The sequence below is a fragment of the Lithobates pipiens genome, unplaced genomic scaffold (genome assembly GCF_037356315.1).
Source record: "Lithobates pipiens isolate NorthernLeopardFrog02 unplaced genomic scaffold, aLitPip1_a1.2 Scaffold_8, whole genome shotgun sequence".
NCBI lineage: Eukaryota > Metazoa > Chordata > Amphibia > Anura > Ranidae > Lithobates > Lithobates pipiens.
The window spans coordinates 374040195-375083257 of record NW_027507903.1 but is presented as its reverse complement, the minus strand read 5'-3'; the positions used below and the strand labels follow the sequence as shown (position 1 = coordinate 375083257).

General features: G+C 44.6%; 1 protein-coding gene across 1 annotated transcript; it reads right to left on the bottom strand.

Moving 5' to 3' along the window:
* Positions 1-89753: 89753 nt before the first annotated feature.
* Positions 89754-607206, bottom strand: FGF18 (fibroblast growth factor 18). Its single transcript, XM_077472117.1, has 3 exons — positions 607026-607206; positions 210401-210507; positions 89754-90691 (listed from the first exon to the last, which is right to left on the bottom strand). Exons 1-3 carry the CDS (start codon positions 607204-607206, stop codon positions 90425-90427), a joined length of 555 nt encoding a protein of 184 aa, XP_077328243.1. The 3' UTR covers positions 89754-90424.
* Positions 607207-1043063: the final 435857 nt, after the last annotated feature.

Genomic DNA, 1043063 nt, shown 5'->3' with positions numbered 1-1043063 from the left:
CTTTCTCTACCTCTATACCCCTCTCGCTCTCCCCACCTCTCTCTCCCTACCTCTCATTCTCCTTTATTATTCAGAAATCTGTTTGATTTTTTTATGTATTTTTTGTTTGATTTGTTTATAAGTTTTTCAACTCTTTTGTGTCATTTTTAATGTGATCTGCCGTGCACAAATACACCGTGTTGACAAATGTAAAAGAATAGATTTTTTTGTAAAGTATATAATTTAACAAATGAGTGAAGCAAATTTATAGAACATTGTGTGCTTGATTTCTTCAATAAATTTAATATTTTTGATAAATTGAAGTATTTTGTTTTTTAATTTACATAAAAAATAATTTGTAATCTTTTGGGTAATATATAATGAATTTCTAAATACATACTGATCAAAATTTTTAATTATCACATTATTTAAAGTTAAAATCATCTTTAACACTATCTGGTTTAAAATTCTGATTATTTTGACAGTCAAAATCAGTTAAAATTATATTATTAATTCACAAATTTTTTTTTATGGGTGTTATCTTTTATTTTTATTTTTTAAAATTTTATTTTTTTATTTTCCTCTAAAAAAAAAAGCGTAACTATGTTTGAATTTGTTTTTCGTACTAATTATTATGTCTTCCGTAGACATGCCAAATTGTTTTGCTAAAATTTGCTGCAACAACAATGCTGATAAAAAAACAAAACAACGGGCAACATTCGATATTTCACTTTCCTAAATGAAGCAAACAAAATTAGAATCTGTCTGGGAAATGCAGGGTATGGAGCCAGACATGATTGAGGAATTTATCCCACTGATCCAAAATGACTTACGTGGAAACCAGTACAGGATGTGTTCTGAACATTTCAGCACAGAATCTTTCATCGGTGAAGGCAATCGAAGAAAACTAAAAAATGACGCTGTGCCGACTATTTTTATTTTGGATGACACAGCTTCATCTACACCAAACAGATGGCAAACCAAACTGAACAAAATAAAACAAAAATCGTTTAGAATACAAGAAACTTCTACGTCAACAACTGAGACGCCCACGATCTGCAAATGTCACCTTCCAAAGGTGCAAAAGAATGATGCAGGCACACAGACTGACACTGTTCACTTTGCTTTTTCTCAATCGGAAGAAAGTTATATAAAACTAGCTAGGGAAAGAGTGTCAAGTTTGGATCATTCTTATTGCATGTCGGAAGAAGCTTTGCCCATACCTTTAGACGGTTCAACACCGATACACGATGTACGTCAATTAGAACCTGAATCTTCTATTGTATTTTCTCCATCTACTAGTGTGACACCGTCATTAGACTCCACAAATAAGAGAGCTCGTTGATCTCTGATGATGAGAGTCCACAAAACAGACCAAAACGTAGATTAAACTATTACGAGGACCCTAGTTTCCACTTGTCCGATTGTGACACACCTCAAAAAGGTGACCTGAGTTTATGTGACAGTATAGAAGAAATATAGCCTGATAACACTCTTCCTTATCCGCTAAATTTAGTAAAAGAGAAAAAATGTATTATATTTGAAAGCAAACTTGATCAGTTATTGTATAAAATGCGTTGTCCGAATCATGAATGTTTTTCGCGCATTGTAAAAATTGAAAAAACTAAAATTGGAACCATGTTGTTGGTCTTTGCCACATGTTCTGCTAGCCATAGATTAAAGCTGTGGGAAAGCCAACCTAAAATAAAAAATTATCCTGCTGGTAATATTTTGCTGGCAGGATCTATATGTTTAAGCGGTGGGAGTTACACAAAAATCTGAGAATTATTTGATTTTTGTGGAATCGAAATTTTTGGCAAATCTTCATATAATTTGGCCCAAAGTAATTATATTTTCAAAACTATTGATTACTGTTGGCAAGAAAACCATGTAAATGTAATGAATGAATTGTCAAAAAAAACATTGTGTCTTGTGGGTGATGGCCAGTGCGATAGTCCAGGTTTTCCCGCAAAATACTCAACATACACTTTCATGGATCTCTTTAGCAAAAAAATTGTGGATTATGAGTTGGTGCAGGTATCTCAAACAACTTCATCAGTTGCAATGGAAAAATTTGGTTTTACAAAATGTTTAGATCGGTTAATAGACCAAAAATTAGATATTAAATTTGTAGGAACAGATTGACATACCGTTATAAGCAAATTATTAACGACGGAAAAGTACCAAAATATTAATCATCAATTCGGCATTATGTGAAAAATGTAAAATGTAAACTTATGCAAATTTCCCAAAAAAAAAATATGTATCGACCAATTCAGCAGTGGATTCAAGCCATATTGACACATTTCTATTGGTGTAGTAGAGATTGTAATGGAAGCGAGGAACGTTTTAAACTTCTGTGGGAATCTCTACTACATCATGTAGTAAATTTACATGTATGGAAAATTGGAGATACAGAGCACAAATTCCAACATGATGAGATCGATGTGCATTCTCCGACTGTTCCTTGGCTAAGCCAACAGACACCTGCATTTCATGCATTATCCTCAATTGTTTTGGACCCTCAGTTGGCAAAGGACATGAAACATCTCACTTTTTTTTGTCAGACTTGGGTCATCGAAACGTATCACAGCATGATTCTAAAGTATAGGCCCAAAAGAATCTATTTTAAAATGGATGCAAGAACTAAATTGGCGGCATTATGCCATTATGCCACAATCACAATGTGACAAAAAAAAAAAGGATGCAAGTGGTGAGGAGATTTTTGTGGAAAGGAAAAACCTGGAATTCCCACGTGGACGGAAAAAATTGATTGTTCGCAATGTATTTGAGAAGATGAACACTGACCATACTTTTGTAATGCTTGCAAACATGATTTCAATCATCGAGGGCACAATACATAGTTCTTGGACATCAAAAAAATCTTCTGATGCCCAAAAACATAGCACCTGTTGAGAGGCCGGAAACAAGTGCGGCGGTGCGTGAGCATATGAAGCGCTTTCCAACAGGTGCAAAAACGGAAAATTTATATCAAATACTTACCGTAATTTTCCTTTCCTGATGGACTCCATGGCAGCCTACGTATGGGTTAACCCCGCCTCTCCTACCTCATAGGACTCCACTCCCATAAATCTTTGCTTCTGGTCAGAGACCACGTTCCGTAACTTAGCCTACTCCAGCAAATGGGAGGGAACTCCTGCTGCCATGGAGTCCATCAGGAAAGGAAAATTACGGTAAGTATTTGATATAAATTTTCCGTTTTCCTGACAGACTCCATGGCAGCCTACGTATGGGAAATGACTAGCCATACACACCCGGGTGGGCAATTGCTGGATAAAGAAAAGAAGGTTTAATTGGCACCGTCAACAGATAAGACATTCACACCAAAATTAACTGAGGACAAGGAAGCCGGCTCTACACAATAGTGTGTCATAAAAGTATTAATTGACGACCATGAGGCCGCTTTACAGATCACTTCCGGGGAAACGTGACGGGAAGCTGCCCATGATGTAGAAACGCTCCTGGTAGAATGAGCAGTAACTGCTTCCGGGGGAGCCAGACCCTTAGCCTTATATGCCCTTTGGATAGCTTGGACAATCCAAGATGCTATAGTTCTTGAAGAAGCACGTAGACCTCTGTTCTTCCCATAAAAGTAGATGAATAAGTGGTCGGAATTCCGGAAAGGAGCTGTGGCTTCTAGGTATTGCTTTAAGACTTCTCCGACGTCCAGAGGATGAATATTGGAGTCTTCATCTGCCTGGAAAATTGGAAGGACAATTTCCTGATTTTCGTGAAAAACAGTTGTTACTTTCGGATTTGAACCTAACATAGGAATCAGGACTGCCCGATCTGGGAAAAAGGTGAGAAATGGCTCCTTGCAGCCTAGGGAACTAATCTCAGAGACCCTTTTGGCCGATGTTATGGCCACAAGGAAGGCAGTCTTAAGAGAGAGATCTTTAATAGATGCTTGACCCATATGCATTTCTGAGAAAAAATCCAAGACGAAAGGAAGATCCCATTTTGGAAACCTCGGCTTTCTCTGAGGTCTGAGTCTTCTTGCTCCTCTGAAAAACTGCCTAGTGAGAGGATGCTTGGCCCAGGAAAAACCTGAAAATGCAGAGATCGCAGAGACCTGGACCCGCAAGGAACTTACAGATAGTGACAAGTCTAGACCCTTCTGAAGAAAACCGATAATATCTCGTATCTTCGGATCTCTACATGAGCCGTTGAATGTAGACACATAGTCCGCAAATTTTGCCCAAATCCTCTGATAAACTTTGTTGGTACCTGGTCTTCTGGCATTTAGTAGAGTAGAAATGGCTGTATCAGGACAGCCTAATGCCTCCAGCCTTTCCCTTTCAAAAACCAAGCCATCAGATGAAGCTGAGATGGGCAAGGGTGATAGATTGTTCCCTGTGACAAGAGGTCCGGCCTGAGAGGGAGCGGAACTGGATCCCGGTAGCTGAGTTGTAATAAGAGAGGGAACCATGGTCTGTTGGGCCAGTATGGAACAACTGCTACTACTTCGACTTCTTCCCACCTGAGCCTGGACAGAAAACGGAGAATGACTGGAACCGGGGGAAAGGCATAAGCCTTGTGGAACCTCCACTGGTCCGTCAATGCATCCACTCCGAATGCCTGAGGACAACGACATCTCGTGTAATACTTCTCCAGCTTGAAGTTGCACGGGGAGGCAAACAGGTCCACCTCTGGTAGAACTCCCAGAGACAGAACCCAGTTGAACACCTCGATGTGGAGAGACCACTCGTTGTTGTCCAGAGAAAATCTTGATAGAAAGTCCGCCTGGACATTTTGAATTCCCGGAAGATAGACTGCCGTTAGATTCAACAGATTTGACTGGGCCCAAGTCATGATTGGCTTTACTTCCCTCAGTAAGGAAAGACTGCGGGTGCCTCCTTGTCTTTTGATGTAGGAAACGGCCGTCGTATTGTCCATCCTTAGAAGGACTGAGGATCCTGATGTCAGATGGAGAAAGGCCTGTAAGGCACGGAAGGCGGCCCGAAGTTCCAGCACATTTGAGACTACCTTCTGGGACGGGAAGTCCCACATGCCCTGGGCTACTTCCGACAAGCATAGAGCACCCCAACCTCTGTTGCTGGCATCCGTTGTCACCGTTATCCAGGAGACCGGGGCTATTGAATGGCAATTCAGAAGATTCTTCTGCTGTAACCACCAAGGAAGACTCTCCCTCATTGAAGGGGTTATCCGAACCAGATGATCTCCGGAGTTCGGATCCCACTGCTGGAGAAAGCCCCTCTGAAAGGGACGCATTCTCCATTGTGCCCACTTCACCATTGGAGCTGTGGCCACCATGGTACCTATTATCATCATACACTGTGAGGCCCTGAGAAGGGGAGATGACATTGCAAGATAGATTCTGTCGCGAATCACCGGAATCTTCTCTAGAGGTAAGGAGATTGTACTCTTTACTGTGTTGAATCGGGCTCCAAGAAACGTTAAGGACTGGGTCGGAATTAGATGACTTTTCTCCTTGTTCAGTAGCCACCCGAACTCCGCGAGGGTAGAAATGACCTGGTCCCGATGTGCCAAAAGATGGTCTCTGTTTTGAGAGAGTAAGAGCAGATCGTCCAAGTAATGATGTAAACGAATCCCTTTGACCCGGATTAGAGCTACAATGGCCAGTAAGAGCTTGGAAAATACTCGAGGCGATGTTGTAAGCCCGAATGGGAGACATGTAAACTGAAGGTGCGTTTGACCCACTGCAAAGCGGAGATACTTCTGAAACTCCCTTGCGATCGGAACATGAAAGTAAGCGTCTTTCAGGTCTATGGAAATAAGCCAATCGCCTGGTTGGATCGTCTGGCGTATTGTTAGCAATGTCTCCATCTTGAACCTTTCTTTCTTTATAAATGTGTTCAGGTGTGTTAGATCGATGACCGGCCTCCAGGAACCACTCTTCTTGAGGACCATGAAAAGGGGGGAGTAAATGCCTTTGAACCTTTCCTCGGTTGGAACCCGAACGGCGGCTCCTTGGGCCAACAGGGAATCTGTATAAGATAGGAGAATTTGTCTCTTTTCTTCTGAGAGTGGCAGAACCGTCGGAACAAATCGGTGTATGGGTGGGCTGCTGAACACCCAGGAATGGCCCGTTGACACTGTTTTGATTGTCCAATAGTCTTTGACTGAGGCTGCCCAGACGTGCTGGAAAAGGAGTAACCGAGCCCCAACCCGCTCCGCCTGGACAGGCTCTATATCAAAAAGACTTGGAAGGCTCCCGTCCCCCAGATGTGGCTGACTTTGAGGCCTTCTGGCCAGAGGGCTGATTTCTCCTCCAATTTTTTCTAAATTCACGACCAGGCCTGTAGCGACGGGCATCTCTAGCGCGTTCTGGATCTGATCTATATTGAGATCTCCTCTGACCCAGGAGACGGCGATCCTGGGGTAAGAACCCCGACTTACCACCTGTAGCGCGTGTAATGGCAGAATCCAATTTATTCCCAAAAAGGGAAGATCCCTCAAAGGGAATTCTGCACCATGCCTGTTTGGAGGCAGGATCAGCAACCCAGGGATGAAGCCATAGGGCACGTTTAGCCGTAACAGAGGAAAGCATAACACGTGCTACAAGGCGAATAATATCAAGGGACGCTTCCCCCAGAAAGACCGAAGCGAGTCTCAGCTCATGTAATGGTGATCTCCTGACCAATTCTTCGGACATACTGCCCAGGGTTGCACCAACTTCATCCGTCCAGGCCTCCATAGCTTTTGATAACGCTGCCAGAGCTAAGGCTGGTTTACAAGCCATACCTGCTGTTATATAAATACGTTTCAAGTCCGTATCAATCTTTCTTTCCAGGCCATCCCTGAAGGACACAGTATCTTCCAGAGGAAGTGTAACATGTCTCACTAGCCTCATCAAGGCTGCATCAATAAGAGGGGCTGATTCTAAATGTTTCACCTCATCGCTCTTAAATGGGTACATTTTTGAAATCAGGGAGTTTTTTCTCTGAACTTTACTCCACTCGTCCATGATAATTTCACCAAGTTCACCCAAGAAGGGGAAGTTTGGGCGCTCCTTTTTGAGATGCTTAAAATATTTCCTCTGTTTAGAGGGAGCTTCTACAGGATCTTCCCATCTCAACGTCTCCTTGACCGCCCTGACCAACTGCAGAACTAAGGAAAAGTCAAAACCGGCACCAGGTTCCAAACTTTCGGTTTCACTGTCAGAAGAACCGGAAAAAGAGGGATTATGACGAGACGGACCGGGAACCTCTGAATCCGAAACATCAGTGGCTAGAGCCATACCGGAAGGAGGGATAAACGGTTGATCAGAATCTGTTTTATTCAGTGATTTTTGAACTACTCTCCTGACCAGAGCTTCTACTTGCTGGTCCCCAGCTCCTCTCTCCTTTATGGCTCTAGCATAACATAGCTCACAGAGAGATTTACCCTCTGGGACCTGAGCATTACATCCCCAGCAGGCTCTTTTCTCTGAGCGGCTGGTATGGCGGTGAGAATGACGACCAGACTCAGACCTAGATCTTTCTTTATGGTGTCTGGATGGTGACCTAGTAAGTCTAGAACTTGACATGGAATGGTGATGTTGTGAATCCTTGTGTGCTGATAACTGAGGTTCAGACCTGGAAGGGCTGGAAAGAAAAAACATGCAAAACAAAGTCATCCTAATCCTAACCCAAGCAATACAGGCAGAATGAAAGGAAAATATTCATTCCTACCTGCGGCATAAGGGTTGGCCACTGGGGGGCGGCAATACGTCCATAGCAGCAGAATCAAACAGCTAGGAAGAAAAAATAAATACAGTGCTTACAGAGTATGATAAGCAGAGTAGCCCCAGCTGATCATGAGAATGAGGGAGACATACCTTGAGAAGACAGAGAGCAGACACCGGGATCACAGCAGAGCTCAAAAACATCCCAATCAGATAGCTGTCTCTGAAAGCTATTTGAATCTGCCGCCGAGTGATGACGTCATCACGCCCACCGCGCTGTCGTACAGCGCCCGCGCGCTTGCGCGGCCGCCGCCATCTTGCCCCGACCACACCTGTGCAAACCAAGCCTCGGTTTCAAACGAGACTCGGCAGCTGCGCAGAACGAAGCAGGAAGCGGCGAGATGGAACGCAGGAGCGTCCCAGCGCCATAACCAGGATGACCACAGACAAAACGGTACAAACAAACAAAAACTGCTGCCATAGATAAAATATGAATACATTACCAGTCCCGCACATCACCTGATCCGACCTGGTACTGGGAGCTTGAAGGGCTCATAGTGCATTCGGGGCATCATAAATGGGGGGGCCTCCTGCTAATAGCAAGGACGTTTGGCCAAATTGCCGCTTGCCAGCCAATGGCCGGTTAGTAAGCTCTTCATGGCATCGCATCAAAATTGCCCGTGCCCACCCTGCTAATAGCTGGGTAATTGGGCTCCAGAAAGAACCGCCATCCTGAAATTCGTGCACAAACCAGCCGACCTGGATCCAACTTCACAAAACCTTAGTCCTAGGAGGAGGACAAAAAAGGAACGTGGTCTCTGACCAGAAGCAAAGATTTATGGGAGTGGAGTCCTATGAGGTAGGAGAGGCGGGGTTAACCCATACGTAGGCTGCCATGGAGTCTGTCAGGAAATGAACGTTTAAAGTATGTCATATCTTAAAGATAGAATTGACATTAATATATACGGCACTTTCCAAAGCACTATAAACCTTATAAATTTGGAATTTGTTTTATTGTCTGATGTTGACTTGTTATGGTCTGTTGTCTATTCTTTTTTAGCTTAATTTTATTAAAAAAAATTTCATATAGAGATAAGTTTGTTGCATCTGTTGTTTTAGGTAGTGCATACTCTTATCGTACCCATTGAATTAATAACTTTAATCATGTTATAAATAATACAAATAACTCATTTTCAGAAATTTAAAATTTTTATTTCTATATTTTCTTATATACCGTACATTGCTAACTAAAATAAACTGATATCATTAAGAATATATTAAAAGAAAAAAAGAAAAAATGTCAACAGTGAAAACCAAAAAAAGTTATTTAGTGAAACGCCATTTCCGATGCATCGTAGTCTTCGGAGTAAAGAAATCCGACATAATTCCCATTTGGATCTGGAAAGGTCTGACGCACTACTTTTACTGCGCACGATGGGATGACCCTTCGATTCCCCTTCCCTAAAAAAAATGTAGATCCATGCAATAAAAGCCCGATACGCAGTTTTGTGTAATCTCCTGAAATCAAACATTTATTTTATTTAAATCAAACATATAACGTTAATAAAATTTTAAAAATAAAAAAAATTGATTTAAAACGACGGGTAATCTCATGTAATAATATTAACAAATACACTGACCTATTGTTGTCGGCATCGACAACAGGACGTTCCTCTAAATACAACATTGTAAACATGAGTCTGACGTGTTCCTCTGTTGCGATTTGAGACGAGAACATATCTGCCTCTGTTATGCATTTCCTTCCCTCTGGTATGCATCCGTCTACCTCGTCTGTTTCCCGGGAACAAACTGATTCCACCTGGGTAGCCATTGGTATACAGCACTGACACTGACACCAGTCAATGTTGCCTATTCTGTCATCGGCAGTGTCTTGATTTTCTGATGTTGATGACGCAACACTCGACGAAGTAACCATTGGATTCACTGGGAAGGCACGGTCACTGTCTCGTGCGGGGTACCTTGCTAACAATTGTTGGACTATTATCTTGCGCTAAAATAAAAACATTAAATAGATAATTTAAAATTTTTATTTAAATCTAAAAATATTTAGATTAATTATCAATAAATAAAATTTTAAATTGAGATCTCTTAAAAAAAAAAAGAAAAAACATTTTTGGATGAAAAATATAAATAAAAAAAAATGAGGTGAGCTGATAGTTCTAAAAGACATTTTTCTCGAATAGAATGTTTGTAAAACAAAGTTCGCTTGATGTATTCTTCAGTCAACATACACATATTATATATATATATATATATATATATATATATATATATATATATATATATATATATATATATTTTCTTTTATATATTTGAAAATAGTTACTTTGAGTTGCAATTAAAATATACACAAGATAAAAATCAATTTCAAAATATTAAAGACAATGAGACATACAAATGCTAGGGCATAAAGTGTAACATGCGCTGATTAGACTCCTCCCCCCTACAGTTGAACAATTGGCATCTTTCACGGGGGTAGGGGGGTGTACATACCTGTATTATACAGCTATGTGCACCCACTTCAGACATTGAGCACCACTTATTCTGCGGGTATTTACGACAGTTTGTAAGGGCCACCGCTGTCAGCTGGGAAAAACAAGTATGCCAGAGACACCGGGTAACATCCTTATTGCGCAGTGCATCGAGCATCAGCAGTAGGGAACTGTGAAGTTAAGCCGCTAGGCTTACATTCATGATTCCCATCCTGAAGATGTTGGCATCAGCACCCGAGAGTCAATCGAGAGATTGGCATAAGGTGCTGACCTTGATCGCACACCGGTCGGTTAACTGGGCTTTTTTGAAAATTCCTAAGCTGTAGTATCTGAAGCCGAAGAATTTAAAGCAGGAGTCTGCCGTTTTTTTTTTTTTTTTTTAAAGCCAGCAGCTACAAATACTGCAGCTGCTGAGTTTTAAAATAATGACACTTATGGTGGTTAAATAAGGGCATGTTTAGAATAGGACATTTCTTAGCAGCATCGGGCCCTCTCACGCTGAATGAATGTATTAACAAATTGGAAATGCCAAATTCTGAGAATTCTAGATTTAACCAAATTAAGACATTTTTAAACACTTTATGGACAGATAAATCCATTCCCCCAAAACCAACAGCTTATGAACAGTGGTGTGGTACACTCGCGGATCAGAGGGGAGGTACCTCGCTGATCTACGCCTTATTGGCGAGTAAACATAGCTTGCCTCTATATGCTCAGGCATGGGAGACTGATCTGAGTTTGTCTTGGGAGCTGAATAAATGGAACAATCTCTTCCATAAATCTTATAAGGGAATACTCAACATAAACCTAATAGAGGCAAATATTAAAGTTTTCACACGTTGGTATTATGTCCCCTCCAGGCTTGCTAAGATTTTTCCTGATACCTCACCTCTATGTTTTCGGGATTGTAAGCAGGTGGGTACTATGCACCATATTTGGTGGACTTGTCCACGTATAAGAGGCTTCTGGAACAGATTTTTCCACATGGCACGGAAAGTTACAGGCATTGGAATTCCACAAACTCCTACTATTGGACTACTGAACCTCGGAAGAGAAGGTGCTCCCAAACACACCAATAATCTTATTTTTTTTATGCTCCTAGGAGCAAAACTTACTATTGCAAGAGCGTGGAAAACAAACAAGGTTTCTTTGATAGTCACCAAGCGGAAAATCACTTGGATTATGACCCAAGAACAAATCACTGCAAAATTATTAGACAGGGTGCCCAAGTCTGAAGCTACTTGGGATCCTTGGGCTCGCTATGTCAAGGTTCCCCTATATCCGGGCCACTTACCTTAATTTCTCTCAACGATTGATTCAAATAATTGGTTTCCTCCTCCGCTCCTTTTTGATAATCACATCACAGATGCACTTATTCTCTCTCTTTTTTCTTTCCTTTCCTATTACTCTCTTCTCTTTTTACTTATCATAAAAACATTATTTTGCATGCCATTTGATCAATAGTCATCTATTATTAACTACATCACTTGGAGTAATGCACCTAGGCAGTTATTACATTTATTTAATTAATTGGGAGGGGGCGGAGGGCAGAACAGAAATTTCAGGGGGGATCGGGGGGACACGTACAGTTCACAGCTAGATCCCAGTTGGGGTGGCTTGCGTGTCTCCCTTGTTCCCTCTGGAACAAAATCAGATTTTGATACTCTGCCGACCCCTGCTCAATCTTATTATTCTATAGCAAATAAAGAATTTATTGTCACTAATTTGCTCTGATCAATGGTTTATCACAACCCTTCAGGGCATTAATTAGCATTGTTATGTTATAAATATGTTGTTACATTAACATCGCTGTTATCTTCCTAAATTTTGTTTTTGATAAACCCTACTGAAGGGCTATGTTGGCTCCCGGTTTGGGATATTAATTTCTCCATTGTTTTGTTATATTGATGAAAAATTTTCAATAAAAATATTGAACAAGAAAATAATGACACTTACCCGCCGAGCGCGCCCGCGATGTCGGCACCCGAAGCCGATCTCTTGATCGTCTCTCGGGTGCTGCCGCCGCCATCTTGGCTATGGGAATCAGGAAGTGGAGCCTTGCGGCTTCATTTGCCGGTTCCCTACTGCGCATGCGCGAGTCACGCTGCGCAATAAGGATGGTCCCGGCTGTCTCTGGGATCCGTGTGTTTCCCAGCAGACAGCGGGGGACCTTCGGAAAGGGGCGTAGATATCTACGGAAAGGGGCGTATATTCTGCAGATATCTATGCCGGAAGTGGGTGCAGATACCTGTACTGTACAGGTACCTGCACCCCCTCCCCCCTGAAAGGTGCCAATTGTGGCGCCGGAGGGGGGCAGTGTTCAAATGAGCAGAAGCTCCACTTTAGGGTGGACCTCCGCTTTAAAAAAAAAAAAAAGGAAGAACAAGTGCTTTAAAAAACATAGTTGGAAAACGTACTCTTTCCTCTTGACTGAACGAAGAATAGTATTCAACGATGTCTGCCACTGTTCCGGAATTATTAGCCTTCAAATCAAAAGGAAATTAAGAATGGTCATTATATCTTCAAAAAAATAAAAAATAAAATTGAGAAAAAAGAATATTTACTTACCATTTTGATATAGAGAATAAATTAAACACTATTTTTCCTTTTCTTTAATCTGCAAAAATTATGCATTGATAAATTACTTTATATCTGAATATAATGATGTACAGTTAAATGTAGGGCAAATAAAATAAAAATTTTAAGACCACAGTTTTTATCTTTACGGTGCTATGTATATGTATATATATATATTCTTATTAGTGTGTGTGTGTGTGTGTGTGTATGTGTGTATATGTGTGTATATATATATATATATATATATATATATATATATATATATATATATATATATATATATATATATATATATTGTAATGTTCGGGGGACCAGGTAGATTGCAGGACACAGGCTTTTCACACAGCAAAGGGTTTATTAAACTTAAATAGCTTTACAGCAGCCAAAAAAAACAAAAGCAAAAAAGGTCTGTAGTCTCACCGACTTGCAAAGTCCAGAGTAGCTGTCTTTATCAAAACAGAGCTTGATCTTGATGGCAGGTAGCTTCCCCTGCCAGGAGCCTTCCAAACAGGACACTGCTGTCCACTTCAGTTGCTGCAATCCAAAATAAACACCATCCACCATGTCTTCTCCACTCCTCCACACCCATCTACCAATCCCTGTCTTGTTTTTTAAAGACATTTCCTTAACAGGTGGGTTAATCAATTTTATTCCCTTAAAGAGACCACAACCCAAACAGAGGGGAAATATAGCATCCTTCCAGGACCCAGCCACGGCGTCCTATACAATATATATATATATCTAATAACATACACACTCTATCTACGGATATCTTTTTAGGACCATGCAAACAAATGGTCAGAAATTGTCACTTGGAAAGAATTTACAACTGGTTGAGTTAGATAAGAAAATAATTGATATAAGGGGTGGGGTAGAGGTGTATTTACAGATAAGGAGAAAAGCTAAGTAAGGTTTTTATTTTTATGTTTTTTAAACTAAGCACACATTATTTAGCTCATATATACACACATAATATATGAAAATTAAAACCAAAAAAAATATAATTAAAAAAATTAATAATAATAATAAATGAAGGTGTATACATTAAATATAATTATAGATTAAATATATATTTATAAAGATAGATAAATATATATATATATATATATCTCTATATATATTATATATATATATATATATATATATATATATATATATATATACACACACACACACACACACACACACACACACACACACACACACACACACACACACACACACACACACACACACAACAAATCTTTATATAAGTATATATAAATATATATACACACACACTCAAAATCAAAATGGTAATTACGTATTTCTTTAAAAATATCTTAAAAAAAATCTCTACTAAGCATTTGAAACATATATAGATATATATTAAAGGGGTTGTAAAGTAAAATTTTTTATTTTTTTAAAATAACAAACATGTCATACTTACCTCCACTGTGCAGCTCGTTTTGCACAGAGTGGCCCCGAACCTGCTCTTCTGGGGTCCCTCGGCGGCTGTCTCTGCTTCCTCCCGCAGGTGCTTCTCACGTTAATGCGAGCTCCCTCGCATTGGTGAGAAGCACTGCGGGCGCGCTCCCGTGATACAGCCGGCGGCTATAGCCGCTCGCTGTATCACAAGGCCCCGCCCCCCGGCGCGCTGCGTCATTGGATGTGATTGACAGCAGCGCGAGCCAATGGCTGCGCTGCTTTCAATCCATCCACTCCAGCCAATCAGCGGCCAGGCTGAGCGGCGAAGAGGACGGCGGGGGCAAGCGCGGGATTTTCGAGGGGTCAGGTAAGTAAAACGGGGGTACTGGGGGCGCCGGCAGTGTGAGATGTTTTTTTACCTTAATGCATAGAATGCATTAAGGTGAAAAAACATTTACCTTTACAACCCCTTTAACTGATAAATAATTCTAAAATTTAAAAATTACCATATATATTTTACTTTTAACTATACGTATATATATATATATATATATATATATATATATATATATATATATATATATATATATATATATATATATATATATATATATATATATATATATATATATATATATACACATACATTGATATGTACTGTGTTATTTTTAAGAACAATTCTAATAAAGATTAAGTATTTTTTTTCTAGAGCTGTTTTCCCCCTTCCCCAATTACAATCTAATCAGGATAACATGAGTAATATTTTAATATTTATTACCATGAGAAAATAGCAACATGGCACAGAGGTAAAAACATAAGCTCCACCTGAACAGTTAAAAGAGACTCCTATATACAGAGTACAATAATAACAATGGATGTGCACAAGCAGACACAACTATAAATGACACTGTACAATATAACAACAGTAGAGGTATAGTCCTAACGCGTTTCAACCCAATCAAGGGGTCTTCTTCAGAGAAATGGTCTGTTATAAAACAAAGATGCAATAAATAAATACATCAAATGTTAATTATACTGGGAATACCTTATATTTTTTGGTATAATTTACCCAATACTGCACGTCCAAGGAGATAAAATAAATAAAGTGCTTTTAGTGGAGTTCCCCCTCGGGGTGGTGCCTCGATTTCCCTTCACGTATCAAGAGTGTTACCAAATCCAAAAATATCACCAAATGCCAGGAGGGAAAGGTCAAAGGTCCAGAGGCGTGGCTCACGGGAGGTCACACAGATACCTCACCACCCATGGGTATAGGGAGTGGGTGCGGACGTTGGCAGCCGGACAATATGGTGAGTCACACCTGCGATAGAATCCCAATGTATAAATAAAATTAGGGACATACATTTTTAACGTATGAACACAAGGTGTATATACGGCATGAAACTATTGTCATACCTATAATCTATGTATATAGAGGATAACCACACCTAGATGTTTAGGTATATCTATATGATAATTTGAGAAGAAAGAAAAGGGAGAAGGAAAACAACGCTCACAGACTCGGTTTCTGATAAAATCCAAAAAAAAAATAAAAAATGTATCCAAAAAAGGGGAAAAAGTGAAAAAAACAATTAAAAAAATGATAAATGGGTAAATAAATGAATCAAAGAAAAAAGAAAAGAGAAAACGACAAAAACAAAAACAGCAAAAATAGGTGAGAAAAAGGATCGCTGAATAAGAAGAGTGCCAGTGAGGAAGTGACTAATGTGTGTATGAAGCAACAAAGCTGTATGTATACTAAGGTGAATGAAAGTGCAGAGTATGTAAGTAATGTGAAAGACAAAAAGTGACAAGGTGCCTAAAAGGAACCAGGTGTGTGTTGGTAAACGTGATACTAACTTATGCATAAAAATTACATAAGAGAAAGAAGGTTGTGGAGTGGTGAGAGAAAAAAAAAAAAAAAGACCAAAAACCAAAGGTGGACATGCTAACCTAATTAGGTGAACAAACTCCATAGTAAAAATCGAGGCTATTAAACATGAGCTTGGCCTAGTAAAGTCTTACTGAGGAACTGTGTTTTTCTTGTATACTTTTATGTAATATGTTCACAATGAATATGAATATGTTTCAGGGCAATGACGAGGATGCTTTGATGCTAGGTTATGAAATAGAGTTTGAGAAGAGTGATCGAATAGATATAGCCTTCTCTCCTACTTCTTAAGTAATTCCTCAGTGATATTTCCTAGCTATGTTTCTTTAAATTATCAGAAACACCTTAGCCATTGTTATCACATTTGGGTCCTAAATATTGTACCCTATATGGCTTATTCTTAGAGAGTGTACCTTATATGGTTAATTTTCTAGAAATACTATTTATTTTGTTGCTATAGATTCATTGTGGTTGCATATTCATTGTGGTCGTGCTCTAGCTAATACATGCATCCGCATGCCAATAAATGCATAATATATATGTGAATCAATTTGAAATTATACAATATGATTGATGAAACAAATGTGCGTTAATGTGATGTTATGCTTTGACTTACCGTTTATGTAACCCCCCCCCCATGCCCCCCGTCTGTGGGGCTTTTTTTAATTAATTAATTTATTTATTAAAAAAAAATTTCCCCTTTCCTCCCATCCCTCTCACTCCCACACTCCCGTCCTATTCAAGTTTTTTTTTTCCCTGAAGAAGTCACGTGACGGTGACGAATGCGCAAGGAAGGAAGTGAGAGAGACACTAGGAAGGACGCTGGAACGCACCGTTCGTTGCTCTACATACTGCTGTATATATTTACTCCTTAATGTGAGTACCCTGTTGTTTTACTTAATAAATTGGATTCGTTTAAACTACTACACTATGGGTTATCATCTCCTTATTTTGTGAGGCACACTTACCCTGGGAACTGGAGCAAGCTATTCATCATTATTTGATTAAGGCTGTAACCTCACAGCCGTGAGGTAAGGGCACATCCATTCATTTACTGGATAACAGGAAGGAAAAGTCACTGCACCTGTATGCCTGCACGTGTCACTGGAGTTTGAAGCAAAGTGTTTTTTCTTTAGAACACAGCACGTTTACAATTTTGAATAGTTCATATTGATTATTAGCACTTTTATTCGTTTGATTCATTTTTCATCATTTTTTCACTTGCAATTGTTACGTTTTGTATTGCTGCTAGCATCATTTGCACTTAAACGCACTGCATGGAATACTTATTTTGTTTATATGTTTATTGGACTCATTGGGATTTGCTTTTTTCACTCGGCATGTCACATGGGATTGTGCTTATGTGAATATCTGTAAATTGTATATTTTTGGCTATATATTTTTGGACTGTCACTTTATTTATTTTTTCACTTGGCACATTATATTGCAGTTTTGCACAGCTTCTTTGATCTTTAGTATTTACGAGCTTAGGCATCCATTTACGATTGATATTTTAATTTTTTATGACATTTATATATGATTGCTATTTTTATTGCTCATTTTAATTTATCACGCACTTTATTAATTTAAAAGGCACTATTGTACATTTAGTCACTATCCATACTTTTAATCTCTCACTATTATCTCCCTATCTACAACTGCCTTGTTCCCTTGCCTATTTCCCCCCTTTCCCTCCCTCCTCCCCCCCTCTACTTTCCTGTATATTGCGCAACACTAAAATCTCCAAATTCATAATTTTAAAGATTAATGCGGAAAAAAAAAAACCGTGGTGGAACCCCGCTTTAACTTCCAGAACTTCCAGATTAGTGGATTAGTGGGCAAGACCACCATATGTGTATCATCGAGCGTTCCTCGTGTTTGCATCTCCAACATCTGCCAGAGGCCTGGGGGGAGAATTTTTGCAGTAGGTTGGGCGGTCTGTACCATCTTGTGATGATTTTAAAACCATACTCTTGAGTGGCAACATTCAGAGATCCTTTATGTGCGTACATGTAGATAGTTTCCCAGTTCTCCTCAGACAGATATAGATTGAGGTCTTGTTCCCAGGCTTGACATGATGGAAGTAATTCCATTGTGAGATCAGGCTTGGGGCACTATCTTTGTTTATTTTATCTCTTGATAAAATTTTCCCATTTTTAAAGGAGTGTTTGACCAGAATTTCTTTATGTGGCCATGAGTCAGTGAGAATTTTTTTTTCAGTACCTGGGAGAAAATCTGGGTTGTTTCTTACTGGTGTGAGGGGGCTAATCCATGGAGATGGGTTGTTCTTTTTATAGGTTTTGAGAAATATTTCTAGTGTAGGACCTACGAGAGGGTGGGATTTAATCATTTTTGAGTGGTATGTTGTGTTTATCCATGGCAGATAGTTTATTTGGTGGGAAAATTGTGTTTGTTCCAGTGTCACCCAGTCCTTAACTGAATGATGAATGTTCCAATTTACTATTCCTGTCAAAAGAGCTGCTTGGTGATATTTCCGTAAATCCGGAAGCGCTATTCCTCCTTTATTCTTGGGTAAGTTTAGTCTGGTAAACTTGATTCTGGGAGGTTTGCGCCTCCAGATAAAGGTAGAGCATGCTTTGCGAAAGAAAGAAAAGAATGATGTTGGCAGTCTAATGGGTATTGTTTGCATAGCATACAGAAATTGAGATAAAATTGTCATCTTTATTAATGAAGCTCTACCAAACCATGATATGTTAAGAAAGTTCCATCTTTTTAGATCTTCCTGTGTTTCTTTTGAAATGGGTAAAAAATTAAGTTTAAAGCGGTCATTTAGATTTGTTGGGATTTCAATTCTGAGGTATGTTTTTTTTACATAAGTCCACTGAGCTTGGGGGTAGTGTAACATTAAGGGCAATAGATTTTGAGTTTTTAATTTTTAAATTTGATATTAGTTGGAAGAGTTCTTGGATAAGATTGGGTAGAGAAATATGGGGTTCTGGGAGGAAAAGAAGCATGTCGTTGGTGAAAGATGTGACTTTATACGTATGGTTTTGGATTTCTATCCCCTTAATTTCTGGGTTGGATCTAATTTTATTTAATAGTGGTTCTAATGTGAGGACGAACAATATTGTTGATAAAGGGCATTCCTGTCTTGTGCCGTTGCGCAGGTTGAAGGCGTCTGACAGGGGGCCCTTGACTCAAACACGTGCTGTTGGATTTGAATATAGTGCTTTGATATATGATCTCATTTGAGGCAAGATACCTATATATTTTAATACTGCATCAATGAAGTCCCAGGCCACTCTGTTTAACACCTTCTTGGCATCGAGGAACAGGAAGAATCCTCGTTTTTTTTTTTTGGATGTTAACCAGTGACTTATGTTTAGTGCTTTAATTGTATTGTCATGTCCTACTCTTTCAGGGAGAAAACCCACTTGATCCCAGGAAATGAGGGAGGATAGTTCGAGTAGAAGTCTATTAGCTAATATTTTGGCATAAATCTTGACGTCGACGTTGATTAAGGAGATTGGTCTATAGTTAGTGACTTGGGTCGTATCTTTTCCTTCTTTGAGTATAACAGTTATATGTGTTTCTAGTAATTGTTTTGGGGGTGTTGTTCAAAGTGAAGTGACTGGAAGGTTTTCAAAAATCTTGTTTTCAGTATGTTGGTAAATGTTTTGTAATATTGTAGGGGTAGACCATCTGGACCTGGGGCCTTGCCTATTTTCATGTCTTTTAAAGCTTTATCAAATTCCAGGCTAGAAATAGGGACCTCAAGTTCTTGGGCTTTATTTTCTGCTATTTGGGGAGGGCTATACTTCTCTAGGAATTCTTGAATTAGCTTTGTTCTTTTATCTGTATTATGAGGGCATTTGGGATTGGGTGCAATATTGTACAGAGATTGGTAGTAGAGTTCGAATTGTTTAGCAATCTCTTCATTTGAAGAATAGAATGTGCCTTTTTTGTTTCTTATTTGGTGAATAGTTGAGGCAACTTTCTTATTTTGGACTGCCTTTGCTAGAACTTTCCACTTTTGTTCCCCTGTTCATAGTATATCTTGTGTCTTAAGATATATTGTCTTTTGGTTTTCAAGCTCAACTCTTCTGAGAGTAGAGTTCTTGCTTTTGTTAATTCCTCAAATGTAGAGAGAGCAACAGTTCTTTTGTGTGTTATTTCTAGTTTATAAATTTGTCTATTAAACATCAAATTTTGGACTGTTTTTCTTTCTTTAGTTTGGTCAAATTATATATGAATTCTCCTCTGATGATGCATTTGTGTGCAGCCCACTGTGTAATTAGTAGTACTGAGGTCCCATCGTTTTCATTTTGAGAGAAATATTCTTTTGGTTTGTCATTGAAGTGTGTTACATCTATAGGATCTTTCAAGATGGAGGTGTTGAGTCTCCATGTTTTAGTTGTGCTAGTTTTCTCTGGGAAAGTCAGTGTTATGGTGATCGGGTGGTGATCAGATATAGTCATAGTTTTAATTGTTGAGTTTTTCAGTAGTTCTAAATCGGATTGTGAATTGAAAAAGTAGTAAATTCTAGAATATTTTTGGTGGACTGTAGAGAAATAGGTAAAGTCTTTAGTTTGAAGATTAAGAGTTCTCCAGGTGTCATTCAGCGTTAGTTCCTGTAGTTGAAGTTTAATTTGTTTCAAAGCTCTATAAGGAAGGCTCGATGTACCATTTGTGGTATCTATGAGAGGGTTTATAGAAGTATTGAAATCACCTCCTAAGATAAGTATGCCTGAGGCAAAATTTGTTAATAAATCTTTTATCTTACGAAAGAAAGCTACCTGTTTTGAGTTAGAAGTGTATATGTTAGCTATTGTAATGGGGTGAGGGCCTATTTTCCCCTTTAGAAATGTGTACTCCCCCCCCCCCCCCCCCCCCCCAGGTCAAGCATTGTATCATGAATCTGGAGCGAAGTCTTTTTAGAAATCAAAATTGATACACCTTTCGTTTTTCCGTCAGGGTTAGTGGCATAAAATACTGTTGGGAATCTTTTGTCTTGCATTTTTGGAATTTTGTTGGCTTTAAAGTGAGTTTCTTGTATGCATATGTTACCGGCCTCAAAATGTGAATTAAGAGAGCCGATGATTGTAGACACGAAGATATAAGGTGATCAGCTTGGTGTGGACATTTATAAAAAAGTAGAGGAAATTGGTGCAAATGTAGAAACTATGTTTGAGTCCCGGGCTGCAAAGAATCACACAAACAGCATGAGATATGACCACTGACTTTATGGCTGGAAGTAGTTTAATTTTTACATAACAATACATCTTTGAGGCCGCGTACACACGCGGGGACTGTTCGCTCAACTTTGTTCGTCAAACAGTTTCAGCGGACAGTCCGCTCAAAATTAGCATGGATGGACTTGGCCACACACGACGAACGAACAGTCCGCTGAAACCGTGCGCGATGACGTGAACGGCACGTACGACGGGACTAGAAAACGACGTCCTATACACTGCAATGCAAACTTCGGCGTGTAAATCCTTTCTGAGCATGCGCGGAACTTAGTTTGATGAACAAGCCTACACACGAGGGGACTGTTCGCTGAAACAAAGTTTCAGCGGACAGTTTTTCGGAAATTCCGAAAAACTTTGTTCAGCAGACTGTTCGCTGAAACTGTCCGCTGAAAGCCCACACACGAGCGGACTGTCCGCCGAAACACTGTTCAGCGGACAAAGTTGAGCGAACAGTCCCCGCGTGTGTACGCGGCCTTACATTTTTATAGTCACATGATGTGTGGCCTTATATAGACTTTGTTTGTGTACCTTCTCTGCCATCTACTGGTTATTAATAGAATAGAAGGGACATATTTAGAAATAAAATAAAATAAATTAATATGTACTTTGCTTTGGGGGTCTGTTTTGTGACCATATAAACACCAGTCCGTCACACTCTCCCCTCCTTCAGTTCATGGCTCCCGACATTAAACTCAATTGGTATCTGAACACTATTTAGTGATTTAAGTAACCCAAATAGGTACTTGTTGCCACCAAGGAGCTACGTTAACTACCTGGCATGTCGTGGGAGTAGCTAGCATTGTAGGAGTTTGTATGGTGTGAATCTGACTTGATATGTATCTTGGCTGACCTAGTGTGTCATATGTAAAGATCTCTTTAGGCTTAGCTTGTCTGGTAGATCTTCTGACAGGAGTTGAGTCTTCTCCATCAACATCATTCTCCATTTGCATATCTTGGTTCACAGGTAAGTCTAGACTTAATGAGGGTAATTCTGCAGTGTCTAGTCCCACCATGTCTGTAGCCCAGATTTGGTCGCCAACTACTGTTCTATCATTTTGTTCTTGTTCAAGATTGGGTGGGGTAGTTGTAGGATAGAACTCTTCAGCAGAAACTCTTAATGGGATTTTCTGTACGTTTTGAGAGTTTTGTTGAGACACAACACGATCATGACTTTCTGTAGTCTCTGGTATATAAGGATAATACCATCTTTCTTCATCTGAACATTCCTCCTCCTGGTCCAGATCCATTCTGGTATCCTTTCTGTTACTTGATTGTCTTTGCTTCATCGGTACTCTTGGAATGTGTCCTTCAATTAGTAGGTCATTTACTGGTAGTAAAAGATTTCTGTGCAGTACTCGAATAGTCTTTTTACCACTTTCAGGCTGAATTTTGTACACAGGCCCATCTTTGATTCTTTCTACCACTTTGTGTACTGATTCTTCCCAGTATGAACGAAGTTTACCAGGTCCTCCTCTTTCAGAGAGATTTCGTACTAAGACCCGATCACCCGGTTGAAGAGGTGCTCCTTTTATCTTTTTGTCATAATACTTCTTCCCTTTAGCAGATGATTTTTTGCTATTCTCGGATGCGATTTTGTAAGCTTCTTGCATTCTAGATGCCCATTTCTGAGTAAATGTTGGTTGACTTTCTGATTCCTTTTCCAAATTTAGGTTGAGCATTAGGTCAATTGGCAAATGAGGAGATCTTCCATACAATAGAAAGAATGGCGAGTATCCTGAGGCTTCATGCCTGGTGCAATTGTATGCATGAGCCATATGTGGAAGATGGTCTTCCCAATCTGACTTTTTCTCTTCCTCTAAGGTGCGAAGCATCTGTAACAAAGTACGGTTCAGTCTCTCCATTGGGTTACCCTGTGGATGGTATGGAGTAGTTCTTGAATGAGAAATCCCTGCCAATTGTTGCAATGTCTGAAATAAGTTGTTTTCAAATTCTCTTCCTTGGTCATGGTGGAGTTTCTCTGGATAGCCAAAACGTGGTATGAAATCTTGAAAGATCTTTTCCGCAGTTTTTCCAGATTTATTCTTAGTTGGTTACGCTTGTGCAAAGCGTGTGAAATGGTCAACTATTATAAGTATATACTCATATCCTCCTTTGCTTTTCTCCAAGTGAAGATAATCAATGGATACTAACTCCAAAGGTGAACTGGTAGTAATCGAACCCATAGGTGCTTTTTCAGTGATATTTGGACGCTTTTGTTTGATGCAGCTGCACTTCTTCAGCACATATTCATCAATGTCTCTTTGCATAAATGGCCAGTAAAATCGTTCACATGCTAGGTGGGTTACCTTGTCAGTACCAATGTGACCCATGTCATCATGAAGATTTCTTAAGACCAATGGTTTTAACTTTTCTGGTAGAACTAGCTGTTTTCGGGTTCCAGAGTGTCGGTAGAGGATTCCTTCATCGACTCTGAGTTTATTCCATTCATGTATCAAACGTCTTGTTTTGCTGGTCATACTCTCCTTTTCTTTGTGGTTTGGAATCCAGTCGTTCTCCTTAAGCCAGACCACTTCTCTAATGTTGGTATCTTCTTGTTGTAATGCTCTGATATTCTCCTGAGTCATTGGGAAGATTGTCTGTCCTTTCAGCAATTCTTCAGCCACATCACTTTCTGAGTGAAGAGTCAATGAAGCCACCCATAGTGCCTCTTCTTCGTCAACAGCTTTGCTCCCTTGCCACACCTTGCTGACACAACCTCAGATGGTACAAGCTCTGTGTACTCACTCAGATTCTTTGTGAGTTCCACTGGAAATCGTGACAGTGTATCTGCCTCTGCATTCTGTTTACCTGGCCTGTACTTGATATCAAAGTGGAAATTGGCCAACTCGCCAACCCAGCGATGACCTACAGCATTCAGTCTGGCAGTACTCAATACATATGTCAATGGGTTGTTGTCTGTGTAAACGGTGAATGTTGGAGCGTAGTACAAGTAATCTCTGAATTTGTCACAGACTGCCCACTTGAGAGCTAAAAACTCAAGTTTACCAGAGTGAAGATGGTAATTGCGCTCTGCTGGAGTCAATGTTCCGGAGCCAAACCCAATAACACAAAGTTTTTCTCCTTGTCGTTGGTACAGTACAGTGCCTAGGCCTTCATTGGAAGCATCAGTGTGTAAGATGAAGGGTAAGTCAAAATCAGGGTATGCTAGTATTGGTGGATTGGTTAGCATGTCCACCAGTCTGGAAACTACAGCTTGATGTTTGGGTGTCCATTGAATCGGTGTTTTAGATAGCACTTGTGCTTTGTTCCCGTTTTTCTTCGTAGATTCCCTCCGATTGTTTTTGGGGATGGATGTAGCAGATTCTTTCTCAGTGTTCTGCAAAAGTTCATACAGTGGTTTAGCAAGTCGAAAGAAATCTTGAATGAAGGACCTGTAGTAGCTCAGGAATCCTAACAAAGATCTGACTCCTCCCACTGTTTTTGGATCTTTCCTTTTCAAATGTAATACCGCTTCAAGATCTTTTGGGTCAATTTTTATGCCTTCTTCTGACACCATTCGTCCAAGGTATCGAATCTGTTGTTTAAAGAGTTCACACTTCTTCGGTCTAAGTTTGATACCATGCTCATGCATTCGACTAAGCACTTGACTAATATCATTGACATGCTCCTGAAAAGTTTTGGAGTAGCAAAGTACATCATCCAAGTATGGAGAACAACATTTGTCTCTGATGCCCTCTAATACATTCTCCATGCATCTCTGAAAAGCTGCTGGGGCATTCGTTAATCCAAATGGATTACGGTTCCACTCCAGGAGTCCCCAGGGGGTGCTGAAAGCCGTCAGATGTCTGGAGTCTTCATGCACAAAGCCTTGATGATACGCACTACCCTGGTCCAGGATTGAGAACCACGTAAATCCTCCTAAGCTATCCAGCAGATCTTGTATTCTGGGTAGTGGATGTCTATCTGGGATAGTCTTTCGGTTTAACTCCCTAAAGTCAACACATAGTCATAGGCTACTGTCCTTCTTTCGAACACAAACAACTGGTGATGAGTATGCGGAAGACGATTTTACCCAACCTCGGTCAAGAAGGTTTTGGATATATTCTTTCACTTCTTTGTATAGGGGTTTCGGTATTGAATTGTAGCGTTTCTGGACAGGAGTTTCATCTTTCAGATTTATCCTCAGTTTCAGGTTAGGAATGCATCCTATGTCTCCCTCATCTCGAGCAAAGACATCTGATTCATCATATAACATTTGTCTCGCTATTTCCTGTTCTTCTTCTGAGAGATCTTCCAAATTGACAGGTGGGTGCCACTTAACAGATTTGTTAGTGGGTAACTGATTTCCAGTGTCCACTTGATTCAACTGGTTTACATGAAACACCCTTTTTTTCTGGTCAATTCCCTTTTCATCATCTTTGTTTGGAGACAATGGTAGAATCTCAGCTGCTGGAGAAATGGTACCCAATACTGTTCTGGGTGGAAGGTAGATGTCATGTTGAGCACGGTTCAGTATAGGTATCTTCACCAGTTTAGAGAACCCATTTGGCACATCTACCACTGAAGGAAATAGTTCAAGTCCTTCCTCAATTGGATATTCGGGAAGTGGTTCAAATGGCATGATTCCTCCTTTCAGCCACGCTCTAATTCTGCATTTGACTTCACAGAGCTCACCTCCTTTAATCTGGAGTCCCTTCTTCCCCACTTTGACCATACAACTATCGAATATTTCTCCTGGGTCAGTTGCTTGACCGACAGCATTGACAATGTTATTCGCTACACTCTGTCTTACTTTCATAGCTTCACTCAGCAAGATAGTCAGGTTTTCTCTGATCAATTCTTCGATAACATTAAACCCAAGAATTGGATTGTCATTACAGCAGTCACTCACCAGCATTGGCCCATAAATGGCTGAGTTTCCATGTCCACTACTTTCGAATTCCAGGCAGACTTCAATCCATCCGATGAATGGAATGATAGAACCATTTGCAGCTGTAATGGATAAGTTGTCATCACATAGTAAATCTTGTAGGTGCCTAATGGAGATGCTGGGTAGAAAATTTTCTAACCATGCCTTCCCGACAATGCTGACCTGAGCTCCTGTATCCATCAACATGTCAACCGGAACACCATTCATCCGACATGACAGTAGGCATTTTCCTCCAATTAATTGTGCTACGTGTTGTTTGGAGAATCCATTCTCTTTTGGGAGTGTTCTAGTTGACCGGTGGGTGAATACCCTGTTTACCTTAGCATGGGACAGATCATTTGAGGTGGTCACTGGTTGTCCCTTTCCCAGTGACCGTCTGTCATTTCCCGACTGCCTTCTTTTCTTCAAGCAATCAACTGCTCTGTGTCCTGTCCAAGCACAGTAGAAACAATGGTAGCAGTTCTGACTCTCTTGTTTAATGCAATCATCACACCTGGGCTTGCAGTGAGTTGTATCTGGAACTTGAACATTGGTTAGTGGCTTAGTCATTTGGTTTCCAACAATACAAGAGTTTGCTTCATCATCTTTTCCAGGTTCTTTGTGAGAGCAGAGACCTGGGTTGTTAGTTCCATTAATGCAGTGTGATTTGCTCTAGCATCTCCCTCAACTCTCTTTTGCAAGGTGTCTTTTTCACTATTCCCTGGTGTCTGTGATGAATGAACAGTAAGAGGTTTATGTTTAGGTGCACTGTTTAAGCGTCTCTGCCTTTCTGTCTCCTCATCAACTGATCTGGTGACCTGCTCTAAGATAAAGTCATCCGTTACTGTCAAATCAGACACGTAAGGCTTGATATCTCATCTAGCATTTGAATTTTTCTCATTTAGTCCCTGATACAGTGTATGAAGGAATATGCCTTGCACCAGTTTTTTGTCATAGTTAAGCTCTCGCCTATCATGTTGTGATGTAGACAGAACTTTTTGTTTTAACCCCACTAGCCTGTAAACAAATTGTTGTGCTGTTTCTCTTTCTTGCTGGGTAGCATTGCTAAGGTCCTGAAATAACGCCTTACCACTTCGTTCTCTCATATGTGACTTAAGATCATCTTTGTCAGTCAACATATCTTTAAAATTACCAGGTTTGATTATTCTCAAAACTGTGCGTATAATTTCAGATTCAGGGAATTTTTCTGTTAGACCCTGGTCAATTTGTCTGCACGCGCTACTGTAACTCATATCTGAACCATGATCTGAAATGACACCACCGTGCATTTTGAATTCTGTACGTGGCAATAAAGCAACAACATCAGTTAATCTCACCACCTCCGATACCTGTTCAGTCCTTGCAGTTCCACTACTTATTTTTTTTGCACCGGTTGCAATGTCCACAGTTAGTGTACTTTCCTTGTTAAGTTTTACTTCATTGATCTTGTCTTGGATGATGAGTAGGTAAGACATACCTTGATCTTCCAACTTTTCCAGCTGATCACTTCTCAAGTAGTCTTCAATAAATTCAACAAGTTCCATTTCGTTTGTACCAGTCACTGATGGAACGTCCCCGTCTCTTTCATCTTCCAGCGTAATAGTGAGGCTATGCAGCTGTTCTTCATTAAGCAGATGAATTTGTTTCCGGATTTCCCACAGCGCACGACGAGGAGACGCCATCTCTGTTGCAATCTGAAGACTTGCACTCACAAGGCAGGCGACACTCACGACTCTCCTTGTAGCTCTGTAGCAGGCTCACGCTTGTCTCGTGCTTCCCTCTCACTGGTAACACAACGAATCCCGGACGAGCCCCCAAAATGTTACCGCCTCAAAATATGAATTAAGAGAGCCGATGATTGTAGACGCGATGAGATAAGGTGATCAGCTTGGCGTGGACATTTATAAAAAAGTAGAGGAAATTGGTGCAAATGTAGAAACTATGTTTGAGTCCCGGGTTGCAAAGAATCACACAAACAGCATGAGATATGACCACTGACTTTATGGCTGGAAGTAGTTTAATTTTTACATAACAATACATCTTTTACATTTTTATAGTCGCATGATGTGTGGCCTTATATAGACTCAGTTTGTGTACCTTCTCTGCCATCTACTGGTTATTAATAGAATAGAAGGGACATATTTAGAAATAAAATAAAAAAAATAACCATATAAACCCCAGTCCGTCACACTTATGATATTTGCTTTTAGTTTATGGAATTCATTGAGAAATGTGGTTCTTTTTTCGGGTGTGTTAAGTCCTTTAGCGTTTATTGAGACTAGTTTTATTGATAGTGAAATGGTCTGTTGTTTGTGGATAGACATCTTGGATATTTTTCCTTATATCAATGATATCAGGCACTTTGTATTGAGGCTCTGGAATATGAAGAGATAGTATATTTTATCAGTTTCTTCTTTTAGGTCCATATAAGTGTACACATACAAAAAAAAAAAAAAGAGGAGGGGGGAAGGGGTTTACCTTGAGAAGGTGGTGGGGAAGTGATCCGGAGGTAGGTTTAGACCAGCTAGTCTACCCCGTTTAAGAGGTCCGGCAGGTTCAAAGAGTGAAAAAGAAATTCACTCCTTGTGTGGGTTCAGGGTCTAAGTAGTGTAACCTGGGGGACAGGTAGCAGGTACAAAAGCTTCCTGGGATAAGCAGGCTTTCAGGCACAGATACCAGATCCAGTGAGGTCGTGACAAACAGTGCTGTGTTTATTTGTGTTATATACAAGTTTATATAAAGGTGCTGTACAGTGTTCCAGAAACAAATGAGCAAAGATAGCAAAACAAAACTCCTAGCCATGTCTCGGCTCTAACTACACAATATGCAGGCCCTAACTACCAGGCTGAGCAAGCCTACCACTTGTCAGTTTCTGCATAAATTGCTTAACAGCTTTTACCAACCTTTTGGCTCTCACAGATCAGCGTGGTCTGTGTTTCCCAGGCAGAGAGTAAAGGCTGTCTGCTCAGGTGAGCTTATATTAGCCTGGGGAAGAGGACCAAGACCCAAACTGGATCATGGCTCAGAAACTTCTGAATGTGTACGAGAGGAGCCTGGGAGATGTATAACCCCGGAACAGGACTTTTCCTGGCTCTCTCTGGGACGCTCTGCTTCAGTAGGATCAGATGGAATTCTATTTTAATAGTCTTTCACTCTTTTTGCTTTATTTAGACAATAAGAGGTATATTACCTCTTTTCTTACTTTTTGTTTTGTTTTTTGTTATTTCTAGCACTCTGGAGCATCTGATAATCAGATTTTACAGGGTTTAGATATAATACATTGAGTGTGGGAGATGGTAATACGTTGGTTTAAATATTTATATTCTCATCTGGGTTGTGGGTTTGGGGGAAATGAATATCTGCATGAAGATATTGTATAATATTGATTCCTGTCATATGAAAGATCTAACATTTTCATTAAATTGTGTTGAGTTTAACAGTTGTAACGTCGTAACCCATCTGGTTATAATATTCGGCCACTAGATGGTGCCCTTATATTAGGAAATAAAAGCTTCAAAAGTATTAGGAGATTATTATATGTATCTTATGGAAATTTTTTGTTTAAAATAAGCATTACCATATTATTTATGCAACTATTTAAAGTGGTTGTAAACCCTTACAACACACTTTGACCTACAGGTAAGCCTAGATTAGGGCTTACCTGTAGGTCCAAGAAATATCTCCTAAACCTACACGGTTTAGGAGATATTTGCCGAAAGACAGGCACCGCTGTCTACAGCGCATGCGCCGTAGACAGCGGCGCGCAAGTGCACTGAGCGCTGCACCGTCAACAGCGAATATGCCGCGTGTGGTGGCTCCCGTGCGCATGCGCGGGAGTGACGTCATTGCGGCTTCGCCGAATGACAGCGGCGGAGCAGCGAGACCCACCGAGAAGATGGATGTCCCAGACTACAGGGGACATCGGTGACATCCCTGGCTCCTGTGTCAGGTAAGTGACACATAATGTACTACTATGCGATGCATAGTAGTCCATTATGCTTTACCTTTGCAGGGAATGAAAGAGGAAGTAAACTCATCAGGGTTTACTTCCTCTTTAAACTTAAATGGAACAAATAAACTTGTGATAATCTCTTGCAGTTATATTTTCTTCAAAGATAACTGGTGTAGATGAAAGGCATAATGGTGATCAAGACAGATCGTAAGTTGATCTTTAATGTTGTCAGTGATCTGACAGATGTTGGAAATAATATTCAGCAGTGCTATTTACCTCCCATGTTCCAATAATTTTGTATTGCCTTGTATATGGAGCGTTAAAGTGGATGTAAACCCGAAAAAAAAAATCATCATTTGAGGCCAGTCTTGCCACACAAAATTAATCCAGCTCTGAGCAATCGTCTTTTATTATTCAGTGAGAGAAATCTTGACAAACAAAAACTTTGTCAAAACCTCCCCCTTGCTGTGAGTGACAGGTTATTTACATATTTGGTGCACTAGCCTGAGACAGGCACATCCTGTGTAAAAAGTTCACAATTCACTCCCCCTCCCCTCCCCTCGAGCTCTCCCAGGATTGGCTGCCTTTACTGTGTTTTGACTGGATGTTTCTCATCATGGGATGTGATCCTCTTGTATGCTGCAGTGAACAGCGAGAAGAAAATATACAGACAAGTGATTTAGGGGAGCTATATGTAGTCAGAGCTGGGAAGAGTAGAACATCCAGTGATCTGATGATTGTTATAGTGCAGTGTGTCTGAGGTCACCTGATTACAGTTGCAACATTCCTTTCCATCACCAGGATTTGTTATGTGGGGGAGGGGTGGATTTTTCACTTTTTATCATTATTTTTATAATAATGAGCTTAGGGCCAGTTCACACCAGTGAGCTGTGCTAGATCACATGTGATTCCCACTGCACTGCAGTGCAAATCACATGCGATGTCCGTGCAGTGCGATTTCAGCCATACAGATCGTATGGCTGATATGACACCGCATTCCAACCAAACTCATACAGGACCCTTTTTGGTCTGCACTAGAATCGCATGGGTGTTCACACTTAAGTGATCTGATTCATGTCCTAACTGTCAGTTCACAGTGCAATATGCAAGCTGAAATGGGGGTGTCGTTAACATTGTATGACACTCCCCAGCAGTTTGCAAATGGCAGTGTGAACTGCTGTGCGAGTCGGATGCGATGTGGGAAGTCGCAGTGGATTTGCAGGGTTCCCGCATTGCACCAGTGTGAACCGAGCCTCAAAGCATACAGCCTACAAATGTCACCTGACTGCTTTCACCAAGGCTCTTTTCACAATAATGCGATTCGGGAACCCTGCAAATCCACTGCGGGTTCCCACATCGCATCCGATTTGCATGTCAGTTCACACTGCCATATGCGAACTGCTGGGGAGTGTCATACAATGTTAATGACACCCCCATTTCAGCTTGCATATTGCACTGCAAACTGACAGTTTGGACATGAATCGGATTGCATAGGTGTGAACACCTATGCAATCCGATTCAGGTGCGGACCAAAGAAAGGGTCCTGTGCATGTTTGGTCCGAATGTGATGCGATTTCAGCCATACAGTTTGTATGGCTGAAATCGCATCACACAGACATTGCATGTGATCTGAACAGCAGATGCAGAGTGTACAGTGGTGGGTAGTACATGCAGGATGGTGTCAGGATAGTGGACAGTGTCAAATTATTTTTTTATTTTACAATTACATTTTTTTTTTCAAAAGGTTTTTTGGGACCAGTGGATTTTTAATTTTTTTTATAAATTTTTACAATTACATTTTTTTACAATTACATTTTAACAATGATGGGAGGGTGGGGTTTTATTTTTTAAATATATTTTTTCACAGTGCTTTTGGGAAAGAGGGTGGTTGGTGTCAGTGGGGCAGTGGTCGGTGTCAGTGGGTCAGTGGTTGGTGTCAGTGGACGGTGTCAGTGTCAGTGGGGCAGTGGACGGTGTCAGTGGGACAGTGTCAGTGGAGCAGTGAATGGTGTCAGTGGGGCAGTGGACGGTGTCAGTGTCAGTGGGGCAGTGGTCGGCGCCAGTGGGGCAGTGGTCAGTGTCAGTGGGTCAGTGGTCGTGTCAGTGACGAGGGGGGGGAGGAGGAAGAAACAGTGGGGGGATGTGGACACAGAGAGGGACAAGGGGGAGGAGGAGGACACGGCGCTGGAGGAAGACAAGGAGGACAGTTTGAGATGATTGGTGCGATGGGACAGCTGTGAGCACCAGTCCCCCCTGCATGGCGGGGATCGGTGCTCACTGCTGTCCCATCGCAGCGATTGTCCCCCACTGTCACTGGACATTGTGTAGTTGTGACAGGGGGCAGTGAGCATGCTCTGCTTTTACCCAGAACGCGTTCTGCCTCTCCTACACTCTCTGGCCAATGGGAGTGTAGGGGTGGGCGGGGAGTCTGCTGACATCATGACTCCGCCCACCAAGCACCGATAACAGACCCGCCTACTGAATCTGATGTTTTTGGGGGCTTCAAACTGCTAAACGGGACACATTTGACAGGTAAGGATACATGCAGGAGGCATGTATATCCTTATAGTTCAGCACTATGGCAGTACTTTATAATTGATGAGGGTGGGTTTACATCCACTTTAACCACTTAAGGAGCGAGCCTCTTTTTCAGATTCGGTGTTTACATGTTTAAAACTGTTTTTTTTTGCTAGAAAATTACTTAGAACCCCCAAACATTATATATTGTTTTTTTTTTAACACCCTAGAGAATAAAATGGCGGTCATTGCAATACATTTTTTCACACTGTATTTGCACAGCGGTCAAAAAAATCACTTTTTTGAATAAAAAAATAAGACACCAGTGAAATTAGCACAATTTGTTTTATATTGTGAAAGATAATGTTAGGCAGTGTAAATTGATACCCAACATGTCATGCTTCAAAATTGTGCCCGCTCATGGAATGGCATCAAACTTTTACTCTCAAAAATCTCCATAAGTGACATTTAAAAAATTCTACAGGTTGCATGTTTTGCGTTACAGAGGAGATCTAGAATTGTTGCTTTCGCTCTACCGATCGCGGCAATACCTCACATGTGTAGTTTTAACACCGTTTTCATATGCAGGCGCTACTCATATATGCGTTCGCTTCTGCGCGCGAGCTCGTCGGGACGGGGTGTTTTTAAAAATTATAAATACATTTCTTATTTATTTTACTTGATTTTATTTATTTTTACACTGTTTTAAAAATAAAAAAATTGATTACTTTTATTCCTATTAAAAGGAATGTAAACATCCCCTGTAATAGAAAAAAAAGTGTGGCAGGTCCTCTTAAATATGAGATCTGGAGTCAAAAAGTCCTCAGATCTCATATTTGGACTTGCAATAAAAAAAAAAATGGCATTTGAAAAAATGACATTGAAAAAATGTTCCTTTAAGAGCTATGGGTGGAAGTGACGTTTTGATGTTGCTTCTGCCCTGCTATGGTATAGAGACGGGTGGGGGCCATCTTAGCCTCACTCGTCTCCATACCCAGCAGTGTGAAGGACCCGATCGCCTCCGCCACTACCGAGGGCTCCGGTAAGCAGCGGAGGGCGTGGAAGAGAGGTGGGACAGGTGCCACCCCCCCTCTCGCCGCTCTCCCGTGCCTTCTGCCGCTTACTCGCGGCAAACTCGCCACAGAGACCACCATTATCGTACACACGACTGGCACACGAAGAGATGGTTATCTCAGTTGTGGCAGCAGCTGCTGCCGTTACCGAGATATCCCTCTTCAAAAAATGGACGTACATCGTCGTGCGCTGGTCGTAAAGTGGTTAAAGACTGCTGCTGATGCTGAGTGCTAGGCTCCACCTCCATGCTGACACAATCCTCTTCCTCCTCCTCGTTCTCATCCTGTGTGATCGGCAGCCCAGCAGGAACACTGTCTGGATAAAGTGGGCCTTGAGCGGTAAGGAAGTCCTCTTCCTGCCTCTGTTCTGCCTCAAGGGCCCTGTCCATTATTCCACGCAGCATGTGCTCCAACAGGTGGACAAGAGGGACAGTGTCACTGATGCATGCACTGTCACTGCTCACTATCCTCGTGGCCTCCTCAAATGGTGACAGGACAGTGCATGTGTCCCTGATCATGGCCCACTGGTGTGGGGGGAAAAAAACAAGCTCCCCTGACACTGTCCTGGTGCCATAGTCGCACAGGTACTCTTTGATGGCCCTCTGCTGCGTGTGCAGCCACTGCAGCATTACCAACATTGAGTTCCACCTGGTAGGCATGTCACAGATTAGGCGGTTCTTGGGCAGGTTAAATTACTTTTGAAGGTCAGCCAGCCGAGCACTGGCATTATATGACCGGCGGAAATGCACAGAGACTTTGCTGGCCTGCCTCAGGACATCCTGTAAGCCTGGGTACCTGCCCAAGAACCGCTGCACCACCAAGTTAAGGACGTGAGCCAAACAGGGCACATGGGTCAGTTGTGCCTGTAGGAGGGCGGAGAGGAGGTTGGTGCCATTGTCGCAGACCACCGTTCCTGGCTTTAGCTGGTGTGGCGTCAACCACCTCTCAGCATGCCCCTGCAGAGCTGACAGAATCTCTGCCCCAGTGTGGCTCCTGTCCCCCAAGCACACCAGCGCAAGCACCGCATGGCATCTTTTTGCCTGCGTACTTGCATAGTCCCTTGAACGCCTACGGAGCACCGCTGATTCTGAGGACAAAGCACAGGAAAAGGCCATGGAGGAAGAAGAAGAGGAGCGGGTGGAGGAGAGAGGTGTGTCAGAATCACCAGTAGTAGCATTTTGGAGGCATGGTAGTTGAACAACCTCCAACACTACTGCGCCTTGTCCTGCATCCTTCCCATCTACCAGCAGGGTCACCCAATGTGCCGTGAAAGATAGGTACCCTCCCTGTCCATGCTTGCTGGACCATGAGTCAGCAGTAATAAGCACCTTACCACTAACCTGTCCAGCGAGACCAAGACATTGCCTTCCACCTGCCGGTAGAGAGCCGGAATCGCCTTCCATGAGAAAAAGTGGCAATTGCAAACCTGCCACTGAGGAACTGCATATTCCCCTCATGGAAGGGGGCCGCGTCTACCAACTGTAAAGGCAGCAGTTGAAGTGCTAGCAATTTAGCCAAGTTAACATTCAGCCGCTGGGCATGTGCATGGCTGGGAGTGAACTTTTGGCGGTGCAGCAGCTGGGGCAGGGAAATTTGCCTATTACAATCGGACGTCGGTGTACCGATAGCAGATTGCCCGCAAGTACTTGGCTGTGACACACCTAATTCTACACCTTCATTCCTCTCAGTGCAGGTTTTAGAGAGGACTGAAGGTATAGTGGGATTGGAGATCCCAGCTGATGAGGAGCAAGGAGAGGTCTGCTATTTGTTGTTTGGTGTGGGTCTTTTAGGTAAGCTTGCCAACGAACTGCATGGCAGGTCGACATATGTCTGGTCAAGCATATGGTGCCCAAGCGACTGATGTTTTGGCCACGCGAGATATGCTTGAGACATATGTTGCAAATAGCAGCGGTATGATCTGATGCACTCGTCTCAAAAAAGGCCCACACCAAAGAACTTCTGGAATAACGTGCAGAGACAGCAGCGCAATGCACATGCGGAGCTCTGCGGTGTGATGCAGTCAGTGTGCTGCCCTTAAGCTGGCTCCTGGAGGGCATCCTGCCTAGTTGAAGATGTGCCTCCTCCTCCTCCTCTCTCCTATCAGGCACCCACATGCAGTCAGTGACCTCATCATCCCCTCTCTCCTCATCACTGATGCAAACCTGGCAGTATGCTGCAGCTGGAGGAACATGACTGCCAGATTGCTGTCCTTCTTGGGCACCCCCTCTCTCTGGGCTCACGTTACTGCCTTCCTCTAGCTGGGCACCATCATCAGAGCCTTCAAAACGCTGGGCATCCTCCTGGAGCATGTACCCAACACTGTGGTCAAACATTTCGGGGGACTCCTTTGGAGGACATGGTGGAGCTAGGGAAGGAGTGACTGATGCCATTGAGCTCAGGGAAGAGGCCGCGTTGGCATCTGCTTTGCCAGACAAAGTGCCCTGAGCCTGGGTAAGAGAGGATGTGGAGGATGAGGACGGCTTGGTCATCCATTCTACCAAGTCTTCGGCATGTTGTGGCTCAACTCGGCCAGTTGCCAAAAAAAAAGACAAGCATGTCCCATGGCCACAAGCTGATGACGATGCACCTTGTCCACGACCAGTACTGTTGCCTCTAGACACAGAGCCTGCTTGCCCTCTTTTATTGGATTGTGACTGTCTGCCTCTCCTTGTTGGCCTTCCAGACATACTAATGGCCTGCAGGGAGATGTAGCTGCACAAAGCTGGGATGTATATATATATATATATATATATATATATATATATATATATATATATATATATATATACTGATTATACTAGAGCTAGCAGAATCAACTGCCTGTCTGTAGTATTATTAGTATGAGAACACCAGCAATTGTATTCAGGTAAAGCTTTAGGTGCACACTGTGCAAAGGACACTAAAACAAAATACGGCAGCTCCCTGCCTGTATTTGTATGAGAATACCGGCAATTGTATTCAGGTAAAGTTTTAGGTGCACACTGTGCAAAGGACACTAAAACAACATACTGCAGCTCCCTGCCTGTATTTGTATGAGAACACCGGCAATTGTATTCAGGTAAAGCTTTAAGTGCACACTGTGCAAAGAACACAGTACACCAAGTGAAAATGCTGCAGCTCCCTGCCTGTCAGTATATTATGAAGAGAATAACAGGAACGGTTCTAGCTAAACTGAATACAGTGTATAAATATATATACAACACACCTGGGATGCATATATATCCTCTACACACTGTAAATGAAGCTAACTGACTCGCCTGCCTACTCTATCTAACTCAAATTAAATTACACTGTCTCTCTCTCTCTATGTCTTTAACCACCACCACAACACACTACACAAGGCCTCCATGAAGGCGGCGTTATGTAGTGTGGGGTGTGTACTAAACCCCCTGAGACATAATTGGCCAAAGACACCCTGGCTTTGGCCAATTATGTCTCTCTGTTTTTTCTGCGCTGTGATTGGCCAAGCATGCAGGTCATAGTGCATGCTTGGCCAATCAGCAGCCAGCAATGCACTGCAATGCTGCAGTGAATTATGGACCGTGACGCGCCACTCAAATTTGGCCCATAATGTTCAGAATTTGGTGAACGACCGAGCAGGCGATGTCCGAATCAAACATGGGTTTGACTCGAACTGGAAGCTCATCCCTACTTCTGTTTGAATTATTAATTTATTAAATGTATCTCTTAAATACATTACCATATAAGTAGATATGATCCAAAAGTGGTCCACACCATAAACTTGATCAGTGCACTAAAACAAGTAAACTGCAAACTCTGTTGCTTCTGCTGATGTCCTTTAAAATTTCAATCAAATGCATGCCATCCCTAAGATACACCTGGGTCCTCCAACCAGCAGCTGAAGAAAAAAATCTATATTGTCTCCAGCTCTAAAATGCATATTTCCTGGGAGTATCCTCAGGTTTTATGTACTTTTGGGAGATAATAATGGACAAAGGAATGATAAAGGGATTCTACAAACAGAGGGTAATAAATATTGTTCCTTTTTTTATATGGTATACTGTACCTCTGCCCTTCCCCAAATGAACTATCTCCTTAAACATCTTAACATAGATTTTAGTTGAAGGGGTAATTTTTTTACTTATATCCTCTCTTTCCCCAAATTTTCTGTTCCTTTAACCTGTTCCTACCCGGTGTATTGCAGAATGACGTTCAGCAGGAACCTCTCATCCCTCCAGACAGGCGACATATGATGTCCACCCGGTCTCGCTGCTCTTGGGCGTCCCGGGGCACACAGCGTGGCATTTGGGAATGAGGCATGTCGACAATCTGTGGTAACTCAGTGTTACTGGGTTCTCCTGCTCACACACCGATCTAGTGTGAGGAAGAGATTACAGAAACAAGTTACTCTTTACAGTTTAAAGTACTGTCCCCAGATTGCCCCAGTAATAAAGAGTACCTGTCTGTGAGACCATCGGAATATCTATCTGTAAGCCCATCTGATTACCTGTCTCCAGTCTATCAATGTACCTGAGTACCTGTCTCCAGCCCATCAGGGTATCCGAGTACCTGTATCCAGTCAATCAGAGTACCCAAGTAACTATCTGCAGCCCATCAGAGTACCTGAGTACCTATCTGTAGCCCTGAGTACCCGACTACCTATCTGCAGCCCATCAGAGTACCCGAGTACCTGTCTCCAGCCCATCAGGGTACCCGAGCCCTTATCTGCCCCCATGAGATTACACAAGTACCTGTCTCCAGCCCATCAGAGTCCCCGAGCACCTATCTGAAGCCCAGCAGAGTAACCGAGTACCTATCTGTAGCCCAGAGTACCTGAATACCTATCTGCAGCCCAGTGTACCCATCTGCAGCACATCAGAATACCCGAGTACCTGTCTTCAGCCCATCAGAGTACCTGAGTACCTATCTGTAGCCCATCAGAGTAACTATCTGCAGCCCATCAGAATACCCGAGTACCTGTCTCCAGCCCATCAGAGTACCTGAGAAACTATCTGCCCCCATCAGAGTGCGTGATTACCTGTCTCCAGCCCATCAGAGTACCCGAGTACCTATCTGTAGCCCAGAGTACCTGAATATCTATCTGCAGCACAGTGTACCCAAGTACCTATCTGCAGCACATCAGAACACCTGAGTACCTGTCTCCAGCCCATCAGAGTACCCGAGTACCTATCTGTAGCCCATCAAAGTATCAGAGTACAAGTCTGCAGCCCATCAGAATATCCAAGTACCTGTCTCCAGCCCATCAGAGTACCTGAGTATCTATCTGTAGCCCAGAGTACCTGAATACCTATCTGCAGCCCAGAGTACCCGAGTACCTATCTGAAGCCCATCAAAGTACCCCAGTACCTATCTCCAGCCCATCAGAGTACCCGAGTACCTATCTGCAGCCCATCAGAGTACCTGTCTCCAGCGCACCTTAGTACCTATCTCCAGCCCAACAGAGTACCTGAGTACCTATCTGCAGCCCATCAGAATACCTGAGTACCTGTATCCAGCCCATCAGAGTACCTAAGTACCTATTTGCAGCCCATCAGAGTACCTAATAAAATCCATAATGATCCTGCGCAGATAAAATGTGTAATATTAAAGTGCTACGTGCTAAAAATAAATAAATAGATAATAAATATTCAGAGAGCAGGCACAAAATTTAGTCCATATAATAAGTTTCTAAATGTTGTTCAACGGCACCAGAGGTATTCAGATAGATTCAACTCAGAGAAACAGCAGGTGAAAAGTATTCATATAGCACAGAAAGATATGGGCTCTCAGAACCTCACCTCCACGCCTTGATAAAATAGCACATCAAGTAAAGTAAATAGCCTCCGTTCTCTCCTTTACCACCAGGGGGTCTTCAACTGTAAATAACTCGAAAATCATGGACATCCACACTGGGCCACCAGGGGGCCATTCATCCCTGCATCAACTGTATTGTGAACCAGGTAGCGATTTCCACAAATATATGGCACTCAATGAAAATCTGCAGTCCCCTGAGAATCCAGATCCACTACCACCATAATGCAGCTCATGTGTGTACACCAGAAGAAGCCAGGAACAATCATCCTCCAAGCCGGCCACCTGGTGGCCCAGTGTGGATGTCCATGATTTTCGAGTTATTTACAGTTGAAGACCCCCTGGTGGTAAAGGAGAGACCGGAGGCTATTTACTTTACTTCATGTGCTATTTTATCAAGGAGTGGAGGTGAGAGTTCTGAGAGCCCATATCTTTCCGTGCTCTATGAATACTTTTCACCTGCTGTTTCTCTGAGTTGAATCTATCTGAATACCTCTGGTGCCATTGAACAACATTTAGAGACTTATTATATGGACTAAATTTTGTGCCTGCTCTCTGAATATTTATTTATTTATTTATTTATTTTTAGCACGTAGCAATTTATATATTTATTATTACACATTTTATCTGCGCAGGATCATTATGGATTTTATTTTTTATTGTTTGGTATTATGTGAATACTACTAGGTTCAGCTGCAGTTACTAGCACTTTATTTGTAATTTGCACGTGCACATTTATTTTGTGTTGTTAACACTTGTTTAGTGTATTTAATTATATTCATTTTATCACTTATTTACTCATATATATTTTTCTCTTGTATGAGGTCCATCACTATTTTTTCCTATTTGTAGTTTTTCACCTATAAGTAGTAGCGCGAAGGCCCTTTTTTATTTTATTCCATCGGAGTACCTGTCTCCTGTCCATCTAAGTACCTGAGTACCTATCTGCAGCCCTTCAGAGTACCCGAGTACCTATCTGCAGCCCATCCAAATACCTGAGTACCTGTATCCAGCCCATCAGAGTACCCAAATATGTATGTAGAGGGGCTCCTGTGCTCTATGGCAAAAATAATAGTTTTGGAAAAGAAGTAAGAAGTATGTTCTAATCGGAGCAGCAGACACTTTTTGAGTGAACTCTCAATTGAAAATAGAAAAAAAGGGGGAAAGGGGTGTGTTGCGCTTCCTTAGATATCAAGAAAGAAATATAAAACTCATAAGGTAAATAGAGACTAACAATTCTCCTCAGAGTGTGAATAAAAAGTAAGTGCAATAGTGCTCAATGCTTAAAACCTATAAAGTTGGGTCTGATCCCGCTGTATTTCCCGGTACTGTACTTTTCTGCACTGCCCACTTACAATGGGCCTCCTGTGTTTTGGAAGCCATGTTACTATTGCTGTATGCCTGCACTACTACTTTTGTTATGCGACCACGAAAACGAAATAAATTGTTATTTGAAAAAAACCTATAAAGTTGCATTCAAATAAACATCTGATATATAATGTGCTTGTGCATCATTCCAGTGTCCAAAAATAAGCGAAAATGTGTCTAAGACTATAAAGTGCATATAATTAATTAATATTGCAATATAGAAAAAAAGGTGAAATATCTGTGATTAAACTACAAACAAATATGTACCAATAAATCAATGTGATAAAATGATCTAAAAAAGATTCTATGGATACTTTAAAAAAGATGATCTAAAACGTGCAAAAACAGAGAGAAGTAATATTATATTCCTTGATACAAAAGAAAACGGAGTAGCAGCAAAATAGCAGCAAAAATGTGGATCTCGATAAAGTGTCCCATACACAGTCCAATCGTGCAACTTTAGAGTGTGATTTCACAATCAAACATAAAGTGCAATGTGCAAAAATAACTCTCCTCCAAACGGTGTCCCGTGTCAGTGCTGATGGTCCTAAATAATTACCTCACAGCTGCAAGGTATACAGCAAGACAATAAATTTGCAGGGGGAATTCCGGGGGGTCAGATAGACTGTGGCTGGGACTTCTTGACAGTGCCGCTCTTCCTTGCAGTTTTTGGCCGACAAGCAATGCTCAAAACAAAAAGTGAAAGATATCCTCCATGGTGTAGTAATTTAAAACAAGCGATTTATTTGTAAAGATAAAACTACTCACAAACAGGAGCGAATAGGCAGGCACACACAGCTAAACAGATCGGTGGACGGTACGAACGTCACTTACGGTTTCCTACGCGTTACGTCACAAGTGGACTTCAACTGGGATAGTTCTAAAGGGACCGGAAGTGCTTTATGAGAGTACTGGGCGGATCACGTCCGCCCACTATTTCAACAAGTTGCCATCACCATAACTGGCTCTTTAACATTCCTAAAGGCCAGTTTATGAGACTGAGGAGAAACTGTAGTAAAGAGGAAGTTTTTTTGATCAGGCTAATTCCATGGGACAGAGATTTTGCGAGAAAGGACGAAAATTCAAAAACTTTTTCGGGTTTGCCTGCTCTTGTGCATGCAAAGCACCTCTTACAAGGATAAAACCCCTTACCCGTAAAGAACGTGTAGTTGTTCACGGGGGGATCTGGTATATTTTTTACCAGCATATCTCTCAAAGTTGGGGCAAGTCTATATGTAAAATGTGGCCTTGATGGTAAAACCTCATGCAAATCCCTATCGTTCAATAAAATGTGCCAATGTTTTTTTATTATGTTTTCTATACTTTTATATTGGCTATTATAGTCACGATTATTGTTCCTTCTCTAGATCTCTTGTTTTTGTTTTTATCCAGTTCTAGGGTCTTTTCTTTCTCTTTGAGAAGATTTCGACGATCGATCTTCTTGGTTTCTGTTATTTTTTCCAAGATTGCATTCTTACCGTAGCCTTTCTCGCAAAATCTCTGTCCCATGGAATTAGCCTGATCCAAAAAAACTTCCTCTTTACTACAGTTTCTCCTCAGTCTCATAAACTGGCCTTTAGGAATGTTAAAGAGCCAGTTATGGTGATGGCAACTTGTTGAAATATTGGGCGGACGTGATCCGCCCAGTACTCTCATAAGGCACTTCCGGTCCCTTTAGAACTATCCCAGTTGAAGTCCACTTGTGACGTAACGCGTAGGAAACCGTAAGTGACGTTCGTACCGTCCACCGATCTGTTTAGCTGTGTGTGCCTGCCTATTCGCTCCTGTTTGTGAGTAGTTTTATCTTTACAAATAAATCGCTTGTTTTAAATTACTACACCATGGAGGATATCTTTCACTTGTTATTTTGAGCATTGCTTGTCGGCCAAAAACTGCAAGGAAGAGCGGCACTGTCAAGAAGTCCCAGCCACAGTCTATCTGACCCCCCGGAATTCCCCCTGCAAATTTATTGTCTTGCTGTATACCTTGCAGCTGTGAGGTAATTATTTAGGAGCATCAGCACTGACACGGGACACCGTTTGGAGGAGAGTTATTTTTGCACATTGCACTTTATGTTTGATTGTGAAATCACACTCTAAAGTTGCACGATTGGACTGTGTATGGGACACTTTATCGAGATCCACATTTTTGCTGCTATTTTGCTGCTACTCCGTTTTCTTTTGTATCAAGGAATATAATATTACTTCTCTCTGTTTTTGCACGTTTTAGATCATCTTTTTTAAAGTATCCATAGAATCTTTTTTAGATCATTTTATCACATTGATTTATTGGTACATATTTGTTTGTAGTTTAATCACAGATATTTCACCTTTTTTTCTATATTGCAATATTAATTAATTATATGCACTTTATAGTCTTAGACACATTTTCGCTTATTTTTGGACACTGGAATGATGCACAAGCACATTATATATCAGATGTTTATTTGAATGCAACTTTATAAGTTTTAAGTATTGAGCACTATTGCACTTACTTTTTATTCACACTCTGAGGAGAATTGTTAGTCTCTATTTACCTTATGAGTTTTATATTTCTTTCTTGGTATCTAAGGAAGCGCAACACACCCCAGAGTACCCAAATAGCTATTCACAGCCCATCAGTGTACCTGAGTACCTGACTCCAGCCCATTAGAGTTCCCGAGTACCTATCTGCAGCCCGTCAGAGTACCTGAGCATATATCGGCAGCCCATCAGAATACCCGAGTACCTGTCTCCAGCCCATCAGCGTACCCGTGTACCTATCTGTAGCCCATCAGAGCACCCAAGTACCTATCTGCAGCCCATCAGAATATCCGAGTACCTGTCTCCAGACCATCAGAGTACCTGAGTACCTATCTGTAGCCCATCAGAGTACTTATTTCATAGTTAGTAAGGTTGAATAAAGACACCAGTCCATCCAGTTCAACCTAAGTGAGTGTCTACAATTGTCCCTGTACATTGCACACTCACATCGGTCCCTACCCTCAAGGAGCCCACAATCCAAGGTCCCCATTCATATACTAGGGACAATTTTGGATAGAAGCCAATTAACCTACCTGCATGTCTTTGGATTGTGGGAGGAAACCGGAGTACCCAGAGGAAACTCACGCAGGCACAGGGAGAACATGCAAACTCCAGGCAGGTAGTGTCGTGCTTGAAATTCAAACCAGTGACCCTTCTTACTGCTAGGTGAGAGTACTAACCACTAAACCACTGTGCCACCCCAATTTGCAGCCCATCAGAGTACCCGAGTACTTGTCTCCAGCCCCTGTCTCATAGAATATAAGTTGGGGTGTTTGCTTTCCAAAAGGGGGTCATTGTGTGAGCGTTTCCATTGTCCTGGTGCTCCAGGGCATTCAAATTGTGATAGTTAGTCAGGATATTAGATGTGTCATTTATGTCCCTAGAATGCCTGAAGGTGGCTACTTGGATGTTAGGCCTCTGTATGCGGTGAGACTGTGTAAAAGTTGCACACATGTGGTATCGTCATACACAGGAGGAGTAGCAAATTGTATTTTGGGGTGTCATTTTTCGTATTTACATGCTATGTGTTAGAAATATCTTATAAATTGACTGTGTGTAAAAAAATATACTTTCATTTTCTTTTCACATTTTGCAAAAACTTGTGGAAAAAACTGACATGTTCAAAAGTCTTATTATGCCTCATAGAATATACATTGGGATTTTTACCTTCCAAAATTGGGTAATTTTGTGGGTAATTCCTCTGTCCTAATGCTCCAAGTCCTTCAAAAATTTAATATAATGTATGTACCTAGAATGTCTGAAGGTGCTACTTGGATGTTGCATCTCATTATGTGGCCAGACTGTGAAAAAGTGTGGTATTGCAATACCCAGGGTGATTAGTAGAATGTATTTTGGGGTGTAATTGCAAGTATGCATGGGTTGTGTGCGAGAAATAACTTGTTAATATGACAATTTTGTGTAAAAAATAATAATAATAATAATTTCTTACATTTTTCAAGAATTGTGGGAAAAAATGACAACTTCAAAAAACTCACCATGCCTCTTACTAAATACCTTGGACTGTCTACTTTCCAAAAAGGGTCATTTGAGCTGTATTTTTACTGTACTGACATTACCTCAAGAAATGGGTTAGGCCATCAGTACATCAGGTGTGATCAGGTGTGATCAATTTTCAGTGACTGGCACCATAGCTTGTAGACTCTATAACAAATTGTTTGGGTACAAAGTTGATGCACCCAAACAAAATTGACATCCTTTTTTACAACAAATAGAGCTTTCTTTTGGTGGTATTCGATCGCCTCTGTGTTTTTTATTTTTTGCGCTATAAAAAAAGTGCGATAATTTTGAAAAAAACACAATATTTTGTACTTTTGCTATAATAAATACTGTATCCCCATTATTTTTTTTAAAAAAGCTAATTTTTTCTCAGTTTAGGCCAATATGTTTTGGTAAAAAAAAAATGCAATAAGCGTATATTGATTGGTTTGCACAAAACTTATAGTGTCTACAAAATAGGGGATAGATTTATAGCATTTTGATTATTATTTTTATTTTACTAGTAATGGCGACGATCTGTGATTTTTATCGGGACTGCAACATTATGGTGGACACATCAGACACTTTTGACACATTTTTGGGACCATTGGCACTTATTCAGCGATCAGTGCTATAAAAATGCACTTATTACTGTAAAAATTTCACTGGCAGGGAAGGAGTTAACACTAAGGGGCGATCAAGAGGTTAACTGTATTCCCTGTATGTGTTTCTAACTATAGGGAGAGGGGACTGACCTAGAAGAAATGACAGATCGTGGTTCCTAGCTATTAGGAACTCATGATCTGTCACTCCTCACAGAACAGAAGAGAACAAGGCGGGACTTTGAATGAAACAAGCAGTCAACAGTAGGGAAATGGTATATTAAATGTAAATCATAATAAAGATTCATATAATTAAATACGCAGTGTCACAGTAATATTCAGCTATGTGCATATAGGAACATGATAACATATGACAGTGGATAGGGGTCAATGCTACACCAACTGAGAAACTTCCTATTGCTTAAAATTCTTAATAACCGTAACAAAATACAGATATCCATATGAATAAAATGAAATACATAGTCTGTTTGCAACACTGCATGTATGGAGGCTTGACGCGTTTCATGGAATATTTATATCCACTCATCAGGAGCAGCAATGTCTTCATCTGAAATTAGCCACTGCCTTTGGGGGGAGGAGACAACCATGGGGAGGGATACGGTTAAAAGATGTAGCTTTGTCTGAAAAATACTCACAACCGCCATGTGGAAATACAACCAGATCAAGGGGCACAGAGTGTGTGGACAACTTGTGAATGGTAGGTTGAATGGAACAGAAAAAAAACCCAATGGATGTCAGATCTCCCAGGGGGGGGTATGAAATGAACCACAGTAAAAAGAGAAAAACTGATTGAATTGACTGCCATTGTAGAACCAGCTGCAATTAAGATATACCGAAAACCACTCTCAGACCCCACTATATGAGGGCTGCGTGCCTCCACCCCTAATTTTATTAGCAAAGAAAGAAAGAAGGAAACTTTGGGGCTTTAAATGAGGCATAGACCTAATCTGGTCTCAAGCCTCCATCCCGGTTTCATGAAAAGAAGAGAATAGGGTGGGACTTTGCATGAAACATGCAGTCAACAATAGGGGGTCATGAAATGGTATATTAAATGTAAATCATAATAAAAATTTATATAATTAAATATACTGTTTCATTGTAAAATTCATCTAGGAACATGATAATACATGACAGTGGATACGGTTAAAAGATGTAGCTTTGTCTGACTTGACAATTGTATACAGACTGCAGATGGCTGTAGCCACCACCTGCAACTGTTTTTTAAGAGCCATTACTGTATGTTCCTGTATATTGCATGAATCTATCTAGCCCCGGCGCTTGATGGGCACAGTGGCTGTGCTTAGTGGCAGAGTTTGATGGGCACAGTGGCAGCTTTGATGGGCACAGTGGTGGCAATTTATGAGTACAGTGGCTGCATTTGATGGCACAGTGGCTGCATTTGATGGCACAGTGGAGTGGCTGCTGTATGCGGCTGCATGTGTTGGGACAGGGCCGGACTCACAGGGCCTGGGAGGCTTAACAGTAAACTTACATTCCTCATCCAGGGGCGGATCCAGAGTCTAGTCTTGGGAGGGGCACTGCCAGAAAATACGATTTTTTTGGGGACAATTTATTTAGGAAATGGCTGGTGTTAACGCTTCAATCATCACGGCACCATGGTTGTTATGTGGCAGGATGATTGAAGCGTATTATTTAATTCATTACATGGGTCACTATGGCGATAGTTCCGCCACTGCCACCATCATCAATTGTAGTGGTGAAAGGGTAATTCTCTGATTTTTACCTTGCCAAATAAAGTTCCTTAAGAGGGAGTTACATTTTGTGAAGAATGGGATAGGAATTGGGAGTGTTCTAAACAGGTAGGGTATCTTGGGGAGTACCTGCATTTTAAAGGCTACTGCTCTGCCCACCCAAGACATTTGAGACTTACTCACCCATTTCATATCTTCAGAGATGCTGGACAATAGAGGAGTAAAGTTAACTTTATAGAGCAGGCCAGTGGGATAAATAAGCTGAGTACCTAAATATGTGATTGTTTTAGTTCCCCATGTATATGGGAATTCACTTTTTATTTGATTTATTTGGCATTGAGACAAAAACATGGCCAGTATTTGGCACTTATTAGAATTGATCTTGTAGTAGGAGGCTTTCCCAAATGCATCAATTCATTGCTGGGTTCTATGTAGGGAATTGAGGGAATTTGCAAGAGACAAAATGATATCATCTTTGAACAGGCCTATTTTGTGTTCACTGCAGCCTACTACTGAATCAACCTACTGAATCAGAGGATCACACCTGATGGCTTCACCAAAGGGTTCAATAGCAAGGGAGAATATAATTGGAGAGCGGGGGCACCCCTGGCTCATTCCATTTGAAAGATTGAATGATCCAGACAGGGTACCATTGACACATACTCTCGCTGAAGGATTTTTGTATAATGTCATAATAGCGGAATGAAAATGGTGGGAGGGGCAAGAATTGTCCCCACCCACCATGTATGGGATGCTGGCAGACCAATTGTCGTTGAACAGTTGAAATGCTTGCCTATGATTGGTGGTATCAGGCAGCAACGGTCCTGGCACGAGTTGCTGCCTATAAGGGTAGAGAAACGTGCGTTACAAGTGGCAGTTACCGGGACAAGAAGAGAAGAAGACGTTGCTCTCCGGTGCTAGCGTTATGGAGTCGTTGCTGCGGCAAGTGCTTGAGCAGGCTGGCACTGAGGATGGCGAGCAATGGTTACGGTCTTGTTTGGCTGTACCTAGAAGCAATTCCCCGGTTTTCTGCCATCTTCCTAACCTGACCATCGTTTCTGACGGTCCTCCAGTGTTCACTGCAGCTCCTTCCGTAGTGCCTCCGGATGTTCCGCCGCCTGTGACTTCCTTTTCCTCCCGATGGGCTCCTCCTATTGACCCCGTGATGCAAGGTTCGTCATTCGGAGATTTCCGCGCTGAATCGGCGTATTCTCAGATCTCGGAAGATGGCGCATGCGCAGTGGATCCGGCTATTAGAAAAAAGAGAACAGGAAGACTGCCGCGAAGATTTGAATCTTCTGACATACAGATTCGTTCGGAAACAGGTACAGATGCTGTTTCTTTGAAAAAGAAGAAAAAAATGAAACATTTAAATAGCAATATGCTGGACAAAGGTGTTTCAGGGACTAGCAACTCTGTGATGGCACATAATCCTATTATGGCTACTGCAGTTGATGTTGTTAAGGATGTTGCTATGGTTACTATTCCACATCACTCTGCTACAGCTGCTGAACAGGCTGTCCCTTTGGATGTTGTCCGTGCTGCTGGCACTGCTATAGATCATACCCCTGCTACTGTATCGAGAGGTGAGTCTTTGGATGCCTCTGTTCTACGTGAATTTGTTTTTAATATGTCAGCTTTATTTAACAAATTTTTAAATGACCCGGCTTCTTCTGCGTCTGACGATCAGTCTCATTTGCCTTCAGTGTGGAAGGATAATGTGCATGCGGTTAAAGATGCTACTGTATTACATAATGTCAATTTGTCGTCTGTTGATTTGTCTGTGTCTCCTTCCAATGTTCCTGTATGTTCGGTTCCTGAACCGTATTTAAAAGAGGTGCTTTCTTGTGAGCTGTCACCGTTGGGTTTTCATTTACCTATGGCTCTTAAAGAAAAAATATGGAGATGTGAATATATTGATTTAATGACGCTTTTGCCATCCTTTAAAGATCATCGTTCTGATAAAAGAGAATTTGACAAATTGGATGTTGAGAGACATCGGTTGAGCCCTCGCAATTTTCAAAATTGGTTGCAACCTTTTTGTATATATGCAAGTGTAAGGGGTGAAAGACGTTTAGATTTGTGCTGCGGTATGTTCCAGCACGTTGACATTATTTTGGAGGCCTATAAAAATTTTCCGGGTTTGACTTGTTTTTTTTTTGACAAAGCATTTAGACAAAAACTTTCTATTCATACCTCTTTGAAATGGGGTATGAAGGATGTGGGTCTTTGGCTTAATCTTTTGTTACCCCAAAAACCTGCGGCTAAACCTTTGCTACCTGTAATTAAACCTTTTCGTAAAGGTTTATGTTTTAATTTTAATGAAGGTCATTGTAAATGGCTCCAAAATTGTAAATACAAGCATGAATGTGCTCATTGTGCTGGTTTACACCCTGCGGTCTGTTGTTTCAAGAAACAAGTTCATAATGCACCTTCCTATGTGAAGGATTCCTTTCTTAAAAGCGGTAATGCCGGTGATTTTGGAAAGAATGCTCCCGTGGCTGCTTCGGTATCCAGATCGCAAGAAGGCGGACATTTTGCTTGATGGTTTTAGTTTGGGCTTCCTTTTGCCTGTTTTTTTTTCTGGGAAAGGTTGTACTATTCATAGGAATTTAGCATCTGTTTCTACTTATGCGGAGATTGTTCGGAACTAGATTTATAAAGAAATTGCGGCCGGGGAGGGTTTCTGGTCCATTTTCAACGCCTCCGTTTATTAATTTTAGAATTTCTCCGTTGGGAATTATTCCTAAAAAAGAGAAAGGTACTTTTTGACTTATTCATCATTTTTCTTACCCTGAGGGTATGTCATTAAATGATGATATTGACCCTGAATTGTGTGCGGTATCTTATTCTTCTTTTTTTTTTTTTTCAAATTTTTTATTTAATACAAGGAAGACCAGGGTACATGAATCAGTACAACCAAAAGTATAGAAGACAATACAACTGCAAAATAAACAAACAGCAACATTTCTATACCCATGTAGGCATAACGCCCTTCGTTAAGGTCTCACCGCTAGGGAAGCCTAGAGGGAAGGGTCAGTTTGACCCATATAGCTCCCGCGGTCGACACCGTCTCCTCCAGGGAGGTGTACAGCTCGTCCACGTGCGGGTGAGCAGCAATGTATCTGACCTTGCACACGTGGTCCCTCCTTCTTTTTTATATTTTTGTTTTTTATTTGTAATCTCAAACTCTCCCTACAGCGGTCCTCCCCGGGATACTAAAAGACCGGGGGAGGCCCGCTGAGCAAGAGTGTAACCTAGCAAAAGGGACAGGCCAGTAAAAGAGAAAAAAAAAAAAAAAGGGGGGGGAAGGGAGAAGGGGGGGAAGAGGGTAGGTAAGAAGGATTCTGCAACAATATCCCGAAAAGGCCCTCACTCAGCGCTCCTGAGAGCACGACCTTCAGTGGAATACCTGAAAGCATTCCATGCCTGCCATGTCTTAGAGTACGCTTCCTGACGGTGTTGGCTGGTGAGGATCAGGTCCTCCAGCCTGCTAATATCATCTACTTTGTGTAGCCATTGAGCGACAGTCGGCGGGTTAGGGGATTTCCAGTTGAGAGGTATGCACGCCTTAGCAGCATCCAGTAAGTGTCGTATCACGGATCTGCCATATTTCCGGGCAGGAATATCCGTCATATGAAAAAGAAAATAGGCAGGTGAAAACGGCACCTCCCTGTCGGTGAATGTCTGGGTAATGCGCCACACCTCTCTCCAGAAATTATGTAATCGGGGGCAGGACCAGAATATATGCAGGAGGGTACCTTCTTCTAAGTGGCACCTCCAGCATCTGTCCGAGGTCGTCGGGAAGATCTTGTGCAGGAGAGCGGGAGTTCTATACCAGCGGGAGATAATTTTAAAATTTGTTTCCTGTTGTCCAGTGCATAGTGAGGATTTGTGGGTGTAATTGATTATTTGTCGCTTCTGACTGTCTGTGAAAGTGACCGCAAGGTCTTTTTCCCACTTGGCAAGATATGGGGGCTGGAAATCCCTTGGGGGTTCAATCAACATTTCATATGCCATAGACAATGTGTGGGCGAGGGTCCCGGTCTCTGTGCAGAGCTTCTCCAGGCAGGTAAAGGGTCTCTGTGAGTCAGTGGGTGGCGGCGGCATACTCTGGAGAAAATGGGATAGTTGGGAGGCCCGTAAAAAGTCAAGGCGGTATGGGCCCCCCGGGTCTGTCAAGTCCGCGAGCGTCTTCCATCTACCCAGTTGACTAAAATGGGACGCTTGGGAGAGACCCTGTCTACAAAGGTCTCGGAAACACTTGTCTCTGAGACCAGGAGTGAAATTCGGGTGACCGATCACAGGCCGCACCGGCGCGTCAGGTGTCGACAGGTCCGGGTCAGTTAAAAGGAGTGAGCAAATCTTTGCAGTATTGCCTATCAGTGGGTGACGTCTAAGCTCAATAGGTAAGTCTCCGTAGCACCACGGGCTGCCCGTCAATGGAATGTCAGATTGGTCCTGTTCTAACTGCGTCCAAAGTTTGGTGTCCTTATGGCGGCACCAGTCTAGAAGTCTACTGAGATGGGCAGCGTAATAGTATTTCCGAATCTCCGGCATCGCCAAACCCCCCCGATGCTTAGGGTTGGAAAGCATACTCCTGGGTAGACGTGGATGCTTGCCCGCCCACAAAAAGCGGGTGAAAAGTGAATGAACCTGCCCGAAAAAGGCCCTGGGTATGTGGATCGGAAGGGCCTGGAGTAGATAGAGAAATTTTGGCAGGATCGACATTTTAAGAATATTACATCTGCCCAGCCAGGAGTGCATTCCGCCCACCCAGTCATCCAAAAGCTTTTGTACGGTTTTCAGTAAGGGGGGAAAATTAAGTTTAAAAAGTTGCGAAATGGAAGGGGGAATAAAGGTGCCCAGATACTTCAGGGCAGTATCTGACCATTTCAGCGCAAAAGAAGTCTTTAGACGCTGCAAACGTGCGGGTGGTATCCCCACGCCCATAGCTTCGGATTTCGAAAAATTTATCCGCAGATTAGAAAGTTGGCCGTAAGCATGAAATTCCTGCAAAAGGGTCTTAAGGGATGTCTCAGGTTCTGCCAAGGAGAACATAAGGTCATCGGCATAAGCAGACACCTTATGCCTAGTCCCCCCGATCCCTATTCCCTTAATTGCCACGTTACTACGAACATGGCACAGAAAGGGCTCCAAGGTCAGTGCGAACAGTAAGGGGGACAGGGGGCAGCCCTGACGCGTACCGTTCGTAATAGGAAACACGTCAGAGAGCATCCCGTTTACCCGTACCCTCGCCGTTGGCCCCGAGTAGGCTGCTGAGATCCAGCGTATCATTTTGTCTCCGAGGCCTACATGTTTAAGGGTGGCAAACATAAAGGACCACTCAACCCGATCGAATGCCTTCTCGGCATCTGTGCCAAGAAACACACTCGGGGTCCGGGTCTTGGAAGCTATATGGACCAGGTTAAGGACCTTCGTAGTGTTGTCCCTTGCCTCTCTAGACGGGACAAAACCCACCTGATCCAGATGGATCAACTGAGGAAGATATTGTTGTAGCCTCGTGCCCAGAACTTTAGTAAAAAGCTTCAGGTCTGAGTTCAGGAGGGAGATCGGGCGGTAGCTCCCGCACTGAGATAGGTCCTTGCCTTCCTTGGGGATAACCGAGATATGCGCCCGCAGAGTAGTGTCGTGAAGTCTGGTCCCCGTCCCCAGCCCATTAAAGAGGTCTACTAAAGGGCCCCCCAAGGTCGGCAACAGGGTTTTGTAGTAAGCGAGAGTCAGCCCGTCAGGGCCCGGCGCTTTACCCGGTTTCGTACTCTTCAAGGCTGCTTGGATTTCCGACAACGTAATGGGCTCCTCCAGAGTGGCACTCGCCTCCGGAGACAGGGATGACATTTTGGACTCAGTCAGATATTGCGAGACGACGGAGGGCGACGGCGGCAAACCGGATAGGTTGTACAGAGAACTGTAATAGTCCCTGAACTCCTGTGAGATCTGCAGGGGAAGCGACCGTTTTTGTCCCGCCGGGGTCACAATCTCGGGAACGTAGGAAGCCAAACGCTGTGCTTTCAAAGTCTGAGCGAGGTGTCGCCCGCATTTATTACCCGACTCGTATACCGTCCGTCTACATCTCTGCAGCGCAGCCTTAGCTCTGTGTTGAAGTAAGTCGTTAATTTGTGAGCGGAGAACATCTAACTCCACGCCGAGGGCCGACGACGGAGATGTCTTATGCGTCTGTTCTGTGGCATGGAGCTTCGCTAGTAGGGAGTCCAATTGTTCAGTCCTCTGTCTCTTTAGTCTGGCCCCGTGTTTTATAAGGACCCCCCTGATTACCGCCTTATGGGCTTCCCACACTACGCCCATGTCACTGCCTGGGGTGCTGTTCGTGGCGAAATAGTGACCTATTTCCTTAGTCACGTCTGCCAGAACTACAGGGTCCTGTATCAAACTCTCGTTAAGGCGCCACTGCGCTTGAGGATGTGTAAGGTTGTCTGACAGTGTGTACTGCATGCTAATCGGGGCGTGGTCTGACCACGTGATCGACCCTATGGAAGTGTGTGACACTGCATGTAACTGCCCGTGTGGTATTAGAAAATAGTCCAGGCGTGAATAAGTCTGGTGCGGTCTGGAAAAGAATGTGTAGTCGCGCTCCCCCGGATGGAAAAGTCGCCAGACGTCGATAAGTTGTGCCGAGTGTAGAGATAAGCCTATACGTTTGCGCATGTCTCTCGATGTAGTAGATGTACCGGACGAGGTGTCTTCCAAAGGGTTGAGGGGGATGTTCAGGTCGCCCCCTACTATCAACTGACCTTCCGCATAGCGTTGAAGATGATCCAGCCGCTTGTGAAGGAATACATCCTGGCGGTCGTTTGGGGCATAAAGATTTGCTAGTGTGACCTTCCTACCCCCAATCAGTCCCTTTAAGTACAGGAAGCGGCCCTCCTCATCTGTTCGGGAGCCGATCAGCGTCCACGGTACCCTCGCCGAGATTAAAATCGTCACCCCTCTCGCTTTGGCTACCGCATATTTGGAGTGGTATGCAAAAGGATAATGTCGACTTTTAAGGAATGGTACACTACCGTCTCTGAAATGAGTTTCCTGGATAAAAACCACGTCCGCTTTGGCCCGACGCATGTCATGTATGAGAATCCTACGCTTTTCGGGTATATTGAGGCCCTTCGCGTTAACTGAGAGTATGTGAATGGTGTCCATCGCTACAAGTGAAAGAGTGACTAGCAAGTCAAGGGGTAGGGGTGGGGGAGGGGAGGAGGGGAAGGGGAAGTAAAAGAAAAGTAGCAGAACAGGGGGAAGGGAAAGGGAATGAAAGGGAGTTATAAAAATTGGGGAGTCTCGGGAAAGAAGGAGGGGCGTAAGAAAACTAAATAAGGGGGAAGGGGGCCGTCACTGTCCTGAACGGCCAAATAAGCAAAACTAAAGTAGCCTAAACGGCTGCAACGCTCACCAAAGCTATCTCTGGTAACTGAGCGAAAACCTAAGTGGGAGCTGGAGTGAACCGAGTTGTAAGGGTGAACTCCCGGTCCTGTATAGCATCTCACCCCCGGCAACCAACAAGCATATGTGAAAATAGATAAAGATAGACATGATAGTATGAAAACATATAAACCGGCATAACAGTAAAAAAAAAAAATTAAAAGCAAAGACAAAGACATTAGGTAAGCAAATGCATAGAACGTCCCATACGGCAGTAAGTACAGCCAGGGGGGGGGGAGACCATCAAGGCAGGAGGCCATATAGACCAAAAGGGTCTACCATGTGGGAGCGGGGGCCGCGGGGGGTCCTCAGCACCCACCACCGAACACTAAGTCCAGCCGAACGTGCTTCTCCCCCACAGCCTCCCCAAAAAACAACCCCCTCCCCCCCAGGTGCACGCCACAATGCCGAGGCATAGGTCAATAAGAGAGGAGGAGACCCCCTCTCCCCAGCACCTCCCGGTAGTGTGCCCTATCAGGCGGGGAAAACTCCCGCAGGCTCCACAGTATACCCGAGGGTCTCCCCCCTCCCCGCAGGCTCCACAGTATACCCAAGGGTCCCCCCCTCCCCCACATAGGAAATTAAACAGGTCAAAACATAGCCCAGTGCTCCCCCCCACTAGCAGCCGGCGCAGCATGAACAGGCCGCAAGTCCCCTATAACAGAAGTCCCGTTTGCCGCCCCCGACCTGGGAGCAAAAAGTTCCTGCTAATGGTGGACCCGCTATCCGTGATGGTGGGTTGCAGTCCGGTCCCCTGCACCAGCAAAACATGGATCAGAGCTGACAGTTTGGTCCTCCAGACAGCAGCGCGGTGCCCAACGCAGTGCAGCACAAAACAGGTGACAGTAGTGGCATCTGGGGGTGGGTCATTGCAGGCAGCACGGGGCGGGCTGCACTGGCCGGGGTGTGGGGTTGTAGGGAGCGGAGGGCAGCATCAAAAAGCAAAAAAAAAAAAAAATAAAAAAAATAAAAACAGAAAAGACCTGTTCGGGAGGTGTCCCAGCAGTCCGCGACAGTCGCCCACGCCAGAGAGGCCACCAGGAGCCCCCGGGGGGGGGGATCCCACGGGATCAGCGGGGGGACCGATTAGCAAGGGGGAAGGTGCGGGGGGATGCCCAGAAAAACAAAACAATAACAAGGTGGCATAGAGGACAAGGGGGTGTATACAACCATAGCAAAGTGTGCATATCACCTATGTCAGTCTGGCTTCCGCCATGTTGAAGTGGGACGAGTAGCTGGAGTGTGTGGCTCAGGGCCTACTCACGTGGGGCTCCTCCCGAAGCCGAGCGGTGTCTCCGACGTCCTCGTTGCTGGCGGGGGGGCTGGGGGCCCCGGTTGGCCGATGCACCCGATCTGCCCACTTGCCGAGGGAGTAGCTGTAGCCAGTCCGGGATCGGGATGGGTTCTGTCCCCAGAAACCGAAAAAGAGCCGGTAGGTCGGCGGCCGTCTGCAGGGTAAAGCTGCCCGCGTCTTTGCGGAACATGACGGACAGGGGGTACCCCCAGCGGTATGTGTAACCCAGCCGTTTGGCCAGGTCGAGGAGTGGTCGAAGAAGGGCCCTCCGTCGCAATGTAGAGCGGGACAGGTCCTGCAGCACACGGATGTTCGCCCCGTTCACCTCCACATCACCGAGCTCCCAGGCACGTCTCAAGATGGCTTCCTTCTGCGCATAACGGTGCAGTCTGCACACGATGTCCCGCGGTCTGTCCGGGTCTGTCGGTCTCGGGCCGAGAGCTCTATGCGCTCTGTCCAGGGGGACCACCACATCCGGATCTCCGAGCACCGTGTGGATAATAGTGCCAACTACCGCACTCACGTCCTCCGGACCTGCTGTCTCCGGGACCCCACGGAGCCGCAGGTTGTTGCGGCGGCTCCGGTCTTCCAGGTCCTCCACGTGTAGTTGGAGGGAGATGGCGGCGTCTCTGTGCTGGTCCCTCGAGTGTTCCAGCGCGGTGACCCTGGCCTCCAAGGCCGTCAGAGAGGACTCCCCCGCTGTCACTCTGTCCGCAATACCGGAGACCTCTCCGCGGACCTCCTGGATGTCCCGCCTGTGCGTTTCCTCCAGCCGCAGAATCAACGCCTCAACGGCAGATTGTGTTGGGAGGGCCTGGAGCATGTCCCTAATGTCCTGGTCTAGCATGGAGGGCCCGGGAGCCGCCGGGACAGACATCACCCCCGCTCCCTGCTCCGCCTCCGCCATACAAAACTCCGGAGGTGTCTCCTCGCCGGGCTGGAGCGAGCCTGAGGGTTCCGAATGTGAGTGCCTCGGTGAGGCCTGCAAGGCCTCTCGTGGAGCTGCGACGGCCGCTCCCGGTGGGGTTCCCTCTCCGCGCCCGAAGTAGCGGCGGAACGAACCGGCGGATTTACTGTGGGGGGTCCCTCGAGTTGCTCCCCGTGTCCGGTGCTTCTTGGATGAGCTCATGCCGGTAGAAAGGATTATCAGCGCCGGGGCATGAGGCCTTGGACCGGGAGCTCCAAGAAAAAGCTGCCTCACTCGGCCATTCCTAAGCCACGCCTCTTATTCTTCTTTTGATGATGCTTTGATCTTGATCAGGGGTGTTGGTCAATCAGCTTTGTTGGCGAAAGCTGATATAAAGTCAGCTTTTAGGCTTCTGCCTATTCGTCCTGCTGCCTTTAATTCTCTTAGTTTTGTGTTTGATGATTTGTTCTTTTTTGATAAATGTTTACCTATGGGCTGTTCAATTTCTTGTTTTTATTTTGAACTTTTTTCTTCTTTTTTAGACTGGGTACTTCGTTTCAGCTCTCATTCTAGTAATTGCTTGCATTACCTTGATGATTTTTTGTTTGTAGGGAGTGCGAATAGTTCTGATTGCCTGAATCTTTTTAATCAATTCCGATTTATTTGTGACCTTTTTGGAGTACCGTTGGCTGATGAAAAATCGGTGCTGCCTTGTACGTGTTTGGAATTTTTGGGTGTTCAAGTAGATACGGTACGTATGGAGTTCCGACTTCCTCTGGACAAAATTCTTAAAACTAGATTTTTGTTAGATTTTATTTTGTCTAAGCGGAAAGTACAGTTAAAGACTATTCAATCTTTATTAGGTTTGTTGGCCTTTTCTGCTAGGGTTATTCCTGTAAGGAGGGTTTTCTCTAGACGACTTTTTCGGGCTATTTCTGGTGTTTCCTCGCCAAAACACTATATTCGAATAACTCATGATATTTGGGAGGATTTGTTAGTTTGGCAAGAGTTCCTGGTTTCTTTTACTGGATATTCCCTTTGGCAATCGTCATTTTGTGAGGCTTCTGCACTCAATCTTTATACTGATGCATCGGGTGGTGTTGGATATGGTGCCTTTTGGTGTGGTAAGTGGTCGGCTGAAAACTGGCACCCTTCTTGGTCTGAGCAAGGTTTTCTTTAGAATATCGTTCCTTTTGAGCTTTTTCCTGTTGTCGTTGCTTTGGAATTGTGGGGCTCTCATTTTCGGGACAAACGCATACTTTTGCATTCTGATAATAAAGGGGTTGTTTTTGCTATTAATTGTTTAGTATCTAAATCTTTACCTGTTATTTCTCTTTTACGTTGTTTAGTTTTGCAATGTCTACGATTAAATATTTGGTTGAAAGCAAAATATGTGCGTGGTGTTCACAATGTTGTGGTTGATGCTTTATCTCGCCTAGAGATCGGCAAATTTCGAGAGTTGGTTCCGGATGCAGAGGCGATTGGGGAACCTTGTCCTCCTCCTTTGTGGACGTTGGTCTGATGCAAGTACAATCTGCTATTAAACAATCTTTGGCCCCTTCCACGTGGGCATGTTACGAAGCCGCGTGGGGGTTTTGGTGTTCTTTTTTGTCCCTTTATGGTCTTGATTGTGCTTATATTTCAGAGGGTTTAGTTTTAGCTTTTGTTAATTCTTTAATGTTAAAAAATTACTTGTATTCTTATATTGTTAAGACTCTAGCTGGTGTCTCCTTTTTTCTGTTCAATTGGCTCTTAAAGGGTATCGTAAACGATTTAAGGTTCCTGATAGAAGATTGCCTATATCTGTTGATGTTTTGGGTAAGCTTTGCGCTGCCACTGACATAGTGTGTTCTTCTTCTTTCAAAGCTTTATTGTTTAAAGTGTCTTTTTGTTTGTGTTTTTATGGAGCTTTGAGAATATCTGAGCTTCTTCCTCTGAATAAGTCTTCTAGTTTAGGCATGGCAATGTCTTTGGTTCACCTTGATGCTGGTGTTCTCCGTTTATTTTTGACCAAGATTAAATCTGATCAATTGGGTCGTGGTCATTGGATCACTATTCGCTGTCATGTGAATGTAGAGATTTGTGCAGTTTCTCTAACATTTTCTTATTTGACGTTGGGGCCCTCTTTTAACAAGCAGTTTTTGATCCATTCCGATTGTTCCCCATTGACTAATTTTCAATTTAATGCTGTTTTCAAACGATGTTTGGTTTATCTGAAATTGGATCATCTGGCCTTTTCTACCCATTCCTTTCGTATTGGCGCAGCTACTGCTGCGGCTACATTAGGTCTTTCTGCCGGTGATATTAAATGTATTGGTAGATGGCGATCTCAATGTTTTCGTAATTATGTTCGTCTTAATAATTCTGTTTAAATTTCAGATTCTCAATGCATCGTGTGGATCATCGGCCATTCCTTTGTCTATTGGGCCCATGAAAGAGCGGCTTCCAGATGCTATGGTGTTAATTTGGATTTCTCTTCGTCAAAATTTTTGTTACATTGGTATGGACAAAAGGGTATGAGATGGCATAATTTGAAAGGGGTATTTTCTTTCTTGCATTCCAGATGGCCTATTCCGCATATTGTGGTGTTCCATTTGGCTGGGAATGGCCTCGGTTGTATTAGAACTTTGGATTTACTAGCTAATATGAAGGCTGATTTACTTTGCTTTCATAATATTATGCCTGGTTGCGTTTTTGTTTTTTTCCGAGGTCATTCCTCGCTTACAATGTTTTTCGCCTCCTTGTAGGCATTTTGAGAAAATGAGAAAGAAAATTAATCGATCTCTTGCTAATTTAACCACTTCCCGACCAGCGCACGACGATGTACGTCGACAGCATGGCACGGGCAGGCATATTGGCGTACATGTACATCCAATATTCGTTGCCGCCGTGCCATCGGGAGCGCGCCGCCGGCAGTGCGCTCCCGCGCTGGTCGGGACCCCCGTGAGTCCGGTCGCGGGACCCGCGGACTCGATCGCCGCGGGCATCCCCGCGATCGTCTCACGGAGCGGCCGAATGGAGGAAATGCTGTATAAACAACATTTTCCCATTCTGCCTAGCAACTAGTGACGCTGATCTCTGCTCCATGTGATTGGAGCAGAGATCAGTGTACACTAAATGAAAGCCCAACCCCCCCACAGTTAGTAACACACCCCTAGGAACACTTAACCCCTACACTGCCACCCACTGGTTAACCCTTTCACTGCCAGTGTCATTTACACAGGAATCACTGCATTTATATAGCAGTGATTACTGTGTAAATGACAATGGTCCCAAAAATGTGTCAAAAATGTCCGATGGGTCCCCGACAATGTCGCAGTCACAATAAAAATCGCAGATCGCCGCCATTACTAGTAAAAAAAAATAATAATAAAAAATGATTAATAAAAATGCTATAAAACTATCCCTATTTTGTAAACGCTATAACTTTTGCGCAAACCAATCAATAATCGCTTATTGCGATTTTTTTTACCAAAAATATGTAGAAGAATACGCATCGGCCTAAATTGAGGGAAAAAAATGTTTTTTTATATATTTTTGGGGAATATTTATTATAACAAAAAGTAAAAAATAATGCGTTTTTTTCAAAATTGTCGCTCTATTTTTGTTTATAGCGCAAAAAATAAAAACCGCAGGGGTGATCAAATACCACCAAAAGAAAGCTCTATTTGTGGGAAAAAAAGGACGTCAATTTTGTTTGGGAGCCACGTCGCACGACCGCGCAATTGTCAGTTAAAGCGACGCAGTGCCGAATCGCAAAAAGTGGTCTGGTCTTTGACCAGCAAATTGGTCCGGTCTGAAAGTGGTTAAAGACTGTTATTAATGGTTTTGCTTACTGACACGTGGAGCTGGAGGGTGGTGTGCTGGGCTTTTACCGCTCTGACGGCATTCACCTGTCGGATATTGCTTTGGATATTCTTAATATGAATGTCCAATCTAGTGTGGAGTTGGCCGTGGGCCGGGTGGGGTGCCTTGCTTATGTTTCATAAGCTCGGCTTATGGGACTGTTTATTCTGTGTGCTTAAATGGCTTGAGCTTTAATAGCTAAGCTATGTTAATGTTGTTAAAATATTAATTTGTGTTTTTTGACAATTTTATGCTGAATAAAATAGATATATATTGATTTATATTTAAACCTATAATAAAAAGGCAGCGGCCGTTTAACTCCACACATATTGGTTTATTGTTTATTTATTACTAATGTTTGATATATTAAAATTGGCTAAATATAAGTTCTGCCTAGCATACCATGAAAATGGTGGGAGGGGCAAGAATTGTCCCCACCCACCATGTATGGGATGCTGGCAGACCAATTGTCGTTGAACAGTTGAAATGCTTGCCTATGATAGGTGGTATCAGGCAGCAATGGTCCTGGCACGAGTTGCTGCCTATAAGGGTAGAGAAAAGTGCGTTACAAGTGGCAGTTACCGGGACAAGAAGAGAAGAAGACGTTCCCGCCCCCCCTTCCCATGTCACGGCCTGTATTATGAGGTTATTTGTCCTTTTCTTTGAAAAGGGACTGTTTATTCTGTGTGCTTAAATGGCTTGAGCTTTAATAGCTAAGCTATGTTAATGTTGTTAAAATATTAATTTGTGTTTTTTGACAATTTTATGCTGAATAAAATAGATATATATTGATTAATATTTAAACCTATAATAAAAAGGCCGCGGCCGTTTAACTCCACACATATTGGTTTATTGTTTATTTATTACTAATGTTTGATATATTAAAATTGGCTAAATATAAGTTCTGCCTAGCATACCATATATGGATCCAGACAGCCGAATTTAGTTAGCACTTGCGACAGATATTCTCAGTAAACTCTGTCAAATGCCTTCTCCACATCCAAAGCAAGGAGAAGAGAAGGTATCCAACAAGTCCCAGCGTGATGTATTAGGTTGACCATTCTTCTTGTACCATCTGGAGCCTGCCACCCCCTCACAAACCCTACTTGCTCCAGCCCTAGTAGGAGTGGAGTTAAATCTAATGCCCCATACACACAGTCGGAAATTCCGACAGAAAAAGTCAGATTATGTTGTCGGAAAATCCGATCGTGGTTGGGCTCTATTGGACTTTTTCTGTCGGAATTTCCAATGGAAAAAGTTTGAGAGCTGGATTTAAAAGTTTTACATAGTGCCACGCATGCTCAGAAAAAAATTGGAGACGAAAGCTATTGGCTACTGGCCTCTACGTAATCCCGTAGTTTTTTTACGAACTTCATTCCGAACGATCAGATTTTCCGACAACTTTGTGCAACTGTGTGTATGCAAGACTAGTTTTGGCCAAAATCCGTCGGGAAAAAATCTGACGGATTTTGTGGTCGGAATGTCCGACCCTGTGTATGGGGCATTAGAGAAGCAGTTTGGAGTATATTTTTAAATCAGAATTTAGAAGCCATATGGGCCTGAAATTTTGTGAGTGGTCTGGCTCTTTTCCAGGTTTAGGGAGAGTCACAATAACAGCTTCTAACATTTCCTTTGGGAAGAAACCTGTGAGGACAACTTAGTTGTATAGTTCAACCAAATAAGGGTTTAAAATTCGATTAAGGGCTCTATAATATTCTGAGGAGAGTCCATCTATTCCCGGTGATTTGCCCAGCGGAAGGGATGTAATAACATTTATAATTTCTTGCCTTTCTATAGGGCGGTTAAGGTGATTCAGTGAGGCATCATCAAGTGCAGGTAAATTTATGTGTATTAGGAACTTGGATATTACCTCAGTGTTGGGTTAAGGGGTGTCATGATCTTCTTTTAGATTGTACAATGCTGCATAATAATCCCTGAATGTTTGGGCTATATCTGAAGGTTCAAGGGCGTATTTAAATTTTTTGTGGTGACACAGTCTGTTAATTCTTTGACTAGCTCTTTTTTGTTTTAATTGCATGGCCATTCTTTTCCCTGCTTTATTATTTTGTGAGTAGGCTGTGAGTTTAAGGCCCTTGATATATGTTCAGATGTCAAAACTGTTCTAAGTTCCTCTCTAAGGATTACAAGGCGGGGCAGTAATGTATGTTGGGGAGATTGTTTGTGCTGAGCTTCCACAGAGGCTATATCAGCCAGAACAGTGGAAATTTGTAATTTCCTCCTTTTCCTCTCCCTGGAGGCCATCTGAATTAGCACTCCCCTAATAAAAGTTTGATGCGTACACCAGAGATTGAAGATACTACTAGAGGATTCTGAGTTGAAGGAGAAGAATTCCTCCAATTGTGTCCCCAAATCCTTTACATATTCTGGTTGGGACAATATGTAAGTGTTATTTCTCCATAACCGCATATGTTTACCAGTGCACTCCTCTGAGATTTCTAGGGAAATAGGGGCATGGTCAGATCATGTGATGTTATAAATATGTGTCCCTGTTACCTTATGGAGAAGAGTTCTATCTGTAATAAAGCAATCAATTCTTGAATATGTGTTATGGGGATGGGAGAGAAAACCATAGTCTCTTTCTGTGGTATGGTGATAGCGCCATGGGTCATGTAGATCCTCCTGCATCAGGAATTGTCTAAGTCTGGGTTTTTCCTCGCCCAAATTTCTGGTGGTAGTGTCCATGTCGGGGTCAATGGGAATGTTGAAATCACTGCAAAGTAAAAGGTGGTCTTTTTGGATTAAGCAAGCTTTGGCCAAAATCCATGTGATGAACCGTATTTGGTGCTTGTTGGGAGCGTAGATATTGACGAGGGTGTATAGTACTCCATTGAATTCTGCAACCAGGATTATATATCTACCTTCTTCTTCTGTCACTGAAGTATGTAACTTGAAGCATAGTGAATCTTTTACTGCTATCATAACTCCTCTTTTCTTTTTCTTGAAATTAGCTTGGTAAACATGGAGGAAATGCTTGTGGGTACAGCTGGCAAGTTTTGCAGACAGGAAGTGAGATTCTTGTACACATAAAATATCGCAGTGATGACGTTCTGCTTCCTTCCAAAGTGCCCGTCTCTTGTAAGGGCTGTTAAGACCTTTCGTGTTCAACAATAGTAACTTAAGTACCACCTGTACACATATCCAACGGGAGTAAAATGTCCAAACGGGCAGGATCTTAGTATGCATTATGACGGCAGGTAATCAGGGGCTGCTGTTATGCGGAGATCAGATTAGCACTCATCAGAACATTCACGAATGCTTCGCTGGGTCCGAGATGTCATCTTCGTCTTGCAGAAGGAGACCCCAAGATTTCACCAACTCCAGACTTTCGTCTAGGGTGGTTACTAGCCAGGTTTTGTTGTTCTTTTCAATGGACAGCTTTGTTGGAAATTTCCATTTGTAGATAATATTGTTATTCCTCAAAATTTTGATAAAGGTGAGGAGATTTTTGCGGGCTTCAATAGTTGCCTGTGATAGATCTATATATAGCTATATTCCAGCATATGGTTTCAGTAAGGAGTCACGTTTGCAGGAGAAGTACATGAGCTGGTCCTTAATGTGGTAATAATGGATCCTAGCTATCTAATCTATTGGTACGCATTTGGGTAGGTAGGGCGGCTTTGACAGGCGGTGACCCCTATCTATTGCCAATTTTGGGATTTAATGGGCGCAGTTCTGCTATCATTTTCTGCAGATAGGGATGGAGTAACCCTGGGAGGACCGATTCTGGAATGCCTCTAAATTTCACATTGTTCCAGCGTGAACAATCTTCAATGTCCGCCATTTATATTTTTTCAGCTTCTCACTGAAGCCATAACTCTCAGCCTGATTTTCACTATCAATGGAGGCATCACTTACTGTGTCTTCCTCTGCTGTTAGCTTCCTTCTTTGTTTCACAGGGCTATTAAATGTAGATTGTGGAGATCGGCTTCCATTATCTGTAACTGAAGGGTCACACTGTTGTGAGGCATTCTGCGCTGCTGCAGTCTTCCCCATTCTCCTCTGTGAGGGAGCCATCACTGCAGAGCCATCTTAAGGGAATTGAGCGCCCATTAGACTGTAGAAATCTGTCAGTCTATGGGTTCCTTCATATTCCTTTATTTTCCCTCTCATGCTTCCCCTGCCTCTCTGGCTCTGCATCCTGTGTTGGGTGAGGTTTTCAGGGTCCTGCTGTTGATAATAGATGCCTATTAGATCCCGTGGAGCCGGAGCTTGGTCACAGTGCAACCATCTCCTTAGGCTGCTGCCCCCTCCAGTTAAAATTTTTAATACATCTTCCACTTTGGAAGTTCTAAATGTCCATTTTGAATTGTCAGTGGAGGTATATATCATGAAGCGCCAATGGTATGGCATTCAACAAAATCACTGTGGTGGTCTCAGAGTAAGATCAGACTGCTGTGACAGCAATCATGAGTCCTTTATGTGTTTAATTATCCCTGTGATTTCACTAAAAGAAGCATGTTTTGAGGGAAAATGATATGGAAAGCAAAAAGTCACCCAAACAGTAATGGAATGTTAGATCAATTTAGTCAAACTGCCTTTCAATTACTCTAGGAGTTGTAAAATATAGATTACATTTTTATCTTAAAAGCTGATATGAAATATTTAGCTATACAGCCCACTTTTTTACTGGATTTTGCACAGCATTGCATGCTCCATGGAGGACAACAGAGTTTTCCTTTGCATTTCTTTCAATCAACTTTGACAGAAGTAAAATAGACATATAGGAGTTAGAATGAGAAAAGTGAGAATGAGAAAAGAATTGAAGAAATTCAAGACCTTGGTAAATACAAAGAAAATAACTTTGTATAGAGAGCTTTATGTTTAATAGTTGGCAAACAGGTGTTGTTGAGGATGAGAAATGTTTCATAATATTAGAAATAAACAAGGTAAAACAGTCAACAGTCAAATCAGTATATGTGATGTATTAGGCATATGGATCTGGCCAAGCTTAATACTTCTGCATAAACACATTGAATTAACTTATGTTTTTGTCACCAAAATATATCAAACATGTATAAACCCTACTTTACCAGTGAGTGGAGATGGTTGATACTTACATTCAGAATACTTACCAGTCTAGGACTGTAGGTACGGAGGAAACCGTTTACTGAAAATGTTTTCCAACAGCTTACCTGGAGAAATTTGTGTTTTCAACTTCTGAATTTTTTCTGAACAGAATAAGACAAAACGACTGAGATGGCACTTCAAGTGGTGTGTAAATGTAAATAGATATTTATTGAATGTAAAAGGAACAGGTAAGTGTAGTTTTGGTTGCCATGTGTTGATATCTGTTATGTTGGTACTCTTTGTTTTTTTGGGGCATAATGTGTATCAGTAGGTCAGGATCAGTCAGTCACCTTGGTGCATGCTGGACAGTGGTATACACACCAAGAAGGAAAAAAACAATACACAAAACACAAGGTTTGATATGATTATTCACAGAACATTAAATTTGCCTGTCATTTTAAATATTTAAAGTTAGAACAACTGCCTTAGATGCCTTCTATTACCATGTTAATCTGAAAACCCTGTTCAGAGTGTCTCTCTGAAACTAGTCCTACTGAAGAAAAACTAGATTCAGAGAGGCACAAAGAGGAGAGTTTCTTTTATTGCTGTCGGTTTGAGTCGCTGGCAATAATCTCATGTAAATGTACAACATGCTGGTTGTACCCAAGTCAATCAATGGATCAACTTCAATACAATCAGCCTGCCCATAGATGGTTTGAATCTCGGCTGGTCCCTACTGGCCAGCTTTAGGACAAAAGAAATGGACACAGAGCTAGGATGTAATTTGTCTTTTTTGAACCCTTTGTACACCTACAGTATGTAGAATGACTGATTGTAGACTGCTTGTTTTAACTACCCATTGTATGCAATTCGTGCTGGTGAGAGATATTTAGCAGCTAGAGTGGGAACTCCTAACACTTTGTGACCAGAGCAAAATCTGCATTTTTGCAGTGTGCAGATTTAATTGCTAATATCTTTTTAACATTTATTTACACAGCAGTTATTTTCTCAGCTGTTAATAAAAGAGTGGAAAGTTAGGGAACACAGGGGTGAGATGATGGACAGCAAATATATGTCCTATTGCAAGAAGGCTACATAAATTAGTGTTAAAATAATAATGTAGCAATGTGGTAGTGGTACAATTCCTACTTCATTTACCTACTGTTTTGGATCTTTACATCAGTATTTATGACTGTATCTATCCAAGATCCAACCATACAACTTGTAATGCTCATGGAAATAGTACAATGTAGACAAATGCATGAAGCAGAGGACCAATAAGTGAAGCATGTTCATATTTATTGCAAAGAATGCAAAAACAGCATAACATTCATAAAAGCCCGGCTGGCAGTAAGAAATTTTCATACACTTTTGCTTAGCAATTTAAGTAGCATTTAATTGCCATATTAATTTTCCTAATTTATAATAGGGTTATCAAGAGGTGATAACATAGTGGTTTGTCTAAATAGTATATTTTAACATTTCCATTAAACACAAGATGTTTGATAAAAAAAATAACATTTGGAACTTTCAGAAACATAGACGGAACAGGCTAACGGCTAAATCCACAGATGCATGAGCTATTTTAAATGCCAAAGGTTTTCCAGTTCTGTCCCTCCAGTCCTGAGGTTCTACATATCTGACACATCTGAGTACAGCCAGGCTGTGAGCTGAATTTTCTCTGCTGTAGTTAAAACTGAACTCCAGGCAAAAAGTTAAGCACAAAGATGAAACATACAGTATAAAAAGGGTTTTTCCTGCCAAAGTATGTTATACAGCGGGGATATGCAATAAGCGGACTTCCAGCTGTTGCAGACTACAAGTCCCATCATGCCTCTGCCTCTGGGTGTTATGCTTGTGGCTGTGAAAGCCTTGCTATGCCTCATGGGACTTGTAGTTCTGCAACAGCTGGAGGTCCGCTAATTGCATATCCCTGTTATACAGTATCTCCCAAAAGTGAGTACACCTCTCACATTTTTGTAAATATTTTATTATATCTTTTCAGGTGAGAACACTGAAGAAATTACACTTTGCTACAATGTAAAATAGTCAGTGCTTTAAGTGTAAAGTCGTGAGTGTACAGCTTGTATAACAGTATAAATTTAGTGTCCCCTCAAAATAGCTCAACAAACAGCCATTAATGTTTAAACCTCTGGCAACAAAAGTGAGTACACCCCTATTTCCCAAAAGACAACCTCGGGATAGGACACTGAGCACGTGCACTCAACTTCTTTGATCGACCATGGCGAAGTCTGTTCTGAGTGGAACCTGTCCTATTAAACCGCTGTATGGTCTTGGCCACTGTGCTGCAGCTCAGTTTCTGGGTCTTGGCAATTTTGTTATAGCCTAGGCCAGTGATGGCGAACCTTGGCACTCCAGATGTTTTGGAACTACATTTCCCATGATGCTCATGCACTCTGCAGCGCAAGCTGAGCATCATGGGAAATGTAGTTCCAAAACATCTGGGGTGCCAAGGTTCGCCATCACTGGCCTAGGCCATCTTTATATAGAGCAGCAATTCTTTTTTTTTTCAGATCCTCAGAGAGTTCTTTTCCATGAGGTTCTTTTCCATGTTGAACTTCCAGTGACCAGTATGAGAGAGTGACAGCGAACGCCAAATTTAACACCCCTGCTCCCTATTCACACCTGAGACCTTAAAACACATGAAAATGAGCCCAATTTAGACATTTTCACTTAGGGGAGTACACACTTTTGTTGCCAGCAGTTTAGACATTAATGGCTGTGTGTTGAGTAAGGATGAGCCGAACACCCCCTAGTTCGGTTCACACCAGAACCTGCGAACAGACCTAAACTTTGTGTGAACTTTAGAACCCTAATAAAGTCTTTGGGACTCGAACGTTCAAAATCAAATGTGCTAATTTTAAAGGCTAATATGCAAGTTATTGTCATAAAAAGTGTTTGGGGACCTGGGTCCTGCCCCAGGGGACATGTATCAATGCAAAAAAAGTTTTAAAAATGGCAATTTTTTCGGGAGCAGTTATTTTAATAATGCTTAAAGTGAAACAATAAAAGTGTACTATTCCTTTAAATTTCGTAGCTAGGGGTGTGTACAGTATGTCTATAAAGGTGCGCATGTTTCCCGTGCTTAGAACTGTCCCTGCACAAAGTGTAATTTCTGCAGGAAAAAAAGTCATTTAAAATCACTCACGGCTATAATAAATTGTCGGCTTCCTGTAATACAGAGAACAGTCATTGAAAGTCATTGATAAAAAAAAAAAGGGTGGGGTTCCCCCAAATTCAATTACCAGGCCCTTCAGGTCTGGTATGGATATTAAGGGTAGGGATGAGCCGAACACCCCCCGGTTCGGTTCGCACCAGAACTTTCGAACGGACCCCAAATTCGTACGAACTTTAGAACCCCATTGAAGTCTATGGGACTCGAACGTTTGAAATTAAAAGTGCTAATTTTAACGGCTAATATGCAAGATACTGTCCTAAAAAGGGTTTGGGGACCTGGCTCCTGCCCCAGGGGACATGGATCAATGCCTAAAATGTTTTTAAAAATGGCCGTTTTGGCGGGAGCACTGATTTTAATGATGATTAAAGTGAAAAAAAAGTGAAATATTCCTTTAAATATGGTGCCTGGGGGGTGTCTGTAGTATGCCTGTGAAGTGCCACGTGTTTCACGTGTTTAGAACAGTCACTGCACAAAATGACATTAAACTGAAATAACATCATTGAAAACTGCTTGCGGTTTTAATGTTATATCTGGTTCCTGCAATATGGTTGAAAATCATTGAGAAAAATGGCATGGGTAGCCCTCCCTGCCCATTACCAGCCCCTTTGGGTCTTGTACGCATATTAAGGGGAACCCCGTAACCATATTAAAAAAAGGAAATGTGTGTGGCCCCCAGGCCCTATATACTTAAGAACAGCAGTATACAGGCGGGGCAAACAAGACAGGGACTGTGTAGGTTTGTTGTGTTAAGTTGAATCTGTTTGTAATTTTCAACTGGTACATTTTTAAAGTGTAGCTCCAGTCAAAAAAACTATTTTTTAGCTTTTTGGAAAACATAGGGAAGGGTTATCACCCCTGTATAATTTGTTTTGTCGTACATCTTTTTTCATCTCACTTGCTGTTGTCTCCTTCCGTTTGCAAGTAGGAGATGTTTGTAAGTTGGATGCTTGAAAGTAGGGGTCTGCCCTATATGCTCTGCAGAACTGGCGGAACAAGGTGTTGGTTTTGCCACAACATTGTAAGCCCTGAAAGTGATTCTTGGTGAGCGCTGGAGCGCCCTGCTGTGAACGATTATATCAAGAATTGTAATTACATGCCATTGTTGAACAGTGGTAGAAAAATTGACCTTTGGTGGTTGTGGTGCTGGTGCCACAACACTATAAGTCCTCACAGTTACTCTGGGTGGGCACAGGAACGGGCCCTCCTGTGAAATATTATATCAAGAATTGTAATTACATGTCCCTGTTAAACAGGGGCAGAAAAATTGGGCCTTAGGCACTGGTGCTGGTGCCACGACACTGCAACCTCTCCCATATACTCTAGTTTTATTGCAGGAATTAGCCCTGCTGCAAAGCATTGCATCAAAAATTGTAATTAAACGCTCCTGTTAAACAGGGACAGAAAAATTGGGCCTTAGGCACTGGTGCTGGTGCCACCACACTGCAACCTCTCCCATATACTCTAGTTTTATTGCAGGAATTAGCCCTGCTGCAAAGCACTGCATCAAAAATTGTACTTAAACGCCCCTGTTAAACAGGGGCAGAAAAATTGGGCCTTAGGCACTGGTGCTGGTGCCACCACACTGCAACCTCTCCCATATACTCTAGTTTTATTGCAGGAATTAGCCCTGCTGCAAAGCATTGCATCAAAAATTGTAATTAAACGCCCCTGTTAAACAGGGGCAGAAAAATTGGGATGATGGCATCACCCAGAACCAGAAATGTTCTTCCAACATATCAGCGGAGGAGGAAGAGGATAGACAATCAACATAACAGGACAGTCACTCAGCATCAGCATAGGCAGTCTTGAAGGGATGTGATATTTCAAAAAAAATTATTCGGTTACATCAGCTTCAGGTGCTTGGTAGCTGTGGGTGATCCAAGACTGATTCATCTTGATGAAGGTCAGTCGATCAACTGATTCGGTGGACAGGCGCACCCTGTGATCGGTAACAAAGCCACCAGCAGCACTGAAGGTGCGTTCCGAAAGAACGCTGGATGCAGGACAGGCCAGTAGCTCAATTGCATACTGTGCAAGCTCTGGCCAGTGATCCACCCTCAAGACCCAGTAAGCCAGAGGATTTTCGGTGGGAAAGGTGTCCAAGTCTGACCTTGCCCCTAGGTATTCCTGCACCATGTAAATCAGACGCTGGCGATGGTTGCTGGAACCAATCATACCTTGGGGCTGCGGACTAAAAAATTGTCTGAAAGCATCAGTCAGACGGCCACCTTCTCCACCGCTCTTTCTGACCGATGCCTCAGCAACACGTTGTCCAGGACCAGGAGTTTGTAACCTCCCAGTCTCTGGGAACGCGTTGCACAGACCTTTCTGCAAGGCCTCCCGGAGATGTCTCATCCTCTGCTCCCTCTGCAATAGCAAGATAAGGTCGGCAACCTTACCCTTGTACCGTGGATCAAGGAGGGCAACCTTACCCTTGTACCGTGGATCAAGGAGAGTGGCCAGCCAGTAATGGTCCCTCTCCTTGATCCGAAGAATACGAGGATCCTTCCGCAGGCTTTGCAGGATCAGGGAGGCCATGCAGCATAGGTTAGCTAAGGCATTCGGTCCGGAGTCCTCTGGGTCACTAAGGGCAACATGATCTGCAGCTACCTCCTCCCAGCCACGTACAAGTCCACGTGTTTCTTGGGACTGTAAATCATCCCTACAAGACTGCTGCTGCTGATGCTGAGTGCCAGCCTCCACCTCCATGCTGACACAATCATCCTCCTCCTCCTCTTCTTCCTCCTCATCCTCTTCCTGTGTGATGGGTGGCACAGCAGGAACACTGTCTGGATAAAGGGGGCCTTGAGAGGCAAGGAAGTCCTCCTCTTCCTGCCTCTGTTCTGCCTCAAGTGCCCTGTCCATTATTCCACGCAGCGTATGCTCCAAGAGGTGGACAAGAGGTACAGTGTCACTGATGCATGCACTGTCACTGCTCACCATCCTTGTGGCCTCCTCAAACGGTGACAGGACAGTGCATGCATCCCTGATCATGCCCCACTGGCGTGGTGAGAAAAAACCGAGCTCCCCTGACCCTGTTCTGGTGCCGTAGTCGCACAGGTACTCATTGATGGCCCTCTGCTGCGTGTGCAGCCGCTGCAGCATGGCCAACGTTGAGTTCCACCTGGTGGGCTCAGCCAGCCGAGCACAGGCATTAAACCGCTGGGCATGTGGATGGCTGGGAGTGAACTTCTTTCGCCGGTCCAGCAGCTGGGGCAGGGACATTTGCCTGCTATAATCGTACATGGGTGTACTGCTAGCAGAGTGCCCGGAAGCACTTGGCTGTGACACACCTAATTCTACACCTTCATTCCTCTCAGAGCAGGTTTCAGAGAGGACTGAAGGTCTAGTGGGGTTGGAGATGCCAGCTGATGAGGAGCAAGGAGAGGTCCGCTTTGTTCTTTGGTGTGGGTCTTTGAGGTACGCTTGCCAACGAGCTGCATGGCAGGTCAACATATGTCTGGTCAAGCATGTGGTGCCCAAGCGGCTGATGTTTTGGCCACGCGAGATACGCTTGAGACATATGTTGCAAATAGCAGTGGTGCGAACTGATGCACTCGTCTCAAAAAACACCAAAGAACTTTTAGAATAACGCGCAGAGGCAGCGCCCTGCACAGGCGGAGCTCTGCGGTGTGATTCAGTCGGTGTGCTGCCCCTAAGCTGGCCCCCGGAGGGCATCCTGCCTCGTTGGACATGTGCCTCCTCCTCCTCCTCTCTCCTACCAGGCACCCACGTGGAGTCAGTGCCCTCATCATCCCCTCCCTCTTCATCGCTGTAGCAAACCTGGCAATATGCTGCAGCTTGTGGAACATGACTGCCAGATTGCTGTGCTTCTTGAGCATCCCCTCTCTCTGTATTCACGCTACTGCCTTCCTCTAGCTGAGTGTTATCATCAGAGCCTACAAAACACTGGGCATCCTCCTGGAGCATGTACCCAACACTGTGCTCAAAGAGTTCAGGAGACTCCTCAGGAGAACGTGGTGGGTCTAGGGAAGGAGTCACTGATGATGACATTGAGAGGAGGGAAGACGATGCGTTGGCAGCTGCTTTGCTAGTACCCTGAGACTGGGTGAGAGAGGATGAGGAGGATGAAGAGGGCTTGGTCATCCACTCTACCAAGTTGTTGGCATGTTGCGGTTCAACATGTCCAGCTGCCGAAAAGAAGGACAAGCGTGTCCCATGGCCACGTGCTGATGACAATGCACCGCGTCCACGACCAGCACTGTTGTCTCTAGACACAGAGCCTGCTTGCCCTCTTTTATCGGCTCGTGCCTGTCTGCCTCTCCTTGCTGGCCTTCCAGACATGGTAATGGCCTGAAGGGAGTTGGGTAAAACAGCAGTTGGGTAGTGTATATTGTGCTGGAGGCACACAACACCCACTAACTCCTGCAGATGCCTTTATTATAGAACACCAGAGATAAAGGGGTATACTGTAATGGAGTCACACAATACCCACTAAGCCCTGCAGATGGCTCTATTAGAGAACAGCAATAAAGGGTAGATACAGGTGTATATTGTGCTGGAGGCACAAAACACCCACTAACTCCTGCAGATGCCTTTATTATAGAACACCAGAGATAAAGGGGTATATACAGATGTATACTGTGCTGTGCTGGAGGCACACACAACTTCCAATAACTCCTGCAGATGGCAAGTGGGCTCAAATAGAGAAGAGCTATGTAGGTGGATATAGCGGTGTGTACTGGGTACAGAGCACGCAGACAGCACGCACAAGCTCTATTATAAAAGATAGATCACTAGCTATATAGGTGAGGTGAATATAGAGGTGTATACTGCGGTCAGGGCACGCAGACAACAACCACTACAGAAGAGCAAGATCGAAAATCGGCCGATAACGATCGGTGTGTACTGTGTTGAAAGTACACAGCACACCCACTAACTGCTTCAGATGCCAACACACTACACAAGGCTGCCGCGCTGGCGGCCTTATATAGTGTGGGGCGTGTACTACACAGCCTGAGCTATAATTGGCCACAGGCATCCTGCCTGTGGCCAATCATGGCTCTCCTCGCTGCTGGCGCTGTGATTGGCCAAGCATGTGGGGTCACAGTGCATGCCTGGCCAATCATGAGCCAGCAATGCACTGCGATGACGCAGTGCATTGTGGGCCGTGAGCGCCACACAAATTTGGCGTGAACGGCCCATAACGTTCGGAATTCGCCAAACCGGCGAACAGCCGATGTTCGAGCCGAACGTATGTTCGACTCGAACACGAAGCTCATCCCTAATTAAGGGTAACCCCGCGTCAATTTTTTTTTTTTTTAAATGACGTGGGGTTCCCCCAAATATCCCCCCCCCAAAGTATGGATTTTAAGGGGAACTCCACGCCAAATTTAAAAAAAAAAATTTGTGGAGTTCCCCCTAAAAATCCATACCAGACCATTTATCCGAGCACACAACCTGGCAGGCCACAGGAAAAGAGGGGGGATGAGAGAGTTGCCCCCCTCCTGAACGGTACCAGGCCACATGCCCTCAACATTGGGAGGATGCTTTGGGGTCCCCCCCAAAGCACCTTGTCCCCATGTTGATGAGGACAAGGGCCTCATCCCCACAACCCTGGCTGGTGGTTGTGGGGGTCTCCGGGCGGGGGGCTTATCAGAATCTGGAAGCCCCCTTTAACAAGGGGACCCCCAGATCCCGCCCCCCTGTTTGAAATGGTAAAGGGGTACAAAAGTACCCCTACCATTTCACAAAGAAAGTTTAAAAAATTGTTAGAAAAGACACACACACCGTTGCAAAAGTCCTTTATTAAAAATAAAAAAATGAAAAAAAAGAGTCCATCGGTGGTAATCCACGCAGGCTTCCGTTACATCAGAGGGGGGCGGGGTCACCCGCACATCATTGGGGAAGCCGGGCTTTCCCCTTGCGTCAGAGGGGGTCGGGTCAGGTGATAGGTGACCCCGCCCTCCTCATATAAGATGTGTCAGGCTGCTGGGATCCCCGCAGTGTCTCGGCTGGTGGAGACAGAGGATGGATGCGCATCACTGGAGGGAGAGATCACCCATCGCTGGATCAGATCAGCCATCGCTGGACCCCAGAGAGAGGATCATCTGTCGCTGGATAGCAAGAGTGGATTACCATCGCTGGAATATTTTTTTTATTTTTTTTATTTTTTAATAAAGGACTTTTGCAATGGTGTATGTGTCTTTTTTAACTATTTTTTACAGTTTCTTTGTAAAAATGGTAGGGGTACTTTTGTACCCCTTACCATTTCAAATGGGGGGCAGGATCTGGGGATCCCCTTGTTAAAGGGGGCTTCCAGATTCTGATAAGCCCCCTGCCCGCAAACCCCCACAACCACCGGCCAGGGTTGTGGGGATAAGGCCCTTGTCCTCATCAACATGGGGACAAGGTGCTTTGGGGGGGACCCCAAAGCATCCTCCCAATGTTGAGGGCATGTGGCCTGGTACAGTTTAGGAGGGGGGGCGCTCTCTCTCTCTCAGGTTGTGTGCTCGGATAAAGGGTCTGGTATGAATTTTTAGGGGGAACTCCACAGCATTTTTAAAAAAAAATTGGTGTGGAGTTCCCCTTAAAATCCATACCAGACCTGAAGGGTCTGGTATGGATATTTGGGGGGAACCCCACGTCATCAATTTTAAAAACTGTGACACGGGGTTCCCCTTAATACCCATACCAGACCTGAAGGGCCTGGTAATTGAATTTGGCGGAACCCCACGCTTTTTTTTTATCAATGGCTTTCAATGACTGTTCTCTGTATTACGGGGAGCCGACAATTCATTATAGCCGTGAGTGATTTTAAATGACTTTTTTTCCTGCAGAAATTACACTTTGTGCAGGGACAGTTCTAAGCACCGGAAACATGCACCCCTTCACAGGCATACTATACACACCCCCAGGTACAAAATTTAAAGGAATATTACACTTTTATTGTTTCACTTTAAGCATTATTAAAATCACTGCTCCCGAAAAAATTGCAATTTTTAAAACTTTTTTTGCATTGATACATGTCCACTGGGGCAGGACCCAGGTCCCCAAACACTTTTTATGACAATAACTTGCATATAAGATTAGCACTTTAGATTTCTCCCATAAACTTGTACAGGGTGTTCCGCAGCTTTTCGAATTTGCTGTGAACACACCAAATTGTTCGCTGTTCAGTGAACAGACGAACAGGCAATGTTCGAGTCGAACATGAGTTTTGCCGCGTACACACATTCGAACTGTTTGACGTACTTAGTCCGTTGAAACACATTTCAGCGGACAATCCGCTCGTGTGTGGGCTTCAGCTGACTTTTTCAGCGTGCAGTCCGGAGTACTAAGATTTTCGGTTTTTCCAAAAATCTGTCCGTCGTACTTTGGTTTCAGCGGACAATACGGTCGTCAGTATGCTAGTTCGACGGACTAAGAATGGCGCATGCCCAGAAAGGATTTACACGGCGGAAGGGTGCTTTGCTGTGTCTTGGACTTCCTATTTCTAGTCCCGTCGTACGTGCTGTACACGTCATCGCGCAAGCTTTCGACGGACTGTTTGTGTATCCGTGTGTGGTCAAGTCCGTTCAGTGGAAAGTACGCCGGATTGTCCGTCGGATTGTATGACGGACTAAGTACGCCATACAATCCGCTCGTGTGTACGCGGCATTAGACTCTTACTCAAAGCTCATCCCTAGTGTTGAGTTATTTTGAGTGGACAGTAAATTTACAGTGTTATACAAGCTGTACACTCACTACTTTACATTGTAGCAAAGTGTAATTTCTTCCGTGTTGTCACATGAAAAGATATCATAAAATATTTACAAAAATGTGAGGGGGTACTCACTTTTGTGAGATACTGTATATTGTAAATCTCAGGACTGTCCATACAGTCCTGAGATTAACAGAGCTCTGCCAAAAGAAAGCCCAGGCTGGCAGGACAGAAGACACAATTTTTCTCTGCTGTAGGTAAAGTGTATTTCAGGGTAAATAAAAAAGATTCAGTATATCATTAAACTCCACTTTCGTATGTGGTATCCCTAGTAAAATGCAAGTATAGAAAAAACATGTTGCTTTAACACAAATCTAGTGTGCTCTGCCTTCTGGACTTCAGAATTCCACATATCACCTACACTTCTCTGTCCCACTCTAGGTACATACAGTACATTGATTTTTTCCAGCAAAACAATGCTGCTGCTTTAACTCCTCTAAGATCTTCACTGCACACTATTTATATGGACAGAGCTCAGGGAACATGTTCATCAGTAGCGGCTGGTGAAGTTTCAGGATGGGGGGCACCAGACCCTGCCCCTCCATTTTGACCCCTCCCACCCTACCATCCCTTATACCAGTAGAGTATACAGTCCCAGCACCACAGGACAGAGTATACAGCCCCAGCATCACAGGACAGAGTACACAGTCCCAGCATCACAGGACAGAGTATACAGCCCCAGCATCACAGGACAGAGTATACAGCCCCAGCATCACAGGACAGAGTATACAGCCCCAGCATCACAGGACAGAGTATACAGCTCCAGCCAGGGCCGCTGATAGGCCAGCAGGGGGGCCCGGGCAACCTGAACAGATAAGTAATTAAAAAAAAATCCTCCAGCAATGACCGATCAGAGTCCTAAATACCGCCAAACAACTAAACCCCACCCCCCCCGTTTACTTTTTTTTACATTTTTTTTCCTTTACTGATAGCTATGTGGAGAAAAGGTGGCGGCAGGGGAGGGACTATTTTTTTTATTTCGGGCGCTGAAGAATGCCTCTACCGCGCCCGCTCCTCATCTCCTCAAGCTGGCTCAGCTGGCTAGTGTCGTCCCCCTGGTGCTGCGGAGTGATTCCTCTTTCCGCGTGAGAGAAGTAGCAGTGAAGCGGTGACTTAGGCGAGCAGCGGCATCAGAGGACAAAAAAGAAGCAACTAGCATCGGCATCCCATCTGACTGTAATTGTTTGTGCACACTCCGGTCCAGGTAGCAGCAGGATCAGGGAAGAAGTGACTCCTTGGGCCCAGCTAACAATGACCCAGGTGTGTGCTTGCTTGAGGAAGGGGGGGCTTCAAGATCTACTACTACTACTGCAGAAACATCTATACATTATGGCATTGGTGGCATGGGTGGCACTGTCTGCAGGTAGCACATGCATTTTGGGCTGCCTGCAGAGACAGTGCCACCCATGACGCTGATGTCGTAATGTGCTGCAGACAGTGCCACCCGTGCCGCCAATGCCATAATGTGCTGCAGACAGTGCCACCCATGCTGCCAATGCCATAATGTGCTGCAGGCTGGTGGGACTAAAGGAGGGACCAGGGGCGGGGCCAGGGGTGGAACTGAAGGGGGCCCCGTCAGGTAGGCTGTATGGGGCCCCATGATTTCTATCAATGGCCCTGGCTCCAGCATCACAGGACAGAGTATACAGCCCCAGCATCACAGGACAGAGTATACGGCTCCAGCATCACAGGACAGAGTATACAGCCCCAGCATCACAGGACAGAGTATACAGCTCCAGCATCACAGGACAGAGTATACAGCTCCAGCATCACAGGAAAGAGTATACAGCCCCAGCACCACAGGACAGAGTAAACAGCTCACCATCATAGGACAGAGTTCATATCTCCCAACTTTAGAATTTGAGAATGAGGGACACTTGATGCTGATGTAAGCATGTGGCACGTCATACCAAAAAGTGGGTAAGGCTGACTGTTAACAGTGGAAGGGGCTTAAAGTGGGGTTCCACCCTAAAGTGGAACCTCTGCTGATCAGAACCCTCCCCCCCTCCGGTGTCACAATTGGCACCTTTCAAGGGGGAGGGGGTGGAGATACCTGTCAAAGACAGGTATTTACACCCACTTCCGGGCATAGACTCCCGTGGGAGTCTACGCCATTTCCTGTCCTGCCGCGCTGTCTGCTGGGACACACACGGGTTTTAGAGACAGCGCGGACAATTCCTATTGCGCTGCGCGACTCGCGCATGCACAGTAGGGAACCGGGAAGTGAAGCCGATTTGCTTCACTTCCTGATTCCCTCACCTAGAATGGTGGCGGCAGCAGCCGAGAGCCGAGCGTTCGATCGGCCTCGGCTGCCGGCATCGCTGGAACCCGGGACAGGTGAGTGTCCATTTATTAAAAGTCAGCAGCTGTACTATTTAGCTGCTGGCTTTTAATATTTTTTTTGTAGGTGGAATCCCTCTTTAAGGGGCATGGTTAAACAAAACCATTCCCCCTACCACCATCCCTCTCCCCATCGTTACACAGGACCGCTTCCTCAACACTACCCCCCCCCCCCCATTGTTACACAGGATCCCCTCCCTCATACTAACGCCATCATTAAAAACAGAGGTTATTTGTTCAAGGTGGAGAGGCAGGAAGGGGGGTTATTGTATAGGATGGAAAAGGGAGGGAGTGGTTATTGTTTAGGGTGGAAGGGCAGAGTAGGGTTATTGTTTAGGGTAGAGAGGCGTGGAGGGGTTATTGTTTAGGGTGGAGAGGTAGGGAGGGGGATTATTGTTTAGGGTGGAGAGGTTGGAAGGGGGGTTATTGTTTAGTGTGGAGATGCAGGGAGGGGGTTATTGTTTAGGGTGGAGAGGCAGGGATGATGTTTAGGGTGGAGAGGCCGGGAGGGGGTTTATTGTTTAGGGTGGAGAGGCAGGGAGGGGGTTTGTTGTTTAGGGTGGAGAGGCAGTGAGGGGGTTATTTTTTAGAGTGGAGAGGCAGGGAGGGGGTTATTGTTTAGGGAGGAGAGGCAGGGAGGGGGGTATTGTTTAGGTTGGTGAGGCAGGGAGGGGGATATTAATTAGGGTGGAGAGGCATGAAGGAGGATTATTGTTTAGGGTGGAGAGGTAGGGAGCAGGATTATTGTTTAAGGTGGAGAGGCAGGAAGGGAGTTATTGTTTAGGGTGGAGAGGCAGGGAGGGGGTTATTGTTTAGGGTGGAGAGCCAGGGAGGGGGTTATATTTTTAGGGTGGAGAGGCAGGGAGGGGGGTTATTGTTTAGGGTGGAAATGTGGGGAGGGGGGCTATTGCTTAGGGTGAAGAGGCGGGGAGGGGGGTTATTGCTTAGGGTGGAGAGGCGGGGAGCGGGTTATTGCTTGGGGTGGAGAGGCCAGGAGTGGGATTATTGCTTAGGGTGGAGAGGCAGGGAGAGGGTTATTGTTTAGGGTGGAGAGGCAGGAATGGGGTTATTAATTAGGGTGGAGAGGCAGGAAGGGGGGTTATTTTTTAGGGTGGAGAGGCAGGGAGGGGTTATTTTTTAGGGTGGAGAGGCAGGGAAGAGGATTATTGTTTAGGATGGAGAGGCAGGAAGGGGTGTTATTGTTTAGTGTGGAGAGGCGGGAAAGGGGTTATTGTTTAGTTTGAAGAGGCAGGGAGGGGGTTATTTTTTAGGGTGGAGAGGCAGGGAGAGGGTAATTTTTTAGGGTGAAGAAGCCGGGAGGAGGTTATTGTTTAGGGTGGAGAGGCAAGGAGGGGGGTTATTGTTTAGGGTTGAGAGGCCGGGACTGGGATTACTGTTTAAGGTGCAGAGGCAGGGAGGGGGTAATTGTTTAGGGTGGAGAGGTGGGGGATGGGGGTTATTGTTTAGGGTGGAGAGATGGGGATGGGGGTTATTGTTTAGGGTGGTGAGATGGGGAGGGGGGTTATTGTTTAGGGTGGAGAGGCGGGGAGGGGTGGTTATTGTTTAGGGTGGAGAGGCAGGGAGGGGGATATTGTTTAGGGTGAAGAGGCAGGGAGGAGGATTTTTTTTAGGGTGGAGAGGCAGGGAGGGGTTGTTATTTGTTTAGGGTGGAGAGGCAGGGAGAGTGTTAATGTTTAGGGTGGAGAGGCAGGGAGGGGGTATTGTTTAGGGTGAAGAGGCAGGGAGGAGGATTATTGTTTAGGGCGGAGATGCAGGGAGGGGGTTATTAATTAGGGTGGAGAAGAAGGAAGGGTGGTTATTTTTTAGGGTGGAGAGGCAGGGAGGGGTTATTGTTTAGGGTGGAGAGGCAGGGAGGGGGTTATTGCTTTGTGTGGAGAGGCAGGGAGGGGGATTATTGTTTAGGGTGGATAGGCAGGGAGGAGGTTATTGTTTAGGGTGGAGAGGCAGGGAGGGTGTTATTGTTTAGGGTGGAGAGGCCAGGAGTGGGATTATTGTTTAGGGTGGATAGGCAGGGAGAGTTTATTGTTTAAGGTTGAGAGGCAGGGAGGAGGATTTTTGTTTAGGGTGGAGAGGCAGGGAGGAGGATTTTTGTTTAGGGTGGAGAGGCAGGGATGGATGTTATTTGTTTAAGGTGGAGAGGCAGGGAGAGTGTTATTGTTTAGTGTGGAGAGGCAGGAAAGGGGTTATTGTTTAGTTTGAAGAGGCAGGGAGGGGGTTATTGTTTAGGGTGGAGAGGCAGGGAGAGGGTAATTTTTTAGGGTGAAGAAGCCGGGAGGAGGTTATTGTTTAGGGTGGAGAGGCAAGGAGGGGGGTTATTGTTTAGGGTTGAAAGGCCGGGACTAGGATTACTGTTTAAGGTGCAGAGGCAGGGAGGGGGTAATTGTTTAGGGTGGAGAGGTGGGGATGGGGGTTATTGTTTAGGGTGGAGAGATGGGGATGGGGGTTATTGTTTAGGGTGGTGAGATGGGGAGGGGGGTTATTGTTTAGGGTGGAGAGGCGGGGAGGGGTGGTTATTGTTTAGGGTGGAGAGGCAGGGAGGGGGATATTGTTTAGGGTGAAGAGGCAGGGAGGAGGATTTTTTTTAGGGTGGAGAGGCAGGGAGGGGTTGTTATTTGTTTAGGGTGGAGAGGCAGGGAGAGTGTTATTGTTTAGGGTGGAGAGGCAGGGAGGGGGTATTGTTTAGGGCGGAGAGGCAGGGAGGGGGTTATTAATTAGGGTGGAGAGGAAGGAAGGGTGGTTATTTTTTAGGGTGGAGAGGCAGGGAGGGGTTATTGTTTAGGGTGGAGAGGCAGGGAGGGGGTTATTGCTTTGTGTGGAGAGGCAGGGAGGGGGATTATTGTTTAGGGTGGACAGGCAGGGAGGAGGTTATTGTTTAGGGTGGAGAGGCAGGGAGGGTGTTATTGTTTAGGGTGGAGAGGCCAGGAGTGGGATTATTGTTTAGGGTGGATAGGCAGGGAGAGTTTATTGTTTAAGGTTGAGAGGCAGGGAGGAGGATTTTTGTTTAGGGTGGAGAGGCAGGGAGGAGGATTTTTGTTTAGGGTGGAGAGGCAGGGAGGGATGTTATTTGTTTAAGGTGGAGAGGCAGGGAGAGTGTTATTGTTTAGTGTGGAGAGGCAGGAAAGGGGTTATTGTTTAGTTTGAAGAGGCAGGGAGGGGGTTATTGTTTAGGGTGGAGAGGCAGGGAGAGGGTAATTGTTTAGGGTGAAGAAGCCGGGAGGAGGTTATTGTTTAGGGTGGAGAGGCAAGGAGGGGGGTTATTGTTTAGGGTTGAGAGGCCGGGACTGGGATTACTGTTTAAGGTGCAGAGGCAGGGAGGGGGTAATTGTTTAGGGTGGAGAGGTGGGGATGGGGGTTATTGTTTAGGGTGGAGAGATGGGGATGGGGGTTATTGTTTAGGGTGGTGAGATGGGTAGGGGGGTTATTGTTTAGGGTGGAGAGGCGGGGAGGGGTGGTTATTGTTTAGGGTGGAGAGGCAGGGAGGGGGATATTGTTTAGGGTGAAGAGGCAGGGAGGAGGATTTTTTTTAGGGTGGAGAGGCAGGGAGGGGTTGTTATTTGTTTAGGGTGGAGAGGCAGGGAGAGTGTTATTGTTTAGGGTGGAGAGGCAGGGAGGGGGTATTGTTTAGGGTGGAGAGGCAGGGAGAACTTTTATTGATTAGGGTGGATAGGCAAGAAGAGGGTTATTGTTTCGTGTGGAGAGGCAGGAAGGGGGATTATTGTTTAGCCTGGAAAGGCAGGGAGGAGGTTATTCTTTAGGGTGGATAGGTCAGGAGTGGGATTATTGTTTAGGGTGGAGAGGCAGGGAGGTTGCTATTGTTTAGGGTGGAGAAGCAGGGAGGGGGTTATTAATTAGGGTGGAAAGGCAGGGAGGGGTTTTTTGTTTAGGGTGGAGAGCCAGGGGGTTATTGTTTAGTGTGGTGAGGCAGGGAGGGGGTTATTGTTTTGAGTGGAGAGGCGGGGAGAGGTTATTGTTTAGGGTGGAGAGGTGGGGAAGGGGTTATTAATTAGGGTGGAGAGGCATAGAGGGAGGTAATTGCTTAGGGTGCAGAGGCAGGGAGGGGGTTATTGTTTAGGGTGGAGAGGCAGGGAGGGGATTATTGTTTAGGGTGGAGAGGCAGGAGGGGGTTATTGTTTAGGGGGGAGAGGCAGGGAGGGGATTATCATTTAGGGTGGAGAGGAGGGGAGTAGGTGTATTGTTTAGGGTGGAGAGGCAGAGAGGGGTTATTAATTAGGGTGGAGAGGCATAGAGGGAGGTAATTGCTTAGGGTGCAGAGGCAGGGAGGGGGTTATTGTTTAGGGTGGAGAGGCAGGCAGGGGGGTTATTGTTTAGGGTGGAGAGGCAGGGAAGGGATTATCGTTTAGGGTGGAGAGGAGGGGAGTAGGTGTATTGTTTAGGGTGGAGAGGCAGAGAGGGGTTATTGTTTAGGGTGAAGAGAAAAGGGAGGGGGTTATTGTTTAGAGTGGATTGGGGGTTATTGCTAGGACGGAGAGGCAGGAAGGGGGTTATTGTTTCGGGTGGAGAGGGGGGGTTATTGTTATTGGTTATTGTTTAGGGTGGAGAGGTAGGGAGGGGAGGTTATTTGTTTAGGGTGGAGAGCCAGGAAGAGGCGGTTATTTGTTTAGGGTGAAGAGGCAAGGAGGGGGTTATTGTTTAGGGTGGAGAGGCAGGTGGTTGTTTAGGGTGGAGAGGGGGGTTATTGTTTAGGGTGGAGAGGCAGGGAGGGGATTATTGTTTAGGTTGAGAGGCAGGGAGGGGGGTTATGGTTTAGGGTGGTGTAACAGGGAGGGGGGTTTGTGTAGGGTAGAGAGGAAGGGAGGGTTTTTTGTTTAGGGTGGAGAGGCAGAGAGGGGGTTATTGTTTCGGGTGGAGAGGCAGGGAGGGGGTTATTGTTTAGGGTGGAGAAGTGTGGAGGAGGGTTATTGTTTAGGGTGGAGAGGCAGGGAGGGGGATTATTGTTTAGGGTGGTGTGATAGGGAGGAGGGTTTGTTTAGGGTGGAGAGGCAGGGAGGAGTGTTCGTTTTAGGGTGGTGTGGTTACCGAAAAAGCACTGTCCAGTCGTCCTCTGATCCCGGCCTATTAAAAAAAAGGACAAGAGCCACAGACAAATTAGTGTAGAGTGGGAGTGTTTGCGGGCACATCGCTTGTGCGAACATTCCCTAAACACGGGCAAATCAACTTCTCAGCTGAATGCATGCTGGGAAGCTTCCCGTAGACCGCCGTGTATCCGGCGCCCAGACACTCTTAAAGTGAATTTTTTTATTTAAACACTTGGGGGCGGCATCCATACGACCCCTATGGATGTGCCACTACTGATCTTCATATGAACTGACCTCCCAGGAGCTTACCATGCAGAATTTTTGCAATTTGGGTGATGTCACAGTAAGTCAAAAAAAAGTTTTGTGCTGTAGGAATAAGGTAAAAAATAATTATATAAAATTATCTATATGGGAGAGGAAGTTTTTAGGGTAACTTTAGGTAATACATGGACATACACTTTAAGTGACATACACTTTAAACCTTGTGTCCCTCTCCCCACCATCTATCCCAGCCTGTGAGTGGACAGTGAGAGGAGAAACATCAGATGATGATAATCTATTCCTCACTCTGTTCCCTCATCCTGTCAACATGTTTCTTGTTAGTTCATGAGCACTGCAACGCAACTGATCGGTTTCTTGTGCTGCTTCTCCTCTTGCTCAGCCTGGGCTCTGCAGTGTACAGAAATGCAAAAGGCTGATACCAGGTAAGTTGGTAACTCTACTTGGATTTGAAAAAAATATATATATAACGATTCATTGACCACTTCAGCTCCGGAAGGTATTACCCTCTTCATAATCTGCCCATTTTTGCTATTTAGCAATGCGTTATTTTAACCTGTAATTGTGCGGTCATGTAATGCTGTGCCCAAATGACATTTATATAATTTCTTTCACACAATTACAGCTTTCTTTTGGTGGTACTTGATCACCACTGTTTTTTTTTTTTTTTTGCAAGCTTATTTTAGAGCCTTTTTTATATATATCTGTCTGGAGTTCAGCTTTAAGCATTTTGGGTAGATCCCATGCTCCCTGTTTGAAACTAAACAATGAAAGAGCAGTAGCTGCAGTCTGATAAGCTAATCACCCTACTCTCTCTAAGACATTTTGTAGCTTGAAGCCTGAAGCTACAAAACGCTAGAGGGGAAAAAATCTATTATTCTCAATGGAGATGGTTCACATCTCCACTCCATGTCGCATGAAGCCGAACGCCTGAAGCTCAAACAAGTTCCGGACCCTTATTTGTCGCTCTAATCGAGCAGATTTGGGCATTTTTCTTCTTTTAACATTGGTGACCTTTTGCCCTGCACAAAATCGCGGCAAATCGCAGTAAAAACGCAGCAAAATCACGGTAAATTTGCGCGATTTTCTGCTTGAAAACGCTACGCTCAGGTGTGAATGCAGCCTAAAGGGCCATACACATGGGCTGAAAATCAATAGAAACTGGCCGACATTCAGCCCATGTGTATGGCAGCCTGTGTGTACGGCAGACCTTTTTCGGTCAAGCCAGATCGACAGATGGCTTGACCAAAAAATTAGACACATCAATGCTCTCAGCCAATGACCAGTGTGTTCTGGTGGGGGGGCTGTTCCCTTGTCAAAATACAATAACTCAGCAGGGGAGATCGCTGTACTAACAACGCATAGGTAGCATTGCAGCTCCTCCAGAGCTCTTAAGTTTTTTTTCTTTCAATTCAGCAGATACTACTAGCATTTACAGTCTGCTTGTTTGTCAGTTTATTTTCATGCAATACAAATTACCAGTTCCTAATGCTACCCCTTCCTTTTCCAGTCTTAGTTATCCTATATAGTGGATTACTAGAGGCAGATTTCAGGACATATTCAGGTATTTACACTAATTGCATTTAAAAACACAGTTAAAGCTTTTATTTAATGCACTAGCTTGTGTTGTTTATACCTGCTTGGATTTAAGCTTTAAAGGTTGAACAAGTTAAAGGATATCTTGGACAAGAGCTGAATGAGTGGTAAAATGTTGATAATATCCAAATACTATATTCACTTCACTTGAAGGTCATTACAGAGGACAAGGGGGCACTCTTTATGTCTGGGGGAAGAGAGATTTCACCTCCACACACAGAAAGGCTTCTTCACAGTAAGAGCTGTGAAAATATGGAATAGACTTCCTCAAAAACTACTTCTAGCCAGCTCAGTAGATTGTTTTTAAAAAAAGCTGGATTCCAGACAAACTGTTTTGTGTATACCTGACAACATTTGGACTCTGATGGAGAAGCTGTGGGTTGAGAGGAACCTTCTTACACCTGTGGTGGGATTCCTCCATTATCTGACCTTTCTGGGTTTAAGTCTGTAACCTAATTACTAGGGTTACTCAACACCAGATAGTAGACGACCCACTGTCTATGCTACTTCATGACACACATATGTCCGCAGGGACTTATAAATGTTCACTGATGCCTCACCTCCTTAATGCTGGCAGTTGCCTCATTCCGATCAATTGGAAGTCGTCAGTATGCCTCTACAGTTAGAGAATTGGCTACTGAAGGTGCAGGATATAATGGAGGCTGAGAAGTGGAGACACAAATGTACTGATTTTATTGGTTGAACTGGATGGACTTTGTGCCTTTTTTCAACCAGACTAACTATGTAGCTGATAACTACACCAAGTTTTATAACATTTGGGCTTTGTGGATATAATTCACCTCCTCTGACACGTATAAACATTAATACCGTAATTATCTGCATTTACTTGGACAAGTGTTGATTCTACCGCTTCTTATTGTAGGATAAGTCAACAGGAGAATAGCTATGATGTACAATGGTTCTTGTTCGCGTCACTGTTTTTTCCTGGTACTTTGGATGATGTATACACCGCTCCTAAAGAGCCCGTGCTCACTGAAAACACTGGGGCAGCGCCAGCAAACTGCTGCTGCAGTGGCACTTTTAACCCTTTTTCGACTGCTAGCGGCGGTTAAAAACTGCCCCGCTATTGGTTGAATATCGCCACTAAAACGGTGGTAAAGTGGCGCTATTTTTATCGCTGCTTTATCACAGACGCCCGCCCACCCATGTGTTAAAGTAGTCTAAGGTCTAACTAAATTAAACAAACTGAAGCTCTAAAAGTTCTCTAAGACAGTTCAAGTATATGTAAATGGGGAGAAAAAGGAGGAGTGGAGCTTCTATCTTGGTGGTAAAGTGCATAGTTTCAATTGCAGATCTCTATACTCCACTAGGGGGCTAGGGAGGGGTTAAGTGTGTCCTGGGGAGTGATTCTAACTGTTAGGGGGCTTGGCTATGAATGACCCTCACTAATCATAGCTCCCGATCACAGAGAGCTATGATCAGTGATAGTGTCACTAGGCAGAATGGGGAGATGCTTGTTCACATTAGCATCTCCCCATTCTTCAGCTCCGTGAGATGATCGCGGGTATCCCCGCTTACATCGAGTCCAGGGGACCTTCAATCCTACCCACGGAGCTCCCAGAAGGGTCGCACACGTGACCACATGGCGGCAAATTCAACGGGACGTACCTGTACGACTATTTGCCCAGCCGTCCCATTCTGCCGACGTACATATACATGCGGCAGTTGGCAAGTGGTTAAGCAACACATGGCTGACATGTATTTGTGGGTGCTGTGTTTACTTTAGTTCAAATCAGCAGGTTATCTATGGGTGACTCCCTCTGGCCTACTCACATGTCTGGATCTGCTAATGCTAAACAGTAAAATGCACATCTGCTTTGGTCAAAAAGGACATCACGTAAGTGGGGAAATTGAGCATAGCTCCTGTCATTTATTGTTTATTCAGTGGGCAAAACATACCCCTGGTTAACTAACAGCTGCTAGTAAAAGCACTAGCATTGTACAAGTTGCCTAGAAGTCAGATTGAAGTATTACAGGAACCTTTTCTGAAGTCTGAGCAACTTCAGTAGTGTACATTAAGACGGCTCCATTCACTTATATTGTTTTTATCTTGTTGAGCGACTTGAGGCAACTTGGGACGACTTAAAGTCGGATCCAAAGTTGCCCCTGTGTGAATGGACTCTTACAGATCTGTTATCAATATACATATTTGTTTATCATTTTTATTAAGGAAGAGAACAACCACCCATTTTCAGTTCTAAAACATAAAATTATGTTATAAAAATATTTGTCAACCTTTGATATTTACTACTTCAGTTAGTACCCAAAGAGGTGTTCCAAAAAAAAAATGTGGCAGGAATGTATGCTGTACATATAATATTCAAAGGCAGGCAAGAAGTATTAATTCAAACAGCAGCACTACTGGTCAGTTCTTCAGGTAGGTGTGTTACAACTCCCCATTTCTGGAGCTGCTGTTTCATGCAGTAGGTTTACAGTTGTAAAAGTTGCTTTTTATTTCATCAACACTCCAATGCACTGTAGGAGTAGTAGACAGAAATATAATTTACATGCTCATTTACGAGTGACAAATTATAACAATGCAGAAAACCTCTCTTGGTTCTTTTTTTTTCTCCCCACTTTTAGGGTTACTGTGGTTCTCACTAGTCCAATATTGCCATTAATGGATGTAGTTTTGCACACAGACTGTAATCATTCTCCTGCATAAGTGATTTCTTCATTTTCATTTTGAATCATGTTATAATGAGCTGCTTCAAAAAAAAATAAGCATTTTTCTTATTCTTAAGAAAAATGTAAAAAAATAGAATTTGCTATGGGCAACATGTGCGCCTATGTCATTGTACACATTTATCTCATTAGCATTCAGTTAATGTAGCCAAGAACAATATTCCATGTGCTTTAGCTATTAGCAACCAATAAAGTCATCTTTCATTGTTCTGATTATACTGTCATGTAAAAAGCTGAAATCTGACCTGTCGGTTAAGGTTACTGCACAAATTTGCTCTCAGCACCATGTTACTAAATAATGTGTTCCTGATATACTGGCATTTCAGTTAGCTTATATTTATTTTTATAATATGTCTTATATGTTAACTTGATCTCATATAAAAAGTTACTTTTAAGCATGATTTAAAGCATTAGCAATTGTTGGGCATGTAAAGGATATTACCATTTTTTGGTATTTTTAAGTATGCCCAAAAATATAAATGCAGACTGATGCATTTTGATGAATAGGGGTGAGCATGTTAACAGCAGCCAGGTTTATTACATAAAAAAGAGAATTCTCATGCAGAAAACCTGTTGCAAACATCTCAGGGATGTCTAAGTTACTGCATGTATGTTTTTTCTTTTAGTAACAATTTTGTTATTTCACAACCCTATGTAACACTGGAAATGCACTCATCCTTCAAAATAGGACATTTACATTAAATTTCTCTTTGCCACTTCTTGAAGAGGCAGTAATATTTTGTTTTTTGAAAGTTTAAATACAAAAGTGCAATAAATAGCTATATACATACTGTAGATAGGGAAGATACACACATTTAAAATAGTGCACTGTTCCCTGATAACATTTACCTTCCATATGTAAAAAAACATAATTTGTATGACTTCCCAATAAATGAAAAAACAAGGAAAAGACTACATGTTTAAAATGTCAGCAAGTGACCGGAAATTATTTCTAAGATATTTGTATAAACATTGTCTTTTAATATATATATATATATATATATATATATATATATATATATATATATATATATATATATATATATATATATATATATATATATATATATATATATATATATATATATATACTCACACTCACATATAGTATATATGCATACATACATACACACACAAACTCATACATAACATCATCAAATTAATACATTGTTGGTATTAATTGATTGTATCAAATTAATGTCATTTACATATATTAGCAGCATTCATTAAAAGTGAGCCTTGTGCAGGATCACAATTGTGACACCCTATGTCATTAATAAGAAGACTGTATTGAGCATTCCAAAGAAACTCATCTACCCATGGTGCTCACCTACTTATTTTCCTATTGGTTGCAGCAGATAATAAATATGATTCTGTCGTTTGCAACTTATTTGCAAATCCTTAAAAAAAATCACCTTTGGTTTACAGCCTTGTGCTAGTTATCCACTCAGACGCTATCCACTAGAAAAGGCAACAGCACCCACATCAGTCAGTTTAAGTAGCATAAAGTCTTTTCAAGTCACAGTAAAATCTCCCAGCATTTTTGGTTATGTTTTTAAACAAAGTACAAAAATAAAGCTTTATTCCTCATTTTCAAATGTAAAAAATATTCTTTAGGTGCACTAAGTTGAAGCTATGACATTGATTTCATAGCTTATATAATAAAATGCCTTTAACACTAGCACAACACTATAATTACACTTGCCTCTTTTAATTGTGCAGTTTAATTTATTGCATTTGACATTATATTATTTTGGTATAAATAATTTGCCTGTTACCACATAATGCTCTCTTGTTTTTACTAGTGAAGACACTCTATTAAAGATGCCAGTTTATGGTTTCTTAACCTTGCTTTGTGGGACGTATTCTTTTAGTCCTCTTTGTTACTGTAGTATATTTGAAAGGCTTCTGTAGCTCCACCACACCTTTAGGATACCTCTTCATAAAATGAACATCTTGCTGATTTTCTTGAGTTTTCGGGCCTTTGCGTGGCCTTCCTTTTTTTGTAAATCCAACATACCAACCAGTGTATTTAGCAGACATCAAAGCTGTGTAGTTATTTTCTAACACTTTTTCAATGAAGACACACTCCTTGCTAGATCCATCGGGCTAAAAATGAACAAAAATAAATAAATAAACAACAATAAAACTGCAGTGCACAATTGCTGTAGATATTTAAAGAGAACTCCTTACAACAGAAATATGGAAAGTGTCCTAGATAGTTTTGAAGGTACAAAAGTGTTTGCCATGGTGGACCTGACTTCACAATCTTGTTCGTCACTGACCAGGTAAAATTATTCAAGAGAGGTGAGACTTTTATGACTTCAATGGCTGTTGATTTTTCTAGGTATATGGTTCACTAGGAAGTGAAGCCTGTACCTTTAAAAAAATATTTTCACCAAATTTCAATCCTTACAGGTTCATGTTAATGAGTTATAAAATTCTTTGCCAACAACTTAAAATGTTACGTAGAAGGTCACCCAATTGCACTTAGTTACCCAACTCACTATTTTTTGTGAAAACATTTCTGTCATCTGTAAGCTCCTCTCTTTTGAATAACCATGAATCAGAACTGTCCTTTCATATTATAGGTGCATTGCTATTGAATTATCTATTGTGAATGTTAGTGACTCACAATCTAAGTAGCAGGAGGAGCTCTAGGCACCTTCTTACCAAATCATTTTGTCTGCTTTGCTAAAGTGAAGCCTATTTACCAAGCTCAATATCTCAAGCTTAACACTCATATGAATAAATCAAAATAATGAAACATTTCTCCCCCTTGTTTATAAGGGACTGTATGGTGATTAGGTAGACACAGTCTGAAAGCAGCTAACTTCTGCAGCACTTTCTGGAAAACTCAAAGTTCTGTCACACAAGTTTCAGGGGTACACCCTGTTTTAAATGCTTGTTTGTAGAAACAAAGATTTTGTATAAATAGTAAAGATTAAAAGCACAATCCAAAAAAATAGAAAAATTCATCCCAAACCAGGGGTAGGCAACCTTTTCTGGTACAAATATTTTTGTTCAATTTTTTATTTTTGAAAAACAAGAACAAAGAACTGCTCACGCTAGGGCTTAGATGACAGCATAACTCAGAGTTAAGCCTCTTACACACGGTACAATTGTTGGCAGGGGATTGTCTGTTGACAGACTGTTGTCCTAAAATCTTACCAATCTTACTAAAATCATACGCTTATTTTGATAATTGTTGTCCAACTTTTGGCCAACAAATGTTGGATGGCAGGCTAGTAATTTTTTTGGCAGAGAACGGTCTGTTGTCTGATTTTCGTATGTCAATTACACAAATCCATCACACAAAATTCAAAAGTACAAACACGCATGCTCAGAATCAATGCTCACCAAACACGATATTATCAGAAGGGGCCCAAAGGGTGGCGCTCAAGAGCTGAAATTCCTCATAGTATGTCAGTATGTTCTTGTTTGTGGCACGACAATTGTGTAACATTAGTATGCAAGACAAGATCCTGGCACATGCCCTTTTGACAAAAAATCTGACGCTCGGTTGGCTAACAATAGTACCGTGTGTACGAGGCTTAAGGCTTCACATACTTTAGAAACTAAAATATGTACTAATTAAAGTGCAACAAGTGGCATCAATTGTGCAAAACCTAAAATTCAGCTAGAGATGAATTTCAAGCATAAATACCAGTGCAATATACAAAAAGGGTGCAGATCTCTGCAAAAAATCATATGGGACCAAAGTGTAAAGTCCATTGCTAAAACATGTTGAAATGATGATCGAACTCTCAGCTGTGTGACACCCATCACCAAAATAAAAATAGGTTGAAAGTTTAATCGAGATCTCTGGTCTCCAATCAGAGATATCGGAGAGGTGTGAGCTAGGGGACTATTATGGGGCACGTAGATATTGTTACATCGAAATGAGAAAAACCAATATTACATAAAAATATAATTTATTAAAATGAAAAACATTACAATTTCAAATATATATCACAATTTCATAGGGGAAGGTGAGGTATTTCGACTAGTTTCCCTTCTCAGCTTCTTCAGGAAATTACCTACATCTAAAAATACATCAATTATTCATGGGTATATAAATATACAAAAATCATCATAAAATAACAATTCATTTAGCTAATCAATAAAGGAGACAATATTACAATACATAGTGAGAGCAAAGTCTTACCTATCTGCCCTTGCCCCTGGACAGGCCAGAACCAGATTGGGGGAAAGAAAGGCCTTAAGGTGTTTTTCTGAATTTTTTTTTGATATGGTGATTGTCATGATATACTAATTACACTAACCTTGGGGCTATCCATTATTATAGTGGTTCTATCTCAGTATGGTCGTCAAGCAAGGAATGCACTTGACCATCACTACTTTATTCACTGATGGGAAGTTCTTCTTCCTCCTTTTCCCCCCTCTTCCCCCCCCCCCCCTTTTTCCATCCTTTAACAAACTGAACAAATACCTTTGTTTAGATATAGATCGGCCGTCGGGGCAAAATCCCACTCCCAGTCGCCGGGTAAGGCCTTTCTTTCCCCCAATCTGGTTCTGGCCTATCCAGGGGCAAGGGCAGATAGGTAAGACTTTGCTCTCACTATGTATTGTAATATTGTCTCCTTTATTGATTACCTAAATGAATTGTTATTTTATGATGATTTTTGTATATTTATATACCCATGAATAATTGATGTATTTTTAGATGTAGGTAATTTCCTGAAGAAGCTGAGAAGGGAAACTAGTCTAAACATCTCACCTTCCCCTATGAAATTGTGATATATATTTGAAATTGTAATGTTTTTCATTTTAATAAATTATATTTTTATGTAATATTGGTTTTTCTCATTTCGATGTAACAATATTTTCCTTCCCCCGTAATAGTCCCCTAGCTCACACCTCTCAGATATCTCTGATTGGAGACCAGAGATCTCGATTAAACTTTCAACCTAAGTAATTGGCATGAGGGTGCACATTGAAGTCTGATAATTCTTATTTACTCATGTGAGGCCACCCATTTGTTACCAAACTAAAAATGGAGGCTTAATAGAAAGTCTGCAACCCCCCTTACTCAGGGAGGTCATACAGTACTTAACTGGATCTCTGATCCACTGAAGAAAAGACCAGGTGGTCTCTCAGGTGTCCTTAATTGGTAAACTAGAAGGCTCTCAACAGACCAGGAAGTAATGGCAAAAACCAGCAGTAGATCAGCTAGCTGAAGTATATATGGAACAAAAAACTCCACATAGTGTGATACTGTATCAGCTTTGAATTAAAAAAAAAGTAATGCACCTACATCAGATTAGTATAATGCAGGCAGATACATAAATCCAAACAAACCCCTTGTAATTGGCCAGTGATCGTGCATGCACAGTAGCGTGTGTATGTATCAGTCCTGATGATCATTTCATTTCGCCGATATCATTTATGATGAAACGATAAAAAAAAGAGGAATAGATGAAAGTGAAAAGAAGGGGGGGGGGGAGAGAATGGGAGGCTAGCAGAAAGAAGAGAAGGAGGGAAAGGACAAAGGGGACATGGACTTGGGATCACCAGGAATTCAGTAAGACCAAAAATCTGTAAGATGAGGACAGACATGTGTAAGACGTTCCCACAATGGCCACAGCCCCGGAAACAGCGGTCATTAGAGCTAGGATTGGCATGGGTAATATGAGCTGGGACCTAATGCCATCATTGCAGTACTTTATATGCCGCCTCTAGAGTGGCATTGTTAAATTAACATTTTGCTACGGAGGACCAGGCCTTGCTCCAGTCTGCTAGGTCTGTCTCGGATGCCAAGCCCTGTTCCCAAAAATATTTGAGAGAAGTAGGGGATGCTCTACTATTCAGGGAAGCATGAAGCATAAAGGGTGGAGATGAGACCAGGTGACCCTGGAGAGTGCTGGCATATATGCTTGAAGGTCATTTTCCAAAAGGGGTAGGTAGAGATGTGACAGAGGGATGATATCCAATGTTGGCGTTAGAGGTAGTGAAAAAACTCCAATTGAGGGGTCTCATGCATTTCTTGGAGAGACACCCATGTTGGAAAAGACAGAGAAGTCAAAAAGTGCTGAACTTGCATAAAACCATGGGCAGTCCACCAGGAAAATGCCAGAGGTTGGTCCATGCCCAGGGAAAATAAAGGATTGTAAAGAATGGGCAGGAGGGGCAAGAAGGGAGACACAAGATTGCCCGAGTATCTGATGGAGTCCCACGTTTTCAGGCTATGCTGCATGAAAGGGCTAACGTTGGGCAGGTCCACCTATTAGTGTCCACCTATGTTATAGGAGGAGTCCTTTTAATTCTCCCATTTAGAGGAGTGTATGCTCCCATGGATAAGAGAAGCAGGATCTTCCATTCTATGGATAGCGTAGGACCCACTGATATTGGGGTACTTTGACGTAGTAGTGGGCTTAGCACTATATGGCCATATGGTGTAATTAAATCCCCATATTTTCTGAATATGCTCAGGTGTTTTAAATAGCCTTGCAGGAGTTAAATGTAATTTTTGTATGTTGGCGCTATAATCTTTTTTTTCTTTCTGTATGGTCTTATGGCTGCACCATCTTTTATGCATTTTTTTGGGTGTGTCCCCCAAATCTTTGTTTGTCTAGTTAGGGTGAGAAGCGCATCATCCACAAAGAGACTTAACTTGTAATTGTGGCCTGCATATGGGACACCAGTTATATTCTGGTCCTGACGAAGTGCGAGCGCAAAAGGTTCGAGAGCTAAGATGGAATGGGACGGGAGAGGGGGTAGTCCTGCCTAGTGCCCCTATGAATCAAAGTAACCGGCATATTTAACTAAGGCCGACGGGACTGAATACAGAGCCTTAAACCAAGTTAGAAAGGCTTCTCCAAAACACCAGCGACTCAACACAAAATGCAAGTATTCCCATGACAGGGAGTCAAACGCCTTTATGATATCTAGGAAGAGAAGAAAGTCAGGGTTTTTAAGATGGTTGAGGAGATGAATTAGATGGACTACTTTTGGAAGGTTGTCACAAGCCTGCCTACCCAAGACAAAACCCATTTGGTCCCTATGGACCAAGAGGTTTAGGTACTTATTGATGCAAGTGCCCAATATTTTCCCCAGGTTTTTTAGATCCTTATTGAGACGAGAAATGGACCAAAAAGCCTGTGGCTCGGAGGCATCGTCCATCGTTTTAGGGAAGCATTGCTATATGCGCTCTGAGGTCATCTGGGGAGGGATCCCTGTTTTAGTGTGTTGAAGTAATTGGTCAGGTAGGGTCTTAGGAGGGATGAAAATTTCTTAAATTACAAACCAGAAAATCTATAAGGGCCTGGAGCAGTGGAAGGCTTCAAAGACCTTTTCGCCTGCAGCACCTCTGTCTCAGAGATGCAAGCAGTAGGGGTCTCACAAGCAGCAGCGGATAGAGTGGGGAAATGTAGGTCATGAAAGAAAGCCTCAGCTAAGATTAAGGGGAATGGACCAGGTTTGATAAACAAGGTAAAGCATAACTCAGTGAAATCGGACATTCTTCCAGTTTTCCAGCAGAATTAAGCTTTTTGCCCAAAATAGCTCCAGGCTTGTTAGCACATGAATAGAATTTGTGTCTGGTGCACCAAAGGCTTCTCAGCCTGGGAAGTGGCCAGGAGGTCCAATTCCGTGACCAACAAGTGTCAGCCTCAGTCAAAAGGGAGGTTAATTCAGAGATACAATGCTCCCACTCACATTTCTTCGAGGAGGCCAACTGGTTGATGTGGCCTCAGAGGGTGATCTTATGGGCTTCCCACAAGGACACTGCTGAGGAGACAGAGCCCACATTGTCCAAGAAATAAGTCTGGATGTGGAAAAGGACCTGCTGACAAGATTTGTTGATCCTCCCATGGGGGATGGGCTTGCTCAGACCCAAAAGGGATACCAATAGTACCAGAGGATCGTTATCTGACCACGGAGAGGAGGGAATAGGGACCCTGCTGACAAGTGGCTTCAGTCAGGAGAGATTTGTTGATCCTCCAGTGGGGGGTGGCCTTGCTCAGACCCAAAAGGGATACCAACAGGACCAGAGGATCATGATCTGACCAGGGAGAGGAGGAAATAGCAACCCTATGAGCAAGAGGAAAATGTTGAATCAACATGAACATGTGGTCTATCCTACAGAAGTTGTAATGCGAGTTGAAATAAAAACTGTAATTACGGGCAGTAGGGTGAAGCTCTCTCCAAACCTCAATTCGTGTAAGTCTCTTGCATTGGATTGTGAGTGCGGTTAGCTCCCTGTGTGAACCCCCTATCCAAAGTGGAATTCAGGGCAATATTGGAGTCGTCCATCAGAAGGAGGATGCCCTTTCGGTATTGGGAGACATAGGTGTGAGAAAAAATCTGTGCTGGAATCTATTAGAGGCATAATATGAGACAATAGTAACCTCATGATCCCAGAGTGTTCCTTGTAGGAGTAGATATCTGCCCATAGGGTCAGCAATTTCAAGGGTGCACGTAAAGGGCAGGTTGCATCGGAATGCTATCAAGATCCCCCTATGTCTCTCAGCAGCCGAGGTGGTTCAAAAAAGCTGAAAGTGCATAGTTAAAAAAAACGAGCTGAGGACTGCGCAAACCTGGTCTCCTGCAAACAGTCAACATCTATCTTCTGGGATTTAAGATGGTTAAATACCTTAGTCCAGGGGTCCCCAACCTCTCTGCAGCCAGGCCATAAGTGCAGTAAACCAGCGGGCGAGAGGGTCGGTGGGCGGGCAGGCGAGAGAGCAGAGAGATTACATCATCTCTCACTGCCCGCCCTCATTCTGGGACCCAGCCAATGCGTATGTGCTGAAAAGCTGGGGAGAGAAGCCTCTTTCTCTTCTCTCACTGCTGCCTGCCACCAATTTGCTTTTACATCTAAAAAGTGACAAGCTGCATCTGGGATTTTTTGGTGGTAAGCAACAGTGGGAAGCTTCAGCTGGTAGCAGGATAGTGACAATCCACATCTGGTGGCAGGCGACATGGCACATGACAATCCACATCTGGTGGCAGGCGATGTGACAAGCTGAATCTGGTGGCAAGCAATGTGACAAGCTGCATCTGGTAGCAGGTGATGCGGCAAGTGAAATCCCAATCTGGTGGCAAGTGACAATCCGCATCTGGTGGCAGGCGACGTAGCAAGTGACAAGCTGCATCTGGTGGCAGTTGACATGGCAAGTGATAAGTTGCATCTGAAGGCAGTTAATGTGGCAAGTGACAGTCTGCATCTGGTGGCAGGCAACATGGCAAGTGACTAGCTGGATCTGGTGGCAGGCAATGTGGCAAGTGACAAGTTGCATCTGAAGGCAGGTGACATGACAAGTGACAAGCTGCATCTGGTGGCAGGCAACATGGCAAGTGACAAGCTGCATCTGGTGGCATTTGATGTGGCAAGTCACAAGCTGCATCTGGTAGTAGGTGACTTGGCAAGTGACAAGCTGCATCCTAAGGCAGGTGACGTGACAAGTGACAAGCTGTGTCTGGTGGCAAGCAACGTGTTAAGTGACAAGCTGCATCTGGTGTCAGGTGACAATGGAAAGTGACAAGCTGCACACTCAAGACTCCAACTGATTCTGCATTATGGTGAGTTGAACTATTTCATTTTATATTACAATTACAATATAATAATAGAAATAATGCGCTTCAATCATCCTGACACCATATCAACCATGGTGCCATGATAATTGAAGTGCCAACATTAGCCATTGCACCAAGAAATTGCCCTAAAAAAAACACAAATCGCAACCCCCTAAGGGTCTTGTCATAATTTTCCTTTACGCAACTGGTCCCCGGTGTCAAAAAGATTGGTTGCCTTTGACCACTTAAGAGGCGAGTTGAAAACATTGTTTTGAATGTACACTCTCAAGGGTGTCATGGCCATGACGGGGGAGAAATATTCAAGCTCAACTGAAAAAATCAGGAAGAAATATACAGAAAGATCAACTGATCTGCCATCTAACCCCAAGTCCATGTGGTCAGGAAGAGGAAAAGAGAAAAAAGAAGAAGGAGCAGAAAAAGTGTACTACAAAAACCACAACACTGGTGGACAACTTCCTATCTAGTCAGGATACCTAGAGTGATGGCTCTGCCACCAGACACATCGCTGCTAAATAATAAACACTGAGCACTCATGGAGACAGATAGGGAAGGGGATAGAAGTTGCTTCTCTGGGGCCTGGGGCCCAGAGAGAGACCAACAAGCGGTTTCCAGGTCTGAGGGGGGGTACACGTGGAAAGGAGAAATGGACAGGCAGTAACAGAAAAAAAGTAAAAGGAAAAAGGAAAAGAAAGGATGTAAGGAAGCGACAGAGAGGGAGAAAGGAAAGAAAAAAAGGAGGGGAGGAGATGAAGGAGACAAACACAGACTGGCGAGTGAATAGAAATCCATAACAGGAAGGTGCAAACCCTAATATAAGGGTGGAAGGAACAGGAAATGGCACCACTTTAAAATAAATCAAGAGTTATTGAATAAGAGTGCGGGGCAAGGCAAGGCCCAGTCCCCTCCCTCCCAAACAGAGAAACCGCATATTCAGGCATATGCCTGGGAGCTGTGCAGTGGGGCGAGCTTCCCCCTCAAGAGAAGACTGGCCAAGGGACAAAAGAGGCGGAACTGGAAAAGAACCTGCGGAGGGGGGAAAGGGAAGGGAAGAAAGGTGGAGGGAGAGGGAAGGGGAGGAGAGAGAGAGAGAAGGGGGGAGAGAAGGGAAGGGAAAGGAAAGAAAAGGGGGGAGGTGTAAGGGAAGGAGTGGGGGGAGGGATGGAAAAGAACCTGCAGAGAAAAACCTGCGGAGGGAGAGAAAGGAAAAGGGAAGGAAGACGGAGGGAGAGGGAAGGGGGAGAAGAGAGGGAAGGATTGGAGAGAAAGAAGGGGGAGGAGGGAGGGAAGAGAAAGAAAAGGGGAGGTGGAAGGGAAGGAGCTGGGGGAGGAATGAGAAAATGCATGAAATGGGGTTATGGAGACCGGCCCCGCCCCACTGCAGTAGCAGTGGTCTTCCTGTTAAAGAGTTGCAGCCCTTGTGCACTTTTGGTTAAAAAAAAATGAAACATCAGTGTGATTGGACATTTTGGAATAAGCATGATTTTTTTCTTTCTCTGTTAAAATACCTGCTACAACATCTCTATCCAACAATTAAGACAATTCCTTTTTAAAGGGCTGTGTAGGATTGCAACTAAGGGGTCTATAAGAATCTTCAGAGTCCATGATGACAACTGAACCCCCTTTGTGTGCATTCCTAATAACATCACTATCATCATTTTTAAGATTATTTAAATCAGTTCTTTCAGAAAAAGTGAGATTGTCATGTGTATGACTACTAAACGATTTTTTGGCGAGATGAGTCAAATGTCCCTCAACCAGTTTCCGAAAACAATCCATATCCTTGCCCTGTGAACATAGTTAGTCTGGTTGAAAAAAGACACAAGTCCATCCAGTTCAACCTTAAAAACAATAAATAAATAAAATAAAAAATATCGTACAATCCAATATACCCAATTGTATGCCACACAGTTGATCCAGAGGAATGCAAAAAAAAAAAACAGCAGAGCATGCTCGAATTTGCTACAGCAGGGGAAAAAAATTCCTTCCTGATCCCCCAAGAGGCAATCAGATTTTCCCTGGATCAACTTTACCTATAAATGTTAGTACCCAGTTATATTATGTACATTCAGGAAAGTATCCAGGCCTTTCTTAAAGCAATCTACTGAGCAGGCCATAACCACCTCTGGCGGGAGTCTATTCCCCATTTTCACAGCTCTTACTGTGAAGAAACCTTTCCATATTTGAAGATGAAATCTCTTTTCCTCTAGATGTAAAGAGTGCCCCCGTGAACCTACTGGATAAAAATCAGACTTTAATTTAAACGGGAAATCAACTGGCTCACTGCTGTGTTCAACAGGTCAAGGATCAGATTCAAAAGCTAAATCTATCAAATCTTGTAATGCACACATTTCAGAAAATAATTGAGGAGAATGAGGAGACTCACTAGTAGGGATGAGCCGAACACCCCCCGGTTCGGTTCGCACCAGAACTTTCGAACGCACCCCAAATTCGAACAAACTTTAGAACCCCATTGAAGTCTATGGGACTCGAACGTTCGAATTGAAAAGTGCTAATTTTAACGGCTAATATGCAAGATACTGTCCTAAAAAGGGTTTGGGGACCTGGCTCCTGCCCCAGGGGACATAGGTCAATGCCTAAAATGTTTTTAAAAATGGCCGTTAAGGCGGGAGCACTGATTTTAATGACGATTAAAGTGAAAAAAAAAGTGAAATATTCCTTTAAATATGGTGCCTGGGGGGTGTCTGTAGTATGCCTGTGAAGTGCCATGTGTTTCCCGTGTTTAGAACAGTCCCTGCACAAAATGACATTAAACGGAAATAACACCATTTAAAACTGCTTGCGGTTTTAATGTTATATCTGGTTCCTGCAATATGGTTGAAAATCATTGAGAAAAATGGCATGGGTAGCCCTCCCTGCCCATTACCAGCCTATTTGGGTCTTGTACGCATATTAAGGGGAACCCTGTACCCATATTAAAAAAAGGAAATGCATGTGGCCCCCAGGCCCTATATACTCAGAACAGCAGTATACAGGCGGTGCAAACAAGACAGGGACTGTGTAGGTTTGTTGTGTTAAGTTGAATCTGTTTGTAATTTTCAACTGGTACATTTTTAAAGTGTAGCTCCAGTCAAAAAAACTATTTTTAAGCTTTTTGGAAAACATAGGGAAGGGTTATCACCCCTGTATAATTTGTTTTGTCGTCCATCTTTTTTCATCTCACTTGCTGTTGTCTCCTTCCGTTTGCAAGTAGGAGATGTTTGTAAATTGGATGTTTGAAAGTAGGGGCCTGCCCTATATGCTCTGCAGAAATGGCGGAACAAGGTGTTGGTTTTGCCACAACATTGTAAGCCCTCAAAGTGACTCTTGGTGGGCGTTGGAGCGCCCTGCTGTGAACGATTATATCAAGAATTGTAATTACATGCCATTGTTGAACAGTGGTAGAAAAATTGACCTTTGGTGGTTGTGGTGCTGGTGCCACGACACTATAAGTCCTCACCGTTACTCTGGGTGGGCACAGGAACGGGCCCTCCTGTGAAATATTATATCAAGAATTGTAATTACATGTCCCTGTTAAACAGGGGCAGAAAAATTTGGCCTTAGGCACTGGTGCTGGTGCCACCACACTGCAACCTCTCCCATATACTCTAGTTTTATTGCAGGAATTAGCCCTGCTGCAAAGCATTGCATCAAAAATTGTACTTAAACGCCCCTGTTAAACAGGGGCAGAAAAATTGGGCCTTAGGCACTGGTGCTGGTGCCACCACACTGCAACCTCTGCCATATACTCTAGTTTTATTGCAGGAATTAGCCCTGCTGCAAAGCATTGCATCAAAAATTGTAATTAAACGCCCCTGTTAAACAGGGGCAGAAAAATTGGGCCTTAGGCACTGGTGCTGGTGCCACCACACTGCAACCTCTGCCATATACTCTAGTTTTATTGCAGGAATTAGCCCTGCTGCAAAGCATTGCATCAAAAATTGTTATTAAACGCCTCTGTTAAACAGGGGCAGAAAAATTGGGCCTTAGGCACTGGTGCTGGTGCCACCACACTGCAACCTCTTCCATATACTCTAGTTTTATTGCAGGAATTAGCCCTGCTGCAAAGCATTGCATCAAAAATTGTACTTAAACGCCCCTGTTAAACAGGGGCAGAAAAATTGGGCCTTAGGCACTGGTGCTGGTGCCACCACACTGCAACCTCTCCCATATACTCTTGTTTGATTGCAGGAATTAGCCCTGCTGCAAAGCATTGCATCAAAAATTGTACTTAAACGCCCCTGTTAAACAGAGGCAGAAAAATTGGGCTGATGGCATCAACCAGAACCAGAAATGTTCTTCCAACATATCAGCGGAGGAGGAAGAGGATAGACAATCAACATAACAGGACAGTCACTCAGCATCAGCATAGGCAGTCTTGAAGGGATGTGATATTTAAAAAAAAATTATTCTGTTACATCAGCTTCAGGTGCTTGGTAGCTGTGGGTGATCCAAGACTGATTCATCTTGATGAAGGTCAGTCGATCAACTGATTCGGTGGACAGGCGCACCCTGTGATCGGTAACAAAGCCACCAGCAGCACTGAAGGTGCGTTCCGAAAGAACGCTGGATGCAGGACAGGCCAGTAGCTCAATTGGATACTGTGCAAGCTCTGGCCAGTGATCCATCCTCAAGACCCAGTAAGCCAGAGGATTTTCGGTGGGAAAGGTGTCCAAGTCTGACCTTGCCCCTAGGTATTCCTGCACCATGTAAATCAGACGCTGGCGATGGGTGCTGGAACCGATCATACCTTGGGGCTGCGGACTAAAAAATTGTCTGAAAGCATCAGTCAGACGGCCACCTTCTCCACCGCTCCTTCTGACCGATGCCTCAGCAACACGTTGTCCAGGACCAGGAGTTTGTAACCTCCCAGTCTCTGGGAACGCGTTGCACAGACCTTTCTGCAAGGCCTCCCGGAGATGTCTCATCCTCTGCTCCCTCTGCGATGGCAAGATAAGGTCGGCAACCTTACCCTTGTACCGTGGATCAAGGAGAGTGGCCAGCCAGTAATGGTCCCTCTCCTTGATCCGAAGAATACGAGGATCCTTCCGCAGGCTTTGCAGGATCAGGGAGGCCATGCAGCGTAGGTTAGCTGAGGCATTCGGTCCGGAGTCCTCTGGGTCACTAAGGACAACATGATCCGCAGCTACCTCCTCCCAGCCACGTACAAGTCCACGTGTTTCTTGGGACTGTAAATCATCCCTACAAGACTGCTGCTGCTGCTGCTGCTGATGCTGATGCTGAGTGCCAGCCTCCACCTCCATGCTGACACAATCATCCTCCTCCTCCTCTTCCTCATCCTCATCCTCTTCCTGTGTGATGGGTGGCACAGCAGGAACACTGTCTGGATAAAGGGGGCCTTGAGAGGCAAGGAAGTCCGCCTCTTCCTGCCTCTGTTCTGCCTCAAGTGCCCTGTCCATTATTCCACGCAGCGTATGCTCCAAGAGGTGGACAAGAGGTACAGTGTCACTGATGCATGCACTGTCACTGCTCACCATCCTTGTGGCCTCCTCAAACGGCGACAGGACAGTGCATGCATCCCTGATCATGCCCCACTGGCGTGGTGAGAAAAAACCGAGCTCCCCTGACCCTGTCCTGGTGCCGTTGTCGCACAGGTACTCATTGATGGCCCTCTGCTGCGTGTGCAGCCGCTGCAGCATGGCCAATGTTGAGTTCCATCTGGTGGGCATGTCACATATAAGGCGGTTCTTGGGCAGGTTCAACTCCTTTTGGAGCTCAGCCAGCCGAGCACAGGCATTAAATGATCGGCGGAAATGCACACAGACTTTCCTGGCCTGCTTCAGGACATCCTGTAAGCCAGGGTACCTGCCCAAAAACCGCTGCACCACCAGGTTAAGGACGTGAGCTACACAGGGCACATGGGTCAGTTGTCCCTGTCGGAGGGCGGAGAGGAGGTTGCTGCCATTGTCGCAAACCACCATTCCTGGCTTAAGCTGGCGTGGCGTCAACCACCTCTCGGCCTGCCCCTGCAGAGCTGACAAAACATCCTCCCCAGTGTGGCTCCTGTCCCCCAAACAAACCAGCGCAAGCACGGCATGGCATCGTTTTGCCTGCCTACGAAGCACCGCTGGTTCTGAGGACAGAGCACTGGAAGAGGCCATGGAGGAAGAAGAAGAGGAGGGGGTGGAGGAGAGAGGTGTGTCACAACCAATAGTAGCATTTTGGAGGCGTGGTGGCGGAACAACCTCCAACACTACTGCACCTTGTCCTGCATCCTTCCCAGCTGCCAGAAGAGTGACCCAATGGGCCGTGAAAGACAGGTAACTTCCCTGTCCATGCCTGCTGGACCATGAGTCAGCAGTAATATGCACCTTACCGCTGACCGCCCTGTCCAGCGAGGCAAGGACATTGCCTTCCACATGCCGGTAGAGAGCCGGAATCGCCTTCCATGAGAAAAAGTGGCGTTTGGGGACCTGCCACTGAGGAACCGCACATTGTACAAACTCACGGAAGGGGGCCGAGTCTACCAACTGAAAAGGCAGCAGTTGAAGTGCTAGCAATTTAGCCAAGCTAGCATTCAACCGCTGGGCATGTGGATGGCTGGGAGTGAACTTCTTTCGCCGGTCCAGCAGCTGGGGCAGGGACATTTGCCTGCTATAATCGGACGTGGGTGTACCACTAGCAGAGTTCCCGGAAGCACTTGGCTGTGACACACCTAATTCTACACCTTCATTCCTCTCAGAGCAGGTTTCAGAGAGGACTGAAGGTCTAGTGGGGTTGGAGATGCCAGCTGATGAGGAGCAAGGAGAGGTCCGCTTTGTTCTTTGGTGTGGGTCTTTGAGGTACGCTTGCCAACGAGCTGCATGGCAGGTCAACATATGTCTGGTCAAGCATGTGGTGCCCAAGCGGCTGATGTTTTGGCCACGTGAGATACGCTTGAGACATATGTTGCAAATAGCAGCGGTGCGATCTGATGCACTCGTCTCAAAAAAGGCCCACACCAAAGAACTTTTAGAATAACGCGCAGAGGAAGCGCTCTGCGCAGGCGGAGCTCTGCGGTGTGATTCAGTCGGTGTGCTGCCCCTAAGCTGGCCCCCGGAGGGCATCCTGCCTCGTTGGACATGTGCCTCCTCCTCCTCCTCCTCCTCCTCCCTCCTTCCAGGCACCCACGTGGAGTCAGTGCCCCATCATCCCCTCCCTCTTCATCGCTGTAGCAAACCTGGCAGTATGCTGCAGCTTGTGGAACATGACTGCCAGATTGCTGTCCTTCTTGAGCATCCCCTCTCTCTGCGCTCACGCTACTGCCTTCCTCTAGCTGAGTGTCATCATCAGAGCCCACCAAACAATGGGCATCCTCCTGGAGCATGTACCCAACACTGTGCTCAAAGAGTTCAGGAGACTCCTCAGGAGGACGTGGTGGGTCAAGGGAAGGAGTCACTGATGATGACATTGAGAGGAGGGAAGACGATGCGTTGGCAGCTGCTTTGCTACTACCCTGAGACTGGGTGAGAGAGGATGAGGAGGATGAAGAGGGCTTGGTCATCCACTCTACCAAGTCGTTGGCATGTTGCGGTTCAACATGTCCAGCTGCAGAAAAGAAGGACAAGCATGTCCCATGGCCACGTGCTGATGACAATGCACCGCGTCCACGACCAGCACTGTTGTCTCTAGACACAGAGCCTGCTTGCCCTCTTTTATCGGCTCGCGCCTGTCTGCCTCTCCTTGCTGGCCTTCCAGACATGGTAATGGCCTGAAGGGAGTTGGGTAAAACAGTAGTTGGGTAGTTTATATTGTGCTGGAGGCACACAACACCCACTAACTCCTGCAGATGCCTTTTTTATAGAACAGCAGAGATAAAGGGGTATATACAGATGTATACTGTGCTGTGCTGGAGGCACACACAACTTCCAATATCTCCTGCAGATGGCAATTGGGCTCAAATAGAGAACAGCTATGTAGGTGGATTATAGCGGTATGTACTGGGTACAGAGCACGCAGACAGCACGCACTATCTCCTAACACTACTGACTGCAAGCTCTATTATTAAAGATGGACCACTAGCTATATAGGTGAGGTGAATATCACAGTGTATACTGCGGTCAGGGCATGCAGACAATAACCAGAAAACAGCAGAGATAAAGGGGTATATACAGATGTATACTGTGCTGTGCTGGAGGCACACACAACTTCCAATAACTCCTGCAGATGGCAATTGGGCTCAAATAGAGAACAGCTATGTAGGTGGATTATAGTGGTATGTACTGGGTACAGAGCACGCAGACAGCCCGCACTATCTCCTAACACTACTGACTGCAGGCTCTATTATTAAAGATGGACCACTAGCTATATAGGTGAGGTGAATATCACGGTGTATACTGCGGTCAGGGCACGCAGACAATAACCAGAAAACAGCAGAGATAAAGGGGTATATACAGATGTATACTGTGCTGTGCTGGAGGCACACACAACTTCCAATAACTCCTGCAGATTGCAATTGGGCTCAAATAGAGAACAGCTATGTAGGTGGATTATAGTGGTATGTACTGGGTACAGAGCACGCAGACAGCACGCACTATCTCCTAACACTACTGACTGCAAGCTCTATTATTAAAGATGGACCACTAGCTATATAGGTGAGGTGAATATAGTGGTGTATACTGCGGTCAGGGCACAGACAATAACCACTACACAAGAGCAAGATAGGAAATCAGCCAAAAACGATCGGTGTGTACTGTGTTGAAGGTACACAGAACACCCACTGCTTCAGATGCCAACACACTACACGAGGCCGCCTTTGAGGCGGCCTTATATAGTGTGGGGCGTGCACTACACAGCCTGAGCTATGATTGGCCACAGGCAGGATGCCTGTGGCCAATCATGGCTCTCCTCGCTGCTGGCGCTGCGATTGGCCAAGCATGCGGGGTCACAGTGCATGCTTGGCCAATCATGAGCCAGCAATGCACTGCGCCATCGCAGTGCATTGTGGGCCGTGCGTGCCACACGAATTTTGATGCGAACGGACCAAGAGTTCGGATTTCGCCGAACGGACGAACAGCCAATGTTCGAGTCGAACGTACGTTCGACTCGAACACGAAGCTCATCCCTAGTTGCCGTTCTGCACTTGACATAACCTGACTGGGCGGAGTGGATCAGGGAGGGGATGATGTCAGCCAGCCTATTGGCTATTATTTTGGAAAGAATTTTGACATCAAGATTTAGGAGCGAGATGGGTCTATATGACCCAGGCTCTTGTGGGTCTTTCCCCTTTTTTTCCAACAATTTAATAATTGCTTGATTGCCGGACAGGAGATAGGGGCCACCAGACCATATATGTTGGTAGACATCGGTGAGGGTCGGGGTCAGAAGTGAGTTTAAAGATTTATAGAACTCGCCTGATAGGCCATCCGCACCTGGGGCTTTGGAGGGAGCTAGCTTACGAATCGTATCGGATATCTCCGAGGAGGATATGGGGGCGTTTAGCGAATCGAGTTGAGAGGGAGATACTCGGGTCAATTGTACTTCGTCGAGGAAGTCGCGTGCTGTGGGTCGGTCAATGGGGTCCGCCGCAGAGAGGGTAGAATAAAAGCGGAGCATCGCCGCATTAATGCCCTTCAGAGTAGTGGTGACTGTGTCATCGGGGTCGCGTAGCGACGATATAACCGTGGGGCGGTAGGGTGCCTTGCATAATCTGGCAAGAAGCTTGCCAGCCTTATTGCCAAATTTGTGTAGGGTGGCATCAAAGTGAGCTTGTTTAGTGGTTTCCAAGGTTTCGGCCCAAGTGTCCAAGGACTGCTTGGCTGTGTGCCAGGCCTCACGATTTTTGGGGGAGTTTAAGGCATAGAGTGCTCGCTGGGCCTGATGTAATCTGGAACTGGAGGCTTTGTATTGAGACAGGGCGTGCTTCTTGAACGAGGATGCATAAAAGATAATGCGTCCCCTAAGGAACGCCTTACCTGCATCCCAGAACAAGTTTGGGTTATCGGCATGTATTGCATTCGTCTGCGTATAGGATGCCCATTCTTTCGTCATGTAGGCTTGAAAGTCTGCGTTGTGTTGCAAGTAGGAGGGGAAACGCCATATTTTGGAGTTAGGGTGTATGTCGGGGGTCTCTAGCGTCACTGAGATCGGAGCATGGTCTGATATAGCTATGTCATGGATTTCCGCTTTTGGAAGGAAGGGGATTAGGTCATTAGAGCTAAAAAAATAGTCAATCCTAGAAAAGACATTGTGGGGATAAGAGTAAAAGGAAAATTCTCGGTCGGTCGGGTGGTGGAGTCGCCAAATGTCATGCAGGCGAAGGGATTCCATAGTCATCGCCAGGCTCGTGGGAATAGTAACGGTCGAGGAAGATACGGGGCGCAATGATGAGGATTTGTCATCCACCGGGTGGGCAACAGAATTGAAGTCGCCCCCCACCAGGTGTGGGAGGTGAGGGAAGCGCAGAAGCCAACTAGTCAATGCGCTGAAAAAGGGTTTCGTGGGGCTATTGGGGGCATAGACGTTGGTAATTGCAATTTCCTTGGTCCCTATGAGGGCCCTAATCGTAAGGAGTCTGCCCTGTTGATCTGTGTCCGTAGATAAGATCTTACAGGGAAGATTCTTGTTGATGAGAATAAGAACCCCTGCTTTTCGGCCTACAGCCTCAGAACCTACCACCTCACCTACCCAGAGCTTCCTCATCCGAACAAAGTCCGATGAGGAGAGATGGGTTTCTTGTAACAGCGCTACGTCCGTTTTGAGTCTCTTAAGGTGTCGCAATATCTTCAGATGTTTGTTGGGGGAACGAAGCCCTTTAACGTTCCACGAGACTACTTGTAGCATGGTGGAGCGTTAAGTGAAGTAACAGTGGGGATTAATAGTACCATGTGGTAGGGAGGACCCGGGTCATGTAACAACAGGAGCTGTGCTCCAGACAGGGCCAGCGCGGCCCCTGGTAAGGTAGCAGCAAGGGAGGGTAAAGTGGAGATAAGTGCAGCTGGGGGAAGAGGCAGAAGGAAGGGGTGGGGAAGGGAACGGCAAATGTGCCAGGCATAGCAACAAAGAAAGTAAATACAACTCACTATCAACTTCACTTTTTTCCGCATGAGGGTCACTGTGTAGACCAGCTCCCAGAACCAGGCCTCCAGACTGACATAGAAATGGCCGCCCTAGAAAGAAGGAGCATGGCACGCCGTCAACCCAGGCAAGGATCAGAAAGAAGTGAGATGGTCTGCACAGAAGAATCCACAGGGGGAACAGGTGTGTGTAACCTGAAAAAACACAAACATTGAGGGAAAACAGTTACAATAGAACAACCAGAAGCCGAAAGCTTATGGGACAAGTAAGAAAACATAGGTTCAGTCAATGCAGCACACGGGGCCAGTCACGGCCCTTGGTCAAATATTACCTGAAGAGCGCATGCATAGCGCAAGTGGCCCGGGAGGAAATTGTTCAAACACAAGCCACTTCTACCATGAGAGAACGGGTGGTAGGCAAAGCTTCGTCCCTAAGAGGGAGAGAAGACAGGAAAGGTCACATGGTCCTGGAGTCCATCAGCGTGGGTTCAGAGCGTGTTGAGCTGGACTTGAGGCTCTGAAGCGCTTGGGGGAGTCCTTCCGTGGGCTCCTCTGGTCTAGAGCCCTATTAACTGGAGCTGCTTTGGGTGCCGGGCTGAGTGGAGGGCCCGAACGTAACGATTTCAGGAAACGAGTTGCATCGTCCGGGTCTTGGAAAGAGAGCTGTTCTCCGTTGGGTGCTTTAATCCGTAAGATTGCCGGAAATGCCAAAGTAAATTTCATCTGCCGTTGGAATAGCTCCGTGCAGATATGTTGAAAGGCCTTCCGTTGCTCCTCCTGGACCTATTCTCGAGGTCATCGAGCTTTTCCAAAATATATTTGTTGGTTCTGTCTTGGGCTTGTTCCAGGGACTGCGTTTAATATAATTCTTCCTCTAAAGTAGAGATGCGATTTTCAGCCTCATTGAGTCTGGAAGCATGTTCCCCGAGCTGGGCTTGAAATGTATGCATGCCTAGGGTGACAGCTTTTTCAACAGAGGCAGCTATCATAGGGGAGAGGAGAGCAGCAACAGCTTGTGCCAGAAGTTCTGTCTGTTGATCCTGCAGCGGTGGGGATGGCAGAGATTGCAGCATGGCAACAGGCGCCACAGGCCCAGGTACATGTGTGGAGGCTGGAGATTGTAGGGCAGAGGGTGCCTTGGATGCTGTCTGGCCTTGTGCGGGGTCTCCTACCTCCATGTCTGGCGCTGTCTCCTCCGGATAGGCCACGCAGGCCGGAGCGGTGGCCGGAGCGGTGTAGGCCGAAGCCGGGGCCTCAATTTGCGGTGCGGCCTGCCTCGCGGTGGCGGCCGCATACGAACGCGGCCCGGTTTTTTCCATGACCGGTCCATCCTGGAGCTGGTAGCGTGGGGAAGTCAGCTGGCCGGTGGAGCGGGCGAAATCGCCGGATTTGTAGCCGATTTAGAGGCCGGTTTGCGGGAGCTGTGAGAGAGGACAGCTACTCCATGCGGCGCCGGAACCGGAAGTGTAGCGTGTATTTTAAAACAGTATCCATCACTGGCTGGTTGGATGTAGGAAAAGCCAGAATGGAGTCATGCAGTTCCCTGGTATCATCTAATGATATGTCTAATGCACTCAACTCTGTCAGTGTGCCAGTGAGTTCAGAGAGCTTTTCTTTGGCTTTAGCTGAGCTGGAGGAGCTTTGAGATTTTGGGCTGCTGTACTGGGGACAAGAGGAATTTGGTCCCCTGGAGCCTTCAGTATCTAATCCAGAAATGTTGGCTAATTGAAAAGTATGTCCATGTACAGTATAGTATGCACTCAATACTTCTCCTTTTGCATGAATTAATGCATCAACGCAGTGTGGCATGCAGGTGATCAGCCTGTGGCACTGCTGAAGCCCAGGTTGTTTTGATAGCGGCCTTCAGCTCATCTGCATTGTTGGTCTGGTGTCTCTCATCTTCTTGATAATACCCCATAGATTATTGATGGGGTTTAGGTCAGGCAAGTTTGCTGGCCAATCAAGCAAAGTGATACCATGCTTATTAAACCAGGTATTGGTACTTTTGGCAGTGTGGGCAGGTGCCAAAAATCAGCATCTCCATAAAGCTGGTCAGCACAGGGAAGCATGAAGTGCTCTAGAATTTCCTGATAGAGGGCTGCACTGACTTTGCAACTTGGATTCTGTGCCTCTCCACTCTTCCGCCAGACTCTGGGAACTTGATTTCCAAATTGAATGCAAAATTTACTTTCATCCGAATAGAGAACTTTGGATCAATGAGCAGCAGTCCAGTCCTTTTTCTCCTTAGCCCAGGTAAGACGCTTCTGACTTTGTCTCTGGTTCAGGAGTGGCTTGACACAAGGAATGTGACAGTTGTAGCCCATGTCCTGGATATGTTTGGGTGGTGGCTCTTGAAGCACTGACACCAGCCATAGTCCACTCCTTGTGAATCTCCTCCAAATTCTTGAATAGACTTTGCTTCACAATCCTCTCAAGGCTGCTGTTATCACTGTTGCTTGTGCACCTTTTTTCCCAAACTTTTCCTTCCACTCAACTTTCCTGTAATATGCTTGGATATAGCACTCTGTGAACAGCCAGTTTCTTTAGCAATGACCTTTTGTGACTTACCCTCCTTGTGGATGGTGTCAATGACTGTCTTCTGGACAACTGTCAAGTCATCAGTCTTCCCCATGAATCTGTAACCTACTGAACCAGACTGAGAGACCATTTAAAGGCACAGGAAACCTTGTGAGTTAATTAATTGATTAGAGTGCCACACTATAGGGTTGATTTACTAATGGCAAATCCACTTTGCCTTGTCGCTGTAGAGCTGTGGGGAATATCTGAAATGAAGGGAAGCTCTGCTGATTTTCTCATCCAATTTTGTGCAAGCAAAAATGCTGTGTTTATTTTCCTTGCATGCCCCCCTCAGATCTACAGTGACTGTAGTGCAAAGTGGATTTGCCTTTAATAAATAAACCCCCATGAGTCCAATTCAAATTTTCGGAGATAATACATTTTGGGTTTTCACTAGCTGAAAGCCATAATTATCAAAATGAAAAGAAAGAAATGCTTGAAATATATCACTCTGTGTATACTGAATCTATATAATATATGAGTTTAACTTTTTTTAACCACCTCAATACAGTGCAGTTACACCCCCTTCCTGACCAGACCAATTTTCAGCTTTCAGCGCTCTCACACTTTGAATGACAATGACAAAAGTCATCCAACACTGTATCCATATGAAACTTGCGTCCTTTTTTTCACACAAATAGAGCTTTCTTTTAGTGGTATTTAATCACTAGTGGGTTTTTTATTTTTTGTGCTATAAATAAAATAAAACGTAAATTTTGTGAAAAAAATGCCTTTTTCTTCGTTTCTGTCATAAATTTTTGCTAATTAGTAATTTTTCTTCATAAATTTTGGCCAAAATTTATACTGCTACATATCTTTGGTAAAAATAACCCACATTAGTATATATTATTTGGTCTTTGTGAAAGTTATAGAGTCTACAATCTATGGTGCCAATCACTGAAAATTGATCACTTCTGATCAGGCCTTCAGTACATCAGGTGTACCTAATTTCTTGAGACTCTAACTAGTCAGGAAAGTACAAATACCCCCCAAATGACCCCTTTTTACAAAGTAGACATCCCAAGGTATTAAGTAAGTAGCATGGTGAGTTTTTTTAAGTTGTCATTTTTTCCCACAGTTCTTTGCAAAATGAAGATTTTTTATTTTTTTTTACTAAATTGTCATATTATCAGGTTATTTCTCATACACAGCATATGCATACAACAAATTACACCCCAAAATACATTCTGCTACTCTTCCCGAGTACGGTGATACCACATGTGTGAGACTTTTACACAGCCTGGCCACATACAGAGCACCAACATTGATGTAGTACCTTCAGACGTTCTACGAGCAAAAATGACGCATCTCATTTCTCAACCACCTATTACACTTTTGAAGTCCCTGGAGTACCAGGACAATGGAATTTCCCATAAAATGACCCCATTTTGGAAAGCAAACACCCCAACGTATAATCTGTGAGGCATAATGAGTCTTTTGAATGGTAAATTTTTTTCCAGAAGTTTTTGGAATATGTGGAAAAAAATTAAAACGCATTTTTTTTTACACAAAATTGTCAATTTATAAGATATTTCTAACACATAGCATGTATATAGCAAAAATTACACCCCAAAATACATTCTGCTACTCTTCCCGAGTACGGCGATACCACGTGTGTGAGACTTTTACACAGCCTGGCCACATACAGAGCACTAACATTGATGTAGTACCTTCAGACGTTCTATGAGCAAAAATTACGCATCTCATTTCTCAACCACCTATAACACTTTTGAAGTCCCTGGAGTACCAGGACAATGGAATTTCCCATAAAATGACCCCATTTTGGAAAGCAAACACCCCAACGTATAATCTGTGAGGCATAATGAGTCTTTTGAATGGTTCATTTTTTTCCAGAAGTTTTTGGAATATGTGGAAAAAAATTAAAACGCATTTTTTTTACACAAAATTGTCAATTTATAAGATATTTCTAACACATAACATGTATATAGCAAAAATTACACCCCAAAATACATTCTGCTACTCCTCCCGAGTATGGCGATACCACATGTGTAGGACTTTTACACAGCCTGGCCACATAGAGAGGCCGAACATTGAAGTAGTACGTTCAGGCGTTCTAGGAGCATAAATCACACATCTCATTTCATTCCTACCCATCACACTTTTGAAGGTCCTGGAGCACCAGGACAGTGAAATTACCCACAAAATAACCCCATTTTGGAAAGTAAACACCCCAACGTATATTCTATGAGACATGGGCTGCAAATAGGTACTCGGGTACTCTGATGGGCTGGAGATAGGTACTCGGGTACTCTGATGGCCTGGTGACAGGTACTCGGGTACTCTGATGGCCTGGTGACAGGTACTCGGGTACTCTGATGGCCTGGTGACAGGTACTCGGGTACTCTGATGGCCTGGTGACAGGTACTCGGGTACTCTGATGGCCTGGTGACAGGTACTCGGGTACTCTGATGGCCTGGTGACAGGTACTCGGGTACTCTGATGGCCTGGTGACAGGTACTCGGGTACTCTGATGGCCTGGTGACAGGTACTCGGGTACTCTGATGGCCTGGTGACAAGTACTCAGGTACTCTGATGGCCTGGTGACAAGTACTCAGGTACTCTGATGGCCTGGTGACAGGTACTCTGATGGTTTGGTGACTGGTATTTGGGTACTCTGAAGGGCGGTGACAGGTACTCATATGGACTGTGACAGGTACTCGGGTACTCAGATGAACTGTGACAGGTACTCAGGTACTCAGATGAACTGTGACAGGTACTCAGGTACTCAGATGGACTGTGACAGGTACTCGGGTACTCAAATGGCCTGGTGACAGGTACTCGGGTACTCTGATGGCCTGGTGACAGGTACTCGAGTACTCTGATGGCCTGGTGACAGGTACTCGGGTACTCTGATGGCCTGGTGACAGGTACTCGGGTACTCTGATGGCCTGGTGACAGGTACTCGGGTACTCTGATGGCCTGGTGACAGGTACTCGGGTACTCTGATGGCCTGGTGACAGGTACTCGGGTACTCTGATGGCCTGGTGACAGGTACTCGGGTACTCTGATGGCCTGGTGACAAGTACTCGGGTACTCTGATGGCCTGGTGACAGGTGCTCTGATGGTTTGGTGACTGGTATTTGGGTACTCTGAAGGGCGGTGACAGGTACTCATATGGACTGTGACAGGTACTCGGGTACTCAGATGAACTGTGACAGGTACTCAGGTACTCAGATGAACTGTGACAGGTACTCAGGTACTCAGATGGACTGTGACAGGTACTCGGGTACTCAAATGGCCTGGTGACAGGTACTCGGGTACTCTGATGGCCTGGTGACAGGTACTCGGGTACTCTGATGGCCTGGTGACAGGTACTCGGGTACTCTGATGGCCTGGTGACAGGTACTCGGGTACTCTGATGGCCTGGTGACAGGTACTCAGGTACTCTGATGGCCTGGTGACAAGTACTCGGGTACTCTGATGGCCTGGTGACAGGTGCTCTGATGGTTTGGTGACTGGTATTTGGGTACTCTGAAGGGCGGTGACAGGTACTCATATGGACTGTGACAGGTACTCGGGTACTCAGATGAACTGTGACAGGTACTCAGGTACTCAGATGAACTGTGACAGGTACTCAGGTACTCAGATGGACTGTGACAGGTACTCGGGTACTCTGATGGCCTGGTGACAGGTACTCGGGTACTCTGATGGCCTGGTGACAAGTACTCGGGTACTCTGATGGCCTGGTGACAGGTGCTCTGATGGTTTGGTGACTGGTATTTGGGTACTCTGAAGGGCGGTGACAGGTACTCATATGGACTGTGACAGGTACTCGGGTACTCAGATGAACTGTGACAGGTACTCGGGTACTCAGATGGACTGTGACAGGTACTCAGATGGGCTGTGACATGTACTCGGTACTCTAATGGACTGTGACAGGTACTCGGTACTCTAATGGACTGTGACAGGTACTCGGGTACCCTGATGGACTGTGACAGGTACTCGGGTACCCTGATGGGCCGTGACAGGTACTCGGGTACCCTGATGGGCCGTGACAGGTACTCGGGTACCCTGATGGGCCGTGACAGGTACTCGGGTACCCTGATGTGCCGTGACAGGTACTCGGGTACTTTGATGTGCCGTGACAGGTACTCTGATGTGCCGTGACAGGTACTCGGGTACTCTGATGTGCCGTGACAGGTACTCGGGTACTCTGATGGGCCGGGACAGGTACTCGGGTACTCTGATGGGCTGGGACAGGTACTCGGGTACTCAGATGAACTGTGACAGGTACTCGGGTACTCTGATGGGCTGGGACAGGTACTCGGGTACTCTGATGGGCTGGGACAGGTACTCGGGTACTCTGATGGGCTGGGACAGGTACTCGGGTACTCTGATGGGCTGTGACAGGTACTCAAATACTCTGATGGACTGTGACAGGTACTCTGATGGACTGTGATTGACAGGTACTATGAGGGGTGGTGACAGGTCCTCTTTATTGGGGGGGGGGCAATCAGTATGTTTGGTGTATACTGTATGCGGTAACGAGATGTTACCGCAATCTCCTCCTCACACACGATCGGTGTGTGAGGAGGAGAACGCGGTAACATCCCGTTACCGCGGTTTGTTTACATTTTAGTGATCGGCTGTGAAAGGATCACAGCCGATCACGTGGGTAAACAGCCGGCCAATGGCTGTTTACCAGCGTCGGTGGCGAGCAGTGTCGCCGTGCACGTTCGGGTGTGACTATCTGTGATCGGCCGTGACTTCATCACAGCCGATCACGTGGTAAACAGCCATAACGAATGGCTGTTCACCCCCTTCGGTGGCGAGCGGTGTCTCCGTGACACGCCGCCACCGAAGAAACAGGGATGCGCGCGCACGATCGCGCGCATCCCTGTTTAAACGGGAGGCTGTCATATGACGGCCTCCCGCCACAATAGGTGCGCCGCCTGGCCGTCATTTGACGGCCGGCGGTCAGCTACTAGTTAATTGAATTACTGAAATAAATGCACTTTTTGATCATATTCTAATTCTTTGAGATGCACCTGTATATAGTTATTGATATGGATACCTCCAGATGAATGTTGCAGCATAATCCAGTTGCATGGGGTTCTGAGGATTATGTGGCATGCTGCATGCTGGAGAACTGAAGACAATATCTGTGGTAATGCGAAAATCCTCCATCTGTTGTCAAACCAGCCTGAATTGCAGCTTCTCACTGCCAGTGACCTTGATGTGGCACTGAAACTCAGAGTAAGACTATCTACTCTGCATTCTAGTCTCTCCCTAATAGTTTTGAAGCCTAACCTGGCTCTAGCCTATGCTAGTTATTGAACACTAAGCTGAAACTAGCTATAGAATCCCAGACCAGAAGGAACAGGATTAATTAGAATAACAGGAGCTGCATATAAACTATATTGCAATAAACAGCTTCACCTATCAATATACTAAAGGTGTTAACTACACATATAGTAGCACATATCTAGCTATCTGACACTGTGCATGTGAAGTAGGGATGGGCAACGGTTCAGCCTGAGCATAAGTTCAGGCCAAACTTTCGTTGTTCGGTCGTTTGGCCGTTTGTTCAGCCCCCCAAATCGACCACAATGCATTGCGGCACTGAACAGTGCATTGCAAGCCCTGATTGGCTGAAGCAGTGAAAGCTTCATCCAATCATCGCATAGAGCACTGTCAGAGTCATGATTGGACACTGTCATCATGACTTTATCCAATCATGGCTCATTCCCACCCCACAGTATAAAAGTAATCTTTCAATGGCAGCCATTTTCAGCGTGATTTTGGCATAGAACAGGGCTATACTGTTCTATTTTACTTCAACTGTCAGTGTAGATGCCCTGTACAGACGACCGGACTTTCCAGCAGACTAGGGTCTGACGGACTTCCCGGCGGAATTTCCGACAGAGTTCCGGCAGACTTCCAAATGAACGGACTTGCCCACACACAAACTAAAGCCTGTTCATTTTGAACATGATGAGTTACGACGGGACTAGAAAAAGAAGTCAATATTGACGCTTTTATCAGCGAGATTGACACCTTGTTAGCCCCGTTGTCTGGTATGGATTTTAAGGGGAAGCCCCTATGCCGAAAAAATGGCGTGGGGATCCCCCCAAAATCGATATCAGACCCTTATCCAAGCATGCAGCCCGGCCAGTCAGGAAAGGGGGTGGGGCTGAGCCAGCGGCCCCGCTCCTCCTGAACCATACCATGCCGCATGCCCTCAACAATGGGGGGGTGGGTGCTTTGGGAAAGGGGGGCGCCCTGTCCCCCAACAACCAACGGCCATGGTTGTCGGGAAGAGGCCCTTGTCCTCATCAACATGGGGACAAGGTGCTTTGGGGTGGGGGGACCCCTTCCCCAAAGCACCCCCCCATGTTGAGGGCATGTTGCCTGGTACGGCTCAGGAGGGGGGCGCTCGCTCATCCCCACTCCCTTTGCTGACTGGCCAGGCTGCGTGCACAGATAAGGGTCTGGTATCAATTGTAGGGGGACCCCCACTCAATTTTTCCGGCGTAGCGGCTTCCCCTTAAAATCCATACTAGACCAAAGGGCCTTGGAGGGGCATTCCCTCTTGCACTCGCTGAAAAAAGTAAATGTGTTTCTTCTATTGAAGCCAGCGTGGGATGTACAGTACCCTGTCACCGAGAACCAGCGCAAAACATTCTCGCGGGCAGGTGCTGTAGCTGCCCTTGCTTCGTATTTGGCCAGACCAGCATACAGACAAACGGGTTTCCCGCTAGAAACTGAGTCCGGCGGAGTTCCGGCGGGACAATTTAAAACATGTTCTATTTTTAAGTCCATTGGATTTTTGGCATGCAAAGGTCCGATTGAGCCCACACACGATTGGAATGTCCGACTGATTAGTTTCGTCTGACCTTTGCTGTCAAAAAGTCCAGTCGTGTGTATGCAGCATAACAGTTTAGTGTCAGTCTAGGGATAGTGTGAGTGTAGTGAAGAGGACCATCATTCAGTTTTGCATAGTGTGCAGCAAGAGTAGGGACAGCTCAGATAGGTTCAATGCAGTGTAGTGAGTAAGGATGAGCCGAACACCCCCCTGTTCGGTTTGCACCAGAACGTGCGAACAGACCTAAACTTCGTGTAAACTTTAGAACCCTATTCAAGTCTATGGGACTCAACGTTCAAAATCTAAAGTGCTAATTTTAAAGGCTAATATGCAAGTTACTGTCCTAAAAAGTGTTTGGGGACCTGGGTCCTGGCCCAGGGGACATGGATCAATGCAAAAAAAAGTTTTAAAAACTGCAGTTTTTTCGAGAGCAGTGATTTTAATAATGATTAAAGTGAAACAATAAAAGTGTAATATTCCTTTAAATTTCGTATCTGGGGGGTGTCTATAGTATGCCTGTGAAGCGGCGCATGTTTTTCTGTGCTTAGAACTTTCCGTGCACAAAGTGTAATTTCTGCAGAAAAAAAAGTCCTTTAAAATCACTTGCGGCTATAATGAATTGTCGGCTCCCGTAATACAGAGAACACTCATTGAAAGTCATTGATAAAAAAAAGCGTGGGGTTCCCCCCAAATTCAATTACCAGGCCCTTCAGGTCTGGTATGGATCTTAAGGGGAACCCTGTGTCAAATTAAAAAATAAAATTGCCATGGGGTCCTCCTAAAAATCCATACCAGACCCTTTATCCGAGCACGCAACCTGGCAGGCCACAGGAAAAGAGGGGGGAACGAGAGAGCGCCCCCCTCCTGAACTGTACCAGGCCACATGCCCTCAACATTGGGAGGGTGCTTTGGGGGTCTGTGACCCCCTCAAAGCACCATGTCCCCATGTTGATGGGGACAAGGGCCTCATCCCCACAACCCTGGCCGGTGGTTGTGGGGGTCTGCGGGCAGGGGGCTTATCATAATCTGGAAGCCCTCTTTAACAAGGGGACCCCCAGATCCCGCCCCCCCTGTTTGAAATGGTAAGGGGGTACAAAAATACCCCTACCATTTCACAAAGAAAGTGTAAAAAATTGTTAAATAAGACAAACACACTTTTGAAAAATTCCTTTATTAAAAATTAAAAAAAGATTCCAGCGGTGGTAACCCACTCTTGCTATCCAGTGACGGATGATCATCTCTCGGGGATCCAGCGATGGCTGATCTGATCCAGCGACGGGTGATTTCTCAGTCCAGCACAGCAAATACATCCATCCATCTTCTGTCTCCACTGAGGAGACACTGCGGGGATCCCAGCGGCTGACGTTTCTTATATGAGGAGGGCGGGGCCACCCGTCACCTGACCCCACCCCTCTCTGGCACTAGAGGGGGAAGCTGGGCTTCCCCAATGACGTATGGGTGACCCCCCTCTGATGTAAGGGAAACCTGCGTTACATCAGAGATGGGCGGAGTCACCCATACGTCATTGGGGAAGCCTGAAGGGTCTGGTATGGATATTTAGGGGGAACCTCACGTCAATTTTTTTTTTCAATTTGACGCGGGGTTCCCCTTAATATCCATATCAGACCTGAGGGACCGGTAATTGAATTTGGTGGAACCCCACACTTTTTTTTATCAATGACTTTCAATGAGTGTTCTCTGTATTACGGGAGCCGACAATTCATTATAGCCGCGAGTGATTTTAAAATACTTTTTTTCCTTGCGAAATGACACTGTGCAGGGACAGTTCTAAGCACGGGAAACATGCGCCCCTTCACAGGCATACTATAGACAACCCCCAGGTATGAAATTTAAAGGAATATTACACTTTTATTGTTTCACTTTAATCATTATTAAAATCACTGCTCCCGAAAAAAACATGTCCCCTGAGGCAGGACCCAGGTCCCCAAACACTTTTTAGGACAATAACTTGCATATTAGCCTTTAAAATTAGCACTTTCGATTTCTCCCATAGACTTGTACAGGGTGTTCCCGGCTTTTAGAATTTGCAGCGAACACCCCAAATTGTTCACTGTTCGCCGAACAGGCGAACAGGCAATGTTCGAGTCGAACTGAACTCGAAGCTCATCCCTAGTAGTGAGACTGTGTCATTCATATATACAATAGTGAAGAGTAGGGACATCTCATATAGTTTCTGTGTAGTGTAGTGAGTCAGTAATTTTTACATTATTGTATAGCTAGAGTAGGGACAGTTCAGATAGCGTCAGTGTAGTGAGGGCTGAACACTGTCTCTTTGATTGTGTTACTGCCAGTTTAACATTTACTTCTGTGTGTGTTTCTGCCAGTTTAACACCATATAGTTCTGTATGCATAACTGTCAGTTTAATGCCATTTCGTTCCGTGTGCATTACAACCAGTTTAACACCATATAGTTTTGTGTGCATTACTGCCAGTTTAACGCCTTATCATTTTGTGTGCATTATTGCCAGTTTAACGCCATATAGTTCTGTGTGATTTACTGCCAGTTTAATGCCATATAGTTTGTGTGCATTACTGCCAGTTTAACACCATATAGTTCTGTGTGTCAGTGTACATTTGGTGCATTATATTGCAGTATATTATAGTGTATTCGTGGAGTGTCTGTGTAGTGTGAGTACTCAAATGAAAGTGCACCAAACATCTCTTTACATTGATTAAAGTGCATCTACGTACAGATTTCAACTTCTTCTTTACACTTTCTTATAAGCACCGCCCCCTCCCTCCCAATAATGTATGGGGGGACAACAAGGAGAGGCAGTCATTCCCTTGGCACTGTAAGGGGGCCAGCAACAAATGTGTCCACAGGCAAAGGTGGACGTGGTGGTCAGTCCTCAGGCAGGGTATTATTCCATCTGTTAAACGTAAGGAGGGAAAAAGTGCATAAATATAAATAAATGAATGAAAAACGAGCTAGCTGCACACCCCTAAGTATTCTAGAGAGAATAAAAAGAAGAGTTCCCCTTGGGGTTTTCAGGCAGCAACAAGAAGCAGAGATAAATCCGTAAAAAGTTATATTTATTTTATTGATTCAACTAAAAAGAGAAAGTTTTGACATCTTTTACGTTGAATCAATAAAATAAATATAACTTTTTACGGATTTAAATGGCAAATAAGCCGTTGAATCAATAAAATAAATATAACTTTTTACGGATTTATCTCTGCTTCTTGTTGCTGCCTGAAAACCCCAAGGGGAACTCTTCTTTTTATTCTCTCTTATTCCATCTGTTTAGTAAGTTTGCCTGTGCTATCCAGCCACATCAGAGGAGGTGGTGGACTGGCTTACTAAACCTTCCTCATCCTCCTCATCCTGCAAGCAGAGACACGTGTGTAGTCCCCTGCAGTAGGCATGGTGGATAAACCTGCCTCCTTGTCCACATCTAATCCTGCCAACATCAGCCATTGAGGAGTCAGTTGAGTTATTTGACACAATGTCAGCTACGTGCTCCTTGATGATGCCCAGCCATTACTGGTTTCAGATGTTGGTTTTGAGGTTGAGGATGACAGAAACATAAGCCTAGAGAGAGGGAGGAACACTGGTAGACAATTTGACATTCATGTTCCCCAAGCCACAGCATATTGCCAAGTTGTCTCCAGTTGATGAAGATGGAGGAGATGGAGACAATGATGATGATGAGGTCATTGATGTGACTTGGGTGCCAGATAGAGCAGAGGAGGAAACTGAAGGTGAGGTGGCACACCACCAAGGAGGCCGACATCAAGAAACAGTAGAAAGCAGCCACCCTATTCCATCACATTCTGCAGCTGTTATCTTGCGGTTTTGGTGTATGGATTGATGCACATTGTTATCTACATCCTAAGAAAACTTGTGTTTTCCTCACTTGAAGCCACTTCTATGGATTATCTTTATTCATAAATTTATCCTAATACTTAATGTATACAAGAGACTGTTTCTAAATGCCATATGAAATTTAAAGTGACATAAGCGCTGCTATGATGTTTTAAAGGTTGCATTTTTTTGCATTTTTTATTTTCACCAGCTGTAGACTGTAGCCAGCAACTTTCCACCCCATCTGCTGCACAAAAAAAAAAATACAGTCCCTGCCACCCACATGCCCAGCGTCTAAATGCAAGCTTGTCAAAGCTGTTGGCCCTCCAATTTCTGCCTTTCAGCCTGGTGGATTCTGCCCCCTTCCATGAATTCACACAATGTGCTGTACCACAATGACAGGTTCCCAGTCATTACTACTTTTCACGTAAGGCTGTTCCATTTCTCTACCATCACGTGGATGGGAATGTTCTGGGATCGTTGGGCAAGGCAGTCAGCTGTAAAATCGACCTTACTGCTGACACATGGTCCAGCAAGCATGGGCAGGGACGATATATTTTGTTCACAGCACACTGGGTAACGCTGCTTGCAACTTGAAAGGATGCAGGACAGGGCTCAGTGCTGCAGCTTGTTGTGCCTGCACGTCTCCATACAGCTGGTGGTGATGATGCCAGAACTGTGAGCTCTACTCACTCCTCCTCTGCCACCTCCATGCCCTCCTCTGCAGAATTGTCCCATGAACATCAGGTACCCCATAAGCATTTAAAGGGCTATTCCCAGAGTCAGGCAGGTGCCATGCAGTGCTTCGGCTGGTGTGTTTAGGGGACAGGAACCACACCGGAGCAAAGATTCTTGCAGCTCTGCAGGGACAGGCCCAGAGGTGGTTCACACCATGCCAGCTGGAGCAAGGAATGGTGGTATGCAATCATGGCTCAAACCTCCTGTTCGTCCTTTAGACAGGGAAAGTTGACGCATGTGCCATCCCTGGCACGTCCTCAATTTGGTGGTGCAGAATTTCCTAAATACATACCCAGGGTTGCAAGATGTGCTAATGCTGGCCAGAAGAGTCTGTAGCCATTTCAGGTGGTCATACACAGCCAGTGCTCGGTTGGCTGAAATTCAGCGGGAAATACACCTGCCCGTAAACCGCCTGATTTGTGACATGTCTACCGGGTGGAACTCGACTTTGTCAATGCTGCAGTGGCTATACATGCAGCAAAAGGCTCGTCAAAGAGTACCTGTGCGAATATGGCATGACGACAGGCTCAGGCCGTCTCAGATATTTTTCCCCATGCCAATGGCTGATCATTAAAGACCGTATTGTCAACATTTGAGGAGGCCACAAGGATGGTGAGCCATTATAGTGCATGCATCAGTGACACAATCCCTTCTGTGTTCTTTCTGGGGCAGACTCTGCATGGCATTATGGACAGGGCACTGGAGGCAGAGCAGCAGGAGGAAGAGGAGGACTTCCTTTCCTCTCAAGGCCATCTTTATCCACACATCATCTTTCCTATGTCACAGACACACAGGAGGAGGGAAGGAAGGAGGATGAGGAGGAGTAAGATTCTGGCACTTTCATAGGCTTGGAAGAAGTGTTAGCCCACGTACACACGGTCGGAGATTTTGCCAACCAAATCCGTCGGATTTTGACCATCGGATTTAGTCCGACGGATTGTGTCTGAAACTGTTGCATACACACGGTCGGGCCAAGTTGGCGAAAAATCCGATCTTTCAGAACGTGATGACGTAATTTCATTACGATGGGACTACATTCAGGCTAGTAGCCAATAGCTTTGATGTAGAAATTTGAATAGAGCATGCGTGGCACTTGGTCCGATGAAAATGCTCTACACATGATCGGATTAGGTCCGTCCGGCCCAGTTGGTCGGGAAATATTTCCAACATGTTGGAAAATTGGGTCGGACGGAATCAGTCCGATGCATACCACACACAGTCGGATTATCTGACGACACGGTCCAATGATTACTGGTTTGCAACCCTCCTTGACCACCGTTATAAGGGGAAGGTCTCGGGGCGTGGCTTGAACGCTGATGAAGATGGCCGCTTAACTCCTCCACTCCTGCTGACAGGGCTGCTTACCTTAAAAATACGGAGGTATTATTCATTCCTTTTACACCCAAATTGACATGGGTACATCGTCTAGGAGCTCCTCCACCTCGAGATCTCGGTCTCCCTGTAATTTAAGCAATAATCCCTCTCTTACGGTCAAATACCACTGCTATATAACCATCTTCAGCTGCGCAATCACATTCCGGTTTATCACCGGCTGATAACTCCCTCTCACAAGCACCTGATGATGGCATTGTACTGATGCAAAATCAACACCCCAGCATTACAGATTTACATTTAGTTGCGGCAGATATTAAAACTACGTTAACGGCAGCTATATCTGAACTCCACAATGATATCCAATCTATTGCTGGACGTGTTAATGCAGTGGAAAAAATACAAGATGAACATTCTGTTACAATTAACTCAGCTCATCAATCTATTGATACACACTCCCTTCAACTACGTGATCTCAATAGACACATTGAAGATCATCGTGGCAGACGACACAATTTGCGCCTGAGAGGCCTTCCTGAATCGATCGATATAGACAGACTTAAATCTACTGTTATGGATATATTTAATAATCTTTTGGGAAGGTCCCCTACAACTCTACTAAGGATAGACAGAATACATCGCGCTCTCAGACCTAAAGGTAAGGAATCAGATCCACCAAGGATATCATCTGTCACTTAATTGACTTTCAGCTTAAGGAAGACATTCTTAAAAAGGCTCGCAATAATTCTAAAATCCTCATTAATGCCACAGAATTACATATATTCCAAGATCTTTCCAGTATTACACTCCAGAGACGCAGGGAACTTAAACCCCTTCTTGATGTTCTCCGTAAGCGCGGAATTCCATACCGCTGGAAGTTTCCCTTTTGTTTATCTGCATCATCACTGGGCCGCACAGCCCTACTCAGAGTGCCTGAAGATCTGCGTCAATTTTTCTATGAGAGAGGCAGAGGTTGGCTGGGCGAGTAATGCTTTGTTTGTAACAATTTGTTTGGGGTACTGTGTGAGTACAGGCATTAGAGGACTGGAACTATGGACTAACTTCAAAGTCAACCTGTCTGGGGTTTCCTCCTGTGTTAAGTCTTCTGCCAAAAGGAGAGAGATGTGACGGGAGGGCCTGTGTAACCAAGAATCCCTTGTAAAGGTTGGGAAACTCTTGTTTCAGCTCCCCATACACCTCTTATGTCTAAGTCACTCTGTGCCAGGAATGACTGAGAAAATATATCTTGGATTACTTAAAATGGGACAGTAATATTTATCCACAATATCTCCCAGGATATGTAAAGACTAGTCTTGGTTTGTTTGATTCTGAACTCAACATGTTAGTTGAGAGAGCTGATCACATTGGCCTCTGCACAATGTAGGAGACAGGCCAACTCCTGTTGGAGCTCCTGCTATTGTTGAAGGTGTCCTGTTTATATACTTATGATAATGTATAATCTACTGCGTGAAGCCTGACCTGTAGTGAAATCCAGATCTATCATAACAATGCTCAGGAGGGCACAGAGCCAAATCGGCTGCTTTAAGCGATTGGCTAATTAGCTCATGTTTAGGCATGAGCCCGATGTTCGAGTCGAACATAAGTTCAAATTGAACATCGGGTGTTTGCCTGTTCACCGAATAGCGAACAATTTGGAGTGTTCGCAGCCAATTTGAAAGCTGGGGAACACCCTTTAAAAGTCTATGGGAGAAATCAAAAGTGCTAATTTTAAAGACGTATATGCTTGGTATTGTCATAAAAAGTGTTTGTGGACCTGGGTCCTGTCCCAGGGGACATGTATTAATGCAAAAAAAAAGTTTTAAAAACTGAAGTTTTTTTGGGAGCAGTGATTTTATTAATGCTTAAAGTGAAACAATAAAAGTGAAAAAATCCTTTAAATTTTGTACCTGGGGAGTGTCTATAGTATGCCTGTAAAGGGGCACATTTTTCCTGTGTTTAGAACAGTCCTTTAGAAAATGACATTTCTAAAGGAAAAAAAGTCATTTAAAACTACTCGTGGCTATAATGAATTGTCAGAATGGGGGTCCCCCAAAGATCCATACCAGGTCCTTTGGTTCTGGTATGAATATTAAGGGGAACCCCGAACCAAAATTTAAAAAAAATTGTGTGGGGTCCCCCCAAATTCCATACCAGGCCCTTCAGGTCTGGTATGGATATTAAGGGGAACCCTGTGCCAAAATTTAAAAAACAAATGGCTTGTGGGTCCCCCGAAACATCCATACCAGACCCTTACCTGCGCTTACAACCTGGCAGGCTGCAGGAAAAGAGGGGGTATGAGAGAACACCCCCCAAACCGTGCCAGGCCACATGCCCTCAACATATTGAGGGTGCTTTGGGGTAGACAAGGTCCTCATCCCCACAACCCTTGCCCGGTGGTTGTAGGAGTCTGCGGGCGGGGGGCTTATCAGAATCTGGAAGCCCCCTTTAACAAGCGGACCGACAGATCCCGCCCCCCCATTTGAAATGGTAATGGGTACATTGTACCCCTACCATTTCACAAAAAAAGTGTAAAGATTTAAAAAAATCACAAGACACATCTTGGGACAAGTCCTTTATTAAAAAATACAAAAATAAAAATGTCCCACGAGGTCCATTTATTTTCTCCTCTCGCCCCGCCAACGGACCGAAAAATAAATAAAAAAGATCCGCCTCCATGGGAGGCACCCGCCTTATGATGCTTTTAAAAAAAATGGTACAGGGTTCCCCTTAATATCCATACCAGACCTAAAGGGCCTGGTATGGATTGTTGGGGGGACCCCATGCTGTTTTTTTTTCAATGAGTTTTATCTGTATTGCTGAGACGCGACAATTCATTATAGCCATGAGTAGTTTTAGATTTTACATTTTTTTCCTTTAGAAATGTCATTTTGTGCCAGGACTGTTCTAAACACGGGAAAAATGTGCCACTTTACATGTATACTATAGACTCTCCCCAAGTATGAAATTTAAAGGAATATTTCACTTTTATCAACAAATATATGCTAAAAAACCCAAAAACAATAATTTCAGTATTAACAGTACTAAAAATGCGATGAGAAAAAAAAGTACTTTAAAAGTTCAATCCACTATGGCATACAGAAAGAAAGTCCACATGAAAAATAATGGAAGACGTGCTCCGTAACCCTTAGTAACCCCGGCTTAATTTATCTGAATACCATCACCAAACACCTCATGCATGAAAGAGTCCCCGTTGGTAATGCACTCACCAGACATCGGTATAAACAGGGCCTTATATCACCATACACTATGAGATCTGGTCTGATCTTCCCAACAACGATATCAGTGGACTAGACACTGAAGCCTGTCACCACCTTCACTTTGGACCTGGCTCCTCTCCCCAGATCAGTCAATTTCTCAAGCAATAGTTCATATAAGCAAAGACAGAAGAGGGAGCTGGCATAGTGTAATACTGTTAATTTAATTAAAATTCACACACACAATAATATCTGCATACATCGTAACATAAAAAAAACAGCATGTAGAAAAAGTCTGCAGAGCAGCAAAAGTCACTTCTCACCGCCAACCGAGTTGGTATACGGCTGCGATGGAACCCGGGCTTGACCAGCACTATCACTGACATCACTTTAAGCATTATTAAAATCACTGCTCCCGAAAAAACGAACATTTTTAAAACTTTTTTTTGCATTGATACATGTCCCCTGGGGCAGGACCTAGGTCCCCAAATACTTCTTATGACAATACCATGCATATAAGCCTTTCAAATTAAAACTTTTGATTTCTCCCATAGACAACTTATAGCCGCGAGTAATTTTAAATTACTTTTTTTCCTTTAGAAATTTCATTTTTTGCAGGGACTGTTCTAAACACGGGAAAATTGCGCCACTTTACAGGCATACTATAGACACCCCCCAGGTACAAAATTTAAAGGAATATTTCACTTTTTTTTGTTTCACTTTGAGCATTATTAACCACTTTCAAACCGGACCAATTTGCTGGTCAAAGACCAGACCACTTTTTGCGATTCGGCACTGCGTCGCTTTAACTGACAATTGCGCGGTCGTGCGACGTGGCTCCCAAACAAAATTGACGTCCTTTTTTTCCCACAAATAGAGCTTTCTTTTGGTGGTATTTTATCATCCCTGCGGTTTTTATTTTTTGCGCTATAAACAAAAATAGAGCGACAATTTTAAAAAAAACGCATTATTTTTTACTTTTTGTTATAATAAATATCCCCCAAAAATATATAAAAAAACATTTTTTTCCCTCAGTTTAGGCCGATACGTATTTTTCTACATATTTTTGGTAAAAAAAATCACAATAAGCGATTATTGATTGGTTTGCGCAAAAGTTATAGCGTTTACAAAATAGGGATAGTTTTATAGCATTTTTATTAATAATTTTTTATTATTTTTTTTTTTTACTAGTAATGGCGGCGATCAGCGATTTTTATTGTGACTGCGACATTGTGGGGGACCCATCGGACATTTTCGACACATTTTTGGGACCATTGTCATTTATACAGTATAAATGCAGTGATTCCTGTGTAAATGACACTGGCAGTGAAGGGGTTAACCAGTGGGTGGCAGTGTAGGGGTTAAGTGTTCCTAGGGGTGTGTTACTAACTGTGGGGGGGTTGGGCTTTCATTTAGTGAACACTGATCTCTGCTCCAATCACATGGAACAGAGATCAGCGTCACTAGTTGCTAGGCAGAATGGAGAAATGCTGTTTACAACGGCATTTCTTAATTTGGCCGCTCTGTGAGACGATCGCGGGTATGCCCGCGGCGATCGAGTCCGTGGGTCCCGCGACCGGACTCACGGGGGTCCCGACCAGCGCGGAAGCGCGCCGCCGGCGGCGCGCTCCCGATGGCAGGGCGGCAAATTTAAAGGGACATACATGTACGCCCATTTGCCTGCCCGTGCCATTCTGTCGACGTACGCTGGTCGGCAAGTGGTTAAAATCACTGCGCCCGAAAAAATTTCAGTTTTTAAAACTTTTTTTGCATTGATCCCCTGAGGCAGGACCCAGGTTCCCAAACACTTTTTATGAAAATAACTTGCATATTAACCCTTAAAATTAGCACTTTTGATTTTTCTTGTTCGTTTCCCATAGACTTTAACGGTATTCGCGTGTTCGTACAAAAATTTTTGCCTGTTCGCATGTTCTGCTGCCAACCAAACCGGGGTTAATTAGGTTTCTGGTTACAGATGTATTGTTAGAGTAATATGAGCAGGAGGGGGGACCTCCTCTTCTACCTTATATACGACTTGTATTTTGGATCTAATAAACAGTCCATGTTTAGCAAGTATCGTCTTGTTTTGTGCTTGTGAGTGGTTGGAATATCTGATATCTATATTCAGACTGGGAGGAAGCGGTATATGACGAAAGCACTCAAGCGGAGTGTGGGATGTTTCGTTACACATTGTATGCCCAAGTACTTGCATATAAGCCTTCTAATGTTTAGATATTTGGGTCCAAACTTTTGCGGTGTTTGAATGTTCTGGTGCGAACCAAACAGGGGTCCATTCAGCCCATCCCTAATGTGAACTAGAGCTGCGTGATTCCGACTAAAATGATAATCAAGATTTTTTTGCTTAGAATAAAGATCACGGTTCTCGCAGCGTAACATCATCTTTCTCATTATACAAAAAAATTGGGCTAACTTTACTGTTTAGTTTTATTCATTAAAGTGTTTTTTTTTCCCCAAAAAAAATTGTGTTTGAAAGACCGCTGTGCAAATATAGTGTGACATAAATTTAATGTTTGGGGTTTCTAAATAATTTTTTTGTGAAAAATACAGATTTTAACATGTACCGTATATACTCGAGTATAGGTCGATCCGAATATAAGCCGAGGCCCCTAATTTACCACAAAAAACTGGAAAAACGTATTGACTCGTGTATAAGCCGAAGATGAGACATGCAGCAGCTACTGTTACAGCTTAAAAGAGTGGAAAAGAGGGTCAACAATGCCCATCTGCAGCTGCATACCTCCCTGTGTACCTCCCTGTGTCCATTGCAGCCTACCTGTGTCCTGTGCATGCCTCCGTGTGCCAATCTGCAGCCTCTGTGTCCTTCTGCAGCCTCTGTGTCCTTCTGCAGCTCTGTGTCCTTCTGCAGCTCCGTGTGCCATTGTGTGCCATTTTGCACCGATCAGCATGTCATAAAAACATGCCAGGATTCAAAAGCCGCAATTCTCCTCCTCGTCTGTGACAGACAGCGGCCATTCCACTGTTCAAAGGCCGCGCCTCCCTGTCTGTGATAGGCGGAACACTCAATTTCCCAGCAGTCAGTGTTACGCCTATCACAGACATCCTCTCATCCTCGTCCGTAGTATGAGGATGAGCGGATGTCCGTGATAGGCGGAACACTGACTGCTGGGAAATTGAGTGTTCCGCCTATCACAGACAGGGAGGCGCGGCTTTTGAACAGTGGAATGGCCGCCGTCTGTCTGCACGACACGCTGATCAGGTAGGCAGACGGCGGTGACTCGAGTATAAGCCGAGGGGGGCACTTTCAGCCTAAAAAAAGGGGCTGAAAATCTCGGCTTATACTCGAGTATATACGGTAAGCAACAAGTATCAAAAAAGTTCTAGTCTTTAAGTGGTTAAACTGACCTCATTTACCGATAGAAGTTCATCCCTTTGACATAAAAGAACTATATGTTAAAATGTTTCTTGGCCTATTTTTTTTTGACAGTTGTCGGCTTGAGCTGAAAACTTTCTGCACTAAATCAAAGAAAGGCTTTGTTAAGATCGGGAGGGGGGTAGAATTGTTGAACAATCAAGGCGGTAGACTGCCCCCTGAACCTTATTTACCCCCTTGATGTATTTAAAGGTTTCAATCATGTCCCCCCTTTCCCTTTTTTCCTCCAGACTGTACATATTAAGTTCCTGAAGTCGCTCTCTATTTGTTTTATCCCCCAAACCGTTCACCATTTGTGTTACTCGTCTCTGGACTGGTTCTATTTTATCAATATCTTTCTGTAAGTGAGGTCTCCAGAATGAGACAAAGTATTCTAAATTTGGTCTCACTAAAGATATACAGATATACAGTGCCTTGAAAAAATATTCATACCCCTTGAAAATATCCACATTTTATGTTACAACCAAAAACGTAAATGCATTTTATTGGGATTTTATATGATAGACCAACACAAAGTGGCACATAATTGTGAAGTGGAAGGAAAATGATACATGGTTTTCAATTTTTTTAAACAAATAAATATCTGAAAAGTGTGGCGTGTATTTGTATACAGCCCCCTTTACTCTAAGGATCCATTCACACAGGGGCAAGACGACTTTGAGCGAGACTTTGGGAGGCAACTTGGACACGACTTGAGTATGAATCACAGCACGACTTGAGGCAACTTACAAGGCAGCTTGAAGTTGCCTCCAGGACAGGGGACTTTACCAGTGGCCAATCACATAATAATCAGCTCTGTGGGAGGGAGGGGTTTGCCTAGAAAACTATTTTTACTTCCTGGAAAGTTGCTTCAGTTAAGACAGGGGATCAGACTTGGAGGCAACTTCTATTGAAATCAATGGGTACAAGTTGCCTAGAAGTCGGATTGAAGTAGTACAGGAACCTTTTCTGAAGTCGGAGCAACTTCAGTAGTGTACATTAAGACGGCTCTCATTCACTTACATTGATTTTATCATGTTGCGCGACTTGAGGCAACTTGGGGCGACTTCAAGTCGGATCCAAAGTTGCTCCTGTGTGAATGGACTCTTATACCCCTAACTAAAATCTAGTGGAATCAATTGCCTTCAGAAGTCACCTAATTAGTAAATAGAGCCCATCTGTGCGTAATTTAATTTCAGTATAAATACAGCTGTTCTGTGAAGCCCTCAGAGGTTTGTTAGAGAACCTTAGTGAATAAACAGCATCATGAAGGTCAAGAAACACACTAGACAGGTCAGGGATAAAGGGTTGTGGAGAAGTTTAAAGCAGGGTTATGTCATAAAAAAATATCCCAAGCTTTGAACATATCATGGAGCACTGTTCAATCCATCATCCGAAAATGGAATACGTATGGCACAACTGCAAACCTACCAAGACATGGCCATCCACCTAAACTGACAGGCCAGGCAAGGAGAGCATTAATCAGAGAAGCAGCCAAGAGGCCCATGGTAACTGCGGAGGAGCTGCAGGGATCCACAGCTCAGGTGGGAAAATATGTCCACAGGACAACTTTAATTCAGATATTTGCCAGCACACCATGGATCAACAAAATAGTGTCCAAACTGATTTTTTATTACAAGATGACATCAAAGTGGTACAATGTTTCCGAAGCCACGCCGGGTCGCCTTTCGTCAGGCACGTCTGACCTTCAGACTTTAGAGGGCCAGACTGCGGCCATTGGGAGTAAAAATTGTCCTGGCATCAGTGGAAGCACACAACACATCTTTGGTATTAGGGAGAGGAATACCGCCCTGTCGTTGGGGTCATTGGAAGGAATAGTGCCCCATTGTTGGTGTCAGTGAAGATTCAGCAAGTCTTATCTTTAACTGACATTTGTTTATCCTCCTTCCCTATTATTTTTCCAGAGTCCTAGTGGAATAAAGATGGGAAAGGTTTCTGGAGAATGGATGGAAGGATCATAATTGTTGTGTTGGCGATCCATCTGAGCCTTGTAACATCTCAGATTTATTCAGACGAACATTCAGGGGATGATGTGGAAAGGGAAAATCCAGGGGAGAACTATGCATCCACTTCTTTTTTGTCATCAATGTTGGACTTGTTAGGCCAGTGTCAGAAACCATGAACCAGACCGAGACAGAAGTACAGTAAAATAACACTTGTTTATTAATAAAAATATAAAGTTAAATAGAGTAAGCATAGTTAAAGCATAGCCTGAGTCCAGTAACCGGAACTGTTAGTTAGCCAAGCCAGAGTTCAGTAGCCAGATCTGGTAATCAGCCAAGCCAGAGTTCAAGGACCAAAGTAGAGGAACAGCAAGCAGGATAAGGAGCCAGAAGGGATGTCAGCAAAGCCAGTCTTTAAACCGGAAAGCAGGAGATGGTTTCTTGTGATGCAACCAAGGCGAAGGCAGAGATGAAGTGAGCTGGACAGCTTTAAGTAGGCAGGTCAAATGAGCAGGATCAGGAACAGCTGGATAACTGTAGAGAGAGGTGAGAGCTAGCAATTAGCCGGCAGCTGAGCAGTCAGCCCAGAGAAGGAAGGGCTAAGCCAGCCCTGACAGTAACCTTCAGTGCTGCTGCTTCTCTAATCTGTCTCACAATCGCCTTTCCTTTGGTCTGCACTTCACTTACCCGCGCCTCTCCCTGTCAGCCTTCCACCTCCTGGTCCCTCTGGATTTCCTCCCACCTCCTCTATCTGCATCTGTGGGGTGATATTGCCTCCCCTAGTTACTCCCACTCCACCACCATGATGTACAGAACTGCCACCTATGTAGGTCCCCGGGTCAACTGTTGCTCCTTCCGGAAGTGAGGGGGTCTGGTCCACCGTGCTGCTCAGTGTGTGCTCTTTGAATAGTCTGGTATTAAAATTGCAACAAATTGAAAGAAATGTCTGGAATAAAATCTGAACACGCAGACAGAAATGTCAATCTGGAAAGCAGCCATATGAATCTGACACATGAAAGTAAAAAAAAAAAAAAATGATATTTCTTAATTCCCGTAAAATGGTAAATTCAAACAACATTTATATTTTATATTTCCACTGAGGAAGAAATGTTCTAAAGTCTCTGGTTACAAATAAATTGCAGATTGTGAATTCTTTATACAGTGTTGTATATAAAAGGAGAGTGTCACTTAAGGGTCTTTTTTTAATGTTTCCACACAAAATTCACTGAACTTTCACCCAAGATTCACACGTTTTTCCAATTCAAATTAGTAAAAAAAAAAAATGAATGAACTTCTGTAAATATTCTGTGAAAACATTTATAAATAGACCCCTTAACATACAGTACTGTGCAAAAGTTTTAGGAAGATGTGAAGAAATGCTGTAAAGTAAGAATGATTTAAAATATATATATTTAATTCTTTATTGTTATCAATTTACAAAATGCAAAGTGAGCGAACAGAAGAAAAATCAAATCAATTTTTGGTGTGACTACCATGTGTCTTCAAACCAGCATCAATTCTTACACGTGCACAAAGTCAAGGATTTTGTAGGATTAGTAAGCAGGCACTAATGATCATCAATTTCATATGTAGTTTGAAACACAGTCATTAACAGAAACAGCTGTGTAAGAGGCCTACAACTGGGTGAGGAATTTTCAGACTGCTACAAAGGTGACGTTGTGGAAGACAGTTTCATGTCTCAGGTTACACACCATGGCAAGACTGAGCACAGACTAGATTTTGCAAAAGCATTTGGCATACACAGCTAATGTGTAAGTTCAGGGCCAGATTTACATTTCAGGAGTCTAAAGGCAGAGAATTCTGAAGAACCCCCCCACCCGCTCACCCCAAAGCATAAATTCCTTCTGCAAGTTGAAATTCTCCCCAAATAAAAATGCAAAAATTCTCTATCCTTACAGTCCAAATCCCTTTCCCAGCACATATCTTTGCCCCCCAATCCCACCTTCCAGCTCAAACCCCCTCCAATTACCCACAAATCACCTCTCCTAACACACATCCTTATTCCTTACAAATCCCTCCTCCTAGCATAAATCCCACCCAATCCCCTCTCATAGAACAAATTCTCTCACACAAATCCCTACTCCTAGCACAAATCCTCGCCCCAAATCCCCCGCCCAGCGTAAATCCTCCCCCAAATCCCCAATCCTAGCGTATCTCCTCCCCCAAAACCCCCTCCTAGTGTGAGTTCTCCCCCAAAAGCCCTCCTCCTAATACAAAACATCTCCCCCAATTCCCCTTCCTAGTACAAATCCTCTCCTTCAAATCTCCCCTCCTAGAACAAATCCTCTCCCACAAATCCCCATTCCTAGCACAAATCCTCTCCCCCAAATACCCCCCCAGATTAAATCCTCCCCTCAAATCCCACACCTAGCATAAGACCTCCCCCCAAATCCCCACTTCTAGTGTAAGTTCTCCCACCAAATCCCCCCTCCTAGTACAGAAACTCTCCTCCAAATCAACCCTCCCTGCACAAATCATCCTACCCACTCCTATCGTGTATATCGTCCCCCCACTAGTAAAAATCCTCCCCCTAATTTCTTCCTCCTAGTACAAATCTTTCCTCCCAAATCCCGCCTCCTAACACATACCTTCTTCCCCAAATTCAGCACCATAGCCCAAATCCCCCCTCCCAGCAGGAATCATCTTCCCCTAAATCCCCCTTGCTAGTACAAATCCTCTCCCCCCAAATCCTCCCTCCTAATCTCTCTCCTAGTACAAATCCCCCCACCCCCCAGAACAAATCTCCTCCAATCCATCCTCTTAGTACAACCTCCTCAAATTCCCCTTTCCAGCACAAATCCCTGCCCCCCAATTCTCCCCTCATAGCACAAATCTTCCCCAATTCTGCCCCCAAATACATATGTCCCCCTCCCCCCTCCAATTCCTTCTCATATCACAAATTTCCCACTTCCCAGCACAAACAGCCCCCCCTCCAATCTTACAGGAGTAGTGAGTAGTTGCAGGCTCTCTGTGCCCCCCATGAACATTGTACCCAAGCTCACTGCAAGCCCAGACAGGAGACGTGTCAGCAAAGAGAGAGCTGGGAAAACAGCACTTCTCCGTACAGCACATAACAATGGATCCTCTTAGATTGGACGGTGCATGCTTGATTACCCATCCCCTACCTCCTCCAAGGACTGCTCATCTCGTAAAAATGTGGGTGGGGGCTGGTAATCAAGCCGTGTACTGTGTGATCTAAGAGGATCCTGTGTAATCTGCAGTATGGAGGAGCGCTCCACTGACAGGGAGAGAGAGAGCACAGAAAGCACAACCTTCACACCACACCTCCTCCCAGCTCTCTTCTTGCTGACAATTCTGCTCTCTGGACTTGTAGCAGGCATGGGTACAATGTATGGGGGGCACAACTGAAATCTTGCTGGGTGAAACCCACTCAGCACCCCTGTAGATTCGGCCATGCATATGCCTACAGTGCCTATTGGGAAATGCGGTCCTGTGTAAGGTAAAGTCTACAGGCTTAGAAAAAAAAGTGGAAAGAAACCTGGCTAAAAGGTTGTATTCAGAGAGTAGTGGTTCATGATTCATACTCTGAATGGTCTAAGATTATTAACTTTTGGTAGTCCTACAGTGGCCCGACCCATGGGTTTATGTTCTCTGCAGCGTTTCCTGGGCTTTGCCAACTACTATCGGAAGTTTATTCCTAACTTCTTGTCCCTGGTCAAGCCCATGACTGATATGACCAGAAAGGATGGTAACCCACAGAGTTAAGGCTTTTAAGAGTCTCAAGGCTGCCTTTGTTTCTGCTCCTGTGTTGGCACATCCTGATCCTACGTTACCTTTTATCCTTGAGGTTGATACTTCTGAGACTGGTGTTGGCATCCTTCTGTGTCAACGTCCTGCCTCTGAGAGCGCTATGCATCCTTGTGGCTACTTTTCCAAGAAATTGTCACCTGCGGAGTGCAATTACGAGATTGGTGACAGAGAGCTGTTGTCGATCATTTTAGCCCTGAAAGAATGGAGACATCTCCTCAAAAGGTACCACTGTGACAGTTCTCATTCTTCCTGACCATAAGAATCTCACATTCTTGTCCGGGGCTAAACGCTTCTCACCCAGAAGGGCACGATGGGCTCTATTCTTGTCAAGTTTAAATTACATTGTCTCATTCTTACCCGGTATTAAGAATGTAAGGGCTGACGGTTTTTCACAACAATTTTCCTCTACTTCCAAGATGGAGTCGGTTCTAGTTCCTGTGATTCCTCCTGATCGTATTCTGGTTATGGTTCACACCAGTCTCATTTTTCCTTTGGGTGACAAAATTCTTGCTGCTCAGGTCCATGCTCCTCTTGAGAAACCTTGTGACCGCTGCTTTGTCCCAGAGAGTTTCTATACTACAGTGCTCCAGACTTACCATTCTCCCAAGGCTGCTGGCCACCCTAGGAAGAATCAACTCTTTTTCTTTCCCAGCAATTCTGGTGGCCTAGTCTACGTGCTGATATAACCGCCGTCGTAGCTGCCTGTTCAACGTGTGCTCAGAGTAAGACTCCATGACATCTTCCAATGGGCCTCCTACAACCCATACCCAACGGAGATTCCTGGGAGTCCTGGACCCACCTGTCTATGGATTTCATCGTGGAGTTACCTGACTCCCAGGGCAACACAGTTATCCTTATGGTGGTTGACTGGTTCTCAAAAATGCCTCATTGTATTCCACTTAAGAAGTTGCCCACTTCTAAGGAACTGGCTTCCATTTCTGCTTGGGAGATCTTTTGCTTACATGGTCTATCAAAGGTGATGGTCTTGGACAGGGGTAGTCAGTTTGTGTCCCAGTTCTGGCAAGCCTTTTGTATGCAGTTGCACAGTGCACAGCTTGCCTTTTCCTCTGCGTATCATCCGCAGGTTAATGGGGCCACAGATCGAGCCAATCAGTCCTTGGAGCAATTCCTACATTGCTATATTTCTGATCATCATAACTGTTCAGACCTATTAACCTGGCCAGAGTTTGCTCACAATAGTGCATTTAATTCTGCTTCCCGATTGTCCCCGTTTATGGGGAACTATGGTTTCCAACCTTCCATGTTGACTGACTCATTTGTTCAACCGTTTATTCCTGCATTAAAGGAGCATCTCTGTGGTCTTTGTTCCACTTGGGCACAAATAGAGGAGGCTTTGCGACATGCTAATTATGCGCCATCCTACCAGGTTGGAGACAGGTTCTGGCTGTCATCTCGCAACCTCCGACTTCATGTTCCCTCACTGAAGTTCGCACCTCGGTTTATTGGGCCTTTCCGTATTCTTAACCTAGTGGCTTACGCATTAGACCTTCCTTCTAATATGCATATTTCTAATGTATTTCATGTCTCCTTATTAAAACCGTTGGTCTGCAACCGCTTTACTACCTCAGTGCCCCGTCTTCACCCTGTACAGGTTGAGAACCATGAGGGGTATGAAGTACAGTCCATTGTTGACTCCCGTAGGTTCCGTGGACGCATACAGTACCTGATGCATTGGAAGGGGTACAGTCCAGAGGAACGCTCTTGAGTCTCATCCTTGGACGTACCTGCCCCTGTCCTTTTCCTCCGTGATTTCCAGAGATGTTTTCCCCTCAAGCCTTGTGGTCCACTGAGGGGGAGAGGTTGCTGAGAAGGGGGTACTGTCAGGGCTGGGCTCAACCCTTCCTTCTCAGAGCTGGCCACTCAGCTGTCAGCTAATTGCCAGCTCTTATCTCTCCACAGTTACTCAGCTGTTGATTATGTCCTGCTTGTCAGTGATGCCTACTTAAGCCGTTCAGCCCAGTGGATCTCTGCTGATCTCTTGCTCAACATCACAGAGACTATCTCCTGCATTCCTTTTTAAAGACTTGCTTTGCTGACATCCCCTTCTGGCTCCAGATCCTGCTTGCTGTTCCACTACATTGATCCCTGACTTCTGGCTTGGCTGACTATCCGTTCTGGTTACTGAACTTTGGTTACATGTTTTGACTATGTTTGTTCTTTTTACTTTTATTATTAAACAAGTGTGATTTAACTGTATGTCTCGGTCTGATTTCATGGTTTCCGACAGTTGTCAATACAAAAACGTTAAGAAAAATCTGAGCAAGCAACAGGTCAAAAAAGGGAGGAGGGGGGTGAGCGAGCGCCCCCCACCCCTTAACCATACCAGGCCACATGGCCTCAACATGGGGGGATGGGTGCTTTGGGGCAGGGGGGATCCGCTCCCCTGTGTGAATGAGTATAGTGTACATAGTACCCCTACCCATTCACCAAAGTTAAAAAAACACAGAGAAAGTTTTTGACAATTTCTTTATTAAAAAATAAATAAAACAGTGTCCCCCGATGTAAATCTACATACGCATTAGTCTCTGAGGAAAAAACACTCTCTGCTGTGCTTTTTTCAACTCCCTTGTAATATGCACTCCTAAAAATGTTATAATGTCCACCCTTTGCACCTCCTTACCACTTATATATACTGGGCAATGATTGCTCTTTCTTGATCTCATATAATCCACTATTATTTCTTAAGTTTTTGCAGTATTGAGTATTAAATAATTTTCTGTACACTACTCAAATATTAGATTTGCTACCTATAAGCTGTCTCATCATTATCTCATATGAGTCCCACTTAAAGTGTTGTCACTTAAATGGGAGACATTGAAATGCGTGTTGTGGGGCATTTTCATACAGCATGGCTCTAGACTAAAGAAAGCTCGTACAGCTGATATCAGTCATCTGCTCTCACAGATAGCCTCTCTTGAAACCTTGCATAAATGCTCACTGGATCCTAGAACATTAGCAGAACTTTCTAACGCACGTAGGGACCTAATGCGGATATTTACCAAGCGATCGGTGACTGCCTGCGCCAAGGGACGACACATTTATTATGCACAAGCGAATAAGTGTGGTAAACATCTCGCTCGAACTATACATCCCCAACAGCGTAGACAAAACATCTCACACCTCATGTCCCCCTCCCATGTGAAGCGTTCCAAGAACTCAGAAATAGTCTCGGACTTCAGGGACTTCTATTCTGCACTGTACAATCTGCCCTCACCTAACAGTAAATATCCTTTCTCCCAGCCTGACCTTCTACAGTACATACAGGACACAGCATTGCCAAGAATTTCATTACTGGCAGCGGAAGACTTAGAACAGCCATTGACCACTTCTGACTTCTTCACCGCTATCAATGGTCTTAAAAATGGCAAGAGCCCAGGCCCGGATGGCTACACCCCCCAATTTTTTAAACAATTCGCACAACAGATAGCCCCGATAATGGTGAGAGCATTTGAGGAGGTTGATGACCACCACCCATTGTCTCTTTCACTCCTGCAAGCACAGATAGTGGTGATCCCTAAACCCGGGAAAGACCACGCGCACTGTGGCAATTACTGCCCTATATCTTTGCTGAACATTGACTTGAAGCTTTACTCTAAAATACTGGCCACACGCTTAGCCCCCCTTCTCCCCTCCATAGTTCATAGTGATCAAGTGGGGTTTGTCCCAGGCTGCAACGCCAGGGACGACACCACAAAAACGCTCCACCTCATCTCATATGCTAAGGACCATAACATCCCAGCTTGCCTTTTGGCCTATGATGCCGAAAAAGCATTTGATAGGGTGAGTTGGCCATTCCTAAGAGCGTCCCTACAACAAATAGGCTTGGGCCCAAAACTGCTGTCAAAAATGATGGCCTTATACTCCCAACCCACCGCGAGAGTCACAGCTAATGGGGAATCATCCGAGCCGTTTACTATTAGTAATGGCACGAGGCAAGGATGCCCTCTTTCACCGCTGTTGTTTGCAATTACAGTGGAACATCTGGCGCAAGCCATTCGCAAAAATACCTGTATTCATGGGATTCCTACTCTATCGGCTCCCCGTAAGCTGTCACTATATGCCGACGACTTGCTCTTATATGTCACCCAACCCTGTACTAGCATTCCGATCATTTTAGCGGAGCTTGACCATTTTGGGAGGTATAGTAACTTTAAACTGAACATCACTAAAACGGAGCCCTGAACATCTCATTACCCCAGCAGGAACTGACCGCTATTCAGAAAAGGTTCCTGTTTCGGTGGCAATCACGTTCAGTTAAACATCTAGAAACCAAAATCCCCAGAGACACACAAGATATTTACTCTCTAAACTTTAGTCCGCTGCTGACCAATATTAGACGTTCACTTGAGACCTGGCATAATCTGAAGCTTACATGGTGGGGGAGGATGAACGTCATAAAAATGGATATACTACCTAAAGCCTTGTATTTATTTCAGACATTACCCATCCTTCTCCCCAGGGCTTTCTTCCTCTCCCTCTGCAACCATGATAATTAAATTTATTTGGCAGCACCACCCCCCCCTAGGCTAAAACATAAGGCCCTATGTGCCACCAAGAACAAGGGTGGCACCGGTCTTCCGGACTTCCAAACATACCACACTGCATCATTATTCTCCAGACTACTAGAGTGGTTCCCGAGACCCTTGTTCAAACCCTCAATTACTATCGAACAGGACATGGCCCCAGTTGACCTGAGAGGATCCTCAGCATGCTTGGCCAATCACAGCGCCGGCAGCGAGGAGAGCCATGATTGGCCACAGGCAGGATGCCTGTGGCCAATCATAGCTCAGGCTGTGTAGTACACGCCCCACACTATATAAGGCCGCCAGTGCGGCGGCCTTGTGTAGTGTGTTGGCGTCTGTAGCAGTTAGTGGGTGTTCTGTGTACCTTCAACACAGTATACACCGATCGTTATCGGCCGATTTTTCGTTCTTGCTCTTCTGTAGTGGTTGTTGTCTGCGTGCCCTGACCGCAGTATACACCGCTATATTCACCTATATAGCTAGCGATATATCTATCTTTTATAATAGAGCTTGCAGTCAGTGTTAGGAGATTGTGCGTGCTGTCTGCATGCTCTGAACGCAGTATACACCACTATATCCACCTATATAGCTAACTATCTTGCTCGTTTTAAATAGAGCTTTCAGTCAGTGTTAGGAGATTGTGCGTGCTGTCTGCGTGCTCTGAAGCCAGTATACACCGCTATATCCACCTATATAGCAAACTATCTTGCTCGTTTTAAATAGAGCTTGCAGTCAGCGGTAGGAGCTTGTGCGTGCTGTCTGCGTGCTCTGAACCCAGTATACACCGCTATATCCACCTATATAGCAAACTATCTTGCTCGTTTTAAATAGAGCTTGCAGTCAGCGGTAGGAGCTTGTGTGTGCTGTCTGCGTGCTCTGAACCCAGTATACACCGCTATATCCACCTATATAGCTAACTATCTTGCTCGTTTTAAATAGAGCTTGCAGTCAGCGGTAGGAGCTTGTGCGTGCTGTCTGCGTGCTCTGAACCCAGTATACACCGCTATATCCACCTACATAGCTCTTCTCTATTTGAGCCATCTGCAGGAGTTAAGCAGGGCTAATTCCTGCACTAAAAATAGAGTATATAGGAGAGGTTGCAGTGTCGTGGCACCAGTGCCTAAGGCCCAATTTTTCTGCCCCTGTTTAACAGGGGCGTTTAATTACAATTTTTGATGCAATGCTTTGCAGCAGGGCTAATTCCTGCACTAAAACTAGAGTATATGGGAGAGGTTGCAGTGTCGTGGCACCAGCACCAGTGCCTAAGGCCCAATTTTTCTGCACCTGTTTAACAGGGACATGTAATTACAATTCTTGATATAATATTTCACAGGAGGGCCCATTCCTGTGCCCACCCAGAGTAACTGTGAGGACTTATAGTGTTGTGACACCAGCACCACAACCATCAAAGGTCAATTTTTCTACCACTGTTCAACAATGGCATGTAATTACAATTCTTGATATAATCGTTCACAGCAGGGCGCTCCAGCGCCCACCAAGAGTCACTTTGAGGGCTTACAATGTTGTGGCAAAACCAACACCTTGTTCCGCCATTTCTACAGAGCATATAGGGCAGGCCCCTACTTTCAAACATCCAACTTACAAACATCTCCTACTTGCAAACGGAAGGAGACAACAGCAAGTGAGATGAAAAAAGACGGACGTCAAAACAAATTATACAGGGGTGATAATTTTTTGACTGGAGCTACACTTTAAAAATGTACCAGTTGAAAATTACAAACAGATTCAACTTAACAGAACAAACCTACACAGTCCCTGTCTTGTTTGCACCGCCTGTATACTGCTGTTCTGAGTATATAGGGCCTGGGGGCCACACGTATTTCCTTTTTTTAATATGGGTACGAGGTTCCCCTTAATATGCGTACAAGACCCAAAGGGGCTGCTAATGGGCAGGGAGGGCTACCCATGCCATTTTTCTCAATGATTTTCAACCATATTGCAGGAACCAGATATAACATTAAAACCGCAAGCAGTTTTAAATTACGTTATTTCCGTTAAATGTCATTTTGTGCAGGGACTGTTCTAAACACGGGAAACACGTGGCACTTCACAGGCATACTACAGACGCCCCCCAGGCACGATATTTAAAGGAATATTTCACTTTTTTTTTCACTTTAATCGTCATTAAAATCAGTGCTCCCGCCAAAACGGCCATTTTTAAAACTTTTTTTTGCATTGACCCATGTCCCCTGGGGCAGGAGCCAGGTCCCCAAACCCTTTTTAGGACAGTATCTTGCATATTAGCCATATAATTAGCACTTTTAATTTTGAACGTTCGAGTCCCATAGACTTCAATGGGGTTCTTACGTTCATACGAATTTGGGGTCTGTTAGAAAGTTCTGGTGCGAACTGAACCGGGGGGTGTTCGGCTCATCCCTACCCATGTCAAACTGTTGTGGAAAAAATGGTCCTTGGGTTTTGGTGGTGCCATCACCTTGTAACTTTATAGAGATACTCTTGATGAAAGTAAGAATTGGCCTTGCTATAAAAAAAAAAAAAAATTTGATGCACCTGTCAAACACTTGCGGAAAAATTGGTCCTTGGGTGTTAATTATACCAAAAAATTACTTCAAGATCAAATCAACACCCACAAAGCTAGACAGCCTAGACAGTCTTGCAGAGATTTGAGATTCCAATAACACTTAATCACTGACATCGGCTTCAGGGACTTGATAGCTGGTGCTAATCCTGGGCTGAATAATTTTGACAAATGTTAGCCAGTCAACAGTCTGTGGACAGATGCTTTTATCTGTCACAAAACCTCTCATTCAGAAAGCACACTGAATGTAGGGCAGCCGAGCAGGTCAATTGCATACTGGGCAAGTTCTGATCAGTAGTCTATTCTCATGACCCAGAAATCCAGTGGATTGTCTAATGGAAAGCTCTCCATGATCTATAATCTTCCACCATATGATGCAGAGACGCTGCCAATGAGATCTTAAAGATGACAGCCCTGGGTGCCAAGGACTAAAAAAATTTTGAAATGCATCACTGATATAGCCCCCTTCTTCTCCGCTCCTCCTTTGACCAACAGAGGCCTAAAAACTAGCTTTTGCATGAGACTGTACCCTACCAGAGTCTGGAAAGGTGTTAACATAAACTCCTCTTTAACAGCTTGCCGACCAGCCGCCATCATTTTACTGTGGCAGGTCGGCACGATCCCACGAACCGTCATAGCTATACATATATATATATACGTATATATATATATATATATATACGTTGGCTCGCAGGATTGGGATAGCAGGCACGCCCCCGCTGCACAGCAGGGGGTGCCCATGCTAGTGGCTGATGGTCGCGATGACTGCCAGTCACGAGCAATCAGGAGCATGAGAGGCAGAACAGGGAAGTATGTTTTTAAACACACAAATCCTATTACCTAGGAACTACAATCTGTCACTTTCTCTAGTCAGTCCCCCCCTCCTTCAGTTAGAAACAGGGAACACAGTTAACCCCTTGATCGCCCCCTAGTGTTAACCTCTTCCCTGCAAAAATGTCCAATGTGTACGCCCTACTGTTGCAGTCCCAATAAAAATCGCAGCTCGCCGCCATTACTAGTAAAAAACAAATAATAACAAAAATGCTATAAATCTATACCCTATTTTGTAGACGCTATAACTTTTGCGCCAGCCAATCAATATACGCTTATTGCAATTTTTTTTACCAAAAATATGTAGAAGAATACATATCAAATACCACCAAAATAAATCTCTATTTGTGGGAAAAAAAGAACTTCAATTTTGTTTGGGTACAGCGTCGCACGACCGCATAATTGTCAGTTAAAGCAACGCAGTGTCGAATTGCAAAAAATGGCCCGGTCATTCGGCAGCCAAATGTTCCGGGGCTGAAGTGGTTAAGGTGTTCTTAAGATATTTCATTCTGCACTCTCTCTGCGAGGGCAGGATGAGTTTTGAGACTTTCCCCTTGTAACAGTGGTCAAGGAGGGATGCCAACCAATAATGATCCTTATCCTTGATGCCACAAATTCTCACATCCTTTTGCAGGCTTTGAAGAATAAGGGAGCCCATGCACCACAAGTTTGTGGAGGCATGAGAAGCAGAGTCCTTGGGTCCCTGAGGATTACAGTATCTTGAACTGCCTCTTCCCAGCCACTTACTACTCCCAAGGTTTCTGTGCACTGAAAACCATCTCTTAAGGTTTGACGCATGATTTCCTCTGCTGCTTCTATGCCTCCGATACTGCCAGAATCCTGCAAGAATGGTGTCTGCATAAAGCTGGCCTTGAGAGGAAAGGAAGTCCTCCTCCTTCTCCCGCTGCTCTAACTCGAGTGCCCTGTCCGTAATGCCACGCAGAAAAGGCTCCAGCAGGAACACAAGAGGATTTGTGTCACTGATGCATGCATTGTTACGGCTGACCATCCTTGTCGCCTCCTCAAATGGTGGCAGTACAATGCATGCATTCTTTATCCGCAGCCATTGGCATGTGGAAAAAAAGCTGAGCTGCCCTGAGCCTGTCCTTGTGCCATATTCACACAGGTACTCATTGATGGCCCTCTGCTGCATGTGCAGCTGCTGCAGCATTGCCAAAGTTGAGTTTGACCTGATGGGCATGTCACATATCAGGCTGTTTATGGGCAGCTGGAATTCCCACTGAATTTCAGCCAACCGAACACTGGCTATGTATGACTGCTTGGAATTGCTATAGATTCTTCTGGCCTGCTTTAGAAGATCTTGCAACCCTGGGTACCTGTTTAATAAATGCTGTGCCACCAAATTAGGGATGGTACATGTGTCAACTTCCTCTTTTGAAGGGCAGACAGAAGGTTTGTGCTATTATCGCACACCACCATTCCTGGCTCAAGCTTCTGAGGCGTGAACTACCTCTGGGCCTGCCCGTGCAGAGCTGAAAGAATCTCTGTTTCAGTGTGGCTCCTGTCCCCTAGGCAGACTAGGTGAAGCACTGCATGGCATCTTTTAGCCTGCCTCGTTGAATGGCCCCTTGAAAGTTTATGGGGTACTAGTGGTTCATAGGACAAACCAGCAGAGGAGGGGGTGGAGCTGAACAGATCTCTCATCATCCCCACCAAACCAATGCCAAACCAATCTATTAACCTTATATGAGGAGGTGAGTTGCCATCTAGATAAAGGAAGGCTCGTAGATGTGGTGTATCTGGATTTTACAAAAGCATTTGTCACTAGGGATGAGCCGAACACCCCCCGGTTCGGTTCGCACCAGAACTTTCGAACGGACCCCAAATTCGAACGAACTTTAGAACCCCATTGAAGTCTATGGGACCCGAACGTTCGAAATGAAAAGTGCTAATTTTAACGGCTAATATGCAAGATACTGTCCTAAAAAAGGTTTGGGGACCTGGCTCCTGCCCCAGGGGACATGGGTCAATGCCTAAAATGTTTTTAAAAATGGCCGTTTTGGCGGGAGCACTGATTTTAATGACGATTAAAGTGAAAAAAAAAGTGAAATATTCCTTTAAATATGGTGCCTGGGGGGTGTCTGTAGTATGCCTGTGAAGTGCCACGTGTTTCCCGTGTTTAGAACAGTCCCTGCACAAAATGACATTAAACGGAAAACGGAAATAACACCATTTAAAACTGCTTGCGATATGGTTGCAATATGGTTGAAAATCATTGAGAAAAATGGCATGGGTAGCCCTCCCTGCCCATTACCAGCCTATTTGGGTCTTGTACGCATATTAAGGGGAACCCTGTACCCATATTAAAAAAAGGAAATGCGTGTGGCCCCCAGGCCCTATATACTCAGAACAGCAGTATACAGGCGGTGCAAACAAGACAGGGACTGTGTAGGTTTGTTGTGTTAAGTTGAATCTGTTTGTAATTTTCAACTGGTACATTTTTAAAGTGTAGCTCCAGTCAAAAAAACTATTTTTAAGCTTTTTGGAAAACATAGGGAAGGGTTATCACCCCTGTATAATTTGTTTTGTCGTCCATCTTTTTTCATCTCACTTGCTGTTGTCTCCTTCCGTTTGCAAGTAGGAGATGTTTGTAAATTGGATGTTTGAAAGTAGGGGCCTGCCCTGTATGCTCTGCAGAAATGGCGGAACAAGGTGTTGGTTTTGCCACAACATTGTAAGCCCTCAAAGTGACTCTTGGTGGGCGCTGGAGCGCCCTGCTGTGAACGATTATATCAAGAATTGTAATTACATGCCATTGTTGAACAGTGGTAGAAAAATTGACCTTTGGTGGTTGTGGTGCTGGTGCCACAACACTATAAGTCCTCACCGTTACTCTGGGTGGGCACAGGAAGGGGCCCTCCTGTGAAATATTATATCAAGAATTGTAATTACATGTCCCTGTTAAACAAGGGCAGAAAAATTTGGCCTTAGGCACTGCTGCTGGTGCCACCACACTGCAACCTCTCCCATATACTCTAGTTTTATTGCAGGAATTAGCCCTGCTGCAAAGCATTGCATCAAAAATTGTACTTAAACGCCCCTGTTAAACAGTGGCAGAAAAATTGGGCCTTAGGCACTGGTGCTGGTGCCACCACACTGCAACCTCTGCCATATACTCTAGTTTTATTGCAGGAATTAGCCCTGCTGCAAAGCATTGCATCAAAAATTGTAATTAAACGCCCCTGTTAAACAGGGGCAGAAAAATTGGGCCTTAGGCACTGGTGCTGGTACCACCACACTGCAACCTCTGCCATATACTCTAGTTTTATTGCAGGAATTAGCCCTGCTGCAAAGCATTGCATCAAAAATTGTACTTAAACGCCCCTGTTAAACAGGGGCAGAAAAATTGGGCCTTAGGCCGCGTACACACGGGCGGACTGTTCGCCCAACTTAGTCCGCTGAACAGTGTTTCAGCGGACAATCCGTTCGTGTGTGGGCTTCAGCGGACTGTTTCAGCGGACAGTCTGACGAACAAAGTCTTACGGAATTTCCGTAAGACAGTCCGTCCAAACTTGGTTTCAGCGGACAGTCCGCTCGTGTGTAGGCTAGTTCGACAGACTAAGTTTGGCGCATGCTCAGAAAGGATTTACATGGCCGAAGGTTGCATTGCAGTGTATTGGACGTCGAATTTCTCGTCCCGTCGTACGTGCCGTTCACGTCATCGCGCACGCTTTCAGCGGACTGTCTGCTCATCGTGTGTGGTCAAGTCCGTTCATGCAAATTTTGAACGGACTGTCTGTCGGATTGTCTGACGAACTAAGTTGGGCGAACAGTCCGCCCGTGTGTACGCGGCCTTAGGCACTGGTGCTGGTGCCACCACACTGCAACCTCTGCCATATACTCTAGTTTTATTGCAGGAATTAGCCCTGCTGCAAAGCATTGCATCAAAAATTGTAATTAAACGCCCCTGTTAAACAGGGGCAGAAAAATTGGGCCTTAGGCACTGGTGCTGGTGCCACCACACTGCAACCTCTGCCATATACTCTAGTTTTATTGCAGGAATTAGCCCTGCTGCAAAGCATTGCATCAAAAATTGTAATTAAACGCCCCTGTTAAACAGGGGCAGAAAAATTGGGCCTTAGGCACTGGTGCTGGTGCCACCACACTGCAACCTCTCCCATATACCCTTGTTTGATTGCAGGAATTAGCCCTGCTGCAAAGCATTGCATCAAAAATTGTAATTAAACGCCCCTGTTAAACAGGGGCAGAAAAATTGGGCCTTAGGCACTGGTGCTGGTGCCACCACACTGCAACCTCTCCCATATACCCTTGTTTGATTGCAGGAATTAGCCCTGCTGCAAAGCATTGCATCAAAAATTGTACTTAAACGCCCCTGTTAAACAGGGGCAGAAAAATTGGGCTGATGGCATCAACCAGAACCAGAAATGTTCTTCCAACATATCAGCGGAGGAGGAAGAGGATAGACAATCAACATTACAGGACAGTCACTCAGCATCAGCATAGGCAGTCTTGAAGGGATGTGATATTTAAAAAAAAATTATTCTGTTACATCAGCTTCAGGTGCTTGGTAGCTGTGGGTGATCCAAGACTGATTCATCTTGATGAAGGTCAGTCGATCAACTGATTCGGTGGACAGGCGCACCCTGTGATCGGTAACAAAGCCACCAGCAGCACTGAAGGTGCGTTCCGAAAGAACGCTGGATGCAGGACAGGCCAGTAGCTCAATTGCATACTGTGCAAGCTATGGCCAGTGATCCATCCTCAAGACCCAGTAAGCCAGAGGATTTTCGGTGGGAAAGGTGTCCAAGACTGACCTTGCCCCTAGGTATTCCTGCGCCATGTAAATCAGACGCTGGCGATGGGTGCTGGAACCGATCATACCTTGGGGCTGCGGACTAAAGAATTGTCTGAAAGCATCAGTCAGACGGCCACCTTCTCCACCGCTCCTTCTGACTGATGCCTCAGCAACACGTTGTCCAGGACCAGGAGTTTGTAACCTCCCAGTCTCTGGGAACGCGTTGCACAGACCTTTCTGCAAGGCCTCCCGGAGATGTCTCATCCTCTGCTCCCTCTGCGATGGCAAGATAAGGTCAGCAACCTTACCCTTGTACCGTGGATCAAGGAGAGTGGCCAGCCAGTAATGGTCCCTCTCCTTGATCCGAAGAATACGAGGATCCTTCCGCAGGCTTTGCAGGATCAGGGAGGCCATGCAGCGTAGGTTAGCTGAGGCATTCGGTCCGGAGTCCTCTGGGTCACTAAGGACAACATGATCCACAGCTACCTCCTCCCAGCCACGTACAAGTCCACGTGTTTCTTGGGACTGTAAATCATCCCTACAAGACTGCTGCTGCTGATGCTGATGCTGAGTGCCAGCCTCCACCTCCATGCTGACACAATAATCCTCCTCCTCCTCTTCCTCCTCCTCATCCTCTTCCTGTGTGATGGGTGGCACAGCAGGAACACTGTCTGGATAAAGGGGGCCTTGAGAGGCAAGGAAGTCCTCCTCTTCCTGCCTCTGTTCTGCCTCAAGTGCCCTGTCCATTATTCCACGCAGCGTATGCTCCAAGAGGTGGACAAGAGGTACAGTGTCACTGATGCATGCACTGTCACTGCTCACCATCCTTGTGGCCTCCTCAAACGGTGACAGGACAGTGCATGCATCCCTGATCATGCCCCACTGGCGTGGTGAGAAAAAACCGAGCTCCCCTGACCCTGTCCTGGTGCCGTAGTCGCACAGGTACTCATTGATGGCCCTCTGCTGCGTGTGCAGCCGCTGCAGCATGGCCAATGTTGAGTTCCATCTGGTGGGCATGTCACATATAAGGCGGTTCTTGGGCAGGTTCAACTCCTTTTGGAGCTCAGCCAGCCGACCACAGGCATTAAATGATCGGCGGAAATGCACACAGACTTTCCTGGCCTGCTTCAGGACATCCTGTAAGCCGGGGTACCTGCCCAAGAACCGCTGCACCACCAGGTTAAGGACGTGAGCTACACAGGGCACATGGGTCAGTTGTCCCTGCCGGAGGGCGGAGAGGAGGTTGGTGCCATTGTCGCAAACCACCATTCCTGGCTTAAGCTGGCGTGGCGTCAACCACCTCTCGGCCTGCCCCTGCAGAGCTGACAAAACATCCGCCCCAGTGTGGCTCCTGTCCCCCAAACAAACCAGCGCAAGCACGGCATGGCATCGTTTTGCCTGCGTACTTGCGTAGCCCCTGGAACGCTTACGGAGCACCGCTGGTTCTGAGGACAGAGCACTGGAAGAGGCCATGGAGGAAGAAGAAGAGGAGGGGGTGGAGGAGAGAGGTGTGTCACAACCAATAGTAGCATTTTGGAGGCGTGGTGGCGGAACAACCTCCAACACTAGTGCACCTTGTCCTGCATCCTTCCCAGCTGCCAGAAGAGTGACCCAATGGGCCGTGAAAGACAGGTAACGTCCCTGTCCATGACTGCTGGACCATGAGTCAGCGGTAATATGCACCTTACCGCTGACCGCCCTGTCCAGCAATGCAAGGACATTGCCTTCCACATGCCGGTAGAGAGCCGGAATCGCCTTCCGTGAGAAAAAGTGGCGTTTGGGGACCTGCCACTGAGGAACCGCACATTGTACAAACTCACGGAAGGGGGCCGAGTCTACCAACTGAAAAGGCAGCAGTTGAAGTGCTAGCAATTTAGCCAAGCTAGCATTCAACTGCTGGGCATGTGGATGGCTGGGAGTGAACTTCTTTCGCCGGTCCAGCAGCTGGGGCAGGGACATTTGCCTGCTATAATCGGACGTGGGTGTACCGCTAGCAGAGTTCCCGGAAGCACTTGGCTGTGACACACCTAATTCTACACCTTCATTCCTCTCAGAGCAGGTTTCAGAGAGGACTGAAGGTCTAGTGGGGTTAGAGATGCCAGCTGATGAGGAGCAAGGAGAGGTCCGCTTTGTTCTTTGGTGTGGGTCTTTGAGGTACTCTTGCCAATGAGCTGCATGGCAGGTCAACATATGTCTGGTCAAGCATGTGGTGCCCAAGCAGCTGATGTTTTGGCCACGAGAGATACGCTTGAGACATATGTTGCAAATAGCAGCGGTGCGATCTGATGCACTCGTCTCAAAAAAGGCCCACACCAAAGAACTTTTAGAATAACGCGCAGAGGCAGCGCTCTGCACAGGCGGAGCTCTGCGGTGTGATTCAGTCGGTGTGCTGCCCCTAAGTTGGCGCCCGGAGGGAATCCTGCCTCGTTGGACATGTGCCTCCTCCTCCTCCTCCTCTCTCCTTCCAGGCACCCACGTGGAGTCAGTGCCCTCATCATCCCCTCCCTCTTCATCGCTGTAGCAAACCTGGCAGTATGCTGCAGCTTGTGGAACATGACTGCCAGATTGCTGTCCTTCTTGAGCATCCCCTCTCTCTGTGCTCACGCTACTGCCTTCCTCTAGCTGAGTGTCATCATCAGAGCCCACAAAACACTGGGCATCCTCCTGGAGCATGTACCCAACACTGTGCTCAAAGAGTTCAGGAGACTCCTCAGGAGGACGTGGTGGGTCTAGGGAAGGAGTCACTGATGATGACATTGAGAGGAGGGAAGACGATGCGTTGGCAGCTGCTTTGCTAGTACCCTGAGCCTGGGTGAGAGAGGATGAGGAGGATGAAGAGGGCTTGGTCATCCACTCTACCAAGTCATTGGCATGTTGTGGCTCAACATGCCCAGCTGCCGAAAAGAAGGACAAGCGTGTCCCATGGCCACGTGCTGATGACAATGCACCGCGTCCACGACCAGCACTGTTGTCTCTAGACACAGAGCCTGCTTGCCCTCTTTTATCGGCTCGCGCCTGTCTGCGTCTCCTTGCTGGCCTTCCAGACATGGTAATGGCCTGAAGGGAGTTGGGTAAAAAAGCAGTTGGGTAGTGTATATTGTGCTAGAGGCACACAACACCCACTAACTCCTGCAGATGCCTTTATTATAGAACACCAGAGATAAAGGGGTATATACAGATGTATACTGTGCTGTGCTGGAGGCACACACAACTTCCAATAACTCCTGCAGATGGCAAGTGGTCTCAAATAGAGAAGAGCTATGTAGGTGGATATAGCGGTATGTACTGGGTACAGAGCACGCAGACAGCACGCACTAGCTCCTAACACTACTGACTGCAAGCTCTATTATAAAAGATAGATCACTAGCTATATAGGTGAGGTGAATATAGCGGTGTATACTGCGGTCAGGGCACGCAGACAACAACCACTACACAACAGCAAGATCGAAAATTGTCCGAAAACTATCGGTGTGTACTGTGTTGAAGGTACACAGAACACGCACTAACTCCTGCAGATGCCTTTATTATAGAACACCAGAGATAAAGGGGTATATACAGATGTATACTGTGCTGTGCTGGAGGCACACACAACTTCCAATAACTCCTGCAGATGGCAAGTGGGCTCAAATAGAGAACAGCTATGTAGGTGGATATAGCGGTATGTACTGGGTACAGAGCACGCAGACAGCACGCACTATCTCCTAACACTACTGACTGCAAGCTCTATTATAAAAGATAGATCACTAGCTATATAGGTGAGGTGAATATAGCGGTGTATACTGCGGTCAGGGCACGCAGACAATAACCACTACACAACAGCAAGATCGAAAATCGGCCGAAAACGATCGGTGTGTACTGTGTTGAAGGTACACAGAACACCCACTGCTTCAGACGCCAACACACTACACAAGGCCGCCGCGCTGGCGGCCTTATATAGTGTGGGGCATGCACTACACAGCCTGAGCTATGATTGGCCACAGGCATCCTGCCTGTGGCCAATCATGGCTCTCCTCGCTGCTGGCGCTGCGATTGGCCAAGCATGCGGGGTCACAGTGCATGCTTGGCCAATCATGAGCCAGCAATGCACTGCGCCATCGCAGTGCATTGTGGGCCGTGAGCGCCACACGAATTTGGCGCGAACGGACCAAAATGTTCGGACTTCGCCGAACGGACGAACACCCAATGTTCGAGTCGAACGTATGTTCGACTCGAACACGAAGCTCATCCCTATTTGTCACAATACCCCATAAATGTTTACTGTACAAAACAAGGTCCGTTGGCATGGACCATTGGATGAGTACATGGACTGAAAACTGGCATCAAGGGCGAGTTCAGAGGGTGGTGATAAATGGGGAGTACTCAGAATGGCCATGGGTGGGTAGTGGGGTCCCACAGGGTTCTGTGCTGGGACCAATCCTATTTAATTTGTTCATAAACGACCTGGAGGATGGGGTAAACAGTTCAATCTCTGAATTTAAGCAGCTAAGCAGGGCAATAACTTATCTGCAGGAGGTGGAATCCTTGCAAGAAGACCTGAACAAATTAATGGGGAGGGAAACTACATGGCAAATTAGGTTTTATGTAGAAAAATTTAAAATAATGCATTTGGGTGGCAAAAATATGAATGAAATCTAAAAACTAGGGGGATAACCTCTGGGGGAATCTAGGAAAGAAAAGGATCTGGGGGGTCCTAGTAGATGATAGGCTTAGCAATGGCATGCAATGCCAAGCTGCTGCTAACAAAGCAAACAGAATATTGGCATGCATTAAAAAAAGGATTAACTCCAGGGATAAAGCGATAATTCATCCACTCTACAAAACTCTTGTCCTGCCACATCTGGAGTATGGTGTCCAGTTTTCGGCACCAGTCCGAAGGAAGGATGTACTGGAAATGGAGCGAGTACAAAGAAGGGCAACAAAGCTAATAAAGGGTCTGGAGGATATTAGTTATAAAGAAAGGTTGCGAGCACCGAACTTATTCTCTCTGGAGGAGAGACGCTTGAGAGGGGATATGATTTCAATTTACAAATACCGTACTGGTGACCCTACAATAGGGATAAAACTTTTTTGTGGAAGGGAGTTTAACAAGACATGTTAAAATTAGAAAAAAGGTTTAACCTTAAACTATGTAGAGGGTTCTTTACTGTAAGAGCGGCAAGGATGTGGAATTCCCTTCCACAGGTGGGGGTCTCAGCAGGGAGCATTGATAGTTTAAAGAACTATTAGATAAGCACCTGAACAACCTCAACATACAGGGATATACAATGTAATACTGCCATATAATCACACACATAGGTTGGACTTGATGGACCTGTGTCTTTTTTCAACCTTACCTACTATGTAACTATGTACTATGTAACCACCACTTGTATGGAGACATGGCTGCAAAGCAAGCACCAGCAATAAGCCCTGTCTTGCATCCTTTCTAGTTTCAAGCAGAGTTATCCAGTGTGCTGTGAACTAAATATAGCGTCCCTGACCATGCTTTCTGGACCACGTGTCAGCAGTAATGTGAACCTTGTGGCTGAATGCCTTTTCCAACGATACAAAAAAATTGCCTTCTGCGTGATGGTACAGAGCTGGAATGGCCTGATTTTCAAAGAAATAGCCACTGCGAACCTGCCATTGTGGTACAGCACATTCTGCAAATTCAGAGAAAGGGGCAGAATCCACCAGATGGAAAGGCAGGAGTTGTAAAGCCAGCAATTTGGACAAGTAGCAAAGACCTTTACAGGCACATCAGCAGTGCTGCCCATACATTTCAATGGGCAGGAGCAGTGGAGGAGTGATGTATACACCGCTCGCAAACCACCTCAAAGATGCTGCTTGCAGGACTTTTTCTAACGTCCTGCAGGTGCACCACCCTAGTGTGAAAGCACTCAGGCTTTCACATTGGGACTGCAGATGAGGCATTTTTCAGGAGCTTTACAGGCGTTATTATTAGCGCCAAAGTGCCTGAAAAAAAAAAAAAAATATATATATATATATATATATATATATATATATATATATATATATATATATATATATATATATATATATATATATATATATATATATATATATATATATATTTAAGGTGGCAGCAGTGAAAATTATTTATTAATTTATTTGTTGAGATACATGGATACATGTTGCAAATAATTGAAGTACTCTGGTCCAGAGTGTTAAATATATGCCGTGCCTGCACCTGGGTTTCTCCATTCCTGGAGGGGCTGTTTTCTTGGATTTGTGGACTTACCTGGAGCAGTGGTTCTCTCATATACATGGATACATATTGGGATACACTTATGAGGAGTAGAATAGACACATGTACACACACAGACATACAGACACATGCACACCCACACGCACACCCACACAAACACATACAGACACATGTAAACACACACACATACAGAAACATGTACACAGACAGGTACACACACACATATACAGACACATGCACACACACACACACACACAAATACAGACACATGTACACACATACAGACATGTTCATACACACACACAAACTTTTAAAAGGTTCTAGCACAGTATCTTCCTTTACACAGCTGGGTACTGCACTGTAGGGGGAAGCAGAGAGCATGACACACCCACCTCCCTTTACTTTAATTTTACCATGGCTGATGGAGCTCCCTCAAAGTGCCAATGTACAGTTCAGCTGGGGATCGGGAGCTCGTGCTCATCTGACAGTCCTTCGCTACCATGATCCTGCAGCACCCCTGATGACAAAGGCTGCACTATGCTCACACACTATACTGCACGAACACTCTACACTTAGAGTCACAATAAGTGAATACACAAACTCGCTAGTAGCCCTGCGTGTGTCTGTCAGATCTCCGCTCTCCCCTATGGGGGGATCAGATGAACACAGACCGTCTGTCCGTGCTCATCTGATCATCTCTGCAGATGGATAGAAAAATAGGATTTTCCTCTGTCTGACCATAGCAGGGACAGATGATGTTCATCCCCTGACACCCACTATCCCATAGGGATGCATGTATGTCTGTATTTCATCTAAAAACGGATGGATGAAATACGGACATACTGTCCGCACATGTGAAAGGGGCCTTAGAAAACTGATAATTATCCAGATTAACAAGAATGCTTGCCTTAGGATGTGATAATACAGGCCTCTCAAAACATTTCATGATGATAGCAGTTAGGGCAATAATTTTTTAAGCATGTTACTGCTCATTTTTTAGGTATTGGGGCAATAGTAGTAGATTTAAAACAAGAAGGCACTGCAGCCTGTTGCAGTGACAGATTAAATACATCAGCAAAAACACCTGCTAACTTGACTCCACATACCCTTAGTATACAGTCTGCTGCCTTTATGGTGCCAATCTTCCTCAAATTTGATCTGATCTCATGTGTTTCTAATACCAATAAATGGTCACCCTCCAATAGCTCTTTACTATGGGTTTCACATCTCAAAGCGAGCAAAAAATAGATTTAAGGTGTCAGTGAGCACTTTTCAAACTCGTGTTTTGCTAGATTTAAAATATACAATTGCTTTAATCCCCTTCCACATGCTACAAGAGTTTTGATTCTCAAAATTCAATTCAATGTGCTGTTGGGATCTACGCTTCATTCCAAGCTTTTCTGTAGGCCATAGGGTCACCTGATCTAAAGGCCACAACTGTTGCTCTAAATTGAGCCCTCACTTTACCATCAAGCCATGGATTTTGATTTGGGAATACCTTAATAGTTTTTGTAACCAGGAACATCTCCATATAAAAGTGAATATACACTAGAACAGATGAAGCATATTCCTGTCGGTATCCTGTGCAAATAAATTCCAATCGGTTGATTCAAAGCACTTGCAGGAGTAAATTTGCCTCCTCACTCTAAACCTGTATAGTTTTAATATCTGTTCTTGTTCTGCAAACAAGAGGCTTATAACATGGAATCATCATTAAAGAGGCACAATCTAATAGATCTGATATATAAAATTTAGGAAGAACCGGTTCTATCTCTGCATGGTTAAAATCGCCGGCCACAATCACAACTTCCTCTGGATGTACATTCAGAGTGTTAATAGCGTCATATAATTCCTCCAGAGCCAGCTTAGAAGTAGCTTAGAATTAGCCTGTGGAGGTATGTACACAGCCACAATTATAGCATTAGTAAATTGTCTTGGTATAAAAAAAAGAGATTTACATTTTAGCATAAAATATTCCAAATCAGGTGAAGAGTATGCGATAAAAATATTGATAGCTATGCTAAATTTATTAACATATATACACAGACTTTTAGTCTTTCCAGAATACACAGTCCTATACACTCAATAGGCAGAGCAGCCTACCAAATAAATGGCCGCATCAGGTATAGAACCATCCAGCCAGGTCTCTGTAAGGACAATCACACAATTATTAATTAATTAATTTGTGTGTAGTAAACCTCAGCCTTGCTGCAGCCTTCACACCTCAGTTCTATTCAGCCTGTTTTCCAGCCATGCCTAGTTTAGTATTGTGGGAAATACTCTGTTTGTACCTGTCACTCCTGGATCAGCTGAGACCGGTTACCTAATTAGCTGGGTATAAAACCCTATCTCACTCTGAGGGCTTTGTCAGTTCATTTTCTCATGTTTGTCAAGTGTGCCTGTGTTCCTGTCTTCTGTTCCAATATTCCCAGACTGACCCTGGCTTCAGACCCTGGCTTGTTTTTCATTATCCTGACTTCAGGAATCTCTGACTGCGGCTTTACTTTGATTATCCTTTGGCTATTCCTGTCAAGTCCCTGTGCATAGATTCACAGCCCAGGTAGCTTATCTCTTTGTTACAGTGGGCTGTGTATATTTGTAGGGTGAGCGTACATCTCTGCACCATGGACTCCAACCCGGGTAAGCCCTTACAGTTCCCTAAGTACTCTTGGGTGCAAGCCATCTGGTCCTGGTGATTTATTCATGTTAAGTTTCCCAAGTCTAATTTTAAGTCTGTCCTCTGTAATATTACAATTAGTATTGTAATCTGCTGTGAATGTCCTCTTTGTCCCCATGAATGCTGTGAGCTTTTAATGCTTCATGCATATTTCTTGATCATACATCACGGGACACAGGAGCTTCTTTACATAGTGGGTTATATAGGCATCTCTGGTGATTGGACACTGGTTGACCCCAATTAAGGAGAATTCCTCCCCTATATAACCCCTCCCATATGGGAGGCACCTCAGTTTTTTTGCCAGTGTCTATGGTGGTTGGTCACGTAAAACTTTAGCTCTCTGCAGGTCCCTGCGGGGGCCTAAGGGCTAAAACAAACCGGATCCATACCTCGGGCCGATATTTGACTCCCAAGATGGTATGGTACCCAGGCCTCGTCAGCTGAAGAAACGAGGTTTGGCCTGTAAGTCCTCTCCTATTGGAAGACTGGGCTCTGGGAAAACCAGACTTGGTGTACTGTTTACACTGAGCGCACGAAAGTTTCTGGCAGAGTCTTTTACATGGTCCAGGTAGGAGGCTCTTCCGAGAAAGAGCCCCAGATAAACCTGAAGGTTGGATAACACTGCCCGCCGTGATGGGTGAAGGCTGGAATTTGTCTGTTTCAGCAATTCCTGCGGCGAGGACAGATAAGGGAAGTTAATCCTATATATATAATTATATGATGGATTTCTTCATTTTGAGTAGTTGTATGTCTTACCTGGTTTCCACCACTAGAGGGAGTAAGAGCAGCCTGATGCATACTTACATGCCTTTCAGTACACACGCTCAGTGAAGCCTGGTTCTCCAGCTGTCTCACGTCTCCACTGCAGTCCCTGCCACAACAAGGTAATACAGGGGTCCCACGCAGCTCCGGTGGAGTTCTCCTTTCCCCCCTAGATCCCGCGTTCCTCGTGCACGCGCGCCGGGTGTGTTCCCGGTCTAATGGAGGAGGGGGGAGTGTGGTTGTGAGCCGTGCAGGTCAGTGTGCCCGGCGCTGTACTGCGCAGGCAGCAGATTTAAAAAGCCCAGAGCGTCAGGGGGCTGTAAGTGGAGACACAGGAGCTGTGGGCAGTAAGCATCCATGGGGATTGGATCCAGGCAAACCTTAGACACCTACTCAGCATTAGGTTGTGCAGTTTAAGCATATATATTTATTGTGAGACTTTAAGCACAACAGTGATTGCACTTGTACTAGCACCTCTGCTTTGTAGCTTAGGACTATGTCTCCTCGTAAGAGGGTCTCAGGGGGAGGTAACAAGGGCACTGGTAAATCACGCCTAGGTCCAGGGGTTCTAAAAGTGCCTGTAAGTTACCATCCCCCCTGCAAGACTGGAGCCAGGCTCTCAAGACGAGTCAGTGCCCCTGTCAGGTTTTGCAGCCTCTCCTAATGTCCCAGCCCCGATTTATGTCACTGAGGACTCCCTTAGGGCTACATTGGAGGGATTTGAAGGGAGAATAATGAATTTTATTTCTGCTTCCCTGAAAGATAGCAGGAAAAGGGGTAGATCCCCTCCCTCTGCTGAAATTCCTCTCTCAGATGATTCTTCTGACAATGAGGAGAGATCCCTGTCTTGGGACAGGGATCATGAGCAGTCGGATGAATCAGAGGAAGAGGAGAGAGTCCCCTCTTCCCAGGCGCTCAGAAAACAGGTGCAGTATTATACTGAATTGGTGCGTACCACATTCAGAATGCCTGCTGCTGAAGTCGCTACGTCCTCTGTTTCTTCCCTGGGAGTCAGGAAAGCCCCACAGACTGCCTATTCCTTTCCAATTCATCCCTTAATGGATGAATTGTTGTATGAAGATTGGGGACATCCCGATAAACTGTTTGCTCCTCCTAAAAGGTTTTCTATGCATTATCCTCTGGAGGAAAGTTTCACCAAGAAGTGGGGGGTCCCATCTGTTGATGCGGCTGTTTCTTGCGTGAATAAAAACCTGACTTGTCCCTTGGATAATGCGCAGGTATTTAAAGATCCAACTGATAAGAAGCTGGAAACCTTATTAAAAACCTCCTTTTCCATGACTAGCGCTGTAGTGCAACCTACAGTCGCAGCCGTGGGGTTGTGCCAGTTCCTCAAGGTTAAGCAGATGCTTGGGCTCCTTCCCAGCAAGGAAGTAGAGAAGTATGCAGAGATGCCTCATATTCTGTGTTTCATGATTGATGCGATTTTGGATTCTGTCCAACAAGCATCACGTTTGTCCCTCATGTTGGTACACATGCGAAGGGCCCTATGGCTAAAGAATTGGGCAGCTGAGCTATCATGCAAGAAGCATTTAAATTGGGTTCCCGTTTAAAGGGGAACGTTTGTTTGGAGAAGAATTAGACAAGTTCGTCCAAAAATTTCAGGAGGTAAATCTACTCTCCTTCCAGTCAAAAGGAGCAAGCTTCCTTCATTCAGCCGTGATCTCTCTCACGGAGCATCAAGCTCTAAGCAGTGGCGACGGCCTTCTCAACCCTCCTCTACAGGAAAGGCTCAGGGCCGAGCCCAGGGGCAGAAAAAGACTTGGGGATGAAAGCCTGCCAAGCAGAGCCCAAAAGCTTCCTTGTGAAGGGGCGCCCCCGCTCGGCCGAGGGGGGGGGGGGAAGGCTCCTGCAGTTTGCAGGAGCCTGGCGGGAAGAGATCCGGGACAAGTGGGTGATCTCTTCGGTATCTCTGGGCTACAGGCTAGAGTTTCAGGAGATTCCACCTTCTCGTTTTCTAAGGTCAAGGATCCCCAGGGATCCAGTAAAGCAAAAACCGCTATTTCTGGCCTTAGATCACTTACTATCCCAAGGGGTGATAGTAGAAGTGGACCCCCAACAGGGTTCAGGGTTTTACTCGAATCTCTTCACCATTCAGAAGCCAAATGGAAGTGTCAGACCTATCCTAGATCTGAAGGATCTGAACCGTTTTTTACGCATCCGGTCCTTCCGAATGCAGTCAATCCGCACTGTGGTCTCCTCCCTGCAAGGGAGAGAGTTTATGGCATCAATAAACATCAAAGATGCATATCTCCATGTGCCAATTTTTCCCGCACACCAAAAATTTCTAAGATTCGCGGTAGAATGGCGCCATTTTCAATTTGTGGCCTTGCCGTTCGGGCTTGCTACGGCCCCTCGAGTCTTCACAAAGATTCTGGACCCTCTCTTGGCAAACCTAAGAGCTCAGCGTATAGCGGTCATGGCTTATCTAGACGATTTGCTTCTCATGGAGAAAACAGTAGCGTTCCTGAACCACAGCGTTGCCAGAACGCTAGAACACCTGGAACGCCTAGGTTGGATTATAAACCTAGAAAGTCGTCCCTACAGCCTTCCACCAGGTTGGAATACCTGGGTATGATCATCGACACCGCTCAGGGCAAGGTGTTTCTTCCAAGGCCAAAAGCCTTGGCCATTGGGGATCTGGTGCGCCTAATTCTGGGCAAGAGATCATCCCCCATTCGTTTGTGCATGAGACTGTTAGGGAAAATGGTCGCCTCCTTCAAGGCCGTCCCATTCGCCCAGTTCCACTCAAGGCCTCTGCAAAGATGCATCCTTGCGGCTTGGAACAGGAAGCCTTGGATCTTCCTATGCGTCTATCCCCAGGGACACGCAAGAGTCTCGTCTGGTGGTTACAAACCAAGAATTTGCTGAAGGGCAAAACCTTTCTATCTCTTCCATGGAAGATTATCATGACAGATGCCAGCCTGACAGGCTGGGGAGCAGTGTTGGAGGAGACGTGCTCGCAGGGGAAATGGTCTGCGATCGAGAGGCTATTGCCCATAAATGTCTTGGAGATCCGGGCAGTTTATATGGCTCTCATAAGGTGGTCTTGCAGACTACGAGGTCTCCCTGTCCGGGTTCAGTCCGACAATCCCACAGCAGTGTCTTATATCAATCACCAGGGCGGTACCAGGAGTCTGGTTGCGCAAAAAGAGGTGAATCACATACTTGTCTGGGCAGAAAAGCATGTTCCGTGTCTTTCTGCAGTCTTCATTCCAGGAGTGGAAAATTGGCAGGCGGATTTTCTGAGCCGCCAGCAGTTGTGCCCAGGAGAATGGGCTCTGCACCCCGACGTGTTTCGGAACATATGTCACAGGTGGGGTACTCCAGACGTAGATCTGTTTGCATCCAGGTTCAACAGGAAACTGGACAATTTTGTGTCAAGGACAAGAGATACACTCGCTCAAGGGTCAGATGCTCTGACAGTTCCCTGGGATCAGTACAATCTGATCTATGCCTTCCCCCGAGCCTGCTTCTGTCGCAGTTCCTGGGAAGAGTCAAGAGGGAGGCAAAATTGGTCCTTTTGGTAGCCCCGGCTTGGCCCAGGCGACCGTGGTACGCAGAGATCATGAAGTTGGCAGTAGGCAGGCCATGGATCCTCCCTCTTCGGCCAGATCTGCTTTCACAGGGTCCAATTTACCATCCTGCTTTACACAGTCTAAATTTGACGGCTTGGCTGCTGAGACCCACATTCTGAGAGACCGTGGCCTTTCGGGGCCAGTCCTTTCTACTCTGGTCAATGCCAGAAAGCCGGTCTCCAGGCTTATTTATTACAAAATCTGGAGGGCATATGTTTCCTGGTGTGAACTCAGGAAATGGCATCCTAGAAAGTATGTCATTAGTAGGATCTTGGCCTTTCTTCAGTCAGGCCTAGAAATGAATTTGGCCATAAGCACTATCAAGGTGCAGATTTCGGCCCTGTCAGTGTTTTTTCAGAAGCCACTTGCATCGCATTCCCTGGTTTGGGCTTTCATCCAGGGGGCCATGCGGATAAGACCGCCAGTCAAACCTCCGGTATGCCCATGGGATCTGAATTTGGTTCTCTCGGCTTTGCAGGAGCAACCATTTCGAACCTTTGCATCTGGCTAGATTAGTTCTCCTGACTAAAAAATTGTTTTTCTTGGTAGCCATATCCACGGCTAGAAGAGTATCAGAGCTAGCAGCTCTTTCCAGCAAGGAGCCGTATCTAATTATTCATAAGGACCGGGTGGTCATGCGTCCCAACAGGTCCTTTCTACCTAAGGTGGTTTCAGGATTACATTTGAAGCGAGACGTAATCCTACCATCCTTTTTTCCGGACCCACAGTCTGCAGAAGAAGAATCTTTGCACACTTTGGATGTGGTTAGAGCAATCCGTATATATCTTCAAGCAACTGCTCAGATAAGGAAAACTGATTGTTTGTTTATTTTGCCGGAAGGCCCAGGCGGCGTCAAAATCCACTCTCTCAAGGTGGATTAGACAGGTTATTTCTCAAGCCTATAGTGTTAAAGGGAAGATCCCTCCTTTTCGAGTGAAAGCGCACTCTACTAGGGCTGTAAGTGCTTCTTGGGCAGTGCATCACCAGACTTCCCTGGCTCAGATCTGTAAGGCTGCAACTTGGTCATCAGTCCACACATTCACCAGATTCTATCAGGTGGATGTCAGAGGGCAAGAGGATATCACCTTCGGGCGCAGTGTACTGCAGGCTGCAGTTTAGGTCCTCAGGTCCCTGGCGGTCTATAATTATGATCTGTGTCTCCCTCCCCTCAATCTGAGCATTGCTTTGGGACATCCCACTATGTAATGAAGCTCCTGTGTCCCGTGATGTATGATCAAGAAAATGGGATTTTTATATACAGCTTACCTGTAAAATCCTTTTCTTGAGAGTACATCACGGGACACAGGGCTTCCGCCCCTCTTGGGTTTTACGTGGTTTCTTATTGCTTTGCTACAAAACTGAGGTGCCTCACATATGGGAGGGGTTATATAGGGGAGGAATTCTCCTTAATTGGGGTCAACCAGTGTCCAATCACCAGAGGTGCCTATATATCCCACTATGTAATGAAGCTCCTGTGTCACGTGATGTACTCTCAAGAAAAGGATTTTACAGGTAAGCTGTATATAAAAATCCAATTTTTCCTTCACTAACCTCCCCAGCATGCTATCTTGGGCCCATACACACCTAGCCTAGTAACTTAACAATGTATTATGTCAGCTTCATTTTTGTACTTACCCTAAACACCCCCTAAAATGTATACACATGTTATTGTCCTCAAATTCAGTCAGAGTGCAAGAGGCAATTTTTTTGGGGCGCAAACTCATTTGGAAACCTAACCCACCCCCCCCCCCCCCAATGCTAAGTCAACTGATACCAATACTCTATCTGCTGACTTTGCAAAACCCATACACACTATACTTCTTTTGTGGTCCTATTTCTGGATGAATTCACATGTAGCATGTAGTGCAAGAGCCTGCCTGAATACCTTCAAATGGTTCTGTTGAAAAATTTTGTCTCCTATTTTCTTGATAGGTAATTCATGAATGTAAAATTGTGCTTCAATTTGGACAGTCTGTATCCATATTTTTGGATTATGACACTTCTTACTTGTCCAGTGGGCTGTCAATAGTGTAAGTAAGGAGGGGCTGGCCAAAGTATCATACATTATTTATGCATTCAGCTCTCATGGAAGTTGAGAGGGTTACCTGTCCAAAACATCTACCCATTCCCCCCTCCCCCCACCATAACATTTTTAGAATGGACCACCACAGGGGTTGAGGAATCTGATAAGTTGACCTTATACTTTTGCCTTTAAATACTCATTTAAATAAACATTATACTCATGTTGGCCAAGAATGTTTGTGTCAAATCTGCTTGCAATGTTATGTGCAAAAGTAGTAATTATTTCTTATTGTTTGACTCCACAGTTTCCTTCCAACCCACAGCAAGGGCAGGTTGTTGCAGCCCAGTTCCACCATCAGTCAGATTTTCCCAACTGTGGTGGGGCAATAGATGAGAAGCATGTCTGTAATGTCTCCCCACCCAACTCTGGCTTATATTATAACTAATGTAATTGTAGCCGTATTAGTGCAATTGTGACAGAGAAAATTGAGTACTGTGTGTGATACTTTTTTTATTTGCAATAACATACAATTCAAGGTCCAAGCAGTACTGATTTACTAATTTTTAAGCAGAATGTAAAAAAAAAACACATCTCTGAGGGATTATCATAACTATAAGGGGCTTTTGCATCATAATCATGCTTTTGGTAGTGTCTGCAAACTATGAGTTTCTGTACCTGAATGTTGGGAAGAAGGGCTGCAACTCAGATGGAAGAGTAATTACAGAGACCAAATTCTACCATTGGCTACAGAATGGCACCTTACATTTGCCACCTCCTGAGGAGAATGTCAAGGGCCTCAATTTTGTCTTTATGGCAGCTGAGGCCTTTGTTCTGGGGGGACATCTTATGAAGCCCTTTCCAATGAGGAACGTCACTCCAGAGGAGAGAATATACAATTGCATGCTCTCTCATGCCAGAAGGGTTGTGGAAAATGCCTTTGGAATACTATCCAGTCGGTTCAGGCTGTTTCTAACATCAATTATCCTGGCCGAATACAAGATCAACCATGTGGTATTGTGCTGCTGCATATCGCACAATTACTTACGTAGGAGTGCAAGCAGCTACCTTACCTCACTGCAAAGTGAGGTTGACCTTGCAGGTTCAGGCTCAGCTGATCCTAGCGTGATGATGGCTATTGAAACTGTCAGTGCTGGGTTACCCCCCCCCCCCCCAAACTGCCCGATATGTCCGGCAACAGTATATAGACTACTTTGTGGGTAGAGGGGCAGTGGCTTGGCAGCAAACTGTTGCTGATCATTAATAAATCTTTGATTTGATACTAAACTCCTGTTTCATTTGAACTACTGTTTGTGTTTCCTAGCTGTCTTTTCTACAATAGTGCAAACGTACCTTATTTGCTCCATGAGGTGACAATATCTTCTTCAGCTAACTATTATGTCGTGCTGTGGGTCTGCCACACACACACAATGTTATTGTTGTTAATGTATCTAATGCATTAATATTAAAAATATTCAGCCTTTTCAACTCCTTTAATTTCTTTGATGCCCTAAAATTGCCTGAGTTTTCCACATTTTAGGGCACATTGTCACTGTAACTACACACCAGCTTAACAAATACACTGGTATTGAGCATTGAAATAAGAAGCCACACATTGTTTAGTATAAAACATTTTACTCCAAGCACATTCACGTGTGCATTTTAAAAGGTTTTTGAACAAACCAACATCTTGGTGTATAACACGTATGTTTGCCAATATGTTGCCTTTTTGGGGCTAAACAGGCATGTTTAAAAACATAAGATACACATCCCCAACTCAGAAATGTAAAAAGTTCTACTTTCCTAAAGTGAAGGCCATACGAGACATTTATATACCAAAACTGTGTTGATGTTGCCTTTCTCAGATGGGGTGATCTCACCCCTCTAAAAGCCAAAATTTGAAGCCACGTACACATAGAGGCATAACTGTTAAATGTCCCTTATGATCCCCTGCCTAAAATGTGTGTAGGTACAAACATTTTCGTTTCTAAAGCCCCAAAACACACATTGTGTCAACATGTGCCATCTCCCATCACGTGATATCAATGTACGCATTTTGGGGGTGCAACCCCTTCCTCAAAACAAAAGTAGGTGAGAGGAAGGGGTTGCACCCCCAAAACATGTCCGTTGATACCCCATTATGGGAGCTAGCACATGTTGACACAGTGGGGGTTATTTATGAAAGGATTGTCCTTTTGGAAATAACCCCCACTGTGTGTTTTGTGGCTTTAGCAAACTAGATGTAGGGAAAGACACACATTTTAGGCATGGGATCATGAGGGAAATCAGAATTTTGTTGGCCAATTTGTGTGCATCTTCAATTTTTGGCTTTGCAGTTCTTACAAAACACATAAAGATTACCATTAAAACATTACGCAGGGCAGTGTTTAACAACTCTCCTTCTCCAGATGCATTTCCAGGTCATGTTTTCTCTATTTTTTGCTTTAGGCACAGGTGATGATGTTATTTTCGAGATTAGTAATTCAAACAGTCATTTTATCCTGCAGAAAATAAAGAAAACAGGACCTGGTGGTGCACCTAGAGAAGAGGAGTGGCTAAACACTCACTTCAGACACTATAAAGCCTAGGTTCACATTGGAGCCATTTTTCATGGGATTTGATAGATAAAATCGCATGACAAGTTGCAGCCTATTTGAGGCAATAGCACTGTTCCAACCAGTGCAACACTGATTTAGCAGGGCCGCGGCAATTTGCAAAAGTACTTCCTGCACTACTTTTTCCAATTTCAGGTGCGACTTCAATAGACATCTGCACATGAAGCCACAAAAATGTCTATCAGGTAGCACCTGAAATTGCACTAACCTTGCTACTTAGAAATCTCACTACTTCAAGTGAAGTAGTGTGATTTGAAAGTAGCATCAATGTGAAGCAGTGCTTAAAGTGGTTGTAAACCCTAAGCCCTTGTACACACGCTTGGACATTCCAACTGAAAATGTCCGATCGAACCGTGTTGTCAGATAATCCGACTGTGTGTGGGCTCCATCGGACTGTTTCCGTTGGAATATCCAACGGACAAAGTTTTATAGCCGGGCTATAAAACTTTCCGACAACATGATCCGATCGGACTTTGTCCGATTGTGTGTAGAGAATTCCGATCGAGCAAAGTGCCACGCATGCTCAGATCAAATTCCTGGACCAAAGCTATTGGCTACTAGCCTGAACATAGTCCCGTCTTAACAAAATAACGTCATCACGCTACGTATGATCGGATTTTCCGACAACTTTGTCCGACCGTGTGTATACAACACCGGTTTCGGACAAAATCCGACGTATTTTGTTGTTGGAATGTCTGACCGTGTGTACAAGGGCTAAGTCTTTGTTTACCGCTCTGGCGGCCGGCATCTCTCCCGGGGGTTACTTCCAGGTATCGTGGCTCCGGCCCTGTGAATGGTACACGTATGTACCATTGCTTCAGTTTGCTTAACTGCGCATGTGCCAAAGACGTCAGCACATGCAAATACAGGGATATCTCCTAAACCGTGCAGGTTAATTATAGGCTTTTCTCTAGTAAAAAGTGGTTGTTAAGGGTTTACAACCACTTTAAAAGTAATAAAAACATGGGAAATCTTAAAACTGCAAACATGAGCCAACAAGTGGAAGAAAACTTCAGGCCAGATGAACTTTAAATTTGGCAAGCATGTCGACATAATCACATATTCTTCTCTGTAAAGCAGTGGCAGCCTCCATTATTTGCTCTAGATCAATCAAAGCCTGCACCATATCTGCACTCATATGGCCAATTGTACATCTTGGAAGTTCATGTCCTTGTAAGAAGAGAAAAAAGTATTAAGGGAATTTATGGTCAAGTGGCCGAGGCCATACATAGTAAATTATGGTCATGTTACTAGTCAAATAGGGAAAATACTTACCTATCCAGTCTATTGTTGCTTGCAACCTTCTTGCCCTTCAGACACCTACACAACTAGGAATGTACACACTGCAACTACTCTTTAATCTTGGCCCTGGTGCCTGGGTCTACAAAACTCGTGTACCTAGCAACACTGCCAGCTCTTTCCACTTCTTGCTTCTCCATGCTAATGTTAAGGCACTGCATACTTTGCTAATGTGTGGTGTGGGTTTTTGTTTTGGACATCTAAACATTTGACATCTATACACATTTAAAGCCAAATTCAAAGAATACTTACTTGCACAAACAAGAGGCTCACAAATAGTTTCTTCCACTTCTTGGTCTCCTTGCCCCTCTGTTTGACTTGCATCAGGGGATGTTACATCCACAATAGGAAGGTCTGTGCTGGGTCCAGGTGTCATATCCCATGCCTCCAAACCAACAGCCTGGTTGAGCTGAATGCACTCACTTTCCTCTAAAAAGAAATAATACACCATTCATTAATCCCCAAGTTGCATATGTTTCAAACATCCGATTTTCTGCATTAGTTGACCAACCTTGCAATGGGGACAATGTTTGCTCATGACTAGTGAAGTACACCATGCTGCACTGTCATTTATTTTCCCCCTTAAAAATGCATCGAAAAGGGAAGGTGATGTCATTTTACAGAGGGGAAACACTGGACATGCAGTTGCCCCCAATCCCTCTTGTCTCATAAGGGATATATAAGGCTCATTCTAGCAGGCGTGACTCTGTGACTGTGATCCCCGGGGCCTCTCCTCTACCCATGTCTACCTTGCCAAGGCTGCATTAATGGGTACTGATGAGCCAGGCAGCAACCAGAAAGTGTTCTTTACCCCTTAAGTTCCGCCCTAAGCCCAGGGCCTTTGGCCCACCTAGAATCAACTCCGTCAGTGGCTAAAAGTGTGTTTGAAGTTGTCACTTATGATTTTGGGGGGAAGATGGCCTTGTTGTCTCCCCTGTTGGGGCCTGGATGAGGGTAGCCTCCCTTTGTCCCCTCTGGAGGCTTGTCTGTAGCCTCCTTTTTTGTGCTTCCCTGTTGAAAGAATAGTAAAATAAATAGTTTTTAAATAAAAAATGGCAAATTTTTTTAAAAAAAAATTCATATCTGCTTTATATTTAACGTCATCTTAAAAAAAAAAAATCTGACAAAGATTAGAGAAAACATTATCTTGAATTTTAAAAACCTACTTTGAGAAAGCACATATAATGACAGCTAATTTACACATATACATATTGGTTAGATACAAATATTGCTTACTTTTTTTGATTATGTGATGGATGGACTCCATCTGCTCTTGCTTGCGGTGCTTTAGATCAGACCATTGCTTTTGGATTTGGTCCTTTGTTCGTTTCACCGAAAACTTGACCTCCAAAACGGCAAGGACTTTCTCCAAAATTAGGTTCTTTCAGCTGTTGGGCCTTTCGTAGTTGTGTAGCTTGCAGTCGTAGTCGTGCTTCTCAAGGATGCGCACCATCTCCACCATCTCACCCTTTCCCATGGGGGTGGCTTTGTGCCTCCTATAAGCTCCACCACCACGGGCCTGCCTAGAATTCTCTGGATCCGCCATGCTGTCACACTCCCGAATCTTCCACTGCATGTGTCGCATGCAGAAGGGAGATGGTCACGCCCCAGTGTCATGACACACTGAGAGCAGTGTTTCACACATGCGCAGTGTATGTACAGTCGATGTAACGGCCGTAGGAACAATCTGGGCGTGGATTATTAACATCACCAAAAGGAAACCTAAAACTAAGGTACAATTGTAAATTGGGGCATCTATGGTTAGTGGCCTATACTACTTAGATTGAGGCCTATATTGGGACCAGATTATTTATGTGTTAAGCCTAACATTAGGTTTTGAGAGCCAGACTTTTCGCCAGAATTTATAGAGCAGTAACGGGAGCTGCCGTGTCCATGGAAAGTGAAAAGTAGGGATTACTCAAATAAAATCAAGTTGAAGGCAGCGATGGAGAAACACTTGGAATTGGTGAAGCCTCTGTACCCCACGGCAGACATCAATTATTTGAAGGCCAAAATTGGTAGCCTGTGTAGTACATATAATAGGGAGCGCAAGAAGGTTATGAAATCCCAGAGATCGGGAGCATCAGCAGATGACATATATGTCCCCAGGCTATGGTACTACAACAACTTTGTCCGACCAAACAGAACCATGCCCATCACTCTCAACGTTTCCTTCCACATCGACTGAGGCCACAGCTCCTGAGGTCCACCCTGGTCCTTCTACACAGGAAGAAGATATGCAGGAGCCTAGCTTGACCCAGGTATAGCATTGTAGAACATATTTGTAGACAAAAATAGAATGATATTAACTAGACGTCATTAATCCCAAATTTCTGTCTTAACAAAGTGGTTTACATATCAATAGACAGTAGTGGGCAAAAATTATTGGGAAAAGAATGAAAAATGCTGGGGTCAGAATGATAGTCTTTTCTATTTGTAAACATTCAATTTGTAACAGTCATGAGCTCAAAATTGTGTGTGATTGACGACCAAAAAAACACAAATATGTCCCATTTTTATGATTCCTCCCCTACGCCCTCCTGATAAAAGGGCCAGAAAGACCAGGAACCTGGATGAAGCCCCAGATGACTTCCTCAGACATGCAACAACGGCAATCAGTACGGCCCTGGGTGCACAGGAGGCATTTGTCTGTATGACAGGCAATAAGCTGAGAAATATGGGGGACCACCAACGGAGTATGTGTGAAGAGATGATCCTGAAGCTCCTCAACAAGGAGAGGAGGGCCAAATTATACCTAAAACACACATCTGTGATTTAGATGACAATCCTCCACACCCTCCACAGACACCACAGCAACCCCACCCACCACAGCAGCATGGTGGACCGTGGCAAATACAGCCCCAACACCCCCAACAAGCCCACTGGCCTAGGGATTTTCACCCCTACAATTACTAATTTTCTTTTTGTTTATTTTTTTAATTAGGATCTGAGTTGTTATACTTTTTTTTGTGCAGAGAATGCAGTTTTTCTTTAAATTCGTGTATTTTGATTTGCAGGGCAGATTACATGTATAATTTAGTTTATTTGATTTGTTAAAGAATGCACAAGAAAAAAATGACCTCAGCTGATGTGGAAGGAAGCGTTGAGAGAGATGGCCTAGGTTTGGTCTGGCAAAAAAGACAGGATGACATATATGTCGTCTGCTGCTGCTCCCGATCTCTCAGAGTCCAGGACCATAGTGTGCTCCCTATTAAGTGGACTCCTCAGGTTCCCAATTTTGCGCTTCACATAATTGATTTGTTTGCCCTGGGGTACAAAGACTTCACCAATTCCAACTGTTTCTCCATCGCTGCCTTTCTCTCAATTTTTATATTACCTTCTTGTGCTCCCTATTAAATAAAAAAAAAATTATTTTGAAAAATTCTTGGCTATGTGTTTTACTTAAAAAAGGACAGTTCGTCTGTGAGTAGGTTAGGTACATTTCAAAAATGAAATATCAAATTAACAAGGGACAACAACATAGTTGTGTCTTTGAGCTTAAAAACTACGAGATAATAATGGTGTTGTGGTAACTTGACCCCCCAAAAAAAAAAAATTATTCTGGATATTACAAGAAAAAAAAGCCTTTTGAAATACATTTGGCAGAACTCTGTAAATATCACCAGCAAAGGAGCTTCAGTATTATCCCATTATAAAGAAGAAAAGAATGTGCTCTGCATTTCGAGATTTCATAATTTGCCATGTCGCGAATGTGATATCTCCATTATGAATGCTAGACTGATTGCTTCCGGCTCGTCCTTGCTTCCGAGCATGCGTGTTTGTACTTTGGACTTGTCCGACGGACTTGTGTATACACGATTGGAAAATCTGACAAAACACAGTTTTCCGCAGAAAATTTTAAAACCTGCTAGCCAACATTTGTCCGTGGAAAATCTGATCATAGACACATGGTCGGATTTACCGCCAACAGCCCGTCATCGAACATCAGGAAAGTCTGATCGTGTGTACGAGGCTTTACAGTAAAAAACCCTCTACACAGTTTAAGGTTAAACCGCTTTTCTTCTAATTTTAGTGAATGGCCACGTGTCTTTAGTTTAGGCCGAACGTTAGCTGTTCGGACGTTCAACGGACGGATGAACAAATGGGTCATTCGACTGTATCCCCCCCCCCCCCGAACCAACCACAATGCATTGCGGTGCTGAGCAGTGCATTGCAAGCCGTTTGGCTGAAGCAGTAAAAGCTTTAGCCAATCAGGGCACAGAGCACTGTCAGAGTCATGATTGGACACTGTCATTATGACTTTATCCAATCAGGGCTCATTCCCGCCCCACACTATCAAAGTATTCTTTTAATGGCAACCATTTTCAGTGTGATTTTGGCATGGAGAGAGATAGAACAGTGCTCTATTCAGTGCTATTGGTTAGTTAGTGTGCTATACTCTGCTATTTTGCTTCAATTGTCAGTGTAGAATATTAGTTTAGTGTCAGTCTAGGGATGGTGTGAGTGTAGTGAGGAGGACCATCATTCAGCTTTGCATAGTGTGCAGCTAGATTAGGGACAGCTTATATAGTTTCCATGAAGTGTAGTGAGACCATGTCAGTAATCTTGACATTAGTGTATATTGCTAGAGTAGGGACAGTTCAGATAGCGTCAGTGTAGTTGAACACCATCTGTTTGATTGCGTTACTGCCAGTTTAATGCCATATCATTTTGCATGCGTTACTGCCAGTTTAACGCCATATAGTTTTGCAAACGTTACTGCCGGTTTAACAACATATTGTTTTGCGTGTATTACTGCCAGTTTAACACCATATAGTTCTGTGTGCGTTACTGGCAGTTTAACGCCATATAGTTTTGCGTGCGTTACTGCCAGTTTAACGCCATATAGTTTTGCGTGCGTTACTGCCAGTTTAACGCCAGATAGTTCTGTGTGCGTTATTGTCAGTTTAAAGCCATATTGTTTTGTGCATAACTGCCAGTTTAATGCCATATAGTTTATTTTTTTTATGCTTTCACTTTAAAAATCCAAAAATCACTGCTCATTTAAAAATTAAGTTTTTTACAAACTTTTTTTTTTACATGTCCCCCAGGGCAGGACTCGGACCCCTATAACCATTGTATGCCCAATTACTTGCATATAAGCCTTCAAAATGGGTACTTTTGATTCTTGACGTTCGGATCCCATTGACTTTAATGGGGTTCGTTATTCGGGTCCGAACTTTTGCGTTGTTCGGAAGTGGTGGTACAAACCAAACAGGGGTCCATTGGGCCCATCCCTAGTCACCAGTACAGTATTTGTACATTGAAATCATATCCCCTCTCAAGCGTCTCTTCTCCAGAGAGAACAAGTTCAATGCTTGTAACCTTTCCTCATAACTAATGTCCTCCAGTCCCTTTAATAGTTTTGTTATCCTTTTCTGGACTCTCATCAGTTCCAGCACATCCTTCCTGAGGACTGGTGCCCAGAACTGGATGGCATACACCAGTTGCGGCCGGGCCAGAGTCTTGTAAAGTGGTAGAATTAGGCCGCGTACACACGCGGGGACTGTTCGCTCAACTTTGTCCGCTGAACAGTGTTTCGGCGGACAGTCCGCTCGTGTGTGGGCTTCAGCGGACAGTTTCAGCGGACAGTCTGACGAACAAAGTTTTTCGGAAATTCCGAAAAACTGTCCGCTGAAACTTGGTTTGAGCGGACAGTCCGCCCGTGTGTAGGCTTGTTCGTCAAACTAAGTCTCGCGCATGCTCAGAAAGAATTTACACGCCGAAGGTTGCATTGCAGTGTATAGGACGTCGTTTTCTAGTCCCGTCGTACGTGCCGTTCACGTCATCGCGCACGGTTTCAGCGGACTGTTCGTTCGTCGTGTGTGGGCAAGTCCGTCCATGCTAATTTTGAGCGGACTGTCCGCTGAAACTGTTTGACGAACAAAGTTGAGCGAACAGTCCCCGCGTGTGTACGCGGCCTTATTGTTTTATCTCTGGAGTTAATCCCCTTTTTAATGCATGCCAAAATTCTGTTTGCTCTTCATGCAGCAGCTCGGCATTGCATGCCATTGCTAAGCCTGTCATCTACTAGGACCCCCAGGTCCTTTTCCATTCTAGATTCCCCTAGAGGTTCTCCCCCTAGTGAGTAGATTGCATTCATATTTTTGCCACCCAAATGCATTAGTTTACATTTTTCTACATTAAACCTCATTTGCCATGTAGTTGCCAAGACCATTCATTTGTTCAGATTTTCCTTGCAAGGGTTCCACATCCTGCGGTGAAATTATTGCCCTGCTTAGCTTAGTATCGTCTCCAAATATTGAGATTGAGCTGTTTATCCCATCCTCCAGGTCATTTATGAACAAATGAAATAGGATTGGTCCCAGGTAGGGATGAGCTTTATGTTCAGGTCGAACATGAGTTCGACTCAAACATTGGCTGTTCGCCCGTTCGTCAAAAACTGAACATTAAGGGGTCTTCGCACGAAATTTGAGCGCCACTCAATGCCCCATAATGCGCTGCGGGAGCACCATTACCTGCATGCTTTGGCCAATCCCAGTGCCCTCAGCTAAGGGAGCCATAATCGGCCATAGTCAGGGTGCCTTTGGCCAATCATGGCTCAGGGGGACTAATTCCATGGCCCACACTATATAAGGCTGCCTGCATGGTGGCCCTGTGTAGTATGTTGTTAGCGTGGATGGATAGATAGTGTCATTTAGATTGAGCAGGCAGGCAGGTAGGTTATTCAGTTAGCTGCAGTGCATTTAACACACACACACACACACATATATATATATATATATATATATATATATATATATATATACAGTGGTGTGAAAAAGTGTTTGCCCCCTTCCTCATTTCCTGTACCTTTGCATGTTTGTCACACTTAAGTGTTTCGGAACATCAAACCAATTTAAACAACAGTCAAGGACAACACAAGTAAACACAAAATGCAATTTGTAAATGAAGGTGTTTATTATTAAAGGTGAAAAAAAATCCAAACCATCATGGCCCTGTGTGAAAAAGTGATTGCCCCCCTTGTTAAAACATACTATAACTGTGGTTGTCCACACCTGAGTTCAATTTCTCTAGCCACACCCAGGCCTGATTATTGCCACACCTGTTCACAATCAAGGCATCACTTAAATAGGAGCTGCTTGACACAGTAAGGTCCACCAGAAGATCCTTAAAAGCTACACATCATGCCGAGACCCAAAGAAATTCAGGAACAATTGAGAAAGAAAGTAATTGAGATCTATCAGTCTGGAAAGGGTTATAAAGCCATTTCCAAAGCTTTGGGAATCCAGCGAACCACAGTGAGAGCCATTATCCACAAATGGCGAAGACATGGAACAGTGGTGAACCTTCCCAGGAGTGGCCGGCCGCCCAAAATTACTCCAAGAGTGCAGCGACGACTCATCCAAGAGGTCACAAAAGACCCCACAACAACGTCCAAGGAACTGCAGGCCTCACTTGCCTCAGTTAAGGTCAGCGTTCATGCCTCCACCATCAGGAAAAGACTGGGCAAAAATGGCCTGCATGGCAGAGTTCCAAGGAGAAAACCACTGCTGAGCAAAAAGAACATCAAAACTCGTCTCAATTTCTCCACAACACATCTTGATGATCCCCAAGACTTTTGGGACAACATTCTGTGGACTGATGAGACAAAAGTGGAACTCTTTGGAAGGTGTGTGTCCAAGTATATCTGGCGTAGAAGGAACACTGCATTTCATAAAAAGAACATTATACCAACAGTAAAATATGGTGGTGGTAGTGTGATGGTCTGGGGCTGTTTTGCTGCTTCAGGACCTGGAAGACTTGCCGTGATAAAAGGAACTATGAATTCTGCTGTCTACCAAGAGATCCTGAAGGAGAATGTCCGACCATCTGTTCGTGTACTCAAGCTGAAACGAACCTGGGTTCTGCAGCAGGACAATGATCCTAAACACACCAGCAAGTCCACCACCGAATGGCTGAAGAAAAACAAAATGAAGACTTTGGAGTGGCCTAGCCAAAGTCCTGACCTGAATCCTATTGAGATGTTGTGGTATGACCTTAAAAAGGCCGTTCATGCTCGAAAACCCTCTAATGTAACTGAATTAGGACAATTCTGCAAAGATGAGTGGGCCAAAATTCCTCCAGGACGCTGTAAAAGCCTCATTGCACGTTATCGCAAACGCTTGGTTGCAGTTGTTGCTGCTAAGGGTGGCCCAACCAGTTATTAGGTTTAGGGGGCAATCACTTTTTCACACAGGGCCATGATGGTTTGGATTTTTTTTCACCTTTAATAATAAACACCTTCATTTACAAATTGCATTTTGTGTTTACTTGTGTTGTCCTTGACTATTGTTTAAATTGGTTTGATGTTCCGAAACATTTAAGTGTGACAAACATGCAAAGGAACAGGAAATGAGGAAGGGGGCAAACGCTTTTTCACACCACTGATATATATATATATATATATATATATATATATATATATAGCACTGACCCCCAAAGGAGCTGCTGGTTTTATTGGGCTTACCGTTACCTTCTTGACTGCTTCTCCATCTAGGGTTTCCCGTAGTAAATGGCCCAAAGAAATGTGGAAACTGACACTGAATCTTCTTTTAGTTTATTTATTTGAAGTATAGACAGAGTCTCTCAGTTTAAGGTAGAGGGTTAGTATAAAGTTCAGGTACTTTGGGCTGCAAAACTGGAAAGTCTCTTATAAGGAAAATCCAGAGAATAACTGTTTCACAGCTGGATTTTACAACCCCCGGATAGACCTCCTCTCACTAGGCCTAGCAGCCCGTGGGGTGTCAAGCAAAGTCTCTGCCACAGACTTGAATGTAGAATACTTGAGGAAAGTCTCTGCCAGAGACTTGAGTGTAGAATACTTGAGAAAAGTCTCTGCCACAGACTTGAGTGTAACTGAGGGACATAGACAAATTCAAAGAGCTATCATACGGTACCAGTATCTCTCAGCCGGTCTGGCGATTCCGTATGAGTGTAGATCCATGAAGTGTCCTTCAACTGAGCCTCCAGGCTCCTTCAGAGAAGCCAGCCTTGTGCAAGGCCTTCTCTTGAAGAGTCCTCCCCTGGGTGCTTCTCCAGTTGCTGGGCCTCTCCCTTAGATGAGATGGCACCGGACCACCATTGAATCAATAGGACCCGATATCCATTCAGGCCTGTCCCTGCAGTTGCATCGCCTCGGGCTAGCCAGCCCCAAGGCTTGGAAATGCATGGTTCCGCACCCCAGGTCAGGAGGACCAGAACCAAACCGACAGAAAAGATTCTCTGGACTGGAACGGACGGAACACATGAATGTCAGTACCTTAAATACCACCTCCCGGAATGCACAGCAGGAGACACTCCCACTGGGCTGGTTATGAAAGAAATGTGGCATTCAATACACCCAGCTAGACTGCGTTCTCACACTTGCCGGCGGTGACAGTGACACCTGCGGTCAAGGAGAACCCAGTGCAACCCAGCCAGACTGGTACTGAAACCATAAATTTAGTAAAATTAGCCCCAAAACCCAACTGTGGTTTCAGGAGAATTAACTTTGAAAAACATATAGAACATGCTTGTCAGGAGCCAGCGCTACATATATATATATATATATATATATATATACACACATACACACACATACATATATATATATATATATATCCACTGCATCCAGTTTAGCTAGATCTGACTGCAGGCCATTCCTGATGTACTTTTTCTAATAAATTAAAGGCAGGCAAGTTATTCAGTTAGCTGCAGTGTATTTTATATATATATATATATATATATGAGACTGTCTGTGTATATATATATATATATATATATATATATATATATATATATATATATATATATACACACACATTATATATATATATATATAAAATCTCCACTGCATCCATCCAGTTTAGCTATATCTGACTGCAGACCACCATACGTTGGAAGGTAGCTGGGCCATTTTTCATCCCGAATGGCAGGAGCTTAGACTGGTGCAGGCCAAACGGGGTAATAAATGACGACTTGGGGATAGCATCCTCGGCCAGAGGAATCTGCCAATAGCCCTTACACAGGTATATTGTAGTTAAATAATGTCCCCTGGCTATATGATCTAGCAGTTCGTCTACACTGGGCATCAGGTAGGTGTCAGTGGTGGTCTTCTCATTGAGTCGCCTGTAGTCCAAGCAGAACCGTGTAGTTCCATCGTTCTTAGGCACCAGGACTACAGACGAGGCGCAAGGGCTGTCAGAGTGCTCAATGACTCCTAACTGAATCATCTGTTGTATCTCCTCCCGCATTCATTTTCGGATTGCTTCAGGGATACGATAGGGGGGCTGTCGAAGGGGTGTTTGTCCAGGGGTCCTACCTTATGCACAGCCAGGGTCGTGTAGCCCAGTTTTTGGGAGAAAGTTGCCCGTTTCTCCTGCAGAAGCCGCTTAGCCTGTTCCTTCTTTGTGGGGCTTAACCAGTCCCCTAGCTGTATGAGGCTAATTAGGTTAGTGTTGAGTTCTCTCCCTAGTAAGTCAGGGAGGGGTAAACTTTCGTAGTCGTCCGCAGCAGGGGCACATACTGCAGCAATATCCTCCTGCCATTCCTGATCCTGAGCATGTTCACATGAAAGATTCGTTGGATTCTTTAATCTGCACAGCTGGCAATAACATAGTTAGTATCACATACCTGGGCTACTACTTTATATGGGCCCTGGCAACATGCCTGCATCTTCTCGGTCTTCACAGGCTTTGGAATTTGCTGCTTTTGGAGGGCGTTCTTGAATTGTCCAGTGAGCTGGAGACCAGAGAGGGGCCATTGTCCGCACTATATATATATATATATATACATATATATATATATATATATATATATTGGTTTTTGAAAATATAAAAAAATAATTTGGATGCTGGAACACCTACAATTTGTAAGGTCAGTGCATGTGCTCTCAGACTATAGTTAATGGAATTAGATAATGCATAATGACTATAAAGTGTTCTTGTTAGGACATTATATGTATGTAAGTTATTCTTGTTTGACGTATATTTGCAGACGTATATGTTTTGCATTAATCGCACACACCCCCGAGGAAGAGAAAGCAACATAAGCAAAGTCTTGAAACGTGTTGGGTATAGCTGCTGCATTATTTCATAGTGCAGTGGAATAAGTGTGATTTGCATTTGATGTACAATTTAACATGTATGATGTATTTTACAGCTTCCTATAAAGATTTGTGTATAGGATTGTCCTTTCATCTTATATGTGCTCATGTTTTTTAATACTATTATTAAAAATTATATTTTTTATTATACGCTTTATAATTCATTGGCGACTCATCCTACTGGAAAGTCCCCTCAACAGAGGAAAACTTTTTTACATTTTCTATTTCTTTGGGATGAGGCTGAGTCTAGCCCCTTTTTTCCGTGACTTGTAGCACTTTTTAAAAATTTTCGTCTTCACAGGCTTGAGCACTAAGACCTTCTGCCCAACCTGGAAGATACGCTGTCGGGCCCACCGATCGTACCAACTCTTCTGTCTCCCCTGGGCCGCCTGGAGATTCTCCTTTACCATCAGAGACAGTTGTGTGAAGCGGTCCCTGAGTTCCAGAACAGAGGGCACTATAAGGGTCCCCTTCCGCTCTGTCTCTCCCTCCCAGTGTCCTCTAATGAGATTGAGGGGTCCGCGGACCCTTCTCCCATAGAGTAACTTGAAGGGAGAGAACCCAATATATTCCTGGGGTACCTCTCTGTACACAAATAACAGGTGAGACAGGAATTTCTCTCAGTCTCTGCAAGCGTCCAAAAAGGTCCTCAGCATTTGCTTGAGGGTCCCGTTAAGGCGCTCGCAGAGACCATTAGTCTGGGGGTGGTAAGGTGAGCTCAGTAAGGGCTTAATATTGCACACCTTCCACAACTGCTGGGTGAGCACAGCGGTAAACTGGATTCCCTGGTCAGAGAGAGTCTCCTTAGGGAACCCCACTCTAGTAAATATCTTAACCAGGGCATCAGCTACTGTCTCTGCTTCAGTGTTGGACATAGCTCCTGCCTCTGGGTAACGGGTGGCATAGTCCACCACGGTGAGACTATACTTCTTCCTGGATGGACTAGGCCTGGCCAAGGGACCCACAATGTCAATAGCTATGCGGTAAAAGGGCTCCCCAATAATAGGCATGGACATAAGTCCGGTCTTAGGGTGGTCCCCCCGCTTACCTACCTGTTGACATGCATCAGACATTTTGAACTACTGTCGCACATCCTGTTTAAAATTGGGCCTTAAGAAATTCTGTGTAATTCTTTGGGCTGTGCGACGGGACCCTAGATGTCTTGCTAGTGGTACATCATGCCCAATTCACAGAACCACCAGCTGTCGTTTTTGTGAAGGAGCTTTATTTCCCGGGGATGGCTTAGGAATCATATACAGTCTACCCCTCCACACTTTCATAAATCTCCCCATCTATTCCCCTTTCCTGAGTATCTGCCTTAGCCCTATACTTGTGTAAGGTTGGGTCCTCCTGGGTTTCCCTCCCGAATGCCTCTGGGGTATCCCAGCCTAGGGGAGCCTGATCTGAGGTACATGTTGGGGAAGATAGTCTTACCTGGAACTCAGCAGCAAGCAGGCTGGTTCCAACAGCACAGGGTCGTCACTGGGTTGGCTTCAGCAGGGCCCATTGGGGCATAAGCATAAACAAGAGGGACCAAATCATTCCCCAGTAGTACATCCGCTGGCAAATCCTTCATCACCCCCACATTCACGTGTCCCGAACCAACCCCCCAATCCAGGTAAACGCGGGCAATGGGTAGCCAGAAAATGGTGCCTCCTGCTACCCTTACGGCTATAGTGTCTCTGGTGTGTTGGCTCTCTGGGATGAGGTTCTTCTGTAGTAGGGTCATGGTGGCACCAGTATCACGTAGGCCATTGGTTACCTTTCCATTAAGCCGGACAGTCTGCCTGTGTTGCTGCCTGTTGTCCTGGTTAGCTGCTTGTACTAGAGACCTTGCTTTCCTCCACCTTCCGTTTGAGGATGCCCCACAGATGCTCAATAGGTTTTAGGCCTGAAGACATGCTTGGCCAGTTCATCACCTCTGCCCTCAGCTTCTTTAGCAAGGCAGTAGTCATCTTGGATTTGTGTTTGGGGTCGTTATCATGTTTGAATACTGCCCTGCGGCCCAGTCTCCGAAGGAAGGGGATCATGCTCTGCTTCAGTATGTCACAGTACATGTTGGCATTCAGGGTTCCCTCAATGAACTGTAGCTCCCCAGTGCCGGCAGCACTCATGCAACCCCAAACCATGAAACTCCCACCACTATGCTATATATTTTTGTTTTGTTTTTGTTTTTTTAGCAGAGACCTTAGGGAATAAAATGCTGATTGTTGTAATTTTTTATGTCACGCTGCATTTACGCAGCAGTTTTGCAAACGCAATTTTTTTGCAAAAAATCTATTTGAATTAATTGAAAACAAAACACAAAATATGCACCTAATTTTTTTTCTATAATATGAAAGATGGTGTTATGCCAAGTAAATAGATACCTAATTTGTCACACTTTAAAATTGCACACACTGAGGAATGACGAAAAACTACGGTACTTAAAAATCTCCATAGATGATGTTTTAATTTCCTTTTACAGGTTACCTGTTTAGAGGAGGTCTAGCACTAGAATGATTCCTCTCGCTCTAACGTTCGCAGGAATACCTCACATGTGTAGTGCATACACCGTTTACATATGCGTGCGTGACTTACATATGTAACTTACATATGCATTTTTTTTCTTAATAATTGAATTTTTCATTTTTACACTACCCCTTTACATTTTATTTATTTTTTCAATATAATCTTTATTTTATTTTACATTTTAAGCCATATAAAGCTGTGTACAGACAAAAGGGTAAGGGGAAAGGGAAGGTAAAATGCACCTCAAGGGAAAATACTGATATCGGTAGTGCCATAATACATTATGTACATTCTGGAGGCACAGTGGTGTAGTGGTTAGCACTCTTGCCTAGCAGTAAAAAGGGTGACTGGTTTGAATCCCAAACATGACTCTACCTGCCTGGAGTTTGCATGTTCTCCCTGTGCCTGCATGGATTTCCTCCGGGTACTCTGGTTCCTCCCACACTCCAAAGACATGCTTGGCTTCTGTCCAAAATAGTATATAAATGGGGACCTTGGATTGTGGGCTCCTTGAGGGTAGGATGTGAGTGTGCAATGTACAGGGATAGGGACAATTGTAGACACTCACTGAGGTTGAACTGGATGGACTGGTGTCTTCATTCAACCTTACTATGTAATAACACTATGAGCATAATTATTGCTAGTATGAGCCCATCCCTGTCCTATATTTTTGATCCATGTGGACATTCCTCTCACACTTTGGGGAAAGGAGAGAGGGCTAGTTTAATAAATCAAAGCAGATACCTTACAGCATCTTAGACACACATAAAGTAAAGTAGGAACATAGAAAACATTAAAAAAATATATATATATATACAAAAGGAAAAGAAAATTATATACAAGTACCTCTAAGGCCTTTATAAATCGGCAAACACACCTGGTTCATCATCAAACATATAATATCAATCATATATGATCATAATGATATTATATGTTTGCCGATCCATTTCCCTGAGGAAGAGTTTGAAACACTCGAAACGCGTCGGAATAATAATATTCGGAATGGGAATATTCACCTGTATTGTGCTCTTTGTGTTTATTGTATTTTGCATCCTGTTTTTGCTTTGTGTATCCACACATTCATTCATATTCTTTCTACCATTTGGGATTCTGTTTTGCCCATATAACCACTACCCTTTTGATTTTACTTGTAGTAAAATAAAAATATTTGTTTTAAATTAAGATATTGCCTACTAAATATTTGTCCTGCCCCTTTAAAGTCCCACTGAGGCACCCTTTCCGCATCTACCATTAACTGGGATGTGGGTCAGGCCATTTCCAGACCATTTGCAGCACTTACCCCCCTCTTTTTTTTTATTGACTTTTTTTTATAAGAGCAATAAACACAAAACACATACACAACCCATGTACATTGTGATCCAATCACAGTGGTCAGTAAGGATAATCCCAACTTAAACAGCATGTAATTTGTCTGTATTACAGCAATGGTATAAGAAGCAGATAGTATGATGTTGTTTGAGATCTTTTAAGCACATAGGATTAAAACCATCAATCCATACATTTGAACATAAATATGAGATATTCTGGGCATGGGCTAAGACACTAAAAATTCACATCCCACTTGTACATTTTCTGGTGCAATAAAACTGTAGTCATGCCTAAGACTCAACTACCTCTGGCTGATATCTTAAGAGATAAGTAATTAAGAGTTCTACCACACATAAAAATAACATAATATCAGAGGATGGTACATCAGAACAAATCATGCTGTACTCCTCCAGGCTATTGTAATATTCTATTTAAAATAAGAGGGGGCAGCTACCATGTCCCATACCTTTTCAAATTTTGCTAGGCAGTTTCTATGTAAAAATACAAGTTTTTTTCTCTGGATAAGGTGACATTTATTTGTGTTCTCCACTTAACTAATGTTGGTGGATATGAAAACATAAATTTTTGAGCTATAAACTTACGGCATGAAAAAGGACCCCAACAATGAATGTAAAAGTGTTTTCAAGCAACAAGGATTCATTTAACATAATTAAAAGGCATATACCAGGGTCTTTTTTCAAATTTGCCTAAAAAACAGAATTTATACTGGTGATTAAGGATGGGCTGAACATCCCCCCGGTTTACACCATAACATGAGAACAAGCAAAAAGTTTGAGCAAACACGATTAAAGTCTATAGGACACGAGTTATAACAATGATTAAGGGCGCTCTGCAAAAAACATTATTCTAAACCACCAATTTGCAAAACATTTTCTAAACCACTAAATTACAATGGCTGTGACAAAAATACTTGAAACAGTGTGGTGATCACCAGAGTAAAAATATGCGCATATATAATGACAATAATTATACTGGAGAAATAGTGAACATCAGTGAACCACCTTACATAATAATAATTAGCAATGTAAAGTCCCAATAACGTGTCTCTACAAAGAATGAATTCTGCTGAATTCTACCGATCCAGAATGTGGAAAACAAATAGTAATCGTGATATAGCAACAAGTCGGGAAAAAGGCTTGCGACTCCCTCCACCATACACATGGAACTACACCAGTAGTGAGGACACAAGTCCAAACTGCTTACCAGATCCGTTTGACCACTTTAATTAAAAAGTAAGTCAAACAACGCTTGTACAGGATAATGCCTGCTCATATGGATACCGATGCAAATGATAGTAGATGGTGTGTCTCTCTTCACAGACTCAAGCGGCAAATGTAAAAAAATACAAAAAGATCCATAGCATAATACTGACTTTAATAAAAAATAAGTAAAAAACAGACAGCCAAAAGGCTCCTTACATGGTTATGTGCCTGACCTGGCACTGGGACTGCTAGCTCTGACCGAAAGAATCGCTCTCCAACTCAAGGAAAAAATCCTTCCGCATTCGATATTGTCGTGCGTTCCAGGCCTGCAGACCGATGAACCAGAGGGCCGGAAATGGCATCGAATAGCGTTACCAAGTACCGCTCTGATGTATGTTTTGTTGTTAACGTCTTCAGGAAGCGCACTAGGTCACTCGTAATGTACACGTAAAGGACACGAGTTATAGCCATAAAAAGTGTAGAGACATAGTTACTGCCCTAGGTGACATGTATCAATGCAAAACAAACGTTTTTAAAACTACAGTTTTAAGTAAACAATAAAAATGAAATATTTCTTTAAATATCATGTGGGGGGGGGGGGTCCCCTTAGTCGGCCCGTAAAGTTTTCGCATCTGTGTGATGTGTGGAACAGTGGCACAGCAAAATTACATTTCTAAAGGGAAAAATTTAATTTTAAGGGTATTGTAAAGGTTCATGTTTTTTCACCTTAATGTATCCTATGCATTAAGGTGAAAAAACATCTTACGATCACTGGCCCCCCAGCCCCACATTTTGAGCGCGCTCTTCCTTTGCTCATTCTTCTCAACTCTTCTCATTGGATAGATTGATAGGAGCACAGCTATTGGCTCACGCTGCTGTTAATCACCTCCAATGATGCAAGGGCCAGGAGACAGGGCCGAGTCCTGTAATCAGCGGCTATGGACTCCGAATACAGGACTCAGGAGTGTGCCCGCAAGGTAACCCCCTTGGGAGAGCGCTTCCCAAAGTGTGTTATCAGAAGTGAGGAGGAGCCGAGACAGGGAGGCGAGGTGAGGAGCCGAGGGACCCCAGAAGACGAGGATCAGGGCCACTCTGTGCAAAATGAGCTTCACAGTGGAGGTATCATATAAATGTGCTCACCGAGGCCAAGATGCCGAGAGCGGTCGCTGTTGCGACTCGGCGCAGACCACCCCTGAAGGTGGCACAGAGGGTGGTTGCACCAAGAGGCACAAGCTACCAGTAGGACAGTCACTTGCTAGAAGATCAGCAGGTAGCTTTAGCAGAGCTGAAGGTGATGTCCCGTGGGAAGGTCCAGAAGCAAAGGTAACAAGTCCGTAAAACAAAGAGAGAATCCAGGAGACAGGCCAGGGGTCAAACACAGTCCAGACAACGAGCACCAGGAATGCTGAGACAGAAGGATAATCCAAGACAAGCCAGGGGTCGGGTCAGGAGAAGATCAGCGAGGTCAATGAGGCAATCCGGGTCAAAAACGAGTAATAGAGATCACAGGAACAGACGTGGGAAACACAGGAAGCTGAAGACAAACCAGCAGTGTGTTTGGATGACCTCACTTCCTTTATAGGTCAGCGAGGGGTCACACCCTGTGTGTGTGTGCTTGTGTGCTTTCGTTTATTCCTATTGCACACAGCTGTGCGCCAGAGCACTTTACCTGTGCGCATCCTATGACAGTGCCCCCCCCCCCCCCCCGAGGGGCGGCCTCGGGACGCCCAAGCTAGCCATTAATTCTGGATGTTGCTGATGGAATGTCTTTATTAATTTGGGAGCATGAAGGTTCTTGGATGGTTCCCAGGAGTTATCTTCTGAAGGGTACCCCTTCCATTTTACCAGGTATTGTATTTGTCTACCGACTTTCCTGCATCCTAGTAAAGCTTCCACTTCAAATTCATCTTCTCCATCGATCTTGATGGGTGGAGGAGGAGGCACTTCTCTTCCAGGAAAAGGACTAGGAACCAATGGCTTCAAAAGGGAGGCATGAAAAACAGGGTGTATCCTGTATGATTCAGGGAGAGCTAGTTCAAAGGCTACAGGATTTATTACCCTTTTGATTTTGAATGGTCCTATGAATCTGGGACCCAGCTTGCGTGTGGGACAAGGAAGTTTGAGATTAGTGGCAGATAGCCAGACTTCCTCGCCAATTTTAAAGGTAGGGTTCTCCTTCCTTCCCCTATGATGGTATTTCTTGTAATCATCCTGGGTCTTCTGTATGGTCTCCTGGATCCTTTGGAAATTAGATTGGATGGCGGCTATCCGATCTTGGACCGCAGGAACAGTGGATTCTGGGATGGAGTTCGGGAGGAAAGAAGGGTGAAACCCACAGTTGATCCAAAAGGCAGTCTGATTGGTAGTTGTGTGAATTGAATTATTATAGGCGAATTCTGCATATGGCAATAGGGCCGACCAATCATTTTGAGATCCTGAACAAAAGCAGCGAAGATACTGCTCAAGGGTTTGATTTGTCCGTTCAGTTTGCCCGTTACTTTGGGGGTGATATGCCAATGACAAACAGATCTTGATTTCCAGTATCTTGCAGAGTTCTCTCCAAAATCTAGAGGTGAACTGTGGACCTCTATCTGACGTGATACTGCTGGGAACCCCATGGAGCCTGACAACCTCCTTAATAAAGAGATTGGCAGTTTCCAGAGCAGAGGGGGTACCGACTATAGGTAGGAAATGGGCCATCTTTGAAAGACGGTCAACTACTACCAGAATTGTGGTGAAACCTTCCGAGGGCGGTAGCTCCACAATAAAATCCATTGACACGTCTGCCCAAGGTCGGTCAGGAATGGGCAAAGGCCTTAACAGGCCCCAGGGCTTGATCTTGGGACCCTTACTACGCTGGCACGGTACACAAGAGGCAATGTAAGTCTGGCAGTCCTGTCTCCAACCTGGCCACCAGAAAGAACGAGAGATCAGTTCCACGGTTTTCTGTGTCCCAAAGTGGCCGGCCAATTTGTGATCATGACAAGTCCTTAGAACTTGAGTCCTAATCTCAAGGGGAACGAAGACCTTGTTTCGGGCCCAAAACAGATTGTCACATTTTTCCAAGGTAGATAGGACTGGGTCATTGCAATGGACTGAAGCGGTTTTGATGGCCGTAAGTAAGTCAGGCTGTGGGAGTAGAAGGAAGTTGTGAGGCGACAAGATCGTACTAGGCTCCGTTACCTGGGAAGACTCAGGGAACATGCGCGAGAGCGCATCCGCTTTGTTGTTCTTGGATCCGGGCCGGTACGAGATATGGAACTGGAATCTTGAAAAGAAAAGCGCCCAACGGGCTTGACGGGGTCTTAAGCATTTGGCAGTCCGCAGATATTCAAGATTCTTGTGATCTGTGAATATTGTGATGGGATGAGTGGCTCCTTCCAAGAGGTATCTCCACTCCTCCAGAGCGAACTTGATGGCCAATAGTTCTCGGTCGCCTACATCATAATTCCTCTCCGGTGGGGTCAGCTTCCGAGATGCGAAAGCCACCGGGTGTAACAAAGCTTTGGGCCCTTGTCGTTGTGAGAGGATGGCTCCTGTGGCTGTCTCGGAGGCATCTACTTCCAGTACGAATGGTAGTACTGGATCGGGATGCCGTAAAATAGGAGCGGAGGTGAACAAGGTCTTTAGTTTGGTAAAGGCTTCTTGGGCTTCTTGAGACCACTGAAATCGGGTGTGTTGGCGGGTCAGCTGAGTAATGGGGGCGACTATTGAAGAGAACCCAGGAATGAATCTGCGATAAAAGTTAGCGAAGCCTATAAACCTTTGCACGGCTTTCTTATCTCTTGGAGCAGGCCATTCCAAGATTGCCTTGATCTTTTGGGGGTCCATGGAGATGCCCTCGGTAGAAATGACGAATCCTAATGCCGCGTACACACGATCGAATTGTATGACGTACTTAGTCCGTTGAAACACATTTCAACGGACAATCCGCTCGTGTGTGGGCTTCAGCTGACTTTTTCAGCGTGAAGTCCGGAGTACTAAGAAGGTCGGTTTGCACACCAATCTTCCCGTCGTACTTTGGTTTCAGCGGACAATACGGTCATCAGTATGCTAGTCCGACGGACTAAGAATGGCGCATGCCCAGAAAGGATTTACAGGGCGGAAGCGTTCTGTCTTGTAAAACTAGTGTTTGTATTGAAGCTAGCATATTCGTCATGCTGTTAATTTTGTGATCTTTTAATATAGCACATTCTTTTCTTCTTCATAATGCGAGAAAAGTAAAGTTGCTTTGCTGCTTATATTCACACAGAGTTATCACAAATGTCTTTATTCATCCTCATCTTATGATTAATATTCCAATTCGAGAATAAATAAAAAAAAAAAACGGACGAATTAAGCTGAAGTCTGAAAAGCGCGAATCGTCTCTAACCAAACTTCCACTAACGCAAAGTCAGCAGAGGGAGCCCAAAGGGTGCTTTGCTGTGTCAGGGACTTCCTATTTCTAGTCCCGTCGTACGTGCTGTACGTCATCGCGCAAGCTTTCGTCGGACTGTTTGTGTATCCGTGTGTGGCCAAGTCCGTTCAGTAGAAAGTACGCCGGATTGTCCGTAGGATTGTATGACGGACTAAGTACGTCATACAATTCGATCGTGTGTATGCGGCTTAAGAATTGAACTGTAGTTATCTCAAAGTCACATTTCTCCGACTTAAGGTACAGCCGATGTTGTCGGAGGATGGTGAGGACTTTCCGCACGTGGACCCTGTGGAGTTCAAGAGAAGCAGAGAAAATAAGGATATCATCTAAATATACCACTATAAAATCATCAAGATAGTCTCTGAAGATATAATTTACTAGATGCTGAAATGTGGCCGGGGCATTGCACAGGCCAAAGGGCATAACAAGATATTCATAATGGCCAAATCTCGATCTGAAGGCTGTCTTCCATTCATCCCCAGCACGGATTCTAATGAGATTGTAGGCCCCCCGTAAGTCGAGTTTGGAAAATACTTTGGCAGATCCTAAGCGCTGGAATAACTCCGGGATGAGTGGAAGTGGATAGCGATTTTTGATCGTGACTTTATTAAGTTCCCTGTAGTCAACACATGGCCTAAGGGATCCGTCCTTTTTTCCCACAAAGAAAATACCTGCCCCTGCTGGCGAAGAAGATGGGCGAATGAACCCCTTTTCAAGATTTTCATCAATGTAGGCTTTGAGAGCCTTTAGTTCAGTCTCGGATAAGGGGAATATTCGTCCGAAAGGGATCTCAGAGCTGGGTAACAGTTCAATGGGGCAGTCATATGGTCTGTGTGGTGGTAGACGGTCAGCCTTCTTTTTATCAAAGACATCCTTAAACTCGAGTAGAGTAGAGTAGACCTGAGGAATGTGCTGAAGGTGATTAGTGGTGGGGGCCACGGTCATACAAGGAGCTGGAATGGAATCAAAACAATGCTGCATACAGTAGGCGGATGTAAAGGACACTTCCTTCTTGTTCCAACTGATCTGGGGATCGTGATCCTGCAACCAAGGAAGTCCCAGGATGATAGGGAACATGGGAGATGATATTAGATCAAAGCGTAGGAGTTCTCTATGGCCTGAGTCTGTAATAGTAAGCAAGGGTAGTGTCTCCTGTGTTACTGGACCTGAGAGTGGCAGAGATCCATCAGCTAAATGGACTAGAAGGTGTGTTGCTTTATTCTGGCTTGGAATGCGTAGTTGCTGTGCAAGGGAGATGTCCAAAAAGCAACTACATGCCCCTGAGTCAATCACGGCTGGGAGTGGGATCTTCTCTTCTGCCAGCTGTAGGGAAACAGAGAGAGTCACATAAGTTTGAGCAGGACCAACACTCTGGTAGTTCATTATACACCGTGGGGGCAACTTACGGGGTCTCACAGGACAGCTGTGAATGAAATGTCCAAGCCCCCCACAGTATAAGCATAGATTGGCTTGGCGTCTTCGTTGTCTCTCTTCTGGGGTGAGACGAGGACGGACCAAACCTAGCTGCATGGGCTCCCCTTCCGAAGCTGAGGGACCTGAAGGAACCGGGATGGGCGGATACGGGACAGTGGCCTTAGGAAGCATCCAACTAGGCCAAGGGGCCTGGAGGCGTTCGGAGCGCCGCTCGCGCATCCGTCTGTCCAGTTTTGTGGCCAACTGGATTAATTCCTCCAGGGAGGCAGGAGTCTCTACTCGGGCCAACTCGTCCTTTAGGTTCTCGGAGAGCCCTAACCTGTATTGATAACGCAGGGCCGCCTCGTTCCAGCCAGTGTCAGCTGACCACTTGCGAAACTCAACGGTGTAATCCTCCACCGGTCCTCTCCCCTGTGAGAGAGCATGCAGGGTAGCCTCAGCCGTGGCAGTACGCTGAGGGTCATCATATAATTGTCCCATGGCCTCAAAGAAGGTGTCCATCGAGTTTAACAAGGGGCTTCTCTGTTCCATAAGGCTATGGGCCCAGGCCTGGGGTTCCTCAGCCAAAAGAGAGATAATAAACCCGAACCTTGATGATCTCCGAAGAAAAGGTCCTGGGTTGCAAAGCCAAGTACAAGGAACATGCATTTTTAAAAGCTCTGAATTTCTTTCGGTCGCCTGAAAATCGCTATGGCGTGGGTACACGTGGTTTGGGTACTGTCATCATCATACCAGGTGGAGGCTGGACATGAGGTGTGGAGGCACCGCTGACTGAGGCCTGCGTAGGATTTGTGGGTGCCGGAGCTGTGGCTAGTCGCTGAAGCCTGCTGTCGATCTGTGCATAGCCATCCTGTAGTTTCTGTACTGCTTCTGTGAGTGCAGAGACTTGCTGGCACAGGACTTCTAATGGAGAACCCGCTCTGTTGGCCTCTGTCATGGCTGGTTTGTACTATCATATAAATGTACTCACCGAGGCCAAGATGCCGAGAGCGGTCGCTGTTGCGACTCGGCGCAGACCACCCCTGAAGGTGGCACAGAGGGTGGTTGCACCAAGAGGCACAAGTTACCAGTAGGACAGTCACTTGCTAGAAGATCAGCAGGTAGCTTGAGCAGAGCTGAAGGTGATGTCCCGTGGGAAGGTCCAGAAGCAAAGGTAACAAGTCCGTAAAACAAAGAGAGAATCCAGGAGACAGGCCAGGGGTCAAACACAGTCCAGACAACGAGTACCAGGAACGCTGAGACAGAAGGATAATCCAAGACAAGCCAGGGGTCGGGTCAGGAGAAGATCAGCGAGGTCGATGAGGCAAACCAGGTCAAAAACGAGTAATAGAGATCACAGGAACAGACATGGGAAACACAGGAAGCTGAAGACAAACCAGCAGTGTGTTTGGATGACCTCACTTCCTTTATAGGTCAGCGAGGGGTCACACCCTGTGTGTGTGTGCTTGTGTGCTTTCGTTTATTCCTATTGCACACAGCTGTGCGCCAGAGCACTTTACCTGTGCGCATCCTATGACAGGAGGTAAGTATGACATGTTTGTTATTTAAAGAAAAAAATATTGTAACCTTTAGTGCCACTTTAAACTTGCTCGCAGCTGTAATGTATTGCTGGCTCCCGGCAATATAGTGAAAAAATCAAGGAGAAAAACAGCGTGAGGTTCCCCTCCCCCCAGTACATACCAGGCCATTGGCGTGGGACCCCCAAAATCCATGTATAGATGGCTCCGCCCATATAACCGGCGAGGTTGTTTCGAATATGGGGGAATGAGAAGAGAGGTCTCCGATAACTCCTCAGCCAATACTGACACAGATTCCTCATCCAATTTTTTACAACGGGGCCAACGTGGAGGAAATCCCCATATGCAGACATGGTCCCGGCTGAACACAAGAGCCGAGAGGAAACAACAGGCTCGGAGCGGTCTTGCGGCACAAGAGGCAACAGGAGTCGGGCATGGGAAACTTGATCCATAATATCTCGAGTCCGATCCTATTAACGGAGGAAGTATGATTGTTTAACCGTGGTCTCTCTTTTTACCCTAAAAGGCATTTGAACACATTCCAATTAGACCAAGATTTACATAGACTGTCCCGTAATCAGATGGAAAGTACAACACTTTATTTATAAACCGTTTATATTTGGGGAGTCATTAGGTGACTCACTGGACTGCAAATCATTTGGTTTGAAAGTAAAATCTAAGTCGGCGCCACCCACCACATAAGCCCCTGTTGAAACCTTTGTTAAAGAAGTAACCCGAGATGTTGAAAAGTTGGTGTCTCAAATTGATTATCGAGATCATATATCTAATAATTTTATAATTTAAGGAAAGAATAGCTTTGGGAGAACTCGGTAAATGGGAGGATATAATAGTGAAGTCCGCTGACAAAGGGGGATTGGTGGTCATCATGGACCCACAATTGTATGAGGATGAGGTTACCTGTCAACTAAATGACCAAACGATATATAAAAATGACCCGACTTGGGGTATAAGGAAGCAGCTTGAAGGTATTTTGAAACCTGCACTTAAGGAAGGGGTTGTCACTTGTGACCTTTTTGAATTTCTGTTGCCTCCTCATACTGGTCTTATAGGCCTGGCGGGAGGGCTTGGCCTGTGAAACGTATCCTTCGATTGCGGTATCCCCAAACGCCCCCCTCTGGAACAATCCCAACCTACATTACCTTTTCAAAATTCCAGACCCTGTAGTGTTGACCGAGTACCATATCAAAGCTCTCTCAGATGTCACCTCAGACCTCTCGATCTTCCCCTTTGATCATTTAACATCTCACCACAATGTCCCGCCCTCACACAAATTCAGATATCTTCAGCTGTCCCATGCTTTTAGGGCTAAGTTTCCACCAGGCGAGGGGCAGCTGGTGCAATCTGACTTGGAACAGATTTTGTGCTTTGACTGCACCAACAACCCCACCTCCGTGCTCTATGCACATCTCCTCTAGGTCTCATCTCCTGAGTTGTCCAGGCTCCGTCAGCAATGGGGCCAAGAAGTTCCGGAGCTGGACTCCAAGGACTGGGAGGATGTATGGGACTTCCCATTTAAAATACTGGTTTCCTTGAGAGATCACCTCATTCAGCTCCCGCTCCGGTGCACAGGATGAGGTCTGCCCTCTCCCCGGAGTGCTGCCAGTGTGTCCATGCTCCAGGGGACTACATTCACATCTATTGGGCCTGCCCCGTAATTTCAGTTTTTTGGTCGCAGATTCTTATGGAGGTGAATGAACTACTATGTATCTCTATTGTCCCATCCCCAAGAATATGCCTGTTGGGACTGGTGGAGGACCTGGTGCCCAGGGTGGCTGAGAGAACCCTGTTGCTGTTCTATGCCAGGAAGTCCATCATCCTATGCTGGAAACACTCCTCCCTCTATAGGTCTATGGAAAACACTTGTAAATAATTTGATACCCCTATACAAAGATACCTATATTCATAGAGGCTGTCCGAAAAAATATGACAGGGTCTGGTCTAAGTGGATGGCGGAACCCTCCACTGCTGCAGCAGACTAGGAAGTTTCTCACTATCTGATGACCTCCCTTGAAGTCTTGATAAACTAACCCTTGCCAGCACAGTAACTTAGGTGAGCTAGTTAACTATCAACCTACCCCTGGAGCGTGAGCCAGGCCTGCACATGGATGATGTTATATTCTGGTAGTCGCAAATAATATAACATTTCTTGGTTCCGTTATGCCGACTTGCGACCCCTGCACGGGTTCCAACTCCTGATGTTAGCCAGATGTTGGCGTACCGTTGTATGTTTGTTTTGTCTATGTGTTTGCTAAAGCAAAATAAAAAGATAAAAAAAAAAAAGATTCCGGTCTTATACACCCTGCCTAAAATCCATAAGAACAGTCAATCTCCTCCCAGACGTCCCATTGTCTCAGGGAGAGATTCTATTTTTGTTCCCTCGGCACAGCTTCTGGATAAGATTATGCCCCCCTTGGTGAGGGGTACCAAGTCTTACATTGGAGGCACTAATGATTTTTTGCTAAAATTGAAGAATGTCTCATTATGTCAGGAAGAGGATCTGCTGGTGACTTGCGATATTGATAGTTTATATACATCCATCGCGATGGGATTAATAAGAGATAGCAACAACTATTCTGAAACACAGATGTAAATGTTTGAGAAACTCTTTCAGGTTCCAATAAATATTTCTTATTCAAAGATCAGTTTTTTTTCAAATGATTTATTCAAAACACATTGCGCCACCAGGTCTGCCAGTTTCCAGACATTTTCTTGAATAGGGACATAAAGACTCAGATGTTAGATTTATGATCTTAGAGGAAGTACTGAGGGATCGAAGAGGGGGGTGATAGGATCTTGAAATTAAAAAAAGAGGTATGGTGGATAAAAAAATTCCAGTCCCTGCACCCTAAGGGAACAAACAGGGAATACGATTTATATCTATTTTTATGAAGTTCATGTGAAACATACTTCATGGTCTTCTTTACAGGTTATAAGGAATTATACAGTATAGGAATTATTAAATCATTTTGGAGATGGATCGTGCCATATAGACAGTTTAAAGAGAAACAGATAATTGCTCTTGCTACTTTTTTGTGTTTGTTCTGTTCAGTTTTTCTTTTTTGTTTCTCTTATGATGATTGACTAAATCTTTAGTGTGTATATATATATATATATATATATATATATATACCGTATATATATATATATATATATATATATATATATATATATATATGTAGGAATTTTTCTTCCATATGTATTAGAAGAGAAAGTATTAGATGGTAATGGGAATAGTGCTGATTTCATTAAATGCACCATTAAGGGTTCGGCTTTAAATCATTTGCATACTTTTTTTTATAGAGAATCCACTAGATTCAGTCTGTGATGGGTTAACTGGAATTTGAGTGGTAAAGAGATAATGGGAGACACCTGTTAAGCAACACCCTGGGACGTTAGTATAAGTATTTGAGTGGGGAGTCAACTTTGCCCCCTGAGCGATGATTGGCCAAAGGCACCCTGCCTGTGGCCAATCATGGCTCTCCCAGCGGATCATGCTGTAAATGGCAAAGCATGGAGGTCAGGTGCATGCTTTGGCAAATCAGCAGCCATCAATGCACTGTAATCTCGATCTCGCAGTGTATTATCGGGCGCTCTGCAGCCCTCAAATTTGCCATGAAAGCCCCATATGTTTGGTTAGTTTTCGAACACAACGAACACCTGATGTTCAAGTCGAACTTATGTTCTATTTGAACATTGGGACCATCCTTAGTGGTGAAAACAAGTGGCCAATAACAGTGGAGTTTGGGGCATCGCTACAACATATGGATTAAATTAGTCGGGCCTCCGTTACATTTGGGGCAACAAGGGGTATCCCTGCAATGCCACTTAACCACTTCAGATCCGCGCTATTGCCAAATGACGGCATTAGCGCGGACCTACATTTTCAGGACTACGTCTATTGACGTCGTCCTGGTTACGAGCGGCCTGCGCGCCCCCTGAGGGGCGCGCGCGGCGCGCTCTGTGATCGGCGAGTCCGTGAGACTCGCCTGATCACCGATCCGTGTAAGGGGTCGATCCCGACCCCTTATCACGTGATCAGCTGTCAGCCAATGACAGCTGATCATGTGATAGAATGGAGCCGGTAATCGGCTATTATTCCTCCTCGCGCTGACAGCGCGAGGAGAGAAAAAAAAAGCCGATCACCGGCGGCCGTGATCGGGACATCAGTCCCGATCACGGCCATCAATACAAGGGACCACCTGCCACCTGCCTGTGCCCACCTGCCTCCCGCAGTGCCATCCTGAAGTAAAATAAAAGAAAAAGTAAGTGCCCCCCGTCAGTGCCCCCTGCCAGTGCCCATAGTGCCCACAGTGCCACCCACAGTGCCACCCACAGTGCCACCCCACAGTGCCACCCCACAGTGCCACCCACAGTGCCACCCAATCTGCCTCAAAGGTGCTGCACCCCAGTGCCGCCCATCAGTGCCCAGCAGTGCCGCCCATCAGTGCCCAGCAGTGCCGCCCATCAGTGCCCAGCAGTGCCACCTATCAGAGCCACCTATCAGTGCCACCTATCAGTGCCCATCAGTCCCATCTATCTGTGGTACCTATCAGTGCCCATCCGTGCCACCCATCCGTGCCACTTATCCGTGCCACCCATCCGTGCCATCTTATCTGTGCCCATCTTTGCCCATCAGTGCCGCCTTATCTGTGCCCATCGGTGCCGCCTTATCTGTGCCTATTAGTGCCGCCTTAACTATGCCTATCAGTGCCCACCAGTGCAGCCCATCAGTGCCCACCAATGCAGCCCATCAGTGCCCACCAATGCAGCCCATCAGTGCCCACCAATGCAGCCTATCAGTGCCGCCTAATCAGCGCACTTCAATGAAGGAGAAAAATGACCCGTTTGCAAAATTTTATAACAAACTATTAAAACATGATTTTTTTTTTTTTTTTTTGCATCTTTTTTTGTTTGTTTAGCAAAAAATAAAACTCCGAGCTGTAACTAAATACCACCAAAAGAAAGCTCTATTTGTGGGAAAAAAATGATAAAAATTTCATTTGGGTACAGTGTTGTATGCCCGCGCAATTGTCACTCAAAGTGCATCAGCGCTGAAAGCTGAAAATTGGTCTGGGACTGAGGGGGGTTTAAGTGCCCAGTAAGCAAGTGGTTAAACAATTTCTCAGGAATGTGATAAGTCCTGTGTATTAGGAGTAATTGAGTTTTGAGTTTTTGAGTGGGGGATAAGGAGATCATGGGCAGTGCAGACAGTGCCGCCTGCCACTGGTCATCAGATATGGGACCTAAAACCCTTGCCCATTGTGCCCTAGATAGTAAGTCAATAGAGTCTTGGAACATAGCATGGAGGAAATAGTATAACTGGGATATGAGTCCTTTCTTAGAGTCACTGGTGGAAAGAAGCGAGATTATTGTCCAAAACTCTCCTTTATCTTTAAAAGCATAAGATCAAAATACATATTTTTTAATCTTTAGCTTAAAAAAAAATGTGTTTACTTCCACCCTGGACCAGAACTGACGTCATGTCGCTCTGGTCCTCCAAGGCCATAGAGACAATAAGAGATCTCTCACTGCCTCTGTGACCAGCCAGTGGCACTGTCGGATCATTTCTTGGTTGAGCTGGCAGAAACAGTAAGCCCGAGAGACACTGGCGAACGACAGGAGGGATGCCCCCTTTTGCTGATTCGGAAAGCCATCCAGTGGCTAATGAGCCCCTCCGATTGCTTTCATGAGAAAGCCAGCCATCGGCTGAAAGAAGGATGCCACTTTCAAACTGCAACATATATACATTGTGATCCTATCCCACACTCCTCTGAGAGCTTCTGTCAGTATATCCCTTCCCTATCCACTTCCTCCAGTCTGACCATCAGAGAGATATATTATTATAGCTGCACTGTATACAAGTCTAGCCAAAAATAGTTTGTAGAATCTTGAATGATTTGACAGAATACAGCCTTTTTATACACTTTTAACACAAGGGGTTAGATTAGGAGGTAGGGCTGTCTCGTGGATACTCCCTCCTCCCCTCTAACAACAACTTTAAAGACAATTATATAATTAATATGTAAATTAACACAGGACTTAAGGCAGCCTAGGTGACCAGACAGTCAATCTCAGGAGGTCAGTGTGATCAACTCTTTTAATGATCATGTATTGTTCAGAATTAACAACCAAGAATAGTCTTTGGGCAAATCCAAGAAAACCTTCTCACAATAGCAGAGTTAATTAACACAAACAACAATGGGTGAAAGACTCTTAGAGCCCAATCTAGCCTGATTTACAACAAACACATTAAAGCAAACAACAGACAGATGGCTGGAGTTGATCACATCAGCATCTTCTATGAGCCCCAACAATATGAATCAGTCACTATTTATAATATGGCATATAAAGGGTTCCCAGAGTCTGCGTGTCTTTGGGGGGATATGGACCTGAATCCAAAGTAACACCACCTCAAGGGTCCCCAGGCATACAGCTCACAAAGAGCACAGTTCCCCCAAATGCCAGGGCCCATGATTGATAGGCTAGCATTCAGTCCCCTACAAAAGCCTCTGTCCTGGCTAGGTCTGTCACATACATATTGTGGTAGGCAAGTGGTTACGTTCAGTGTGCATGAGGCCTTATGGATAAAAGGGTGAACATACCCCCTGCTGAAATCTTCTTCCCAGCACAAATCCTTGCCTCCCCAACCTTCCCTCCTTGTATCCTCTCATTCTCCTTATGCCTCCAGGACAAATCCACCCCCCGAAAACCTCTCCCCTCCTAGTAAAAATCATCTACCCCTCAAATCTCCCCTCTGAGCATAAATACCCCCCCCCGTCTAAATCTTCCCTCCCAAAACAAATTATCTCCTCCTAGCACAAATACTCCCAATCATCCCTGCTGCACAACCTCTCCTCCCCAAAAATAAAACATTTCCCTCCTAGCACAAATCCCCCCCACCATATTACCTTTTCTAGCACAAAGCCCCAAAGTTACCCCCTCCTAGCACAAATCTTCTTCCCCATCCTCCCTTCCAACACAAATCCTCTCAAATCACCACTCCTAGCACACCTCCCTAAATTTCCACTCCTACAACAATTCTTATCCCCTGCCACTCCCCAAATTCTCCCTTCCAACACAAATCCCCTCCCCACAACCTCCATGTGGTGCCCCCATCTCACATAATACCACAGTGCCCAAGGCAGCCACCTCTCCTGTCCACCCTTTGTCCCAACCTGGTGTGGATCGTGTGTCTGGTGAGATGTGTTCCATTTGAGACTGAGATTATAATATCTATCCATCCCTGTCTTTTCCCAGAGTGCAGCCAGACCTCCATCTTTGAGGTCTTATTATTTGGTAAGCAGCCTGTGAGTGGCGGTGTGCAACTGGGTGAAAAGTGGCTTTTACTTTGGTTGAAATACCAGAACTTGGCAACATATGTATTTATTTTAATGGAATTTGCACTGAAGCACTTTTTAAAGGGGTTGTAAAGACATTTTTTTTAAATAACAAACAATGTTATATTTACATAGGATACACTAAGGTGAAAAAACACAAACCTTTACAACCCCTTTAAGTATTGTGACAGTACAGTTCCCTGTCCTAGTAATTGTCGCCCAGGGTTCTCAAATAGGCAGGTTGAGGGGCTCCAGGAGTATTTAATGTGGAGGAATCTGTTTTATCAGTTTCCTCCAAAGTTTGTAAAATCCACTTGGGGACCTGGAGCCCGGAGATTCCATAGCGTTATGGGTGGGATGGAATCTCCAATCCTGGGACCGGGTTTTTGGAACAGCCAGGAGTCTGGCTGGTTGATTGAGCAGGTGGGTCCTGGGCTTATAGCAGAGTCAGGCTTAGGGTTCTGGGCTCCACCCAGAGAGACAGGAGGTCTCCAGGAGTCCAGAGAGTGCAGGTGTGCAGGTGTGCAGGTGTGCAGGTGTGCAGGTGTGCAGGTGTGCAGGTGTGCAGGTGTGCAGGTGTGCAGGTGTGCAGGTGTGCACTAGAGACAGCCAGAGACAGCCAGAGACAGCCAGAGACAGCCAGAGACACAAGTCTGAGGATCAGAGCAGTGAGGGGCTGCTTTCTAGAGACACTGTGTGTGTTAAAGCTGTGAGCATCTGAGACAAATGAGAGCCTGAAGTGGAAGGCCTAAGCAGCAAGGAAGCTGAAAAGAGGTACAGTAGTTGTACGGGAACCCTGTTATAAGGCCAAGAGGGCTGAATTGTAAAGCTCAGGTGGCAGTGCTGATGAAGAGAGCCAGGTGGCTTGGCATTTTTCATGTATTGTTTTTTGGCAGAAGAACCCCTGTTTGGGCAACCAAGTGCATGTATGAACTTTATGTTGTTCTTTTTTAATAAAAGTGGGCTACCATGCCCTTAAACGAAAGTTCCTGTTCGCTGTGAACTTACTGAAAAGACATCTGCCACTGAGTTAAACATCCCCCAATGTTCCAGTATGAAGGATTTATTTGGATTGTCTTTGTGAGAACACACATTATATTCAATGATTTGTATGTTTGTGCACTTTATGCATTTATATCTTTATATTAGGATACCTTTTTTGATGAATTTTTTTATTTTTTTTTTTATTTACATTTTATGCATTTTCACTTTATTAGTTAGGATAGCTCAGCACATTTTGGTACCTTCTGTTTAGGTGTTAATGATGGTTTTTCTTTTTGGCTTTTCTGTATGTAAATCCCATTTCCTTTAGGCGATGTCAGTTACAGACATTGCTTCCAGTTTCTGACCATTTGTTCCTCATTTGTTTTGTTGTGCGATTTCTGTTTTTAACCACATTGCGTCCACACCACTATAGCCGAACGACTGCAGCAGCGTGGACTTCATTTGTCGGGAGAGTGTCCATGGACATCCTCCCGTGCTTGAGCGGCCTGCGCACCCCCTACAGGGCTCAGTGATCAGCGAGTCTATGAGACCCCGACCCAACCCCAGCCCCTTACCACGTGGTCAGCTGTCAGCCAATGACAGCTGATCATGTAATGTATACAGAGCCGGTAATCAGCTATTTTTCCTCCCCACAATAGTAGGAGACATATGCTTTTCAGACTCCATAATATATGATTATGGAGGCAGGCTTCCTTGCATTAACCAAGGTAGATACCACTCAAACTGACAGCCCACGTTTTCTCAGAATGTGGGTCTCAATAGCCAAAGCATTTAATTTAGCGCTTGAAAGGTAAGATGGAATACTGGCCCTTGCAAGAGAAGGTCTGGACATGGTGGTAGGGTCCATGGGACCCCTACCGCCAACCTAATCACCGACTTCCCTTCCTGTTTGATCCTGCGAAGAAGTCGTGGATGCAGGCAGAAAAGTAGGGAATGCATAAAACAGTAAAACTGATTCCACGAGAACACCAAGGCACGTGTTCCGCATGCTAGCAGATCCTTTGTTCTTAACACAAATTTGACAATCTCTTTGTTGAACCTGGACGCAAACAGATCTATAGGCCATGGCTGTTGCATTGTCGGATTGGATCCTGACAGGACAGCTCTGCAAATACAACGTTCAGGTAAGCGATCTGCCGAATCTGTAGAATGTTAATGGACAAGGTCATTTTTGATCTGGATCACTTCTCTTGGACAGTTATCTCTTTCAGGACTGCTCCCCAACCTAAAAAAAAAAAAAAAAAAAAAAAAAAAAAAAGTTTGGCGCATGTTGTTGCCACTTTCCAGGTAACTGTAAAGTAGGTGACCGCTATATTGTGTCAATCTCGACACTTTTATCGGCGAGATTGGCGCCCTGCGACTCCCCCACCCCAAAGCACCTTGTCCCCATATTGATGAGGACAAGGGCCTCTTCCCGACAACCCTGGCCGTTGGTTGTCAGGGTCTGCGGGCGGGGGGCTTATCGGAATCCGGGAGCCCCATTTAAGAAGGGGGCCTCCAGATACCGGCCCCCACCCTATGTGAATGAGTATTGGGGTACGATGTACCCCTACCCATTCACCTGGTGAAAGAAAAAGTAAATAAAACACAACACACAAGGGTTAAAAATAGTTTATTGCACAGCTCCGGTGGTCTTCCGTTTTGGGGGGTCTTCTCGCCGCTGCCCGGGGGTCTTCCTACTTCGGGGGTCTTGTCCCCCTCTTCGGTTCTTCTTGCCGGGCCTCGGCTTTCTTCCTTTAGCTTTTTTACTAGTGGAGGCCCGGTCTTCCATCGCCGCCACCGCCCGGGGGTCTTCCGACTTCGGGGGTCTTGTCCCCCTCTTCAGTTCTTCTTGCCAGGCCACCGCTTCTTCTTCCAGCTCTTTTACTAGCGGTGGCCCGGTCTTCTGCCGCCGCCACCTTCCGTTCTTCTGGAGGACGCTGGGACTGTGACATCACAAGGGGCTGGGTCACCATGTGACATCAACCGGTGACCCCGCCCCTTGTCCCTATATAAGTCGCTGCACACCGCGTCCCTGGCATTGCGGCCGGAGAGCGTTGAGTCAACATCTCAAGAAGGAAGAAGCAGAAGAAGAAGAAGAACAGAAGGCGGCGGCGGTGGCAGCAGCGGCAGAAGACCGGACCACCCCTAGTAAAAGAGCTGAAAGAAGAAGCAGTGGCCCGGCAAGAAGAACCGAAGAGGGGGACAAGACCCCCGAAGTCGGAAGACCCCCGGGCGGTGGCGATGACGGAGACCGGGCCTCCGCTAGTAAAAGAGCTAAAGGAAGAAAGCGGAGGCCCGGCAAGAAGAACTGAAGAGGGGGACAAGATTCCCGAAGTCGGAAGACCCCCGGGCGGCGGTGAGAAGACCCCCCCAAGACGGAAGACCACCGGAGCTGTGCAATAAACTATTTTTAACCCTTGTGTGCTGTGTTTTATTTACTTTTTTTTCACCAGGTGAATGGGTAGGGGTACATGGCACCCCAATACTCATTCACATAGGGTGGGGGGCCGGTATCTGGGGGCGCCCTTCTTAAAGGGGGCTCCCGGATTCTGATAAGCCCCCCGCCCGCAGACCCCGACAACCAATGGCCAGGGTTGTCGGGAAGAGGCCCTTGTCCTCATCAACATGGGAACAAGGTGATTTGGGGTTGGCGCCCCCCTTTCCCCCAAAGCACCCACCCCCCCATGTTGAGGGCACACAGCCTGGTCCGGCTCAGGAGGGGGGTGCTCGCTCGTCCCCATCCCCTTTCCTGACCGGCCAGGCTGCGTGCTCGGATAGGGGTCTGGTATGGATTTTGGGGGGACCCCCAGGATTGCGCTGGAAACACAATATCGGCGCCAGCTACTGTAGGAAGAATTTTTCCCTTTGCAGTTTCCCAGCCAGGAGGGGTTTTTTTTTTCCATCGGATAAAGTGTGAAAAACTTTTTAAGAGGGAAAAAATGCTCATCTGGTGATCCCACTTAGGCCGCGTACACACGGGCGGACTGTATGGCCTACTTAGTCCGTCGAAACACATTTCAGCGGACAGTCCGCTCATGTGTGGGCTTCAGCGGACTTTTTCAGCGTGCAGTCTGGTGTACTAAGTATTTCGGATTTTTCTAAATTCTGTCCGTCGTACTTTGGTTTCAGCGGACAATCCGCTCGTCAGTAGGCTAGTTTGACGGACTAAGAATGGCGCATGCTCAGAAAGGATTTACACGGCGGAAAGGTGCTTTGCTGTGTATTGGACTTCCTATTTCTAGTCCCGTCGTACGTGCTGTGCACGTCATCGCGCAAGCTTTCGACGGACTGTTTGGGTATCTGTGTGTGGTCAAGTCCGTTCAGTCGAAAGTATGACGGACTGTCCGTCGGATTGTATGACGGACTAAGTAGGCCATACAGTCCGCTCGTGTGTACGCGGCATTAGATAACATGAACTTTCACAACAATGAATGGACAAGGAAAGGCATGCACAGGTTGAGGAGGCTTTAGTGAACCCAAAACATGTAGTGGACACTCAGTTAAGGATAGCATAAAATGAGGAGCGGACCGATTCAGTAAGAAATTGCACCCACAATGTGAATGTGATCATCTGCATATGACCCCTCAGAAGAGAAGTCATCAGCCTTTTCAAGGTCCTCTGAGAGAAAACATCTTCTACCACCCCAAGATCCTCAGTTTGAGGGTAGTAGGGTAATGGAATGGAATCTGTCACATTTTATACCAATCTGGGATGCGAACCTTTTTCCCATCCTATCATGGATGAGGAAAAAACCTTTTTAGAAATATAGGCAGGGGCTGCAGTGTTGTAAACAGTTGGAAACATTCCATGACCCTTGAAGGCTCACTCTGACCAGCCATCACCTCTCAGGGGAAGATGCCATTGCAAAGATAAGTTTTAGGCTTTCAGAGCTTGAGGGAGATCCCTTTAGCCCTCTTTTGGGGTGTTTCTAGCCCCCCTTCTGACCATAGCCCAATGCACAAAAGCAGAGGTACTACTAGAAGGAGCACATCCCCTGCTTGAGCAATAGTCCAGCCACTGCTATTAATGCTCAGCCTGATGCAAATAGTAAATGTGTCAAAATAGGAATGCCTGTAAATAGGAATGCCTGTGTTACCCAACCTTTTTCATGCCCCTCTTTGCGCTTGTATCCCTGCGACAACTTGCAGCCAGCATAAATGGAGTTTTTTAAAACCTACTTCCACGCTGCACATTGGAGGACACCAATGCTGTGATAAGCCCCCTCTCTTTTTCAAAAGACAGCTTTCCCGCACGAGTGCGGGCCTTGGCAGGATTGGCTTGTGTATGAGGGAGGTATGCGAGGCGGAAACCTGAGAGACACTGCCGTGCATGGGCGGTGGAAGAAAACGGCATCACAAATCATTTTAGCTCTCCCCATCCCTTTGAAGAGAGGGAGAGCTTAGCCCAGGTGGAGGGTGTCTGGTGGAAGCAAACCCACCCCCCAAATTCACCGGAGGTCTGAGCTGCTCGCTGGAGGAAAAGAGCCTGCTGCTTCCTGATGCAGAGTGATCTCTGAGGAAAGCATGAGAAGGTATGTGCTCCATACAGCCCCCAGTGGTGACACTTAGGCATGACAACATTTACTTTGTTTTTTTTTTAAAGGAGACATTTCACAAAAAAAATAAGACATTTCTTAGAAAAACTCCACTTACCTTTCTAGCTGCAGGGTTTTCTGTGGTAAAACCAACAGACCCAATCTTCACGCTTCACGATGGGTTCCATTAACAAACCTTCAGGAACCAGGGACCCTCAGGGAACCCACACTCCTGGTCCTGTAATAGCACCCCACCAGTAAAACTTCATGGCTTAAAATACCAAAGTACTGGATCCTGGGGTCCAGCTCTCTAAAAAGAGAAGCGTTACAGGCAAAACCTTGTTTCCATCGCCACGAGGCCTGAGTACCATTCAATTCGGCCTAAAAGACAGTTTGAATGTATCTGGCTGCATAGCTAGCCCCAGCAAGGATTGCTCCAGTGGAGCTCAGCACAGCACATCTTTACTTGTGACCAACACCTTAGACCAGGGCTCGAGAAAACCCGGGCGCCAGGTCGCGACTAGAATTAGCGACCTGGCGCCTGGGGCAGCACAGCTGGGGGTATCCTGTCTCCATGGACCCCCCCCCCCAGCGTGATTGCGTCGGGCCGTTCCGCCGGCGGCCGGTAATTGAGGCCGCGGCTTTGAGGCCTTCTGCGGTCCTATGATTCCTTCTGGAATCTGGCGCCCTCTTGTGGTGGCTGTTGGTATGACAACCAGCAATGCTAATGGAGCTTCCCCTGCCTGGTTTTATTGCCTGCCTATCTCCTTCCCTTTATTTAGAACCCCTAAACATTATATATATTTTTTATTCTAACACCCTAGAGAATAAAATGGTGGTAGTTGCAAAACTGTCTGTCACACCGTATTTGCGCAGCGGACTTACAAGCACACTTTTTTGGGGAAAAATAATTTATTTAATAAAAAAAATAAGACAGCAGTTAGCCCAATTTTTTTTTAGATTGTGAAAGATAATGTTAAGCCGAGTAAATTGATACCCAACGTCACGCTTCAAAATTGTGCCCGCTCATGGAATGGCGACAAACTTTTACCCTTTAAAATCTCCATAGGCCACGTTTAAAAAATTCTACAGGTTGCACGTTTTGAGTTACAGAGGAGGTCTAGGGCTAGAATTATTGCTCTCGCTCTACCCATCACGGCGATACTGCACATGTGTGGTTTGAACACCGCTTTCATATGCGTTTAAAATTATTTTTATTTTCTTACTTTAACTTTTATTTTTTTCACTGTTCTTTTTAAAAAAAAAAATTGTCACTTTTATTCCTATTACAAGGAATGTAAAAATCCCTTGTAATAGAAAAAAGCATGACAGGTCCTCTTAAATATGAGATCTCATATTTACACTAAAATTCAATAAAAAAAAAAAATTGTCATTTGAAAAATAAAAATAAAAAATGTCCCTCTAAGAGCTATGGGCAATGACTTGGAGACAGGGGGGGGGGGGGGGGGGCTGCGCTATCTTCCACTCACTTGTCTCCATGTCAGGCCAGGGACAGGTCCGGATCGCCGTTACCGACCTGGCTCCTAACTTTTTTAGCTGGTTCCTAGATTCCAAGCAAATTTGTCAAGCCCTGCCTTAGACACTGGCAAAAAAAAAATGGAGGCACTCCCGGTATGGGAGGGGTTATATAGGGAGGCAACTTCCTGTTTAGGGTGTGCCAGTGTCAATCACCTGAAGGTTGCCTATAACCCACATAGTAACTACTATGGCTCTGTGTCCCTTTTAAGCATGATTAAAGAAATGTGTTACAGTGGTTAGTTTCTAACTTAGCTGAGTAATCAGTTGAACATACTAAAGATGTTGAGAAAAGTTTAACAATGAGATAGATCTCTGAAGGCGGATAACTGAATATGCATATATATGTTGTTAAGGTATAGTAATCAGATTGAATAAAATGGCAAGATTTATATTGTCATTAACGTTATGTAGGAAAAATTTAATCATTAACCACTTCAGCCTCGGACCATTTTGCTGGCCAAAGACCAGACCACTTTTTGCGATTTGGCACTGCGTCGCTTTAACTGACAATTGCGCGGTCATGCAACGTGGCTCCCTAACAAAATTGATGTCTTTTTTTTTTTTTCCCACAAATAGAGCTTTCTTTTGGTGGTATTTGATCACCCCTGTGGTTTTTATTTTTTGCGCTATAAACAAATAGAGAGACAATTTTGAAAAAAATGCATTATTTTTTACTTTTTGTTATAATAAATATCCCCCCCAAAAAAAAAAATATATATATATATATATATATATATATATATATATATATATAATATAACATTTCCCTCAGATTAGGCCGATACGTATTCTTCTACATATTTTTGGTAAAAAAAAAAAACGCAATAAGCGATTATTGATTGGTTTGCGCAAAAGTTATAACGTTTACAAAATACGGGATAGTTTTATGGCATTTTTATTAATAATTTTTTTACTAGTAATGGCGGCGATCAGCGATTTTTTTTTTTTTTTATTGTGACTGTGACATTATGGCGGACACATCGGACATTTTTGACACATTTTTGGGACCATTGTCATTTATACAGCAATCACTATATAAATGTAGTGATTCCTGTGTAAATGACACTGGCAGTGAAGGGGTTAACCAGTGGGTGGCAGTGTAGGGGTTAAGTGTTCCTAGGGGTGTGTTACTAACTGTTGGGGGCTAGGCTTTCATTTAGTGAACACTGATCTCTGCTCCGATCACATGGAGCAGAGATCAGTGTCACTAGTTGCTAGGCAGAATGGGGAGATGCTGTTTACAACGGCATCTCTCCGTTCAGACGCCCCGTGAGACGATCGCGGGTATGCCCACGGCGATCGAGTCCACGGGACCCAAGACCGGACTCACGGGGGTCCCGACCAGCACGCGAGCACGCCAGTGGCGGCACGCTCGCAATGGCAGGGTGGCATTAAAGATTGGACGTACCTGTACGCCAATATGCCTGCCCGTGCCATTCTGCCGATGTACATCGGCGTGCGCTGGTCGGGAACTGGTTAACGACTTCAGCCCCGGAAGGATTCACCCCCTTTCTGACCAGAGAATTTTTTGCAATTCAGCACTGCGCCATTTTAGCTGAAAATTGCACAGTCATGAGACATTGTACCCAAACAGAATTTACATTCTTTTTTTGCACAAATAGAGCTTTCTTTTGGTGGTATTTGATCACTCTGCGGTTTTTATTTTTTGCGCTATAAACAAAAAAAGACCGTCAATTTTGAAAAAAAAGCAATTTTTTTTACTTTTTGCTATAATAAATATCCCCCAAAAATATATATAAAAAACACATTTCTTCCACAGATTAGGCCGATATGTATTCTTCTACATATTTTTGGTTAAAAAAATTGCAATACGTATATTGGTTTGCGCAAAAGTTATAGCGTCTACAAAATAGGGGATACATTTATGTCTTTGGATAGAAGTAAAAGGTGCGGAAAAATTGGGCTTTGGGTGTTGGTGATGCCTTCACCCCATAACCCTCTAGAAGTACTCTTGATTAAAGCAAGAATTAGCCTTGCTGTAAAACATTAAAATTTGATGCAGCTGAAATGTCAGGTTGTCAGTAGAGTCTGAACAGACGCACTCTTTTTTTATCTGTCAGAAAACCTCAGGCAGGGCTGAATGCCCATTTCAAAAGCAAGCTGGATGTAGGGCAGCCCAACAGCTCAATTGCATACTGGGCAAGTTCTAGTCAGTGGTCTGTTCTCATGTCCCAGAAACCCAGTGGATTCTCTAGCGGAAAGCTCTCCATGTCTGTTTTTGCCCCTAGATAATCTTCCATATGTTCTATATGATGCAGAAGCTGCCAATGGGATCTTGACACTGAGAGCCCTGGACACCAAGGACAAAAAAAATGTTGACATGCATCACTGAGATGGCCCCTTTCCCCATCTCTCCTCTTTTGACCAAAAGAGGCCTCATTTTTCATGAGACTGTAACCTGCCAAAGTCTGGAAAGGCATTACATAAACTCCTCCTTAAGATCCTCAAGATATTTTATCCAGTGCTCCCTCTGCAAGGGCAGGATTAGTTCAGAGACTTTGCCCTTATAACGGTGGTCAAGGAGGGTTTCCAACCAATAATGATCCTTCTCCTTGATGGCACAAATTCTTGGGTCCTTTCGCAGGCTTTGAAGAATAATGGAGCCCATGCACCACAAGTTTGAGGAGGCATGAGAAGCAGAGTCCTCGTGGTCACAGAGGATTACAGTATCTGGAACTGCCTCCTGCCAGCCAAATACTACTCCCAAGGTTTCTGGGTACTGAAAAGCATCTCTTAAGGTTTGACCTACTTCTTCCTCTGCAGATATGCCTCCAAAACTACCAGAATCCTCCTCCTCCCTCATAGTAGTGTTCTAGTTTGGGTATAAAATAAGACTTCATTCACATCTAAGTGTGTGTAATTTGTCTATGCAATCACATTTATGGCTGTTATATTGTGTTAAGATCAATCCATTTACTTGAGAATAAGGGGGGAAAAAAAAATCTTTCCTCCAAGATGCTAAAATGTTTTGCAGTAAAACCCATCAGTCCTGGGTGGTACATGGCCCTAAGTGGCTAAAGTCATATGAGATATAGGTATATTATGTGGTTGATTTACTGAAGGATTGGAGGCTTGAAAAAGTGAATGGAAAAAAAAGAATATTAGCAGGCACATGACTGACTATTTGAACTGAAAGAGGCTTCATTTTTTTTACTAAGGTCAGAGAACATTTCTTTAAGTAAATCATACCAAATGAGTATACCAAACCCTTCAATTTATAAATTAACCAACTAAATGGAACATTTGAAAAACATTTACAAATAATGTTTACAATTTTGCGTACTTAATGAGAGACAGAATGTATAAGGTATACAAAATAATCACAACGTAGCAGCATACTGAAGTTTTGATTGGAGTCTGTCATTTATTGACGTATTATGGCACAGACGTTCTGAAGCCACATGGATAGATACGGCACCGGATCTTTGGTTCTGGTTCAACCAAATTTCTTTCCAATTCTTTTATGTATTTGTGGGGTCAATTAATAAATGTTTTACACAATATTCAAACTACAACCTGAATTTACAAATTTTACTAAGTGGATTCCATTGTGTTAATTCCGGGCGATTTTTTTTTTTTTTAAATAGGGCTCAAAGATAATTAGCCACTACTCTTTGGCTTAGAAATTGTTACCACAGATTAGGAGTTTTATGACTTATATTTAAAATTTCCTAAACAATGCAATAATCATTCTGAGCCATTATTTTATTTTCTAATAATGTAGTTGAACAAAGGACTTACCTTTCCAATAAGCTTGCCTTTTCTGTTCATACAAAGGTAAAAATCTGTCTCTCTTCCTTTAATCCGGACTTGGCTGCCAAATGTGTCAGTTTCCACTAGCAGCTGGGCTTGTAAAGAAAGAAAAACCTTATTTAACTGACCTGTAATTATACATGTTTAAGGAAATGACATATCAAATGCATTTTTTTTCTTCCAAAAATGTAATTACAAACTCTCTCTCAATATACTTCAATAACTGAGACCTGATTGGAGGAAGGAGCCTAAGAATGGTGCCGGCAGGGAGTCCATGGCAAGAGCTCTGGTTGCACCCATCCCTTGAATTCCTCTATTGCAGAGGTAGACTAACAGCTTTACCTAAGCCAAGCTCCAGTGGATCCAGTTCATGCTCCTGATCGTTGCTGATCGCTTCCCTCCTGTCAGTCAGTGTTATGGGGTGGAAGAGTTGGAGACAGGAGACCAAGGCTGGTAGGTGGTGTTATTGCTGCTGTGTCAGTGAGCGAGTGTGTGAGTGGAGGAGAGACATAGCACCACCCCATCACCCCCTTACCTCACCCCCAAAGAAAATGTTGTGTCTGCAGAAAACGCGGATATATGCGTGACAACCACTTTATTGCTCCTCCTGTCCTGACCAACCTGGTCTCTGCATTGGTGACTGTTTCTGTCGCTACCATACACTAGTTGAGTAGTAGCATAGGGTAAAGCATGGCACAGTCCTAGGGCACACTAACACAGGGTCTCGAAATATGTAAGATGGCCATCACATTTTGAGAGACTCTAACCTGGTACAATCAAAATTATAATAAAAATGTAAAAAAACATTTAAAAAAACATAAAAAAATTAAAATAATTAAAAAAAACGAAAATAGTTTTGTTTTATTGATCTTCTCTTGTTTTCTATTGTTTTCTCTCTATTGTTCTGCTCTGTTTTACATTCTTCACTGTAATGTTTTATTGTTACTGTGTTTTATCGGGTTTGCTTTGCAGATATGGTATGTCCTATTGTTATACTGTAATGTTACTTTGATGGTTAATCATTATTTGTTATGCAGGTACACCATTCAGCTGCAACACGGGTTTATTTATTTTGAGAGCAACAGGGCTTGCTCTCACGATACGTAAATCTGTGACTCCAATGCTGTAGTAGGTGATTTCATCACCTCAGTTTAAAAAAAGAGCACACATGCCGAAGCATGGGAGCAGGGGTGGAGTGGCAATGTGCCTCTAGCATTAGGAACAGATTGCCCCATGCTTCTGCATTTTTTGTAACTCTTTTTTGGAATAGATTGCAATAAAAAAAAGTGGTTTTACTGAGTTAATGTTTTATTGTTACCATTGTTTGCTTTTCTGGTACGCCATTCAGCTGCAGCACAGATTTATTTGTTTTGACAGCAACAGGGTTTGCTCTAATGATAACGTAAATCTGTGAATGAGCATATATGCTGTATGCCCTTCAGCTGCAGCACTGATTTATTTATTTTGACAGCAATATGTTTTGCTCTCACAATACCTAAATCTGTGACTCAAGTGCTGTAGGAGGTGATTTCACCACCACAGTTAAAAAAAGATCATATATGCCTAAGCATAGCAGCAGGGGTGGGCATAGGGGCGGATCGCCTCTATGCTTCGGCATATATTTTTATATTTATTGTATGCCCATCATTAGAAGTGGGTGGATGCAGGGCGGTATTCTGTTTTTTTTTTTGTCCAGCCCGCAGGCTGCATGAAAAATTAAAATATATGCCCAACAAGGAGCAGAGTCCTACTGGTATGTTGCTGGACTTTGAATGGTTATACCAGAATGATGCCTGCAGGTTTAGGTATCATTTTGGTACAGTTTCTTTTTCAGCAGGCGACAGCTTTCATGTAAAAGCAATCCTAGCAGCTAATTAGCCACTAGACTGCTTTTACAAGCAGTGGGACGGAACATCCCCCCTTCCACTGTCTTCCATGGTTTTCTTCGCCTCTCCTGTCCCACCAGGGAGCCCAAGAATGCAGCCGGTGGTTTTTCTAGCTGACCATAGAGCTGACTAGAGACTAGAATGGCTCCAATCATCACTATGGCCTAAGAAACCGGAAGCTACAAGCATTCCATGATTTAGGTTTTGGGTCTTAAATAGAGCCATTGGGAAAGCATCTTATCACATCGATCTTGGTGTAGTAAGATGCTTTAAGGGCTGAGGAGAGATCTAGAGTCTAATAGACCCAAAAATTTTCCAAAAAGAGTACCCGTCACTACATATTGCTATCATAGGGGATATTTACATTCCCTGTGATAACAATAAAAATGTTTAAAAAAAAAAAGAAGTGAAAGGGACAGTGTAAAAATAAAATAAAATGCAAAATGAATTAAAAAAAAATGAGAGCACCCGTCTCCTCATGCACACACGCAAAGGTGAATGCAAGTGTCGGTCTCGTGTCATATGTACACAGCAATTGCACCATGCAGTAGACTGCCTTTGTAAAGCTAAAGTGGTAACCTGTAAAGGCTTTTAAAAATGTATATAGTTTGTCGCTGCTGCTTGGATGTGAGTAATTTTAAAGCATGTTGTGTTTGGTATCTATGTATTCGGCATAAGATCATCTTTTATATTTCACCAAACATTTGGGCAATATAGTGTGTTTTTTGTGCATTAGAATTAAAAAAAAATTTGCAGCTCTCATTTGTTTTGGAAAATGAAGAAAGTAAAGGAATTTTTTTTCTTTTCTTTTTTCAATTTTCAAAACTTTGTGACAAAACAAGTTCTGCAAAATACTTAATATGCCTCTCATCAAATAGCTTGGGGTGTCTACTTTCCAAAATGGGGTCATTTCGGGGGGGTGCCATCTTGGCATTTCATGGCCTCCGACACTGTGTTAGGTAGTGAGGAGTAAAATCAAAAATGTACGCCCTTAGAAATCCTGAAGGTGGTGATTTGTTTTCGATGTCCTGTATGCGGCTAGGCTCCGAAAAAGTAACACATGTATCCCTGTACTCAAAAGAAGCAGCAGAATTTTGGGGTGTAATTCCCCATATACCCATGACATGTGTGAGCAATATATAATTTCAGTGACAACTTTATGTTAAAAAAATTTAATTGTGCTGTATTGATTTTAATTGTACTGTATTCAAAACAAAATGAATCATATGTTAACATTCATTCTCAACAGGTTTTCAAAATATTTTCCTAACCTCCTATATACTCATTACCCATTGCTGGGTCATTACAGTATTTATACATTCATTGGCACACTTCTCTTCCCAGATTTTCCATCTACTGTACTATGCAAAGGTTTTAGGGGGATGTGAAAAAATACTGTGAGTTAGAAATGCTTTCAGAAATAGAAGTGTTAATAGTTCACTTTTATTAATTAAAAATGGAAAGTAAACACACACTTTGCTGTCTGGAAGCTGAATAAGTTGGAAATTTGATTAGAAATGAGCCAGTGGTTCAAGTCAAATATAAGTTCCACTCAAACATCGGGTGCTCATTTGTTCTAAAATTAACCGAACATATGGGGCGTTCGCAGGAAACTTGAGCGCTGCAGAACGCCCCATAATGCACTGCAAGATCACAGTGTATTGCTATATGACAGGGGTAATGAATTAAAATTCAAGGAGTCCGGTCACCAAAATTTTCTTTGGGCCGAGGTCCGAATCTCAAGTCTGTGCTATATCTATCAAAAACATGAGAAATGTACAATTTCCTTAGCATTTCAATAATATTTATTGTCAAGTTACATCTGGTGTCCCCAGATCAAGTTAAAACTGGTGTCCCCATCACAGTGCCCCTTTACATCAGGTGTCCCCATCACAGTGCCCCTTTACATCAGGTGTCCCCATCACAGTGCCCCTTTACATCAGGTGTCCCCATCACAGTGCCCCTTTACATCAGGTGTCCCCATCACAGTGCCCCTTTACATCAGGTGTCCCCATCACATTGCCCCTTTACATCAGGTGTCCCCATCACAGTGCCCCTTTACATCAGGTGTCCCCATTACAGTGCCCCTTTACATCAGGTGTCCCCATCACAGTGCCCCTTAACATAAAATGTGCACATCAGAATTTCCCTAAACCTAAAATAAGTGTCATGCTGATGGGCACATTTTATATTAAGGGGCACAACAAAACGTGCCCCATAACTTAAAATTTGCCCATCAAAGTGCCCCTTTTAATAAAAAATGTACCCATCAGCGTTGCTCTTAAAATAAAATCTGCCCATCAGCGTGCCCCTTAACATGAAATAAGGGTCACAATGATGGGCACCTATTATGTTAGGAGGCACTCTGATGGACAAATTTTTATTTTAAGGGGCATGCTGATGGGTATATTTTTAATGTGCACATCGATGGGCATATTTTGTAGGGCACATTTTGCTGTACCCATCAGCGTGCCCCTTAACAAAATATGCCCATCGATGTGCACATTAAAAATATACCCATCAGCGTGCCCCGTAAAATAAAATGTGTCCATCGGATTACCCCTTCACATAAAAGGTGCCCATCAGCGTGACCCTTATTTTATGTTAAGGGGCACGCTGATGGGAAAATTTTATGTTAAAGGGCACTCTGATGGGCACATTTTATTTTAAGGGGCATGCTGATGGGTATATTTTTAATGTGCACACCGATGGGCATATTTTGTTAAGGGGCACCTTAACAAAACATGCCCATCAGTGTGCACATAAAAAATATACCCATCAGCGTGCCCCTTACAAAAAAAAGCCCAGCATTGTGCATATTAAAAATATACCAGTGTGCCCCTTAAAATATGCCCAACAGTATACCAGTGTGCCCCTTAAAATATGCCCAACAGTGTGCACCATAAAAACATTCTTATTTATAGATCACTAATGTGCCCACATACCTTAACTGCAGGAGGGTGGGCACAACTGAAGCTGCCTCGCAATGAGATCCAGGACCCGGGAATCGGGAACCGTGGGCAGCAGGGGGGCGGGCGCGCACGTGACGTCACACCCCTACTGCCCGTGAGTGTCTCTTCAGCTCCGAGAGACGCGGCCAGGAGCAGGGGGCGGTTGCATGCGCGCAGCGTCACTGGTTGCTGGGGAAACCCGCGATCCCAGCAAACCAGTGATTGCTGTCGTTTACTACACTGGCGGCATGGTGGTCCGGGCAGAAGTGCTGCTCGGTCCGGACTCGGACCGCGGGCCGCCATTTAATGACGGCTGCTATATGATGATTGGTCAGAGCATGCACCTGACCTGCATGCTTTGGCCAATCATGACTTAGGGGAACTAAGTCCGTGTGTAGTGTTGTTGGCGTGGTCAGAGAGATAGCTTGAGTTAGATTAAGTAAGAAGGTTATTCAGTTAGTGGTAGTGCATTTGATATATATATATATATATATATATATATATATATATATATATATATATATATATACACACACACACACACACACACACAGTCAGTCTAGTGTGTGTGTATAGTGCATGTATCCAGAATTCTCAACCAGATGGGTTGAGGGGCTCCAGGGAGCTTGTAACGTGAAGTGGAAGCTGACTTTTCAGTTTACTCGTTATTTACTAAAGTCCACTTTGGGACTTGGAGCCCGGGGATTTCTTAGAGATCCGAGTGGGATGAAATCCTCAGTCCTGGGTTCAGGATTTGAGACTCACCAGCACACTGATTGTTCAGGTGTGTTTTGGCCTGATAGTAGAGTCAGGACCATGGCTCTGGGCTCCACCCTCCTGAGGAGGCCAGGATTGCAAGGGAGAAGCCAGAAAGTGCAGCTGTGCACTGAAAGAGGCTGAGTAGTCTGAGTCCAGTAGTCAGGAGAGCTCCATGTGGGATCCTGAGCAGTGGTGCATCTGCTTCTGAAGAGAGCCAGGTGGCTCAGTATTTTGTGTTTGTAATGCTGCAGGTGTAAGCCAGGAGGCTGAATATTTTTATTGAAAGCTGATGGTGAAAACCCCCTGCGAGGGAAACCACTTTTGTTTTAATTTCTGGAACTTTGTTTTTCTTTAATAAAAGTGGGCTAAAAAGCCCTGAAAAGGAATCATCTGTGTGGACTGTACACTTGAGCTAAACAACCCCCAAATATTGCAAGTGGTGCATGGATGCAGGCAGACCTGGAGATCCCTGCAAAAAGTGAGTTCATCTTTTATATGAACTGTGTTTGTGTGCATGAGACAGCACAATCTGTGTGTACAGATGAGGAAAGGAGGGGGGTAGGTTGCGCTATGGAGCACTCAAGTAAAAATATATATAATAAAAGATTTGGTAAGAGCAGCCTCTATTAATTTCCACCCAATTGGGTGGAAAAATGAGATAAAGGAGAAAGGAGGAATAGATCTGGCGCTATACCGTTTTCTGCTAGAAACATAGAAGTGAGAAATCTGGTTTTCATATAATTCTCAGCATGCTGGCAATTAAATGCAGGTAGTGGAATAAAAACCATAAAGTGAGAAATGCTTATCAATAGACCATAAATAGCTTTTATGCTGGAAACATATAGGTGAGAAATCTGATTTGCATGTAATTCTCAGCGTGCTGGCAATTAAATACAGATAGTGGAATAAAAACCATAAAGTGAGAAATGCTTATTATTAGACCATAAATAGCTATAACAATGTGCTACTTCCCGGTCACGATTAATAAGGTGCAAATGCCAGTGAATCTACATGTGCCAATTTTTGCGTCATAAAGAAAAAATATCTGTATATTATAATAAATACTCCATAAATATAAATTAAAAAGGAAAAAATAAGAGAAAATAAGGCAGGGTGTTATATCTGTGAACTGCCGGTGAATATGGTGTCTGTGATTAGTCAATTAAATGTGACAAAGGATTTGTGCAGGATATAGACAAAATTGATATTGTAATCAATGACACAATATGAGTGAATAAAGATAAGAGCATGTACAATGAAAATTAAAAAATATACATTAAAAATTAAGGGTGAACCATATGCGTTCAAAATTGTGGATAGTCTATAATGAGTGACGGAATCTTCTGTGAGTGAGGGAGGGGGGGGGGGGGGGTGATGATTTCCGATGTTATTCCCCGTGCTCAGTGGCCACTTATATAGTATGCTCTCACCGGAAAAAAGACCCCCATCGGGTGGATCAGCCTTCACAATATCAGCTACTGTGTCGCTCTCTGGCTTGCTTCTGATGTGATGCTGGGGGTCCCTTGTTTTTCCGTGAGTGTAGTGTGCCACGTTATATGTGGTAAGAAAGAGGCACATCCATAGTGTGATAACGTTTAAAACTTGTGAAATTTATTCAAATAGATTAAAACTACTTACAAAGAAGAATTTTGCAATTGCATTTGTGTATACAGCTTTAAAAGTCCCGCTCGGCTTCCTCGCCGTCTGAGCTAGAGGTGTACGTTGCCTGGCCACGCCCTACGCGTTTCGTCATACAGACATCATCCGGAGCGGCCATCTTCATACACCTTTTGATTTCTATAGGGTGTAATGCACCTATCGCGCATGCGCGGTCAATCACCGCCATTTCTATTAAGGGAATGCCCTCATAACGTATGTTTAATGAGGTTATTCAGAGTTTTTTTCAGTACTGCGTGTCGGACATTACACCCTTATAGCTGAGACTACAACATAACCCACTTGAGGCATTTAACAAGAAACTTTATTAAAAATAACAGTAGATCTAAAAACGAGTGTGGGAACATATACAGTGGAGAGTCTAGCAAAGAGAATGTTCTTAGTTAGACAAGTGTGACTAAGTTTGAAAAGGGAAAACGGGTGAATACTTAAAGCTGGCTTTTGATATGTCAGTGTAGCTGAGAGTAATGAATTTAAAATTATGAATTTAAAATAATGAAATTGGATTGCCCAATTAATTTTAGTTTTTAATATTACAGGATCGTCCGTTTGTGGAAAAACTTATGTGTAAAATAAATTGAATTCTTTTTACCGCAGTTACAGACTGCCTTAGTTCATTAATTGTACAGGAAGGGACCTATTTTATACTTAAGGAAAAGGAAGAGTGTATTAAAAATAATACTCGGTCTTGATGTTGTGTAGGGTATATGACCTATAGGGATGAGTAAAAATATAAAAAATATAATATAAAAAAATACAGAAAATTATATATATATATATATATATATATATATATATATATATAAAATATACATATAAGGGTATATATGGGGATATGTATACAAAGGACAAAGTTGGGAGTGCCCTATTATCTATACTTACTACCGTGAATTTGACAGAAACTTTTATAACTACCGTGAATACAAAAATTATCATATTTTTGAACAGATAACATTCGACCCAGTTTGATGTGCTGCCCATTCAATTCTTGGTAGGGGTAGTGTCTACAATTATTACTACCTTGAGTTTACCAAGTAGTTTTACACCTTATTTAACTACCATAGATGTCATATTTATGGATAGACGATATTTGACCCGGTTAGTGTGTCAGACCTAAAGTTATTTGTGACGACAGGGGGTGCATATAAGAAGTATGAAAATTATAAAAAATCAAGTATATAAGTATATGTAAGGGGTATATCTAAAACCATACATATAGAAATACCTAAAACCATATACATAAGGATACATACCGAGGAGGGGGGGGGGGGGGAAGATGAGATAGGAAGGATTACAGAGATAATAGTCCCACCTCTATAGTAGGTGAAGTGGGTTTCGGATATCTATTACCCTTATTTCTCACTGCGCAGGTGTATAATTATTAGTTTGTTGAATGTATTACATTCGACCGGAATATGTTCTTGGGTAAAAAGCTTTAAATATGTTAATAGCAGATTAAAAATTGGTTAGGAAACAGTTAAGATCCAGGTCTATGATCATTCCTGCAGGATGTAAAGTTTCCAAGTTGAAAATCCATCTTGTTTCATTCTGTGAAATTTTGATGGTCATATCTTCTCCTCTCCAATGTCCTTTTAATTTTGTCAATGGCGTAAAAAAGGTCATTTGTTTAGGGTCTTGATTGTGAAAGTCTCTAAAATGCCGTGAGACGCTATGTTTGTCATATCCTTTTCTGATGTTTTTAATGTGTTCCCTGATTCTTACATGTAGTTCCCGTGTGGTTCTTCCCACATATTGTTTATGACAGGGACATTCTATGACGTATGTCACGTGGGTGCTTTTACAGGAAATCAACTCTTTTATGGAAAATTCCCTTCCGTTGGTAGTCGAAGAGAATTTAGTAGTTTTCCTGTGAGGTTTTTTGCTCCTGCGGCAAGGGAGACATTGGCCGCATTTAAAAAAGCCTTTTAGGTGTTTGTTAATCTTGATGTCTCGTGGAGGGTCGATTGAATTTTTAACTAATTTGTTTCTTAGATTGGGAGATTTTTTGTAGATAAAAGCGGGGTTATTGGGCAATATTTGTTTCAGCACATCATCTGTTTTTAGAATGGGCCAGTGTTTTTATGATCCTTTCAATTTCCTTGTGTTGTCTGTTAAAGCCGGTGAAGAAGGCAGTCTCTGTTTTTCTTATTCTTGGGGGTTGTTTTGTTTTCTAGTAGTTTTTTCCTCTCCATTTTTATTACAGCTTCTTTAAGGGCCCGTAAGTAGGATTCTTTGTACCCCTTATGTATAAACCTTCTAATGATGACTTCTGCTTGTGTGTCGAAGTCCTCTTTCTTGGTACAATTCCTATATACTCTCAAGAGTTGTCCTTTGGGTATGTTGCCAATCCATCTTGGGTGGTGGCAACTTGAGGTGGGTATATAGCCATTTCGATCGGTGGCTTTGAAAAAAGTTCTTGTGCCCAAGGATCCCTCGGTTTTAAAAATCTGTAAGTCCAGGTAGTCTATACTTTGATCATCCCATTTTCCTGTAAAGGTGATGCCGTAAATATTGTGGTTTATTTCATCTAGAAAGGACTGTAATTCTGCATGGGACCCTCCCCAGATGATTAAAATGTCATCTATATATCTTCTATACATTTTGAGATTACTTCTGGGTGTTCCATTAATCTGTTCTTCCTCCCAATGATCCAGGAAAAGGTTTGCCACGCTGGGTGCGTATTTTGCCCCCATAGCTACTCCTTTTGTTTGGACGTAATGTTTACCCTTATACCAGAAGTGATTGTGGCTCATTGCCAAATCCAATCCTTCCTGCATTTAATTGCCAGCACGCTGAGAATTATATGAAAACCAGATTTCCACTTATATGTTTCTAGCAGAAAACGGTATAGCGCCAGATCTATTCCTCCTTTCTCCTTTATCTCATTTTTCCACCCAATTGGGTGGAAATTAATAGAGGCTGCTCTTACCAAATCTTTTATTATATATATTTTTACTTGAGTGCTCCATAGCGCAACCTACCGCCCTCCTAATCTTGTCCATTTGGAGTCTTCTGACTCCCAATAGCAGGTTGCAGCAATGGACCTCTTTAAATATGTTGATAGCAGAGCCATCAATTTGATGGAAATCTTTAATCAAGAACATGTAGCCAATAAACAAGATCTAGATAGCCTGTTTAAACAACTGAAACACAACCTAGAGAAGCAATTAAGAGTATGGTGGGACATAGCCATCCTGGAGATGTATATCTCTGAAAAAATCACCCCAAGAAGATTAAGATGGGATGTCTCCCCCAATGACGCTCTAAATGACAAACACCTGATGGAAGACTGGTATAAATTCTTTAATGAAAGTGAAACCCTACTACTACAAAAAATAGTAAGGAGACAAGTCAAACTCAAAAATATTGAGACTGAGATTTCACAGATTAGAGACCAACTGTTACTACATAATGACACACATGAATACAAAGAGAAAGAAAAAAACCTGCAAGAAATGATTAAGAAATATGATAGAGATATTCAACAAAAAAAACAGAAAAAGTTTCGGAGGGATGTGCTAGATTACAAAAATCAACAAATTTATAAGTGGCAGATGGACACTACGTATACAGAGGAGGACAACAACATATCCATGGGAGATGACTCAGATGAAGACCAAACAAATGGAACAGAAGGAACATGGCAACAACCCACTCCAATACCCAATAGGTTGGAAAGAACAGTAGAACCTCACACACCAAATTATAGAAGGCCTGAAACAAGTAATAACAGGAATTATAGTAGAAGAGAATGGGACACTCCCAGAGGAATTCAACAACCAGGCCCGGACCCATATAATATTCCGAGACACCAGAACAGGTACTCCCCCCCCTTAGAAGATATCCCCAAACCACTCCATCCCACGTTAGGTACCAAAGGGATTTTTTTCACAGGGGACAAGGACACAGGCCACCGGGAAATCCCCCGTATGGACCGAGAGGAGGCTGGAGACCGTTTCGGTACCCAACGAGAAGTCAATACCAGGGACAACCCAGAAGAAATGGAGGATGGAACCCCAGGTGGACCGGTCCAGGGAATATGAGAGGAGAACACATAGTACATCCGGAATATCAAGGGAACCAGAGGAGGGAGTACAGGCCCCCAAGATGGGCAGAAGAAAACGAAAGAGGGGAAAGAGAGGAGGCCTCAAGAAAAAGAAGGCGAGAATATTAGGAGAAGGCATTTACAATTTAAGTGGGGCAACCTTCTGCGAAGAAGAATTAAAAATACTGGATCTAGGCCTAAAATTTGCTCCAGACAAAGATCTGGACAAATTTGAAACTTTTATTGACTTACAAAAATTTGTCAGGAAATTAAACATTAAAAAATTTTATGCCAACACAAAAAGTACAGAGAAGGAAAAGGAAGAGCCAAGTTTTAAACAATCCCAATTGAGAAATAATTCAATTTTTAATCCGAATCAGCAGCAAAATGAGGGAATCAAAGTTTTTAAGAAAATGGTCGAAAGAGACATTAGGGAACTGACAATCAAACCCTCTAAGAAGAAGGGTATCTGGAAGACAATTAAACAACTTGAAAAGAAAAAAGACCTAGTCATTAGACCAGCGGATAAGGGTGGCGGACAGGTCATACTTAACAAGACAGACTACGAACAGGAGATGGCCAATCTCCTCAACATCCCAGATACCTACAAACAATTAAAGAAAAATCCAAAAGAAGAATACAATAAAAAACTCAATAATTATGTCAAGAAGGGCCTAACGAAAGGGATACTCAACAAAAAGAAAGCGAGGTATTTAACACCCAACGCACCAAAAACCCCAGTGATTTACTATGTCCCAAAAATTCACAAAAGTCAAGCACACCCCCCAGGAAGACCCATAGTAAGTGGAATAGATTCTCTATTTTCAAGATTAGGTGCCTACGTCGACGGATTCTTACAACCATTAGTAACTGAAGTGAAAACCTATTTGAGAGACAGTAGGCAACTACTGAAAGAACTTGAAAATATCAATGTGGGGGAACAGGATCTACTAGTCACAATTGATGTCAACTCCTTAAACACAAACATTAGACAGAAGGATGGACTCAATGCGGTCGAATGGGCCCTCCATAAAAAATCTGAATTAAAACAAGAACAAATAGATTATATATTGGAAGGATTGGATTTGGCAATGAGCCACAATCACTTCTGGTATAAGGGTAAACATTACGTCCAAACAAAAGGAGTAGCTATGGGGGCAAAATACGCACCCAGCGTGGCAAACCTTTTCCTGGATCATTGGGAGGAAGAACAGATTTATGGAACACCCAGAAGTAATCTCAAAATGTATAGAAGATATATAGATGACATTTTAATCATCTGGGGAGGGTCCCATGCAGAATTACAGTCCTTTCTAGATGAAATAAACCACAATATTTACGGCATCACCTTTACAGGAAAATGGGATGATCAAAGTATAGACTACCTGGACTTACAGATTTTTAAAACCGAGGGATCCTTGGGCACAAGAACTTTTTTCAAAGCCACCGATCGAAATGGCTATATACCCACCTCAAGTTGCCACCACCCAAGATGGATTGGCAACATACCCAAAGGACAACTCTTGAGAGTATATAGGAATTGAACCAAGAAAGAGGACTTCGACACACAAGCAGAAGTCATCATTAGAAGGTTTATACATAAGGGGTACAAAGAATCCTACTTACGGGCCCTTAAAGAAGCTGTAATAAAAATGGCGAGGAAAAAACTACTAGAAAACAAAACAACCCCCAAGAATAAGAAAAACATAGAGACTGCCTTCTTCACCGGCTTTAACAGACAACACAAGGAAATTGAAAGGATCATAAAGAAACACTGGCCCATTCTAAAAACAGATGATGTGCTGAAACAAATATTGCCCAATAACCCTGCTTTTATCTACAAAAAATCTCCCAATCTAAGAAACAAATTAGTTAAAAATTCAATCGACCCTCCACGAGACATCAAGATTAACAAACACCTAAAAGGCTTTTTTAAATGCGGCCAATGTCTCCCTTGCCGCAGGAGCAAAAAAACTCACAGGAAAACTACTAAATTCTCTTCGACTACCAACGGAAGGGAATTTTCCATAAAAGAGTTGATTTCCTGTAAAAGCACCCACGTGACATACGTCATAGAATGTCCCTGTCATAAACAATATGTGGGAAGAACCACACGGGAACTACATGTAAGAATCAGGGAACACATTAAAAACATCAGAAAAGGATATGACAAACATAGCGTCTCACTGCATTTTAGAGACTTTCACAATCAAGACCCTAAACAAATGACCTTTTTTACGCCATTGACAAAATTAAAAGGACATTGGAGAGGAGAAGATATGACCATCAAAATTTTCACAGAATGAAACAAGATGGATTTTCAACTTGGAAACTTTACATCCTGCAGGAATGAACATAGACCTGGATCTTAACTGTTTCCTAACCAATTTTTAATCTGCTATTAACATATTTAAAGCTTCTTACCCAAGAACATATTCAGTTCGAATGTAATACATTCAACAAACTAATAATTATACACCTGCGCAATGAGAAATAAGGGTAATAGATATCCGAAACCCACTTCACCTACTATAGAGGTGGGACTATTATCTCTGTAATCCTTCCTATCTCATCTCCCCCCCCCCCCCCCCTCCTCTGTATGTATCCTTATGTATATGGTTTTAGGTATTTCTATATGTATGGTTTTAGATATACCCCTTACATATACTTGATTTTTTTATAATTTTCATACTTCTTATATGCACCCCCTGTCGTCACAAATAACTTTAGGTCTGACACACTAACCGGGTCAAATATCGTCTATCCATAAATATGACATCTATGGTAGTTAAATAAGGTGTAAAACTACTTGGTAAACTCAAGGTAGTAATAATTGTAGACACTACCCCTACCAAGAATTGAATGGGCAGCACATCAAACTGGGTCGAATGTTATCTGTTCAAAAATATGATAATTTTTGTATTCACGGTAGTTATAAAAGTTTCTGTCAAATTCACGGTAGTAAGTATAGATAATAGGGCACTCCCAACTTTGTCCTTTGTATACATATCCCCATATATACCCTTATATGTATATTTTATATATATATATATATATATATATATATATATATATATATATATATAATTTTCTGTATTTTTTTATATTATATTTTTTATATTTTTACTCATCCCTATAGGTCATATACCCTACACAACATCAAGACCGAGTATTATTTTTAATACACTCTTCCTTTTCCTTAAGTATAAAATAGGTCCCTTCCTGTACAATTAATGAACTAAGGCAGTCTGTAACTGCGGTAAAAAGAATTCAATTTATTTTACACATAAGTTTTTCCACAAACGGACGATCCTGTAATATTAAAAACTAAAATTAATTGGGCAATCCAATTTCATTATTTTAAATTCATAATTTTAAATTCATTACTCTCAGCTACACTGACATATAAAAAGCCAGCATTAAGTATTCACCCGTTTTCCCTTTTCAAACTTAGTCACACTTGTCTAACTAAGAACATTCTCTTTGCTAGACTCTCCACTGTATATGTTCCCACACTCGTTTTTAGATCTACTGTTATTTTTAATAAAGTTTCTTGTTAAATGCCTCAAGTGGGTTATGTTGTAGTCTCAGCTATAAGGGTGTAATGTCCGACACGCAGTACTGAAAAAAACTCTGAATAACCTCATTAACCACTTTCAGACCGGACCAATTTGCTGGTTAAAGACCAGACCACTTTTTGCGATTCGGCACTGCGTCGCTTTAACTGACAATTGCGCGGTCGTGCGACGTGGCTCCCAAACAAAATTAACGTCCTTTTTTTCCCACAAATAGAGCTTTCTTTTGGTGGTATTTGATCACCCCTGCGGTTTTTATTTTTTGCGCTATAAACAAAAATAGAGCGATAATTTTGAAAAAAACACATTATTTTTTACTTTTTGTAATAATAAATATCCCCCAAAAATATATAAAAAAACATTTTTTTCCCTCAGTTTAGGCCGATACGTATTCTTCTACATATTTTTGGTAAAAAAAATTGCAATAAGCGATTATTGATTGGTTTGCGCAAAAGTTATAGCGTTTACAAAATAGGGATAGTTTTATAGCATTTTTATTAATAATTTTTTATAATTTTTTTTTTTTTACTAGTAATGGCGGCGATCTGCGATTTTTATTGTGACTGCGACATTGTGGGGGACCCATCGGACATTTTTGACACATTTTTGGGACCATTGTCATTTATACAGTAATCACTGCTATATAAATGCAGTGATTCCTGTGTAAATGACACTGGCAGTGAAAGGGTTAACCAGTGGGTGGCAGTGTAGGGGTTAAGTGTTCCTAGGGGTGTGTTACTAACTGTGGGGGGGTTGGGCTTTCATTTAGTGTACACTGATCTCTGCTCCAATCACATGGAGCAGAGATCAGCGTCACTAGTTGCTAGGCAGAATGGAAAAATGTTGTTTATACAGCATTTCCTCCATTCGGCCGCTCCGTGAGACGATCGCGGGGATGCCCGCGGAGATCGAGTCCGCGGGTCCCGCGACCGGACTCACGGGGGTCCCGACCAGCGCGGGAGCGCGCCCGATGGCACGACGGCAACGAATATTGGACGTACATGTACGCCAATATGCCTGCCCGTGCCATTCTGTCGACGTACATCGTCGTGCGCTGGTCAGGAAGTGGTTAAACATACGTTATGAGGGCATTCCCTTAATAGAAATGGCGGCGATTGACCGCGCATGCGCGATAGGTGCATTACACCCTATATAAATCAAAAGGTGTATGAAGATGGCCGCTCCGGATGACGTCTGTATGACGAAACGCGTAGGGCGTGGCCAGGCAACGTACACCTCTAGCTCAGACGGCGAGGAAGCCGAGCGGGACTTTTAAAGCTGTATACACAAATGCAATTGCAAAATTCTTCTTTGTAAGTAGTTTTAATCTATTTGAATAAATTTCACAAGTTTTAAACGTTATCACACTATGGATGTGCCTCTTTCTTACCACATATAACGTGGCACACTACACTCACGGAAAAACGAGGGACCCCCAGCATCACATCAGAAGCAAGCCAGAGAGCGACACAGTAGCTGATATTGTGAAGGCTGATCCACCCCGGATGGGGTCTTTTTTCTGGTGAGAGCATACTATATAAGTGGCCACTGAGCACGGGGAATAACATCGGAAATCATCACCCCCCCCTCCCTCACTCACGGAAGATTCCGTCACTCATTATAGACTATCCACAATTTTAAACGCATATGGTTCACCCTTAATTTTTAATGTATATTTTTTAATTTTCATTGTACATGCTCTTATCTTTATTCACTCATATTGTGTCACATTGATTACAATATCAATTTTGTCTATATCCTGCACAAATCCTTTGTCACATTTAATTGACTAATCAGACACCATATTCACCGGCAGTTCACAGATATAACACCCTGCCTTATTTTCTCTTATTTTTTCCTTTTTAATTTATATTTATGGAGTATTTATTACAATATACAGATATTTTTTCTTTATGACGCAAAAATTGACACATGTAGATTCACTGGCATTTGCACCTTATTAATCGTGACCGGGAAGTAGCACATTGTTATAGCTATTTATGGTCTATTGATAAGCATTTCTCACTTTATGGTTTTTATTCCACTACCTGCATTTAATTGCCAGCACGCTGAGAATTATATGAAAACCAGATTTCTCACTTATATGTTTCTAGCAGAAAACGGTATAGCGCTAGATCTATTCCTCCTTTCTCCTTTACAGATGAGGAAAGCTTGCATGAAGAGAAAAGCAACTTGCTTTAAAGTGACAGTGTTACTTTTTTTGCTGGATGGTGCAAAAGTCTGGTGGTGTGACTGCAAAGATTAAAGCGGTAGTAAACCCGCACATTTATTTATTTATTTATTATTATTTTTTTAAACCTGCAAAGCAAAAGGCATAATGAGCTAGTATGCACCGCATACTAGCTCATTATGAAATACTTACCTTAGAACGAGGCCCCGACATCTGGCCCGATCCACGCCGAGGGAGCTGACATGCTCCCTCGGCGTTTCTTCCGGGTATCGCTGCTCCGGCGCTGTGAGTGGCCGGAGCCGCGATATCGTCACTCCCGCGCATGCGCGTGGGAGATTTCATTCCGGCCGGCCACTGCCGGATTTTCAGGCCGAGAATCCCCTTGTGCGCATGCGCCGCTGCAGTCAGCGGTGCATACCGAGGGGAATATCTCCTAAACCGTACAGGTTTAGGAGATATTTTTTTACCTACAGGTAAGCCTTATTATAGGCTTTCCTGTAGGTAAAAGTAAAAACACTGAGTATACAACCACTTTAAGCAAGGGTTTGAGCCTGCCGTAGAGTATTGCTGACTGTTTTTTGTTACACCAACCCCAGTTAAAGGGGAAGTGCATGCTGTGGCCCCTGGCAACACTGGTGCAAACCAGCTATCAATGTGCAGAAGCCTAAGTTTGAAAGTGGATGCAATGTTAAGCCCTTCCCTGGGGAAGCCCTGTTAAGGCTCTGAAGCAAGAGCGCTGTGCAGAGAGTGGGGTCATGTTGTCTCCATGTGCCCATTGTCTTTGTCTCCAATACAAAGTGACATGGCCATACAAAAGTCTACAACAATGTTTGGGAAGCCTGATTTGAGTGCCAGGAGTGATCAACAGGCTGACCGGAAGTTGAAGTATGTGGTTGCCCGTAGCAACAGTGGTGATGTCAAGGCTGCAGACCACCATCTGAGAAACGTATTGCCAACAGAGGATCGTGGCAAGTTGAAAGCCACAATGCTTCAGGGAGCGCAAAGTCGCTGCATCTGGGAGAGTCAGCAAACTACAGCTGGAAGAGTGCCATCTCCCTTAGCAATGAGAGATTGAGTGTTAACCGGAAGGAAGAGCTACATTGGAGATGTGGAGCAGCTACCCACTAAAGATATGTGCAGAAATGCACCATGCCTGGAATGTGGTCCACTAGGGCATGGAATCTTTTCTTGTCCTAGGATGTGGAACATAGCTGGTGATGGTGCTACTGGGCAAAAGTGTTTTTCTGAAAGCCCAGGTTCCTGTTTGAAAATGTTTGCGGTCACCCCTGGCAACAGTAAGGCAGTACCTGTTGTGCCTGCAGGGGGTGCTAAGGAGTCAGAAATGGCTGCTGCAATTACATCCCGTGGCCACCAGGGAGAGTTGGCCAGTGGAAGTTCAACCAAGGCTAGACCACGAACTCAAGCGAACATGGCAATCCCTGTTACAGTGAGGGGTAAGACTATTACTGGTAAATGCATGAAGGAGACTGATTTATGTGGCTGTGCACACTGGAGTGGAGGTGACCCCAAATGGGAGATCCACTGTCTGTGTGGAAAAGGACTTGCCTCGCTGCAGTGCCCTGTCCGGTGAGGAGGCAAGTGGTAAACTTAAATGTGACAATGTGATGGGTAAAACTGCTAATATTGTGGCTAAAGTTGCTGATGGGCTAGTGCAGCTCACTAGAGATAAAAAAATGACTATGAATGCGGTTAAAGATGTGCTATTTCCCCTAGCAACAGTGATGTAGGCCACAGAGGTGTCCCTAGAAACCCCCAGGGAGCTCTGCATTTTGGAGCCGGAGGTTGCCTGGGACAGCTATGGCGCCGCTCTTAGGGATAAGAGGGTACCTGAACATGGTGATGACAGGATGTTAAATGTTAACTCACTAGCACACTGATTGTTCAGGTGTGTGTTGGCCTAATAGTAGAGTCAGGACCATGGCTCTGTGCTCCACCCTCCCGAGGAGTCCAGGATTGCAAGGGAGAAGACAGAGAGTGCAGGTGTGCACTGATATAGCCAGAGACCTGAGTCTGAGGTTGCTGACAGTCAGGAGAGCTCCATGTGGGAACCTGAGCAGTGGTGCATCTGCTGCGGAAGAGAGTCAAGTGGCTCAGTATTTTTTGTTTGTAATGCTGCAGGTGTAAGCCAGGAGGCTGAATATCCTTTTATTGATAGCTGATGGTGAAAACCCCCTGTGAGGGGAAACCACTTTTGTTTTAATTTCTGGAACTTTGTTTTTCTTTAATAAAAAGTGGGCCAAAAAGCCCTGAAAAGGAATCATCTGTGTGGACTGTTCTCGCTAGCATGTGCTACACTGAGCTAAACACCCCCCCCCCCCCCCAAATTATTTATCTATATCCATACCCACTTTCAGACCGGACCATTTTGCTTTCTTAAGACCAGAGCATTTTTTGCGATTCGACACTGCTTCGCTTTAACTGACGTGGCTCCCAAACAAAGTGTGTGTGTGTGGGGGGGGGGGGGTGTTTATTTTTTTTTCCCCCTCAAATAGCGCTTTCTTTTGGTGGTATTTGATCACCTCCTGCGGTTGTTGTTGTTTTTTGCACTATAAACAAAAAAAGCGACTATTTTGAGAAAAAAACACTATATTTTGCTATAATAAATATCCCCCAAAAATATTTAAAACGTTATAATTTTTTTTCCCTCAGTTTAAGCCGATACGTATTCTTCTATATATTTTTGTTAAAAAAAAATCGCAATAAGCGATTTACTGATTGGTTGGCGCAAAAGTTATAGCGTTTACAAAATAGGGGATAGTTTTTATGGCATTTTTATTAATAAATTCCTGTGTAAATGACATTGGCAGTGAAGGGGTTTAACCAGGAGGTGAAAGTGTAGGGGTTAAGTGTGTCCTGGGGCATATTTCTAACTGTGGGGGGGGGGGGGCATGGCTGTGTTTTACAGATCACTGATCTCTGCTCCAAATCGCAGAGATCAGTGTCATTGCTAGGCAGAACGGGGAGATGCTGTTTACACCGGCATCTCCCCGTTCTTTGTGAGACAAACGCAGGTATCCCCACGGCGATCGGGTCCACGGAACCCGCAGTTGGATTCACGGGGGTCCCGACTGGCGAGCATGCGATGGCACGGTGGCAAATTCAAAGGGACCTACCTGTACACCCATTTGCCTGTCCGTGCCATTCTGCCGACGTACATCACCAGTTGGGAAGTGGATACTTTGCATCCAGCGTAGCCTATATCTACAGTGCATTCGGTGGTGTGATGTTTCTAATACATTTCAGGTGGTGTATTAAAAAAAACATAATGAATAGATGTGTTTGTGCTCATAAGTTTACATACCCTGTCAGAATTTATGATTTCTTGGCCATCTTTCAGATAATATGAATGATAACACACTAACATTTCTTTCACTCAGTTAGTGTTTGGCTGAAGCCATTTATTAATCAACTGTTTACACTTTATAAATCACAATGACAACAGAAACTACCCAAATTACCCTGATCAAAAGTTTACATACCCCGTTCTTAATACTGTGTATTGCCCCCTTTAACATCAAAGGCAGCTTGAAGTCGTTTGTGGATGAGGCTCTTTATTTTCTCAAATTTCCTCTTGGCAAAAAGCTGTCTTGCATAAACTGCACATTTGAAATCTCCCCAGAGTGGCTCAATGATATTGAGGTCAGGAGACTGAGATGGCCACTCCAGAACCTTCACTTTATTCTGCTGTAGCCAATGACCGGTCAATTTGGCCTTGTGTTTGGATCATTGTCATATTGGAATGTCCAACTACGCCCCATGCGCAGCTTCCTGGCCGATGAATGTAAATGTTCCTCCAGTATTTTTTTATAACGTACTGCATTCATCTTATCAATAATTTGACTGAATTTTCCTGTGCCTTTTGTAGCCTTTGTCCCAAGTACTTGCAGCCAATCTGCTAGCAGTACACCACCAATTACCATATTCATCGGCGTATAACACGCACCCCAAGTATAGGAGGGAATTTAAAAGAAAAAAATAACTTTTAGGAAGGAAGTTTTTAAGGGAAAAAAATCTTACATTTAAATGCCCATCAATGCAGCCTTGTCAGTCATTTGCAGCCTTGCATTTAGCCTTGTCAGTCACGTCTGTGGCTTTGCCATTTAAAAATGGCGCCTCAAAGATACAGAGCAGATGTCCTGTGTATCTTGGCAGCTTTCAGCTTTCCGAGAGTGCGGCCAAAAATACCTGGAAGGCTAAAAGATAGCAGGAGGTCGGTGTATAACAAGCACCCCCGATTTAAGGGGGGGGGGGGAAGGTGTGTGTGTGTGTGTGTGTGTGTGTGTGTGTGTGTGTGTGTGTGTGTGTGTGTGTGTGTGTGTGTGTGTATAAATATACATTTTAGCAGGCAAATTTGCCTACCACAGTTGCTGACTTGTAAAAAAGAAAATCTGTCCCAGCCATCCAAATGCTAGCTTGGCCAAATTGTTTTTTTATATATAATATTTTTGATATATTTCACAGCAGGGCCTGTTCCTGCACCCAACAAGAGTAACTGTTAGAGGTTGCAGTGTTCTGGCACCACCAACACCTAAGGCCCAGTTTTTCTGTAGCAAATATAGTATATGAATACTGCTGTTCAGATTATGTAGTGCCGGGGGGACCCCCACGCCACTTTTTAAAAATGTTGGTGTGGGGTTCCCTTTAATATTCATACTAGACCCAAAGGGCCTGGTAATAGACTGGGGGGGAACCCACATTGTGTGGGGGTTTTTTTCCCCCCCCCCAATGTTTTATCTATATTGCCAGGATCTGACAATACACTATAGCAGCAAGCAGTTTTAATTTTTTTTAATTTTTATCCTTTTTAGAAATGTAATTTTGCTGTGATACTGTTATAAACAGGGCCTGTGCTACCACTAGGCAAACTAGACAGCCGCCTAGGGCACCCAACCACTGGTGTTCCTACACTCTTCTCTCTGCAGCAAGCAACTAAGTCATCAGCAGGCAGCCACTGCTCCATTTACACGTAGTGTTAGACACAGTCCTTTACTGTGCCTCTGTGTCCCAACTCCCGAATGAATGGAAGCAAGCATTCATTGATGGGCACTAGTAAGGCTGCATTCGGTGGGTGCTCAATTAAAAAGGTGGAGTATAGATGGGCAGAGCAGGGGGGGGGGGGTGGCAAAATGAGGTTTCGTCTAGGGTGTCAAAAATCCTTGCACCAGCCCTGGTTATAAACATGGGGGGGGGGGGGGGGGAATGGATGTAGCCTCTGACCATGACAGCAGTAAAAAAAAAAAAAGTATGGAAAGTTGTACCATCATCCAGAAATTTAGAGGGATTGGGAGCTTGGTCCCCAACCAAACCTCCTCAGAGAACAAGGGCCATTGGACTATCTTGGTATAAATTAAGCTGAGATAGTTTCAAATTGTATGAACAGGTGTTTAGAAAAATAAAGCTTTATCAATAAAAAGCAACAAAAAAACGAATAAAAAGCATGGTAACAATCCATGAATATCAACAATATAATGTTCACCAAAAGGGGAGGATCAAAGTGGGATAGTTTATCAAGGATAGCATCTCAATTAGTTTTGCAGTCTAATGCCGCTTCATCAGGTGAATACCTGTAATTTGATTTACAAGTGATCAATAACAATATTGACAAAATACAATCTCTTGCAGTGATGTCAACAGCAATATATACATGTGAAGAGCAATGCTGCTTACCCATGGCCCAGGCAGACACAGGACAAAGGGCGCCACTAAAAGGTCCCCCACGGCGACTAGGGGGATGTGAAAATCAATGGACTTGTATCTGGATAAATAGGGTAGAGCAGTTGGAGTGGGTAAACTATACACTTGGCAAAGCTGTGGGTGGAGGGGTGTGAATGTGGAGGGAGGGAAAAATTGGAAGTGGGGTGGAGGTTACGGGGAGGGAAAGGGGGTTGGGAGGGGGGGGGGGGGGGTTGTGTGGATGGGGAAAGAGGAAGAGGGGAAATGGGATGGGAAGCAGCAGGGAAGGCAGTGGCCACAGATGGGTTACATGCCATAGTTGCAGTTTCATCATCCATCAACGGGAACAGGAATATGGCAGTAGTGAAAGCTGTAGCAATAGGGCATACTTACTATGGATTGACGGCAGTGTAAAGATCCCAAGGCCCGACCCAAGTGGCGCTCGTAAACGCCCGCTGTTGCCGGTGTCTTGTCAAATAACGTCCTCCATCGGATAATGTCCGCTGTGTACTGCGCATGCGCAGTACACAGCAACACAGATTCCGAAAATTGCCGAGGATGAAAGGCGCCTGCGCCGTAAGTCCAGGTTCTATCCCCACTATCCAAGAGTAGGAAAAAAAAAGAGCCGAGCGCAGCGAGGCCGAGCCCAAAGCGCGGCGAGCGGCCCTCTAATTTTCACAACCCTATGTCCGCTTGGATGGTGGGGCTACCAACTCCACTCGCGGCGCAGGCGCCGTTCAGCTTCGGAGATTTTCCGAAGCTTCGTCTGCTCCGTACTGCGCATGGAGGTTGCACGCTCGTCTTAAGGCCAAAGGGCAGAAGCCCATGCCAGGACGCGCACAAGTGGGAGGGGCGGTCCAATGGAAAAGGGACTCGTCCATTCACCAAGGAGATCACCTAGCCACCGCATGGGAACACAAGAGGACGCCAGCATTACCCAAAAATGTCCGGAGGAAGAGCAAGCAGCAGGGCTCGCATAGCAAGGGGGTCAAAACAAAATATACAAAGCATAATGTTCAATAACAAGTTCATATAAAAACAATGTACAAAATTGTTTATATACTTGTATTGTTAGTGCAAAAAATACCATTTTATGCCGGGCAACCTTAGATAAACCCATAGTGGAGGCTCAAAGGTATATAGGATTCCCCCCCCTTCCCCCATAGGCTGAGGTCCTATACACCTACGAGCCTCCAATATAGGGTTATCAAAGGTTGCCCCAGCATAAAATGTTATATTTTGCACTAACAATACCTGCACAAAATTGTTTATATACTTGTTATATATATATATATTGTGGCAGCACGCAGGTAAAATCACCTGGTTGTATTCAGGATGGGAAATATGTGTGTCCTAGATTCAGGCTGTATGCAGACTTTTACAATTAGAGGGGAAGAGTTAATGAGCCCAGCTGTAGTAAGTGGGCTCATTAAGACCTCTACAAAAAACCCCAGCATGCATAGGGAGATGCTCCATCCTGGAACCAGTTTTGTGTTGTATAGACTGGGGAGTGTGTCACCTGTACTGTGCGGTGAGTTAACGCCTGTGTGGCAAAACCTTTACAACAAAGGCAGGGACTGGTACAGCACAAGGCTGCACCCAGTTGTTAGACAGGGAGTCTACGTGTGTAGTTAGAGGTCAAGCTGACCAGGATTTATTTTCTTGTTTTATTTTGTTTGGCTGTTATATGTATCACTGCATGTAGCATAAATAAACCGGATCTTTTGTTTTTTTAACCTACACCGCTGTCTGCTGTGCCTGACTTTGTGTTGTGAACCCATCCAGGGGGTCACACACACCCGCTGCCGAGCTAACCCCTCACAGTTGGTGGAGAATTTTGGCACTTTTTTTTTGTTAAGGCCAGCATGGAGGAGATACTGAGACAGCTGGCTCTAGCAAATGCAAACCAGCAACAAGCAAATGCAAATCGGCAGCAAACAAATGCAGGTTTACAAAAGAGCCTTGCAGCCCAGCAGCAGATAAATGCAACTTTGCAGCAGAGTTTGGAAAATCAGCAGAAGGCTCACCAGCAGAGTTTGGAAGCTCAGCAACAAGCCCAGCAGCGATCTGAAGCCCGCTTCATAGACCTGTTGCAGAAGCAAGAGCAGAATTTTCAACAGAAAATAGAGACATTAATACAGCAACGTCCGCAGACCAATGAAGCAAGTGGTTACAATAATACCGCATCCTTTGGTGTGAGCCGTTTACTGACAAAAATGACTGGAGAGGATGATCCGGAGGTGTTTTTGACCACATTTGAAAGGACTGCTGAAAGGGAAAAGTGGCCTAAGGAGCAATGGGCTGGACTGGTGGCCCCTCTGTTAACTGGGGAATCGCAGAAAGCTTATTATGACCTAGAGCCTGACCAAGCAAAAGACTATGTGGTGCTAAAAGCAGAAATATTGGCACGGCTGGCTGTCACCCTGGCCGTCCGGGCTCAGCGTGTGCATAACTGGACTTTTCAGGTTGGAAAACCTCCCAGGTCTCAAATGTATGATCTCATTCACCTGAGCAGGAAGTGGCTGCAGCCAGAGACTTTGACTGCACCAAACATTGTGGAACGTGTTGTTATGGATCGTTTCCTGAGAGCTCTTCCTACTGCCATCCAAAAATGGGTAAGCCATGGAGACCCAGAAAATGCAGATAAACTTGTCGATCTGGTTGAGAGGTACTTGGCTACAGAGAACCTGACCACATCTTCCAGGGACTCACGGACTTTCCCCCCTAAGACCAGATCATCCCCAGTGGCGGGTAAGATGACTCCAAGGGGTGAGGGTGGAGAGAGTGAGAGGGTGGGAGTTCTACCTAAGGTCTGGCGGGAGCAGCCCAGGAAGCCCATGCTGCAAGAGTCAGCGAAAAAGATTATTTGCTACCGCTGCTGGCAAGAGGGACATATTGCAGCCAATTGCCCAGTTGTGGATGAGCCTATGCAATGTGACTTTATAAGGGAGAGACGTCAGTCGCTGTTTGCGACAGTTGCATGCACTGCCATTCGGGGACCTGAGAGACATTTATGTAAAATGTGTATTAATGGTAGGCATGTTGATGTGTTGCTAGATTCAGGTAGCCTGGTAACATTGATAAAAGCTGAATTAGTTACTACAGAGGTGGCAGGGTGGCTGTTATTTGTGTGCATGGGGACACCCGAGAGTATCCTGTAACTTCAGTGTTTTTTGAGACCCCCAAAGGTAACCTCTCTCATCAGGTGGGGTTAGTGTCTCACTTACCACATGATGCTATTGTGGGAAGGGATTTTCCAAAATTCTGGGAACTCTGGGATTGTCCTGAGGCCCCCACTGGTGCCCCTATAGACCAGGAAGATGACCAGAATTCCTCTGGGAGTGGTGAGGACTCTCCTGAATTTCCCTTGTCGGTATTGGCGGGGGAAACTCGAGAAACTGGGGAGGAGCCAACATCCTCAGTTGAAAACATGCCGTCTGTGGAGTTTTCGGACCTTGAGGTTCACAGGGAAAATTTTGCCACAGAACAGTTAAAAGACCCCACCCTAATAAAGGCACGGGAAAATGTGGTGAAAATAGATGGCGAGTTAGTGAACCCAGATAAGACTTGCACTTACCCGTACTTCACTGTGGAAAGGGACCTGCTGTATCGAGTGGCTCAAAGGGCAGAAGAAACCATTGAGCAACTTGTGGTGCCCAAACCTTACAGGAAGTTGGTGTTAGAATTGGCCCATGGGCACATTCTGGGAGGTCATCTGGGGACCGAAAAAAACAGGGAGAGGGTACTGCAGAGATTCTATTGGCCTGGGGTCATGAAGGAAACAGAAAATTATTGTTCCTCCTGCCCTGTGTGTCAGAAGTCGGCACCTATGCCACATTTCCGTAACCCGCTGGTACCTCTTCCTATCATTGAGGTCCCCTTTGAAAGGATCGCAATGGATTTGGTAGGTCCGATAATGAAGTCCGCTAGGGGGCATCAGTACATTTTGGTTATATTGGACTATGCCACCCGTTATCCGGAAGCAATTCCTCTCCGAAATACCTCGGCCAAAACCATAGCCAAAGAGCTATCCCTTGTTTTTAGCCGCGTGGGTATTTGTAAGGAACTGCTTACGGACCAAGGTACACCCTTTATGTCCCGGGTTATGAAAGAATTATGCAAGTTGTACAAAGTGAAGCAATTGCGTACATCTGTGTATCACCCCCAAACAGATGGGTTGGTTGAAAGATTCAACAAAACCCGAAAACAAATGTTAAAGAAGGTGGTGGATAGAGATGGAAAGAATTGGGATTGTCTAATACCCTATCTGATGTTTGCCATTAGGGAGGTACCCCAATCATCTACGGGTTTCTCACCCTTCGAGTTGCTCTATGGGAGACACCCAAGAGGGCTGCTGGATATCGCCAAGGAAACTTGGGAAAATGAGAGTTCTCCTCACAGGAGTGTGATTGAGCACGTCGCCCTGATGCAAGATAGAATTGCACAGGTAATGCCAATCGTAAAGGAACATTTGACCCAAGCGCAGTTAGCACAGCAGAGAGTGTACAACCGTGGGGCCAAGACCCGTACTTTTTCCCCGGGGGATAGGGTCTTGGTGCTAGTCCCTACGGTTGAAAGCAAATTTCTGGCCAAATGGCAAGGTCCATATGAAGTAATTGAAAAAATTAGTGAGGTGAACTACAGGGTTAGACAGCCAGGAAGGCGAAAGCCGGAGCAGATCTATCACGTCAATCTGCTGAAAGCCTGGAGGGATAGGGAATCCCTAGTCGCAGAGACTTTGTCACAAGTACAGCCTGATTGTTTAGTTCCTGAGGTTGGAATAGCTGACACCTTATCGAAACCCCAACAACAGGAGGTTAAAGAGTTTGTACTTCGTAACAAAGAGATTTTCTCTGAGCTTCCGGGACAAACATCTGGCGTAGAGCATGACATTATCACCCCGCCAGGAGAAAGGGTAAAACTAAAACCTTATAGAATACCAGAGGCCCGACGGGAGGCAATACGTGGGGAGGTTCAAAGGATGCTGGAATTGGGTGTGATAGAGGAGTCCCAGAGTGACTGGTCCAGTCCTATCGTACTAGTGCCCAAACCTGATGGGAGCTGGCGGTTTTGTAACGATTTTCGACAATTAAATAAAGTTACAAAATTTGACACCTACCCCATGCCGCGTATAGATGAGTTGATTGACCGGCTGGGAACAGCCCGATATATGACAACTCTTGATCTCACCAAAGGGTATTGGCAAATTCCCCTGGCCAAGTCGGCCAAGGAGAAAACTGCGTTTGTAACCCCAGATGGGGCATTCCAATATAAGAGAATGCCGTTTGGGTTACAGAATGCACCGGCAACATTCCAGCGGAAAATGGATAAGATTCTGAGGCCCCATCAGAAATATGCTGTAGCTTACCTGGATGATGTGATTATTCATAGCACAGACTGGGTCTCACATTTACCAAAAGTACAAGCAGTCCTAGACTCTATCCGGGAAGCTGGGTTTACGGCCAATCCAAAGAAGTGTACCATTGGACAGGAGGAGGCCAAATATCTTGGGTACACTATTGGGAGGGGGGTGATAAAACCCCAAGTCAATAAAATCGAGGCCATACAGAGTTGGAAGAAACGGGTACGAGCCTTTCTGGGAATCACTGGCTATTATCGACGATTCATTCCCCATTTTGCTTCTCAGGCTGTGCCCCTCACCAACCTGACGAAAGGGAAAGAGTCGGTCATGGTTAAATGGTCCCCAGAGGCTGAAGAAGCATTTCAGTCCTTAAAAACAGCCTTATGTAGCCAGCCAGTGTTGTACTCACCAGACTTCTCTAAGGACTTCGTGGTACAAACTGATGCATCAGACGTTGGGTTAGGAGCAGTGTTATCCCAGGTCTGGAACGGGGAAGAGCACCCAGTCATTTACCTCAGCAGGAAGTTGAAGTCCCATGAGGTAAATTACTCCACGATTGAGAAGGAATGTTTAGCAGTGAAGTGGGCTCTAGATTCCCTTCGGTACTATCTGCTAGGTAGGCACTTTGACCTGGTGACTGATCACGCTCCTTTAAAGTGGATGGCTCAAAACAAGGAGACCAATAGAAGGGTAAATAGGTGGTTCCTGGCCCTACAGGAATTTAACTTTACAGTTAAGCATCGCCCTGGTGTTAAAATGGGGAATGTGGATGCTTTGTCTCTGATACATGCGTGTCTGGCTACTTGTGTTACAACCCCAAGGTTGAAACAAGAGGGGGGGGTATGTGGCAGCACGCAGGTAAAATCACCTGGTTGTATTCAGGATGGGAAATATGTGTGTCCTAGATTCAGGCTGTATGCAGACTTTTACAATTAGAGGGGAAGAGTTAATGAGCCCAGCTGTAGTAAGTGGGCTCATTAAGACCTCTACAAAAAAAAACAGCATGCATAGGGAGATGCTCCATCCTGGAACCAGTTTTGTGTTGTATAGACTGGGGAGTGTGTCACCTGTACTGTGCGGTGAGTTAACGCCTGTGTGGCAAAACCTTTACAACAAAGGCAGGGACTGGTACAGCACAAGGCTGCACCCAGTTGTTAGACAGGGAGTCTACGTGTGTAGTTAGAGGTCAAGCTGACCAGGATTTATTTTCTTGTTTTATTTTGTTTGGCTGTTATATGTATCACTGCATGTAGCATAAATAAACCGGATCTTTTGTTTTTTTTAACCTACACCGCTGTCTGCTGTGCCTGACTTTGTGTTGTGAACCCATCCAGGGGGTCACACACACCCGCTGCCGAGCTAACCCCTCACAATATATATATATATATATATATATATATATATATATATATATATATATATATATATATATATATATATATATATATATATATATATATATATATATATATATATATATATATATATATATATATATATATATATATATATATATTTATTTTTTTTTTTTTTTTATATGAACGGTTATTGTACATTATGCTTTTTTATATTTTTTGTTTTGACCCCCTTGCAATGTAAGCCCTACTGCTTGCTTGACTTGTGTGTCCATCTGCACCTTCACTTCTAACCCTTCCCCATGCAGTGTTATGCAACCCTGCTGAGTATTGGCACCCCTGTCTCAAGCCAGCTTCTATTTCCCTGGACCTCTACACTTTGTGCATCTGCATATAAGGTACACACTACGTTCTTCCTCCCACCATCTCCTTCCCTTACCCCCACCCCTGTTTCCTTCCATCTTCCCTCCCCCTCCTGTTCCTGCTTCCCTTCCCCATTCACACAGCCCTCCTTCTCCCCCCTCTGCCATCCCCCTTCCCTCCTCATCCGTTCACCTCCCCACTCCCACACAACCTTCACTCCACTTCCAATTTTTCCCCGCCTCACATTCACACCCCTCCAACCACAGCTTTTCCAGTTGCTATACCCTATTTATCCAGATGCCAGTTCATTGATTTGCATGTCCCCCTAGTCACCGCGGGGGAATCTTTGGCGCCCTTTGTCCTGGGCCATGGGCAAGCAGCATTACTATTGACATCACTGCAAGAGATGGTATTATATCTTTGTCAAATGTATTGTTAGTGATCACTTGTCAATCAAATTACAGATATTCTCCTGACGAAGCAGCATTAGACTGCAAAATCAACTATCCCACTGTGATCCTCCCCTTTTGGGGACCATTGGTGATATACATGGATTGTTACCATGCGTTTTTATTTTATTTTTTATTTTTTTGTATTTGATTATATGTTGCTTTTTATTGATTTTTATATTCATAAAACTTTATATATTCTATACACCTATTCATACAATTTGAATTTATTCTAGCATATACATGGGAAAGATGCTCTACTTTACAGGCAGACTAAGGAGACCCCCCCCCCCCCCCCGTCACAATATTTAAAGGAATATTTAATTTTTATTGTTTCGCATTATTAAAATCACTGCTCCCAAACAATGTTGTTTTTTTTTTAAACTTTTATTTATTGATTTTTTTTTTTGCATTGATACATGTCCCCTGGGGCAGGTCTCGGGTCCCCAAACACTTTTTTTTTTTTTATGATAATAACTTGCATATAAGCCTTTAAAATTAGCACTTTTTTATTTTTCACGTTTGCGTCCTATAGACTTTAACGGTATTCGTGTGTTCGCACAAATTTTTGGCATGTTCTACTGCGAACTGAACCGTTTGGCTCATCCCTAGTGGCAAGTGATAAACAGGAGTTGTGCTGTTGACTGCTGGTGATTGCAATTGATTTTATTTTCTTCTTTGGAATCTTTGCTAGCAGCTTTTATAAACACTTTTTCTGTCCCTTTTTAACCACTTCAATACTGGGTACTTTCACCCTCTTTCCGCCCAGGTCAATCTTCAGCTTTCAACATTGTCACACTTTTACTGACAATTGCACGTTCAGTCAATACTGTACCCATATGGAATTGTAGTAATGACGTGTGGGTAACCCCGCCTCCCTTTGATGTTACGCAGGTTTCCGTTACATCAGAGGGGGGTCACCCACACGTCATTGGGGAAGCCAGGCTTTCCCACATGTGTCAGAGGGGGGTGGGGTCAGGTGACGGGTGGCCCCGCCCTCCTCATATAAGAAATGGCAGGCTGCCAGGATCCCCGCAGTGTCTCTGCCAGTGGAGACAGAGGCTGGATGGACTGCTGCGATGGAGGGAGAGATCACCTGTCGCTGGATCAGATCAGCCATCGCTGGACCCCAGACAGATGATCATCCATCGCTGGATAGCAAGAGTGGATTACCACCACTGGAATATTTTTTATTTTTAATAAAGGAGTTTTCAATGGTGTAATTTTTCTTTTTTTTTTTTTTTTTTACATTCTTTTACACTTTCTTTGTGAAATGATATGGGTACTTTTGAACCCCCTTACCATTTCAAATGGGGGGGGGTGGGATCTGGGGGTCCCCTGTGGCTTCCAGATTCTAAGCCCCCCACAACCACCGGCCAGGGTTGTGGGGATGAGGCCCTTCCTCCCAATGTATGTGGCCTGGTATGGTTCAGGAGGGGGGGCACTCTCCTTCCCCCCCCTCTTTTCCTGTGGCATGCCAGGTTGTGTGCTCAGCTAAAGGGTCTGGCATGGATATTTAGGGGGAACCCCACTACTTTTTTTTTTTTTGACTGTTATTACGGGGAGCTGACAATTCATTATAGACATGAGTGATTTTTTAAATGACTTTTTTTTTTTTTAGGCATACTATACACCCCCCCTCCTTCCGGTATGAAATTTTAAAGGAATATTACACTTTTATTGTTTCACTTTAATCGTTGCTCCTGGAAAAAAAATCAGTTTTTAAAAACTTTTTGCATTGATATATGTCCCCTGGGGCAGGACCCAGGTCCCCAAACACTTTTTTTTTTAATAGGACAATAACTTGCATATTAGCCTTTAAAAATTGACACTTTCGATTTCTCCCATAGACTTTTACAGGGTGTTCCGTGACTTTCCGAATTTGCCGCAAACACCCCAAATTGTTCACCGCACAGGCAATGTTCGAGTTGAACATGAGTTTGACTCAAAGCTCATCCCTACTGGTAATAGGTCTGAGTTATTGTAGGTCAGACTAGAGGGCTCTACAGGTCAAGCCTCTGGTACCTCCCCCTGGTTCTAAAAAGAATCTGACCAATCCCCAGACAGAAGGCCTGGCAGGGTGGTTGGGTCAGCCCATAAATATGGTGGAACCTGGCCAGTGGGGGATTGTCGGGCGGATTATGGAGTGCTGAGGTTGCCTTGTGTAGCCTGGGTGGGGACCCCTGGACTGAGGTAGCTCTGCCTCCAGGCTGGCACTGGGGAAGGGAGGAAGCACAGAGGGATCTCCACTACCCTACAGCCTCTTCTAAGGGACACCCTGGCTAGCATGGGAGGACTATCCAGCAGACTTTTCAAAAGTGGCAGAATTCCAGGGACAGAGTACCTCTACTCCCCCAGGTCCAAAAAGGGAGAAGGCTGCCAGATGCAATATCTAGCAAGCTTTCAAGGTACAGTGCCACAGCTAAACCCAACCCCTTGTCCTGGGACACTTTACAAGGCATCCAGGTGGGCTGGTATTTTCAAGAGGGGACAGAGGTCTTGCAAGTTTGGGACTTTGCTAAATTCCTCTAAGGGGAATTCGTATTTGCCAAATCAAGAGAGACTGTTAGTGTTCCGGAGGGAATACAGTCCAGTATTTGCCATTTTTCAGTGTACAGAGTGAAGGAAGTTGCCCTTGTGGTGGTCTTTCAAGTAAAGTTGGGCATCCCTTAATCCCTATTCTCCCCCCCCCCCCCAAAAAACAACAACAAAACAAACGAGCCCATGGACTGTTCACTGTCTCCGAATGAAAGTTGGAAAATGCATGTTGCTTGGCTGTGCAGGGATAGGGAGACCCAAACTCCAGAGGCCCTAGGGAGTAGCGCTACATAAATAATCCTTAAACATAAATTTAGGTCAAAATGTAATATGCCATATTTCTTTGAAAATACCAAAATAAACGATTTGGTTTGTCAGAAAGTTATAGAGTCCACAAACGTGTGTGTGTGTGTGTGTGTGTGTGTGTGTGTATGTATATCGCTAATCTCTATCGTTGGGTTTTAAGGTTAATTTCAGTAAATTATGGTTTTGGCATGAGTTTGGCTGGATTGTACTGTTCTGCCTGGTCATGGGTGTAGGTGTCACCTTTTGTCAGGCACTGGAACGCAGTCTGGTTGGACGCATTGGGTACCAATCATCTCTCTCAGAGCCAATCAGCAGGTGCGTTGTCTCGCTGTGTATTCCGGGAGAGGGTACTTAAGGTGCTGAAATCATGTGGTTTGAGGTTCCGGTCCAGAAGTATGTTCTGGCTTCATGGTCCTGGTCCTCCTGACCAGCCCCCAGAGGCCCTCATGGTCTGGGGTGCGGATCCATCCATTTCTGAGTCTCGGGGCTAGCTAGCCCGAGGTACAGTAACTGGAAGGAGAGTTCCGAGGTGGTCCGGTGGTGCCATCTCAGGTTTAGAGAGGCCCAGCAACTGAAAACGCAACCAGGGGAGGACTCTTCAGAAGAGGGCCATGCACAAGGCTGGCTGCTCGGTAAGAGCCTGGAAGCTAAGGTGAAGGGACACCAAGTGAATCCGCATTGTTACGGCAACGCCGGACCGGCTGCAAGATGCTGGTACCATAAGAGTTTCTAATTTCATCCTTCAGTTACAACTAAGGTCTGTGAGAGACTTTCTGATCTGTTCCAAAGTTCTACAACCAAGTCTGCAGCAGAGACTTTGCTAAACTTAAATCGCTTGTCGGCTGCTAAAATCACTAAAAGGGGATTTATCCCATAGTTGAAATATCTAGTTGCGAATGACTATTTCCTTCACCTAGAGAGAGACATTTCAAGTGTCGGCAGTTCCAAGAGTACCTGAGCTTTCCTACCCATATCCTCTATTCCCTACTGAGAGACTGTGTTCTGTTCAACGTTAGTTTTTTGCAAATAAAAATTCCTAAAGGGATTCAAGTGTCGGTCTCTACAGTTTATTGGGCCTTCAACCTCGGGAAACCCCTAGACCAACACAAGGTGGAGAAGGTAACGGTAAGCCCAAACAAAACCAGTCGCTCCTTCGGGGGTTAGTGCTACACGTGTATATAATTAGATACACACAGTATCTCACAAAAGCAAGTACACCGCTCGCATTTTTGTAAATGTGTTATAGCTTTTCATGTGACAACACTGAAGAAATTACACTTTGCTACAATGTAAACCAATGAGTGTACAACTTTTATAATGGTGTAAATTTGCTGTCCCCTCAAAATAACTCAAATTATTATTATGCCATTATTGTCTAAACCGCTGGCAACAAAAGTAAGTGAAAATGTCCAAATTTGGACAAAGTGTCATATTTTGTGTGGCCACCATTATTTTCCAGCACTGCCTTAACCCTTTTGGGCATAGCGTTCACCAGAGCTTCTCAGGTTGCCACCGGAGTCCTCTTCCACTCCTCCATGACAACATCACAGAGTTGGTGGATGTTAGAGACCTTGCGCTCGTAAACCTATCTTTTGAGGATGCCCCACAGATGCTCAATAGGGTTTAGATCTGAAGACATGCTTGGCCAGTCAATTACCTTTTACCCTCAGCTTCTTTAGCAAGGCAGTGGTCATCTTGGAGCTGTGTTTGTGGTCGTTATATTGGAATACTACCCTGCAGCCCAGTCTCCAAAGGTAGGTGATGATGCTCTGCTTCGTTATGTAACAGTACATGTTGGCATTCATGGTTCCCTCAGTGAACTGTAGCTCCCCAGTGCTGGCAGCACTCATGCAGACCCAGACCATGAGACTCCCACCACCATGCTTGACTGTAGGCAAGACACACTTGTCTTTGTATTTCTCACCTGGTTGCCGCCACATATGCTTGACACCATCTGAACCAAAAAAGTTTATCTTGGTCTCATCAGACCACAGGATGTGGTTCCAGTAAACCATGTCCTTAGTCTGCTTGTCTTTAGCAAACAGTTTCCAGCCTTTCTTGTGCATCATCTTTAGAAGAGGCTTCCTTCTGGGATGACAGTCATGCAGACCAATTTGATGCAGTGTGTGTGGTGTATGGTCTGAGCACTGACATGCTGACCCCCACCCCTTTTAACCTCTGCAGCAATGCTGGCAGCACTTGTACATCTATTTCCTAAAGACAACCTCTCGATATGACGCTGAGCATGTTCACTCAACTTCTTTGGTCAACCATGGCGAGGCCTATTCTGAGTGGAACCTGTCTTGGCCACCGTGCTGCAGGTCAGTTTCAGGGTCTTGGCAATTTTCTCATAGCCTAGGCCATCTCTATGTAGAGCAACAATTCTTTTTTTCAGATCCTCAGAGTTCTTTGCCATGAGGTGCCTTTTTGAACTTCCAGTGACCAGTATGAGAGAGTGAGAGCGATAACCCCAAATTTAACTTTGAAATTTGTAACAAGTCACATGACACCGGGGAGGGAAATGGCTAATTGTTCCCAATTTGGATATTTTCACTTTTGGGTGTACTCACGTTTGTTGCGAGCGGTTTAGACATTACTGGCTGTGTTGAGTTATTTTGAGGGGACAGCAAATTTACACTGTTATACAAGCTGTACACTCACTACTTTACATTGCAGCAAAGTTTAATTTCTTCAGTGTTGTCACATGAAAAGAAATAATAAAATCTCTACAAAAATGTGAGGGGTGTACTCACTTTTGTGAGATAGTGTATATAAATATAATTCTATATGTATTCTCTGCTGTATGTATTTATTATACTGCTATTTGCATTGTGAATGCCCAGGGACTTTGCCATTAACCACTTGCCGACCGACTTATATAAATATACGGCGGCAATGTGGCTCCATCCCACGAATCGCCGTACCCATATAGCGGCTCCCTTAAGAGCCATAGCAGGCACGCTTCCCCGCTGCACGGCAAGGGACCCGATGCGCATGGCCACCCACGATCGCGGCCATGAGAGCCAGAATGTTTATGTAAACACACACATCCTTGTTCTGACAAGAAAGAAGAGACCGATCTGCTGTGCATAGTAATTGCGAACAGCAGATCTGTTGGGGAACAAATTTAACCCCTTGATCACCCCTTTGGTGTTGACCCCTTCCCTACCAGTGACATTTTATACAATAATCTGTGCATTTTTTTTTTTTTTTTTTTATATAGCACTGATCGCTTTATAAATAAAATGTCAATGGTCTCAAGTGTCCCATCTATCCACCGAAATGTCGCAGTCCTGATAAAAAAAAAAACGCAGATCACTATTATTAGTAAAAAAAAATGCCACAAATCTATCCCCCTATTTTGTAGACGCTATAACTTTTGTGCAAACCAATCATAATACACTTATTGCGAAATTTATTACATTTTTTTTCCAAAAATATGTACAGTGGTACCTTGGATTACGAGCATAATTGTTGCAGAAGAATGCTTGTAATCCAAAGCACTCTTATATCAGAGTTTCCCCATAGAAGTTAATGGAAACTCAGAAAATTTGTTCCACAGTGACTTCTATTCTATACAGTATCCTGTGTGGCCAGAGGTGGTAGGCACCAGAAACACTTGGAGCCGCTCGGATGCACTCTGAAACACTCAGAGGCTCGGAAACACTTGAATCAAGTTTTTCCGAGTGCATCTGAGCGGCTCTGCACCTCCGGTTAAATGCAGTACTACAGAGGCTTGAATCCTGCTAATTTTGCGAGACAATGCTCACAAACTGAGTCAGGATTTAAAAAAAATAATAGCTTGTATTGTGAAACGCTCGTTAATCGCGTTACTCGCAATCCATGGTATTACTGTAGAATATACATTGGCCTAAACTGATGAAGACTTTTTTTTTTTTTTTTTCAAAATTGTTAGTCTTTCTCAAGTCATCTTCCAGGACGGCACACCTGAGAGATGAGGCTCCTCCCTACAGGAAACGCAATCAATCGACAGCTGTTTTAAGTCCCCACCCTTCCCCTTGATCCTCAGTTTTTGATTGTGTTTCTCCCTACACAGCGAAACTGTTTGTTTTTTGTTTTTTTGTTTTTCCAAATAACCCGAAGGCTGGGGCTGGTGGTCTCCCCCTGGGAGCCGGACCACAAGCTTGGGAAGCCTCTGGGTCTGGTAGGATATTCTTGTCCTTCCTGGGGGGTTCCCCTATCTTTTCCTCAGGGAGGGCAGCAGAAATTGGAAGAGCCCCCCTGAGAGCCGAAGGACCCTGGGTACAGTGGTGTACCCAGAACTTCAGGGGCCATTATCCTGTCTCCCCTCCTTATCTGTACAGGTGGCTGTTCAGACAGGGGTGCTGGCCATGGGTTCTTTCCAGGGGGATCGTGTCCCCTGACTCCTGGGTCCCCGGTAGCTCGCGTTGGCTGCCGGAGAGGGCGTAGCAACAAGCACCCGCGTCATTTTCAAACTTCGTGAAAATGGCAGCTGCGTTCTTACCCAGGTGGGAAGGCTGAGAGTCAGTAGGAGAGGGCGCCCACATCCTCCTTTCGCTAGAGTGAGGAGGCACCAGTTTACTATGGTGGATGTCTGCCTTAACCACCTCAGATGGGAATGAGGAACAGAAGGCATTGCCACCCCCCCCCCCATGCCCCCATGTGTATATACTGACTGGTACAGTGCAGGACACAGCCTAACCTTGCACCTCCCTATGGGGACAGCAGTTGGGGGGGGGGCACTTTGGCGGCTATCCTCCCTTGCGTGTGGACCATAAGGATGGAAAAGCAAGCCTGCTGGCTGTGGCAAAAAGGGTAAGACGACAACGGTGAGTACTTTCCTTTTGCCTTGGGAATTTAGTTGCAAAATCCCCAATTCCAGCCAGAGGATTTCTGGGCATTTGAGATAATCTCCCCTGGGGTCTGGATTCAAATAGCCCTTAAGCTTCTGCTAAAAACACCAGCCGCAGCTCCCTCTTACATCAGAGATGTTGTATGGTGGACAGGTGGTGCAGAGGAACGAGTGTGCCTAAACCACCTCAGATGGGAAAGGGGTAGGTAGGCAATTGCTCCCCCTTCCCCGTGTATATACTGACTGGTGCAGTGCAGAACCTGGGGTCGGGATACAAATGGCCCAGACGCCACTGCTAAAACCACCAGCCACAGCTCCCTCTTACAGCAGAGACACTGTGGTTATCGCAGCAGTAGGTTGCCAGCCTCTCCCTACATGCCCAGTTGTGGCACATTAGTAGGGATGAATATAGCGTACAGAGGGGACCTGGTAGATACAAAGTTACTTACAGGCCAGGTATACCACTGAACAAGTTATTAATTGGGCAGTGGTTGGTGGATTCAGAAGCTCCCCTGGTCAGCAGGTGCACTAGGTTACCGGGCCTATTAGCCCAGCTGCTAGGAATCTGAAGTTGCTTCATGATGCTTAAAAGCTGACCTAACATTCAAGGATGGGCAGGAAACAAGCTTCTGTGTGGCACAGTAGGGGTTCCCATGTGACAGATCCTCCTTTTGTGGGTTGCTTGCTATAGGTAACTTTCATAAGCTCCAACCCCCCACTCCACCTTTACACTGTGGATATATTATAGTGTAGGAGGTAAGAAGAAACTTTTTTTGTTGGTTTGGGCTACAATCCACTCAGTGGCAGATCTAAAGGCGATTCACCATAGATCGCTTCCTACATCCTTTTAATTGAGGATTTTCTGTGCAAACCTATGCAAGAGCTACATAATGGCTTGTTTGAAGCCTGCAAGTAGCTTTTTACCCCCCCCCCCCCAGGCTAAATTGGTAACCACCTCTTCTAGAGGCTGTCTTAAGTTGGTCTCTAGGGATGGGCTCATTGAGACTTTAGTTGCTAATCAGCACCACCTGGTTAGGAGCTGGCTAGCGTTTGCTCAATCTATGGAGGTAAGGTAGGACAACAACTACTATAGTAGGGTGTCCAACCATATTAGGACTTGTTCCTACACTGGTGGTGAAGGTTTAGTATCTACAGCCCAGGCTATACCTATGAAATTGCCTGTTGGCTATTTCATTGGCTGCACACCAGTAGACCTCAGTAGTGAAGGTTTGTCCTTGCTGGGATGTTTTTGTGGCACAGCAGAAATACACATTGAGATTTGTGAAATCTCTGCTCATAAGGGCTATATTGCTGTACATCAGAAATGTGCTGCACTGAAGCTTGTTTGCTGTCCTTTATATCCTAAAGGTACTGCTTTGTTTAGCTACAGATCAGAAAAATACAACAGTGAAGGTGGTCTGTACTTTCTGGTTTTGTGCTGCACAGCAGAAATGCACATCATTGAGTTTGGTGACATCTCTGCTCATAATGGCTATATTGCTGTACATCAGACATACACAAGATTGAGGTCTGTATGTGGGGCTTTGTGTCCTGTATTACTGCCTTGTTGGTTACTTATCAGAAAGGCAGCAGTGAAGTCTGATGGTCCTGATTTGAGTGGCGTTGTGCTGATTCAGACAGTGCTATTAACGGCAATGGCTGCCGAGCTTAAACATGCGATTTGACATGTTGTCGCATGACAAATCATTTCAATATGGATGTGCTATCTCTATTCAGAGTGTCTTATTGTTGCACATCAGACATATACAGGATTAAGGTCTGTGGGGTTTTGTGTCCTGTATTACTGCCTTATCAGAAAGGCAGCAGTGAAAATTGATGGTTCGAATTTGTTGGGCTACATAGCAGAAATACAAATTGAACCCCTGCCAGGTGTAGTACATATACTGCCTTTGGTAATCCGTGTAGCACCACAAAGTGGTGTTGTGCTGATTTTAGCCATGCGATTTGACATGTTGAGTCGCAAGGCCAAATTGCTTCAATATGGATGTGCTATCTCTATTCAGAATTGTTATATTGTTGCACATCAGACATATACAAGATTGAAGGTTGTCTGTCCTTTATGTCTTGCACATACTGCCTCATTGGCTGCATATCAGAAAGGACACAGCAGTGAAGGTTGCTTGTCTTTTTCTGATTTTGTTTTTGCTGCTCAGCTGAGAGACACATTGAGGATGGTGGCATCTCTGCTCAGTATTGGTATATTGCTACACATCAGACATGCACAAAGATTGAATGTTTGTGTCCTGTATAGGGTTGCCACCTTTTCGTCAAGCCAAACCCGAACACTTTAGCAACGCATGGAAAAAAAATTTTGTAGTACACGCTATAGACACTCTATATGATTGTAGGGGACTTGGGACACCTTTGAGTTACCCTAGGAGAATAGTAAGGAGGCGCGGATAGCGCGCTACTGTGGCCAAATTGTGTTAACAGTGGGGGGGGGGTAGACTTAAAGGGACATGGTTAAATAAAACAAAAGCATTTGAGTGACCATAAAATATGATTAGATTATTAAAAGAAATGTCACAGTTAAAATATACCTTAAAAGTGGATACTATCAGTGGGGCAGTGGACGGTGTTAGTGGGGCAGTGGACGGTGTTAGTGGGGCAGTGGACGGTGTTAGTGGGGGGGTGGACGGTGTTAGTGGGGCAGTGGACGGTGTTAGTGGGGCAGTGGACGGTGTTAGTGGGGCAGTGGACGGTGTTAGTGGGGCAGGGGACGGCGTCAGTGGGGCAGGGGACGGCGTCAGTGGGGCAGGGGACGGCGTCAGTGGGGCAGGGGACGGCGTCAGTGGGGCAGGGGACGGCGTCAGTGGGGCAGAGTGCGGCGTCAGTGGGCAGTGGACTTTTAATTACTAAAAAATCAACAAAAAAATCAAAGCAAGCCACAGGCACCCCATAAATAGAGAAGAAAAGATATTAAACGCTACTGAGTGAGCACTGCACAATGAAGTAATGATGCCAGGATGGTACTGCAGGTAGAACTAGATTGCAATCTTTAATCAGCAGCCATGTCCCTGGAAAGACAAGCATGACAGTCCCACACTGGAGAGCTTATGGACTGAACTGCAGGGAAGTAAAGGCCCTCAGCTCTGCACTCACCCAGCAGTCTGTCTGTGTCCCCTTAGCTCGCTCAGCAGGCTCTGTGTCTGTTCCTCTTGCTTTTTGGACAGGTCACATGATCGGCTTGCAGAGGGGAAGAGCAGAGGCTGTGTGTCTGCATGGAGTAGGCACTGGCGACTGGCGAGTCTCTCCCCTCTCACAGCCGCCCTGCAATGTGTCACAACTTAACTTACACAGTGCCGGAGACTCGGCCAGAGCACCGGGCAGTGAAGGCAGGAAGGTAGACACCTGCACGGGAAACCCCAATACACAGTAATAAGACTCCTCAGCACTATGTCCGGGGCTCAGGTGGACTGATCCCCGGACACAGTATTCAAAACCCGTACTGTCCGGGTGAATCCCGGGCGGGTGGCAACCCTAGTCCTGTATGTCCTATATTTACTGCCTTATCGTTTGTATATCAGGCACAGCAGTGAGCAGTGTTTCTCATTGATCTACCTTTCTGCATCTTAGACCCCTTTCACACTGGGGCGTTTTTCAAGCGCTTTAGCGTTAAAAAAAAGCGCCTGTAAAGCGCTTGAAAGAAGCCTCATCTGCAGTCCCAATGTGAAATGTCAGCGCCCGAAAAACGCTCGTAAAGCGCCGCTTAAACTAGCAGCGCTTTACCAGCGTTTTTCGAGCGTTATTGGGGCGCTTTTAACCCCTGCTAGTGGCCAAATAAAGGGTTAAAAGTGCCCACAAAACGCTGCTGCCAATAGCGTTTTTCAGGCGTTTTTCGGGTGTTTTACAAGCGCTTCCCATTGATTTCAATGGGAAGGGGCGTTTTAGGAGCGTTGTATTCACCGCTCCAAAAGCGCTGCAAAGAAGCTGCTTGCAGGACTTTTTTTGACGCTCTGCCAGCGCAGCGCCTCAGTGTGAAAGCACTCAGGCTTTTACATTGGGATTGCAGTTGCAGCTTCTTTCAGGCGCTTTTTTTAACGCTAAAGCGCATGAAAAATGCCTGAAAAACGCCCCAGTGTGAAAGGGGTCTTAGGGATACACAGCAGGGGGTTGTTGGCTGCACTCCTCCTCCAGGGAGTCACAGCATTGGGGACCCCTTACTTGTTCGACCTGAAAATTGCTATTTTTTTCCCTGCGACCTGTGTAATCTTGAGGTCTGTGGATCCAGGAATCCGGGACTGCTGGAGTCGCACAGTGTATGTTTTATGCGTCTTGCAGTCCCAAGTCGCAGGTTGGGTCGCACAGGTGTGGGAGCCCTAAACTTATCTGTCCCTTCTGGTTGAGGTTTTGCTACACAGCAGGAATACTCATCATGGCGTTATTGTTTTATTTTTCAGCAGACCAGAAAGATTGCAGCTGTAAAGGATGTCTGTCTTTTTCCTCAGTGTCTGTTATGTTGTTGCACAGCAGAAATACTCAAGATTGAAGCTTGTTGGTGCTTTCTGTTTCAGAAAAACACAATGATGCAGGTTGCTTGTGTCCTTTCTCAGTGTTGGTTCTATCTGAACTACTCTACAGAAGTGCATGACAGAAAGGATTGTCTTGTGTTCCATATTTTACCCTGTGGCATAGCAGAAATGCACAACACGGGAGTTGGTGTTCATATTGATCTTATGACTGTATTTGGTGGTTTGTCAGAAATGCACAACATAGACGTTTGGGTCTTTCTGTCTTTATATTATTTATAGCCTTGTTTTGCTGTGCATCAGTAAAACACAACAGTAAAGGGGGATCCTGTCCTTTCTGTATTTATATATCAGTTATGACCTAGCTAGCTGCATTTTAGAAATACGCAGCATTTAGGGTTTGCTTGTGTCTTAATGTTTTTACGTCTTGGCAGCACATCAGAAAACCAGACTGAGGACTGTTTGTCTACATTGAGGTTCAGATTTGGGTCTCTTCCCATATTTGATATATCAGTTTAGCTAGTCACACTCAGGCACACAACATTGTTGTCTATGCTTGTGTCTTTCTGTCTAAATCTATTGTGCCGTGCCCACAATCTATGATCATTTTATTTGTGATATTAATAATACATGTATCCTTTTTTGTATTTCAGCCTTCTTTTCCATGGAGGGGTCAGGAGTTCGGGCTGTAGATGCCACATGTCAGAAAACCTCGACCCCTTTACATTCAGGGATGCCAGAACCATTTCCTAGGGTTGAAGCCCTGTAGGGTTATGGGACACTGGAGGAAGGGGATAATGAATCACCCTGTTTAGTAAGAACTTGGAGAGTTCTGTTCAGAGGAGTATTAGGGCCTGAGGATGAAGTATAAAGATGTATACACGATCGAATAGGTTTCGGCTCGGTGCATGGCCTTCATTTCGCCCTTTTAGCAAAACTAGACGTAGCAATATGGGTAGTCTACTCCTGCTAGGGACTTTACTTACGCCTGAGAGCCTACTTCAGGCGATTAAAGACATAGATTGGGCATGCCTTAAACCCAGGGATCAAGCTTCTGTTAATCTATTACCCTTAAGTAGGCTTCCCTTTAGTCTTTGCTGACATAAAGATAAAAAGGAACAAAAAAGGTTGTCTGTCAGGGCCCCCCCCCCCCCTTTTTTGCAGTTTTATTTCCCTATTCAGGGTAGTGTTAAGACAGGTCCTCTTATTGATTAATGTAGTGTCCTTGTCTTACAACACAGGTCTCTGATTTATCTTTTTAGTGGTTCTAAGTAGCACCTACAGGCACAATAGGCCATGGTTGTTAGATGTGTGAGGCAACATTGCTAACCTACTAGTTTAACATGTTTTCTGATTCCATCTTTAAGAGCCCATTTCACCTAGATACTGCATCCGAAGTGGAAAAGGCAGCTACATCTGTGGAGCAGACCTGCAGATCAGCTGCATGATCCAGCTAATATACCTTCATCGAGCATATGGAGTGGAGGTAAAGCTCACTGCAGAACCAAGGTTCGCCAAGAGGGTCTTGCAGTGGCCCCACCTTAAGGTAGGCCTGAGGTACTTGTTTATCCTCTCAGGTGTGCCGTCCTGGAAGATGACTTGAGAAAGGTACCAGTTACTTGCAGGTAGCTGTCTTTCTGGGAAATCTTCCAGGATGGCAGGCCTACTTCCCGCCCGTTGGAGGAGGGAAAATTGTAGCACACTAGAAGGTGAGTGCCTATGAGGAATGATTTTCCTTGTGAACCGGGTTCAGGAGTTAATTCTCTACAAACTGAGGATCAAGGGGAAGGGTGGGGACTTAAAACAGCTGTCGATTGATTGTTTCCTGTAGGGAGGAGCCTCTCATCTCTCAGGTGTGCCATCCTGGAAGATTTCCCAGAAAGACAGCTACCGGAAAGTAACTGGTACCTTTTTTTTTTTTTTTTTTTTTTTTATAGCGCAAAAAATAAAAAAACGTAGAGGGGCTCAAATACCACCAAAAAAGCTCTATTTGTGGGGAAAAAAAGATTCTTTATTTGGGTACATCATCACACGACCAAGCAATTGTCAATTAAAGCAACGCAGTGCGGTATCCTAAAAAAATGGTCTGGTCATTTGGCCTGGGCTCACACGGGTGGTGTGAATTGAAGCTCAGGTTTCCCTGTGAAGAGAACTCAGTTGTTCAGCATTTCATGTCAGTTTTGATCAGTATCAGCTCAGGATTGCATCAGTATTTTATCCTGTTCAAAACAGAACACAGATGCGTACCCATAGAAGATAATGGGCCTGAATTCGCACCTGAGTTGGACCGCACTGCCTAGAAAAAGCACACGTTTTTTGTGCAATGCGAATGCACCGCAAATATGTGAACCAGCCTTATTAAAATGAATTTATTTTGAAATGTCCTGCGAATTGGATGCAGTGTTAACGGGGCTTAAGGAGGCAAATCCTTCCGCGGCTGATGTGGTTAAGGAGATATAGATCTCTGCAGCCATGCAATGTGTCACTGCCTGTGATTAGCGCAGCGCTGCGCCGACTTCCTGGCGGGCTCTGCACGTGGACCATGCGAACTCGCCTGCGCTCATCCTTGCTGATAAGTAAATGATAGATAATACACTTGGTGCTCTCCATCTCGCATAATTCAAAACTCCCACAGCTGTCTTCACAAACCACACACAATACCATTGATGATGCTAATTTTTAAATGAGTAATAATATTGTGTTTAGGATTTCAAAATGATCAGAATTTTCACCACAAAAATGTAATGTGTACCAAAATCCTCAATCCAAATCAAAATGTCATTACCAAAATTCTGAGGGCAACACCACTATTCTATACTCGCACACCAAATATCAGAGAGGCTCCTATAGCAGCAGTGATTACTGATGATGAGTGCAGGGGTGTTCAAGCGTTTGCTTATTCTTTTATCTTTATTAATTTTTTGTTATAGATTTTTGGTTTCCCTGCCACCTCCTTTTCAAACATAAAGATATAAAATTTAATCTATTGGATAATTTAAACTTTTTTAGCAAATAAAAAACTGAAAAGTGGTGCGTGCAAAATTATTCGGCCCCTTTACTTTCAGTGCAGCAAACTCACTCCAGAAGTTCAGCGAGGATCTCTGAATGATCCAATGTTGTCCCAAATGACTGATGGTGATAAATAGAATCCACCTGTGTGTAATCAAGTCTCTGTATAAATGCACCTGCTCTGTGATAGTCTCAGGGTTCTGTTGAAAGCGCAGAAAGCATCATGAAGACCAAGGAACACGCCAGGCAGGTCCGTAATACTGTTGTGGAGAAGTTTAAAGCCGGATTTGGATACAAAAAGATTTCCCAAGCTTTAAACATCCCAAGGAGCACTGTGCACGCGATCATTTTGAAATGGAAGGAGTATCAGACCACTGCAAATCTACCAAGACCTGGCCGTCCCTCTAAACTTTCAGCTCGGACAAGGAGAAGACTGATCAGAGATGCAGCCAAGAGGCCCATGATCACTCTGGATGAACTGCAGAGAACTACAGCTGAGGTGGGAGAGTCTGTCCATAGGACAACAATCAGTCGTACACTGCACAAATCTGGCCTTTATGGAAGAGTGGCAAGAAAGCCATCTCTCAAAGATATCCATAAAAAGTCTTGTCTAAAGTTTGCCACAAGCCACCTGGGAGACACACCAAACATGTGGAAGAAGGTGCTCTGGTAAGATGAAACCAAAATCGAACTTTTTGCCCACAATGCAAAACGATATGTTTGGCGTAAAAGCAACACAGCTCATCACACCATCCCCACTGTCAAACATGGTGGTGGCAGCATCATGGTTTGGGCCTGCTTTTCTTCAGCAGGGACAGGGAAGATGGTTAAAATTGAGGGGAAGATGGATGCAGCCAAATACAGGACTATTCTGGATGAAAACCTGTTGGAGTCTGCAAAAGACCTGAAACTGGGACGAAGATTTATCTTCCAACAAGACAATGATCCCAAACATACAGTAAAATCTACAAAGGAATGGTTCACAAATAAACGTATCCAGGTGTTAAAATGGCCAAGTCAAAGTCCAGACCTGAATCCAATTGAGAATCTGTGGAAAGAGCTGAAAACTGCTGTTCACAAACGCTCTCCATCCAACCTCACTGAGCTCGAGCTGTTTTGCAAGAAAGAATGGGCAAGAATTTCAGTCTCTCAATGTGCAAAACTGATAGAGACATACCCCAAGCGACTTGCAGCTGTAATCGCAGCAAAAGGTGGCTCTACAAAGTATTAACGCAAGGGGGCCGAATATTTTTGCACGGCCCACTTTTCATTTTTTTTATTAGTTAGTTTCAAAAATCCAATAGATTTCGTTCCACTTCACAATTGTGTCCCAATTGTTGGTGATTCTTCACAAAAAAATTAAAATTTTATATTTGAAGCCTGAAATGTGGCAAAAGGTTGAAAAGTTCAAGGGGGCCGAATACTTTTGCAAGGCACTGTATTTGTGCCAAACAGTAATGACACTACCGATAGTTGACTGTCAGCATTGGTACTTTACATATAATATTAGAATGGGAGTATTTAACCAGTTGCCGACCGCCGCACGACGATGTACGTTGACAGCATGGCACGGGCAGGCATATTGGCGTACATGTACGTCCCTTGCCTCCCGCGCGCGATCGCTCCCGACGAATAGGAATCCCCCGTGACATCACTTCCTCTCCTGTAATGTAAACACAGGAGAGGAAGTGATGTATTCTCTCCTCCGTGTCGGTATTTTTCGTTCCGACACGGAGGAGAGCGGATCGGTGAGTTGCACCAACACTCTACACACACAGTAGAACATGCCAGGCACACTCACACCCCCCCGATCACCCCCCCAATTACCCCTGCCCCCCAGTCACAGTGACACCAATGTCATTTTTTATTTTTTATTTTTTTGCATTGGTGTCATTTGTGACTGTAATAACTGTTAGGGCAGTTAGGGTTAGCCCCCTTTAGTTCTAATGTACCCCCCTAACCCCCCCAATAAAGGTTTAACCCCGTGATCACCCCCCGTCGCCAGTGTCACTAAGGCTGGGTTCACATTGCAGCGGTTTATGAGAACGAATGTGATTCGCACCGCACTGCAGTGCAAATCACATCCGATCTCTGTGCGATTCGAGTTCAGCCATTCGCCGCACCCGCCACACCCGCCGCACCCGCCGCAAATTCGCACGGGACCCTTTTTTTGGCCCGCAGCAGAATCGGATCTCATGGGTGTTCACACCATGCGATCCGAGTTTGCAGATCGCACTGCGATATGCGAACTGATCTGGGGGTGTCAGTAACATTTCACTGACACTCCCAGCAGTCCGCATAGGGCAGTGTGAACTGCCGCCGGGAGGCATGCGATGCGGGAACCCGCCGCGGATTCGCGGCGTTTCCACATCGCTCCAGTGTGAACCCAGCCTAATAAGCGATCATTTTTCTGATCGCCGTATTAGTGTCACAGGTGACGCTAGTTAGGCAGGTAGGTATTTAGGTTCGCCGCAGCTTTTTATAGCGCCAGGGACCCCCATATACTACCGCATAGAGCCCCCTGATTGCCCCCTAGTTAACCCTTTCACCAGTGATCACCATATAACTGTTACAGGTGACGCTGGTTGGTTAGTTATTTTTTTATAGTTTCAGGGCACCCGCCATTTATTACCTAATAAAGGTTTAACCCCCTGATCGCCCGGCGGGTGTCATTTGTGACTAATAACTGTTAGGGCAGTTAGGGTTAGCCCCCTTTAGTTCTAAGGTACCCCCCTAACCCCCCCAATAAAGGTTTAACCCCGTGATCCCCCCCCGTCGCCAGTGTCACTAAGGCTGGGTTCACATTGCAGCGGTTTATGAGAACGGATGTGATTCGCACCGCACTGCAGTGCAAATCACATCCGATCTCTGTGCGATTCGAGTTCAGCTATACAGATAGTATGGCTGAATTCGTGTCGCACCCGCCGCACCCGCCGCAAACTCGCACGGGACCCTTTTTTTGGTCCGCAGCAGAATCGGATCGCATGGGTGTTCACACCATGCGATCCAAGTTTGCAGATCGCACTGCGATATGCAAACTGATCTGGGGGTGTCATTAACATTTCACTGACACTCCCAGCAGTTCGCATAGGGCAGTGTGAACTGCCGCCGGGAGGCATGCGATGCGGGAACCCGCCGCGCATTCGTGGCGTTCCCGCATCGCTCCAGTGTGAACCCAGCCTAATAAGCGATCGTTTTTCTGATCGCTGTATTAGTGTCACAGGTGACGCTAGTTAGGCAGGTAGGTATTTAGGTTCGCCGCAGCTTTTTATAGCACCAGGGACCCCCATATACTACCGCATAAAGCCCCCTGATTGCCCCCTAGTTAACCCTTTCACCAGTGATCACCATATAACTGTTACAGGTGACGCTGGTTGGTTAGTTATTTTTTTATAGTTTCAGGGCACCCGCCATTTATTACCTAGTCTCACTAGTGTACCCCTAAATTTAGGGGTGTCTACTTTCCAAAATGGGGTCATTTGGGGGGGGTTTGTGCCATCTTGGCATTTTATGGCCTTCAAAACTGTAACGCCCTTAGAAAGCCTGAAGGCGGTGCTTGGTTTTCGGGGCCCCGTACGCGGCTAGGCTCCCAAAAAGTCCCACATATGTGGTATCCCCGTACTCAGGAGAAGCAGCAGAATTTATTTTGGGGTGTCATTTCACATATGCCCATGGCATGCGTGAGCAATATATCATTTAGTGACAACTTTGTGAAAAAAAAAAAAAAAAAGTTTGTAATTTTCCCGCAACTTGTGGCAAAATATAAAATATTCCATGGACTCAACATGCCTCTCAGCAAATAGCTTGGGGTGTCTACTTTCTAAAATGGGGTCATTTGTGGGGGTTTTGTGTCATCTTGGCATTTTCTGGCCTTCAAAACTGTAATAGGTAGTGAGAAGTGAACTCAAAAATTTACGCCCTTAGAAAGCCTGAAGGCGGTGCTTGGTTTTCGGGGCCCCGTACGCGGCTAGGCTCCCAAAAAGTCCCACATATGTGGTATCCCCGTACTCAGGAGAAGCAGCAGAATTTATTTTGGGGTGTCATTTCACATATGCCCATGGCATGCATGAGCAATATATCATTTAGTGACAACTTTGTGAAAAAAGAAAAAAATAAATAAATTTTTTTTGTCATTATTCAATCGCTTGAGGCAAAAAAATAAAATATTCAATGGGCTCAACATGCCTCTTATCAATTTCCTTAGGGGGTCTACTTTCCAAAATGGGGTCATTTGGGGGGGTTTTGTACTGCCCTGCCATTTTAGCACCTCAAGAAATGAGATAGGCAGTCGTAAACTAAAAGCTGCGTAAATTCCAGAAAACGTACCTTAGTTTGTAGATGTGACAACTTTTGCGCAAACCAATAAATATACAATTATTGACTTTTTTTTTACCAAAGACATGTGGCTGAATACATTTTGGCCTAAATTTATGACTAAAATTGAGTTTATTGGATTTTTCTAATAACAAAAAGTAGAAAATATCATTTTTTTTCAAAATTTGCGGTCTTTTTACGTTTATATCGCAAAAAATAAAAATCGCAGAGGCAATCAAATACCATCAAAAGAAAGCTCTATTTGTGGGAAGAAAAGGACGCAAATTTTGTTTGGGTACAACATTGCATGACCGCGCAATTACCAGTTAAAGCAGCGCAGTGCCAAAGTGTAAAAAGACCTCTGGTCATTTACCAGCAAAATGGTCTGGTCTGAAAGTGGTTAATAACATAAGCCAAGTAATGATTTAAATAAAGGGCCAAGTGCTGGTCTTCTGTGTTTATGGCTGACCTCACTGAGTGTGTGTGTGTGTGTGTGTGTGTGTATGTGTGTGTGTGTGTATGTATATATATATATATATATATATATATATATATATATATATATATATATATATATATATTATTCTGAATCACGGAGGGTAATGGATATGTACACAGATTGCGAGAGCACTCGGGATTCGAACTGGGCCGTTTTGTGCTCCGCTTCAGACTGATGAGATGTCTCACTGTCTGTGTCCACCTGATCAGTGAGGAGACTGGGTGATGTATTTATCATCCTGCCTTCCTCCCCGTCATTAATATGAATTTCCTCCATATAGCGTAGTCACCTTCCTTTTAAATTTTTTTTTTTGGTGTGTGTGTGTGTGTGTGTGTGTGTGTATGTATGTATGTATGTATGTATGTATGTATGTATGTATATATATACCCCCTGTAATAATGGTGTATTTCTATACGGCTACAGACATGAACTTAAATGTAGACTATGTGCTAGCATGGAATCTATGTTGTCCTGTAGCCCGCTTTGGAATAGGCGGGATTAATCAAATAAGCTGTTCCACAGCCTGCGTGTTGTGATAGGTGAAGAGGCTGGCCGGGGAGGCTTCCGTTGGCCGCCCTTTCCCTATATATTATCTATTTGCTGCGCCGCACGGCCACGCCCACAGACGAAGACATGATGACGAAACGCGTATGGGCGTGACCGTGCAGCTGATCACTATCGTAGAAAGAGAGACAGTCTTCCCGGGACTTGCCGCAAACACCGAGACCGCTTTCCATCACTGTGTTCCGGAGTTTTGGTGAGATTAGACTGCGCAACACTGACGATACTTAATGCCACATGACGTTATGTACATTGTACGTATGTTTTTAAAGGGTGCATATGAGATCCCAGATTAAAATGGTTTGCACTATGGATCGTTTTTCTTGATTTCTTCCATATGTGAAAAACATCTGAGTGGTGCTGTGAGTGGAGAGTCTTTCTTGGAGGTTTTGCCTTAGAAACACCTGGAGTGATATACAATTAGAAGTGCCTTTATACAATCCTATTTGGGGTAAGTGCATTACCATTGGGAGTGACACTGAGCACGAAGCTTCACACTGGATAAAAGCATCTTTGTGGATGGTGTTGAATTAGACTCTTGTTTACTCTGTTTGAGAACTTAGCGGAGCACCCTATTCACAACTAGGGATAAGCCGAACACCCCCCGGTTCGGTTCGCACCAGAACTTTCGAACGGACCCCAAATTCGAACGAACGTTAGAACCCCATTGAAGTCTATGGGACTCGAACGTTCGAAATGAAAAGTGCTAATTTTAACGGCTAATATGCAAGATACTGTCCTAAAAAGGGTTTGGGGACCTGGCTCCTGCCCCAGGGGACATGGGTCAATGCAAAAAAAGTTTTAAAAACGGCCGTTTTGGCGGGAGCACTGATTTTAATGACGATTAAAGTGAAAAAAAAAGTGAAATATTCCTTTAAATATGGTGCCTGTGGGGTGTCTGTAGTATGCCTGTGAAGTGCCACGTGTTTCCCGTGTTTAGAACAGTCCCTGCACAAAATGACATTTAACGGAAATAACACCATTTAAAACTGCTTGCGGTTTTAATGTTATATCTGGTTCCTGCAATATGGTTGAAAATCATTGAGAAAAATGGCATGGGTAGCCCTCCCTGCCCATTTCCAGCCTATTTGGGTCTTGTACGCATATTAAGGGGAACCCCGTACCCATATTAAAAAAAGGAAATGCGTGTGGCCCCCAGGCCCTATATACTCAGAACAGCAGTATACAGGCGGTGCAAACAAGACAGGGACTGTGTAGGTTTGTTGTGTTAAGTTGAATCTGTTTGTAATTTTCAACTGGTACATTTTTAAAGTGTAGCTCCAGTCCTGTATAATTTGTTTTGTCGTCAATCTTTTTTCATCTCACTTGCTGTTGTCTCCTTCCGTTTGCAAGTAGATGTTTGTAAATTGGATGTTTGAAAGTAGAGGCCTGCCCTATATGCTCTGCAGAAATGGCGGAACAAGGTGTTGGTTTTGCCACAACATTGTAAGCCCTCAAAGTGACTCTTGGTGGGCGCTGGAGCGCCCTGCTGTGAACGATTATATCAAGAATTGTAATTACATGCCATTGTTGAACAGTGGTAGAAAAATTGACCTTTGGTGGTTGTGGTGCTGGTGCCACAACACTATAAGTCCTCACCGTTACTCTGGGTGGGCACAGGAGGGGGCCCTCCTGTGAAATATTATATCAAGAATTGTAATTACATGTCCCTGTTAAACGGAGGCAGAAAAATTGGGCCTTAGGCACTGCTGCTGGTGCCACCACACTGCAACCTCTGCCATATACTCTAGTTTTATTGCAGGAATTAGCCCTGCTGCAAAGCATTGCATCAAAAATTGTACTTAAACGCCCATGTTAAACAGGGGCAGAAAAATTGGGCTGCTGGCATCACCCAGAACCAAAAATGTTCTTCCAACATATCAGCGGAGGAGGAAGAGGATAGACAATCAACATAACAGGACAGTCACTCAGCATCAGCATAGGCAGTCTTGAAGGGATGTGGTATTTCAGAAAAAATTATTCGGTTACATCAGCTTCAGGTGCTTGGTAGCTGTGGGTGATCCAAGACTGATTCATCTTGATGAAGGTCAGTCGATCAACTGATTCGGTGGACAGGCGCACCCTGTGATCGGTAACAAAGCCACCAGCAGCACTGAAGGTGCGTTCCGAAAGAACGCTGGATGCAGGACAGGCCAGTAGCTCAATTGCATACTGTGCAAGCTCTGGCCAGTGATCCATCCTCAAGACCCAGTAAGCCAGAGGATTTTCGGTGGGAAAGGTGTCCAAGTCTGACCTTGCCCCTAGGTATTCCTGCACCATGTAAATCAGACGCTGGCGATGGGTGCTGGAACCGATCATACCTTGGGGCTGCGGACTAAGAAATTGTCTGAAAGCATCAGTCAGACGGTCACCTTCTCCACCGCTCCTTCTGACCGATGCCTCAGCAACACGTTGTCCAGGACCAGGAGTTTGTAACCTCCCAGTCTCTGGGAACGCGTTGCACAGACCTTTCTGCAAGGCCTCCCGGAGATGTCTCATCCTCTGCTCCCTCTGTGATGGCAAGATAAGGTCGGCAACCTTACCCTTGTACCGTGGATCAAGGAGAGTGGCCAGGCAGTAATGGTCCCTCTCCTTTATCCGAAGAATACGAGGATACTTCCGCAGGCTTTGCAGGATCAGGGAGGCCATGCAGCGTAGGTTAGCTGAGGCATTCGGTCCGGAGTCCTCTGGGTCACTAAGGACAACATGATCCGCAGCTACCTCCTCCCAGCCACGTACAAGTCCACGTGTTTCTTGGGACTGTAAATCATCCCTATAAGACTGCTGCTGCTGATGCTGATGCTGAGTGCCAGCCTCCACCTCCATGCTGACACAATCATCCTCCTCCTCCTCTTCCTCCTCCTCATCCTCTTCCTGTGTGATGGGTGGCACAGCAGGAACACTGTCTGGATAAAGGGGGCCTTGAGAGGCAAGGAAGTCCTCCTCTTCCTGCCTCTGTTCTGCCTCAAGTGCCCTGTCCATTATTCCACGCAGCGTATGCTCCAAGAGGTGGACAAGAGGTACAGTGTCACTGATGCATGCACTGTCACTGCTCACCATCCTTGTGGCCTCCTCAAACGGTGACAGGACAGTGCATGCATCCCTGATCATGCCCCACTGGCGTGGTGAGAAAAAACCAAGCTCCCCTGACCCTGTCCTGGTGCCGTAGTCGCACAGGTACTCATTGATGGCCCTCTGCTGCGTGTGCAGCCGCTGCAGCATGGCCAATGCTGAGTTCCATCTGGTGGGCTTGTCACATATAAGGCGGTTCTTGGGCAGGTTCAACTCCTTTTGGAGCTCAGCCAGCCGAGCACAGGCATTAAATGATCGGCAGAAATGCACACAGACTTTCCTGGCCTGCTTCAGGACATCCTGTAAGCCGGGGTACCTGCCCAAGAACCGCTGCACCACCAGGTTAAGGACGTGAGCTACACAGGGCACATGGGTCAGTTGTCCCTGTCGGAGGGCGGAGAGGAGGTTGGTGCCATTGTCGCAAACCACCATTCCTGGCTTAAGTTGGCGTGGCGTCAACCACCTCTCGGCCTGCCCCTGCAGAGCTGACAAAACATCCGCCCCAGTGTGGCTCCTGTCCCCCAAACAAACCAGCGCAAGCACGGCATGGCATCGTTTTGCCTGCGTACTTGCGTAGCCCCTGGAACGCCTACGGAGCACCGCTGGTTCTGAGGACAGAGCACTGGAAGAGGCCATGGAGGAAGAAGAAGAGGAGGGGGTGGAGGAGAGAGGTGTGTCACAACCAATAGTAGCATTTTGGAGGCGTGGTGGCGGAACAACCTCCAACACTACTGCACCTTGTCCTGCATCCTTCCCAGCTGCCAGAAGAGTGACCCAATGGGCGTGAAAGACAGGTAACGTCCCTGTCCATGCCTGCTGGACCATGAGTCAGCGGTAATATGCACCTTACCGCTGACCGCCCTGTCCAGCGAGGCAAGGACATTGCCTTCCACATGCCGGTAGAGAGCCGGAATCGCCTTCCATGAGAAAAAGTGGCGTTTGGGGACCTGCCACTGAGGAACCGCACATTGTACAAACTCACGGAAGGGGGCCGAGTCTACCAACTGAAAAGGCAGCAGTTGAAGTGCTAGCAATTTAGCCAAGCTAGCATTCAACCGCTGGGCATGTGGATGGCTGGGAGTAAACTTCTTCCGCCGGTCCAGCAGCTGGAGCAGGGACATTTGCCTGCTATAATCGGACGTGGGTGTACCGCTAGCAGAGTTCCCGGAAGCACTTGGCTGTGACACACCTAATTCTACACCTTCATCCCTCTCAGAGCAGGTTTCAGAGAGGACTGAAGGTCTAGTGGGCTTGGAAATGCCAGCTGATGAGGAGCAAGGAGAGGTCCGCTTTGTTCTTTGGTGTGGGTCTTTGAGGTACGCTTGCCAACGAGCTGTATGGCAGGTCAACATATGTCTGGTCAAGCATGTGGTGCCCAAGCGGCTGATGTTTTGGCCACGTGAGATACGCTTGAGACATATGTTGCAAATAGCAGCGGTGCGATCTGATGCACTCGTCTCAAAAAAGGCCCACACCAAAGAACTTTTAGAATAACGCGCAGAGGCAGCGCTCTGCACAGGCGGAGCTCTGCGTTGTGATTCAGTCGGTGTGCTGCCCCTAAGCTGGCCCCCGGAGGGCATCCTGCCTCGTTGGACATGTGCCTCCTCCTCCTCCTCCTCCTCCTCCTCCTCCTCCTCCTCCTCCTCCTCCTCCTCCTCCCTCCTTCCAGGCACCCACGTGGAGTCAGTGCCCTCATCATCCCCTCCCTCTTCATCGCTGTAGCAAACCTGGCAGTATGCTGCAGCTTGTGGAACATGACTGCCAGATTGCTGTCCTTCTTGAGCATCCCCTCTCTCTGTGCTCACGCTACTGCCTTCCTCTAGCTGAGTGTCATCATCAGAGCCCACAAAACACTGGGCATCCTCCTGGAGCATGTACCCAACACTGTGCTCAAAGAGTTCAGGAGACTCCTCAGGAGGACGTGGTGGGTCTAGGGAAGGAGTCACTGATGATGACATTGAGAGGAGGGAAGACGATGGGTTGGCAGCTGCTTTGCTACTACCCTGAGACTGGGTGAGAGAGGATGAGGAGGATGAAGAGGGCTTGGTCATCCACTCTACCAAGTCGTTGGTATGTTGCGGTTCAACATGTCCAGCTGCCGAAAAGGACAAGCATGTCCCATGGCCACGTGCTGATGACAATGCACCGCGTCCACGACCAGCACTGTTGTCTCTAGACACAGAGCCTGCTTGCCCTCTTTTATCGGCTCGCCCCTGTCTGCCTCTCCTTGCTGGCCTTCCAGACATGGTAATGGCCTGAAGGGAGTTGGGTAAAACAGCAGTTGGGTAGTTTATATTGTGCTGGAGGCACACAACACCCACTAACTCCTGCAGATGCCTTTTTTATAGAACACCAGAGATAAAGGGGTATATACAGATGTATACTGTGCTGTGCTGGAGGCACACACAACTTCCAATAACTCCTGCAGATGGCAAGTGGGCTCAAATAGATAACAGCTATGTAGGTGGATATAGCGGTATGTACTGGGTACAGAGCACGCAGACAGCATGCACTATCTCCTAACACTACTGACTGCAAGCTCTATTATTAAAGATAGATCACTAGCTATATAGGTGAGGTGAATATCGCGGTGTATACTGCGGTCAGGGCACGCAGACAATAACCAGAAAACAGCAGAGATAAAGGGGTATATACAGATGTATACTGTGCTGTGCTGGAGGCACACACAACTTCCAATAACTCCTGCAGATGGCAAGTGGGCTCAAATAGAGAACAGCTATGTAGGTGGATATAGCGGTATGTACTGGGTACAGAGCACGCAGACAGCACGCACTATCTCCTAACACTACTGACTGCAAGCTCTATTAAAGATAGATCACTACCTATATAGGTGAGGTGAATATAGTGGTGTATACTGCGGTCAGGGCACGCAGACAGTAGCCACTACACAACAGCAAGATAGGAAATCAGCCGAAAACGATCGGTGTGTACTGTGTTAAAGGTACACAGAACGCCCACTGCTTCAGACTCCAACACACTACACGAGGCCGCCGCAATGGCGGCCTTATATAGTGTGGGGCGTGCACTACACAGCCTGAGCTATGATTGGCCACAGGCATCCTGCCTGTGGCCAATCATGGCTCTCCTCGCTGCTGGCGCTGCGATTGGCCAAGCATGCGGGGTCACAGTGCATGCTTGGCCAATCATGAGCCAGCAATGCACTGCGCCATCGCAGTGCATTGTGGGCCGTGAGCGCCACGCGAATTTGACACGAACGGACCAAAATGTTCGGATTTCGCCGAATGGACGAACAGCCAATGTTCGAGTCGAACGTACGTTCGACTCGAACACGAAGCTCATCCCTATTCACAACCTAAAATTCAGCACATAACTCAATGTCTATGAACTTCCTAAATTCCTATTAGTCTGTCTGTTGCATGTTCATAATTAATCTTCTAGCGCTGTCAATATAGTAACACTGTGATTTGGTTTTCTAGAATGTGATACTATATGTATTTTTGATATTTCCTATAGCAGCATGCTGACAGTAATCAGCCATACCCAACCTTAGAACCAGGTGGCATATCACAGAAACGGATTGTTCAATGGCTTTCAGGACATACACGGTACATGTGCATTGATTAACTTTTTTTCAGGGACTTAGGGCTGTTTAACACCACAGAGATGGGGGCTCCATGCATGTGGCAACACAGTGACTAACTGGTTAGCACTTCTGTGTAGCAGCACTGGGGTCACTGGTTTGAACATGCCACTACTACTCTTCCTCTGTGGTGTTATTTCTTTTTCACAAGGTTTTTTTTTTTTCTGACAGGTTTCACATAATAGAAAAACAATAAATTACATTATAAATAAAGCGACTGTGGGTTTGCACCTAATCTATAACTGTGTATATTGTGTCAGATATGGATATGTGAGTATGGTGTGATCCTGTACCCATTATTTAATGTTGGATGCTAATGATGAATGACAAATGCGCTTTGTCAACAATTTATATGAAGCAGCCCTCACAACGTTGACTTTCTGTTTTGGACCCTCCACATGCCCAACAACCTACAACTTGAATTTTTTGATTTTTGGTATCGCTGATCATGGCCAGAGCCTTGAAAATTTGATCTTTTCTGTTTATCCTGAGATACGTAGGCTGATATATTCTTTAATTTGGCAAGAGTGTGTGTTCCTGATTAACAGGTATGAGCACTAGAGGCATACATGAAGAGACGGACACACATACCAGTGTAATTGATTCTATTACTGGGAGGGTGTAGGTGTGTTATCAATCCTACCTATGTTGTGTAAAGACCTGCAGTTGTGGTGGCCTTGCCTGAGAAGAGGCCAGAAACTTTGCTTGCAGTGCTTGTATTTGTTATAAATATTTTCTTTATGTATGTGTGTCCCTTGGACACAGTCCATCCCAGATTGGGGTAAAGAGCCAATAAAAAATGGCTCTTTACCACGTGACCGGTTGTATCCAACCACAGCCGGTCACATGTATTGCCCACGTGCATGGCGCTTGTGTACAACCCTGACACAGCCCAACCTCGATTTCAGTAAAAAGTAGGGCTGTTACTGATTAAAAATTTTGTGTGCGATTAACCACTTACAGACCGGACCATTTTGCTGGTCAAAGATCAGACCACTTTTTGCGATTCAGCACTGCGTCGCTTTAACTGTAAATTGCGTGGTCGTGCGACGGTCCCAAACAAAATTGATGTGTTTTTTTTTTTTCCCACAAATAGAGCTTTCCTTTGGTGGTATTTGATCACCCCTGTGGTGGTTATTTTTTGCGATATAAACAAAAATAGAGCGACAATTTTGAAAACGCATTTTTTTTTTTTTTTACTTTTTGTTATAATAAATATCCCCCCAAAAATATATAAAAAAAACATTTTTTCCCTAATCGTCTTTCAGGACAGCCACTATGAGAGATAGACTCCTCCTCTTCCTCTGGAAACACTGCGCCAGCCCATAAATTCTTACTTCCCCTGCCGGACCTCAGTTATTAGTGTTTCCTCCGGCGGGGAGACACTGTGCAAGGAACCAGGCCGATCAGCTGGGGAGGCTGTGGCCGTTTTTTCGTTAAAAGAACCCGGTTGAAAGAAGCAGGGGCTTCGTTTGGAGAAAGCTGGGTTTAAACCGTTCGAAACCAACGTCCGCGTGTCGGACGGGTCGAACGGTTTACTTACCTCACCAGGTACTGCCACCCCTTCCGAGTCGAGCGCGGCTTCGGGTCGTGGGGGACTCCTATCGCGTCTACAGGGACGCAGCTGGCAAGCCGTTCGGAAGATTTCCCTGTACATGGGTACAGTCCGCCCCTTTTTTCTTTGAACCGAGCGGGCCGAACGACGGGCGACGTCGTATCCGGCGGAAACTAAGGCTTGACCTCGAAATACGATCGACTTCCGGTTCCGGGTCGTGGAGCTGATAGGAGGGCCGGGCACAAGCTGGAGATGAGTTCAGAACGTGCACAGGCAACGTGGAACTCTGTAGCAAGCAGCCACCTGCAGTCATGTCGGAAGCTGAGGCTCAAACGACAGACTCTATCTCCAGCATTCCTAAGGTAAGAGCGCCCTGGGGAGGGGTTCTCTCTATCTAGGATCCCCCCACCCCAATGTATGGGGCCAAAGAGAGCATGGTTCTCAGTGCTAAAGCAATTGGCGGTAGAACCTCCCCTGCTCTTGCCCCCTCGGGAGGATCTCCTCTCTCAGGGGCCAGTCCTATGCCCACAGGTACGCCAGTGGAAGTTAGCGGCCTGGCTACTGAGGAGGGTTTATTAAAATCTAAGGGATTTTCACAGAGACTAGTTTCTACCCTCCTGGACAGTAGGAAAAAGGAAACTCGCCAGATCTATGAAAAGGTCTGGTTGCGTTTCAACAAGTGGTGCGCAGAGAACTCTTTCCCAGTACGGAGCTCCTCCGCAGTGTTGGAATTTTTACAATGTGGGGCAGATAAGGGCTTATCCATTAGTACCCTTAGGGGTCAAGTATCAGCCCTCAGTGTTTATTTAGAGGATCATTTGGCTGCCAACCCATGGGTAGTCAGGTTCTTTAGAGCCCTGTCCAGACAGAGACCGGTCCAGGGTCTGTCCTTTCCCAGATGGGATTTATCTTTAGTTTTGCAGAGCTTAACTGGACCCCCCTTTGAGCCTTTAAAGGAGTGTCTTCTGAGAGAGCTTACTCTGAAGACAGTGTTTCTGGTAGCAGTGACAACTGCTAGGAGGGTCAGTGAGATGGAGGCCTTATCAGTCAGGGCTCCCTTTTGCGTTATTTTTCCGGATCGGATAGTTTTGAAGACCGATCCAGCCTTTTTGCCGAAAGTGGCATCCAGCTTTCATAGAAGCCAGGAAATTGTTTTGCCCTCTTTTTGTCCCAATCCCTCCGGTGAGAAGGAACTACAATTCCATTATTTGGATGCTAGGAGATGTATCCTACACTATCTGGAACTGACCAAGTCATTTAGAAGGTCAGATTCCTTATTTGTTTTGTTTTCCGGGGCCAGGAAAGGTTGTAAGGCGTCCCGGCGCACTATTGCTAGGTGGCTCAGAGTAGCCATCGAGCAGGCTTATTTAGTTGCAGGGAAAGAAATCCCAGTGGGTATTAAAGCACACTCCACTAGAGCTATGGCAGCCTCCCAGGCAGAAAGAGCGGGAGCAACGCCAGAGCAGATTTGCAGAGCAGCAACATGGTCCAGCTATTCCACTTTTGTAAAACACTACAGAGTGGATCTGGTGTCGGCAGGTGAGCAGACCTTTGGGCGAAAGGTCTTGCAAGCTGTAGTCCCACCCTAACTGGTAAGTGCTCGCTTATCCTCTCATAGTGGCTGTCCTGAAAGACGATTAGGGAAAATTAGAGTTACGCTTACCGGTAACGTCTTTTCCAGTAGTCTTTCAGGACAGCCCTAGTTCCCACCCGAAAATTGGGGGGAGTCTTACAAAAGACCAGAGCGCAGCAAGATAATGGTATTTGATAAATATGTTATTAATGTGTTCTTGTGTCTCCCCAGCTGGCCGGAGGTATTCTCGATATAAACTGAGGTCCGGCAGGGGAAGTAAGAATTTATGGGCTGGCGCAGTGTTTCCAGAGGAAGAGGAGGAGTCTATCTCTCATAGTGGCTGTCCTGAAAGACTACTGGAAAAGACGTTACCGGTAAGCGTAACTCAAATTTTTTCCCTCAGTTTAGGCCGATACGTATTCTTCTACATATTTTTGGTAAAAAAAAATCGCAATAAGCGACTAATGTTGATTAAGTATAACACACATACAGATCCAACTGCACTTAGCTGATCTCCTTGCATTGCAACTCTGCATAAGTCAGTGATAAATGTGGTATACACTATATACAATCACCCGACACTAGTTAGTTTCCACAATCCATGACTTAACTTCACAGTTCACACAAATATGTTTTAAATTCAAACTGTAGCACTGTAGCGTGACAATCCCTCCACCTCCGGTCTAACTAATCTCTCACCTTATGGCATGGACCCCTGTGCAAACAGGTGGTCATGCATGCGGGTATCAAAAGGGTTAACACGGACCATAAACTTCTCACAATCTCAGGTCATGGGTAGAAAGAAAAGATCAAAGTGTTCACCAATTAATTATAAGATTTAATTTTTGTGTTCAAACACAAACTACTCACATAAAGATGATAAAAAAACAACATGTAAAGCCGACAATCGTGTTAGTTCCGTAGGGCAGCAGCGGGGTGGCATCATGCGTAGCTCCTCCCCCCGTACACGTTACGTTCAATCAGAAACTTCAATGTCACTGGATCTCCGGCGGAACTCCCTGAAGACCCAGGAAGTCAGCGGAGAGGTGAGTACCAGTCAAAAGAATTTTGATCGATCAAAAAAATTTACGATTAATAGAGGAATTAATCTTTACTTTTCACAGCCCTAGTAAAAAGCCAATGAAATTGGCGCTTTACCACGTGACCGGCTGTGTCCAATCACAGAATGTAAACAAACCGGGGTAACGAGATGTAACCGGGTTCTCTTCCTCACACACCAATCGTGTGTGAGAAGGAGATTGCAGTAACATATCATTAATGCTTACAGAACACACAAGAATTCTCCCCCCCCCCCCCCCCCGATAAAGAGTACCTGTCACCGCCCACCTGAGTACCTGTCTGCAGCCCATGCCTCATAGAATATATACGTTGAGGTATTTGCTTTCCAATATGGGGTCATTTTGTGGGTAATTCCACTGTCCTGTGGCTCCAGGGCACACAATGTAATAGGTGGTTAAGAAATTAGAGGTGTAATTTTATGCTCCTAGAACCCCTGATGGTGCTCCCTGCATGTTGGACCTCTCTGTGGCCAAGCTGTGTAAAAGTCACACAGATGTGGTATCACCATATTCGGGAGGAGTAGCAGAATGTATTTTGGGGTGTAATTGGAAGTATGCATATGCTGTGTGTGAGAAATAATTATGACAATTTTTGTGAACTTTTTTTTTTTTCTTAATTTTCCCAAGAATTGTGGGAAAAAAATTACAACTTCAAAAAACTAACTATGCCTCTTGCTAAATACCTTTTGACTGTCTACTTTTCAAAAAGGGACCATTTGGGGGGTATTTGTACTTTCCTGACATTTCAGGGCCTCAAGAAATTCTTTAGGCCATCAGTGCATCAGGTGTGATCATTTTTCAATGATTTGCACCAGACTCTAACTTTCACAGAGACTAAATAATATCCACTAATTTGGGTTATTTTTACCAAAGAGATGTAGCCGTATAAATTTTGGCTCACATTTATGAAGAAAAATTAATTATTTGAAAATTTTATCATAGAAATATATATAATTTTTTTTCCACTTATGTCGCAAAAAAATAAATAAACCCACAGTGGTGATTAAATGCCACCAAAAGAAAGCTCTATTTGTATAAAAATTTTGTTTGGGTACAGTGTTGCATGACTGAGTAATTGGCATTCAAAATGTGAGGGCACTGAAAGCTAAAAATTGGCCTGGGAAGGAAGGGTGTATAAATGCCCTGTATTGAAGTGGTTAAATTAATTTTGACTAGATCTGTTCATTGGTGGAGTGTAGGAATGAGAGATCGGATATCAGCCTATGTGGATAGAGCTGTAGTATCAGTGGTGGCCCATCCATTAGGAGTGCATGGGCGCTGCCCCCTAATCTACATGCAGGGTGCTGGACGCTGGATTTCAAAGCGGGAGGGTTTAAGCACTTGATTAGAGACTGACGCTCTATTAGGCTTCAAAAAAGAGTGGGCTTGGGGTGCAGAGCACTATACTGAGCCCACCCACTTGTGTGACGATAGCGACTTGCTGGATAAATGCAAGCAAAACAACTGGGGACTTGTCCGGGATCTGCGCCATAATTCAACTGAAGCAGACTTGTTTTTTTTTTCTGTGGTGTGTTGTGTAGTTTGTGCTAGGTAAACATGCTGCATATTCTGTTTAGGAAAAGCAAGGCTGCAGATATTTTTGGTGGCCAGAAGGAAGTGTGCAGCTTTCCTATCTGGGCCAGAGACAATGTGTGGGAGCCTCTTGCTAAAGAATTTGCAAAGTATGCATCTCTCTTGAATAAGACTTGAGGTGATAGTCTCAGATCATTTTGTAGATATTAGCCTTAAAGTGGTTGTAAACCCTTACAAACCACTTTGACCTACAGGTAAGCCTAGATTAAGGCTTACCTGTAGGTCCAAGAAATATCTCCCAAACCTATACGGTTTAGGAGATATTTGCCCGAAGATGGGCATGGCTATCTACGGCGCATGCGCCATAGACAGCGGTGCGCAGGCGCACTGAGCGGGGCATCGTCGATGACGACGATGCCGCGCGTCTCGGCTCCCGTGCGCATGCGCGGGAGTGACGTCATCGCTGCTCCGGCGAATCACAGCGCCGGAACAGCGAGACCCACCAAGAAGATGGACGCTCGGAACTACAGGGGACAGCGGTGACTTTCCTGGCTCCTGTGTCAGGTAAGTGACACATAATGGTCATAGTAGTAGTCCATTATGCTTTGCCTTTTCAGGGAATGAAAGAGGAAGTAAACCCATCAGGGTTTACTTCCTCTTTAAGGGGTTGGATTTGAGTGAAAGAGAAGAGGACAGTGTCCACAGTGGGTTGGTACTTGCTTCATGCTCTCTATACTGAATCGCAAAGGAGGGAGACGGCAGAAGTTAAGGTATTAAAAGACCAGCTAGCAATTGCTTTGGAGTGTGTGTGTGTTCAATTGCTAGTCGGGCTAATGATTTGCAAGATTGGTGTGCAGCCCTCCTGACCAAATCAATTAATGCCTTAAGGAAAAGGAAGGGCCGTAAAGCCAGGGAAAGTGCCATTGTCACATCCCAAAACTGGGATTGAGTTTGATGTTTTCTGTTTATGATCTGCTAGTGGGAAAGAAAAGGTGTGCCAGACCTCTCATTACTAAGCATGGGAAAAGGCAACATGAAAGAGGATATGGCAGATGGGGAAGTGCATTATTGCAACCCCAGAGATGTTGAATTTGAAGAAGTATGGGAGTTTACACAAACTGAACTCCACAAACTAGCAAAACAATACAAAGGTACAGGGAGCCCCTCTTGAGTTGGCTCCCACGCTTGTGGGATGTAGGGGCAGACAGTGTTGTTTTGTCAGATAAAGAAGCAGTGGCTATGAGTGTTAACCCATGATTCACAATTGTGTCAAGCAATGCAAAAAGCCTGAGAGTTTAGTGTGAATTTTTCACTGTTACATCTCATAAGTGATGGAATAGTCTGAGTATACGCTAGTCCTGGTGACCTGGAAAATGCTTACTTCTAGAGAACAATAGAGGGTATTTCCAGGTTCATGAGATGGGTTGTATAACCGGATTAAATACATTTCCAGAATGGATGGGTTCAGATATGGAACCCTTTACGTCTGCTCTGCACTCTAAGCTGATGAAGTCTGCACCAATTAATCTCAGGGCTCCTTTATTGTCCTTGCTGGGAGGCCTGGGATTAAACAAAAAGATTCATGAAGCCACTACACTCAAGCCAGTTGGGGGAGCTAGAGGAGAAAACAAAACCTGTCAGGGCAGTACATAAGGTCAAGGCCAGACAGGAAGAATACAGTCAGAAAAGAACAGAGAAGAAAGGGAATGGGGTAGAGAAGACAGGAGGTGGAGAAAAAACTAGGCTTATTACTAGGGGAAAAAAAATGTGGGTGGACCTATTGAAGGCAGGAGTACCTAAAGATGAGATGGATTGGATTTCTATTGCAAAATTGCTTAAGAGGAAAACTTCAGCATGGGGAAAACTGTCAGGGTTAGGAACACTACTCCTAGTGATAAGCCTAGATTTAGAGAAAACGGAACAGACCCCTCCCTGTTAGCTCCAAGCCAATTCCCAAAACTGCACATTAACCCAAACCTCCAATCGCTATATCCTGGGGAGGAGTTAGAGAGAATCAGAAAAGGGAATTGGCAGGTTTCTTCTATTTTATAAAGGAAAGGTGGGTCTCCTGTAATAGCAGTAAGGACAGTGACAGCAGGGGACCAACTCCCATATGCATCTGTCACTGTATGGTGGAGGAAGTCATCTTCTCCTACACATGTGATGGCTTTAGCTGATACTGGAGCTGAAGTTACTTTGCCAAGAAATCCTTCCCATCACAAAGGAGAACTGATTTATGTAGAAAGTTTGGGAGGGCAAACCACACCAGCAGTTAGGACATGGGTGAAATTGGCTATTGTCAAGGGGCCAGGATTTTGGACAAATGTTTTGGTATCAGTTACCCAAAAATATTCTTTGGATGGATGTACTTCAAGTTCAGTCAGTTCAGACTGAAAGGGGTACATTTGTATTTGGGTATTCTGATACACCATATCTGGTGAGTACGGTGAAGGCTGTGGTCAAAGGTCATTCAAAATGGACCCTTGTCTACATTCCGCCACCAGAAGACCAGTCTGTCCCAAGCAGTACAGACTTCCTGCGGGCCACAAAGAAATTGGGGAGACTTTTTAAGAACTGTTGAGACTAGGGATCCTTAGACCTGCTGTAAGTCCTTTCTCGTCTCTGGCATTCCCAGTAAAGAAACGCATAGAATGACTGTGGTCTACAGAGGTCTTACAAAGTTTACTCCCATTGAAGACAACTGTACTGGATATGATCTCAATTGTTGAGAAAACTGCTAAAGAGGCAGGAGAATATTATGCTGTGATGGACATTAATGGTTTCTTGATAGACCCAGTCTAGAGTGTCAGAACCAGTTTGCCTTTGTGTGGGATGGCCGCCAGTATACTTTCACCATGCTAACTGAAGACTCTGTTCATTCTCCAACGATTTGTCATGGACTGATTGCCCAAGATTTAATTACCCTGAATTTGAAAGTCACTGTGTTTCACTACATTGATGACATCATGATCTCTGGGACAAAAGAAGATGCAACTGAAGCACTGCACCTGCTGATAAAGCATATGGACAACAGAGGGTGGGCTATCATCAAAGACAAGGTCCAAGGACCTTCCAAAGAGGTGAAATTACTGGGAATGATGTGGACTGGGCCACAGAGCAGTTGTGCAAACTATCCAGGCGCGGTCACCCCCTATTGCCAAAAAAATGGCACAGAAGTTAATTGGATTTGTGGGATTCTGGAGATTGTTCATCCCACATCTTGGACTGATCCTGAGGCCTATATACAATGTCGGCAAGATAAAGACTGAGTTCTCATGGGGTTCAGAGCAGTGGACCGCATTCCTGGCTGCTCAAAAAAAAAAAAGCAATTTTACAGCATCGGGGATTAGAACCCGTGAGAGAATGAGCACCATTTCAGCTGGATGTAGTGGAGCAGGACGGTACCATATCTTGGAGTCTCTGGCAGCCAAATGAAAAGAACCCATTGGATTTTGGTCCAAACAACTGACAGGGCCACAGAAAAAATACACACCCCTAGAGAAGTACCTGTCTGGGGCCTACACAGCACTTCAACATGTAGAGACCATTACAGGAAAGGACAGTCACCATTCACACTGCATTGCCAATAGCAGGATGGGTGAGAGATAATGGACTGACCACTAGGGCAGCTGTAGCCCAGAACCAGACACTGATGAAATGGAAGTGGTACCTTCAAGAAAGAGGGGGGGTATTGCAGCTGGGGATTTCGTAGACCTTTCAAAACAGTTGGCAGGGCTTGTTAATTTTACCAGCACCCAGCCAGCAGAAGAAATTCCTGTGCTGCAGTCATTCCCCAATCAAGAGTCAGCATGGTTCACTGATGGTTCAGCCATAGTCACCTTATCTGTGTAAATTGACAGCAACAGCCAACAACACAAGTAAAGACACAGTCCTGCAGGAGACTGGAATTGTAGGGTCCAGTCAGTATGTAGAGTTGAAAGCTGTAGTGATGACTCTTCAGGAGGATCCTTCTTCCCATGTCACTATCAACGATAACAGCTGGGTGGTTTTTAAAGGACTGACAACTTGAATGCACTCGTGGATAGTGATGGCCGAACGGTTCGCCCGGCGGTCGTTTCGCGGCGAATTTCCGACTTTCGCCGTCCGCGGGTTCGAACGCCTTTTTCCGTCGTTCGCCCCGGCGGACTTACGTGTTTAATGTATACAAGAACTTTAACCTTTCGTGACACGTTTATCATGTGTTACAGGACAACCAATTGAGACATGACAGCTCATGGACACTTGGACATTCCCCCTAACCTATAAATACACCCGATCCGGTGGCCATTTTACATTCTTTCTTCTGTCACTGTAGGGAAAGGATCCTGTGTGGAGTAGGGACAGAGAAAACGCTAGCTATTTGGTACACAAAAGTTCTTTTCAGGACTGGTATAGGTGTTAGGTCAGCAGCCTGAGTTTCTTTTGTCAGTTTAGATAAAGGGACAGAGCGCTGTATGCTGCTATTTTAGGGACAGCTCAGCCAGATTAGTCTTTCTTCATCATCATCATCATCATCATCATTAGCTGTTACTATCAGGTCCACAAAAGAGCTGTTCCAGCTAATCGTTCCAGCCTACTCTTTTTTGCCAATTTGTATAGGGACAGGCAGGAAGCAGTGTGTCAGGCAGTGAGGATAATTTTAAAGACTTGCTGTTACTATTAGTTCCACAAAGGTTCTTTTCAGGACTGGTATCAGTGGTACGGTAATAGGCTTGTACACGTATAATATTCTTTCTTCCAAATATAGAAAGAATATTATACTTGACTGCTGCCCTTCTGCTGCAGTCTGCTAATCATTCACAACTCACTTGTTCCACAAAAGTTCTTATAAGGACTGGTAACTTGGTCTGTCTAGGGTGCTACGGTACATAGGCTTGGGTGCGGTACAGTCTGCTGTTCTGTAAGGACCGCTATCGGTCCACAATAGATAGGGTTGCCGTGCACTACTGCTGACCGCTGCCCTATACTGCAGCAGTCCTTCAGCGGTATAGGGACTGACGCACAGTCTGCTAAACACTAATACACAACCTGCTTGGTCCACAAAAGTTCTTATAAGGACTGGTAACTTGGTATAGGGTGCTACGGTACATAGGCCTGAGTGCGTTACAGTCTGCTGTTCTGTAAGGACCGCTATCGGTCCACAATACATAGGGTTGACGTGCACTACTGCTGACCGCTGCCCTATACTGCAGCAGTCCTTCAGCGGTATAGGGACTGACGCACAGTCTGCTAAACACTAACACACAACCTGCTTGGTCCACAAAAGTTCTTATAAGGACTGGTAACTTGGTATAGGGTGCTACGGTACATAGGCCTGAGTGCGTTACAGTCTGCTGTTCTGTAAGGACCGCTATCGGTCCACAATACATAGGGTTGCCGTGCACTACTGCTGACCGCTGCCCTATACTGCAGCAGTCCTTCATTGGTATAGGGACTGACGTACAGTCTGCTAATCACTAACACACAACCTGCTTGGTCCACAAAAGTTCTTATAAGGACTGGTAACTTGGTATAGGGTGCTACGGTACATAGGCCTGAGTGCGTTACAGTCTGCTGTTCTGTAAGGACCGCTATCGGTCCACAATACATAGGGTTGCCGTGCACTACTGCTGACCGCTGCCCTATACTGCAGCAGTCCTTCAGCGGTATAGGGACTGACGCACAGTCTGCTAAACACTAACACACAACCTGCTTGGTCCACAAAAGTTCTTATAAGGACTGGTAACTTGGTATAGGGTGCTACGGTACATAGGCCTGAGTGCAGTACAGTCTGCTGTTCTGTAAGGACCGCTATCGGTCCACAATACATAGGGTTGCCGTGCACTACTGCTGACCGCTGCCCTATACTGCAGCAGTCCTTCATTGGTATAGGGACTGACGTACAGTCTGCTAATCACTAACACACAACCTGCTTGGTCCACAAAAGTTCTTATAAGGACTGGTAACTTGGTATAGGGTGCTACGGTACATAGGCCTGAGTGCGTTACAGTCTGCTGTTCTGTAAGGACCGCTATCGGTCCACAATACATAGGGTTGCCGTGCACTACTGCTGACCGCTGCCCTATACTGCAGCAGTCCTTCATTGGTATAGGGACTGACGTACAGTCTGCTAATCACTAACACACAACCTGCTTGGTCCACAAAAGTTCTTATAAGGACTGGTAACTTGGTATAGGGTGCTACGGTACATAGGCCTGAGTGCGTTACAGTCTGCTGTTCTGTAAGGACCGCTATCGGTCCACAATACATAGGGTTGCCGTGCACTACTGCTGACCGCTGCCCTATACTGCAGCAGTCCTTCAGCGGTATAGGGACTGACGCACAGTCTGCTAAACACTAACACACAACCTGCTTGGTCCACAAAAGTTCTTATAAGGACTGGTAACTTGGTATAGGGTGCTACGGTACATAGGCCTGAGTGCAGTACAGTCTGCTGTTCTGTAAGGACCGCTATCGGTCCACAATACATAGGGTTGCCGTGCACTACTGCTGACCGCTGCCCTATACTGCAGCAGTCCTTCATTGGTATAGGGACTGACGTACAGTCTGCTAATCACTAACACACAACCTGCTTGGTCCACAAAAGTTCTTATAAGGACTGGTAACTTGGTATAGGGTGCTACGGTACATAGGCCTGAGTGCAGTACAGTCTGCTGTTCTGTAAGGACCGCTATCGGTCCACAATACATAGGGTTGCCGTGCACTACTGCTGACCGCTGCCCTATACTGCAGCAGTCCTTCATTGGTATAGGGACTGACGTACAGTCTGCTAATCACTAACACACAACCTGCTTGGTCCACAAAAGTTTTTATAAGGACTGGTAACTTGGTATAGGGTGCTACGGTACATAGGCCTGAGTGCAGTACAGTCTGCTGTTCTGTAAGGACCGCTATCGGTCCACAATACATAGGGTTGACGTGCACTACTGCTGACCGCTGCCCTATACTGCAGCAGTCCTTCAGCGGTATAGGGACTGACGCACAGTCTGCTAAACACTAACACACAACCTGCTTGGTCCACAAAAGTTCTTATAAGGACTGGTAACTTGGTATAGGGTGCTACGGTACATAGGCCTGAGTGCAGTACAGTCTGCTGTTCTGTAAGGACCGCTATCGGTCCACAATACATAGGGTTGCCGTGCACTACTGCTGACCGCTGCCCTATACTGCAGCAGTCCTTCAGCGGTATAGGGACTGACGCACAGTCTGCTAAACACTAACACACAACCTGCTTGGTCCACAAAAGTTCTTATAAGGACTGGTAACTTGGTATAGGGTGCTACGGTACATAGGCCTGAGTGCGTTACAGTCTGCTGTTCTGTAAGGACCGCTATCGGTCCACAATACATAGGGTTGCCGTGCACTACTGCTGACCGCTGCCCTATACTGCAGCAGTCCTTCATTGGTATAGGGACTGACGTACAGTCTGCTAATCACTAACACACAACCTGCTTGGTCCACAAAAGTTTTTATAAGGACTGGTAACTTGGTATAGGGTGCTACGGTACATAGGCCTGAGTGCAGTACAGTCTGCTGTTCTGTAAGGACCGCTATCGGTCCACAATACATAGGGTTGACGTGCACTACTGCTGACCGCTGCCCTATACTGCAGCAGTCCTTCATTGGTATAGGGACTGACGTACAGTCTGCTAATCACTAACACACAACCTGCTTGGTCCACAAAAGTTCTTATAAGGACTGGTAACTTGGTATAGGGTGCTACGGTACATAGGCCTGAGTGCGTTACAGTCTGCTGTTCTGTAAGGACCGCTATCGGTCCACAATACATAGGGTTGCCGTGCACTACTGCTGACCGCTGCCCTATACTGCAGCAGTCCTTCATTGGTATAGGGACTGACGTACAGTCTGCTAATCACTAACACACAACCTGCTTGGTCCACAAAAGTTCTTATAAGGACTGGTAACTTGGTATAGGGTGCTACGGTACATAGGCCTGAGTGCAGTACAGTCTGCTGTTCTGTAAGGACCGCTATCGGTCCACAATACATAGGGTTGCCGTGCACTACTGCTGACCGCTGCCCTATACTGCAGCAGTCCTTCATTGGTATAGGGACTGACGTACAGTCTGCTAATCACTAACACACAACCTGCTTGGTCCACAAAAGTTTTTATAAGGACTGGTAACTTGGTATAGGGTGCTACGGTACATAGGCCTGAGTGCAGTACAGTCTGCTGTTCTGTAAGGACCGCTATCGGTCCACAATACATAGGGTTGACGTGCACTACTGCTGACCGCTGCCCTATACTGCAGCAGTCCTTCATTGGTATAGGGACTGACGTACAGTCTGCTAATCACTAACACACAACCTGCTTGGTCCACAAAAGTTCTTATAAGGACTGGTAACTTGGTATAGGGTGCTACGGTACATAGGCCTGAGTGCAGTACAGTCTGCTGTTCTGTAAGGACCGCTATCGGTCCACAATACATAGGGTTGCCGTGCACTACTGCTGACCGCTGCCCTATACTGCAGCAGTCCTTCATTGGTATAGGGACTGACGTACAGTCTGCTAATCACTAACACACAACCTGCTTGGTCCACAAAAGTTTTTATAAGGACTGGTAACTTGGTATAGGGTGCTACGGTACATAGGCCTGAGTGCAGTACAGTCTGCTGTTCTGTAAGGACCGCTATCGGTCCACAATACATAGGGTTGACGTGCACTACTGCTGACCGCTGCCCTATACTGCAGCAGTCCTTCAGCGGTATAGGGACTAAGAGTTTTGTCACAGGGTGATTTAAAAAATGACAGGCAGAGGAAGAGGCAGGCCCTTCCGCAGGGGTGGTAGGGGTAGGGCAGGAGCAACAGCCTTGAGCCAAAGTGGGAAGTTGCAGAAGGTGCGTTCAATTACTTTAAAGGACGCACCAGACTTGGTTGAGTGGCTCACTCAGCCTTATTCTTCTGCACCCTCCTCATCCTCTCGATCTGCACCCTCTTCTTCACTCTCTGCTATGTGCACCCCCAAAGACACTACCACCAACAACACCACCACCACCACATACCTTCCGCTTGAGTGCAAATGGGGGCCTTCATGCTCCAGTGTTTTAATAGGGACCCCCGTATAAAAAGCATGAGGGTCAAGGACCAGTACTGGGTGGCAACGTACTTAGATCCCCGGTACAAACACAAAATGGCGGAAATGTTACCGCCGTCGCAGAGGGCTGTCAGAATGCAGCACTTCCAGGCCTTGCTTCGAGAAATGCTGCATTCTGCTTTTGCGTGCGCTGGCAGAGGAGCAATTCCCACTCCCAGAGAAGGATTTGCGGGTACCAATCCAACAGCGCCTGCAAGAAGAGGCCGGTTTGAAGATGTGTTGGTGACTTCGGATATGAGGTCATTCTTTCAGCCGACCCATCGACAGGTGTCATCCGGATCCAGCATCAGGGAACGCCTAGACCGTCAGGTGTCCGACTACATTGGGTTAACGGCCGATGTGGACGCTCTGAGGAGTGATGAACCCCTAGACTACTGGGTGGGCAGGCTTGACCTCTGGCCAGAGCTTGCCCAATTTGCAATCGAACTGTTGGCTTGCCCCTCATCCAGTGTCCTGTCCGAAAGGACGTTCAGCGCAGCAGGGGGGATTGTGACCGATAAGCGTACTCGCCTAGCTCACGACAGTGTTAACTACCTCACATTTCTAAAAATGAATGAGGCATGGATCTCGGAGGAATTCAACACATGTGATCAGTAGACCATGTATATGTCTATAAACAATTTTTGGAATCAAGCACACAGACCTTCTTAATTCATTTGGCTCACTTCCCTGACCCAAAAAAGCACACCGTACTATATGCCCCTACCCTCCTCTTTGAAGAGGTTGAGCGGTGTCATATTTCTACTGGGGCTGCTTATTATGAGGGGTTCCCACCATCCCTGTGCTGTGCTGACTTCCTCCTGGGTGTTCTTATTATGAGGGGCTCCCACCATCCCTGTGCTGTGCTGACTTCCTCCTGGGGGTTCTTATTATGAGGGGCTCCCACCATCCCTGTGCTGTGCTGACTTCCTCCTGGGGGTTCTTATTATGAGGGGATCACACCATCCCTGTGCTGTGCTGACTTCCTCCTGGGGCTGCTTACGGTGCTGCTGTCAGCGCTGTATGTCACGGAGCTGCTGTCAGCGCTGTATGTCACGGAGCTGCTGTCAGCGCTGTATGTCACGGAGCTGCTGTCAGCGCTGTATGTCACGGAGCTGCTGTCAGCGCTGTATGTCACGGAGCTGCTGTCAGCGCTGTATGTCACGGAGCTGCTGTCAGCGCTGTATGTCACGGAGCTGCTGTCAGCGCTGTATGTCACGGTGCTGCTGTCAGCGCTGTATGTCACGGAGCTGCTGTCAGCGCTGTATGTCACGGAGCTGCTGTCAGTGCTGTATGTCACGGAGCTGCTGTCAGCGCTGTATGTCACGGAGCTGCTGTCAGCGCTGTATGTCACGGAGCTGCTGTCAGCGCTGTATGTCACGGTGCTGCTGTCAGCGCTGTATGTCACGGAGCTGCTGTCAGCGCTGTATGTCACGGAGCTGCTGTCAGTGCTGTATGTCACGGAGCTGCTGTCAGCGCTGTATGTCACGGAGCTGCTGTCAGCGCTGTATGTCACGGAGCTGCTGTCAGCGCTGTATGTCACGGTGCTGCTGTCAGCGCTGTATGTCACGGAGCTGCTGTCAGCGCTGTATGTCACGGAGCTGCTGTCAGCGCTGTATGTCACGGAGCTGCTGTCAGCGCTGTATGTCACGGAGCTGCTGTCAGCGCTGTATGTCACGGAGCTGCTGTCAGCGCTGTATGTCACGGTGCTGATGTCAGTGCTCTGTATTACGGTGCTGCTGTCAGTGCTCTGTATCTCCTGCACCCTCTTGTTTGCCTACCCTGGTCCCTGACCTTCCCTCTCCTCCATTGCCTTCATTAGCTCCATAGTCCTGAATTGTCAGAACAATTTCCCAAATAAAAAAAAAATGCTTGTAGTTATCGATCCCAAATTCACCTCATACATGTATTATGCTATTGTCCAGGTGGTGGGACTACGTGCTACCCCCTAATAATTACCCCGTGGCCGCAAATTCGACCTAAAGGTTTGCGAAATTCGCCTCCCATTGAAGTCAATGGAGCCCGCGGCGAACGGTCGTTTTCGCGAACGTTTGTGCCCGTTCGCGTTTCGCGTTCGCGAAACGTCCCGTCGGAAGTTCGTCCATCACTACTCGTGGAAGTCCAGTGAATGGAGAATTCATGGAAAGGTGGTGTGGGGAGGCAAGGAAGTCTGGGACTATATCTGGAAGGAAGCTAATTCCCGCACCATAAAAGTGGGGAATGTTGACGAACATGTGTCTCTAGTCCCAGACTTTGAGAACTATAACAGAGTTGTAGATGAAATTGCCAAAGTGAATGCAGTTGTGCCAATTGATCCTGTCTTGATGAACTTGGCCAACTGGGCCCACAAGCAATCTGGACATTTGGGGCAGAAAGCTACATATGATTGGGCACAGCAGAGAGCATTGCCTATACCCATGGAAATTACAGACTGTAATATGGAACTGTACAGTGTGTGGAGCAGTGTGACAATGGTCATTGCAAAAGTCCTCCCCTGGGTCGATTTAAGAGGAGAGAGGCCTGCAGAGATCTAGTAGATTGACTTTATCGGCCCCTGCCCTGGGAAACAGTGGACTGAGATACTGTTGTACTGCAGTGGATACCTATTCAGGACTTTTGCTTGTTCATCCTTGCAAACAGATCAAGCTGCAATGCTTCAACTGCTTCAGAAACTTATGTTGGGACAACTTATAGTTGTCCCAAACAAGTCACCGGATCAACAGTACAGCAGTGGGCCAAAGATCCTGGACTGTACTGGTTGTGCCACATTCCATATAACCCACAGGTAGGGATGAGCTTCGTGTTTGAGTCGAACATACGTTGTTCGGCGAATTCCGAACGTTATGGGCCGTTCGCGCCAAATTCGTGTGGCGCTCACGGCCCACAATGCACTGCGCCATCGCAGTGCATTGCTGGCTCATGATTGGCCAAGCATGCACTGTGACCCCGCATGCTTGGCCAATCACAGCGCCGGCATCGAGGAGAGCCATGATTGGCCACAGGCAGGATGCCTGTGGCCAATCGTAGCTCAGGCTGTGTAGTACACGCCCCACACTATATAAGGCCGCCAGCGTGGCGGACTTGTGTAGTGTGTTGCCGTCTGTAGGAGTTAGTGGGTGTTCTGTGTACCTTCAACACCGTATACACCGATCGTTATCGGCCGATTTTGCGTTCTTGCTCTTCTGTAGTGGTTGTTGTCTGCGTGCCCTGACCGCAGTATACACCGCTATATCCACCTATATAGCTAGCTATATTTCTCTTTTTTAATAGAGCTTGCAGTCAGTTGTAGGAGATTGTGCGTGCTCTGAACCCAGTATACACCGCTATATCCACCTACATATCTCTTCTCTAATTGAGCCATCTGCAGGAGTTAGTGGATGTTGTGTGTGTGTGTGTGTGTGTGTGTGTGCCTCCAGCACAATATACACTACCCAATTGCTGGTTTTCCCATCTCCCCTCAGGCCATTACCATGTCTGGAAGGCCAGCAAGGAGAGGCAGACAGGCGCGAGCCGATAAGAGGGCAAGCAGGCTCTGTGTCTAGAGACAACAGTGCTGGTCGTGGACGCGGTGCATCGTCATCATCAGCACGTGGCCATGGGACACGCTTGTCCTTCTTTTCGGCAGCTGGACATGTTGAGCCGCAACATGCCAATGACTTGGTAGAGTGGATGACCAAGCCCTCTTCATCCTCCTCATCCTCTTCATCCTCCTCATCCTCCTCATCCTCCTCATCCTCCTCATCCTCTCTCACCCAGGCTCAGGGTACTAGCAAAGCAGCTGCCAACGCATCGTCTTCCCTCCTCTCAATGTCATCATCAGTGACTCCTTCCCTAGACCCACCACGTCCTCCTGTGGCGTCTCCTAAACTCTTTGAGGATAGTGTTGGGTACATGCTCCAGGAGGATGCCCAGTGTTTTGTAGGCTCTGATGATGATACTCGGCTAGAGGAAGACAGTAGCGTGAATGCAGAGAGAGGGGATGCTCAAGAAGGACAGCAATCTGGCAGTCATGTTCCACAAGCTGCAGCATACTGCCAGGTTTGCTCTAGCGATGAAGAGGGAGGGGATGATGAGGGCACTGACTCCACATGGGTGCCTGGGAGGAGGAGGCACATGTCCAACAAGGCAGGATGCCCTACGGGGGCCAGTTTCGGGGCAGCACACCGACTGAATCACACCGCAGAGCTCCGCCTGTGCAGGGCGCTGCCTCTGCGCGTTATTCTAAAAGTTCTTTGGTGTGGGCCTTTTTTGAGACGAGTGCATCAGATCGCACCGCTGCTATTTGCAACATATGTCTCAAGCGTATCTTGCGTGGCCAAAACATCAGCCGCTTGGGCACCACATGCTTGACCAGACATATGTTGACCTGCCATGCAGTTCGTTGGCAAGCGTACCTCAAAGACCCACACCAAAGAACAAAGCGGACCTCTCCTTGCTCCTCATCGGCTGGCATCTCCAACCCCACTAGACCTTCAGTCCTCTCTGAAACCTGCTCTGAGAGGAATGAAGGTGTAGAATTAGGTGTGTCACAGCCAAGTGCTTCCGGGCACTCTGCTAGCAGTACATCCACGTCCGATTATAGCAGGCAAATGTCCCTGCCCCAGCTGCTGGACCGGCGAAAGAAGTTCACTCCCAGCCATCCACATGCCCAGCGGTTGAATGCTAGCTTGGCTAAATTGCTAGCACTTCAACTGCTGCCTTTTTCAGTTGGTAGACTCGGCCCCCTTCCGTGAGTTTGTACAATGTGCGGTTCCTCAGTGGCAGGTCCCCAAACGCCACTTTTTCTCACGGAAGGCGATTCCGGCTCTCTACCGGCATGTGGAAGGCAATGTCCTTGCCTCGCTGGACAGGGCGGCCAGCGGTAAGGTGCATATTACCGCTGACTCATGGTCCAGCAGGCATGGACATGGATGTTACCTGTCTTTCACGGCCCATTGGGTCACTCTTCTGGCAGCTGGGAAGGATGCAGGACAAGGTGCAGTAGTGTTGGAGGTTGTTCCGCCACCACGCCTCCAAAATGCTACTATTGGTTGTGACACACCTCTCTCCTCCATCCCCTCCTCTTCTTCTTCCTCCGTGGCCTCTTCCAGTGCTCTGTCCTCAGAACCAACGGTGCTCCGTAGGCATTCCAGGGGCTACGCAAGTACGCAGGCAAAATGATGCCATGCCGTGCTTGCGCTGGTTTGTTTGGGGGACAGGAGCCACACTGGGGCGGATGTTTTGTCAGCTCTGCAGGGGCAGGCCGAGAGGTGGTTGATGCCACACCAGCTTAAGCCAGGAATGGTGGTTTGCGACAATGGCACCAACCTCCTCTCCACCCTCCGACAGGGACAACTGACCCATGTGCCCTGTGTGGCTCACGTCCTTAACCTGGTGGTGCAGCGGTTCTTGGGCAGGTACCCGGGCTTACAGGATGTCCTGAAGCAGGCCAGGAAAGTCTGTGTGCATTTCCGCCGATCATTTAATGCCTGTGCTCGGCTGGCTGAGCTCCAAAAGGAGTTGAACCTGCCCAAGAACCGCCTTATATGTGACATGCCCACCAGGTGGAACTCAACGTTGGCCATGCTGCAGCGGCTGCACATGCAGCAGAGGGCCATCAATGAGTACCTGTGCGACTACGGCACCAGGACAGGGTCAGGGAAGCTCGTTTTTTTTCTCACCACGCCAGTGGGGCATGTTCAGGGATGCATGCACTGTCCTGTCTCCGTTTGAGGAGGCCACAAGGATGGTGAGCAGTGACAGTGCATGCATCAGTGACACTGTACCTCTTGTCCACCTTTTTGGAGCATACGCTGCGTGGAATAATGGATAGGGCACTTGAGGCAGGAAGAGGAGGACTTCCTTGCCTCTCAAGGCCCCCTTTATCCAGACAGTGTTCCTGCTGTGCCACCCATCACACAGGAAGAGGAGGAGGAGGATGATGATTGTGTCAGCATGGAGGTGGAGGCTGGCACTCGGCATCAGCAGCAGCAGCAGTCTTGTAGGGATGATTTACAGTCCCAAGAAACCTGTGGACTTGTACGTGGCTGGGAGGAGGTAGTTGCGAATCATGTTGTCCTTAGTGACCCAGAGGACTCCGGACCGAATGCCTCAGCTAACCTACGCTGCATGGCCTCCCTGATCCTGCAAAGCCTGCGGAAGGATCCTTGTATTCTTCGGATCAAGGAGAGGGACCATTACTGGCTGGCCACTCTCCTTGATCCACTGTACAAGGGTAAGGTTGCCGACCTCATCTTGCCATCGAGGGAGCAGAGGATGAGACATCTCCGGGAGGCCTTGCAGAAAGGTATGTGCAACGCATTCCCAGAGACTGGGAGGTTACAAACTCCTGGTCCTGGACAACGTGTTGCTGAGGCATTGGTCAGAAGGAGCGGTGGAGAAGGTGGCCGTCTGACCGATGCTTTCAGACAATTTTTTAGTCCGCAGCCCCAAGGTATGATGGGTTCCAGCAACCATCGCCAGCGTCTGATTTACATGGTGCAGGAATACCTAGGGGCAAGGTCAGACTTGGACACCTTTCCCACCGAAAATCCTCTGGCTTACTGAGTCTTGAGGATGGATCACTGGCCAGAGCTTGCACAGTATGCAATTGAGCTACTGGCCTGTCCTGCATCCAGCGTTCTTTCAGAATGCACCTTCAGTGCTGCTGGTGGCTTTGTTACCAATCACAGGGTGCGCCTGTCCACCGAATCAGTTGATCGACTGACCTTCATCAAGATGAATCAGTCTTGGATCACCCACAGCTACCAAGCACCTGAAGCTGATGTAACCGAATATTTTTTTTTAGAAATATCACATCCCTTCAAGACTGCCTATGCTGATGCTGAGTGACTGTCCTGTTATGTTGATTGTCTATCCTCTTCCTCCTCCGCTGATATGTTGGAAGAACATTTTTGGTTCTGGGTGATGCCACCAGCCCAATTTTTCTGCCCCTGTTTAACAGGGGCGTTTAATTAAAATTTTTGATGCAATGCTTTGCAGCAGGGCTCATTCCTGCACTACAACTAGATTATATGGGAGAGGTTGCAGTGTCGTTGCACCAGTGCCAGCAGCCCAATTTTTCTGCCCCTGTTTAACAGGGACATGTAATTACAATTCTTGATATAATATTTCACAGGAGGGCCCGTTCCTGTGCCCACCTCGAGTAACTGTGAGGACTTATAGTGTTGTGGCACCAGCACCACAACCACCAAAGGTCAATTTTTCTGCCACTGTTCAACAATGGCATGTAATTACAATTCTTGATATAATCGTTCACAGCAGGGCACTCCAGCGCCCACCAAGAGTCACTTTGAGGGCTTACAATGTTGTGGCAAAACCAACACCTTGTTCCGCCATTTCTGCAGAGCATATAGGACAGGCCCCTACTTTCAAATATCCAACTTACAAACATCTCCTGCTTGCAAACGGAAGGAGACAACAGCAAGTGAGATGAAAAAAGACGGACGGCAAAACAAATTATACAGGGGTGATAACCCTTCCCTATGTTTTCCAAAAAGCTTAAAAATTGATTTTTTGACTGGAGCTACACTTTAAAAATGAACCAGTTGAAAATTACAAATTCTACTTAACATAACAAACCTACACAGTCCCTGTCTTGTTTGCACCGCCTGTATACTGCTGTTCTGAGTATATAGGGCCTGGGGGCCACATGTATTTCCTTTTTTTAATATGGGTACGGGGTTCCCCTTAATATGCGTACAAGACCCAAAGGGGCTGGTAATGGGCAGGGAGGGCTACCCATGCCATTTTTCTCAATGATTTTCAACCATATTGCAGGAACCAGATATAACATTAAAACCGCAAGCAGTTTTAAAGGAAGTTATTTCCGTTAAATGTCGTTTTGTGCAGGGACTGTTCTACACACGGGAAACACGTGGCACTTCACAGGCATACTATAGACACCCCCCCCCCCCCCCCCAGGCAAGATATTTAAAGGAATATTTTTTTTTTTCACTTTAATCGTCATTAAAATCAGTGCTCCCGCCAAAACTGACATTTTTAAAAACAGTTTAGGCATTGACCCATGTCCCCTGGGGCAGAAGCCAGGTCCCCAAACCCTTTTTAGGACAGTATCTTGCATATTAGCAGTTAAAATTAGCACTTTTAATTTCGAACGTTCGAGTCCCATAGACTTCAATGGGGTTCTAACGTTTGTACGAATTTGGGGTACGTTCGAAAGTTCTGGTGCAAACCGAACAGGGGGGTGTTCGGCTCATCCCTACCCACAGGCAGCTGGTTTGTTTGAAAGATACAAGGGGCTATTTAAGTACCATATATGCAAGCTTAGACCCACACATACACTAAATGGGGTGGGATCGGGTCCTCACACAGACAGTCATGTTATTAAATTCTAGGCCAATAAACAAAAGCACATCATATGAGAGGATGGTGGGTCTCGGGGACATGGCCATCGCAGGACTGGCAATGTCACCCATATCCAACATGGGTGCCCACAGAGAGTCCAAGTGCATGCGGAAGCACATGCCTGTGGATCGGCGCATGTGCAATACATCATGTCCACGGCGGCGCGCAACTGGCGTGACAGACGCTGGTGCCAACTGCCCTATTTAAACCAGCCACTATATACAGAACATTACTGGATTATCTCAGCTTCTCTGTGTTCCCTGTGATCTTGTATCCTGATCTGTAGACTACCCGTTACCAACCTGGCTTGCCTCGACCTTGCTCTCTGATATCCCGGCTTGACCTCTGGCTTGCATCCGGGCTTTGCTTCTGTTCCCATCTCCTGTGTATGACCTCGGCTTGCCACGTTTATGCTTTTGGACTGATTTATCCTGTATGACCTTTGGCCTGGCTCCTGGTTTCTCTCCTAACCAAACGCCACAAAAACAGCAATTGCTATCAGCCTGGTACAGTCATCCCTCTGTGATCAGTTCATCTGACTACAAGCAAGCACCTGGCAAACCATGCTTCTTTGAGCACTGCGCTCCCTGATTCCAACTAGTGCCATCTTAAAAGCATCATGGGCCCCTGGGCAAAGTAATGCTATGGGGCCCCTACAAGCCCTCCCAATTTACACACCTACTCCTAAGAATTAAAGTACAATATTTTCTACTTTCTGCTAATGAAGCATATAAAATTACAAAAAATTAAAACATAAATGTAGGCCAAAATGCATTCTGCTACATGTCGTTGGTATAAAAAATCCCTGAGAGCTGAACTCTCTCAGCCCCCTTCCACCTGTGTGCGTGCAGCCCCCCCCCTTTCCACCTGTATGTTCTCAGCCCCTCTCGTGTGTGTGTTTGTGTGTGTGTGTGTGTGTGCGTGTGTATGTATGTCTATGTATGCTCTTGAGCAGGACACACGAGGGGTGCACATGCAGGAATTTACTAGAGAGGGCAGCAAAGAGCCCAATGTCGGCTCAATGACTCTCACACATTCCAAAAGCCACGGAGCTCTCCTGCACCCTCCTCTGCCTTCTCCCATCCCCGCCAGACAGCCGGGCCCTTCTATACGCTCGAGCCTTTACTAGGGTATGGGCTGTACCCCCCTGATGGCAGCCCTGCCTGCCGGACTGCCTGTGCTTGCCAAGCCTGACTCCCTTGCCCCACTGCTACTTCGATTTGTCTGGCTCTAATGGGGCCCTAGGTGAACCTGGGGCCCCTGGGCAGTAACCAGGGGTGCCCGCTCTTTAAGATGGCCCTGTTCACAACTCCAGGGGTTCACTGCTTTTAGCAGCAAGGGAAGTCCTCTTAGCATCTCAGTCTCCATACCTGCACCTGACAGAAATCCAGCCATGTCAGGGACCAACAGTGGTGCTTCCCATATAGAGGCTTTGTGTCAGCAGGTCACCACATTATCCCAAGCGGTACAGAGGCTACAAGATGGCTATTTCCAGCTGGAGGGTCATCTGCAACACTTGTTCCTGCCACCTGCTTCCCCTGATCCGGGACCCTCTTCTGCAAGTGCTTCTTCTGTTGCTACATTTCAGGAGAGCACCCCTGTCATCCACCCAGTGCTGATCCTGCCTCCTTAATCATGAGTGCCAACCCCTGAACGGTTCTCGGGACCGAAGAAAATGTAGGGCCTTTAAGAATGCCTGTCTGCTATACCTAGCTGTTCAACCAAGAACTTTCTCTATAGAAAACTTAAAAGTAAGATTCATCATATCCTTATTCTCGGATGATCCCCAGGTCTGGGCCCATGTCCTGCTGGAACAGGAGAGCCCCATCATTGCCTCAGTTAATGCGTTCTTCGGGGCCATGGCCCAGCTATGACGATCTGAAAATGCCCTGCACACCATACAGCAGGAGTGGTACCCCGCAGAAGATTACACAGTGGACTTGCACAAATGGGCTGCAGATACATGTTGGAATGAAGCTGCCCTAAACTACCAATAATGGCTGGGCTTGTCTGAATCCCTTAAGGATGAATTGGACAGAGTAGCAACCCCAGCTACATTGGAGGGCCTCATCCAGTCGATCATACAGCTGAACAGACGCTTGCAAGACCATCATTCTGAAAGATCCCAGACCTTTAAACCAACCTGGATGTTGCCTAAGGTCTCCTTTCCTCCAACACCCGGTCCTTTAAGCCTTCCCGCATCCGAAGTTGAGCACATGCAGACTAGCTTGGTCCATTCAGCCCTTTCTCCAGAAGAAAATCTGTCTCTACTACAGAATTGCCCCATCAGGCCTAGTAAGCCATCCTATTGACCTCTAATATACAGTCAAGTGTAAGAATCCTCCTCATCTCACCTTGACAACAATCTCTATTGTAAATTGGAGAAGAGTGAAATTGTGGACAGGTTAAATTTCTTGATTATGTAATTTTCTACTGCTGGTTTTTCAATGGACCCAGAGAAACTTTCAGCAGTCCTACAGTGGCCCCGACCCATGGGTTTACGTCCTCTGCAGCATTTTCTTGGCTTTGCCAACTATTAATGGAAGTTTTATTTGTAACTTCTCGTCTCTGGTCAAACACCTGACTGATTATGACCAGAAAGGACGGTAACCCACAGAGTTGTTCTCTGGAGTCCATTAAGGCCTTTAAGGATAAAAAGGCAGCCTTGAGACTCTTGAGGTTGATGCTTCTGAGATTGGAGTTGGCACCCTTCTGTCTCAACATCCTACCTCTGAGAGCGCTATGCATCCTTGTGGCTACTTTTCAAAAATTCTCACCTGCAGAGTGCAATTATGAGATTGGTGACTGTTAGTGATCATTTTAACCCTGAAAGATTGGAGATATCTTCTCGAAGGTACCACTGTGGGGGTTCTCATTCTTACTGACCATAAGAATCTCAGTCTTGTCTGAGGCTAAACACCTCTCTCCCAGAAGGGCTCGATGGGCTCTTTTCTTGTTCAATTTCAATTGCATTGTCTCATTCTTACCCGGTACTAAGAATGTAAGGGCTGATGCTTTTGTCATGACAAATTTTCCTCCTTCCAAGATGGAGTCTGTTCTGGTTCATGTAATTTCTCTTGATTGTATTCTGCCTATGGTTCGCACCAGTCTCGCATCTCCTTTGGGTGACAATTCTTGCTGCTCAGATCCATGCTTCTCCTGAGAAACCTTGTGACCACTGCTTTGTCCCAGAGAGCCTCCATGCTCCAGACTTGCCATTCTCCCAAGGCCCTGGGAAGAATCAACTCTTTTGGGCAATTTTCCAACAATTCTGTTGGCCTAGTCTATGTGCTGATGTAATTGCCTTCGTAGCTGCCTGTTCTATGTGTGCTCAGTCAGACTCCACAACACCTTGGAGTGGCACAGTGGTGTAGAATCCCAACCACGACACTATCTGTCTGGAGCTTGCATGTTCTCCCTGTGCCTACGTGGGTTTCCTCTGGTTACTCTGGTTTCCTCCTACACTCCAAAGACATGCTGGTAGGTTAATTGGCTTCTGTTCAAAATTGGCCCTAGTATATGAATGGAGACCTTGGATTGTAGGCTACTTGAGGATAGGGACCAATGTGAGCGTTCAATGTACAGGGATTGGGACAATTGTAGACACTCAGATTGGACTGGTGTCTTTATTCAACCTTACTAACTATGTAACCTTCCCGTGGGCCTCCTTCAACCTATACCCAATGGAGAGAGGCCCTGGATCCACCGGTCTATAGATTTCATTGTGGAGTTGGTCAACCACCATAACTATAACATAACTATTGCCCTGGGAATTGGGTAACAGTTATCCTTATGGTGGTTGACCGAGTCTCAAATGTCTCATTGTATTCCACTTAAGAAGTTGCCCACTTCTAAGGAACTGGCTTCCATTTTTGCTTGGGAGATTTTTTGCTTACAGATTGCTACTCAAGGTGACTGTCTCGGACAGGGGTAGTCTGTTTGTGCCCCGGTTCTGATGAGCCTTTTGTGCACAGTTGGGAATTCAGCTTGCTTTCTCCTCTATCACCTGCAGTCTAATGGGGCCGCAAAACAAGACAATCAGTCCTTGGAGCAATTCCTATGTTGCTATATTTCTGACCATCCTAACTGGTCAGACCTCTTACCGTGGGCAAAGTCTGCTCACAATAGTGCTTTGAATTCTGCTTCCCGATTGTCCCTGTTTTATGGGGAACTATAGTCTCCAACCTTCCATGTTGCCTGACTCATTTTGTTCTGCAGAGTATTCCTGCGTTGGCGCATTTCTGTGGTTCCAATCTGGCACAAGTCCAGGAGGCTTTGCGACATGCTAATGATAGGTACAGACTCCACGCTGACCGCAGACGCCTGCCTGCGCCTTCCTACCAGGTTGGGAACAGGGTCTGGCTGTCATCTCGCAACTTCTGACTTCATGTTCCCTCTCTGAAGTTTGAACCTCGGTTTATTGGGCTTTTCCGTATTCTTCGCAGGATTAACACAGTGGCTTACATATTGGACCCTCCTCCTAATATGCGTATATCAAATGTATTTCTCCTTATTAAAACCTTTTGGTCTGCAACCTCTTTATCACCTCGGTGCCACATTACATAAGTTCATATTGAATCCATCAGTGTCTTCTAGGATCCATGCATTGGTTCCCATTCCCAATGGCGCAGTGTCCTGGAGAACAGGATGCCCTCCCCCCGGTTATAGACGTGCACCTAGTGGGGATAAAGCTGGACTGGTCTGGGTGTACCAACTTCTGCAATACTTTTCTAAGTCTCGTTGCCAACACTCTTGCCAAAATCTTAATGTCCGAGTTCAAAATCAGGATGGGACGGTAAGATTCCGGCTCTAGTAAATCTCTGCCCAGTTTCGGGTTTACTATGATACAGGCGTCATTCATGGAATCCGGTAGCTGACAGGATTCAAATGCCTTGTTAAGGACCTTAAGAAGATTTGGCAGTAACCCTTCTCCATATTGTTTGTAAATTTCAGACGGCAACCCACCCAGACCTAGAGCTTTTCCGATAGGGGAATCTGCCACCGACTGTCTAAGCTCCTCTATCTTCAGAGGGGCGTCAACTCCCATCTGTCTGTAGGGGAGAGATAGGGCAATCTTAAAAGATGCAAAAATATTTTAACAATGACATTATGATAGTCAACCTTGCTCTGAGATAAGTTACTATAGAAAACCCCAAAGGATCATAAGATATCATTTTGATCATATGAGCAGTTGCCCTCTGGTGGGTAAATAGAGGAGATAACATTAATTTTATCCTGAGAATTTGCGATTACTGCCAACATATGGGCAGTTCTTTCTCCCTCCTCAAAACTGCGACATCTGGAATAAAATCTAGACCGGTCTGCTTTATCTAGGGTTGTACGTTTATACACTGATTGCATCTTTCCATTCTGTGGTTGGGGGGGGGGGTATAGGGTCCTGAATATATTGGCCTTCCGTCTGCTACACCTCATCCGCCAGCAGTTTTTCCCCATTCTAAATTCGATTTTTTTTTTTTTTTAGATCTATTCTAGATAGTTTGATAGGTACTGGAGCAGTGGGAGTAAGCATGAGTCAGTGGGTTTTTAAGTCGCCATATATCATGTAATCCCAATTCCCTGCAATGGCTAAGAAAGGGTGTTTAAACGTGGGGACCCACTGGGTGTTTATCCATGCTGGGGTTACAAACGCTATTCCCCCACAACTAACATAGGAATCCCTGAGTGGTTTGCCAAGAAAGCACCAATCTTTCGTATTGCCTCGCTATTGTATGGAGGAGGGATATACACTGACTCAATAATACATTGTGTAGCAAACCGTGTGCAAACTAGGGATGAGCTTCGAGTTTGAGTCAAACTCATGTTCGACTCAAACATTGCCTGTTCTCCTGTTCATTGAACTGCGAACAATTTGGGGTGTTCGTGGCAAATTCAAAAAGCCGCAGAACACCCTGTCCAAGTCTATGAGAGAAATCGAAAGTGCTAATTTTAAAGGCTTATATGCAAGTTATTGTCCTAAAGTGTTTGGGGACCTGCCCAGGGGACGTGTATCAATGCAATAAAAAGTTTTAAAAATTGAATTTTTTTCAGGAGCAGTGATTTTAATAATGTTTAAAGTGAAACAATAAGTGTAATTTCTTTAAATTTCGTACCGGGGGGGTGTATAGTATGCCTGTAAAGGGGCGCATGTTTCTGCTTAAGCCCATTCAACACCACATATATTGGATCCATTATTCTGTGAACTCAGTAGAAGTTTACTCTATTCACCTATTTTATTATTATTTAAAGGACCTTTTTGTCCCCATCTACTCCTTTGTGTGCGTTTTCACTTGTTTTGGGCACTTAAACACACCTCCTGCCCAGACCAATTTTCAGCTTTCGGTGCTCTCACACTTTGAATGACAATTACTCAGTCATGCAACACTGTACCCAAATGATTTTTTTTTTTGTCCTTTTTTTTCCCCCCACAAATAGAGCTTTCTTTTGGTGGTATTTGATCACCTCTGGGTTTTTTATATTTTTTGTGCTATAAATGAAAAAAGACTGAAAATGTAAAAAAAAAATGCATTTTTCTTTGTTTCTGTGATAAAACTTATGCAAATTTATTTAAAAAAAATGTCTTCATAAATTTTGGCCACAATTTTTATACTGCTACATATCTTTGGTAAAAAATAACCCAAATTAGTGGATATTATTTGGTCTTTGTGAAAGTTGGAGAGTCCACAAGCAAGTACTCTCATTTCTTGCGACCCGAACAAGCCAGGAAAGTACAGATATCCCCCAAATTACCCCTTTTTGGAAAGTAGACAGTCCAAGGTATTTAGTAAGGGGCATAGTGTGGTTTTTGGTGTTGTAATTTTTTCCCACAATTCTTTGCAAAATGAAGATTTTTTTAAATTTTTTTTTTTTCCCCCACAAAATTGTCATTGTAATAGGTTATGTCTCTCACGTGGCATGTGTATACCACAAATAATGCCACTTGGAGAGGCCCAACATGCAAGGAGCGCCATAACGTGTTCTAGGAGCATAAATCACACATCTAACTTGTTGACTACCTATTGCACTTTTTGAAGGCCCTGGAGCACCAGGACAATGACACGTGACACCACCATGGCACTGATACATGGCATGTGGCACTGATGACAGATGGAACTAATATGTGGCACTGATGACAGATGGCACTAATACGGGGCACTGATGACAGATGGCACCAATACGTGACACTGACACCTGACACTGATGACAGATGGCACCAATATGTGGCACTGATGACATGTGGCACGGATAGGTGGCAATGGGGACAGGTGGTACTGGGGACAGATGACACTGTTAGATGGCACTGGGGACAGGTGGCACAGAGAACAGATGGCACTGATAGGTGGCACTGGGGACAGGTGGGCGTGTGTGTGTTTTACTGTGTGTGTACTCAGTCGCAGACGCTGCAGCGGTTCATCTCTTCCTCCTCACACGCTGTCTCTGTGTGAGGAGGGGAGCCGGCGATGAGAGGAGATCTCATACGTTTACATATGAGATCACCTCACATTGGATAGCCCGATCGAGTGCTAAATGGCCGCTGTGATTGGCCATTTAGCACGATCTGTGATTGGCTGTGTCCGAGGGACACGGCCAACATAGAACTTCCCCAATGCGCGCTGTTGTTGTGAGGTTGAGGAGGTAGGTGTTGCTCCTTTCTCTCGAGCCAGGTAGCAACCGCCTTGGGACTTTCAAAGAACAGTGTTTCTCCCCTAGCAATGATTCAGAGCGTAGTGGGGTAAAGCATGGCATACTGAATCTGAAGGGTGCAGAGGCGTCTTTTTAACATCCAAAAACTGAGCTCTTTGTTTTTGGACCTCAATAGAGTAATCTGGAAAAAAAGGAGACTTTGGAGCTGTTCACATCAATATTGCCATTAGTACGGGCTAGAGCTAGGATTTTGTCCCTTTAGTGCAGCATTTTTAGGATGAATGGACGTGGCATATTTCCCAGGGGCAATGGTCTAGCAGAGTTCCACAACAATGAATGGGATGAAATTATGCTTATCAAAGACCTCCAGCAGCCATTTCTTGATAAACTCAGTGGGATTACTTCCTTCTAGGGGTTCAAGAAGACCCAGAATGCACACCTTGTCTGAGCCAGAATAAAGTGGAACAGTGTATGAAGCAACTGTGCTGTGTCAATTATTCATATACGCTGTCCCCCTATGCATAGAGATATATTTGGGTATGGAAGCAACGGAATCGGTCGATAAGATAATTATTAGATAATAAGATGATAGTCAGGACTAGTGGTTAAAGGTGAAATTGCACCTTTCAAGCGCATAGTTAGTTATTTTCTTGGTTCAATTTCCATATTACTTATCACCCTGGATCTAAGAATAGATCCCAGACACCCCTAAAGAAATCGCTCCTGGCACAATCCTGTCTACACAAAATGTTTTAATTCAACCAGTCCTAAGGGCATCGATTTGAGCAAGCCTCTCTCCAGAGCCAGAAATCTCAGCCTTAAGAAATCATGAAGGGTTCTTGGGGCACCAAGACAAAATTTTTGTCCCTCAGGAAGTTGGATTGCAAACCCTGAAAAAGTTCCATGATCACCAACTTGCCGGGCATTTTGGGGTTCGAAAGACAATTGACCTCATCCAGCAATACCTGTGGTGGCCTTCCCTTAAATCGGATTGCAGGAAATACGTGAACTCATGTTTGATATGCCAGCACAACAAGGGTTCCAATACCAAGTCTTGGGATTTGTTAAGGCCCTTACCAGTCTCAGAACAACTCTGGAAAAATATTTCTATGAACTTTATAGTTGATCTTCCTCCATCAGAGGGATTCACGACCATCTTGATGGTAGTGGACCGACTATCAAAAAATTACTCACTTCCTGCCCATTATTGGTACACCTTCCACCATGGACACAGTGAAAATTTTATCAAAGATATAGATTACACAGACTACCTGATAACATAGTCTCTGATAGAGGGGTACAATTCACCTCTGGATTTTGGAGGAACCTTTGTAAGATCCTGTCAATTGAGGTATGTCTCTCTTCTGATTATTATTCTCAGAGTAATGGCCAGATGGAGAGGACAAATCAGGTGGCAAAGTGTTGGTCAGAGAACCAGGCAAGAAGTCAGTTAGAGGAGAGATTGTAGCTGAAGGGCCGTGGTCTACGGTTTATGTATTATTAGAAGGAACAGATAAACCGCTTTGTTTTCCACTCCACAGATTGTCTCTGATTTGATCCAGAGGAAGACCAGAGAAAAGTGGTTTCATGATGGACAGCATAATGGAAGACTGCAAGAGCTGTGAAGAGCAAGGCCTTTTGATGTATTACAAGTCTGAACTTGTTTGTAAATAACTTTAGAATGGACTTTCTAATAAACTTTTAGCAAAACACTGAAACACCTTCTCAGTGGCAGAAATATGGGGAGGGTGTTGCATTCAAGGAAAATGTTAAAACTAAATATTTTTTTTTATATTAATCAAACATTACATGGGAAAGTCTGTTTCATAGCTGGTCATAGAAACAGAATCAGATTTCTGTCAGGTTTGGCTTGAGTGGATACTTCTCAAACAAATGCTGTATGATACAATGAGGACATAGATACCATTGTTCTATTCAGCTGGCAGTTTAAACTGTATATTGTCTCTGCAGCCAGTAAACAGGAGAAAAAAAAATTATATATATATTTTCACACACCATCTAGAACAATATAATATATCTCACAAAAGTGATTACACCTCACATTTTTGTATTTTATTATCTTTTCATGTGATGACACTTTGCTGCAATGTAAAGTAGTGTGTTTACAGCTTGTATAACAGTGCAAATTTGCTGTCCCCTCAAAATAACTCCAAACACAGCCATTAATGTCTAAACCACTGGCCCCTAAATGAAAATATCTAAATTGGCCATTTTGCCCTCCCCAAACTCATGTGACTTGTTAGTGTTACAAGGTCGCAGGTGTGTTAAATTTGGTGTTATCACTCTCTCATACTGGTCACTGGAAGCTCAACATGGCACCTCATGGCAAAGAACAGAAAACTGAACTGAAAAAGTCGTTTCTCTACAGATGGCCTAGGCCAGTGATGGCGAAACTTGGCACCCCAGATGTTTTGGAACTACATTTCCCATGATGCTCCGCTACACCGCAGAGTGCATGAGCATCATGGGAAATGTAGTTCCAAAACATCTGGAGTGCCAAGGTTCGCCATCACTGGCCTAGGCTATAAGAGGATTGCAAGACTCTGAAACTGGGCTGCATCACGGTGGTCAAGACCATACAGTGGTTTAACCACTTGAGATACGCGCTATAGCCGAATGACGGCTACATCGCGGATCTCCTTTTCCGGGACTACGTCTATTGACGTAGTCCCGTGCACGGGCGCGCGGCGCGCTCTGTGATCGGCGAGTCTACGAGACTCGCCTGATCACCGATCCGTGCAAGGGGTCGATCCCGACCCCTTATCACGTGATCAGCTGTCAGCCAATGACAGCTGATCATGTGATAGAATGGAGCCGGTAATCGGCTATTATTCCTCCTCGCGCTCAGCGCGAGGAGAAAAAAAAAAAGCCGATCACCGGCGGCCGTGATCGGGACATCAGTCCCGATCACGGCCAGCCCTGCCAGTGCCCACCTGCCCCCTGCCAGTGCCCACCTGCCCCCTGCTTTGCCTGCCTAAATAAAAAATGTGCCCCCCCTGTCAGTGCCACCCAGCAGTGCCCACAGTGCCACCCAGCAGTGCCCACAGTCTGCCTCAACAAAGGTGCTGCACCCCAGTGCCACATATCCGTGCCCAGTAGTGCCGCCCATCAGTGCCCAGCAGTGCCATCTATCAGAGCCACCTATCAGTGCCCATCAGTCCCATCTATCAGTGGTACCTATCAGTGCCCCTTAGTGCCACCCATCTGTGCCACCCATCCGTGCCATCTTATCTGTGCCCGTCTTTGCCCATCAGTGCCGCCTTATCTGTGCCCATCGGTGCCGCCTTATCTGTGCCTATTAGTGCCGCCTTAACTATGCCTATCAGTGCCCACCAGTGCAGCCTATCAGTGCCCATCAGTGCCGCCTCATCAGCGCACTTCAATGAAGGAGAAAAATGACCTGTTTGCAAAATTTTATAACAAACTATTAAACATGATTTTTTTTTTTTTGCATCTTTTTTTGTTTGTTTAGCAAAAAATAAAACTCCCAGCTGTGATTAAATACCACCAAAAGAAAGCTCTATTTGTGGGAAAAAAATGATAAAAATTTCATTTGGGTACAGTGTTGTATGACCGCGCAATTGTCATTCAAAGTGCATCAGCGCTGAAAGCTGACAATTGGTCTGGGACTGAGGAGGGTTTAAGTGCCCAGTAAGCAAGTGGTTAACAGGATAGGTTCCACTCAGAACAGGCCTTGCTATGGTTGACCAAAGAAGTTGAGTGCACGTGCTCAGCGTCATATCCAGAGGTTGTCTTTGAGAAATAGACATATGAGTGCTGCCAGCATTGATGCAGAGGTTGAAGGGGTGGGGGATCAGTCTGTCAGTGTTCAGACCATACGCCGCACATTGCATCACATTGGTCTGCATGGCTGTCGTCCCAGAAGAAAGCCTCTTCTAAAGTTGATGCACAAGAGAGCCTGCAAACAGTTTTCTGAAGACAAGCAGATTAAGGACATGGATTACTGGAAACATGTCCTGTGGTCTGATGATACCAAGATAAACGTATTTGGTTCAGATGGTCTCCAGCGTGTGTGAAGGCAACCAGGTGAGGAGTACAAAGACAAGTGTGTCCTGCCTACAGTCAAGCATGGTGGTGGGAGTGTCATGGTCTGGGGCTGCATGAGTGCTACCGGCACTGGGGAGCTACAGTTCATTGAGGAAACCATGAATGTCAACATGTAGTGTGACATACTGAAGCAGAGCACGATCCCCTCTCTTCAGAGACTGGGCCGCAAAGCCGTATTCCAACATAACGACCCCAAACACACCTCCAAGATGACCACTGCCTTGCTAAAATAGCTGAGGGTAAAGGTGATGGCCTGGCCAAGCATATCTCTAGACCTAAACCCTATTGAGCATCTGTGGGGCATCCTCAAACGGAAGGTGGAGGAGCGCAAGGTCCCTAACATCCATCAGCTCCATGATGTCATCATGGAGGCGTGAAATAGGAATCCAGTGGCAACCTGTGAGGCTCTGGTGAACTCCATGCCCAAGAGAGTTAAGGAAGTGCTGGCAAATAATGGTGGCCACACAAAATATTGACACTTTGGGCCCAATTTGGACATTTTCACTTAGGGGTGTACTCAGTTTTGTTGCCAGCGGTTTAGACATTAATGGCTGTGTGAGTTATATTGAGCGGACAGCACATTTACACTTGCATGTTATACAAGTTGCACACTCACTACTTTACATTGTAGCAAAGTATCATTTCTTCAATGTTATCACATGAAAAGATATAATGAAATATTAACAAAAATGTATGTGTATAATAGTGTGTGTGTGTGTGTATATGTATGTGGGGTGCAGGTTCAGGGTAAAGGATAGTTCTTTACCCTGTGTTGGTAAAGTCGTTCGTTCTGGGGCTGGTTTTATCGGGAGTCTGATAGAGCTCTGGGTGGGACAAACTACCAAGTCCGTGGACCGCAGTTGGGTGTTTTCCTTTTCAGATCTTGATTAAGGCAGCTGGTCCTAGCTCTCAGAGAGAGAGAGCGTCTCCATTTGAGGAGGCATCTAGTAGCATGGCTCCAAAACCCTGATTTTGGATACAGGGACTTGCGTTCCTATGGACACTTACTACACAACCAAGGGCTGGTCAGGCTATGGACACAGTAAGGCTCAGTAGAGCAAAAGTTTGTTTTTGTTTGATTGCAAGATGCCTTTTTCTTCTGTTTGGAAATCTCCTGTGCATTAAACATGTTTTCCTAAAGAGACTGTGAGTTTGTTCCTGCCTTGAGTCTGATGAAAACAACCTGAACTATATAAATGTTGCCAGGCATAAGCTGGACAGGACTTGCATCAAGCCTTAAGACCAGACGACTCAAATCTATTCAAGCCAATAAGAAGGTGCCTGATCTCCAGAAGCCTCATTATCAATGGAGATCATGAACACACGGTAACCAGAATCAAGTAACTTTTAAGGGTATTTTCTATTGTTACAGACCATAGATGCCTAGCAAATAAGCAGAAAACGTACTTGATATATCTTTCAGTCTTTGAGTTGTATTCCTAATATTGTAACAGTTTTGCATGTACAACATTTTTGTATAGTAAAAGCACATTTACACACTGCAGAGGTACCAGCTTCCCTGCTTATACCGCAAAACAAAACATATATGCGCTGGAAAAATCATCATCTACCTTAGGTGGGTGGCAGGTTGAACTCATGACACGGTGGCACAGTGGTGTAGTGGTTAGCACTCTCAACTAGCAGTAAGAGGGGTCGCTGGTTCAAATCCCAACCACGACACTACCTGCCTGGAGTTTGCATGTTCTCCCTGTGCCTGCGTGGGTCTCCTCCGGGTACTCTGGTTTCCTCCCACACTCCAAAGACATGCAGGTGGGTTAATTGGCTTCTGTCCAAAAATTGGCCCTAGTATATGGATGGGGACCTTTGATTGTGGGCTCCTTGAGGGTAAGGACTGATGGGAGTGTGCAATGTACAGGGATAGGGACAATTGTAGACACTCAGGTTGAACTGGATGGACTGGTGTCCTTATCCACTTGACCACTGGGCACTTAAAGACCCTTAATAACCAGACCAATTTTCAGCTTTCGGTGCTCTCACATTTTGAATGACAATTACTCAGTCATGTAACACTGGACCCATATGAATTTTTTGTCCTTTTTTTCACACAAATAGAGCTTTCTTTTGGTGGTATTTAATGACCACTCGGTTTTTTATTTTTTGTGCTATAAAAGAAAAAATAACAAATTCTGTAAAAAAAATGAATTTTTCTTTGTTTCTGTTATAAAATTTTGCAGATTAGTAATTTTTTCTTCATAAATTTTGGCCAAAATTTATACTACTACATATCTTTGGTAAAAATAAGTACAAATTGGTGGATATTATTTGGTCTTTGTGAAAGTTATAGAGTCCACAAGCTATGGTGCCAATATATGAAAATTGATCACACCTGAAGTACTGACGGCCTATTTCAATACTTGAGACCCTAACATGCCAGAAAAGTACAAATACCCCCCAAATGACCCCTTTTTGGAAAGAAGACATTCCAAGGTATTTAGTAAGAGGCATGATGAGTTTTTTGAAGTTGTCATTTTTTTTCCCATAATTCTTTGCAAAATCAAGATTTTTTTTTGTTACTTTTTTTTTTTTTCACAAAATTGTCATATTATCAGTTTATTTCTCACACACAACATATGCATACCACAAATTGCACCCCAAAACACATTCTGCTATTACTCCCGAGTACGGCGATACCACATGTGTGAGACTTTTACACAGCGTGGCCACATACAGAGGCCCAACATGCAGAGAGCACCATCAGGCGTTCTGGAGCACCCAGGACAATTCTGACATTTCTCTCCTACATGTAAAAATCATCATTTATTTGCTAGAAAATTACATAGAATCCCAAAACATTATATATGTTTTTTTAGCAAACACCCTGGAGAATACAATGGTGGTCGTTGCAACTTTTTATCTTGCACGATATTTGCGCAGCAATTTTTCGAATGCTTTTTTTTGGAGAAAAAAAACAGTTTTGTGCTTAAAAAAAAAAAACACAGTAAAGTTAGCCCAATTTTTGCATAATGTGAAAGATGAAGTTACGCTGAGTAAATAGATACCTAACATGTCACTCTTCAAAATTGCGCCAAACGTCACTACTTAAAAATCCCCATAGGCGACACTTTAAAATTATTTTTACTGGTTATATGTTTTGAGTTAGAGGAGGTCTAGGGCTAGAATTATTGCTCTCGCTCTAACGTTCGCAGCGATACCTCACATACCTCACAATCCAAAGACATGCAGGTAGGTAAATTGGCTTCTGTTCAAAATTGGCCCTAGGATATGAATGGGGACCTTGGATTGTGTGCTCCTTGAGGGTAGGGACCAACATAAGTGTGCAATGTACAGGGATGGGGACAATTGTAGACACTCACTCAGGTTGAACTGGATGGACTGGTGTCTTTATTCAACCTAACTAACTATGAAACTATGAAACTATGTGTGGTTTGAACACCGTTTTCATATGTGGGCGGGACTTGCGTATGCGTTCGCTTCTGCATATTGCAGAGTATTTGCTGGTACTGCAGAGTAATGGCAGGGAATTGAGGGGTTCAATTTCGGTGAGCAGCGATGTGGGCACTGCAGATGCAGCCCACAGCGCTGCTGACACCGATCTCTTCCCCCTCCGCTGTACCGATCGGTACAGAGAGGGAGAGGGAGGAACCGGCGTCATAACATGTTTATAAGTGATCACTCCGTCATTTGACGGAGCGATCACGTGGTAATCGGCCGCGATGAGCGGCCGTTTACCGTGATGTGCCGGGTCCTGCGGACCCAGCGGTCACAGATGCTCACGAGTGCGCGCCCCACGGGGGCACGAGAGCGGAATTCTGGGAGGACATCATATGACGGCCTCCCAGAGTTAAACAACCACCCTGTAGCCGGCATTCGGCTATGGGCCGGTTGTTAAGTGGTTATTCAACCTTACTAACTATGTAACTATGACCTAAGTGCTTTTCGGACATCAATGCAGACCATTAAACCATTGTACTAAGTACGCTTAAACCTGCATAATAGTGTAGTATGATTAAAGAATGAACATATATAATTAGAACTTTATAATCTCCTAAAAAATGAATTTAATATGGAAAAAAAAAACATATAATATGTAACTGTAAATGTTCAATACATGTAACCTTAAAATATAGCAGACATTACTCTGTAATACTCATTCACAACTGCACTTGTTAGCAAAAGAACAAAACAAACTAGGATCATTAATTGTAATTAAAAGAAATACCTGCACATGAGGTATCATACATTCCACATAACGTTTTATTTGCATACATGTACACACGTGATCATGGCTGCAGTGCAGTTCCATATAGTAAACTCATTTGCAATTGCCACTTGTGGAACCGCTGATTTCATATTTTACTAACGCATGTTTGCCTATATTTGGGCACTTTTACACTCGCCTGTTCGCCCGTTTCAAGTGACTCCTCGGTATTGATTTAAACACATTCGGAGGATGAAAGCTAACATGTCAGTCTCATCGGAAAGAATTACATTTTTGGATACATTATTATATATACATGATGGCAGGATCATTCGTGACCTTTATCGTAAGCCAACAGATCGTAATCAGTTGTTGCATTTTTCTAGCTTTCATCCTCCGGGTTTGTTTAAATCGGGGATCTGCAATTAGCGGACCTCCAGCTGTTGCAAAACTACAAGTCCCATCATGCCTCTGCCGCTGGGTGTTATGTTTGTGGCTATCAGAGTCTTGCTATGCATCATGGGACTTGTAGTTCTGCAACAGCTGGAGGTCCGCTAATTGCATATCCCTTGTTTAAATCAATACCGAGGAGTCAGTTGAAATGAGTATCGAGAATCATTAATAAATCCATTCATAAAGAAGATAGACTGGATGAAATGGAAGTTAGACCACGACAACGTGGTTATCCTAACCAGGTGGTACACCAGGAGCGTATTTAGAAAAAAAAAAAAAAAAAAACACTGTTTGCAGGTTACCTTTCATTTCCCAGTATCATCCCTTTTCTATCAGGGTTAACAATATTATTTGGAAACATTGGTCTAATAATTAAATAAAAACGATCCTGTCCCAGAATTCCGATATCCTCCCTTACCATCATATCGTAAGGGAAGGACCATACACAACAGATTGGTTAAATCTGACCAATTTAGTATCCCCACCCCTCGTAACATTTTTAGGTCCACTGAATTTGGGTTAATTTCCATGCCTTTCCTGCAATCAATGTACATGTATGATTAAGGGTAAACACTTTAGTCATCCACAAAAAGGATATAATATTACCATTTAAGATTATTTCACATGCCAATCGACGTATGTGGTGTATATATTAATAAATGTCCATGGGGACTGATTTATGTAGGGGCAACCACGCAGAAGGTCAAAGATAGGATTGCAAGACATAAATATTCTATTTCTGACAAGATTGACAAATTACCGTTATCTAGACGTTTTTTAGAAATGGGTCACACTGTCTCACAATTGAGATATATGGTGATAGATGGTATCCCAAATAATAGACAAGGAGGTGATAGGGAGTTAGAATTGAGAAAGAGAGAAGTATATTGGATAGATCACTTGGACACTTTGCAACCAAAGGGGTTAAATGCAGATTTTGATTTGTATTTGTTCCTTTGTAACAAGTCCTATATGAATGAAACAGATCATTAGGAGTCTGATCAGCTTTGTATTGATTTTATCTATGTGGCACCGTAGGATTTTGTTATGTCTTTTTTTATTTTTAGTAATGTTTTATTTTTTATTTTTTTTTATAGGATTTTTTAACAGCTTCTTTTAACATCTGGTATTTAGGATGGATAGTGATTTGAAAAAAAAATAATATATATATATATATATAATAATAATAATATATTATATTATATAAAATTTATATTGATAAACTACTCTATCAAACATATTAATATGTAGTGAAAGACTGAATCCATTTGTGCCCGGGAGTCTTTCTAAACCATGCAATTGTTTGTGTAATTAATGATATGGAAAATGTTATTTTGTATAAGCATAATTGATTCCAGCTGACTTTGATAGCATTCACAAGCTACCTTTTTTATATACAGACTTTGGTGTATGATGAATTATAGGTATGTGGTAGTGAAGAAGGGTGATATCATTGTTAGCCCAAAACGTTACCTGAATATACCTAATGTAATTTTTTACCAATAAATTTTCATTGTGCAGCAATCCTTTTTGCGTTTTTTTGCGATTGACCTCTTTGTGCACCTCACCCACTGATCTTGATAGAGAAAATATATGTGTGTGTTGCTGGAATAATCAGTGCTAGCGAGGTTGTCATGGTCGGTTCCGAGTTCCAGCAGCCCATGGAAGACTTACCCACAGTGTTGGTCCGTTGAGCGCTAATAGGTCTTCCCGGGCGCGCGTTAGCGCGAACGGACGCATGCGGGTGCAAGCAGGAACGATCGGGCGCACGCGGGTGCGCAAGGTTGCGAACGCGCGCACGCGGGTGCGCGGGGTCACGGACGGTTGCACGGTTTTACGTGGGTGCGAACGGGCACGCCGTGCGACCGTTCTTGGCGCCCAGAGGGCTTCTTAAGTGATTCATTCTAGTGGCCCGTTGCTGTCCTGTCTACAGCGTTCCTGAGAGTTGTCTCTGATTACCTGATTGTTCCTGTCTCTGATCTACTCGGCTTGTTCCTGATTATCCTGCTTGCTGCCAGCCCTGACCCCCGGACTTCCTGACTATTCTTCTGCCTCCTCCTTCGGTACTTCTGCTGCCAGCCCGTTGACGACCCGGCTTGTGTTTGACCCCGCTTCTGCCTGCTGTTCCAGTCCGTGTTCTGTGACCGCTGCTGCCTGCTGCCTGCCTGCCAGCCGTTCCCGTGTGCCCACCTACTTGCTGCCAGCTGCTGACCTCCAGCCACTTCAGAACCACCTGCCTTTATCCACTGCTGTCTGACGCCAGTTCCTAGACCAGGCCCACCTACACGGACTTGGCACTTGTGCCCTCTGCCCTCCAGAGCCCCTGTTCCCACTCTCAGGGGATCTCGAGCCAGAGGCTTACGAGAGGCCGCTCCCTGCACTCCGGGCTCCTTCCACCAGGTACGTGACAGAGGTTGAAAGTTTTGTGCATTACACAGTGTGCCGCATGTACACAGTAAAAGAGATACAGCTCCAGGATAAATACCGCTATGATAGATGTGAGCGGGTTGCCCTTCTGGAAGCACACTTTAGAAATCCTAAACAAGGGGTCCTCAAACTATGGTTCACAGGCCAGATCCAGCCCGCCAATGCCATTTACCTGGCACGCAGAGGGTGTGTCCAGATGTGAGCCAGAGCAGACGTTTGAAAAAGGAGCTCTGACCATCCTTTCCCTGCACCATCCGTGCCTCTGATCACCCAGTCAGTCTCCCTTCATCCCCTGCTTTATATCCAGTCACCATTTCTTGGCCAGGCTGATCATTGGCAGGGTTGATCAGGCCACTGCTGGCTGCATACTCGCAGCCCACCACCATCTCCTGGGCTCTTCAAGCTGCAGCCATCTGCCGGCTCACACTTGGCTTCTTGACACTTCACCCTGTTCCTGAGGCTGTCTGGGGCTGGTCCGCTGGCCTGCCCAATGCATCTAGCTGTTTTCCCTATCCTCGTGTGCTGCAACTATCCATCTGCTCCCACCCAGCTGGGTGACCTCCACTGCTGCATTGATGGGCACTGGTGAGGCTGCATTTATGGCCGCTTATGATGGTTTTCTCACTTGAGCGTCTGTCTTAGCTCCATGCGCCCCTCCCCTCCTTAGGACCTTGTCCCCCCCCCCCTCGGTCACGTTTGTTTACGTCTCCCTAGTACAGCATACTATCTTTACTGCAATTCCATCTTTTACTGCCGTCCATGGGTTAACCGCGGAGGGGGTTTGGCCGTTTTCCCGACAGCGATGTCTTAAATCGCCGTCCGGATTCTGGGCCTCCCCTTACCGCGGTGCCCTGTGGTTAATGTAGTTCCTTCGGTTTCCTAGGTCCTTGGGGCATGCGCATTGGCACTCACATCCGCATCGAGCCGGTGATGTCAGATGCTGGCTCGATGGAGGCCAGCTTTTGAGCTGCCCTCCAATCTGTCATCCCTAACAGCCATGCTGGAGGGTATGACTTTCCTATGTACACATCGTTATTATCGGTAAGTTTTTTTTGTGGTTTTTTTCCCCTCTTCAAATTGATTACATAATTCAGTTCCCTTCTTTGCTTTGATCATGGTAATTCGCTGCAGTATAGGACTTTTTAGCCTGTCCCAAATAGATTTTTATGAGATATTGATTCTTTTGGCTATAATGGGCCCCTCCTTTTTCATATATTTTTTCAGAATATCTCAGAAAAAAACTTTTTTTTTTTTGTTCTTACTAATTTTTGGTCTTTTTTTTTTCCAGTATTTTTCACTCCCTAGACCAATTATTCCATTGAAAATAATAGAAAATCTGCACTTTAGTAAAAAAATAAAATAAAAATCAGCAGCTGAACACTATAACCAGGATACTGGGCACAACAAAACAGAAGAAATAAAAGTGCAGCGCTTAGCCTCTAAATATGAATGTGACTTAATAAGAAAATATATAAATGTTGTGAAAAATCTAAATAATGTGAAAGTCATTAATAAAAAAATACTTTCAAAGTTCAAATATCCAATAAAATCAAAAAGACGTTTGTCTATAACCCAAGTGTCCAATGAAGTGAAAAAACAAACTATAAAACCAAATAGTCAAAAAAATGATGATGATGCAGCACAGTGTAGATAATGTCCCATGTGAATATGCAACAAAGAGTAATTAATCTTGTTTGTTCAAACAACAATAATGCTTGACCACGTGGACCCTTCACCTCTGTAAATCAATAATGAATGGAGGCTTACCAGATCACCGGTGACCCCCTGTTAAGGGAGGTCAGTCTGCGCAGATACGAACACATAGACGTTTCGATACAGGAACCCAGGAAAAACGACCCAATCCTTCGGATATCACGTAATCACCAAATCCGCTCGGATCCTCTCATAAGCCTCAAAGCGTCATATTACAAATTAAGTCGCTCTTTATAACAAAAGAATATCTTCATTTAGTACCATTACCGGTTTTGCCTTCCAGTTCAGATCCTATTCCTGTACGGTAGAGTTTTTCCAAGTATACATGGTCAACAATTAACACTGCAAAGAAGAATCTACCACTGTCTACAAATGTATTTTTCCCAGAAATTTGTCTTCTCTTATTCTCTTGGATTGATTAATCCTCCTGGCAATGGCTGTCTCCTCAGTGCACAGCATATGTTTGTCACATTGTATATTGTAAGGGATCTTCCCGGGGTAGGGTGTGTTTGGACACAGTTCACAGCAGACTTGGAATTTATAAAGCAGATCTTGGCGTTTATTCGTGGTACAAACAGTCCAGCAAACAAAATATACAGCAACACCGTGCTTTCTAAGTACAACAAAAATAAAAGTCCTAGCCCGGCTGGGCGCTTACTAACAGGTTCTGCTCACCTATCTGACACTTACAAACACAGCGTCTTTCGCCTGGATATCGCAGGGTGAGTTTTAGCTCCAGCAGTGGCTGTGCTTGCAGCTTCCTTCAACACACAGATTGTTCATTCCCTGGCTGAGAGCAAACACCTGCAGACCCTGCAGTGCCTTTAGCTTCCCAGGCTAATTAGGATCAAAGCTCACCTGATCCCAAACCCAGAACTGGATCGGGGGATGTGGAATGACAGGTCCCTCTACCAAACCTACCTGCCATTCCATATAAACCCAGGCCCGGCAAAATTAAATAACAACTCAGCAGCATATCGCTGCTGAGAAACTGATCCATCCTGGATTTACCATCTCACACTGTGTAGCAACCTAGGTGAGATGTACACCCCCTCGATCACTTCTCCAGTGACATGTCTACATATCCCCCCCCTCTTTTTCAGACCGGAGGGCTGAGCCTTTTGTCCCCACAGACAACTTACCCTTGACAATGCGTCAGCATTTGCCTGTAATTTCCCTGGCCTGTGTTCCACAGTGAAATTAAAGTTTTGTAGGGAGAGAAACCATCTAGTCACTCTTGCATTTCTCTCCTTGTTTAACTTCATCCATGTTAGGGGGGCATGGTCTGTCACCAACTTGAATTTCCTGCCTAGCAAGTAATACTTTAACGATTCTAGGGCCCACTTTACTGCCAAACATTCTCGCTCCACAATGGCATAATTTTTCTCGGCCGGGGTTAGTTTTCTACTCAAGTACGTCACTGGATGCTCCTCACCATTCACTACTTGTGAGAGTACTGCACCTAAGCCTGTGTTAGAGGCATCTGTCTGGACCAGAAATTCTCGCCTGAAATCGGGGGTAACTAAGACAGGTGGTTGGCACAAGGCCGACTTAAGGCTTTGGAAAGCCTTCTCGGCCTCTGGGGTCCACGTGACCATTGCTGTCTTTCCGCCCTTTGTCAAGTCAGTTAGTGGAGCAGCAACTGAGGCAAAGTTCGGCACAAATCTACGGTAATACCCCGTAATACCCAGGAAAGCTCTAACCTGTTTCTTTGTCAGGGGTCTAGGCCAATTCTGTATTGCCTCAATTTTATTTAGCTGTGGCTTAATCAACCCTCTCCCAATAATGTAGCCTAGATATTTGGCCTCTTCTAGGGCTAGAGCACACTTCTCGGCATTTATGGTCAACCCCGCATCACTTATGGCATCCAACACGGCCTGTACCTTACAGAGGTGACTTTCCCAATCAGGGCTAAAAATGACCACATCATCGAGGTAGGCAGCTGAGTAATCACGATGTGGTCGCAGAATCAAGTCCATCAACCTCTGGAAAGTTGCAGGCGCTCCATGTAACCCGAATGGCATCACTACATACTGGAATAGCCCATCAGGGGTGGAGAATGCAGTTTTCTCTTTAGCCTCACCAGAAAGTGGAATCTGCCAGTAGCCCTTTGTGAGATCGAGGGTGGTTATGTACCTGGCGTTACCCAACTTCTCAATCAACTCATCTACCCTGGGCATAGGATACGCATCGAACTTGGAGATCTCATTCAACTTTCTGAAATCGTTACAGAACCTCCAAGTTCCATTGGGCTTTGGGATTAGCACAATTGGGCTGGACCATTCACTCTGTGACACCTCAATTACCCCCAGAGCAAGCATACGTTTTACCTCGGCAGATACGGTTTCCATACGTGCCTCGGGTATCCTATAGGGCTTAAGGTTTACTCTGCTTCTAGGCTCAGTTTCAATGTGATGATGGATGAGGTGTGTACGCCCTGGGAGGTCAGAGAACTTGTTTTTGTTTTTCTGTAAAAATTCCTGAGCCTCCTGTTTCTGTGACACTGATAGAGTATCACCTACCTTGACTGGAGGGATTGGTGGTGACAAATTATTAACAGTATTTGTCGCCACCAAGGATTCCCTGTCTTTCCAGGGCTTGATCAAGTTTATGTGATAAACTTGGAAAGGCTTCCTTCTACCTGGTTGGTGCACCTTGTAGTTCACCTCACTGACCTTTTCAACAATTTCATAGGGACCTTGCCACTTCGCCAAGAATTTACTCTCAACAGTGGGGACTAGTATAAGGACCCTATCGCCTGGGTTGAATGTCCTGATTCTTGCGGACCGGTTGTAAATTCTACTTTGGGCCTCTTGAGCCCTCTGGAGGTGTTCCCTTACCAGGGGCATTACAGTGGCTATACGGTCCTGCATTTGTGCTACATGCTCAATAACACTCTTGTATGGGGTGGACTCATTCTCCCATGTCTCTTTTGCAATGTCTAGTAGACCCCTAGGGTGATGACCATAGACCAACTCGAATGGTGAGAACCCTGTGGACGCTTGGGGCACCTCCCTAATAGCAAACATGAGGTAGGGTAATAAATGATCCCAGTCACGCCCATCTTTTGCCACCACTTTCTTCAACATATGTTTCAAAGTTTTATTAAATCTCTCCACCAATCCGTCCGTCTGGGGGTGGTATACAGAGGTACGGATGTGTGAGATTTTAAATAGTCTGCATAATTCCTTCATTACTTTCGACATAAATGGCGTACCTTGGTCAGTTAGGATTTCTTTGGGGATCCCAGTCCTAGAGAACATATAAAACAACTCACGTGCAATTGTTTTAGATGCAGTGTTTCTTAAGGGTACAGCCTCAGGATAGCGGGTCGCATAATCCAGGACTACCAAAATATACTGGTGTCCTCTAGCTGACTTTACAATGGGACCCACTAAATCCATGGCAATACGCTCAAAAGGCACCTCTATAATAGGGAGCGAAACCAAAGGACTGCGAAAATGTGACACTGGGGCACTAACCTGACATGTGGGGCACGACTCACAGTATTTTTTAATGTCATCATATATGGCCGGCCAAAAAAACCTCTGGAGAACCCTCTCTCGCGTTTTGTCAGTCCCCAAGTGTCCCCCAAGAACATGGTTATGTGCCATGTCAAGCACCTGACGCCGGTACGGCTTAGGTACCAGAAGCTGTTCCACAATCTCATCCTTAACCTTATTGACTCTATAGAAAAGATCATTAGTCACCGAAAAATGTGGAAATCTTTTTTCAGCATCTGGTTCCTGAGGTACCCCGTTCATAACAGCAACCTGCTCTCTCGCATTTTTGAGAGTGGGGTCCTGTAATTGTGCAGCCCCAAAATTATCGCTAGACACCTCTAAGTCTAGTATATTTTGCTCAGTGGGAGGAGCCTCCTCCTCCCCAGCCAGGACCTGCAAAGGAAAACAATCATTTTCATCCTGTACACTTTTATCATTCACAGTGGACAAGGCAACCCCCTTAGAGGTATCCTCACTCCTTTTGGGGATTTTTCTTTTTTCCCAGAGAGCCCAGAATAAAGGAAAATCGCGCCCCAATATTACATTATGCATGAGGTTTTTAACCACACCCACTTCATATTGTACTGTGCCTTGTTCAGTCCCGACTTTAGCCAGCACTATAGGGTACACTTTTGTATCACCATGTATACACACAACGCTCATATGCTTTTTAGACTCTAAGTCCCCAGTCACCAGGCTAGCATGCACCAAGGTTACGAGGCTTCCTGAGTCCATTAACGCTTTAACAGGAAAGTCATTGATTGTGATGTCGCAGATTTGCGGTTCAGTCTCTAGTCCAGGAAACTGCAGCACAAGATGGTTCCGCAAATAGCGACTGACGCCGGCTAGCGTCACATTCCATGGGTTCAGAGGTAAGAGGGCAATGGGCCGACACGTGTCCCGCCTCATGGCATCTCCAACACTGGATAGGGCCTGGTCTCTTTGGCAAGGAGTCCTTTTCAGAGCCCCTTAGCCACCCGGGACCATCACCAGTCTTTTGTCCCTGAGACACCACTTGAGCCCTTTTCCCTCCATCAGCACCCCTCCACACTCCCCCAATAGATGGAAGTCTCTTACCAGCTGACGGCACAGATCTGGCGCTCCGGGGAGGTGAAGATTCTGCAGGAACATCACGGAGGTAGTCCTCAGTCGCCTGGAACCTCTCCACAAGGTTGACAAGTTCGTTGGCATTCTTAGGATCACCTTGTCCCACCCAGCGTTGCAGGTCAGTAGGAAGTGCTCGGAGGTAGCGATCCATCACGACCTTCTCTAGGATTTGTGCAGGAGTAGAAGTGTCTGGCTCCAACCACTTTCTTGCCAAATGGATTAGGTCATACATCTGGGACCTCGCTGATTTGTCCAGACTGTAGCTCCAGTTGCGTACCCTCCGGGCACGGACTGCAGTAGTAACTCCTAGTCGGGCAAGTATCTCCTCTTTTAGCCGAGTATAGTCCTTAACCTCTTGCTCACTGAGGTCATAGTAGGCCTTTTGAGGTTCACCTGTTAAATAGGGCGCAATTACCTCTGCCCACTCAGCGGCTGGTAACTTCTCTCGCTCAGCCACGCGCTCAAATACTGTTAGATAGGCTTCAACATCGTCCTCAGCAGTCATCTTTTGCAGCGCTTTCTGCACAGTCCTTCTCCCAAAAAAAATCTCTGGAGCGGCTCCCATCACCACAGGCGCCTCTCGATTTGCTATCAGGTGCTCGATAAGTTGTTGTTGTGCAGCCATGGACTGTTCATGTCGTCTATTGACCTCTGTCTGAGCCTGCTGTTGTGCAGCCATGGACTGTTCATGTCGTCTATTGGCCTCTGTCTGAGCCTGCTGTTGTTGCAAACTCACTTGCATAAACTGCTTCAGCATCTCCTCCATGTTGCTGGACTGTTCTTGGAGTGTAGTTGCAGCTTTCACCCAGGACATCAGCAGCTGTAGCCAAGTCTGTCCACACCGTTGCCCCTAGCAACCGCGTTGCCCGCTACCTCCACCAATTGTAAGGGATCTTCCCGGGGTAGGGTGTGTTTGGACACAGTTCACAGCAGACTTGGAATTTATAAAGCAGATCTTGGCGTTTATTCGTGGTACAAACAGTCCAGCAAACAAAATATACAGCAACACCGTGCTTTCTAAGTACAACAAAAATAAAAGTCCTAGCCCGGCTGGGCGCTTACTAACAGGTTCTGCTCACCTATCTGACACTTACAAACACAGCGTCTTTCGCCTGGATATCGCAGGGTGAGTTTTAGCTCCAGCAGTGGCTGTGCTTGCAGCTTCCTTCAACACACAGATTGTTCATTCCCTGGCTGAGAGCAAACACCTGCAGACCCTGCAGTGCCTTTAGCTTCCCAGGCTAATTAGGATCAAAGCTCACCTGATCCCAAACCCAGAACTGGATCGGGGGATGTGGAATGACAGGTCCCTCTACCAAACCTACCTGCCATTCCATATAAACCCAGGCCCGGCAAAATTAAATAACAACTCAGCAGCATATCGCTGCTGAGAAACTGATCCATCCTGGATTTACCATCTCACACTGTGTAGCAACCTAGGTGAGATGTACACCCCCTCGATCACTTCTCCAGTGACATGTCTACAATATATTGTGTCCTTCCAGCTATGTAGTACAGAAGCCAGGCTCCTTTCCAGAGGTCTTCTGTCTGGCAGCTCTCCACCCCTCCCAGGAATAGGATCTGAACTGGAAGGCAAAACCGGTAATGGTACTAAATGAAGATATTCTTTTGTTATAAAGAGCGACTTAATTTCCTCTGAGAGGATCCGAGCGGATTTGGTGATTACGTGATATCCGAAGGATTGGGTCGTTTTTCCTGGGTTCCTGTATCGAAACGTCTATGTGTTCGTATGTGCGCAGACTGACCTCCCTTAACAGGGAGTCACCGGTGATCTGGTAAGCCTCCATTCATTATTGATTTACAGAGGTGAAGGGTCCACGTGGTCAAGCATTATTGTTGTTTGAACAAACAAGATTAATTACTCTTCGTTGCATATTCACATGGGACATTATCTACACTGTGCTGCATCATCATCATTTTTTTGACTATTTGGTTTTATAGTTTGTTTTTTCACTTCATTAGACACTTGGGTTATAGACAAACGTCTTTTTGATTTTATTGGATATTTGAACTTTGAAAGTATTTTTTTATTAATGACTTTCACATTATTTAGGTTTTTCACAACATTTATATATTTTCTTATTAAGTCACATTCATATTTAGAGGCTAAGCGCTGCACTTTTATTTCTTCAATTATTCCATTGGCCTTGCGGTGCAGGGTATTTCAAGTCGCCCTTCCATCCATGCTCTGATAATTTATGTTTTAAGTGAGTCTAATCTCTATCTCTCTGGGGTAAGCGCTGCTTCTGTGATGTTGGTCATTTAATGTGCCTCCATATTAGTCATAACAAATTAATAATTTATTTTTGTATACTTTGTGTGTTTTGTTATTTGTACAGTGTCTTTGGTGATAGCTTGCACATCCCCTGAAGAAGCGTCTCAGCAAAACATGTCAGGATAATGTGCAATCAACATTTCTGTTAATTTCACTTTTGACCTCAAATACCACCACCTATGTAAATCTCTGCATGTTTTATATATGAACTAATTTTAACTTTGACTTTAATAAATATTCAAAAGTTATTATTTTTCTTTTTCTGAAATTGAAAGCACCATTTATAATCCCTATTCTTTCCCTTTCGTATATATTTCATTTTTCAGTTTGGGATGTGGTGCCAATTTAAATGTGTGTTTCCTCTGTTTATCATTTATGCGCACTGGTGAGGCTGTGCTGTTGGGCACTTGTGAGGCTGCATTGATCTGCCCCCCCCCCCCCCCCACAACAGTCTCAGGGACAGTGAACTGGCCTCCTGTTTAAAACGTTTGAGGACCCCTGGCCTAGACGGTGGGTGATATTAGGGGATTCTATAATCAGACTGAATAATTTGCCAAGATTGCCTCAATGGAATGGTTTGCGGCCTTCCCTGGTTCCGGGGTTCAGCGTGTGGTGGAACAAGTTGATAGATTACTGGGATTGGCTGGGCATGACCCAGCTGTCTTGGTCCATGCTGGAACCAATGACAGAAAACATGGAAGGTGGAGGCTCTTTATAAATCAATTTAAAGAACTAGGCTGCAAGTTGAAGAGAAAGACCTCCAAGGTGATATTCTCTGAAATATTGCCTGTGCCATGCTCAACACGGGAAAGACGGGGGGAGCTTAGAGAACTTAATGCATGGCTAAAGATTTGGTGTAAGAGGGAAGGATTTGGGTTTCTAGAGCACTAGGCTGATTTTTCATTGGGCTAGAACCTATATGCTAAAGATGTTTGCACCTAAATAGAATGGGGTCTGCTGTGCTGGGGGAGAGATTAATGGAAAGGCTGGAAGAGTATTTAAACTAGGACTGAGGGGGGAGACGGGTCAGACAGGGGTCAGTCCCCATGTAATAAACAACCATTGGCGGCACAGTGGTGTAGTGGTTAGCACTCTCACCTAGCAGTAAGAAGGGTCGAATGGTTCGAATCCCAACCACGACTTTACCTGCCTGTAGTTTGCATGTTCTCCCTGTGCCTGCGTGGGTTTCCGCCGGGCACTCCGATTTCCTCCCACAAACCAAAGACATGCAGGTAGGTTAATTGGCTTCTGTCCAAAATTGGCCCTAGTATATGAATGGATAGGGACCAATGTGAGTGTGTAATGTACAGGGATAGGGACAATTGTAGACACTCAGGTTGAACTAGATGGACTGGTGTCTTTATTCAACTTTACTAACTATGAAACGGCACTACTACAAAAAAAATGCATATGCAAAATGTGACAATGAATCAAAGTATTTGTCCACAAATCCTAGAAGTCTGCCAAGCAAAATAGGTGAGTTGGAAGCTTTGGTGCACAAAGAACTATGATTGTATGAGTTTTGCTGAATCTTGGCTTTATTCGTTACATGATTGGACTATTAATATTCCTGGCTATGCTCTCTTTTGGAGAGACAGGGTAAAACTGAAAAGTGGTGGTGCATGTGTCTGTGTGAGAAGTGATGTCAAAGCGAGTGTAAGAAAGGACCTAGTTGATGTGGAGAGTGTTATGAGGCTGAAGCATTATGGGTGGAATTGCACATGGGTTTGCGTACTACAAAGTTAACAATTGTTCATTACAGGCCACCCAGCATTAATGAGGAGGTGGAGATTCAGCTACTTACAAAGATAGTAAGGGCTGCAAGGGCGGAGATTGACTGGAGTAATGGCACTGCAGGGACATTTAAAGAGTAAACCTTAATAAATATAATTCAACTAGAATTTATGCTCTGCTGGACCCGGTGATCCCTAACCATGCAGAGCATAGTACTAATGTTCATATAAAAGAACATCTGGGTAGCACTGACCACAACACTATTTTATTTGGGCCCCTTACACGCTAGCGGGCTCCAGTCTCCTTTATGGAGACATGGGTGCCAACGGACATGTGTCTGACACCAGCCAACATCCAATCAGATCCTTTCCACTTAAAGCAAATAGCTGGGGATCTGTTCCACATCCATCTGGAAGATCGGATGGCAATTGGGTGTAAACAAACATGCAGTGTAATTACATCTGACTGCCCATAGAGGAGAGCAGGCTGTGTCTGCTCTGCATAAGTGGTAGCGGATCCAGACCAGCCAACCGCCTGCTCAGCAGGGATTGGCGGACAGATTCTCCACTGAACAGGTGGACTCCAATGGAGCCCATCCTGTGTGTAAGTTGCCTTAACCACTTCAACTTCAGAAGGTTTATACCTCTTCGTGACTAGGCTATTTTTTGAGATACAGCACTGCGTTGCTTTAATTGTGCAGTCGTGCGATGTACCCATATAAAATGTATCTCCTTTTTTCCCCACAAATAGAGCTTTCTTTTGGCGGTATTTGATCACCTCCTGCGGTTTTTATTTTTTGCGTTTATAAACAAAAAGACAGACAATTTTAAATAAAAAAACAATATTTTTTACTTTCTGCTATAAAACGCATCCCAATTTATTTATTTTCTTTTTTTAAAGAAAAATCAAATTTCTTCAGAAATTTGGGCCAGTATGTATTTATGTTTTTGGTAAAACAAATCCCAATAAGCCTATATTGATTGGTTTGAGCAAAAGCTATAGCCTGTATAAACTATGGGATGTATTTATGGAATTTGTATTTATTTTTTACTAGCAATGGCAGCGATCAGCGACATTGCGGCGAACAAATTGGACACTAAGTGACACTTGACACTTTTTTGGGAACCAGTGACACTAATGCAGTGATCAGTGCTAAACATATGCATACTAATGACACTGCCAGAGAAGGGGTTATCATCAGGGGTTTTCAAAGTGTTAAATGTGTTTCTAGGGAGTGAATACCAACTGTGGGGGATGTTTTTACTGTGGGAAGGCAGAGATTCATGTTCCTATTTAGCAGAAACACAAGATCTCTACCTTCCCTACTAACAGAACGGCAATCTGCTTTGTTTACATCAACAGACCACTGTTCTATCTCTATTTGGAACAATTGACCAGTCCCAGCAGATATTGAGTCCGCCGGACCCACTAATTGGCTCCTGCTGTGTCCAATCACATCGAGAGCGGGCCGCCGGTGGCGCACATGTGTGCCTCAGACCTGGAAGTGCAGAAACACATGCAGATACAAGATTCTGCACAGAGGAGCTGTACGTGATTCTGCACAGGGAAGCCGCCTTTCCACCATACATGTACAGTATACGGTCAGCAAGCTGTTGAAATAAAACTATAGGAAAAAATGTTTTTTTTCATTTTGTATAGAGTAAAGGGAGGTTATAACCCCTGTTAATTTTTTTTTTTTTTCACCATCTATGACCCATTGCAGAAATTTCCCTTCACTTCCTGCCCCATAGCCAAACAGTGAGAGGAAATCCCTAAAAATTAAAGGAATTCCTTGGGGACCACCAAGTCACCAGAACTAGTGTCCCCATTCGAAGATTTCCCCTCTATGACTTTTCTGGGGACAACCCAAAATGTGGGGTTTTCTTTCAATGATAACAATAAAATAATGGGGCGCAGACAATAAAAACTCACAAGCATTCTAATCTTCACTCCATCCAAAAAAAAAATGTAAATGTTTTTTATTGGGATTTTATTTGATAGACCAACACAAAGTGGCAAACAATAGTGAAGTGGAAAGAAAATGATAAAGGGTTTTCAAAATATTTTACAAATATCAGAAAAGTGTGGCGTGCATTTGTATTCAGCCCCAGAGTCAATACTTTGTAGAACCACCTTTCACTACAATTACAGCTGCAAGTCTTTCTGGTTATGTCTCTACCAGCTTTGCACATCTAGAGTGACATTTTTACCCATTCTTCTTTGAATATAGCTTATGCTCTTCAGATTGGATAGAGAGCGCCTGAACAGCATTTTTCAAGTCTTGCCACAGATTCTCAATTAGCTTTAGGTCTGGAATTTGACTGGGCCATTCTAACACGTGAATATGCTTAGATTTAAACCAGGGATCTCCAAAATTTCTAAACAGAGGGTCAGTTTACTGACCCTCGGGCCACAGTTTGGAGACCACTGATCAAAACCATTCTATTGTAGCCCAGGCTGTATATTTAGGGTTGTTGTCCTGCTGGAAAGTGAACCTCCGCCCCAGTCTCAAGGCTTTTGCAGACTTCCTCTAACATTGCCCTGTATTTGGTTCCATCCATCTTCCCATCAACTCCTGACCAGCTTTGGTCTCATCTGACCAGAGCACCTTCTTTCACATGTTTTACTGTGTCCCCCACATGGCTTCTCCCAAACTGGACTTAATGGCTTTCTTCTTACCACTCTTCTATAAAGGCCAGATTTGTGGCGTGCACGACTAATATTTGTCCTGTGGACAGATTCTCTCACTTGAGCTGTGGATCTCTGCAGCTCCTCCAGAGTTACCACAGGCCTCTTGGCTGCTTCTCTGATTAATGCTCTCCTTTCCTGGCCTGTCAGTTTAGGTGGATGGCCATGTCTTGGTAGGTTTCCAGTTGTGCCATGCTCAGATGATGGATTGAACGGTGCCCCATGAGATGTTCAAAGCTTGGGATAGTTTTTTTTTTTTTTTTTTTTATAACCTAACCCTGCTTTAAATTTCTCTACAGCTTTATCCCTTACCTGTCTGGTGTGTTCCTTTGCCTTTATGATGCTGTTTGATCACTGTGGTTTTCTAACAAGCCTCTGAGGGCTTCACGGAACAGCTTTATTTATACCAAGATTAAATTACACGCAGGTGGACTCTATTTACTAATTAGGTGACTTCCGAAGGGAATTGGTTCAACTAGATTTTAGTTAGGGGTATCAGAGTAAAGGAGGATGTGGATGTTCCACTTTTCACATATTGATTTGTGTAAAAAAAAAAAATGAAAACCATTAATCATTTTCCTTCCACTTCACAATTACGTGCCACTTTGTGTTGGTCACATGATCACATAAAATCCCAATGAAATACATTTATGTTTTTGGTTGTAACATATCAAAATGTCAAGGGGTAGGGATACTTTTTCAAGGCGCTGTATACTTTAATGTTGGCTTTAAACAACAAGCGCATACTGGAACAATAAAAGCAATTAAATCTCCCCTGACTTTTGCACTTTATGTTAAGCCCCTAGCAGTGACCATCCGAAAGAATCCAAACATTAGGGGCATAAAGGTCAGGGATAGGGAGTTTAAAATTTCCCTATTCGCAGATGACATAATCCTCTCACTCTCCCAACCTAGAATCTCCCTAGCAAATCTGCATGCAGAACTAGATCGCTTCGGAGCCCTGTCGGGATATAAAATAAATGCGTCCAAATCGGAGGCCCTCCCACTTAATTTTGCCAAAAGGGAGATATGACACTTGAAAGCTAACTTCCCCTACAGTTGGAAAGTCAGTGCCCTGAAGTATCTAGGGGTTAACATCACCCCCAAATTCTCCACCCTCTACCAAGAAAATTTCCCCCCCACTCCTCTGTAAAATCAGGGCCCTCCTCCAGCAATGGGAAAAAAAACACCACATTTCCTTATAGGGGCGAGTAACGGCAATAAAGATGACAATCCTCCTGAAACTTCTATACCTCTTTCAAACCCTACCCATCCCAGTCCTGTACGGCCAACTAAGAAAGTTACACTCTGACCTACTACAATACACCTGGAACTACAAACGACATAGGATACCACGTTCAGTTCTCCAGACGGCACGGGGGGATGGTGGACTAGCCTTTCCCAATCTTATCAAGTATTATCCAGCAGCGTTTACTGGGCCCAATGATATAGCTCAGGAGGTTGTGGTGTAAAGTGAAGCTACAGCATAAACTGTCCTCGGAAAGCTCACTCCTGATCTCCTTCACCTCCAACCCCAAAATGTAGCTTGATAGCCTGACTCACCAGATGTCCTTCCCCCCTGGACCACGAGATGATTAGGCATGATGGGAATTGTAGTTCCTGAACAACTGGAGGGCCATAGTTTGAAGACCCATGGGCTAAATGGTTGGGGTCGTTGCTCTGCTGCAGAATACATTTGGGGCCAATCACATGCCTCCCTGATGTTATGACATGATGGATAAGTACATAGGTGTGCACAGACTATTGCATTAGGCATGCTTAAGACTGAAAAACATTTTGATCACGGAAATACACACGTGGAGGGATGTTCTGTTTTTAGAATAAATATATTGCAAATGAAATGATCCCACGGGGCTTGAGATGGAATCTCTATACTGAAAAGCAGTACAACAAGCTGAAAGAGTAGTTCCAATATTTTAACCAGGCAGGTTTAGGCTTTTTGCAATTTCTATTTCGAAAGAAGAACCATAAGGCAGACTTGAGGAGATAAATGAGATTAAGCCCACGTTCACACTTATGCCGCGTACACACGATCAGAAATTCGGCCAGCAAAAGATTTAGAGCATGTTTTCAATTTTTCGGTCGGAGAAAGTTCCTATCCGTTCGTATGTATGCAATTCTGACGTGTAAAAACTCATGCATGTTCAGATTCAGCTACGAGACAGAAGCGATCGGTCTGGTAAAACTACCGTTCGTAATGGACATAGCACATTTGTCACGCTGAATTAGTTTTAAGGCTCCATGCACACTGAAGCTCAAAAAAGCTATTTCTGGACGCCAGATTGCTGGCAGAAAACGCTGGTTGAAAAACCTGCTTTTAACAGCGTTTTATACTAGCGTTAATGAGCGTTTTACAGCGTTAGCGTTAATGGGCGTTTTTTATAAAAATACACAGAGGACACTCCAAAAATCCCACAATGCATTGAAAAATAGAATGCCGAACACTAATGAACGAGCGTTAATGAGCGTTAATGAGCGTTAATGAGCGTTTGTCGTTTTTTGCCGCTGAAAAACGGCACTTTGAACGCGAATTTCTGGCGTTCAGAAAAAAGCCCATAAACTCCACTGCTCATTAAAGCTGAAAAACGTCCATGTGTGCATGGACACATAGGCTAACATAGAGTGGAGTTTATGGGCTTTTACAAAAAACGCCCAAACTCCAATAAACTGCAGTTTATCAGCTTCAGTGTGCATGGAGCCTAATAGTTTAATACAGTGCATTCTCTTTACAATGCTAGAAGAATGAAGTTGTTTTGCTGCTCATATTCACGCAATATAGTTCTCACAAACTTCTTTCTTCATTATTTCTCCTGATCTCATTAATAATCTTTTTTGTTTTTCAAAAATAATATTGTATGGATTTTTTTTGTTATTATTATTTATTTATTTATTTTTTAAATCAAGAACTCCTTTTTGGGGGGAATTTTTTGAAATGTTCTAGTCATCTCCATTTTATTTTTATTTATTTTTTTATTTATTATTATTATTTTTTTTTGTGTGTGTGTGTCAAGTTTACACAACAACATTATCTTGTCTTTTTAAAGCTCAAGGAGGTTGGTTGGTGTCCCTTGTTAGTTTGACATTGTATTTTTGAAATGTACCTGTCTACTCACATACACAAACCATCCTTTTTAAAGAAAAACACATAGGCAAGTATTTTCAAAAAAAGTCTCCATTTATTCTGGCTGATAACAAAATAAATAAAGAAAGCAACGCTGGAGAAACTGCTGGAATTTGCGAAGCCTTTCTACCCCAGGGCACACATCAACTATTTGGAAAATAACATTTGTAGCTTGAGAAGTCCATATAATGGGGAGCACAATCTGGTCTAGGACTTCCAGAGATCATGAACAGCAGCAGATGACATATATGTCCCCGGAGGAGGACATAAGTGCAAGTTATCACTTATTTGACCACTCAACCCCTTCTGAATGGCCTCAAAAACAAATTTCTCACACCTGAGGCGTTGGCCCTCCTCCATTTGCTGCAATTTAGCAGCCATAGGCCTCTTCAATGTCAGGGGGGCATTTCAGGGCCACATTAACGTCCTTAATGAAGCCCAGTGCTGTCTCCTCCACGTTACTCCCCTTCCTGGCCCTTTTTGTTGGAAGGCAGAGGGGAGGCACCTGGGATTTGGTGAGGCTACAGGGCCCTGCCATCTCCTGGCTGAAACTTACCCCCGCCTCCTCCTGGCTGCCGCTTACCCCCACCTCCTCTTGACTGACACATTCCAGAGCTTCATCCTGGCTGAGGTCTTCCTGTTTATGAAAAAGGGACATACTTTTAGTTTTTGGTTCATCAATCACACCCAAATTTCAGCTCATGACTATTGCAAATTGAATGTTAATAAATAGAAAAGACTATCATTCTGACCCCAGCATGTTTCATTCTTGTCACATTTTTGGCCTCTACTGTAAATTGATATGTCAAACACTTTTTGTTAAATCATTTATTTGTTAGCAAGAATAACATCTAATTAACAACAATCATTTTCAGACAATAAATATGTTAAAAAATACTATACCTGGCTCCAGCTGGGCTCCTCAACTTCTTCCGGGATGGAAGGCCCAGGTTGGTCCTTGGAAGCCTCAGCTGGGGTTGAGGGAAGGGTGGATGGAAGTGTAGAAAGTGATTCCCTGGATTCCATCTGGTCTTCCAGAAACCGCATCCTTCTGTAGTACCACAGACTGGGTACATAGACATCTTCTGCAGCTCCTGATCTCATGGAAGCCTGGACCTTATTAAGCTCCTTCCTATATGTGTTTCTCATGCTACCAATTTTCTTCTTCACAAACCCAATGTCTGCATTGGGAATCTGTCACTTCACATATTCCAGCAGTTTCTCCAGCGATGTCTTCCTAGCTGGTTTATTTTGATATAAGGGGTTTTTAACCTCCCACAAATTTTTGCATATCCCTGTATTTATCTATGAAGTGGCCCATGAATTCAGGGTCTTTGAATTGTTTTCATATTTGCTGCAAGACAAGACACAAGACAAAAACACTAAATATCAGGCTAAACTCTCCTAATCTTATCCCAATATAGGCCTCAATTTAGAATCAGTATAGGCCACTGATGTACCAAAGTTAAGATGTTACCTTTCGTTAGAACGTTCACCCTCCTTCCTCAGCACACAGAACGTACGCACGACACGTGCTTCTTAACTTTATATACACTGCGCATGCATGAAACTCTGCCCACATCCCCCCGCCCCTGACGTTCTTTCTCAAAGATTGCCCACCCCATCTCTTTTGTCGCAGTGGGAGAGGAACATGGCGAAGACACAGCAGGTGATTACTACTAGTAGTAACAAGGAGGAAAGCCCAGAGGCCGAAACGTCCCGATCCAGGAGGAGGTTTAAGACCTCCAATATGTCCTTTGAGGAGATGGTGGAGTACTTGTCATGTGTTCCTATTATGATTATTAACTTGCATGCTGCTCCATGTGCTTTTCTTTACTGTTGTACAGTTTTAAATGGCTACTTTCATGTTCTTGGGCACAGTAATCATTTGCAGGAAACATTGTTCATTTTGCCAACTGAATACAATGTTTTTAGCTGATACAGGGTTAACTATATTTGGTCGTGCTAATTTGTGTTAAAAGAAGTTTAGGACATTGTTGTCTAGATGTCTTTGAAACTAGAATGAATTGCAAACTTGATTCAGTGGAATGTAAGGAGAGGACACAGCAGCTGTTTACACATCTCCGGAGCACTAGTGTGGGAGCACATTTTAGGGTGACCCACAGAGGTGCTCCATTGTATACTTGGGGTGTCTCCATGTGTGAAACTTGTCCAAAAAAAAGGTAAGTATTCCAGCTTGGTTAAAAGGGAATTAATCATGTCTTCAACTTGGAACTCTGCCCAAAACAGACACTTGTACACCACTTCCAAGCAATGTTTCACATTCATATTTCTGGCCATAAATATCTGTGTGCTAAGTATACCTTTTTGTTTCATTCTCAGAGGGGAGAAAAGACTCACTCCGGAGGACAACATGAACCCCCCACCTCCTCAAGAAGGGGAGCAGAGTAGTGTGGCACCTCAGGATGTGGAGGAAGGAGAGGTGGAAGTGCTGGAATTTGGCACCACAACAGGTCAGTGTTGGACACCACAGATTCAGGTAATAAATGTTTGCGTGAATATTTTTAAGACATGGTGTGTATTATTATTTTCTCCCTTCACCTTTCAGGACAGCACCTTGGAGAGAGCGTAGCTCCACCTCTTCACAGGAAACACTGTGTGACAACGCCCCTTTTAAAAGCAGCTGCTTCCACCATGCCATCAGTTGTGTTTCCTCCGCCATGGAAGCACTGCTGGGGAACCAGAGGGGCTGCGCTCTCACCAAGGAGAGGGTTTTGGCAGTACCTTCATGATTTTATGCTCAAGACCAGCCCAGCACCTTCCCACACGTGAGGGGGGTGGTCCGGTGTCCCTTCCTTCGTCGGCTCACAGGAGTAATGGACTGCTGGAGGTCATCCGCCCATGGTGTTCGGGGGGCTACGGTTGTGCTCAGAACGAGTGTTCCATGCCAGGCCTCGGCATGGTGGCGTTAAATTCCGGGCCGCGAGTGAAGCCTGTTCCGGTGGGCGGAGACTTCTGGCAGGGCATAGCAGCGATTGGTTCTGGCTGCTGAAATGCAGGAGGAAGGGGCGGGTCCTCTGGCTGGGACTTCCTTTTGCTTGGCACATGGAAGACACCATTCAAAAGCACATAGGCAGTGACTGCAACATTTGTTATGTAGGAAGAATCGTCAGCAGCAATGGCGGATGCAGGCGCCCAGGTTCCCAGCCAGTCCCAGTTAGGAGAGGTACAGCGGTGCCTCCTTTCCTTGTATATCACTGGGTGTTTTTCTTTTTTTGTTGAAACAAAAACCTGCAGCTGTCTGCTTTGGTGTAAACGTTGCATTAGCAGTTCAGCAAGGAGTGAGACTCTGGGCACTTAGGGTGTTGGCTGTGGGTGCTATCCATTCTTATTTTTAGAGGCTATAGCTAAAGAAGGGCCTTGGGATTCTTTTGTTTTTCTGTTGTTTCAGAAAGTCAGAGAGAACATCAGGGAAAAAATGCCCCTCATGCAAAAATCCTTTAAGGGACTCTTCGCCCAAACTCCTGTGTAGATCCTGCATTGCGGATTTAGTAAAAGAGTCCTCACAGGAGTGCAAGGAGCTCTTATCTTCTGTAAAAAAAAAAAAATAGCAGAGGCCCTAGGGACAGTGCGTTCCCTTGTGAAAAAGCGTGGCCAGAGTTCCAGCCAAGAACAGAGCTCTCAGTCCAGTCTCCCTCCATCCACTTGCATACAGGTGGAAAGTGAGTCTGAGGAAGAAAGGGAAAGTATTCCTCCCTCAACCATTGATTCTGAGGAGGAGGAAGAAGAAGCCAGATCATCTAGATACAAACTTTCACTTGAGGAGGTGGATGATCTACTCAAGGTAATTTATACTACCCTGGAGATCCAGGAAGAAGAAACCCAGCTGTCGGTACATGACAAGATGTACCAGGGGCTGGAGGAGATTAAACACAGAGTCTTTCCCGTGCATAAAGTTTTAACAGACACTATTAAAAAGGAGTGGAAGGATCCAGGAAAATGGCAGTTCTTCTCTAAAGCCCTTAAAAGGAGGTTTCCTTTTGAGGAAAATGAGGAATTTGTGTGAAATAAAATAACAAAAATAGATGCTGCCTTTTCACAAGTGTCTAGGAAGACTGATTTAGCCTTTGAGGATATAAGGATTCTCAAAGATGTGATGGACAAGAGGGCAGATAGGCTACTGAAGAAAGCCTGGAATTCATCTTTAGCCAATCTGAAACCCGCAATGGCAGCTACAGTTGTAGCTAGGAATTTGGAGTGTTGGCTAGACCAACTTAAGAGTCGTGGTAGCAGGTACCTCCAGAAAAGATATATTGGAGTGCTTCCCTACATTGCTTAAGACCGTCAAATATATGGCAGATGCCTCTGCAGAGTCTATCAGGATATCTGCCAGATCCTCAGCGCTCGTTAACTCAGCGAGAAGAGCCCTCTGGCTAAAGACTTGGTCAGGGGATTCGGCTTCTAAAGTAAAACTGTGCAGAATTCCCTTTTCAGGGGACCTGATGTTCGGGCCAGAACTGGAGGCTATCCTTGACAGGACTGCAGACAAAAAGCTTTCCCACAGAAAAAGAAAGTGGTGCAGCAGAGGAAGAATTTTCGTCCTTTCCGACGATAAGGAAAAAGACCAGACAAAGAAAAGACCCTGGAATCCTCCAGAGAGGAAGCGGCAGAGGTGGGGTACTGTTTAGAAACCCTAAGCAATCCCCTAAAAACAATGACGATCTCCCAGTAGGTGGGAGACTTCAGGATTTCTTGCCAGTTTGGGAAGAAACGACAAGAAGTCCATTTGTTCTGGGGTTAATCAAACAGGGTTATCGTCTAAAATTTTCACAAAGTCCCCCAAGTCGGTTTTACATCACAAACCTGCCAAGGGATCAGGAGAAGGCTCTGGCTATGAAATCTCTTCTACAAGAGCTGATGCAACAGACAGTCATCTCCCAGGTTCCAAAAGGTCAGTAGGGGAAAGGGTTTTACTCTCATATTTTTCTGGTCAAAAAAACATCCTGAAAGTTCCACCTGATTCTCAATTTGAAATTTCTGAATTGATCCATAAAATACAAAAAATTCAGGATGGATACGATTTTCTCGGTGAGAAACTTACTGGCCCCCAAGTGTTACATGGCTTCCATCGACTTGAGAGATGCCTATCTCCATATTCCAATAGCACCCCCATCACAACGTTTCCTGCGTCTTGCAGTCAATCTGGGGGAAGGGGAGGTTTGGCATCTGCAGTTCTGAGCTCTGCCCTTCGGCCTTTCCTCCTCTCCCAGAGTATTCACGAAGGTGATGGCAGAAGCCTTGGCGCCCCTGAGGCTAAAAGGGATTCCAATAGTGCCCTATTTAGACCACCTGCTACTGTTTGCTGACTCAAGCGGTCAAGCAGAAGTCCATCTTAAAATAACTCAAGCACATCTAAAGAGTGTGGGTTGGCTTCTCAACCTTCAAAAGTCAAACCTAATACCATCTCGAAGGGTAAGGTTTCTGGGGTACAAAGTAGATTCATTAGAACAGAGAATATTTCTGCCCCAGGAGAAAATAAAGAAGATGCAGTTAGTTCTAAAAGCACTTCAATTCAACTCTGAGATTTCCTTAAGACAAGCCATGTCGGCTCTGGGCCCTCGGTACAGTGGGCCAGGTTCCATGCTCGTCCACTGCAGGCAGATATTTTGAGGAATTGGTCATACCAGGAACCTCTGGAGAAGAAGTTCTTCATGGGGGCAAGAGCAAAAAGATCACTCTGGTGGTGGAGAAACCAAAGAAGCATCTCAAAAGGGCTTCTCTGGTCCTTCCCGGTAACCAGAAGACCACAGATGCCAGCCCATGGGGCTGGGGAGCCCACCTAGAAGAACAAATGGTTTAGGGGGGTTTAGTCCAAACCAGAGGCAAGAAGGTCATCGAATTGGAGAGAGTTGAAGGCTATTCACCTAAGCCTTCTCTCCTTCCAGGAAGTTCTAGTGAAACAGCATGTACAAATATTGTCGGACAATATGACGGCAGTATTATATTTAACAAAGCAAGGGGGCACAAAAAGCAGAACCTTGATGGAGCTAGCTTACCAAATCCTGAGATGGGCAGAGGACAAGTTGGCCTCTCTATCCGCAGTCCATTTGAAAGGGATGGAAAACACCTTGGCAGATCTCCTCAGCAGGAGAGAAATAAGGGAAGCCGAGTGGTCTCTAAATCAGGAGTTATTCGAGACTATCGCCAGGAGATGGGGTTCCCCTCAGGTGGACCTCTTTGCAACACAAGAAAATGCAAAAGTACCATACTTCTCCCTTCAGAGGCAGGATCAAGCTCTTGGAATAGATGCATTGGCCCACAAGTGGGACTTCCAGCTGCTCTTACGCTTTTTCAACATTTCAGCTGTTTCCAAGGGTGTTAGCCAAATTCAGGATGGAATCCACGGAACTAATCTTAATAGCTCCTTATTGGCCGAAAAGACCATGGTTTTCAATCTTGATGAACCTCTCAGTGAAACCTCCTTGGAAGTGGCCAAGCAGGACAGATCTGCTGAGTCAGGGCCAGATCCTCCATCCAGATCCAGCTTATCTCAATTTAACAGCCTGGTTTCTGAAGAACAGATCTTAAGACAGAAGGGCTTATCAGAGAAACTTATTACTACCCTTCTTGCGAGTAGGAAAAAAGTGACAAGAGACATTTATTTCAAAGTCTGGAAGGTGTATAATACCTGGTGTTTCAGAAAAAAACTTTAATTTGCTTAGTACAATTTCGGTTTTGGAATTTCTACAAGAAGGATTGGAGAATGGGTTAGCAGCAAGTATGCTCAAGACGCAGGTAGCTGTTTTATCAGTTTTTTAGGAAAGGACCCTGTCAAGGGAACCTTTTTAATAATCAGATTTTTTTAGGGCTAGTAAAACCTAGACCTATTGTTAGTTTTCCCAAATGGCATTTATCTTTAGTTCTTCAGGGACTGACGAAGACTCCGTTTGAACCTATAGAAGGATCATCGTTAAAGTTTTTGACACTCAAATCTGTTTTGTTAGTGGCGGTAACTTCTGCCTGTAGAATCAGTGAGTTACAAGCTCTATCAATTAAAGAACCCTTTATGAGATGTCTACCAGATAGGGTAGTCTTAAGGATGGATCCAGCCTTCCTGCCGAAAGTGGCTTCAGCCTTTCATCATACACAGGAGATCATTCTCCCTACATTTTGCCCTTTACCTTCTGGGCCAGGGAAAGAAGCCTTCCATACTCTTGATGTCAGGAGGTGTCTTCTTAACTATTTGGAGATAACAAAGGACTTTAAAAAATCATCTTCACTCTTTATGGAAGGTACTCACAAGGGATGTAAAGCTTCGAAAAGCACCCTCGGAAGATGGTTAAAACAAGCCATTAAAGAGGCATACACCTCTTTGGGTCTGGAACTTCCAGAAGGGATTTTGCCTCATTCAACTTGAGCAGTAGCGGCATCATGGGCAGAAAGGGCCAGGGCATCTCCTGAGCAAATTTGCAAGGCTGACAGTTTTGCATGGTCCAGTTTTTCAACCTTTTATAAGGCACTACCGCTTGGATTTGCTTTCAGCCTCGGACCAATCCTTTTGGTAGGAAGGTTTTACAGGCAGTAGTCCCACCCCAAAGTAACTTTCTCGGTTATCCTCTCCAAGGTGCTGTCCTGAAAGGCGAAGGGAGAAAACCTTAGACTTACCGGTGACGGTATTTCTACGAGCCTTTCAGGACAGCAGCCTACTTCCCTCCCTAGGTGATAATGTATAATTATAGGGCTTGGTAACTGTCTGCTTATATTTTCCAGCATGTCGGAGGATTTCTTGGTAACAACTGACGGCATGGTGGAAGCAGCTGCTTTTAAAAGGGGCATTGTCACGCAGTGTTAACTGTGAAGAGGTGGAGCTATGCTCTCTCCAAGGTGCTGTCCTGAAAGGCTCGTAGAAATACCGTCACCGATAAGTCTAACTAAGGTTGTTTGTTTTTTTTTGTTTTTTTTAAGGTGATGTTCAGGTTGTGGTACCAAAATCCAGTCATTTTACCAGTGACAGTGCACAGCGGCTTATCCAGGAAATTGTGTCTTGTAGTCGGGATTTGGATATTAAAGAAAAAAAGAGATTGAACAAAGACTGAAGAACATGATTGATGTACTAGGGAGAATATAAATCCTAAAAAGTTACATTTTTTTTTTTTTTTATAAATTATCTAAAGTTTTAATACCGTTTAAAAGCCAAATTTGGAAGATGCACACAGTTTGTCAACATGTGCTATCTGCCATTAGGGGATTTCAATTTATGTGTTTTGTGGGTGAAACCCCTTCCTCACAACTCTAGTAAGTGGGAGGAAGTGGTTGCATCCCCAAAACACATCCATTGATCCCCCCTGACGGGAGCTAGCACATGACATTGGGTATGGGATCAGAAAGGAAATCCTCATTTTGACTAACAATTTGTGTGCATCTTCTAAATTTGGCTTTTACAGGGGTGACTTCATCTGATGAAGGCAAGATCAAGAACTTTTTCACACTATAAAATATCTGATATTGCCTTCTTTTTTTGCAATGTTGAACTTTGTAAGTTCCAGAGTTGTGCATGTTATGTTTGGAAACATGACTGTTTCTGTATTTGTTAAAAAATTTCAAAGTAAAATTTGATAAAAAAAGATGTGCTTTTTTTTTTTACCGCCAAATGTTTTATAAAACGCACATGTGAATGTGTACGGAGTAAAAGGCTTTCTACTCAGCAATGTGTGACTTCTTCTTGCAATGATCAATAAGACATTATGTATTAAGTTGGTTTTTACAGTGACAATGGGTGTTATTTAAATAATGTGAAAACCGCTTGGCACTACAAGTGCACTAGGATAACCTAGGAGACAGATAAAATAAACCCAAGCAGTAAATCCAAATCCAAGATTTTATCAGATCATATTTTTTTTTTAAATATTTACAAATTAGCTGGCATAGCAATGGCCCTCCCACCCATAAAATATTCCACATATTTTTGATACACTTCACAGGCACTTTGAGGGGGCAAGCCTGGACGGACAGCTTCCAGGGCCCAACTTAGGCTATATAATTTTGAGCATTTCTTTTTAAAAAGTTGTGTAGGATGCAGCAACATAAAACAATGTGGTTCAGTTTGTACTCCGCCAGGTTGATTGCCGTTAGAAATAGGCAGAATTGGCTGGCTATTATCCCAAAGATATTCTCCACGACTCTTCGGGCTCTGGCCAGCTGGTAATTAAAACCCCTCTTCTCCGGGGTGAGGGTTCTCTGGGGGAATGGCCTCATCATGTGATTGCCCAGACCAAATGCTTTATCAGCAAGAAAAACAAACATAAGTCCTTTGATGTTCTCTTCCGCAGGTGGCAATCCCATGCCACCACTCTGGAGACATCTGTAGAACTCGATCTGGGCAAAGACTCCACCATCTGACATCTGGCCATTCTTCCCCACGTCCACATATAGAAACTCATGTGTCGCCAACACCACCGCCATCAACACGATACTATGAAACCCCTTATAGTTAAACTAGTATGACCCCGAATGGGGTGGTGGGACAATGTGGATGTGCTTCCCATCTATTGTAGTTAGGAAAGTCCCAACAATGGGCAAAATGGGTTGCCACAGTCTGCCATTCCTGTGGCATTGAAGGAAACTGGTTTCAAAACAGTAAAAAATACAATTAGTAATTTTGCACATAAACCTTGCAAGCAGATTAGACACAAACATTCTTGGCCAACATCAGTATAACATTGATTTTAATGCTTATTTAAAGACAAAAAAAGAAGGTTCACTTATCAGATTCCTCACCCCCTCTAATGGCCCATTGTCTAAATTTTAGGGGGGAGGTTTAAATGAGTTTGTGAGCCCAAAAAAATCCTCGGCACTCTGCATGAATTTAAGGACAACAATAACATTTGTATACATCATAGGGGGTCTTTCGGGTAAAGCACTACAATGGAGCTGACAAAATACATTAAGTGACTAGGCTAGGTGTCCTGGGCCCAGGATAGCATGATGCGGAGGTTAGTGAAGGCAAATATGCATGTAGGCCAAAAAAGGAGCATTAAAAGCATGCATGAGGACACGGGGACATTCACAGCATATTACAATCAGGGTAATTATGTAAAGAATAAATAAATACAAAACGTTAGCAAACATTAAATACATATGTGATGTTAAAGAATAAAACTTACCCTAATATAGTCCTTCTGCAGGACCTAAACTGAATTATGGCAGAACAGGTCTCTGGAATAATGATTCTCAGAGCCTGAGGGGTGATGCCTGGACAGAACTTGAGATCCTGTAGACTTCTCCCAGTCGCCAAGTACCGCAAGGTAGCGACTAGTCTCTGCTCCGGAGTGATGGCTTGCCACATGCAGGTGTCCTGCCTGCTAATCTAAGGAGTGAACAAAGCCAACAAACGGTGAAAAATGGGGTCCAATCATCATGAGAAAATTCCTGAAATCATCAGGATTATTCTCCTCCTGGATTTCACGCAACAGAAGCATATGAGAGAATTGGTCATGCTGGAGTAACCAATTCTTGGACCATTAACTCCTCCTCACCCTGTTCATGGACTGGGCTTGTGTCAAAGTAAGAACCCCAACACCAAGCCCCCGTATAGCATGAACTCTACGACAAATACGTAACCGAAACATGGCTTCAAATTGGTCGGCTGGTCAGAACAAACTAGTCGAATGCACTGAAGAACAGCAATGCCTGTGAAGAGCGAGCTGAAAATCAATAAGCGGACAAGAATGCACTGAAAAACAGATACGAACTGACTACATGCACTGAAAACCAGATACAAACCCACAAGCACAAATTGAACATCAGTACAACGATCAGAATAAGCACGAGTCTGAAAAACACGAATCGTCTCTCACCAAACTTCGACTAACACAAGATTAGCAGAAGGAGCTCAAAGGGTGGCGCACTAAGTCTTGAACTTCCTTTTTCTAGTCCCGTCGTATGTGTTGTATGTTACTGCATTCTTGATGGTCGGAATTTGGTGTGACCGCCTGTACGCAAGACAGCTTGAGCGAAACCATCAGAGCTTTTTTCGACCAAAATTCTGATCGTGTGTTTTGAAATTGTGTGCAAGTTAGCTGAAATTGCACAATTTCAAATCGCCATTTCAGTCCGAATTCGGGGCAGATTTAACAGACATCTATGCGAGTTCATGCACAGATGTCTAAGGAAAGCGCCCCCAAAGTCACCAAAAGTAGTGCAGAAACTACTTTTGGGAATCGGTGCAGCGCCGCAAAGTCGGTGTCGCACTGATTCAGACGGTGTCATTGCCGACAATAGGCTACGATTTGACATGTCAAATTGCATGCCAAATCAGCCCAACGTGAACGTGTGCTAAAAGTTGTCTCCTTATGCGAAGGATGAGGCATATCAGTGCTATTCAAAAAGAACTGAAACAAATGTTGGAAAACTAAGAACAAAGAGCAAAGTATAAGATAACATTCATTAGTGACAGTAAGGATTGCAGATTAACCACTTGCTTACTGGGCACTTAAACCCCCCTCAGTCCCAGACCAATTTTCAGCTTTCAGCGCTGATGCACTTTGAGTGACAATTGCGCGGGCATACAACACTGTACCCAAATAAAATTTTTATCATTTTTTTCCCACAAATAGAGCTTTCTTTTGGTGGTATTTAGTTACAGCTCGGAGTTTTATTTTTTGCTAAACAAACAAAAAAAGATGCAAAAAAAAAAAAAAAAAAAATCATGTTTTAATAGTTTGTTATAAAATTTTGCAAACGGGTCATTTTTCTCCTTCATTGAAGTGCGCTGATTAGGCGGCACTGATAGGCTGCATTGGTGGGCACTGATGGGCTGCATTGGTGGGCACCGATGGGCTGCATTGGTGGGCACTGATGGGCTGCACTGGTGGGCACTGATAGGCATAGTTAAGGCGGCACTAATAGGCACAGATAAGGCGGCACCGATGGGCACAGATAAGGTGGCACTGATGGGCAAAGATGGGCACAGATAAGATGGCACGGATGGGTGGCACGGATAAGTGGCACGGATGGGTGGCACGGATGGGCACTGATAGATGGGACTGATGGGCACTGATAGGTGGCACTGATAGGTGGCTCTGATAGGTGGCACTGCTGGGCACTGATGGGCGGCACTGCTGGGCACTGATGGGCGGCACTGATGGGCGGCACTGATGGGCGGCACTGGGGTGCAGCACCTTTGAGGCAGATTGGGTGGCACTGTGGGTGGCACTGTGGGGTGGCACTGTGGGTGGCACTGTGGGTGGCACTGTGGGCACTATGGGCACTGACAGGGGGCACTTACTTTTTCTTTTATTTTACTTCAGGATGGCACTGCGGGAGGCAGGTGGGCACAGGCAGGTGGCAGGTGGTCCCTTGTATTGATGGCCGTGATCGGGACTGATGTCCCGATCACGGCCGCCGGTGATCGGCTTTTTTTTTCTCTCCTCGCGCTGTCAGCGCGAGGAGGAATAATAGCCGATTACCGGCTCCGTTCTATCACATGATCAGCTGTCATTGGCTGACAGCTGATCACGTGATAAGGGGTCGGGATCGACCCCTTACACGGATCGGTGATCAGGCGAGTCTCACGGACTCGCCGATCACAGAGCGCGCCGCGCGCGCCCCTCAGGGGGCGCGCAGGCCGCTCGTAACCAGGACGACGTCAATAGACGTAGTCCTGGAAATGTAGGTCCGCGCTAATGCCGTCATTTGGCAATAGCGCGGATCTGAAGTGGTTAAACAGAGTTTTTAAATGGCTGGAGAACGTTGAGACTGGAAGCTAAAAAATCCAAAGAGGATATGTTGAGTACATATTCTAGATTGAAAATAAAAGTGGTGAAGAGGGGTGATCCTACTCCTTAGACTACTGCTCTTAGAGATTTCCAAAATTGTTTAAAAAAGAGGATGTTGGGGAGGGAATTATAAATCACCAAAGAGGAAGATATCTGTTGATTATACAGGAGTTTACAAGAGACCATGAACTTTTTACCCTAGGAATCTCATCCTCCTAACAGATATGAAGAACAGGATATGGTCAAAAGGGAGATGGGGGGGGGGGGGGGGTAAACCATATGTGGGAGGCACTGAATAACCACCTAATTACAATAGTAATAACCATGGGGAAACTAGGTGGTCCCCTAAAAAAGCTCACTCGATGGATCAGGTCGTTTTTTAGAGTCGGGGTTCAAATGGAAAAAAGAGAGGAAAAAAAGAGGTTGCAGAGGAAAAGGAAGAAGCAATCAAAAAAAAAGGAGATACTGGATTATGCAGGTATTTTTAACCTAAGTGGTGTGGAACTAAGCCAGTCTGAGAAGAATACATAAAATAAGGGATTAAAATATGCCTCTTCATGACATCTAAAAAGATTGAGACATTTATTAGCTTGCAGAAATATATTACGAAACGTAGTATCAAAAGATATTTCCTTAGTAATCCCATCTTATAAAACGAGAAATGTAATACCACAGTGAAACATTCCGGCCTATCGAATGCTTCTTCGTTTAGCCTTCCAGGAAATTTACCCTCCAGTTTGTCTGTTTTGAGAAAGATGTTTATGGAAGCTCTAGATTGGATTGCTAATAAAAATAGGATAGAAAAGATGATCAGTTAGGTATAAAGACCCTTTGTGATTTGGCGATACACCCCAATCCAATCGAGAATCTGTGGAAAGAGCTCAAAACTGCTGTTCACAAACGCTCTCCATCCAACCTCACTTAGCTCGAGCTCTTTTGCAAGGAAGAATGGGCAAGAATTTCAGTCTCTCGATGTGCAAAACTGATAGAGACATACCCCAAGCGACTTGCAGCTGTAATCGCAGCAAAAGGTGGCTCTACAAAGTATTAACGCAAGGGGGCTGAATAATTTTGCACGCACCACTTTTCAGTTTTTTATTTGCTAAAAAACTTTAAATTATCCAATAGATTTCATTCCACTTCACAATTGTGTACCACTTGTTGGTGATTCTTCACAAACAATTAAAATTTTATATCTTTATGTTTGAAGCCTGAAATGTGGCAAAAGGTTGAAAAGTTCAAGGGGGCCGAATACTTTCGCAAGACACTGTATCTCTCTAGCACTCAGTAAATTAGTGGAGCATGAAGAGACTAATGTCAGCTAACATCATATCTGTCTGGATGGCACACCACTCAAACTCGACCTGTCCAAAACCGAGCTCAGAATATTTCCTCCCCCACGTGCCCCTTCCACTAACTTCTCTGTCAAGATCACTGGCACAACCATCAACCAATTCCCAGAATGCCAGGTGCTAGGTGTTATCCTGCACTCTGAACTCTCCTTTCGGCCCCACACATCTAATCACATTCCAAAGCTTACCATCTCAACCTCCGCAACATTTCTAAAATACGCCCCTTTCTAACCAATGACACTACAAAGCTCCTAATCCACTCCCTGGTCATCTCTCACCTCGACTACTGCAACTCACTCCTCATTAGAGTAAGCTATCCCCTATTCAGTCCATCAGGAATGCTGCTGCCAGACTCATCCACCTTACAAACCGCTCCGCATCTGCTACCCCTCTCTGCCAATCCCTCCATTGGCTGCCTCTGCCAATCCCTCCATTGGCTGCCGAACAAATTAAATTCAAAATACTAAGAAAATCACGAGAAAAGGCATAGCCTTAAAATACACCTAACAGATGGCTCTCTACCCTGTCCTGGACCTATTACCCAGGAAACCGGGCCCATTCTCACCACTAAAGATTTCGGCCACCAAGAATTTATCCATTTTGACATCATCTGTTCACCTATGTTTCCTATTATTTTAGGACTTCCATGGCTACAGGCCCATAATACATGCATAGACTGGGGCACGAAAGAGATATCCTTCCCTTCTGCTTATTGTTCCCAACTCTGTCTTTCCAGAAGGAATTTCAAATCAGCCAATTGTCTGACAATTCAACCTACTTATAATGAACATCAGAATATCCCTCCAGCATACCAGGAGTTTATGGACATTTTTGATAAAAAGAAAGCAGACAAACTCCTTCCACATCGGTCTTATGATTGTCCAATTTAATTATTACCTCAAGCTGAAATCCTATTTGGCTGAATATTCCCCCTATCAGAGGTCGAGTTAGAAGCTTTACAGACTTATAGCGACAAAAACCTTCATTCGCCCTTCCTCAGCCCCTGTCAGAGTTGGAATATTCTTTGTTGAGAAGAAGGATGGCACCTTGAGACCCTGTATAGATTATAGAGCTTTCACAAGATTACCATCAAAAATCACTACCTGCTCCCCCTCATTCCTGAACTACTCCAGAGGTTCCGAACTTCCCCCATTTTCACTAAACTGGACCTACGAGGAGACTATAATCTTGTATGAATCCGAAAGGGGGATGAGTGGAAGACCGCTTTCAGATCTTTATTTGGACATTTTGAGTACCTCGCCATGCCATTTGGACTCTGTAATGCTCCGGCTACTTTCCAACATTTGGTAAATTACATCTTTAGGGATTACAGTATCTTGATAACATTATGATTGTCTATCTTGATGACACCCTCATCTTCTCTGCCTCATTGGAACGTCATCAAAACCATGTAAAGAACTCAACGCTCAGGGAACATGGACTTTATGTAAAAGCAGAAAAGTGCGATTTTCGAAAGGTCAGTTGTTCAGTTTTTAGGATTTATCATCTCCACCGAGGGAATTGCAATGGATCCACAAAAGGTCAAGGCAATTCTGGGGTGGCCAGTCCCTGTATATAAGAAGGGTGTCTAACGATGTATTGGTTTTGTCAATTTCTATGGAAGGTTTGTGAAGGGATTCTCTGCTGTTAAAGCACCCATTACCCAGTTGACTCGCAAGCAGGTTTGGTTTCAGTGGCCCCAAGAAGCCCACGTGTCCTTCGATAAATTGAAGAAGTTAATTTCCGCTCCAGTACTGCAACATCCTGAGCCGACTCTACCTTATGTGCTGGAGGTTGATGCCTTATAAATAGCCACTGGGGCAATCTTGTGCCAACGTCAAGGGCCTAAGTCACTCCTTCACCCTGTAGCCTTTGCCTCACGGAAGTTGAGTCCACCAGAGAAGAATTATTAAGTGGCCAATCGGGAACTATTGGCCATAAAATTTGCTTTAGAAGAATGACGGTACTGGAGGGAGCTGCTCACCCTATTATGATTTTTACGGATCACAAGAACCTGGAGTATCTTAGAATAGCAAGACATTTAAGACCTTGCCAAGCTCGGTGGGCATTGTTCTTCTTCAGGCTCAACTTCCATATTTCCTACTGTCCTGACTCTAAGAACGGGAAAGCTGATGCTTTGTCTAGAATGTTCCCAGATGTTCCTGAAACAGTTGAACCAGGTACCATCCTGTCTGAGACCATTGCCAATCCCAGAACAGTCCTGGAGAAAGATTTCAATGGACTTCATCGTGGACTTGCCCCTTCTGAAGGTTGCACCACTATTTTTGTAGTGGTGGATCGTTTTTCAAAAATGGCACATTTCTTAGCTATGGTTGGCATTCCCTCTGCTGTTGACACAGCAAATATTTAAATTAAATTGTCAGGTTACATGGATTACCAGATAGCATTGTATCTGATAGAGGAATACAATTTACTTCTAGCAATTGAAGTATGCCTTTCGTCTGCCTATCATCCACAGAGCTACGGCCAGACTGAAAGGACAAATCAAACGCTGGAACAATATCTGCATTGTTTCTGTACCTGTTCTCAAGACGACTGGTCCTCTCTTCTCCCTTATGTGGAATTCATCTACAATAACTCTTTATATACTACCACTAGTCAAACTCCCTTCTGGGCTAATTATGGCTTTCACCCACCATTCTTACCCAATTCCATTACAGAAACATCCGTACCTGCAGTCCAGGACAGGATAAAATTCATCCAATCAACTTTGGGAAGCCATGCAAGAGGCGCAAGATAGTTACAAGAAATATCATGAGAGAGGGAGAAAAGACAGCCCTACTTTCAAGGTAGGAGATGAAGTTTGTCCGCAATAAACCTCAAGCTCTTGAGTCCATCACGAAAACTGGGACCTTTTAAGATTAAGAAGGAGGTAATTTCAATATCCTTTGAATTGGCATTGCCCAAGTTCCTACAAGATTGACCCGGTATTTCATTCTTCACTGTTGAAACCAAGAGTTCCCAGTCCCTTTCCTGAAAGATTAAAATTACCACCTGCTCCAGTCTTAGTAGGAGGTGAGACCGAATTTGAGGTAGAGACCATCTTGGATTGCAGGAAAAGAGGGAGACAAGTACAGTACCTCTTCAAGTGGAAGGGGTACCCTCCAGAGGATAATTCATGGGAGCCCCCAAACAATATACATGCCTCTCAACTAGCACAAGCCTTCCACAGCAGACACTCTGAGAGAATGGGCATCTGGAGGCTGCCCCTTGGGGGGGGGGGGCACTGTCAGGGAATAGGCCATGGAAGTATTGGCAATCTTGCCAGTAGAAGAAATGGGTGCCATAGGCACATCATGTCTGACCCAAGTTGCTAGATCATCTTCAGCTCTCCCTGAGTTCCTGAACCTGCACCTGTTTACTCCTGTCTCCCTGTGACCCGGATTGTTCCTTGGCTTACCCTGATATTCTGGCTCTGACCTGGATACCCTAAGGACTACTCTTCTGCCTAGCCTGTCTGCTTGCCTGTGTATAACCTTGGCCTGTTTAAAGGACTTGTTTCTATCTGAATACCTCTGCTACTTGTGTGTGACCCCGGCCTACCTTAGAGACTTTGCTATTTCCTATACCAGTCTAGATACCCATGAATGATCACTGGTGTTGGATCCTCAGCTAGGCCTTTGCTGACTTCCTTGGATACCCTACACCCTGTTTCCTGTCCACACTCCTTAAAGACTGCTTCCAGCACCTCCTTAAGTTGTGGTTAGAAATTACCTCACACCCAAAAATGTGTGTGTGCTAATTTTGTGAAAAATTACTTGGAAATAAAAAAAAAAAATGTGTATATAGCTGCAAACCCCAAACTGAATGATTTAATCACTAGTACAGATTGGAAATTGAATGATAGGGGGCGCTAGTACATTGTATCTTAAATAGCTATAAGTATGAGTAGAGTGTGGTAATCTCTATAGATAACCCAAACATACAGTGTTAAAACATCATAAGGATATTAGGTGTCTGTTAGAATATTATTCCAAATTCATAATTCGGCACTTATAGGTGTTATAATATATTTATGGCAAGCTTGCAAAACATATTTGGTTTTATGATTAATCATAATAAAAATAGTATGTGTGAATGACCTTGATCAGGTGTTCAGTGAAACATATCCTCATCTAAAGCTGAGTTAGTAATACATTTCTGATGTAGCCAATTTGAGTATGACATATATGGTATCTTGGTACAGAATGTCATGAGAAGACAAAAATAGACATGTGTCTATGTAGCTAAAGCAATGATACATTGTGGATTATATCTTGTTAAAATAAGTTTAGAGTAGTCTCAGTCATGTTAATACATATTAGTATAAAGTTACTTAATGTAAAGTTGTTAATATGTGTTCATATTATGTAAATGTATGGTTATATGATATTACATGAACAGCACATTATGCCACGTATGGAGTGTTACATGTGAGCTTGTCAATCAAGCTCCATATGACTCTCTGAGTTAGTGTCTACTTTTGGATCGCACATTGCTGAAGTAAGCAGAAGTGAATGTGTGCCATACAAGGTTCTAAGTTTGTGAGGCTATGACGTTCACATGTAGCATATAAGCCTATGTTTCCAGATTGATGGGGAGCACTCACGGACACTCACGAACACTCACGAACACTCAGACACCCACACACACACCCACTGGAGAGATGATACTGACATATTCACACAGAGATTGATGACTTGGGACAGCTGAATTCTGCCAGAAGTTTAAGAACGTAATTTCCTGTTTCTTCTTGAAGGACACACAAGACAGGATGGTCATAATGCAGCAGCCATTGAAACACACATGCTTTCATAAGCTTATTACAGCTTTATAACTATTCTATTTCATATATTTTTACCTACACTGAACTGAACTTTTATACTTTTTACATTGTATTTATGATGCAAACTGTGTCACTAATAAACTCACACTTTCTTTTAAGTCAGTTTGACTATCAATGCTATTGATTCGGAAACGCCTCTGACATATAAGAATATAGATATTTTTATTATTCTTCAGCGGCGAGCCAGACACTTCCGTCATTTCTCAATTTTTAATGGAAATCTTGATCCTTGCTGAGGGGGGAGAGATTAGCGCAGTCTTGAGAATATTCAAGTCTCGAGAAAAAAGACGGTTCAGAACCTATCAACCAAGAGGCGTTTGTGTTGCATCAGATGTGGTCAACAGTCCAGTATCAGACGGTTAAAGACGAGAAATTCTTCTAAATACGGTGAGTAAAAGTTATGGAATTTATTGATGATATAGCGAGAGAAAGCAAACTAGATTCTGAGCGATCTACATATATTCAAATAGAAAAGTGTCTGCTACACAATCCACAACTCAGAGCTTCAATCCCGGTTAAAATATGGTCTTTCCTCAATAACCATGCCACCTCACAGAAAGGAGTAGCTACAATATACCCAATTCTAGGGGAAAAAAACATACCCAGCAAACTACCTTCCTTCCTTAAATGGGAACAAGATTTGGGGCGAGACTTTTCAATTAAACAATGGATGGCTTCCCTACGAAGCATATATAGGGCCACTGCATGTGTTACACTATGGGAACTGGCACAAAAAATTGTTCAAAGACAATACCTGACTCCACATATCCTAGCAAAATTCAAGGGGAACTCGTCACCTAATTGCTGGAGAAATTGTACCCAATTGGGGACCCTATTTCATATTATGTGGGACTGCCCAAGCTTACATAACTACTGGCAGGCAATCTCCCATTTACTCACTTCCGTAACAGGTATTGTCCTTCAACTTTCACCAGAACTATCCATTCTGAATATGAATTTACATACGATTCCCAAACAATATTGTAAAGTAGTAACACATATACTTTTAGCTGTGAGACTATCCATAACTAGAAAATGGAAAACTGACTCTCTTCCTACTATGACAGAAGTTATAGAATTAACCCAACTCCACCACTCCTACGAATTGTTATTTCCTAATGACAAATCCCTATATATTAAGGAACAACAACTATGGGAACCTTGGAGTACATGGTACAAAAATTATACTTCCACAATTTAGATAATGCTGATTCTTTAATCATATAGAAGAAAGAACTCCTGTGCGTTTTAATATTTTTTTTTGGATGGCTTTAAAAATAATTTCATAACAAAGTGACAAATATATCACGTTTGTTTATCTGAATTGAGCTGCGGAGTAAGAATAGATCTTTATTTTCCTTCATAAAAGATAACTACTGTGTTTGAATTTCCTTTAGGATGTTGGACTAGGTACTCCAAGACACAGATAGATCCCTGTGAGGGGTGTCTTGGGGTCCAGAAGTGGCCATTATCCATATCGCTATTTATAAATCTTACAATAATTATATTACGGACTTTATTATACAAATTCTAAGAGACTTACTCTTGTTCGAGTCCCTTTATGACTATGAATATTAAATACTTGGGAATACTACTTTATTCTTTATTGTGGATTATTTGTTTATATGCTATATTGTGCTGAGAAAACCCTGTCACTACATTATACTGTGTTATGTTACTTTTATTACTATATATTATTTTTGTTTGTTTTGTAACCCTTGTTGTAACTAACTCTGCTAAAAATCTCAATAAAAACATTTGAAAAGAAAGCAAACTAGAGTTTAAAGATGTGTCTTTTTATCCAAATGACAGTCACTTATGGGCATATATGTACAAAGAATGTTTACAAGCCAATTTGCAGATAGAGAAAAATAAATTACTGTTAAAAAGGAGCGTAAAAAGATATCGAACATTTTGAACCTAGTGAGAATATTTAATAAGATGATTATTAATGTTTTACCTGCCAAAAATGTGTGTAAAAAGCAGACAGAAACTAACAATGTACAGAACACAGGAATACATGAAAATGTGTCCCAAGATTCCCTTAGTTGTCCAAACTGTGAGATTTTTTGTAATTACATAGAGAATCTTGAAGAACAATTAGAATCTAAAAAAATTAATTTGCTAGAGTTACAAAATGACAGTAGACAGGTTGCTGTAATAACTACAGATGACAAAAAGACTGTATCCAAGTCTAAGCTACCTTCTTATATTCCGGAAAATTCGGATATGGAGAATGTTGATGCTACTAATGAAGTAGAAAAGAAACATAAAAACGTATTATGTAGTACTGCAAAACTAAAGTTGCAAATACATGACCAACTTATGAAAGTTTTAAAAGATTTTCCTATTTATGACATTGAGGCAACTGTATTTTCCAATTGGGATTTATTTGAAATGTTTGCGGATCGTTTTAATCTGTCAAATGATCAGCGCAATTACATATTTCAGTTGTGGATTCCTGTTAATTTTGCTAAACGAATTAATTCAACTGTTATTGATGACGAAGGTCAGGAAAAACAAAATGACGTGACAGATAGACTACGACAATTATTGCTGTGTATAACTGGTGAGCAAATACCGACCATAGAAATGTTAGATCTATTACAGACTACTGTAGAAGAAGATCCATTTGGGTTTAAAATAAAATTTTGCAAGGTTTATGAAATGATATTGACAATGACCCAGGTTTAAAAATAGCTTTCATAAAAAAGTGTAAATACCTTGACCCAACTTCAGTAGACAGGAACGTCAAAATTTAAATGATGTAGTAAGTTTCATTGATAAAATTAGGAGGCAATTGAATCAAAGCAATCTCATACACGAGGTAGCTATAATTCAATGTGACAAAAATAGTCAGGCATGTCAGAAACTACAGGTCATAGCAGGAATGACAAGGACAGGTGCAGACAAATGAGGCAAGGAGAGCCTATCATGTGTCTTTACTGTCATAGATCTGACCATATGAGAAAACATTGCTGTAAATTTAGGAGAGATTCACAAATAAAAACTAAAGATATGGAGAATGAAAAATCAGCTTTTGTACAACCTGTTTTTTCATGTCAAGATAAAATTTTGACTGAATTGCCTTATGCCACAGAAGTCAAACAGATCAGTAATTTGACTGTTAACAGCAGTTCAGACAACACTGTCACTGAAAGAGAAGGTTTATTGCCATTGCCAAAAATAGAATCACATCGGCATTCAATTTCCCTGCCATTACAATATGTAGCACCAATTATTTTGGACAAGAATGGTAGACCATATATACAATGTTTGCTGAATGATAAAAATAAAAATTGTCTCATTGACAGTGGATCTGAAATTAGCCTTACCAGAGAAAACATACCTGTGAAACCTAATTCTCCTATGTGCAATATAGTGGGTTTTAATAATACAGGTAATTCCACTGCTAGACAGGTATCATTTGAGGTACCTGGATTAGTGAAAACTAAAATTAACATTTGGGTGTGTCACAAATCAGAGAATATACTTGGCATTGATGTAATCAATGAACAAAAGTGGGTGATTGATTTGGCAAATAAAAGTATTTGGAAAGATCCATCTAGGCCCAAATCAGTGCTTATTGATCCCTCTGTATACAGTAATGTTGGTTCCATTACCAATATGTCTGCAGAACAAAAGTGGCCTGATGTTGATTGTAATTGTGTTTAAAGGAAGTGGTACAAAGTTTTCCAAGTTTGTGGTCAAAGTTTAAAAATGATATTGGAACTTTGAAAAATACAGAATTTAATATTGAGGGAAAAGATCCATAACCCCTTAGCCAGTATGAGTTACCCCTAGAATCAATTGGTCCACTTTCTGCCATTATTCAAGAGTTTGTACAACTTGGAATTGTAAAGAAAGCTAAATCAGTGGTAAATAACTGTATTTGGCCTATCAAAAATACTGATAATTCATATTCTTTATCAGTTGACTTAAGGACATTGAATAAACACATCACAAATAACCCAGTTCTTCCTGATAAATCTAATATAAAGTTACATTTGAATGCTGAGGACAAAGTGTTCTCTGTACTAGAAATCGCTAATAGCCATTTTTCCATTCCTTTAACAAATAGTTGTCAGTACAAACTTGCATTCACATTCAGAAAAGAGACTTATACGTTCACTCGATTAATACCTGGCCTAGGTATTAGCGATGGTATAGTTCAGGAAACTATAGCAAAAATACTTTCAAAATTTTCTAGGCCAGACTGCATTTGTCAGCATGTGGATACGATTTTGCCGAGTACTCAGAATATCGATGAACATATTGCTCTTTTGTCTGAGTTGTTTATGATGTTACAAGCTGAAGGTTTAAAATTAAACACAACGAAAGTTCAGCTGATGAAAAGTCAAGTGAAATTCCTACACATACAAATTAGTCAAGGAAAGGGACAATTGTTGCAAGAAACAGTTAGAGATATCACTGCAATTCCAACTCCAACAACTCATAAGGCATTGCATCAATTTTTGCATAAAATAAATCTTTGCAAAGAGTTTGTACACTGTTTCGCAGAAAAAGTTAATCCACTATACAATCTTTTGAGAAATAAAGGTAATATAGTTGACCAATGGGGTCCAAATGAGAAAAATACCTTTGAAATGTTGAAAAAAAGATTTGCAGAATGCTTCAGCATTAAATACAGTAGAGGTTTGTTCTGAAATATCTTTTGTTTTGAAAACTCATGTATCTGAGAATGCCATCTCAGTAACGTTGTCTCGATTACTAAAAGGTAAGGAGAAAATAATTGCCTATTTCTCCAGAGTTTTATCAGTTTTGGAAAAGACTTTTGAGCCAGGTGTGAAGCAACTGCTAAGTGTTTACTATGCAATTAAAGCTACAGAGAGCATAGTAAAATCTAACAAAATCATTGTACAGACACCTGACTGCTCACTAAAAGATATTTTTGAGGAAGATAGTTTTAAAGAATGTCGTAAAACATATCCTATATGGTTCAGAGCTTTATCATCCAAACACATTCAAATAGATGTAAAAGGAATACATCTTCAGAAACGTACACCAGCACATGTTTATACAGCTGTATCTGAGAAGTCTTCATCTCAGGTTTCCAGCATAAGAACAGAGAAGGACATAGAATCAGTACTTGTTACTGCAGAACATTCCAACACTAGAATAAAAGCTTCAACACAGAATACAGTTACACATATTTTTAATCTTTTAGAGATGAGAACAAAGGCATAGTCCATTGTTGTCTCTGGGTGATATAAAACCTTTGTTTGTGAAAATATGGATTTGTATCATGACTAAAGAGAAATGTTGCATTCTGTCATACCTAAACTTCAGTCATGTGTTTTATAGTTGAGGCCATTTTAGACAGGATAAGGACAGTACATTGTCATACAGAACTTCTCTTTGAAGGAAATACAAGATAGTATTATTTTACATATAGTTTAACAAATTTACAAAGTTATTTCCTACAATGTTTTAACATTTGTTGAAAAAAAATGAAAAGTTACAAGAATTGAATGGAAATATTTTATGCCTAATTAATGATACTGCATCTCTTTTACAGATATGGCATCTAAAATCAAATAAATATGGAGGATAACAAGCTCCTATGAAGAGCAAAGAGAATATCAGGAAATTCAAAGTTAAAGAAGAGATCCTCTCGGAAAGAATATTGGACAAAAGATTTATACTTCATATTTATGACTGTTTTATCTTATTCAACAAGGTATTTCTAACCTATCAGAACTTGAAGAAGAAATTTAAAAGAAATTTCATGAAGAAAAAATGAATCAGAAGAAACTTTATCTACTATAGATAAACAATTTAGGACTGAAACATTTATCCACATATATATATTTTTTGAGAATCCAATTATTCTGATATTAATGCTCATATTAAGTTAGGATTATCATTATTATTTTTATTTCTTTTTCCTTATTCATATATTGAATATTTTTAGGTTACAGCTGCACAAATATTCTAGTTAGTAGAGCATTTTTTGTTCATAATTTAGGAAACATATCACTCTTTTTTTTTTTTTTTTTTTAAATCAGAGAAAGTTTATTGAATAACAACAAAACATTTGAGTACAACTTGCAGCTTACATCTCAAGTTCAAATCATTGGCACAGTGTACAAACTTGTTCATCTTTACAAAAGGACTATACAGACAATTATTTCACCACTTCACATGCCTCAGCCCCCCAGCCTCCACAGATATTGAGGCATTATATTCCATCTGTCCCCTAATTCACCCATACAGAGTTATGTATTTTCAGTGGGTGTCTAACAGTCACTGCCCCTCCTATTCTAATTTCACTCCCCTAGCCCTTATCTCAGCATTCTGTCCAGAACTAAATCAACCGGTGAAAGGCCAGGAGTATCCAACCAAAACGCCCAGAGTTTCTCAAATTTTTCCGGTCGCCCTCTATGTTGGAAAATTTACTTTTCCATCCTAATAGTAACCCCCATTTGGGCGATCCATTCCCCCAGTGTTGGGGGCTCGGGCGCCTTCCAGTGCCGAAGAATCATCTTCCGTGCTTGGAACAGGGCCCTGGCCACGGCCTGTCCACTATTGTTCACTATAGAAACGTCATCCAGGATCCCAAGGAGACATGGTTTCGGGTCTGAGGGTATGGTAATCTGAAACACTCTGTTAATAGTGTCCAGTACCCCTGTCCAGAATAGGTGTAGTTTGGGGCATCTCCACAGCAGGTGGATCAAATCCCCGTGATCCCTAGCACACCTGGGGCAATCTGGGTCCTGCCTCACCCCCATCCTAAACAGCCTATCTGGCGTGTAGTATACTCTGAGCACAATATATAATTGAGATAGCCACTGGGCCACATTTAGTGAGCAATGTTTTACTGCCTGTAGGGCCTCCTCCCATTGCTCCTCCTCGAATGTACCACAATCCCTCTTCCATTTACTCAGTGCCGTCTGCGGGAATCCCCCGAGGCACGCACTGAGGACCATGGAGTAAGTTCTGGAGATAAAGCCCTGGAACTGTGATCGGGGTCGGTGAAAGAGTCCATGGGGTCCCCCCCATCTGCGCCTTCACTGCATGTTGCAGTTGCAAGTAGTAGAAAAGCATAGACTGCGGCAAGTGAAATCTCTCCCTCAAATCGGGGAAGGGAGTCAGCCTCCCCGCTGTAAAAATTTGTCCCAAGTACGTGACCCCGTGTCTTCTCCACCGAGCACCACAATCCAGCAGTAGCAACTCCTCGTAATGCTTATTCTCCCATATAGGGCTGTACTCAGTGAAGCCCTCCACCCCCTGCATTTGTCATAGTTTATTCCAAATTTTCTGCATAAGGGCATAGGTGGGCAGTCGTTTATTTGATTTTGCATAGGCCAAGGCCTCCATTCCCGAGGGTACATCCCCGTGGCCAGAGGTCAGGCACATCAGAGCCCTAACTGGGTCTAGGCATATGGTCTCCTCCTCTCCCCCTGTCCCCCCCTGCATAGCCCTTGCTATATGTTGTGCCTGTGCTGCCAGGTAGTAGGCCCAAGGATTAGGGAGGGCGAGGCCCCCCGCCTCCTTGGACCGTCTAACCAAATAAAAGCTCTAAAAATAGAGTTAATAATGCGAAAGAATTTCAGAGGGATTACCATAGGGGTATTGTGCAAAATATATAAAAGTTGGGGCATAAAGATCATCTTTATCAAATTGACTCTACCGACCAGTGACATCTTAAGACGGGACCAAATTTTAGTTTTATTTCGAATTCTATTTAAAAGTGAAGTTAGGTTAAGGGAAACATAGTCAAGAGGCTCCGACGTGACCTGTATACCCATGTACTTCAGCCCCGTGGACACAGGCACGCCGTGTATTATCCGACCTTCACTGTCCGGATTAGCATCCAGCAGCAGGGAGGATTTGGTCCAGTTTATAGTTAGTCCTGAATACACACCAAACTTTCCTATCGTCTCCATAGCCTCCCGCAGGGAATCAGATGTGTAAACATATCACTCTTAATAGAATTATGGAACGTTATGACAAGTTTTAGAGTGTAAAGTATATTTCCAAAGAGCTAAAATATTTTAGCACAAATATGGAAATATATTATTCCATCATTTATTTATTTTATTATTATTAATAATAATAATTATTATTATTATTATTAATAATTATTGATATGAGTCATCATTATGTTATACTTTAAAAAAAAAACAAAAAAAAACTATACTATTATTTTAAGATTTTGAATAGATAGATCTAAGAGGAATTAAGAGTAAAGAGAATAGCATTTAGAATGAAAGTTATTTCTAGCTGCTTCAGTTCTGAGGAATATTGTGTCCGATCATTTGATACAAGGATGAGTAAATGGGACATGTATGATGTTATGAATGTATTAAATCAATTTGATATGATTAATCATAATTCAGAGGGGATTGTTAGAATATTATTCCAAATTCATAATTCGGCACTTATAGGTGTTATAATATATTTATGGCAAGCTTGCAAAACATATTTGGTTTCGTTATTAACCATAATAAAAATAGTATGTGTGAATGACCTTGATCAGGTGTTCAGTGAAACATATCCTCATCTAAAGCTGAGTTAGTAATAAGTTTCTGATGTAGCCAATTTGAGTATGACATATATGGTATCTTGGTACAGAATGTCATGAGAAGACAAAAATAGACATGTGTCTATGTAGCTAAAGCAATGATACATTGTGGATTATATCTTGTTAAAATAAGTTTAGAGTAGTCTCAGCCATGTTAATACATATTAGTATAAAGTTACTTAATGTAAAGTTGTTAATATGGGTTCATATTCTGTAAATGTATGGTTATATGATATTACATGAACAGCACATTATGTCACGTATGGAGTGTTACATGTGAGCTTGTCAATCAAGCTCCATATGACTCTCTGAGTTAGTATCTACTTTTGGATCGCACATTGCTGAAGTTAGCAGAAGTGAATGTGTGCCATACAAGGTTCTAAGTTTGTGAGGTTATGACGTTCACATGTAGCATATAAGCCTATGTTTCCAGATTGATGGGGAGCACTCACGGACACTCACAAACACTCACTCACACTCAGACACCCACATACACAACCACTGGAGAGATGATACTGACATATTCACACAGAGATTGATGACTTGGGACAGCTGAATTCTGCCAGAAGTTTAAGAACGTAATTTCCTGTTTCTTCTTGAAGGACACACAAGACAGGATGGTCAGAAGGCAGCAGCCATTGAAACACACATGCTTTCATAAGCTTATTACAGCTTTATAACTATACTATTTCATATATTTTTACCTACACTGAACTGAACTATTATACTTTTTACATTGTATTTATGATGCCAACTGTGTGACTAATAAACTCACACTTTCTTTTAAGTCAGTTTGACTATCAATGCTATTGATTCGGAAACGCCTCTGACATGTAAGAATATAGATATTTTTTATATTCTTCAGTGTCAAACAATGATACATTTTCAGCTATAAAAAAACAAAAAAACTGTCAACAGTGATACAATGTTGGAATATCAATCTCAGCAATAATGTTCCATAAAAGTCCAATGTGATGAAACAAAGAGAGAAAAAGGAAAAACAAGTACAAAAGGAGAAAAGTCTTCTGATTATTGGAGATGATTCGCTGCCACCTTCACCAAATGTGGTGTCACCCGAAGTGCTTTACATAAGGGTGTCTGGTTACCAGATGATGATGAACTAATTGTTAAAAAAGGTCAATTGAGCTTTAGCAAGATTCTGCTTGCTACAATGTGGAGACCAAGTACTGGGTCTGTATCTCTCCCCCGTACGGATATCACAAGCAGAGTTGGTATGGAAAAAATAAAAAGGATCCAAAATAGTGTAATCCCATTTATTAAAAATAAAGCTGGCATGCGTTCCACCACCGTTGGCCAGCAACTAAAGGGACCGGATGTGATGTGATAACGTAATCAAGTACCATCTCTTAATACCTGAAGGGCCCGGTATGGAATTTGGGGGGACCCCCACAAATTTTTTTTTAAGTTTTGGTTCAGGGTTCTCCTTAATATTCATACCAGACCCAAAGGGCCTGGTAATGGACTGTGGGGGAATCCCATGCAGTTTTTTTTTTTTTCAATAACTTTTATGTGTATTGCTGGGACTGACAATTCATTATAGCCGCGAGTACGTTTTAAATTACTTTTTTTTCCTTTTAGAAGTGTAATTTTGCTCTCGGAGTGTACTAAACACGGGAAACGTGCCACTTTACAGTCATACTATAGAACCCCCCGGTATGAAATTTAAATGAATATTTCACTTTTATTGTTTCACTTTAAGTCTAATTAAAATTACTGCTCCCGAAACTTTTTTTTTGCATTGATACATGTCCCCTGGGGCAGAACTCAGGTCCCCAAACACTTTTTATGACAATACCATGCATATAAGCATTTTTGATTTCTCCCATAGACTTTTAAAGGGTGTTCCGCGGCTTTCGAATTTGCTGCGAACAGCCCAAATTGTTCGCTATTACAGACGAACACCCAATGTTTGAGTCAAACTTACATTCAACTCGAACATTGAGCTCATCCCTACCTGCAAGTGGTCATCTGCTCAAGTCCTGCACATACTGCTGGCAAACCATGCTTCTTTGAGAATTATACCCTCTGTGCAAATGCTACCATTTTATTCTCTAGGGGCTCTGCTTTAAAAAATATATATATTTTTGGGGGTTCTAACAAATTTTCCAGCAAAAAATACTGATTTTTTGCATGCAAACAAAAGTGTCAGAAAAAGGCTTGGTGGTCAAGTGGATATTGGCGTTTCTTCAGCACTGATATCTAAAACATTGGCCTTTTTAAAAGATTATACTCAAGTCATTAATGAGTTAAATAAGTAAAGATATGAAGATGAATGTTTGTTAGTGATTGCTGACATTTCTTTCCTTTTATATCATCTTTTCACATGAAAAAGGTTTTGAGATGGTTGAATACTTAATTTCACAATGCAAAACCATTAACCCCAATAACTATGGTTCGGAGGGAAATTCTATTTACAAAACAGCCTTGCCGTGGATGTAAAGTTTGCTCCAAGTTTAGCGAACTTGTTCATGTTGCGCAGGGAGGAGCCTGCCATCTAGAAGGTGCAATAGACGAAGGCCTGCTTTTATGGAAAGATAGAGTGGAATTTTCAGATCTATTTACTGCACAGTTGTATAAAGACTGGGGTATTCAGTTATCCTATGAAATGGAATGGATCTGACTGCATTACATTTTCTAGATTTTACTATATTTAGGAAAGGTAATTGTTTTTTGACTAAAACGTACCAAAGATGGGAATACATTTATTTTCTCTTTCAATTAGTTTTTAAAGATTAAACACAATACAAATACGTAATGTCGATCAACATATTTACAGTATAAGAGGAACATGCAGGTACATACATAAATAAAAAGAGAGAAAAAAGACACTATACACGCACATTTTAGAGGAATAAATTATTTTTAGTGGGAAGTTGTCATCATCACTTTCTGTAAGGCAAGTTTTTGTGGATTAGGTGAAACTGCTCTAACAAGAATGATATTTTGGCTCAGTCTGATTAAATAAAACAGATTTTTTTTTTATCTAAAGGGTATCGGAGAGACTTTTTGGACCAAACTATAGAAGCAGTTTCACAAATTGAGAGAGAAAGTTTGTTAGTACACAAAAATGTAGATACAAATTGAAAAAATAGCTACCTTGCAACTTCCCCTTTCCCTCAGTAGACTGTCACTCCCTTGTTTTAAACAATATTATTGGGATAGCAGTTATAGTGACAGTCCATTGGTGGGTCACCCAATCCCATACTAATTCTGTAAAGTTCGAGGTGGCCATCCTGGGGTCTTACTCTGCATTGAGTAGCAGTGTTTATATGTCCATGGGTGCACTCAGAAATGACTACCGCAATGAGAATGACAGCTCATGACTGGGAACAAATGTCTGCTAAACTCAACGAGGCCAACACAATCTCTCTGTACACGCCACTCTGGGATAACCCTAAGTTGCATCAATTACAGTCCATCCCCAATCCTGCTCTCTGGGCCTGATCTGAAATGAAAGTAATATAACAGATTATGCCCAAGGATACATGGATTTCCTTTGACTCTTTACGTGACTTCCACCAGTCTTTATTTCAACTCCCACCAATGATGCTTTTCCACTACCTGCAGCTACGTCATGCTGTACAGGCACAATTTCCTCTAGGGGTATCATTACGGTCACATGTAGTGGTTACTATACCTACGGATATCCTGCGAGGATTGCAGCAGGGGAATCAAACTGTTCCAGAAGTGGAAAGAGGACATACCTGCCCTGGCAGATGATGACTTGGAGGAAGGGATCCAACAATATATCCCAATGATGATCTCTGCTAGATATAGATTTAGCCAGTGCAAATTTCTACACGGAGCATATTATACCCCCCAGTAGGGATTAGCTTCGTGTTCGAGTCGAACATATGTTGGACTCGAACATCGGCTGTTCGCCCGTTCGGTGAATTCCGAACGTTATGGGCCGTTCGCACCAAATTCGTGTGGCGCTCACGGCCCACAATGCACTGCGATGGCGCAGTGCATTGCTGGCTCATGATTGGCCAAGCATGCGGGGTCACAGTGCATGCTTGGCCAATCACAGCGCCGGCAGCGAGGAGAGCCATGATTGGCCACAGGCAGGATGCCTGTGGCCAATCATAGCTTAGGCTGTGTAGTACACGCCCCACACTATATAAGGCCGCCAGCGCGGCGGCCTTGTGTAGTGTGTTGGCGTCTGAAGCAGTTAGTGGGTGTTCTGTGTACCTTCAACACAGTATACACCGATCGTTATCGGCCGATTTTTCGTTCTTGCTCTTCTGTAGTGGTTGTTGTCTGTGTGCCCTGACCGCAGTATACACCGCTATATTCACCTATATATCTAGCGATATATCTATCTTTTATAATAGAGCTTGCAGTCAGCGGTAGGAGCTTGTGCGTGCTGTCTGCGTGCTCTGAACCCAGTATACACCGCTATATCCACCTATATAGCAAACTATCTTGCTCGTTTTAAATAGAGCTTGCAGTCAGCGGTAGGATCTTGTGCGTGCTGTCTGCGTGCTCTGAACCCAGTATACACCGCTATATCCACCTACATAGCTCTTCTTTATTTGAGCCATCTGCCATCTGCAGGAGTTATTGGAAGTTGTGTGTGCCTCCAGCACAATATACACTACCCAATTGCTGTTTTTCCCAACTCCCTTCAGGCCATTACCATGTCTGGAAGGCCAGCAAGGAGAGGCAGACAGGCGCGAGCCAATAAAAGAGGGCAAGCAGGCTCTGTGTCTAGAGACAACAGTGCTGGTCATGGACGCGGTGCATCGTCATCATCAGCACGTGGCCATGGGACACACTTGTCCTTCTTTTCGGCAGCTGGACATGTTGAGCCGCAACATGCCAACGACTTGGTAGAGTGGATGACCAAGCCCTCTTCATCCTCCTCATCCTCTCTCACCCAGTCTCAGGGTACTAGCAAAGCAGCTGCCAACGCATCGTCTTCCCTCCTCTCAATGTCATCATCAGTGACTCCTTCCCTAGACCCACCACGTCCTCCTGAGGAGTCTCCTGAACTCTTTGAGCACAGTGTTGGGTACATGCTCCAGGAGGATGCCCAGTGTTTTGTAGGCTCTGATGATGCTACTCAAGGAAGGCAGTAGCGTGAATGCAGAGAGAGGGGATGCTCAAGAAGGACAGCAATCTGGCAGTCATGTTCCACAAGCTGCAGCATACTGCCAGGTTTTCTCCAGCGATGAAGAGGGAGAGAATGATGAGGTCACTGACTCCACGTGGGTGCCTGGTAGGAGAGGAAGAGGAGGAGGAGGAGGAGGAGGAGGCACATGTCCAACAAGGCAGGATGCCCTCCGGGGGCCAGCTTAGGGGCAGCACACCGACTGAATCACACCGCAGAGCTCCGCCTGTGCAGGGCGCTGCCTCTGCGCGTTATTCTAAAAGTTCTTTGGTGTGGGCCTTTTTTGAGACAAGTGCATCAGATCGCACCACTGCTATTTGCAACATATGCCTCAAGTGTATCTCGCGTGGCCAAAACATCAGCCGCTTGGGCACCACATGCTTGACCAGACATATGTTGACCTGCCATGCAGCTCGTTGGCAAGCGTACCTCAAAGACCCACACCAAAGAACAAAGCGGACCTCTCCTTGCTCCTCATCAGCTGGCATATCCAACCCCACTAGACCTTCAGTCCTCTCTGAAACCTGCTCTGAGAGGAATGAAGGTGTAGAATTAGGTGTGTCACAGCCAAGTGCTTCCGGGCACTCTGCTCGCAGTACACCCACGTCCGATTATAGCAGGCAAATGTCGCTGACCCAGCTGCTGGACCGGCGAAAGAAGTTCACTCCCAGCCATCCACATGCCCAGCAGTTGAATGCTAGCTTGGCTAAATTGCTAGCACTTCAACTGCTGCCTTTTCAGTTGGTAGACTCGGCCCCCTTCCGTGAGTTTGTACAATGTGCGGTTCCTCAGTGGCAAATCCCCAAACGCCACTTTTTCTCAAGGAAGGCGATTCTACCGGCATGTGGAAGGCAATGTCCTTGCCTCGCTGGACAGGGTGGTCAGCGGTAAGGTGCATATTACCGCTGACTCATGGTCCAGCAGGCATGGACAGGGATGTTGCCTGTCTTTCACGGCCCATTGGGTCACTCTTCTGGCAGCTGGGAAGGATGCAGGACAAGGTGCAGTAGTGTTGGAGGTTGTTCCACCACCACGCCTCCAAAATGCTACTATTGGTTGTGACACACCTCTCTCCTCCACCCCCTCCTCTTCTTCCTCATCCATGGCCTCTTCCAGTGCTCTGTCCTCAGAACCAGAGGTGCTCCGTAGGCGTTCCAGGGGCTACGCAAGTACGCAGGCAAAACTATGCCATGCCATGCTTGCGCTGGTTTGTTTGGGGGACAGGAGCCACACTGGGGCGGATGTTTTGTCAGCTCTGCAGGGGCAGGCCAAGAGGTGGTTGACGCCACGCCAGCTTAAGCCAGGAATGGTGGTTTGCGACAATGGCACCAACCTCCTCTCTGCCCTCCGACAGGGACAACTGACCCATGTGCCCTGTGTAGCTCACGTCCTTAACCTGGTGGTGCAGCGGTTCTTGGGCAGGTACTCGGGCTTACAGGATGTCCTGAAGCAGGCCAGGAAAGTCTGTGTGCATTTCCGCCGATCATTTAATGCCTGTGCTCGGCTGGCTGAGCTCCAAAAGGAGTTGAACCTGCCCAAGAACCGCCTTATATGTGACATGCCCACCAGGTGGAACTCAACGTTGGCCATGCTGCAGCGGCTGCACACGCAGCAGAGGGCCATCAATGAGTACCTGTGCAACTATGGCACCAGGACAGGGTCAGGGGAGCTCGGTTTTTTCTCACCACGCCAGTGGGGCATGATCAGGGATGCATGCACTGTCCTGTCACCATTTGAGGAGGCCACAAGGATGGTGAGCAGTGACAGTGCATGCATCAGTGACACTGTACCTCTTGTCCACCTCTTGGAGCATACGCTGCGTGGAATAATGGACAGAGCACTTGAGGCAGAACAGAGGCAGGAAGAGGAGGACTTCCTTGCCTCTTAAGGCCCCCTTTATCCAGACAGTGTTCCTGCTGTGCCACCCATCACACAGGAAGAGGATGAGGAGGAGGAAGAGGAGGAGGAGGATGATTGTGTCAGCATGGAGGTGGAGGCTGGCGCTCAGCATCAGCAGCAGCAGCAGTCTTGTAGGGATGATTTACAGCCCCAAGAAACCTGTGGACTTGTACGTGGCTGGGAGGATGTAGCTGCGGATCATGTTGTCCTTAGTGACCCAGAGGACTCCGGACCGAATGTCTCAGCTAACCTACATGGCCTCCCTGATCCTGCAAAGCCTGTGAAAGGATCCTCGTATTCTTCGGATCAAGGAGAGGGACCATTACTGGCTGGCCACTCTACTTGATCCGCGGTACAAGGGTAAGGTTGCCGGCCTTATCTTGCCATCGCAGAGGGAGCAGAGGATGAGACATCTCCGGGAGGCCTTGCAGAAAGGTCTGTGCAACGCGTTCCAAGAGACTGGGAGGTTACAAACTCCTGGTCCTGGACAACGTGTTGCTGAGGCATCGGCCAGAAGGAGCGGTGGAGAAGGTGGCCGTCTGACTGATGCTTTCAGACAATTTTTGAGTCCGCAGCTCCAAGGTATGATCGGTTCCAGCAACCATCGCCAGCGTCTGATTTACATGGTGCAGGAATACCTAGGGGCAAGGTCAGACTTGGACACCTTTCCCACCGAAAATCCTCTGGCTTACTGGGTCTTGAGGATGGATCACTGGCCAGAGCTTGCACAGTATGCAACTGAGCTACTGGCCTGTCCTGCATCCAGCGTTCTTTTGGAACGCACCTTCAGTGCTGCTGGTGGCTTTGTTACCGATAACAGGGTGCGCCTGTCCACCGAATCAGTTGATCGACTGACCTTCATCAAGATGAATCAGTCTTGGATCACCCACAGCTACCAAGCACCTGAAGCTGATGTAACCGAATAATTTTTTTTGAAATATCACATCCCTTCAAGACTGCCTATGCTGATGCTGAGTGACTGTCCTGTTATGTTGATTGTCTATCCTCTTCCTCCTCCGCTGATATGTTGGAAGAACATTTCTGGTTCTGGGTGATGCCATCAGCCCAATTTTTCTGCCCCTGTTTAACAGGGGCGTTTAATTACAATTTTTGATGCAATGCTTTGCAGCAAGGCTAATTCCTGCACTAAAACTAGAGTATATGGGAGAGGTTGCAGTGTGGTGGCACCAGCAACAGTGCCTAAGGCCCAATTTTTCTGCCCCTGTTTAACAGGGGCGTTTAATTACAATTTTTAATGCAATGCTTTGCAGCAGGGCTAATTCCTGCACTAAAACTAGAGTATATGGGAGAGGCTGCAGTGTCGTGGCACCAGCACCAGTGCCTAAGGCCCAATTTTTCTGCCCCTGTTTAACAGGGGCGTTTAATTACAATTTTTGATGCAATGCTTTGCAGCAGGGCTAATTCCTGTACTAAAACTAGAGTATATGGGAGAGGTTGCAGTGTAGTGGCACCAGCACCAGTGCCTAAGGCCCAATTTTTCTGTCCCTGTTTAACAGGGGCGTTTAATTACAATTTTTGATGCAATGCTTTGCAGCAGGGCTAATTCCTGCACTAAAACTAGAGTATATGGGAGAGGTTGCAGTGTCGTGGCACCAGCACCAGTGCCTAAGGCCCAATTTTTCTGCCCCTGTTTAACAGGGACATGTAATTACAATTCTTGATATAATATTTCACAGGAGGGCCCGTTCCTGTGCCCACCCAGAGTAACTGTGAGGACTTATAGTGTTGTGGCACCAGCACCACAACCACCAAAGGTCAATTTTTCTACCACTGTTCAACAATGGCATGTAATTACAATTCTTGCTATAATCGTTCACAGCAGGGCGCTCCAGCGCCCACCAAGAGTCACTTACAATGTTGTGGCAAAACCAACACCTTGTTCCACCATTTCTGCAGAGCATATAGGGCAGGCCCCTACTTTCAAACATCCAACTTACAAACATCTCCTACTTGCAAACGGAAGGAGACAACAGCAAGTGAGATGAAAAAAGATGTACGACAAAACAAATTATACAGGGGTGATAACCCTTCCCTATGTTTTCCAAAAAGCTTAAAAATCGTTTTTTTGACTGGAGCTACACTTTAAAAATGTACCAGTTGAAAATTACAAACATATTCAACTTAACACAACAAACCTACACAGTCCCTGTCTTGTTTGCACCACCTGTATACTGCTGTTCTGAGTATATATGGCCTGGGGGCCACACGCATTTCCTTTTTTTAATATGGGTACGGGGTTCCCCTTAATATGCGTACAAGACCCAAAGGGGCTGGTAATGGGCAGGGAGGGCTACACATGCCATTTTTCTCAATGATTTTTAACCATATTGCAGGAACCAGATATAACATTAAAACCGCAAGCAGTTTTAAATGATGTTATTTCCGTTAAATGTCATTTTGTGCAGGGACTGTTCTAAACACGGGAAACACGTGGCACTTCACAGGCATACTACAGACACCCCCCAGGCACGATATTTAAAGGAATATTTCACTTTTTTTTTTCACTTTAATCGTCATTAAAATCAGTGCTCCCGCCAAAACGGCCATTTTTAAAAACATTTTAGGCATTGACCCATGTCCCCTGGGGCAGGAGCCAGGTCCCCAAACCCTTTTTAGGACAGCATCTTGCATATTAGCTGTTAAAATTAGCACTTTTAATTTCGAACGTTCGAGTCCAATAGACTTCAATGGGGTTCTAAAGTTCGTACGAATTTGGGGTCCGTTCGAAAGTTCTGGTGCGAACCGAACCGGGGGGTGTTCAGCTCATCCCTACCCCCAGAGACTCTCGGGAATATACCCTACACACTGACAGGTGCCCGAAGTGTACTACAGAACTGGGCACTTTCTTACACATGGATTGATCATGCCCTCTCATACAGCAGTTCTGGTTGCAAGTAGTTTCCACAATCAACTCAATTGGAGGCTTTTCGATCAATATAGATCTGCTTATCCTTCTCTTGGGTGTTTGTGAGAATTTTACACCAAACACATGCAAACAACTGTTTATATTATATGCCACATTTTATGCTAGAAAAGCTATCCTAACTAAATGAAAGCAGCCAGATCCTCCCACAGTTTCACAGTGGAGAGCCATGATTGACTCCACCTTACCACTCTACAAACTCACATATGAGTCGTACGTGCTCTAAGAAATTTGAAAAAATATCAGGAAAGTGGAGCAAGATGAGAACTGAAAACCCGCTGATTGTTCTGCATTGGTTAGGAGCCATAGAAGTTCGTCCCTCTTCTCTCCCCCAATCCTGCCTCCCTGCCCCCTCACTTTTTCCCCTGCCCCCCCCCCCCCCAATAGAGAAGGGCCAAAACTACCTATTCTTGACCTTAGGAATTAATTGAACTAGTATGTGCATAGTAGTATATTCCAAATATACGGAATTCCCATTTGTTTTTATTGTTCCAAACAGTTACAAAATTGTTCTATTCTGTACCACCTACAGTGCCTTGCAAAAGTATTCACCCCCTTGGCGGTTTTCGTGTTTTGTTGCCTCATAACCTGGCATTAACATGGATTGTTTGAGGATTTGCATGATTTAATTTACAGAACATGCCCACAACTTTGAAGAGTTTTCTTCTTTTATTTTGAAGCAAACAAAATAACAGAAAAAGTCAATGTGCATAACTATTCACCCCCCTAAAGTCAATACTTCGTAGAGCCACCTTTTGCGGCCATCACAGCTCCAAGTAACTTTGTATAAGTTTCCATGAGCTTGCCACATCTTACCACTGGGATTTTTGCCCATTTCTTCTTGCAAAACTGCTCCAGCTCCTTCAAGTTGGATGGTGTGCACTTGTGAAGAGCAATCTTTAACTCTGACCACAGATTTTCTATTGGATTGAAGTCTGGGCTTTGACTAGGCCATTCCAACACATTTACATGTTTCCCCTTAAACCACTCAAGTGCTGCTTTAGCATTGTGTTTGGGGTCATTGTCCTGCTAGGAGGTGAACCTCCATCCTAGCCTCAAATAACACACAGAGTGGCACAGGTTTTGGTCAAGAATATCCCTGTATTTAGCACCATCCATCTTTCCCTCAACTCTGATTAGTTTCCCAGTCCCGACTTCTGAAAAACATCCCCACAGCATGATGCTGCTACCACTATGTCACTGTGAGGATAGTGTTCTTTGGGTGATGTGATATGTTGGGTTTGCACCAGACATAGCATTTTCTTTGGCCAAAAAGTTCAATTTTAGTCTCATCAGAGCACCTTCCTCCATACATTTTGGGAGTCTTCCACATGCCTTTTCACAAACTCAAAACGTGCTATTGTTTTTTTCTGAAAGTAATGGCTTTATTCTGGCCACTCTGCCATAAAGCCCAACTCTATGGAGTGTATGCATTATTGTCCTATGTTTTTTCATTTATTTTGAAGCAAACAACAAATAGGACAAAAAAACAGAAAAAGTCAATGTGCATAACTATTCACCCCCCTAAAGTCAATACTTTGTAGAGCCACCTTTTGCAGCCATCAAACCACTGTGATTTTTGTCCATTTCTCCCACTGCTCCAGCTCCTTCAAGTTGGATGGTTACCACTTGTGAACAGCAATCTTTAACTCTGACCACAGATTTTCTATTGGATTGAGGTCTGGGCTTTTACTAGGCCATTCCATCACATTTACATGTTTCCCCTTAAACTACTCAAGATACTCCAGTCTCTGCTGTGGAACTCTGCAGCTCCTCCAGTGTGGTCTCTGTGCTGTCTCTCTGATTAATGCCCTCCTTGCCTGGTGTGTGAGTTTTGGTGTGCGGCCGTCTCTTGGCAGGATTGCTGTTGTGCCATGTTCTTTCCATTTGGTTATGATAGATTTGATGGTGTTCCTAGGGATCACCAAAGATTTGGATATCATTTTATAACCTAACACTGACTTGTACTTCTCAACAACATTGTCCCTTAATTTTTGGAGAGTTCCTTGGTATTCTTCATGGCAGTGTTTGGTTAGTGGTGTCTCTTGCTTAGGTGTTGCAGCCTCTGGGGCCTTTCAAAAAGGTGTGTGTATATGTAATGACAGATAATGTGACACTTAGATTGCACACAGGTGGACATCATTACACTAATTATGTGACTTCTGAAGGTAATTGGTTGCACCAGAGCTTTTTGTGGCTTCATAACAAAGGGGGTGAATACATACACACATGCCAATTATCAATTTTTTAAATTTCTGAAAAATAGTTTTATGTATATATTTTTATAATTTTACTTCATCAACTTACACTATTGCGTTCTGATCCATCACATATAATGCAGATTAAAAAAACATTGAACTAAAGGCTGTAATGTTACAAAATAGGTAAAATGCCAAGGAGGTAAATACTTTTGCAAAGCACTGTATTTGTACTACACTGACTTAAGTAAATGACTGTACACGGAAATCTATGTGATACTACCAGTATGATTGTACAAGAATAAGGTGCTAAAGAATACCAAAGTTTTATTTGGGAAAGGGCATACATTATGAGATAAAGTTGCCCCTATTTTGGTTGAACAACCAAAGAAAGCTATAATAAAGAATTTTGTTACCTGTTCAACCAACCTCCTGAAATGCCCATGAGGCCTGCAGTACATTGGCAGGAACTCACGGGCAATTGAAGTAATGATAGGTGAGTATATCGCAAATATTAAAATTGAAAGGGCATAGTTTGTTAGGACATGATCCCTCTTGTCATAATAAGGAACATTCTTCCCTCAATATCATTGGCATTGTAAAATATATCCCACGTTGTAGTGGTAGTAATGTAAAGAGCCAAATCTCTTTTAAAGACACGCTGGATATATGAAATGAGGTCCCGCACTTCATTCGCACTGAATGTAGAGAGGGACTGTTAGCAATCAGCAGCAGGGATGGCCAGATCTGCATGGTTAAACTCAGGGGCTGGGACCAAACTGTTTATGCTTTAAATGAGATACATCAAGCTGCACTAAAGTAATGTGAAAAAAATCCCAAATATGTGTGTAAATATAAGTAATGCATACATATAATACATATTGTGACAGTAAGAGATGCTGTCAAGGTAACATTGATAGTTATGGGTACACAGGGTATGCACATTTGCTTGGTGCAAGGCTACATAGCATAAATATGGACTGGAGAAAACTACTTTCTCCAGGTTTTGGTATTCGGTCATGGGGCTCTGTAGTTTGGAGATTCCATAGTGTTTTGGGTGGGACAGGATCTCCAACCCTGTGTCCAGACTTTGTAAATTACCAGCAGGGTATGTGCTCAGGTGAGCACAGCACATATAATGAGGGTATGGGAAGACCTCATGGCTCCCAGTTGGAGACTGCTCCACACCCAGAGAGACAGGAGGTCTCCAGGAGTCAGAGAGGTTGAAGGAGGCAGCCAGAATGTGTGACTGCAAGAGGCAGTGCAACGGCCTGAGGACTAAGGCCAGAGCGGAGCTGTCGGTGTTAGAGAAGCCATTCACATTGAGGAATCCTGTGGTCTGTGTGACCAGGATAAAGAGCAGAGGTACTGCTAAAGAGCCAGTTAGGCTAGCATTTTTGTGTGTTTGCTGGAGAAGAACCCCTGTGTGGGAAACCTTTTAAGTCACAGACTTTTATTTGCCTTTGTAATAAAAATGGGCTACCATGCACTTAAATATAGTTCCTGACTGGCTTGAATCACTAACAAACGCATCTGCCACGAGAGCTAATGGCCCCCCATGTTACAATATAAATCCAAAAACGGGGGGGCGTGGCCAGCCGCGGACGAGAGCAGACGTCTGACCTCAGAGCTCCAGGACAGAGACTGCCATCCACCGCCATCTGGAGCAATAAGAGCACAGCCGAACACCCATCCTTCAGGGGGCTGCTGCTGTGACCACTGGGCAACACCTCGCAGGGTCATTTGAGCTCCGGGAGAGGTGCCGGTGCTGCGGGCCGCCGCGATCTGACAAGGCCGGACGAGCGCCATCTTGGGGCCTACAGACAGGCCGCCGCGCGCCGCACATCTTCGCCGGTCTCGCGGCTCACCAGAGCTCATCCTCACAGGGCCGTGGGCCGCGGCTTGCGAGCGGGCCCCGAGCGGTAGTAAACCGCCACCGAGGACTCCCTCTATGCACCCGGGACGGCGCTGGTGAAGCAGGCCGCAGTGAGGCCTTGTAATAAGACGGGCGCCATCTTGGGGCCTACGGCCAGGCCGCTCCGCACCGCCGCCAGACGCAAGGCCTCCAGGCAGCCCCTCACACAGGACAGATCCAGGCCGCTGTTGGTGAGCCCCTCACTGTGGACAGGACCCGCAGGAGCATAAACCGCAACTTGGGCCTACTCCCTGGGCACACAGTGAGTACCACAGAGCCCACGCCACCCCCCCCCCCCCCATAGCTGACACTGCCTGGCAACTGGTCCCTGCCAGAGGCTTGCCCATTGGAGAGTACCCCCTGCCGTCCCACCTTGCATGCACTGGGACATTCAGGGAGCTGAAACTGACTGTGGGACAACAAGAGCCAGAAGGCCCACAGATAAGACACCAGCGGCCATCTTGCTACACCCTGCTTGCTTATCCCACTTCTACACCTAACTGAATTTGCTTGAGTCAGCCGTTCGGACCACAAAAAGATCCCAACGAAGACTGTGCTTCAGGTACACCCCACTCAGTCCCTAGACTGCCATACACTCTCAGTAGGGGCAGTGGCCTGGTGCATGGCCTATATGTTGTTGATGTAGGAGAACCCTGATGACCTGGGGACCTGAGTAGTGAAAACGGATCATTTTGACTATGTCAACGCACTCACGGAGAAGTACACATAACCATACCCTGCGCTCTCTGGGGACCCCACAGAGCAAAACATCATCTGCAAACCTAAGTAAATTTCAATACTCAGGCAGCGGTAAAAATACCAAAAAAGCGCCCCCGCTGAGCAACAGCATTATAGAAGACATGGAGGATGATGAGGTCTCCCTACCGGCCTCTGAAGATTCTGCTGCTGGCGCCAATAAGACTGACCACCTACTCACCTACGCAGCCATGACTGACATTGCAGCTGACATTAAAAGCTCCTTTACAGCAGCAATTACTGACATTAAAACGGAAATTCTGCGCCTAACGGAACAACTGGCAATAACGGACCGGGCAGGGAAAAGAAGAGACAGGGCTCTGATAAGACTGGATGACATTGCTACCACGCATTCCCAACACCTAATTGATATGAACCGGCAAATCGAGGATTTAGACAACCGAGGACGCAGGAACAATATCAGAATTAGAGGAGTGCCTGAGACTGTGCCCCAGGAACAAATTAGGCCGACCCTCACAGCCATATTTAATACCCTCATAGAAAGGCCAGAACAATCCCCTATTGATTTTGACAGGGCGCATAGGGCCCTCAGGCCAAGAGCACAAGACGGAAATCCCCCGAGGGACATCATTTGTTGCCTACCCAACTATTGCTTGAAGGAAGACATTCTTCAGAAGGCCAGGACCAGAGAACGGATTGTGCATGAAGAAGCTGTAATTCAACTCTTCCAGGACTTGTCGCCCATTACACTCAAAAACAGGAGGGCCCTGAAGCCATTGCTGGAGGTGCTACGGCACAAAGGTATAAGCTACAGATGGAAGTTCCCCTTCGCGCTCCAAGCAAATTTCTTGGGAAAACAATATGTGCTTAAAGTACCAGAGGACCTCAACAAATTCTGTAACGACCTTCAGATTGATACCGTGGACCTCCCAGAATGGTATGCGGAATTCCGTCCGCCTCCAGAAATAAACAACCCACAATTCTCACCGGGACCGTCTCATGCGCAGTCACCTTACCAATCCGGTAAACACCGCAGGAACCCAGACAGGAACAGTTTTGAGCCTCCATATCCCTCCAGAAATGCCAGAAGCCCGAGAGGGAGGGACGCGAGGGACTACTGACTTGATGAAGCAGCACACAAGTTCTGAACCTACAAACTGTGAACCCCCGCCATCCTTTGAACAATACGAGCGTGTGATCGCCTAAGGTTAATATGCGCACTGTTAATGCGAGCGCTACACCCGACTGCTAATTGTGACCGCCAAGCATCCTAAGCTGGCCTCCAACGTTTGCTTAACCCATCTCTGCACCTGCCTCAGGGTGGCTCAGCTACTCCCCTACCTCCCCCCCCCCTTTTTTTTTTTTTTTTTTTTCCAGCCCCACTTACAGACCAACGCAAAGTTTACCCCCGGTCAGAGCAACCTGCGATCAAGCTTGCACCTCTGCCTCCATCTGAACTGTGAGTACCAATAATCATACTATCTGTTGGCTTCCGGGAACAGCCTGGTACAGTACGCACCTGACTGAGGCAAAACGCCTCGACGGGTACCACCTGCGATATCCTGATCTCTATGCAGGACACTTTAATCCTACCATTGCGGAGAGCTTTGATACACGCACGGGACTGTAGCTGAGCGGACTTAAGTAGATACCTTAGGCCTTTATTCCTTGCTATCAGGTTCATTGGGCTCGTTAAACTGTAGAATTATTTAATGTTTACTTTCACATGCCGGGTTATGGAGTATTACACTCCCACTTCTAGCTAGCAGTTTGATATGTTTTATCTCTATATGATCTGCAATGTTATTACCTAGGTTTGTTACTCTCTTTGAGTCCCCTCTCTTTGACAATTTTGTAAGTTCTTCACTGTTATACACTGTTGATAGAGTTTAAGACACTAATTAGTAATTCTGGCATAGCCCAAACGCAGCACCGTCAATCCAGGCGACGTCTCACGCTGCTAAACCTCTATACAAGATTAGCTTTATGCCTGATCCCAGACATCCTACCCTCTTGGGGGGAACTCCCCCCGGCCTGAAGTCTTGGGTCCCCAGGTCCCATCGGACTTTCTTTCAGGGTAACCTACTAGTAGAAACACATCGCGCTACTAAATAGCGCAACACGTAACACTACCTTGCTACTGCACCTCCCACTATCCCCCACAGGGGAAGGGTCACCGTACCTTGGAACGAGTCAGACACCAGGCTGACTCCTCCCCCAGGAGGGGCAGAGTGATTTACCCCTTTCAATCACCCTTCACGTCTCACCTCCCCCTCCCCCTACCCACCTTTACTCCCTACCCGCACAACCACTTTCTGACTCCTACACTATTCCTGCCCGCCTACACCCCACGATCACGACAGGTCCAGATCATTGTTAGACTACTCCGTATCTCTGTACACCCCCCTCGCAAAACCCCGCCTTCGCCATGGCATACGCTTTCCTAGGGAAAACACCTACCATCCTCTCCCATAATGTGAATGGTCTAAATATACCCGAAAAGAGGTCTAAACTGTTGAGGGAACTTAAAAAAGCCCGACCCTTAGTTGTGTTTTTACAAGAAACTCACTTTAAGAGCGGTAATACCCCTAGACTCACTGACAACACCTTTAACACAGTGTACCACTCCACCAACCCCCTAGCCAAAACTAAAGGAGTGTCCATCCTCCTTCACAAGGATGCGCCCTTTGTGCTGAAGCAACAATTGGCAGACCCTGAGGGACGATTCATATTCCTTAAAGGCTCATGGGAAGGGTCACCTGTAACTTTTGCCAATGTATACTTCCCGAATGTCTCCCATGTATCTTTTTGCAACAAAATTGTAGAGGACCTCAAATGGTTTGCCGAAGGATGTATCCTTCTTGGTGGAGACTTTAATGTTCCCCTCGCACCCTTCAAAGACACTTCGACAGGACATACCCAAGTTCCGTATAGAACGCTCAAGAGAATAAAAGCGCTACTGCAGTCACTGACATTGGTAGATACCTGGAGATCCATGCACCCCACAGACAGGGACTACTCCTTTTTCTCCGCACCACACAAAAAATACTCAAGAATAGACATGATATTCATATCGCAAAGGGACCTTGGCAACCTACTCTCAGCGGAGATAGGCATTATGGCCCTCTCTGACCATGCACCTACATCGGTCACATTACATCTAAAAACACCACACAAGTCCGTATTTAACTGGAGACTGAATTCCTACCTCCTCACCGACCCAATTGTAAAAGATGACATCCTACAAGCCATCAACACTTATTTTGCTCATAACATTGACTCTGACACGACCCCACTGAATAATTGGGAGGCACACAAATCCGTGATTAGAGGCGAACTTATTAAATGGGGAGCCCGGAAAAAGAAGGAAAGGGAAAATGAAATCCATAAGCTCTCCCAACAAATAGCAAATCTTGAACTGCAGCACAAACAATCCCATTCACTTCAAGTAGAACATCAATTAACGCAACATAGGACCGCACTAAGGCTTCTGTTAGACATGAAACTTAAACGCTCCCTATTTTTTAAGAAAAGCATTTTTTATGAATTTGGAGACAAGAGTGGCAAACAATTGGCAAAGGCCCTAAAGGATGCTACGCTATCGAACCGTATCCACGCTCTAAAAGGCAAGGATGGTATTTTAAAACACAACTCGGAAGAAATAGCTGATATGTTCCATGCCTACTATTCTAAACTGTATAAACTTCCGGCCCAACACAAACCACCTCACCTAACACACACAAAACAGGATAATATACAGGATTTTCTACAGGATAGCGGACTTCCCTCCCTAACAGCAGAAGATACAAATGCACTTGAGGATCCCATAACTACCACTGAGATTGCGAACGCGATTGCCGACTTGAAGCAGGGAAGAGCCCTGGACCTGACGGCTTCACTTCGCAATACTACAAAACTTACACTACCGCTCTTATAAAACCCCTCCGCTCAGCCTTTAATTTCTTAGCAAAGAACCAACATGACTCCCCATCCTTTCTCATGGCGCATATAGCGGTAATTCCCAAGCCCAACAAGGAACACACGGATTGCGCAAACTTTCGACCCATTTCACTTTTAAACATAGACCTCAAACTCCTAGCCAAAATCCTAGCGAATAGACTAAAACCCCTTCTAGCGAAAATAATCGGCCCTGAACAAGTGGGATTCATGCCGGGGAGGGAGGCCCATGACAACACCATTAAGGCCTTGAACTTAATACATTTTGCACGCAAATCTACCACCGAGGGCATGTTGCTCTCTACCGATGCCGAGAAGGCTTTCGATAGGGTTTCCTGGGATTACATGATAGCTACGTGCACACATATTGGCCTTGGAGGAAATATGTTGTCATGGATCTCGGCTCTCTATCGGAATCCCCGAGCCAAAATCAAAATTAATAATATTTTCTCAGACCCTATATCCATCCATAACGGTACCCACCAAGGCTGCCCCCTGTCACCCCTCCTCTTTATCCTAACCCTAGAGCCTCTAATTAGAACAATTAATCTAAACGCTGACATCCAGGGCTTTACGGTAAAGGATAGAGAATACAAAGTTGCTGCCTATGCCGATGACCTCCTGTTTTTTCTCACCAATCCCCACATCTCGATACCTAACCTACACAAAGTATTTCAAACCTTCGGGTACATATCTAACTTTAAAATCAACCAGTCAAAATCAGAAGCCCTGAACCTCACCCTACCGCAAAATATCCTTGAAAATCTACAAAACAATCACCCCTACAAATGGGAACGAGGCGCCCTTAAGTATTTGGGCATAAATTTATCTAGTGAACTTGAAAAACTATATGATGCAAACTATAAACCCCTACTTGCCACGATCAAAACAGACCTTCTCAAGTGGAAATCAAAAATGTTCTCTTGGTTTGGTAGGGCCTCGATATTAAAGATGACAGTGCTCCCCAAACTTCTGTACGTATTTAACGCTCTACCAATAAAAATACCAGAACTCTTCTTTAAAACATTAAGCCAAATTCAAAGACAATTTCTATGGGCAGATAAGAAACCTAGAATCCAACTCAGATGTTTAACATTGGCTAAGCGAGATGGGGGCATAGGACTGCCGGACTTCAAAAAGTACCACCAGGCTACCCATATCACGAGAGTGATAGACTGGCATTGCCATGGACTAAATAAAGATTGGGTCCAGCTAGAAAGCAATCTGGCACAACGCAGCACCCTCTACCTCCCATGGTCGCTTCACTCCAGAAGGCCCAAACTTATAGGCCACCCATTAATCAAAACTACAATACAGATTTGACAGACGCTGGTAAAGTCGCAAAAAATCGCAACAAACCCAGGTCCCCTGACCCCGCTCACAAATAATCCCGAATTCATTCCAGGCCTACACCATAACATGCCACAAAATTTTTTAGTACACACCTGCATGTCAGGTACACGAGTTAAGACATTTGAAACACTGGCCGCAGAGGTGGGGGAGCTGTTTCCTGGATGTTGGTTCTATATCCAGCTAAAGGACTTCCTGGTCAACAACAAACACAAAAATCAATTTTGCCTCCCATTAACTCAGATCGAGCATATATGTCTACAAAGATCACCAATAACGAACACCACTTCTCTTGCATACTCGATGCTAACTCAAGCATCGCAGGCTGACAAAAATAAATTCAAAACAAAGTGGGAACGTGATCTCAAGACCAGCATATCTGAGGAGCAATGGAATAAGGCATGCGTTTTGACACACAAGTGTTCCTTAAGCTCTAAATATCAGGAAATATCCTATAAAATTCTAGATCAATGGTATATTACGCCACAAAAAAACAGGAGATGGTCTCCCTCCGCCTCAGACACATGCTGGAGATGTAAAACAGACACAGGTACCTTTATGCACATATGGTGGGAATGCCCACTAATACAAACCTATTGGGAAACAATCAGATACTGGGTTAAGCATATAACAGAAACTCGCCTGGAATTGAATGCGGCCGCATGCTTGATCAATCTGGTACCCATCAATATATGCCGCTACAAAAAATCGCTGTCCAGACACCTACTCACGGCCGCTAAAACACTAATACCAATCCACTGGAAAACAACCAAAGCCCCGGCCATCACGGACTGGCTAGATAGAGTACAGTATATCTACATGATGGAGGAGATCGTGGCTACCAAACACGAGAATAGCACAAATTTTAACAAAACATGGCAACCATGGCTGGCCTTCACACTCTCCCCTGAATTTCGTGCACTCAAGGATTAATCTCGTCGGCACCTCTTGATCCTTAACACGGTGGGGGCAAGGTTTGGACTGACATAGAGCATCTATAACAAACGGAGTTAGATACAATAGCAAAGGGCTGATCACACCCCACACCCCCCCCCCTTTTTACCCCCTACACCTTCCCCCCTCCTCCCCCTCCCCCCATGTCCTCCACACCACATATCCCCAAATAGTGTACGCTACTCACTGTATTCAATCGTGCACTCTCCCCAACTTAGTCACTGACTAAATTAGAACACCATAGAGATGTATTTATATGTTTTGTTGTTTACAGACTACCTGAAATAATACATGTATTCAAACGTTGACTGTAAACATGATCTTAATTTCAATAAAACCTTTGATTGTGAAAAAAAAAATCCAAAAACATATGAAAAATCCACACAATGAAGAAATTTTATTTAGTGCTAATATCAAAATCATAATGCCAGAATAGTTGGCCGCCAATGCATTTAGGAATCCTGCATCAAAGCTACCACCTCAATGGTATTACCAGCTGTAAATGACTAAATAAAAAGCCACAAAGAGCCCATGGGTTGAAGACTGTATCAAGATCACCACACATCTGCAGACATTCTTCCAAGGCAACAGGAATCCTTAAGGAAATCCTCCACACATCACAATCCTTATAATCATGAAGAAACATAGAAGCAGACATTCCACATAGTGTAAAATCTTCTTAACAGAATTTATTAAGCTAAAAAATTGCACTCGCGTCAACACATTAAAATATTGAGCACAGTGATCCACCAACACTTCCAGAAATGCGATAAGGACAGCAGGTAATGCCGCCCAACACACTTTGTCATAAGTGGTGTCTTCCGGGTACATCACTGTCTACTTCTGGGTTTATGTCTCGCACTTGTGTGCTTCTCACCCAGCTCCTGCTGTGTTTGTACAGCAATGATTCACAGTCGGACCTGCTAATTGGCCATGTGCAATCACAGCCCAGAGCTCTTTATTGGTAAATAAACAATACAGAGCTCTGTATTGTTGTAGAGGACGCAATCTTTTTTTTCAATCAAATCGTTTTTATTGAATTTTTCACTATATAACAAAAACAAACAACACCTATCCATCCCATATCTCTGCTAATCATCAACACAATAGCAACAACAGCAACACCACAAAAAAATAAAAATAAAAATTGGGCTCACCAAGCTATATTTTAATTGTTAAACAGACCATTCCAGCACATTAACATGCCTTTATAGTGCTTATGTTTTTTATTTATTTCCCTCCAAAGTTCTCATTATTAATGTTACATATTATTCATATGCCCAGCTACCTGCTCCGAGAATTTAGAAATTTACCACCATTGCCATATTTTTCACAATTCTTTTACAACACCTCCTATGTTTATATGTCAATTCCTCCCGTATTAATTTAATATGAATTACTTTGATCCATTGATCTATCATTGGCGGGTAATTTGATATCCATTTTTGTAGTATAAGTTTGCGAGCCATATACATAGTTTGCAACCACATCACATGCATTTCATTTGGGAGGGTCTCTTCCAGTATAATTCCTAACAATGCTATTTTTGGGTCAGGCTGTATTTGTGTAGAACACAGGGAATTTAAAGTATCAAATATACACTCCCTGTAGTGATGCAGTTTGGGGCAGCACCACAGTATATGTATAAGTGTACCTGTGCCAGTAGTGCATCTTGGAGAGCTTGATGTAGTAACTTTACCCCAGGAGTGCAATTTTAAAGGAGTATAATGGGCTCTATGTATGATAAATAGCTGAGTCAAGCACTGTGAGGAGGATACGGACCCCAAAAACATTTTTCAAAGCTTGCCTCTACTCATTTCTGAAGTGATGCAATCTTTAGTAAAAAGCAGCACATTTTACATACATTACACATAGTTAAGCACACTTTTGACCCCTTGTTCATCCTAGATGTTAACTCCTTCCCAGCCAGCATCATTAGTACAGTGCCAGTATATCAGTATTATCAGTAATCACTGTAATAATGTCACTGGTGATATCAGTGGCAGTTAATGTCAGACTGTCTACCGCACTATCACTGTACCATTTGTAGACATGTCACTGGAGAAGTGGTTGAGGGGGTGTACATCTCACCTAGGTTGCTACACAGTGTGAGATGGTAAGTCCAGGATGGATCAGTTTCTCAGCAGCAATATGCTGCTGAGTTGTTATTTAATCTTGCCGGGCCTGGGTTTATATGGAATGGCAGGTAGGTTTGGTAGAGGGACCTGTCATTCCACACCCCCCATCCCTCGATCCAGTTCTGGGTTTTGGATCAGGTGAGCTTTGATCCTAATTAGCCTGGGAAGGTAAAGGCTCTGCGGGCCTGCAGGTGTTCGCTCTCAGCCAGGGAAACGAACAGTCTGTGTGTTGGAGGAAGCTGCAAGCACAGCCACTGCTGGAGCTAAAACCCACCCTGCGATATCCAGGCGAAAGACGCTGTGTTTATAAGTGTCAGATAGGTGAGAAGAACCTGTTAGTAAGCGCCCAGCCGGGCTAGGTTGTTTGTTTTTGTTATTATTTTGTTCCTGTTATACACAAGAAGCACGGTGTTGCTGTATATTTTGTTTGTTGGACTGTTTGTACCACGAATAAACGCCAAGGTCTGCTTTATAAATTCCAAGTCTGCTGTGAACTGTGTCCAAACACACCCTACCCCGGGAAGATCCCTTACAATTGGTGGAGAATTCGGGCAACACGGTTGCTAGGGGCAACGGTGTGGACAGACTTGGCTACAGCTGCTTATGTCCTGGGTGAAAGCTGCAACTACACTCCAAGAACAGTCCAGCAACATGGAGGAGATGCTGAAGCAGTTTATGCAAGTGAGTTTGCAACAACAGCAGGCTCAGACAGAGGCCAATAGACGACATGAACAGTCCATGGCGGCACAACAGCAGATGCATAAGGAAGAGTTGCAAGCTTTGCGCCAAAGCCAACAACAACTTATCGAGCACCTGATAGTAAATCGAGAGGCGCCGGTGGTTGCTAATCCACCCACAGTGATGGGAGCCGCTCCAGAGATTTTTTTGGGGAGAAGGACTGTGCAGAAAGCGCTGCAAAAGATGACTGCTGAGGACGATGTTGAGGCCTATCTAACAGTATTTGAGCGCATGGCTGAGCGAGAGAAGTTACCAGCCGCTGAGTGGGCAGAGGTAATTGCGCCCTATTTAACAGGTGAACCTCAAAAGGCCTACTATGACCTCAGTGAGCAAGAGGTTAAGGACTATACTCGGCTAAAAGAGGAGGTACTTGCCCGACTAGGAGTTACTACTGCAGTCCGTGCCCGGAGGGTACGCAACTGGAGCTACAGTCTGGACAAATCAGCGAGGTCCCAGATGTATGACCTAATCCATTTGGCAAGAAAGTGGTTGGAGCCAGACACTTCTACTCCTGCACAAATCCTAGAGAAGGTCGTGATGGATCGCTACCTCCGAGCGCTTCCTACTGACCTGCAACGCTGGGTGGGACAAGGTGATCCTAAGAATGCAAATGAACTTGTCAACCTTGTGGAGAGGTTCCAGGCGACTGAGGACTACCTCCGTGATGTTCCTGCAGCATCTTCACCTCCCCGGAGCGCCAGATCGGTGCCGTCAGCTGGTAAGAGACTTCCATCTATTGGGGGAGTGTGGAGGGGTGCTGATGGAGGGAAAAGGGCTCAAGTGGTGTCTCAGGGACAAAAGACTGGTGATGGTCCCGGGTGGCTAAGGGGCTCTGAAAAGGACTCCTTGCCAAAGAGACCAGGCCCTATCCAGTGTTGGAGATGCCATGAGGCGGGACACGTGTCTGCCCATTGCCCTCTTACCACTGAACCCATGGAGTGTGACGCTAGCCGGCGTCAGTCGCTGTTTGCGGAACCATCTTGTGCTGCAGTTCCTGGACTAGAGACTGAACCGCAAATCTGCAATATTACCATCAATGACCTTCCCGTTGAGGCGTTAATGGACTCGGGAAGCCTCGTAACCTTGGTGCATGCTAGCCTGGTGGCTGGGGACTTAGAGTCTAAAAAGCGTGTTGTGTGCATACATGGTGATACAAAAGTGTACCCTATAGTGCTGGCTAAAGTCGGGACTGAACAAGGCACCGTACAATATGAAGTGGGTGTGGTGAAAAACCTCATGCATAATGTAATATTGGGGCGCGATTTTCCATTATTCTGGGCTCTCTGGCAAAAAAGGAAAATCCCCAAAAGGAGTGGGGATACCTCTAAGGGGGTTGCTTTGTCCCCTGTGAATGATAGAAGTGTGCAGGATGAAAATGATTGTTCTCCTTTGCAGGTCCTGGCTGGGGAGGAGGAGGCTCCTCCCACTGAGCAAAATATACTAGACTTAGAGGTGTCTAGGGATAATTTTGGCGCTGCACAATTACAGGACCCCACTCTCAAAAATGCGAGAGAGCAGGTTGCTGTTATGAATGGGGTACCTCAGGAACCAGAGGCTGAAAAAAGATTTCCACATTTTTCGGTGACTAATGATCTTTTCTATAGAGTCAATAAGATTAAGGATGAGATTGTGGAACAGCTTCTGGTACCTAAGCCGTACCGGCGTCAGGTGCTTGACATGGCACATAACCATGTTCTTGGGGGACACTTGGGGACTGACAAAACGCGAGAGAGGGTTCTCCAGAGGTTTTTTTGGCCGGCGATATATGATGACATTAAAAAATACTGCGAGTCGTGCCCCACATGTCAGGTTAGTGCCCCAGTGTCACATTTTCGCAGTCCTTTGGTTTCGCTCCCTATTATAGAGGTGCCTTTTGAGCGTATTGCCATGGATTTAGTGGGTCCCGTTGTAAAGTCAGCTAGAGGACACCAGTATATTTTGGTAGTCATAGATTATGCGACCCGCTATCCTGAGGCTGTACCCTTAAGAAACACTGCATCTAAAACAATTGCACGTGAGTTGTTTTATATGTTCTCTAGGACTGGGATCCCCAAAGAAATCCTAACTGACCAAGGTACGCCATTTATGTCAAAACTGATGAAGGAATTATGCAAACTATTTAAAGTCTCACACATCCGTACCTCTGTATACCACCCCAGACGGACGGATTGGTGGAGAGATTTAATAAAACTTTGAAACATATGTTGAAGAAAGTGGTGGGAAAAGATGGTCGTGACTGGGATCATTTATTACCCTACCTCATGTTTGCTATTAGGGAAGTGCCCCAAGCGTCCACAGGGTTCTCACCATTCGAGTTGGTCTATGGTCGTCACCCTAGGGGTCTACTGGACATTGCAAAAGAGACATGGGAGAGTGAGTCCACCCCATACAAGAGTGTTATTGAGCATGTAGCACAAATGCAGGACCGTATAGCCACTGTAATGCCCCTGGTAAGGGAACACCTCCAGAGAGCTCAAGAGGCCCAAAGTAGAATTTACAACCGGTCCGCAAGAATCAGGACATTCAACCCAGGCGATAGGGTCCTTATACTAGTCCCCACTGTTGAGAGTAAATTCTTAGCGAAGTGGCAAGGTCCTTATGAAATTGTTGAAAAGATCAGTGAGGTGAACTACAAGGTGCACCAACCAGGTAGAAGGAAGCCTTTCCAAGTTTATCACATAAACTTGATCAAGCCCTGGAAAGACAGGGAATCCTTGGTGGCGACAAATACTGTTAATAATTTGTCACCACCAATCCCTCCAGTCAAGGTAGGTGATGCTCTATCAGTGTCACAGAAACAGGAGGCTCTGGAATTTTTACAGAAAAACAAAAACAAGTTCTCTGACCTCCCAGGGCGTACCCACCTCATCCATCATCACATTGAAACTGAGCCTAGAAGCAGAGTAAACCTAAAGCCCTATAGGATACCGGAGGCACGTAGGAAAGCCGTATCTGCCGAGGTAAAACGTATGCTTGATCTGGGGGTAATTGAGGTGTCACAGAGTGAATGGTCCAGCCCGATTGTGCTAATCCCAAAGCCCAATGGAACTTGGAGGTTCTGTAACGATTTCAGAAAGTTGAATGAGATCTCCAAGTTCGATGCTTATCCTATGCCCAGGGTAGATGAGTTGATTGAGAAGTTAGGTAACGCCAGGTACATAACCACCCTCGATCTCACAAAGGGCTACTGGCAGATTCCACTTTCGGGCGAGGCTAAAGAGAAAACTGCATTCTCCACCCCTGATGGGCTATTCCAGTATGTAGTGATGCCATTCGGGTTACATGGAGCGCCTGCAACTTTCCAGAGGTTGATGGACTTGATTCTGCGACCACATCGGGATTACTCAGCCGCCTACCTCGATGATGTGGTCATTTTTAGCCCTGATTGGGAAAGTCACCTCTGTAAGGTACAGGCCGTGTTGGATACCATAAGTGATGCAGGGTTGACCATAAATGCCGAGAAGTGTGCTCTAGCCCTAGAAGAGGCCAAATATCTGGGCTACATTGTTGGGAGAGGATTGATTAAGCCACAGCTAAATAAAATTGAGGCAATACAGAATTGGCCTAGACCCCTGACAAGGAAACAGGTTAGAGCTTTCCTGGGTATTACGGGTTATTACCGTAGATTTGTGCCGAACTTTGCCTCAGTTGCTGCTCCACTAACTGACTTGACAAAGGGCGGAAAGACAGCAATGGTCACGTGGACCCCAGAGGCCGAGAAGGCTTTCCAAAGCCTTAAGTCTGCCTTGTGCCAACCACCTGTGTTAGTTACCCCCAATTTCAGGCGAGAATTTCTGGTCCAGACAGATGCCTCTAACACAGGCTTAGGTGCAGTACTCTCACAAGTAGTGAATGGTGAGGAGCATCCGGTGACGTACTTGAGTAGAAAACTAACCCCGGCCGAGAAAAATTATGCCATTGTGGAGCGAGAATGTTTGGCAGTGAAGTGGGCCCTAGAATCTTTAAAGTATTACTTGCTAGGCAGGAAATTCAAGTTGGTGACAGACCATGCCCCCCTAACATGGATGAAGTTAAACAAGGAGAGAAATGCAAGAGTGACTAGATGGTTTCTGTCCTTACAAAACTTTAATTTCACTGTGGAACACAGGCCAGGGAAATTACAGGCAAATGCTGACGCATTGTCGAGGGTGAGTTGTCTGTGGGGACAAAAGGCTCAGCCCTCCGGTCTGAAAAAGAGGGGGGGGATATGTAGACATGTCACTGGAGAAGTGGTTGAGGGGGTGTACATCTCACCTAGGTTGCTACACAGTGTGAGATGGTAAGTCCAGGATGGATCAGTTTCTCAGCAGCAATATGCTGCTGAGTTGTTATTTAATCTTGCCGGGCCTGGGTTTATATGGAATGGCAGGTAGGTTTGGTAGAGGGACCTGTCATTCCACACCCCCCATCCCTCGATCCAGTTCTGGGTTTTGGATCAGGTGAGCTTTGATCCTAATTAGCCTGGGAAGGTAAAGGCTCTGCGGGCCTGCAGGTGTTCGCTCTCAGCCAGGGAAACGAACAGTCTGTGTGTTGGAGGAAGCTGCAAGCACAGCCACTGCTGGAGCTAAAACCCACCCTGCGATATCCAGGCGAAAGACGCTGTGTTTATAAGTGTCAGATAGGTGAGAAGAACCTGTTAGTAAGCGCCCAGCCGGGCTAGGTTGTTTGTTTTTGTTATTATTTTGTTCCTGTTATACACAAGAAGCACGGTGTTGCTGTATATTTTGTTTGTTGGACTGTTTGTACCACGAATAAACGCCAAGGTCTGCTTTATAAATTCCAAGTCTGCTGTGAACTGTGTCCAAACACACCCTACCCCGGGAAGATCCCTTACACATTATATAGTAACAAGTCACTGATCGCCGCAATTAGTACTATTAAAGAAAATAATTTCAATTCCAGTATATTTAGCATAGTTTGTAGGCATTATAACTTTTCATGCAAACCAATATACACTAACTGGGATTTTTTTTTTTTTTTCAAAAACATGTAGCAGAATACATTTTAGCCAAAATGTATGTATTTAAATATTTAATTTAAGACTTTTTTTCTTGGATATGTTTTATAGTGGAAAATTATTGTTTTTCTGTTTCAAAATTTTAGGTAATTTATGTGACAAATTAAAAAAAGTGGTCATCAAATACCACTAAAAGAAAGCTCTATTTGTGTGAAAAAAAACTATATAAATTTTGTCTGGGTACAGCGTGGTATGATTGCTCAATTACCAGTTAAAGTAGCAAAAAATGGCATGCCCATGAAGGGGGTAAAATCTTCTGATGCTCAAGTGATTAATAAAGATTGAGTTTTAAGGATGGTAAAGAACAGAGAACTTGGGTGGAGGGCCCACAAGACTGGGGGTTGCTGTTAGTGGTTGCACAGGGTGTATCCTGGAAGGGGGTAGTTAAAAAGGTTTAAGAATGGGTTTGGTGCAATGAGAGAGATAAGAGGTGTGGTTTACATGGTCAGTGGGGGCGGGGATTAGTCAGTTGGGGATGAGCAGGAGAAGAGGCAACACCATAGAAACATTTTGTTTCTGTGTTGCACTCACAATGGAAAATTTTGATCGATTGCTGGGGCAGCTGCTCTTCCGCGGGGTCGGGCAGCTTGCTGCTTCCCCTTCACCTGGCGGTCCATGTGCGAGAAGGACTGTGCCTCCCACACGCTTTAGACAGGAGGAATTCTCCAGGGTGAGCTGCCGCTCAGGGAGCCTGACTGTGGACCTTCCAGCACCCAGGGCAAAGAGGCTCTGCACCCCCCCTTGCCGCTATCATCACAGGCACAGGATTCAGCAACCCACGCGGGGCCTTCCCCTGCCTGCGGCATGGCCCATCATGGACAGTCAGCAGTTGCTGGCCGTGGCCATTGTGCACAGCAACGGAGGTCCCAGCGGAGATGGTGGGAGAGCGGCATATGCTGGCTGGCAGAGGGCTCAACATGCGCTGCAGTCTGTGCGGGTGGTCAGGCCCAGGATGATGTCACCCCCGGGCGATCGGCCCCCTCTGTCACAGCAGGGTCCCCTGGTGGACAGAGGGACCATCGGTCCGAGAGTGAAGTCTCGGACATAAATTCGGAGGGCCCCACGGTGGAAACGGTCCAGCAGGGACCTCCTCAGGGATCTGGAACAGCGGCTGGTCGGTTGGTTTCTCCTGGGCAGCCTAGTAAGTCCTCATCTGTCCCTGTGTCTGTGTCTAACGCTGTGAACATGCTGTCTGTGTTTCCCCCCCCCGTTAGTGGGTCTCCAGGGGTGCCATTAGGGGGTGGGCTGGTCCTGACGCCAGTCATGGCATCCGGGGGTTGGCATATTCTGGCAGTTGACCCCAGAGGCGGAGCAGCTTGGAGTCCCGTGCCCCGGTCATTTGTGGGAACTCATATTGACACCATGATGTCGTTGGTTCGTACGTCAGTGGCAGAGGTTACTTGGTGGGCTTATGAATGGGTGTGGAGAGAATGGTACGAGCTGGTAAGTAGGGTCGGGGGTTGTTCCAGCGATGAGAACAGGCTACACACGTTGCTGTACTTTTGGGTAAGAATTGCGAGAACGGGATGTTTGTTGCTCGGGTTAACAGTAAGATGGCGGGCCTAGCTTTTTTGTTTAAATTGGGTGGTGTGGAGGATGTTACAAAGGCTTTCATAGTTCGGAAGGCATTGAGGGATTACAGAGAAGGATGCAGTAGGCCAGACCCAGCGACCAGTGTCTTTGGGGATGTTGGTGGAGTTAACGGGGATGCTGCCCAGTGTATGTTTCATCCCTTTTGAAGTTCAGCTGTTTAAGACAGCTTTTGTTTTGGCCTTTTTTTGGGGCACTGTGCGTGGGTTAGTTGGTTAGTCCTTCCAAATCGGTGGCTGGGGGTGTGGATGTCTCGGATGTTACAGTCCGGGGAGACATTGCTACACTCCTTATTTGTAAGTCGAAAACTGATCAGATTGGTAAAGGTGCCAGGGTGGTACTAGGGGCAGTGGAGCGTCTGGCGTTGTGCCCGGTTTTGGAGGATTGGAGCAGCCACTGAGATGGCGCGTTGTTGTGTCATCGATCAGATACTTCAGCATATTGGTCATTGGGAATCTTACCGATTTCATTTATATGTACGCCCTCATCTCCTTTGAAGCGGGTGTAAAAGGGGGAGAGGGGATGTGGAGCCCTCAACTCCAGGGGTTGGGGGGTCATGGGGGGGTCTATGTCCTTTTTAGTGTTGTGTGGTGTTGATTGTGTGTGGCTTTTCTTTTCTGGGGATGGTAGTGCAATGTTGTCTGTGTGTTTGGGTCAGGTTGCCTATGTTCTCTCTTTTTTTTTTCTTGTGTTTCTGTTTTTCAGGCCCGGTGTGCCTGATGTGGATCCTGGGTCACTCATATGTTCACTGGGAGGGGGGCGCCTAGGAGGGCCCTGGTTAGACCAGAAGGCAGGCAGCTGGGTTTTTCTATGGTGGAGGCCACGGTCCGCTGGATTGGTATACCTGGCATGCTGTGGTCCTGAGTAGTGCCAGAGATACAGCGGTACACCAGGATGGATAGGCCTCCTGATGTGCTGCTTCTGCATGTTGGGGGCAATGACCTTAGTATCAGGGCACCCAGGGACCTCATTAGAGACATAAAGTGGGATTTCCTCTGGTTGCATACGGCCTTTCCAGATACTGTCTTACTATGGTCAGACATCATTAGCAGAGCAGCTTGGTGGAGAGCTAGGTCAGTGGAAAGGATAAATAAGGCCATGATCAAGGTCAACAAAGCAGTGGCAAAATTTGTGGTGCGGGTGCTGGTGGTTCACCATTGTGAGTAATGCCATGTACACACGAGCGGAATGTCCCACAGAAAAAATCTGCTGGGAGTTTTTCATCGTATATATATTCAACAGAGAGAGAAAAGATCGCTGATGGAATTGGGTGGGGGAAGTAAAATAAAAATAATGATGATGAATGTTATTGGCTGATTGTAACCAAAGAGGAGGAGCAGTAAAATAGCTATAACTAAGTACACACGTACAGCCAACTTACTTTCACTTACGATTGCTAGCAGAGAGAGACACACACACTGAATCATTTCAGAAGACAGTCTATCCTAGCTGATCCGTTTTTCAGAGAAAAATAATTATTTAGCAATTAAGCATAAGCACAGCAGCAGAACAATAGCGAAGCAAGCTACAGTTCAACTTAACTTTTTCATAATAATCTGCTGCTATTGTGTTTGTGTTGTGAACTTGATAGTGACACTAGTGTTGCTAGTGTTGTGATAGCCTCAGAGGCTGCCCATGTTGTGGGGGGGGGGGGGGGAATTTATTATTATAGATTCTATATTATAGATTGAGATTCTATATATATTCTATATACCCTATCTTGTTACCTGTCTGATCAGTAATCACTATCACCAGTCCATTTTCTGTTTGAACTATATACATTCAACATGAATGACAAAGCAGCGAAAAACATACAAACGTTGAATCTTTGGCTTATGCTGTGTGTCGAAAGTTCTAAGAAGATTCGACAGAGCAGCTAAACTATACGGAGTCATACAGTTTAGCTGATCCATCTAATCTTCTTTGAACATTCGACAAACACCATAATCCTTCAATGACAGATTCGACCTTAATTCCTTTGGATTTTTGGGCGAATGCAATTTTTAACAAAAAACAAAATAAATAAAAATGAATTTCGGGAGTAACTAAATAAATGTATTTTTGTGACGAAAATGAAATTCTGAAACAAAATATTTCAGTGTGCAAGTGTCTAATAAATAGAAAAGACTATCATTCTGACCCCAGCATTTATCATTCTTGTCACAAACATTTTTGGCTACTACTGTCAATGGATATGTAAATCTTTGTTTTAAATCATTAATTTGTTATCAATTATAACATCTAGTTAACATCATTAATATTAGGACAATAACTATGTCTAAAAATAATATACATGGCTCCAGCTGGGCACATCCACTTCTTCCAGTATGGAAGGCCCAGGTTGTTCCTCGTCAGCCTCTGCTGGGGTGGAGGGAAGGGTGGAGGGAAGGCTGCAGGGCAGAGTAGAAAGTGATTCCCTGGCTTCAGTCTGGTCATCCAGAAACCACACTTTGTTGAAGTACCACAGCCTGGGTACATACACTTGTATGAGCTGCTGATGCTCCTAATCTTATTATGCTCCTTCTTATACATGTTCCTCAAGATCCCAATTTTCTGCACGATGGTTGCTTCGGGGGACCCGAGTCTTCATAAATTTCAGAAGTTTCTCCAGCGTTGACCTCCTAGCTTGTTTATTATAATATAAGCTGTGTTTCACCTCCAACAAATTCCTCATCTCCCTGTATTTGTCTATGAAACTGCCCATGAAGTCTGGGTCCTTAAAGTGATTCATATTTGTTGTAAGACAATACACAAGACCAAAATACTAATGTCAGCCTAAACTCTAAATCTTATCCCAATATAGACCTCAATCTTGAATCAATATAGGCCACTGATGTCCCAGGTTAAAATGTTACCTTCGTTAGAACGTTCGTCCTCCTTCCTTCGCACACAGAACATACGTATGACACACGCGTGTTAACTTTATATACACTGCGCATGCATGAAACTCAGCCCACCGTGCCCGCCCCTGATGTTCTTTCTAGAATATTTCCCGCCATTTCTCTTCGGTGCACAGTAGGAGTGATATGGTGGAGACAGAGCAGGTGTGCGAGAAGAGCAGTAATGAGGAGGAGGAAAGTCCCGGCGGCCAAAATTTCCCAATCCCAGAGGCAAAGATTTCAGGCTTCAAATATGGCCTTTCTTGAGATGGTGGAGATGGTGGACATCTTGAGGAGGAATGACTATGATGGCAAGAATGGACTGTACACCAACCTGAATTTGAGGACAAAATCATGACGAAAGAGACTGCACACAAAATTTGGGGTACAACAATCAAAGGAGACCTGAAACTGAGGGAGAAGGATAAAGAAAGTTGTTCAAAAAAGTAAGTAGTTGTTGCGTGTTCTGATTATTATTATTACTTGCATGCTGCGCCATGTTATTTTCGTTACCGTTGTACAGTTTAAAATGACGACTTTCATGTTATGGGCACATTAATCGGTTGTAGGAAACATTGTTCGCGCATTAAATACAATGTTTTGGGCAGACACAGGTTAAATACATTTGGTCATGCCTATTTGTCTAAAAATAAATTTGGGACATTGATGTCTAGATGTGTTTGTAATTAGAATGAAATGCAAGCTTGATTCAGTGTAATGTAAGGAGAGGACATTCAGCAGCTGTTTACACATCTGGAGCACTAGTGCGGGACACAAAAACAAACTTTTGAAGGAATCCCACACTGGTGCTCCAGTGGATACTCGGGGTGTCTCCATCTGTGAAAATTTACATAAAAAGGTAAGAGTATTCCAGCTTGGGTAAGGTAAGAAATCAGGTCTTCAGCTTGGAACTCTGCCCAAAACAGACAATTGTACCCCAGCAATGTTTCATATTCCTATTTCTGGACTCAAATATCGGTGTGTTAAGTGTACCTTTTTTGTTTCATTATCATAGGGAAGAAAAGACTCGGAGGACACCAGGAACCCCCCACGAGAAAGAAGGGGAACTCCAAAAAAAAACACACCCCGAGGAACTGGAGGAAGGAGAGGTGGAGCAAGTCGGTGAGATTGTTACCACAACAGGTGAGTGTCTGACACCCCAGCTTCAAGTACTACTATATGTATGCCTGCATATTTCTAAATACATATTTTTACTCAAATTTTAGGTGATGTACTGGTTGTTGAAGAGCAGGCTGAACATTTCACAAGTGCACGTGCAAAGAAGGCTAATCAATGACATCATGGTGTGGAATGGTGAAATTGACAGCATAAGGCAGAAACTCAATGTTATGGAACAACAAATGAAGAACATGATTGATATGTTGGGTAGAATCTGAATTTCTTCCAAATGCCACCATTTATTTATTTATTTTTTGACATTTTAAAAGCCAAATTTTTAAGATGCGCACGATGTGTCAACATGTACTATCTGCCATCAGGGGATATCAATGTATGTGTTTTGTGGATGCAACCACTTCCTAGTAACTCTAGTAAGTGAGAGGAAGGGGTTGCACCCCCAAAACACATCCATTGATCCCACCATGATGGGAGATAGCCCATGCTGACATTAGGCATGGGATCAGGAGGGAAATACCCATTTTGACTCCCAAATTGTGTGTATCTTCAAAATTTGGCTTTTACAGAGGTAACATCACCCATTCTGATGAAGGCGATATCAAGACATTTTTGACACTATGTCTGACATTGCCTTCAGTTTTTCTACGTTGAACTTTGTAAGTTAGGGAGTTTGCTATTTTATGTTTCTAAACATGCATGTTTATGCCCAAAAAAAGTTAAAAACTTGAGAAAAAAAATTTAGTCAAAATTTTATAACGCACATGTGAATATGCGCAGAGTAAAAACTTTGCTAATCAACAATGTGTGGCTTCTTCTTTCAATGCTCAATACCAGTTTTGAAGTAATTTTGTGTTTACAGTGACAATGGGGCTTATTTACTAAAGAAAAATCCACTTGGCACTACAAGTGCACTAAGAGAACCTAGGAGACGGCCAAAAACACAAGCAATAAAGAAAATTCAATATTTTAGCAAATTTTTATTTATTTTTTGTAAAAAAAAATGTACACATTGTCTGGCATAGCAATGCCCCCCCTACCCGTAAAATTATTTACATATTTCTGTCGAACTTCCTGGCGCTTTGGGGTGCCAAACCAGGACGGCCAGTATCCAGACCCATCAGGCGATTCTCAGGAAGTCCCGCCTCAGGCCCAATATAATTTTGGGCGTTTTTTCTTAAAATATTGTGCAGTATGCAGCAGGATAAGATGATGTGATTGATTTTGTACTGGATTGCTGTCAGAAACAGGCGGAACCAGCTGGCCATTATCCCAAAGGTATTCTCAACGACTCTTCTTGCTCTGGCCATCCGGTAGTTAAAAACCCTCCTCTGCGGGGTGAGCGTCCTTTGGGGGAATGGCCTCATCAGGTGCTTGCCCAGACCGAACGCTTCATCAGCAATAAAGATGAACAGGAATCCTTTCACGTTGTCCGCATCAGGTGACAATGCCATGCCACCAGTCTGGAGACATTGGTAAAACTCCTTCTGGGAAAAGACTCCTCCATCTGACATCTGGCCATTCTTCCCCATGTCCACATAGAGGAACTCATATTGTGCCGACACCACTGCAATTAACACTATACTAATAAACCCCTTATAGTTATAATAGTAAGACCCCGAATGGTGTTGGTGGTGGACTTGCTTCCCTTCTATAGTCCCTCCACAGTTGGCAAAGTCCCAACGATCTGCAAAATGGGATGCCACAGTCTGCCATTCCTGTGGCGTTGAAGGAAATTGTGGAGTCAAAACAGAAAAAATATAAAATATATATATATATATAAGTAATTTTGCACATAACATTGCAAGCAGACACAAACATTCTTGGCCAACATCAGTATAACATTTATTTTAAGAAATATTTTAAGACAAAAATCTAAGGTCCACTTATCAGATTCCTCACCCCCTCTGATGACCCATTGTAAAAATTTTAGGGGGGAGATAGGGTCCGAGCTGAGTTTGGGACACAAAAAAAAAGCCTCTGGCACTCTGCCTGAATTTAAGGACACACATAACATTTGTACACATTTTAGGGGGTGTTTTGGGTAAAGCACTACAATGGAGCTGACAAAATACATTGTTAAGGAACTAGGCTATAGGTGTATATGGGCCCAGGATAGCACACTGGGGAGGTTAGTGAAGGCAAATATGCATGTAGGCCAAAAAAAGAGGATTAAAAGCTTACAGCATGCATGAGGATAAAAGGGATATTCACAGCATATTCCAATCATGGTAATTAGGGAACGATTAAATAAATACAATACATTAGCAAACATTAAATACATATAATGTGATGTTAAAGGTGAAAACATACCCTAATATAGTCCTTCTGCAGGACCTGAATGTTGGCAGAACAGGTCTCTGGAATAATGATCCCCAGAGCCTGGGGGGAGATGCCTGTAGAGAACTTGAGGCCCTGTAGACTTCTCCCAGTCGCCAAGTACCGCAAGGTGGCGAAGAGCCTCTGTACGTAACCGCAACATGGTTTCAAAACAGTCGGCTGGTCAGAACGAACTTAACAGAACGCACTGAAGAACAGCAAGGCCTGTGAAGAGCGAGCTGAAAATCAGCAACGAGCGGACAAGAACGCACTGGAAAACAGATACGAACTGACTGCATGCACTGAAGAACAGATACAAACTCACAAGCACAAACTGAACAACAGTTCAAACTATCTGATAAGCAAGAGTCTGCAAAGTGTGAATCGTCTCTAACCAAACTTCTACTAACACAAGAGCAGAAGGAGCTCAAAGGGTGGCACATTGGATATTGAACTTCCTTTTTCTAGTCCCATCGTACGTGTTGTATGTCATTGCGTTCTTGACGGTCAGACTTTGGTGTGATCATGTGTATGCAAGACAGTTTTTCAGCAGAATTCCATCAGAACTCTGTTGGAAAAAACCTTCAGAGTTTATTCTGATTGGAAAACCGGTCATGTGTACACGGCATTAGAAGGAGATTTTGGCCTGTATTTATGGGGTTCACTTGTCAGCTGTGGGCATAGATATGTGGTTCCTGGGGCTCCAGGAAGGCCTCCAATGGGCCTTGTGGCTGTGGCGGGCCACCCACGCATAAGGTGTCACTAGTGGGCGCCTGTGGAAGGGGTCTCAGATTCATGAAGGTCGGAATGGTGGAAGGTGTACAGTATATGGCGTGGAAAGGGTTGGGCCTATCTTGGTATGGTTACCTTCCCTATAAGGCAATCATGGGCTATCGGTCATCAGGCTGTATTGGGCAAGAAGGTGGCAATAGTTGTCCCTGAGCTGGTGGGATCACGGCTAGGGGGTCAGGATGCGGAAGTGGTGGTGGTACAGCAGATGCGATAGACTACCTTCCTTCATAAACCTCAGACATAACAGTCAGTGTATATATATGTTAAAAAGTTGTTTATATATCATTTTAACCACTTAATAACCGCCCTATAGCCGAATGACGGCTTCAGGGCGGTTTCTTAACTCTGGGAGGCCGTCATATGACATCCTCCCAGAATTCCGCTCTCGCGCGCCCCCTGGGGCGCGCACTCGAGAGCATCCGTGACCGCCGGGTCCACAGGACCCGGCGCATCACGGGTCACGGTAAACGCCCGCTCGTCGCGGCCGTTTACCACGTGATCGCTCCGTCAAATGACGGAGTGATCACTTGTAAACAAACCGGCGTCATGTTATGACGCCGGTTCCTCCCTCCCCCTCTCTGTACCGATCGGAACAGCGGAGGGGGAAGAGATCGCTGCTCACCGAAAATTAACCCCTCAATTCCCTGCAAATACTCTGCAATACCCTGCCATTACTCTGCATTACTCTGCAATACCCTGCAATACCCTGCAATACTCTGCATTACTCTGCAATACCCTGCAATACCCTGCAATACTCTGCAATACTCTGCAATACTCTGCATTACCCTGCCATTACTCTGCAGTACCCTGCAATACCCTGCAATACTCTGCATTACTCTGCATTACTCTGCAATACCCTGCAATACTCTGCATTACCCTGCCATTACTCTGCAATACCCTGCAATACCCTGCCATTACTCTGCATTACTCTGCATTACTCTGCAATACCCTGCAATACCCTGCAATACTCTGCAATACCCTGCAATACTCTGCAATACTCTGCAATACCCTGCAATACCCTGCAATACTCTGCAATACTCTGCAATACTCTGCATTACCCTGCATTACCCTGCAACACTCTGCAATACCCTGCAACGCTCTGCAACACCCGCCAATACCCTGCAACACTCTGCAGCACTCTGCAATGCTCTGCAACACCCACCAATACCCTGCAACACTCTGCAATGCTCTGCAACACCCGCCAATACCGTGCAACACTCTGCAATGCTCTGCAACACCCTCCAATATCCTGCAATGCTCTGCAACGCAATACTCTGCAACGCCATACTCTGAGATACCCAGCCATACTCTGATATACCCAGCCATACCCAGCCATAGTCGGTGATACACTGCAATACCCAGCCATAGACATCCCCCCCCCCTCCCGCCGCCCTCCGGTGCTTCTACCGACTCGCCAATACTATCAAATCCAGAATCTTTTTTTTTTTTTTTCAGGCTTCCCAGCTTAGAGGTGAGATGCGGGGTCTTATTGACCCCATATCTCACTGTAAAGAGGACCTGTCATGCCATATTCCTATTACAAGGGATGTTTACATTCCTTGTAATAGGAATAAAAGTGATCAAAAAATTTATTTTTGGGGAAAAAAATGTCAAACTAAAATAAATAAAGTAAAATGAACAATAATTTTTTTTTTTTTTTTTTAAAGCGCCCCTGTCCCCATGTGCTCGCATGCAGAAGCGAACGCATACGTAAGTCCCGCCCACATATGAAAACGGTGTTCAAACCACACATGTGAGGTATCGCTGCGAACGTTAGAGCGAGAGCAATAATTCTAGCCCTAGACCTCCTCTGTAACTCAAAACATATAACCAGTAAAAAAAAAATTTAATCGTCGCCTATGGGGATTTTTAAGTAGCGACGTTTGGCGCCATTCCACGAGCCTGTGCAATTTTGAAGAGTGACATGTTAGGTATCGATTTACTCGGTGTAACTTCATCTTTCACATTATGCAAAAATTGGGCTAACTTTACTGTGTTTTTTTTTTTTAAGCACAAAACTGTTTTTTTTTCCAAAAAAAAGCATTCGAAAAATTGCTGCGCAAATACCGTGCGAGATAAAAAGTTGCAACGACCACCATTGTATTCTCCAGGGTGTTTGCTAAAAAAACATATATAATGTTTTGGGATTCGATGTAATTTTCTAGCAAATAAATGATGATTTTTACATGTAGGAGAGAAATGTCAGAATTGTCCTGGGTGCTCCAGAACGCCTGATGGGGCTCCCTGCATGTTGGGCCTCTGTATGTGGCCGCACTGTGTAAAAGTCTCACACATGTGGTATTGCCGTATTCGGGAGTAATAGCAGAATGTGTTTTGGGGTGTAATTTGTGGTATGCATATGCTGTGTGAGAAATAAACTAATAATATGACAATTTTGTGAAAAAAAAAAAAGTAAAAAAAATCTTGATTTTGCAAAGAATTGTGGGAAAAAATGACAACTTCAAAAAACTCATCATGCCTCTTACTAAATACCTTGGAATGTCTTCTTTCCAAAAAGGGGTCATTTGGGGGGTATTTGTACTTTTCTGGCATGTTAGGGTCTCAAGAATTGAAATAGGCCGTCAGTACTTCAGGTGTGATCAATTTTCAGATATTGGCACCACAGCTTGTGGACTCTATAACTTTCACAAAGACCAAATAATATCCACCAATTTGTACTTATTTTTACCAAAGATATGTAGTGGTATAAATTTTGGCCAAAATTTATGAAGAAAAAATTACTAATCTGCTAAATTTTATAACAGAAATGAAGAAAAATTCATTTTTTTACAGAATTTTCTGTATTTTTTCTTTTATAGCACAAAAAATAAAAAACCCAGCGGTGATTAAATACCACTAAAAGAAAGCTCCATTTGTGTGAAAAAAAGGACAAAAATTTCATATAGGTCCAGTGTTGCATGACTGAGTAATTGTCATTCAAAATGTGAGAGCACCGAAAGCTGAAAATTGGTCTGGTTATTAAGGGTGTTTAAGTGCCCAGTGGTCAAGTGGTTAAAATGGAAGTTAGTAAATGGAACTTTATTATGGTTGTTAATAAAGGGGCCAGACGTCCATTTAATCCAGAAGGTGTAGTGTGTTTTATTGGGAAGGTAAGGGTAGTAATACAAGAGTAGGGTGGTTAACAGGTTAGAAAACCATACATCAGCATACACCAGTCAAGCGTGATTAAAGCCTTGATGAATCTTTGATTCTGTTTGAGCTTAGATTGTCTAACAACCTTAGCCGGTTCCCGACTGGCGCGCGCCGATGTACGTCAGCAGAATGGCACGGACAGACAAATGAGCATACAGGTACGTCCCTTTAAATTTGCCGCCGTGCCATCGCGTGCACGCCCCACATCCCTTTCCCCTCCTCCCCCCTCTACCCATCATTCCTTGCCTTCCCCTTCTCTCCTTTTAATTCATATCTTGGTCTTTTTCTTTTTGGTTAGTCTGGCCTTGGGCTTTTTCTGGTCAGTCTTTTGAGCGCAGCCCACTGCCCGTCCTTCCATTCCAGTCTTTATTGGCTTTACATCAGCACGCAGGTTATAAGTCCTGGTTGGTGGGTAATCAATGGATACGGACGGTCATGACACACATCTCTTTGTATATTGGCATTGTTTTGAATGTTTATAACTGTATCTTTGTTTTATGTAGTCACACATCCATTTTGTCTTTCAACAAATATCCCCTGAGGAAGCCCCAGCGGGCGAAATATGTTGGGACACAATTGCTGAAAGACTTCGATCTATCTATACTTCATGATGTGTAACTGCACAATGTTTGGTATAGCCACCTTTATTGGTTTTAAATCTCTGTTACTCAGAGATGGTGGTGCCTTTTATTGACTTTGTCACCCATCCATACTAATTAATGATAGTTAAAGCGACACCGTGCCGAATTGCAAAAAGTGCTCTGGTCAGGAAGGGGGTAAAATCTTCCGGGACTGAAGCGGTTAGACAATGGAGCAAAAGGAGCTATTGGATCTGAGGTGCATCTAAATAATATCCCAGACCAGTGGAGTTAATCCCCAGGTGGGGAAGGCAGACAGTGACCTGTTTTCTAGGTTAAATTTGGAAGTGAACGCTTGATACTACTGGTGAAGGATATCACGTGGTACAAATGCTGTGGGATTGGCATTGTGCTCATAACTCAGGATACCAGTAGGTGGATTGTTTGTGATGGACTTATTGATGCAATAAACTTTATTATTTCTTTTAGGAGGTTTGCACCACTACTCATTGTATGAACTTTATTATTTTATTTAGTAGTTTTCCACCACTATTCACTATATGTTGTTATAGGTTATTTTGCAGTATAAAAACACAATCACAAGGTGTATGGTATAGGCATTTATTTTTTCTATATTTTATTTTTTATTTACTTTTTATGTACCTACTGAGGTTTAATATATAATTGAAAATAGGAGCTTTTATTCTGTATAGGAGGTTTCCAACATTATTCATGCATCAGTAAAGGCATTAATTATAATCACAGGATTTCACCACTATTCACACAATAAAAAAATGGAGGTAGTGCTACACTTTTTTGTATTAACAAAAATTGTTCTCATATATATATATATACACACACACACACACAGATTATCTCACAAAAGTGAGTACACCCCTCACATTTATGTAAATATTTTATTATATCTTCATGTGACAATATTAAACAAATGATACTTCAATGCTACAATGTAAAGTAGTGAGTGTACAACTTGTATAACAGTGCAAATTTGCAGTCTCTCAAAATAACTCAACACACAGCCATTAATGTCTAAACCGCTGGCAACCAAAGTGAGTACACACCTAAGTGAAAATTGGGCCCAATTAGCCATTTTTCTTCCCCGATGTCATGTGACTCGTTAGCGTTACAAGGTCTCAGGTGTGAATGGGGAGCAGGTGTGTTACATTTTGTGTTATTGCTCTCACTCTCTCATACTGGTAACTCGAAGTTCAACATGGCACCTCATGGCAAAGAACTCTAAGGGTTCTGAAAAAAAAATGATTGCTCTACATAAAGATGGCCTAGGCCTGTGATGGTGAACCTTGGCACCTCAGATGTTTTGGAACTACATTCCCATGATGCTCAACTACACTGAATAGTGTTTAACAGGGCAAGTTCCACACAGAATATGCCTCCCCATGGTCGACCAAAGAAGTTGAGTGTGCGTGCTCCGTGTCATATACAGAGGTTGTCTTTGGGAAATAGATGCATTAGTGCTGCCAGTATTGCTGCAGAGGTTGAAGGGGTGGGGTGCTCATACCATAAGTGGAGCACTGCATCAAATTGGCCTTGTAAAGATAATGCACAAGAAAGCCCGCAAACAGTTTGCTGAAGACAAGTAGACTGTCCTGTGGTCTGATGAGACCAAGATAAACTTATTTGGTTCAGATGGTGTCAAGCTTGAGTGGTCGCAACCAGGTGAGGAGTACAAAGATAAGTATGTCTTGCCTACAGTCAAGCATTGTGGTGGGAGTGTCATGATCTGGGGCTGCATAAGTGCTGTCGGCACTGGAGAGCTACAGTTCATTGAGGGAACCATGAATACCAACATGTACTGTGACATACTGAAACAGAGCATGATCCCCTCCCTTCAGAGACTGAGTCGCAGGGCAGTATTCCAACATAACAACCCCAAACACACCTCCAAGACGACCACTGCCTTGCTAAAGAAGCTGAGGGCAAAGGTGATGGACTGGCCAAGCATGTCACCAGACCTAAACCATATTATTTTCAACAGTTTTTATTCAATTTTTCCAAGAATAAGGTACAGAATATATCATGAAAGAATATAATACAATAACAAAATGGTGCAAACGTGGTGAACATAATTCTTTTTTTATACATAGCCAACCAATATGTATTCACTTATACATTTTAATATTTAGTGGACCATTTTGTAGGCTCTCAAAAATTACTTCTTTATTGTCATCATATTGTGAGAGGGTGAGTCTCCCATTCCGACACCCCTTTGGGTACTCGCTGTGCCCTGGGAGGGAAGACCCAGCGTTCCTCTCAGAGTGCTTACGCCTAATTCAGGGTTTGTATTGCTTGTTAGCTTACCCACGTCTATAAGAATATAGCTATTGCTTGAGTCAGAAAGTACAACTGTTTAGAACAGAATTTACTATGGGTGGAACAATAGTAAAAGGAAAAGGGGGAAAAAAAACAATAAATTACGTTAAACAAAACATATGTGTGCACAGCTCAAGAGCTTGTAATTGTTTGTGAGTCCTCAATAGTACTCAGAACTTTTTGCTTTGTACCAGTCAGTCAACGGTTTCCATTGTTTGTGTGATGCTTGGAATGTGCCTTGGGATGAAGAGAACATAATTTCACAGGTGACGTGTGTGTTAGTTGTTACTATTATTTCCTTCAGTGTGGTGGGGTTCCTGATCTCACCAATGTCTCATAATCACTAATCTAGTGCTCAGTAAGACATGGGACACTATCCCTCTGGTCACTTTTGGGAACGATGAGTCGATGCCCAAAGATAAAATAGCTAATCCCAGAGTTTTGGGGAAATATTGTGTCACTATGTGTGCAAGCACATTGAATACTGTATCCCAAAGCTTGTGTATTTTTGGACACTCCCAAAGTATATGGTACAAGGCGTCTATATTTTTACAGTTCCTCCAACACAATGGGGAAGCGTGAGAGTCGAATTTAAAAATTCTCTGAGGGGTTAAATACCAGCGTAGTAGTATTTTTTGGGGTTAGTTCCCATAGGTTTATACATTTAGTAGAAGCGTACGTTGATTTGAAGTGCATGCTGCCATTGAGCAGTGGTATAAAGTACTCCCATATCTCGTTCCCAAGCTTCGATATTAGTACATTTAATAAATGTTTATTTATCTTTTAGAGCATTGTAAAAAGGGGAAATTCCATTGAAATTGGTTGTATGCGTTGTATAGTGTTGTCCTCTGTGGAAGTTGTATGAGGAGAGGAGGTTTAGTGTGAAGGAGATGACTTATTTGTAGGTGTCTATATCGTTCGCAATCCTCCAAACCAAATTCAGTTTGTAATGCTCTGAACGTTTTCATTGCGGGTCCTATCATAAGGTCCATTATATTTTTGATACCTTTTTCCACCCAATGAGTTACATGTATATCCGGTATAAATCTGGATAGACAGGAGATAGGTATTGGTAGTGGAGAGGTGGGGGGGTTGTTTTTTTTGTTGTCCTATCAATATGTTCCATGCTTGGAGAGATGCTTTCATCGGTGGGGTTAGAGAAGCTGTATGGGTAGGGTTTCAAGTAGTCATATAGATTGCTATTTAGGGGTTTGACTTTCCTCTAATTCTTGCCACATAGGATTGGGTTAATTGGGGAACCATGTTTGTAGTTGTGCCAGAATAGAGGCAGTATAGTAATCCTTAATCAAAATATTTCCCACTCCTCCCACATTTCTGGTAGCTAATCAATTTTTGAAAGCCCATCTTGCTTTCTTTCCTTTCCACAAGAACCTGTTGACAATAGATTGAATTTTGGAAAAGTAATTATTGGGGGCTGGAATAGGAAGGGCCCTAAACAGATCTAATATTTGTGGTAAGATCACCATCTTAAAGGCCGCTAGACACCCTGATCATAATAGTTCCAACTTGGCTAAATCTTGAAGCTTCGATGGCAAGGTGTCAAGAAAGGAGACATTAAAGTAATTCCCAGATATTTAATGCCACCTTCGCTCCACACATATGGAAACCATGAATTGAGTTTGTGTTTTAGTTGTGTGCTTATACCCATACCTAGTATATAAGATTTGCTTTCATTCACTTAAAGCGGGAGTCCGCCGGAAGTCCGCATTTTATTTTATTTTTTTAAAAGCCAGCAGCTACAAATACTGCAGCTGCTGACTTTTAAAATAGTGACACTTACCTGTCCAGCGCGCCGCGATGTCGGCACCCGAAGCCGATCTCTCGATCGTCTCTCGGGTGCTGCCGCCGCCATCTTGGGTATGGGAATCAGGAAGTGGAGCCTTTCGGCTTCATTTCCCGGTTCCCTACTGCACATGCGCGAGTCGCGCTGCGCAATAAGGATGGACCCGCTGCCTCTGGGATCTGTGTGTTTCCCAGCAGGCAGCAGGGGACTTTCGGAAATGGGGGTAATCTACGCCCCTTTCCGCAGAGAGCTATCTCGGAAGTGGGTGCAGATACCTGTACTGTACAGGTACCTGCACCCCCCTCCCCCCTGAAAGGTGCCAATTGTGGCGCCGGAGGGGGGGAGGAATCTAATGAGCGGAAGGTCCACTTTAGGGTGGACCTCCGCTTTAATAATAGGAGATTTTGTTGAACATTTGTAGCATATTATGTACCGAAGCCAGGGATTTTTCAGGGTCTGTGAGCATCATAATGATATCATCGGCAAATAAGCTGATGGTATGTTCAGAATTGTGGATTGGGAATCCTTGATGTCCTGGTGAGATCTGATGTATGTTGCCAAAGGTTTTAGAATCAGGTTAAAAATTAAAGGGTAGAGTGGGCATCCTTGGTGGGTGCCATTGGATATACGGAATGGTTTGGATAGTACCCCTGAGATATATACCCGGGCTGAGGGATCTGAGTATAAGGCCATTATAGGTTGCAGAATAACACCAGAGAACACCAGAGAATCCAAATTTCTTTAGTACCTCACTTAAGTAGCCACAGTGGACTCTATCGAAGGCCTTCTCCGCATCCAGCGCTAGCAGCAGAGATGTGGATAATATTTGTTAACCTCCTAGTGGCATCAGAAGTCTGCCGTCCCCTAGTGAAACCAGTCTGGTCCAGGTGTATCAGGTGAGGTAGGATATCTATCAAGCGGTTGGCTATAATTTTGGCATACAATTTCAAATCCGTATTTAATAGCGATATGGGATGGAAATTAGATGTAATATTTGGTTCTTTCCCTGGCTTAGGCAAGGTTACTATCAAAGCATTCAACATTTCCGGAAAGGAGGAAGAGGCCGCGGCTGCACTAAAAAGTTTGCTTAGGTAGGGCGTTAAGAGGAGTTTGTATGTTTGATAATATTCCCCTGTAAAGCCATCTGGGCCTGGGGATTTATTAGCAGGTAATGCGTCTATAGTATCGTAGATTTCTTCTATAGTAAATGGTGAGTTGGCACGGGGACAATGTTGGCAAGGACATTTGTTGTAAGAAATCAGTTATCATTGCCAAGGTGGGTTGGACTGTAGCTGTGTCATCCTTGAGGTAATAGAGGGTGCCGTAGTAACTGCTGAAGGCATCCGCTATATCCTGTGGATGGTGCATTTTGGTTTTGTTTGTGGGGGATATAGGGAATTTTGGTTTTACATCTGTGGACCTTGAGATGGTGTGCCAATAGCTTCCCAGCCCTGTTGCCATGAGCATAATAGGTCATTTTGAATCTTTTGGTACTTTTTTCTAATTCCTCCAATAGAAGGAGTCTGAGATCGTATCTCAATTGGTTTAGTCTGTTTGATATTTTGGAGGGTGGTTGACGTTTATTTATGGATTCTAAATTTAATATTTTGCCTGATTTCTTGCAGTTTGTTTTGCCACTGCATGTTCGCCCTAGCCCCCAATTTTATAAATATTCCCCTAATATATGCCTTATGGGCATTCCATAGAGTAAATAGATTTTGTATAGAGGGTTAATTTATAGAGAAAAATTCTTGTAAATGTCTTTCAATACTTTGTCTAATTTCTGGTAGTTGCATAAGAAAGGAATTAACTCTCTATAGCAGGGTTGAGTTGACTGTGGAGGCATCTATAACAGCAAGTGTTATAGAGGAGTGGTCTGACCACGTGATAGTATTTATGGATGTGGAGACCGATTTTGCTAGAGTTAGTTGGTCCACTAGAAATAGGTAAATTCTTGTGTATGTACGATGTGGGGGCAGAATAGAACGTAAAATCCCTTTTCTCCGGCACACAAGCACCGCCACACATCGTATAGGCCCTCTTTATGTAGAGCTCCCTGAAGGGACATAGTTTGGCGATTCGCCTTTGTAGTTGTGTCTATGGATGGGTCAGGTACTATATTAAGGTCAAAAGAACTAGGACTATACTAAAGCCAAGTTTGGGACTTTATATGAGGCAATAATAAATTATATACCTCCATCCCTGATATCTTGAACAAGAGGAAGCAATTTGTGGGACTTTATATGAAGCACATTACTGAATCAGAATGGACCAATCAATAAACGGTTATTTATTGCAAATGGTATACATACACATAGAAGAGAGAGTGTCAAAATGATACAATATATTATTGAGATAAAGTCTTAACAATTCATAATATATACAAAGTATCTCAACGTAATATTAAGTCTCAATATATAAAAATATTTAATAATATAAAACAATTATCTCAACATGATTAAATAGTAATAGACCTTGCTCATGTAGACCATATTGCAATGGTATCATATAGACGTAGTAACAATAAAAGATTGGTTCATTATAGTAAAAATTTAACATAGTACAACCGGTAGATATAAAAACTGTGACGTGGCATCAAAGGAGCTCTACGTGTTTCGTGACTACATTACCACTCATCAGGAGCAGATGCATAGTTAAGGAATATCTATGCCCAAATTATATGATGTTAGAAAGGAAGATTTAAAACACAGGAGAAAGAGGGGGAACATAAAAGGTCCCAAACACTCTCACCTCTCTGTAGTCAGTTGATAGGACTGTTGGTAATATCAATGGTAAAGGGCACTTTAAAAGATGTTATCCCCGGAAGCTGAGACAATAGCATCAGAGGCACGGACAATGGCACCAACAACCAATTTAGACAGACAGGGGAATATCCAGTGTACAGCTAGGAGATTGGCGTTTGATAATGTGCATATTGAATATTGTAGCTGATTCCCAAAGATATCTATGGAATTCAATTTAAAAGATTATACAGTAAACTAATTCCAGAGCTAATAAGCTGGAAAGAAAGCACCCAAATTGGTGTGTAACAACCAGGATTCCCAAAATGATGAAAGAGTGAGTGTTAGAATAGCAAGGATTAAAAAGGATTAAGTGAAATAAGTGAGGTGTAGGTACCCACAAAAATATATAAGGGGGTCCAGAAAAGTGCAGCAGTGTCTTTAACGAATAGATAAGGCTAAAGTGTAATCTCAGTGTGTATGTGATATAAGTACCAGCCGTAAACCAATGATGACCGGCAACGTCACACAGCGTAATGAGAGGGAGGCAGTGCTGCCGCCCGGGCAACAATGTGTGCTCGGCACTTGGCACCAAAAGTTCCCTTGTGGAGTACGCAGAGTGGGCAAACATGTCAATGATGCAGCTTCAAGGAATGACGTCACTCACTCGACATGCGGGTGTGGCGTCGAACCCACAGCAAGTACCCGCCCCACCACAGTAAGGCGGAGGACCCGGTGTGCGTCGCAGCTCCCGGGGACAGCGAAGAAAAGTATAGCCCCACCTAGCGAAACTAGTCCCTATGAGCAAAAAAAAAAAAAGGGAAGAAATATTGGCAACCATATGTCTCAGATTATACTTAAAACAAGTATTATGGTTTAGTGATGTGCTTCCATTCCCCGTCTATATTAAAGTCGCCACACACCACTAAGAGCCCTTTCCGGTGGGTGTGTATTTTATTCATTAGCTTGTGAAAAAATCGAATCTGGTGTTTGGAGCGTATGCATTAACAATAGTATATGTCACTTGGTTAATGTCACACACCAGAATCAAATACCGACCATGAGGGTCTGCGACTTCTGCATGTAAGACAAACGATACAGTATCCCTTATAGCCCTCATTGTCCCTTTGGTTTTTGAGTCCGCGTTGGCAAAGAAGGTATGTGGGAAGTTCTTATGAGTGCACCTTGGGGCGGACGCTTTTCAATAGTGCATTTCCTGTGCACATAGAATTTCTGATTTGTTTGCTAGTGCTTCCTTCCATAGGGATTTCCTTTTTGCGGGATGGTTAAGCCCTCTAGTATTGATGAAGAGAAACTGGATAGCCATAAGGATGTTTTTGTAGGTTTGTTGGATTATATCTTTGTGTAATCATAAATAGGAATCATAAAAAGTTCAGGCCTAAAGGCTATCCCGGTCCCCTTTGTGGGACGTGTTTTGACTCCTCTGCTACAGAACATGTTAGTTGTGTTATTTGGCATTCCTATGTGTGACCGTTTTCCAATCTGGACTGGGTGGACGTCGTTTGGTCTTATCTTCATTCTCCTCCTTGGAGTCTGGCAGAATTTTCCACTCCTTCAACAGGGAAATACCCTTGTCTAGGGAATCCATGAAGTACGTTTGGTCGAGTTTGGTGATAGTTATTTTTGTGGGGTAACCCCATCTGTAGGGAATGCTGTGATTCCTGAGCACCTTTGTAATGGTGTTTAGGTTTCTTTTTTGCAGCGTATGCTGAGAGAGGTCAGCGTAAAACTGCAGGTTTTGGTACTGGGATGGAATTCTTGTTTACGCATCGATTGCATAAGTTGCTCTTTTTTACGTAGAAAAAATGCAGACGGAGAATTACATCTCTATGGCCTGCGTCAGGGAGGTATGACGGTTTAGGCAATCAATGTATTCTATCAATAGTGAGTTCCACATTAGATAGGTCAGGCAGAAGGGAAGTGAATAAATCGGTCACATATGGTCGCAGGTCAGCTAGTTGCACTGACTCCCTCTTATTTTGAGGTTATTCCGTCTGGACCTGTCTTCCATATCTGCTATTTTATTTTTAATCCATGTTATTTCATCATCTCGCTCCTCGTTAGCGTCCACCAATTCGTTTATGGTGAAGGCATACTCCCCCCATCTTGCTCTCAATGTGCTCCACTCTGGTCTCCACTGCACTCAATCACACACTAAACCTGGGTATGCAATTCACCATATCTGCTTGTAATGTGCTTCTCAAAGATACCAACATGTCTTTAAGAACAGAGTCCAATACAGGTTGGTTCATAGTGGTGAAGGCATTGAGTCAGGAAGCTCCCTGGTTTCATCCAGAGCCAGATGTAGGACTGGTGGGGCTGCATCCAGCTTCAATTTTGTTTTTGCAGGGCTCCCTGATGGTGAGGAGGAGTGAGGGGAGTTTTGGTCTTCATGGATCAAGGATCATCATTTCTGGGAGATGATGTCACTATGTGTGAGTTGGGCTTGTGGGACGCTGTGGGTGAGGGATCTGTGCCATTTTGCCTACCTTCAGGCCATGGCTGAGTAAAATAGTCTGTCAGGCGGTGTGGCTTAATTGTCCCTTTTTCGCTTGCCCATCGCGGTCACCAGGTGTGCCCCGATCGAAAACGCCAGCTGGGAGGCTGAAAATGGGGTCCTTTTATGTTGCTTCTAGCCACTGTGTCCCTGAAGGCTCCAGAGCTCCGGTATTAGGCTGCCATTCAGCTCCGCTGCAGGCCACGTCCCCGCAGACCTAAACCCTATTGAGCATCTGTGGGGCATCCTCAAATGGAAGGTGGAGGAGCGCAAGGTCTGTAACATCCACCAGCTCCGTAATGTCATCATGGAGGAGTGGAAGGGGACTCTAGTAGCAACCCGTGAAGCTCTGCTGAACTCCATACCCAAGAGGGTTAAGGCAGTGCTGGAAAATAACGGTGGTCACACAAAATATTGGCACTTTGGGCCCAATTTGGACATTTTCACTTAGGGGTGTACTCACTTTTGTTGCCAGCATCTTAGACATTAATGTCTGTGTGTTGAGTTATTTTGAGGAGACAGCAAATTTACACTGTTAAACAAGCTGTACACTCACCACTTTACATTGTAGCAAAGTGCCATTCTTCAGTCTTGTCACGTGAAAAGATATAATAAAATATTTACAAAAATGTAAGGGGTGTACTCACTTTTGTGGGATACTGTATATATGTATATTTTGCATGTTCTTAATGTAATAATGGTTAATACCCTTTTTTTTTATAAATAATTTATTTATCTGTAGTTAAAGAGGAAGTAAACCCTGATGGGTTTACTTCCTCTTTCATTCCCTGCAAAGGCAAAGCATAATGGACTACTATGCATCGCATAGTAGTCCATTATGTGTCACTTACCTGACACAGGAGCCAGCGAAGTCACCGCTGTCCCCTGTAGTCCGGCGCATCCATCTTCTCGGTGGGGTCTCGCAGCTCCGCCGCTGTCATTCGGCGAAGCCGCGATGACGTCACTCCCGCGCATGCGCACGGGAGCCGGCACGCGCGGCATCTTCGCCATTGACGATGCCGCGCTCAGTGCGCATGCGCGCCGTAGACAGTGGTGCCTGTCTTCGGGCAAATATCTCCTAAACCGTATAGGTTTAGCAGATATTTCTTGGACCTACAGGTAGCCTTAATCTAGGCTTACCTGTAGGTCAAAGTTTGTTGTAAGGGTTTACAACCACTTTAACTGTAGTTATTCAAGTGCTCTATGAAATGCATTTTTAATTTAATTTATTTTTGACTAGTTTTCATTTTTGGGAACATTGTGATTACATTTGATTATCATTAATTCTTTATATTAACAAAAATATGTGTGCAGTTTGTCTACCCTTGTGTTCTTGTTTACACACTGAATTTAGCTGGTATGAAGCTTCCATAGACATCACATCTGGGCTCATTTCCCCTGAAGACGTTCCCTAGCAACGAAATGCATTGGGAGGAGACTATTTTGTGACATCTTCATGTTCCACCACTGGAGTGCGACGATGATGTATTCTGTCTGTCTCGACCTATAGCATTGTAAGCAGGGCTGGTGCAAGGATTTTTGGCACCCTAGGCGAAACCTCATTTTGCCGCCCCCCATTGGCCCCGCCCCTGACTCCACCCCCAGAATACCGCTTCACCAGCGCTCAACAATTCCGCCTCACCAGTGCCCATAAATTACAGACTTGGGGGGACATTTGGCAGATCAGTCAACATAATAGATATATATACACTCACATTTTAAAATTAAATGTCATGGTCATCACATTCACATAATGTTATTCTCATTAAGGCCCCTTTCACACTGGGGCGGTGCGGGTGTCGGCGGCAAAGCGCTGCTATTTTTAGCAGCGATTTACCGTTGTTTTAGCGGCGGTCTGCGTTTAACGGCCGAAAAAGGGTTAAAACAGCCCGCAAAGTGCCGCTGCAGCGGCGCTTTGCCGGCGGTATAGCCGTGCTCCCCCATTGATTTCAATAGGTAGGAGCGGTTTCACCGCTCCAAATATGCGGCTAGCAGGACTTTTTTTACCGTCCTGCTAGCGCACCGCTCCAGTGTGAAAACCCTCCGGCTTTCACACTGGAGTGAAAGGGGCCGGTTTTTTCAGGCGCTATACAGGCGCTATTTTTAGCGCTGTAGCACCTGAAAACCGCCCCAGTGTGAAAGGGGCCTAATAGAGAGAAAGCAACAGTTTTTTGCTTACCTCACGGTCACACCAGTAACCTGTTGCTGGCACCAACTGTATTTGCCAGCCTGTGTACCTGCCTCGTGTGGAGTGGTGCCTCTTCTCTTCCTGTTCCAGCTAGCCCAGGCTGTGCGCACCTGACCCCAAGCTCAGAGAGTGGCCTTCAAGCGCCATGCCGACGTCGCCCTGCTGTATCCCATGATGATGCATGCTGCATCCATCCTCCATCCATCCTCTATTCCAGGAGAGCGTGGGAGCGGGGCCAGGGCGGCTGTGCTATCAAATGACACGTGTTATCATGTCACAGAGGACTGAGGGGGAGGGGGGGAACGGCTGCTGCTGCTGTGCCTGTGTTATCATCATGAGTAATGTCACAGACCGAGGGGGGGGGGGGGCTGCTGTGCCTGTGTGTTATCATCATGACGACTCCCCCCCCCCCTCCACTCTCTGTCAGTCCGATGATCTGTGACATACTCATGACAACAGTAACACAGGCACAGCAGCCGTCCGCCCCCCCCACCCCCCCTCCCCTCCACTCTCTGTTAGTCCGATGATCTGTGACATACTCATGACAACAGTAACACAGGCACAGCAGCCGTCCGCCCCCCCACCCCCCCTCCCCTCCACTCTCTGTTAGTCCGATCTGTGACATACTCATCATGATAACAGTAACACAGGCACAGCAGCCGTCCGCCCCCTCCACCCCCCCCTCCCCTCCACTCTCTGTTAGTCCGATGGTCTGTGATGATTCATCAGCTGCTGCGTGTCATCATCATCATCATGGCTAATGTGACATAGTCACAGACAGACTGACAGAGAGCGGATCGGAGGAGGGGGGGCGGATCGGAGGAGGAGGGGCGGATCGGCGAGGTGATACTATAACAGAAGAGAGGATTACTGGAAAGCCAGAGCGGGGCGGGAGGGCGGATGGCGCTGTTGCTTGACATGGCACTGGCACAGTAGTAGTTGCAGCAAGGACAGTGCAGCCAGCCAGGAATAAAATAACCAGCGGCCGGGCGCCCTAGGCGGCAGTGCGCCCCAGGCGGTTGCCTAGTCCGCCTAGTGGTAGCGCCTGCCCTGATTGTAAGCACCCTATTGAAAACAATAAATGAGAATTGTTTAGCGGTAATGTATGATGTGGGCTCTTTTGTCTTCTTCTGATGGTGGTTAAATTTGAATAATACTATGAGCAATTGTGGGTTGTTGCTGGATTTGAAGAATGCGGGAGAGCAGTGATCATTAGTCACACTTGCACAGATGACCTCTAATTATTTAGAAGTCCATTATTTCTGGTAAAAAGGTTGGGTTTCACTGAGGTGAGGAACCACATAGTTTCACACTGGATTGTGACATTGAAAGAATTATTTATGGCATGAATTGTATTAATTTAGTTATTTATTGGCTATTATTATTATTATTATTTTTAGTTATTTATTAATTCAGTTATTTATTGATCTATTTATTGATTTTTGGAGTTAATTATTATGGACTTTTGGGTTAACATGCTCTCTGATTTTTAATGGTATATTGGGTAACAATTATTATAGGTAGAGTGCACTTACTGATTTATCCGTTTATTCTTTATATATGTATTTATTGATTTTGGTATAGCTTATTTATCTGTAATTTAGCTTGATATGAATTTTACGTTATCATGTGCACTTTGTGATGTTTTTAGGAGATGTTGTATTATCAATATTTAAAGAGATAGCATATGTATTTATAATATTTCCATTGACATGCGATTTAGTGCGACCAAATTAAGGCCACAGATTTTGCAGTCTATACAAATTCAGCTATCTTTTAAAATAGGCTTTTGTCCTTATAGAGGCCACTATGTAGTGTGTTGAATTTCTGCATAAAATGTTTATGTAAAATCATCAAAAGATGACAGACTAGGAGATATATTGGGGGGGGGGGGGGGATATTCAAGCGCCTGTATATTGCCTGAAAAATGCCCCATCTGCAGTCCCAGTATGAAAGCCAGAGTGCTTTCATAACGGGACACTGCTCTGGCAGGACGTTAAAAAATGTACTGCAAGCAACAAAATGAATGGGCACCGCTGCTGAACATCTGCAAAGCGCTTCAGCAGCAGTGCTACACGGGTGCTTTTAACCCTTTCCTCGGCTGAAAAGCGCCACTAAAACGACAGTAACGCTCCGCTAAAAGTATATAAATCGCCTTGAATTTTACTTTATTTAACACACCATTAATAGCCTCATAATTTTCTGTGGCACACTATGTGCTCTTCTATTAAACCTTTTACCACCAAGATTTTATATAAAGCAGTCCGATAAAGAAAAGTTTCTCTCTCTCTATTTTGATCTACCCTATATTAGTATTCATTTGGTTTCATGATTACTACTGAAAATTTATTTGACATGCCACTGTTTAACATAACATTGTTTATGGTGTTAAATAATGGTATTTTTAATTTCTCTTACCTTTTCATATATACTGATAAAGGTACATGCTCTGTTAGGGCCAGATTTCCCCTGCAGGCAATTATATTTTGCACCCAAAGCCAAAGTAATCTGCAAGGCTCGCTTCTTTAAATAGAACATTTTTTTGGTACGGACCTGGCTTGTTATGGTGGAAATGTATAAAAAAGCTTTTAAGAGATCACTGTATTTCTACTGAAAATGCTTAGAAGGATGGAGGATAGGTGAAATGAGTGAAGAGAAGGAAGGATGTAGAAGAACTGAGCAAGGAGAAAGGGGTTAATGGGAATGCTGAGAGAAGTGTGGTTAAGAAAAACAAACTATTGTCTAGACATAAATAACATTTTAGTAATTCCTTAAAACTACATATTTAGAATTTTTCCATACATATTTCTATTTTTAAAGAAAATATGTTTTTTGCATATTTTACTCTTATTGGTCCGTTTAATCTTCCTGAGAATTCCCAAAGGAAGTGAATTCCTTAAATGTCTACTTAAAGCCAGTTATACTAAATACAGATAAAAAAAAAAAATACATAAAATGTGACAGATAACGCATTGTATGTAACGGTTTCTGATAAATAACAGGTTAGGAAATCAGAAGTGCTATAATTTAAATACATTTAAAAAACCTAAACCTATAGTAAATGGTTCAGGTTATTGAGGAATTCCACTAAAACACTTTCTGGTTTGGATCCCAGATTTGCATATATTTTTCAAAGGCATTCTAACATCATAAACTTTACTAGTTGGCCAGAGCATTAAAATTCCTCAGCAGAACAGTTTTCAAGTTCAGTTAACTAAAAAATTCTGAAAGTTAAAAACTTGAGAGCTATAGTTTAATCATCATATATAACTTAAAGGGTCCTTTCACACGGGGCGGATCAGTTCTGATCCGCCCCGTGGATATCCGTTTGCTCAGCGGGGATCACTCCGCCGATCCCCGCTGAGCAGGGAGATGACAGGTCTGTCTCTGCACACTGCGCAGGGACGGACCTGTCACAGCGCCGCTCTCCCCTATGGGAGATCGGATGACGACGGACCGCAGTGCCCGTCGTCACCCGATCCGATCCGCAGACGGATGGAAAAATAGCTTTTTCCTCCGTCACACTTTTTCGGATCGGAGCAGGTCGGATGTCAGCGGACATGTCACCGCTGACATCCGACGCTCCATAGAGCTCTATGGAGCACCCGTTCAGGTCCGCCTGAAAAACTGACAGGCGGGCCTGAACGGGACGTTAGTGTGAAAGGGGCCAAAGAGTCTAGCTGCTTGTGCCAAGTCAAAGGCCATATTACTGAAAGGTAATATTTGACAATGAAAGAATCAAAGTTTGGGATAAATTAAGATGCTATTTGGGCACTTGCATAGTTATGCCTGAAAATTGCCCACTTCTACAGTAAAAATGGCAAAACATTTGAAAGACCTGTCCCCACATGACAACCCATGTGGCTGTCAAATCTCAGAGTGGGAACGCATAAATTTGGATTTTGTAATATTTGCAAGCTCATTGATAAGACAAAAGTTTCTTGCAACTCTCATAAAACCAAGAAGTTTCAAAAAAAGACATTTATAAATTGCCAAACAGGAGTTATTTATGTAATTACTAAGGATGAGCTTGATGTTTGGGTCGAACATAAGTTTGACTTGAACATCGGGTGTTTGCCAAACAGCGAAAATTAGGGGGACGTTTGCGGAAAATTAGAGCGCCGCGGAAAAACACCATAATGCTGTGTTATTGTAGTGCATTGCTGTGTGATGATTGGCCAAAGCAGGGTGCCTTTGGCCAATCAAGGCTCAGGAGGACTAAGTCCATGCCCCACATTATATAAGTGTCAGGGCTGGGCGCCCTTCCTTCTCAAAGCTGTCGGCTAATTGCCAGCTCCTATCTCTGTACAGTGACGTGAGAGGATATCAGCCTGACGGGGAGAACGTTCGATCTGAAGTACCGGCAACCTATGTATATGCTTTTAACATATGGATTTTAAGTAAGCGCAATTTGTAAGGGGGGAGAGGGTTATTTACAATAAAGGGTATAACACGATATTGGACCCCTTGCATTTTTTACACGCTTATTGCCAATGAGGACAGCAAAATAAAACGAAGGAGGCAGGGGAGATAAGAGGCGCCTACACAGTGGGATTAAACAGACAGGCTTCAAAGCAAAACGCTTCTGGTAAGCTGCCATCTAAGGGGGCCCACACTGCGGTGCAAACGGGGAAGGTGTAGGATAAACCCTGCTAACATCTACAACACGGGATGATTTCTTCTACCCTGCATGTATCCTTCATATAGACCGATTGGAAATACTTAGAGCTGTTTCATGTTGGACTTATTTACACTCATTTTACACTGTTTTTGGATACTGGTTGTTGGCAATCACTGAGATTAAGAGTGGTGTAACAAACAGATTTGGACTGCATTGTGAGAACAATAGGAAATTGGTAGTATTCCGAATATGCAGTAAAGCGCTGTTAGTGCTTGATTTATCAGATCAGTCACGTTATGTTACAGAGCACGAGAACTGTTGCTGACTACGCCATTGAATTCCGTACTCTGGCAGCAGAGGTTGCTTGGAACAATGAGGCCCTCGTAGCTGCTTTTTCTCATGGTCTCTCGGATTCCATCAAGGATGAGATAGCAGCCCGAGATATACCCACTGAGCTGGAGAGCTTAATCTCGTTTGCCATCCTCATTGACTCCAGACTCAGAAAGACTTTCTCTTAAGGAGCGATTGCGGAAGCCTCCTGTACGTTTGCCTCCGAGCTTTGTAGTCCCACTCATGCCTCCCTCACCTCCCATGGCTCCTGGTACCGAGTTAGTCAGTGAAGATGAACCCATGCACCTGGGCTTCACGCGTCTCTGCAGATGAGAGAGCCTTTAGGAGGAGGGAGAGATTGTGCCTTTATTGTGGCCAGGCAGGTCACTTTTTGAAGTCTTGTCCTACCCGTCCAGGGAATGCCCGAACCTTGAGGCCCTGTCATGGACAGACCTTAGGTGGCGTTGTTTTGTCCCCAGTTATCCAGAAGGATAAGCCCTGGTTTTGGTCACCCTTTCTTGGGCTGAGTTGTCCATCGAGATATAAGCGCTAATCGACTCTGGGGCTGCAGGCCTGTTCATTGATGCTGCATTTGTTTCGCAGCACTCAATTCCGCTGCAGCTGCGTGACACTCCACTTGCCATTGAGGCTCTTGATGGGAGACCTTTACAGCCTGCCCATGTGACTCGTGAGACGGTTCCGTTGTCCATGGCCGTAGGGGCTCTTCACCATGAGATAATCCAATTCCAAGTTATTTCCTCACCCAGATTTCCGCTGGTTATTGGTTATCCTTGGTTACAGAGGCACAACCCCTCTTTTGATTGGCTCCATGCTGAGGTTCTCTCCTGGTCCCCACAATGCAGTGAGACATACCTCCTGAAGGTATCCAAGGTCCTGTGCACCGCTTCACTCCCCTCCCTGCCGGAGGAGTACCGTGATTTTGCCAATGTCATCGATAAAGGTCAAGCCGGTAGTTTGCCTCCACACCGGCCTTATGATTGCGCAATTGACCTTCAACCTGGTGCCATACCTCCTCGTGGCCGGGTTTACCCTTTGTCGTTCTTGGAGGATAAGGCCATGGAGGAGTATGTTGCTGATGCACTTTCTCGAGGTTTCATCCACAAGTCCTCGTCTCCTGCTGGTGCTGGTTTCTTCTTTGTGAAAAAGAAGAGCGGTGAACTGAGACCTTGTATAGATTATAGTGTTCTCAATCGTGTCACGATTAAGAATGCCTACCTGATTCCATTGATTACAGAGTTATTTGATCGCCTGAAGGGAGCAATGGTTTTCACAAAGCTTGACCTGAGAGGGGCATACAATCTTGTGCGCATTAAGGAGGGCGACGAGTGGAAAACTGCGTTTAATACCAGAACAGGCCATTATGAATACCTGTTAATGCCTTTTGGCCTTTGTAACGCTCCGGCAGTTTTCCAGGAATTTATTAACGATGTCCTCCGAGATTTGTTGCAATTGTGTGTGGTGATTTATCTCGATTATATCCTCATATTTTCCAAGTCCCTGGAGAGCCACCACACAGATGTCTGTCGTGTACTTCAGAAACGAAGAGAGAACAATCTCTATTGTAAACTGGAGAAGTGCGAGTTCCATCGTGAACAGGATACAATCCTGGGCTATGTCATTTCCACTGCTGGTTTTTCGATGGACCCAGAGAAGCTGTCGGCAGTCCTACAGTGGCCTCAACCCGTGGGTTTACATCCTCTGCAGTGTTTCCTGGGCTTTGCCAACTACTATTGGAAGTTTATTCGTAACTTCTTGTCTCTGGTCAAGCCTCTGATATGACCAGAAAGGACGGTAACCCACAGAGTTGGTCTCCGGAGCCTTTGAGACTCTCAAGGCTGCCTTTGTTTCTGCTCCTGTGTTGGCACATCCTGATCCTACGTTGCCTTTTATCCTAGAAGTTGATGCTTCTGAGACTGGAGTTGGTGCCCTTCTGTCTCAACGTCCTAACTCTGAGAGCGCTATGCATCCGTGTTGGTACTTTTCCAAGAAATTGTGACCTGCTGAATGCAATTATGAGATTGGTGACAGAGAGCTGTCGGCAATAATTTTAGCCCTAAAAGAATGGAGACATCTCCTTGAAGGTACCACTGTGCCTGTTCTTATTCTTACTGACCATAAGAAACTTACATTCTTGTCTGAGGCTAAGCGACTCTCTCCCAGAAGGGCGCGATGGGCTCTTTTCTTATCCTCTGACGTACATGCCCCTGTCCTCCTCCACAAGTTCCATAGACAGTTTCCCCTCAAGCAGGGTGGCCGTCCGAGGGAGAGGGGTTATTGAGGGGGGGGGTACTGTCAGGGTTGGCTTAGCCCTTCCTCCTCTGGGCTGGCCGCTCAGCTGTCGGCTAATTGCTAGCTCTCTTCTCTTTCCACAGTTACCAGCTGTTCCCGATGATGCTCGTCTGACCTGCCTATTTAAAGCCTTCCAGCTCACTCTTTCCTTTGCCTTTGCGTGGTCACATCACAAGGAACCATCTCCTGCTCTTTGTTTCAAGACTGGCTTGCTGACATCCCTCCTGGCTTTTTATCCTGCTTGCAGTTGCTCTCCTTGGATCCCTGACTTCTGGACTGGCTGACTACCCGATCTGGCTACTGGACTCTGGCTATGCTTGACTACGCTTTTTTCTATTTACCTTTTTTATTTTTATTAATAAACAAGCGTGATTTGATTGTACTTCTGTCTCAGTCTGTTTCATGGTTTCTGACAGGTGCTTGAGTTAATCTGCCTAGGGGACAGGAGCCACACTGGGGCAGAGATTCTGTTAGCTCTGCAGGGGCAGGCTCAGAGGTGGTTGATACCACACTAGCTTCAGCCAGGAATAGTTGAATGTGACAATGGCACCAATCTTTTCTCCACCCTCCGAGAGGGACACTTGACCCATGTTCCATATTTGGCACACCTCCTGAATTTGGTGGTGCAGTTCTTGAGCAGGTACCCAGGCTTACAAGATCTTTTTTTTGCATTGATACATGTCCCCTGGGGCAGGACCCAGGTCCTCGAAAACTCTTTTATGGCAATAATTTGCATATAAGCCTTTAAAATAAGCACTTTTGATTTTTTCACGTTTGCATCCCATAGACTTTAACGGTGTTTGTGCAATTTTTTTGCCTGTTCTGCTGTGAATTGAACTGGGGGGTGTTCGGCTCACCCCTAGTTACATAGTAAATGAGTTTGAAAAAAAGACACAAGTCCATCAAGTCGAACCTATGTGTGATTATATGATTGTTATTATTATATGTCAGTATTACATTGTACATCCCTGTATGTTGAGGTCGTTCAGGTGCTTATCTAACAATTTAGTGAAACTATTGATGCTCCCTGCTGAGACCACCACCTGTGGAAGGGAATTCCATCCTTGCCGCTTACACAGTAAAGAACCCTCTATGTATTTCATGGTTAAACCTCTTTTCTTCAATTTTTTTTTATAAATCTTTAACACTTTAAAAAAAAAAAAAAATTTCATCCAACAATTACAGATTTATTCTTTATCAACCAGTACAATCGGATTACATTCTATTTTATCAAATGCCACGTCACCCCCCCCCCCCCCCCATTCTTACCACTCTTTCTCAACATTCGCACATCCGTCTAACACAAGAAAAAGAGGAAGAAAAAAAAACTTCCCCCACCCCCCTTTTCCTCTCTCTTCTGTCCCTACTTAGGTTTTCCCCATATTTCTAACAGTAGTGACGATGATGTTCTATATTTTTCCCACATTTGCCATGCTGCCATTGTTTTTTTTTTTAGACTCTTTTTAGACTCTTTTCAATCGTCAAACTGTTTCAGGGAACGCATCTCGCTCATCTCGACTACCCACTCATCTATGGAAGGTGCTGCCTTATTTTTCCATTTTCTAGCTATGACCGTTCTTGCTGCTGTTAAGAAATGTTTTAAGATAACTTTTTTAATAGTTTTCACCGATCCCGGGATCATTGATAATATAGATACCAATATGTCTGGTTGCAACTTGGCACCAGTCACATCCTCCTATATTTTATATATTTTATTACAGAATATCTGAACCCCTGGACAGAAATACCAAATATGTGACATTGTGCCCATTGCCCCCCTACATCTCCAGCAGATGTCTTCATTATCTGGATTAATTCTATGCATATCTATCGGACATTTATACCATCTATCTAGTACTTTATCATTTCTTGATGCCTATTTGAGATCGACACTTGTGTATTAATGCAAATGCCTTCTCCCATTTAGCTCTGGAAATAACCATCTCCAGCTCTTCCTCCCATTTTTTTTATATAGCTTATCTCTTGTTCCTTATTGTTTGAAATTATGTATTTATATACCTTAGATAAGCTGTGTTGGTTTCTGCTCTTGTAGCAATAGTTTTTCCAATACTGTCGGTGATCTATCCAATGTCCCTCCTTTTTTTGAGAGAGGATATATATTTTTGGAGTTGCCAGTATTGCATACATTTTATCTTATGTTCCCTTCCTAGGGTCTCCAACTGGGAAAGTCTGTTACCCTCCATTATCTGTACTATCCTTCTATCACCCCTTTTCTGCCATTTTAGGAAGGTCACAGTCTCCCTTGCTGGTGGAAATTCAGGATTGCTGAAGAAGGGTGTCATTGGGCCCACATATGTGGACACTATTCCCCTTCTCACCAATCCCTCCCATACTTTCAAGGTTGCTACGACCAGAAACGGCACCTCTTCCCTGGGGGGGCCTATTTTCTTTCTCTATCCATGGCTATGATTTCAATTTTATGGCCACGATCTCCTCCTCTAGTTTCCCCCACTGTTTACTCTCTGCGTAATGAAACCAGTCCACAATCCTCGCCACCAATACTGCTCTGAGATAGGTCTGGGAGAGCCAACCCCCACCCTTTTTTAGCCTAGTTAAGACTTCTCTACTGATTCTAGCAGGCTTACCTGCCAAAATAAAATTGCCGATGGCCTTAGCGGATTAAAGATATTTATTGGGGGAAATATTTGAATAGTCTGGAAAATATACAGTATTTTCCGGAATATGTCCATTTTTATAATATTTATGCAGCCCGTCCATGAGAAAATCCCTTTGTCGTATTGCTGAAGCATCTTAAAAAATGTTTGCATTATTCGGAGGTAATTATACTCCTGGGTTGGCTATCTGAGAGTCCCATACTGCTTTTTTAAAAGATTTTACGCTATTTTTATTATACTATTGTCCTTTTTTATGTCTCCTTGACTGCAAGGCATTTTCCAATAAAACATTGGCTGATGTGCTCTATATATATTTTCCTCCTTTTTCATGATATTTTCGGTACTGGTGAACACTGACGGGTTGGATTCTGAAGCTTTGGACATGTGTGGAGACCATCTTTGGCCGTGAACTTATCCCTGTGATCGGGATTGTGTCCTCTTACTCAGAGACAACTATCCGGCACCTCGGTATCACATCCAAAAGACCACCATTTATGCGCATTTGACCCACTGCCAGATGGTATGTGTGTCCACCTCTGCTGGTAAGAGTACCTCATTGAGTATTCATATTATTGATGTTCTCCGTGTCACAAGCATCACTCCCTTGTGCAGTCATCACCTCTGAGACACCACAGTTGATTCACATCTGGATTTAATTCCTCACATTGACTTATATTTTCCAGTTGTATATTGGTCATTGGATTTTAACTTGCACATTGCACTGTACTGTTCACTTTGTGATCTTTATTTCTTTATGGCTATTACAAGCCTCAGCGCTACATATTTTTTGTTTATAATTATACTTCTGAAGCTTCTCCAATTCCCTCAGTATGTAAATTCCGAGTTATTTGATTGCATTTTTCTGCCATTTAAAAAGAAAATTCTTTTTAAGGAGTTCAACAGTACTCGCAGGAAGTGTAATAGCCAAAGCTTCAGATTTATTATAATTAACCTTGAAATTATTTAATTCAGCGAAGCGCTTAAACTCCTTAATCAAATTTGGTATTGTTACCACCGGGTTTGTGATATATATTAGCAGATCGTCTGCCTATACCGACATTTTATACTCCTCATTTCTTACTTTAATTCCAAGTATGTCTTTATTACGAATCGCCGTTGTCAAATGTTCCATGGCTAGTATACATATAGCAATGGAGAAAGGGGACATCCCTGCCGTGTTCGTTCGCTATGTTGACTATATCGGATACCTCACCATTTGCCCGCATTCTGGCAGTTGGACTCTGATATAAAACCATTATTTTTTCGAGGAGCACTGGGCCCACTCCCCATTGTCTTAATGTCTCTTCAAATAATTTCCATCCCACCCTATCAAAAGCCTTCTCTGCTTCAATTGCCAGGAGGCAGGATGGGATGGCATGTTTCAGAGCATATTCTATTAATGTCAAGGTCTTCAGGGTATTGTCCCTCGCCTCTTGACCCTCTATGAACCCCACTTGATCTAGATGGATATATCTCTGCATTTTGGTGTTAATTTGTTAGCTATGATCTTTGAGTATAGTCGGAGATCAATATTTGTCAGCGAGATTGGTCGATAAGTCCACAGAGTGTGTGGTCCTTCTCTGGTTTTGTGAGATATATGCCTGCATACTCTGTGGAACAAATGGTTGAGAGGCAGAGACTGAATTAAAGGTTCGCTTCATAATTGGAGTTAGCAGGTCTTTAAATAATTTATAGAACTGTGGAGTAAAGCCGTCCGGGCCGGGACTTTTACCTGGTACTAATGAGTCAATTACTTTCTGGATTTCGATCTCTGAAAATTATTTTTCTAATTGTTCTCTCTCTACTGATGTCAAGGTCGGTACAGCGTTATCTTTTATATATTGTAGTATATTCTGCTAAAATGTTTCAGGATCACGCTCCAATAGCTGATTAGGTATATTATACAATCAAGAAAGAAAGTGTAGAATGTTTTCAAAATCACTTTTGGATCGTGTATCACCTGTTTCTATCGTAAACCTTGACAATAGATGTAGTATTTATTCGCTGACGTAATGCTCTAGCTAAAAATTTACCAGGTTTATTTCCTTTTTGATAATATAAGGTGCGATATTTATCCCTAATCCTCAATGTTTGTTCATTTAATAAAATTTGTAATTCTGATCGCTTATCTGTTAATTCCATTAATATTTCCCTTACTGAGTTTTGTTTGTGTTTCTTTTCCAACTTGGCAATTTACTATAGCAGCTGTACTGTTCTATTACCTTTTGCTTTTTTAACCTAGCTCTTTTAACCTAGCTCCATGTTTTATAAAAAGGCCCCTCCCTATGCATTTTAATGTTTCCCATTGATTAGACAGGGAAGTACTATTGTTTACATGATCCTGTGTAGAATTTTATTATTGCTGACTCAATCTCTGAAATACATGCCTCATCATATAATAGATTGTTGTTTAATTTCCATGTGCCTCCTTGATGCTTTATAGCATATGCATCCATGAACAAAAATATAGGGGCATGGTCCGGCCTATCTCTGAGGAGGAGATCGTAGCCACTACAATTGATTTATCAAAAAATAGTCTAATCCGTGGTATGTACCATGAACTTTTGAATGAAACGTATAATCTTTCTCTAATGGATGAAATGCTCTCCATATATCCGCTAAATGATATCTATTGAGCATTTCCTTGAATTTCTTTTTATCCATACTTGTCCGGGGCCCTGTTGGTGCCGCAGTATCCATGTCTAGTTTAAAGACAAAGTTGAAATCTCCCCCTACCACTATCATCCCCTCAGCTCTTTCCATAAGATCGATTAGTAGTTGAGTGCCTACTTTAATCTGATCCACATTGGGTAAATATATATTAATAAATGTATATTTTTTTACCATATATATTTAGCTTTACTAGCAGTGCCCTGCCATCTCGGTAGTCCACTTTTCTATGACCTGATGAGGTATTGATTTATGAATTACTATAGAGACTCCTCTAGATTTTGAGTAGGCATAAGTATCATGATACCAAACTGGATAGTACCTGTTTTGTATATTTGGTATATGATCAGAGTGAAAATGTGTCTCCTGAAAGAGAACAATGCCGACATTTTGTTTATGAGAGTATAGGTCTTGCAATCTTTTTGCTGCTATATTTAACCCTCTAATATTAAAGGAACAGATTTTAATGGTACCCATGGGGCAGAAAGAAAGAGAGAGAAAAAAGGAAAAAAAAAAAGGAAAACCCTACGTACAACCACACATAGTACACTCACCCGAACACTCAAACCTAGCACATTTCCCTATTCACTCACTCCCTACTTGACTTCTTTGAGTCTAACATTACTATGTAAGTTCCCTACATTGGGGAATAACCAGAGACCTCCTTTCGATAGGACATGCCTAGTCCAGGTTTATTAATTTATATAAAGAAAAATAATTTCTCCCGCAATAAGAAGAGAAAAAGAGAAAAAGGAAAAAAACGAAAAAAAGGTAAGGGGGAGAGTGAGGCAGAAAGGAGGAAGGGAAAGGGAGGGAGAGAAGGGAAGGAAAAAAAAAAAACAAAAGAAAAAAAAACCCTATCCCCCTCCCCTGTAATTCTATTTTCATATTAGCCTCAATTGTGCGGTATTGTCACGATCTGGAGTCAGGCTCAGAGGCCAGTAGCTATAGCAGCAGAGCAGATATTCACACAGGTCACCCTGGCTGATGACACGGGTTCACCTGAGGTGCGGGGTCTAAGCACTAACCGGTATTCACCAGAGCTCCCAAAGGTGGAGATGAGCTTGGCTGCGTGTTAGTGCCAGGTCGCGGTCCTCAGGATAGCCCCACCAGGAGGTGAGCAAGCCGGGGGTCTGATAGCAGATATAGCAGGTAGGGATCAAGCAGATGCGTAGTTGAGAAACAAGCCAAAAGTCGGTAACCAATAGTTGCAGGTTGGGATTCAGCAGAAGCGTAGTCCAGGAACAAGCCAAATGTTGGTAACGAAAGGTAGCGAGGATACGGTCGGCAGCAGGAGAGATAGACGCAAGATATTGGCTGGTGAAGGCACAATATTCTGGCAACCAGGAAGTGCAGAGACATGGCTTAAATCAGGAAGTTCATGGGAGGAGCAAAGGGTTCAAGGTTCAAGGCAAACAAGATTCAAGACAAGATCACTCAAGGAATTGTCCAAGGAGCTGTCCAAGGAGCTGTCCAAGGAGCTGTCCAAGGAGCTGTCCAGCATTCCAGGTGGCTCAGCAAGCACAGTCACTACCAGACACACCAGAGGTCCCAGGTTCAAGCCCAGGTCCTAACAGGTATTGTGTAAATATTGTGTAAACAACTGTTTCTTCTCTTTTCCTTTTTCTTTCTCCCTCGTTACCATATGTACTTTCACACAGCACCACACAATTCAACTAACCTATTTTCCTTTTACGTATATCATATTTAAAAAAAAAGGAATATATATATATATATATATATATATATATATATATATATATATATATATTATTATACTTCACGCAAAAACCCATCTTTGTTTTCTTTTTTTTCCTTTCTTTCCTTTACCTTCCCTTTGCCCTCCCCAAATGATCATTACTTTAAAACATTAATTTTATTAATTTGACCTAATTTATTCTGTTTAGTATAAGTTATGCCTTTTCTCAATTTTAAGACTACACCTCCCTCCCCCACAAAAAAAGGAGGGGGGGTCAGTAATAGTGCTATGTGAAAAAAAAACAAAAAAAGGGGAAAAAAAAAACAGATGTGCATTATATCCTGTCATAAAGTTGCTTTGGTTCGCTTAACCTTTAGTTTTAAAAAAATATATATCAGCAGCATGTGTTCATTCAGTGCCATCCATCAAAAAATAAATAAATAAATAAAAACCCATCCCGTCAATCCCAAACCATATATAAGATAAATCCCCAGTGGACTATACCTTATCGTGATATTTCACTAGTACATAATACCTACTACCCCCCTTACCCTTAAAAATAACCCCCCCTCCCCCGTTTTGATAGGTAAGATAATGCTCTTTCCCCCCATAAAAGAGAAGAAAAAAAATAAGAGGGGGGGGGGGAAGCACTTTTATACATACAATACAACTGTTTCAAATTCTTTAGCCTATAAATAAATCAGGATTCTACCTTCATATAACATTCATTTATATAGGGGGAGAACAAACGAAAAAAAAACAACCCCCCCAAGTCATTGTGTTTGTCCTATTAACTACACATTGTGCTAATATATATATATATATATATCAATTCTTTTTTTCTTTTTTTACTACCTTATGCGTTTTCACATTTATATCACTTAAAGAGGAGGGCCGGTTAAAAAAAAATAATTTAAAGTCAGCAGCTGCAAACACTGTAGCTGCTGACTTAATAAGCCGACTTACCTGTCCAGGGTGCCCTCGGCGCCGCCATTCTTTCTAAGGGAAACAAGCAGTGGAGCCTTGCGGCTTCACTGCCCATTTCCTACTGCACATGCGCGAGTCGCGCAGCGCTTTGTGAATGGGACGTGCTGTGTTCTGGGACACACAGTTCCCAGAACACAGCGCGACCCATTACCCAGAAGACGCCGCACAGAGGAGAGAAGAAAGAAGATCTCTGCGGAGGAGGAAGAGGCAGATTAGGATGATGTGCCTAGCAACAGGCATTTCTGGTAAGTTAAAAAAAAATTTTTTTTCATTTTTTTTTAAGATTTTTTTAAAATTTTTAATGTATTTTTTTTTTCAGGGTGGCCCTCCACTTTAAATCAATTTACCGCTTGTTATTGTTGTTATGCCTATCATATACTTTCACAAAAAAAAAAAAAAAAATCCATGTCATTCTATTTTCCTTTTTTGCCTCACTTTTTTGCAATGTTGTGTAAATAACAGTTCTTCTTTTGCTACCCCATGTATTTTCATACTATACCCCTCAACTTAATTAACCATTTTTCCATTTATATATACCATATTGCCCAAAAAAAATGTAGTAATTTAACCACTTAACAACCGCCCATTGCCGATTAACAACTTCAGGGCGGTTGTTTAACTCTGAGAGGCCGTTAATTAATGGCCTCCCTGGGGCGCGCACACGAAAAGCATCCGTGACCAGTGGACCCGGCGGATCACGGATCACGGTAAACGGGCACTCATCGCGGCCGATTACCACGTGATCGCTCCGTCAAATGACGGAGTGATCACTTGTAAACAGACCGGCGTCATGTTATGACGCCGGTTCCTCCCTCCCCCTCTCTGTACCGATCGGTACAGCGGAGGGGGAAGAGATCGGTGTCAGCAGCACTGTGGGCTGCATCTGCAGTGCCCACATTGCTGCTCACCGAAATTTAACCCCTCGATTCCCTGCCATTACTCTGCAATACTCTGCAATACCCTGCAACACTCTGCAATACCCTGCAACACTCTGCAACACCCGCCAATACCCGCCAATACCCTGCAATGCTCTGCAACACCTGCCAATACCCTGCAACACTCTGCAACACCCGCCAATACCCTGCAACACTCTGCAATGCTCTGCAACACCCACCAATACCCTGCAACACTCTGAAATGCTCTGCAACACCCGGCAATATCCTGCAACACTCTGCAATGCTCTGCAACACCCACCAATACCCTGCAACGCTCTGCAACACCCGCTAATACCCTGCAACACTCTGCAACACCCGCCAATACCCTGCAATGCTCTGCAACACCCGCCAATACCCTGCAACACTCTGCAATGCTCTGCCACACCCGCCAATACCCTGCAATGCAATACTCTGCAACGCCATACTCTGAGATACCCAGCCATACTCTGAGATACCCAGCCATACTCGGAGATACCCAGCCATACCCAGCCATAGTTGGTGATACCCTGCAATACCCAGCCATAGACATCCCCCCCCCTCCCGCCGCCCTCCGGTGCTTCTACCGACTCGCCAGTACGATCAAAGCCAGAATCTTTTTTTTTTTTTCAGACTTCCCAGCTTAGAGGTGAGATGCGGGGTCTTATTGACCCCATATCTCACTGTAAAGAGGACCTGTCATGCCATATTCCTATTACAAGGGATGTTTACATTCCTTGTAATAGGAATAAAAGTGATCAAAAAATTTATTTTTGGGGAAAAAAATGTCAAACTAAAATAAAGTAAAGTAAAATGAACAATACATTTTTTTTTTTTAAAGCGCCCCTGTCCCCATGTGCTCGCATGCAGAAGCGAACGCATACGTAAGTCCCGCCCACATATGAAAACGGTGTTCAAACCACACATGTGAGGTATCGCTGCGAACGTTAGAGCGAGAGCAATAATTCTAGCCCTAGACCTCCTCTGTAACTCAAAACATATAACCAGTAAAAAAAATTAAATTGTCGCCTATGGGGATTTTTAAGTAGCGACGTTTGGTGCCATTCCACGAGCGTGTGCAATTTTGAAGAGTGACATGTTAGGTATCTATTTACTCAGCGTAACTTCATCTTTCACATTATGCAAAAATTGGGCTAACTTTACTGTGTTTTTTTTTTTTAAGCACAAAACTGTTTTTTTTTTCAAAAAAAAGCATTCGAAAAATTGCTGCGCAAATATCGTGCGAGATAAAAAGTTGCAACGACCACCATTGTATTCTCGAGGGTGTTTGCTAAAAAAACATATATATGTTTTGGGATTCTATGTCATTTTCTAGCAAATAAATGATGATTTTTACATGTAGGAGAGAAATGTCAGAATTGTCCTGGATGCTCCAGAACGCCTGATGGCGCTCCCTGCATGTTGGGCCTCTGTATGTGGCCACACTGTGTAAAAGTCTCACACATGTGGTATCGCCGTACTCGGGAGCAATAGCAGAATGTGTTTTGGGGTGTAATTTGTGGTATGCATATGCTGTGTGTGAGAAATAAACTGATAATATGACAATTTTGTGAAAAAAAAAAGTAAAAAAAATCTTGATTTTGCAAAGAATTGTGGGAAAAATTACAACTTCAAAAAACTCATCATGCCTCTTACTAAATACCTTGGAATGTCTTCTTTCCAAAAAGGGGTCATTTAGGGGGTATTTGTACTTTTCTGGCATGTTAGGGTCTCAAGAATTGAAATAGGCCGCCAGTACTTCAGGTGTGATCAATTTTCAGATATTGGCACCATAGCTTGTGGACTCTATAACTTTCACAAAGACCAAATAATATCCACCAATTTGTACTTATTTTTACCAAAGATATGTAGTAGTATAAATTTTGGCCAAAATTTATGAAGAAAAAATTACTAATCTGCTAAATTTTATAACAGAAACAAAGAAAAATTCATTTTTTTACAGAATTTTCTGTATTTTTTCTTTTATAGCACAAAAAATAAAAAAACGAGCGGTGATTAAATACCACCAAAAGAAAGCTCCATTTGTGACTCATTTATCTTTGTCTTCTATAATGCCCTCCTGGGAAATCCCGATCAGGCAGCTAGAGATGATACAAGGAATCTGGAAGAGTCCGTTTTGATGAACTATTATCTGACAGGGGAATCCCCCGTTTATAAAAAAAAATCTTTCTCTCATAATGCATCCAGTAGAGGTTTAACTGCTTTCCTCCTTATCAATGTGTATCCTGTATCCTGCAGATCCTGTATAAAATACAAGCTGGGTACCATCAAACTCAAAGTCCCTTTGTTGGCGTGCTGCTGTCATGATGCTTTCTTTAATATGAAAAAAATGTATTCTACATATTACATCTCTTGGTTTTGTTTGGTCCCGATCTCTTGGGCCTTGTGCTCTATGCGCACGGTCAATCTCTATTTCTGCTGTTTCCCGACGTTTTAACAAGTATCTGCTTCAAATTTTCCATGCCAGTTGTTTCTGGCAAACCTCTTACTCTTATATTATTTTGTCTACTTCTATTTTCAAGATATTCATTGATTATGTGTTTCAAATATTGATCAGGTTCCTGAGTTTTTTCTATTAGCACTTTTTGATCGATGGCGGCCATTTTAGCATCTATGACCTCAATTTTGTTTTGAGTATCAACTAAGGATGTTTTTAATGCTTGTATTTCCACCTTGTATGTGGTTTCCAGCCTATATACATACTCCATGTCCTCCCTTGTCAGTAGTGTCTTTATGTATGCCTGCATGGCCCAGCTGGGGCTATTTATTCTTCCTGCCGTATCTGCTGTGGGATGCTGTGTATTCCCCGGAGGGCTACTGTTTAATCTAGGCTCTACATCTCTATTCGGGGAGGCAAAGCTCCATTCCGCAACAATAGTGCCCATCAAGAGTTTGTCAGTTATCCTGACTCATTGTTTTTTTTTTTTTAAACAGCCACACAAAAATAACTTCAAGTCCTTTAAAAATCCATTACCTTTTCAATCTGAAGCTCAGATTTCTCCTATTGCACTTCTTACCTACTGTTCTTTAATTAGTCCCCTTTAACGGCTCTCTAGTATATTGGAGAAAGATAGGGGGGTGCTTTCGGGTCCCTTCACTACTCAACCAGAGTTGGTTCCCTTTGGGTCCGTGTCCAGGTGTCTCCGTCTATCTTGGCGTACCCTGCAGATTGCTGTTTTACTCACAAAGATCACCGGAGTTTGGGTTCACCAGTCCCTGAGTGTTGGTAGTCGGACTCTTCAGGATAGATCGGCCACGTCAGCTCCCGCAAGACTCCGACACTGCTCAGCTCCATCCATGTAATCTCCTCTGGATTCGGGTCTACTGGGCTGCAAACGCCAGCATCCAGTGGCATTCGGGATATCTCGGCCGGGCTCGGCTACAGTGAGGCTCCAGCAGAATTTGGTTGTGTCCGTGCGGCAGCTCACTAAGGACTACAAGTCCGCTCACAGCTCCTCGCTGATGTCACCTCCACTCCACTCAGGGAGTCACCGGGCAGAAGTCTCGCACGTTAGGTGGTTTTAGCTGAATATGCTAGTACTCCTCCTCACACTCCCGGTTCATCCAGCACTACCTTCAGGCATCTCATCTCATCAAAAAGATCTACAGGACCTTGCATGGGAGGTCGGCATTATTCAGATCATTGGTAGCAGCTGCATCTGATCTCCTGGACCAGGAGGAGCGAACTCACGTCCATCTCAGTCAGTCCCTTCCCTGCTATTTTCTTCTAATTTTAATGAGTGGCCACGTGTCTTATGAAACTCCTTTCTGCAAAGTTTTATCCCATTGTGGGGTCACCAGAACGGTATTTATAAACTGAAATCATATCCCCTCTCAAGAGTCTCTCCTCCAGAGAGAATAAGTTCAGTGCTCGCAACCTTTCCTCATAACTAATATCCTCCAGACCCTTTATTAGCTTTGTTGCCCTTCTTTGTACTCGCTTCATTTCCAGTAAATCCTTCCTGAGGAATAGTGCCCAGAACTGGACAGAATACTCTAGGTGCAGTTGCACCAGAGACTTGTAGAGTGGGACAATTATCATTTTATCTCTGGAGTTGATCCCCTTTTGATCCCCTTTTTATTGCATGCCAATATTTTGTTTGCTTTGTTAGCAGCAGCTTGGCATTGCAGCCATTGTTGAGCCTGTCATCTACTAGGACCCCAGGTCCTTTTCCATCCTAGATTGAGCGGTTTATTCCATCCTCCAGGTTGTTTATGAATAAATAGGATTGGTCCCAGGACAGAACCCTGAGGGATTTCCACACTGGAGTACACCCCATTTATCGCTACCCTCTGTAATTTTTCATGAATCCATGCTGATTACTGCCAACGATACCATTTTCATTACTAAAATCTTGTATATAATCCCTTATCATTCCCTCCAAGAGCTTGCAAACTATTGACATTAGGCTAACTGGTTTGTAGATCCCAGGGATAGATCTTGGTCCTTTTTTAAATATTGGTGCTACATTGGCTTTTCTCCAATCAGTTGGTACCATTCCAGTCAGTATACTGTTCATAAAAATTAGCAACAATGGTCTGGCAATTACTTGACTGAGTTCCTTAAGGACCCTCGAGTGCAAGCCATCTGGTCCTGGTGACTTATTAATGTTAAGTTTTTAACGTCTAATCCTAATTCTATCCTCTGTTAGCCATGAGGGCGATTCCTGTGACATGTTATGAGGTTAAACCTTGCAATTTTGGTTTCTCCCTCGTGAAAACTGAGAAGAATAAATTCAATACCTTTGCCATCTCTCCAACCTTTGTAACCAGATTCCCTTCCTCATTCTTTATGGGGCCAATATGATCTGGCCTCCCTCTTTTACTATTTATATGATTTAAACAATTTCTTGGGATTTTTTTTACTCTCCTCCGCTATGTGCCTTTCATGTTCTATCTTAGCCGCTCTGCCCCCTTACATTTCTTATTTCATACTTTGTAAACTTGGAATGCTGATGATGACCTCTCAGCTTTATATTTTTTGAATGCCTTCTCCTTGCTTTTATATGCATTTTTACCTTAAGCCTCATAGGACTTTTATTAGCTCTTTTAAATGTATTTCCCATTGGAATGCATTGGCTAATACCCTTATTTAATATGTTCTTAAAGCACACCCATGTCTCCTCCATGTTCTTTGTTCCTAGGATTTTATCCCATTTAATATCTTCTAGCAAGGAGCCTAGTTTATGGAAGTTGGCTCTTTTGAAATTCAGTGTCTTTGTATTCCCCTTTGTTTCCTAATTGCGTGATTTATACTGAAACTGAAATTGACCTGTGATTGCTGTTTCCTAAACTGCCCCGTATTTCCACATCTGTGATCAAGTCTGTACTGTTGGTAATCAGTAGGTAACATTTTGTTTCTTGTTGGTGCATTTACCATCTGACCCTTGAAATTGTCCTGCAAGACATTTAGGAAATGGCGAGCTTAAGCGCTTGTACACACGGTCGGAGATTCCGACGGAATGTGTCCTATCGGACCATTTTGACGGATATTCCGACTGTGTGTGGTCTCCATTGGACTGTTTCCGTCGGAATATCCGACGGACCAACTTTTCCAACTTGCCGATAAAATTTTACGACAAAATGCTCCGATCGGACATACTCCGCTCATGTGTAGCCTACTCCGACGGACAAAGTGCCACGCATGCTCAGATCAAATTCCTAGACCAAAGCTATTAGCTACTAGCCTGAACGTAGTCCCGTTGTAACGAAATAACGTCATCACGTTATGTACAATCGGATTTTCCGACAACTTTGTCTGACCGTGTGTATGCAACAGTTTTGGACAAAATCCGTCGGACAAGATCCAACGGATTTGGTTGTCAGAATGTCCGACTGTGTGTACAAGGGCTTAGATGAATGCAGGGTTCCTTTCCCCCAGTCTATGCCTGGATAAGTATAAAACCCCATTATAATGACACTTCCCATTCTTGCCCCCATTTAAAACTGTGATAGGAGGTCCACCTCCTCCCCTCTACTCTTCCAGACTGTCACCCATCTACTCTGCTCTGGTGCCTGCCCCTCTTTATCACCACCTGCCTCTGTGCTCACCCCCCCAAGCACCTGCCGGGTACGATCCCAAATATCCTTTAGTATGGATAGTCTTCTCAGTGCTGACAGTTGCTTCCCTAGATTTAGAACCTGGGCTTCCAGGGAAACAAAGTGCTTACATTTTGCATAGCAGTATTCGCCCTTTCTTTTTCTGTTGATTTTTGCCCATACTTAAAATGTATGGATATTTAAAATCGTTATGTATGATTTGTCAGTTCTTCAATAAAAACATTATAGAAAAAAAAGACTGCAGCAGGCAAAATCTGTGAAGCACCCCCCCCCCCCCCCCAGCCCCTCCTAATACTTTTAGAAAGAGAACAACAGAAGGCCACTTTGCTCACACCTAAGCAGCACTCAGTCCCTAATATTCCAAAATACAAAAAATGCAATGTGCCCATGGGACTTTTAATAAATGGAGCTCAAGTAAAATGGTACAACAAATATATATAGAAATACAAAATTTATTATTAGAATTTACATAAAAATATATACACTTCCACACTAATTTGGTCCCAATGCCAAATGGTTTCACCAAAGTACATACAAAGTATCAGCATAATAACAAATGCATTATTCATTGAACACTTAGCTGAGCATGATCTTCCCCCAGCTATGTGCACGAGAGCCTCGGTTCTCCTGGGATTTTCCCTCCTTATTGACTAAGAGAGCAGTTTGAGCCATTTGCTCCCACTTTTGTCATGCACAGCCCGTGAGCCAATGAGGACAGAGAGGGCGCGAGCCGAGCCACAACTGTGTGTGTGAATGGAGAGCCACAGACTGGGATCAAGCCTGCTCTGGTGCCCCCATTGCAAACTTCTTGCTCTAGGGGCACTTGGCAGGAAGGAGGGGCCAGGAGCGCCGGCAGGGGACTCAATATGAGGATCAGGTCTGCTCAGTGCAAAACCACTGCACAGAGCAGGTAAGTATGATATGTTTTTGTTTTCATTTTGACTTTAATATCCCTTTAACTGAACAAGCAGAAGATCAAAACTGATTAGTTACTATTAGGGATAGGGGCAAAAGGTTCGGCCCGAGCTTAAGTTTGGGCCGAACTCTCGCTCTTCGGATGTTCAGACGACCAGCTGAACCAATGGGTCATTCAACCATTTGTTAACCCCCCCCCGAACCGACCACAATGAATTGTGGCGCTGAACAGTGCATTGCAAGAACTGATTGGCTGAAGCAATGAAAGCTTAAGCCAATCAGGGCACAGAGCACTGTCAGAGTCATGATTGAACACTGTCATCATGACTTTATCCAATCATGGCTTATTCCCTCCCACAGTATAAAAATATTCTTTCAATGGCAGACATTTTCAGTGTGATTTTGGTGTGGGGAGAGATAGAACAGAGCTCTGTTCAGTGATATTAGTTAGCATGTAATACTGTGCTATTTTGCTTCAATTGTCATTGTAGAATTAGTTTAGTGTTAGTCTAGGGATAGTGTGAGTGTAGTGAGGAGGACCATCATTCAGCTTTGCATAGTGTGCAGCTAGAGTAGGGGCAGGTCAGATAGTTTCACTGTAGTGTGGTGATACCATGTCATTCATACATACATTAGTGTACAGTAGGGACAACTCAGATAGTTTCACTGTCGTGTAGTGAGGCCGTGTCAGTATTCTTTACATTAGTGTATAGCTAGAGTATGGACAGTTCAGATAGCATCAGTCTAGTGATGGTTGAACACTGTCTATTTGATTGCGTTACTGCCAGTTTAACGCCATTTACTTCTGTGTGTGTTACTGCCAGTTTAGCGCCATTTGCTTCTGTGTACTTTACTGCCAATTTAACGCCATATAGTTCTGTGCGTCATTGTACATTATATTGTAGTATATTATAGTGTATCCATGTAGTGCGTCTGTGTATTGTGAGCACTCAAAGTGCAACAAACACCTCTTTACATTTATTAAAGTGCCTCTACATACAGATTTCAGCACCTTCTTTACATTTGCTTATAAGCACTGCCCCCTCCCTCCCAATAATGTCTGGGAGGACAACAAGGTGAAGCAGGCGTTCCCTTGGCACTCTAATGTGCCCAGAAACAAATGTGTCCACAGGCAAAGGTGGACATGGTAGTCAGTCCTCAGGTGGGGCATAATTTCCTCTGTTTAATGAATTTGACCATGCTATCCAGCGTGCCTTCCGATTGGGCATTCAGTGTTGCAGGAGGTTTCGTTACGGATAATAGAATGCATCTGTCCACAGACTCCATGGACCATTTCATTTTTATAAAAGTCAATCAGTCCTGGATTACTAGCTATGATGCCCTTGATGTCAATGTCAATGATTAAGTCTTTTTTGGAATGTGGAATCTCTGCAATACTGGAAGAATATTTTTGGTATAGGTTTCATGGGCACAATTAACACCCAAAGACCAATTTTTCTGCACCTGTTTGACAGGTGCATATCACTGCAATTTTTTTACAGCAAGTCCAATTCTTGCTTTCATTAGAGTACCTCTATAGGGTTACGGTGGGAAGGCACTACAGACAACCAAAGACCAATTTTTACGCACCCGTTACGTCCATCTAAAGTCAAAGTGACACCAGGATGTATCCAAAAAATCTCTAATCTTGTTCCCAGTGCACTACATTGTGGCCTCATCATACAGTTCCCCAGCTGTTGCTGAGCAAAATAAAGGCAGCTTGCAGGGAAAATTAAATTTTTGGATTTATAAATGCAATTATTGCTGCAGCAGCTTCTAGACATGGTGAAGATCTTCCAGTTTACAGGTAGACTAAGGGGACCAAACAGGCACTATATAGGAAGGAATCTTTCATTTTTATGCTTTCACTTTAAAAATCAAAACATCACTGCTCATTTAAAAATGAAGTTTTTCACAAAAAAAAAAAGTTTGTATTGATACATGTTCCCTAGGGCAGGACCCCTATAACCATTGTATGCCCAATTACTTGCATATAAGCCTTCAAAATGGGCACTTGTTTTTTGACGTTCGGGTCCCATTGCCTTTAATAGGGTTCCTTATTCAGGTCCAAACTTTTGCGGTGTTCGAAAATTCTGGTGCGAACTGAACAGGGGCCCATTTGGCCCATCCCTAGTTACTATGCACAGATGCTCCGAATTCTGCCTGCTCCAGTTTTAGTACTGTTCCCGTTTGGGTCTCCCAGCCTTTTGGACCTTGTAAAATGTGTCTCAAAGGGTTTGAATTGTGATCCCTGACTCAGACACTTTTGTTTATGCTGAAGTCTTCTTGCTCTATACCAGTATTTCAAAAAAGACTGAAGCTGTTATGAAATCTGTCTTGAAACTCTGGTATTAATATTTGTTGTGTTATTTTGTGTATACATACTTCAGAAAGGGGGGGGGGGTTACTTTCAGCTGATTGAACACTGGCAAAAAAAAAACTACCATCATGTGATTAAACTGTGCCAAAAATAAGGCTTCAGGGACATTGTCCTATATAAACCCTCCCCTTCCCAGCTGGCCTCAGTTTTGTGAGCTGTGTCTTGTACTTTTACAGGTAAGTCAAACATCATAAAGGATCCTCTAAGGCCCATGCTTAATCCCATGATGGTTCTCAAATCCCAAACGTTGATCCAGACCAGACTGGAAAAGACAGGATTCGTGCCATGGAGTACAGTTCGGGAAAGAATCCCCATCTTAAACTAAGCTTATTTAAAAGCAAAGAAACACTCTACAAGACATCATTTAGCTAGCCTGAACAACGTAGGTGAGGTTGAACTGAACCCTTAGAGCTGCACAACTTGTTTTTACCTACAGATGCCCCTCACCTGCATACAGTAGGTAATGTTTTGGTAATTGTGAACTATGGCTTTAAGTCTGGGTTATAAAAAGCTACCTTACAGTGATTGAAAACTTTCAGAAAAATAAGAAAAAAGGTGTAGGGACATCCCCTATACAACGCTTCCCACTCACAGCTTGCCTCAATAGAGAGGGCCCCGTGTGCTCTACTGTACTTTAGGGAAAAAAAATTACTGTAAAAAAATAATTTTCATAATGATACAGTAAAGGACAGCCGTAAAGGGGCATTTCGCTTATATCTAGTAAGGTCACGTTGCAATAAAGCCAAGGAAGCTTAGACCTCCACTGCATATTAATACTTTTACTACACAGAAATGCTGCACATACTGCAGACTTCATAGCATGCAAAGTATAACAAAATATGCCTACAACATGTGGACCATATTCCTAGCACATAAGCATATACAATAAATAATTGGTATGTAAGTAAGTACACTAAACGGCTAATCAACTTGGAGATAGATTCCACCTTGATTCTTCTTTGTGGTTCTTTGGTCATAGTCCAACTGCTTTCTCCAAAGTCTTCCAGCTTCCAGAACCCATGTTGCTCCTTTATATTCAAGAACAACTCTGTCCTTTGTTTGGCCAAATGCTTGTTCAAAAGTCCTAATTTCCTCCCCCATACTTCCTGTACATCATATCCCACGAAGAGCTTCCTCTGCTGAGCTCTCTGCTGAGCTCATAAACTAGTCATTTGCATATCAATGTGGGGCTTGGCTTCTAAAACAGCACATAGTCTTAAAATCTAACAATGTATGCTATTAAATCGCCCACAAATGTCCATAGCAACACAAGAGAATGAAGCCCCAAAATGGAACCACTGTGTGGTCAGCAGAGGTACCTATTAAATAACAAAGGTGCTTCCAAGTGGATTCTTCAGGAAGTAAATATATTGTTATCATAAAAACAAGCTAAAACATCCTCAGTGCATTCCGTGGCTCTTTAGTGGCCACTTTATCAGAAAAAGTTAGGTGTACAGTACACTGGATGAAAGTCATAAAAATGTGCCAGGAGAGCACAATGGCATGTATTTGGTGGTCTTGTTCGAAGATATGCAGGTTATGGGCCAGAGACTGCACTCAAAATCTGTTTCATATTAATCTTAAAAGGGATCCATATGAAGCTTTCCTTTGCAAATGGATTGAGGTATTGCTTAGGCCGGAGCATCAACTGGCTATGCACCTTTTTTTCTGCAACTAAATTAACTACAGCAAGGGCCTGGAAATCTCCTGTACTTAGTTTTGAGGCAGTGAAAAACTGCATGAATGATATTATGGTAAATGAAAAGTTGACGGCTATTCTGTCAGATACACATGATAAATTCCTTCAGATTTGGCAACCGTGGGTTGCACACAATCAACCCTCCAGATTCGATCCAACACTCCTCTCACTCTAATAAACCCCCGGTTGCGTGCCACGTGGACTTCCTTTATTTTCTTCCCTCCTTGTCTTTCCCTTTCTTATCTTTTCCTCTTTTTAGTCTCCTCTCCCATTCCCACCCTCTCAATTTATCAGGCCACAAGGCACTCTCCTGGTTGTGATGGTTACGTTCCTAAAAATATCAAGTCTTTTTGTTTGAGCATATACAGGCATACCCCACTTTTAAGTACGCAATGGGGTTTATTTACTAAAAAAATACAAAATCAGGCTCACTTCTGCATAGAAACCAATGAGCTTCTAACCTCAGCTTGTTCAATTAAGCTTTGGTAGTAAAACCTGGAAGCTCATTGATTTCAATGCAGACGTAAGCCTAATTTTGCACTTTCCATCTTTAGTAAATAAACCCCATTGCGTACTTAAAAGTGGGGTATGTCTGTAGTCTTGTGTTCAGCTGCATTTGATTTTATGTTTGGACATTTTTGGTAATTTTCTCACAGCCTATAGCCTCTCCCTGAATTCTGATGCTTGACCCGTTGCCCATATGTGAGGCCTTCCTTGGAACTAATAGGACTTCAGTACTCTTCGTTATACTTTATGATCTCTTTGGCACAGTGGGGGTTATTTACAAAAGGCAAATCCACTTTGCACTGCAAGGGAACTTGAAAGTGCACTTGGAATTGTAGTCACTCTAAATCTAAGGGTTAGATCTGACATAAGAGGAAGCTCTGCTGATGTTATCATCCAATCATGTGCAAGCTAAAATGCTGTTTTTTTATTTATTATTATTATTATTATTATTATTATTTATGCAGTGCAAAGTGGATTTTCCTTTAGTAAATAACCCCCAATATGTATTGTAACCATCTGATTGTTGAGCTTATATGTTGGATCGACTATGAATAAAACATTTTGTAAAAGTCATAATGTGAAAAAAAAAAATCAATGTGAATCCAATAGGTGGAAAATATATGCAATAAAATTATATGTGACTAAAAGGGCCCTTTATTTATAGTGATTATAGTCAAATCAAAGTTAAAAATTGTAGTGAATGTGCAGTATCTGACTACACCCTCACATTTTTGTAAATATTTTATTATATCTTTTCATGTGACAACACTGAAGAAATTACACTTTGCTACAATATAAAGTAGTGAGTGTACAGCTTGTATAACAGTGTAAATTTGCTGTCCCCTCAAAATAACTCAACACACAGCAAAAAAAAGGTCTAAACCGCTGGCAACAAAAGTGAAAGTGTCCAAATTGGGCCCAAAAGTGTCAATATTTTGCATGGCCACTATTATTTTTCAGCACTGCCTTAACCCCCTTGGGCATGGAGTTCACCAGAGCTTCACAGGTTGCCCCTGGAGTCCTCTTCCACTCCTCCATGATAACATCACGAAGCTGGTGGATGTTAGAGAGCTTGAGATACTGTATATTGGGTGCTGTAGTGAACTATGCATAAGTGATGCTTTGTACTGTAATATTTAGTGGTGTTTTTGTTTGGTGTTTTGGTGTGTTTCTTGTTTACGTATAATCGAATACCAATCATGGTGGAATGATAATTTTGCATGATACAGATTGCTGGTAATAATTCCCAGCCCGAGATTAGTACAGATGTACCATATGTCTGGTCATATAATCTGTGTTCACATATTATTGTGTTTTACATTCTGCTCACATATACACATACCTCCATGAAGTGTATATACCTAGCTCTGTGTAAAAAGACTTCAATTGCACAGCCTAAAAATGTTAATTGGGTGAACAATCAAGGTGCACACAGCCCCAAGGGAATTAATAAATATTCTAAATGATAATTAATGAGTGACCTAGTGTGCCACACATCTAGTTACCTTCAAAGTGATTTAACAAATCCCTAAATGAAAATAAATATAAATGCAAAATTAAATGCAAAAATAAAGTAGCAAAAAAAAAAAATTATCAATCTGCTATTAAGTTCAAACCAATGTCCATAAAATCCATAAACCATGCAATAAGGAAGTGTTGAACCACTGTAGCAAAGAGTCAATAATTCTGACACAGAGTCAAAAAATTCTAAAAATCTTTTCTGATGTACCAAAGGTAGCCACCAGTTAAACAATGTAGCAAAGATTCTCTTTCCTTCCTGACATAGAAGCACCACACGTTGATTTCATCCAGCAGATATCAGCCAAAAGAGTGAAGTCTGACCAGGTGGCTGCTTACCAGATCCGTAGGATCTCAAATTATAGAGATCATATGGGCATGTATGAGGATAGACCCTCTTTTTGTCAAACGTCCGTTTATAGCATTCCTGGGACTTGGCCATAGTCTCCTTTAGGAGTTTGTTGTTATTGGAGAAGAAATCCAATGTCTCGGAAACTGCAGGAACAGTGCATTCTGGAACTGAACTAGGTAAAAAAGCTGGGTGGAAGCCGTAATTGGCAAAGAACGGTGTTTGGTTGATGGCGGAATGTAGGGAGTTGTTATATGAGAACTCCGCCATAGGTAGTAATGAGACCCAGTCATCTTGCGAGAAGGAAGAAAAACAGCGCATGTACTGCTCCAAGGACTGATTAGTTCTTTCCGTTTGTCCATTTTTCTGGGGGTGATAAGCAGATGAAAATGCCAATTCAATTTCCAGGGACCCGCAGAGCGCCTTCCAAAACCTTGAAGTGAATTGGACACCTCGATCAGACACAATAATCGCCAGGACCCCATGCAGTCTCACAATTTCCTTGACAAAGATCTTGGCCGTCTCCATTGCTGAGGGTGTGCGCCTCATCGGGAGGAAGTGAGCCATTTTGGAAAACCGATCTACTACAACAAAGATGGTAGAGAACCCCTCGGATGGGGGAAGTTCCATGATAAAAATCTTTAAAATCATTTTCCATGGTCTCTCAGGGACAGGCAAAGGTTTCAGTAGACCCCAAGCCCGTGTCCGGCTGCTTTTACTTCGGGCACAAGTGCTACAAGAGTCCACATAGTCCTTGCAATCCTTAAGTAGTTGAGGCCACCAGAAGGTGCGCTGGACCAACTTGGCAGTTTTCAAGGTACCAAAGTGTCCGGCCATCTTATGGTCGTGGCAGAGCTCCAACATGTTCACTTTCAAGGCTTTAGGGACCACAATTTTGCCTTTATGCCAGAACAACCCCTCACTACAGCTGACTTCAGGGCCCGGGGACATTCCCACAGAAGCCTGTCTGATCTGGGAGATAAGGTCCCCTTGGAGGAGCAGAAAGTTCCCAGAAGAGAGGATTGTATCAGGAGGCCGAGTCTTTTCAGGGTCAGAAAACATGCGTGACAGCGCATCCGGCTTGACATTCTTAGAACCAGGTCTATAGGTAATGTGGAATTGGAACCGGGAAAAAAAAAGAGCCCATCTGGCTTGCCGTGGTCTAAGTCTTTTGGCAGTTCTCAAATATTCCAGGTTTTTATGGTCAGTGTAGACCAGGATAGGATGTGCAGCACCCTCCAATAGATAACGCCATTCCTCCAGGGCCACCTTAATGGCCAGAAGTTCTCGTCCCCAACGTCATAGTTCCTTTCGGTTGACGAGAGTTTACGGGAAAAGAACGCCACCGGAAAAAGAAGGGCCTTGGCACCCTGCCGCTGAGAGAGCACTGCCCCCACGGTGATTTCTGAGGCATCAACCTCAAGGACGAAGGGCAAGGCTGGATCCGGATGTTTCAGAATAGAGGCAGAAGTAAATAGCATCTTGAGTCTTTCAAAAGCCAACTGAGCCTCAGGGGTCCAAGAGAATCGGGTACCCTGCCTGGTCAGTTCGGTGATGGGGGCAATAATTGCAGAGAAACCCCTGATGAATTTCCAGTAGAAGTTGGAAAAGCCAATGAAGCGTTGTACGCCCTTCTTGTCCAGAGGCGCAGGCCAGTCCAGGATGGCAGACACCTTTTGGGGATCCATCTTGATGCCCTCCACTAATATAACCAGGACCAGGAATTGGATGGACTGGCGTTCAAACTCGCATTTTTCGAGTTTTGCATAGAGCCCGTGTAACCTGAGTCGAGTTAAAACGCTACGGACGTGTCTACGGTGGTCCTCCAATGACGAGGAAAAGATTAAGATGTCGTCCAGGTATGCAATTACATACAGATCCAGGTAGTCATGAAAGATATCGTTGACAAAATGTTGAAAGGTCGCGGGTGCGTTACACAACCCGAAGGGCATGACAAGGTACTCGAAGTGCCCAAAACGAGTACGGAACGCTGTCTTCCATTCGTCTCCTTCTCGGATACGGATTAGATTATAAGCTCCGTGAAGATCCAATTTCGAAAAGATGACTGCAGACCCCAGCCTTTGGAATAAATCGGGTACTAAGGGTAGAGGAGTACGGTTTTTAACAGTAATTTTGTTCAATTCCCGATAGTCAATGCAGGGACGTAGGGAATGGTCCTTTTTTTCAACGAAGAAAATGCCAGCACCGGCAGGGGAAGTAGAAGGATGGATAAACCCCTTTTTCAGGTTCTCATCAATATAATCTTTCAGCGTGCCTAACTCCTGCTCCGTTAGTGGAAAAATTCTTCCAAAAGGAACTTCAGTGCCTGGTAACAGTTCTATAGGGCAGTCATAAGGCCTGTGGGGGGGAAGAGTCTCTGCCCTTTTCTTGCTGAATACATCCAGAAAGTCTTTATAGGGTTCGGGGATGGACTGATGTAATTCTGGTTCGACATCCAAACAGAGAAGCTGAGAGGAATTATTGGTTGGTCGGCCCAAGCAGTGTTGTTGACAGTACTCAGAAAGAAACTTAACTTCTCCTGTGGCCCAGTTTATGCTTGGGTTGTGGGCCTGCAACCAGGGTATCCCCAGGATAATGGGAAACAGGGGGGGAGGAGATGGCATCCAGACGTAGATGCTCCTGGTGACAGGTGCCCATAGTAGCCGGCAAAGGGACAGTCTCTTGCGCGACAGGACCGGAACTAAGAGCGGAGCCATCCGCTAGGTGTACAGCAAGCCCCTAAACCTTGGGAAGAAGCGAGATGTGATGGTTGGCAGCGAAAGTCAGATCGATGAAGCAGCTGCATGCTCCGGAGTCAATGATGGCTGACACTGGAAAATTCCCTCCTGGAAGCTGCAAAGTGAGGAGAAGGGCAAGGTGAGAACTGGGTTTTCGCAGAACAGTGGCACACATGGAGGAAGTGGAAACACACTTACGTGTCTTGTTGGGGCAGGCCCTGACATAGTGCCCAGGTTCCCCACAGTAGAGGCAAAGGTTGTGAGCACGTCTGCGCTGCTTTTCTTCAGGGGTCAGCGAGGGCCGAAGCAAACCGAGCTGCATCGGTTCAGGAGCTTCCAGAGCGGGAGCAAAAGAGGTGGAAGGAATCTGACCAGCAGAACTGGGAACCTTGGGGAGCATCCAGGTGGGACGGAAGTGGCTGGAGGATCTCTCCGACCAGCGCTCCATTAGGCGACGATCAATCTGAATGGAGAGATTGACTAACTCATCCAGGGTTTGTGGTATTCCCACCCATGCCAACTCATCCTTAAGGGGGTCAGAAAGTCCCATCCACAATTGGTGGCGCAAGGCGGCGTCATTCCAGTCCGTGTCAGAACTCCAACGGCGGAATTCCACTGCATAGTCCTCGGCCGCCCTGCGACCTTGTTGGAGAGAGTGCAGTGCAGCTTCTGCAGTCGAGGTCAATTGGGGGTCCTCATATAGTTGAGACATGGCCAAGAAGAAATTATCAAGGCTATCCAGGGTTCCAGATTTCTGCTCCAGCAGACGGTGGGCCCAGGTCTGAGGCTCGCCGGACAACAGGGAAATTACAAAGCCCACGTTAGTTGCTTCTAGAGAAAATGTCCGGGGCTGCAGTGCGAAGTAAAGTTCACAAGAGTTGCGAAACGCACGGTACTTGGTGCGATCGCCAGAAAATCTTTCGGGCGTAGGTACTCGTGGCTCAAGAGGAAGCATCACTATGGAGGGTGCGGATGAAAGGCTGGTGGAAGAGGTTCCTTGAGGGTTAGATGAGGAGGACAAGGCTTGAACTTGCTCCTCCAACCTTGAGTAGCCTTCCTGGAGATTCTTCACGGCTTGGGTCAGACCAGCCAGGTGTCTGCATAATTCGTCCATGGGGGAGGCCCCCTGCCCGGGCTCAGTCATGGCTGCCTGATACTGTCAGACTAGCACTTACCAGACCGGTGAGTCCGCTTGGGCAGAGGGTGGTCTCCCGTACGTGTCCGACTCACAACCCCTGATAGAGTAGACAGGTGGCTGAGAGTACGGAGTGGTAAGAGAGCCTGTGGTGTGGCTCCAGGAGCAGGAACTCGCTGGAAGCTCAAGCAGCAGGTACGTAGGCAGGACACAGGCAAAACGGAGTGCAGAGCAGGAACTGAGCAGGCAGGTCTGAGTTCAGGCAGGCTTCGGCAACAGGCAGACAGCAGAGGTACAGAAGGAACAGGCAGGAGCGATGTTAAACAAGCCAAGGTCAGGTGCAGGCAGATGATCAGGAGACAGGAATGCAGGATATGGGCAACGGAACAGCTGTTGATCAGGCAGCACCAGAATGGACCAAGCAGCAGACCTAAATAGGCCGATTGGCGCCAAACGCCGCGTGCACGCGCGCACCCGGGCACCAGCACACACACCAGCGCCACCCGAAGCGCACACAACAGCGCGCACCGGCGCCAGCAGGAGCACGCATGGGCGCACACCGGCGCGCACCAGCGCCCGCAGGAGCGCGCACCACAGCGCACACAGGAGCACGCACCCCCGCACGCACCGCCGCACATCTGCGCACACCAGCGCGGGCAGCACCGCAACCATCCAGGTAACGTCCCTGACAGTCCGACTCCTGGAGCTGTGGCAGGACCAGCACACCAACCTCTGGAGCTGTGGCAGGATCAGAACACCATGATGATTACAACAGCCCCTCTGGTCCCATCCATCTTCCACTGCCTCATGATGTGTCTGCCCAGCTCCCAGTCAGACAAGATGGATTCCTCTCCTCTTGGGTGGGTGAATAACCCTTCACTCTCTCTGTTCTCTAGGCTCCAGCATTACGGGCTTACTGGTCTCTTCCTCATCTTGGCCACTTCTTTCTCTTTCACATTCGCTTCAGCTTCCTGCATTTCAGCTTCAGCCTCTTGCACATCCGCTTCTTATTCAATGAAGGAAGAAAAGTCCTCGGAATCTGCTGTCGGCAGGGAAGATTGGGAGTCTTCCTGTTCTTCGAAAGGTGGATTCTGAGGCATAAGTTCAGGAGCCTCTGGCCTGAGAATCCTGGTGTCTGTTACTTTAGGAGTAGAAGAAAAGGGGGAGGGTGGCAGGCCTTGGCATTTCAGACAGACACAACCAGTCCATTCCCATCTCTTAATCCTTGCTGTCCTTGTCTTCTACAGCAAGGGGCACAGACTGAGACCTAGTCACTGGTCTGGATCTCTGGAAGGCCGTGGATGTAGACTGTGAATCTGGCTGTGGTGGCACATGACCTGCTTCTGACAGGGGCAACAGATGATTGACATGCCAAGTCTTCAGCGGGCCTGTGCTTCCCTCTGGCCAGATCTGGTACACTGAGAGCCCTGGCAGCTGCTTGTAGATGAAACAGGGCTGTGACTTCTAAAAATCAGCCAGTTTGTGATTCCCAGGGACACCCAGATTCCTCAGCAGCACTCTGTCACCTGGATGCAAGTTTTGCACTCATACCCTGAGGTCGAAGTTGCTCTTTTGGTCCTCTGTCCTCGGGCATCTGAGGCAGCTTGAGTCTTATCATTGATGGTCTTCAGGCTTCTCCGCAGGCAGTCCACATACCCTCTGTGTGAAGTTGCTGAGGTATGATCTTGGGATGTGCTGAAGGCCAAGTCTACTGGCACCTGGGCCTCCCGCTCAATAATCAACCGATAGGGGGAGTATCCGGTGGCATCATTTGCGGTGCTGTTGTAAAAATGCATGGTAGCCACTATATGCTTGCTCCAGTGCTGTTTTTGTTCTGAAGTTAGAGTCCCGAGTGGTTATAGACTTCTTGATGCCCAACAGGTCTAAAAGTCTCTTGATAAGGCTACTCTTGAAGTCGCTCCCTTGATCAGATTGTGCACTGCCCAAACGTATCCAAAGAACTTCTCCACTAGGATCTTGATCACTGTGGAAGCCTGTTGGTTCTTTGTGGAAAATGCCTGGGCATACCGAGTGAAGTGGTCACTACCAGGATATTTCCCTGTTCACTCAGATCAGGTTCCAAGCACAGAAAGTCAATACACACCAGCTCCATGGGCTCCAGCTCTGAAGATGGCCCATTGGGGCAGCTCAGTGAGGTAGAGTCTTCCTTTGTATACATATGATACGGAGTGGCAATAGCCCTCGACGTCAGCATGCATGCAGGTGGAAAGTCCTCTCAGGACCTAGGTGGCCATGGTTGTCATGCAGGCCAGTTAATACTGTCTCTCTATGTGGCCAATCTGACTTTGGATAGACTGGGAGTGGCATCTGGCACAGTGCCCCCCCCCCCCCTTGCGGGATGGCTGTCTACTCATGGTTTCAGAGATGTCTGGCGTTTTCATCATCCTGATATAAGGGAATTCTCCTGCTATTCGGAAACACATAAGACGCTCTCCAGAATAGACACTATCCTGACTGAGAGGGATGGTATGGAACTGGTCACGGGAGTTTCCTATTTGCCCACAGCCCTATCTGATCCTTCGCCAATGATATACTGGAACTTAATTTGGGACTGAAGCCAGGGCTACTGATATGGCGAATGGAGGCCAGTTGGCTCCAGGAGGAATACAGTGCCTTGCAAAAGTATTCGACCCCCCTTGAACTTTTCACATTTTTGCCACATTTCAGGCTTCAAACATAAAGATATAAAATTTAAATTTTTTGTGAAGAATCACCAACAAGTGGGACACAATTGTGAAGTGGAACGAAATCTATTGGATAATTTAAACTATTTTAGCAAATAAAAAACTGAAAAGTGGTGCATGCAAAATTATTCGGCCCCTTTACTTTCAGTGCAGCAAACTCACTCCAGAAGTTCAGTGAGGATCTCTGAATGATCCAATGTTGTCCTAAATGACTGATGGTGATAAATAGAATCCACCTGTGTGTAATCAAGTCTCTGTATAAATGCACCTGCTCTGTGATAGTCTCAGGGTTCTGTTGAAAGTGCAGAGAGCATCATGAAGACCAAGGAACACACCAGGCAGGTCCGTAATACTGTTGTGGAGAAGTTTAAAGCCGGATTGGGATACAAAAAGATTTCCCAAGCTTTAAACATCCCAAGGAGCACTGTGCAAGCGATCATTTTGAAATGGAAGGAGTATCAGACGACTGCAAATCTACCAAGACCTGGCCGTCCCTCTTAACTTTCAGCTCAGACAAGGAGAAGACTGATCAGAGATGCAGCCTAGAGGCCCATGATCACTCTGGATGAACTGCAGAGAACTACAGCTGAGGTGGGAGAGTCTGTCCATAGGACAACAATCAGTCGTACACTGCACAAATCTGGCCTTTATGGAAGAGTGGCAAGAAGAAAGCCATTTCTCAAAGATATCCATAAAAAGTCTTGTCTAAAGTTTGCCACAAGCCACCTGGGAGACACACCAAACATGTGGAAGAAGGTGCTCTGGTCAGTTGAAACCAAAATCGAACTTTTTGCCCACAATGCAAAACGATATGTTTGGCGTAAAAAGCAACACAGCTCATCACCCTCAACACACCATTCCCACTGTCAAACATGGTGGTGGCAGCATCATGGTTTGGGCCTGCTTTTCTTCAGCAGGGACAGGGAAGATGGTTAAAATTGAGGGGAAGATGGATGCAGCCAAATACAGGACCATTCTGGATGAAAACCTGTTGGAGTCTGCAAAAGACCTGAAACTGGGACGGAGATTTATCTTCCAACAAGACAATGATCCCAAACATACAGCAAAATCTACAAAGGAATGGTTCACAAATAAACGTATCCAGGTGTTAGAATGGCCAAGTCAAAGTCCAGACCTGAATCCAATCGAGAATCTGTGGAAAGAGCTGAAAACTGCCGTTCACAAACACTCTCCATCCAACCTCACTGAGCTCGAGCTGTTTTGCAAGGAAGAATGGGCAAGAATTTCAGTCTCTCGATGTGCAAAACTGATAGAGACATACCCCAAGCGACTTGCAGCTGTAATCGCAGCAAAAGGTGGCTCTACAAAGTATTAACGCAAGGGGGCCGAATAATTTTGCACGCCCCACTTTTCATTTTTTTATTAGTTAAAAAAGTTTCAAAAATCCAATAGATTTCGTTCCACTTCACAATTGTGTCCCACTTGTTGGTGATTCTTCACAAAAAATAAAAATGTTATATCTTTATGTTTGAAGCCTGAAATGTGGCAAAAGGTTGAAAAGTTCAAGGGGGCCAAATACTTTCGCAAGGCACTGTATATAAAGAATAACTGTACAGAGGCTATTAATCATTTCAATGGTAACTTTGGATCCTCTCTTCTCCAATGGTAAGCCTTTAAGGCCACGCTGAGAGAGGTGTTTATAGCAAAAGTACAGGGGTTCAAGAAACAGCTTCCACAGTCCAAGTTAAGGTGATGGATGTGACAATGGCAGAGAAAGTCAGGGACCCCACTAGGGAGAAGTAATGACTCTACGGGCCAGAACCAGGGAGTACAAGAGATCGTACCACAAAACTTAACCTTGCACAACTTAGACACATATTTGAATTTGGCGACAAGAATGGCAGGCTACTGGCATACTTGGTGCGGCTGGAATATGTTCCAGTCTATATTAAATCCGTCTATGACAACCGCAAATTTTATGTCTGTGACTCAACTGATATTCTGAAAACATTTGCTCAATTCTATGAAGAACTATATAGGTCTTATGCTCCTCTGGGAACGGAACACTTGGTCACTTACATGACAGACAGAGGAGGACAGTTCAGCTTTGGAAACCGGCATTACGGTGGAGGAGGCGATTACCTCATTTCCCCCTAGGAAGTCCCCTGGACTAGATGGCCTCCCTTCGGAATGGTATAACGCATTTCGGTTTAGCCCCTCGCCTAGTTAAAGTATTCAGTGCGGCTAGGTCGGATGGTAGACTACCTCCCTCTATGAGGGAAGCCTTGGTTGTCCTGATCCCAAAAGGGGGGAAGGATCCTGGAGAATGTGACTCCTACTGTCCGATCTTGCTGATGAATGTTGACACACAAATCTTGGCCAAAATACTAGCGTGTAGGTTACAATCAGTTTCCTAAAACTGGTAGATGAGGACCAAATGGGCTTTATTCAGGGAAGGTGTTCACAGATGAACATCAGGAGACTGTTTGTGAATCTCCAGACTGCCCATGACAACCCCAATACTAGAATAGTGGCCTCCCTAGATACAAAGAAGGCCTTTGATTCGGTGGAGTGGGCTTATTTGTTTCAGCTCCTGGAGTCTTATGGATTTAGCCCTGTCTTCTCCTGAGTACAACTCTTGTATACAGACCCGTTGGTGAGACTGAGGATTAATGGCATTATTTCAGATTCCTTTCCTACATTTAGGGGCACCAGGCTGGGGTGCCCACTGTCACCCCTCCTGTTTTCCTTGGCCATACAGCCCCTAGCAGTCAAGCTGAGAACTACTCCAAATTTGACGGGACTGCAACTCAGGGAGTTTTAGGAGCGTGTGTTGCTCTATGCTGATGACATGTTGCTGTATTTGCAGGACCCGGGACCTTCACTTTCTCTTTCAAAGTATTTTATTGAGTTTACATAATAAAAAATGCATAATACTGTATAACAAACTTTGGATAAAGTATACAAAGCCAGTATAAAATAAGACCGGTCAAGCATTACTGTATGGCTGTGCTCTATATAACTGCAAATACTCCTTCTATCTCAGCTAACTAGTCCTGTTTGAGACAGGAAACCTTACAGGGCCCGTGGAGGCAACACCGGCACCCCTAAAGGGAGCATATTGTGCCAGGTCAAACCTCACCGGCCCCCTGGACCCCACGAATGTGTGGGGTAGACCTTGATACTTGTAAGTGAGGGAGAGATTCGGGAGCCCATTAATAATTCTCCAACTGGATAGCCCTCTGAATAGAGGGTAAGTTTGCTTAAGTTCCGGAGAGTTTCTCCGGGTGTCTTGAGGGTTAATTCAGAAGGTGAGGAGAAGGGGGGAAGGAGAAAAGAAGGGATGGGGTGGGGAATAGAGCCAAATGAGCATGTCAACAGATGAGAAGTAAATTGCCTGATAAGGGTGGAAATGGTCATGGACATCCTCCAGGTATGAGGGAAATGCCCAAGTGTTGGGCCCAAGGCTCCCAGGTGGCTTCAAACTGGGAAGTGGTGTTCAGGAGGATACTGGCGAGTTTCTCTTGAGACATTATCCAGGAAATTTTACCCATAGCTGCCTTAAAGGAAACTCTGGGTTGTTTCCAAGCCTTGACTATTGTCAGCCTAGCTCCCAAGAAAACAAAATGTATTAGTTTGTGGTTATATGTAGATGTCTTGAGAAGGTTGGCATTAAGTAGAGCGATGGCTCAGCTTCTTGGCAGTTGGAGCTTGGTGATTTTATGAATTAGGGAAAATATTTTGTTCCAGAATGTCTTTACTCTAGGGCATTCCCACCAAATATGGGCCATGGAGCCTATGAGTTGGCAGCCCTGGAAGCACCTTGGGTCTGTTACAGGGTACATTTTGGCCAATCTAGCAGGGGTCAGGTACCATCTGGTCAAGACCTTGAGGCTAGATTCAATTAGAGAAATATTTCTGATGCCCTTGAAGGCTCTGGCGAATGAAGCCCGCCATCTCTCTACTTCCCAGTTTATTGAAATTTCGTTCTCCCAGGCTATCATATACGGGGTTTTAGTCGACTGGTGGGCAAGTGACTGGTATATAACTGAGATTCCACCCCTCTGCTCCGTGGATTGGCCACACCATAACTCGTATGGTGTAAAACAGGGTGGGATAGGTTTCTCTTTCCAAATTTTTTGTAAGAATCTGGTAATATCTGAAATGTTCTGAGGACAGCATCTTTAGCTTATCCACACAAAAAGCAAGGGAAATCAGGCCAGTGGTGGGGAAAAGTGACCAATTCGATACAAACCCTTGTCCAGCCACCATTTAAAGGCCTTGATGTCCTGACCTGGGGAAAAGTCTGGGTTGTTAGAAATGTGTGTCAGTGGCTTGGCATCTGAGGTCAGAGTAAGGTTAACTCTCAACTTGTCCCAAAGTTGCAATGATTGTGACAGGATTTGGGAGAGGATTGTAGGTCGGTTTCTAGGGGTGGACCATAGTAAGAAGTCTAGTGTGAAGGTTGGAACTGCCTGCCTCTCTATTTGAACCCAGTCAGGTTTCTCCCTTCTGTTGTAAACTGTGGAGAGCTGTGCTATTCTTGCTGCATGATAATACCATAGAAGACGGGGAAGTCCCAAACCCCATTGTGATCTCGTAATATAGAGGTTTTTTTGTGGGAGTCTGTGTCCTTTTCCTCCCCAAATGAATTTGTTCACTTTTCCCTGAAAGGCCTTTAGGTGATCCATTTTAATGTTTATTGGGAGGGCTCTGAAGAGGTAGAGAAGTCTTGGGAGAAGAGTAATTTTTATAGAATGAATTCTCCCCAACCAAGAGATCTCCCCCCTGGACCATTGTCCCAAGTCAGCTTCCAGCTTGCTGTACATAGGGGGAAAATTGGCTGAATAGAGGTGTTCTATTTTGGCTGTGAGTCTGATTCCCAAGTATTCAATGGAGGAATCACTCCACTTAAACTTAAAGGCGCTATTGTTTCTGGCTTTAGTGAGATGTTAAGGGCGTAGGACTTTGATTAGTTTGGGACCTTCACTTTCAGAAGCATTCTGACTGATTCAGGAGTTTGGGGACTACTCCGGATTCTGAATCAATTGGAGAAAATCCTCCCTCTTTCCTATTAATGAGGCTGTAGTAGCCCGGTTGGATTGCCCCATCCCATTGTGTACCTCTTTTAGATATTTGGGAATTGAGGTTCAGCTTCCTATCTCAAAATATTTGGAAACGAACTTGACACCGGTTGTAAACTTTCGAGAGAAAGTGTGGAAATGGCAGAATTTGCCGATCACCTTGCTGGGGCGAATCAGTCTGTTTAAAATGATTTTAAAATGAAGTTTCTGTATATTCTCTCGAATTCCCCAGTTTTTGTGACACTACGTGTCTTCAGGCACATTGACTCCATTATTGTCGGTTTCCTGTGGGGTTCCAAGGGACCCAGGGTATCTTTGGCAGTTTTAAAGTTACCAATTACAATGGTAGGGATGGCTCTTCCTGACCTACGATCTTACTTTATGGCTTCACAGCTATCCTTTTTGCATTGGCGACTTTTTCCACAAACACCTAATGCCACTACCCTAGAAGCTAGAAGCAGCAGTTGCCACCTCACAGGAAACTCTACAGCATATGTTATACAGGAAAGGGATCCCGGGGAGGAAGGTGGGATCGGTTATGGCATTCCCAAGGAAAGTATTTAATTTATGCTCTCAGCGGAGGAAAGACGATCCCCTGTGGTTATCTCCAAATAGCCCCCTGTGGTGTAACAAAACCCTAGAGTTTCAAAAATTACCAGATGGGCACAGCACATGGGCTAGATATGGCATAAAATATTTACATCACATTTATCAGGATAACCATCTCTGTACTTTTACAGAACTAAGAGAACAATTTGGAGAACCTAAGACCTGGTTCTTTCGCTATGCAGAGTTGTCATGCTGCGAGCGTGCAGTTTGGGGGGGGGGGGGGGGGTGAAATTACGGTGAAATTACGGTGCAGAGGCATAGACGCTTAAACCCTGTTTTCACAGGGATGAAGAGTGACAGATCTTCAGGTGTCAGTCAGAGGCAAATGCACAGCTCTTAATTAATCCTCTTTACGCACTCCACATGTAAATGAAAAAAACACAGCCTCCGATAGTGTAAAACCTTCACACAATTTAATCTCATAAAATTTCACTGCATTGCACTCACATGTGGAATATCAAAGGCACACCATAAACACATTGCACAGCACTCCAAGACCAAAGTAGCTGGATAAGGGATGGCCACAGCAGACCCAGGGCCTGCAAGATAGCAGCTGTAAGGCTCACCACTCCTCGCCCCAGCCCCTGTCAGTAGCCACTCGGTGTATGTTGGTCAGCATTCCGTGTCTACCTCAATGATTGCTCTGTAGGCACCCTCCCGACATGTTTCGTCATAGAATTGACCAAATCTCGTAAGCCCTGGGTCTGCTGTGGCCATCCCTTATCCAGCTACTTTGGTCTTGGAGTGCTGTGCAATTTGTTTATTGAGCAGCCTCTGGGACTGTGACATCATAATGGGCGGGGACATCATCCGGTGATGTCCCTATATAAGTCACTGCACGCTGCGTGTTCTGTCATAGTCAGCGGAGACAGCGGCGAGGCAACATCTCCAGAAGAGAAGAACAGAAGACGGCGGCGGCGGCAGAAGCCTGGGCCACCTCCTGTAAAAGAGCTAGAAGAAGGCGCAGTGGCACGGCAAGAAGAACCGAAGAGGGGGACAAGACCCCCGAAGTCGGAAGAAGAGAGCGGCGGCAAAGAAGAATGCCGGGCTCCTCCACTAGTAAAATAGCTAGTAGAAGATAGCGGAGGAGTCCGGCGAGAAGACCCCCGAAGACGGAAGACCACCGGAGCTGTGCAATAAACTATTTTAACCCTATGTTGTGTTTTTTTTGTACTTTTTTTTCACAGGTGAATTGGTAGGGGTACATTGTACCCCATACTCATTCACATAGGGTGGGGGGCCGGGATCCGGGGGCCCCCTTATTAAAGGGGGCTCCCAGATTCCGATAAGCCCCCCACCCACAGACCCCGATAACCAACGGCCAGGGTTGTCAGGAAGAGGCCCTTGTCCTCATCAACATGGGGACAATGTGCTTTGGGGTGGGGGGGCCGCGCGGCCCCCCTTCCCCAAGGCACCCCCCATGTTGAGGGCGCAGGCTCAGGAGGGCGCAGGCTGGTACGGCTCAGGAGGGGCTCGCTTGTCCCCACCCCCTTTCCTGGCCGGCCGGGTAGCGTGCTCGGATAAGGGTCTGGTATGGTTCTGGGGGGGACCCCCACGCCGTTTTTTCAGCGTAGGGGGTTCCCCTTAAAATCCATACCAGACCTAGGGGCCTGGTATGCTCTCGGAGGGGGAACCCACGCCAAATTTTTTTTCATAAATTTGGCGTGCAGTTCCCTCTTGAGAGCTGACAATTCTGTCAGAGTCGTCTCCGTATAGACGGAGATCCAACTTGGAGGCGACCTCCATTGAAATCAATGGGTACCGGTCGCCTACAAGTTGGATTGAAGTAGTACAGAAACCTTTTCTGAAGTCGGAGCGACTTCAGTAGCGTGCATTAAGACGGCTCTCATTCACTTACATTGATTTTTGAATGTTGTCCGACCTGAGGCGACTAGGGGCAACCTCAAGTCGGATCTGAGTTGCCCCTGTGTGAACGGACCCTTATCCCTGTGAAAAGAGGGTTTAAGCATCTATAATCAAGCATGGCAATGTGAGGCATAATCAGCCAGTGAGTGAACGTTGGACTCTGTGTTTTAAAACTGAACACTTTATTTATTTACTTATTCATAGAATCTATTGCAACTATTCACTTCACAGGGTGTTGCTATTATAGTTTAAAGTGGTAGCAATTAATGTTATTTATGTTATGTGTATACTTTATTGGATACATTTGAGTTGAGATTCTGTATTATTCGCATATTCACTAAGTATTTTTGCACATTACTATTTATTTAGAGTGGCAGCAAGTGTTTTTGTTGTTTTGTTTGATATTATTATTATTATTTTTTTTGTTTTGTTTTTTAGTGTAAGCACAGTGGTGATACACAGGTGTGAGGGCGGAAGTGTGTATTATTGTTTTTGATCTTAGGGTCCTTTCACACGGGGCGGATCAGTTCTGATCCGCCCCGTGGATGTCCGTTTGCTCAGCGGGGATCACTCCGCCGATCCCCGCTGAGCAGGGAGATGACAGGTCTGTCTCCGCACACTGTGCAGGGACGGACCTGTCACAGCGCCGCTCTCCCCTATGGGAGATCGGATGACGACGGACCGCAGTGCCCGTCGTCACCCGATCCGATCCGCAGACGGATGGAAAAATAGCTTTTTCCTCCGTCACACTTTTTCGGATCGGAGCGGGTCGGATGTCAGCGGACATGTCACCGCTGACATCCGACGCTCCATAGAGCTCTATGGAGCACCCGTTCAGGTCCGCCTGAAAAACTGACAGGCGGGCCTGAACGGGACGTTAGTGTGAAAGGGGCCTTAGGGTTAACCAGGTACATCAGTATCAGATGGAACATCAGAACTCGCACCAGGGTATGGATTTAAACAATCATCGCCAAAACGAAAGAAAGGAGCAATAGTAAAGCCCATGAGAGTAAAACACTTTAAAAATGTATTGTAGTCTATTTACAGGACAACAGCAGCATCAAAACATATAAAAATCAGCGGTACAGAACGTGCTTGCATCAGCCAGCCTGACATGTTTCATCCTATGTGGATATCACTATCACTATGGTCACGGGTGACTGAATTTATTTTGGACCAGTTTGATCTCCCTAACATTTGCTCCCCCTTACGATGACTACTTGGGGTCTTTGATCAAGAGGAGATGAATGCATACACAAAAGTGTTCTTTAGAATTCTATTCTTTGGCGTGAGGAAACTCATTGCCAGATGCTGGATACATGACGAACTGCTGACGCTGGGGATGTGGATAAAAAAATAAATGCTGATATGATGATGTATAAAATGACCTATGAAGCTAGTGGGGCTCCCAAGAAGTATAGGAAGGTATGCTTTAGGAGGGTAGACTCTGAAAATACGCTGGAAGAGGAGGGGGAAATAGACAATTAGGCCACTAGTCTGCTTAAGACTACTTGCACTTTTTGTAAAATGATAGAGGGCAGAGAGTGAGTATACCTTTTCAATGGGACAGAGTTTTTTTGTATACTGTCGAGCATAACACTGAAAGCAGATATCCCCTGGGGAGGGAGGGGGGGTTTATAGTTGGGCTACTTGACTGTTTTTTTGGTTTTGGTTATTTGTTTAAAAAAAGCACTTTTATATAGATGTATGATGGGGGTGGAGTCTTTACAAGGCTCAGCCAAGCCACCTAGATTTGTCCAACATTTATTGTTTGTATTGATGTTTGTTTGTTTTTTCCATTGATCCCTTGTCTGTTGTACTGTATGAATAAAATAAAATAAACATTTTTGAAAAAAAAATACTGTCTCTCTATGCTTTTCAGGTAGGAATAACTGCCATATCTTTTTGGGATTGTCAGAGGTGCCCCTTTAGTAGACAACCCCCTGGTGCAGCTGCAACTGATCCCACTCTGTGTAGTAGGTAAACTTCCTCCTGGGAGTCGGTGAGGAGCTGTCAGAAACCATGAATCAGACTGAGACAGAAGTATAATTAAATCACACTTGTTTATTAATAAAAATAAACAGGTAAATAGAAAAAGCGTAGTCAAGCATAGCCAGAGTCCAGTAACCAGATCGGGTAGTCAGCCAGTCCAAAGTTAATTAACCAGATCGGGTAATCAGCCAGGCCTGAAGTCAGGGATCCAAGGAGAGCAACTGCAAGCAGGATAAGGAGCCAGGAGGGATGTCAGCAAGCCAGTCTTGAAACAAACAGCAGGAGATGGTTCCTTGTTATGTGACCAACGCGAAGGCAGAGGAGAAGTGAGCTGGAAGGCTTTAAATAGGCAGGTCAGACGAGCATCATCGGGAACAGCTGGTAACTGTGGAGAGAGAAGAGAGCTGGCAATTAGCCAACAGCTGAGCGGCCAGCCCAGAGGAGGAAGGGCTAAGCCAGCCCTGACAGGAGCAAGTCAGAGCGTTGGCTCTCCAAGGCCTTCAATGCCAAACTACAGAGATGGTCTTCCAACTGGTCCTTTTGCAAGTCTTTTTTAGAGTGCTTGGGCAGACCTTCATCCCCGATCTGGGGAGGTTGCAATAACTGAGGTTGCAATAACTGCTGGGGACACCAGTTGCCGACACTCCAATGTCTTTGGCCCTGGGCCCACCTCCAGCTTGCTGTTCTGCTCCTTGACATAGGGCTCATACCCCTTTGGGGTCAGCAGGGTTCATTCTTCTGGAAACTCTCAGGAGCAGTGGGGCCTTCTTGACAAAGCATTTGCATCCTTGTTCCCGATCCCCAGCCGGTATATCAGACTGAAGGTAAAACCTTGATATGGCAGCCAAACATTCTTGACCCATGGAGTCCAACCTGGCGGTAGTGAGGATGTATGTGGATTATTGTCTGTTTTGATTACGAATTCAGCTCCATACAGGTAATCCCTTAACTTATTCACCACTGCTGACTTCAAAGCCAAAAATGTGTTTGTGCTTGGGGTAGTTCTCACATATGCAACAAGCCATAGTTGCCCATCATGCTCTTGATACAGCACCCCACATAACCCTTCTCGACTGGCATCAACGTGTAATTTGTATGGCTTAGTTGGATCTGCATAGGCAAGGACTGGAGCAGTCGTTAGGCTCCACTTCAGCTGCCTAAAAGCCTCTTCACACTGGGCAGTTCACTGTTTCTGAATGGACTTTCAGAGTTTCCTGGGCCCTCCAGCTGGTCTGACAAGTTTAGTCGGAGCAGATTCATTGTCTTCCAATTCGCTTTTTAGTAGCTCATTCAGTGGGCAAGCTATTTTAGCAAATACCCTGAGGAATCTCCTATAGTATGAGAAGAATCCCAGAAATTACCTAAGGTAGTTGGGTTGAAAAAACTGGCACTTCTCCAGAGACAGCTTCAACACCTCATCATGGAATCTCCTTAGGACCTTCTCTAGACGGCCTTGGTGCTACTCCAGAATCTTGTCAAAGACGATGATGTGGTCCAAGTACACCAACACCTTGATCAGTTTCATGTCACCCACTGTCTTCTCCATTAGTCTTAGGAAGGTGGCTAGGGCACCAGATAGACCTTGAGGCATGCTGTTACATAGTAGGCGAGGTTGAAAAAAAGAAAGTCCATCAAGTCCAACCTGTGTTTGTCCTTTTATGTCAGTATTACATTGTAGATTCCTGTATGTTGTGGTCATTCTGGTGCCTATCTAATAGGTTTTTGAAATTATCGATGCTCCCGGAGAACTGATCCACCACTACCCAGAAGACTGTAGAACCTGTAGAGGGGGGCAGATCTGAGATAAAATCCATAGAAATACAACGCCAAGGTATATCGGGAACTGGTAAGGACAAAAACAACCCAGCAGGGGCGGACGTGGAAGATTTGGATAGTACACAAACCGTACAAGCTTGAACGTATTCCTTGACATCCTTACAAAGAGAAGGCCACCAGTAATGATGCTGAAGAAGGTCACAAGTACAAGGTATGCCAGGATGTCCACAGAACTTGGAGTCATGTGCCCAAGCAAGGAGTTTGGGATGAAGTGCAGGAACTACAAAAGTTTTACCTGGAGTAGGCTGCGTAGACCGGAACTGAGTAGTGGCTAGAATATTACGTGGAAGGATGATGGGACCAGGATCTAAGTGATTCTCAGACTCCTTGACTTCAAACGACCTGGACAAGGCATCGGCTTGTGTCTCTGAGATAGGTAAAGGGTAAACTCGGCCTCTGGGAGGAGAGGTCCCAGGTAACAGATCAATGGGCCAGTCATAGTCTCTGTGAGGAGGAAGGCGATCAGCGGACTTTTTGCAGAAAACAGCTTGGAAAGACTGATATTGGGAAGGCAACATGGGACTTGTGGAGGTCTCAGCCAGAGGAATGGAAGGAGGAGGTAGCACCTTGGAAATACATTGTTGCTGTCACGGAGGACCCCAAGCCAACACCTGTCCAGAAATCCAGTCAAGATGCGGGGAGTGTTTCTGCAACCATGTAAGGCCCAGGATAATGGGACTAGAGGATTTAGGCAGAATTAGGAAAGAGATCTCCTCTGCATGCAAAATCCCAATGCGTAAGACAATAGGAGGGCTTTTAAACCAGATGGGGCTCAGGCCCATCTACTGCGGTCATGGAAAGGGGTTTAGTTAAGGCAACAAAGGCAATGCTCAACTTGGAAGCTAAAGATTGTTCAATGAAATTCCCGGCTGCACCACGTATGCAGAGAGTTGATTGCATTATGAGGCACAGTGGATATCCACGGGAAGGGTGAAACGAGGGAAGCGGACAAAATTAAAGGATCGGTCTAGATCACCTCCCTCCAAGTGGCCTAGACCCTGGAGTTTCTGAGACGGGGTGGATAGGAGTTCAAAAGATGTCTTTTATTGCCACAATAAAGGCACAGGTCCAATCCCATGTGTCAGGCACATTCCTCGGGAGTGAGGCAAGTTCACCCAAGCTGCATAGGTTCTTCCAACATGTGAGAGGTTGAAGACGGAGAGGGTTCCACAGGTCAGCAGGTGGATGACTGGATCTGGATTTCTCCAGGACCTGCACCTGTAAGCAAATGTCTATTTGAATGCTCAATGCGATTAAATCATCCAATGTGGTAGGAATGGTGCGTCCAGCAAGTTCATCCTTGGCACGCTCAGATAGGCCTTGCCACAAGGTAGCAGTAAGGGCCTCATTATTGCATTTGAGTTCAGCGGCCAACATACGGAATTGAACTGCGTATTGGCCGACTGTCATTCCTTGCTGACGAAGAGGAAGGAGGGCCCAAGCAGCTGAAGACACTCTGCCGGGTTTATCAAGTTTTCCGGAATGCATCCAAAAAGTGCTGGAGGTCGGAGGTGATAGAATTGTGTGATTTCCGGAGTGGGGAGGCCCAAGCTAAAGCATCACCAGAGAGGAGAGAGATAATATATGCGTCTTTGGTGAGATTAGTTGGAAAATGGTGGCTGGAAAGTTCAAAGTGGATGGAACATTGATTAATGAAGCTCCAACAAGCCTTAGGGTCGCCAGAAAAGTGAGGTGGCGGCAGCAGATGTAAGCAGGGATTGCAAATGTAGCAGGTAACACAGGAGCAGCTGAAGCAGAAGCAGGAATGGGAGGAGCTGAAACTGCAACGAGTTGCAGACGATCCAGACGGGAGTTAAGATCCTGAAGGACCAGCATTATTTGCTCTTGATTTGCTTGCTGGGAGTTAAGCCTCTGAACTAGATGATGCATTTGATCCTTGGTCAGTGGCCGATTCTCAGAGGAGCTCATGGCTTGAGCAAACTGTCACGGTACTACTACAGTGAGCCCACAGGCGAGCAGGTGACACGGGATCCCCCAGGGCGTGGAGTCTAAGAGCCAGCCAGTATTCTGCTAGGGACCCCCTTGCGAGGGTTTGGGCTTAGCTGCATGCTGACCCTAGGTCACGACCCTTGGGTTCACCCTGCTCACTAGGGGAGTACCAGAAGACACAGCCAGACAAGGATGGATGGATGAAGCAAAAGGAGAGCCAGATAGCGAGCCAAGGTCACGGTGGGCTGCAGACAACGTAATCAGGACAAGCCGAGTCGGTACACAAGAGATTGGGAGGTCAGGTTAAAGCAAAGGGCTCAGGCAACCAAAAGCTGATCTGCAAGTAATTTATATAGAGAAGCCCATGGGGGGCTGGACAGGAAGTAGCAGGAAGGAATGATATAATTAAGCAACAGGTGGAGCCGGCAACACCCATAGCTGCAGAGTGCAGCAGAGCTGAACACAAGCTAGTGGAACAAGAGGTGCCAGCCGACCCACAGCAGTAAAGGTAAGACACGGATCAGCTCCACAGCTGATCTGTGACAGAAGGTTGAAGTCAAAGAACCCCACCGGGGTAACAAAATCAGTCTTCTCACGATCCTCAGGGTGTATGGGAATTTGGTAGTTCCCACTCTTCAAATCCAGCATGCTAAACCACTTTGCTCCTGACAGCCTCTGCAATGCGTCTTCTATTCTTGGTCAGGAATATTCCTTAGATTCAGCATCTGATAGTCAATGCACAATCCTGGTGACCCATTCTTCTTCCATACCACCACTATTGGGGAAGCATATGGACTTTGGGCTCTCAGGTGATACCTGCTCTCCTCAGTTCTGCCAGTTTTTTTCACACAGGTCTTCCAAGTCTCCTAAAGGAACCTGCCTGACTATTTCTCTGAACGGTTTATCCTCTTGAAGACGGATCCGGTGCTGTGTACTTTTTGCACACCCCACATCGAACTCGCTTTTGGAGAATGCAGCCTGCCATCTCAGGAGCAGAGTCTTGGCCCTCTCCTTCCATTCAGGTGAGAGAGGAGTATTCTTCGGACATAACTCCTCGAAAAGGGATCCCATCCTAGTCTCCCCCCACCAAATCAGATGGTGAGACTGGGATGGCCGGATTCACTTGTCCCAGCAACAACCAAGCCGGCATCATCACAGGCGAGGCTGTTCTATTGCGGACAATAACCAAGATCTTCCCATGACTTCCTTGCAACGCCTTAGTTGAAACCACTTCAGGAATTATCTCCAATCTCATGTCTTCTCTCTTGCTATCCTCTTCAAGGATGATGACAGGGCCTGGTTGCTTCCATTTTAGCTTGACAGGTGCTCATAGACAAGCAACCTCACTGGGCTGTAACACTTTCTTACACCGGTCTTGGCACCAGATCTTCCCTGCTCCTTCAGCATGGGGTGTACACTCGCAGTCAAAGTACCCACTTCCAGGACAAGAGGTGTCAACAGCCTTCAGGTAAGATCAGTATTAGTCCCTATAATCAGGGAACTCTTGCTGAATCCTGGTGGGCGAGGACAAACCACTGCCTGTGTCGAAAGTCTCTGCTTTCCCAGCCACGAAAGGGTCAAAGGTCAGCTTGACTAGTACATAGCCATCATAGGGGAAGTTCTAAATCCCAATGCCCCATATATCTAGCTCTTCCGACTTCTGCAATGGCAGGTGCTTAAAGTACCTGTCATAGAAGTCTCTATAGAGAAGAGTCACTTGAGCTCCTGTATCCAAGAGCCTTGGTCTGTTCAGTGGCCTGTACCCGCACTACTTTCTTGTGGGATTTCTGATCCGACTTGCATTTCCCTGGAGTTCTGAGAGTCTGGTGTGCACTGGCTCTCTGATCCTGGGCAGCACATGGGTCGCTCAGAGACCATGGGAGCCCTCGGAGAGGATTGGGACTCCCACGTGGTCTCCTTGCGTCGCTGCTTTTGAAACTAGCTTCTATTGGTGGGCACACGGTTGGCTTCTTCACCGGGGTCCTATGAAGTTTCCTGTCTGCTTTTGGCGCTAGGCTTCAGGCTTTACTGGGCTTGGACACACCAGTCGATAATGTCCCACTCCTCCACAGATGAAGCATACTTCTTGGTTCGCTGGCTTCTTGCCAGAGGCAATAAGGGGGGCCGGGGAAAAACTGAGCTCTGTGACACCCTCGTCAGGCGCCTTGGTGATATTTGCTGCCAGCAGGGTTATCACCTCCATTATCTGTGCTATCTGAGACTTCAAGGTGGCTATTACCAGTTCGGCTCCACTGCCCCCACAGTCCTGACATCAGCCAAAGGTGCCGATGCTGGATGGATGGCAACTCGGTTATAGTTTTTATAGCACAATCTGGTATAGCATCTTGTTCAGCCATCTGATGTATTCAGACAGACGTTCACCCTGGCGTTGGAGGGCCTGTTCAAATTGATAGATCAAGTCGGTTGCTTTCACTTTCCACCCAAACTTCTCTTGTAACATAACCAGGTAATCATACGCTGTACAGGTCATGTTGCTGAATCTCAAAATTATGATGGCCTTGGCAGCAGCTCCTCACAGACTCTCACTCGTGCTGCATTTGAGCCTCTGTCAGGTCCCACTCCTCTAGGGCCTGCATGACCTGTTCCATCCAGACTTCATACTCATCCTCTCCAGTGAACACTGGCTGTTTCCCCAAGAAGATCCTCAGCTTCTAATATCCAGGCCCAGAACATACTGGATTGCCCTTCTGGCATTTTGATACAAAGTCTCCCAGGGCGGTGAGAAATTCCTGCCTGATCTTGGCCAGGGTCGCCTGGGAGGGGACCTCTTCCTCAACTTAACTAGAACTGGTAGGACCCTCATCTGAAACTTTCGGATGGATTATGTGAAGCTCAGTCTTGTTGGCCAATTGCACACTGATGCCTCGGAAGCTGTCAGGAACTGCTTGCTTCCACTCTATGAGCGCATAGGTGAGGGAGGTCCCATGGTCTGGTCTGGTCTGACATCAATTATCCATACCTTCCTGTCTGGGGCCAATGTCTTCACTACTTGACAGATCTGTTCTTCTGCCCAGACCTCTCCAGGGAACTTGATCACCACTCAAATCTGGGTGGGCGCCTTCTCCACACCACTGGATTGCAGCCAATCCCCAGACGACGTCCGCTTGTGACGCGTAGGGAGGTGCTTTGACGTCATTACGTTTGCCTCATTGGAGGTGTAGCTTTGTGGAGGACAGCGAGCAGGAAGAGTGTTATGGGACACCGGTGATTTTAAAGTTATATTGCAACTTTCTTGTAAGTGCGATCTATTTATTTTTATTAAATTCTTTATTTAAATACTACACAATGGGAGCTTTTATTATTTTTATGTCCTGAGTGGTACTGATCCAGGATCAGCTGTATTGCGGCTTAGGTTTTTGGGAGACCCGAATTCCCTGGGCTTGCTGAGACCAGTCTATTGGTCTTTGAAGTCGGTAAGGAGAATATTTGCTCACTTCCTGGGGGTTTTTCCACTTGGCAAAGGGATTTCATACTCACGATCTTCGTTGGTAATTCACCTAAGGACTTGTATCTATGGACTGATGTTCACTATATTTTCACTTTTTGGGACTCTGCCTTAGTTTTCACTTTTAGCATTTTTTCACCAAATATTTTTAGTCACTTTAAATAATACTTTTTTAATTTTTTTATGTTTATTATATATGCTTAATTCTAGTGTGCAAATCTATTATTCTTAAGCAGAGTTTGTGCTATTAATCCAGCATATTTCTTGATATATTATTATTTATGTAAATTTTTCTTTTCACTATTGTTTTATCACTTAGAGCTGCACTTATTTTTTATTTGTCAATAAACATATGAGGCAATAGGCCACAATGTAAATTATCACTTTAGCAATTAAAGTTAGCATTCTTCTTTAATGATAATTACCGAGACCACCAAATCACTGCTACCGAAGGGGAAACAGAAGGGTCCTCAGAATGGAGATATCCAGTCTCTTCAGCTAGCCTGGTGTTGGTGCACTTGGTGTCCTGTTAGCCAGGATGAACTAAGTGTATTTAGAAGTATCTTGGCAAGGCAAAGTAATGTGCAGGATGCTATCAGTATCCTGGTAAGTAAGATGGATAATGCATAAACATTGGCTGCATACAGTGTCTTTAAAGTGGGCAAGTGCCCGCTCACCAATTCTGCAACCAATGGATCAAGAGAAATGCCTTGGCAGAAAGGACCTCTAAAAGGCCCGACAAGCCACCTCAACCCACACAATAGCTCACACCCTTAGGAACGCCTGGAGATGCACCCAGGGTCCCTCGCGGATGGAATGTCCATCACCTGTGTATATGTGATTTCCGGCAAAAAAATTAGATGTAAATTTCTTGCTATTGCCATGTCAGGCAGCAGCTATATGGCACAACTGTAGGGCCAATGAGAAGACAAAGGTTCAGATTTCTTTTTACTAAATATATCAGCAAACTCCTGATAGTGCTGCGGAAGACCTGGCATGGAATCTGTGGTAGTAGTGGCACAGACATTCTGTATTGGCATTTTAAATATTGCCAAGCAGGACTGCCCCTTTTACTACAAAGATCGCAACAGGATTAGACAGAGTAGACAAGATTTTTATTTCTCTCCACAAGAACTTGTTCAATGAAATTCCTGGGTGATCCACAATACAAGAAACCTTGATTCCAGAGACAGCTGTGATATGGGTGTTTCATTCAGTGATAGTGCTTACCGATGAATACAGTCCACCCCAGGAGTGCTGTTTAAGGGCTTGCTGTCTCACTTTTAATAATAAAACAGAAAAAGTTCACAAAGAAAATTTGTTTCTCATGCAGGGGTTTCCACGATCAACATGAACATACAGTAAATGACATTCAGCCTCATGGCTCTCTATATCAGTGCTGGTGCTCAGACCTTTTGCTTTGGTCCTCCAGACCACCTAACACAGCACCTTAGTCCCCCCGTACTAGCTCTGTGCCTCAGCTCTTTTCCAGTGACTTGTTTCTCTGTCACTAACTGTGCCTGCACTGTGCAGACAGACATGCTCTGGCTGTCCTGTGCAGCCTCTCTCACTCCTGAGCAAGTATCGGTGTCCACCTGATCACTATAGAGAGACCTTTTGTGTCTCAAATGCAGTCCCAAACTATTGTCAGCTTCTAGATAATAAGGGTTGTGAGCACCTGCACACTCAGTCTTCTGATCTCTGACAAGACCTGGACACAGGATTGGAGTCTCCTTTCCTCCCAAAGCACTTCGAAGTCTCCAAGCTCTAGATCCTGATATGGGAATTACAAAACTCAGAAAAAGATGAAAAAAAGTATGAGGAGAGAAGACTGCATCACCCAGGGATCCTACTTAGAGATACCCTAGGCGCTGGAGCTTTGTAGAGACCAAGCTTGTTTTTTCGGAGAGATCTGATATTGTTCCCCCTGCTTCCCACAACGAGCACTATCACTGGCATTTTGACTATAATATAAAAAAAATGAAAAGATGAATTAACTCTGAAAACCCTCCCCACCCTTGCTAATGTTCTCAGCATCAGATGTAATAAAATAATAAAAATAAATTATATAATATATATTAGATCAAGCTGGTTTAAAGCTGACGATATACTGTATATCTTCTGGCTGGTCCAATGAGAAAACAGGCCTCTCTTCTTCTCCTTCGGGAATGGATGTCCTTACAGGTGCACTAAATGGTATTCAGATAATGTGTGAACACCACACACTGGCCATCATTTATTCCAGACAACTACGGACATATTTTGGCAGAAAAAAAGTACCGCAGGGAACAGCTTTGGGCTGATGGTGGGTAATGCAGCAAAAGCTGTTGTTTTACTTAAATATTATATAAGTGAGATCATTTTTGTTTAAATTTTTTAGCTATCGTTCAGCTTTAAGGCATTTAGGCAAATTAGCATGCATTCATAAACGTAATCAATCATGGTTTTCTTTTAAGGCAGATAAAAATGCAGTTTAAAAGCTTAGCATTTTAGCAGGGCTTTCTTCTCTTTAATCACCCCAATACTGGACACTTACACCCCCTTCCTGACCAGGCCATTTTCAGCTTTCATCATTGTCGCACTTTGAATTACAATTGCGTGGTCATGCTACACCGTAACGATGTCAAATTTTTATAATTTTCTTCACACAAATAGAACTTTCTTTTTGGGGTATTTAATCACTGCTGGCTTTTTTATTTTTTTACAAAAAGGAAAAAAAAAAAAGAGACCAAAAATGTTGAAAAAAAAAGAAAGGTTTCTTTGTTTCTGTCAGTAAATTTTGTAAATGGGTATTTTTTTTCCTTCACTGATGTGCGCTGATGAGGTGGCACTGATGGGCACTAAAGCAGCATTTATTGGCACTGATGAGGAGGCACAAATATGCCACACTTATGGACACTGATAGGTGGCACAGATGAGCAGTGATAGATAGCACTGATGGGCAATGATAGGTGGCAGTGGCGGCACTGATGGGTGGCACTGATGGGTGATCCTGATGGACAGCAGTGGTGAACATTGATGGGCAGCACTGATAGCCAGCACTGACTGGCATCACTAATGGGTACTGATTGGTGGCACTGGTGGGCACTGATTGCTGGCACTGTTTGCAGGCTATTTTGGTGCTGTATTGTAATCAGGACACTGATGTTCAGTGCCCTGATTACATGTGTAGATGTCCCCCTGCGAGGAGATGCTGCTGATCGGCTCTCCTCGCCACACACTCTATCAGTCGGCATCTCCATGTTTACATGTGACCGGCTGTGATTGCTGACATGGTTAAAGAGGAAGTAAACCCTGATGGGTTTACTTCCTCTTTGTCTCCCTGCAAACGTAAAGCATAATGGGCTACCATGCATCTCTACTATTTGTCACTTACCTAACACAGGAGCCAGCAATGTCACCGCTGTCCCCTGTAGTACGGAGCGTCCATCTTCTCCTGGGTATCGCTGCTCCGGCCACTCACAGCGCTGGAGCAGCAATGTTGTCACTCCCGTGCATGGGCATGGGAGCCGCCACTAACGGCGTATCGCCGTTAGCAGCAGCATGCTGCTAACGGCGATAGTGCGCCTGCGTGCCGCTGTCTACGGCGCATGCTCCGTAGACAGCTGTCACTGTCTTTTAGTAAATATCTCCTAAACTGTGTAGGTTTAGGAGATATTTCTTGGACCTACAGGTAAGCCTTAATCTAGGCTTACCTGTAGGTCAAAGTGGTTTGTAAGGGTTTACAACCACTTTAAAGAGCCGCGAAAAAATGGCCATTCTGGGACATCATATGACGTTGTCCCAGAACGCGAGCCTCCCTGCCCCTCCGTCAATTGACGGTAGGCGAGCGGCAAGTGGTTAAAGCCCACCCTAAAAGTAAAATCCCTGCATCTAAGCCCTTGTACACACGGTCGGACATTCCGATGGAAAATGTCCGATCAGACCGCGTTGTCAGATAATCCGATCGTGTGTGGGCTCCATCGGACTGATATTCCGTCGGAATATCCGACCAACAAAGTTTTAGAGCTGGGCTATAAAATTTTCCGACAACATGATCCGATTGGACTTTGTCTGATCATTTGTATAGAATTCCGATCGGACAAAGTGCCATGCATGCTCAGATCAAATTAGGAGACCAAAGCTATTGGCTACTAGCCTGAACGTAGTCCCGTCGTAATGAAACGTTACGTCATCACATTACGAACGATGGGATTTTACGTCAACTTTGTCCGACCGTGTGTATGCAACACCAGTTTCGGACAAAATCTGACGGATTTTGTTGTCGCAATGTCCGACCATGTGTACAAGGGCTAACAGCAACCTATCTAGCCCTGTAAAGAAAAAAATCAGTATACATAACTTTTCTAAAGCGGATTCAACACGATCTCCAGCGGTGGAAGCTCTGTAGGACACAGCTGACAACGGCTGTGAAATGAATGGGGAGTAACGTTACCCATAGAGTTGCTATGGGGCTTCCATTGTTGGATGTGTCCTCTGCACCCACCTCCGCAACAAAGGATTTGGAAAAAAGGAAGGGAGAACAATATCTTGGTTTAAATGAAAACCTGAGACCACCTTCGGTAGAAAACTAGGATGAGGGCGTAACACCACTCTATTCTTGTGCATTATTATATACGGCTCTTTACAAGAGAAGGCCGCTATTTATGATACTCTTCTAGCAGAAGAAATGGCCACCAGATAAATTAATTTCCTTGTCAACAGAATTGAGGGAATTTGAATCGGTTCAAAAGGCTTCTTCTGTAAAGTTGACAGAACTAAATTCAGGTCCCAGGGGTTTAGAGGCGCCTTAACTGGAGGATTAAGGCGAGTTACCCCCTGTATAAAGCTTCGGACCAAAGAATGCGAAGCAAGTGGACATTGAAACAGAACTGATAAGGCCGAGACCAGGCCCTTGATGGTACTCAAGGCCAGCTTCATCTCTAACCCCATTTGCAGAAACTCAAGGATTCTGCTTTTGACATATTTTCTGGGATGCCAACCCCTGGATTCACACCAGGAGACACATGCTTTCCAGACTCTATGATAAATCATTCTGGAAGCTGGCTTCCTTGCATTAATCAAGGTAGAGATCACAGGGCCTGAAAGCCCACTATTCTTCAGAACGTGGGTTTCAATAGCCAAACCATTAATTTTAGTGTTTGTAAGGCAGAATGGAAAACTGGTCCCTGGAATAGCAGGTCTGGATGTGATGGTAGGGTCCAAGGAGAGCCTACAGCCATCTTCACTATTTCTAATATACTAAGCTCTTCTGGGCCATGCTGGGGCCACCAGAAGCACAACTTATTTTCCTGCTTGACCCTGCAAAGAAGTCGTGGCAGCAGCAGAATAGGAGGGAATGCATAAATTGGAGAGAACTGATGTCAACGCATCTGTCCCGCATGCAAGAGGATCCCTCGTTCTTGACACAAAGTTGTCGATCTTGTTGTTGAACTTGGATGCAAAGAGATCTACAATCTGGAACCCCCCATCTCTGGAATATGGCCAAGAAGACATCGGGGTGAAGAGACCATTCCCCTGAGACTAACTGCCGGCAACTCAAGTAGTCTGCCTGCCAGTTCTCTACCCCCTGAATGAAGATTGCCGATATGCACGGCACATGCTTTTATGCCCAGATTAAGATCTGGTTTACTTCTCCCTGAGCTGCACGACTCTTGGTGCCTCCTTGGTGATTGATATAAGCCACTGCTGTGGCATTGTCAGACTGGATCCTGACAGGGAAACCCTGTAACCTGAGTATCCAGGCCTTTAGGGCTAGATACGCCGCACAGGGATCTCCTGAATGTTGATGGGTAAGGTCCTCTCGGTCTTGGACCATCTCCCTTGGACAGTCGACTGTTCCAGAAATGCCCCCAAACCCGAAAGACTGGCATCTGTTGTTACCACTCTCCAGGTAACTAGTAAAAAGGATTTTCCTTTTCACAGATTTTCCGGTATCAACCACCAACTGAGGCTCTGACACACTGTAGGAGACAGACTCATTGGAAAATCTAACGCCTGAAGCTTCTTGTTCCAGGCAGACAGGATACTGTTTTGCAGCAGCCTCGAGTGAAACTGAGCATAGGGAACTGCTTTGAATGAAACCACTATCTTCCCCAGCAACCTCATACAAAGGCGAATAGAAGGACCCTTCTTTGCCTTGACTACCTGAAGCAGTTCTTTTTTGGCACTGATCTTTGCTGATCTTTGAAATACCCTCTTCTGGGCTGTATCTATGACCAGACTCAAATACTCTAGTCTTCTTACTGGTTTTAAAGAAGACTTCTCTAAGTTGAGGACCCAACCTAGGTATTCCAGGTAGTTGATTGTGGTCTATCAAGAGCAGGTTGTCTAGGTATGCTATTACCGTTATACCTTTGGCCCTTAATTTGGCCAGTGGAGGGGCCATGATTTTTGTAAACACCCAAGTTGCAGTAGCTAGCCCGAAAAGGCAAAGCTACAAACTGAAAGTGGCGTTTTTCTACTTCGAAACACAGGTACTTTTGATGAGCAGAGAAAATAGGTACATGCAGGTACGCATCATTGATGTCTATTTACACCAAAAGTTTTCCTCCTTGTAGGATGGAGACTACTGATCGGAACGATTCCATGTGAAAGGACCGTATTTTTAGATATCAGTTTCGATTTTTGAGCTCTAGAATGGGTCTGACATCTCAGTTTTTGGATTTGGTACCGTGAAAATGTTTGAATAAAACCCCAATCCCTGTTCTTACATGGGAACTACCACGATAAACTTTTGCGACCACGCTAGAAAGAGACACTTCCTTTTCTCTGGGTACATTTGATCTGAGGAAACAAGGAGAGGGGAATTCTCATAATTCTAGTTTGTAACCTAGAGTTACTGTGGAAATCACCCATCTGTCCTGAAATTCCTCCTGCCAGAGCCTTGATAATTTTAACAGTCTTCCCCCCCACTCAAGCGAGTGGGGGCGCCCCTTCATAAGGAGGTTTTAGCATTTTGTCTTGACTTCCTCCCCCAGGACTTCTTTTATCCCTGGGGTTAACTCTAAGTTTTAATCTTTGAACCTGACGAAGGAGGCCATTGTGACTGCCTGGAGGCTGATGCCCTTGGCACTGGAGAAAGGGCCCGTTTAAAGGAGAGACGTTTACTCCTTTTCTTAACTGGCAAAAGGGTGCTTTTCCCACTAGAGATCTTTTGGATATAATTGTCCAAATCCTCCCCAAACAGTCTTGCATCACGAAAGAGAAATCCAGCCAGGAGTTTCTTACATGGTGATTTGGCTGACCAATTTTTCAACCATAAGATTCTACGCTGTACCAACCCAAGCATAAGGTGAGAGGTCTGGAGGATATAATCTCTGATAGCATCAACCGCAAAACACAAAGCCGCTGGTAGGTTGGCCAACCCCTGAGCTTGCTGTTCAGGTAAAACTTTGAGCACCTGTTTAACATGGTCTCTCAAGTATGACAGACTCCAATTGCTGCCACTGCAGGTTGAACTACTGAACCTGCCAAGGAGAAAAAGTTTTTTAATTTTTTAATAGGTATTCCAAGGTATTCCAATTTTTTTATCAGTTGGATCCCTAAGCATCTGAGCGCTGTCAACAGGACAAGTCAGGCTTTTATTTACGGAGGAAATGGCAATGTCAATTGCTGGTATACCCCACATCTTAGTAGGTTTTTCCTCCATAGGATGTGTTGAAGTGTTAAAAACTTTTTAGGAGGAAAAAAATGTTTATCTGGGTGATCCCACTTAGAATAAATAAGCTTTTCCAGTAAACCATGAACAGGAAAGGCATGTGCAGTTTGAGGAGGCTTCAGTAAACCCAAATCAGAGTAGGATTCTTTGACTCAGATACAGGCAACTTGAATGTGGAGCGGACCAATCCAGCAAGAATTTGCACCAACACCTTCTCATCCTGAGAAGCTGAAGAGAGCCCTTCTCCACTAGATTCCTCAGAAGTGAAATCATCAGTCTCCTCCCGGTCCTCTGAGGAGGATTCCTCTCCCTTTTCCCAGAGTTCCTCAGTTTCTGGGTGGTAGAGGGGGACCTAGTGCATTTTCTTCCACTGAGTGAAGATACGATTAAGGCCACTAATCTTTCCTCTAATCCATTAATGGTTGAGGAAAAAAACTGTGTAATGTATACAGGACTGAAGTGCCAGAAGCAATTGCAGCTTCTAACTCCGACGGCTCACCCTGGCCAGCTTCTCCTGGTCCTTCGGGGGGGGGGGGGGGGGGGTGCTGCAGAAAGGGGGTCCTCAGAGCCTGATGGGGACCCCTTTGAGCCTCTACTCTTTGGGGTATTTCTACCTCTTTTGCAACAAAAAATAAAGGTACCACCAAAAATGCACTAACTGCTGAGCAATGTAGTTCAGCAACTGCCGCTGCTACCAAGACTCAGTCTGGTGCTCAAGTAAATGCTGCCTGGGAATGCCTGTGTCCCCCACACTCACATGCGCCCGTCTGCTCTGTGTCCCTCCATAGGCTGTGTGCACCTGAAAAGAGTGCACTTTATAGCCTGTGTAGACAGCGATGTGGGAGTCTAACCACGCCAACGTCACATTAACACTCCGCTCCCCCCTCCTCCAACCACCTCTTCCGCCCCCCCTCATTTTTTCAAAAACAAGCGTTTACTACACGAGCCGAGGCTCTGAATTCTTGGGCAAACATTGAGGGGAGGCTGGGATGGACGAGAGAGAAGGGCCGATGGATGGGAAGTCACTGTAATGGCGGAGGCAGGTGGTGCTGTATGCCACCGCTCCCTGCCCAGGCTCATCTCAGCCCCCTAAGCCGTGGAGGGATAATCTCAGAAGGAAAAAATCCCCCTAACACCAAGACAGACAGATCAGGCATGAAAGGTATGTGCTCTTGACGACCCCCGGTGACTTTAGGCATAACATTTACTTAAAGGAATTAAGGGGATTACTTTATTTAAAGGATAAACCCATTAGAATTAGAAAAATTCTCTGAGTCTCCCTTACCTTATCCAGCTGCAGGGTTCTGTATAACAGACCGAATCTTCACCTCTAACGGTAGGCTCCGTTTAGAGAAGAACCTTCAGAGACTGGGGCCCCCTTGAATAGGGGGATCCACAGTTCTGGGCCTGTAAAGCACCCCGCCAGGAATATGGCTGAAAAAAAACAAATACTGGATCCCAAAATACAGCTATCTAAAAAGAGAAGCGTTACAGGTAAAACCTTGTTTCTTTGGACGGGAGGCCCAGGTACCATCCAATTCGGCCTGGAAAAGACACCTTGAATGGATCCAGTTGCATGGCTAGCCCCAGTGAGGATATTCCAGCGGAGCTCAGCACAGCACATCTTTACTCGTGACCAACACCTAAGACACTGGCGAAAAAACTGAGGTACCTCCAGTAAGGGGAGGGGTTATATGGGGGATTCTGTCTAGGGTACCAGTGTCCAATCACCTAGTGATACCCTATAACCCATCAGTAATTACTGAGGCTCTGTGTCCCGTGATGTACGAGAAAGAAAAGCTATTTGAATATTTATGTTTCCATATGTAATACATAAGTCAAATACTGTATGTGCATTGTTTTTTGTCTTCATGGACAGACATAAAGATTAAGTGGTCTGTGATTTCTACAAAATTTTTTGGCTCTCCTTTATCAGTGATTTAAAGTGTGCTTAGCTATAGATGATTTATTTGATACAAATTGCTGGCCATTGTTTCACAAAATTAGCATAGGAAATACATACAATAAAGTGCACAATTGTGAGAGATTCTGAATTATAGTTTATTATATAAACCAGTGGTCCACAACCTTTTTGGCACCAGGGACCGGCATTGTCTGGGTGACGATGCGGCTTTTCGCGGCCAATTTGTCAGGAAATGGCTGAGTGCATTATTTTTATTATTATATTGTAATATAAAATTAAATAGTTCAACTCACCATAATGCAGAATCTGCCACCAGATGTAGCTTGTCACTTGCTACCAGATGCAGCTTGCCACAGTGTCTTTCACCAGATTTCCACTTTCCACATCGCCTGCCACCAGATGCAGATTGCCACATCGCCTGCCACCAGATGCAGATTGCCACATGCTACATCGCCTGACACCAGATGCAGATTGCCACAGTCATATGCCACCAGATGCAGATTGCCACATGCCACCAGAAGCAGATTGCCACAGTCACTTGCCACATGCCACCAGAAGCAGCCTCTTCAATGCAAATTGTCACCAAGCGCAGAGGCAGTGCAGTGGAGTGGTAGGTTCTGCGTGAGAGATGTAATCTCTCCGCTCCCCCGCTTCACCTCCAACAGTATACCGGCCCGGCTGTGTGGGCGGAACAGCGGTGATGCGGGCGGGCGGTGGGAGATGTCATCTCTCTGCTCGCCTGCTTCACCCCCAACAGTGTAGCGGTGGGGCTGTGTGGGCGAAAGTGCAGTGATCTCTCTGCTCGCCGCCACACCTCAGTGCACACTTCGCGGCCCGGCTGTAAATAGACTACGGCCTGGTAGTGGCCCGCGACCCGGGGGTTGGAGACCCCTGATATAAACCATAACTCCCAATGTTCTGAAATGGGAATGAGGGACACATATTAGCAAAAGTATGTGGGCATAGGACACACCCCCTGCCACACCAACTTAAAGGAGAATTGTACAAAAAAAAGTTTGGTTAACCCACAAGTGCTTTTTTTTTCCACTCCTTTATATTGGCTTTTTAGAATTTACAAACGCAGCAATTTGGATGAAAGGTTTAGCACTGTAAAACAAGTTTTGATAGATACGTAGTGCATTTTAAATAAAACTATATAGAGTAGCTCAAATTGAGGGACAAATGAGGAGGAAATAGGAACAGAGGGTCTTTGTTCCAAATGAGAGGCAGTCCCTCGAAATCCGGGACAGATGGGAGGTATGTATAAACCTATATAAAAGTAAATAAATAAATTAAATTAAAACATTAAATATAACTAAATTAAAGGCTAAGTTCATTTTTTTTTCTCATTTTCAGATCCCCTTTCTACCAATATACCATTAATGTACCTCTAAATATACACAATTCAGGAATAATAAATACTCCTGATCCCAGCACTCAATGGAATAAAAAGTGGTAAAATACCCTACAGCAGCTGTTATAAATCAACAATGAAACACAGGACAGAAAACGTGACTAATTAGAAATCAAACACTAACAGCGCTATGAATGCTTGCCCTAACAGTAAACGTCACTCTGACCTCACTTGTGGGTCAATAGACTTCCAAAAATAATAACAACATATATGGATCTATATATGCAATTGTAGATAATTAAAAGTAATTCAGATAAGCATCAAGCTTTCTATATACACATCTGTTCACATTCCAAATGAAACTATATTTCCACTGATAGCATGCATATGATTGTCCATAAACATAAGAGAAAGAGAGGAAGAAGTGTCATCAGCAATGTCCAATCCACCACAGAGACATGTTAGAATGTAAGTTCTGACTGTCTTACACCATCACCGTTTCCACCTTGTGCATTCCCCCATATTTGGCTGCTTACCAGAAAAGAACTGCAATCAGGCCTTAATGTGGAAGACGCTTAAGCTGCTCAGTTCGCTCAGACCTCTTACTCTTCCAAATGTGATTAGGATCCCATCAGTAGGCACCAGCATGTAGGGATACACATAAAGGCTGATATAGTGTTATACCCTTTATTGCACATTTACACTCCCCACATACACATTTCGCCTACATAAAGATCATATAAAAACAGCATATCGGCATGCTAGCAGTGCATAGCATCTGTCTCACCCACCACCAGCGTTTCCTCTGCATGATTGGCGAGATGAGTCCCAGGAGGCGCTCGCTGTGTCTGACCGTAACGTCACATGGCCACGCACTGACGCGTTTCAAGCGTCTTCAGAGGGTGGAAGTCTATTCAACGACCACTGCTTCTCACTCTCTGGTTTGTAACTTTATTCAGGGGGTAACACGGATTAATACTCCAGTTAGGACACCCCTGAACCCTTGGGACTTTAAATTAGTCCTGTCTACATTACAGAAACAGCCTTTTGAGCATATACCGGATAATCCCTTAGTCCTCTTGACAAGGAAAATTATTTTTTTGGTTGCCATATCTTCTGCTAGAAGAATATTGGAGTTGGCGGCTTTTTCTTGTAAAAAGCCATATTTGATTATTCATAAGGATAAGGTAGTATTGCGGCCTCATACTAAATTCCTACTGAAGGTAGTGTCAAGTTTTCATTTGAACCAGGATATTGTTCTATCTTCTTTTTTTTTTTTTCAGAACCGTGTTCTGTGGAACAGAGGTCACTACATTCTCTTGATGTAGTGAGAGCAGTCAAGGTCTATTTAAAGGTGACCGCTCAGATTTGCAAGACAGATGTTTTGTTTGTATTAGCAGATGGTCCGAAAAGAGGACGGCAGCAGTAATGTTGTCATCTATGGTAGTTTGAAGTGTCAGTCACGTTTCAGCGCTTACTAATGCCGCGTACACACGACCGGACTTTTTCAAGGGACTAGGTCCGACGGTCTTTCTGACAGACTTTCGGCGGAGTTCCGACAGACTTTCTGAATGAACGGACTTGGTCACACACAATCACACCAAAGTCCGATGGATTTGAACGTGATGACGTACGACCGGACTAGAATAAGGAAGTTCATAGCCAGTAGCCAATAGCTGCCCTAGTGTCGGGTTTTTGTCCGTCGGACTAGCATACACACGAACGGATTTCTTGGTCCGGCGAAGTTCTGGTGGAAAAATGTAAAACATGTTCTATTTCTAAAGTCCGCAAGCAAAGGTCCGATGGAGCCCACACACGATCGAATTGTCTGACGGGCTCGGTTCATTGGACCTTTGCTGTCAAAAAGTCTGGTCATGTGTACGCGGCATTAGACTTTGTGTGATGCCACACAAGAGCCGGTGGGTCTGTGTGAGTGTGTAGAACGGAGAGCGGTGTAGGCGAATAGGAGGCTTAGACGTGCTGTATGTTTTCTCATGCCAAAAGCCCAAGTGAGCCAATCATTCGGTACGGAGCAGGAGAGGAGGCTGTTGTGGAACTGAACATGCTAACAAACATTGGATCTCAGTGAGTGCAAACTTCATATGTTTTACCTTTCAAATAAACAATAATACACTAGAGTAGGCGTGCGCTTTCTTTTTGCTCTATATACTTTCAGATTTTCGTCCGCCACCCAGTGGATGTGTGGGAGAGCTGCTACACACATAAGTTGATTATATGCATATGTAACTGATTACTAATGGAAGGAGAACAGTGGGGACAGCGCTAAACTTGGTTTGTTTTCTATATATTCAAGTTGACAGAATACTGTTTTGGAGCAGTCTTGAAGAAACTATGCATAAGGAATGGCCTCGAAAGAAGCCACCATCTTTCCTAACAACTTCATGCAAAGCTGAATAGAAGGACTTTTGTTTGTTTTGACAAGCTGAATCAGTTCCCTTATGGAACTGATCCTTTCCTGGGGCAAGAACACCCTCTTCTGAACTGTATCTATGATCAGCTCCAAGTACTGCAATCTACTTGATGGTTTTAAGGAGGATTTCTTGGTTGAGAATCCAGCCTAGGAATTCTAGAACACTGACTGCGGTAACTAAACTTTGGTTTAAGCGGGTTACCGACTGATCTACCAAGAGTAGGTCGTCTAAGTAGGCTAGTATTGTTATACCTTGAGCCCTTAACTGGGCTAAAGGAGGGGCCAGGATCCTTGTGAACACTCGAGGTGCAGTAACTAGGCCGAAAGGCAGAGCTACAAACTGAAAATGAATATTTTCTACCTTGAAGCTCAGGAATTTCTTGTGAGCGGGGGAAATTGGCACATGGAGATAAGCATCCTTGATGTTGATTGATGCCAGAAATTCTCCTCCTTGTAGAATGGAGAACGGATATTCAAGAACTGGTTTAAATCCTTAAGATCTAAAATGGATCCGACCTCCCCATTTGATTTTGGTACTGTGAAGAGGTTTGAATAAAACCCTAACCCTTGCTCTTCTATGGGAACCACTGATATCACCTATTGAGACAAGAGATGATCCAAAGCCAGAAAGAGACTTCCTTTTCCCTGGGTCTCTGGGAACGTTTGATCTGAGATAACGAGGAGATGGGAATTCTCTGAACTCTAGTTTGTAACCTAGAGAAATTGAGGAAGCCACCCATCTGTCTTGACATAGTTCCTGCCAGATCTTTGAAAACTATAGAAGCTTCCCCTCACTCGAGCAAGAGGGGGTGGGCCCTTCATAAGGAGGCTTTAGTATTTTGTTTTACGGATTTCCTGCCCCAGGTGCTCTTTTGGCCCTGGGACTGACCCTGAGGTCTACCTCTTGAACCTGACGGTGGAGGCTGTCGAAACTGCCTGGAGGCTGATGCTCCTAGAGAAAACGGATGTTTATAGGAAAAACACTTAAACTTTTTATTAACTGGTAAAAGAGAACTTTTCCCATTAGAAATTCTTTGGATATACTCATCCAGATCGTCTCCAAATAATTGTTCACCATGAAATGGGAAACTGGCCAAGAGCTTTTTACATGGTGCTTAGGGTGAGCAATTTTTCAACCATAGGATTCTACGCATAAGCCCTAGCATGAGCTGTGAGGCCTGGAGAATAGAATCTTTCATAACGTCTACTGTGAAAAACAACGCTTCTGATACAACGGCCAAATCCTGGGCCTACTGATCAGGAATAACCTCTACAAACTGGCCCTTTAAGGACTGAGATACCCTAATCGCTGCCCATGCAGGGTGAACAACTGAACCTGCGAGAGAAATGTTGTTTTAAAAATAAATTCCGACTTCTTATCTGTTGAATCCTTCAACATTTGAGTATTGTCTACAGGACAAGTCAGGTTTTTGTTTACAGAGGATATAGCAGTGTCAATTGCTGGAATACCCCATTTCTTATAGAATTCTTCCTCCATAGGATAAAGTATAGAAAACTTTTTCGGAGGGAAAAACTGTTTATCTGGGTGCTCTCACTCAGAATACATAAAACTATTTTTCAGAAATAATTTGCATGTGCGTATGTATTCGCCCCCCTTTTGTGATGACTTCAGAAGTCACATAATGCGTGAAATTATGTCCACCTGTGTGCAATCTAAGTTTGACATGATCTGTCATTACATATACATACCTTTTTGAAAGGCCCCAGAGGCTGCAACACCTAAGCAAGAGGCACCACTAACCAAACACTGCCATGAATATCAAGGAACTCTCCAAACAAGTAAGGGACAATGTTGTTGAGAAGTACAAGTCAGGGTTAGGTTATAAAAAAATAAAAAATAAATCTTTGATGATCCCTAGGAGCACCATCAAATCTATCATAACCAAATGGAAAGAACGTGGCACAACAGCAAACCTGCCAAGAGACGGCCACACACAAAAACTCACGGACCGGGCAAGGAGGGCATTAATCAGAGAGGCAGCACAGAGACCTAAGATAACCCTGGAGGAGCTGCAGAGTTCCACAGCAGAGACTAGAGTATCTGTATATAGGATGACAATAAGCCATACACTCCATAGAGTTGGGCTTTATGGCAGAGTGGCCAGAAGAAAGCCAATACTTTCAGCAAAAAAACAAAATGGCACTTTTTTTAGTTTGCGAAAAAGGCATGTGGGAGACTCCCAAAATGTATGGAGGAAGGTGCTCTGGTCTGATGAGACTAAAATTGAACTTTTTGGCCATCAAAGAACACTATGTCTGGTGCAAACCCAACACATCACATCACATCACCCAAAAAAACACTATCCCCACAGTGAAACATGGTGGTGGCAGCATCATGCTTTGGGGAAGGTTTTTAGCAGTCGGGACTGGAAAACTGGTCAGAGTTGAGGGAAAGTTGGATGGTGCTAAATACAGGGATATTCTTGAGCAAAACGTGTGCCACTCTGTGTGTGATTTGAGGCTATGATGGAGGTTTACCTTCCAGCAGGACAATGACCCCAAACACGCTGCTAAAGCAACACTTCAGTTGTTGAAGGGTTAACATGTAAATGGGTTTGAATGGCCTAGTCAAAGCCCAGACCTCAATCCAATAGAAAATCTGCGGTCAGAGTTAAAGATTGCTGTTCACAAGCGCAAACCATCCAACTTGAAGGAGCGGGAACAGTTTTGCAAGAAGGAATGGGCACAAATCCCAGTGGCAGGATGTGGCAAGCTCATAGAGACTTATCCAAAGTGACTTGGAACTGCAAAAGGTGGCTCTACAAAGTATTGACTTTAGGGGGTGAATTACGCACATTGACTTTTTCTGTTATTTTGTCCTATTTGTTGTTTGCTTGACAATAAAAAAAAAAATCTTCAAAGTTACAAAGTTGTGGGCATGTTCTGTAAATTAAATTATGCAAATCCTCAAACAATCCATGTTAATTCCAGGTTGTGAGGCAACAAAACACGATAAATGCCAAGGGAGGTGAATGCTTTTGCAAGGCATTGTATGTAAAAAGGAAATCAAGGATGCAAAAATTCAAAACGAATTACAGATTGCAAAAAGATAGTAGGACAAACCCCCAAAAAATCTTCAAATATATTAATAGTAAAAATGTCAGATATGAGCATGTAGGCCCTTTACAAAATAATCTAGAGTGGGTGAACTGGTGACAAATAGAAGGCAAATTTATTAAATACATTCTTCAGCTCTGTGTATACAAAGGAGCATGGGGGAGCTCAAAAGTGATACAGTCCAGAAATATTTAGACAGAATAAAGGTGAATAAAGCACTTATACCAAATGGCATCCATCCACAGATCCTAAAATAATTGAACTCTGTCATTTCAAAGCCATTGTTTCCAATTTTGTAGGTATTCTTTAATTCTTTAATGACCGGAGTAGTACCACTGGATGGGCATAGGGCCAATGTGGTGCCTATAGTTAAAAAGGATCAAAGTCTTTACCAAGTAACTATAGACCTGTTAGTTTAATTTCTATAGTTGGGAAAATACTGGAGAGTTTAATAGAAGACCACATAGATGAGTTCTTGCTGGAAAAAAAATATTTTAAGCAACAGATAGCCTGGATTCATAAAAGACAGAAGTTGTTCAAACAAACCTAATTTCTTTGTATGAGGAGGCAAGTAAAACCTTGAACAGAGGGGTGCCTGTGGACGTAGTATACTTGGACTTTGCAAATGGATAGAAAACTGGCTAAAAGACATAATTCAGAGATTAGTGGTTAACCACTTGGGTACCGCGCTATTGCCGAATGACGGCATTAGCGCGGACCTAGATTGCCGGGACTACGTCTATTGACGTCGTCCCGGTTACGAGCGGCCTGCGCGCCCCCTGAGGGGCGCGCGCGGCGCGCTCTGTGATCGGCGAGTCCGTGAGACTCGCCTGATCACCGATCCGTGTAAGGGGTCGATCCCGACCCCTTATCACGTGATCAGCTGTCAGCCAATGACAGCTGATCATGTGATAAAACGGAGCCGGTAATCGGCTAGTATTCCTCCTCGCGCTGACAGCGCAAGGAGAAAAAAAAAAAGCCGATCGCCGGCGGCCGTGTTCGGGACATCAGTCCCGATCACGCCCAGCAATTCCAGCGGACACCTGCCCCCTGCCAGTGCCCACCTGCCACCCGCAGTGCCATCCTGAAATAAAGTAAGTGCCCCCCTGTCAGTGCCACCCAGCAGTGCCCATAGTGCCCACAGTGCCACCCAGCAGTGCCCACAGTGCCACCCAGCAGTGCCCACAGTGCCACCCACAGTGCCACCCAGCAGTGCCACCCACAGTGCCACCCAAAATCTGCCTCAAAGGTGCTGCACCCCAGTGCCGCCCATCAGTGCCCAGCAGTGCCGCCCATCAGTGCCCAGCAGTGCCGCCCATCAGTGCCCAGCAGTGCCACCTATCAGAGCCACCTATCAGTGCCACCTATCAGTGCCCATCAGTCCCATCTATCTGTGGTACCTATCAGTGCCCATCCGTGCCACCCATCCGTGCCACTTATCCGTGCCACCCATCCGTGCCATCTTATCTGTGCCCATCTTTGCCCATCAGTGCCGCCTTATCTGTGCCCATCGGTGCCGCCTTATCTGTGCCTATTAGTGCCGCCTTAACTATGCCTATCAGTGCCCACCAGTGCAGCCTATCAGTGCCCACCAATGCAGCCCATCAGTGCCCACCAATGCAGCCCATCAGTGCCCACCAATGCAGCCTATCAGTGCCGCCTAATCAGCGCACTTCAATGAAGGAGAAAAATGACCCGTTTGCAAAATTTTATAACAAACTATTAAAACATGATTTTTTTTTTTTTTTTTTTTGCATCTTTTTTTGTTTGTTTAGCAAAAAATAAAACTCCAAGCTGTAACTAAATACCACCAAAAGAAAGCTCTATTTGTGGGAAAAAAATGATAAAAATTTCATTTGGGTACAGTGTTGTATGACCGCGCAATTGTCACTCAAAGTGCATCAGCACTGAAAGCTGAAAATTGGTCTGGGACTGAGGGGGGTTTAAGTGCCCAGTAAGCAAGTGGTTAATGATTCTTACTCTGAATGGTCTAAGGTTCTTAGTGGTATACTCCATGTTTCAGTGTTAGGACCCTTACTATTTAATATGTTTATAAATTATATAGGGTCTGGGATTAAAAGTACAATTTCAGTTTTTGCAGATAAAATCCTTACAGGATGTCTCCAACTTACAAGCTGACCTCAATGCACCATTTAATTGGGCAACTAGGTAGCAAATGAGATTTAATGTTGATAAATGTAAAGTTATACAAGATTATTGGGGCAAAGAAATATGCATGCATCATACTAACTAGAGGGAGTACAACTCAGGGAATCAATGGTGGAGAAGGATCTAGGGGTTTTGGTGGAGCTGCAGTTTCTAAAGCATGCAAGTCCTTGTATTAAGAGAGGTATAGACTCCATAGGAAAATATATCATTTTACCCCTGTACAAACCATAAGTAAAACCTCATCTACAATATGCAATTCAGTTTTGGGCACCAGTTCTCAAAAAGGATATCGGTAACTGGAGTAAGTGCAGAGGAGGGCAACCAAACTGATAAGAGGCATGGAGGAGCTCAGCTGTGAGGAAAGATTAGAGGAACTGAATGTATTCCCTCTTGGGAAGATGAGATTAAGGGGGGATATGATCAACATGTACAAATACATAAGTGAACTTGTTGTTGAGTTATTCACTTTAAGGTCATCACAGAGGACAAGGGGGCACTCTTTACTTCTAAAAGAAAAGAGATTTCATCTCCAAATACTAAAAGGTTTTTTCACAGTATAGCTTTGAAAATGTGGAATAGACTTCCTCAAAAGCTGGTTCTGGCCAGCTCAGTAGATTGCTCTAGCGTGATGGCGATACCTCTAAACGCACATGCTTGTAAACCTGTGTCGGTAACACACCTCTAAATGTGAGTATATTGTGATTTTAATAAAGTGAAGATACGTTTTTAAAGGATTTTATGCTATGCTGAACTTTCTTTCCTATATTGGGTATCATCTTACTGGAGATGTTGCTTTCTAACAGTGAAAGAAAGCAGAGAAGATCCATTACAGATCTGCAGATGATTGCACCCTGTAAGGGGAAATGCCTGTTTGTTGGTTTACTATTACCAGCCATTAGTGTCGATGAGTGATCCCAATCATAAGTGGTGGAGGATTATTCACTTGGCGCAGCAGTAGTTTATAAGAAGATAAACAATTTTCAAGCTGCACTTAGAAATATTTTTAAGATCTCACATGGAATTGGACATATACATTATCTCACAAAAGTGAGTCCACCCCTCACATTTTTGTAAATATTTGAATATATAATTCCATGTGACAACATTGAAGAAATGACACTTTGCTACAATGTAAAGTAGTGAGTGTACAGCTTGTATAACAGTGTAAATTTGCTGTCCCCTCAAAATAACTTGACACACAGCCATTAATGTCTAAACATTTAATTTGAGGATGCCCCACAGATGCTTGGTTTAGGTCTGGAGACCAGTCCATCACGTTTACCCTCAGCTTCTTTAGCAAGGCAGTAGTGTCTTGGAGGTATGTTTGAGGTTGTTATGTTTGAATACTGCCCTGCGGCCCAGTCTCTGAAGAAAGGAGATTATGATCTGCTTCAGTATGTCACAGTACATGTTGCCATTCATGCTTCCGGCAATGAACTGTAGCTCCCCAGTGCCGGCAGCACTCATGCAGCCCCAGAGCATGACACTCCCACCACCATGCTTGTAGGCAAGACACACTTGTCTTTGTACTCCTCACCTGGTTGCCACCGCATTGTACATTGTAGCAAAGTGTCATTTTTTCAGTATCGTCACATTAAAAGATACTGTATAATAAAATATTTACAAAAATGTGAGGGGTGTACTCACTTTTGTGAGATACTGTATGTGATCTGATAAGAACAATTCGATCATTGAGATATATATTTTTTTGGACAGAGTTCTTTTTGTGTGTTTTTGTTTTTCACTGATTCTTTTCACAGCATGCACACGAATGTGGGACTATTGCCATTTTGTCACTTTTTGTTTGGCGTTTTTGTTTTTTATAACACAAAGTTTCTTTCCCTTGTTTTTGACATTGTTCAAGGTTTGATAAGGATATTATTATTATTTAGCACATATAACATATATCATTTTTTGTTTGATTAATTTGCACACCTGTGCACAGCACTTTCTTTTTTATATTTTTACTTAGGTTGAGGTTCCTTAATTAGATTAATTCAATTAAAATGAGATTAGATCAATTAGCAGCAGGACAGATTAAGTCCTGTTATCTTGGCATGGTCTTCCCCATTATCAATGATGGGAGATATCTGCTATGAGTAAGCACTGATTTCATTGTGAAACGTGTCAGTATTTTGTTCTGTATCACTTTTGCTGTGGATCGTGTTATGTGATCTTGATTTTACAATAAAAGGCACAAGAACATAGATTATTTTCGGAGTGTGGCTGTCCAGAGTTTTTTCTGTCCTTCCCTATATGGGAGATATACAGGAATATGGCAGAACCTACAGGAAGTAATGCAAGCAGAAAGGTTTTTTTAAAACTCAGACGGAAACATGAAATTTCAAACCTTTTGTGGATAAGGTAAGTGAGAAATAACATTGGGATTGCTGGGGCAAAAATGATATACCAAATGGATATTTATTATGAAAAGTGAAATCCTGCTCGAAAAGGTGAACTTAGCCTTTAAAGTGGTTGTAAACCCACATGAAAAAAAAAGAAGATCTGCAAGACAAAGGCATAATGAGCTAGTGTATGCTTAGAATACTAGCGCATTATGTAATACTTACCTGAGATCCAAGCCCCTGTTGCAGTGCCTGTACACAGCACCGGCTGGCGTAATTTCTCCCCGGAGTTACTTATGGGTATTGCGGCTCCGACGCTGTGATTGGCTGGAGCTGAGATGACGTCACTCTCATGCATGCGCACGGGAGCTCCGGTAGCGGTACACTCACTGAAGCAAACGGCACGTATGTGCCATTGGTTCAGTGCTCATGTGCCAATGACGTCAGCACATGCAGATACAGGGGATATCTCCTAAACCGTGCAGGTTTAGGAGATATCCGGGGTAGCTACAGGTAAGCCTTATTATAGGCTTACCTGTAGCAAAAAGTGGATTGTAAGGGTTTACCACCACTTTAAGTATAGGCACTATTGAATATATTTATTGTACACATACATGTTGCATAAATTGCAAGGAATTGTGACACATTTATAAAACTTTTAAAAGCATACATATGTTTTTGCTAATTTTACATGGCTATGCCACCCGAAACATGAAATGTCAGCAGAATGTTGGCATGTGTTTGGTTGCTATAGAAGGCATTATTTTGTTGATCTGATTTAATATTCATAACTCAATGCTCATATTACACGTACAGTGTATAGAAGGCCTCTCTCTATGCTTTTTCTGTGAAAACAATAGTTTATCTTCAACAAGCAAGAATTTTACATCTTAATAAAAAAACGAATCTAAAATGTGAGCATAGTTTACTTGCTAGGAGAATTTTATGCTTCACTTGGGACAGTTGATTAATACAGCTTTATAAAATATCAGGGAATACCAAGAAGTTTTACCATCAGTTGTGAGCATTTTGTCTATGGAGTTTTATAACTGCTCGTGTTAGCTTATTGGTGACAGCTAATAGTGAATGCTTAGTATTTTAGGATGACAAAACAAGTTTAAAATAGGCAGCTAGAAAAATATTAGAAATTACCTCATGTTCACTTAGTGCCATTTGAGCTATATTTGAGCTATGCTGTGGCTCTGCACTCTCCCAGTGGTTACAAGTCCACTAAATCTGGTTGTCAGTATACACAAATAAAATTCTTTAAGCTAGGTTACTATTTCTTGGAAATATGCCTAATGATGTGTTATTCACAAAAAAAGTTATCAGTATACAGTATGTGCAATAACATCTAGTAGGTTTGAATACATATTAAACAGATACAAACCAGGCATGTCAACCTCATTTTAAAGTATTTGCACAGTTTAAAGTGTTTGCACTCATACAAACAAAATCATGGCACTGAAAACTGTATTTAACTGATAGCAGGTGAAAAATGCATGAATACTTTTCAGAATGCATTATTAGTAGTGTTGCAAAAACGGGTCGGGCAAAAGTTCAGCCCAAACATCGCCTGTTCACCCGTTCGGTGAACACCTGAATTTCTAGGGCCCTAATTGGATAAAGCCTTGCACCTGACTGTTGTTGGAGTGGAGATAGATCAGTACTCAGTTTGCTACTAGCGAGTTAGTGTGTTCACTCATTGTGATTCTGAGTGTAGAATGTTAGGGTAGTGCTAGTATAGTGTGAGTATAGTGTAGTGTAAGGATGAGCCGAACACCCCCCTGTTCGGTTCACATCCAGAACATGTGAACAGGCAAAAAATTAGTTCGAACACACGCGAACACCGTTAGTCTATGGGACACAAACATGAATAATCAAAAGGGCTAATTTTAAAGGCTTATATGCATGGTATTGTCATAAAAAGTGTTTGGGGAAGTGAGTCCTGTCCCAGAGGACATGTATCAATGCAAATAAAAGTTTTAAAAACGGCAGTTTTTCCAGGAGCAGTGATTTTAATAATGCTTAAAGTGAAACACTAAAAGTGTAATATTCCTTTAAATTTTGTACCTGGGGGGTGTCTATAGTGTGCCTGTAAAGGGACGCATGTTTCCTATGTTTAGAACAGTCTGACAGCAAAATGAAATTTCTAAAGAAAATTAAAACTATAATGAATTGTCGGTCCGACAATACACATAATAGTTCATTGATAAAAACGGTATTGAATTTCCCCACAAGGGAACCCCGAACCAAAATTTAAAAAGAAAAATGCGTGGGGTCCCCCTAAATTATTTTTTTTAAATGGCGTGGGGGTCTCCCTCAAAATCCATACCAGACCCTTATCCGAGCACGCAACCTGACAGGCCGCAGGAAAAGAGGGGGGGACGAGAGAGCGCCCCCCTCCTGAACCGTACTGGAGGTGGGGTCACGTGTTTACATAAATTAGGTGATCCCGCCCCCCTCTGACATCACAGGGAAAGCCATAGGGAAGTCCCGTGTGCCAGAGGGGGGTGGGGTCACCAGGCGGCCCCACCCTCTATTATATAACAAGTGTCAGAAGAACAGAAGCGTCACATGGCAGAAGACTCCCACTGAGGAGGATTGTGCGGATGGAGAGGAGAAGCCGGAGCAAGATACGGGACGAGAAGTACAGAGGAAGAAGAAGTTGGAGAAGAGAATGGAGAAGAAGATGGAGGGAGAAGAACACCAAAGGAAGACCAGAAGAAAGAAGAAGAAGCAGAAAGTAGAAGAAATGAATAAAGGACTTTACCCCAATTACCAATTCACATGGGGGAAGGATCTGGATTCTGATAAGCCCCCCGCCCGCAGACCCCCATAACCACCGGGCAAGGGTGGTGGGGATATGGTCCTTCTCCCCATCAACATGGGGACAAGGTGCTTTGGGCCGCTACCCCAAAACACCCTCCCAATGTTGAGGGCACGTGGCCTGATATGGTTCAGGAGGGGGGGCGCTCTCTCATCCCCCCTCTTTTCCTACGGCCTGCCAGGTTGCATGCTCGGATAAGGGTCTGGTATGGATTTTTGGGGGGACCCCGCGCCATTTCTTTTTTCATTTTGGCATGGGGTTCCCCTTAAAACCTGAAGGTCTGGTAGGTTTTTTTATTTTATTTTGGTTCGGGTTTCCCCTGTGGGGAAATTCCATGCTGTTTTTTATCTATAAAGTGTTATGTGTATTGTCGGACCGACAATTCATTATAGCCACGAGTAGTTTTAAATTACTTTTTTTCCTTTAGAAATGTCATTTTGCTATCAGAATGTTCTAAACACGGGAAACATGCACCCCTTACAGGCATAATATAGACACCCCTCAGGTACGAAATTTAAAGGAATATTATACTTTTATTGTTTCACGTTAAGGGGATAACCAGGTCACTGACACAATTTGGTTGGGTGCGGGATAAAGTAGAGGAGGAAAGTGAGGGGGAGAAACAACCCCTACAAAGCAGGATGTCCTCCAGAGGCAGCCATCATGGAAGAGTAGATGGCAGCCATCCTATTCCATCAGCATGTGGAGCTGTTGTCTCCCAGCCCACTTCCCACAGCTCAGTTGTGTAGGCCTTTTTTAGCACATGTGCAGCCGATCACACTGTTGCAATTTACAATCTTTGCTGCAAGCAGATAAAGTGTGGCAAAAACACTAGCCATTTGAGTACCACATTCTTGACAAGGCATTTGATCTACCACCACTCCGCCCCCTTGGCAAGAGCACCTGAAAACCACACACAAGGGACGCAATTCTTCTCCTTACCTTTCATGTCTACCCCCACTATAGCTCATGACCTCTCAGCAGTCTCCAATGGCAGGGGTCATGGTATAGCAAAGGGTGTCACAGGCCCTTGCAACACTTTTGCCGGCAGCTGTAGAGTATAGCAGGCACATTTCTCTGCCCCAGCTGCTGCAACAAAAAATAAAAATACACTACCTGCCATGCACATGCCCAGCATCTAAATTCCAGCTTGTCCAAATTTCTGGCTTTACAACTCCTGCCTTTCCCTTGGGTGGATTCTGTCCCCTTTGTTAATTTGCAGAATGTGCTTTACCACAATGGCAGGTTCCCAGTTCCTATTTCTTTGCACGTAAGGCCATTCCAGCTCTGTACCATCACGTGGAAGGTAATATTTTGGCATCGTTGGGCAAGGCCCACATTATTGCTGACACATGGTCCAGCAAGCATGATCAGGGATGATATATTTCATTCACAGCACACTGGATAACTCTGCTTGTAACTAGGAAGGTTTCAGGACAGGGATCAGTGCTGGAGCTTGTTTTGCCAGTGCCCCTTAAGCATTCAAGGGGCCATTGAGTGAGTCAGGCTAAAAGATGTCACGCAGTGCTTCAGCTGGTCTGTATAGGGGACAGGAGCCACACGAGCTGAGATTCTTTCAGTTAAGCAGGGACAGGGCCAGAGGTGGTTCACAGAGGTGGTTCACAGAAGCTTGACCTAGGAATGGTGGTGTCCGATAATGGCACTAACCTTCTGTCCGCCCTTTGACAGAGAAAGTTGACATATGTGTCATGCCTGACACATGTCCTCAATTTGGTGGTGTAGCATTTCCTAAATAGGTACCATGGGTAAGAAGATCTGCTAAAGCAGGTCTGTAGCCATTTCAGGCAGTCATAGTCACAGCCAGTGTTTGGTTGGCTCAAATTCGGGCAGAATTCCATCTGCCCGTAAACCACTTCTGACACCAGGTGGAACACAACTTTGGCAATGTTGCAGTGGCTGCACATGCAGCAGAGAGTCGTCAATGAGTACCTTGTGTGAGTATGGCACAAGGATAGGCTCAGAGCAGCTCAGCTTTTCTTCCCCACACCAATGGCTGCTGATAAAGGATTCTTTACCAGTTCTCAGTGTGGCGATTGCCGCTCACGTGACCTGCCGGCTTTCTCCTCTCCCCGTCTGACAACTGAAGCAGGCAGGGCTGAGGATTTCCCGCTGACGTCAGTCGGGAGGTGAGGAGGAGAGGAGGAGAGAGCCGGTGGGTCACATGAGTGGAAATTGCCGCTCTGAGAACTGGTAAAGAACAGCTTATTTTTTTAAAGCACAGGCACATAGGAGTATTAAACAGGCAGGATGGTATAAAACATTAACTGAAACTTCAGCAGCAAGATGGGAGGGGGGCAGGCAATGACACAGGAGCAGACAGGCAGGGAGCGGAGGGGGGAGAGGATGGAGGACAGGAGATCTGCGGCTGACGGAGGCACGTAAACTGACCACACTGTCGGGGCTCAACAGCCATGGTATACCGTGGTCAGCCTACAGAGGGCAGGGCATAGCCAGGCAGGATCAGCCAGGATTTTTAGGCGATACGGGGGGCCAAACTACACAGCACAAGCACTGAGTTGTATAATGCTTTAAGGGAACAGGATAATATTTTTTTATTTTTTTTAGGTTAACGCACACTTTAAAAGATGGTTTTCAGTCCCCAAAAACCTTGGGAGTAGCCCATGGCTGTGAGAAGGCAGCTCCAGATACCGTAATCCTCAGCGACTCCGAGGACTCTGCTTCTCATGCCTCCACAAACTTGCGGTGCATGGGCTACCTTATTCTTTAAAGCCTACGAAAAGACCTGAGAATATGTCCCATCACAGAGAAGGATCATTATTGGTTGGCAACCCTACTTGACCACTATTACAAGGGGAAAGTCTCTAAACTCACCCTGCCCCCTGTTGTCCGACTGTGTGTGGGCTCCATCAGACTTATTCCGTCTGAATTTCCGACCAACAAAGTTTGAGAGCTGGATCTCAAATTTTACCGACAACATGATCCGATCGCATCAATTCCGATTGTCTGTAGCCTAGTCCAACGGACAAAGTGCCACACATGCTCAGAATAAATTCTGAGACAGAAGCATCGGTCAGGTAAAACTAGCGTTCATAATCGATATAGCACGCTGCAATGTTAAAAATTGTTTAATGCAGCACATTCTCTTTTTCTTTATAATGCTAGAAGAATGAAGTTGTTTTGCTGCTCATATTCACACAGACTTCTCCAAAATGTATTTCTTTATTCTTTTTCCTGATTTCATTAATAGAATATTATTTGTCAGATCTCCCGAATCATTTTGGATTTTTATCTTTTAATTTTAATTTTGCGGTTGTTGTGTTTTTAATCAAGGTCTCCTTTTTTTTAAATGTTGGTCATCTTCGTAATTATTTTGGTGTGTTTTGTGTGTCAACTTACCACAACACCATTATCTTTTTATTATATTGTTTTATTTTTTAATCTCAAGGAGGTTGGTGTTGGTGCCCCTTGTTAATTTGACTTTGTATTTTTGAAATGTACCTGCCTACTCACAAATAAACTGTCCTTTTTGAAATAAAACACATAGGCAAGTATTTCTTTAACCAAAAAAACCTTTATTAGGTGTCATAATCAAATAAACAGGAAGGCAACGCTGGAGAAACTGGTCAATTTGGCGAAGCCTTTGGCCCCCAGGGCACACATCAATTATTTAAATGCAAAATTGGTGGCCTGAGGAGTCCATATCTAAGGGAGTACAGTCTGGTCCAGAAGTCCAACAGATCAGGAAGAGCAGATGACAGCTATGTCCCCGGGCTGTGGTCATACAAGAGCCTGCATCTTCTGTCAGACCAGACTGAACCCAGGCCATCACTCTCTGGTCTTCCTTAGGCACTTCCCTCCAGGCTTCCTTCCAGGCTGTGGCTCTGCTGTTGTAGTTGTGGCAGGAGGAGGAGGAGGGCGATGGTCGACCTCCTGGCTGCCACTTGCCACAGCCCCCTCCCGACTGCCACTTGCCACAGCCCCCTCCTGGCGGAGGTCGTCCTGTGTATGAAAATGCAACATAGTTTTAGTTTTTTGGTCATCAATCACACAATTTTCAGCTCATGACTGTTGCAAATTGAATGTTAATAAATAGAACAGACTATCATTTTGAGCCCAGCATTTTTCATTCTTGTCCCAATCATTTTTGGTCACTACTGTCTATTGATATGTAAACCACTTAGTTAAATCAGAACTTACTGATCAATAATAAAATCTAGTTAACTTCATTAAATGTAGGACAAGAAATATGTTGAACAATGCTATACCTGTCTCAATCTGGGCCCCTCCACATGTTGCTGCCTGGAAGGCCCAGGTTGGACATTGGAAGCCTCAGCTGAGGGGGGGCGGGGGGGGAGCCTTGAAGGAAGACGGTAGAGTGGTGGCCTGGGATCCCTCGGGTCGGCCAGAAAATGCAGCCTGTCATAGTACAACATCCTGGGGACATAAATGTCATCTGGATCTCCTGATCTCATGGACTCCCGGACCTTCTTGCTCACCCTCAGATATGTACTCCTCAGGGCACCAATTTTGGCCTTCACATAGGTGATGTCTGCTGTGGGGACCATCATCTTCACCAAAGCAAGCAGTTTCCCCAGCGCTGCCTTCCTCTTTCTTAGGTCCTTATAAAGGGGATTGCTCATCTGCCACAGGCAGGGCAGCTCCCTGAGCATATCAATGAATAGCCCCAGAAAATGTGGTTCCTTGAAGGAATCCATATTCTCTGCAAGACACAAGACAAACCCTAATGTCAGGCTAAACTCTTCTAATATTGTCCCAATATAAGCCTCAATCTAGAAGCAGTATAGGCTAATGATGTACCAAGTTAAACTTGTACCTTTGTTTGAACGATCAGTGCTTCAGTTCCTCCTTCCTCCGCTCACAGATCATACGTACAACGCATGCGTGTTACGATTTATATATAGTGCGCATGCGTGAAACTCCACCCGCCCCTGACGTTTTTCCTTGTCTATTCCCCGGCCCTTCTCTTTCAGCGCAGTGGGGAGAGTACATGGCGGAGACACAGCAGGTGCGCACTAATTATTCCAGTAACGAGGACGAGGAAAGCCCGGAGCCAGAAATGTCACAATCCCGCAGGATAAGATTTAAGGCCTCAAATATGTCTTTTGGAAAGATGTTGGAGATGGTGGATATATTGAAGAGGAACGACTATGATAGGAAGTATGGACCTTACCCAAACTCAAATTTTAGAAAGGCCAAGATCATGACTGAAATTGTGAAGAGTCTTCAGAAGAATTTTGGGTACGATGATCCAAGGATCAACTAAGAAAACGCTGGTCAGACCTGAAACTGAGGGAGCACGATCACTACAGAAGGATCAAGCGAGTACTTCAAAAAAGTAAGTAGTTGTCGTGTGTTCCTATTATTATTATTATTGCTTGCATACTGCTCCATGTGCTTTTATTTAAAGAGGAAGTAAACCCTTTCAAACCACTTTGACCTACAGGTAAGCCTAGATTAAGGCTTACCTGTAGGTCCAAGCAATATCTCCTAAACCTATATGGTTTAGGAGATATTTGCCCGAGAATGGGCACCGCTGTCTACAGCGCATGCGCCGTAGACAGCGGCGCGCAGGCGCACTAAATGCGGCAAGTCCAAGAATGGATTTGCCTAATTTGTCGACTCCCGTGCGCATGCGCGGGAGTGACGTCATCGCGGCTTCGCCGAATGGCAGCGGCGGAGCTGCGAGACGCGACTCCCGTGCGCATGCGCGGGAGTGACGTCATCGCGGCTTCGCCGCTGTCATTCGTCGGAGCTGCGAGACGCCACCAGCAAGATGGATGCGGCGGACTACAGGGGACAGCGGCGACTTCGCTGGCTCCTGTGTCAGGTAAGTGACACATAATGAGCTACTATGCGATGCATAGTAGTCCATTATGCTTTACCTTTGCAGGGAAAAAAAGAGGAAGTAAACCCATCAGGGTTTACTTCCTCTTTAATGGTGTACAGTTTAAAATGGCCACTTTCATGTTCATGGGTTCAATCGTTCATAGTAAACATTGTTTGTTCGCCCACTTCAAAGACGATGTTTTGGCAAGTTGCACTTAACTACAGGGGGTCCCCTACTTACAAACATCCGACTTACAAACGACTCCTACTTACAAACTGAGGGAGATAACAGGAAATGAGAGGAAATCTACCTCTAGGAAGGGAAATTCTCTCCTGTAAGAATTAATATGGGAAAAAGGTGTCTCCACTGATTTATCACCAATCCTTGTTTGCCTAAAAGCCCAAAATTTTCAAAATCCAATTATCATTGGGACAGAAAGTGAGGTAAAATCTTCTGTACAGGGGCACAGACAGCTAAACAAATGTTACAGGGGTGATAACCCTTCCCTATGTTATCCAAAAAGCTTAAAAATAGATTTTTCGGCTGGAGCTACACTTAAAAAATGTACCTGTTCCGACTTACAAACAGATTCAACTTAAAGTGGAGGCCACCCTGAAAACCAAAAAATGTTAAAAATGACAAAAAAATCAAAAAAAAATAAAATGAGAAAAATTTATTTTTTTACTTACCAGAAATGCCTGTTGCTAGGCACTTTATCCTAATCTTCCTCTTCCTCCTCCGCGGAGATCTTCTGTCTTCGTCGCGGCGTCTTCTGGGTAATGGGTCGCGCTGTGTTCTGGGAACTGTGTGTTCCTGAACACAGCGCGTCCCATTCAGAAAGCGCTGCGGGACTCGCGCATGCGCAGTAGTTCCGGGACTCGCGCATGCGCAGTAGGAAACGGGCAGTGAAGCCGTAAGGCTCCGCTGCCTGTTTCCCTTACAGGGAATGGCAGCGCCGGGACCCGAGAGTCGAGGGACGGCTCGGCCTCGGGCGGCCGACATCGCGGGCGCCCTGGACAGGTAAGTGATTTTATTAAGTCAGCAGCTGCAGTGTTTGCAGCTGCTGACTTTTTTTTTTTTTTTTTTTAAACTGGCCCTCCTCTTTAAGAACAAACCTACAGTCTCTATCTTGTTTGTAACCCGGGGACCCCCTGTACATTTGTTCAGGCCTATTTCTAGTCAAAAGAAGTTTGTTGTCTAGAGGGGTTTGTAATAGAATGAAATGCAAACTTGATTCAGTGTAAAGTAGAGGACACTCATTAGCGGTTTACACATCTGGACTCAGGCGCACTAGTGTGGCACACCAGAACACCCTTTTTATTAGGATGTGCTCCAGTGGATACTATAGGGGTGTCTCCATCTGTCAAACTTGCACAAAACAGTATTCCAGCTTTAGAAAGTGTCAAAAATAATGTTTTCAGCTTTGAACTCTGCCAAAAAACACAATTGTACGACACTTCCAAGCAATGTTTCATATTACTATTTCTGCCCTCAAATATCAGTGTGCTAAGTATTCCTTTTTTACATTCTCATAGGGGACAGAAGACTTGGGATGTCTGAGGACACCAGGGACCCCACACCTCCCAAAGAAGGGGAAATACCAACACCAGAAGCAGAGGAGGAGGGGGAAGGAGAGATTGTTGAAATTGGCACCACAACAGGTGAGTGTCTGAGACCACAGCTTCAGGTAAGGTAATGCCTGCATATTTATAATACACAGTGTTTTTTTTTTTGGTTTATTTTTAGGTGATGTGGATATTGTGGTCGAAAAATCGCATTTTACCAGTAAAAGTGCCCAGATCATCATCGGGGAGATAATGGGGTGCAATTGCGATTTAGATAATCTCAAGAAAAACATCAATGATGTTCAACAAAAAATGAAGAACATCATTGATGTTTTAGGGAGAATCTGAAACACCCAAAACTAGCTAGCATCCATTTTCATTTTTAAAAACAAGTTTTACATTTTTTGAAAAGCCAAATTTGGAAGATGCACAAAGTGTGTCAACATGTGCTATCTCCCATCATGGGGGGTCAATGTACGCGTTTTGTGGGTGCAACCCCTTCCTGGCTACTAAAGTGGCTGAGATAAAGGGGTTGCACCCCCAACACATGTACATTGATCCCCCATGATGGGAGATAGCACATGTTGACAGTAGGCATGGAATTAGGAGGAAAATGGCCAGTTTGATTCACAATTTGTGTGCATCTTCCAAATTTGGCTTTTAGAGGGGTGACACCCCATGTGATGAAGGCAATTTCAACACAGTTTGGACATACTCATGTCTGATATTGTCTTCACTTTTCAAAGTTGAACTTTGTAAGTTCCTGTGTTCTGGATGTTAAGCTTTGATACATGCGTGTTTCCACAAAAATGGCAAGTTACATTAATGTTACAAAAAATTATTTATATACACCAAATATGTTGGTTTGTTGTAAACCCCTTTTATAAACGCATATGTGAATGTGCTTTGAAAAAGGAAGCCACACATTGTTAATAATTAAACTTTTTACTCAATGCGCAAAAGCAGTATTTGTAGTAAAGTTGTTTTCTGTGACAATGGGTGTTATTTACTAAAGGCAAAGCCACGCAGTTTCAGGTGCACTTTTGCAGTGCACTTGTAGTGCATATTGGATTTGCCTTTAGTAAATAACACCCACAGGGCTTTTTAATTTGCATCAATCATGCTATTTTCATGACTGCTGAAAATGAGCAATATTTTTGTCAGTAATCCACTACATACATTAACAACAAAAACAAGGTGTGTGTGTAGCTGACCCACAACATAATAATAATATCGTAAGAAGAGACTGTCACCTCATCTCGCACAGAAATTGGGTTTGCACTGTTGAAGAAAAAGGCCCAAAAAACAAAACAAAGAAAAGCTAGGAGACACCTACGGTAAAACAAACCCAAGCAGTAAATGAAAACAAATGTTATTGCAGTTTGAAAGAGAAATTTATTTTAAAAATGCCTCTCAGACTGGGATATCAATGGCCCCCCTACCCGGAAAGTACTCCATATATTGGTTTCTGACCTCGCGGGTGCTTTGGGGGGCAAGCCAGGATGGCCAGCTTCAAGGGCCGTCAGGTTGGCATTTTCTAGTAAGTCTGCGTCAGGCCCAACTGAGGCCACATAGTTCGGAGAGTACTTTTTCAAAAAATTGTGCAGAATACAGCATGAAAGCACAATATGATTGAGTTTATAGTCCGTCATGTGGATTGCAGTAAAAAATAGGCGGAACCAGCCGGCCATTATCCCAAAAGTGTTCTCCACTACTCTTCAGGCTCTGGCCAGCCGGAAATTAAAAACCCTCTTGTCCGGGGTGAGGGTCCTCATTGGGAATGGCTGCATCAGATGGTTTCCCAGTGCAAATGCTTCATCCGCAATGAAGACGAAGGGGAGTCCTTGCACAGTCTCCTCCAGAGGTGGCAAGCTCAGACTGCCACTCTGGAGTAGAACTCCGTCTGCGTGACCACTCCACCATCTGGCCATTTTTCCCCCACGTCCACATACAGAAAGTTGTATGTCGCTGACACCACTGCCAACATCACAATACTATTATATCCCTTGTAATTATAATAGTAGGACCCAGAGTTGAGGGGTGGGACGATGCGGACGTGTTTCCCATCAATTGCAACTCCACAATTGGGAAAGTCCCAACGGGTGGCAAAGTGGGAGGCCACAGTCTGCCATTCCTGTGGCGTTGAAGGCAACTGTGTAGTCAAACAAGAATAAAAAATTAGTCATTTTGCACACCAACATTGCAAGCAGATTAGACAAACATTTTTGGCCAAGATCAGTATAACATTTTTAGAAATTAGAATTTAAAGCCAAAACTATAAGGTTCCCTTATCATATTTCTCACCAAATCTGATGGCCCATTGCAAAAAATTGGGGGGGGGGGGATGTTTTGGACAGGTAACCCTCTCCACTTCATTGGGAGCTGAATGCATAAATAATGCGATACTGTGGCCAGTCCCTCCTTACTTACACTATTGGCAGCCCACTGGAATGGTAAGAAGTGTCATAATACAAAAAAAAAAAGCACCAAACAAGTGGAAGCACACTTTTACATTCTGCTATTACCTATCAAGATAATAATAGGAGAAAAAAAACCTTAAAACAGTAGCATTAGAAAGTATTGAGGCAGGCCCTTGCACCACATGCTTTGGTGAATTCATCCATAAATCTGACCACAAAAAAGGTAGGTATAGTATGTATTGGGTTTGGCAAAGTCAGCAGATAGAGGATTGCTATCAGCTGACCTAGCAGTTGGGGGAGGGGAGTTCTTAATGAGTTTGGCCCACCAAAAAAAAAAAGATGACACTCTGCATGAATTTAAGCACAAACATTACATTTGTACACATTTTAGGGGGTTTTTATGGGATTTTTATGGGAAAGCACTACTATGGAGCTGACAAAATACATTGCTAAGTGACTAGGCTAGAGGTGTATGGGCCCAGAAGAGCATGCTGGGGAGGTTAGTGAAGGCAAATATGCACGAAGGACAAAAAAGGAACTTTAAAAGCTTCCAGCATGCATGAGGACAAAAGGGCACAGCATATTACAGCATATTCCAGTCATGGTAATTAGGGAATGATGAAAGAAATACAATACATAAGCAAACATTAAATACTTAGAATGTGATGTTAAAGGAGAAATCTTACCTTAATATAGTCCTTCTGCAGGACCTGTATGATGGCAGAATGGGTCTCTGGAATAATGATCCCCAGAGCCTGGGGGGGGAGATGCCTGTGGAGAACTTGAGGTCCTGAAGGCTTCTCCCTGTCGCCAAGTACCGCAACGTGGCAACTAGCCTCTGCTCCGGAGTGATGGCTTGCCACATGCAGGTATCCTGCCTGCTGATATAAGGGGACAGCAAAGCCAGCAGACAGTGAAAAATGGGGTCCATCATCCGGAGATAATTCCTGAAATCATCAGGATTATTCTCCCGTCTCATGAAGTAAAGGTATGTGCGAGAATTGGTCACACTGGAGCAATCAATTCTTGCTCCATGAACTCCTCCTCGCCCTGTTCATGGACTGGGCTTGTGTCAAAGCTACAAGCCCATCACCAAGCCCCTGCACAGCACAAACTCTACGATGAGTATGTACACGAAACATGGCTTCAAATCGGTTGGCTGGTCAGAACGGACTGACAGAAAGCACCGATAAACAGCAAGACCTGAAAGAACGAACTGAAAACCAGAAACAAGCGGACAATAAGCACAGAAAATCCAAAGCATACTATATAAATATAGGCCGCAATGACAAACAAATGCAAACTGACTACACGCACTGATAAGCAGATACGCACTAACAAGCACAAACTGTAGAACAGTAACGATCTGAAGCACAAGAAATGATATGTGTAATTCATTGGTAATTCAGGGGTTGACAAATTTGCTTGGAATCTAGGAGCAAGCTAAAAAAGTTAGGAGCCAGGTCCGTGACAGCGATCTGGACCTGTCCCTGGCCTGACATGGAGACAAGTGAGGGGAAGATAGCCCCCAGCCCCCCACCTGTCTCCAAGTCATTACCCATAGCTCTTAGAGGGACATTTTATTTATTTAATTTTTTTCAAATTACAATTTTTTTTAAATTGCATTTTAGTGTAAATATGAGATGTGAGGTCTCTCTGACCCCCCCAGATCTCATATATAAGAGGACCTGTCATGCTTTTTTCCATTACAAGGGATTTTTACATTCCTTGTAATAGGAATAAAAGTGACACACATTTTTTTTAAAAGAACAGTGAAAAAAATAAAAATAAAAGTTAAAATAAGAAAAAAAAAATATTTTAAACGCGCCCTGTCCCGCCAAGCTTGCGTGCAGAAGCGAACGCATATATGAAAGCAGTGTTCAAACCACACGTGAGGTATCGTTGTGATCGGTAGAGTGAGAGCAATAATTCTAGCCCTAGTCCTCTGTAACTTAAAATGTGCAACCTATAGAATTTTTTAAACGTCGCCTATGGAGATTTTAAAGGGTAAAAGTTTGTCGCCATTCCATGAGCGGGCGCAATTTTGAAGCATGACATGTTGGGTATTGATTTACTAGGCATTATCTTTCACAATATAAAACAAAATGGGGCTAACTTTACTGCTTTTTTTATTAAATTATTTTTCCCCCAAAAAGTGCGCTTGTAAGTCCACTGTGCAAATATGGTGTGACAGACAGTATTGTAACGACCACCATTTTATTCTCTAGGGTGTTAGAATAAAAAACATATATAATGTTTAGGGGTTCTAAGTAAAGGGAAGGAGATAGGCTGGCAGGCAGGGGAATCTCCATTAGCATTGCTGGTTGTCATTCCAACGGCCACAACAAGAGGGCGCCAGATTCCAGAAGGAACCATAGGATTGCAGAAGGCCTCAAAGCCAGGGCCTCAATTACCGGCCGCCCACGGCGCGCCCTGACGCGATCACGCCGGGGGGTCCACGGAGACAGGATACCCCCAGCTGTGCTGCCCCAGGTGCCAGGTCGCTAATTCTAGTCACAAATGTGACCTGGCGCCCGGGTTTTGTCGAGCCCTGGTGTAATTTATGTTCCAAGAACGCCTGATGGTGCTCCCTGCATATTGGGCCTCTGTATGTGGCCACGCTGTGTAAAAGTCTCACACATGTGGTACGGCCATACTAAGGAGGAATAGTAGAATGTGTTTTGGGGTGTAATTTGTGCTATGCATATGCTGTGTGTTAGGGATAACTTGCTAATATGAAAATTTTGTGAAAAAAATATCTTGATTTTGCAATGAATTGTGGGAAAAAATTACAACTTCAAAAAACGAACTATGCCACTAACTAAATACATTGGAATGTCTACTTTCCAAAAAGGGGTCATTTTGGGGGGGTATTTGTAGTTTCCTGGCTTGTTAGGGTCTCAAGAAACAAGATATGCCATCATTACTTCAGGTGTGATCAATTTTCAGAGATTGGCACCATAGCTTGTGGACTCTATAACTTTCACAAAGACCAAATAATATATACCAATGTGGGTTATTTTTACCAAAGATATGTAGCAGTATAATCGTTGGCCAAAATATATGAAGAAAATTACTAATTTGAAAAATGTTATAACAGAAACAAAGAAAATGCCTTTTTTTACAGAATTTTTTGAGTTTTTTTCTTTTATAGTGCAAAAAATAAAAAAACCCAGCGGTAATTAAATACCACCAAAAGAAAGCTCTATTTGTGTGAAAAAAGGACAAATATGTCATATAGGTACAGTGTTGTATGACTGAGTAATTGTCATTCAAAATGTGAGGGCATCGAAAGCTGAAAATGGTTAAACAGAACTCTGGGATTTTCCAAAAATCCCCCATTAGAACACCCCCCCCCCCCCCCACACACACACACACAAACACACACACACCAATAAACAGTTGTTACATTTGTGAAATTTCTTCCATTTAATATATATGACTAATTACATTTTCAGGAAGTCTGTTTGTGATTCACAAAATGCATCATCTTTTCTTGCAGGTAGGAGGTGTTAGAACAGTGATTGCATGCTATCCCATTCTCTCTCTTTAATTGTAATCAGCCTACATTTGCTATGAATACTTGGCATGGGAGTGAATGTGGGAGGTACACAAGGCTTGTATGTAAATGTGAACTCGCCCACTTCAACATCAATCCCACCCCTCATTCAGCAGCCAGCAAGCCATACATAACACACGGTATGATAAGTTACAGCCTTATAAATGCAAACCAGTGCAACGTGTCAGGAACCACCAGAGCCAAATGCCAAGGACCACCACCAGAGCCAAATGTCAGGGACCACCACTGGTGCAGAATGTCAGGGACCACCACCAGTGCCGAATAGATGGGAGTGAATGTGGGAGGTACACCAGGCTTGTACATGTAAATGTGAATTTGCCCACTTCAACATAAATCACACTCCTCATTCTGCAGCCAGCAAGCCATACATAACACACGGTATGATAGGTTACAACCTTATAAATGCAAACCAGTGCAACATTTTACAAAAAAGACAAAAGGTGGGGCTTCTGGACTTTTTAGGCACCATGTATACAATAACAATCATAGAATAAAGATAAAAATCAATATTTTAATAAGAACATATTTCATTGTACTAGACAACAGAGATTGCTAAAAGAGCATCTAATCACAGCAGGACTCATATCCTCCATACTATACAGACTGTACCGCCATTTCACATTTTCACTTTTGAAAATAGATAGTAAACATTTAATACATAAAGTATAAAGTGTAAGCGCTTAACATATGTGGCTGTGAAAATAAAAAACAAAACAAAAAATGCCCCTAAATAATCAATGAAGACAACTCAAGATAGTGAAGCTTAAAGATAAATACCATATATACTAAAAAAGAAGTATATATGGACCTAATATAGTGTATATATATATATAACTATAACTTGTTAGTGAGACATGACCCCAAATCTGAGGATAACAACTTCAAAAAAAGAGAAAAAAATAATAAATACATAAACAATCAAGTCCATATATTGATAAATAGATGTGCAGATGTGAATCACAGCGAACTTCGGTGAGGACAAGAATCCCAATCTGATATGACCATAAACAATTCCACCGCAGTGTAGCTCCCACCACCTTAAGAAGCACTGGCTTACCACAGGTTTACCAAATGGAAATGACCCGAATAGACTTATATCTAAGGGGTCAACAATAGCTTATGATTCCAACTACTGAGTAGGGATGAGCTTCGTGTTCGAGTCGAACATATATTCGACTCGAACATCGGCTGTTCGCCCCTTCGGCGAATTTCGAATGTTATGGGCCGTTCGCGCCAAATTCGTGTGGCGCTCACGGCCCACACTGCTGGCTCATGATTGGCCAAGCATGCACTGTGACCCCGCATGCTTGGCCAATCACAGCGCCGGCAGCGAGGAGAGCCATGATTGGCCACAGGCAGGATGCCTGTGGCCAATCATAGCTCAGGCTGTGTAGTACACGCCCCACACTATATAAGGCCGCCAGCGCGGCGGCCTTGTGTAGTGTGTTGGCGTCTGAAGCAGTTAGTGGGTGTTCTGTGTACCTTCAACACAGTATACACCGATAGTTATCGGCCGATTTTTCGTTCTTGCTCTTCTGTAGTGTTTGTTGTCTGCGTGCCCTGACCGCAGTATACACCGCTATATTCACCTATATAGCTAGCGATATATCTATCTTTTATAATAGAGCTTGCAGTCAGTGTTAGGAGCTTGTGCGTGCTGTCTGCGTGCTCTGAACCCAGTACACACCGCTATATCCACCTATATAGCAAACTATCTTGCTCGTTTTAAATAGAGCTTGCAGTCAGCGGTAGGAGCTTGTGCGTGCTGTCTGTGTGCTCTGAACCCAGTATACACCGCTATAATCCACCTATATAGTAAACTATCTTGCTCGTTCTAAATAGAGCTTGCAGTCAGTGGTAGGAGCTTGTGTGTGCTGTCTGCATGCTCTGAACCCAGTATACACCGCTATATCCACCTATATAGTAAACTATCTTGCTCGTTTTAAATAGAGCTTGCAGTCAGCGGTAGGAGCTTGTGCGTGCTGTCTGCGTGCTCTGAACCCAGTATACACCGCTATATCCACCTATATAGCAAACTATCTTGCTCGTTTTAAAAAGAGCTTGCAGTCAGCGGTAGGAGCTTGTGCGTGCCGTCTGCGTGCTCTGAACCCAGTACACACCGCTATATCCACCTATATAGCAAACTATCTTGCTCGTTTTAAATAGAGCTTGCAGTCAGCGGTAGGAGCTTGTGCGTGCTGTCTGCGTGCTCTGAACCCAGTATACACCGCTATATCCACCTATATAGCAAACTATCTTGCTCGTTTTAAATAGAGCTTGCAGTCAGCGGTAGGAGCTTGTGCGTGCTGTCTGCGTGCTCTGAACCCAGTACACACCGCTATATCCACCTATATAGCAAACTATCTTGCTCGTTTTAAATAGAGCTTGCAGTCAGCGGTAGGAGCTTGTGCGAGCTGTCTGCGTGCTCTAAACCCAGTATACACCGCTATATCCACCTACATAGCTCTTCTCTATTTGAGCCATCTGCCATCTGCAGGAGTTATTGGAAGTTGTGTGTGCCTCCAGCACAATATACATTACCCAATTGCTGTTTTTCCCAACTCCCTTCAGGCCATTACCATGTCTGGAAGGTCAGCAAGAAGAGGCAGACAGGTGCGAGCCAATAAAAGAGGGCAAGCAGGCTCTGTGTCTAGAGACAACAGTGCTGGTCGTGGACGCGGTGCATCGTCATCATCAGCACGTGGCCATGGGACACGCTTGTCCTTCTTTTCAGCAGCTGGACATGTTGAGCCGCAACATGCCAACGACTTGTTAGAGTGGATGACCAAGCCCTCTTCATCCTCCTCATCCTCTCTCACCCAGTCTCAGGGTACTAGCAAAGCAGCTGCCAACGCATCGTCTTCCCTCCTCTCAATGTCATCATCAGTGACTCCTTCCCTAGACCCACCACGTCCTCCTGAGGAGTCTCCTGAACTCTTTGAGCACAGTGTTGGGTACATGCTCCAGGAGGATGCCCAGTGTTTTGTAGGCTCTGATGATGATACTCAGCTAGAGGAAGGCAGTAGCGTGAATGCAGAGAGAGATGATGCTCAAGAAGGACAGCAATCTGGCAGTCATGTTCCACAAGCTGCAGCTTGTTCCACAATACTGCCAGGTTTGCTCCAGCGATGAAGAGGGAGGGGATGATGAGGGCACTGACTCCACGTGGGTGCCTGGTAGGAGAGAGGAGGAGGAGGAGGCACATGTCCAACGAGGCAGGATGCCCTACGGGGGCCAGTTTCGGGCAGCACACCGACTGAATCACACCGCAGAGCTCCGCCTGTGCAGGGCGCTGCCTCTGTGCGTTATTCTAAAAGTTCTTTGGTGTGGGCCTTTTTTGAGACAAGTGCATCAGATCGCTCCGCTGCTATTTGCAACATATGTCTCAAGCGTATCTCGCGTGGCCAAAACATCAGCCGCTTGGGCACCACATGCTTGACCAGACATATGTTGACCTGCCATGCAGCTCGTTGGCAAGCGTACCTCAAAGACCCACACCAAAGAACAAAGCGGATCTCTCCTTGCTCCTCATCAGCTGGCATCTCCAACCCCACTAGACCTTCAGTCCTCTCTGAAACCTGCTCTGAGAGGAATGAAGGTGTAGAATTAGGTGTGGCACAGCCAAGTGCTTCCGGGCACTCTGCTAGCAGTACACCCACGTCCGATTATAGCAGGCAAATGTCCCTGCCCCAGCTGCTGGACCGGCGAAAGAAGTTCACTCCCAGCCATCCACATGCCCAGCGGTTGAATGCTAGCTTGGCTAAATTGCTAGCACTTCAACTGCTGCCTTTTCAGTTGGTAGACTCGGCCCACTTCCGTGAGTTTGTACAATGTGCGGTTCCTCAGTGGCAGGTCCCCAAACGCCACTTTTTCTCACGGAAGACGATTCCGGCTCTCTACCGGCATGTGGAAGGCAATGTCCTTGCCTCGCTGGACAGGGCGGTCAGCGGTAAGGTGCATATTACTGCTGACTCATGGTCCAGCAGGCATGCACAGGGACGTTACCTGTCTTTCACGGCCCATTGGGTCACTCTTCTGGCAGCTGGGAAGGATGCAGGACAAGGTGCAGTAGTGTTGGAGGTTGTTCCGCCACCACGCCTCCAAAATGCTACTATTGGTTGTGACACACCTCTCTCCTCCACCCCCTCCTCTTCTTCTTCCTCCATGGCCTCTTCCAGTGCTCTGTCCTCAGAACCAGCGGTGCTCCGTAGGCGTTCCAGGGGCTACGCAAGTACGCAGGCAAAACAATGCCATGCCATGCTTGCGCTGGTTTGTTTGGGGGATAGGAGCCACACTGGGGCGGATGTTTTGTCAGCTCTGCAGGGGCAGGCCGAGAGGTGGTTGACGCCACGCCAGCTTAAGCCAGGAATGGTGGTTTGCGACAATGGCACCAACCTCCTCTCCTCCCTCCGACAGGGACAGCTGACCCATGTGCCCTGTGTAGCTCACATCCTTAACCTGGTGGTGCAGCGGTTCTTGGTCAGGTACCCGGGCTTACAGGATGTCCTGAAGCAGACCAGGAAAGTCTGTGTGCATTTCCGCCGATCATTTAATGCCTGTGCTCGGCTGGCTGAGCTCCAAAAGAAGTTGAACCTGCCCAAGAAGCGCCTTATATGTGACATGCCCACCAGGTGGAACTCAACGTTGGCCATGCTGCAGCGGCTGCACACGCAGCGGCTGCACACGCAGCAGAGGGCCATCAATGAGTACCTGTGCGACTACAGCACCAGGACAGGGTCAGGGGAGCTCGGTTTTTTTTCACCACGCCAGTGGGGCATGATCAGGGATGCATGCACTGTCCTGTCACCATTTGAGAAGGCCACAAGGATGGTGAGCAGTGACAGTGCATGCATCAGTGACACTGTATCTCTTGTCCACCTCTTGGAGCATACGCTGCATGGAATAATGGACAGGGCACTTGAGGCAGAACAGAGGCAGGAAGAGGAGGACTTCCTTGCCTCTCAAGGCCCCCTTTGTCCAGACAGTGTTCCTGCTGTGCCACCCATCACACAGGAAGAGGATGAGGAGGAGGAGGAAGAGGAGGAGGAGGATTATTGTGTCGGCATGGAGGTGGAGGCTGGCACTCAGCATCAGCAGCAGCAGCAGTCTTGTAGGGATGATTTACAGTCCCAAGAAACCCGTGGACTTGTACGTGGCTGGGAGGAGGTAGCTGCGGATCATGTTGTCCTTAGTGACCCAGAGGACTCCGGACCGAATGCCTCAGCTAACCTACGCTGCATGGCCTCCCTGATCCTGCAAAGCCTGCGGAAGGATCCTCGTATTCTTCGGATCAAGGAGAGGGACCATTACTGGCTGGCCACTCTCCTTGATCCACGATACGAATGGTAATGTTGCCGACCTTATCTTGCCATCGCAGAGGGAGCAGAGGATGAGACATCTCCGGGAGGCCTTGCAGAAAGGTCTGTGCAACGCGTTCCCAGAGACTGGGAGGTTACAAACTCCTGGTCCTGGACAACGTGTTGCTGAGGCATCGACCAGAAGGAGCAGTGGAGAAGGTGGCCGTCTGACTGATGCTTTCAGACAATTTTTTAGTCCGCAGCCCCAAGGTATGATCGGTTCCAGCAACCATCGGCCAGCGTCTGATTTACATGGTGCAGGAATACCTAGGGGCAAGGTCAGACTTGGACACCTTTCCCACCGAAAATCCTCTGGCTTACTGGGTCTTGAGGATGGATCACTGGCCAGAGCTTGCACAGTATGCAATTGAGCTACTGGCCTGTCCTGCATCCAGCGTTCTTTCGGAACGCACCTTCAGTGCTGCTGGTGGCTTTGTTACCGATCACAGGGTGCGCCTGTCCACCGAATCAGTTGATCGACTGACCTTCATCAAGATGAATCAGTCTTGGATCACCCACAGCTACCAAGCACCTGAAGCTGATGTAACCGAATAATTTTTTTTGAAATATCACATTCCTTCAAGATTGCCTATGCTGATGCTGAGTGACTGTCCTGTTATGTTGATTGTCTATCCTCTTCCTCCTCCGCTGATATGTTGGAAGAACATCTCTGGTTCTGGGTGATGCCATCAGCCCAATTTTTCTGCCCCTGTTTAACAGGGGCGTTTAATTACAATTTTTGATGCAATGCTTTGCAGCAGGGCTAATTCCTGCACTAAAACGAATGTATATGGGAGAGGTTGCAGTGTGGTGGCACCAGCACCAGTGCCTAAGGCCCAATTTTTCTGCCCCTGTTTAACAGAGGCGTTTAATTACAATTTTTGATGCAATGCTTTGCAGCAGGGCTAATTCCTGCAATAAAACTAGAGTATATGGGAGAGGTTGCAGTGTAGTGGCACCAGCACCAGTGCCTAAGGCCCAATTAGTAATTACAATTCTTGATATAATATTTCGCAGGAGGGCCCATTCCTGTGCCCACCCAGAGTAACTGTGAGGACTTATAGTGTTGTGGCACCAGCACCACAACCACCAAAGGTCAATTTTTCTACCACTGTTCAACAATGGCATGTAATTACAATTCTTGATATAATCGTTCACAGCAGGGTGCTCCAGCGCCCACCAAGAGTCACTTTGAGGGCTTACAATGTTGTGGCAAAACCAACACCTTGTTCCACCATTTCTGCAGAGCATATAGGGCAGGCCCCTACTTTCAAACATCCAACTTACAAACATCTCCTACTTGCAAACGGAAGGAGACAACAGCAAGTGAGATGAAAAAAGATGTACGACAAAACAAATTATACAGGGGTGATAACCCTTCCCTATGTTTTCCAAAAAGCTTAAAAATAGTTTTTTTGACTGGAGCTACACTTTAAAAATGTATCAGTTGAAAATTACAAACAGATTCAACTTAACACAACAAACCTACACAGTCCCTGTCTTGTTTGCACCGCCTGTATACTGCTGTTCTGAGTATATAGGGCCTGGGGACCACACGCATTTCCTTTTTTTAATATGGGTACAGGGTTCCCCTTAATATGCGTACAAGACCCAAAGGGGCTGGTAATGGGCAGGGAGGGCTACCCATGCCATTTTTCTCAATGATTTTCAACCATATTGCAGGAACCAGATATAACATTAAAACCGCAAGCAGTTTTAAATTATGATATTTCCGTTAAATGTCATTTTGTGCAGGGACTGTTCTAAACACGGGAAACACGTGGCACTTCACATACTACAGACACCCCCCAGGCACAATATTTAAAGGAATATTTCACTTTTTTTTTCTCACTTTAATCGTCATTAAAATCAGTGCTCCCTCCAAAACGGCCATTTTTAAAAACATTTTAGGCATTGACCCATGTCCCCAAACTCCTTTTAGGACAGCATCTTGCATATTAGCCTTTAAAATTAGCACTTTTAATTTCAAATGTTCGAGTCCCATAGACTTCAATGGGGTTCTAAAGTTTGTACGAATTTGGGGTCCGTTCGAAAGTTCTGGTGCAAACCGAACCGGGGGGGTGTTCGGCTCATCCCTACTACTGAGGCACTGGATTCAGCATTCCATAGTTGAGTGGGTCCCAGGGCAAGTAGTTATTTCAATATGACGGACTGTATATAATCACCGTTTTTAGAGAGACAACTCCGGCATCAGCTCAGACATAGAAATGGAAGGATAGAGCCAAGATGGTGTAATAACGTTTAAAAAAAATCGCTTTATTAAAAATAAAGTATCAAACTCACATTTCCATAGTTGCTAACAAACATGTCAGAGGAAATAGGCAGTGGTAGAGATTCTCCCGACGCGTTTCGACCTACGGGTCATCATCTGGAGTGGACTCCTACCACTGTTACACTGCCTTATATAGATAACATACCTTAATGTAATTAGGATCCCCCCTATGTGTCACAGGTGTCCACTTCCGGTACGGGCAAAATGGCGGCCCGGCGTGCATTCCACGCCTCTATCCCATTGCGTTCCACCTATTCAACTCAATGGCTGGAACACAATACCCTATGAGCTAGTATTGCATCTATATAAAATAAAATGGAGCATGTAATGTATGTCAAATCCGCCTAATATAATAACAAGATTCCCATTGCCAATTGTAAGAATCGTAAATAGTTCCCACAGCCATACAGCAAAATAGACCCGGAACAGGAAGTGTACAAGCGCTCGTCACTTCCGGTGACCTGCGCACTGTTGACAGTGTGTCTCTTCCAATAGAGCCGAAAGCGGAAGTGAGCCACGCCTCCTGCGGCGTGGCCGCAATGGTACAGACACCTGCAACCAGAAGTAAACAAACGTCACTTCCGGTATAATACAGAAACGAGGCTTGAATATAAACCAGCCTAATACTATCGCCCCTAACACCAGAGGAGTGAGTTTGCAGTGTCAAAACCACTACAGCAACGCCCCTAGTGTCCAAATAAAGGGGAACAATAAGGAAAAGAGCCCATAAAGAAAATTATGTAAAAAATTATATAAAAAAAATAATTAAAGGAGTGCGCATGCGCGGGACTTCCGGATCGCCACGCTAACCGGGAGCTCCGCTCCGCTCCGGCCGTCTAAGGCATCCAGACCGCGCGATCGTTAGCGAATCTTCACATCGAGACCATCCACGCACTCCGGACACGTCAGAGACACCTCCCGTATGTCGCAGGGGCTTCCCAAGAGGGACGTTAACCGGCATCTTAACTTTGGCCTGGTTCCCCCTGAGCCTTCCAAGATGGCGGCCGCGTTGAACCCATGCAGCAACACCGCTACAGGCCCCATCGATGCAGACCCTCCGCTGACTCCTCTTCCTCTTGTGAGTAGTGGCCAACATCCCTTCTCATCCCCGGCATCCACTGAATCTCTCCTGGGCAGACTGCAGACCGGGATGCCTTATTTCCCCCTCAGCAATACACCGGGCAGTATGCTAGCTTCCCCACAGGCCCCTGTCATGCAGGCTATTCACTCCCCTGACATGGCACAGCTTCTTAACGGCTTTTCTGACATGCTGGCAGCAGGCCTTGCTCAAAATGCTTCACAGATTACTACATCCATTAAAGCAGATATACAGAGCCTAGGGGCCAGGATAGATGCGATTGAACAAGCGGTTGATGACTCTAATGCACGCACAAACCAGAACACTTTGTGTATACAATCACTTCAGGACCAACTTGAAACTGCCCATTCCAAATTAGAAGATTTGGAAAACAGAAGCAGAAGATACAATTTCCGTATCAGAGGCATCCCCAAATCCACTTTAGATGTGCAGGACACAGTCAAAGCCCTGATTAAAGATCTTATCCCTGATATTCCTGACCACAGGCTGGAACTGGATAGGGCGCATAGAGCCCTTCAAGCCCCTCGTCAAGATGGCCTCCCCAGGGATATTGTTGTCAAACCCCACTTTTATGGGGTCAAAGAGGAAATCATGAAGAGATCGCGTAATAGAGAGGACATACTTTTGCACGGCAATAAAATCCAGATTTTTGCTGGCATCTCTCCGGCTACTATACAGAAGAGGAGATCCCTCAAACCACTCCTGGAAGTCCTTTCCCAGAAATTGATTAAATACAGATGGGCCTTCCCCTTTCGCCTGCAATTCCAGTATAAGGAGAAATCCTACAACTTCACAAACTTCCAAAACGGCGAACGTCTACTTCTCCAGCTTGGTCTCATCTCCCAGGATGTCGACCATGACCAGATGGAAACCCGTTCCAGCTCCTCTAAGAGGCCCCCTCTGACCAGCCCACTTCCCCCCGATGTGGATGAAACAAAAGTCGAAGAGATACCGTGACTCCATCCCCCCAAGATGACTCCCTCGGCCTGCGTTCCCTGCTGGGAACGGCCCTAATCCTCTGCCTAGGCCGGCTTTTTCTCTAGGAATGATCCACCTATATACCCAGACAGTTCTTTCTTTTTTAAACTTCTTGCTTTTTTGAACATTTTTTTACTTTTTTTTCTTTTGAACTTTTACTTTTTGAACCTTTTTTTTTTGTTTTTTGTTTTTCTTTCTTTTTACCCCCCCCCCTTTTTTTTTTTTTTATTGTATCATTATCTATCTTATCATTATGTGTTGTTTGTTTGAGCCGGTCTGTTTAACCCCAATGTTTTGATGGTTCACCTACGTGGATCGGACCCCTGGTGGTCCCCCCGTCATTTTGAAATGTGTAATGCCTTGCGGCCGGAGCGGAACTCTTTGCCGCTCCCCCTGTTGTAGTCTCGGGGGTTCCTTATTTTCCCTCGGGACGCCACCAGGCTTTCATCCCACTGTAGGGATGCCTTCTTACCGTTCCCTATTCTGTTTAGGGAACCGGAGCAGGTGCTGGCCACCCAGCCCTGCTGACATGCAGCCCAGGATAGCTTCTTTCCTGGACCTGCTCTCTTCTCACCCTTCTCTCTCTCTCCCCCTTTCTGGCTTTCCCTCCTTTTTTTTGCCCCCTTCTCCCTCTTCCCTCAGGTACCTCCAAGGGGAGCTCCCCACCCGTCTTCCAAGCGGCCCCGGGATCGATCCCGCCTGTTGTCTCCAATGAACTCCTCTCTGCTGGATCAGGTGAGACCCTTATGCTTTTTTTTGCTCCTCCACCCTCATGTCCATGGCTGATGATCCCCCCACGCTCCAATCCCTCCGGATAGGGACACACAACACGCAGGGCCTGAATTCCCCAATGAAGAGACGCAAAGCCTTCCATGGCTACAACTCGAGAAAACTTGACATTATCCTACTACAAGAGACCCACTTCCCGAAAAGCTTTAACCCTACCTTCTTACATCGTAATTACCCCACCTTTTTTCTTGCTAACGCTGAGGATAAAAGGCGAGGAGTGGCCATTCTCATTTCTAAACACATCCCGTTCACCCTCTCCAATATAGTCAGAGACAGTGAGGGGAGATACCTTCTTCTTAAAGGCCATGTGAATGGGACTTTGTTCACCTTCATCTCATACTATGCTCCTAACAAGGGCCAGACCCGTTTCTTCTCCTCGATGTTAACTTCCCTCTCTCCTCACATAGAAGGTAAAGTGGTCCTAGGCGGCGACTCAAACGTCGCCTTCGACCTCCTTTCTGATAAATCATCCCTCCACAAAACCATCCTTAAAAGGCCGCCCAAACAGAGCCTCACTATCGCACGACTCCTCCACTCGATGGGCATGATTGATGTCTGGAGGGAGCTTCACCCCACAACTAGGGACTACACACACTTTTCTGCTCCGCACAACACGTATGCCCGCATCGACCATATCTTCCTACACTCTTCAGACATATCACTGGCCTCTCAGGCTACCATATGCGAAGTCCCCTGGTCTGATCATTCCCTAGTTTCTATTACGCTTTCAGGTCTGTTGAACAAAGCAAGCACCCCTCAATGGCGCCTTGGGGACTCTCTCCTATCCAATGCAGCTCACCGCACTATGCTTGAACATGAACTGAAGGCTTATTTCCGTCACAATGACACTGATGATATCTCTCCTGGCACTCTTTGGGAAGCCCACAAGGCGGTCATGAGGGGTAAAATCATACAACTTTCTTCACGCCTAAAGCGAGAGAAACGAGTGGACATCGTAAAACTTGAGAAAGAATTTCGCTCCATCAGCCAAGCCCACAAAGCTAACCCTTCCCTCCCTTCTCTCGCACGCCTCGACGCGGCTAGGCTTGCACTTAATACAGCTCTCACCTCCAACGCGGCACAGCACCTGCGGTGGGTAAGCGGTAGATTCTACCTTAATTCTGACAAATTCGGCCCCCATCTCGCGGCTAAGCTCTCCCCGAAATATAGAGTAAGAGCTTTACCAAAAATCAGATCCCTGTCTGGCTCTCTGACCCAAAATCCCAAACAAATTCTAGAGGCCTTCCACAAATTTTATTCCGACCTCTACTCGGGCCCTAACCCAGGTAACGACCAAACGATCGACTCGTTTTTTAACAGCATTCCCCTCCCCAAAATTTCTGCTGCCCACCGATCCATCATGGATGCCCCTTTCACTGAGGAGGAGGTCAGTGAGGTGATCAAGTCCCTGAAAAAAAACTCTGCCCCTGGCCCGGACTGATTCTCCAATTGTTACTATAAATCCTTCTCGGAAATCCTCTCCCCCTTCCTGACCCGATTCTTTAACTCCCTGGGCCAGAACTCACCCGTTGACCCAGCTTCCAATCTCGCATACATATCTGTCATACCTAAACCTGGCAAGGACCAGAGCCTAGTGAGCAACTACAGACCCATTTCCTTGATCAACAACGACCTCAAAATAATGACAAAAATTCTCTCTAACAGATTGGGCTCCTTTATAAGTTCCTATGTCCACAAAGACCAGGTAGGCTTTATCCCGGGGACACAGGGCCCAGACCAGATACGGAGAGCTGTAGACATTATCTCTGTCCTCCAGGCTCGGTGGGACGTAAGCCCCCCCACAGGAGGGCTTCCTCCTCTCGCTTGACTTACAGAAAGCATTTGATACTATCACTTGGCCCTTTTTAGTTCGCACCCTTGAGAACTGGGGATTCGGTTCTCCTTTCAGGACCCTCCTGAGTTCCTTATACTCACAGCCCAGGGCTCAAGTCAGACTTCAGGGACACCTCTCTGACCCGTTCCCGATCTCCAAAGGCACCAGACAGGGTTGTCCCCTATCTCCCCTTCTCTTTGCCATAGGCGTCGAATCGCGTGCAATCGCTATCAGGAACCACCCAGGCATCCATGGAGTTCAATGCGGCCAATCCGTACATAAGTGTGCATTATTTGCTGATGATGTCCTCCATTTTGTTACCAACCCTCTTATATCTACTCCCAATATCCTCCAACTTCTTCTTCAATTCGGGCAAGCCTCAGGGTTACAGGTTAACATGTCCAAATCCTTAGCCCTTAATATCTCCTCCCCCCAAGCCACAGTAGACCGGCTCACGGAACGTTTCCCCTTCTCCTGGAGCACTTCCTCCATTCCCTACCTGGGAGTTCACCTCACTCCCAAATATGATCCAACTCTACAAACACAATTACCCCCCTATGTTTAAGAATCTCAAGACGGATTTAGATCACTGGTCCCTCCACAAATTATCATGGATCGGTAGGGTGAACGCGGTCAAAATGACCCTTCTCCTTAGGATTCTTTACCTATTCCGCTCGCTCCCCATTCTTGTACCCCAATCTCACATCCAAACACTCCAATTGTCCATTAACCGATTTATTTGGGGGTCCTCCACCCATAGACTCCCCAAGAACACTCTATTCCGACCCAGACGGAAAGGAGGCTTGGGCTTGCCCAACCTCCGCTGGTACTATCACGCTGCTCACTTGAACCAAATTTCGACTGTTTACTCGAGAGGACCCAAACCAGATTGGATTGAAATGGAGAGACAGGCAATCCCCAACTTCACCATTGACTTTCTTCTTTGGCGCCCCTCAAAAAGCAGACCCCCGATCATGTCCCCTACTCTCTCCCATTCCTTTGCGATTTGCGACACCCTGCATAAGCTGAATAATGTTACTTCCAGCTGGCACCCCCTAGCCCACATCTTTAATAACCCCGCCTTCCCCCCCGGTTTAAATATTAAAGCTTTTCAATGGTGGCTGGACAAAGGCCTTTACAGGATTGGTCACTTTTTTAATATGAATGGGCCCGTCACTTTGAAGCAATGCATCTCCCAACTCGCCATGCCCCCCACGGAGCAGTTCCGCTTTCACCAGATAGTTCACTTCTTACGCACTCTCCTACCCACCAGTTCAGACCGCCTCGGGGTCACTCCCTATGAACAGTGGTGCGTATCGGCCACGGACATGAAGGGGGGAATCTCCCTGATCTACACAGCTCTGTCTACCCCCTCGGAGAAAACAAGCTATATGCAAAGCTGGGAACGAGACCTTGACTTGGAGTGGGACATGGACACTTGGCACTCCTATTTCACGAGGGCCTTCGCAGGGATCCTTAATGTCTCCCTCATTGAAGCAGACGTTAAGGTCCTCACTAGGTGGTATCTGGTCCCGACCCGCCTAGCTAAATTCTACCCTCGGACCTCGCCTCTCTGTTTTCGAGGCTGTGGTCACTTGGGCTCCCTTCTCCATATCCTGTGGGAGTGTCCCCGGGTCAGAAGCTACTGGAACAAGATCTTCTCCCTGATCCGCAAGGTCACTGGCGTTGCGGCCCCCCAAACTCCAGCTATAGTGCTCCTGAACCAGCCAATCCCTAAAATCTCTAAATACCAGCAATGTTTGATCCATTACATTCTCATTAGTGCCAAGATGACCATAGCCCGGTCTTGGAAGTCCCCAAGGGTCTCGTACCCAGCAGCTAAACAAAAAATCTCCTGGATTATGTTCCAAGAAAGGACCTCTAGTGTCATCATTGATAAATCTAAAAGATTCAAAAAAAATCTGTGATCCCTGGGCTCGCTACGTAGGGGTTCTCCTCTAGTCCTAGAACGGGACGTAATTTTGACAACCAGTGTCACAGCGAGATCCCCGTCTTTCCTAAGGAGCTCCCCCTGACATGGGTACCTCCCCGACCCACTCCTTCCCCTTCCCCCTTTTCCTCTTCTGTCCCCTCTGCTTCTGTCCTGTCTTTCTCCTCCTCTTTACTCCGCCCCTCCCCTCGAAATCTTTCGTCGGGAGGTGATGGATATATGGCACAAGATCAGAGCCTGGACTGAGCAAGATTATTCGCTCCTACCTATCGGCCTGCAATGGCACTGCTGTCTTGTGGCCCGTAGGGCCTACCCCACTCTGGCCCCTCCCTTTGTATCCTTTTTGGGGGGTCCAGAGTCGGATCGCACTAATTGCTATGCTATCAGTCACTGAGTTTGTATGGTTGACATTCTTCCTTTTAAGTTGTCCTATGTCAGGCTTGATGCACACGGTATTCCTAGGGGGTTAGGGGTTTGGGGGGCTCTGAGCTCCTGGCACAGTCTGAGCCCGTGTGGGGTGTCTGGAAGCCGGGCTCCCCAAAGGAAATTGGATTCTCCCCTTACCACTAAACCGTACCCCTCTCCCCCTCCCCTGGATTTCTCTTTTAGTAGCGGACTCCCATGTGCATCACTCGCTCCCCCCCAGTTCACACGAGCCCGGCATCCATGGCCTTTATCTTCGTGGATACTGTTCGCGGGTGCTATTCTCCCCCTTTGTATTGTTCCTTGGCATACTGTTTTTTGTTCCTTACCATGTGCCTTACTGCTGACTCTCCTGCGTGAGAGCAATTTGATCCATGTATCATCTTTGTTTCAATAAATATCTTTTAAACTCAAAAAAAAAAAAAAATTTAAAAACATATATATTAAAAAATATATGCGCAAAATATTAGAGAACATATTAAAAAAGGAAAAAGTAGAAATGAGTCCTAGCTCGGAAAAATCCTCTGCCTATATATTATGACTGTAGAAAGAAAATAACCCACTCATACCAATAATGGTCTATGTGTAAGGTGACCAAAAGGACCCATAAGGAGTGGACCAAAACAAAAAATGTCGGCATCAAACCAACTATTCTTACCTAACAATATTAGATGAATAGGGCCCAACTAGCTAATCGTATTACAATCTATTTAATGAATAGGGACCCAGGCTAATAAAAATCATCGCCCCATTTAAACTCTGACCCATTGTTAATTGTAAATGTAAAAAAAACAAAAAAAAAACACCGATATTCATACTTTTCAAAATCAGGCCAATCTTTTAAAGCAACAATTCATCGATAAGGGATATCAAGCATCAATCCTAGAGAAACAATTACAGGAAGTTTCTCATATCAGTAGAGACACTTTACTGCAGGTCAAAACGCCTCGGATGGATGGAGACGAATTCAAATGGTCTTTACTGACCACATTTAATATTCAACATAGACAACTAAAAAATATTTTTAGTAAACATTGGGAAGTCTTAAAAAATGATTCCATTCTAGGCCCCAAACTTCCTGAACGAGCCAGGGTTTTGTTTAGAGGTGCTCCATCATTGCAGAGCAAAATAGCCCCTAATATTATCAATCCTCCAGTTCGCCCCACATTTTTTCACAACCTTGCAGGGTATTTCCCTTGCAGGAAATGCACTGTATGTCAGTACAATGCATTGACGCAACGGAAGATTGTGGAGTTCACATCTACCGTGACCGGGAGGAGATACTCCATTAAATCTTTCTGTACATGCAAAACAAGATACATAGTTTATTTAATAACTTGCCCATGTGGGAAACAGTACGTTGGTCGTACAACAAGAACATTCTCTATCAGAGTAGGTGAACACATTTCCCTGATTAAAAGTAAGGAATCCAAACATACGGTGCCAAGACACTATAGGGATTTCCATAATAGTGACCCACAGGGCACACAATTCGCAGTGATTGATAGGTACACTCCACCATGGAGAGGGGGGCCCTCACAAGAGGGGTCTCGAGGTTGGAGGCCTACTGGATTTACGAACTTCAATCCCACTCCCCATTCGGCATGAATGTGGAGTGGGATATTAATGCATTTATAGATGATTCTTAAAAGAACTAATTTTTGTGAACTGTGCTTTTTTTTTTTTTTTTTTTTTTGTGGGTTTCTCCCCTGTGTGTCACTTCAGTGGACATTTTATTGGTTTTATTTGGGATTGGCTTTGACGATAATTAACAATGGGTCAGAGTTTAAATGGGGCGATGATTTTTATTAGCCTGGGTCCCTATTCATTAAATAGATTGTAATACGATTAGCTAGTTGGGCCCTATTCATCTAATATTGTTAGGTAAGAATAGTTGGTTTGGTGCCGACATTTTTTGTTTTGGTCCACTCCTTATGGGTCCTTTTGGTCACCTTACACATAGACCATTATTGGTATGAGTGGATTATTTTCTGTCTACAGTCATAATATATAGGCAGAGGATTTTTCCGAGCTAGGACTCATTTCTACTTTTTCCTTTTTTAATATGTTCTCTAATATTTTGCGCATATATTTTTTAATATATATGTTTTTTAATTATTTTTTATATAATTTTTTACATAATTTTTTACATAATTTTTTACATAATTTTCTTTATGGGCTCTTTTCCTTATTGTTCCCCTTTTTTTGGACACTAGGGGCGTTGCTGTAGTGGTTTTGACACTGCAAACTCACTCCTCTGGTGTTATGGGCGATAGTATTAGGCTGGTTTATATTCAAGCCTCGTTTCTGTATTATACCGGAAGTGACGTTTGTTTACTTCCGGGTTGCGGGTGTCTATGTTCCATTGCGGCCCCGCCGCGGGAGGCGTGGCTCACTTCCGCTTTCGGCTCTATTGGAGGAGACACACTGTCAACGGTGCGCAGGTCACCGGAAGTGACGAGCACTTGTACACTTCCTGTTCCGGGTCTATTTTGCTGTATGGCTGTGGGAACTATTTACAATTCTTACAATTGGCAATGGGAATCTTGTTATTATATTAGGGGGATTTGACATACATTACATGCTCCATTTTATTTTATATAGATGCAATATTAGCTCATAGGGTATTGTGTTCCAGCCATTGAGTTGAATAGGTGGAACGCAATGTGATAGAGGCTTGGAACGCACGCCGGGCTGCCATTTTGCCCGTACCGGAAGTGGACACCTGTGACACATAGGGGGGATCCTAATTACATTAAGGTATGTTATCTATATAAGGCAGTGTAACAGTGGTAGGAGTCCACCCCAGATGATGACCCGTAGGTCGAAATGCGTCGGGAAGACTCTACCACTGCCTATTTCCTCTGACATGTTTGTTAGCAACTATGGAAATGTGAGTTTGATACTTTATTTTTTATTAAAGCAATTTTTTTTAAACATTATTACACCATCTTGGCTCTATCCTTCCATTTCTATGTCTGAGCTGATGCCGGAGTTGTCTCTCTAAAAACGGTGATCATATACAATCCGTCATATTGAAAGAACTACTTGCCCTGGGACCCACTCAACTATGGAATGCTGAATCCAGTGCCTCAGTAGTTGGAATCATAAGCTAGTGTTGACCCCTTAGATATAAGTCTATTCGGGTCATTTCCATTTGGTAAGCCTGTGCTTCTTAAGGTGGTGGGAGCTACACTGCGGTGGAATTGTTTATGGTAATATCAGATTGGGATTCTTGTCCTCACCGAAGTTCGCTGTGATTCACATCTGCACATCTATTTTTATCAATATATGGACTTGATTGTTTATGTATTTATTATTTTTTTCTCTTTTTTTGAAGTTGTTATCCTCAGATTTGGGGTCATGTCTCACTAACAAGTTATAGTTATATATATACACTATATTAGGTCCATATATACTTCTTTTTTAGTATATATGGTATTTATCTTTAAGCTTCACTATTTTGAGTTGTCTTCATTGATTACTTAGGGGCATTTTTTTGATTTTTTTTGATTTTCACAGCCACATATGTTTAGCGCTTACACTTTATACTTGACGTCTTTATAGCTAAAAAATCCCAGTTTTAGCGTGTTGGCAGCTTTTTTTTTAAAAATGTTGTTACTGCGCAGTGTTACTGTACAGTGGTGTGAAAAAGTGTTTGCCCCCTTCCTCATTTCCTGTTCCTTTGCATGTTTGTCACACTTAAGTGTTTCGGAACATCAAACCAATTTAAACAATAGTCAAGGACAACACAAGTAAACACAAAATGCAATTTGTAAATGAAGGTGTTTATTATTAAAGGTGAAAAAAAATCCAAACCATCATGGCCCTGTGTGAAAAAGTGATTGCCCCCTAAACCTAATAACTGGTTGGGCCACCCTTAGCAGCAACAACTGCAACCAAGCGTTTGCGATAACGTGCAATGAGGCTTTTACAGCGTCCTGGAGGAATTTTGGCCCACTCATCTTTGCAGAATTGTCCTAATTCAGTTACATTAGAGGGTTTTCGAGCATGAACGGCCTTTTTAAGGTCATACCACAACATCTCAATAGGATTCAGGTCAGGACTTTGGCTAGGCCACTCCAAAGTCTTCATTTTGTTTTTCTTCAGCCATTCGGTGGTGGACTTGCTGGTGTATTTAGGATCATTGTCCTGCTGCAGAACCCAAGTTCGTTTCAGCTTGAGTACACGAACAGATGGTCGGACATTCTCCTTCAGGATCTCTTGGTAGACAGCAGAATTCATAGTTCCTTTTATCACGGCAATTCTTCCAGGTCCTGAAGCAGCAAAACAGCCCCAGACCCTCACACTACCACCACCATATTTTACTGTTGGTATAATGTTCTTTTTATGAAATGCAGTGTTCCTTCTACGCCAGATATACTTGGACACACACCTTCCAAAGAGTTCCACTTTTGTCTCATCTGTCCACAGAATGTTGTCCCAAAAGTCTTGGGGATCATCAAGATGTGTTGTGGAGAAATTGAGACGAGCTTTGATGTTCTTTTTGCTCAGCAGTGGTTTTCTCCTTGGAACTCTGCCATGCAGGCCATTTTTGTCCAGTCTTTTCCTGATGGTGGAGGCATGAACGCTGACCTTAACTGAGGCAATTGAGGCCTGCAGTTCCTTGGACGTTGTTGTGGGGTCTTTTGTGACCTCTTGGATGAGTCGTCGCTGCGCTCTTGGGGTAATTTTGGGCGGCCGGCCACTCCTGGGAAGGTTCACCACTGTTCCATGTCTTCGCCATTTGTGGATAATGGCTCTCACTGTGGTTCGCTGGATTCCCAAAGCTTTGGAAATGGCTTTATAACCCTTTCCAGACTGATAGATCTCAATTACTTTCTTTCTCAATTGTTCCTGAATTTCTTTGGGTCTCGGCATGATGTGTAGCTTTTAAGGATCTTCTGGTGGACCTTACTGTGTCAAGCAGCTCCTATTTAAGTGATGCCTTGATTGTGAACAGGTGTGGCAATAATCGGGCCTGGGTGTGGCTAGAGAAATTGAACTCAGGTGTGGACAACCACAGTTATAGTATGTTTTAACAAGGGGGGCAATCACTTTTTCACATAGGGCCATGATGGTTTGGATTTTTTTTCACCTTTAATAATAAACACCTTAATTTACAAATTGCATTTTGTGTTTACTTGTGTTGTCCTTGACTATTGTTTAAATTGGTTTGATGTTCCGAAACACTTAAGTGTGACAAACATGCAAAGGAACAGGAAATGAGGAAGGGGGCAAACACTTTTTCACACCACTGTATATACATAACATTTAATACATCATCTTCAGAAATATGATTATTCTACTCGCGGTATTAAGTGTACTGCTTGAGAAGGAGAAAGCTCTACATGTTTCGCGTGTTTTAACACGCTTCTTCTGGAGCGAGAGGTTTGTGTGACTAGTAAACTAACAAAGAAACAAAAAAATTATTATTAATTAATCATACAAAAATATTAGATTATACAACATCATATCCCTAACAGAATAGGAACTAAACAACATAAGTCAACATATGATGTATTGTAGATTAATAACAGGAATGGGGATCGCATCGTCAAAACCAGGGGGAGGGCAGCAGCGTATATATAGGTCACCACGGGGACATGTAAAACATAATAACTAGATTTCAATAGTAACAAGAGGTAAAAAAAAGAGAAAGACAAAAAACTCACTCAAAAAAGTGGGTTCAAAACAGCACTTGTTGTACTTCTGTGTATCCACAGCACCACTCTGTGTGAGATGAATTTTTTTGATTAGCAACCAGTGCAACATGTCAGGGACCACCAGTGACAAATATCAGGGACCACCACCAGTGGCAAATGTCAGGGACCACCAGAGCCAAATGCCAGAGACCACAAGTGCAGCATGTCTGTTCCACAATTGCAGCTTATCAGGGACCACCAGAGCTGAATGTCAGGGGCCATCACCAGTGCCAAATGTCAGGGACCACCAGAGCCAAATGTCAGGGACCACCACCAGTGCTGAATGTCAGGGACCACCAGAGCGGAATGTCAGGGACCACCAGAGCGGAATGTCAGGGACCACCAACACTGCTGAATGTCAGGGACCCCCACCAGTGCTGAATGTCAGGGACCACCAGAGCCAAATGTCAGGGACCACCACCAGTGACGAATGTCAGCGACCCCCACCAGTGCTGAATGTCAGCGACCAGCAGAGCCAAATGTCAGGGACAACCAAAAACGAATGTCAGGGACCACCAGAGCCAAATGTCAGGGACCACCACCAGTGCCGAATGTCAGAGACCACCAGAGCAAAATGTCAGGGACCACCAGAGCCAAATGTCAGGGACTACAAGTGCAGCATGTCTGTCCCACCAGTGCAGCTTGTTAGGTACCATCACCAGTGCAGAGCGGGGATTATTATTAGCAATCAGTTGCATGACACAGTGGGGATCTCCTGCTGTGTCAGATATAGTATATGAGAATAGAGAGCACTGATGTCCCACCTCTGGGTATTGTGATTGACAGGGCACTGTTCTTATACCTGGAGGGAGGCGAGACAGCAGCGCTCGGTTTTCTCAAATACTATACCTGACACAGCGGGCATCCCCACTGTGTCATACAACTGATCAAACTGATTGCTAATAATAATCCCCGCTCTGCACAGAGATAGCAGGCGGGGGTGGGTGGTGGCGGGGCAGAGCGGAGGGGCCGATTGCTGGCAGGGAAGAGGGAGGAGGGAGGAGAGAGGAGGGCACCTCCTCCATGGGCGGCACAGGGACTGTGAGACCACAACATGTCTGCTTCCTCCCTGCCAGCAGTCTTACAAACAGGATTTCAGCAGGCAATAAAGTTTTTTCAGCAAGTTCAGCACATTCACCCCTCAGGGGTGAACAGATCCTAGACTAGAGAGCCCTCCCAATAGTTCCCTTGATGCACCATGATAAAAATATGTATTTCAACAGTCTAAATAAGAGTTTCACCAAAATATATGAAACTACCTGGTAATTAGGCTTAGTTTTTCCACATCAATAGGATATTGTGCAATGAGGTTTTGCCTTCCCTCTCTTTGAGTGTACCATACTTCATTTGCCTTTGTGAGATCAACATTGACCGTGGAAAGTAGGAGAGCCCATACAAGTGGTCAATTTATTATACCGATCTACCAGCTGAGAGTTCGAGAGACCCGTAAGGTTCATATCTTTCTCGTAAGAAGCTAATTCTCACATTTGGGAGTGGAGCATGTTTGGGTGACCAGCCACAGCACTGATATTATTATGAATACATGAGTGGAACACCATCTTTCTTATTAATTTGTTATTGGACCTAATAACATTATATTTGATTACGGCACTTTGCACTTTATTTCCTGCATGGCAGCATGGAATAAATGGTGGTTGATTATATGAACTATATGATTTATTTATCAGTTTGAAGCCATTCTTGCACTTTATAACTATATGAATTATATCCTTTTTATTTATTTTGCAGTACACTTTATTGTAGCATGCACTTATTATTTTGTGTGAAGACATCACAACACTTAATCACACACATAGGTTGGACTTGATGGACTTGTGCCTTTTTTCAATCTCACCTACTATGTAACTGTGTATGTAACTTTTTTTTCTTATACAGTATCTCACAAAAGTGAGTACACCTCACATTTTTGTGAATATTTTAATATAGCTTTTCATGTGACAACACTGAAGAAATTACACTTGGCTACAATGTAAAGTAGTGAGTGTACAGCTCGTATAACAGTGTAAATTTGCTGTCCCCTCAAAATAACTCAACACACAGCCATTAATGTCTAAACCGCTCGCAACAAAAGTGAGTACACCTAAGTGAAAATGTCCAAATTGGGCCCAATTAGCCATTTTCCCTCACCAGTGTCACGTGACTCGCTAGTGTTACAAGGTCTCAGGTGCGAATGGGCAGCAGGTGTGTTAAATTTGGTGTTATCACTCTCACTCGTACTGGTCACTGGAAGTTCAACATGGCACTTCATGGTAAAGAACTCTGAATATCTGAGAAAAAGAATTGCTGCTCTACATAAAGATGGCCTAGGCTATAAGAAGATTGCCAAGACCCTGAAACGAGTGTGGTGGCCATGACCATACAGCGGTTTAACAGGACAGGTTCCACTCAGAACAGACCTCGCCATGGTTGCCAAAAGAAGTTGAGTGCACATGCTCAGCGTCATATCCAGAGGTTGTCTTTGGAAAATAGACGTATGAGTGCTGCCAGCATTGCTACAGAGGTTGAAGGGATGGAGGGTCAGCCTGTCAGTGTTTGGACCATACATCAAATTGGCCTGCATAGCTGTCATCCCAGCAGAAAGCCTTTTCTAAAGATGATGCACAAAAAACTCGCAAACAATTTGCCGAAGACAAGCAGACTAAGGACATGGATTACTGGAACCATGTCCTGTGATCTGATGAGACAAATCTAAACTTATTTGGTTCAGATGGTGTCAAGCGTGTGTGGCAGAAACCAGATGAGGAGTACAAAGACAAGTGTGTCGTGCCTACAGACAAGCATGGTGGTGGGAGTGTCATGGTCTTCATGAGTGCCAGCACTGGGGAGCTACAGTTAATTGAGAGAACCATGAATGCCAACATGTACTGTGACATACAGAAGCAACATCAACTCTTCATTCAGAACCATAAATTGAAAGGGTGGAGGTATATAAATTGCCATGATTAATAGTTCCAGGCCATTCACCTTAGCATGTAGGAATAGATACCTGCCCTGGGGGTCAGATTTAATCAGCAATGGGGAGAATTGTGTTGCCTTAGCCACCATAGCTACCCCCCTAGAGTTATTAGTGTGTGGGGCTTGATATTCCCATCCCACCCATGTTTTTTTGAGTGTCATCATAAGTTGGCCTGTCAGGTGAGTCTCTACCAACACCATAATATCTGCTTTTTGCGTTTAAGAGAGGACCGCACTACGCTTTGGTTTGGCTCCAATTCCCCTGACATTCCACGTAATGCATTTCAGATTAGACATAGTAGTGGATATGAACATCGGCTTCTCCGATCCCAACACCCCGCACGCGGCCATCGCGAGCCACCCGAACAATGGGGGGGGCCCGCAACATTGCCCTCCGGGCACGCGGGAACCCGAGGGCAGAGATTGCCATCCTGTTACTCTGTTGCATAAAATACCAATTTCTTAAAATTATAAACCAAACAACAAACATAACCAGAAACTGTATTAAAATACTGGTCTGACTGGCCCCACTGCACATGCAGAGTAAGGGCAGCCACAGCATGCCAGGGCTGGGCAGAACAGGGAAACCTTCCTTGTACCTTAAAACATGCGATACAGTCATTAGTGAGGCCAACCAGGCCCATGAAGGCCCATAGGTCTAGTGAGGCGATTACTCACTATAGGTCGGACAACCATATGAGGGATGCGACTCCCGGGCACTGACACTCAGAATAGCCAGCACAGGGGACAAAACAGGAGAAAAGGGAATGGGCATATGTCCCGGCTGTCATAACGGGCCAAGGCTTGCTGCTACAGTAGAGATTGTGGGGCTTCAGTTCAGTTTTATGCTGATTGGAGGCATAATGTGGGCAGCGAAAGAGGAGCAGCCAGGAATGCAGGGACAAAGGAGTAACCAGGGTAAAGGGACAGTAAAAGGATCCAAGGTGTGGGGGGATGTATCGGACCTCATGTAGGAGGTAGAGCCCCGTTCATTCCGTGGGCGTCCCACGAGGCAGTTTTGGGAAAAAACAAATGGCACAGTACCTGGAAAGGGACCGGCTGGAGCCCCACAACAAGTCCAAACGCGGCAGATCCCCAGCACGGTCCCCCCACTGCAAATCAGGTTTGTGTCTGTGAAAAGTAGACAGGGCTTCAGACAGGGTCACGCGCAGGGGCCGCACCATTCTCCAGCCATGCGAAGACGGCCTCCAGTATGTCAAAGAAATGCGCCCTGTCCTCTACGGCCACCCGGAGCCTGGCCGGGAAGAGCATGGTGTAGGAATAGTGACGGATCGTCAGGGTGCACCCACCAGCAGACAGTCTCGTCCATCTAGTAGACCCCTGAGGTGCAGAACTCACATCCCTGTTGCGCACAGGAACCAGACTATGGCGCATAGATGTGGGCATGCGCGAACAGAAGCAGTCGCGCATCTTCGTGCGTGACGGCGCTTGCGTGCACCCGTGTCCGCCCGCCATTTCCGCACACCCGCGTGCCCTTGCGCTTACGTACACCCACGCTAGCGCCAAGTGTAGGTATTTAAGCCCAGCCAGTGCTTTGCCCAGTGCTGCTTTGTCTTCAGCTTCTGAGTGTCCTGTGTCCGGTTAACCTGTGTCCTGATTTCTGTTATCTACCTGGCTCCTCTTGACTGCTCCCTGAACTCTGCCTGCACCGACCTCAGCTTGGCCTGACCTACCTTCTGTCTTCTCCCTGGAATCTGCTCTGCTGATCCGGCTTGACCTAGCTTGTCCCTGACTATGATCCTGCCTGCACCCTGTACCTGCTGTGTATGACCCTGCCTGCCTGACCTTGCTACTTGCTGCTGTCATCTGCACCTGCTGGTCTTCTGCTGGAGTCTCCCCATGTGACCTTGCTATTTGCTGCTGTCATCTGCATCTGCTGCCACCTGTTGGTCTTCCGCTGGAGTCTCCCCGTGTCTTCACCAGCTCTATCGGGACCAGTCGCCCAGCTGCCACCAGAGACTTCCTGGCGCTCATGTGACCTCTGTTTACTCTATCAGGGGCCCTGAGTCAGAGTGGTAAGGGAGGCCTTGCTCGTCCATTCAGGCTCTTCTACCATGTACGTGATACGGATCCTCAGTTGGCGCTTGGCTTCGCTGAAGAGGTGCTGATATTGTGTATTAAAGAGGAAGTAAACTCTCCCACTCTGATGCTTCTTTTCATTTAGTCCATTATAATAAGTAATTATCAAACTATAGCCACTGTAATCCAGCCCAAATTGCATATTACTTACTGTATAAAGAAACTTTAAAAAACGTGTTTGCAGGGGTTAGGCAGCTTCATCTTAAGTATTGTTTTCTGAGTCCACAGTGGAGTGTATTTCCACCCTTACATTGAGCACTTCCTGTACTGTTAACCAAGCCTCCTTCTCAATCCAACGTTTCTATGGCAACCCTGCTTCCCTGTTCATAGCTGACTTGTTTAATTTCATAGTATTTACTTGTGCTGATTACCTAGTGTTTGCCTGTATGCGTCCTATCAGCTTCAGCTGATAAGACTGCAGTACTGCTGTCCCATTCCCTGGTTTGTGATGTATGTCATGTCACATGGTCACATGGTGTGTAGGAGGAAGCTCTGAGTGATTAGCAGCCTCCTGGGAGTTCAATGGTGTGCTGTAGGAAGTCCTGATAACAGATAGATAAGACATAGAGCGTGTGCCATAAATCAGGGGAGATCTGGGCATGCTTAGTGGCATTTTTCTAAAGAACAAAAAGGATTACAACAATACTAAGCAAGTAAGGAGATATCTACAAGCAGTGTTCATTGGGGTTTTTTATGCTGATTTACATGGGACAAAGTTGTGGGGCAGGGTTTACAACCACTTTAAGCCTAGTGATTTCACTGTCGAGTAAAATATCAAGGGTGTATTGACCAATCAATGTTTCCATCAGTTCTAAACTACAATGAGTCAGTATTTTTTCCCAAGAAGATTTAAAGAGGGGGAGGGGCCCTTCATGGTGGGAAACAGCTGAATTCTTAGGCCCAAAGGGCAGGTCTCTTCCCTAATATACTGTTTAAAGTATTCCATGTGCCAGTGTAAGTGTGATTTATGTTTAAGGAGATTGAACATGCGATCAAGAAATGTTTTTATTTCTTCATTAGATCTAATGTTAGTTGTCAGACACGAAGTCTGAATTTGAGTCATAAAGCCTGTCCAAGCCATGCCTAAAACATCCATTATAAATGGCCGCCCTGTAGGCCACTCAATATAAATACAAAAAGAAACAACAACAAAAAAATCACAAATTTTTACTGTATTAGGTGGGATCCTTATGGGTAGAGCTCCAAAGGGATGAAGCTAAGGGGAAAATAATACTGGGAGTATGCTATAGGCCCCCTAACCTGAGGGAGGAAGGGGAGACTGATCTGCTATCACAATTTGGATTAGCAGCAAGGATGGGAAATGTTATCATAATGGGGGATTTTAATTATTCAGAGAGACTGGGCAGAGGGAACCACACATTCATCTAAGGCTCACCAGTTCCTAAATGTCTTGCAGGACAATTTTATGGGTCAGATGGTAGACGCACCAACTAGAAATAAAGCGATACTGGATCGACTGATTACCAACAATACAGACTTGATCACGGATGTTGAAATACGGGGCAATTTAGTAAACAGCAACCACAGGTCAATTGGCTTCTGTATGAATCACACAAATAGGAAACATAAGGGGAATACAAAGACATTGAATTTCAAAAGAGCTAACTTCCCTAAACTATAAACCTTACTAGAAGGAATAAATTGGGATAAGATCTTAGGAACAAAGAACACGGAGGAGAGATGGGTTTGCTTTAAGAGCATATTAAATAAGGGCATTGGCAAATGCATCCCATTGGGTAATACATTTAAAAGTGTGAACAAAAGTCCTGGATGGCTTAACTCCAATGTAAAAATGCATATAAAAGCAAAGGAGAAGGCCTTCAAAAAATACATGGTTGAGGGATCATCATCAGCATTTAGACTTTATAAAGAATGTAACCAGAAATATAAGGGTGCAATAAGGACAGCTAAGATGGAACATGAAAGACACATGGCGGAGGAGAGCAAAAAAAATCCCAAGAAATTCTTTAAGTATGTCAATAGTAAAAAAGGAGGACCGACCATATTGGCCCCATAAAGAATGAGGAAGGACATCTGGTTACAAAGGATGGGGCGATGTCGAAGATATTGAATTTATTCTTCTCCTCTGTCTTCTGGAGAGAATCGGGGGGCTTCAGTAACCAAAACTGCAGTGTTTATCCTCAAGACACATCACGGGAAGCACCTCCATGGTTAACAGACAACAGAATTTAACTTAGACTTGGGAAACTTAAACTTAATAAATCACCAGGACCAGATGGCTTGCACCCAAGGGTACTTGGGGAACTCAGTCAGGACCGTTGTTCCTAATTTTTACTGACAGTCTACTGATTGGAGAAAAGCCAATGTAGCACCAATATTTAAAAAGGGCCCGAAATACAACCCTAAGAATTACAGACCAGTCAGCATAAAATCAATAGTATGTAAACTCTTAGAGGGGCTGATAAGGGACTATATACAAGATTTTAATAATGAGAACGGTATCAGCAGTAATCATGAAGAATTCATGAAGAATCGTTCTTGCCAAACCAATCTACTAACCTTCTATGAAGAGGTGAGTTGCCCGCTAGATAAAGGAAGGCCCGTAGACGTGGTGTATCTGGATTTTGCAAAAGCATGACACAGTTCCCCATAAACCTTTACTGTACAAAATAAGGTATCTTGGCATGGACCGTAAGGTGAGTACATGGATTGAAAACTGGCTACAAAGGTGAGTTCAGAGGGTGGTGATAAATAGGGAGTCATCGAAAATGGTCAGGGGTGGGGTCCTCCAGGGTTCTGTGCTGGGACCAATTTTACTTAATTTGTTCATAAACGACCTGGGGGGAGAACCTCTGGGGGAATCTAGGATGTAAAGGGACCTGGGGGTCCTAGTAGATGATAGGCTCAGCAATGGAATGCAATGCCAAGCTGCTGCTAACAAAGCAAACATAATATTGGCATGCATTAAAAAGGGTAACAACTCCAGAGATAACACGATAATTCTCCCGCTCTACAAGACTCTGGTCTGGCTGCACGGCCACTCAATAAAATTAGAAGAAAAGAGGTTTACCTTAAACTACGTAGAAGGTTCTTTACAGTAAAAGCATTAAGGATGTGGAATTCCCTTCCACAGCATATAGGGATATACAATGTAATACTGACATATAATCACACACATAGGTTGGACTTGATAGACTTGTGTCTTTTTTTTCAATCTCACCTACTATGTAAATCTCAAATTTACAAATGAATTAACAACATAACAAAAGTGTAGAAAAGAGAACAACAGGGAGTAACAAAGATTGCACTGGGCTGTAAGGTCAGATATCCAGGGACGAGGTATAGAAACTATTTGGATTCAACCTTCTGTGCAAGTGCCAACTTCCTGGCGGGCTCTGCATGTGTGGGTTGCGAACACGCCTAAGCTCATCCTTACTGGTTTGGGTGTGAAGGGCTAAATGAAAAGATCGGAGACCTCTTAGTTGATGCTAATCACGAAAAATGTGCCAAACCTATTACCTGTAGTGCCGCATGCAGTGTGGAGGATGAGTTTCCCAGATAAAGGATAATTTCTCCTCAATCACACCTACATTATTACCTTTAACTGAATCTGCAGGATGCATCTGGCCAGTAGGGGGCACTAAGGCAAAAGCAAATAATCCCACGGAAAGTGGACAGCCCTCTCTCGGCCGCATCCCACCAGGAAAAGTGTTTATTTTATTTTTTTGTTTATTAAAAAAATTGAAAGGATTGTTGTGCTGACTCCATACACAGTATTCAACCTCTTACCAACCACCCCACGTACATTTACTGTGGGTGGCTACTCCTCTACGCAGAATCACATACAGGAATGTGATTCTGTCCTTCCGTGCCTCGGGTGCACATGTGTGCCGCCGGTGACCTGCTCCAGCTGTGATTTGGCACAGCGGGAACCAATCAACAGGTTCGGTGGACATAATGTCCCCCAGGACCCTTCGATCATTAGAGGCAGAGCCAGAACGGTGATCTGCCTATGTAAACAAGGCAGATTGCCGTTCTGTTACAAGGGAAGGCAGTGATCTTGTGTTTCTGCCAAGCAGAAACATGGATCTCTGCCTTCCTCCAGTACAAGCACCCCCCACTGATGTTAATCCTTTCCCTGCCAGTATCATTAGTACAGTGACATATTTTTTATCACTGATCACTGTATTAGTGACACTAGTCCCCAATTAGTTTCAAAAGTGTCAGTTGCAGTATATAAGTCGCTGATTGCTGGCATTACTAGTAAAAAATAAATAAAAGAAAAAACTAATTCAAGAAAAATCTCATAGTTTGTAGACACTATAACTTTTGTGCAAACCAATCAATATATGCTTATTGGCATTTTTAACAAAAAATATGTAGCAGAATACATATTTGCCTAAATTGATGAAAAAATTAGATTTTTTTACTTATTTTAGTCGGTATGTTTTATAGCAGAAAGTAGTAGTTTTTTTGTTTATAGCGCAAAAAATAAAAACCACAGAGGTGATTAAATGCCACAAAAAGAAAACTCTATTTGTGGGAAAAAAAGGACATACATTTTATTTGGGTACAATGTACAAATTGTCAGTTAAAGTAACACAGTGCTGTATCGCAAAAAATGGCCTGGTCATGAAGGGGGGCAGACCTTCTGAAGCTGAAATGGTTAAACACTTTGTTGTGGGCCCAAAAATCCACAATAAAGATTTTTTTTTTTAACTGGAAAAAAGAATTATTGTATAAACTTCATAAAACGTATTCAACTTTTTCTCTTCCACAGCAATTCTTCCCAATCTACATATTTTTGTTAGGAAATTACTTAAAACTCCCAAACTGATGCATGTTTTTTAAAATAAAAGGGTGACAGTTGCTATTTTTTTATGTTGCACAAGATTTGCTCAACTGTTTATTAAAACCCATAAGCTCAGGAAATAATACAGTAAAATGAACTGAAGCACATGCAAACACAATATAATACCCAATTTTGGTCAAATATAAAAGATAGGGTTTCATAAATTAAATAGATACCAAAAATGGCAAGCCCTAAAACTGCAGGGCACATGAAATGGTGAAAAATGTCAAAGTGTCTATAAGCAATACTTTATAAAACTGTATCATACTTACCATCATTTTCCTTTCCTGTTGCCTATCCACGCCAGCATAGATGTGATAGCGCTCCGCCTCGACTCCTCCTTCAGTGCTAGTGAATTGCATAAATTAACTTCTTCAATACAGGACACTTGCACCCCCTTCTTGTCCAAGCCAATGGTCGCTGTTTAACCTGTTCCCGACCAGCCGCTGCATTTGTACTCGGGGGCCACAATGATCGGATTCGATCCAGAACCGATCATTCTCCAGTCCTGGGCTAATGAAATCTGGCCTTGACCTGGTGATCATTCCTAGCGAATGAGATCCTTCCCCTGTCTGTGTAACTGTAAACACTGACAGAGGAAGTGATATCATCCTCACGTCGGTCTTTTCCGTTCAAGACCGAGGAGAAAGAGCAACTAAAAGTGAGTTGTACAACACTACACCGACACCAGGTTACATAGGCACACAATTCACTCCCCGATCACCCCCCCCCATTTAACCCCTTCACCACCTGTCACTGTGTCCTCCAGTACAGCATTCAGAGTTTTTTTTTTTGATCACTGTACTGGTGTCATTAGTGACAAAAATCAGCGTTAGGGAAATTAGTCTAAGCCCCTGTACACACGGTCGGACATTCTGCCAACCAAATCCGAAAGATTTTGTCCGACGGATTGTGTCCGAAACTGTTGCATACACACGGTCGGACCAAGTTGTCGGAAAATCCGATCGCTCAGAACGTGATGACGTTATTTAGTTACGACGGGACTACGTTCGCGCTAGTAGCCAATAGCTTTGGTGTAGGAATTTGATCTGAGCATGCGTGGCACTTTGTCCGATCGGAAATTCTCTACAAATGATTGGACAAGGTCTGATTGGACCAGTTTATCAGAAAATATTTCCAACAAGTTGGAAAATTGGGTCCGACGGATATTCCGACGGAAATAGTCCGATGCATATGACACACAGTCGGATTATCCGACAAAACGGTCCGATAGGACACATTCCGTCAGAATCTTGGACCGTGTGTACAAGGGCTTAGGCACAGATAGGTCTAGGGACCCCCCCTCCAATAAAGGTTTAACCCCTTGATTACCCCGTCACCTGTGATCACTGTATAAGTGTCACAAGTGACGCCATTTAGCTAGTTTATTTTTTATAGCGTCAGGGCACCCGCCATATTTTACCTGATAAAGGTTTACCACCTGATCACCCAGCGGGTTTTATAAGTTAGGTTTTAGGGTCAGATAGGATCTGCGTCACTCCAGGCAGCTTCAGATTAGTGCCAGTAGCACTAATACCCATGCACGCACCATACGCCTCCCTTAGTAGTATAGTGTCTGAACAGATCGATATCGGATCAGAACTATATTAGCGTCCCCAGCAGTTTAGGGTTCCCAAAAATGAAGTGTTAGCGGGATCAGCCCAGATACCTGCTAGCACCTGCATTTAGCCCAGCCCAGCCCACCCAAGTGCAGTATCAATCGATCACTGTCACTTACAAAACACAACATACATAACTGCAGCGTTCGCAGAGTCAGGCCTGATCCCTGTGAACGCTCACAGTTTTTTTGGTAGTATTTAAATCGGTCACTGACAGTCAGGTGCTTTTTTTCTTGTGAGACTCACTACTGTACCAGTAAATTTAGAGACCAAAATTTCAAATCAAAGGTACTGTAGTGAAGAGGCCTACACGTTTCTGAGCATGACAGTGAAGAGGAAGTCACTTATCTGTCAGATTCAGGCTCAGAATACAAACCTGTAGACAGCAGCGGCACCCTGACAGATAGCTCTGGCGACGGAGTTGTGGTCCCTGCCAAGGTCAGGCGTACCAGACCCCGTTGTTGTTCTGCTGTTGTTGAGGTGCAAGAACCTCAGGTCCCTCGTATGGAGCAGAGAGCCAATACTAGCGCCGCTCATCCTTCTGGTGAACTGGCAAGCACCAACAGCCTAGTACATCCTGGTCGTACATCCAGCACTGCAGTAACACTTGGTGACGTGGCAAGTTCCATAAGTGCAGTTCAAGCTGGCGAGGTGGCAAGCACGAGTAGTGTCCCGCTGCCACAAAGAAAAAGACAAAGACAGGCCCTGTATATTCCTGCTGCATTCACCAATCCTAATTGGGAACCCATCACTTCTGCAGCACCCGTACTTCCCCCATTCACTGGCCAACCCGGAATTCAGGTGGAAACCGTTGATTTTACGTCACTTGATTTCTATTTGTTGTTTTTCACCGAAGATCTCTATAGATCTATTGTGGACCAAAGCAATTTATATGCTGGTCAATTCATTGTCGCTAATCCCCAGCTGACCCTTGCCAGAATAAGGAAACCAATTGCGGTTTCCAAATTTAAGCCCTTCCTGGGCCTATCCCTCCTCATGGGCATAACTAAAAAGAGTGAGTTGCGGTCATATTGGTCCACTGACCCAATTCACCATATGCCCGTGTTCTCTGCCTCCATGACCAGGACACAATACCAGCAGATCTTGCGGTTCATGCATTTCAATGATAATGAACTCTGTCATCCTCGGGGTGACCTTGAATTTGATCGGCTCTAACAAATTCGGCCCCTCATTTTTTTTTATTTTTTTATTCTTTATTTAAATTTTCCATTTTCCACTCATAAAAACAAGAAGGGATCTGTCATTATACATAATAAATTACATCACTTATATATCACCAGTCCCCCCCCCACCCCCCCACATCCCTGCACGTCACCTCAGTACTATAAGCTCACCTAGTTGACCCCTCCTCTTACCTTACATACTCTTTCCGACTCTAATTTTTTGGTGTTATCTCCCACACATACCTCCAAGAATTTTTGAAACAGTCCCAGTCCTTCCATTTATCTTTCCTTTCACCTTCCTTTCCCACCTCTCGCTCTTTATCTTGCTCCCTCTCTATTTTTTGAATATAGTTTACTCCCTTTATCCACTTGCTTATCTTTGGACGTTCTGGCTTCTGCCAATTTTTGGGGATCAATCCCTTAGCTATATTTAATAAGATTGGCAACAGTGAGAATTTATATGACCCTATCGGTCTATCCGTCCCGTGAAACAGACAGACCCATGGGTCAAGAGGGATAGATTCCCCCGTTATCTCTTTTATCAATGCTAAAATCTTAATCCAATAGTCTTTTATGGTGGGACAATCCCACCATATATGTAACATTGTGCCTGCTATTTTGCACCTTCTCCAGCATTCTGGTGATGTTTCAGGTTGATAACTACTCAATCTATCCAGAGTAAGGCACCATTTCACCAGGCATTTGTAGTTTATTTCTACCATCCTGGTATCTGGTGCCGTTTCGTGTGCCAATCTCCATATTTCAACTAACCTATCACTATCACACCTCGTGCCTATTTCCCTTTCCCGTTTCTTGATACTTGGAGGGACATCCCCCTTCTCCTCCTCCACCACAATTTTATATATTTAAGCAATACTATTTTTTATATTCCCCTTTACTATCATCTTTTTCATTTTAGTGTATTCCTTTTCCGATCAAATTGGATCGAATTCGGCCCATCATAAACCACTTCAACCAACGTTTTGCAGCCTTGTTTACTCCCCATAAAGTTGTCTGCATTAAATGAGTCCCTGATTAAGTTTTCTGGCCACTTGTCATTCAAACAGTATCTTCCCAGCAAGCATGCCAGATACGGGGTCAAGATGTAAAAGCTTTGTGACAGGGCCACAGGCTATACATATAGTTTTATGGTTTACTAGAGAAGAGATAGTTACATATGGAGGGCTGGTAAAATTGTGTGGGACTTGGTGTAACCCTTATTCGGAAAGGGGTACCACTTGTATGCGGACAATTATTACAAAAGTGTGCCACTTTTTAGTCACTTGTTTGATCATCAAATTGGCACATGTGGCACTGTGCGATTTAATCATTGGGGCGTTCCCCAGCGGCTTGTAGATTCCCATCTTAGGCTGGAGGGAGAGCATGCTTGAGATGTAATAATTTGCTCATTGTGAAGTGGAGGGATAAGAATGTTTTCATTTTGTCCTCCCTTCATGCAGACATGACGGTCCAAATTCCTATGGCGACTGGTGTTGTGAAGAAACCCCTCTGTGTCCATGAATATAACCTTAATATGGGAGCGGTGGACCTCAATGACTAGTTGTTGGCGCCGTACCTAACTGCCCGTAAGGCCAGATGCTGGTACAAAAAGTGTCATTTCAATTTCTTAATGCTTTTGTGCTATACAAAGCTTCAGGACGAACTAGATCCTTCCTTAAATTCCAAGAAGAGATCATCAGAGCCCTTCTGTTTACAGGCGATGCTTTGGCCCAACTTCCCAACGCAAATGCAGTAAGCCGGCTGCATGAGAGGCACAGGGTCTCGGGGTCTCGAAAGATGTGATGGGCATCACATTTTGAGAGACCCTAATCTGCAATGTTCAGTTTGAAGTTTTTTTACAGTTCTTATAAAAGTGAAAAAAAGTGGGAAAAAAACAAAACACACAAACACAAAATAAAAAAATAAAAAAGCCAAAAATTGTTGCGGTTGTATTTTTCTGCTCTCTCTTATGTTCGCTCTCTACTGTTCGCTCACTATTGTTCTATATCTATCGTTCTCTCTCTGTTTTATTTTTACTATATTTTAATGTATTTGCTTTGCAGGTATGGTATGTTATACCGTAATGTTTGTTTTATTATTAACCATCATTTGCCGAACCGAACTTATAATTTTTCCTCCCCCATATGCCCTTTCCCCTGATCTCACTGTCAAAATTGATGGCACAACCATAAGCCCATCCCCACATGCCAAGGTTCTAGGTGTAGTCCTGGACTCTGAACTCTCCTTCAAGCAACACATCCAATCGCTGTCCAAATCCTGCCGCCTCAACCTCCGCAACATCTCCAAAATACGCCCCTTTCTAACCAATGAGACAACAAAGCTCTTAATTCACTCGCTGGTCATCTCCCGCCTCGACTACTGCAACTCCCTTCTCATTGGCTTACCTCTACATAGTCTATCACCTCTTCAATCCATTATGAATGCCGCTGCCAGACTCATCCACCTTACCAATCGCTCGGTGTCTGCTACTCCTCTCTGTCAATCCCTCCACTGGCTTCCGCTCAGCCAAAGAATTAAATTCAAAATACTAACAATTACATACAAAGCCATCCACAACTCTGCCCCCAGCTACATCACTAGCTTAGTCTCTAAATACCAACCTACTCGTCCTCTTCGTTCCTCTCAAGACCTCCTGCTCTCTAGCTCCCTCATCACCTCCTCCCATACTCGCCTCCAGGACTTTTCCAAAGCCTCCCCAATCCTATGGAATGCCCTACCCCAATCTGTCCGCTTATCTCCTACTTTATTAGCTTTTAGACGATCCCTGAAAACACTTCTCTTCAGAGAAGCCTACCCCACCCACACCTAACTGTATTTTCATTTTCTCCATCAGCTCATCCTCCACAGTTATTACCTTTTTGTTTCAACTTGACCCTCCCTTCTAGATTGTAAGCTCTAACGAGCAGGGCCCTCTGATCCCTCCTGTATTGATTTGTATTGTAAGTGTACTGTCTGCCCTCATATTGTAAAGCGCTGCGCAAACTGTTGGCGCTATATAAATCCTGAATAATAATAATAATAATAATAATTTGCTTTCACAGCAACAGCATTTGCTCCCACTATACATAAAGCCGTGACTCCAGCGCTGTCAGAGGTGATTTCACCACCACAGTTAACTAAAAAAATAGCATATATGCCGAAGCATGGGGGCAGGGGTGGAGGAGCCATTTGCTCCTAACATTAGGGGCGGTTTGCTCTCGTGCTTCGGGAAAAATATTTTTTTAGGCACAGATTGCAATATTTTATTTTTACTATGTTTTTATTGTATTTGCTTTGCAGGTATGGTAAGTCTTACTGTTATACTGTAATGTTACTTTGTTTTAGGCCCCGTTCACACCAATGTTAATTAGATGCGAGCTTACATCACATGCAATTCGCAGGGCATTTCAAAATACATTCATTTTAATGAGGCTGGTTCACATATCTGCGGTGCATTCACACTCCGCATTGCACAAAAAACGTGTGCGTTTTCTAGGCAGTGCGGCCCAGCTCAGCTGCGAATTCAGGCCCATTATCTTCTATGGGCACGCATCTGATTCGCAAATGTGTTCCGGTGTGAACAGGATAAAATACTGATGCAATCCTGAGCTGAAACTGAAGCAATCCTGAGCTAATACTGATCAAAAACTGACATGAAACACTGAACAACTGAGTTTTCTCTTCACAGGGAAACCTGCGCTTCAATTCGCACTGCACAAGTGTGAGCCCAGGCTTATTGTTAACCACCATTTGCTTAGCAGGTACGCCATTCAGCTGCAGCACGGGTTTATTTATCTTGACAGCAACAGCGTTTGTTCCCACCATATGTCCAGTGATGTTGGAGGTGATTTCACCACCACAGTAAGGGTCCTTTCACAGAGCAGGGAGATGACAGGTCCGTCTCTGCACACTGCGCAGGGACAGACCTGTCAGAGCGCCACTCTCCCCTATGGGAGATCGGATGACGACGGACCGCAGTGTCCGTCGTCACCCGATCCGATGACGGATGGGAAAATAGCTTTTTCCTCCGTCACGCTTTTTTGGATTGGAGCGGGTCGGATGTCAGCGGACTTGACCGCTGACATCCGACGCTCCATAGAGCTCTATGGAGCATCCGTTCAGGTCCGCCTGAAAAACTGACAGGCGGGCCTGAACGGAACGGTAGTGTGAAAGGGGCCTTAAAAAAAATAAATGGTGCATGTATGCCCACCATTAGAAGTGGGTGGATGGGTGGATGAAGGGCGGTATTCTAATTGTGAGCATACCCACCGATCAACCTCTTTTTTTCGTTCAGCCCACAGGCTGCATGACAGGCTGACTGGACTCTGAGTGGTTATAATAGAATGATGCCTGCAGGTTTAGGTATCATCTTGGTATTATTCTTTTCAGCCAATGGTCGGCTTTCATATAAAAGGAATCCTAGCAGCTAATTAGCCTCTAGACTGCTTTTATAAGCAGTGGGATAGAATGTCCCCCCAACGTGTCTCTGGCTCTCCTGTCAACAGGGAACCCAAGAATGCAGCCAGTGGTTCAACCAGCTGACCATAGAGCTGATCAGAAACCAGAACGGCTCCAATCATCTGTATGGCCTAGGAAACCAGAAGCTACGAGCATTTCATGACTTCGGTTTCGCCGGATATAAACATCGCCATTGGGAAATTGCCAAAGCATTTTATCACACTGATTTTGGTGTGGTCAGATGCTTTGAGGGCAGAAGAGAGATCGAGGGTCTAGCAGACCCCATTTTTTTTCAAAAAGGAGTACTTGTCACCTATTTCTATCATAGGGGATATTTACATTCCCAGAGATAACAATAAAAATGATTAAAAAAAAAAAGAGAAAGGAACAGTTTAAAAATATAATAAAAAAGCACCCCTGTCCCCCTGTGCTCACGCGCAAAGGTGAACGTAAGCGTCGGTCTGGTGTCATATGTAAACAGCAATTGCACCATGCGTGTGAGGTATCACCGTGAAGGTCAGATCGAGGGCAGTAATTTTAGCAATAGACCTGTAAATCTAAAATGGTAACCTGTAAATGTATATAGTTTGACGTCGCTGCACGATTGTTCACAATTTTAAAGCATGTCGTGTTTGGTATCCATGTACTCGGCATAAGATCATCTTTTTTATTTCATCAAAGAATTGGGCAATATAGTGTGTTTTAGTGCATTAAAATTTAAAAAAGTAGTTTTTTCCAATGCACAAATACTATGTGAAAAAAAAATTGCAACACCCACCATTTTATTCTGTAGGGCCTTTGCTTTAAAATATATATATAATGTTTAGGGGTTCAAAGTAATTTTCTTGCAAAAAAAATATATTTTTTCATGTAAACTAAAAGTGTGAGAAATGGCTTTGTCTTCAAGTGGTTAGAAGAGTGGGTGATGTGTGACATAAGATTCTAAATGTGCATAAAATGCCAGGACAGTTCAAAACCCCCCAAATGACCCCTTTATGGAAAGCAGACACCCCAAGCTATTTGCTGACAGGCATGTTGAGTTCATGGAATATTTTATATTTTGCCACAAGTTTCGGGAAAATTACACTTTTTGTTTGTACAAAGTTGTCACTAAATGATATATTGTTTAAACATGGCATGGTTATATGTGGAATTACACCCCAAAATGCATTCTGCTGCTTCTCCTGAGTATGGAGATACCTCATGTGTGAGACTTTTTGGGAGCCGAGCCACGTACAGGACCCGAAAACCAATCGCCGCCTTCAGGATTTAGAAGGGCGTAAAATTATGATTTCCCTTCTTCACTACCTATCACAGTTTCAGAGGCCCTGAAATGTCAAGATAGTTTTACTGAGAGGCATGTTGTGTTCATGGATTATTTGATATTTTGCCACAAGTTCGGGAATACATTTTTTTTTCTTTTTACACAAAGTTGTCACTAAGTGATATATTTTTCAAACATGGCACCATGGTTAAATGTGGAATTACACCCCAAAATACATAATTTTTTTTTCAAATTTCAAAACTTTGTGAGAAAAAGTGAGATCTCCAAAATACTCAACATGCCTCTCAGCACATAGCTTGGAGTGTCCACTTTCCACAATGGGGTCATTTGGGGGGGGAGGGGGGGGGTCTCAGCATTTCCTGGCCTCCGAAACTGTGATAGGTAGTGAGGAGTGAAATCAAAAATGTATGCCCTTATAAAGCCTGAAGGCGGTGATTGGTTTTTGGGGTCCTGTACATGGTTAGTCTGCCAAAAAGTTCCACACATGTGGTATCTCCGCACTCAGGAGAAGCAGCAGAATGTATTTTGGGGTGTCATTCCACATATGCCCATGGCATGTTTGAGCAATAGATCATTTAGTGATAACTTTGTGCAAAAAAATGTTTTATTTTCCTGCAATGTGTGACAAAATATAAAATATAAAATGGACTCAACATGCCTCTCATCAAATAGCTTGGGGTGTCTACTTTCCAAAATTGGGTCATTTGGGGGAGTTTGTGCTATCTTGGCATTTTATGGCCTTCAAAACTGAGATAGGTAGTGAGGAGTAAAATCAAAAATGTACACCCTTCGAAATCCTGAAGGCAGTGATTGGTTTTTGGGGTCCTGTACGTGGCTCGCCTCTCAAAAAGTCTCCCACATGAGGTATCCCTGTACTCATGAGAAGCGGTAGAATGTATTTTGGGGTGTAATTCCACATATAGCCATGGCATGTTTGAGCAATAGATCATTTAGTGATAACTTTGTGCAAAAAAATGTTTTATTTTCCTGCAATGTGTGGCACAACATAAAATATTCTATGGACTCAACATGCCTCTCATCAAATAGTTTGGGGTGTCTACTTTCCAAAATTGGGTCATTTGGGGGGGTTTGTGCTATCTTGGCATTTTATGGCCTTCAAAACTGAGATAGGTAGTGAGGAGTAAAATCAAAAATGTACACCCTTCCAAATCCTGAAGGCAGTGATTGGTTTTTGGGGTCCTGTACGTGGCTCGCCTCTCAAAAAGTCTCCCACATGAGGTATCCTTGTACTCAGGAGAAGCAGTAGAATGTATTTTGGGGTGTAATTCCACATATAGCCATGCCACGTGTAAGCGATATATCATTTAGTGACAACTTTGTGTAATTTAAATTTTTTTTCAATCACTTGTGACAAAAAAAAAAAAAAATTCAATGGACTCAACATACCTCTCAGCAATTTCCTTGGGGTGTCTACTTTCCACTGCCCTGCCATTTTAGCACCTCAAGAAATGAACTCAAAGCTGCGTAAATTACAGAAAATGTACCCTAGTTTGTAGACTCTAGGGATGGGTGTACGGTCCGGCCTGAGCATAACTTTGGTTGTTCGGATGTTCTTTGCCACCGGAACACCTTTAAAGTCTATGGAACATTAACATGAAAAATCAAAAGTGATCATTTTAAAGGCTTATATGCATGGTATTGTCATAAAAAGTGTTTGGGGACCTGGGTCCTGCCCCAGGGGACATATATCAATGCAAAAAAAAGTTTTAAAAACGTCTTTTTTTTTTCAGGAGCAGTGATTTTAATAATGCTTAAAGTGAAATATTCCTTTAAATTTCATATCTGGAGGATGTATATAGCATGCCTATTCTGGTATGAATATTAAGGGGAACCCTGAACCAAAATTTTTAAAAAAATTGCGTGAGGGTTTCCCCAAAAATCCATACCAGACCCTTATCTGAGCACGCAACCTGGCAGGCTGCAGGAAAAGAGGGGGGACGAGAGAGCACCCCCCGAACTGTACAAGGCCACATGCCCTCAACATGGGGAGGGTGCTTTGGGGTAGCCCCCCAAATAGAAACAAGGGGACCCCCAGATCCCAGCCCCCCCATTTGAAATGGTAACGGGTACATTGTACCCATACCATTTCACCAAAAAAGTGTCAAAATGGTGAAGAAAAAAAAACACAACTTGGGACAAGTCTTTTATTTGAAAAAATAAAAATGTCCCATGAAGTCCATTCATCTTCTATGGCTCCACCGACAGACCGAAAAAGAAAAAAAAATGCCACTGATCCACTTCATGGGAGGCACCCACCGTCTGACGCCTCCTCGCAGGTGTCAGTTCTTATATAACTGAACCACTGGGAAGTCCCCGTGCATCAGAGGGGGGCGTAGTCACCCGGGTACGTTACCATGTGGCCCAGAACCCAGTTACATAAGAACTGTCACCTGGGAGGACACGTCAGATAGCGGGTGCCTCCCATGGAGGCGGATCAGTGGCTTTTTTCTTTTTTTTCAGGCCATCGGTGGAGCCATAGAAGAAGATGAATGGACTTCGTGAGCCATTTTTTTTTTTTAATAAAGGACTTGTGTGTTTCTTTTTTTTTTTTTTTACATTTTGACACTTTATTGTGAAATGGTACAGGAACAATGTACCCGTTACCATTTCAAACAGGGGGGGGGGGGGGGCTAGGATCCGGAAGGCCTTGTTAAAGGGGGCTTCCAGATTCTGATAAGCCCTCTGCCTGCAGACCTCCACAACCACCGGACAAGGGTTGTGGGGATGAGGCCCTTGTCCCCATCAACAGGCTACCCCAAAGCATCCTCCCCATGTTGAGGGCATGTGGCCTAGTACAGTTCGGGGGGCACTCTCTTGTCCTCCTCTATTTTCCTGTGGCCTGCCAGGTTGCGTGCTCGGATAAGGGCCTGGTATGGATATTTGGGAGGACCCCATGCCATTTTTTTATATTGGCGTGGGGTTCCCCTTAAAATCCATACCAGACCTGAATCCCTACACCATTAAAAAAAAATTGGCACAGGGTTCCCCTTAATATCCATACCAGACCTGAGGGGCCTGGCACGCAATTATTTTTTTAATTTTAGTTCGGGGTTCCCCTTAATATTCATACCAGACCCAAAGGGCCTGGTAATGGACTGGGGAAGGATCCCATGATGTTGTTTTCAATTACTTTCATCTGTATTTCCGGTACCCACAATTCATTATAGCCACTAGTACTTTTAAATTACTTTTTTTCTCTTAGAAATTTCATTTTGTGCAGGGACTGTTCTAAACATGGGAAAAATTTGCCACTTTGCAGGCATACTATAGACACCCCCAGGTATGAAATGTAAAGGAATATTTCACTTTTATTGTTTAACTTTAAGCATTATTAAAATCACTGCTCCCAAAAAAATACATTTTTAAAACTTTTCTTTGCATTGATACATGTCCCCTGGGGCAGGACCCGGGTCCCCAAACACATTTTATGACAATACCTTGCATATAAGCCTTTAAAATTAGCACTTTTGATTTCTCCCATAGATAATTCATTATAGCCGCGAGTACTTTTAAATTACTTTTTGTCCTTTAGCAATGTCATTTTGTGCAGGGACTGTTATAAACACGGGAAGCGTATGCCACTTTACAGGCATACTATAGACACCCCCAGGTACAAAATTTAAAGGACTATTTCACTTTTATTGTTTCACTTTAAGCATTATTAAAATCACTGCTCCCAAAAAAACAGCAGTTTTTGAAACTTTTTTTGTATTTGTACATGTCCCCTGGGGCAGGACCTGGGTCCCCAAACACTTTTCATGACAATACCGTGCATATAAGTCTTTAAAATTAGCACTTTTGATTTCTTCCATAGACAATTCATTGTAGCCACGAGTACTTTTAAATGACTTTTTTTTCTTTAGAAATGTAATTTTGTGCAGGAACTGTTCTAAACATGGGAAAATGTGCCACTTTGCAGTCATATTGCAGGAAAAAAAACTACTGAATCACGAGTGGACGCAAAGAATGTCATACATGTTTTGCTGAAGTGTTTTTGACTGCAGGGCACACACTGGTTATGCAGAGCAGCCCTGAGCCCAAATTTGAGCCAGGTTTTAAAGGGAAAAGGGGTGGGGGAAGCTTAGATAGTAAGACCTACCCCTCACTAGCAACAATAACTGATTGAGTAGTTTTCCCTAAAGCAAGATGGCGGCTGAGGCGTCGCCGCCCAATGCACGTGCGCGCTAGCCCCCAGAGAAGTCTTTGATAGATATTGCACTCAGTTGTGCTACTCTGGGCTGCACGTGTACACTGAGCCTTGGATACACAACGCGTCACGAGGGAGGATGCTACCCCCTCCGCTGCCCAACACTCCCACCTCCTCTCCCCACTGCCAGTACAGTGAGCGGGGAACAGGAAACCTGATGGCCACGGTAGGACTGTAAGTCCTGAGGGGAAGAATAAACTGATGCAAATGGCCTACCCCGCGATTCTAGCCGGGTAATAGAGGAACTGTACGGAGAACCTGGTCCAGGCATGCGTGGATCAGGAATAAACATCTTAAAGGAGACAAATTTTTCAGCTCTCGGCTCTTTACTAATTTCTAAAGCTTTACACCAAAACTTTGTTTATTCCAGAACATAAAGAAGACAAAAAACCTGATCTGACCAAAGGAAGAAAGGAAATCTGATCATCCCGTCATATCCACCAGCATTCGTTTTTCTCTCAAAAAATCAGCAGACTGCGTTCCTGTGAGGAAACTCTGCGGGATCCCAAAAGATCCACAGAAGGGGTTCCCAGTCTTATCAGCACTAATAGCAGCACAAGAACAGGGACTGCCAAAGGCAGGGGTATGAACGTTCTGCTACTCTTCACCAGTTCCAGAGGTATGAGGAAAAAAAAGGAGAATGTTAGGGGAGGGGCTATGCCTTTAATTTATGCTATTCACTAGTCCTGAAGGAGGAGTTGAGGCGGAGCTCTATCACATGTATGCTGCCATGGAGGCACCAATAAAAGCCTTTTCAGGTCATCAGTTTATAGAACAACAAATGATGGCCCTAGAATTATTGCTTTGTGCAATGATACCGAATATGGATTGTGTATTCTCTGTTTATCTTCATGCATGTGCATACGTGTGCATTTGTTGCTTTTAAAAAGACTAAGTTAGACTCACCGGTGACGGTATTTCTAAGAGCCTTTCAGGACAACCCCGGAGAGAGTGTAGCTCCACCTTGTCATTAGGAAACACATGCCCACTTTAAAAACACCTCCTCTTCCTCCATGGCTTCAGGTATTGTGGCCTTCCGACACTGGAAAACAAAGCACAGAAAGCACAACACCATGGTAGAACTTAATACATTTACTAAGCATAACCTAGGGAGGGAAGTAACGGTTGTCCTGAAAGGCTCTTAGAAATACCGTCACCGGTAAGTCTAACTTAGTCTTTCTCAAATCGCCTTTCAGGACAACCCCGGAGAGGATAACCGAGAAACTTACCCTAGGGCAGGACTACTGCCTGCAGTACCTTCCTGCCGAAGGCCTGATCTGCTGCAGACAGTAGATCTAACCGGTAGTGCCGGAGAAATGTCTGAGGGAGGTATTTCTCCTTTTGCTTTATAGGCTTCTGTTATAGCCAACTTAAGCCACCTACCCAGCGTACTTTTAGAAGCTTTCTCCCCCTTGCGTGATCCAGAAAAAAATCACAAAAAGGGCGTTTGATTTTCTAAAATCTTTAGTCATTTTCAGAAACTGTAATAGATACCTTCTCACATCCAATGTGTGAAAAACTTCCTCTCCTGCATTCGCTGGAGTTGCAGAGAATGTAGGTAACACTATTTCCTGCGATCGATGGAAAGCTGAGGATACTTTCGGTAGGAATGCTGGATCCTTCCTCAGTACCACCCTGTCCTGATAAACTCTAAGGAAGGGTTCTGTAATAGCTAGAGCTTGGTGCTCGCTGACTCTCCTGGCCGAGGTGATGGCCACCAAAAAGATTGTTTTTAAAACCACCTTCTGTAAAGAAGCTTCTTGTAAGGGTTCAAACGGTGCTCCCGAGAGACCCTGTAAAACTGTAGACAAATCCCAACTGGGAAAGTCTTTAAGGGCTACTGGTCTACTTCGAGCAAGAGCCCTAAAAAATCTAGAAATTAAAGTTTCATTAGATAAAGTCTTTTCAAAGAAAACTGATAAGGCAGCCACCTGAGTCTTCAGGGTACTGGCTGCGAGACCCTTCTCCATTCCCTCATGGAGAAACTCCAATACGGACACCGTGCTCTTGACCTTGAGCTCTCTAGAACTACACCAGGAGTTGAACTTTTTCCAGACTTTCATGTAAATTGCCTGTGTAACTGCCTTCCTGCTAGACAGCAGGGTCTTTACTACTTTATCTGAGAGACCTTTGGCTTTTAATAGGTCCTCCTCAGAAACCAGGCGGTTAGCTGTAGAAGTTCCACCTCTGGATGATTTACTGTCCCCTGGGATAACAAATCTTTTCTGAGTGGTAACCTCCATGGGGGCTTCGAGGCTAGGTTTCGAAGACCCGCGAACCAAGGCCTTTTTGGCCAAAAAGGAGTGACTAGTATTAAGTCTGTCCCTTCTTCCCTGAATTTCCTCAGTACTAGTGGAATTAGAGGAAAGGGGGGAAAGGCGTAGCACAGCTGGTAATGCCAGGGGTGAGCAAATGCATCCAACCCTATTGCTGCATCTCCTCGGTGAAGAGAAAAGAATCTGTCCACCTTTGAGTTCTGCTGGCTGGCAAAAAGGTCTACCTGTGGAACCCCCCAGGCCTCGGAGATCATCAGGAACACTTCCTGATTCAGACTCCATTCTGCCTCTAGCAATTTGCGCCTGCTTAGGAGGTCCGCAAACAAATTCTGAGAGCCCTTCAGATGCACTGCCGATAGTGAGGCTGTGTTCTGTTCTGCCCAGGCTAACAACAGATTGGCCAGCTCCATCAAGCTCCTGCTCCTGGTTCCCCCTTGCTTCATAATGTAGGTAACCGCTGTTGTGTTGTCTGACAACACCTGGACATGGTGGCCTCTCAAACTCTGCTGAAAGGCCACTAATCCCAGAAAGATCGCCTTCAACTCCCTCCAGTTGGATGATCTTTGAGCTTCCTGTTTGGACCAGACCCCCTGAGATGTCTGACCATCCAGGTGGGCTCCCCAGCCCCAGGCACTTGCGTCTGTAGTAAGGCGCTTGTCCACAGGAAAGGTCCACACCAGGCCCCTTGAGAGGTTTGCCTGGTCTCTCCACCACCAAAGAGCCCTTTTCGTCCTTGACGAAATTTTTAGCTGTTTTTCCAAAGGATCCTGATGGGACCAGCTTGACAGAACCTCCCTCTGAAGGGGTCTGGAATGGAACCTGGCCCACTGAACAGCCGGGATTGCTGCCGTAAGCAGGCCCAGAACTGCCATAGCCGTCCTGACTGAGACTGTCTGGTTGCTCTGTATCCGCTGTACGGCTAGCTGCAACTTTTCCTGTTTTTCCAGCGGTAGGAAAACTTTCTGGAGAATCGAATTTAACGTATACCCCAGAAATTTCATTTCCTGTGAGGGGGTCAGGATTGACTTCTCTAGATTTAGAAGCCATCCCAGGCCCTCGAGGTGAGACTGGGCTCTCTGGAGATTGACTAGGACCTGCTCCCTGGAGTCTGCAAAAAACAAAAGGTCGTCCAGATAAGGGACGACTGGAATCCCCTTCAACTTCAGGGGCTCCAAAGCCTCTGCCATAATCTTTGTAAAGACCCTGGGAGAGGACGAGAGTCCGAATGGCAGAGCCCTGAATTGGAGGTGTCATACCGAACTCCCCACCTTCAATGCCAGGCGCAGGAACTGCTGCGATGCCTGATGAATGGGTATATGAAGGTAGGCATCCCTTAGATCCAGGGATGCCATGAAGCATTCTGGGGTCAACAACTTTGTGATGGAGAAAATTGTATCCATCCTGAAATGTTTGTACCGAATGAACCTGTTCAGAACTTTCAGATTCAGGATTAAACGGTACTTCCCTGAGGGTTTTTTCACCAGAAAAATATGTGAGTAAAAACCCCTGCCCTGCTGGTTTACTGGGACTTGAATCAGAACCTCTTGCTGTATCAGCTCCTGTAACAAAAGCTTCATTGCAGAGGCCTTCTCCTGATCCCTTGGCAATGTTGTCACATAAAACCTGCTCGGGGGTGGTTCTGAAAATTCCAACCTGTACCCCTGATCGACAATACTCTTCACGAACAGATTTGGAGACAGCCTGTCCCATTGTTCGCGAAAAGCTGACAGTCTCCCCCCCACTGGGGAGATATTGTCACTTGCTCTTAGGGGACTGCTCTGGGGGAGATCTAAAGAGGATTCCACCCTTGCCTTTGCCCTTCTGTGAACCCCATCTGCTGTTGCGATCCTGGTCTTTTTTATGGGACTGCTGAAAAGCACGAAAATTCTTTTTGGCAACCTGCTTTTTCTTAGCTGGAAAAGCCTTCTTTTTATCGGCTGTCCTATCCAGCACAGACTCTAAATCGGGTCCAAAGAGCAAGTCACCCGAGAAGGGGAGACCACACAGTTTGACCTTAGAAGCAGTGTCCCCAGACCATGTTTTCAGCCAAACTGCTCTCCTGGCTGAATTTACAAGAGCCGAAGACCTAGCGGCCAGTTTAACCGATTCTGCTGATGCATCCGCCATATATTTGACTGCATTCAGGATCAGTGGAAAGGACTCTAAGAGATCCTTGCGGGGTGTCCCCGCTTCAATATGGCTCTTCAGCTTCTCTACCCAACATTCCAGATTCCTGGCCACTACCGTAGCTGCCATAGCTGGTTTTAGACTGACTGACGCAGCATCCCAAGCCTTTTTAAGGATGGAGTCAGCTTTTTTGTCCATTGGGTCTTTAAGGATCCCCATATCCTCAAAGGCTAGATCTGTTCGTCTGGATACCTGCGAGAAAGCTGCATCGACTCTGGGTTTTTTGTTCCAAACCTCTGAGTCTTTATCTTCGAAGGGAAACCTTCTTTTGAGAGCTTTAGAGAAGAAAGGGGCTTTTTCTGGGTCCTTCCACTCTTTTCTCACCGAATCTGAGAGGACCCTGTGGACTGGAAAAACTCTCCGTTTTGTTTCGTCCAACCCCTGGTACATTTTGTCATGAATTGACAGTTGTACTTTTTCTTCTTGAATTTCTAGAGTAGTGTAGATTGCTTTAAGAATGTCATCTACTTCCTCTAGTGATAGCTTGTATTTAGAGCCCCTGCTATCTTCTTCCTCTTCCTCCTCCTCAGAATCCCTGAAGGAGATGAGAGTACTACCCCCTTCGTCTCCAGAATCCTCGGTATCCACCTGTCTGGACGACGACGCCCTGGGGCTGGGCGGTAAGTTCTGAGGCTCGGTCTGTGCGGGAGGGTTTTGTATCAGGATGGACCTGACTGAACTCAAGGAGTTTGTCAGCTCTTTAACCGAAGAAAACAAATCCTTATATTGCTGGGATGTTTCCTCTTCCACCAATTCTCTGATACAATTTCTGCACATTGCCTTCTGCCATGAATCTCTGAGGGGGGTCTTGCAAGAAGGACATTTTCTCTGACCTGGTCTAACTTTTCCTAGTGGTTTTTCCTGAAACGACATGCAGGTTTAACTCACTAAAAGCTCTCAACAACCAGTTGCTTAACACCAAGCCAGTGCAGAGACCCACCACCAAACAGACCACTAGTGAGACCCCAGAACCAGGCTGCAAAAGGTCAGAGCGAAGTCACCTCTGACCTGCAGCGACAGGCCCCCAAGAGGGGGGAACAGACAAAGACATAGCCCAACAGTGAAGCAGAGGGTGCCAGTGCACCTTACGTACCTGGGCTGGACCGGTGCTAGGGGCGCCTGTCTCCGCCATAGCTGGCTTACACTCCTCCATCGCTTGAGTAAGGCAGCTATCACAAACAGCTCCGTCATTTTTTAAATTTTCCCGGCCGCCGCGTCATCAGGGCCGGCCGGAAGCGGAAGCACACGGTCACCTGACCCGCCCCATGATCCCTGCGTTCCAGGCGATTGAACCACGGCGCCACGCCCCCTCAGAGCGCCTGCGCGTCACCGTAAACGACGCTGTCGCCCCCGGGACCCGGCGCCGAAAACGGAGCCACGCCGCTGACCTGCAGCGACCTCCGCCAGCGACAGAGCCCTCCCTGTGCTAAATCAGCGGACACCGGGCACCCGACGCCGGCACTCCGAGGGTCCTTACTCCCGTGAGACGGCGGGACCAGGAGCTCCAGGAGTCCTCCCCCACTGGAGATGCTGCTGGGGGTCAAAAGAAGTAACAACCTGTAACGAAAGGTAAGCCTTACTCCCCTGCAGAGAGTGTAGCTCTCCCCTGGTTCAGGCACATGCTTCCTCCAAGGAGGAAACACAATAACTGAAGCCATGGAGGAAGAGGAGGTGTTTTTAAAGTGGGCATGTGTTTCCTAATGACAAGGTGGAGCTACACTCTCTCCGGGGTTGTCCTGAAAGGCGATTTGAGAAAAAAAAAATTTCATTTAACTTTATTGCTATCAGAAGGAGGCTGTCAATTTGATAGCATTGACAGAGGCTCTCTCTATATGGAGACATCCAGGATCTTTTAGACCCCCCCCCCCCACCCCCCCCAATAGCTCGTCTCTTTCCACTCCAGCTGTTCAAACTGATTGAGCCACCATTTACCCAACATTTCAGCCAGGATTTTTACAGGATGAACGATTATCCAATTTTCCACAAAGATGCGCATCATGATGTAACCGAGATATTAACTTGTACAACATTTTTTGAACTACAGAGGCAAATGTAGCTACACTAGGATCTTTTGGGTCATTCTTTGCTTCGGATCATATATGGTATTTCTATGGTTATTTCGGTATGATTACTGTGCACAATGAAAGAAAATCTGACATTAGGGTTATTTACGAAAGGCAAATCCCCTTTGCACTACAAGTGCAAACTACACGTTCAAAGTGCACTTGAAATTGCACTGAAAGTGCACTCGCTGTAAATATGAGGGGAAGATCTGAAGTGAGGGGAAGCTCTGCTGATTTTATCATCCAATCATATGCAAGCTAAAATGCTATTTTTTATGTTCCTTGCATGCCCCCCTTGGATCTACAGTGACTGCACTTCAAAGTGCATTTTACACTTGTAGTGAAAAGTGGATTTGCCTTTAGTAAATAACCCCCGTTGTGTTCAGTTATATAAAAAAAAAATCCAGCTTGCACTTTTTGTTTTTTTTACTGTCCAAACAGTTGAAATCAGCTGTCAAAGGCACTATACTAATGAACATATAATTGGCCGATCATTCCTCTTATGGAAATTTTTGTCCGACTTTCTTATTGTGCATTTTGGCTTTAACTGTGGTCTCGAACTCCCTGCAGGAGCAGGGATGGTACTTCACAAACCAATAAAAGTGATTGCTTTTACTTGATAGCCAGGAGCCTGCGAAAGAAACAATACCTGCATGGCTGCTGCTGCTTCATCTGTGAGCTTATTTTAAGCTCTTGACTACCAGGAAGTTTGTAGGCCATATTTCCTAAATTACAAGACACATACTACTTTTTAAGCCAAACGTTCAAAGTGTGAATTTTTCACAAAAAAAAACAGTATTTGATCAGTTTATTGTAGGACACACTTGCTAAATAGGACTGCATGAAGATTTTCAAGGCCAAAAATCCACAATAAAGTGCAGTGCACGAGAAAAAGGACTCCTTAACCACTTCAGCCCAGAAGGTTTTACCCCCTTCCTGACCAGAGCACTTTTTACAATTTGGCACTGCGTCGCTTTAACTGGTAATTGCGCAGTTATGCAAAGCTGTACCCAAATGAAATTTGCAGCCTTTTTTTCCACAAATTTATTTTGTTGCTATTTGATCACCTCTGCGGTTTTTATTTTTTGCGCTTTACACAAATAAGAGCGACAATTTTGAAAAAAATATATTTTTTTTACTTTTTGCTATAATAAATATCCCCAAATTTTTTTTAAAAAACACATTTCTTCATCAGTTTAGGCTAATATATATTCTTCTAGCTATTTTTGGTAAAAAAAACGGAAAAAAAACTCAATAAATGTATATTGATTGGTCTGCGCAAAAGTTATAGTGTCTACTATATTATGGGAAGCATTTATGGCAGTTTTATGGCCTTTTTTTTTCTTTTTTTACTAGTAATGGTGGTGATCTGTGATTTTTAGCAGTATTGCGACATTGTGATGGACAGATCGGACACTTTTGACAAATTTTTGTGACCATTGACATTTATACAGCGATCAGTGCTCTAAAAATGCACTGGTTACTGTGTAAATGACACTGGTAGGGAAGGGGTTAACACTAGGAGGCAATCAAGGGGTTAAATGTGTGTTCCCTCAGTGTGTTCTAACTGTATGGGGACAGGACTGAGTAGGAGAGTAGACATATCGCTGTTCCTAAATAGTAGGAACAAACAAAATGTCTCGACATGTCAGGTAAGTATTTAGGGGGGCTAGGGAGGAGATGTACCCAAAAGATTTTTCACCGTAATGCAGAGAATGCATTAAGGTAGAAAACCTTTAGCCTTTAGAACCACTTTAATAATTGTGTCAACAGAAGATCAGGTGGCAGCCTTTTAAATCTGAGAAACAGATGCCTCTAATTACCCATACAAACATTTGATGTGGATGGGGGAATCCCTCTCGCTGTGGCTTTGTATTTTGACAGTGGGGAGAATTTAGATCCATGTATGGCTGGCTTAAAATATCTGGCAGAATGTGTTTTTAACTGGGAAAGAATCCTACATTTCAGACCTTATCAATAGCTTGTTTGATCCACCAAGCTTGAGTGAACCAGGGGGTAGTGAGACCCTTGTGGGAGCCTTCAAGCAGCACAAATTGTGTGATTTCCTAAAAGCAGCACAGCTGAGATGTAAAGTCTCACAGCATGTACCATGTCCAGATAGTGGAGAGAAATGCATAAGGTGAAATGCAGAGACCACCTTTGAGAAAAAAAAAATGCCTTAGGCCTTATGACAGCCCTGCTCTTGTGCAACACTAAGAACACCAGTGACAGCCCTTGGCACCAAATGGGCCATTTAAACTGGCTCATTCCCCAAGATCAATGCTGTCTGGTCTCAGCATTTCCTATGTCTCCTGCTATCCGTTTGCCTGTACCAGCTCCTGTTGACCTACCTGGCTTGCTCCTGACAACTCCTGCTATTTGCCTGCATGTAGCCTTGGCTTGTCCTTGTTTATGCTCCTGCTTGTTGCTTCTACTACCTCGCTGCCAGCCTGTTGCCAACCCTGCCTGTATCTGTCTACACTTCTGTATCTGCACCTGTTCTGGACTTCACTGGTGTCTGATCCAGCCTGCATGCACCTGCCTGTGCTCCAGTCCTTACCAACACCAGTTCCGCTAACTGCCATACCCACGTTCTAGTCCGTGGCACCCAAGTACCAGCCTGCTCCAGTCTCCAGCCTGTCAGCTGTTCCTGGCCGTCCTGCTGTGTCATTGTTCCTCTACAGCTCTGCTTTCAGTTCCGGTTCAGCTTCACTGCTAGCAACTCTGCCAGGCACTCGTACAACTCTGTACTGCCGCTCCTCCTGTCTGCTCTATTAAGGGCCTTGAGTCAGAGGTGTATGAGAGGCCTTCCTCTGCATAAAATACTCTACTACCAGATACGCGACAAACGCTTTACCGCCGAAACCCCCCACCCCAGTGTGAAAGTGCCCTAGGGAATCCCTTAAGGCTCCCAAGGTTACCAGAACTAGTGTCCCCATTGGAAGATTTCCACTTTATTACTTTTATTGGGACAACCAAAAGTTTGTGATTTTCTTTTACTTTCACTTTTGATGATAATGGTAAACAGGACAAATAGTGAGAATACATTTCCTTAATGAAGTGTGACATAATGAAAGGTGAGGTGATTTAGGGACGCTATATATCACCTCACATGCTTTTTTAATATGTAGGAAACTAAGTTGGACACTGGTCCAGGTTTTGCAGGTCACCTTGGCAGTGTAGGTTTGGAGCCAGGTTTTTCTTCTCACTTGTGACTAAAGCATCTTTCACTTTCACTTTTGATGATAATGGTAAACAGGACAAATAGAGAGAGTACATTTCCTTAATGAAGTGTGACATAATGAAAGGTGAGGTGATTGAGGGACGCTATATATCACCTCACATGCTTTTTTTTTTCTCTGACCTAGGATCCAGGAAGCTAAACCAGAGAGAGCTACATGTGGAAAATGCACTATAAGAGAAAGGAAATAGGTTTGGCATGCGCTTCTTTTGTTGGTGACTGGGAGAAGCCTGTCTGCACTGTTTAGTTAGTGCCTGTATGGTCAGGATTTATTTTCCGTTTTTGTTTTGTTTGTGAATGTTTAACCTATTTAACCACCTTGCGCCCACGCTATAGCCGAAAGACGGCTACAGCGCGGCGCTCAATTGCCGGTAGGGCGTCCCTGGACATCCTCCTGTTTACATCGTCCCCCTGCACGCTTCCGTGGGCGTGCATCGGGGAGATCTGTGTTGGCCGTGTCCCCTGCACACAGCCAATCACAGATCATGCTAAATGGCCAATCACAGTGGCCATTTAGCACTTGGAGTGTCCAATGAGATGACCTCATATGTAAATATGAGATCATCTCTCATCGCTGGCTCTCCCTCCTCACACAGAGACTGCATGTGAGGAGGGAGAGCGACCTCCGACTGCAGTGTAAGCCCTGAGTGTGTGTGAACACACACACATGCCCACAGTGCCATCTGTCCCCAGTGCCACCTATCAGTCCCCAGTGTCACCTGTCAGTGCCATCTGTCCCCAGTGACACCTATCCTTTCTATCTGCCCCCAGTGCCACCTGTCAGTATCACGTGCTATCTGTTATCAGTGTCATCAGTGCCATCTGTCAGTGTCACGTGCCATCTGTTATCAGTGCCATCTGTTATCAGTGTTACGTGTCATTAGTTCCATATGTTATCAGTGTTACGTGTCATCAGTGCCACGTATTAGTGACATTTGTCATCAGTGCCACGTGTCATCAGTGCCATCTTCACCAGTGCCACATATTAATGGAATCTGTCTTCAGTGCCACGTATTGGTGCCACATCAGTGTCACGTGTCATCAGTGCCAATTATTGGTGCCATCTGTCATCAGTGTCACATGTCATCAGTGCCTCGTATTAGTGCCATCTGTCATCACTGCCACATGTCATTGTCCAGGGCAATCAAAAGTGTAATAGATAGTCAACAAGTTAGATGTGTAATCTATGCTCCTAGAACACCTGAAGGTACTCCCTGCATGTTGGGCCTCTCTATGTGGCTAGGCAGTGAAAAAGTCCCACACAAGTGGTATTGTAATACTCAGGAGGAGTAGCAAAATGTATTTAGGGGTGTCATTTGTGGTATACACATGCCATGTGAGAGAAATAACTTATTACAATGACAATTTTGTGGAAAAAAATCTTAATTTTGCAAAGAATTGTGGGAAAAAATTACGACATCAAAAACCTCACCATGCATCTTACTAAATACCTTGGAATATCGTCTTTAAAAAAAAGGGATCATTTGGGGGATATTTGTAAGAAATGAGATAGGCCACCAGTACATCAGGTGTGATCAATTTTATATGATTTGCACTACAACTTGTAGACTCTAACTTTCACAAAGACCAAATAATATCCACTAATTTGGGTTATTTTTTACCAAAGATATGTAGCAGTATAAATTGTGGCCAAAATTTATGAAGAAAAATTAATAATTTGCAAAATTTTATCACAGAAACAAAGAAAAATGCATTTTGTTTTCAAAATTTCCAGTCTTTTTTCATTTATAGCGCAAAAAAATATAAAACCCAGAGGTGATCAAATACCACCAAAATAAAGCTCTATTTGTATGAAAAGAGGACAAAAAAATAATTTGGGTACAGTATTACACGAGTAATTGTCATTCAAAGTGTGAGAGCACCGAAAGCTGAAAATTGGTCTGGTCACGAGGGGGGTTTAAGTGCCCAGTAGGCAAGTGGTTAAATAAAATTGACTACAAGTCAGAATTTTTATAAAGAACTGCCGTTGGACTGCCTTTTTCCCAGGGAAGGTGATCCCAACACAGACAGAAATAAGAACTGACAGGTGTTCTAATCAATCTCCACACCAAATCCAAAAAGAAAAAAAGAAAAAAAAAGTTTTGCCTTTAGTTATACTTTAAAGTGGTGTTCCGGCCGAAATTGTACTTTTTAGATAAAAATACCCCTATAATCTTCATGCTTAATGTATTCTAGTAAAGTTATGCTGTAAACCAAGGACCATTTTGTATTTTTGCATCATTGATTTCTTACTTTTGCAATTCCCAGCAGGTCGCGGGGAATGCTGGGAATTCCATGCATGCTGGTTACCCAGTTAGCACCCCCAGATCTTGCCCATGCTCAGAGCAGCACGAGCTGTGTAATAGGTTGTAGATCGGGTTTCCATAGCAACAGCAATGTCAGAGGAAGTTGCCGCCCTTTAGCTATGGAAACCTCTCCTCCCCTTCCAGAGACCAGGAAGTTTATATACATTTACAAAGATTATAAATTTAGAACAATAAAAAGCTCCTGCAAAAGGTAATTTCCTTTTTAAAAGATGCTAATTGTAAATGATATCCCTTGTTTCTGTGCAGATTTTAAATCACAGGCTCCAGATTTTGTGTCACATGGCTTTGGGTGTATCTGCCTCCTGCAACTACACTGCTGTTCCAACCAGAGAATTTCATGGGTCAGAAGGGCAACGTAAAAGCCAGATACCCCCTGTGAAGACTGACAGACTGTGTGTAAAGGAATGTGATTTCAGCCGTGTGTGTGTGTGTGTGAGCTCTGCCAAGTGACCTGCCAGGGGTCCCTGTCCTCTGATTCTCCAGGGGTAATCCCTGTCCTCTGATTCTCCAGGGGTTATCCCTGTCCTCTGATTCTCCAGGGGTTATCCCTGTCTTCTGATTCTCCAGCGGTAATCCCTGTCCTCTGATGTAAATAGGAACTCTGGGAACTCAAAACTTTTAAGCCACTTTGAGTATCTTGGCATGCGGTGGATGTATCTGGGGGGGCATGTATAGATTGCGTGCCCTAAGGTTCGCCAGTATTTCAGTCACTAAAGATGTGCATATAGCCTTATTAAATAAGCCTGTTGAAAATACAGTGGTGTGAAAAAGTGTTTGCCCCCTTCCTCATTTCCTGTTCCTTTGCATGTTTGTCACACTTAAGTGTTTCGGAACATCAAACCAATTTAAACAATAGTCAAGGACAACACAAGTAAACACAAAATGCAATTTGTAAATGAAGGTGTTTATTATTAAAGGTGAAAAAAAATCCAAACCATCATGGCCCTGTGTGAAAAAGTGATTGCCCCCTAAACCTAATAACTGGTTAGGCCACCCTTAGCAGCAACAACTGCAACCAAGCGTTTGCGATAACGTGCAATGAGGCTTTTACAGCGTCCTGGAGGAATTTTGGCCCACTCATCTTTGCAGAATTGTCCTAATTCAGTTACATTAGAGGGTTTTCGAGCATGAACGGCCTTTTTAAGGTCATACCACAACATCTCAATAGGATTCAGGTCAGGACTTTGGCTAGGCCACTCCAAAGTCTTCATTTTGTTTTTCTTCAGCCATTCGGTGGTGGACTTGCTGGTGTGTTTAGGATCATTGTCCTGCTGCATAACCCAAGTTCGTTTCAGCTTGAGTACACAAACAGATGGTCGGACATTCTCCTTCAGGATCTCTTGGTAGACAGCAGAATTCATAGTTCCTTTTATCACAGCAAGTCTTCCAGGTCCTGAAGCAGCAAAACAGCCCCAGACCATCACACTACCACCACCATATTTTACTGTTGGTATAATGTTCTTTTTATGAAATGCAGTGTTCCTTCTACGCCAGATATACTTGGACACACACCTTCCAAAGAGTTCCACTTTTGTCTCATCGGTCCACAGAATGTTGTCCCAAAAGTCTTGGGGATCATCAAGATGTGTTGTGGAGAAATTGAGACGAGCTTTGATGTTTTTTTTGCTCAGCAGTGGTTTTCTCCTTGGAACTCTGCCATGCAGGCCATTTTTGCCCAGTCTTTTCCTGATGGTGGAGGCATGAACGCTGACCTTAACTGAGGCAAGTGAGGCCTGCAGTTCCTTGGACGTTGTTGTGGGGTCTTTTGTGACCTCTTGGATGAGTCGTCGCTGCGCTCTTGGGGTAATTTTGGGCAGCCGGCCACTCCTGGGAAGGTTCACCACTGTTCCATGTCTTCGCCATTTGTGGATAATGGCTCTCACTGTGGTTCGCTGGATTCCCAAAACTTTGGAAATGGCTTTATAACCCTTTCCAGACTGATAGATCTCAATTACTTTCTTTCTCAATTGTTCCTGAATTTCTTTGGGTCTCGGCATGATGTGTAGCTTTTAAGGATCTTCTGGTGGACCTTACTGTGTCAAGCAGCTCCTATTTAAGTGATGCCTTGATTGTGAACAGGTGTGGCAATAATCAGGCCTGGGTGTGGCTAGAGAAATTGAACTCAGGTGTGGACAACCACAGTTATAGTATGTTTTAACAAGGGGGGCAATCACTTTTTCACACAGGGCCATGATGGTTTGGATTTTTTTTCACCTTTAATAATAAACACCTTCATTTACAAATTGCATTTTGTGTTTACTTGTGTTGTCCTTGACTATTGTTTAAATTGGTTTGATGTTCCGAAACACTTAAGTGTGACAAACATGCAAAGGAACAGGAAATGAGGAAGGGGGCAAACACTTTTTCACACCACTGTATCTCTCGACATACCCAGACCTTAATTTACTTGATGTTCTTCTGCGGCTAAAATCGCCATACCAACAGCATGAAAAAGCTCTGTTATAGCTATGGCCTTAATGAAACAGAAACTTATGTAGATCATGCGTGAGAAACCATGATTTAGACCAAGACATAAGTACAGTTAAAGTTTACACTTTACACTTAGTTTACACTTGTTTAATAATAAAAGTAAATCAACCTCAAGGATAAAAGGTAATGTAGGATCAGGATGTGCCAACACAGGAGCAGAAACAAAGGCAGCCTTGAGACTCTCAAAGGTCTTAATGGACTCCGGAGACCAACTCTGTGGGTTACCGTCCTTTATGGTCATATCAGTCAGGGGCTTGACCAGAGACAAGAAGTTACGAATAACTTTCTTATAATAATTGGCAAAGCCAAGAAAATGCTCCAGAGGACGCAAACCCATGGTTTGGGAGCCACTGTAGGACTGCTGAAAGTTTCTCTGGGTCCATCGAAAAACCAGCAGTAAAAATGACATAACCCAGGAATTTAACCTGTTCAATGGAATTAGCACTTCTCCAATTTACAATAGAGATTGTTCTCTCTTAGTTTCTAAAGCACACGACAGAAATCGGTGGGGTGGTTCTCCAGGAACTTGGAAAATATGAGAATATCATTGAGATAAACCACCACTAGTGATGGCTGAACGGTTCGCCCGGCGGTCATTTCGCGGCGAATTTCGGCTGTTCGCGGTCCGCCCGTTCGGCGGACTATTGGCGCTGTTCGCCCGGCGGACTTCCGTGTTTACTGTGTAAAAGAACTTTGACCTATGATGACACATCCATCATGGGGTACAGGACAGCCAATTGAGACATTACAGCACATGGACACTTGGACATTCCCCCTAACTTATAAATAGACCCGATTCGGCGGCCATTTTACATTCTTTCTTCTGTCACTATAGGGAGAGGTTGCTGTGTGGAGCAGGGAGAGATTGCAGTGACCCAAATCGCTAGCTATTTGGTACACAAAAGTTCTTTTCAGGACTGGTATAGGTGTTAGGTGTATATAGGTTTGCTGTGCTACTGATTGTTGCAGCAGCCTGAGTGTCTTTTGTCAGTTTAGAGAAAGGGACAGGACGGTGTGTCTGCTGTAGGGACAGTCAGTTTAGTCATTAGCTGTTACTATCAGGTCCACAAAAGTGCTATTCCAGTTATTGTTCCAGTAGCCTCTGTTTTGTCAGTTTATATAGGGACAGGCAGGAAGCAGTGTGAGGCAGTGAGGGTCAGTTTAATCAGTAGCGGTTACTATATTAGGTCCACAAAGGTTCTTTTCAGGACTGGTATCAGTGGTATGGTAATAGGCTTATACACGTATAATATTCTTTCTTCCAAATATAGAAAGAATATTATACTTGACTGCTGCCCTTCTGCTGCAGTCTGCTAATCATTCACAACCTACTTGTTCCACAAAGCTCCTTATAAGGACTGATAATAACCTGGTGTAGGGTGCTATAGTACATAGGGTTGAGTGAGGTACAGTCTGCCATTCTATAAGGACTGGTATAGGTCCACAATACATAGGGTTGAGGTGCACTACTGCTGACCGCTGCCCTTTACTGCAGCAGTCCTTCATCGGTATAGGGACTGATGTACAGTCTGCTAATCACTCACACACAACCTACTTGTTCCACAAAGGTCCTTATAAGGACTGGTAACTTGGTCTGTCTAGGGTGCTACAGTACATAGGGTTAAGTGAGGTACAGTCTGCCATTCTATAAGGTCTGGTATAGGTCCACAATACATAGGGTTGAGGTGCACTACTGCTGAACGCTGCCCTATACTGCAGCAGTCCTTCATCGGTATAGGGACTGACGTACAGTCTGCTAATCACTCACACACAACCTACTTGTTCCACAAAGGTCCTTATAAGGACTGGTAAGGTATAGGGTACTACAGTACATAGGGTTGAGTGAGGTACAGTCTGCCATTCTATAAGGACTGGTATAGGTCCACAATACATAGGGTTGAGGTGCACTACTGCTGACCGCTGCCCTATACTGCAGCAGTCCTTCATCGGTATAGGGACTGACGTACAGTCTGCTAATCACTCACACACAACCTACTTGTTCCACAAAGGTCCTTATAAGGACTGGTAAGGTATAGGGTACTACAGTACATAGGGTTGAGTGAGGTACAGTCTGCTATTCTATAAGGACTGGTATAGGTCCACAATACATAGGGTTGAGGTGCACTACTGCTGACCGCTGCCCTATACTGCAGCAGTCCTTCATCGGTATAGGGACTGAGAGTTTTGTCACAGGGTCATTTAAAAAATGACAGGCAGAGGAAGAGGCAGGCCCTTCCGCAGGGGTAGTAGGGGTAGGGCAGGAGCAACAGGCTTGAGCCAAAGTGGGAAGTTGCAGAAGGTGCGTTCAATTACTTTAAAGGATGCACCAGACTTGGTTGAGTAGCTCACTCAGCCTTACTCTTCTGCACCCTCCTCATCCTCTCGATCTGCACCCTCTTCGTCACTCTCTGCTATGTGCACCCCCAAAGACACTACCACTAACAACACCACCACCACATACCTTCCGCTTGAGTCACAGGAATTATTTTCCGATCCATATCAAGACATTTCTGATGCGCAGCCACTCTTGGTATTGGATCAGGAAGAGGAGGTAGCAACAACCGCTACTCAGCAGTCTGACGACAGTACCCAGATCAGCCCAAGGAGGAGGTTGGTCCCCGGTGTTGCTGCCTACTCCGAGATCTCTACTTATAGCGGTGGAGAATGTGACGTCGACGATGACATGTCTAGTGATGTCACGTGGGTGCCCACAAGAGAGGAAGAGGAGGGGAGTTCAGAGGGAGATATGGACCAGCAGATAGGGAGGAGAAGCAGGAATAACTTACATTGCACAGGAGGGACAAAGCAGACTGCAAATGTATCAGGAGCGAGTCATCGACCAATGGACGGTCACATCTGGCGCTCCCAGGACACCGGCACATGGCTCCGCAGTGTGGGCTTTTTTTAACGTGTCCGCTGCTGACAATAGCGTTGCCATCTGCAATCTTTGCAGTCAATGCATTAGTCGCGGTAAGCCCAACACTCACCTAGGGACGACCGCCTTAAGAAGGCCTCGTCTTCTACTTCTTCTCCTCTCTCCTCACAATTGTCCTCCACTCCACCTTCCATCACGCCAAGCTCACGTTTTTCTGCAAAAAGGCAGGCTTCAGTGGGCCTAATGTTCGAGCGTAAAAAAATGATGACGCCGGATAACCCTCTTGCCCAACGGTTGACGGCTGGCTTGTCAGAACTCATAGCCCGCCAACTACTGCCATATAAACTGGTGGACTCGGAGGCCTTTCGCAAATTTGTGGCCATTGGAACACCACAATGGAAGGTCCTAGGAAGGAAGTATTTCTCAGAGAAGGGCATCCCAGAGCTATATGGCCATGTTCAGCGGCAAGTGAATGTATCTCTGACACACAGTGTCGGTGCCAAGATACACCTGACCACAGACATGTGGCCTAGCAAACACGGGCAGGGAAGGTATATCACTTTTACTGCCCACTGGGTGAACCTTCTGACGGCCGTCAAGCATGTAACCCGTGGCACCCATGTAGATTTGGTTTTACCGCCACGGATTGCATGCAGGCCTGACTCTTCTTCTCCTCCTCCTCCTACTCCATCCTCCTCCCTCTCCTCCTCGGCTGACTTCTCCTTTTCCGCTGCTAGCGTCTCTTCCGCTGCGCCGCCCAAGCTCCCCAGAACCTATTCGACATGCCAGGTGAGACGTTGCCATGCCGTGCTGCGTCTGTTGTGCCTGGAAGCCAAGAGCCACACTGGCCCGGCACTCCTTTCAGCTTTGCTTTCACAGGCAGATCAGTGGCTAACACCGCTCAATTTGACAGTTGGTAAAGTGGTGTGTGACAACGGTGGCAATCTGCTTAGCGCATTGAAACAGGGCAAAATCACGCACGTGCCATGCATGGCACACGTCTTAAACTTGGTCGTGCAGCGATTCCTTGTCAAGTACCCTAGGGTCCAGGACATCTTGCGGCAGGCAAGGAAAATCTCGGCCCATTTCAGAAGATCTTACACGGCCATGGCTCGCCTTGCTGACATTCAGCGGCGACACAATCTGCCGGTCAGACATCTTATTTGTGATTGCCCGACGTGATGGAACTCAACCTTCGTATGAAGTTAACGTCTACCTGTATGAACTCTGCGGCAGAACAGGTTCTGGGGAGCTGGGGTTTTTTTCACCGTGCCAGTGGCTGCTCATGCGCGACGCATGCAGACTTCTGCGCCCATTTGAGGAGATCACCAAACTGGTCAGTCGCAGCCATGGCGCCATCAGTGACATGGTACCTTATGCCTTCTTTATGGAGCGTGCATTGCGTCGTGTCATTGATCAAGCTGTGGAGGAGCGGGAAGATGAGGAAGTCGCAATGCTGGATGAATTCCCAGGGGGGGCTACTCTATCTGAGACAAGTCAACAACAGGAGTCTGAAGAGGAGTCAGAGGAGGATGGTGCCAAGGCGGATGAGGAGGAGCAAGAAGAGCATGCTTTAAACCTTTCTGGGATCCCTGTTGTGCGTGGATGGGGAGAGGAGAATGAAGAGGACCACATTATCCTGGATGATGAGCAGGAGCCAGGCCACTACACCGCTTCCACTTTAGTGCAAATGGGGGCCTTCATGCTCCAGTGTTTTAATAGGGACCCCCATATAAAAAGCATAAGGGTCAAGGACCAGTACTGGGTGGCAACGTACTTAGACCCCCGCTACAAACACAAAATGGCGGAAATGTTACCGCCGCCACAGAGGGCTGGCAGAATGGAGCACTTCCAGGCCTTGCTTCGAGAAATGCTGCATTCTGCCTTTGCGTGCGCTGGCAGAGGAGCAATTCCCACTCCCAGAGAAGGAGTTGCGGGTACCAATCCAACAGCGCCTGTAAGAAGATGTGTTGGTGACTTCGGATATGAGGTCATTCTTTCAGCCGACCCATCGACAGGTGTCATTCGGATCCAGCATTAGGGAACGCCTAGACCGTCAGGTGTCCGACTACATCGGGTTAACGGCCGATGTGGACGCTCTGAGGAGTGATGAACCCCTGGACTACTGGGTGGGCAGGCTTGACCTCTGGCCAGAGCTTGCCCAATTTGCAATCGAACTGTTGGCTTGCCCCTCATCCAGTGTCCTGTCCGAAAGGACGTTCAGCGCAGCAGGGGGATCGTGACCGATAAGCGTACTCGCCTAGCTCACGACAGTGTTAACTACCTCACATTTCTAAAAATGAATGAGGCATGGATCTCGGAGGAATTCAACACATGTGACCAGTAGACCATGTATATGTCTATAAACAATTTTTTTAGTCGAGCACAGAGACCTTCTTTCTTCATTTGGCTCACTTCCTTGTCCAAAAAAAGCACACCGTACTATATGCCCGTACCCTCCTCTTTGAAGAGGTTGAGCGGTGTCATATTTCTACTGGGGCTGCTTATTATGAGGGGCTCCCACCATCCCTGTGCTGTGCTGACATCCTCCTGGGGCTGTACCTCTGCTGTGCATATTTTGAGGTGCTCCCACCATCCCTGTGCTATGCTCATTATGAGGGGCTCCCACCATCCCTGTGCTGTGCTGACTTCCTCCTGGGGCTGCTTATTATGAGGGGCTCCCACCATCCCTGTGCTGTGCTGACTTCCTCCTGGGGCTGCTTATTATGAGGGGCTCCCACCATCCCTGTGCTATGCTGACATTCTCCTGGGGCTGCTTATTATGAGGGGCTCCCACCATCCCTGTGCTATGCTGACATCCTCCTGGGGCTGCTTATTATGAGGGGATCCCACCATCCCTGTTCTATGCTCATTATGAGGGGCTCCCACCATCCCTGTGCTATGCTCATTATGAGGGGCTCCCACCATCCCTGTGCTATGCTCATTATGAGGGGCTCCCACCATCCCTGTGCTATGCTGACTTCCTCCTGGGGCTGCTTACGGTGCAGGTGTCAGTGCTGTATATCACGGTGCTGCTGTCAGTGCTGTATATCACGGTGCTGGTGATAGTGCTTTATGTCACGCTGCTGATGTCAGTGCTCTCTATCACGGTGCTGTTGTCAGATGACTCTATCACGGTGCAGGTGTCATTGCTGTATGTCACGCTGCTGATGTCAGTGCTCTCTATCACGGTGCTGCTGTCAGTGCTGCATTTCACGGTGCTGGTGTTAGTGCTTTATGTCACGCTGCTGATGTCAGTGCTCTCTATCACGGTGCTGCTGTCAGTGCTGTATATCACGGTGCTGGTGTTAGTGCTTTATGTCACGCTGCTGATGTCAGTGCTCTCTATCACGGTGCTGCTGTCAGTGCTGTATATCACGGTGCTGGTGTTAGTGCTTTATGTCACGCTGCTGATGTCAGTGCTCTCTATCACGGTGCTGTTGTCAGATGACTCTATCACGGTGCAGGTGTCATTGCTGTATGTCACGCTGCTGGTGATCATCTCCTGCACCCTCTTCTTTGCCTACCCTGGTCCCGGACCTTCCCTCTCCTCCATTGCCTTCATGCGCTCCACAGTCCTGAATTGTCACAACAATTTCCCATATAAAAAAAGAATGCTTGTAGTTGTCGATCCCAGATTCACCTCATACATGTGTTATGTCATTGGCCATGTGGTGGGACTATGTTTGCACAGCTATTGATTATTTTGTGGCTGCAAATTTGACCTGTAGGTTTGCGAAGTTCACCTCCCATTGAAGTCAATGGGGCTCGCCACGAACGTTCCGGTTCGCAAACTATCGGCCGCGTTCGCGGTCCGCGTTCGCGAAACGTCCCGTCGGAAGTTCGTCCATCACTGACCACCACACATAACTGCAACAAATCTCGGAGGACATCGTTAATTCCTGGAAAACTGCCAGGGCATTGCAAAGGCTAAAAGGCATTACGAGGTACTCATAATGGCCTGTTATGGTATTAAATGCAGTTTCCACTCGTCACCCTCCTTAATCCTCACGAGATTGTATGCCTCTCTCAAATCAAGCTTTGTGAAAACTGTTGCTCCCTTGAGACAGTCAAATAACTCGGTAATCAATGGAATTGGCTAGGCATTCTTAATGGTGAAATGATTGAGACCTCTATAATTAATAAAGGGTCTCAGTTCACCACTCTTCTTCTTCACAAAGAAGAAAGCAGCACCAGCAGGAGATGAGATTTGCAGATGAATCCTGGAGAAAGTGCGTCTGCAACATACTCTTCCATGGCCTTATCCTACAAGACTGACAAAGTGTAAACCCTGCCATGAGGGGGTATGGCACCAGGTTGAAGGTCAATTGGGAAATCATACGACCGGTGTGGAGGCAAACTCTTACTGCATTGTAGCGACCAGGAGAGAACCTCAGCATGGAGCCAATCAAAGGAGGGGTTGTGCCTCTGTAACCAAAGATAACCAATAACCAGTGGAAACTTAGGTGAGGAAATAATTTGGAATTGGATTATCTCATGGTGAAGAGCTCCTATGGCCATGGACAATGGAACAGTCTCATGAGTCACATGAGCAGGCTGTAGAGGTCTCCTGTCCAGAGCCTCAGTGGCAAGTGGAGTGTCACACAGCTGCAGGGGAATCGATTCAATACAAAGGCAGCATCAATGAACAGGCCTGCAGCCCCAGAGCCGATGAGAGCCTGTATCTCAACGGACGACTCAGGCCAAGAAAGGGTAACTGAAACCAGGGGGTTATCCTTCTGGATAACTGGGGATGAAACAATGCCACCTAAGGTCTGTCCATGACAGGACCTCAAGGTTCGAGTGTTCCCTGGACAGATAGATTAATGCTTCAAAATGTGAACTGCCTGGCCACAATAAAGGCACAATCTCTCCCTCCTCCTAAGGGTTCTCAAATCCGCAGAGAGACACGTGAACCCCAAGTGCATGGGTTCACCTTCACTGACTGAGTCAGTACCAGGAGGCATGGGAGGTGGGGGAGGCAAGGGTGGGACTGCAAGGCTCAGAGAAAAATGTACAGGATGCTTCTGCAACTGGCGTAATCTGCAACAGTTTTTGTACTCTGTTTTGATGGACATGAGGCACTTAGCAGCAGAAGCGGGGCATGCGGGAACGTCAAATACCCTTTTAAAATAAGCTACAAACTCAGGGTAACTCAAGACAACAGGTTTGTGCATCTCCCATAGAGGGTTTGCCCAGGCCAAGGCTCCCTCAGAAAGCAAATATGTCACAAAACCTACTTTGTTTCTGTCCGTGGAAAACGCCTGGGGCAGCATCACAAAGTATATCTCAATCTGATTGAGAAACCCTCTACATTGGATTGAATCACCCCCAAATCACTGGGGAAGCAGAGTAGAACAAGACATACCTCTTATAGAAGCAATACTCGAGGCTGGTGCCTGCACAGAGAGTGGAGCAGCAGCAGGGATGGCCTGTAACACAGGTTGTACGGGAGCAGCCAGAGTAGGAGATTCCAGGTGAGCCATGCAACTCAGGAGCATTTGTGATGCCATGGCAAACTGATCCATGAGGTGACCCTGCTCATCCAATCTGGAAAAAATATTACAAACAAGTGGATTGCCTGCATCGTCTGAATTCATGGCCTTCGCCTATTATTGGCAGAAACCATGAATCAGACTGAGACAGAAGTACAGTCAAATTACACTTGTTTAATAATAAAAGTAAATAGAGGGGGCAGGACCAAGATGGTGACCAGGACAGACGTCTAAGTGCAGAGCTCCACAGCCACGGGGTAAAAATATCCCTCATAACCATCCTGGGCAAGTTTAATCCTGCCACTAGGTCCTGCTATCAGCTCTGACAGATGATGACAAGACAGAGAAACCAATCGGGACTCCAACATACAAAGAAACACCCATTAAGATCACCGGAGCGTCCGTACACATGGCAGGAGCTTCCAGCATGGCAACGCATACCTCCAACACTGACCCGATCCTAATGGAGCATGCTAATTTTACAGCCCTGGTGCAAGCAATAAGCAATTGCCAGACTACGCTCACATCTAAGATTGACTCCCTGCAACTGGAGATGTGCCTCATGCGGAAGGACTATGATAAAATCCATGGCCGGGTGGACAAGGCAGAGCGCCGGGTGGGAGCTGCAGAGGACTTGGTGTGAGACCACTTGGCCGCCTGCATTCCGTTCAGGTGAGGCTGAAGCACCTCAAATCCAGGGTCGAAGATTCCGAGAAGCAGAATCGGCGCAGCAAACTTCGGATAATAGGCCTGCCGGAGGGAGTGGAGGGCAACGACACACCTGCCTATACCAAGCACGTTCTATGCACGCTCTTCCCTCAGGCAGCCTTCTCATTTCACTTTGTGGTGGAGCGGGCCCACAGAATGTCACCTACCCGCGGACCTCCGGGGGCACCTCCCCACACATTTATCTTCAGGCTGCTAAATTTTAGAGACCACAATTTGATCCTCACGGAAATCCAGAAGATGTTCTTCCTGGACTTCTCTGTGGACACTGACAGAGCCCCGGACCTTTTCTCCCTATACTCCACTGTGGGGTAACCCAGAGCTGGCCCTCTTGAGGATTGTGCCTGACCCACAAATATGGGCCAGACACGGAGTAAAAACCCTCCAGGACATAATGCCTGGGGTCCACCTGCTCTCCTATAGCGAACTGAAAAATAGATTCTTGCTTCCTCCATGGATGTATTTCAGGTACATGCAGCTTCGAAATGCGATCCGAGCACAGTTTCCAGATCCGATCACCCTGGCTGTACACTTGGTTTTAACAACTTCTCACTGCATGCAATATAGATAGAACACTATCCTCCATATACCTTAGACTCACCTGTGCGAACAGTACTGGGGCTGGCAGAGCATTCTCTGCTTGGCAGAGAGATATAACAAGCCTGACAGATGAAGATTGGTCCGAGAACCTCCAACAATACATCCCCCTTATGATCGCAGCCAAAGATTGTTTCATACAGGTAAAATTTCTCCATAGAGTGTATTATACTCCACAAAGTCTATCAGCTATTTACCACTCCTCTGACGACCAATGTCCGCGCTGCAGAGGGGGAATAGGTAATTACATACACATGGTCTGGGAATGCCCACTGACTCAGACATTCTGGCAGGCGGTGGTTGCTGACATCAGTTTGATTAGTGGGATACCCCTCAAACTTGACCCCCTGATTCTCCTTTTAGGAGTGACTGATAATATACCTACCAACAAGCACACCAAGATGTTTATCTTTTATACTGCTTACCAGGAAAACCAAATTGATTAATTGGAGGGTACTTGAGCCACCCCGGATCTCCACATGGAAAACAATGGTGAATCTTCCACTGTATAAGCGGACATATATGGGCCGCAACTGCCCAAAAAGTTTCTGAAAATATGGTCGGCATGGGTGGAGGACAGACATCACACAGTGTAGCTTGCTAGGTGGCTCCATTGCCCCGGCTTCTCTCCCTCCCCCCCCTTTTTTTTTTTCACTGAGTCACTGTGGAGAGATAGGAGCTGACAATTATCCGACAACTGAGCGGCCAACTCAGAGGAAGGAAGGGCTAAATGTTAAATGAAAAGGTAGTGAGTGTCTTACGATATAAGCAACCAATCTTTGATAAAATATGGTCCCCTTGGCTGGATTATTTGCAGGTCCCATTAGAGTGAAGCCGATAATGACTGGAGGATCCCCAGATGGACTCACTTCTTCTTTCCTCTTTCTCTCTCTTTACCATTTCTAGTGTTCCTCTGATTCTATCCAATCTAGATATTATGCTCTCACTGCTCTTTCCATTCCTTCCCTCCACCCATTTGCTTTTTTCTTTTCTCTCTCTCTTCCTACCAAAACAATTTTTGTTATAGTTGAGGGATCGGAGCCCCCTATAGGGGAAACAGGGAAAATACTTGACTGAACTAGAGCCCTCTTCATTATTTTTGAGGGCCTACTAACAGTGATTATATTTCAGTAAGGTCTCAACCTCATGATCTTTCTGCTCTTATTGATTCTTATTCTGATTTACAGAGCAATAGTCCGCACAGCTACCTCTCGGTGTTAACAATGTTTTCGTAATGTATTATACAAAAAACTTCAGCGCTAATAGGTCTTCCAAGGTGTGGAGTAACAGATAAAATGGTAGTGTGAAGGTATATATGGTATCCAAACCTGGATGGATGCTGTCTTCTTCAGATGGAGTAATCTGAAAGGAACTAAAAGAAAAACAGAAATGGAGGGCGTGCACATCTAATGCATTTCGGGGGTTTCCTCAGGGGGTGCACAACAAAATCGTGTTAGTTGTACCATGTGTTCTGTGCATGTCCATGCACTGTGTTTATGGCCTTTTGTCAGTTGCATACCCACTTTTATATAAAAAATTCTTATTATTAAATTATCTTTGGTAATGCACTAGGTGTGCACACCTTCCATTTCTGTTTTCCTAGTAATGTATTATGTTCATAACACAAAGTTTATTTTTTTTGTTTATTTCTGTTGATGCTCATATGTTCCTCTGTGGTCTTATTGAAGACCTAACCCATTTACCAAGATCTTCTCCTGATGACTCTCCCCCCCCCCATTTCTGTCCCAACTCTTGTTGTTTGATTCAGAGCATGCGATGATTGTTTGCTGCTCTGCACAGTACTCATTTACAGTGCTTTGCAAAAGTATTCACCCCCTTGGCTTTTTACCTATGTTGTTACATTACAGCCTTTAATTCAATGTTTTTTTTAACCTGAATTATATGTGATGGATCAGAACACAATAGTCTAAGTTGATGAAGTAAAATTAGAAAAATATATACATAAAACTATTTTTCAGAAATAAAAAAATAATTGGCATGTGCGTATGTATGTTATGAAGCCCATAAAAAGTTCTGGTGCAACCAATTACCTTCAGAAGTCACATAATCAGTGAAAAGATGTCCACCTGTGTGCAGTCTAATGCCCTGTACACACGGTCAGAAATTTCCGACAGAAAAGGTCCGATCGGATTATATTGTAAGATCTCAAATTTTCCGACAAAAAAATCCGATCTGACTTTTTCCGATAATTTGTAGAGAATTCCGATCGGACAAAGTGCCACGCATGCTCAGATCAAATGACGAGACCAAAGCTATTGTCTACTAGCCTCAACGTAGTCCCGTCGTAACAAACGAACGTCATTGCGTTCCGAACAATCGGATTTTCTGACAACTTTGTCCGGCCGTGTGTATGCAACACCAGTTTAGGACAAAATCCGTTGGAAAAAATCTGACAGCTTTTGTGGTCGGAATGTCCGACCGTGTGTACAGGGTGTCACATGATCTGTCACTACATATACACACCTTTTTGAAAGGCCCTATCATAACCAAATAGAAAGAACATGGCACAACAGCAAACTAAAATTATATACAATAGAATGTCCTGTGAGCCTCCACTAACAATAATAAACCAATAAATCCTCTTTGAATCAGCTGCAAGCAGTAAACATGTCTCATAAACCATGTAAAAGTACTAAAATTGCATTAAAAACGCTGAGGAAGATACGAAATTCCCTTGTATCGACACATGTAGGGGAAGGGGACAGGACGGCACGCTTAGCAGCTCAGCTGTTAGGAACGATCAGCATACCATCCCGTTACTGGCCGGTTTCAACCATTCGTTTTTTGCTTGATGTAGAATGGCGCACTGAAGCGTCTGGATATTGTGAGTACCCTGTGTGGGACCTGTTTATTTTTGTTTCAATAAATTGCATAAGCCTACTACACTATGAGATCCTCTTTCATTGATTTTCTGAGGCACATTGGCGATTGATCACAGATTCCAGACGCACTGTTGAACCCTGTAGTGGTTCCAAAGCCTGTATTGACCAAGCTTGACAGCAAGGTCACACACCTTAAGGTGAGCCTTCATTACATGGGGGGGAGCACCTGTGTGAGAACACAGTGTCTGATTATTGCATCACTTTCACAGAATACTGAATTGCATGGAGTGTGGAGCACCAGTAAATTGGATCAATTTGAACTTTGCACAGTGCACTTAAAGAGGAAGTAAACCCTGATGAGTTTACTTCCTCTTTCATTCCCTGCAAAGGTAAAGCATAATGGACTACTATGCATCGCATAGTAGTCCATTATGTGTCACTTACCTGACACAGGAGCCAGCGAAGTCACCGCTGTCCCCTGTAGTCTGGCGCATCCATCTTCTCGGTGGGTCTCGCTGCTCCGCCGCTGTCATTCGGCGAAGCCGCAATGATGTCACTCCCGCGCATGCGAGCTGCCACGAGCGGCATATTCGCCGTTGGCGGTGCCGCACTTGCCGTAGACAGCGGCGCCTTTCTTTCGGCAAATATATCCTAAACCGTGTAGGTTTAGGAGATATTTCTTGGACCTACAGGTAAGCCTTAATCTAGGCTTACCTGTAGGTCAAAGTGTGTTGTAAGGTTTTACAACCACTTTAAGCAACTTTTTTATAAATCCAGTATTTGAATATATTTAGATTTCCACAGACTTATTTGCTTTAATATTTTTCATCACTATATCAGCACATTGTCACTTTATTATTTGACTATTAAGCACTTGTTATTTTATATATTTTTCATCATATATTTTATACATTATTTATTACCACGGTGTAGAGGATATATTTTTACCAGTTCAGAGGCTTTCTGCTAATACCTTTGATAGCACAGCGTTTTTAATGCGATTTTATGGCACAACAGCAAACCTGCCAGGAGACGGCCACACACCAAAACTCATGGACTGAGCAAGGATGGCATTAATCGGAGAGGCAGCACAGAGACCTAAGTTAACCCTGGAGTAGCTGCAGAGTTCGACAGCAGAGACTGGAGTATCTGTACATAGGACGACAATAAACTGTATGCTCCATAGAGTTGGGCTTTATAGCAGAGTGGCCAGAAAAAAGCCATTACTTTCAGCAAAAAACAAAATGGCACGTTCCGAGTTTGTGAAAAGGCATGTGGGAGACTCCCAAAATGTATGGAGGAAGGTGCTCTGGTCTGATGAGACTAAAATTTTACTTTTTGGCCAAAGAAAACTATATGTCTGGCGCAAATCCAACACATCACATCACCCAAAAAACACCATCCTCACAGTGAAACATGATGGTGGCAGCATCATGCTGTGGGGATGTTTTTCAGCAGTCGGGACTGGGAAACTGGTTGGAGTTGAGGGAAAGATGGATGGCGCTAAATACAGGGATATTCTTGAGCAAAACCTGTACCACTCTGTGACTTGAGACTAGGACGGAGGATCACCTTCCAGCAGGACAATGACCCCAAACTCACTGCAAAAGCAACACTTCAGTGGTTTAAGGGGAAACATGTAAATGTGTTGGACTAGCCAGACCTCAATCCAATAGAAAATCTGTGGTCAGACTTAAAGATTGCTGTTCACAAGCGCCAAACCATCCAACTTGAAGGAGCCGGAGCAGTGTTGAAAAAAGAAATTGCCAGTGGTAAGATGTGACAAGCTCATAGAGACTTATCCAAAGCGACTTGGAGCTATGATAGCCGCAAAAGGTGGCTCTACAAAGTATTGACGTTAGGGGGGTGAATAGTTATGCACATTGACTTTTTCTGTTATTTTGTCCTATTTGTTGTTTGCTTCACAATAAAAAAAAAAAAAAAAAAACAACATCTTCAAAGTTGTTGGCATGTTCTGTAAATTAAATGATGCAAATCCTCAAACAATCCATGTTAATTCCAGGTTGTGAGGCACAAAACATGAAAAATGGCAAGAGGGGTGAATACTTTTGCAAGGCACTGTACTTTGCCTTTTTCAAAATACCAATAAAAACAATTGAAACAGAAACTATCCACTTTGTGTCTGTGTGCCATTTAAAAGGTATACATAACATGTCTTAACCTAGAGGTATACATAACATGTCTGAACCTATACACATATCTATACAGTCATAATCTACTTCTTAATTAACTTTAATAATCCCTCAATCATTTCTAATGAACTTTCCAATATTTGATCCCTTTTTTATGTGTGTGTGTGTGTATATATAATTCTTTTTTTTTTCTTTAGGAGAAAACCATCCCCTGGATTTTGGTGCAGGATTACTATCATGCTTGTGTTCATGCTCCCTTTGTGAGTGGTTTAACTTTTGAGTTATCAGTAAATGGTTTACCAATGCTGCACTTAGAGGCGCTGTATTTCTTTTCCTTTGTTGCATTGCAGAGATTGCTTCTAGCTCTTCAAACTGGCTGCCCTTAGTGCTGGCATATGGATTCCTCTCCCTCTTCATCTTACAGACTGTTGCTATGGACTTTGTCCCTCCTATTGAGAGACTCTTTTAATCACATTTATTTGATCTGTGCACACCTCCAGGATCTCTCCTCAAACAAGCGCTGAGTTTATTTTTTGTCTAGCATGTCAGAGGGATGGGAGAGTTCACAGGGTCAAGGCAGCATAAGAGAACATGCATTACCAAGCAGAGCAACTACCCACCCCAAGTGGGAAGGAGAAATTTGAGACTTGGATGAGTCGGTTCAGTCGGTTGAAGAATGGAATGTCTCGGAGGCTATGAAGCAGCAGCAGTTGAGTAAGGGTCTTCGAGGGCCTGCCGCAGAAGTGATCTGAAACCTATGCATTGGTAAAAAAAGATTGTGTTGCTATGGATTACATAGATGCTCTTTATGTCTTTGGAAGGGTGGAAAAGACCCCTGATCTTCTGTACAAATTCAATCATACCAGCACAGAGCAGAGAGACTCTCTGATTATATCGAATAGATCTAATGCTACACCAGATCATCCTTAAGAAGGGCATCGATCCAAAGACAGCTGATCAAGCTTGTTTAGACCGGGTCTTGCAAGTGGCTGGCCCAAACCACCCTATTGTTATGAAATTGCTCTTGAAGGGAGCCTGAATGATCCCAACTTACCCAGAACTTACCCAGAGAAGTTGGGGAGAAGGAAGCACTGTTGGAGGAGAAAGACTTGGGGCCAAAAGAGTCAGCTGTTAATGTCGGGAGGAGAGAGAGGGTGTATGCACGCATCCAGCTTTTCAGATGAGGACATTGAGGCAGAAACCGAGCCAAAAGTACCTGTCAGCCCTGACATTAAAAAGTCAACAGTTGAAATGGAGTCGTGGAATTGATGACTCACGTTGCGCAGGCCCAAGCACAGATGTATCAAGCTTTGATGAGGGTGATGGAAACTCAAGGGGTGGTACAGGGACAAAGTCTCTGCCCCGGAGGGCTGAAGGTGTTCCCAGCATGGGAAAGGAGGTGTTTCAGACGTGGAGAGGCTAGGTGTTTCAAGGTTAGGTGCCCCAAGGCAGTAATAAGCCCAGAGCTGCTGGAAAAGGTGTTGAAATAAGATTTCCACAAAAAGGCAACATTCACCACACCACAGTAAAAACCATTAAAGACAACGTTGTCAATAGTGTTAAAAACAAAGAAAAAGACCCGGGCTCACTTGCATTACCCACTATCATATCAGCAGTCAACCATGAGCAGGGGTGAGGCACTTAGTTGAAAGCACAAATGGCCAAGGAATTGCTGAAACAATTATGAATCTAGCTAGACCAATGGTTTAAACACATCAAAAATAGTCCTTGAAAACAATGAGGGGAAACAATCCATCCGTTTGTGTGGACTGCTTGTTGATTAAACAAATGCCTGCAGGCGCTTAATCAAAGATGAAGGATCAGATCAACTAGCATGTACAAAAGCTGGCAGAGGAACAGAGGCAGAAGAGTTAATATTACAGCCTGATATGTGAAGGTGAGGGGACATCCACTTAACGGTGGAAGCCACAGTGCAGTAAGGATGAGAATAATTTGAACTAAGTCCCTGGAACAAGCTCACCCAAGAACGCACTGATGCTGCTTCCTTACTGACAGATCTGTTCATGTAGGTAGTGTGTCGCCTGTAAAGTCTCTTTCAGAGCTCCACAGACCGCTTGGTCAGCAGATCAGCAAGAGAGCTGATGCAGACGTGGAGGTGTATAAGATGCTGATAGTACTTCTCCAAACTTCAAAGCTCAGACAGCTTGGTGCGCACCATGAAAGCAGATGGCGGTATGTGCTGAAAGTTGATCAATTGATCAGGTGGGGAGGCAGATGAAAGGGAGCCATGCAGATGCAGGTGAGGCCAAGTCAGATGACCTTCTAAGCACCAATGCATTTCACTCACATGACGTGAGTTTCATCAGGGCACTGTGAAAGTCCAGAACTGGAGTTTACCAAAGGTAAACTAGATATCTCCCATTTTAATTGGCTCCATCACTTAGTACAGTCTTAAATATATACGCCAGGAAAAACGTTTCTGGTGGTTCATAAAAATGGTTACAAGTGTAGCGATGAAGCCTATAAAACCCATAAATCGCTTGCTTGAATAGACAAATAGTACCAGTATATAACATGATGTTTCCCACATGTATAATAACAAAATGGCCAATAGGTAGATCTAATTGTAGAAACCACCTAGCACAAGCATCCATACTTTATTAGCAATATAGGTGTTGATATCCACAGTAAAATTGAGGAATTGAATTAGATAAAATTATTTAATTGAGTGGATGAAAATAAATATAAGTGATTAATGAGAAAATAACATGCCTTATTTTAGACCCAATGGACATCATCACTGAGTCTCCTCACCTTCACATATCAGGCTGTAATATTAACAGTCTCTTCTGCCTCTGTTCCTCTGTCAGCTTTTGTGCATGTTAGTTGATCTGATCCTTCATCTTCCATAAAGCGCCTGCAGGCATTTGTTTAATCAACAAGCAGTCCACACAATATGGATGGATTGGTTCCCCTCATTGTTTTCAAGGACTATTTTTGATGTGTTTAAACCATTGGTCTAGCTACATTCATAATTTTTTCAGCAATTCCATCCAGCAGTCCATCAGTGCTTTCAACTAAGTGCCTCATGCCAGCATATGGTTGACTGCTGGTATGATAGTGGGTAATGCGTGTGAGCCTGGGTCTTTTTCTTTGGTTTTAACACTATTGACAACGTTGTCGTTAATGGTTATTACTGTGGTGTGGTGTTCTTCAAATAAGAGTTTGGCTCCCTCTAGTGTGCTTTCTATTTAATGCTATTAAGACTTTTGTTTGCTTTCATTAAAGCCACGCTCCAAAGCATTGTGGGAGATTTGGTGAATGAGGCAGTGACTCGTGTGTTAAAACTCAGTCTGTGAACTACTGACCCACAATGCCCAGTTCACCTACCCACAATGCTAGGTCACAGAACAGCCTGCTGGGTAGTGACATAAAAGGGAGAGCACGGCCATTTTCCAGCCTCTTGGGACGCCATTTAAAGCCTGCCTGCAAGGAGGTCTGTGTGTGACCGACAGACTGCAGCTTGGAAGGCATGGAGCGGAATTGTTTGGCCACCGAGGAGCTCCAGAGCACAGTCAGCTGGACCAGCATTTGGATGGACCAGAGGACACAAGATTTCTAAAGGTTTCCTGCATTACATTTACATCAGCCATCAGAAGGTGCGGTGTGACAGCGCCAGTTTGGATCGGGACTGAGATACCAGGAAAGGAGCCTTGCGAGCATCTGGGCCTGTTGTGGTGTCATTCTCTATATTTAATTTACCACTTTGTTTATTGTGCTAAGTACCTTCTCAGTAAACTTCTTACGTGGTTAATTGACAATTGGTGTGAGACTATATCTATTACTGCAACTGATGAAGTGATGGGTTCCAAGGATACGGCAAATATACTGTGCGGTGTATCAATACTGTATTTCTCCTTACTGTTAGGTCTCACACTAACATTACCATACAGGTGTGCCAGAGGGGTTGAGTCTGTTCTTGGGGTTGATGGGCAGAGTATAGGACTAAACATTCATCAGCAGCTCCTACGGGGGTAAGTGCTACACGTGGGGGCTCGCCCGGGATCGTACAATCAACCACCCCCCCCCCCCCCCGGAAAACACCCCTATTAGCACCAGAATGGATCTTGCCACTGTGATTCGGTGGTGCGAGGCAGAAGGCACCCACTCAGAAGCGAGTGTGGCAATTGAGCTCCCAGGGGAGGCTTGGGAGGAAGAACAAATCAGTAAAGTTGTGAAGGCACCATCCCCAGACAGAAAGGCATGAGTGATTGCTGTCAGACCAGATCATGGGACCTCCCACACTCATGCACTGTTGCAGTGGGGAAAAGGGTTACCTGAGAATTTCAAGGACCCAAGTGTGCAACTGGCCAACAAAACAGTTTTGTCTAATACATCCAAAGGTTCAAGACGAGGGTCCTACCAGCTCCACACAGGCGAAAGTAGCTACAGTGAAAATTCCCTCCCGGCCACATTTGGCCGTGGTGGGGCCGGAACTCTTTGGAGCCCTAGGGGACTTTGTGTCAAGATGCCAGAAGGACACTCCAATATATTTTGGAACTGGATATCGCAAGCTCAGCATTTTCTCTGGGAGCCAACCTGTGCCTCCAGGACAGGACAACTTTGAAGAGTATATAAAAAAAGATTTGGGTAGATGAGGTATGATCAAAATGTAAACTGGTACCACATCCCGAATTATGATTTTCTAAAGATACAGGGGAAATGTAAACAGGGGACTGGAGGGTAACCAACCCCCGGGACTTTTTTTAAAACGGTACCCAATATTATGACAAAGAATAAAATCAATATAATTTTATTGAAAATACAAATATATAAAACGTTTCCAGAAAGGAGAATTATATGAAAGTAAACAGGTCCTTCGATACAAAAGACTAGCATAAAGTTTATACAGAACTATACATGTTACCGAATTTGTACATTCTATATGCTGCATTTTTTTCTACTACATTTTTCGCTCTTCTGAGCTTCCTCAGGACATGGCAGCTTGTACAGTTGCACAGAAAAACTGAAAAGATATGTACAAAATAGTCATTTATTGTTAAATACATTGTTAAATACATCATAAGTTTGAAACACACTTGTTTCTATTTCCATAGGGTGTCTGCTTCAACCATCCATAGTTGATCAAAGCAGACACCTACTAAACTAGCTAGAGATTCAAATAAGGACATTGAAGAAAATCTAATATAACAATAAGTATCGATCAATGTATCATAACGATCTATATGCCAAAACTATAACATAGAAATGACCTTGGACAGTTGCACAAATTGTCCAATTGAAGATTTACAAATAAAATAAAATACAACTAAACACAAAGTAGCTGCCTTACCCAGTGGGTCTTTTTTGTTTGTGCTTATTCAAAAAGTTATATAAAATCAGAATATTGATGAATGGAGAAAGTCACAGTGTAAAAAACTGTGTGCAAGTGGGGGCGCCACTGAGGAGCCACAGTGTTCCCCGGCAGTCTGTAGAGGCACGAGAGATAAGGTAGAGTAAGTATACATCTGTAAGTTTAAGGCTAAAGAAAAACATAAAAACCTCCAGTAAAAATACCTGAAAGATGTTTGAAGAGGTAAAGCGGCTACTTTGCTAAGTGTTTAGTTGTATTTTATTTTATTTGTAAATCTTCAATTGGACAATTTGTGCAACTGTCCAAGGTCGTTTCTATGTTATAGTTTTGGCATATAGATCATTATGATACATTGATCGATACTTATTGTTATATTAGATTTTCTTCAATGTCCTTATTTGAATCTCTAGCTAGTTTAGTAGGTGTCTGCTTTGATCAACTATGGATGGTTGAAGCAGACACCCTATTGAAATAGAAACAAGTGTGTTTCAAACTTATGATGTATTTAACAATAAATGACTATTTTGTACATATCTTTTCAGTTTTTCTGTGCAACTGTACAAGCTGCCATGTCCTGAGGACGCTCAGAAGAGCGAAACATGTAGTAGAAAAAAATGCAGCATATAGAATGTACAAATTCGGTAACATGTATAGTTCTGTATAAACTTTATGCTAGTCTTTTGTATCGAAGGACCTGTTTACTTTCATATAGTTCTCCTTTCTGGAAACGTTTTATATATTTGTATTTTCAATAAAATTATATTGATTTTATTCTTTGTCATAATATTGGGTACCGTTTTAAAAAAAGTCCCGGGGGTTGGTTACCCTCCAGTCCCCTGTTTACATTTCCCCTGTATCTTTAGAAAAACTTTGAAAAGTAGCTGGACCAGACCACGCAAGCCCTGGATGAATGGGACATTCCTGAGACTCACAAGAAACGCAGAGAGCTTAAGAGGGCCTGCCTCAGATTCCATCCACAATTTGAAGCTCAGCAAGAAAAATTATGTTGCCCAGGACTACCTAGACATTCTGCAGCATGTGTTTGGGTGAACAGAAAAGGTTTCCGGTCTAATCTACCAGTTGGAGCACACTTACCAAAAATCCAAACCCTTAGAAAGGGCTCCTGTGGTCGCCTCTGAGCAACCTAGAGTCCCACTCCCTTTAACCCAGGCTACCTGATGTCGGAGAGTCAATGCACACCTGCATACCAGACCCCCAGAACTCAAGAGGATCCAGTTAGATCAGAAAGAGCAGGAAAGGAGAGCAACTACAAGCCACCAAACAGACAAAGCCTGCCACTTCCTATAAACTCCCTCCCAAGTTAGTGGGACCGTCTCCCAAAGTCTCCATTCAGGTAGAGGGAATCTACACCAAAGGCCTCTTGGACACTGGGGCTCAAGTTACTCTCCTCTACAGAGACTTCTACGACAAGCACCTCAAGCACTTGCCACTACAGAAGTTGGAAGAGCTGGAAATTTGGGGCCTCAGGACTATCTACCAATCAAGCTGGCCTTTGACCCCTCCGTAGTAGGAAAGGCAGAGACCTTTTATACATTGGCGGTGGTCTGTCCTCGTCCACCAGGAGCTGTAAAAAGTTCCATCATTATAGGGACTAATACTGATCTAGTGAGCGAAGTGGAATCAAATAGTATTTCTATATACCTGACAAGACCAGCTATGTATAATCACGGCAATTACCACATTAACAGGACCCTCTCAGTACTGAGGAGACAGCTTCTTGATGAACACAAAAGAAATGACTGCAAAGTCTAAATGTTCAAAGCTGATTTAATTCTGGTATACAATTTATATACATGATTATCAACCAATCATTACATAGAACATTGGAGTGATTTAACACAGGGGTGTACATTTCACATCATTACATATCATAAATACAAGCGGGAGTCCGCCGTTTTTTTTTTTTTAAAGCCAGCAGCTACAAATACTGCAGCTGCTGACTTTTAAAATAATGACACTTACCCTCCCAGCGCGCCCGTGATGTCGGCACCCGAAGCCGATCTCTCAATCGTCTCTCGGGTGCTACCACCACCATCTTGGGTATGGGAATCGCGCGAGTCGCGCTGCGCAATAAGGATGGTCCCCTCAGTTTCTGGGATCCGTGAGTTTCCCAGCAGGCAGCGGGGGACTTTCGTAAAGGGGCGTAGATTCTGCCGAAAGGGGCGTACTTTCTGCAGATATCTATGCCGGAAGTGGGTGCAGATACCTGTACTGTACAGGTATCTGCACCCCCCTCCCCCCTGAAAGGTGCCAATTGTGGCGCCGGAGGGGGGGTCCCAATGAGCGGAAGCTCCACTTTAGGGTGGACCTCCGCTTTAAATACCCAACCCCTTAAACATGGCTGACCATAGTAACCATGCCATCTGCTTCCATGTCTCATAGTCATGCCTTTGGTGTTCCCCTTTATACAGGACAATGTCCCAGACAGTCTTACCACAAAAGCTTTATATAGAAAGATGCTGCTGTAAGCTATATTTTCTTACAGGTGTGCCTTATAAAAAAACCTTCTACAAATGTTGAAAATCAGAACTAGTGATCTTAACTTGAGTCTGAATATACAAGCTAAGATATATGAATTTGTATGGCTCTTTAGCCGCACAAAATGGAGTCACTTCTGTTCAGTCATATTACTACAGTGAGAAGGCTGCTAGTACCTCGTATTCAAGAGCAGAGCACTTCAAACCCCAGAATACACCCTATGCTGAGACAAGCTTATCGGCACCTGGTGCAGGAAAAAAAAGCCCCAGCAGGAGGAGTGGGAAAAATCTGGAGGTTGGATCGGAGTGAGAAGACATTACAGCCCGGTGAGTTAGCTTGTTTGAGAGCATCCGTCAAGTTGAATTGGAAACAGCCAGGCCCTTTCATTGTCCTTGAAGCGGCCAGTCAAAAAGAAGATGGAGATAATTCCAGAGGTGATCTCAACCCGGGCACTACAGAGAAGTCATGGAAGGATCTTGTGTTTGCAACACTACAGCCTCACCGGTGAAGATGCCAGCTAGGATGTTGCTGGGGAAAGTAAACACAGCCACCCCAATCTCACTGTATGATTTGAGGGGTGGAGGGAAAGATGAAATCCCTGTGGAAGAGTTTTACCCAAAGAACACTCCTCTCACAGGTTGCGGTTGTGTATCAACTACATGACACTGAACCGAAGGACCATTCCTGACCAATATACCACACCCAGGATAGAAGATGTGCTAGAGTTTGTCAGTGGCAAAGTGGTTCAGCGTGCTGGACCTGAAGAGTGGATACTATCAAATCCTCATGCACCCTGAAGATAGAGAGAAGACTGCATTCATTACCCCATTACCTTTGAATTTGACTGCATGCTTCAAGGCTTGTCTGGTGCCCCAGCCACCTTTTAGAGATTAATGGAGAAGACTGTGGGTGACATGACCCTGATTGAAGTATTGGTATACCTAGATATCATCATGTTTGACTTTGGAAGAGCATGAAGAGCTCCTGGAGAAGGTCCTAAAGAGGCTCCACAATAAAGCCCTGAGGCTCTCCATGGAAAATGCCAGTTCTACCAACCTTCAGTCAATTACCTGGACATAGTGTCTGCAGAAGGAGTGGCTACAGACCCTCAGAAGCTGGAAGCTGTCACTTTCTGGCCGAGACCTACTAATGTGACCAAGCTTAGGTAATTTTTGGGATTCTGCTCGTATTACCGGAGATTTGTTGAGGGATTTGCTAAGGTAGCTTGCCCACTCACTGAGCTATTGAAGGAGGAAGAGGACAACACAGACTCAGTCAAGTCTGTAAAACCAGCAGGAGGGTCAGGAAGCCCAAAGAGTCCATACAAGAGCAGTGGACCACCCACTGTGAAGAGGCTTTCAAGCAGTTGAAGTGGAGCCTTACAACTACTCCAGTCTTGCCCTATGCAGATCTAGCCAAACCACACAAATTGCACATAGACGCACCTTCACCATTTCCAGAGTGTGCACCCTGTGACTATCCACAGCAATTTGTTAGGAATTCCCAATGGCGTATGTCATTGGTGAAGATATAGAGGATGAAATTAGAAAACTTTTGGGGACCTCAGTGAAAGAACCAATTGGGCGTCCCAAGGTAAAATGGAGCTCCAAGACTCATGAAGGGTCAAGTCAGAAGCAGTCAGCAAGATCTCAAACTAAAAAAAAAACAGACACGCAGGAAGGGTAAAAGGACACATGAGATCAATGCACCCCATCCTAGTCGTATTGATACTAGGAGGGTTCAACCATTAAGGAAGGTAGCTAGAGTTTATAAGATTGAGACTCAAATGAGAGATTTGCCAAAGAACTTGATAGTGCCTTCCCCAATAGTTTCACTTGAAGTGGAAGGGATTGACAGCAAAGCCTTGCTTGATACGGTTGCTCAAGTAACGCTACTATATAGGGATTTCTATGATAAGCAAAAAGCACCTGTCGATGGGGTGGGAAGGCTGTGGCAGTTGGGAACTCAAGAACGAAAAATACAACCAGGCGAGAGAGTCTGTTTGACGACCACCATTAAGCTGTCCTGGGACCAGCCGGGTCCATTTTTAGTGCTGGAAGTTGATTCATTGGAGGAGGAAACTGGTATAGAGTTGGTCCCAGAAGTTGTGCCTACAAGATGTTGCTGAAGAATGGGGGAAGGATCTCTATCAGTGTACAGAATATCACCAGCCAGCTGATCCGCTTGAAGCTTTGCATGTTGTAGCTACCCCTGTTAGGGCGAATGACTTGGTATCATCGGATTTCAGAAGAGGAACCTGTATCCAAAGTCATCATTTGTCTCCCTGTTTGAGAGAGATAGAGTAAAAGCCCAGATTGCCAGGTGGGAAGAGATGTTCTCCAAGAATGATTTTAATGTAGGCGCACAGCGTTGAATCCGAGTGAGTGAGGACAAGCCTTTTAGAGAGAGGGCTCGGCGGATCCCTCTGAGTGATCTAGAGGATCTTCAGGAGTAGTTGGCAGAACTGAAGAAGTCTGGGGTCATTAGAGAATCTAGGAGCCCCTATGCCTTTCCGATAGTGGTAGTGCGTAAGAAGAATGGTACTATACGGATGTGTTTTGATTATAGAACATTGCATCAAAGAACACCACACTTCACATAGAGGATGCTTTGCACTGTCTGTCTGGAGCAAAATGGTTCAGTGTGCTGGATCTGAAGAGTGGATACGATCAGATCTTGATGCATTCTGACGATCGAGAGAAGACAGCGTTTTTTAGCCTGTAAGGGTTCTTCAAGTTTGATCGCATGCCCCAAGGGTTGGCAGGAGCCCCGGCCTCCTTTCAGAGGTTGATGGAAAACACTGTGGGCGACCTGAATCTGATAGAGGTGCTCGTGTACCTAGATGATATCATTGTGTTTGGGAAGACACTAGAAGAGCATTAGGCCAGAGTCAAGAAGGTTTTCCAGAGCCTTCATGCGGAGTGTAAATTCTACCAGACCTCAGTCACCTATTTAGGACAGGTGGTCTCAGCAAATGGAGGAGCTACCGACTCTGGAAGCTGTTATCTCCTGGGCTTGACCTAGGACTGTCACGGAGCTGAAAGCCGCCTTAGGATTCTGCTCTTATTACAGAAGATTTGTGAATAACTTTGCTCAAATGGCGAAGCCTCTGAATGAGTTACTGCAAAAGCAAGTGAATGAGGTTCACAGAAGTCGCTTCCAGGGGAGTTCAAGCACTTGGGTCCAAGGAGGCCACGTGATCCTGTTCAGGAAGCTCCAGTCTTGGCCTATGTTTACCCTTCCAAGTCTTTTGAGATGCACACGAACGCCAATTGAGATGGGTTAGGAGGATACCTCTATTAGGAAGTGGAAGGAAAACTTTGCCTGGTTGCATATGTGAGAAGAACTATCCAGTGCATAAATTGAAAATTTTCTGGCCCTCAAATGGGTCGTGGTGGATAAACTACGAGCTTATCTGTATGGGGCCACTTTTGTGGTGAAAACCGACAATAATCCCCTAACTTACTTGCTGTCTACTGCTAAATTAGATGCTACTGGCTGTCGGAGTTCCAGTTCAGCCTGAAGTACAGACCAGGGGCTGCAAACCGGGATGCCAATGCCCTGTCTCGACAACTGCATGTCTCCAGTGACAATGTCAGGAACTGGGTTCATCTCACCCCTGAAGGGGTTCATAGTGTGTCAAGGAGTAGAGCATCATCACAAGGGGACCGCAGGAGCTGAAGCTGTGGGAGTCACCCCCCGCAAGAGTACCTCGGCATTATTGTGACGTAGCCCAGAACTGCCTCAGTTGACCAAGGAGGACATGAAGAGGGATCAGTGGGAGGATCTGTTGAGCAGCCTGGTTAAGAAAGCACTGATAGCTTGGGAATCTCAGATGTTGTTGAAAAGTTCTGTAGACAGTGAAAAAGTGGTCTACAAAGAATGGGAGCGAATGCAACTGGAAGATGGCATCATCTACAGGAAAGGTCCCATGGAAGAACCAGGAGGTGTTTAACAATTGTTTCTCCCAGAAAAATACAGAGTGGTTGTGTTAACAGCCCTTCATGATGATTCTGGGCACCTGGGGCCAGATAGGACTCTTAGATTAGTGTCATGGCTGGGCTTAGTCCTTCCTTCTCTCAGCTGGCTGCTCAGCTGTCGGCTGATTGCCAGCTCCTCTCTCTCCACAGTTACTCTGCTGTTGATTATATCCTGCTCATCAGTCCTGCCTATTTAAGCCGTCCATCAGTCCAGAGGAGCTCTGCCTTCACCTTGGTCAATATCACAGAAACTATCTCCTGCGATCCTGTTCAAGACTTGCTTTGTTGACAGCCCTTCTGGCTCCAGATCCTGCTTGCTGTTCCACTTCAGTGATCCCTGACTTCTGCTTGGCTGACTATCCGTTCCAGTTACTGAACTTTGGTTATGTTTTGACTACATTTGTTCTTTTCACTTTTATTATTAAACAAGTGTGATTTAACTGTACTTCTGTCTTGGCCAGATTTCATTGTTTCTGACAATTAGTTAGGGGTTGATTTTATTGGCTGTTCATGAGAACTGAAGTAAAAAAAGTGAAAAGTTAAAAAAATCAAGGGCCCATGAACCTGGTGTGCATTGATTTCTTGTGTCTTGACCTGAGTGGGTGGAGAAATGTCCTGGTTGTGACAGATCATTTCACCCGCTTTTCTCAAGCTTTCCCGACCAAAGACCAACAAGCCAATACGGTCGCCAAGAAGTTTTTCGTTCACTATGGTCTGCCTCAACGACTGCATTCAGATCAAGGTTAGGATTTCAAGCTTAAATTTGTAAAACTTTTGTGTGAACTGCTGGCCATTCAAAAGACCAGAACTATCCCTTATCATCCACAAGGGGAACCACAACTGGAACGTTTCAATCGAAGCTTGCTAAACATGTTGGGGACTCTACTTTTAGAGAAGAAACAGCAATGGGGTGATTACATTGCCACAGTGGTCCACGATTACAATTGCACAGTGAACGACTCCACTGGATACTCCCTTTATCGGTTGATGTTCGGAAGAGAGGCTTGTTTGCCTGTGGAACTGGCTTTTGGGACATCCCGGATCATACTTCCCAAGCTTCTTATAAGGGATATGTAGACAGACTTCGAAAAAATTTGAAGGCTGCGTATGAGCTAGCCAAGGAACGATCCACTGCTAGGGAACAAAAAACAAAAAAAATTGATCTGGAAGTAAGGGTTCAAGACTTTAAACCAAGAGATTGAGCACTGCTGCACAATCTGGGAGTGCCAGGGAAAACATAAGTTGGCCGACCATTGGCAGTCTCAACCCTACATTGTTTGCAGATGGCTTCCTGTTTACCAAATTCGCCCCAAGGGTAAGACTGACTCCCTTAAAGACAGGGCACCGAAACCATCTCCTGTCTAAATCCGAGGACGTTCTGGTGCCTTCACCTCCTGGTCCTGATGTACCTTGCCCTCCCACATTCAGGTCTATAACAGGTCGGATTTTCAAGCCTGTCCCTTTACCAGACATTGTGGAGGAAAGTGAGGAAGAAGAACTGACCCTTGACTGGTTGTGAGTTTCCCCTCCTGAAGACATCACTAGAGTTCCTTTGTCTCCAGTAGATGACATGAAGAAAATCTTCCTACTAAAAAAGGGTGGAACCTCAACCCCTTGAGAAAGACAGGCCTCTCCCTGTGAGTGAGACTAGAGGGGTTAAACCCAAACTAATTGGCAACTCGGGAGCACAAGGTCTAGAAGAAGCTCCTGTTTCTCCCCTCCAAGATGTTGTGAAAGAGAATGTACCTGCAAGAGAGGAGGAACCGAAGCCGGGTTGTAGTTTCTGGGGTAGAGATCCTGGGCTTGATCCCTTAAAGAACATATACTCCGGACTTAAACGGAAAATCTGCCCTCCCAGAAGACTCACATACGACAATCTCTTGGTGAAAGCTTTGATAAACTAATTTCTACAGCTCAGTGTTCTAGTCAAGAGACAGTTTCTTCTACTGAACCTTTGGTAAAGGATGATCCTGTTCCACCCTCTGATGCTGCTGGATGGGCCACTAATCTGTTATTGGCCTGTAAACAAAGCGATTTAGCACTATCTGAAGACTCATGTAATTTACTATTGTCAAATCCCTCTGTTACTCAGCTCTTTGCCACTGTAGATTCTGGTTAGCAGATTATTATTTACAGGGCTCCGACGTGTTAAGCCATGCATATTCAGTGTGATTGTATCATACCTTTGATGGACCAAAGACATATATGTGGGGGGAGGATGTATCCGGAGCAGACTATGGTTATCTGATTTTGCAGACAATCGGTTACTATTCTAGCCCTGCTTCTATGTCCCCCTAGTGCTGGATTTCAATCACTGACATCATCTCCTGAAGCACAGAGAAAGGCATCCTGGGAGATCTAGTTTCTTTAATAGGCATGGCTGATATTGCAGAATTGACTGTGAACCGCTTTTACCAGTAGACTGTCTGCTCCCAGGGGAATTATGGGAGAGATTATATAGGGATCTGCAGACCAGGCCCACTTTCTCTTGCTTCCTGAATCTCAATGCGTGAGCACAACTCCACTGCTGTGTAAGAGGATTGAGGTCTAAGACGTGATCCAGAGTCGCACCGCTCCAGCCCCAGCTAGTTCAGCCGTTGGTTGTAGGCAGGATGCCCTGCAGCAGCGCTAAACACTGCGGAACCAGACCGCTGAGTCCACAAATGGATCCCTGTCTTGGTCCATCTGTAAGAGGAAGTATCGTTTGGTTCCACGGGGAGATGCTGAAGTCTATCAAGACTGGTGAGGGGGCTTAAGGCCACAGATCTTATTGTTTGCCAAGTACTACACTTTCAACACAGAACACCTGCCAGGAATCTCTGTTCTATGAGCTCCAACGTTGGCGGTGAAGACAGCAGGCTGTTAGGATAGTGTTGCTAGTACTTTTAAAGGGGACACTTAACTGATTACTATATTATACTATCTCTCATTAGAATACAGATTTAATAGGTCAGTCCGGGGTTCTCCTTTAAAGTGGACACTTTCCTTACATCCATTGATAGTTTATTTATAATACTCTATGTGATTGTGTATATTGTTGCATTCATGTGTCACTATTAATTGCTATTGTTACAAGTGTCATTTCAACCTAGTCTTGGCTCCACCCAGAATTTGGTTGAATAATTCTGGTCTACTCCGCTCATCTCGAAGAAGTAACGTCAGAGAGAGTTGAAACTATATGTTTTGTGTCTGTGTGTCATTTAAAGGTATACATAACATGTCTGAAACTAGAGATACTGGAGAGTTCACAGGGGTCAAGGCAGCATAAGAGAACATGCATTGCCAAGCAACCCCTGGGGGGGGGGGGGAGGGGCAGTGCTACATTGATAGCTACATTAGACAACATCCCAATCACATCTTTGTTAAACAGTTAACAAATTCCTATGATGGGGGCGGGAGGGGGTGGTACTTTTTGAAGCAACTGATTAGAGCCAGAGGCTCTAATAGGCTTCAAAATAGGGTGGGCTTGGGGCACAGAGCGTGTGCCCTAATCCCACCCAATTGTGTGATGATAGAATTTTCTCTATTTTCACACTAACGCTCCTCCCCAGCAATCAGGGAGGCAGGTCAGACCGGTTTCCTGATTGGCCAAAGTGCCAGGGCATCCTATTGGAAGAGGAGGCACAGAGGACACACGAGAATGGACATCCCGCCACCACTGCTGCTCTGGTAGACTCAGGACTGGCTGTAAGTGCCAGACCACCTGTGGGGGGGAAGGGGCTGTCAGAGCTGCGGGCAGGGGGGCTGTCAGAGTGGGAGGAAAATCAGACCTGCAAGAAGGGGGGAAATCAGAGCCGCGAGCGGGAGGATAATCAGAGCCGTGACTTCTGGATGCTGGTTTGCGGTGTAAAACGTGCCCTACTATTTTGTGCCTCATCATACATGGAAAACGGCATGCCATTTTGCAAATTTTTCCATTGATCCTGCATGTTCCAGGAAGTGTGAAGAAAAGTCCACGTTAAAATGCAATGTAATGCACCGCAATGTAGCATGCCAAAGCACGTTGCAACACTTGCATTTACCTGTGCTCATTGCACACATTGCGCCGTGCCTGGACTGGACCCTTAAAAATCAATCCCATACTGTAACTGAAGCTCCCTACATCTTTCGAAAAACGGCAGCAATGCCTGAATAAACCATGTTGAAAGATGACATCCACAAGGCTTTCATAATCTATGTCCCAGTTCCTAAAACAATCCCCACCATCCTTTCCCCCTCAGCCAGGCAACTGGTTATGTGAATACCCTTGTAAAGTCTTTGTAGGGAACTGCTGACATCCTTATATCAGAGGTGCCTGTGATTGGTTGATCTTTTTTGTGATGTTTGTCCCACCTATGCACCTTCATACCTTTTGATGGACAATCATCAGTGTTCCCGACCGCTCTGTATGGCTACGAGGGCAGTTATTTGAAAGCGGGGGGGGGGGCTGTCAGAGCTGAGAGCGGGGGACTGGCAGAGCCGCGAGGGGGGTGTGCAGAGCCATGGGGGCAGGGTTGCCGTGGTGGAGCGAGCATGTCAGCTGAGTATGTTAATACTGGAGTAGTAGATGGCAGTGAAAGAGTTAACCCATCAAGTGCTTGTGACACCTGTTGGGAGGCTGAGAACTCTGATGCTGGAATGTGTGCCACTGTTAATATAACACATTGGACTGTTACTTTGAGTGGGCCAAGCGGCACAGAGGGAGTTAAGTCAGAGCTCAGGAAAGAGCGCTCAGAGAGTCTGCCCAATGGCGGAATCTGTACTCAGAGTCTGTCAATCCAGAGAGAGGGGCGGAGGAATGGCACCATATCCAGTTGTAGCTGGAGAGGTACCAAGAGGAGAGGGCAGCAAGATGGCAGGTGCTAATGCGACTACAGGGGCTGCTGTGGGTGATGGATTCTCAGTCAGGCTGACTGAACTGCCGGGCAGGATACTGACAGACACATGGAGTACGGCTGCTACCCCGAGAAAGTCTGGCTGTGCAGCGATGACGAGGTGGAACACCTGGGACTGATATGTGGCAGATGCCAGCGGGTTACCGTTAAGCTGTGGGCCTGCGGTTGGTGTAGTCACTGTGCTGAAATGCTATTGAGGAAAGTGCCCAGTGACATTCGGTCAGTTAGTAAGCTAGTAAACTGGGAGACAGAATATTCTGCTTAAGTGAGAAACACTTTTGTGGTAGCTCAGCAATAAGGTCAGCATTAGGGCTGGGACTAGTGCTGTATACCCAAACCATACTGTGTCAGACCAAACAGATGTGCACCTTTGCTGCAGTAACACTCACACTATATATATATATATATATATATATATATATATATATATATATAATTATATAAAATTCAAAGACTGAAGTCCGTGAGCTCCTTAGGAGAGGGTGAGCCAAGTATCTTGGATGTGGGGTCTCCAATGTTCAAGAATGTGTTTTGGTCCATAGAGGAGGGGATGGGAGACTGGGGGTCAGCGACAGAGTCAAGTTGGGACTGTGAGGCTGAGAGTGGCTCTCAGTTTTTGGGGCTGAACAGTGAAGAGAGGGAGCACAATGCCCAGATGGCCCTATGTGCTAAAAATCTGAGGTGCTGCCAGGCCTATGTGGATAATGCACTTTCGTCAGGAATCAAGCACAGAATGAGGCTTACCGATGCTTCATCCAGAAAGTGGTAAGCCCTTTTGCTCCACAGGGAAGAAGAGACTGAAATGAGTTGCCTAGATTCTCCCTTTTCTAGAACATAGTCCAAAGGCGAGTGGCTCTCGAGTACAGGTATAACTTCCCATATGTCTCAAGGAAAATCATGGAGGAGATTGATGCAAAGAATGTCTAATGGTGTGAAGAGGAAGTGTGGAATTTCATGTACTCGATGTTATAAAGCCCTTTAGGAATCAGTTCAGCCCTGAATTATGGCAACAGTTCTTTTCTATAAAACAGAACTGCAGTCAGAGGCTCAATATACATGGATAGAGTACTAGTAGTGAAAGCAGACTGCAGAAAGTGGGAATTGTCTGCCACCATCCAAGACACAAATGGAGAGGTCAGGATACCCTATCCAGACTTCTACTGCTGAACCAATGGGGGGGGACTGTTTTCATCTTGTTTGCGGTTATTGGCCCTAAGGCAGACCCACTTTGTTGCTGTGGCCATGTTTGAATTTCCAGGGGCTGCTGAATTAGTGTCTTTACTGGAAAAAAGACTGCTTTGAAAGAAAAAGGGGGCCCGTCAAGTTGAGAGCTGACACTTGGGAAGCCACCCCACCCCCCCCCCTTTATTTTCAAGTTTGTCTTTTTCTCCCTTACATCCCTGCAATAGAAGAGGAAGAGAGCTCTACTTTTACCTATAGGATCAGCTGAGACTTACAGATCACCTAAGCAACTGTTATGGCCTAGGAGAGGCTGCTTAAAGGGATATTAAAGAGGAATTAAAACCTGATGGGTTTAACTTCCTTCCTTTGCCCTTGCAAAGTAAAAGCATAATGTGCTAGTATGCATTGTATATGTATATGTATGTGAGACCTGCAAACGAAGCCCGTACTGTCCCCGCTGCAGGCTGCATCCATATTTGCCCCTCTTCCTTTCAGGGGCTGCGGATTCCTGCTCTGTGACTAGCCGGAACTGTGTCACGTCACTTCCAGACATGCGCGCGGGAGCCGCCAGTCATGGTACTCACTCGTGAAGGAACAGCACGGGGGGGGGGGGGGGGGGGCGTTTCTTAACTCCGCTTGTGCCAATGACATGTCATTGGCGCAAAACACAGTAAATATCTCCTAGATGCCGCACATTTAGGAAATATTTACAGTACCTATAGGTAAGCCTTATTCTAGACTTACCTATAAGTACAACTTCCACAGAGAGGTTTACAACCTCTTTAAAGTCTTGTTTTATTTTTATTTTTTTTATTTTAAAAATAACAAACATGTTATACTTACCTGCTCTGTGTAGTAGTTTTGCACAGAGAAGCCCAGATCCTCCTCTTCTCGGGTCTCTCAAGATGGCCCCTCCCTCCTGTTGCGTGCCCCCACAGCTGTGGCTTGGCCCTGCCCCCTCTGTCTTGTCTCTGTCATTGGCTGACTTTGACAGCAGTGGGAGCCAATGAAGCCCACTGCTGTGTCTCAGCCAATCAGGCGGGAGGTTTTCGTGCAACATCGCTGGATCGACATGAGGTTTAGGGAAGTATTAGGGGGGCTGTTGCACACAGAAGGTTTTTTATTTTAATGCATAGAATCTCTTAAGATAAAAAACCTTCTGTGTTTAGAACCACTTTAACTCAAGTTTACTAAATTAATGGGGTTTCAGTTATTCTCTGTTGAAGCTTGGCCTCAAGCCATGCCACCTGCATTTTAATTCTGCACAGAGAGGGGAGTTCCTGACCCATGTTTGCTGGTGTGGGGCTGGGGCCGTGAATCCTTTGCAAGAGTATACTGAAGGACACTTTGCGAAGACACCCACTCAGTTACCGGGGAGTGAACTATTGGCCCAAATCAAGAGCTATACTACACTCTAGTTGAGGAGAGGATCGCCTAATTGTATGTGCCTTTATTACTACTGAGGCCCTGTATGGGTCGCCATCTTGAAAAAAAAGAAAAAGGACTCTAAAGTAAATGTTGTTTTGACTGAAAGCTAATATGCATTTCTAAGGTAATTAGATAGATTGGGTTGTCTCTTTCTGTTCCTTTATTTCAGGGCTCTAGAAGACAATGTGGCAAGAGTTAGCCCTTAGGGGGCACTTCATGGAGGACCTTTCTGCATGAATGTTAGCATAGACATCTAGAGTGTGTTCGTTTTTGTGGTAGGGTCGCATCTGCGGAGAGGATGTTCCTGTCAGGACTGGGCTCAGCCCTCCCTTCTCAGATCTCAGGCTGCTCAGCTGTCGGTTAATTGCCAATACTCTTCATTCAACAGTGACTCCCCTGAGGATTATATCCTGCTCATCAATCAGCCTGCTGGCTATTTAAGCTGCTTGCATCAGATCTCCTGTGCCTTCACCTTGGTCAACATATCTGGATACTCTCTGCTGTGTTTTCCTGTTAAAGACTTTTGCCTGGCTGACCTCCTTTCTGGTTCCTGATCCTGTTTGCTGCCTCTGACTATGCTGATCTCTGGTTTCCTGTTTTACTGGCTTGTTCTGATTACCTGATCTGGTTACCAAACCCTGGCTATATATTGACTACATTTTCACTGTTTATACCATTTTATTAAAGTGTGCTTTTTACCGCACTTCTGTCTCAGTCTGATTCATGGTTCCTGACAGCTCCCACAATTAGCTAAAACATAGGATGTACTGTCCTTTACTAAATACTTTCTTGCAGGACTGCAAGGACCGATCCCACCTCAACTGAGGCAATTCCACTGTCACTGTTGATTGACCTTGAACTATGTAAATATGTTAGCCATCTTATGAGTACTTAGGATTGTGTTTTCAATCATCTACCTTTTTTTGGAGGTGGGTGCATTAAAGTTGCACTGGGTAGGGCTCTACCTAATTATCCTGTGAATATACAGTACAGACTAAAAGTTTGGACACGCCTTCTCATTCAAAGAGTTTTCTTTATTTTCATGACTATGAAAATTGTAGATTCACACTGAAGGCATCAAAACTATTAATTAACACACGTCCAATTATATACTGAACAAAAAAGTGTGAAACAACTGAAAATATGTCTTATATTCTAGGTTCTTCAAAGTAGTCACCTTTTGCTTTGATTACTGCTCCGCACACTCTTGGCATTCTGTTGATGAGCTTCAAGAGGTAGTCACCCGAAATGGTTTTCACTTCACAGTATTACCTCTATAAGAATTAATGTCTGGTTCCCCAGCGATACGGGAGCGATCTAGTTCAATGCAGAGAGTTTCTCCACTAGGTTGAGATCTACTTTGAGATGCTGCCCCAGGCATTTCCCACGGACAGAAGCAAAGTAGGCTTTGTGATATCTTTGCTTTCTGAGAGAGCCTTGGCCTGGGCAAACCCTCTCTGGGAGATGCAAAAACGCAGTGTCTTAAATTACTCATAGTTTGTGGCTTCCTTTAAAATCGTATTTGACGTTCCTGCATGCTCCACTTTTGTTGCTAAAAGCCTCATGTCCATCAAAGAGGGTACAAGAACTGTTGCCGATTACACCATTGACTTCCGTACTTTGGCAGCAGAGATGGCTTGGAACAATGAGGCCCTCGTGGCTGCTTTTTCTCATGGTCTCTCAGATAACATCAAAGATGAGATAGCAGCCCGAGACATAACCACTGAGCTGGAGCAGTTGATCATGTTTGAGACCTCGTTTTAAAGAGTGCTTGTGGAAGCCTCCTGTACGCTTGGCTCCGAGTTTTGTAGTCCCACCCTTGCCTCTCTCATCTCTCATCCCTCCTGGTACCGCGTCTGCCAGTGAGGTAGAACCCATGCTGTTGGGTTTCACATGTCTCTCTGCAGATGAGAGGACCTTTAAGAGGAGAGAGAGATTGTGCCTTATTGTGGCCAGGCAGGTCACTTTTTGAAGTCTTGTCCTACCCATCCAGGAAACGGTTGCAACTGAGGTCCTGTAGGGGACAGACCTTAGGTGGTGTTATTACGTCCCCAGTTATCCAGAAGGATAAGCCCTGGTTTCCGGTTACCCTTTCTTGGTCTGAGTCGTCCATCGAGATACAGGCTCTAATCGACTCTGGGGGTGCAGGCCTGTTCATAGATGGTGCCTTTGTGTCTGCACACTATTTTGCTGCAGCTTCGTGCCACTCCACTTGGCATTGAGGCTATTGATGGGAGACCTCTACAGCCTGCCCATGTGACTCATGAGACTGCTCAGTTGACCATGGCCATAGGGGCTCTTCACCATGGGATAATCCAATTCCAAGTTTCATAGTTCGTAAGGTTGAATAAAGACACCAGTCCATCCAGTTCAACCTGAGTGTCTACAATTGTCCCTATCCCTGTACATTGCACACTCACATTGGTCCCTACCCTCAAGGAGCCCACAATCCAAGGTCCCAATTTATATACTAGGGCCACTTTTGGACAGAAGCCAATTAACCTGTCTGCATGTCTTCGGATTGTGGGAGAAAACCGGAGTACCCGAAGGAAACCCACGCAGGCACAGGGAGAACATGCAAACTCCAGGCAGGTAGTGCTGTGGTTGGGATTGCGAACCAGCGACCCTTCTTACTGCTAGGCAAGAATGCTAACCACTACACCACTGTGCTGACCAAGTCATTTTCTCACCTCATTTTACAATGGTTATTGGTTATCCTTGGTTACAGAGGCACAACCTCTCTTTTGATTGTCTTTGTGCTAAGGTTCTTTCCTGGTTGCCACAATGCAGTAATACATGTTTTCAGAAAGTGGCTAAGGTCTTGTGTACCTCTTCACCCTCCTCCCTGCTGGAGTACCGCTATTTTAGCGATATCTTTCACAAAGGTCAAGCCAGTAGTTTGCCTCCCTACTGGTTGTATGATTGCGCAATTGACCTTCAGCCTGGTGCCATACCCCCTCATGGCTGGGTTTACCCTTTGTCTGTCTTGGAAGATAAAGCCATGGAGTATGTTGCTGAAACACTTTCTTGTGGATTAATCTGCAAATCCTCTTCTCCTGCTGGTGCTGGTTTCTTCTTTGTGAAGAAGAGTGTGAACTGAGACCTTGTATTGATTATTGGGGTCTCAATCATTTCACGATTAAGAATGCTTATTTGATTTCATTGATTTGATCGCCTCAAGGGAGCAACGGTTTTCAGGAAGCTCGATTTGAGAGGGGCATACAATCTCGTGAGGATCAAGGAGGACGACAAATGGAAAACTGTGTTTAATATCAGAACAGGCCGTTACGAGTACCTCGTAATGCCGTTTGGCCTTTGCAACCCTTCGGCAGTTTTTCAGGAATTTATTAACAATGGCCTCCGAGATTTATTCCAGCTATGTGAGGTGGTTTATCTTGACAATATCCTTATATTTTCCAGTTCCCCAGAGAGCCACCACACAGATGTCTTGTCCTTCAGAGGCTGAGAGAAAATAACCTGTATTGTAAATTTGGAGAAGCGCAAGTTCCATCGTCAACAGGTTAAATTCCTGGGTTGTGTCATTTCCACTGCTGGTTTTTCGATGGACCTAGAGAAACTTTCGGCAGTCCTACAGTGGCCCCGACCCGTGGGGTTTATGTCCACTGTAATGTTTTCTTGGCTTTGCCAATTATTATTGGAAGTTTATTTGTAACTTCTTGTCTCTGGTCAAACCCCTGACTGATATGACCAGAAAGGAAGGTAACCCACAGAATTGATCTCAGTATTCCATTAAGGCCTTTGAGAGTCTCAAAGCTGCCTTTGTTTCTGCTCCTGTGTCGGCACATTCTTATCCTACGTTACCCTTTACCCTTGATTGATGCGCCTGAGATTGGAGTCGGTGCCCTTCTGTCTCAATGTCCTACCTCTGAGAGCGCTATGCATCCTTGTGGCTACTTTTCCAAGAAATTGTCACCTGCGGAGTGCCATTATGAGATTGGGAACAGAGTTGTTGGCGATCATTTTAGCCCTTAAAGAATGGAGACATCTCCTCAAAGGTACCACTGTGCCGGTTCTCATTCTGACTGAGCATAAAAATCTCACATTCTTGTCTGAGGCTAAACAACTCTCTCCCAGAAGGGTGCAATGGGCTCTTTTCTTGTCAAGCTTCAATTATAGTCTCATTCTTACTAGGTACTAAGAATGTAAGGGCTGATGCATTGTTGTGACAGTTTACCTCCACTTCCAAGATGGAGTCGGTTCCTGTGATACCTCCCGACCGTATTCTGGCTACGGTTCGTACCAGTCTCACGTCACCTTTGGGTGACAGAATTCTTGCCTCTCAGGTCCATTTTCCTCCTGAGAAACCTTGTGACCGCTGTTTTGTCCCTGAGAGTCTTTGCACCACTGTGATACAGACTTACCATTCTCCCAAGGCTGCTAGCCACCCAGGGAAGAATCAACTCATTTGGGCTACTTCCCAACAATTCTGGTGGCCTAGTCTCCGCACTGATGTAGCTGTCTTTGTAGCTGCTTATTCCATGTGTGCTATGAGTAAAACTCCATGACACCTTCCAATGGGCTTCCTATAGCCTATACCCAATGGAGAGAGGCCTTGGACCAACCTGTCTATAGATCTTATTGTGGAGTTACCCAACTGCCAAGGCAACACAGTTATCCTTATGGTGGTTGACCGATTCTCAAAAATGTCACATTGCATTCCACTTAAGAAGTTGCCCACATCCAAAGAACTGGCATCCCTTTTTGCTCGGGAGATCTTTTGATCACATTGGCTACCCAAGGTTATAGTCTCGGACAGGGGTAACCAGTTTGTATCCAGGTTTTGGCAAGCCTTTTGTGCACAGTTGGGAATTCAGCTTTCCTTCTCTTCTGCGTATCACCCGCAGTCTAATGGGGCCACAGACCAAGCTAACCAGTCCTTGGAGCAGTTTCTATGTTGGTATATTTCTGGCCATCATATCAACTGATCAGACCTCTTACCTTGGGCAGAGTTTGCTCACAATAGTGCCATTAATAACTCTTCCCGATTGTCTCGGTTTATGGGGAATTATGGGTTCCAACCATCCACATTGCCTGACTCATTTGTTCCTCAGAGCATTCTTGCATTAGAGGAGGATCTCTGTGGTCTTTGTTTCACTTGGGTACAGGTCCAAGAGTCTTTGCGACGTGCCAATGGTAGGTACAGACTCCATGCGGACCGCAGGCGCCTTCTAGCGTCTTCCTACCAAGTTGTAGAGAGGGTCTGGCAAACATCTCGCAACCTCTGACTCCATGTTCCTTCACTGAAATTGGCACCACGGTTTATTGGGCCTTTCCGTATTCTCGGGATTAAGCCAGTGGCTTATGCTTCAGACATTCCTTCTAATATGTATATCTCTAATGTATTCCATGTCTTCTTATTAAAACCTTTGGTGTGTAACATCTTCACCACTTCATTGCCACATCCTCACCCAGTGCCGGCTGAGAACCATGAGGAGTATGAAGTAAAATCCATTATTGACTCCTGTAGGTTCTGTGGGCGCATACAGTACCTGGTTCATTGTAAAGGAACGCTCTTGGGTCTAATTCTCGGACATACGTGCCCCTGTCCTCCTCCGTGCTTTCCATAGATGTTTTCCCCTCAAACCTGGTGGCCCTCTGAGTGGGAGGGGTCATTAAGGAGGGTGTACTGTCAGGGCTGGGCTCAGCCTTTCCTTCTCAGAGCTCAGGCTACTCAGCTGTTGGTTAATTGCCAATACGCGTCATTCAACAGTGACTCACCTGAGGATCATATCCTGCTTGTCAATCAGCCTGCTGGCTATTTAAGCTGCTTGCATCAGATCTCCTGTGCCTTCCCCTTGGTCAACATATCCTCTCTGCTGTGTTTTCCTGTTAGACTTTTGCCTGGCTGACTTCCCTTCTGGTTCCTGATCCTGTTTGCTGCCTCTGACTATGCTGACCTCCTGTTTTACTGGCTTGTTCTGACTACCTGCTCTGGTTACCAAACCCTGGCTATACTGTATTTTGACTACGATTGCATTTGTATTTTGACTACGTTTACACAGTTTGTACCATTTTATTAAAGTGTAATGTTTACTTCACTTCTGTCTGTCTGATTCATGGTTCCTGACAGCTCCCACAATTAGATAAGATAGGATATACTGTCTTTTACTAAATACTTTCTTGCAGGACTACAAGGAGGCAATTCCACTCTCACTGTTGATTGACCTTGAACTATGTAAATATGTTAGCTATCTTAGGAGTAATTAGGGTTGTGCTTTCAATAATCTAGATTTTTGACAGTGAGTGCACTAATTAAAGTTGCACAGGATAGGGTTCTACCTAATTATCCTGTGAATCTATGTACAATAGAATATATATTTTTCTACACTATTGTATTTATTAGCCACATGTGGTATGCTGCATTGGCCCTGTTACTTTGTTAAACCCCTCCCCCCACTCCAAGCTTGAGTGAATTGTAGGGGTGAATTGTAGGGGCCGTGCCCAGGCCAGTGAGGACATGGCTGTTTTGGTGGAGGGGGGTGAGTGAAGCACCTTCCTAGATAGGTGCTAGAATGTAGATAGTTGGATATAGTATAATTGGCCTTCTGCTTAATAAGATTGTTAGACAAATTTATTGTCTCTCTCTCTCTCTCTCTCTCTCTGCTTAACAAGAAAGCTATAAAAGCTTTGCTAGTTCATCCTGTGTGAAGGTTCATCTGTATCCAGGTAACCAAAGAAGGTTCTAAGTGGATAGTTCGAGCCATGCAGATGAGCAGTATGAATATGGATACAGCTCCAGCCAATTACAGGGAGTGCTGCCCCTGAGCATGCTGTGTGTTAGTATTTATATTCAGTTAGCACATGGAACCTGGGTCTTTTCCTCAGAGGAGAGGTCCAGTTGGGGGGGGGGGGGTGAGCTGTCACCTCTCCCCAGCCTCAGCCTCATGTCTTTGGATTCTGTCTGGTATCACGGAGGAAGGTGACCAGGGCTTTGTGAGTACAGACTCCCCTAAGGGGGCCCTAGCGATTAGTGCTGCTGAATCCCCCTCTGGGCGCTAGAAGTCAGCTGCTGGGTGTACGCTAAAGGGGACACCGGCTGGTGTCTTGATGAGTGGGGTACACTCAATTCCTTCTCTTTGCAAGAGACTTTGCTCATTTCTGTACAGTATGCTACACAGTTGTACTGAGAAAGCTGTCCTCAAGTGTGAATAGTTAAATTTGGAGAATTATACCCCTTTTCCTATCCAAGTTCCTAAACCAAAATAAAACAAAAAAACTTTCAACCCCTAGACTCTTCATAGCAGTAACAAGCAGTTGTACACCTGACCAAAAATACTGTGTGCCTGGCTGCGGGGCAGAGATTAGACAAGGTCCAGGGGAAATACTAGTAGCTCCTTAGGGGTAGCGCTACACACGTATTTGTCTTTGTGCAGTCTGTCTTTGTTTCATGCAAGTGTGTTGTCTATGACTGTGTGTGCAGTCAATATGCTCTGTGCTGCCCACAATCTTCACTTTGAGTACTCCAGTGAGGGCACAGGTTGACAATAATGAAAGAAAAAAAACACACACACACACAGTAGGAGAATGTAACACTGCTATGGACAGTATGTGGGGAAATGCAACACATAATTGAGAGCAGAGAGGAAGAAGAGGTACATAAAGCCATAGCAGTGTAAAGTTCCTGTATGCAGAAAGCTTTCAATACTGCTAACAGGAAAAGTGCTATTCTCAAAAGGAGAGGTAAAGTGAACACTATATGGAAGCGCAGAGAGGGAGATAAACATACACTCATTAAGGGTATAAAGCTGAATAAGTGCTAAATGCCTCTAGTATGCTTCATTCTTTATGTTTTAAAGTATAGCACATGATACGGGAAGTATAGGTATACAGGAGGTATTTTTTGCTGTGGAAGAGCAAGACCAATAGGTGTGCTCAGTTCTCACTGTCCTCACGGTAGAATCCTTAAAAATGTAATTGTGATGGGGGCGTGGTCTCGGCGATGCACTAGAGCAGACGTGTTAAGTGTGAGCTCCGCCGCCAGCATTCTTTAAACGGCATCTACAGACTACTAAAACGCACAACGACCTCCGCTGATGATGGGGAAGAGATCGGGAAGGCCCCTCTCCCGGAAAGTGGGCGCTGGCAGTTCGATTAAGCGATACATGTCCGCTGAACCGGCCGAGTCTGAGCATCCGGATGGCCTAGGCCGCACACCGCGTGGCACGCCGGCTGGAGTAGGCACCTCCTCCCAGTCCAGATCCAAACGCAGACACTGCTCGCCGGATTTCTCAGGTGGCTCAGAGGGGGAGGATGGAGACCCTGATCACTCAGGAGTGGCATCGTTGGTGAGTGATCTCCCGACCAAAGCAGACCTGGCGGCTATGCTTCTGAACCTCGAGAAAGTTATTAAAAAGGAGGTGTCGGCGGTCCGTTCGGATCTTTCACAGGTCCTGCTCAGGGTGGAGGAAACGGAGCAACGGCTTGATCGCCACGCATCCGCAATTAGAGCACTACAGACATCCACACACCAACTGGCCGTGGCGCATCGGATGGCGCTATACAAACTCAAGGACCAAGAAAATCGTAATCGTCGCCACAACGTTCGGATTAGAGGCCTACCCGAGGCGACGGTGGATGAAGACCTGCTTCCATCCGTTACAGGTATCTTTAATACTCTCCTTGGCCGCCCGGTGGGTGACACGCTGAAAATTGATAGAGTCCACAGGGCCCTCCGTCCCCGCAACCTTGGCACGGACGCCCCCCGGGATGTTATCTGCAGGGTCCATCATTTTCCGGATAAGGAGCTTATTATGCAGAAGGCCAGAGTGGCATCCCCCTTGGACTTTGATGGCACTATGCTTTCTTTTTCCCCCAGATTTGGCCAGGGAAACATTGGACAGGCGCAGGGCCCTGCGTCCACTCACCGAACTGTTACGGGCTGCGTCTATTAAGTACCGGTGGGGTTTCCCTGCAGCTTTGATTGCGACCATTGACGGCAGGTCGGTGGTCCTTAGGTTCCCGGAGGACCTGGAGAAGTTCTGCGCATCCCTGAACATAACCCCACCGGACCTCCCAGGCTGGCAGGAATCTCTCCCACCCGTGGTGGATAGCCTTGAGGCCCCATGGAGTAAGGCGAATCGCAAGCACCGTGCCTCTTCAGCTGGAATCCCTATGCATCCTGCCTAAAGGCGAGTTCTCTTTCCACGCGGAGGCGTTCAACTTTACCCCACTTTGGTGCTGACCCAGGCACCCCACCTTAACTTCATGTGACTTGACGGCTGCACTTGTCACCCTACATACTTTTGCTCCGTTTTGCTTTCAGGAGCCTTCAGGGACTGGTTATAGCAGAGTCATGGATCTGACTCTGATCTGTGTTTACATACTTACCGGACAGGTGAACTGTGCAGCCCACAATCGGTTGGCCTGGGGGCCTGGTAATTCTTTTACAACTTAATTTGCATTTTCATTTTAATTTTCATTTTAATGTTTGTTTCGTTGCCGTTCTTTTATAGCTTTCTTTAGTTGTTAATGTTTTAAGGTTACTGTTGTCTGGTTAAAGTTTTCACAATTTAGCCACTCCTATGTTCACTTGTGATATGTGCTGCTGGCGGTGGAGCCTCCGAGCACCTCTAGGACTTCCTTGCTCGCTTTCCTCTTTCCCTGGTCTATGCCTGGTCGCTCGGGCTTTCCTGTCGCATCATGGCAGCATACACTCTGGGTTGTGACTCCGCCCCCACAACCTGATAGGACCACATAGCTATAAGATGAAGATACGCCCCCCGCCCCGGTATTCTCTTATTTTTCCTCACCTGTTGGGACCGCACGGATCATCACCCTCTTACCGCTTCGCCCCAGCCAGGTTCTAGCCTCTCCTGGGTGGAAGTCCTTACCGGTACAGCCTCTAAAGGAAGCTAAATGGAAGGAACCCCACTCTGGTGATCTCAGGGGTATGAATACTTTTTCTCTGCAAACAGAGCATTGCCTCTATAGCCGTTGGAAGTAAGCCTTAAATAGGCTGAAGGCATATAATAAAAAGATTGGTCTTTAAGCCTTAAACAGGCTTAGTACCTGCGGTGGTCTCCGGTTTCCTCTTCCTCCCTGGTGTCACTCTGTCTGCAACCTGACAGCATACTCTCTGCCTTCAGTATCTCTTGTTACCTTAGGTTGTCTGGTGCCTTTACCCCAGTGTTGCCTTTCTGCCATATTTTACTTCCTTTTCCTTAGCTCTCTTCCTGGTTACTCTGCCGCTTTGCACATGCTCACTGTGCACTTTGGGCAGCCTGTGTATGTCTATCTATGTCTTTTCCCTTTTCCAAGATGGCGCCGGCGGCCGCATGGCACTACTGAGCATGTGCGGGCGGGACATGACCCCGGCTCCAATTTTAAAAGGGGAAGATGCCTTTTTTAACGCAGATGTCTTTTTTTGCCTGTTTTTTGTGCCCAGCTGAATTTCATGACTGCTGCATTTCTGTTTTTTTCTACCCCAGTGTTGCCTCTCTGTTTGGTAAGTATCTTCCCTGTATTTTTCTTCTCTCTATTCCCCTCTTGGTTCTGTTATGGCTTTATCTTCCTTACCTTTTTGTGTTACCTGTGTCTTCAGGCTTCCTCTGTTTCCCTATCCATGGAGACCACTGCTACAGCAGATCACCACCAGCATAATAGGTAAGAGGGGAGGAGTTTGGTAAGTAGAGAAGATCGAAAAAGAGAGCAGGACGCACTAGCGCTACCTAAATGGTTAGCCCCATCAGGTCCGCAAGATCATCTCGCAGAGATTCCTCGCATAGAAGAAGCCGCTCTGGCCATAGGCGGAGCCATTCGGGTGGAGGAAGTCGCTCAGGGAAAGGGAGTCGCAGAAGGAGTCGCTCCAGGTCTTGTTCAAGGCGCAGCCATTCCCGCCGAAGAAGATCCCCTGACCGGAGGCGCCATTCACCAGCACGTCACTCCCATCCTTATGAAAATACCTGCTGGGTATGCGGGGCCATAGCCCTTCCAGATATGTTGGCATGCCGCCGGTGCTTTGAAGAAGCCACCAGAGAGAAAGGGCAAGAACACAGAGAGCTCACAGAGTCTTCTGCCCCACGTGTCGCTCCCGACACGGAGTTATCTCCACGGGGTGCTTCGCTGGCTCCCCCAAGTACTTCCAGAGAGAATGATTCTCCTTCAGATGAGGAAGAACTAGAGGCTTCAGCGGGCTTTGACTTCTCCCTAATAGAGCCTTTTGTGAGGTCAGTGAAGGGGGCCATTAGCTGGGAGGAACCACAGGAGGCCCAACCCAAAAGGAGAAAATATTTCCCGAACCTGATGAGAGAACCCCGTCATCCCGGCAAAAGAGGTTAGCCTTTACCCGATACGTTCAGGATCTGCTCCAAAAGGAAGCAATTACCGAGGTGCCCCTATCCCAAAGAGGTCGGGGGTTCTATTCCCCTCTATTTCTAGTAAAAAAGAAATCAGGGGACCTACGTCCGGTCCTGGATCTAAACGTAAACCGCTCTATCCAGGTAGAAGCATTCAAAATGGAGAGCCTACAGTCTATCCTCCAGGCCATAAATCTGGGGGACTGGATGCTCTCCATAGATCTACAGGGCGCCTACCTCCATATCCCTATCCATTCAGAACTCCAAAAGTTCCTCAGTTTTTCACTAAACCACAGACACTTTCAGTTCTGAAGTATTCCGTTTGGAATTTCTGCAGCTCCCAGGACCTTTACAAAGGTCCTTCTTCCCGTTATCGCGCATCTGAGGGAGAGGGGGCTGCGAGTCCACCATTATCTGGACGATATTCTCCTCCTCTCAGACAGCCGGGAGTCGCTGTTACAGCATCAAAAGATCCTCGTCTCCACTCTGCAGAATCTGGGATGGCTCATAAACTGGGGGAAGAGCCAGACTCGGCCCACCCAGAGAATGATCTTCTTAGGAGCCCAGTTGAATACAGTGCAGCTGCCTCTGGAGAAGTCTTCCCTGTTGGTCCGGAAGGTGAAGAAGGCCATTCTAGCAAGATCCCTGTCGGCCAGAGTATGCCTCAGCCTTCTAGGCTTCTATCAGCGACAATTCCTATGGTCCGTTGGGCTCAGTGGCACACCAGACCTCTGCAGAACTCCTTCCTACATCAGTGGGATGGTTCATCCATGACCCAGACGATCCGGATCTCGGAGACAGTCAGGCGCTCATTGCGTTGTGGTCCCCACAACTTAAACAATTGCAAACACATAGTCATCCCTCCTCAGGAGGTAGTGACCACGGATTCCAGTCTAGAAGGTTTGGGAGCCCACTACCAGTCCCATGCAGCGCAGGGCCGTTGGCCTTTCGAAGTACGGGACTCGGTATCGAATGTGCTGGAGATGAGGGCGGCTCTACAGGCTTTCCTGGCCTTCAGCTCCCTTTTAAGGGGGAAGCAGGTCCTCTTAAGGATGGACAACAATGTTGCTGTTGCCTACATAAACAGACAGGGGGGGAGCAGGAGTCCCTCCATGATGCGGGAAGTTCTCCCTGTGATTGAATGGGCACAGTTGAACCTGTCAGACCTGAGGGCGACTTACATCCACGGGTTCGAGAACATCTTAGCTGACACGCTCAGCAGGGAGTTCGCCTTCAACAAAGAGTGGTCCCTGAGCCCTCAGGCCTTCTCCCTCATCTGCCAGACCTGGGGTCAACCAGACATAGACCTTGCTGCGACTCCGGCAAACTCCAAATGCCGAAGGTTCCTGTCGAGGTTTCCCTTTCACTTAGCGGAGGGGACAGACTGCTTCCAGCATCCCTGGAACTTCCATCTCGGGTATATCTGCCCTCTGACTCCCCTGATGCGAGATTTCTCTTAAGGCTCAAGAGATCAACGGCACTGGTGATAGCGGTGATTCCTTTTTGGCCCAGGAGGCCATGGTTCACCACCCTCCTACAACTGAGCACGGCAGACCCTCTTGCTCTTCCCTGTCAGCCGACTTGCTCTCCCAGGGCCAGCTACTACATCCAGATTCGGGGAAGCTGTACTTGATGGCTTGGGGGCTGAGAGGGCTAGGTATCTGTCAGGGCTGCTCCCAGAAGGTAGCTGATACCCTGCTCCAGGCCAGAAAACCTACCACCAACTGCACCTACCGCAGGGTCTGGGAGAAGTTTGTTGTCTTCTCTCAGGACCTTGGCCGGGATCTGTCCTCCCTTTCGGCTCCTCTGATCCTAGAGTTCCTGCAATCAGGCTTAGACAAAGGTCTTAGCTCTGGTACTCTGAAAGTTCAGGTGTCAGCTCTATCCGCCCTGACAGGGGTTAAATGGGCTCACGATCCCCTTGTTATGCAATTTCAGAAGGCCTGTCTTAAACTAAGACCACCTAGGAAGCCTTCCTTTGCAACATGGGACCCATCAGTCATCTTAGAGGTACGATCCAAAGAACCCTGTTTTCCGCTGGAAAACATCTCCCTCTGGCACCTGACACTAAAAGTCACCTTTCCTGGTCGCAATCACATCAGCGAAGAGTTTCAGAGATGCAAGCATTACTGATTAAGGAGCCGTATCTGATCATTCATCCGGACAGGGTAGTTCTAAGGCCCTTGGATCACTTTATCCCAAAGGTGGCATCCTCTTTTCACTTCAACCAGGAAATCAACTTGCCAGCTCTTAACACAGACCAGGGTGACCCTCATCCTCTGGATGTAAGGTGCAAAATCATAAAATATCTTTCCCTGTCCAAATCCTTTAAAAGATCGGAGAACCTCTTCATCATTCCCTATGGCCTTAGGAGAGGTCAAGCAGCTTCGGCCCGAACCATTGCCTCCTGGTTGGTGAAGGCCTACTTGCTGAGTGAGTCGCAAATTCCTGAAGACCTTAGGGCTCATTCCACCAGAGCAGTGGCCACCTCCTGGGCAGCGTATTGTAGGGTCTCAGTGGAAACCATCTGCAGAGCGGCCACTTGGTCCTCCAGGAACACCTTTATCTCTCACTACAAGGTGGACTCAGCTCAGCTATCAACAGTAGAATTGGGAAAGTCCATTATTCAAGCCAACTCTTCTATTCCTTGCTAATAAACGTTTACCTTTGCATCTCCCACCCAGTCTGCGAGTTAATCCCCAGAGTGTATGCTGCCATGATGCGACAGGAAAATGGAAAATTGTATACTTACCTTTCCGTAATTTTCCTTTCCTGTCGCATCTTCATGGCAGCATACAATATCCCACCCACAAAGGTGATTCATATATACAGAGAATACCGGGGCGGGGGGCGTATCTTCATCTTATAGCTATGTGGTCCTATCAGGTTGTGGGGGCGGAGTCACAACCCAGAGTGTATGCTGCCATGAAGATGCGACAGGAAAGGAAAATTACGGAAAGGTAAGTATACAATTTTCCATTTTCCCCCCCTTCTGCGGGGTGCTGTGCGGCGCGCCGTCCCTATATCCCTGCTCCTTCGGGGGTGGGGGGTGTGGGGGCGCCATGCTGGGCATGTGCCCTGTTTGGCACTGCGGCTGGGTCTGCGTTCTGTCCCTTGTGCTCACTCTCTTTTTCTTCTTTCTATGTTTCTTCTCTGACCCTTACCTCTGTCCCCCCGTCCTCTCCTTCCCCTCCCTCCTCCTATTGATTTATGCGGTATTCTGCCTCCTACAGCCCGTCCCGTGTAGTGTACTGATGTTTGCGGTTCCCCCATCTTTGCTCCAATGGCCAAGACAAACCTAATCTCCTTTAATGTTAGGGGGCTCCACGCCCCGGGGAAGAGGCATAACCTCTACAGGGAATTGAATCACCTACGGGCAGATGTGATCTTCCAGCAGGAGACACATCTCACGCACTCGTCCACAGTTAAGTTAAGCTCTCACCACTACCCCACGTGGTACTACAGTTTATCTGACACGGGTAAGGCCAAAGGTGTGGCTATTGGACTCCGCAGGGGAACCACATTTATCTTTGAATCAATGATGTGTGACCCAGCTGGGCGATTTTTATTCTTGAGGGGTACCCTAGGCAGCATGCCATGTAGTTTGGCCACTCTGTACTCCCCCAACCGGGATCAAGATAGTTTTATTGCTTCCACCCTGAAGAAGTTGCGGGATTTCTCACATGGGTGTGTTATACTTGCTGGGGACTTCAACACACCTCTTCAACCCTCCCTGGACACTTCCAGGGGCAGTGCGGCTACCTCCCATAAGCGGTTGCAGTTCATATGTAAGCACCTGCATGACTCACAGCTCATGGATGCTTGGAGACTCATGCACCACCGCGATCGGGACTTTACCTATTACTTGTCGGTTCACCAAACCTATTCCAGAATTGACTTAATGTTAATTGACCACCGACACCTCCCACTCCTGGTTTCCTTGGCCATAGAAACTTCTCCCATTTCTGATCATATGCCCATTGTGCTTACCATTCCACTGCCACCTAAGCCTACGAATTGGAAATTAAATGAGGGTCTCCTTGCTGATGAGTTAGACACCAAGGGCTTAGAGGAGGAACTTACCCTTTACTTCCAGGATAACCTGAACCCCGATATCTCCCCGGGAACGTTGTGGGAAGCCCATAAAGCTCATATTAGTGGTAAACTTATTGAATTAGGGGCCGGGAAGAAGAGGGAACGCACACAGCGACAGACCGACCTACTCTCGGAAATTAAACATTTAGAGCAACAACATAAAGCCTCACAGACCTTGGCACTATTTTGCGCTCTCACAGAGAAGCAAGAAGAGTTGAAGGCCCTTTTACACCTAGACCAGAAAAACCGGCTCCGCCGACTGGCCCACAGTTTCTATGAATGGGGCAATAAACCTGGTAAATTGCTGGTGCGTTCCCTCCAACAGAGGCACGCTGCCTCGTTCATAGCTAAAATAAAGTCCTCCTCGGCGACCACGGTGTTTGATACACCTGGGATTGTCGACGAGTTCCGCAACTTTTATCAGCACCTCTACCACGTTCAACACTCTACCACGGACCGGGAGTTAAAAACGCAACTCATTAGGGACTACTTGGAATGCGCCAATCTGCCCAAATTGCCTCACAACACTTTGGCCTCCCTTGAGGGGGAGCTCATCCCTGCAGAGTTACGTACAGCTTTAAAAACCATGTCTAATGGGAAGGCACCAGGTCCGGATGGCTTCACGGTAGCCTGCTATCGTTCATTTGCAGACATTCTAATCCCCCACTTGACTAGGTATGCCAACACGACCTCGGAAGGCGGCGGGTTTCGCCCAGAGACCCTGCATGCCCATGTCACTGTCATACCTAAACCCGGGAAAGACCGATGTGACTATGGGAGTAACCGCCCTATATCGCTACTGAATGTTGACGCCAAGATCTATGCTAAAGCCATTGCTAGTAGATTGCTCCCCTTGGTCTCTCGATGGGTATCACTTGACCAAACGGGCTTTATTCCTGGGAGGGAAGCATGAGATAACTCACTACGTACTTTATCCCTAATGCCACATGCACGTAGGACCTCCCGGCCCACCCTTCTACTCTCAACGGATGCTGAAAAGGCGTTTGATAGGGTGGACTGTGAATTCCTCATAGCAACACTTTCCCATTTAGGTATTAATGCTCCCCTACTCTCCCAGATTTCCACTCTCTATCGCTAACCCACGGCCCAAATACGTGTTAACGGTATGCTGAGTGCTCCTTTCACATTGTATAATGGCACGCGCCAGGGCTACCCCCTTTCCCCAATTCTATTTGCGCTCTCCCTAGAACCCTTTCTCTCCGTAGTTAGGCAGAACCCGAATATCCATGGGATAATAGTTGGCCGCACTGAACACAAATATGCCGCGTATGCGGATGATATTTTATTTTTTATACAGCAACCTCTAACTACGCTCCCCAATTTTCTGTCGAAATTCTCCACTTATGGTGCTGTTTCCAACTTCAAGATTAATATGGCTAAGTCGGAAATCCTAAATGTGTCCACCCCGTTGTGTATAGTTACACAATTGAAACGAGACTTCCCCTTTCAATGGCAAGCAAGGCAGATGAAATATTTAGGGATTTACCTTACATCTAACCCACATTCTCTTTTCCGAGCCAATTACATGCCCTTGCTCAATGCACTACGAGTCGATATACAGAGATGGACACAACTTGCCCATTCATGGTTGGGAAGGATTGGGGTGGTTAAGATGAACCTGCTGCCTAGGATACTATTCATGTTTCAGATGATACCTTTTGGAATCCCCCCGGGTTTCTTCATAATTATTAACTCCTTAATTACTAAGTATGTGTGGAGAAGGAAAAAACCTAGACTACCCAGGTCGTTACTTATTAGGTCCAAGCGTGATGGTGGCCTGGCTTTGCCAGACCTTAAGACTTACTTCCGCTCAATAGTGCTGGCCAGGCTCTCCGACTGGACATTTTGCAAACACACTAAGCTTTGGGTTGAGCTGGAAATTACCCTTTGTGGGTCTGACCCTTCGACGCAAATGTGGATACCAAAGAGATACCGCAGTCTATCACCTGATACCTCACCGCTTACCCTCTCTTCTCTGATGATTTGGGATCAGCTGTGCAAGACTTATGGTTGGCTGTATAATTCACCTTTACTGCCCCTTACTGGTCATAACTATTTTCTGCCGGGGAACATAGACTCTAACCCCCACCTTTGGAACTTGGGGTCCAAAACTCGCCTGCACCAGGTCCTGAGTCCAGCAGGAGTGCTGCCCCTGCCTTCCATAGTGTCAGACCATCCTATTTGATTTGTGGATCAGTGGAAACACCGACAACTATCTGCCTTTGTTAACTCACTGCCAAAACCCTTGAGATCTCTGTCAGACTTAACGCCTGTGGAAGTAGCCTTCTTCGAAATGCAACCAGTGGAAAAACCCATCTCGTATTTTTATCATGCTCTAATCTCGATGTCGTCATCCACTTCCCCCACATTTATCTGCAATTGGGAACGGGACCTTCATCAAGAGTTGGACTCTGATCAAGTAACCAGTATTCTCACCTTGACCCATACTTCGTCGGGAGCCTCTAAAGTGGCGGGGATGAATTACAAGCTCATCACCAGATGGCACTATACCCCAGTTTTACTCCATAAGTTTTTTCCTCAAAAATCCCCTCTATGTTGGAGGGATTGTGGAGAACTAGCCCTTAGGGGCAAAGCAGATCTTGCTAAAAAGATATGGTCCGGCTGGTTTGCCTTTAAATATACCTCCGCATACGCGGAAATTATGGCCCAACCTGCTTAAGTAATTTACACTTAATGTTTGATGTTTTCCTGTTTTATCCTTGAGACGAGTAAAAGTGGTGCACTGCATATTTTCATGATATGAGGCGGATATACCTATACCCTTGCCCCCACCCCCCAAACCGCACTCCCCCTCCCCCCTCCTTCTCCCCTCCCCCCTTTTCTCTTTTTTGGCTCTCCCTCCTCTTTTCTTTTCTGCTTCTTTGCTCTTTTCTTTATACCACCTGTTGCAAAACCGGAAGGGGGACATACATTTCTTACGCAATTTTTGAAACAATGGCATTTGCACTCCTATTGCAATGGTAATTGGTATGCAAGCCCAGCTGTGTAATTATGGTGTACTGGAAATTGCTTATCCATATGCTTTCGATGTATACATTGTATGTACCTCCTTTTCTAATAAAAACTGATTTAAAAAAAAAAAATGTAATTGGGATAGCATAGAATTAAGCTATCTTACCATACTTATCTCCATCTTCTCCCTTTGCGCTTATTCTTCTTCCTAGTATTTGTATATGTTTTCCACTTGTTCTGCTATAGAGCTGATAGAGCCGAAGCTGCTTTCTACTCACGTCATCTCTTCCTCTTGTTTGATTTTCTACATGAATTCGAAAGTCAACATTTTCTTCAGCAGCAAACATCTAGCGGATAAGGAGAAAGAAGTAAGTAGAGCCAAAATAAGAACTGTCAGTTGCTGAAAAATGCCTGCAACATTTACAGACCTATATAGAAATGTCCTAGTGTGGAAGTAGCTAAAGTGAAGTGAGCACAACCAAATAGTATTATTGATCATAATAATTGTCAAGCCAGCTATAAACGATTCTTGTATATAGCATGCTGAAAAAAACTGCATTGCCAATGCATCAAAGACAGCCTCAATGCGGTTGATGGCTAGCATATGAGAATAATACAAGTGGGTTTTTTGTGTAAGGTATTATACAGAAGTCCAAAATTAAGAATTATTACAAAGGGGAATTTCTAATAATTACACAACAAACCACATAAAACAGACACAGATACAGGCATTAGTGTTTAGGGAAAAAGCTAAAAATTACCACTGCATGTTAAAGTAAAAATAATGAAAATTCAAATGAAACGCAGCACAATGAAAATAGAAAATAATAATTTTCACCAAAATATTATTGCTGGGTTTGTATGCCCAACAGTTGACTGTGTGTAATCCTAATTCCTTTTTCCCCAGCCATCTGAGCGAAAGCCTACAACTTTTTCTGGGTTTAAATGCTTTCTTAGCCTTACCCCAAGCATGGTAATCACAAAAAAAAAAAAAATGAAATCCTTTTGGTCCACACATGCTCTCAAAGGGTATCTTGTTACATATGCACAAGGGATTTGCCTACTTAAAGTGAGTGTAAAGGCTTGTTTTATTGTTTTTTTAATATTTTTTTAAATTACCCCTCCCTCCTTTGAGTGCTCCTCAGCCAGCAGCTTGCTACAGAGGGCACCCAAGCCGAGTCAGAGCTCCGTGTATCCATTCAGACATGGAGCCCCGACCTGGCCCCACCCCTCTCTCCCTTGATTGGCTGACTTTGACAGCCTCGGGATCCAATGGTGCCACTGCTCCATCTCATCCAATCAATAGGAGTGTCCTGGGTGGTTGAGGTGATCGTGGATCACCCCCTTCCCACTTTTTTGGAGACCATCCATGAAACTCACCAGAAACAGCTTGAAAAGGTGCAAGATCCAAAGGATGAAAATGTCGTGGATGTACCTATGCTGAAATAAAATGTGGCACAGGTGCATCAACAAAGTTTCATCACCAAAAATAATCAGTTCCCATTCTCCCAAGTGACACAGGTACTTAAACATTTCCAGTCTTTATGCTGGCTTAGTAGAGGAACTTGCTTAACTTGTACAATGTGATTGTACTGAATGTGATTTTATTCAATTAAAGATTCACTTTCCAATTGACTGATGGCTCTCTTAACCACTTCAGCCCCGGAAGGATTCACCCCCTCCCTGACCAAGCCCTTTTTTGCGATACGGCACTGCACCACTTTAACTGACAATTGCATGGTCGTGCGACTTTGTAGCCAAACAATATTGACGTCCTTTTTTTTTCACAAATAGAGCTTTCTTTTTATCACCTGTGCAGATTTAGTTTTTTGCGCTATAAACAAAAAAAGAGCAAAAATATTGAAAAAAAAAGCAATAATTTTTAACTTTTTGCTATAATAAATACCCCTCAAAAAATATAGGCCAATATGTAGTCTTCTACATATTTTTGGTAAAAAAAAAAAAAAAAAAATGCAATAAGTTTATATTGGATGGTTTGCAAAAGTTATTGCGTCTATAAAATAGAGATAGATTTTTAATATCATTTTTTTTTATTAGTAATATGATGGCGATCTGCTATTTTTATCATGATTGCAACATTGCGGCGGACACTTTTGACACTATTTTGGGACCATTGGCATTTATACAGTGATCAGTGCTATAAGAATGCACTGAATGTCACTGGCAGGGAAGGGGTTAAACACTAGGGGCCGAACAAGGGGTTAAGGGTGTTCCCTCAGTGTGCGCTAACTGTGGGGGGGGTGGGCTTACTAGAACATAACAGAGATCACTGCTTCCAATGACAGGGAGCAGTAGATCCCTGTCATGCTGCTAGGCAGAACATGGAAATGCCTTGTTTGGTTCTCCCCATTCTGCCTCTCCGTGCCACAATTGTGGGCCACCGGTGGACATAGAGTCCGCGGGATCCGTGGGCATGCTCTCAAGGCAGCGTGCGCATGTCCGCCGATGACGTATTGACATACGGGTACATCGTTTTGCGCACCCATGCCATTTTGCCGACGTATATTGGCATGAGCCAGTAGGCAAGTGCTTAACAAACTATAACATAAGCCCACTGTGGGCAACGCAATCCTTTATGGTACCCATTAGGGATGAGCTCGGTGTTCGAGTCGAACGCATGTTCGACTCGAACACCGGCCGTTCGCCCGTTCAGCGAATTCAGAACTTTGTGGACTGTTTGCACCATATTCTCGTGGCGCGAATGGCTCACAATGCATTACGCTATCACAGTGCATTGCTGGCTCATGATTGCCCAAGCATACACTGTGATCCCGCATGCTTGGCCAATCACAGCGCCGGCAGCGAGGAGAGCCATAATTGGCCACAGATATGATGCCTGTGGCCAATTATAGCTCAGGGGGTTTAGTACACACCCCACACTATATAAGGCCGCCAGCACGGTGGCCTTGTGTAGTGTTGCGGCGTTTACGGAGAGAGCAGGATAGGCAGGGACAGTGTGTTCTTTTCTTGTGAACCTAGCGCTGTTAAAGTGGGTGTTGTGTGCCTCCAGCACAGAATACACCTGAAGCTACCCTTTATTGCTGGTGTTCTGTAATACAGGAATCTGCAGGAGTTTAAAGTGGCTGTTGTGTGCCTCCAGCACAGTATACACCTGAAGCTACCCTTTATGACTGGTGTTCTGTAATACAGGCATCTGCAGCAGTTAAATTGGGTGTTGTGTGCCTCCAGCACAATATAATCCTGAAGCTACCCTTTGTTGCTGGTGTTCTGTAATACAGGCATCTGCAGCAGTTAAATTGGATGTTGTGTGCCTCCAGCACAGTATACACCTGAAGATACCCCTTACTGCTGGTGTTCTGTAATACAGGCATCTGCAGCATTTACAGTGGGTGTTGTGTGCCTCCTGCAGTGTATACACCTGAAGCTACCCCTTATTGCTGGTGTTCTGTTTCTGTAACACAGGCAGGCAGCTGCAGTAATTACAGTCGGTGTACTGTGTCATCTGCTCAGTGTGCACCTAAAGCTACCCAATTGCTGGTTTTCCCATCTCTCTGCAGGCCATTACTATGTCTGGAAGGCCAACAAGGAGAGGCAGACAGTCACGAGTCAATAAAAGAGGGCAAGAAGGCTCTATGTCTAGAGACAACAGTGCTGGCCGTGGACGCGGTGCATCGTCATCATCACGTGTCCATGGGACACGCTTGTCCTTATTTTCGACAGCTGGACACATGAGCAAGCCCTCCTCATCTCACCCAGGCTCAGGGTACTAGCAAAGCAGCTGCCAACGCGTTCTCTTCCCTCGTCTCAATGTCATCAGTCACTCCTTCCCTAGACCCACCATGTCCTCCTGAGGAGTCCCCTGAACTGTTTGAGCACAGTGTTGGGTACAATCTCCAGGAGGATGCCCAGCGTTTTGAAGGCTCTGATGACGATACCCAGCTAGAAGAAGGCAGTAGCGTGAGCGCAGAGAGAGGAGATGCTATAGAAGGACAGCAATCTGGCAGTCATGTTCCATCAGCTGCAGCATACTGCCAGGTTTGCTTCAGTGATGAAGAGGGAGGGGATGATGAGGTCACTGACTCCACGTGGGTGCCTGATAGGAGAGAGGAGGAGGAGGCACATCTCAAACGAGGCAGGATGCCCTCCGGGGGCCAGTTTAGGGGCAGCACACCCCATGAATCACACCGCAGAGCTTCGCCTGTGCAGGGCGCTGCCTCTGCACGTTATTCCAAAGTTCTTTGGTGTGGGCCTTTTTTGAGATGAGTGCATCAGATCACACTGCTGCTATCTGCAACATATGTCTCAAGCGTATCTCGCGTGACAAAAACATAAGCCGCTTGGGCACCACATGCTTGACCAGACATATGTTGACCTGCCATGCAGCTCGTTGGCAAGCGTACCTTAAAGACCCACACCAAAGAACAAAGCGGACCTCTGCTTGCTCCTCATCAGCTGGGATCTCCAACCCCACTAGGCCTTCAGTCCTCTCTGAAACCTGCACTGGGAGGAATGAAGATGTAGAATTAGGTGTGTCACAGCCAAGTACTTGCAGGCACTCTGCTAGCAGTACACCCACGTCAGATTGTACCAGGCAAATTTCCCTGCCCCAGCTGCTGGACCGTCAAAAGAAGTTCACTCCCAGCCATCCACATGCCCAGCGGTTGAATGCTAGCTTGGATCAATTGCTAGCACTTCAGCTGCTGCCTTTTCAGTTGGTAGACTCGGCCCCCTTCCATGAGTTTGTGCAATGTGCGGTTCCTCAGTGGCAGGTCCCCAAACGCCACTTTTTCTCATGGAAGGCGATTCCGGCTCTCTACCGGCATGTGGAAGGCAATGTCCATGCCTCGCTGGACAGGGCAGTCAGTGGTAAGGTGCATATTACCGCTGACTCATGGTCCAGTGGGCATGGACAGGGACGTTACCTATCTTTCACGGCCCATTGGGTCACTCTTCTGGCAGCTGGAAAGGATGCAGGACAAGGTGCAGTAGTGTTGGAGGTTGTTCCGCCACCACGCCTCCAAAATGCTACTACTGGTGATTGTGAAACACCTCTCTCCTCCACCCCTCCATTTCTTCTTCCTCCATGGGCTCTTCCAGTGCTTTGTCCTCGGAACCAGCGGTGCTCCGTAGGCGTTTAAGGGGCTGAGCAAGTACGCAGGCAAAAAGATGCCATGCCGTGTTTGTGCTGGTTTGTTTGGGGGACAGGAGCCACACTGGGGCAGATATTTTGTCAGCTCTGCGGGGGCAGGCCGAAAGGTGGTTGGCGCCACACCAGCTTAAGCCAGGAATGGTGGTTTGCGACAATGGAACCAACCTCCTCTCCGCCCTCCGACAGGGACAACTGACCCATGTGCCCTGTGTGGCTCACGTCCTTAACCCGGTGGTGCAGCGGTTCTTGGGCAGGTACCCAGGCTTACAGGATGTCCTGAGGCAGGCCAGGAAAGTCTGTGTGCATTTCCGCCAATCATTTAATGCCAGTGCTCGGCTGGCTGAGCTCCAAAATGAGTTGAACCTGCCCAAGAACCCCCTTATATGTGACATGCCCACCAGGTGGAACTCAACGTTGGCCATGCTGCAGAGGATGCACACGCAGCAGAGGCCATCAATGAGTACCTGTGCCACTACAGCACCAGGACAGTGTCAGGGGAGCTCATTTTTTTTCACCACGCCAGTGGGGCATGATCAGGGATGCATGCACTGTCCTGTCACCATTTGAGGAGGCCACGAGGATGGTGAGTAGTGACAGTGCATGCATCAGTGACACTGTATTTCTTGTCCACCTGTTGGAGCATACGCTGCGTGGAATAATGGACAAGGCACTTGAGGCAGAACAGAGACAGGAAGAGGAGGACTTCCTTGCCTCTCAAGGCCCCCTTTATCCAGACAGTGTTCCTGCTGTCCCACCCATCACACAGGAAGGAGGAGGCGGCTTGTGTCAGCATGGAGGTGGAGCCTGGCACTCAGCATCAGCAGTCTTTTAGGGATGATTTACAGTCCCAAGAAACACGTGGAGTTGTACGTGGCTGGGAGGAGGTGGCTGCGGATCATGTTGTCCTTAGTTACCCAGAGGACTCCGGACCAAATGCCTCAGCTAACCTATGCTGCATGGCCTCCCTGATCCTGCAAAGCCTGCGGAAAGATACTCGTATTCTTCGGATCAAGGCGAGGGACCATTACTGGCTGGCCACTCTCCTTGATCCACGGTACAAGGGTAAGGTTGCGGACCTTATCTTGCCGTCGCAGAGGGAGCAGAGGATGAGACATCTCCGGGAGGCCTTGCAAAAAGGTCTGTGCAACACGTTCCCAGAGACTGGGAGGTTACAGACTCCTGGTCCTGGACAACGTGTTGCTGAGGCTTCGGTCAGTCACAGAAGAAGCGGTGAAGAAGTTGGCCGTCTGACCGATGCATTCAGACAATTTTTTTGTCCGCAGCCCCAAGGTATGATCGGTTACAGCAACCATCGCCAGCGTCTGATTTACATGGTGCAGGAAAACCTAGGGGCAAGGTCAGACTTGGACACCTTTCCCACCGAAATTCCTCTGGCTTACTGGGTCTTGAGGATGGATCACTGGCCAGAGCTTGCACAGTATGCAATTGAGCTACTGGCCTGTCCTGCATCCAGAGTTCTTTCGGAACGCATCTTCAGTGCTGCTGGAGGCTTTGTAACCGATCACAGGGTGCGCCTGTCCACCGACTCGGTTGATCGACTGACCTTCATAAAGATGAATCAGTCTTGGATCACCACCAGCTACCAAGCACCTGAAGCTGATGTAACCTAATAATTTTTTTTAAATGTCACATCTCTTCAAGACTGCCTATGCTGATTCTGAGTGACTGTCTTGTTATGTTGACTGACTATCCTCTTCCTCCTCAGTGATCCTGCTGATAGCTTGGAAGAACATTTTTGGTTTCCGGGTGATGCCACCAGTGGCTAAGGCCTAATTTTTCAGCCCCTGTTTAAGAGGGGCGTGTAATTACAATTTTTGATGCAATACTTTGCAGCAGGGCTCATTCCTGCACTCCAACTAGAGTATCTGGGAGAGGTTGCAGTGTCGTGGCACCAGCACCAGTGCCTAAGGCCCAATTTTTCAGCCCCTGTTTAAGAGGGGCATGCAATTACAATTTTTGATGCAATGCTTTGCAGCAGGGCTCATTCCTGCACTCCAACTAGAGTATCTGGGAGAGGTTGCAGTGTCGTGGCACCAGCACCAGTGCCTAAGGCCCAATTTTTCAGCCCCTGTTTAAGAGGGGCATGCAATTACAATTTTTGATGCAATGCTTTGCAGCAGGGCTCATTCCTGCACTCCAACTAGAGTATCTGGCAGAGGTTGCAGTGTCGTGGCACCAGCAACCAGTGCCTAAGGCCCAATTTTTCAGCCCCTGTTTAACAGGGGCATATAATTACAATTCTTGATATAATATTTCACAGCAGGGCCCGTTCCTACACCCACCGAGAGTAACTGTGAGAACTTATAGTGTTGTGGCACCAGCACTACAACCACCAAAGGCCCAATTTTTCTACCACTGTTCAACAATGGCAGTTTTAAATGACTTTTTTTCCGTTTAAACGTCATTTTGTGCAGGGACTGTTGTAAACACGGGAAACACATGCCTGGATTATTTCCTAAGTGTACATAATATAACTGGGTACTAACAATTATAGGTAAAGTTGATCCAGGGAAAATCCGATTGCCTCTCGGGGGATCAGGAAGGAATTTATTCCCCTGCTTTAGCAAATTGGATCATGCTCTGCTGGGGTTTTTTGCCTTCCTCTGGATCAACTGTGGGTATAGAATTGGGTATATGGGATTGTATGATATTATTATTCATTTTTTTTTTTTTTTGTGGTTGAACTTGATGGACATGTGTCTTTTTTCAACCTAACTATGTAACTTCACAGGCATACTATAGACACACCCCAGGCACGATATTTAAAGGAATATTTCACATTTTTTTCACTTTAATCGTCATTAAAATCAGTGCTCCCGAAAAAACAGCCGTTTTTTAAAAAAAAATTGCCGTTGACCCATGTCCCCTGCGGCAGGAGCCGGGTCCCCAAACCATTTTTAGGACAATATCTTGCATATTAGGCATAAATATTAGCACGTTTTATTTCGAACGTTCGAGTCCCATAGACTTCAATGGGGTTCTAAAGTTCGTACGAATTTTCGGTCCCTTCGAAAGTTCTGGCGCGAACCAAACCGTGGGGGGTGTTCGGCTCATCCCTAGTACCCATACCCATTCACAAACCTTAATTTGAGGCATTTCCATTGTGAAGTACTTGGGAATTAAGCACAACTGCAAAAAGTTAGAGGATTTAAGGTAGAGGTAGCAAAAAGTTAGTGACCGCTTGTTTAATAGAGTATACAGCAAAAATGCCTTTAAAAAGGCAAATAAAAAGGACTAAACTCACAAAAACAACTTTTGTAAGGGAAAACACAAAAAAAAATAGGATATGGGAAAAGTATGTTTGTAACTATATAGAATAGTTGATTTTCCATAACCAAATCAATTTTGAACCACTTGGGAACATATTAGCACATAACAATGTCAAGTCAAGTTCATTAATCATATTTCAACACTGGAAAGCCACCTCCTTACCTGATAAATTAGCTGATAAAGTCATTTTTCAAATCTCAAAACATGGGGGCCAATTCACTAAGGGTGCTTTCATACTGTTCCTTTGAAGCGTTAAAAAATGCATATGCTTTTGTGATACATTTCGTGTGCATGTTCTGGTTGGCATGTACCTGACTCAAAAAATGCACCGAAAACATGAACGCAAGGCAGTTTAGGGTGTTTTTGGCTTTTTTTTATGCATTTTCTATTCATGTAAATGGGGGGGCTGTGCTTTTGCTGTGGTTTTGAAAACTGCACTAAAGATGCAGCATGCAGAGCTTTTCAAAACGCACCATACAGCGCAGTGTAAATCTTAAGATTTATAGTGAAATATTTTGATTGTGTTTTTCTTGCATTTTAGCAGCAAAAACACATTAGTGTTAAAGGGCTCTAAGAGTTAAATACTACATTATTATTAGCTGTAAAATACCGTAACTAATGCTGTATTTAAAAAGCAAAAATGCAAGACGTCAAAAATCAACCGTTAAACAACACATTTGATAATTTGTCTGGTATGCGTAAATTATTGCATTATCTGATCATATTTTACCCTATACAAGGTCACTTCTGGTGGGCGGTACTAGGTAGTACCGAAGGCATTACCACATTTCTGCTGAACGATGGGGAGACACAGAGCAAGTATGCAAAGCAGCTAATGTACAAAGGAAATCAAACAGCAGCCATGCTTTGCCGTTTTGCTGCTGTGTTTTCCCACAAAAGTGCTGTCCATGCACATAGCTGCTTGGCATGTCAACAGGAAAAGCATACATCTTTTTTGCACCACATGTAAACACCTGCCCTCACAATGCCAAAGCATCTCTTTCTGGCTTTCTATAAAGATTGTAAATAATTAATTTTATTAACAAAAATAGTTAAATAACAGTAATACACAATCAATGATAATAGTAATTACAACAGCAGTAAAAATAATAATTACTGTGAATATTGTTGTTATGCCAATTATTATTATTATGCCAATTATTATTATTTTATTTTTTTTAATTCTTTATTTAAGGGTATGCAACATAACACAATAGTATGACATGACGGCACATTCTTGACAAAGATCATCAGTGGTAACATGTTGAAAATCAAAATTACAGAGGTTACTAGTCACTAATATCTAATAACTAATCATGTAATATACCAAGTGTCATTACGGTAACAGATACTGACAACTCTTTAGGAAAAAAACATTACAATGTGGTGAAAAATACTTACAAGAAAATTACTCGCATGTACATACTGAGAGGATCAGGTCACCTAAAGGCACATATATTATTGTTAAACATATTGTTACTAAACCAGTGTTGCCAACCACCTGTTAATCTACAGGCAGCCCGTAAATTTCAGCCCATTTTTGGGCTGCCCACAAATGCCCATCATGGGCAGCGCCGTAAAAAAGATGGCAGCAGGCCGACAGTGCAACTGCGCCTGCTCTGTCCTGAAGACTGCCGAGCTCAGGAAGGCTTGCCCATTTTCGGCTGGGCGGGGGCATGCGCAGTGATGCGGAGCAATTATTTAAATGGAAGACACTTGGCGGAGCCTTGCCAGTTGCCACAGCACACTCATCATGTGAGGATGGTAATATAAAGGAGGCAGAGGATACTGACGTGCAAATTAAGGGGGGCAGAGAAGGACTCTATGGTGAAGGGGCAGAGAAGGACACTGATGTAGGAGGAAGAAGGGGCAAGAGAAGGACTCTACTGTGAAGGGGCTGAAGGGAGGCAGAATTGGACACTTATGTGAGGGGGAAAAATAAAGGGGAGCAGAGAACGACACTGCTGTGGGGGATGATATGAAGGTGTACCATGTCTCCGCAGCCTCTGACCACCTCATGTACCATGTCTGCAACCTCTGACATCTCCTGTACCATGTCCGCAGCCTCTGACCATTGCCTGTATCATGCCCGCAGCCTGACTATCTCCCGTACCATGTCTGCAGCTTCTGACCATCTACTGTACCATGTCCGCAGCCTCTGACCATCTCCTGTACCATGCTCGCAGCCTCTGACCATCTCTTGTACAATGTCTGCATCCTCTGACCATCTCCTGTACCATGCTCGCAGCCTCTGACCATCTCTTGTACAATGTCTGCATCCTCTGACCATCTCCTGTACCATGTCTGCAGCCTCTGACCATCTACTGTACCATGTCTGCAGCCTCTGACCATCTCCTGTACCATGCTCGTAGCCTCTGACCATCTCTTGTACAATGTCTGCAGCCTCTGGCCATCTCCTCTACCATGTCTGCCACCTCTGACCATCTCCTGCACCATGTGTGCAGCCTCTGACAGTCTCTTGTACCATGTCCGCGGCCTTTAAGCATCTCCTGTACCATGTCTGCAGCCTCTGACCTACTCCTGTATGATGTCCATAGCCTCTGACCATCTCCTGTATCCTGTTCACAGTCTCTATTCATCTCTTCTCTTGTATCATGTCCGCAATATCTGACCATCTCTTGTCTTTTATGTCTGCAGTCTCTGAGGGGGTCTGGAGAGGAGTCTAGAGTGGGAGCGCTGATGGGATGGGGGTCACGGGAGGAGTCAGACATGTGTGGACTGTGGAGAGGAGACTATAGGATAAAACCAGAGCCACCAAGCTGGAGCCATCTGACTGATCCTTGCATGGTGCACTAGAGAGGAGGTCAGTAACAGAGCCACCAGGCCAATCTGGGGGGGGGGGGGGGGGGCGGGTGGTCACTGATGTAAGGTGGAGTGAATACAATAATGTAAGGGGGCACTGATATAAAAAAATCCCCATTTATAGCAAGGAACCCCCCTTACCTTAGCGTATTCATTTTTCGGAAAGTGGGCTCTGGTGACCAGAGCCCCCCCCCCATCAGAGTTCCTGGCATTCTCCTTTTCATCATAGTCTGCAGGATTCCCCCATACAGTGCAAGGGCAATGCTGCAGACCCTGATGTAAGTGGGAACTCGCATGTGAAGGGCAATGCTGTAGACCCTGATGTAAGTGGGAACTCTGATGTAAAGGGAAACGCAGTGGACTCCAATATAAGGTGGTCCCTGGTCTCCAGAGACCCCCTTACATGAGAGTTCACCCCTAAATAATGATCTGCAGTGTTTGCCTTTACATTAGAGTTCCATTGCACTGTAAGGGGGAATCCTGCAGACTCTGACATATGGGGGGGACTCTGTGCTGGCTGGGTTATAGTAACCTGACTTTCATGTAAATAGAGAAATGTGTTTTTTGACTTTTGTTTAACTTAAACACATTGCTACTATCACTAGCAATGTGTTTAAATGTTAATATTTGCACTGTTTAGCACTAAAAACTGTCATTTTTAGGTACTTTTTTTGCAGTGGCAACAAAAAATGCGGCGCTGTCAGTAAATGTCATAATTTTTTGCTGGTAAAAATTTTGTGTCGTTTGTAAATTTTGGCGTCCTGCAAGAAAATTTCACTTTGAGGGGTTGGCAACACTGTACTAAACCCAGGACTCTGCATTCACTATGTTTAGCCTCATACAGTACACAGAACATGGAAATGCAATTATTTTAGTAAATATAAACTGCTAAAATACCTTTTCTCATCAGCAGTATATAGCAGTCTTGTGACTTCTATCAGTATCTGGTTAAAACTTGTAGGAAGAGTTTTCATTCTCCTGACTGCCCTATGAGGCTGCTCTGTCTGGATTGGCTCTGTGTCAATCACATGCACCCCCCAAGAAAAAATGAACTCTCTAGCAATGCACACCAAACTGAGCATGTGCAGAGTGACTCCAAATCCTCTATCTTATAAAGGAGATGGTTTGGGGACAGTGGAATAAGGGGAGGATCTGAGAAGACAGTATCAAACAGCCTTTTTACACAATGTGGAGGATTAAACCTTTATATTGGAATTTTGGTTGGAAAAAGCTCTGATGGCTTTCCCAATGAAATTCTGACAGGATTTCGCTCAAGCTGTCTTGCCTACACACGGTCACACCAGATTCCGACCGTCAAGAACGCGGTGATGTACAACACGTACGACAGGACTAGAAAAAGGAAGTTCAATAGCCAGTAGCCAATAGCTTCTGTTTATTAGTTGAATCTGAGCATGCGGAATTGCATACACATGAATGGATTTTCGGATAGGAACTTTTTCCGACCGAAAAATTGAGAACATGCACTCAATATTTTTCTGGCCGAAATTCGGCCAGCAAAATTCCGATGGAGCATACACACGATCGCATTTTCCGACCAAAAGCTCTCATCGGTATTTTCCTGGCCGAATTTCTGAACGTGTGTACTAGGCAATAGGTTCCACAGGGAGTAGAACAAGCATGCTTTACTGCATATACAGACTGATTTTACCTGTTGTGGACTTAGTAACACTTTAAAGTGGTTGTAAACCCTTACAACACACTTTGACCTACAGGTAAGCCTAGATTAAGGCTTACCTGTAGGTCCAAGAAATATCTCCTAAACCTACATGGTTTAGGAGATATTTGCCGAAAGACAGGCACTTTGCAGGGAATGAAAGAGGAAGTAAACTCATCAGGGTTTACTTCCTCTTTAAATAAAGCTCTTCTATTTGATTTTAAAGGCATTTATAAAGATTGATTTATAAGTATGATGCAAATGCATTCTTCAACAATTAAGCATGAAAATTCATCCACCATAACACAAAGGGGAAAACTCAGACCTCCCCCCCCCCCCTTTTTTTGCTCTCTCCCGCTCACTTTTTTCACATCTCTCTCTCTTTCACATCTTTCTCTCTCCCTCCCTCTCTTTCTCCCCCTCTTCTTTGTATCTATTCACATCTCTCTCATATCTTACTTTCCCTCTCTCCCTTTTTCTCGCTCTCTCTTTTCCTCTCATTCTCATTATCTCTCTCCCCCTCTCTCTTTTATCTTACACCCCCACCCCCAGATCTTGTTCTCTCTTTCCCTTTCACTTGCTCTCTCTGATCTGTCTTTTATCTCACTTTCATAGCTACTCTCACTCCAAAGCTCAAACACTCATGTTTTTTTCTCTGCAGCCTCAGCTGCACTGGGCAGTGAATGAATGAGAAGTGCTCTGTGCTGAGCGGCTTTCTGTTCATTTGCAAACTAAAGCTGAAATACTTCACACACACAGTTTACTATGCTTATGATTGAACACAGTGAGTGTGTTCACTTTGTTCATTTAGAAAAAGGAAGGGGCCAGTAATTGACATATTGATTAGCCCCTTCCCCTGCTCTCCATCCTGAAACATCCCCCACAATAGCTGGAGAAGTAGGAAGTAGGGAAAGTAGGAAGGTAGGGGAATTGGGAAGCCAGCAGGACTGCGGGGGGGGGGGGGGGTCTGCACACCTGACACACACCCTGCGCACGCCTATGCATACTCAGTCTCTCTCTCTCTCTCCTTTTTCTTGGATCTTTCTCTTTCTTCTTTTGCAGTCTCTATATTCTCCCTCTCTGTATGTATTTGTGTGTATATATATATATATATATATATATATATATATATATATATATATATATATATATATATTCCTTCACCTAGTGGTCAACGATAATTTAAAGATTGCTCCAGTTTGCTTTATTGCACCATATAGACAAAAAGACATAGCTCAAAAACAAACAGAAAATGACACTGGAAAAAGGTCAAGATAAACTCCAGAGATATGCATGAAAAGAGGCGAGTTAATAAAATATTATTAATTTACAATAAATACATGATTTGTATGCCTTGTATGTGATAATTTTGATATTTTCTGATGGTTTGGACAACCTCCAGATTTGGAAAAAAATAAATAAGGGAGACATCACAAAAATTCAACTGATGTAGGTATTACACATTTTATAATTTAGCGTAACTATGTGGAATCTTGTCATAATTAAACATGACAATTTCTTTTCTAGGATATGTTGCAAAGGTAAAATATCCCCTGATGGTTGAAACAGGAAAAACACCAAACATATCCCACCAGAAAACATCACAAATAAATATAATATAAAGCTTACAAAAGAAAAAAAAAAAATAATGTAATATTTGTGTCGAATAAGTAAACATTTTTCAGTTCCTTTATGGTTCCAGTGGAGCAATAGCATGGAAAAAAAATAAGTACTTCCTCAAGAATAGTCAGCGGTGGGTCAACAGGATCACCTGCAAAAAATAAAAAGGTTAGTGACACTCACGGTTGTATGACATTAAAATATGACAATATAAATCTATTTTTTTTTAATATATATTTTTGAAAAAGCTACTGTAAGCAATCTGTGTGGTAGTGACAAGGAAAGTGACCTGCAACAACCCAAATGGCAAGACAGAGAAGGATAAAGAAGGAAGCTATCACCCACATGCTCTGCAATAAAATACAATACAATACAATACAATACAATACAATGCAACAAATGGACAGCAGCACTGAAATTGAAGATGAAGATGTGGACAAGATGTACAAACCATATAAAGACAATTGTGGCAGTAGCAAAGGCAACGGTAAAGTAAATCACTTCAGAAGACATGGAAGAATCACAGCAATGACAATTTTGCTGAAACGTGTAATGCCAAAAAAAAAAAAAAAAGGAAACTAAAAAGAGCTGATGGCCGGCAAAGAAATCTGAAAATATCCCATCAAATACTTACTGTAATTTTCCTTTCCTGATGGACTCCATGGCAGCATACATTTGAGTAGCTCCGCCCTCGCTCCTACCCCATAGGGCTCCACTTCCATAAATTTTGAGGCTGAGCAAGAGGCCATGTTTTGTAACTACCATACTCATGGCACAGAGGGGACTCCTGCTGCCATGAAGTCCATCAAGAAAGAAATATTTGGCAAGTATTTGATAGTAATTTTTTCATTTTCCTGACAGACTTTATGGCAGCATATGTTTGGAAACTAACCAAAAGAACAAGGGTGAGGATGCCAAAAAAAAAATGTAAGGCTTTAATTATAGCGCTTAGCCAACAGAAAACCTTACAGCTTAGAGGTGAGCCTAAAAACGTATGGGAGTTGGGTCCTATTGGGTAGAAGTGAGGGCGGAGCTACCCATATTCTTCCATGAAGTCTGTTAGGAAATGTGAAATTTACACAATGTGAAAATCTAGCCCTCTGTCAGGTATGGGTATGGAGATTGAGATGCTAAGAGGGCTCCCCTTGCGGCTAAGTGCAACGCGCCCCTGGAGTTGGGGACAGGGAGCGCGGTGCTCAAAGAAGCACGGTTTGCCAGGTGCTTGCTTGAAGTCAGATGAGCTGGCCACTGAGGGAGGACTGTAGCAGGCTGAAAGCAATAGATGAACTTGCTGTGTTTGGTAAGTGGAGAAACCAGGAGCCAGGCCAGAGGTCATACAGGATAAGTCAGTTTGGAGCATAAACAGGGACAAGCCAAGGTCCTACACCGGAGGCAGGAACCGAAGCAAAGTCCAGATGCAAGCTGAGGGTCAAACCGGGAGATCAGGAACAGAAACAAAGTCCAGATACAAGCCAAGGGTCAAACCGGGAGATCAGGATGCGAGGTCAAGGCAAGCTGAGTCAAAAACGGGTAATCCACAGCTCAGGAAACAGAATCACAAGGCACATAGGAAAGGTGAGATAATCCAGCAATGTTCTGTTGCTAATGGCTGGCTTAAATAGGGCCGTTGGCGCCAGCGTCTGTCACGCTACTTGCGAGCCGCCGTGCATGCGTTGTATTACGTGTGCGCCAATGCGCGCCACTGTGTGCTGATGAGCGGGGAGCGCTCCTGCACATCGCAGAACTCTCTGTGGGCATCCATGTTGGTTCTGGCCAACATTTCCAGTTCTGCGATGGCCATATCCCTGATAGTGCCCCCCCCCCCAGGGGCAGCCTCCAGATGGCGAAATTTGACCATCTCTCTGGATAGCTGTTGCGGAACTTCCATAACAGTCTAGGAGCATGCATGTTGTCTGCCGCTTCCCAGGAATTTTCTTCTGAAGTATACCCTTTCCACTTAACAAGAAATTGAGTTTGCCTACCTCCGAAAGTCCAGGATGGCTTCTACTTCATATTCTGTGTCGTTACCTATAGTAACTGGTTTAGGTGGCAACTCTCCTCTCCCTGGGAATGGGTTTGGCACAGCTGGTTTCAATAGAGAGACGCGGAACACCGGATGGATCTTGTAGGATGCAGGTAACAAGTTCAAAAGCCACAGGTTCACTTCCCTTTTGATCTCGAATGGAGAGATATTTTTCCACGGTTGCTCTTGGACTGGTAAGGGCCTTAACAGACCCAAAGACTTGTTATTGGAACCTTTGTTGTGTTGGCAAATCAGACATGAGTTTACAGGGAAGGTCATCACAGGTATCGCTGGACAAGGTCGATCGTCTTCCGAACCCCGAAATGCCCGGCCAGTTGGTGATCATGAAATTTTTGCAAAATTTGCAATCTGACTTGTAGGGGGACAAAAGTTTTGCTCTGATGCCACATGATTCATGATTCCTTAGGGCTGAAATTCCTGGCTCTGTGCATTGGAGAGAGGCTTGTACAATAGATGCCCTTAAATCTGTTTGAAATAAAAGGTTCTGTGTAAACAGGATTGTGCCAGGAGTGATTTCTTCTGGGGTGTCTGGGAACATCCGAGACCAGGCATCAGCTTTTCCATTCCTGGATCTAGGGCGATAAAGGGCGATAAAGTACTATGGAAATTAAATCTCAAAAATAATAATGCCCACCGTGCTTGACGCCGTTTCAGACATCTGTTAGTCCTTAGATACTCTAGGTCTTTGTGATCAATAAAGATCATGATGGGATGTGCTGCTCCTTCAAGCATTTATTCTTCCAAAGCCATCTTAATGGCCAAAAGCTCCTGATCTCCGGCATCATAGTTCTTTTGTGGTTGAGTCCTCTTCCGTGAAGAGAAGGCTACAGGATGTAGCAATGATTTGGGGCCCCATCTTCTGTGAAGAGAAGGCTATAGGATGTAGCAATGATTTGGGCCCTGTCGCTGGGAAGCCCCTGTGGCCACTTCTGATGCGTCGCTTCCAGAACATAGAGCAATGCAGGATCAGGATGCTGAAGAACTGGTGCCGAAACAAATACAGCTTTGAGTCTGTCAAAGGCTGTCTGAGCCTCAGGGGACCACTGGAATCTGGAATGCAAATGGATTAGTTGAGTATTGAGTGCTATAATGGCCAAAAAGTTCTTAATAAATCTTCTCTAGAAATTTGAAAAACCGCCAAATCTTTGAACACCCTTCTTGTCCGAAGGGGCTGGCCATTCCAGGATCGCTTTCACTTTTTAGAGATCCATGGCCACTCCCTTAGTAGAGATGACCAGTCGCAGGAACTGAATTGACCCCTTCGCAAAGTCCCATTTTTCAGCTTTTACGTATAATCCATGTGTTCTTAGGATAGCGAGTACCTTCTTCATGTGGACTCTGGATTTCCAGGGTGGTTTAGAAAACAAGGATATCGTCCAGATATACAATGATGCAGTTATCTAGATAGTCTTGAAAAATATTGTTCACAAAGTGCTGGAACATGGCTGGGGTGTTAGAGTCAATCACCAAATATTCGAAGTGTCCAAAACGTGTTCGGAATGCCGTCTTCTACTCTTCCCCCTCATATCGGAATCAGATTATAAGCACCCCGTAAATACAGTTTAGAGAAAGCTTGAGCAGAACGGAATCGTTGGAAAAGCTCCGGGATGAGAGGAATAGTGGATAGCGATTTTTGATGGTAATTAAGGTCTTAATGAGTTATTCTTTTTTCAACAAAGAAAATGCCAGCACCCACAGGGGACGAAGAAGGGCGAATAAACCCCTTTTCCAGGTTTTCAGCGATATATTGTCGTAAAGTCTCAAGTTCAGTTTCTGATAGAGGAAAGATACGACCAAAGGGAATTTTGGAGCCTGGAAGCAATTCAATAGGGCAGTCGTAGGGACAATGAGGTGGAAGGGAGTCAGCTCCTTTCTTGACGAATACATCCAGAAATTCTTGGTTGGCAGAGGGTATATGTAGATTAGTTCTAGAAACAGGTTGTAGGGTCAGACAGCTGGTACAGCCTTTAGGAATAGGGGCAAGGCAATGCTGCTGACATTAAGTAGATGAGAACAGGACATCATTCTTGGGCCAGTCAATATGGGGGGTTGTGTGCTCATAACCAGGGAACTCCCACAATGACCGAGAACCTAGGAGAACACAGAACATCAAAATGTACCAGTTCTTTATGGCCATAATTGGTCATCATAGGGATTGGCAGACTTTCATGAGTAACTAGTCTAGACTAGACTAGAATTCCAAGTCTTTTGGCTTAGGGAATGTCCAGGAAGCAGCTACAGGCCCCAGAGTCAAAGATAGCCGGGGGAGAACAAGGCGAGATGAGGTGAATTTTGATACCTGACAGTACATTGGGGGCCGGTAGGATGGCTTCCTTGGCCTGATGTGGCAATTTCACAAGAAATGTCCATTACCTCCACAGTAAAAACAAAGGACAGGGTGGACAAGGCCGATCTGCCTGGGCTTGACTTCAGACACAGAAAAGCTGGAGGAACCAGGTGCCTGAGAAAAAGAAGCTTCAGGCAACATTCGGGTTGGTTGGAAGGTCTGGGATCTCTCGGAACATCATTCTCATAAGCGTCTGTCCAGCAGTATGGCCAACTGGATGAGGCCCTCTAAAGTATCCGGGATTGCTACTCCAGCTAGCTCATCCTTGAGGGACTCAGACAAGCCCAACCCATATTGATACCTTAGGTCAGCTTGATTCCAGCATGTATCTTCAGCCCATATACGGAAGTCCACTGTGTAATCTTCTGCGGGGCGCTGCGCCTGTGGCAGGGTGTGCAGTGCGTTTTCAGCCATACGTTGGGGGTCATCGTACAGAGTCAATGAGGGGACTCTTTTGTTCCAACAGTCTGTGGGCCAAGGCCTGGGGATCACCAGGAGTAAGGATATAATGAACCCCACTTTTATGTTATCTAGGGAGAAGGTTCTCCTGAAAGTGCTCCTGAGGTGGGACAGCAGAAGTGCTGGCTGAGGAAGGTCTCGGATCAGGAGACACGGGATCAGGGGATAAATGTTGCAGATGACTCTCCAGCTGAACATAGGGGTCCTGTGGTCTCTGCACCGCTTGGGTAAATGCAGTGACCTATTGATACACAGCCTCTATAGGGGAAGCATCTCTGTCGATCTCCAACATGGCTGGATTATACTGTCAGGTACGGGTATGGAGATTGAGATGCTAAGAGGGATCCCCTTGCGGCTAAGTGCAAAGTGCCCCTGGAGTTGGGGACAGGGAGCGCAGTGCTCAAGAAGCACGGTTTGCGAGGTGCTTGCTTGAAGTCAGATGAGCTCGCCACTGAGGGATGACTGTAGCAGGCTGATAGCAATAGCTGAACTTGCTGTGTTTGGTAAGTGGATAAACCAGGAGCCAGACCAGAGTTCATACAAGATAAGTCAGTCCAGAACCTAAAAAGGGGCAAGCCAAGGTCATACATGGGAGACAGGAACTGAAGCAAAGTCCAGATGCAAGCTGAAGGTCAAACCGGGAGATCAGGAACAGAAGCGAAGTCCAGATACAAGCCAAGGGTCAAACCGGGAGTTCAGGAAGCGAGGTCAAGGCAAGCCGGGTCAATAACCGGTAATCCACAGACCAGTAAACAGAATCACAAGGGACGCAGGAAAGCTGACATACTCCAGCAATGTTCTGTTGCTAATGGCTGGCTTAAATAGGCCCGTTGGCGCCAGCGTCTGTCACACCGCTTGAGTGTGCGCTGATGCCGGTGTGCGCGTTCCTGCACGTCTCAGAACTCTGTGGGTGTCCATGTTGGTTCTGGGCAACATTGCCAGTTCTGCGACAGCCATGTCTCTGACACCCTCATTGAGCATCTGGTCCCTGTGTTTGATAAATTAATTGGCTCATCAATGTATAAATGTTCTCAATGTTGAAAATTACAATGGCCATCAATGCAGCTGGAGTCGCCCCACATATAGAGGAAAATGTGAAAAAAAAATTACCAGGATATAAAGGAAATCATAAATAAGAAACTGTCCATTAACGTGAAAGAAAGATAATTGCTATTTAACCACTTCCTTCCCCATAGTCAAATGACGTCTGCAGGAGGGATCACCCATCCTGAACGGGCTGACCTCCTCAGCTTCCCGGCTGTCTAGGTGGGTGGGCACGCACGCACCCTCCACGGCTCTGGGGACCGATGCGCGTGTCCGGCGGAAGCGATGACCGCCGGGCACCTGCAATTGCCGGTAACAAAGCAGGGATGTGGATCTGTGTTTGTAAATACACAAATCGAAGTCCTGTCAGGGGAGAGGAGACCAAGCGTGTGTTCCCAGTACAGAGGGACACCAATCGGTCTCCTCCCCTTGTGAGTCCCCTCCCCCTACAGTTAGAATCACTCCCTAGGTAACACAGTTAACCCCTTGATTGCCCCTTAGTGTTAACCCCTTCCGTCAGTGACATTTATACAGTAATCAGTGCATTTTTATAGCACTGATCGCTGTATAAATGTGAATGGTCCCAAAAGTGTCCGATATGTCCGCCACAGTCACAATAAAAATCACAGATCGCTACCATTACTAGTAAAAAAAAAAAAATAATAATAATAAAAATACCATAAATCTATCCTCTATTTTGTAGACGTTATAACTTTTGCACAAACCAATCAATATACGTGCACTGCAATTTTTTTTACCAAAAATATGTAGAAGAATACATATCGGCCTAAATTGAGGAAAAAGATTGTTTTCGTTTTTTTAAAAATTGGGATATTTATTATAGAAAAAAGTAAAAAATATTGTGTTTTTTTCAAACTTGTTTATAGCGCAAGAAATAAAAAACTGCAGAGGTGATGAAATACCACCAAAAGAAAGCTCCATTTGTGGGGGAAAAAAATAATAAAAACTTTATTTGGATACAGTGTTGCATGACCGCGCAATTGTCAAAGTGCGACAGCGTTGAAAACTGGCCTGGGCAGGAAGGGGGTGAAAATGCCCTATATTGAAGTGGTTAAATCAGGATGTGTACCAGATCTTGGAAGCAGCCTACCATTTCTTTGGCACAGGTTAAGAGAAAAGTCACCTGTATTATGTTACATTAAAATATTGTTAGGCTCCATGCACATAGGACGTTCAAAAAAAGTCTTTCTGGATGTCAGATTGGTGGCAGGAAAACTGCTGCTTTAAAAATGCGCTTTTAACAGCGTTTCTTTAACCACTTCAATACCAGACACTTTTGCCCCTTCCTGCCCAGGACAATTTTGAGATTTCAGTGTTGTCGCCCTTTGAATGACAATTGCGTAGTCATAAAACACTGTACCCAAACAAAATTTTTATCATTTTCTTCCCACAAATAGAGCTTTCTTTTGATGGTATTTGATCACCTCTGCGGTTTTTATTTTTTGCTAAACAAACTAAAAGACCAAAATTTTTGGTCTTCACTGACGGGCACTGATGAGGCAGCATCGATGGGCACTGATAGGGTGGCACTGATAGGCAGCACTGATGGGAACTGATAGGTTGCACTGATATGCAGCACTGATGGGCACCGACAGGCGGCACTGATGGACACTTTATAGATGGCACTGATGGGTAGCACTGATTGGGCAGGTACTGACAGTTGTTAATGCTGGGCACTGATTGGCACTGTTATGGACAATGATTTGCACTATGGTGGACACTGATTTGCACTCTGGTGGACACTGATTGGCACTTTATTGGGCACTGACAGGGGATTATGATGCGGCACAGATTGGCAGCTTATGGGTACATTTGATGGGGGCTGTGCTAATAATCAGTGTGCTGATTATCAGCACAGACCACCCCTCTGACAGAGAGAGCCGCCGATTGGCTCTCCCTGCCAGCGCGAACAAAGGAACTTCCTGGTTCACGAGATGATCAGCTGTGATTGGTCACAGCTGATCACGTGGTAAGAAGACTCTATCAGAGGCTTCTTACTGCGCTCGGGGATGCGGCGTGACACGCCGCACTCGTGATCACCGCGCTGCGTGCCGGCATGTTATCCTGCTGGATGTCATATGATGCCCAATCAGGATAACAGAACCTGTTTATGTGCGTTTTTAAACGTTTTTCAGTGTCAGCGTTTTTGGGCTTTTTTTTTTAAATTACACCCAGCTTACATTCAGCTCTGAACTGCTGCTGAACATTGATAAAATTGCGTTCATGCATTTTTTTTGTGGTCAGAAGAACTGCTCTTGAATGCAATTTTAGGGCGTTCAGACAACAGCCCATAAACTCCCCTGCTGATAAACTTAAAAAAAAAATCCATGTGTGCATGAACACAGGATACCATAGAGGGGAGTTTAAGGGCTGTTAAAAAAAACACCCAAACTCCCAAAAACTTCAGTTTATCAGCTTCATTGTGAGGCCTCAGCATTTTAGATGACACATTTGAACAGACCTGGGAACCGTGGGCTAGCTATTAACTTTTTTTTTTCCTCTGGCTCTGAGGATTGATGTGTGTAAAAATAGGAAAAGATTTACATAATATCTGTGCTACACCTATGCTAAAAAGCCAAAAGTGCACTACTAAATAAAGGACTGAGGACTGATGTGCTTCCGCCGATCAGATCCGGACTAGTTCCTTTTCTTGTCTCTTCCTCTTTCTTTGCTACCACTTTCTCCCTTTCTTCCATTGACTGCACTAGCAGTCAATGGTTGTGAATATTGCTTGATATGTATATTTACAGAAGGTGGTTCTCTATGTGTATGCTTTTTTCAAAATTGTCACTCTTTGTTTATTTAAAAAAAATAAAAAAAATAAAAATAAAAAACAACACAGAGGTGATCAAACACCACCAAAAGAAAGGATGTTGATTTTGTTTGGGTGCAACGTCGCCAGGGCCGGATTAAGAGCATCATGTGCTTGGTGCTGAGGATTTTGGTGGGCCTTTTACTGGGCAAACTTCTGCTTTTCAAGAGCCTGTGCTGGCATGCGCCCAAACTCAAAAGTAGCGCAGACGCACAGGCATAACACTAGGGAAGCCTGGCATTTGATTTGCCATGTTTCTGTAAGGGCCGTGCAATGGCATGCACTCTGAGCTGAAAGAGTGCAGCTACGCAGGAATAACACTATGGAAGCCCCAGGATTCTGTAGGAGCCCTGCATTGGCGTGCCCCAGGCTTCTGTTAGGACTGCTCATGCAGTGCCCATTATCACTCCCACCACCCTACCCAGGCGGTGCATGTGGAATGCAGGGCCCGTCAGGGGAGATCTCTTCCCGTTGACCCATTACTTTCCATGTCCTTTTTGGGTGGCTGGGCCTATATTAAAGGTAGGGGCCTGGAGCTGCAGCTCCAATAGCCCCTACGTTAATCCAGCCCTGAACGTCGCACGACTGCGCAATTGTCAGTTAAAGTGACACAGTCCCGAATCGCAAAAAGTGCTCTGGTCAGGAAGGGGGTGAAATGTTCCGGGGTTGAAGCGGTTAATGCTAAGAGCTATATCACTAGGGAACAGCTTCTTCCTTCATCCTACTTGTTTTGCTTATTTGTTTTTGATTATTATTGTACTTTTGTACTACTGTTGTTTAAACATTTTGAAAGTAAATCAGGATATGTACATAACTTACTTGTTTGACAAAATTATTAACACATTTTTAAAAGGTAAAACTGTGCATGGGGAAGAAACTGGAAATAACTTGTTGATGTGATCATTTTTATAAATAGGTGTGTTTTAGTTTCAGTAGGAAAACCAGCTCTGGTTGTAACACCCAAACTGCAATTCATTGATTTTAGAAGAAATACTGATGCCATATAATCGATAAGGAGACTGTCTCTGGAATGGAGAAAGAATTTGATACTTCAAGTCAAAGTAAAGGTGAGTATTAGACCAGCTAATATTTATCTTATTTCGTTTATTAATTTTGTATTGAAGCATAATATATTTATTGAAACCAGATGGATGCCCAAAACTTTTTGGATCATACCTTTCTTACGGGTCACAGGAGTGCAGTTACAGTACCTTGGAAAAGTATTCATACCCCTTGAAATTCTCCACATTTTGTCATGTTACAACCAAAAACGTAAATGTATTTTATTATAAATTTTTTACAAATATCTGAAAAGAAAGTGTGGTGTGCATTTGTATTCAGCCCTTGTAGAACCACCTTTCGCTGCAATTGCAGCTACAAGTCTTTTTGGGTATGTCTCTACCAGCTTTGCACATCTAGAGTGAGATTTTTGCCCATTTTTCTTTGCAAAATAGCTCAAGCTCTGTCAGATTGGATGCAGAGCATCTGTGAACAACAATTTTCAAGTCTTGCCACAGATTCTCAATTGGATTTAGGTCTGGACTTTGACTGAGCCATTCTAACACATGAACATGATTTAATCTAAACCATTCATGGAAGGCGAACCTTTGCTCTCATGTCTTTTGCAGAATCTAACAGGTTTTCTTGTAAATAATGGGTGGCCTCATATATAGAAAACATATATTAAAATATTAATGTGCACCCTCATCCCAATCGGATAGACTAAGAAATTACATCAACATCTCTGGTCTCCAGTCAGAGATGTCAAAAGGGTGTGAGCAAGGGGACTATCACGGGGCACATACAATCATTAAATCAATATGAAGAGAATAGTATTTCATAAAAACAATTTATTAAGGTTACAAAATGTTACATCTTCGGGTATGTCACAAGTTCATAGGGAAGGATGAGGTAATTCGACTAGTTTCGCTTCTCAGCTTCTTCAGGATATTACCTACATCTAAAAATACATTGATTTAATATTACTTGTAATCACATAATAATACACATAACCATTCACTAAAGGAGACGATATTACAGTATGTATAGTGAGAGCATGATCTTACCTATCCACCCTTGCCCCTACACCAACCAGAACCCGGCTGGGGGAGTAAAGGAGCCTTACCCGGCGACTGGGAGGGGAATTCACCCCAAATGCCGACCTAGATCCAAACACAGGTACCATTCATTGGGCAAAAAAAGGACGAAAAAAAGCTAAATAAAAATAATGATGGGAATATTAGAAATAAAATTAAAAAGAGAGGGAAACAATTCCCAGAGTGCAAAGGATAGTGAGTGTTAGTGTGCATAGCCCCTCAAACCAATCCAAAAAATAATGATAATAATCATTATTAACAAACATTAGGAACTTAAAAGTAAACCACCAGGTGAATATAGGGTGTGTCAAACCAGTCACCAAATCCAGGGACATAAAAGCCCCGATAGAAACACGGTTAAGAACCACAGTGTGAGTGAGTGATAGTACTATTCAAATGTAGGTGAGGAGACATGATGGTGAAAACCAGAAGACAAGGAGAGGAAAGGAAAACCATTCATCTGAAGATATAAAATTACCCGTTTAATTAGTTGTTTGGAGGAAAATGAATCCCAGGATATACGTGGCTAACCTATATATAGTGTGTGAACCAATAAGGGTAAACGCAGGGCACATCGGTTTGTAGGAAATGGACACAAGTCCCAATTAGAGTAAATTGGTGGATAAAGGCCGCTATATAGGGAGATATGGAGCAACAAGGCACCACAGTCAGTAATATATAATTAGAGCAACATATTATAAATACGTAAATACCGTATGGTCAAGATACCGGGTGTACAATAAATTCCATTACTCCAGGTGAGTAATGGAATTTATTGGACACCCGGTATCTTGACCATACGGTATTTACGTATTTATAATATGTTGCTCTAATTATATATAGTTACATAGTTACATAGTTACATAGTTAGTCAGGTTGAAAAAAGACACAAGTCCATCCAGTTCAACCTTAAAAACAAATAAATAAAATAAAAAATAATCGTACAATCCAGATACCCAATTTTATGCCCACAATTGATCCAGAGGAAGGCGGAAAAAAAACCCAGCAGAGCATGCGCCAATTTGCTACAGCAGGGGAAAAAAATTCCTTCCTGATCCCCCAACAGGCGATCGGATTTTCCCTGGATCAACTTTACCTATGTTAGTACCTAGTTATATTATGTACCATCAGGAAAGTATCCAAGCCTTTCTTAAAGCAGTCTACTGAACTGGCCAGAACCACCTCTGGCGGGAGTCTATTCCACATTTTCACAGCTCTAACTGTGAAGAAACCTTTCCGTACTTGAAGATGAAATCTCTCTTCCTCTAGACGTAAAGAGTGCCCCCGTGTCCTCTGGGTTGACCGTACAGAGAACAACTCAACACCAAGTTCACTATATGGACCCCTAATGTATTTGAACATGTTGATCATATCCCCCCTTAATCTCCTCTTCTCAAGAGTGAATAAATTTAGTTCCTCTAATCTCTCCTCATAGCTGAGTTCCTCCATGCCTCTTATCAGTTTGGTTGCCCTTCTCTGCACTTTCTCCAGTTCCCCGATATCCTTTTTGAGAACTGGTGCCCAAAACTGAACGGCATATTCCAGGTGAGGTCTTACTAATGATTTGAACAGGGGCAAAATTATATCTCTTTCTCTGGAGTCCATACCTCTCTTAACCTCCCTGGCGGTATGATTATTTCGGATTTTAGGTGCTGAAAGCGGTACCATTATTTTGAATGGAAATTTGGCGTTTTATATTGTAAGCCTGCAATTCTTAGGAATAACTCACTGAAATCTGTTTAAACCAAAGTCTAGTAGACATCCCGGGTAGGATAAAGTTTGAAACACAAAATCATAAATTATAATATAATAAATAACTGTAAATAATACAAAATAATATAATAATCATACTTTTTATTCAATAAATTTTAGTAAATAATATAAGCAAAAACACTGACTTTTTTTTGTCAAACAAGGGTGCAATATTGGTAGTCATATTGCTTCAGTAAACGTCTCTGGTATGGAAAATTTTAAAACATGGTACAGCACAAAGTCCAACATCACAGTCAGGACAGTAGAACCTTGTTTCTTTTCGAATTTTCCTTCCAGTGTCGTCACGCTTAGAGCAGCAAACGACACACATCCTTGTGGGTGCTGCTTTCTTTTCTGTTGGTGGAACATGGTCCATAAAGTGCCGACCAGTCAAGCGTTCCGGGTTCACAACGCCAGCAGCACGACGGCCAGATCTGTTTACAGACGTTGGTGTTTGGTGCCTGAGGAAAATAAGTTCGGCAACTTTCCACACAAAGTCCGCATGAACAACAGGCTTGTCACTATTTTTTTTTAGAAGAATGAAAGCATTCCACAGGCACTGCTCCAGAAGGTGCCTGAAGATTTTTTTATAATATTTTTTCTGTTGCTTCCTCATGGCTGGGTAAAAAGTCATGGCCTGGTCAGCACGGTCCACACCTCCCATAGTATGGTTGTAGTCCATCACGACTTGGGGCTTCATGATGTCTTTTCCACCTTTTGTGTGTACCATGACAGTAGAGGTGTTGTGAATGGTACTCATTAGGCACACGTCTTTTTTGTCGCGCCATCTCAGTGCCATCATTTTTCCTTTTTGCCAGGCAACTATTTCTCCTGCCTTGAGCTTTTTATTGGCAAAGGTTGGTGGCAAGTCACGCCGGTTAGCTCTAACGGTCCCGTATGCGTCTGTTTTATGCTGCAAAAGGAACTCATAGAGTTCTGGAGAACTGTAAAAATTGTCTGTGGTTACACAGTAGCCCTGATTCAGCAGCGGTTCAATTAGAGTAAGCACGGAAGCGGTTGCCAGTCCATAGTTACTGAATGTCTCCTTGAACTTGGTTCCTTTCCCGGTGTAAAGTATGGAATTCCATATGTACCCAGTGCTGGATTCACAGAGCATGAATGATTTGATTCCAAAACGTGCCCTCTTGGACGCAATAAACTGTATCCAGCTGAGTCTTCCTTTATAGGCCATCAGACTTTCGTCGATACTGATGTCTCTGTCGGGTATATAGGTTTTCTGGAAATTTTTCTGAATCATCTGGTAAAGCCCCCAAATCTTTTTTAGTTTTGGTGCTGGATGAGAAGTCTCGTCGAATTCCTCATTATTTTCAAAGTGAAGATATTTCATTATAAGTGAAAATCTGTACTCCGACATGACGGTGCCAAAAAAAGGAGTTGCGAGCAATTTGTTAGTGGTCCAGTACCACTTCTGCAGGGGTTTACCAACCACTCCCTGTAGAATTATGAGGCCCAGAAACTTCCAGATGTCCTCCTTGGTTACAGGTTCCCACTTTCTGCTCCTTGCAAACCTCTGATGCGTAGCAGCTTGTTGTTCGTGGTACCTATTTGTCTCCATAACAATTTTTTCTATAACCTCATCGGTAAAAAATAGTTGGAGATATGCCAATGGGTTGTCATCCACATCCACTTTGATACCAGGTGTTCCAGTAAATGGAAATCTTGGGGGCGCTGCGTGCTCCGCACCACAGTCAAGCGAGCACCAAGTCCGCACATCACTTGGCAAAGTCGCAGGATCGTCACTAAAATCGCTTTCCGTGCCTGACGACGAACTTCCCCACGAATCGCTATCACTCACTTCTGCAAGGGATTCTGCATCGCTGTCGCTGTTTTCAAACAGGTCGTATGCCACTTTTGAGGTAGAGGCGCGCTTTTTTGATGCCATGGTCGCTCTGCAGTTTACAGACACAAAGTATAGTAAAACTGCAGGCAGGGGCACTGGATAAAGCAATGGGGGCAAGCTAAGGTCAGTTTTATTTTATTTAGTAATGTAATCCAATAGGATTACAATGTATCAGTGTGTTTGTGCTTTATACTTTTTGAATTTGGCGCTGGTTCCACCTCCCTGCGTCGCTACGCTCGCAGGGAACGGAAGCCAGGGCACACAGTGCATCGGGCGGAAGGTCCGGAAAGATCCGAACGCCGTACACAGCGGGGATACATCGCGGGATCGCAGAGACAAGGTAAGCTATGTCTCTCTGGATCCAGCGAAGCAATCCCGAGTGTGGCTCGGGGTTACCGCTAATGGTACAAAAATCTCACCCCGAGCCACACTCGGGAATACCGTCAGGGGGGTTAATACAAGAAAGGACTTTGCTCGCTTTGCAAACAGCAGCTTGGCATTGCATGTTGTTATTGAGCTTATGGTCTACCAAAACCCCCAGATCCTTCTCCACTATGGATTCCCCCAGTTGTACTCCCCCTAGCGTGTATGATGCATGCATATTCTTAGGCCCCAAGTGCATAACTTTACATTTATCAACATTAAACCTCATCTGCCACATAGTCGCCCAATTAGACAGTGTATTGAGGTCGGCTTGTAAATTGGAGACATCCTGTAAAGACGTTATTCCACTGCATATCTTGGTGTCATCTGCAAAGACAGAAATATTACTTTTGATCCCAGACCCAATATCATTTATAAAGATGTTAAAAAGTAAGGGTCCCAGCACTGAACCTTGGGGTACACCACTGATAACCTTAGACCATTCAGAGTAAGAGTCATTAACCACTACTCTCTGAATTCTGTCTTCTAGCCAATTTTCTATCCATTTACAAACTGATATTTCCAAACCTGTAGACTTTACCTTACACATGAGCCGTGTGTGGGGAACTGTATCGAATGCTTTTGCAAAATCCAAGTATACCACGTCCACCGCCACCCCTCTGTCCAAGGTTTTACTTACCTCCTCATAAAAAGAAATCAGATTTGTCTGACAACTTCTGTCTTTCATGAATCCATGTTGTCTGTTGCTTAAAGTGTTTTTGTTCAGCAAGAACTCGTCGATGTGGTCTTTTATTAAACGCTCCAGTATCTTCCCAGCTATAGAAGTTAAGCTAACAGGTCTATAGTTACTTGGTAAAGACTTTGATCCCTTTTTAAATATAGGCACCACGTTCGCCCTGCGCCAATCCAGTGGGACTATTTCCGTCATTAATGAGTCCCTAAAAATTAGATACAATGGCTCTGAAATTACAGAGCTCAATTCTTTTAGGATCCGTGGGTGGATGCCATCAGGGCCAGGTGCTTTATCCACCTTTATTCTGTCTAAGTATTTCTGGACCATATCACTTTTGAGCCATTGTGGATCATTTGGGGCTGTGTCACTATCACCCCCATTATGGACATGCGCTCCCCCATGCTCTTTTGTGTACACAGAGCTGAAGAAAGTGTTTAATAAATTAGCCTTCTCTTTGTCCCCAGTCACCAACTCTAGATTGTTTTGTAAAGGGCCTACATGCTCATACTTGACCTTTTTACTATTAATATATTTGAAGAATTTTTTGGGGTTTGTCCTACTATCTTTTGCAATCTGTCGTTCGTTTTGAATTTTTGCATCCTTGATTTCCTTTTTACATATTCTGTTAATTTCTTTGTAACATTTAAATGACACTAGTGATCCTTCATTTTTATAGTTTTTAAAAGCTCTTCTCTTACAGTTTATAGCTTTTTTAACTTTGGCCATGAGCCACATAGGTTTTGTTTTTAGCCTTTTAAACTTATTGCCCATGGGAATATACTTTGCAGTGAGGTCCCCAACAGTCTTTTTGAAGAATTCCCATTTCTGTTCTGTGCCCATTGAAGCGAATATTCTCTCCCAGTCTAAGTCCTGGAGAGTAGCCCTCATCCTCGGAAAATTAGCTCTCTTGAAGTTAAGTGTTTTTATCTTACCCGTATGTATTTCTTGTTTAGCGCTAACATCAAAGGAAATCATGTTATGATCACTGCTACCCAGGTGTTCCTTTATCTGGACATTAGTAATAAGCTCTGCATGGTTTGAGATTACCAGGTCCAACAGAGCTTCATTCCTAGTTGGGGCCTCAATAAACTGGACCATAAAATTGTCCTGTAATAGGTTTATCATTTTTTGCCCTTTAACTGTCCCAGCAGTGCCATTACTCCAGTCAATTTCTGGGTAGTTAAAATCCCCCATTATTATCACTGTCCCAGCCCTTGCAGCCCTTTCCATCTGTGCAAGGAGCTGAGTCTCCACCTCCTCATTCACATTGGGTGGTCTATAACAAACTCCAACGATTAACTTTGAACTACACCCATCTAAATGCAGTTCCACCCATAATGCTTGTATGTAATATAATATAATGTAATATATCACTGACTTTGGTGCCTTGTTGCTCCATATCTCCCTATATAGCGGCCTTTATCCACCAATTTACTCTAATTGGGACTTGTGTCCATTTCCTACAAACCGATGTGCCCTGCGTTTACCATTATTGGTTCACACACTATATATAGGTTAGCCACGTATATCCTGGGATTCATTTTCCTCCAAACAACTAATTAAACGGGTAATTATATATCTTCAGATGAATGGTTTTCCTTTCCTCTCCTTGTCTTCTGGTTTTCACCATCATGTCTCCTCACCTACATTTGAATAGTACTATCACTTACTCACACTGTGGTTCTTAACCGTGTTTCTATCGGGGCTTTTATGTCCCTGGATTTGGTGACTGGTTTGACACACCCTATATTCACCTGGTGGTTTACTTTTAAGTTCCTAATGTTTATTAATAATGATTATTATCATTATTTTTTGGATTGGTTTGAGGGGCTATGAACACTAACACTCACTATCCTTTGCACTCTGGGAATTGTTTCCCTCTCTTTTTAATTTTATTTCTAATATTCCCATCATTATTTTTATTTAGCTTTTTTTCGTCCTTTTTTTGCCCAATGAATGGTACCTGTGTTTGGATCTTGGTCGGCATTTGGGGTGAATTCCCCTCCCAGTCGCCGGGTAAGACTCCTTTCCTCCCCCAGCCGGGTTCTGGTTGGTGTAGGGGCAAGGATGGATAGGTAAGATCATGCTCTCGCTATACATACTGTAATATCGTCTCTTTTAGTGAATGGTTATGTGTATTATTATGTGATTACAATTTCTACAATTAATATTAAATCAATGTATTTTTAGATGTAGGTAATATCCTGAAGAAGCTGAGAAGCGAAACTAGTCGAATTACCTCACCCTTCCCTATGAACTTGTGACATATACCCGAAAATGTAACATTTTGTAACCTTAATAAATTGTTTTTATGAAATACTATTCTCTTCATATTGATTTAATGATTGTATGTGGCCCGTGATAGTCCCCTTGCTCACACCCTTTTGACATCTCCGACTGGAGACCAGAGATGTTGATGTCATTTCTCAGGTTTTCTTGTAAGATTGTCCTGTATTTGGGTCCATCCATCTCCCCATCAACTCTGACAAGCTTCCTTGTCTCTGCTGAAGATGTTGCCACCACGTTTCATGGTGGGGATGGTGTGTTCTGAGTGATGTGCAGTGTTAGCTTTCCACCACATATAGCGTTTTGCTTTTAGGCCAAAATGTTACACTTTGGTCTCATGTGACCAGAGAACCTTCTTCCAGATGTTTGTTGTGTCCCCCCATGGCTTTTTGCAAACTGGACTTTTTATGGATTTCTTTCAACAATGGCTTTCTTCTTGCCAATCTTCCATAAAGGCCAGATTTGTGGATTGCATGGCTAAAAGTTGTCCTGTGGACAGATTCTCCCATCTGAGCTGTGGATCTCTGCAGCTCGTCCAGAGTTACCATGGGCCTCTTGGCTGCTTCTCTGATTGATGCTCTCCTTGCCTGACCTGTCAGTTTAGGTGCATGGCCATGTCTTGGTAGGTTTGCAGTTGTGCCATACTCTTTCCATTTTTGGACGATGGATTGAACAGTGCTCCATGAGATGTTCAACGCTTGGGATTTTTTTTGTATAACCTAACCCTGCTTTAAACTTTTCCATAACGTTATCCCTGACCTGTTTGGTGTGCTCCTTGACCTTCATGATACCGTTTGCTCACTAAAGTTTGCTAACAAACCTCTGAAGGCTTCACAGAATGGCTGTATTTATACTGAGAATAAATTAAACACAGGTGGACTCTATTAACTAATTTGGTGACTCCTGAAGGCTATTGGTTCCATTAGATTTTAGTTAGGGGTATCAGAGTAAAAGGAGCTGAATATAAATGCATGCCACACTTTTTGGATATTTATTTGTAAAAAATCTTGAAAACCATTTATTATTTTCCTTCCACTTCACAATGTGCCACTTTGTGTTGGTCTATCACATAAAATCCCAATGTAGCACTAACCCCCGAAGGAGCTGCTGGTTAGATCGGGCTTACCGTTACCTTCTTTCTCCTCACTTCACGTCTAGGGGTGTCCCGTGGTAGAAGGCCCAGTAACTTGAGACTGACGACAGATCCACTTAAATGGATTTTATTTTTGCAAAAACGTAGACAATGAACAGTCTCTTAAAATGGGATCAGAGGGTTGGAAAGGAAGTTCAGGTACTCTTAGTGATAAAGTCAATATTGAAGAACTTGCTTACTTTGACTGCATCCAGAGAATAGCCATTCGCAACTGGATGTTTGCTCAAGTTGGACAGTCCCTCTCTCACAAAGCCTAGCAGCCAACAAGGTACTTACTTAGGAACAAGTCTCTGCCACAGACGTTGTTATAGATGTAGAACATACAAAGATAAGTCTCTGCCACAGACGTTGTTGTAGAACACATAGGTAAACTAAACTTGTAGAACACTCGTGTGATATCTGCATCTTTCAGCCAGCTTGGCGTTATCCACGAGATTGGATTCTCTTGGGTACTTCAACTCCTCCAGGCTCTTGCTAAGAAACCAACCCGTACGTGGCCTTCTTCTGAAGAGTCCTCCCCTGGATAGCATGAAGTCACTGGGTCTCTCCCAAACCTGAGACGGAACCAAACACCTCAGAATCTGCACCCCAGGCCATAGCCTTCCTGGGGGCTGGTCAGGAGGACCAGAAGCATGAAGTCAGTACATCCTTCTGGACCGGAACCCCGAACCACGTGACAGCCGCATCTTAAATACCCTCTCAGAAAGCACAGCAAGAGCGCCACTCTCACTGGGCGGGCTCCGAGAGAGAGTAACTTAAACACCCAACCAGACCATAGTTCCATGCCTGTAAGAAAAGACAGTGCGCCCCCCCCCCCCCCCCCCCCCCCCCCCCCCTGTGGTCAGGCTGATAACATCTCATAGTCCAGTCAGACTGATGCTGAAGTCCAAATTTAGACAATTGTATCCAAACCAAACTGCAGTTCAGGTGTAACCTTAAATTTGAAAAACACATAGTGCGTGCTCTTCAAGAGCCGACGCTACTCCAATAAAATTCATTTACGTTTTTGGTTGTAACATGATAAAACGTGGAACATTTCAAGGGGTGTGAATACTTTTTCAAGGCACTGTACCTTTGAAATTCTGTGCCTGACATTAGACTTAAAGCCCACTATCAGCTGACGTCACACAGCTACTCCAGGCTCTGGAATAATCTGTACCATATTGTCGGGATCCACCTAGATGCCTGTTTGACAGCTGGTTCTGTCTCTCAGTGAGCAGCTGAGAGTCTAAATCAAATTGCATTTTTCCCCACTCCAGTAAGCAATGGAGGAGCATATCAGGGGGCAGTGGCTAACATTCCCAGCTGAGCATACAAAGATCTGAACTGTCAGGTAATTGCTTTGTTCATCAGTCTTAGAGCTGATGTGGGACAGCTACAGCAACACTCTGATGCTGCAGTATAGAGCTGAATACTTTTTTTCTTAATGTATTCATTTAATTCTATATTATTATTGACTGTCAGTAATTTTTGATTGAACAGTTTTACAAAACATATTTCAAACATATTTAATTGACCATTTAAAATGATTTCGCAGGATCCACTATTGACTATTAAATCTATTCTATTTTTAATAGACTATTACTTCTATTTTTAGAAAGGGATTAATCAGCAACGCAACACATTTCTTCATGAGTTTCTTCCTTGCTTACTGGATGAAGCTTCATCCTTACTGGATAAAGAAAACAAAGCTGATGCTAATGTGTTGTCAACAAGTTCAGATCCTAGAGAGCACCAATCACACCAACCCCCGTCCACGATAGAAGAAATTAAATAGGTCAGATGTCAGAAAGAAGGAGAGGCTGTACTATTTACAGAATGAGAAATCTAGACAGAGAGCAGTTAATATATGATTAGGAACAAGTCAATCAGGAACAAGCTCAGGAGAATCATTGTGTATTGCTTAAAAATTTGCTAAAAGCTAGTAAAACAGAGAATCACAGGAAAAACACGTTATCCTAAGACAATTGTTTACTGGCTCCTAGGCATTCTCCTATTGGAATCAATGGAACTCATTAGGATGGGCCGATATGCCGATCCGTCCCACCTATTGAACTCCCTAATTTGCTCCCTGCACTTGGGTGACCAAATTAGGGAGTTCATACCAGAAACCGTTTCTGGTATGAGGTCTACATATATAACAAAGAGGTACAAACTAACAACCAGTTAATTACCATACATGATGGGATGGTCGGCTGATCAAGGATCGGGGGTGATTAGATCCCTTTTTTTAAGAGTCTGGCGGTGTGGACTTTGAGCATTTGATGTGAATTAGCTGTGGCATTGTGTGCATCTCTTTTCAGGTGTAACCACCGGGAAGGTGTCCACATGGGCGGAAACCTCCATCCTCTTCATTAATTTTGAATACTTGGATGAGTGACTTAGTAGGGATCGCATTCACAGTTGGGGTGTGAGTACATAAGCCATAATGGTGGTTTTATATATATATATATATATATATATATATATATATATATATATATATATATATATATATATAATTGTGTATTTACATATTTTTAGAATTAATTTAAGATTAATTAATTAATTTCTAAGTAATAATTTTTTTTGTACACATTTTATGTGATTGGGCTTTTATACATTGATAGCTGTATCATATATTAAATGAGTGTTGCAGTTTTTTGGTATATTTAAAATTTTACCCACATCTAGTTTTATGTATCTAGTGCTGCTTATTATTTAAAATCATTATTTTGAAGTTTTTAATGTTGTTTATGCACCAACAAATTCTTGATAAGCTGAATGTTCGTTTTACAGAGCTTAGTATTGGATCTCTGCTGTGTATGTCACGAATACTGTGGTCCCAATTGGCCGTGATGCCGCAGGACATACATAAAAGCTGGCTTTCGGTAGGTAGGTCATGCTCTCAGACGAAGTCAGGATATGACAAAACACATCAGAGTTGTGACCTACCAGAAGTGACATCTGCACCTCAGTGAGTATGTTCCAACCAGCCGCACATCCAGGAAGCTATCCGCTGGTGTACACAGCGGACGCTTTGGAGCTTTTCCGGCGGCCGGAACCAACTAAAAAGGCTCAGTGCACATTTTACTATATGCTTCTGTTTTTCTAAATGTGGTATGCATAACTTGTATTTTGGGGGGTATTTGGAATTAATAAACACGTGAAACAGGATTGCACTATGTGGACATTCCATTTCCTTTACATGTGTTTTCTGGAACCCTCGTTTAACAATACTGGCATCTGGTGGATGTTATCAGTGGAGCAGTGGAAAAGTGGAAATGATTTTCTATATTGAAAGGCTCAATATTGCTGGCTTTCTGGTGAGTGCATTCCCATAGGGGAGATTTTGCCGCATGTGGTGAAATATTGGTGGAAGCTTTATACAGATCAAAGCAAAGACTTTCTACTTGCCATTTTTTATGCTTCTCTCATGGATCGATTTTACATGAGATTGTGTGTTTGCACTTTATTGTGGATAAAAAGCGCTGCTACAATATTTTTAAAAGGACATTTATTTGGGAACTTTTTTTAATATTGTCTTCTGCACATAGTGATGTACAAGACGTACGTGATATCTCCATTACAAACCCTAGTTTTACAAGACCGAGCGCTTCCGGCTTGTCCTCGATTCCAACCATGCATGGAATTTTGTGAGATGGACTTTCCGAGAACAAACATTTGTTGGCGGAAAATTTGAGAACCTGCTAACCAACATTTGTTGGCGGAAAGTCCGACAACAAATGTACGATGGAGCATACACACGGGCGGACTTACCGCCAACAAGCTCACATCCAACATTTCCCATTGGAAAATCCGATCATGTGTACGCGGCATAAGTCTCAGTCTCAGAAAGATTTCAACCACCTTGCTAATAATAGCCTTCTTGATCTCCTTCAGTCTGGATTTCATCCTCAACATGCCACAGAAACTGCTCTCCTAAAACTAACAAACTATCTACTAATGGCCAAAACCAATGGACACTATTCTGTACTCCTACTCCTGGACCCCTCGGTTGCCTTTTTATATGGTTGACCACCCCCTCCTCCTCAAAAAACACCATACATTTGGTCTCCTCGACTGTACTCTTCACTGGTTGTCCACCTACTTATCCTACCTTTAGTGTTACTTACAATTCTATGTCCTCCTCTCCTCCTTATGTCTCTGTTTGGGTCCGCCAAGGTTCTGTTCTTGGACCTCTTCTATTTTCAATCTACACCTCCCAGGGTCAGCTGATAGCATTCCATGGCTTCCAATTCCACATCTACTCTGACGACACTCAAATCTATTTCCCTACCCCTCAGCTCACTCCCTCCATCTCCTTACGTATCACTAATTTACTAACTGATATATCAGTCTGGATGTCACACCACTTCCTCAAACTCAATCTATCCAAAACCAAACTTATAATTTTTTCTCCCCCATGTGCCCCCTTCCCCTGATCTCCCTGTCAAAATTAATGGCACAACTATAAGCCCATCCCCGCATGCCAAGGTCCTAGGTGTAGTCCTGGACTCTGAACTCTCCTTTAAGCCCCACATCCAATCACTGTCCAAATCTTGCCACCTCAACATCTGTGACATCTCTAAAATATACTAATTTCTAACCAATGACACAACAAAGCTCTTAATTCACTACCTGGTCATCTCTCGCCTCGATTACTGCAACTCCCTTCTCATTGGCTTACCTCAACATAGTCTATCCCCCCCTTCAATCCATCAGGAATGCTGCTGCCAGACTTATCCACCTTCCCAATCGCTCTGTGTTTGCTACTCCTCTCGGTCAATCCTTCCACTGGCTTCCGCTCACCCAACAAATTAAATTCATAATCATAACTACTTACAGAGCCATCTACAAATTAGCCCCCAGCTACATCATTAGCCTAGTCTCTAAATACTAACCTATTTGTTCTCTTTGTTTCTCTCAAGACCTCCTGCTCTCTAGTTCCCTCGTCACCTCCTCCCATGCTCACCTCCAGGACTTTTCCAGAGCCTCTCCAATCCTTTGGAATGCCTTTACCCCAGTCTGTCTGATTATCTCCTACTCTATTCGTTTTTAGACAATTCATGAAAAACCCTCCTCTTCAGAGAAGCTTAACCTTCCCACACCTAGCAACTGTATTTTCATTTTCTCTATCAGCTCATTCCCCACAGTTATTATCTTTTTGTTCCACTTGACCCTCCCTTCTGGATTATAAACTCTAACGAGCAGGGCCCTCTGATCCCTCCTGTATTGATTTGTTTTGTAACTGTACTGTCTGCTCCCATGTTGTAAAGTGCTGCACAAACTGTTGGCGCTATATAAATCCTGTATTATAATAATAATAATAATGGTAAACAGGACAAATAGGAGGGTGAATCTCCTTAACGGGGGGCACAGACAGCAATAAAAACCTGCAGGTGTTCTAATCCCTCTACACTCTATCCAAAACGAAAAAAAAGAGTTTTGCCTTTAGTTATACTTTAACTAAGAATTGGCATGCTCTCCTATTATACACAGAACACCATAGGAAAACTTCCGGTGGGAAAGGGAAGGAATAGGATTAGTACGATTTTGAAACATTAAGCATTTAAATGTACAACACTGATTAATTTGTCTATTTTGACATGAGGCAGTTTTTACAATTTTTTTGGTGAGAATTCATTATATATATGTTTTAAGTGCAATGCGATGTAAAGTGTCTAATAAAATTTGTAGCCATAACTTCATGCTGTATTGAGCTTGACTGAAACTGCACAACAATAGAAGAGCTGAAATCCATTTTTTGTGAGATTTGTTATGCATTACTGAAATATTTTTACATGTGAGGGTAATTAATCCATACTTACCTGCTACAACAAATGAACAAAAACGCTGATTCAAATGCCTTTAATATTTTCAGCAGCCTCGAACTGTTATTTGTGACTGCACTACACAGGAGGATACATTTGGATTCTAGGAGGTTAGGATGCCATCATCCTTCAGATTACCAGCAGCTGCATTCTTGCACATCTCCTATTGTGCATGAGTTTGTTTACTGACACTCCTAACATCTTAAAAAGATGCAATATAAAATAGAAATAATTTGAATTACCTTTCAAAGTAATTATTGATTAGATGATGATGGCAATCATTGCCTTGCTGATTCCAGGAAACTTTAGATGTAGAAATATGGTTCCTCATCTTCTAGTGATTCCATCTCAATGTCCATCAGAAGACCTGCATACTTGGCTATATTGTGTAGAATACAGCATGCCAGGAACTTTCTGTTGACTATACTTTAAAAATCATTCAGAAAGAGAGATGCAGTAGAAGTGGCTCTTCAAAGGTCCAAGGTATGCTCCACACCGATTATTTAAATGTGAGGTGTTTAACCTTCCCTATGCTATTGTCATAAAATAGGTTACTGCCGTGAACAACCAGGATAGACAAGGGTAGCAAGAATGACCTAAAACATTGGTAACTCATTTACATATTATTTAAAGAGGAAGTAAACCCTTTCAAACCACTTTGACCTACAGGTAAGCCTAGATTAAGGCTTACCTGTAGGTCCAAGCAATATCTCCTAAACCTATATGGTTTAGGAGATATTTGCCCGAAAATGGGCACCGCTTTCTACGGCGCATGCACCGTAGACAGCGGCGCGCAGGCGCACTAAACGCGGCAAATCCAAGAATGGAGCTGCCTAATTTGTCGTCTCCCGTGCGCATGCGCGGGAGTGACGTCATCGCGGCTTCGCCGAATGACAGCGGCGGAGCTGCGAGACGCGACTCCCGTGCGCACGCGCGGGAGTGACGTCATCGCGGCTTCACCGCTGTGATTCGGCGGAGCTGCGAGACGCCACCAGCAAGATGGATGCGGCGGACTACAGGGGACAGCGGCGACTTCGCTGGCTCCTGTGTCAGGTAAGTGACACATAATGAGCTACTATGCGATGCATAGTAGTACATTATGCTTTACCTTTGCAGGGAAAAAAAGAGGAAGTAAACCCATCAGGGTTTACTTCCTCTTTAACATAACATTTACATTAAAATAGGTGTGTGTGTATATATATATATATAATATATATATATATATATATATATATATATATATATATATATATATATATATATATATACACACACACACGTGTGATATGTGTCGGTAGCTTCAATGTGCAGTGCAATCAGACCATTTCACAGGTCAATTATAGAAAAAGAGTTCACAGGATTGCTGCACAAACATTTATTCATGTAGAATGCATGTATGTGGTGTTCTACTGTTTCTTGGTGTAATTATATATATATATATATATATATATATATATATATATATATATATATATATATATATATATATATATATACACACACATACATATATATATATATATATATATATACATACATACATACATACATACATACATACACACACACACACACACACACTGTATATGTCTGATTAAATGATGATTGTAAACATCCCCAAGATGTAATCATTAGATTTAATCATTAGATTATATAATTAAATTGATTCCAAGTGTACATTCACAATTACTACACAATCACGAACATACACAAAACTATACATCACTTACCAAGTAGCTAGCCTCCACTAAATGTTCCTTTCTCAAAATCTTCAGATGGCTGGGACTGTTAAAGGATGTGTGCATTAAGAACCAAGTTAGGAAAACCAGTCACAACATCTCCGATTAACATTTTTGCATCACACACTACATTGATGCTCATTGAGTTGCACTTTCATGTTTCAGTATATACAGTGCCTTGCAAAAGTATTTACCCCCTTAGCTTTTTACCTCTTATTACATTACTGCCTTTAATTCAATGTTTTTTTTAATCTGAATTATATGTGATGTTTTAGAAAACAATAGTCTAAGTTGGTGATGTAAAATTTGAAAAATATATACATAAAACAATTTTTCAGAAATTAAAAACTGATAATTGGCATGTGCGTATGTATTCACCCCTTTTGTTGTGAAGCCCATAAAAAGCTCTAATGCAACCAATCACCTTCAGAAGTCACATAATTAGTGAAATGATGTCCACCTGTGTGCAATCTAAGTGTCACATGATCTATTATTACATATACACACCTTTTTGAAAGGCCCCAGAGGCTGCAACACCTAAGCAAGAGGCACCACTAACCAAACACTGCCATGAATACCAAGGGACTCTCCAAACAAGTAAGGGACAATGTTGTTGCGAAGTAGAAGTCAGGGTTAGGTTATAAAAAAAATATCCAAATCTTTGATGATGCCTGGGAGCACCATCAAATCTATCATAACCAAATGGAAAGAACATAGCACAACAGTAGACCTGCCAAAAGATGGCCGCAAACCAAAACTCATGGACCAGGCAAGGAGGGCATTAATCAGAGAGGCAGCACAGAGACCGAAGGTAACCCTGGAGGAACTGCAGAGTTCCACAGCAGAGACTGGAGTATCTGTACCAGTGGTGTACTTAGGTTTGGTGCTGCCCTAGGCCTGACTAAACTTGTGCACCCCCTAATTTAAATATACACCCCTTCCTGTCAAGGCCACACCCCTTAATGGTTAAGACCCACCATGAAATTTTCCAGTGAGGATACTAGTCTGAGGGCCCGGAGGGGGGGGGGGGGGGGGCAATAGATTCCCTTAATTTGCAGAGGTTTCCTCTTCATGTTTGGCTATGGGGTAGGAAATTAAAGAAAATATAGCTATAGCCCTTCCTTGCTCTATCCAAAATGAAAAAAAAAAATTGCCTATGTAACAAATATTCTGTCATTGGCCCATTCAGAACATGTATAGATTATAATGTAAGGCTATTTGTTATGCAGTTACTCATTTTGGCCACAAGATGGAGATAGGTAGATGCTGACTTTTCCTTCCCTTAATATGAGACACAGAGGACACTGGGGAAAAGGGGAGTTTTTAGGAAGTGCTGAGGAGGCTGAGGTGATTTCAAGGGAAGAGAGAGAGAGGAGCCATTACTAACAGAAGCCCCATGCTGTGACTTGTGAGCCAGGAGACAGAGCTGCTACAAGGATACCACCCCTACAGTGCAAGTTGCGGGTGTCACCACGGGCAACCGAGAGTGAGAGGACATCTGTTTGTATGAACTATTGTTGCTGTATCACAGGGACTGGTGAGAGGCTCTTGCGGCCTTTATCTGAGATTGTCACTATTTGCTGCTGTCATCAGAAACAGTCGCTGGAATCTACACAGTCAGACACATATTATCTCTAATACCTTAGAGACTGCTTCAAATAGCTCCAACGTCTTAACTGGCCGAATAGTCAGGACCAAGGGAAGCTCCTAACCCTTTGACCGTTTACTTTGTTTTAATGAAGTACCACACTTTGCCCCCCCCTGCATTGAGCGCGTAGTGCACGCTGTCATCACCAAGTCAATGAGACTCGGGTGATCACAGATCGGAGTAAAGGGTCGATCCCGACCCCTTACTGTGTGATCAGCTGTCAGCCAATGAAAGCTGGTCACGTGATGTAAACAGGAGATCAGTATTGATTTTTTTTTCCTCTCACGCCGACAGCGTGAGAAGAAAAAAAAAAAGCCGATCACCGGCTTCTGTTCAAGGGATATTGGTCCAGAAGAGGAAGAGGCGAAGCCGCCTCATGTGTGTCCACCAGTACCACGAATCAGTGTCCACAGTGCCACAAATCTGTGCCCACTAGTGCATAAGTGCCAGCAATCAGTGCCATCTTTCAATGCCCATGAATGCCACCTATCAATGCCCACCAGTGGTGCCAATCAGTGCCTCATCAGTGCCACCTAGCAGTGTCACCTACCAGTGTGGATCAGTGCCCATCACTGCCACCCATCACTGCCCATCACTGTCACCCATCAGTGCCACCTATAAATGACCTTCAGTGCTGCTCATCAGTGCCACCTCTCAGTGCCCACCAGTGCCACCTCATCAGTGCCCACCAGTTCTGTCTATTAGTGCTGATCAGTGCAGTCTTATCAGTGCCCATCAGTGTAGCCTCATCAGCGTACATCAATGAAGGAGAAAAACGACCCGTTTGCAAAATTTATTAAAAAAAATATAAAACTTTTCGGTCTTTTTAAACTTTTCTTAACAAAAAAATAAAAAACCCAGAGGTGATCAAGTACCACCAAAAGAAAGCTCTATTTGTGGGGAAAAAAATTATAATTTGGGTATAGTGTTGTATGACTGCGAAATTGTCAGAGTGACAGCTCTAAAAGCTGAAAACTGGTCTGGGCAGGTGGGGGAATTCGGTGCCCAGTAAGCAAGTGGTTAATATGTACAACTGACACAAGCAAAGGATTGCAGAAGAGTCCTACTACCTACCTGCTTGTATAGGTGACCATGTTAGTGTTCCTTGTGTCTGCGCCATCCCTAGATTAATATTAAAAGCCCTTTGGCAGCTTGGTAAGTGCCATGCAAGTTTCACCCAAATAGTGTAGCTTTCCTTCTACCCTGGTTACCTTATGCTATATAATCTAATCAGGTACTGTATCAACATTAACATCTACCTCCTATACAGCAGTTTAGACGTTAATGGTCTTTGTGTTGAGTTATTTTGAGGGGACACCAAATTGACACCGTTATACAAGCTGTGCACTCACTACTTTACATTGTAGCGAAGTGTCATTTCTTCAGTGTTTCACATGAAAAGATGTAATAAAATATTTACAAAAATGTGAGGGGTGTACTCACTTTTGTGAGATACTGTATTAGATTGTGATCACCAAAAGGTTTGCAGAAAGGTCTTACTACCTTCCTCCTGAGTGTAGCTGACCATCTCAGTCTCCCTTGCATCTGAACCATCCCTACTACCCAGATTATAAGCCTCGTGGCAGTTAGATAGTTGTCCTGCAATTTCCACTCAACTGGTGTGGTTTTCCTTTCAACCTGCCTGGCTCCCTTCACGTTTCTCCACTGCACCTCTCACGACATAGGGTCTCCTCACACAATGGATAGCTCCTTCCCCTCCGCTCTATTGTCTGTCAGCTGATTTTCTCCTCCAGACGGTTTCAGCTTCCCAATATGGTATCTTTCTTTCTGTAGCTGAAAACGCATGTGAGAGGTCTGCTGTGATGACAGGACAGTAAAAACAAGAAAAGTCGCCCCCCCCCCAGTTGCAGAATGTTGGCTGCCTGTGTACCGTTAGTAGTGTAGCTGCTTTATGGGGGCACCAGGCTAATTTGCCTCCCGACCCATTTCAACCCATAAGAGCGGCCCTACACTAAAAGAGTTGCGCAAGCCAATGGGGACTGGTTTCGTGCTGCCCCCCTGCAAAGTGCCGCCCTAGGCCTGGGCCTTGTTGGCCTAGGCCAAGATACAGTGTTGCTACAGTATAAGATAAAGCCTCTGAGCATACTTGTCTGTGGTGACAATAGGGGTGTTGAATATTATAGCATTGATGCATCGGGATTCAGGTGTCCACATTGCAGCATTGATGCTACGACCGGCTTAATCTATTGGTGACGTCATCTCGAATTGCCCCTCCCCTCCTGGGAGAGCGCCCCATCATACTCTGCAAGTTTTAAAATAAGAATTCCCAGCCAGTCATTAGCATCTCGTCAGTACAAATGGATAACGGACTACACAACAAATGCTTGTTTAACCCCTTAAATGGTGCTAATAGTTACAGAGTTAGTAAGGTTGAATAAAGACACCAGTCCATTCAGTTCAACCTGAGTGTCTACAGTTGTCCCTATCCCTGTACATTGCACACTCACATCAGTCCCTACCCTCAAGGAGCCCACAATCATTTACTAGGGCCAATTTTGGACAGAAGCCAATTAACCTACTTGCATGTCTTTGGAGTGTGGGAGGAAACCGGAGTACCCAGAGGAAACCCACACAGGCACAGGGAGAACATGCAAACTCCAGGCAGGTAGTGTCATGGTTGGTATTCAAACCAGTGACCCTTTATACTGCTAGGTGAGAGTGCTAACCACTACACCACTGTGCCGCCCAATCCACAGGTGGATGTCTTTAAAGGACTTGTTCTACGAGATTTGGAAGGTATAACATCTAAAAAATATGTGAATCCATGGCATATGCAAGAGGGGATTAAGATGTTGGAAGAGAGGAAAGAACTAATTATAAGACCTGCTGATAAGGGTGGAGGTGTGGTGATCATAATCAACTTACAGAGATGTTTTGGATGGATGGATGGATGGAGACACCTACAAAAAATTAGAGAGAGACCCAATCACACAATATGAAAGGGAGCTAAAAGCATTGGTAGAATTGGGGAGCTCAATGGGAGTCCTATCCAATAAAGATATGAAATATCTAACACCTAGCAGTAGCAGGATTCCCTCCATCTATACTTTGCCAAAGATCCATAAGGATATACAATTCCCTCCGGGGAGACCCATTGTTATTGGAATTGGATATCCATAAGGATATACAATGCCCTCCGGGGAGACCCATTGTTATTGGAATTGGATCCATTGCATTGTGAATGGGACAATTCCTAGACCTGTTTCTACAAAAGAGTGTGGTTCAAACAAAGGCGTATCTACGGGATACAAATAACCTCCTACAGCTTTTACAGGAGATTGAGCTAACAGGAAAAGAAGAAGTTTACTTGGTAACGGCAGATGTGGCATCCCTCTATACCATCATACAAAATGATGATGCTCTTTTAGCCCTCAATTGGGCACTTTGTCAGAGGGATGATTTAACACACAATCAGAAGGTCTTTATACGAAATGCTTTAGATTTCTGTTTGGGCCATAATTATTTTTGGTATGGTGGAAACTTCTATTCCCGGAAGCGGTGTTGCTATGGGCACAAAATTCGCTCCCAGCATAGCGAACCTTTTTTCATGGGTGAATGGGAAGACAAAAAAAAAATCTTTTTGGTTAAGAGGGATCAACTGCTACTATACAGAAGATATATTGATGATCTGTTTTTTATATAGTCAGGGTCACTATGGTCTCTAAATTAATTCTTGGAAGAATTAAACTGTAATACCAGCCACATCAGATTGACAAGTGAAACAAGTACAAATAATATACATTTTTTGGATGTCAACATCTATAGGCAAGGTAACAAAATAGGCACTAAAGTCTATTTTAAGCCCACGGATTCAAACAGTTATCTACCCACACAGAGTGGACACCATCCGATGTAGCTAAAAAACACCCCTAAAGGACAACTAACCCGAGTGAGAAGGAACTGCTCGAATGATGAGGATTTTGACTCTCAAGCAGTAGTTATAAAGAAAAAATTCTTGGAAAAGGGTTATTCGGAAAAACATCTTGATAGGATTATTGAGGGTGTAGCTTCAGCACCAAGAGAATATTTGAGGGATGTTATCCCCATTCAGAACAATAATAACCACGAATGGAGTTTCGTTTCAGGCTTCCATGCCCAATATAAGGAGGTTGAAGCAATCTTTTTGTCCTTAAACCATAACTTCCACCTAAAGCTGGCTTTATTTATAGAAGGGCACAAAATTATGCAGACAAAATAGTGAAAAAGGTGTTAGATCCCCCAGCCAAACCCCCATCCTTCTGGGATAGGGATGGATTCTATGCTTGTAGGAAATGTCGGGCCTGCAAGGAAGTTAACAGACCTCTGAGAGCCCTGGCTAGATTTATGTCTACATCAAATAATAAAGAATTCAGAATTAAAGAATTCATCACGTGCAATACTGCATATGTAGTCTATGCTATACAGTGCCCATGTGGGCTAATCTATATAGGCCGCACAAAAACATTACTGAGGATCTACATCGCAGAGCATATAGCCAACGTGTCCTTGCATTTTAAAATCCACCACAACCAGGACCCATCTGGGCTAAAGTTTTGGGGCATTGACCACTTGAAACCCTTCTGGAGAGGCTCGAATTTAGTTCGAGAGCTATCTAAACGTGAGACCGAATGGATATATTTGGCAGATACATTGGTGCCGAAGGGGTTAAATGTTGATCTGGACATATATTGTTTTATTAGTGACTATTAATCTATTGTTTTATCTAATTAATATATTTATGTACGATCATATCTTATATACTTTTTATATTCACTATATCAATATATAATTTTATTGTATTTAGAGTGGATGTGAATATGTTCTCTTTATTAAGATGGTTCTGTATATGAATTACATGCATATACACACACACTAACTATGGATTTATTTTATTACATATATATGTATTTTTGTGTGTGTGTTATGTGTATATATACATATATATACATATATATATATATATATATATATATATATATATATATATATATATATATATATATATATATATATATATATATAGTGCCTTGCGAAAGTATTCGGCCCCCTTGAACTTTTCAACCTTTTGCCACATTTCAGGCTTCAAACATAAAGATATAAAGCTTTTAATTTTTTTGAAGAATCACCAACAAGTGGGAAACAATTGTGAAGTGGAACGAAATCTATTGGATATTTTAAACTTTTTTAGCAAATAAAAAACTGAAAAGTGGTGCGTGCAAAATTATTCGCCCCTTTACTTTCAGTGCAGCAAACTCACTCCAAACTCACTCCAGAAGTTCAGCGAGGATCTCTGAATGATCCAATGTTGTCCTAAATGACTGATGGTGATAAATAGAATCCACCTGTGTGTAATCAAGTCTCTGTATAAATGCACCTGCTCTGTGAAAGTCTCAGGGTTCTGTTGAAAGCGCAGAGAGCATCATGAAGACCAAGGAACACACCAGGCAGGTCCGTAATACTGTTGTGGAGAAGTTTAAAGCCGGATTTGGATACAAAAAGATTTCCCAAGCTTTAAACATCCCAAGGAGCACTGTGCAAGCGATCATTTTGAAATGGAAGGAGTATCAGACCACTGCAAATCTACCAAGACCTGGCCGTCCCTCTAAACTTTCAGCTCAGACAAGGAGAAGACTGATCAGAGATGCAGCCAAGAGGCCCATGATCACTCTGGATGAACTGCAGAGAACTACAGCTGAGGTGGGAGAGTCTGTCCATAGGACAACAATCAGTCATACACTGCACAAATCTGGCCTTTATGTAAGAGTGGCAAGAAGAAAGCCATTTCTCAAAGATATCCATAAAAAGTCTTGTCTAAAGTTTGCCACAAGCCACCTGGGAGACACACCAAACATGTGGAAGAAGGTGCTCTGGTCAGATGAAACCAAAATCAAACTTTTTGCCCACAATGCAAAACGATATGTTTGACGTAAAAGCAACACAGCTCATCACCCTCAACACACCATCCCCACTGTCAAACATGGTGGTGGCAGCATCATGGTTTGGGCCTGCTTTTCTTCAGCAGGGACAGGGAAGATGGTTAAAATTGAGGGGAAGATGGATGCAGCCAAATACAGGATCATTCTGGATGAAAACCTGTTGGAGTCTGCAAAAGACATGAAACTGGGACGGAGATTTATCTTCCAACAAGACAATGATCCCAAACATACAGCAAAATCTACAAAGGAATGGTTCACAAATAAACATATCCAGGTGTTAGAATGGCCAAGTCAAAGTCCAGACCTGAATCCAATCGAGAATCTGTGGAAAGAGCTGAAAACTGCTGCTCACAAACGCTCTCCATCCAACCTCACTGAACTCGAGCTGTTTTGCAAGGAAGAATGGGCAAGAATTTCAGTCTCTCGATGTGCAAAACTGATAGAGACATACCCCAAGCGACTTGCAGCTGTATTCGCAACAAAAGGTGGCTCTACAAAGTATTAACGCAAAAGGGCCGAATAATTTTGCACGCCCCACTTTTCATTTTTTTATTAGTTAAAAAAGTTTCAAAAATCCAATAGATTTTGTTCCACTTCACAATTGTGTCCCACTTGGTGATTCTTCACAAAAATAAAAATGTTATATCTTTATGTTTGAAGCCTGAAATGTGGCAAGAGGTTGAAAAGTTCAAGGGGGCCGAATACTTTCGCAAGGCACTGTATACATATATATATATATAATTTCTCTTTTTATATATATTGGGTGTGTATCCCCCATATTTTATATATATCTCCTTTAGAATGATTATACATTGTGTCTGTGGTGATTATGGCACAATGTATGGAGAACATATTGATATTCATATGTAAAATGTCTTCAATGGATTTAAGATTTTTTAAATTGTTCTAAGTACAGATACTTTACCATAACATTGTTAGCATCATAGATAGTTCTAGGCTGTGTATACTGATATATATTGTCAGAACGCTGTAAGATTCTGTTTCCTCTGCCCCTCGTTGTGCATAGAGCCTACGGCGTTCGTTTGCCATGGTGACAAGTACCATCATTTGCGGCTGCTGGTGCCAGATTGTCCTGGTCGATCCCCTAGAACACCGAATAACTGGTGGCAGGAGCCTAGGTACACAACGGCCCCAACTGTAGGGGGGGGGGAGACCAATGGGGAAGAGGTTTTTTTTTCCAGGGGCACAAAATTTCAAAAGAGGTTTAGATCCAAAAGGGGTACCAGAGGGGGGAGGCGAATCCGCGCAAAAAAGGAAACACACTTGAAAGTGTCAACATTATGCTCTAAAACACGACAGAAATCCTGAAGGTACTACCTTTCTTGGCATCGATACGTTTCGTGGACATTGGAGGGGTAGTAACATGGTACGGGAGATTTCCCATCTGGAAACAAAGTGGATATATCAGGTTCAGTGCTATACCCCATTTGGTATGAATATTGAATGGGATATTAATGCATTTATTAGTAATAGTTAGGAATATGTCTCTATGATATTTGATGGGCGTATGGGGATATATATGTAATATGTAAATTATTATTATTTTTTTTGGAATACCACTCCCGACTCCGGGCAATAATCACTGTCTTCCCTTTGAACCTAATACATTTAATCCTTGGGGGGATTATTGTATTATAACTAGTCCAAATTTTATACATTTTTATCTCTGATATAGCCTATTTTTTAAAGGGGAGAGCTAGACATAAAAATAATTTTTTTGTGCCTTGTTTATTTTAAATCTAAATGCAGAGTTTTTTCTTCCTTTTTCTTTTTCTCTGGATTGGATACAATTTAATTTCCAACTAATGATTGATTTTAACATATCAATATTTTTGTTGTGTTCTGGTATGTGAGGTAATCTCTCTTTTGAATGCTGGGAGGTGGATCGGCTGCGCAGAAGACACGCCCACGTTTGTTGGAACGCACATGCGTTCCACTCGTAGTATTTCCTGTAGCGCGATAACGTAATTTCCGGCCGTGAGCGACGCAACTACGTCACTCTCGATCGTTGAAACGCACGTGCGGTCCACTCGCAGTATTTTCTGTAGCGTGATAACGTCATTTCCGGCCGATGGAGCGAATGGAGGACCGGAAATCCACATCGAGATCTGTATTGTTGGTTTCCGAGCAATGGAACGCACGCCGATTACAGCGAGGCTTCCCTAATGAATTGATGTTCCTCTCCCTATGTGGAGAGCTGCATCTGTTTGAGGTTAATACTAATTTTCTCTATATAAAAGACCTCTTTCATATGTCTCAGTCATGCCCCTGATGATGCACAATTGTGAGGAAACATTGGGTGTATGAGGGACTAGTGACATGCGAAGGAGTGCGGGAGTGGCTTCCATTCTTTAAGCTGGATGTATTTTTATCTTTATGCTGGTAAAACTTCACGCAAAATGTGAGTGTAATTTTATTGGAGTTTTGTATTAAAGAATGTTGGATTTTTTACGGTATCTGCGCAATTAAATCATTTTTGTAATTTCTGCATGTGGCCATTGAGTTTTTATTGAGGATATACCTGACGAAATATAGAGGAATATAAACCCGCTCTCTGACGATATATTCCGGATTGAGTTGCTAAGTCGGCATAAGGAAGAGCTTGGGGATTCGATCATTAAGGATCGTACCTTATGTGCATGTGTTATATGCACTGACGGTAAGAGTCAGTATTGTCGGGTGCTGGTCCCTTCTCTCTCTCCTTCGGACTGATGCATAATGACTCTTCCTTAATTGGATATTGGAATTTACCAACTATATATATGAACTTGGTTTCATTGTGTGTTTATTAACGTTCTAAGCGCTACACTGTACTTTCCATTTATTTGATATAAGCTTGCCTGAGTGTCTTGCGGTCACGCCCTCTGTTGAAGTCGGAAATGACGAAACGCATAAGGATGTGACACACACAACATTCCTGGAAGTGACGCTTGCGCTCAACCGACGACCAGGTCCACACCAGGAAGTGTCTCTCAGTGTCTGCAGGCAGACACATGCTGATGCGCTGGACGGCGGAAACGGTGACAGAGCCATTCTTTAAAACTTTTATTGCTGGATTGATTATATCTTTGTGTACGTAGATTATTATAGGGGGGTCTATTTGACATTTGTGGAAAACGTTCAATAACATAGGATTACTCTATGTGCAACTCTTTGTGTTTTATGACGTTTTTGGAGCACTTATGTCAGTTGGATCTCTGTGGATGATGAGGATGCAGAGTTAACCTATTGAGGGACATCTACCCTAAAGGCTTGTTTATCAGCTTTGTCTGGTGAGTTTAAACCCCTGAGGGGAGTGTGCCTCACGTGGTGAAATCTGTGGAATTCTGGTGGATGGTGCTATAACAACACTTTGAATAATCATCAATAAACACCTATAACGTTGGTTGAACTGCTACCTCTATCATCACTGCACAAAGAACTTTTTGTTAGTTATGGTTACAAGATCATCGTTTTAATTCAGCGCTGTTTTAGTATTGAAATTTACAGGAATTGGACTGTTTTATTTTTATACAATTGTTTTTATATTTAAAATAAATGTGTCTTAACGAATCCCCTCTTATAATACATTAAAGTGGTTGTAAATCCTTACAAACCACTTTGACCTACAGGTAAGCCTAGATTAAGGCTTACCTGTAGGTCCAAGAAATATCTCCTAAACCTATACGGTTTAGGAGATATTTGCCCGAAGACAGGCACCGCTGTCTACGGCGCATGCAATGGAACTGCCGCGCGTGTCGGCTCCCGTGCGCATGCGCGGGAGTGACGTCATCGCGGCTCCGCCGAATGACAGCGGCGGAGCTGCGAGACCCCACCGAAAAGATGGATGCGCCGGACTACAGGGGACAGCGGTGACATCGCTGGCTCCTGTGTCAGGTAAGTGACACATAATGGGCTACTATGCGATGCATAGTAGTCCATTATGCTTTGCCTTTGCAGGGAATGAAAGAGGAAGTAAACCCATCAGGGTTTACTTCCTCTTTAAGTGCCCCACTGTTCCAAGTGTACATGCCTTTTAAAAAATATGTAGCAATTGTGGCAGCACGCAGGTAAAGTCACCTGGTTGTATCCAGGATGGGAAATATGTGTGCCCTAGATTCAGGCTTTATGCAGACTTTTACAATTAGAGGGGAAGAGTTAATGAGCCCAGCTGAAGTAAGTGGGCTCATTAAGACCTCTACAAAAAACTCCAGCATGCTTAGGGAGATGCTCCATCCTGGAACCAGTTTTGTGTTTGTATAGACTGGGGAGTGTGATACCTGTTCTGTGCGGTGAGTTAACGCCTGTGTGGCAAACCTCTACAACAGAGACAGGGACTGGTGCAGCACAAGGCTGCACTCAGTTGTTAGACAGGGAGTCTAAGTGTGTAATTAGAGGTCAAGCTGACCAGGATTTATTTTCATGTTTTATTTTTGTTTGGCTGTTATATGTTTCACTGCATGTAGCATAAATAAACTGCATCTTTTGTTTTTTTGCACCTACAACGCTGTCTGCTGTGCCTAATTTTGTGTTGTGAACCCATCCAGGGGGTCACACACACCCGCTGCCGAGCTAACCCCCTCACACAATATAAAGCATATTTCAGACTGTTCCTTGGCGCTCATGTGACTGCCCGGCGCACAGCTCTCCTCATTCCATCTAACAGCTACAGCGGGCGGGGCTGAGAATCCTCCACTGTCAGCCGAGAGTGGCCACCCACGTCTGAGCTACTCGTGAGCCTAGGAAATATGCGGTATTTAAATAGCTACATATTTCTTAAAAGGCATTTACAGTGGGGCACTCGACAGGGCACAGTTAGTTTAACAGGAGTAAGCAGAGTACATATAAGTGTACCAGTGTTGCCAAATCCCCGAAGTGAAATTTACTGTCAGGACGGCAAAATTTACAAATGGCACCAATTTTTTCCCATCTTTGTCAACAACCTTTTTTAACATGCTCTTTAACGTATTATTGAAGCGTTCCACCAAGCCATCCGTTTGAGGATGGTACACTGAGGTTCTCAACTGTGTCACCTTAAACAACTTGCATAGCTCCCTAGTTATTCGTGACATAAATGGGGTGCCCTGGTCTGTAAGGACTTCTTTAGGGATGCCCACCCGACTGAACACCATAAACAGCTCTTTGGCAATGTTTTTAGCAGAGACGCGGTGCGTAAGGGAACTGCTTCAGGGTAACGGGTAGCATAATCCATGATTACGAGGATATGCTGATGACCCCGGGCAGACTTGGGGAGTGGACCCACAAAGTCCATGGCAATCCTCTCAAAGGGTACTTCAATAATAGGCAAGGACACTAAAGGACTTTGGAAGTGGTGTATTGGGGCTGACATCTGACACACAGGACAGGATTGACAATAATTCTCAATATCTTTCTGTACCCTGGGCCAGTAAAACCTGTGCAACACTCTTTCAGTCATTTTTTCAACCAATAAATGGCCTCCTAGCAAGTGCCCATGGGCAAGTTCCAACACCACCCGTCTGTATGGCTTAGGGACCACCAACTGTTCAACCACTTCATCATTCTTTTTACATACACGATATAGTAAATCCCGATTGCTGCTGAAATAAGGAAAACAGGGCCTGTCCCCTGGTTCGACAGGTACCTCATTAATCACTATTAAATTTTCCCAGGCCCTGGCTAGGGTCTGGTCTTTTCTCTGCTCAGTACCAAAATTTTCTTTGTGCACATTAAGGTCAGCAAACTCCAATGTAGGCTCAGATTCAGCAGACAGCTGTCCAGCTCTACTGGTGGTGGGGACTTCCTCAGACTACTCCAGTTCTCCTGCCACAACCGACAGAGGAAAACCCAGGGTGCCCTGAGAGGAATCCCCTGTACCCACATTGTCAGTAGTGGCCAGGAGTTCTGGCTCTGCCACTGAGTCAGGTACTGTGACCGGGTCGGAATGATACCACAGTTCCCAAAACTTAGGGGAGTCTCTACCAATGATGGCCTTGTGCACCAAGTGGGGGACAAGTCCAACCTGTGCCTATAGGATACTCCCGGGTATCCCCATGTATACAGATCACAGCAATTTTTTTAGCATGACAATTCACAGATTCAATCATTTCAGCTGTAATCAAAGTCACTAGACTTCAAGAGTCCAGCAAGGCTGTAATAGGCTTATCATTAACAGTCATTTGGCACATTGGTTTTCCCATATTTGGCGCTGCAGCACATGAAACAGCTGCAAACATAGACTGCCTTCTAATAGATAAATCACACTGCATTGGTTCATCTGTCAATGGACAATTTGCTGCAACATGTCCCAGTTCTTGGCAACGAAAACACCTGACGTTTCCCCAGTTTGGTTTGCTGACAGGCAGTGGCTTCCCTTGTTTGGGACGCCAAACTTCAGTCCTGGCACCAAAAATCCCCCCCCCCCCTATTTCCTTGCCATATTTACCATCCACTTCCCCTGGAACAGTCTTACCGGTTGCCTTGGGAGACCGTGGCTTTGGGTGGAAAGTCCGTGCAGTTGTAGGGGTGGTGACCAGGTTTTCTGCAGCAAAGTACCTTTCAATGAGTTCCACCAGGTTGTCCGCCGATTTAGGGTCTCCTTGACTCACCCACTTCTGCAGGGGAATTGGTAGTGCCCTCAGGAAGCAGTCCATGACCACACGCTCCACTATTTGTGGCCCAGACAGGGACTCCGGCTGTAGCCATTTCCTCACCAGGTGAATTAGGTCAAACATCTGCGATCTTGGGGGCTTCTCACCTTGAAAGAACCAGCTGTAGATCTGCTGTGCTCTTACTGCCAAAGTGACACCAAGTAGTGCCAGGATTTCCCGTTTGACCTTTTCATAGTCTCCCACTTCTGCTGATTCCAAATCATAGTAGGCCTTCTGCAATTCTCCAGAAAGCAAGGGAGCAACCAGTCCTGCCCACTGGGTTTTAGACCTTCCCTCTCAGCGGTCTGCTCAAACGGTAGCAGAAAGGCCTCTGGATCATCATCTGTAGTCATCTTAGAAAGAAAGCGGCCCACATGGATGGCTGAGGGCTTGTCTCCAACATCAACTTTAGCAGGTGACCACTGTGCTAGCGTCTCCACAACCTCAGTCAAGGTTTTCCTATCTGCTTTGGCATCAGTGGCCAGCTGTTCAAACAGCCTCTGCGATTGCTCCTGTGCGATAGCATTAGCTTGCTGTAGTGCAGCATTAATTGCAGCGTTTGTTTGCTCCTGTACAGCACTAATCTGTTGGAACAGCACCTTGGTTTGCTCCTGTGCGATAGCATTAGCTTGCTGTAGTGCAGCGTTTGCTTGCCGTTGTGCAGCGTTGAGTGCATCGTTTGTTTTCTGCTGTGCAGCGTTGGATATCATCAATTGTTTTAGGATTTCCTCCATGTTTAGTCACTCTAGGTACCGGCCTTTTAAGTAGTAACTTACTACAGCTGACTGCATTCTCCACCATATGTAACCTGGGGGACAGGTAGCAGGTACAGAGCTCCCTGGGATGAGCAGTTGCTCAGGCACAGATACCAAATCCAGTGATGTAGTGGCAAACAGTGCTGTGTTTATTTGTGTTATATACAAGTCCATATATAGGTGCTGTATAGTGTTCCAGGAAACAAATAAAAGGACAAAAAATAACAAAACACAAATCCTAGCCGTGTCTCAATATGCAGCCCTCACTACCAGGCTGAACAAGCCTACCACTTGTCAGTCTCTACATAAACTGCTTAACAGCTTTTAACCACTTGACCACTGGGCACTTAAACACCCTTAATAACCAGACCAATTTTCAGCTTTCGGTGCTCTCACATTTTGAATGACAATTACTCAGTCATACAACACTGGACCTATATGAAATTTTTGTCCTTTTTTTCACACAAATGGAGCTTTCTTTTGGTGGTATTTAATCACCGCTGGGTTTTTTATTTTTTGTGCTATAAAAGAAAAAATACAGAAAATTCTGTAAAAAAATGAATTTTTCTTTGTTTCCGTTATAAAATTTAGCAGATTAGTAATTTTTTCTTCATAAATTTTGGCCAAAATTTATACTACTACATATCTTTGGTAAAAATAAGTACAAATTGGTGGATATTATTTGGTCTTTGTGAAAGTTATAGAGTCCACAAGCTATGGTGCCAATATCTGAAAATTGATCACACCTGAAGTACTGACGGCCTATTTGAATTCTTGAGACCCTAACATGCCAGAAAAGTACAAATACCCCCCAAATTACCCCTTTTTGGAAAGAAGACATTCCAAGGTATTTAGTAAGAGGCATGATGAGTTTTTTGAAGTTGTCATTTTTTCCCACAATTCTTTGCAAAATCAAGATTTTTTTTACTTTTTTTTTTTGTACTTTTTTTTTTTTTCACAAAATTGTCATATTATCAGGTTATTTCTCACACAGCATATGCATACCACAAATTACACCCCAAAACACATTCTGCTATTACTCCAGAGTACGGCGATACCACATGTGTGAGACTTTTACACAGTGTGGCCACATACAGAGGCCCAACATGCATGGAGCGCCATCAGGCGTTCTGGAGCACCCAGGACAATTCTGACATTTCTCTCCTACATGTAAAAATCATAATTTATTTGCTAGAAAATTACATAGAATCCCAAAACATTATATATGTTTTTTTAGCAAACACCCTGGAGAATACAATGGTGGTCGTTGCAACTTTTTATTTCGCACGGTATTTGCGCAGCAATTTTTCAAATGCTTTTGTTTGGGAAAAAAACAGTTTTGTGCTTAAAAAAAAAAAAAAAACACAGTAAAGTTAGCCCAATTTTTGCATAATGTGAAAGATGAAGTTACACCGAGTAAATCGATACCTAACATGTCTCTTCAAAATTGCACAGGCACGTGGAATGGCGCCAAACGTCGCTACTTAAAAATCCCCATAGGCGACGATTTAATTTTTTTTTACTGGTTATATGTTTTGAGTTACAGAGGAGGTCTAGGGCTAGAATTATTGCTCTCGTTCTAACGTTCGCAGCGATACCTCACATGTGTGGTTTGAACACCGTTTTCATATGTGGGCGGGACTTACGTATGCGTTCGCTTCTGCATGCGAGCACATGGGGACAGGGGCGCTTAAAAAAAAAAAAAAAAATGTATTGTTCATTTTACTTTATTTATTTTAGTTTGACATTTTTTTCCCCAAAAATAAATTTTTTGATCACTTTTATTCCTATTACAAGGAATGTAAACATCCCTTGTAATAGGAATATGGCATGACAGGTCCTCTTTACAGTGAGATATGGGGTCAATAAGACCCCACATCTCGCCTCTAATCTGGGAAGCCTGAAAAAAAGAAAAAAAAGATTCTGGATTTGATCGTATTGGCGAGTCGGTAGAAGCACCGGAGGGCGGCGGGGGTGTCTATGGCTGGGTATTGCAGGGTATCACGACTATGGCTGGGTATCTCAGAGTATGGCGTTGCAGAGTATTGCGTTGCAGAGCATTGCAGGATATTGGAGGATGTTGCAGAGCATTGCAGAGTGTTGCACGGTATTGGCGGGTGTTGCAGAGCATTGCAGAGTGTTGCAGAGCATTGCAGAGTGTTGCAGAGCATTGCAGAGTGTTGCAGGGTATTGGTGGGTGTTGCAGAGCATTGCAGGGTATTGCAGACTATTGCAGGGTATTGCAGAGTAATGCAGAGTAATGCAGAATAATGCAGGGTATTGCAGAGTAATGCAGAGTGTTGCAGAGTGTTGCAGAGTAATGCAGAGTAATGCAGAGTGTTGCAGAGTGTTGCAGAGTAATGCAGAGTGTTGCAGAGTAATGCAGAGTGTTGCAAGGTATTGCAGAGTGTTGCAAGGTATTGCAGAGTGTTGCAAGGTATTGCAGAGTGTTGCAGGGTATTGCAGAGTGTTGCAGGGTATTGCAGTGTGTTGCAGGGTAATGCAGAGTATTGCAGAGTAATGCAGAGTATTGCAGAGTATTGCAGAGTATTGCAGGGTATTGCAGAGTGTTGCAGGGTATTGCAGAGTGTTGCAGGGTATTGCAGAGTAATGCAGAGTAATGCAGAGTAATGCAGAGTAATGCACGGTATTGCAGAGTAATGGCAGGGTATTGCAGAGTATTGGCAGGGAATTGAGGGGTTAATTTTCGGGGAGCAGCGATGTGGGCATTGCAGATGCAGCCCATATCGCTGCTGACACTGATCTCTTCCCCCTCCGCTGTTCCGATCGGTACAGAGAGGGGGAGGGAGGAACCGGCGTCAGGTTTGTTTACAAGTGATCACTCCGTCATTTGATGGAGCGATCACGTGGTAAACGGCCGCTATGAGCGACCGTGATCCGTGATGCGCCGGGTCCACACGGATGCTCTCGAGTGCGCGCCCCAGGGGGCGCGCGAGAGCGGAATTCTAGGAGGACGTCATATGACGGCCTCCCAGAGTTAAGAAACCGCCCTGTAGCCGTCATTCGGCTATAGGGCGGTTGTTAAGTGGTTAACCAACCTTTTCCTCTTCAGAGACCAACTTTGTCTGTATGTCCCAGGCAGAGAGCAAAGGCCTTCTGCTCAGGTGAGCTTAAATTAGCCTGGGGAAAAGGACCAAGACCCGAACTGGATCATGGATCAGAGATTTCTGAATGTGTACGAGAGGAGCCTGGGATACATATAAACCCCGAACAGGACTTTTCCTGGCTCTCTCTGGGATGCTCTTCTAGAGTACACAGAATGTTTTTACAACCTCTCCAGAACGATTTAACTTGGCAGATAGTAACCCGTGTTTAAAACGTCAGTTTTGCTGTGTTTACATGCCACGTTTAGAAGCATTTAAAAATATATTTTATTTTCTCAAAATAGCCAAAAATGAAAAATGCCTGTAAACAAAACACAGATAAACACGAGTTACCACGTTTGGCGCTTGAAATGTCTCTGAACTCAGCATCTGAACTCTTTTTTTTGCTTTCCAAAAAAGGCCTCTAAACTCAACTGCCTAGTAAATGACCCTGTGTACATGTACTGATAAAATAACAGAGGAGAGTTCAGGAGCAGTTGAAAAAAATGCCCAACTGCTCCTAAACATCCATTTAGCAGCAGCAGTGTACATGAGGCCTCCCCACACACAGCTCGCTTGGAAAGATCCATCTGTAAATGGATAGAAACTGTCTAAAAAACTGAATTCAGAGAGTAGTGGTTACATAGTTACATAGATAGTCAGGTTGAAAAGACACACACGTCCATCAAGCTCAAACACAAAAAAAAATAATAATAATATCATACAATCTCATATACCCAATTCTATACCCACAGTTGATCCAGAGGAAGGCAAAAAACCCCAGCAGAGCATGATCCAATTGGCTAAAGCAGGGGAAAAAATTCCTTCCTGATCCCCTGAGAGGCAATCGGATTTTCCCCGGATCAACTTTACCTATAAATGTTAGTACTCAGTTATATTATGTACACTTAGGAAATAATCCAGGCCTTTCTTAAAGCAATCCACTGAGCTGGCCAGAACCACCTCTGCAGGGAGTCTATTCCACATTTTCACAGCTCTAACTGTGAAGAAACCTTTCCGTATTTGGAGATGAAATCTCTTTTCCTCTAGACGTAAAGATTGCCCCCTTGTCCTCTTTGTTGACTGTAAAGTGAATAACTCAACATCAAGTTCACCAAGTCATCACTGGTTGATGACTCTTATGCCCTGTACACACGGTCAGACATTCCAACTACAAAATCCATCAGATTTTTTCAGACGGAGTTTGGCCCAATCTTGTCTTGCATACACACAGTCGCACAAAGTTGTAGGAAAACCCGATCGTTCAGAACGCAGCGACGTAGAACTCGTACGACGGGACTATAAAGAGTGCAGTAGCCAATAGCTTTCGCCTCATAATTTATTCTGAGCATGCGTGGCATTTTGTCCATCAGAATTGTCTATGCACGACTGGAATTTAAACTGGATTTTGTTGTCGGAAAATTTTAGATCCTGCTCTCAAACTTTGTGTGTCGGAAATTCCGACGGGAAAAGTCAGATGGGGGCCACACACGATCGTATTTTCTGACAACTTTCCATTGGAAAGTCCGACTGTGTGTACAGGGCATAACTCAATTGTCTAAGGTTATCAGTGGTGTACCCCAAGGTTAAGTGCTGGGATCCTTACTTTTTAACCAGTTGCCGAGCGCCGCACGACGATGTACGTCAGCAGAATGGCACAGGCAGGCATGTGGGTGTACCTGTACATCCCGGCCTCCCAGCGGGTGGGGAGGTGATCACCCCTCCCCCCTCAGTGCTTGCAGCGGAATCCATTCAGGAGTGATCCATGCTGAGGGGGGAGGCCATTGATTCATGGCCCCCCCTCGCGATCGCTCCTGAGGAATAGAGAGCTTCCTCTGCTCCAGTAATGTAAACAGAAGCAGAGAAAGTGATGTCCTTTTCCCTCATGTCGGTCTTTTCATTCCGGCGCCGAGGAGAGAAGACATCAATGTGAGTTGCACCAACACTACACATACAGTAGGCACACATTTCACCCCCAATCACCCCCTGCCACAGTGACACCAATAGCAGGTTTTTGTTTTTTGATTTTCTTTTTACTGATTACTGCATTGGTGTCATTTGTGACTGTTATAAGTGGTAGGGCAGTTAGGGCTAGGCCCCTTTAGGTCTAGGGTACCCCTCTAACCCTCCCCAATAAAGGTTTAACCCCTTGAACACCCCCGGTCACCAGTGTCACTAAGCAATCGTTTTTCTGATCGCTGTATTAGTGTCACAGGTGACGCTAGTTAGGAAGGTAAGTATTTAGGTTCACCATCAGCTTTTTATAGTGTCAGGTACCCCCATATACTACCTAACCCCCTGATTGCCCCCTAGTTAACCCTTTCACCAGTGATCACCGTATAACTGTTACGGGTGACGCTGGTTAGTTAGTTATTTTTTTTTATAGTGTCAGGGCACCTGCCGTTTATTACCTAATAAAGGTTTAACCCCCTGATCACCCGGCAGGTGATATAAGTTAGGTTTTAGGGTCAGATAGGGTCTGCGTCACCCCAGGCAGCATCAGGTTAGTACCAGTACCGCTAACACCCACACACGCAGCATAAACCTCCCTTAGTGGTATAAGATCTGAACGGATCGATATCTAATCTGATCAGATATATACTAGCGTCCCCAGCAGATTAGGGTTCCCAAAATTGCAGTGTTAGTGGGATCAGTCCAGATACCTTCTAGCACCTGCGTTTTGCCCCTCCGCCCAGCCCAGCCCAGCCCACCCCACCCAAGTGCAGTATCGATCGATCACTGTCACTTACAAAACACTAAACACATAACTGCAGCGTTCGCAGAGTCAGGCCTGATCCCTGCGATCGCTAACAGTTTTTTTGGTAGCGTTTTGATACAGACGCTGACAGCCTAGGAGCTTTTTTACCTGCGAGTCTCACTAGTGTACCACTAAATTTAGAGCCCAAAATGGCAAATTGAAGGTACACTAGTGAAGAGGCCTACACGTTTCTGAGCATGACAGATAGTGAAGAGGAAGTCACTCATCTGTCAGATTCAGGCTCAGAATACGATCCTGTAGACGACAGAGTCTCCATGACAGATAGCCATAGACTGAGTATAGCCTCAAATACAAAATATACGCAATACATCTAACAGTACCATCATCCCAATTGACAATTGTCAAGAAATGGGAATTCTAAGAATATGAGGGCAGTTACTGAGGCTGCTCCCTTTATATCCACACCCAAAAATGTTTGTTGAGGGGACTATTGCGGTACTAGATAAAAAATTCACAGAAGACTTTATTATAAAAAAAAATTACAAATAATTTAATAAAGGCAAAAAAATTAAATCCATCAAAACTTCCATATTGCTATGACAGAAAGCTCTGACAATGGAGTTGTGGTCCCTGCCAAGGTCAATCCTACCAGACCCCGATCATCTTCTTCTGCTGTTGAGGTGCAAGAACCGCAGCACTCTTGTATGGAGCAGAGAAGTACTAGCGCCGCCATTCTGGTGAACTGGCAAGCACCAGCGGCCTAATACGCCCTGGTCATACATCCAGCACTGCAGTAACACTTGGTGACGTGGCGAGTCCCATAAGTGCAGTTCAAGCTGGTGAGGTAGCAAGCACAAGTAGTGTCCCGCTGCCACCAAGAAGACAAACACAGGCCCGCCGAGCCCATAGTGCCCTTCCTGCTAAATTTGCCAATCCTAATTGGCAACCCACCACTTCTGCAGCACCCGTATGTCCCCTATTCACTGGCTAACTTGGCATTCAGGTGGAAACAGTTGATTTTATGTAAAAAAATGTTTTACGATTTTTATTCGCTGTTTTTCACCGAAGATCTCTATAGATCTATTGTGGAACAAAGCAATTTGTATGTTGGTCAACACATCACCATTATTCCCCAGTCCTCCCTCACTAGAGATTGGAAACCAATTACGGTTTCCGAATTTAAGAACTTTCTGGGCCTTTCCCTCCTCATGGGAATAACCAAAAAGAGTGAGTTGTGGTCATATTGGTCCACTGACCCAATTCACCATATGCCCGTGTTCTTTGCTTCCATGGCTAGGGCACGATACGAGCAGATCTTGCAGTTCATGCACTTTGTCCTCGTGGAGACCCTGGATACGATCGGCTCTACAAAATTCGGCCCCTCATAAACCACTTCAACCAACGTTTTGCAGGCTTGTTTACTCCCCATCAAGTTGTCTGCATTGATGACTCCCTGATTAAGTTTTCTGACTGCTTGTCATTCAAACAATACCTTCCCAGCAAGCGTGCCAGATACGGGGTCAAGATGTATAAGCTCTGTGACAGGGCCAGAGGCTATACATGTAGTTTTATGGTTTTACAAGGGAAGAGATAACCACGTAGAGCGGGAAAAACTGCCCTGACTACATAGGAAGCACTGGCACGATTGTGTGGGACTTGGTGTCTACCTTATTTGGAAAGGGGTACCATTTGTATGTGGACAATTAATACACGAGCTTGCCACTTTTTAGTCACTTGTTTGATCAACAGAATGGAGCAGGTGGCACCGCGGAATCTAATCGGCTAATCAGCGGCTTGTAGGTTCCCGTCTTAGGCTGGAGGAGAGAGCCTGCTTGAAGTTTAATAACTTGCTCACTATGAAGTGGAGGGTTAATAAGAATGTTTTCGTTCTTACCTCCCTTCATGCAGACAGGACGGTCCAAATTACTACGGCGACTGGTGTTGTGGAAAAACCCCTCTGTGTCCACGAATATAACCTTAATATGAGAGAGGTGGACCTGTACCTAGTTGCCCGTTAGGCCAGACGCAGGTACAAAAAAGTGTCTGTTCATTTCAATTGGTGTTGCCGAACGCTCATGTGCTATACAGAGCTTCAGGACGGACTGGATCCTTCCTTAAATTCCAGGAAGAGATCATCAGAGCCCTTCTGTTTCCAGACGGTGCTCCACCTCACCTTCCCAATCCAAATGCTGTAAGCTGGCTGCATGAGAGGCATTTTCCTTATGTCCTCCTGAGTACCCCTATCCAACGAGCCCCCCAAAGAAAATGTGTCTGTAGAAAGCGCGGATATAGGTGTGACACCCGTTATTATTGTCCCCGCTGTCCTGACAATCCTGGTCTTTGCATTGCTGAATGTTTTGAGCGCTACCATACACTATTTGAGTTTTAGCGTAGGGTACAGCATTGCACAGACTAGGCATACTTTCACAGGGTCTCCCAAGATGCCATCACATTTTGAGAGACCCAAACCTGGAACTGTTACAACTGTTACAGTTACAAAAAAAGTGTAAAAAAAAATAAAGTAAAAAATAAAAAAAATAAAAATAAAAAATAAATAGTTGTCGTTTTGTCGTTTTATTGCTCTCTCTCTCTCCTCTCTCTATTGTTCTGCTCTTTTTTACTGTATTCTATTCTGCAATGTTTTATTGTTATTATGTTTTATCATGTTTGCTTTTCAGATATCGAATTTGTTTATACTTTACGGTTTACTGTGTTTTATTGTTAACCATTTATTTGTATTCAGGTACGCCATTCAGCTGCAGCACGGATTTATATATCTTGACAGCAAAAGCATTTGCTCACATGATACATAAAGCCGTGATTCCAACGCCGTAGGAGGTGATTTCATCACCACAGTTAAAAAAAAGAGCATATATGCTGAAGCATGGGGGCAGCAGGGGTGGAGGAGCGATTTGCTCCTAACTTTTGTGGAAGGATGCCCCCATGCTTCGGCATATATATATATATATATATATATATATATATATATAATGTGTCCTATCGGACCGTTTTGTCGGATATTCCGACTGTGTATGGTCTCCATCGGACTGTTTCCGTCGGAATATCCGACGGACCAACTTTTCCAACTTGCCGGTAAAATTTTCCGAAAAAATGCTCCGATCGGAGATACTCCGATCATGTGTAGCCTACTCCGACGTACAAAGTGCCACACATGCTCAGATCTAATTCCTAGACCAAAGCTATTGGCTACTAGCCTGAACATAGTCCCGTCATAACGAAATAACGTCATCACGTTATGTACAATCTGATTTTCCGACAACTTTGTCCGACCGTGTGTATGCATCAGTTTCGGACAAAATCCGTCGGACAAAATCCAACGGATTTGGTTGTCAGAATGTCCGACTGTGTGTAGGGCTTAGGCACAGATTGCATTAAAAAAATAATTACTTTTTACAATTTTTTTGGATTTGCTTTGCAGGTATGGTAGGTCTTACTGTTATACTGTAATGTTACTTTGTTTTATTGTTAACCATCTTTTGCTTAGCAGGTACGCCATTCAGTTGCAGCATGGATTTATTTATCTTGACAGCTACAGCGTTTGCTCCCACGATGCTGTGACTCCAGCACTGAAGGAGGGGATTTTACCACCACAGTTAAAATAAAGAGCATATATGCCGAAGCATATAAATGATGCATGTATAGTGGGGCAAAAAAGTATTTAGTCAGTCACCAATTGTGCAAGTTCTCCCACTTAAAAAGATGAGAGAGGCCTGTAATTGTCATCATAGGTATACCTAAACTAAGAGAGACAAAATGTGGAAACAAATCCAGACAATCACATTGTCTGATTTTTGAAAGAATTATTTGCAAATTATGGTGGGAAAATAGGATTTTTTGTACTCACCGTAAAATCCTTTTCTCTGTAATTCACCGATCTCTGTAACTAAATGGGTTGTATAGCCAGCCAATAGGAGAACTAGGCAAAATTGTTATACAATACACAGAACTTTAATCCCGCCCCTGGGTGGCGGACCCTGTGCTATCAACCCTCCTCACTGCTCCAGGCAGCTTCAGTACGTCAACAAGCAGTATAACATAGAAAAAAGGAGGGGTGGATGCTGTGTCGGTCTGTGAATTACAGAGAAAAGGATTTTAAGGTGAGTACAAAAAATCAAATTTTCTCTTATATTCACCGACCGACACAGCTCCTCTCTAACTAAATGGGACGTCCCCAAGCAGTGCCAAACGAGGGGTGGGGTAAACTAAACCCACACAAAAACAGCAGTGTGTGGAAAAACTCCACCATATAACCGGGTATCCTCAACAGGAATGATCCCCAAGACCGCAACATTTCGGAGGTAATGCAACAGAGCATTAACAAAACAGTACTGCGTTTTTACCGAAAAACCAGGAAAAAACTCAATTGCAACTACACTGCTGCCTGCAAAACTTTGCGGCCAAAACCAGCATCAGCCGATGCACTGACGTCTAACTTGTAGAACTTGGTAAACGTATGGACAGACGACCAGGTCGCCTCCTTACACACCTAAGCGACAGACGCTTGGTGTCGGAAGGCCCAAGACGTTCCGACTGCTCTTGTAGAGTGGGCCGTCGCTGGAAAGGGGGGCACTTGCCCCTTAAAGGCGTAGGCTTGGACTACAATCTGTCTGATCCACCTGGAAATGGTGGCCAACGAGACTGCCATGCCTTTCTTTGGACCAGCCACCGAAACAAACAGTGAGTCTGACTTCCGAAAGGAAGCTGTAGCAGACAAGTACACCTTCAGAGCCCTAACCACATCAAGAGCATGAAGGGCCACCTCCTTGGGGTGCGTCGGCTTAGGACACAATGATGGCAATACAATGTCCTCATTGATATGAAAAGCCGAAACCACTTTTGGTAGAAAGGACGGTTGCGGACGCAACACCACATTATCCCTGTGGATGGCCAGATAAGGCGACTTACATGACAAGGCAGCCAATTCCGAAACCCTCCTGGCCGATGTGATGGCCACTAGAAAGACCACTTTCTGTGAAAGGGTCAACAAGGGAATCTCCCTGATCTTCTCAAACGGCGGCTTCTGAAGCGCTGACAACACTAGGTTCAAATCCCACAGCGGTAACGGAGGACGCATCGGAGGGACTACATGTGGCACCCCCTGAACAAAGGTACTCAGTAATGAGTGAGACGCCAGGGGTTGCTGGAAAAAAACAGCCAAAGCTGAAATTTGCCCCTTGATGGTGCTCAACACCAACTTCTGGTCTACACCTTGCTGAAGAAACAGCAGGATCCTGGATATAGAGAAAGAGCGCAGATGCCACCCTTTCTCCTCACACATGGAGATATAGGCCTTCCAAGTACAATGGTATATCTTCCTGGAAGAAGATTTCCGCGCCTTCAACATAGTTGGGATCACCATGTCCGACAGACCCTGGTTCCTCAATACTTGGCTTTCAACAGCCATGTCGTTAAAACCAGCGATGGTAAAGCAGGGTGAAAGATTGGACCTTGAGATAGGAGGTCCTCCCACAACCAGATGCACCAGGTCTGCGTACCAGGCCCGCTGAGGCCAATCTGGGGCAACCAGGATCACTGGGATCCCCTTGGCTTCCACTCTGTGCAGCAGGCGTGGCAACAGTTTTAGTGGAGGAAAAGCGCAGATCAGCTGGTACTGATCCCATGGAGCCACCAGCGCGTCTGATGCATCTACCCACGGATCTTTGGTCCTGGACACGAATCTCGGTACCTTCCGATTAAGACAGGAGGCCAATAGATCCCCCTTAGGCACAGCAGCCTGAACATCTCCGGATGCAATGCCCATTCTCCTGGGTCCAGCATCTGTCGACTCAGATAGTCCGCCTGCCAATTTTCCACCCCTGGGATGTAAATGGCCAACAAGGCCGGTACGTGTCGCTCTGCCCACCGAAGTATGTGAGCAACCTCCCGAGCAGCGGCTGAGCTTCTTGTTCCTCCTTGGTGATTTATGCACGCCACAGCCATGGCGTTGTCTGACTGTATTCTGATCGGACGCCCTTGAAGACTCATCGACCATGTGTGGAGGCACATCCTGATCGCTCTCAATTCGAGCAGATTGATCGGCAACTTGGATTCCTCCGCCGACCAGAGGCCCTGAGCCGACTGAATCCCCATCACTCCACCCCAGCCGGACAGACTGGCGTTCGTAGTGATCACCGTCCATGTCAGAGGAAGGAACGATTTCCCGGACTTAATCACCGGAGACCTCAACCACCAGATCAGGGAGTCCCATACTGGTTGGCTCACCTGGATCTGTCGATTCAGGGACAACGGAGATTTGTCCCACTGCATCAAAATCTCCTTCTGCAGGACTCTGGTGTGGAACTGGGCATAAGGTACCGCCTCAAAAGAGGCCACCATAAGCCCCAGTACTCGCATGCAAAAGCGGAGCGATGACCACTTGCGGCTCATCAGTAGATTGGCTGCTGATCTGAGAGTCCTCAATGTCAGGCTAGGTGCAGATAACAAGTAACAGTTCAGGTGTGCTGATTATACAAAGAGTTCAAAGCACATACCATGAGCAGGTCTAAGCAGAGCAGGTCAGCTGAGACTTGTAGTACACCGCTGCAGACGAAGGTAGATGATTGCTGGACCTTGTAGTTCACTGCTGTAGGTGAGGATAGATGATTGCTGGACCTTGTAGTTCACTGCTGTAGATGAGGATAGATGATTGCTGGACCTTGTGGTTCACTGCTGCAGATGAGGGTACTAGTAGAATCAGGCAAAGCGTAGTCTAGGCAAGCTGGGTCATACACAGGTAGATCAGAATCCAAACGGTACAGAATCAGAAGCAAGTACGGAGGGTCAAACAAGCCGGGTCAAACACGAAAGTCACAGAGCAAATATCAGCTGGATCAAACACGAGTGAACTCTAACACGAGCGCTGACTGAATGCTGATACAGGTGATTTAAACGTGAGCAGGCCAATCACTGTTGTTTCCCAGACACAGGCTGTGTCAGGTGAGTTGTGCTGGGTCCTAAAGGGATTCTAGTACTGACAGTACCCCCCCTTTCTCGAGGGGTTGCTCCTGCACCCCCAGGCTTACTTGGATAACGGAGATGGAACTTCTTCTTAAGTCGGTCAGCATGAAGATCACGAGCTGGTACCCAAGATCGATCCTCTGGGCCAAACCCTTTCCAATGAACAAGATATTGTAAGGAATTGCGCACTCGTCTGGAATCAAGAATAAATGCCACTTCATATTCTTGACTGTCCAACATATCCACAGGTTCTGGTTCATTTACTAGGAGGCTGGAATGAACAGGTTTCAACAATGAAACATGAAAGACATTTGGAATGCGCATGGATGGGGGAAGTTTTAATCTGTAGGACACAGGATTAACAATCTCCGAGATTTCATAAGGCCCGATGTATTTTGGGCCAAGCTTTTTAGATGGAACATGCAGGGACAGATTCCGAGATGATAACCACACTTTGTCACCAACTTTATATTCTGGAGCCTTTAAGCGCTTCTTGTCAGCAGTTTTCTTAAAAGCCTGCACAGAGCGGGAAATAGCATGATTTACATCGGACCAGATTTTGGAGAAATGTTCAATAGTGGTGTTGGCATCTGGAACATCAGAGGGCGGAAGATCAAAGGAGCACACACGAGGATGCAACCCGTAAACACAAAAGAAAGGAGAGGTCCCTGTAGATGTGCTGGCACAATTATTAAAGGCAAACTCTGCCCATGGAAGGATGTTGACCCACTCCACCTCATCTTTGGCCATCAGACAACGTACCATCTTCTCTAGAGTCTGATTAGTCCTTTCTGTTTGGCCATTAGTCTCAGGATGATATGCTGAAGAATATGATAATTTAATCCCCAGCTGAGAGCAAAGGGCCTTCCAAAACTGGGCTATGAACTGAGAGCCACGGTCAGAGACAATGTTAACTGGTGCCCCATGGAGCCTGAAAATGTGCTTAATGAATAAAGATGCCAGTTCTTTAGCAGATGGAAGCTTCGGAAGCGGAACAAAGTGGGCCATCTTACTGAACCTGTCTACCACCACCCAGATCGTGGAACATCCCTGGGACAGAGGCAAGTCTGTGATAAAGTCCATAGATAAATGGGTCCAGGGACAGGTAGGTATTGGTAGAGGACGAAGGAGACCGGGGGGCTTAGAGGTACTGCTCTTGCTTCTGGCGCAAACTTCACAGGCCTGGACGAAGGCTAACACATCCTGCCTAAGCGATGGCCACCAGAGGTTGCGAGAGACAATCTCAAAAGTTTGTCTAAACCCTGGATGTGCTGCGGGTTTTGATGCATGTACTTGTTGCAATACCTGCAAACGAAGAGCCAGGGGCACAAAGAGCATACCAGGGGGAGTGGAGGGAGGGGCTTCAGCCTGTGCTGGTAACAAGGCCTCAGAGATGTCAGTCTGGGTAAAAGCCAAAATCCTATCCTCAGAGATAATGGGTTGAGGAGGAAGCGGAGGAGGAGACTCTGATAAAAAACTACGAGACAAGGCATCGGCCTTAATGTTTTTTGGACCTGGTAAATAAGAAATTGTAAAGTCAAATCTGTAGAAGAACAATGACCACCTGGCTTGACGCGAGTTCAGTCTTTTAGCAGAACGGATATATTCAAGGTTTTTGTGGTCAGTCAGAACTATGAATGGATAGCGAGCTCCCTCCAGCCAATGTCTCCACTCCTCTAAAGCTAGCTTTATGGCTAAAAGTTCTCTGTTGCCTATATCGTAATTGCGTTCTGCTGGGGAATATTTACGGGACAAGAAGGCACAAGGGTGGATGGCAGCGCTTACAGGATCTTTTTGTGACAAAAGCGCCCCCACTCCTACTTCAGATGCATCTACCTCTACAATAAAAGGTAGCTCAGGAACAGGATGGCGTAGAATTGGTGCAGAGGTAAAGGCTTTCTTTAACTGGGTGAAGGCTGCCTGGGCTTCAGTAGTCCATTTAAATGTACTAGGAGTCTTCCTGGTGAGAGAGGTGATGGGATGTGCAATGGTGGCAAAGTTCTTAATGAATTTTCGATAGAAATTTGCAAAGCCCAGGAAGCGTTGAACTGCCTTCAGGTCTGAAGGTGGTGCCCAGTCTAGAATGGCTTGAACTTTGGCTGGGTCCATGGTGAGGCCTGTGTCAGAAATTAGGTAGCCCAGGAAAGGTACTTGTTTAACATGGAAAATACATTTTTCAGGCTTTACAAAAAGGGAGTGAGTCTTTAGTCGGGCTAATACCGAGCAGACATGCTTCTGATGTGTTTCAAGATTGGGAGAGTAAATCAAAATATCGTCTAAATAAACAAGCATGAAGCGACCCATCATGTCACGGAAAATGTCATTCATGAAGTTCTGAAAGACGGCTGGTGCATTCCTGAGGCCGAAAGGCATGACAAGACATTCGTAATGACCATCCTTGGTGTTAAAGGCCGTCTTCCATTCATCGCCTGCACGGATTCGCACCAGATTATAGGCTCCCCTTAAATCCAGTTTGGAGAAGATTTTGGCTCCCTGGATTTGAGAGAACAACTCTGTGATGAGAGGGAGAGGATACCGATTGGGAATGGTTATTTTATTTAGACCTCTGTAATCAACACAAAGTCGCAGTCCTCCATCCTTCTTCGGGACAAAGAAGCATCCTGCTCCTGCGGGAGAAGTGGAGGGACGGATGAAACCCTTAGCTAGGTTTTCCTGGATGTATTCTTGCAAAGCAAGATTCTCTGGTTCAGACAGTGGAAAGACTCTCCCTCGAGGAGGTGTAGTGTCAGGCAAGAGGTCAATGGGACAATCATAACTGCGATGAGGAGGTAAAGTGTCAGCAATTCCTTTAGAAAACACATCCCGAAAGTCCTTATAACAAAGTGGAATCTGTTCTATTCCCACTTGACAGGTATCAAGTCGAACAAGGTGTTGGATGCAGCTCTTTTTACACTGATTGGACCAAGCCAGAATATCTCTTGTTGGCCAGTCAATTACAGGATTGTGCTTCTGAAGCCAAGGAAGGCCTAGGATCAAAGGAGTGGATGGAGAGTCAATGACAAGACAAGAAATCTTCTCCCAATGCAAAGCCCCTACTTGTAACTGGAAAGGGTTGGTGGATTTGAGCACCAGGTCTTGTGAGAGAGGCCGATTATCCACAGAGATCAGGCGGACTGGACAATCTAGAGCATGAGTTTCCAGGGACAAAGAGGTGATCAGAGTTCTATCAATAAAATTCTCAGCTGCTCCAGAATCCACCAAGGCCAGCAGTTCATGAGCCCCTGTCCCAAAGTGAATGACAGCGGGTAAAAGTATGCGATTATCCCCCTGGGGAGATGAGAGTAGACCTAAGGTGACCTCCCCGCAATCACCTAGGTCCTGGCGTTTCCCGGACGTGTAGGGCACGAACGGAGCATATGACCCTTGAGGCCACAGTATAAGCAGAGTCCCATATTACGCCTGCGTTTGTGTTCCTGGGCAGATAACCGGGTGGAGCCTAACTGCATAGGTTCTTCCTCAGATTTGGCACTGGAGATGGAATAATCAGGTGGTAAGGAAGGTATACAGTTTGCCACAGCCATTGTTTGTTCTCGCCTCCTCTCTCGCTGGCGGCGGTCAATTCTAATAGCTAGACACATAGCCTCCTCCAGTGAGGCTGGGTAGGAGAAGTTGACCAGAGCGTCTTTAATCGCATCTGAAAGGCCAATTCTAAACTGGCTGCGGAGAGCTGCATCATTCCAGCCAGATTCCGGGGCCCACCTGCGAAACTCTGAGCAATACATTTCAGCTGTGGTAGTTCCTTGTTTTAAGTTACGCAGGGTCGATTCTGCAGTAGCAGCACGATCTGGATCATCATATAGCAACCCAAGGGCTTCAAAGAAGGCATCTACTGTTAGTAAGGCTGGATGGTTAGGTTCCAGGTTAAAGGCCCAAGCCTGGGGGTCACCCTGTAGCAGAGAGATAATGATTTGAACCCTCTGAGTTTCATGGCCAGACGAGGATGGCCTCAACTTGAAATATAATTTGCAGCTGTTTTTAAAGTTGCAAAACGCTTTACGGTCACCAGAAAACCGGTCGGGCAAAGGAATTTTAGGTTCAGATGGAGTTTTAGTAATGGTGGTAGTAGAAGGAGATTGCACCTTGGTGAGCTCTGTGGCCATTTCCTGAACTTGATGTGATAAACAGCAAAGTTCTTGTGCAAACAACTGAGCCTGTTCAGGATTCATGATAGGTTTCCCTTTATGTATTGGCTCGTGTTAATGTCAGGCTAGGTGCAGATAACAAGTAACAGTTCAGGTGTGCTGATTATACAAAGAGTTCAAAGCACATACCATGAGCAGGTCTAAGCAGAGCAGGTCAGCTGAGACTTGTAGTACACCGCTGCAGACGAAGGTAGATGATTGCTGGACCTTGTAGTTCACTGCTGTAGGTGAGGATAGATGATTGCTGGACCTTGTAGTTCACTGCTGTAGATGAGGATAGATGATTGCTGGACCTTGTGGTTCACTGCTGCAGATGAGGGTACTAGTAGAATCAGGCAAAGCGTAGTCTAGGCAAGCTGGGTCATACACAGGTAGATCAGAATCCAAACGGTACAGAATCAGAAGCAAGTACGGAGGGTCAAACAAGCCGGGTCAAACACGAAAGTCACAGAGCAAATATCAGCTGGATCAAACACGAGTGAACTCTAGCACGAGCGCTGACTGAATGCTGATACAGGTGATTTAAACGTGAGCAGGCCAATCACTGTTGTTTCCCAGACACAGGCTGTGTCAGGTGAGTTGTGCTGGGTCCTAAAGGGATTCTAGTACTGACACTCAATTTGTCTGAGGGGAGAAAAACCCTCGCTTCCCTGGAGTCCAACAGTAACCCCAGGTACTCCAGATTCTGAGTCGGTACAACCACCGACTTCTTTAGGTTTAACAGCCACCCAAATTTTTGCACGGTTCTTGCACATCCTCCTCTAATTCTGAGGGAGAAGAAGCTCTCAGGAGGAGATCGTCTAGGTAATCCACGATCGCGATCCCGCGTTGTCTCAGCAACGCCAATACTGGAGCCAGTACTTTGGTAAAGACACGGGGGCCGATGCCAGGCCAAAAGGAAGAGCCACAAACTGGTAGGGGGCTTCCCCAAATGCCAAACGCAGAAATTTTTTATGCCGAAGGCATATGGGTATGTGCAGGAAAGCATCCTAGGAAGTCCCCTTGATGGAGTGCAGCGACTACTGAGCGAACTGATTCCATTCTGAACCTCTGCACTTTTACAAAGTGATTGAGGGCCATCAAGTCCAAAATTGGACATACCCCTTCCTTCTTGGGAACCACAAACAGATTTGAGTAGAACCCCTGGAAGCGCACCGGTTCCGGAACCGGTACAATCACCCCCTGATTCAGCAAGTCCCTCACCGCCCCTAACAGGGCCTCCCGGCGAACCATGGAAACGGGTATGCTGGAGGGGTAGAATCTGTTTGGCAGCCAAGAGAGAAACTCTATCTTGTAGCCTGTGGAAATTTAGATCGCAGACCCATTTGTCGGATAACCGGGAGGTCCACTGGGATGCAAACTTCCGAAGACGACCCTCCACCCGAAAAGTGGGTGGGGGCAAACCGTCATGCGGTAGCACTTTTGTTCGCAGGCTTGTTAGGCTTGCAGTTCTAGGGACACTTCTGACCGTCCGTGGGCGTCCTGTCAGGCTGGGGGTGTTTGCCAAAGCACCGGGCGGACGAAAAAGCCGATTGTGAGCGGAAAAAGAGGGCCCTTGCCTGCGGCGTGGCTCCTTAGCCTTCCTGGCCTGTGGGAGTAGTGTACTCTTACCACCCGTGGCATTCCTAATAATGCATCAAACGAGGCTCCAAAGAGCCGGTCGCCAAGGAAGGGATGATCCGTCAGGGCTTTCTTGGATGCCTGGTCAGCAGACCAGCATTTCAACCAAATGAGGAGCCTCAACACCACAGCTGACACTGAAGCCTTGGATAAGAGTGGGAGAGTATCCAGGTCCGCGTCAAAAATGTACTTAAGGCCATGCCCTAGTTGGTCTGCTAGTTCCACGCAGACAGGGGAGGCGTTCTGCTTTGCCAAAATCGCGGTGCAAACATTTTGCCCACTCAGTCAGTGTCTGCGAAACCAGTGCGGATGCCAGTACAGGTCGCATGGCTGACCCCACAACCGTAAACAAGGAACGAGCCACTGCCTCGGCCTTCCTGTCTGTGGGATCCTTGTATGCAGAAGTCCCCTCAGCCGGGATCGTGGTCACTTTAATTAACCGAGATACTGGGGGGGTCCACGACCGGAGGAGCCGACTTTTTGAGAAGGCTTTCTTCAAAGGGGTAACACACTGCCAAATTTTTGGGGACCGAAAAGGTCCGTTGCGGGCGACCCCATTCCCTGTAGATGAATTTGTCAAAATAAGTCAAATACGGGAACACCTTAGGTGAACGTGCTGGCTTGCGGGACCCAAAAGGGACCAGTACATCAGCAGAGGAATCCGCTGGCTCCTGAATCTTCAGGGTATCACGCACAGCTGTGATAAGTGCTCCAACAAGTGACTTGTCGCGCCCGGACCCGGACGGGGAATCATCCTCACTGTCCGAACGGTCCTGGTCAGCCACGTCTGATAGGTCAGAGCAGGGGTCTCCAGCCACAGCAGGGCCCTATCTGCATCAGAGCTCTCCCCAGAGGACGGTGGGCAGGGGCCTCTTACGTGCACCTTTCCTGCCACGTGCCGCCTCGATCTTAGCAACATAGGAGTCAAGGACTGCTGTCAGGGTGTCCATGCACACCGCGCTAACTGCAGGTGACCCAGTTGCTATAGCCTGGATTTCGGGGGAAGAAACACCAGTTTCTGAAGCCATGCTGACCCTAGCCTGTCTGCCACCTGCAAGGGGACAGTGAAGGTCCCACCCTCCTGCTGCCGCCGCGTGGGGGGAGGTGGGGGGTACTTAGCGATAGACTCACCACCCTGGGGCGTTCTGTGAAAGCCACAAGCAGTGCCTGTAGTCCCTAGGAGGTTCCCAGTTGCAGAGAGGAGAAAACTGTGTCGGCAGCAGCAGCTATAAACAGCGGTGCAACGTTCTGCAGAGCTAACTTCAGCGTTCAGCAAAGAGCCATCCATCATCCTATACATACAGTGGACACAGGAAACAGCACTTGAGAGAACATGTAATGCTGCCACAAGAGAACAGCGGCGAAAAAAGCGATCAGGCTTCAAGAAAATGGCCGCCAATGAAACAAATAGGAAATCCTAAGGAAAATGGCTGCTGAAGCTCACCAGGGGAATATCAGCTTTCCCATATCCAAGATGGACCAACGCCAGCTGCACAGAGCCCCCACAGGTGAGAAAACAGCGAACCCACACACACCGCCCGCAGCGCATGCAGCCACCCCCCTCAGAGGGGTAAAAGGAGGGGTGATAGGGACTTGGGAGAGAAGATAGGGAGGTGAGGTGGCCCCCGAACTGACCCCCCAGGGAATGCCCAGCTGCTCACCCCACGAGGCAGGGAGAGCCGTACTTACCAGTCCTGAAGAGATGGGAGACATTCCATCACAGTCCTACTCCTGCGCAGTTACAGGGTAGCTGTTGGCCCGATATACTGTGATCCAGACAGCAGTAGCCCGCTCATATGTATACCCCAGAGCATTGAAGCTCACCGACCACCTCTGGAGCTGAGGCATGTCGTGGCCTGCCGAGCCTTACCTGCGGCCTACTCACGCTCAATTGCCGGACTGGGGAGACTACAAGGATGCCATTACCCAGCCTGTAACCCAGCTGGTAGTTGATAGAAGATCTCAGGAACTTTCATCTTGCGCAAAAAGCAGCAACCTGCAGCAAAAACATGGACCGAGAGGGCCCGCAGGGTTCCTAGGTCATTCTCCTTACTAGGCAAAATAAAAATTGAAGCTGCCTTGAGCAGTGAGGAGGGTTGATAGCACAGGGTCCGCCCCCCAGGGGCGAGATTAAAGTTCGGTGTATTGTGTAACAATTTTGCCTAGTTCTCCTAATGGCAGGCTATACAACCCATTTAGTTACAGAGAGGAGCTGTTTCGGTCGGTGAATATAAGAGAAATAAGTATTTGATCACCTGCAAATAAGCAAGATTTCTGGCTTCACTATGGTGAAGACCAAAGAGCTGTCAAAGGACACCAGAAACAAAATTGTAGACCTTCACCGGGCTGGGAAGACTGAATCTGCAATAGGCAAGCAGCTTGGTGTCAAATCAAACTGTGGGAGCAATAATTTGAAAATGGAAGACATACAAGACCACTGATGATCTCCCTACATCTGGGGCTCCACGCAAGATCTCACCCCGTGGGGTCAAAATGATCACAAGAACAGTGAGCAAAAATCCCAGAACCACATGGGGGGACCTAGTGAATGACCTGCAGAGAGCTGGGACCTACATAACAAAGGCTACCATCAGTAACACACTACGCCGCCAGGGACTCAGATCCTGGAGTGTCAGACATGTCCCCCTGCTTAAGCCAGTACATGTCTGGGCGCGTATGAGGTTTGCCAGAGAGAATTTGGATTATCCAGAAGAGGAATGGGAGAATGTCATATGGTCAGATGAAACCAAAGTAGAACTGTTTGGTATAAGAACACAACCCGTCGTGTTTGGAGGAGAGAGAATGCACCCAAAGAACATCATACCTACTGTGAAGCATGGAGGTGGCAACATCATGCTTTGGGGCCGTATCTCTGCAAAGGGAACAGGATGACTGATCCGTGTACATGAAAGAATGAATGGGGCCATGTATCGTGAGATTTTGAGAGCAAACCTCCTCCCATCAGCAAGGGCATTGAAGATGAAACGTGGCTGGGTCTTTCAGCATGACAATGATCCCAAACACACCATCCGGGCAATGAAGGAGTGGCTTCATAAGAAGCATTTCAAGGTCCTGGAGTGGCCTAGCCAATCTCCAGATCTCAACCCCATAGAAAACCTTTGGAGGGAGTTGAAAGTCCGTGTTGCCCAGCAACAGCCCCAAAACATCACTGCTCTAGAGGAGATCTGCATGGAGGAATGGGCCAACATACCAGCAACAGTGTGTGACAACCTTGTGAAGACTTACAGAAAACGTTTGACCAATGTCATTGCCAACAAAGGATATATAAAAGTATTGAGATGAACTTTTGATATTGGCAAAATACTTATTTTCCACCATAATTTGCAAATAAATTCTTTCCAAATCAGACAATGTGATTTTTTGTATTTGTTTCCACATTTTGTCTCTCATAGTTGAGGTATACCTATGATGACAATTACAGACCTCTCTCATCTTTTTAACTTGCACAATTGGTGGCTGTCAGGCTAGGTGCAGATAACAAGTAACAGTTCAGGTGTGCTGATTATACAAAGAGTTCAAAGCACATACCATGAGCAGGTCTAAGCAGAGCAGGTCGGCTGGGACTTGTAGTACACCGCTGCAGATGAAGGTAGATGATTGCTGGACCTTGTAGTTCACTGCTGTAGATGAGGATAGATGATTGCTGGACCTTGTGGTTCACTGCTGCAGATGAGGGTCCTAGTAGAATCAGGCAAAGCGTAGTCTAGGCAAGCTGGGTCATACACAGGTAGATCAGAATCCAAACGGTACCGAATCAGAAGCAAGTGATTTAAAGTGAGCTGGCCAATCACTGTTGTTTCCCAGACACAGGCTGTGTCAGGTGAGTTGTGCTGGGTCCTAAAGGGATTCTAGTACTGACAGTACCCCCCCTTTCTCGAGGGGTTGCTCCTGCACCCCCAGGCTTACTTGGATAACGGAGATGGAACTTCTTCTTAAGTCGATCAGCATGAAGATCACAAGCTGGTACCCAAGATCGATCCTCTGGGCCGAACCCTTTCCAATGAACAAGATATTATAAGGAATTGCGCACTCGTCTGGAATCAAGAATAAATGCCACTTCATATTCTTGACTGTCCAACACATCCACAGGTTCTGGTTCATTTACTAGGAGGCTGGAATGAACAGGTTTCAACAATGAAACATGAAAGACATTTGGAATGCGCATGGATGGGGGAAGTTTTAATCTGTAGGACACAGGATTAACAATCTCCGAGATTTCATAAGGCCCGATGAATTTTGGGCCAAACTTTTTAGATGGAACATGCAGGGACAGATTCCGAGATGATAACCACACTTTGTCACCAACTTTATATTCTGGTGCCTTTGAGCGCTTCTTGTCAGCAGTTTTCTTAAAAGCCTGCACAGAGCGGGAAATAGCATGATTTACATCAGACCAGATTTTGGAGAAATGTTCAATCGTGGTGTTGGCATCTGGAACATCAGAGGGCGGAAGATCAAAGGAGCACACACGAGGATGCAACCCGTAAACACAAAAGAAAGGAGAGGTCCCTGTAGATGTGCTGGCACAATTATTAAAGGCAAACTCTGCCCATGGAAGGATGTTGACCCACTCCACCTCATCTTTGGCCATCAGACAACGTACCATCTTCTCTAGAGTCTGATTAGTCCTTTCTGTTTGGCCATTAGTCTCAGGATGATATGCTGAAGAATATGATAATTTAATCCCCAGCTGAGAGCAAAGGGCCTTCCAAAACTGGACTATAAACTGAGAGCCACGGTCAAAGACAATGTTAACTGGTGCCCCATGGAGCCTGAAAATGTGCTTAATGAATAAAGATGCCAGTTCTTTAGCAGATGGAAGCTTCGGAAGCGGAACAAAGTGGGCCATCTTACTGAACCTGTCTACCACCACCCAGATCGTGGAACATCCCTGGGACAGAGGCAAGTCTGTGATAAAGTCCATAGATAAATGGGTCCAGGGACAGGTAGGTATTGGTAGAGGACGAAGGAGACCGGGGGGCTTAGAGGTACTGCTCTTGCTTCTGGCGCAAACTTCACAGGCCTGGACGAAGGCTAACACATCCTGCCTAAGCGATGGCCACCAGAGGTTGCGAGAGACAATCTCAAAAGTTTGTCTAAACCCTGGATGTGCTGCAGGTTTTGATGCATGTACTTGTTGCAATACCCGCAAACGAAGAGCCAGGGGCACAAAGAGCATACCAGAGGGAGTGGAGGGAGGGGCTTCAGCCTGTGCTGGTAACAAGGCCTCAGAGATGTCAGTCTGGGTAAAAGCCAAAATCCTATCCTCAGAGATAATGGGTTGAGGAGGAAGCGGAGGAGGAGACTGATAAAAAGCTGCGAGACAAGGCATCGGCCTTAATGTTTTTTGGACCTGGTAAATAAGAAATTGTAAAGTCAAATCTGGAGAAGAACAATGACCACCTGGCTTGACGCGAGTTCAGTCTTTTAGCAGAACGGATATAATCAAGGTTTTTGTGGTCAGTCAGAACTATGAATGGATAGCGAGCTCCCTCCAGCCAATGTCTCCACTCCTCTAAAGCTAGCTTTATGGATAAAAGTTCTCTGTTGCCTATATCGTAATTGCGCTCTGCTGGGGAATATTTACGGGACAAGAAGGCACAAGGGTGGATGGCAGCGCTTACAGGATCTTTTTGTGACAAAAGCGCCCCCACTCCTACTTCAGATGCATCTACCTCTACAATAAAAGGTAGCTCAGGAACAGGATGGCGTAGAATTGGTGCAGAGGTAAAGGCTTTCTTTAACTGAGTGAAGGCTGCCTGGGCTTCAGTAGTCCATTTAAATGTACTAGGAGTCTTCCTGGTGAGAGAGGTGATGGGATGTGCAATGGTGGCAAAGTTCTTAATGAATTTTCGATAGAAATTTGCAAAGCCCAGGAAGCGTTGAACTGCCTTCAGGTCTGAAGGTGGTGCCCAGTCTAAAATGGCTTGAACCTTGGCTGGGTCCATGGTGAGGCCTGTGTCAGAAATTAGGTAACCCAGGAAAGGTACTTGTTTAACATGGAAAAGACATTTTTCAGGCTTTACAAAAAGGGAGTGAGTCTTTAGTCGGGCTAATACCGAGCAGACATGCTTCTGATGTGTTTCAAGATTGGGAGAGTAAATTAAAATATCGTCTAAATAAACAAGCATGAAGCGACCCATCATGTCACGGAAAATGTCATTCATGAAGTTCTGAAAGACGGCTGGTGCATTCCTGAGGCCGAAAGGCATGACAAGACATTCGTAATGACCATCCTTGGTGTTAAAGGCCGTCTTCCATTCATCGCCTGCACGGATTCGCACCAGATTATAGGCTCCCCTTAAATCCAGTTTGGAGAAGATTTTGGCCCCCTGGATTTGATAGAACAACTCTGTGATGAGAGGGAGAGGATACCGATTGGGAACGGTTATTTTATTTAGACCTCTGTAATCAACACAAAGTCGCAGTCCTCCATCCTTCTTCGGGACAAAGATGCATCCTGCTCCTGCGGGAGAAGTGGAGGAACGGATGAAACCCTTTACTAGGTTTTCCTGGATGTATTCTTGCAAAGCAAGATTCTCTGGTTCAGACAGTGGAAAGACTCTCCCTCGAGGAGGTGTAGTGTCAGGCAAGAGGTCAATGGGACAATCATAACTGCGATGAGGAGGTAAAGTGTCAGCAATTCCTTTAGAAAACACATCCCGAAAGTCCTTATAACAAAGTGGAATCTGTTCTATTCCCACTTGACAGGTATCAAGTCGAACAAGATGCTGGATGCAGGTCTTTTTACACTGATTGGACCAAGCCAGAATATCTCCTGTTGGCCAGTCAATTACAGGATTGTGCTTCTGAAGCCAAGGAAGGCCTAGGATCAAAGGAGTGGATGGAGAGTCAATGACAAGACAAGAAATCTTCTCCCAATGCAAAGCCCCTAATTGTAACTGAAAAGGGTTGGTGGATTGGAGCACTAGGTCTTGTGAGAGAGGCCGATTATCCACGGAGATCAGGCGGACTGGACAATCTAGAGCATGAGTCTCTTGGGACAAAGAGGTGATCAGAGTTTTATCAATAAAATTCTCAGCTGCTCCAGAATCCACCAAGGCGAGCAGTTCATGAGCCCCTGTCCCAAAGTGAATGACAGCGGGTAAAAGTATACGATTGTCCCCCTGGGGAGATGAGAGTAGACCTAAGGTGACCTCCCCGCAATCACCTAGGTCCTGGCGTTTCCCGGACGTGTAGGGCACGAACGGAGCATATGACCCTTGAGGCCACAGTATAAGCAGAGTCCCATATTACGCCTGCGTTTGTGTTCCTGGGCAGATAACCGGGTGGAGCCTAACTGCATAGGTTCTTCCTCAGATTTGGCACTGGAGATGGAATAATCAGGTGGCAAGGAAGGTATATAGTTTGCCACAGCCATTGTTTGTTCTCGCCTTCTCTCTCGCTGGCGGTGGTCAATTCTAATAGCTAGACACATAGCCTCCTCCAGTGAGGCTGGGTAGGAGAAGTTGACCAGAGCGTCTTTAATAGCATCTGAAAGGCCAATTCTAAACTGGCTGCGGAGAGCTGCATCATTCCAGCCAGATTCCGGGGCCTACCTGCGAAACTCTGAGCAATACATTTCAGCTGTGGTAGTTCCTTGTTTTAAGTTACGAAGGGTCGATTCTGCAGTAGCAGCACGATCTGGATCATCATATAGCAACCCAAGGGCTTCAAAGAAGGCATCTACTGTTAGTAAGGCTGGATGGTTAGGTTCCAGGTTAAAGGCCCAAGCCTGGGGGTCACCCTGTAGTAGAGAGATAATGATTTGAACCCTCTGAGTTTCAGGGCCAGACGAGGATGGCCTCAACTTGAAATATAATTTGCAGCTGTTTTTAAAGTTGCAAAACGCTTTACGGTCACCAGAAAACCGGTCGGGCAAAGGAATTTTTGGTTCAGATGGAGTTTTTGTAATGGTGGTAGTAGAAGGAGATTGCACCTTGGTGAGCTCTGTGGCCATTTCCTGAACTTGATGTGATAAACGGCAAAGTTCTTGTGTAAACAACTGAGCCTGTTCAGGATTCATGATAGGTTTCCCTTTATGTATTGAGCTCGTGTTAATGTCAGACTAGGTGCAGATAACAAGTAACAGTTCAGGTGTGCTGATTATACAAAGAGTTCAAAGCACATATCATGAGCAGGTCTAAGCAGAGCAGGTCGGCTGGGACTTGTAGTACACCGCTGCAGACGAAGGTAGATGATTGCTGGACCTTGTAGTTCACTGCTGTAGATGAGGATAGATGATTGCTGGACCTTGTGGTTCACTGCTGCAGATGAGGGTCCTAGTAGAATCAGGCAAAGCGTAGTCTAGGCAAGCTGGGTAATACACAGGTAGATCAGAATCCAAACGGTACCGAATCAGAAGCAAGTAAGGAGGGTCAAAACAAGCCGGGTCAAACACGAAAGTCACAGAGCAAATATCAGCTGGATCAAACACGAGTGAACTCTAACACGAGCACTGACTGAATGCTGATACAGGTGATTTAAACGTGAGCTGGCCAATCACTGTTGTTTCCCAGACACAGGCTGTGTCAGGTGAGTTGTGCTGGGTCCTAAAGGGATTCTAGTACTGACAGTGGCTGACTAAATACTTTTTTGCCCCACTGCAAAAAAAAGATTACAATATATGTCCAACAAGGACCAGCAACGTACTGGTATGTTGCTGGACTTTGAGTGGTTATACCAGAATGATGCCTGTGGGTTTAGGTATCATCTTGGTATCATTCTTTTCAGCCAGCGGTCGGCTTTCATGTAAAAGCAATCCTAGTGGCGAATTAGCCCGTAGACTGCTTTTACAAGCAGTGGGAGTGAATGTCCCCCCCCCCCCACCAACGCAAGTGTCGGTCTGACATCATATGTAAACAGCAATTGCACCATGCATGTGAGGTATTACCGCAAAGATCAGATTGAGGGCAGTAATTTTAGCAGTAGACCTCCTCTGTAAATCTAAAGTGGTAACCTGTAAAGACTTTTAAAGGCTTTTAAAAATGTATGTAGTTTGTCACCGATGCAATTTTAACCAGTTCCCGACCAGCACACGCCGATGTACGTCGGCAGAATGGCACGGGTAGGCATATTGGCGTACAAGTACGTCCAGTCTTTAATGCCGCCCTGCCATCGCGAGAGGCGTGCTCGCATGCTGGTCGGGACTCCCGTGAGCTCGATCGCCGTGGGCATACCCGCGATCGTCTCACGGGGCGGCTGAACTGAGAGATACCATTGAAAACAGCATCTCCCCGTTTCTGCCTAGCAACTAGTGACGCTGATCTCTGCTCCATGTGATTGGAGCAGAGATCAGTGTTCACTAAATGAAAGCCCAGCAGTTAGTAACACACCCCTAGGAACACTTAACCCCTACACTGCCATCCACTGGTTAACCCCTTCACTGCCAGTGTCATTTACACAGGATTCACTGCATTTATATAGCAGTGATTGCTGTATAAATGACAATGGTCCCAAAAATGTGTCAAAAATTTCCAATGTGTCCGCCATAATGTCGCAGTCACAATAAAAATCGCTGCCATTACTAGTAAAAAAAAAATTATTAATATAAATGCCATAAAACTATCCCCTATTTTGTAAACGCTATAACTTTTGCGCAAACCAATCAATAAATCGCTTATTGCGATTTTTTTACCAAAAATATGTAGAAGAATACGAAGAATACGTATCGGCTTAAACTGAGGGAATTTTTTTTTTATATATTTTTGGGGGATATTTATTATAACAAAAAGTAAAAAATAATGCGATTTTTTCAAAATTGTTGCTCTATTTTTGTTTATAGCTCAAAAAACAAAAACCGTGGGGGTGATCAAATACCACCAAAAGAAAGCTCTATTTGTGGGAAAAAAAGGACGTCAATTTTGTTTGGGAGCCACATCGCATGACCGCGCAATTGTCAGTTAAAGCGACGCAGTGCCGAATCGCAAAAAGTGGTCTGGTCTTTGGCCAGCAAAATGGTCCGGGGCTGAAGTGGTTAAAGCATGTCATGTTTGGTATCCATGGCCTAAGATCATTTTAATTTCATCAAACATTTGGGCAATATAGTGTGTTTTAGTGCATTAAAATAAAAAAAAAGTGTGTTTTTTCCAAAAACAATGCTTTTGAAATATTGCTGTGCAAATACTGTGTGGGAAAAAAATGAAACACCCACCATTTTAATCTGTAGAGCCTTTACTTTAAAAAAATATATAATGTTTGGGGGTTCAAAGTAATTTTCTTGCAAAAAATAAATATTTTTTCATGTAAACAAAAAGTGTCAGAAAGGGCTTTATCTTCAAGTCATTAGAGTGAGTGATGTGTGACATAAGCTTCTAAATGTTGTGCAAAAAAATGCCAGGACAGTTCAAACCCCCACCCAAATGACCCCATTTTGGAAAATAGACACCAAAAGCTATTTGCTGAGAGGCATTTTGAGTCCATGGAATATTTTATATTTTGTCACAAGTAGCAGGAAAATGACAAACTTGTTTTTTTTTTTTTGCACAAAGTTGTCACTAAATGATATATTGCTCAAACATGCAATGGGCATGTGAAATTACTCCCAAAAATACATTCTGTTGCTTCTGAGTGCAAGGATACCACATGTGTGAGACTTTTTGGGAGCCTGGCCGCATACAGGACCCCGAAAACCAAGCACAGTCTTTCTAAGGGTGTAAAAATTTGATTTCACTCCTCACTGCCTACCACAGTTTCGGAGGCCATGGAATGCCCAAATGGCACAAACCCCCCCAAATGACCCCATTTTGGAAGGTAGACACCCCAAGATATTTGCTAAGAGGTATGGTGAGTATTTTGCACATCTCGCTTTTTGTCACAAAGTTTTGAAATTTGAAAAAAGAAAAAAAAAAATACATTGTTTAGGCAGTGAGGGGTGAAATCAAAAATTGACTCCCTTAGAAATCCAGAAGGCGGTGCTTGGTTTTCAGGGCCCCGTACGCGGCTAGGCTCCCAAAAAGTCCCACACATGTGGTATCCCCGTACTCAGGAGAAGCAGCAGAATGTATTTTGGAGTGTTATTCCACATATGCCCATGGCATGTTTGAGCAATATATCATTTAGTGACAACTTTGTGTAAAAATGTAAAAAAAGTTTCTAATTTTACTGCAACTTGAGGCAAAATATAAAATATTCCATGCCTCTCAGAAAATAGCTTGGAGTGTCTACTTTCCCAAATGAGATCATTTGGGGGGGGGGGGAGGGGGTTGTGATATCTTGGCATTTTATGGCCTTCAAACCTGTGATAGGTAGTGAGGAGTGAAATCAAAAATGTACGCCCTTAGAAATCCTGAAGGCGGTGCTTGGTTTTCGGGGCCCCGTATGCAGCTGGGCTCCCAAAAAGTCCCACAAATGTGGTATCCCCGTACTCAGGAGAAGCAACAGAATGTATATTAGGGGGGGATTCCACATATAGTCATGGCATGTGTGAGCAATATATCATTTAGTGACAATTTTTTCTTTGTCATTATTCAATCACTTGGGACAAAAAATAAAATATTCAATGGGCTCAACATGCCTCTTAGCAATTTTCTTAGGGTATCTACTTTCCAAAATGGGGTCATTGGGGGGGGGGGGGGGTTGTACTGCCCTGCCATTTTAGCACTTCAAGAAATGAGATAGGCAGTCATAAACTAAAAGCTGCGTAAATTCCAGAAAACGTACCCTAGATTGTAGACGCTATAACTTTTGCGCAAACCAATAAATATACACTTATTGACATTTTTTTTACCAAAGACATGTGGCTGAATACATTTTGGCCTAAATGTACGATTAAAATTGAGTTTATTGGATTTTTCTTATAACAAAAAGTAGAAAATATAATTTTTCTTCAAATTTGTCAGTCTTTTTCCATTTATATTGCAAAAAATTAAAATTGCAGAGGCAATCAAATACCTTCAAAAGAAAGCTCTATTTGTGGGGAAAAAAAGGACGCAAATTTTGTTTGGGTAAAACATTGCATGACCGTGGAATTACCAGTTTAAACAGCGTAGTGCCAAATTGTAAAAAGTCCTCTGGTATTTGACCAGCCAAATGGTCCGGGGCTGAAGTGGTTAATATCTTTATAAATGATATAGAGTCTAAGATTAAAAGTAACATTTCTGTCTTTGCAGATGTCTCCAATTTACAAGCTGACCTCAATGCACTGTCTAATTGGGCAACTAAGTGGTAAATTAGGTTTAATATTTGATAAATGTAAAGTTATGCACTTGGGGGCTAAGAATATGCATGTATCATACATACTAGGGGGAGTACAATTGGGAGAATCAATGGTGGAGAAGGATCTAGGGGTTTTAGTAGATCATAAGCTCAATAATAGCATGCAATGCCAAGCTGCGGTTATCAAAGCGAGCAAAGTCCATTCTTATATTAACTACTTCCCACCTGGCCAATGTACATATACAGCCGGGTGGGAGCTCTCTACTTCTGAGTGGACGTTCCTGAACGTCCTTCAGAAGTAGGGGGATCGGCAGGAGGGCTCTGTGATTGGCCCTTCTGATCACATAACGGCCATGTCCAATCACAGTCGTCATGTGATGTAAACAAACAGCTGGCTGCTAGGCATTCGGCTCTCATCTCCTCACATGGAAGTCGTCGCTGAGGAGAGGAGAGCGGATCGCTGCAGCCGGCTGGTGATCAGTGAGTATGAGCTGTTTTTTACAGCTTTTTACTCACTGATCACCAGTCTAGTGAAAACACACGTCACCACACAGTGTAAACACAATGTCCCCACACATGTCCCCAAACAATAAAAACACATGTCCCCAATAATAAAAACACATGTCCCCCACATATGTCCCACTAAATTCACATGTCCCAATGATTATCTGCACACATATATGTCCGTGATCACTTGCACACATATGTACATGATCATTTGCGTACATATGTCCGTGATCACACAAACCAATTATTATACACTAAACTTTTTTTTACCAAAGACATGTAGCAGAATAAATTTTGGCTTAAATTTATGACAAAATTCGATTTTATTGGATTTTTTTTTTTTAAATAGAAAGAAGAAAATATATTTTTTTTTTTCCAAATTTCCGCTCTTTTTTCGCTTATATCGCAAAAAATAAAAAACGTAGTCGTGAATAAATACCACCAAAATAAAGCTCTATTTGTGCAAACAAAATTATACAAATTTAATTTGGGTCCAGCGTAGCATGACCTCGCAATTGTCATTGAAATTGCGAGAGCGATGAAATCTGAAAATTGGGATGGGAAGGAAGGGGGCGAAAGTGCCCTGTATTGTAGTGGTTAAGAGAGGTATGGACTCCAGAGAAAGAGATATTATTTTGCACCTGTACAAATCATTAGTAAGACCTCATCTGGAATATGCAGTTCAGTTTTGGGCACCAGTTCTCAAAAACAATATCTGGGAACTGGTGAAAATGCAAAGAAGGCCAACCAAACTGATAAGAGGCATGGAGGAGCTCAGCTATGAGGAAAGATTAGAGGAACTGACTTTATTCCCTCTTGAGAAGAGGAGATTAAGTGGGGATATGATCAACATGTACAAATGCATAAATGGTCCATATAGTGAACTTGGTGCTAAGTTATTCGCTTTAAGGTCATCACAGAGGACAAGGGGGCACTCTTTACATCTAGAGGAAAAAAGATTTAATCTCCAAATATGGAAAGGTTTCTTCACAGTAAGAGCTGTTAAAATGTGGAATAGACTCCCTCCAGCGGTGGTTCTGGCCAGCTCAGTAGATTGCTTTAAAAAAGGCCTGGATTATTTCCTAAATGTACATAATATAACTGGGTACTAACATTTATAGGTAAGGTTGACCCAGGGAAAATCTTATTGCCTCCTGGGGTATCAGGAAGGAATTTTTTCCCCTGCTTTAGCAAATTGGATCATGCTTTGCTGGGGGTTTTTCACCTTCCTCTGGATCAACTGTGGGTAGAGGATTGTGTATATGGGCTTATATATATATATATATATATATATATATATTTATTTTTGGTTGAACTGGATGGACTTATGTTTTTTTTCAACCTGACTATGTAACTATATATGGCTGTATGTAGAAATTCCACCATTTGCTTTTTTCAGGTCATGGAACACAATAATTTGAAAGTCGAGGCAGCTATTTTTTCTGGACCAATGCTTTCTGTGGGGGCCCAACTGCAGGGTCCAGCAACATTTGTTTTGTTATTAGAGGACTTGAAAAGTTTGTGCAAGAAATTATGGTATAATTAAAGGCAACACTTTGTTCTTTTTATTTTGGATAGACTAATTTTTTCCCCCCTGCTGTAGCAAATTGGAGCATGCTCTGCTGGGGTTCGTTGCCTTCCTCTGGATCAACTGTGGGTATAAAATTGGGTATATTGGATTGTACAATATATTTTTTTTTTATTTATTTATTGTTTTTAAGGTTGAACTGGATGGACTTGTGTCTTTTTTTCAACCTGACTAACTATGTATTTATGTAACAAATTGTCAGTTAAGGTTTGACATCTGTGTCCAATTGGGGAGATCTCCCTTCACTTCTTGTTCCATTGTCAAAACAGGAAGTAGGAGGAAATCCTTTCAAAGTGAGGTTATTCCCTCCATATCCCTCCAAACCCTGGCTGTCCACATTTGAAGTTTCCCCTCTATTTATGCTCTGATAACAATCACATTTTGGCACTTTCCTCCACTTTCAATCTCCAGATAATGGTAAACCAGGCAAAAATAGATGGTGAATCTCCATAAGGTGGGCATAACAGCAATAAAAACCTGACAGGTGTTGTAAACCTTCTCCACTCTATCCAAAACAAAAAATGCCTTTAGTTAGACCTTAAAGCATGGGTAGGTAATTGTAACTGCTAGTCTTGCAATGCCTCATGGCAAATGTAGTTCCACAACAGCTGAAGGGCCCCAGGTTGCCTACCCCTGCCTTAAAAAATATAATAAACAGCATTGCGGTTTTGCAGCATTTATGGGACTTAGAGATCCAGATGATCTTTGTTATACCCTAAGGTGACTTCTGTTAGAGGTCAGTTGACAGATAACATCTATGTAAGGTTCTCCAGTCTCGCTTTGGAGGACATTACATAGAAGTAAATATTATTGCTCTGTTTTTCATAAAAAGACAGTCAGGTTATAGCGAGTTGGCCAAAAGCAGCCAAAAGATATCCACTAAAATGCAGTGTTGGCTTTTACATTTCATTGCTAATGGGAAATACAAAAAAGCAAGGGGTGTATTCCAAGTTTATGTACATTGGCCAAAGTCATGCAAATCATGATGTCCTTGTGGTAAACTGTGCATTCAGAACATCAGCATGTTTTATATAAGGTTAGCAATTAAAGGTAACTTCCAACACAAATAAAGACAGAGTTAAACAGTAACTCCACTTATTTTTAATATAATTTAATTACAATATGACTTGCAATTGTATACACTATATTCTTTTTCTTTTTTTCATTTGCTATTTTTTTCACAAAAAATGTGTGAAAAAAATAGCAAATGAAAAAAAGAAAAATAATATAGTGTATACAATTGCAAGTCATATTGTAATTAAATTATATTAAAAATTACCTTTCCTTTTTAATCTGCAGTGCAGTAATATTCTGTAAAACACAATGTAATATGGCTACCTGGAGGCGTTCTGTACACAGATGGTGCACAAAGCGCCCCCCAGGTATGTGATTTCCTACAAGTCAGATTTTGTGCATCAATTTTCCAATGGGACATCATGTCTAATGGGATGGAGACCCAGCAGCATTCCTCAATAGAGCCCTGCAGGTACAGCGTCTAATTGATAGTTACAAAACTTCTCCCATACAGATTCAGTCTGCACATGGACACAAACAGCTGTTTCTCCAGAACAACAAAAGGTAGGACATTACAACAAAGTTTGTTAAAATCCTTGCACTGCACATTGATCACCCGAGGGGGAGGGGGGGGGATATTTTTTTCTCAACAAGAGTGGAGTTACACTTTAAAGGTATTGCTTAATATATTGCATGTCTATGATGAAAATGGTGATAATGGTGATGTCTCATTTGATTTCATTTAAAAACTTGATTTTATTCAAGAAAACGATGTTTAAATATCCAATGGTTTATTTTATGTATTACATATGAAAACAAATATTACGAGGCATCTTTTTCATGATATAATTTTTTAAAGATGTTATTTTTTTGTATGTCCTTGATTTTCCAACATTTTATTTTCACACCCCAGCTTTGCACTGGGTGGTCCTATTGACATTCACTAATACTGGCAAAAACGTCCATGCTGTGGAGTCCTGCCAATACTGGCAACAGATCCTAGACCATGAATTAACTATAAGATGTAAGGTCACTTATAATTGCTCCCTGGTGCTTAAAGAATCCCATCAGTTGGCGAGTAGATTTTACAGTTTAAAACTTTAGCAGTTGATCGGCCACTGTTTTCATATTATATTAGGTAGTTTTACTATATTCGCTAGCTGCACCAGACTAAACGAGCTGTAAAGTGTCTGACAATCAGTTTGCTGGTAAGAATCCTCAGAACACACTCCAGACCTATTCCCAAATAAACATGGAGTTCCTTTCAATTTTCTGTCAACATAAGTAAGTGCCTTGCATTCATGGCACAAATGTAAGTTCCTGTTTTACTTGCAGTCTGTGCTTTACTGGTGAGTACAAGAAACATTAAAACTGTTACATTTATCTTCTCAGCTAGACTGTCTCAGATAGTATAGTTTAAAACATATGTAAAGCTTCTTTACTTCTCTCAATATTCTAGCAGGACCCATAATAAACTAGCAATCCATGTTAAAACAGACAAAAAGTATATAACAATGTTATTTCTTTTTCTCTCTTTTCCAGCGATCACAGGGCCACAATTTTTATTTTTAAAGATAAAGGCTTATTAAATAACACACACAGCAAGTACAAGATCACATATAAGTTTGCAGAATCCAGATCCATCACATAACTAGGGTTGCCACCTGTCCGGGATTCACCTGGACAGTCCATTTGTTACATCCTCTGCCTGGGTTTCTCACTGCCTGACACCTGGACACCAGTCACCAGGGTACCCCCAAAAACTCTTCCAACACCCCCATAGCAAATCCATAAAAGCTTAATTAGAATTTTGCTTTCATAACATGTGTCAGATGTTTCCTATCTTCACATATTTGTAATTGTCAGGATGGAAACAGCCCTAATTACAAGGGACTTGTTTCTCTCTGTGGAGGGATACAGAACCTCCTGGCCGCATTTTCTGATGCTTTGCTTCTAGCTACTGGAGTCCTCTCAGGACTGTTCACTCTGACAAACCAATGTACTGGAGAGGAGCTGTGAGTTTGTGTGGGCAGGCAGAGGAAAGAGCTGCACGGAATGTGAGGGGACAGCAGGACAGAGAGGGGAGGAGAGAAGCTGGCTGCCCATTACCAGGCTACATATGTGAGTATTCACATATATTTTTTACCCGTTTGTCTGAGTGCATGCATGCATCTTTCAGGGAGAACTTGGTGGAATTTCGTTCCACCACCTCTGGCTCAGACCCTTTGGTGCCTGCTCACCACAATCACTTGTAAACATAGAAGTCTGGTTTCTGTGTTTACAAGTGACAGCTCTGCACTCTGTTTGTAATACAATCCTGGCATTTAATGACCCTTTAAGAGCCCCCTACCGTTTTCATGAAATTTGACTGAACACACCCACTATTTCATGTGATTTGGAGGGTGTGTGTAGGGGGAGGGGTTTTGTGGGGCCGTGGTTAAGTTCCAGCACCAGCACATTGTTTCAGAAAAAAAGCCCTGTGTATCTGTATATAGCTGGGTGTGTGTATGCATGTATCTGATTATGTATATATCTGAGTGTGTGTATGCATGTATCTGCATGTATCTGAGTGTGTGTGTGTGTGTGTGTGTGTGTGTGTGTGTGTGTGTGCGTGCATGTACTGTATGTAATTAAGCATATGTATATATCTCAGTATCTGTATGAATTTAAGAGTGTGTGTTTATGCATGTGATAACTCAACATTTATTTGTAGTCAGAGTCTTCACTCGGAAATACGATAACCCTAACTACCAAGACCTGAGGTGTTCCTTGGCCTGGCTGGTCAGTATGCCTAAAAGAGGGCATACCCTGAATCAATATGTATGAAATGTAAATGAAATGATGAAAGTATGGGAGAACGGGTGGGTGGGAACCCAGAAATGAGCCAATGAAGGCTCTGATGGGGGAGGAGGGATTTAAAGCCCTCAGACTCCTCCTACAAGTTCAGGGTAGCCTGCGGCCAGCCTTCCAACTTGTAGTCAGAGTCTTCACTTGGAAATACGATAACCCTAACTACCAAGACCTGAGGTGTGCCTTGGCCTGGCTGGCCAGTATGCCTAAAAGAGGGCAAAAAGAGACACGAATTAGGTGTGATGTGAAAGCTACAAAGAAAGGCCAGCAACAACCATTAGTCCAGTAAATGCGAATGCCCAGATGACTACAGAAAAGGGGGTTACATATGTAGCTGCTGAAATGGAGGATCTCCAGCGCCCCATGAACCTGATGAAAAGAAGGGGCCCCCTGTGCGGGACCTATAAAAGTTGCCTCCGAACCAGATGAATATTCAGAAAAAGGGGTTTGGATTCAAGCCTGGTTTGGCAAGTAACCTGGACATGAGAACAAACTGTTTGTAGTGAGAGGATGGAGAAAGAGCAGACCCAAGGAAGGTTGCAGAGAAGAACAACTACTTTTTTCTGACACCATGTCTGTGGTACAGAAATATAACCACAAACCCCTGGCTTGACCATCTATTCAAATGAAGGGGAAGTTGTAAGCGTGGTAAGGGAGAACTGCCTAGAACACTCACTTTGAACTGCACCAAGGGAAGGAGGCAGGAAGTCTGAAACACCACGAAAACCTGGCCGGTAACTGGTAGCCGTGCCAAAGAGAGCATCCCCGACTTCCCTCTCTTGACGGCTTAGAGAGGGTGAGCTGCAAAAAATGGACAGACTGACAGGAGTTGTAGGTCCTGAAAAGCTGGTCACCTGATAGATACTTCATGGAATTGGCAGATGAGGTCAAATTGCCGATGCAATAAGCAGCGAAAGCCAGAGACATGAACCTATGAGACCATCCCGCCCTTGTGAGAAGCCCTCGGGAATAATCTGGATAAGAACCATTGGCCAGATCGATTACCTGAGACCACACTGTCCCCAGTTCTACATGCCCCTGTAAGAAATTCCGACATCACCTGAAGGTGTACTAGGAAGAACAGGAGCCGCAGCTGATACCTCAGTGCAAGCCGAGCGGGCTATGAACCCCTCCATCCTGTCTAACAATTGTAACATGGACGTAAGAGCGAATTGAGAACCGCATGAAACTTGGTTGAAGAATCATGCATGGAAACATGTGCTGCGCTGGTGGATGGAAGAGGTTGGGACAGAGTTGAGAATATCCACCTAAAATACTGCCTCCCCAGCTGAGGCCGGGAAAAGGGTACCCCCAGCGATAAACTCAGCTATGAGTTTGGTATGGTCCCACCCCTAATGATGGGGTGCTACCATGCACTGAACCCCCATTCGGCGTTGGAGGGATGAATGTGAACTGGCCTCTTCTGCAACCCACAACATGCCCTGATCAGAGAAAACACAACTAAAGAAATGAAAACAGACAACCAATCCACGAAACAAGACCCCTACGTACCTGACAAGTATGAGAATGTAGGTGCAGAAATTACAAGACCAACAGCGCGTGAATGTGAACCTAATGCTGACACAACCCTAGTGTATGTAGTGAGCGAGCCCAAGCAACCTGCAGGGCCAAGACAAGTCATTAAAATTGAACACTCAGGGCTGAGGTACCCACAGACCATGGTGGGTAGTAGTAAAGGTATGGTGAACGTACACGTAAGACGTATGGTATACGGGCGAGAAGATTGTGAGACGACAATCAATTAAAAACAAAACCTCAGCCCATATGGGTCCGTAGACGTGACGGACCCTGGATGTGAGCCCTAGCTAACAGACATGCTACAAACAACAAGCTACGACACGAAATGCTATGACACAACAACAGAGACAGATAGCAAACAAAGCCTCTGGGCTGGTGTACCCACAGACCATTGTGGTTAGACGTAGAAGTGTAATGGAATAAGCATGCAACGTATGACATATGGTATACAGGCGAGAAGACTGTGGGGCGACAATTAAAAACAAAACCTCAGCCCGTATGGGTCCGTAGGCATGACAGACCCTGGATGTGAGCCCCGGCTAACCGAAATGTTACGAACGAAACAAACCTCAGGGCTAGTGTACCCACAGACCGTGGTGGATAGATGTACAAGTGTAATGAAATGAGCGTGTATTGTATGACATATGTTATACGGATGAGAAGATTGTGGGACGACAATCGGATAAAACAAAACCTCAGCCCGTATGGATCCACAGACATGACAGATCCTAGATGTGAGCACTAGCTAACAGAAATCCTATGACCGGAAAGAGCTACAAATGAAATGCAACGAATGAGAATTGCTATGACAGGAAACTTGCGACAGAATGCTATAAGCAAAACTATGACGACAGAAATGCTATGACCGGAAATTCTGCAAATAAAATGCTGCGACAGGAAAAAGCTATGAATGAAACGATGTGACAGAAAAATGCTACGACAGGAAAATGCTACGAATGAAAACGATATGACAGGGAAAACGCTACGACAGGGAAATGCAATGAAGTGAAAAGCTACGACAGGAAAAAACTATGAAATGCGACAACAGAAAAATGCCACGACAGGAAAACTACGAATGCTATGAACGAAAAGCTCTTTTACAGACCCGCTGTAAAAGACCCACATTAACGACAGACCTGTTTATGACAGAACACGCTGCTGACAGTACTGCTACAATAGGTCACGCTAATGGCAGAAAAATTACGTGAGCCATGAAACATGAATGACCATGGCAGTGGAGCTACCCCATTGATCAGTCCCCCACCTGCTCGGCTGCAGCCCTCTTCCTCTAGATCTGTGAACCCAAAGTAGCTAGAATTGTCAAGCAAGTCTCGACCAACTTGCTCCCCAGGCTCACAGAGCCATGCCATGACACATAAAGCAACATGTAAACACTAGTAACAGAGAATACCGGCATTCCCTGCTGTGATGCAAACAACCCCCCCCCCCCCCCCCCCCCCATCTGTTCCCAGACAACAGCTACACCCACATACCTCTCATGACTGGAGTATCATACTCATCTGTGTATGTGTGTGTGTGTATATATATATATATATATATATATATATATATATATATATACACCCAGACTCCTGAATGACCGCCTGAGCCCGGATGAGTGGGGGGACGGCCCCCCTCATGAACCCAGAGGAGTGGGAGGGAGGACGGACGCCCCCCCCCCCCGCGTGAGCCCGGGAGAAGCGGGCGGGCGGCCCCCACGTGAAGCCAGAACTGCACAGCATGTGGAGCTGGCGGCCAGCCGAATCCCCCCCTCTCCCGACGGATCACTGGGAGAAGCGGGCGGGCAGCCCCCTCGTGGAGCCAGATCAGTGCAACAGAGAGAAGCTGGTGGGCGGCTGAATCCCCCCCATGTGAACATCAGGCAGGAGGCCCCCTCGTGGAACGGGGTGATAAGAAGGTGGGTGGGCAGACTCCCCAGTAGTGCCTGAGAGAGCAACTGCGACCACTAGCCGACGACCGGCTCTCAGCAACAACCCAGTGACGTGTGTCAGCGAACCCAGAAATGAGCCAACGAAGGCTCTGATGGAGGAGGAGGGATTTAAAGCCCTCATACTCCTCCTACAATTCAGGCCAGCCTTCCAACATCTGAGTACGTAATTTATTATCATCCATTGATGTGAATATCTGATAATTCATACAATTATTTACTAATAATTTCCCTATATACAGGCCCCATACTACACCAAGAGACCTCCCCCCATCCCCAAAATTACACTGGGAGGCTCCCCACCAAACATTACACACAACATTATCGTGTTGTGTGTGCTATGTATCGTGAGATTTTGAGTACAAACCTCCTCCCATCAGCAAAGCCATTGAAGATAAAATGTGACTGGGTATTTCAGCATGACAATGATCCCAAACACACCGCCCGGGCAACGAAGGAGTGGCTTCGTAAGAAGCATTTCAAGGTCCTGGAGTGGCCTAGCCAGTCTCCAGATCTCAACCCCATAGAGGGTTCGAAAGTCCATGTTGACAGCCCCAAAACATCACTGCTCTAGAGGAGATCTGCATGGAGGAATGGGCCAACATACCTACTACAGTGTGTGACCTTGTGAAGACTTACAGAAAACGTTTGACCTCATTTGTCATTGCCAACAAAGGATACATAACAAAGTATTGAGATGGACTTTTGATATTGACCAAATACTTATTTTCCACCATAATTTTGCAAATAAATTCTTTCAAAAATCAGACAATGTGATTTTCTGTATTTGCTTCCACATTTGGTCTCTCATAGTTGAGGTATACCTATGGTGACAATTACAGGCCTCTCTGATCTTTTTAAGTGGGAGAACGTGCACAATTGGTGGCTGACTAATTACTTTTTTTGCCCCACTGTATATACAATATTCAACAAAAAGGAAAAATCTTGCCCTGGGACATGAGGTGGGCACCGCTAATCCAATAAAAGTAACAACAGTAAATACAGTATATATTAATTAGTAAAAGTATTACATGCATTAATGTCATCAGAAAAAGCCAATTCATGCAGAGTACATATAAATGGGGAGAATAAAAAATAGGATTTTTATAACAGCTTACCTGTAAAATCCTTTTCTTTTGAGGCACATCACGGGACAGTCTCAGTAATTACTGATAGGTTATAGGGTATCACTAGGTGATTGGACACTGGCACAACCTAGACAGGAAGTTCAATCCCCCATATAACCCCTCCCCTTACTGGAAGTACCCCAGGTTTGTAGCAATGCAATATAAGTGTATTAGAAGAGGGGAGGAACCTCTCACGGGAGTGTCCCGTGATGTACCTCAAAAGAAAAGGATTTTACAGGTAAGCTGTTATAAAAATCCTATTTTCTTTCTCGTACATCACGGGACACAGAGTCTCAGTAATTACTGATGGGATGTCCCAGAGCAATGCTATCTGAGGCAAAGGGAACCACACAAAGTAGGGTGTAATCAGACCTGAGGACCTTGTAACGCTGCCTGCAGCACACTACACCCAAAGGCGATATCCTCATGCCTTCTCACATCCGCCTGATAAAATTTGGTGAATGTATGGACTGATGACCAGGTTGCGGCCTTGCAGATTTGAGCCATGGAGGCCTGGTGATGCACTGCCCACAAAGCACTAATAGCCCTAGTGGAGTGCGCCTTGATCTGAAAAGGCGGAACTTTTTGCTTCAAACCATAAGCTTGAACAATTACTTGTCGAATCCACTTAGCAATGGTAGATTTAGACGCTGCCTGTCCTCTATTATGACCTTCTGGCTATACAAACAAAACATCAGTTTTGCAAACCTGAGCCGTCGGTTCCAAATAGGCTTTGACTGCTCTCACTACATCCAAAGAATGTAGTGATCTCTCTTCCGTAGAACAGGGTTTTGTAAAAAGGAAGGCAGAACAATATCTTGGTTTAGATGAAAACCTGAGACCACCTTCAGTAGAAAACTAGGATGAGGGCGTAACACCACTTTATCCTTGTGCATTAATGGCTACGGCTCTTTACAAGAGAGGGGCGCTAATTACATAGTAGTTACATAGTTGGTGAGGTTAAAAAAAAGATACAAGTCCATCAAGTCCAACCTATGTGTGTGATTATATCTCAGTATTACATTGTATACCCCTGTATGTTGCAGTCGTTCAGGTGCTTATCTAATAGTTTCTTGAAACTATCAATGCCCCTCGCTGAGACCACCACCTGTGGAAGGCAATTCCACATCCTTGCCACTCTTACAGTAAAGAACCCTCTATGTAGTTTAACCACTTCCCGACCGCCGCACGACGATGTACGTCGACAGAATGGCACGGGCAGGCATAAGGGCTTACATGTACGTCCTTGCCTTCCCGCCGGTCGGGGGCCCGATCGGGCCCCCGCCCGGTGCCTGCGGCGGTCGGTATTCGTTCGGGAGCGATCCCGGATGAGGGGACGGCCATTCATTCATGGCCACCCCCTCGCGATCGCTCCCGACGAATAGAAATCCTTCGTCACATCACTTCCTCTCCTGTAATGTAAACACAGGAGAGGAAGTGATGTAATCTCTCCTCCGTGTCGGTATTTTTCTTTCCGACACCGAGGAGAGAGGATCGGTGAGTTGCACCAACACGACACTACACAGTAGAACATGCCAGGCACACTCACACCCCCCCCGATCACCCCCCCTAATTACCCCTGCCCCCCAGTCACAGTGACACCAATGTCATTTTTTTTTTTTTTTTTGCATTGGTGTCATTTGTGACTGTAATAACTGTTAGGGCAGTTAGGGTTAGCCCCCTTTAGTTCTAATGTACCCCCCTAACCCCCCCAATAAAGGTTTAACCCCGTGATCACCCCCCGTCGCCAGTGTCACTAAGGCTGGGTTCACATTGCAGCGGTTTATGAGAACGAATGTGATTCGCACCGCACTGCAGTGCAAATCACATCCGATCTCTGTGCGATTCGAGTTCAGCCATACAGATAGTATGGCTGAATTCGCATTGCACCCGCCGCAAATTCGCACGGGACCCTTTTTTTGGTCCGCAGCAGAATCGGATCGCATGGGTGTTCACACTATGCGATCCGAGTTTGCAGATCGCACTGCGATATGCAAACTGATCTGGGGGTGTCATTAACATTTCACTGACACTCCCAGCAGTTCGCATAGGGCAGTGTGAACTGCCGCCGGGAGGCATGTGATGCGGGAACCCGCCGCGGATTCGTGGCGTTCCCGCATCGCTCCAGTGTGAACCCAGCCTAATAAGCGATCGTTTTTCTGATCGCTGTATTAGTGTCACAGGTGACGCTAGTTAGGCAGGTAGGTATTTAGGTTCGCCGCAGCTTTTTATAGCGCCAGGGACCCCCATATACTACCGCATAAAGCCCCCTGATTGCCCCCTAGTTAACCCTTTCACCAGTGATCACCATATAACTGTTACAGGTGATGCTGGTTGGTTAGTTATTTTTTTATAGTTTCAGGGCACCCGCCATTAATTACCTAGTCTCACTAGTGTACCCCTAAATTTAGGGGTGTCTACTTTCCAAAATGGGGTCATTTGGGGGGGGTTTGTGCCATCTTGGCATTTTATGGCCTTCAAAACTGTAACGCCCTTAGAAAGCCTGAAGGCGGTGCTTGGTTTTCGGGGCCCCGTACGCGGCTAGGCTCCCAAAAAGTCCCACATATGTGGTATCCCCGTACTCAGGAGAAGCAGCAGAATTTATTTTTGGGTGTCATTTCACATATGCCCATGGCATGCGTGAGAAATATATCATTTAGTGACAACTTTGTGAAAAAAAAAAAAAAAAAGTTTGTAATTTTCCCGCAACTTGTGGCAAAATATAAAATATTCCATGGACTCAACATGCCGCTCAGCAAATAGCTTGGGGTGTCTACTTTCTAAAATGGGGTCATTTGTGGGGGTTTTGTGCCATCTTGGCATTTTATGGTCTTCAAAACTGTAATAGGTAGTGAGGAGTGAAGTCAAATATTTACGCCCTTAGAAAACCTGAAGGCGGTTCTTGGTTTTCGGGGCCCCGTACGCAGCTAGGCTCCCAAAAAGTCCCACATATGTGGTATCCCCGTACTCAGGAGAAGCAGCAGAATTTATTTTGGGGTGTCATTTCACATATGCCCATAGCATGTGTGAGCAATATATCATTTAGTGACAACTTTGTGTAAAAAAAAAAAAAAAAAAAATTTTTTTGTCATTATTCAATCGCTTGAGGCAAAAAAATAAAATATTCAATGGGCTCAACATGCCACTTATCAATTTCCTTAGGGTGTCTACTTTCCAAAATGGGGTCATTTGGGGGGGGTTTGTACTGCCCTGCCATTTTAGCACCTCAAGAAATGAGATAGGCAGTCGTAAACTAAAAGCTGCGTAAATTCCAGAAAACGTACCTTAGTTTGTAGATGTGACAACTTTTGCGCAAACCAATAAATATACAATTATTGACTTTTTTTTTACCAAAGACATGTGGCTGAATACATTTTGGCCTAAATGTATGACTAAAATTGAGTTTATTGGATTTTTCTAATAACAAAAAGTAGAAAATATCATTTTTTTAAAAAATTTGCGGTCTTTTTACGTTTATATTGCAAAAAATAAAAATCGCAGAGGCAATCAAATACCATCAAAAGAAAGCTCTATTTGTGGGAAGAAAAGGACGCAAATTTTGTTTGGGTACAACATTGCATGACCGCGCAATTACCAGTTAAAGCAGCGCAGTGCCAAATTGTAAAAAGACCTCTGGTCATTTACCAGCAAAATGGTCCGGTCTGAAAGTGGTTAAGGTTAAACCTCTTTTCTTCTAATTTTAATGAGTGGCCACGAGTCTTGTTAAACTCCCTTTTGTGAAAAAGTCTTATCCCTATTGTAGGGTCACCAGTATGGTATTTGTATATTGAAATCATATCCCCTCTCAAGCGTCTCTTCTCCAGAGAGAATAAGTTCAGTGCTCGCAACCTTTGCGCATAACTAATATCCTACAGACCCTTTATCAGCTTTGTTGCCCTTCTTTGTACTCACTCCATTTCCAGTACATCCTTCCTGAGGACTGGCGCCCAGAACTGGACAGCATATTCCAGGTGCAAGAATTATCGTTTTATCATCTACTAAGACCCCCAGGTCCTTTTCCATCCTAGATTCCCCCAGAGGTTTTCCCCCCCAGTGTATAGATTGCGTTCCTATTTTTGCCACCCAAATTATTTTACGTTTTTCTACATTGATCCAAATTTGCCATATAGTTGCCCACCCCATTAATTTGTTCAGATCTTTTTGCAAGGTTTCCACATCCTGCGGAGAAGTTATTGCCCTGCTTAGCTTAGTATTGTCTGGCAATACAGAGATTCAACTGTTTACCCCATTCTCCAGGTCGTTTATGAACAAATTAAATAGGATTGGTCCAAGCACAGAATCCTGGGGGACCCCATTACCCACTCCTGACCATTTAAGTACTCACCCTTTATCATCACCCTCTGAACTCGCCCTTGTAGCCAGTTTTCAATCCATGTTCTCACCTTATGGTCCATGCCAAGGGACCTTATTTTGTACAGTAAACGTTTATGGGGAACTGTGTCAAATGCTTTTGCAAAATCCAGATACACCATGTCTACGGCCTTCCTTTATCTAGCTGCCAACTCACCTCCTAATAGAAGGTTACTAGATTGGTTTGGCAAGAACGATTCTTCATGAATCCATGCTGATTACTGCTAATGATACCGTTCTCATTACTAAAATCTTGTAGTCCCTTATCACCCCCTCCAAGAGTTTACATACTATTGATGTTAGGCCAACTGGTCTGTAATTCCCAGGGATGTATTTTGGGCCCTTTTTAAATATTGGTGCTACATTGGCTTTTCTCCAATCAGCTGGTACCATTCCAGTCAGCAGACTGTCAGTAAAAATTAGGAACAATGGTCTGGCAATTACTTAACCACGTTCCCTAAGTACTCTCAGGTGCAAGCCATCCGATCCTGGTGATTTATTAATGTTAAGTTTGCCAAGTCTAATTTTAATTCTGTCCTCTGTTAACCATGGAGGTGTTTCCTGTGATGTGTCTTGAGGATAAACACTGCAGTTTTGGTCACTGAAGCCCCCAAATTCCATTGACTGAGGAGAAGTATAAATTCAATACCTTCTCCATTCCCCCATCCTTTGTAACCAGATGTCCTTTCTCATTCTGTATGGGGCCAATATGGTCTGTCCTCCCTTTTTTACTATTTACATACTTAAAGAATTTCTTGGGATTTTTTTTGCTCTCCTCTGCTATGTATCTTTCATCTTCTATCTTAGCTGCCCTTATTGCACCCTTACATTTCTTGTTGCATTCTTTATAACTTCTGAATGCAGATGATGATCCCTCAACCTTGAATTTTTTGAAGGCCTTCCCCTTTGCTTTTATATGCATTTTTACCTTGGAGTTAAGCCATCCAGGACTTTAGTTCGCTCTTTTAAATTTATTACCGAATGGGATGCATTTGCTAATGCCCTTATATTAGCCTAATATGCTCTTAAAGCAAACCCATCTCTCCTCCGCATTCTTTGTTCCTAAGATTTTATCCTAATTTATACCTTCTAGTATGGTTTGTAGTTTAGGGAAGTTGGCTCTTTTGAAATTCAGTGTTTTTGTATTCCCCTTATGTTTCCTGTTTGTGTGATTTATACAATTGACCCATGGTCCCAGTTTCCTAAATTGCCCCGTATTTCCATATCCGTGATCAGGTCTGTAATGTTGGTAATCAGTAGATCCAGTAATGCTTTATTTCTAGTTGGTGCGTCTACCATCTGACCCATAAAATTGTCCTGAAAGACATTTAGGAACTGCCAAGCCTTAGATGAATGCGCGGTTCCCTCTGCCCAGTCTATGTCTGGATAATTAAAATCCCCCATTATGATAACACTTCCCATCCTTGCTGCTAATCCATATTGTGATAGCAGATCAGTCTCCCGTTGCTCCCTCAGGTTAGGGGGCCTATAGCATACTCCCAGTATTATTTTCCCCTTAGCTTCATTCCTTTGGAGCTCTACCAATAAGGATTCCACCTCCTCCCTAGCACCCTTATTGATGTCATCGCTCACATTCACTTGTACATTATTCTTGATATATAGTCATACCCCTCCCCCTTTTTTACCCTCTCTATCCATGCGATAAAGGGTATACCCTTGAATGTTTGCCAGCCAATCATTAGAGCTGTTCAACCAGGTCTCTGAAATTCCCACAAAATCAAAATCCTCCTCGTACAATAGTATCTCTAGTTCACCCATCTTGTCCGCCAGGCTGCTGGCATTGGTGAACATGCCATGTAGTGTAGACCGGTCGCATATTATCCTCTTATTCCGAGATTGCAACTAGGACTTGCTACTTACCTTGGGTTTATGTGCTTTGGTCAACCTACCACTAATGCCCTCAATACTACCCTCTGGAATATGTTCCGCACTTACTATCTCTACCTCTGCACCCTCCCCCCCATCGCCTAGTTTAAAACCCCTCTAACTTTTCGGCCATCTTCATTACCAGCTGATCTGCACCCTCCTCATTTAGGTGCAGTCTGTCCCTTCTATAGTACCGGTTATCGACTGAGAAGATGGCCCAGTCCTCCAGGAATCCAAACCCCTCCTTACTACACCAGATCTTCAGCCACTTGTTTACTTCCCTAATCTCCCTCTGCCTTTCTGGTGTGGCTCGATGTACCGGTAGTATTCCTGAGAATACAACCTTGGAGATCCTTTTCCTCAATTTAGCTTCTAAGTCCCTAAAATCGTTTTTTAGGACGCTCCTTCTACCTCTGACTTTGTCATTGGTGCCAACGTGGGTCTTCCCCAGCTCCTCCCAGTAATCTGTCTACCAGATCCATGATGTGCTGAACCTGAGCACCCGGCAGAAAACATACTGTTCGATGCTTCAGGTCTTTGTTACAGATTGGCGTCTCTGTCCTTCTAAAAATTGAGTCCCCTACCACAGAATCTGTCTGTAATTCTGATACTCTTCTGGCAGAAGAAATTGCCACCAGAAAAATTAATTTCCTTGTCAACAGAACTAAGGGAATTTGATGAATCGGTTCAAAAGGCTGCTTCTATAAAGCTGACAGATCTACAATCAGGAACCCCCCATCTCTGGCATATGACCAAGAAGACATCAGGGTGAAGAGACCATTCCCCTGGGACTAACTGCTGCCGACTCAAGTAGTCCACCTGCCAGTTCTCTACTCCCGGAATATAGATTGCCGATATGCATGGCACATGCTTTTATTCCCAGATTAAGATCTGGTTTACTTCTCCCTGAGCTGCACAACTCCTGGTGCCTCCTTGGTGATTGTTATAAGCCATTGCTGTGGCATTGTCGGACTGGATCCTGACAGGGAAACCCTGTTACCTGAGTGTCCAGGCCTTTAGCGCTAGATACGCCGCACAGATCTCCAGAATATTGATGGGTAAAGTCCTCTTGGTCTTGGACTATCTCCCTTGGACAGTCGACTGTTCCAGAACTGCCCCCCAAACCGAAAGACTGGCATCTGTTGTTACCACTCTCCAGGTAACTGTTAAAAAGGATTTTCCTTTTTGGCCGATTTTCGGGTATCAACCAACTGAGGCTCTGACGCACTGTGTGAGACAGACGCATCTGAAAATCTAACGCCTGAACCTTTTTGTTCCAGGCAGACAGGATACTGTTTTGAAGCAGTCTCTAAGTGAAACTGAGCGTAGGGAACTGCTTCGAATGAAGCCACCATCTTCCCCAGCAGCCTCATACAAAAGATCCTTCTTTGCCCTGACTACCTGAATCAGTTCTTTTATGGCACTGATCTTTGCTTGGGGTAGAAATACCCTCTTCTGGGCTGTATATGACCAGACCAAAATACTCTAGTCTTCTTACTGGTTTTAAAGAAGACTTCTCTAAGGAGGACACAACCTAGGTATTCCAGGTAGTTGATTGTGGTGACCAAGTTTTGGTCCAAGCAGGCTACCGACCGGTCTATCAAGAGCAGGTCTTCTAAGTATGCTATTACCGTTATACCTTGGGCCCTTAATCTGGCCAGAGGAGGGACCAAGATTTTTGTAAACACCCGAGGCGCAGTAGCTAGCCCGAAATGCAGAGCTACAAACTGAAAGTGGCGTTTTTCTACTTTAAAACGCAGGTACTTTTGATGTGCAGGGAAAATAGGTACATGCAGGTACGCATCCTTGATGTCTACTGACGCCAGAAGTTCTCCTCCTTGTGGGATAGAGACTACCAATAGGATCGATTCCATGCGAAAGGACCATACTTTTAGAAATCAGTTTAGATCTTTGAGATCTAGGATGGGTGTGACATCTCCGTTTGGCTTTGGTACCGTGAAAAGGTTCCTCTCAAGTGCTCACCTGCAGCCTGTCTCTGATCACACGGGCTGTTTCCTATACTTGCACTTCATTTCTTTTTTTATCTTTCTTTTTCCTCCCTCTTCCTGTTCACCTTTTTATTTTCACTCATACTAGTATCTGGTATCTCTTTATCACATTTCCCTACAGTCCTTTTGTCCATGCCATTCCTGGCTCTTGTCTTATATTTACATATAGATTTGTCTATGTCAATACTCCTGTATTTTACCTACTACTCCAGATTACAAAAAAGAACACAAAAAGAAGAAATACCGTACTCCCTAATACACCCTAAAATAAAGTAAACTAAATAAATAGGTGCAGCTCAACACTTGTGAGATATACACAAAGTAAAACAACAGTATGGAAATAAGGCTGCCCTATGAAAACAAAATACCGTATATACTCGAGTATAGGTCGATCCGAATATAAGCCGAGGCCCCCAATTTACCACAAAAAAAATGGGAAAACGTATTGACTCGTGTATAAGCTGAGGGTGAGACATGCCTGTCCATCCCTGTGTGTCCGTCCATCCCTGTGTGTCCGTCCATCCCTGTGTGTCCGTCCATCCCTGTGTGTCCAGCCGCCCTGTGTGTCCAGCCGCCCTGTATGTCCAGCCTACCTGTGTCCTGAGCCTGTGTCCTTCTGCACATACGGCGGCCATGCCAGGATCGCCGCACCTCTTCTCGTCTGTGACAGACAGCGGCCATTCCACTGTTTAAAAGCCGCGCCTCAGTCTGTGATAGGCAGAACACTCAATTTCCCAGCAGTCTGTGTTCCGCCTATCATGGACATCCTCTCATCCTCGTCCGTAGTATGAGGATGAGCGGATGTCCGTGATAGGCGGACCACTGACTGCTGGGAAATTGAGTGTTCCGCCTATCACAGACAGGGAGGCGCGGCTTTTGAATAGTGGAATGGCCGCCGTCTGTCTGCACGACACGCTGATCGGGTACACAGACGGCGGTGACTCGAGTATAAGCCGAGGGGGGGCACTTTCAGCCTATAAAAAGGGGCTGAAAATCTCGGCTTATACTCGAGTATATACGGTAGTGAATATCCTCAAAATATTACGTGAAATAAATAAATGAGTGATAAATAATGACTGTGATAATAACAGTATAAGTCCATGAGCATAAATCTAATGAGTGACCAAAAGAAACACAAATGGAAATAATCAAATTAGAACTGTGATTTTAGTGATAAAGAAAAGTCCATAAGCATAAATCCAATAAGTGAACAGTGATGAAGATGCATGAAATCTTATTCATCCAAATAACACCATAAAGTGCAATCCACCACCGTGAAAAAATGTGCGCTTACCAAATGGCAAGCTTTATGCAAGCCTGTAGAAAAGATCAGTATTCAATCGGCAATGCAATAACACCACCCCTCCACAGTAAAAACCAGAGCCAGTCAGGAGGATTTAATCGAGAAGGCAAACGACATGATCCTCAGGCAGGACCCATAGGGTTGAAAAATAACTCCCCATAGTGTAAATCGGTATTTAAATGTTTAAAGTAAAAATTAAGATGCACTTACATCAAGATAGCAGATAAAATGACAGGATTAAAAACAATAGCTGGCCAACTTGCAGACACCCTGTCGACCAACAAGGTACGACGCATTGACGTCATCCAAGGCTGGTTGGAAGCTAAACAGTGGGGGACCTTGAGTGGAAAGTGAACAAGTCTTGCTTTTGACTGCTAGTGATTGCTGGTTTGCATTTTTAGGTTCTTTTTGGGGCTTTTCCTTGTAGCTTTTTAACACCTTTTTTCTGACACCTTTTAAACCGTTTTCTTTCCCTTGCTTCCTTCAGCCTACTAATTAAGGGGAGTGGTTAATTGGTCACAGGTGCTTGAGGCCTATATAACCTTTTGTCAAACTCATTGTGAGCCTGCTCATCTTTGAGTCTGCTGGAACTCTGTCCAAGTGGAACTGGTCTAAGAAAAAAAACAGGAGTTTAAAACAGGAGGTTGTAACAGGGGTCATAGTACCTGTGTAGTGTGAGTACCTTCGTGTTGTCTGAGTAGTTTGTGTATCATAAGTACTTGTGTATTGTGGGTGCACGCTGGTCTGCAAGTACCTGTGTACTGTCTTGTTGAGTATTAATGTCAGGAAGCTAGTTGTTTGGTCATTTGGACTGTGTATAATCTCTAATCCTCATTAAATGAATAGGTACGATGCTCGGCAGGTGTGGAGAGGCGACTCGGTGTACATCTTGCGGCATATATGCATTCCTTGATCATCTGATCGAGGGTGAATACTGCTGTGCAAAATGTAAGCACATTGTTTCCCTGGAAGCCCAGGTTCTGAATCTGGGGAAGCAACTGTCAGCACTGAAAGGACCATCCGCAGTAAAGGAGAGCCAGGAACGTACACTGCAGGTGCCGGAAGGGGCCAGCACAGAGGTGGGTGGAGACAAAGAGGTGCAGGCACTAGCAAAGAGTAGATGGGTTACAGTCAGGAAGGGTAGAGGGGCAAGTGCCAGGGAGGCCGATCCAGGGCTGGAGCATCCCAATAAGTACGCTCCATTAAGTTACATTGGTGATCCAGTCAGGGACGACCAGCACTGCTGGAGCTGAGGGATTCTCCTAGCTGCCAGGGGAAGAACTCCTCCAGTGAGGGGGGGGGGGGAGCAAAGGGAAAGGAAAGACAGATTCTGGTGGTAGGGGACTCAATTATTAGAAGGACAGAGAGGGCAGTCTGTAACAAAGACTTGAAGCGCTGAACTGTATGTTGTCTACCGGGCGCTCGGGTTTCGGCACATCACGGATCTGGTGGACAGATTACTGGGAGGGGCTGGGGAAGACCCAGCTGTCATGGTGCAAACTAGTACCAATGACAAAGTCAGAGGCAGATGAAGTGTCCTAAAGAACGATTTTAGGGACTTGGGAGCTAAATTGAGGAAAAGGACCTCCAAGGTAGTATTCTCAGGAATACTACCGGTACATCAAGCCACACCAGAAAGGCAGAGGAAGATTAGGGAAGTAAACAAGTGGCTGAAAAGCTGGTGTAGTAAGGAGGGGTTTGGGTTCCTGGAGGACTGGGACGACTTCAGTCGAGAAACGGTACTATAGAAATCAGCTGGGAATAAGATGGCCAAAAAGTTAGAGGGGTTTTTAAACTAGGCGATGGGGGAGGGTCCAGAGATAGAGATAGTCAGCGTGGAACATATTCCAGAGGGTAATATTAGGGGCATTAGTGGTAGGGTAACCAAAGCACATAAACCCAAGGTATGTATAGTAGCAAGTCCTAGTTGCAATCTCAGAACACCCAAGAGGATAGTATGTGACCGGTCAAAATATATTAATGCATTAAAATGTTTGTTCACCAATGTCAGAAGTCTGCCAAGCAAAATAGGTGAGTTGGAAGCTCTGGTGCATCAGGAGAGCTGTAATGTAATCAGTATTTCTGAAACTTGGCTTCATTCCTCACATGACTGGGCTATTAATATTCCTGGCTATACACTTTTTCGGAAAGACAGAGTAAAAAGGAAAGGTGGAGGGGTCGGTCTGTATGTGAGAAGTGATCTCAAAGTGAAAGAGGACCTGGTGGATGGAGAGTGTGATGAGTCTGAAGCATTATGGGTGGAACTGCATACAGATGTGCGTAGTTTAAAGTTAATCATTGGCGTTTGTTATAGCCCACTCAATGTTAATGAGGAGGTAGAGACTCAGCTCCTTGCACAGATGGCAAGGGCTGGGACAGTGATAATAGTGGGGGATTTCAACTACCCAGAAATTGACTGGAGTAATTGCACTGCTGGGACAGTTAAAGGGCAAACATTAATAAACCTATTACAGGACAATTTTATGGTCCAGTTTACTGAGGCCCCAACTAGGAATGATGCTCTGTTGGACCTGGTAATCTCAAACCATCCAGAGCGTATTACTAATGTTCAGATAAAAGGAACACCTGGGTAGCAGTGACCATAACATGATTTAATTTGATGTTAGCTATAAGCAAAAATCACATACGGGAAAGATAAAATCACTTAATTTCAAGAGAACAAATTTTCCAAGGATGAGGGCTGCTCTCTAGGACTTAGACTGGGAGAGCATATTGGCATCAATAGGCATAGAACAGAAATGGGAATACTTCAAAAAGACAGTTTGTGAACTCACTGCAAAGTATATTTCCATGGGCAATAAGTTTAAAAGGCTAAAAATAAAACCTATGTGGCTCACGGCCAAAGTTAAAAAAGCTATAAACTATAAGAAAAGAGCTTTAAAAAACATAAAAATGAAGGAACACTATGTGTCCTTTAAAGAGGAAGTGAACCCTGATGAGTTTACTTCCTCTTTCATTCCCTGCAAAGGCAAAGCATAATGGACTACTATGCATCGCATAGTAGTCCATTATGTGTCACTTACCTGACACAGGAGCCAGCGAAGTCGCCGCTGTCCCCTGTAGTCCGCCGCATCCATCTTCTTGGTGGGGTCTCGCAGCTCCGCCGCTGTCATTCGGCGAAGCCGCGGTGACGTCAGTCCCGCGCATGCGCACGGGAGCTGACACGCACGGCAGCTCCGTCGTTGAGAATGCCGCGCTCAGTGCGCCTGCGCGCCGCTGTCTATGGTGCATGCGCCGTAGACAGCGGTGCCTGTTATCGGGCAAATATCTCCTAAACCATATAGGTTTAGGAGATATTTCTTGGACCTACAGGTAAGCCTTAATCTAGGCTTACCTGTAGGTCAAAGTGGTTTGTAAGGGTTTACAACCACTTTAAATGTTACAAAGAATATAACAGAATATGTAAAAAGGAAATCAAGGAGGCAAAAATGCAAAACGAAAGACAGATTGCAAAAGATAGTAGGACAAACCCCCAAAAATTCTTCAAATATATTAACAGTAAAAAGGTCAAGTCTGAGCACATAGGCCCTTTACAAAATAAGAGTGGGTGACTGGGAACAAAGAGAAGGCTAATTTATTAAATATTTTCTTCAGCTCTGTGTATACAAAGGAGCATAGGGGAGCGCATGTCCATAATGGGGGTGGTAGTGACACAGCCCCAAATCCACAATGGTTCAAAAGTGATATGGTCCAGAAATATTTGGACAGAATAAAGGTGGATAAAGCACCTGGACCTGATGGCATCCACCCACGGATCCTAAATGAATTGACCTCTGTAATTTCAAAGACATTGTATCTAATTTTTAGGGATTCATTAATGACAGGAATAGTACCACTGGATTGGCACAGGGCCAATGTGGTGCCTATATCATTATATTATTATATTATAGGGAACAAAGTCTTTTTTTTTTTTTCTTAACAAGGGAACAAAGTCTTTACCAAGTAACTATAGACCTGTTAGTTTAACTTCTATAGTTGGGTAGATACTGGAGAGATTAATAAAAGACCACATAGACGAGTTCTTGCAGGAAAAAAAATATTTTAAGCAACAGACAGCATCGATTCATGAAAGACAGCAGTTGTCAGACAAACCTTATTTCTTTTTATGAGGAGGGAAGTAAAACCTTGGACAGAGGGGTGGCGGTGTATGTGGTATACTTGGATTTAGCAAAAGCGTTCAATACAGTTCCACACACACGGCTCATGTGTAAGGTAAAGTCTACAGGTTTGGAAATATCAGTTTGTAAATGGATAAAAGACAGAATTCAGAGAGTAGTGGTTAATGATTCTTACTCTGCATGGTCTAAGGTTATCAGTGGTGTACCCCAAGGTTCAGTGCTGGGACCCTTACTTTTTAATATCTTTATAAAAGATATTCGGTCTGCGATCAAAAGTAACATTTCCGTCTTTGCAGATGACACCAAGCTATGCAGTGGAAGGCTATTACAGGATGTCTCCAATTTACAAGCCAACCTCAATGCTCTGTCTAATTGGGCGACTATGTGGCAGATGAGGTTTAATGTTGAGAAATATAAAGTTATGCACTTGGGGGCTAAGAATATGCATGCATCATACATTCTGGGGGGGGGGGGGTACAACTGGGGGGATCCATAGTGGAGAAGGATCTGGGGGTGTTGGTAGATCATAAGCTCAATAATAGCAATGGCAAGCTGCGGTTTCCAAAGCGAGCAAAGTCCTTTCTTGTATTAAGAGAGGTATGGACTCCAGAGAGAGAGAGAGATATATAATTTTGCTCCTGTTCAAAACATTAGTAAGACCTCATCTAGAATATGCAGTTCAGTTTTGGGCACCAGTTCTCAAAAAGGATATTGGGGAACTGGAGAAAGTGCAGAGAAGGGCAACCAAACCAATAAGAGGCATGGAGGAGCTCAGCTATGAGGAAAGTTTTATTCACTCGATAAGAGGAGATTAAGGGGGGATATGATCAACATGTACAAATAATATAAGGGGTCCATTTAGTGAACTTGGTGTTGAGTTAATCACTTTACAGTCAACAAAGAGGACAAGGGGTACACTTTTTACATCTAGAGGAAAAGAGATTTCATCTCCAAATATGGAAAGGTTTCTTCACAGTAAGAGCTGTGAAAATGTGGAAAAGACTCCCTCCAGAGATGGTTTTGGCCATCTCATTAGAATGCTTTAAGAAAGTCCTGGAGTCTTTCCTAACTGTACATAATATAATTGGGTACTGACTCATAGGTAAAGTTGATGCAGGGAAAATCCGATTGCCTTTCGGGGGATCAGGAAGGAACTTTTTCCCCCGCTGTAGCATATTGGATCATGCTCTGCTGGGGTTTTTTGCCTTCCTCTGGAACAACTGTGGGTATAGAATTGGGTATATGGGATTGTATGATATTATTATTATTTTTTTTTTTTTTTGTGGTTGAACTGGATGGTCTTTTTTCAACCTAAAAACTACTAATGTAACTATTTATATGTAATCTGCATGAACTGGATTTCTCTGACGACATTAATGCATGTAATACTTTTACTAATATATACTGTATTTACTGTTGTTACTTTTATTGACTTAGCGCTTCCCACCTCATGTAAAGTCCCAGGGCAAAATTTTTCCTTTTTGTTGAATATTGCAAAATTGCACATTACACACACCTGCACTATATGAAATTGGCTACACCCACTGTTCACTGCTGCGCGTGCCACTTTAATTATCCCCTAGGCTCCTTTTACACTGGGGCGGGAGAAGCGTCGGTGGTAAAGCAACGCTATTTTTAGCGGAGCTTTACCTTTGGATTTGTGGCACTTTCTGGCTGCTAGCAGGGTGGTTTTACCCCCCCGCTTGTGGCTGAGAAAGGGTTAAAAACCACCGCAAAGTGCCTCTGCAGAGTAGGGATGAGCCGAACACCCCCCTGTTCAGGGGGCAAAAAATTTGTTCGAACACGCAAACACTGTTAAAGTTTATGGGACTTGAACATGAATAATCAAAAGTGCTAATTTTAAAGGCTTATATGCAAGTTATTGTCATAAAAAGTGTTTGGGGACCTGGGTCCTGCCCCAGGGGACATGTATCAATGCAAAAAAAAAGTTTTAAAAACTGAAGTTTTTTCGGGAGCACGGATTTTAATAATGCTTAAAGTGAAACAATAAAAGTGTAGGGGGCGTGGCTTCGCGCCGAATGGAGATGGCCGCCTGATCCTCTGGCTCTGTCCACCGGAGGTTCTACTGCCTGCTTACAGGAGCAAAAATCAGCGATAGTATGGTGAAGCAGAAGGGGAAGTCACCGCAGTCGCGGTCCCACTCCCCGAGAGGCATGGATCAACCGCCTGAGCGCAACATCCCGGAGATATTCCGGGCCCGATCACGCGAGGCCGCGGCCTCATCTCAGGCCTACTGGGGACACCGCTCCTCCAGCCTCAGCCCTTCGCACAGAAGAGAAACTCAGTGCACAGAGAGCCCCACCGCTGCCCGTCCGCTGAATATGCAAGACCTCAGGGCGGTGGCAGCAGACATTAAAGAGTCCCTAACAGCAGTGATAGCTGACCTCAGGAGGGACATCCAGTCATTACATGTGCCGATTGGGGACCTGGAAGACACAACAGTCCGCCATGACACCACTATGCAGCAACTGCAACATGCTTCACAAACCCACAGCAGCCAGCTCAAAGATCTCCACAGACACATGGAAGATTTGTACAACCGTGGACGTCGCCATAATCTCCGGGTAAGAGGCATCCCCGAATCTGTTGATCAAGCCCACTTATCACAAGTAACGGTACAGATCTTTAATGATTTGTTGGGAAGACCCCCTGAAACCCCCATAGAATGTGAAAGGCTGCATAGAGCGCTCAAACCCAGGGGTAGGGACACAGAACCCCCCAGGGATGTGATCTGCTGCCTGACAAGCTTCAGACTGAAGGAAGACATACTGAGAAGGGCCAGAGATCGCCGTAACCTGAATTACCAGGGGGTAGAGAACAAAATATTCCAGGATCTATCCCCCATAACCCTTCAAAATAGGAGAGACCTGCATCCACTCCTGGACATCCTCCGCCATAAAGGGATCCAATACCGCTGGAAGTTCCCCTTCTGCTTGCCGGCTTCATCTGCAGGAAGAACGGCTAATCTGAGAGTCCTGGAGGACCTCAGGAAATTCTGTAATATTTTACAAATTCCTCTTGTTGAATGTCCAGACTGGTACAGAACCTACCGTAACCCACCATTACCAAGAACCAACTCTATGGAAGCCATACCGGTCTGGGATAACTTCCACATCCGAAGACGCAGATCGCTGTCCCCTAGGCCGCAGACTCAGAGGGATCAGAGGGACAGAGACCGCCAGAGCCCCACTGCATCCCCAGCCCATAGGAGAGCACGGCCGGATAGGCCCTAAGGATCTGGATTTCATTTCAGCGTCCACTTTCAATGCCCTCCCCGCCCAGAACTGTCGTTTTTCTTTTTCAGACATTTCCCCCTTTTTGTTCTATCTCTTGCCCTGGCTGTTGGGAATCTCAACATATCCACGCTCTCTTCTCACAAATCTCCATACGTCAGTCTACCTGATATACTTTATGGAACTGCATTCCCTGATGCTCTGAAAATACTTAGACTCCCTTGCTTAAAAGTCTCTCTGAGGACCAGCAACCAGGTTTTGGATGGATGGAACAGTTATTCACTAAAGGGGGGAGGGGGGTGCTCTTGGAAGCATAACTGTTACTTGAAGGCCTAAGTCAACCATCATGCATCTCATGTACACACTGTCCTGGATCTATCCCGCATGTCGGGATGCCTTCTCCCCTCTCTCCAACACCCTCTGTATTTCTCAACACCTGTCCCTCCTTCTCTTCTTTATCCTTAGATATCTTTTCTTCGATCATCCATTCTAACTTATTGTTGCAAGGTATATGGCGATGGGAGGTGGGGGCAGAGGTCGCACTCAAAGTAATTTAAACATATGGTTTTTGCCACTGCAGTTCTCTATGTTATCAAGTTTTCTGTTTATCCCTATCTTTACAGCGGTCCCACGCATGTTAATGTCACATTTTGGAGGGTCTCGCCTGACTTGGTAAAGATCCATCCTTTTGCTCACCACGCGACCACACGACACACAATAGCATTACTTCCTAGGGAGTTTGAATCTCTGGTACACCTTGAGATTCTACCAACCTAACCTACTTCGAGACAAACATGGTCGAGAAACCCCCCATTTATGCCACTCAGGTAGTTGGAGACTGATCACTCTACATTCTAAGAGACGACATATTAAGGGTTATTTGACCTCTGATGTAGCCCAAATCTGACACAGATAGGGCTCCAGACGTTTTCACATTATAACCTACGTACGTTCACATGTATACTATACGGCTTTCTAATCCCCTATACCCTAGTTCCTGAATGTATCCTGCTTCGCTCGAACACAGTTGACGAACCTGGGTTGAACGCTTGGCCTATTAGGCCTTTTTACCCCTCTAGGAACACGCGAGAAGACTTACGTCTTTACCCCAACCAGGGTGAAACGCCATCCTGAGAGACCCGACAGACAGGGCAGCGTTAGTTTTACAGTTCACTACAGTTATACAATGTTTATAGTTCCCGAAGGGCACTACCCACAATGACGCATTGTCTAATGATGTCCCCCTGAGGTTATACTCTCTGTCTTATTTATAAGTTTGCTGGTTTATAATATGTTCAATGTTCCTATTTATGTTTGGATACATTTCAAGGACCTCGTCCTGTGCTCTGTGATCTAGTGTCTCTAATCTTTTTCTTCTCCTCCCACAATATAAAAACTAGGCATCTGCTCCAACATCTAAAGACTCTAACCCAGACCACTGACTGATACTCGGATGCCTTTCACCCCCCCCACACAACGGGAAAGTGAATATCTCCGTTGACCCATACCAGACGACATCCTCTGTGACAGGGTAAGGTAGCTGGACTACACATACCCCCGGTTATTTCCTTACCCCACACACCAACCCCACCTTACTTACCTTTACCCTACCTTCTCCACCCCCACTCCCTGTAGAACTCCTACCCCTCCGCCCTTACCCCCTTCCTCTCCAATCCCGGGCCTCGCCTTCCTCGGTCCCTTCCGTAACACCCTTCCAGACCGAGGTACACTCGGGGGTTACGTACTACCCCAGATAAGTCCTATTAAGACTTCCACTTCGGTAGGCGGGAGTGCTGATGGCCTCATCGAACACCTGTACAGAGTCCGATTACCATGGCTGACACACGCCTCACCATGCCACTGGCCAAAGTTAAGGTTGTGTCACAAAATGTTAAGGGCCTAAACATCCCTGAAAAGCGTAGCCAAGAATTAGAGATGATGGCCAAATTGTAGTTTTCCTACAAGAGACCCACTTTCATGCAAAACACATACCGAAATTCTCAAACCGTCTGTATCCGACATCCTTCCATGCACCTAACCCTATAGCTAAAACGAAAGGGGTCTCAATCCTATTGCAAGAAATGTCCATTGGCGCACAATTGACACCCTTATAGACCCAGAAGGATGCTTCCTATTTTTGAAAGGAATCATTCACAACAGAACGGTTACTTTAGCCAATGTGTACAGCCCTAACACAGCCCAGGTCAGTTATTGTCTCCGCCCTGATAGGCTTCCAATCTGGAATCCTAATTCTGGGGGGTGATCTTAATGTACCACTACAACCCCTCCTAGATTCATCATCTGAGTCCTCATTTCTACCTTATAGAGCGCATAGACAAATTAAACTGCAATTGCAAGAACTCCTCGTGCATGACACCTGGCGAACACTGCACCCTACCGAAAAGGACTACACCTTCTTCTCTGCCCCCCACATTAAATACTCTAGAATTGATTACCTATTCCTCTCACAGAAAGATCTACCCCTCATAACATCAGCCACAATTGAACCACTGCTCATAGCAGACCACCACCCAATAACACTTTCCTTAACATTCCCAGAAAGATGCTCAACCACCAAAACATGGAGACTTGACTCCTCCCTCCTCACCTCAGAAATAGACGTCACATACATACGGGAATCCATAAACGAATATCTCCAAGAAAATGCCAACCCGGAGACATCTCCCATTACCATATGGGAAGCGCACAAATGTGTAATTCGTGGCAAACACTTAACCCTTAAAGCCGCCCGGAAAAAAGAGCAGCAGGCTATGCTCGTGGAACTAACCACCAAAATTAGGAAACTAGAAAAGGTCCACAAACAATCGCAAGCCCAAAGCACATACCTGGAACTTACGCAGGCAAGGAAGTCGCTATTAGATATTCTCAACCACAAGACCCAACGCAAATTTACACTGACCCATAAACTTTTTTATGAACAGGGGAACAAATGTGGGAAGTTATTAGCGAGAGCGATCCAAACCAAAAAAGCCAACACTAGCACACACACCATAAAAGACCCCAAGGGTAAATCATACTTAGCCACAGCCGACATAGCAACACAATTCGCACAATACTTAAAAGAACTGTATAACCTGCCCCAACAAGCTGAAACCCCATCGAGTAAAACTAAAAGACAAACGCTCATCACGGACTTTCTTAACAAATACAGCCCCAATCCCATCCCGAGAGAAGAAGCTCGTGAACTTGATAACCCCTTATCCGAAGATGAATTCAAAACAGCCATTAAACAATTAAAGCTGGGCAAGAGTCCGGGCCCAGATGGCTTCTCGGCGCCATATTTCAAAACCTTCGCAGACCTCCTCTCAGCCCCGTTCCTTAAAGCCTTTAACTCCCTTACACCATCCTCTACTCATAGTTTCATAGTTTCATAGTTAGTAAGGTTGAATAAAGACACCAGTCCATCCAGTTCAACCTGAGTGAGTGTCTACAATAGACCCCATCCCTGTACATTGCACACTCACATTGGTCCCTACCCTCAAGGCGCCCACAATCCAAGGTCCCCATTCATATACTAGGGCCAATTTTGGACAGAAGCCAATTAACCTACCTGCGTGTCTTTGGATTGTGGGAGGAAACCAGAGTACCTGGAGGAAACCCACGCAGGCACAGGGAGAACATGCAAACTCCAGGCAGGTAGTGTCGTGGTTGGGATTTGAACCAGCGACCCTTCTTACTGCTAGGTGAGAGTGCTAACCACTACACCACTGTGCCGCCCATACTCCTTTCTATAGATTACTAGAAGCCCATATTACAGTCATACCGAAAGAAAACAAAGATACCACCTCAGTCACCAACTATAGACCAATCTCCCTACTCAATGTAGATCTTAAAATATTCGCCAAAATTTTAGCGAACCCTCTGCTATAATGAAAGATCAGGTTGGTTTTGTCCCTGGCAGGGAAGCCAGGGACAACACCATCAAAGCTATTAACCTACACCATTTGCTTACCACCCAAATTCGAAGAGGTTTCTTTCTGTCACTGGATGCGGAGAAGGCATTAGACAGGCTGGCCTGGGACTATCTAGGAGTAGTCTTACGCCATTTGGGAATACAGAATCGAATGTATAACCTTATTATGTCCTTATATGCCACGCCAACGGCAAGAGTCAGGGTAAATGGCCACCTGTTGGATGCCTTCCCCATCCAAAACGGTACGAGACAGGGATGCCCCCTGTCCCCTCTCCTCTTCATCTTGACCCTAGAATCCTTCCTCCAATGCAAACGTTCCAATGATAACATAAAAGGGATCCCAGTAGCAGGACACACATACAAGCTAGCGGCCTTTGCCGACGATGTCCTACTATTCCTAACCGAACCACTGACATCAATCCCCTCTCTACTTAAAGATTTTGATCTATTCCGTCGCATTTCTAACTTAAAGATTAATTTCTCTAAATCCCATGCCCTCAATATTTCCCTACCCGAAGATCTAGTTGCCCAATGCCAGAACAATTTCCCCTTCGTATGGAAAAAAGATGCCATCACATAACTGGGTACCCAACTCACCACACAACTGTCAGACCTATACGCCAAAAACTTTGCTTCACTGGTCCATGCCATCTCCGAAGATTTACGAAGATGGGATAGACCACATTTCTCTTGGTTTGGCCGTGCAGCCATTCTAAAAATGAATGTCCTCCCACGTATCTTGTACTTACTACAAGCACTCCCCATAAAACTTTCACAAACGTTTTTCCAGACAGTAAAAAGTATATCACTAAAGTTCCTCTGGAAACATAGATGACCGAGGATCAGCTTCGCTCAACTTTCCAAACCCAAAGCTAAGGGAGGAATCGGCCTCCCTGATATCCAAAATTATTCCAGGGCTTGCCACCTTGGAAGGATAGCAGACTGGTCACTACACAAAGGGAGTAAGGATTGGGTATCTTTGGAGGAATCCTTCTCAGACTTACCGCTGAAATCCACACCGTGGATTCCAGTCTCTCGTATCCCTCAAACTCTAAGGAAACACCCCCTCATAGGAGCAACCCTAGGTTGCTTCAGAGAGGCCTGCAGGAGATTCTGGGTTTCTTCTTTTTTTTTAATCTTTATTTAATATTTTTTTTATATACACAAAATATAAAACATGACATACAAAGAAAAACATCCTACCCCCCCCCCCCCCCCTATAGCCCTACCACCTCGCTATATTTCTTTGTTCATTTAAACGATTTCCATTGCTCCCATTTCTTTCGGAATTTCTTTTTTCCACTCTCCTCATCTTCTTCCCATCCCTCCATTCTATACATATCCTCTACTCTTTCTGTCCATTCCCTCAGTTTTGGGGCTTCTACCTGCCTCCAGTTTTTTGGAATCAGGCTCTTTGCCGCATTTATTAGGTGTCCTATGAGGGCCTCTTTATATTTTTGGGTTGAGGTATCTGTACCCTGGAAGAGGCATGTCCAAGGGTTTTCTGGTACCCTAGCTCCTGTTATTATTTTTATCAAATCTAATATTTCTCTCCAGAACTTTATAATTTTTGGGGATTCCCACCATATGTGTGCCGCACTCCCTTGTTGTCCACACCCCCTCCAACAGTTCCCGGATTGGTCTTCTTGATATCTCATCATCCTGTCTGGTGTCCTGTACCACCTAGCAAGGCTTTTAAAATTAATTTCTATTGTGCTAATATTTTTAGATGTCCCGTGTATTAAGTGCAAAATTTTTTCTATATTCTGTTTCTCCCCTCGTGGTCCTATTTCTTCTTCCCATTCTTTTATATATGTAGGCACCTCCATCTCATCCATTCCTCCCACCATCTTATATATCTGTGAGATGTTTGCCCTTGTTGCTTTCCCTTCGCACATCCGTTCTAGGGCGTTAAGATCTTCCCCACTTCTCAACGGTTGTGTCAATGTTGAGACAAAATGTCTGAGCTGGAGGTACCGCCATCCATCTATATTCATATACTCCTTCCCTCTTTGTAATATTTCTAAAGAAGTTATTTTACCATCTTTTATTATGTGTCTCAATTGAATATCTTCTCTTTTAATCCAGTGCCCTCCCATAGTGCTCTTCCCCGGTGGAAATAAATTATTTTCTTTTAACCCCATTAATGGGGAGTTGTATTTCCATTTATTATGTTTGTGGATTCTGTCCCATATTCGAAAAAAAATTGTAAGTGTGAGTGTTGTGGGTCCTAGTGATCTGTGTTTTGGGGGTATCCAGATTTCCCTTCCCAATCGTGTCTCTGCTGAACTGTGCTCTATTGCCACCCATCTCTTTTCATTATCTAATTTTATCCACTCCACCACCCGTGTTAATACTATGGATTCATAATATTTCTTGAAATCCGGTAAATTTAAGGCTCCCCTCTCTTTTTCCAGTTGTAGTACCTTTGGGGCTATTCTAGGTTTCTTATTTTTCCAAATAAGCTTAATTATTAAGGATTTGATAATATTGAAATAGACTGGAGGGATATATATCGGTAACATCTGTAACTTGTATAGTATTTTTGGTTGTATGATCATCTTAAGGGCATTTATCCGGCCAAACCAGGACAATGGTTTTATCATTATTTTTTTCGTATCTTCTCTTACTTCATCCAGTAGGGGGATAGGGATGAGCTTCGAGTTCGAGTCGAACTCATGTTCTACTCGAACATTGCCTGTTCGCCTGTTCAGCGAACAGTGAACAATTTGGGCTGTTCGCAGCAAATTCGAAAAGCCGGAACACCCTATACAAGTCTATGGGAGAAATCTAAAGTGCTCATTTTAAAGGGTAATATGCAGGTTACTGTCCTAAAAAGTGTTTGGGGACCCGGGTCCTGCCCCAGGAGACATGGATCAATGCAAAAAAAAGTTTTAAAAACTGCAGTTTTTTCAGGAGCAGTGATTTTAATAATGATTAAAGTGAAACAATAAAAGTGTAATATTCCTTTAAATTTCGTAGCTGGGGGGTATCTATAGTATGCCTGTGAAGGGGCGCATGTTTCCCGTGCTTAGAACTGTCGCTGCACAAAGTGTCATTTGTGCAGGAAAAAAAGTCCTTTAAAATCACTTGCGGCTAAATTGTCGGGTCTCCGTAATACAGAGAACACTCAATGAGTGTTCTCTGTATTAGCCGACAATTCATTCATTCATTCATTAAAAAAAAAAAAAAAGCGTGGGGGTTCCCCTAAATTCAATTACCAGGCCCTTCAGGTCTGACATGGATATTAAGGGGAACCCAGTGTCAAATTTTAAAAAAAAATTGACGTGGGGGTCCCCCCAAATATCCATACCAGACCCTTCAGGTCTGATATGGATATTAAGGGGAACCCCGCATAAAATTAAAAAAAAAAATTGACGTGGGGGTCCCTCTAAAAATACATATCAGACCCTTTATCCGAGCACGCAACCTGGCAGGCCGCAGGAAAAGAGGGGGGGACGAGAGAGCGGCCCCCCCTCCCTCCTGAACCATACCAGGCCACATACCCTCAACATTGGGAGGATGCTTTGGGGGTCTGTGACCCCTCAAAGCACCTTGTCCCCATGTTGATAAGGACAAGGGCCTCATCCTCACAACCCTGGCCGTTGGTTGTGAGGGTCTGCGGGCGGGGGGCTTATCAGAATCTGGAAGCCCCCTTTAACAAGGGGACCCCCAGATCCCGCCCCCCCCCCCTGTTTGAAATGGTAAGGGGGTACAAAAGTACCTCTACCATTTCACAAAGAAAGTGTCAAAATGGTTAAATAAGACAAACACACTTATGAAAAATTCCTTTATTAAAAATGAAAAAAAAATAAAATAAAAAAAAATAAATAAAAGATTCCAGCGGTGCTAATCCACTCTTGCTATCCAGCGACGGATCTCCGGGGTTCAGCGATGGATGATCATATCCAGCGACGGGGGATCTCTCAGTCCAGCGCTGTCCATACATCCTTCTTCTGTCTCCGCTCCGGAGACACTGCAGAGAGCCCAGCGCTGACGTTTCTTATATTGGGATGGCGGGGCCACCCGTCACCTGACCCCGCCCCTCTGACGCTGGAGAGGGAAGCCAGGGGTTCCCCAGTGACGTGTGGGTGACCCCGCCCCCTCTGATGTAACGGAAACCTGCGTTACATCAGAGGGGGCGGGGTCACCCACACGTCACTGGGGAACCCCTGGCTTCCCTCTCCAGCGTCAGAGGGGCGGGGTCAGGTGACGGGTGGCCCCGCCCTCCCAATATAAGAAACGTCAACGCTGGGCTCTCTGCAGTGTCTCCGGAGTGGAGACAGAAGAAGGATGTATGGACAGCGCTGGACTGAGAGATTCCCCCGTCGCTGGATATGATCATCCATCGCTGGACCCCGGAGATCCGTCGCTGGATAGCAAGAGTGGATTAGCAGCGCTGGAATCTTTTTTTTTTTTTTTTTCATTTTTAATAAAGGAATTTTTCAAAAGTGTGTTTGTCTTATTTAACCATTTTGACACTTTCTTTGTGAAATGGTAGGGGTACTTTTGTACCCCCTTACCATGTCAAACAGGGGGGGGGCCAGGATCTGGGGGTCCCCTTGTTAAAGGGGGCTTCCAGATTCTGATAAGCCCCCCGCCCGCAGACCCTCACAACCAACGGCCAGGGTTGTGAGGATGAGGCCCTTGTCCTTATCAACATGGGGACAAGGTGCTTTGAGGGGTCACAGACCCCCAAAGCATCCTCCCAATGTTGAGGGTATGTGGCCTGGTACGGTTCAGGAGGGAGGGGGGGGCCGCTCTCTCGTCCCCCCTCTTTTCCTGCGGCCTGCCAGGTTGCGTGCTCGGATAAAGGGTCTGATATGGATTTTTAGGGGGACCCCCACGTCAATTTTTTTTAAAAATTTGATGCGGGGTTCCCCTTAATATCCATATCAGACCTGAAGGGTCTGGTATGGATATTTGGGGGGACCCCCACGTCAATTTTTTTTTTTAATTTGACACGGGGTTCCCCTTAATATATATGTCAGACCTGAAGGGCCTGGTAATTGAATTTAGGGGAACCCCCACGTTTTTTTTTTTTTTTTTTAATCAATGAATGAATGAATTGTCGGCTAATACAGAGAACACTCATTGAGTGTTCTCTGTATTACGGAGACCCGACAATTTAGCCACAAGTGATTTTAAAAGACTTTTTTTCCTGCACAAATGACACTTTGTGCAGCGACAGTTCTAAGCACCAGAAACATGCGCCCCTTCACAGGCATACTATAGATACCCCCCAGCTACGAAATTTAAAGGAATATTACACTTTTATTGTTTCACTTTAATCATTATTAAAATCACTGCTCCTGAAAAAACTGACGTTTTTAAAACTTTTTTTTGCATTGATCCATGTCCCCTGGGGCAGGACCCGGGTCCCCAAACACTTTTTAGGACAGTAACTTGCATATTACCCTTTAAAATGAGCACTTTAGATTGTGAACGTTCGAGTCCCATAGACTTTAATAGGGTTCTAAAGTTCACACGAAGTTTAGGTCTGTTCGCAGGTTCTGGTGCGAACCGAACAGGGGGGTGTTCGGCTCATCCCTATAGGGGGATATAATTTATCTCATAGATTTTCCTTAGTGAGGCTACCAATTTTATACTGAGGTATTTAATTTCCTTCTTCCACTGGAAGGGAAATTCACTCTTAATATTCTGTTCTTCCCCACTGCTCGTGTTGACATTTAACATTTCTGTTTTCTTTGAGTTTATTTTAAAATTTGATAATTCTCCATACTGCTCGATCGTCTTTACCATATTTGGCATAGAGATTCTGGGTTTCGTCACATAAAATAGACTACAGAGAAAATTTTGGGAAAACAAAAGGAATTCATACATGGAACATCATAACCATGATTTGCCTTAAAGTTACCCAGCAGAATGATGGACTGTCTTGATACCGGATTATATAAAAATACAAAATATTTATTATTAAAGCGGTAGTAAACCCGCAATTTTTATTTTTTTTTTTAAAACCTGCAAAGCAAAAGGCATAATGAGCTAGTATGCACCGCATACTAGCTCATTATGAAATACTTACCTTAGAACGAGGCCCCGACATCTCGCCCGATCCACGCCGAGGGAGCAGACATGCTCCCTCGGCGTCTCTTCCGGGTATCGCGGCTCCGGCGCTGTGAGTGGCCGGAGCCGCGATATCGTCACTCCCGCGCATGCGCGCGGGAGATTTAAATCCGGCCGGACGAGCGCTGCCGGATTTTCACGGAGAGAACCCCCTTGTGCGCATGCGCCGCTGCAGTCAGCGGCGCATACCGAGGGGATATTTTTTTTACCTACAGGTAAGCCTTATTATAGGCTTTCCTGTAGGTAAAAGTTAAAAAAGTGGGTATACAACCACTTTAATTATAAAAGGTTTTTTTCAAGAAAGGAAATGATACAAACATAAATAAATACAAAATATAACTGTAACATAGACAAAATCTGTTACGACAGTTTCTAATGTCCAATTCGGTCTTTGGTTTCTCTACTAGTTTCGCGACTTTTCTGTCGCTTCTTCAGGAGACCTTGTTTGTCTGAAATCGAAATTTATCACAATTTATTTAACAAAGATGACATTATTCAAGGTATTTGATGTATTGAGTTACAAAATAATTAAAAAAAGGGGAAAATTAAGAGAAAAAAAGGGGGGGGGGGGGTAAAAACACCAAGTGTGTAGCTCACCACCATGCAGATATCGCAAAGCATTTGGAGTTCGGGTAGTCCCTGCCAAGCCAGGCTTTGACCACCCTTTGGGGCGGACACGGGAGGTTCAATGTCAGCTACAAAACAATAGTCAAAGATTATTAAATTGTGGATATATATAACTAATTTGCATATTTTTAGGGCGTAACATTTATGTCACAGTGTGGGTATAAAGTCCACATACCGGTATAGCCAGATGCTTTTACACGATGCAGCGTGGGTAAAAATACAGCAGTTCAATAGCGCCGAAGCCCAGATACGGATATTAGCATACCAAAAACGAGAGGGGGGTTTGTATTGTATTAGGTCTGGTTCACGGTGGACACTATGCCTATATCAGATAAAGCAGGGGATCCAAGTCTCTGCCCAGTATACGATAGATATGCAGTATTAACCTAATAGAGATATATATGATTAAATCAGCCAGATGGATATAGGTTATATAAAAGTGGCTCTAGATTGATAATCTTAGTGCAGAGTATATAAGAGAGCTCATACCGATAGGCAATATCCCTCCTGTTTATGAGTCTTGAGTCCAAGCGACAATTCTGGCCTGGAGGCCCTACGTCCTCCGTTCTGCTGCTGTGAAGGAGCGCCATGATGGCGCGCCTTTAACCTCCAACCCGGCGGCGTCAGAAGCCCGGTGCGGGCGCCGAGCTATGACGTCGCCGGGTCCGCCGCTCCTATTGCGCATGCGCCCGAACGTGGCGACGCGCATCAGCTAGAGTCACCATGGAAACCCTCGGTGACTCGTTGCTAAAGCGGACCTGGTGCCACCCACAAGTGGGAGCCTTACAGGGTCGCCGGAGAGGCGCGTGCCCGCCCCTGGGAGTCTCCTCCCATACTCCATTCTATGCATCAACATCACATGGCTTGAGTATCGCACACCTAGCTTTACAATACAAATAGATAAATATAGAAGGTAAACAAAGAAGCAAAGCTTTGCAGCTTTTACATTGGCAACATTTTTTACATATTATTATAAATATGCAATTCTCACCATTACGTTAAGCTTATCTGTGGATAAATAATACAGAATCATAATTAAATAAACGAAATTAAGGTGCTAAGTCAAAACGGACTATTGTCCATATGATACATTATTGACTAGTACCAGAAATTCGTAGTAGTGTCAGAGAAAGGAGGCAAGGAGTCGAACTCCCAAAATACCAGACAGGTTGAGGGGCAAAAGTAAATAGGGGGGGGGAAAAATAAATAAGGGGGGAAAGGAAGAGGGAAGGAAAGGAAGGGGAAAGAAAAAGAAGGGGGGGAAAAAGGAAGGGGGGGGGGGGGGAGGGGAAGAAAGAAAAAAAGGGGGAAAAAAGAGGAAAAAGAGGGGAGAGAAAAAGGAAAGGAGGTAAAAAGATAAGGAAAAGGAAGAAGGAAAAAGGGGGAGAGAAACAAGGGGAAAAGAATTAGGAGGGAAAAGAAAAGAAGGGGGGGGGGAGGGAAAGGAGCAAACGATATGGGAAAGGAAAAAAGAAAAGGAACATGGGGGAGAGGAGGGGAAAAAAAATGAAGGAAAAAAGAAATTTAGAAAATAGTTTATGCTTGCCAAGAAGGGCCCGTATGATAACTTTTTCACTTGAGAAAGTACTTATATGTTTTTGTTTCATTCAAGCCAGGAGGGACCAGGGCATCCAAACGTTCTATCCATAGGGTTTCTCATTTTAAAATTTCCCTGTCCCAATCCCCACCACGAGTGTCCTCGCGAATTACCTCGAGGACAAAGAATTTCACCACTTGTGGCTGGTACCGATGATGAATACCTATATGGCGACCAACTGCAGTGACCTTACCGCCCGATGAATAATAAAGATGATCCCCTATACGTTGGCGGAGCTCCCTAATGGTTTTGCCTACGTAAAATGCCCCGCAGGCACACACCATTATATAAACAACACCTTTCGTGTCGCAGCTGGCATGAAAGGGTGGAATAAAAAACGTCTCCGTTTGGGAGATTATAGATGGTTCCCTCTAGAATCCAAGGACAGCGTGGACATCCACCACAAGGGTGGGTGCCACGGGAGCCTCGCCAGTTTGGTACGGGGGTTTGATAGTGACTTCTAGTGAGTTTGTCACCAAGGGTTGCTGCTCTTTTGAAAACCAATTCCGGGGTTTGTCTAATATATTTACTTAGAGTGTAATGGTCCGTTAAGAGGTGCCAATGTTGCGATAAGATGTTTCTAAGGGTATTTTGATGTACGGAGTATTTGGTGATGATCTTAACTGTGGAGGGGTGGGCTGACCTGGGAGGGCCATAAAGTAGAGATTCTCGTGTGCGCCCGTACGCTTTATTAAATGCTTTTCTCAAATTAGATCGTGAATAGCCTCTATTGAGGAGACGCTCCTGTAAATTCTTTGCTTGAAGAAGGAAGTCTTGATCTGTGGTACAATTTCTTCTTGTTCGTAAGTATTGGGCGTATGGTATACTCCGTATTAGGGGGCGGGGATGCGAGCTTTTAGCATGTAATAAAGTGTTTCCAGATGATGGCTTGCGGTAAAGATCAGTGATTAGTTTTCCAGAATTGTCTTTAATGATATTAAGATCCAAAAAGGCAATTTTGGTTAAATGGTATGTATATGTAAATTTTAAGTTGAACGTGTTTACGTTTAGTATTTTGACAAATTCTTCTAGTGCCTGGACAGTACCTGTCCAGACAAATAGAAGGTCATCTATGAATCTATACCAAAGGAGAATACAGTCAAGATAAATTTGTAAAGACTCATCGGCGAACACTGATCGCTCCCAACCCCCCAAGTATAAGTTTGCATAGGAGGGTGCGCAAGCTGTCCCCATCGCCACACCCTGAGTTTGTAAATAAATTTGATCCATAAATGTAAAGAAATTCTTGCTAAGGATGAAATCTAAAAGATGCAATATGAAGTCATTTAGAGGCCAGGTAGTGTGGTCTTGTTTTTTGAGGAAAGTGCTGGCCCTCCGGACGCCCTGCTCGTGGGGGATGCTGGAGTATAGAGCCTCCACATCTAGCGCCACGAGGAGGGCGTCCGGAGGGACCTGCACATCCTCAAGGTGTCGCAGAAGATCAGTAGTGTCTTTTATGTATGAGGGTAGACTTATGACATGAGGAATCAGATACGAGTCGACTAGCCTACTTGCGTTCTCTGTTAAAGAGCCCATCCCCGAGACTATTGGACGCCCCGGGGGATTTTTTTCATCCTTATGTATTTTTGGGAGTGCGTAAAATGTGGGCATGCGAGGTTTGGCTGGCATTAGGGATTCACTTCTCAGGTCTTCCCCCTCTGTAATCTCCATCTCTGTTCCCATGTTCTCCTGCATCTTCTCTCCTTGGGCCCCCTTTAATTTAGCTGCCTCTTTTCTTGCGCCTTTAGTTGACTGGGCTATTTTTTTTTCTCCATATTTGGGCTTCTATTGTTCCCTTCTTTAGTTGTTAAGTATTTCTGGATTGAGCTTGCGTTTGTACTCGAGTTTAAGCTCTCTCTGGGGGTTTTAGGTTCTGTTACTTTTTGGGATCGGCCTTTCATTTTTCCTTTTGGGTTTACGCCCCTCTAGCTTGCTCCTGTTGCCTCCCCAAATAGTTGTCTCTTGAGGTGTGTAATATGTCTCCTCCTTCCTCTCCAACTTTCCTTACCCCTTTTTTTGCAAAGAGAAAAAATAGAAACCTCCCTTCCTTGGGACTCAACCGTCTCTTTAATAGTCCAGGGGATCTATCCCCTTGTATTTATGCAAGAATAGTAAGATGCATATGGCAGAAAACCTGATGCTTGTCCCATTCGATGTACATCTTTAAACCATCTCTTTTAGTTCTATTGATATATATTTAGTGGTGGTAAATCAGGTGCATCAAAGAAACCTTCTCCAGTTGATCAATTGTCAATCCATTGTACACTCCTTTCACTACACAGGTACTAGCAGAAAGATAGCAAGGATATAAACCTTCTTTTCTTCTGGGTACAGTTGAATAACAGTCCCTTTTTTTTATCCATTCATATCTTATGCATTAACTGTATGTACATTATCTCTGCATTCATTCAGTGATTTTAAGAAGCATTCCTTTACCTTTACTCTCTGTCACAGCAGCTTGCTCTGTCTCCCTCTCTGGCGTGTCATGGGTTAGTGGATAGTCCTGGCAGTTTATCACAAGCAAACAGGGGTTATAGAACCACTCCTGAAGAAGGGGGAGGTAGGGGGAGGCAGGGGAAGGCAGAGGAGGAGGGGTAGAGAGAGAGGTGGCAGGTCACAGCTGGAGATAGGGATAGAGGGCTTGTCATCTGTTGTCCTGTCGGCTTCCTTCCCATACCCTCCAAAAGAGGGGGGGCTGCTCTCACCAGCCTCCACTGGTCACTCTATGGACAAGTCCCGCTCTGTGCACCTTCTCTCATCCAGGAGGGGGAGGGGGCTGCTCTCCCCAGCCTGCTGTCGCCAGCCAGCTCTCACCGGCTTCCGTCGATCCTGCTATTGTGGATCCGGCGCTATAGTGCTTCTCTCGTCCGGAGGGGGGGGTGCTCTCACCAGCCTCCACCGCTCACCATCCCGGCTGAAGGCAACGCCGTGCGGGGGGGATATATCGTCCTAATGGGGGACCTCCGCGTCGTATCCCCGGCTGTCCATCCGGCTCATCCACCGCCGCGGATATCGGCCTCTCCTCGGCCCTCACAGACGCCACGACCCAGCGTTCTGACGTCACATGCCCACCTGTGACTCCCGCTTCCCCCACTGGTTCCGGGTTTCTTCTAACCCAGGTCCCCTTACACCTATCCGCCTCAATCCGGCATTTGCTCCGGGTATGTCCAGTAACTTTCTAAAGAATACATGGCCACACAACACAATCTCAGCCTGCCACTTCTTTCACTCTGGCAAACTTCTGGAGCGCACTGCAATCCCCAACCTCCCAAATAGCCCTCCCTTCCCATGCTGGACATACTTCCAGATCCGACATTTTCTTTCTACAAATAACCAGGATGCGTGTCTATCACGGGAATTAACCCCATTTCAAAACTTATGTTCCTAATCTTCAACACAACAACATATGATCTCCAACATTCATTCAATGCTTTTCACATCAGTTTCCCCTAAAGACGGGAAGGCATGTCAAGCTTGGGAAAGATACCTACAACTTGATCTGTCTGAAGCAGACTGGGAACAAATTTTCACAATAGCTCACAAAGGCTCACTTAATGTCACAATACAAGAAAATAATTACAAAACACTCACCAGGTAGTATCGCATGCCAGCGCTTTTGAAAAAATTCAAACCGGACACATCTGACAAATGTTGGAGATGCTCAGAAGATAAAAGGTACACTTCTCCACATTTGGTGGTCTTGCCCATCACTTCAGACATTCTGGACGCAGGTCAGTGACATTACTTCTCAAGTAACTACATACCCTTTAGAATTTACACCAGCTCGGCTTATTCTTCACCACGCCTCTATCTCAACCCAATCCTACAAAAGATCCCTGGGGGTCCATATGATAAATGCAGCCAAACTATGTATCTCAACGCACTGGGGCACGTCACATACCCCAACGGTGTCTGAATGGCGTGGGAAGAATAGCTGAGATGGAAGAACTAATCCACATAGCACGAGATTCCCCATCCAAATTTGCACAGACGTGGGCCTGCTGGACCCACTTTCGAACCACAGACAGGTATTCCTTCTCGATGAACCTTAATAATACTCATTGTTCCAATAGATGATCAATATTATTTTAGTCAATCCCTCCCTGATAGACAATTTCCGTCATTAATATCAGGAACCTCGGGATCACCCTACACAGGGTCCCAGAGGGAACTCCCGCAGGTTGGGAGCCCTCACTGGAAACTTTCCCCTTAGCGCTGATGTGGTGGGGGCCGAGAAGGTGACACCTCTGGACAACTCCCACACTCCCCCACCCCCGCTCTCTACCCGACCTTCCCCCAAATATCTTCCCTCCCCACCATCCCACATGTCCCCCCCCCCTCTAGAAGACTGACTTCCTCCCCAAAGATTAACCCACCCTGAAAGACTGACGTCCTTCCTTGCTCCTTGAACCTATCAAGACAGATGATAACACTTCTCTATACATGACTTCATATGCAGCGAGCCAGGACACAGACACTAAGGATCAATTTCTGATGTCTATATACGATCCATACTCGTATTGATTCCAATCCCATATCTTGAAAGCTAGGGCTGGATAAGCTCACATATTCTGCTTGGTTGTAATCGCCAGTAATTAGCGGGGCTTCAGAAAGTTGTTTGAATATTAATACGACTTGTTTGTACCATATGCTCGGTCAGACTTATCCTGTAATAGCGTGCGAACACACACAATAACTGTTCATTTATTTCACACTTTGCATTTCTGTATCTGCTTTTTTATTATTAATAAAAATTTTCATGGAAAAAAAAAAGTGTAATATTCCTTTCAATTTCATACCTGGGGGGTGTCTATAGTATGCCTGTAAAGGGGCGCATGTTTCCCATGTTTAGAATAGTCTGACAGCAAAATGACATTTCTAAAGGGAAAAAAAACGAATTTAAAACTACTCGCGACTACAATTAATTGGTTGGTCCGACAATACACATAAAAGTTTATTGATAAAAACGGCATGGGGATTTCCCCACAGGGGGACCCCTGAACCAAAATGAAGGGAAAAAAATGTGCGGGGTCCACCGAAATTCCATACCAGGCCCATCGGATCTTGTATGGATATTAAGGGGAACCCCGTGCCAAAATGTCAAAAAAAAAAATTCATACCAGACCCTTCAGGGGTGTATACACCACTCCTTCACCGCTCCAAAGACGCTGCTAGCAGGACTTTTTCTTTATTGTTCTGCTAGTGCACTTTCACATTGGAGAGACAGCAGAGAGACGTCCTGTTTCAGGACGGTTTGCAGGCGCTATTTTTTGCGCTTAAGCGCCTGCAAAATGACCCAGTGTGAAAGGAGTCCTATAGCACACAGAGATGTCACAGGTATTTTACAATCTCATAGTGTTCAGGTTTGGCTCGAATAAATGGTGGCAACCCTACACATAATGCACAAAAGTTAAAGTAAACAATAAGTCGGGAAGGGTCATTCACTAAGGAGAAGGCACAGCACCAGTTCGTACATTATTTGGTGCGCCGGAAAATCATCACTTGAACATGCAAGCCGACGCACGTTGAAGCGCAAATAGTGTTAATAAATACCTCTGTATGTAAACTGCAACTGGCGCTAGGGTACCTGCGGTTTTCTTGTTAATAGTGCACTCCCAATACAATTGGTTAATTTAATCTAATTGGATGTGTCTTGTTAGGCAATTAGTAGGTGTTCTCAGTTAATTAACCCTTTTGATGCTAATCTTATTTCTATTACTTCTAATACATCTTTGCAAATTGTTTTTTCACCCAAATCTTTCAATAAATTACAAGAACAGAGAAGTGTTTCTAAACCCAATAAATTAATATTTTCAGATCTTGATCTTTAAAAGGTGACAGTACACTGCAATCAGATCTTAAATAAATTAGATTTAGTGAAAGAGCTGTTTGATTCCTATAAATTTGAATGAATTGTTCAACTGCGTCTTACTATTACCTATTTGTCTAAATATCGAGTTGTACAGAGATTGGCCAATCAGATTACATAGTACATGACTATCTGCAAAATTTGGAATTTAGATGCGCACTGACCCACTTGTATTTTCCAAAAGATATTGGGCATTATACAAGGCACATGAGAACACACCTTTTTTAAAGACATGATAGAGCAGTGATGGCGAACCTTGGCACCCCAGATGTTTTGGAACTACATTTCCCATGACGCTCAAGCACTCTGCAGTATAGATGAGCATCCTGGGAAATATAGTTCCAAAACATCTGGGGTGCCAAGGTTCGCCATCACTGTGCTAGAGTGACCAGAAATCTTCAAACTACAGCCCTCCACTTGTTGCGGAACTACTCTGATATTCAGACATGACTAGGCATCATGGGAATTGTAGTTCCTGAACAACTGGAGGGCCGTAGTATAACCACCTCAATACAGTGCACTTACAACCCCCTTCCTGCCCACGTCCTTTTTTTCCACACAAATAGAGCTTTCTTTTGGTGGTATTTAATCACTAGAGGATTTTTTGTGCTATAAATAAAAAATCACTGTAAATTTTGTGAAAAAATTGTGAAAACATTGGCCCGGAAGTGAATCTGTACACAGGAAGTAGGTGTGTGTTTTGAGGACAAATTATTTAGACATACACACGACCCTCACAAACACCACCCCATGTAAAAATAAATAAAAAATTATCTTACTTTGCAAATAAGGATCCTCTCTTCCTCGGAGAACAGTGAGCAGGGGCATGGTGGTTCGTGATTAGCAGCACCTTGAGGGTCGTGATGTAATTCCTGTGTGGCCGCCACCACTTCCGGGAACCAGATTTGTGCGAGGACACGCGCACACATTGGTCGCGCATCTAGGTGCAGACCCATAACTTTATTGTTGAATAATAGGAAAGCAGATGCAGATTTCCAGAACTGGACTAACAAATGTTTCTAGTGAAAGGCAACTGGTGTTTTCTTTTAAACAAGGTCTAAATGGGCCATTGACATGCATCATAATTAAACTTAGGAATGTGTCTTTACAAAGTTAACTAAATGAAATACTTTCTTATTTTTTCTCGGGCATAACGTGAAGATGGATTTTTAGTCTTGTCAGTTTTTGCTTTAAATCGGAGTCAGAGAGTCAATGGCTTGGTATTTTGGACCGCTATTTTATCTAAGATAAATTCCCAAAACATGGCCTGTTGGGGGTACTTGAAGACTGAGGTTGAGAACCACTGCTCTAAAGTAGCCTTTAGACCAGGGATATGCAATTAGCGGACCTCCAGCTGTTGCAGAACTGCAAGTCCCATGAGGCATAGCAAGACTGACAGCCACAAGCATGACACCCAGAGTCAGAGGCATGATGGGAACTGGAGGTCCGCTAATTGCATATCCCTGCTTTAGACAAATCACACTTTTTTTTTGTTTTGCCATGCCAATCAGCCCATTTAAGCTGCAGCTGGGAAATCTGTTCCAGGAAAATTGTTTAGGAGGGAGTGTAAAATGCATTACTTGGATTGAGCATGCATCTGCAAAACAAATAACACTCGGCTCCCTCCCCAACAGCAGAGCATTGCAGGGAAGTGTCCGTGAGACACTAATGCATTCCAATTTCAGAGTTCTCCCATACCGCACCTGCACTGAGGGGGAGGCACTGCTTCCCCACACATTATAAAAGATGAAAAACATTGGTTCTCTAACTTTGCTGTAGCTGCGATCGTCCAGCTCTTGTGATGGGGAAGAGATTTGGGTGCAGTTCTGCAGGGGGGCGGTCCCTGTTTCTAGGAGGCGGAGAACAGTCATTGGCCACTGCTAAAGCCAAATCACAGTCATGCTAGCCCCGCCCACCAGCTGGAGGAAGATGACTCACTTGGTTGCCACTACCAATCTCAGAAAGAAGGGATTTTACTGTGATTGAGAAAACCACAATCTGGTGACAGTTTGTGGAGTTACTGTTGAGCTTCTGGGAACTTTGTTGAAATTACTCCTGAACCTTTGTGTCACTTATTACTGAACCCCGGCACTATGTGTCCCTTTAGTTAGATGCTGACCGCCGGCCGTCAAATGACGGCCAGGCGGCGCACCTTTTGTGGCGGGAGGCCGTCATATGACGGCCTCCCATTTAAACAGGGAATGCGCGCGATCGTGCGCGCACATCCCTGTTTCTTCGGTGGCGGCGTGTCACGGAGACACCGCTCGCCACCGAAGGGGGTGAACAGCCATTGGTTATGGCTGTTTACCGCGTGACTTCATCATGGCCGATCACAGATGGTCACACCCAGGCTGTGCACGGGAACACTGCTCGTCACCGACACTGGTAAACAGCCTTTGGCCGGCTGTTTACCCACGTGATCGGCTGTGATCCTTTCACAGCCGATCACTAAAATGTAAACAAACCACGGTAATGAGATGTTACCGGGTTGTTCTCCTCCTCACACACCGATCGTGTGTGAGGAGGAGATTACGGTAACATCTCGTTATCGCCTAGTGTACACCAATCACACTGATTGCCCCCCCCCCCCCCCAATAAAGAGGACCTGTCACCACCCCTCATAGTACCTGTCAATCACAGTCCATCAGAGTACCCGAGTACCTGTCCCAGCACATCAGAGTACCCGAGTACCTGTCCCAGCACATCAGAGTACCCGAGTACCTGTCACGGCCCATCAGGGTACCCGAGTACCTGTCACGGCCCATCAGGGTACCCGAGTACCTGTCACGGTCCATCAGGGTACCCGAGTACCTGTCACGGCACATCAGGGTACACGAGTACCTGTCACGGTCCATCAGAGTACCTGAGTACCTGTCACAGTCCATCAGAGTACCCGAGTACCTGTCACAGTCCATCAGGGTACCCGAGTATCTGTCACGGTTCAACAGTGTACCCGAGTACCTGTCACAGCCCATCAAAGTAACCGAGTACTTGTCACAGCCCATCAGAGTACCCGAGTAGCTGTCACAGCCCATCAGAGTACCCGAGTAGCTGTCACAGCCCATCAGAGTACCCAAGTACCTGTCACAGCCCATCAGAGTACCTGAGTACCTGTCCCAGTCCATCTGAGTACCCGAGTACCTGTCCCAGTCCATCTGAGTACCCGAGTACCTGTCCCAGTCCATCTGAGTACCTGCCACAGTTCATCTCAGTACCCGAGTACCTGTCACGGTCCATATGAGTAACTGTCACTGCCCTTCAGAGTACCAAATACCAGTCACCAAGCCATCAGAGTACCTGAGTACCTGTCACCAGGCCATCAGAGTACCCAAGTACCTGTCACCAGGCCATCAGAGTACCCCAGTACCTATTTGCAGCCCATGTCTCAGAATATACGTTGGGATGTTTGCTTTCCAAAATGGGGTCATTTTGTGGGTAATTTCACTGTCCTGGTGGTCCAGGACCTTCAAAAGTGTGATAGATAGGAATGAAATGAGATGTGTCATTTATGCTCCTAGAACGCCTGAACGTACTACTTCAATGTTCGGCCTCTCTATGTGGCCAGGCTGTGTAAAAGTCCAACACATGTAGTATCGCCATACTCGGGAGGAGTAGCAGAATGTGTTTTAGGGTGTAATTTTTGCTATATACATGCTATGTGTTAGAAATATCTCATAAATTGACAATTTTGTGTAAAAAAAAAAATGTGTTTTAATTTTTTTCCACATATTCCAAAAACTTCTGGAAAAAAATTAACCATTCAAAAGACTCATTATGCCTCACAGATTATACGTTGGGGTGTTTGCTTTCCAAAATGGGGTCATTTTATGGGAAATTCCATTGTCCTGGTACTCCAGGGCCTTCAAAGGTGTAATAGGTGGTTGAGAAATGAGATGAGTCATTTTTGCTCGTAGAACGTCTGAAGGTACTACATTAATGTTGGTGCTCTGTATGTGGCCAGGCTGTGTAAAAGTCTCACACATGTGGTATCGCCGTACTCAGGAAGAGTAGCAGAATGCATTTTGGGGTGTAATTTGTTGTATGCATATGTTGTGTGTGAGAAATAACCTGATAATATGACAATTTTGTAAAAAAAAATTATAATAAAAAAAAAATCTTAATTTTGCAAAGAATTGTGGGAAAAAATGACAACTTAAAAAAACTCATCATGCTACTTACTTAATACCTTGGAATGTCTACTTTGTAAAAAGGGGTCATTTAGGGGGTATTTGTACTTTCCTGACTTGTTAGTGTCTCAAGAAATGAGACTCACCTGATGTACTGAAGGCCTGATCAGATGTGATCAATTTTCAGCGATTGGCACCATAGTTTGACTCTCTAACTTTCACAAAGACCAAATAATATATACTAATGTGGGTTATTTTTACCAAAGATATGTAGCAGTATAAATTTTGGCCAAAATGTATGAAGAAAAATTACTAATTAGCAAAAATGTATGACAAAAACAAAGAAAAAGGAATTTTTTTTTCACAAAATTTGCGTTTTATTTTATTTATAGCACAAAAAATAAAAAACTCACTAGTGATTAAATACCACTAAAAGAAAGCTCTATTTGTGTGGAAAAAAGGACGCAAGTTTCATATGGGTACATTGTTGCATGACTGAGTAATTGTCATTTAAACTGTGAGAGCGCTGAAAGCTGAAAATTGGTCTGGTCAGGAAGGGGGTGTAACTGCACTGTATTGAGGTGGTTAAGCCACAGCCAGTATTCAGCGCAATGAAAATCAGCAGATAAGTTCAGTGTTAGGACAGATGAGAAGATGGTTCAGCAGTGAAACAGAAGAGCATGGGGATATGGTGGTGGAGCAGATGTGCAAGGAGGTACAGTGGTGGGGCAGATGAGAAAAGGGAGAACATTGGTGGGGCAGATGTGCAGGGGGTTACAGTGATGGGGCAGATGAGATAGGTGGTACATTGGTGGGGCAGATGAGCAGGGGCTACAGTGGTATGACAGAAGAGCAGGGGGTTACAGTGATGGGATAGATGCGCAGGGTAGTACATTGGTGGGGTAGATGAGAAAGGGGGTACATTGGTGGGGCAATTGTGCAGGGTTGTACAGTGGTGGGGCAGATGAGCAGGGGGGTACAGTAGAGAAACAAATTTGCAGGGGGGGCAGTGATCTGAGGTGTGATGGTGCAGAAATTGGGGCTGATCTGAGGTGTGAGAGTGTAGGATGTTAATTTTTCACTATTACTTAAAGCGGTTCTTCACCCTAAAGGGGAAGTTCCGCTAATCTGATCCCTCCCCTCCTCCGGTGCCACAATCGCGGGGGTGAGGGGGGTGCAGTTACCTGGATAATCCAGGTATCTTCACCCACTTCCGGGCAGACCGCCGCAGACGCCCCCCCCCCCCCCCCGTTGTGTTCTGCGAAACACACAGTTCCCAGGACACAGTGGGGGACCAGAAGAGACGCGCAGCGCGACTCGCGCATGCGCAGTAGGGAACTGGGCAGTGAAGCCGCGATGCTTCACTTCACGATTCCCTGACAGAGGATGGCGGCGGGGCAGCAGCGAGACGAGCAATCGCTCGTCATCTGCCGCCGACATCGCTGGACCCTGGGACAGGTAAGTGTGATTTTATTAAAAGTCAGCAGCTGCAATATTACTAGCTGCTGGCTTTTAATATTTTTTTTTAGGTGCAGAACTTAGGTGCAGAACCACTTTAAGTCGTTTACAGCATTTACTTTAAAAAAAATCCTTTTCGTGATTGACTTTTTTTGTTATAAAATTGACACGCTTCATTTCTTTGAAAACATTTTTCAGCACACTGTGCTCACAAAAGGTTGACTACCACTGCACTAAAGGATTTAAACATTAAACATTAGTCACAACATCTGGAAGAAGATTTTGCAAAATAATGCAGCACAGACAATTGAATCAAAAAAAAAAATACATACAAAAGTAAAAAATACTTGCTATAAAACACATCTGCTTTGCAAAGACATAAACAAAATACAAACTATAGAAAGATGCCCAAATGTACTCTCTTGCCACACACAATCAAGCAATCTGGACTCTTTTCAGGGCAAGGTAAAGAATGCCATTTGCAAGCTTTATATACCATGGGTTTGTGTTCTAATGAGGCAATTCAAAACACATGCACAGTCCATGAAACACACAAAATGCAAGTTCACCCAGTGTAGAGACTGAACTTCAGAGTGGGTACACCTGTTAAAGATGTCCTTAAATTACTAACCCAAAAAACACTCTCTCTGAGCATGCCCAGAGAAATCCAAGCGCTGTTCACACAAAAAAAAAAAAAAAAGTCCCTGAGCATGCCCAGACCAATCCAAATGCAGCTAGCAAAAAAATAAGCCACCCCCTGTCCAAAAAGTTAACCACTTCAGCCCCAGAAGGATTTACCCCCTTCCTGACCAAGTCCTTTTTTGCGATACAGCGCTGTACCGCTTTAACTGACAATTGTGCGGTCGTGCGACGTTGTACCCAAACAAAAACTTTTGGTGGTATTTGATCACCTCTGCAGTTTTTATTTTTTGCGCTATAAACAAAAAAAAGTGTAAATTTTGAAAAAAAATAGCAATATTTTTTGCTTTTTGCTATAATATATATCCCAAAATAATATATAAAAAAATGAATTACTTCTTCAGTTTAGGCCAATATTCTTCTTTGTAAAAAAAAAAAAAAAAAGGCAATAAGCGTATATTGATTGCTTTGCGCAAAAGTTATTGCGTCTACAAAATAGGGAATATATTTATGGCATTTTTATTATTAACATTGCGGCGGCCAGATCAGACATTTTTTACACTATTTTGGGACCATTAACATTTATACAGCGATCAGTGCTATAAAAATGCACTGATTACTGTGTAGATGTCACTGCCAGGGAAGGAGTTAACCACCTCAATACAGCGCACTTGCACCCCCTTCCTGCTCAAGCCATTTTTCAGCTTTCAGCACTGTCACACTTTGAATGACAATTGCGCGGTCATGCTGATGTGATTGGACACAGCCAATCACATGGTTAAAGAGCTGCGACCATGACTCTTTACACAGATCGGGGTCGCACCGTGTCCTAGCAGTATTGCGTGGCCGTGATTGCCTTGCTGCATGCCCCAGGGGGTGCACAAAAGAGTGGTCGTTCTGGAGGGCCAACAAATGACATCCACCCAGAACGAGAACCGCGCCACCCATCCGTCATTTTATGGCTGGTGGGCAGGAAGAGGTTAAACACTAGGGGTCGATCAAGGGGTTAAGTGTGTTCCCACCATAGGGGGATGGGCTCACTAGAACATGACAGAGATCACTGCTCCAGATCACTGGGAGCAGTAGATCCCTGTCATGTTGCTATGAAGAACAGGGAAATGCCTTATTTACATAGGTATCTCCTCCCGTTCTGCCTCTCCATGCCACGATCATGGGCCACTGGCGGACATAGAGTCTGCGGGACCCACAGGCACGCCCTGCCAGCTGCGTGCACGCTCCTGCTAGCCACCGATGACGGAGTAACGTATGGCCACATCGCTTTGCGCAACCGTGCTATTCTGCCGACGTACATTGGCGTGAGCCGGTCGGCAAGTGGTTAAGCACATCATCCAGCATGCTACAAAATTACAGATGGGACAAACTCCGCCCCCCCCGAGGGGGCTTACTCTGTCTGTAAAGTGGTGCATCTGTAGTATGTATCCAAAATGCTGCTTCAAGGATGTATGGCTTTAAGAAAACTTACAAATCCACACTGCGCTGCAAGATCTTAACCAAAAAAATAAAAAAAATGCCATGCCCCCAATACATACCAGTCCATTTTGGTCTATTAAGGCTTTAAATGAGAACCCCCACGTAAAAAATACCACCCCAAACTAAAAAAAGATTGTGCCCCTCCAAAAAAACACTAACAAACCCCCTAGCCAAATACACAGGAAGCCAACCCGTGGATGTTTGGGGGCAGGAGGAGCTTGGGCACCCCAAAAGTCAACCACTTTGTTCCCATATTCAGGAGGACAAGGGCCTCTTCCACACAACCCTAGGCTGGGGTTGTGGGGGGCTGCAGACAGGGGACTTTACAGAATGTGGAAAGCCCCTTTAAACTAGTGGGTACAAGGTGCTTTGTGGTTGGTATTGGGCTAAGCCCAACATGCCCCAAATGCAGACAGCTATGATGAGTGCATATGGACTTGTAGGATTCAGGAGGGGGTTGGGCTCTCGCTCTTCTCGCCCCTTTCCTAGTTGGCTCCTTTGTATGCTCTGGAAAAGGATGGGAGTGGAGTGTGGAGTTCCCTTTTTAAAAGCAAAAGCTAGCCCAAGGAAATCAAAGGGATTAGAGGGGGGGGGGGGGGGGGGGACAAGAGCATGGGAGAATGGAGTGGAGTGTAGAGTTCACCTTTAAAAGGAAATCATATGCATTAGAGGGGGGAGCTCATGCTCTTTTAGGCCTTAAAATAGGAGCTAGAGGAGCGAGAGTTTTTTTACATAATTTTAACAAGGTATTATGTCATGTCACACGTTGGCCACGTAACATGCTTATATGACCTGTATTCAAATCTAAAAAAAAAAATACATAATTGTGAACCAGCTTAAAAAAATTAGTCATGAGTTACGTATTTCCACAAGGATTAGAGGTGCGCCCTTGCTACGCATGCAGATGCATGTACGTTGCTTAACATTTACTAAGATTGTGGGAGCACAATGTAAAAACTCATGTGAATGGGCGCAAGAGCTTACATGGATCTCACGCAGTTCTAAACGTACTTGCAGTCGCAGCAGGGTTATCTGGGAAAAAAGTTACTTTCTCATTCTATTTTGGGAATGTCTGTTACTTGGGCAGTTGCTACTAAACTTCCTTACATCACCCCATAATACTGGCATCTTCATCTTCTGTTAATATTGAATTGGAGGTGTCGTGTCCATATAGGCGTACAGATTGCATTCACTCGTGTGCCGAGACTGCTATAGTAAATGGTGGGTTTGAGCTCTGTTACCAGCGCACGGTGTCGTACATATGGAATTTTGTGTTGCGCCTCACCGTGCACCTCCACTGACGTCACACTGCTTTACTAAATCAACCCTATAGTATCATTCCCAGAAAGCATCGGCAAGGAATAACAGGGGTACATAATCATACAGTTCTTTCTGCAAAGACTTAAAGACTACAATCCACTCTGGGCATAGAATGCAAAGGGGGGGGGGGAGAGAAGGGAAAAAAGGGGTGAGGGGGGATAGGAGAGGAGGGAAGGGGGAGAGAGAGGGATGAAGTAGGAGAGAAGAGAAAGCGGGAGAAAGAAGAACTCAAGCCATTTCTGAACCCTACTCTCATATAAGGGTTTAGTCATCAGTAGGCTCAGATGGACCATGAGCATCAATCCAGGTGGACCATACTTTGTCAAACTTCTTGGGACAGTTTCTACTCTCAGTTAATTTATACAATAGCAAGACTGCGTTTACTGTCACCCAGCTATTTAGCGTGGGCAAGGTGGGCTGCTTCCACTTGAGAAGAAGCTCCCTGTGTGCATAGTAAAGTGCAAAAACAAGAATAACTTCATATATCTAGAGGTTTCAATATGTTGAATATCCAGTAAAGCCATGTGTGGATCAAGCTGCAGAGATCAATCAGATAGCTCATTCAAAACGTCAATCACCGATTCCTATTACGAATGGATAGCTGTCCGAAATTTAGTTCTAACATTCTGCAGGACCTAAAAAGTACTAAACTATAGTTGGTTCAGTGTGCAGCTGGTTATTGCTGCCAGACTTCACACTGTAATAACAGCAAGGCAGCCTGTAGGAGTCTCTGTCAATCATACTGTAAGGTTAGCCCTAGCAGGCATAACTGCTTGCTTCATGTGGTGGCGACAATGAAATAGGGAGAGACCACCATAAACAGCTGCAGATTGCTTTAATGCATGAACAGGAGTGAGCACTCTGGAACTAGAAAACTAAGCTGGACAGAGGTCAGACAACCCATTATTCAAGTTATATCTCTCACCCAGTTTTTACTCAGCACACAGGTTTCCACTCCTTAACCACTTCAATACTGGGCACTTTCAACCCATTCCTGCCCAGGCCAATTTTCAGCTTTCAGTACTTTCACACTTTGAATGACAATTGCGCGGTCATGCAAAACTGTACCCAAATTAATTGTTTATCATTTTCTTCCCACAAATTAATAAATACATTTTTCTCAGTTTTTGTCTGTAATTTTTCTCCTTCACCAATGTGCACTGATGAGGCGGCACTGAAGGGCAAGGATGAGGAGGCACTAATATGCAGCACTGATGGGCACTGATATGCAGCAATGATAGGTGGCATGGATGGGTGGCACTGAAAGGTAGCACTGATTGGCCTCACTGATGGTTACATACTTGTGCCACTGATGGGCACAGAGTGGCATCACTGATGGGCACTGTTGGGGCTGCATTGTAATCAAGACACTGATGGTCAGTGCCCTGATTACCTATACACATCTCCCCTGTAGGGAGATGCTGTTGATCGTCCCTCCTCTCCTTTTACTCTGTCAGTGTGAAATGAGGAGAGCCTATAAACAGCACCTCCTTGCTCACATGTGATTGGACACAGCCAATCACATGGGTAAAGAGTGGCGGCTCTTTGCCGAGGATGGGGTCACACCGTGTCCCAGGTTGCCATGAGACTGAGCGCTGTCATATGACGTCATCCCAGAACAAGAGCCGCCCTGCTCTGCCATCATTTGTCTATATGGTGGGCAGGAGGCAGTTAAAGAGATATTCCACTTTTCTTAGGAAAAATAATAGCATAACAAATTGCCGCACAAGTCATTTTGTAATTTACCTACAGACCAGACCATTTAGTGTACAGCACTGTTACACTTTTAGTCTCCGTGCATACTGGTTTAAAAATCGCTGCTACTACAGGAGTTTTGTGTTCTGCCTGTAGAAAGAGCTTAATGCTATGCTATGTGTCCATGCACATTAGGATGATTACAGGCATATTTTAAACTTAACGTTTAGAGGCAGGAAAAAAGCAACCTTCTGGTTTGCGTTTCTGTTTGGAGCTTTCTGGCAGAAAAATGTAAAACTCTAAAGCCGCGTACACACGGGCGGACTGTATGGCCTACTTAGTCCGTCGAAACACATTTCAGCGGACTGTCCGCTCGTGTGTGGGCTTCAGCGGACTTTTTCAGCGTGCAGTCTGGCATACTAAGTATTTCGGATTTTTCGAAATACTGTCCGTCATACTTTGGTTTCAGCGGACAATCCGCTCGTCAGTAGGCTAGTTCGACGGACTAAGAATGGCGCATGCTCAGAAAGGATTTACACGGCGAAAGGTTGCATTGCTGTGTATTGGACTTCCTATTTCTAGTCCCGTCGTACGTGCTGTACACGTCATCGCGCAAGCTTTCGACGGACTGTTTGTGCATCCGTGTGTGGTCAAGTCCGTTCATTCAAAAGTAGGACGGACTGTCTGTCGGATTGTATGACGGACTAAGTAGGCCATACAGTCCGCCCGTGTGTACGCGGCTTAAGCTTGCCTAAACTGTGTACAAAAAAACTTTATATATGAGCGTTTTTTTTTTCTGCCAGGGGAACTTGAGTTTTTTTAAGCCCAGTGTGCATGGAGCTTCAGAGCCGGTTCACACAAGGGCGACTCAGATCCGACTTCAGGTCGCCCCTAGTCTCCTTAAGTCGCGCTACATGTAAAAATCAATGCAAGTGAATGAGAGCTGTCTTAATGCACACTACTGAAGTCGCTCAGACTTCAGAAAAGGTTCCTGTACTACTTTAATCCGACTTGTAGGCGACTGGTACCCATTCGTTTCAATGGAGGTCGCCTCCAAGTCGGATCTCCGTCTATACGGAGGCGACTCTCACAGAATTATCAGCTCTCAAGAGGGAACTCCACGCCAAATTTATTTTAAAAATTTGGCGTGGGTTCCCCCTCCGAGAGCATACCAGGCCCTTAGGTCTGGTATGGCGACTCTCAGAGAATTATCAGCTCTCAAGAGGGAACTCCACACCAAATTTTTTTAATGAATTTGGCGTGGAGTTCCCTCTTGAGAGCTGATAATTCTCTGAGAGTCGCCTCCGTATAGACGGAGATCCGACTTGGAGGCGACCTCCATTGAAATGAATGGGTACCAGTCGCCTACAAGTCGGATTGAAGTAGTACAGGAACCTTTTCTGAAGTCGGAGCAACTTCAGTAGTGTGCATTAAGAAGGTTCTCATTCACTTGCATTGATTTTTACATGTAGCGCGACTTAAGGCGACTAGGGGCGACCTGAAGTCGGATCTGAGTCGCCCCTGTGTGAACCGGCTCTAAGGGCCTGGTATGCTCTCAGAAGGGGAACCCATGCCGTTTTTTTTTTAAATTTGGCGTGGAGTTCCCCCTTGAGAGCTCATTCTCTGATTGGCCACGGCAAAAGTCGCCTGGCCTGGGGCGACTTAAAGTCGTGTTGTACGTCGCCCCAAGTCGTGTTCAAGTCGTGTCCAAGTTGCCTCCAAAAGTCGTGTTGAAAGTCGTGTTGCCCCTGTCTGAACCTACCCTAAATGATAACTACTAAGTTAAAGAATAAAAATAATCATGTGAAAATTATAAAGTGTCCATAAAGAAAAAGTCCCATAGAAAAAATCTGTATAAAGGAAGATCAAAGGACAGCAAACGTGACACCCAAGGTAAGATCACCCTGGAGGCTTACCAGAAGACCAATGACCACCCCCCCCCCCCCCACTCAGGGAGGTTAATAAACACTTAATCGGACTCCAAATCCACCAGCAAAGGTTTGGGTATCCTCTCAGGTAGCCCCGGGTGGCAAATACAAGGATAGAAGATAGGCAAGTACTCCAGGAAGTTGTACCAGCAAGTCCTTACTCATGCTCAGTAAACTGGGTTAATGCAAAATTCAAAGCTCCACATAGTACAGTACTGTACAAATCAAATTATTTATTGTAAAAAGTAGTGCACTTACATTTAGAAGGACATTAACCACTTAAGCCCCGGACCATTTTGCTGGCCAAAGACCAGAGCACTTTTTGCGATTCGGCACTGTGTCGCTTTAACTGACAATTGCGCGACGTGGCTCCCAAACAAAATGGACGTCCTTTTTTTCTCACAAATAAAGCTTTCTTTTGGTGGTATTTCATCAACCCTGCGGTTTTTATTTTTTGCGCTATAAATAAAAATAGAGCGACAATTTTGAAAAAAAAAAACATAATTTTTTACATATGCTATAATAAATATCCCCCCCAAAAAATATTAAAATTATTTTTTTTCCTCTGTTTAGGCTGATGCGATAATTTTTTTTACCAAAAATATGTAGAAGAATACGTAATAAGCGTTTATTGATTGGTTTGCACAAAAATTATAGCGTCTACAAAATAGGGGTTCGTTTTATGGCATTTTTAATAATATTTTTTTTTTAATAGTAATGGCGGTGATCTGCGATTTTTATCGGGACTGCGACATTATGGCGGGCACATTTTTGGGACCATTGTCATTTTTACAGCGATCAGTGCTATAAAATTGCACTGATTACTGTAAAAATTACACAGACAGGGAAGGGGTTAACACTAGGGGGGGGGATCAAGGGGTTATCTGTGTTCCCTGCTATGTGTTTCTTACTGAAGGGGGAGGGAACTGACTAGAGGAAGTGACAGATCATGGTTCCTAGCTAATAGGAACACACGTTCTGCCTCTCGTGCTTGCGATCGCTCATGGCCGGCAGTCATCACGACCATCGGCCACAAGCAATGGTGCTCCCGCTCTGCAGCGGACGCGTGCACACGCCTGCTATACCAATCCCGTGAGCCGACATATAGCTACAACAGTTTGCGGTATCGTGACGACCTGCCGCAGTAAAATGACGGCGCCTGGGAGGCAAGGAGTTAAAGGATACAAAGCATATTTTACAAGTTATGAAAAATATAGTAGTTACAGATGAAAATATTTTAGTAACTGGGGATGTAGCGTCCCTATATACAAATATAAATCATAAGGGAGCAATTATTGTCGCAAAATGGGCTATGAAAAAATACAGAAGTATAGTTAGAGAGCACAAAAAATGTATTCGGGAACGTTCGACATTTTGTTTACAACACAATTATTTCTGGTATCGGGATCAATATTATATACAAACATCTGGTGTAGGCATGGGTGTAAGATTTGTGCCAAGTATTCCAAGTATTGACAATTTGTATATGGCAAGATGGTAGGAGGAAAATATATTGGAAAATAAACCTCACCAATTAAAATTATACAATAGATTTATTGATGACCTTATACTTTTCTGGGAAGGTAATAAGAATGATTTAGAGAAATTTTTGAGAAACATGAATAATAATAATAAAAACATTCAATTGTCATGGGAACAACGCAACAAAATTATGCACTTCCTTGCCTTATAATCAGTAATACAATCCAATAAAATTAGAACCAAAACATTTTTTTTTAAACTGACAGAAATGCGTATATATATCAAAATATATTGGGGGGGGGGGGGGTTGCGCTATGGGTAGAAACAGTATGTTAGTGGTATGAGCTGCCTCTGCCTGATATCACCACCACATGGATAGAAATATATTACATGTATAAGGAAAGAGACAGATCTGGCGCTATACCTTTAAAATTTAAAGTTAAATAAAATAAAAATTGGAAAAATAAAAAAATATGTGTACTTCTATTATTTAACCTCTATTGTGATTAAATAAATATATATTTGTAAGGTGTAACCAAGTGCGCCTGTCAAAGCCACATTCTAGTGTATAAACTATCAGTGAAAATTAAAAATAAATCGAATTATATCCGTACAAAATTGTATCAATCCTACAAAGAAAAAGGAATAATGATAACCGTGCAAAAATTATACCAATAAAAATATATGAATCAAATAATGTCCATGCTTACTTGTGCTAAAAATAAATATATAAATAAATAAATAAAAAATATATATGTGTGTGTGTGTATATATATATATATATATATATATATATATATATATATATATATATATATATATATATATCAGTGTATACAAGCCCAGTATACAATCATTACTCTAAAGTGCTACTAGACTATTAATTTGTGACAATACAAGCAAATGTATCAAAGGTGCAAAACTATAAAAGTCTCTCATAAGTCCTCAAATGCACAGGTGCAAGGAAGCACTAAAAGTTTCCACAAAGTCCCAAAAGATTTGTACAGACAGTTCGTACAGGAGATGTGAGGTTAAATGCGGAGTATCATTCCAGTGTACGTGACAAAAAAATTGGTAATGCCCTCACCAGATACCCTGCCCCTGCAGGGGTGATATAGCCTCCACAGCGTTAGCCCCTGTGCCGCTATGTGGATCTCTGGGGGGTTCGTTTGTCATCCGCTGTGGGTACTCTGTTTAGATTCTCAACAAAAAAGAGGAGTCTCCATAGTGTAAACCGTTTCAAATGAGCAATGTTTTATTCAATAACAGGGTTATACTCACATTAAATATGTATCAAAACGCCATTACCAATATATATATATTTTTTTTTTAGCACAAGTAAGCATGGACATTATTTGATTCATATATTTTTATTGGTATAATTTTTGCACGGTTATCATTATTCCTTTTTCTTTGTAGGATTAGTACAATTTTGCACAGATATAATTCGATTTATTTTTAATTTTCACTGATATTTTGTACACTAGAATGTGGCTTTGACAGGCGCACTTGGTTACACCCTCAAATATATATTTATTTAATCACAATAGAGGTTAAATAATAGAAGTACACATTTTTTTTATTTTTCCAATTTTTATTTTATTTAACTTTCAATTTTAAAAAGGTATAGCGCCAGATCTGTCTCTTTCCTTATACATGCGTATATATATCGCATAACAGCTGTCATCATAAGCACTGGCTAATAAATGTACCCAAAGGACAGTTTTTTATGAATTAAGAGGAATTGCATGAATGAAGAGCATTATAAAAAATCAATCAGAGGAGATAGCTAAAAGGTTTATAAACAAAGGATACAACTGTAATACAACATATATTCCTAGATTGTAAGCTCTAGCAAGCAGAGCCCTCTCATTCCTCTTGTACCAAATTGTAATGTAACTGTAATGTCTGCCTTAATTTTGTGAAGCACAGCTGCGCAAACTGTTGGCGCTATATAAATCCTGTATAATAATAATAATATAGAACAGGAAAGAAATAAAGTCGGACAAATAGGGAAGATCTATTGGAGGATAAGAATACATATAATAATAGAGAACCACAATTAGCTATTATTTTAGACTATAAATTACAATATAAGCAGGTTGTAAGCTTAGTGAAAAAGTATTGTGATGCATTTAAAAAATGATAATTACCAGAAAAGCCCAATGTTATATATAAAAATCCACCCAAATTGAATAGGAACACATGTGGGAGATGCTTTAGTGGTAAGAAAGTTATTAACAATAAAAGAAGACGGGATAATTTCATAAACAAAAGCAATGGAAAGGAATATAGCATCAAAGATTTTATATCATGTAATACAATAGGAGTGGTCCATGACCTGGGGTGCCCACGTGGCATGATATATGTAGGTAGAAAGAAAATAGCAATGCATGATATAGGATATCATGATAGATATTTTTTAATGCATCATAATAAAAATCCAGCTGGGGTGCAATTTTGGAGGATAGAGAAATTACAAAAAGAACTGGAGAGGTATTAATATGGTTAAAAGTCAGGGGGCATGGCCTAGCTCATGGAGCTGTAAGACGCGCAGCGTGACAGCTCCCAGTCCTGAAGGCTTCCACAGGGACATATCTCGACCAACACAGCCCGCACGACTACCAAATTGATCCAATGGGTAAAGGGAGACCCCGGGACCACTCCAAGCCAGCGGGCAGTCGGACTCAGGGAGATCTCAGACGTTTTGTGACCCGAGGTTCTGCGGCCTACCTGAGCCAGAGGAAATCCAGGATTTACGTCCCTGGGCCCACTCCGAACCAGCAGACACAGACAAGGTACTTTACAGGGGTCGCTTAGCTTCCCTAGCCGACATAGAACCCCCCTTACTCAACCCACACAGCCTCTCGCAGGCATCCCTGTGCTCGGGGGATGGATGAGATATGGAGTCACAGCTGTGGTCCATGCACACCTATCTACGCTCCCTGCCCACGAAAAATGACTTTGAAAACTATGTTTCCCGCATAGAAAAGACCTATAAAAAAGATTTCTGACTTTAAAAGAGATTTGGGGACCCGCGTGGAAGATGTGGAAAACACTACTGACGGCATTTGAAATACATTGCAGTCCCATGAGGAAACCCTTAACATGCATACTGTCATGCTACAGCAGCTCATGTATCACCAAGATGACATTGAGAACCGTAACAGATGGAACAATATCAGGATACGTGGCATTCCTGAGAGTGTGGAACATAAGGACCTTACTGGGGCAGTCACTGACATTTTTAAACAACTTTTCCAACAACCTAAAGATGCCCCCATCGAGCTGGACAGAGTGCAAAGGACTTCGGGCCCGAGAAATCCTGACACCTCCTTCATAGGTGACACACTATATAGAGTACACTTTTATAAAGTCAAAGAGGAGATCATGAGAGCTGCCAGCACGCAGGACTCCATCAAGCTGAACGACATCCCTGTCATGCTGTTCCCTGATCTCTCACGCCAAACTCTGACCATGAGGCGCGCACTTAAACCAATCACCGCTGTCCTCCAGGACAAAAAATATTAAAAACCAATGGAGATTCCCCTTTCAGCTCAGGGTTCATCAGGATGGAAAGACAGCATTTTTCCGCATGCTGGGAGACCTGCCACGGTCCCTGAGCACTCTGGAGCTGCCCCAGATCTCTTTGCCGGACTGGCCGATCCCACCCATTACCCCGGGACTCCCATTCCACGCGTAATGTCAGAAGGCTGGCAAAAACGAACTCCTCAGGAGCTCCCCTCAGAAGCCCTCGGATGATTGACACTACTTAGGCTTACGCTACTCTGACATTTTTTTTTCCTGTACCTGGGTTTACTCCCTTTGTATTAGTACAGGTCATGCACTTCCCAACTGAGGGTTGTTGGGACTGACTGCCCTGATCACCTGAATAATCCCTGAACTGCCCAGGTTTCTTCTTTTTCATTGTTCAGTTTTTTTTTGTTATTTTTACTTTGTCTCTTTTTGCAGTTACCTGGATTCAGGGGGGACCTTTTTTCACCTGCTGCCTAGCCCGTCTTGTTTAGCAGTTGGTGCCCTCCCCCACTTACCTTACCCTACCTCAGCTACGCTTTATAACCTAAAGGGGACTGTCAGTTAACCATGAATCAGACTGAGACAGAAGTACAATTAAATCAAACTTGTTTATTAATAAAAATAAAAAAATTAATAGAAAAAGCGTAGTCAAGCATAGCCAGTGTCCAGTAACCAGATCGGGTAGTCAGCCAGGCCAGAAGTCTGGGATCCAAGTAGAGCAACCGCAAGCAGGATAAGGAGCCAGAAGGGATGTCAGCAAGCCAGTCTTTAAACAAACTGCAGGAAATGGTTTCTACTGATGTGACCAAGGCAAAGGCAGAGGTGAAGTGAGCTGGAAGGCTTTAAGTAGGCAGGTCAGACGAGCATCATCAGGAACAGCTGGTAACTGTGGAGAGAGAAGAGATTTGGCAATTAGCCAACAGCTGAGCAGCCAGCCCAGAGAGGGAAGGGCTAAGCCAGCACTGACAGTACCCCCTCCTCAATGACCCCTCTCCCTTGGAGGACCACCGGGCTTGAGGGGAAACCATCTATGGAACTCGGAGGAAGACATTGTAAATAAATTCCTGGAAAACTGCCGAGGCGTTACAAAGGCCAAAAGGCATTACCAGATATCCATAATGGCCTGTTCTGGTATTAAACGCAGTTTTCTACTCGTCGCCCTCCTTAATGCGCACGAGATTGTATGCCCCTCTCAAGTCAAGCTTCGTGAAAACTGTTGCTCCCTTGAGGCGATCAAATAACTCTAATCAATGGAATTGGGTAGGCATTCTTAATCGTGACACGATTGAGACCCCTATAATCTATACAAGGTCTCAGTTCACCGCTCTTCTTTTTCACAAAGAAGAAACCAGCACCAGCAGGAGACGAGGATTTGTGGATTAAACCACGAGAAAGTGCGTCAGCAACATACTCCTCCATGGCCTTATCGTCCAAGACCGACAAAGGGTAAACCCGGCCACGAGGAGGTATGGCACCAGGTTGAAGGTCGATTGCGCAATCATAAGACCGGTGTGGAGGCAAACTACCGACTTGACCTTTATCAAAGGCATCGCTAAAATCAGGGTACTCCTCCGGCAGGGAGGGGAGTAAAGAGATGCACAGGACCTTGGATACCTTCAGGAAGCATGTCTCACTGCATTGTGGTGACCAGGAAAGAACCTCAGCATGGAGCCAATCAAAAGAGGGGTTGTGCCTCTGTAACCAAGGATAACCAATAACCAGCGGAAACCTGAGTGAGGAAATAACTTGGAATTGGATTATCTCATGGTGAAGAGCCCCTACGGCCATGGACAACGGAACCATCTCATGAGTCACATGGGCAGGCTGTAAAGGTCTCCAGTCAAGAGCCTCAATAGCAAGTGGAGTGTCACGCAGCTGCAGCGGAATCGAGTGCTGCGAAACAAATGCAGCATCAATGAACAGGCCTGCAGCCCCAGAGTAGATTAGAGCCTGTATCTCGATGGATGACTCAGCCCAAGAAAGGGTGACCAAAACCAGGGGCTTATCCTTCTGGATAACTGGGGACGAAACAACGCCACCTAAGGTCTGTCCATGACAGGACCTCAAGGTTCGGGCGTTCCCTGGACGGGTAAGACAAGACTTCAAAAAGTGACCTGCCTGGCCACAATAAAGGCACAATCTCTCCCTCCTCTTAAAGGCTCTCTCATGCGCAGAGAGACGCATGAAGCCCAGGTGCATGGGTTCATCTTCACTGACCAACTCGGTACCAGGAGGCATGGGAGGTGAGGGAGGCATGGGTGAGACTACAAAGCTTGGAGGCAAACGTACAGGAGGCTTCCGCAAGTGCTCCTTAAGAGAAAGTCTTTCTCTGAGTCTGGAGTCAATGAGGATGGCAAACGAGATCAAGATCTCCAGCTCAGTGAGTATATCTCGGGCTGCTATCTCATCCTTGATGGAATCCATGAGAAAAAGCAGCCACGAGGGCCTCATTGTTCCAAGCAACCTCTGCTGCCAGAGTACGGAATTCAATGGCGTAGTCTGCAACAGTTCTCGTACTGTTTGATGGACATGATGCACTTGGCAGCAGAAGCGGAGCGTGCGGGAACGTCAAAAACCCTTTTAAAGGAGGCCACAAACTGAGGGTAACTCAAGACAACAGGTTTTTGCGTCTCCCATAGAGGGTTAGCCCAGGCCAAGGCTCTCTCAGAAAGCAAAGATATCACGAAACCTACTTTGCTTCTGTCCGTGGGAAACGCCTGGGGCAGCATTTTGAAATATATCTCAACCTGATTGAGAAACCCTCTGCATTGAACTGGATCGCCCCCAAATCACTGGGGAAGCGGAACAGAACCAAACATTCCTCTTATAGAGGTAATACTCAAAGCGGGTGCCTGCACAGAGACTGGCGCAGCAGCAGGGACGGCATTCGACTCAGGTTGTACTGGAGCAGCCACCGCGGGGGATTCCAGGTGAGCCGTGCGATTCAGGAGCGTTTGGAACGCCAAAGCAAACTGATCCATGCGGTGATCTTGCTCATCCAATCTGGAAAAAATATTACCAAGTGGATTGACTGTATCTTCTGAATTCATGGCCTTCACGTACTGTCAGAAACCATGAAACAGACTGAGACAGAAGTACAATCAAATCACACTTGTTTATTAATAAAAAATAAAAAGGTAAATAGAAAAAAGCGTAGTCAAGCATAGCCAGAGTCCTGTAGCCAGATCGGGTAGTCAGCCAGTCCAAAGTTCATTAACCAGATCGGGTAATCAGCCAGGCCGGAAGCCAGGGATCCAAGGAGAGCAACCGCAAGCAGGATAAGAAGCCAGGTGGGATGTCAGCAAGTGTAGTATGGGTCTATATTCATATATAACTTTAGTTATTGAATTACAAGAATAAGTTAAGAGTTATTACTTATATCTATATACAACATGTTTAATGCATGAGGCATCTGCTTCATTATGCTATGGGAAGTTGGGAACCTTTGACCTTTTCTTTTCATCAGTTGTAGCTATTGTCTTCACTACCGTATAAATATGACTGGGAGACCAGTTTGCATTTTGAGGTTGAATTTAAGGCGGAAGCCTGACTGTCTAATCTAGGTAGCTCATTTATAAATGAGCTAGTGACTCCCCTGGATTGAATATGCTGTATTTATTCCTGTATCGTATCATCTGTGTACATCTTTAATCAAAGCTAAGTAAATCTTTTTATTACATTCTTTGAGTGTTGTTGTGTTTTAATCCTTACATTTACTGACCACATATCTGAAAGGGTAAATATATGAATGAACCTATGGTTAAATGTAACACAATATTTAACCCCTTAATACAGCAAGCCAGTCTTGAAACAAACAGCAGGAGATGGTTCCCTGTGATGTGACCAATGCGAAGGCAAATGGAAAAGTGAGCAGAAAGGCTTTAAATAGGCAGGTCAGACGAGCATCATCGGGAACAGCTGGTAACTGCGGAAAGAGAAGAGAGCTGGCAATTAGCCGACAGCTGAGCGGCCAGCCCAGAGAAGGAAGGGCTAAGCCAACCCTGACAATATGTAGCTACATATTTTTTTAAGTGAGACACTTACATACAGTGGGACACAGTTAAGACACAGGTCGTTTAACAGCTATAAGTAGAGTGCGCTCGGAGCACTATCCCAGGAGGACTGGGGCAAGTTGGGATGACGCCATCCACCACAAATGATTATGCTGGTTGCAGCATCGATGCTGCATTGTGGACACCTGAATCGCGATGCATCAATGCTGCGATTCATTTTAGCACCCCTAACAAATACCCTGTGGCTCTTTCACACAGCATGTACAGCTTCACTCCATATTTGGCCCTTTTACTGAGGATGTACTGCTTGATTCCCAGCCTGCCAGTGAAATGAACAAGGGACTCGTCAACACAGATGTGTTTGTCAGGGATATACAATTCAGCGAATCTCTGGGAAAAACAGTTGAATTAGTGGAGGAATGTTGTAAAGCTTATTATAGCCAGGCTGATTTCAGGGAGGGCACGGTGTACAATCAATTAATAATATCAATTAATCGCGGAGAATCATTACCGCGATTCTTCATCCGTCACAACTGCAACTCAGGATTTGAGCAATTCTGACCATTAAGCAAATTATCAGCTTAAAAGCATGCGCCGCGATCGATGGTGTCCCCGAGATGCTGGCATCACTATTGTGGCCGTGGTGTGAGGTTGCCTGTTTCAGAGTGGAGGGGAAGCCAGCGGAGCCAGCATGAAATGTCTGACGTCAGCAAAGAATGTGATTGGTCAGTAAGTGTGTTTCTTCTTCACAGAGGTCTCAGGGACAGCACACCACCTCAAGCGTGACTGCAGCACTGAGTGGCACTGGCGAAATGTGAACTACTATACTGCTTTTTTTTTTTTTTTTTTAAGAATCAGCAAATGCTTTTTAATCTCTCCCAATCTCTCGCTCTTTCTCTCGCTCTCCATCTCTCAATCTCTCTCTCTATCAATCTCTCTCTCTCAATCTCTCTCTCTCCTAAAAAAAATTACGTTGCGAGAATCGTGATCTTTTTATTCTAAGCAAAAAATCATGATTCTCATTTTGGCCACAATCGTGCAGCTGTACCCGTGCGCCAACAGATATAAACGATCAACTATTGCAGCTGCTACAGTTTAAAAAATGTGGTAAACATACACATGTAATGAAAATAGTTGTTTGTGTAAGTAAAGCGCACTGCTAAATCCAGTAATAAATGTGAAACAGTGATCAATCACTACTCTTTTGCATTGTACCAAACTACTACATATAATCACAAATAAAAATCAGCGGTGCACTTACACCCATCCAATTAAGTAAATTATCCCCCATGTCACCTTCACCTCTCTGCTGGAGAATTTGGTGGTCATGTTCGAAAATACAATCTTCTGCAAAGAGATACATGAAATTATAAACAAAGATTAAAACACAAACACACATTAGACTTTACACCCGTACAAGATTTTATACACCACTCCTCCCTTCCACACTGCATATACTGCAAATCCCTGCCCCCGCATCTTGTAAACACAGCTAAAAGATGCATTCCACTGAAACAGAGCTCATCTACCCCACCAACAATATCAGATTGGATATGCTATGTTTGTCAAACAGCTGAAATGGAAGATTTGATACATACATACATACATTTGATTTTGATACATTTGATTCAATGTAATAATGAAGGGCAACCCTACCAAATTCATCAAAACCTTGGCATGTTGGATCCACTACTCCCACTAATCCCCCTTTCTAGCTGATCAAATAAGCATTGACAGATATATCTGATAACCCAATATACCTTCTTCAATCCTCCAAGTCATTCCCCCTCCCATAACCCTTTTTTGCTCCAAGACAAATTGGGCCTTCATTTGGTGGCAAATGGTAAAATTAGCTGTATATTTCTTCCTATTACGATAAACTACCACCAAAGTGATTTACTGACCAAAAACAGTGGCACAATTGGGATGCCATTAGAAGTAATGGCATTGCAAATGTGCCCTGCGTTTTTCAGCCATTTGAAATTTCAGGGTAGAATCACAGCGATTCCACCCTCAATCATGTGTAAACGCAGCCCGACACTGATACTAATTTAAAAAAATAATTGTTTTTTTTTTTAATTCTGCTCAAAATATACTGACCCTGACCCTTCCTTGACCCAAACACTAACCCTGGCACTGACCTAGATCAAACCTTGATCTAGGTATTTTTTTTGTTATTTAGAATTTTTATTTTGTTTTATTTTTTTAAACACGGTTTTGTTTATTTTTCTCCCTGTAGGGAAAGAGATACAATATACCTCTCCCCTCTATTCGGAGAGAGAGAAAACACAGGGGCAGGCTTCATAGTGACTGATCACTGTAATAGCCAATCAGAGGCTCACACAGCAATCAGGTGACCTCTGTTTTGATGTCCATGGAGTGAAATCAGATATCTGTGCCACCTTACTGTTGCAACAATTGTCCTTTCTTTAGATCTTTTAAGAGGCACAGCATGTCATTTTCTTCCTCAGGGGGCTTGTGTATGAAATGTCTCAAGACGTCACACAGCTGCAAAACTGTTGAAGCACAAGCTCTTTCCTATGGCTGTCACCTTGATCTATGGGCGGTGACAGGTCCTCCTTCAGCTATAGTCCAAACACGATCCAGTAGGTAATATTGCTTCTGCATTTAAATTTGTAGAGCACTTCCAAGACTTGAATTCACAACCTGATGTTCTTTAAGTTGTGACCTTACATGCTGTGCCGCTGAGAATTTTGGAGGCATGTAGAGGCACAGGCACAGTTTTAATGCTGCTGGAGTAAAAGCAGCATGGTCACTGTGGGACTTTATTGGACCATTTGATTTTCACTTGATCTAGTTTTTGATTAATTAGCACCCTTGATGCACTTCTCTATCAGTCACTACTCAGGGGTGTGTATAAACTGGGACAAGTCCATTCTTTTTCCCCTTGTTTCGCAAGCAAGAACTAATGCCCCAGATACTCAGGTGGTATGGGCTGATCAATTCAAATACTTGGGTATCCAGGTTAGGAGGGAACCAGCTAGATACTCAGAACTAAACATACTCCTGCTACTTGCCCAACTTCGGGAGAAGTGTGCGCGTGGTCCCCACTGCCCCTGAATCTTATTGGACGAATTAACTTTCTGAAGATGATATTCCTCCCTAAGTTTCTTTATGTCTTCCGCAATTGCCTGACCTGGATGCCCAACTTATTTTTTAGGTGGAGAGATGTATGGGAAGCTCCATGTGGGGGGCCCTCCCTAGAATGGTTAGATCTACCTTGATTGATTGCTGAGCCTGGTATTACCAGACCTAGGACTGTACTTCTGGGCTGCTGTTCTAGTTACTGTCCGATGGTGGTTCCTGCACACACGGGCGAATGCTGCAGTATGTACCGAGGCTGCTAGCCTTGAATCAAGGAACTAGGGAATCTGATCTACAGGGGTCCAAGAGCCTATCCTGCTCTACCTTATCCCACTAGGACTTAGGGTTTGAACTGCTGCTAGGAACAGATTTACTTGTCCGAACCGGTGGTCTCCCTTCACCCCAATGTGGGGAAACCCCACTCTCCCACATCTTCGATCCATCCCTGACCCCCAGCTTTGGGCCAGGTATGGGATTAAGATACTGTGAGACATTCTGGCAGCCAGCAGACTGCTTTTACTGGAAGAACTTAGGACCAAATTCCATCTGCCCCACTGGATGACCTTCCAGTCCAGCTGCGTCATGCTATACGAACACAGTGCCCTATCATCCCAAGACTAGCTATGGACACTATAGAAGAACTGCTGCCCAAGACCATTTGTCCAAACCTCTACCTACCCTATATTTCGACTTACTGGGGGTTGACATCTTTGGGAGAGATGGAAGGCTGACATACCTGGATTTGACAAGGAAGACTGGGAGGATTTTCTGGGGGAAGTGTTCAAGCCTTGATTTCCTCTAGGGATAGGGTAATTCAACTAAACTTTTTACACAATGTATACTATACGCCCCAGAGGCTGCATAATATCTACCTTGAGAGATTTACTGATTGCACTCACTGTGGGGGAAATGTTGGAACCTTCATACATATGTTCTAGAGTTCTCCTGGAGTGGCCTGCTTCTGGACAGAGGTGGTTGAGCTCATAAACCTCTGCCTCCAGTTGGCCCTCCCGACTACCCCTGAGCTGCTGCTCCTAGGTATTCACGATGATGACCAAAGGCCTAGATACACCAAACTGCTTATTTCCTTTTTGTTATATTATGCTAGAAGAGAGATCATACTAAGATGAAATTCCCAATCCCCTCCCTCCATAGTCTCTTGGGAAAAATCAATTACCTCTGCTCTTCCTATATATAAACTGACATATGTGAATAGAAATTGCCCCAAGAAATACGAGAGAGTTTTCGCAACCCTGGACCAAATAGATGGGGTAGCTCCCCTGAAATGTCTCTTCTAGACAGGATGGGGGCCACGATCTCACAGGTTAATCCGAACCTATGTCTCCTATGGGGTGGCTGGTTTTGTGTGTTGTAGATACACTTTACTGATATGTTGACTATGCCTCTCACTTGATGTAATATGACTTTCACGTACCTTTGTTTATTTCCATGCTGTTCTTGACAACTTGTGCCATGCCTATATTTCAATAAAGGAACATTCTGTTCATGTTAAAAAAAAAAAAAAAAAATAGCACACTTGATCATTATTTATGATTTATATGCATGCAAATGAGTAGTGATTGATCATTGTTTCACATTTATTATTACTTGATTTAGCAGTGCAGTTGCTTACACAAACCATTGTGAGTAGTGGGTGGCACGGATGGCTGCTGTGTGATTGGTAAACTGCTGATGGCAGCTGTGTGACGGGTAGACTGTAGAAGGTGGCTGTGTAACAGGTATACTGCTGATGGCGACACTGATGGCTGTTATGTGACAGGTACACTACTGATGGCAGCTGTGAGAGGTATTCTGTTGAAGGGCGGCTGTGTGACAGTTACACTGCTATTGGCGAAACTAATGGCTGTTGTGTGACAGGTACACCACTGATGGATGCACTGATGGCTGCTGTGTGACACTGTTTAACCACTTCCCGACCCCCGTGAGTCCGGTCATGGGTCCCGTGGACTCGATCGCCGTGGGCATACCCGCGATCGTCTCACGAGGCAGCTTAACTAGGAGATGCCATTTTAAACAGCATCTCCCAGTTCTGCCTAGCAACAAGTGACGCTGATCTCTGCTCCATGTGATTGGAGCAGAGATCAGTGTTCACTAAAAGAAAGCCCAGCGCCCAACAGTTCGTAACACGCCCCTAGAAACACTTAACCCCTACACTGCCACCCACTGGTTACCCCCTTCACTGCCAGTGTTATTTACACAGGAATCACTGCATTTGTATAGAAGTGATTGCTGTATAAATGACAATTGTCCCAAAAATGTGTCAAAAATGTCCGATGTGTTAGTAGGTCATTTGTGAGTTTTAAAAGAGCAGTTTCTGTTGAGTATTGAGGGCGAAATCCAGATTGAAGGGGATCAAGAAGGTTATTTTTAATGAGGTAGTCACTCAGTTGGTTGTAAACCAGGCGTTCAAGGTGTTTAGAGGAAAATGGGAGCAAGGAGATAGGGCGTAGGTTGCTAAGATTGTAGGGTCCAAGGATGGCTTTTTAAGTATGGGGGTGACCAGTCCATGTTTTAGAGCATTGGGGAAAATGCCAGATGTGAGGGAGAGATTGAAGATGTGAGTTAGAGTGTGTAGGATAGAGTCAGATGGCGACCGTAGTGTTTGAGAGGGAATAGGATTCAGGGGCAGATGGTTAGGTGGGCATTAGAAAGGAGTTTAGCAACTTCGTCTGTAGTAGCAGTTTTGAATAAGGGAAGTGTTAAGAGTACCTGTTGTAATGGGGTCTTAACGGGGGGAGATACTTGTAGAGTGGAGATTTCATCACGGATTGTATCAATCTTGTTTTTGTGATTAGCAATCTTCTGGGCAGTGAGTGAGTCAGTGGGTGGAGGCGGTGGAGGACGAAGTAGAGAGTTGATGGTAGAGAAAAGTTTACGGGGGCTGGATGAGAAGGTGTTAATGAGTTGTAAAATAGGTCTGCTTGGCAGTGTGGAGGAAAGAGTAGTATTTTTGGAGAGCAGATTTGTATTGGTTGAAGTCTTTGAGAGACTTGGTCTTGTGCCACAGACGCTCAAGAGCGCGACTATGTTTTTTGAGAATTCTAGTGTCATCTGTTTGCCAGGGTTGTAGGGGTCGAGGTCAGATTCTGTGTGTAGTGAGGGGAGCGAGCTTGTCCAGGGTGGAGGACAGGGATTTATTGTAGATGGAAGTGGCTTGGTTGGGGCAGGACAGGGGAGAGATTTTGTCATAGAGGTGGTCAGCAGCAGAATAGAAGAGAGAAGAGTTGAAGTTGCGAAAGTTTCTACGGGTGATGGTTAGGCAATTGGAGGGAAAGATGGGCGGCACAGTGGTGTAGTGGTTACCACTTTCACCTAGCAGTAAGAAGGGTCGCTGGTTCAAATCCCATACCTGCCTGGAGTTTGCATGTTCTCCCTGTGCCTGCGTGGGTTTCCTCCGGGTACTCCGGTTTCCTCCCACACTCCAAAGACATGCAGGTAGGTTAATTGGCTTCTGTCCCAAATTGGCCCTAGTATATGAATGGGGACCTTAGATTGTGGGCTCCTTGAGGGTAGGGACCAATGTGAGTGTGCAATGTACAGGTATATGGGTAGACACTCGCTCAGGTTGAACTGGATGGACTGGTGTCTTTATTCAACCTTACTATGAAACTTTGAAGACAGGGAGAGAGAGAAATTAATAAGGTGATGGTCAGAGAGAGGAAAAGGATTATTTGAGAAGTTGCATGGAGTGCAAAGGTAAGAGAATATAAGGTCAAGGGTGTTGCCATCAGAATGAGTAGAAGCCTGTACCCATTGCTTCAGGTCAAATGAAGAGGTTAGACTAAGAAGTTTAGAAGTAGCAGGAGTGTTTGTATTAGCAGGGATGTTGAAATCACCAAGAAGGATTGTGGGAATTTCTGAAGACACAAAGTAGGGTAGCCAGGCAAAGAACTCATCAAGGAAATTCGAAAATGGTCCAGGGGGCCGGTAGATCACAGCTTCTTAGGGAAGTAGGAGAGAATAGACGTATACAGTGAGCTTCAAATGATGAGAGGAAAAGAGAAGGAGGGGAGTGAATAACCTGGAAGGTGCATTGGGGGGGAATAGGAGGAATCCCACTCCACCTCCCTTGCGTCCATTAGGCCTAGGGGAGTGAGTCCAGCGAAGGCCACCCTGGGAGAGGGAAGCAGGAAAAGGGGTATCAGATTTGTGGAGCCAGGTTTCGGTGAGAGCAAGTAGATTAAAGGAATTAATGACAAAGAGGTCATAAACGGCGGTGAGTTTTTTGCAGACAGAGCGAGCGTTCCAGAGGGCGCAGGAGTTGGGAAGAAGAACGGAGACTAAATTGCGTAGATTGCGACTACTGCCAGAGGGTGTAGGGTGATGGGTGTGTTGGGTACAGTTAAATAAGGGAGGCCCAGGGTTAGGGGAAACATCTCCAGCGGTTAGGAGAAGTAGAAAAGTAAGGGAGGTAATATGAGAGTACGATTTGTATGAGGGGACATGCTTCAGTACCCTAGGGGGTTTGTTAGCAAGTGGGCTTAGAGTTAGAAAGAGGTGATGAGTGCAGTAGTAGGGAGAGGGGAGAAGTGAGGGTGATATGTACAGATTGTGGGGTGGAGCAGGGGGGTGAAGAAAAGTGAGTTTTAGGAGTGAGGCTGCAATTGTGAAAAGGAGGAGAGGTAAAGAGTGCATGTTTCAGAGAGGAAGGCGAGATAAATTAGAAATTAGGTCACCTGCAATCTGCTGTGGATTGCTTTGTGCAAATCGCTGAAGTGCAAGAGCAGAAGTGCCACTTATTTAAAGAACCCCACTTCTTTGGAAGAACCCCTGTATGTGTTCTTCTTGTGCAGCCCCCTGTAGGTGTTCCCCCGTAAAGAAGGCCTTGTTTTTATACTGTGTTGGGTGTGGGTTGAATCTGGCAATTAATCAATCAATCAGGAGGTAATCTTAGGCACACAGCTAGCAGAGAAAATGTTCACATTACATTCAAATTGCAAGAGGAGCAAAAGGCCAAAATTGTAAAGATAAGGGAACACATAATTTAGGTAAGACTTAATAGCTAAATAAACATTGAAATAATGTGAGCATGGCTACAGATTGAGTTGAAACAGCAGTGACAAACAGATTTACCAAATATGCATGTGAGCAGTCAGTCAGTGTTCAGTTTGAAGTAGATGGAGGTATAAACGCAGATTTACCAGATATGCATGTGAGCATATTATTCACATTTTCCAACTACTTATAAAATATTTTTGTAGGATATAATATGTATTAGAATAAAGTTTAACTAATACATTTTTAACTACTAAAGTACATTGTTGTATGAATTGATGCATTGCTGTTTTTCAAACTTTTATTAATGGAATGAATTTGAAAGTGGTTCAAAGGAAAAGATGAAAATATAAACAGATGATGTTCTTCACAAGTATCTCCACCCAAAAATATGTCATTCACATTCATCTTATGCCAGGCAAGAAACTTTGAAGAGATCACCTTTGTTTGTGAATGACATTAAAAAGGCATACACAGTCATATTACGCACATGGAAGGTGTTAGTAGATTTTTTCCTCTACTTTGCACTATAAGAATAATTTTAGGCAGCAAATTTTATGACACATACACTTAAGGACACACTAAAGGAACCAAGATTTTCTTCCAAGACAAACTTAAAGTATGTTTATTAAAAGTAAAATATAACATTATAATATTGATAGCATATAGTGACATTTGGTATTCTGACACAGCCTCTGACACCAAGCTGCTCTGAGATTAAGCACTTTGTTAAACTGTTTTGCAGCAAAGAGGGTGAAGTCACTTTGCTGTAATAGCCAATTTTATTTTGTGCAACAGATGTCCTTTTGACCAAGTAGGAAAGTATTACAAAACAAAATGAAAGTGGTTGGCACAAATTTAGGAGTGCCCTCTTTATTTGTTAGCTTACCTCTTACAATGGCAATGGAACAGCTTGATAGTACCTGCCTGTAATAAATATAACTTCAGGAACCTGGACATGGGGCAAAAAAAACCAAAGAGTATGAACAGGGGTATGGTATCAGTTTGCGGTCAATGCCTGAGCAAGCCCCATGAACTATAAAGACATAATTTTAGAAGCACACAGAGACCTGATCAAGTGTCTTATTTAGAGGGCCAGGGAAGATGATGGTAAAGAAAGGCTTCGGGGCTGCTTGGAGATTCTGAGCATGGCTGTCTAAGCTTATCTTTGGCAGCAGAAAATATATGATCATCAGGAGAAGGTATACCTGCTGTATCAGCATGCTCACTCAGCTGAAGAGGCAGAGCAGTGGACATAAGCCTGGTAAATCCCAGGAGAAAGCAGGAAAGGGTTTTTCTTTTAAGACTTGATCTGAGGATCAGCAGCAGTTTCCCAACTGTAAATATGCATTGGCATCCTGTCACATGGACTTCAAATGGCCATTTCAACACACACAAAGATGCCTGAGGCACTGCAAGGATTATGAGAAACCTAAAGGGGAGATGAAGGCTAGCCAGATCACACCTAACTGTGGGAGTAAAATGATCACATTCTGTTGCTTTGCAGCCTGAAATGAAGACAGACGCCATTTTTGTTTTACCCAGCTGTATTTATTCAGTGCAACATATAACATCCAAGGTGAAAGATAACACCAACTTGTCAGAAAAAAAAAACAATTCAAAAAGAGTATCACTGAGTTGTGTCAGTATTTTGTTGAACCATCTTTAGCTTTAATTACAGCCTTTCATCTGTTGGGATATGTTTCTATTAACATTGCGCATCTAGACTTTGCAATATTTGCCCCCTCTTCTCTGCAGAACTGCTCAAGGTAATTTACATTTGATGGTAACCATTTGTGGACTGCAGTTTTCATGTCATTCCACAGATTTTCAATGGGGTTTAAGTCTGAGCTCTGACTAAGCCATGCAAGGACATTCTCTTCTGTAACTAGCAACTTTCGGTCCTATGAACTAATAATAAAACACAACACTGTGTGACATGGGTTTAAACGGCCACAACAGCCCTATATTAAACAAAAAACTATTTTAACCAGGAGGGGGTCTTTGGGTGTCCTTACATCCCATTTTTGATTATTATTACCGACCATGTCCTCAGTCGTGCCCCATCCGGCTCAAAGACGTTGCGATTTCCACATTCTGACTTTCCCCCAGGAGACCTAGCTCCTGGGAAAACCACCAACAACCAACTATGTAGGAGCGCCATACCCTAGATGGGCCCCCAATTATTTTCCAATCTATTTAATCCTTGACCCCCCCCAAAGACCCCCTGACCTGCCACACACACCTTACTCAAGCGAGTCCCTCCACACCTACAGAGCCTTGTTCCCCCATTCCTGTAATCCCAAAAAACAGAAACCCGTGCCCACGGCATTCAAGTGGACACCATCATCCCTCCGATAGCGAATGGTCAGGTCCTCCAGATCCCGATAGCAAACTACCAAGCCCCCGAAACGAGACAAAAAGTGTCCTATCTCTCTGTTGGCTTTAATTCTGGCCTTATTCAGGCACTCAACCGATCGAGCATGATGCCAATTGTGTCGGGCCACTATGTCTGACCACACAATGACTATACCAGGGAAATCACGCATCAAGCGTAAAATGTCAAATTTCACATCTCAAACTAGGTCTCTGGCAGCCCGAACCCCCATGTCTTTACCTCCCACCGAAAGCACCAGAACATCAGGAGGCCTGTCGATTCTTGAATAATAATGAAAGTCAGGAAGAACCTGGCCCCACATCATGCCTCTAATGCCCAGCCATTTACAGACCGCTTCACTCCTTGTTACGCCGAGTTGTCTCCCTTCGGGACGGGCATCCACTCTGATCGCCCCCCAGAAGACGTAAGAGAGTCTCCTAAAATCCAAACCAGGCCCTGAGGAAAACCTGTACTAAGAAAAAAACAAAGAAAAGACATCGATCCAATGAAAAAAAACACCCAACAAGTACAGAGCAATAAACAACATTACAGCATGTGTGGGCGGACATAAACTTTAAAACGGTCAGACTCCCACCTCCCTATATGTTTTACTACCTGCTGACTCAAACCCCAACAAGCTGCCTCCGTAGCCGCCCCCACTCTGAAGGAGTGAGTGTTAAACTGGGAAGCCGCCCTGCCAACCTCCACCAAACAACGCATGAAAATCGCTACAAACTGAAAACGCGTCAGTGATGATCCATCCACATGACGCAAAAAAGGCCCCAGAACTCCCTCCCGGATCTGCATGAAACACTGTACAGCGAGAACCGGACACACTGTCTCTGGAAGCACTTTGAACAATGTAATGACAACACCCTTGTCCAGCTGATCAGTTTTCAAACTGCTGATATGAAGCTGGACACTGCCAGCAGTGACCTGCACATCTGAAAACATTTACCCACCCACATCACGCTTATTTTTGGTCACTAACTCCCCAATCCACAGGGCCCCAAAAAATGCCAAGGTAAAAGCCGCTGTGAACAGCTGCACCTCATACAGGGAGGTACAAACCTTGGGAAAAACACCTACCAGCTCCTGGAGCAGCTCGAATGACACCGGCGCATGGTATCTGGTACCACACGTCCGCACTGAAACCCTTTCATGGCCTGTCGCACCATAAAGTCTTTTGTAACCTCATGCAGGCCCTCTAGCTTGAAAAGAAAAAGCTAGAGCAGCCAACCTCAGATTCATTTTGGATACAGATGTGCCCACAGAGAACTCTTTTCCGATCATATACAAAAGCAGGGAATGCCTGTCTCGATCTGAAAAGCAACCCCCAATGGAACTTACCAATCCGTTCTAGTCCCGCCAAACAGATGAGTATGCCGCCCATGTACCCTCACTCACCGAGCGCTGCACTAGGGCACCAGCTAATCCAATGCCAGTCTCTACAGATGCGCGGGACAAGGAACCGCCTTCTGCCCCGCTGCCGGCGCCAGCTTCCGGAACCTGTCCCACTGAAAACGAGACAAGGCATCAGCAATGGAATTCCCAACACCCGGAAAATGTACAGCTTTCACAAAACAGTTCAAACTTAAACAACGAAGAACAAGAAAACGCAGCAAGTGCACTACTGGAGGAGAGGAAATGGATAGACAAGACACCACCTCAACCACCCCCATATTATCACAATGAGAGCAAACCCGACAATTTTGCAATCAATGCCCCCAAATGTCTACCGCCATCATGATCGGGAAGAGCTCCAATAGCACCAGGTTTCGCAAGAATCCCGTGGCACGGCACTCTTCCAGCCACGCAGCCACGCACCATGCCCCTTGACAATAAGCACCAAAACCCAAGCTGCCAGCAGTGTCAGTATACAGGTCAAAGTCAAAATCCAACACCTCCGGGGCCATCCACAAAGACCTCTCGTTATAAGAGGTCAGAAACTCCTCCCACACTCGCAAATCAGCCTTGTGTTCGCCTGAAACCTAATGTAGTGATGCGGCAAATGCACCCCAGAAGTGGCGGCACTAAGGCAAAAAATTCACCCCATAGGCATGATGCGGCATGTGAAATTAAGCTTCCCCAACAAGGATTGCAACTGTTTCAGCCTAACCTTTTTCGCCTGCAAAGCCGCACCAACCATCAGCCGAAGGTCCTCCAATTTTGCAATTGGCAAGCGACACTCCATCACCTGTGTGTCAATGATGATACCCAGGAATTGAATTTTTCAGTGGAAGGACCTTCCGTTTTTCCCGGCGTAAGAGGGATCCCAAACCGCCGAGCAACACCTTCCAACGTCTGCAACAGGACCGAGCAAACTGTGGACTTTGGGGGTCCGATACATAGAAAATCGTTGCGGTAATGCAGAACGGAGTGCTTCCCATACCACCCATTCTACAAAAGTACTAAACGTTTCAAAATAGGAACAAGAAATGGAGCAGCCCATGGGAAGACAAACGGTCAACAAAAAACTGCCCACCCCAAAAACAACCCAGCAATGGCTGACTCTCCAGATGAACCGGCAACAGACGAAAGGCGGATTCAATATTCATCTTCGCCAATAATGCCCCTTGGCCATATTGCTGAACCCAACTGACCACCACATCAAAAGATGTATACGACACCGAAGTTAAATCCAGCTCAATCGCATCATTCACCGAAGCTGCCTTCAAATGATGTATCAGCCTAAATTTGTGGGTTTCCTTTTTAGGAACCACACCCAAAGGTGACACATGCAATGAAGGTATGGGTGGTTGATCAAAGGGGCTGGCTATCCTGCCCATGTTGACCTCTTTTGCCAATTTCTCAGTCACTACCTGCGGAAACTGTAATGTGGATTTTAAATTCTTGGGCACAGAATGCCCAGACAGAGTTAACGAACAGGGTATCCGAAAGCCATTGGCAAAGCCATCGGCCAGGAAAACCGCCGCCACTCTCCTGGGATACCCATTTAGGTATGGCAGCATCTCGGACAGGTTTACCGGGGTCCTCCCTTTTTGAAGTAGGATTCCCTGACTGTTGCTTCCCTTTTTTAAAGCACTTGGCATAACTGTGGAAGCCCCAGCAGCTGGAGCACTCATGTCAGAAACGACAGGCCGTGCCAAAAGGGCACGTTCCTTCGTTGAACTGTAGTTTTTTCGATGTGCGGCCGATTGCCCAGCATCACCTGAACCGCCGGTGCCTCCCTAAAAGGGCTGTCCCAAAGCCCGTGCCGGCACCATGAACTTCATCCAAAGCCCAATATCTTTATGATCCCAGTGTAGCTGAGGCCTCACGGCTTTCCGCTGACAAAACTGCTCGTCATAGCGTAGCCATGCCAATCCCCCATAAACACTATGGGCTTCCCCAATAGCGTCCAAGTAGCAAAAGAGCAGAGAACAATTCTCAGGTTCTCTTTCACTGATGGCACTTGCCAATATAGCAAAGGCCTGAAGCCAATTGGAAAAAGTCAGAGGGATAAGCCACCAATGACGCCTCTCCTCCTCCTTCTTGCTCACGTCCGCTTTCCCCTTGTCTATATTAAACTTCTCTAAAGGCAAGAGAGAATATTTCCACATATTCTCCCCGCCAAATGTTTTACCTGTTTTCTGGTTTAAGATGGACCCCCAACGAACCCTAGAAGCAAACATAGACCTCGCATTGCGCCTTATCCGCCAAACAAACCCCATCATCTTCAGGATCCTTGGCCTTACGCGACTCCGTGCCGCTAGCCTTCCCCATCGGGGAGGCAGATGCAACAACCGACAGAAGTAAAGCCAATTCAGTACCCAGCGCCGCGTCCTTCCTCCCCGACCCGTCAAGCTCTGATGCTGTGCCCACCGCTGCCGGTGGCGCAGAATTAGGTATGACGGAGGCATCACTGCCTAAGCCATCAGATGTGGCCACGGCAGGGATCCGCGCTCACCTTGGCCCAAAACTGGGCCCAGTAGGCCCAGGCGGAGCACAACGATCCGGCAAATCGCGAAATCCTGCAAAAAATTCTGCTAAGCCCAACGTACCCCTAGAGTCCCTTACTGGCAGACCTACCATAACCCTGCCCTGGGACCCACCCTGAACTCCAGTACCAACCCCAACAACCTGAGATAAAGAATGTGACTTAACAGGCTGCCTTCGCACCGGATGTCGCGCAGCCACACTTCCAGATCCCAGCTGGCTCTGAAGAGTAGGGCACACGGCCACTGGCTGTCTGTCGCCATCATCGCTGGACACCTCGCCGGCATAGTCGGAGGACTCACAGAAGGAAGTTGTCGCAGGCACCCCTCTCATTGCAGCCTCAGGCCCAGAATGCCCCGATGCATCTTCGTCCACCTCTGGCACTTCAGGCAAAGTCGGAAAGCTGCGGGGTCCCCGTGCACCCCCAGCTGTGGAAGGGGGTCGCCGGCCCTTTAATTGAGTAGAATCAGTCCCCTGCGTAGCTGTCTCTCCAACATTTTTCTTCTGGCTGCACTTCCATAGAAGAAGCAGCAGATGGCGCCAAGTGCCTTCTGCTGCCTGATGCTGAGCTCTTCCTACGCTGAGCCTCTCTCCCACACACAGGGGAGGGGGCCGCTCTCTCCAGACGCTGTGTAGAGGAAACAGGAGACTTCAAAGCATGGCCATCAGATCCACCAGCTGCCAGATCGGAATTAGAGAGGACAGGGCTCCCGCCACCCCCCCGGAGCCGAACATGTCCCATGCCGAGCGAACCTCCTGCTAGGCACCTCAGCAGGAGATCCGGCCATCATATCCAGGGATAGAGAAGAGGGGAAGGAGGGAGGATGAGTGTGTGGCATCCCCTCCTCCCGCAGGTCCCACCGTTGAAGGGGATTCCTCCCAGGCCCACTGCAGGATCTATAGGTAAGTGGCACAGCAGGGGACACTGGAGGGTTCCTATTGGAGCTCCCATGCGACAGCCGGACCCGGGGGCTAAAAGAAGGGCTCAAGCGCTCAGGAGGGCAAACCCTCCTAGCACGTTTTGAAGATGGGGGGGGGGGCCCTGGAGGTGATGGATCAACCCTGACTCCCCTAACATGCCCATCAGTTGCTGGAGCCACTGCGAACCCTGCACAGCAGCTGCAGCCCTGACCTGATCCCATAATGCCTCCAAATCCTGACTGTTTTTCTTTCGCAGGGAACAGCTGAAACCCCCCACAAACTATTTATTTGTTAACCCTGAGGCTGTGTGAAATATGGGAATGTGGTATAATTATCCCAGGTTCTTGTCATATGCAACCTTTTCTTTTAAATAAAGCTGGCTGTGTATAACCCAGGTATGTCTGAGTGTACCCCTTTAAATAAGGTGATCCCAAAAAAGCACAGAGCAAATTACCATTTAAAATGGTTAATTACAGACAACCCACCCATCAGACTGAGAGAAAGAGGAAGTAATGGTGCTTTGATTTAAGTCACAGGAGCACAGCAATATGTACCTATGGCCCACCAGCAGTGACACACAACACACATAGGCAAATTATTGAAACAAATCGTCAACATGCTGAAATAATATGGCTGTTGAAAATTGCATCGAAATTGCAGGCCCACTAGCAGGCAACTGACAGAGATGTCCTAAAAGAGGACACCTAAAAGCAACGCCTGGCAAAGTTTGCTGATGACTCCAGTACCTGCTGTACACAAGGCAGTGTGTACATGTGATTTCTTACAAAAAAGCACAGTGACAGATAATGTGGAAGCCAAACGCGCCCCCTTTGAGAGAACTGCTGCATAAAAAAAAAAGACAGAATTTCTCCTTTTCTAACTGGTGAACCTGAAAAAGCTTACTATGATCTGGAACCTGATGCTTATCGTGGCCATAAGAAATTGAAACAGATCCTTGTATAGTTGGGTGTCCCCCTCACAATCTAGGGTCAGTAAGTGCATTAGAGGGTGTATAGGGCAGAAAAATTCTCATGATCTCAAATGCTTGATCATTTAATTTTACTCAAAAGTGATTGCAAACAGAGGCTCTGTAAGCATCTGAAGTACACTGCTCAAAAAAAAACACTTTTTTTTTTTCGTTTCCATAGTATTTTATTAAGGATATTTGAAGCAGGAATGCAGAGAAGGAAGAACATAGAAAACCAGAAGTTACATGGGCCCCACAGCCTAAAACATGCATACCATAACAGTGGTTTGTCATTTAACCCAGATGTAGTGACAAAAAGATGTATAACAACACTATAATGTGCTAAAAGATATATGGTGAGTATGTACGTTGTATCTCGAAGAGTGGGAGGAACCTATTTTTAGAGTAAAGTAAAAGTCCATGTTGGAGTTGACTATGTTGTGGATTGAGCTGGTTTCCTGAAACAGAATACGTATCGGCCTAAACTGAGGAAAAAAATAATAATTTTATATTTTTGGGGCATATTTATTACAGCAAAAATTAAAAAATATTGTGTTTTTTTTCAAAATTGTAGCTCTTTTTTTGTTTATACCGCAAAAAGTAAAAACCACAGAGGCCAAGGCCCTGTGCACCTCTTCACTCTCCTCCCTGCCAGAGGAGTAGCGTGATTTTAGCGATGTCTTTGACATCGGTCAAAGCTGGTAGTTTGCCTCCACACGGCCATATGATTGTGCAATTGACCTTCAACCTGGTGCCATACCCCCTCATGGCCGGGTTTACCCTTTGTTGGTCTTGGAGGATAAGGCCATAGAGGAGTGTGTTGCAGATGCACTTTCTCAAGGTTTCATCCGCAAATCCTCATCTGCTGGTGCTGGTTTCCTCTTTGTGAAGCGACCCTTTTTACTGCTAGGCGAGAGTGCTAACCACTACACCACTGTAGCTCAAATCCCACGCATACCACAGTATCCACTGTCACCAGATCAACTCGCTGATGTACAAATAAAATAATTATTTGAAGCAGGTGTCAAAGAAAACAGAAAGTAGAGCACACACGCCATTGTTTCCTGTAAAGAAAAAGGTTAAAAATTGAGAAAAGACAGTATATTGAATGGTACATTATTTAAGGGCCATCAATCAAATCAAGAAGGAAGGCACTCCTGCTGTCCCAAATCCCAGTACTTACCTATAGGAACACGTGTGTACAACGTAATAGAACTGGCAAAAAGAGATGGCCTTGCGGTTCGCCCGGCAGTCGGTTCGCTGCAAATTTTGCTCGTTCGCGATTCGCCAAACCGGCAGACTTCTGGCGCTGTTCGCAGAGGCCATATTTGTTTACATTGTGAAGAACTTTGACCCATGACACATCCATCATGGGTACAGGACAGCCAATTAAGACATTTCAGCACATGGACAATTGGACATTCCCCCTACCTTATAAATAGACCTGATCTGGCGGCCATTTTACATTCTGTCTTTTGTCAGTGTAGGGAGAGGTTGCTGTGTGGAGCAGGGACAGACTGTAGTGACACAAATCGCTAGCCATTAGTTTAAAAAAAGCCCTTTTAAGTACTGGTATAGGTGTACAGTATATAGGGTTCTGGTGCACTGCTGCTGACTGCTGTGCTGGTGATTGCTGAGTGCACTGCTGACCAATTCTGCAGCTGTCTTTTGTCAGTGTAGGGACAGGACACTGTGTGGAACAGGGACAGTCAGTTTAATCACTAGCTATTACTATTAGGTCCACAAAGGTCCTTTTAAGGACTGGTATAGGTGTACAGTATATAGGATTGTACATGTATAATATACTTTCTTTCAGATATACAAAGTATATTATGGTGCACTGCTGACTGCTGTGCTGCTGATTGCTGCCCGATTCTGCAGCTGTCTTTTATCAGTGTAGGAACTAAGGGACAGTTTGGTGTTCTGAGTAGGGACAGTCTGCAAATCACTAGCTACTAGGTCCACAAAGGTCCTTTTATAGGTGTACAGTATATAGGGTTGTACACGTATAATATACTTATAGAAAGCATATTATAGTGCACTCCATGCAGTGCTGCTGACCGATTCTGCAGCTGTTGTTTCTCAGTGTAGGGAGGGACAGTTTGGTTTTTGGAGCTGGGACAGGCTGCAATTCACTAGCTACTATTAGGTCCACAAAGGTCATTTTAAGGACTGGTATAGGTGTATTATTTGGTGTGCAGTATATAGTGGTATAATACAAGTATAAAATACTTGCACATAAAGAAAGCATAGTATAGTGCATTTCTACTGTGCAGCATTGTGACTGCTGATCTGTTCAGCAGCGATACTACAAAGAGTGACAAACACAATTTAAAAAAGTATTATAACTGGTGTGATAGACCAGTGGCCCCCAAAAACAACAGATTGAAGCAGTGTGTTATATACCTTCTTCCACATACATACTGCACTTCTCTAGACACTTTTGTCACAGGGTCATTTAAAAAATGACAGGCAGAGGAAGAGGCAGGCCCTTCTGCAGGGGTGGTAGGGGTAGGGCAGGAGCAACAGACTTGAGCCAAAGTGGCAAATTGCGGAAGGCGCGTGCGATTACGTCAAAGGACGCACCAGACTTGGTTAAGTGGCTCACTCAGCCTTACTCTTCTGCACCCTCCTCATCCTCTCGATCTGCACCCTCTTCTTCACTCTCTGCTATGAGCACCCCCAAAGACACTACCACCAATACCACCATATACCTTCCGCTTGAGTCACAGGAATTATTTTGCGATCCATCACAAGACATTGCCGATGCGCAGCAACCACCACTACCACTGTCACGGTGCTGGTGTCAGTGCTCTGTCACGGTGCTGGTGTCAGTGCTCTCTGTCACGGTGCTGGTGTGGTCTCAGTGCCCTCTATCTCTGTGCTGGTGTGGTCTCAGTGCTCTCTATCACAGTGCTGGTGTGGTGTCAGTGCTCTCTGTCACGGTGCTGGTGTCAGTGCTCTCTGTCACGGTGCTGGTGTCAGTGCTCTCTGTCACGGTGCTGGTGTCAGTGCTCTCTATCTCGGTGCTGGTGTGGTGTCAGTGCTCTCTATCTCGGTGCTGGTGTGGTATCAGTGCTCTCTATCTCGGTGCTGGTGTGGTCTCAGTGCTCCCTATCACGGTGCTGGTGTGGTCTCAGTGCTCTCTATCACGGTGCTGGTGTCAGTGCTCTCTATCACAGTGCTGGTGTGGTCTGAGTGCTCTCTATCACGGTGCTGGTGTCAGTGCTCTCTATCTCGGTGCTGGTGTCAGTGCTCTCTATCTCGGTGCTGGTGTCAGTGCTCTCTATCTCGGTGCTGGTGTCAGTGCTCTCTATCTCGGTGCTGGTGTCCGTGCTCTCTATCACGGTGCTGGTGTCCGTGCTCTCTATCACGGTGCTGGTGTGGTATCAGTGCTCTCTGTCACGGTGCTGGTGTCAGTGCTCTCTGTCACGGTGCTGGTGTCAGTGCTCTCTTTCACAGTGCTGGTGTCAGTGCTCTCTGTCACGGTGCTGGTGTCAGTGCTCTCTGTCACGGTGCTGGTGTCAGTGCTCTCTGTCACGGTGCTGGTGTCAGTGCTCTCTGTCACGGTGCTGGTGTCAGTGCTCTCTGTCACGATGCTGGTGTCAGTGCTCTCTGTCACGGTGCTGGTGTCAGTGCTCTCTGTCACGGTGCTGGTGTGGTCTCAGTGCCCTCTATCTCGGTGCTGGTGTCGGTGCTCTCTATCTCGGTGCTGGTGTCGGTGCTCTCTATCACGGTGCTGGTGTCAGTGCTCTCTATCTCGGTGCTGGTGTCAGTGCTCTCTATCACGGTGCTGGCATCAGTGCTCAGTCTCTATCAGAGTGCTGGTGTCAGTGTTCTATCTCAGTGCTGGTGTCAGTGAGGGAGATAGAAGCGGAGAAGCCAATGAGGGGGCAGTGCCAGCACCATGGCTGAGGATCAGCACTGGACTGGCACCTCCGGACCACTGCAGTGGAGCCCTGCATAGGTGGGGGTAAGGGCCAGGCAGAGCGACACTGGCACAGGACTGCGCTGCCCTGACGGTGGCACTGATCATCTCCTGCACCCCCTTCATAGCCTGTCCTGACCTTGCCTCTCCTCCATGGCCTTCATGCGCTCCTGAATTGTCAAAATTTCACAGATAAAAAAAGAATGCTTGTCGTTGTTGATCCCAGATTCACTTAATACTTTTGTTATGTCAGTGTCCATGTTGTGGGACTATGTGTGCAAAGCTAGTATTTTGTGGCTGAGAATATGACCTGTAGGTGTTTACGGTTCGCCTGCCATTAAAGTCAATGGGGTCCGCCAACTTTTGGCCACGTTCGCAAAACGTCCCGTGGGAAGTTCGTCCATCACTACTGGCAAATGCTTTCTTGAGGGCCGCATGGATGAAGAGAGCCAAGAACTTTTTGCTTACCGGTTTGACGGAGCAAAGGTTTAAGCTCATCTGATGCTAGAGACCAGCAACACAAAGAAAAAGATGGTGACAAAGGCAAAGATGGGACTGGTGCCAGTACTTCAGCATTAAGTTCAACTGAGAGGTGTCCAATTTGTCTGAACAGTCTTTCCCTGGAGGCTGGCTTTCCAGAAGTATGTTGTCACGTTTTCTGTATATCCTGCAGTTTTAATGTTGACCGCAAACCCTTTCAAACCCTGTATGAAATAGATCCGGTTGGTGGATGCACTAAGATCCATGTTGTGGCAAGAACACAAAAAGAAAACTGCAGTTGCAACCTGTGCCAATGGTGCTGTACAAAAGGATATGTTTCAGAATGGATGTTTTGAAGAAACATGCAAATGAAATCTTGAAAAAGCAAGGACAAAACATTTGTCATCAGCAAGGCTGATTGAGTATGAAACAATCCTGCTTGAATTAGGAGAAATAGAAGTGAAAAGATGTACTACAATCAATCCTGACAGCTTTTTCCTAGAGAGAAGACCTCAAAGATGAGGGTGACCACATCTGCTTAAGGCTTATGGAAGAATAAATGTAGCAAATCTCCCCAGTAAAGGACACTCCTCTTGAAAGTTCTGATCTGATCCTGTTTCCAGAGGGTTCACGCCTGTACAAAGAGTACCCAAGAAAGGCATATGCGGTGACAGCATTGGAGGAAGTGACTTCATCACTTTTAGCGCAGGTCCGTGAGGCCGCAAAAGGATCAAACAGCCAACATCTACACTGATAGCAAGTGTGCTCTTGAAGTAGTCCATTATTATGGACCCATAAGGAGGAACAGAAGATTCCCAACTGCTGCAAGAGAACCAATTCAAAACTTGAAATATGTTCAAGAACTTTTTAAAGCAGTCACCCTCCCAAAGGAAATAGCCATCCTGAAGGTCAAGGCACATACTGGAGGATAACCCATGGAAAAAAAAAGGAAAGTAATTGGCTGATCCTTTTGCCAAGAAGACTTCTGAAACACCAATCGAAGCAATCATGACCCTAATCACGAATTTTGCAAAGGAATAAGATCCCTATTCCAAAGGCTTCAGATTGATTACATCCAATTGCCCATATCAGGCCAATATCAATATGTTTTGTTGTGTGTAGACATGTTTTCAAGCTGAATAGAAGCCTGACCGGTGGTTAAAGCAAATGCCAAGACAACATTAAAGAAGATCTCCTTTCCGAAGTAATATGCCACTTTGGATTCCCTGAAATCATAGAGAGCAACAGAGGAACACATTTCACTGGACAGATCATGCACATTGTATGCAAGGACTTGGCAATTGAGCAGGCCTTCCATGCCCCTATCATCTGGGAGAGTAGAAAAATATAGTGGAATCATTAAAGGGAGGCTAGCTCAATGAATGCAGGAATGGGAGGAAGGTTCATTAAAGCGGGAGTCCACCGGGACTCCGCGTTTTTTTTTTTTTTTTTAAAGCCAGCAGCTACAAATACTGCAGCTGCTGACTTTTAAATAGTGACACTTACCTGTCCAGCGCGCCCGCGATGTCGGCACCCGAAGCCGATCGCTCGCTCGTGCCGCCGCCATCTTGGGTATGGGAATCAGGAAATGGAGCCTTTCGGCTTCATTTCCCGGTTCCCTACTGCGCATGCGCGAGCCGCGCGGCGCAATCCGGACGGTCCCCGCTGCCTCTGGGAGCTGTGTGTTTCCCAGCAGGCAGCGGGGCACTTGCTGAAGGGGGCGGGCGCTTGCGGAAAGGGGCGTAACGTACGCCCCTTTCCGCAGAGAGCTAGCCCGGAAGTGGGTGCAGTTACCTGGATTATCCAGGTAACTGCACCCCCCTCCCCCCTGAAAGGTGCCGATTGTGGCGCCGGAGGGGGGGGGATTCCGATGAGCGGAGGTCCATTTTAGGGTGGACCTCCGCTTTAAAGAAACAGTGGCCAGGGCTGTTGCCTCTGGTTCTTTACAACATTAGGATTACCCCTACTTATAGGTCAGAGAACTTGATCCCTTATGAGATTTTGTTTCAGGGCCCACCCGAGACAGGGCTGTATTTTCCACATCAGACTGCTGTAATGTATAATGATTATGTTTTGTTATGTAATTGTCTAATACAAGCAACTAACTGATGTGAAGTTTGCAAATTCCAGATCCAGACCAAGTAACTGGAACACATGATTTACAGCTAGGCGATTGGGTCCTAGTAAAAGAACATATGAAATCAAATATTCATCTTTGGAATCAAAGTTTGAAGGACCCTACCAAGTGTTCCCGACAACTGCTACAGCTGTAAAGTGATGTGGATACATACCAGCCATTGCAAGAAAGTACAGCTAATTTCAAAATATGAGTAAACTATTGTTATGCCTTTGCTTAATGTTAGCAGTCAAGGTTATAGAGGAAAATCACCTGTACAAATTACACATGCTAACAGGCATGAGGAGTAATTGCTTGATACTGTATGTTCACATAGGCGAGGCAGTTCAAAAAAGGCACACCAATTTACTTTCATTTTGAGTTTAAGACATACAAAGCTGCCCAAAACACCAGTATGTCTAGAAATACCACAAATGTTCTATTATTGTGAAAATACCTGCTATGCTAAATATAACAAGGCCTTTGGGAATATCCCCTTGTTTAGTAAGGGAAAGAGGTATACAACCTGACATTATGATAGGAAATATGACAAACCAAGATTACACTTTGTTTAGAAATTGTATTTTTTTTTGTCCTCATAGGAATCATTTTTATAGGATTGCTTGCTTATTTGTTTTTTTCAGATGTGCTAAATGTGAAATACAAGAATTATGACAATGGCAGTTAGAACTGAGGAAGATGACTCCCAAGGAAGAGATAGAGTGTTATCAAATAGTCAGATTAGCAGATTCGTTTGATTCCAAGATGGGTGATGTAAATGAGAAAATATATGTATCCACATACACCCTAAAGCCTCAAACACACGATCGGACTTTGTACAAACTTTCCTGTGAATTTCTGTACAAAGGGTGTTGCCCGTGAACTTGTTAATCACACACACGATCAGACATTTTCAGCCAACCTTTACAAAATCACATGGCTTTTCTGCTCTTTACCGCCACCTTTGGTCAACTTATGTATTGTTGTCTGATCTTTTGCATTGGTTCTGAGCATGCATGTTTGTAAAGTCCGGGGGTTTTCTGTACACACGCTTGGATTTTGCTCCATCGGACTTATGTTGACGAAAAGTTTGTCCGTTCGCACAGCCAACAAAAGTCAGATGAAAACTGAAAAAGTTTGTCTGATGGAGCGTACACACGGTCGGATGTTGCCTTAAAACAGCTGATTTGCATGTTTGTTGTCAAAAAGTCTGATCGTGTGTATGGGCCCTAAGAAGAACTTTGCTCCACATAGATGTAAATTAGTACTGTGGCCCCTCTGGTATCATATTAGGTAGGGAAGATAATAGGATTTTTGTACTCACCGTAAAATCCTTTTCTCTGTAGTTCACTGACTGACACAGCTCCTTTACTTAGACCATCGGGTTGTTACACCACCTTCAGGAGAGGACTAGGCAGAACATGTTAACATGTACAACAAAACCAGAACTTTCTAGTTCCGCCCAAGGGGCGGTCCCTTAGGTAACAACCCCCCAGGCTGCATACTGCAGCCTCAGTACGTCAACAAGCAGTATAACATGAAAAATAGGAGGGGAGGATGCTGTGTCAGTCAGTGAACTACAGAGAAAAGGATTTTACGCTGAGTACAAAAATCCTATTTTCTCTTACGTTCACTGACACAGCTCCTTTGCTTAGAGCATCAGGACATCCCCAAGCAGTGCCAAAATGAGAGGAGGGAAACAGCATAAAAACTTCATCCACAAAGGCTTGTGCGAAAACAGCATAAAGCTTCACCACAAAAACAGAATGTGGGAACAGCATAAAAATTTTACCCACAGAAATAGAGTGCTCCTAATCAGGGAGTCACTACCTTATCTAACCGCCTCGGAACTTGTGGTAACAATGCAATAGTGCATTTACTTAAAAGGTAACTGTGTTTCTTGTCAAAAAACCAAAGAAAAAATTAGGTGCAAATGCAAATTACACGGCCGCCTGCAAAACTTTGCAGCCAAAACAGCCATCAGCCGATGCACTGACATCTACCTTGTAGAATTTGGTAAAGGTGTGAACAGACGACCAAGTCGCCGCTTTACACACCCTGGGCGACAGACGCTTGATGTTGGAAGGCCCAAGATGCTCCAATTGCCCTGGTGGAATGGGCCGTGACCGGAAAGGGGGGCACATGCCCCTTCAAGGCGTAGGCCTGTACTACAATTTGTCTGATCCACCTAGAAATGGTGGCCGATGAGACCGCCATGCCCTTTTTCGGACCAGCCATTGAAACAAAGAGTTTTACTTCCGAAAGGGAGCCATAGCAGACAAATACACCCTCAGAGCCCAGACTACATCCAAGGAATGGAGGGCCACCTCTCTAGGATGTGTTGGTTTAGGACACAGAGATGGTAACCCAATGTCTTCATTGATGTGAAACGCCGAAACCACCTTCGGCAGAAAAGAAGATTGCAGACGCAACACCACTTTATCCTTGTGGATAATCAGATAGGGCGACTTGCAAGACAAGGCCGCCAGTTCCAAAACCCTCCTGGCCGATGTAATGGCCACTAGAAAGACCACTTTCTGGGAAAGAGTCAACAGAGGATCTCTCTGATATTCTCAAACAGCGGTTTCTGAAGTGCCAATAACACCAGGTTCAGATCCCACAGGGGTAGCGGTGGATGCACCGGAGGAACTACATTTCGGACCCCCTGAACAAAAGTGCTCACTAAAGAGTGAGATGCGAGGGGTCATTGAAAAAAAAGACAGCCAAGGTTGACATTTGTCCTTTAATGGTGCTTAAAGCCAATTTCTGGTCTACTCCTTGCTGTAGAAACAACAGGATCCTGGATATAGAATAGGAGCACGGACGCCATCCTTTCTCCTCACACATGGAAATGTAGGCCTTCCAGGTACGATGATATATCTTCCGAGAAGAAGATTTCTGTGCTCTCAACATAGTTGGAATCACTGAGTCCGATAGGCCCTGGTTCCTTATCACCTGGCCCTCAATAGCCATGCCGTTAAAACCAACTATGGCAAAGCAGGATGGAGAATCGGACCATGAGACAGCAGGTCCTCTCGTAAAAACAGTCGACAGGGGGTGTCCGCCACCAGGCGCACTAGGTCTGTGTACCAGGGACACTGAGGCGAATCTGGGGCCAGAATTACTGGAATTCCCTTGGTCTCCACTCTGCGAAGCATCCGTGGTAGCAGTTTTAGCGGAGGAAATGCATAGATCAGCTGGTACTGACATCTGACATGTCTGCCCAAGGGTCTCTTGTCCTGGACACGAATCTCAGCACCTTCCGATTGAGATGGGAAACCAGAAGATCGACGTCTGGTGTGCCCCAACGTAGGCACAGCAGCCTGAACACCTCCGGATGCAGCGCCCATTCTCCTGGGTCCAGCATCTGGTGACGTAGATAGTCCGCCTGCCAGTTCTCCACTCCCGGGATGTAAATGGCCGATAGGGCCAGTACATTTTGGTCTGCCCACTAAAGGTGAGCGACCGCCAGTGCGGGAGCCAAGCTTCTTGTTCCTCCTTGATGATTGACATTTGCCACCACCGTGGCGTTGTCTGACTGGATTCTGATCGGATGCCCTCGAATTCTCATTGACCATGTGGAGAGGCATAGCCTGATCGCTCGTAGCTCGAGCACACTGATCTGCAAATTTGATTCCTCCTCCGACCAGAGGCCCTGGGTCGACTGTACTCCCAGTACTCCCCCCCAGCCGGTTAGGCTGGCATCCGTTGTGATCACTGTCCAATTCAGGAGGTAGGAACAAATTCCCAGACCGAAGTGACGGGGATCTCAGCCACCAGAGCAGGGAGTCCCTGACTGATTGGCTCACCTGAATCTGCCGATCCAGGGATAACGGAGATTTGTCCCATTTCGTCAAAATCTCTTTCTGCAAGACTCTGGTGTGGAACTGGGCATACGGTACTGCCTGCAGTGTCTGCATTGTGATTGCCACATCCTCCTCTAATTCTGAGGCGTTAGGTGCTCTCAGGAGGAGATCATCTAGGTAACCTACAATCGCGATCCCGCGTTGTCAAAGCAACGCCAAAACTGGAGCCAATACGGGCTGATGCCAGGCCAAAAGGGAGAGGCACAAACTGATAGTGGGCTTCCCCAACTGCAAATCGCAGAAACTTCTCATGCCAAAGGCATATGGGTATGGGTATTGGCAAAGATGCAAAAAGTTTTCACACCTAGATTTGGGGATCCTTTGCCATTCCTCCTTGCAAATCCTCTCCAGTTCTGTCAGGTTGGATGGTAAACGTTGCTGGACAGCCATTTTTAGGTCTCTCCAGAGATGCACAATTGGGTTTAATTCAAGGCTCTGGCTGGGCCATTCAAGAACAGTCACAGAGTTGTTGCGAAGCCACTCCATTATTTTAGCTTCGTGCTTAGGATCATTGTCTTGTTGGAAGGTAAACCTTGGGCCCAGTCTGAGGTCCTGAGTGGAGAAGGTTTTCGTCCAGGATATCCCTGTACTTGGCTGCATTCATCTTTCTCTTGATTGCAACCAGTCATCCTGTCCCTGCAGCTGAAAAACACCTCCACAGCATGATGCTGCCACAACCATGCTTCACTGTTGGGACTGTATTGGACAGGTGATGAGCAATGCCTGGTTTTCTCCACACATACCTTACATATACACACATTAGAATTAAGGCCAAAAAGTTCTATCTTGGTTCTAGCTTGGTCTCGTCAGACCAAAGAATCGTATTTGTCTTATTTCTCACCATCTTGGAGTCCTGTTTTTTTTTTAGCAAACTCCATGCAAGCTTTCATGTGTCTTGCACTGAGGAGAGGCTTCCGTCGGGCCACTCTGCAATAAAGCCCTGACTGCATTGACTTTCTACAACTTTCTCCCATCTCCCGACTGCATCTCTGGAGCTCAGCAACAGTGATCTTTGGGTTCTTCTTTACCTCTCTCACCAAGGCTCTTCTCCCCCGATAGCTCAGTTTCGCCGGACAGCCAGCTCTAGGAAGGGTTTTGGTTTGTCGCAAACATCTTCCATTTAAGGATTATGGAGGCCACTGTGCTCTTAGGAACCTTAAATGCAGCAGAATTTTTTTTTTGTAACCTTGGCCAGATCTGTGCCTTGCAACAATTCTGTCTGTGAGCTCCTTTGACCTCATGATTCTCATTTGCTCTGACATGCAATGTGAGCTATATGATCTTATATAGATAGGTGTGTGGCTTTACTAATCAAGTTCAATCAGTATAATCAAACACAGCTGGACTCAAATGAAGGTGTAGCACCATCTCAAGGATGATCAGAAGAAAGTATCACAGCAAAGGGTCTGAATACTTAGGACCATGTGATATTTCATTTTTTCTTTTTTAATAAATCTGCAAAAATGTCAACAATTCTGTGTTTTTCTGTCAATATAGGGTGCTGTGTACAAAATGAACTTAAATGATTTTAGCAAATGGCTGCAATAACAGAGTGATAAAGGGGTCTGAATACTTTCTGTCCCCGCTGTGTATGTGTGCGTATATATGTGTGTGTGTGTGTGTATATATATATATATATATATATATATATATATATATAATATATTATATACATACACGCTATATAACAAAAAATGGATGGGTTAATTTCCTTTCTTTCCTTTTTTCTTTTGCTGTTGAAGCACTGTCAGGGTGGGCTCTCAATTCTCTACCAATATTAAGTCAAAGAAAACAGACGGGACACATGAACCGATGCAATCCTTTTACTTGGTCAATTTAGAAAATATTAAAAAAAGGAAGCCAATGTACAGTTGCAAGCATCACTGCTCTTCATCAGGCTTATCTGGCTATGTGTAACATACTGGCACAAAACTCATATCTTTATCCTACACACAAGGTGTGCCCCACAGGTGTATAACCCAATTATCTAATCAAATCAATCCTACGTTAATTAACCCCCTAATGCTACATAACAAACAAACCAATCACAAAATAAACGTGAACATAATTACAAATGAGAAGGGGAAAAATGTAAAAAAACAAAAAAGTATATACACCCCATATGAAACAAGAGGGAACAAACCCTTTGTAAACCTGACCATTACATATAAAGTATGTAGAAATAACATCTCACTCCTCTCTCTAAGAATAATCAGTACAAGTAATTAAATGTTAATGATTCTCGATATTGCTACATCTGAACATTGTTTCCAGAAGAAAAATTCCCCCGTTTAAAATCCTGTACCGTTTCCACTGAATCTGGGGTGGAAAAACATAAATTGTGATCCCAATCCATGCTTACAGAAATAAATACAAGCTGTAGTCTCTATTCAATCCATTGGTATGAAGAGGCTGCAATTTGTTAATCCACCATGCCTCCCTTTTCTTCCGTTTTAGTATCCTATCACCCCCTCTCTTGTCCCTAGATACTTCCTCCAATACCATAAAACACAAATCTGATTCTTTATGTCCCTTTTCTAGGAAATGTCAAGATACTGGTAAACCTGGCTGTTTAAGTGTTAGCATGCTGCGGTGTTGGTCTATTCTATCCTTGATCTTCTGGGTTTTCTCACCGACATATCAAACTACAAGGGCATGCGAGGGTATATATATATCACATACGAGGATCGGCATGTGTGGAAACCATTATTAAGTACCAATAGGCTCTCATGGGAACTTGTTGCAGAATATCTACCTGGGGAAAGGATTGTTTGAGAAGGGGCCAGTGTTTTTTAAATGATGCTACAAATCTTTTCACTATAACTATGAAATTGGAATATGAATGGTAATCTCGGTCTCTCCTGTTTCCGTTTCCTAAAGGCTATCTTTGCATCCTCTTAATGTATTTTAATAGACTCCTGTGCAATCATCCTCTCCCGATACCCTCATTCTCAGAATTTTTGACACATTTCTTCCAATTTGGTTTTCCTTACCATCTCATTATTAAAAATTTGTTTAACCCTTAGCAGTTGACGCCTCACGAGGGATTTAAACATGTGCACTGTATTGTAGCTATTAAATAGTAAAATTTGATTTCTATCAGTGGGTTTTATATAAAAAATCTATATAAATCCTTGTATCCAAAAAAGGAGTGGAGCTACAGAAGATGGCGCCACACACCAGCTGAACGCCGTGGCCAAAGGCGCACCTCCCCGGCGAGCTGAAAGCATGTGTTAATTACTGACACTGCCTATGTCTAAGCCATTGCCTATGCCTAAGCTACTGAAGCAGTTGAAGCAACGATCTTGTGGAGCCCAAGTATCCTGCCGTCGGTGGAGCCAGATATAGATATAGGAACTTACCTACCCCTCACGCTAAAGGAGCTTGCCAGACACGGATGAACGGAGGAGAGGGAGAGAGTGAGATCAGCGGACGGAGGTCCGTTCCGGGAGTTCCAGGTCTGGGACATGGTTCACTGATTGCGGAAGCGACTGCTCGCTGAAACCTCCCCCTAGTGAGAGAGAGCGGAGTGCAGTGGATCCTGAGAGAGAGGACGCCGGTGCGGCTGATGGTGAGAGGGTTTCGAGGGGGTAGGGAAGAGAGAGAACGGCTGTAGTCTTGTGGCTGTGTAGACTGGTAAAACTGAGATTACTGTCCCCCCCTGCCCCGCTGACTGCTGCGAGAGGTCTGCTGTAGTGGATTATTCCACCTGGAGCTGCCGTGGGTTTGCGGTAGATATTGAAACCAGCTCAAGCCTAGGCTCATATACCCAGCCCTTCTAAGTATCAAAAAGTATCAAATTGGATGAAAGACCTGCTCTCTGGCTTGTGTACTGGGGCTAAAGGAGAGATGAATTGGACTGGACTGTAGAAGCAAAGTGGATTGCTCCAAACAAAACATCTATCTCAGCAGATTGAACGAAGGTTTAGATGTTATTTTGAGAAAATACGATAGAGTTTTGGGGGAACCTGAAATATGAATTCTATATGAATTATAAATAACAATGTTATCAAATCAACTATAAACAGAGAGAGTGTGACTCAGGAGGAGGTATTGGACTGTTTTTTATATTTTCTTCCCTCCCCTTCTTTTTCCTTATCGGTTATTGAATTGAATGGATATTAAGATTTATGTGGTGGAATCCCCCCTCTCTTTCTGACACAGCTGAAGTTAAAAATTGTTGGACATTGCCTCTCTCCTTCTGCAGCGATTAAGAGACTAGGATTTGCATACCCAATACAGCAACCTGCCTCTCTCTCCCCTTCCCACATGGTCACCTGTACCCCCCCCCCCCCTCTCTTTTTTTTTTTTTCTTGGGGGGTAAATAAAAAGGATACAGGGTCTGGACTAAAAATACTTTGGTAGACGGAAAAAAAAAAGAGTAGATAAACTAAGAAATAATACCCCTTGTAAGTGTCCCCCCTCTCCCCTATCCCTGCTGTTGGGTGTATCCCATCCCCCCCTCCTTCCCCAAAAAAATAAATAAAATTTATTTTTTATTTTTTGGAATATTTCTGTAATCTTGGCATTTTATGCACTTTTCTATATCCCTGCACTCTCTGCACTTTTTTGTAGTTGAATCCCTCCCCCTTTTTTTTTAGTATTTATTACACTTTTGGCACTTTTTGCAATTTTTGCACCTTTAGCACTTCTTGCATTTTTTTTTATTTTTATTTTTTTTATTTTTTATTTTTTTTATTTTTTGTTTGCACTTTTTGCATTATTTGCACCTATCTATTTTTTATTTTTTTCCCTTGTATATTTTTTTTAATTTTTTTTTTTTTCTTTTTAGCATCTTTATACTCAGGCACTTTTTGCAATTTTTGTACCTTTAGCACTTTTTGCACTTTGTGCATTTTTTTTTTTTTTTGCACTTTTTGCACTTTTTGCATTATTTGCATCTATCTCAAAAAGGAAAGAAAATCCTTCTTTTTTTTTTTTTTTTTTTTTTCTCCTTCCTTTAAGAGTTAGGACACACAATATATATAACGTATAGTTTTGGAAAAATTGTATAATATTAAGAATGTATTGTAATTGAAAACGGATTTGTATACAAGTATATTGGGGGAAGTGGAGAGGGAAGGGGAAAAGAAGAAGGGAATAAATAGGGAAAGAGTGTATGCTTCTCAGGAGGAATTATCTCCTTTATACTCTTTATATTCAGGCACCTTTTGCAATTTTTGTACCTCTAGCACTTTTTGCACTTTGTGCATTTTTCTTGCACTTTTTGCATCATTTGCATCTATCTCAAAAGGGAAAGAAAACCCTTCTTTTTTTTTTTTTTCCTTTTTTTTCTCTTTCTTTAAGAGTTAGGACACACAATATATATAACATATAGTTTTGGAAAAATTGTATAATATTAAGAATGTATTGTAATTGAAAACGGATTTGTATACAAGTAAATTGGAGGAAGTGGAGAGGGAAGGGGAAAGGAAGAAGGGAATAAATAGGGAAGGAGTGCCTGCTTTCCAGGAGGAATTATAATCTGGGGGTGAGTAGGTTCGTAATAGAGTTAAATTATATTAACGCTTATTAACGTAAATTTGAAAGACTAAACTGAAGGGGAAGGGGGAAAAAAGGATAATGGTAAGGAGGGGAGCCAAAGCTGGATAAATAGAAAGCGGGAAAGGGAACTCTATAAAAACCTATATGGCCCAGGGCAGAGTAGACCAGAGGGAACAAAGGGAGGCAGAAAGGGGAGAAGGAACATCACCTGTCCGTGAAGGACAGACAAGCAAAAAATCGAATATAGAAGAGGGTGTAACTCCACAGAAAAGCTCGAAAGAACGACATCAACAAAAAGAGTCAGGAAAGATGTGGGAACCAGAAAAAGAAGGAATTAACCCCCAATCACTCCCCACTAAACAGGACATGGCAGAAATGATGTCACATCTGGAAGGGATGATTAAGGGCGAATTAAAGGCAACTCGTGCAGATATTCAAAATTTATTAAAAAGGGTAGAAGAATCGGAAATACAATTAGAAGAGCATAAAAAAGCTATTTTGGAATTACAAAAAAGGGCAGATATGGACTGGATAGAAATGAGAAATATCAGATATAAATTAGAGGACCAGGAAAACAGGAATAGGCGCAATAATTTAAGAATCCGTGGTCTACCAGAATCCGTGAAAAACACTGAGTTGGAGACTGTGCTTTGAGAAGTCTTTAATAAAATAATGAAAAAAGAAGTAACATCCCATATAGCTTTTGATAGAATACATAGAATTCAAACAAAAGAGAAGCCAAGACCCGAGATGGAGAGAGATGTAATTGTGAGGTTTACCCAATACGAAACAAAACAACAAATTCAGCAAGATGCAAGAAGCTCTGAAACCATTAAACACGAGGGAGCTACGTTGCTTATCTTTTCTGACCTCTCACAAGAGACACTGAGCCGTAGAAGGGCATTGAAACCCCTAATAAATCAATTACAAGAGAAGAAGATCACTTATAGATGGGGCTTCCCCGCATGTCTGATAGCTAAAAACCAAGGGATATCAGCTATCTTAAGATTCCCAGAGGACTTGAAAGAATTTTGCAATAAACTGAATATGCCATGTGTTAATTTAGAAAATTGGGAGAAAAAACCCCTAGATTGGACGAAATTAAGAGACCAACCTTGGAATAGAGTGTAGGGCCTCTTTTCTTCTTTTTTTTCTCCTTTTTGATTAAGGGGGAGGAGAGGGGGGTGGAAGAGGTAAAATTGGGACAAATAAATAATAACAGGTTGGTGGGCAGGAATAGGGGAGGAAAAGTAAAGGGGAAAAAAGGAAGGAGAAAAGGAAAGGGAAAAAATAAAGGTTCTGGGCAAGGATGACTTTGAGTAGGCTCGCTCGGGGGGGAGGTATGTGCCGGAGGCGGGGCGGTGCCCGCGTGCCCCCCCGAGACCACCTCCAAAATGGGGTGAGGCTCGGGGGTCCACGCGGGCACTTAAACTCCCTCAAGGAAGGTCCAACAAGGGCTGGGGTCTGGTAAATAGGCACTAGCCTGGAGGACGGTAACATTGATATGCAATGTGTAAAGGGTGGGGGGGCGGGAAGGGAGGGAGGAGAATATTGGGGAGGGAGAATATGTTGTTTCACATTGATTAATGAAGGGTGTACCGACTGGATCGATCTAGGTAAAAAATATATGTTTTTTTTTGTTGTTTTTGATTTTACGATGGAATGTCTATGGCTGGCTATAACCGATCTCCATGAAAAATGGCCCCGTTGAAGATTGTTACATATAATGTTAGAGGGCTAAATAGTCCCAATAAGAGATATCAGATTTTGCAGGAATTGAAAAAATGGTCATCAAATATTGCTTTCCTACAGGAAACTAATTTTAAATGGTCCCATAATAGTGGTTTGAAGTCTAAAAATTATCCAACTTGGTTTCATGGATACTCCTCCAGTAAAAGGGCAAGAGGAATTGCTATTGGGTTTGACAGAAATACCCCTTTTACCTTAAAGGCTATGGAATCGGATTCTGAAGGGAGGTATCTATTTATCAAAGGTTCTATTTTTAATAAAATGTATACGTTGGTTAATATCTACTGCCCTAATTATCACCCCTGTCCCTTCTTTGGGAAAGTATTGAATAAATTAGAATGTTTTAAAGAAGGAGGGGTGATTATGGCAGGGGACCTTAACTTTGTATTTGACCCTACCCTGGATGCCCAACCCCCATCCCTACGCTCAGAAGGTAAATACCTTAAGATAATTAAACAAAAACTACATTGACAGCAATTAGTGGAGGTGTGGAGAATTGCGCATCCAGGGGGAAAGGATTTTACCTATTATTCCCAGGTACATCACTCTTATTCAAGAATTGATTATATCCTCTTAGATCATCAGCTTCTGGAGGGGTTAAGGGAAGTAGAAGTAAAATCAATAACCCTCTCAGATCATGCCCCCGTTATGGCTGTTTTGGAATTGGAGGACATACCGGTCAGGCAAAGAGTATGGAGGTTGGATGAATCCCTCTTGCATGATCATAAAATATTTGAAGCTTTGGAAAGAGATATGAATTTATTTTTTAAAGAAAATAATGTAGAGAATATTACACCAACTGTGTTGTGGGAGACCCATAAGGTATATATGAGAGGGAGATTGATAGCAGAAGCAGCTAAGAGAAGGAAAATAAGGTCAGTGCGAAAATCACTAATCTTACAGGAAATCCAGGAGTTGGAACAGCTACATAAAGGGTTAAATGACCAGAAAATAATGGTCGAACTTATGGGAAAACGGGAGGCACTGAGAGATATATTGGAACAGGAAACCAGGCAGGCCTTTCTAAAGTCCGCCAAAAGACAATATGAATTTGGTAATAAACCGGGGAGAATCCTGGCAGGGGTAATTAAACCTAGAAGAAATTTTAATTATATTGTAAAAATTAAAGATAAGAAGGGAGTAATGAAATACGCAACAAGAGATATCAGTAACATCTTCTCAGAATATTATCAACTACTATATAAGGTAAATGGCAACCAGGACCCCAAGGACAAACAAAATAGAAGGGAAAAAATTGAACAATATCTCCGGAAGGTAGAACTACCGAGGATAACAGAGGAGGATGCTGGTATGCTCGATAGGGATATCTCTAAGGAGAAAATAGAGAGAGCAATTAAAGATAGTAAGAATGGGAAGAGCCCAGGGCCCGATGGGTACACGTCATTTTACTTTAAAAAGTTTATGGGACCTCTGACACCTTATTTCCATCAGTATATGAATTCAATTGGAGAAGGAAGGGAAATACGTAAGGAAGCTCTGGGGGCCTTTATAACTATACTAGCAAAGGAAGGGAAAGATCCAACATTATGCTCTAGCTTTAGACCTATTTCTCTGATTAATGAGGATGTAAAAATTTATGCAAGGATTTTAGCTGAGAGGTTGAAACAGCATATGCCAGATTGTATAGAAGGAGATCAGGCAGGTTTTGTACCTGGGAGGGAGGCGAGGGATAATATATTGAGGACAACCCTCTTAATGCAGGAAGTTAGGAAGAGGAGGCAGTCTTCCCTTTTCCTATCGGTCGATGCGGAAAAGGCCTTTGATAGGTTAGAATGGGAATATATGCTGCAGACATTACATAAATTCGGTTTAGGCCCAAGAATGTTAAGGTGGATAGAGGCCTTATACTCTAATCCCACAGCTCAGATTCAGGTGAATGTGACCCTATCAAATTCCTTTGGGCTCTATAACGGCACACGTCAGGGATGCCCACTGTCTCCCTTACTTTTTGTATTCTCTCTAGAACCCCTTTTGGCATCTATAAGAGCGAATCATGAAATTGAGGGAATAAAGGTCTCAGAGAATGAGCATAAGATATCTGCATTTGCAGATGATATTATGCTTTATATAATGAACCCCAAACAGTCCCTCCCTAGGATACTGCAGGAGTTGGAGGAATATGGGAGTGTCTCGAACTTTAAGATTAATAGGGAGAAAACTGAGATACTAAATGTCTATACCTCCCCAAAGGAGAGAAGAGAACTTAGAGCTCTTTTCCCCTTTGTGTGGAAAGAGAGGGGCCTGAAATACTTGGGAGTATACTTATCGACATCAGTTGCAGACTTATATCAAGATAACTATCTCCCTCTTTTAAATAAAATTAAACAAGACCTTAAAGGATACCCTGCACATAGACTGTCATGGTTTGGTAGGATAAGCGTAATTAAAATGATGATTCTTCCAAAGGCTTTATATATTTTTCAGAGCCTTCCGATAAATGTCCCAGGGGCCTATTTTAAAATTATTAAATCCCTGATTCAGAAATTTATATGGAACAAAAGAGGAAGTCGCGTTTCCTATAAGATAATGAATAGACCTAAGGATAAGGGAGGGGTACCCCTTCCAGATTTTCAAAAATACCATTCAGCAGCGGTAATGAGGAGAATTCTGGATTGGGTTTATAACGCCCCATATAAAAAATGGGTACTACTGGAAGATAATATGAGTAACGTTGCCCTGAGTCAGACCATTTGGATTCCAATGAAGTTTAGGGGTCTCCCTAGAGGAATATCCCCGATTACAATGGAAACATTAAGAACATGGGATGGAGTACTTAAAGCAACAGTAGGACAAAATAATAGCCCCCTAATGCCCCTGTCAGGAAATAACTATTTTCCCCCGGGGAAAGAAAATAAAATGTTCTTGAAGTGGACTCATAGGGACAGATTAAGATTAAGGGATGTGATAAAAGTAAATAGCTTATGCTCATTAGTGGAGCTACGAGAGAAATATGGCAGAACACCATGGGATGGATGGAGATATAGACAACTTCAACATTTTGTAGAGTCCCTCCCAAAACCTCTCCGCTCTGGCGACAATTTAAATCCTTGGGAGAAATTGATTGACCGAGGAGGAGTGGGCAGACAGGGGATCTCTAAAATATATAGGACCCTAATAACTTCAATGGAGGATGAGGCGATGCCCGCCTTGGGGAGATGGGAAGGTGAACTGAACCAATCAATCTCAGAAAAACTGAAAGGGAAAGTTATAGACTATACCCACTCCACTTCAATAGATACAAAGATACAAGAAATGAATTATAAATTATTAGTTAGATGGTATTATGTTCCATCGAAAATGCATAAGATTAACCAAGATTTATCACCCCTTTGCTGGAGAGAATGCGGGAAGGAGGGAACTCACGCCCATATATGGTGGCAATGTAGCGCAATTCAGTTATATTGGGAAAAAGTGGTGGGCTTAATTAAAGAGATTGATGGGACAGAAATAGAACTGGACCCCTGGAAATGTTTGTTTCACGCGACCGAGGGCCCCAGGGAAAAATACAGAATAGCATTAACTCCATTTCTGCTGAACGCAGCGAAAGTACTGATCCCGAGATATTGGAAAGTAAAGGAAACACCAGGGATAGGAGATTGGTTTAGGGAAATAGACAGAATGAGGATTATGGAAGAATTAATATACCTTCAAAGGGGAGCAGGAATGAGATTCCAGGATACTTGGAGGAACTGGATGGAATTCAGAAAGTCCTCAACATATCTTGGAATTATGGGGGATGGAGTGGGCATCTAGGGGAGGGAAGCTGGATGCATATACTTCATAACCCATGGGGGGTGGGGTTTCTCCCCCTTTTTTTTTTTTTTTTAATTAATTTTTTTTTTTTCTGGGGGGGGGGGGGGGGGATTGGGGGGAGGGGATGGGGGGGACCCCCTTTTTTTTATATATATATATTTTTAATTTTTTTTTTTTTCTTCACGTAAATTTACGGTAGAAGGGAGTGGGGATGGAAGGAGAGTAATCCCCACCTTACACATATCACAAATTAGAATTAAGAAAAGGAGTCACGTGGGAGGGGCAATAATAAGGGCAAGATAAGACCACAAAACGATAATTTTGAACACAAGAGGTGAGGAGGATCAGTCCCCCCCCCCCCCAAACCCTCCCCCCTCCCCCCCCTTTTTTTTTTTTTTTTCCTCATATACTCTTTTTGGTATATTAAGGATCGATCCGGTCGGGCACCCAAAGTGTATTTTCTTACTGTCTGTTTTTATATGAATGTTGATAATATTGAAACACCACGAATGTTAAACAAAGTGATTTGTAATAGTATGCATTAGAAATAATTTTGACTGCTTTTTGTAAATGTGGAAAACGAAATAAACAATATTTTAAAAAAAAAGGAACTGAATTATCACCGTTCATTTTAAATTTTACATCTGGGCAAAACTCATTCAACATCTCAAATAGTTTAAAGGATTCAATGCTGCCCCGTCATATGGCGAACACATCATCTATATATAGCGCCACCAGGTGCCACATCTGAAACAGCTCATTTGGAAATATATATCTCTGCTCAAATTCATTCATAAATGAACAGGTGTATAGAGGGGCAACATTGGAGCCCATCGCAACTCCATTGAGTTGCATGAAGAATTCCGTAAATACAAAGTAATTAAAGAGCACAACACGAAACAATTTCTCAAACAACACAATAATACTTGAGCATCTGTTAGGACCTGGGCTTGAACCTGGGACCTTTGGTGTGTCTGGCGATGACTCTGCTTGCTGAGCCATCTGGAATGCTGGACAGCTCCTTGGACAGTTCCTTAGACAATTCCTTGAATGATATTGTCTTGAATCTTGATTGCCTTGAACCTTGAACCCTTTGCTCCTCCCATGAACTTCCTGATTTAAGCCATGTCTCTGCACTTCCTGGCTGCCAGAATATTGTGCCTTCACCAACCAATATCTTGCTCCTGCCTCTCCTGCTGCCGACCGTATCTTCGCTACCATTCGTTACCGACATTTGGCTCGTTCCTCGACTACGCTTCTACTGAATCCCAACCTGCAACTATTTGTTACCGACTTTTGACTTGTTTCTCGACTACACTTCTGCTTGAACCCTACCTGCTATATCTGCTACAGAACTCCGGCTTGCTCACCTCCTGGTGGGGCTATCCTGAGGACCGCGACCTGGCACTAACACGCAGCAAAGCCCATCTCCACCATCAGGAGCTCTGGTGAATACCGGTTAGTGCTTAGACCCCTCACCTCAGGTGAACCCATGTCATCAGACAGGGTGACCTGTGTGAATACCTGCTCTGCTGCTATAGCTACTGGCCTCTGAGCCTGACTCCAGACCGTGCCAGAATATTCTAGCCAAAAACATGGAGGCCATTGTAGCAGCTGCCGTGGCTCCTCTCAGGGTGCAAATTGCTGAGTTGCAGATGTTTGGTGTTAACTACCAGGAAAAAATTTCTGAGTTACAAATTGAAGTTAAAGGTCTACAAGAAGAGGTCCTTGATCTACATAAACAATTGAGGCATTTTCATGCCTGAGATACTGCTGCCGTAGATACTAATGCACTCAAGTTTAACAGAGACTGCCACCATTATAGAAGGTTCCTTAATCAATGTTGTATATACTTTCAGATGCAACCTGCTGCATTTACATCTGACAGGAAAAGGGTACTGTTTATTATCAACCTCCTGACTGAGGAAGCTTTAGCCTGGGCCTCCCCTTATGTGGAGAAAAATGATGTCGTCTTGGATGATTTTGATTCTTTTGCGACTGCGATGAACCAAGTTTTCGATGATCCTAACCTAAAATTGCACAATTTACGGCAGGGTAGACGCTCTGTTGCAGAGTACACAACTGAATTCCGACGTTGAATCTCCGATACCAACTGGAATCCAGCAGCACAAAAGAATCAGTTCCGTCAAGGACTCTCGGAACAAGTAAAGGATGAGCTTGCCAGAGTAGAAAGTCCTGACGACCTTGAGGCTTTTATTAAATTATGAATTCAAATTGATCAGAGACTTACTGAAAGGAGAGACTGGGAATCCTAGGCAGTAATGGTGGCATGTGTTTTCCTACTACTCAGTATCCTCCTAAGGGTCCAAGAGTTTTTCCTGATTCTGACACTCCTGAACCTATGCAAGTGGATGCTATTAAAAGATCTATTACTACTCAGGAGAGAGAAAGACGACGTTCAGAAAATGTATGTCTTTATTGTGGTGACTCTGGACATTATGCAGTTAATTGTCCCAATAAATTTAAAAGAACAATTGCAGCAACGGATGTTACAGTATCTGAACAAATAAACTAAATTTCTTAGTCCATCTCTCCTTTGATTCAGGAAGCAAATAAAGTTAATTCTTTATCAACTCATTTTGTCATTCCTATAAAGCTTATTGTTGAAAGCAATGAAATACCTTGCTCTGCTATGCTGGACTCAGGGGCTGGGGAAAACTTCATAGACATCAAATTTGCCCAAAGTAATAACATTCAAATAAGAAATAAACTCACCCCTATTGATATGGAAACTGTGGATGGCTCACCTTTGTCTTCAGGACCTGTTACCACAAGACAATCCCACTTAAACTCCTATTTGAGATTGACCATCAGATAACTATCAGCTTTGAGCTGATTACATCACCCAAGTTCCCTATTATCCTGGGCCTTCCTTGGTTCTCTATCCATAATCCCACCATCAACTGGGAGACACGTTCTTTAAGCTTTACATCTGACCATTGCAAGAAATATTGCAAAGAAAATTATCAAATAAGCCCTCCACCAACCCAAGATTTACAAGCAGTTTTGGCAACTATCCAGTCATACGACAAACTACCTCCACAATATCTTGAGTTTCGAGACGTTTGTGATTAAAAGAACGCAGATCAGCTGCCTCAACGCTCTTATGATTGTCCCATTGAATTGCTTCCAGGGGCAGAAATACCATTTGATCGCCTTTATTCTTTATCAGAACCTGAACTGAAAGTGCTCAGGGAGTGGATTAATGAGAATCTAGAGAAGGGTTTTATCAGACACTCAACCTCTCCTGCTGGGGCAGCCTTATTCTTCGTGGTGAAAAAGGACTCCACCCTGCGTCCGTGTATTGACTACAGAGATTTAAATAGGATCGCAATTAAGAATTGCTATCCACTCCCACTGATTCCAGCTTGAGCCTCCGTTCCACCAAGCTCTTAACCAAATTAGATTTACAGGGGGCATACAGCCTTGTCCGCATTCGTCCTGGAGATGAATGGAAAACTGCTTTCAGAACCAGATATGGTCATTTTGAGTCTTTGGTCATGCCATTTGGGCTTTGCAATGCTCCTGCGACTTTTCAACATTTTATTAATGATGCTTTTCGAGATTTGCTTGATCAGTTTGTAATAGCATATTTGGATGACATTCTCATTTTCTCTGATACTTTGAAAGAACACTGCAAGCATGTCTGTATTGTTTGATTAAGACGGAATCAACTTTACATCAAACTAGAGAAATGCAAGTTTTAAACTCAGATCCAGTTTTTGGGATACATAATCTCTTCTGAAGGGATAAGCATGGATCATGATAAGATCAAAGCAGTGGTGGATTGGCCTGTCCCTAGGAATGTTAAAGAGATACAGCGATTTGTTTGATTTGCCAACTTATACAGAAGATTTATAAGGAATTTCTCTAAGGTAATTGCTCCAATTACACAGCTGACAAAGAAAGGGATGCCCTTTTTGTGGTCACCTAAGGCACAGGCTGCCTTTAGTAAACTGAAAACTCTCTTCACTTCTGGACCAATACTGGTACATCCAGAACTACCTTTCATCGTAGAAGTTGATTCTTCTAATTCTGCTGTGGGAGCTATCCTTTCTCAGCGAATTGGAGAAAAAAAATGCAGCTTCATCCTTGTGCTTATTTCTCACGACTGATGTCTTCAGCCAAGAAGAATTATGACATTGGAAACAAGGAGCTTCTGGCAATAAAGGAAGCATTTTCTGAGTGGAGGCATCTGCTGGAAGGGGCTAAACACCCTGTAACCGTTCTCACCGATCAGAAAAATTTAGAATTTATTAGGTCTGCTAAAAGGTTGTCCTCTAGACAAGCAGGTTGGACTCTTTTCTTTTCCAGGTTCAATTTTGTTATCTCATACCGCCCTGGGTCAAGGAATGGTAGTCATTGGCCGTCTCACAAAGATGGCTCATTTTATTCCAGTTAAGGGGGTACCTTCCTCCAAACATACTGCCAAGGTAATGGTTAGAGGAGTTTTTAAACTTCATGGAATTCCCGATGATGTGGTGTCTGACAGAGGGGTATAGTTTACCTCAAAATTTTGGAGACGTTTTTTCTCAGTTTTGGGTGTAACAATTAATCTGTCCTCGGCTTTTCATCCGCAGTCTAATGGTCAGACCGAGAGGACCAATCAAACTCTGGAGCAATCGATGTTACCTTCGATGTTTCGTGAGTTATCTTCAGGATGACTGGGTGGACTACCTTCCTACGGCAGAGTTTGCTTATAATAAACTCTAAACATAGCTCCACTTCCCAAAGCCCTTTTTTCTTAAACACCCGGTATCATCCAGTTTTTATTTCTGATCTCCCCATCTCCACTTCATTGACTGCCCTTAGGTATTTTTGGCAACATATACAGGACTGAAATCTGTGTGTGGGATGGTAACAGAAATTAAAAACGGATCCTGGGAGATTAGCCCCTCTCTTAATGCAGGTTTCAGAATATTTTCTAGTTGTTTCCTCACACCCCATGTGGGGTCAGTGGTAAACTTTTGGTACACTGTTTGATCATTTAACTGACGACAAATTTCATCCTCATACATTTGTGGGTCCGTGATCACCACTGTACCCCCTTTGTCAGCAGGCTTCAATATGATATCATCATGTTTGCTGAGATTTTTCAGGGTTATCCTTTCTTTATGTGACAAACTGTTAGGTTATGATCCCTGTAATCAACTCAGGAGATTACCTCCTTGACAAAGGTTTCAACTGGGGCATTAGATGTGGGTGGTACTGATTTTGATTTTGTCACTAAACCCAATGTCTTACAATCCAATGAGTCACCTGCTGGTTCCCCATATGTGAACAGTTTGGGACTAAAGTGCACTTTCCACCTTATATTACAAAACAATCTATAAAGATCTTGGTCAAGTTGGAAAGAATGTAAATAACTTTTAGGGAAAAAGTAGAGGCCGCGATTAATCAGTCCTACCTCCTCCAATGATAGGATCAGTCTGGATATATTGTGGATTAGATCTCCCTTGCTCATCCCCGATTTTCACGTGTGTATTGCGGTGCCTGTCCAGACCTCCCATTTCGTCTCTGTTTAATCGGTATCTGTTTGCATCTGGGGGGGGGGGGGTCTCTTCTCTGGCCATGCTGTAAAAAATTCGATGAGGAATCTGTATCCGTGTTTGCTGAGGAATTATCCGACACATCCCTCCTAGTACTACCATAGTCCAGACGACCTTGTCGGTTGTATGGACAGGGCCATCTATAGACTTGGTTTCTCTCATAGTCTTCAATATCACAATTAAACTTGTTCCTCTTTCTTATTTCTAGGTCAGAACGATGTTTACATACATTTTCATCCACCAAAGCTTTACATTTAGTAAAAATCCTCTGACAGCTAATTAAGTCCTGTTAAACTTTATTCAATTGTTCCGATAATATGGCAAGTTCTTTATGTATAAATGAAATGGTAAGAGTCATCAGATCAAAAGAACATTTGTTTAGAATTTGCATATACCGTATATACTCGAGTATAAGCCGAGATTTTCAGCCTCTTTTTTGAGGCTGAAAGTGCCCCCCTCGGCTTATACTCGAGTCATCGCTGTCTGCCTGCTCGATCAGCGTATCGAGCAGACAGACAGCGGCCATTCTAACATTCAAACGCCGCGCCTCCGCCTCCGCCTTCGCCTGTGATAGGTGGAACACTGAATTTCCCAGCAGCCTGTGTTCCGCCTATCACGGACATTGTCTCATCCTCGTACTACGGACGAGGATGAGACGATGTCCGTGATAGGCGGAACACAGGCTGCTGGGAAATTGAGTGTTCCGCCTATCACGGACATCCGATAGGCGGAACACTCAATTTCCCAGCAGTCAGTGGGAAATTGAGTGTTCCGCCTATCACCGACGGAGGCGCGGCTTTTGAATCCTAGAATGGCCGCCGACGAAGAGCTGAAGGACGGAGGCTCGGCTCGGGACGGGACGGGCCGGGCCGGGACGGGCCGGGCTGGGATGGGACGCAGGCTGGACGGGACGCAGGCTGGACGGGACGCAGGCTGGACGGGACGCAGGCTGGACGGACACAGGCAGGCTGGACGGACACACACACACACACACACACACACACACGGATGCATGGACACACACACACACACACACACACACGGATGCATGGACACACACACACACACACACACGGATGCATGGACACACACACACACACACGGATGGATGGACACACACACAGGGATGGATGGACCCACAGGGATGGACGGACACACAGGGATGGACAGGCATGTCTCACCCTCGGCTTATACACGAGTCAATAATTTTTTCCAGTTTTTTGGGGGTAAATTGGGGGCCTCGGCTTATATTCGGGTCGGCCTATACTCGAGTATATACGGTAGGTGTTCTTGTATTCATCATTACTACTAAACAGTGTGGGGGTTAGCCTCACCCGTAGACCTCTTGAAATTCTCTGTACCCGATGGTATTCTGCCAAGGTCAGTCCATGTAGTTTCAAGAAGCATGTTTTTTCTGTAATTTTTCCCATGCACGCGTGTTATGGGTGGGTGTATTTCCAACAAGAAAGTTCCTCGATCCCATCACTGGAGAAAAGGTACTAATTAATACCTAATCCTAATCCTAATTAATGGTTTCCATGCATGCCAATCCTCGTAATGTGATATATATCCTCACATTCTCTTGTAGTTTGATATATGGCGGGGAGCCAACCCAGAAGATCAAGGATAAAATAGCCCAAAACCGCAGCACGATAAGACATAAACAGCCAGGTTTACCAGTATCTAGTCATTTCCTAGAAAAGGGACATAAAGAATCAGATTTGCATTTTATTGTATTGGAGGAAGTATCCAGGGACAAGAGAGGGGGCGATAGGATACTAAAACGGAAGAAAAGGGAGGTATGGTGCAGTCTCTTCTAGAGGTCGACCGATATGGGTTTTTCTCTGGCCGATGCCGATATTTAGAAATCATGGTGGCTGATAGCCGATATATGATGCCGATTTTTTTGGGCCGATATGTTAGGCCGATTTTATTTTATTTATTTATTTTTTTCCTTTTTTATTATTTTTTTTTTTTTAATCCCCCTTGATCTAACACACCTTTCCCACTGGGGCGTTTTTCAGGCGCTTTTGGGCTATTAATAGCGCCTGTAAAGTGCCTGCAAAATGGCTCCCCTGCAGTCTGTGTGAAAGACAGAGTGCTTTCACACTGAGGCGATGCGCTGGCAGGATCTTAAAAAAAAAGTCCTGCAAGCAGCACGTTTGGAGTGGTGTATACCGCTCCTCCACCACTCCTGCCCATTGATATGAATGGGCACCACTGCCGAAGCGCATGCAATGCGATTTGGCAGTGGTGCTTCATGGGCGCATTTAACCTCTTCCTTGGCCGCTAGCTGGGTTATATGTGCCCCACTAGCAGCCAAATAGCACCGCTAAAATTATGGTAAAGAGCAGCTAAAACTTGCGTTTTACCATCAACGCCTGCCCGCTCCAGTGTGAAACCAGTCTTCATAAGTGATACAGAAAATTTCTTACATTTAAACATTTATTAAACAAAACAAACCCCCAATCAGTTTACTTGTATGTATGATTTAGATAATAAAAAAAAAAAACTATATATTAAATAAAAACAGGTAGTCAAAACTTTTGGACAAAAAAAAATGGGCTAACTTTACTGTTTTTATTTTATTTTTATTTTTTAAATAGTGTATTTTTTTCCCCAAAAAATTCATTTGAAAGACCCCTGTGCAAATGCCGTGTGACATAAAATATTGCAACAACCGCTATTTTATTCCCTAGGATCTCTGCTAAAAATATATATATAATTTTTGGGGGGTCTAAGTGATTTTCTGGCAGAAAATACAGGATTTTTACTTGTAAGCAACAAGTGTCAGAAAAGATTTAGTCTTTAAATGGTTAAACTGAGAACTCTACACACAGAGATGATTTCATTCATTCAAGTGTAAACATTGTATCTTTCTGTTCTTTTCTTGGCAGCCTGCCCAGATTGGAGGAAGACGTTTCTATGACGACTCAGGCAACTTACACTGACTTCTATTACAGAAGTCATTTCAAAGTCCCGCTGTAGTTCTAAATCGGCTTTTTATCAGCACAATCGGCCGATGCCGATTATTTAAAAAACGGCAAATATCGGCCGATATATCGGTCGACCTCTAGTCTCTTCATCTCAATGGATTATTATTATTATTAGCATGGATTGAGATCACAATTTGTCTTTCCTCCCCAGATTCAATGGAAACGGTACAGGATTTTAACCACCTCAATACAGTGCAGTTACACCCCCTTCCTGACCAGACCAATTTTCAGCTTTCAGCTTTCAGCGCTCTCACAGTTTGAATGACAATTACTCAGTCATCCTACACTGTATCCATATGAAACTTGCGTCCTTTTTTCCACACAAATAGAGCTTTCTTTTAGTGGTATTTAATCACTAGTGGGTTTTTTATTTTTTGTGCTATAAATAAAATAAAACGTAAATTTTGTGAAAAAAAATGCCTTTTTCTTCGTTTCTGTCATAAATTTTTGCTAATTAGTAATTTTTCTTCATAAATTTTGGCCAAAATTTATACTGCTACATATCTTTGGTAAAAATAACCCACATTAGTATATATTATTTGGTCTTTGTGAAAGTTATAGAGTCTACAAACTATGGTGCCAATCACTGAAAATTGATCACTTCTGATCAGGCCTTCAGTACATCAGGTGTACCTCATTTCTTGAGACACTAACAAGTCAGGAAAGTACAAATACCCCCCAAATGACCCCTTTTTACAAAGTAGACATCCCAAGGTATTAAGTAAGTAGCATGGTGAGTTTTTTAAGTTGTCATTTTTTCCCACAATTCTTTGCAAAATGAAGATTTTTTTTTTTTTTTTTTTACTAAATTGTCATATTATCAGGTTATTTCTCACACACAGCATATGCATACAACAAATTACACCCCAAAATACATTCTGCTACTCTTCCCGAGTACGGCGATACCACATGTGTAGGACTTTTACACAACCTGGCCACATACAGAGCACTAACATTGATGTAGTACCTTCAGACGTTCTACGAGCAAAAATTACGCATCTCATTTCTCAACCACCTATTACACTTTGAAGGCCCTGGAGTACCAGGACAAATGGAATTTCCCATAAAATTATTTTGGAAAGCAAACACCCCAACGTATAATCTGTGAGGCATAATGAGTCTTTTGAACGGTCATTTTTTCCAGACGTTTTTGGAATATGTGGAAAAAAATTAAAACGCATTTTTTTTTTTACACAAAATTGTCAATTTATAAGATATTTCTAACACATAGCATGTATATAGCAAATATTACACCCCAAAATACATTTCTGCTACTCCTCCCGAGTATGGCGATACCACATGTGTAGGACTTTTACACAGCCTGGCACATAGAGAGGCCGAACATTGAAGTAGTACGTTTCAGGCGTTCTAGGAGCATAAATGACACATCTCATTTCATTCCTACCATCACACTTTTGAAGGTCCTGGGACCACCAGGACAGTGAAATTACCCACAAAATGACCCCATTTTGGAAAGCAAACACCCCAAACGTATATTCTATGAGACATGGGCTGGAGATAGGTACTCGGGTACTCTGATGGCCTGGTGACAGGTACTCGGGTACTCTGATGGTCTGGTGACAGGTACTCGGGTACTCTGATGGCCTGGTGACAGGTACTCTGATGGTTTGGTGACTGGTATTTGGGTACTCTGAAGGGCGTTGACAGGTACTCATATGGACTGTGACAGGTACTCGGGTATCAGATGGACTGTGACAGGTACTCTGGTACACAGATGGACTGGAACAGGTACTCGGGTACTCAGATGGGCTGTGACAGGTACTCGGGTACCCTGATGGACTGTGACAGGTACTCGGTACTCTAATGGACTGTGACAGGTACTCGGGTACTCTAATGGACTGTGACAGGTACTCGGGTACTCTAATGGACTGTGACAGGTACTCGGTACTCTAATGGACTGTGACAGGTACTCGGGTACTCTAATGGACCTGTGACAGGTACTCGGTACTCTAATGGACTGTGACAGGTACCCGGGTACCCTGATGGACCAGTGACAGGTACTCGGTACTCTAATGGACTGTGACAGGTACTCGGTACTCCTAATGGACTGTGACAGGTACTCGGGTACCCTGATGGCCCGTGGACAGGTACTCGGGTACCCTGATGGGCCGTGACAGGTACTCGGGTACCCTGATGGGCCGTGACAGGTACTCGGGTACCCTGATGGGCCGTGACAGGTACTCGGGTACCCTGATGGGCCGTGACAGGTACTCGGGTACCCTGATGGGCCGTGACAGGTACTCGGGTACCCTGATGGGCCGTGACAGGTACTCGGGTACCCTGATGGGCGGGTGACAGGTACTCGGGTACCCTGATGGCCCGTGACAGGTACTCGGGTACCCTGATGGGCCGTGACAGGTACTCGGGTACCCTGATGGGCCGTGGACAGGTACTCGGGTACTCTGATGTGCCGTGACAGGTACTCGGGTACTCTGATGGGCTGTGACAGGTACTCGGGTACTCTGATGGGCTGTGACAGGTACTCGGGTACTCTGATGGGCTGACAGGTACTCTGATGGGCTGTGACAGGTACTCGGGTACACTGATGGGCTGTGACAGGTACTCGGGTACACTGATGGGCTGTGACAGGTACTCGGGTACACTGATGGGCTGTGACAGGTACTCGGGTACACTGATGGGCTGTGACAGGTACTCGGGTACTCTGATGGGCTGTGACAGGTACTCGGGTACTCTGATGTGCTGTGACAGGTACTCAAATACTCTGATGGACTGTGACAGGTACTCTGATGGACTGTGATTGACAGGTACTATGAGGGGTGGTGACAGGTCCTCTTTATGGGGGGGGGCAATCAGTATTATTGGTGTACACTGTATGCGGTAACGAGATGTTACCGCAATCTCCTCCTCACACACGATCGGTGTGTGAGGAGGAGAACCCGGTAACATCCCGTTACCGCAGTTTGTTTACATTTTTGTGATCGGCTGTGAAAGGATCACAGCCGATCACGTGGGTAAACAGCCGGCCAATTGGCTGTTTACCAGCGTCGGTGACGAGCAGTGTTCCCGGGGAACCACGCCGCCACCGACGTGCACGCGCAGCGCGATCGCGCGCATGCGCCGTGCACGTTCGCGGTGTGACCATCTGTGATCGGCCGTGAGTTCATCACGGCCGATCACGTGGTAAACAGCCATAACGAATGGCTGTTCACCCCCTTCGGTGGCGAGCGGTGTCCTCCGTGACACGCCGCCACCGAAGAAACAGGGATGCGCGCACACGATCGCGCGCATTCCCTGTTTAAACGGGAGGCCGTCATATGACGGCCTCCCGCCACAATAGGTGCGCCCGCCTGGCCGTCATTTGACGGCCGGCGGTCAGCAACTAGTTAAACTGGAAATTTTTTTAATGAAGATGATCTTCTGGAAACAAAAGTTCAGATGTAGCAATATCAAGAATCATTAACATTTAATTACTTGTATTGATTATTCTTCCAGAGAGGAGTGGGATTTTATTTCTACATACTTTATATGTAATGGTGAGGTTTACATAGGGTTTTTGCTTCCTCTTGTTTCATATGGGGTGTATATACTTTTTTGGTTTTTCACATTTTCCCCTTATTTTCCCTTTTCCCCTTCTTATCTGTAATTATGTTCACATTTATTTTGTGATTTGGTTTTGTTTTGTTATGTAGCATTAGGGGGTTAATTAACATAGGAATGATTTGATTATATAATTGGGTTATATACCTGTGGGACACACCTTGTGTTTAGGATAAAAAATATGAGTTTGTGGCAGTATGTTACACACGGCAAGAAAAGCCTGACGAAGAGCAAGGATGCTCAAAAATATTACAGTGGCTTGCATACTTGCATATTTTCTAAATTGATCAAGTAAAAAGGATTGCATTGGAGCATGTGTTCCGTCCTTTTATTCTTTGAATAATATTTTTATATATATATATATATATATATATATATTTATATATATATATTTATTTTATATATATATATATATATAACACACACACACACACACACACACACACAGTGGGGATCGAAAGTTTGGGCACCCCATGGTAAAAATGTGTATTAATGTGCATAACAAAGCCAAGGAAAGATGAAAAAAATCTCCAAATGGCATCAAATTACGGATTAGACATTCTTATATGTCAAAAAAAAAGTTGGGATTTTTTTTTCCATCATTTACACTTTCAAAATAACAGAAAACAAAAAATGGCGTCTGCAAAAGTTTGGGCAGCCTGCAGAATTTATAGCATGCACTGCCCCTTTGCAAAGCTGAGACCTGTCAGTGTCATGGATTGTTCTCAATCATCATCTGGGAAGACCAGGTGATGTCTCAAAGGTTTTAAATGGCCAGACTCATCTGACCTTGCCCCAACAATCAGCACCATGGTTCTTCTAAGCCAGGGTTATGCAATTAGCGGACCTCCAGCTGTTGCAAAACTACAAGTTCCCATCATGCCTCTGCCTCTGGGTGTCATGCTTGTGGCTGTCAGAGTCTTGCTATGCCTCATGGGACTTGTAGTTCTGCAACAGCTGGAGGTCCACTAATTGCATATTCCTGTTCTAAGCAGTTGTCTAGAAAACTGAAACTGAAAATAGTTGACGCTCACAAAGCTGGAGAAGGCTATAAGAAGATAGCAAAGCGTTTTCAGATGTCAATATCCTCTGTTTGGAATGTAATTAAGAAATGGCAGTCATCAGGAACAGTGGAAGTTAAAGCAAGATCTGGAAGACCAATAGCAGACAGAACAGACAGAACAGACAGAACAGCTCGCAGGATTGTGAGAAAAGCAATTCAAACCCACGTTTGACTGCACGATCCCTCCAGAAAGATCTGGCAGAAACTGGGGTTGTGGTACACTATTCCACTATAAAGAGATACTTGTACAAATATGGTCTTCATGGAGAGTCCTCAGAAGAAACCTCTTCTACGTCCTCACCACAAAAATCAACGTTTGAACTTTGCAAATGAACATATAGACAAGCCTGAGGCATTTTGGAAACAAGTTCTGTGGACCAATGAGGTTAAAATATAACTTTTTGGCCGGGAATGAGCAAAGGTACGTTTGGAGAAGAATGGGCACAGAATTTAATGAAAAAACCTCTGTCCAACTGTTAAGCATGGGGGTGGATCAATCATGCTTTGGGGTTGTATTGCAGCCAGTGGCACAGGGAACATTTGACGAGTAGAAGGAAAAATGGATTCAATAAAATTTCAGCAAATTTTGGATGGCAACTTGATGCCATCTGTGAAAAAGCTGAAGTTAAAGAGAGGATGGCTTCTACAAATGGATAATGATCCTAAAACACACCTCAAAATCCACGGGGGATTACATCAAGAGGCGTAAACTGAAGGTTTTGCCATGGCCTTCACAATCTCCTGACCTCAACATTATTGAAAATCTATGGCTAGACCTTAAAAGAGTAGTGCGTGACAGACACCTCAGAAATCTCAAAGAACTGGAACACTTTTGTAAGGAAAAATGGGCAAAGATACCTCAAATAAGAATTGAAAGACTCTTGGCTGGCTACAAAAAGCATTTAGAAGCTGTGATACTTGCCAAAAGGGGCAGTACAAGATATTAACTCTGCAGGGTGTCCAAACTTTTGCAGACGCCATTTTTTGTTTTCTGTAATTTTGAAAGTGTAAATGATGAAAATAAAATCTAACTTTTTGTGACATATTATAAGAATGTCTAATCTGCCCAAACTTTCAATCCCCACTGTGTATGTATGTATGTATGTATGTATGTATGTATGTATGTATGTATGTATGTATGTATGTATATATATATATATATATATATATATATATATATATATATATATATATACATACATACATACATACATACACACACACACACACACACATACAGTCACTTTAAGAATTTATATTATGCTTGATTTGTTCTTTCCTTTTTCTAGATTACTTGTTTCAATTCCTGGGAATCTAAACTGTTGGATATGACTCGGCACAAACACTGATAAGAACCCACAAAGCTGCTCAAAATAGGCCTTCATACCAAAACCAGTCTGAAATGACCAGATACTGCTGATCTGATTTTTCTGGTAGTCACATGATGTAACCACCCATTTAACTGTTCCCTTGCTACTAAGAAATGAAAGCTGATTGGACTAAACTATACTATCACATCTAGTGCTTATGAATATTCATAAAGTATATATTGTTAAACTTGATGTTTTGAAGTCAGAGACACTTCCTTCTACATTCGGCCCAGTAGTGCTGAATATCGGTGTGTTGTGTCTCTCCACTGCAGTGTCTATAATAAAAAGCACCTACTTATCTTATCTTAAGATCTGGACTCACTATCTCATCATCTGTCTTGTTTGGAGACCCCTAAATTGGATTTAACACTACTTATAAAGTATGAGCTGGAGTTTGGCTTTGACTTGTTTGTGTATCTACATCTGCTAGTACATCTAACACTACCCTCCTCCCAGACTGATCATGCTGCTGTCTACTATGCCTCCTGTTCTCCTTTATCCAGATTGGAGGCACACTAATACAGGACGTGTGCCATTGGCCAGATCACCAGGTGAAGACAGAGGGGTTTTGGGTTTTATACCAGTCCCCAGTTCATGCACACTCAAATATTGTACATATTCTGAACAAGCACTAAAAGTGGACCCTCCCAAAACAATGCATCTTCTAACATCTTCCTCCACTTCCACAACCATAAAAAATATATTTATTTTTTTATTTCTGACCCCTGAACACTTCATCACTTGCTACTGAACCCTTGCAATGTGCATCGCTCTAAGTCATACTTAATAGTCAGCACAGTGAAAGCCACACCCAATTTCTCTTTCATTCATTGATGGACACAGCTTCATTAAATCTTGACTGTAGGGTTATCACGCCACCTTCAGGAGAGGACTAGGCAGACCATGTAATACATGTGAAAACAGAACTGTACAGTTCTGCCTAGGGGGCAGTCCCTCTGGCTATAACCCCTCAGCCTGCTTACTGCAGCTCAGTTTTTTTCTGCCTAGTGAAGGAAAATAACCTAGGCTCCCTGCCGAGACCATCAGTCCTGGGTATTTTTATCTGGAATTTTTGCCTTTTGCGCAAGATATCCTGTGATCTGCTATCAACATCCGGCTGGGTGACAGGCTGGATAAATATAGATCCTTGTAGTCTCCCAAGCCCAGCCATCAAACGTGAGCAGGCCCTAGCTATGTGCCGGGTCGGCCATGACATGCCCCTCAGGCTCTAGGGGCAGCCGGGGAGCTACATGCTCCGAGGCAAACATATGACCGGACTACGGATGTCTTTGTCACAATGTGCCATGGCCAGCAGCCACCCCGTACTGCTCGGTGTGGGTCTGTGATGGGATGCCACCAGCTCGTCTGGATGGTAAGTACAGCTCTCCCTGTCTCAGCAGGACAGAGCAGCTGGGCATTCCCTGGGAGTTCGATTAGGGGGTCCCTCTTCTCCCTTTCCTCTCTCCCTGTCCCTGTGTCCCCTCCCCTCCCCGTGGGGGACGCTGCATGGCTGGGCTGTGGTGCGGTGTATGTACCTGGCCCAGGGGTCCTCCGGGGAGGCTCTGACTCTTAGCTGGGGGCTGCACTGACTGTCCGTGTCCATTTGCTGTCATCTGTTTCTCTGCTGGGGTCTGTGGGCTCTGCGCCACCATTAGAGGTGACTACCGCCATTTTCTGTAGTCTTTGTCTACAGTTTGGCCATCGGCCATTTTTTTCAAAGTCCAACGGCCATTTTCCTAGTGTTTTTTCCTATACAAGAACGCCCGGCGGCTATTTTCCTGTAGCCTCAGCATGTTTTTTTCTACCCAGCGTTGGTTCCTTGCCTCAGAACAGCACGGTTTTTACTTCTGGACACTTGTGATTGACACAGGACACAGCGATCAGCGACAGCACAGCGCAGCACTCAGTCAGGGTGGTGAGTCCTGTGGTGGGGCCCTTCAGTCTGTTAGCAGCTAGGAGGGTGGGATTGAGCCCCTTGTCCTAAGTCCCCAAGGATGGCAGACAGGGTGGGTCAGCATGGTGTCAGAAGCTGGCGTTTCTTCCCCAGATCTCCCTGCAATTGCAACCGGCTCGCCTGCAAATAGTCCAGTGCCTTTGGATGCTTTGTCGGCGGTCCTGGAAACATACGTTGCCAGGTTGGAGGCAGTGTGCGGGCACAAGGGGGGTAAAAAACGTCCCTTGCCCTCCGTCCCTGTTCTGACGTGTCAGAGGATGCTGACCAGGACCGTTCGGACAGTGAGGATGATTCCGTGTCCACGCAGGAAAAAGCGCTAGTTTGAGCACTTATCACCACTGCGTGGGATACCCTGAAAATACAGAGTGCAGCAGGATCCTCTACTGAGGTGTCGGTCCCTTTTGAGTCCCGTAAACCTAAGGTGTTTATGTATCTGACTTATTTTGAAAAGTTCATATACAAGGAATGGGGAAGCCCACAGCGGACCTTTTCAGTTCCAAAAAGGATGGCGGTGCATTACTCCTTTGAAGAGAGCCTCCTTAAAAAATGGCCGGCTCCCCCGGTCATTGACCCCCCAGTATCCAGGTTAAATAAAGTAACCACGAGGTAGAAGGGGCTCCTGCATTTAAGGACCCAATCCAGGTTTACGGTAGTGGGGTCAGCGCTACAACCGGTATTATCCGGTATTAGCCACGCAGACCCTTACTGAATGGGCAAAACTATTGCATCGTGAGCTGGAGAAACAACAGTGTCTTCCAGTCTGCGTAGAAATAGCAGACCAGCTGGTGCACGGCCTTAAGTATGTCTGTGATGCGGCCCTGGATACACTTCCCCTGCTCTCCAGAGCATCGGTATCAGCAGTGGTGCTACGGCACCTGATCTGGCTAAAATGCTGGTCTGTGGACCAGGCATCTAAAAAAGCTCTGACGGATTTGCCCTTCCTTGGTGAGTGGCTATTTGGAGCTTCGCTGGATGACATTATTAATATGTCACAGGCAGGAAGAGCACATTGCTCCCACAGTCCAAGAAGGGAAAGGAGCCACGCCGCAGGCAAGGGCCATCCTTTTCCGTTCAGAATAGGCTTTTTCGTCTGCCCGGGATGTCAGGTAAGCACTCCAAGTCCAACAGGGCGACTGCTGAGGGACAAAAGCATCCCTGGTTTCGCAAGCCCAGCAAGCCTGCTAGCAAAAGTACTACCGGGCGTAAAGGTGTGCTGGAGGGAAAAAAATCTGTTTGGTGGCCAGGAGAGGAACTCTATCTAGTAGCCCAATTAAATCAGTTAAATCAGACCCATTGGTCGGACAGCCAAGAGGCCCACCGAGCTGCAAACTCCCAAAGGCGACCCCCCACCCGAGTGTCGGGCGGGGGCAAACCTTCATGCAGTAGTACTTGTAAATATTTTATCATATCTTTTAATGCGACAACATTGAAGAAATTACACTTTGCTTCAATGTAAGGCAGTGAGTGTACAGCTTGTATAACAGTGTAAATTTGCTGTCCTCTCAAAATAACTCAACACAACACACAGCCATTAATGTCTAAACCGCTGGCAACAAAAGTGAATACACCCCTAAGCGAAAATTAGCCATTTTCCCTCCAGTATCATGTGACTAGTTAGTGTTACAGTTCCCAGTTGTGAATGGGGAGCAGGTGTGTTAAATTTGGTGTTATCACTCTCTCATACTGGTCACTGGAAGTTCAACATGGCACCTCATGGCAAAGAACTCTCTGAGGTTCTGAAAAAGAAAAAAAAAATTGTTGCTCTAGATAAAGAAGGCCTAGGCTATAGACAGATTGCCAACACCCTGAAACTCACAACAGGCCTTGCCATGGTCAACCAAAGAAGTTGAGTGTATGTGCTCAGCATCATATCCAGAGGTTGTCTTTGGGAAATAGACATATAAGTGCTGCCAGCATTGCTGCAGAGGTTGAAAGGGTGGGGGGATCAGCCTGTCAGTGCTCCGACCATACGCCTCACAGTGCATCAAATTGGTCTGCATGACTGTCGTCCCAGAAGGAAGCCTCTTCTAAAGAAAATGCACAAAAAAGCCTGCAGTTTGCTGAAGACAAGCAGACTAAGGACATGGATTACTGGAACCATGTCCTGTGGTCTGATGGGACCAAGATAAACTTATTTGGTTCAAATAGTCTCAAGCGTGTGGGGTGGCAACCACGTGAGGAGTAAAAAGATAAGTGTGTCTTGCCTATTAGTCAAGCATAGTGTCATGGTCTGGGGCTGCCTGAGTGCTGCCTGAGTGCTGTCGGCACTGGGGAGCTACAGTTCATGGAGGGATCCATGAATGATCCTGCTTGCAAGTGTTTGTTTTTTTTCCTCCTTTGATACGTTTGCTATTAGTTTTTAAAATACTTTTTTTCCCTCCTTTTTTCTGACACTTTTTTTCTCTTCCTACCATTTAACCACTTCCCTACTGCTGTATTGTCATTTGACGCCCGTAGGAACCCTTCGTCCCTCCAGGCGGGCGTCATATGACGTCCTGGGATTCCATGTATTGTGGATGCACGTGCCCGGCAGCCGGGATGTCCCCCGGGCACCCACGATTGCCCGTTAACCGAGCAGGGCAGAGGAAACACACAGATCCACGTCCTGTCAGGTGAGGAGACTGATCCGTGTGGTCCCATCACAGAGGAACACCAATCGGTCTCCTCCCCTTGTGAGCCCCCTACCCCTACTGTTGGAATCACTCCTAGGACACAGTTAACCCTCTGATCACCCCCTAGTGTTAACCCCTTCCCTGCCAGTGACATTTATATAGTAATCAATGCATTATATAGGACGGATCGCTGTATAAATGTCACTGGTCCCAAAATAGTGTCAAAAGTGTCCGATATGTCTACCGCAATATTGCAGTCACAATAAAAATCACAGATTGCCGCCATTACTAGTAAAAAAAAAAATAATAATAATAAAAATGCCATAATTCTGTCCCTTTTTTTTGGTTATAGCACAAAAAATAAGAACCGCAGAGGTGATCAAATACCACCAAAAGAAAGCTCTATTTGTGGGGGGGGGGGGGTGATTATCAAAATTAATTTGGGTACGTCACATGACCGCACAATTCTCATTCAAAATGTGACAGTGCTGGAAGCTGAAAATTGGCCTGGGCAGGAAAAGGGTCAAAATGCCCAGTATGGAAGTAGTTAATTGTTCACAGGTGTATAAAAGTGTCTATACAAACTCCCCTAGGAGCTTGCTGACTGCTGATGGTGGCTTGCATGTGGATTATGTGAACATACGTGGAATTTTGAACTAAAGTGGAAAGTTAATAACCAGAAGTTGAAAACAGGAGTTAAGACAGGAGTCTTCTAACCTGTAAGTAACATCTTAAACTTCCTTTAAGTAATTGTATTGTAACTGGGAGAAGAGTGCTAGCAGGGGTGAAGGTTTTTCTCAGTGCAGTGTGCCACATGTAAGCAAAATTAGTGCAACAGCTCCAGGATGGATACCGCTGTGACAAATGTGAGCAGGTTGCCCTTCTGGAAGCTCGCATTAGAGATCTGGAGGAGCAAGTTGCAACACGGGGCAGAAAGGACAACCTTGAAATGGGTCCTCTGCTTGCTGAGCAGGTGGTCAGTAGGGTTGATGTGGAGGGTGGAGGGGCAAGTCAGGATTATCAGATAGGAAGGTGGCTTAATGTAGTTAGAGGGAGTGGAAGGGGCTCGCAGTAAAGGAAGGCCAGTCTTGTATTTGTGAAAAAGCTTTTGCTTTTTGCCTAAGGTTTTGCCCAAGGTTGTATCCCCTTTACACTTTAATGAGGATAATGTTCTTTCTCATTGTCCAGCTTCAATTCATTCCAAGCAACTTGCCTTGCATTTCCCAGACATGGTGAGGGTTTTCAAGCTCTACCCAAAGTGCACTTCTTTTCAGAAGTCCGATTTTTTTGTTCCCCGCAAGGTTTGTTGGCTTTTAGAACAACCATTTATAGATGGATCAGCCAAACTATCTCAGGTTTGTGCTCTGAAGCACTGAGATCCCCCTTTCCCTGTCACTGCTCAATCTACTACTAATGCAATGAGCGCTTCTTGGACTTTTCATCACCAGCTTCTGTCTCAAGTTTGTCAGCAACTTGGGTTTACATCCATACATTCGCCAAGTTTTATTAGGGAGAGGTCTTGCAGGTGACTGATCTACCTCTTTTTATTGGGATGTGGTTTAATCTATGTTATTTATTTATTTTTTACGTAGTTCTTCCCACCTCGCAGGAACAATGGATTTGGACCACCAAATAAGCTTCTAATCTACACTGCTGTGCCCCTCAATGAATGATTGAGTACTCACTGTGAAATCTTTTTCAATGATTTAGAGCCCATCCATCTTGGGTGTAATTTTTTTTTTTGGGCAAAAGTTGCAGTTACAATTTCAGCCACTAGAGGGAGCTGTTCCCTTTTGTTTGTCTATTTATAAAGGTTTTTATACAAGATTCGCACAACTTTAATCTGGGACTTTAGTAATTCTCCTGTAGGCCACAATATACCTTCTGGTTATCTAATCAACAGTGTTGTTTCCCTTTTTCTGCACTTATGCTGTATGTTGTATGGATGCCTGCACTTTTGAATCAACAATCACCCAGTGAGCACCTGCACTTAATTATCACTGTCAGTAGTGGCTAAGTTCATATTTATTGGCTCCATGAGAAGGTGTCACAAAATCAATTACTTAGAAAGAACCATGTAAAAGCACATCTGGAGTTTGCCAAAAATACAAGCATGCCCCAGGTGAAAAATGGAAAAAGCTTTTTATGGTCAGATGATGGCAAAAATGGAAAATTAGAAGTGTAAATAAATGTTTTACCTTTTCCTTTTTGCCACTATCCTTCTTGATTCTGCAGTTATGGCGGTCAAATAATGCTTTTCTCTATAATGAGTGGCAATGATGTTATCCTTCTATGCATGTTCCTGAAGAGAACTACAAAAGTGCAAAGGCACAGTGAAAAGAAAGATTCTGAATACCAAACATGTCGTAGAGAACCTGGGTGAACTGGGTGGTAATAAAACAAGAAAATCAAAATGTTCATATCAATCCAAAGACATGCAGGTAGGTTAACCACTTTCAGACCGGACCATTTTGCTGGTCAATGACCAGAGGTCTTTTTACAATTTGGCACTGCGCTGCTTTAACTGGTAATTGCGCGGTCATGCAATGTTGTACCCAAACAAAATTTGCGTCCTTTTCTTCCCACAAATAGAGCTTTCTTTTGATGGTACTTGATTGCCTCTGCGATTTTTATTTTTTGCGATATAAACGTAAAAAGACCGCAAATTTTGAAAAAAAAATGATATTTTCTACTTTTTGTTATTAGAAAAATCCAATAAACTCAATTTTAGTCATACATTTAGGCCAAAATGTATTCAGCCACATGTCTTTGGTAAAAAAAAAGTCAATAACTGTATATTTATTGGTTTGCGCAAAAGTTGTCACATCTACAAACTAAGGTACGTTTTCTGGAATTTACGCAGCTTTTAGTTTACGACTGCCTATCTCAATTCTTGAGGTGCTAAAATGGCAGGGCAGTACAAAACCCCCCCAAATGACCCCATTTTGGAAAGTAGACCCCCTAAGGAAATTGATAAGTGGCATGTTGAGCCCATTGAATATTTTATTTTTTTGCCTCAAGCGATTGAATAATGACAAAAAAAAAAATTTTTCTTTTTTTTACACAAAGTTGTCACTAAATGATATATTGCTCACACATGCTATGGGCATATGTGAAATGACACCCCAAAATAAATTCTGCTGCTTCTCCTGAGTACGGGGATACCACATGTGTGGGATTTTTTGGAAGCCTAGCCGCGTACGGGGCCCCGAAAGCCAAGAACCGCCTTCAGGTTTTCTAAGGGCTTTACAGTTTTGAAGGCCATAAAATGCCAAGATGGCACAAACCCCCCCAAATGACCCCATTTTGGAAAGTAGACACCCCTAAATTTAGGGGTACACTAGTGAGACTAGGTAATAAATAGCGGGTGCCCTGAAACTATAAAAAAATAACTAACCAACCAGCGTAACCTGTAACAGTTATATGGTGATCACTGGTGAAAGGGTTAACTAGGGGGCAATCAGGGGGCTTAATGCGGTAGTATATGGGGGTCCCTGGCGCTATAAAAAGCTGCGGCGAACCTAAATACCTACCTGCCTAACTAGCGTCACCTGTGACACTAATACAGCGATCAGAAAAATGATCGCTTATTAGGCTGGGTTCACACTGGAGCGATGCAGGAACGCCACGAATCCGCGGCGGGTTCCCGCATCGCATGCCTCCCGGCGGCAGTTCACACTGCCCTATGCGAACTGCTGGGAGTGTCAGTGAAATGTTAATGACACCCCCAGATCAGTTCGCATATCGCAGTGCAATCTGCAAACTCGGATCACATGGTGTGAACACCCATGCGATCCGATTCTGCTGCGGACCAAAAAAAGGGTCCCGTGCGAATGTGCAGCGGGTGCGGCGGGTGCAGCGCGAATTCAGCCATACTATCTGTATGGCTGAACTCGAATCGCACAGAGATCGGATGTGATTTGCACTGCAGTGCGGTGCGAATCACATCCGTTCTCATAAACCGCTGCAATGTGAACCCAGCCTTAGTGACACTGGCGACGGGGGGTGATCACGGGGTTAAACCTTTATTGGGGGGGGTAGGGGGGTACATTAGAACTAAAGGGGGCTAACCCTAACTGCCCTAACAGTTATTACAGTCACAAATGACACCAATGCAAAAAAAAAAAATGCAATTGGTGTCACTGTGACTGTGTCACTGGTGCAACTCACCGATCCTCTCTCCTCGGTGCCGGAATGAAAAATACCGACACGGAGGAGAGATTACATCACTTCCTCTCCTGTGTTTACATTACAGGAGAGGAAGTGATGTCACGGAGCATTTCCATTCGTCGGGAGCGATTGCGAGGGGGTGGCCATGAATGAATGGCCGCCCCCTCATCCCGGATCGCTCCCGAACTAATACCGACCACCGCAGGCACCGGGGGGGGGGCGATCGGGTCCCCCACCCGCGGGAAGGCAGGGACGTACAGGTACGCCCATATGCCTGCCCGTGCCATTCTGTCGACGTACATCATCGTGCGGCGGTCAGCAAGTGGTTAATTGGTTTCTGTCCAAAATTGGCCCTAGTATATGAATGGGGACCTTGGATTGTGGGCTCCCTGAGGGTAGAGACTGATGTGGGTGTGCAATGTACAGGGATAGGGACAATTGCAGACACTCACTCAGGTTGAACTGGATGGACTGGTGTCTTTATTCAACCTTACTAGCTATGAAACTATACTGTCAAGGAGTTAACACACCAAGGTGTCTGAAGAATACAGAGATAAGTACACCATCATGGGGGAGGTACCATACACTATATAAAAATTGCTGCCTTTCAGGTACATATTGAGTAATAAGTGTAAGTGGGTTGTCACTTCAATCAATAACTCAGGCTTGTGTTGTCATAAGGGGTTCCTCATCAAGGAATAGTGCCCTGTTAGGGAGCCCATAAGCAGCTGGTTGTGGCTTACATATTAGAACACTAAAGAAATACTGTGACAAACTCATCTGGCTCAAAGTACATGGGAGAAGCAGCCTTAAAACACAAGTAGTCGATTGTGCCATACAATAATCCCAGATTTTATTATATTTGGCAGGGTAGCCCCTATGTAAATAAATTTGCCTTTTTAGATGAAAGGGTTGAATTGCCCTCTATCAACAGGGTTTCAAAGTATGGTGGAGTTGTCTGCATTCAGGTCCATACAATCATTTTTCGCGCACTAAAAACAGTTTTGTGCAAAAATATGGTCAGAAACGTATCAGGAAAGAGACCAAGCAGACATAGTTTGGGGTCGAGAGATAGTGGAGAAGCCATGTGATCAAGAAGGAACCGTACAGTTTGAATCCACATTAGGTGATAAAAGGTACCTGTGGTGGTAAAGCATAAGGGGCACCGTGGACGTTGGGAAGGTCGGTAACAGAACACATGGACGGGGGCTGGCTATGTAGGTATGTAGAATATACATTTGAATCAGGTGACCTAGCAGAGATCCTAGGGAATAAAATAGCAGTTGTTGCAACATTTTATGTCACACGGCATTTGCGCAGAGGTCTTTCAAATGCATTTTTTTGGGGGAAAAAAAAAATACACTAAATGATTTATAAAAAAAAAAAAAAAAAACAGTAAAGTTAGTCCATTTTTTTTTTTTTTTTTTGTCCAAAAGTTTTGAGTACTTGTTTTTATTTTATAGGCTGCTTGCACACTGGAGCGGGCAGACGTTGATGGTAAAATGTTGCTAGTTTTAGCAGTGCTTTACCATCATTTTAGCGGTGCTATTCGGCTGCTAGTGGGGCGCATATAATCCTAGCTAGCGGCCGAAGAAGAGGTTAAATGCGCCCGTGAAGCACCGCTGCCAAATCGCATTGCATGCGCTTGGGCAGTGGTGCCCATTAATATCAATGGGCAGGAGTGGTGGAGAAGCGGTATACACCACTCCAAACATGCTGCTTGCATCGCCTCAGTGTGAAAGCACTCTGTCTTTCACACAGACTGCAGGGGAGCCGTTTTGCAGGCACTTTACAGGCGCTATTTTTAGCCCAAAAGCGCCTAAAAAAACGCCCCAGTGGGAAAGGTGTCTGTTAGGTTTTATGAGATGAAGGGGGATAAAAAAAAAAAAAAAAAATCGGCCTAACATATCGGCCCAAAAAAATCGGCATCATATATCGGCCATCGGCCGCCATGATTTCTAAATAGCGGCATCGGCCAGAGAAAAACCCATATCGGTCGACCTCTAGACATAACCATGCATAATGGGAATTGTAGTTCCTGAACAACTGGAGTGCCATAGTTTGGAGATGCCTGCATTAAGATAAAAAGCCTTCTGTGTACAGCAGCCCCCAAACACTTACCGGAGGTCGCTCTCTGTCTAGTGATGTCCATGAGTGTCTCAGCTGATCAAGATTGTCCCTCCTGACTGGCTGAGGCACAGCAGCAGCGTCATTGGCTGCCGCTGCTTTCAAAGTCAGCTAGCTGATCAGGAGAGAGAGAGGGTCGGGCAGGGTCTGGGCTCCGTGTCTGAATGAACACAGGAAGCTGTGACTTGGCTTGTGTGCTCCCATAGCAAGCTGCTTGCTGTGGATGCAATTAATGGGAGGGAGGGACAAGGATCACAGAAGAGCGACACCAGAAGAGGAGGATCCGGACTGCTCTATGCAAAACCACTACAACAAGGTAGGCAAGTATAACACGTTTGTTATTTTTATAGGAACAAGAAGGAGACTTTACAATCACTTTAAAGCCCTTTCCACCTCTTTCCTCATTCAGAGCCCTTTAAATATATGCAACCTCAGAGCCCAGCTCTCCTTCCCAACTTCATTCCATTGGCATAGATGCCAAAGCAGTCATTGTCAAACTAACAGCGAAGTAGAATTTTTTTCCTTCCAGTGACACCATCGATGCAAAGAGATTTTTTTTCCTTCCAGCGACACCACCAACACAGGGACATTTTTTTCTTTTGCCACAGTTAGCCCCATAGGACTAATTTTAAACTCTTCAGTTTACTGCAATGCACAACTAGTGGAACTACTTAAGTGAACGTCACAAGTTTTACATACATTACAAACATTATTCCACTATTAGCCAGGGGAGGGGGGGGGGGGGGGTGGAGGTAGTTTGCCATCCTTGCCCTGGGCACTGCAAGACCATGTAGATAATAATAGTAAACAGCAGTCAACTAAAGACAGCTCAGTAGTCACAGTCCTTTAGAATTATCCAACATCCAAATGTGCTTCCACTAGGGATGAGCTCGGTGTTCGATTAGAAAGCATGTTCGACTCGAACATCGGCCGTTCGTCTGTTCGATGAATTTAGAACTTTGTGGACCGTTCGCACCAAATTCGTGTGGCACGAACAGCCCACAATGCACTACGCCAACGCAATGCATTGCTGGCTCATGATTGGCCAAGCATGCGGGGTCACAGTGCATGCTTGGCCAATCATAATTGGCCCCGGGCAGGATGCAATTATAGCTCAGGGGGTTTAGTACACGCCCCACACTATATAAGGCTGCCATCGCAGGGGGCTTGTGTAGTGTGTTGGCGTGCAGGGAAAGAGATAGATAGGCAGGGACAGTGTGTTATTTTCTCAGCCATCTGCAGGAGTTAGTGGGTGTTGTGTGCCTCCAGCACAATATACACCTGTATCTACCATTTATTGCTGTTGCTCTCTGATACAGCCATCTGCAGGAGTTAGTGGGTGTTGTGTGCCTCCAGCGCAGTATACACCTGTATCTACCCTTTATTGCTGTTGCTCTCTAATACAGCCACCTGCAGTTGTTAGTGGGTGTTGTGTGCCTCCAGCGCAGTATACACCTGTATCCACCCTTTATTGCTGGTGTTCTCTAATACAGGCATCTGCAGGAGTTAGTGGGTGTTGTGTGCCTCCAGCACAGCACAGTATATACCTGTATCTACCCTTTATTTCTGGTGTTCTCTAATATAGGCATCTGCAGGAGTTAAAGTGGGTGTTGTGTGCCTCCAGCACAGTATACACCTGAAGATACCCTTTATTGCTGGTGTTGTCTGTTGCATAGCTTGCATATTAGCCTTTAAAATTAGCACTTTTGACTTCGAAACATTCGAGCCCCATAGACTTTAATAGGGTTCTAAATTTCGTATGAATTTTCAGTCCATTCGAAAGCTCTGGTGCGAACCAAACTGCAGGGTGTTCGGCTCATCCCTAGCTTCCACCATCCCACCACTTGTGATTGCAGATAATAACACCACTCCCCAGTTCAAGAAGCTGACAAAGCAGCTAACAGCTCATGTTAAACAACACAGCATCCCTCTATGGATATCATAGCTCCATCCATCTATCGTCTTATCACAGTTTCCCACTCTGCGCCACTAGGGGGAGTCAGAAACACAGTAATACTATATGGGAAGAAGATTGCTCGCCGTATGATGCCAAAAACACCAGGAGGGGCTGGATATATTGTAGTATTTCACAAGCAAATACAATTCTTTAAAAAAATGCATACAGATGATCAGGGCAGAACTTAGGGTGGTGGGGGCCCCTGGGCTTGAGTCACTTTCAGGCCCTACCTTCTATACCTTACCGTATTTATCAGCGTATAACACGCACCCCAAGTTTAGGAGGGAATTTTAAGAAAAAAATGTATATTTAAATGTCCATCAATGCAGCCTTATCAGTGTCCATCTGCAGCCGTGTCCATCTGCAGCCTTGTCAATGTCATTTGCAGCCTTGTGAGCGTAGCCTTGTCATTTGCAGCCTTGCCCCAGTGTCATTTGCAGCCTTTTCATTGCAGTCTTGAAGTTTAAAAATGGCACATACAGATACAGAGTCCTGTGTATCTCGGCTGTGTATCGTGGGGATTCCCCCCAGGTCCACATCAGACCCTTGTCCGAGCACGCTACCCGGCCGGCCAGGAAAGGGGGGGGACGAACGAGCGCCCCCCCTCCTGAGCCATACCAGGCCGCATGCCCTCAACATGGGGGGTGCCTTGGGGAAGGGGGGGCCGCGCGGCCCCCCCACACCAAAGCACCTTGTCCCCATGTTGATGAGGACAAGGGCCTCTTCCCGACAACCCTGGCCGTTGGTTGTCAGGGTCTGCGGGTGGGGGGCTTATCGGAATCCAGGAGCCCCCTTTAATAAGGGGGCCCCGGATACCGGCCCCCCACCCTATGTGAATGAGTATGGGGTACAATGTACCCCTACCCATTCTCCTGTGAAAAAAGTACAAAAAAACACAACACAGGGTAAAAATAGTTTATTGCACAGCTCCGGTGTTCTTCCGTCTTCGGGGGTCTTCTCGCCGGACTCCTCCGCTATCTTCTTCTAGCTCCTTTACTAGCGGAGGAGCCCGGCTTTCTTACTCGCCGCCGGCCTCTTCTTCCGACTTCGGGGGTCTTTTCCCCCTCTTTGGTTCTTCTGCCGGGCCACCGCGCCTTCTTATAGCTCTTTTACAGGCGGTGGCCCGGTCTTCTGTCACCGCTGTCGTCGCCGCCTTCTGTTCTTCTGTTCTTCTCTTCAGATGTTGACTCACCGGGTAGCGTTTTTTTTCGGCGTTGGGGTTCCCCTTTAAGTCCATACCAGGTGGCGGGGCTAGCGACGTCTCCTTCGCGGGCCCCGCCTACCTGGAGACCCGCTCAGAATGAGCGGACTTTTCTGCGGGCGGGAAAAGTCAGTTCATTTCAAAAGTACGGCGTACTGGCATACGCACGGCCAGATTGCCTGCCGAAATGCGAGTCCGGCGGGAAGATTGGAGTGCAAAACTTCTAAGTCCGCCGTACTTTCGGGTAAAAAAAAGTCTGGCGGAGGCTACACACGGGGGGATTGTCCGGCGGACTTGAGTTTGCCAGACTTTTCCACCCGATTGTTTGATCGTGTGTACGCGGCCAAGGAACACACCAGACAGGTCAGGGATAAAGCTGTGGAGAAGTTTAAAGCAGGTTATAAAAAAAAAGTATCCCAAGCTTTGACCATCTCACATAGCGCTGTTCAATCCATCATCCAAAAGTGGAAAGAGTATGGTACAACTCTAAACCTACCAAGACATGGCTGCCCATCTAAACTGACAGGCCAAGCAAGGAGAGCGTTAAATCAGAGAAGCAGCCAAGAGGCTCATGGTAACTCTGGAGGCGCCAATGTATTCATAATGTAGATCCAGTGAGTCTCCATTTTTGAAATCTTGTAGTTCTATTACAAACCCTCCAATGGGGTTTTAATTTAGGAATTAAGAACAAAAAAAAAAACTCACAGATCCCAGGTTGGCTACAAGTAATGTGGATGCAGGGATCTCCCCCACTATGATATTGTATACTGACCGCAGAAAATTTCCTCCCCCAATACACTGATCAGCGCTGTAGTCATTGGCTGCATGCTGGTTTTCCAGCAGGACTGTTCAACAAAAGGTCCAACACCAGGCTTCTGTTAAACAGAGAGGGGGATTCAGATGATTCAGCAGGAATTTCAATAAATGTATACCCAGCTTTAGCATGACTACTTGGAGACCAGTGCTATCAGAGAGTTTTGAGCCTTGTGTAAGCTCTGACTAGAGGTAAAGCGGTATGAATCCCAAAACCAAAAATGTAATATATTGTAGCTTATCAATGTGGTGGTTGCATCAGCTAACACTGCATAAGCATTTACAGCAGAAATTTCCTTTTGGCATAAAGGTTTTACATAAATAAAAGCTGATCAGTCCCGCACATGCACGGAGGGAACTTTCATCTGACGTATGGGCAGTTGAATGAGCCATGACGCCGAAGCATAAGGCGTCAGGTCTCCATAGCAACAGCTGCTAGCACTAGGAAAATCTTCAGTTGATAGGGATATTGGCAAATATTCTGGGTGGAGCTTTGGTTCCATGAGTTCTATTTAAACTGACTGGATTTGTTTGTCTGATAAGCGTTGGATATGAAGAGCGATTGATATGCAAAGGTAAGGACAACTAATGCCGCGTACACATGATCAAACAATCCGGTGGAAAAGTCCGGCAAACTTAAGTCCGCCGGACAATCCGCCCATGTGTAGCCTCCGGCAGACTTTTTTTACCCAAAAGTCCGGCGGACTAAAAGTATTTTTTCACTCCAATCTGTCCGCCGGACTCGCTTTTCGGGCGGACAGTATGGCCGTGTGTGTGCGCTAGTCCGCCGTACTTTTGAAATGAGCGGACTTTTCCTGTGCGTAGAAAAGTCTGCTCATTTTGAGCGCGTCTCCAGGTAGCCAGGGCCAGCGAAGGAGGCGTCAATGGCCTCGTCACCTGGTATGGACTTAAAGGGGAACCCCTAGGTCCACATCAGACCCTGGTCCGAGCACGCTACCCGGCCGGACAGGAAAGGGGTGGGGATGAGCGAGCACCTCCCCCTCCTGAGCCGTGCCAGGCCGCGTGCCCTGAACATGGGGGGTGCCTTGGGGGAGGGGGGGCCGCGCGGTGCTTGTCCCTTTTTAATTGAAGGTTCTCCAGATTTAGGTTCACAGACTTGTGGTTCTGAAGAAGCTGTCTGCGAAACACGTTAACCACTTTGTCTTTGATATATATTGTTACTGGAATTGCTGCATTCTGTGAGAACATCCCTCATGTTTTTTTTATCTTTATATAAAGATATGTTTTCTAATAAATTTGTTAAAATGATATTGCATACGAGTTCCTCACTGGTGCCGATATAGTCCGTCATTCTGGTTGTTTTTGTTAAAAGCTGATCATCGTAAGCACATCTGTCAGTGGTAAATGGTTTTTCTCAACCCTGCAATGGTTACATCTGTAGAACAGATTGTTCCGCTGAAAAACAGACTTACTGGCTAGATCAACAGGTGAAAATAAAGGAAAGAAAGCCTAAAAAGGAAAACCAATGCAGCCATTACATGTAGGAATTTGTAAACTACAATATGATAAATATATTCTGTTTTTCTTTGTTGAACTGACAATCCCTGCAACAATGCAACTAATGCTCATCTTATTTAACAAGTTTCTCTTTTGCCTTGGCTTTCCATTCTCACTTCATTTTACATGCATACTTCAGGTTTCAAGTTCTGTTCTCAATTAAAATACTTTATGTGGCTGTTTTTTTCAGCTCTAGTTCAAGTATACTGTAATTCTGTAGAGAATTACAAGCAAGATTCAAAATGCAGACAATTCCTTTGTCTGGACTACGTGATGGATGTTAGCAGAGAAAGTTTTGTTGGTGCATTATTGTACCAAGCACATAATAGCCAAAATATTTTTTTACCATTCCTTTTAAATCTTAAAAATTTGAGTCATTAATTGTGTTCTTTAATAAAGCTTAAAGTGACTGTAAACAATCACCTTGTAAAACAATCCATTCAGTTTAACCACTTTCAGACCGGACCATTTTGCTGGTAAATGACCAGAGGTCTTTTTACACTTTGGCACTGCGCTGCTTTAACTGGTAATTGCGCGGTCATGCAATGTTGTACCCAAACAAAATTTGCGTCCTTTTCTTCCCACAAATAGAGCTTTCTTTTGATGGTATTTGATTGCCTCTGCGATTTTTATTTTTTGCGATATAAACGTAAAAAGACCGCAAATTTTGAAAAAAAATGATATTTTCTACTTTTTGTTATTAGAAAAATCCAATAAACTCAATTTTAGTCATACATTTAGGCCAAAATGTATTCAGCCACATGTCTTTGGTAAAAAAAAAGTCAATAATTGTATATTTATTGGTTTGCGCAAAAGTTGTCACATCTACAAACTAAGGTACGTTTTCTGCAATTTACGCAGCTTTTAGTTTACGACTGCCTATCTCATTTCTTGAGGTGCTAAAATGGCAGGGCAGTACAAAACCCCCCCAAATGACCCCATTTTGGAAAGTAGACCCCCTAAGGAAATTGATAAGAGGCATGTTGAGCCCATTGAATATTTTATTTTTTTGCCTCAAGCGATTGAATAATGACAAAAAAAAAAATTTTTTTTTTTTTTTACACAAAGTTGTCACTAAATGATATATTGCTCACACATGCTATGGGCGTATGTGAAATAACACCCCAAAATAAATTCTGCTGCTTCTCCTGAGTACGGGGATACCACATATGTGGGACTTTTTGGGAGCCTAGCCGCGTACGGGGCCCCGAAAACCAAGCACCGCCTTCAGGCTTTCTAAGGGCGTACATTTTTGAGTTCACTTCTCACTACCTATTACAGTTTTGAAGGCCATAAAATGCCAAGATGGCACAAAACCCCCACAAATGACCCCATTTTAGAAAGTAGACACCCCAAGCTATTTGCTGAGAGGCATGTTGAGTTCATGGAATATTTTATATTTTGCCACAAGTTGCGGGAAAATTACAAACTTTTTTTTTTTTTTTTTTTTTTCACAAAGTTGTCACTAAATGATATATTGCTCACACATGCCATGGGCATATGTGAAATGACACCCCAAAATAAATTCTGCTGCTTCTCCTGAGTACGGGGATACCACATATGTGGGACTTTTTGGGAGCCTAGCCGCGTACGGGGCCCCGAAAACCAAGCACCGCCTTCAGGCTTTCTAAGGGCGTAAATTTTTGAGTTCACTTCTCACTACCTATTACAGTTTTGAAGGCCATAAAATGCCAAGATGGCACAAAACCCCCACAAATGACCCCATTTTAGAAAGTAGACACCCCAAGCTATTTGCTGAGAGGCATGTTGAGTCCATGGAATATTTTATATTTTGCCACAAGTTGCGGGAAAATTACAAACTTTTTTTTTTTTTTTTTTTTTTTTCACAAAGTTGTCACTAAATGATATATTGCTCACGCATGCCATGGGCATATGTGAAATGACACCCCAAAATAAATTCTGCTGCTTCTCCTGAGTACGGGGATACCACATATGTGGGACTTTTTGGGAGCCTAGCCGCGTACGGGGCCCCGAAAACCAAGCACCGCCTTCAGGCTTTCTAAGGGCGTTACAGTTTTGAAGGCCATAAAATGCCAAGATGGCACAAACCCCCCCCAAATGACCCCATTTTGGAAAGTAGACACCCCTAAATTTAGGGGTACACTAGTGAGACTAGGTAATAAATGGCGGGTGCCCTGAAACTATAAAAAAATAACTAACCAACCAGCGTCACCTGTAACAGTTATATGGTGATCACTGGTGAAAGGGTTAACTAGGGGGCAATCAGGGGGCTTTATGCGGTAGTATATGGGGGTCCCTGGCGCTATAAAAAGCTGCGGCGAACCTAAATACCTACCTGCCTAACTAGCGTCACCTGTGACACTAATACAGCGATCAGAAAAACGATCGCTTATTAGGCTGGGTTCACACTGGAGCGATGCGGGAACGCCACGAATGCGCGGCGGGTTCCCGCATCGCATGCCTCCCGGCGGCAGTTCACACTGCCCTATGCGAACTGCTGGGAGTGTCAGTGAAATGTTACTGACACCCCCAGATCAGTTCGCATATCGCAGTGCGATCTGCAAACTCGGATCGCATGGTGTGAACACCCATGCGATCCGATTCTGCTGCGGGCCAAAAAAAGGGTCCCGTGCGAATTTGCGGCGGGTGCGGCGGGTGTGGCGGGTGCGGCGGGTGCGGCGAATGGCTGAACTCGAATCGCACAGAGATCGGATGTGATTTGCACTGCAGTGCGGTGCGAATCACATCCGTTCTCATAAACCGCTGCAATGTGAACCCAGCCTTAGTGACACTGGCGACGGGGGGTGATCACGGGGTTAAACCTTTATTGGGGGGGTTAGGGGGGTACCTTAGAACTAAAGGGGGCTAACCCTAACTGCCCTAACAGTTATTAGTCACAAATGACACCCGCCGGGTGATCAGGGGGTTAAACCTTTATTAGGTAATAAATGGCGGGTGCCCTGAAACTATAAAAAATAACTAACCAACCAGCGTCACCTGTAACAGTTATATGGTGATCACTGGTGAAAGGGTTAACTAGGGGGCAATCAGGGGGCTTTATGCGGTAGTATATGGGGGTCCCTGGCGCTATAAAAAGCTGCGGCGAACCTAAATACCTACCTGCCTAACTAGCGTCACCTGTGACACTAATACGGCGATCAGAAAAATGATCGCTTATTAGGCTGGGTTCACACTGGAGCGATGCGGAAACGCCGCAAATCCGCGGCGGGTTCCCGCATCGCATGCCTCCCGGCGGCAGTTCACACTGCCCTATGCGAACTGCTGGGAGTGTCAGTGAAATGTTACTGACACCCCCAGATCAGTTCGCATATCGCAGTGCGATCTGCAAACTCGGATCGCATGGTGTGAACACCCATGCGATCCGATTCTGCTGCGGGCCAAAAAAAGGGTCCCGTGCGAATTTGCGGTGGGTGCGGCGGGTGTGGCGGGTGCGGCGGGTGCGGCGAATGGCTGAACTCGAATCGCACAGAGATCGGATGTGATTTGCACTGCAGTGCGGTGCGAATCACATTCGTTCTCATAAACCGCTGCAATGTGAACCCAGCCTTAGTGACACTGGCGACGGGGGGTGATCACGGGGTTAAACCTTTATTGGGGGGGTTAGGGGGGTACATTAGAACTAAAGGGGGCTAACTCTAACTGCCCTAACAGTTATTACAGTCACAAATGACACCAATGCAAAAAAAAAAAAAAAAAATGACATTGGTGTCACTGTGACTGGGGGGCAGGGGTAATTGGGGGGGTGATCGGGGGGTAAAGGGGGGGTGTGAGTGTGCCTGGCATGTTCTACTGTGTGTGTAGAGTGTTGGTGCAACTCACCGATCCGCTCTCCTCCGTGTCGGAACGGAAAATACCGACACGGAGGAGAGAATACATCACTTCCTCTCCTGTGTTTACATTACAGGAGAGGAAGTGATGTCACGGGGGATTCCTATTCGTCGGGAGCGATCGCGAGGGGGTGGCCATGAACGAATGGCCGTCCCCTCGTCCGGGATCGCTCCCGCACGAATACCGACCGCCGCAGGCACCGGGCGGGGGCCCGATCGGGCCCCCGACCCGCGGGAGGCAAGGGACGTACATGTACGCCAATATGCCTGCCCGTGCCATGCTATCGACGTACATCGTCGTGCGGCGGTCGGCAACTGGTTAAAATAGAAATGAAAGGAAAAACATTTGTGTATCAATATTAACCACTTGCCCACTGAGCATTTAACCCCCCTTCCTAACCAGGCCAATTTTCAGCTTTTGGTACTATCACATTTTGAATGACAATTAAACCCTCCTGGCCAATGTAATAGCCACTAGGAAGACCGTTTTCTGAGAAAAAGTCAACAAGGGAATTTCCCTGATGTTCTCAAACAGTGGTTTCTGAAGCACCGATCGCACCAGGTTCAGATCCCACGGAGGCTAGGGTGGATGCACCGGAGGGACTACATGCCGGACCACTTGTACAAAGGTGCTCACTAGAGAGTGAGAGGCCAGGGGTTGTTGGAAAAAGACAGCCAAGGCTGATATCTGTCTCTTGATGGTGCTTAAGGCCAGTTTCTGGTCTACTCCTCATTGTAGAAACAGCAGGATCCTGGAAACGGAATAGGCGCGCAGACGACACCCCATCTCCTCACACATGGAGAAACATGGAGAAATAAGCCTTCCTAGTACGATGGTATATCTTCTGAGAAGAAGATTTTCATGTCCTCAGCATAGTGGAGATTACCAAGTCTGAAAGACCTCGGTTCCTCAGCACCTGGCTTTCAACAGCCATGCCCTTAAAACCAGCGAGGGTAAAGCAGGATGGAGAATCAGACCTTGAGACAGAAGGTCTTCTTGCATCGGTAACCGCCAGGGAGCGTCTGCCACCAGGCATACTAGGTCAGCGTACCAAAGACGCTGAAGCCAATCTGGGACAATCAGTATCACTGGAATCCCCTCGGCCTCCACTCTGCGGAGCAGACGTGGTAACAGTTTTAGTGGAGGAAGCGCAGATCAGTCGGTACTGTTCCCATGGAGCCACCAACGCGTCTGACGCATCCGCCCAAGGATCTCTTGTCCTGGATATGAACTTCTGCACCTTTTGATTGAGCCGAGAGGCCTGGAGATCCACATCTGGTGTACCCCATCGCAGGCAAAGAAGCCTAAACACCTCCGGATGCAACGACCACTCTCCTGGGTCCAGCATCTGGCGACATAGATAGTCCACCTGCCAGTTTTATACTCCCAGGATGTATATGGCTGACAGGGCTGGTACATGCCGCTCTGCCCGCCGAAGGATGTGAGCGACCTCCCATGCTGCAGCCGAGCTTCTGGTTCCTCCTCGATGGTTGACATATGCCACCGCTGTGGAGTTGTCTCACTGGATCCTGATCGGACACCCTCTTAGTCTCATCGACCATGTGGAGAGGCATAGCCTGATCGCTCGAAGTTCGAGCACATTGATCGGCAACTTGGATTCCTCCCTCGACCAGAGGCCCTGGGTCGACTGTACTCCCAGTACCCCACCCCAGCCGGTCAGGCTGGCGTCCGTTGTGATCACTGTCCAATGCAGAGGTAGGAACGACTTTCTGGACCGAAAGGGGCAGAGATCTCAGCCACCAGAGAAGGGAATCCCTGACTAACTGGCTCACCTGAATCTGCCGATCCAGGCATAACAGAGATTTGTCCCATTTTGTCAATATCTCCTTCTGCAAGACTCTGGTGTGAAATTGGGTGTACTGAACCGCCTTGAAGGAGGCCACCATGAGGCCCAGGACTCGAATGCTGAAGCACAGCGACGACCACCTGCGGTTCATCAACAGCTTCACTGCGGCTCTGAGAGTCTGCAGTTTGTCTGAAGGGAGAAACAAACACTCTCACTTCCACGGAGTCCAGCAGTAAGTCTAGGTACTCCAGGCACTCCAGAACTGACTTTTTGAAGTTCAAAACCCACCCAAATTCCTGCCGGGTTTGCATGGTGATCGCCACAACCTCCCTTAATTCTGTGGCAGAAGCTGCTCTCAGAAGGCGATCGTCTAGGTAACCCACGATTGCAATCCCGCGTCCTCCCAACAACGCCAAAATTGTAGCCAATACCTTGGTAAAGACTCAGGGTGCTGAAGCCAAGCCAAAGGGGAGCGCCACAAACTGGTAGTGGTCTTCCCCTACTACAAATCACAGAAACCTCTGATGCCAGAGGCATATGAGTATGTGCAAGTACGCATCCTGGATGTCCAAAGACGCCAGGGAGTCCCCCTGATGGAGTGCAGCGACTACGGAGCGAACCTGTGTACTTTCACAAAGCAATTGAAGGCTTTTAGGTCCAAGATTGGACATACCCCTTCCTTTTTGGGGACTACAGATTGGAATTTAACCCTTTAAACCTTTCAGTTTCTGGAACAGGCACTATCACCCTGCGGCTTAGCAGGTCCCTTACTGCCCCAAACAGGGCCTCCTGGCGAGCTGGGAGTAAGGTTATGTTGGAGGGGAAAAGTCTGTTTGGTGGCCAAGAGAGGAACTATCTTGTAGCCCGATGAAATCAGTTTGCAGACCCATTGGTCAGATAGCCGTAAGGCCCACCAGGCTGCAAACTCCCAAAGGCGACCCCCCACCCGAGTGACAGGCGGGGGCAAACCATGCGGTAGCACTTTTGCTCACAGGCTTGTTAGGCTTGCAAGTCCAGGGACACTTCTGTCCCTCAGTAGTCGCCCTCTCGGACTGTGAGCGTTTTGCATTCGTCCCTAGCGGACGAAAAAGCCTCTTGAGCGGAAAATGAGGGCCCTTGCCTGCGGCGTGGCTCCTTAAGCCCTATACACACTATCAGTTTTTCTGCTGAGTTTTTCCTTCAGATTTACCAAAACCATATAATATGAGGTCAAACCTTAGGAGTTTCAATTTGTATGCAATCAGGCAGGCCCTTGTACTACATGGTTTTGGTAAACCTGAAGGAAAAACTCATCAGAAAAACTGATAGTGTGTATGGGGCTTAAAGCGGAGGTCCACCCTAAAATGGACCTTCCGCTCATCGGAATCCTCCCCCCCTCCGGCACCACAATTGGCACCTTTCAGGGGGGTGGGGGGGTGCAGTTATAATCCAGGTAACTGCACCCACTTCCGGGATAGCTCTCTGCGGAAAGGGGCGTAGATTACGCCCCTTTCCGCAAGTGCCCGCCCCCTTCCGCAAGTGCCCCGCTGCCTGCTGGGAAACACACAGATCCCAGAGGCAGCGGGGACCGTCCTTATTGCGCAGCACGACTCGCGCATGCGCAGTAGGGAACCGGGAAATGAAGCCGAAAGGCTCCATTTCCTGATTCCCATACCCAAGATGGCGGCGGCAGCACCCGAGTGACGATCTAGAGATCGGCTTCGGGTGCCGACATCGCGGGCGCGCTGGACAGGTAAGTGTCACTATTTTAAAAGTCAGCAGCTGCAGTATTTGTAGCTGCTGGCTTTAAAAAAAAAAAAAAAAAAAACGCGGAGTCCCGGCGGACTCCCGCTTTAAGTCTTCCTGGACTGTGGGAGCAAGGTTCTCTTGCCACCTGTGACATTCTTAATAATGTCATCCAACGAGGCTCCAAATAGCTGCTCACCAAGGAAGGGTAGATCCGTCAAGGCTTTTTTTTAGATGCCTGGTCCGCAGACCAGCATTTCTGCCAAATCAGGCGCCGCAGCACCACTGCTGACACTGATGCTCTGGAGAACAAGGGAAGAGTATCCAGGGCCACATTACAGATGTACTTAAGGCCGTGCACTGACTGGTCTGCCAATTCCACGCAGACAGGAGAGGCCTGCTGCTTCTCCAATTCACGGTGCAATCGTTTTGCCCACTCAGTAGGTGTCTGTGACACTAATGTTGTGGCCAGTACTGGTCGTATCGCTGACCCTGCCACCGTAAACAGGGAACGGACCACTGCCTCGGCCTTCCTGTAGGTAGAGTCCTTAAATGCAGGAGTCAATTCTACTGGAATTGTGGTTACTTTGTTTAACCTGGATACTAGGGGGTCCACGATCGGGGGAGCAAACCATTTCTTCAGAAGGCTCTCCTCAAAGGGGTAACGCACCGCTATTCTTTTTGGGACCGAAAGGTCCGGTGCGGGCTTCCCCATTCCTTGTATATGAACGTATCAAAATAACCCAGATACGGAAACACCTTAGTTGTACGGGCTGGCTTATGGGACTCAAAAGGGACCGCTACTTCAGCAGAGGATCCTGCTGTATCCTGAATTTTCAGAGTCTCTCGCACAGCTGTGATAAGTGCTCCAACTAGCGATTTGTCTTGCGCGGACCCGGACGCGCAATCATCCTCACTGTCCGATCGTCGGTCCTGGTCAGCGTCCTCTGACACATCAGAGCAGGGGCCCGAGTCAGAACTCTCCGCAGAGGACAGGGGGGAAGGGGCCATTTTTTACCATATTTGCGCAAGCACACGCCTCCACCCTGGCAATGAATGTTTCAAGGACCGCCGACAGAGCGTCCAAAGGCACTGTACTATTTGCAGACGATTGCAATTGCAGGGAGATCTGGGGGAAGAAACACCAGTTTATGATGCAATGCTGAACCACCCTGTCTGCAAACCTTGGGGACTTAGGACGAGTTGCTCAATCCCACCCTCCTAGCTGCTGCAGACTGAGGGGCCCCACCGCAGGACGCGCCACCCCGACCGAGGGCTCCGCCATGCTGTTACAGGTGCCTGTGTCCAGTGTCAGCTCCCTGGTGTCCAGAGCAAAAAAACTTGCTGTTTTGAGGTACAGGAACCAGCGATGATGAAAAAAACTGAGCTGAGGCTACAAAAAAAAATGGACCCCGGGCGCCCTGTATTTGCCAAGCCACCCATCTGCCATTCCCTCGTATAGTGAGTCAGAGGGGGAAGATCCCTGCACTGGATTTGACTTCGCCCTGCTGTCTCCTTTGGTTAAAGCTATCAGAAAAGTTTTAAACTGGGAAGAGCCCATGGTGGCCCATGCCAAACAGAGGAAGTACTTCAAGCAACTGAAGGAGGAACTGCTATAACAAGCCTTACAGATTTTAAATACTCAGTCAAAAACTCAAAACCCATCTCAATTACTATCAATTCACAATTTGGCTTCAGCAGAATGTAGTACATCTGTCTCTTCTCTTGCTACACCTTTAGACAATTTACAACCACTATTACACAATATACATTTTAGTATACCACTAACGGCACAATTACAAATGCTTGCCAGAGTACACTGGACTCACATATCATTCAACCTAGTACGCCATAGTCAAATTTTCAGTTGTGTGTGACTAACTCACTTCCAACATAGAGTCAGGTCTAGATGTGATCAATCTTACTCCATACCTTTTTAGTAGCCAGGAACTTGATGTCTTAAATTTTGGGCTCAGTTTTTGCCCGTCCATGAACATCGTTAAATATGAAGACATTAAAGATGTCTATTTATTCACAAGGAATTTAACCTACAAATCCTGTTCGATAAAGACCATCTTCAATTGAAACAGGACAGACAGATATCCGAAAGGATCAAACATTACACCATGGAGGACTTTCAAGCCCCCATGATCGAAGGCTTTTACTGGAAGAAAATGACCAATCTGGCACCACTGGAAGCCAGTTATCTTCAACTCCTAGCTTACAAGATCTAACCTAGCTTAGATCTAACTATCTTAATATACGAACACCTAGGGAATCAACTTTTTATGCTTTACCAAATGTAAACAAGCACCCATCATTACCCCCCTGTAGACATATTGTGTCAGGTATTGGCTCACTGACGGAGAATGCAAGCCGGCTGGTTGATTCCATTCTTATGCCCCATGTATTGGGACTACTGTCCTATACAAGAGACACAAACTATCTTCTCAAACACATTGAGGGAATGGCCGTCCCTCCTGATGCCCTGCTCATAACATTGGATGTTGAAGCTCTTTACTCTAGCTCTTTATCCCTCATGAGCAGGGCATTGGGACGGTTCATACCTTTCTACGTGAACAAGACCAACATAAATGGGAATATTGTGAGTTCATATTGGACCTCCTCTAATTTATTTACCCGAAACTGGTTCAGATTCAAGGAATCCCACTTCTTCCAGGTACAGGGGGTGGCTATGGGCACTTGCTGTTCACCTGCCTATGCCAACCTGTACCTGGGGGGGGTGGGAACGTACCATATTCTCTGGTAATCACCATTCACTAACCACACATCATGCTGGAATGCGTTACATCAATGACAGATTTGTCATCTGGACGGGTACTCCTGCTTTACTGGCCCTATTTGTTGACACCTGAAACCAGAACCAGTTCAACCTTAAATTTACAGTTGCTAGTAACCCCCATTAAATCACATTTCTATATCTTACCATCTTTAAAGACCAAGACAATTGTTTAGCCTCTACACTCTTTAGGAAACAGATACACTTTTGCATGCTGACAGATCCATAAGAGCTGGAGGGAGGATAAGCAATTGTACAATGCAGTGAAAGGCTGTGCAGCTTCCCAGTGAATGCCTGTTTCAGGACAAGTCTGATCATTGGAGAAGAGCAGGCCCAGTTACCAGCATAGCTAGAGAACTGACCATAGTGAGTTCTCCTGCCTAGTGTGGTCAGCTTTTTTATAGGAAAGCTGAGGGACTGGCAGGAACACTAGGGATTTCACATCAAGGAAGCAATACAAAGAGAACACTTTGTACTTTTTCATACAAGTACATGCAACAGCAGGCACATATCAGGAATAGCAATGGGCTCAGGTGTGTTCGGATCAAGCCCGCCAGGAAGCCGGCACAGCAGCCCGCCAATTATAGTCAGCATGTGTATGTGCAGCTGCCGGTCAGGAAATGCCTAACTGCCTATGATTGGCAGTGTGCAGTGACGGCTTCCTGGCAGGCTTGATCTGAACATACCTGAGCCCATCACTGATCAGGAATAGGAAATGGTAGGATAACCAACACTAAGTGTAATGAATGTTTTTTTTTTTTTAAATCAACACCAGGGACAATGAGTGTATACATCCTGCTTAGTTTATAAAAGTTGTACCTATTGCTTTCCATAATGAAAAGCACTCTATGAATAAAAGGACATGCAGGTTAATGAAAGGTCCACCTCCTCCTTTCATACAGCAAGTTTCATTGTGTAAAGCAATAGTACAACTTTAAGGCCACTTTCACACTGATGCATTTTACAGACGTTTCTACACCAAAAATAGCACCTGAAAAGCACCTGCAAACTACCTCTTCTGCAGCCCCGGTGTGAAAGCCTGAGTGCAAGCAGCATCTTTTAGGCGGTGCTGGAGCAATGAATACACCACTCCTAAACTGCCCCTGCCATTAAAATCAATGGCCAGTGCTACAAAGCACTTCGGCAGCGGCACTTTGCAGACGCTTTTAACACTTTTTTGGCCTCTAGCAATACACAATAAAACAATGGTAAAGTGCCACTAAAACTAGCCATTGTAAGTACCGTGCATAGTGCCGATTTAAAATAAATACTTTAATTCAAAGGAGTTGTAAAGGCAGAAGATTTATTTTTTTATCTTAATGCATTCTATGCATTAAGATAAAAAAAACGGTGTAGCAACCTCCCCAGCACCCCCTAATTACTTACCTGAACCCCATCCCTCTCCAGCTATGTCCACAAGTGTCTTAGCCTTCTGGGACTCTCCTCCTGATTGACACAGCAGTGGCGCCATTGACTCCAGTGGCTGGCAATCAAAGTCAGTTAGCCAATCAGAAGAAAGAGGCGGCAGGGCAGGGCTCCATGTCTGAATGGACACACAGAGCTATGACTCGGCTCTGGTACCCCCATAGCAAGCTGTTTGCAAACTGAGGGAGGGGCCAAGAGCCACGAGGAGGATCTGGACTGCTCTGTTCAAAACCAACAGCACAGTGGAGGCAAGTATAACATGTTTGTTATTTAAAAAAAAAACATACAAACGCCTTGACAATCACTTTAAGCACGTGAAGCTTAACCACTTCAGCCCCAGAAGAATATACCCCCTTACTGACCAGAGCATTTTTTGCGATGTGTTGCTTTAACTGACAATTGCGCGGTCATGCAATGTTGCACCCAAACAAAATCGATGTTCTTTTTTCCCCCAGAAATATCGATTTTTTTTGGTGGTATTTGATCACCTCTGCGGTTTTTATTTTTTGCGCTATAAACAAAAAATTACCAACAATTTTCAACAAAAAAAAAACACAACATTTTTGTTATAATAAATATACTCAAAAAAATACTTACCATAAGTAAAAAATAATTTCTTCCTCAGCTGAGGCGATATGTATTCTTCTACATATTTTTAGTAAAATAAATAAATCGCAATAAGTGTATATTGATTGGTTTGCACAAATGTTATAGGGTCTACAAAATAGAGGATACATTTATGGCATTTTTATTACTAACGGTGGCAGACATCTTACCGTGAGTTGCACAACACTACACTAGCGCCAGTACACATAGGTACACTTGCCACCCCCCGATCGCACCCCTCAGTTAACCCCTTCACTCCCTGTCACTGTGTCACCAATTGCAGTTTTCAGATTTTTCACTGATCACTGAATTGGTGTCATTTGTGACTGTAATAAGCATTAGGGCACTTAGTAGTAGGCCCCATTAGGTCTAGGGTACCCCCTAAACCCCCCTAATAAAGGTTTAACCCATTGATTCCCCCCAGTTAACCCTTTCACCCCCTGTTGCCAGTGTCACTAATAGATCTTTTTTTGATCGCCGTATTTTTGTTACGGATGACGATAGTTAGCCAGTTAGTTGATTCACCATCAGGTTTTTATAGCATCAGGTACCCCCATATATTGCCCAATAAAGGTTTTAACCCCCTGATTGCCCCCTAGTTAACGCTGGTTAGTTTGTTTTTTATAGCGTCAGGGCACCCGCCGTATATTACCCAATAAAGGTTTAACCCCCTGACTGCCCGGCAGGTGCAGGTTTTAGTATCAGTCAGGGTCGGCATCACCCCAGGGAGTGTCAAATTAGTGCCAGTAGTGCAAAACACCCACGCACGCACGCACCATACACCTCCCTTAGTAATATAGTATCTGAACGGATCAATATCTTTGATCTGATCAGAACTATATTAGCATTCCCAATAGTTTAGGGTTCCCAAAAACACAGCATGAGCGGAATCATCCCAGACCCCTGCCAGTGTTTAGCCCCTCTGCCCAGCCCACCAGCCCACCCAAGTGCAGTATCAATCGATCACTGTCATTTACAAAAACACAACACACATAACTGCAGTGTTTGCAGAGTCACGCCTGATCCCTGCGAACGCTATGCCCTTGTACACACGGTCGGACATTTCCAATCACCAAATCCGTTGGATAATTTCTGATGCATTTAGTCCGGAACTGGTGTTGCATACACACGGTCAGACAAAGATCTCGGAATTTCCGGTCGACAAGAATGCAGTGACGTAAACCACGTATGACGGGACTAAAAAAGGGAAGTTCAACACCACGTGCAGCACCCTTTGGGCTCCTTCTGCTGATGTCGTGTTTATCACGTTTTAGTAGAAGTTTGGTTAGTGACGATTCGCGCTTTTCAGATTTTGCTTCAGATTGTTACTGCTCTTCAGTTTGTGCTTGTGGGTGCGTATCTGCTTATCGATGCGTGTAGTTAGTTCGCAATTGTTGGTCATTGCAGTATAGTACGCTTTGATTTTCAGTGCTTATTGTCTGCTCGTTTCTGGTTTTCAGTTCATTCTTTCAGGCCTTGCTGTTTATCGGTGCTTTCTGTTAGTCTGTTCTGACCAGCCGACCGTTTTGAAGCCATGTTTCATGTACGTACTCGTTGTAGAGTTCGTGCTGTACAGGGGCTTGGTGTTGGGCTTTTAGCTTTGACACAAGCCCAGTCCATGAATAAGGTGAGGAGGAGTTGATGGAGCAAGAATTGGTTGCTCCAGTGTGACCAATTCTCGCACATGCCTTTGCTTTGTGAGATCCGGGAGAATAATTCTGATGATTTCAGGAATTATCTCCAGATGACGGACTCAGCTTTTCACTGTCTGCTGGCTTTGCTGTCCCTTTATATCAGCAGGTAGGATACCTGCATGCAGCAAGCCATCACTCCGGAGCAGAGGCTCATCGCCACGTTGCGCTACTTGGCGACAAGGAGAAGTTTTCAAGACCTCAAGTTCTCGACAGGCATCTCCCCCCAGGCTCTGGGAATCATTATTCCAGAGACCTGTTCTGCCATAATTCAGGTCTTGCAGAAGGACTATATTAAGGTAAGTTTTATCCTTTAACATCACATTCTATGTATTTAATTGTTTGCTAATGTATTGTATTTCTTTCCTCAGTCCCTAATACCCATGATTGCAATATGCTGTAATTAATATGCTGTGCCCCTTTGTCCTCATGCATGCTGAAAGCCTTTAAAGTTCCTTTTTTGTCCTTCACGCATATTTGCCTTCACTAACCTCCTCAGCATGCTCTTCTGGGCCCATAAACCTATAGCCTAGTCACTTAGCAATGTATTTTGTCAGCTCCATAGTATTAGTTTCCCCTAAACATCCCCTAAAATGTGTACAAATGTTATGTATGTGCTTAAATTCATGCAGAGTGCCAGAACCCCCCTCCCCCCAACTGCTAGGTCAGCCGATAGCTATCCTCTATCTGTTGACTTTGCCAAACCCAAAACACTATACCTACCTCTTTTGTGGTCATATTTATGGATGAATTCACCAAAGCATGTAGTGCAAGGGCCAACCTCAATACTTTCAAATGCTACGGTTTTATTTCTTTTTTCTCCTATTATTATCTTGATGGGTAATAGCAGAATGTAAAAATGTGCTTCCATTTGTTCATTATTTTTTGTTTTTTATATTATGACACTTCTTACCTGTCCGGTGGGCTGCCGATAGTGTAAGTAAGGAGGGGCTGGCCAAAGTATCACACATTATTTATGCATTCAGCTCTCAATGAAGTGGAGAGGGTTATTGTCAGAAAGCATGAATCAGACTGAGACAGAAGAACAAATAAATCACACTTGTTTATTAATAAAAATAAAAAGGCAAATAGAAAAAAAGCGTAGTCATGCATAGCCAGAGTCCAGTAGCCAGAGTCCAGTAGCCAGATCGGGTAGTCAGCCAGTCCAAAGTTCATTAACCAGATCGGGTAATCAGCCAGGCCTGAAGTCAGGGATCCAAGGAGAGCAACTGCAAGCAGGATAAGAAGCCAGGAGGGATGTCAGCAAGCCAGTCTTGAAACAAACAGCAGGAGATGGTTTCTTGTGATGTGACCAACGCGAAGGCAAAGGAGAAGTGAGCTGGAAGGCTTTAAATAGGCAGGTCAGACGAGCATCATCGGGAACAGCTGGTAACTGTGGAAAGAGAAGAGAGCTGGCAATTAGCCGACAGCTGAGTGGCCAGCCCAGAATGAATGAATGAATGAATGAATGAAATACTTATATAGCGCACAATGCGAACTGAATCGCCTCTAGGAAGAGGAAGGGCTAAGCCAGCCCTGACAGTTATTTGTCCAAAACAACCCCCCCCCATAATTTTTTGCAATGGACCATCAGATGGGGGTTGGGGAATGGGGGGGTGAGGAATCTGATAACGGGACGTTATACTTTTGACTTTAAATACTCATTTCCAAAAATGAAATCACAATATGATTGAGTTTATATTACGCCATGTGGATTGGAGTAAAAAATAGGCAGAATCGGCTGGCCATTATCCCAAAAGTGTTCTACACTTCTCTTCTGGCTCTGGCCAGCCGGAAATTAAAGAGTAAACGCCTCATCTGAAATTAGTGCAATGATGTGCAAAATTAGTAATTTTGCACATCAACATTGCATGCAGATTAGACACAAACTGTGTCTAATCTGCATGCAATGTTGATGTGCAAAATTACTAATTTTTTTTTTCTTGTTTGACTCGTTTTCTTTAACGCCACAGGAATGGCAGACTGTGGCCTCCTACTTTGCCACCTGTTGGGACTTTCCCAATTGTGGAGGTGCAATTGAATGGAAACACGTCCGCATCATCCCACCCCCCAACTCGGGGTCCTACTATTTTAATTACAAGGGATATAATATTATTGTGATGTTGAGGGTGGTGTCAGCAGCCTATGACTTCCTGTATGTGGACGTGGGGAAAAATGGCCGGATGTCGGATGGTGGAGTGTTCGCGCAGACGGAGTTCTACTGGCGTCTCCAGAGTGGCAGTCTGGGCTTGCCACCTCCAGGAGGAGAATGTGGAAGGACTCCCCTTTGTTTTCAGATGAGGCGTTTACTCTTTAATTTCCGGCTGGCCAGAGCCAGAAGAGAAGTGTAGAACATTTTTGGGATAATGGCCAGCCGATTCCGCCTATTTTTTACTCCAATCCACATGGCGTAATATAAACTCAATCATATTGTGATTTCGTGCTGCATTCTGCACAGTTTTTTGAAAAAACACTCACCAAACTATGTGGCCTCAGTTGGGCCTGATGCAGACTTAACTGAACATGCCAACCCGACGGCCCTTGAAGCTGGCCGTCCTGGCTTGCCCCACCACCAAAGCGCCCACGAGGTCAGAACAAGATATATGGAGTACTTTGTGGGTAGGGGGGCCATTGATATGCCAGACAATGTCTGAGAGGCATTTTTTTTTATATTTTTTCCTTCAAACTCCAATAACCTTTGTTTTCATTTACTGCTTGGCTTTGGTTTAGTTGTCTCCTAGGTTTTTGTGTTTTTTTGGGCCTTTTTCTACAACAGTGCAAACCCAATTTCTGTGTGAGATGAGGAGACAGTCTCTTCTTCAGATAATATTATTATGTTGAGGGTCTGCTACACACACCTTGTTTTTGTTGTTAATGTATGTAGTGCATTACTGACAAAAATATTGCTCATTTTCAGCACCATGACAGAAAAGTGTGGGGTCATGAAAATGGCATGATTGGGGAAATTTAAAAAGCACTGTGGGTGTTATTTACTAAAGGCAAATCCACTATGCACTACAAGTGCAAAAGTGCACCTGAAACTGCACTTGGAGTGCAAAGTGGATTTTCCTTTAATAATAGTAAATAACACCCATTGCCACAGAAAACAACAACTTTACTACAAATACTACTTTTGCGCATTGGAAAAGGAAGCCATACATTGTTCATAATTAAACTTTTTACTCAAAGCACATTCACATGTGCTTTTAGAAAAGGGTTTTACAACTAACCAACATATTTGGTATTTATAAAACATTATTTTTGGTAACATTTATATAACTTGGCCTTTTTGTGTAAACAGGTATGTATCAAAGCATAACATACAGAACACAGGAACTTACAAAGTTAAACTTTGAAAAGTGAAGACAATATCAGACATGAGCATGTAGAAACTGTGTTGATATTGCCTTCATCACATGGGGTGTCACCCTTGTAAAACGCCAAATTTTGCACACAAATTGTGAATCCAACTGGGCATTTTCCTCCTGATCTGATGCCTAATGTCAACATGTGCCATCTCCCATCATGGGGGAGCAATGTGAAAAATGAAAATGGATGCTAGCTAGTTTTGGGCATTTCAGATTCTCTCTAAAACATCAATGGGGGAGCAATGTGCATGTTTTGGGGATGCAACCCCTTCATCTCAGTCACTTTAGTAGCAAGGAAGGGGTTTCACCCACAAAAACGGAAACCTTGATCCCCCCTGATTGGAGATAGCACATGTTGACACACTGTGTGCATCTTCCAAATGTGGATTTTCTAAAAATATAAAAGTGTTTTTGAAAAATGAAAATGGATGCTAGCTAGTTTTGGGCGTTTCAGATTCTCTCTAAAACATCAATGATGTTCTTCATTTTTTGTAGAACATCATTGATGTTTTTCTTGAGATTATCTAAATCACGATTGCACCCCATTATCTCCCTGATGATGATCTGGGCACTTTCACTGGTAAAATGCGATTCTTCTTCCACAACATCCACATCACCTAAAAATAAACCAAAAAAAAACAAACAAACAGTGTATTATAAATATGCAGGCATACAATTGTGGGCATAAAATTGGGTATCTGGATTGTACGATTATTTTTTATTTTATTTATTTGTTTTTAAGGTTGAACTGGATGGACTTGTGTCTTTTTTCAACCTGACTAACTATGTAACTATGTAACTATGACATTGATTAGCTTACCTGAAGCTGTGGTCTCAGACACTCACCTGTTTTGGTGATAATTTCGACAGTCTTTACAATCTCTCCTTCCTCCTCCGCTTCTGGTGTTGGTATTTCCCCTTCTTTGGGAGGTGTGGGGTCCCTGGTGTCCTCAGACGTCCCGAGTCTTCTCTCCCCTATGAGAATCAAAAAAAGGAATACTTAGCAAACTGATATTTGAGGGCAGAAATAGGAATATATGGGGGCGTGTCCAAGATGGCGAAGGGAGCACACGTGTGATAGCTGAGCTCCCGGCTCCGACTTAGTATCCTGCGGAGATCCTGTTGTAGGTGACCGTCGTTACACCCGTACCTCATCGTACGTTCTGCGGGAGCAGCGGGTGATGCCCGGGGGAAGTTTTGGCCAAAAGAAGAACAGTACGGCATCTGAGTGCCCGACCAGCGGCGTGGCCTAAAACACACATACGGCCCACCACATGGAGACTCAAACAGACTCCCAGCCTGACGGGGCTATACAAGCTAGCTCAGCGGCCTTCGATGCCCTAATGCTGGTGATAACAACATGCCAGGCTACGCTTACGTCCAAAATTGACCATGTCCAGACTGAAACAGCTCTCATCCGGAGAGACATGCACAAATTCCGTGACCAAGTAGCGGCGATAGAGAGGTGGGCCTCAGAGACGGAAGATGCCCAGAGGGACCATCATGCAGACATCCAGGCCCTAAAAATGAGAGAGAAAACCCTGGAAACGAGAGCCGAAGATGCCGACAACCGCAATAGGCGTAATAACCTGCGAGTTCTCGGCCTTCCAGAGGGAGCGGAGGGCAATGATCCGGTCGTATTCATGGAGAGATTCTTGCCATCCCTGCTCCCTGAGGCTAGATTCTCCCCGCATTTTTCTATTGAAAGAGCCCACCGAATGCCGGCGACCAGAGGCCCTCAGGGTGCCCCTCCACGCACTTTCATTTTTAAATTACTTCATTACCGCGACCATTGGCACAGTCCTCCGCGCGGCAAGGCTACAAGGGGAATAAAATTTGAAAACATGAGACTCCTTATTTTCCCGGACTATTCGGTGGAGACACAACGCCAACAAAAATCATTCGACCAAGTCAGAGGCCTGCTATGCCAGAGAGGAGTGAAATACAGTATGCTTTTTCCCGCCCGGCTGCGAGTTCAGGATGGGGAGAGAGTACAGTTCTTCACATCGCCTAGGGAGGCTGCAGCGTGGGCCGAGTCGCTTCCCAGCTAACTCCTGTCAGGTATGCTGAACCCCTAGGCCACGGCCCGTTGATGGTTTGTACCCTGGATACCCTCTGGATACCCCTGAACAATGTCATTGCTGCATATGGAAGCAAACCCACTGTACTATGCCTCATGGGGAGTTAATATACCATCCCGCTCCCCAGTGTGCAGGGCTTACTCCTGTGTGGCTACCTGCCCTCCCTGGAGGGGGTCTCACGTCACTTTGGCTGTGACTCTCTTCCTCTCTCCCCATGGTGGCTTTGCAGGGTGAGGTGTACGGGGAGGGAGAGTTTTGTTATGTCGCTTCCCCCACTATGGGTAGCTCCCGGAATCTCGAGACTCAGGTCTGCATAAGCTGTGAGGCTGCGGGGGGTAGGGAGGATGTTGGGGCTTGTCTCTTGAGGTCCCCCCCAGACTTAGGATCTGCTCTGGGCAATTGTGCTCCCACTATATGGATACGGGGCTTCATGAGCTGGATCGAAGAGCTTGCTCTGGTGCCTCACGTAGACTGCCCTTCTGCAATACAGACGGACTGGGGACCCCCCTGCACGGACCTCCTGAAGGCTGCATCTACCTCTGGGGGGATACACTCCTTGTAACATTGAACAACGTACGGTGGGCAAGGGTTATGTACCTGTAGCCTGTTTGCCCACACACTTGCCTCTAAGAGGTATCTGAGCGGGACTTCCACTGGTGGCACTGAACTTCCTAGACTATGACATTGTAACGTTCCAGGGGTATATATGGTCTGGGGGTTTGAAGTTGATGCTTCTGTTTAATTCTTTATTGCTCTGAAGTATGTGCCCTCGGGGACCCGGATGACCTGCATTGAAGTATCCTTTCTGATCTGCAGAGCAATTACCTTGCCTTGCAGCCCGGTCTACAGTTGGAGGTTGACACCTCTTGCACATTGCCCCCAAGTTAGGTTGTTGAGACAACATGTTTTTGGGAATGGAAGCCCTCCTCTGGGATCGGGGGGTGGGCGGGGTGTGGGGAGGGTTTATTTCAGTTGGCCTGCCATTGCAGACCCTGGGTTCTTGTTTATGTTGTTTACATGGTATATGACAGTACTGCTAATTAATAACATGTTAGAAATTGCATGCATGCTATTGTTTCCTGGGTGCCTCATCGGTTCCGGAAGCCCTGATGGGGGAACCCTGACCCTCACTCACTATCCTACATCATTTTTTGGGGTTCTTAATGTCTTCTCTTAAGATACTCTCCCGAAACACGAGAGGCCTAAACTCTCCGGTTAAAAGATCACTTGTCTTCCAATTTGTGAAATCTTATCATCCTCATATATGTGTGTTCCAGGAGACTCATTTAGTGGGGAAGAAAACCTTTAGCCTTAAAAAAACATGGGTGGGATACCACTATCACTTAACCCATTCTACTTTCTCAAGAGGGGTCAGCGTTTTGGTTTTGAAATCACTCCCATTTGAGCTTCTCGATCTGGTTCTGGATCCAGAGGGCAGGTTTGTGGTGATCCACGCATAATACACAACTTACTGTGGTTAATTGTAGGTTTGTACCTTTCGCCCCTGGCCTCTCTTTGGGTATTGAACCAAATAACTGCTAAGATAGCCGAATTTGTACTCATGCTAGGAGATTTTAATTTAGTTCCTGATACTGGGCTTGACAGACTCGACGCGCCAGGGGCTTGCGGAGTGGGCGGACATTTACAGCCTCATTGATATCTGGAGGTGGAAGCATCCCCATACCAGGGCTTACACCTGTTATTCCGCATCTTACAGAATGTTCTCCCGTGTTGACTTAGTATATGCGGGGGATCGGTTCTCCCTAGATTGCGTGACATTACAATCCTTCCCCAAGGTATTTCATACCACTCCCCTCTTCTCTTAGACCTTGACCTCTTAATTGCCCCAGCGGACAGGCTCTGACGATTGTCCCGATATTGGGTATCAGATGAGGGAGTGGAATCAAAATACAGGGAGAGTATGGAAATGTATTGGGAGGTGAACGCTGGCACGGCCTTGGCTTCCTCAGTTTGGGATGCCTTCAAGGCGTATTCTAGGGGACAGTACCAGACCATTATAGCAGAATTCCGTAGAGAACGTAGGAAGGAGCTTACCAACCTTGAGGCTGAGGCAGTAAGACAGGAGACTTTATATGTTAGAACCCCGGACCCCAATCCTATGCTAGATTGCAATCCCTGTCGAGGGAGGTCCTTCTGATGCGGACAGCCTTAACGCAAAAGAGGCTCCTCCATCAAACACAGGAGGATACTTGAACAGGGGGACAGGACTGGCCACCTGCTGGCCTGCTTCTCCAAGGAGAAATCCGTGGGTATGAATATAGGACAGATTCAAACTACTGATGGCCCAGCTCTCTCCACTCCAGAGGAGATTAACTGTGAATTTGCCTCCTTCTACTAAAATTGATATCACTCCCGGGTGGACAATGACATTAGGGAACTGACGGCCTATCTCGAGGACATAGATGTCCAGACCCTCACCCCTTCCTGTGCGGATAAACTTGAAGCCCCCCATTAAGATTGAGGAAATTCAAAGGCACTAAAAATAATGCAGGCAGGTAAGACGCTGGGACCAGATGGCTTCCCAGTGGAATTTTACAAAACATATGCAGAAAAACTGGCCCCCCACTTTCACTCCCTACTAGTCGAGTCCATGGAGGAGAACCGCCTCCCTGACTCAATGCACGAAGCGGTGATAGTGGTCATTCCCAAGCCAGGTAAGGAGCCAGCCCTGTGCTCCTCTTACCGCCCTATTTCTCTCCTTAATGTCGACACAAAAATTCTATCCAAAATCCTTGCCAACAGATTGAACACAGTCATTACGGCACTGATACACCCAGACCAGACAGGTTTTCATGCCAAGGAGGGGAACGGACATAAACATTCGCAGAATACATACACATATTGCGATGGCCTCGTCTGGGGGCCCCGGAGTGGTGGCCTCACTTGATGCCGAGAAGGCATTCGACTCGGTGGGGTGGGGCTACCTCTGGGCGGTCCTCCACAGATTCGGGCCTAGATTTCTGGCTTGACTCTGGATGCTGTATGCCCAGCCTAGGGCAGGGATCCGTACCAGCGGGGTCCTCTCGGGGGCGTTTGCACTGGGGAGGGAGACGAGACGGGGTGCCCGCTCTCCCCAGCTTTATTCATGTTGGCAATTGAACCTCTCGCCACTCTCCTCAGGGCGGACGACTCAGTGAGGGGCATTCAGATGGGTACCTTGGTAGAGAAGATCTCTTTATATGCGGATGATTCTCTCCTTTATTTGGCTGATGCTTCCGATTCTTTGAGAGTAGCCCTGGCTCTGTTTGATGAATTTGGACGCTTCTCGGGCATCCACATAAATTGGAGCAAATCAGTCCTCTTTCCCCTGTGCCAATCATATATGCCTCAGCATACATTTTTTAGGCACAGATTGCATTAAAAAAAAAAATGTTTTTTCGCTGTGTTTTATCGTTTTTGTTGCAGGTATGGTATGTCTTACTGTTATACTGTAATGTTACTTTTTTTATTGTTAACCATCATTTGCTTAGCAGGTACACCATTCAGCTGCAGCACTGATTTATTTATCTTGTCAGCAACAGCGTTTGCTCCAACAATACGTAAATCAGCGAAACCATCACTGTAGGAGGCGATTTTACCACCACAGTTAAAAAAAAAAAAAAAAAAAAAAAAAATGGTGCATGTAAGCCCATCATTAGAAGTGAGTGGATGAATGGCGGTATTCTAATGGTGGGCATACCCCCCCAATCAATTTTTTTCGTTCAGTCCACAGGCTGCATGAAAAAAAGAACTTTACAATGTATGCCCAACAAGGACCAGCAACGTACTGGTATGTTGCTGGACTTTGAGTGGTTATACCACCTGCACTTTTAGGCATCATCTTGGTATAATTCTTTTCAGCCAACAGTTGGCTTTAATGTAAAAGCAATCCTAGCTTATTAGCTTCTAGACTGCTTTTACAAGCATGGTTTCTTCCATGGTTTTCTTGGGCTCTCCTGTCCCAACAAGGAACCCAAGAATGCAGCTGGTGGTTCCACCAGCTGACCATAAAGCTGATCAGAGACCATAACAGCTCCAATCATCTCTATGGCCTAAGAAACCGTAAGCTACAAGCATTTAATGACTTAGGTTTCACCGGATATAAACAGTGCCTTTGGGAAATTGACAAACCATTTTATCACATGGATCTTTGTGTGGTCATATGCTTTGAGGGCAGAGGAGAGATCTAGGGTCTAATAGACCCAAATTTTTTCAAAAAAAAGAGTACCTGTCACTACCTATTTCTATCATAGGAGATATTTAAATTCCCTGAGATAACAATAAAAATTATTTTAAAAAAATTAAAAGGAACAGTTTAAAAATATAAAAAAAAAGGTAAATAAATAATTAAAAATAACTAGAAAATCAATTTCCTGGAAAAAAAAGCATGGGAATGCTGAATAGCATCAAAACCGCCTCATCAAAACTGCCACTCATATTCCTCTATTATAAATCAGTACATGGTGTGTCTGTGCTCGCCCCCACTGCCCTTCACTGTGTATAAGAAGCTTTGGTAACCATGGAAACAAAAACAGACAACATAAGCCTGGATGCCCTAAATTTAATAACATTTTCTGAAATGATCACTAAACAAACAGCTTTTTCACAAAAACTGTAAAAGATATCAAATTGAAAAGATATAGCCAGATAGCTGAATACTCTGTGAACATATTAAAGTTTGTTTGGCATCTGTAGGTGAAAGTATGAAGGAGCTGAAACTTTTAAGCATGCTCTCATTGACTTCAATGTTAAAGTGTTAAAAATAATAATATTTTAAAAAGTATATATATAGTAGAAAAAAAGTTGAAGTCCCATCATCAGCTGAAAGAGCTGAACATTTTAAAAGTTAATAGCTGAAAGTATGCAGAAGTTACGCAGAGCCAAAAAACGTACGGAATAATAAAAAGGATGATGATGATGAATAAATAAAAAAAAACAACAATAGTGGGACTGCTTGTAAAAAGATTAATAAATAAAAAAAACGAATAACAGTAGTGGGACTGCTAAAGCAGTCCCACTAAATAGCACCCCTGTTCCCCCCGTGCTAACATACAAAGGTAAACACAAGCGTTGGTCTAGTGTCATATGTAAAAAGCAATTGCACCATGCACGTGAGGTATCACCGTGAAAGTCAAATCCAGGGCAGTAATTGCAGCAGTAGACCTCCTCTGTAAATCTAAAATGGTAACCTGAAAAGGCTTTTAAAAATGTATGTAGTTTTCGCCGCTACATGTTTGTGTGCAATTTTAAATCATGACGCATTTGGTATCTATGTACTCAGCATATCCTCTTTTTTATTTCATCAAACATCTGGGCAGTATAGTGCATTTAGTGCATTAAATTGTGTTTGAAAAATCGCTGCGCAAATACTGTGTGGAAAAAAAATGGCAACGCCCACTCTTTTAATCTGTAGTGCCTTTGCTTTAAAAAAATATATAATGTTTGGGGGTTCAAAGTAATTTTCTTGCAAAAAAATATTTTTTCATGTAAACAAAAAAAAAAGTGTCAGAAACGGCTTTGTCTTCAAGTGGTTAGAAGAGTGGGTGATGTGTGGCATAAGCTTCTAAATAATTTGTGCACAAAATTCCAAGATAGATCCAACCCCCCCCCAAATGACCCATTTTTGGAAAGCAGGCATGTTGAGCCCATGGAATATTTTATATTTTGCCACAAGTTTCGGGAAAATTACATTTAGTTGTCACTAAATTATATATTGTTCAAATATGGCATGGTTATATTTAGAATTACACCCCAAAATACATTCTGCAGCTTCTCCCAAGTATGGGGATACCATATATGTGAGAGTTTTTGGGTAGTCACCCCAAGCTATTTGCTGAGAGGAATGGTGAGTATTTTGCAGATCTCATTTATTTTTGAAAAAGAAAGAAAATACATTTTTTCTTCTTTTTTCAAATTATAAAACTGTGTGACAAAAAGTGAGATCTGCAAAATACTCAACATGCCTCTCAGCAAATAGATTGGGGTGTCTGCTTTCCAAAATGGGGTCATTTGGCGGGGTTTTGTGCTACAGTAGGTGCCGCCTATATTGTTTTTCCAGTGTGCTGAGATCGCACTGGAAATCACCACTGCGAGCTGTGCTTCTCGAGCTTGCCACCCCCATGAGATGTCGCAAATCCATAGGAATTTATTGGGGGTGGCGAGCGGGAGGAGCGACATAGCTCGGCGCTGGCTCCTGCAACGGGGCTCATGGGTATCAATCTCGCCACTAACAGCGGCGCGATTGACACAATTTCGGCGGCACCCACTGTATATGGGCTTTTGCGCAGAAACTGTGATAGGCAGTGAGGAGTGAAATTAAAAATTTTAGGTTGCCTGTACGTGGGTTAGACTACCAAAAAGTCCCACACATGTGGTATCCCCATACTCCGGAGAAGCAGCAGAATGTATTTTGGGGTGTAATTCCACAATATATCATTTAGTGACAACTTTGACAACTTTGTGTAAAAAATATATATATATATATTTTTTCTTCATTTTCCCGAAACTTGTGGCAAAATATAAAATATTCCATGGCCTCAACATGCCTCCCAGTAAATAGCTTGAAGTGTCTTCTTTCCAAAATGGGATCATTTGGGGGGGGAATTGTCTTGCCATTTTATGGCCTTCAAAACTGTAGTAGTAAGGAGTGAAATAAAAAATTTACACCCTTAGAAATCCTGAAGCGGTGCTTGGTTTTCGGGGGTCCTGTATGCAGCTAGTCTCCCAAAAAGTCTCACACATGAGGTATCTCCATACTCAAGAGAAGCAGCAGAATGTATTTTGGGGTGTAATTCCACATATAACCTTGGCACATGTGAGTAATATATCATTTAGTGACAACTTAGTGTTTTTTTCTTTTTTTTTCATTTTTCAATCACTTGTGACCAAAAAATTTAATATTCAATGGGCCCAACATGCCTCTCAGCAATTTCCTTGGGGTATATACTTTCCATGGGGTCATTTGGGGGGGGGGAGTTGTATTGCCCTGCCATTTTAGCACCTCAAGAAATTAGATAGGAAGTCAAACTAAAAACTGCGTAAATTCCAGAAAGTTTGTAGACGCTATAACTTTTGCGCAAACAAATATACGCTTATTGACTTTTTTTTTTACCAAAGACAAGTAGCTGAATACATTTTGGCCTAAATGTATGAATACAATTGCATTTATTTAATTTTTTTATAACAAAATTTAGAAAGTATAACTTTTTTTTCAAAATTTTAGATCGCAAAAAAAAAAAAATCAAAAAAATATAAAAATCGCAGAGGCAATCAAATACCATCAAAAGAAAGCTCTATATGTTGGGGGAAAAAGGACCCAAATTTAGTTTGGGTACAGCATTGCATGACCGCGCAATTACCAGTTAAAGCAGTGCAGTGCCAAATGCACTGCTCTGGACATTGAGCAGCCAAATCCTCCAGGGCTGAAGTTATTAAAGACCCGGGAGGTGCCGGTGCCCAGGGGTTAAGCTTTTTTTCTTCTATTTTAAGCTGGTGATCCAGCCAGAAAGTCTATTTTTTAAAAGAACAAGCTCTCCAGCAGAATGAATCAGTTACAGAGATGAGGCAAAACATTTAAATCTGACAGGGGTGCTTGCAATGATCAGTTTTTATTTACTTTCCAAAAAGGACACAAAAAAAACCCTGCTTGTTGTAACTGCTTTATTAGAAATGTGACTTCAGTTTGTTAGTGTATCTAAATCTGCTATTGCATCTAACACCTCCCTCTCCCTAGACTGAAAATGCTGCTGTCCAGATGCCCCCTGTGCTTATCCATCTAGAGTAGAGACACTAATACATAACGGTGTGTTACTTGTCAGATCACCAGGTGAAAACAGAGGGAAAAAGACTAAACTGATGCAGTCATCACATCTGATCTACAATATATTGCATTTTTTGTTTTGGGTTTAATACCGCTTTAAATACTACAATATTTCAAAGACTGGGTGAGGTAGAAGTTTTAATGTAGCTTCAGAAGGCATGCAGAACATTAACAACGTGTCTACTTAGGCATATTTTTAATTTTGCAAACGCTTGCTCAAATTTACTTTAGTTCAAATTTTTTTTATTGAGAATAATAAAAAGGCAAAACATAAACATATAATTGCGGGCGCAGCCGCTAGATGCATAGTACAATAGGGTAAGGACAACAAGAAACCAACAGTCATAAAAAGGTGTCTAGCAGGTAATGAGTCTGAAGTCTATCCATTTTAGGCTGAATATGAGACATATAAGGCAAAACAGGTAACCATTAGTTTATGTATTGTGCATTACCCTAACCAATATTGTTTGTGCTTAACCACTTGCCGACCGCCGCACGCCGATGTACGTCGGCAGAATGGCACGGGCAGGCATAAGGGCTTACATGTACGTCCTTGCCTGCCCGCCGGTCGGGGGCCCGATCGGGCCCCCGCCCGGTGCCTGCGGCGGTCGGTATTCGTTCGGGAGCGATCCCGGACGAGGGGACGGCCATTCATTCATGGCCACCCCCTCTCGATCGCTCCCGGCGAATGAAAATGTCCGGTGACATCACTTCCTCTCCTGTAATGTAAACACAGGAGAGGAAGTGATGTATTCTCTCCTCCGTGTCGGTAGTTTTCGTTCCGGCACCGAGGAGAGAGGTTCGGTGAGTTGCACCAACACACCCCACATACAGTAGAACATGCCAGGCACACTCACACCCCCCCTTTACCCCCGATCACCCCCCAATTACCCCTGCCCCCCCAGTCACAGTGACACCAATTGCTTTTTTTTTTGCATTGGTGTCATTTGTGACTGTAGTAACTGTTAGGGCAGTTAGGGTTAGCCCCCTTTAGTTCTAATGTGCCCCCCTAACCCCCCCAATAAAGGTTTAACCCCGTGATCACCCCCCGTCGCCAGTGTCACTAAGGCTGGGTTCACATTGCAGCGGTTTATGAGAACGAATGTGATTCGCACCGCACTGCAGTGCAAATCACATCCGATCTCTGTGCGATTCGAGTTCAGCCATACAGATAGTATGGCTGAATTCGTGTCGCACCCGCCGCACCCGCCGCAAATTCGCACGGGACCCTTTTTTTGGCCCGCAGCAGAATCGGATCGCATGGGTGTTCACACCATGCGATCCGAGTTTGCAGATCGCACTGCGATATGCGAACTGATCTGGGGGTGTCATTAACATTTCACTGACACTCCCAGCAGTTCGCATAGGGCAGTGTGAACTGCCGCCGGGAGGCATGCGATGCGGGAACCCGCCGCGGATTCATGGCGTTCCCGCATCGCTCCAGTGTGAACCCAGCCTAATAAGCGATAGTTTTTCTGATCGCTGTATTAGTGTCACAGGTGACGCTTGTTAGGCAGGTAGGTATTTAGGTTCGCCGCAGCTTTTTATAGCGCCAGGGACCCCCATATACTACCACATAAAGCCCCCTGATTGCCCCCTAGTTAACCCTTTCACCAGTGATCACCATATAACTGTTACAGGTGACGCTGGTTGGTTAGTTATTTTTTTATAGTTTCAGGGCACCCGCCATTTATTACCTAATAAAGGTTTAACCCCCTGATCACCCGGCGGGTGTCATTTGTGACTGTAATAACTGTTAGGGCAGTTAGGGTTAGCCCCCTTTAGTTCTAAGGTACCCCCCTAACCCCCCCAATAAAGGTTTAACCCCGTGATCACCCCCCGTCGCCAGTGTCACTAAGGCTGGGTTCACATTGCAGCGGTTTATGAGAACGGATGTGATTCGCACCGCACTGCAGTGCAAATCACATCCGATCTCTGTGCGATTCGAGTTCAGCCATACAGATAGTATGGCTGAACTCGTGTCGCACCCGCCGCAAACTCGCACGGGACCCTTTTTTTGGTCCGCAGCAGAATCGGATCGCATGGGTGTTCACACCATGCGATCCGAGTTTGCAGATCGCACTGCGATATGCAAACTGATCTGGGGGTGTCATTAACATTTCACTGACACTCCCAGCAGTTCGCATAGGGCAGTGTGAACTGCCGCCGGGAGGCATGTGATGCGGGAACCCGCCGCGCATTCATGGCGTTCCCGCATCGCTCCAGTGTGAACCCAGCCTAATAAGCGATCGTTTTTCTGATCACTGTATTAGTGTCACAGGTGACGCTAGTTAGGTATTTAGGTTCGCCGCAGCTTTTTATAGCGCCAGGGACCCCCATATACTACCGCATAAAGCCCCCTGATTGCCCCCTAGTTAACCCTTTCAGCAGTGATCACCATATAACTGTTACAGGTGACGCTGGTTGGTTAGTTATTTTTTTTATAGTTTCAGGGCACCCGCCATTTATTACCTAGTCTTACTAGTGTACCCCTAAATTTAGGGGTGTCTACTTTCCAAAATGGGGTCATTTGGGGGGGGGGTTTGTGCCATCTTGGCATTTTATGGCCTTCAAAACTGTAACGCCCTTAGAAAGCCTGAAGGCAGGGCTTGGTTTTCGGGGCCCCGTACGCGGCTAGGCTCCCAAAAAGTCCCACATATGTGGTATCCCCGTACTCAGGAGAAGCAGCAAAATTTATTTTGGGGTGTCATTTCACATATGCCCATGGCATGCGTGAGCAATATATCATTTAGTGACAACTTTGTGAAAAAAAAAAAAAAAAAAAGTTTGTAATTTTCCCGCAACTTGTGGCAAAATATAAAATATTCCATGGACTCAACATGCCTCTCAGCAAATAGCTTGGGGTGTCTACTTTCTAAAATGGGGTCATTTGTGGGGGTTTTGTGCCATCTTGGCATTTTATGGCCTTCAAAACTGTAATAGGTAGTGAGGAGTGAAGTCAAATATTTACGCCCTTAGAAAACCTGAAGGCGGTTCTTGGCTTTCGGGGCCCCGTACGCGGCTAGGCTCCCAAAAAGTCCCACATATGTGGTATCCCCGTACTCAGGAGAAGCAGCAGAATTTATTTTGGGGTGTCATTTCACATATGCCCATAGCATGTGTGAGCAATATATCATTTAGTGACAACTTTGTGTAAAAAAAAAAAAGACATGTGGCTGAATACATTTTGGCCTAAATGTATGACTAAAATTGAGTTTATTGGATTTTTCTAATAACAAAAAGTAGAAAATATCATTTTTTTTCAAAATTTGCGGTCTTTTTACGTTTATATCGCAAAAAATAAAAATCGCAGAGGCAATCAAATACCATCAAAAGAAAGCTCTATTTGTGGGAAGAAAAGGACGCAAATTTTGTTTGGGTACAACATTGCATGACCGCGCAATTACCAGTTAAAGCAGCGCAGTGCCAAATTGTAAAAAGACCTCTGGTCATTTACCAGCAAAATGGTCCGGTCTGAAGGTGGTTAAAGTTCGTATTCGTTGCGTGTGACTGGATAGATAGCATATTTTAAAACCTGTGTATGTTTTTGGTGAGATCATTTTGAATACCTGCATGTTCTGTTATATACAGAATTCTAGTGTGGGAACAGATAACAAGGGTTTAATATCAACAATCGTAGAACTACAATCCAAGGGGCTCCATAGCCCTTTGTTTTGGTCACATTCATTTACCCTGAGATCTCTAACAAGTGTAAATAAAACTTAGTCTATAAAAAGTGTTGTATGGAATCCATCTCAACGGGGAATAAACCTATATGTCTTTGGGCTGTTAATAGAGAGCTCGGGAGTGTGGGGTTCCATCCCCCTCCCTCTCACCCCTACTGGGATCTGACTGTGAGAGGAGTGGGGATCCATAAATTGCAAATGAAGTATACAATCACCACATCCCATAATTAGTGTGATATGGCAGCCCAATGTTTATATGGAAAGAGTTATCTGAAAAGTTGAAATCTACTCCAGTGGAGATTAGTGAACAACAGGAAGGGGATTCACTAATTCTTCCTAATCTTAAACTAGAGGGGAAGGTCTAAGAGAAAGAGTCCGGATAATGTTAGGGAGCAATATGTGAATGAGGAAGAGAGATACGACTTGCGTATCCCGGATTAAGCGTGTAGAATGAGCAGGAGGTCATCCCCCAGGTCAAGCTATGAGGCACGTGATAGGGTTTTGTATACATCTGTTTGTTGAAACTGCAGCCAACAGTTGCTCAAATTTACTTTAAACCCCAAAACAATTACAGATTTTATGAAAGTAGAGAACCGGGACAATACAATAGTGGCAGTTGCAATTTTTTTATCACGCACTTTATTTGCACATCTATTTATCAAATGCATACTTTCAGGAAAAAAAATATTAAAATGAATCCACCTTTATATGTACCGACAACAATAGCAAACTGGAGAATTAGAACTTTCTTTATGCATACAATAATCAAAAGATTGAAATACACAGAAAAACATAAGGAAATATAGCCCTAGCCAGCCTTAAAGTGGTTGTAAAGGCTGAAGGTTTTTTTTTATCTTAACCAGTTCAGCTCTTTCGGTGTACTATGTACGTTCAAAGAATGAACTTGGGATTACATGCTGATGGCTGCAGTAGCAGCCATCAGCATGTGTGGGTTTTGAAGAGCCAGCAAGCAGCTTCAAAATGAAAGTGATGGCAGCTCAATATCTCCCAGTGAACTCTAAATTGATGCGTTGTAATGGCTTTTAAAGTGGTTGTAAACCCTTACAACCAACCTAGATTAAGGCTTACCTGTAGGTCCAAGAAATATCTCCTAAACCTATACGGTTTAGGAGATATTTACATGAAGACAACCACCGCTGTCTACGGCACATGCGCCGTAGACAGCGGCACACAGGCGCACTGGGGCAGGCCGCAGATCGCGGCGATATGACGTCGCGAGCCGCGAGACCCGGAAGTTGCTCCGGGATCCATGGCAGCGGCGAAGAGGAAGACGGAGGACCGCTTCGGGGGCTTCGTTCTCAGGTAAGTTATTCATAATGAGCTAGTATGCTATGCATATTAGCTCATTATGCCTTTGCCTTACAGGGTGCGCTGTTAAAAAATATATATATATATATATATATTTTGCCTTTACTTCCTCTTTAAAGCGGCACCTATAGTGATTTTTGCTCACCATCGTCTCTGGCGATATCGTAGGCGCACGCAATTTTAAAACATGGAGTGTTCGTTATCTAAAACTTAGACTTAGTATCTAAAAAAAATAATAGATTACATCTATATGAAAATAGAATGCAAATAACCATACCATAACTACAGTTAATTTTTTGACCTATAATGTATGGAGGACTGAACACACCAACAAAAAGGCATAAAACTTTGAAAGAGATTGAACATCTTGGAGCCGGGGTGGTCTTCTTAGCCCCCGTACACACGGTCGGAGATTCCGACAACCAAATCCGAGTTATTCAGACGGATTCATTCCGGAAGAGGTCCGGAAGTGATGTTGCATACACACGGTCGGACTAAGTTGTCGGAAAATCCGATTGTACATAACGTGATGATGTTATTTCGTTACGACGGGACTACGTTCAGGCTAGTAGCCAATAGCTTTGGTCTAGGAATTTGATCTGAGCATGCGTGGCACTTTGTCCATCGGAGTAGGCTACACATGATCGGAGTATGTCCGATCGGAGCATTTTGTCGGAAAATTTTACCGGCAAGTTGGAAAAGTTGGTCCGTCGGATATTCCGACGGAAACAGTCCGATGGAGACCACACCCAGTCGGAATATCCGACAAAATGGTCCGATAGGACACATTCCGTTGGAATCTCCGACCGTGTGTACAAGGGCTTACAGGAGACACACCTGTCCCATGAAACTAATGTAAGGTTGTATTCCCTTCAGCTCCCAACTTGGTACTATGCGACTCAATGACAAATAAGGCAAAAGGGGTCACAATTGAAATAGGTAGGGGATTTCAGTTCTCTCTCTAAGGGGGAAGCTGTTGGGAATGGAATGCACACTGGCTAATATTTATTGTCCTAATAAAGGCCCAACCATATATTTAGGGGGAGCCCTGGAAAAATTATCGGAATTTCAAAAAGGGAAAGTGTGCATGGCGGGGGACCTGAATTTTTGTATAGATCTAAAACAAGGCAGTACGTCCCGTGTGCAGGGGACGAGGAACGCCTAAATGAAGGCGATAAAACAAATTGCACTACCACCAGTTAGTAGATATATTGAGAATACAACTTCCCATGATACAAGATTATACATTCTATTCCCCTGTACACGGGACATACACTAGGATCGACTACGGGCTGATAGAACATAGAATGCTAGATACAACAGTGTTTATCTTAAACACACATTATCCGACATGTTTCGCAAAGAGATTTGCTTCCTCAGGGGATGTGTGAATATTCCAGTATAAGAAGTTCTAAATTAGAAAAAAATATACATAGTTACAAATAGATAAAACAAAAAATGCATAAGTACACGCACAAGCCTAGGAGCACCACATTGAATGGCGGACCACAGTGAACCCCACAAAAACAGAACCCACCTTCAAACACTGTGCAGATGGTTAGACAGTAAATTGATCCACCTCACAGATTGCCAAAAGCTATTGAAAATAACAGAAAATTGATAATGAATAAAAGGGATTATGTCTACTTAAAAAATGAAAGACAAACGGTTGCCTAAATAATGCAACCAATGGGGATAACAATCCTCTCAAGTAGAATAATAAAATTATCCATTACTTACATAAAATCAAAAAGATAGATCGCAAAAGGATATTAGTCGCATATAGTTGAGAAATTCCATACCAAAGGGCAAATACTAAAAAAGAATAAGTGAAGAACAAAAATTACACCCTTGAATAAAATAATACTAAAAACATATTAAAAAAATGAAATAAAGAGATTATAAGGGAAATAAAAGTATATAGGGCATGTAGACCCACCCCAAAACAAAAGTATCTCAGTGAGGGAACCAAAAAGAGTACACTAAGGATATTGAGGTTAGAGTGATAAAATAAGTAGTGCAAACATGCATAATATTGATGCACTACAATACCTCCATGGTAAACCAGAGAAGTTGCGCTAAAGATGTTGAAAAGTGAGTGAAGAAAATGGCTGTGCAAACAAGCAGTGTTAACAATACAAAAAAGCGTGATTCAGAGTAAGGAAACCGAAATACAAACAGCGGACTAGAGCCAGACAACAACTTACTCACGATGAATACAAGACTACAGGAACGAGCGTCATATCCTTAGGCGATAAGCCACGAGGGATGACGAGCAGACGCTGGCTTTTATAAGCCCTGCCAACGACCCGGCGTCTGACGTCATCGGCTCGGTGCGGACAAACAAGTGCTAATGCGCATGCTCGCGCAGAGAGGAAGGCTCGAGGCCTACAGTCCCCATAATTCCCCAGGCCGCATGGGGAAAGGGGGAGTGATCACAGGCAGCGCCGCAGCTGCGCATAGGGAACCGCGATGCACAGCCAGACCCCACACCAGAAACCCAGGAGCGGTCAACAGGGAACAAGGGGAAAACAGGCAGATGGAAAGTGACGGCCAATCTGGTCATCTAACCAGAGCCAGCCAATGCGGAAGGATCGCTACGCTAAGAGGGCGGCGGCACAGCTGTGCCGTCACCCCGGGCGTCCATGCAGTCAACAATGGCACGAGAAATGAGGAGGCAGAAAGAAAAGGGTGCTCCGAAGAATGGGGGACACATATAACCGCCAAGCCTTATATGGCAATAATTACCACCATGTAAACACCTTATATGTGTCCCCAGTGCAGCCAGCCAGCCAGCCTGTGTCCCCAGTGGAACCAGCCAGCCAGCTTGTGTCCCCAGTGGAACCAGCCAGTGTCCCCAGTGCAACCAGCCAGCCTGTGTCCCCAGTGCAGCCAGCCAGCCTGTGTCCCCAGTGCAGCCAGCCAGCCTGTGTCCCCAGTGCAGCCAGCCAGCCTGTGTCCCCAGTGCAGGGGAAGAGAGGGAAGAGAGAGGGAGCCGCCACTGCCGCCTGGTTGATTAGAGCGCAGGGAACATAACGTCTTTTATTTCAATAGCTGTGTTCGCCTCCACGCGCCATCACATACAGCTCCTCCTCTTTGTTCGGGCACTTTGACAGACGGGGGAGGGACTGTATGTGACGGCGCGCAGAGGAAAACACACCGCTATTGAAATGAAAGCCGGTTCCCGGCGCTCTGATCAATCACGTGGTGGCTCTCCTCTCACTTCTGCGCTATAGGACACCCCCATGATGGGCGGCACCAGGGGCGGGGGCTGAGCCCCGCCCAGGCCCTGCCCTATTTTTGGCTCCATTATCGCCCATTTTTCTCTTTCGGCAAATTGCTGAAAAGGCCATTTTCGGCCGATATGTTTCGCCGGGCGAAATTTCGATGCATCCCTAATTATTAGCCATAATCTGCTTTATCCAGAATAAAAACAAAAGTTTTTGTTTTACATACAGTTTAAAGCCTAAGTTTATCTTAAAGCAGAGTTCCACCCAAAAGTGGAATTTTCGCTCGTTCTACTGCTTCCCCCCTCAAGTGCCACATTTGGCACCTTTGGGGGGGGGGGGGTAGGATACCTGTCTTTCACAGGTATCCTGTTCCCACTTCCGGGAGCCGCGAGTATTGACATCACCGCCCTCGTCCTCCTCCTTCCCTGGCCCGGCCCAGTAGGAGAGAGGAGTGGAGCCTTGCGCATGAGCAGTAGGGTTACCGGCGTGAACCCGTAAGGCTTCACTGCCTGGTTCCCTTACTCGCAATGAAGAGGGCCATGTGTCGACAGCTGATGGAAACATCAGCTGTGATGCCGACATCGCTAGACTGCAGGACAGGCAAGTGTCCAATTATTAAAAGTCAGCAGCTGGAGTATGTGCAGCTGCTGGCTTTTAATTTTTGCAGTGGTGGGCAGACCTCTGTTTAAATTTCAAACATAAAAACCAGAACAGGGATTGAGGGGTCTCATGTGCCGATTATTCTTGGTTTAGGAGTAATTTCAGTCTTTCCCAGCCCGGGCATATTCATCCAATGTTGCTGGGGTTAATACAGTGGAGGTATCCTTTCCTCCCTTCAACAGCTTCTATGAATGACAAAGTATTTGTGAGTAGAGTGGGCAGAGCTATCAATCACCCGCCCAACCCTCATTCAGAGATCCTGTATCACTGATAGCAGCTAAATAGCACCACAGGCCAGAAAGGGTAGGCATAGTGAAGTTCTCTTGACAAGAGCTCCTGACAGCCCTTAAGTTGTATTAACCCCAGAAGATTATGGTTGCGGGGCAGAAGGGGTAAGGAAGACAACGTTTTCTTCTAAATGAGGAATCAGCCCAAGGAAAACATCATACTAAATGAAAATTGTATCCCTTGTACTGATTTTTATACTTATAATTTAGGCTAAATTTAAGCTTTAAAGCTAGCAAGCGGGTTTCAGAGAGGACCATATATGGCCCAATATTTTTACCTTATTAGAATTACTAAGAAAAAAACAGTAGGGTAATCCATTAAATTTTTTTTCAAGTTGAACATTATTTGATTTTTTGTGCTCTGTACTAAACTTTTCTTGAAGTGGAAACATTTCTAAGAAACAGAGCAGACCTATAAAATATCAGTCTGGTGGCAAGCCAATAATATACAGTCCAGTTCCAGCCACAGTCTTCTATATACCATATTTACCAAACACATGTCCTGAAATCAAGATTAGGTTATGTAATGGAGACACGGGAGATTGAACATATTTGTTGTTGTGATTTCTGTTACTGGCTGATATTCCACTTTTGGTTGGGTTCACACTGCTGCGGGTGGGAGATCCGGATGTGATTCGCACCGCACTGCAGTGCAAATCACATCCGATCTCTGTAGCGATGCGAGTTCAGCCATACAGATAGTATGGCTGAATTCGCATCGCTCCCGCCGCAAACTCGCAGGGGACCCTTTTTTTGGTCCACAGCAGAATCGGATCGCATGGGTGTTCACACCACGCGATCCGATTCCTGTCCGAGTGTGCAGATCGCACTGCGATATGCGGACTGGTCTGGGGGTGCCATTAAGATTTCATTGACACTCCCAGCAGTCCGCATAGGGCAGTGTGAACTGCCGGCGGGAGGCATGCGATGCGGGAAAACGCCGCGGATTCGCGGCGTTCCCGCATCGCTATGGTGTGAACCCAGCCTTAACGTTGCACTTCCTTACTCTTCGCCTAGGCTTTGATGATGTACACCCAGCTAGCCCACTCTGCTGAATTTTGTGAAAAACAGTGTAGCGCTTATTTGTTTTTACCACATTACAATGTGACCAATGTAATCAATACATGTATTAGACTGTGCAAAAAAATAAAGAAACATTTAAACATTCATTGCTGTATATGCAAAGCTAGAATGTCCAGACAAATGTATGAAAAAATGTGTCCAAAAAAAATGGAAAAACAGCATGGAAACAAGTGAAGAGTTCTCCAAATTTTCCAAAATATCTGTGTGTGATACGATGAAGTGAAGACAGTCCTACACCTTCTCCAAGGAATAATCACACAATCACCGCGTGAACCCTCCACCGCATAAAATGGGGGCTTACCAGATTTAATAGATCCTACTCAAAATTATATTTGGAGGATCATATATGCTTGTAGATATACATAGGCTGTTTTTGGGGTGTTGTCCTTTTCTGGAAGACTTTCAAGTGTGGCTATTTCCTCTGCGGTATGTCTCCATCCACATAAATCATCATAGGTAATGGGATAGATATAAAGGAAGAAAGCAGGGACCACAATAGTGTAACTCCGTTTTTCGTTTCAAGTAATTTAATAAACAATTATCAAACTCACGTGTACAAAGAACATAAGCGCTTTTTCAATAAAATCTCAGGCTGCAGTGAAGTCCCGACGCGTTTCGTCTTAAGCAGACATTATCTGGGGTACAACTTCAAGGCAGCCCTCCAGTTTATATAGCCAGACCCTCAATCAGGCCTAGGATTTCCTCCATCAGTGTCACCACACATCATTTCCGGTATCCAACATGGCCGCCGGCGTGCGTTCCACGCCTCTTTTTAATAGTGTGAAGGGTCTGGTCAAATAACTGGTACATCCCATACTCTTATGTATATTGGACGAATCGCTTCCGTGTATCTAAACAACAAAAGCGAACGTCCTAACGTACGCCAGCAACGTCCCAATGGAACGCAGGCATAAACACTGAAATGTTCAGCCGATCTTTTAACCTCAGCGGAAGTAAAATAAACGTGACCCCCGCGTATCTCACGAACGGAAGTGGTCAGCCTGGAACGCACCAACTTTATCCAATAGAGTGCGAACGTGTGTCAACATCCCGGCGCCATAACGTCACTTCCGTGTCCCCGTACTCAAAAAATAAAAAATAGACGTGTAAAAAGACGCCATCTCTGAGGTAATATACAGATCGGCACAAGAACAAATCTCTTATATATATTAAATAGGAAAAATATAGAGTATATACTCTGAGCTGAGGGATGTATCTGGTAGAAAAAATTTTGGTAAAAAATAGGTAAAAAAAATATATAAATAAAAAACAACATTAAACATTCGGACGCTGCATCCAATAGGAACTCAGTGCCTATAATCGCATATTAGCTTGTGTAGCCATATTTCCCAGGAAAAGTAAATTAAAAGGCAAATTTCGAAAAAAATAAAAAATTGTTTTTTCCAGTAATTTTACCCAAAGAAGTTGTTATAATCTACATAAAGGTATTAACTGAAAAATGAATAGAAAAATATGACCGAATCAAATCGGATAGGCGATTATTACATCGTAACACTCTTATATGAACGATGGCCTACGCAAGAAAGGGATTTTTATTCTAATTTTAAAAATTGAAAAAAAGTTAAAAATATATAAAAATTGTAAAAATCAAATATAGTCATAAGTTTTGAAGTATATGTATATATGCTCAAATATGGCGCTCTGTTAATATAATGGCCTAATCACAAGGAGACCGAAAGTAATATGTGCTAAAATATTAGGTGGACCAAACCCAAGTCACCTTTAACCATCTGCAAGTACGCACAAAGTACATTTTCCCCACGTATTCCTACCGTGTATACCAAAAAAGGAAGAGAAAAATGAAATAAAGATAAAAATATAGATAAAAGAGATGGACAAACCTCAACTATCTTCAATGAATGCATCCATATTGCACACCAAGTCCAAACCAACCGGGGAGTGGGACCCAACGCCATGCATCAACCATCGTCGATGAATGCATTGATGTCCCACTCCACGTTTAGACCAAACGGGGAGTAAGACTTGATAGTGTATATCCAATACGTCTCTAACTTGGATACGCCCCTGGTCATGGCACCCCCCCTCCAGGGTGGCGTATACTTATCAATAATCAAAAACTCTGTTCCTGTAGGATCACTGTTGTGACACTGCTTGTAGTGTCTAGGGACAGTGTGTTTTGAATCTTTACTCTTGATAAGAGATATATGTTCGCCTACCCTGATTGCAAATGTCCTGATTGTCCTTCCTACATATTGCTTGCCGCAGGGGCAGGTGATTAAATATACCACATACCTGGTATCACAAGTGCAAAAAGTGTGTCTTATTAGTAGTTGTAGAAGTAAATTCAGTGGCCTTACGTCTCCCCAAGGTATTATATCTACATACACTGCACTTTTTACAGGGGTAGAAACCCGTCATGTTGTGGAAAAAGGATGGACGATTAGGTGGATCTAGGATATTGGGGGCTATACTATTCTGTAGGGATGGAACTCCCCTGAAGAGTATCCTCGCTTGTTCGGGTAGCTTGGGGCCCAACACAGAATCATTTTTTAGTATACTCCAGTGTTTGTTTATAATAGACTTGATCTGTCTGTGCTGTGATGAAAACGTTGTTAACATAGACCATCTATAAGTATCATCAGGTACATTTTGTGTTTTCTCAACAATGAGGTCCTCTCTATTGGTTTCCGCAACTTTACATATTTCCCTATCCAAAATTGCTCTATCATACCCCTTATCTTCAAATTTCTGCCTAAGGTTTTTGGCTTGTATTCTGAATGTCTCTAGATCTGTACAGTTCCTCCGAAGACGTAGAAACTGGCTTCGTGGAACCGAATTAAGCCACGCTCTGTGGTGGCAGCTATCTAGGGGAATGAAGCTGTTCCGATCTGTTTCTTTGAAATGTGTTTTGAACACAAATTTATTGTTTACTATTTCAATTTCTAGATCCAAGAAGTTGATCTTAGAGGTACTCATCTCTAGTGATAATGAAATACCCCTATCATTGTGGTTCAGAATATCAAAAAATTCTCTTAGCGATTCAGGTGTGCCATTCCATAGGAGGAGGATGTCGTCTATATATTTTGCCCATAAAACCAACGAAGGGCTATGATGGGCATAGACGACATCCTCCTCCCACTTTGCCATGAATAAATTGGCAAGACTGGGGGCAAATTTGGCCCCCATTGCTACACCTCTCTGCTGTGAGTAGTAATTCCCATTGAACCAAAAATAATTATGCTCGGTTGCAAACTCGAGCAGTTCAATGAGGTAGTCACGTTGAAATGACGCTAGAGAATCTTCTTGATCCAAAAAATAGCGGACAGCTTCTATACCCCTTCTATGTGGAATGCAAGTATATAAAGAAGCCACATCTGCTGTGGCAATAATGCATTCATCCTGGGGAATTATATTTGCCAATCTCCTAATTGTCGCTCCTGTATCCTTAAGATACGAAGGAGTTTTTTTCACTAAAGGTTGCAGGTAAAAATCTATATATCGACCTATACGTGAGGTGATAGAATTGATACCACTCACTATAGGCCTGCCGGGAGGATTAATCTCATCTTTATGAATCTTTGGCAGATAATATATAGTGGGAATCCTTGGAGCAATAGGGATCAAAAACGATTTTTCTTTCTTATTCAAAATTTTCGAGTCGTATCCCTTCTCGACAAGGCTCTTAAGTTGTCTTTTGTAAAGACTTGTGGGATTGTTAGGGAGTAGTTTATATGTCCCCGGTTCTTCTAATATCCTGCACATTTCAGCTTTATACTGTTCTTTGTCCAGCCCACTCTGCTGAGCCTCCTGGGATACACATCACATACTCCAGGAGGCTACATGAGCCATATTTGGCTGGGAGCTGACTGACTCTGATCACTTAGCCCATTACTAAATCCAAAATGGCAGTCAGCCAGCATGCACAGTGGCTCTTTAGCGGCCATCTTTGATTTGGGAGCTGGCTGCCACTTCCTGATAAGTTCACTCCAAATCCAAAATTGGGGTTAGAAAAAGCTGAGAAGAATTTGGGTTGTAGGAAGAAAGCTCTTAACTCAATGGCTGGTAAGTATGTGTTTTTGAAAGTCAGAAGCTACAGTAGTCGTAGCTGCAGACTTATTTTTCCCCAGAGTTGAAGATCCACTTTAAAATATAAGCGCACTTTCAAACAAGGTGCATTTATCTTATGTGTCCGCACCAAGCTTACTTTGTAATTGATTACATCTTGGCTGATTGATCTTCAGCATGCTGGGCTTGCCTATGCAGTATCTTTCCACAGAGTTCTATGTGGCCATGTGCCAAGGTCGGAGACACTCAAGAAAAGTCCCCATAGAACAGGATTGGCCAGTGCACTAAAAACTGGCTGATCAGAATGTAAGCAAACACTGGAGGCCATGGGCATCACTTTAGAATATACCTAAGGAGAGGTAGGGTGGCCAAGATTATCTTAATTGGGAGGCAGAAATGATGAAGGCACTTTGTTTGAAAGTGCACTTATCCTTTAGGATCCATTCACGCTTTAGTGCTGTTCATTCATTTTAATTAGGCTGCCAATATACCACAATGCAGCCAAAAATGTACTTGCACCATGTCTTTCAACCCAGTGCACCATAATGGACATATTGTGGTGTGCTTCAGTGCAGGTACTTTGTCATATTACTATATTGGTGCATTGGTGTGACATTTAAAATCAATGGCTACCACAATGCCATAATACGCTTTACTGATTATATGACTATACGATTTTGGCATGTGTGGTTAAAAGTGGGCATGGTTAGCAGGGTGCTCCTGGATTTCATTTTGAAAATCTGGTAACCTTATACAAGGCTCATTTTCCTTTTTAGTTTGCCATACTGTGAACCATCTACATGCCACATTTAAATACATCTGTCAACCAGAGAAGCACCTACATGGATGATTCCAGCAATAACCTTGCACTTTCCCTAGTATTGGGGGTCTATGAATTAAAAAGCTTCAAAACTATGTATACTTATTCCCAGAATGCAGGCAATAAATAGTAACTTGCTGATGCACAAAATAAATACAAAGATACCAGTTTACATTTCAAATGAGTATATTAGTATAATGCAATAAATTGTTACTTTTCAAGCTGTGTGCTATGCATGGCACTACAATTACTTAGGCCCCTTTCACACAGGAGGTCCGATTGGGTCCGGCTGCCTGTTTTTCAGCCAGACCCAATCAAACCCTCTAGTCTCCTTTATGGGTAGTCTGATGTAAAGAAACTTGTGTTTGTTTACACCCAGCTACCTCCGGGTCAGATCTAATCCGGCAAAAAAACAGGAGATCCGTTCCCCTCCATCTGGACGGAGCAGATGGGAGAGTAGTTGCATGTAAACAAGCAACTAATATGTTTACATCCAGCTGCCCATAGAGCAGAGCAGAGCAGACAGTGTCCATGTCTGCATCCGGCCACTCAGCCCAGTAGGGGGATGATGAGCGGATAGGTCCCCTGCTGAGCAAAACCAGATCCAGCCCATGTGAAAGGAGCCCTAAATACTGGAGGAACAAACACAACCTGACATTTATTCAAAGGAACACGCATGTTTCTCAATCCAGTTTACACAGATTACCTTGTACTGCAGTAGACTTGTTAAATTTGCACTGTAAACTAATATATATAAAATCATATTCTATGAAGTGAGTTTATCCAGCAATAGAAACCCATAACATCATGTCTTAGAAATGTTGCAATGTCAGCAAATAAACTTTCAAGTATGGTTCTAATAGTCACCAAGTTTAGGACTTTTTATTTTTTATTTTTATTGCCTTGGAAGGCTACAAGTTCCAATTGTATAACCGCCAATAACTTCTAAAGTTTAAAAAGCTGCTAAAATAAAAGATCAGATTTTAGCAAGTGCTTTCCAGGCAATGTGCCAAATTTCATCTCATTCAAAAGGAACAAGAGAAAAGGGTGATAGTTTCTCCTTCTTTATTATCAGAAGGTTATCTTAAGGGGGAATGTGCAATATATCAATCCAGAAATGCTAAAATCAGCTTCTCGGAAATCTAGAAATTGTCCAAGCCACATTTATCTACCAATCAATAATCAACACCAAATGTGAAAGAGTATTCCCCTGTCTTAACATATGCTTACTGGCAGCTTTAAAACGTATACAGTTTCCAACAAATTCTGATACATTATTTATCCCCTGTGCTTTTCGAACTGTGAGTTTCAAATACCTCTCAGGATGTAAACATTTAAATGGCTGCCTCTGGTGGGTAATATAGCATCATTCACATTTAGCACTAGTGATTTGGCAAAACTCATATCTAGATTTACTCATACATTCTCCACTTATGTTGCACATTACAGGACACTCTTAGCTCTTAAATCTCAGATGCTGTTAAAAAAAAGCCCAACACTTTAATGACAGGAATTCACAAATGCAATTACTCCAGAAATCTGGAGTTATTCAGCTACATGTTACCTGTGCACCAAATTCATGATTACTTAACAGAAATTAGGTTTGTTCGTTATCACTAAGGCCCCTTTTACACTGAGGCGCAATATCGCTACAAATAGCACCTGCAAAGCGCCTCTCCTCTCACTCCAGTGTGAAAGCCCAAATGCTTTCACACTGGAGCAGTGCTCTTGCGGGACGTTAAAAAGTCCTGCAAGCAGCATCTTGGAGGCGCTTTAGGAGCTGTGTATACACTGCTCCTGAAGCACCCTGCCCATTTAAATCAAATCGCCTGCAAAGGGCCTCAGCAGCAGCGCTTTTCTGGCGTTTTTAACCTTTTTTGTCGCCAGCGAGGTTAAAAGCGCCCTGCTAGCGGCCGAAAAGTGCCGCTAAAGCATCGATAAAGCACCGCTAAAAATAGTTTTACCGCCGGTGATCCCAACCCCCCTCTTGTGTAAGTGCTCCTAAGACTTGTTTTCTTGAATCTTGCACCACATAAACCAATGTCACACAGTTCTTCTTAGTACCTGTTCTTATTATCAGTAAAAGCTGAAAGTCAGATTCACAAAGCTGTTCAATGGGCAGTGCTGCCGAAGTGCCTGCACAGCAAGGCAAAGCAAGTGCCTGCAAAGCAACAATTTCTGAGCACTTTTAACCCCTTGTTGACCTTGTTTGGGGTTAAAATCGTCCCGCTCCCGCCCACACAGCGCCAGTAAAACGCTGCTAAAACCAGTGGCGCTTTACAGCTAGCGCAGAGCAGGTTTCAGTGTGAAAGGGATCATAGAGTGGGGGTAGCAGTGGCAAACATGCTGCATGTTACAAAGTCTGTCATATTAGAGTTGGTTTTAACTGCATCTAAATTCGTTATCTATAAACTGGAGGCAATTCTTTTTTAAGGGGAAGGGAAGTAAGACTATAGAGGTAGGGCGTTAAGCGGTCAACTCCAGACATTGAAATACATAAATAGTATACTTTATTCATAGAAAAATACACACAAAAACACATACATGTATATACAAATAAAAACAGTAGGGATCATGATAGTATAGCAAATAAATATAAACAAGCGATCAAGGCTGACATGTTTCGCAGTTAGACATATCCACTTCTTCAATGCTGAATGGCTTCTTGCTTAAGTCAAAGATCTCATCCCGCTGGAGTGCGGGATCCTTGGGAGACCCAGAGTTGTGACGCCAGGCGGGACATTCCTTGGACTGTTGTCCCCATTTGTCTCTGTTGGAAGCCTTTGTCACTGTATGCACTTGACATCCAGCAGCATGTTTACTTATACCAGATTTGATCTTATTTGATATTGTCATTCAATCTGTGGACACTCTCCCTTTGACATCAAGTGATATTTGTGTATGAATATTCACGATATGGCTCTTATGCCGCGTACACACGGTCGAACTGTATGACGTACTTAGTCTGGCGTACTTTCCGCCAGACTGTCCGTCAGACTTTCCGAACGGGCTACTTGCCCACACACGGCACTTTGTCAGCGGACTAATACGGCGTACTAAGTCCGCCGTACTATCCGCCGTACTTTTGAAATGAACGGACTCGCCCACACACGCAGAGGAAAGTCCGCTCATTTCGAGCGCGTCTCCAGGTAGGCGGGGCCCGCGAAGGAGACGTCGCTGGCCCCGCCACCTGGTATGGACTTAAAGGGGAACCCCAACGCCGAAAAAAATCAGCGTGGGGGTCCCCCCCAAGTCCACAACAGACCCTTGTCCGAGCACGCTACCCGGCCGGCCAGGAAAGGGGGGTGAGGGAGCGCCCCCCCTCCTGAGCCGTACCAGGCCGCGTGCCCTCAACATGGGGGGTGCCTTGGGGAAGGCGGGGCCGTGCGGCCCCCCCACCCCAAAGCACCTTGTCCCCATGTTGATGAGGACAAGGGCCTCTTCCCGACAACCCTGGCCGTTGGTTGTCGGGGTCTGTGGGCGGGGGGCTTATCGGAATCCGGGAGCCCCATTTAATAAGGGGGCCCCCGGATACCGGCCCCCCCACCCTATGTGAATGAGTATGGGGTACAATGTACCCCTACCCATTCACCTGTAAAATAAAAGTATAGCTCTTTTTTGGTACTTTTATTTTACAGGTGAATGGGTAGCGGTACATTGTACCCCATATTCATTCACATAGGGTGGGGGGCCGGTATCCGGGGGCCCCCTTATTAAATGTGGCTCCCGGATTCCGATAAGCCCCCCGCCCGCAGACCCCGACAACCAACGGCCAGGGTTGTCGGGAAGAGGCCCTTGTCCTCATCAACATGGGGACATGGTGCTTTGGGGTGGGGGGGCCGCGCAGCCCCCCCTTCCCCAAGGCACCCCCCATGTTGAGGGCACGCGGCCTGGTACGGCTCAGGAGGGGGGGCGCTCCCTCGCCCCCCTTTCCTGGCCGGCCGGGTAGCGTGCTCGGACAAGGGTCTGTTGTGGACTTGGGGGGGACCCCCACGCCGATTTTTTTCGGCGTTGGGGTTCCCTTTTAAGTCCATACCAGGTGGCAGGGCCAACGACGTCTCCTTCGCGGGCCCCGCCTACCTGGATACCTGCTCGAAATGAACGGACTTTTCTCCGGGTGGGAAAAGTCCGCTCATTTCAAAAGTACGGCGGACTGGCATACACACGGCCGGATTGTCCGCCGAAATGCGAGTACAATGGACAGAATTTTGAAAAAACTGAAATTCTTAGTACGCCGGACTGCACGCTGAAAAAGTCCGCTGAAGCCCACACACGAGCGGACTGTCCGCTGAAATGTGTTTCGGCGGACTAAGTACGCCATACAGTCCGCTCGTGTGTACGCGGCATTACTCTCAGATCGATTATTTCTATTCGCTTGGTGTCTCTCTGGTGAGCAATGAATGTGCCATGCTCCTTGACGCATGCTTTATACTGCTGGTGTATCTCTTCTTGGTCTCCCCTCAATCCAGACACCCCAGATGACCTATGAGATCTTTGATTTAAGCAAGAAGCAGTTCAGCCTTGAAGAAATCGATATGACTGACTGCAAAACATGTCGGCCTTGATTGCGTCTTTATATTTACTTGCTATACTATCATGATCCCTTGGATTTATACTGTCTTTATGTGTACATATAGGTTTGTGTCTTTGTGCATTTTTCTATGAATAAGTTATACTATTTTTGTATTTCAATATGGATGTTTGGAGTTGACCACTTAACACCCTACCTCTATTGTCTTGCTTCCCTTCCCCTACGTATAACCATGGTTGGCACTCCATGAAAAAAAAATGTGTCTTTTGTCTGGTGGGTCTTGACTATATATCAGGGATATGCAATTAGCGGACCTCCAGCTGTTGCAGAACTACATGTCCCATGAGGCATAGCAAGACTGACAGCCACAAGCATGACACCCAGAGGCAGAGACATGATGGGACTTGTAGTTCTGCAACAGCTGGAGTTCCGCTAATTGCATATCCCTCCTATATATTTACATGACCCTAGCCTACTTTACAATTTGGTGCAGTAATAGTTCCACTTTGCAAAACTGGTGCTATTAAAATGGTTGTTCAGTCTTAATACAAAAAAATTTAATAAAAGTCAACAGCTACACATACTGTAGCTGGTGACTTTTAAAAATGTACCTGTCCAAATATCAGGGCTATCCTCACCCAGGCCATTTTTTTGCCAGTCTTTGGTTCCCAAGCACCGGCATGTTTACTAAGGGAAGCTGGCTGTGACTTCTTGCAGCTTCACAGCTGGCTTCTTACTGTGCACGTGCAGGTCATGCTGCACTTTCTAAATGGACCTGCAGCTTTCTAGTGCCTGTGACATGTCCCAGAAGGTTGTAGGCAGGGAGAACTTCTGCTCTAATCGCCTAGGCATTCAGAGCAGAAGTGGGAGCAGGTACCTGCTAACACTAGTTACCTGTTCTCTCCAAAAGTAGGAGAGGAAGAGGGAAAGAGTTGTTAAAGCTGAACTTCTCTTTTAGGATGCAGTTCTGCTTTAAGTAGTACCTGAATTTGCAGAATGTGTTATTAAGCTACCAAAATGAGCATAAGGAATGAATCTGGTAAAGGGCCTTTTAAAGGGCCAAGCCACCAGAAAAGAGTTGTTAGGGCTGTATTAAATTCTCCTGCTGGGCCTTCTAAATCTAGCACAGAGCTGGAGTTATCACGGAGCCACAATTAGGCTGGCCTTATATTTATTATATACAGTGATTCCACGGATTGCGAGTAACATGGTTTAGGAGCATTTTGCAATAAGAGCTATGAGCGCAAAACAAGCAGGATTCAAGCCTCTGAGGTGTGCAGTACCACATTTGGCCAGAGGTGTGGGGGTGCCAGTGACACTAGGAAACACTCCGTTCCCAAGTGTCTCAGAGCCCCTCCGAGTGCATCCCAGCAGCTCTGAGTGTTTCTGAATGTCTCTGGTGCCCCCCCCACCTCTGACCACATGTGGTACTGCATACAATAGCAGAGCCCCTGGAATGGATTATCTGAGTTTCCATTATTTTCTATGGGGAAACTCACTTTGATATACTAGTGCTTTGAATAACAAAGTATTCTTCTGGAATGAATTATGCTCGTAATCCAAGGTTCCACTCTGTTTTTTTTTTTCTTTAATGCAATCAGCCAGTGGGCTAATTGAAAAAAACTGAATGGGTTTTACTTCCTCTTTATTTCCCTGCAAAGGTAAAGCATAAAGGGCTACTATGAATTGCATAGTAGACCATTACGTGTCACTTACCTGAAACTGAAGCCTGCAATGTCCCTGCTGGCTGGAAGCATCCATCTTCACCCCTCTTCCTTCCAGGGCCTGTCCGGAATTGCGTGATGTCACATGCGCACAGGAGCCGCCAATCACGGCATGATCCCTTTCTAAAGTGCACATCCACCGATTACGTTGGCGCACGCGTATACTGTAAATATCTCCTAAACCGTGCAGGTTTAGGAGATATATCCAGCACCCAGAGGTAAGCCTTAAGATAGGCTTACCTGTAGGTAAAAGTGGTTGTACAGAGTTTACAACCACTTGAGCCTTTTTTGCCAACATCCAGCAGTTCAAATAGAAGGCGTGTCATGTAAAGATTCATGTGTAGTACCGACAAGGTGGGAAAAAATAAGAGCTGGTAATGCCAACAAAATCTTTCAAACATTTGGCTACTTTTTTTTTTTCTTTCCTCCTTTTGCTGGAACGCTGTTCCACTAAGTAAAAACCTATTGAACACCTATTTTCCGAAGATGCTTACATTATTTCATCTCTTTTTAAATGCAATTTTTTTTCTGTGGTCACCTAATTAAAATCAATTTAGGGAAAATCTCATCTCCTTTGGAAAAAAGAAAAAAAAAAAAAAACGGAAAGGGAGTAGTCGTTTTCTGGCAAGGAAAAATGTGGAATTTGAGCAAGTTCCTTAGGAAGCAACGTTAAAAAGAAAAAGGGGGGGGGGGGGGGAGCGAGGCAGAGAGTAGAAATTCCTTCAAATCAAGTGCATTATTCAGCGTAAAAGGAGAAACTGTGCATGATCACAAGCTGCTTGATTCCACACCAACCAAATAAAAAAAGGAATACTTTCAGGGTTATTTATTAAACCTGAAGTGGGCAAAACCTGCTGCAGCTGTGCATAGAAACCAATCAGCTTCCAGGTTTTATTGGCAAAGCTTAATTGAACAAGCTGAAACTAGAAGCTGATTGGCTACCATGCACGGCTGCACCTGATTCTGAGTGCTCCAGCTTTTTTTTTTTTTTTTTTTAAAGTAAATCTGCCCCTTTGAAAATCAGAAAAGTGTGATCGCCCCACATACCTGCACCCACAAGCACAGCAACACGACGTGTAAACATCTAGCATAGATGACTGAGCTGTCACACTTGCGGGACGTATCCAGACTCATCTTTTTTTTGTTTGTTTGTTGTTCTTCGGAAGATGGTCCTGAAGAGATAAGGTGACAGTTCTTAGAAGCAAGTGCAGATGGGAAATCCCCAGTCCATAGCTACACAAATCCAGTCAAAGAGTCCCAACTGCCGATGGGCTTGTTTTGCACTAATTAAGATGATCTAGTAGATTCCTTGGGATCCCGGCTAGTTGCTGTAATGAGGTGAGAAGTTCAGTTGCTAGCGTTGCCTGAGAATGAGTCACAGGCATCAGCAAGTCGGTGTGGGCTCCGTATCCCCTCCTTTTACTCCCTCTCTCTCCCTCGCACACACCCTCTGCCTTCGGTCACATAAAAAGGTGCACGCTTGGGAACGGACAGGAGCTCTGTAGCCGCTGTGTCCGCATACAGGACAGCACACCCCAAGTTAGAAGATGGCGTTTGCCGTTAAACCTGCATTGGAGTCCAATCGTTTTTCCTGTTCTCTGGTGTTTCGGTGTGAGCGAGCCAATACATCGCTCCCAGTTCTCCTAGGTCATAGAGGTGACGTCCGGTGTACCTGACTGCTTCAGGTCGTAGAGGTGACGTCCGGTGTACCTGACTGCCTCACACACAATGTGCGCACACGGGACGTGCTTGTCTTTTGTCTCACTCAGTCCTTCCCCTGGTCGGCTTTATCCCATAGACAGCATTTCTACAACACTGCAATACCTAAGCCGTACTGTGCAGAACGGCAATCCTCACATAAACAAGTGTAAACAATCGCCAAATAAACAAGTCGCTTTCACAAAGTGCAACGCGCAGCCTGTGAAAAGATACCTATCGCTTGAAAATATCTTGAAGGCGTTCGAGGCAGTTCGTCATCCCTGGTCCAGACCAGTGAAATAAAAACAAAAGTTCAAATTTCTAACATAAGGGATGAATCATCTGAAAAAAAAAATTCCAGGGCTCTCACAAGGGGTGGGACGTTGTTGTGTCTGAGGAGAAAAAAAAAAAAGGGTTCTTTGGGGGAAGTTTTTACAAAGAATATTTTGGTAAAGAGTAGATGTCAAGTGATGGCTGATTGTAGGGAGCTCATTATTTCCCTCATAGTGTATCTAAAGGCAAATTCTTTTCATTTCCAAGTATTGGAAAACCTGTTTGCTTTTTTTTTTTTTTTTTAATTTCCATGTACTGTAACTACACAAAGTTCATGCAGAATTTATGGTTACAAAATGAGCGCCCATGTTTTATAAAAATGCATTACTTTATTGTAATCAGTACAAAATATATATCTATATCTATAGATATATATATATATATATATATATATATATATATAGTGAGGGGTTAGCTCAGCAGCGGGTGTGTGTGACCCCCTGGATGGGTTCACAACAAACACAAAATCAGGCACAGCAGACAGCGTTGTAGGTGGAAAAAACAAAAGGTGCGGTTTATTTATGCTACATGCAGTGAAAAATATAACAGCCAAACAAAAAAAAAAAACACAATGAAAATTAAATCCTGGTTAGCTTGCCCTCTAATTACACACATAGATTCCCTGTCTAACAACTGAGTGCAGCCTTGTGCTGCACCAGTCCCTGTCTCTGTCTCTGTCTCTGTCTCAGAGGTTCGCCACACAGGCGTTAACAGGTGTCACACTCCCCAGTCTATACAAACACAAAACTGGTTCCAGGATGGAGCATCTCCCTAAGCATGCTGGGGTTTTTTGTAGAGGTCTTAATGAGCCCACTTACTTCAGCTGAGCTCATTAACTCTTCCCCTATAGGACTCATGGGCGTCCGCAGCAGGGGGCAAGGGGGTCAAGTGCCCCCCCCTGGAATCCCCAAGGTGTTGCAGCTGCCGCCATGCTACATTTTTTTTCTGAGTCCGCTGGCGGCTGCATCCTCTGCTCTCTCCTCTGGATCACAGCGCTGGATGGCTCTGTGTTCGGCGGCCGCTCTGTAACACAGTCCCGCCTCCTCAGTGTGATAGTACAGAGAATCAACGTTCCGCCTATCACATGAGCCGGTCTGAGGGGGTGGGACTGTGTTACAGAGCCATCCAGCGCTGTGATGCAGAGGAGGAGATGCCCATCCGTACAGCCCGCCCTGTGTGCCACAGTGCCTGGATAGGAGGATCGAGGGGGGGGCTGCAGTGCTCTCCTCCACCACCGCACTCTCCTGCCCCCCCCCAGTGCTCTCCTACACACCACACTGTCCTCCACCACCACACTCTCCTCCCCCCATGCCCTCCACCACCACACTCTCCTGCCCCCCCCCAGTGCTCTCCTCCACCATCACACTCTCCTCCACCACCGCACTCTCCTGCCCCCCCCAGTGCCCTCCACCACCACACTTTCCTGCCCCCCCAGTGCTCTCCTCCACCACCACACTCTCCTGCCCCCCCCCCAGTGCTCTCCTCCACCACCACACTCTCCTGCCCCCCCACACTCTCCTGCCCCCCCAGTGGTCTCCTCCACCACCACACTCTCCTGCCCCCCCAGTGCTCTCCTCCACCACCACACTCTCCTGCCCCCCCAGTGGTCTCTTCCACCACCGTAATCTCCTGCCCCCCCAGTGCTCTCCACTACCACACTCTCCTGCCCCCCCAGTGGTCTCCTCCACCACCACACTCTCCTGCCCCCCCAGTGGTCTCCTCCACCACCACACTCTCCTGCCCCCCCCAGTGCTCTCCACCACCACACTCTCCTGCCCCCCAGTGCTCTCCACCACCACACTCTCCTGCCCCCCCCCCCAGTGCTCTCCACCACCACACTCTCCTGCCCCCCCAGTGGTCTCCTCCACCACCACACACTCCTGCCTCCCCAGAGGTCTCCTCCACCACCACACTCTCCTGCCCCCCCCAGTGCTCCCCACCACCACACTCTCCTGCCCCCCCAGTGCTCTCCTCCACCACCACACTCTCCTGCCCCCCCCCAGTGGTCTCCTCCACCACCGCACTCTCCTGCCCCCCCAGTGCTCTCCTCCACCACCGCACTCTCCTGCCCCCCCAGTGCTCTCCTCCACCACCGCACTCTCCTGCCCCCCCCAGTGCTCTCCTCCACCACCGCACTCTCCTGCCCCCCCCCCCAGTGCTCTCCTCCACCACCGCACTCTCCTGCCCCCCCCCCAGTGCTCTTCTCCACCACCGCACTCTCCTGCCCCCCCCAGTGCTCTCCTCCACCACCACACTCTCCTGCCCCCCCCCCAGTGCTCTTCTCCACCAACACACTCTCCTGCCCCCCCCACAGTGCTCTTCTCCACCACCACACTCTCCTGCCCCCCCAGTGGTCTCCTCCACCACCACACACTCCTGCCTCCCCAGAGGTCTCCTCCACCACCACACTCTCCTGCCCCCCCAGTGCTCCCCACCACCACACTCTCCTGCCCCCCCAGTGCTCTCCTCCACCACCACACTCTCCTGCCCCCCCCAGTGGTCTCCTCCACCACCGCACTCTCCTGCCCCCCCAGTGCTCTCCTCCACCACCGCACTCTCCTGCCCCCCCAGTGCTCTCCTCCACCACCGCACTCTCCTGCCCCCCCCCAGTGCTCTCCTCCACCACCGCACTCTCCTGCCCCCCCCCAGTGCTCTCCTCCACCACCGCACTCTCCTGCCCCCCCCCCAGTGCTCTCCTCCACCACCGCACTCTCCTGCCCCCCCCCCAGTGCTCTTCTCCACCACCGCACTCTCCTGCCCCCCCCAGTGCTCTCCTCCACCACCACACTCTCCTGCCCCCCCCCAGTGCTCTTCTCCACCAACACACTCTCCTGCCCCCCCCACAGTGCTCTTCTCCACCACCACACTCTCCTGCCCCCCCAGTGCTCTCCTCCACCACCACACTCTCCTGCCCCCCCCCAGTGCTCTCCTCCACCACCACACTCTCCTGCCCACCCCAGTGCTCTCCTCCACCACCACACTCTCCTGCCCCCCCCAGTGCTCTCCTCCACCACCACACTCTCCTGTCCTCCCCCCCCCCAGTGCTCTCCTCCACCACCACACTCTGCTGCCCCCCCCCCCCAGTGCTCTCCTCCACCACCGCACTCTCCTGCCCCCCCAGTGCTCTCCTCCACCACCACACTCTCCTGCCCCCCCCCAGTGCTCTTCTCCACCAACACACTCTCCTGCCCCCCCCCCACAGTGCTCTTCTCCACCACCACACTCTCCTGCCCCCCCCCCCCCAGTGCTCTCCTCCACCACAAAACTCTCCTGCCCCCCCACAGTTCTCTCCTCCCCTCTCCTCTTCTTGCTGCTCTCCAGCTCTCCCCATCCTTCTCTAGCCACCATCCCAGTGCTCTCCACTCCCCCTGTTCACCCCCCAGTGCTGTCCCCCCTCACAGTGCTCTCCACTCCCCCAGTGCTCTCCTCCACCACACTCTCCTGCCCCCCCCCCCCCAGTTTTCTCCTCCCCTGTTCTTGCTGCTCTCCAGCTCTCCCCATCCTTCTTCAGCCATCATCCCAGTGCTCTCCACTCCGCCCAGTGCTCCCCCCCTGTTCTCCCCCCCACAGTGCTCTTCACTCCCCCCAGTCCTCTCCCCCCGTTCTCTGCCTCAGGGCTCTCCCCCCTGTTCTTTCCCCTCCAGTGCTCTCCCCCCTGTTCCTCCCAGTGCTCTCCACTCCGCCCAGTGCTCCCCCCTGTTCTCCCCCCCACAGTGCTCTTCACTCCCCCAGTCCTCTCCCCTCCGTACTCTCCCCCCGTTCTCCTCCCCAGTGCTCTCCCCCCTGTTCTTTCCCTCCCAGTGCTCTCCACTCCGCCCAGTGCTCTCCCCCCCCCCCAGTGCTCTCCTCTCTCCCCCTGTTCTTCCCCCCCCCAGTGCTCTCCACTCCCCCAGTGCTCTCCCCCCTGTTCTTTCTCCCCCCCCCCAGTGCTCTTCAGCCCCCACCCCAGTGCTCTCCAGCCATCCATTCTCCCCACCCCTGTTATTTCTGCCCCCCTGGTGCTCTCCAGCCCCCCAGTGCTCTCTACCCTCCATGCTCTCCACCCCTGTTCTTTTTGGCTCCCCCCAGCACTCTCCACTCCCCACCCCTGTACTCTCCACTCCTCCTGCATTTTGCCCCCACCCAAGTGCGGCACAGTGGTGTAGTGGTTAGCACTTTCACCTAGCAGTAAGAAGGGTCACTGGTTCAAATCCCAACCACGACACTACCTGCCTGGAGTTTGCATGTTCTCCCTGTGCCTGCGTGGGTTTCCTCCGGGTACTCCGGTTTCCTCCCACAATCCAAAGACATGCAGGTAGGTAAGTTGGCTTCTGTTCAAAATTGGCCCTAAGATATGAATGGGGACCTTGGATTGTGGGCTCCTTGAGGGTAGGGACCAACATGAGTGTGCAATGTACAGGGATGGGGACAATTGTAGACACTCACTCAGGTTGAACTGGATGGACTGGTGTCTTTATTCAACCTAACTAACTATGAAACTATGAAGTGCTCTCCACTCCCCTCTGCTCTTTATACCCCCCCCAGTACTCTCCAGCCCCGTGCTCTCCACCCCTGTTTTTCTGCCCCCCCCCCAGTGCTCTTCACCAACCCACACTCTTAGCCCCCCCAGTGCTCTCAGCCTACCGTGCACTCTACCCCTGTTCTTATTGGCCCCCCCAGCGCTCTCCGCTCCCCACCCCTGTGATCTCCACCCCACCTCTCTCTTTGCCCCCACCCATGTGTTCTCCAACCCCGCCAGTACGCTTTGCTCCCCCTTCTCTCCAACTCCCACCCAATGCTCTCCACTTCCCCAGGGCCAGAGGGCAGGCTGACTGGGGCCGGAAAATGAGGACGGCTGAAGGTGCAGGTGGCCAGGGACCACTCCATCTCACAGCAGACAGATCCTCTGGAAGGAGCACCGTCCCCATCCAAAACGAGAACAGACCCTGCCTGCTGCTGGCCGTCATGGATATCCTGCTGGCATGCAAGGTACTGTACCGAGTATCAACAACACACCTTCCCACAGACAGGGACTGCAGACTGGGACATGGGGCACTGGAGGGGCTGCAATGATGGGCACAGTGAGACTGCATTTACGGCACAGTGAGGCTGCATTTGATGGGCACAGTGAGGCTGCATTTGGTGGGCACAGTGAGGCTGCATTTGGTGGGCACAGTGAGGCTGCATTTGGTGGGCACAGTGAGGCTGCATTTGATGGGCACTGGTGAGGCTGCATTGAGCTCTTGCATCAACTCTGCAGTCTCTGACCATCTCCTGTAGCATGTCTGCAGTCTCTGAGGGAGTCTGGAGAGGAGTCAAGAGTGGGAGCACCGCCGGCATGGGGGTCATGGGAGAAGTCAGACTTGTGTGGACTGTGGACAGGAGATTATAGGATAAAACCAGAGCCACCAAGCTGGAGCCGACTGACTGAGCCCTGCACAGTGCACCTGAGAGGAGGTCAGTGAAAGCACTGCCAGGCCAGTCGGGGGTCACTGATGTAAGGGGGAGTGAATACGATAACGTAAGGGGCACTGATATAAAGGTTTCCTCTTTACTTTAGTAACCCACCCCCCTTACCTTAGAGTATTCTTTCTGCAGAAGTTCTGAGTTTCTGGGGCCCCCCTTGATGATTGATCACTTACCACTATTAACTGGAATTTGCATATATATAGCCCTATATCTCTATATCTAATACTCTCTTCATCAAATGTGCTTTAAAATGTATGGTTTTCCCTTTCATGAACAAGAAAATAATGACGTTATGCTGTTGGGCTGGTATAATAATGCTGTGAGGCTGGTATGAAATTTTTTCCAGGGCTGGTTTTTGAAAGCATGGGTGTCCGCAAGGTTACTCAGGTGGCTGCGTACCATGCCCATATAGCCTAGAGAATGTACATCTTTTTACATTGCAATACATCTGTTGTTGCCATATTTTTATCTTGATGAAAACAGCCTATTCAGTGACAGTATGAGATCAAAATATGGCCACAACAGATGTATTGCAATGTAAAAAGATGTACATTCTCTAGGCTATATGGGCATGGAACACAGCCGCCAGAGTAACTTCCAATACAAAGTGAAGATGAATTATCTGTTATATAACACATATGTATTACCAGTAGAAAGATTTTCATGAGATTGTCGAAAAGGGGCGGAGCATGAGTGGCCTTGAAATGATGCCCCCCCTTGGAAAAAGTTCTGCGGACGCCCATGATAGGACTCCCAGCACTCCCCTCTAGTTGTACAAATCCGCATAAAACCTGAATCTAGGGCATACATATTTTCCATCCTGGATACAACCAGGTGATTTTACCTGCCTGCTGCCACATACCCCCCCCCCTTTTGTTTCAACCTTGGGGTTGTAACACAAGCAGTCAGACACGCATGTATCCGAGACAAAGCATCCACATTCCCCATTTTAACACCAGGGCGATGCTTAACTGTAAAGTTGAATTCCTGTAGGGCCAGGAACCACCTATTTACCCTTCTATTGGTCTCCTTGTTTTGAGCCATCCACTTTAACGGGTTCCCGACCAGCGCATGACGATGTATGTCGACAGAATGGCACAGGCAGGCATATTGGCGTACAGGTACGTCCAATATTCAATGCCGCCCTGGTCGGGACCCCCGTGAGTCCGGTCGCGGGACCCGCGGACTCGATCGCCGCGGGCATCCCCGCGATCGTCTCACGGGACGGCTGAATGGAGGAAATGCCGTGTAAACGGCATTTCTCCATCTGCCTAGCAACTAGTGACGCTGATCTCTGCTCCATGTGATTGGAGCAGAGATCAGTGTTCACTAAATGAAAGCCCAACCCCCCCACAGTTAGTAACACACCCCTAGGAACACTTAACCCCTACACTGCCACCCACTGGTTAACCCCTTCACCGCCAGTGTCATTTACACAGGAATCACTGCATTTATATAGCAGTGATTACTGTATAAATGACAATGGTCCCAAAAATGTGTCAAAAATGTCTGATGGGTCCCCCACAATGTCGCAGTCACAATAAAAATCGCTGATCGCCGCCATTACTAGTAAAAAAAATAAATAAAAAATTATTAATAAAAATGCTATGAAACTATCCCTATTTTGTAAATGCTATAACTTTTGCGCAAACCAATCAATAATCGCTTATTGCGATTTTATTTTTTTTTTTTTTTATTTATTTTTTTACCAAAAATATGTAGAAGAATACGTATCGGCCTAAACTGAGGGGAAAAAATGTTTTTTTATATATTTTTGGGGGATATTTATTATAACAAAAAGTAAAAAATAATGCGTTTTTTTTCAAAATTGTCGCTCTATTTTGTTTATAGCGCAAAAAATAAAAACCGCAGGGGTGATCAAATACCACCAAAAGAAAGCTCTATTTGTGGGAAAAAAAGGACGTCAATTTTGTTTGGGAGCCACGTCGCACAACCGCGCAATTGTCAGTTAAAGCGGCGCAGTGCCGAATCGCAAAAGTGGTCTGTTCTTTGACCAGCAAAATGGTCCGGTCTGTAAGTGGTTAAAGGAGCGTGATCAGTCACTAGGTCAAAGTGCCTACCTAGCAGATAGTACTGAAGGGAATCTAGAGCCCACTTCACTGCTAAACATTCCTTCTCAATCGTGGCGTAATTTACCTCATGGGACTTCAACTTCCTGCTGAGGTAAATGACTGGGTGCTCTTCCCCGTTCCAGACCTGGGATAACACTGCTCCTAACCCAACGTCTGATGCATCAGTTTGTACAACAAAGTCCTTAGAGAAGTCTGGTGAGTACAACACTGGCTGGCTACATAAGGCTGTTTTTAAGGACTGAAATGCTTCTTCAGCCTCTGGGGACCATTTAACCATGACAGACTTTCCCTTTTTATCAGGTTGGTGAGGGGAATGAATCGTCGATAATAGCCAGCGATTCCCAGAAAGGCTCGTACCTGTTTCTTGCTGTTGGGACGTGGCCAACTCTGTATGGCCTCGACTTTATTGACTTGGGGTTTTATCACCCCCCTCCCAATAGTGTACCCAAGATATTTGGCCTCCTCCTGTCCAATGGTACACTTCTTTGGATTGGCCGTAAACCCAGCTTCCCGGATAGAGTCTAGGACTGCTTGTACTTTTGGCAAATGTGAGACCCAGTGAGACCCAGTCTGTGCTATGGATAATCACATCATCCAGGTAAGCTGCAGCATATTTCTGATGGGGCCTCAGAATCTTATCCATTTTCCGCTGGAATGTTGCCGGGGCATTCTGTAACCCAAACGACATTCTCTTATATTGGAATGCCCCATCTGGGGTTACAAACGCAGTTTTCTCCTTGGCTGACTCGGCCAGGGGAATTTGCCAATACCCTTTGGTGAGATCAAGAGTTGTCATATATCGGGCTGTTTCTAGCCGGTCAATCAACTCATCTATACGTGGCATGGGGTAGGTGTCAAATTTTGTAACTTTATTCAATTGTCGAAAATCGTTACAAAACCGCCAGCTCCCATCAGGTTTGGGCACTAGTACGATAGGACTGGACCAGTCACTCTGGGACTCCTCTATCAGACCCAATTCCAGCATCCTTTGAACCTGCCCACGTATAGCCTCCCGTCGGGCCTCTGGTATTCTATAAGGTTTTCATTTTACCCTTTCTCCTGGCGGGGTGATAATGTCATGCTCTACGCCAGATGTTTGTCCGGGCAGCTCAGAGAAAATCTTTGTTACGAAGTACAAACTCTTTAACCTCCTGTTGTTGGGGTTTCGATAAGGTGACTGCTATTCCAACCTCAGGAACTAAGCAATCAGACTGGGCTTGTGACAAAGTCTCCGCGACTAGGGATTCCCTATCCCTCCAGGCTTTCAGCAGATTGACGTGATAGATCTGTTCCGGGTTTCGCCTTCCTGGCTGTCTAACCCTGTAGTTCACCTCACTAATTTTTTCAATTACTTCGTATGGACCTTGCCATTTGGCCAGAAATTTGCTTTCAACCGTAGGGACTAGCACCAAGACCCTATCCCCCGGGGAAAAAGTACGGGTCTTGGCCCCACGGTTGTACAAACTCTGCTGTGCTAACTGCGCTTGGGTCAAATGTTCCTTTACGATTGGCATTACCTGTGCAATTCTATCTTGCATCAGGGCGACATGCTCAATCACACTCCTGTGAGGAGAACTCTCATTTTCCCAAGTTTCCTTGGCGATATCCAGCAGCCCTCTTGGGTGTCTCCCATAGAGCAACTCGAAGGGTGAGAAACCCGTAGAGGATTGGGGTACCTCCCTAATGGCAAACATTAGATAGGGTATTAGACAGTCCCAATTCTTTCCATCTCTATCCACCACCTTCTTTAACATTTGTTTTAGGGTTTTGTTGAATCTTTCAACCAACCCATCTGTTTGGGGGTGATACACAGATGTACGCAATTGTGTCACTTTGAACAACTTGCATAGTTCTTTCATAACCCGGGACATAAAGGGTGTACCTTAGTCCGTAAGCAGTTCCTTACAAATACCCACGTCGCTAAAAACAAGAGATAGCTCTTTGGCTATGGTTTTGGCCGAGGTATTTCGAAGAGGAATTGCTTCCGGATAATGGGTGGCATAGTCCAATATAACAAAATGTACTGATGCCCCCTAGCGGACTTCATTATCGGACCTACCAAATCCATTGCAATCCTCTCAAAGGGGGACCTCAATGATAGGAAGAGGTACCAGCGGGTTACGGAAATGTGGCATAGGTGCCGACTTCTGACACACAGGGCAGGAGGAACAATAATTTTCTGTTTCCTTCATGACCCCAGGCCAATAGAATCTCTGCAATACCCTCTCTCTGGTTTTCTCGGTCCCCAGATGACCTCCCAGAATGTGCCCATGGGCCAATTCTAACACCAACTTCCTGTAAGGTTTGGGCACCACAAGTTGCTCAATGGTTTCTTCTACCCTTTGAGCCACTCGATACAGCAGGTCCCTTTCCATAGTGAAGTACGGGTAAGTGCAAGTCTTATCTGGTTTCACTAACTCGCCATCCATTTTCACCACATTTTCCTGTGCCTTTATTAGGGTGGGGTCTTTTAACTGTTCTGTGGTAAAATTTTCCCTGTGAACCTCAAGATCCGAAAACTCCAGACGGTATGTTTTCATCTGAGGATGTTGGCTCCTCCCCAGTTTCTCGAGTTTCCCCCGCCAATACCAACAAGGGAAATTCAGGAGAGTCCTCACCACTCCCAGAGGAATTCTGGTCATCTTCCTGGTCTATAGGGGTACCAGTGGGGGGCTCAGGACAATCCCAGAGTTCCCAGAACTTTGGAAAATCCCTTCCCACAATAGCATCATGTGGTAAGTGAGACACTAACCCCACCTGATGAGAGAGGTTACCTTTGGGGGTCTCAAAAAACACTAAAGTTACAGGATACTCTCGGGTGTCCCCATGCACGCAAATAACAGCCACCTTGTTCTTCCCAGAGACCTCTGTAGTAACTAATTCAGCTTTCATCAATGTTACCAGGCTACCTGAATCCAGCAACACATCAACATTTCTACCATTAATACACATTTTACATAAATGTTTCTCAGGTCCCCGAATGGCAGTGCATGCAACTGTCGCAAACAGCGACTGACGTCTCTCCCTTTATAAAGTCACATTGCATAGGCTCATCCACAACTGGGCAATTGGCTGCAATATGTCCCTCTTGCTGGCAGCGGTAGCAAATAATCTTTTTCGCTGCCTCTTGCAGCCTGGGCTTCCCGGGCTGCTCCCGCCAGACCTTAGGTAGAACTCCCACCCTCTCACTCTCTCCACCCTCACCCCTTGGAGTCATCTTACCCGCCACTGGGGATGATCTGGTCTTAGGGTGGAAAGTCCGTGAGTCCCTGGAAGAGGTGGTCAGGTTCTCTGTAGCCAAGTACCTCTCAACCAGATCCACAAGTTTATCTGCATTTTCTGGGTCTCCGTGGCTTACCCATTTTTGGATGGCAGTAGGAAGAGCTCTCAGGAAACGATCCATAACAACATGTTCCACAATGTTTGGTGCGGTCAAAGTCTCTGGCTGCAGCCACTTCCTGCTCAGGTGAATGAGATCATACATTTGAGACCTGGGGGGTTTTCCAACCTGAAAAGTCCAATTATGCACACGCTGAGCCCGGACGGCCAGGGTGACACCCAGCCGTGCCAATATTTCTGTTTTTAGCACCACATAGTCTTTTGCTTGGTCAGGCTCTAGGTCATAATAAGCTTTCTGCGATTCCCCAGTTAACAGAGGGGCCACCAGTCCAGCCCACTGCTCCTTAGGCCACTTTTCCCTTTCAGCAGTCCTTTCAAATGTGGTCAAAAACACCTCCGGATCATCCTCTCCAGTCATTTTTGTCAGTAAACGGCTCACACCAAAGGATGCGGTATTAGTGTAACCACTTGCCTCATTGGTCTGCGGACATGCTGTATTAATGTCTCTATTTGCTGTTGAAAACTCTGCTCTTGCTTCTGCAACAGGTCTATGAAGCGGGCTTCAGATTGCTGCTGGGCTTGCTGCTGAGCTTCCAGACTCTGCAGCAAAGTTGCATTTGTCTGCTTCTGGGCTGCAAGGCTCTTTTGTAAACCCGCATTTGTTTGCTGCCGATTTGCATTTGCTAGAGCCAGCTGTCTCAGTACCTCCTCCATGCTGGCCTTAAAAAAAAAACTGCCCGCATTCTCCACCAACTGTGAGGGGTTAGCTCGGCAGCGGGTGTGTGTGACCCCCCTGGATGGGTTCACAACACAAAATCAGGCACAGCAGACAGCGTTGTAGGTGGAAAGAACAAAAGGTGCTGTTTATTTATGCTACATGTAGTGAAAAATATAACAGCCAAACAAAAAAAAAACATGAAAATAAATCCTGGTCAGCTTGACCTCTAATTACACACACAGATTCCCTGTCTAACAACTGAGTGCAGCCTTGTGCTGCACCAGTCCCTGTCTCTGTCTCTGTTGTAGAGGTTTGCCACACAGGCGTTCACTCACCGCACAGAACAGGTGTCACACTCCCCATTCTATACAAACACAAAACTTGTTCCAGGATGGAGCATCTCCCTAAGCATGCTGTTTTTTTTTGTAGAGGTCTTAATGAGTCCACTTACTTCAGCTGGGCTCATTAAAGAGGAAGTAAACCCTGATGAGTTTACTTCCTCTTTCATTCCCTGCAAAGGCAAAGCATAATGGACTACTATGCATCGCATAGTAGCCCATTATGTGTCACTTACCTGACACAGGAGCCAGCGAAGTCGCCGCTGTCCCCTGTAGTCCGCCGCATCCATCTTGTTGGTGGGGTCTCGCAGCTCCGCCGCTGTCATTCGGCGAAGCCGCGATGACGTCACTCCCACGCATGCGCACGGAAGCCGACACGCGCGGCAGCTCCGTCGCTGAGAATGCCGTGCTCGGTGCGTCTGCGCGCCGCTGTCTATGGCGCATGCGCCGTAGACAGCGGTGCCCGTTTTCGGGCAAATATCTCCTAAACCATATAGGTTTAGGAGATATTGCTTGGACCTACAGGTAAGCCTTAATCTAGGCTTACCTGTAGGTCAAAGTGGTTTGTAAGGGTTTACAACCACTTAAACTATTCCCCTATAGGACTCCCAGCAGTCCCCTCTATTTGTACAAGTCCACATAAAGCCTGATTCTAGGGCATACATATTTTTCATCCTGGATACAACCAGGTGATTTTACCTGCCTGCTGCCACGATAGATAGATGGATAGATCTCCTCAGCCATGTAGTTAGCAATATCTCCTCTTAATCAACAAAATGTATTGTTACATATGCATCTCCAACAAGGATATACACCAGGGGTGCCAAACCAGGGGCCACATGTGGCCCGCGGAGCCCTCTGATGTGGCCCACAACCTCCTGCTCTGGGATAGAATAGAAAGAATACGGTTATTAAAGATCAGTTTATTACTAAAATCATAGTGTATATATGGGCATATCTGTTCTGCAGTGGTTACTGGGCTGCTTTCAAACTGATCTGCAGGTGCAGAGCAGTTTACCTGCAGGTTATCTGCACTGAGCCATAGACTTCTATTATTACCTGCGATTTTGGTGAGCTTTCTGAAAGAATATAATTGCAAACTACAGGAAAGCCAAAGGTAAACTGCATTGCACACGTGGTGCGGGTAAACCGCAGCTCATCAGTGTGAAGGCAACCTTGGACCGCTTTCACATGGTCAGCCCGACCAATTGAACCCTCCATTCACCTCTAAGTAGTGGCAGACATAAACCGACTTGTGTTCTACCCTCGAACCTGAAACGGACAACAGGGACAAACTGGACCCCCCTGCTGTGAGCCGCGTCCGTATTAGGTGTGAACCCAGCCTTGAGGCTAGGTTCACACCTCCGACAGATGCATTTTGCAGCAGGGGTCCGATGCGTCCCTGTTCTCCATTTCAGGGAGGAATTGGGCCCAAATTGTTGCCTGAATTCGGACCTGGAACGCCACCTAAGACGCACAGCACTCCTGTGCAAGCCGCAGTGAAGATAGAGAGCCGATCACAATCTCCTGTCATGCGAATTGGATGCAGGGAAACCCACATCCGATTTGCATAGGTGTGAACCCAGCCTAAAGTAGTTTTCAGGGATATACCTAACTAATATAAAAAAAATGCTCATTCCCCACTCCTAACACCTATACTAAATAACCTGTTGAAGAAAGATCAGTATTTTTGCCTATTTTTAGGCTGGTCTAGTCATGTGATCCGCCTCTCCTGTGTCGGTTAGCAGAGGGCTCAGGGGAGAGGAGGGAGCACCAACAGTAGATGGGCAATAGTAAACCTATGGGTGACATCATTGCAGCATTCCAGCCATTGTTGAGCGCTTTCTTCTCTCTCCTGCAGCCACCGCTAGCTGACACAGGGGAGATCATGTGACAGGACCAGAGAAGCCTTAAAATAGGTAAGTATATACATATTTCTTGCACAGGTTAGTTAGTATGGGTGGTGGGAAAGGGACGGAGCAGATTTAGGATTAGTTAGATATACCACGGAATTCTACTTTAATTTCTTCTTGCTTCCTATTGCATCTTTCAGATAGGAACTGCAGGGAAATTTCCCTAGCAGTTCTAGAAAAAAAAAAAACCCTATAAGCAGCTTTCACCAAATCCATACACATTTCAAAGCTAAAAATACATGTTTTGGTTTAGATATAAAATTCAGGAAAATTATTTATATTTGTTTTGCAATAAAAAAAAAAAAAAAAAAATACAAAACCGTGACTGCAAGCCAAGATATACTGTATAACCTCCCCACATGCAACAAACAAAGGCATTTTAAATGTACAATCCACACACCATCCCCTACAATATAAGTATAGGAGGCAAAACATATACACAGCTAGTTCCAGGGCAAGGTACAAAAGCAATTTACTCAGCTCACTGCAACTAAAATATGTAATATTAAAGCGGAGCGCGACCCAAAAGGGGAAGCTCAGTTTGTTCACCCCCGCCACATTTGGCACCTTTTAGGGGTATGCGGGTACCTTGTTTTGACCTCCTTCCTCCCGCTGCCTTGTGGGACACACACAGGTTGCAGAAGATGGCAGGGACATTCAAAAGAGCAGCGTGACTTGTACATACACTATAGGAAACCGACTGTGAAGCCTGAAGGCTTCATTGCTGGTTTACCTTACTTGCCGGCAAAACGTCTCAGGTTGCCGACATTGTAGGATACCTGGACAAGTAAGTGTCCTTATATTAAAAGTCAGCAGCTACGGTATTTGTACCTGCTGACTTTTATTTACATTTTTTTTCCAGACTGGAGCTCCTCTTTAATCAGATCATGAGAATCAATCAATCAGAAACAGTAAGTGGAGACTCAACCCATCCTTCCCACACTGAGGAACTTTCTGAAGTACACCTCTATTGGAGTAGGTTGCCTTGTAGAAGGGGAGGCTCCTATTTTCTAAAGCCTTCCATGCTGCCAAGGAGGGTGCTGCAGCTTTCTTACAAGACAGGATAATGAATTTTCTTGCATAGTGTAAAGTTTAGAGACATAACCCGCTTGTTGTGGCGCCAAATCCATATAAGGCATAAAGGAACAAAAATAAAAGAAGCATTAAACTTTAACGGTTGCCAATTATAATCCCACGTATGAAAGGTGTACTCATGTTATAAAAAAATATCAAAAGTTTATTCAACAACATAGTTAAAATATCATAAAAACATACAAAAGTAGTCAAATATGACATGCAGTCAAATATCTGCAACATTCTCCCATAGGTTGGATAGCTAAGGTGTGTACATATACAGAGAGACCTGTCTTAATCGCCCACCTGAATTCAAATTATGTAAATGAGAAAGTGTAAAAGAAATAATCCTCCATATTGAGGGCCAGGCATTGGAATCAAAGTAGCATCACCAATAGTGATCGCTACGCATTTTGACAGAGGCTTCTTCAAGGGATCCTATTGGTACTGGGAGATGTGTTATAGTTTAGTATTCACATTTCTATAATTTGAAGCAGGCATACAAATGCATATGCAGTATATCACAAATATAGCAACATAACATTTCTCAATAATAACTGTGTATATCCAAAAAAAGGGAAATGTTCTCTAATAGTTGAGTACTCACTTGTATTTATCAAGCAAAATTAAGAACTATGGAGTGTTTGGTCCACAACTCCAGGGGAAAGGGGGCCATGCACATCCAGTCCAAAGTGGAGGGAGAACATGCTCCTGGGCCAATGTAGTTTGGGAGGGGTCTCTCTAAGGCAAAGCTTATACCCAACAGGTAAACAGAGCAATATTTCTGTATAAATGCCTATTATGTAGAATGAGTTGCCTCCCTATGAGAGCAGAGGGTTTAACCACTTTCAGACCGGACCATTTTGCTGGTAAATGACCAGAGGTCTTTTTACACTTTGGCACTGCGCTGCTTTAACTGGTAATTGCGCGGTCATGCAATGTTGTACCCAAACAAAATTTGCGTCCTTTTCTTCCCACAAATAGAGCTTTCTTTTGATGGTATTTGATTGCCTCTGCGATTTTTATTTTTTGCGATATAAACGTAAAAAGACCGCAAATTTTGAAAAAAAATGATATTTTCTACTTTTTGTTATTAGAAAAATCCAATAAACTCAATTTTAGTCATACATTTAGGCCAAAATGTATTCAGCCACATGTCTTTGGTAAAAAAAAAGTCAATAATTGTATATTTATTGGTTTGCGCAAAAGTTGTCACATCTACAAACTAAGGTACGTTTTCTGGAATTTACGCAGCTTTTAGTTTACGACTGCCTATCTCATTTCTTGAGGTGCTAAAATGGCAGGGCAGTACAAAACCCCCCCAAATGACCCCATTTTGGAAAGTAGACCCCCTAAGGAAATTGATAAGAGGCATGTTGAGCCCATTGAATATTTTATTTTTTTGCCTCAAGCGATTGAATAATGACAAAAAAAAATTTTTTTTTTTTTTTTTACACAAAGTTGTCACTAAATGATATATTGCTCACACATGCTATGGGCGTATGTGAAATGACACCCCAAAATAAATTCTGCTGCTTCTCCTGAGTACGGGGATACCACATATGTGGGACTTTTTGGGAGCCTAGCCGCGTACGGGGCCCCGAAAACCAAGCACCGCCTTCAGGCTTTCTAAGGGCGTACATTTTTGAGTTCACTTCTCACTACCTATTACAGTTTTGAAGGCCATAAAATGCCAAGATGGCACAAAACCCCCACAAATGACCCCATTTTAGAAAGTAGACACCCCAAGCTATTTGCTGAGAGGCATGTTGAGTTAATGGAATATTTTATATTTTGCCACAAGTTGCGGGAAAATTACAAACTTTTTTTTTTTTTTTTTTTTTTTTCACAAAGTTGTCACTAAATGATATATTGCTCACACATGCCATGGGCATATGTGAAATGACACCCCAAAATAAATTCTGCTGCTTCTCCTGAGCACGGGGATACCACATATGTGGGACTTTTTGGGAGCCTAGCCGCGTACGGGGCCCCGAAAACCAAGCACCGCCTTCAGGCTTTCTAAGGGCGTAAATATTTGACTTCACTCCTCACTACCTATTACAGTTTTGAAGGCCATAAAATGCCAAGATGGCACAAAACCCCCACAAATGACCCCATTTTAGAAAGTAGACACCCCAAGCTATTTGCTGAGAGGCATGTTGAGTCCATGGAATATTTTATATTTTGCCACAAGTTGCGGGAAAATTACAAACTTTTTTTTTTTTTTTTTTTTTTCACAAAGTTGTCACTAAATGATATATTGCTCACGCATGCCATGGGCATATGTGAAATGACACCCCAAAATAAATTCTGCTGCTTCTCCTGAGTACGGGGATACCACATATGTGGGACTTTTTGGGAGCCTAGCCGCGTACGGGGCCCCGAAAACCAAGCACCGCCTTCAGGCTTTCTAAGGGCGTTACAGTTTTGAAGGCCATAAAATGCCAAGATGGCACAAACCCCCCCCAAATGACCCCATTTTGGAAAGTAGACACCCCTAAATTTAGGGGTACACTAGTGAGACTAGGTAATAAATGGCGGGTGCCCTGAAACTATAAAAAAATAACTAACCAACCAGCGTCACCTGTAACAGTTATATGGTGATCACTGGTGAAAGGGTTAACTAGGGGGCAATCAGGGGGCTTTATGCGGTAGTATATGGGGGTCCCTGGCGCTATAAAAAGCTGCGGCGAACCTAAATACCTACCTGCCTAACTAGCGTCACCTGTGACACTAATACAGCGATCAGAAAAACGATCGCTTATTAGGCTGGGTTCACACTGGAGCGATGCGGGAACGCCACAAATGCGCGGCGGGTTCCCGCATCGCATGCCTCCCGGCGGCAGTTCACACTGCCCTATGCGAACTGCTGGGAGTGTCAGTGAAATGTTACTGACACCCCCAGATCAGTTCGCATATCGCAGTGCGATCTGCAAACTCGGATCGCATGGTGTGAACACCCATGCGATCCGATTCTGCTGCGGGCCAAAAAAAGGGTCCCGTGCGAATTTGCGGCGGGTGCGGCGGGTGTGGCGGGTGCGGCGGGTGCGGCGAATGGCTGAACTCGAATCGCACAGAGATCGGATGTGATTTGCACTGCAGTGCGGTGCGAATCACATCCGTTCTCAAACCGCTGCAATCTGAACCCAGCCTTAGTGACACTGGCGACGGGGGGTGATCACGGGGTTAAACCTTTATTGGGGGGGTTAGGGGGGTACCTTAGAACTAAAGGGGGCTAACCCTAACTGCCCTAACAGTTATTAGTCACAAATGACACCCGCCGGGTGATCAGGGGGTTAAACCTTTATTAGGTAATAAATGGCGGGTGCCCTGAAACTATAAAAAAATAACTAACCAACCAGCGTCACCTGTAACAGTTATATGGTGATCACTGGTGAAAGGGTTAACTAGGGGGCAATCAGGGGGCTTTATGCGGTAGTATATGGGGGTCCCTGGCGCTATAAAAAGCTGCGGCGAACCTAAATACCTACCTGCCTAACTAGCGTCACCTGTGACACTAATACGGCGATCAGAAAAATGATCGCTTATTAGGCTGGGTTCACACTGGAGCGATGCGGAAACGCCGCGAATCCGCGGCGGGTTCCCGCATCGCATGCCTCCCGGCGGCAGTTCACACTGCCCTATGCGAACTGCTGGGAGTGTCAGTGAAATGTTACTGACACCCCCAGATCAGTTCGCATATCGCAGTGCGATCTGCAAACTCGGATCGCATGGTGTGAACACCCATGCGATCCGATTCTGCTGCGGGCCAAAAAAAGGGTCCCGTGCGAATTTGCGGCGGGTGCGGCGGGTGTGGCGGGTGCGGCGGGTGCGGCGAATGGCTGAACTCGAATCGCACAGAGATCGGATGTGATTTGCACTGCAGTGCGGTGCGAATCACATTCGTTCTCATAAACCGCTGCAATGTGAACCCAGCCTTAGTGACACTGGCGACGGGGGGTGATCACGGGGTTAAACCTTTATTGGGGGGGTTAGGGGGGTACATTAGAACTAAAGGGGGCTAACTCTAACTGCCCTAACAGTTATTACAGTCACAAATGACACCAATGCAAAAAAAAAAAAAAAAAAAAAAAAAATGACATTGGTGTCACTGTGACTGGGGGGGCAGGGGTAATTGGGGGGGTGATCGGGGGGTAAAGGGGGGGTGTGAGTGTGCCTGGCATGTTCTACTGTGTGTGTAGAGTGTTGGTGCAACTCACCGATCCGCTCTCCTCCGTGTCGGAACGGAAAATACCGACACGGAGGAGAGAATACATCACTTCCTCTCCTGTGTTTACATTACAGGAGAGGAAGTGATGTCACCGGGGATTTCCATTCGTCGAGAGCGATCGCGAGGGGGTGGCCATGAATGAATGGCCGCCCCCTCATCCCGGATCGCTCTCGAAGAAATGCCGACCGCCGCAGGCACCGGGGGGGGGCCCGATCGGGCCCCCCACCCGCGGGCAGGCAGGGACTTATATATACGCCCATATGCCTGCCCGTGCCATTCTGCCGACGTATATCGTCGTGCGGCGGTCGGCAAGTGGTTAATAAAGCAACAAAATATTGTAATAAAAGTAAAGTTATTTTTTTTGGGGGGGGGGGCTGGAGCTCTGCCCAGTTTCAATCCTTTTGCAGACACTAATGCCCCATATACACTATCAGGTTTTCCAACAAATGTTGGATATGAGCTTGTTGGCGGAACAAATGTTGGCTAGCAGGTTCTCAAATTTTCCGCCAACAAATTTTTGTTGTCGGACTTTCCGATCGTGTGTACGCAAGTGCGTCGCACAAAAGTCCACGCATACTCGGAATCCAGTACAAGCCAGACGCACTCAGTCTTGTAAAACTAGCGTTCGTAATGGAGATGTCACATACATCTTGTACATCACTAGGTTTGTAATTGCTGGCCAACATTTGTTTGACCGTGTATATGCCAGATAAGTTGGAGCCAACAAGCTTCGAACAAAAATCCACGGTTTTGTTGTCGGAAAGTCTGATTTTGTGTGTGTGTACGGGGCATAACAGGTTTCTTCTCAGATTGTTCTGTGTTTGGCTCCATCCATTTTCCCATCAACTCTGACCAGCTTCCCTGTCCCTGCTGAAGAAAAGCATCCCCACAACATGATGCTGCCACCACCATGTTTCATGAAGGGGATGGTGTGTTCAGGGTGATGTGCAGTGTTATGCCACGTACACACAACCAGACTTTTCGACAGCAAAGGTCCGACAGAGCGAATCCTTCAGACAATTTGATTGTGTGTGTGCTCCATCGGAACCTTTGCTGTCTAAAAATCTGGCCGACTTTAGAAATAGAACATATTTCACATTTTTTCGCCGGAACTCCGGACCCAGTTCCTATCGAGAAATCCGCTCGTGTGTATGTTAGTCGGATGGATGAAAACCAAAGCTAGGGCAGCTATTGGCTACTGGCTAAGAACTTCCTTATTCTAGTCCGGTTGTACGTCATCACGTTTTGAATCCGTCGGACTTTGGTGTGATTGTGGGTGGCCAAGTCTGTTCAATCAGAAAAGTCCATCGGAACTCTGCCGAAAGTCCGGTCGTGTGTACGCGGCATTAGTTTTCCGCCACACATAGCGTTTTGCTTTTAGTCCAAAAAGTAACATTTTTGTCTCATCTGACCAGGGCATTTTCTTCCACATATTTGCTGTGTCCCCCACAAACTGCAAACAAGACTTCTTATGGCTTTCTTTCAGCAATAGCTTTCTTCTTGCCACTCTTCTAAAGGCCAGATTTGTGGAGTGCATGACTAATGGTTGCCCTGTGGACAGATTCTCCTACCTGTCAGTTTAGGTGGACAGCCATGTCTTGGTAGGACAGAAAATCCAATTGTGTGTGGGCTCCATCAGACTTTTTCCGTATGAATTTCCAATACACAAAGTTTGAGAGCTGGATCTAACATTTTCCAACAACAAAATCCAATAATTTAAATTCCAATCGTGTGTAGACAATTCTGACAGACAAAGTGTCACACATGCTCAGAATAAATGATGAGATGAAAGCTATTGGCTTCTGGCCTGTTTATAGTCCCGTCGTATGTGTTTTACGTCACCGCATTCAAAACTATCGGATTTTCCGACAACTTTGTGCAACCGTGTGTATGCTAGACAAGTTTGGGCAAAAATCCGTCTGAAAAAATCCGTCAAAATTTGTCGTCGGAAAGTCCGGGCAATAAAAGTCGGAAAGTCAGGGCAATAATCATCCCATTTTCTGATGATATATTGAACAGTGCTCCATGAGATGTTCAAGCTTGGGATATTTTTTAGAACCTAACCCTGCTGTAAACTTTTCTACACAACTGTATTCCTGACCTGTCTGGTGTGTTTTTTGACTTTCATGATGCTGTTTGTTCACTAAGGTTCTCTAACAAACCCCTGAGGTTTTCACGGAACAGCTGTATTTATACTGAAATTAAATTACACACAGGTGGACTCTATTTACTAATTAGGTGACTTCTGAAGGCAATTGATTCCACTAGATTTTAGTTAGGAGTATCAAAGTAAAGGCGGCTGAATACAAATACACGCCAAACCTTTCAGATATTTATTTGTAAAAAAAAAAAAATTAAAACCATTTATAAATTTCCCTTCCACTTCACAATTATGTGCCACTTTGTATTGAACCATCACATAAAATCTCAATAACATACATTTATGTTTTTGGTTTTAACATGACAAATTGTGGAACATTTCAAGGGGTATGAATAATTTTCAACGCACTTTACTTTCCCCCATTAAACAGAGGGAGGTCGTGGGAGACAAACTGCCCCGACCCACCAAGGACCACATATCAATGCTCAATCACACCATCACATCCAACTCATTCATATACACACCCAAAACGACAACATACTCCAGGAAAAAGTTGTGGTCCACATACCCCATAGCGGCAAAAAAAAAGGGGTGACATAAATGCTGCTTTGTGCCCTCCAGCTGTGGCCCAGATTACTCCAGGCTATCATAACTGTACTGTAAATATAGTAATTTTCTTAACCTGCCTTTGTAGCAGTAATTCAGCTAATATAAAAAAAAAATCAATAAAAAATCAACCAGCCAATAAAACCAGAAGAAAGGAGGGCAAAATATGGGAAGAGAAGATGCAAGCATAAGAAAGCAAACCACATGGAATAATTTGGTGAAAGGACCTCATTGGCCTGAGATGCGGGAACAAAAATTGTCACTCCTCATCAGCAGAGATTCTTTTCTTAGAAATGGCTTATAGCTAACACATTCATTTAACCCTGGAGATTTTGCAGCTTTCAGGGTAACTATCCATTTAGTCTCTAAGCACAGCAATTGGGGATCAATGTCACCCCCTCTATCCAAGGCTGGGACATGTTCCAATGCAAAGAACTTCATTACAGATGAATTGTTTCCAATGTAAAAAGCATTGCATTTGTTGTGATGTACTGTATACCACCCCCACCGTTTTATAGTTTATGCAGTATTGGGAGTCCATGTTGAGTCATTGGGTAGAATAGTGTATCTCCCAATCTTGACCCATTCACAGAATTTGCAATTTGCACATTGGAAGGTCCCTCGTATCTTGAGCCTGGTGTGTGGTGATCAGTAACGGTGTGTCCATTAAGGGCGCATGGGCACTAATAGGCTTCAAAAAAGGTGGACTTGGAGTGCAGAGCATTGCGCTCGCAGCCCACCCAGGTGTGTTTAAAAAAGCAAATTAAAGCGAAGTTCCACCCAAAAATTGAACTTCCGCTTTTCGGAATACTCCCCCCCCTCCCCCCCTTCCAGTATCACATTTGGCACATTTCACGGGGGGGGGGGGGGGGACAGATACATGTCTAATACAGGTATTTTGCTCCATTTCCGGGCATAGATAGCTGAGCCACCCGCGGGTATCTACGCCACTTCCGTCTCCTTCTCCGTCCCCCTTGCTGTCTTCTGGGAGATGCACAGGTCTCAGACAGCAGGGACCAGTGGGATTGCGCAGAGCGAGTTGCACATGCACAGTAGGGAATTGGGAAGTGAAGCCGCAAGGCTTTACTTCCTGATTCCCTTACCGAAGATGGTGGCGCCTCCACCCGAGAGCTGAGGGATGGGTCGCCTTCAGGTGCTGACATCGCGGGCACCCTGGACAGGTAAGTGTCCTTATTTTAAAAGTCAGCAGCTGCAGTATTTGTAGCTGCTGACTTAAAAAAAAAAAAAATTACCGTATTTGCCGGCGTATAAGGCGACTGGGCGTATAAGACGACCCCCTATTTTTCAAGTGAAAACATAGGTTTTGGGCAATACTCGTGGTATAAGACTACCCCCCTTCTGAGGCAACACCATTTAAAAAAAACATTAAAACCATTAAAAAACACAAAGCAAGAATGCCAACTACTCATCCGCCATGCTGTGTTATGTCATAAAGTAAATCAAACAATAACACAAACAGAGATCTATTGAATGCCACAACTCTGGAAAGTAGAATTTTTCACTAACCAAACCTATACCACTTTTGGGTTACATTCTATGGGAATGTAATGCATTTAATGCATTTAATAACCCCCCTGTCATATGTCCCAGATTTACCTGTCCCTCTTGGGTGCCTGGGACCTCAAAGGCAAATAGCAGGATGTATAGTAGTAGGAGATCAGTGAATGGATTTACCCAGGGAAGTATGGTGAGCGGTGTATTATTTTAATGAATACAACGCCTGCTTGGATTGGCAGAGGCTGTAGCATCATCAGCCCTTGCCTCTCTCTCTCTCTCTCTCAAAGCCAATCCGAGCAGGCTACTCTATGTAGCCTGCTCGGATTGGCCAAGGTTGTTACTCCAATCCAAGCAGGCTCTGTATTCATTAATAGAATACATCGCTCGCCGGGATTGGCTCAATGGCGTATACTGTTGTAGCTGAAGCCACATACAGTATTAGCAGACATTTGGGGGCTGACATCCATCGGGCAGCATTGTATACCTGTATACCCGGCGTATAAGACGACCCCCAATTTTTGGGCATTTTTTTTAAGTGTAAAAGGTAGTCTTATACGCCAGCAAATACAGTAGATGGAAATCCGCTTTTAATATTTGCTTTTCTAACACGGAATGGCCCCTCAGCAGTCACAGGTCTAATACCTGTCACCTGGTTGGCTGAAGGCACAGGTGCTCCGATTGGACGCCTAATGGAACGGAAGAGGAGACGCATGGGAGGACAGAGAAGCATGGAGGATGCAGGTGCTGTCGCCTGACGCACTTCATGTGCCACAGCTCGCTGCCATCACCCACTGCCTGACCCCCCCACCAGGTTGGGGTGCTGTCTTGGATATTCCACTATACTCTTGCACTAATAAGCGCCCTTCCATCATAATGGTATAATGCACCTTAACCCCCCTTAATAACCAGACCAATTTTCAGCTCACATTTTGAATGACAATTACTCAGTCATGCAACACTGTACCCATATGAAATTTTTTGTCCTTTTTTTCACACAAATAGAGCTTTCTTTTGGTGGTATTTAATCACCACTGGGTTTTTTATTTTTTGTGCTATAAAAAAAAAAGACTGAAAATTCTGTAAAAAATAAAAAATAAAAATAAATGTTTTTCTTTGTTTCTGTTATAAAATTTTGCAGATTAGTAAATTTTCTTCATACATTTTGGCCAAAATCTATACTACTACATATCTTTGGTAAAAATAAGTACAAATTGGTGGATATTATTTGGTCTTTGTGAAAGTTAGAGTCCACAAGCTATGGTGCCAATATCTGAAAATGTATCACACTGATGGCCTATCTCATTTCTTTAGACCCTAACATGCCAGAAAAGTACAAATACCCCCCCAAATTACCCCTTTTTGGAAAGCCGACATTCCAGGTATTTAGTAAGAGGCATGATGAGTTTTTTTTTTTTTTTTGAAGATGTAATTTTTCTGTAATTTTTCCCACAATTCTTTGCAAATCAAGATTTTTTTATTTTTATATATTTTTTTTATTTTTGTTATTTCTCAGCCACAGCATATGCATACCACAAATTACACCCCGAAACACATTCCGCTATTACTCCCAAGTACGGCGCTACCACATGTGTGAGTCTTTTACACAGCCTGGCCACATACAGAGGCCCAACATTCAGGGAGCACCATCAGGCATTCTGGAGTACCCAGGCCAATTCTGACATGCTCTCCTACATGTAAAAGTCATAATTTATTTGCTAGAAAATTACATAGAACCCCAAAACATTATATATGGGTTTTTTTTTTGTTTGTTTTTTTAGCAAAGACCCTAGAGAATACAATGGTGGTCGTTGCAACTTTTTATCTCACGTGGTATTTTCGCAGCAATTTCTCAAATTTGTTTTAAAAAAAAAAACAGTTTTGTGCTTTAAACAAAACAAGATAGTAAAGTTAGCCCAATGTTTTTGCATAATGTGAAAGATGGAGTTACGCCGAGTAAATAGATACCTAACATGTCACCCTTCAAAATTGCACAAGCTCGTAGAATGGCGCCAAACGTCGCTACTTAAAAAATTCCCATAGGCGACGCTTTAAAATTTTTTTTTTTTTTACTGGTTACATGGTCAAAATTATTGCTCTCGCTCTACCGTTCGCAGTGATACCTCACATGTGTGGTTTGAACATCGTTTTCATATGTGGGCGGGACTTGCGTATGCGTTCACTTCTGCATGCGAGCACAGGGGCGCTTTAAAAAAAAACTTTTTTATTGTTCATTTTACTTTATTTTAGTTTGATACTTTTTTTTTCACCCAAAAATTTATTTATTTATTTTTATTTTTTTTTTCCAAAAATTTATTTATTTTTATCACTTTTATTCCTATTACAAGGGATGTTTACATTCCAATAGGAATACGGCATGACAGGTCCTCCTTTACAGTGAGATGTGGGGTCAATAAGACCCCACATCTCACCTCTAGGCTGGGAACCCTGAAATAAAAAAAAATAAAAGATTCTGGCTTTGATCGTATTGGCGAGTCGGTAGAAGCACCGGAGGGCAGCGGGAGGGGGGGGATGTCCCCTCTCGCCTCCCTTAAGAACGATCAAGCAGCAGAACAGCCGCTATGATCGTTCTTATGGCGTCACCGACTGAAAAATTTGATATCTGAATGCCTGTAGATATGCAGGCATCATTCAGATATCCCCACACAAAGTCAAGGACAAGGACGTCATATGACGGCGGGCGGGAAGTGGTTAAAATTCTTTTTTTCTCAAGTCATCTTCCAGGACGGCACACCTGAGAGATGAGAGGCTCCTCCCTACAGGAAACGCAATCAATCGACAGCTGTTTTAAGTCCCCACCCTTCCCCTTGATCCTCAGTTTTTGATTGTGTTTCTCCCTACACACCTGACAGAATAAGATACTAAAGCCTCCTGAACAACATATATATTGTGCAGTAAGAGATTTGGTGGAGGAAGCCTGGAGACTGACCCCCGACGGAAGTCTGGAGGACTTGGTATGTGGACTTATTTTATAAAAAATTATTCTTTTTATTTGTCTGAAAAGGCCGGATAAACATCTGCATATTGAAAACGAAAATAACTGTTAGGGGCACCTCCAAGCTATTGATAGCGTAAAGGAGATGGTGAAAATATGTCGAGAGTAGCCCCGTAGACATGTCCCTGAGAACTGATGGAAAAGAAAAGAAAGGCATCAGTCTTTAATATCAACTTAAAACCTGGAGTCATATTGTGTGTTTTAAAATTGCACAGGGTTGCACTAAATGCGATATTGGTTGCAGGAATATATCGAGAGGAACCGCAGTAATTAAGGCAATAATAACACATTAACGCAGCGGAACAAGGGAAAGAAAAAAGGGAAAAATAGGGAGTGTGCGGATGGTGATTACCCACTCCCCACAAATAAAGTTTCCCTCTTAAAACGCTAGGATTTGTTTCTGCTGCATACTGGACTTGTTTTTTTTTTCCTTTGGTTCCTAATGAGGCACTGTGACTGATAACTTTGAGTTGCGGTAACAGCATGGATGTTGGAATCCAAGGGAGGTAAATAAGCTTGAGTAGAGATGCTGAATTTTGAACACTGAGGCTGAATATCTGGTGCCTGGCTGCACCTGTCCCTGGATATTGACCCTCACACCACAGGATAACAAAGAAAGAGGGAAAAGGGGAAAGTAAAACAAAAAGGGAAGGATCCTCATAGCTGGCGTTTAAAATCAGGACCCAGAGAGTAATATTCATTGTAATCGGGAATACCTCTTCATACTACCCCAGAGTAAACGTAGAGTGGTCTAAGTAAAAGGCAAGTGGCTAAATGAAGGGGAAGACATCAAAGTCAGGAGCCACCCCCAAATCTCCCCGGCGGAGCTTGGTTATAAGCCCCGGCTCAATGAATAAGAATGTTACACAAACTGGGGGAGTTGAGAAACAACAAACAGAAAAACAACAACAAACAAGAAGTTCCCAAGTAGATAAGGATAAAAGGGAAAAGGAAAGAAAGGACAAGGGCAGGAAAAAAGCACCAACCACAAAATAACTCCTTACGGGACCAAGAAGGACCATTAGAGGGGGAGATAGAACAATCAACAGAGGTAGAGTATGAAACAGAAGGTACACAGACGCATCCAACTTATGCCTACAAAAAAAAAATTGTTTGATGTTTGCCCTGGAAAATTCCATGAAAACGGAAATGGAAAAATTACACAAGAATCTCGCCCACATTTTGGAACGAGTAGAAAATATCAAAAAATAAAACGGAAAAAGATGCAAACACAATAAGGATCTTAGAAGTAGAAATATTATCACTAAAAAAATCACAACAAGCACAAGCATATAAATTAGAGGAACAGGAAAACAGGGACAGAAGAAAGAATTTAAGAATACGCGGAGTCCCGGATTCCTTCCAGCGAGAGGATTTAATAGCCGTAATAAATAAGATATGCAACCTATTGTTGAATAAAGAAATAACAACAAACTCAATAAATATTGAAAAAGTTTACAGAGTAAGGAAACCACAGGATTTGCCATGAGACATGCCACGGGACATAATAGTGCATTTCCAAAACGAAGAAGATAAGTATCAAATCTGGAGGAACATTAGGCTAAAGGCACCAATAGAATATGAAGGACAGATTATACAGATGTACCAGGACTTGTCCCCAGATACCTTAAGGAGAAGAAGAGAATTAAAACCATTATTAGAAGTGTTGATGGAGAATGGCGTTCAATATAATTGGGGTTTTCCAGCGTGCCTAATAGGCAGAAAAAAATGGTCGGACAGTAAGATTGAGACACGTTGAAGAAATAACGGATTTTTGTAAAAAATGTATATCCCGATACCAAGGATTTGAACAGGGGGTGGCAGTCGGGGGGGGGGGCGGGTCCCCCTCCCCTCCCCTCCCCCTTAGATAAGGGGGTTAGGTGGGGGAGGGTATTAAGGGTGGGAAATGCTGTTGGTCCAAATCCATTAAATGAAAGTAAAGTGTTCATAGATCTGTCGGATGGGAGAACTTAATATAGTAACATACAACATGAGAGGAATGATCTCTCCCAAAAAAAGGTACAAAGTCATGAAAGAACTGGAGGGATACTCAGCGGACATTTTTTTCCTACAGGAGACACATGTAACCCAGGACACCAATGTCTGGTTGAGTACAAGAAGGGTTCCAACATGGTATTACGCTGATTCCCCGATAAGGGGTTCTAAGGGGGTAGCTATTGGAATAGCAAATAATGTTAGATGGACCTTAGAGGGGATGAAGGTAGACCCAGAGGGGAGGTTTTTACTTGTAAAAGGGACCATCTTAAAAAAGAAATATACACTAGTTAATATTTATAGTCCCAACAGGGCCCCAAAAAAATACCTGAATGGGATTTTGAATATTATAGAGAGTTACAAAGAAGGCCAAGTGATATTAGCGGGAGACCTAAATTTTACTATGAACTCAGAAGTAGATAGTACGTCAAATGCTCTCCCTCAAGAAATTAAACAACATAGAATACTAAAAAGAAAATTACATACACAACAGTTAGTAGATGTATGGAGATCATATAACCAGGGTATAGAGTACTACACGTATTATTCTACGGTACACGACATGTACGCGAGATTGGACCATGTATTCTTAGAACACGAAATATTAGAAAATGTAATAAAAACACAGATCGGAGGCATCACTTTATCGGATCACGCCTCGGTGATAATCAAAATTAGACAGTGCGAAATGGAGTATAGGAAAGGCTTTTGGAGACTCAATGAGGCTCTGATTGAGAACGAGGAAATTGAGAACATCAAAAAAATAGAATTAGAACAATATTTTAAAACAAACGATACATCAGAAATCACTAAAGCAACCCTTTGGGAAGCACATAAAGCCCTAATTCGAGGCAAACTAATCTCCATAGGTGCTGGGGAAAAAAAAGAAAGTGAAGGGAGACTGAACAATTTTAAAGAAGAACTTCAAGAATTAGAACAAAAACATAAGAGACAATTAGGAAAAAATATATATAAGGAAATTATTCAAAAGCGTGCCCAAATTAATGAAACGATGGAACAGGAGAGAAGAAAAGTCTTTAAAAATGTAGCCAAAGAAAGATATCAGTGGGGGAATAAGACAGGGAAACACTTAGCAAGATTAGCGCGGGAAAAAAAAAACTCAAATTACATTGAAAAGATAAAAGATGAACATGGGGAGCTGAAGTTCAAAACATCTGAGATGGCACAGGCGTTTAAATCATATTATAGAGCTCTATATTCCATTAGAAGCACTGAGACAGAAGAACAGAAGGAGAATAGGATAGCTAAAATCCTAGACTACCTAAGGGAAATAGATCTACCTAGAATAACGGAAGAAATGGTCAAGAACCTGGACGAGCCTATCACCCCAGAGGAAATTAATAGAGCAATAATGGAATCACCGAATGGGAAAAGCCCAGGCCCAGACGGCTTTACAATTAGATACTATAAGAAATTCCGGCATCAATTGGTTCCAGAATTATGTAAATATTGGAATAATCTGGGTGAGGAAGAAACTATGAGGAAAGAGTCGCTATTGGCGAATATAGTAGTCATACCAAAACCCGGCAAAGATAATTCCATCTGTTCTAACTACCGTCCTATAGCGTTGTTGAATGTAGACACAAAACTATATGCGAAGGTAGTGGCAACTAGAGTAAAAAAATTGATGCCAGAATTAATTCACGGGGATCAGGTAGGATTTATCCCAGGGAGGGAGGGACGAGACAATAGTCTGAGAACTCTCTTACTCATAGGTAAAGATAAGGTAAATAAGCCCCCGATGGTATTAGTATCGATCGATGCCGAGAAAGCATTCAATAGAGTAGATTGGTCCTTTATAACAGAAACTTTACGCAAAATAGGTTTTGGCCCAAAGATGCTGAAATGGATAAATAATCTATATACTCAACCAACAGCCAGAATAGGAATAAATGGGAGTTTGTCGTCCGCCTTTGAAATGCTAAATGGGACAAGACAAGGATGTCCACTCTCGCCCCTTCTGTACGTTATCGCTTTGGAGCAATTATTGGCAAAGATCCGTGAGAATGTGAACATAGGGGGGGTTGAGATGGGCGGAGAAAACCATAAAGTGGCGGCATATGTGGACGACATACTCCTATATATAACAAATCCATGTCTCTCCTTACCCAGTTTAATAAAAGAAATAAAGGAATACGGTGCTCTCTCAAATTATAAAATAAACCCTATAAAAACAGTGATACTGAATATAGGTTTAGACAATAAAGAAGAAAAGATATTACAGCAGGAATTCCCCTTTACATGGGAAAAAAAAAAAGAAATAACATATTTAGGTATAAAGTTAACTAAAACGGTTCAGGGAGGGTAAGAAGCCAAGCTTCCCTCTCTTGAGGGAGGATGTGATGTGGGAAAGCTGGGGGAGGAGCCCGAGGCGGTGTCTGTGAGGACGGAAGGGGAGGCAGGAGATCCATGGCAGCAAGTCTGATGCAGATGCTGGTGAAGTGGGATAGAACACCGTGTTAGAGGACAGCACATGGTGACCCCCGCAGATGCCTATTCCCCATGATATTGGATCAGGAGACCAAGGAGGAGCGACTGATAGATCGGGGTGGACAGCAGTAAAGGATGCAGGAAACTGAACAGGGGTAAGTGAGAGATATCCCTGGTTCAATCAAAAAAATGGCTGCAAGAGAAAACACCTGATCCTGAGACCCCACGAGTGACTGTTGGTTGCTGGCCTCCCCTCTGTCTCCTCCATACGCCCCCCCTCTTATCTCTGCCTTTGTGTCCTCTGTATATTATGCTCTGCATACTACCCTCCAGAGCCCCTAGGTTATCCAGCGCTGTTGCATCGTGAACTGTGTTTGAACTGTGTTTGCTGTGGAAGCTAAAGAGATTTGATGACTAACTGAGGGAGAGATGCAGCAGCTGGGGCTGGCTAAAATTTAACTGACTGGAGACATAAGAGAGGTCTTGATGGAGCAATGATTCTTTTTGAAACCTATGAATCTATGAGAGCTACGGAATTGAAATGTTTGTAAGAACGTACCAATGAGAGGACTTGTTTAAATGTCAATGATTGCCTAATAACCCTAGGAGTGGCTCAATTGATTAAATGCTGGAATTACTGGAAACTGCTAAACTGATAGTTGAAACTAGTACTGAGTTTTAAGCTCACTTAAGGACTAAGTATTGATACAGCTCAGTACTGACTGAAAAGGTTATGAACTATGCTAGGAACTAAGCTGCAAATTAAGTGATGAACTCTGCGATTTAACTATGCGATAAGTTCGGAGCGATATCTACTGGAGAGTAACTTTCTTTCCTGTGGTGGATAGCAGCTGATTAGATAATTGGGTTAAGCTAATATAGAGCTGCAAAAGCATAAGGACATTCCTTTTTTTTTCTTCCACCAAGTTGCAGAATTTTCAATTCCATCTAAACTAGGGGGCCTGAAAGGGTTAAGTGACTGGAGACATAAGAGAGGTCTTGATGGAGCAATGATTTTGTCTGAAAACTATGAATCCAGGAGTGGCTCAATTGATTAAATGCTGGAAGTACTGGAAACTACTAAACTGATAGTTGAAACTAGTACTGAGTTTTAAGCTCACTTAAGGACTAAGTATTGATACAGCTTAGTACTGACTGAAAAGGTTACGAACTATGTTACGAACTAAGCTGCAAATTAAATGATGAACTCTGCGATTTAACTATGCGATAAGCTCGGAGCGATATTTTCTGGAGAGTAACTTTCCATTATGTGGTGGATAGCAGCTGATTAGACAATTGGATCAAGCAGAAATAGAGCTGCAAAAGTATAAGGACATTCCCCTTTTTTTTTTTTTTTGTTCCTTATGCGTTTTCTTTTTTTTTTTTTTTTTTCCTCTCTCTCTACGTGTCCTCCCGCCCCTCTTACGCTATATAGAGATCGGAAAAAAGGGACGAAGGGTACGTTTTGTTTTTTTATTGTTCCTTTACAGGATCTTTACAGGTGCCCTAATAAAAAAAAAAAAGTAAAAGTAAAAAAAAAAAAAATCCATCAAGTCGCAGAATTTTTAATTCTTAAAGCAAAAGTGAAGAGAAGTATTACATCTAAACTAGGGTGCCTGAGAGGTGAAACGGCAGGATATTCTTCTCTCCCCTTGCCCCTCCATTCAAATCAATAAAAGCAAAGATTGGAACCGAGAGGTACTCCCCTCTATACAGGACAACTATTTTGTCAAACAAAATAAGTGAACAAGATACATGATGAGGGGAAGATCACATAAAACAACAGAACCTAAAACCCAGAGGGAGAGTTTAAATACTAGTGTAACAGCTAGTTCAATACAAAAATACTTGACAACTAAAGAGGGTAACCAAAAAAGCCCAGATGTAGAAAAAAAAACATCTTTGCCAACCAAAAACGCAAAAAAGGAAATGGCTAAGTTAAAAGGAGCCCAAGGAGATAAAACAAGAGAAGAAACACAAACAGAGAGAGAGATGGAAACTTACGAGGGGGACGGGGAAGAACAGCGAAGTATAGCTCAAATGCCCACGAAGATCGAGATGATGGTAATGTTTGAAAGGATGGAAAGTTTAATTAAGAGTGAGATTACAAATGTCCGGATGGATCTGGGCCATTTGCTGCGGAGAGTAGAAGAGGCTGAGGAGAGAACTGAGAAACAAACACAAGAAATCGCAGAATTAAAATCGCAAGTGAAAGCACTGCAAATAAACCAAAGAAATACCTTTTATAAAATGGAAGCACAGGATAATCAAAATAGACGCCAAAATCTAAGGATAAGAGCCCTCCCAGAGCAAAATGGAGAGAAACTGGAAGAAAAAATAAGGAAAATATTTAACCCCCTACTAGGACGAGAAGAGGACGAGGAGTTAAAGATCGATAGAGTACATAGAATTAGAAAGCCTCTAGGAATGAAGGAGGAGACCCCACGAGATGTCATTGTTAAATTCCATCGGTATACAGATAAGGAGAAAATATGGAGGAACCTCAGAGAGAGACACCCGTTGCAATACGAGCAAACAACTTTGCAAGTATTTGCGGACTTGTCAAGTGAAACATTATCCAGAAGAAGACAATTAAAACCATTACTAGAACATTTAAGACAAGCTAATATTAAATATAGTTGGGGGTTTCCTGCAGCATTGATAGTACATAGGGACGGAAAGACGGTTAGATTGAAATCTCCGGAAGAAGTACAGGACTTTTGTACAGAGTTACAAATTCCAACCATTAGTATACCTAAGCGATCGGAAAGAGAAGAAAGACTAATTGAAGAGGGAATAGGGCAGAGAGCTTAATGTAGGGGGGGGGGGGGTAGGGGGAGAGGGGGGGGGGGGCTGGTGTAATTTATTACAAAAGAAACGAGATGGGAGAGGTAAAGTAAATAAAAGTTAATGTGGGTATGGGTGGAAACGGGAAGAGCCTCCCTGGACTATCTGCTCCCTCCTCTCCCCCCCTATGTCTACCGGGCCTTCAAGGCCGGGGGGGAGTGGAGGGACACGGAATGCCGGGCTTGGAGCTTCACCCCAAGGGGTGAGGTACATATTCCAGGATGGGGATATATTCTGGATATAGGTACAAGGACCAAAGAGGGGTCTGGGAGGGTTGGGAGGAGGTTGGGAGGGGGGGTGGGAGGGGTGGGGGGAGAAAGAAGACCCGACAGCAGAGAACCTCGTTAAGTGAGAAAAGAGGAGAAACCAGCCTGACTAAAATCTATGTCTATAGTTAATTGTTTGTCATATAACGTTAGGGGGCTAAATGAATCAGCAAAGCGGTTTAAAATTCTGAAAGAAATAGAACAATATGAAGCGGGTATAGTGTTCTTACAGGAAACCCATCTATCATACGAAAGCAAGATTAGAATATACTCCCCTAGGTTCCCGGTGTGGTTTTATGGAGATTCTTACTCAAGGAACTCAAAAGGGGTAGCTATCGGTATAGGACGGGAGGTATACTATAAAATAGAAGAAAGATTAGTCGACCCGGAGGGTAGATTCCTCTTTCTGAAGGGGAAATTATGGGGAGTAGACTATACCCTCGCTAACATATACTGCCCAAATAGAAGTCCAACGGTTTTTCTGAAAGGAATATTGGAGAAATTATGGGATTTTAAAAGAGGAAGAGTAATTATAGCTGGAGATATGAACTTTTGTATGAATCCACAAATGGATAGTTCGTCCCGTGTGCAGGGGATTGGGAAGGAGCAGAGGAGAATAATAAAACACAGGCTATATCAGTACCAGCTTATGGATGTGTGGAGAACTATGCACCCAAGGATACGAGACTACTCGTTCTATTCCCCGGTACACGGGACGTACACAAGGATCGACTACTGGTTAGTGGAACATAGGGTTCTGGACGAGGTGATATCCACAGATATAGGAATTAGAACATTGTCTGATCATTCTCCAATATGCCTGAAGATCAAAATCCCAGGATTTCAGAAATCTCCTTTTTCCTGGAAATTGAATAGGGAACTGTTGGACGAGAAGGGAGAGGAAATAATTAGAAAGGAATTGGAGTTTTTTTTTACCACTAATTTAAATGAAGAGAATATGGAAAATATTATTTGGGAGACACATAAAGCTTATATAAGAGGGATATATATTTCACTAGGTACAAATAGGAAGAGAGAAGGTATTAAAAAGAGTAGAGAGTTGAGGGAGGAAATCCATGGATTAGAGCAAGAACATAAAAAGGCAAATGGCAGGGAAAGTGGACAGGTAGTGGACCTAGTACATAAACTGGCTATGAAAAGAGAGGAACTCGGGGAATTAATGGAACAGGAAATGAGGACGATATATAATAGGATTAATAAAGAGAGATATTATAGCGGCATTAAAAATAGTAAGATCTTAGCAAAGATATTGAGGAAAAAAAGATCGAAGAATTATATAGAGAAAATATTAAATAAAGAGGGAGAGTCGGTCTATAAAACTAAGGAAATAGCAGAAGTTTTTAGAGAATATTATGGGCAGTTATATTCCGTGAGAAAAAAAGAGACAGAAAAGCAAGAGATGAAGAGAAGGGGAAAAATCAAAGACTATATATTTCAAGCAAATATCCCTAAAATACCGGGGGAATTGGCGCAGGAATTGGAGAATCCAATCTCAGTCCAAGAAGTAATACAGGCAATAAAAGAGACCAAAGGAGGAAAGAGTCCAGGGCCTGATGGCTATACAATAGAATATCTAAAAAAGTTTGGAGACATACTAGCCCCAATTTTATGTGCATATTATAATGGACTAGGTACAAAATATGGACTGAGCGAGGAGGCCTCCACTGCGACAATCTCCACGATATTGAAAGAGGGAAAAGAGAATACAATATGCTCAAACTATAGACCGATCTCACTACTCAATACGGACATTAAATTGTTCGCAAAAATATTGGCCGCTAGAATAAAGAAGTTAATGCCTAGCTTAGTCCATGCAGATCAGGTGGGATTCATTGAGGGGCGAGAAGGAAAAGATAATGGAGTAAGGTCATTATTACTGCTTCAGAGGATGAAGGAGAGTAGAATCCCCAGTCTACTCCTATCAATAGATGCTGAGAAAGCTTTTGACCGAGTAGACTGGGGATTCATGATGGGTACCCTAAGGGGAATGGGGTTTGGTCCCAAAATTTTGAAGTGGATAAAGGCACTATATAACAGCCCCAAGGCAGTGGTAAGAGTTAATGGGGTACTATCAACAGCCTTCAGAATGAACAATGGGACTAGACAGGGGTGTCCGCTGTCCCCCCTATTGTTCGTTCTGGCATTGGAGCCACTCCTGGAGACGATAAGGAGAAACCCAGATATAAAGGGGGTTGAGATAGAGGGAGAAATACATAAGACAGCCGCATTTGCGGATGATATTCTGTTTTATGTATCCAGCCCACGAATCTCCATGCCAAACTTGTTAAAGGCTTTACAGGAATACGGAGAATTATCTAACTTTAAAATCAACCCAAGCAAGTCAGAAATCTTAAACGTAAATATAAATCCGAGAGAAGAACTTGACATTAAGAGAGAATTCCCATTTCTATGGCAAAAAGAAATTAAATATTTAGGGATTAAACTGACTGCATCAATAGAAAAAATTTACCTAATAAACTATATCCCCCTTCTAGAAGAATTGAGAGAAGAAATAAGGAGAATGAGAACAAAGCCCCTGTCATGGTTAGGAAGAATTAATGCCTTAAAAATGATTATTCAACCTAAAATCCTTTATAAATTTCAGCTATTACCAATATATATCCCCCCCCTATATTTTAAAATGATAAATTCTTTAATTTCTAAATTTATCTGGAACAACAAGAAACCTAGAATCCCACTGAAGACTTTGCAAAAGGGAAAAGACGAGGGGGGTCTGAATGTCCCAGACTTTAGAAAATATTACGAAGCAGCAGTGTTAACACGGGTGGTGGAATGGGCAAAATTAGAAAGTAAAAAAAGATGGGGAAAAATAGAACACAGTTTATCAGGCACAAATTTAGGTAGAGAAATCTGGACTCCTTTAAAATATAGATCACTAGGGAAGACAACACCTTTGGTCACAAAAAATGTGTTTAGAGTATGGGAGGGAATACACAAACATAACAAGTGGAAATATAATTCCCCTTTAATTTATTTAAAAGATAATGATTTTTTTGCACCTGGTAAAAGTACAATAGGAGGGAAATGGATAAAACAAGATAATATGCAATTACGACACATAATTAAAGAGGGGAAATTGAAAACACTAGCAATATTACAGAAAGAAAATGATTGGATGGATTTGAATGAGTGGCGATACCTGCAGCTTAGACATTTCGTCTCAAGACTACCACAACCGCTTAGAGATGGAGAAAATTTGACTGCCTTGGAGCGGATATGTGAGGGGAAATCCCCAAGGGCAGGTATTGCCCAGTTTTATAAGGTCTTGAGACGGGAATGTGAGGCGGAGGTACCAACTTTCATTAAAAAATGGGAAGAAGAGATAGGAGCACGGGGTGAAAACCAAAATATAGAAAAAATATTGAAGATGGTGCACAGATCCACAGAAAATAGTAAGATGATAGAAACAAATTATAAAATTTTAGTAAGATGGTATAGGACCCCAGATATAATGGCAAAGTACCAGGAGGGACAATCTGGGAAATGTTGGAGGAATTGTGGACAAACGGGAAGTTTGGCCCATATATGGTGGGACTGTCCCAAGATTAAAGAATATTGGAGAGAAATAATAAGATATATAGAAGTAATAGCTAAAATACAGTTACCTGAGAACCCATGGTTATGTCTATTCCATGCAGTAGATACCCCAATTAAGGAGTATAGGAATTCCCTCACAAGCTCATTAATAAACGTGGCAAAAAGCCTGATTCCGAAAAAATGGAAAGAAATAGAAGCACCCAAAGTAAAGGAATGGCTAGGAAAAGTTGAGGAAATGTATAGTATTGAAGGGCTGGGAATGGAGGAAGAAAGAGAAAGAAAGAGATTCCATGTGAAATGGAAATACTGGAAAATCTTTAGACAATCTATGATTTTTAACGAGGTAATGGGTCGGTAGGGGTGGGGAGAGGGGTGGGAGGGAGATATTTTAGAAGAACTCGAGAAGTAAAGAAAGAAAACCAGGATAATGTGAAAAATTGAAGGGCATGAATGTATTTTGGTCCTATGGTTTAAAAAAAAAAATAATAAAAAAAAAAAAAAAAAAAAAAACTAAAACGGTTCAGGAATTATATCAGGCTAATTATATCCCATTAGTAAATGAAATTAAAATAGTATTAAGGAAAATAAACAAGGGACCTATTTCTTGGACGGGTAGAATCAATATGCTGAAAATGGTGGTACTACCAAAAATCACCTACAAATTTCAAATGCTTCCGATTAACATCCCAAATAGTTTTTTTTCAAGTAATAAAAACACTTTTTTTAGAATTTATATGGGAAAATAAAAAGCCCAGGATAAAATATAATACATTAACTAGGAAAAAAAAAAGTGGAGGAATGGCTTTACCAGACACTTATATATACTATCGCGCAATTACTGTGGCGAGATTGGTGGAATGGGCTAACGTTAGCACAATGAAGAGATGGGTAAAAATGGAAGAATCATTGATAGGCACACAATTAAAAAAAAATATTTGGATACCTCCAAAATTTAGAATAGGTAAAAATAAGGCTCACGAAATCACGTTAACCACATTTAAAGTATGGGATGCACTACATAGTAGAAATAAATGGGTATATAATTCCCCATTAATTCCAGTTGAGGGTACAGATTTTTTTATTCCAGGGAGGGGCACACAATTAGGGAAACAAATGGAAAATACACAATTAAAAGACATTACTTGTAGAGGGGTGTTAATGTCAAAACAAGAAATAATAAAGAAGCATAGATGGCAAAACTTAAAACAATGGGAATACCTACAGATTCAGCATTTTGTTAACTCTATCCCAAAACCTATAAGGGACGAGAACACTTTAACACCAATAGAAAAACGCTGTAATTCTAAGATAACTGTAAATCATTGTATATCAAGAATATATGAAATCCTTTCAGAAGTGGAGAAACAAGAAAGTATCCCAGCTATAGTAAAATGGGAACAGGATATGAGCATAAAAGTAGATGAAGTACAGATGATGGAGGTAGTGCATAGATATGTATCGGACACAACGTCCGTAGAAGTTAATTATAAATGTATGATGAGATGGCATATGACACCGGACAGAATACATAGAATTGACCCCACTAGATCCAAACAGTGCTGGAGAGAATGCAAACTACCTGGAACAACATATCTCATATGGTGGGAATGTCCAGAGATAAAAGATTATTGGCATAAAATAATAGATTATATAGAAAAAATAACAGGTGAAAAAATACTGTATAGTCTCAGGGAATGTCTGTTTTACGGGGTAGAGGAAGAAAGTGGTAACCAAAACACAAAACAAAAAATAAACCAAAAGGAAAATAAAAAAATAAGATTGATACCCTTTTTACTCAATGCAGAAAAAGCGTTGATACCCAAAAATTGGTTACAAGTTAAAAAGCCCCCAATTAGAGACTGGATACAGAGAATCGAATTTATTAACAATATGGAATATTTAATTAAAATGGAAAACAACCAAATGAATAGATACTGGGCAACATGGGAAAAGTGGAGAGCATTTAAAAAGACGGAAAATTACATTCAGGCATTATTAGAATAAGTAGAAGATGGTGGGCCAACAGCACAGGGGGTGGTAGGGTGGGGGGCGGACAGGGGAAATAAGGGTTAGTGGGTGGGAAATAAGATGAAAATTGAACGTATCTATTAAACTGGAAAATATATGGATTGTATAAGACAGCCTTTATTATGTTTATTATGTTCGTATATTATACAATTTTTGTCTACTTTTAAAAAATCAATAAAATTTAAACAAAAAAAAAAAAAAGCGAGGATCTCTGAATGATCCAATGTTGTCCTAAATGACTGATGGTGATAAATAGAATCCACCTGTGTGTAATCAAGTCTCTGTATAAATGCACCTGCTCTGCGATAGTCTCAGGGTTCTGTTGAAAGCGCAGAGAGCATCATGAAGACCAAGGAACACACCAGGCAGGTCCGTAATACTGTTGTGGAGAAGTTTAAAGCTGGATTTGGATACAAAAAGATTTCCCAAGCTTTAAACATCCCAAGGAGCACTGTGCAAGGGATCATTTTGAAATGGAAGGAGTATCAGACCACTGCAAATCTACCAAGACCTGGTCGTCCCTCTAAACTTTCAACTCACACAAGGAGAAGACTGATCAGAGATGCAGCCAAGAGGCCCATGATCACTCTGGATGAACTGCAGAGAACTACAGCTGAGGTGGGAGAGTCTGTCCATAGGACAACAATCAGTCGTACACTGCACAAATCTGGCCTTTATGGAGGAGTGGCAAGAAGAAAGCAATTTCTCAAAGATATCCATAAAAAGTCACGTCTAAAGTTTGCCACAAGCCACCTGGTAGACACACCAAACATGTGGAAGAAGGTGCTCTGGTCAGATGAAACCAAAAATCTAACTTTTTGCCCACAATGCAAAACTATATTTTTGGCGTAAAAGCAACACAGCTCATCACCCTCAACACACCATCCCCACTGTCAAACATGGTGGTGGCAGCATCATGGTTTGGGCCTGCTTTTCTTCAGCAGGGACAGGGAAGATGGTTAAAATTGAGGGGAAGATGGATGCAGCCAAATACAGGACCATTCTGGATGAAAACCTGTTGGAGTCTGCAAAAGACCTGAAACTGGGACGGAGATTTATCTTCCAACAAGACAATGATCCTAAACATACAGCAAAATCTACAAAGGAATGGTTCACAAATACACGTATCCAGGTGTTAGAATGGGCAAGTCAAAGTCCAGACCTGAATCCAATCAAAAATCTGTGGAAAGAGCTGAAAACTGCTGTTCACAAATGCTCTCCATCCAACCTCACTGAGCTCGAGCTGTTTTGCAAGGAAGAATGGGCAAGAATTTCAGCAAAACTGATAGAGACATACCCCAAGCGACTTGCAGCTGTAATCGCAGCAAAAGGTGGCTCTACAAAGTATTAACGCAAGGGGGCCGAATAATTTTGCACGCCCCACTTTTCATTTTTTTTATTAGTTAAAAAAGTTTCAAAAATCCAATAGATTTCGTTCCACTTCACAATTGTGTCCCACTTGTTGGTGATTCTTCACAAAAAATAATTTTTATATCTTTATGTTTGAAGCCTGAAATGTGGCAAAAGGTTGAAAAGTACAAAGGGGCCGAATACTTTCGCAAGGCACTGTGTGTGTGTATATATATATATATATATATATATATCTCTATATCTCTTTTAAAATAGTGTATATATGGGGTGAAATACCTTTTAAAATAATCTAGATTATACCCACAGACCTTAAAACACTAATTAAACCATAAATGCCAATAATCAAAGTAGATAATTTAAATTATTACATATAATTAAAAACCAATCAATCCAAAGGAAATTTTACCCAAAATTCCTAAAAGATAAAGCGAACAGAGAATCATTTATTCCAAAACATGGGGTAGGATTCATTAAAAAATACATAGTACTACTCAAATGGTTAATTTTTCAGGAATCGCCATAAATTCCTATAATACTACCAGGTGGTCATAACGGCCTGAGTAATACATCAACGACCTAATACAACCTAAACCCAACAGGAGCAGGCAAATTCTCCCAATCCAGAAATCTTATAATATCCTAATAGAATATGCAATCAAAATGAGGGGGGAAAGCCTGATGCGCAAACTGGGCCATAACATGGAAAAGAAGGTGAGTCTCTGGTGGGATACAACCACCTTTTGAGCAGTACTTGAAGGACAATATAGTACCTAGACGCCTAAGGTGGGATATTACACCAAATGATGGTCTAGTCGATCAAGAGTCCATTGATGAATGGTTCACCTTTAATGAAAAAGGCTTGGAATTATTGAATTTCCTATTAAAAAGGAAACAGAGAAAACTGAAAAAAATTGATCAGACTATATGAGAAATTAAGGGAGAATTAGAAATACATAAGGAAAAGCCTGAACTCACTTCACTTATGACACAATTGAATAAAGATCTGTTCAAGAAAGACAAAAGTTCAGACTAGGAAAAGTAAGAAATACACTAGGGATATTAATTATTAAAAATTATGATGTTTTTAAATGGCAGAGGCAGGGAGGTAATCTTGATTCAATTTCTACATTTTCTACTCCAGAGAAAACTATACAACAAGAGAATACCCAATATAGACCGCAACAAAATGACCCACAAAATAGGGATATAATTGAGCCACCTAGGCATTTAAGAAGTAACGAGAGAGAAAATTACCACAATTACTCTACCCCACAAAGAACTGATAGGAGACCACCCTACCAAAATCAGACCCCACATAATGGGGATAAAAAACCTTATTGGAAAAACAATAACAATAAAAGAACATATAATGGTAATAATAATAGGCCACCCTATGACCAAAGGGAAAATAGGGGTCCACCACAAGGAGCATATGGCCAACGAGGGAGGAGCCCACCACATAATTATGGGAATGGGCATAGAGATACAAACCAACATATAATCGCTATGCTCCACTAAGGGACTATAACGAGGAGAATAGAGATGGGAGAACTCAAAACCATTATCAGGATTCCTATCAAAATGGGCCTTTTTTTAGGGAGAGGAATGGAGAATTACCCACAGAGATATCCAAACGATCAGAGAGACCCAAGGCGAAGGGGAGGGGATTTTTAACCATAGTGGCTTACCCCTATCCCAAGAAGAAATCGGTGTGTTAGACAAAGGACTTAAATATGCCCCTACAAAGAATTTAGATAACTTTGAGGCACATGTAGGAATACAAAAATACGTAAGGACATTGAATATTAAAAAATATTTAGTCAGTAATCCGATTAAAAAGCGATTCCAGACTGAGCATCAAGGCATTATACATAGTGATTTGAGGAATAAATCAGTTTTTAATCTTTCGGTCTCTAATAACAAGCATGTTGAGGTTTTTTAAAAAGTAGTGTTACAAGATTTGAAAGATTTAAAGATCAGGAGATTAGATAAACCCAAGTATATAAAGAGTGGCATTAGAAAATTGACAAAGAGGAAAGACATTGTCATTCCCCCAGCTGATAAGGGAGGGGGCATTGTAATTCTCTCCAAAGTCCAATATAAAGAGAGTATGAAGAATTTATTAGGCGATAGTACCACATATATAAAACTACAGAGGAATCCAGTTTTTAAATGCAGAAAGGAATTAGAGCAGGTTGTACACCTGGGACTGAAGAGGAATATCTTGAATAAAAAGGAGGCAAAATTCTTGATCCCTGAGGCTTCATAGTTTCATAGTTATAGTTAGTAAGGTTGAATAAAGACACCAGTCCATCCAGTTCAACCTGAGTGAGTGTCTACAATTGTCCCTATCCCTGTAGATTGCACACTCACATCAGTCCCTACCCTCAAGGAGCCCACTATCCTAGGTCCCAATTCATATACTAGGGCCAATTTTGGACAGAAGCCAATTAACCTACCTGCATGTCTTTGGATTGTGGGAGGAAGCCGGAGCACCCGGAGGAAACCCACGCAGGCACAGGGAGAACATGCAAACTCCAGGCAGGTAGTGTCGTGGTTGGGATTTGAACCAGCGACCCTTCTTACTGCTAGGTGAGAGTGCTAACCACTACACCACTGTGCTGCCCACTACACCACTGTGCTGCCCACAGGCTTGTAGGACCCCGATTATTTACTCATTGCCCAAGATGCACAAAGACAAAGTAAATCCACCACCGAGACCCATAGCAAATGGTATTGATTCCTTAACCTCAAGAATTGGGGAATATATAGACAGATACCTGCAACCAGTGGTTAAACAAACAAGAGCATATCTCAGAGATACCAGACAGGTATTACAGATTATAGAAGAACTATCAGAAAAGGAAGTACCATGGAGTATGGCATCAGCAGATGTCTCTTCGTTATATACAGTGATTTTACATCATCAGGCTTGTGAAGCCGTGAAATGGGGCTTAAGAAAATACAGTACTTTACCATGTTTCCAGCGTACATACCTTGTTAAATGCTTAGATTTCTGTCTAAAGAACAGCTACTTCTGGTATGACCGTGAGTATTACCATCAAAGAACCGGAGCAGCGATGGGAGCCAAGTTCGCACCTAGCGTGGCATGTTTATTCATGTCCCAATGGGAAGAGGAATCGGTATACTTCGATAGACCTGAAGAATTGATTCTGTTTAAGAGGTATATTGATGATCTCCTTATATTTTGGAAAGGAGATGCCAGTAGTTTAGTTACTTTTTTGGAAAGATTGAATCAAAACAATAGGAATGTTAATTTGTCGTGGGAAGTAAGTGATAAATCCATATCCTTCCTTGACCTAGAAATTATACAAGAGAACAATAGATTACGGACTAAGACGCATTTTAAAAATGTCGATAAGAACATCTACCTGCCAGTAGGGAGCTGTCATCACCGTAATTGGCTATGTAACATACCTAAAGGGCAATTCATGTGGTTACGCAGAAATTGCACACGTATTGAAGACTATCTTACACAAGCTGAAAAAATAGGTCAAAGGTTTATGAGCAAAAGATATATGAATGAAGAAATTAGGACAAAAATTATTATTATTGAGGTTTGCTACCTCAATGTCCTAAATTTGTGTATAAGAGGGCACCGACACTGAGAGATAAGATCGTTAAGAATGTCCCCGATCCACCATTTAATGGTTTGACTTTTTTTTACGGGAAAAGGGTTTTTTCCTTGTAAACGCTGCTATGCGTGTATGAAAACAAAACGCCCATCTGAGAAGAAATTTCAATTTATGTCCACAAGTACTGGGAATTCTTATGATGTGAAAGATTTCATATGCTGTAACACAGAGGGAGCCGTGTATGTCTTACAATGTAGCTGTGGCCTACAATACGTAGGCCGCACCAAAAGACCTTTGAGAGTGCGTATAAAAGAACATGTTAATATTATTAATGGGTTCGACAAGCACAGTGTATCGAGACATTTTTGCACACACCATAATAAGGACCCCACCCATCTTACATTTTGGGGTATTGAGCCCTACAAAAAACATTGGGAGGACATAAAGTTAGGACACTAAGTCAATTAGAATCAAAGTGGATTTTCACTCTAGACACTTTTGTACCTCAGGGGCTCAATGTTGATTTTGACCTCAACTGTTTTATTAGTGACTTTTAGACTATTTTAGTATCTGTCATTTCTGGAATTTTTTTAACCACTTGCCGACCGCCGCACGACGATATACGTTGACAGAATGGCACGGGCAGGCATATGGGCGTATATATACGTCCCTGCCTTCCCGCGGGTGGGGGGCCCCCCCGGTGCCTGCGGCGGTCGGTATTCGTTCGGGAGCGATCCGGGATGAGGGGGCGGCCATTCATTCATGGCCACCCCCTCACGATCGCTCCCGACGAATAGAAATGCTCAGTGACATCACTTCCTCTCCTGTAATGTAAGGAGAGGAAGTGATGTAATCTCTCCTCCGTGTCGGTATTTTTCAGCACCGAGGAGAGAGGATTGGTGAGTTGCACCAACACGACACTACACAGTAGAACATGCCAGGCACACTCACACCCCCCCTTCACCCCCCGATCCCCCCCCAATTACCCCTGCCCCCCCAGTCACAGTGACACCAATTACATTTTTTTATTTTTTATTTTTTTTGCATTGGTGTCATTTGTGACTGTAATAACTGTTAGGGCAGTTAGGGTTAGCCCCCTTTAGTTCTAATGTACCCCCCTAACCCCCCCAATAAAGGTTTAACCCCGTCATCACCCCCCGTCGCCAGTGTCACTAAGGCTGGGTTCACATTGCAGCGGTTTATGAGAACTAATGTGATTCGCACCGCACTGCAGTGCAAATCACATCCGATCTCTGTGCGATTCGAGTTCAGCCATACAGATAGTATGGCTGAATTCGTGTCGCACCCGCCGCACCCGCCGCAAACTCGCACGGGACCCTTTTTTTGGTCCGCAGCAGAATCGGATCGCATGGGTGTTCACACCATGCGATCCGAATTTGCAGATCGCACTGCGATATGCGAACTGATCTGGGGGTGTCATTAACATTTCACTGACACTCCCAGCAGTTCGCATAGGGCAGTGTGAACTGCCGCCAGGAGGCATGCGATGCGGGAACCCGCCGCGGATTCGTGGCGTTCCTGCATCGCTCCAGTGTGAACCCAGCCTAATAAGCGATCGTTTTTCTGATCGCTGTATTAGTGTCACAGGTGACGCTAGTTAGGCAGGTAGGTATTTAGGTTCGCCGCAGCTTTTTATAGCGCCAGGGACCCCCATATACTACCGCATAAAGCCCCCTGATTGCCCCCTAGTTAACCCTTTCACCAGTGATCACCATATAACTGTTACAGGTGACGCTGGTTGGTTAGTTATTTTTTTATAGTTTCAGGGCACCCGCCATTTATTACCTAGTCTCACTAGTGTACCCCTAAATTTAGGGGTGTCTACTTTCCAAAATGGGGTCATTTGGGGGGGTTTGTGCCATCTTGGCATTTTATGGCCTTCAAAACTGTAACGCCCTTAGAAAGCCTGAAGGCGGTGCTTGGTTTTCGGGGCCCCGTACGCGGCTAGGCTCCCAAAAAGTCCCACATATGTGGTATCCCCGTACTCAGGAGAAGCAGCAGAATTTATTTTGGGGTGTCATTTCACATATGCCCATGGCATGCGTGAGCAATATATCATTTAGTGACAACTTTGTGAAAAAAAAAAAAAAAAAAAAAAAGTTTGTAATTTTCCCGCAACTTGTGGCAAAATATAAAATATTCCATGGACTCAACATGCCTCTCAGCAAATAGCTTGGGGTGTCTACTTTCTAAAATGGGGTCATTTGTGGGGGTTTTGTGCCATCTTGGCATTTTATGGCCTTCAAAACTGTAATAGGTAGTGAGGAGTGAAGTCAAATATTTACGCCCTTAGAAAACCTGAAGGCGGTTCTTGGCTTTCGGGGCCCCGTACGCGGCTAGGCTTTTTTTTTGTCATTATTCAATCGCTTGAGGCAAAAAAATAAAATATTCAATGGGCTCAACATGCCACTTATCAATTTCCTTAGGGGGTCTACTTTCCAAAATGGGGTAATTTGGGGGGGGTTTGTACTGCCCTGCCATTTTAGCACCTCAAGAAATGAGATAGGCAGTCGTAAACTAAAAGCTGCGTAAATTCCAGAAAACGTACCTTAGTTTGTAGATGTGACAACTTTTGCGCAAACCAATAAATATACAGTTATTGACTTTTTTTTTACCAAAGACATGTGGCTGAATCCATTTTGGCCTAAATGTATGACTAAAATTGAGTTTATTGGATTTTTCTAATAACAAAAAGTAGAAAATATCATTTGTTTTCAAAATTGGCGGTCTTTTTACGTTTATATCGCAAAAAATAAAAATTGCAGAGGCAATCAAATACCATCAAAAGAAAGCTCTATTTGTGGGAAGAAAAGGACGCAAATTTTGTTTGGGTACAACATTGCATGACCGCGCAATTACCAGTTAAAGCAGCACAGTGCCAAATTGTAAAAAGACCTCTGGTCATTGACCAGCAAAATGGTCCGGTCTGAAAGTGGTTAAAATACATTTTTTTAGTATTGTGTACTAGAGTGGTATAGCGGGAACTTTGTACTTGATTTCCGGTATCTTCCACTAAATTACATCTATATACATCATTTTGTGGTTTGTCGCATATCATGATGCTGTTTTGATTATCTTTATAAAGCCCCCTTATTTTGATTGCATATTCTATTAGGATATTATAAGATTTCTGGATTGGGAGAATTTGCCTGCTCCTGTTGGGTTTAGGTTGTATTAGGTCGTTAGTGTATTACTCAGGCCGTTATGACCACCTGGTAGTATTATAGGAATTTATGGTGATTCCTGAAAAATTAACCATTTGAGTAGTACTATGTATTTTTTAACCACTTAACAACCGCCCATTGCCGATTAACGGCTTCAGGGCGGTTGTTTAACTCTGAGAGGCCGTTAATTAACGGCCTCCCAGAATTCTGCTCTCGCGCGCCCCCTGGGCCGTGTACACGAGAGCATCTCTGTACCGATCGGTACAGCGGAGGGGGAAGAGATCGGTGTCAGCAGCGATGTGGGCTGCATCTGCAGTGCCCACATCGCTGCTCACCGAAAATTAACCCCTCAATTCCCTGCCAACACTCTGCAATACCCTGCCATTACTCTGCATTACTCTGCATTACCCTGCATTACTCTGCAATACCCTGCAATACCCTGCATTACTCTGCAATACCCTGCAATACCCTGCAACACTCCGCAATGCCCCGCAATGCCCTGCAACACTCCGCAATGCCCTGCAACACTCCGCAATACCCTGCAACACTCCGCAACACCCTGCAACACTCCGCAATACCCTGCAACACTCCGCAACACTCTGCAACACTCCGCAACACTCCGCAACACTCTGCAACACTCCGCAATACCCTGCAACACTCCGCAATACCCTGCAACACTCCGCAACACTCCGCAACACTCTGCAACACTCTGCAACACTCTGCAACACGCTGCAACACTCCGCAATACTCTGCAACACTCCGCAACACTCCGCAACACTCCGCAACACTCCGCAACACTCCGCAACACCCTGCAACACTCTGCAATGCTCTGCAATACCCTGCAACACTCTGCAATACCCTGCAACACTCTGCAACACTCTGCAACACTCTGCAATACCCTGCAACACCCCGCAACACTCCGCAACACTCCGCAACACTCTGCAATGCTCTGCAATACCCTGCAACACTCTGCAATACCCTGCAATGCTCTGCAACACCCGCCAATACCCTGCAACACTCTGCAATGCTCTGCAACACCCGCCAAAACCCTGCAATGCTCTGCAACGCAATACTCTGCAACGCCATACTCTGAGATACCCAGCCATACTCTGAGATACCCAGCCATAGTCGGTGATACCTTGCAATACCCAGCCATACACATCCCCCCCCCCTCCCGCCGCCCTCCGGTGCTTCTACCGAATCGCTAATACGATCAAAGCCAGAATATTTTTTTTTTCAGGCTTCCCAGCCTAGAGGTGAGATGTGGGGTCTTATTGACCCCACATCTCACTGTAAAGAGGACCTGTCATGCCATATTCCTATTACAAGGGATGTTTACATTCCTTGTAATAGGAATAAAAGTGATCAAAAAAATTATTTTTGGGGAAAAAAATGTCAAACTAAAATAAATAAAGTAAAATGAACAATAAAAAAAAAATTGTTTTTAAAGCGCCCCTGTCCCCATGTGCTCGCATGCAGAAGCGAACGCATACGTAAGTCCCGCCCACATATGAAAACGGTGTTCAAACCACACATGTGAGGTATCGCTGCGAACGTTAGAGCGAGAGCAATAATTCTAGCCCTAGACCTCTTCTGTAACTCAAAACATATAACCAGTAAAAAAAAATTAAATCGTCGCCTATGGGGATTTTTAAGTAGTGACGTTTGGCGCCATTCCACGAGCGTGTGCAATTTTGAAGAGTGACATATTAGGTATCTATTTACTCGGCGTAACTTCATCTTTCACATTATGCAAAAATTGGGCTAACTTTACTGTGTTTTTTTTTTTTTAAGCACAAAAAAAAGCATTCGAAAAATTACTGCGCAAATAACGTGCGAGATAAAAAGTTGCAAAGACCACCATTGTATTCTCCAGGGTGTTTGCTAAAAAAACATATATAATGTTTTGGAGTTCTATGTAATTTTCTAGCAAATAAATGATGATTTTTACATGTAGGAGAGAAATGTCAGAATTGTCCTGGATGCTCCAGAACACCTGATGGCGCTCCCTGCATGTTAGGCCTCAGTATGTGGCCACACTGTGTAAAAGTCTCACACATGTGGTATCGCCATACTCGGGAGTAATAGCAGAATGTGTTTTGGGGTGTAATTTGTGGTATGCATATGCTGTGTGTGAGAAATAACCTGATAATATGACAATTTTGTGAAAAAAAAAAAAGTTAAAAAAATCTTGATTTTGCAAAGAATTGTGGGAAAAAATGACAACTTCAAAAAACTCATCATGCCTCTTACTAAATACCTTGGAATGTCTTCTTTCCAAAAAGGGGTCATTTGGGGGGTATTTGTACTTTTCTGGCATGTTAGGGTCTCAAGAATTGAAATAGGCCGTCAGTACTTCAGGTGTGATCAATTTTCAGATATTGGCACCATAGCTTGTGGACTCTATAACTTTCACAAAGACCAAATAATATCCACCAATTTGTACTTATTTTTACCAAAGATATGTAGTAGTATAAATTTTGGCCAAAATTTATGAAGAAAAAATTACTAATCTGCTAAATTTTCTAACAGAAACAAAGTAAAATTCATTTTTTTACAGAACTTTTATAGCACAAAAAATAAAAAACACAGCGGTGATTAAATACCACCAAAAGAAAGCTCTATTTGTGTGAAAAAAAGGACAAAAATGTCATATAGGTCCAGTGTTTTGTATGACTGAGTAATTGTCATTCAAAATGCGAGAGCACCGAAAGCTGAAAATTGGTCTGGTTATTAAGGGTGTTTAAGTGCCCAGTGGTCAAGTGGTTAATTAATCCTACCCCATGTTTTGGAATAAATGATTCTCTGTTCACTTAATCTTTTAGGAATTTTGGGTAAAATTTCCTTTGGATTGATTGGTTTTTAATTATATGTAATATTTAAATTATCTACTTTGATTATTGTCATTTATGGTTTAATTAGTGTTTTTAAGGTCTGTGGGTATAATCTAGATTATTTTAAAAGGTATTTCACCTCATATATACACTATTTTTAAAAGATATCTTGATATATATATATATATATAATTATTGTGGTCCTCATGTAGTCATCTTTTAATGGCTTTACCGCTATTGTAATGCCCCCTGCTTGTTGGTTTTTAAATTATTACCTCCGCTGTCTATTAGTATTTATGTTTGGAGAGGTGTCTGGCAACGGGAAAATGGCCACGATCGTAGCACACAGTAATGGTTAAAACTGTGCGGTGCCAACTACCACATAACGATATTGACTACAACATAATGGTCGCGGGCAGCCGTCTAGTCTATTTTTTTCCCCATTATGTTCATATGGTCTATAAGAAAATAGCCGCCGGCAGCTGTTCTATTATTCTTTTCCTATTACTGTCATGAAAATCTCACGAAGAGATTGTCCTCCAGGTCTTCTGATGTACGATCGTCGCGGGTACGCACGATCGTACGAACGCCCTTACGTTCGTACACAGGTGCGCGGGCACGCGCACGGTCGCGTGCGTGCGTCCGTATTGGCGCCAAACGGCCTATTTAAACCAGCCTCTTGCCAACAGTCTTTGCTGTCTGCTCAACAGCGTTATACCTGTGAGACCTGATCTGTGTTGTTTGTTCCTGTTTGACCCGGCCTGCCTGTGACCCATCTGCTATCCGCCTGCACCCGACCTCGGCTTGTTGTGACTATTCTCCTGCCTGTTCCCTTGTACTTCGTTCCCGCCTGGTATCCGATTCGGCTTGCTCTGACCATCCGTCTGCTAGAAGGGTAACCTGCTTATATACTGAACTGTTCATCTGCTATAAGTACCTGCTCATATTGAACTACCTATCTGCTGCAATAACCTGCTATACTGGACTGTTCATCTGCTATAAGTGCCTGCTCATATTGAACTACCTACCGTATATACTCAAGTATAGGCCGACCCGAATATAAGCCGAGGCACCTACTTTTACCACAAAAAACTGGAAAAAGTTATTGACTCGAGTATAAGCCTAGGGTGGGAAATGCAGCAGCTACCGGTAAATTTCAAAAATAAAAATAGATACCAATAATGTTTTTGAATATTTATTTCAAAGAAAACCAGTAAACTATCTCTGTAAAAAAATATAAAAGTGTAAAGAGGGTCAATAAAACAATATGGTATCAACAATAACTTTAAAAGTACAAAAACCTTAGCTCATTCAGCAACCAAGCTAAAACACAAGAGTTAAAATCCTTCAAAACTGGATTCCTCATCATCTGTATGTCCAAACAGAGCTTCAGCATTAGCTGGTGTGAGATTATCAGCGTAGACATTGTCATCATCACTGAGTTCGGAGTCATCACTATCACTGCTGTCGTTCTCATACAAAGCGCTGTCTTCACTGCCATCCATAGCATTACTAATGCCACATTTCTTGAAGGCGCGTTGCACCATGTCCTCCGGAATCTCTTCCCATGCATCACGAACCCACTTTGCTATCAATTCTATGTCGGGCTTCATCAGATTTCCACCTTTTGTCAGTCGGGCTTGACCAGATGACATCCATTCATGCCACATCTTTCTCACACGGTCTTTAAAAGGTTTATTTAAACACACATCTAGCGGTTGCAATACAGATGTAAGCCCACCTGGAATAACGGCCAAAGTAACTTGAGAAGATTTTGCCATTTCTTTTATGCCATCAGATGTGTGGGCTCTGAACATATCCCAAACTAGCAATGATGGTTTTTTCTTTAAGGCTGCTCCTGGTCGTTCTTTCCAAATTTCTTCCAGCCATTTTTTTGTTCCGTCTTCATCCATCCAGCCTTTCACATGTGCGCGCACTGTAATTCGTGGTGGGAATTTGACCTTTTTAGGCAAGGTCTTTCTTTTAAAAATAATGACAGGCCGCAGCTTTGTTCCATTAGCCAAACATGACAGAACAACTGTGAAATGATTTTTTTCATTTCCTGTGGTTCTGAGAAAAATAGTTTTGTCTCCCAAACTTGCCACAGTTCTGTTGCTTGGAAGATCAAAGGTCATCGGTGTTTCATCCATATTTCCAATATCTCCCAGGTCATAGTTATGGATCCTTCTTTGTTTTATGATGAATGAATGGAATGACATCACTTTTTCATCAAGGTCTTTTGGCAACTTCTGTGAAATCTTTGTTCTTTGCCGCAAACATAGGGCAAACCTATTCATGAAGCGGGTACACCATCCTGCTGACGCAGCAAATTTTTCAATGCCTGGTGCTTTTAATTTGTCATCTTTAGCCATTTGAAGGGCACGTAAGCGAATTCCCATGCGTGTTACGCAGTAACCATTTTGACGACACTCCATAACCCATTTATGCAATTCAGTCTCTAGAGCCCCATATGAAGTTGTTAAACCACGTTGAGCTTTTTTTGCCTTTGGAATCTTTTCCAAGTCAGCTTTCTTTTTCCGCCATTCCCTCACTTGTTTTTCATCAACACAAAATTCCCTACTTGCAATACTGTTATTGCTTTCTTCTGCTCTTGACACAACCTTAAGTTTGAAACCAGCTTCGAATGACCTGCGTTTTTCTTTTGGTCCAGGATTACCGGTAGAAGTGTTGGGATCCATTTCTAACAGGATAAAAAAAAAAAAAGACTTGTTTGGGTACCTTTTGAGGCCTAATGCAGGCTGATATTACAGAAAGTGATGACATGACTGTTTGCATAGAGCAGCCTGTGTTAGGGCTCATAATATACCGTACATTCTACCAGTGTCCTGCCTGTGCCCATTAAATATACAGCCTGCCTGTGTCCATTAAATATACCGTACAGCCTGCCTGTGTCCATTAAATATACAGTACCCATTGTAATAATGCTCTGGATAACACATTAGACACATACCGGTATACAGCCTGCCCATTAAATATACAGTAACCATTGTGAATTTTCACTCACCTCATGATGCTGATGTCCCGCTGTGATGATGATGTCCGCAGACAGGGCCGCTGATAGAAATCATGGGGCCCCGTACAGCCTACCTGACGGGGCCCCCTTCAGCTCCACCCTGGCCCCACCCATTGCCCCTCCCCAGACCCCGGCGCCGTCTATGGATACCGTAATATAAATTTACCGTAGTGTGCTGCCATTCCAAAGGTGGGCATCGTTTTAAAGCATGGTCTGTTTGGTACCGTATCTATTCACCACTCGGTGCAACATCTTTTATATTTAACAAAAAAAAAAAAAGGGTACCGGTATTCTTTTGTGTTTACATGTGCTAGAATTCATTAAGGCTGGGTTCACACTGCTGCGGCTACGAGAACCGGATGTCATTCGCACCGCACTGCAGTGCAAAATCACATCCGATCTCTGTGCGATGCGAGTTCAGCCATACAGATAGTATGGCTGAATTCGCATCGCACCTGCCCCAAACTCGCACAGGACCCTTTTTTTTGGTCCGCAGCAGAATTGGATCGCATGGGTGTTCACACCATACGATCCGATTCCTGTCCGAGTTTGCAGATCGCACTGCGATATGCGATCTGATCTGGGGGTGTCATTAACATTTCACTGACACTCCCAGCAGTTCGCATAGGGCAGTGTGAAGTGCCGCTGGGAGGTATGCGATGTGGGAACCCGCCGCGGATTTGCGGCGTTCCCGCATCTCTGCAGTGTGAACCCAGCCTTTTGAAACATAATTTTACGGTAATAATTGCACTTTAGGCTGGGTTCACACTGCAGCGATGCGGGAACGCCGTGAATCCGCGGCGGGTTCCCGCATCGCATACCTCCCAGCGGCACTTCACACTGCCCTATGCGAACTGCTGGGAGTGTCAGTGAAATGTTAATGACACCCCCAGATCAGATCGCATATCGCAGTGCGATCTGCAAACTCGGACAGGAATCGGATCGCATGGTGTGAACACCCATGTGATCCGATTCTGCTGCAGGCCAAAAAAAGGGTCCTGTGCGAGTTTGGGCCGGATGCGATGCCAATTCAGCCATACTATCTGTATGGCTGAACTCGCATCGCACAAGGATCGCATGTGATTTGCACTGCAGTGCAGTGCGAATCACATCCAGTTCTCGTAACCTCTGCAGTGTGAACCCAGCCTTAAAGGACAAAATTGCTTAAGATTTAAAAAAAAAATCAGGATTCTATACATACAGGATTTTAATCACTATAGATACTAAGGTACGGTAATCACAAAAGCAGGTCAGTTTGTGTCATACGGTATTTTTTGGCTCTCACCTCAACTTCAGGATGACTGAATCGCCCGGCCCCTGCTCTCTCTGCTTCTTGTTATGGTAGTCGTGCAGAGAGAGAGGATTGGGCATATCACTCCGCAACACACAGCAACCTATCCTAATGCTGAGCGGTGTGCGGAGCGGAGGCAGAGGATGTATTCCTCCGCGCCCGAAAAAGCAGAAAGAGTCCCCCACTGCAGTGACCTATCCTAATGCTGAGCGGTGAGCGGCGTGCGGCGCGGGTGCAGAGGATGTATTCCTCCGCGCCCGAAAAAGCAGAAAGAGTCCCCCACTGCAGTGACCTATCCTAATGCTGAGCGGTGAGCGGCGTGCGGCGCGGGTGCAGAGGATGTATTCCTCCGCGCCCGAAATAGAAGAAATAGTCCCCCCCGCCACTGCAGCCGTACAGCACATGGAGAAAAAAAAAAAAATGTACCGAACGAAAGGCAGCAGAGGGGATGGTGCTGAGCGGTAAACTTACACAGGGCAGTCACCAGCGTCAGCCAGCGGCATGGCCCCGCCCCTTTTTCTCCTCCATCTCCGGCAAAATTTCAGTGACTCGAGTATAAGCCGAGGCGGCTTTTTTCAGCCCAAAAAGTGGACTGAAAAACTCGGCTTATACTCGAGTATATACGGTATCTGCTGCAATAACCTGCTATACTGGACTGTTCATCTGCTATAAGTGCTTGCTCATATTGAACTACCTGTCTGCTGCAAGTCACCTGCTTATACTGGATTGTATTATCTGCTACAAGTGATCTGCTAGTATTACACTATCCATCTGCTTCTAGTACCTGCTTATATTGACTGTTATCTGCTGCAAGCACTTGTGTATATTACCCTGTTCACCTGCTACTAGTGACCTGCTTCCCTGCACTGTTTATCTCCAAGTTACCTGCTCCACTGAACTGTGTATCTGCTATAAACTACCTGCTGGTCCCTTCACTGTGATCACCTGCTCCACTGATCCTCGCCTACCCATCCTACCCATCTGTTGATCCTGCCAGGCACCTGTACCCCTCCTTACTCCTGTGTTCCCTGTTGTATTGCCAGGAAACCGGTAGTGGGAGTCGTAAAGGAGGCCTCTCTCCGCAATCCGGGCTCGCTACTAGAAGGTACGTGACAGCAGACAGCCAATGTCTGAGCCCGAGCGGGGAGCCTCCGCCATGGAAGAACTTTGTCAACACCTGGCAGGACTGTCTGAGGCAGTTAAGGGCCTTCAACAAGGCTACACTCGGCTGGAGGAACGGGTAATTACTCTTTCCAACCCCTCCGGATCCTTGGGGGCCCCTCAACCATCAGTTTCTTCAGCTGAAGCAGTTCCAACACCTACAGTTGTGATGCTACCACCAGAACCTAAAGTTCCCATACCCGAGCGATTTTCTGGGAATCGCAGTGGCTTCAGGGCCTTCCGCAACTCCTGCGAATTATATTTTGCCCTCCAACCACGGACCTTCTCTTTAGAGGCTACCAAGGTGGGTTTTGTGGTGTCTCTACTCTCTGGAGACCCCCAGACCTGGGCCCACCGCCTGTTAGAAAACCAGGACGCAGCGTTGACTAATCTTTCTACTTTTTTTGATGCTATGGCTCAATTGTATGAAGATCCTCAACTTTCAGCAACTGCAGAAACCGCTTTGCGGACCCTCCAGCAGGGACGAAGGGCGGTGGAAGATTATGTGGCCGAGTTCAGGCGATGGGGTGCGGATACGAACTGGAATGATGCTGCCCTTCGCCATCAGTTCCGCTTGGGACTCTCTGATTCTTTGAAGGATGAGCTTGCTAGAGTCGGTGTCCCACAGACATTAAACGCACTAATTGACTTGGCGATACAGATCGATCGTCGTCTGAGAGAGAGGAGAGCTGAGAGGGCCACTGGTTTCTCTCGTCCAACCTGGATGCTTCCAAAGGCCCCAAGCCATTTACATCCAGCACCTGCCACCCGATCCACGTCTGACACACCTGAGCCAATGCAACTTGGAGTCTTGCGGCCATCTCTTACCCCCGAAGAACGTCAACGCCGGCGGAATAATAACTTATGCCTCTATTGCGGGGAATCTGGACATTACGTCAGGAACTGTCCAATAAAACTTCGTAAGTGTCCATCCGTGCCTCCTTATCTCCCAGACTCTCTAATGAAGTTTCCATCTCACCTCATCATTTCTGTCTCCTTTCAGTTCCCAGGAAAGACTTTACAGACACCCGCCATTATTGATTCCGGGGCATGCAGCTGTTTTATGGATTCATCCTTTGCTGCTCAACATCAGATTCCTCTCCTACCTAAGACCCGTGGATTCTCTATTCATTTGGCCGATGGCTCCGCTATTAAATCTGGTCCTGTAACTCGAGAAACTGCACCTCTATCTACTGTTATCTCTGGTTCTCATCGAGAACTTCTCCGGATGGACATTATCACCTCCCCTCTTTTTCCTGTAATCCTTGGGATGCCCTGGCTACAGGCTCACAATCCAACCATAAATTGGACTACAGGAGAAATTACCTTTTCTTCACCGTATTGCCAGAAGTTCTGTGGTTCATCCGGTTCTCTGAGACCAGCAACTTTATTATCTATTGACTCAGAGATCGATTTACGTCAAGCCATTCCCGAAGTCTACCATGAATTTTTGGACGTGTTCAGTAAACAAAAGGCAGAGGTGCTCCCGCCCCACCGGGCTTATGACTGCCCCATTGAGTTACTTCCTGGAGCCAAGATTCCGTTTGGAAGGGTTTTTCCCTTAACAGAAGTAGAGCAGGAGAAACTCAAAGAATACCTCAAAGAAAATTTAAAGAAGGGGTTCATTCGCCCGTCTACGTCCCCAGCAGGTGCAGGTATTTTCTTTGTTGAGAAAAAGGACCACACTCTCCGACCCTGCGTAGACTACCGTGAATTAAACAACATCACTATAAAGAACCGGTACCCTCTCCCTCTTTTTCCAGAGTTATTCCAAAGACTGGGAATTGCCACAGTGTTCACTAAACTCGATCTCCGTGGGGCTTACAACTTGATCCGTATCAAGGCCGGAGATGAGTGGAAGACTGCTTTCCGTACCCGATTCGGACACTTCGAGTATTTGGTGATGCCCTTCGGTTTGTGTAATGCCCCCGCCACCTTCCAATATTTTATCAATGATGTGCTCCGGGACTTTCTGGACTTATTTACTGTCGTTTATTTAGATGATATTTTGATTTTTTCTAACCTCCCTTGAAGCCCATCGCAAGCACGTCAAAAGCGTGTTGGGTCGGCTCCGCCAACATGGACTATATGCAAAAGCAGACAAGTGTTTGTTCGAACAGGAAAGTATACCATTCCTGGGGTTGATCATCTCCAGTAAGGGTATAAAAATGGACCCCCAGAAGATTGCTGCGATTTTGGACTGGCCGACTCCTGTAGACCGGAAAGGAATCCAACTTTTTATTGGATTCGCCAACTTCTACCGCAAATTTATTAAAGGTTTCTCAGCTATTGTTGCACCCATCACACAACTAACTAGACAAGGAACCCGTTTTCATTGGACCTCTGAAGCTCAAAAAGCATTCGAGACTCTCAAGGGACTTTTCACCTCCGCTCCTATTTTAAGACATCCAGATTCCTCCCTGCCATTTGTTTTAGAAGCGGATGCATCTGAAATTGCCGTAGGAGCTATATTATCCCAGAGACAAGGAACTAAGGCCCTGCTTCATCCTGTGGCTTTCTTTTCACGTAAGTTATCTGCAGCCGAGAAAAATTACGATGTCGGAGACCGGGAGCTGTTGGCCATTAAATCCGCATTAGAAGAGTGGCGTTATTTGTTGGAAGGAGCTTCGCATCCAATTCTAATATTTACAGATCACAAAAACCTGGAGTACTTAAGATCTGCAAAAAGACTAAAACCAAGACAAGCCAGGTGGGCACTCTTCTTCTCCCGGTTCTCTTTCCATGTGACGTATCGCCCAGGGTCTAAAAATATAAAACCAGATGCCTTGTCACGGATGTTCCACAAGTCCCAGGAGAATTCTCCTCCGGATACCATTCTCGCTCCTGGGAATTTCCTTCTGCTTCAGGAAGATCTTCTCTCTCGGCTTAGACAAGCCTCCATGGGACAAAGACCCTTCTCAGAACCAGAACTACAAACCAGAGGTGGGTTACTGTGGTATAAAGACAAGATCTACATCCCCGAAACTCTGCGGGTATCTGTTCTAGAGCTGTGTCATGACCACGCACTCGCCGGACATTTTGGTATCACTAGAACCATTGATTTGGTACAGCGTACTTTTTGGTGGCCTCAGTTACGGGAGGATTGCAGGAAATACGTGAACACCTGCACTACGTGCATTAGGAGTAAGAACTGTAAAACCAAGGCCTGGGGCCTCCTTAAACCGTTGTCTGTTCCGGACAGGCCATGGAAAATGCTGTCTCTAGACTTCATTGTTGAATTGCCTCCGGCAGACGATCATACCACTATCTTGGTGGTGGTCGATCGTCTGTCAAAGATGGCACATTTTATTCCCATGAAGGGTACCCCTTCAGCCTCTGAAACTGCACAAGTGTTTATCAAAGAAATAATTAGGCTCCATGGGGTATCAGCCAATATAGTTTCGGATCGAGGAGTACAGTTCACCTCTCGATTCTGGAAGTCCCTCTGCAAGGCCTTGAATATTGAGCTATCGTTCTCATCCGCTTATCATCCTCAGTCCAATGGGCAGACAGAGAGGACAAACCAAACTCTCGAACAATATTTACGCTGTTTTTCCTCTTTTGCACAAGATGATTGGATCTCCCTGCTTCCAGTAGCTGAATTCGCGTATAATAATTCTCTCCATTCCGCCATCAAACAGACACCCTTTTTTGCCAATTATGGCTTCCACCCTTCATTTTTACCCAACTCCCTTCCTGAATGTTCAGTACCTGCGGTCCAGGAAAAGATGAACTTTTTTTCAACCAACAACAAACTTCTACAAGAAACAATGACTAAGACTCAAGAGCACAACAAGGCAACCTTTGACAGGAAGAGACGAGGAGAGTTAGTACTGGTACCTGGTGATTTGGTGTGGCTATCCACGGTAAACTTGAAAATGGCGTGTCCTTCAAGGAAACTAGGTCCCAAGTTTTTAGGACCTTTCTCAGTCAAAAGGAAGATTAACGGGGTTGCTTTTGAACTAGAACTTCCAGACTCACTAAAGGTTCATCCGGTATTCCATGTATCCTTATTGAAACCTTTCACTCCCAATCCATTTCCTAACCGAAAAACCACTCCTCCTGATCCGATCTTGGTTGATGGTGAAGAAGAATTTGAAATTGAAGCCATCCTAAAATCCAGAAGAAGAGGAAACCAGAACCAGTTCTTAATCAAATGGAAAGGATATGGTCCTGAAGAGAACTCCTGGGAGCCTGAGGACAACATTCATGCGAAAAATTTGATTCTATCCTTTAAAAGGGCCCATCCGGAAAAGTTTGCCCAAAAGGGCATCCGGAGGCTGCCCCTTGGGAGGGGGCAATGTCATGAAAATCTCACGAAGAGATTGTCCTCCAGGTCTTCTGATGTACGATCGTCGCGGGTACGCACGATCGTACGAACGCCCTTACGTTCGTACACAGGTACGCGTGCGCGGGCACACGCACGGTCGCGTGCGTGCGTCCGTATTGGCGCCAAACGGCCTATTTAAACCAGCCTCTTGCCAACAGTCTTTGCTGTCTGCTCAACAGCGTTATACCTGTGAGACCTGATCTGTGTTGTTTGTTCCTGTTTGACCCGGCCTGCCTGTGACCCATCTGCTATCCGCCTGCACCCGACCTCGGCTTGTTGTGACTATTCTCCTGCCTGTTCCCTTGTACTTCGTTCCCGCCTGGTATCCGATTCGGCTTGCTCTGACCATCCGTCTGCTAGAAGGGTAACCTGCTTATATACTGAACTGTTCATCTGCTATAAGTACCTGCTCATATTGAACTACCTATCTGCTGCAATAACCTGCTATACTGGACTGTTCATCTGCTATAAGTGCCTGCTCATATTGAACTACCTATCTGCTGCAATAACCTGCTATACTGGACTGTTCATCTGCTATAAGTGCTTGCTCATATTGAACTACCTGTCTGCTGCAAGTCACCTGCTTATACTGGATTGTATTATCTGCTACAAGTGATCTGCTAGTATTACACTATCCATCTGCTTCTAGTACCTGCTTATATTGACTGTTAGCTGCTGCAAGCACTTGTGTATATTACCCTGTTCACCTGCTACTAGTGACCTGCTTCCCTGCACTGTTTATCTCCAAGTTACCTGCTCCACTGAACTGTGTATCTGCTATAAACTACCTGCTGGTCCCTTCACTGTGATCACCTGCTCCACTGATCCTCGCCTACCCATCCTACCCATCTGTTGATCCTGCCAGGCACCTGTACCCCTCCTTACTCCTGTGTTCCCTGTTGTATTGCCAGGAAACCGGTAGTGGGAGTCGTAAAGGAGGCCTCTCTCCGCAATCCGGGCTCGCTACTAGAAGGTACGTGACAATTACGTTCGTATTGTCTGTAAGAAAATAACCGTGGTCTGAGTACATAGCCATTACTATGACTATGTGATATGGGCTACAGGAAAATGGCCGCGGGGAAAAGTCTATGGCCATTAGCACTATGATATTCTGCGGGCTACAGGAAAATGGCCGCCATTCGTTGTTATTATTTAAGCGTCAGTTTTCCTCCTTAGTCTATTCCCTGATGAAGTCACATGACTAGTGACGATACGCGTAGGATTGGACTAGGAGGATACCGGAAGTCATGTCCAGAGTACGAACGTGGAGTCCGTTCGTTCTATGCTGTTTTTTGCTCATGAATTGTATGACCAAATGTGAGTACCCAGGACTATGTCCTTTTTAGAATAAAGTTTTTTCTCCTATGGATATAGTATATAGTATATAGTTAGTCAGGTTGAAAAAAGACACAAGTCCATCCAGTTCAACCTTAAAAACAAATAAATAAAAAAAAATAATCGTACAATCCAGATACCCAATTTTATGCCCACAATTGATCCAGAGGAAGGCAAAAAAAAAAAACAGCAGAGCATGCTCCAATTTGCTACAGCAGGGGAAAAAAATTCCTTCCTGATCCCCCAATAGGCGATCGGATTTTCCCTGGATCAACTTTACCTATGTTAGTACCTAGTTATATTATGTACCATCAGGAAAGTATCCAAGCCTTTCTTAAAGCAATCTACTGAACTGGCCAGAACCACCTCTGGCGGGAGTCTATTCCACATTTTCACAGCTCTAACTGTGAAGAAACCTTTCCGTACTTGAAGATGAAATCTCTTTTCCTCTAGACGTAAAGAGTGCCCCCGTGTCCTCTGGGTTGACCGTACAGAGAACAACTCAACACCAAGTTCACTATATGGACCCCTAATGTATTTGAACATGTTGATCATATCCCCCCTTAATCTTCTCTTCTCAAGAGTGAATAAATTTAGTTCCTCTAATCTCTCCTCATAGCTGAGTTCCTCCATGCCTCTTATCAGTTTGGTTGCCCTTCTCTGCACTTTCTCCAGTTCCCCGATATCCTTTTTGAGAACTGGTGCCCAAAACTGAACGGCATATTCCAGGTGAGGTCTTACTAATGATTTGAACAGGGGCAAAATTATATCTCTTTCTCTGGAGTCCATACCTCTCTTAATACAAGAAAGGACTTTGCTCACTTTGCTAACAGCAGCTTGGCATTGCATGTTGTTATTGAGCTTATGGTCTACCAAAACCCCCAGATCCTTCTCCACTATGGATTCCCCCAGTTGTACTCCCCCTAGCATGTATGATGCATGCATATTCTTAGGCCCCAAGTGCATAACTTTACATTTATCAACATTAAACCTCATCTGCCACATAGTCGCCCAATTAGACAGTGTATTGAGGTCGGCTTGTAAATTGGAGACATCCTGTAAAGACGTTATTCCACTGCATATCTTGGTGTCATCTGCAAAGACAGACCCAATATCATTTATAAAGATGTTAAAAAGTAAGGGTCCCAACACTGAACCTTGGGGTACACCACTGATAACCTTAGACCATTCAGAGTAAGAGTCATTAACCACTACTCTCTGAATTCTGTCTTCTAGCCAATTTTCTATCCATTTACAAACTGATATTTCCAAACCTGTAGACTTTACCTTACACATGAGCCGTGTGTGGGGAACTGTATCGAATGCTTTTGCAAAATCCAAGTATACCACGTCCACCGCCACCCCTCTGTCCAAGGTTTTACTTACCTCCTCATAAAAAGAAATCAGATTTGTCTGACAACTTCTGTCTTTCATGAATCCATGTTGTCTGTTGCTTAAAGTGTTTTTGTTCAGCAAGAACTCGTCGATGTGGTCTTTTATTAAACGCTCCAGTATCTTCCCAGCTATAGTCTATAGTTACTTGGTAAAGACTTTGATCCCTTTTTAAATATAGGCACCACGTTCGCCCTGCGCCAATCCAGTGGGACTATTCCCGTCATTAATGAGTCCCTAAAAATTAGATACAATGGCTCTGAAATTACAGAGCTCAATTCTTTTAGGATCCGTGGGTGGATGCCATCAGGGCCAGGTGCTTTATCCACCTTTATTCTATCTAAGTATTTCTGGACCATATCACTTTTGAGCCATTGTGGATCATTTGGGGCTGTGTCACTATCACCCCCATTATGGACATGCGCTCCCCCATGCTCTTTTGTGTACACAGAGCTGAAGAAAGTGTTTAATAAATTAGCCTTCTCTTTGTCCCCAGTCACCAACTCTAGATTGTTTTGTAAAGGGCCTACATGCTCAGACTTGACCTTTTTACTATTAATATATTTGAAGAATTTTTTGGGGTTTGTCCTACTATCTTTTGCAATCTGTCGTTCGTTTTGAATTTTTGCATCCTTGATTTCCTTTTTACATATTCTGTTAATTTCTTTGTAACATTTAAATGACACTAGTGATCCTTCATTTTTATAGTTTTTAAAAGCTCTTCTCTTACAGTTTATAGCTTTTTTAACTTTGGCCGTGAGCCACATAGGTTTTGTTTTTAGCCTTTTAAACTTATTGCCCATGGGAATATACTTTGCAGTGAGGTCCCCAACAGTCTTTTTGAAGAATTCCCATTTCTGTTCTGTGCCCATTGAAGTGAATATTCTCTCCCAGTCTAAGTCCTGGAGAGTAGCCCTCATCCTCGGAAAATTAGCTCTCTTGAAGTTAAGTGTTTTTATCTTACCCGTATGTATTTCTTGTTTAGCGCTAACATCAAAGGAAATCATGTTATGATTACTGCTACCCAGGTGTTCCTTTATCTGGACATTAGTAATAAGCTCCGCATGGTTTGAGATTACCAGGTCCAACAGAGCTTCATTCCTAGTTGGGGCCTCAATAAACTGGACCATAAAATTGTCCTGTAATAGGTTTATCATTTTTTGCCCTTTAACTGTCCCAGCAGTGCCATTACTCCAGTCAATTTCTGGGTAGTTAAAATCCCCCATTATTATCACTGTCCCAGCCCTTGCAGCCCTTTCCATCTGTGCAAGGAGCTGAGTCTCCACCTCCTCATTCACATTGGGTGGTCTATAACAAACTCCAACGATTAACTTTGAACTACACCCATCTAAATGCAGTTCCACCCATAATGCTTTGGACTCATCACACTCTCCATCCACCAGGTCCTCTTTCACACTTGCTTTGAGATCACTTCTCACATAGAGACAGACCCCGCCACCTTTCCTTTTTACCCTGTCTCTCCGAAAGAGTGCATAGCCAGGAATATTAATAGCCCAGTCATGTGAGGATTGAAGCCAAGTTTCAGCAATACCGATTACATCATAGCTCTCCTCATGCACCACAGCTTCCAACTCACCTATTTTGCTTGGCAGACTTCTGGCATTGGTGAACAAACACTTTAATGCATTATTACATTTTGCTCTGGTGTTTTTCATATTATTTTTAGTAGTACAAATTGCACTATAGTTTTCAATGGCTGTTTGCAACATGGGAAATTTCTTGTCACCTGCCATATCCCACCCCCCATCTATCCCCATTCCACCCCCCATTAATGTCTGACCCCTAACTGACCTGTCTGCCCAATGTACTTCTGGTTCACCCTCCCCCCTCAAACCCAGTTTAAATACTCCTCCAGCCTTCCCATAAACCTCTTCCCCAGCACAGCAGACCCCCTTCCATTCAAGTGCAAACCATCATTAGCATATAGGTTGCACCCCAAAGAAAAGTCAGCCCAGTGCTCTAGAAACCCAAATCCCTCCTCCCTACACCAGGTCTTTAGCCATGCATTCAGCTCTCTAATCACCCCCTGCCTTTCCTGTGTTGCGCATGGCACAGGCAATATTTCAGAGAATATCACCTTGGAGGTCCTTCCCTTCAACTTGCAGCCTAGTTCTCTAAATTGATTCTTAAGGAGCCTCCACCTTCCATGTATACGGTCATTGGTTCCAACGTGGACCAAGAATGCTGGGTCATACCCAGCCCCTCCCAGTAATTTATCCACCCGGTCCACCACATGCCGAACCCTAGCACCAGGGAGACAGCAAACTATTCGGTTGAGGCGATCCTGGCGACAAATTATTCTATCAGTCCTTCTGATTATAGAATCCCCTATAACCACCAACTGTCTAGGCCTTTCTGCACTCCCCTCACCTCCTCTACTAGATGGGCTGCTCTCCCGGCTGTTAGGGGGAGCAGTGACATCTAGGGCTGCCACCTCTGTGTTTGTCACCTCCACATTTTCACCCAACTCGGCAAATTTGTTTTGATGCACAAACACAGGACTGGCCTTCCTTTTCTGCGAGCCCCTTCCACTCCCTCTAACTACATTAACCCATCTTCCTATGTGATAATCCTGACTTGCCCCTCCACCCTCCACATCAACCCTACTGACCACCTGCTCAGCGAGCAGAGGACCCCTTTCAAGGTTGACCTTTCCGCCCAGTGTTGCAACTTGCTCCTCCAGATCTCTAATGCAAGCTTCTAGAAGGGCAACCTGCTCACATCTGTCACAGCGGTATGCATCCTGGAGCTCTTGTACCAGTTTTGCATACATGTGGCACACTGTGCACTGAGCAAAACCTTCAACCCTGCTAGCACTCATTATGATTTATGGTTCCTGGCCAAACACCTAGAGGGGACTGCCTGTAATACCTACACTAGCTGACAACAACACTGTGATTGCTGGAATTAATAATTGCTGTTTACCTTACAGCAGTGAGGTAAGGTAGCCATTGCACCTAGTGTGTGGACACGGATTTTTGAGGATTCACAAGATCACCGGTTGATTTTTTTCCTTCACTGAGTCATTATATTTCCATGACACAGAGTGGATTCACATATTGCATGATTGAATATGGACTTCTTTTGTGTTATAGATAGAGACACTGTCACCTTAATTTGATATCCATATCAATAATATTTTTTTTCTCGCTTAATATTTGTTAACACTTTTCTTGATTTATTTATACTGAATGCACTTTATGGACTGAGACATATTTAGAATTTTACTATATTTTTAGTGTTGACGTATTTTCACTGTAAGCACTTTATTGTCCTAAGTTAAGAATATCCAATCATTCACATTGCACGAGATTGGATGTTGCTTAGTTGGCACGGATGCACTTTAGGAGGTGGATATTTGAAGTCACCAGTTTTAGTAGTTACATGTAGATACTGCTGTGTACTATCTGCTGTTATATACATTTATTGATTTATTTCTATTTGATTGTGGAGCGCAACACCACTTATTAATCAAATACTTTGGTAGCTATCCTCCTTGCGTGTGGACCATAAGGATGGAAAAGCAAGCCCGGTGGCTGTGGCAAAAGGAGAAGACGACCACTGTGAGTACTTTCTTTTGCCTTGGAAATTTAGCTGCAAAATCCCCAATTCCAGCCAGAGGGTTTCAGGGCATTTGAGATAATCTCCCCTGGGTTCAGGATTCAAATAGCCCTTAAGCTTCTGCTAAAAACACCAGCCGCAGCTCCCTCTTACATCAGAGACGCTGTATGGCGGACAGGTGGTGCAGAGGAACGAGTGTGTCTAAACCACCTCAGATGGGAAAGAGGTAGGTAAGGCATTTTTCCCCCTTCCCCATATATATACTGACTGGTGCAGTGCAGAACCTGGGGTCAGGATACAAATAGCCTAGATGCTACTGCTAAAACCACCAGCCACAGCTCCCTCTTATAGCAGAGACACTGTGGTTATCGCAACAGTAGGTTGCCAGCCTCTTTCTACATGCCCAGTTGTGGTACATTAGTAGTGATGAATATAGCGTACAGAGGGAACCTGGTAGATACAAAAAGTTACTTACAAGCCCGGTATACCACTGAACAAGTTATTAATTGGGCAGTGATTTGGTGGATTCAGAAGCTGCCCTGGTCAGCAGGTGCACTAGGTTACTGGCCCTATTAGCCCAGCTTCTAGGAATCTGAAGTTGCTTCAAGATGCTTAAAATCTGACCTAACATTCAATGATGAGCAGGGACCAAGCTTCTGTGTAGGCACAGTAGGGGTTCCCTTGTGACAGATCCTCCTTTTGGGGGTTGCATGCTATAGGTAACTTTCAGAAGCTCCAACCTCCCACTCCACCTTTACACTGTGGTTATATTATAGTGTAGGAGGTAAGAAAAACCTTTTTTGTTGGTTTGGGCTACAATCCACTCAGTGGCAGATCTAAAGGTGATTTACCATAGATCGCTTCCTACATCCTTTTAATTGAGGACTTTGTGTGCAAACCTATGCAAGAGCTACATGATTGCTTGCTTGAAGCCTGCAAGTAGCTATTTACCCCCAGGATAAATTGGTAACCACCTCTTCTAGAGGCTGTCTTAAATTGGTCTCTAGGGCTGGGCTTATTGAGACTTTAGTTGCTAATCGGCCCCAACTTGGTATTAGCTGGCTAGCATTTGCTCAGTCTATGGAGGTAAGGTAGGACAACAACTACTATAGTAGGGTGTCCAACCATGTTGGGATTTGTTCCTTCACTGGTGGTGAAGGTTTAGTATCTACATCCCAGGCTATGCCTATTCAATAAATTGCCTGTTGGTTATTTCATAAAGGGATACACCATGTCTCCTCCTTGGCTGCACACCAGTAGACCTCAGTAGTGAAGGTTTGTCCTTGCTGGGATGTTTTTGTGGCACAGCAGAAATACGCATTGAGATTTGTGAGATCTCTGCTCATGAGGGCTATATTGCTGTACGTCAGAAATGAACTGCGCTGAAGCTTGTTTTCTCTCCTTTATATCCTAAAGGTACTGCTTTGTTTGGCTACAGATCAGGAAAATACAACAGTGAAGGAGGTCTGCACTTTCTGGTTTTGTGCTGCAGAGCAGGAATGCACATCATTGAGTCTGGTGACATCTCTGCTCATAATGGTTATATTGCTGCACATCAGACATACACAAGATTGAGGTCTGTACGTGGGGCTTTGTGTCCTGTATTACTGCCTTGTTGGTTACTTATCAGAAAGGCAGCAGTGAAGTTTGATAGTCCTGATTTGTTGGGAGGCATACCAGAAATACAAATTGAACATGGGCTAGGGGTAGTCAACGACCGCGATGAACGGCCATTTACCATGATGCACTGGGTCCTGTGGACCCAGCGGTCACAGATGGGGTGTGCAAGAGCGGAATTCTAGGAGGACATCATATGATGTCCTCCCAGAGTTAAGCAACTGCCCTGTAGCCGTCATTTGGCTATGGGCTGGTTGTTAAGTGGGTAAATAACCCATGTTTCCCCAGTAAACAGACATTACCACATTCTTATGTCCTCATCTCAGCATAATTGCCACCGAGCAGTTCACTGGTTCTTTTATTCACACTCAGCAAGACAGTCTTTAAACAGAACCGCAGGAGATGGTTTCTTGTGATGTGACCAAGGCGAAGGCAGAGATGAAGTGAGCTGGACAGCTTAAAGTAGGCAGGTCAGATGAGCAGGATCAGAATCAGCTGGGTAACTGTGGAGAGAGATGAGAGCTGGCAATAGTGTACAGCTGAGCAGCCAGCCCAGAGAAGGAAGAGCTAAGCCAGCCCTGACATTAGCCCCTCCTCAATGACCCCTCTCCCTCGGAGGGCCACCGGGCTTGAGGGGAAAAAGTCTATTGAACTTGCAGAGGAGGATAGGGGCATGTACGTCTGAGGATGAAACCCAGGAGCGTTCCCCCGGACTGTACCCCCCAATGCACCAGGTACTGTATGGACCCAAGGAAGCTATGGGAGTCAACAGTGGATTGTACCTCATACTCCTCATGGTTCTCAACCTGCATAGGGTGAGGATGTGGCATCGAGGTGGTAAATTGGTTGCAGACCAACGGTTTCAATAAGGAGACATGAAACACATTTGAGATGCACATACTAGGAGGAAGGTCCAACGCGTAAGCCACTGGGTTAATCCTGTGAAGGATACAGAAAGGCCCAATAAACCCAGGTGCAAACTTCAGTGAAGGAACACTAAGTCAGAGGTTGCGAGAAGGCAGCCAGACCCTCTCCCCAACATGGTAGGAAGGCGCAGGCAGACAACTGCGGTCAGCATGGAGTCTGTACCTATCATTAGCATGACGCAAAGCATCCTGGACTTGTACCCAAGTGGAACGAAGTCCACGGAGATGCTCCTCTAATGCAGGAATACTCTGTGGAACAAATGAGTCAGGCAACATGGAAGGTTGGAAACCATAATTCGCCATAAATAGAGACAATCAGGAGGCAGAATTCAAGGCACTGTTGTGAGCAAACTCTGCCCATGGTAATAGGCCTGACCAGTTTTTATGGTGGTCAGAAATATAGCAACGCAGGAATTGCTCCAAGAACGGATTGGCTTGCTCTGCGGCCCCATTAGACTGTGGGTGATACGCAGAAGAGAAAGCAAGCTGGATTCCTAACTGTGCACAAAAGGCTCACCAGAACTGGGAGACAAACTGACTGCCTCTGTCCAAGACAATCGCCTTGGGTAGCCCATGAAAGCAAAATATTTCCCAAGCAAAAATGGAAGCCAGTTCCTTAGAGGTAGGCAACTTCTTAAGTGGAATACAATGACACATCTTAGAGAACCGGTCAACCACCATAAGGATAACAGTGTTGCCTTGGGAGTTGGGCAACTCCACAATGAAATCCATTGACAAGTGGGTCCAGGGCCTCTCTCCATTGGGTATGGGTTGTAGGAGGCCCACTGGAAGGTGTCGTGGAGTCTTACTCTGAGCACACATGGAACAGGCAACTACAAAAGTAGTAACATCAGTCCGTAGACTAGGCCACCAGAATTGTTGGGAAATGGCCCAAATGAGTTGATTCTTCCCAGGATGGCCAGCTGCCTTGGGAGAATGGTAAGTCTGGAGCACGGCAGTACGGAGACTCTCTGGGACAAACTAGCGGTCACAAGGTTTCTCAGGAGGAGCATGGACCTGAGCAGCAAGAATTTTGTCAGCCAAAGGAGAAGACTGGTGAGAACCGTAGCTAAGATGCAATCCAGGAGGAATCACAGGAACCGGAACTGACTTTCACTTGGAAGTGGAGGAAAATTGTTGTGACAAGGCATCAGCCCTTACATTCTTAGTACCGGGTAAGAATGGGACAATGTAATTAAAACTCAACAAGAAAAGAGCCAATCGCACCCTTCTGGGAGAGAGCCGCTTAGCCTCAGAGAAGAATGTAAGATTCTTATGGTCAGTAAGAATAAGAACCTGCACAGTGGTACCTTCAAGGAGATGTCTCCATTCTTTCAGGGCTAAAATGATCGCCAACAGCTCTCTGTCACCAATCTCATAATTGCACTCAGCAGGTGACAATTTCTTGGAAAAGTAGCCACACGGATACATAGCGCTCTCAGAGTTAGGACGTTGAGACAGAAGGGCGCCAGTCTCAGAAGCAACAACTTCTAGGATAAAAGGCAACGTAGGATCAGGATGTTCCAACACAGGAGCAGAAACAAAGGCAGCCTTGAGAGTCTCAAAGGCCTTAATGCACTCCGGAGACCAACTCTGTGGGTTACAGTCCTTTCTGGTCATATCAGTCAGGGGCTTGACCAGAAAAGAGAAGTTGCAAATAAACCTCCGATAGTAGTTGGCAAAGCCCAGGAAACGCTGCAGAGGACGTAAGCCCACGGGTCAAGGCCACTGTAGGACTGCCGAAAGTTTCTCTGGGTCCATCGAAAAAACAAAAGTGGAAATTACAGGAATGTAACCTCTTCACAGTGGAACTCGCACTTTACCAATTTATAATGGAAATTGTTCTCTCTTCATTTCTGAAGCACACGACAGACCTCTATGTGGTGGCTCTCCAGGGACTTGGAAAATATGAGGATATTATCGAGATAAACCACCACATATACTGCAACAAATATCGGAGGACATCGTTAATAAATTCCTGGAAAACTGCCGGGGCGTTATAAAGGCCAAAAGGTATTACCAGGTACACAATGACCTGATCTGGTATTAAACACAGTTTTCCACTTGTCACCCTCCTTAGTGCGCATGAGATTGTATGCCCCTCTCAAGTCAAGCTTTGTGAAAACCGTTTCTCCCTTGAGGCGGTCAAATAACTCTGTAATCAATGGAATCTGGTAGGCATTCTTAATCATGACATGATTGAGACCCCTATAATCTATACAAGGTCTCAGTTCATCGCTCTTCTTCACAAAGAAGAAACCAGCACCAGCAGGAGATGAGGATTTGCGGATGAAACCTCGAGAAAGTGCATCTGCAATATACTCCTCCATGTCCTTATCCTCCAAGACCGACAAAGGGTAAACCCGGCCACGAGCAGGTATGGCTCCCGGTTGAATGTCAATTGCATAATCATAAGACCGATGTGGAGGAAAACTACCAGCTTGACCTTTGTCAAAGACATCGCTAAAATCGCGGTACTCCTCTGGCAGAGAGGAGAGTGAAGAAGTGCACAGGACCTTGGATACTGTTAGGAAGCATGTCTCACTGCATTGTGGTGACTCATCAAAAGAGGGGTTGTGCCTTTGTAACCAAGGATAACCAATAACCAGCGGAAACCTGGGTGAGGAAATAACTTGGAATTTGATTATCTCATGGTGAAGAGCCCCCACGGCCATGCACAATGAAACTGCCTCATGAGTCACATGGGAAGGCTGTAGAGGTCTCCCGTCAAGAGCCTTAATGGCAAGTGGAGTGTCACACAGCTGCAGCGGAATCGAGTACTTCAATACGAAGGCAACATCAATGAACAGGTCTGCACCCCTAGAGTCGATTAGAGCCTGTTTCTCGATGGACGACTCAGCCTAAGAAAGGGTGACCGAAACCAAGGGCTTATCCTTCTGGATAACTGGGGATGAAACAACGCCACCTAAGGTCTGTCCATGACAGGACCTCAAGGTTTAGGCATTTCCTCGATGGGTAGGACAAGACTTAAAAAAGAAACAGAAAGCGAACAATTAAATACAGGGATTTTTAATTTGACAATGTTTTCTTCGGAGGAGGAACTGGAAGTTTTTGCACCAGATAAAAATGTAAACAAATTTGAGCTATTTATAGATACAGAAAAGTATATGACAAAATGAAATATTAAGAAACATTTTGCAACTCAGTTAAATAGCCCACGACTACCAGAGGTGGTCACTATGTATCAACACAGTGACCTGAAAAACAACTAAATTTTTAATCCAAAAAAGTGTCATGGTTATGCAATAGAGTTGGTCTGCTTACCTGTTTCCATGTGTTCATCTCTAGAGACCAGCCGACCCTCACCTGACTGCTTTTGTAATCCATCCTCTGGCATGACTCCACCCTAGCTCCTATCAGAGAACTCTATATTAACCTGTGCACTGCAGGCCAACCCTGCTGATCAACCTTTGTGTGTTGGCTTCCTGTTACCTGCCGTGTGCTCTTCTGTTGTTTTCCGTTACCGACTTTGGCGTGTCCTTGACTATCCCTGTTTGCCTGTGATCCTGACCTTTTTGGTGTGTCCCTGACTATTCCTGTATGCTTGTGGCCTCGACCTTGGCTTTGTCCCTCACTATCCCTTTCCTCCTGTTGCCTACTGTGGGTGTGAGCTGGGGGACCCTGGGGGTCGTGACCTGGAGCCAGTTGCAGCCAAGTCCATCCTCACCACTAGAGGCGCTGGTGAACACCTGCTGGCTTTTAGACTCCGCACCCCAGGGAATCTTACGCTCTAACCCCAGTGGGATCTATCTCTCGTCTGCAGCAGTCAGCCGCAGGGTCCACAACCTTGCGGTGCACTCCTGATCCCTACGGTGTGAATCTGTCACCTCGCCTCAAGGTGACCTGACAAAAAGGTACCCACCACCACATTGAGGTATTCAAGAATATGGTGCAGGATGAAATTGAAACATTACATATAAAAAAAGAGTAGGAATAATCAAACCATATGGGGGGAATTAAAAAATTAGAATCCAATAAACAAATAGTGGTCCGCCCAGCAGACAAGGGAGGAGGGGTGGTGATCCTCACAAAGGATAAATACAATGAGATCCAAAGATTGTTAGGGGACTCTACCACATACAAGCCTTTGTGGGGAGAGCCCACAGCCAGACTTAAATCAGAATTAACAGTTTTGGTGAATAAGGGCAGTAATAACAAGATTTTAGACAGTAAAGTAAAGAGGCTAAATACCTTATTCCAGAGGTTCCCTTTATCCCTGTATTGTACATAGTGCCCGAGATTCATAAAAACAAAGAAAACCCACCGGGCCGACCCATAATTAGTGGAATTGGGTCTTTATATTCTCGTCTGGGAGAATCTCTTGACATTTATCTTCAACCCTTGGTCACCAGGGGCAGATCTTATTTGAAAGATAGTCATGAACTTATTAAATCACTTCAAAATATGGAGTTGATGAGCATACTGTATTGGTTACGGTGGATATAAAATCGCTGTATACCAACATTAGACAGTCTGATGCTCTCTTAGCAGTTAAATTGTCCCTTATGGAGATATCCAGTTTGAGTATATTAGAAGTCAATTTTCTGGTTGAAGGATTATAACAAGCTATGGGCAATAATTATTTTTGGGCTCAGGACACCTATTTTAAATCAAATTAGAGGGGTGGCGATGGGCGCTAGGTATGCCCCCAACATAGCCAATATAGTACTCAATAAGTGGGAAGGGGAATCCATCTATAAAATACCCAACAAATCTTTACTGTACTATAAAAAATATATTGATGATATTATCCTTTTGTGGGGGGGGGTCCCTCAAGGAATTGGAAATATTTCTAGCATATATGAACACGGAGAATGGCTTTAAAATCACAGCGGAAAGTAGTTTGGAAACCATAATTTTTTTGGATCTCACTCTGACAACAAATAAGACTAGAATTGGCACTAAAACTTACTTTAAGGTGACAGATAGAAATGGCTTTGTGCCGATCCACAGCTGTCACCATCCCCAGTGGTTGGGGGGGGGGGGGTACCTAAAGGGCAATTTATATGAGTTTGACAGAATTGTGATAATCTTACAGACTTTCACATACAAGCTTAGATATTAATATAACAGATTTCAGGAAAAGGGCTATTCTCTACAGTCCCTTATCACGAAAAATCAAGTGCTTCAAATGTATAGGGAGGAACTATTAACTAATAAAAAGAAATCCCCTTTCACTTAGCTTTTGCCTCAAGTTTTCACAGACAATAGAAAGACACACTGAAAAGGTTTTTAAGAAATATTGGCCAATACATTTAAAGGACAGGGATTTGAAAAATGCATTACCCACTAGGCCGCAATTCATTTATAGGAGGGCCCCAGGTATAAGACATATCATTGTGCCCAACGTACCAGATCCCCCGAGAAAGCCCCCCATGTTTTTTGATGGGTCGGGGTTCCATTATTGTACCCGGTTCAAGGCCTACTACATCAGACCAAGAAAGTCACCAAATTTCAATCGAATGTTACCTATCAGAAGTTCACTATTAAACCCTTTATTACGTGCCACTTTAAGTATGTAACCTACAGTGGTGTGAAAAAGTGTTTGCCCCCTTCCTCATTTCCTGTTCCTTTGCATGTTTGTCACACTTAAGTGTTTCGGAACATCAAACCAATTTAAACAATAGTCAAGGACAACACAAGTAAACACAAAATGCAATTTGTAAATGAAGGTGTTTATTATTAAAGGTGAAAAAAAATCCAAACCATCATGGCCCTGTGTGAAAAAGTGATTGCCCCCTAAACCTAATAACTGATTGGGCCACCCTTAGCAGCAACAACTGCAACCAAGCGTTTGCGATAACGTGCAATGAGGCTTTTACAGCGTCCTGGAGGAATTTTGGCCCACTCATCTTTGCAGAATTGTCCTAATTCAGTTACATTAGAGGGTTTTCGAGCATGAACGGCCTTTTTAAGGTCATACCACAACATCTCAATAGGATTCAGGTCAGGACTTTGGCTAGGCCACTCCAAAGTCTTCATTTTGTTTTTCTTCAGCCATTCGGTGGTGGACTTGCTGGTGTGTTTAGGATCATTGTCCTGCTGCAGAACCCAAGTTCGTTTCAGCTTGAGTACACGAACAGATGGTCGGACATTCTCCTTCAGGATCTCTTGGTAGACAGCAGAATTCATAGTTCCTTTTATCACGGCAAGTCTTCCAGGTCCTGAAGCAGCAAAACAGCCCCAGACCATCACACTACCACCACCATATTTTACTGTTGGTATAATGTTCTTTTTATGAAATGCAGTGTTCCTTCTACGCCAGATATACTTGGACACACACCTTCCAAAGAGTTCCAATTTTGTCTCATCGGTCCACATAATGTTGTCCCAAAAGTCTTGGGGATCATCAAGATGTGTTGTGGAGAAATTGAGACGAGCTTTGATGTTCTTTTTGCTCAGCAGTGGTTTTCTCCTTGGAACTCTGCCATGCAGGCCATTTTTGCCCAGTCTTTTCCTGATGGTGGAGGCATGAACCCTGACCTTAACTGAGGCAAGTGAGGCCTGCAGTTCCTTGGACGTTGTTGTGGGGTCTTTTGTGACCTCTTGGATGAGTCGTCGCTGCGCTCTTGGGGTAATTTTGGGCGGCCGGCCACTCCTGGGAAGGTTCACCACTGTTCCATGTCTTTGCCATTTGTGGATAATGGCTCTCACTGTGGTTCGCTGGATTCCCAAAGCTTTGGAAATGGCTTTATAACCCTTTCCAGACTGATAGATCTCAATTACTTTCTTTCTCAATTGTTCCTGAATTTCTTTGGGTCTCGGCATGATGTGTAGCTTTTAAGGATCTTCTGGTGGACCTTACTGTGTCAAGCAGCTCCTATTTAAGTGATGCCTTGATTGTGAACAGGTGTGGCAATAATCAGGCCTGGGTGTGGCTAGAGAAATTGAACTCAGGTGTGGACAACCACAGTTATAGTATGTTTTAACAAGGGGGGCAATCACTTTTTCACACAGGGCCATGAAGGTTTGGATTTTTTTTCACCTTTAATAATAAACACCTTCATTTACAAATTGCATTTTGTGTTTACTTGTGTTGTCCTTGACTATTGTTTAAATTGGTTTGATGTTCCGAAACACTTAAGTGTGACAAACATGCAAAGGAACAGGAAATGAGGAAGGGGGAAAACACTTTTTCACACCACTGTATGTCTTAGGGTGTCCTTGCTCCCTGCAATATGTGGGGAGGACTACACGGGAACTAAGGGTGAAAATGAATGAACATGTGACAAATATTGCAAAAGGTTTTTTGAACCATAGTATCTCTGTGCCCTGCGGCCCCCCACTCCAAGGCCTCCCCTCCCCAAAGCACCTCGTCCCCATATTGATGAGGACAAGGGCCTCTTCCCGATAACCCTGGCCGTTGGTTGTCAGGGTCTGAGGGCGGGGGGCTTATCGGAATCCGGGAGCCCCCTTTAATAAGGGGGCCCCCAGATACCGCCCCCCCACCCTATGTGAATGAGTATGGGGTACAATGTACCCCTACCCATTCACCTGGTGAAAAAATTTAAATAAAACACAACACAAGGTTTTAAAATAATTTATTGCACAGCTCCGGGGGTCTTCTTCCGTCTTGGGGTGGGTCTTCTCGCCGGACTCCTCCGCTATCTTCTGCTCTTTTGCTAGCTATTTTACTAGCGGAGGAGCCCGGCTTTCTTCTTCGTTGCCATCCGGAGTCTTGTCCCCCTCTTCGGTTCTTCTTGCCGGGCCTCCGCTTTCATCCTATAGCTCTTTTACTAACGGTGGCCCGGTCTTCTGCCGCCGCCTCTTCTTCTGACTTCGGGGGTCTTGTCTCCGTCTTTTGGTTCTTCTTGCCGGGCCTCTGCTTTCTTCTTCCAGCTCTTTTACTAGCGGTGGCCCGGTCTTCTGATCATGTGTACGCAGCATTACAAACATTTTAGGAACAGTTCCACTGAAAAGTATGGAATCCCACCAAAACCAGGATTTCTTCACTAGAAAACCAAAATCTTTCTCCGCAAATACTGACTACACATTTCAGAATGCACACTTATCTATAGACACACATTTTAGGCTACATACCAATAGTGACCCTGGCCAACCAAACTACACAGGCTCTCCAATCGCACAACGCCACATAAACCACAAAATAACACGGCTCAAATATACTTTTTTTTTTCTCAGCATTCACAGGAACAAGACACTGAAAAATACAAACAGAGATCCTAAAAACCTGAGACCATCCAATCCAACTGGTCTGTAATTCCCAGGGCCCTTTTTTTAAATATTGGCGCTACATTGGAGAAAAGCCAATCAGCTGGTACCAGTCAGTAGACTGTCAGTAAAAATTAGGAACAATGGTCTGGCAATTACTTGACAGTTCCCTAAGTCCCTAAGTCCCCTCGGGTGCAAGCCATCTGGTCCCGTTGATTTATTAATATTAAGTTTCCCAAGTCTAATTTTAATTCTGTCCTCTGTTAACCATGGAGGTACTTCCTGTGATGTGTCATGAGAATAAACACTGCAGTTTTGGTTACTGAAGCCCCCTGATTCCCTTGTGAGGAGAAGAATAAATTCAATACCTTTGCCATCTCCCCATCCTTTGTAAACAGATGTCCTTCCTCATTCTTTATGGGGCCAATATGTTCTGTCCTCCCTTTTTTTTTTTTTTTTTTCTACTGTCTACATACTTTAAATCATTTCTTGGGATTTTTTTTGCTCTCCTCCGCTATGTGTCTTTCATGTTCTATCCTAGCCGTCCTTATTGCACCCTTACATTTCTTGTTGCATTCTTTATAATGTCTGAATGCTGATGATCCCTCAACCTTGTATTTTCTGAAGGCTTCTCCTTTGCTTTTATATGCATTTTTACATTGGAGTTAAGCCATCCAGGACTTTTGTTCGCTCTTTTAAATGTATTACCCAATGGGATGCATTGGCTAATGCCCTTATTTAATATGCTCTTAAAGCAAACCCATCTCTCCTCTGCATTCTTTGTTCCTAACATTTTATGCCTTCTACCAAGGTTCGTAGTTTAGGGAAGTTGGGGTTTTTGAAATATTCCCCTTATGTTTCCTATTTGCGTGATTTATACGGAAGCCAATTGACCTGTGGTTGCTGTTCCCTAAATTTTCCTGTATTTCCACATCTGTGATGAGGTCTGTATTATTGGTAATCAGTAGATCCAGTAACACTTAATTTCTAGTTGGTGCGTCTACCATCTGACCCATAAAATTGTCCTTCAAGACATTTAGGAACTGGCGAGCCTTAGATGAATGTGCGGTTCCCTCTGCCCAGTCTGTCTGGATAATTAAAATCTCCCATTATGATAACCCTTCCCATCCTTGCTGCTAATCCAAATTGTGATAGGAGATCTGTCTTCCCTTCCTCCCTCAGGTAAGGGGGTCTATAGCATACTGCCAGTATTATTTCTCCCTTAGATTCATCCCTTTGGAGCTCTACCCATAAGGATTCCACCTCCTCCCTAGCTCCCTTAGGCTGGGTTCACACTGCTGCAGCTAGGAGACCCGGATGTGATTCGCACGGCACTGCAGTGCAAATCACATCCGATCTCTGTGCAAGGCGAGTTCAGCCATACAGATAGTATGGCTGAATTCGCATGGCACCCGCCCCAAACTCGCACAGGACCCTTTTTTTGGTCCGCAGCAGAATCGGATTGCATGGTTGTTCACACCATGCAATCCGATTCCTGTCCGAGTTTGCAGATCGCACTGCGATATGCGAACTGATCTGGGGGTGTCATTAACGTTTCACTGACACTACCAGCAGTTCGCATAGGGCAGTGTGAACTGCCGCCGGGAGGCATGCGATGCGGGAACCCGCCGCGGATTTGCGGCGTTCCCGCATCACTTCATTGTGAACCTAGCCTTAGTGATGTCAATTCTCACATTCACTTGTACATTATTCTTGATAAATAGGCATACCCCTTCCCCTTTTTTTTACCCTCTCTATCCTTGCGATAAAGGGTATACCCTTGAATGTTTGCCAGCAAATCATGAGAGCTGTTGAACCAGGTGTCTGAAATTCCCACAACATCAAAATCCTCCTTGTACAATAGTATCTCTAGTTCACCCATCTTGTCTGCCAGGCTCCTGACACTGGTGAACATATCATGTAGTTTAGACTGGTCGCATATTATCCTCTTATTGGGTGTTCCAAAATTGCAACTAGGAGTTGCTACTATACTTACCTTGGGTTTATGTGCTTTGGTCAACTTACCACTAATGCCTCCAATACAACCCTCTGGAACATGTTTTGCGCTGACTATCTCTACCTCTGGACCCCCCCATCGACTAGTTTAAAAACATATCCCCACTCCGCAAACGCCTCTCTCCAAACAGGAAGTTTTCCACTACCAAATGGATCTCAACCAGCATGGGTCTGCCCCAGTCAGCTCGGAGACACTGTGATAATACATATTAAAATACATCTTCATAAAATTTCCACAACAGTTCCTCCTCTTGTCATATGCTCCCACGTGTCCCTCGATTAATCTTGATCTTCTTACACCTGGAAATGAATCGGTCCATATGAGTCCATAAAAAAGAAAACGCGGGTTGACATGTAGACTTTGTTCTTCAGGCAGGATGACTTGGAGTAGGATGTGAAGGCCGGTCAGAGCCTGCAATTGATGGCACAGTGAGGCTGCAATTGATTTCGTTTTTTCAGTTTGTGCCTCTCCAAAGATTTTGAGTACCATTCGCCACTGGTGGGGATACAGAGCCTTTTGGGAGATGGTCTTTTTGGGATCTGGCCCTTTGGAAGTAATTGTCAGGTACCTTTTCAGAGGCCAAGATGCTGAGAGAGGCTTTCCTTGTGGCTAAGCGCAGTATACCCCTGAAGGGGGTACAGGAGGTATAGGGCTCAAAGAAGCACGGGTTGTCTGCAGGTTGAGAAGTCTTGAGCTGATGATCACTTGGAGACTTTGTTTGAGAAGACAACAAGGAGTAATCCATACACTAGTAAAAGCCTGGCTGAGGGTAGAACACAGGAGAGCAGATTGAAGGCTGTGGTGAGGCCAACTAAAGGTCAATCACAGGTAAGTGATAAGCCAAGCCAGGGGTCAAACACTGGTAATCGGGCAAGTGCAAGTATAGCAAGTCTGTGAGCCAAGCCGGGGGTCAAACACTAGTAATCAGGCAGGTGCAAGTATAGCAAAGTCCATGAGCCAAGCCGGGGGTCAAGCACAGGAGAGATCAGAGCAGGTCAGGAGGCAAACAGAGGTCATAACAGGAATCACTTGAAAGTATAACACAGGAACAGGGAAGAGCTGAAGACAATCCAGCAACTTGGGTCAGACAGAGGCAGCCTTTTATAGGCCAGCAGGGGGAACCATCTATCACATGATGCGCCTATGGCGCCCATTTCTTCTACTGGCAAAATTGCCAGTACTTTTATGGCCTATTCTCTGAACACTATTTCTCCTATCACCTTCCAGGACGGCACACCTAGGAGATGAGGGCTCCTCCATAAAGGAAACACAATCACTTGACAGCTTTGTTATAAGTCCCCACCCTTCCCCCTTGATCCTTAGTATTGTGTTTCTCCCAAACACAGCAGCATGTTTGTTTTTTTGCAAGACCAAATGACCGGGGAGGGTCTGATGGTCCCCTGTTGAGACAGGTTTTAGGGAAGCCGGGGAGGGCTGAATTAACCTGCAGGCTTGTCCTCTCACAGGTCGCCCCCAAGTTAGCACCAGCGCTCTGGCCGCAGGGAGTGCACGCCATTGCTGAGGCTGTTTGAATCTCCACCGCCAGCCGCTCTCCTCATTGCCGAAGTTTCAGGAAGTCCTGTCTTCCAAGCCTCACTCTGAGGCAAACCTGCATCGCCCGGAGTCACAGTGCAACCCAGAGAAGCATGAATAGCGGTGTGGAGAGCAGAGCAAGGCGGTGAGAAGCGGTTGGCCGGCTGTACCTGCCCCACCAGCGGTACCAGCAGCCCAGGACCCTGCTAACCTCCTCAGGGAACAAGAGGAAGGGAAAGAAACTACTGTGGGCAGATCCAGATCGGGGCCCGGTGAGTACAACCCCCTTGGAAAGGGAGGTGGGGAAGGGAGTAAGAAAATCCAGATTCTTAGTGTCAAGAATCCTGGAAGAGTCAGGACAGGCTGAACTTTACCTTACCCTTCCTCCCTCCCCAGTACAAGCCCGCAGTCTGGGGGAAGACATATAATGTTTTTTTATTTTTTTATATATTTTTATATATATATATATATATATATATATATATATATGTCTCTTATCTTGCAGAGTCCCCCGGTGGAGCCCAGGAGGCCCCAGATAAACACCCTCCTGCTGCTACAGGGCATAGCTCCTCAAAAAAGTGTGGGTATTGTAAGGACAATCTCCCCAAGTCTCACTCAAAGCCCTTCTGCTATAAATGCATAAATTTAGCAAGAAAGGAGGCTTCAGCATTGATTAAAAATGTTCTCATCCATGCAAACGGAAAGGCTGGCAACTGTTAAAGCCTTCCGTGATGCCACCGGGCAGTCAACAGCCCAGGGCCCTGAGACAGAGGAGCTCACCTCTAGAGAGGGCACATCCTCCCAGGAAAGCCTCTCTGGAGGGGGACCTAGTGCCCTTATCCTACCCTCGCAGTCACTCCCTCTTGCACAGATAGATGAAGAAGAGGAGGACAGGTGGGATATGGATAGCCAGGCTAGATCTGAACACAGCTAAAAAATGTTTGCCCTGGCTTTTCCCTTTGAAAAAGTTGGGTACCAGGAGAGGTGTGTGTGTGTGTGTGTGTGTGTGTATGCTGGTGCAGTGTGAATCACACAGCCTATATTTGCAGCTCTCCAGATGGGACAACAACTTGGAAGATGGTGATTTTGGCTGCTATTCTCCTCCTTCAGTGTGCCCCGAGGTGGGAAAAGCGAGCCCTGTGGCTGTGGCAAAAAATGGGAAAGACAACAAAGCAATGAGTGCCTTGGGAGCTTGGCAGCAGAATCCCTAATAGCCAGGTGGCATTAGGGTGTTGAGATAGGGCTCCCTCCTTCAATCCAGGCTGCTACTATCCTTTCCCTTGTGTCTGGGAATAAATAGCCCAGAAGCTTCAGCTAGACCTATGTACACAGCTTGCTTGTAAATCGGATGCTGTGGTTATTGCAAAACTAGCTTACCAGCCTACCACTATAAACCCTAATATAGTACATCAATATGGGTGAATCTAGTGAAGAGGTGTGATCTGTTAGGCACAGTTCCTGCCACTAAACATTCCTAAACAGTTAATGGGAAGATTGTGAGGTGGTTTACAGGAACCTGGAAATTCCAGGAATAACAGGTTTCCCCTGGTCAGCAAATGCACACCAGGTAATCTAAATCTAGGCTAGCTGCTATGAATCTAGCAGGTGGCTCCATGATGGTGCATTTAGAGGTTTTTTTTGGCTCCTAAAAGCCTGCGCCCTAATTTTTACCCTTTGGGTATTGTTGAAGGACAGAGGAGACCAGGCTCCTCTGCTAGTAAAAGAGCTCCAAGAAGACAGCGGAGGAGCCCGGGAGAAGATGCCGAAAAGCAGGAGAAGAAGCCGGACACCAGGAGAAGAGGCCAAACAGAGCGGAGAAGGTGTCAAAAGACCCCCGACGTCGGAAGAAGACCCCCGGAGCTGATAAATTTCTTTTAAAACTTGTGTTGTGTTTTTTATTGACACTTTTTCCCCAGGTGATGTACCCCTTATTCACATAGGGTGGGGGCCGGGATCTGGGGACCCCCTTATTAAAGGGGGCCCCAGGATTCGGATAAGCCCCCCACCCGCAGACCCTGACAACCAACGGCCAGGGTTGTCGGGAAAAGGCCCTTGTCCTTTATCAACATGGGGACAAGGTGCTTTGGGGGTGCTTTGCTTTTTTTTCCCCAAAGCACCAACCCCCCCCCATGTTGAGGGCACGTGACCTGGTAGGGTCGGGGGGGGGCGCTCGCTTGTCCCCACCCCCTTCCTGATCGGCCAGGCTTCATGCTCAGATAAGGGTCTGGTATGCTCCCGGAGGGGGAACCCACGCTGGATTTTTTTTTTTTATAAATTTGTGGAGTTCCCTCTCGAGAGCTGATTATTCTGTGAGAGTCGCCTCAATATAGACGGAGATCCGACTTGGAGGTGACTTCCATTGAAATCAATGGGTACCAGTCGCCTAGAATTTGGATACAAGTAGTACGGGAACCTTTTCTGAAGTCGGAGCGACTTCAGTAGTGTGCATTAAGACGGCTATCATTCACTTACATTGATTTTTACATGTAGCGCGACTTGAGGCAACTAGGGGAGACCTGAAGTCAGATCCTGAGTTGCCCCCGTGTGAACGGGCTCTAAAGCTACATAAACTAGCCTGTATCTAGTGTGAAGTCATACAGGTGTCTGATTACCTCCAGGCTAAGATTGTGATCATCTCTTCCTGAGAATGACTGACTTAATTGATCTCTGGGTCTGTGCTCATTAAGACCTTGGATGCTTGGGAGGCTTGGACTCACTCCCACCTGTGGGTGTGTTGGCTACACCTAGTCAGACTTATGCAGTAGTAGGGTAACAACTACCACTACCTCAGACCTCCCTTATTTGGAACTACCATGCTCCTTCACTGGGGAGGAATTAGTATCGGAAGTTCAGGCTATGCCTAGGATAGATTGTCTGACTGAAGATCAGAAATGCACACCATGGGAAGTTGTTTTGTGTCTTTTCTGTTATATAACTATCTTATTGCTCAATAGCTATGCATAATATTGATTATGTGACTGTACACTGTTGCTTATCAGAAACTCATAACATTGAATTGTTAGTGACACTTCTGTTATATAACCGTATACTATTTCCAATCAGAAAGGTACAACATAGAATTGTCAGCGACATTTCTGTTGGTTATACGACTGTACAAGTTGCTATTCAGAAACGCATAGCATTGAGTTTGTTGCTAATGACATTACTGTTATAGGACTATGCAGTTTTGATAATCAGAAGTGCACAGCATTGAATTATTGTTGGTGACATTTCTGAACATTTTGGTTCTTTGACTATACCCTGTTGTTAATCAGAAGTGTTCGTGTCACTCTGCTGGTTATGACTGCACGTGGTCCAGCACCAGCAGTACACAACTGTAGGTCGCAGGTGTCTTATCTGTTATGATACTGGGCTGGCTATACAATTGCATTTTCTTGATCATCAGAAATGTATTTCAGGTGTTAGTATCATTTCAGTTGGTTATATGTCTGTTGGGTACCTGGGTGGTGAGCCTGACTTGGTGGAAGGAGACCTCTCTTACGGCTCTGGTTCAAGTCCCCCTGGAGTGAAGACAGTGGGACAAGAGCACAGCGGGGTAGGAGCGTCTGAACGGATGCAGCAGCGGATGCAGGAGAAGCGGAGATCCTCCAGATGCAGGGACCACAGGAGCAGATAGCAGCAGAAGACGGCTTGGCAGAGCTGTCTGTGGCGGCAGAGTAGACGGCCTGAAGAACCTGGAAGGCTACAGTGGATTCAGGAAAGCCTTAGAACAGGGTATATGCAGGGCAGGCAACAGGCAGGAACCAGCAGGCAAATGGCAATAAGAACAACGTTAAACAGGCAGAAGTTCAGCAACGGTGGTCAGTTCGAGACAAGGTCAGGCAAGCCGGGGTCGGGACAGGAGAGAGCAGTGAAGTCAGACAGGAGCTGGGTCAGATAATCAGGTAAACAACTTAGGCAGAAAACAGGGTGCTTCAGGTACTAGCTGCAGACAAACAGCACAGAGCATCTGCAGCTGTACCTTTTTAAAAAGGGCCACTGGCGCCAATGGCCTTAGCGCGCACACGTGCGCGCACGTGAACGGCGTGCACGCGCGCGCCTGGGGCACCCAGTGGAGCGCGCACACGCGCCGACGTCAGGGCCGACCCGCGACGCGAGTGCGCATACGCGAACGGCGATCCGCTTGCAAAGTACGACAATGTCCATTACGGAGTTTAGTATCAGGAATACACAACACCGTACTGGTTCTTGGCCTTCTGTCTGGCATCTATTAGCTTAGTTTGCAGTACATCAGAAAAACTCAACAGTGAAAGGTGTCTGTGTCTTCTGTTTTTCATATTGGTTGCTCAGAAAAACACCACATTTGCATTTGGTAGTGTCCTTTCTGTTAGATATATGACCTTACCTTGTTGAGCATCAGAAGCACACATCTGAAATTTGTGTCCTTTCTCTGTGCTTAAAGGGGTTCTGCACTCATAATAATATATTTGCCCATTCTGTTGCCTCTAGACCGTACATTTGATAATGCCACATGTTTTTTTATTTTTTATTAATCTACCTTTTGTAATTCGTAGTTTTTTATTTTCCTCCCCTGCGGCGATGGGCGGTCTCTTGCGGGGAGCTGTAATAGCCGAAATCACGCGAGATTTAGGGTGTATTAGCCGAAATCTCGCGAGATTCCGGGTGCATTAGCCGCAATGTCTCCTGGGATTACTTGGACGAGATCCCAGGAGACAGTGCGGGCTTCAGCAGGAAATGATGCTGATCCCCGCAAGAGACCGCCCATCGCCGCAGGGGAGGAAAATAAAAAACTACGAATTACAAAAGGTAGATTAATAAAAAATAAAAAAACATGTGGCATTATCAAATGTACGGTCTAGAGGCAACAGAATGGGCAAATATATTATTATGAGTGCAGAACCCCTTTAAAGTGGAAGTAAACCCACCTGTCGTTTTCAGCCAAGGAAGCTGCCATCTTGGCCTCTGTTTAATCTATAACTGCCATGATGCAGCACATGCGATCAGTTAAGACTCCAGCCATTGGATGATTTGACAGTTTGGTTGAAAGCACAACCAATGGGAGTGTCACATTTCCGGCATGTGCGGATGGGTTTACTTACGCTTTACGTTTATATGATGATATCGTTTGTGTCTTCTCTGTTCTACAGGTGACTGTACATCAGAAAATGCAACAGTGAAGGCTGGGTGTGTCTTCCTGTTTTTGTATTCCATATAAAGCTTGAGCTGGCTACCCTTCAGAAATACAAGGCCTGTATATCTGTGATATTGTCACGTTACCTGGTAGGAGAGCCCAGAAAGCAGGGAGCGGCGCCTCGTAAGCCTCCGGCTCGAGAGCCCCTGGAGGTGGAGACAGGGATTCAAGAGTTCGGAGGGCACAAGTGCCAGGCCGGGTTGCAGCAACGGAGATCCACCACCGACTGGCACAGGAGGTCAGACTGGAACGGGAGGTGGTAGACAGCAGGCACAACAGGAGCAGCTGGTACTGGCAGACAGGCAGGAACAGCAGGAGCAGCTGGTACTGGCAGGCAGGCAGGAACAGCAAGAGCAGCTGGTACTGGCAGGCAGGCAGGAACAGCAGGAGCAGCTGGTACCGGCAGGCAGGCAGGAACAGCAGGAGCAGCTGGTACTGGCATTCAGGTGGGTGCAGCAGGCGTGGTCAGGTAGGCAAGGGGTCGGAGGCAGGCAGCAATCAACAAGGTCAAACAGGCTGGGTTCAGTATCAGGAACAGGCAGGAGCAAGAAGCAGAAGTCACGGGAACGCTGTAGACAGGACAGCACGGGAGAACAGGAGCTGATTCCTTAAATAACCTATTGGGCGGCAAGAACGGTCGCACGGTGAGTTTGCGTGCCCCTGCGGGTAACCGTGCTCCCGTTCGTGACCCCGCGTCCCCGCGTACGCCCGTTCGCTTGGTCGCGCGCCCGTGTGCGCTCGCTCGTGTCAACGCGCACCCGCGTGCGCCTGTTAGGATCTACACGCACACGCGTGTGTTCGTTCGCGCCAACCTGCGTCTGAGGACGCCTGCGGATGAGTCTCCTATGTACGATCGGAACAGTAGGTCGATCATGACATTGCCCCCCCCCAAGGGGCAGCCTCCGGATGCCCAACCGTGCCATCTTATCTGGATGAGACCTCTTGAAGGCGAGGATTAGCCTCTTTGCATGCAGGTTGGATTCCGGTTCCCAGGAGTTTTCCTCGGGGCCATACCCCTTCAATTTGACCAGAAACTGAGTCCGATTCTGTCTTCTCCTGCAGTCCAGGATGGACTCGACCTCGTATTCCAATTCTCCATCAATCATCACAGGTACCGGGGGGTTGGCATTCCGATTGGGAAAGGGGTCCGGAACAGTAGGTTTAAGCAATGAGGCGTGAAAGACTGGGTGGATCCGAAACGACTCTGGGAGCTTCAATTCAAAAGCCACGTCATTCAGCTTCCTCACAATAGGGAATGGGCCCACAAACTTCGGGCCCAGCTTCTTGGATGGGCAGGCCAATTTCAGGTTTAGAGTGGACAACCAGACCTGGTCCCCGACCTTGAGGTTGAGCTCCCCCCTTCTCTTCTTATCGAAGACCTCCTTGTTGTGTTCCTGTGTTTTAGCCAGAGTCTCTTGTAGGAGTTTATTGTTGGTCTCGAAGAAATTGAGGTCTTCCTGTACCGCCGGTACTGAACATTCAGGAAGATTACTGGACAGAAAAAGCGGGTGAAAGCCAAAATTTGCAAAAAATGGAGACTGTTTGGTGGCAGAATGGATAGAATTGTTATAAGCAAATTCTGCTAGTGGTAAGAGCGATGCCCAGTCATCCTGGGAGAAGGAAGAAAAGCAACGCAGATATTGCTCCAGTGTTTGGTTGGTTCTCTCGGTCTGGCCGTTGGTCTGAGGATGATAGGCCGAGGAAAGACGAAGCTCAATTTTCAGGGCCCCACAGAGTGCTTTCCAAAACCTGGACGTGAACTGCACCCCCCTATCTGAAGTAATGTTGGCAGGGATGCCATGAAGCCTCACCACTTCTCTAATAAAAGTCTTAGCCGTCTCTGCGGCCGAAGGGGTCCCCTTCATAGGCAAAAAGTGGGCCATTTTAGTGAGTCGGTCTACCACCACAAAGCTTGTGGAAAATCCTCGGAAGGAGGCAATTCCACGATGAAGTCCATGGATATCATCCTCCAAGGTCTATCCGGAATGGGCAGTGGTCTCAGCAGCCCCCAAGCTTTTGATTTGCTACCTTTATTCCGAATACATGTGGAGCATGCCTCCACATATTCCCTGCAGTGCTTCTTCATCTGTGGCCACCAGAAGGTGCGCTGAAGCAAGTCCGTGGTTTTGAGCACCCCAAAGTGGCCGGCCAGAAGGTGGTCGTGGCAGGAGCTGAGGACTGCAACACGTACTTCTTGGGGAACGTAGATCTTGTCCTGATGCCAAAGAAGACCATCTCTAGAAGTTAATGGAATGTCAGGTGGGAGGACCGGATCGCTGGAAGCTTGCTTAATTTGGGTGAGTAGGTCCTCCTGAAGCAGGAGAAAGTTCCCTGAGGAGAGGATAGTATCAGGAGTAGAGGGCTCCACTGGTTCACTGTACATACGAGAGAGAGCATTGGATTTAACATTCTTAGATCCCGGGCGATACGTGATGTGAAACACAAATCTAGAGAAGAAGAGTGCCCACCTGGCCTGTCTTGGCTTCAGTCTCTTGGCCGACTTAAGATATTCTAGATTTTTATGATCAGTATAGACCAGGATCGGATGGGAAGCGCCCTCGAGAAGGTAGCGCCACTCCTCGAGTGCCGCCTTGATCGCCAGCAGTTCTCGGTCACCGACATCGTAATTACGTTCAGCCTCCGAAAGCTTGCGGGAAAAGAAGGCGACCGGATGCAAGAGTGACTTAGGCCCCTGTCTCTGGGAGAGCACCGCACCGACCGCAACTTCTGAGGCATCCACCTCCAGGATATAAGGCAGGGTTGAGTCAGGGTGTCTTAGGATTGAGGCCGATACGAACAAGTCCTTTAGGGTTTTGAAAGCCTCTTGTGCCCTAGAGGTCCATTGAAACTTTTGACCCTGTTTGATCAGCTCGGTGATGGGGGAGATGATGGAGGAAAATCCCTTGATGAATTTCCTGTAGAAATTAGCAAATCCTACGAATCGTTGGACCCCTTTCTTGTCAGAGGGAGCGGGCCAGTCTAGGATGGCTGAGATCTTCTGGGGGTCCATCTCTATTCCTTTCACTGAAATGATTAGACCAAGGAATTGAATACTTTGTTGTTCGAAAACACACTTCTCGGGCTTGGCGTACAGGCCATGGAGACGGAGTCGGCCTAGGACATTCTTCACATGTTCCCGGTGCTCGGCTAAGGAGGAAGAAATGATTAAGATATCATCTAGATACACTATAACAAACAAATCAAGGTAATCTCTGAAGAAATCATTTACGAAATGTTGGAATGTAGCAGGAGCATTACATAGTCCGAAGGGCATAACTAAGTATTCAAAGTGCCTGAAACGAGTACGGAAGGCGGTCTTCCATTCGTCGCCTTTACGAATGCGGACAAGGTTGTAGGCCCCCCGAAGGTCTAGTTTAGAGAATACTTCGGCCGACCCCAGTCTCTGAAATAGTTCGGGCACTAACGGTAGGGGATAGCGTTTTTTTTATTGTGACCTTGTTAAGTGCCCGGTAGTCCACACATGGGCGTAGGGAATGGTCTTTTTTCTCAACGAAGAAGATCCCTGCACCTGCCGGGGAGGTGGACGGTCGAATAAAACCCTTCTCCAAGTTCTCGTCCAGGTAGGTTTTCAGGGTTCCCAGTTCGGTTTCGGATAAGGGGAAAATTCTTCCGAAGGGAATCTCTGCCCCCGGGAGCAACTCGATAGGGCAGTCATATGGCCTGTGAGGGGGTAGAGTCTCAGCGCCCTTCTTGCTAAACACATCCAAGAAGTTGTGGTAAACCTTGGGCACAGCCTGTAGGATCTCGGTGTCCGTTTCTAAGCAAAGCAGGGAAGAAAGGTCCGTGTTAACAACTGGGAGACAGTGCTGACGGCAGTAGGCAGACGGGAACTCAATTTCCCCGGTGGACCAATTGATGAGGGGGTTATGGGCCTTCAGCCAGGGCATGCCGAGAATAACGGGAAAAAGTGGAGACTTAATGATGTCCAGACACAGGAGCTCCTGGTGGGTTCCGGCGATGATGGCGAAAAGAGGAGACGTCTCCTGGGTCACTGGTCCGGACTTAAGGGTGGAACCGTCGGCCAAATAAATTGAAAGTCCCTTTACCCTAGGCCGAAGAGGGATGTTGTTTCTTAAGGCAAAGGACAAGTCCATAAAGCCGCTGCAAGCCCCAGAGTCAATAATCGCGTTGGTTTTGATAGTCCTTCCTGAGAGCTGCAAAAGAAGAGGCACAGCCAGATGAGAGGTGTTACTAAGCAAGGCAGAAGAAGAAGCGGGAGGAAGGAGGAGGCACTTACGCAATTTGGCAGGGCAAGTGCAAACATAATGTCCCGATTCTCCACAGTAGAGACACAGATTGCCGGCTCTTCGACGTTGGCGCTCCTCAGGTGTCAAAGATGGGCGAAGGAGTCCCAGCTGCATGGGCTCTGGAGCATCTGGAGAGGGTGGAACAGGAGCGGAGGGAACCGGAGAATTGGAACTTGGAACCCGTGGTAACATCCAGACAGGGCGAGAGGTAGAAGAAGAGCGCTCCAGGCGACGTTCTCTTAGGCGCCTATCAATCTGGACAGAGAGGTCAATGAGTGCTTCTAGGGTTTCAGGGATACCCACGTGAGCCAGTTCGTCTTTTAACGATTCAGAGAGGCCCATCCGGAACTGGTAGCGGAGGGCCGAGTTATTCCAGTCTGTGTCGGAGCTCCAGCGCCTGAACTCAGACACGTAATCCTCCACCGGCCTGCGACCCTGTTGGAGCGCATGCAGGGCTGCTTCTGCGGTGGCAGCCAGCTGGGGGTCCTCATATAGACGAGACATCGCTTGGAAGAAAGTATTTAAAGTGTCCAGAGAGGGATCCTTCCGTTCCAAAAGACGATGCGCCCAGGCCTGGGGCTCGTCTGTCAGTAGCGAAATGACGAACCCCACTTTAGTCGCCTCGAGGGAGAAAGTCCGGGGCTGTAAAGCGAAGAAGAGCTCGCAGGAGTTACGAAAGGCCCTGAACTTGTTTCGGTTGCCGGAGAAACGATCTGGAGTGGGGACCCTTGGTTCAGGCGGCATCATCACCACTGAAGGTGGAGCTGGAGGTCCGGGAACAGCAGATGATGAGGCAGATAGGGCCTGGACCTGTTCTTCCAGACGACCGTAGCCTTCCTGCAAGTTCTTCACAGCCTGGGTAAGACCGGCTAGATGGCGGCAAAGCTCGTCCATTGGGGAGGCTCCCTGCGTGGGCTCGGACATGGCTGTCCTGTACTGTCACGTTACCTGGTAGGAGTCAGGGATTCAAGAGTTCGGAGGGCACAAGTGCCAGGCCGGGTTGCAGCAACGGAGATCCACCACCGACTGGCACAGGAGGTCAGACTGGAACGGGAGGTGGTAGACGGCGGGCACAACAGGAGCAGCTGGTACTGGCAGACAGGCAGGAACAGCAGGAGCAGCTGGTACTGGCAGGCAGGCAGGAACAGCAAGAGCAGCTGGTACTGGCAGGCAGGCAGGAACAGCAGGAGCAGCTGGTACCGGCAGGCAGGCAGGAACAGCAGGAGCAGCTGGTACTGGCGTTCAGGTGGGTGCAGCAGGCGTGGTCAGGTAGGCAAGGGGTCGGAGGCAGGCAGCAATCAACAAGGTCAAACAGGCTGGGTTCAGTATCAGGAACAGGCAGGAGCAAGAAGCAGAAGTCACGGGAACGCTGTAGACAGGACAGCACGGGAGAACAGGAGCTGATTCCTTAAATAACCTATTGGGCGCCAAGAACGGTCGCACGGTGAGTTTGCATGCCCCCGCAGGTAACCGTGCTCCCGTTCGTGACCCCGCGCATTTTTGTTATCAGTTACTATGGCCAGGAGGGTCGTTGACCTGCAAGGTCTGTCCATTAACTAGATGCTGACCGCCGGCTGTCAAATGACGGCCAGGCGGCGCACCTATTGTGGCGGGAGGCCATCATATGACGGCCTCCCGTTTAAACAGGGAATGTGCGCGATCGTGCGCGCGCATCCCTGTTTCTTCAGTGGCGGCGTGTCACGGAGACACCGCTCGCCACCGAAGGGGGTGAACAGCCATTGGTTATGGCTGTTTACCACGTGATCGGCCGTGATGAAGTCACGACCGATCACAAATGGTCACACCCCGACTATGCACGGCGCATGCGCGCGATCACGTCGGTGGCAACGTGTTCCCTGGGAACACTGCTCGTCGCCGACGCTGGTAAACAGCCATTGGCCAGCTGTTTACCCACGTGATCGGCTGTGATCCTTTCACAGCCGATCACTAAAATGTAAACAAACTGCGGTAACGAGATGTTACCGGGTTCTCCTCCTCACACACTGATTGTGTGTGAGGAGGAGATTGCGGTAACATCTCGTTACCGCCTACAGTGTACACCAATCATACTGATTGCCCCCCCATAAAGAGGACCTGTCACCACCCCTCATAGTACCTGTCAATCACAGTCCATCAGAGTACCTGTCACAGTCCATCAGGGTACCCGAGTACCTGTCACGGCCCATCAGGGTACCCGAGTACCTGTCACGGCCCATCAGGGTACCCGAGTACCTGTCACGGTCCATCAGGGTACCCGAGTACCTGTCACGGTCCATCAGGGTACCCGAGTACCTGTCACGGTCCATCAGGGTACCCGAGTACCTGTCACGGTCCATCAGGGTACCCGAGTACCTGTCACGGTCCATCAGGGTACCCGAGTACCTGTCACGGTCCATCAGGGTACCCGAGTACCTGTCACGGTCCATCAGGGTACCTGAATACCTGTCACAGTCCATCAGGGTACCCGAGGAACCTGTCACAGTCCATTAGAGTACCGAGTACCTGTCACAGTTCATCTTAGTACCAGAGTACCTGTCACAGTCCATATGAGTACCAGAGTACCTATTTGCAGCCCATGTCTCATAGAATATACGTTGGGGTGTTTGCTTTCCAAAATGGGGTCATTTTGTGGGTAATTTCACTGTCCTGGTGCTCCAGGGCCTTCAAAAGTGTGATAGGTAGGAATGAAATGAGATGTGTCATTTATGCTCCTAGAACGCCTGAACGTACTACTTCAATGTTCGGCCTCTCTATGTGGCCAGGCTGTGTAAAAGTCCTACACATGTGGTATCGCCATACTCGGGAGGAGTAGCAGAATGTATTTTTGGGTGTAATTTTTGCTATATACATGCTATATGTTAGAAATATCTTATAAATTGACAATTTTGTGTAAAAAAAAAATGTGTTTTAATTTTTTTCCACAAATTCCAAAAACTTCTGGAAAAAAATTAACCATTCAAAAGACTCATTATGCCTCACAGATTATACGTTGGGGTGTTTGATTTCCAAAATGGGGTCATTTTATGGGAAATTCCATTGTCCTGGTACTCCAGGGCCTTCAAAAATGTAATAGGTAGTTGAGAAATGAGATGCGTCATTTTTGCTCGTAGAACGTCTGAAGGTACTACATCAATGTTGGTGCTCTGTATGTGGCCAGGCTGTGTAAAAGTCTAACACATGTGGTATCGCCGTACTCGGGAAGAGTAGCAGAATGTATTTTGGGGTGTAATTTGTTGTATGCATATGCTGTGTGTGAGAAATAACCTGATAATAATATGACAATTTTGTAAAAAAAAAATCTTCATTTTGCAAAGAATTGTGGGAAAAAATGACAACTTAAAAAAACTCACCATGCTACTTACTTAATACCTTGGAATGTCTACTTTGTAAAAAGGGGTCATTTGGGGGGTATTTGTACTTTCCTGACTTGTTAGTGTCTCAAGAAATGAGATACACATGATGTACTGAAGGCCTGATCAGAAGTGATCAATTTTCAGTGATTGGCACCATAGATTGTAGACTCTATAACTTTCACAAAGACCAAATAATATATACTAATGTGGCTTATTTTTACCAAAGATATGTAGCAGTATAAATATAAAAGTGTAAATTTTGGCCAAAATGTATGAAGAAAAATTACTAATTAGCAAAAATTTATGACAGAAACAAAGAAAAGGCATTTTTTTCACAAAATTTACGTTTTATTTTATTTATAGCACAAAAAATAAAAAACCCACTAGTGATTAAATACCACTAAAAGAAAGCTCTATTTGTGTGGAAAAAAGGACGCAAGTTTCATATGGATACAGTGTTGGATGACTGAGTAATTGTCATTCAAACTGTGAGAGCGCTGAAAACTGAAAATTGGTCTGGTCAGGAAGGGGGTGTAACTGCACTGTATTGAGGTGGTTAAGGAACCTTTCCTATTGGTACAGCCAGATAGGGTCACCCTTAGGACAGATCCCTTATATCTACCAAAGGTATCATCTTTATCATCTTTATTTCATAGGACGCAAGACATTAATATTGCCGTCCTTCTTCTGTGATAAACTAAAAAATGAGAGAGAAAAGAAATGTCATTGTCTAGATGCAAGAAGATTTCTCCTTGCCTATCTAGAAAGAACAAGGCATTTTAGGAGGTCCAGTCACCTGCTAGTTTTATACGCTGGCTGGAAGAGGATTCAGGCTTCTAAAGCCTCCGTTGCTAGATGGATCAGAGAAGCTATCTCTGTAGCATATGAGAGTTCTGGGAGTTCCAGCACCAGCAAAAGTTCAAGCTCATTCAACCAGGTCACTAACAACGTCCTGGGCTGAGAAAGCAGGAGCCTCCTGGGAACAAATCCACAGTGTGGCCACCTGGTCCAGTCGGGATACGTTCCTAAAGCACTACCGTGTGGAAGTGTTGTGGCAGCAGGACTTGGCTTTCGGTTGGCAGGCCCTACAAGCTGTGGTCCCACCCTGAAGGTAGGCCTGGGGTTACTTTATTATCCTCTCAGGTGTGCCGTCCTGGAAGGTGATAGGAGAAAACCTACGCTAGACTTACCGATAACGGTATTTCTATGTACCTTCCAGGACGGCAGGCCTACTTCCCGCCCTATGTGGAGAGAAAGATAAGCTAAACGCTAGGTGGTAAGTACCTATGTAGAGCAATGCTCCTTGTAAACCAGTTCAGGATTACTTTATTACATACTGAGGATCAAGGGGAAGGGTGGGGACTTCTAACTAACGTAGGTATACTAACGTAGGTTTTCTGACTGTGCCCCCCCTTCCCCCAAGGGGCAACCTCTGGGTGCCCAAACTAGCCATCTTTCTTGGATAGCTGTTGTGGAAGGCTTGTATAAGACATGGAGCATGCGCATTGCTAGAGGTATTGTACTTAGCCTTCCTCTATTTCTGCAGTCCATTATGGCTTCCACTTCAAACTTCGCCTCACCTTCTACCAGAACTGGAGGCGGTGGTAGTTCTTCCCTCCTGGGAAAGGGACTTGGGACCACCGGTTTTAGTAGCAAGACATATAAAAAACTGGGTGACACTTGTAAGTGGCAGATAGTGATAATTCAAAGGCCACCAGATTTATCATTCTCTTGATCTTGAAATGCCCATTGAGTTTTGTGTCCTAATTTCTGTGATGGGCAGGAGATTTTAAGATTTACAGCAGACGGCCATACTTCATCTCCTACTTTGAAAACAGGGTTGCCCCTTCTTTTTTTGTTGTATTTTTTTATTTAATTTCTTGGGCCTGTTGCATGGCTTTCCGGAGTTGCTGGTAATTGGTCTGAATGAAGTTTATCCAATCCTGGATCGCAGGTACTGAAGCTTATGGAATGGTATGGAATTGGGTAAAAAGGAGGGGTGGAACCCATAATTGCCCAAAAGGGGATTGATTGGTGGCAGCATGCAAGGAATTATTATAGGCAAACTCTGCACATGGAAGAAGGGACACCAAGTCGTCTTGCGAACAGGTACAAAAACACTGTAGGTATTGCTCCAAGGTTTAATTTGCCCTTTCTGTCTGGCCATTGCTCTGTGGGTGGTATGCTGATGAAAGATATTGCTATTTCCAAAGATTTGCAAAGATCTCTCCAAAACCTGGAAGTAATTTGTACTCCTCTGTCGGAAACAATGTTGTTGGGAACCTCGTGCAATCCTAACAAACTCTTTGATAAAAATATTTGCTGTGTCTGAGGGTGTGCCAACCATTGGTAAAAAATGTGGCATCTTTGAGAGGCGGTCCACTACCACCAGGATGGTATATAATCCCTTGGAAGGAGGTAAGTCAACAATAAAGTCCACGGAGATCTTCCTCCAGGGTAGGGATGAGCTCGGTGTTCGACTGGAATGCATGTTTGACTCGAACACGGGCCGTTCACCTGTTTGGCGAATTCAGAACTTTATGGACCGTTCACACCAAATTTATGTGGCATGAATGGCCCACAATGCACTACACCATCGCAGTGCATTGCTGGCTCATGATCGGCCAAGCATGCACTGTGACCCCACATGCTTGGCAAAATCGCATCGCCGGCAGCGAGGAGAGCCATAATTGGCCACAGGCAAAATGCCTGTGGTCAATTATAGCTCAGGGGGGTTTAGTACACGCCCCACACTATATAAGGCTGCCAGCGCGGTGGCCTTGTGTAGTGTGTTGGCGTGCAGGGAAAGAGCAAGATAGGCAGGGACAGTGTCTTTTTGCTTGGGAACCTAGCGCTGTTACAGTGGGTGTTGTGTGCCTCCTGCACAGTATACATCTGAAGATACCCCTTATTGCTGGTGTTGTTCTTTTGCATATTAGCCTTTAAATTTAGCACTTTTGATTTCAAACGTTCGAGTCCCATAGACTTTAATGGGGTTGTAAAGTTTGTACGAATTTTAGGTCCGTTCAAAGGTTCTGGTTCAGTTTGGTAATGTTCCTTCAGTAACTGCATCATTTTAAATGAGCAGGTCTGTAGGTTCTGTTCCCATGCTTCCCTCGGGTCCTTGCTCACCTGGGGTATTATTGGAAAAATGTGAATGCGTAACGCAAAAGAGACGCATTGATGTTCTACATGTTTATGAATGAATATATTATGCCAAGATATACAATTACTGATCAAAAAGTCAAATCTAAGTTTCAGAAAATATTGTTTGCATCTATATATTCATTATCTGGACCAGACATTTCCAACAATAATTTATCCATCATTCCCTCCCATGATTGTGCACAATAATTAGCCATTAGGGGAATAGAGGTCCTAGTATAATACTAGCTCCTAATTACTCAAAGGAGAAATAGAGCAAAGACAGATGTAAGAGTTTTCCTACTTATAATACTAATAATACAGGATTTTATAGTGCAAACAGTTTGCGCAGCGCTTTACAAGATGAATAGCTCAGGTTATAATGTCCCACAAAATAAGGTGTTTACCACCCAAATCAACAATGGTGTAAAATTAGAGACATAACCAGTAAGTCTTCCCATTGATAATTATTACTTTTATTACAACATTTTGTGGTTTTATTAAACCCTCTGCTCTCAAAGGGAGGCAACTCATTCTACACAAAAGGCATTTATGCAGAATTATACTGTACTTGTCAGGTATAAGCTTTGCCTCACCGAGACCCCTCTCTAGCTGCATTGACCCAGAATCCTGTTCTCCCATACTGTGGACTGTATGTGCATGGCCCCCTTTCCACAGGTGTTGCGGATCAGACACTCCATGGTTCTTAAGCGGTTCCCGACCAGCGCACGACGATGTACATCGACAGAATGGCATGGGCAGGCATATTGGCGTATTTTCAATGCCGCCCTGCCATCGGGAGCGCGCCGCTGGCGGCACGCTCCCGCGCTGGTCGGGACCCCCGTGAGTCCGGTCGCAGGACCCGCGGACTCGATCGCCGCGGGCATACCGCCGATCGTCTCACGGGACGGCTGAATGGAGGAAATGCCGTGTAAACAGCATTTCTCCATTCTGCCTAGCAACTAGTGACGCTGATCTCTGCTCCATGTGATTGGAGCAGAGATCAGTGTTCACTAAATGAAAGCCCAAACCCCCACAGTTAGTAACACACCCCTAGGAACACTTAACCTCTACACTGCCACCCACTGGTTAACCCCTTCACTGCCAGTGTCATTTACACAGGAATCACTGCATTTATATAGCAGTGATTACTGTATAAATGACAATGGTCCCAAAAATGTGTCAAAAATGTCCGATGGGTCCCCCACAATGTCGCAGTCACAATAAAAATCGCTGATCGCCGCCATTACTAGTAAAAAAAAATAATAATAAAAAATTATTAATAAAAATGCTATAAAACTATCCCTATTTTGTAAACGCTATAACTTTTGCGCAAACCAATCAATAATCGCTTATTGCAGCAGGGTGCCTGTGAAAAGCAGGTTAAAATTTCAGGAAAAGTGTTTGATGAGAGATAGAGATAGATCTATAATTCCTCCACGGATTCTTAGATTTGCAATCTAAGATGATACCAGCATAGACTTCAGGGTAAAGGATAGTTCTTTACCCTGTATTGGTAAAGTCCGTTTCGAGGCTGGTTTTATTGGAAGTCTAATGAAGATCTGGGTGGGACAGACTCAGAAGTCCATGGACCGCAGTTTAATGTTTTTGTTTCAGGTCTTGATTAAGGCGGCTGGTCCTAGCTCTCAGAGAGAGTGTGTGTCTCCATGTGAGGAGGCGACTAGGAGCATGGCTGCTTATTCCCTGACTTTGGATTCAAATAATTTGCATTTGTAAGGAGTCGGACACTTACTACAAAACCAAGGACCGGTCAGACTATGGACACAGTAATGCTTAGTAGAGCAGCAGTTTATTTTTGTCTAATGGTAAGATGCCCTTTTTCTTCTGTTTGTGAATATCCTGTGGATTAAACGTGATGTTTTCATAAAGAAACTGAGTTTGTCCCTGCATTGAGTCTGATCCCCTTCAATTGGTGGCTTGAAGTGGACACAAGATCCAGAGAATGTGCCTCTTGCAGCAGCATTTTTGAAAAAAAATGAGGAAGATTTTTTTTTTTTTTTATTATTCACTGGTAGCAGTATACTGTTAAAACAATGGAGGAAATAATCAAAACGGCTGGTACAAGCACACACAGACCAATGAGAAACTAACCACTTGCTGATAACTGCTACCCAAATGGTCACGCAGGAGCAGAAGGAGTTCAATAAGCTCATTCAGAGTCAGGTACAGTTCCTAACTGACAAGATTCCACGTGTGGACAATGTTGCAGGCTGCACTACAGGAAATGACAGCCTAGAATGACATGGAGGCTTTCCTCACAGTTTTTGAGACGGTGGCAGTGTGTGAAGGGCTACCCCAGGACCAAGGTCCTTGCCCCCCTTTTCTTTATCGTACATCATAGGACACAGAGTCTCAAGTAATTACTTGGTGTGTTATAGGCCTACCTTCAGGTGTTGACACTGGTATAACCAATACAGGAAGTTGACTCCCTATATAACCCCTCCTCCTTCCAGGAGCACTCAGTTTTTCGCCAGTGTCTAAAGGTGTTGGTCACGAGTGAAGATGTGCTCTAAAGGAGCTCCAGGAGGGATCCATGCTGGATTTAAAGAAACCTCCACAATCAGATCCATCCTCACCACTGAGGCCATAGGATGGTACCTGGATCTCGATGCAAGAACAAGGTTTGCCTGTAATGCTTATCTTTGAGAGCTGGACCCTAGGAACCAGGATGCTTTTTGGTCTTGCTACATTTCCTAAAGTTGTCCTGAGGGGTGCTATACAAGGCCCAAAGGAGTGGAACCCCTTTTAAAAGGGCCCCAGTCTTTGAGCGTGTTTAAACGCAGCCCGCCATGATGGGTGAAAGTTGGATCTGTCTGTTAAATCAGCAGTATCCTGCAGCGAGGACAAGGTAAGGGAAGAAGCTTTGCTTTTTCCTTCAATATACCTTTATATGCCTTATAAATGTCTCCTCTATAAGGAGTAACTTACACTACCTATGATGTGTCTTAGTGCAGCTCTGTCTCAGAACATGTGTGGTCTCAATGGCAGAGGGGGTTCTTACTATAGATCTTGTGGGATTTGGTAAAAAAATACAGCAGTTGCTAATAGAGATGTGTATAAACTTTTATATGGGCGGTGGCTGATTGGTTGACGCAGCTGCTTTAGCTGCATGGTTTAATTACAACCCAGCACTTCCACCTAGTAACACTGGGAAATGCCCTATGCTTCTGTGGTTTAAAAAAAAAAATGTAAATCTGCTGACAGAACCCCCTCTTTCCCTCCCCCCCTTGTAGAGGTGTATAGTACGTTCACCTTACTTTGTGTTGGCCATCCGGGTCCCTAGCAGGGCCTGAGAACACAGAGGGGCATGTCCGCAAGGTCACGTGGCGCTGTGTATGGATGTAACGTCCACATACACACAGCACTCGCCGCATAGCTGAGGGGAAGCGCTGAGGATGCCAATCAGGTTCCACCTGAGGCTTTATATCACAGACGCTCTCATTTCAGAAAGACTTTTTAACTGAAGAGAGGCAGTCTGTCACACTAAGAGACACCAGAGCGCTGGGCAAGTAAGGGTGTAAAACAGGCATTCCCAGACAGATTGTTACTTAGTAGCAAAAGAACTGTTATTTTGTGTGTACCTCTGCTTGTGCTTTGCACAATGTCTTCCAGCCCTACCGTAAAGGTACCTAAGGTGTCACCCCCCCAGGCGCTGGGAATCCCAGTTATGCCTCCATACTGTCTTCCTCTTCGGAGAGATCAGACATGGCAAGCCAGGGTGAGTCCTTGGAAGCTAGCAATGGTGCAACTGCTTCACACACTTCAGCCCCTGTAGAGGTAACTGAAGATGCATTTTCCTCTGCCTTGCAAGGCTTAGAAGGAAGATTAGCGGCTTTAATCGCATCCTCCATCCAGTGCTCAGATGATCGGGAGGAAAGACATGCGATTATTTATTTCTCTGAGGAGGAAACAATACTTGAAGTTCCCAAGGATCCCTACTTCACAATCTGAAGTACAGAGGCTTGCAAAGATAGTTCGCTCTACTTGCATGCTACCCCTAACAGAGTTAGCTGAAGGGCCGGTCTCTTCCTTTGGTTCTTTGAAGCTGTAAGCCTTTGCATGCGTTTCCCATCCATGCATTACTAAAAAAGCTTATTTATACTGAATGGGATCATCCGGATAAGCATTTTTTCCCCTCCAAAGAGATTCGCAAAGCTCTATCCTATGGAAGAAAAATTCACTAAAAGATGGAAAGTTCCTGCAGTTGATGCTGCGATTTCCAAATGTGAATTTGTGATTTCCAAATGCGATTTTTTATTTTATTTTTTTTTTCTCCCCAGTGGACAATGCGCTTTATGCTTAAAGATCCAACAGATAAGAAGTTGGAAGGTCTGTTAAAATCCTTTTTTTCTTAGCAGGCACTGTTGCTCAGCCTGAATTGCAGCTATAGGCATCTGTCAATCCTTAAAGGACCAGTTCACAGATTCTCTCAGATGAGCTCCCTGCACAACAAGCACAGGAACTGGCTGAGCTACCTAAAGCAATATGCTTTGCTGTAGACGCTATGAAGGATTCTATTCACCAGGCATCACGCCTTGCGTTTGTACTTGTACATATGCAAAGGACCCTTTGGTTAAAGGGTTGGTCAGCTGAGACGCCTTGTAAGAACCTTCTAACTAGTTTCCCCTTTAAGGGAGAACGATTATTTGACGATAATTTGGATAAATACATTCAAACAATTTCCAGCGGGAATGGTACTCTTTTGCCAGTCAAAAGAATATATAAGCGTCTTTCATTTAAACTGTTCAGCCTCTGCCATCAGACCAGGCATAAAGGAAGACCTGGGGCTACAAGTCTGCAAAGCAGAATACAAGACCTCCTTATGAAGAGGCATTTCCCCTCACCAAGGTGGGGGGAAGACCTCTGATGTAGTCAGAAGTCTGGCAAAGGGAAATCCGGGACAAATGGACTCTCTCCACAGTGTCTCTAGGATACAAGCTAGAGCTTTGAGAGTTTCCACCATCTCGTTTTCTGAGATCAAACGTTCCCAAGGATCCAGGGAAAAGGCAATCCCTGTTGCAAGCATTAGACCGATTATTGGCTCAAGGGGTGATCAGACAGATTCCCAAACACGAGCAAGGTTGGAGGATTTACTCAAACCTAATTATGGTGCCAAAGCCAAATGGGGATATCAGACCAAGTCTAGATCTACGTAATCTAAATCGGTTCCTGAAAATCCGCTCCATTTGCATGGAGTCAATAAAGTCAGTAGTTTCCATCCTGCAAGGAGAAAAACTTCTGGCGTCCATCGACATCAGAGATGCATAGCTGCTTGTCCTCACCAGAGGTTTCTGCGGTTCAAAGTAGAACAGAAGCATTTCCAGTTAATAGCCTTGCCCTTTGGGCTTGCTACAGCACCTCGGGTATTCACTAAGATATTAGCCCCACCTCTAGTCAGGTTAAGGGCACAGGGCATAACTGTCTTGGCTTACTTAGACGATCTATTGTTAATAGACCAGTCAGTGGCTTGCTTGAAGCAAGGTGTAGCCATCACAAGCAATTACATGGAAGGTTTGGGTTGGATTCTCAACCTAAAGAAATCCTCCTTAAAGCCACTAAGAAGGATGGAGTATCTGGGCCTGATCATAGACACAGCCCAGAAAAGGGGGGGTTCTTGCCTCCCGCAAGCATCAGCTCCATACAGGAGCTGGTGAGGATGATCAGGTCGAAGAGAAATCCTTCAATTCGCCTTTGCATGAGGTTGTTAGGGAAGATGGTAGCTTCATTCGAAGCAGTTCCCTATGCTCAATTCCATTTGAAACTGAAAGCAGTATTCTGTCTGCTTGGAACAGAACGATTCAAGCTTTGGACTTGCCAATGTGGCTGTCCCCATGAGTGTCTCAAAGCCTCAGTTGGTGGTTACTATCTTGGAACCTGCTGAAGGGAAAGTCCTTCAGATCAATTATCTGGAAGGTAGTAATGACAGATCCACCCTTTTCAGGCTGGGGAGTAGGAGCCTTGCCCATCGACATCCTAGAGATTCCGGCAGTGTATCTGGCTCTAGAAAGCTGGACCTCCAGGTTAAAGAATTGTCCTGCCAGGATCCAGTCCGACAATGCCACGGCTGTGGCATATATCAATCACAAAGGGTTTCCAAGAGTTTCTCAGATCAGAGAGAGGTGAACCAGATTCTAACTTGGACAGAAGAGAATGTCCCATGCCTATCATCAGTTTTCATTTAAGTCGCCGGCAGTTATTCCCAGGAGAATGGTCTCTTCACCCCAAGGTGTTTCAGGCTGTTTGCCAAAGATGGGGGACTCCGGATGTAGACCTTCTAGCGTCCAGATTCAACACTAAACTAGTCAACTTTGCATCCAGGACGGGGGACCCACTTGCATACGGAACAGATGCGTTGGCGACCCTGTGGGATCAGTTTTTACTGATCTATGCACTTTTCCCCGATTTTCAGCTGCTACATCAAGTTCTTCGCAGGATCAAGCTGGAAAGAAAATCGGTAATACAGGTAGCACCAGCATGGCCCAGAAGGCCATGGTATGCAGAGATCGTAAGGATGGCAGTGGAGGGTCCAGGGCTCGTCCCACTAAGGCCAGACCTGCTATCTCAGGGGCCGATATTCCATCCTACTTTACGAACGCTAAATTTAACAGCTTGGCTATTGAGACCCACATTCTGAATAAACGTGGGCTTTCCAGGTCAGTTATCTCTACTTTGATTAATGCTAGGAAGCCTGCTTCTAGAGCTATATATTATAGAGCCTGGAAAGCTTATGTTTCCTGGTGTGAGTCCAAGGGTTGGTACCCTCGGAGATATATCATAGGCAGAATTCTTACCTTTCTACAATTAAGAGTAGAGATGAAGTTGGCCCTGAGTACTATTAAGGACCAAGTCTCAGCCTTATCAATTTTTATTTTAAAGACTGCATGCTATGCATTCTTTAGTCCAGGGTTTCATGCAAGGAGTGCTGCGGATTATTCCGCCAGTTAACCTCCCTAGCGGTAATCCCGAGTCTGGCTCGGGTTGGGAATTTTCTAGCAGGAACGGTAACCCAGAGCCAGACTCGGGATCGCTTCGCTGGATGCGGGGGAGGACACAGTGAGACTTACTTACCTTGTCCCCTGGATCCAGCGATGTCCCCCACGCTGTGTGATCGAGCTGTCCTCCGCTCGATTCACAGTGCCGAACGCAGCCGAGCTCCGTTCCCTGCGGCGTTACGGCGCACGGGAGCAGAGAACGGCGGCAAATTAAAAAAAGTAAAAAGACACAAAACACACACAGCACTGTAATCTTACAGATTACAGTGCTGTATTAAAAAATTACACACCCCCTTTGTCCCTAGCGGTCTGTGCAATGCCCTGCATGCACTTTTTATATTATAAATACAGTTTTTTTTCTGCCTGTAATTTGGAGATTGTCCATAGCAACCAAAAAGTGTCCCTTTTTCAGTGTTTTAGGATTTGATTATTTATTGAATAATTTTTATTATTCTTTATTATATTATAAACTTTATCATACCCGGGATGTCTGCTAGACTCTGGTTTGAAGAGATTTAAGAGAGTTATTCCTAAGGCCGCGTACACACAGGCGGACTGTCTGCCCAACTTAGTCCGCCGAAACACATTTCAGCGGACAGTCCGCTCGTGTGTGGGCTTCAGCGGACTTTTTCAGCGGACAGTCTGGCGGATTAAGTCTTTCGGAATGTTGGAAAGACTGTCCGTCGGACTCGCATTTCAGCGGACAGTCCGCCCGTGTGTGTGCCAGTCCGCCCTACTTTTGAAATGAGCGGACTTTTCCCGCCCGGAGAAAAGTCCTCTCATTTCGAGCGGGTATCCAGGTAGGCGGGGCCTTGTATGGACTTAAAGGGGAACCCCAACGCCGAAAAAAATCGGCGTGGGGGTCCCCCAAAGTCCACAACAGACCCTTGTCCGAGCACGCTACCCGGCCAGCCAGGAAAGGGGGGCGAGCGAGCGCCCCCCTCCTGAGCCGTATTAGGCCGCGTGCCCTCAACATGGGGGGTGCCTTGGGGAAGGGGGGGCCGCGCGGCCCCCCCACCCCAAAGCACCTTGTCCCCATGTTGATGAGGACAAGGGCCTCTTCCCGACAACTTTGGCCGTTGGTTGTCGGGGTCTGCGGGCGGGGGGCTTGTCGGAATCCGGGAGCCCCCTTTAATAAGGGGGCCCCCGGATACCGGCCCCCCACCCTATGTGAATGAGTATGGGGTACAATGTACCCCTACCCATTCACCTGTAAAATAAAAGTACCAAAAAAAAACACAACACACGAGATAAAATATTTTATTGCACAGCTCCGGGGGTCTTCCGTCTTCGGGGGTCTTCTCGCCAGACTCCTCCGCTATCTTCTTGTAGCTCTTTTGCTAGCGGAGGAGTCCGGCTTTCTTCCCCGCCGCCGGCCTCTTCTCCCGACTTCGGGGGTCTTGTCCCCCTCTTCGGTTCTTCTGTCGCCGCCGCCGCCGCCGCCTCCCGTTCTTCTTCTTCTTCTTTTTCTTCTTCTTCTTCTTCTCCAGGAGATGTTGCCTCGACGATCTCTCCGGCCGGAATGCCAGAGCCGCGCTGCGCGGCCACTTATATAGGGACAATAGGGCAGTGTCACAGGGCTTTATGTCACATGGGTTGGTGTCACATGGTGACCCCGCCCCCTTACGATGTCATAGTCCCCATGTGACATCAACCCATGTGACGAGCCCATGTGACATATACCATGTGACACCGCCCCATTGTCACTATATAAGTGGCCGCGCAGCACGGCTCTGGCATTCCGGCCGGAGAGATCGTCGAGGCAACATCTCCTGGAGAAGAAGAAGAAGAAGAAGAAGAAGAACGGAAGGCGGCGGCGACAGAAGACCGGGCCACCGCCTGTAAAAGAGCTATAAGAAGGCGCGGTGGCCCGGCAGAAGAACCGAAGAGTCCGGCGAGAAGACCCCCGAAGACGGAAGACCCCCGGAGCTGTGCAATAAAATATTTTATCTCGTGTGTTGTGTTTTTTTTTGGTACTTTTATTTTACAGGTGAATGGGTAGGGGTACATTGTACCCCATACTCATTCACATAGGGTGGGGGGCCGGTATCCGGGGGCCCCCTTATTAAAGGGGGCTCCCGGATTCCGATAAGCCCCCCCCGCCCGCAGACCCCGACAACCAACGGCCAGGGTTGTCGGGAAGAGGCCCTTGTCCTCAACATGGGGACAAGGTGCTTTGGGGTGGGGGGCCGCGCGCCCCCCCTTCCCCCAAGGCACCCCCCATGTTGAGGGCACGCGGCCTGGTACGGCTCAGGAGGGGGGGCGCTCGCTCGCCCCCCTTTCCTGGCCGGCCGGGTAGCGTGCTCGGACAAGGGTCTGTTGTGGACTTGGGGGGACCCCCACGCCGATTTTTTCCGGCGTTGGGTTCCCCTTTAAGTCCATTCCAGGCGGCGGGGGTCAGCGACGTCTGCTTCGCGGGCCCCGCCTACCTGGAGACGCGCTCGAAATGAGCGGACTTTCCTCCGCGTGTGTGGGCGAGTCCGTTCATTTCAAAAGTAGGGCGGATTGTATGGCGGACTTAGTCCGCCGTATTAGTCCGCTCAAAAAGTGCCGTGTGTGGGCAAGTCCGTTCATTCAAAAGTTGAACGGACTGTCTGTCGGATTGTCTGACGAACTTAGTTGGGCAGACAATCCGCCCGTGTGTATGCGGCCTAAGAATTACAGGACTACAAAATAAAAGCCAGATTTCCATGCAAAATAATTGTACCGCTTTCAGCACCTAATTCCAGACTGAATCAAACCACCAGGGAGGTTAAGTCACTTTTAAGACCTTGGGACTTAAATGTAGTTTTTTCACAAAAACAGCCATTCGAACCGTTGCAGCATGTTCCCTTAGTCCTTCTGACTAGGAAGCTGATATTTTCATTTGCTATATCCTCAGCAAGGAGGATTTCAGAATTGGCTGCTCTTTCTTGTAAGGAGTCATATTTGATTATTCATGAGGACAGAGTGATGTTACGCCCTCGTCCAGGATTTTTGCCAAAAGTGGTTTCAGGCTTTCATCTAAATGAAGATATTGTCCTGCCAGGGTTTTTTTTCCCCAAGACCTTGTTCCAGGGAAGAAAAGTCTCTACAATGTCTTGATGTAGTGAGAGCAGTGAAAATGTATTTAAGAAAACTGCTCCGATTCGTAAGACTGATGTCTGATTTCTTCTGCCAGAGGGTCCTAAGAAGGGACAGGCAAAATCCACTGTCGCTAAGTGCATTTGGCAAGCTATAATTCGAACTTATGATTTACAGGGAAAGATTCTCCCTTTTCAAGTTAAGGCGCACTCTACCAGAGCGGTTGGTGCTTCTTGGGCAGTGCGTCACCAAGCCTCCAGGTCTCAAATCTGCAAGGCCGCGACTTGGCCTTCAATACATACATTTGCAAAATATTATCAAGTGCATGTAAGATGGAATGAGGATATCGCCTTTGGGCGCAGTGTGCTGCAGGCAGCAGTATAAGTCCTCAGATCTGGGGGTTACCCTACGGGTTGTATCTCCCTCCCCTCAAGTAGCATTGCTATGGGATATCCCACCAAGTAATTACTTGAGACTCTGTGTCCTATGATGTAGGATAAAGAAAATGGCATTTTTAAAACGGCTTACCTGTAAAATCCTTTTCTTGGAGTACATCATAGGACACAGAGCTCCCGCCCCTCTGTTTTATGGGGTAAGAGTATATTACTTATATTGCTTGGCTACAAAAACTGAGTGCTCCTGGAAGGAGGAGGGGTTATATAAGGGAGTCAACTTCCTGTATTGGTTATACCAGTGTCAACACCTGAAGGTAGGCCTATAACCCACCAAGTAATTACTTGAGACTCTGTGTCCTATGATGTACTCCAAGAAAAGGATTTTACAGGTAAGCTGTTTTAAAAATCCTATTTTTGACCAGAGACCCACAGAAGGCCTATTTTGATCTGAATGCTGCTGAGGCCCGGCAATATAAAACTCAGAATAATGAGATTCTGGCCCGCCTTGGCATAACAATGGCTGTGAGAGCTCCGCGCGTCCTGCTTGGCAATTTAAGGTGGACCAACCTACAAGGTCTCAGATGTATGACCTCATTCACCTCACATGGATGTGGTTACAGCCAGAGGTTGCCACCCCAGCACAAATCGCGGAGAGAGTCGTAGTAGACCGATTTGTGAGATCCCTTCCAACCCCTATACAGTGGTTTGCCGCGAGAGCTGATCCTAAAGGTGCCAATGAGTTAGTGGCCTTCGTGGAGTGGTACTTGTATACTGGGGATTTTTTTTAGGGAGTAGTACCCAAAGAATCCTTCTCCAAGAGACAGTAGCCCACCAACCTGGGAAAAAGCGATCCTGCCCTAAAGTGGGGGAAAAAGGTGTTAAATGCAATTGAGGTTCCTGAGGCGCAAGGTGTGAAGAGGCTCAATCATCAAAGGGAGACCTGCCAGGACAGGGGTCCTATAGTGTGCTGGCATTGCTAGCAAAGCTCTATTGTTGCTACACTAGGAGGCACCCCACAACAGCCAGGCAGCACTGAGAAACAGATTTGTGGCATTAAAGTGGACGGTTGCCAGGTGACTGCTTTGTTGGATTCTGGCAGTCTAGTAACTCTAGTGCATGTCAATCTCTTGAACCCCCAAAAGTTGCAGCGACAGCTAATGGCTGTTGTTTGTATTCATGGGGATACCAACTGCTACCCCACGGCCATTGTGTCTATCGAATCTCCCTGTGGCACCATGGACCATGAGGTCGGAGTAGTCCATCTCATGTATAACACTGTCCTTGGACGAGACTTCCCTTTTTTGGGGACTTTAGGGAGCAGGGCCCCCATCTGAAATGGATTCCTACTGTCCAGAACCGCTGGAGGGATAGAATGAAGAAAGAGTCTACAAATTTTCCCTTGGAGGTCCTTGCAGGTGACACAGAGGACCCCCCTCTGGAATTAGACCTACCGGACCTGCCCACAACCCAAGAAAAGCTTGGCATGGCCCAACTTGGGGATCCCACTTTAGCTAGGGCTGGGGAACAGGTAAATGGGGTACCCCAAGAACCAGGGGAGGAGGCTCTATTCCCTCATTTTGCTATGAAAAATGACCTGTTCTACCGAGTCGATGAAATACGAGGAGAGAGACTGGAACAGTTGGTAGTACCTCAACCTCATAGATGCATGGTGCTAGACCTGGCACATTCTCATGTTCTTGGGGGACATCTGGGGGTGGATAAAACTAAGGAGAGAATATTGAAACGGTTTTATTGGCCAGGCTTTCACAAAGAGGTAAAATTGCACTGTGAATCTTGCCCAGTTTGTCAGCTCACCGCTCCGGTCCCACATTTCCGGACTCCATTGGTACCTTTACCCATCATTGAGGTGCCCTTTGACAGGATTGCCATAGAAATTGTAGGTCCCTTGGTTAAGTCCGTTAGGGGGCACCAGTACATCCTGGTTGTCTTTGACTATGCCACTCAGTACTCAGAGAGAATCCCATTAAGGAACCCCTCATCCCTCATCTAAGAGTATTACTAAAGAGCTTTTTCTTATGTTTTCACGTGTGGGTATTCTTCAGGGGCTGTTAACTGACCAGGACATGCCCCTTCATGTTGAAGGTTACTAAAAAGATGTGTAAATTGTTTAAAATTAATCACTTACACACTTGTGTACCACCCACAAACAGATGGTCTAGTGGAAAGGTTCAACAAAACACTGAAATGAATGTTAAAACGAGTGGTAGGGACTGAGACTGCTTCTTGCCCTAGCTCATGTTTGCTATACGGGGGGTACCCCAAACCTCCACTGGCTTTTCCCCTTTTTGAGTTACTGTATGGCCGACATCTGAGAGGTCTATTGGATGTAGCAAAAGAAGAGACCTGGGAGCAAGAGGCAACCCCACTCAAAAGTGTAGTGGAACATATTGCTCAAATGCAAGACTGGATTGGAAAAGTCATGCCCATTGTTAAATCCCATTTGCAACAGGCTCCGCAGCCTCAGGCTAGAGTCTATAACCATTCAGCCAAGATCTGAACCTTTAACCGCCGGTGACAGAGTTCTTGTGCTGGTACCTACGGTGAAATGGCAAGGGCCATACGAGATTGTAGAACAGGTGGGGGAAGTGAACTATAGAGTACATCAGCCTGGCAAAAGGAAGCCCTAACAAATCTATCATGTCAATCTATTCAAGCCCTGGAAAGACAGAGAATCCCTTGTGGTCCACGCACCCATGGCAATGACTACCGCAGGTCCTTCTACTGTGCCTGGAGTAGAGATCGCTGAAGCCTTGTCTGTAAGCCAGAAACAGACACCAAGGAATTTCTAATAAGAAATAGGGAGTTCTTCTCTGATCTTCCAGGGGTAACTTCAGTAATAAGGCATGATATTGTGACCGAGCCAGGGGTGAAAGTAAACTTAAAATCTTATCCCATCCCAGAAGCTCAGCGCCAAGTAGTCTCAGAGGTAATGAGGATGTTGGAGCTTGATGTAATAGAAGAATCTCATAGCGAGTAGTGTAGTCCAATCATCCTTATTCCCAAGCCAGATGGAAGCATCCGATTTTTTTTTTTTTTTTTTTTTTTTAATGACTTCCAAAAGCTGAATGAGGTGTCAAAATTTGATGCTTATCCAATGCCCAGGGTGGATGAGCTAATTGAGCATTTAGGACATGCTGGACATATCACCACCCTAGACCTTACGAAGGGGTATTGGCAAATACCACTTGCAGAACGGTCAAAAGAGAAGCCTTTTCGACTCCTGGAGGACACTGGCAGTATAAGAGGATGCCATTTGGCCTACATGGGGGCCACTTTTGAGAAGATGATGGATCTTAGCCTTAAACCCCACCAAGCCTATGCATCTGTATATTTAGATGACGTGATAATATAGTGCAGACTGGAAGAGCCACTTAACTAAAGTGCAGGCTGCTATGTACTCCTCATGACACCAATTTTGGCCTTCAAATAGGTGATGTCTGCCATGGGGATCATCGGCTTCACAAATGCAAGCAGTTTCTCCAGTGCTGCCTGGAGTCCCAATATAAGCCTCAATCTAGAAGCCGTATAGGCCAGTGATGCACCAAGTTAAAAATGTACCTTCATTAGAACGATCGGCGCTTCCGCTTCTTTCTCCGCTCAAAGATTGTACGTACGACGCACGCGTGTTAAGTTTTATATACACTGCGTATGCATGAAACTCCGCCGGCTGCTGACGTTAGTTCTAATATATTCCCCGCCCCTTCTCTTTCGGCGCAGTGGGGAGAGAACATGGCGGAGACACAGCAGGTGCATGCTAATTACAGCAATGAGGAGGACGGGGAAAGCCCGGAGCCAAAAACATCCCGATCCCGGAGAAGATTTAAGGCTTCAATGCTCTTTATAGAGATGTTGGACATATTAAAGAGGAACAACTATGATGGGCAGTATGGACCTTACCCAAACCCAAATATGAGAAAGGCCAAGATCATGACTAAAGTTGTGAAGAGTCTGCAGAAGATTTTTGGGGTACGATGATCCAAGGATCAACTGAAGAAATGCTGGTCAGACCTGAAACTGAGGGAGCAAGATCCGTACAGAAAGATCAAGCGAGTTCGTCAAAAATAAGTATTTGTCATGTGTTCATATTATTTATTATTACTTGCATACTGCTCCATGTGCTTTTCTTTAGTGTTATACAGTTTAATATGGCCACTTTCATGTTCATGGGTTTAATCGGTCGTAGGAAACATTGTTCGTTTGCCCACTAAAATACGATGTTTTGTGAAGTTGCAGCTGACTACATTTGTTCAGGCCTATTTCTATTCAAAGAAGATTGTTGTCTTGATTGGTTTGTAGCTAGAATGAAATGCAAACTTGATTCGTTGTAAAGGAGAGGACACTCAGCAGCTGTTTACACATGTGGACTGAGGAGCACTAGTGTGGGACACCAGAACACCCTTTTTAATTAGGGTGTCCCACACACGTGCTCCAGTGAATACTATCTCCATCTTTGAAACTTGTACAAAACGGGTAAGTATTCCAGCTTTAGAAAGTGTCAAAAATAATGTTTTCAGCTTGCCTCTTGAACCTGCCAAAAAAAGACAATTGTATGACACTTCCAAGCAATGTTTAATTTTCCTATTTCTTCTCTCAAATATCGGTGTGCTAAGTATTCCTTTTTTACATTCTCATAGAGGGGAGAAGACTAGGGAATTCTGAGGACACCAGGGACCCCACACCTCCCAAAGAAGGGGAAATACCAACACCAGAGGCAGAGGAGGAGGAAGGAGAGGTTGTTGAAATTGGCACCATAACAGGTGAGTGTCTGAGACCACAGCTTCAGGTAATAGATGTATGCCTGCATTTTTATAATACATGGTGTGTTTTTTGTTTATTTTTAGGTGATATGGATGTTGTGGAAGAAGAATGTCATTTTACCAATGAAAGTGCCCAGATCTTCGGGGAGATAATGGGGTGCAATCGCGATTTAGAGAATCTCAAGAAAAACATCAATGATCAACAAAAAACGAAGAAAATCATTGATGTTTTAGGGAGAATCTAAAACACACAAAAATAGATAGCATTGATTTGAGATTTTAAAATCCGGTTTTATTTTTTTAGAAAAGCCACATTTTGAAGATGCACACAGTGTGTCAACATGTGCTATCTGTCATCACGGGAGATCAATGTACGCGTTTTGTGGGTGCAACCCCTTCCTCGCTACTAAAGTGGCTGAGGCATGGGATCAGGAAGAAAGTGCCCAGTTTGCATCACAATTTGTGGGCATCTTCAAAATTTGGATTTTACAGGGGGGACACCCCATCTGATGAAGGCAATATCAACACAGTTTGGACATACTAATGTCTGATATTGCCTTCACTTTTCAAAGTTGAACTTTGTAAGTTCCTGAGTTGTGTATGTTTTACGCTTTGAAACATGCCTGTTTTAACAAAAACGGCTGGTTATATTAATGTTACAAAAAAGAATGTTATATACACCAAAAATGTTGGTTTGTTGAAAAACCCTTTTATAAACGCACATGTGAATGTGCTTTGAGTAAAAAGTTTTATTATCATCAACAATGTGTGGCTTCTTCTTTCAATGTTCAAAAGCAGTTTTTGTAGTAAAGTTGGTGTTTTCTGTGACAATGGGGGTTATCTACTAAAGGCAAGTGCAGTTTCAAGTCTACTTTTGCAGTGCACCTGTAGTGCAAAGTGGATTTGCCTTGAGTAAATAACACTCGCAGTGCTTTTTAATTTGCCCCAATCACGCCATTTTCAAGACTCCACAAATTTCTGTCATGGTGCTGAAAATGTTGAATGTTTTTGTCAGTAATGTACTACATACATTAACCACTTAACAACCGCCCATTGCCGATTAAAGGCTTCAGGGCGGTTGTTTAACTCTGAGAGGCCGTTAATTAACGGCCTCCCAGAATTCTGCTCTCGCGCGCCCCCTGGGGCGCGCACACGAGATCATCCGTGACCGCCGGGTCCAGTGGACCCGGCTCATCACGGATCACGGTAAACGGTCGCTCGTCGCGGGCCGTTTACCACGTGATTGCTCCATCAAATGACGGAGTGATCACTTGTAAACAAACCGGTGTCATGTTGTGACGCCGGTTCCTCCCTCCCCCTCTCTGTACCGATCGGTACAGCGGAGGGGAAAGAGATCGGTGTTAGCAGCGCTGTGGGCTGCATCTGCAGTGCCCACATCGCTGCTCACCGAATTTAACCCCTCAATTCCCTGCCAATACTCTGCAATACTCTGCAGTACCCTGCCATTACTCTGCAGTACCCCCCAATACTCTGCAATACCCTGCCATTACTCTGCAGTACCCTGCCATTACTCTGCAGTACCCTGCCATTACTCTGCAGTACCCTGCCATTACTCTTCAGTACCCTGCCATTACTCTTCAGTACCCCCCATTACTCTGCAGTACCCCCCATTACTCTGCAGTACCCCCCCATTACTCTGCAGTACCCCCCCAATACTCTGCAATACCCCGCCAATACTCTGCAATACCCTGCCATAAATTGCCATACTCTGAGATACCCAGCCATACTCGGTGATACCCTGCAATACCCAGCCATAGACGCCCCCCCACCCCTCACCGCCCTCCGGTGCTTCTACCAACTCGCCAGTACGATCAAAGCCAGAATCTTCTTTTTTTATTTTATTTCAGGCTTCCCAGCCTAGAGGTGAGATGTGGGGTCATATTGACCCCCAGATTTCACTGTAAAGAGGACCTGTCACCCCATATTCCTATTACAAGGGATGTTTACATTCCTTGTAATAGGAATAAAAGTGATCAAAAATTTATTTTTGGGGAAAAAAATGTCAAACTAAAATAAATAAAGTAAAATGAACAATAAAAATTTTTTTAAGCGCCCCTGTCCCCATGTGCTCGCATGCAGAAACGAACGCATACGTAAGCCCCGCCCACATATGAAAACGGTGTTCAAACCACACATGTGAGGTATCGCCGCGAACGTTGGAGCGTGAGCAATAATTCTAGCCCTAGACCTCCTCTGCAACTCAAAACATGTAACCAGTAAAAAAAATGTAAAGCGTCGCCTATGGGGATTTTTTAAGTAGTGACGTTTGGCGCCATTCCACGGGCATGTGAAATTTTGAAGAGTGACATGTTCAATATCTATTTACTCAGCATAACTTCATCTTTCACTTTATGCAAAAATTGAAATATATAAAAATATCGAAAAATTGCTGCGCAAATACCGTGTGAGATAAAAATTTGCAACGACCACCATTGTATTCTCCAGGGTCTTTGCTAAAAAAAAATATATAATGTTTTGGGGTTCTCTGTAATTTTCTAGCAAATAAATGATGATTTTTACATGTAGGAGAGAAATGTCAGAATTGTCCTGGGTGCTGCAGAACGCCTGATGGCGCTCCCTGCATGTTGGGCCTCTGTATGTGGCCACACTGTGTAAAAGTCTCACACATGTGGTATTGCCGTACTCGTAGTAATAGCAGAATGTGTTTTGGGGTGTAATTTGTGGTATGCATATGCTGTGTGTGAGAAATAACCTGATAATATGACAATTTTGTGAAAAAAAAAAAAAAAAGGAAAAAAAATCTTGATTTTGCAAAGAATTGTGGGAAAAAAACGACAACTTCAAAAAACTCATCATGCCTCTTACTAAATACATTGGAATGTCTTCTTTCCAAAAAGGGGTCATTTGGGGGGTATTTGTACTTTTCTGGCATGTTATGCCGCGTACACACGGGCGGACTGTATGGCGTACTTAGTCCGTCGAAACACATTTCAGCGGACAGTCCGCTCGTGTGTGGGCTTCAGCTGACTTTTTCAGCGTGCAGTCCGGCGTACTAAGTATTTCGGATTTTTCGAAATTCTGTCCGTCATACTTTGGTTTCAGCGGACAATCCGCTCGTCAGTATGCTAGTCGGACGGACTAAGAATGACGCATGCCCAGAAAGGATTTACAGGGCGGAAGCGCTCGGTCTTGTAAAACTAGTGTTCGTATTGAAGCTAGCATATTCGTCATGCTGCTAATTTTGTGTTTTTTTAATATAGCCCATTCTTTTCTTCTTCATAATGCAAGAAAAGTGAAGTAGCTTTGCTGCTTATATTCACACAGAGTTATCACAAATGTTTTTATTCATCCTCATCCTATGATTAATATTCCAATTTGAGACTATATATATATATATATATATATATATATATATATAGAAAGGCCAGTATGGTGGCCTGAAATTATGGGAGGAGCCCGGTGGAATATATAACCAGCCGTCCGCCCGTCTTCCTCGTCGGTTCCGGTGCGCGATACCTGATACGTCAGATATCAAGGGCCGACTATCCTAGACCAGACGCAGTGAGCCCGTTCGTGAGTTCCCGCGTTGTTCGTCTCCGTCTTGACCGTCTTGACCGTCTTCCCGTTCATCAGCGTCCGTGGGTTTCGCCGTCGGAGTGTCGTCTTACCCATCGAATTTGTCGTTACACGTCGGGCCGGCTGTCGCAGGTAGGGCTTCGGCACCCCCTTTTCGGTTCATGTATTACGATGTCCCATCAACATTCCCTGAACTCACGAATCGCTCGGATGTTTTACTGTGGCTCTCGTACTCATGTCACTGTTTCTACTTTCGATGTAGTCGTTATCACCTTCGGTCGATCACGCCACGTCAGGCGATTCATTCGCAGGTACGACATTCGAAACCGTTCGACTCCCCGAGCATTTCTATTAGTATCGGTCGAATCGTTCGACTCACAGCCGACTGCTTGTTACGACAAAGCAAGCAGTCCGCACGTATCGGTTGGTCTGCTCCAGTTCGAATATATCTCATCATTCATGCAGTTGTGTTATGTATCTCATTTCATCTCATTTCAAGTCATTTCAGTCCCACTCATTTCTACCGTTTCAAATCATTTCTGTCACTAGCCGCGCTCCGGCGCGAATCCTGTCGCACCTCTGGTGCACCGATTCGCTTTGAAGTGCCCCAGGGTTCGGCCTCATTTCTGTACATGCTCCAGAGACTGAGTCACTCGCAGGTTCACGCACGGTCCCTGATTCTTGTCTTTGTCATGGCATACCATTTCTGTCACTTATTACGCTCCAATTCGAATCCTGTCGCATTCTTCTATGCACCGATTCGTCCTGGTGTGCCCAGCTGCTACACCTCATTTCGGTACATGCTCCAGAGACGGATTCTTTTTTCGTAACCTGCAGTCCAGTCGTTGAATCCGGTCTCTGTCATGGGATATCATTTCTGTCACTTATTACACTCCAATTCGAATCCTGTCGCATTCTTTTATGCACCGATTCGTTCTGGTGTGCCCAGCTGCTACGCCTCATTTCAGTACATGCTCCAGAGACGGATTCTTTGTTGTAACCATCAGTCCAGTCGTTGAATCTTGTCTCTGTCATGGCATATCATTTCTGTCACTTATTACGCTCCAATTCGAATCCTGTCGCGTTCCTTATGCACAGATTCGTTCTAGTGTGCCCAGCTGCTACGCCTCATTTCAGTACATGCTCCAAAGACAGGATTCATCTGTTTGGTTCAAGGGCTCGTCCTCTGATTCTTGTCTTTGTCATGGGTTTTTCATTTCATTTCACCTATCACGTTCCGGTACGAATAGTCACATCTGTGTACCAAATTCGTCTCGGCGTGCCCCAGGAATGGCCTCATTTCAGTACATGCTCCAGAATCCGTTTCGTGCTCGGTCGCAAGTTGTGGCATGGCGATCCGGATCTCTGTCATGGCAAGTTCTCTCATTTCACTGTCACATACCGCTTCCCGGCTTGGGTCCAGTTGATTCTTCAATGTTTGGATGCCTGCCGGGGGGCCTTGCTCCTCGGCCTCATTTCATTATAGATTGCCTCAAAAGGGAAAACACAGCTTCGTTTAGGCGTGTCTCGCTGTTTTCTCCACATACAAGCGTAGACTTCTTGCAATCGTTGCAAACACACATCCAAGCGTAGACTTCTTGCAATCGTTGCAAGCACGCATCCAGACATAGACTTCTCGCAATCATTACAAGCACGCATTCGAGTATAGACCTCTTGCACTTATTACTAGCACGTATTCGGGCATAGACCTCTTGCAATCGTTGCAAGCACGCATTCGAGCATAGACCTCTTGCAATCATTACAAGCACGCATTCGGGCATAGACCTCTTGCAATCGCTGCAAGCACGCATTCGAGCATAGACCTCTCGCGATCATTACAAGCACGCATTCGAGCATAGACCTCTTACACTCATTACAAGCGTGCATTCAAGCATAGACCTCTTGCAATCATTGCATGCACGCATTCGAGCATAGACCTCTTGCACTCATTACAAGCACGCATTCGAGCATAGTCCTCTTGCAATCATGGCAAGCACGCATTCGAGCATAGACCTCTTGCAATCGTTGCAAGCAGGTGTCCAGGCACAACTTGTTGCAGTCATTGCTGGCAGGCACTTCTGGCTTGCTCAATAGATTGCTTTAGGGAAAACCTGGATACCTTCCTAAATGTACGTTGTATTACGGGGTACTTATATTTATAGGTATAGTTGATCCAGGGAAAAAATCCGATTGCCTCTCGAGGGGTCAGGAAGGAATTTTTTCCCCGGCTGTAGCAAATTGGCCTATGCTCTGTTGGGGGTTTTTTGCCTTCCTCTGGATCAGCTGCGGGCGTAGAATTGGGTGTGTCGGGTTGTGTGATACCTTATTTATTTTGATTTGGTTGGACCGGATGGACTTCTGTCTTTTCCGGCCTGGCTACCCATGAAGCCTACCATAATTCCTTGCAGTCGTTGCAGGCACGAGTCCTGGCACAACTCCTTGCATTAGTTGCAGGCACGCATCCTAGCATAACATCTTGCAGTCGTGGCAAGCACGCATCCTGGGTAACATCTTGCAATCATCGCAAGCACGCATCCAAACATGCATTCAAGCACAACTCCTGTAGTCTTCGCAGTGCACATGCGGTAACACGAATTGCTCACAGTCACTACGTATACATCTCCAGTGACAAACTCCCGAGCAATTGTCGCAAGCACATGTTTAAACACAACTTTTAGTCATGCCAAGGCTCACGACTTAGCATAACTTCTTGCAATCATTCGTTGGCAAGCACGTTCTCAGTGGCACACAAACTGGCTACACGTCATTTTCAGCAGCACTTAATTGGCCATTCGTCTCCTGTGGCTTTTCTTACAAACCACTCACTGTTGTCTCTCTATCCGTCTCTTCCTTAGGACAGTTGAGTTCAGCTTCCGTCCCGCACCAGGATCATGTTGTCACACGCAACTGGCTTCTTCCTGTAGCACGCCCAGGCTATTTCTAGCCAGCGTTCAGCATTTCTTATCCTTACAGTGCACGGAGAGCCATCTGTCGTTACGGCCCATACAGCAAGATCCCCACCACGAGGCATCCAGAGGCATCAGCCCATAGCCAACGGCAAACGCTCGCCATCACAACTGCCATCTTTAGGGGCATATTATATCCTCGCATATTCTCCAGTCTAGTCGTCCAAAAGACACCTACAGTCCCTACACGGCATGTTGAGTTCGCTATGCGCATCATCCCTCAGGGTCGCGCCTTGTGTCACGCCTATTGGTCTTACTGTCCCTCTCACAGGATCCAGAGCAAGTCCTCAGCCTGGATCCCGCGGCAATAGCAGTCCTTGCTATGCGGGAGGAATTCCTATCGTCTGGGAATGGCGTCTCCCTGTTCATTCCCTCCGTGTCTTCCCTTTCGCCCCAGGTGATGACCGACGCAGCGGCCTCCATGGGCTTGCGGCTGTTTTTTGGCCACCTCCGGCTCGCAGCTCCCTGGCCTCCCCAGTTACTGGCAATTCCTGGCTGCGCCAAGGCGTCCTCTCTGTTGATTATGTCCTTCCTACGTCAACTGGTCCAGCTCTTGTTGTTGTTTCATTTCAACATCCATTGTTCCTTTATCCACGGTAAGTTCAATCAGGCAGCGGACGCCCTCTCCTGCTTTAACCTTGTCTCTTTTCCGATCAGGTACCCGGAGCCGGACCATCACCAGCAGCTATCCCGGACTGGTCTCAACTAACCCTGGATTAGCCCCTCACCTCCTAGCGGCTACCCAACTTATCGATCACTCCCTTTCCCGCAATACCCTCAAGGCCTATCAGTCAGCCTGGAGGGCCTTTAACCGCTTCATCACGTATCACAGCACAGTGACGTCCCGTGTCAAGCAAGTCGTAGCCTTCATTTCCTACTGCCACTCGCAGTTGGTGTTATCCGTTAATACGATCCGGCTATACCTGACCGGTGTACAACATTTCACGTCCCTCCAGGACCCTACCGTACCCTCCTTATTTTCTTACCACACCGTTCGGGCTGTTATGCACAGTGTCCAGAAGCGCCAGCCGATGGCCGGCACCAAACCACCGCCTTTCACAGGAGACGTTCTAGAACTATGTCAGATATCCTGGCCACTTCACCTTTCGGTCTCCACATGAGTGGCATTTACAAGCAGCCATACACCTGGCCTTCTACGGCTTCTTACGGCCAAGCCAGTTTACTTGTAGTAGCCTCACAGCACGCATGCTGTACAAGCACCACCTGGTCCGATACGAAGACCATTTCATCTTACACTTAGCAGTCTCCAAGACGCAGCAGCTTGGCTCGGGTATGGACATACACTTCTATAAAACCAACAACCGCTGGTGCCCGGTCACTGTTCTCATCCGCTTGTTGACCCTTTTGGCCAACCAACCAGGAACTGGCCTGCTTCTGCCTTTTCACACGAAACCTCTCAACGCAGCCCAGTTCATGGAGCATGTCAGGATACTCATGGGCATCCTTCACCTCAATCCTGCTCACTACTCCGGACATTCATTCCGTATCGAAGCAGCTTCTACTGCCTCCCGCCAAGGGGTCCCGGTCCATGTTATCAAGAAATTGGGTAGATGGAAGTCCTCCTGTTTTGCCCGTTACATACCCAATCTGCAAATAGAGATGGCCCAGGCCTTTGTCAAACTCACCCAGTGACAGTCTTGATTCAATAAAGTGCAACCCCTACCTGGATGTTTTGCCCCCTTATTTTGGCATACCGTACGTTAGACCAGGGCACACTTTCAGGTCCATTTCAAGTAAGCGAGTTTATGTTAACCTTGTTTGTCATCCTTATCCGTATCGGTCTGAGGGCTCTGGACCATAAATAGAAAGGCCAGTATGGTGGCCTGAAATTATGGGAGGAGCCCGGTGGAATATATAACCAGCCGTCCGCCCGTCTTCCTCGTCGGTTCCGGTGCGCGATACCCGCCCACCCATCCCCTTTATCAGGGCATTTCTCTAAGCATACTCCTCATGTGAGTACTCATTTCACCCATTTCATATTCATTTCATTTTAAGGTATGCCCCCTTATTTTGGCATACCGTACGTTAGACCAGGGCACACTTTCAGGTCCATTTCAAGTAAGCGAGTTTATGTTAACCTTGTTTGTCATCCTTATCCGTATCGGTCTGAGGGCTCTGGACCATAAATATATATATATATAATTTATCTATTACTATATATTTTTGGAACTACTATTGTTAGTTTAAAATTATTTATTTATTTTGCTTTTTTTTTGTGGGGGGGGTTAAACAAGATGGACTTGCGTTTTTTTTTGGCCAAGCAGACTATGTAAGTAGAGATAGATAGATAGATACCCAAACCAGCATTTTAGCTTACACATGATTGAATGTTCAAAATCAGCAGAGCTTCCCCTCATTTCAAATGTTAGCCTCAAATTTACAGCGACTGCACTTCCAAGTGCACTTGCAGTGCTTTAAAAATTGCACTTGAAGTTAGCATATTTATATTAACATGAACGTGTGTTTTGTAAATAACCCCCATAGTCTTTTGACATGTACCTGCCTACTCACAAATAAACTCTGTTTTTTTAAGCCAAAAAAAAAAAAAAAATTACAATATTTTTGGAAATAATAATCGTTTATTTTTAGTCTGTACAAAACAAAATCAAGAGGGAGGCAACACTGGAGACAATTTTGAAGTTTGTGAAGCCTTTTGTCCCCCAGGCACACATCAAGTCAGTGGCCACCAAAATTCAGATCCTCTGTAACATGAAAATAGGGAGCACAACATGGTCCTAGAATCCCACAGACCAGGAACAGCAGCAGATGACATCTATGTCCCCAGACTGTGGTACTACAACAGCCTGCGTCTTCTGTCAGAGCAGACTGAAGCCAGGCAGTCACTTCCGACTCTTCCGTCTAGCCTTCCCTCCACGCTTCGCTGGAGGCTGTGCCTCTGGTGGTGGACTTGTGGTAGGAGGAGGAGGAGGAGGAGCAGTAGGGTCTGTGTTGTACAGTCTGGTGGTTGGTGTTAGCTCACCCTTCAGACCCCGCTGAATACTGTCAAAAAAAATCGCTTCGCACAAGTTGCGCTGTCCCTTCTCCATTTCAAGCAACTTTCTGGCCAAATATGTTGCGTAGGCCTCTTCAGGATTGGGGGGTTTACTCAGCAATTGGCTGGCTTGACGTATAAGCGCCAATGACTCCTCCTCTGTCTGTGTCATCCTCCTGGGCCTTTTGCTGGCTAGGCGGAGGGGAGGGACCTGACTTTCGGTCCGACTCCTGCTGGGCCCAGCTAGCTCCTGCGTGTGGCTGGTCCCGGCCTCCTCCTCCATACCACTGGTCCCAGCCTCCTCCTGGGTGAGCTCATTCTGTGTAAAAAATAAAGAAATAAATAAATAAAATATGTCTATATTTTGAAATCATCAATCACTGACAATTTTACAGTTCCCACTTGCAAATACATTTGTCTTGAAATACAAAAGGCTATCATTTTGACACCATCATTTTTCCATCAGTTCACCAAGATTTGAGCCACATTTGTGGAAACTACTGTATCCTTATATCTAATTTAATTTGTGATGAAATCCTAGATTTGGAAGCTATTCAAACATTGAACTTTACATCATTAATATTTGAGCAATCCTAACTTTAGAAACTAAAATATACCTGGCTCCAGCTGGGCGCACCAACTTCGTCCAGCAAGGAAGGGTCTGGATCTTCCTGGGGTGGCTCACCTGAGGTGGAGGGAAGGGTGGAGGGAAGGGTGGAAAGTGACTGCCTGGCTTCTGACGTGTCATCCAGAAAACGCAGCCTGTTGTAATACCACAGCCTAGGTACATATATCTCATCTGCTGCTGCTCCTGATGTTTGGGACTCTAGGATCTTGTTGCGCTCCCGCCTATACATGTTACGCAGGCCCTGAATTTTGGAGCTCACAAACTTAAGGTCTGCCTGGGGGAGTCGGGTTTTCACAAACGTCAAAATTGTCCCCAGTGTCTTCCTCCGGCCAGGACGGCTTGAATATAGTGGGTGCTTGGAATCCCACAGGCTCCTGTGCATCTCAAACATATCAATGAATGTTGAGAGGAATGCCTCCTCCTTAAAGGGGTCTGGAGTGTACTTTTGCATTTTGAGTTCTGAAAAAAAAATAAAAAAACATAAACATAAATACTAATGTCAGACCAAATGCACACTATTTATATTGTGACAATGTAGGCGAGACACACACTACACCCACACTACACCCACCCACACTACCCCCACACACACACTACCCCCCCCACACACACACTACCCCCCCATACACCCACCCCCACACACACTACCACACACACTACCCCCCCACACACCCACCCCCACCCCCACACTACCACACAAAACACCAACCCCACTCAACCACCAACCCACATTAAAATCAACTAACCAACCACAAGGTAAAATCCCACTATATACATTCCTAACGCAGGCCTAAAACCCTAAAAATAAAAAGATAACCATCTTACCGTCGCGTGTATCACTCGCTGCTTCCGTTCGGACAAACGTACGGCCTCGCGGTAACGCTTTATATACAGCGCATGCGTTCAAGCTCCGCCTGCGTTGCCCACGTTGCCCGCCCCTGACGTTCCGTGTGACCGTATTTCCCCGCCCCTTTTACCCTCGTTCCGCTGTGGGAGATTGAATAGATGAAAATGGTGGACGGATTTTCAGTTAGCAGCGCGGAGGAAAGCCCTGAACCCCATGCTTCCGGAGCAAGGAAGAGGTATAAGGCCACAAACATGGCCTTTGAAGAGATGGTGGAGATGGTGGATATACTGAGAAGGGAGGATTACGATGGGGAAAATGGCCCGTATCCCAAACCCAATATCAGAAAAAATGGCATCATGACGATAGTTGTGAGCACTTTGGAAAGCAAATTTGGGGTCCGAAGAGCCAAAGATCAGCTCCGGAAACAATGGTCCGACATCAAATCCAGGGAGCCGGACCAATACAGGAGAATCAAAAAGGCCCTGAAAAAAAGTGAGTACTCTGCGCTTATCGTGACGGTCGGACATAATCGTTCGTATAGGTGTATATGATATATTTGTAAATCTGGCGAATTTGATCGTTTGTGTGGTTAATAGTTCATGTAATGAGCGAATATGCTCGTTCGTATATGTGGACGTAAATAACGTGAATTTGTATATGGTGTAAATTTATCTGGTGTTGGATTAGATTTTAATTAGTTATTAATTTTTTTTTGTATTGTTCATGATTAGGGATGAGCTTCGTGTTCGAGTCGAACGTACGTTCGACTCGAACATTGGCTGTTCCTCCGTTCGGCGCAATCCGAACATTTTGTTCCATTCGCGTCAAATTCGCGTGGCGCTCACGGCCCACAATGCACTGCGATGGCGCAGTGCATTGCTGGCTCATGATTGGCCAAGCATGCACTGTGACCCCGCATGCTTCACCAATCGCAGCACCAGCAGCGAGGAGAGCCATGATTGGCCACAGGCAGGATGCCTGTGGCCAATCATAGCTCAGGCTGTGTAGTGCACGCCCCACACTATATAAGGCCGCCATCGCGGCGGCCTCGTGTAGTGTGTTGGCGTCTGAAGCAGTGGGTGTTCTGTGTACCTTCAACACAGTACACACCGATCGTTTTCGGCCGATTTTCTATCTTGCTGTTGTGTAGTGGTTATTGTCTGCGTGCCCTGACCGCAGTATACACCGCTATATTCACCTCACCTATATAGCTAGTGATCTATCTTTTATAATAGAGCTTGCAGTCAGTAGTGTTAGGAGATAGTGCGTGCTGTCTGCGTGCTCTGTACCCAGTACATACCGCTATATCCACCTACATAGCTCTTCTCTATTTGATCCCACTTGCCATCTGCAGGAGATATTGGAAGCTGTGTGTGCCTCCAGCACAGCACAGTATACATCTGTATATATCCCTTTATCTCTGGTGTTCTCTGGTTATTGTCTGCGTGCCCTGACCGCAGTATACACCGCTATATTCACCTCACCTATATAGCTAGTAGTAGTGATCTATCTTTTATAATAGAGCTTGCAGTCAGTAGTGTTAGGAGATAGTGCGTGCTGTCTGCGTGCTCTGTACCCAGTACATACCGCTATAATCCACCTACATAGCTGTTCTCTATTTGAGCCCACTTGCCATCTGCAGGAGTTATTGGAAGTTGTGTGTGCCTCCAGCACAGCACAGTATACATCTGTATATACCCCTTTATCTCTGGTGTTCTATAATAAAGGCATCTGCAGGAGTTAGTGGGTGTTGTGTGCCTCCAGCACAATATACACTACCCAACTGCTGTTTTACCCAACTCCCTTCAGGCCATTACCATGTCTGGAAGGCCAGCAAGGAGAGGCAGACAGGCGCGAGCCGATAAAAGAGGGCAAGCAGGCTCTGTGTCTAGAGACAACAGTGCTGGTCGTGGACGCGGTGCATTGTCATCAGCACGTAGCCATGGGACATGCTTGTCCTTCTTTTCGGCAGCTGGACATGTTGAACCGCAACATGCCAACGACTTGGTAGAGTGGATGACCAAGCCCTCTTCATCCTCCTCATTCTCTCTCACCCAGTCTCAGGGTAGTAGCAAAGCAGCTGCCAACGCATCGTCTTCCCTCCTCTCAATGTCATCATCAGTGACTCCTTCCCTAGACCCACCACGTCCTCCTGAGGAGTCTCCTGAACTCTTTGAGCACAGTGTTGGGTACATGCTCCAGGAGGATGCCCAGTGTTTTGTGGGCTCTGATGATGACACTCAGCTAGAGGAAGGCAGTAGCGTGAGGGCAGACAGAGGGGATGCTCAAGAAGGACAGCAATCTGGCAGTCATGTTCCACAAGCTGCAGCATACTGCCAGGTTTGCTACAGCGATGAAGAGGGAGGGGATGATGAGGGCACTGACTCCACGTGGGTGCCTGGAAGGAGGGAGGAGGAGGAGGAGGAGGAGGCACATGTCCAACGAGGCAAGATGCCCTCCAGGGGCCAGCTTAGGGGCAGCACACCGACTGAATCACACCGCAGAGCTCCGCCTGTGCAGAGCGCTGCCTCTGCACGTTATTCTAAAAGTTCTTTGGTGTGGGCCTTTTTTGAGACGAGTGCATCAGATCGCACCGCTGCTATTTGCAACATATGTCTCAAGCGTATCTCACGTGGCCAAAACATCAGCCGCTTGGGCACCACATGCTTGACCAGACATATGTTGACCTGCCATGCAGCTCGTTGGCAAGCGTACCTCAAAGACCCACACCAAAGAACAAAGCGGACCTCTCCTTGCTCCTCATCAGCTGGCATCTCCAACCCCACTAGACCTTCAGTCCTCTCTGAAACCTGCTCTGAGAGGAATGAAGGTGTAGAATTAGGTGTGTCACAGCCAAGTGCTTCCGAGAACTCTGCTAGAGGTACACCCACATCCGATTATAGCAGGCAAATGTCCCTGCCCCAGCTGCTGGACCGGCGGAAGAAGTTCACTCCCAGCCATCCACATGCCCAGCGGTTGAATGCTAGCTTGGCTAAATTGCTAGCACTTCAACTGCTGCCGTTTCAGTTGGTAGACTCGGTCCCTTTCCGTGAGTTTGTACAATGTGCGGTTCCTCAGTGGCAGGTCCCCAAACGCCACTTTTTCTCACGGAAGGCGATTTCGGCTCTCTACCGGCATGTGGAAGGCAATGCCCTTGCCTCACTGGACAGGGCGGTCAGCGGTAAGGTGCATATTACCGCTGACTCATGGTCCAGCAGGCATGGACAGGGACGTTACCTGTCTTTCACGGCCCATTGGGTCACTCTTCTGGCAGCTGGGAAGGATGCAGGACAAGGTGCAGTAGTGTTGGAGGTTGTTCCGCCACCACGCCTCCAAAATGCTACTATTGGTTGTGACACACCTCTCTCCTCCACCCCCTCCTCTTCTTCTTCCTCCATGGCCTCTTCCAGTGCTCTGTCCTCAGAACCAGCGGTGCTCCGTAGGCGTTCCAGGGGCTACGCAAGTACGCAGGCAAAACGATGCCATGCCGTGCTTGCGCTGGTTTGTTTGGGGGACAGGAGCCACACTGGGGCGGATGTTTTGTCAGCTCTGCAGGGGCAGGCCGAGAGGTGGTTGACGCCACGCCAGCTTAAGCCAGGAATGGTGGTTTGCGACAATGGCACCAACCTCCTCTCCGCCCTCCGACAGGGACAACTGACCCATGTGCCCTGTGTAGCTCACGTCCTTAACCTGGTGGTGCAGCGGTTCTTGGGAAGGTACCCCGGCTTACAGGATGTCCCGAAGCAGGCCAGGAAAGTCTGTGTGCATTTCCGCCGATCATTTAATGCCTGTGCTCGGCTGGCTGAGCTCCAAAAGGAGTTGAACCTGCCCAAGAACCGCCTTATATGTGACATGCCCACCAGATGGAACTCAACATTGGCCATGCTGCAGCGGCTGCACACGCAGCAGAGGGCCATCAATGAGTACCTGTGCGACTACGGCACCAGGACAGGGTCAGGGGAGCTTGGTTTTTTCTCACCACGCCAGTGGGGCATGATCAGGGATGCATGCACTGTCCTGTCACCGTTTGAGGAGGCCACAAGGATGGTGAGCAGTGACAGTGCATGCATCAGTGACACTGTACCTCTTGTCCACCTCTTGGAGCATTCGCTGCGTGGAATAATGGACAGGGCACTTGAGGCAGAACAGAGGCAGGAAGAGGAGGACTTCCTTGCCTCTCAAGGCCCCCTTTATACAGACAGTGTTCCTGCTGTGCCACCCATCACACAGGAAGAGGATGAGGAGGAGGAAGAGGAGGAGGATGATGATTGTGTCAGCATGGAGGTGGAGGCTGGCTCTCAGCATCAGCATCAGCAGCAGCAGCAGCAGTCCTGTAGGGATGATTTACAGTCCCAAGAAACACGCGGACTTGTACGTGGCTGGGAGGAGGTAGCTGTGGATCATGTTGTCCTTAGTGACCCAGAGGACTCCGGACCGAATGCCTCAGCTAACCTACGCTGCATGGCCTCCCTGATCCTGCAAAGCCTGCGGAAGGATCCTCGTATTCTTCGGATCAAGGAGAGGGACCATTACTGGCTGGCCACTCTCCTTGATCCATGGTACAAGGGTAAGGTTGCCGACCTTATCTTGCCATCGCAGAGGGAGCAGAGGATGAGACATCTCCGGGAGGCCTTTCAGAAAGGTCTGTGCAACGCGTTCCCAGAGACTGGGAGGTTACAAACTCCTGGTCCTGGACAACGTGTTGCTGAGGCATCGGTCAGAAGGAGCGGTGGAGAAGGTGGCCGTCTGACTGATGCTTTCAGACAATTTTTTAGTCCGCAGCCCCAAGGTATGATCGGTTCCAGCACCCATCGCCAGCGTCTGATTTACATGGTGCAGGAATACCTAGGGGCAAGGTCAGACTTGGACACCTTTCCCACCGAAAATCCTCTGGCTTACTGGGTCTTGAGGATGGATCACTGGCCAGAGCTTGCACAGTATGCAATTGAGCTACTGGCCTGTCCTGCATCCAGCGTTCTTTCGGAACGCACCTTCAGTGCTGCTGGTGGCTTTGTTACCGATCACAGGGTGCGCCTGTCCACCGAATCAGTTGATCGACTGACCTTCATCAAGATGAATCAGTCTTGGATCACCCACAGCTACCAAGCACCTGAAGCTGATGTAACCGAATAATTTTTTTTGAAATACCACATCCCTTCAAGACTGCCTATGCTGATGCTGAGTGACTGTCCTGTTATGTTGATTGTCTATCCTCTTCCTCCTCCGCTGATATGTTGGAAGAACATTTCTGGTTCTGGTTGATGCCATCAGCCCAATTTTTCTGCCCCTGTTTAACAGGGGCGTTTAAGTACAATTTTTGATGCAATGCTTTGCAGCAGGGCTAATTCCTGCAATAAAACTAGAGTATATGGAAGAGGTTGCAGGGTGGTGGCACCAGCAGCAGTGCCTACGGCCACATTTTTCTGCCCCTGTTTAACAGGGACATGTAATTACAATTCTTGATATAATATTTCACAGGAGGGCCCCTTCCTGTGCCCACCCAGAGTAACGGTGAGGACTTATAGTGTCGTGGCACCAGCACCACAACCACCAAAGGTCAATTTTTCTACCACTGTTCAACAATGGCATGTAATTACAATTCTTGATATAATCTTTCACAGCAGGGCGCTCCAAGCTTTAAAATAGTTTTTTTGACTGGAGCTACACTTTAAAAATGTACCAGTTGAAAATTACAAACAGATTCAACTTAACACAACAAACCTACACAGTCCCTATCTTGTTTGCACCGCTTGTATACTGCTGTTCTGAGTATATAGGGCCTGGGGGCCACATGCATTTCCTTTTTTTAATATGGGTACGGGGTTCCCCTTAATATGCGTACAAGACCCAAATAGGCTGGTAATGGGCAGGGAGGGCTACCCATGCCATTTTTCTCAATGATTTTCAACCATATTGCAGGAACCAGATATAACATTAAAACCGCAAGCAGTTTTAAATGGTGTTATTTCCGTTTAATGTCATTTTGTGCAGGGACTGTTCTAATCACGGGAAACACGTGGCACTTCACAGGCATACTACAGACACCCCCCAGGCACCATATTTAAAGGAATATTTCACTTTTTTTTTTCACTTTAATCGTCATTAAAATCAGTGCTCCCGCCAAAACGGCCATTTTTAAAAACATTTTAGGCATTGACCCATGTCCCCTGGGGCAGGAGCCAGGTCCCCAAACCCTTTTTAGGACAGTATCTTGCATATTAGCCGTTAAAATTAGCACTTTTCATTTCGAACGTTCGAGTCCCATAGACTTCAATGGGGTTCTAACGTTCATTCGAATTTGGGGTCCGTTCGAAAGTTCTGGTGCGAACCGAACCGGGGTGTTCGGCTCATCCCTATTCATGATAAACTGAATTGTCACACTCAGTTTAGGATATCTTTTGTGTACATGTCTTTATAGCTGCAGCTGTTTCATAAATTTATTCAGTGTAATGTAGTCTAAATAAATAAAAAAAAGAGATAGATAGATAGATAGATAGATAGATAGATAGATAGATAAAATGCTGGTTCAACATCTGGACTGGGAATCATTTAGTGTAGTTTGGGACATCATAGAACATTTTTTGACATAATCACACACAGGTACTCCAGGGGATGATTCGAGTGTGTCCGTCTGTGAAACTTGGACAAAAGATATAAAGTATCGCAGTTTGGTTAAAGGCTAGGTTCACATTGCTGCAATGTATGAGATCGAATGTGATTTGCACCGCACTGCAGTGCAAATCACATGTGATCTCTGTGTGATGCGATTTCAGCCATACATATAGTATGGCTGAATTCGCATCGCATCCGGCCCAAACTTGTACATGGCCCTTTTTTTAGTCCACAGCAGAATCGGATCACATGGGTGTTCACACCATGTGGTCCGATTCCTGTCCGAGTTTAAAGATTGCACTGTGATATGAGAAATAATTTGGAGGTGTCAATAAAACTTTACACTGACACTCCCAGCAGGTCACATAGGGCAGTGTGAACTGCCTCCGGGAGGCATGCGATGCGTGAAACCACAGTAGATTTGCAGCGTTCGCACATCGCAGCAGTCTGAACACAGCCTAACTAAAAAAATGGCATTTAAATGATGTATTAAACTAGGATCTTGTAACAACCAGCTAATAATTGTACACCACTTCAAACCAATGTTTCATATTCCAATTTCTGAACTCAAATATCACTATGCTTAAAAGTATACCTTTTTTTTTGTTTTTTCATTCTCATAGGGGAACAAAGACTCAGACAAGAGGCGGAGCAGCCCAGGGCCCCCCGACCTCACCAGCCTGATTGGGCAGTTAGCCCAAGCCCAGTGTCCGAGCTGGAGCAGCCCAGCCCAGTGTCCGAGCTGGAGCAGCCCAGCCCAGTGTCCGAGCTGGAGCAGCCCAGCCCAGTGTCCGAGCTGGAGCAGCCCAGCCCAGTGTCCGAGCTGGAGCAGCCCAGCCCAGTGTCCGAGCTGGAGCAGCCCAGCCCAGTGTCCGAGCTGGAGCAGCCCAGCCCAGTGTCAGAGCTGGAGCAGCCCAGCCCAGTGTCAGAGCTGGAGCAGCCCAGCCCAGGGCTAGATGTGGAGGAGGAAGAGGTGGTGGAGATACGCACCCCACAAAGTGAGTGTCTGACAACTCAGCTTAAGGTAAACAATTAATGGCTGTATATTTTAACAAAATTTTTTATCTACACATGTTTTTAGGTGATGATCTGGTTGTGGAAGGACAAGCCGCGGGGCCATTTTCCTCTGACAGTGCCCAGAGACTCATTGGTCAGATCATGGCCTGGAATGGCAAGATTGATCAAATGCAAAACATGCAACGAGAACTGGACACTATGAAGCAGGAAATGAAGAACATGATCGATGTTTTAGGGAGAATCTAAGCCCCTTTTCCCTAAAACGAAAGATCATGTTCTTCATTTCCTTGTAAAAAAGTTTTTAATGTTTTTATAACATTGTTTTTAGAGGCAAAAATTTTGAAGATGCACACGGTGTGTCAACATGTGCTATGTGCCATCAGAGGATCGCAATGTACGCATTTTGTGTTTGCAAACCCTTCCTCATTCTAGTATGTGAGAGGAAGGGATTGCACCCACCAAACACGTCCATTGATCACTCATGATGGTAGATAGCACATGTTGACATTACCAATTTTTGGTGTGCATCTTCAAAATTTGGCTTTACCCCTTGTTTTCTGTAAATAGTTAAAAATTCGATTTTATGTATTTTTTTTATTATATATATATATATATATATATATATATATATATATATATATGTGTGTTTACAAAAAAAATTGTTTACAAAAACAAAACAAAAAGAAAAATACCAAAAAAAGAGGCACTTGTTGGAATGTGCACTATTAAAAATTAAAAAAAAAGATGTGTGTGTGTGTCTACTTCTTTCAATACTCAATACCAGTTTGGGAAGTCATTTTGTGTTTTCTGTCACAAAGGGCCTTATTTACTATTGGCAAAAACCACTTTGCAATACAAATGCACTAGGACAGGAATATGCAATTAGTGGAAATCCAGCTGTTGCAGAACTACAAGTCCCATGAAGCATAGCAAGACTGACAGCCACAAGCAATTGCATATCCCTGAATTAGGAGAATGTAGGAGACAACCACCTTGAAAAGCAAACAAGAACCAAACTTAAAAATTTGATCAGACAATACATATTTAAACAAAAAGAATTTTTTATTGGTCAGCTGGCATTGGAATAGCCCCCCTACCATTAAAATAGGTGACATACCGGTCACGCACCTCACGTGCTGTTTGGGGGGCTAAGCCAGGATGGGCATGATCCAGCCCTGTGAGTTCTGGCATTATTAGTCCGGCCTCAGACCCAATTGGCTGCAGGTAATGGGTTCCAGAAAGTTTTCTTAAAAAGTTGTGCAAAATGCAGCAGCAGAGAATGACATAGTTCAGTTTGTACTCTGCCAAGTTTATTGCTGTCAAAAACAGACGGAACCGGCTGGCCATAATACCAAAGGCATTCTCCACAACCCTTCTTGCTCTGGCCAGCCGGTAATTAAAAACACTCCTCTCCGGGGTGAGGGTCCTTTGGGGGAAGGGCTTCATCAAATGGTCACTCAGACCGAACGCTTCATCAGCAATAAAAACAAAAGGTAGACCCTCCACATTATCAGCATCTGGTGGCAGGTCCAGGTCACCAGTGATTAGACGGTGGCAGAACTCGGTCTGCCTAAACACTCCTCCGTCAGACGTCCGGCCGTTCTTCCCCACATCCACATACAGAAAGTCACATTGTGCTGACACCACCGCAATTAACACCACACTATGGAACCCCTTATAATTCCAATAGTAGGACCCCGAATGGGGTGGGGGCACAATCCGCACATGTTTCCCGTTGATCGCCTCTCCACAGTTGGGAAAGTCCCAACGGGCAGCGAATTGGGAAGCCACAGTCTGCCATTCCTGTGGCATGGAAGGAAACTGGGGAGTCAAACACATATATATATATACACACAAAGGGTGTATACAAAGAGTATACAAAGGGTGGGGGGCAGTAAAACAGTACAATGGAGCTGACAATATGAATTAGAGAAAAACTGTCTCGGCTGTGGGTGTATAGGGGCCCAGGATTGCATGCTGGGGACGTTAGTGAAAGCAAATATGCACGTGGGACACAAAAAGGTAAAAGCTATAAAAAAAATGACACAAAAAAAAAAAAAAATACATAAAAAAAAACAATTGCATGCATTCATATAAAGGGGACATTCACAGCATATTCCTGTCATGGATATTAAAAGTCATGATGAAATTAATACAAACATACAATGCATATAATGCAATATTAAAAGAACAAACTTACCTTCATATATTCCTTCTGCAGGACCCGAATAATGGCAGAACAGGTCTCTGGAATAATGATCCCCAGAGCCTGGGGGGAGATGCCTGTAGAGAACTTGAGGTCCTGAATGCTTCTCCCTGTCGCCAAGTAGTGCAACGTGGCGACGAGCCTCTGCTCTGGAGTGATGGCTTGCCGCATGCAGGTATCCTGCCTGCTGATATAAGGGGTCAGCAAAGCCAGCAGACGGTGAAATACGGGGTCCGTCATCCTGAGATAATTCCTGAAATCATCAGGATTATTCTCACGGATCTCACGGAGTAAAGGCATATGCGAGAATTGGTCGCGCTGGCGCAACCAATTCTTTGTCCATGAACTCCTCCTCACCCTGTTCACAGACTGGGCTCGGGTCAAAGTATTAACCCCAACACCAAGCCCCAATATAGCACGAACTCGTTCCCGAGTACGTCCACTCTCCATGGCTTTGAAACGGTCGGCTGGACAAACAAGCTTAACTGAACGCACTGAAGAACGACCTGAAACCCAGAAACAAGCGGACCAGAAGCGCCTAACAACAGGTACCAACTGATCCACGTGTACCGAAAGACGGATACAAACCTCACAGGTAGACTGCGCCGCAGAAAACGGACAAATTAAGCTGAAGTCCGAAAAGTGTGAATCGTCTCTAACCAAACTTCTACTAACGCAAAGTCAGCAGAAGGAGCCCAAAGGGTGCTTTGCTGTGTCTTGGACTTCCTATTTCTAGTCCCGTCGTACGTGCTGTACGTCATCGCGCAAGCTTTCTTTGGACTGTTTGGGTATCCGTGTGTGGTCAAGTCCGTTCAGTGGAAAGTATGACGGACTGTCCGTCGGATTGTATGACGGACTAAGTACGCCATACAGTCCGCTCGTGTGTACGCGGCATTAGGGTCTCAAGAATTGAAATAGGCCGTCAGGTGTGATCAATTTTCAGATATTGGCACCATAGCTTGTGGACTCTATAACTTTCACAAAACCAAATAATATCCACCAATTTGTACTTATTTTTACCAAAGATATGTAGTAGTATAAATTTTGGCCAAAATTTATGAAGAAAAAATTACTAATCTGCTAAATTTTATAACAGAAACTAAGAAAAATTCATTTTTTCGCAGAATTTTCGGTCTTTTTTCTTTTCTAGCACAAAAAATAAAAAACTGAGAGGTGATTAAATACCACCAAAAGAAAGCTCTATTTGTGTGAAAAAAAGGACAAAAATTTCATATAGGTCCAGTGTTGCATGACTGAGTAATTGTCATTCAAAATGTGAGAGCACCAAAAGCTGAAAATTGGTCTGGTTATTAAGGGTGTTTAAGTGCCCAGTGGTCAAGTGGTTAATAACAAAAACAAGGTGTATGTGTAGCAGACCCACAACATAATAATAACAATAATAATAGCTGAAGAAGAGACTGTCACCTCGTGTCTCAAAGAAATTTGGTTTGCACTGTTGAAGAAAGGCCCAAAAAAAAATCAAACAAAAAACCTAGGAGACAGCTATAAGAAACCCAAGCAGTAAACGAAAACAGATATTATTCCAGTTTCAAATATAAATTTATTTAAATAATGTCTGACATTGTCTGGCATATCAATGGCCCTCCTACCCACAAAGTAATCCATGTATCTGCTTCTGACCTTGTGGGCGCTTTGGGGGGCAAGCCAGGATGGCCATCTTCAAGTGCCGTCAGGTTTGAAGGTTCTGGAAAACTGATGCCACATATTTTGGTGAATTTTTTCGGAGAAAATTGTGCAGAATACAGCAGGCAAGAACTATATGGTTCAGTTGATATTCCGCCATGTTAATCCATGTCAAAAATAGGTGGAACTGGCTGGCCATTATCCCAAAAGTGTTCTCCACCACTCTTCTGGCTTTGGCCAGCCGGTAATTAAAAACCCTCTGGTCCGAGGTGAGGGTCCTCATAGGGAATGGCTGCATAACATGGTCCCCCAGCACAAAGGCTTCATCCGTGATGAAGACTAAGGGGAGTCCTTCCACATTGTTTTCTGGAGGTGGCAAGCCCAAGCTGCCATTCTGGAGACGCCAGTAGAACGCCGTCTGGGCGATCACTCCACCATCTGACAGCCGCCCATTTTTCCCCACATCCACATAGAGGAATTCCTAAGTAGCTGACACCACCTCCAACGTCACTATACTATTATATATAAGGAAAGTTGATGTTGCGCTATTCTTACCCTATTCTGGGTAGGGGGCTATTACACCTTCCACTCTATTTAGTAACATAAATGACTCTCAGAACATATATATTTGAATATATGATATCTTCTAAATGGTTCTATATGATTAGAAATTCATTATGGTGTAGGTAATTTATAGAAAGAACTATAGAATTGTTCTAACCAAATAGGGATTTGGTCCACATTTTCTGCAATGGATCCAGGCCCTCTATTCCGCACCGTCAGCGTCGGTAAAATATGCGGGCTTCCTTTCTGACCCTTTCCCGATACTCCGGGGGACTAGACAGGGATGCCCCCTGTCCCCGGCACTGTTTATCCTGGCATTGGTGCCGCTGGCGGCGGTGATCAGGGCCAATAGTGATATTTCGGGAATCCCTTACACGGGCACTCAATACAAAGTGAACCTATTTGCGGACGACGCAATTTTGACTATATCAAACCCGCTCATCTCCCTGCCCAACCTGCAACTAGTATTAGACCGATTTTCAGCCTTCTCAGGTCTTCAAATTAACCCCTCCAAAACCACAGCGCTGAATGTTAACCTACCTCTGGAACTGGTACAGCGACTTCAGGACCATTTTCCTTACCGTTGGGCATCCCACTCGATTGACTATTTAGGTGTCAAATTGACGCCATCTTACTCTTCCCTTTTCTCTGCCAATTATTATCCCCTGTTACGAATGGTGTCCACCCTTATGCAAGCCTGGCAATTTCCCACACTCTCATGGGTAGGGAGGATCTCAGCGGCGAAGATGACGATCCTTCCCAAAGTCCTTTATTATTTTTGCACTTTGCCTGTCCGGGTACCCGCTTTTTTCCTCCAACTCCTGCAGAATAGGATCCTCCAATTTATATGGGCGCGCAAACGCCCCAGGGTACCTAGAGCGACCCTTTATACCCATAGGCTCCGGGGAGGCTTGGGGGTCCCCAATATCTCTAAATACTACACAGCGGCCCAGATCTCCCCGTTGACTATGCTTCATGCAACCACGGATGTTCCTCTGTGGGTGCTCCTGGAGGTGCCTGGCTGTGACCCGTGTTCACTTCAGGCACTCCTCTGGCTCCCCAGGAATCTGCGCCCTCCCTCCCTGAGCCCCTTGCTGCTACATGGTCTACAGGTGTGGGACTCAGTTCGCTTTTCCAACAATCTGATGTCCCCCTTCCTACCCCTACTCCCCATCACCCATAACCCTCTTTTCCCACCGGGTCTGGTGGAGCCCCAGGCATTCTCCTGGTGGCCTTCGCATGGCTACCCACAAGTCCAAAATTTTCTTTCCTCACGTTCATTCCCCTCCTGGGAGAGTATCCGGGAAACACAAGGGGCGCCAGCTACAGAGCATTATCACTTTATCCAATTAAAGCACTGGATTGCAACATTGCGCCACATGTTACATAGTTACATAGTTAGCCAGGTTGAAAAAAGACACAAGTCCATCCAGTTCAACCTTAAAAACAAATAAATAAAATAAAAAATAATCGTACAATCCAGATACCCAATTTTATGCCCACAATTGATCCAGAGGAAGGCGAAAAAAAAACCCAGCAGAGCATGCTCCAATTTACTACAGCAGGGGAAAAAAATTCCTTCCTGATCCCCCAATAGGCGATCGGATTTTCCCTGGATCAACTTTACCTATGTTAGTACCTAGTTATATTATGTACCATCAGGAAAGTATCCAAGCCTTTCTTAAAGCAATCTACTGAACTGGCCAGAACCACCTCTGGTGGGAGTCTATTCCACATTTTCACTGCTCTAACTGTGAAGAAACCTTTCCGTACTTGAAGCTGAAATCTCTTTTCCTCTAGACGTAAAGAGTGCCCCCGTGTCCTCTGGGTTGACCGTACAGAGAACAACTCAACACCAAGTTCACTATATGGACCCCTAATATATTTGAACATGTTAATCATATCCCCCCTTAATCTCCTCTTCTCAAGAGTGAATAAATTTAGTTCCTCTAATCTCTCCTCATAGCTGAGTTCCTCCATGCCTCTTATCAGTTTGGTTGCCCTTCTCTGCACTTTCTCCAGTTCCCCAATATCCTTTTTGAGAACTGGTGCCCAAAACTGAACGGCATATTCCAGGTGAGGTCTTACTAATGATTTGAACAGGGGCAAAATTATATCTCTCTCTCTGGAGTCCATACCTCTCTTAATACAAGAAAGGACTTTGCTCGCTTTGCAAACAGCAGCTTGGCATTGCATGTTGTTATTGAGCTTATGATCTACCAAAACCCCCAGATCCTTCTCCACTATGGATTCCCCCAGTTGTACTCCCCCTAGCATGTATGATGCATGCATATTCTTAGGCCCCAAGTGCATAACTTTACATTTATCAACATTAAACCTCATCTGCCACATAGTCGCCCAATTAGACAGTGTATTGAGGTCGGCTTGTAAATTGGAGACATCCTGTAAAGACGTTATTCCACTGCATATCTTGGTGTCATCTGCAAAGACAGAAATATTACTTTTGATGCCAGACCCAATATCATTTATAAAGATGTTAAAAAGTAAGGGTCCCAACACTGAACCTTGGGGTACACCACTGATAACCTTAGACCATTCAGAGTAAGAGTCATTAACCACGACTCTTTGAATTCTGTCTTCTAGCCAATTTTCTATCCATTTACAAACTGATATTTCCAAACCTGTAGACTTTACCTTACACATGAGCCGTGTGTGCGGAACTGTATCGAATGCTTTTGCAAAATCCAAGTATACCACGTCCACCGCCACCCCTCTGTCCAAGGTTTTACTTACCTCCTCATAAAAAGAAATCAGATTTGTCTGACAACTTCTGTCTTTCATGAATCCATGCTGTCTGTTGCTTAAAGTGTTATTGTTCAGCAAGAACTCGTCGATGTGGTCTTTTATTAAACGCTCCAGTATCTTCCCAGCTATAGAAGTTAAGCTAACAGGTCTATAGTTACTTGGTAAAGACTTTGATCCCTTTTTAAATATAGGCACCACGTTCGCCCTGCGCCAATCCAGTGGGACTATTCCCGTCATTAATGAGTCCCTAAAAATTAGATACAATGGCTCTGAAATTACAGAGCTCAATTCTTTTAGGATCCGTGGGTGGATGCCATCAGGTCCAGGTGCTTTATCCACCTTTATTCTGTCTAAGTATTTCTGGACCATATCCCTTTTGAGCCATTGTGGATCATTTGGGGCTGTGTCACTACCACCCCCATTATGGACATGAGCTCCCCCATGCTCTTTTGTGTACACAGAGCTGAAGAAAGTGTTTAATAAATTAGCCTTCTCTTTGTCCCCAGTCACCAACTCTAGATTGTTTTGTAAAGGGCCTACATGCTCAGACTTGACCTTTTTACTATTAATATATTTGAAGAATTTTTTGGGGTTTGTCCTATCTTTTGCAATCTGACGTTCGTTTTGAATTTTTGCATCCTTGATTTCCTTTTTACATATACTGTTAATTTCTTTGTAACATTTAAATGACACTAGTGATCCTTCATTTTTATATTTTTTAAAAGCTCTTCTCTTATAGTTTATAGCTTTTTTAACTTTGGCCGTGAGCCACATAGGTTTTGTTTTTAGCCTTTTAAACTTATTGCCCATGGGAATATACTTTGCAGTGAGGTCCCCAACAGTCTTTTTGAAGAATTCCCATTTCTGTTCTGTGCCCATTGAAGCGAATATTCTCTCCCAGTCTAAGTCCTGGAGAGTAGCCCTCATCCTTGGAAAATTAGCTCTCTTGAAGTTAAGTGTTTTTATCTTACCCGTATGTATTTCTTGTTTAGCGCTAACATCAAAGGAAATCATGTTATGATCACTGCTACCCAGGTGTTCCTTTATCTGGACATTAGTAATAAGCTCTGCATGGTTTGAGATTACCAGGTCCAACAGAGCTTCATTCCTAGTTGGGGCCTCAATAAACTGGACCATAAAATTGTCCTGTAATAGGTTTATCATTTTTTGCCCTTTAACTGTCCCAGCAGTGCCATTACTCCAGTCAATTTCTGGGTAGTTAAAATCCCCCATTATTATCACTGTCCCAGCCCTTGCAGCCCTTTCCATCTGTGCAAGGAGCTGAGTGTCCACCTCCTCATTCACATTGGGTGGTCTATAACAAACTCCAACGATTAACTTTGAACTACCCCCATCTAAATGCAGTTCCACCCATAATGCTTCGGACTCATCACACTCTCCATCCACCAGGTCCTCTTTCACACTTGCTTTGAGATCACTTCTCACATAGAGACAGACCCCGCCACCTTTCCTTTTTACCCTGTCTCTCCGAAAGAGTGCATAGCCAGGAATATTAATAGCCCAGTCATGTGAGGATTGAAGCCAAGTTTCAGCAATACCGATTACATCATAGCTCTCCTGATGCACCACAGCTTCCAACTCACCTATTTTGCTTGGCAGACTTCTGGCATTGGTGAATAAACACTTTAATGCATTATTACATTTTGCTCTGGTGTTTTTCATATTATTTTTAGTAGTACAAATTGCACTATAGTTTTCAATGGCTGTTTGCAACATGGGAAATTTCTTGACACCTGCCATATCCCACCCCCCATCTATCCCCATTCCACCCTCCATTAATGTCTGACCCCTAACTGACCTGTCTGCCCAATGTACTTCTGGTTCACCCTCCCCCCTCAAACCCAGTTTAAATACTCCTCCAGCCTTCCCATAAACCTCTTCCCCAGCACAGCAGACCCCCTTCCATTCAAGTGCAAACCATCATTAGCATATAGGTTGCACCCCAATGAAAAGTCAGCCCAGTGCTCTAGAAACCCAAATCCCTCCTCCCTACACCAGGTCTTTAGCCATGCATTCAGCTCTCTAATCACCCCCTGCCTTTCCTGTGTTGCGCATGGCACAGGCAATATTTCAGAGAATATCACCTTGGAGGTCCTTCCCTTCAACTTGCAGCCTAGTTCTCTAAATTGATTCTTGAGGAGCCTCCACCTTCCATGTATACGGTCATTGGTTCCAACGTGGACCAAGACTGCTGGGTCATACCCAGCCCCTCCCAGTAATTTATCCACCCGGTCCACCACATGCCGAACCCTAGCACCAGGGAGACAGCAAACTATTCGGTTGAGGCGATCCTGGCGACAAATTATTCTATCAGTCCTTCTGATTATAGAATCCCCTATAACCACCAACTGTCTAGGCCTTTCTGCACTCCCCTCACCTCCTCTACTAGATGGGCTGCTCTCCCGGCTGTTAGGGGGAGCAGTGACATCTAGGGCTGCCACCTCTGTGTTTGTCACCTCCACATTTTCACCCAACTCGGCAAATTTGTTTTGATGCACAAACACAGGACTGGCCTTCCTTTTCTGCGAGCCCCTTCCACTCCCTCTAACTACATTAACCCATCTTCCTATGTGATAATCCTGACTTGCCCCTCCACCCTCCACATCAACCCTACTGACCACCTGCTCAGCGAGCAGAGGACCCCTTTCAAGGTTGTCCTTTCCACCCAGTGTTGCAACTTGCTCCTCCAGATCTCTAATGCGAGCTTCTAGAAGGGCAACCTGCTCACATCTGTCACAGCGGTATGCATCCTGGAGCTCATGTCCACCTATCCCTTCCAAAAAACTTTTTTTGAACATACATGCCATCATGCCCCAGCGTCCCCGGGCCTTATTTCGGCCATTTATGCCTTCCTGAAAGGTCGCCCGCCATCGGCACCTCTATCTTATATGACTCAATGGGAAAAGGACCTTCAGGCCCCAGTAGACCCAAGGGACTGGAACAGGGCCTGGAAAACGGTCGCCAAATGCTCGTTATACACAAATACCCTAGAGGCCGCATATAAAGTAATGTTCCGATGGTATTGGGTACCTGCCCACACAGCTCGGGCTTTCCCTGGGAGTACTGACAGATGCTTCCGCAACTGTGGACAGCGAGGTGATGTTATGCACACATGGTGGGCTTGCCCAAGGTTGGTGGGGTTCTGGTCTAGGGTTTTTGGCTTGCTGCAGACACTCTTTCACCTAACGATCCAAAGGGATGCTAAGCTAGCTCTCCTACATTGCCCCGTTCCTGGCTTGCGAGGCCCTCAACAGAAGCTGGCTACCTATCTATTTATATCGGCCAAGCGGACCATTGCCCAAGCCTGGAAGTACCAACGGGTAGATTTTCAAGGAGTTAAGACCCACATGACTGCTATGTTACTTCAGGAACGTATGTCCAGTATTGTCCATGATTCTCATGCTAAATTTCTAAAAATCTGGGAGCTGTGGATCTCCTATGAGTTCCCCGCACTCCAAGCGGCATGCCTGGGCTTGGTCTAATTTCTCTTGGCGGGGAGTCCACGCCCGAGCTCCCCCCCCTCCTTCCCCCCCCTCTCTTCTCTTTACCCTTCCTTCTTCTGTTCCCTATCTCTCTTTACTCTCCTTTGTAATCTCTCCCATTGCTAATAAATACTGCTGCCACCCGTGGACGGGGGTAGTGGGAAAAGGGCTCACCCTCCGGAAACAACAAGGGAACAAGTTGTTTGGTACTGGAACTAGTCTCAATATCATCCCCTACTCATTTCCCTTCCTTATCTTGTGTTTATTAGAAGTATAATGTGATGGTTTGCCCTGGTTTTGTATTCATGTTTTGTGGCCCCTGTGAGGGCACTCAAGGAGCAGATTGTAATCTCTTGTTTATTTCTGTTTATTCAAATTTTCAATAAACATATTGAAACAGAAAGAACTATAGAATAAGGTGCCAAGAAAAGGACTACATTTTAAAAGTTGCACTCTTAAAAAAACATAAACACACTTGCAGAGGTGCTGACACCCAGTGATGTTGGGTGTATATAAAACTATCGGAAGTGTGTTAGTGTTGGATGTTACCGCAAAAAAAAAAATGCCCTACAGAGGCAATTATTGTATACATATAACTTATCAACTCTAAATCTATATGTGATTAAATGACATCAATATTGCATGAAGAAAAGTGCCACGTGCTCATCAGGTAAGTGCAACTACTTCAAATATGCTAAACAGAACTAAAAACGCTCTGATTCACTCATATTGAATTGTTGGCTGGTATTGTAAAGGTAGTAATAACAATGTTAAAAATAGTAAGACATGTGAAGTGTCAAAATAAATATAAAGTGCAAAAGTGACAAAATGTAAACACCCTACAGAGGTGCTATCACACTAAAGTATAAATAATCCAAAAAATAATATATTAATGTGGGATAATGGGTATCACACTCAGATTTGAAGTCCTAGAAACATTAATAAATATAAAGTGCAAAGTGACAGAAATGTAAACACACTACAGAGGTATTTAACAACCAAAAGTATAGATGATCCAAAAGAAATTGTACTAATGTGGAGAAATGGGTATCGCACTCAGACTTGAAGTCATATAAGGTGCATGGGTGTGTAAAATTTGAATATCCAAAAAAAGAAAATAAGAGTAAAGTGGATGATTTTAAGAACAAATTGTGCGTGTGGAACTTCAGTGACAAGTGTAAACTGGTCCCATGCACTCACCTCAAAGACTGCAAAGAATCTAAAAAAATTATAAAAAATATCTCTAAGAGTCCAAACAATAGTAATTTGTAGTGAACAATAAATAAATGAACAAAAATATTTTGATAAACACCCTACAGAGCTAATGGAAAGCAGGGTGTGTAAAAATATATAAAAAAAAAAGAGAAAAGACACCAAAGTTCAACAAGGAAGAAAAAAAACATCTCTAAAGTGCATGTGCTTTTCCGTGATAACTAATGTGCATGCAAATCCGGTAACCACTTCCCAGTGTTCTCTTTGCTGTGTCAACACACTTAAGTGAGTGATGGCCCCTTACCTCAAGGCAAGAAGAAAAAAGCGTATAAGTGGTGGTCGCTTTAAGGCTCCTCTTTCTGGATCTGCATCTCTCCTTCACTCTCTCCACAAAAGCACATTTGGCAAGAAAATGGTCACAGCACAGGTGCAGGTCACTTTAAGACTCCTCTCTCCAGCTCCACTCTCCTCCTTTAGTTTATCTCCATAGAGCCCAGTTTAATCAGAGAAAGCAAACCATAGTGTAGTAGGTCTTTTAAAATATATCCAATTTTTATTAGCAATAAACATAGGGTACTCACAAGAGAGGTCTCTTTAAAAACTTATATCCGACGAGCAGCAAACTAGTGCATTGTGAATCAGCATACAGCGTCCTTCCCTTTCCCTACGCTTGGCGTCACAACTCGTGACATGACAATGTTAACTTTAGTCAACCCCTCCTTACTTACACTATTGGCAGCCCACTGGACCGAGAAATGTCATAATAAAAAAAAAAATACACACTGAACAAATGGAAGCACATTTTTACATTCTGCTATTGCCTATCAAGATGATAATATGAGAAACAAACTTCAAACAGTACCATTTGAAAGTATTCAGGCAGGCCCTTGCTTGCACCACATGCTTTTGTGAATTCATCCATACATCTGACCACAAAAGAGGTAGGTATAGTGTGTATGGGTTGCCAAAGTCAGCAGATAGAGGATTGCTATGAGGTGACTTAGCGGTTGGGTGGATGGAGGGTTCCAAATGAGTTTGGCCCACCAAAAAAAGCCTCTGGCACTCTGCATGAATTTAAGGTCGCAAAAAACATTTTGACACATTTTAGGGTGTGCTTAGGAGAAAGCACTATTATGGAGCTGACAAAATACATTGCTAAGTGACTAGGCTATAGGCATATATGGGCCCAGGAGAGCATGCTGGGGCGGTAAGTGAAGGCAAATATGCATGAAGGACAAAAAAGGAACTTTAAAAGCTTCCAGCATGCATGAGGACAAATGGGCACAGCATATTACAATCGTGGTAATTATGGAATGATGAAAGAAATACAATACATTAGCAAACATTAAATACATAGAATGTGATGTTAAAGAATAAAACTTACCTTTAATATAGACCTTCTGCAGGACCTTAATAATGGCAGAACAGGTCTTTGGAATATTGATCCCCAGAGCCTGGGAGGAGATGCCTGTGGAGAATTTGAGGTCATGCAGGCTTCTCCCAGTCGCCAAGTACCGCAACGTGGCGACTAGCCTCTGCTCCGGAGTGATGGCTTGCCGCATGCAGGTATCCCGCCTGTTGAAATAAGGGGACAGTAAAGACAACAGATGGTGAAAAATGGGGTCCGTCATCCTGAGAATTCCTGAAATGATCAGGATCTCATGAAGCAAAGGCATGTGTGAGAATTGGTCACATTTGAGCAACCAATTCTTCGTACATGAACTCCTCCTCACCCTGTTCATGGACTGGGCTTGTGTCAAAGCTAGAAGCCCAACACCAAGCCCCTGCGCAGCACGAACTCTATGATGAGTACCTACATGCAACATGGCTTCAAAACGGTCGGCTATTTAGAATGGACTAACAGAAAGCACTGAAAAACAGCAAGGCCTGAAAGAACGAACTGAAAATCAGCAACAAGCGGACAAGAGCACACTGAATAACAAATACGGTACTATAAATAGCACACACTAACAAACAAATGCATGCACTGAAAAGCAGATACGAACCCACAAACACAAACTGAAGAGCAGTAACGATCTGAAGCACAAGTCCAAAAAGTGCAAATCGTCTCTAACCAAACTTCTACTAACATGAAGAAGGAGCCCAAAAGGTGGTGCACATGCTACTGAACTTCCCTTATATAGTCCCGTCGTACGTGTTGTACGTCACCGCGTTCTTGAGAGTCGGAAATTACGACAACTTTGTGCAACCGTGTATATGCAAGACAAGTTTGAGCCAACATCCGTCTGAAAAAATCGGATGGATTTTGTTGTAGGAATGTCCGATCGTGTGTACAGGGCATTAGAATGACAATTGCGTGGTCATGCTACACTGTACTCAAATTAAATTTTTATATATTTTTTCACACAAATAGAGCTTTCTTGTGGTGGTATTTAATTCACACTTGGGTTTTTATTTTTTGCTAAACAAACAAAAAAAGACAAATTAAAAAAAAAAAAATTTCATAGTTTGTTATAAAATATTGCAAACAGGTACATTTTCTCCTTCTTTGATATTTGATGAGGCTACACTGATGGGGACAGATAAGGTGGCACTGATAGGCAGCACTGGTGATGACGCACTGATTGGTGATTTATAGGCAGCACTGTGGGCACTGATAGGTGGAAGTGGTGACTCTCCACGATCAGGACCGATGTCCCTTTCACAGCCACCTGTGATCGGCGGCGGAGGAAAAAAATCGCATGAGGAGGAAAAATAGCTGATTACCGGCTCTGTTTACTGTCGGTGTCACCTCTGGCAAGTATAAGAACGCTGTTCAGTTGGATGCATTGGGTGCCAATCTCTCTTGGAACCAACCAGTGAGTGTGCCATCTTGCTGGGCATTCTAGGAGGGGGTACTTAAGGTGTTGAGGTCACGTGATACAGGGTTTCCAGTCCAGAGGATCGTTCTGTCTTCTTGGTCCTAGTCCTCCTGACCAGCCCTCAGGGGCCCTCATGGCCTGGGGTGCAGATCCATCCATTTCAGAGTCTCGGGACTGGCTAGCCCAAGGCGCAGTAACTGGAAGGAGGATTCCAAGGTGGTCCGGTGCCGTCTCGTCTTTGGAGAGTCCCAGCGACTGAGAACGCAACCAGGGGAGGATTCTTCAGAAGAGGGCCATGCAGGAGGCTGGCTGCTCGGTAAGAGCCTGGAAGCCAAGTTGATAGACACCAGGTGATTCCACACTCGTATGGCAACACCGGACCGGATGCAAGATACTGGTACTGTACGAGGGTTCTCTAACTTCAAATATCCTTCAGTTACAACCAAGTCTGTGGCAGAGACTTTTCTCTATCTGAACCATCTATCGCAGGGATATGCAATTAGCGGACCTCCAGCTGTTGCAAAACTACAAGTCCCATCATGCCTCTGCCTCTGGGTGTCATGCTTGTGGCTGTCAGTCTTGCTATGCCTCATGGGACTTGAAGTTCTGCAACAGCTGGAGGTCCGCTAATTGCATATCCCTGATCTATCGTTTGCTAAATCTGCTGAGAGAAGATTTATCCGATGGCTGTAATGTCCAGTTGCGAATGGCTATTCTCTGGATGCTATGGTGAGAAATTTATGCAGTTCCAAGAGTACCTGAACTTCCTAGCTATACCCGCTATCCTTTATTGAGAGACTGTGTTTTGTCTACCATTTTGCAAATAAAAATCCCTAAAGTGGATACAGTGTCGGTCTCTACAGTTCTTTGGGCCATCTACCTCAGGAAATCCTTAGACACATACGAGGTCAAGACGGTAACGGTAAGCCCAAGTTTAACCAGCAGCTCCTTCGGGGGTCAGTCCTACACTAATATTCCCAAGTTCTTTGATTTCAGCATTTTCTTTCGGCTTTTCAACTATCTGATTGTAATCCGCTTCTTGGCCAAAACAGGTTATAATGTCATCAACATAGATAAGCATGTATGGCCATCTATCTTCTTGATTCCTGGAGTAGAGACAGGAGCCTGCTTTACTTCTTCAGAACCCCTCTCTGGTAAGCACTTCATTCACTTTCTCATTCCGCATCCTTGCAGATTGCTTAAGACCATAGATGCTCTTTTTAAGTTTACACACAAGGTTGTCTCCTTGCTCAAATCCTGGTGGTTGCTCCATGTAGAGGTCCCTCCATATAGGAAAGCAGTTTTAATGTCTAGGTGTTTCACTTGCATGCCCTTTCCAGCTGCAACTCTAAGAAGCATTCTGGTAGTGGAGTGTTTTAGGACAGAAGCAAATGTTTCATCAAACATGTACTATACACTATAATACTACAGCGCCACCTGCTGCATAAATGGGTATAATGCATACAGTGTATATTGTTCAGTTTATATAAGCAACTTTACATTACATGTTCTTCCAACACAAACTTCAGTAATTTGTCTGTTAAGCCACCTGAGTAAATTACCTTAAAAACAATATATAATAATTATTTGTATATTACCTACTTATGGTAATAAGGGAATAAAGTGGTGGTCACTGTAACTGTTTATGTCACACGGTATTTGCTCAGCAATTTTTCAATGCGTTTTTTGTTTTTTTTTGGAAAAAAAATTAATGAGTAAAAACTACTTTTTTTTTTTTACTTAATGTGAAAGATGATGTTACGCCGAGTTAATAGATACCCAACATGTCACACTTTAAAATTGCGCACACTTCAGTACTTAAAAATCTCCACAGCCGACACTTTAAATTTTTTTTACAGGTTACATGTTTAGCGTTACAGAGAAAGTCTAGCCCTAGAATTACTGCTCTCACTGTAACGTTTGTGACGTATGTAACCTGTGTGTATCTGGCTCTGATACTAGCCAGTGCCTCACCAGCCACTGACCTCACCGCACGTTCCTGGATCTTAGGTAATATTAGCTGTATCCCCAGTCCTTTTGCTTACATTTAGCTTTTGGCCAATGAATCCCCTGGCTGACAGCCAAATGAGGCTGAGGATACAGTACTGTGTGAGATGGTGCCACATACAGTTACATAATTGTTCAGACTGAAAAAAGACACAAGCGCATATAGTTAGATAAATATAGGTTTTCACCATGTCAGATAGCATAGTGAGTTTGCCACATCCGTGTATATATAGAAAGGTGGTTTACCACCCCCCCCCCCCCCCCAAAAAAAAAATTGTGACTTGGCAAAGACACTGAAAATGTATTAAAAGATCTGAATTTTATTTTACAAATAACATTTAGATTCTATAAAAAAAAATCTAAACATGATGATTGTGAAAACAGACATTGACAAATGCATGATTACCATAAAAATAAAAAAACACAAAGATATATTTACTGGCAATAAATTATATGATACTTATATAAATATAAGTAAATATCACTCCATTGTCCGGTAGTACTTTCCGGTGTCCGACATCTGGGATAAGTTCTAGCGGTAATCAGCACATTTCAGGTTTTAGATACCTTTCATCAGGGGTAATTATATAGGAGGATTTATATTCTGATAAACAGAAAAATATAGTATAGTTTATAATGCAAGACCACAGTTTTAACAGGCATAGTAAGCATTGTGCTATTACATTTCAAAAGAGTAAGAAAAAGGGGCAATATTTTACCACAGAGGATTATTCCATTAAGGGAAAGGAGAACAAATAAAGAGAAAAATAAGGAATAAACGACAACCTACCAAAAAATGGGATGAGAGGCATCATATTCAAGCAAGGGTGGTAATATTGCAGCAAGAGTAACTGGTGGTGCTGTCAGAGGATGGCCCCTGAAAAGGTTTAGATTGAACCGGGACGGTTAGAATATTGGTCCATCCCACAGGGAGGTTATTGTCAGAAACCATGAAATCAGACCAAAACAGAAGTACAGTTAAATCACACTTGTTTAATAGTAAAAGTAAAAAGAACAAACGTGGTGAAAACATAGCCAAAGTTTAGTAACTAGAACGGATAGTCAGACAAGCCAAATGTCAGGGAGCCGGAGATGAGCATAGAAAATCAGCAAGCCGGATCTGGAGCCAGAAGGTATGTCAGCCAAGCATGTCTTTTAACAAGAATGCAGGAGAGTGTCTCTGTGATGTTGACTAAGGCGAAGGCAGAGATCCACTGGGCTGGACGGCTTAAGCAGGCAGGGCTGACTAGCAGGATATTATCAACAGCTGTGTAACTGGAGAGATAGAACCTGGCAATTAGCCGACAGCTGAGCGACCAGCTCAGAGAAGGAAGGGCTGAGCCCAGCCCTAACAGTAACCTCTCAATGACCCTTCCCCCTCGGAGGACCACCAGGCTTGAGGGGTAAACATCTATGGAAATCAAGGAGGAGGACAGGGGCATGTACCTCCGAGTATGAGACCCAAGAGCATTCCTCCGGACCGTACCCTTTACAATGCACCAGGTACTCTATGCGAACATAAGGGAGTCAACAATGGACTGTACTTCATGGTTCTCAACAAAACAGGGTGAGGATGTGGCACCGAGGTGGTAAAGAGGTTGCAGACCAAAGGTTTTAATAAGGAGACACGAAATACATTCGAAATATGCATATTAGAAGGAAGGTCTAATGCGTAAGCCACTGGGTTAATCCTGCGAAGAATACGGTAAGGCCCAATAAACCGAGTTGCGAACTTCACTGAGGGAAACAAAGTCAGAGATTGTGAGATGACAGCCAGACCATGTCCCCAACCTGGTAGGAAGGCGCAGGCAGGCGTCTGCAGTCAGCATGGAGTCTGTACCTATCACTAACCTGTTGCAAAGCCTCCTGGACTTGTGCCCAAGTGGAACGAAGACCAAGGAGATGCTCCTCTAATACAGGAATACACTGCGGAACAAATAAGTCAGGCAACATGAAGGTTGGAAACCATAATTCGCCATAAACTGGGACAATCAGGAAGCGGGATTCAAGGCACTGTTGTGAGCAAACCCTACCCACGGTCATAGGTCTGACTAGTTGTTCAGTTGGTCAGAAATATAGCAACGCTGGAATTGCTTCAAGGACTGATTGGCTCGTTCTGCAGCCCCATTAGATTGCGGGTGATATGCAGAGGAGGAAGCAAGCTGAATTCCCAACTGTGCACAAAAGGCTCGCCAGAACTGGGACACAAACTGACTACCCCTATCTGAGACTATCACCTTGGGTAGTCCATGTAATCGAAGGATCTCTCAAGCAAAAATGGAAGCCAGTTCCTTACAAGTGGGCAACATTTTTATGTGGAATACAATGACACATCTTTGAGAACCAGTCAACCACAATAAGGATAACTGTGTTGCCCTGGGAGTTGGGCAACTCTACAATGAAATCCATAGACAGATGGGTTCAGGGCCTCTCTCCATTGGGTATGGTTGTAGGAGGGCCACTAGAAGGTGTCGTGGAGTCTTACTCTGAGTACACACGGAACAGGCAGCAATGAAATCTGCTACATCAGCGCATAGACTAGGCCACCAGAATTGTTGGGAAACTCCAGCTCAGTGGGTATAACCAAAACTAGGGGCTTATCCTTCTGGATAACTGGGGGGTATATCTCGGAATCCGAATCCGAGAGGCCATAAGAAAAAGCAGCCAGGAGGGCCTCATTGTTCCAAGCAACCTCTGCTGTCAGAGTATGGATTCAATGGCGTAGTCGGCAACAGTTCTCGTACTCTGATGGATATGAGGCACCTGGCAGCAGAAGCAGAGCGTGCGGGAACGTCAAATACTCTTTTAAAGGAGACCACAAACTCAGGGTAACTCAAGACAATGGATTTTTGAGCCTCCCATAGAGGCTTTGCCCAGGCCAAGGCTCACTCAGAAAGCAAAGATATCACAAAACATACTTTGCTTCTTTCTGTTGGAAACACCTGGGGCAGCATCTAAAAGTATATCTCAACCTGGTTGAGAAACTCTCTGCATTAGACTGGATCACCCTCAAATCACTGGGGAAGTGGCGTGGAACCATAGGTAATACCAGAGGTAATACCTGAGGCAGGTGCCTGCACAGAGACTGGCGCAGCAGCAGGGACGGCCAGCAACACGGGTTGTACCGGAGCAGCCACAGTGGGAGATTCCAGGTGAGCCGTGTGACTCAGGAGCGTTTGTAACGCTATGGCAAACTAATCTTGTTCGTCCAATCTGGAAAAAATATTACCAACAAGTGGATTGATGGTATCTTTTGAATTCATGGCCTTCGCCTACTGTCAGAAACCATTAAATTAGACCGAGACAGAATTACAGTTAAATCACACTTGTTTAATAATAAAAGAAAAAAGAACAAACTTGGTCAAAACATAGCCAAAGTTCAGTAACCTGAATGGATAGTCAGACAAGTCAAACGTCAGGGAGCCGGAGATGAGCATAGTAAAACAGCAAGGATCAACAGGATCTGGAGCCAGAAGTGATGTCAGCCAAGCAAGTTTTTTTTAACAGGAATACAGAGAGCGTCTCTGTGATGTTGACTAAGGTGAAGGCGGAGATCCACTGGGCTGGATGGCTTAACCACCCTGCGCCCGTGCTAAAGCCGAAAGACGGCTACAGTGCGGCGCTCAATTGCTGGGTGGGTGTCCCTGGACATCCTCCTGTTTACTTAACCTCTGCGCGCTGACAGGGGTGCGCATCAGTGAAATTCTGTCTTGGCCATGTCCCTCGGACACAGCCAATCACAGATCGTGTTAAATGGCCAATCACAGCAGCCATTTAGCACTCAATCGAAGCCTCCAATGAGAGATGATCTCAAGTGTAAACATATGAGATCATCTCTCATTGCCGGCTCTCCCTCCTCACACAGAGACCACGTGTGAGGTGGGAGAGCGACCTGTGTTGCAGCGTCAGTGAGTGCCAACAGTTTACAGTAAAAACACAGGATAAATCAGCCCAAATAGTGCCCATACAGTGCCACATCTGTGCCATTGGTGCTACAGTGCTCATCACTGTTAGTGTAAGTGCCATCTGTCATCAGTGTCACCTGTCAGTGTCACCTGCCACATCAGTGCCACGTGTCATTAGTGCCACATCGGTGCCACGTATCAGTGCCATCTGCCAGTGTCACGTGTCACCAGTGCCATCTGCCCATGTCACGTGTCACCAGTGCCATCTGCCAGTGTCACGTGTCACCAGTGCCATCTGCCCATGTCATGTGTCATCAGTGCCATCTGTTGTCAGTGCCACCTGCCACAACAGTGCCACCTGTCAGTGTCACCTGCCACATCAGTGCCACGTTTCATCAGTACCACATCAGTGTCACGTGTCATCAGTGCCACACATCAATGCCATTTGTCACCACCAAGAATGTCTAAAAGATTATTTTTAGCCAAGGAGGCGTACAATATTCTTGCGGCCGACGAGAGCAACGGGAGCTCTCCTCTTCGGATTCCTCCTCATATTCTGAGTCTGACGTGGACTACAAGCCTGTCATAAGCAATGGAACACTGACATCCTCCGAGGAGGATGAGAGTCTGCCTGCCAGACGAAGGCATTCTGATGAGGAGGCAGTGCCATCCACCAGCACTGCATTGCCATCCAGCAGCACTGCATTGCCATCCACCAGCACGGCAGAACCTCTGCAAAGGCCACGTACCAGTGGGGTGTCACCTCAGTCCCAAAGGGTTAGGTTTCATGCCAGCCTTCCCTATTCCCTTCAGAACCCCTTGTGGCTTCCTCCTAATTCAGGAGAAGGTATTATTCCCCCTTTCAATGCCCAGCCAGGAGTCCAGGTGGACACAATGTTTCCCTGATTGTTTTTTCCATTCTATTTTTACTGAGGACATGCTAGCATCAATTGTGGCCCAGTGCAACCTGTATGCACAATAATTCATAGCATGTAACCCAACGTCCTATTATGCCCGTCCCTATAAGTGGAGAGCCCTAACAGTGGAGGAGTTTAACCACTTACAGACCGGACCATTTTGCTGGTCAAAGACCAGACCACTTTTTGCGATTCGGCACTGCGTCACTTTAACTGACAATTGCGCGGTCGTGCGACGTGGCTCCCAAAAAAAATTGACGTCCTTTTTTTCCCACAAATAGGGCTTTCTTTTGGTGGTATTTGATCACCCCTGCGGTTTTTATTTTTTGCGCTATAAACAAAAATAGAGCGACAATTTTGAAAAAAACACATTATTTTTTACTCTTTGTTATAATAAATATCCCCCAAAAATATATAAAAAAACATTTTTTTCCCTCAGTTTAGGCCGATACGTATTCTTCTACATATTTTTGGTAAAAAAAATCGCAATAAGCGATTATTGATTGGTTTGCGCAAAAGTTATAGCGTTTACAAAATAGGGATAGTTTTATAACATTTTTATTAATAATTTTTTTTTTTTACTAGTAATGGCGGCGATCAGCGATTTTTATTGTGACTGCGACATTGTGGGGGACCCATCGGAATGGAGAAATGCTGTTTACACGGGGATGCCCGCGGCGATCGAGTCTGCGGTTCCCGCGACCAGACCCACGGTGGTCCTGACCAGCGCGGGAGCGCGCCGCCGGCGGCGCGCTCCCGATGGCAGGGCGGCATTGAAGATTGGACGTACCTGTACGCCAATATGCCTGCCCGTGCCATTCTGTTGACGTACATCGTCGTGCGCTGGTCGGAAACTGGTTAAAAAATGTTTGGGCCTCACATTCTGTATGGGACTAACCAAAAAAAAATGTATTACGTTCGTATTGGTCTACTCTCCCCATCCACCACATGCCCATCTTTTCTTCAGCAATGTCCTACACTACATTGGATAATACCCAGTGCCCTCCCCGCAATGACCCAAATTTTGACAAGTTTTATAAAATTTGGCCACTACTAAAACTTCCCGCAGTTGTTTACCCCAGGCCAACACATATGCGTGGGTGAATCCCTTGTCAAATTTTCTGGCAGGCTGGGCATAAAACAATTTATTCCCACCAAAAGGGCCCGCTATGGGGTGAAGCTTTATAAATTGTGGCGACCAAGCCACAGGGTATACCTATGCTTTCATGGTATACGAAGGGAAGGACACCCAGCTGCATCCCCCTAATTGCCCAGACTACATCAGATCAGGCGGGAACTCGTAAACCCACTCCTGGAGTAAGGCTACCATTTGTATGTGGACAACTTTTATACTAGTTTGCCCCTGTTCCGCAACCTTCACAGAAAGAACACTCCAGCATCTTCCATACGGTTACACCGTAGGGAAGAACCGGAAGGGCTTTCCTCAAAGCCTCATCAACAAGAAGCTAAGAAGGGAGACGGCGAGTTTACGGAATGAGGAAATTCTGGCTGTGAAGTGGAGGGACGGAAGGGATGTCTACGTGCTTTCATCAATACACAACAATACATTTATTGAGATCACAAGGAGGAATGGCCCAATCCACTGTAAACAGTTAGCACTCACTGACGCTGCAGCACAGGTCGCTCTCCCTCCTCACATGTGAATACAATATGTTCATGGGGGGTGTCGACTTCAACGACCAAATGCTCGAACTCTACCTTGCCACAAGATGAACATACCAGTTGTATAAAAAAGTTTATATTTATGTGTTTTATTTGGCCATATACAACAGCTACGTTATCTATCCCAAATCCACTGAAAGCCCCAAATCCTTCCTTGGCTACCAGGAGGAAATCACCACTGCCCTTGTATTCCCACACGGCCCACCAGAAACCATTCGGTTTTGATGTGATTCGCAGACTCTCCGAACGCCACTTTCCCGAAAAAATCCCCCCCAGACCAACAGGCCAAAAACGTCAGAAAAAATGCCAGGTGTGCACCAGAGGAGGAGTTAGAAACACAACTTTTTATTGTCCCCAATGTCCTTCCCAACCAGGCCTCTGCATAGTTGACTGTTTCTGCCGTTGCCATACTTCACTAAATTATTAGTGAAGTATGGTGAACATAACCCTCACTTCCTGCCATTTACCTTCACACCCCTTATGCCTCTACTTGCTCTGTAACTGACCCTGGCTTGTTATTCACCCATGCTTCTGCCCACCGATTCTGTACATACCTCTGCCTGATCTGAAACTGACCCTGGACTTTTTGACCATGCCTCTTGCCTGCCTCTTGGACTGATCTTGTACCCTGCTACTGGACTAGTGGGATTCATAACACAGGGGTCTCACAAATGTAAGGGGATCCAGAATTGTTTTTCTGGATGAAGAGAAAATGTTTTTTTTGTTTTCTCATTACTAGATTAAGGTCTGGAAACTTGGAGGCTTCAAAGAGATTTGGGGGGAGAAGCCTCTATCCCTGTCCCCATTCTCTCCTAAACGAGGCCCTACTTCTGCCTGCTTCCTGTAGGACCTATACCATCATGCCTCTGCCTGTCGCATGAACTGACCACACCACATGGACCATGTTCCTGCCTACTTACCAGGACCAATATTTTGTCACTGCTGACAATCTCTGCCTGCACTGACCCTGGACTGTATATGGACAGTATCCCTGCCTGCTGCCTGTACGGACTATGGACAGTATTCCTGCCTGCCACCTGGACCATTGCTATCCTCCTGTGGACAACTGCACTACTAAAACCACAGGTAATCTTTTATTTACCCTTTGCTCAGCAGAATGCATTTTGGGGTGTAATTCTTGGTATATGCTTGCTATGTGTCCCTAGAACACCTGACGGAGTTCCTTTTTTATGTGGTCAGGCTGTGTAAAAGTCTCACACATGTCAGAGGCGGATCCAGAGTCTAGTCTCGGGTGGGGCACTGCTAGAAAATAAATTGCCCCCCCCCCAAAAAAAATTGGGGAAATGGCTAGTATTGGTGCTTCAATCATCACGGCACCATGGTTGTTATGGTGTCAGGATGATTTAAGCACATAATTTCTATTATTACATTGTAATATAAAATTTTATTGGTTCAACTCACCATAATGCAGAATCAGTGGGAGCCCTGAGGGAGTCACTTGCCACATTGCCTGCCACCACATGCGGATTGTCACTTGCCACGTCACATGCCACACATTGTGGATTGTCACTTGCCACGTCACCTGCCACACATTGTGGATTGTCACTTGCCACGTCGCCTGCCACACATTTTGGATTGTCACTTGCCACGTAGCCTGCCACACATTACGGATTGTCACTTGCCACATCACCTGCCACACGTTGCGGATTGTCACTTGCCATGACGCCTGCCACACGTTGCGGATTGTCACCTACTGTGTCACTTTCCTGCTAAGGTGGTCTTTTGCCGTGTCCCAGAGTGAAGTTAGGCAGCAGAGAGATGATGTAATCTCTCTGCTGCCCATGGCTTCCCGTACAGTGAGGGCGGAACTGCTGGGATGCAGGGCAGTGAGATGATGTCATCTCCCTGCTCCCCTGCCTGCCGGTTTCCTGATTGGCCAGCAGCCTGCTCAAACACTGAGCCGCCCAGCTGCCCCCCCTCACCCGCCCGCACTGTCACCCGCCCGCACTGTCACCCGCGGAACCACCCACACTGTCACCCGCTGAGCCGACGTCCGTGGAACATCGCCCGCGCTGTCACCCGCTGAACCGCCCACCTGTGCTATCACCCGCAGAGCCATCCGCATTCCTAGAGGGGGCAATTGCCCTGTTGCCCCCCCCTTTATCCACCTCTGACACATGTGGTATTGTAGCAGAATGTATTTTGGGGTGTCATTTTTGTTATGTACATGCTATGTGTTGGAAATATCTTATAACTGGACAACTTTGTGTAAAAAAACGGTTTCATTTTTTTTTCACATTTTCCAAAAACTTCTGGAAAAAAATGAACCGTTCAAAAGACTCATTATGCCTCATAGATAACGTTGGGGTAAAAGTTAGTTTTGCTGGCGTTTCCATTGTCCTGGTGCTCCAGGGCCTTCAAAAGTGTAATGGGTGGTTAAGAAATGAGAGGTGTCATTTATGCTCCTAAAACCCTTGAAGGTGCTGTTTCAATATTGGGCATCTGTATGTGCCTAGGCTGTATAAAAGTCTCACAGATTTGGTATTGCCATACTCAGGAGGAGTAGCAGAATGGTATTTTGGGGTGCAATTTTTTGCTATGTACATGCTATGTGTTGGAAATATCTTATAAATGGACAACTTTGTGTGTGTTTTCATTCTTTTTTTCCCACATTTTCCAAAAAATTCTCAAAAAAATGAACCATGACTCATTATGCTTCATAGATTATACGTTGGGGTGTTAGCTTTCCATAATGGGGTCATTTTGTGGGCGTTTTCATTGTCCTGGTGCTCCAGGGCCTTCAAAAGTGTAATAGGTAGTCAACAAGTTAGATGTGTCATTTATGCTCCTAGAACACCTGATGGTGCTCCCTGAATGTTGGGCCTCTCTTTGTGGCTAGGCTTTGAAAAAGTCCCACACATGTGGTATAGCCTTACTTAGGAGGAGTAGCAGAGTATATTTTGGGGTGTCATTTGTGGTATACACATGCCATGTGAGAGAAATAACCTATTACAATGACAATTTTGTGGGGGGGAAATCTTAATATTGCAAGGAATTGTGGGAAAAAATTACAACATTAAAAACCTCACCATGCATCTTACTAAATACCTTGGCATGTCTACTTTCAAAAAAGGGGTAATTTGGGGGGTATTTGTACTTTCCTGGCTTGTTCGGGTCGCAAGAAATGAGATCGGCCACCTGTACATCAGGTGTGATCAATTTTTATGATTTGCGCCACAACTTGTAGACTCTCTAACTTTCACACAAACCAAATAATATTCACTAATTTGGGTTATTTTTACCAAAGATATGTAGCAGTATAAATTGTGGCCAAAATTTATGAAGAAATAATTAATAATTTGCAAAATTTTATCACAGAAACTAAGCAAAATGCATTTTTTTTCAATTTTTAAGTGCCTAGTTGTCAAGTGGTTAAGGCCCCTTTCACACTGGGGTGGTGCGGTCGTCGGCGGTAAAGTGCCGCTATTTTTAGCGGCATTTTACCGTTGTTTAGCGGCGGTCTGTGGCCGCTAGCAGGGTGGTTTTAACCCCCGCTAGTGGCCGCAAAAGGGTTAAAACCGCCCGCAAAGCGACGCTACAGCGGCGTTTTGCCGGCGATATATCCGCGCTGCCCCATTGATTTCAATGGGTAGGAGCGGTAAATACACCGCTCCTTTTAGTGCTCAAAAGATGTGGCTAGCAGGACTTTTTTCACCGTCCTGCTAGCGCACCACTCCAGTGTGAAAGCCGGAGGGCTTTCACACTGGATTGAAAGGCACTACACAGGCACTATTTTTAGAGCTGTAGTGCCTAAAAACCGCCCCAGTGTTAAAGGGCCCTAAGTAGGCAGGGCTGACGAGCAGGATATCAACAGCTGAGTAACTGTAGAGAGATAGGAGCTGGCAATTAGCTGACAGCTGAGCCGCCAGCTCAGAGAAGGAAGGGCTGAGCCCAACCCTGACAGATATATAGTCCTAAACCCTCTCGATAGTGCTTTAAGGTGGGTATAGATATCAGACTGTATAAAAAGTTGGAAGAAAAAATTATCACAGAGTAAGCTCATCATTTTAAATGCCCTGATTTTGCTCCCAGTAGTCCCTATGTACTAGTCACTATTTACCTTATAGTCATGAACAAATGATCTCGCAGCATCAATAGGTTCAGGATTCAAGTGAAAATCCTCTATTAGTAGTATGGCTGCAATAAGAGATCCATTGTTTGTTCTGACTGAAAAATGGAGAAAGGAAGCTCTGATCGCATGGTTTAAGGTGCTTTCTATCTAGTCCAAACCTCCCACAGAGAGAAACTCTCTGTGTGGGATTGTCAGTCAAGCAATAGTGAGTAGCCCAGTAAATACCTGTGTTCAGGGGGTCCGTGAGACACACCATCCGTACTGACAAGGTCGACAGTTACTGTGGATTAGCCTCGTTTACCACTTAAGCCCCGGACCAATTGTAAGCCTAAGGACCAGGGCTCTTTTTACAATTTCGCACTGCACTGCTTTAACTGGTAATTGCGCGATCATGCAATGTTGTACCCAAACTAAATTTGCGTCTTTTTCTTCCCACAAATAGAGCTTTCTTTTGATGGTATTTGATTGCCTCTGCGATATTTATTTTTTACGATATAAAAGGAAAAATACTAAAAATTAAAAAAAATATATATTTTCTACTTTTTGTTATAAGAAAAATCGAATAAATTAAATTTCAGTCATACATTTAGGCCAAAATGTATTCAGCCACATGTCTTTAGTAAAAGAAAAATGTCAATAAGCGTATATTTATTGGTTTGCGCAAAAGTTATAGCATCTACAAACTAGAGTACATTTTCTGGAATTTACACAGCTTTTAATTTATGACTGCCTATCTCATTTCTTGAGGTGCTAAAATGGCAGGGCAGTACAAACCCCCCCCCAAATGACCCCATTTTGGAAAGTAGACACCCCAAGGAAATTGCTGAGGGGCATGTTGAGCCCATTGAATATTTTATTTTTTATTTTTTTGTCCCAAGTGATTGAATAATGACACAAAAAAAAAAGTTTACAAAAAGTTGTCACTAAATGATATATTGCTCACACATGCCATAGTTATATGTGGTATTGCACCCCAAAATATATTCTGCTGCTTCTCCTGAGTACGGGGATACATGTGTAGGACTTTTTGGGAGTCTAGCCGCGTACAGCCCCCCGAAACCAATCACTGCCTTCAGGATTTCTAAGGGTGCAAATTTTTCTAAGGGTGCAATTTTTTGATTTCACTCCTCACTACCTATCACAGTTTCGAAGGCCATAAAATGCCAAAATAGCACAAACCACCCCAAATGACCCTATTTTGGAAAGTAGACACCCCAAGCTATTTACTGAGAGGCATGTTGAGTCCATTAAATATTTTATATTTTGCCACAAGTTACAGGAATATAAAAAAAAAATTTTTTTGCACAAAGTTGTCACTAAATGATATATTGCTCACACATGCTATGGGCATAAGTGAAATTACACCCCAAAATAAATTCTGCTGCTTCTCCCGAGTACGGGGATACCACATGTGGGGGACTTTTTGGGTGACATCACTTCCTCCCTGCCTGTGTTTACACTACACAGGCGGGGGAAGCTTCTCATTCGCCAGGAGCAATCGAGAGGGGATGGCCGTTGTTTTCCTCATCCCGAATCGCTCCTGAAGCGAAACGGACCGTCGCAGCCAGCGGGAGGGGGTCCGATCGGACCCCCCACCCGCTGGAAGGCAAGCACGTATATGTACGTGCTTGTGCCTGTCAGTGCCATTGTGCCGACGTACATTTACATGTGGCGGTCCTTAAGTGGTTAAGATGGCGCTGGACATGCGCAATGCATGTACAAGGTCACGCTGATCAGAGCCATACCACTAATAGAGGATTTTGACTTGAATCCTGAAGCTATTGATTGAAATCTAAAACCTGAAATGTGGTGGTTGCCGCTAGAACTTATCCCAGATGTCGGACACCGGAAAGTACTACCGGACAATGGAGTGATATTTACTCTATATATGTATCATACAATTTATTGAAAAATAATATATCTTTTGTGTTTATTTTTATGGTAATCATGTCTGTTTTTCTGGTTTTGTTTTGTTTTTTTTCAATGTCTGTTTTCACAATCATAATGTTTAGATGATTTTTTTTTTTTTTTTTTAGAATCTACATGTTATTTGTACAATAAATTCAGATCTTTTAATCAATTTTCAGTATCTTTGCCCATTCAAAGTTTTTTTTTTTTGGGTGGGGGTTACAAACTACCTTTCAAGTGCATATAGTTCAACCAATAGAAAAAAACTAACAAATAAGAAATCTCCATTTACACAATCTTCTACCCACAGTTGATTAAGCGCAAGGCAACAAAACCCCAAAAAATCATGACCTAATTTGCTCCAGCAGGGGAAACAAATCTACCTCATCCCCCTAGAGGCAATCAAATATGCCATGAATCAACTACCTCTGATGGTATTACATATGCATATTAGTACCTGGTTATATTTTTCACATTTAGGAATACATGCAGCTCTTTTGGAAAACAATCTGCTGGGTTGGCCAGGACTAGTTCATAAGGAAGTCTATGGGACCGTAGGCGATATGCAAAAAAGACCAACAAATGCATATGAGAAATAAAAATGCCACGCCATTTTATTTTTATTTATTATTTTTTATTGGATTAAATTTTGACCACGGACCGGTTTATTGGTTTTAATAAATACATAAATAAATATTTAAAATAAATAGCAAACTTATTTTATCAATTAACTTCATCAACCAAATATTGATAAATTAAACCACTCTCAGCTCAGCCACTGAGACTCAAGCTGACTCAACCTTTCATTAACATTTCCTTACCAATCCCCTTTAATCGAACTAAAGGGATCCACCACATAAACCGGCCACGACAAGGGGGGATTAGGGAGGGAGCTCCTTGCTGAATTCTCTTCTCTGGCAACTGACCAGTAATCCTGTCAGCTTATTCCTTATATAGCCTTTTACCTCCTGTTTCTAGAAGATTCTCTTATCACCTGACTAAACTGACCAATCCTAACCCTTAAAATATTCAATCCTGCCAGTCCCAATCCGCCAATGAAGCCACAGTAATATTAACCTTCTAAATGATTAACTAGCCATCGTCACAGCCCCATAGTGCAAAGGGGGGGGGCATATAAGGCTAACCCCCCTTTTCCCTCATTCAGCATTTTCAAAGCTCTTACTGTTGTAGCGCTGGCCCTGACCTCCAAAGGCCTAATGGTGACCTCCACAATCAGGGAGAGCTGAAATCCTTTCTAGTAGAGTGGGTTACTAGGCATAGTGGGTGTAATGCAAGATGGAATAATTGGGACACAGTCACTTTTGGATGCGAACAGAAGAGATTTATTGTCTCCTAACAAGAACTGGGGGAGAGGGGATTAGGGCCAGGACACCCTTAAGCAGATGCAATGGTATTTGGCAGACCCCAAGACAAATTAATATGCAGACAGCTATACAGGTTGGGAGCCTTCCAGCCAGATAGGACCACTGCATTTGTAGAACTGCTGTCTCCTATGGCAACTGAACTTGCAACCGTCACTAGAGATCCTTATACTTAACTCACAGTCAGGACCATTTTTAAGGCAGGGCAAAAAGAGCAGGTGCCCTGGGCCTCATCATTGTTGTGGGGCCCCAAGGAGCTGCCTCATACTTGCCAACTATCCCAGTTTAAATTCCCTTATCCTTTGAAGTTTTAGTAGGAAATAGAGGCGTCATTCGTATGTATATCATGTCCCCCTGAGGTCATATCTACTGTAGACATGTCACTGGAGAAGTGGTTGAGGGGGTGTACATCTCACCTAGGTTGCTACACAGTGTGAGATGGTAAATCCAGGATGGATCAGTTTCTCAGCAGCGATATGCTGCTGAGTTGTTATTTAATTTTGCCGGGCCTGGGTTTATATGGAATGGCAGGTAGGTTTGGTAGAGGGACCTGTCATTCCACATCCCCCGATCCAGTTCTGGGTTTGGGATCAGGTGAGCTTTGATCCTAATTAGCCTGGGAAGCTAAAGGCACTGCAGGGTCTGCAGGTGGTTGCTCTCAGCCAGGGAACGAACAATCTGTGTGTTGAAGGAAGCTGCAAGCACAGCCACTGCTGGAGCTAAAACTCACCCTGCGATGTCCAGGCGAAAGACGCTGTGTTTGTAAGTGTCAGATAGGTGAGCAGAACCTGTTAGTAAGCGCCCAGCCGGGCTAGGACTTTTATTTTTGTTGTACTTAGAAAGCACGGTGTTGCTGTATATTTTGTTTGCTGGACTGTTTGTACCACGAATAAACGCCAAGATCTGCTTTATAAATTCCAAGTTTGCTGTGAACTGTGTCCAAACACACCCTACCCCGGGAAGATCCCTTACAATTGGTGGAGAATGCGGGCAACGCGGTTGCTAGGGGCAACGGTGTGGACAGACTTGGCTACAGCTGCTGATGTCCTGGGTGAAAGCTGCAACTACACTCCAAAAACAGTCCAGCAACATGGAGGAGATGCTGAAGCAGTTTATGCAAGTGAGTTTGCAACAACAGCAGGCGCAGACAGAGGCCAATAGACGACATGAACAGTCCATGGCTGCACAACAGCAGATGATGGCTGCACAACAGCGGATGCATAAGGAAGAGTTGCAAGCTTTGCGCCAAAGCCAACAACAACTTATCGAGCACCTGATAGTAAATCGAGAGGCGCCTGTGGTTGCTAATCCACCCACAATGGAGGGAGCCGCTCCAGAGATTTTTTTTGGGAGAAGGACTGTGCAGAAAGCGCTGCAAAAGATGACTGCTGAGGACGAT

Coding starts and splice junctions, on each gene's coding strand:
- FGF18 (XM_077472117.1), bottom strand. CDS start 607,206: ATGTTTGCTGCTGAAGAAAATGTTGACTTTCGAATTCATGTAGAAAAT. Junction 210,508..607,025: donor AGAAGATGGAGATAAGTATG/GTAAGATAGCTT, acceptor TTTCTTTACAAG/CCCAGCTGCTAGTGGAAACT. Junction 90,692..210,400: donor AAGGCAAGCTTATTGGAAAG/GTAAGTCCTTTG, acceptor GTTCATTTTTAG/CCCGATGGATCTAGCAAGGA.